The sequence below is a fragment of the Bombus flavifrons genome, chromosome 2 (genome assembly GCF_040668555.2).
Source record: "Bombus flavifrons isolate JBK064 chromosome 2, iyBomFlav1_principal, whole genome shotgun sequence".
NCBI lineage: Eukaryota > Metazoa > Arthropoda > Insecta > Hymenoptera > Apidae > Bombus > Bombus flavifrons.
In genome coordinates, this window is record NC_138443.1 from 19,303,102 (window position 1) to 20,409,831 (window position 1,106,730).

The 1,106,730-nt window shown below is 40.9% G+C and overlaps 52 protein-coding genes and 4 long non-coding RNA genes across 124 annotated transcripts; 25 read left to right on the forward strand and 31 right to left on the reverse strand.

The window, feature by feature from the left end:
* Positions 1–6,748: 6,748 nt before the first annotated feature.
* LOC138187418 (tubulin glycylase 3A) lies at positions 6,749–12,811 on the forward strand. The gene is made up of 9 exons (XM_069128186.1): positions 6,749–7,548; positions 7,768–7,879; positions 8,096–8,307; positions 8,440–8,847; positions 9,039–9,246; positions 9,317–9,407; positions 9,726–9,923; positions 10,321–10,580; positions 11,526–12,811. The coding sequence occupies exons 1-9, from the start codon at positions 7,282–7,284 to the stop codon at positions 11,840–11,842; spliced, it is 2,073 nt and encodes a 690-aa protein (XP_068984287.1). The 5' UTR covers positions 6,749–7,281; the 3' UTR covers positions 11,843–12,811.
* A 109-nt stretch (positions 12,812–12,920) lies between these two features.
* On the reverse strand, positions 12,921–150,898 carry LOC138187540 (zwei Ig domain protein zig-8). Of its 2 annotated transcripts, none has more exons than XM_069128467.1 (6): positions 150,882–150,898; positions 24,931–25,097; positions 21,129–21,339; positions 19,140–19,267; positions 15,546–15,714; positions 12,921–13,354 (listed from the first exon to the last, which is right to left on the reverse strand). In XM_069128467.1, the coding sequence occupies exons 2-6, from the start codon at positions 25,006–25,008 to the stop codon at positions 13,248–13,250; spliced, it is 693 nt and encodes a 230-aa protein (XP_068984568.1). In that variant the 5' UTR covers positions 25,009–25,097; positions 150,882–150,898; the 3' UTR covers positions 12,921–13,247. The 2 variants fall into 2 exon arrangements, with proteins under 2 accessions (XP_068984568.1, XP_068984564.1); XM_069128463.1 differs by lacking the exon at positions 150,882–150,898 and adding an exon at positions 34,406–35,364.
* On the forward strand, positions 108,184–111,158 carry LOC138189737 (uncharacterized). Its single transcript, XM_069131870.1, has 4 exons — positions 108,184–108,805; positions 109,436–109,650; positions 110,124–110,405; positions 110,689–111,158. The coding sequence occupies exons 1-4, from the start codon at positions 108,381–108,383 to the stop codon at positions 111,156–111,158; spliced, it is 1,392 nt and encodes a 463-aa protein (XP_068987971.1). The 5' UTR covers positions 108,184–108,380.
* Positions 116,153–125,381, forward strand: LOC138188716 (putative fatty acyl-CoA reductase CG5065). Its single transcript, XM_069130749.1, has 4 exons — positions 116,153–116,337; positions 119,664–120,143; positions 122,150–122,377; positions 125,035–125,381. The coding sequence occupies exons 1-4, from the start codon at positions 116,153–116,155 to the stop codon at positions 125,366–125,368; spliced, it is 1,227 nt and encodes a 408-aa protein (XP_068986850.1). The 3' UTR covers positions 125,369–125,381.
* On the reverse strand, positions 127,052–128,623 carry LOC138189744 (uncharacterized). Its single transcript, XR_011176102.1, has 3 exons — positions 128,148–128,623; positions 127,946–128,065; positions 127,052–127,266 (listed from the first exon to the last, which is right to left on the reverse strand). It is a non-coding gene; the product is annotated as an uncharacterized LOC138189744 (long non-coding RNA).
* A 17,975-nt stretch (positions 150,899–168,873) lies between the features above and the next one.
* On the forward strand, positions 168,874–228,641 carry LOC138188430 (zwei Ig domain protein zig-8). 2 transcript variants are annotated; one of them, XM_069130198.1, is made up of 7 exons: positions 168,874–170,265; positions 172,231–172,414; positions 202,364–202,530; positions 207,177–207,387; positions 222,747–222,874; positions 223,721–223,889; positions 225,213–228,641. In XM_069130198.1, exons 2-7 carry the CDS (start codon positions 172,285–172,287, stop codon positions 225,299–225,301), a joined length of 894 nt encoding a protein of 297 aa, XP_068986299.1. In that variant the 5' UTR covers positions 168,874–170,265; positions 172,231–172,284; the 3' UTR covers positions 225,302–228,641. The 2 variants fall into 2 exon arrangements, with proteins under 2 accessions (XP_068986299.1, XP_068986289.1); XM_069130188.1 differs by having other exon boundaries at positions 168,875–170,265; positions 202,361–202,530.
* A 39,142-nt stretch (positions 228,642–267,783) lies between these two features.
* On the forward strand, positions 267,784–309,842 carry LOC138189739 (A disintegrin and metalloproteinase with thrombospondin motifs 7). The gene is made up of 15 exons (XM_069131873.1): positions 267,784–268,042; positions 297,461–297,627; positions 297,904–298,227; positions 298,387–298,476; positions 298,573–298,697; positions 298,775–298,921; positions 299,327–299,428; positions 299,757–299,901; positions 305,605–305,814; positions 306,378–306,492; positions 306,576–306,836; positions 307,714–307,831; positions 308,214–308,328; positions 309,024–309,274; positions 309,587–309,842. Exons 1-15 carry the CDS (start codon positions 267,784–267,786, stop codon positions 309,840–309,842), a joined length of 2,685 nt encoding a protein of 894 aa, XP_068987974.1.
* LOC138188251 (A disintegrin and metalloproteinase with thrombospondin motifs 7) lies at positions 299,374–388,614 on the forward strand. 8 transcript variants are annotated; one of them, XM_069129876.1, is made up of 18 exons: positions 299,374–299,485; positions 299,757–299,901; positions 341,664–341,845; positions 359,762–360,096; positions 377,422–377,695; positions 381,071–381,414; positions 381,921–382,195; positions 383,232–383,378; positions 383,546–383,696; positions 383,770–383,859; positions 384,253–384,568; positions 384,798–384,925; positions 385,020–385,267; positions 385,452–385,569; positions 385,733–385,995; positions 386,299–386,810; positions 387,111–387,284; positions 387,792–388,614. In XM_069129876.1, the coding sequence occupies exons 3-18, from the start codon at positions 341,761–341,763 to the stop codon at positions 387,941–387,943; spliced, it is 3,612 nt and encodes a 1,203-aa protein (XP_068985977.1). In that variant the 5' UTR covers positions 299,374–299,485; positions 299,757–299,901; positions 341,664–341,760; the 3' UTR covers positions 387,944–388,614. The 8 variants fall into 8 exon arrangements, with proteins under 8 accessions (XP_068985977.1, XP_068986014.1, XP_068985968.1 ...); XM_069129913.1 differs by lacking the exons at positions 299,374–299,485; positions 299,757–299,901 and adding exons at positions 331,243–331,444; positions 331,554–332,528 and having other exon boundaries at positions 387,111–387,341; positions 387,792–387,902; XM_069129867.1 differs by lacking the exons at positions 299,374–299,485; positions 299,757–299,901 and adding exons at positions 331,244–331,444; positions 331,554–332,528.
* LOC138189740 (A disintegrin and metalloproteinase with thrombospondin motifs 12) lies at positions 310,982–323,214 on the reverse strand. The gene is made up of 18 exons (XM_069131874.1): positions 323,108–323,214; positions 321,872–322,265; positions 319,819–319,984; positions 319,328–319,620; positions 319,071–319,195; positions 318,856–319,005; positions 318,410–318,556; positions 318,183–318,333; positions 317,593–317,694; positions 316,727–316,936; positions 315,468–315,707; positions 314,232–314,355; positions 313,817–313,943; positions 313,506–313,626; positions 313,071–313,214; positions 312,830–312,948; positions 312,418–312,587; positions 310,982–311,670 (listed from the first exon to the last, which is right to left on the reverse strand). Exons 1-18 carry the CDS (start codon positions 323,212–323,214, stop codon positions 311,072–311,074), a joined length of 3,489 nt encoding a protein of 1,162 aa, XP_068987975.1. The 3' UTR covers positions 310,982–311,071.
* A 1,989-nt stretch (positions 388,615–390,603) lies between the features above and the next one.
* Bcat (Branched chain amino acid transaminase) lies at positions 390,604–395,209 on the reverse strand. Of its 3 annotated transcripts, none has more exons than XM_069131390.1 (7): positions 394,820–395,209; positions 393,353–393,463; positions 393,063–393,272; positions 392,742–392,972; positions 391,736–392,045; positions 391,477–391,634; positions 390,604–391,402 (listed from the first exon to the last, which is right to left on the reverse strand). In XM_069131390.1, the coding sequence occupies exons 1-7, from the start codon at positions 394,838–394,840 to the stop codon at positions 391,211–391,213; spliced, it is 1,233 nt and encodes a 410-aa protein (XP_068987491.1). In that variant the 5' UTR covers positions 394,841–395,209; the 3' UTR covers positions 390,604–391,210. The 3 variants fall into 3 exon arrangements, with proteins under 3 accessions (XP_068987491.1, XP_068987493.1, XP_068987492.1); XM_069131392.1 differs by lacking the exon at positions 394,820–395,209 and adding an exon at positions 393,884–394,100; XM_069131391.1 differs by lacking the exon at positions 394,820–395,209 and adding an exon at positions 393,553–393,860.
* Positions 395,210–403,555: 8,346 nt separating this feature from the next.
* On the forward strand, positions 403,556–407,432 carry Pak3 (p21 (RAC1) activated kinase 3). Its single transcript, XM_069129182.1, has one exon. It carries the CDS (start codon positions 403,919–403,921, stop codon positions 405,428–405,430), a length of 1,512 nt encoding a protein of 503 aa, XP_068985283.1. The 5' UTR covers positions 403,556–403,918; the 3' UTR covers positions 405,431–407,432.
* LOC138187899 (dihydrolipoyllysine-residue acetyltransferase component of pyruvate dehydrogenase complex) lies at positions 407,406–411,464 on the reverse strand. 2 transcript variants are annotated; one of them, XM_069129172.1, is made up of 11 exons: positions 411,265–411,464; positions 410,769–410,950; positions 410,471–410,667; positions 410,234–410,408; positions 409,979–410,157; positions 409,743–409,894; positions 409,520–409,665; positions 409,251–409,427; positions 408,985–409,169; positions 408,822–408,922; positions 407,406–408,712 (listed from the first exon to the last, which is right to left on the reverse strand). In XM_069129172.1, exons 1-11 carry the CDS (start codon positions 411,389–411,391, stop codon positions 408,543–408,545), a joined length of 1,791 nt encoding a protein of 596 aa, XP_068985273.1. In that variant the 5' UTR covers positions 411,392–411,464; the 3' UTR covers positions 407,406–408,542. The 2 variants fall into 2 exon arrangements, with proteins under 2 accessions (XP_068985273.1, XP_068985268.1); XM_069129167.1 differs by having other exon boundaries at positions 409,520–409,668; positions 411,265–411,461.
* Positions 411,465–412,226: 762 nt separating this feature from the next.
* On the reverse strand, positions 412,227–418,578 carry LOC138189340 (endochitinase). 2 transcript variants are annotated; one of them, XM_069131411.1, is made up of 10 exons: positions 418,538–418,578; positions 415,055–415,126; positions 414,593–414,934; positions 414,138–414,360; positions 413,957–414,080; positions 413,556–413,753; positions 413,400–413,481; positions 413,128–413,339; positions 412,701–412,961; positions 412,227–412,567 (listed from the first exon to the last, which is right to left on the reverse strand). In XM_069131411.1, the coding sequence occupies exons 2-10, from the start codon at positions 415,116–415,118 to the stop codon at positions 412,442–412,444; spliced, it is 1,632 nt and encodes a 543-aa protein (XP_068987512.1). In that variant the 5' UTR covers positions 415,119–415,126; positions 418,538–418,578; the 3' UTR covers positions 412,227–412,441. The 2 variants fall into 2 exon arrangements, with proteins under 2 accessions (XP_068987512.1, XP_068987506.1); XM_069131405.1 differs by lacking the exon at positions 418,538–418,578 and adding an exon at positions 415,473–415,622.
* Positions 418,579–422,911: 4,333 nt separating this feature from the next.
* LOC138189583 (pleckstrin homology domain-containing family A member kramer) lies at positions 422,912–602,466 on the reverse strand. 7 transcript variants are annotated; one of them, XM_069131617.1, is made up of 30 exons: positions 602,357–602,466; positions 543,832–544,017; positions 491,791–491,839; positions 487,384–487,636; positions 483,485–483,695; positions 480,568–481,670; positions 479,990–480,206; positions 479,516–479,764; positions 478,438–478,825; positions 476,472–476,766; positions 470,340–474,959; positions 442,643–442,904; positions 440,846–440,997; positions 439,406–439,515; positions 432,546–432,743; positions 430,777–430,869; positions 430,233–430,469; positions 429,163–429,243; positions 428,385–428,534; positions 427,825–427,845; positions 427,413–427,680; positions 426,853–427,248; positions 426,612–426,752; positions 426,343–426,533; positions 425,883–426,116; positions 424,887–425,372; positions 424,507–424,689; positions 424,323–424,425; positions 424,081–424,215; positions 422,912–423,290 (listed from the first exon to the last, which is right to left on the reverse strand). In XM_069131617.1, exons 3-30 carry the CDS (start codon positions 491,803–491,805, stop codon positions 423,178–423,180), a joined length of 10,905 nt encoding a protein of 3,634 aa, XP_068987718.1. In that variant the 5' UTR covers positions 491,806–491,839; positions 543,832–544,017; positions 602,357–602,466; the 3' UTR covers positions 422,912–423,177. The 7 variants fall into 7 exon arrangements, with proteins under 7 accessions (XP_068987718.1, XP_068987713.1, XP_068987719.1 ...); XM_069131612.1 differs by lacking the exon at positions 602,357–602,466 and adding an exon at positions 587,987–588,349; XM_069131618.1 differs by lacking the exon at positions 602,357–602,466 and adding an exon at positions 582,947–583,153.
* Positions 602,467–606,926: 4,460 nt separating this feature from the next.
* LOC138189586 (nischarin) lies at positions 606,927–610,653 on the forward strand. Its single transcript, XM_069131621.1, has 3 exons — positions 606,927–607,388; positions 607,810–608,122; positions 608,206–610,653. The coding sequence occupies exons 1-3, from the start codon at positions 607,261–607,263 to the stop codon at positions 609,190–609,192; spliced, it is 1,428 nt and encodes a 475-aa protein (XP_068987722.1). The 5' UTR covers positions 606,927–607,260; the 3' UTR covers positions 609,193–610,653.
* A 1,438-nt stretch (positions 610,654–612,091) lies between these two features.
* On the reverse strand, positions 612,092–635,073 carry LOC138189587 (heat shock protein beta-1). Of its 3 annotated transcripts, none has more exons than XM_069131622.1 (4): positions 634,704–635,073; positions 624,412–624,528; positions 622,941–623,127; positions 612,092–612,528 (listed from the first exon to the last, which is right to left on the reverse strand). In XM_069131622.1, the coding sequence occupies exons 1-4, from the start codon at positions 634,889–634,891 to the stop codon at positions 612,334–612,336; spliced, it is 687 nt and encodes a 228-aa protein (XP_068987723.1). In that variant the 5' UTR covers positions 634,892–635,073; the 3' UTR covers positions 612,092–612,333. The 3 variants fall into 3 exon arrangements, with proteins under 3 accessions (XP_068987723.1, XP_068987726.1, XP_068987725.1); XM_069131625.1 differs by lacking the exon at positions 634,704–635,073 and adding an exon at positions 630,318–630,471; XM_069131624.1 differs by lacking the exon at positions 624,412–624,528 and having other exon boundaries at positions 634,704–635,072.
* Positions 635,074–638,127: 3,054 nt separating this feature from the next.
* Positions 638,128–640,282, reverse strand: LOC138189589 (uncharacterized). The gene is made up of 3 exons (XR_011176072.1): positions 639,430–640,282; positions 639,103–639,357; positions 638,128–638,699 (listed from the first exon to the last, which is right to left on the reverse strand). It is a non-coding gene; the product is annotated as an uncharacterized LOC138189589 (long non-coding RNA).
* A 111-nt stretch (positions 640,283–640,393) lies between these two features.
* LOC138189588 (thyroid transcription factor 1-associated protein 26 homolog) lies at positions 640,394–641,409 on the forward strand. Its single transcript, XM_069131626.1, has 3 exons — positions 640,394–640,688; positions 640,791–640,914; positions 641,022–641,409. Exons 1-3 carry the CDS (start codon positions 640,574–640,576, stop codon positions 641,272–641,274), a joined length of 492 nt encoding a protein of 163 aa, XP_068987727.1. The 5' UTR covers positions 640,394–640,573; the 3' UTR covers positions 641,275–641,409.
* A 442-nt stretch (positions 641,410–641,851) lies between these two features.
* AP-2alpha (adaptor protein complex 2, subunit alpha) lies at positions 641,852–654,228 on the forward strand. 2 transcript variants are annotated; one of them, XM_069131619.1, is made up of 14 exons: positions 641,852–641,989; positions 642,907–642,995; positions 643,709–643,920; positions 644,014–644,207; positions 644,296–644,527; positions 644,598–644,706; positions 644,798–645,441; positions 645,528–645,659; positions 645,756–645,953; positions 646,413–646,741; positions 646,829–647,097; positions 647,204–647,348; positions 647,573–647,780; positions 647,859–654,228. In XM_069131619.1, the coding sequence occupies exons 2-14, from the start codon at positions 642,932–642,934 to the stop codon at positions 647,934–647,936; spliced, it is 2,814 nt and encodes a 937-aa protein (XP_068987720.1). In that variant the 5' UTR covers positions 641,852–641,989; positions 642,907–642,931; the 3' UTR covers positions 647,937–654,228. The 2 variants fall into 2 exon arrangements, with proteins under 2 accessions (XP_068987720.1, XP_068987721.1); XM_069131620.1 differs by lacking the exon at positions 641,852–641,989 and adding an exon at positions 642,097–642,240.
* Positions 654,229–655,139: 911 nt separating this feature from the next.
* LOC138189608 (tumor necrosis factor receptor superfamily member 5) lies at positions 655,140–672,796 on the reverse strand. Its single transcript, XM_069131673.1, has 2 exons — positions 672,365–672,796; positions 655,140–657,205 (listed from the first exon to the last, which is right to left on the reverse strand). The coding sequence occupies exons 1-2, from the start codon at positions 672,428–672,430 to the stop codon at positions 656,741–656,743; spliced, it is 531 nt and encodes a 176-aa protein (XP_068987774.1). The 5' UTR covers positions 672,431–672,796; the 3' UTR covers positions 655,140–656,740.
* Positions 672,797–676,908: 4,112 nt separating this feature from the next.
* On the forward strand, positions 676,909–677,765 carry LOC138189611 (uncharacterized). 2 transcript variants are annotated; one of them, XR_011176077.1, is made up of 3 exons: positions 676,909–676,927; positions 677,385–677,528; positions 677,636–677,765. It is a non-coding gene; the product is annotated as an uncharacterized LOC138189611 (long non-coding RNA). The 2 variants fall into 2 exon arrangements; XR_011176078.1 differs by lacking the exon at positions 676,909–676,927 and adding an exon at positions 677,038–677,055.
* On the reverse strand, positions 677,696–683,918 carry Cda4 (chitin deacetylase Cda4). The gene is made up of 9 exons (XM_069131664.1): positions 683,780–683,918; positions 680,409–680,527; positions 680,200–680,311; positions 679,990–680,117; positions 679,707–679,912; positions 679,281–679,576; positions 678,949–679,195; positions 678,668–678,859; positions 677,696–678,569 (listed from the first exon to the last, which is right to left on the reverse strand). The coding sequence occupies exons 1-9, from the start codon at positions 683,835–683,837 to the stop codon at positions 678,467–678,469; spliced, it is 1,461 nt and encodes a 486-aa protein (XP_068987765.1). The 5' UTR covers positions 683,838–683,918; the 3' UTR covers positions 677,696–678,466.
* Positions 683,727–685,907, reverse strand: LOC138189605 (coiled-coil domain-containing protein 134). The gene is made up of 4 exons (XM_069131669.1): positions 685,675–685,907; positions 685,434–685,596; positions 685,002–685,211; positions 683,727–684,901 (listed from the first exon to the last, which is right to left on the reverse strand). The coding sequence occupies exons 2-4, from the start codon at positions 685,579–685,581 to the stop codon at positions 684,555–684,557; spliced, it is 705 nt and encodes a 234-aa protein (XP_068987770.1). The 5' UTR covers positions 685,582–685,596; positions 685,675–685,907; the 3' UTR covers positions 683,727–684,554.
* A 113-nt stretch (positions 685,908–686,020) lies between these two features.
* Positions 686,021–688,155, forward strand: LOC138189606 (protein YIPF6). The gene is made up of 7 exons (XM_069131670.1): positions 686,021–686,161; positions 686,345–686,473; positions 686,614–686,692; positions 686,772–686,814; positions 686,909–687,040; positions 687,302–687,459; positions 687,557–688,155. Exons 1-7 carry the CDS (start codon positions 686,117–686,119, stop codon positions 687,670–687,672), a joined length of 702 nt encoding a protein of 233 aa, XP_068987771.1. The 5' UTR covers positions 686,021–686,116; the 3' UTR covers positions 687,673–688,155.
* A 91-nt stretch (positions 688,156–688,246) lies between these two features.
* On the reverse strand, positions 688,247–690,500 carry BBS8 (tetratricopeptide repeat protein 8). Its single transcript, XM_069131662.1, has 8 exons — positions 690,360–690,500; positions 690,089–690,281; positions 689,869–690,001; positions 689,647–689,791; positions 689,127–689,551; positions 688,885–689,056; positions 688,558–688,764; positions 688,247–688,451 (listed from the first exon to the last, which is right to left on the reverse strand). The coding sequence occupies exons 1-8, from the start codon at positions 690,456–690,458 to the stop codon at positions 688,335–688,337; spliced, it is 1,491 nt and encodes a 496-aa protein (XP_068987763.1). The 5' UTR covers positions 690,459–690,500; the 3' UTR covers positions 688,247–688,334.
* A 163-nt stretch (positions 690,501–690,663) lies between these two features.
* On the forward strand, positions 690,664–696,310 carry WDY (WD repeat-containing protein WDY). 5 transcript variants are annotated; one of them, XM_069131648.1, is made up of 19 exons: positions 690,664–691,108; positions 691,183–691,276; positions 691,479–691,583; positions 691,674–691,865; positions 691,958–692,069; positions 692,138–692,274; positions 692,350–692,544; positions 692,825–693,032; positions 693,097–693,302; positions 693,440–693,640; positions 693,722–693,966; positions 694,096–694,353; positions 694,457–694,543; positions 694,612–694,874; positions 695,037–695,277; positions 695,489–695,663; positions 695,751–695,936; positions 696,036–696,127; positions 696,220–696,310. In XM_069131648.1, exons 1-19 carry the CDS (start codon positions 691,080–691,082, stop codon positions 696,242–696,244), a joined length of 3,051 nt encoding a protein of 1,016 aa, XP_068987749.1. In that variant the 5' UTR covers positions 690,664–691,079; the 3' UTR covers positions 696,245–696,310. The 5 variants fall into 5 exon arrangements, with proteins under 5 accessions (XP_068987749.1, XP_068987750.1, XP_068987753.1 ...); XM_069131649.1 differs by lacking the exon at positions 691,183–691,276; XM_069131650.1 differs by lacking the exon at positions 690,664–691,108 and having other exon boundaries at positions 691,188–691,276; positions 691,442–691,583.
* A 130-nt stretch (positions 696,311–696,440) lies between these two features.
* On the reverse strand, positions 696,441–700,755 carry Incenp (Inner centromere protein). Its single transcript, XM_069131653.1, has 9 exons — positions 700,610–700,755; positions 699,657–700,124; positions 698,315–699,454; positions 698,050–698,211; positions 697,784–697,977; positions 697,510–697,693; positions 697,210–697,398; positions 697,017–697,137; positions 696,441–696,943 (listed from the first exon to the last, which is right to left on the reverse strand). The coding sequence occupies exons 2-9, from the start codon at positions 700,113–700,115 to the stop codon at positions 696,750–696,752; spliced, it is 2,643 nt and encodes an 880-aa protein (XP_068987754.1). The 5' UTR covers positions 700,116–700,124; positions 700,610–700,755; the 3' UTR covers positions 696,441–696,749.
* Positions 700,756–702,194: 1,439 nt separating this feature from the next.
* Positions 702,195–706,869, reverse strand: LOC138189600 (cGMP-dependent 3',5'-cyclic phosphodiesterase). The gene is made up of 12 exons (XM_069131661.1): positions 706,660–706,869; positions 706,271–706,387; positions 705,308–705,549; positions 705,050–705,159; positions 704,834–704,973; positions 704,575–704,761; positions 704,305–704,486; positions 704,051–704,235; positions 703,691–703,955; positions 703,315–703,602; positions 703,082–703,227; positions 702,195–702,797 (listed from the first exon to the last, which is right to left on the reverse strand). Exons 1-12 carry the CDS (start codon positions 706,765–706,767, stop codon positions 702,539–702,541), a joined length of 2,229 nt encoding a protein of 742 aa, XP_068987762.1. The 5' UTR covers positions 706,768–706,869; the 3' UTR covers positions 702,195–702,538.
* Positions 706,870–706,973: 104 nt separating this feature from the next.
* LOC138189592 (centrosomal protein of 135 kDa) lies at positions 706,974–729,081 on the forward strand. Of its 6 annotated transcripts, none has more exons than XM_069131640.1 (21): positions 706,974–707,101; positions 707,521–708,079; positions 708,308–708,608; positions 708,752–708,984; positions 709,205–709,397; positions 709,472–709,638; positions 709,797–709,992; positions 710,078–710,269; positions 710,354–710,451; positions 710,534–710,635; positions 710,713–710,949; positions 711,113–711,208; positions 711,839–712,068; positions 712,401–712,611; positions 712,693–712,808; positions 726,034–726,313; positions 726,883–727,080; positions 727,210–727,386; positions 727,486–727,688; positions 727,940–728,074; positions 728,957–729,081. In XM_069131640.1, the coding sequence occupies exons 2-21, from the start codon at positions 707,891–707,893 to the stop codon at positions 729,009–729,011; spliced, it is 3,609 nt and encodes a 1,202-aa protein (XP_068987741.1). In that variant the 5' UTR covers positions 706,974–707,101; positions 707,521–707,890; the 3' UTR covers positions 729,012–729,081. The 6 variants fall into 6 exon arrangements, with proteins under 6 accessions (XP_068987741.1, XP_068987745.1, XP_068987746.1 ...); XM_069131644.1 differs by having other exon boundaries at positions 708,752–708,921; XM_069131643.1 differs by lacking the exon at positions 706,974–707,101 and adding an exon at positions 707,184–707,304.
* On the reverse strand, positions 712,926–717,595 carry LOC138189604 (uncharacterized). Of its 2 annotated transcripts, XM_069131667.1 has the most exons (5): positions 717,402–717,595; positions 714,900–715,071; positions 714,518–714,711; positions 714,096–714,427; positions 712,926–713,995 (listed from the first exon to the last, which is right to left on the reverse strand). In XM_069131667.1, the coding sequence occupies exons 1-5, from the start codon at positions 717,482–717,484 to the stop codon at positions 713,292–713,294; spliced, it is 1,485 nt and encodes a 494-aa protein (XP_068987768.1). In that variant the 5' UTR covers positions 717,485–717,595; the 3' UTR covers positions 712,926–713,291. The 2 variants fall into 2 exon arrangements, with proteins under 2 accessions (XP_068987768.1, XP_068987767.1); XM_069131666.1 differs by lacking the exon at positions 717,402–717,595 and having other exon boundaries at positions 714,896–715,065.
* A 152-nt stretch (positions 729,082–729,233) lies between the features above and the next one.
* LOC138189741 (uncharacterized) lies at positions 729,234–731,684 on the forward strand. Its single transcript, XM_069131875.1, has one exon. It carries the CDS (start codon positions 729,234–729,236, stop codon positions 731,682–731,684), a length of 2,451 nt encoding a protein of 816 aa, XP_068987976.1.
* A 1,192-nt stretch (positions 731,685–732,876) lies between these two features.
* Bap170 (Brahma associated protein 170kD) lies at positions 732,877–790,187 on the reverse strand. Of its 4 annotated transcripts, XR_011176073.1 has the most exons (19): positions 788,551–790,186; positions 787,268–787,361; positions 759,021–759,118; positions 754,127–754,278; positions 744,235–744,701; positions 743,535–744,049; positions 742,885–743,273; positions 742,572–742,791; positions 742,091–742,481; positions 740,731–741,042; positions 739,824–740,030; positions 737,785–739,727; positions 737,454–737,613; positions 737,189–737,347; positions 736,814–736,891; positions 735,616–735,707; positions 735,307–735,423; positions 734,152–735,226; positions 732,877–734,080 (listed from the first exon to the last, which is right to left on the reverse strand). XR_011176073.1 is itself a non-coding variant. In XM_069131637.1 (18 exons), the coding sequence occupies exons 1-18, from the start codon at positions 788,640–788,642 to the stop codon at positions 735,217–735,219; spliced, it is 5,496 nt and encodes a 1,831-aa protein (XP_068987738.1). In that variant the 5' UTR covers positions 788,643–790,186; the 3' UTR covers positions 732,877–735,216. The 4 variants fall into 4 exon arrangements, 3 of the variants coding, with proteins under 3 accessions (XP_068987738.1, XP_068987740.1, XP_068987739.1); XM_069131637.1 differs by having other exon boundaries at positions 732,877–735,226; XM_069131639.1 differs by having other exon boundaries at positions 732,877–735,226; positions 742,307–742,481; positions 788,551–790,184.
* Positions 759,794–768,778, forward strand: LOC138189660 (skin secretory protein xP2-like). Its single transcript, XM_069131741.1, has 2 exons — positions 759,794–759,806; positions 768,240–768,778. Exons 1-2 carry the CDS (start codon positions 759,794–759,796, stop codon positions 768,776–768,778), a joined length of 552 nt encoding a protein of 183 aa, XP_068987842.1.
* A 100-nt stretch (positions 790,188–790,287) lies between the features above and the next one.
* On the forward strand, positions 790,288–791,277 carry LOC138189609 (zinc finger protein 593 homolog). The gene is made up of 3 exons (XM_069131674.1): positions 790,288–790,694; positions 790,796–790,896; positions 791,037–791,277. Exons 1-3 carry the CDS (start codon positions 790,605–790,607, stop codon positions 791,275–791,277), a joined length of 432 nt encoding a protein of 143 aa, XP_068987775.1. The 5' UTR covers positions 790,288–790,604.
* A 104-nt stretch (positions 791,278–791,381) lies between these two features.
* LOC138189603 (serine--tRNA synthetase-like protein Slimp) lies at positions 791,382–793,026 on the forward strand. The gene has a single exon (XM_069131665.1). It carries the CDS (start codon positions 791,382–791,384, stop codon positions 792,831–792,833), a length of 1,452 nt encoding a protein of 483 aa, XP_068987766.1. The 3' UTR covers positions 792,834–793,026.
* A 441-nt stretch (positions 793,027–793,467) lies between these two features.
* Positions 793,468–848,814, reverse strand: LOC138189742 (dynein axonemal heavy chain 1-like). The gene is made up of 61 exons (XM_069131877.1): positions 847,886–848,814; positions 847,625–847,812; positions 846,891–847,165; positions 846,263–846,592; positions 846,029–846,152; positions 845,407–845,577; positions 844,434–844,785; positions 843,881–843,888; positions 843,431–843,646; positions 842,395–842,654; positions 841,273–841,741; positions 840,667–840,991; positions 840,164–840,295; positions 839,733–840,053; positions 839,425–839,602; positions 839,226–839,358; positions 838,410–838,955; positions 837,930–838,153; positions 837,537–837,779; positions 836,878–836,991; positions 836,463–836,718; positions 836,003–836,165; positions 835,773–835,883; positions 835,220–835,311; positions 814,944–815,098; positions 813,956–814,195; positions 813,558–813,636; positions 813,319–813,472; positions 811,982–812,177; positions 811,764–811,902; positions 811,504–811,722; positions 811,178–811,340; positions 810,911–811,071; positions 809,472–809,687; positions 808,974–809,201; positions 808,538–808,700; positions 808,019–808,188; positions 807,268–807,476; positions 806,372–806,474; positions 806,123–806,251; positions 805,724–805,844; positions 803,410–803,540; positions 803,186–803,291; positions 802,761–802,915; positions 802,208–802,393; positions 801,308–801,698; positions 800,834–801,105; positions 800,429–800,739; positions 800,097–800,322; positions 799,745–799,940; positions 799,380–799,573; positions 798,728–798,882; positions 797,728–798,094; positions 796,607–796,786; positions 796,205–796,456; positions 795,969–796,121; positions 795,499–795,767; positions 794,955–795,181; positions 794,671–794,852; positions 794,399–794,522; positions 793,468–794,068 (listed from the first exon to the last, which is right to left on the reverse strand). The coding sequence occupies exons 1-61, from the start codon at positions 847,935–847,937 to the stop codon at positions 793,854–793,856; spliced, it is 12,420 nt and encodes a 4,139-aa protein (XP_068987978.1). The 5' UTR covers positions 847,938–848,814; the 3' UTR covers positions 793,468–793,853.
* Positions 819,203–830,594, forward strand: LOC138189449 (thyrotropin-releasing hormone receptor). Its single transcript, XM_069131498.1, has 4 exons — positions 819,203–820,230; positions 828,626–828,824; positions 829,828–829,933; positions 830,220–830,594. The coding sequence occupies exons 1-4, from the start codon at positions 819,352–819,354 to the stop codon at positions 830,449–830,451; spliced, it is 1,416 nt and encodes a 471-aa protein (XP_068987599.1). The 5' UTR covers positions 819,203–819,351; the 3' UTR covers positions 830,452–830,594.
* Positions 848,815–849,832: 1,018 nt separating the features above from the next.
* LOC138190077 (serine-rich adhesin for platelets) lies at positions 849,833–855,847 on the reverse strand. 3 transcript variants are annotated; one of them, XM_069132579.1, is made up of 3 exons: positions 855,545–855,847; positions 853,987–855,131; positions 849,833–853,849 (listed from the first exon to the last, which is right to left on the reverse strand). In XM_069132579.1, the coding sequence occupies exons 2-3, from the start codon at positions 854,848–854,850 to the stop codon at positions 851,870–851,872; spliced, it is 2,844 nt and encodes a 947-aa protein (XP_068988680.1). In that variant the 5' UTR covers positions 854,851–855,131; positions 855,545–855,847; the 3' UTR covers positions 849,833–851,869. The 3 variants fall into 3 exon arrangements, with proteins under 3 accessions (XP_068988680.1, XP_068988679.1, XP_068988681.1); XM_069132578.1 differs by having other exon boundaries at positions 855,541–855,847; XM_069132580.1 differs by lacking the exon at positions 855,545–855,847 and adding an exon at positions 855,418–855,531.
* Positions 855,848–856,181: 334 nt separating this feature from the next.
* On the reverse strand, positions 856,182–861,534 carry abo (de-etiolated protein 1 abo). Its single transcript, XM_069132581.1, has 8 exons — positions 860,498–861,534; positions 860,257–860,394; positions 860,039–860,183; positions 859,841–859,949; positions 859,558–859,750; positions 859,183–859,466; positions 857,888–858,094; positions 856,182–857,677 (listed from the first exon to the last, which is right to left on the reverse strand). Exons 1-8 carry the CDS (start codon positions 860,903–860,905, stop codon positions 857,494–857,496), a joined length of 1,668 nt encoding a protein of 555 aa, XP_068988682.1. The 5' UTR covers positions 860,906–861,534; the 3' UTR covers positions 856,182–857,493.
* Positions 861,535–862,901: 1,367 nt separating this feature from the next.
* Positions 862,902–867,272, reverse strand: Iru (E3 ubiquitin-protein ligase Iruka). Of its 4 annotated transcripts, none has more exons than XM_069129828.1 (8): positions 867,061–867,272; positions 866,234–866,335; positions 865,912–866,078; positions 865,559–865,660; positions 864,176–864,348; positions 863,957–864,072; positions 863,763–863,860; positions 862,902–863,572 (listed from the first exon to the last, which is right to left on the reverse strand). In XM_069129828.1, exons 1-8 carry the CDS (start codon positions 867,139–867,141, stop codon positions 863,482–863,484), a joined length of 930 nt encoding a protein of 309 aa, XP_068985929.1. In that variant the 5' UTR covers positions 867,142–867,272; the 3' UTR covers positions 862,902–863,481. The 4 variants fall into 4 exon arrangements, with proteins under 4 accessions (XP_068985929.1, XP_068985938.1, XP_068985919.1 ...); XM_069129837.1 differs by having other exon boundaries at positions 864,176–864,336; positions 865,559–865,663; XM_069129818.1 differs by having other exon boundaries at positions 865,559–865,663.
* Positions 867,273–872,537: 5,265 nt separating this feature from the next.
* LOC138188365 (mucin-4) lies at positions 872,538–877,346 on the reverse strand. Of its 2 annotated transcripts, none has more exons than XM_069130092.1 (7): positions 877,111–877,346; positions 876,799–877,031; positions 875,785–875,954; positions 875,488–875,707; positions 874,378–875,411; positions 873,974–874,275; positions 872,538–873,603 (listed from the first exon to the last, which is right to left on the reverse strand). In XM_069130092.1, exons 2-7 carry the CDS (start codon positions 876,860–876,862, stop codon positions 873,531–873,533), a joined length of 1,863 nt encoding a protein of 620 aa, XP_068986193.1. In that variant the 5' UTR covers positions 876,863–877,031; positions 877,111–877,346; the 3' UTR covers positions 872,538–873,530. The 2 variants fall into 2 exon arrangements, with proteins under 2 accessions (XP_068986193.1, XP_068986185.1); XM_069130084.1 differs by having other exon boundaries at positions 875,488–875,710; positions 877,111–877,345.
* Positions 877,347–878,236: 890 nt separating this feature from the next.
* On the forward strand, positions 878,237–881,604 carry LOC138189743 (enolase-phosphatase E1). The gene is made up of 4 exons (XM_069131878.1): positions 878,237–878,449; positions 878,900–879,075; positions 879,170–879,364; positions 879,612–881,604. The coding sequence occupies exons 1-4, from the start codon at positions 878,243–878,245 to the stop codon at positions 881,602–881,604; spliced, it is 2,571 nt and encodes an 856-aa protein (XP_068987979.1). The 5' UTR covers positions 878,237–878,242.
* A 2,620-nt stretch (positions 881,605–884,224) lies between these two features.
* Positions 884,225–886,441, forward strand: LOC138188382 (very-long-chain 3-oxoacyl-CoA reductase). 2 transcript variants are annotated; one of them, XM_069130112.1, is made up of 4 exons: positions 884,225–884,789; positions 885,184–885,527; positions 885,736–886,021; positions 886,176–886,441. In XM_069130112.1, the coding sequence occupies exons 1-3, from the start codon at positions 884,415–884,417 to the stop codon at positions 886,013–886,015; spliced, it is 999 nt and encodes a 332-aa protein (XP_068986213.1). In that variant the 5' UTR covers positions 884,225–884,414; the 3' UTR covers positions 886,016–886,021; positions 886,176–886,441. The 2 variants fall into 2 exon arrangements, with proteins under 2 accessions (XP_068986213.1, XP_068986204.1); XM_069130103.1 differs by having other exon boundaries at positions 884,227–884,789; positions 886,162–886,441.
* Positions 885,362–886,204, reverse strand: LOC138188395 (uncharacterized). The gene is made up of 2 exons (XR_011175495.1): positions 886,119–886,204; positions 885,362–886,084 (listed from the first exon to the last, which is right to left on the reverse strand). It is a non-coding gene; the product is annotated as an uncharacterized LOC138188395 (long non-coding RNA).
* A 1,956-nt stretch (positions 886,442–888,397) lies between the features above and the next one.
* LOC138190007 (elongation factor-like GTPase 1) lies at positions 888,398–917,374 on the forward strand. Its single transcript, XM_069132411.1, has 5 exons — positions 888,398–891,969; positions 892,155–892,280; positions 892,560–892,711; positions 916,316–916,503; positions 917,164–917,374. Exons 1-5 carry the CDS (start codon positions 889,421–889,423, stop codon positions 917,350–917,352), a joined length of 3,204 nt encoding a protein of 1,067 aa, XP_068988512.1. The 5' UTR covers positions 888,398–889,420; the 3' UTR covers positions 917,353–917,374.
* Positions 893,330–903,033, reverse strand: dsx-c73A (doublesex cognate 73A). Of its 2 annotated transcripts, none has more exons than XM_069132412.1 (6): positions 902,889–903,033; positions 899,494–900,322; positions 895,750–896,004; positions 894,576–894,726; positions 894,336–894,458; positions 893,330–894,194 (listed from the first exon to the last, which is right to left on the reverse strand). In XM_069132412.1, exons 2-6 carry the CDS (start codon positions 900,235–900,237, stop codon positions 894,076–894,078), a joined length of 1,392 nt encoding a protein of 463 aa, XP_068988513.1. In that variant the 5' UTR covers positions 900,238–900,322; positions 902,889–903,033; the 3' UTR covers positions 893,330–894,075. The 2 variants fall into 2 exon arrangements, with proteins under 2 accessions (XP_068988513.1, XP_068988514.1); XM_069132413.1 differs by lacking the exon at positions 902,889–903,033 and adding an exon at positions 901,897–901,994.
* aos (protein argos) lies at positions 906,102–911,868 on the reverse strand. Of its 2 annotated transcripts, none has more exons than XM_069132414.1 (4): positions 911,202–911,868; positions 907,839–908,059; positions 907,527–907,698; positions 906,102–907,316 (listed from the first exon to the last, which is right to left on the reverse strand). In XM_069132414.1, exons 1-4 carry the CDS (start codon positions 911,508–911,510, stop codon positions 907,068–907,070), a joined length of 951 nt encoding a protein of 316 aa, XP_068988515.1. In that variant the 5' UTR covers positions 911,511–911,868; the 3' UTR covers positions 906,102–907,067. The 2 variants fall into 2 exon arrangements, with proteins under 2 accessions (XP_068988515.1, XP_068988516.1); XM_069132415.1 differs by having other exon boundaries at positions 907,161–907,316; positions 907,781–908,059.
* Positions 917,375–918,916: 1,542 nt separating the features above from the next.
* LOC138189857 (serum response factor-binding protein 1) lies at positions 918,917–920,559 on the reverse strand. Its single transcript, XM_069132084.1, has 2 exons — positions 920,376–920,559; positions 918,917–920,256 (listed from the first exon to the last, which is right to left on the reverse strand). Exons 1-2 carry the CDS (start codon positions 920,391–920,393, stop codon positions 919,027–919,029), a joined length of 1,248 nt encoding a protein of 415 aa, XP_068988185.1. The 5' UTR covers positions 920,394–920,559; the 3' UTR covers positions 918,917–919,026.
* Positions 920,560–920,625: 66 nt separating this feature from the next.
* ClpX (Caseinolytic protease chaperone subunit) lies at positions 920,626–925,250 on the forward strand. 8 transcript variants are annotated; one of them, XM_069132078.1, is made up of 8 exons: positions 920,953–921,186; positions 921,246–921,560; positions 922,080–922,235; positions 922,327–922,524; positions 922,621–922,769; positions 922,892–923,081; positions 923,300–924,201; positions 924,317–925,250. In XM_069132078.1, the coding sequence occupies exons 3-8, from the start codon at positions 922,166–922,168 to the stop codon at positions 924,566–924,568; spliced, it is 1,761 nt and encodes a 586-aa protein (XP_068988179.1). In that variant the 5' UTR covers positions 920,953–921,186; positions 921,246–921,560; positions 922,080–922,165; the 3' UTR covers positions 924,569–925,250. The 8 variants fall into 8 exon arrangements, with proteins under 8 accessions (XP_068988181.1, XP_068988179.1, XP_068988177.1 ...); XM_069132080.1 differs by lacking the exons at positions 920,953–921,186; positions 921,246–921,560 and adding an exon at positions 920,626–920,728; XM_069132076.1 differs by having other exon boundaries at positions 920,953–921,560.
* Positions 925,251–926,175: 925 nt separating this feature from the next.
* Positions 926,176–928,327, reverse strand: LOC138189858 (mitochondrial outer membrane protein SLC25A46). Its single transcript, XM_069132085.1, has 5 exons — positions 927,928–928,327; positions 927,531–927,813; positions 927,281–927,337; positions 926,929–927,205; positions 926,176–926,823 (listed from the first exon to the last, which is right to left on the reverse strand). The coding sequence occupies exons 1-5, from the start codon at positions 928,094–928,096 to the stop codon at positions 926,395–926,397; spliced, it is 1,215 nt and encodes a 404-aa protein (XP_068988186.1). The 5' UTR covers positions 928,097–928,327; the 3' UTR covers positions 926,176–926,394.
* A 4,755-nt stretch (positions 928,328–933,082) lies between these two features.
* On the reverse strand, positions 933,083–954,256 carry Rbcn-3A (rabconnectin-3 alpha). Its single transcript, XM_069132075.1, has 41 exons — positions 954,009–954,256; positions 953,340–953,537; positions 953,093–953,246; positions 952,887–952,964; positions 952,260–952,472; positions 952,035–952,170; positions 951,743–951,940; positions 951,482–951,663; positions 951,141–951,353; positions 950,900–951,053; positions 950,425–950,789; positions 949,957–950,249; positions 949,672–949,881; positions 949,278–949,568; positions 949,018–949,164; positions 948,641–948,899; positions 948,333–948,574; positions 947,969–948,185; positions 947,505–947,867; positions 945,140–947,407; positions 944,671–944,985; positions 944,475–944,576; positions 944,221–944,391; positions 943,710–943,943; positions 943,476–943,616; positions 943,150–943,382; positions 942,894–943,075; positions 942,385–942,751; positions 940,831–941,067; positions 940,443–940,695; positions 940,115–940,319; positions 939,758–940,028; positions 939,493–939,666; positions 939,283–939,381; positions 937,736–937,822; positions 935,768–935,828; positions 935,371–935,579; positions 935,036–935,180; positions 934,730–934,947; positions 934,572–934,655; positions 933,083–934,458 (listed from the first exon to the last, which is right to left on the reverse strand). Exons 1-41 carry the CDS (start codon positions 954,093–954,095, stop codon positions 934,342–934,344), a joined length of 10,173 nt encoding a protein of 3,390 aa, XP_068988176.1. The 5' UTR covers positions 954,096–954,256; the 3' UTR covers positions 933,083–934,341.
* A 924-nt stretch (positions 954,257–955,180) lies between these two features.
* Positions 955,181–976,997, reverse strand: LOC138189590 (dynein axonemal heavy chain 7). Of its 9 annotated transcripts, none has more exons than XM_069131627.1 (49): positions 976,542–976,997; positions 975,976–976,133; positions 974,644–974,797; positions 973,951–974,100; positions 973,653–973,844; positions 973,151–973,527; positions 972,708–972,929; positions 972,348–972,645; positions 971,874–972,221; positions 971,440–971,705; positions 971,201–971,354; positions 970,821–971,047; positions 970,423–970,624; positions 970,022–970,256; positions 969,809–969,924; positions 969,447–969,725; positions 969,072–969,329; positions 968,662–968,946; positions 968,304–968,552; positions 967,872–968,217; positions 967,575–967,744; positions 967,365–967,496; positions 966,947–967,168; positions 966,384–966,835; positions 966,092–966,289; positions 965,717–965,864; positions 965,163–965,390; positions 964,903–965,087; positions 963,660–963,969; positions 963,292–963,537; positions 962,869–963,098; positions 962,431–962,650; positions 962,109–962,297; positions 961,195–961,569; positions 960,840–961,012; positions 960,469–960,714; positions 960,065–960,352; positions 959,762–959,953; positions 959,456–959,682; positions 958,857–959,227; positions 958,556–958,736; positions 958,297–958,485; positions 957,520–958,117; positions 957,126–957,336; positions 956,717–956,737; positions 956,326–956,560; positions 956,083–956,234; positions 955,501–955,785; positions 955,181–955,404 (listed from the first exon to the last, which is right to left on the reverse strand). In XM_069131627.1, the coding sequence occupies exons 1-49, from the start codon at positions 976,956–976,958 to the stop codon at positions 955,198–955,200; spliced, it is 11,814 nt and encodes a 3,937-aa protein (XP_068987728.1). In that variant the 5' UTR covers positions 976,959–976,997; the 3' UTR covers positions 955,181–955,197. The 9 variants fall into 9 exon arrangements, with proteins under 9 accessions (XP_068987728.1, XP_068987730.1, XP_068987729.1 ...); XM_069131629.1 differs by having other exon boundaries at positions 975,976–976,206; positions 976,542–976,681; XM_069131628.1 differs by lacking the exon at positions 956,717–956,737.
* Positions 976,998–978,386: 1,389 nt separating this feature from the next.
* On the reverse strand, positions 978,387–982,714 carry LOC138189610 (uncharacterized). The gene is made up of 5 exons (XM_069131675.1): positions 982,407–982,714; positions 981,650–981,937; positions 981,549–981,564; positions 981,289–981,393; positions 978,387–978,905 (listed from the first exon to the last, which is right to left on the reverse strand). The coding sequence occupies exons 2-5, from the start codon at positions 981,848–981,850 to the stop codon at positions 978,859–978,861; spliced, it is 369 nt and encodes a 122-aa protein (XP_068987776.1). The 5' UTR covers positions 981,851–981,937; positions 982,407–982,714; the 3' UTR covers positions 978,387–978,858.
* Positions 982,481–987,438, reverse strand: LOC138189607 (uncharacterized). 2 transcript variants are annotated; one of them, XR_011176076.1, is made up of 6 exons: positions 987,343–987,438; positions 986,977–987,172; positions 986,745–986,880; positions 986,347–986,496; positions 986,086–986,248; positions 982,481–982,610 (listed from the first exon to the last, which is right to left on the reverse strand). XR_011176076.1 is itself a non-coding variant. In XM_069131671.1 (6 exons), exons 1-6 carry the CDS (start codon positions 987,373–987,375, stop codon positions 982,593–982,595), a joined length of 663 nt encoding a protein of 220 aa, XP_068987772.1. In that variant the 5' UTR covers positions 987,376–987,438; the 3' UTR covers positions 982,481–982,592. The 2 variants fall into 2 exon arrangements, 1 of the variants encoding a protein (XP_068987772.1); XM_069131671.1 differs by having other exon boundaries at positions 986,086–986,215.
* A 911-nt stretch (positions 987,439–988,349) lies between these two features.
* Positions 988,350–994,011, forward strand: LOC138189594 (uncharacterized). Of its 2 annotated transcripts, none has more exons than XM_069131646.1 (9): positions 988,350–988,659; positions 988,995–990,976; positions 991,291–991,393; positions 992,081–992,268; positions 992,347–992,729; positions 992,873–993,197; positions 993,316–993,400; positions 993,610–993,739; positions 993,840–994,011. In XM_069131646.1, the coding sequence occupies exons 1-9, from the start codon at positions 988,439–988,441 to the stop codon at positions 993,864–993,866; spliced, it is 3,444 nt and encodes a 1,147-aa protein (XP_068987747.1). In that variant the 5' UTR covers positions 988,350–988,438; the 3' UTR covers positions 993,867–994,011. The 2 variants fall into 2 exon arrangements, with proteins under 2 accessions (XP_068987747.1, XP_068987748.1); XM_069131647.1 differs by having other exon boundaries at positions 991,303–991,393.
* A 1,613-nt stretch (positions 994,012–995,624) lies between these two features.
* LOC138189598 (angiopoietin-2) lies at positions 995,625–1,009,067 on the forward strand. Of its 7 annotated transcripts, XM_069131655.1 has the most exons (13): positions 995,625–995,731; positions 995,832–996,009; positions 996,081–997,150; positions 997,439–997,555; positions 1,003,749–1,004,032; positions 1,004,468–1,005,018; positions 1,005,159–1,005,421; positions 1,005,887–1,006,220; positions 1,007,247–1,007,378; positions 1,007,666–1,007,853; positions 1,008,046–1,008,189; positions 1,008,347–1,008,471; positions 1,008,580–1,009,067. In XM_069131655.1, exons 3-13 carry the CDS (start codon positions 997,065–997,067, stop codon positions 1,008,672–1,008,674), a joined length of 2,319 nt encoding a protein of 772 aa, XP_068987756.1. In that variant the 5' UTR covers positions 995,625–995,731; positions 995,832–996,009; positions 996,081–997,064; the 3' UTR covers positions 1,008,675–1,009,067. The 7 variants fall into 7 exon arrangements, with proteins under 7 accessions (XP_068987756.1, XP_068987755.1, XP_068987757.1 ...); XM_069131654.1 differs by lacking the exon at positions 995,625–995,731 and having other exon boundaries at positions 995,778–996,009; XM_069131656.1 differs by lacking the exon at positions 995,625–995,731 and having other exon boundaries at positions 995,778–996,009; positions 996,101–997,150.
* Positions 1,009,068–1,106,730: the final 97,663 nt, after the last annotated feature.

Genomic DNA, 1,106,730 nt, shown 5'->3' on the forward strand with positions numbered 1-1,106,730 from the left:
ACGTGTAATCACATTTAGAGCATCACCGTCCGGTATTCGTGTGATTAAACTATCTTCGTAAGTTACAGGCTCAACGTTGTCCCTTGACGATGTTGAAGCGATATATCTTAAACGATAAATTACGATAAATTGCAAAAAAAAAAAAAAGAAAAATACATAAAAACGTTGTCTCTTTTGGAAAGAATGTGAAAATTACAAGGACTGGAAGTAGGCGCGTGAAAAGAGGGAAAAGTATTGGTACCCGAAACGATACAAGTATAGTAGAAGATAGAAACTTTACCGGCAGAGTTTGAATTCGTTCATGTTAGGCGGAAGTAGAGCAACGGAAGGCAAAGTAGAGCAGTTCCCGAAGAGAAATAGTTCTCAAAGAAATATCTACTATGTAATACATGACTTTGCTTTAAATTGTACAAAGGCCCCTTTAGCGATATAACATTTGGTGCGAATACGCGTACTCTTCGTTGCTGCAATCTCTAATACACTATGTTTCCCTTTGAAAAATATGTACAGAGTAGGTCTCTAGGTAAAGGTACACACGTATATGACACGTTATTCGCATATGCAAAATTCTACATAAAAATATACGTATGTATGTATAGAGAAGATATATATGTAATGCGCATAGTAAATAACTGATTTGACCGAAATTTAATAATGTAATATATTACGTCGTTCGATATAACGTTGATATAAGATGAAACTAAAGACAAAAAAGGAAAATTTAGAAAATCGTACAAGTGATCGTGTAAAGAGCGGCAGTTCTCGTTGGATATGTCTCTAAAATGTTCGCAGCTGGAAATCAAAAAACGGAATATTACGGTATTCCTCGTATCGATATGGCTAGAAATTTCGAAATGCTTGCGCTTATTAATCGGTTTGTAAATTACCTCTATCCAGTTTGCTTGTTAAACAGCGATACGCGCACGAAAAGCCTACCATTCAATTGTGATTAGTGGACTTCTCTATCGAACGATGGTATATTTCCCTCAAATAGACCATAGAACGATCCGATAATTCCATTACACAGGTTAGTAACGGTATAAAGTTTCTCCTTATACTGCCATCGTCCGAGGACGCTCGTGTCATTCGAATATCGGTATTCATACGAATCTCAACTTTTTACATCGCTAATCGTTTACGATACAAAACAACTTTCTCGAAACACGTTCTCGTGGCAGAAGTATTTCAAACGTTCAATGCCCTAATTCTAGTCTACCATTCTCTTTTCAACATTTTTTCTAGCGGCAGAGTTTCTAGTCACAAACTAAGTACATACTGGTCGTTTATCTATGGAGTTCGGTCTGATTTTTATGGCGGTTGTATAACGCGCTTCGATACGATGATCGAGCGAAAATTACGATCTCCAAATTTCAAAGACGTACGATCGGACGTTTGGATACTTTCTCTGACACCGCCGATGTCTTACGAAAGTTGTAGTGTGATAATTTTTCATCGAAGATATCGCGAACGAGCGTTTTCGCAGAATGATGGTCACATTTCGATGACAAAAGAAACGAGGAGGAAAAAAAGAGGAGAGAAAAGAAGAATAGAGAAGAGAGAGAAAGGAGAGAAAGTTGGAGGTGAAACGCGAAGAAACGAAGCTGCAACAACTATACCAGCGCCACAAGCTTAACCGACAAACTTCGTAACTTGGTTCTTCGTTGAAAATGCATCGTGTAAGATCTACAGACATCAGAATACAAATACGAAAGTACTGTAGCGTTTTGAAACAAGATTGAATCTCGTAATAAGATTTACGTAACTGTTTAGCGAGTCTATTTTCGTGCTGTGCAATGTGCTATAGAAAATTCTTATTTTGCAAGTTGCGTCGCATCGCGAGAATCCGCCGGCAGACAAGCGATTTTCCCAGGTACGGTATGCCGCGTTGCTTTTTCTCGTAAATGTTAATTGCATCGACTTGACGAATTCTCGTGGTTCGCGCGAGTCGCTCCATGAGTCGCTGTTTACCGCTTACACGCTATACCATACGATAAGTAGTTAGACCGCTTTAAGTTCCAACCATGGAAAACCAAAACTAGTTTATAAAGTAAACTTTTAAGTAAACTTTGTGACTCGTTTCTTCCTCGGGAGTGCATGATTGCGAAGAAACTTTATAACAGATGAAATAAATATATATAGAATGCGAAATTATACGTATAACTTGACTCGAAGATAGAATATATACGTACAGGATTTTCATTTATACGAAAGTATTCGTAGATCGCTCTACTTCGAAAAATAGCTCGTCGATCAGAGACGCCTTATCTTTTCAAAATCATAGATGTTATTTCGAATAGAATTCTATTCGTTCTTTCGTTCGAAAACCATTGGTCATGCAAAATAATTTCATCGGATCGAAAAGCTGGCTGTACTTCTCGTATATTGTTGCGTATTATGTCAAAAGGATTTTTCATGTACGTGGTTTGACGTTTTTGAAGTTTTGTGGTATCTATATCGCCTAATAGCATTGCTATTATATCAGGAAACCGATCGCAAGCTTCTAGATTATTTCGAAAAATTTCCATCGTTTCAGCGTGATAAATCTGAACTTTTCGTAATAACAGGCTAAGAAAAGGGTGAAACGAGAACGAATAATCGGAATAATTCAATTGACGACGTGAGAGATAGAAAATAGCAAAATGATACGTGTTACTTACAACGGTAGTAAACGCGATGCTTTCGATAAACATCGAGATAACAAGAGGAAGTAGCGGGTGGAGCGAACAAGAAATAGTCGGTCCAATTCTTCATCCTGACCACTTAACCTTCTTAACTTTAATCAATATATTTCAGACGGGTCTTCCATAATTAGAATAATGGAAGGTCTAATAGAGGTTTCTATGCGAATAAGGACGTAATTGTGGATGGAAAGTTTAAAAGCATTCCTGGTGCCTTTGGTGATTAGAGAGTGCAGTGGGCGCGGTTACTTAGCTAGTTAACTCGTTCGCTCGTGCAGCAAGTCGAATCGAAAGCACGTTTCGCTGGCACGATTTCCACCCTCTTGGCTACCAGACAGTCATTTATAGTCAAACGTAACGGATTTCCAAATATCATTGTCGGATGTCTATACCCCATTATATGCATGTTCGTGTATATGTGTATCCTGGCAACATGTATTTCGAACAAACAAAATTTCATTTTTTATCATAGATATGTACATATACAGGGTGGTTGGTAACTGGTGGTACAAGCGGAAAGGGGGTGATTCTACGCGAAACAAAAAGTCGAAAATATAGAATAAAAATTTTTCGTTCGAGACTTTGTTGTCGAGAGAATCGACTTTGAATTTTCGCTCGGTACGCGTGCGGTACGTTATAACTGTTGAGAATTATGGATCTTTGAAGCCGAAATAATGTTATAGGAACACTAAAGTTACACTAACGATTCATATTAAAATAGTAATATATTTATTTCATGGACGATTCCTTATATATTCATCGATACACACTTGTACGCGTCTCAGCACTTTCTTTCATATCCGACACTTAACCGACTCTTAACCGACTGACTAGTTTACAGTCATCTGTTTTTTTTTGGGACGCCGCGCATACACACCTCCACACACCGACACTAACATACAAGCATCTCTACTACGCACATTCATTCAGTCCAGCACAGAAAATTACACATATCTCAACAATAACTGATCTCGCTGTAGATCGTTGTCTCGATGGAAAAATTAAAAAAAAAAAAAATTAAAAAAAAATTTTTATTCTATATTTTCGACTTCTTTTTTCGAGTAGAATCACCCCCTTTCCGCTTGTACCACCAGTTACCAACCACCCAGTATACTCGCGAATCGGTTACTTACGTGTTTCGAACAAGTGCGCTTTCGTCTTGACGCATCGGCATATTATACGAATTATATTAAAACAATGTAAAAGGATGCTAATTATACTGAAAATTATCTATTTCTAAAATCTAAAATTATAGATTATTTCGAAATAATGATTTTATTTATCGAGAGACGGAGAAAAGTGAAAAGATAACATAGAAATGTAGATTTTATGGTAACGAAGAAAATTCTGTCGTTTTTCGGAGTGTGAAACGTATAATAAAGTAATTTTATTCGTTAAAATATTCACCTTTAGGTCGAGTTACTCTTTCACAACGGGAAGGGCAATGGGAAGGTAATTAAAAAATATCGCCTTTCTAAAATTCAGAATTTTTTTCTTCGAAAAATTGACACACCTTCTTATTTATAGTCGTATCGTTTATAAATTGTTTTCCCAGCATATAATTATCCAAAGATCGAAGGAGATAATAGAAATTCCCATCCCAGTATCTTGCAAAAATAAAATTTGTCGACGATTCACTATAAATAACTGTCTTTTTTTTTTTTCTTAAGTTTGTCATGTAGTGTTTCTAGTTGCTCACTGTACAAGTTCGCTGTGAGAGTTTGACCAGAATTCAGATATTTGTGGCGAACAATGTCTCGCGTAGTCCACCAGATACGCGTGAGCAACAGAATTTTTTTGTTAACATATTATGATCGGAATTAATAATATTAAAATTGGTCGTTGCGTCAGAATTTTGCAAATAATTGTATCATAATTCTATAATCTTCTATAACATGTGTGTGTGTGTGTGTGTGTGCGTGTATGTGTGTGGATAATATTTTTAATACTAGTGGCAAATACGAGCTCAAAGGTGGAAGTATTTTAACGTTTTAAATTGCCCATAACAGGAATGTTCAGCCGTATGATACGATATATTGCGGATGAAATTGTTCGGTAGTGTGAATTCAACTGAATTTTAATAGGACCACAGTGAAATGTTAGATAGATGTGTGGAATTTACGAGCACTTACCAATCGAATGTACCGATACTCGATCAAGATAAATACATAGCATGTAAAAAGACTTTTCATGCTCCGCCGATAAATTCAGAAATACCTTTATTAATCTTTTATCGAATAATAGTAATTTAGACACGCGCGAACGCGACCAACTATATGTATTATTTTTTTTCGAATACTTTAACGTATCGCGCGTGAAGTAAAATATTCGAAAGGCATGAAATTACGTTGAAAAATGAATTATTTTAATCGCTACCGCTGTAAAAAGATACGTTGTTTTAAAATAATCGTCGATACACCGATACGATATGAAAGAGTACATGTGAGTTTCGCTAAACATATGGAACGTAGCGTTGACAGTACTAATACACTGAATTTCGTTGCAGTTATGAACGATGTCGATATAGAAAATATTTCAGTGTATCGAGAAAATTGGTATTCACAGATATCGTTTTTTTCTACATATATGTTTTGCGCTCCTAGAAATAAACATACATACGTATTTACACAAGAGCATATTTTCCGTTTAATGCAAATTTTGTGCCTGCTATGCATCATACAATTTTCTGCTTTTTTTCGAATTTTTGTCTTTATACCGCGATTCATAGAGTTACTGGTTACAAAATTGCAAACAAACGATATAACGACTGTTAGCTAGCGATTAACATCGTGTACATAGTCGTTGGGAAAATGGAGAAAAAGTAGAAGATCGGATAACTGCAACATGTCTGACATTTGACACATCAACAGAAATCCATAGATAGCAGAAACCAAACCGTTCGGAATAGGAGAACCGTGAAATAAATTTTAGAGTTTAACTTTACGTTTCGATCTATCGCAAAAATTTCTCCAGTTCGAAGTCAAGATACATAACGATACATAAAACATCAATGAGGAAACGTTTAATGAAATATCGCGGATCCGTAAAACTTTGTCAAAACGTTCACTACACGAACTCACGCAGTGTACGAGCAGAAAATTTCCACCAAGTATCGCAAAGTATTTTTACCATAGAAAGAACACAGATGTCAGTTTTTAAACGATGAAATGAAGTTTATAATTTGGAAATTTTTAGTCACAATTACGGCAAACGAGAATAAATATGGCAAGTATAGCGCGTGTACATCGTACATGTGACATGGTAAAAGTTACGAAAAAAAAATCGACAAGTTTCATATACTCGCAACGTTTACATAAGAACGAAAGAAAATGGTCGTTTTCTATAAGTAGACGAAGTATATTAATCGCATAGTATGCAAACGCAACGTTGCATTACATTTCATTTACTTTCCCTTTGCAGTGTAAACAAGCCTCGACTATCAAATACCTTTATATCGGATATACTTGTATTAGCCTTGTACACGATACGTGATGGATGATGTACGTTAATTTAAAATTATAGTCGATATCGATAATTTATCGATAATACGCGACAAAGGGAGGGAAACAGAGTGTGATATAACGTAAAATACTAAACAGTATTATGTATTATTAAATCCATAAATCTATAAATTTACCTTTGTGCCGTAAATTACATCGTTATTTTCATAACAGTTGTTACACGTATGAAAATTATAACGACATTTGTGTAGTATGCGAAGAATATATTTCGGTGACCGCGTGTTATTAAATATCGATTGGTTTCGTTATTTATTATCTTCAAATTCGATTGAAACGAGCATTGTAATATAAATTGGCACAAAATTCTGCAAAGATAACGACGCAACTTCTTCGTAATAATTTAGTCGTGAATTTACCTTCGCTGGTCGAAAGAAGGATACATAATGTTAGTGTTAAATTAATATGGCCGTTTAATAAGGGCAAAAACCAGTTTCTCCAAAGTTCGTTGCATGAGAGGTTAATTACTTAGGCGATTAAGCTTGCCAGACAATAAGGCGGCCGGGTTAAACAAGCAGATTGATCGATTTAGCCTTTCTCGTTTCATACGCCCATCGACGAATATTTGCATTGTTTCTAAACGTTCCTCACGAGTCGATTTTTCTTTCTGTACACGCCGAATATTTCTAGCGTTCGCTTCAACTAGATAATTTATTTAGTTTCCGTGATTAACGCCACTTTTGCAATTTATCTAGGAATTGACTTAAAATAGCTGTCTCGATTCGCGACGAAACTATGGATTTACCGCCTGATTTAAGGTACGTATCTCGTTCCGAAAAGCGTAAAAGTTTTCGATGTCTCTATGTTTAACGAGCGATCAAGTTAGGTGATCCGGTTAATCAAAGTCGAACACGATGATTAAATCGATCACTGGATAGAAGAAGGAATAAAATTCAGTAGATATCGTGTAATAAATTAGAACGTTTCATCGGTCAAGGGACATTAGGACCGCGAAAGATTTAGCGACTACGGATTCCACGAACGAGGATAAAGCGAGCCACTCCTACTGCAAATTGACTTCTTTGATCTGTCTGGAAAAGAAGGAAAGTCCAGTGAATCCGTACAATCGGGTGGACTGGACGAAAATGAACTCAAAATGGCCACTTCCGGACACGGACGACAATCAGATCAATGCTGTTAACAGTCTGCCACAACTTGACTGCGGTGCGTTCCCGAAATCCTACATGGACACGTGTTCTTGTTGCCCACGGGGGATCTTTGACAAGCACGATACCGACACCATCAACAACTACAGGAGTATCGTGCTCAAGGACGACGATTGCTGTAAGACCCACTGGACCAGGAAAGAGCGTTATCAGAAAATTAAAGCGAAAGTCGACAGAGCTATTAAGGTAGACATCAGATCCGTTTACAAGGAAAACGTCTCAAAATTTCGAAATTCCGATCGGACGTTATCGGATTGTCCGATAACGTTCAAACGTTGATAAACGAACATATACGTATTCGTTATAACTATTCGATAGATTATCCGGATCCGAATAGTCTTACACAGAAATCCGCGTAATACAGTAGTTTTAGGATATTTTGAAGCACGTGCTACCGTGTTTCAGAGGCACAAAATATTTCTGATACGCGGTGAATTACCGAAATTGAAAGAAGCTCTGGAGAAAAGGGGTTGGGTGCAAAAATACGAAGCTACGAAAACAAGAGCCGTACCTTATGGTTAGTTTCCTTGTCTTTCCTAATCAAATCCTTTTCTTTACATTCTACTTCCTTTAATTAAAAATCGACCACGTAAACTCCGACAAAGCGTCTATTATGAACAGCTATCGTCTTTCTGATCCGAGTAATATCGTCAAAATTGAACTAGTCGCAAACTTTTTACTAAAAACTAAACGAACTTTCATTTTCGTTTGAAATCCCTTCTTCGACTTTTAGGTAGCGTAGCCAGCTTAGAAGCGAGATCGTTGGGCGATTTGACCCAATCGGACGGTACTTTAAACGAGAAGGCGGTAATTTTCGCTTTATTACGTCACAAATCGCCAGACTTTATATGGGACTGTCGGAACGACTTCGTCGATTGGCATCGTGGCTTGAGTAACAATATCATTCTCAACAGATACCAAAAACCCTTCGTCTACACTTCCAAGGTTAACATCGATAATTAGATACGCGAGAATCTTCGATACATCGTGCAAGATGTGAAATATATTATTTAAGCTCGATCGAACTTTAGTTCGCTGCGAGCTCGACGAAATATTGACGATCACGAAATAATGTAGCTAGGAATGGCTCGTTTGTTGGAGGAAGCTCACTGGCTGTACGAGAAGGACGTGTCGTCGGTATTATTCCCTCGAAGTTACAACCTGAGCAGAGAGCCGAAAGCCTTTCTCGATGATTTTCGTTTGACCGCCGCCGCTGGTCTGTTGAAATGGTTCGTCGGAAGAATGCACGATGGCCAGGGTTTCTCGGAGTCGAGACATCGGCCGATACTAATGAGTCGACTGGAGTTTGCCATAAAACGCTGCGAGGAATTTATCGCCCGTGAAATCCACCAAAACATAGACAAAGACTTTGTGACCGAGTTTTCCGAAGAGGAATGGAATTCCTTTTTGGACGATTATACCGCAGCCGTGCACGAGGGAGCTGGAATCGAGACCACCTCGGAAAAAAGTCGAGATCAGCTACAAGTACGATACTCGTGTACTTTTCTTTTCTTTTCTCTTCTTTTCTTTTCTTTGCTTTCGCTTGCGTAGTACTATCTTAAAGAATAGACGATCCGTTTCCAAGCGATTTCTCGCTTTTAAATTAAAAACGCTGGTAATCTCGATTCGACGCGACAAATTTTGGATCTCGCTACCCCGAATTTTACATCGTTTAGAAATATCTAGAGGCGACGAATCCGATCCTGGCAAGATTGAAAGAGATAGATCCGCAATACGAATTAAACGGAATGAGAAATATATGGATATTAAAACCGAGCGAACTTTGTTGCGGTACGGGAATCAGCATATCTCACAGTTTAAAGGATATATTTCGAAAGATAAAAAGCAGACCAAAAGATTACTTCATTGTTCAGAAGTACATTGGTACGTAAAACGGTTAATCGTTTAAATTTTATATCTTTTCGCGATCTCATCTTTTTCCTCTTAATTTCAGAACGTCCGTTGTTGGTTCACGATACGAAATTCGACATAAGGCAGTGGTATTTGGTTACAAATACATTTCCCATGACAATATGGGTGTTCAAGTAACTAAATTTCCGACTTTACAGTTCCGCTGTATTTCGAACGTCTAAACGATATTTGTAGCGAAGTTTGTATTACATTTTTTAATCATCGGAAAATAATTTTCTATCTCGTGAAACGTATGCTCGCATACCTATCGGTGAATCTCGTGTGCGCAAATAAAAGCACACGCAATACGTTATACGTACGTTACAGGTCTACGGAGAAATCTCGGAAAAGGATTTTGTTAGAGAAAAGAGCCTTGAAAATTATTCCGAAAGAATCTTCTCGATAGAGATTCCATCAAAGAATTTTCTCCATCCTTTTCTACCCTTTTGCAGGGAAGGACTCTTGCGATTCAGCTCGAAACCCTACACTTTCTCAACTTATCACGAAGCGATTCATATCTGCAATACCGCCATTCAGGAGAAATACGACGAGGAGAGGAGGAGACGAAGGAAACGTGGAAATTCGGAGGAAGTCGTAAAATCGATTCGCGATCAAGGATGGGACTGCGAGAAGCTGAACGAATATTTAAAGTAATCTCTCGACCGGTCTATTCGTTGCGAGTAGCAGTTTCGGTTATCCGTTCGTTACGGTCGATAGCGTTTGATGACTGCGAGATCGATAGCTTTGATCGAACGTCGCCCAAATATGCTTAGAATCTGTGTATTTTCTTCTCGGGTAATCGTCTCTGCCCGTCTGTCCTTCCTTTCGCCGTTATTTCCACGAGTATGATACTTTGCTTACTTATATTATTTTTTACTCTCTCGCTATCGCTGTTCGAAGGATATTCGAATTTGCAGCGATCTAGCGTAGAACGTAATCGACAAGTTTGACGTTAGCTGTATCTTGGTATATCTGGAAAAGATATCTGTTAATTTTCATCGGTAGAGATATTTATTCGGTGGCTAACGCAAAGGTCATAATTGTCAGGCAAACGGGACTCGACGGCGAACCCTATTACGACAAGATCTATACGAAAATGTCGGAAGCCATAGTTCTGACGATGCTGGCCTCCCAGGAGCACATGGACAGACGACGGTGTAGTTTCGAGCTATACGGGGCCGATTTCGTCGTGATGGAGGACCTTTCGGTTTGGTTGATCGAGATCAACACGAATCCCCGGATGCATCCTCCTAGCTCGAGAATTACCAAACGCCTCTATTCCAATGTTCTCGAAAGCTTGGTGAAAGGTTAGCAAACTACGATCTATAGGGTAACGTAGAGAGAAGCAAGTTGTCACAAACCGAGACTGCGGGTGAAAGTTTCCGAGGATAGTGGCCGGGACAAGTCAACGAGACGGTATACGTATTCTGATTTCCTCGCGAATGCACGAACGAGCTTTTCAAATCGTTTAGTATCGACTATACTGTGCTCAAGTTTCTAGATTTCGATTAAACAACTCTGCTTGTCGGGTCTACGGGTCGAGAGTACAACCCCCTACGGTTTTCACTAAAGCGAAAACGTCTAATTCTTTGCGTACCTTTGAAAATATCTTTTTGTCAAAATACAGGCTCGATTGTAGCTGCATCCGTGGAAAAACAATCAGCGGTTTTTGTCTTTTATCGTAGGTAAATGCCCAAAGAAAGAATTAACGGCATTCTCTGGCTACTTTCGGCTATCGGATTTCTTTCTATCGTCCGTTACTTTTATTTCCGTTCGATCCGGCTCCGCGTTATACGTATTTTGGATTGTTCGTAATCCGATAAAACTTTTTTTTACCGGTACGAGAAATATTAGTTTTCGTTGGATCTTGCGTCGAGGCGCGCGCGCACCTAACTGCGATACATTTGTAAAAAATGAAAGAAAATTGCTTGAAACGCGGAAATCTGTTTAGGTCGGTTAATTTAATACTCGTACAGCTGGTGCAACTTCTACGTGCTTTCGAACGCGCTGAATTTCGTTCGCACAGATTCATTTAAAACAAACAAATAGATGCGGTTAGGTACCGAGCTGTACTGCAGCAACGCGATATCCGATCTAAATATACGATAGTCCATTCGAAAGGACTATTCGAACGGGAGAGAGAGAGAGAGAGAGAGAGAGAAAAGGTAACGGGAGGTGTGGAACAAAATAAGGGAACGGGAAGATATGAAATAAACGGAGTAAATCTGTTGTTCATTTTCAACTTGTTTTAGTGATAATGGATGTACCGGTGAATCCGGCTGCGGACACGGGTGGTTTCAGCCTGGTATACAAGCAAAATATACCCGACTTCCGACCTTATCTCGGTCCTTGCCTCTTCGTGTTTGGCAAGTCGATAACGTTGCAAGAACATCCACGGAAACGAGAGAAGAGAAAGAAAGGAGGAACCGGTTGGTTGAAACAGCAACAGCAGCAGCAACAGCAACCCCGTGCGTGGACCGCCCCACCGATGATTCCACGATTGAGGGAGCCGAAAATAGTCGACTTTATCGACTACTTGAACACCGCCCGCTGTACAGCCGCCAACTGATATCCCGCTGTTAAGTAGCTATCGCGACATTAGGCCGGTGCATTCGGTCGATATTCGGTTGATCGTTGCACGAAATTTACTAAATCAAAATGTAGGGGGCAAAGCGTATCTTTTAGTTAAAACTCGTTAACGCCAGGTACACGCGAAGAATCGCGGGAAAATCGTTAAAGTTGCGACGACCCAGTTTTTTTCACAGAGAGCCGAACATCGAAACAATTTTGGTAGATGCTCGCGTTCGTCCTCCATCGCGACCAGTTGAAAAAAAAACAAAAAGGTCTACTCTCTTTTTGCAGGAAGTTCCTCGCGACGAACGTTGCGTTATATTCATATAGCTTGGCTATTTCGTCACGTTGGTGGTGGCGTATGGATAAAAATTCTGTTACACGTATCTCGACCGAGTTTGTCGCAATCTAGGATATTCGGGCTGGCTACGATTTTACGATTCTTCCTTGTTTATCCGGTTTGCTGGAGATCGCGTGCACGTGCAGCTTTCCAAGAAAAGTCAGCTGCACCGAGTTGTAATTAACGGACACAAGATAAAAGAAATAATCAACTATGCCATTAACGAATCGTCGTTTCTTACGTCGCTTTCTCTAAGAAATATCGATCCATCGTAGTCGCTCAAGCTAAACAGATGAATCCACTTTCCTCGTCAAACTCTTTCATCGCTACTCGCGGTATAGACGAATGAAACAGTTCCTCGGGTTTCGCCCGTTTTGCGCGACCAAATGTACGATCCGTACCAATTATACGTTTCGGCGAGAATCTAACCTGTCGCTTTTGTAACCTTAAACGTATACTTTGCAGTTCACCACGCATTGAAACCAATGTCCGGATTGTTTTTCAGATATAACAAGGTAGCAATAACGGTTAAGTAACAAGTTCAAACCTTTGAACCGCCACACGGAAACTCCGTTGTACGATTCAATCATCTCTTTCATCGAAATAAACTAGCAAAGCGGATTACAATCTGTGCTTTTACTTGTTGATTTGGGTATAGAGCGAACGAAGGAAAAAGAATATACCGTTCCTCTTGCCACGTTTCGACAGATTCCGGTCTAGAGAGAAAGTCAGAAGATAAAGACGATCGTTTTATTGATATGTACATACAATGAATTTATTTACAAATAATACAATAAATTTTGACGTCGTAAGTTATTCGTTCTTGATGATATATCTTAACAAAATACTACGTTTTTACCGATTATTGTGCCGTGCTGATATTCGAAAACTCTTTGGTCACGGAAATTTAATGAAAATGTAGGTAATATTCGATTTTACCCTGCGCAAATATTCACCCAAAGAACGTTACCGATCATAGGCAATGCGATTTGCAAGTGAAACCGCGCTGTATCATCGTGTTTCGTATTTCTTCTCCCTTTCGACGATTATCCTTTCTTTCCTCTTATACAAATATTACGTTAGCTACTATTAAAATTATAAAACACATTGGCCGTGTCCCGGTGTACGACGAGCTTCCATCACCGTGATGCATCGCAGCCGGTCGTTCTTCTGTAACAAAAATTTTACTCGGATCGTATGAAATTCTTTCGGTTTCGAACTAGCTAACGTACTTATCCAACCGACCATTATTTTTTCTTGTTCTTTCCTCTCGTTTAAAATTTATCGATCGTGTTTCGTTCGACCGCCAGAAGAGCGTCTCGCTACCGTCGCGATAATAGCACAAACGCAACGAACGATTCGAACAATCGAGAGAAAGAACGCAAACAGACGTTTGCGAGCGGATCAGTCGGGACGATGACGGTGATAAATCACCGTCGTGCACGACGTGTCGCATCGATCTGCATTCGCGTCAGGTAAGGCTATGCAGGCCATTGTACCAAGCAATTAACGCTTGAAGTTGATAAATAACATACCGGAAACTTGGCTTAACTTATTTCGAATTATCGTTAAATCCACGCGTCCGCTTTCGTCCTATCATAAGGCTCACCCTAATAATTTACCGAAGTGTAAACGAAGCAGTTATGCATATTTATCGGAGCAAATTAGTCCCTCGAATCTACTTTCCATCCAGACCATTTGAAATTTCATACGTATTTCTCGTCCAAAACCGTATCGCTCTGACTCGATTTATTGGTATTATTAGTATCGGCTTGGGTATTGGTACCGGTACTGGTCTTAGTCTCAACTTAGTATCGGTATTGTATAGGACACGCTTTGCTTAGCAACGCGACTTCATTCCCTTGCTGTTAAAGTAATAAACCGTGTCAACTTTGCGACTCGAATTCACTCGATGCATCGCGACGTCGCGACGTCGCGACGTCGTGCGAAGTGCATGGCTTTCGGCGAATTTAAACTCTAGGCACGGTCAGATCGATCTCGACAACGTCGATTCTAGGGCAAATGTGCACGCGTCCCGTCTTCCAAGAACAACGGGATATTTAACGAGAGATCAATTAACATGGCAGGGTAAGACCTTATTTTCACTTGCGATTAGTCGCTTGCGACTATAAAATCCATTGTAGGATAAGGCAGAGTTTCCATTCACGCTGTCGCGACTAAGGAACGTGCGCCTCCGCAAAGTCAAGGTGCGATACACCGTCACAGATCAGTCGTGTCACGCGTGCGACTACAAAGAGGCAGACGTACAATATGGAATACATATACAATACGTACTATACCTGGAACAATCGAGCGCTACTGAATGTCATTTTGCTGCTAGAACGCGCGAGGAGTCACCGAGTATGTTTTAGTATATGATACTATTAACTTGTAATGCTATATAATACGATATAGTGATGACAGTAGTAATGCTGTAATACGTACGATACTACGAGTTATAATACCTTTGATATAAATAAATAATGTTATGAAACATTTTCTACCGTAATATGCTAGACAAATTAATGATTTTATTTACGTTCTTCGGATCTGCCAAGAAACTTTTTTATTGGCTATAACTTTTTCACGTTAAATAGGTTACGAACTTCTTATAAAATATACCACGACAGATCGATTAACGCGTTAAAAAATGTATGGTTCAATGCGAAAGAATAAAGTTGATCTTTGTTTGAGAGGTTCGAACAATTTTCGCAACACATTCACGAAGATTCGAATTAACGCAAGATTTACGACACGCTCAGACACGATTGGCTGTTCTCGAAAGAAAGATTTCATTTTCTACCATGTGTGTAGCGACGCTCATATGGTATACGATTTCGCAGTAATTTCAACATACAGCATGTATTTTCAAATTTTCTGCTTTTCGCTTTACGTGCCATAAATCTCGTCACCGCGACGTGCGGTGGTGTCGCTGCGCCTGAAACGCAGTACTACAAATCCCTTTGCAAAAGTATACCCGCGATCAAAAAATTGTTTGCGGATGAATGATTACACGTTCGGGTCGTGATGTAGCGATTGTTTCAACATTTTCATACCTCCAATAATTTTGTAGTTGTACGTAACTGAATATACTCATCGTTTATATATTCCTCGATGATTTATTTATGCATACGAATAAACAAAGCAAAATATATCGATGATTCTGCACCAGCAACGGCATAAATATAGATGCTAACTTCCTGAAGCAGACGGGAAATGTTTTTTTAAAGACGGGGCACTTTTTTCACGTCTATGATGATACTGATGGTCTGCCGGAAACTACGGCGTCGTGGCAACTAGTCGCAAGTGGAAATAAGTCCTAAAACGAGCCAACGATTCTCGAATATTTCGTGAAACTTACCGTTAACAACGTGCACCTTAATGCTGCTGGGATTCGCGTTGCTCGGTTCACAGGTATAGATCCCGGAGTCGCTCAGCACCGCTTTCTGGATCATTAAACGACTCGTCGTTTCAGGACCCTTCTCCGTCACCAGGCTAATGCCTCCGCGCGGTGAGTCAAAGTTAATTACCTGGACCAAAAGATAAACGCATATTTATTTATTTCTCGTCCTTTAGTCTTCGCTGGTGCGCGCATAATCTTATTCGAAGCGAAACGTTCGAAAGTAAAATTTAACAACAGCGTGTTATTCGCTTTAAGGAGAATGTTTGCGCAATGATGGATTTACACCAGGCGAGGGAATATTCGTTCGCTCCTCGCTCTAGCAAATTATAAAACGAAAACGTATCGTTGCCCTACGTGTTTGCCAAGGTGTAAAAATACGCGGGTCAATACGAACTATGGATTCTGGGAATGCCTTGCAACGAGGCGGATGTTCCTGCACGTGCTGTCTCTAAGCGCGCGGCCATTCGCAACAAATAACGATGTCACCACGCCCAGTGACAAAGCCTCGAGTATATCTCATCATAAATATAGCCGCAAATCAGAGCAGAAGATAAAAGAGGATCCAGCAGTCACCGATCGACTGTCACGATCTTCAGGCCCGTTATTCGCAACGCGCTAACGAGTTAGCCGCGACTATTACGGTTTGAGCAATTTGCGTCGTTGTTGCAGTATCCGCAGATCGCGTCCTACGATTGGTTAAAATAAAAACATGTTCGGCTTTAATACGGAGACTCGCGTTTATTCGTTCCGTAACGCAGCCATCCCGAACCACTTCACAGTTATTTGGAAAAATGAAAAATTTAAATCACTAAAGCAAGTGAAATCGAATGGTGTCTTGTTTCTTTTCCGGATTAGGTCTGGATTACTCTCCTACGTAGGAAAAATTGCATTTGTTCGTTGTACAGAAAGCGTAGTGGATTTTGTAAAAAGACACTTGTAAACCGAAAATAAGATAAAGTCGCAATGCATTCGGGCGAGCTGAATGGAAGCGCATTACGGAAAGGTATCGTTCTTTTTTGTCCGGTTTGACGTGCGCGTTTGCCAACATTGGAAAAATATTATTTAACGCGAAAAGGTTTGAACGTAGGTTTGCATTCGAGGGAAACGTTTCACTGAATTGTATTTACTCTTCAATCAGTAGATTTAATAGAATGCACAACAGAATTCGTTTAAAGGGAAAGAAATACGAGAGTTTTATAAAAATACGCGTCAACCGTGTTAACTTTATTTACAGAACGTAACGACTAAATATTAATGTGTTCGTTTACTTAAGCCACGGCGATTACGATACTTTCGGAGTTTGAGAATTAACGTCGTCGACAAATAAAAAAAGACAGTATGCTACACAGCTTACGCGCGAAGAAGATTCATCGACCGAAAAATTTGCTATGCTACTAATTAAAACATACCACGTTACGTTAAAGAAAGAAAAACATTCCAGTAGCAAGTTAAATTACTCTTTTAATAAAATATCATCTCTCCTATGTAGAGTTCCGTGTGTAACGTTTCTCTATTATGCAAGTTTTGCATAATGCGATTACAATGAAGTTGGATTAAAATAATTAATAAGAGCACATTAAGTAGCACGAATCGAACGAAAACTATTCAAACGATTCGAATTACAGCTTGAACATCTAAATCGGTAATGTATATGCGTTGGCTCTTTGATCGCGATATATTCGTCAATTTTGACCTATTTTGGTGCTATTATTATTATTAAAGAGAATTTGTATACACACATACACACACTTCCTGCCTCGTGTCGATTTTTACGCTATGGGTACTCGAGATAAGAAAAGGAAACCACCATCGGAATAAACAGAACACGAAGGGGTTGGGTGACGCCGCAACGCATGGCTACGACGACATTTCGACGTCACCGTCGTCAGTGATTCGACAGTATCAAGAGGGGGAGCGGAGTCCTATTGTTAGATTATCTTAGACCAGTGACGGCTTACCGGTTTCGTACTTAGCATGTTGCGTGCCACACGCACGCGTAATCATAAACAGTCTGAAATTATTAAATCGGCTCGACGATATTTTTGGTTGCGAACATGCCAATAACATGCCTGGTGTTGCGTATGGAGCAGCTTTTCTCCCCTTGGTTGTCCGAACGATAGTCGAATCAGGAGTAAACATTTCCAGTGTTTTAATTTGAATCTTTTCTTTAAAAAGTCGCGCAGAAAATGGTCGTCTCGACAAAGAATCCACCGAATTCGTTTTTAAGGATCGATATCTTCGCGTATTAAATTAAGATACGAATTAAATCAGCACGGTGAAAAGAAGAACTTTCGAAGATTCATGACAACCGCTTAAACGAGTACGACGTGCGACACTGACTGCAGCAGCGAACGGAACATCTTGAACGATGAAAAAGGATACGAGATGGCGAGGGAAGATATTTACGGCTACGATGATACAATGGACAGCGATAGACTTTAGCGTAGAAGTGATTTTCAAATGTCGTGTCCGTATCTGACGAGCAGAAGGTAAAGCTGCGAGTTGGATACGGTGGTTCACGCATACTTCGTCTATGCAAGGAATCAATTCGCTCCGTCGGTGTGCCACGAAGAAATAACAGCGTAAAACGAAAATTATAATACCGTCGGTTCTGCGTAAATATTTCTACGTGCTGAAGCATGCCAGTACGTACCGAGTGGCCTTTGTCGTATCGAGACACTTGCGTTTTCGAATATTTATTGGAATTTTTCTTCCAGCATGTACATTCGTATATTGTATCGTCGTATTTTGCTAGCTTTGGAGCAACGCTCGAACAATATTGAACGAAAACTATGTATATTCCTACGTAGCTTTTTAAACTTGACGGCACGAAAGATCTTCAAACCGTCGACTAACGTTCCTTTAAAAACAAAGCGACGATGTTCGTTTCTACGTCGAGTTCGATCGAAACACCGGCAAACTGGCAAATTGCCGTCGATAGGAAGTTTCGCGACATACGAAAAGAGAGTGTAGCAAAGATTTAGCCGCGTAACTTTGCGCGATCTCGTATTCGAGGCAAAACGCGTGGTCGCGATACTCTGCGTGATAACTATGGATTCGGATTACAGTCGGTGGGCGGCGTGCATACAGTTAAAAAGGAACAATATTGGATCCCAAGGTATATCCGACTTTTGGTTCGCAATCATTTCCTCAAAGCTGCCGTAGCTGCTTTCTCATATTCCCGTGGAAACTATCCCCTCCCAGTGGATTCTCACACTGTCGTGTAATACCGTTGCCTCGTACGAAGACAAAAGGTATTCTGCTTCAAGGTTTGCAAGAAGAATGGTAAAAAGATAGGTACATGGATGTATGTGAGCTGCGTTTCCCTCGACGTATTCCCTTTGAGCCGGTACAAAGAACTTTGCGAGCACGTAAAATGAACGACGAATACCCGGCTCACCGTACTCCGAACCCGACGTTAACTATACGTCGCACATAATATTATCGCGTTACGCGTACGTCTTATTCGCATCTGACAGGTAAATTTGCCACGTAGTTAAATTTGGAATCGTTAAATTTGCGAGAATTGATAATTATTCTGGTAATACCCACCTCGGTGTTGTGACTCCAGATCATCATGGGCGGTGGTTCCGGAGCATATTTTACGACGCAAGTTAGATTGATGGTGCTACCCTTATTCACGAATAGGTCGGGAGCTCCGATGATGATGGTAATCGGCTCTGAAACCAAATTTTTAGCTTTAGAATTTTTCGTCCGATTTGGAACGGTTGTTGGCGGCAGGTAGATAGATACGAACGTAAATGCAAATGTCGATATTTTCATAGACGGAATTTATACAAGAGAAACGTACTTCCAAAACAAAGAATTTAAATTTGTTTCGAGATTTAAATTAATTACAGTTCGGAACGTTACTTAAACGTCACGTTGCACGATTGTAACGACGATCGAGTTAAATTTCCATCCATTCGCAGTAAATTACGAACAGAAATCCTGGCAAACTATACGAAGTTTCTTCTAATTCGAACAATTAAAAAGATATTAGAACGACTACGTGGTAGAAAGAAATTGAAAAAAAAAAAAACAATAGCACGGGTGATCAAAGTTAACGCGACAAAATAAAACGTTCGATATTTTTATCGTTGCGCGAAACGTAGAAACGGAAGTGTTGGGTAACGTTTTCGGGTCAAGTCTGTGTGATAAGATCCTCTCGTTTAATAGTACGGCGCGGTTAGGATATCAGGCCAGTCATTAACGGTGTACCTGCGAGGATATACGAGCTCGCAGACGGCCTGGTTTCACCTGCTTTGTACGCCCGTGTAAAATCTTTCCATGAATTTCGTACGTATCCTCGATTAGCCCCTTTCGCACCACCGCTACACGCGGCCGCATCTACGTTAAATTCAATTTCAAGCACACCGATCATAGATATACACCAGCTTACGCCTCCTTCACATTTTCTTTCTCTTTCGGCAACGGTGTCTCTTCGATCTTCCAGGCGAAGGCTATCTCTGATCTTTTCAAGCGTCCATATCTGTTTCAAATTTCTCTAGACTAGCGTGTTTTAAAAATTTCTCAAGTTTCAGTCAAATATACAGGGTGGTTGGTAACAGGCGGTACAAGCGGAAAGGGGGTGATTCTACGCGAAAAAAGAAGTCGAAAATATAGAATAAACATTTTTCGTTCGAGGCTTTGATTTCAAGAAAATCGACTTTGAATTTTCGCTCGGTACGCGTGCACTTTATCGCGTCTCGTTATAACGGATCTCACTGTAGACCGTTGTCTCGATGGAAAAATTAAAAAAAAAACTTTTTATTCTATATTTTCGACTTCTTTTTTCGCGTAGAATCACCCCCTTTCCGCTCGTACCACCAGTTGCCAACCGCCCTGTATAGCTCCAAGGATATTGTAAATTATAAAACAGTGAATTTGAAATTCTTCTCGGAATAAGATACGAATTACGAAGATATTTGCTGTGACTGGTCGTTCGCTATCGCGTAACGTTAGCGGTTTATTTCAATAACGGAATAACATATCGCGATTGATGAAATAACTGATCCCTATATCGCGCAGTTCATTAAATTGGCGAGATATTGGCATTAACCGCAAATGCGAATACATATTGCGATGCTCTCGTATTTATGATGCCCCCAAGGCGTGCGTCAACTTTCAAAGTGAATAACGATCCTAATCCTATTAAAACGAATTCTGTTGCAGTTTATTCTACAATTTTGCGTCGTATCGATCGAAACTTGGAAATCTATGGAATAATCTTTGAATGGAATAACTCGCGTCCAAACGTAACGAGATTACCTGGCAATTACACATAGGTATGTATACCTTGGTTAAAGCGTGTACCGTCCATCTACCTATAACAAAACGAGTATACTGCAAATGCTTTGAAACGGCTTAATATTTCTTTCGCGTGTTTGCGTTTGTACGAGTATCGTTCGACCCGATCCGACCTGACCCGAGTCAACGTGACGCAACGCGGCCGGCTTGTGTATGAAAAGCAAAAATAGACGAGCTAAAGATCAAAATTCACTGTTGCACGGAGACTATACCGCGTTTTCTCGAGCTTACCGACTATCGTTAGATAAACGGGATGACCGATAGGAGGTGTCGTTGATATTTGGCACTCATAAATCCCGGAGTCTTTCTGCTGTGGATATCGTATCCTTAACGTCCATTCTTCGGCGTGAGGCAGGTGTAGCGCTTCGAAACGTTGATCGCTCGTATACGTATAACGGCCAACCGTTAGCAGGTGTATATCCCGATGCCTTACCCACGAAACCTGTAACAGAATGTCACGATGACGTTCTATCGCGATGAATCGCTCGAGAACGATTTTCAGAAGACGTAAAAATCGAAGATAAACTAGGCCAGGTTGGTCGAACGTGGAAATTTTTGCGATTACACGATCGAGCAGATGCATCTCTCGATAGAATCGATAAAAAAAACTTGATATGTAGATTGCGGTCACGCGTGTGTCGCGCTACATCGGAAATCAGTTGTACGAGTTCCACGTTTGTAGGTAATTCAATCGACGCGTTTCAAACTACGACCAACGATATCAACGAGTCGTAGATGTAATTTCGTGCAGCGCATTCTTTAGGTATTTTTATTTTTTTTATTTTATTTATTCTTAGTCCGTACCTTTCGGCTTTGCACGACTTTCGGTTTACATCTCTTATAATGCCCTTACATCACATATGTTTCTCTTGCTCTAGCACTTCTATTATTATATACTGCTTATACCTATCTATTGCGCCGCATTCTTTAGGTAATACGTCTGTTAAAAATCGACCAACATGTCGCAACGACTTTATCCATTCTCCGAATGTGAGAATAAAGATCGTGAACTCGAAAACAAACGTTCGTTAAACATTCGGCCAGTCCATGATTCTAACTGGATGATTCCCTAGAGCCTGTAGCAACACGCTGCGTCAAAGAAACGTTTTTTGCACAAATGTGCTTGAAATCGCGGTAGGAAATGTAACGATGAACGAAATCGATGGTGTGAGATACTATAAATGTGATTTTTAAGCTGTTCCAGTTGTGTCAATAATTTTTAAACATTGATCGAGTTTGAGGTATCGAGGCAGGGAAAGAAAGAGTCGTTGATTCGATTGTGCGAAGGAGTTTCGGGAGATCCTGACAAATGGAGTCGGATAAACTCGGATTACTCTTGAACGGACGTCGACGGATCAAGAGGAGTCTTGTAATTTGGAATTAAAGGAAAGCAACAGGGGTACGAAGAAGCTGGCGGTGGCGTGGCGGTTCGTCGCGGCGCGGCGTGTCACGACGTGGAGCGTAGAGGATCCTTTCGAGGGTATTTCGTTCTAGGTGTGCTCCGTCACGGGCGCATAAACCAATTTCCCATAACGACACCGGCACTCGAGGCGAGTATGACGTCACCATGGAGATTCGGTATTGTCCTACGTCGGCCGCAAACCTGGCAGCTGTGGGAGCCTACGAGTTCTCGAGGTGACATCGGTGTGTCATCGGCATTAGCCGAGCTATTGTTTGTTGAGATCCAACCGAAATCTATGCAGCTCGCGCGATCGTGTGCCTTGCACGTCGCGCGTCCCATGCGAGCTGTAATTGCGCGCGTGCACACACGCGCTATCAAACGAACAAATCGACTAAACCGAATCTAGCGAGTCGCAAGCATACGCGTAGCATGTCGCATCGCTGAACCAAGCGTCCACAAATGGGACCAAATGTCAGCGAATGTCGCGCTTCCCAATTACTCTTCTCCATTTACCGTGCCGTACCGTAAAGGAACTTTATTGGCCTTTAATCGAACCTTACGTACAGCGGATGCGTCAAATATGTACCTCGTAAAGTGATATTCATTTGCGAAAGTTTCCAGCTTTCGAGCAACGGCGAGTCGACGAATCGAATATCCTACGACTTGCCACCGAAACTTACTTCGGTCAGGAATTGGCAACTGTTGCATTCAGAACGATGGGGCTGAAGCCAATGAAACTCTGTGCGACGTCGATCGAATCGCGCGGAATTTCTTTCCCATCTGGTCGCAATTGCGCGATATCGCGTCGTTCCACGCACGCTTCAACGATTTAATGCGCTTCGGTAAGAGATCAGAGCGAAGACCGCTTATCTTTGGTTAAACAGAACAAAGAGATCCACGATAAGTGAAGTTTGGAAATTAAAGAAAAGAAACGAAATAAAATTAAATTTGGAGACGTTGGTGATTATTACCGTTTGTAAATTTTCAAAACAGCTTGATAAATTTTTTCATTCTTGTTTCTGGGTAACCGAGCAATTATTCCAATACGCTAAATAAAAGGAAGCACGTAGAGCCGCACGCGGATAGCTTTAACACGACTATTTTCAGTATTTTTCAGCGTTGTTTGCGCGAAGAATGCCGCCATTAGATGCTCGTCTCACGACTTCCGCTTCCATTGACGATCGTAGGGATTACAGGCTCTTACTGTGAAAGTAGACAGCAGAGAAAATGGGATCGGCTAGGGAGACGGAGAATAGATCTCAAGAAAATAGGGACTCGCTGATCTTTGTCCGGATAAAAGAGACCGAGCGAAGCCTACACCGGACGCGTACCTAGGCGACTATCCCTTCGTGTTACATCTGCACGTGCACATAGCACGCGCCTACACGGATATACACTCCGCACGTGTACGTATGCGCTGTCACGTGTATGTACAGTATCCTGCTGTTCGAGAAGGAACATGGACCCATGTAACGATCTCGAGCGCTTTGTTCCTCAACGTCGTAATCCGAGCGCAGTTTTAACAATAACGAACAATTCAACTTACGGTTGGACATTTCAAATTTCTTCGTTTTTCTGTTTCCTTCGATACGCAACTTTTATCTTACGAGTCTCTCGACTGGATTATTCCGTGAAAGGAAAACACGTCTTAAACTTGTAACGAGCAATCGATAAAGATAAATTACTTTGTTTAAGTCCTTACAGATACTTATGCAACGACATAATAAAAAGCGACGAGTGACTTTCAAGTAAATTACGATCGATTACGACTTAACTCGTTCTTAATTTTAATCTTACGTATTCGATCCGCGATTGGATTGATTATGCACTAGAGAGGACAGAAGGGCCGGCTTTCAATGAGAGGATTTCCATCGGTTGCTTTTGTTCATAAATACAATGTAAGTCAATCGATGCATCTTAAACTATGTTCGAGCGGTCGGTGAACAGAATCAGGTAAGACCCGAGTCCACGCCATTGTAATTGCTTCCATCGGGGAGCTCTAAGCCAAAGTCAAACTGCCATTGATTAGCTTGCGGTCTCTATATGCCTATTAATGAAGACCGCCGCCGTTATCGTTGGCGGCGTATTAACAACAACGGGTTCTTAGCTGCTTTGGCCAAACATATCGTCGATATAACCCTCCGTCTTTGGAAGCTGGCGACTGTTTCTCTTTCGAACGAGCATTCACGATCGTGATATCTCCTGTTATAATCGGCACGACTCGATCAGAGGATCAATCGTGCCCTGTTATCGATAGAAATCTATGGGCAAATCGGGACCGCTAGCTTCGTTTCCGCTTTTTCATCGCACGTTCGTGTCTGTTATTTCCAAAGCAAAAAGTTTTTGCTTCCTTCTAACTTTCATCCATTTCGTAAGATTTCCTTCGGACGAAAATTTCTTAAAAAATCACTTTTCACCAACTTAAACGAAGTTTATATCTCTGATCGAATCAAAATACGATTAAGCTGGTTACTCGTTGGTCGTAGCTAGTTGAGAGGTAAATCGCTAATTTCTAGTTTTGCAAACAGCGTTATCATTGTTTCCTTGCAGAGCATCTGTAACGATCGGTTCCGTCAACGAGGCATTTGGCTTTTCGTTGTTCGAAACAAGCATAAATTATAACAAACTCACAGTCCGATTTCCGAGATTTTTCACTTTGCATACGAGATGCACGGTTTTGCCCACCAGTCCGGTAAAGTTCGACTGCATCGAGGTGTCGAAATGGGGTCCCGTACCAGGAGTCGGCCATTCTTCCAGAAAATCGGTTCGAAAATTTCTTACACATGACGCTATACCACCTGAAATATGACAATTTACCGATTAATTTCAAGCATACTTCGGACGAACGACGATCGAAACATTCAATAAGAAGAAGAAACAAATTACAAACATTAGCAAACTTCGTAATTAGTTAACATTTACACACTTATTAGTAAGATATTTACATTTGTTTGAACGAAATGAAACGAGCGTTCGAATTTCGCGCGACGTACGTTAATTTTGTTGACGAGACGAGTCCAAAGAAAATTTATTGACAAGAGAAAACAGGTAGGAACGAAGGTTTGGAAGTGAATACGTAAACGCTAACTGGCTTACGCGAAGGTGTGACTGTACCTATGAGACAGAAGGCACTTTGAAAAACCGTGGTCTTTCAGTTGTGCGTTCTTTCTTTTCCTTTTTCGCGTAAACATCGTTTTAGGTGGGAAACGTTTCTTAAGTCTCGAGCGATACGGTATCTACTTGCGATAATCGTAAAATGGTTACGTTTGAAGGAATCGGAAAATGGGGAAATAACGAGCAAATCGATGATACGTATTGTTTGAGTAACAGGGGGAGGTCGATCTTTTTTTTTTCTTCTTCGAAAACGTCAAATCTATTTGTTTTTCAAGAGATTTCGAAATCGCGTTCCTCGTTTATTTTTGATTTCGTTAGTTCTCGCAATACCAACGGCTTCCATCGGATACAATTTTCTCTTTCGATGGAGTCTGCGACGAGATGAAAGGGCTTGAATTCCGTGCACGGAATACTCAATACACCTGTAACGAGTATCAACCGCATTCGTTCGGAATTTTTTTTTTTGTTTTGGTTGCTTTCCAACTGATGCAAACACGCATAATCCATTTCATCGTGCGTTTCATCGTAATCACGCATCAACACGGTGCACGATATACGCGAATCCACAGCAACACGCATTGTAGATTTGTTTCTGGAATATCCACAAATTGCGATCGCCTTTATTCGATATCGCCGTAAACGAATCTTTGGAAACAAGTTTCTTTCCAACATAGTTTGATACGTATCACGAGGAAAGGTTGATTTGCGTAAGTATCTTTCGCAGAGCGTTCCTTTATTTTCTATAAATATTCAGTACTCGGAACATAATCGAATACAAGAGCGACAAAACGGACGATAAAAAATCAGTTTTGGAAGAAGGGAATTGGTTTCGAATAAATCGTTTAGTAGTTTAAAACATGGAAAACTCGAGCACAATGGAAAAGTTTACGGGCAACCATGACTGGTCTGGCCGGAGATACACATTCCCGGTGAATGGAGAACGAGTAGTTGCGAGGGTAACTGCGTGTAACGCGACCAACGGATCGCATCCAGCGTCCAGCTATTTTGCTGCCATTCGAGCGAAATAACATCCATAGAGCGACACTGTTCGCGAATGATCGACATGCTTGCTCTCTTCGCGCCATTTCCCACGCCTAAATTGTACTCTTTGAATTATACAATGACGATTCACAATCGCGAACGATCGTTTCTTCCACGCGTTATTATTTCTGTTCTAATTTCCTATTCTATTATCTGCAGTTCGTGGTTGTATTTATTCGCATCTATGGAGTTGTATCAACAGCTGAAATTTCCAGAAAATCGTATTTCCAATTTATATCGTGAATTCGTTGTTAATCGACAGCAAAATAAACAACGTTAAACATCGAAGCGTCCTCGACTGAGCTCGAAACAGATCGCAAAGTGAAATCGGAATACACCCGAAAGCTTGGAATCGTTTTACGATCTTGCAAAATTGCGAGGCAGTAAAATCGACCGGCGAACGTCGAACGTAGTAAATCGATAGAGAGGGATAAAGAGAAATTTAAATAAACATCGGGATTTTGGTAACACGCGAATACCACCGAGATCCGTTTGTTTTTCTGGAAAAGAATCGGTCGCGTAATCGCAGATTCGATGCCGAAAATCCGATCAAAGGTTCCAAGCGGAAATCGAGAGCCGTATTGAAAGCCCGGGATCAACGGGCAAAGTTGAAACGTGGACAAGTACGTCGGTGAGCTTTTCTTTGCGATTGCTCTTCACTCTTCGGAATGACTCGCGTGTAGAGCAGTACTTTCGCAGTGGGAACTTCTCTTTCGTTAGTTTACTAGACCGTGTAGCTCGTAGACTACGCTTCGGAGCTTTCCGCCCTACAGGCGGTTAAGACGAGTTCGCGTTAAGCGTCGTCCAAGATACACGTTCACTCTTACTTTCCACGTTTCTACACATCGAGCTGCAAAGAACAATCCTGTGATATTTCTCTCGCCTTTCCTTCGTTTCCCTATAAAACGTTCCGGCTATCGATATTCAAAAATATTATTTTACCTTCGAGGTTTCTAGGCTCGTCTGTTTCTCACGCGCTTTTGCTATTTATTCCGATTGGCATACGCTGTTTGATTTATCAAAGTTCGTATTGGCAACGTTGAATCGAATCGACCGTGCTTTTATAATAGGACTGAACGATTTAACATGCTTACTGAAACGCTCGCTGGTCTCGTTACGATGAGAATCGATAGACGAAAGTTAGTTTCTTCGGCATAGCTAACTTCCATTCTATTCTACTCCATCACATTCCATTGAAAAGTTGTAACGCACGGTGAATGAATCTTGTATATAGGTATATATATGTAACTCTAACAGCTTTTCAAAGTTCAGCGCTTCGTCGATCGTCAAATGAATAGCTTTCCGGTAGTAAAATCGTGCGTCATTCGATTAAAACCGAGCCGTTCGTCTGTGCGACACGCCGTAATTACGATGGAGAATCGGTCGGTCGCGAATGTGGCATATTCAGCGCGTATCGAGTGAATTTCTGATCCGCATTTTGGAAAGTACACGTCGTTCTCTCCCTGGGACGAAACCTTCACGGAACGTTCTCGTTCCTCTAGAGGAAATTTAAAAGGTCCCAGGTAGCGTGGTCTGTTTAAAGTTTCCAGCGATGCACGAGCAAAGATGCGCAACCGGCTACAGTAGCCGTGTAGCGTGTAACGCGAACCACCGATTCGTTACTCCGCTTATTTCGACGAAAATTAATTTTCTCTCGGTACGTTATACGTACAGAGTTGAATTTTCTCGACGACGTGTCTCGACTTTCCTCGAAATTCCCGTTGACTCTAGACAAGTGACGAAATTGTACGACCGTTGTCTCGAAAATATTGCCGGCCAACTGCTGGGCTACTGCTCGACTTCGCTTCTCTTTCTTCGGCCAATTTATCCAGATTCTTGGTAAATTTTATTTTTGCAGCTTCTCAATGGCGAATGGAATAAAGTAGAAACACCGAGCGACTGGAAAATCCAGGTATCCGCGACCCCGTGAATTTATTTCACGTCGGACTTCGCTGCAACGAACCTTCCTCTCCTCGTTTGCATTTTCGGTCGTGTTTCGATAAACAGAAAATGAGCTACATTAACCGGCATTCTCGGAGGATTCGATCTCTTCTCGCTCTTCCACCTTTCCGCCTGCCAACACAACGCAAAACGTTTTCGCTTACTTAAACCGATTGTAACATTAAATTGTTTTCGAAACTGTCCATTTCGATATTCCGTTGGTTCAAATTTTCCAAGTGAAAAACGATATTTCCGCTGCGCTCTCGGTAATGCCAAATTAGGAAATGCCAAAGTAGCCAACCTAGCATGGAACATTTTGGTTGCATTAAATTTTCTCCATTTTTTCCCCGTTAAAAGCATCATTTACACGGGGTTCTCGCGTAACGGGCAAATGCATTCATTTCGAAAGATTTTTCTTGAGCGGAAAAGCCGTACGTTCGAGCAGCGTAGGTTCTATTCTACGGTCTTTCCGCCGAAAAGGGGTCAAATAAGTTCACAGCCAGTATCGGATAATCTATATCTCGGAGGCTCTCCCGGAAATTAATTTTGCTCTCGAATCTACTAATCCATCTTTGTTCCTCTCTTTGGTCCATGTCCTTTTTTTCCAACCGACGTTTCTTCTTTCTTCCGCCACTCTGCCGAAAATACTTTCGTAAGGAGAAGAATATCTTGCGCGAAAAATAACTGTCTCTCTTAAATTTGCAAGCATACAAAATAAAATCAACGTGTTTCATTGACATCGTTGGTGGCGTGACATTTGCACACCGATCATCGATCGCCAAATTTGATATATTTCGACGCGTTGTTTACAGTTTCGCTTCTTCTAATTTATATCGTCTGGAAGAAGCCAAAAAATATGTACAGATGCGACTGGAACGTAACCGACAGTCGTAAAACCTTAATCACGACCGGATACGACAAACGGAACGATCGATTTTCCGCACGAACGTCGTCTGAAACGAAAAAAATCTGATATTGCAAGATGGTCGAATAAGTAACTGGTACAGAGCCAGGCAAGTTTCCGAGAGAACAGGCTCCTCGAGACGCGAATTTTCCCTCGGTCACCACATAAGATGTCGCATTTCTGTCATTCTCGAGTTGGAACTTTCGAAGAACATCGGGAACGTTCTAAAAGACTAAGAGACCGAGCGGATGACTTTGCTCTGGCTTCGTAATAAAATTATTTGAATCTCGTTGGATGGTGCTGGCCCATCACGGCTAACTACCACGGAGTTCTTTCTCGACGATGAGGGACATCGGATAGTCTGGTCGCTCACCGTAGGATCTTATTTCGTTCGGTCCTACTCCGTCCCACCGTTTCTATTATCCCTTCCATCAGAATGTACGCCTTATCACCGTTCCAGTCAACTTCTATCTCTTCCAACTTTCGATCTTATCCGGTACAACCCGTTTCTGTTTATTTCGCCGTTCCTTTCCACGTTTAATTAATTTAAAAACGAAGGTTCGCTCCATGGATTTGGCCGAAGTGCGATACTTTTTTCGTGACAGGAGAGGACGCGTAGTTTTAAACGATCTGGCGTTTCTAATCGATAAAACAAGATAAAACGCTACTTGACTCGTTCGTGGTTCAAATTGTCTACGTAAAGTTATGGTGTAAGGACCACTGAAAAGCACCTATCTCGACTTAGATAGCATTTTGCAAAGCTCGTTTTACCTCAGTCGAGGCATATATAAATCGAATTTCTTGTACCTCGAAAGAAAATGTGTATCGCATTTTCCTGAGAGGTTCTCGTGTCTTCTTACATCGCGAGTCAACCATGCTTCTACCTTACTACGCGCTGCAATAATACTCTTTATCGATATTTTATTATTTGGCAAATTGGTTTTTACATTTTCCTAGAGAAAGTCAGTGTTCCACGTATTTTACGTTTATTCGTCAAACACGAACATCAATCATTATGAACTATCTTCACGAAATAAACTACTTTAATCTCGACTTATTCGGGTTACACGTTGCAATCTACCTGTTGTAACCGATCGTCCAATATTTGGCAACACGTAACAAGTATGTAACAAGTTCGAAGAAGGTACGAACGATCGATACGCGATATGTCAATAATATCGAAAGACATCGTGCTACGCGTCGATATTATCGGCAACGATGGCTGATTCTAGCTGGGCTAATAAGGAATAGAATTTAATCGATGACAAGATAAGAGCGTACAATTTGCGCAGCTATGACAACGCGTCCTGGATTTTGCCAGGTTTCGACGTTACTTCGTTTCTATGCGTGTAACCGTTGAAGCGGATTAGGGGAAAGCAAAAATTAGCCAAAATGCCGATCAAGCCTTTTCGCTCGTCGACGTTGAACGACCGACACCGAGACGAGTAATGGGAAGCAAACGAACGAACGTATCGACTGGAATTCTCGTCGAAAAATACTAATACGGAGATGAACGGTGTAGGAGCTGTCAGAGTAGAACAAAATCGGTCCGTTGACGCTACTCTTGCGTGAGAATCATCCGAGGTTTCGTTTTCTCGTCGAATAAAATATCGCGGATGAAACGTCCGATCGTTAGGACGATTACACACGTACAATATGTAGATATATCGAACGAGGAACGCGCTCGAATCAAACATTATCGAGCGTTCTCTTTTACCAATGGAGCAACTTACGAAGCTTCTGGAGAGAATCGATTAACCGGCTCGGTATCAACGCGAAACACACGTCCATACGGACGACAACTACACGTATAGCGAGGAAGCGTATTCGAAGGAGAAAGCACGTTCGTATCTGGCTTGATCCTCTACAAATCGCTATTTTCTATCGATCGTGTACGGCTCGCCGGCTACTTTAATCCAGCAGCGTTTGCGTCGAGCAGGGACGATACGGAGAATCATTATTTTCGTTAACGCGCCACTTTGTCCGGACGAATCTTGAACCGGTTAGGTTAAGTGGCGAACCATGCTGGCAAAATCCGACGGTAAACCGAGGCTGCATCGAGCCGGCACGGCGGCACGGTACGGCCGGAATTACGTGCGTCGTTTTACGTTTCGTAGCGTCACGTCATAAATGCGAGTGGGATGGTTCTACGGTACCGATCGCCCTATAAACGCCTCGTAGTCTAGCTTGTATCGTCGATTCACTGCCTCCGATTCGTTCTATGGATGAACGATCAAAGTGAATCCGACAGCTCGGTTTCATCGTCCTCATAATCCGCCTAGATTAAACAAAACGACTCCGAACGAATCGCGCGATATCGCCCGGATCGAGCCAGCGATCTTTCGTCTTTCCGGCTTTTTTCTCTATCCTCCGTGGACCGACCGATTTATTCGCGTATCCATCTCTTTCTTCCGATATCTTTCCAGCAACGCGTTTTATCGTTGCACTAGCGCATCGTCTTTCGCTCGAATACCAGGAAAACGTTGGTAACTTAAATTCTTTTTCCAGATGTATACAATGTCCGCGAAAGCAACGGAATCTGACTGAGAGTTGAGATTTTTAACCGCGACGAGTTCAATGGTCGACTTTTCGTTTTCGAGATACGGCACGCGGTCGTGCGGTAGCGGATAAACAAACGATAACAAACAAGACCGAAAGCAGGAAAAACAAGCGCGACAATGGCTGGTCGATTTTCAACTGGAAGGAAGCACGGAGATAAAACGGTGAAAAACAGCATTCGAAAACCTGAAGATTGTCTTTTTAGGAATGAATTCAATTACGATTAAATCACGGTGCGCCACGAGATCGGATAGCTGCGCGATCGTTCTGCTTAAGTAGCGCCACCGAGCCAGACATCGAATCAAGAATTTTACTTGGAATAATTGGAATCGCTTTATCGGGAAAACAGGGGCGGTATCGAGGAAAGTTGGAATCACGGCTTTCGGTTCGATGGCCGCGAGGTAGCCAAATCGTGTCCGGTCAGATCCTAACGAATTCCCATCAACACCGGAACTGATACGATATAAACCGTTTACCTGGAAACGCGTTGCGACTGTTGCGAGCGACCGATCGCTCGCTGCCAACTAATTTGGCATTCTTTTGTTAGCTTGCGACACACAGAAAGACAAACAAACGCGTGTTTCGCGCTCTGGCCAACCATTTCGTGCACTTGAAATCTCGCATCGGTCGTTTATTCGGTCGGCCGAGTTGGTTTAGTTTCAACAATTATGTATACCGCCATTTGTCCGGCATATTTTTTCAGGATATGGTGTTTTTTTACCATCCGTGTGGTAAATAATGGAAAAGTTGAACTATCGAAGATTCACGAACTCAACTGACTACGATTTCTTTCGATTCTAAACTATATATCTCCGTATTACTCGTTAACTTTTCGTTTTCGTCGTCGACAAAAATTGCTTGCGTCCTTAAAAACATACGGTAGAAATTAAAGAGATTTCTTAAGTGCGAAGTTGGTCGACATTGCGAGAGTAGAACTGATCTTTATACCGAGAAAGGTATTATCGTAAGACAAGTTACGTTATGACTATGGATGAATGCCGCAAATTTTTGTAATCTTCGAACATCGTACGTAGTAGGTTTGTAGTACGTAGTACGTTTTGCTTCACTCGTCAAAGGATAGTTCGCATGTCGAATAGCGAAAAGTTAACGGAGAACGATCGAGCGTTCTCTTGGTACAGTTGTAGCGACTATTGCGTGTTTTTCGCGTTCACGGCGATGTTAGTTGGCGAAGAAAAACCGTTGCAGCTTTCCACGAAACTAACTCTACAGTGAGAATCACGACGCGAGGTTCGAGAAGAAAAGAGGATGCGGTCAAAGATATACGAGAAGTTGTTATTTGCGCGTTAAATCGCTCAAGCGTTTCTTTCTCTTCTTATCACGGAATACGTATAAACTCTCTTCCGCACAACGCCTTGGACGATTGTATAACCTAACCCGATGACAAATTCCAAGAAGGAACGCGAAACGTTTACTAGGAAGTGTACTACAAAGTAGCTTATTACTTATTACAAACGACGTTCTTAACTTTTAAAGTAATTAAAAAGAAATAAGCCGAGAGAGGAGCCACGACTGTTATTCTCTTCTTCTCTCGAGTGCAAACGCAACGAAACGAAGCTGCGATACAGTTTTAAACGATCACGGATACAAAGTAGAAGATTGGGCGATTAAAATTGATTTGAAAAGTGATTTTAAAGCGGTAGTCGAGGAATAGTTTCGCTATGACAGATATATTATTCGCCGATTAAAAGAATATTCAACGTGAGAATATTCTTCGCGGTGGAATAAAGTAATCGACGAAACGCGTACTCATCGTTGAAAGTGCGTAAACCGAACATAGAAGAAGATGAGGTTCGGTCGGAGACGCTTAGAAACGCGACAGATGGAAATACTCGTTGGTAAGTACGTTCGAAATTAAATAGATGGTTGAACAGAGGGATAGGCGTAGCCGTGGCTCTGGTACGGAAGTACAATCTCATCTCCCTATCAGTCAGGCTGGAGTTCATCAAATCCAATCGAACCGAAAGATATAGGAGAGCTCCACCCTGACGCGCGCGAGCTCGCGCGACCTGAAACGTTGTGTCAAAGTGTGGCAGGGATGGAAAGGAATATCATGAATAATACAAGATACTGGGTCAGTCGGTAGAAAAACGATCGATTTGCAATTCAAACGGCAAGCGTTCGTCTTACATTAAATGGAAAGAATTGCTTATTCGTTCTAACGCGTTCAAATTATTAGCACTTGGTAAGAAGAATGGAAGGAACGGATATGCAGGATGGAAGAAAGCCGTTCCTCTGGTTTCGTATCAATTTTAAATCGCTCGATTCGGCCGAAATTTGAAATGCAAATATTTCCAGCAAGATACCGGCCAACAAGCAGAACTTCGTTACGCGACGAACGCTCTCGCGACGTTATTAAAATCTTGATTACCGGGGACGTCGATTCGTACAATAATAAATTTCGCCAATTATGCCGCGTACTCGGTCGCGAAGTTGCCCGTCTTTCGCGACAGTTCCGAAACTGCGTTACGAGAGAACCGCGTTACGAAAATATCGTGCGACGATAGGGTCGTTCGAGTTTCTACTTACCAAAAGAAATGATAAAACAGACGAGTATGGGAAGAGAAGTAGACATCGCTTTTCCTCGACGAGGTTCTTTCACATATTGATATACTATCTCACACGCATTTCAATCGTTTCACCGAACAGCGCATCCTTGCCGGCGATAGTTTGCTAGCACTGATAGTTTTTCGATCGCGGTGACATTTTACACGGCCTTTCCTCGAGGACCGATCAATCGTTGTCTCTGTGCACGATCGCTTCTCAAGATCCTTTTTTTCTCCCGCCACGCGTTATTCTTCTACAGTGGCATGATCTTCGATAACGTCGATGACCCCTACGATCTTTCAAACGTCACTGACGCGTTCGATTTATCTTTTCGTTGCGAACAATGCCGAACACGGCTCGACGAAATCGCACAGTCGCTTTCTGCAGTGCTGCAACTGTATGTTTTCGGCGCCGCTGCAACTTGACCGAATTTACTCGTTTTTTTCTTGGCTCGTTGGTTCGGTGTTTCTCTCCTCCCCTTTTGGAGAACAAAAAGCTCCGCACCACGGTGCTGCTTCGGATACGTAGGAATTCACGAGCAAGTTATTCTCCGCGGCAGAGCTGCGGCAGAAAATGTAACGCAACGCGAACGTTACAGCGTTATAGCGCGCGAACCGCTAATGAATGTAATTAACGGCTGGAGTATTTCGTCTCGTTCGAGGCTGGTGTAGCATTAGTTTGTACTCGTCTCAGATCGGACGCCTTTATGCCTCTCACCGCATTCACCACCGCAAAGTCGTTCGCGATGCATTAGGCGGCACTCGTTAAAGTAATTTCCCTGACGCGTTAGACATTCCATCGATCATTCTTTCTCGCGATTTCACCCAGTGCACCGCCGTACCGCTGCATTCTCCCAAATCGCCTATCGCTTCTTTTCCGTCAATTTGTTCGCCTCTTAATCGAAATTTAATTATCCTGTTTATTCGACGCGAACATTTTCCAGAGACGTTGAATGGCTCGGCGAATAGCGCGACACGAAACGCGCGAAGGAGAAAAATCTGACCACAGATTTCTCGCGCCGTCACATAGCGCGAGTGAACAGATACCGAACGAGAAACTGTGTCACAGAAACGCTCGGATAAACAAGCAGCGAAGACTGTTCCCGATCCACCAACACCTTTTCAACTTCGATGCTGTGCTATGAAATTGCAAGAAGAAAGAAACAAAAAAAATGGTTTCGCGCGATAGGCGAAACGACACCCTTTTTAATCGACTACGCGTAAAAATCACTCGAACGTTTCGTTGTGTAGAGTACGCGCGTGAATTACCGCTCCGCTCCGTTTCGCTTCGCTTCGACGCGACGGATTTTCAACGATTAAAAATCGAAGAATCTTTAGGGCGATAAGTTCAGCTGGAACAGCTGTCGAGCCATCTCAAGATTTATCGCTTTCATAATAGATCGGCGGTGTTCGCTCTTGCTAGATGCTTGGTCGGAAGTACCGTCGCAGCTTCGATTCGAAGATCCAAGGAATTTTTCTACCGCGGGGGCAGAGAAAATTTAGTCGTGCCGAGACGTACGTGCTGCACGTCGAGATCCTGGTCGCTCCATTCAGCGTGAAACGTGACGAAACGACGTTCGTGCCAAGTTCGATCGGGCCACGAACGATAACCGTACGTCACCCAGTTTCGTTCACGAAGCTCCGGCAGTGTTACGAGTCTTTTATGCAGACCAGCCGATTGTTCGCCAGAAGTTCGGTCTCGACCTCCGAGCCAGAAATTCGTGACCGACTTGCAGTATGCCCCGGCAAGCCACGATAGATTTTCAGCGCGTTTCGAACATCTTCGACGTTCAAAGCATCGAAATCTTCTACCGGTTTATAAGTATCTAATGGTAAATGCCTTAATCCGGTTGCCTGTGACGTTCTCGCTTCTAAACTCTGTAACGAGTCGAATATTTTTATTTCAACTCGTGTTGCTAGAAGCGATTCGACGATGTTCCATCCTTGAGAGTCACAGTCCGAGCGACGTTTGTTCGTTCAAAAATTGGGCGCGTATGGAAACGGTAGAGACGAGCGTTTCGAACGCAATGCATCCAAGGCTAAACGCGCGTCGCATAAACCACTGTGTCCTCGTCAGGACTGCATCCATGTCCCATTGACTCGTCACACCGAAGAAGGGGATCACAAGTCACCGGTTACGTCACCACAACACATCTCGTGGATCGATTTGTATCGGCGGTTCGCAAACGTATTCCGGAATCGCGCGGATGTATCCCTGTCGAGCGATGCGGTACGCGTTAAAAGTCCTGCGATACGAGTAACGGACGAGCAAGGACGACGCGATCGCGATCACAGCGATGCGACGGAAACCACCGATTCGGCGCGTCTGTTTATCGGAATTTCGACGTTTCGGATAAGACGTTGCGACGAACAGCGTGTCGGATGTTTGACGTTTTCACGGAACGCGCGCGACGGCAGAAGGTCGCGGTTGTTTCGAAACGACGATGCTCCCGCGTCAAGGATAGCCGAGGGACTACATTGCGCGAGCGCCGCTTGAGCTTCAAGCACGCAGCCGCCCCGTGCAGCCTCTCCGAACTCCTCTATGCCACCGCCAACATCGTTACACGATACCTGTACGTGTTTCCTTTCTGGCCAAGTATGCGTGAGCGCGCGTGCGCGCTTACCTGTGTCGCGTGTCTATAGCTCGCTTATATATCACCCCGTTTGCCCACCCAGCCACCACCCTTTTTCCTCCTTCGCTCCTTTCTTTCTCTTCTTCCTCCATGCTTCTTCTCTTTCTCGCCATCTCTCTTACTTTTCCTCCGGTATTGTGCATTCAACCTTGCTTCTTCCTTCTACTCCGCCTCTTCTTCCTCTTCTTCTTCTTCTTCTTCATCTTCTTTTCCTTTTTCTTCTTCTCTTTTTTCTTTTTCTCTTTTTCTTTCTCCTTTTTTCCTCTTTTCTCTCTTTTCCTTTCTTTTTTTTCCCTTTTCTCCGTTTCTCTCGTTTCTGCGACGTCCGGTTATCCTTCTTCCGCTTTTTCTTCTTCGTCCTTTCGCAGCAGTTAAGGAACGCTTTCGGTCCTGTTTCTCGCGAACTTAGATTCTTCAGCTCGCAATTGTAATGGCGACAACAGTTGTAGCGAAGAGTATAGTGGTATGGCTCGATGGACGTGTAAAAAGCATGAAACCGCTTATAAATTAGAAGGAATATAGTTCAACGAAATCGCGAGAACGCGAAGCCCTGAGTTGCCGCTAGAAAAATCTCGCTCGAGCAAACTTTACCACGAGTTCTTGATTTTCGTTTCCAGATAATCTGCAATTTATAAGCGATAACAGAAAATTTGTCGTCGCGTGCATTTTCGTTACGATTATTATCCGATTTCAATTCGATTCGATTAAAATATGAAAAGTATCGAGGATAGTTTTCAAAGGATTTTCGGGCGTGTTCTAAAAATTCCACAAATATTCTCCAAGCATCCCATACGTAAAGTTAACTACCGCAAGATCGCTTTTATTTACATGTTCGTTCAGCGACTGCCGTTTGACCAGAGTTCCACCGGACAGAAAATGCGAATGTGCGGACCCGTCTATGCCAGATCCACCTGTATATTTCAAAAGTGCCGAATAGTCCGCGTGTTTCTTCCCCAAAAAAAATTCATCGTTTATCAAACATCGGCTGTTAATTCGACCAACTTCCTTCGACTTCTAACTCGTACTATCGACAAACGCCGCAACTTTTCATTTTCTCCAACGAATCGTTTCTTCGCGGCAGAAAGTGGTAACGTCTTGTACGCGTTTAGAAACTTCAAAAAATAGCTTTTTACGTCGAACGGAAAATTCGTGCGGTGAACTGCTCGTGCTTGAAAGCGTGTTTCGTACGTGGCACACGGTATTACTTGCGCTTGTGCTACGTGGTAGTCGATGGATCAAAACGCGTGACAACTGTTACGGAACTATATAGAAGCGTGTATTTGTTCGCGTTGTAGGTACATACTTACATGGAAACACGGATGCATTCGCCGCAACAGTGGCGAGTTTGGTCTAGTACGGTTCGTCTAGAGTCTAGAAACCGACCAGCATAATTTTCCATTCGATGTAAAACCATTGCTCCGAGTTTTTACGCAATTTTTACGTTTGTTCATGCTGGAACAAAACATCGACGAATAGTCGATACGCTCGTGAATTTCACTCACGGCTGTGTGCCAGCACAGAGGAAGCCGACTGGCGAGCATTTTCTCGTTGGCCTTTATGCCAGTCGAATTTATCGCGTGATATCTAACTGACCTATCTTACCGAAAACCACTATCGACGATAGTAGCATCTGTTATTATAAGTATAACGCGAGGATTAAATTTAACGGTTGCCCAAATAAATTTGAAAATAAACAACGAAAGATCCGAAATATATATAGAACGTACATGTACATGTGAATGGAAGTGTTCACACGATGATCCTCGCAAGACGCAGCATCGCGATATTTTTCGTATAAAGACGACAGACGAAACATTAAAACAAATGGCGATATTCACACGGTACGCGGCTTGCGATACGTGTATCACGATACGAATATCTCCGTGTGAAACTGGCCTTAATTTACGTGACGATGTCGCTCGTGCAACTTAAAATAAGATTGTATTTTCATCGCGCATTTACAATTCTATGCAATTGTACGAACAAACGCATCGATTTTCATGAAATCTGTACGTTCGACCAGATTTAAGAGGACTATCGGTGCTTGTCAGCTTCGCCGGTACAGCGCGGTCCATTTGTAAGGGAAAACATTTACACGTCACTTGCGAATCCAATTTTCTCAACGTACGTAACTACTACTTCGTGTAACGATCGGCGATTCCTTATTGAAAAAAGATACACTTTCGTCGAGTTTGCGTCAAGTTACGAGAACAGTCTCGAGAACTTCGCGCGTTACTCGTAGAACGTCGAGTCCACGAAAAACGTGCCCGCCGAAAGATAGAACCATCCGAGACTCATATTTTGCGCCGCACACCTACGTTTGCACGCTCTTCTATTACATACCCTCTTGGGAAGCCCACGAATTCGCAAACGAATCGTTAATTCTGAAATTGAAAAGACTTCGATGATAATAGGATATAGCGATGACGAGGAACTTTGCTATTTTATAATTTGTCGTCGCATCGTGGGAGAATGAATAAAAAAAAAAAAAAAATAGGAAAGCGAGGAAAGAAGAGCCGAGAGACCTAAAGAGGGAAAGAAAGAGATCGATAGATACAATTCTCGCGTTCTAGATTCCGACCAAGTATTTGCAGCGTTCGCCGAATTACGCAAGAGAGAATGGTGGGAAAGTTTAACAGATCGAGAGCGCTGCTTTGTCAGAAATCGTCAAAATTCGAGCCCAGAACGAGTCGAAGACGTTATTTCACTTGCACCAATGTTTCAGTCTCGTATAGACCTGACAAACGGCGCATTCGCTCGCGGCCGATGCTTTGTTTTATCTCCGTCGGTCCCTTTGTACGAAATTCTGATACGCAACGGTGCGACGTTAAATAACCTCTGATAAATCACTTCGGCCGAATGAAATTCAAATTAATTCGATCTAATTTCCAGCAGCTATATAACGTTCATTCGTTACGTAATGTCATCCGATGGTTTTCGTGAAAACAAGACGCGTGTCCGCTGTTAGAATAATCGGATAACCAACCAACGAAAATAAATCTACAGTTTTTCAGCTAAACGATACCACAAGCGCCAGTGTTTCAACGGCAGGCTATATGTTTTAACTAAAATAAATTCGGAGAGACGAAAGCGAGAACAATCTCGGGATGGTTGAACGTTAATTCCTAAAGGAGAAACTTGTAACGCGTTCCAAGTAGCATCGAAGCAGCGAGAACGTTGCGCGAAGTATGTATGCGATGTATATACGCACCGAGGTTAGGATCGACCCAATATTTTCGATATCGGGCAGGGGTTATGCCAAGCTGGCACACTGAACCGCTTTAGGAAGGAAATATGGGCCAGATTTCCTCCGCGCTTTAAAAACAATTGTACACGCGATGGATTTTTTTCCCCTAAACGTGTAAAAATCCTTTTCCCTTCCTTTCATCGTTTTATCTTCGTCCGGCCTTTCGTTTTCTCTTCCATTTGGAAAATTTTCATTTCTCGTCGTTGCGTTACTCTTCCACGGTCATACGACGTCGTTATTTTCTTCCGGCTTTTCTCAAAGTTAATTGAATTCATTCGTTCCGTCTGCTAAAGTAGCCGGTTCCTTATTCTTACTTAAAGATGGATTGCTCGAATGTCCGTCAGAACGGCATCCATTAACGTCGAGCGGAAGAATCTTTCTTATTTTCAACTTCGCTTCAAAGTTTTCGCAAAGATAACTTACGTTACTTGTAACGAACATCGTAAAACGTAGAGTCGAATCTGTACAATTCTACGCTCTGCTATAGTCAAACGATATATTTTAAAATTCCTCGAGTTATCGCGAACGTATGCGGCACTCGAGATATTAACAAATTGAATTATTAACGATAACATGCACGGGATTTTCTACGCTTTAATTACGAGGGTCGTAGCGCGCAGGACGAAATTGGTGTACCTCCCGTTTTAATCTTCCCCATCTAATCTTATCCCTCTCCTCGCACTCTCCGGTCGGTTAACAATATCCGTTTGTATAGCTCGCGGGTGTGCTCAAGTTCGTATCAGTTAATTAATTCATTGCACGAGTCTTGTCCCATTCTAGACAGTAAGCCTAATTTACCTGACGAAAGAGAAGTTGAAGGGGTCTCTCCGGGGGTTCAGCATGCGTGTCACCAAATGCTTCCGCCAGTCTCTTGCCCTTGTTTTCGTTTTCGATCTCTGTGCAATGTTTTCAAAGAAGGAATTATCTGCTTCGTGCATTTTCGTTACGACAGCAGAGTGGTACGTGTTTCGAAATTCGTCCGGCGTGATTTTAGGATCGCCAACATCGCGTCGTATTTAACTGTAACTGCATTTCACCTAATGGTCGATCCGAGGTTCGTGGTTGACATCGTACGACGCGATCGGAATATCAGTTTGAAAAATCAGCTGCTCCGTTCGAACGGTACGGTATCGTAGTAATATCACTTTTAGTCAAAGTGCAAAGATTTTTCAGTTCTTTCTTTCTTTCTTTCTTCCTTTTATCGCGATCGAATGAAATGTAAGAATACGCAAATAAAGAGCAAATTCATTTCTTTTCGTTTGTTTTGTACGTACGGCTCACCGTATAATAACGTTATCTTCGTGCAAATAATTCTTTTCATATCGACATATGTATTCGGAGCATACGCGGTTGAGAGTAGCGCGAGGATAAAGAAGCAAGAGGTACTATGTAAAACTATAGCGAAGTCGGACTGTATGTCGTATTGTACTTACCGATAATCGCATTAAAATTGGCAAACTTATAGTTCAAGCGATTAAAACTTTGTCGTATATTTCGTTGGCAGATATTTTTTTACGAATAAGCGACAAACGATACGATTGTTTAGATAGAAAAGTTTAGTTGGAGGCGTAATTCAAGGAAGAAAACATTCACGATGAAACAATTTGGTCGTATCTCGTTCGAGATAAAATTTCGGAAAAATATCGAAAGACAACGATTCGACAAAAGTTGATAAAGAAAGTAAAACGCAGACTACCAAGTTAAAAATTTTCTCGCTACCACTTTATGGAAAGATAACTATCGATAAGACAGCGAATGAAGAGATCGATTTTCAAATGGAAATCTAATCTACCGGTATACGCGCAGCTTCGATTTCGTATACGATAACGCACGGGTTTCGTCATCCGTGATTGCATTTTGCAAATAGTTTCCTAAAGCAGTTTGATTCAGCGTATCTACCGATTTTACGCTTCAATTTGTTTTGCTAGCGCGAGTCACGACAGACGACTCGGTCTTACCTTTGTCTTGCCACTGAAACACAGAACTGTATGCAGAAACAAACGTAATCACACGGGAGCATACGCACGAAGCAGCCTAGTCGCCCTCAAAGTAGCATTTACACGGAATATGCTCCTTGTTGCATCAATTTCGGAAAAGCGATTTCACTTTGCTATGTATTTCAATAAGCTCGATACGCGGATGTACGTTTCTTTCTCCAGCAAACAGAGATATCAGGTAAACGATGGTAACTCACAGAAAAATGGATTAGAAAAGTTACGTAGAATAATAGAAAAGCTTGCAATCTTAATTACTCGTTGCGTATTTTAACGGCGCGACGTAAAGATAGCGGAAAAGAACGAGCGAATTATTATTTATTTCCTGCGGTTCGATTCGACCGGACCATTTTACGCTAAGGCGTCGTAAGGGTCAGGCGATTCCAATCTACATGAAAACCGACTTCGGGCCGAGTCGATGCTTGGCTAGTACGAAAGCCGTAGATCCTTCGAATACCTTATCTTTCGTACACGCTTATGTATATACATGAAGTATCTACATATTTTATTCATTTCCGTTACTCTATTATGTATATGGTGTTGTAAAAATCATACACGGAATTTATACTAGACAAATGTTCGGACGTCGCTCCCCTCTGAACGTTTTACGAACGAGCGCTAATTACGAGACGGCTTCTGGAATATCGGAAATATCCGTTGGAAATTAGAAAAAATTTCCATCGGACGTACGTGTTAACACACGCGACGCGTATAATAAATAACGGTGATGCGGTTTGAATTTTCAAAGTATGTATGTACATAGGTGCTTACATAGCTGGCACGATGGCGAGGAGGAGACCGTCTGAAAGCAAAGTATAGAGGGGCCGAAAGTCGGTATACAGGAGGAGACAGTATGAAGCTCGCAACGTCGAGGAAAAGGAAGCATCTTATCCAGCGGAAAATGGGCGGCACGGTTAAGTTCCAGGCTTGAAGTTCGCCTATTACCGTATATAATAAAGAGCCGTTATTCCGTGGCGCTCTTATCTCCAAGGTAGCCGTGAAATAGAGAGAGGTAGACTACGCCAGGAGTGGAGAAGGCGACTCCGCTAGACGAGGACTCTCGGCCCGGCTCGACTCGTCTCGTCTCCGTGGTATGTCGCACGCCGTGGCGCGGGCGGGACCAGCACAAGCCCACAGGCTTCTGCAAACATTCCATCAAGACGAAGAGAAACCGACTGACCAACGGAGAAGCAACGAGAGAGAGACCGAGCATGCTCGTTGATGAGACGCTCCTGAGATACGTTTGTCGCTGGCCTGATAGAAAAAGTCTCCTCCGCTCTTTATTTCATCGAGACAATGGCGCGAGGAACGTATTATAAGCGACGATGCTCCACGAATTGACTTGTCCTTTGTTATCGGATTTCGACGTCGGGATCGGATAAGGACCCTGTGAGAGATATCGATGCGACGTTAACGAGAGACATCGCTATCCGAATGACTCTCGAATCGCTGCGGCGCCTTTCTCCCTTTCAAATTACAATCTACAAATTGTCCAATTCCGATTTACAGAATAATCGCGAATATTCATGCCCGTTACGTTCCAGTCGGGTCAGTGTGTTACTTCTCGCCATTTCTTCTCAGTTTCCCTTCGTAATTTTACTTTTCGCATCGGACTCCCTCGACATTCGGTATTCGATCGAGCGCCGATAAAAATAAGTTACCGATAGATCTAATCTCGAGATTCCCAATTTTGACAACATTTCATACGATTGCCGATCGTCCGTGGCACGTGGTAAAGCATAGCTCGTCCATTTGCCGGTAATATTTTGGAATTAACGCAACTCGCTACGTTTGCATCTCGTTTTACCTTCAATTCGAAAATAGACGTTATACCTTTATCGTATAACGAATTTTTCATTCGGTGGTGTTGGTTATTCTTAAATTTGCCACACGATACTAAACGGGCACGACGTTATAGTCTTCGTGAAAATTTGTCGCGTCTCGTGAGACATTCGTTTGCTTTTGATTTCCTCGGAGTTTAAAACAAACGAATTCCCAAATTCCTACATCGTACGTGATTCGAAACGGAGATCGCCGCGAAACAGTACAGTTTTAATTACAGCACGAAATCTTGTCTATAAATTGCAGTCCGTACTAGATCACTATCCATCTATTATACTACTGGCTAAAATTGAATTCCACTGCGAACGCTATCGTTCCGTAATAACCTGGCTATAATAGACCTTAGAACTGGGATTGTATCGTTGATTACACGAATATAGCTCGCGTGTGTTTATTATATCGGATAGAAGGTTTCTTGCATCCATGGAGTTTTCGACGATACTATCTCAAAGACAGAATTCGCTTAGAATAACTTTCCTATGGAAGATCATTGACGAAAACTTGGCAATATGTTCGCGTTTTCTTTTTCCTTCCCTTCTACCTGACGTCGAATTAAACATTACGCAAGCGTGAACAGCTAATTTTCGCGAAAGGTATAGATCAAAAAAGAATTTAAAGATCGAGGCGACGTTAAAGTGAATTAGACGAGCCGGTGGAGTTGTCTGAAAGATATGCTAAGTGGCATGTGTGGAACATTAGGACGTCGTTTATCATCGTCAGCCCTCTCCCTCCCCAAGATAGTTTCTGAAAACGATAACTATTCCTGTACGCATTTATGCGATCAAATAAATTCTTTGAGATCAAAGTTGCAGTCTTTTACGTGCGCTCGTGTCGTATAAATAATCGCTGGAAGCAACGGAAGCAATGGAAGCAACGTGAAAAATGCTTTCTACCCTAATGTATTCCTATAAAGTAGGCAAAACATTATTCATATTCGATTCGGTTCGTCTCGGTTCTAAAAGTATAGGAAGCTGCTTGGTTTCTGTCTATTCGTATTTGTCTATACTCGCGCTTTGTTCCAATTGCTACCGCATTAACGATGTTTGTATAATGCAAGCGTGATGAAGGACGCAAGGCATAGCGAGAATCGCGTTGAAACTGGGCCAGGAATTCCAATCTTCGAAATTCCATTTTCAATACGACCAAACAAGGCAAGTGGTTGAGACTAGCTTAATTTCGATGTTTAGGATGATCTACATGTGTGAGTATATACCTTCAAGCGTTCCTCGTCACATTAATAAATCGGTGACAGACATTAATCGTGCTGACACATTCCGTTAAATCGAATCCCAGCGAATAATTATTTTATACCAAATAATACGTACGATCTCGAGTTTGGAGAGTTTTTACGATCGTTCGCAAGTTATAATTTGATTACAAATAGAAAATTTTGTCCTTTGTTCGGTGCCTCGATTTTTAATTTTGCTTCTCGAAGAAACCATAGCTCTAAACTTTTAATTCGATCAAGGTTGTACAACAGTTAAATTATCGTTCGTATAAAGATTGTTTGCGCAGTCGAAATTACAAACTGCACGGAAAAAATATTACGTAGGTCGATCGAATTCATCTCGGTTATATGTAGCTATTTGTTTTTATGTACATGTTCACGATGCAAGATTTTTAAAACCGATTATGTTGCACACACGCTGAACTCGCACCGAATTTTCATTAAACGAGAGTTAAAACATCGAATGAAAAGTGAATCGTGTTCGTTCCTTTAAAACTTTTTCACGCTGCAACGAGGGTGTCACTTGGGAACCTTTTTTAATTACACGGACGACAGTTTGAGGAATTAAAACAATGCGCCAAAGCGACATATCGAACAACAGAGTTTTACCATACGAGTTATGATTAGAGTTTTAAACATAAAAACACGTAACTTGGCATCGACATTGGTTCTGCTTTTACTTTATAAACGAAACTAGACTATATTTCGCCTATGGCGTCCATCCTTTTTTAATCGCGAGTATCGCGAAAGCGTGGTTTAAACGGGTCTTGAAGATTTTCCGAGGAGAAGGATCAAAGACTAGCGAACCCCGAGATCGCGTAAGAAATGATTTAAAACTGTTGAGATGACTTCCAGGTTCGCACAATAGACGGAAGATGTTCTAGAAAGCATTCGACCGACTGGATTCCCGCCAACTCATCAGTAATTGCGAGAGGCTATGTAAAATCAAAAAGTGTAGTCCTTTCAGCCCGACTCGTCGACTCACGCCAGCACCGCTACACGCTGAATTTCGATTTAACATCGAATCGTGTCAAAAAAAGCAATTATTGCTCCGCTATCTTCCATCGGTACACACGCGCGTGTTCCGATGAAAATTTACATCGTGGTGCGACGTCCATCGTCAAACAGCTTTGTCGACTCAAACAGTCGAGTCAAAAACAAAGTAGATATACATACACGTTTAAGTGCGTCGCGCCAGGCCTCCGAACTGTACGACAAATTCGCTTACGGCTTGCACTTTGCGTTATCGAAGCGCGCTAACGACTAAACATATATTTCAATTTAAACGTTCTGTTCGTCAAACTATCGTCAGAGTGGGCAAAAGTAAAAACAATATCCAATTGCGCAGATACTCGAGTCGGATGTTTGATTGCTCGTTGAATATAGGAGCGTGGTTCGTAAAGCATAAATTAAAGGCATTTTCTCAAGATAGCGACGTTAATAAAGTGTCAGAGATACGTTCGACCAGCGAAAGCTCGGCTGCGGTCGATTTTACAGTTTGCCCGTAATTTTATTTTTACAGGGAAATCTCGGTGGCCGTCGGAAAGAGCGGTAAAACCGCGATAAGAGGTGCTATTACGGTCCAATGTATTTACGTACGTGGACAGGTAGGTTTTATTTGCAACCACGTCAGCACGCAGTGGCTGCTCGATGTGCTTTCGGTAGTCGCCTAGCCGCTGCTATTCCGGTGAATGTGAACTGGCCCGAAAAAAGAGGGAAAAACCATCTTCCATGGGCTACCTACGACCACGGGCTACGGATTTTCGCTTGTGACCCGTTGACTTTGTAATTTAGCTGGCTGCTTCGCTGCGTTCCCTCCAAATAAATACATACAACGGATCGTACGAGAGGATGCCGCGCATCGTCGAGTCGTCAACACCGTTGTCCCGTCACCGGTCTAAAGTCTAAACCGTTCGCCCACACTTTATGCGTGTCACGTCGCGTCTCCCGAAATTTCTCGTCGCATTCGTTGCTTTATCGCTGTTGAAGTGGTCACCACTTATAAGAAAACTCTACATCTGGTCTTTTTAGTTTCTCAAGCACTGAAGCCATCGACAGCGCGTAGACAAAAGACTGCGACGAAGTCAGACCATAAACAGAAGACAAGCGACGTTGGCTTCGGGGTTTTTTCAGTTATTGGGTAACACAGCTAGCGTGCGGATCTGGACCAGCTCAAATTGTATTCTTACTTATAATTACACTTATATTTAAATATATTTTCTGCCTTACAATTTATCCACTAGTTTTCTCTGATTATACATCGAATAACCTCAACAATCGCCCTCGGGATTTCTCGCGTTTCGTTGTCACGGTCGGACCCTTCGGGTTTCTCATTTTTGGGAAGCTCGAGCGTTTAATTAACTGCAAACAGAGGATTTTTCTTTCCGTCGATCTTATCCGTGTCGCCGTCGCATTTTACGTTTGCGACGCTCGGTTTGTGCAAAAACCTTTGATACGTAACCAAATGGAAAATCGATATCGACGATCGATGTAGTACGGTTGATAGTGGTTCCAAGCGAAGCAGTGACTCGTCTAATTTGTACTAAGAAATCGTCGCTTTGTGGCAACCGTATTTCCACGGAATAATTAAACACGCTTGTCGAATAACCGATTACAGCGACAAGAGAGACGTAGCCGTAAATTGCAAGTTAATTTTATAGCATTTTTTTTTAACCTTCGCAACGATACTTTGTTAACCCGTTGTCGACCTATGTATCCATAGTATCTGATAAAAATTCATTTAGTGAAATCAACTTGTTCGTCAAAATAGTTTGACGTAGAACTGAACAAACGTTTGAAAATCAATGAATGTTTTTTAGCGTTTGCTTGTTCGTAAAAAAAAAACTTTTTTGTGCACATTTCCAGCCCGAGCATTAATGCGACGACGGCAATGTACGTAACTAAATCCCAAATTGCATTCGTTTGTTTTATACGTACGTGTTCGTTTGAACGGTTTGTTAAAAGTGGACGAATAGAAAGTTATCTATGCTATCTTTTTTTACAATCTTATTTTCTCCAAAATGTTTTATGTTCAAGATTTCTTCTCAACTGTATATAGACTTTTTACCTTTTGTACGAACATGTTTCAATTGTACCGAGCTGCTGCGCGAAATACAATTTTTATTTGAAATATTTGTTTTCCTGTAAATCAACGAGGTACATACGTACATAATAGAACGCTCTTTCTATCTCCGGCTGAATTTTAATGACATTTCGAGCTCTGTATGTTTTCGAGCATGCGTGTGCTTTAAGGGTTTTTGATAAGGCCAGGGAAAAAAGTGGCTTTCCAATTTATGCGTAACCTAAAATGTAAAATAAAAGTCGTAGCCTGTCGAGAATATTATTTTCTATTCTTTTTTGCTAACTGTGCAATGGTTTTGGTAAAACGAATCCCTTCGGATCCCTTAACCGATAGAAGCAATTACTCTACACACGTATTATCCGATTAGGCGAACGGGAAAGCGCGGACGAAGAAATTGCAGGATCTCGGTGAAACATCAGATTTTTCTCATAAGAGGAGACGTTTCTCCAAAGATGAGAAACGCAGATGAGTCGGATGAGATGGAGGAAAGTGAAATGAAAGGGGAATATAGATCGCTATTAGTATTCAAGGTTTCAGCATCTTTTCGCGTCATTCGAGATAATGTTTTTCTTAAGTAATCACCGGCATAATGCTCTTTTTTCTAACAATAAGATGGTACCAGGAGACTTCCCATTCATCTTACTCGAAGCTGAAAACGTAGAGGAGCGAACGACCGATCGGGATATTATGTTCCGAAAAAATCCAATATTCCAAGAGAATTTTGTGAAAAGTCAGCGATAAGATTTTCATTTTCAATCGAAGCAAATCACTTGCTATAAATTATTACGTTGTACTTTCTGAACGGAACGCCGAGCAATTTTAGGAACCGTTTCATTAAATAGGATTATCAAAATGTCGAAGGATCGTAACACGATTGCGAGAAAAAGGGTTATCCAAGCATGATCGTTCGCTAGAACGGTTCCTACGTTTTGCAACCGACGTGTCAGCTTTACCCGTAATCAACAAAAGACGAGTTTCCCATATACTATAACTCTGTATAACTCTGTTCTCTCTACGCAGGTCAATTGGCAAACCCTCGGTACGTATGTCTTACCTTTTCATTTTTGTACTTTCTTCGCTTTTGCTTTTGCTTTTTACGTTCATCGATCTTACCAGTTGCCCCATAAACTCGATTTTGTAGAAATATCGTCTCCCATATGACTTATAATATGTTACCACGTACGCTTCATTTATCGTTTCGAAGGCTAGGGCTTTGGCTTTCGAAGAATGTATCGTTCCAGGTTAGCGGATGGGGAGAGACAGTGCGAGAGGAAAGAACATTTATGAATCTTTCACGAGCGAGTTTTTGAGCGTTCTCCGAGGGCAGAAGTTCAAAACGTAGACTGCGTAAACTATCGGATCGATAGTAGGATCTACGTATCGTAAAGATTATCGTAAAATCAAGGAAAGTAAGACTTTGGTATTTGTTCGCGCTTAGAAACGTACGGTTTCAGGATAATTACGTTATTAGTCACATATTTGATAGAAGATAGGCATGAAAAATCTTTTCGCGTATTTAATTTTATCGATTAAAGCAATTGTGTGCGTATTCCTGGATGCACCGCCGTGCGACCTATGACGGGATTTTTAAGAGGACGATCCAAGTTACAAAGAGTTTCCGAAGGATTGATAAATCTTGAGTGGCATAATTGTATTAATAAATCTTGGAAGCTCTTTGAAAGTTATAAAATTTAAAATTCCTTCGATAGCGCGGCTATTTTACTTTCATAAAGCCCCTCCAAGTAATGATTAATTACGAATAACGTAATTATTGTAACTTTTGCTTATTGCCGTGGGTATTTATAAAATATATAAGATTTTCAAACTTCGTATTTAGAAACGTATTTTTAAATCCAACTTTCGTTCTATATCTCGTAGCATACGTAGACTTGATCGATTGGGGGAAAAAAATGACAAATCCCGGAATTTCGATAGAAAAAATTAACCCACTCTCGCAAATTAATGACAGCGCTTCGTACATAACGGTAGATTTACGATCGGGAATAATGTAAATGAATAGTACGTCCGTCAGCAACGGTGGAACGAAGGCACGAAATGCCAAAACAATAATACTCGTCCTATCGTGCCGTAAGAAAAAAGGGAAGATGCCAGATGCGACACGAACGTGTATTCATTTTTCTTCGAAGATTATCTGATGGGAAAAATGATGGAAAAAAATTACCGTTAAACGATTTATTTGATTGAAATCGATCGGTCGCAAACTTCTTAATAAATTATTTAAAAAATGGAATATCCACGATAATTGTGCACATTTTATAAATATATCGACGAAAGAGCATTGCTTTGCATTAATCGGTTATATGTGTATAATTAGGAACAAGGGAAATATTTCGTTTCGGAGAAGTTTCGAGTGGTTTTCGAATTTTCCCTGTTAATTTGTTGAAAAAATAGGAATAGAGAATGTGTTTCATTTCTGTCGTATAGCCTTCGATTGTTAAACAAATAGATAAAGATAAACACCGGTGGCAGCCCATTTGGACAGGAAATATAGTGAAACAAAAACGGTAGAGCACAGGCAAAAATTTGACGAACGGCAGACGGCTGAAAGGTTGACAGATTGAAATTTTGAGATGATGGATTCGATAGCCGAATCTACGTTTTCATACTATCGAACGTGTGTTCATCGTATAACGATAAATATATGTATATATGGGAAGATTGACATTCGTTAAAAAACCTAACGGATATACATATGTACCTCTTATCTTTTATTTTGCGTACATATTTCTAATTATGTTAGTATTTGCGAACGGTACAATTACGATGTCCCACTTTTCGATCTCTGAATTTTTCCGATTACTTTTCATCGATAACGTTCATAATGTAATTTTCAAGTTTCGCCCGTGAAAGATAAGCGAATTGTAGTAAATTTCCGAAATTTTTGTTTTACGTCCGATCAATGGCCAGCCGACCGTGAGGGATCCGTAGTTAGTGGATTTATAGTAGCGAAACGAACGAGTTGAATTTATGAATTTCCTTCCAGCAAGTAAGAAATGACGCAGGATAGGAGGAGATTGTACGTGGAAGTCGCAGGATTAATCGGCTAGAACTTCCTTCGCGGAAATATAACGGGATACGTGTATTAACATTTTTCCTGTATTTATTCTTCATTGGAATTACGAAAATTTAAACGCGTTTCTTACTTTTTCAAATTTATTGCAGATACAAAAAGGATCGATCAACCATCGAAAATAGTACATTTGACAAAACGTTATCTCCGATGAATGTCGTGCACCTTCGCCATAGAACTAGAACGGCGATTTTACGTAAACGAACGAATAAACCGATTTACAGCTGTATGGGAAGACCTCGTTAATAATCGTTAATAAACGCTAAAAGGACGTTGTTCGAACCAGGCAGTACCAAGTATCGCTATGCTACTTTCATCAGGCTGGCTGTATTCTCTCATTTTCGTGATGCGTATTCCACGGCAACTGCCTTGCCTCTATGATTGATGTACCATCTCACGTTGCTAATCGATTTCAGGTAATTTTCCGAGGCTCGTCAACGCTAGTTTCCTCGTCTAGAACCGAAAGAAGGAGCAACATTGCGAACAGAAATGTATAGCCCCGCAGAATGACTCGTCGTTAACGTATAAGTCAAGTCATAGAACTCGAGTTGTATTTATAAAGTACCTATATTGCTATCGGTAAATAATAGGAGATGTTAATGGAGCACAGTTGTGCGATTATCCTATATCGCGTATCGCGTATTTCCAACAAGCACGAGGTTTTTTTTCTATCGAACATAGTAAATAGCGTTTAAAGGTATTTCGCGATATTAAAAATTTGCTACAAACCAACAAAAGCTGTCGTCGAACGTGTCTCTTGGTTAAAAGATAGGGGAGGACGGGAGGGGGACAACTAGCGCAACGGACTATGACGTCGCGTCGTAGAGATTTCAGGCTTGTTATTTATGGTAGACGAATTTGCGTCTAGTCACGGCGATATTTCAAGGAAAGTGGCATCCGGGGAGTGGTGGGTGCAGTCATGAAAAGCTATGGTGCCTATTCTCCATTGCAGCGAATCTTTTGGCTTAGCTCGGTCTTTGGCAGGGTGCATCGCGCCCTTAGCCGCCTTAGCTCGGCTTTCCCATCCCCTGGGACCGATTACATCGATCGTTTTATGGAGCCGGTCTTGTTACACGATCCCGCAGGAACGTCTAAAACCTCTTTCTGACCTACCTACATCCGCAGAATATACGTTCGCGCAACGAAAAGTTGCAAGTTCGTATTTCTTTCTTCGTAGTTCAGAAACGTTTTTAATTCCAACGCTCCTTTTACAAATTACCATTCCGTTACGATGTGTACCACGTTAAACATTCCGTACATTTGCAAACGATAAATGATCAGGTTTCATTACGAAGCAATGTGCGCGCAACGTTAACGAGATTAAAAATACGTAGAAACGTATTCGTGTTTGATACTTACGAGCGATGTTACTTTGCCATCGGTAAATGTTTAACTGTCTCGCTATCTATTACTACGTTACATCACTACGTTACATCGTTCTATAAAGCCCGTTTAGTTATCGAACCATTTGTGCGAGCATTTTTACTCGCGGCGTTATCTTTAACTATACGTACTTTGCTCAATTACTTCGTCTTGCGGACAAACCCAAATACGGATTATACGTATCGTGAAATCGTTCGAGATATATAATTTCTTTGTGGATGCGCTTAATGTTGATCGCGTCGTTGTTAAATCGGCTGCTTTACAGGATTGTTGGCCATCGTTATATCGCAATCTTGCGGTAGATCTTAAAAACGATTTCTGCGTTCTTCGAGATTCGTATTCCAACTATCGATAGGAAGGTTTAACTAAAAACGTCCGATCTTTTGGGACGGAAATACATTGACGGAGAAATGTTATCGCATTAACAGTTATCTACGTGTCGCCATTTCGTCGAACACGCTACACCCGAACGAAAGGCAACGATTTCTTTAGTGAGTTTCTCTTTGCCACATTTTCTTTGATTTCGAAACTACGCGAGGAAATTACAGTTGACGTAAAAAATAAGGGCGGAAATATAAAGATTACGATTATATCGAGCGACTGCCAATGCAACAGATATCTCCGGTGGGAAATATTACACCGATCGTTTCGCGTTAGCTGTTTACAGATTCCCCGAGGAACAACTAATACTCGTTTCGTTGCATGTTCGCTTCAATGCCCATCAAACGTTCAATTGTATCTGTTAGTCTCTCGAATCGGGATCGTCGGCTAGCAATGAAATGAGATTTCAAATACTACACACGGTTGTTGCGAGATAATTTATCGGCCAACTCGTTTTTCTGCGATACGATGGTTTTGACTGCGAATAATTAATTTGATCGAAATCGGTATTCATTTTTGTTCCTTTAAATTATTGACTCCTCCGGATATATGCTACGGGCAAAGACAATGTCGAATACGAACACGAGCTTCTCGAGAAAGTTCGTTCAAAAAATAACGGTCTCCATTGAAAAAGCATTTACATCGTATGCACTATGCGAGATGCTTCTCTACTTCGAGCATCGCGTTTTGAATATTGAAATCGAACGGGCAGGAACGAGGAAGAAGGCACAGAATGGAAAGTCAAAGTCCGTTTGTCCGCGATATTTCGCACGTCACTGCATACCAGCTTGTGCGCTTTCGAGCGTGCGCTTAAGGAAATGTCGTGTTCCCTTCGTTGACACCTCAGTTTTTTTTCAGAATTTCCGTAACTCGTTTGTTCGTGAAATACGATTCATCTTTTAGTTTATGACGATGATGATGATGATGAAACAAGTACCGCCAGACTAGAGTTTTCATAAAATTGCAGCGAGATATAAACACGTGTAAAATGTTTGCCTGCCGTATCAAAATTCCCCAAAAGCGGCAAACAAAGTCCGAAGACGCGTCGTTGGAACCGGCGATCGTTCTCTGTTCGACCGACCAATAGGATCATCCGGAGTTTCGGAGACCGCGATTACCGACTCTGAAACGATCGAGGATCTTAGCTTGAAATGGAAATTACGAATCTTTGGGCTTAACTGACTGTCGTGAAAAATGGGACACGCCGTTCATCGATAAGAGCGTAAAAAGTCGTGCGTAATGCGAATAGAAGATCGAAATCCGATAGGAGCACGTTAAGTACGTTGGCCCGTCACTTGCAACCGGTCGCACGCTCATCCTGCTCTCCGCTACTTCGCGTCGCGTCGTTACTCCCTGCCCGGAATCTCGAAATTGCTCGAGTTATTCGAAAAATTACTCTCTTTCTAGACGTTGTTCTTTGGTTCTACATGTAGGCAAGTTCTATCGGTTTTCCTAGCTTCTGCTTATATCCATTTTTCTCTTTCTTCCTTTCTTTTAATACGTCGCGGCCGATCGTTGGCAATGGCGCTGTTGTGCAACGTTCTTCAAATATGTACATACACGTGTATATACTTTATCGTATCTTAAGCCTGATTTTTGTTCGCTTACCATCTCTGCAAATAAAATTGATCCAAGTTAGATCGTGACGCAGCGAAGATATACTCAAGACCAAGGGCACACGTCTCCACTACGCGTTCCAAAATCAAGGAAGGAATTCGATGCAACTCTCTCTCTCTGTCTCTTCCGGATATGTTTCAGCTGTATCGTTCCCCCGAGATACGCGCAATACTTCTACGCTGTATGCTTTCGCATCACGTGGAACAGAATTTTAGAGTTTGTCGGTAAAATTCAAAGATTTTCCAGGAATCGAAGAGATGCTTCAAGTTTTCGGAAGCGTAAAATGCGATGTATCTTAGATGCTACGATATCGGTATATCCGCGATTCGAACGTTAGTCTGATCGAATATTAAAAATTGTAGTTTCCTCAAATTTTGCATAAAGTAGTTTCATCAGATACGAGAAGATGAACAGTTCCATTAACTTTGAGGTGATACGGGCGAACGATAGTTTCGTTTCTTGAAAACAAATCGATCCATGTACTTATTTTGCACTTAACAGGTTGTAAGAGAACGTGTTGGTCACGTGGGTGTCACCGCGCAATTACTCAACCTAAACGATTACGGTAAACCAGCAACCGCCCCGTCGCCTACTAAGAAACGAATGGCGATCTCTTGGACGAGACTCTCGATATTATACTCGGCCAGTGCTTCGAGAGCAAATCGATAATATCTAGGAAATATTTCAGTTTAGGGATGGCTAGGGTTGTTGGACATTTCTCGACCACTTTATCGCGTATTCGCATTCATTATTGGTGCAGTCTCGAGTTAACGATCAATTAAGCGATCGCGGGTAATATGGAATGCCTGGCACGTAGTAATGGCCGCATAAGGATCGCCAGAACCACTGGAAGGAGAGACAGTGGCTTCGCCTAAACTAAACGACGACGTTCTTGCCTTTGTACTCTCGAAACCATTCGTTACCTGGGATTTTCGGCTACGCAGCGGTAAAGTCGATCGGTTATTCTTCTTTGCGTCGCTATCTTCCCACGATTAGAAATACATTTAAATTCACCGTAACGCGATTCGTTCTCCCTTTTATCCTCGACGCGATATTACGCAATTTAAGTGCGATACGTTGCTCGAACTAATCCAACGCCAATACTCGGCTCGAACAAGATACTTTGAAGAAAGATCGACTGCGATTTGGATTCGTGTTTCTGGTATTCGGCGTTTTCGCTTTATCGTCGGAACTGCGATCGACGTTAGGTACAGATTCGGAAGGTTTGTTAGACGTTGAGTCGCCGTTAGGGAAAATTATTGCCTCGCTTCTACGCGAAACGAGAAAGTAGCGAAGAAACTTGGTCGCTCGTTATATTTCAATGGCGAATCGCCGACTCTGTAAGCATACTTTTCAATGGTATCGAGAAAAAAAAAAGCGTTTGGAGAGTAGCAGGCTGGGATGAAATGGCTCTCGGAGCCCGATAAAACTCACGGCCACATTTCATCCGAAATTTTAAAGCTAACATCCATATATCTGCTTAGTGGGATGCTAGATGAGAAACTTTGCTCGTTAATAAATCGCCTTTTTTTTGCGCCAGTGTAACCACGAGGATGTTTTCATTTGCAGCAATCTCCTTCTTGTTTTAAATGATTCCGCCGGCACATAAACCGGCTATAAACTATCGAATGCAACTCAGCCGCACACGTTGCCTACTTTTTATCATTTTGGTCGCACATACGATCGAAAACATACGGCGCAACTTCATTATTTCCTGCGTCTATACGAGGCCTTTATATCGTTGCGTCCAGTGCAACTTTCTCTCGCGAAACATAGAGCTGTGAAACACATTTTGCGCATGGGCTGGTGGGAGTGCTGCTAATTATCCAACTGGTTTATGCTTTGTTTATGAGTTTGCCAGCGAAGAAATATCGCTTTCGCGGTGCCGGATATTTTTTTTTCGCGCGATACAGCAAATAACAAAGGATACGATACAACGAGACAAAAATCCATATCGGTTAAAATTCTTGCAATTTTGCTCGTTAAGCGAAATCCAGACGCGAAGATACATTTTATTTAGTGTATATCTATTCTCCCTTAACGAATATTGAAAAACCTGTTTAATTTACTTCGCGGTATGCTTCGAGTAAAAACATAGAACGGCTTTTTCATTAGTAAAAAGCATCTTCGTAAGACGGTAAGGTCGAAAGACGGAAAATCCAATTACCGTACTCGGTATACGGATTGGAGAATTTCCTTGCCTTTCGTTCGACGCGTACAATTTCGCTACCAACTTCGATACGTGCGTCAAAGCGTGAACGCATTTTCTCGAACGAAGATCTCGCGATGAGAACCAAAGTTACACTTTCCACGAATAGGCGTCCATCGTCGATCCGATCCATAGTTTCGTCACAAACTGTGTCGCATTGGCGAACCACGTTTTCTATCACGATGGGCCGACCGTTCAGCGGTTACGGAGCGGAAGGTGCTCTACGCTCGTCCAAGATCAAAATATGGATATCTAGTTAGTTTCTCTTCAACGTAGGTCGGATTAAACTCCGGCTGAAGTTTAAGGAGGAAATACTTACTTGGCAATATCGAATCAAGCGTTCACCTTATTTTAATCAGATCGTATCTATGCAAATACGTCGCCATACAACCTGACCTGACCCGAGACACCAGTATCCGATAAGCAGTGCAACTGCATCCGATTTGAAATGGAAATCAATACCGAAACAAGACCCGTATCGACCCGCTCCGATTTCCCTTCTGATTCGAACATTCATCACTTTACTTGGATACTGTAATAGGCTTCCCGAATCGAAGCGCGCCTTGAACGAGTACTAATTTCCACCGACAATGGTTATAACGCTTATGAAACAGCACCAGGAGGATCGCTTAGCACCTCCCATGCAAGCTATCCTTTCAATTTTAGTTGAATCGACGGAACTACGTTTGTAAAATCCGTGCAACTCTACATCATTTTTAGCGGACAAGTTATCGTAATAAAGTTCGAAAGCATCGGTGGTTGAAGAACTTTTTTTTTTTGCTAAAAACGTTGAAATTATGGTTCTCGCGTAAGAGATTTTGCACACGGAGTTTCTTCGCATAGGATCGATAGGTTGATACGGGCTTTTCGCGATATACGTAGATATACGTAGAATAGATCGATCTTCGAATAATCTTGCTAAATAGAAAGTAAAGAAGTATGTGATTTTATTGCGACGTTTGTTCGAAATCTGTCGCACGTAAAAAGTGAACTATACTATTTCACTTATAAACTATAAACTATAAATTATAAACGAACAAACGTGCATCGTTCGATCTGCACGAAGAACGACGAGAGACAGACGAACGCACTAGACTAACGATCGCCTGGAGATATTTGTCAGAAATTCTTTGATTCGCGATTCGCCTGGAAGTCGAGTTTAAACGCATTACGTTTTCATGGTAAAGCTTTGGCAATTCGAGTTCGTTTATGAGTGAAATTAAAGCGAAGGGACGCGTCGTTCCGATTCGACTTAATTTCATTTCGTATTTGTTGCGGTGTTTGTTTAACGCGATATCGTGTATTCACCGATGGGGCAAAACACACAGATTCAGAGACCAATAAATTGTGGATAATTCCAGTCAGGGAACCTGAATATAAGTCTCTCCGTTTTCCTTCTCTCCAAAAAGAGGGAGAGAGAGAGAGAGAAGGGGAGATGATCTAGCTTCGAGACTATTCAATTTCATAATCCGATTTGCCGTACGATTGCGGCAAGCAGAAAACTTTCGATTTATAGCGTGCTTGAGACAGAATGCTCAGGATCCTGTGCCTTCGCGGTATCGTAAGGAGCAATGCAATTTTCTCCGGAAGAAAATGCTCACGGGATACAGTTACTCTTCGTCCTTTCCTTCTACGATTTAAGCAAAGATAATTAACAATAAAATTATCTCTTTCCTCTTATAGTACATGTCTTCGTAAATATTTGCCATTCGATCATAGCGGCCAGCTTCCAGAAGATAATGAAAAATATATTCGAATAGATCGATCGAACGGACAGGTTCTCGCAGAGACGAGTTCGTTGCCAACTAGTTGGACAGAAATCGAAAGAAATGTTTACCGCGGCAATGGCAACACGCTCGCGCGTTTCAGCGAATTACAGCATTAATGTATCCCTGAGGCAGATGGTTCGTTACGTGTTAGATCCAACCCAGAGGTTAGCCCGTTTAGCGAAGCCAACCAGAGCTTTTCCTCGGTGCATAAGCACGGAAAGTTTCGAAATGGCAAACGCGTTGTTGCCACGAAATTTATACGTACATCCGGCACTTCGGCTATTATCCGGTTCCAAGTAATCACTTTCAGAGTACGAACGAGCTTTCTGAAATAACGTCGCGAAGGAACAGAAGTTTTTGTATCTTGGATATTTCTATCGGTGTTCGCGATATGATTCGGTACAAGAAACGGGTTAGCGCGAGGGGGGGGGATTAAGTCGAGGAGAGTTTGGAAAGGATTTCCAAGCAATAAGGTCGAAAAGATTCTATGTAGAATTATTCGCAGAAGATAATTAAAATTTCAAGATTGACGGAAAAGTTGAGGGAATGCAAACAGCAGTGGCAGAGTTAATTATTCTTGGTGTATTAATGTTCGAGTAAAAAGAAAGTGGAAATTGCCCGAGCCGGTCTACGGGCAGCTGCCAGGGGTTATCGTGTCCTTCTTTTCGAACAATAGCATTCGTTTCAGGATGAATATCGGCGAGGCAGTAATTGAAACTTCCTTCAGCGACGCGGGCTGCTGTTTATCCGTAAGGAGCGTTTCTCAATAGGTCCTCTCAGAACTTGGACGATTTATCTTTGATGTTTGTTACCGGTTTCGCTACGTAGCCGGTCGACGCGACGCTAAGTAAACTCCGACGGTGTGGCCGATCCATTAATTAAGTTAATTAACTCTAGACAGGTAACACGACGCTACTATGGACACCAAGTAAACTCTAATGTCGGCCTAGAAACCGACCAACATTATGCTCTACATACGCACGTAATTACACCGAGTTTCATCGAATTCCTCCTTCCGCCACGCTACATCTATTTTCTTGTCTTTCGGTCTACCAATTAACCTTTCGTTCAACGCAATTTACAATTATATCGCACACCATCGATACCCTATTCCATCCTGATTTCGTCGCCGTATCACCTTCCTTCGTTCGTTCATCCCCTGTAATCTACAATTTCTATAGAGGAAAAGTACGTTTTCATTGCGATGAATTTAATTCAATTGGATAGCCACCCACGCGCTTTTCTCTTCTTCTTTGTCGTACTTTTGCGGAGACACTCTTCCTCTCCGTTTTCCAACTTGATCTTTTAACATTTCGTTCGCCGCGACATCTCCATTCGTAATAACGGGTTACTTTTGCTGCGCTTTCGTAGCTTCTTGATTTCACGCAATGGTACGCTTTTTTTAAATATTTTCCAAGCGAATCTAATCTGATATTTAATGGCAAAACGAACGCAGGGTTCGCGCGAATTTAATCTTCTTCGTAAAATTACAAGCAGAAACGAGATTGCGTTGGAACGTGCGCAGTGGAACCGCAGCTAATACGCAGCCAACCAAATGACGTAATTACTCAATCGTGGAATTCCAATGTGGTCTGTTGTTACGCGCGGCCATACTGTATATACGTAGATATTTAAATGAGAGAGTAGTTGAAACTTAGTAGAGTTGACCACGAAACAGGATCAAGGGATGAAGTTCTCAAAGAGAAACGGTGGTTAGTACGCGAACGTTGCACTTGTATACGTTACATCGGAAGTTTCAGTTTCGGGTTAAGATATTCTCTCGTATGACGCTTCCTGGACAACGCTAAATCTTTGTGAATTACGATCCCAGTTGTATTTCACAATGGTATAAGATAACAACGAGGGTCAAAAACGGTCGACACGGTCCATTTAGAGCGTAGAACGTTTTTCAAAACCAATGAGAGAATAATATACGCGACACCCGAAACGAAAGAAAATCGCGTAATTTTCGCGAAACAACGTTATAACGTTCGTCGCGACACACGTTGTCCAATATAAATTATTATGTACATATACAAACGCGAAACAAAAACGCGAAACAAAAACGCGAGCAACAAAAGGAAGGGATAAACGACGCAATAACAATTATTTTTCGATTATTTTTTCGTATCTGTAAAAGTAAAAACGATTCTGTAGCGAACCTAAATGGAGGTTACTCCTCGGAAATCTACAAATTTACTTTTGAAAATCGCGTTTTCGAACCAAAGGAGATATTAGTCTGAGAGTTGTTCGATTTATCTGATCTTACATTTACCTTCAAACTCGATTTCCGATCGGAAACGTATTTACGTTCTCTTTTGGGAGCTTTGCGCGCCGATGAATCGTCCAGTTTAACGGGACGTAATATTCTCGAGCGACTATCAGAAATCCACGCTTTATCTTTAACATCGGCGAACCCGTGTTTCGTTCATCTTCGCAAAGGAACGTAAACTGTCTGCAGTACGTTGAATTACTGTTTCTCAAGCTGTTTGCAACCTTGTTCCTTTGCGATGCAACGCTTGTGTACGCTGAACACGCGAACGCTTAAAAAATTCGCGTTCCAGAGGGAAACGACGTCTTCGAAATAAAAGCACGACGTTCGTAGGCGACCATTTTTATAGTTCCGAGCGTGTATTTTATGGACCAACGTTCTCGGATTTGATTAAATTTGCATTGGACGGGAACGTTCCGTCAAAGACGTGGATACATTTTGACGGGATTCATCGGGCTCCGCGCGTTTTCTCTGACAAAAACTGTCGATTCGCGGTGTTGAACGCGTTTAGCGAGTCGCACCGCGGTCGCACCGAATCGCAGCAGCGCAGCGCGACACGGCGCGGCATTAGCGACTGTGTTAAATTCGGGACGCGCTAATAACGTCGAACAGCGCCGTGCTAGATAAATATGTATGACGTGGTAAAGCTCCATTCATAAACAAATCACTTTGGCGTCCGTTTGTTTGGATTTGCAACACAATGGCGGACAATAAAGTACAATGCAGTACGTCATCTGCACTTCGGTCCATCCGCGCGCATAACTCCTGTATTTGTCGATACGCTTCAACAATACGCCACGTTACACGTTCAACTCTACGAAATTGTCGGCCAGCCTGAACATTTTCCCTGCAACATTTAACAAACTGCGGCTATTTACCCTCTCGATTTACCCTCTTACGGAAGCGAACGTTTTTCCAGCGCTGCCCGTAAAAACGAATAAATATCGCGTTGCATTCTCATAATGCTGCTAAACGATTCGACCGATTCGACGCCGTACGACCAAACGCTTATTCTTACATGTGTAGAAATGATAGAAATTATAGAAATTTCCCGGTAACGTTCATTTTCTTTTCCGGGCCTCTTTCTGGACCTTCGAACCAAATGTAAATGATAAAGCACATCGATCGAAACCAAAAGTAAAACAAAAAAAGAAAAAGAGATTAAAGTCTCGGGACAAATATCGTACGACAGGTCACGTTCAACGCGTGGTTAACGGTTTCAGAGACAAAACCGTTTCGTAAATTCCGTCGTAAATTTCGCAGAATAATGCTGTATATCGTGCAAAAACGTACGACGTTCCGTACGACGGAATATTCAACGAGTTCGATCGGAACGAAGCAATCGTTTCTCTCTATCGTTTCAGCCAGTACGCGTAAACTTTGCAGATTTGATATACCTGGGACAACGATGGATAGGCGATCGAACAGAGCAATCGAGCTCATTTTTCGAACACATCGGAGAAACCGATCGATTCGCTTTAAGGAAGTCGGGGCGAATTTCGGATCGTTTGCGCTTGGTCGGTAATTTTACACGAACGATCATTCTCCTATTGACAGGCGTACGCGTTCATCGTCAATTTATCATAACCGAATAGAGGATCGCCGCAATGCATCGCTCCTGCGGGACCGGACCTCGTGACGAGACGCTAAACAGGCGATTATGCGCCTCCATTATTATGCCATGAAACACACGGACGCTACATGTTTACTCGTGTTCGTTAATTTCTCCTATTCTCCATCCATCTACTCCCGTTTCTTTTTATTTGTTTTTTGTCCTAAACCTAACCCAATCGTTTTACGAGTTAACCCGCTTGTCCGACGTTGTGATTGCTTGATATTCTTTTCCTCCGACTTTTATTCGACTCGAACGAAATAATCGCCGAATCGGATCGATATACTCCATCGTATTTCGTCCTTTCGTTCTTCTTTTTATTCCGCTCGTTTCTTTCTCCATCGCATGTTGGTGATATTCCTTTCGTGTTATAATACGTTAACGACGGAACTACGCGAAGCTAGATCGTTGCTTGGAATTGTACAAGTTCGCAGACTCGTTCTGTACATCGTACATAAAGCTTACTAATCTATCACGTAGTGATTATTCCACGTCGTAAAGTCGTGTGTCGATCGTTTGGCTCGTTAGCTGCTACGCGACGATGGTTCCGATAAAATCAGCTTCGATCCGTTCGATAAAATGTTCCGTGCATCGCATTGTGCAGAAGCCAGAGGTCTCTTGGACTCGCACAGAAATCTGGGTAAACGACGAGAGCTGGTAAGAATCATGTTGCGGGGAATATTAAAAAATAAATCGTAATTTCAATGGATAGCGATAAAACGCTGGTATCAGCGTCGGTGGTTCGATCGCTGCCACTGGCATTCATAGGAACGTCGTTGTCGCTCGAAGACACTCCGATATCCTCTGTAACGTAATTTCTCTGCGAGATTTTTCTCCGGCATCCGATTCGTTCGACCCCATTTTCGTAACCGTTAAATATCGATCGCTACTTTTCCTCTTCCGCCGAGGCAATTGAAGATCTCATCGTTGATAAATTGGTCGACATAAAAATTCTGTATACGCATGTATAATCATTTCTCGAATCGTTTAACCGTGTAAAACAAAATTAAGTTTCTTTCTTTCGGTACGGTCGGTGTACGTTAAAAACGCGACCGCGTCCTGAATCGCCCGGTGAAAAGGATTTGGTCGAGATCGTTTAATCGATGTAAGTAACTCGAATGGTTCGCGGAACTATAATTCTCCCCTCCTAAATATTAAAATATACTGGTAATAAGTAGCATTAGACGACGATTAATCAGGTTCGAAATAACGTGCCGCTTTATTAGCTCGTATCGATCGACGCGAATTTTCCTCGAAATCGTGAAATATCCCCGCCCAGGTGAAAGGTTAAAGACCGGGGACGAGTTAAAAAATTTACTCCGATTCGTTCGTGCAGCGGAGGACGCGACTTTGATCCAGCAAGGGCGAAACAAAAATTTTTCTTCGCCAGAATTTGTCGCTGGCTGAGGATAATCCTTGCAGCGAAGGAAAATCTTAGTAACGTTATCGTAAAAAGTAGCAATTTTTGCCGGGCTGCTTCGGAAACTTCGACTAAATATTTCGAGCTTTTCATCCCTGGTCGAGCTTCTTTCCACGTCTGAAAATTCTAGAATGGCCCTCCTTATGGAAATGTCTCTCGAACTGGCAAAAGTCAAAGCTTTTGCTAAGCTGCTATTCCAAGCAATTTTTAGCGCGGAAAAATTTAGCGACTCTTCGTTTCCCTTTGCTCGCTATTCCTCCTTCCTTTTCTCCATCGGTTTCTCTCTTTTTCGCATTTCTTCTCCCCGATGTTTCTCCATTCTCCTTTAATACAATATCGTCGAGGTTTCGCGTATCGTTGTACAGAAACTCAGAATCGGTAACGCGTGCCGTCTCCACGCGTTATATTTTCGTGTACGTACTTTTATCTATAGGAATACCACCAGCAATTGGAATACCAGTTATCGTACGTTATCTCCAAAATTATACCTTATTGAACGAAACGTTTCGAGTAAAATTTACTTTGTTTCGACGAGTTACTTTGTTCGTTGCGACATCTCGCGACGATAGCAAATTTCATTTGGGTGAACGTGCCTTCGAGATTTGAAGATTTCAGAGATTTCATATTTGATCTTTTTAAATGGAATTATATCATTTTATTCGGATGGACGTTTCGCCTGTACTGTGACGATTTCATCGACCCAAATGGGTTGGTCTTCTTAGTTCGTTCAGTCATTTACCGCCGTTCAAGAAATAGAATCTCATTGCTCCAGTTGCTTTCATATTCGTTTCGCCCCTTCTCTCCCGTCATGCTTCGGGGCCGATTGTTTTCGTCCAGTCGCGAAAACGTGAAGAATTTTATCATCGCGTCGGTAAAGCGTTAAAACGTTTACTCGGGCGAAACGTTCGGTAGTGCTGCAAGTGCGACGCAACGTACTCTTATTCGCCGCGGTTCCAAAAGATGTTGCAACTGTTCAACTTGGTTGAACGTAATTACGCAACAAAATATCGCCACGTTATGTATCTGACTAACGATAAGAAGATCTGCAATTTTGTTGCACCGTTTAGCATTCGCCTGCGTATTTGAAGCTGTACACCGCTTTCCGATCTCTCATCGATCTCTTACCGATCGACAGTGTATCGAACGTTTTTGTAACTTTGATCAACGAAATCAATTGTTATCGATTTTATTTTCCGCAGGGCCTTAAAAATTATCGTCGTTTGTTTTATTCGAAGCTTCTACAGTTTAATAACTGTGTTAACGCTTGATTTCAATTGTTTACGGTTGACGATGCACGTTGGCGTAGGTCGTAGCGGCAACGATAGCAACTCGTATTCATCGGTTTCATTGAAAATGCACAGCGCGGTAACGAAATAACGTTTGCGCGCGATTGCTCAACGCATACGGATGAAAATTAGCAGAAGTGGTATAGTGTCGCAACATTATCGCGAAGCGGGCATGCGGAAATCCGTATTGGATAAACGTCTCTGGATGGAACGCGAGTCGAAAACTCGGTACTTTTGAACGTTGGAAAACGCATCGCGACGATATTTTGCGGAGAAAAGTGCCCGCCCAACGGTCGACGACGAATCGCGAAAAGAAACGCGATCTCATCGTCGATTCCAACAGCGGTATTAATTTCATTACAGAGGTTCGATAATCGTTCCGTTATTGCTTGATTTCGTTCCATTCATTTTACACTCGCTTTAGCCCGAAATGGGATGGGAAGAAGAAACGGAAAAGAGAAAATAGCCGAAAAGAATTCACCGCAGCCAATCCGGCGACGACCGTTGCCCGTTAAAATCGATCGCAACTGTTGTATCGTTAGCGGGAAAGAAAGAAAAGGAACGAGGGGAGTACGAGTTCTCTTTGGGGAAAAAGTATCGTCGAATTTGAATCGAATTCGCGTCAAATTCGATCGGAGAACAAACGAATAGCTCGAAGCCGCTTTACGGCTTTCACGCCAATCTCTCTGGCTGTCTATGGCGTTGATAGCTCTGTATCTTTGCTTGTTCTTTTTTTTTTGTCACTATCGAGAGGCGAGCGCTAAATGTTTGAGCCTGAGCGAGAAAGGAATGGAACGCACAAACGGAAATTTATTTCCGCGGTTGAATCGGCTGACCGTTATTTTCACAAATTTGAATTAATCTCGTTTAATTCTTAAAACCAGCTCTTTCAACCGGTCCGGTTTTTGCTTCGAATCAAACGTAATTATAGTTACCATTTTCTTTCATAAATTCACATAGGTAAACCTCACCTACGTACCACGTTGAAACAATTAGAACTAGTCGTCCGAGTAACCACGAGAAACGAGAAAAGCGTAACATTTATATCCTGTTGTAACAACGAACGCATAAATTACTCGTAGTTAGCGCGTCGAGTTTAATCCTACTCTCAGGCAAGCGGAGCCTGTTTCTGTTTCGTTCATTTCAGATTATCGAGATTTGACCAACAATGTCGTCTAAAATATCTACTTGTTTGCTCGCGGTAGATGACTCAAGATTTTTTTCAAATATTCGTTTCTGTTACATTCGCGAAGAAGGAGAGGAAGCCTGGAATGACGAGAAATAATCGTAATAGGGGGAAACGAAGAAAGGGGAGTTCAAATTTTATGTCCAGAATACGATAACCGTTGCCCCATAGAATTATTCGCGGCATCTTTTTCTTTTTTTTTTTGTGTGTGCTTGTTCATTTCTCGAATGTCGTTTGGCTCGCGAACAGCATATCGTTCGAAAAGAGTTTTAATCGAACGAAGAACCTCGTGGAAGAGAGGCTTTGGAATAAGTTCGGAAGCATCGTTCGAGGACGAGACCGACGAGTTACCTCGATTTCACAGTGTCGCTCGGTCAGCGAATCTTTGACCGACTCTCCTGTTATTTCACGAACGCAGCGAGAGCGTTGTTGCTCGTTTAAAGAACGTGATAATTTATCGCTTACCCTGCCGTTTCCGTTGCTTTGATTTTCTGTCCATTCGCTACTCGACCGGCTCTCTTCTCCTCTCCACCGATCCCGATATTTCAAAACGTTTCACCGTGGCACGGTCCTTTCGACTCTACCAAGAATTTTTACCTCTCCGACGCTTTTCTGCGAAATTTTCCAGACTTTCGATTCTTCTAAAAAATAATCGCGCCGCTAGATAATTCGTTATTTGTTGTTTTTATCGTACGCAAGCGTTGTACTCGTAACGGAAATACAAAAGCTGCGCTAATGTGTTACAAGAGTACGCGGAAACGGAGTTACGTGGCTATTATACACAGATAGACGACGCGTTATGATACATATAGGCAACTCGCGAAAGTTCACTTTTTTATTGGGGTCACCCGAATGCCGTGTTAGCGTTAAATTTTAATTCAGAACGCTTCCACTTCTCGGTGCTTTACGACTCTAATTCGAGAATAATTTGCACGGCGGGAATTGAAAGGTTAAACTATCGGTTGCCTCGAATGTTTCCAATCTTACCGAGAAATCGCCGATTTTCTAGCGTATTAAAGCATCAACGATGAAACGTTTTATTCCCTTATCGGTGACCTATATGCATCGATATTAGCCGATGCAAAGCAAGCAAACGACGACGAAAGGTCGACGAAAAGCACAGTTTCGTCTGCCTTTTTTTTATTCCCTTTACGATACTCGCCGATGGACCCGTTGATGGAGAGTCTTTCTACAACACTCGTTTCCAGTCTCGATACGTACCTTAATACCTGGTAGATCGTTCTTCGAAGCAATTTCCTTTGCTAATTAACTAATTTACTTAATCCGTTGCAGGAAACAGTATCTAATCTGCGGAAAGGTAAATAAGTAAGCGGTGAACACGGTTCCGATAAACAGACCATCATCGTTCTACCGTGTAGTTTACCTCTGTAGTTTATCGTTTCAACAAATTTGAACTATAAATAATTTTCATTTTTACGACTCGTTATATACAGGGTGGTTGGTAACTGGTGGTACAAGCGGAAAGGGGGTGATTCTACGCGAGAAAGGAAGTCGAAAATATAGAATAAAAATTTTTCATTTGAGGCTTTGCTTTCGAGAAAATCGACTTTGAATTGTTTTGAAAAATTAAAAAAAAATTTTATTCTATATTTTCGACTTCTTTTTTCGCGTAGAATCACCCCCTTTCCGCTTGTACCACCAGTTACCAACCACCCTGTATATAACATATATTATACATATTTGTTATATTTCGCATCACCGTTTGAAATTATTGTCGTAACTTGTCCAAGGAACAACTAATCGTGGCGTGCAATGTTTGCCTTAGTATTTCTACGTGGATAGTATAGCAGGTGAATTTCATCCAAGCTGAGGAATTTTTAACGAACGATTTCTTGCGTATGATTTTTCCACCTTTCCATGAAACTCGTTTTAGAAACTCACGCGTAGTCGATTCACGGATTATATCGGTAAAAGTATACGCGGTCGCCTGCCATGCAAAGAACACCAACACCTTCTAGTGAAAACTCGCTCTTGTCTTGTCTGATCTACATGTTCCTATGATTTATTTATATCGACTTGCTGGCAAACAGATAGAATTTTATAGCAGCCAACTTTACGAGTCGCGATCGAATTCTGCACCATGTTTCGTTTTTTGTTTAATGAATTCGTTTCTGCTGTTGGTGTTATTCTATCTTTTAGTCGGTAAAAAGTATGACGTACATATTCAATTTAAAAAAGATACAACGCGTCCGATATTTTATAAAATTTTGTAAGCAGAATTTTTTTCCGAGGATGTATTTACAAAGAGTTTATTTATATTTGCTTTCTGCTTTATCTTTCGTTTCACCGACCGCAAAAATCCAGCAGTAACGCGGAAAGAGAAAAGTTAGGCGAGTTAACGAGTAACGTACAATTGATAATTATAATTACTAAGAACCTGATAACTAAGAGTAGTTACGGTTAACACGTCGCTTCTAAATAATAACCAAGTATTTGAATAGAACTTAATAGCCAAGAATTAATAGCCATTAAAGTAAAAACAGAAACAATGAAACGGACGAGAGGCGAAGCGATATAAGAGTTGGTTGGAGTTTAAATAAGCGAGATGATAGCAGAACAAGGTCGGTGGATGTATGCACGTCCACTACCGTCGTGAAATATTATGCGGAGTTACGAAGATAAAGAGAAAAATACGCGCATAGATATGTTTAACAAGGTGTATTACACGCTGTCGAAAGCGCGAGCTAAAGGGTCGAGATTATCTTTAAAAAACTATACATCCAAGTTATTAGAGCGATGTATACGAGTTTAGAAAAGTACTCTATGGAAGTTGCTACGCTGCATATCGAAAATTTGTATACCATCGTCGCTAAGGTTGGCCTGAAAACTTTCATAACGTAACTGTTCCAGACGTTCGTTAGGAAAAAACGTCTCGTTGTGGAAATCGTACGCAGCTTTTAACAGAACCGGTTGTCGTATCAATTCTTAATTAAGCGGAGGAAACTGCAACGAGATGTGGAAAGTTGAATAAACCATGAATTACATTTACATAAGTAATGCTTCTCGAATACATCCCGTAAATTCTTTCCTTTCTACACAATTCTACGTACTTTTCTTTAATACCTGGATGGAACTCGACGATTTCGTTCGTCTCTATCGAAATAAATGCAAGGGACGCGCGCGCATTTTTCAAGATATAAGAATTCACGGTGCACAATCGAGGGTCAAACGTGGACTTCCTTCGTGTGCTTTTCAATCATTACCATCTGAAAGGAGTCGTTTTAAAAGGGGGCGTACCTTTTCAGGCTAGTAACGACCGTATGCAAAAAGCGAGACGATCGATCCGTTTTCCTTCCGAACGTTTCATCGTAATCAATTCCTCGTGATGCTTGTTTTGTGCCTCGCTGCGAGACAAATTCTCCTCCGCTCGCGCTCGGTACAGCATCTCCGTTTCTATTCTTCGATAATATTTTTCGCCTGCGTATCGCGAAAAACGCGTCTGTTGGAAATTTTTTAGAAGCGCGTTAATTAAAATTACAGCTTCCGTTTTAATTACCGTTGCTGCTTTCCGATGCATCGATACGGTGCGGTTTGCGGGCAAATTATCGGCCCGTGAATTACCGCCCGAAAACAGATTTACCGGGAAATTGTATTGCCTTTTCGAGGCGATACCGTCTCTTAAACCGTAAGACGTGTCTCAACCAGGAGAAAAAATGCAGAAAGTAGGAGATTTCGGTAGGAAGAAATGAAAAAAGATCGGAAACGCGAAACAGACACGTGGACGCGTACTCGTATTAATAGCGACATTACGCTCGTATTAATAGCGAATTACGAATAACGAGTAGCGACAGCAACGCGTTAAGAAAGGACGTATCAAACTCGGAGACGTTAGTTCCTTCCGACGGAATATTTCCTGCAAGTATCTGATCTGCAGGTTCGCGACGAATCCGACGATTCGAGGGAAACTGGAAGGTGCGACGTGCAATGTGCAACGAACTTCTGTAATTTGCTTCCCTGGCGTATTTCTCTCGGGTACTTCCCGCGGGGAACCAACAGAAAGAGACCGGCAACTGCCACTGTTCCCCTAGCGCTCTCCTGATTTCATTTGCGAAACGTGTATCAAATATCTATAGAAGCATTTGCCGTCGACTGTGAAGCGCAACGCCCTAACTTTGCGTTCCACTCTGTTACGGCTACTGTTTTAACAGGTATCGCGTTGCTCCGGAGATTTCGGCTTTACTCCTGTTTTCCTACCGCAATCTACGTTGCCCCGGGGATTACCCAAAAATCGACTATGCAAAATTCCCGCGATTCCCGATTCTTAAGTGAAATATACGTTGCTAAGAACTTTTAATTGCAAGCTATCGTTCCCCGTGATCGCGAACCGCTTCAACCTACGTTCAACGTTTACCATTGTTTCGTCACCAACTATCGCAGTACTTACATTTATTTTGTGTCGCAAAGATGTTCGTAACGGAGTACGCGTGCGTGAAAAATTTCACTTATCGTGATACGAACTCCGACGCAAAACAAAAAATTGCGCAAACTTAATTCGCTTAGTTTCACCGATAAAGCACGTTTATTTGCTTGCCTGTATATACTATACTGTATATACTATACACTATACGTACCTGTGTATAGTGTACGTAATTCGTTCCTCCGTAGTTTATCGTCGTGTAATTTCACTCGCTTCTCTTTTTCCACTTACGCGTATTTTCATCTACCGGTAGAAATGGCCGATGTTCCCATACGAAACTTGCGGAGACAATGTTCGCTAGTTACGTCGACTTTTGGCATTCTCGACACGCCGGAAAATTTACCACGCGTTCCTTTCGGTTACGCAATTCAATGACAAACGTGGAGGGGTCGCGCGAAACGGATAGGTTTGTTTAAGGGTTCGTAAGCAAGACGGCGGAGAATGAACGCGTCAGCACGAAGGAAGGAGGCAAGAGTTGAAGCACGCAGCCGCGTGTCACGACAACGCAGCTAATGCATACCGGCTACGTGGAGCAAAATTTAATCCAGTGAATTAATTATAGACTATGCTCGGGATCTCGACTACGGCTCGGCCAATTACAATGGAACGAGGTACGTCTTTCTACACTCTTGTGACATGCCGCTCCGCTTTTCTCCTCTATCTCGATAGTATCTATCGATAATTTCATTGACCAAGCGAACTCGTGCCGCGTGACCTTTCGGATGTTCTTCAACGAGTCGTCCGTCCAATCGTTTCCACGACTTTTACCCTTCGAAACTTATTCTTCTTCTGTCCTTTCTTTCCTCCCTCGACTCCACGTACGCGTATTACGATTCCTATTCGCGCTACTCAAGTTGCAAAGTAATTCTATTATCTTTTTATGTCGTTAAAGGATATAACGCGAAACGTTTTACAGTACACGAGTTCAGTCCTGTGATAAAAATAAAGTCGGAGAAAGTTTTACATAGAAAGAGGAACAACGACGTGTGTTTACTAATGGAGCAAAAGTTAGAGGGGTCAGCATCCCATAGCTCCGAAGGTGTTTAGGATGATTAATAGTTACCGGACTACCCTCCATAATTAATGTACAACCGTAAATTCAGCTTTGCAGCTGGCGACTATTTGGATATTACAGTTAGAGAGGAGCAATGCTCCAATTTGTTGCAGTTTATTAAATGAACAATTTTTACACGCGAATCTAACTGGCTTCCTTGTTTATATACATCCACCACGATGTGCGATCGCATGAAAATTTTTGTAACAACGTACACGCAAAAAATGTATTTAATTGAATCAGTTTGATACGTATTTGTCATTCTCGTATTTGTCGATCGCCGAGGAAACAGTCTCCCTCTTTTTCTTCCAAGTGTATTTCAAAGATCGGTTTAGTCTAATTTAGCTGAATTTTCGTCACCTAGTTAGAAACCAAAAATACTCGGATTTGTTTCCAAGGCGAGGTTACCGTGTTCTTCGTTGGTTCAGCTGGTTTAACGACTAAAATCGTTCTTTGCGTGAATTTTGTCGGTAATTGCAGCAAGTGTAGCATTAGAAGTGACTCTGACGCGGGGGCTAATAGCCCTCTCCTCCTTTCTACTCGGGGTTGAAGTTTCGCGAGCCGGTATCGAATCGGTGGTGCGCGTTAGGTTTATACGTGTACATTTACGGTCAGAATTCCGGAGCGAGCGTGGAAACGGCACTTTCGGAAAACGGTTATGTTGGACACGAAACTGCTCGAGTGGTAGCATAATTAGAACTATCTTCCATTCACCTCGTTGAATCCCCTTCGTACGAGATCCTTCGTTCCTTCTACTATCTTCGTTTCGATAGCGTTTCTGTTTCGTCGGACGTCTAAAGATATTCATACAATGACAAAAAATATTCGAAATACGAAATCTTTTATCGTTTCTTTGAATCGACGAGATACGTGTCACGCCGATGTTTCCCTTTAAATGATAGATCATTTTTAGAACGTTTATCGATATCATAGCCTTTGGATCGAACCTTTTAACTCGGCTAACCGTTGTTTAAAACGAACGATACACATGGATCGTGCGTCTCTCGCGTATGAAACGGAACGAATCTAGTAGCGAAAGCAAATTACGAATCGTACTCAACGCGCAAATGGGTGAACGTTAGCTTAAAAAATATTTCGCAGATTCGATTCGACGTTTATTCGGCTTTATTTCAGTTTTTCTTTACATTCTGCGATACTTTTAAGGTTTCACTGCTGGAAAAAGCGTCACGATATCGAATGTAAAACTATCGAATTTACTCTCGAAATACTATCTGCAAATTCAAACTACAATTTCAGAATATAGCGTTGATAATACATTGTTCATTGGGGTAATATTTCAATTAACCTCTCGTCAGAATTAAATCAACAATATCCCGTATAATTTCATAATTAAACGGATCGGTTAAGTCTACATCGATGAAAATTGGCTTCGTCAAGATCATATCTCGCTTTATGGCTTACTCGTACGAAGAAAGAGTTTACGATGGAACAAGGAATTGTTAGAGAAAATTACGCAGATTGAATTTTTATGGTAATTCGATTTGAGCAAAAATACACGTATGCGTGATACGAATATAATTACGCGTGAAACTATCGTTTTTGCCCTTTCTTTCTAACAGGCATACGATATTTTCTCGTTAGTAAATTTTTTATTTCAAGTTGGATCAAGTTTGATAATGGTACAAGTAAAACGTAACCTTTTAACGACCTTAAACACGAAAATTTTATGCAAATCACGAAAAGTGTACGATTTTTACTATTTTTGGACTTCTTTTTCAGGAAGCATTCTGTTTTAATCTACGAGCAATTAGACGTGTATGTAGCTTAAAAAATATGTTGGAAAGACTAAAATGGAGCACCCGTGTTCCGGAGGAAGTCAAACGAGCTATTAAAAATTCGCGAAAAAAAATTTATTACGGAAAATTTTGAAGATATTTCGAGGTTGTAAATTTGTTCGTCGGAAAGATATCGTATTTGTCGATTTATAATAGTTGCCGCTCGAAATAAGTTTCGAGAACAAAGGAAAGTTCTTGATATTCGATTCCTTTCATGCAAGTGTCAGTACCACGTACCATGATTTCCATCGAACCACAATGTATCCGATTCTTCTCGTTTTTCAACGAATGGAAACACAAACGACGAGTCCGCGGTGTTATTGTACGACGTTTTACGATATCGGTAAATTGCTTCCGATAGATTCGGATCAGCGTTGGAAGGAATTTGTTTCGTTCGCGACTTAATCGATTCGCGTATGTACGTTGCGACGAGCGTCAACGTGCAACGGAATTTAGTAATTCGGAAGAGGTGGTATTAAAAAGAAATCGCGTTATACTTTAGTGTAGCCTTGTTCGGCTCGCCTAACTATCAAATAACACGTAAAGCGTAAAGCCAAGAATAAGGGGCTTTTAAGTTGGCGAACTGCACAGGGTGGTCTAGAAAACGTATTTATCGAACGCGAATCGATTTTCAGCAAATCGTAACGATGAACGCCGTGCGAACGTTAAATAAAATAATCTTAAACTTTTCCATAAACTTAGGTTATGGTTACTGGAAAAAATTCCCGAACCGAGAAAACGAGGGAATGTTCCGCGAAGACGATCGGCCGTCGAAGTTTCGAAGACGAAGAAACGAATTTTGTCGAAAGGTACATTTAGAATGATATTACGACTATCAAGAGGAAATTGAAAGAGTTTGCGGCCGGTGTGTGCGGATACGTTAACCGACCCCTAAAACACGGGCCGACGCGACGGTATGAATATTCCATTGCGCAGTCACCGTGTATGCGAGGACCTGTACGCAAATAGGGTAGGTCGTGCTCCGTATCGTTTGCATAGGTTGGTAGGTGCGCACGTATCTTTCTAGGCGGTTGCTCGTGTATAGAGGTCGTCGTTTAGCCCGAGGTGCGGAATATCTCCGTGTAATTGCACCTTTCGTGCTACGTGCGCAACGCCGCTGGCGCGCCGTGCGGTACAATTTCGATGCCCGCGTCTAGGCGCATAGCGACACATGCTCGATACTATCTTTAATTGAGTGGCTTACCTTCGCCCAAAGCTAATACAACGCTGCCACTCGTCCGATTTCGTTCGCCAATTCGATACGAGCGGACATGAAAGTCCTCTCTGCTACGTACCAACCGTTTTGGAATTTGTTGCCACTGTGATCTGTTTCGTTAACGCTGCGAGCGCGGGCCTCTCGACCTCGACGGGCTTTACGTCTCGACCTCGAAGCTGTTGTCATATATATTTGCGATACTTTTCATTTTTCTTTCATCGCTGACTTTTATCTCGTACGAAGCGACCGATTGCGAGTTACGATTCAGCAGGAAAAAAAAAGATTCGTAGAAACATCGCTCGTTTAGTATTTCGCGATACACAGTTAGGATATTCGATGCGATCTTAACGTCTCCCCGGTTCGAGGAACGTTCTTGACACGCGGAATAATCCAACTTAATCGTGAAAGTCGTGGAAAGAAGAAGCACGCGCACGGATAAAATTAGTTCTCCTACAAAATTCTAAATATTCCAAGTACCTTCGACCGAATGTAGCCAATATCGGTACGAACACGACGATAGCGCAGATGTCGGCAGGCGGCAGGTGTACTCACCATTCTATAGCGCGCTTTATAAGTGCTACGTAAAAGTAATGCTCCTACAGCTAGTCGGAACTTTTCCCCCCGAACTTAGATTATAGGATCTCGTACCGTTTTTGAGGTTTTAATAAAAAAAAAAAATATATATATATATACAATTGCTGGCAAACTTTCTACAACGAGTCCGATATTAGATTCGCAGAGGAAGGAAATTGTAAGATATTTTTACTTTCAAGAAGCTTCTCCTCGTTATCAGAACGGACGGTAAAAAATGACGGCGTCCGAGCTGACGAGCTTCCTTAATTATTATTCGATGACGTAGACAAAAGGCACGGTTTCCTTCTTAACCACGTGTTTCCCTTGCATGATTTATGACACGTATATCGTACATGGGATGGGGAAGAAGGAGAAAATTATAGCGGAATACGTATAAAGTTTTATGGTTTGCCAAGGGTTGGACGCAGCTGCGCGTTTTCCCTTGTCGGAGGTGCGTATAACGTTATGTTGTACCACTCTCGCATGCAGAAGCTCGAACGATGAGCAGCATGTATTAGGAACGACGAACGACTAACACCTTCGCGGTTCGATCGCAGATCGGATATCGGTACGTGTGCCAAAATCGAGAACCGTGCGGTTAGATCGTTCTCGCTGTCTGTTTCAAGAGGAACGACACCGGCGCTTCTTTCGTGGAAAACAATTTCTCGGGGCCGCGCGATCCGTCTTCCAAACGAAACGTCAGACGAAGGAACATCGTGGTCGGGATACGAAGGAATCGTTGCGAACGATTGAAACATCCGTTTCTCTGTTATCGCCCTAGGAATTCTAGAAAATTTCAACACGGAGAACGAGTTTCTTTGCACCGGTTACCGTCTACCGCTCCTACCTTCCACCAATTAATCGATCGTACGTTTAACCGTTCGACGTATCGAACAAACGTTTCTCTATCTTTCCGGATATTTACGCAACATTTATCACAATGCGCAAAATAAACTTACTCGCCGCAATGATCAAACCGCTTCAAACATGTTTCATGCGCGACGATTCGAATTAAACAGCTATTTACGAAATTCGTATTTTCTCGTTCCGAACGTTGTTCGAATTAACTTTCTTCTTTGACGATTTAACAGCTCGATAGATGTCGTTATCGACTTGAACGAAACGAGTGGAAATTACTCTGGCAGCAACGTCCGTATTATTAATTCCAATTTTATAATAATTTCCGAGACGCGAAGAAACGGAAGGATGGAAAAAGCGAAGTAGAAGAGGATGCGGTCCGTCGAAGCTAGCGGCAGATACGGTCGCGTAAGCCGTAATATCGATTCTAGCGATCGGACGAGCCCTCGGTCCTCATTAGTCGAATTTCCAGGCAACAAAGCTGGCGCGGCGTCTGCTAGACCTGCGCGTGGCCGGATTGACGAATGGCTATCGTGCAAAGCGATGAAATTTCAGACCGCGCCTTCAATAACGAGTCGTCATTATCGAGATCGCTTCCGTCGAAATGAACCGTCCATGGTAATAAGAATCGAGGTCCGCAACTTCTCCATATCGCTCCGAAGAATGAGACGCTCGACGAAGTTTCGTGTTTCGTTCGTCTCGATAACGCCAATAAGAACGATATCCGTTGAACGATATCGTTGAACGATCAAGGAGTTAACTATCCGATTTGTCGACAGACACCGTTAAGAACGTTTTATCGCGTAAAATTATAGTTGCGAAATGTTTGTCGCAGCTGGCGCGAGTTGATATCGACGAGAGCGACTCGCCGCGATACACGCCAGTCTTGCAAATATTTGATCGAATGATCTCGACGAGAACGATACGTCCCTTTGGAACGATGGAACGAATCGCGCGCGCGACACGGATAGCATCGCGAAGAAACCGTCCAGTCATTTTCCGGATTAAATCGCGAGTGTCGAGACGAGCTATTTCGACGCGTTTCGCAAACGACGCGCGAGATGTTGGTTCTTTTTTGTCTTAAGGCGTTCCAAAGCTATCGTCTACCGCTTCTTGGACAACTGGAATTAGCGGCACGCGAGAAATGACGGGCGAACCGAATGTCGAAAACTTGGACAAGTATCTCGATCTTGTAGAGTTTCAGAATTTCGGCCGACGAAGCTCGTCGCTGGATCGTTTCCATCGTGGTCGCTCCTCCAACACCGTGTCATTCGCTCACTCGCACGCTCTTATAAAATGTAACGTAACTCGTACGAATGCCTAGTTCTTTCCGTGCACCGTGCATATATTTCCGTTAAACTGGAACGAATAATGCGCGCATTTCTATTCCCGAGGGTAGTTAACATTTTTCGGTGACGTCGCGATGGTGCAGTGCTTACGCTCGTTTGTCGTCGATTCGAGACTAGTTTGGAGATTTCGTTATCACGGTATTTGCATATGTATAAGCTTTGGTTTCGCGTCATGCCACCGATTGCCATTTACCATCGTTTCTGTCAATCGGTTGTTACCTAGTACTTACGCGAACAAGCTTGCCACTTCAAACGAAACGTGTTCAACGATCGATAAAACTTTAAGCCTTTCGACGATATAACCGAACGAAGGACGATCTCCGTAAATCGATTTCGGTCGGTTAACTCGCAAACGTTTTCCGTAGCCTTCGCTTATTACGTATTTTTACGCGACTGTGTCTAACGGCAAGACAATATTCTTGCGTACAACGTGCCTCGAGCCAATATGTACGAGAGAAATCGTGAGTTCGCTTAATGGAATTCGATTCAGACTATACGCTAAATCAACATCGGCGAATAGTTCGTTCGAACATTGTGTAACATCGTTCAACGCCTTTAATGGCTTGACATTTAAAATTAAAGCAAAGAACGTGTTTGACAGGGTCCTAAGAAGAGGATACGAGCGCGAAAGCGTTTCACGAAGATTCGCGAACGTAGAGAAAGTTACAGCGTGTAGAGCGATCGAAGGACGATAGCTTAAGCCTCGTAACGATCTTTTCTTTTTTCATATCAATTAGCTAGCCGTTGTAACAGTACCAATACTACGTCGCTTAGTACCGTGATGCACCGGCTAATGTGATCTCGTTAATGTCCTACGTTAATCCTATTTACACGAAAATGTTCCACGTTACTAAAATCGCCGCCTAATGCTACTAATTAGTTGCCATTAATCGTTACGCTAGAGTTGCGAGGCATTTCGCCTACGCACTTTACCGAGATTCTCTTTGAACGTGTTACAGTCGCCAATTTTCTAATCATATTTGATTTAGAATCCTGCGGCAATTTATGCCGCTCGTTAATTAACTTCTTCCATGCTGATAAAGTGTAGAGTTCTGTCAATTATATTAATCGATTATAATCGAGAATTTACCAACCGATAACGCTTCGCGAGATAATTTTCAGCAGTTGCGAGATATCGGTGAAAATTTAATTTCTCTGCTCAACTATATATATTTTACAACGAATATTCGGAAATACCGACACTTCGTGAACTTTACCCCTCCCCTCGTACATTTTCGTCTTGCTTTCAGATTTTATCATTTTATCGCAATACGATACCAAAAAAGTAAACGATTCTGTTTAAAAAACTCAAATATTAAAAGCTCAAATATTAAAATATCAAGCCACCGATCTGCGTAAATTGCAAATACGCTATTGAATGTACGACAAAGTACACCGCGTTGTAACGTCGTATCAAGTATCCTTTCGGCGAAAATGTAAATCGCGAAATTGACGATTCTGATACGTGGGTCGTGTCTTAAATGCCGCAATTTGGAAAGACCGAGTTTTAATTTGGCCGCGACGAAACGAACGTTTAAATCCGACTTAAATTTAAATTCGATCGATCATCGTTTCCAATTTGCCGTTAAGACGATGGGACTTAAGGTTTGAGCGAAAGAGGTGCGCCAGTCCGTGAGTGCGATAAATCTTAAATGGCTCATAGCTAGATGAAAGAAGCATATTACAGGGATGGGGCGAAGAATCGAGGCGATCGAGTATCGAACGATCAACGAGAGATGTGGAACATTGCCGTTATTGCATCGACGGGGAACACGGGGTTGGAGGAGGGGGCGAGTGAGGTTGAAAAATTTATGCTACTATTCCGACGTTTCCGGTATCGAAAGTGAGAGAAAAGGGGAAATCGACGTTCTTCAAGGCGTGAAACGACGTATTCCCGTTAAAAGTTGCGAAACGCTTCGATCGCATCGAGACCTATTTAATTTTTAAATTAGAATGATTCGAGAAAAAAATAACTAGCGAATCGACTCGGATTCAGAGAACAGCATTACCACACAGGCTCGATCCCAGTCGATTAGCACGTTTTCGGGCCGTGATCGGGGATTTATTAACCTAGTCTCACGTTTACTTTTGCTCGCTTCTTCGTACGACCAAGATCATTTCGCCGTAAATATAATTTTAGCGAAACGACAGGGAAAGAAGGTAACCGATAAGCGATCGACGCTTCGTGGTACAACGCTTTCCCATTTCTATTCGAGCAACAACGAAAAAAACCGCAAGTTTTTGCAAACTTCTCGTTCCCGTCCGCTCGGAATTTCTGGCTTATGCAGCATCGATCGTGTATTCGAACATTAATCTTTCGCCAACTTCGAGGATCGCATTTAAGGAAGCTATCGTCGTACTAATCGAAAAAAGATCCGTTTCCGTTTAAGTAGATGATGCACTTTCGGATTAATACGAATGCTAAGCAAATTCTTCTAACTTTTTGATAAGAGCAAGGGAAAAGATATAACAGAAACGCGCCTTTTCTCGTTTCGGAGTCAACGCGCATGTTCGATCTAGGAAATATGACACTTTGCAAATCTGAAGCGAACTTTACGTACCATTTATTGCTCGCGCGCAAACTTTCAATTATTCTAAATTCTAAAGGAATACGGTTTTTACGCGTGCCAATAGGAGATTGCTGGAATATAAATCTTTCAACCGATTTGAAAGAGATTTGCGTTTCATCGTAATTATTAATGCGCAAGTATTGGTCCCAGCGCGATGTTATTTTAATAACAAAGTGCCGATTTATACATGTACATACGTCGGCGGCGCAGACGCGATTAATATCGCGAAAAACGCATTTCGTTTTAAACAATTTTTCGTAAGAGAGTGGATATTAAAAGCGAGCGGCGTATAATTTGAAATCGATAAAGTTGTGCTCGTCGTTTAATAGGATAGTGGTTTTCGACCTAGATACTATTTTAACCCCGCACAATATATAATTAATCGCCGACGTGGTAATCTCGCCTACCTTATTATTCAGAACGATCCTCTTTCTCTGGGCATCGCGCAATTAAAGAAATAAAAGGCGTATTAATATTCCTTTACCGGAGCTCTCTGTAATAAACATTCGACTTTTTAGTGGGAGTTCTAATTTGCCGATTGCACCGCTCTTCTGAATCCTCAAAACGATTCGTGGCTTCTTCTTCTTCTTCTACCTTCTTTTTTTTCTCAACTTTTTCTCCTTTTTTAGGGGAATGAATTCATTAGTAGCCGTAGCCGAGAGGGAAAAAGAAAATTACAAGATTGTTAAACGAAGCCGCAAGTTGGACGAAGTCAAAGGTGCAATCTCAATCTTCCACATCTCCTTCAATTACATCCCCGAGGCATTAATCTTCGGGTAGTAGCGCCAAGCTCCGGTATACGCCATAATAAACGTAAAAAATTATGTGCAATACACGCTCGATCGCGCGCTTTTTCAAATATTAATTAAAAATTACCTTTTTACGATATTCCATCGAACAAATAAATATTCGTGAGAAACGTCTACCGACTTCTTTTTCTACGTCCTGCTTTAATCGGAACAGGAGCAGGCTTAAAGGTAGGCACTACCCGCGACGTCTTCCCTCCTTCTATTCCTCTATCTTCTTTCTTCCTCTCCTCTCCTCTCGTTCCTCTGTCTTTATTTTTTTTTTCTTTTTGTACTATATCTTCTCTACTTTTTCGCTTCGTATATCGTCCGACGATCGTATTGCCCGGAAAAGGCAGCAAAATGGAAAGGTTTATCAGAAAAATGGTTAAATGCAAATAGATAGCGGTTGGCGTTCGTAGAGATGGCGGATCTTGCGACCGCTAATCAGGTTGGAATTGGTCGGCATTGTCGAAATTTCCACGAAGCGACGCATCGCACCATTACGTTTCACCGCAACGACCGTGCCCTCTCGCACGGAATTCGATGACGCCGTGTTCGGCAAATTAAAGCTTCAACGCGGAATGACACGCAGCTTCTTTCGCGTCTCGCGGAGATCTGTCTACCCAGAGAAACTCGTTGCTCCCTCGAAGCGTAAGTTTACCGCGATAAGAAATTTTATTTATTAGCTACGATAGTCTACGGCGCGGCGATGCTGTCTAAACTTTGCGCAGGTTATATTCTCACGTTCGTTTTCTATCTTAACGTCAAAGTCGATGTTCGAACGTTCGATGTGGGTCGAATACGGATGATGCACAGAGGGAAAACGAAATCGTTTAACTTTAAGGGGTACCGATGTAGAACAAGGTTAATTTATAAACGAATCAACAATCTGTAGCAGCAAATGTATATTTCTCGCAAAGGACGCTTTTACAATAAGCGAGTCTGATCGATACGCGACTTTGTTCAATGTTTCCTGAATCGTATTCCACGTATATTTCGTTACGAGAGGATTACGAATCAACGAATCGGGCGAATCGAATCTTGAAAAGCAAAGATAAAAATCTATTAATTCCACGCTTTACGATGCATCGAAATGTAACGCAATTTGTGTTTTAAGTACACCGTCGACTCCGTACCCCGTACGATATCGGACAGGCACGGTCGAACGAGCCAAGTATTTTTCATTACAGCTTCCTTTCAAAGTATTTAAAAGGTTGCCAGGCACCAAAGAATATGGTGAAAATGCGTGGAACAGGGGAGAGACTGACTGAATGCAACAGTGGCAAGAGGTAAGAGAACATATTAAACAGGGGCTGAAGCGGAATGGCGTATTCGGAGAATGTCGGGCTATCTGGTAACAAGGAAGAATCGCCGCGAGGAAGGCGAGGTGCGCCGCGGGAAATCCGGTGTTCCGGGTTCCCGGGACGTCGCAAGCTTCTTAGCATTGGCGGAGAATAAATCGTGCGGCAAGAAAGAGAAACTCAACGGTTGACGTTGTCGCGAAATAATACATCTCGGTGTAAAGAGGCTGCATAAATAAAAGCCAGCGATGCTGGGGGGCTGCTGCTGCTGCAGCCGAGGCCAGTCATGCCGTTTCGCGTCGCGCACCGCCACGCCGCTTCAATTTATCAAGCAACGAAAGAGCGCGTTGCGAAAATTTTACTTTTCTTTAACCTCCGGACCGACTATCCCTTCCTGCCTCTTAACAAACTCTAAACGACGATTCACCACACTCTATTCTTCCGTTTCTTTTTTTTTTTTCATTCCCCATCTCTACGACAGTCTTGTAGCCGCTATTTCGTGTATTTGTCTCTTCTCTCGACGCGGTATCGAACAACTTTCCATTCGTTTACGTTGTACCGAGTACGAAGCACAGAGCCAAAGTAATGCCGACGTAAAGGACCAAGAAACAGCTTTTGAAGTGTTTTTTTTTTTTTTCGTGGTTGCCTGCTCGTTCGACGACGAGAGAACATAGACGAAGCGATAAAAAGGAGAAAGGGTGGCCACGGTGTAAGTAGCATCGGAAGCGTTTAGCGAATGCACGAACATACGAGGAATCTTTGAGATCGGATAAACGACACGCCGGTAGAAAGATTATTTTTCCGGGGTGTACAGCGTGAAGCTATAAGGAATTAATTCGGAAGAACGAACGGGAAGGGGGATAGGCAAGCAGTGGCTGGTTTGCCGGCTGGCTGGCGTTTCACAAGCTGTTCTATTTTCTTGGTTGCAATTGCAGTTGCAGCGCGCGGACCATCTGTTTTGTACGCGAGCGGGTTTCGTTATGTTCCGCTAGTTCGGATGACACCTCCTGTATTAAAACAATACCGAATGACGCGTGACGCCTGTAGCCACAGTAAAATATGGTTTATATGCAAATTACTGCCACCGGCAAACTTCGAGCTAACGGGCTTTCCTTTCGAGAGACTCGGTATTTTTCATTTGCAAGCAGTCGCACGACTGACATCGAAGCTCGGATTTTTCCTGCTCCAAAATACCCAATTTATTTTGTCTCGCGTGAAACCAGTTGCTGCAAAAGTAAACGTATATTTTATGAACAGTCGTGACGCGTTTCTTTGCCCACTGTAATCGAGTAGCGTTCATTTAGAAAGCATTCTCTCGATTATTTCTTGCCCTCTGTATTTTTCCAGTTTCGTTCTTGGATAAATATCGCGCGATCGTTCGTGGTACTGCGTTTCTTTTTCCTTACCCCGTGCAATTGGTTCTAATAGTAACTGATTGCGAGAACGGGTCGATATCGAACAGATAAATCAAAAGATAGAAACGAGGTACAATACGAAGGCAAGCCGGTAGCGGCGACAACGAGATTGGTCCGTCCGGCAACACGATTTACTTTATCGCGGAATCGCGCTTAACTATTTTCGGGTCGGTGATCTATAGGTCGTGATTTCTTCTCGCGTTTCCAACGTATCGTCGTGCTTACAAGCAACGCTTCTAAGACAGGCGCTAACCGAGAAGAAAGTTTCGACGTAAAAGCACGACGATCCACTTTCTCTGTCTTTAATTGCGCGAGCGTAATCTCGTCGTTCGAATAGCTCCATTTCGATTACCATTGTTAGCGAATGCAAAGTTGCCGCGCTGTAGATTCTAACGCGTAAAACTTCTCGACAGCGTGACGTAGGTAACGTTGCAACTCTAACGAGTCGTTGGTAGAATTCGTTTGTCCCGCGACATAAATTTCTCGATGGATTTCTCTGGATACAATGATGCACTATGTGAAATTATCCGACAGAGCGATCCGGGCAAAAACCCGATACAGCAGGGACGCAAACAAACGATGCAACTTTAACGAAGGTTCGGCAGTGCATAGAAAGGAAACGACCGCGAAGCGGTAATCAATTTCGCAGTGTATCAAGCAGCTGGGTGCAGAAAATGCGGTTACGGTTGCGGTACGATTGAATCGAACGCAGAATCTGGAAACGGCCGGTAATTACATGGTAACTACATCTCCGCGAAGATTTAATAATCCCTCTTTCCCGAACGAAGATTGACCGATGGTGCTACATCGTTCGATAATTACAGGAATTAAGACGCAATCGATTAACGAGACGTAATTTTCGAGAGAGAATGCTCGGGCCCGTAATACTTCTCCGATGGATAGACCTGTCTGACATGTAAAGCCAGACGCGATTTTCAGTGCCAATAAATCGATCAGGTCCCATTCGAGGTCTCGTTATCGCGTTTTCTCATAACGAAAGGACTTAAGCGCCGAGGAACCGAATGTTCGACCTTCTCTCAAAACAGCTTTTCGTCTTAAAGATCGGTTACGCACCGATCGATGTTATTTCCGATCTACAGGAAATTTTAGTTGGCATCGGTGACAAAATACGTAACGAACAACGAGACGGGCAGGTACGCGTTCAGCTCGTGGAGAGTGGATCCGTTAAACGAGGCAAATTTCTACGATGATCGTTAGAACGCGTCGTGGAAAAGTGTTACAGACAACCGACCGCCGTTGTTGCCAATTTTCCAACAAGTCTGCTTCGTTTCATTATAAAATTGTAAGACGGAAATGTCGATGAAGCGAACACCTCGATCACGTAGGTAACTATCGACGACTAGAACGTAATGTCAGAGAAAGGGCAGATTAGGACACGGAGTTTCTGCAGAGGTGGCGTGGTTAACCTTCGTACTTTCCGAACAACCGATACAATTACGTTACCATGGAAACCTATTAGCTGATCGTAAAAAGAGAATGCAGTATTTTCTCGTTTAATTACCCAAAGGTGCCTTTATAGTCGTTTAATTTAAAGTTTCAAACACTCCAGCAAAGAACATGATTAAAGAGAAGGAAAGTTTTGCTCGTAATACGCTCGTTTGCTCTGTGCGTTTCGTTCGTTAAAAAATTACCTAGGCCCGCCAGGTTTCGCGCAACTGAAATTAAAAGATCCTTCTGAAAAACGAACGGGGGTTTGACTCCGGCGATTGCTAGTTTCTCGCGAAAGTAACTGAGATCAGTTGTAAGCTGCGAGTCGAGCCACTCCGATACTGGCTTCGACGAGCCCCTTGCTTTGATCCTTTTCCCCTTCGAATCAAGTCGATCAAATTAAAGGAGGGACCACGTTATCTCGTTTTTCTTTTCCTCAAAGACCGTTCATGCTAGGCCTTTTAAGGTCTCGTCCTTTATCCGTTTCTCGTACACGCCATTACATATCAGCAAGCACATTATTTCACGCCGAGCTAGGTTAATCGATTTAAATTTAGGATTTGTTTGTCGTAACACGAATCGCGATAATTCTACATCCACTCGCGATGGCATAGTATGCATAGCTACCGTGCGAGTCTGTTAAAAACCCATCGAACGACCGCGAAGATCGGTTCGGATCGCAAAGAGCGGTTTTCTGTAACCGTAACAAAATCGAAACCGATCGGACGTTTAATTGTAATCTAAACGTAACTGATCGTTATCGACGTAACGCATTGCGAGTGGCAGCAAAGTGCGTAACGAAGGGTTGATTCGCGTCGACGCATACACGAATGTCAAAAAATCGAGGGAGAGACGTCCTCTCCTTGGAGATACCTCGAATTACGGTGAAACCGCAACGGTCTTCTCCCGCGTATTCAGGAAAACGTGTACTTATGAATTTTAAAAACGTGCCAAATCCTATCATTCGGCTTAACAACGTCGTGCGATTCGCGTAGCCGTGACATTCGCGTAAATATTAATTTTAGCGCCTACTCTGTTATTCATACGAGTGGTATAGCGACACGGTGCGTGACGCATTTCTATGGAACGATGCAACGCGAACTGTCCTTTTTTTTCCTGCACGTTCAACAGCCGTAGTTTAAAAATGTCAAATATTTTAGTTACTTGGAGTACGACTAGCATATCGAATATACGTAGAATGTTCGATTCGATATTCGTGGTGGAAATCGCTTGACGCGGTGCATTTTAAACGATGGCTTAATTTTTAATTTGCGACATTCTTTCGGACTCTGGCCGTTGAGATATTGAACGGCAAAGTTAAAGCTTGATTAATTCTCGCATAGCCGTTACGGGGATCGGTGCAATTAACGGTTGCAGTTAGAATTTACATTAGATTACAATTGAATTCGATTTTGTTCGCGTTAAATAACCACAGGCATTGCGCGGGGTAGTTGGATTACACGATTTAACCGAAACACGTATATAAATATTCGTGCGGAGATAACGGCTGAAAAGTGCCGTTCAACGACAACTTCGATTTTACGCGATAATAAAGGAGATTATGGAAATGCTGGGCATAATAGTCAAATTTATCGGACCTCAAAACGTGGTAATTCGCCTGTACAAACGTTCTACAAATCCCGATTAACTTAATTACCGGTCATGAATTATCGGCTGTAACGTTTAATAGCAATTGGAATTTCATACTTCTCGAAAAAAATATCGTAAATAGTGCTATCGTTCGCGTAATGGCGAGATCGGGAGGACGAATAAATCGCTGGAGAAAGGATAAACCTTGTTCAAGGATTTGATCGCGATCTCATCCATAGTTTCGTTCTTTACAACCAGGTAGGAATGGCCGTATTATTTCGGATCGCCATCTAGGCTAATTAATTATTAATAATTGCCATCTGGCTTCACGAAGAAGTGGGTTATACCTAATAACTTATCGTAATAGCGTCATTTATAAATCCTGGCGAACCAAGTGGTAACATTGTACGTATAAACGAATAATTCCTAGTCGCTCGAGGAAATACGGAGATAAAAATCTGAAAGACACGACTACCTTTGCATGTCTATCTGCAAGTACCTTACAGAAATAACTGCCAGGCTCGAAACACAAATCAGAAAGCGTTTGCCAACCGATTCAATGACAATATTTGTAATTCATCGAACATTCAGGTTAAACTATGGACTAGGTAATCGGGCGAATCGAGTGCAGGTTAGTCGTGCGGTTAATTATTCGAATTGCCTAAATACCTGGATGTATTTCACAGAAACGTAGTACTGGTCGAGGTCAGACCGGCTGCAGGAGCGTACTGTTTCACCGGAGATAATTAATGGAGACTTCAGACTAATAGCAGGTTAACACGACCGCATGACGGGGTTACAATGTAAATGGCCATTACTGGCTTTCAACTAAGAAATTAGAGTGACTCGAGTCGCGAACATTCGCGCTTAAAAACACTTTAATTCTCGTCGAAAACTTTCAAGACGTTCGGTCGAAAATGCTAGGTTCGGCACTGTCATCCTGATAAAATCACGCGGAGGCACACGCGCAAAGGAAACGCGATTAGTTTTAACGTTCAAACTGCAATCGCACGTGTTTAGCGCTTATACTTTTATTCGATTGTTCGTTCGTGTCTCACGTTCCAGTCCTAACGAGTTCTTCTATGATTTAGAAGATTAAGAGAACGTCGACCTGGGTCGACGACGTTAACTGGCGCCGGCTTGTAAAAGAGCTAGGGTCGACGACCAACGTTTCGAGTAAGAATCGCGGAAGGTAAGCGCGCGTGTGCAGGTGCGTGTACCAGGATTTCGGTCAGGTGGACCAATTGAGGACAATCTGCCTCGTCGTCGACCATTGTTAGGAACAATGAACGAGCATTAACGAAAAAGAAGCAAAAGAGGAACGAATCGGAGGAACGGATTCGCGTCGGTCAAAAATTGTTGGCTTTCGCGTGCTGCATTCTCGCGTTCCATATACGTTGAATTGAATTTTAATTTACCGACTTACGGAACGTTCTTGTCGCCATTTCTATAACGAGACGACTGTTTCGCAACGACTCGGCGCGATACAGTCACTATAATACGGATACACTATCACGACAAAGTTAGAAAACGGATACCACGATATCATTTTATATGTTAAGCACGCAGGGTGACACGCCTACCGAAATTGGTGCATCTACCGGATAAGCTGCTTTCCTTGTAACTCAGGAACATAACCCGGAGGACATCGCCGCTTGAAACGTCCCAGAAATCCTTCGATGCTCTCGCGTCGCAGCTTTTCTCTCGCAAGACTCTCTAAAACGATAACGTTTCTGCAAATACCCGATCTTGAAGCGTGTGTCGTAAAATCTCGGTCGTTTAGTGCGAGCGAGCGGACCACGGTTTGGAAACATCGATTAACCGTCCTATCTAGAGAAGCGATTTAAAAATAAAACTAGGTGTATCGCTGAAAGGTGCAACCTCTCGAGTGCAAGCACCGGCGAGCGTTCGTTCGATCATACGCGAAGAGGAAAATAAAAAAGAGAAGGAGCAGGAAGTCTGTCAAGTAGCGAAAGAATCTGTATTATTGTTAAGATATAGGAGGGATTTGGAAATACAAATAATTTAGTTTATTCAGCACACAACAGTTATACACATATCTTATACTCTGAAGACCTCGTAATCCTACTCGCACGCACGCCTGTTGTCAACCGACTCTTCCAGATGCTTCTAAACGACTTCTAACGGTCCTTTGTCTCAACTCAGACCAGGACGCCCTCTAACGCTTACACGCACATTCACATGTACAGCGTAAATGTATCATCTTCCTAACAATTATTTGCGAACAAGTTTTTGCCTGGCCGCTGAAACCGAAAGTCGTCCGTGATTTAGCCATACGCGAGATATGGTAAACTCAAACAAGTTTATCATCTTTGTACAGCATATTTTGGCGAGCGCAGTGTTGACAAGTTTTCTCCAAGTCGGTTCCGAAGAAATTTCAAAGAACATTCCCGCGAACGTAGAATTATATCGGAAATGATCTCTGAACCGTAAAACCAGATCGGTTATACCAGGATGATTCTTGTTCGCTCGTACTTGGAATTATGGGTCTCGCCGTGTTTCTCTTGGGAAAGCAATTAGACGATGGAAACTGGACCTGGATTCGTTGTGCTTCGACACTGATATCTATCTAACCGTTGGAACGATTTAGGATAGGAAACGATACGATTGAAATTTTGGAGAAAATTTGTTAGGTACAGTGCCGTTTGCGTTCGTTGTTTATAGCGACGAACAAGTAAGAAATTCTACGAAATTGTGTTTAGTATTTCTTTGATGCGATTCAAAATTCAGCTACAGCCTCTAAAATTCCTTCCTCCGCTCTACTGTTCGTTCAAACTTTTGCAGCCTACATAGAAAACCTACGTGCATACGTTGCAAGTCGAGATTTCCGCGTAATAGAACGCACAGAAGGCGAGTAGCGGGTGTTTTTTTCCGGGCGGTAGCAGAGAATTCGAGATTGCGAAGAATCGTAAGGTTAAAAGTCGAGAGGGTGTATCGTCGTAGTCGATTAAATGATCCGAGTCCTCTTTGGTATCGGAAGCTTCTCGGCCGAAGTTTCCTGGCCGTTCAATTCGGGCCAATCTCGACGGACGGACGGCCATGAGTCTCAAAGGGAAGTTGGACGGATCGAGGTCGAAATTAAGTTTCGACCCGATTGACGTACAGCCACCGGTGTGCTCGACTTTATCGACGAACCAATTATATTCCTCCTTATGCTCATCCTCCTGCTTCTCTCACCTCGTCTAATCCGTTCACTACCTTTTATCCTCTATATTTTCTTTCTGCTGCTGTTCTTTTCTCGATGGTTCGTTCGAGCGATCGCACCGGTCGTAAACGTGGCGGCTCGGCGGGGCAGGGCGGAGTAGGGCGGGGCGGGGCGGAGCGGATTTCGGAAATAATAGCACTCTCGTTTCTCCCCGATTTTCGTGACCGGGTTGTTCGTCGGCATTGATTTTGGATAATGTCCAATCTGTTTGTTATTTATGGGGAACGAGGTAACTCCGCTCTTCCCTTTCGCTCCTGTTCTTTCACCATTTCGCTTCGACGTGCCAGCCGGCAACCGATTTTCCATCTTTTCCTTTCGCTTGTCCTCCCTCTCTGCCTCTCGTCGTCTCTCCGCCATTCTACAAGGAGCGACCACGTACACCACACTGGGAAATCAATTTTCGGGAACAACGAAATGTCCGCCCTTTTCAGTCCTACCGCGTCACGCCGCTGCATCGATGTATCCCTCGAAACGCGGTCGCATCTCGACATTCTACTTTATCACATCGACAAATATCAACTGACCGATCCAATTATCGTTTCGAGAATCGCCACTGCAACGCGATCCACCATTAATTACACCTAAAATGTTGTTTCCTATTCCCATCTCCTATTGCTCTCGAAATTTCTGTAACGAACGGTATCTTCCATCTATCCCTGATCTTAGTTTTTCATTTTACCGAAAAGAAATTCATCGCGTTTCATTTATTTGTCGTTCTCCTTTGAATACCTTTAATAGAACACTAATGACGTTACGTTAGAATTCTTATCCTGCTCAACGACACGATCGTGTTCGATTCCTGTATCCAATCGGCTTATGCAGTTGGGCTAAATTTCATTCGCCTCATCAGTTGCTAGTTCCGTGTTCCCTAAGTTCTCTGTTCCTGTACATACTTACGCGTTGATACGAGATTCGTGTCGATTTTCGCTCGCCGTGCCGTTAACGTCGAGTTCGCCACCGTCAGGAATTAAATATTCAAGAGTCGTGTACAGGAGGGCCGTCAAAATGTTACACGCAACTCAAACCCCTCAGGAGATATCGAAAGTTTTATTGCATTGACAGATTTCGTGGTGTACCGCCGTGCGGCATTCTCCAGCGAATTCTCGTCTTTTCTCTTTTTACCGGCAGTTCTGCCAACTTTCTTTTTCTTCGAAACACGTCTTCATTGGAAATTCGCGATATCTTTAACCACTTTTCCGATGTTAATAGTCGATAAAATTCAAGTGATTCGACACGGCGAGCGTGTAATTATATCGACGTATCTTATTCGAAATTTTATTTTAAAAAGTTTAAAAAATTATTCAAAACGATTCAGTTTGCAAAATTGATTGTATCGGGGTCTATGGGACAGAATAATTTTCATGCACTTTTCACGGCACGTTTGTTGGTTCGCGGTAACGTTGTTTTTCCATAGGAACGTAGTGTTTCAACCAAATTCTACAGGCATATTCGCTTCCAGGCATATTTTTTTTGTTTTTAGGTTGCATTTACGTTGTATCGCGAGATTAAAGATACAACGCACCACCCGTGTAAAACGCGCGTTCCATTTCGAACGTTAAATATTAGATGAAATAACGAACAAGGGATTAGTTATTAAAAGAATTTTGCAAATCGACCGTACGATTAATCGTGGTATCGCCTCTATTGCTATTGCAACTGCTTCCTTAACGACAAAATTTGAGGATATCACGGGAATTAAAGGCAAACGTTATCTGTCTATCTGTAATCTGTAGTAAAATGTGTAATGTAAAATCTGTCTATTTTGCGAGTAGCTAACTCTACGTTCGGCGCACACTTTTATAAATCGAAGCACTAATTTTAGCAAAGAACATTTTAAACTTTCGATCGACGTTCGGTTTGAAGATGTAAAGCCAATAATTTGAGTTTCCTGTATAATCCGTAGGTTTGCGTGGAACTTGGCAAATATTTTCGCAAATTTGACACGCGTTTTGTTCGATCTGTCAAGCATTTCATCGTGCCTCTTACAAACTCACTCCAATTATACGCATATGGTGTATCGTGTTTATTACGAAATATCTCGTAAACTATCGAGCGTTTGCGAAAACGGCCAAATGTTTGTTCTCTGTCTAATACCCTACGACGATAGGAAACGCTACAAGCATCGTAGTCGACTTTTTGAAGATTATCTGGTGTCTGGTGTTACGTAACAGCAAAGATGAAACTTGTCCGAATCGGAGAAATTTTGAGAGCGTATTCGAGCGTATTTTCACCGGGAAATGAAAGGTCGTAATCTCGAAAGGAAGTTTCAGACCGCAAAACGTTAAACGAGAAAGGCGCAGCTGTTCGCGTTAGTTCGAGAAGCACTAAAAATAGGCTATGACGTTTCGTCATGAAATTACGGGCAATTAATTAAAACGGTAACATATTTGCCAAAGTAGAATCGATTTTAGCAGCTATCGAGAGGCGAAATTATGTGTAAATCAGTGACGTACACCTTCTTCGGCACGATCTTGCACTAATATAGTGCATCTGCGCTCTCGGCGTCTCGGTATCTGTACCGTGTACGCGTATTAACGCAATAACCGTGGAAATGACGGAGGGGTTAGATCGTAGACGCAAGACGGCAGAGGTACGGTACGCGGTGTATTGTCGTAGAAAAGGTTCTCGCGAAGCTACCGTTTAATCGCGTGATCCCGGTTAATGGGCAACGCTACGGCACTCGGAGATACGTCGCGATCGTTAAGATTTTCATTAATATCCTTTGGTTTCGTTCCCATCGGCTTTTGCCTCTGTGTCTCTGGGTCGAAATGCTAAAAGTAAAATCGAATGTACGGACGCGATGCGCGACTGCAGGTGCGCGGCGGTTGCGCGTCGGTGACATACCGCGCTTAATCATTAGCTAATATCCAGCACGGTTGCGCGGCATCCCCGCAATACGAAAGGTGATATAGCTCTTGGCTACTTGCTGCCGCACTCTGCGGTTTCGCTAGCCGGAGTTTGCGATTCAAAACGAGCAAACCTGTACGAGCTGAGGGCGGAAAATCAAGAACGAAAATACACGCGCGCTACTGGTACCTAATTTTCGAGCATGCGGCAAATTGCAAGAATAGAAATGTAACGGTGAAATGAAAGGCGAGAATGGGAAGATACGAAACAAAGAGCGAGCTCCTCCGACGATGTTTTCAAGATTTCGATTTCGAAATACGCTGTATCGTCTATGAGCGCTGTGTTGTTTCGTTTAAAAGACAAAGCGGAACAAGGGACGAAGGTATGGTATAGTTTTCAAGGGTAAACGATACGCGCTAGCGAAGAATGAAACGCGAAGGACAGTTCGTTAGAATGTTAATCAGGACTATAAATTCTCCATTGCTGTTATCGTACTTCATATACTTGGCGTGGACGGTTTTTCACGGCTGAAAATATCTAAGAAGATAAGACCGGGGACCAAGTTCGGATCGTAAATCAGAAAACAGGGTGGCGGTCAGTCGAGCCGCTGAGCTTCATCTCGTGCACGAACGTGATTTATACGGTCACCGTGTACGTACAACCGAAACTGCAGCTCCACCAGCCTTCTTAGTCGTCTCGAACATCTACCTTCCTTGTGTTAACTTAACCCAAGTCTCCAGAGATAGGTTATATCGAGTTAAAAACACTCGTAACTCGAGTGCATTTAAACGCCACTGCTACGATACGATACGATACGATGCGATACGATACGATACGATACGATACGATACGATACGATACGATACGAAGCGATACGATGCACGGGCTACCGAGAACAACGGCGCATATTCACGAGGAATGATTATTATCGTCATTTCAATGGGGTCTCATTTGTATTAGCGATTAACAGTTCTGGTATCGTGGTAAACATCGATGTCGACCGAGCAAAGGATTCTGTATTTCTGTATTTCTGTGCTTGCGTCGCAAGATCCTTCTTTCGCTTGGTAACGCTACAGAATAAACCTGCTTGCGAAGCGATCAGAAATGCTATTCGTATCTTGTTTCTAAATCGACGCCTCACCGGTCCTTTAAATTAATTGTTTTAATGGAATTAGTTTTTAGACGGATATAAATAAAAGCCTTTTATAACAAGCGACAGAAATAAAAAGTTATCGCCGTCGTATTTAAGGGCACTTCAATTATGTAAAGCCCTTCAAGGAACACAGTGGAACGAAATAACGTGGATCGAGCTCCCTTCGTGACACTTGGCGCTAATAGAATTCGTCGGATTATACATCGGCGGGCACTTAAACGTAAGTGCTTAAGTAAATTACTTCGCGAGAGCATCAACCCTCGTCGTCTTAAATATCCTTCGAATTATATTAATTCGTAACGCTAACATTTAAAATTTTGCGACGCACTCGATATCGCAAAATTACTCGACTCTTGAATTTTAACGAAATTTACTCGAAAAGCAATTGTAATATTCGATGTTTCTACTACTCGTAGGCAAACCCTACTATACGTATATGCAATATGCGTGTAATTGGGAACAATTTGTAACAACAATATTCTCAGTTATGCAAATCGAATTACGCACAATGTTCGAAGTTAATCAAACGTAATTTTAATTCGTACTAAATTCGAATAATAAGGTAGTTTACTTTTAGTACTCTGGAAATGGAGGACGATGCTTTACTTCATCTTTAAACTGTAAACATAGGTTAGCGATTTTCGTGCTCGGTCGTCGTTAACTCGTAGAGGAGATATCAAATCCAACGTCGTTCATTGTGTCAAAGTTACAAATGCTGTAATAGAATTTCATTGCTTCCGGCGAGTATCGCAGAATAGCTGGACATACGTATGTACATAGTTAGCCGTTCGATATAGTTGAGTATGCGTAATGTTTCCTAAGCGGATAACCACGAATCATCCGCTATGAATAACATCATCCTGATTAATTCTCCCGCGCTCGTTTTACAATAACGATAATTTTTCACACAAAAGTCGCGCAGTACAGCAGGTGCATTATAAATTTTACGATACTTTGTATACCGTACGAAGTATACATACGTATATCGAGTCAAAAAGCAACCAACAGAGTCATGTGACGCGATTTGTCGCGCAAATGTCTATGGCAAATACGCTCGTGCTCGCAACGATATCTTCGTTCGACAAAAAATTGTTAGGGAAAGACCAACAGCTATGAAGCCGTGATTGTTGAGCGACGTCAGTGGACACGGCACGGCGAGTGGAGATTTGGAGAAGCAAGGCGAGAAAGACAACAACGGCGGTGTTTCCCACGGGCAACCGTATCGCTCGATTAACCTGTATGCGCGTGCCGCTCAATTTATTGGACGCGAGACAAACTTCGTTTGGACGCTGAGAGGAACGAACGCGCTACAAAGAGAGAGAAAGCTCGCGCCAACGGAATCAATGGCGGAAACAAGAAGCGACGAAGAACGGGGATACGGAGAAGGAGGGGTTGAGTTAAATACGTAAAATAAAGAATAGGACGAATGCCAAGGAGCGACTTCGAACGTACAGAATCGGAGAAACGGTTGACCGAGACGACGAAACGCGCGTAATTAGTTTAGTGGAAAGAGCAACGGTGGAGACAAACGCGCGTAGATTCGTAAAAAGAGAACGAGACAGGAGGAAAATCGAGAGAATAAAAAAGCTCGCGAATGAGGGTGACGAAGTCTGTCGCAATATCCTGCAACAAAAGCCAATAAATAAGGGACGGCTTTACCGCGGAATTAAAACACATACATCACGATGTTGGCTGGTAGGCGTCTCCTTGTTTCCGGTTCTCGTCAGCTCTCGCTCCGACCGCTTTGTTCGATCGCTGTTTCTCTGTTTCTGCGCGGTGCAGTTCGGAACTGCGGCCGAATCGAACCTCGAATTAATCTTGCTCTGGCACTGATTGCGAAATAATTTCGCGATTGAACCGTCCGCCTCGACAGCGTCCGATCGTTACCGATGACGCAAGACGCGAACGCTCGCGAACATCGCGCGAATATATGTCTTTGAACGACCGATACTTCCTCGTGGAATCTTCCTACAGGTAAATCTCTTGATTTACGAAGGTAATTCGTTTCACGGCCACTGATGGTTTTCGCGCGTTTCACGCTATATCGTGCTCCTCTAGTTATCAACCTACCAACGGATACTGTGTTTTGATAATGAATTCCCGTCGACGTGGTTAGCTACTTCATCTTACGGTTTGTATATGTACATGAGAAGAATTTTATTTCTCAATTTCGAAGTTCCCAGAGAAGTACCATCGGTATAAAGTATCTCGTTCCACGAAGCTCTGCTATGCCAACAGCGATATCGATAGCAGTAGTAATTTACGCAAACTGTTTATTTATATAGAAAAAGGTACGAACGGCTTTTCAGGGTTTACCGTAACGTGGAAAATTTATTCGTGTAACGCAGGACACGCTATCGAATACTTGGTTATTTCGCGTTCCAATCGGATACTTATTCGATAGTTTAGTAGGCGCGCATAGCGTTCCGAACACAAGATTCGCAAGTTTGCAGGGAAAATTTATTCGCGATACATCGATAATTCGCATATATTCACGAAGTATGTATATGTTTTTAATCGATGAACGACGCGTTGTTGGAAATGTTAAAGAAGCAAAGTAGAAACGATCCGTGTGTTTATTACAAATATTTCGTATTCACGGATACCATTGTTTTCGATTCAGTTTCAATCGATCTCGCACGAATGGAAAGTTCGTATCGATCTCCGGCTAGATACGAATTCGTTTTAAATTAAAGCAACTTGATCGCGCGTATTTGTAAACGCTACTTGTATCTAGATCAGATATGAGTTAGGTTTACCTAGATCCACACAAGCATCCTATGTATTACCTAGCTAGGTTTAGGTGACATATGGGTTAGGTCTATCTAGGTTTACCTACACATTCTCTATATTCTGGATGCTCTGTGTGTTTCCATGATCCGAGTTACGGATGGCTGGAATACTGTCGGGCCGTGGGGTTAACCCAACCTTACATTTACAATTTCTTTTCTTCCACTTAGCGGTCGATAACGCGCAGCTTACTCCGAGAGACGTATCAAAGCAAATCGTTTTATTCTCGAGCGATTACGCATCTTTTCGAAATTTTTAATCGTCGCTTCTCTGTTTTATCTTTTAGGCTGATAGATGGCAATCTTTTTTGTCCGCTATTTCGCTAAACTTCTATCTCGGTAAATTTATGTCGGTAATCCGTACCGTCGCGTTTCTCTACGATGTTGTTAAAGCGAAATTGTCGTGGATCAAAAAGTAATTGATATGGAAACGCTGTCTCGATTCTCGTAACGGAAAATAGCTATTCGACGAAGCGATTGAGAAATTCGTTCGGAACTTCGTGTATCGTGCAAGATAGATAAATAATACGTAGTTGGAAACCTTTAAATGATCCTCTACACGGTGACAATATTTATCGTTCTTAGAATGATAATTTACACGTAATCGAAATTGCTCACTGTCTCCCGAAAATCTCGTATCCATTATTAAAGCGTATCATGAAACTTTTCCTTTAAAGAAAGTTTGCAACCGGTGTCGAACTTTGATCTGGATCGTGCGTCGATTCCAAGGGTCATCGATATAAAACGTAGGACCTCGTGGTCGATCGACGAATACAGGAGTTCTTGCTAAGGAGGATCGTGAAGGAAACCAGCCAAGTTGCCAATTACGTTCGTTGTTCATTGGTGGGAGTTAGGCCGGCAGCGAATGAGACGCAGGGGCCGTGGGTAGACATTTCCGTAGCTATCAAAGGCGCGATGGGGAAGAGGGTATGCAGCGGGTAGAACAGGAAGGTGGAGGAGATGTAAATGGTGCGCTTCATTAACGTGAGTTACCGTCACATCCATTATTCGCGGTAACCGAGCTGACAAGCGCGATTCCAGCTTGTCCAGGGCATTACCGTGCCGCGTTCCTTCCTGGACAGCCAAATTGGAGCGAGCTGATGCCGTCGTCCTAGAAAACGTTCTCCGCGACAGCACCGCGTAGTCGCTCGAGCCTGCTTTTAATAAGAGGAGCGATCGTTCCTTTTCCGTCGAGAACGATCGCGCCAGTCGGCCGAGCTGTTCGCGATTAACGTACTTTCGTTAATTTCGCGTTCAGCGCGTGCTCGTTCGCCCGAAAGGACGTGTTATCTTGCTTCGCGAAGCAACGCTTCGCGTCCGCGCTGCCTCCACGCGACACTCGTCTTCCAGGAACGTCACGTTCCTAAGGAAGCCACGAATTCGCGCACCTTTCTCGAAAGTAACGCCGACACCGACATTCGCGCAGTCTAAAACTGAAATTTTTTTAGAACGCGAGACAGGACATACGTATTTGGAGAAGTTCCTTCGCGATTTGTTTCAGGTTAGCCATCTCTGAAGCGTTGCCGCGTCCGAAACGCTACGATACTTGCCACATCCGCTATTATTAAAATCACTACGAACTTTTCATCCTGTTAAACGAAATATAAATTTAGGGAAATATCGAATCGTGCGTTGATCGATTTATACGATACCTGAGCCATCGCTGGAAAAGATGGACAAAGTTAAAACGAACAAATAACAAACGATACGGTATCGGCTACGGACAAAGGAGACGTCCGTCGCGTCGAAATCTGGAAATTCTTAAGTGCGGTATTCCGTTGATATTAATTGGAGTTGGAATTAATTCTCCACCCTCTCCTCATACTATATTACGAGCCACCTGAAAACTTGATTAGTATTCCCCAGAGCTGCGCCAACACGCTGACAGTGGATTTCTGCGAATAGTTGGAAATCGAAGCAGATATAGCGAACTCGATCGCCGTCTACGAGCCAAACTATGCCATGGAGGAGATTCCGCTCTTCAACTTTCATTTGTTACGCATCTAGTAAATGCAACGAGAGGAATGAACGTTCCATCGAAGCTTATCCTATGCTCGGTCGACTTTAATCGTCGATCGCGATGCGTTTCCTCCAAGCTAAACGCTATTCGCCCGCGTTACATACTCTCGTCGCGTCGATGTGGAGAAGCTAATGAATGCCGTTGCAACGTTACCACGCTGTTCTCCGGATCCTCGATCATTAAAGTCATTTCTTGTTAATTCTCATGAAACTCGTAACGCAATAGGAACGAGTCTTGTTGTTTCCGTGTTAGCTTTATATGGTCGTATCGATAAATTATGCAGGTCGTGCAAATTTGCCTTTCGTTTATCCACTTTTGCTATTCGATCGCTATCGTTTCAACGAAAACGACGTTGTTAATACCATAGTATTGTATCAAATTCGAAGACGCGAAAACCGAGTTACGTAAAATTTGCTTTCTTTCGTCGCTTTTCAATCGGAAGGACGATAAATTAAACTCGTGTTCTCCGGTTATTAGAAAATACGTGAACGTTCCGAGTTTTTAGAGCGTTCACGTTGGGGCCGATAGAACTGGGATCGTTACGCGGTCGTCGGTTCACGTAGGTAATGCGTTGCAAAAGCATTTCGATAGCACCATCTATTTAACACGCATGCGAAAAGAAACACGATCGAAGCGATGATTTTCACTCGGTACTGCAACAAAGAGACTGATTTATCATTCGGATATCGATCAGAAACTGCGATGCAATTTCGACCACTTGAAAATTAATACTGCGCGATATGACAGGTGTGTGTATGTGTGTGTGTGTGTGTGTGTGATACGCGACGCGGAAAAGTGATTATATCGTTAATCATCCCCGCGATCGGTGTAGCTAGCGGATCCGTCTCTTTGTTTTTATTCCAACCGAACGGCTGGTTGATTGGGCCAATGGAAAAATCGTCGAAAATGGTTCGTTAATTATCGGTATTTCGTATCGATGGGCCGACGTCGATGGGACGCTGCGATTAACATGCAAATCTACTCTCTTCCGATGTAGATTATTTCAAGAATCACCGATTCATAATTAACGCTGGAAATCTATCAGGCGACGACGCGGTAGGCTCGGCCGGATCGCTTCGTTTTAAAATATGCCGCACTGATTGTCGTCTCCGTGTTAATTAATGCGCTCGTACGAAGAATCGTGCGAAATGCTTCTGTCTGTCCCCCTTTCCCTTCGTCGGTTCCCTTTAAAAGAGCCACGTTGTACCACGATGTTCCTTTTCCGATCGGAGAGCCACACAGAAAATCCAGACGCGGATCTTTATTTCCAACAACTCTGTAATTCGAACTGATATACGAGGTCATCTCATTACTGGATATACGCGTAATTAGTTCAGTTGCATCGTGTAGGTACGCGTGCTGCCGCACATGCGACGTAGATCTACAAACTACGTCAATTTCTATTACACTGGCGCTACGTGCCACGGCTTTCCGATAGAATCAACCAAAATAAAGTTGTTCGCTGCAAACTAATCGCATACCGTAGTAACGATCGATCGCTTTATATTTTATACGCATTTCATTTCCCGATTATCCATGACAATCAAATTTCATTTTCACCGCGTAATACTCGAATAAAAGATTTAAACGGTTACGTACACAGCATGATGGCATGCGGCGCAATATATTTTCCATAAACGTGAAATTCATACGCCTGTGTTTATGAACAAACACGCCAAGTAAATCCTGTCGTTTCCGTCATAGAAACTCGACCTGAAAGGATGAAAATATTCGCGTTGTTTGAAATATCTCGGGTTCAATCTTTTAAACGCGCAACTCCGACATTCGGAGAAACTCGTTACGCGTGAAACGCCCGCGCCACGGTTTGCCCAGATTTCGCGCGTCTCTTGCGCTCTTTTATTTGTATTAAGACATCGTGATACTGTTTCGTGGCCGTGACGTGAGTTTGTACTAACGCCGTGTAATTATACGCGAACGGATGCAAATCAAAGGCAACGCAAAGCTGGTTAAAAACCGACAAACGCGTATTTCAAGGGAAGAAGTGTAACGGTCGTAACTGTTACAGGGCAATAAACGTATGTAACTTTATACAAATAAAGTGATCTCTCATTTTCAGAGTATGGCGACCGAATAACAGACCTGGCAAGCGGCCAAAGTAACGGACGAGTCAAAGCTCCGTCGTAGATCCTAATCAATAGGATTTTTATGCGCTTTTGATCAATTTAAAGACGGAAAAATACCCACAGAATGCATATAATACACAAAGGAATGTAAAATATTCGATGTATCGCTCGTCGTAATTTCTAACAGTAGAAACAAATTGCCGTGTAAGTTGCGTTTCTTTGATTCTCTTCGTAAATATCCGCAGTCTGGTAACGAGTTTTCTAACGATCGATTCGCACGATTATTGCCGTGTTCCTGTTTTCACGGCTGCCTATTATTTGACCCGTTTCTGGAACACAGCTCGAAATACTGGTATCGAGGCGCGTTGACACCTCGCAACGTGACACACCATGTTTCCCTACACGGCGGTAAGATACCAGATCCCATTATCCTCGACTCGATGGATCTTCCACAATGGCTTTGCTGCAAGATTTAATAAATGCGCTTTCGCTTGAACATCGGTAACTTGTCGGAATAGAGGGGGTTTATTCTTAAAAATGATCGTATTTCCGAATCAATGATTTCCGTGCGCGTACCGGAACGTGCTCCAACGGTAGCAACGGCAGTAAAGGCAGCAATGGTAGTAACAGCAACAGCAGCAGCAGCAGCAGCAGCAAACTGACTTTTCTCTTTAAAACCCAGAGGGGATAGTCGTGGAACGAAGAGAATCCAGAGAAAGGAGAGAGAGGGATTCTCCCCTATCTTTTCGCGTGCTTTCCACGACCAGCTCATTTATCAAGCTGGCTTCCATTAATATCCGACAAAATAGTACAGGGACGCGTGACATCCCATAGAAGTCATGGCTGTCCGGCAAGCGGTACCAGGTTCTGCATCTCACGGTGCCTATATCTGGCAGAGTTTCGCACGCGTCTCTAAGGCCACGTTTTCGGATAGCATGGCTGACCGACTCGGCTCCCTCGAGCGTATGCCGCGTGACGCGATTAGTAATGTTCATCCGATGCTCTCTCGTGCGAGTTTGCAAGCAATATCATACTACCTAGTACGAAGCGGCTGTCGACTCCGAACCTCGTTTGCTTCCGAACTACGTTTCCACACTTCCCGCTACTTAATTGCCAATCTTTCTAAATTACAATATCCTTCTTCTTACAACCTGCTCTGAGAATTATCTCAACATCTTCGGCATGTCGATACGTTTCCTCTGTTATTTAACGATACGAGTTACAAATATTAAATTCTTTCAGGCCCAAGGATACTTCGATACGATTACGTACGACAAATTGATAGATACCGCGAAAGCGAAGCAAGATTTAAAAAGAAAAAAGAAAACTGGACAAAACTGTTTGTATTCCCCGTTGAGCATTGAAAGGAACAGATAAGCAGCGGTATTACGCACGTTGCATTATATAACGTAACGATATAAAAGAATCGTACTTCGAAATTCCCATTACCCGGAGTCCGTTAGTTACGTTACGAAAAGCGGAAACGAAGAAAATAAGTTGGTACAACGAAGCATAATGTTTTCAATTTTCAAACATTTATATAGACTGGGAAAAATAAGCGGCACGTCGATCGCATTAGCAGGTAAAATTTCATCGTTGCTTTTTGTTACGAATTAGATGAAAATTGTTTAAAATTCTTTTAAACCGACGAACGAGACGTATATGCTTGGAAAATGTCACGTAATCCACGGAAATGTACGGAATTACGTTTGATTCCACGCAAACACGGACGACTGCACGCACTCGCTTTCCCATCTTACCCTCGGATTTCCAGTGATTTAGTCCAAGTCACAGGGATTTGTTTGCGCAAAAGCTTTGCAACGTGTTTTCTATTAGAAAGCTTAGGCGTGCTCCTACGGACCGGTCTGTATCGCGTTCACCTATCGTTAATCGAAGATCGGGAAGCTTTCGGAAGCGATTCGACAAAGAGATTTATTACGAAAGTTAATCGAATGGCGGCTTTGGTGAAACGAGAAACTTGTACTTATTGTTAGTTAGTACACTTTACCGAGTAAGATTACGTTGCGTTCACTTTCTATTCCTACTTTCTATTTTCACGCTGTTAATCGACAGAACTACGATAGAAACGATAGAAACGGTGCTTATCAACAGCTTCGTCGATCGAAAATAAAAGCAGCGCTCCTTTTAACGCGGTGCCGTGGAGGCTTTGGGTGTGTTCTTCATTTCGGTACGTTAAGATCGTTAAAGTGTGTATTTCAAAATGCAAATAAAGAGGCAGTGAAGGCGGTAACGCGGGCGCTTTGAAAAACTTTGAAAAACGATAAAGACCTACGGGTATAGGATTGTTCGACGAGTGGTAAGTTTTGCCGATAATGGGACTATCGACGTTCCTTGTTTTTCTTCGACTACTACCGCCGGCAGCTTTGTCGATAGCGCTACCGACAACGTCCGGTTCCCCGCGCCATCCGCTCCGTTCATGCGAAATGGAAAAAACGATTATAGACGAGACGCGACCAATCTCACCTAAACGTTAATCGTAATTAATTTGCGTCTCGATTATTCCTTTCTCTGCAGATATCCAGACCTTTGCAGGTTAACCAAGTGCGCGACGAGCTTATATTTGAGAAATTTACAACGTTGAAAACGACCAGTGGACGTTCGAGTTTGACCAATCAGGCTCTTAGAAAAGAATTAAAATTGCGCAACGGACGATTACAGATCGAGGCTGAAGCTTTTAAACAGACGTCGCCCGAAGATGACAAGAATTTGTCCTGGAGCGATCGTGATTGTTGAACTGTACAAAAGTTCGTTGTACTTGTACATAGAAGAGTCATAATCCTGCGCCGAAATCCTGCCACAACCAACTTCAACAGGAGTAATATTAATTTTCAAATTTATCTCGTTGGCTCTAAAACGTGGGTAAAATGCGAGGTAGAAGGCGCGAACCTCGAGATGCTTTTATTCCTTCGAGTGCTTTGTCAAATCGAAAAGGGTGGAAGATCCAACGTTCAACTCCAACGCATCCTCTGTGCAGGTCGAGAAAGACGTGGAAAACAACGTCGGGTCGTCCAACGTTGATCGATATTTTCCAATAATTCTTATCGCTGATCGGAGTTCCGGAGAACGGGAATATTTTTCTTATTTGCAATTTCGCTCGATCGAGCTGCGAATAAATAATATCGAGCTTGCGCCTTTCACGTTTCCCCATTGACTCTCAAATTACAGAATATCTCGCGACACTCGTCGATATTCCAAAGCAATTAAACTTCTCTTCCCCTCGAGCTTTTTGTCCAGCCGGTTTTTGCGTCTGGCTTTCTTCTTCGCGGCTTTCTCCATTACTTATCGGCAGCCTTTGTGCAGAGTTCGCATTAAAGCGGCCTTTATCCACTTCTTCTCCTTCTCTTCGATTAATTCAGTCTATTGTGACAAGCCACGCTCGAAGGACCTGTTCGTTTAGGTTCGCCAACCAACTAATACGCACCCGGCTTCTCCTCGCATCTGCTTATCGTTGTAATCTTCATTTGCGATATTTATCGGAAAGATTCTCTACGCTATTCGCAGTTTTACGATTTTCATGCAAGTTACGTCTTCCAATATTTAAATACCAAGATTAAAAAAAAAATTGCTTTATATTATTAGACGGAGCATCTGTTTTAAACTATATAACTATATCGACCAACGATCAAATAACCGTTCCATCCATTTGCTTCCATCCATTCCACGCGTTTGCCTTTAAATATTGGATATATTTTTACACGCGCATTTATTATCGACATTGTCGACGTACCTCTACTCGTAACCTTTTGACGCTACTTTCTTTCGTACTCTCCATTTTCATGTACCCCGACGATGATGCTACGTTGCGCGTTCGGATATTTAAAAAGTTTTGAAATAGCAGCAGAGAAGCTAAACTCGTGCTTACCATAGTAACTGCCCGAATTTTGATCGGCCGATTTGAAAGTCAATACACCGTCGCGTCCCGGAGATCCTTTAAAACGAATTAAAGTTGCAACGCGTTTGAAAATTTCCATTTCGAGTCGTCTCGACGGCGCGCGAATCTGGAGGTCTGGATGGATACCAAGCAACTTGATCTATGTAATTTTCTTTTGCAGCGTATTGTAACACGGATCGATGGACCGACTCAGACGGTTCCTTTCAGACTTTATTTTCTGCTCGCCAACTTTTATTTATACGAGGTGTTTTCGACCGTAAAGTCGGTTTATACACGTCAACCCGGTCAAATACGCGTTCACACTCACGTTCCACACCCCTGAGAAAGCGAATCCTGCGTCTCCGACAAATTCCATCGATCGTCATTGTTAATTCTCGTTGATAAAATTCTCTGGTAAACATTTGTATTAATTTGAAAACTCGATCGAACGAAAGGCGTATACGAGGCCGTATAACTTTGTGTATGTATCTTCTCCTCTCGATATCGATGAACAAACAGCCGATTGCTGCGGAAAATGAGCTTTCCTTCCGTCATAGTTTATTGCACCGTGACTCGAAGGGAATCAAAGATACAAAAGGTTTCAATAACCGGAGGCTTTTCTGGCAGGTATACTTGCGCGTCGTCTCCCAAATGGATTTCACATTGTCGTGCCGGAAGCTGCATGGCACGCTTTATTTCCTCTTTTCCCTCGGCGACGCGTCCTGACGTACCAGTCGAATCCTGATACGGAATTGTCGCGGACGCGTTCGTTGCAGCCCATTAATTTTGAAATTCCTCCAGCTGGAAGATGATTCGCATAGGAGCGCGATACGCTGTTCCTGGCCCTTCTATTCCGTTTTTCTCCGGTTTCCTGTTCGAAATCTTCGCGAAAGGAACGCTTTCTATCAGCTGTACGGTAAGGACGGCTTGAGCGGAACACTTTTTAAATGGAGTTCTGTTCTTGCACAATGGCAGTCTGCGACAGGACCCTTAGATGCACGACTCCGACGAACACGGGCTTAGGTTTGACGAAAAGGCTACACCGTGCCCACTATGGTTCGTCGTTTCGAGGGACGAAATGGATCAAAAGCGCAAGAAAGCTCCCAATCGTCAAATGGATTTCTCTATCGCGACGTTCTAGGTTTCTATTTCTGTTATTTTTCATCAAATACTCTAGGAATCGTATAAACTGTCCTTCGTTTCTCTTTGCCACTCGGTTCGATGGTCCCGGTTTTTAGATGGCTGAATTTCCCTTACCGCGAACATCGTTATAAACGTTATAATCGGCTTGCTTGCTTTTAATTGCGTTTGACACAAGTAGAATCGGCTACAGCCAAGTATCGGTATGATTTTACATTATCCTATCAATAGACTGTTTCGACGTGGTGGGTATTACTTTAAATTGCAAAGTGAAAGCGACTGATCTAGGGAGCGCGAGTGCCTTGAAAGTATATATATAACGTTATATATAAATGTAGGAATGATATATTATAAATAACAGAAAGAACAGTATGATAAACACAATATCGTTGCACTCTCACAAAATCGAATACAATATCGCGTTTCGCGTATTTGTTACTCGCTGATTCTACGTCACAACAACACGACGAACTTCTCTCGACCACGATAAATTCAACTCTGACAGCATTTACCACGCTCATTTTTCCCTTAACAAGCCTTGGTAACGCTCACAATATTTCTTAACAACATTAACATATCTTGACAACGTTTATAAACAATCACTCCCTCACGCCATGTCCTTCCCTGACGTCACACCATCCCACATAAATGTACGTTTACGTTAATAATTAAGGATTGAAATTCAAACATTTTCTTTATATCGGGATAAAATTACTCGGCTCGTCGTTTCAATTTGAAACGTTCCGAAAAATTAAAAAAAGATTTCCGTAAAAACTTTTTCCTTTAGCAGGAATATAGAAACCCGAGAAGTCATGATTATTTAACATATAAATCGTGGAAGCTCCTGTTCGAAAGATCGAAAGATGGAAAGATCGAAAGATCGAAGGATCGCCAACAGGTTGACTCTGAATGCCAGTTGTTATCCCATTTTATTTCGCCTACAAAAGCGGAGGAAGACGATAAAAAATGAAGTTTTCAGGCGAAGCATTTGGGATCCGGGAATTGTATTTCCAGCATAAATTTCGGCTGGTCGATGGCTTTCCCGGTGGGAGAAAGACAGCGTAACAACCATCCTAACTTCTCGCTCATCGCGTATTCTAGTCAGCAGTTTTGGAAGAGCGAGTAGCGTCCAATCCAAAGCTGAAACTGGGTCAACATTTGCTCGCCAATCTGAGAAAAGAACGAAATACGTTCGCAAGAACAGACCGCCTCTGCGATGTCGAACGAGATCCAACCAGATAGTTTCTCACCATTGATCGGAAACTTCTGTTTTTCGTCCGATTTAGAAATTCTCGTCCGAAACGTTCGTTCGTTGTCACAAATCCAATTAAACGTTCAACGTTTGTCTCGATGATTTTTCACTAAAATCTGTTATTCGCGTGTTTCAAACGGCCACTTTCGTTTACTATCGATGGGTCGAGCTTTCATCAAAAGTATAATTCTTTCTGCAAAATACGTATCGCGATCGATGTAAACCCGAACCATGTTAACGGTTTTCCGAGATAACAACAAAGATAACGTTTGCGCGTTTAATAATTTATCGAGCTCCGCGAACTATGCATTACGTAAGGAATGGTTTAAGTGCATAACACATAAACAATTTCGAGGACAGTGAACACGATCCCCGATATACCTGCGTACGTGTTACAATATATTACGTTAGTTTCGTTCGTTTTGCTTGCTTCTTCATACGCTATTCGTGGAAACTTGCGTACTATTGGGAATCGAAGAGCGACAAATGCATTGCATTTATCGACGAGTCTGAGATATCTTCGATGTTTCCTCCCCGGATCGATTCGTTGGCCACGCGAAACGCAAACGACTGTGCGCTGTTAAACGAATTAAGGGAGATGTTTAATCAAAAGAATTAAGAGAGACGGATGGGAAAAATAATAATAATTATTAAAAAATTAAAATTTATATTTGTCCAGGTTAGATCGAAACCGGAAGAATAAGTTTTTCTTTCATTTCGATTTGCATTTGAAGCGTGGATTCGATTTCATCTGAAGTTATGTCCATAAATTCTCATGCGATCCAAACACGCTCGTTCGTTTTTATACGATCCAATGTACAAATATTTAAATATTTATCTTACTTTAAATTGACATGGTCGGGAAGAACAGCGTGGAATTGAGACGAAATATGGAAATTGCAGACGATGAAAATAATATGGTACGCGTTCCTACATTTGTACGTATTCCCTGTATGTTGCGCAATCGAACAACAGACGACGTCGCCAATTATAATATCAACGACGGGCACTACCGAGAACCCGGGAAAAACGGAAAAAGACGAGGAGCAAGAGGATGAGCAGAAGGAAATTGAGGCCGTGCCGATGACGGAACAGGTTATGGATGCCAACATAAAAATAACCGACGTGCCGGACGTGGAAGAAACCACCGAAGACTGGGACGCGAACTGGGACAAGAACAAGGTTATACGAGATGTCGCCTATTATATTCGTGCGCACAAATTTCAAGACTACGATCGTCGTTATTACAAGCGGCTGGAAGATTCGCCGAGCAGACTTTACGAGGAATTTCCGAAACCTCCCTTAAGGTCTTTGCATTGGGAAGTACGCAGGTACCGGTGGTAGCCATCCGATCGTTATCAATTCCAAAGCGAATTATTCGATGTACGTATCGCTAAATCATATTTCATGACTGGAAATTGGAATCTACTAATCGATTCAAAGCAAGAAATTTCATTCGTATCTCGTAACGTGCAATTCGATTTCCAGCAATGAATGGTATCTGCTGGTACCACTTCTAAATAGACGCAACTAATAATCGAAGAAATAGATAGATCTACGTTTCTAATTCAAAAGTTGCCTCGTTGTATAAAGTAGCAAGATGTGCGTGAAAAATTGTCATCGTTCGTTGCGTAACATTACGCGTGTTATTTTATACCGTTCGATGTATTGATTTATATATTAACTTTGCTGTATCGTCGAGAAACGAAATAAATTATTTTTTTATTATTCGTTTCGTACGCTCAAAATGCTACCGGTTTATCGTTAAAACGATACGCGGCTTTCAAGAACCAATCGTTGACGAGGGTATGTCTATTTAATCTCAGTTCGTTTGATTTCGATACGTACATCGATCGCCTAGTTTGAAATGCAGTATTTAGTAATAAAAGCGAGAAATCCGAGTCCAGATGGAAAAAACTGTGTAAATGTGGATAACAACGATGTTGGACCATTGTACGCAGACACTGCGAGGCGAGCTTCGTCGAATGCCTGAAATATATCGAAAGCATCGTTAGACTGACTGCTCTGAGACGAGAAGATGACATTGTCACGATCATGAAAGAACAAAAATGGAATCTTGCGAACAACGCCAAGCAAATTCAAGCAGCTCAAAAGGATTGTCTCGCAGGTCAGAGACGCGACGATCTAACCATGCCTCCCTTTCAAGGTCCAATAGGCAAGTACCCGCGCTTTCTTCCAAGCCTTTTTAATAAAAACGGAAGGTTACCGATCGATGTGGAAAACGATCTCTCCAATAAGATATTTTTTGTTTTCCGACACTCGATAACCTTCGACTCTTTCGTGTTCGCAATGTTTTACTTTTTCCTTCCGTGAAACATCGAATTTCAACGAGGAAAGTATATCAGAGAAAAATCCAGGAGCCGATAGAACAATTCGATTGAAATGGTGGTACGGAAAGGTACTTAGGAAAGTCAGAGTCAGCGACACGTGCCATCACCGCAAAGTGCATCGCCGAATGACTAAATATGGTCATCGTTGCCTTTCGATCAAATTCTTGCAGTTCGTATTTGCGAAATGAAATTTATATACTGTTCGAACGCTCTCGGTCCTATGTGCATTTCCGAATGCTCGTTGGACGCCGACACGCCGGGCACGTTATATTATAAATAGAAGAAAATTTGGACTTAGAACGGTTTCAGTGGCGCACTACGGTCAGTTACTACATGTGCTGGTACACGATGCTCGGCGTTCCAGAATTGAGCATTTTCGGAGAGTCGTGCGATAACCACGCCAACTGTCGGGTCGAATCCGACTCCGGGAACGAAGACCCGAGGACCGATGACACGATACCATATGCTTGCGCCCTTTATAGTTTCTGTCCGGATCATTGTTGCCCCATGAAACATATCCGGGATATGACGGATTGCCATCAGTCGCGGGACAATCCCTGTTACGCTGGGAACCCACCGGGTGCGTAGAAATCACCTTACGCCTTACACTGCCACCATAAGCGGATTCTCACCATTTTCGATCCCACCGCTCCACCTAATTTCCTATCGGATATTCCATTACTTCGCCAGTCAAAGACACTGTCATCGTGTTTCACGCTTACCGCCAGACCTTTCTTAATCGACTATTTGATTCTAGTTTTTTAAAGATATTTCGTTTTTCGTGATCGTGATCGTACGAGAAAGCTATTTTCGATAAATTTCAAAAGAATATCGGAGGAAAGTTCCTTCTTGATTTTTTACAGCTCACAGGGAATGTACATTGAATCGACAAGAAAATCGAGATTTCCCGAGCTTGGTGGCAAATCAGATCAACATCAGCTGCGAATGTCCTGATCCCGGATACGAATGGTCCTCCAGATTCGGTCTTTGCGTCGACGTGAACGAGTGCGCTCGAGGTGAACACGGCTGCTCGACGGAGGACGGAGAAACGTGCGTCAACCTACCCGGTGGTTACGAGTGCGTTTGCAAGTTCGGCTACGTTTACGATCCAGACCAGAGAGAGTGTGTTTTCAGCTCCGATATCCAACAAATGTTGCTAGGGTGGAAAGAGGAGTCGAATGTCACAGAAAAGAAGAGCGTCATCGACACGATCGTCAAAGCGATCGCGAGATCGTCCGGTAATCACCTCGTAACCAGTCATGCGATACTTTGTACCGTGATCGTACAGATTTTCTCCTATAACGGTTTTTTCGTTGTAATCATCGAATTGTAAAGATTATGTGTTTCTAGATTTAGACTACGTAACTTGTTAAGTAGCGCAGTTAGTTGATAAAATAAAATTTAGCTTTTGAAACTTTTTAGCTTTTGAAATCAGTTTACCGCTTGGACGATATAAGCGGAAAGAAAAGAAATAAAATTCGAAAATCTGTATCTTATCTTCCGTTGATCGTTGGATCGTAATGGAGAAATCTGTGCCCGTAACAATCCGAATTTTAGTCTCATCGGTTGATAGCGCCATTCCAGATGCTTATTTGCTCTACTAAGAGAAAAACAATGTTCTCCCGTGGTTCGCGATATTTGGCATAGTAATCGCAGATAGAGATACCGAACGGCAAATAGAAAGCTCTAACGCGGTTTCTGTTTTGAAATGGCCCACGCTCGACGAGTCGTTTCATTTACCATGAAATCATAATTATACAATAATTATACAATTTTCAACAGTTCTTAAACGTAAATCCTTCGTAAAAGTACTAAGATACGTACACGCAGCAGTCAAAGCGTAGATTTCTGTATGTAGTTAATTTCAGCATACGAGCAATCGCAAAACATAAAACAATTGTTCGACGAGAAACCAGTCCGCGATCTCGGCCGCGTAAAAACCTTCGATCGGAAGGAAAATCATATCGGGGAGATTTACGGGCGAGCGTTATTAGAAAGTTGTTCTAGGCGACAAACGATTCTGCGTGTTAGTTTACTATATATTACTATATACTGTAGACTCTCACGCGACCTCTTGATCAGTCACAATGAATACTATACTCGGGAAGGGAAGGTGCGGCACGACGCGTGATAAAATGATCTAACATAGAGCAAGAGCACTTTAAGAAATTGGAAATTATACTGGTGATGCGTGGGCAAGTTTAAAGACGTCGTTACTTCCGCACGCTACAACCCTTGCGGCGTTTGCGCGCTTTCACCGGAACATGCTTGAAACGACGCTGTTCATTTTTCGCGTAAATCGCGTCCAATACAAAATTCAGCGAAACCCAGACGCAACGATCTTCGAGGGATCGAGTACTTTGCGTTTAGTCCAGACGGTCTTTGGGAAATTTTTTAATTCAGAGACAGTTTGTTCCTTCGCGTGGATTCAGCTTTTCAAGAAGATTTCATTAAGCCGAGGTATCCGTCGAGTTGAAATTGAAATCTTGCTTGACTTTCGCGTGTCCAAAAGGCGTCCTTTTAAATTTAATCCCCGTCGTCGCTCTTACGCTATTTTCGAGTTATTAAAACTTTCGCTGCGTTTTAAATCCGTCTCATCGCGATCAAAGCCTCATTTGGAGAAACATCATCGTCAGTGGCACGCTATCTGTTCAAATCTGTTTAAATCTGTTCAACGAAAAGAGTAAAGCGGAAGGGAAAACTGAAATGATAGAAGATACCTACGCGTTCTTTATTGTTGTGGACCACGCTGCGGAAGAAACTGGTTTGGTTTGGCATACGTTTCTTCGCGATTAACAGTTATACGCTTTGTATTCGAGCCGAAAGCGCACGTGTGATCGAAAATACCGAGAAAAATAGATCGTCTGAAACGCCATGTTTCCAATTGTTTGTTGTTACACGGCTTATTATTGCACCTTCGTGTGGTTAATACGCAACGCTCGGATATTGCGGGATAATAATTTGTAAATGTTTTCTTACTAAACAGCTACACGTGGCGCGATTTAAAATTCTAATTTTGCGTGCGACCGGTTGCGCGTGTGTCTTACCACTTATCGCTTATCACGCCATACCTCCACACTCTTGTCCCTTCGTCTTGCGCATTGTATTCGCAAACCTAATCGCGTAGAGTTAATATTTTCGGGCAGCTTTTCACGCCAAACTTTTACGTCCGATTTCCTCCATTTTTGTTAATTCCTTTTTCAATGATGACAACGCACGAACGGCCGAATAAAAAATACACGTAGTTCCGGTGAGACAGCAGATATGAAAACAAATCGCAATTAAAAGCGCAAACTTTTAAATCGTTCATTTCGTTTTTATGGCCAAATAAAATCCCCTCGTTCCGTTCAATTACGATGTTTCCACCGTTACACGGGTCGCACGATAATTTCGTATCGAAATGGTTATTAATTTACGGTAATTAACTCACGACCCGTTGTACCAGCTGACTATATAATTTTACATTAGCCTCGTTGCCGACCAGACGTATTCATAGAAACGTATACGTACGTATACAACGAATAACGATCGTTTTTCTTGTTACTTGTGTGCAACAATACCTGCGATGACGTAATCGATATCTATTAGATAGTATCGGTCTACCGTTCGCGTTCGGTTACATCCGAATCGGAATTTGGGCTTAATTTTTATAACGTTTTTCGATGTTTCATCGAAATTAAAATACGTATAATATATACTTCTACGTTTCCTATCGATCTGTGAAATTCGTAAATGTAAAAAGGTTTCAGGCAGCCGGCGTTCGAACTCTGTCATTTAGTTCAACCAAGATTTTGTAATCTTGTTCGGTCTAAATTCGAACAGCGACATTCTATTAAGTAGCAATCGATATCGATTCGGGTAACCACCGGAATTGCAAATTCTGAAAGCGCTTACGGTAATTGCGATGGCGATCCTAGAACGAGACACCGATTCCATAACGTGTATCGTCCTATTTATAATTTCCGAGTTGTTGCCGCGCGCCGCTTCTCGGCGATTCACATCCACTCGACGCAAACAGCTTCGTACATTCGTACACGTAGAATCCCGCCTGCGAGACTTTACGCTCTGTTATAAGCATCGTGTGCAAAGTTTTATCGTCTCCATGTTTCCGATTGATCGCTTTATCGCGTAAATAAATTCTCGAAAAGTCTTTCAAGATGGTGAAAAAGATAAAGCGATGTTTCAGGAGAAAAGCGACGCAAAGAATAGGGGGAAAAAATAGGGAAAAGCGAAAATTTATCAACGTCGGTAGGTATGTCAGAAAGGTGAGCGACAGAACGAAACACGTTCGTGATGCGTGCAAACACTGTCATCGATAGGGAAACGGATATCGACATGCCTTGATAACGAACGTGTCCATGTGAAAACGGTGACGCAGGCTGCGCGGCTTTGCAAGTACGCGTGGCTCGCGGTTCCTTTCGAATTGGCTGGAATTTATATTCGCAAACGGCATAACTGGCACGTCCGAAGGTAGACCATAGATACGATACCGCGCGACGAAACATACGGCTTCGCCCGCGGCGAACCTGTACATATTCATGCATGCGAATATAGCTAGAGGGAAAAAGTGGGTAGCCGGTCGTATCGCGTTACAGGGAAATTGCGCGCCGTTGCGCCGCGTCGTCCGGCCGGAAAGGTGAAAAAACCTACCAGCTACCGGTGTTTCTGGTGCCGCGAATTCTGTTTGTAATTATTCGGCATAGCGACGACGATTATTAATGCTGGCCGGCAACTTACTCCGATTGCGCCTACCATTTCGTCGTCCAAATGCAAATTAACGATCGTTTCATTTCCGCGAGACTGTTCCGCGGCTCATGATCGAGAAATCGTACAGCGTGTCCTTTGGTATTCATTGAAAAAGTAGTGGATGACGTCAAATCTGGCAACCGGTAGTTTCGCACTCGCTGTAGATATGGACGTGGTAGTGGTGACGGTCCGGAGACCGAAATCGAGGCTGGTCCGAGTCGCAACGTAGAAGCGTCGAGCCCGTGCTACGGTTCACGGTGAAATTCCATCGAATCTTCTTCGTTCTGTCTTGCTGTATTAAAATGGAAGAACTCGTCTTTTAACGAAACAAGCAAATACGATCGATTACGGTTTCCGTCTACCAAGCCGTATCTTTCGAGCGGAAAGTCCTTCGTACAACGAAGAGTCTATAAAATCCTATTGTACGGGACAATCTGATATCCAAGCTATTTTGTTTCTCAATGGGTTTTAACAGACAGAGTTCCATCGTACTTTCTGTCGCGATCGTCGTCTCTATGAAATGAAAACGCGAATAGCCTCGGTTTAGAAGGATAACGTTGTCCCTAGGAAATCGTTGTTACGCGCACGTTTCAGCGTTTACAAACGAATAAACGCGTTACCTTCAAACTTTTCCTCGGATACGATGGCAGAACCACTTGACGCTAGACTCGATGTTGTTGGCAATCTTGGCTTATGTACCGGCAGTCTCGTTTACATGGAGATGTATCGAACGTTTGCGAAGCGTCTATACACGATCAAGGAGTGTCCGGGCCTCGTTGTTGGTCCGACTGTAATAACGGTTTGCGACACGCCGCGTTAAAGGGAAACCCTCTTAACGCAAACATCTTAAGCTTCGAATCGAATTAAATTGGTCGACGAAACGAGTCCGTCCACGATCGTCGATATCGAGCTCCTAGATGAAATACGAAAGGTATTCGAAATTATCGGAAAACAAGTTCTCCAGCGATGACAAAGTTTCGTCGTTAAAAAAGTAAATGAAAGGGAAGACGGCGGCGCCGCGTTCTCGATTAATTTCATCGATAAATAAATTCGCTGTATCTGCTCGTGGATAGCTCGTAAATACTCATTAAGACGGCAAATCGACAGGTTAATTGGTTGAAGTAGAACTTTACTCTTCGGGTTCTGAATAGTTCCTTTAATTCGTTCTCGACAGAATCGCCCTGAAAATTTATTGTTTTCGCTGTTGGCGAATTTCACCATTTTCACTTCGTTGCCTGCGAACTTTCGAAGCGATAAGATAACGCATCGAATACCTCCGCAAAAACGCAAGAGGTTCTTTGAGCGTTACAACGTGAACGTTACGAGTGGAACTTTCAAAGAGCAGAACCGGTTTCTCGGAGGAAACGGCTCGAGTTCGAGCAACGATCTCTCGAGACGAATCGCTGCGAGTTTAGGAAACGCAGACGTAAACACGACTGGAATCGATCGACTTCCGGGGTCGAAGGCTGGAACGCAACGATGAAATAGTAAAAGGAAGCCTGCTGCGGTATGCCGGTGGGACAAGAGCCGGTTAGGTAAATCGGTTGCTTTCTTTTCCCACTGGTCAGTCAGTCATTGAGCATGGCTCTACGCGACTGGTACGCGGATCGTGAGCTGCTCCTAACGGGAGTCACTAGTGACGTGGGACGTGCGTTGCTCGAAAAGATTCTCCGTTCATTCCCCGATGTAAAGGTTTACGCGATCGTCCGGTCCCGGCACGGCTTCGACAAAGACGACAGGATAAAGAACATCTTTCTGTCGCCACGGTAGGAACGCCTGCTTTCTTTCCTATCTTCTTTCTCGAGTCGAGGTTGAGAGAGACGGTGTTTAAAGAACCGACATCTAGACAAGATCGTGACTCGAATCGAAGAGTCGTGATGGTGCGTCGAGTGCGTTTGTTAAACGATTCGCCAACGACCAGTATCGTATTTTAATTCGGCTGAAAATTAGCTCGAGTTAATAACGCGCGTAAATTTACAAGAACTTCTGTATTTTACAAGAGCTTGGGTATCGTAGGTACATATTAGGGAATTGCGTTGAAATTTCCTACTGTAAATAATTACGGAACAAAAGCTCGCACGTTTGGTTAATACGTGCAAACGGTCGGCCTATGCTCGGCGTTGATCGAAGCACAAGTATTTTACCGTGCTGCTTTAACCATTCCGCTTTCCTCGTTATTTTGCTTTCCAAGAACAATGGTTCAGCCTTCGTTCGGAAAACAGATATTATCAAGATCGTTATTCGCGCAATAACGCCGTAAATAATATACAGCTCGAAACGGTGCATATACAAAAAGAAATGGGCGTTAACGCGAATAAAGCTTACAACAACAATGTGCGCGAACGCAATGGACCCAGAACGTAATAATATCTCCAATTATTTACTTCTGCGATACCTGTTTTTTGGTCGTTTATTACCTTAGTTTCATTAGCTATTTGTTTTCACAAAGCTAGTTCGCCTTTTAATCAAGCATACAAATGACAACAAGGATTAAATGTTGAAGCATTTATTCCTCATTCTTTCTCATTCTTTCGATCTTTCCTTACGCGCAATATCATTCGCGCGTTGCATGTTGTACACCGTATATGCGTTAAACATTGCATCTCACTTTAATCAGGCATTCGTTAGATCCTTCCATTCTACTCAAAGCTTCGTTAGACGGAACGGCGGCTGTAAATTAGCTTCCCCGTCTGCTCGCTACAACCGTGTCAGCTCGTTTAACTATTTCAAGTACTTATAACGTTACAACGTTGTAAGGGAGAGAAGGAGACAGAGGTGAAAATATAGAAGAAAATGTTTGTCAAAATAAATCCTGACTGGTGAACATCGCATGATACCTGTTTATCTTCGTTCGTACACAGTACCCGGTCAGAAATCGATAGTTTCTTCCAAATTATTTCGCAGATAATTAACTCAACCAAGGAATAAAAGAGAAACGAGTAACTTGTTTATCTTCTATCCAGATTTCGTAATAAGTCCTCGCAGCGTTAAATTCCGTTTTTCACGCTTTTCACGATTTACCACTGGCGAGCGCGCGTTACGATAATTAAGGGGGTATTCTAGTCTAGAGGCATGAATTTCGAGCGGTTTTTGAAACTCTGTACAAACTAAACAAAACATATTTTTGCTATCCCTTTTTTTTAGCATTTGTGTAGGAATGATATATTATAAATAACAGAAAGAACAGTATGATAAACACAATATCGTTGCAGTCTCACAAAATCGAATATAATATCGCGTTTCGCGTATACGTTACTCACTAATTCTACGTCGCAACTACACAACGAACTTCTCTCGACCACGATAAATTCAACTCTGACAGCATTTACTACGCTCATTTTTCCCTTAACAAACCTTAGTAACGCTCACAACACTCCTTGACAACATTAACATATCTTGACAACGTTTATAAACAATCACCCCTCGCGCCACGTCCTTCCCTGACGTCACACCATCCCACATTTGTTTATTGATATTTTAAGATTACGTAAAAAATTCACCGAAAAAAACTCAAAATTCACAAAATTATGAGCTAGCAAAGTGGGTGGTGCTAAAAAAAAAAAGGGTGTCCTGGCGTGTACGATTTCAACCCTTCTGGTCATCTGAAGCAATAAAGCCGAACGGATTCTTAATTAGTATAGATGCGGCTATAGCATGAACCTTGGAAAAGTCAAAACAATATTTTTTCACAAAATGCCAGCCGTTTGAAAAAAATTTTCCTTTTTGGCATGTTTTTTTGACGATTCCGTATTTTTTAAAAATAGTAAAATTAAAAATTTTGATCTGAGCGTGGTTGAGGCGATAGAGGAACGTATAAAGAACATTTACACCAAATTTCAAATAAATCGGTTCATTAGAACTTGAGATATCGTGCACCCTAACTCGAAAAAGGTAGTTTCGAGAAAAACGCGTTTAAAGTTTTGAGACAAATTTACTCGAACAACGTCTACCGTCTATTGTTCATTTGTTCCGGTCGGACTGGAGCAGATGCCGCGTCACAAAAACGGCTGTAACTCATAAAATAATTGAAATTTTGCAAAATCCTTTCAAGGGCATATTCTAGAATGTCTAAAGTTTGGAAATATGAAAAAAAAATTGTTCGATTTTTTCAAATTTCTAGACTAGAATACCCCCTTAAACGTAACGATAAATGTCGCTCTGATGTATTTACAATTGGTATAATATCTCTCTTGCGAGAAAAATTGATGCTTCCGTTATGATAATAGACGGAATAAAATTCAACCGAGATGAAATAAGATATAAGTTTCGTCAAAAGCAACTATTAAGGAATATCGTTATATTCCGAAGTCCTGTGAAAAGAATCTACGAGCACGCTGACGTAGCATCAACGGTGGGTATTGTGAGCTGTACGATAAAAATAAAACGAAACTTGGAAACCGCGCGATCCAGCGTGAATCTATCTACCACAAAAGGATTATGTTCGTGGTTAGCTGTCTTCTAGTAACAAGAAAATATCGATGATAAATCGCTGACATAATAGCAGACGGATTATAGTGTAACGAACAATAATAGGAGTCTTCGTAGTCGAGGGGGTGGAGAAGGACTGTCTGCGACGTCCTTAACTACCTCAGTAGCAAACACCGACAACACGCTATTGGTTGCGTATGTTGCGCGGTATACGCTTTGAAAGAATGACGATACATCGACAAGAAAACGGATGAGAAAGCTTTGTCGGAAGAAAGCGATAGAGACGTTGCGATTCCGCGCTTAATTCGTTCGGTGGATTTTTAATCGGCGCGAACGCTCTGCTTAATTACAAAATTATCTTTCGTTTCGAGATATTCGTTATCCTCGGCTTTGCAACAATGCGTAATCCGGTAATTACCCTTTAACAGGTTAATCACAGGTGTTAATAAATGTATCGACTAAGAAATAAGTAGATGCTTTCGCTTTTTTCTTTCACTGTGCGGTAGTACCGTTAGAGTTCCAAACAATTCACCGATATACGAGCCAGAGACGAAGAGAAGGTGGCCCATAATTCTCGACGTCTTTGAATTAAATTGGCGAGTTAAGTCTGGCCGTGATCCAATTGAACAAACAACGAGTTCATCGTTCGATTCGTTTGCTACAGATTCGAGAGACTGAGACAGGAGGCCCCAAACGCGATTTCTCGGGTGAAGGCGTTAGAGGGTAATTTATTGTACGATGGACTGGGCACGACGAGGGCGGACAAGGAACTGTTACGAAACGTGAGCGTGGTGTTGCACGCGGCTGGTCCGTACAACGAGGTATTTCGACTCTGCCAGAAACTGCCACGCCTTCAAGCAGTGGCAGCGATCACGAGCATTTTCCATCACGAGGGTCGAATCGCCGAATCATTGGAGAAAGAAGAGGAGGCGATCGACGGGCCCGTGGCTCTGGTGCGAGTTCCGCTGGTCGGACCTGCACTGCGCGAGCCTATGCCTGGCTTCGTCGATCTTCTCAAAGGACCGACGGCTCTGATGGTAGGAGCCGGCTTCGCCCTCGGTAACTCGGAGTTTCAAGCGGAAATCATTCCGATCGACTTGACGGTCAACACCCTGATCGCCGTTGCTTGGGAACGAGCCACCGCGTAAGTACTCTTTTCCTGCTCCTCCTCCTTTTCCTCCGTCTCCTCGTTCTCGCTGATTTCTCCGCTACTTTTACGCTAAGACGACACGATTCGGATTAAACGGTTCGGTCGTCTTACGAATGAAAGCAACTGATACAACGATCTTTTTTACTTACGAGGAAAAAGAATCGAAATCGACTCGTAAGAGACACAACAGATATCTCGAAGTTCGCTTCGAAAGAAGACGACTTCGCGTCGCGTGGAACCATCGACTGATCGTTAAGGAAGCTTTACCGGCAGTAAATTTGCGTTTAATTACACGCGAGTGACCACCGGGTAACGAAGGCGATGTGCTTCGCGAGCTAATAAGGATCGCTGGTTAATAAGGACCAATTGTTCCGGAAAACTGCTGTTTCCTCGAGTTACTTTGACGCGATAATTACCGGTCGAAAGGTAATTTCTCGCTTCGTTATAGTTATCTATTAGTGAAATAGAGAAAGTTAATCGGTGCGGGAAAACGCGCAATTAGTTCTTACGTAAATCGCGTGTCGGATAATAAAACGGGGATTGAACAACAGCAACTAGTTTAAAGGACCGAAATTCAAATTGACGCGGTAGCTCGATAGAAAACAAAGCGGTAAACGGTATCCAACAAGTCGAAATAATAACGGAACAAAGAGTCGAAGAACTGAGACTACGTTTAAGGCGCGCGTGTAAACGCGAGTCTGTGTATTCGATTCACAGACCGTTGCCTTTTTCGCTGTTCTCCAACAGCTCTAAAACGTAGCGATTAAAATTAACGCCAAACGAACGCGGTTTCGTTTTACTGGAGCGTTCAAATCTCTTTTGAGAGAGAAGGCAGCAGTTTACACGGTCAACGTTTATTGCATCGAGCAATACCGGGCGGAGAGTCGCATTAAAATACCTTCGGTTACCGTTTTATCAGCGATCACGCACAGAAGCAAAGGATTTTTCTAAATTACTTGGTTGTCTGTCTGTCACAACTTTTCAAATACTCGTAAAGCGATACCTGCTCCTTCGTTACTGTACGTTATAGGTTAATATCGAGCGTTTGTCGATTTCGACTTTAACCGCAAATCGTTTCGACAGCTAAAACTACAAATTCGTTAAAATTTTTAGCAAACTTTTCGTAGGGATTTCTCTCCTTTTCTCGGAAAAAAAGAGAATACAAATTGCGCGACGTTTTCTTTAAGATTTTAAGACTCAAAGTTTAAGCGGCCAATTTGTATGTATTTATATCCTCATGATACTATACGACCGAACGATACGTAATAACTCGACGTTTCCCGCCGACCTGTATCTCCACGCTTTCCCTTCGTTCTGTCTCAGCTGCGAAACGAAGCGCGAGTAAGTCGCGAGATCGTATCGTAGCAGGTACGGCCAACGCCCGTGAAAATTCCCTTAATTCTCGTGTTTTTAAAACGACGGTAAAGATCAATGTTAAATCGCCAAAGCCGGAGATAGCTGCAAAAGTTGAATTTCTGAAGAGCGATCGTAATATAAGATAGGTTTAGCCGTGAGTCGTGGCTACAAAATATACGATGGGTTGTGACGCTGATTTAAAATAAGTGGATAGAGAATGGGAAAGGGCAAATAACAAAGGTAAATAAGGTTCTGAAAAACGCGAGGATCAGGGAGGATGCCTATAAAAATACAAGTAAAAGAGCTCGGTGGTCAGAGTTATAAAGGTTGGAGTATCTACTTACATACTAAAACCGAAAATCCGACGGATTTACGAGGGTACAGATCAAGTTATTTCCTTTAATCTTGCCACGAGAGATAGTTCAAGCTTCGTAAATTCCAATGATACGTCAAACGGTTTCGCGATATTCTCGAAACTGATCAAATAGAGATCGCTTTGCTCTTTACGATATATGCTTTCTCCTTCTGTGTAAGTATCATACCGCTGTCGCTTCCCTTTATTCTCACGTGTTGAAATTTTACCAAACGATCCAAGGTACGTTGAATTAGAAACGAATGCATAATTGTCTTTTGAATTGTTGCAGAAGAAACGTAGAAACCGCGGTGGTGTGTAACGCGGTCCCTATAGGATGCACATGGAGCGATCTGATTAAAAAAGGTCAACGGGGTAATCAAAAGTTCGCGTATCCGACTTTCGGCATCCGAGGGATGACATCTATAGTAGCGCTGTATCGGACTCTGGTGTTGCTTTTCGAATGGTTGCCGTCTACGCTCTGTGACACGATTCTCGGACTGGTAGGAGCAAAGAAAAGGTACAACGAACTGGAAATTTACGATATTTTGAATTTTGATTCGAGTCGCACAGTCGAACGCACTACTTTGGGGTTTTCGTTATCGCTATAGCGATATACAACGATTCTCGTGACTTAGACGTTCGTCAGGAATTTAATCGTAATTTCGCAATTTCTGCCGAACTTTGATGGGGACGCGTTCTATGTTAGCCTATTCAAAAGCGACAACGAGACAAGGATTAACGAACAGACGAGTTAAGTTATCGGACACGAGACGAAGCTGCTCGGATGAAGTTTCCGGAAAGAAGGTTTCGAAGAAGATTTTCAGGAAAGTTTGCTGACGGTAGGGAGCGGCGTGGTGGCGCAGAGGTTGCATTCGGCTATAAGAGCCGATGCTAGGAAATGGTCCACAGGCATACTTGGCAAACGCGCTGCAATCGTAAAAGTAAAAGTTATTCGAAACTACGATTTAGGTGAATACCCAAAATAAACAGGTTTTCCACGGCGGTATCCGAATCGACGAGACAGAGAAAGCAAGAGGGGGGAAGTGAAAAGGGCAGTTCGGGAAAGAAGGCAAAAAGTGTAACAGTCGAAAGGAAACTCGTTTTCCCCGCGGGAAACTTGCGGACTCGTTCTCTGATTGCTCTTAAAAATCGCGAGTTTGCCCCGGCAACGAGCAAACTTCCCGAAAATCTTGATAGCTTTCATTGAAATGCGTTTCTTTGCAGGTCCGCGTGATTCCAACTTTTCTTTCTTTCTGTTCTTTGTCCAATGTCGCAGAAACTACGGAGTATGTACGATTAATCGCGTCAAATTCGTATTTCCTTTAATCGTCAATAACATTCGAGCTGGTTCCTCTGTACACGAAGCGTCGCTTCATAGACGCGCATTAGACGCGTTGATGCTAAGGATACGCTTCCATGCAGCGATCGTTGTAAATTAACGTCCACCTGTCTACGAAACAGCAGCGAATAGCTTTCGCGGTGTCGACTGGCGTTAACATTGTCAACAGTGAGGCGTACGTCGTAGCTGCAGGTATAAACGAATGTAGCGACTAGGAACGCGTTTTCCTCGTATTTCCTCGACATTTTAATAATCAGACTAAAATATCGTTATAAATATCAAATACCACAGAATTAAGTCGAAATGCGTGCCAGAATATATCGTAAGATTTCAATCTGGTATCCTTGGCTGAAAAACCACGATAATAACAATGATAACAACGCCAACAACAACAATGATAATAATCGAGTTGCACGTAACAATACCGTTATTATCGTTACGTATTTACAAAATCCTACTATATCATGGATAAAGTGAAGCAAATTAGTGCAGCGCAGCGTAATGGACCAGGTTGAGCGAGATACGTCAATGCTATTATTTACGTACTCTAGCATGTCGTTGAAACTGTTCGTCAAACTGTTAGTTCCAGTTCACGTCTTGTTTCTTCGAAGCGCGCTTCAGAGATCATAGAACGCTTCGATAAACGACTAAATGTCAATTACTTATCGAATAGCATATGGAATAATCGTAACGGCCAGCTTCGTTCGCCTTGCTTTCGATGTCTTCTGGCTATGACTAAAAGGATTGTGCCACACACTCCTAAAGATACGGAGAGCGAAAAACACGTTATCGCTTGAGTCACTCTTTGCAGATATCCAAGTCCGCGTTAAGAAACTTTTATTAACTCCGTCTTCTCTTTCGTTTATTACCGGTTATAGCGACCAATCTCTTCTAATAATTCGCGATATCGTTCAAACGTTTGTACGTCAAACGCGCCTAGTTTTGAGAAAATATTTCGCAAATTCGATTTCGTGTCCCATCGGAAAATGTCCCGAGGCTACGTCGCAGGAGCTTACGCGTCTTTATTACTTGGAAAAGTCAAACATCGTCGTCGAGGAACTTTTACGATTACGTACGTTGGACGGTCGAAAGGCGAAATCGAGCGCACCTCATCGATCTGCGTACGATCGCACGGTTAGGAACGTGTTGCACGCGGTGTCGCGAGCCCGACGTCTCTGCAGCCGTTTATCAGTCAGAGGAAATTACGGTACCCTACTGTACGTCTAATTGCGTTAATCGATTAAACAGCGGAACAATACTTTCGACTAACTATAACCTGCGTGTGTACGCGAAAGCAAAGACAAATTAGCGAGTAGAAAGCGAGAAGAGGAGAATAGAAAATATCGAGCGAAGTTTAAGGAGGACGCGAGATATTCGCTAATGAAATCGCGATGAGTCGATGTCGAAGGAACTTAGTCTCGACAAATTCGAACTAGCAGAACTGTTGTAACTGGAGAAGCGTAGTTCCGCTTTGGTTGTAACGTCTCGTTCTTGCTGCACTCGTCGGCTTCAAGGGCCACGGTTGATATCTCGAAATGCAACGAGCGAGACAAGTCCTGTTTGAAAGTTGAATCGAAGCGAGTGAACGATTACACGTATGTATGTGTATGTATTTAGGAGCGTGCAACACGTAAGAGGAAAGTAAAACGAGAGTGGAGAGAAAAACGGCGATGCGACAGAAAGGGAATCTGCTCGCGAGAGAAACAGATGCGAATCGTTCAAGTTGGAAATAACAGAAGTTGGAGGCAAGGGAGGTGGTATTAGGGTTCGAACAAAACGGTGGTGGGACGAGGAGGAAAGAGATCAGTGGAAGTAAAACCTTTGCTTCTCCGCAGGTTTCTCGAGGAACACCGGAGAGTTCGTAATGCACTTCGATCTCTTGAGTCAATTTCATCGAGGCCGTGGTCAGTAGAGAGGAATCGCGTGTACTTGCTTCAGCAACGTCTCACCCCAGAAGACCAAGATGCATTTCCGGTTTCCACGGAAATCGACGTCGAGAGTTACGTTCTGTGCGCTGCGGCTGCTGCCAAGAAGTATTGCGTGGACGAGGGCAATATCAGCCTCGTAAAAATCTTCCGACTACTTTTCTTCTTTCTTATCGCGGCATCCCTCTTCTGCGCGTTCTTCCTCAAAGGATATCACGTGCTTGCAAAGCACGATGAACTCTGAGCCAGTTTTAACTTCACACGAGGCGGCACGTGTCATTGTACGATTAAGGCGTAAAATTTACCTACGCGTTTAAAGTCTGTGTTCGAACGTTCGAGTAACGTATGTACCTTTGAACAGCAATAGCACGAAAGCTATCTTATGACACTTTGTGCTTCCAAGTGATACGTTTAATTATCGTAGCTTAAAATATCTCGCGTTAAAAAAGCTGGAAATACATGAAATTAAGAGGAAGAGCGTATTATGGTTTTGCGTTTATAGCTGTATATTACGCGAAACTTTGTCAAGGAAGATACACGGTATATCGATGCGTCTTCCGAACGGTCATAGTTGTACATAACGGTAAGGAAAATGGCCACAATATATGCGATTTGAACCTCGAATTCGAAATCGACTATCCTGACGTATTTATTTCTACGTACATATTTACGTCTGATTAAAAGCAACTTTTGCGCCACACGGAGGTTGCTAAAAAACGAAGTAATTTTTCCCCCGAGTAGATTCCGCTTTGGTAAAAGGAAGACGCTGCTTGCAAGCGGAAATCCGTTAGCTCCTTCTTTTTTCTCTTTAGAGCGTACATCTTACTACGAACGTAGTCGTATAATAACGCTAGAATCCAGCGAGTTAATTCGAATGCCGCTCTTGCCGAACACGATCATGGCATTGCTCAAACTACCGGCCGAATAATCGCAGGAAAGTTTGCACAGCGAGAGAAATTCGATCCTTTCGTCCATCCATCAGTCTCTTTCTCTTTATTTCCCTTTTTTCCCTTCCCTATCAATTATACGTCTTTGATCGTATCGCTTTAGCGTGCTTCGACTGATATTCGTGCAAATGAATTGCATGCATTTTTTTTTAAGAAATTCATAGTAGCTTTAATTTCAGAATTCCTCTGTCTCATTTGTATCAAGTTTAGAAGTAACCAGCGCTCGCGTGACAGGTCTGCGACGTGCCCAACGCGATCACTCTTCGGGTGAAATGCAAAATTGAAAAACATTTAGAGCTACTACGATACTACATATTTCCGTAACTTTCAGACAATCGGACATTGCCAGATTTTAATTCCAAGTTCGTCGGTGTCATCGTTATTAGTCGCGTTAGTTTAATCTCTGCTCGCGAGGCATCGTGTCTCGCTCCGTTTTCGTTCTTCGCTTTCCCTTTTCAATGCAGAAAATTTGATCCTCCTCGGAAAGAACGCATTCAACTTGGATTCTTCTATTCCGTCACGCTGCACCACTTCGTGCCGTGTGCAAGATGAGTCATTTAAAATCAAATAGTCGTTTAAACTCGTCGTTTCCGTGAAAATGAAAATTACTTTTACACGTTAAAATATTACGATCCATCGATAACGATTTCATCCCCGATTCTGGCGCACGTAAAGCCGCTAAAAAAAATAATTTCTATTTCGTCGGAAAAGTATCTGAAATTGGACGTGGTAAACAGAGATAGTAATAGGTGAGTAGATTGGGAAACGAACTTACAAGAAGGGAAAAGAAACATTAGATAAATCCGAAAATACCTAGCAGCTGATTTTACAATTTATGATAAAAAGTCATATGGAAATGTATTTCGCGAATACATCGGTATTCACAGTTTCGAATATATAAATGTGATTGCAGTCGAGCCGAATGTACGGCAAATATTCGTGAGAATTTTCCAAGACGTCTATACACAAGAGAATGGTATACTGGTGAAAGTTTGCGGCAGAACATCCACGACTACTTACTTTCGCATATAACCAAGGAACACATATCTCTTGCATATTTCTTCTTACGTAACGCGTTACACCGAGCCACGTTTATCGAGCTGCACGATCCGCCGCGCTGCGCCGTGCAACCTGGTAAAACGCAGAGCTGACCTGGCTTGATAATGAATTTAGTGACGAAAATGCCATCGGCTCTCTGAAAGACCAAGAAAATATCTGTATCGAGAACTTTAACCTTTCGCAAGATTCGATGGCTCGTCAAATTATCGATAACTATCCGTAAAGACGAAAATGAAAATAATTTGATATAATTTGTTGTGTGTGTGCGCGTGTGTATGTGTGTGGTGTAGTGTATACGTTACGGCGAATACGGAAAACGTATAACATTACAGCCGCTGGAAAAATAGCTTAGTAATTGTATTAAATATTAGGATTACCGTGATACTTTTAACGCGATAAAATCGTGACATTTCACGAGCATTGTGTAAGTTGAGAAAAAGTTTAAGCTCTCGGATGACCGTTATCGGAAAAAACTCCGGCTGGGAAAGATTAAAACAAATTGGAGGAAATTCTCGTGAGAGAATAAAATAATATGGCTGGGAATGATCAAGATAAAAACGCGACGTGCAGCGAAACGTACGAACGTAAAATAACGTGGTCATATAGGAATAACAAGAAACTACAAATCCGGTATTTTTTTCTAATATAACGTACCATTATCTAACGAGCGAGAATAAGACGTGTTTTTGTAATTTACATTTCACAGGTATATATAAAGGGCACTGGTCCGTATATGGCACTGCACGTGGTCGTAGCCTGCCGGGAGATGACGAATGTCTCGAGTTAAGTGCAATCGCATAACAATATATACGTACGTATATTATATATTAACGGCGAAAGATGGCAGTCCTTGGTATTCCCATCGACGTAACGAAGGAGCAATAACCCGACCCGTTTAGCACCCCTCTGTTCTATCAAAAACTTGGTTCGCGTGACTGCATGGTAGGAGGAGCGGCGAGTTATGCTTTTAAAATCCTGTTACCAGTTGCGAGCGCGAAATTTAACAAAGAAACTTACAGATTAGTTTCGCGAGATATAATTGGAAGTGGTGTCTGGAACTGTGCCTTCATAATAATAATTGGAGGAACGTCTGTTCTACGAAACGAAGTTCCACGAACTGACTGGCTGGCTGGTTGCCTGGTTGTCTGCGTAACGGAGGCCTAGAAACAGGAGGGAAGAGGCGGGAAAGGGGTGCGTTGGAAGGAGGAGCGAGAGAGAGAGCTCGGGCTGAAAAGGAGCAAAAGAAAGGAAACGGAGAAAGGAGAAGAAGACGGAAGATGAAAAAGCAGGAGGAGAGAAAGAAGAGAAAAGGTGAAATGAAAGAGACGCGAGCGAAAGTACGTATTCAATTTCATTGCAACGGGAATGAATAAGATGTATATATTTACGTATACGAATTGCCTCTCCAGGCAAGTGGCTTGCGTTGGCATATACGATGCTGCTACGACAAAATGCCGTGTCCCGGCAAAGGAACATCAAAGCGGTCCCTCTAAATCCATTCAACTCGTTTTATTTCCACAGAAATATTTTTGCGAGCATTAAGTACGTCTACTTCTCGAATCGCGACATCTCTGTGTCGCATCGCATCGCGCCGATGAGTTTTCCCACGATTCCCTGGTGATCTTTCCTTTAATACGATTTCTCGCTCGCCGATCTTTATTCCGAAATAACAAATAGTCTCGCTGATTCGATGAAAAATGAGTTTTCTCCCCCTGTCGACGTTTTATCTTCGCGACCTCGTGACTTTCGCTCGCTTGCCCGGATCCGGAGTAAAAATTATCATAACTCGGCGTGTTTGCAGAGGAGTGTTCCTTTTAAAGGCGTCTTTCCATTCGAGATATTTGGTCTAAAACGAACTTGAATACAAGCGATCGTTCCACAGACTGTTTCGTCGGAAATTTTCTCATGGATCTTAAATTCGTTTCCGAAAATTCGACTCTTTAGCGTGTCATCGTTTTCATGTATCGCGTTCAAGTCCTAAGTGACCCGTTCTTCCACTGTTTCAATGCGTCTTTGGTTCCGTTGGCGTTGCTTCGCGCCAAACGAAACATTTCAACTGCGAAATTTGAAAGAGGACGATAGCAAGTCGCGATATCGAGTTTTGAGAACGAAAGTTACCGTCTTTTTTCTAGCGAGTAACGAGTTTACTGTGCCAAAAGAGGAAGAGAACGAGAAAAATCCAAATCACGTTTTTCTTTCGACTGTGTTGAAACTTTTACACTTTTATTTCGAAAGTTTTCGTAATTAACGCAGTCGCAGCGACGCATCTCGAAATGAAATGTTGCGCGAGGAGTTCTGTATTTCGACAAAGCGTGATTTTATCTTCCCATGTTATCGCTCTAACCTTAAAAATTCCTTTCGCTATTTCTAATCACGCGCAATTGGAAATGCTATGGAAAAATGGAAATACTATGATCTTAATACGATAATTAATTGCGATGATTGCAATTCACGTTGCATGTAAAACAATTTGTACCTATAGTTGACTGCGTTCGTAATCCATCGGGAATCGGTGCCTCAATTTTTTGAAATATGATATTATCAAATGTACACGACGAGTAATAAAATGAAAATAATAAACAGATTAATGGTCGCAAGAGAGATTTTATTTCCTCCGAAATAGGCATGCTTCTGTGAAAACGCAATTTTTCGCATCAAATAATTTTCACGTAAATGACAACCGTAAAGTGCTAAGTTAATATGCGACGAATTCGTTTCGGTATCGAAGTAGCATTTGCACCGTGTAAATGTACAAATGCGATATATTGCATTTATCGAGTGTATTCGTATCTTTAAACGTAAACACAGTCTTTGCTTATTTAAATAATTCTCGTTGAAGCGATTTTCTGAAATCTTTAAATCTAAAAGCTAGCGATTTACTATAGAAAGCTGCTGTATCTAGCGATTAATTCGAACAACGGAAACGCCAAGGAAGATGTCAGCGGTTGGAGCTTTCCGTGATAGCCGGGCCTGGAAAAAATCGCAAAGAGCGTTTATACATAAATTCTTCCGGTTATCCCGCAGAGGCAACGCGCAATAAGTCCATCGTGATTTCACGCTCGTTACCTCTCTAGATTATACGCTTCCGGTGCAAAAGCTGTTTCTCGAAAAGGCACTGGATAGACCGGATAGAAGCGTCATTCCGTCGACTTTAAGAGGTACAATGGAGAAGACCGGTAAAACAGGAGATTTACCGAGAGTAGGAGCGACCCCAAGAATAAAGAGTCGGTCTTTCTGTCGGCGCTTTACCTACAAGCCTATTTCATCGGTTGTCTCGTCGCTTCGTATATCTTCGTGTCTCCGACCGAGACCAGTCGCAAGGCGAAGGTATTAATTGGAGAAAAGAAAAGCTACGGGTCTCTTATTACGATCTTTATACCACTTGATCCCTCGACACGCCAAGAGGTTGCCCTACTCGATTTCCAAGATCGCGACGTACTGTACCATAGCTTGGCGTGGCGTGGCGTGACGTAGCATACCGCCATCGGTATAACACTGTTCCTCGGAAAATAGAATCGTCACTGACAGGATTAATCTTCCAATTACAACGGAACAGCCACCCAATTTCCAGCTGCACCGTGTTTGGTAATCGTTGGGCTAGAAGCTTGCAAGTGAACGGGTCTAAAACGAATCGAGAGGACAATTGCGCTGGCAATAATTCACCAACAATTCCAGCACGTTCCTTTCACCTTTTTGCAAGAGAGAGCTCGTCTAGATTTGATTTGTAACTTATCGCGGTTTACATGTTTCTTCGCGCGCTCTTTAAACTTTAAGCGATTAAGTTGGCGCTACGTTAAACGATATCCTCGTCTTTCTAACGCATTGGGGTTCGCGCAATGCATCTCGCAAGCTCTCTCGTGAATTTATTTATTTGGACTCCAATCGTCATCGGAGCTCTCGTTGTCACGAGAAAACGAACACAAAGCTATCTACGAACGTTCCTTGTTAACTTTTTTAGAGATGCGAGGCATCAGTCGGTTTAATCTTGGCGATACACTTCGGTCGAAGAACACAGATCGTATCGAAAACGACACTGCGAGCTTGCCAATTTCTAGCAGAACCATTCTCTGTATTTCGTTTCCTTCGCGGAATTGTTTCAAGATCTTCGATATCTTCAAATTCGAGGCTCTCGACTAAAGTGCTGCGCGATTTTGTTTACTCGAGTGTAGTAACCTGCGAGAAGCCTGGAAAAACGGGTACGAGCAAATACTGTTATTTATGGTACTATATATATGCGCGATGATACGCAAAAATTAACTATTAAAAAATAATGAAAATAGAATGAATAAACATTCGTGCGATTCAGAAAATATTACGTTAATAATAGCAATTGCAATAATACTAAATTATCTTAAATAATACTAAATATTCGATACGAGGTCAGTTTTAAGGGCGTAAAGAATTCTTATTGGTAGTACGTGTAATCCGATTTATATAAATTCATAGTTTCTCGTATCTAAGATTTCTTAAGCTTTTAGTCGGAGAAATATTTCTTCCTCTTAAAAGTTTTATTTCTTCCACCGCGCTTTGCAGATAAATGGCATTAATACGTAGCTTCTTAAAGCGAGACATACGTCTAAACGCGTAATATCTCCCTTTTAATAGAAAAATTGAATTTCACCGATATACGTAATTTTAGCGAGGAGGAAGAATCGCGTGAAAAATTGTGGTACACGCCAGCTTTACGTAAGCTTTCCTACGCTTTCCGTATAACAATGAAGGAAAGGAAGATGGACATAACGAAGAAATGCTGCAGAAAAAGGGAAAAAGTGAGCAAATAGAACACGATCCTCCGTGTAGAAGGAAAAGATAGAAAAAGCAACTAAAAAACTGTATGAATACGAATGGTAGAATCGTTATGTAAAAAGCAATGCGTTTGCAACCACACGACTTTGCGCAAGGGTTGAGTGTCGTCAATCGAGACCCATGTACACGGAAATTTTCATTGAGAGGGAGTTTCCCAACTCGGGATATAGATCTCAAAAGAATATCTAAAGTGGATGTTTCGTTTTCATATACAGGTACTCTCGGTATTCGTCGCATCGTGAAAGAGACATCGAGTACAAAGAAAATGCATTTCGTTCGTTTAGCGAATGCATAAGAATAAAGGAGAGCAACATGAATTCGAATAAAAGGAAAGTTCATAATGTAGACCGAGTTCGAGCAATTTGTGGAGCAAAGCTTGTTTCGCCCTATCTTTCCAAGTTATAATATTCTATCGTATCTAATATTATACGTATACGTACGGATATTGGAAATAGGAACGGTGAACTTCCGTAAAGGCATTTATTGAAAACAGGTGCGTGCGAGAACGTCCCTATATATTATGCTCGCTGTATACGTGCACGGATGGAAACAGAACGAGGCAGGAGTCGGTAACAATGTCTATCGGAATAGCGGCTGCCACTTGTCGAGGGACCAGTCTCGGTCGGATTTGTAAGACGCGTTCCGGCTGAATAAAACTCGAGAAACGTTGTTATTGAAAAAGTCTGTGGCCATCGCGGAAGAAAAGCGAATGGAACGGTCACAACGAACGCGCGCGAGTGTGTATGCAAAAGTAAACCGCGAGAAGGTTGAGACGAATGAAAAAGTAATGCAGCTAAGAAAGTAGCGAAACGCTGAGGGATAGAGAAGGAGAACGAGAAGGAGTAGGAAGTGGTGTAAGAAAAGGGTGACGGGGAAGAGAGAGAGTGGCGCGTAAGTTATAGTTGGCATTGTGCAAGACCTTCGGGCAAAGTTGTGCGAATTCAAAGGGGGTGTAGGCTGGCAGGGTAGAAGACTCCTCGAGCAGCTAAGCAGCTTTTCCCATTGCCGAGCAAGCCGCGTGTGAGCCACGGACGCGTCAGTTAATCTACACCCTTGCCGCGTTAAGCTAAGCTTTTTGCTGCTCTCTATCCTCCCTTTCTCTCTCTCTCTCTCTCTCTCTCCGCTTCCCTCTTTCTCTTTTGTCATCCGGACGCTCTCGCCGAGAACACCACTCCTTCTTTCGAGTCGCTTGGAAACCGCTACACCTTAATTGAAAATCCTACTCTATGATCGATTACGGGTTCGATATCCAAGACATATCAGATATCTTGCTTTTTGTTCCTCTTCTCCTTTTCTTCGCCCGTACGATCCAACCATAACTTGCATTTTTTCTCGTACCATCGTACAAGCGCGAAAACGTAAGAGCGTGAAAGAATAATTAAAGCCTCGTTTAACGACCGTTTCGCGGAGACAGCGAACAGTTGAAAAAAAGACTTTCCTTGTCTTTTGTACGAAGCATCGTCATTGAAAGAACGAACAAAAACTTGTATCTGTTGGATCGTCAAGCGATAGAAATATTTGGGTGGAATTGTCTCGAATGGCCGAATCTTTCTCCTGATAGCTTGGTATTTCGGGTCGTTTGCCATCGACTATACCATCTTACACGAATAAACAGAGCTCAACACGTAGATAAAATGCTCGGATTTCGGATAACCTTCGATTCAACACGATGTTCTCGGAAATGCCAAAGTGCAGCAAAAAAGTTTGCTGCGTAACTTATACGATTAAATAACCTTTGATCCTGCGCATAATTAATGCATGCGATGATTTAACGTTACATAATTCGTGGAAGAAATTTCGATGGGTAAATACGATGAAAGCTTCTACGATTATATATTAAAATATACTTTTAAAATGAAACGAAATATAGGCAAAGGTATTTAATCGATAAGATCAACTATCTTCATCGCCAGTGACCTGATTAACTTCTAATAGGTTTGTGCAAATGCAAATCGGCTACTTTTGCCTTGATCAACTTCTACCTTCGAAGCTTTCGGTAAACGTTCGCCATTCACCAAGTTTCTTCGTTATTCCGTAACTGCAAAGCTAGCGCGAATAGTCCTTCTCGCCGTTTAGACCATAATCTCGATGTTATCGCGTGAAACGCTACCGGCGCGGCACGGCGACCAGCCAAACGAGCTAAAGTTGATTATCCTTTCGCGTGTACACGCATGCGCGTCGCCAATCGGATAAGGAAAAAAGCGGTCGAAAAAAGCGCAAGGAGAGCTTGGAACGTTTTAGGAAAATGAATAAATCAATTTGTTACCATTGGAGAGAAACGAACTTATTCGCGCGATCTTAGCAGGGTCGGAAAGGAAGCGCGGAATAACCGCATAACCGCTGGAAAGTTTCCACGACAGAGCGCCCCTCTTCGTTCGTGGCGTACTTAGACAAACTTTGTATATGTGGCGGACATATCGTGGAATCACGAGTTACGCTAAGCAATTACAAGCACTGCGAGGCGAATAATTATTATCATTGTCGGCCGCATTATCCTTCCGGGTCGTGGAGGAGCTGCAAGCGTTGCTTAGCTCCGGGCGCTCCTTCTCCGTGTAATTCCAAAATTCCAAACTGCTTTAGAAAACGAGACATCGCGTCGTGGAGCATCGTCCTTCGTCGGAATTACGTTAATGCGCCTACTTTTCCTTTCGTCGTTCTTTCTCACTACCTTCTTTTTGTTGGTAGTCGCTTCTCGTAACGTAGAGAACGATATTCCACGTATATATCGAATTAAATTACTATTATCGCATCGACCAAGACATCGACCCTGAAAATGCAAAAACGTCGTACGATTAGCGAGTGATAATCGCGCAATGTAAAAATAATATATACAAAAATAATACATACGCGTCACGTAGCAGTGGAAAAGTTTAAGTACATCGGCCGGCATTCGAGCAAGCAATTTCGTAGGTAAAAGCGTTCGAGTAGAACTTTTTTTCTCCACAGATAGTACAGTTCGTCGTTTCTTACGCGAGAACCTATAGAGAACTACACGAGTATCGAAGCGGCAACAGAAAACGACCGCACAAAGTTTCAGACGTCAATGCGTCCTTTATGACGGCGCTTTTCATTTCTTTTCTATATCGCGTCACCGTGGAAAGTGTAAAAACGCCGCTGGCAGAGTACATGCATCTTTTCCTGTGCGCATCAAAATGGAAGAATACATTTCCGGAATCGAGGTGTAACGAACGCTTCACACGTTACCGTGATACACGTATCTAACCTATAAGCCGCATATTGCGCGCTCCGACTTTATGCTGGGAAAGCGAAGAAAAAGGTCACCATTTTTCATCGAGGTTATTTCCTCTCCTTACGATGTACAGTAACGCGCTCCTGGTTACGCTGAAACAGAATTATCTGCTTTTTTCCTTCGAAAAAATACACCGGTTTTTAGAAACCAGACGATTCTTTCTACTTTAACATTTTCTACCGAAGACGAACGATTCGACGCGACAAAGAGTCCCAGAGTTCCAATTTCTATATATCGCGTTAAAAGAATCTACACAGGACGCGCGTGATTATAACGAAAAGAAAGAGATTAAGATGCTCGAGAGAAAAGTAGCGAGACGCAAATGGAGAGACAGCGATACTAATTCAGGCAAGGGAAGGGAAACAGGGAAGCAAGGAAGTAGGAAAGCAGGGAAGTAGGGAAGTAGAAAAGGAAAGGGATGCGAGAGTAGGCTCCAATTCCTATATACATATGTATGTAAGTATGTTTGCTCAGCTTCGTAGAGCGTCTCGTTACGTACCACGGCGCCCAGCTTCACGCTTTTCTCGCTTATGTATACACTTACAGGCTACTGTTTATGTATCATTTATGCGGTGCACCAACCGTTGAAAAGCCGTCTTTTCGCGAAAGATGGTAGCGCGTTTCCAACTGTCGCGAGACGAATACGCGTGTCACCTTCTGATAACGATTCAGTTATCGACTAGCCCACTAGCGAATGTTCAAACTTGGAGAACCGCCTTTGATATAGTTGGTCGAATTACGCAAAATATTCTATAACGCCCATCATCTTTTCCTTTATCATCCCATTCCTTATCCTCGATTATTACGAATCAATTTTTTTTAAATGTCGAATAACAGCAGCAAAAAAGAAAATTATTTTTTCAGATTTTCATATTTCGGAATTACCTTTACCGCTCGAATTTCTCGTTTGAATTGCATTGAATCGCAGAAAAATTTTGAAAGCAGCCCCTGTTTCCTCGGCTTTTGTCCCAACGAACGCTTACCATTCACTGGTTGCGCTATTCGTATGCGTTGCACGTATTATTCATTGATTACACGGAAATCGATGTGTCGTGCGAAGAAAATGAGACGGAATAAAATGTTATCGAAGAACGAATTATAAATGGAGAATGTTGTATAATGGACGAGCAAATTGAATCGAATCAGCAGTTGTCCGAAGCACCGAGAGAAACGTTCTATATTTACAATTCTCACGCTGCGAGATGTCTTGCTTCGAGCTGAAATTTTCAGTTAAACTGGATTATTTGGCACAAAATTATCAGAAAATACGTCTCTACGAACTACGGTTTATTTAAATGATTTTCAAGTATTATACGTTGTTCGATCTGTGAAAAGATCGACACGGTTCTCGCTCTAGAGGAATGTTTCCGAAAAAAGAAGGAAAGTATGAACTGACGTATCACCTTCTGCATCAAACGCGAGTTGTTTCCGTTGAAACCGACAGAGCGGAATACGAATCATTTTTCGCTGTTGCATCGTTTTTCGATAAACGCTTTACAGTCGACTAAATAATAATTTACGGTGATCGTGCGCTCGTTACGAAATAAACATTGTCCACGAGGCAACGAATTTCTGGCAAACTCGACTCCTCTGGTAACCCCGTTCTAACGAATTGTTTGCCATGGCTGTGTAACCCTATTACGCGCACGTGCGAGCAGATTCCTTCTTTATGTTTGCTCTATGTTCGTCACATTACATCCAGCTTTCCCGGCAAGGCGGATTTTCTTATTTGTCGAAAAAATATGTATTACGTTACCGCTGTCTTATGTTCTACGTAGAATAAGGTGAAAACTATGAACTTTCTTGAACGCGACTTTTCGGATTTCGAATCGATATGTTCAAATAGATATAAACTTTATTTTCCTTCGTTAACGTTCGATCGAATACCTAAATTGTAACGATACGCGTATATTTTCAATGTTGTTCGTTTGTCTTAAACTTTAACAAGCAATAAACGATATCTATTTACTACGTTATTAGTTGGGAAGAGAGAATAGTCTCGCTCCTGACAAGATCCTAGTCGATGCCACTGTTTCTGTAAGATGCATTCTCATACATTTATTATTTCGATAAGGATTATTTTCCAAGATATCGCAACGCGCGTGTCTCTCATAAAATAAGATTCGTTGCATTATGCAACAGTACTTTTCGGACTGCAGGTGGATAGTTGTGCAGTTGTCGTATTATCTTTATGCTTCATCTTGCGGGATATATTTCCTACAAGATGTCTTTGTGCCTTATGAATTGCACCCGTCTCTCTCTAGTATCAAGCGTGTAATTTCGTGTTCCATTTTACGCTAATCTTTGTTCCTTCGTGTTCAGATTCATTTTTCCATTATTCTTTTTCTGTTTCTTTCTTTTTTTTTTCGAAATTGTATTTTCTATTCCTCAGCGACTCTCGCGCATCGAGCGAAACCGCTTGATCGTTATACCTGACCATATTACAGTTTCTCGTGAGAGTGATTCGATCCATCGAAATTACATCCTAATCGAAGGGGGTGATCGATTAATGACAGTACTGGCTTTGTGTAATTCGATAGCTTTAACTAATCGATTAATTATAAATTTGTTCGACTCAATATGGCTTTGAATATTTGCAGGAAATACAACTGGTTACTCGTAGCGACCGAGTGATTCTATTACTTCGTCATTAATTATGGAAACTTGACAGAAACATATCTATCGTTCTAGAGTCCAATAGCAAATAATATACCATCCGTTCTGTCCCAGTTTCCCTAACAAGCTGTTGTATATCATAGCAGTGTTTCACCTTGTCTAGCTCAAACCCAGCCCTTTGTTCATCCGACTGGCTGTATCGAATTGTCACTATAAAGCGTATATAATTTTTGTCATTTCCTTTCTTCCACCCGATAATGAGTTTTTCTCGGTGAGTTTCCTTTAACCTTTCTTTCCAAAATGGAAAACACTGAAAGGAAGCATGCTTTGTCTCAGGCTTCTAACGAATTCATAGTAAGCGCAAGTACATATTATCTAGCAGACTCGGACTTTAAACGCGCAGACAAGAGAATCAAGTCAAAGGATATAGTGTTTGTATGAACTAAATGTTTGGACAAAACTTAAGGGAACTTGTGATCCGTAAGATCTCTCTGAGAAGGAAAGCTACTACGATTATTTCTACACTGTATATTGCATGTAGGTTCGATGTGTGTGTTAAGCGTTTTCATTATACTATATCCAGAGCAGAAAAGTATTGCATCTCGTCCTATCAACTTTTGACTATCATCGGTTATACAAACTAGTCAGCGAGATTTCCGATAATAAGCAAAGTTACTCTTGTTTTAATCACAAAAGTCTACTACTAATTAGCTTTCAACCATTCGTAATATCGTATTAAACGCGTAAAGCTATAGAAATGTGCACCAATGTAAACGAGCAAAGAACGAAGATGAACCAATTTTAATTAAATTTGGCTCGTTCGGCGTTTTCACACTTGCCGCGATCGATCAAAGATAGATACAGCTACTAATACGATAATATCCCAAATAATTGTCAACGGAAGAGATAGTTATAGTCTTAGTTATATAAGAGAAACTGTACTCGCTTTCAGTACGAAACAACGCATCTCTGATAATGACTTTTTCTAAAAGCTGTTGAAAGTTATATTATACTTGATTTCGCGTATACAGAGTGACCTTTCGGGTTGTCGTTAATTCGTGCAAAACGTAAAATTACGATAAGAGAATACACAGGATGGTACGTGACCGTTATCTGGTCACAAAATGCAAAGGCAAATGGGAGAATAGTCCGCGTCCTTCGTTACCGTTAATCTGTCGAGAAGGAACGTAAAACGGAACGTAGCATTCTCGTTAAAATGCGCTCAATCTGTACTCGGGCTGGCAGCTAGCGAGATGAGCGAAATTAATTTCCGCTCGGAGATGAAACAGGCGCCATCGTTTAATTCGTGCCTTAGTATCAATGTTAGTATTAACGCTTCATCGGGGAGGATATTTTATCTACGTCTTTCCCACTCCCTCCCTGCGTTTTCTCGTACGATCGTTTCTCAACCCCAGCTCGTTTTATTTTCCAATATACTCTAGTGTGAACGAAAATTGATTTCGAAACGAATATTTATGTAGTTACTTTATCGAGATATCGGAAGATAGTTGCTTGCTACGATCCGATAAATAAATATTCTACGAGATATTAGGAATTATTAAACATTGGTAATTACATACTGATATTATTAGTCTATAGTGGATTTATAACCTAGTGTATAGTAGATATTAATTATGTTTTCCACTTGAATTTGCATTTGTATATTTTAAATACGGAAAGAGATAAACTGTAATTACCGCAAAAGGCTAACAATACGATTTTCTTTGTCATTTTTTTTTTTTTTTCTATACGACGCTCGACAAGTAATTCGCGAAATGATCAAGTCCACGTTGAAATCTGTGGCAAAAGACGAATAAAACAAGTTAGCGTTGCACAGAGATCGACCGCGAAATTAATACATGATTCGACCTGGTGAAAAGTTCATTTCGTAGAAATGGGACAATTTCATTCTCCCCTTAGCATCCGCGTGGCTATTAACGTTTCGTTGAACAGGATATTTCAGCGGTTGTCGTTTCTCGTCTATCTCTGCCCTTTTTGCCGAGCATCCTTGTTCAGTGGTACGATTGTTTTTTAGCGGATTCGTTTCATTTGGCGGAGACCGCGTTTGCGTGCTTTGAATTCTGATGCGTTAATATACTGGCTGAGAAAGAAAAGGAAACGATACGTCCATCTTGCGCGGTATTCGCTACTCGAAATTCAGCCACACTTGATTCCGTAATATTTTCTCTTCGTATTGATTCTTCTTTCCATTTCATTCGTTTTCACCCTCTTTTCCCTATTTCACGTTTTTTCTCCGACACGCAGCGTTCCTAAAGAGACCTACAGCCGCATAAAATTTATTAAAAATACGGGTGAAGTAGATAGAGCTCTTGGACGATCCAACCTATTTTTGTAATTATACCGGAGAGATTGAAAAAGTAATTAAAACGTGTGTGATATTTAATCGAATTGGCGGCACTTTCGAGTCGCGCGTTAATCGTAGAAATAAAAATTTAATAATCCTCTAAGATTTACTTATTGTTGGTAAAATAAAATGTAATTACGTCGAATATGATTTTCTATTATATTTGCAAATGAAATAATGTTGATGCAAGCGATGTTTGGTTTAATCAAAATACGATAACTAAAATTTAAAGTCGTATATTATATGGTATATCAAGACTGCCGTCATCCGCAACACGTGGTATTTGCATTTTAACTCGGTTGATATAGTATATGTACGTTGTACGTATGCACGCAGGAATAGTTTCAGCAACGACTCGTTCAAATACGCGAACGCGGTCATTGTTTTTCCTCGACTTCTGTTTGGTTTCCATTCGCGGAGAAACATTACAGCGAAAAAGTTTCACCGGTTTAACGAGAGCGTAGCGCCGTTCTTCGATGTTTATGCTCGCTAAATTAACGATAACGAACGCTGGTACACGTTTTGTTTCGTCCCTGGTTCAACTTCTCTTACATAGGACGAATACCAGGCTTCCTACTAACCATCGCTAATGAAATACATATTATTTTCTGTTCCTTCGTGTTTAAATGGAAATTGCGTTTATGCGATCGCTTTGCCAACCAAACATTTTTATGAATAGATTTCGTAAAAACATCCGAATCGCGTTGTCACGGTGATCGCCAACCACGCGATATTCCTCGTTACGTCCGAAACAACTTGCGCGTTGAATGCGCGAATAAATATTTGAAACGAATCGTCAAATCGAGAAAGAACGCAATTTTATCAAGTTATTTTCACCGATGGAATCCGCAAAGATCAGGTGTTCTACTGTAACTTCGTTGCGAAGCTCGTTTCAAAATGGCCCGTTTCTTGAAAATAACGGAGTACGGAAACCGAGAGAAGTCTTATACGTACTTATATCGGCTAACGAATCACCGAAGTCGACATTTTTTTCGTATCTCCAACAAGGGATGCAATTTTTTATTACGTAACGTTCGAGTCCGAATTTACAAGTTTTCCCGACCGTTTCCAAACTTCTCGATAGATATTAAAAAGTATCTATCGCTCGTGTCATCGCTTGTCGTACGTTTGACACTAGGTTTTTGACGTATCGAGTTTTGAAAGTTCGAATTTTGAAGTTATCGATTAAAATATTCGCGAAAGTACTGCCAAATTATTTCCCCTGTCATCGATTCGCTCGAAATCTGTTTACTGTCAGAGTTAACGGTGGGATCATCTTTCACTGTTCGTTTGCTTTTCAGAGTGGCGTTCAGAAGAAGTTACTTCAGCAGCACGGAATTCGCTATCTTGCCCAAACTGACTCCTGAGAAGTTGCTTCATTTATAACTGGCGTAAGTTAAACAGCTTGTGTAATATAGTTCATGTTGTAATCCATTAGCCGTAACATTTTCTTCCAGAATATCCTTGGATATTCATATCATCACATTGACTAATATTTCCATTATCTTTCGTCTAATTTTTCCTGCAGTAAATAATTTGATACGTTCAAACGCAGCTTACGAACTAAACAATTTAAACCTAGTTCGATTCTCAAATATGACGATAAATATCATAACTGTACCGTCGTTTTTGATACCATGACACGAACAAATATATTCAAAAAAATGTATTACATGCAGAAGCTCTAAACCTCATAAATTTTAACATCCTAATGAAAATTTCAACTTTGCATAGTCAAGTGACTAACTTTCTATGACAAGAGTTTTTTATAATAAAGTAACTGTCACTCGAAGGAACAACTTATAGACGTTTTCGCTTACGTTTACTTGTTACTTGAATATCGCGTGTCGTCCAACGTGTTTCATTCGTTTCTATATCAAATAAAGAGATACAGTTGTCATAATGTTCAGAAATCAATGGTAAGCGAACGATCCGTTTGACGAATTTAAAAACAAGCCGAGTTATTATTTTAACGATCATTTACAAAACGGCAGAAGAGAACGTCGATTTTTATCGAATCGTAAGATACGTCGTCTTTCAAAATAATCCGCAAACATCGCGTATCCAAAGAGAGAGAGAGAGAGAGAGAGAGAGAGAGAGAGAGAGAGTAAGCGCGTTATTTCAACGAATGCGGTCTGATTCAAGCCCAAGCACCTTCTTCCGACGACTGCGCATAGAGAGCATGGAAATCCGGTAAATACGGTCTTTGCCTAGCGATATTCTCTCTAGCTCGCGTAAACAAGATGCCTCGGTATTTACATAGGAAAGACGAGCTCGATGTTGGTCGAGCGAGCGCATAAATCTGCACCCCCATACCGAACTTCCTCTCGCAACGAAGCCGCTCCTCCATACGACCGTGTCAAGACCTCAAGGACCGCTGCTTTCACAGCCTTCACGACCAAGGAATATATACTATTTTCTCAGAGTTAATTTTTAGAGCTTGGTACGATTGTTACAAACGTTTGCTTCGAAAGTATCTTTCTAGAAACGTTAAATCGAGAACTGCTTTTTCAAATGTCAGATGTGTTCAGCGCAAAATTGAAAAAAAGCGAATATCGCGTCGTAATACGCGGATAAAGAAATAAGAAAAAGTAATCGTTATTAATTAGATTACTCCAACATTTACTCGTTTCTTTGTTTTTATTCCTGTCGGTACTCAACTGATTAGATATCAGCAAACAGTTTCTTGAAATTAACTTGAGTGCATAGAACAAGTATCTCCTTACGTATCGAATTATCCAGTAAACCATTTTAACAAGTTAGAACGATAAAGCTGAAGTAACTCGTACACGGCAAACTGCTACCTGGGAGTCTTAAATACGCGAAATTCCTACAAACCGTATATTATTACACTTAAAACACGGAACTGAGAAGTTCCGGCTTACAAGCGAAGCGTACGAAAAGGAGGGTGTTACCGTTCATACCAGAGCGAGTCGAGTCGATCTCCGAGTTGCTACTCGGCTGGCTCGTTAAAAGATTTAGACGTACTTTCGTTTCGACTCTGTTGGAAACAAAGCGTCCGCATACAATCGGCCTTGGCTCACCGGTTGCGACTTTTACATTTACGGATTTTACCATATCGCGTCACGTTCAAATATTTACCGGGCGAGCCTTGCATACCAAAACTGAAATTACGGTATTCGCTCGTCTACAACGGTTATTAATGGCCTCCTGTTTTCTCCCTGTAAATTACCAGGAAATTTACCGGCGACCTATTATGTGAAAGTCCAACTTTGTTCGAAGTCTGTTGCATACTCCACTATTGGTGGAGCACGGTGTTATAATAATAATCGCTAAGAGGCGATTAATGGCTAAATAGAATCTCTGGTTTAGCGATTTTAGCCGTCAAACCCCTTGGCGAAGGATCCTCTGCTTGAAAATGATTTAACGTGTCGTTTCCGATGCAACGAAGCAGCGTTAGGAGTATCCTTCGATCCTATCGAGTCTCGTAACCACGAAATGCTACTTTCTCGAGATAATTTGTTTAACCCTCTATTGTAGAAAGTCCTACTGAAGAATTCGCGTCGGTATACGTTCGAAGTTTTGACGCGGTATCAACAAATCGTGAAACATTGGTAATTAGATTGACTTTTATTCCGGAACGGCGTATTTAAACGCTGTCTATATGCTGTTGCGAAAGATCGGACAAGTTTCTTGTACTTTCCCAAGCGAGGTGAAGTTTAACGAGATTAATTAAATCGAAATACAAGAGCAATTTGCTCATTTTCACGATATTTGAAAGTTAATAAATTTTCGAAATTAGAATTAAATCGTCAGATAGCGATGATCGTCACAGACATCTACGTAACCAGAGCTAAGTCGTTTCATTTGTCAAGATTTAAAGTATTTCTTGTTTAATCGGTTCTGCCGCCATATGGAAACGTTGCACGATTAAACGTTACGTTCTATATTCTGTGCCTAACATCGAAATCCATTGACAGTTCTTTCTTCTCAACATCTATTAACAAATTCTATCGACAACTACCGTTTTCTTTTCTCTTTCCACTGTTCCTTTTTCTCTTATCATGCCGCGTTATCAAGTAACTAGAATACTGCTCGTTGAGGCGTTAATTTCTGTTTAAAATTCTACCAGAATACATTTGTCGTTGTTTGGTGGGTGTTTCGGCGAACCAAATTGTTACGCGATTATTTGTTTCTAAGTTAAACTCGCCGAATTCTTTTACATTTTGACGAAGTTTCAGCTGTATCAGTCGCTTTTTTTATTTCACAGGAGACGCGAAGAAAATCAGACGGAAAGATCTAAAAAGATAACGAAATGGAACGAATGGAGTATGAATTTACGAGAGCATCTATCCAAGCAGAAACGAGAAGGAGATGCAATCTCGGATACATCCGCGTATCCGTTTGGAGTAGTACACATATACATACTCCATACATACATTGCATACTATATACAGATACATAATGTCTAAATTTTCGACACCTCTGCCGTTAATCTATACTCTCTGTCTCTCTCTCTGTCTCTCTCTGAATGTCAGTACATATATCTTCGATTTTATCATTGCCGTTTCCATCCAAAAACCATATATGTGCAAACATTTGCAAACTGCACCAGTTTTCGAATTATGTATAGATACATATACGTGTGTCTACGTAGTGATTTTTTTCTCCGTTTGTGGTTAAAATCGGTGTCAGTTGCATCAATTGAATGATTAATGCGCGTAATGACAGATATTTGCACATCGAATAATGCATTATTAATTACAAGCATCGAGCCTCGTTTTAATCGAATAATTATCTTAAATGTTATTATTAACATTTCACATGCACTACATCGGGGCCATGAATTAATTAGTACTTTTCAGATCGTGATCGTTCAATTTGTAATTATGTAACAACCGAACAATATTAACTTTGTTGTCGTGTCCTGATATTTTCCTTTATGGTAAATTTATTTTGCAAATCGATCGTAAGCGGACGTTCACGACAATTAATTTAACAGCGATATAATTTATAAATCAGTTTCCAAGGATTTCGAGTCCGACATATGAGCACTGGACACGTTAAAAGATTAATCTGATAAACGGTAAAAAATTGGTTTAGCATTTGATCGAGATCGACACGATACATACACGGTTTCCCTGTTGCAACGTAAGAACAAAAAAGTCGATTCGAAGAATTTCTCAGCCAGTCATTTCGATAAAAAAGCCGAAAGTGTCAAGGCGAAACAACTCGGAAAGTGCTCTCGAATACCGTAACGAGTAACGCATCAGCGTGCGGTCATTTTTCTCGTATCGATCGAGCATCGCGTGCCCGCGCCGTTCCTTCGAGCGGAGCTTCCTCAACGATAAATCACATGGTTGATTGTACTCCTTTCATGGAAGGCCAAACGAATCGTCAAAGTAGAAAGAGTTTCTGACTAGATTCATACGCATGAACACACGTATACGTTTAGAGAAGGTACGTACACCGATCTAGATATCCCATCTAATTCCATGAAACGGCAATGCCGAGAAATCGAACAGGCCTGATACATTATTCTTCTCGCGAAGGAAGCTACAGCTAGGAGCTAAAATCGTCTTACTATTTTCATCTAGTTCTTCTCGACACGTCAATTTCTCCTAGATTCGTCACGTTGTTTAAGTTTCGTTCCTCCTCGATCACCTAGTCAGTTCTAAAATAATTCACAGCATCTAAAATTGTCCGTATCGATGAAACTCCGGTCGATAGAGACAAAAGATTTCACATCTTCTTGCGGTATTTCTTTCTTCTTGATTGCTCGAATCTTTTTTATCACTAGATGTATCTACATGATGTCTTGGAAAGTCAGTGCGTTATCCAGTAGGGTAGATACGAGTTTGAAAAAACAAAAGGGGCAAAATAAAATTATAATATCCGAAAAAATCGACTTTGAAAATGTATCAGATGTGTGCGCATACTTCGCACAACAACTCTCTATGTACACAGGATGTTCGGCTACGGGTATCAGGAAATTCAAGGGGTAATTCTTGAAGCCGAAATAAGACGAAAACCAAAAATATAAAAATTGCGTTTTCGGCTTTGTTTTTAATTAGTGACAATTAAAAATCGGCCAAGATGTTCCTGCATGCGAGCAAACCTCCTTACACGAACGAAAGAAGGTCAGCCTAAGCAGGGGGGCACAGTGATCCTCAATCCGAACAACGCATGGGCGGCTCCTTACCTTGTACAAGTCGTAAAGAAGGAGAACACGATACTCAGAAACGTAAACGAACCCGCGCGACGTTTTGCAAAAGAAATAGTAGATTGAACATTAAACCTGCTTATTCATGAAAACCTCTAAGAGCATATCGAAAACCGACTTATAAAATGGAGTAGAGAGGATTAATGTTTCCTCTAATTATTTGCCTCCATAATTCATAAATAAAAAAGTGTATTGTCAATGTTCGTAACAGGTTTAGATAGATACATCGATATGAACACGTAGCCAGGATCGCAGCCAATTAGCTCATATTACTTGCCATATAATTAATAATTATACCAGTTACACAGTTAATTCCTTTGCTACTATATAATGATACAATTAGTAATTATATATCAAATAATACTGATTGCCCGAGTCTCGCCGCGAGGAGGTGCTACGAGCGGAGACCCACCCTATCCACGACCCATCCACCCTCCTTTTACGCAAAAAAAATCTACAACTTATTCATCGTCAAATAAATACTCCTTTCGGTGTGCGTTTGCACAACGTTCAAAACAAACAGCGAAAGGAGCTTTTTTTTAAGAAAAACCGACGCGAAAACTAGAAACCTTACTAGTATTCGTGAAAACCTGAAATCTAAAAATTAAATTAAACCTTAATCTAATTGTAAATACATATATGATGTTTGATATACATATTTGATATTAATATATATACATTAATTAATTAGGATTAAGAGTTAGACAAAAAGAACACGAAAATAAGATGAAATATGTGCCATATAGAGTTACCTGCTACATAATATAAACATTCTACAATGCCATGCTTTCACTACGATGCCATACTTCTTACTACCATATCAACTTATTTACTACCTACACCTTACCTACTTACTTAAATTACAACCTCAAAGTAGCATAACTAACTATAAATCATACCTACGTAAAAATCTAAATATCTGCTTACTCTATCTACGTAATAATCTAAATGTGGGAGAGGGAAAGGGAAAAGATATTGTATGGAGTATGATTCCTCGCGTGATGCCATAAAAGACTCTGAAACAAATTTAATCTGCGAAAGGTTAGTAAAATTCTATAAAATATGTATAATTACTTCCTGATTGGTAAGGTCCAAACATTATTTCGTAATATTTAGCTCCTTTTATTTGTTCATATTTTATTTTGCCCCTCCTTTATTTCTCTCATTCTCTTAAGAATTTAGCATACATATTTAAGATGCTATGAAATATTCAAATATGTAACTGAAATGTATTTTCTGTAAATTGATAAATCTGAAACAAACTCATTTACTGGATTAGTACTTAAAAAAAAACAGATACCTCTGTTATCTGTTATTTCCTATTCAACATAATTAACCGAAAGATATGTACATAAATCATTTTTTGCAGAATTTTTGTTACAACTGAACGATGATCGCGAACGAACCTTTGATTGGTGCAAACGAAATTCAAATATTTGTAAAATTCTACATTACTGTTAAAAAATTGAAAATATCGTAGCCGAAAAAATTCTAAAAATCTAATAACGAACAACCACCAGTATCGATACCAGTAGTAATGGATTAAGTTTTAACTGACATTTAAAATAAATTAGTAGGTAGTTTAAAAACTAATATCGATTTAATGATTTAATAAGAATAATGTCAAGCCTTCATAGAGCAACATCGAGATATTTCATTATAATACTTTGTTATGCATGAAATCACTCACAATTTCATAAGTGTGTATGTATATATATATATATATTACATTTGTAATAAAGTTCTACATTTTAGGAGTCATGGTAACGTTAACGTTAACAAAGAAATATATCTTTATAAACGTAGTAATAAGGGACGCTGAAAAAGAAACAGTGCAGCAGCCAGAAGGGCTACTAAAATAAGATCGTCTTCCACTCTATATAAAACCGACAAACCGTGAGTGGAACGGAATATTCTTGTTTCGCAACGCTACTTCACCACTAATATTTATGAAACAGAAAATTCTCAAAACCAAACGCGAAGAGTGCTTCGTTATATCTGCAACATCAATTAATCTATCATTTATAAAAAGAAGAAAAAAAATTCTGAAAATTCCCGAAATTCGATACGCAACACTAATAAATATTAATCTACGTACTCGCGTTTAAGCAATACGCAACACTAATAGCGAGAGATCGTAGTGCAACCATTTTGGAGGTTGTCAATGAACGATCACACTTGTATTCAGCTCTTACAGCTGTATCGTGTGATCCAGGAACAGTATCCGAAAATTCAGTTGGAGGGTTTGGGCACTTTGTAAACGCAACTCTACTTAACAAAACGCGATCATTCATTATCGCAACGCTAAAACAAAAAATAAGTAGAAATCGCTATTGAATAATATCGCAACGCTAACTCTTAAAGTGAATTCAATGAAAATTTACTATATTTACTATATGAAGAAGTTACTTCAAATATTCTGTTATCGCTACTTGCAATATTATAAAATTAATTAAAAACTCACATTTTTGTAATCTAATTTTAAACGATAGAAAACAGGATAAATTCTGATACGTACAATTTTCTAAAAAGTTCTAAAAATTCAGGATAAAAATTGCAAAAAACAATCGCGATATCGTAATTCGCAACTCTAAAGCAATAACTTATAAAGTTAAAAAACTTATAAAGTTAAATAACTTATAAAGGTAAAATAAAAATATAACCCGCAGAAGCTGATTCAAGTGCTGATGGACTGACCATTCGCATGTGCGTGCTCGAGCGATAAACGTTCGTTTCGAGCCTACTCGCGACCGCGACCGCGAAATTCGAAAAATCGATAGACAAAACCAGAGGCGAGAGCATGCTCTATTCGTACCGGTTTCACCATCGATTTTTCAAATTAGATTTCCAGAAACAGGTTGGTCACTCGAAAACGCGCCAGAGACTGTGCCAACCTGCCCGGCCTTACCTACTTATAATTAACAGACACACCAGAAAGTATACTACCTATCCTACCTAGCCCTATATTTAAAAATTGGCAAAACAGGCACACCAACACACTCGCTCCACGGTTCTCACACAAACGCTTTAACGCAAAGGTCCTACACTAGAGAGGGCGTCCCGGGACGCCTCCGACATCCAAGCTTAACATACACCATGCACACTCTAATTTACGTACCATTTTCCTGAAATCGACTGACGAAGGCTAGTGACCATTGCGCAAAACGTGATGAAACACGTCTAAAGAAATTATATTAAAATAAATGTAAGTGAACTTGGAATTATAATTGCAGTTGACAACAATATTTAATCGTACAGATGATATTATCACAAATTGCGATTGTATTGATACATAAATTGAATTAATATATGTCTCGACATTTTTAATATTTCAAGTTGTAGCGAATGAGAAAAACGACGCAATTCCACAGCCTAACCACGCACAGACAATGTGGAAAATATGTCGTGCACGATACACTAACACATCGTCAGTCGCTGAAAAATTTTTGCATTAATTATGATCATCGTGCTCAATATCTTTCTCCCATTAAAATAGCAACTGGGCACGTGAATGAGATCCTGACAATGAGCACGGAAAGGGTTAAATCTGAAAATCCTGATCTAAAAAAAATAATTAGTTTATATAATTTGTATTTAACGGACTAACATTCTCCGATTTTATATTTTATTATTTCATTTCGGATTATAATGACTCTACTTTATTAATTTAATAAATCACTGAAATTTTGATATTACAAAAAAAGTAGCATTAATTGAAAAAAGACCAAAACTCGATGAAATGTAATAATTGACTCTAAATGTATTACTAATATAGGAACAATCTCAGACAATCTCTTCGTCAAAGCACATTTTCGAAAATGCAGAAGCAGTGTTCAAAATTATTGCTTTGATTCAAAAATTTGCCTGTCGCGAAGTTTCTTCTTGCACATAAAATTTCACACATTCCTGTACGGAAAAAAGGAACTTTAATTCATATTTTAAATTCTACTGAAGTTTATAATATCTCAAATCAAATAAGCGAATCTGACTTAATGTTGTCATAAAAGAGGAAATTAAATTGAAGATTATTTATTGTAATGTATATTGCATGTATCCTCGCTATCATTGAGTGATAATTGCATTTTTCACAGCAACGAAATCGCAGGGCATCCGATTTCTCCACTACAAAATGCTGAAACGACGATATCTCTTATTTATACTAAAATTCATTGCTTAAGATTAAGCATATTTATGTCATACAGGTATATTCGTGTAGATATTTGCCTTTTGCAAATATTCATACGGAATATTAACATACATATTTATACATAACACGAATATATTCTCAAATGTATATGTTTAACCTAACTATTAAAAAACTAATTATTATAATCGCGATGTGCAAGAAGACCTATCCTAAATTAATAAATTTGAAAAAAGAATGTTACTACTCACGGGTATAAAAAATACCAGCGGTCACTATGCTCGCACAAAATTCTGCGTAACACAACCAGTCACCCGTGCCGATTCGGACCTTTCATCCTACGACATGATTGAGTAGCCGGAGGAACAGAAATGCGTGCGACTCACCATTAGAAGCAGAGAAACAAAGAATGTTGTCGTCGATGCTGCACTATCCCAGCGAATATCATCAGGAGACTAAAACATGAGGCTGGAACCGTTGAAAATCCAAAGGTGGAAATAGAGGTTGCGAATAATCTGTTACAAAACAAAACACGATGAGCGATTACTGATTATTTGAAAAGTTGGAAATAATGAAAAATGGAAGTTTATTAAATTTGTAACTTTAGTAACAACACAGATTGAAATTCTAATAAACTTCGATAAGTATAAAAACTAAAACTGTAATATAAAAGTTTAAAATCTAGAAATTAAGAATCTAATGATTTCTGAAATATGTTAGACATCTGTTTTATAATTCGATATTAAGACTTTGACATTTTTATTATTTTAATAGAAGAGTAACCTCAGAAGGCCCTAACTTTCTGAATTTTCAAATTGCACTTCTTAATTGATAGTATTCAAAGCAAAATATACAGAACAGACATAACTAAAGTACGATATGTAAAGATACTTACATTCTTAGATTTTGAGCCACCGGTTAGAACATTTCCAAAGAAGACAAAGAAGCTGAAGCTGTGATGTGTCTATAACAAAACATACGATATTCTTAATATTGTTAATACAAAATAACGAACTTGGAACTTTTGCAATAATAAAGACTGAAATTCTAACAAACTTTGATAAGTATAAAAACTAAAACTGTAATATAAAAGTTTAAAATCTAGAAATTAAGAATCTAATGATTTCTGAAATATGTTAGACATTTGTTTTATTATTCGATATTAAGACTTTAACATTTTTATTATTTTAATAGAAGAGTAACCTTAGAAGGCCCTAACTTTTCAAATTTTCAAATTGTACTTCTTAAGTGATAGTATTCAAAGCAAAATATACAGAACAGACATAACTAAAGTACGATATGTAAAGATACTTATATTCTTAGATTTTGAGCCACCGGTTAGAACATTCCCAAAGAAAACAAAGAAGTTGAAGCTGATGTATCTATAACATAAGATATTGTTAATATTGTTAATACATAATAACGAACTTGGAACTTTGGCAATAATAAAAACTGAAATTCTAATAAACTCTAATAAATATGTAAATTGAAACTCTAATATAAAAGTTTGAAATTAAAAAATTGAGTAATTGAATGTTAACACTTGAAGACTTTATTTCAATTAGAAAAAAAATTTATAACTTTTTAGATTATCAATAATTTCTATTTTGTAATTAGCAATAATTCGAGCAAAATACAAAAAATTGAACAAATTGAAATACAATAATAAAACTACTTACATTCCTGAGCTCCTGGAGAGGCTTTATCCTCTTAAGAGATGCACTGACTCTAATGCCGAAAGCGAATGTTCAAAAAATATATATCTAAAAAAAGAAAAATAAAAGACTACGTTACCGCGACCGCTTAAATTATAATCGGCAAACAAGAACTCTAATATCGCGTACAAATTTCTTTGATAAAATTTTATTACTTTCGCGTGCGATTGTTTAATCGAATTTAATCGAAACTATCGTGATTTAAAAATATTGACAGAAACTATTGCGTAGCAAACACTGACTCTACAAACTGCATTGCGCGCGGTCACAAATATTCTGTGAAAATGAAACTGTTAAAGAGCGGCGGAGGGGGCGGGGGAGAGGTTAGAAAAGAAGCGAAATATCGTTTCGATATTTTTCTTCTTTTTCCTATCGAACGTTTATTTAGGATATACTGCTATTCTTCTCACATTTAAAAGATTATTATTAAGAAATTGGAACAAGTATGAAAAATATTACTTGAAAATTATAAGAAATTTCTCGATATCGAACAAATGCTTACGAGTACCGTAAACGCAATGCAATCATTTGCAAGAATCGTACCATGAATGTTTGTTATTGGAACGCGAAACATACACTCCACTAACACACGACAGTCGCGTGTTATAAATATTCGAAAGTGTTTGCGAGAATTCAAAAGTTTACAACTAAATATGCTTAAAAAATACTACACAAACGCGCGCGAAACCTTCCTTTGGAGTAATTGAGTCTCCTTGCACGCCACCTGTACGACAAAAATATAAGTTACAAAGTTGCAAGTATATGACATTAACTGCAGCAAATTCACATAATATAGCAATGTTATCAAGATGTCTAAACGAAGCTATCGTTAAATTATCAAGAATTCTATATCGCGGATTACATTGAAACAACAAGATAATTCATTAAAAATTCGTTTGAAATAAGAGAATGATTTCATACATTCGGAACAAAGCAATGATTTATTTAATAGTATTTATTTTCATCTTAGTATTCTAAATGATTAAGAAATGATCTATTATGAAATACGTATCAAATATATTTTAAAATAAATATAAATTGTATATAAAACGTTATCCATACTCGAATGAAAAGGTTTAGTTAAAATAAATTAAATATTACCAAATTTCCGTGAAAATTTATTGGATGGATCAATAATCGTTGTTGCGTCCATATATTAATATTCCTGTTACTTGTATATTATCCCTGTTATCGATCAATAACCTGCACAAAAGATAACTCGAAGTTAAAACAAATGTATAAAATAATTAAATGAAAACACAATCAAACTCAAATTTTATTACAAAAGCTTACGATAGAAGCTACCGGTAACAGTATCATTTAATGGCCGACTGAAAAAAGTTAAAACAAAGTTTATTTCACAAAACTGCTTACTGTTCAATGAATCGTTAAATATATGTGTATTAATTAAACGATATTAACGAGAATATAAACGATAGTAAAAGGCACGGTAACGATAGCAATAAAGAACGACGTCACCAATAGGTTAGAATACGTTACAAACCTGACACAACACGATACATGTTATCGGTACGACATGAGACGACTGAATGTCTTCTTGTATTCTACCTTAGTTTCACTGTGTAACTTCCAAAGTGGTGGGGGAAGGGGGGACGCACGATTCGGCGGTACAAGTAGGTACGCAGTTAACGATTACACGCAGTTACAGATTAACGATCTACAAAAAAAAAATGTATACTATTATTTATCTAACTTGCGAAACGAACATACGAGTCGTTGTACTAAACTGTTTAACGTACAATAACCATTTTCTTAATTTTAATAGCTTTTACAAGCTGAAACTAAATTCACACTTCTGTGGTATTAGCTTTGAATTTAGAACTGTGTTAATTTATATTGAATGGCAGTTTATGATAAAAATAATTACGCCATCATAGTCAAACGATATAACTATTGTAAATTAAGAGCATAATTATTTTTAATTAATGGGAACACATCGTTATAAATTAATAGTATAATTGTCAAAAATTAATGGTCTAATTGTTTTAGATTAATAATAAATTATTACAAATAAATAGCGTAACTATTATAAATTATTAGTTTATTTGTTATAAATTAATAGTATACTTTAGTATACTTTTGTAGAAAAAATTTCACGTTACAGTAGAATACAACTAATTCGTGTTGTAGACGGATTTATGCGTTAATGAACGTCAATCTTGCAGTTTTTCATCGGACAAAAGATCCGTGATAAGACACGGTTATGGACACCAGTAACTTTTCTTTTGACGAAACAGAGCTATGCCCTCTGGTTGCTTTTATAAACCCGATGTTATATCGGTATAGCCGGCAGCGGTTTAATTAAAAATTTTTTGCCAGACTACGAATGAATGGTCGCTTCATCCGAAGAATATTTCCCTCTTTTTTTGCTCAACTATCCGAATACTTAATAATTATTCCGATATCTCATTGAAACATTCTTCGCTTTCCCCGACGAAAAAGAATAAAACTAATCTGTACAATTTTTACACCTTCACCCTTTGTCTCGTTAAAGTCATAGAATTTTCCGAACATTTCAAGTAGATTTCACCGTATTTGATCTCGTATTGACATCTATCGATCGAATAAACAATTCAAATTAACATGTAAATAAATATCGAATTTAATCATGTGAAATAAATCGCGTATGAACCCTCTCCAAATGGAGTGTTGTCCGCAAAATTTGTTCTTACGAAATTTCATCTGTCGATATAGGTGAAACCAGTTTCGTGCCTGTGAAACGATCCTCGTGGAAGCTATTAATTGGCTTGCGATCGATCATCAGTCTTATTGCTGATAGCAGTGCAAAAATGTGTGGAAGAGAATTCAATCTGCTCGCCAAATGACTAGCGATTTTCAATTAGATATAAATTTTCCAAAAAATTAACTGCCTATGTGTCGTTGAATTATTCAAAATGTATAACGACGAATTTCCTGATTTAACCGAGTAACAAAATTTTACGATCAGCGTTACTGTTCGAGGAAAGAAGTGATTTTGACCCGATTAGATTTTCCGACGTAAATCGTAAAAATATGAACGCGTTTCTGTATCTCGAAGAGCTTTAACAATGATCTGTATTAGCAAAGTCATAATTTCGACTCTTTGTCGAGCTAATCGAATGTCAGTTATTTCCAGTCGTCGTTCCTGAGAAATGGTTAGTTTAGTACCCATGCAAATTGAAAAATTCGACAGTTCGAAGATTCTGCGATAATTCAATGGCTCACGATTTGTCTCGAGTTCAAAAAGCAGAAACGTGGACTCAGGCGGAAAGCAGATAAGAAAAAAACGATTCTTCTCGTTCTGCATTTTCCATCAAGTAGTGACGGATCGATGACGTATTGCCAAGAAGCTGACAAAGAAAACGTAGGCCCTAAGAAAAACGATTCGCAGTTAAATTACGCAGCTTGCATTTCGATGTGCAATGTATGGTAGATGAATACCAAGTAAATAGCACTTGAAGAAGTTGCAACAATCCGACTTCGTTTAAATACTAATTTGCTGTTAGTTTGAACGACGCAATACTTTGAACGTCGAGTTAACTATGGCAAACTGCAGTAAATTATCGGGAGTTGCATAATGTTGGATGGCGAAGAAAATCGTGGCCACGAATACAGATTGCGAGAGATAAGATATTCGTTAGACTCAAATCCGAATAATCTGCGTCGTGAATGGAATAGAGAAAGTTAACGATATTATCGCGAATTCTTTTCCGCGTTTACAGAAAATTATTTCGCATTGTTATCGTTAATCGCGTTGTTTCGAACGTTCCAATCTCGTAGCGAAAGAAATATAATTGAACGGAGTGTGCAAGCTAGTATCGATCTCGTGGTAATAAGGACGTAAGGTAGTAAACGAGGGACCGAGTGACTCGCGCGGTAGACTATCAAGTGGCCATTACGCGTTTACACGGTAATTGGTTAGCCCGATTTTCGAGCTGTCGGCCAGCCTTTAGGCGGGTTAATATAAAACTAGTTATCGCGACCCCGATTACGGCTTCCATAAAAAACGAGTTCGTTCCTCGATAAATGGCTATCGAGTCAAGTACACAAAAACATTGAATTACATACATCGGCCAATGTCCGGGCAGGTACGCCTGCTTTTCCCATTGAAGCTTCTGCCAACCAATTTGCTTATCTTTCCCCTGACTTCTGATAGTGTTTTTCAACTGTGTTTTAGCGGCCGACACGCACGATGAATCGTTCGTGCTAATTCTCTTTCGGTAGTTCGACCGAACCTATAGACTTTGGCGTACGTACCCGGAACGAGTGAATTTTCGAAATGCTCGCGAGAACACCTCGCTTTTAGTTCTTCCGATGATTCGATGTAAACTGTCGTTTAAGTAACTTTGTTAACGCGAGTAAATTTGTGGAAATTCCGTTTGCCTGCCGATGGAGAAGTTTTGCAAAGAAGACGACCGAGGTCTACCGCTCCGTGTATATCCGATACACGAGTAATTTTAATTAACAAAACGATTGGAAGGGGAAACGGAGTATACGTGAGATGTATATCAGGAGTTTAAAGCAGTCGATCGAAAGAAGACGTTGTGCCACGGAGATCGCGAGAGTAATCTAGGCATGGAGGCTAGTTTCTAACGAGCGTGCAGACCGAATATCGCGCGACGATATTGATACAACGGCAAACATAATGTGGCCTGGAGCATCGCCAGATACGGGTCAACGGTTATTGCCCGTAATAACGTCGTAAATCTGAGAGATGAACACGGAACCGAGGATCCTTCGGACAGGAGAAATTCCATACGCGGAGAGTTCTATCTCGCAATCGTTTCGAGTTACGGCCTTCTCCCACGGCCTTGGCACAGACTCTACTCTAGAATACGCACCACCGTATCGCTAATGAACCAATAATTTCACTAATGACGCTCGATCAGAAACTGTTTGTCGCACACCTGCGTCCGATTAGAATCAGTATTGCCGGAATCTGTTGCAACTACACCCTCGTACACGGTCACATTCCTGTCCGTTAATCGCCGATCTTCCGAGTTTCCTACAACTATTGCGAATTCCACCGTACTTCTCCTGCTGTATTTTCTTACATTCGCTTAAAACGGAATAGAATGCTATGGGGAAAAACTTTCTTTCTTCGTGCAGTATTTATCTTTCAAACGATAAAGTAGATATACGTATACTTTATGTCTTGTACGCTCTAAATTGCAGAGATTGGCAGAAATCCTTCATCGTTTGAGTAGCTCGTTACACTTTGAACGAAAAGCCAATAACGAGTTGATAACTTTTTACGAGTTTTCTATGCCGAATAGACTCGATATTTTCGAGGCGCTCCTTTTAATTTATGTTCCTTTAAATAGTTCGAAACAAAAGAAAACTTCTTTCAACTCGTAAACCGTTGTACCGTATTTAAACTTTAGAATACACATTGTTATTTTATCGATCTTATTTGATCACCGATTATATATACATTTCTTTTATTTTCCAACAATTTTAGACATCGTGCGTCCGAACATTTTCGAAGCATGGTCTTTGAACGATCGCTTCGCTCGGCGTAAGGATAAGCATGTCCTCGGAGATCGGTCGATCTTGAGGAATACAACGTTATGCGATCCACGCGTACAGCCGTTCTAATATGGCAGCGTTTTCACAAAACCCACGGATAGACGAGTTGCTGGAAGGTTGGACAGGAGCGGCAGTTTCGCCGAATGGTCACGCGATTAGTTAGAAAATTTTTGCACGCGATCGTCGAGCGCACTTCTGATTGTGAGCCAAGACCCACCCAAACCCTCGGGATTCTATGAGCAACACCGCAAACATAATCAGCGGTTGTCACGAAGCAAAACGCGTTACGAGGAATCAGCTACGATTAGCTCGCAACTTAGAACTGGTGCCTCGCAACCACCACAATTATCTAGTTAAGCCAAGGTATCCTAATACACTGTGCAAACAGTTTATATATGTACGAATACACGATATTGACATTGTACTAAAGGGGAATCCGATATCCGATGGAAACGCTTAAAGAGATCGTAAAGAGTGGATTAGGGGTAAGAAGGTGTGGGAAGTGGACGCGAGAGCCAAGATGCCCCGAAAGCGGTGAAACTGCAGAAACGAGGTGAAGGGATCGTCGGTAGTCTTTGAACCGCTCAAGATTACGTTTTGCAGGTCGTGCAGTTTCTTCGGTTCCGTGGACTTGATAAATGCTCGAAGAGAAAAAACGAAACCAGGACCTTTAATTTTTCACCGGCACGAACAAGGACGAGGTTTCTCTGAATAACGCGGTATACGGCATCCAGAATTATGCTCCGCGTCGCGCCTCGCCACACCACGCCACGCCAGCTAGATCGCAAGAAGAAAGAGCTACGGATGAGAAAAATACTCGAGAATCATAAATTCTGCTAACGACCGAGCATTGATTTTACAATCGTTCTCATACGAAAGCTCCTGCTTCCGCTTCTTCTACGATGACCTTGCGAATGACGAAGATGCGGTGCAGTAAAGAGACGGATGTTATCGAATAACAGTCGATTCTAATCTTTCTTCCAACAAATCGTTGTTGCTTGCTTTTTGCATTAGTTTCCCTTCTTAGTTGATACAAACGTATTTTTAAAACAGACAGTTAACAGTTGATAGATTTTGTTACGACTTTATTCCTCTTTGATCAACTTACAACGAATCCACTCGTTTAAGGATGTAGTTTAAGGATGCAAAATTAATTACATAATTGGCGTGAAAGTATTACTATTACTAAACGCAACGTACATCGTTCGGAAGTCCCATATCGTAACAACTACGTAAATTTGGATGTTGTAAACTTGGAATTCTCGAAGCAATTTCTAATCATAGAAATAAAATTTCTCACATAAAGCGACGTTACAACTTTTACGAGAATTTCTGGCACAGGGCAAGAAAGCTATTCTTTTTATGCGTCTTTTTATACAAAGAAAAGGGGACGTGTTCGCGGTCGGTGGAATAGAAAAATTCGAGATAAAGTGGCCAGAAGACCGCAGAGTGCGACCACGGAAAATAATGGAACGGAAGGTGCTCACAGGCCAATCGAAACAACAATTTACCAGCGGCTACTTTTATCTATAATGGTAACGGACGGAAGCTTCGATAAAATGGGGCGGACCTGGTATTTCTATAGTTGCATTTTTTCCCTTTGCCGTTAGAAGTTGTGTTCGTTGCCGCTGCCAACGATACGACGTTTTCTTTGTTGCTATATACATATTAAACGAAAGACGAAAAAGCTTTTCTCGCGATACTTTATATTATATAGGTGCGTTTAAAGAATTTATACAGTTATTGATCGAGGATAACTTTTTAAGAGATCCACGATGGGCGACATTTCGATGTTGCCGTTTTAACGATGCCTTATCGAGAAACTGTGGCCGATATTCGTTTGCCTCGTTACCTTAAGAAAAAAATATCGAAATTAACGAAATTTCCAACAAGAGATTTATAACAACGTAAGAATTTGAAGCTGGGCGATCGAAACGTTTGTGAAATAATTCGTTGCCTCTCGGAGGTAGAACCGACCAGTCAAAGGGTATTTCAATCGTACCTCGTCCGAGCATCCTGGGATTTTAGTTAGAAACAAATTCACGTTGACTCTTCTTCTCGAGGCTATTACACAGTACGTAGATGGTAAATAAATGAAAGAATCTTCGCTTTCTCGTTTATTCTCAAGCGTATTGCAGTAACGCTCAAAAGCGATGCTCCAACGGTAACTAACGTTTCCCGACAAGCAAATAACTTTCACGAAAACAATCAAACGGTAGAAAGTGCGAGAAAGAAAAAGCAAAGCGAATAAAGTGACAACGAGAGAAAAGAACGGACGCAACATTTGCCAAGTTGTTAGAGAATTTGCTTTCAGCCAGTTTCGAGCAATGGAGTGACCGCGTCTGTCCGTAAGACGAGTCGAGCTGCTCGACGAGGTGAAACGAGAGAAAAGCAACCGAGTCGTATTTGGTCGTGCGAGCCTTTAAGATAGCAAGAGAAGAGGGCTTGCAGCGGACCGAGAGAAGGGAAAACCATCTCCCGGTAGCTCCGGCCACGGACAATTCGCTTCGTTTAACCAGACTTGGCTATTGGACGATGGCCAAGCGGTATCACACAGATGTTTGCTGCTCTTTTGAACGTCAGTTATGAGTCTTTCAAATTGCATCAAAGCTGTACAATAGTTCCCTTTCTCTACATCCTTTCTCTTTCTCTCTTTCTCTCTTTCTCTCTCTCTCTCTCTCTCTTCCTCCGTTACTTGCCCCTATCTCTTCCTTTGTCGATTTCTACTTCTCGGCTGAGATACGAAGATAAACGTCAGGCAAAGCTTTCCTTCTCTTCGTGTTACTTCTCTTTCTTCTTTCTCTTCCTTCGTTGTTCGATATCGATACGCTTTTCCGTCACTTTAGTTACTCCGCAACGACGGGAAAGGATCGGCTATGATTCTGGTCTGCCATTTGCCCGATACCGTCACACTTGCACGACTTCGGTTACCTCTTGATAAGTTTGGTCTTCTTTTCAACGATGAAAACGCGCGGATGATCGTATCAAGACGGGACGAAATACATATGTGTTTAGCCGTATCTGCCAACGTTAATTTATTATTCAGTTGGTTTCTTTTCTAATTGCCTAAACAATTCCTTGTAATAAATTTGCACATTTCTGCTTCGCTTCTAAAAACGTGCTTTAATTTTAACAGGTATTCTCGTAATTATAAATCCTTTTACGCATCTTGACGTTAATTCTCATGCGAAATGTTTCAAGTGAAACGTTATTCAACCGCTTGAGTTACACCCAAATAGTTAGCTAAAGTAGCGAACAAAGGATAATCCATTATATCTCGCCTCCAGTATTCTCTGAAAATAATTCTTACTCGTTATACAGACGGCGCTCGTTTTTCATCGCGCTGTTGCAAGTCGTAGCATAAAGGGGCCAGCTTTCCACAATTCTCTAACCTGCGATGCACTTTGAACAGCAGGAAGTAGTTAGAACGCTGCGTGATGGTATATCAGCGCTTCCTTCGCGGAAGCAATTTCCCAAGCCCTCTTCGATTACTTCGACACGATCAACCAAATTTTCTCCTATTTACAACGGGGAATTTGTAGCCAGAGATAAGCGTATAATGGATCGGATATTCTTCCTACGGAGGAAGGCAACTTGGAAAAATTCAAAAGTTTCTTTTTACCGTAACATACGTATATTCGATTTAATCTTAAAAGCGAGCGACTAGGTTCTCGTTGAACGAAACTTTCGTTTCGAAACATGCTCGTCTGTATCGCAAACGATAAAAAAGTATGTGCACAGGACGCAACGTACGTAAATGAAAATCGGTTGTCCTTACGACTCAGAATAGGTACTGTTAAGAAAGGATGTACGTATTTAGAAATCAAATTTTTCTTCGGTTCCGTAGAACAGCACGGTGAGAATACGTGTATCGCGTATGTACATATACGATGCATTCGGTCCGTTGAACGTCGATTAAAAGCGCGTATACGTTGGAATTTTGGCGGTAACGTGATTTGCAGAAACGGTATTCTTCGATTATATTCGGCCGTGAGAGAACGGAAATCGATCGAGTTCTCTTATGGCGCATATTTCAGTAAAAACCGGGGTATCGAGGATCGCGAGAAAAACTGCGACGATTCTATCAACCAAATACCAGCTTAGATTTCCCCGTTTCGCCTCTTTTCCCTGTTGCATCGAGCTTCGTTTTTCTTGCCTCTCTTGCTCGGTGCGCTTGCTAAAAACCCGCCTTTGGTCGTTTTGCATTTCCTGTATGCCCCATTGTCGACTGCGACAACGTACGAACGCGTTCGGTTTTTTGTTAATCCCACTTGCACGCGCGACACGCGCTTCGATATCGACGAACGTAGGTGGAATCGCATTCGAAAATATCATAGAGGCAAGCGAAAACGCGACTGATCGAACATCGTCGGCTCTAGCATCTGGCACAATATCGTTCGAAAGATTCATTTGTGCATCGCACCGCACTACCTCGTGTTTTGTTCGTATGCAACGCTATCCTCAGAACTTTCGGCAACACTTGGCAATGTTCTGTCCCCGTTGCTTGTTTCTTTTCCTGTCGCTTCGTTCGCTTTTATCCCATATTTGATAACATTCGATCGATTCCAAACGGTTTTCTATGCAATCGCGCGTATTAATTTTAATCGAAAAACTTTCGACGTATAATCAGGGGTATTTGATTAAAAGCGTTTTTACATCGAACACAACACTGACAACGAAACGAAAAGGTGCAGTTTATCGATCGAGCGGCGTGATCGACGAATCAGATTGGCGAGAAAACGCGTGCCAAGGAAGCGAAAAGGAATTGTACAAAGACGAATCTAATAGGTTGTGGTTACTATCCGTTTCATCGGTTTACCCCAAAACGATGTAAAAGTATCGCTCACGCGAGCTTCATTAGCATTTAGAGTGGCGAGGGATTTATACTCCGGCTGCGACTGCTGGATCGCGACACGGTATGCATAGGATTATCTTCGAGCACCTGGACAATAGTAACCTAATCCATTTACAAAGAAAACGAGCTACTTCCTCTTTTCATCTGGCTCTATTCCTCGACACTTTTGTTTCTTTTTCTTCTCTAATGCGACAGGCTGGTCTTTTATCTTTCATCTTTTGTTTCTATCTTTTTTTTTTTTTTTGCGACACGTAGCGACGCTGTAACAAGAAAATAAGAAAAATATCGTTATCCTGTTGCATCCTTATGCTCGTAAGGTCTGATGTTCAATTTTTATCCTTTTATATTCCTTTATATTCTTGGCTTTTCGCTGTTATGTATATTACGATATTGTAACCACCGTGCAACGGGCAAAGTTGGACAAGGGTTGAATTCATTCATATTTTCCTCTGGATTTATTTACCGTTATATAATTAAAGAGGCATTTACGTAATATAGTAAAGATCGGTAGAGGCAGGTCGAAGTACCGATAATAATCGAAAAATTAGCATATCGTCTGGTTGACTCGACTATACGAGTTTAGAGGAATTCCTGCTCCGTGATATAGCGGCACCAGGTTCATAAAGTCTCGGCATGTCAAGCATTTTTTCATTCTTCCGTATTATCTTGGGTTATTCGATTGTTAGGGAGGAGAGAGACCATGAAATCGTCGATGAAAGTTGGCGAGGGTCGAAGAACGCGACGCTTAACGAGCTACTGCAACGACGTCCGCATTAGCGCGTCGCATCGCGTCACTTTGCATCGGTCCGCGTCGGTCGGGTCGCGTTGGATTGCAAGTTAAGCGTGTAAACGCAGCTGCTTTGTATTTGCGGCCTGGTCTCGTCGAGTCGGCCGATTATATCACGGCTTGTGGAAATCCGAGCATTCTTGGTGAACGCCATCTGTCGCCAGAGCCGCTTCGTGCTCCGTGCCTTCGTCCTCTGTCCTCTGTCCTCTGTTCTTCCTGTTCCCTGCTTCATCGCGCGAGAGAAGATACAGATCGCCGCTGGTAACTATACTCTCTACTGAAGTATCTATAGTCGTCGATAATTACAATGTATACGTATGAATGTTTCAAGAGTAATATCTTCGAATGTCCGTTACTCGTGGACTTCATATTTCTTCGATCGTGTATATACCTAGGTAGTTACGTGTTAAACGTGTCACGAGCAAAAGAAAGCTTTCCTTAACGATACACCTGTGAATGGACAGTTCTCCGGTAGCTTCTCCAATCAAAACATCTTTCCTTCGTTGTCGTTTATATAAAACGACTTTATGAATTTTGTCCTCGAAATACACGCGTTACAGGCTGTTTCCATACGTCGTTTTCTTAACTTTCATTCCGCGTAATGAATCCGCTTGTCACACGTTTCGCGATTATTTAATAAGATAAGGTTGCCTAAACGTTTCCCGATTGTAATTATAATCACTCTTCTGATTTTTAGCAAAATATATACGTATCGTTATCGATAACGAAATCGCTCAATTACTCCGAGTTGGTTGAAATAAAAAACATTGCATCGATAGAGCTACCCTATATCTCTCGTTCGTGCAACAATTACTCAAGTAGAATATTATTGAAATATAAATGCACGTTCCAAATACATATACATATATGTATATATAAGCATCGAAGTGCGGTAACAAGTTTTGGGAAAGTAAAAAATGTTGAAATTGATGGGCGGAAATTGGTGGTTAAACTACGGAGGCCGTTATGAAGGGTTGGAAGCAGGCGAAACTTCCTATTTGTCCGAACGCCGGGTACGCGAACTATGTTAAACTTATTACGATGCAACGTAACCGCCAAGTACGTAGACACCGAGCCATTCACGTGTTGCGCAATATACTAAATTGTTTGGGAACTTGTGTAACGTAACATTTGCATAACAACGTTAAGCTTATTAAGCTCTGTAGGTATCATCGGTCCATCGAAATCGAACACTTAACGAGGCTACAACTTCGTTCCGGTCGTTCTGCTCGTTCGTCTTAAATCGTGACGTTAAAACAGTGCTTCCGATTTATAAGAGAATTTCCGTGATCGTAATTTATCGTCGACGAAAAATGCATCGATCGATCCACTCTACCAGGACAAGACGGCTTAACAAAGCTCGACATAAACATAAACAACTTTTTGCAAGTTGCGATGCTTCTAGTTCTATATTACATTTCCTTGGACGTGAAAGATCTCTTAGAATAGATGAAATACTGCAAAGGTTACAACTCTTTGGTGAAGAATAAAATATTATCGTCGACGTAATATTATATTCCACGTACGAATATGCATACGACAGTGCCACGTGGAATACTAAATACACGAGTCTGCTCCTCGTTATAGCAAAACTGAAATTACTTCCTTAAAATCAGTTCCGCTCGCAGAAGCTAGAAAATGACGATAGTAACAGAGCCGCTTTCAACATCAAACTTTTCGTTTTAGAACATATAAAAGCGATCGCTCGAATGAGCGTACAATGCATCCACTTCTCTAAATCGGTCCAATAAATCCTGCAGCACAAATAAAAGGAAATATCTTCTTTTTTATCTGCGCTGATGCAAAATTCGATGGTTCATAGAATTTTTCAACATTTTTTCAGCTGAATTTATCGGGCTCTATAAATTCTACTATGAAACCCACCGAGTGAGGACACTCGACGAGCACGAGAGGCGAGAACGAATGTATCCGCGAGACGACATTTTTTCGTAGGTGCACGTGTGTCGATGGCAGTGGCATTTTAGCTTTGAAATGGCTCGAAAATTTTACGACTGGCTACGGACGATGAAAGTTGCGAATAGTCGAGTCACGGACGCGGCATGGCGTATCCCTTTCTTAGATAAGAGCGTTAATAGGCTGGCGAGTTGTGATCCTCGATCTTGGTGAGTTCCAGCCTCGCCTAAGCCAACGGTAGTTAGTCTCACGAAGACTGTCTGCTAATTCCTCGTCAGCGGCCGGCACGACCGCGAAACTTTCCTCCTGCCACTTTGCACCGAGCGCTAATGCTCTTAATTATTGTCGCATACTGTTCGCAAACTACCTAAACCGTACGGTACACCAGATTCTTTGAGAAATTAACGAAATAGGATTGTTCGCGGTTTCGCGCTTACGGCTGATTACGTTCCAACGACGACGCCTATCGACAAATTTGTTCTACCAGTAAAGATCAAGCTCGTACCTGACGCGACTTACTCCGTAGAATCGAAATTGTTACAAACATAGAGTGGAACCACGTATATAACGTTTCATCTAAATCAAGCAATCCGGTAAACTTGTTAATAACCCAGAAAGAAAAGTTAACCTCTACGATGGAATTGGCTTTGCAGTGGAATACCTGCAGGTACGTTCGCTTGCGAAGAGCTACGTTTTCTGAAAATGTATGCGAACAAGAACTCGAGGAGGGGAACTATGAAATATCCTTTTATGGTTAAACGAGGTCATCGCAAAGTAATGAGCACCATTTTAAGGAATTATTAAAGAGATAGCCTACTTTTCGTACACGTACAACGGAACGCACGAAGAATTATTATAACGTTCAACTACCACAAAACTATGCTGTTATAAATATTACAACACCCCGAATCTCGCTAATAAACATATGCTTCTGCTTATCGTGGAATATTAATAGGAAGCAGCAAACTTTAAATTGTTGCCAAGTTTTTCTTCGATATCAACGGAAAGAACTGGCGCAACGGCACACGTAATATTACGTAATAATACGACACAAAGAAACGTTTTAACGTGGCTGTTTCCAAAGTTTACGGACTATCTCATTTAAAAAATTACAAAATTTTCCAGCAAACAAAACTATCCACTTCACGACGAATTTGCCGTTCCCTTAAATTTTACATTCATCTTACATGCACGTGGTCAGCCGATTGTGTTTACGATTTCGCAACTAACACATTTGGTTGTAAATGAATATCGGAATCGAGCGAATATTCTTTGGACCAGACGACGATGATCGAATCGTGAAAAAACTTTGTCTTTCGACACGACACGAACCTTGAGAAATATCTGTCGAAACGGTCCGGTATAAGAATTCTAACCTTACCCGAAGTATTTTATCCGAAAAAAAGGAAACAATCATTCGATCGATAATTCAAATAACATGGTACGATTGTAGCTCGTAGCTTTTTTATTTCGCATATGCATTATTCGATATTGTTCAGGTCGATATTCAATCGAATCGCTCGAATCACATATGTATTTCTATTCGTACATTTGTTTCTTTACATAAGTTTCGAGTATAACGCGTTTGCATTGAACAAACAAAAGGACGAAGTTTAAATGGCGAAAGACAATGTTTTTCGTACAGTTCTTGATTCTTCGTACGAGACGATGAAATTGCAAAATAAACGCAAGGGCATCTCATTTTAACGATCCACGTTTGTTTTTGGACTCGCACATTTTTATTGTTATTTCAATTTCCAGAAAAATCAACGCTCGATACGTATCGATTTCTTCTATCCAAGGACGGAAACGAAAAAGATGTTTGTAGATTAATATATATCGTTAAGAAAAAATCGGTATGATTGATATAAATTAATTTTGATAAATTCGTTAAGCGAATCTAAATATCGCATGACGAAATTGCCGCCCCTTTGAAGCCTTTTAATTCGATTCTCTCAAAGGAAAGTTTCCTCGTAACATTTTGCGGTGATTCTCAGTACGTAAATTGAAATTTCATTTCTAACCAGTCAGGGCGTTCGCGAAGTACATTCGATATTTCACGGATATCCACGGTTCCGAGTTGTGTTTAATTTTCTTCGAATTAATAAAAAGTATCGATTGAAAGAAATAGAATACGTTGGTAAATAGCTCGATAGAAAAATTACCGCATACAGCGAAGCTCAAAGCGTTCATCAGTGAGAATCAAAATCGAGGGATTTCAATTGGAATAAATGTATAAAGTAAAGGCAAACGGAAGATTCAGGAAACGTGGATATTAAAGGAGAATTTTAATGGCCTACAATATAGTGGGTATAATACCGATTGAAGTAACCTTACCTATATTATCTGGGTGCTTTCGCTCGAAATTCAATTTTTCGTTTCAACCGTGGAAAGAACGCGCATAAATCCGACAGATATGAAAGTCTATATTCCGATCGAAGCGATATCAGAAACGTGTTATCGAAATTGCGATAGCGACATCGTACACGAATCAGTCATATTATGCGATGGTATGCGGCGAAGATGCGGTGAAAATGCGGTGAAAGATACAACGGATAACAAGGTAACAATCGTCTTGCAAGCCTCTGTAATCGCCCAAACACCGATTAATTACCGAAACGGCGTGTTTATTCTAGAATACGCGGCGATACCCATTAACGATAAAACGTTTCAGCTCGCATCGTATACAGCTTCGACGTTTTTATCGATGAAAAAATGCAAATGCAACACGTTTAATCCGCGACGTTAATGCATAGCTTGAAAACTGAGGTATATTAAACTTTAGCAACGACTTTGACGTTAACGAGTATGTAAATTGAGAGGATACTAATCGCTAGAATGAAAAGGATACGCGGAACCCACAGATATAAACTCTTTTCAACAAAATTCTTATTAGCATATTATATAATTTTCAAACGTCCGTGACGAACGTTTCTATTTGATTAAAATTCTTATCTTCGTTTCCCTTAATTCGATCCCCGGTAATTTAAGCAGTAAATTTAATTTAGTCAAATGGAATTGAAAAATCTCGATAGCTTATTGTAGACTAACAATGAACGTACGTTCGATCAAAGACTCGGCCGTCTTGAATATCCTATTCTTCGTTTCGACGACTACTAAATGTTACGATAGTAAGAAAGCTTTGGATATTGTCACGTCCGCAGCAAACATCGACAGAAGGGATATCGTTGTCGAATCGCGATAGAACCGCGGAGTATCGAGTCGTGGGACAAGGATCCGTGATCGTAACAAGGAATCGCGCTATCGAATTTAACAGGCAACGGATACGACGTCGGTCATAATGGTCGAGGCGTCGATCATCGCAATAATAATAGGAGCGCTATCGACTGACTACGTTAGCACAGCAGCAGTGGCATTGCTGGTAGGAGGACGGTTAGCGTGGAACAGTGTGGAACAGTGTAGAGCTGTGTAGCGCGGTGTGGAGCAGTGTGGTGCGGAATGGACTCGTGGAGCGGAGTGAAGCGAGCGAGCGAAACGCGGCGGCAACGGAGGCGGAGGTGGTAAGAGTCTACGCCGCCGGTGGTTGGAGGTAGGGGAGGGGGGCTGATATCTGGCTAAGCGCGGGCGCAGTTGGGTCGCGGTCTTCAGCACGGCAGCATTTCGCTCACCGATCTCTTTACGCAACTCTCTCGCACTCTTTCTCTTCTTTTCTCACTTTTTTCTTGACTCGTCTTTCGACACCGCTTACTCGCTCCTTTTGATCGTCCACTTATCTGCCTATCCATCTTACCAGCTCCTTTCTCCTTCCTCCGACTGCCTCACACTCCCAATCCTTTCTTCCTTCCTCTCTTCCTTCCTCCCTTCCATCCTTCCTTCTGACGGTGAATGCCGCCCTCCCCCCTCCACTCGCTCTCTCTCTGTTGCTCCGGCGTGGCGCGGCGATTTCGTTTCAGTCGGTCTACCGGCGCTGCCCGCGGTATCGGCAATGCTTGTACACACGCGACGAAACGTGTTTACGAAGGACGGAGTGTGCGTGCTGAATGACGAACGAGTGGCACTTAAGGAAAACGGAAGCACCGCCGACTAGATTGGCGATCGTCGACTGCGCGGACTCATCGCGAGTTCCATGTTCCGTTAGTGCATCTTCGCGCAGGATGCATCCGTTTGTCACGTGGAAATTTGATTTGTTCGGGATATCTTGTTCGCTGTGAACTGTGCAACTAATCCATCGTCGAACGAATCGATAAGAAAGTGTTTTGCAACAAATGGTTCTTTCAAATATCTTCGAGAAGATCCGACCGTGAAAGTTAGGTTATGTGGAAATAGAATTACTCTGTAACTGTAATTACATATTATGCGATACCGTAAGTTAATCTAACTCTTTTCCCTTTTGTATTGCATGTAATTTGATTTGGCTGTAACGCAGCGTGATTTGTCGAAAATTCTTTTGCAAAAATGAACAGACTCGTAAAAATATGCATAACCTACCTACCAATGTAGACGCGTTATCCAATTTCGGTTGTACGTACTTCTTAGCCATTGAAAGTGGTGTTTCTGTATGATCGATTTAAAAATTATTATATATATTTATATACGACGGGTATCGTACCTACGTCGCGGTAAAATTCCGGTGGCGGTTTCGAAACTTAATCCATTCTCCTACTTGCGGCTACCTTTTAACCGATCTGTTCCACTGCGTGGCTTTTGAGGACGCGTTATAACGATAAACGTCGTGTGAGTTCGCGGAGTGTGTAGTTAAGAAAAAAGCATAACATACGATGATAACTGAAAATTCGAAGTGAAGCGTGATCGTACCGAAACAATGAATGTTTAGTGAAGTGTGAAGATGAATGTTCCCACGTTGAGCTTCAACGGGACGCTTCGGAAAAAATCAAGAGAAATGCAGCGGACAAGAAAAGTACCCGTGGCCTCGACACGACTGCAATAGACGTGTTTTAGCGGTAACTGCGGATCAACAACTGCTGACGCAAGTCGCTTCGGCGATCACGGTACGTTTTTCACGTTGAAAATGCATCAAGTACGGTACATAGAGCAGCCTGGTCAGCTCTTCACCGTAGTTCGTTGACTCGACCGTGACAACGCTGTCGGACACGCGTTCGCGTTACATTTACATTTGCGTTTGCATAATATCCACTAAATTTTCCACGAAAATTACTCGTCACTACTCGACTAGAATATCGCTTACCGGATAATTAGAAAATATCTTCCGATCAATTGGGAAAATTTTAGAGCTCTTTCTTTCGTTTGTTTCGCGACATATCTAGTTCAGTAAAAATACTTGCTTAACAATCGTTATTAAATTTTCAAATCTATGAAAATATTTCGTGAAATAAGAGAACTGTTTCGTGGACAATCGTGGATAAACGATTTACAGAGGAAGAAACAATCGTGTTTTCTATTTTTAGACGTCATAGAAAATTTCACTGCCTGAAACTGATTCCCTAGAATTTTCTACCACAATCGTAACTTGCGAACTTTGCTCCTAGGAGCAACTCTGCCTTTGATTTACTGTGCGGCATACGAAGAATGAAATGTATACGGATATATACGATTCGAATATTAAATAAAACACATTGCCTATTATCTCGTGAAAACTATCAGGTATTAAAATTCACGATTCGAATACTTAAAGCAAATTTTTATTTCTGCGCAAATTCATTTTGACCGTTCACTCGTCGATCGTCAAACAGTACGAAGCAGGCGGTGCACGTTCATCGATCAAAGTAAAAAGGAGACGCGTGCAACGATAACGGTTATTGATGTTCATGTAGCGAGAGGAATCGAATCAACAGGCCGTAATAAATCCGGAGCTTATTCGGTAGTATTTATTCAAGGTTGGTGAACAAATTCGATTTCTAGTTCTGGGTATTAGAAGGGCGGCTTGAAGTTTAAGCGAAATTTACACGATACGACGACAGACGCGCAAAATTAATATGTCAAGTCCGGTATTGCACCTGCGTGCGATTAGTCTTGCCAATTATTATACGATATTATGCAGCAACGATCAGGTCATGTTGACGGACGTCTCCAAGTCACAACTGTTACAGCGCGACGATCCAAAACTTGTATGTAGATCTAGATCTCGATCTCGATCTCGATCGAATAATCGGTCGAAGAGAAGCAGGCTTCGTTGAATCAGAAATTCGCTCGCTACGCGTTTGTTGAATTTCCTACTGGAAGAGATAAATTTTCAATGATCAATGGAAAATAGGTGAAAAGAGAGAGGAGGTTAAACGCGTGCCGCTTTAAAACGCGGAAACGAAGCTAAACAGTTTTCGTGCGCATTTAAAGCGACTACCCTTTTAAGCGATTATCCAACGATAGAGTTGTATTCGAGATTGATTTCAATTTACGCACAAGCCAGTCTCGCAGACGCGTCAACGGTTGTCGGCTCGTTCATACAACAGGCTGATTATTGCCGCGTAATAACCGGCCGGTAATAAATCCACGAATAGATAATCGAAATTGTAAACATCGTGAAATTGCTGTCGTGTCGCTTTCGTATCGGCAACCCCTCTGGTCAGGCTATAAATTGTATAACAAATATTATTATTGTACATATTGCTGTAATGTACACGGTTCGCGTTACGCAAATGTCCATTATTACATTCGATCGCAGGGTATTTATTTTCGATTAACGCGAGACTTTAACGATCTGTCGAATACTTGTAGCGTCATTTAGAATTTGTTAATAAATTGGTAGGTGATTGAAAGTAAGTGGCTGCTTGTGTTTAAAAAGTTGTTGTTGTAAGTATAAATTAAAATTGATGAAAACGAAACAAAAGAAAGGCGAAACAAGTGTTACGCGCATGTATTTCGATGCGAGTAATTTTCGTTAACGAAGAGAAACGAGAAGAGATGGTATCGATGGGTGAGATACGGAACAAAAACGAGGAGATTCGCGGACGACGAGAATTCGCAACGGAAAGTGAATTTCTGTTTATTGTTGGCAGAAAAGATATATCGCTCCACTTGAGCTGGCACGACTTTGAGGCTGGTGTTGCGAAATGTACCGGAAACGATGGACCGTGAAGATTCTGCGAATGGATTTACGGTACAGCGTCAACGGGAGCGGTTGGTGCGCGCCAGCTCTGGCCAAGATGATCTGCATTTTCTTCTTTTCGCTACTGTTGCACGGTAAGCCGATGCACAATTTGTTCGTACTCTGGCACGATTACACACGTCACGATAAGAAAACGTTCTCTTCTTGTCCATTGAACTTGTAATCGAACAAAAGTTGTCCTTGTAGAAAAAGTTAACTCGACTACGTAACTTTGAAAGTTAATTTTAAGCTGTTGTATGAAACTCGGGCAGCGTGCTTGTCATTGGAAGTTCTTTCGCTCGAAATTGAATTGATTCGCGTTAAATTCTTGTTAAAAAATCGATTAATCGGAGAGGGAAGAGAAAATTAACGTGTCATTTAATCCATGGTACAATCCGAAAAGTAATACAGCTCGATGCTATATACACGTATATACAGGTTGTTCAATTACCTTTTGTCACTAATTTTTCGTAGTGTGTACATAGGTCTGTTTATTCGGGTTGTCCACGCGCGCAATCTCGATTTATCGAGAGTAAAATGCTCGCGTTCGTCTCTCGTTGATTAGAATTTTCCTATTTGATCCGGTTAACAACACTGGCCAGCGCGACAATTCACAATCTACTCTCATTTTGCTAAGCTTTCATAGTCTCGTTAATTCTCGTAAAAGTTACCCATCGAGTAATTGAAACGCACATCGAAATTTTCTTCTCTTTGGCTTAATCCGAATCCGAATAACGTACGTACTTGATAAAAATTCCTACTGCGCGATAGTTAACGATTAACCTATAGAGTCACGTGCGTTTAACGCGCATGGAAAAATTCACGAATCGCGGTATAGTATATACGTATAAAGTACGTACATACCTTTCTGTTCGATCCGCAGCAGCATTTTTATTACGGTGCGAGATCGGAGCATGCTAATTCGCAGAGTCATGTTTTCCCGTGGAAACCGGTGTTAAACGTAATTAAAAAATGCGAAAGCAGTTCTTCTTTGAAACAGCCAAGTTGGTTCCATGCGCGAAACGTTTTATCTTCGCGCCAGTGACTATGACGCGTCATGGAATTGTCGTAAAAGTTGGCGAACCTGATGGATGTACGATAGGCAACGCCGAAAACACTGGAAACGGTAGAAATGTTGAAAACGTGCACAACGAGCGAAATGGTAGCGCGGAGGGGCGAGGAATCAGGAAGTGGAAATTAACGTTAACTAGTGTGCGGGCGTGGCTCGCCATGGCTCGTCGCGGACAAATAAAAACGCATTGCAGAAAACAATGATCCCTAGGGACTTTGCAAATGTTGTTGCGGTCAACTAAAAGAGCGGTTGCACGCACGCACGTTTTAAAAAGCAGCTGTGTACCTACATCGCTACATGTGTACTATCTGCGCGACAAGCTCGTTGAACCAAATATTCCGCTCGTCGAACTTTTTACAATACTCTCAGCGCTCGTTCCTCTCCCGACCGTTTTATCAATTATTTCCGATTATCCTCCGTTTAATAAATATCGCGTTGCAAATATTTTCGCGAGAATGCAGCCTGTTGTTTTATCGTTGGAAAACTTTTACGCTACAATCGAGCTTCGATTCGGACGATTACGTTTGCGTTTCTTGGAATGAACAATTTTAATAGAATATCGTGCGTAAAGTTACATGTAATTTGCTTTTTACGCGATTGATAATAATAATAACCTTCTGATCCTGTTGCCAGTTAAATTTTCAGCCAGAAATATTTTTTACGCCAACGTACGCGTGTATATGCACTGTTAACAAACAGAAACGCTGCAGGTAAACTTCTTTCTATTTGCTTTCGTTTCCATTCGTCCACAGTGTTGCTACAACTTTCAAAGAGGTGCTTTCTCTAAAGAGGATAAACTCTTAACTCATAAATATTGAAACTAGCAGCTTGCCAAATTGTACGTGTTTCGCTTGCTCTTTTCGAAACAATTTCCGTCGACAACCGCGAGGACCCTCCGTCGAGTGTTACACGAATAAATTCTAGAAATCTCGATAGCCTGAATATCAAAGTCCGTTAAAACGCGAATCGATAGGATAAAACATCGAAATACGGAATTTCTATTCGATAGGAACAAACGGTTTTTCTTTCTTCTCTGTACATTTTCGTTTGGCGTCTCTCTAGATTATCATTGTTTGCTGATTTCCTTTGTAAGCAACCTTCGAAAAACAAATATCGAAATTCCGCGGAGGAGAGGAAACGTAAAAGTTGAAAGAAAACGCCGGATAGGCGAAATAAGTTTGGGAACGTAAAGGGCGGAAACGCGATTCCGCGTTCTCGGTTTGCAAAGCAAACTCGACATTTGCCGGCGGTAAACACGTTTATCCGAAAGTTATAGTTGGATAGATTCGATGCGTGTTCCTCGGTATCGGCCGGTGTCGCGTATCGCGATCGCAGTCGCTATCTTCCGCGCCAGTGTCTATTGCTGTCTCACCGACTACGTACGACGTAATGACACGATGATGCGACGTTCGTAACTATGTTAGCTTCGAAGCGTTTCCTGCAAATGGAACACCATAGTTTACAGACCGGCGGTTATTTCGTTTTACGCAGATTCCGACCATAAATCCGAGGGAACGACGAATTTACGTTCGCGAAACTTCCCCCTATACAACCGCCACCGTTAATAATTTGCCATATTTTGCTTTCACAACTTCTTCGTGCTTTGTTACCCGACGTAAGTTTCCCGTCGAGCCGTATTCTGGATTTCTTCCGCTCCTCCGAAAAAACATCGCGCGGAACACAAGAACACAGCGACTAACCGTTAAACACCCACGAATGTAAGCGCGCCTATTATTACGTATATACATTCGACTCAATTTCATACTGTTGAGCATTGTGGATCTTTGGAGCCGAGATAATGTTATAGGAACACTAAATTTACACTAACGATTCATATTAAAATAGTAATATATTTATTTCATGGACGATTCCTTATATATTCATCGATACATACTTGCACGCGTCTCAGCACTTTCTTCCATACCCGACTCTTAACCGACTCTTAACTGACTCTTAACCGACTGTTAATCGACTCTTAACCGACTGTTAACTGACTGACTAGTTTACAGTCATCTGTTTTTCGGGACGCCGTGCACACACATACCTCCACACACCGACACTCACATACAAGCATCTCTACTACGCATTTGACCCAGTGCAGCATAGAAAATTACACATATTTCAACGCATACGTATGTATATGTATATATGTGTGTATACGTATATACGAGAATATACCGGTTCATTCGTCAAACTTTGAACGCGATTGTTACACAGATCGCGTTGCTTTCAATTCTCATCTGATATTAACACGTGCTCTTTGAATCGATGAATTGTCGATGAATTGCAGCGTTTTTAATCGAAGCGAAGATACGAAGTTCAGCTGGCTCGTTTCGTTATAGAGATACAACGATCTGCTCTTTATCGAAGAAGCGTGATCTAGTAAAGAAAGAAGAGGCGATTGTATTTTTGTAGAGCTTCTCAACGTGTATGCGCGCTTCCAGCAGTAGTGGACTTAATCCGCCGGAAAGTAAGAAAACATGTCCGTCGACTGTAGAATTCGCTCCTTCGAAAACTATTGTCCTGTAAAGATAGAAGGTGTTTCAAAGCTTTTGTCGAGGAATGGTATTTTGACACGGTCTATAGGTAGAAAATTAAGCTGCGCAAGCAACGAATTAGAAAGTAAATAAAAAGATAACGGAGGACCGATGAAATTACGTCGTTTCTCCGATAAAGGTAGCTGCTTTGAAGTTTTCGACAACACTCGATCAAAACCAGCCGCAATGTAAACTCTTGGACAAGAAATTGAAGGTAATTCTCGCGAGCTCTTGTGATTCAAAAACTGGGTAAATATTCGTAGATTCTGATAAAATGGACGGTGAAAATAAGCGACGAAACGTGGAAGTAACAGGAATAATGAAAACGCGTAGAAGAGAAGTCAATAGCGAGAGATCCCTCTGTATTACGCTCATTTATAATTCAAAGAATTTACGTTACGTTAGCAGGCAAGCATCAAATTGTAGAAGTTCGTGGCAGCCTTCAATATTTGATGGCTGGAATTAGGTTTATTTAACAACGCGAAGGCAGTATTACAGCTACGTTGATGAGTCATACACGACTAATGTGGTTTACGCTCGGCGTTTCAATTTCTCTTTGACGTACGCTGCAATACCGCAAATACCGTGCGAACCTTACTGTACAAACACCTGGATAGACCCGTTTTCAAAGTACACGTACATCGCATTTAAAGGCGCCGCGATACCGGAGAATCTGATTGCCAAACGATCGCGATTCACGTTCGATTCCACGATAAAAGCAGTCAGAATGTCGATAGTCGTGCGCGCGTCATACCTCGCAGTATCGTCGATCGTCGAACGCTTAAAGTTCGATATCGTCTCGTAAAGCGGAGAATATCGTCGACTACGCGTAGTTAATTTTATCAACCGTAAAATATTCTAAATTTCCACGTTGCGTTTATCGCCGCTTGAAATCATTGACTGACGGAAGAAAGTGGAGGCGTAACGTCCCATTGCTACGAGATGCAACGTGTTTGAATCGATCCATCATCCGTGGTTTGACCGCGAGAGAGAAAAGGATCGTTTCTCGAACGGATTATCGGTGGCTGTTCTTCTTCCCTATAAAACGATCAAATTCTCTCGGAGTGGCTGGATCGGTTGGCACAGCCGACCGTCGACTTTCTTCCTTCCGTTGGATATTTAACGAACGTTCGTTCCGGAATAACACCTCTGCTAAGACGTTTACGAGTGTAAGTGCCCTCTGCGGTAGAAGTATGGCGACGAAAACGTCAAAAAAGTAAAAGAACGAAACTTCCCAGCCTTCTTTCTTTCACGCGCACTGTATTACTAGAAAACGTTAACTCGTACTCGACCGATCCGAACAAACATCTGCGAAAATTCTCACGGGTTCGTTCGAGGATCGAAACTATCGATTAATTTTATCAGAGCAAAAGGGACACGAGATAAACCTATCGTTCAACAACTATTTAAATCTGTTTCGTTTTCCCATTTCTCTTACGATTAACATTCTCGTCTATTTACTAAGTAAATTATATTCAAATTCGATTGTACCATGTAATATGTCCATATATCACGTAGTTTAGATGGATCTATGTAGATACACGTATAATAGGTCCTGGAATTATTTTAGAATAATTTGGAATTATTTTCATTCTGGTTATGAATCTTGTTTCAAATGGAAAAATCGAATTTTATCGAAATGGCACGAATAAACCGCAATATAGATGAAAAAGTATTGCGTGCAGCTTGAAAATTTCACTTTTTTACAATATGATTTTATATTGAAAAGATGGTAATAATAAACAGCTGAACATACACGTATATTAATATTTTATTTGACTTGCTCGATTGGCTAGGTTAGCCAACTTTATCGAGAGAATTTCCTGACTTCCGAGAGAGAGGTCCCTGACTCGAACTAAACACACTAACGATATTGTTGCAATTCGTATAAAGACGGATTATCCTTTATGGCGGCTAGCAATTAAATTCCGAGCTCATTTAACGCAGTAGGTCGCAATTGATTCAACTGTGAACATATCTCAGAGGAATTCGGCACAAAAGGAGTGTCACTGAGATAAGATCGATCGATCCAGGTGCTAGGTTCTTCCGAATAATTAGAATAATTAGAATACCCGATCGAAAGAGAACAACGATAGTGGTTAATTCTAAGCGTTTCAAATCACTTCGAAGTTTGACATCGATTAACCTTTGTTTCGGTGAATACAAATTATCTCGTCGTTGGGACGTTAGGCCTTCCTTTTTTGAAAAGAATTATTCGCTTCTTCATTGGCGAATTCAGTTATCTTCGTTTTTATCTTCTACGCTTTCATTAAAAATAACAAATAACTTGAAAAATGGTTCACAAGCTAAAACACACGGTCGTGAATTTCAGTAGCAAGGACCTCGAGATAGGAGGCTTTGCTCGGTGTAATGGAAAGTCGTCCGCCGATATTTCTACATTTTCTTCCGCTCGGACAATTCGTTTCGGTTGAAGAAGAAAGACGTCACTGTCTCGATTGTAAGACTCGAGATTATCTATAAATTTCCAACCGAGTGCCTACGGCTAGAGTTATCCGATAATACTTTCCTGCGTCTCTTTGGTCTCCGGTTGACCTACCGCAACACTGCGCCGCGCCATTGTTGAAACGTACGCTTAAAAACCGATTCGATGAAGAAGTTTTTAAAGACTAATTAAAAAGTCGTAATAGCTCGTAATTAGCAGCGCGGCAATGACGCTCTTTGCGAGCTAATTCGGACGAGTACGAGACGTTGAAAAATCTGACTTGGAGAATTAAAACAGAGATATATGGAAGCGCGTGTATGTGCGATATTCGTATAAAATAGTAAGTTTATAAACGAGATTTATCAGTAGCTGTTAATATCGATAAATAAAAGTCAACAAATCGGATGGTACATTCGATGGAATATTCGCGATCGTAGATACGCAGGCGCGAATATATTTAACCTATGGACAGGCCCGCGTTGTTTTTCACTGCTGCGCCAGAAGATTCTCATAGATCAAGGCGACAAATAACGCCAGTCACCGCAATATTCAAACCAGGTGATATATCAATCCGCAATTTACGATGTTGTTATGTCACCGATACGAGACACTCCTTTCTCTCCCCGCTTAGTTGTCGAGAAAATATGGAGCAATCGGGTAACTAATCTGAAATTTATAACGGGATCAACCGTTTAAACGATGACGTCCCCCTATGCGTACATGACATTTCTACGCGGGAAATTATGCCTCTATATTGAAATTTTTGGGATAAGAATCCGCACACGGTACATTGTACTTTCATACGTCCGCTCCGTTGTCTATTCGTCCCTGTATACGAATTCAATTTGCAATTTTGCCGTTTTACCTGGAAATTGCGAGCGTTATCGTTTCGTTAAATTTCGTCGAATATCTTCTACTGTACTTTCAAGGATATCGAGCAACGAGTGCATGACAGTTTTAGATCGGTCTAAATCATTTATGGATTTTTACCGTTTATTTTTATTCCCATCGATCGTGAAAACTCTGTATAGCGAGCATAAGTGAGAGAAACGGTGTGCTTTCGAAATAACTAGGAGATCGAATAACGAAAGAATCGAGAGCTTTTTACTTAGCGCTGATTCATTGCATGTCGAAGACAGATGATACGGTATGAAACTAGTGGAATATTCGAAGGATTCAGGATTTCTATGACGATCTAGTGGGTAAAAAGCGTATGAAATATTCAACTGCATCGAGACATATTTATCAAAGAAACTTATCATCGTGCTATGAACGACATTTTACAACTGTAAATAATTGCACCGATTCTTTACAAGAAACACAAAGTACGACAAATACCGATTAGCACAAATGATAAACAAGAATTGTAACATAACCATAACATAAAATAAAGATAGTAGTCAAAAGATACGATTCGATGGGACAATACATAAAAATCAGGAATTTCTCCGATATAACGACCGAAATCCTGATCGTGAGCGCAACCCACGAAGAGGAGATAGTCCCTGCCTTTTATCGCTACTGTTATGCATCAGCGTATGGAAAAGATTTTACAGAAGTATTGCGGGATCGAAAAGCGGCAACTTGCTCGCATAACGTTGCTGCGTTCTTCCAACTTATTTCCCAAACGATTCGCGAAACTTCCGTTCCCTTCGACGAGGAAAAGAATGGAAGCGATAGCAAGAGTTCTATTTCGTAATTTCCGTAACTTTCGTGTTCTAGTTACAGTCTACACGGTATAGTTTCCGTATTCTTGATCGCGATGACACGGCATCGAAATCGAAATGCACCCGTAGTCGAGAACGAAGCGAAACTACCGACCGTCAAAAATGTCTCGATTCCGTCGAATCTCGCGGTCTGTAATTTGTTCGAACGGACTTGATCATTCGCGTTATCGAAGCAGTTTGTTACTCGAGCGACGAATAAACTGCATTGTCCGTCGAACGAGGTAAACCGGATTTCTTTTGCTGCGTGAAAACGAAAAATCGCTCTTTTTTTCGGAACTAACGAGCGGGAAGGAAAATCTCGTCTTGCTATCTGTTACGAGGAAGAATCGATTGGATTTTTGGGAAAGCGCGGTGAATTTATTCGGGATCCGGCGAACGCGTAAATCGAAGATAGTTCGACCTTCTAGAAGAAAACAATCGATCGGAAAGAACCGCGGAACTTTATGCGGACCGGTTTAAATTCGTATCTGAGAAGCTATGGCGATTCCTTTGGGACTCTGCCAAAGCAAAGTACGAGATATATACATGTATCTATCTCGTTGGTCGCGCTTCGGCCTTTTCCTCTACGCTCCACCGTTTTCAATTTCGTAGATCGATCTTCTCCACGCGAAAGCTGCGTAGCGCGATACTCTCACGAGCCACCATGGGAGTAAGAAGTATGTATTTCTATACGGTCGATCGTAATAGAATCGCAGAAAGGATTTCCTCACTACGTCCTCGAAGTTGTATCGGATAAAAAAACGTTTCTATCATTAATATTCAAAGCATATCATTTTACGCGATGCGTGCAGCCGAGATTTTCAAGATATTTCTGACACTGCATATCGGTGAAACGTGTGGAAAGAACGAACGAGACGCAACACGGATACGGATACAAACGCGAACGCGAACGCGAAGGTGTTGCGTGAAAAGACGAGAGCCGAATGGCTGAACCTCACTTTCAAAATTTCCATATTTATGCGAGATGCGACGTTTACGGAAAGCGTGGTGCAGCTTGCGCGACGCAGACAACGATGTCGTTCCATTCTTTCTTGAACAAAAGTCTGAACGAGGCTTGATGCGATTCTAGACTGACAAAACATTTCCAAACTCGAGGAATACGTAAGCCCATACATATGGATATTAGACGAATGCGGGAGTATATTCGATCTTCGTTTCTAGTATCATTTGTCATTTGTAACTTTACCGTTCGATGATTCGCGAATAACTAATAGACGGCCAGATAGGTATATCCGTTACGAGAAACGTTTTGATTCGCGGTATAATATTCGATCGTGCATCGGCGAAAATGCAATTTCAATTTGCATGGAAACGGACAGGTAAAAACGAACGTGTTTATAAACAATCTATAGCGAGATTAAAAGTATACAGTGAGCTCAATTCATCGAACATGATAATTGCGATGGGAATATCGGTATATTCGTTTGATATATCGTGATTTTCGATGCGCGTCAATACTTACTTTGCCTGTTAGAACTGAGAATTATTTTTCGACGAATAAACGCTACAACTTTTGGAAGAATAACACATACGTGCGTGTATCCTTCTTGTTTCGTCTCGTCGCAAATTCGTCGTTATTAGTGTGGAAAAATCAAGATACCAACGATATTCGTCGCGTAGGAAATGTTTGAAGCTTCCGAACAACTTATGGAAATTTAAACGAACATTAATACATATTTTTGATCGGAACGAAATCGACGGAATTTTTAAGGCATTCGAATCGAGCGTGTTTCGTTGAAAGCACGATGTCTTTCTTTTTTTTGCTCTTCCTCTCTGCGTCGAAACTGCGCGACGACTTCGATAGGCTACCGCGATTTCGCAATGAATTCTCGGCACATCTATCATCCCGATTCGTCAGTGTCAAAATCGCGATCGAACAAACGATTCGACAATCCTGAACCTTCAACGACAAATCTCCGGAATTTCAGTTGAAACTGCATAATCCTGTCCTGTGCCTCTGACGTTGATGGATAAATGTCATTTTTTAAGGACTCCTTGTAAAAGATGTTTTCGTACTTTACAGTTTGCTGGTTTCGATGTTGATCTATTATCAACGTCTATAGATCGACGATCGACCCATTTTCCAGCTGTACATTTTTCTATCGCGTTTCCAACACTAGTCGAAACACGAGTAAAATGTACCTATTTTAAGACCAAGGAACAAGGATTCATTACCAAAGCGAACTTTATGGTTTCAGTACCCTGAAAGATACTCGATTCCGATACAAAGAATAGATAGACACGCGTTTCTTTGCGAGCGGTACCTTTTAAAGATTAAAACACTTTTTCAGTCGAGATAAAGAACACGAAAGACGAAGAAAACCAAAATTGTCTATAATTTAAGATGAAACTTTTTGAATTTTATATGGTGTTGTAGATAATATCTTTAAAATCGAAGAAATGAAAAACATTCTGCATTTTCACTTATGTACGTTGATGGAGACTCACTTTCGTTCATCGTCATTTATATTAATAATATTTATGAAAGAAATAACAAAGTTGCTTAACGTTAAATTCTATCAAAACGCAGTAAGTAGTTTTGTATTTGGTTTGTTTTTCTATCGTCGACGATGAAAACATACACGTGTAAGTGAACCTGATAGTAAGAATCAGTCTATACTCGTGTAATAAAGTAACCACAAAAAGGAGCTTTCTATGTTACTATATATGTTTATAATACTGTTTTCTTAATTAAACGGCAAAGCTCTTAAGAAGATTATATGCTTAGATTGCCAGAGCCTTATCGTTAAGACACGTCTGCAGTTGTCAGCAATTTTCTCCGGTAGCCTCTTCTTTACTCGCTGGTATTCTCTTCTCTTCTTATCTCATCTCTTCTCTTCTCTTCTCTTTCCTTCTCTTCCCGAGTAATAAGACCCTTTTTCGACTTTTTAATGGGTCGTCGAAGCGATGATTTATTCGTTCCACGAGAAAAGACGTTCGGACTTTTATTAAGGAAGCTCGCCATGGAATCGTTAAAGGCTCGACGGACAAAGCTATTTCTTTCGAAATTCGCGGATCCGTGAAACGTTCTCTGGACTCGATTCAGCAAAGGCGATGCATCGTTCTTTAGCCTTTAGAGTTCAAGTTAGCCACGCGACTAATTAACTTTTATTCCGAATAATCAAGGTTCCACTCTTCGTCCATCGTTGTTCGGCGTCCGAATATCGCGTCATTTTGGTAACGATTTAACATTCGCCTGGTTATTGTCCTTCGAAACAATGACGATAAACCGTTGTCTGGAAACTTTCCCTCGTCAAGCACACCTCTCCTTTGTTTTGCAAATATGTATACCAAGGGGTACTAATCGGCTCGAGATTTCCTCAGAAAGATAATTGCACGTCGAAGGCAATCTCACGACCGACAATCGTAGTCTGCGAACAAGAACTTTTACAGGATGATAGAACGTCCGCTTATTCTTTGTCGCGCGATGAAGAGAAAGCGGTAGTTGTTGCTTAATTAACGCTAATTGCTGCTTTTTTCGATAGAGAGTATGTACAGACGAGACGTGTTTTAATACTGTGATGGCCGCCTACTGGATGCAACAATTTATTAAGCTTCGCGCATCGGAAAGGGTACCGTTTGTTTAATGGAATAGAAATCGCATTGCGTTCGAATTTGCAGTTTGCTTTCTCCAAATTACTCGGCGTACACAAAGCTGATCCGTTATGGAATTATTGAAAGCATTTCGGACCGCGTATCGCCTTTATTTCCCATTATTACTCGATACATTATGTTCGTATTATTAAATCATTCATTTTATGTAACTGGTCGTGAGGTTGAAAGTAATTCCTTTGTTGTATCTAGTATATCGCGCAAATAAAATTATCGTTAAAAATGCACAGAAAATACGACATTATTTCAATTACGTAAAATATGCAGTATAATAGAGGAAAGGATTGACAAAAGAAATTAAATGTAATTATTCTAACTAATTGACGCATTTCATCGAAGTAAAAATAGCGTTGAAAACTGAATCGAGCTTTCCAAATTTTTCACATTCTCGATGCTTTTCCTGTAATTTTTCTTCTGTGCAGCAAATTTCTCAATTTTCGAAGGTCGATATCAACGTGATACAAGGAAAACACAAAATTCCTTTCCTATTCATTTCCTATTCGTTCCGATTTTCTAATTCATTTCCTATCGCGTTCGCGATAACGCAATTAGGAAGTTGTAAGCGCAAATATAGACGAGAGATGAATGCGACGAAAGTGTGGACGCAGGTAAATCGCAGTCAGCAATTTAGCGTGGTAAGAAGGCAAAGAGAGAGAAACGGGTATACACATTTTCACGGGTTCAGAGGAGCACTCCATCCAGTTCGTTTCGAGAATAGCATATCCTTAAACGTTCGCTGACCCTATTTCGTCTAATTAAATCGGAGTTCCTTTGAGGATCTTAAGCGTCGCGTTTTCAGTTCTATCTCGAGTAATTTGCTGCTCCGTTATATAACACAGCGCGTTTTTTTTTTTTTTTTTTTTTTTTAATAAGCGTGCCGTCCTCGTTGCAGAGGCATCGACGACGCTGTTTTTCTTCGTTCCGATCGTGCCTTCTCAAGACGTTTCAAAACAAACGATTATTCAGCGTCGCTCGTTGCGAGACCTGTCCGCCCTTGAAAGCCGCGGGTTTCCTCCTTCCTTTCGCGAATCGTTCTTCGAACCAACGTCCAACGTAATCACCAAGTGTATTTTCGACCAATCGCGGGGAGACGCAATCGCGAAGAGAGACGTCAACGGGAGTCGTAAATTCCCGTTACGATTATAATAATCGACACCACGAGTTGATCGATCCCCTGATTTCCGTTAAGACAATAGGGGTGGTTGAGAGGGTATAACACTGTGATTCACAGAATTGTAAATTATATATTTTTTCCACTTAAGTTACACCGTTGCTTATAATATATATCGTCGACAATGAGTTAGCGTAAAGAGACGCGATACTCTGGCACACTATTCGTTGGTGATAGAGCTAGGCTCGTTGAGTTTTTGTTACGCAGCTTGTTACGCAAATTTTTAGAATCGCGACGTTTGCGTTTCAGACGACACCGATCCCGTTTCGATTTAAAAAAACTGCGGGCAATTTGGTTACGGAACTTGACGAGCGAGAGGAATCGGTTTCGGATCGAGCAAACCGGCATAGATTCGAAATTAAAGCTACAAATTATTCCTGTATTTCGTTCCACCGAGTCGCTATTATCGTTCGCGACTTTCCAACCGTATAATTCATCATCGGATGCGGTGGCGGAAACGAGCATTCGAACAACTTCTACAGCCACGATTTATCGATTATGCTAAAAGCGTATTAGCCTGGATGAAGGAAACACTGACCCGAAAGTTTCGAGCGTTTTTAGGTCTATCTGACGAATTTTCTTCCGAGCGACTCTTAACGGAAAACAAATATTTGCGCACGGCAGCTAGAGTACGAAAGTTCAGTTTGTAGGGAAGTCAGTGCCATAACAGACGAGTCAGTTTAAAGTACCGGTTGCTATGAAAATGCTTTCGCGTCTTCGTTTCACGCTTTGCTAGCAAATCCACTGGCGATTCTTCGCTTCGAAGTTCGAAGAAAGTTTTTCATATTTCTGGTCTCTTATTAAAGCGGAGCTCCGATCGTTGAAACGAGATGAAAAGACGCTTGTGCCATCTGTTTGTCCTGGAATTTCCTTTTCGCGTACGATTACACGCCAGTCGATGGGACTAACGGTCCTTCGAGAATTTCTACTTCGAATGCGCGTTGCTTTCTGACCAAATGGACGTCTTGGAAAAAGGAATACCTAGAAGAAAAACAAACCATGATCAACATGAGAGAATAGATGCAAATTCTTACGCAGGAATGTCTCTGTAACGAAAGGAACAAACGTTTCACATCTCCTTCGTATATGTAAATCTGTATGAAATGTCTACGAGTTAATATCGTATGCCGTGTCTTCTTCGCTGACGAGAAAATATTCCTCTGTCGAAATACCTTTGCCTCTGGAGAAAGCTATCCTCTCTGCAGCATCCCAACCTTGTGCGGACGTACACGTTATAACATACATATGTCAAATTTTTTGATGATCTTTTCATAATATCAAATACCCTCGGATTTCCTTAGATTTCAAACGAGTAAAGACAGTTGTTGAACAACGTAAACAGAACAAAAACACGTAACTAGAATCGAAAGGAATTTCTGCGAATGCAAATAGTGTAAATTTAATATTTCTGTTTAATCGTGCAGACGTTTGGTACGATATAGCTACGTTCTGGAGAAACGTTTATGAAACGATTCGCGTTCCGTTGAATGATCTCCAGTACGAATTTTAATATCGCGAACGACATCGGAATCGCGTCGTAACGAAAAGAGGAACGATTTTAGTGGGACGATAGAAGGAAAGGTTGTTAGCGCGAACGGTAATTTCGTTCTTACGTTTATGAAGGGCGTCGGCATTGATGAGTTCTCTGTCGGACGTGTGCGTGGTTGCGCATTGTTACGGGCAGCACAAAACCGGCGGTAACCGCGTTCCCTTGGAAAACGTGCTTCGAAAGGTATGCTCTAATGCTTTCATTAAGCGAATTCATTGAGCCAATACGCGGGTACTTGTTTTCAAAACTGCATGCTCTCGTTTCCTCCATCTTCGTTCGAAGATAAAACTAAACAACGAAAGTTCTGCTCTCGAAATCCATTTTATCGGCCAACGTTTCTCTGGAAATATTTGATCCACAATTTCCAGAAACACGGTCAACGCGACGTTTCATTCGTTATTCTTGACAGTACGGGTCCGAATCTTTGCACGTATCAAAAAAGTTTCCCGTTACTTCTTTGACTCTGAATTTCCGAGACTCCACGTAGCGCCGATCCGATGCAGCGTCGATCGAGAGAATTACCTTCTAATTATCGTCACGGTAGAACATATCATTCTACATCGTGGGAGGAACAATATTATATAGAAAATTAATCGAAATACATTTCTAACCTTTTTCGAGATTAAAAGTAGTATTTATAACGAGATCAGCGTTCGCGACATTGACGGAGGAAAAATTAAATTTTCTCGCAGGGAGATGAAAGAAGTGGTAAGGAAACCTCTCTGGAGTTGCACCGGCAACTTCAACGTTCTCTAGTTGAGAACGATGTAAAAATGTTACTCCCTTATCTCATATTCTCCTTACGAATATTCTTGACGGCATACTTTGTGGAATAGCGTTGTTCGCGATTTCTCTGCTCGATCTTTCTCAAATTAAAAATATGCGTTGAATAAGTTGGAAAGGCGATATGTGAAATGGGTCAAATTATAGTGAGTTGGATCTAGGTACCTACATACATATTCATTTTATTAACGATGGCTCTTTTGGTTTTCGTTTCTTCTATCGATCGTTTCTTCTCCCTAGTGTAGTCCAATTCGTTCAATTATTTTAAGATACGACGATGCATAATACGCTGGATCATATAAATTTTTAGTATTTCTATAGTTCTGTTGAGATACGTGTAATTTTCTGTGCTGGACTGAGTTAAATGCGTAGTAGAGATACTTGTATGCGAGTGTCGGTGTGGAGGTATGTGTGTGCACGGCGTCTCGAAAAACAGATGACTGTAAACTAGTCAGTCGAGGAATAGTCGGTTAAGAGTCGGTTAACAGTCGGGTATCCTATAACATTATTTCGGCTCCAAATATCAACAATTCTCAACAAGTTCCCACGATCAAATTATTTTTCCTCGGTATTTTAAATCTTAATACTTCGTCCGTCTACTGAAATACGGAGATTAACGCAAGAAAGAACAGCTGTAGGTACGTGTTCTCTTGAAATAGTATATGTATAATTGGCCGTATATCGGTGAGATTTCAGGCTGTAAATGAAGCTCGTATCAGGCCTAGCATTTTATGCTATTAGGATTTTGCAACGTAGGAAAAAGGAGCGTCTGGACGATGATCAAACGTTAAAGACGAATCGTAGCGACGCGATGTTTTGCATTTGTTTGAGGATGGAAGGACAGAAGACGCTCTTAACGAGCAGCTGTATAGCTTATTTTCTACGAAAGTAGGCTCGTTAGATGTTTAAGGAAGCAAGCCGACTGTTACATTCTTAAGCGGGCTCGTGCTATAAAAACGACCGATGAACAACTCTGCTGCAAATGACAGCTTAATTACTTACACACGGAATACAATGCAAAAGTAATGCGTTTCCAATTATCCGCACGCCTCGGTCTAATTTTTGATCTGCATAAACAAACGAGCCAGCCGGTCCCTCGTAATTTCCCTCTAAAGTAGGTAAAAAATTCCTCGATCGTTATTTTCTGTCAATGTAAAATTAATTTCGCTGGATTCTCGTCCCCATGTTTTTGCTAAATAATTTGCTACGTTATTTAAGGCCGCTCGTTCGCGAAGGAAAATAAAAAGACACGTAGGTTCTCGAGATGGAAAGAAGAAATATACGAGTACATCGCGTAATAATATTAGATCGGGTCCCGATCGTAAGCGTAGAGTCGTTTCGAGCGGACCGTGAAAAAACGCTATAGCGTGAATCTTTTTCCATCGAATCTACCGTATTTCAAGCAGATTTCGCTGAATGTAAAATGGATGTGTAAGTGAAAGTATCAACGATAGAGCGAACGGCGTAGAATTATCGATTTTGCGTATTTAAGGTAATACGGTTATGATTGCGATGCAACGAAACGAATAGGTAGTGCAAGTCTAGTTATACCAATTCGGCTCTACCTATTATGATTTAGGAGAAATTAATGCGACTGTTGCACCCCGTGTATTCTACACTTAATATTCGTGTTAGCTTATCTTCACGCGGCGAATGTAATTATCAGTATGAGTTATACGTCGGCCGTTAGACGAATTATTTCGTACACACGTGGTGCAGTTTCTGGCTCTGATATTTGTTATGCTTTTCATATTTACGAAATAAGTCAAATTCGATGTAGCGGATAAAATCGATGTAGAACGTTACACGTAAATTGCATTTTGAAACGGCTGCCGTGTATGACATTTGAGCCGAGTCGATTTCAGGAATTACGTTCTCGTTTGGTAAAATCTCGTTTGTCATTTCGCCGGAAATATTTCACTAACGGGAGAGCTGTTTTTTCCGGCGTTGGTGCGGCGAAACAGCAATATCGCATCAAAGTGTGGCTATTTATAGGACGCTTTATAGGACGCGTTCCACGGCCGCTAATGGCGATTAACTTTTGAAATTGCAAAAGTTATTCTTAAAAACAAAGTTTAGTTTAACAGAGAACCGATGGACGAACAGCTTTCTTCTTTTATACATCGCTGTTTTCTAGTAATCGGTCAAACTCAAACAACGCCAATGATAACGAGCGAAAAATTTTAATTTCTAGCGAGTAGCGGGTCGCAAACTTTTCATTAAAATCTTAAGGCCTCGCTTAATGAAGTTTCTTCGCGAAATGACGACGGTACGCGCATTATTCAAAAGGGGATCTTAGATCCACTGCGCAAACTTGCGTCGTAGAACCGGTTAGATTTAAGGAGGGTTAACTAAGTGGTTATTTACGGCAAATCCGTGAAATTCCTCTTCGCATGCAGAGGGTTCGGGTTTTAGGAAACTCCGTTCGGCAGCTGAGAAGACGGTTAAGAAACGTTTGACTGCCGTCATAACTCGCACCAATTCTCCGGATAACGTAGTCCCTTGGCGGCTGATGGGCCAGCGCCAATTTCGTATTAACCCCTCTGTCTTTTAGCTTTTCTGATATATTCGATGTCGGTCCTGTCGCTTTTATCCAATTGGATCAGCTCTGCCTCCCTAGATCGTGCATCCATGCTTCGGATCGCGTCGCATCGCGTCCTAAGAAAAGACGCATTTCCGCAGCTGTAAACGCGGCCATGCGAAACAATCGCAGAGCGAAATGCTCTTCGACAAAAAAAATCACGATTTCTCGAATCGATCTTAATGTAATCGCTCGGTAATTGTCTCGGCATATCGCGCTTAACAACGGATCTTCGTTCAAACGCCTTGACTTTGATTTCTGATAAATTCATTGATTTACGCTGGCGTATTTCCGGAAAGTTAAGGGGAAGATTCAACGAGATAGGAGTAGGGGCGATCTTATAAATTCACCGAATAACCGATATCCGGTTGACCGGATCGTTTTTTACCATCCGTATGTTAAATCGGATATCGGTCTAATATCCCACGGAATGACGGACCGATAATTTAATCTCCGTTTTTAGGTGAGTTTCGATTTGCGCGCGAAATTATCGAATTTGCCTTGTACGGAATAAACGTTGAAACAATCTCTCGATGAAAGTTTCGTATCGCACGATTCAAAGCGACTGACCGTCTTTAAGAAGTGTCTGTTGCGAAGAAAACACAGCGAAAACCGATCGAACGAAATTTCGTTCCTCTAACGTATTCCCACTGACGCAAGTGCCTTATCTATTGCCATCTGCTTTTAACAAGCGCGATATAACTCCATAGTGAGTTTATACGAGAAAACATAACGAGTCTTTATAAGCGTCTATCCGTGCAAATATTCGATACATTCTACTGAAACTGAATAATCGTATTGCGTTCAAAGTTTGATTATTGGAGTGTCGCTTTTCGTGGTGGGTCGTGGTGACCGCGATTGAGGCATTAGCGGGTGACGAGAGCACGAATGGGGACGCGTACGTGTGCAAGTACGAGCTGGCACGAAGAAACCAACAAAATAATTCATCCGGTATTCTCCGGTTCGCGAAGAGTAATGTGGAATAATGTTTTACACCGTGGCGGTCCTTGGCGGGAACGAGCCAGGCCGCGATGTTGCCTGTAGCCGCAACGATGAAATGAATTTTCCAGTATTAAGGAGAGCGTGCACTTCATCTGTCATAGAGTTTTTGCCGCGCGCGCTATATGGCAAAGCGCCAATAAACCGACTTTCGCCGTTATTACCAGCCAAAAAGATAGAACCACAAACGAGTTACAGGGTAGATCTGTAACACGCGTTATACGTATTTTTATGTCACGCGTTTCGACAGCTCTAAAGCGCCCTTACCGTGTTCCCATCATTCCCAAAGTTATCGATTTAGCGTAGAGCAAAATTACGACGTTCGTAGTAGTTAGAATCCAGATTTAAGCAATTTTATTTACGTTTCTTACGTATGAAAATGTTGGTTTATGTAAAATTAGCGTTGTAGTGGCGGCAATAGGGTTTCCAACATAGGATAATAATTAAAGCGAAGAATTCGATGGAAGCGTAAAGTTGTTAATATTCCTTTGGAACTTTCAAACAGACCGCGGATCAAAGTTTTACGCTTCTCGGCAAACACGACGATAACAATTTCTAGACGAGGTAAAAATATCACATCGGACAGAGAGAATAAAATTATTTCGTCGACGCAGTTTTGTCGACGGATTTTAAAAGGAAAGAAGTTCCTTCCTATGTAAGCGCGATCTTGTGATCTCGGTATAGAGTCTCGGCGAAGCTGTGTGTTTTTCCGCGTGTTTCCATAAAGCGAGAAAGACAGTCGGGAAGAAAGTCGTTAAGTGGATCGCACAGTTTTGATCCTTTCGCATTAAAATTATTTATCTGAGAGCTGTTCTTTTTGCGCAACTGTTGTAGCAAAGGCGCCAAGGCAAAAAGCAATGGTCCAATCGGCGTCACGATTCACGAGGAACATAAGCATCGAAATAGCGACGCGTTTAATTAATGCTTTTAGAGTAACGTTGTTACTTTATTTCTATACCTAAAGTTTATTATGCATGGTATAATTTATAAGTTACGAACGATGTGAAAATGCGACACAAGCCAGCAGAGTTAGCTTGAAATATAGTTAAAATATTACAATTTTATTCAACGTCATTGCGTTAAGAGGTGAGTAGTAGACGTGCGATCGTAGTTGTCCTTTTCGTGATGTTATTGCAATGTCCTACGGAGCTGCGGCAGTTGCAACTTCGCCAGGACACCAATGTATGCGAGTTACTTCCATTGTTTCCATTTAATAAAATGGAAATAGATGTAAAGAACAGAGATGGCTGGCTTTACCTATGAAGCGAGTATTTACAAGTTTTTAGGAACCTGCGGTATTACTCTGCCCCTCTTCTTATACATAAATCATTGTCTTGCTTTGGAAATATAAACTTTTGTTTCTAAAATAAGATACGCCGAACGAACCCGACTGATTGACTTGACCCAAATTTTACATTTATATATACGCTTAATGGAAAAAGCGATAAAAATAGGGGGGGGGGAATAATGGAAGAATTCAGTTAAATTATTTCTCGAACAGAAATATATTCGCTACTTTTTATGCCGACTACGGAAAATAAGAAAGGTATCTACGTTCGACACGCGTATCTTTTTCTTTTTGTACGTTTTTAGCTAGTCGATTAAAATTCTAATCGTTCACCTGTCTCTCAATTTCAACGTTAGAATTGGAAATGTGAGCGTGTACGAATGCTTTTTAACCGAGCATTGATTCTGCACTGTCTCCGTGAAACAATTTTCATCGGTAAGAGAAGCTCCTGTTTCGGAGAGAGTGGCGTAACGAATCGGTGGTAGCGCAAGAATAATATTCATTTCCCGATACAAACATTAAGAACGATGTTGCGAAAGGCAGATAAAAAAAGAAAATCGTGGCTTTAAAAATTTTGCTAAGGAAACCGTGACTAAAATTCAGCGTTAATTTTGAAGAATTACGCTTCAAGTATCGCGCGATAAATCGCTTAATCTGCCTTTACGAAACGCAGTCCCATCAACTTTTTTCTGTCAACATCGCGAAAGAAAACATGTCGACTAGTTCTTGGAGATACGTTAAAAAATTGCGCGACCATGGACAAATTGGCTTGTCAAATTTCGAGCGGCGAAAGAAAAAAAGAAACAGGAAAATCGAACGACATTTGACGGAAATGCGATTCGGAATACGAAAGTTCGGATGAACGCAATCGACGATGTACGTCGAAAATCCTAGAAGCGACTGAAATCCCGCGGAAATAGACGCCTACGTGGCGAACCGCGGCGCGGTGTGACACTGACGATCGACGTGTGCAACGCGTTCGTATCTTCGAGTCTTTTTGCCACCCGGCAATTCAACCGCAAAAAATGCATCGCAAGGGAAATGCCACTTACGACTTTTGCGACTGCCAATGACATTTTTCTTTTTGGAGACCAGGCTTTCTCTCACCAAGCCAAAGATCTTTATGGAAATTAACGATACTTCCAGTAAGCTGTCGCTAATTGAAGCTTAAGCCGTATTAATAGAATAGCTATATTTTATTTGAAAGAAAGTTATTTAATAACTTTATTTGTTCTTTTATATTCGCGAATAAAGAAACTATCGCGTCTCTTTTATGAGATCCAGCCACATTTATAGTATACCAGAGCTTCGATTAGTACGAGTATTTTCATATAGCAACTAACGTGGATGGTCCTTTTTAGCTTTCGCCTTTGATCGAATTTCCATCAGTTTGTACAAGAAGAAAAGGGAAAGTATTCTCGTAACGATACCTATTGATCGGGAATTTTCTTGTCGAAAGTTTCGTTCGTAAGCGGTTCTGTGACGGATTTAAGAAATATGAATCTGAAAGATACCGTAGTCTGTATGTCATGGTGTATGCAACGATAGAATTTCCACGATCTCGTCCGTGGTTTCGAAAACGTTTTTAGTATTTTACGTTTCGAACTCACATTTTTGTGGTTCGATTTTACCCTATAGACTATAACGGTCGCTACTCCATTGAAATTCCTCGAAACTTTGAAATTCAATATGGAAACCACGAATACCGTTATTTTTTAATCTTCCTTTTTCTCTAAACATTATTCTCGCAAGAAAGAGCGAATGCTTTAACAGCTCGATATACATATATGTGATCTTTTTTATTTATACATATATATATATAATAATATCATTTTTGCAAGAGAAAAAACTGATAGAAAATATTTAAATTCTCGGATTTGGTAGATTTATTTTAAGACTGTTTTATCGTCGAACAGCTTTTGCTACTACATTTGAAATGTTATAACGTACTTATGTGTGAGTTGAAAGAAAATGTCAAGCAAATAGCACGAAAAAAGTTCAAGGAACTCGAGTTGTAGAGCGTATCTTTTGTGGGACGTCTTTGAGTAATTGATGAACTACCTAAGTGGTCCTGTAAAAAGCCTGTCGCAAAGCAAAATGGCTACAACACGGCAGGATGGTAGCCCTCGGAATTATTATCCGATCTAGTTTCTACTTTCTTATTTTATGATACTGGAAAAAATATATTTTAATGTTTATTTATGTATAAACTACTTAAAAAATAAATAAGATTATCGAGCAATGAAACAATTTAGGGTGAGATTGTTCAATATCGCTTTAACGCGAATGAAATTTTGATAAAGTTTGACGATCCGTCACGTCATGAATATATAACGCGACACATTGCCGATCGACGTAATTTAAAATCTATTTTCGAAAGGAGAAATTAGCGGTAGCTCGATACGGTAAACACCAAGGTTTAATAGGACCAAGTATCTATCGGATTTCTAGAAACGACGGTAAATCAAAATTCTTTCCTGTAGTTTTCGTTTGGTCCGGATTCTTTGAATACTCGATGCTGTTCGACCGCTTTGGAGACTCATGGAAATAGACTACATAACGCCAAACGATCGATAGATAATCTACAAATATACGTTCTGCATCTCCATTCGGTTACCAAATTTATTATCAGCCACTATCCTTTTTCCTCTTTTATTTGATTTTAATTGATCATCTACTTCGTTCAAATGTTGGTTTTATCATCGTCCGAAACGGTTGCGTTTCCGATTTTTTTTTTTAGTAAAAACCAAAGATTAAATATGGAAGATAGCCCGCATCGTTCTATTCGACTATCGTTGACCTATAAACATTTATGAGAACTATGCGAAATTTTGAAGAAGTCACTTTGCTAGAAATATTATTTAATCAATACGTCAGACGAGATATATTAAAGTTTTATAACGGTGCAATAAGTCGCGCCGACGGCTTATACAAGGTATCAAGTATCTCGTCGCGATGTTAATAAACGAAGGGGAACAGGCTCGCGACACTCGGTAGAACAAGCTAGCGTTCAAAAGTTTTACGAAATAAGGAAAAATGATAAAACTTTTGAACGCAGCCGACAGTTCCCGGTTTCACCGGCACGCCATATTGTTCACACGCTAAAAGCCGAGACATTTTCCTAGCTTGTATTTTCCCATATTTCCTGGTTACAACGGCGATATACGTCGCAGCTTTACGACGGAAAAGTCGCGATGCCCGGCGCTTCTTTCGCTAAACGAAGACATCCCGATCCAATTTCGTCGACCGGTTACGCGACCCTCTTCGAACTCGAATACCGTCAATTTTCTGCTAATATTCGCTCCTCGGTCTGTTGATTTGTTTTATCGAAACGTCTGGTTTCTTGCGTTCTATGTATTCGCGAAAATTGCCATTCGCCAAATGTTCCTGGAGATTGCCTGTGTTGCCAAAACACTGTAATCCAATGAAAACGTTTAGCGGAATGTCGTCGTTACTTGCTCTCTGCGTAAGGTAAAAATAGCGTGGCGTTGACTCTAAGACGCGTTATATTCACCAATAGCTCGATGATACCACGCGAAAAGAAGCGAACGCCGAGTATCGAGAAAATTTATCGAATCTACTAATCGATTAAAGCATCAGGTTCAGAGTCTTATGCGTTTTAACCGCGTCATTGGTGGTCTTCTTGCTTCAGATGCCGGAGTTGTTGCACGTAAAAAGTCGCATCAGTCAGGTTATTTTTGCGCCAAGTTTCGTCGTTCGACGAGGCTTCTTATACGATCGTACATTGTGGGTCGTACCAGTCGTGGGTATACGATAAGAAGGCGGGATCATTCGCTTCTAGGTCAGTCGTTTCGAAAGGGTCAGTCGTCGTAAAATATAACCGGAGTACCGAGATTTCAGGACTCCGTGGTTGATGACCCTACTACGAAATCCGAATATGTAATACCTTGCTTTTGACATGTTCCTGACGTATAAGAAACGTGGCACGTCAAAGAAATTATCAATCCGTACTGCCGTAGAAGCTAGGTTATCGAACGACTCTCGTCTCGAACAAATCGGTTTCCGAACATGTTTCTTGGAAAAAAAGACGCATCGGTTTCCAAACAGAATTTCGATTTCCGAACAGGCAATCACGTACCTCGCGTGCCGTCGTTGGAGAGTATCGACGTACTCTTAATCGCGTTGTATACGACGTTTAAACGATCTCTATCTTGTAAAGTATAAACATTAGCCAGCTAAACGTTACGCTTTGTACTCGCTTCTTTTACCTCTCTGTTGTTCTTTACGGAATTGACTGGCACGGAAGTGAGTTCTTCCCCTTCGTGGACTATATCTCTTTTATTGCGACGAGAGATTTTCGCACCGCCATCCTCCTAATAATTCATCACGCTCCCCTTGTTTCCTGCTCCCCTGGAGGTCATCGATACGCTAGATTGTTACGTAACACAGATTTCTCCTGGCGAAATTTGCCACGTAACTTGCGAAGATTGAAATCGTTCTTCGATCAAATTATAACGTCCACGTGATCAACGCGCCGCGTTTTTGGTCTTCCTTCCGTTCGTTGGAACGCGCTTATTTTGTACCGTGTCGGAGGAAATTGCGACAAGGTAAAACGCCGTTTTAAACAATTCGAACGAAACGTTTTTACCGATGCAACGATAACGATCGAAATTATCAGCCGCTGCTTCCCCTCTGATAACAGCGAATTTACATTTTAAAGTATCATCGCGGTAAACTATTACGCAAAAAGGTCGTGACGCAAAAAGTTTTCGATATTGCTCGTAAATAAATTTTGTAATTTAAAATATGTAGGGCAACAGTGTAGTAGCTTATAAATTTTACGGGTTATACAAGGAAACCTTGCGAGTCTGGAAGATCAGCTTCTGCGGCTCTCGCAACCTCTACGCGGATACTATCACTCTAGTAACAATCTAGGTACTGTGCTCGAACACACTGCCCCATCTTAACAAATCTCCAAACTTCTACCAGCCATCTCATTTTCGCGGAATTACTTGCGATCAAAACTGTTAAACGAGATATGCCACTAATAACAACGTTCTCGGATTCTTCTTTAAAATTTAGGAGATCTTGAAAATTTCCTTCTTCTACTTGAATACCGTAATTGCGAGGGAAATATTTTTCTCGAAATTATTTACGTCCAGCTTTTACGACTAGCAAACACAAGTGATATAGATTAAATCGATCGTGTTTGTGTCTCAAGGAATTATATGGCATTATATGGCAATTGATACTGTTGCCCACGATATTCTGATATCGAAACTATCGTCGATGGGTATTTGCGTCCGATTGCTTGTCTTGGCTCTCGAGCTACCTATTTGACCAGTTTGACCTGTTAGACAGATTGTGCGCGTTGTTGGCTCGTACTTGGCCCCAATTGACGTAACTCCTCATGTTCCTTAAGCATCGTATCTGGATTCGTTTCTCTTTATCCTATTTATCGACCTATTTCTACCGTTTGTCGGTGACCTAAAGATTTTCAAACAGATACTGTGCCTTCGTAATTGTATTTTGTTGCAACGTGATCTTTGTAACTCGAAGCGTTGGTGCGACATAAATGGTTTGACACCTATAGAAAGAGCTATTGTATACGTTCTTCGGGGAATACACGTTGAATACTGCACCCTAGTTAAGCTCGTAAAAACCATGTCCCTGCTAAATCTGCTGGATCGTTCGAGTCAACGAGGATTCTGGCGGATTTATTATTCCTTTTTGAAGATTACTAGTAGCGTTACTCGTTGCCTGCAACTGTTTTAGTCGTTACATCTCCATGATCCACCGGATCTTTTAGGTTCGCACTTTTCTCGCCATTTTTCTCCCATCACGCTACTCGTACTCATTGGTTAATTCGCAGCCTGTGTTTAAATTATCTTGGTACTAGGATCTGTAGCTTCGGAAATTCCGATCGAGAAATCTTGCAAAGTATGCGACTCGTTCGTCGTATACGTGCTTGCGTTCGATGTAAACGTTCTGCGTTTAAACTTGCACCAATAGGGACTTACCCCCATTTATCATCATCGCCTGTAGTAATAAAGACGATATATACAGTATACGTGTATATTTTCCATGCGATCACCAAGTATGAAACGGGCCGTCCAATCGAGAAACTCATTGGAAAAAATAAAGGAAGAACGTGATGATCGATTGGTTGGAAGCGATAGGTAGCGATAGTCGGTAGTTGATCATTCAGCCTATTGACGGACGATTCGAATAATCGAGAGTTTGGTTAATAGATATTCCGATAATTGACATTCCATGGATATTGTGCGGAAATTTCTGCGGTGTACAGACGAAATGATTAAACGCAGAAGTTCGTCAAGGCGAACGGTTCGATCGCATGAACGAACTAACGACGCGTTTGTCGTGCCTATTGTCGTTACAAAAGAAAAAAAGAAAAAAACGACGATTATTTTCCAAACGAATTATCTTCGATGCTTATTTCCGGAGAAGTTCTTCGGTCGTATTCTATTCCGTTCGAAGGAATCATCGAGAAGCAAGAAATCCCTCGGTTCTCCTAGAGGGTAGTTTCTTCTGGAACGAAAGAACGCGGCCGAGATGGCTTTTCCGGTGACTCGTACGAGCTGGGAATGGCGCAAATAATTTACCAAGTAATCGTAAAAGCGTGGATCTGGCCGACAAATAAATAGAAGGGGTTAATTTTCGAGTGTTTGTTCGATCTAGGTGGAGGCCTAGGCGAGTTTATTACGGTAAATATCTTTAAGGGATCGTATATTATATCTGTCACGACGCCCTTTCCCTTTTTCCCGCGTCCCCTAACCCTTTTAACCTGATAAATGTATTTCGTGAGGTTCTACGAGGGTGCCGACATCTCGATGCAATTTCCAAGATAAATATTCCCATCCTAAATGCTGTGGCCTGGTAATTTACTTTTTCGCTTGATTTCGTATTAAAGGCGAATAGTTGACAAAACAAATGTGCCTACTGTAATATCTTCTCGCTGTCAATTAAATCTACCAAAGCGTCCTATCTATCATCCCTTTCTTTGAGAATTATTCGCGTACTTTAATACCCGCATCACGCGTATTTCAAATATCTTCAACAAACTATTTATCCGAATATATCGGAGCCTCGCTGTCGCGTAAATTAATACAAATAGTTGAAAATCTTTCCAGATATCGCACGTTTTTACATTTTTCTCGTTTGCGGACATTATACAAATAAAGAATAAAAAGAGAAAACTTTTGCTAGTAGCTAGGAGATTCTTCCTCGTGCAAGTTCAAATACTAAAGTTCTTATTCAAAGTTGTCGATTAATTACCGAAGGAAAAACAACGCGATTGAAACGAATATAGGAATCGTTTCTATGACCGTATCGCTATAATCGTATAAATGTAAATGGGATTGAAATGGAAAATAAATAAATGTAAATATAAGCCAAAGCTCGATATCTGGTTTTGAAGCGCGCGGATTATACGAGATTAATACCACGAAAAGAAATAGAAGGGTTGATATCCCCTTCATGGAGACAATCGAGTTAATTAACACTTTAATGGCGACACGACGCGCATACTATATTAAACAAGCCGCGTGTCCTTGCGGCGATTAAAGTATTACCGTTAACACTTTCAACTTTTGCTATCTTTATGAAATAAGGAGCTGCCTGTGGCGAAACTGAGGCGTATTTGCAAAACTACCATAGTCTCGGTGAAACGTGCCACGGTAAATTGATGCGTTAATCGATAAGACCTTCGGCGTCCTGTTTTGATCGAATAAACGTAATCGTTCGAATAATTAAAACACGGAAATCGTTACTTTCTGCAAGAGTTAACGCAATGGGATAACGTAAATATTATTATAGCGTGAGTTAGCGAGGATCGAACGGAGAAATATTCGGATTAAAGGGGTGGCGCATGCGAACATTCTGCGACACTTTCCTACGGTCGGTCGCAATTTTTGTCGTTTGGTGATTGATTAATTCGTCTGGCCGAGCAGTATTTTCCCTCTTAAATCTGACCGTACGCCGTGACACGGCGATCGGGAACGAGAGGGATACTTTGTAGGCATTTCAAAACGGTTAATCAACGTAGCTGTCGCGAGTACGAAGCGAGGAAATGTTTCGCGCGAATTCCGGCTGATCGATCTCGTACGAAAACCGAACAAATAGAAAAATATCGAAACATCGAAACTGCGATGTAGGAAGATAAGGTGCTCTAATAAGATTTTCCTCGTCATTTTTTGTACCAAGAAACGAAATTGCTCGTGAAAAGTCGCTTGATGGTTTTCTCGAAGGGTCGGTTTCGTTAACGACTGAATTGCGTTCGATATGTGACTTTAAAAAAGGAACTTACTTACATCGTTACGTGCAACGATCTTCTCTGTGCGTACGATTTTCATGGAAACAACGTTGTTATACAAACGTTATTATATAAATTATCGTTAACGACGAATTGAAATTTTAATTACAAGCGTTTCGATTCGGCAAGAGAGACGATATGTAATTAAAACGCTGATCGATATTTTCAATTGTATTAAGCCGATTTCAGTTCGATGCAAGATAAAATTCTACGTACGTACGTATTTCGTGTTTCCGTAGGACCAAAATATTTAAGACGTAGGTAGATATAAAATGCCAAGTAACGACTTATTTTCAAAGGAACTGCTGCGCCAGTTGCACATATACGTGCGTATGTTACGCATATGTACGCATATATATTATCGTACATGTATAGGGGGATATAACATGCACGAAGGTCCAACGAATCTTTCGAGACGACCATTTCCGGTAAAATGCGTTCATCCGATTTTATGGCAGATGTACGCGTCCGTACACGCAGTTACCTGCACTCGTGCGAACGGGATCGTATTTGCCGCAGTGCAGGAACACCAGGAACAGGATAGTTATGCGCCAGCCGTCCCACGGTGTACTTTCGAGCCACTCGGCTCCGCGAGGACCATTCGGTTATTCATGCGTTCCGGAGCGATTGGTAGGGCTCGTTGCTTCGTCCGAATTACGCGTATAAATTGCGCAGTTTCCCAATCCTGCAAACGAATACGCCGTTACACTTGCAATAAACTTTTTCCCGTTCCACGACTTTATCCGTTGTTCTTGCGACGATCGAAGCGCTTCGCTCGACGTAAGGATGTTAATCATAAAGGACGGAGAATACGTTCGGCCTTCGACGTTCTTGACAAAACGTTCTCATACAACGATATCAGGATGCTTGGCGTTTCGACTCGTCGACAAAGTTGCCACTATTATTCAAAGATTTTTCGAAGATTAGGTCAGTAGAAAGTCGATAGATTCGGCGTGCGTGTCCCCGTTTCCAATTTTTCACCATTGCTTAGAGTTTTCCCAAAAATTTGTTGCCATTTGACTGATACGTATTTTGCTTACTGGTAAAAGTTGCCTAAAAAACACCGACATGTACCACACTGCGTTCTCAAATTTTCCACGCAACGCTGAAAGGCTTTGCCTTTGTGGTACTCGGATATTTTTGACTTTAAAACTCGGTGATAACGCCACGGAATCTGGGCTTCAATTTTTTAGAGCGACTTTATCGATTCCATGCCTGCGAATATTTTTCACCGCCGTAGAATTGCTGACAATGTTATTAAAGTATAGTTACTGGTGCATGTACACATGGTTGCAAGTATATTATCGCTCGCTACTTCCCTTTGACGCGATCTAATTTTAATAAATGCGACTAGCGGCCGAGCGAGAAAATTATTTTTCACGAGTCCGAAGGGTTGCGCGCCGCCGGTTACCTTGCGTAATTACAGGGCACAACAAAGTAAAACGGTCAAAAAGAAAAGAACAAAAAAGGGGATTAAAAAGAAAATCCATGCACGCGATAAAAGTAGAAACGCTATACCTGACGTAAAATACGTAGATGGGAGGAAACGCGAAAAAGGACGAAGCATCGACGAGAGTTATTCGCAAGATCTGTTTCGTGATACGGTCGATCCTTCTATAACACGGCTAATTCGTTCGCCGTTGTATCGAAACCTTGTTAAGCGAAATCAAAACCGTGCGGTGGAAACGTTCGTGCTATACGAGGATGGTCCAAATTTATTAAGTCGTACACTATATGGTATCGCGTCGTAATTTTTGCACCGTGTTATATCGAAACCGTGTTTTCAGAGTACCGTGGTATAAGAGAGTCGAGCGTATTTGATACGCGTTCTCGAATCGATACTTGCGAAAAATCTGGCTACGAGGCGACATATCGAAACCTTCGATCGTGTCGTTAGCTCGCTATCGTCTATAAAATACAGTTTCAAGGATTCGCTTCTGAAAATCGCAATCTTTTTTACAATTCTTTTTACGTTTTTGGTTTCAGAAGAAGCTGTGCACAGTACTCGCTTAATCGAAACCGATACTTTTCAAGAATGGCTGACGCAACAAGATTCGAATCCTTACTTTGATACGTCGGTTCCGTCGAACATGACGGGCCTGGTTGGGAAAACCATCCAGCTCGTTTGTAGAGTGAAAAACCTCGGAAACAGAACCGTAAGTACTTTGGTTATTGACTCGATAACTTGGAATTATTAGATTTAACGTTGCGTTTGCTCGGTAACGGAATAGGTAAATAAAAAATGATCGTGACAATAGTTACGAGCACGTAGTTGATGGTTAAAGACAATCTCGTCCAGATCGATTTCCCAGGGAATGCACGCTTTTCTTATCGTATTTCGAGAGCTTATAAATCTTCCGTCTTTGCTCTACTTTTACCTTTCAGAAATAAACCTGACGCTCGTTTTCCATCTTTGTACTTGTACGATCGATGTACCGACGTATAAATGTCTCGAGTTGTTGAAGCAACGTCGTAGATATCGTGATTATCGAAAAGTCAGAATTAGCGTCAAAGGCGCACACGCGTATGATTCTGACAGCGGGGGTAACGCAACGTTTCAAACGCAAGGGCCGGTTCACGAAATCGGCATGTATAACCAGCCAGTCGATAAACGAGACGTCAAACATCACGCGTGCTGGGTCAACCGATTTGTTTGCGTGGCACGCGTACGGTCCCAAGAGTGGCATGAAATCGGCTAAAACGTCAACATTTCGTTGATAGCGATCGAATGGAACGCTTCGTAGCGTCGAATTAATCCGCGAATTACGGTGTCGCGAAGGGATCGTGAAACGTTTCTAAACGATTGTTTGCGCAATTCCGTTTGTCGTCAGAGATCGACAGAGATGAATTTACCACATCGAAAGGCGACTCGTTATTCCAGTTACGTTTCATCGGACCGAATTTCAATTTGCGCTATTACGACCTGAATTAGACGGATAATCTTAGAAAATTCTTCGCTGTCGATTACTTGCGAATTGCGGTGAAATAATCGATCGATGTTTAATGCGCGTACGATGCGTCTTACGCATTTATCGATCGATCAAGTTTATTAACCGGAAAAAGAGGAAACGCGTTTGTAGACCGTTACAAATCGGACGAATACAGCGTGTTACGTTTTTCGTCTGTAAGACTACGTACGTGCGTATTGACTAGTACGTTTCGACGATATCGTACAGTTACGTCCACGCGTGCGATGTAACGACGACACGAGTAAAGTCGAGATTTTTCAACCCGGCAAAGTTACACGTAGAAACTGATTGATTAAAAGACGATATTCCGAGGAGAAAAGTTTACTTGGCACCGCCTCGCTTTCCGTCGTGCTTCAAAAACTGTATTTACCTTAAAAATTGGTCTCTTTTGCTGAATACACGAAGGTTCGCACATGCGACGTTTCCAAAGCAGGTGCAAACACTTCTGTTGAAAACTCCGGAGTTAATCCGAAGCGAAGAACGTCGTACGTTCGACTCGCGATATTTGTTTGAGAGCAAACACACGTCGATGTGTACGACGTATACGTTAGAAAGAGCGAATACGTAGTTGATTTTATTCACATCGTAAGTGCCGCGTCTAAAGTCTAAAGTGGACGAAGCAGTTTGTATCTATTTATTTCCATATCGTTTGGGTACCGATATAAATTATGTATTACACGTGTACATAGTTACTTTTTTATTTAATCGCATAACACGTATTAATTTATAAATGGGTCTGGATAAACGAATTTTCGAGCTGCGCACACTATATTACCGTACCGCATAGCGTATCTCTCAATTCCGCTAATGCACGTTAATTACTAATTACACGTATGTTGAATATAATATTTCAAAATTAAAATTAAACAGCAGGAAGTTTGAGAAACACGGAGAAATATTTCTTGTAATATTGTACGGAATAAAGATACTTATCTTTTTATCGATATGGGCGTAACAGATTTAGAAATATTACATGAAATCTAAACGTAATTTCAGTTTCATAAAGTCGGTTTCAGACGGTTACTAGGAAATTCGTGTATTTACGTAATGATAACCTCAAGCTGTATAACAGTATTCGTAGTAAATGATGAAATATGTACGAGCTTGGCGTGTCTCTTGCGCTGCTACACTTACGTTGGCAGCCAGATGATTTCCTATTCCAAAACCTATGCGAATTCTATCTCTTTCGTCGAACGTTATAACGTTTAATAACTCGAATATATTTTTGCTCCTAATTTCGTAATTTTATATATTTTCATAAAGTCTCTAGTGTCCTGCTTGAGTTCGTAATCGAGATTTCGTAATCGCCGTAAAATAAAAGAATCAACTGGAATGGAAATAGCGTTGGTAGGAAGGAAGAACGAAATACGTACATCGTCAGCTTCCATTCGTAAATCATAAAGCGTTAAACGAGAGCGCTATCGGTAATCGTTTGTACGTCGGTTATTACAGAGAGATAGGAAATAGGGTCGAATGCAAAATCGCGTGCGGATCGCGTACAGAGATTTGTGACGATTGCTCGGCCGCAGATCAAATGACCAAGCGTAATCTATTAAATTAATTTTTATAATTTAACAAAGCAGTCGCAAAGGTCGATTCATCCTTCGAAAGGGAAATAACTCGAGTACTAACGTTATCGACCAGATTTCGTTCCGATCAACGGTACGGAGAAGCTCGCGGCATCAACCGAACTTGCCTTACGTCACCTTGCACACTCCTCGTTGAAACTTTATCGATTTGCTTATCCCATATCCGAATAAGAATCATCTTGGAATATTTTTACAATTTTCCGTATACCTGTTATCGTAGCTAATTGCGAATATTGCCATGACAAATTTTGCGCAGTAACAAGCTTTTATACCACTGCCTACTACTTTGTATTCGACGATTCAAATGGGAAGTAAAGTATTCCACGACGTATTTAAAAAATCATCTTGCTTCTCCGCTCCTTACTCTCGATAATATACAGTTGCGTAAAAAATAGAATAATGGTTATGACGGAATGTTTCTAGCAAGCAAAATATCGGCACAACTATACGGTATGCCGTTAAATTTTCATTAGGAAAGACAACATTTACGACGTAACTTTCGAGGTAATGCAAATACAGTAGCTCTCCTTTATTCCGTTGTAATAAACCGGCGAAAGTATATAAGCCTGTAACGAATTCCGGAAGGATAGAGGTAATTGTAAAAACTTTAAAGCTAAAAATATATCCTACGAGTTCGAGACTCGGCTGTGACACGGTGATTCTGGCAATCAGGTTTATACAGCCGAAAGCATCGTGTCCCTGTTACGCGAAAACGTTGTGAAAATTGAACGTAGCCGCGCGATACGTTAGTTGCGAGCGAAGAATGAACGATTAACGAGGAGCGTGGGCAACGACGTTGTGCGATTTGGGCGGAGATGTTAATTCGGAAACGTGGCAAAAATGACGAAAGTTACTTTAACTCGTGCGCGAGGTAACCTATTTGAAGTAAACGTACTTTGCTCGTGAATTAAACAAACACAGAGAGAACAGTTTTACTCGTACGGTAGTCGTAAAAGAATTGATTCGTAAGCGACGCGAACCAACGAATCGCGCGAGATTAACGACGTAGCCTGCCGCTGATAGAAAATAGAACGATTCCGTAAAGTAAACGATGGATTGTATCTATAAAGAAGGAACGACGTGTAAGCTTAACGGCTTTGGGCTGAAAAGTAATGGTGTAACAGCGCGAGCAGGTGCTAGAGGGAGGAAAAGGGGAGAAGCAGAAGTGGTACGATCCAATGTTATAAAAAAGGGTGCGCAACCGGTAATAAGCCGATGTCGAAAGATGTCAAGCGAAATATAATGCAACGTGCTTCGCATCCCGCATTATCTTTGGATACGACTTTTTAACGCTGGCACTGTCTCGCTCGTAAAGCCTTGAAAAACGACTTGTTCCAAAGAAATTCGAGCAAGGTGCGCGTCGCAGAAAACTTTCTTACGCGATATCGAGTTAATTTTCTTCTTCGAACCGTCGAATCGTAAAAATCCAAGGAATCGCTGCCTTTACAACTTTCTCTTTCAATTTTTACGAAATTGTTACCGAATCTTTAACGTATCATCGGAGAGTGTTAAACGGCAAGTAAAGCGAAGGAAAAATGCAAAGGAAATTAACTGGCGCGATGTAGCGAAGCATGTCTGGGAAAAACGAATATACGTAGAATATATCTTTTGTTAGGAAAAATGGTGAATATACACGTACGTAAGTACGTTTCACCGTATGGTTTTGTCGATACTCGTGTGGCAATGTTTACGATGTCGCGGCCTGGAAAAAGCACGTAAGCGGATCGTTTCGCGTGTAATCATTTTTGAATTTTAGGAGCCCCATTAATCTCCGGAACGTGGTTCGTTCGACTTTTGTCGCGTGCACAGTTTGGCGCGGGTTAGATTAGCTTGGCCAACCGTTCCAAATGAAAACACAGTGGCTAAGAGCGCACCTGTTTTTTCCCTTTTTCCTACGTTTATACTCGGTCCCGTAACCTACCTGTCCCAAAAATGAACAGACTAACATCACGATAATATAATCGAGGTTAGCGATGAAATAGCGGTATGCTTTTAGTCGTGCATACAATGAAGTTTACGTTTATTCACTGGCGATGTAACTTTGCTAAGAACAATCGCGCTAATTAGATTTGTTTCCTATGGTCAATGTGGATACTGTGATAAAAGGAATATGTACGCATTATTTGTCGGGCGTATTTCCTTCCTCGCGAAGGACGAAGAGAACGAGAAACCTCGTAGCGTAATCGCCGCTTGTTTTAAGCGTCGAGGAAAACATTTAAGAAATATTCGTTTCGTCGATTTTAGGTTTCGTGGGTAAGGCATCGAGATATTCACCTGCTGACGATCGGTCGGTACACTTACACGAGCGATCAACGTTTCGAGGCGATGCATACGCCGCACACGGAAGAATGGACATTAAGGATACGATATCCTCAGAAGAAGGATTCTGGTATTTACGAGTGCCAAATATCCACAACTCCTCCCATCGGATACTCTGTTCATCTCAACGTGGTCGGTAAGATATCCTTTAACCCGGATAGAACTCTGTTACTCTAATTAAATTACCATCGCGAATTACTCGAACCAACTTCTTCCATGCTGGTCCGCTTAAATCGAATAACTTTTCTCGCAAACGTTTTCTACGTGACACTAATGCATAGAATTGCTTACCCAGCGCACAGGCGCGCGGCTACGTACAAAAGTTTGACTCGCATCACGTCGTAAGCAAACCTCGAGGACGAAAACTCGGATAGAGGTGACCTCGGTTTTCTCGTTTTAACGGACGACGCGAGGTGTTGCGGGCGAAATTACCGCGCGAATATCGTAACTTAAGGGCAGACTTATCGTCCCAGACTTTGCAACCAAACAGATATCGCGGCAATCACGTACGTATCGGCGGCTTAATCGTACACGCGACGACGGTTACATGAAAGGAAACGCGTTATTATTCTAGCAACGTAATTATACGAGCCAGTAAGAGCGTGTATCGAGCGACGTTCAAGCAACGCGACGAGAAGGGAGAGATACAGGATATGGAATCTTCCGCAGGTATAAACACCGTAATGACAATGCGGAAACACCGTCCAACCTACACTCTGATGCTGTCTGACGAAACCATCTATTAATTTGGAGGAAATGTTCCCTGGTGGATCGTGACATAATTGTAATTATTTGCTCGCAATCATTGTCGTCGAACCGAAGAATTTCACGGCAAGACGTTTCTTTCTTACAAGCTAGATTAATCTTTCTAGCAGATATCGTGTTTGATGGAACGAAAGATCACCCCGATATTCTTATAGTCACTCGAACGCGTGAAATATGTAAAGCTTCTGGACAAAGTGTATGTTCGGGCTGCAAAATTTGTTATCCGAATGCGTCTTTTCAAGGGTGTTTTGGGTCGCTGAAGCCGGAAACGAGGGTCGTTTTTCACAGAAACGAACGGTTTTGAAAATTCCGCCGTACGAATATTTGGCCGGAGAAAATCTTAATTGTAGAAATCCGCGTAAGACTACGATCATACAGATCGCGATAAGCGGTAAAGAAAGCAATGTTCCGTCACTTGGATCACGATCTAATCGGCACGATCGAACCTGATCCATTACTCGCGATTCACATGCGTCAAATGTATACGGAACAAAGCATACACGGTAGGTTAAGAGTATCAAATTGTAAAAAGCGACCCTGATTTTCGGCTTCAGCGACCTCAAAAACCCCTAACAAATGTCGTTCTGGTAAAATATTTTGCAGTCTGGATGCATTTATTTACGTTTGTTACGATTACAAGCGCAATGTACTTTCACAATTGATCCTAAACGTCTCCCGTTCTGAGAGATCGTGGAATCGATTATCGCTTAAAATTACTCCAAACGATAATTTATTTCTAGCTATAAATCGGAAATCTCATCTTGATTACTTTCTATACAATCCAAGTGACTACCGAATGATAGTTTTTGCAAGAAATGTATGTACCACTAGAGACGAAAGTTTTGCGAAGGAATGCAAGTTCTGTGAGGGCATTTGGGAATTGTAAATTAGCACGCTAACGTTCGTTACATGTTCTGTGTTTTCGTCTTTAAGAAGAACTACCTGAACGTAGCTAATTCGAACGACATCCGAAAATATCGTAGGTTCTTCGGCTTCTTCGTGATAAACGAAAGGCACAAGAGTCAAAGGTCGGAAGGAAAGTAGCGAAAACTAAAAGAAGAAGAAGCGGAGGTAATGGTTGATCCGATAGAATGGATAGAGTGGATAGATAGGAAGGAAAGAATATCAAGAGAGGATTCTGGCGATTTTTCCTCTTTCCTTTCTTTTCACGAGCAATAGGTTCATTAGCCTCGACGATAATTGTCCCGCTGCGTGACTCGCCTTTGCAAAACATCGTTCGATACTCGACGTCCGAAAGAGTCTTCCTGCTATTCTCTTGTCCTCGTCGGGTGGAAGTCGTGGAACTCGTAAGAGCGGTAAGTCCTAAGATATACGGATCCGTGTAACGCTAGAAACAATCGCTTGATTTCTTTTTTCTTTTGTTCGGTCTGCGGGATTTTAGCGGTAGCAACCGGTCGAGGTCCGATAATAGCCGGTGACGTTGATCGATCGCCAACCCTGGAGATCGAACCGGATATACCGATGATCCGGGAACAAAACGTAGCCTAGTAGAAACGAAAAGAATCGCGTACATATACGTATACGTATGTAGATCGTTATCGATCCGACTGGATACGATGGAATTTAAGTGTTTGGCGATCTGTCGCGGTTATAGCGTTACAGTTCCGATTCTTCCAACTTATAGGAAATCCTACGAAATCGAATCGCGAAAATAAGGTCGATAGAAATTGTAAACTTTCCTCGTTTCCTTATAACGTTTAAGAAAAGCTCTCTTCCACTCGCGAATTTTTAGTCGTAGAAGATACATACTCCGCGAATGGAATCGTAAAGTACAGAAACAAAGTCGAACGAAAAAATTGCTATAATCAGTCGCGAAATGGAAACCGTGGATACGAGTTGGATCGAGATAGTCTGCGTAGTTTTAAGAATATTCGTTGCTTCGTGCTTGCTGGTAGAAAGAAATAGCTGTATATCGAGGTGGAAGCAGACAACGCCGCTAAGAAGCAAGGAGCGAACGTTGATTTGGAATAACGGGCAGAAACGATGCACGTGGCTCGGTGTATCGTGCAAACTCCGCGTATTTACACGAGGTTCGAAGGTAGAAGCAGAGAGGCGAAGAAAGAAACGGTGGTGAGTCGGATACGTCTTTAGGAAAAGCTCAAAAGGTGTTGGACAAATTGTTCATTCGTGGCAAATCGACGCCAGTTCCCGGTTTCTTTCGCGACGTCTAATAAAGGAACTAGACTAGAACGAATCGAAAAACAATTGCCGAGCTTTCAGCGGCATTCTTGGCACCCGATACCCGTGAAATTGCTGCGACAAATTGAGTCTTTCTGACGACAACAACAACGGCAACATCGACCTTTTCCTCTTGGTACCTGCTCCTTCTAATACTCGTCTCGTCTTTTTCATTCTCTTTTTCTCTTGCTCGTGCTCGAACCTGGAATGCAAGCCAGTTGCATGGAGAAGAAACGACCCCGTCGCTCGTTTCGTTGTCTCCTTTAAAGCTTCCCTTCTTGACGAAATCGTTTGTTTCGCCGCCGCTTCTCCTCCACTCTACTCTTGCTCGCTCGAAAACCGCGCAATTTATTTATAATTCTTCGAAAAAATTCTCGTCGACTCAAGCAGCAAATCAAAAGTATATTTTGCACCGGGAAGTTTCGCGGCCGTTCCATCTCTCTGCAAATCGAATTTGCGGAATCGAGTCAAGACATCATTTGCCACGACTTTCTCCTCCGTTTCACCGTCGGCTTTTAATTCCGTGAAACGAACTTCGTTTCTGCTAACACCAACAAAAAAGGAAAGGTATTTAAACATTTTTACCTCGGAGCTCCATTACAGAAATAAAGTTAATTCCTTGAATGTTAACTTAAAACACGTCCGTTGTCATACTTCTTGCTATTCGAAAGTAACAGCTTTACGGGCTTTTACCAACGTATTTCCCCGCTGAAATTTTCTTTTAATTATTCGGTTTACCTTGCGCAGGAATCGTTCTTTAATTCTCCGTGAAAAACATTCGACAAGCACTCCCGGAAAATGTACCGCCCTCTATTCAATACGTTCCCTTTTATTAGCCACCCTCTTTTCCCTTTTTACGAATTCACCGCAAGAAAAGGATCCGTGATCTGTCGAAACGATCACCGTTTACATTTATAGCCTCTTTACGATCGTCCCTTGTGTTACTTTTATCGCACTCATCGCAATTGCCGCGTCTAAACTACACGGACTTTGCGACAACCGCAGAAAATTATCTGCTGTAAACGCCGCAGGCATTACCGATCTTCGCTGTAACGCTGTTTGCGTACATTAATTATCAGCGTTTTATCAGAGATTTCGTTTCTCGCCGTTTCCGAAATCTCGTTGCATCTTCGCGTTTCGTTAATTTCCTCCTATTTCGTTTTTACAATCGTTCGATGATATTAATAAATCGTGACGATTTATACAGAAAATAGACAAGGAAACCGAAGGTATCGGAGATAAATTTTGTTTAGGAACGTTGTCTGTTTTTGTTCGACCGAAACAGGTCATTTCTCGTGTTTGAAACGTTCCTATAATACGTATTTTATTCATCGTTCCAATTTACCTTGGTTCGCTATAAAAATTCCAACGTTCGCTGAGAGAAGAAACAATTTGCACGAATTTGTTCCTCTTTTGATTGCCTATTTCTGTCGTTTAATTAATTAAAGCACAACGCCGAGAAACTTCGGTTGACGTCAAGCTCGACGAAAGAGGAAGCGAGAGAAACAGAGTCCAGTGCTTTTGATCGTTTTTAATTTAATGAAATATCATTCCATGTTGGGAAGTTGAGAAAGCAACGAAGGATCTTGGCATTTTCGATGCATACCGGGATCGAACGAGAAATCGCGTTCCGATCGTTCGAGTTATAGAATATCGATGACGTCGACTACGGCCAATTCGATCGATCGGCAATTGCGAAGTTTTACGTCATTGCGGAGGCCTTTACCTTTCGATCTTCTCAACGCAACGCAAACCAATATCTGCTTTTCGTCGTACATCAATTTCCCTACCGTCGGCTGTTCGGCCAAGTCGTCCTTCGTTCGTGAAACGAGAAGAAAGAGTCGTGGAAAGGGCTACTGCTCGACGATTACGACTCGTTACCATAGAAATTTGGCAATGGCAGAAACGTAACGATATACTGCTATGTATGTTAAACTTATATTTAATACACTTTTCGGGGAAGAGGAGAAGAAAATAAACGGAGTTCTTCCATCGAAGACGAGAAATCTATAAATTTCATTACGTAGTCGTTTAGTTAACTCGTTTGCGTCTAATATTTTCTGTAAAATGTAAGCTACGATGCTGCAATTGTTTAACAAATGTACCGAAAGTTTAGCCCGTTTGTATTTTCACGGCAGTTGCATCGAATATGTAAATGGATCGGATGGATAATTAACAAACGATTACCTCGTCCTCCGTTACGATTTAATCACGATATTCACACCTGGAATATCGCGGTTGAACCACAATAGATAATCATCGAAATGCCGAGCGTAGAGACGAGTCTGCGTTTTCCCGTGAATACACCGAAATCTCCGTCTCCTTTCGCATAAATTAATATCAACGCCTGAAACCGAATAAGACAAACGGGCCAACTGTTTGAAATAACCTGACGTGTGTTCGAGTTGTTAATGTTTTGGAGCGCTCGGTTTGTACTGTGGCAGCCAGCTGTTCGAGTACTCGACTCCATACGCTGAAGATTCTTCGCAAATACAGGTTGAAGAGTCTTGTGCAAATCGGCCGACAGGATTATGAATTGAAATACGCGGGCCACTGGTCTCCGATAAAACTAGATCACGATATTCTCCAGAGGCATGGAGAAATTGCACGTTATACGGCGAATGCGAAAACCTTGTACGATTGATCGATCTGCACGGTAAATGAATGGAAGACGGCAAGATTTAAGTGAATTAGGGTTGGTTCTCGTGACCTCGACAGAATTAGAAACAATTGCCGATTCTTGGCATCAATCTTATCAACCAATTCATAAAGACGAAGAAGTGGATAAAAATATTCCTAAGCATATATGTATGTGTGTGTTTTTCTACCATCTTTAACGAGATGTTGCGAATAAATTGGAATCGAGACGAATCGAAATTTGTGTACGTGTCTTTCGTATCTTTCAGGCGTGTACAGCGTTTTCTAAGGAAAAAGGCGTTACAAGATTCGAAAACTGCAATAAATTACGCATCTTCGAACAGAGCGTAAAACCTTTTTTACTTCCAGAAGTAGAAACTTCCGAAACTCTCGTATGCGAATAAATGAAGTTAAACGAATGTACCTCTTTTATCATTTTGACGTATCTATATTTTCCGATAGAAAAAAACTTAACGCGGAATAAATATAAGGAAGGGAATGAAACTAATTGGCTCGAATCCTTAAATTTGCAAGTCGAGTTGTTTATATATTCCATTGTGAAAAACATCGAATGAATAATTAATAACGCGATTTCGCTGATTATAAAAATTCATTTAAATGTATATTTAATATTTGTAGAACATTTTAATTAAGATATATCATACTAACGTCTCGTTAGTATAATTATTCCCGCATCATTGCGAAGTTTTTGCTTCGTGCGTGTTGACGTTACGATAAAAACTGGCCTGTAAAAACGCACTTTCCATTCATGGGTACATTTTCAGTTTTTCGCTTGTACGTTCTTTGTAGCGCAATTTCGCTAATTTGGAACAAAAGGTGAAAGACACACGCTATTTTCAAAGAACATTTCGCGCCTACTGCAACGCAGTGCAACGAGCTATCGGTCGCGAGCTAATCGAAGTCGACGGTCAGTGCTTCGTGCCGGTTTCAGTTTGGCGTCACAGTTAAATTCCGGACACTGTATACAACGTGCCTGTGATTTGTTACCTTCCTTGTTCGCGACATCGTTCGTTGGAAGAGAGAAAAATACGGCGTTCGTGTCCGATCGATTCGGACTCGTTCGTCGAACACTTGCATTTTGGTATCGCGTTACGCCTGCAGATGAACGAAATTCTGGTTTATCGAAACAGGAAGACGCGAAGTTTTCAAGAGCTTTTACAGCGACCGTAGCGAGACCTTCTTCGCTTACGAGGGAACCGACTCTCTGATCGAAGGGGCGGCTTTTAAACGCGAAAACCGATTACATAACCCACGGCGCGTATGATTGCGCGCAACAATGCAGGAAAGGGATGGCTCGCATTAGGAATCTGGGGCTTTGATAAAACAGAAGCAAATCGCGACGGATCTCGTGCGCAATTTATTGCTAATACGCGCCACCAAGTGCCGTCATCGTGACGGATTAACGAGGCGCCGCGCCGTTGAAAATGCAAAAAGCTTTAATTTCAATGACTATAGGGTTGGTGTGGCGTACGAGCTGAATAATTACATGGTAGGAAGGGGAGGTCGGATCATCGTGATAACAATACTCGAACCTCGGCGTTACAGCGTGCTATTGTAATTACCTCTCGTGCCTCAAGTGCAACGTGCTATTTTCGTGAAAATACCGGGGCCCTGGCACGCTCTATGCACGATACACCGATATATTCCTCCGGCAACGCCCTATCCTCTTTTTTTTACCGACCACGCTAACTACGGCCTGCCGAGCATCTTCCATTAGTTGAATAATTGCCCGGGCAAAAGTGCTACGATGTGCGAACCTCTGTACTTTTCGATCGTTACCAAGGACGCGAGTATACATTTTGCGTTGATAACGCGCCACTCCGCAACCTGCGTCCAACTTTTTCCTTGGCTCGCGTATCCACGCACGAAGTACGCTTACGCTTACGTCGTATTTACGTCGTAAGAGGGACATTTGGCCGATTGTTTGGTCGAACGAGAGTCCAAGTCGCACGGACCTTTTATATACGATCGTGCCATATTCGAGCAACGAAATCGGGCAAGCTTCTACAAAACTTTAAAAACTGCACTGCGGTAAAATTTTACGAGCTGACGTATCGTTCGAACGAAAAGAGTTTATCAACAACCGCATGAGCGAGTATTTTCTGTGTATGGATTAAACGCATCGGTAAGACGGAACAGTTGGAAGATTTTCGACTTTGTGGATTAAAGTAATTCTTGACGGCCTATAAATTTCGATGGTGTTCGTTTACGAGCTTCGAAAAGGGTCAGTTGGCGTGGCTAAGAGGAACGGCAACGGGAAAAGCTTTTAACGATTGAGGATCAGTCGAGCATATCAGTTACAGTAACGGACTACATCGACGCGGCAGGCACGGTAGTGATACCTACAAAAGCATTGCTTAATCCTGTTTCGATAATCCTCTCACCGGCGCGGCGCTGCTACGTTCGACCAAGTATCCCGTCCGACTAAACCACGAGAAATTCCCACCAATTCGAAAGTACCAAGTTTGAAATCAAAAGCGAAATTTAAGTAAATTATCTGGCGTTTTCTAATGTCTTGAACTTGAACGGCCGTAATTCAGCTTTAACTTTGCTCGTTAACCGAAATCAATCCTCTTAGACGATGCGTTCATCTTTCGAGCGAATTAATTGAATTCGAATGTATCCTTTATGAATAACGCTTGACGAACAGAAAATCTGCGTAGTTAACGAAGAAATTGGATTAACAAAAAAAAAAAAAAACAAACGTGCGTTTATGCTTCGAACTTTGTAAATATTCAAAACGAATGTTTCGTGGAAGATCATAGACTTTGCATCTCGCGCGTGACAAATGGAACGATAAAAGTTTCACGCGCATGAACCGGACAAGGAAAAACGTTCTGCTTGAAAAATATAGAGAGGAAAGATCAAAATGTTTGGAGGAAGCGAAATCGAAACGATACCGATTGCAAAGAAAGAGAGAGAGAGAGAGAGGCGCGATCGCGCGAGAGCGATCCGAAAATTGGTTCGAACGAGCACAACTTAAACAGGAGTTGGTTCGAAGGTTCGATTGATGGAATAGAGTGTGCGGAAAGGACGAAATGGCGTTAGGCGGGAAAGGATAAGAGGATGAGGAAAAAGCAGATTGAAAGGAGACGGTTTGGCGGAGAAGCAGCTCCGATTATTGCGACACGTCTAGCGGCCAAGCAATTTCTGCGAAAGCATCGGTTAATCCGGTTTCGATAATCCTCTCATCGGCACCGGTAGATTCTACTAGCTGTAGTTTCGGCTGGAAGCAACGAAGGAGGAAGATAAAAGAGAACGAGAGGCACGACAGGTTGGTGGGTTAAAGGCGCGAAGACAGAACGATTCGTGTAAAAGACAGAGAGGGAGAGCAGATTAACGAGCTGTACGGAGGATACGGATGATATAAAGTTTCGTTAGTTCAATACGGTGGCGAATGATTTGGAATGTTGGCCGTACGCCAACCTCTTTCCAGTCGGTTTAACTGAAATAAAGGATGTCATATTGAGAATTTGCCGAAAATAATGTTCCGATCGATAGTGATGGCGCGCTATTGTAAGCAGAGACCGGTTCCTGGGGGATCCTGGCCGACCGGGGAACGTTATTTTGCGGGATTATCGCGAACGATAAAACTGCTCCGTCATCGCGGTCGGGAATAACGATCGGGGTTGTTAGTCGATCGCGGTCGAAAATAACCGCGAGCTTTTACCGGCCCTTCCATTAGGATTGTACTCGCGGTCGAACGAACGGTGTCTCGTGGAAATTTATCGTTCGGCTGTGATTAATCCGTCGCGAAAACATATTACAACCTGCTCGACCAAACCACCGACAAATGCTCGTCCGACTGCATTCCAGGTAAACGGATATTTTCTATTAATCGATCGATCCAGCGGAAATAGCGCGAGTCGCGGAGGAAATTGTTAGGCTCGTTGTCGCGGCAATGCATCCCGTTCTGCCTTTTATTTCGTCGACGACCAGACCACAGAGTATTTTACTTTATTTCGCTTTATTTTATTATATACGCACAGAGTGTAATTCGACTACGGTCTAATAAAGCCGCGAAGCGATCGTTTCTCTTCTAATCTAGCGCTCGCCAATCTTCCGAAACTTTCCGTCGTATCTTGCTGACGCTTTACATCGACTAACCCTTTCATTACGTAAGATACACTATGTACCAAAGTTGGTTTCACGGTTATGGTGCAAGTTGCGCAGGTAAGAAGACTTCTCGAATTTCGAAACGATAATAAACTCTGTAATGCCCTTATCCGACGTTACGAAGCGTACACGGCAATTTGCGCAACAAATAAAACCAATCGGAATTCTCTAAACCGCGCAATGCATTCGAAGCGAGTTGTAGCGAGCGGATCTTATTAGAGTACGAATATTTCCACGGCTTTTCGAAAAGTTAGCCGACTACTTGGAGCGGGCATCTTGGCATTATCATGGTCCTTTGTGCGAATGGCTCTTGTTGAACAGTTCCGTCCAAGTTCCCTTGTGACCACTGCGGAATCGTTGGTTACGGAGTGCCTCGTAACATAGAACGCGCTGGGCTGTCCAGTTTCATGCTTGAGAAGACATTTTGATCGTGCATGCCCATTGAACGTGGCCAACCAGCGCCTTATCTCCCCGTTAATAAGATATTGGCTGCTGAAATATTCACACTTCGTTCGAGTACCACTTAAACGAAAACAATGTATCCGTTTTACGAACGGAACGGTTCGTTCCTCGATTCTCAAATATTTCTCAATCCCGAAGCGACGAAAAGTTTTTCCAGGCCGTTCACCACCTACGAAATCAAATTTCCATCGAACGCGTTCAAACAGCCGTTGGTAAGAAATTTGCTCGCACTTTTTCGCGCCGGAATTTCTATCGGAAGTACACGAACTTGCGATTTTGCTACGTCAAATTCAAGGCAAAGCTTTAATTTGTAGAAGGTACGTCGACTCGAGTAGTAGACGGCAAGGGTCGAGACTTATAAATCGTTAGCTTTCGTTTCGGCTTAGCCGAAAATTTCTCGAAACTTTTTCTCAGTTATCTGTAGCCCGCGAGGAGGCAGCAATTTCGCCAATCTGTAATAAAGCGGTTCGCCTAAACTTTCCTCGAAATGGATTCTCCCGACTCGGCGCGATGAGCCATAATCTTGTCTCGCTTAGTCTTATTAAGAATTTTTTCTGCTTACGCTCTCTAAAATAAATTTTTTTTTTATCGGCCAGTTAATTTGCATGAGTTTATGACAGTTTATGACATAAACTGTGCGATTCGAGCCGACGACGGAACGCCTTGCGCCAAACGACCAAGCGATCTTCCTGCCACGGGATTTCGAGTTCATCTCGAGGCAATTACCACGAAATCCAGATCGAAGCAGCCCTCCCTCCCCGTGCGAAAAACGGACGGGACGATTTCTCTGTGGACGATGCGATGATCAGAGTTCGGCTCGATTTCCGTGGTCGCAAGCCGTCGTAGGGACGCGCGAAGGCTATCGGTCGGTGGATCCGAACGCAATCAATTTCTATCGGTAATGGCGTGGACGGAAGATTATTATCGGAGAGAGGAGTGTTCGTGTCGGTGATAGAAGGGCAGGGCAGAGTACGTGAGTCGTGTCGTGACACGGAGGATATGGCGCGTAACATATGGGAATCATAGGTTCTGAAACCGTAGGAGCGGCTCGAACGGTTTCGATCGCAATGGTCGCAACGCGATGCAACGCGACGCGACGAAGCGTTGCTAATAATACATGCGTCGCGTCGATCGCACGCTTATCCTACGTTAAGTCATACTCGATACCGCCCCTCCGGTTCTGTGCGTGTCCGTCGGGTGAACGTCCTCGTAGACCAAGTCCGGCGTTATTGTCCTTCCGAACACCGGTCACGACCTTCAACCGCAATGGAAATCGCTTTGCGACGTTGAACCTTCTGGCTTGCGTGGGACGCGGGACGCTAGCCTTCGTTATCGATCGCCAACTCTCTTTTCACGTACCGGAATAATTTATCTACGCCTCTGGCTGATGTTCCAGTCTCCAGTCACGTCGTGACTCTGACACGACGGTCTCTCTGTATTTCCAGATGAAACGAGGCTACGTAGCGAATCGAACGATTTCACGCGCGCTTCGCCTTCAGGAATTTTGGCCTCGCCCTTTCGTAGCAGCTTCGTTGATAAATTGCGAGCAAAGTCGTTTTGATCGGTGAAACGATAGCCCTGCAGAATTACGAATATCGAGCTTTCTTCGCTCGCTGAAACTCTTAGGCTAACTTCTTCGCTACGACAACGATCTCGATTTCTCACTTTTTACGGACAATGAATTATCACACTCGAGGAAAGAATTGTCTGTTCGTCGTGGCATTCGTTACTTTCGTCGAAGTTGCTACGCGCGTAAGATTCGCAGCGAGAGTTACGTTTCTAATCTGAACGAATTGCGAAGAAACAAAATTCGGAATACGGCATAAAATTAGCCGAAAGGCAAATAGGAAGAAGAGCGAGGCGAAAATATCGTTTCTTAAAAAGCGAATAAAACGCTGGAGCGGGAGGTTTTAAAGCCGTGGAATCAAGTTGATTAGATCGTCGGGATTTCGGTGTATCAACGTCGAGGAGAATTCTATTCTTGCCGGAGCGTCGATTTACTATCCACTTCCACTTGTTAGCCTTTTTTGCGAGCCATTGGGAGCACCGGTGATTCAATTGCGGCCGAAGTCGCGGTCGAGTTAGGTATCCAGGGCCTCTTCGATTTATTTCCTGTCGTAGCTCCGAGGCCAAATAAACATCGACCGAAGATCGACGGTTTGGGTAGATATTAATTCGTCGAATTGGACGAACCTCGGAGATTCTGGCCAAACCCAGTTACGGAATTATCGAAACAAACGTTCTTGATATTTAAATTTTGTTGTTTTGAACTTGCCTTGAAAGAATATCTATGTTTCGTCGATCGAAGTAAGTCGGAGAAAAAATCTCGAATCGAAAGCCGCTTGAAAAGAGCGAACGTTTGTCGAAACGGACATCTTCCGCGGTAAGCGACATCGGTGACGAACGAATCGATACGCTAACAGGCAGGCACGTCGAGCTTTCAGCGTAATCGATCGATTTCTTCGCGTACAAACGTCGATGAATTCCCTATGAGACAGCTACCAAAGGACGGATCGATTATTCCTCGAGGAGCGAATTCTCGAGGCGTCGCTACTGCCACGTAAACTGTCTTCTGTACCGATACTCGGCCCGTTGTTCCTTCGGTCCAGTCAAAGTTCCCGGAGGAGAAGCAATATGCCGTTGAAGGGTCACCGCGATCCTTAACGCTTAAGGCTTCTTCGGAGGAAGCCAAGATCTCTCGCTGATGTCAAATTTCGCTCGAACGATCGCCGGTCGTCCTTGTTCGGATAGCGCGCAACTTATCGGCCGGTTCGATGGTTCTTCGAAGAACGTCGAAATCTTCGACGCAGCGACGGTAGCTCGCGCTTAGAAATCTTCGTCGATGCGTTTACCGTTTCTCGAGTCTTTTAATTTAATCCGGGAAAGATTTTTACGTCTTCGAGGAGCGAACAAAGCAATTCCCTCGAGCGTAAGCTGACGCTGTACGAAGCAATTTGCGTCTCGGCCGAATAAGAAGCAACTCTGTTTACAGCGAAAACGTATTTGTTCGAGAATGTACGACCCTCTTAAGGCAGCGTCGTTGAAAATTGAACACGGAAGCGAGAACCAGGGGTTGGTCAGCAAATCATGACTGACCAAAGAGAATTCGAGAAACTCGAGGAATCCCCGTAGCCGTTCTCGCTTCTCTTCGTCCGTCGTGGGTGAACCGTCGCGCGAATAAACCTGTTATTCCTTGCTGCAAAATGCCACGGGAATAACAAGACCGCACCAGTGAGGCGATTACCACTGTCGATGTTTGTGTACCGTGTACCGTGTACCGTCCTGTCAACGGTCAACCGTCTACCAACGAAATTGCAGTCTCTGGAGCAAAAGTCAACGATCACTCTGTCAAGAAAATAGCAAAATCTGAATTCTATTTGCTGCTACGCTCTTCCTAACGTGGATATTTTTCGCATCGTTCGAGCGACATAATTCTGGCTGTAGCAGGCTACGGCAGTAACATCGTTTTCCGGTGGATTATTTTACCGCGATAAGTTTTTATCGTTTTATCGTTATACGTAGCAGGTGCAGCGAGAGTTTTATGGAGCTTCCGTAAATTGTTTGCGAGAACGTTGTATCGCAGATATTGCGGTGCATTTAACAGTCGAAGGACACGCTACCGGAGAGGAAACGAAGGTGCCCGAGTTGGCAGGACGACCCTAAAGTTGGTCAGCAAACCAAGGAAATCCGGAGCTCGAGCTTGTCAGATAATCCAAACTCTACATCGAACGCTCAAGAAACGTACTCCTCCTAGCGCATCCGTAATCTTAGGTCTCTGTGTGACAATTGTACGATGAATTACGGCAACGGACAAACTCGCTAGAAACCTAATGTCAACTGCAGAAACCGACGCGAAATATTCGCAGGAGTAGCAGCAACGAAATATTCCCTACGGCGTGGAGCGGCAGCGGTGGCGACGCCGGCAAAATCCACCTGTTTATTCATAGCCAAGTGCGAAACGCTCGCTGCCGTTGCGAATATTTTAGGTTGATCTGGGGGCTCCTTAATTCTATTTCAGCTTTGTTTCATATTTCGTCCTCCCTCTTTACGTGCTCGAAATCTACGTGTAACGAGTCACACGGAATAGAATACGTTCCGATAATTTCTCTCGATACGAAGAAAGAAGCAAACCGAGGTGTGAGTTGTACCGATGCTAATCTAATCTATCGTTCGTGGAACACGTGCTGCCGTTACCAATATCTCGCGTTGTTTCTGCGACTCGTTCAAGTAAACAAAGCAAGCAGAAGAGCAAGGGGATAAAGCAAAACTTATTAACTTAAGATTCCGTAGCGGCTGTCCGAAGGGAAGGTTCGTCCGTTTGATCAAATTTATGTACATCGTAATGCTCGCAGAACACGAGACGTCCCATCAAAACGATTCGATAGACGATACGCTTTTCCGAGCAAGTAGACGCATTCCGAAGTAGGCGGCCTCTCGTTGATTGTACGCGACGCGAATTCCTTCGAAGGGAATTCCGACTTATGTAGAATCGATTCGATCGGTATTCCCTCGGTCAAGTCCTGCTTTCGAGAAACAGTATCGGATATATCGTATCGAGAGATCTTCGTTCGCCGTTATTGGATTTTATTCGACGGACCAACCTTCTCCCTGTGTCTAACAATAAGATTGAATTTGAGCACTCCAGGGCAAAAACAAGCGTTTCCCTTCAACCGTTTCTTTTTGCTACTTAAGAGAAACATCCAGATCACTATTCTTCGTTAACGTCGCTTTACCCGACTTCGATCCTCGTATCGTGTCTATAAATCTAATAGGATCATCGAGTCATCGAAGGGATTGCCACGCATAATAATCGAAACACCTATTCACTGGTTACGTGGCATAGTTGATGACGTTACTCTCGACAAGTAAGTTTGAAATTTACATTCTACGATATTTTAGACACGGAAGGGTCACGAAGCACTGTAACCGAGTCTCGCGAGCTCGGTCTCGAGTTGCCGCTGTACGCCTAAAAATATCTTTCATAATTTCTAACGTATCGTGGGAAATCTTGGGAGATGGAGCGATTTGCGCTACCGACGATATATTTTAAATATATGGCTAGATATAAAATAAAAGAACGTAAGATCTCTCGCTAAGATTGATCGTATCTCTCGGGTCAATTAATTTTCCTCGGAATTTTTTTCTAATTTCCCTCGCTCGTATATCCTCGTTCATCTTCCCCACCTAACTCTTCTCCATTTTCTTCGTCAAAACTAAACAGATGCCTTTCGGTTTATATGCACGTGCCCATCGGTTTAACCGGTAAAACCAATAAAGAGTTCGTTCTGATCGCAGAGCCGGTCACTGAGATCGCCGGAGCTCCAGATCTCTTCATCAACAAGTACAGCACGATAAACCTCACATGCCTGGTCAAATATGCTCCCGAGCCACCGTCCACGATCGTTTGGAGTCACGATCACGAAGTAAGTACTCGCAACGTTTTCCTCTTATGCCCGTCAAAAGCAGAAGACACCGAAGGGTTTTCAATTTTTCGCGCGCTAACAGAGAACAGCTATTCTCGCGATAAGCAACTAACGTCGTTCTTTGTAACATTAAAGAGGGGTCGCAGGAATACGTGTACGTTGTACACGCGGTTCATTGTTATCCTACGATATCGATTATCACTACAGTCAATAGCGTTCCTACGAGCCCCGTTATTTACGAAGCCTGCTAACAAGCTCGCGATTGTTCCTGGACAACGATGCGTAGAGGGGCAGCGTGTAAATAAAGACGATTCGAACGTAAATTATTCGTGACTGAGATAAAGCTGCCGTCGATCGAGAATCGAGGCTCGTCGTTCGCCACTAGGAATTTATTAGGAAAAGGCCGTCGTATTTCTCCTCTGCTCTTCGGTCAGCGTATTATAAACGACCGGAAGAACGATAGTCGATCAAAGAGGAATAAACAAACGCGACGAGAGTGGATCGAAACTCGCGTTCTATTTTCGTTTTCAGTTACTTTGCCTAAATCGTTCTCCTGTTTCGTTCGCCAACTTCGTCGAAAATACGAAGAAGAGAAGAGGAAGAGAAACGAAGAAAATATGGAAGCGAAAAGTAGGCTCGAGGAGCCGTTTCGTAGGTAGTCGACATCTCGGCGTAGGCTGGGAACGTGTTTTAAAGGCATTTATTCCGCAACGCATTTCGCCACTCGAAAGAGACACTCCTGTCACCACTTGTTCCCTCGTCTGCAGCGCCAAGTAGCTTTATTCGGTGGTAGTCGCGTTACGAGGTGGATAATGCGACGCGCTGTCCGTCTTCTTTGTTTCGCAGGCGATTACCTTCGACACGCCGAGGGGTGGTATCAGCTTGGTCACGGAGAGAGGACCCGTGACTTCCAGCCGTTTGCTCATTCAGAGAGCGATCGAGGCAGACGCAGGCCTGTACACCTGTTCGCCGAGTAACACCCATTCCAGCAGCGTGCACATTCACATCGTCAATGGTAAACAAAAACATCGATATTTGTTTTAATCGTGCCACTAATTCGATTAAGTGCAATTGTACAAACTCCCGTACAGACAGTACCGTTTGGTCACGTTTGGTCGCGCTATATAAAACAATATGTCGTGTCATTATTCACAGTCCTCTTACGGAAAGATACGTCGTCTTTCCCATTCCGTGACCATATTCTTCTAGAATCCTTATTATTTTCAACTTTCGACAAAGTCGTTTCGATGCGCGTCCAAAACGAAGCGAGTAAGAAGCTGCGAGAGGCATTGAGCTGGGTAAAAAAAAAAGACCGATAATCGTTGATTGGTCCCGAGGCAGCCTCGTGGATTAGTTTCGCATCGTCTGTACGTAACTTTAGAATATAACGCAATGGGCCTCAAATATCGCCACTCGAAGCCGTTGCCGAACCTAAACCCCGTTGACACATTTATGGTTCTGGCTATTGGCGATACGATATTCTTTGATATTCGTCCACCTCGACACGAGCATCTCCTCTATGAACAAGTTATCGCCGACAAGTATAACCGTTTGGTACTTTTATTTATTTATTTATTTATTTATTTTGGTACTTTTATAAAAGACGCGAATGTTTCCAATTTCGTTGTACGCTGTTTATTTGAAAGATATTAAAGACGAAGGTAATTACTCAAATCGTTTGTCGCAACACCACATTACGGAGCTATACGATATTTTCTTCCAATTTTTCCTGCCGTTAGTCGCCGAAATCACTTTGCATAACATTAACCCAAATAGCACAGCGACGCCCTAAATTAAATATCTCTGTGTTTTAGTTTTCGAGATGCAGGCCGACGTTGTTACGATAACCCATTATCTTGATTCGTTTTATTCTCGATGGCGGAGGTGTGCGTGCAAAACTGGCTACAAACGAGTTTCGTAAACCGCGTAATCAAAATGAAATCTTCGGTCGCGTACATGCCGGGGCTCTCTCGCGCGACATCGCAGGGAAGGAACCGGGAAACTTGCCGGGAAGAGTTTGTTGCGAACGAGCGCAACGCGTTACAACCAGTTTCAGAAGTTCCCAAAATTTCATTTACGCATCACTCAGACATATTAGAAGACGCTGTTCGCGTACAATTACGTTTAATTGCTTAAAGCGAGTGGAGATGTTCGTCTAGCTGAGCGTCGAGTCGCGTCGCGTCGAGTCGCGTCGAGTCGCGTCGATCGATCGAAAAGTCGTCTTTTTCTCGAGAACGCGACAGTTTCGTCGTGAATGTTGTTTCCAATGTAATTCATTACGGTTGGCAAAATGGAAACTACCTTTTTACATCGCATCGTAAATTTCGGTTTGTTGCAGAGCATCCAGCAGCAATGCATCACGGCAGCGGCGGCGGAGTGGCTGCGACCTTACTTACCCTCGTTCTACTTCTTTTCATGATCATTTAGCCGGTGCTTGGTTTTCACGGAAGGTTTTAACTGCGGCGCAAATTGCGTGTTAGCGAGCCGCGGCGATCGTGTTCGTCTTCGTTCAAAACGACAAACCAACGTCGACTTCGTCTAACTCGTCTAAGCGTCGTCGTCTGCATTATCGATCGTAAGAACATATTTCCGAATAAGTTACATTCTTCCTTTGTCCCTTGCGAGAATACCTTTACGAAAATACTCGATCTTTTAGTTGTGTTTCTTGGTTCCTAGTTCTACGTTATACCGTAATGTCCAGCGACATGCAATCTAATTCAAGCGATTTCTTTCTGATAGTGCGACAAGTACTAGCGAATTTTTCCAACTCTCCCTTCTATTCTCTCGCTGTCTTTCTTACGAATTCGCGCGGCAATCACCTTCAACGATTTTCGTACACATTTAACGCCAAACCGGTACGGATTCGACAGATGAGTTTCCATTGTATCGAGCTCTTGTCTTTAGTCCGTCTCCTTTAGTCTTTCCATCAAGTAGATATGTCGTATTCGCGGCAGGAAATCTTTCCTGCTTTCTTCGGCGTTAGCTTGAAACGCGTTCGCTCGAATCGGTTGCGCATGTGTGTTAAAGAACGTATGGTACGATAATACGTTTCTACGAGTTAAATTGTTCGTAGCACTATAGAAAATCGCCTCGTTGTCAGTTGTTATCGAATCGTTAAAAACATTTTGCGAATCGATTAAATCTCTTTAACGAGCCTCCGCGATGATTTTCTGCGTAATTTTACGATCGAATGGGCAATCGAGTTACGGTAGCGCAACTGCTATCGAGACTGGATATAATTAAAGAAAAACTCGTTCGAAACGTTGCCACGGCGTCCAATAATAAACTCGCTTCAGTCTCGTGTCGTGGGAACTTTCGTCTTGTTTTCGTCTATACGTTTCTATACGTTTACCTCGAAAAGGATATTACTATCCTGGCAAACTTGTTACATACTATTCCTGTCATCGGGAAATACGATCAGCGCCAGACGGAAGAGCGTATAGTCTTCCGCGTCTGTCGCGAATAATCGACTTACGAGTGTGAACGAAAATTCATTTAGAAACAGGAACTACTATAAGCATGTTGCATATCAGAGAGAACGTTTTACGAAAGTTTCGAACGAGACGTTTATAGATCGTCAAAGAATTTACGTAGACCCGATAGAAACGAGAGACTCTAAGGGAATCTAAGAAAGAAGATAGAGATGAAAGGATATTGGAACGTAAGTACATATATATATATATATGCGTAAATACGTATCGCGCAAGTGCAACGACGTTTTCGAGATTTTCTGTGTCACGACAGTCGTATCGCGTGAACGTTTTAAATGGTCTTGATTTAGAAACGATGTGATTCGACGTTGTTTTCATTGCCAGATCGTAAATCAGTCCAAGAGCGCGCAAACGCTTTGTCACGCAACTTTTTTCCTTTATTCGCGCGATAAAAGTTTGTTTTCGTGGAATCGCATCGTAGAAATCTACAAATACGTTGCAACGATGCGCGCGCCAGTTTCTTTCGAAGGTATTACGAATATAAAGGCCAGTCATTCCGTCGCAACTCAGCGCACGGACAATTGTGCCTGAAATTTGAATACGAGTTTTATTTCGGAAATAAAAGACTGGATCAGCGGTAGAGGTCGAGTGCACCGATGCGCAGCACTGGTTAAAGAATGAGAGTGTTGCCAGGAATTAAGAAAAGAAACGCTGAAACAGTTTACCCAAAAGCTCTGCGGAGCTATTCGTACCGACTACTTAATTTTATTCTTTTATAGGGAGAAACCTCTAAACCATTCTCATTAAAGCTTATTTCCGAGATAAAGTTATTACGTACCATTTCCGCGGATATTTTTGTGCGGATGCTCGAATAAAAGCGTGCATACGAAGCGAGTAAATTGCGTTATGGCGGATTAAATTTAGAATTTGTTACATGTTTGTATTGCCTACTGTACACATACGTTTGTTTGCGGCAATGTGAATATTCGTTGTATCGATCAGTGTAACTAGCATCGCGTTCGCACAATGTATAATAATCTTTGTTGCTTTTGTGATGTTCTTTTTTGTTATGCCTAAGGGACCACGAGAATCAAGTAAATATAGATGGTCCAATTATTCTCATCAAGTTAGTGTTTGAAAACGAAAGGCCGGGTGTTTGCGTGAGCAAAAACATCTTCTGGATTACGTATATTACGTACGTAACAAAGAAAACGCGTTTGTTGCCAAGAAATCGTACCAGCGATTCGTCGAGTTCTGTGTAAGCCTACCTCTCTGTGTTATACTTATTATCCCAGAGTGATATCTTTCCTCCTCGAAGTAGGTTTTCGGCGACAAAGATACCCTGTTCGATTTATGGCTATCGTTTATACGAAATACCCATGAGAATGGGTTAAAATCTTCCGTTTCCTTACCAGTCTCCCAATAGCGAAAACTCAGAATCCATAGGAGAAAGGTTCACCTTAGTTAGCATGTATTTGCCCCATGGACGTAATCTCTGGAGAAGTTTTCGTTCGACGACGAGGAGAAGCATTGCGCGATCGGAAATCTGGGATAATGGGGCTATCTAGTAGAAAAATTGAAATCGCAAAAATCAACGAGATTCCGTTGTTATCGTATGCGGATGTCGTTACGAGCATCAAATCGTTGTAACGCAAAAAACGCGACCGTAGTAACACGTTGAAAGGAGGATTGTAGAAAATGATCAATTTTTGTATAGCTCAGGCACTAAAAATATTTATAGAACGTCGTTCTACTGGTTTTCAAGAAATTATATAAGCAGAATTTTTTCCCGGCAACACGATGGAAAAGCTGTACAGAAAAGGAAGTTGCAGTATGAGACGAACAAGCCGAAAAATTGATAACCGTTAACTCGAAACGATGATAACTTTGTATAGAACGATATGCTATAAAGGAAGAACCGAAAAATCTCCATTTGTATCAGTTGGTAGGACTTGTTGGCAGCAGACGCGTAAAACGGAATGTAAACTTTCGCGTAAAGCGTAAAGGTTTTCGGCCGAATCACAGCGGACACGTAAACTTCATCGTATATTTCACGTTATATGTATATTTACTCGTAACGCAGTACCGTTAGTTGTAAGCGTTTTTACGAAGCCGGAAGAGCGACAAGAGTATCTATCTAAACGTATTGTTAGCCGTTAAAACGGATTTTGATCCGACATTTAACGTGGTTAGTCGACGGTTATAATAACTAGCCATTACGTCTTCTTCGTTTAAGAGATTTTTTACAAATGTACATAGTTAAGGACCTCGAACTTTATAGCGACGATTCTTATTCTCTCGTTGTAGCAATTTATTAAATTAAAAAGGAAATCTGACCCGTTCGATGTTATTTCTGAAAACTATTACAACGAATGACAACGTACATGCCATGTCCAATTCCACGTTTAAAGTCTAGCACGAGGTAGTATTCCCTAGTAATTCCGTTAATTCCTAATCGAGCATCAGATTTTTATTCTTCTAACGCCGAGATTCTTTAGAAATGCATGACATTGTTAACAGCGATGTATTTCAATCGACGACGATACTTCCTCTTCCTTCCATCTAACGACGAATCGAAAATAAGATAAAATATCTTTGCGACAAAATTTTCATCGGTCTGAATACGTTCGCGATAAGTTCAGAGTTTTTGTCTTTTGAAAATATTCACACGTTTAAATAAACGCACACGAAATGTATCGAAAAGTTGTTCGGAAAATTTCTTGTGCTTTTTACGGTAGATACATCTTGCTATCGTTGTTATGCAATTGCCGAGGTTGCAAGAATATTATGAATTTCCGGCACGCTAAATAGCACGCTAAATTCAAAAAGACGTTGCCGTGTTTTCACATGGACGTTAAGTGTACCGATTAAAGAGAAACGTTCGAAATTGATGGACAAAAAATGTCTTTGGACGAAACAACGATGTATCTTACGCATCGACGAAGGATAGTCAAACAGTCCGGCAATATATATGGCAACAAGTTTCCGAATACCCGATTATGCCCCTATTTCGAACGTATAACTAAACGTCTGAAATTTCGACGAATTACGGTCAATGTATTTACATAAAAACTCATCAAAAGATCCTTAAATTCCTTTCCCTGGATCGATGGTTGCGACGCGTTGAAAACGAAGCGCTAACGAATTAAACAAAGTTAAATTAAAGCACGGCTGAAGCGAGGCAAAAGGCGAATTACAAAGAGCTAAATTATCGAGAGTTGGCCGGTTTTTACCACAAAACCGTTCAATTATATTTGGTGGAAGAGCCGGTGCGACGTGGAACGGCCGCGAAACAGCCCTTTCATTCCTGAACCCTTTTCTTTTCTCGTTTTAAGTAACCGTCGACGTCACATTTTCAAGGAGTCGTTTTAATTAATCCACCAGCGGACCAACGCTAATTACCCCTCTTTGCAGCGAGACTTTCTCGCGCGTTCTTCGCTTTGTAACATCAACCGGTCACCCTCTTCAATCTTCCGTTAGATTTCACCTGCCGTAGGCGTGCCGCACGACGCCCCCTTTCTTCCTTTTCTCGCGCCATTTTTCTGTTTCCGCTCTGTCCCCTTCCTCCTACTAAGTATACACTTTTTGTTCACGGTTTAATGACGCGAGAAAATACGCTGAGACCGACTCGCTGGAATTCGACGGTTCCTTGATATTCCGCGACGACCCCTCTTCAATCAGGCAGTTCTTAGCCGGAAAAGATCTGTCCCAAACTAGGACGATATCCGTGCGAAACGAAAGCGTCGCACTCTCATTTGTTTAAAAGCAACCAGAAAAATTTTGATAATTTACGATTTAAGCGATAAAAAATTCTACTTTCGCTATCATCTCGCTACTATTCTACGAGAAAGATGTGGAAAGTTTTAATCGACTCGGTCAAAAAGTTTTTATATCTTCTTCTGAAAAAAGAATTTATTATCAACGTTAGAACGCCGTAGATGTACAGGGATTTTTTTATCGAAATTTTCTGCAGTATCGCGTCTCAGTTAGACAATACGAGTTGAGGATAAAGGAACGGACGACATTATCATCTAGTCTACTTAATTATCCTTTCAAGCCGGGATATCAGCTTCATCGTCGGCGTGAAAACGACCGCGAGGAGGATATAATTTTTAATTACTTCTCTCGGGTAAACGCAGGGAGATTTTGGAAAATTAATCGCGACTCTCGTTCAATTGCTCGGCTGTCGGCGGTTGCATTTTAATAAACGTTTCAAATATTTGCATTATCTTACGTTTTTATCAAGTTGCAGACTCGAGGTTTCCATTTTTTCAGCTGTACATTCGCTGTAGATCGAAGATGAATAAAATTTCATTAAAAAGTTAAAGGAACTTTGCTGCAACAAATAGAGCTACGATGAAAAGAAGTTCTAATTGGAAGAAGAATAGATCGTGTCCGACGCAATTATTTTCCGGCATTCCCTCATTTCCGTCAGTCGGAGAAGAGACCGTGTTTCCTTGTTTGGCCATGAATTAATTGCTATTTAATGGCCTCGATGGGCGGCTGGTTTCGTTCTCAACGAATCGCCAGCAATAAACCGTTTTATGGTTGTTCCGAGAAACAACGTTAATTGCGTAAACGAAAGGACAACGCGAGGAAGAAGATTAGTCGATTGTTATTTAAATCAGGTTTCCGAGCTTTCCTTCGGCTCGAACGCGTGCTATCGGAGTTAAAGTCTAGCTGTTAGTTTTACCAGAGCGTCGCTCATTTCGATCGATATGAAAACCGGCGCTTATCAGCGTACTCGTCGAGTCCGGTGATAAACGGCAGATCGAACATCGGTCGGCCGATCGATCCAGCCAGTTACTCTGGGCTTGATACAATGGGTCAATCAGTAGACGTATACATACGTAGATGTATACAGACGTCTACGGCTATTTGTATGTCCGCATGCGGCCTAACGTTCGCGTTCAATGGACACGTCGCGTCGTATCCGCGTTCCACTCCGGCGCGGCTTTGTGGCAGAAGTATCCCTCGCGAGTGGACACGTCCGATCATTACTTACCAATCGTGACCCCGGTTGAAATTCTATCGCTCCAATTAGCGAGCGACGCGCATCCAGCGTCTCCCCTGCCACTGAACCGTCGCGTCGTTCAGGATCGATGCCAACTCGGAGGACGATTCTACCCAATAGGGGGGCACCGATTTCTGTTTGATCGTCAAATTTAATGTCTCGCTGGATGCCCACCAGCGATCCCCTACGCTTTCCACAGAGGTTCTGAGATTTTTATTTTTCACGCACGTTAAGAAGAACGATATTTCGATTATTTGGAGCATTATTTTAAATATTAATTTTAGCGACTACGATCGAAAGCATGATTTTGATAATGCGTTGGTATCTTGACGTAGCGATATACGGATAAGGGAAGAAACGAGAGAAAGAAAAACTGAAATATCATTTTCTGCGGTAAACGACGCAAAGAAATTACGAAACAACGTCCTTTTCCCCGCGTGACTATCCACGGAGGAGTGTGAATAACTTACGGCAGACGACCGTGTCAGCGAACAGAACGCAACGAGATAAACAAAATCCGATACGAACGTTGACAAATTCGCATCTTAATAAAACTGGATCGAGCGAATAAGCTTTCGTCCTTTGGAATCGTTAACGAGCTGCACGGAGAACTGCGCAGGCAGAATTCAAACACGAAATTAGCGTTAACAATCTTTCGTGTATCTCAAAAGGACGGAGCGAGTTAGAAACAAAGGGGTTGGACAGAATTTCGTTTAGCCACGAAATTAGGCACGACCAATCGGATTACAGTTGGGCCGACAAACGCGGCTCGTTATCGAACCGAGTTCCTCGACCTTACCCTAACTCGCGATTACGGTATTTGACGCTGGTGGGACGATAAATTACGTCGAAGATTGAATTACAACATTGCGCGACTTCTTATTCGCCGGTTCTTTTCCGACGACACGCGATCGCTGCGTTTACCGCGATTTCGATTGTCAAGGTGGCGCTCGTTAATGGGAGATAGCGTGCTAAAGAATTATCTTCTTCGCACGTTTGATACTGCGTGACATTTCGAGCCCTCGGAGAAACATTAAACGCGAATAATAAGAGAGGAAGGAAAAATTATGCCGTCGTTTTGTTTAGAAAATAAGAAAACTACTCGTGCGAAACGTAACGGATTATTTGTTTAAGATACCGGTTCTACTTGCTCGAACGCGAAATGTCGAAGCGTTTGATACAAACGAGGAGGCATATGTGAAACATTTGATCTTTTTCACGGTGAAACGAAATATCGTACGTGTAAGCTGTGAATTTAATTTGCCTACGGAGACGCCAAACACTTCTGTTCTGTTTCTGTTTCTGTTCAACGTGATTCTGGTTTTAGGTTATTTTGTGCGCGTAAATGGACGACGAGGTGAAAAATTAAAATTAAAAACGAGAAGAGATCACTACTTCGGTCAATTCCTCCACTCCATTAATCTGTGACAGCCGGTACTCGACTGGTCTATCTTCGCTGAAACGGCAAGGATGGATAAAGCGAATGTTCGACGTAGCCAGTGGTACTGCGAGTCCATAATCTAAATGATCGAACGCGTCTTCGGGTGTCCGGCAGCAGAGTGAAAACGAACACGCTGCGCCAGGGATAAATTCCATGGAACCTGGTTAGCGTCCCAGTTAGCGGAGCTCTCGACGAACTCGAAAAGAGACAGAATCGTCTCCGGTTGTACGCGGTTAACTTTCCTGACTAACTTTTACCAACCAGCTACAATGGATTTGTAAAGTTCGATTTAATTCGACGAGCAGATTTATGTAGACCGATGCGTTCCCGTTACGCTCGAACTGCTGCTCGCTTCTTAATTACGTCTCCGGATACGGTGGCGCCGCTTTACGATTCGCATTTATCACGGGACCTCGTAAGATTCTCGCTGAAAATATACTGCCGAGAAACAAGAGAATGCGCACCGTCGTTCGTTAAGACATCTAATTTTATACGCCTCTTAGCTTGCCGTATCGCGCCGTTATTTATTTTCTTCGAGCCGGTCAGAGCGGAATAAAAGAAAAAAGTGGGTCGGTGGCAAAATATTCGCGCAATTAATAGGTGATCGTTTCCCATTCTCGTTTTTCTAACCTGCCATTTTTCCTCGCGCTTTTTCGTCACACTGCTCGCATCGTTCGATCCCGTTCCCGCAAAAACTCGCCGGTTTTTCAGTCGCTATTCTTCAACGGTCAAACGAACAGCGTGCCTCGACGTAGTTTCACCTGTCCCTTCCTGGTTCTCCCTTTTTTCGCAAGATTTATTTGCTCCGAGGAAGAAGCAGGTTCGCGCGAAGCCAGTTCGTCTAACGGAAAGACAGGAGAAACCGTGTAGAAAGCCCAGTGTTAGATTTTCGCCGTGGAACGAAATAATTGCGAGGCGCGAATGGCGTGGCGTTTAACTTTAATTTACGTTGGATCGTCAACACGGTGCTATCCGTTTCGTTTTAACGAACGTCGGCAGCTTTGCCCGCTGTTCGTTATAATTACAGCCATGATCGCCGCGCTTTTTCCAGCTCCTCGATCTCCCTCTGGGATTTATCAAGAAAAACGCGATTCGCGAAAAATAGAGGACAATAGCGTGAGATGGAGGCGGTGCAGGTGGGCGTTTAATTACCACACCGTCAGCAGACTGTTTGCGAGCCAAGGATAACCGTAATCGTCGATTTCAACGAATAAAAGTAACAACCTAGACCATTCGGGGTTAGAAGTACGCCCAGGGGCGTAATCCTGCCTTGTTCCTCGCTCTTTCGGAAACACGTCATTACGTTTTTGCGTCAGAGAACGGGCTGACTCGTTTGGGAAGAAGCTGCCGCGGCAGTCGACCGATTTCCACTCGACGGCTCGCGAAAATGATTCGACCTAATAATTATCGACCGCGCGATAATAAGCTCTTTTCTTTCGACAATTTGCGCTCGGTCGATTCCTACCATCTCCTGGTTCGCTAACTCGTTACACGCGGCAAAAAATCCAAAAATAACATGTTTTTCCGATTTAACGTTTCGGTTAGCGACGTTTCAATTGATTTCAATTTAAAACAAATATTTTGCAATTGCGCGAGAATCAATCATCGTGAAATGGGACGTTTACAGAGAATCAGTTCGGCGAAAATGATATATATTCATATATATATATGTATATTTATACAGAGAAACACATTATTTTCAAAGAAATAGTTTTTGGTTTTTCCATTTGATTCCTCTTTAACGAATCGGTACAAAACTCGACCGAATAAAATCGACGCGTGGAAACTAATGGTTATTTCTTCGACGATGGAAAGTGTGAAAAACTCTGCCACGAAATACATGTTTGATATTGTTTCGAACGAATGACAAGCTCGTATCAGATCGAACGCAAACGTCACGTCCAATTAAGGATTGCGGAAAATATTTCGAACGATAAATAACCCGTTCAATTTGCCTTTGATCAAAGGCGGAAATTTAATACGAATTTTCTCTTCCTATTTATAAGATATATCGACGAGAAAATGTCTCGGGCGAGCCACAATTCTCCGGTGCAGATAACGGATTCGTGAAAGAGGTTCCTGCTCCTCGTCCACGATCGATGCAGACTATTCGCTTCTCGTTTCGTCCTTCGCGTTACACGTTTCGCTAATTTGTTTATTTTATTCGGGCGAAAACTGGGTCGCTTTCCCCACGAAAAGACGAGAAAGCGTCGGTAAAAAATTTTAATCGAGGTGACGCAAGCAGTTAGCCGGTTGAATAAAAAATGCAGCGGTTAATTAAAAATGTAAAAAGATGGAACACGCGCTTTAATATCGTCTATAACGAAATCCGAGGCTCGCGCAGCCTGCCAAAAAGGAAGCAAATTAAGACAAAAATTAGATTCGAATATTCATTAGCGTTACGTTAGCTCCGCTCTGCGCGTTATTTCAAAAGGATTATCAACGGCGCGTCACGCGCCGCATAAAAATACCGTTCTAGCCCAACGTGCTGCTAATTTTGCTATTGTCGCTTATCATTCAACGTCTCTTTTTTCATTGCGCTGCGCTCCACCGTACGAATGGCGAAGAACGACTATTTTGAAAAATCCCACTGTTCCATCCCACTTTCAATATTGGCTTTTCAGTCGGAACGCGTTTCAAAATTTGCATAACTTTCGGGTGTTTTACTTGGAACAATCGCAGCGTTATTTCTGACAATAAATCTGTAAAAGCGATTATAAACTTCCGAAACGCGAAACATTCCACGTACTCGATATCGTTTGCGGAGCTTTGTTTCAAACGGTTTTAAAATAATAGAATTATTTCGCAAGCAAGTGGGAAAGAACGCGATAGATGGAGATGTACGTCACGGTAACGGCATCGATCTGCGTTTTACGGACGATAACTTTTCCGAGACGACGATTGCCTAATATTTTTCAGTTGATGACGTAAACGATATTAAGTATCGGGATAGCGATTAACGTTGATATTTCCGAGTGGAAATTCCCGAATAGAATATCGATGGAAGAAAGCTGGACAAATTTATAAATTAAACTTGCGGTTGTAACATCCAATGTAGCGTTATACCATCGCTGTTCCAAGAATGAAATAAGTGTAAGGGTGGCCGACTTATCGCGACAAGATGTAGTTTTTTTTCTTTAGCGAACGGTCGGTCCCGGTTTCTCAGACCCGGTGGGGCAAAGTTCACCCTCGACCCGTGTCATCCCTCGAAATCGGCACGCTTTTCGGTTACGCGTCCCTTCGACCAAGCGAAATCGTTTCTCGTTCGATACATCATCCCGGGACCCGCTCCGCCCAGTAACCGAACCGATATCGCTTCCTCGGAAACGAATTCTACCCTCCGTTCGTAGACGAAAGACACGTAAGTATCAGTGAGATCGAGCGAGATAACTTTTCATCGATGCTTCGTTCCATCCTTTCCAGGAAGGTTAATCGCATTTACCGCGGAGGCCGGACGGCTTCTTCGTTCCCCGAATACCAGAGAAATTTGGCTCCTTTAGCGATAGTTTCCCAAATTCTTTCGGATGGCTCGACTAGATTCGAATCGACAATCTCGAATTTTTTTCTCCGGAAACTTTCCTCGAGCGTAAGTAATCGTCCCTCTCGCGGTTCCATTTTTTCCTCCGGCACGGTCGTTTCGTCCCGTTTGGTGCGGGCCGTGCTTTCAAATTTATCGCGAATGTAGCTGACGCGTATATGTCGCGAGCAAAAGGCAGGCCGCTTTCTGAACGTCGCCACGTGAAAATGGCGCGCGGTAAACGGTGTAAATGGGAGTGCGCGCGATATGAAATTTGTGCCGTGTTCCGTGGATTACACAAACTCGGTTTTCGTTAATGTGTCACTCACGACACTCGGATGCGCGGTAATGTCTTTTGGAAACGAGCGTTTCCTGTCGCTTTAAAAAGATTCTCCGCATTCCATCGTAAAGATTAATGCATAATCCTCGGCTATCAATTTCGCGAAATGCGTCACTTCTCGTTATGTTCTTGTACGTCATTATGGGATCGGACAATTTCGATTAATCTATACCTACGCGAAACAGAATCTCGATAACGCCAGCAGCGGAAAGACGTAATTCAAACGAACAAATTTTTCGATTTACCTATTTCATTCGCGACTGTTCGTTTTTAATATTTCATATTATGTCTTCTCGATTTGATACGAACGCGTCGAAAAGGTAATGAAAGTCAGGGAAAACCAGCCAAAAGAAGTTTCATTGAAAACGCCGACGAGCCCTACTAATTTATACATTTTCGATAAATTACGTTACGCGCAGTAATACGTTACACAACGAACGTTATCTGTGTATCGTAGTGGTTGAGTAAAAGCAGAAAAATTACCGCTCTATCGGCCAAGAGGACACTGCTTGATCGAGTTCGAACGTCCTTTTCATAAAACGGCCATTAAATCGTTGTAGCCCGATTCGTACAAGTTACCTTGTATTCTTAAAAAGCGAGCGAGATTTCTCCATGAAACGTTCGATCGTTTGCAATTACTTGCGACACGTTTCACCCGGTGTCTCGGTCGTATCGCTTTTTGTCGTATCTTTTTATGCGTCGCGTCGCGTCGTAAAGTTCGTCGATCGTTCGATACAGCTCCTCCGTCACCGTATCACCTACTCCGAGATTTTAGCGTAACTAGACGTCCAGCGTTATCGACGATGTTTGTTCCGGCGACATATAGGTGTTCTCGTAATAGCCGCTTAACCGAACGAGAAATTCTTTCGACTACTTATCACCGCCGGCAGTTGGTCCTCGTAACATTTATGGCCTCCTTAATCCGTGGTTCCATTAACGGCATACAGGGCGACAAAGTGTGGCGCATTAGTGCGAAGTCAACCATAAAACTTCGCGGGGACACTTAACTGCCATCGTTTTAAGTTAGGTTACTCCGGTGCGCGTCGCAGGGTGAACGCTGGCCTTCTCGCTTCCAGTTTCTCGTCTACTCTACTGATTAAAATCGTCATTAGAAGCCATTATGAGCTTCTACGGAATTTTCTTTCCGCGCACAGCGTATTACGCCGGAACAAAGGGCGAAATTTCATTAACAGGCCTTGTAATTTCAACGTGGCGGCCCGCTTCCGACTTTCGCAGCTGCTTTGCTAGAATTGCGTCTCTGTCGCCATCAGCCGTTCGTGAAAAATATTCTCCTACGGTTGATCTCCCAACGTTACGCATGATTTCTAAAGGAGCGCTCTGTCATTTTTTCGACCGATATTCCTGCAATTTTCTTATCGAAACAACGGCAGAAGACCACCGAGAATTTCATGATTTTCTTCCTCTTCTGAATTTTCTTCGCTTCTGGAAAGCATATCGCCGATATTATCAATATGCAATTGATTTACGCGACTTTTGCGCTGTGTATCGAGCCGAATACTGCCGCAGACGTTCACGGGAGGTCCAGGTCGAAGCTATCGAATCGTAGGTGAAGTTTCGAACGCGAATCGAGCTAGCTATTTCACAATGCAGCAAATACCAAAGTATTCGTTTCACCGAGGTAAAGAACTTTCGTCGATAAACGTGAAATACATTTGATCGAGCTATCTTCCTAGTTTCGTATATTCTGTCGCGAATGTTTTCACATTTCACAGCGCCGCTCGCGTTTCACGTTTATTCGCTACGCAGTTTACCGCGAACTAATTACCCGATGCCGTCGAATAAACGACGTTTAGATTTTTATACTCGTATGTATACTCGTAAATTAGTTATTATCTACGTATAGAATTATCGCAAATTTCCAGCGTGCAAAGTAATATCGCCTAAGGCGATCGATGCAGAAAGTTTTGAATCTATGTACTGTAACCGTTAAATATGACTGGAATTTTTCCAACGTCGTATGCTGCGGATGAGCAAGTTTCGACGATCTTCCGTGTATCCTCTCCTACGACGTACGTATACCGCGACAATTTTCACCTCGATCTATTCATAGCTGCTGTCGAGAGGACTCGCGGTTAAGCCTCGTCTACACCGGAAGACAATTGTCCTCAGACACGTATCGCCGACAATCCATGTCTGTTTTTTCATGGAGAATCCGCGGACAACGGCAGATAGAATTCAAACGCAGAAATAGTTCGCGAATAAAAATCTAATCCACGCTGACCAACGACTGTCCCCGCTGCCAATCTGTATGCGTTGTCCAGGGAGAATCCGGGAAGATAACGGAAAGTGAAATACAAGTCCGCGGACAAATATTTCATTTTCCATCGGAATAGAAAACGAGAAACAACGAATGTGCAGAAATTTAACGTTCCTATAAATGCATATAAATCCGCAGTGTTGGAATACAACGATATTAATCGCGTACAGATGAGGTGATCGACCGATCGGATTATTCCCTTCGTCGCCCAGCGCTATCCCCACTAGCGTGCGTTCGTTAGATGTACCGCGGCTGCTAGCGCGTGCATGCTCTTCCGAGAATTCGGCGGAAGAAGTATAAGGATATGGACGGAACATTCGGCACGTCGGTGTCGCGCTTTGATGGCATAGCGCTTTGCATCGCGAAGCTGCTGGAAGGTTCCGTGACACGTGCCGCCACAAAGGCGTCCACATAGGTCACACTCATTACTGTCTAGAGAGTGGGGATTCAAAATCTTTCCAAGGGCCATGGATCACTTAGTCAGTCTGAGAATAACTAGCCAACTGTCAACATTCATAACGTTTACTTGTATTTTACTATAACTTTGTTTAATAAAAATCATATAGTATTGTTTCAATACACACATTGTGTCTTCCACAGTTTATTAATCTTAATTTCAAGATTAAATTCTAACACGCAGTCTACTGGTAATCTTTGCCTAAAGATTCGCGTCTTCGCGACGGTTTAATACTTTTCTGTTCCTTCTGCCGCAAATTAAGAAATATACGATACGTCTCATAAAGCACGATAGTAAGCCCGCTCAAGGACGCGGCTGGGGACACAGAAATTAGACGTGGACAGTAGGGGTGTGTAAGTGGCCGTGATTACGGGTTCGAGTGGGCGTGAGAAAAGTGGGTGATCATAGATATCTGGCACACTCTTATATCAGCGAACAAACGACGCTGTTCGTAGACTGCTACGTACGTTGGTCGCCGACAATCGTCGAACGTTGTTCACAGGAAGACGAGGCTTTCTGGACTCATCGTCACGAAGGATAAGAAAAACCAGGGAGAAGGGGGAAAAATCGCGAACGAAAGTTAAGCGGCTCGTCAGCGGAGCGTATTTACGCGTTTCACGCGTCGGCGGATGGTGCAATTATATCAGCCGGTACGGTGGTGTGTTCGGGTTCGCTCTTTACGAGCGCAAGTTTCGAAACTACTCGACTGCCGACGTGCAAACATTTCTACGCGCACTCGCCCGCTCACCGGTGGTGACGTGGGAAACGGACTTGGCTACTCTTCAACGTGGACGACGAGTTTCTCACCGCGGACGACGAGTTTCTCACCGCACGATATCCTCCAGTTATTTTACATTTATTACGTCGTTGGCTAATATCTCATCGCGTTCGCCGAAAGTTAGGTTGCAAATTAGACGACTTCGGATTTCAGGCGTGGCCCGTATAATTTCAAAATTACGAAACGCGACTCGCGGCCAGCCAGCTCCACACATAGGAATACGCGCGTAATTAGAAAAGTCCTTGAATTCTGCAAGCAGAGACCGGTGATTGACCGTGTGGCTGGCTTAAATGAAGCGACTGACCGGCCGGTGGCTCGTAATTATCGAGAGACTCGGTTAATTGGCTTGACCGCCACACTCGTGCCATTCTCAATGCGTTTCGCTGTAATTTAAAGTAATGCAATCCGGTTTCTAATTAGCGTTCTCTATTAAAATGTGCAGAAAACCGTCGAATCCCTAGTTCCGTGCATTATGCGCGGTGGCCGTCTCGCAATTTTTCACATGTTCCCTTAATTAGCCGTATTAGAGAATCCGCGCGATTTTTCCACCTTTCTCACCTCCGATCGGAGAAATCGAAGGATCCGAAGGATTCCGTTTGGCGAGCGTGATACAATTCGATATAGGATTTTTAGATTCCCTTGACATTTATTCCACGTTATAACGAGCGAGTATTTCGAGCGAACAAAAATATCTCCTTCTGTCGCGAAAATATTTGTTTAATCGAGAACGGTCTTCACACTTGTCAAAAACTAATAAGTGCATTTACGACAGAGCGTCGCGTCGCTAGGATAACCGTCGTTGCAAGTGACACGAAACTACTTTTAGTCGGACGAGCCTCTCGATTCCAAGCGCTGCATGCGTCGACTAAACTATATTTTGTTTTGTCACGGAACGTGATATAATATTAAGTTACAGCGTTAAATAAGAATATTCTCGAGTAAAACGGTATAGCAAAGTAAATGAAAAGGGAAAGGGAAAGATCGTGAATTTATCTAATTATGCGCGTAACTTAACAGAAGGTATGGTAGAAAGTGAAAAATAAAGCAGGGAGATTGTAGCGGGATACAAACAAACCAAGGTTGTAGGTTTTACCATTTATTTAAAAGGAATAATTGTATGAATATTTTTCGCACGTAATATCTCCAAGTTCGCTTTTGACCGTATTATCAAAAAGAAGGGTAGAGGATGCCTCGCAGGGAATGAAGATATATTTCGTATGCCTCGCAGATATTTCACTTTGCTGAAAAGGCGGACGTGCGCTGCCTTTTGGCTACCTTTGATCCGTCGGAGCTCAAAGACCGCAGTGTCCGTATAATTTACATTAACTTTTGCCAGATGGAATCCATGTATCTCGAATGTACCGTCAAACTAAGTAGAATGTACGTTAAATTTCTTCGATTCTGTCGTTAATCGTTACCCTGTAGCACTTATCGCTTACTCGCGTTAATAATTCTTGCTGGAAAAATTTCAATTGAAGAGATTTCGTGTCACGGCATTCTCTAAAAATAAACAGCAGGCAGCATGGTTGAAATTTTCAACGCGAGATCGTAGTTTTACACTCGGTAAAATTTTTCAATAAAACGTGCGGAAAACCGTAGCACAGAACTCATTTTTAGCAGTCACCGTTATATCTTATCCGCTCATTCCGGAATATAATTTCTTTCTCACGGCGATTCTTCTTGTCGGCCTATCCTGTCAGCTGTGGGCACACGCGCGCATGCATACACTTCAGATAAGAACGATTATAGGCTCGCTCATTACCATTTTCCCTCGCGCCGAGTTGACCATTTACGACGTAGGAATAATGGTGCGATCAAAGTCAACGACAGCCGCTTCTTATCGGCTCGGGAGGAATATTTAAACATACACCGTTGCTTCCGTGCAATATCGTAAGCATCGTCTGCGTACAAGTCGCCTCGATCTCTCCAATTAATCGAATAGACGCCAGATGATAGAATAATGCCTATACTTTCTTCGTACTACGAAGAAACGGCTATGTAAGATTCGAGGAAATTTAATCGATTTTCGTATTTATGCCATTCTCTTTTTGTTAACAAATTCTACGTACGTTTCTCTCCGAATTTACCGTCCAAAAAAAATTTCAGAAATAACGGTAAAAATTTAACGCGCAGACAATACTCCTGTTAAAAGTTCGTAGAGCACGTTGCAAACATCGTGCAATTTTCCTCCTTTTCATGTGGAGGAAGATATGTCGAAAAATGCATTCTATTTCCTGCAATGGTATTCGAAACAGATACCCTGAAATATTAAAGGTAAAAATACCATTTTGAATACCTAATTCTGCAAGACAAAAGTCACATTTGTTAATTCCCATGTCTCTTCTATAAAACCAATTTACATATATAAATTTGAATTTTAGACTTCACAAGTTATTATATGTTGTACAACCATACAAACTGTAGATTCTATGTATTGAAACATGTTTTGCAGAAATAATTCGTCACCCTTTTGGTTTGACTGTAGCTGTGCTACATCTTCACCAATTGTAATTCTATTACCTATTGTCATCTGAGTTTTAATCTTGCTGTCTTTTGCTTTAGACATATAAATTCCCTTTTCATGTGGAGGAAGATATGTCGAAAAATGCATTCTATTTCCTGCAATGGTATTCGAAACAGATACCCTGAAATATTAAAGGTAAAAATACCATTTTGAATACCTAATTCTGCAAGACAAAAGTCACATTTGTTAATTCCCATGTCTCTTCTATAAAACCAATTTACATATATAAATTTGAATTTTAGACTTCACAAGTTATTATATGTTGTACAACCATACAAACTGTAGATTCTATGTATTGAAACATGTTTTGCAGAAATAATTCGTCACCCTTTTGGTTTGACTGTAGCTGTGCTACATCTTCACCAATTGTAATTCTATTACCTATTGTCATCTGAGTTTTAATCTTGCTGTCTTTTGCTTTAGACATATAAATTCCCTTTTCATGTGGAGGAAGATATGTCGAAAAATGCATTCTATTTCCTGCAATGGTATTCGAAACAGATACCCTGAAATATTAAAGGTAAAAATACCATTTTGAATACCTAATTCTGCAAGACAAAAGTCACATTTGTTAATTCCCATGTCTCTTCTATAAAACCAATTTACATATATAAATTTGAATTTTAGACTTCACAAGTTATTATATGTTGTACAACCATACAAACTGTAGATTCTATGTATTGAAACATGTTTTGCAGAAATAATTCGTCACCCTTTTGGTTTGACTGTAGCTGTGCTACATCTTCACCAATTGTAATTCTATTACCTATTGTCATCTGAGTTTTAATCTTGCTGTCTTTTGCTTTAGACATATAAATTCCCTTTTCATGTGGAGGAAGATATGTCGAAAAATGCATTCTATTTCCTGCAATGGTATTCGAAACAGATACCCTGAAATATTAAAGGTAAAAATACCATTTTGAATACCTAATTCTGCAAGACAAAAGTCACATTTGTTAATTCCCATGTCTCTTCTATAAAACCAATTTACATATATAAATTTGAATTTTAGACTTCACAAGTTATTATATGTTGTACAACCATACAAACTGTAGATTCTATGTATTGAAACATGTTTTGCAGAAATAATTCGTCACCCTTTTGGTTTGACTGTAGCTGTGCTACATCTTCACCAATTGTAATTCTATTACCTATTGTCATCTGAGTTTTAATCTTGCTGTCTTTTGCTTTAGACATATAAATTCCCTTTTCATGTGGAGGAAGATATGTCGAAAAATGCATTCTATTTCCTGCAATGGTATTCGAAACAGATACCCTGAAATATTAAAGGTAAAAATACCATTTTGAATACCTAATTCTGCAAGACAAAAGTCACATTTGTTAATTCCCATGTCTCTTCTATAAAACCAATTTACATATATAAATTTGAATTTTAGACTTCACAAGTTATTATATGTTGTACAACCATACAAACTGTAGATTCTATGTATTGAAACATGTTTTGCAGAAATAATTCGTCACCCTTTTGGTTTGACTGTAGCTGTGCTACATCTTCACCAATTGTAATTCTATTACCTATTGTCATCTGAGTTTTAATCTTGCTGTCTTTTGCTTTAGACATATAAATTCCCTTTTCATGTGGAGGAAGATATGTCGAAAAATGCATTCTATTTCCTGCAATGGTATTCGAAACAGATACCCTGAAATATTAAAGGTAAAAATACCATTTTGAATACCTAATTCTGCAAGACAAAAGTCACATTTGTTAATTCCCATGTCTCTTCTATAAAACCAATTTACATATATAAATTTGAATTTTAGACTTCACAAGTTATTATATGTTGTACAACCATACAAACTGTAGATTCTATGTATTGAAACATGTTTTGCAGAAATAATTCGTCACCCTTTTGGTTTGACTGTAGCTGTGCTACATCTTCACCAATTGTAATTCTATTACCTATTGTCATCTGAGTTTTAATCTTGCTGTCTTTTGCTTTAGACATATAAATTCCCTTTTCATGTGGAGGAAGATATGTCGAAAAATGCATTCTATTTCCTGCAATGGTATTCGAAACAGATACCCTGAAATATTAAAGGTAAAAATACCATTTTGAATACCTAATTCTGCAAGACAAAAGTCACATTTGTTAATTCCCATGTCTCTTCTATAAAACCAATTTACATATATAAATTTGAATTTTAGACTTCACAAGTTATTATATGTTGTACAACCATACAAACTGTAGATTCTATGTATTGAAACATGTTTTGCAGAAATAATTCGTCACCCTTTTGGTTTGACTGTAGCTGTGCTACATCTTCACCAATTGTAATTCTATTACCTATTGTCATCTGAGTTTTAATCTTGCTGTCTTTTGCTTTAGACATATAAATTCCCTTTTCATGTGGAGGAAGATATGTCGAAAAATGCATTCTATTTCCTGCAATGGTATTCGAAACAGATACCCTGAAATATTAAAGGTAAAAATACCATTTTGAATACCTAATTCTGCAAGACAAAAGTCACATTTGTTAATTCCCATGTCTCTTCTATAAAACCAATTTACATATATAAATTTGAATTTTAGACTTCACAAGTTATTATATGTTGTACAACCATACAAACTGTAGATTCTATGTATTGAAACATGTTTTGCAGAAATAATTCGTCACCCTTTTGGTTTGACTGTAGCTGTGCTACATCTTCACCAATTGTAATTCTATTACCTATTGTCATCTGAGTTTTAATCTTGCTGTCTTTTGCTTTAGACATATAAATTCCCTTTTCATGTGGAGGAAGATATGTCGAAAAATGCATTCTATTTCCTGCAATGGTATTCGAAACAGATACCCTGAAATATTAAAGGTAAAAATACCATTTTGAATACCTAATTCTGCAAGACAAAAGTCACATTTGTTAATTCCCATGTCTCTTCTATAAAACCAATTTACATATATAAATTTGAATTTTAGACTTCACAAGTTATTATATGTTGTACAACCATACAAACTGTAGATTCTATGTATTGAAACATGTTTTGCAGAAATAATTCGTCACCCTTTTGGTTTGACTGTAGCTGTGCTACATCTTCACCAATTGTAATTCTATTACCTATTGTCATCTGAGTTTTAATCTTGCTGTCTTTTGCTTTAGACATATAAATTCCCTTTTCATGTGGAGGAAGATATGTCGAAAAATGCATTCTATTTCCTGCAATGGTATTCGAAACAGATACCCTGAAATATTAAAGGTAAAAATACCATTTTGAATACCTAATTCTGCAAGACAAAAGTCACATTTGTTAATTCCCATGTCTCTTCTATAAAACCAATTTACATATATAAATTTGAATTTTAGACTTCACAAGTTATTATATGTTGTACAACCATACAAACTGTAGATTCTATGTATTGAAACATGTTTTGCAGAAATAATTCGTCACCCTTTTGGTTTGACTGTAGCTGTGCTACATCTTCACCAATTGTAATTCTATTACCTATTGTCATCTGAGTTTTAATCTTGCTGTCTTTTGCTTTAGACATATAAATTCCCTTTTCATGTGGAGGAAGATATGTCGAAAAATGCATTCTATTTCCTGCAATGGTATTCGAAACAGATACCCTGAAATATTAAAGGTAAAAATACCATTTTGAATACCTAATTCTGCAAGACAAAAGTCACATTTGTTAATTCCCATGTCTCTTCTATAAAACCAATTTACATATATAAATTTGAATTTTAGACTTCACAAGTTATTATATGTTGTACAACCATACAAACTGTAGATTCTATGTATTGAAACATGTTTTGCAGAAATAATTCGTCACCCTTTTGGTTTGACTGTAGCTGTGCTACATCTTCACCAATTGTAATTCTATTACCTATTGTCATCTGAGTTTTAATCTTGCTGTCTTTTGCTTTAGACATATAAATTCCCTTTTCATGTGGAGGAAGATATGTCGAAAAATGCATTCTATTTCCTGCAATGGTATTCGAAACAGATACCCTGAAATATTAAAGGTAAAAATACCATTTTGAATACCTAATTCTGCAAGACAAAAGTCACATTTGTTAATTCCCATGTCTCTTCTATAAAACCAATTTACATATATAAATTTGAATTTTAGACTTCACAAGTTATTATATGTTGTACAACCATACAAACTGTAGATTCTATGTATTGAAACATGTTTTGCAGAAATAATTCGTCACCCTTTTGGTTTGACTGTAGCTGTGCTACATCTTCACCAATTGTAATTCTATTACCTATTGTCATCTGAGTTTTAATCTTGCTGTCTTTTGCTTTAGACATATAAATTCCCTTTTCATGTGGAGGAAGATATGTCGAAAAATGCATTCTATTTCCTGCAATGGTATTCGAAACAGATACCCTGAAATATTAAAGGTAAAAATACCATTTTGAATACCTAATTCTGCAAGACAAAAGTCACATTTGTTAATTCCCATGTCTCTTCTATAAAACCAATTTACATATATAAATTTGAATTTTAGACTTCACAAGTTATTATATGTTGTACAACCATACAAACTGTAGATTCTATGTATTGAAACATGTTTTGCAGAAATAATTCGTCACCCTTTTGGTTTGACTGTAGCTGTGCTACATCTTCACCAATTGTAATTCTATTACCTATTGTCATCTGAGTTTTAATCTTGCTGTCTTTTGCTTTAGACATATAAATTCCCTTTTCATGTGGAGGAAGATATGTCGAAAAATGCATTCTATTTCCTGCAATGGTATTCGAAACAGATACCCTGAAATATTAAAGGTAAAAATACCATTTTGAATACCTAATTCTGCAAGACAAAAGTCACATTTGTTAATTCCCATGTCTCTTCTATAAAACCAATTTACATATATAAATTTGAATTTTAGACTTCACAAGTTATTATATGTTGTACAACCATACAAACTGTAGATTCTATGTATTGAAACATGTTTTGCAGAAATAATTCGTCACCCTTTTGGTTTGACTGTAGCTGTGCTACATCTTCACCAATTGTAATTCTATTACCTATTGTCATCTGAGTTTTAATCTTGCTGTCTTTTGCTTTAGACATATAAATTCCCTTTTCATGTGGAGGAAGATATGTCGAAAAATGCATTCTATTTCCTGCAATGGTATTCGAAACAGATACCCTGAAATATTAAAGGTAAAAATACCATTTTGAATACCTAATTCTGCAAGACAAAAGTCACATTTGTTAATTCCCATGTCTCTTCTATAAAACCAATTTACATATATAAATTTGAATTTTAGACTTCACAAGTTATTATATGTTGTACAACCATACAAACTGTAGATTCTATGTATTGAAACATGTTTTGCAGAAATAATTCGTCACCCTTTTGGTTTGACTGTAGCTGTGCTACATCTTCACCAATTGTAATTCTATTACCTATTGTCATCTGAGTTTTAATCTTGCTGTCTTTTGCTTTAGACATATAAATTCCCTTTTCATGTGGAGGAAGATATGTCGAAAAATGCATTCTATTTCCTGCAATGGTATTCGAAACAGATACCCTGAAATATTAAAGGTAAAAATACCATTTTGAATACCTAATTCTGCAAGACAAAAGTCACATTTGTTAATTCCCATGTCTCTTCTATAAAACCAATTTACATATATAAATTTGAATTTTAGACTTCACAAGTTATTATATGTTGTACAACCATACAAACTGTAGATTCTATGTATTGAAACATGTTTTGCAGAAATAATTCGTCACCCTTTTGGTTTGACTGTAGCTGTGCTACATCTTCACCAATTGTAATTCTATTACCTATTGTCATCTGAGTTTTAATCTTGCTGTCTTTTGCTTTAGACATATAAATTCCCTTTTCATGTGGAGGAAGATATGTCGAAAAATGCATTCTATTTCCTGCAATGGTATTCGAAACAGATACCCTGAAATATTAAAGGTAAAAATACCATTTTGAATACCTAATTCTGCAAGACAAAAGTCACATTTGTTAATTCCCATGTCTCTTCTATAAAACCAATTTACATATATAAATTTGAATTTTAGACTTCACAAGTTATTATATGTTGTACAACCATACAAACTGTAGATTCTATGTATTGAAACATGTTTTGCAGAAATAATTCGTCACCCTTTTGGTTTGACTGTAGCTGTGCTACATCTTCACCAATTGTAATTCTATTACCTATTGTCATCTGAGTTTTAATCTTGCTGTCTTTTGCTTTAGACATATAAATTCCCTTTTCATGTGGAGGAAGATATGTCGAAAAATGCATTCTATTTCCTGCAATGGTATTCGAAACAGATACCCTGAAATATTAAAGGTAAAAATACCATTTTGAATACCTAATTCTGCAAGACAAAAGTCACATTTGTTAATTCCCATGTCTCTTCTATAAAACCAATTTACATATATAAATTTGAATTTTAGACTTCACAAGTTATTATATGTTGTACAACCATACAAACTGTAGATTCTATGTATTGAAACATGTTTTGCAGAAATAATTCGTCACCCTTTTGGTTTGACTGTAGCTGTGCTACATCTTCACCAATTGTAATTCTATTACCTATTGTCATCTGAGTTTTAATCTTGCTGTCTTTTGCTTTAGACATATAAATTCCCTTTTCATGTGGAGGAAGATATGTCGAAAAATGCATTCTATTTCCTGCAATGGTATTCGAAACAGATACCCTGAAATATTAAAGGTAAAAATACCATTTTGAATACCTAATTCTGCAAGACAAAAGTCACATTTGTTAATTCCCATGTCTCTTCTATAAAACCAATTTACATATATAAATTTGAATTTTAGACTTCACAAGTTATTATATGTTGTACAACCATACAAACTGTAGATTCTATGTATTGAAACATGTTTTGCAGAAATAATTCGTCACCCTTTTGGTTTGACTGTAGCTGTGCTACATCTTCACCAATTGTAATTCTATTACCTATTGTCATCTGAGTTTTAATCTTGCTGTCTTTTGCTTTAGACATATAAATTCCCTTTTCATGTGGAGGAAGATATGTCGAAAAATGCATTCTATTTCCTGCAATGGTATTCGAAACAGATACCCTGAAATATTAAAGGTAAAAATACCATTTTGAATACCTAATTCTGCAAGACAAAAGTCACATTTGTTAATTCCCATGTCTCTTCTATAAAACCAATTTACATATATAAATTTGAATTTTAGACTTCACAAGTTATTATATGTTGTACAACCATACAAACTGTAGATTCTATGTATTGAAACATGTTTTGCAGAAATAATTCGTCACCCTTTTGGTTTGACTGTAGCTGTGCTACATCTTCACCAATTGTAATTCTATTACCTATTGTCATCTGAGTTTTAATCTTGCTGTCTTTTGCTTTAGACATATAAATTCCCTTTTCATGTGGAGGAAGATATGTCGAAAAATGCATTCTATTTCCTGCAATGGTATTCGAAACAGATACCCTGAAATATTAAAGGTAAAAATACCATTTTGAATACCTAATTCTGCAAGACAAAAGTCACATTTGTTAATTCCCATGTCTCTTCTATAAAACCAATTTACATATATAAATTTGAATTTTAGACTTCACAAGTTATTATATGTTGTACAACCATACAAACTGTAGATTCTATGTATTGAAACATGTTTTGCAGAAATAATTCGTCACCCTTTTGGTTTGACTGTAGCTGTGCTACATCTTCACCAATTGTAATTCTATTACCTATTGTCATCTGAGTTTTAATCTTGCTGTCTTTTGCTTTAGACATATAAATTCCCTTTTCATGTGGAGGAAGATATGTCGAAAAATGCATTCTATTTCCTGCAATGGTATTCGAAACAGATACCCTGAAATATTAAAGGTAAAAATACCATTTTGAATACCTAATTCTGCAAGACAAAAGTCACATTTGTTAATTCCCATGTCTCTTCTATAAAACCAATTTACATATATAAATTTGAATTTTAGACTTCACAAGTTATTATATGTTGTACAACCATACAAACTGTAGATTCTATGTATTGAAACATGTTTTGCAGAAATAATTCGTCACCCTTTTGGTTTGACTGTAGCTGTGCTACATCTTCACCAATTGTAATTCTATTACCTATTGTCATCTGAGTTTTAATCTTGCTGTCTTTTGCTTTAGACATATAAATTCCCTTTTCATGTGGAGGAAGATATGTCGAAAAATGCATTCTATTTCCTGCAATGGTATTCGAAACAGATACCCTGAAATATTAAAGGTAAAAATACCATTTTGAATACCTAATTCTGCAAGACAAAAGTCACATTTGTTAATTCCCATGTCTCTTCTATAAAACCAATTTACATATATAAATTTGAATTTTAGACTTCACAAGTTATTATATGTTGTACAACCATACAAACTGTAGATTCTATGTATTGAAACATGTTTTGCAGAAATAATTCGTCACCCTTTTGGTTTGACTGTAGCTGTGCTACATCTTCACCAATTGTAATTCTATTACCTATTGTCATCTGAGTTTTAATCTTGCTGTCTTTTGCTTTAGACATATAAATTCCCTTTTCATGTGGAGGAAGATATGTCGAAAAATGCATTCTATTTCCTGCAATGGTATTCGAAACAGATACCCTGAAATGTTAAAGGTAAAAATACCATTTTGAATACCTAATTCTGCAAGACAAAAGTCACATTTGTTAATTCCCATGTCTCTTCTATAAAACCAATTTACATATATAAATTTGAATTTTAGACTTCACAAGTTATTATATGTTGTACAACCATACAAACTGTAGATTCTATGTATTGAAACATGTTTTGCAGAAATAATTCGTCACCCTTTTGGTTTGACTGTAGCTGTGCTACATCTTCACCAATTGTAATTCTATTACCTATTGTCATCTGAGTTTTAATCTTGCTGTCTTTTGCTTTAGACATATAAATTCCCTTTTCATGTGGAGGAAGATATGTCGAAAAATGCATTCTATTTCCTGCAATGGTATTCGAAACAGATACCCTGAAATATTAAAGGTAAAAATACCATTTTGAATACCTAATTCTGCAAGACAAAAGTCACATTTGTTAATTCCCATGTCTCTTCTATAAAACCAATTTACATATATAAATTTGAATTTTAGACTTCACAAGTTATTATATGTTGTACAACCATACAAACTGTAGATTCTATGTATTGAAACATGTTTTGCAGAAATAATTCGTCACCCTTTTGGTTTGACTGTAGCTGTGCTACATCTTCACCAATTGTAATTCTATTACCTATTGTCATCTGAGTTTTAATCTTGCTGTCTTTTGCTTTAGACATATAAATTCCCTTTTCATGTGGAGGAAGATATGTCGAAAAATGCATTCTATTTCCTGCAATGGTATTCGAAACAGATACCCTGAAATATTAAAGGTAAAAATACCATTTTGAATACCTAATTCTGCAAGACAAAAGTCACATTTGTTAATTCCCATGTCTCTTCTATAAAACCAATTTACATATATAAATTTGAATTTTAGACTTCACAAGTTATTATATGTTGTACAACCATACAAACTGTAGATTCTATGTATTGAAACATGTTTTGCAGAAATAATTCGTCACCCTTTTGGTTTGACTGTAGCTGTGCTACATCTTCACCAATTGTAATTCTATTACCTATTGTCATCTGAGTTTTAATCTTGCTGTCTTTTGCTTTAGACATATAAATTCCCTTTTCATGTGGAGGAAGATATGTCGAAAAATGCATTCTATTTCCTGCAATGGTATTCGAAACAGATACCCTGAAATATTAAAGGTAAAAATACCATTTTGAATACCTAATTCTGCAAGACAAAAGTCACATTTGTTAATTCCCATGTCTCTTCTATAAAACCAATTTACATATATAAATTTGAATTTTAGACTTCACAAGTTATTATATGTTGTACAACCATACAAACTGTAGATTCTATGTATTGAAACATGTTTTGCAGAAATAATTCGTCACCCTTTTGGTTTGACTGTAGCTGTGCTACATCTTCACCAATTGTAATTCTATTACCTATTGTCATCTGAGTTTTAATCTTGCTGTCTTTTGCTTTAGACATATAAATTCCCTTTTCATGTGGAGGAAGATATGTCGAAAAATGCATTCTATTTCCTGCAATGGTATTCGAAACAGATACCCTGAAATGTTAAAGGTAAAAATACCATTTTGAATACCTAATTCTGCAAGACAAAAGTCACATTTGTTAATTCCCATGTCTCTTCTATAAAACCAATTTACATATATAAATTTGAATTTTAGACTTCACAAGTTATTATATGTTGTACAACCATACAAACTGTAGATTCTATGTATTGAAACATGTTTTGCAGAAATAATTCGTCACCCTTTTGGTTTGACTGTAGCTGTGCTACATCTTCACCAATTGTAATTCTATTACCTATTGTCATCTGAGTTTTAATCTTGCTGTCTTTTGCTTTAGACATATAAATTCCCTTTTCATGTGGAGGAAGATATGTCGAAAAATGCATTCTATTTCCTGCAATGGTATTCGAAACAGATACCCTGAAATATTAAAGGTAAAAATACCATTTTGAATACCTAATTCTGCAAGACAAAAGTCACATTTGTTAATTCCCATGTCTCTTCTATAAAACCAATTTACATATATAAATTTGAATTTTAGACTTCACAAGTTATTATATGTTGTACAACCATACAAACTGTAGATTCTATGTATTGAAACATGTTTTGCAGAAATAATTCGTCACCCTTTTGGTTTGACTGTAGCTGTGCTACATCTTCACCAATTGTAATTCTATTACCTATTGTCATCTGAGTTTTAATCTTGCTGTCTTTTGCTTTAGACATATAAATTCCCTTTTCATGTGGAGGAAGATATGTCGAAAAATGCATTCTATTTCCTGCAATGGTATTCGAAACAGATACCCTGAAATATTAAAGGTAAAAATACCATTTTGAATACCTAATTCTGCAAGACAAAAGTCACATTTGTTAATTCCCATGTCTCTTCTATAAAACCAATTTACATATATAAATTTGAATTTTAGACTTCACAAGTTATTATATGTTGTACAACCATACAAACTGTAGATTCTATGTATTGAAACATGTTTTGCAGAAATAATTCGTCACCCTTTTGGTTTGACTGTAGCTGTGCTACATCTTCACCAATTGTAATTCTATTACCTATTGTCATCTGAGTTTTAATCTTGCTGTCTTTTGCTTTAGACATATAAATTCCCTTTTCATGTGGAGGAAGATATGTCGAAAAATGCATTCTATTTCCTGCAATGGTATTCGAAACAGATACCCTGAAATATTAAAGGTAAAAATACCATTTTGAATACCTAATTCTGCAAGACAAAAGTCACATTTGTTAATTCCCATGTCTCTTCTATAAAACCAATTTACATATATAAATTTGAATTTTAGACTTCACAAGTTATTATATGTTGTACAACCATACAAACTGTAGATTCTATGTATTGAAACATGTTTTGCAGAAATAATTCGTCACCCTTTTGGTTTGACTGTAGCTGTGCTACATCTTCACCAATTGTAATTCTATTACCTATTGTCATCTGAGTTTTAATCTTGCTGTCTTTTGCTTTAGACATATAAATTCCCTTTTCATGTGGAGGAAGATATGTCGAAAAATGCATTCTATTTCCTGCAATGGTATTCGAAACAGATACCCTGAAATATTAAAGGTAAAAATACCATTTTGAATACCTAATTCTGCAAGACAAAAGTCACATTTGTTAATTCCCATGTCTCTTCTATAAAACCAATTTACATATATAAATTTGAATTTTAGACTTCACAAGTTATTATATGTTGTACAACCATACAAACTGTAGATTCTATGTATTGAAACATGTTTTGCAGAAATAATTCGTCACCCTTTTGGTTTGACTGTAGCTGTGCTACATCTTCACCAATTGTAATTCTATTACCTATTGTCATCTGAGTTTTAATCTTGCTGTCTTTTGCTTTAGACATATAAATTCCCTTTTCATGTGGAGGAAGATATGTCGAAAAATGCATTCTATTTCCTGCAATGGTATTCGAAACAGATACCCTGAAATATTAAAGGTAAAAATACCATTTTGAATACCTAATTCTGCAAGACAAAAGTCACATTTGTTAATTCCCATGTCTCTTCTATAAAACCAATTTACATATATAAATTTGAATTTTAGACTTCACAAGTTATTATATGTTGTACAACCATACAAACTGTAGATTCTATGTATTGAAACATGTTTTGCAGAAATAATTCGTCACCCTTTTGGTTTGACTGTAGCTGTGCTACATCTTCACCAATTGTAATTCTATTACCTATTGTCATCTGAGTTTTAATCTTGCTGTCTTTTGCTTTAGACATATAAATTCCCTTTTCATGTGGAGGAAGATATGTCGAAAAATGCATTCTATTTCCTGCAATGGTATTCGAAACAGATACCCTGAAATATTAAAGGTAAAAATACCATTTTGAATACCTAATTCTGCAAGACAAAAGTCACATTTGTTAATTCCCATGTCTCTTCTATAAAACCAATTTACATATATAAATTTGAATTTTAGACTTCACAAGTTATTATATGTTGTACAACCATACAAACTGTAGATTCTATGTATTGAAACATGTTTTGCAGAAATAATTCGTCACCCTTTTGGTTTGACTGTAGCTGTGCTACATCTTCACCAATTGTAATTCTATTACCTATTGTCATCTGAGTTTTAATCTTGCTGTCTTTTGCTTTAGACATATAAATTCCCTTTTCATGTGGAGGAAGATATGTCGAAAAATGCATTCTATTTCCTGCAATGGTATTCGAAACAGATACCCTGAAATATTAAAGGTAAAAATACCATTTTGAATACCTAATTCTGCAAGACAAAAGTCACATTTGTTAATTCCCATGTCTCTTCTATAAAACCAATTTACATATATAAATTTGAATTTTAGACTTCACAAGTTATTATATGTTGTACAACCATACAAACTGTAGATTCTATGTATTGAAACATGTTTTGCAGAAATAATTCGTCACCCTTTTGGTTTGACTGTAGCTGTGCTACATCTTCACCAATTGTAATTCTATTACCTATTGTCATCTGAGTTTTAATCTTGCTGTCTTTTGCTTTAGACATATAAATTCCCTTTTCATGTGGAGGAAGATATGTCGAAAAATGCATTCTATTTCCTGCAATGGTATTCGAAACAGATACCCTGAAATATTAAAGGTAAAAATACCATTTTGAATACCTAATTCTGCAAGACAAAAGTCACATTTGTTAATTCCCATGTCTCTTCTATAAAACCAATTTACATATATAAATTTGAATTTTAGACTTCACAAGTTATTATATGTTGTACAACCATACAAACTGTAGATTCTATGTATTGAAACATGTTTTGCAGAAATAATTCGTCACCCTTTTGGTTTGACTGTAGCTGTGCTACATCTTCACCAATTGTAATTCTATTACCTATTGTCATCTGAGTTTTAATCTTGCTGTCTTTTGCTTTAGACATATAAATTCCCTTTTCATGTGGAGGAAGATATGTCGAAAAATGCATTCTATTTCCTGCAATGGTATTCGAAACAGATACCCTGAAATATTAAAGGTAAAAATACCATTTTGAATACCTAATTCTGCAAGACAAAAGTCACATTTGTTAATTCCCATGTCTCTTCTATAAAACCAATTTACATATATAAATTTGAATTTTAGACTTCACAAGTTATTATATGTTGTACAACCATACAAACTGTAGATTCTATGTATTGAAACATGTTTTGCAGAAATAATTCGTCACCCTTTTGGTTTGACTGTAGCTGTGCTACATCTTCACCAATTGTAATTCTATTACCTATTGTCATCTGAGTTTTAATCTTGCTGTCTTTTGCTTTAGACATATAAATTCCCTTTTCATGTGGAGGAAGATATGTCGAAAAATGCATTCTATTTCCTGCAATGGTATTCGAAACAGATACCCTGAAATATTAAAGGTAAAAATACCATTTTGAATACCTAATTCTGCAAGACAAAAGTCACATTTGTTAATTCCCATGTCTCTTCTATAAAACCAATTTACATATATAAATTTGAATTTTAGACTTCACAAGTTATTATATGTTGTACAACCATACAAACTGTAGATTCTATGTATTGAAACATGTTTTGCAGAAATAATTCGTCACCCTTTTGGTTTGACTGTAGCTGTGCTACATCTTCACCAATTGTAATTCTATTACCTATTGTCATCTGAGTTTTAATCTTGCTGTCTTTTGCTTTAGACATATAAATTCCCTTTTCATGTGGAGGAAGATATGTCGAAAAATGCATTCTATTTCCTGCAATGGTATTCGAAACAGATACCCTGAAATATTAAAGGTAAAAATACCATTTTGAATACCTAATTCTGCAAGACAAAAGTCACATTTGTTAATTCCCATGTCTCTTCTATAAAACCAATTTACATATATAAATTTGAATTTTAGACTTCACAAGTTATTATATGTTGTACAACCATACAAACTGTAGATTCTATGTATTGAAACATGTTTTGCAGAAATAATTCGTCACCCTTTTGGTTTGACTGTAGCTGTGCTACATCTTCACCAATTGTAATTCTATTACCTATTGTCATCTGAGTTTTAATCTTGCTGTCTTTTGCTTTAGACATATAAATTCCCTTTTCATGTGGAGGAAGATATGTCGAAAAATGCATTCTATTTCCTGCAATGGTATTCGAAACAGATACCCTGAAATATTAAAGGTAAAAATACCATTTTGAATACCTAATTCTGCAAGACAAAAGTCACATTTGTTAATTCCCATGTCTCTTCTATAAAACCAATTTACATATATAAATTTGAATTTTAGACTTCACAAGTTATTATATGTTGTACAACCATACAAACTGTAGATTCTATGTATTGAAACATGTTTTGCAGAAATAATTCGTCACCCTTTTGGTTTGACTGTAGCTGTGCTACATCTTCACCAATTGTAATTCTATTACCTATTGTCATCTGAGTTTTAATCTTGCTGTCTTTTGCTTTAGACATATAAATTCCCTTTTCATGTGGAGGAAGATATGTCGAAAAATGCATTCTATTTCCTGCAATGGTATTCGAAACAGATACCCTGAAATATTAAAGGTAAAAATACCATTTTGAATACCTAATTCTGCAAGACAAAAGTCACATTTGTTAATTCCCATGTCTCTTCTATAAAACCAATTTACACATATAAATTTGAATTTTAGACTTCACAAGTTATTATATGTTGTACAACCATACAAACTGTAGATTCTATGTATTGAAACATGTTTTGCAGAAATAATTCGTCACCCTTTTGGTTTGACTGTAGCTGTGCTACATCTTCACCAATTGTAATTCTATTACCTATTGTCATCTGAGCTTTAATCTTGCTGTCTTTTGCTTTAGACATATAAATTCCCTTTTCATGTGGAGGAAGATATGTCGAAAAATGCATTCTATTTCCTGCAATGGTATTCGAAACAGATACCCTGAAATATTAAAGGTAAAAATACCATTTTGAATACCTAATTCTGCAAGACAAAAGTCACATTTGTTAATTCCCATGTCTCTTCTATAAAACCAATTTACATATATAAATTTGAATTTTAGACTTCACAAGTTATTATATGTTGTACAACCATACAAACTGTAGATTCTATGTATTGAAACATGTTTTGCAGAAATAATTCGTCACCCTTTTGGTTTGACTGTAGCTGTGCTACATCTTCACCAATTGTAATTCTATTACCTATTGTCATCTGAGTTTTAATCTTGCTGTCTTTTGCTTTAGACATATAAATTCCCTTTTCATGTGGAGGAAGATATGTCGAAAAATGCATTCTATTTCCTGCAATGGTATTCGAAACAGATACCCTGAAATATTAAAGGTAAAAATACCATTTTGAATACCTAATTCTGCAAGACAAAAGTCACATTTGTTAATTCCCATGTCTCTTCTATAAAACCAATTTACATATATAAATTTGAATTTTAGACTTCACAAGTTATTATATGTTGTACAACCATACAAACTGTAGATTCTATGTATTGAAACATGTTTTGCAGAAATAATTCGTCACCCTTTTGGTTTGACTGTAGCTGTGCTACATCTTCACCAATTGTAATTCTATTACCTATTGTCATCTGAGTTTTAATCTTGCTGTCTTTTGCTTTAGACATATAAATTCCCTTTTCATGTGGAGGAAGATATGTCGAAAAATGCATTCTATTTCCTGCAATGGTATTCGAAACAGATACCCTGAAATATTAAAGGTAAAAATACCATTTTGAATACCTAATTCTGCAAGACAAAAGTCACATTTGTTAATTCCCATGTCTCTTCTATAAAACCAATTTACATATATAAATTTGAATTTTAGACTTCACAAGTTATTATATGTTGTACAACCATACAAACTGTAGATTCTATGTATTGAAACATGTTTTGCAGAAATAATTCGTCACCCTTTTGGTTTGACTGTAGCTGTGCTACATCTTCACCAATTGTAATTCTATTACCTATTGTCATCTGAGTTTTAATCTTGCTGTCTTTTGCTTTAGACATATAAATTCCCTTTTCATGTGGAGGAAGATATGTCGAAAAATGCATTCTATTTCCTGCAATGGTATTCGAAACAGATACCCTGAAATATTAAAGGTAAAAATACCATTTTGAATACCTAATTCTGCAAGACAAAAGTCACATTTGTTAATTCCCATGTCTCTTCTATAAAACCAATTTACATATATAAATTTGAATTTTAGACTTCACAAGTTATTATATGTTGTACAACCATACAAACTGTAGATTCTATGTATTGAAACATGTTTTGCAGAAATAATTCGTCACCCTTTTGGTTTGACTGTAGCTGTGCTACATCTTCACCAATTGTAATTCTATTACCTATTGTCATCTGAGCTTTAATCTTGCTGTCTTTTGCTTTAGACATATAAATTCCCTTTTCATGTGGAGGAAGATATGTCGAAAAATGCATTCTATTTCCTGCAATGGTATTCGAAACAGATACCCTGAAATATTAAAGGTAAAAATACCATTTTGAATACCTAATTCTGCAAGACAAAAGTCACATTTGTTAATTCCCATGTCTCTTCTATAAAACCAATTTACATATATAAATTTGAATTTTAGACTTCACAAGTTATTATATGTTGTTCAACCATACAAACTGTAGATTCTATGTATTGAAACATGTTTTGCAGAAATAATTCGTCACCCTTTTGGTTTGACTGTAGCTGTGCTACATCTTCACCAATTGTAATTCTATTACCTATTGTCATCTGAGCTTTAATCTTGCTGTCTTTTGCTTTAGACATATAAATTCCCTTTTCATGTGGAGGAAGATATGTCGAAAAATGCATTCTATTTCCTGCAATGGTATTCGAAACAGATACCCTGAAATATTAAAGGTAAAAATACCATTTTGAATACCTAATTCTGCAAGACAAAAGTCACATTTGTTAATTCCCATGTCTCTTCTATAAAACCAATTTACATATATAAATTTGAATTTTAGACTTCACAAGTTATTATATGTTGTTCAACCATACAAACTGTAGATTCTATGTATTGAAACATGTTTTGCAGAAATAATTCGTCACCCTTTTGCTCTGACTCTAGCTGTGCTACACCTTCACCAATTGTAATTCTATTACCTATTGTCATCTGAGTTTTAATCTTGCAGTCTTTTGCTTTAGACATATAAATTCCCTTTTCATGTGGAGGAAGATATGTCGAAAAATGCATTCTATTTCCTGCAATGGTATTCGAAACAGATACCCTGAAATATTAAAGGTAAAAATACCATTTTGAATACCTAATTCTGCAAGACAAAAGTCACATTTGTTAATTCCCATGTCTCTTCTATAAAACCAATTTACATATATAAATTTGAATTTTAGACTTCAGAAGTTATTATATGTTGTACAACCATACAAACTGTAGATTCTATGTATTGAAACATGTTTTGCAGAAATAATTCGTCACCCTTTTGGTTTGACTGTAGCTGTGCTACATCTTCACCAATTGTAATTCTATTACCTATTGTCATCTGAGTTTTAATCTTGCTGTCTTTTGCTTTAGACATATAAATTCCCTTTTCATGTGGAGGAAGATATGTCGAAAAATGCATTCTATTTCCTGCAATGGTATTCGAAACAGATACCCTGAAATATTAAAGGTAAAAATACCATTTTGAATACCTAATTCTGCAAGACAAAAGTCACATTTGTTAATTCCCATGTCTCTTCTATAAAACCAATTTACATATATAAATTTGAATTTTAGACTTCACAAGTTATTATATGTTGTTCAACCATACAAACTGTAGATTCTATGTATTGAAACATGTTTTGCAGAAATAATTCGTCACCCTTTTGCTCTGACTCTAGCTGTGCTACATCTTCACCAATTGTAATTCTATTACCTATTGTCATCTGAGCTTTAATCTTGCTGTCTTTTGCTTTAGACATATAAATTCCCTTTTCATGTGGAGGAAGATATGTCGAAAAATGCATTCTATTTCCTGCAATGGTATTCGAAACAGATACCCTGAAATATTAAAGGTAAAAATACCATTTTGAATACCTAATTCTGCAAGACAAAAGTCACATTTGTTAATTCCCATGTCTCTTCTATAAAACCAATTTACATATATAAATTTGAATTTTAGACTTCACAAGTTATTATATGTTGTACAACCATACAAACTGTAGATTCTATGTATTGAAACATGTTTTGCAGAAATAATTCGTCACCCTTTTGGTTTGACTGTAGCTGTGCTACATCTTCACCAATTGTAATTCTATTACCTATTGTCATCTGAGCTTTAATCTTGCTGTCTTTTGCTTTAGACATATAAATTCCCTTTTCATGTGGAGGAAGATATGTCGAAAAATGCATTCTATTTCCTGCAATGGTATTCGAAACAGATACCCTGAAATATTAAAGGTAAAAATACCATTTTGAATACCAAATTCTGCAAGACAAAAGTCACATTTGTTAATTCCCATGTCTCTTCTATAAAACCAATTTACATATATAAATTTGAATTTTAGACTTCACAAGTTATTATATGTTGTTCAACCATACAAACTGTAGATTCTATGTATTGAAACATGTTTTGCAGAAATAATTCGTCACCCTTTTGGTTTGACTGTAGCTGTGCTACATCTTCACCAATTGTAATTCTATTACCTATTGTCATCTGAGTTTTAATCTTGCAGTCTTTTGCTTTAGACATATAAATTCCCTTTTCATGTGGAGGAAGATATGTCGAAAAATGCATTCTATTTCCTGCAATGGTATTCGAAACAGATACCCTGAAATATTAAAGGTAAAAATACCATTTTGAATACCTAATTCTGCAAGACAAAAGTCACATTTGTTAATTCCCATGTCTCTTCTATAAAACCAATTTACATATATAAATTTGAATTTTAGACTTCACAAGTTATTATATGTTGTACAACCATACAAACTGTAGATTCTATGTATTGAAACATGTTTTGCAGAAATAATTCGTCACCCTTTTGGTTTGACTGTAGCTGTGCTACATCTTCACCAATTGTAATTCTATTACCTATTGTCATCTGAGTTTTAATCTTGCTGTCTTTTGCTTTAGACATATAAATTCCCTTTTCATGTGGAGGAAGATATGTCGAAAAATGCATTCTATTTCCTGCAATGGTATTCGAAACAGATACCCTGAAATATTAAAGGTAAAAATACCATTTTGAATACCTAATTCTGCAAGACAAAAGTCACATTTGTTAATTCCCATGTCTCTTCTATAAAACCAATTTACATATATAAATTTGAATTTTAGACTTCACAAGTTATTATATGTTGTACAACCATACAAACTGTAGATTCTATGTATTGAAACATGTTTTGCAGAAATAATTCGTCACCCTTTTGGTTTGACTGTAGCTGTGCTACATCTTCACCAATTGTAATTCTATTACCTATTGTCATCTGAGCTTTAATCTTGCTGTCTTTTGCTTTAGACATATAAATTCCCTTTTCATGTGGAGGAAGATATGTCGAAAAATGCATTCTATTTCCTGCAATGGTATTCGAAACAGATACCCTGAAATATTAAAGGTAAAAATACCATTTTGAATACCTAATTCTGCAAGACAAAAGTCACATTTGTTAATTCCCATGTCTCTTCTATAAAACCAATTTACATATATAAATTTGAATTTTAGACTTCACAAGTTATTATATGTTGTTCAACCATACAAACTGTAGATTCTATGTATTGAAACATGTTTTGCAGAAATAATTCGTCACCCTTTTGCTCTGACTCTAGCTGTGCTACATCTTCACCAATTGTAATTCTATTACCTATTGTCATCTGAGCTTTAATCTTGCTGTCTTTTGCTTTAGACATATAAATTCCCTTTTCATGTGGAGGAAGATATGTCGAAAAATGCATTCTATTTCCTGCAATGGTATTCGAAACAGATACCCTGAAATATTAAAGGTAAAAATACCATTTTGAATACCTAATTCTGCAAGACAAAAGTCACATTTGTTAATTCCCATGTCTCTTCTATAAAACCAATTTACATATATAAATTTGAATTTTAGACTTCACAAGTTATTATATGTTGTACAACCATACAAACTGTAGATTCTATGTATTGAAACATGTTTTGCAGAAATAATTCGTCACCCTTTTGGTTTGACTGTAGCTGTGCTACATCTTCACCAATTGTAATTCTATTACCTATTGTCATCTGAGTTTTAATCTTGCTGTCTTTTGCTTTAGACATATAAATTCCCTTTTCATGTGGAGGAAGATATGTCGAAAAATGCATTCTATTTCCTGCAATGGTATTCGAAACAGATACCCTGAAATATTAAAGGTAAAAATACCATTTTGAATACCTAATTCTGCAAGACAAAAGTCACATTTGTTAATTCCCATGTCTCTTCTATAAAACCAATTTACATATATAAATTTGAATTTTAGACTTCAGAAGTTATTATATGTTGTACAACCATACAAACTGTAGATTCTATGTATTGAAACATGTTTTGCAGAAATAATTCGTCACCCTTTTGGTTTGACTGTAGCTGTGCTACATCTTCACCAATTGTAATTCTATTACCTATTGTCATCTGAGTTTTAATCTTGCTGTCTTTTGCTTTAGACATATAAATTCCCTTTTCATGTGGAGGAAGATATGTCGAAAAATGCATTCTATTTCCTGCAATGGTATTCGAAACAGATACCCTGAAATATTAAAGGTAAAAATACCATTTTGAATACCTAATTCTGCAAGACAAAAGTCACATTTGTTAATTCCCATGTCTCTTCTATAAAACCAATTTACATATATAAATTTGAATTTTAGACTTCACAAGTTATTATATGTTGTTCAACCATACAAACTGTAGATTCTATGTATTGAAACATGTTTTGCAGAAATAATTCGTCACCCTTTTGCTCTGACTCTAGCTGTGCTACATCTTCACCAATTGTAATTCTATTACCTATTGTCATCTGAGCTTTAATCTTGCTGTCTTTTGCTTTAGACATATAAATTCCCTTTTCATGTGGAGGAAGATATGTCGAAAAATGCATTCTATTTCCTGCAATGGTATTCGAAACAGATACCCTGAAATATTAAAGGTAAAAATACCATTTTGAATACCTAATTCTGCAAGACAAAAGTCACATTTGTTAATTCCCATGTCTCTTCTATAAAACCAATTTACATATATAAATTTGAATTTTAGACTTCACAAGTTATTATATGTTGTACAACCATACAAACTGTAGATTCTATGTATTGAAACATGTTTTGCAGAAATAATTCGTCACCCTTTTGGTTTGACTGTAGCTGTGCTACATCTTCACCAATTGTAATTCTATTACCTATTGTCATCTGAGCTTTAATCTTGCTGTCTTTTGCTTTAGACATATAAATTCCCTTTTCATGTGGAGGAAGATATGTCGAAAAATGCATTCTATTTCCTGCAATGGTATTCGAAACAGATACCCTGAAATATTAAAGGTAAAAATACCATTTTGAATACCAAATTCTGCAAGACAAAAGTCACATTTGTTAATTCCCATGTCTCTTCTATAAAACCAATTTACATATATAAATTTGAATTTTAGACTTCACAAGTTATTATATGTTGTTCAACCATACAAACTGTAGATTCTATGTATTGAAACATGTTTTGCAGAAATAATTCGTCACCCTTTTGGTTTGACTGTAGCTGTGCTACATCTTCACCAATTGTAATTCTATTACCTATTGTCATCTGAGTTTTAATCTTGCTGTCTTTTGCTTTAGACATATAAATTCCCTTTTCATGTGGAGGAAGATATGTCGAAAAATGCATTCTATTTCCTGCAATGGTATTCGAAACAGATACCCTGAAATATTAAAGGTAAAAATACCATTTTGAATACCTAATTCTGCAAGACAAAAGTCACATTTGTTAATTCCCATGTCTCTTCTATAAAACCAATTTACATATATAAATTTGAATTTTAGACTTCACAAGTTATTATATGTTGTTCAACCATACAAACTGTAGATTCTATGTATTGAAACATGTTTTGCAGAAATAATTCGTCACCCTTTTGCTCTGACTCTAGCTGTGCTACATCTTCACCAATTGTAATTCTATTACCTATTGTCATCTGAGCTTTAATCTTGCTGTCTTTTGCTTTAGACATATAAATTCCCTTTTCATGTGGAGGAAGATATGTCGAAAAATGCATTCTATTTCCTGCAATGGTATTCGAAACAGATACCCTGAAATATTAAAGGTAAAAATACCATTTTGAATACCTAATTCTGCAAGACAAAAGTCACATTTGTTAATTCCCATGTCTCTTCTATAAAACCAATTTACATATATAAATTTGAATTTTAGACTTCACAAGTTATTATATGTTGTACAACCATACAAACTGTAGATTCTATGTATTGAAACATGTTTTGCAGAAATAATTCGTCACCCTTTTGGTTTGACTGTAGCTGTGCTACATCTTCACCAATTGTAATTCTATTACCTATTGTCATCTGAGCTTTAATCTTGCTGTCTTTTGCTTTAGACATATAAATTCCCTTTTCATGTGGAGGAAGATATGTCGAAAAATGCATTCTATTTCCTGCAATGGTATTCGAAACAGATACCCTGAAATATTAAAGGTAAAAATACCATTTTGAATACCAAATTCTGCAAGACAAAAGTCACATTTGTTAATTCCCATGTCTCTTCTATAAAACCAATTTACATATATAAATTTGAATTTTAGACTTCACAAGTTATTATATGTTGTTCAACCATACAAACTGTAGATTCTATGTATTGAAACATGTTTTGCAGAAATAATTCGTCACCCTTTTGGTTTGACTGTAGCTGTGCTACATCTTCACCAATTGTAATTCTATTACCTATTGTCATCTGAGTTTTAATCTTGCAGTCTTTTGCTTTAGACATATAAATTCCCTTTTCATGTGGAGGAAGATATGTCGAAAAATGCATTCTATTTCCTGCAATGGTATTCGAAACAGATACCCTGAAATATTAAAGGTAAAAATACCATTTTGAATACCTAATTCTGCAAGACAAAAGTCACATTTGTTAATTCCCATGTCTCTTCTATAAAACCAATTTACATATATAAATTTGAATTTTAGACTTCACAAGTTATTATATGTTGTACAACCATACAAACTGTAGATTCTATGTATTGAAACATGTTTTGCAGAAATAATTCGTCACCCTTTTGCTCTGACTGTAGCTGTGCTACATCTTCACCAATTGTAATTCTATTACCTATTGTCATCTGAGTTTTAATCTTGCTGTCTTTTGCTTTAGACATATAAATTCCCTTTTCATGTGGAGGAAGATATGTCGAAAAATGCATCCTATTTCCTGCAATGGTATTCGAAACAGATACCGTGAAATATTAAAGGTAAAAATACCATTTTGAATACCAAATTCTGCAAGACAAAAGTCACATTTGTTAATTCCCATGTCTCTTCTATAAAACCAATTGACATGTAGCAATTTAAATTTATACATTACAAGTTAATATATGTTGTACACCCATACAAACTGTAGATTCTATGTATTGAAGCATGTTTTGCAAAAATTCCTACTCACTCTTTTGCTCTTACTCCAGCTACATCTTAAAAAATTTTGGTTCTGTTATCTATTGTCATCTGAGTTTTAATCTTGCTGTCTTTTGCTTTAGACTTGTAAATCCCCTTTTCATGTGAAGGAAGATATGTCGAAAAATGCATTCTATTTCCTCCAATGGTATTCGAAACAGATACCGTGAAATAGTAAAGGTAAAAATACCATTTTGAATACCAAATTCTGCAAGACAAAAGTCACACTTGTTAATTCCTATGTCTCTTCTATAAAGCCAATTGACATGTATAAATATGAATTTTAGATTTTGCAAGTTATTATGTTGTGCACTTATACATTCTATAGATTCTATGCATTGAGGCATGTTTTGCTGAAATTCCTCCTCACTCTTTTGCTCTGACTCTAGCTGTGCTACATCTTCACCAATTGTAATTCTATTACCTATTGTCATCTGAGTTTTAATCTTGCTGTCTTTTGCTTTAGACATATAAATTCCCTTTTCATGTGAAAGAAGATATGCCGAAAAATGCATTATATTTCTTTGCCCTTTACTGGGTAAAACAGCAAAAGCAGCGTGGTATATCTGTCCCAAGAAATATAAAAAAACTTTCATCACATTGTAGCGAAGAATGGTAGAATTGTAGTTATAATTGTACACATTATAATTAAACCGGAAGAACATTGCCGGGAAATACTTCCTCGAAGTATTTCCAAGAAATGTTCTTCCAGAATAACTATAATATTTTTTATTATAACTACAATTCTTCCAGTCTTCGCTACAAAGTGACGAAGCTCATATTTCTCGAGACAGGTATACCACGCTTCTTTTGCTCTTTCGCCCAGTGAAGAGTAAGGAAACAGAATGCATTTATCGACATATCTTCCGCCACATGAAAAGGGAATTTATAGTCTAATGCAAAAGACAGCTAGATTAAAACTAAGATGACAGTAGGTAACAGAACTACAATTGGTGAAGATGTTGCACAGCTAGAGTTAGAGCAAAAGAGTGAGGAGGAATTTCAGCAAAACATGCCTCAATGCATAGAATCTATAGAATGTATAAGTGCACAACATAATAACTTGCAAAATCTAAAATTCATATTTATACATGTCAATTGGCTTTATAGAAGAGACATAGGAATTAACAAGTGTGACTTTTGTCCCTCAGAATTTGCAGTTGCAGAATTTAGTATACAAAATGGTATTTAAACCATATACCATGAAATATTGAAGGTAAAAATACGATTTTGAATACTAAATTCAGCTAATGCAAATTCTGCAAGACAAAGACACACTTGTTAATTCCTATGTCTCTTCTATAAAATCAATTGACATGTAGCAATAGAAATTTTAGACTTTGCAAGTTATTATGTGTTGTACACCCATACAAACTAAGAATCTATAGTTGGAAAGATAAAATAGATAATAGAATAGATAATAGAAATTAAGTAGTATCGTGAACTTTCGCTCGTTCGCGGAGAGACGCGATCTCGAAGTCGTATTTGATAAGACAACCACGAATGACTACTACCTGAGTCTCCTTTCCTGTTGACGATGATGATGGCTGTTTTCGACTTGTAGATTCTTGCTGGACTTCGGCTGTTCCTTGCACTGGCCTCTGACTCGAGTTGATTTGGACTAACTTGATGTCGTAGAAGAAGTATAGAAATGATGTGACTCCTCTGTCGTGATGAGAACAAGTTTAGAGCACTGGTTGACTGTTCTGTAGTCCGGAGCACAAATGAATTTCGTTCTTGCGTGATTACGGAGGAAAACTCAGAGTGGGTGTGTCTTTTGAACTAAGGACGTGGATTCGTTGTTCACACTTTTCCTCAGGAAAAGTGAGGGTAACGATCTGCAATGCTGATTGGTTATGATCTACGTTAATGCATGAAGGTATGAGGTAGGAGAAGCCTCCTACCTTGGCTGAACTTACTCATGGGAAAATTCAGCTATTTCCGTAATTTGTAAGAGCGCCTAATAAACCCAGGTACTTTCCTAAGTACCATCCATAAACCGAAAACACTTATAGAATTAGATAATCTTTCCTGATAAGCAGCTTGTCTTGAAAACATTTCTTTAGAATTAAGTAAAAGGTTGTGCTTTATGGTGGGGCCTTAGTTTTATTGAGGGTCTGTCTAATGATGCTTGGGCCTTGACGGTCAGACAATGAAGGACGTCGCAAGGACCATTTCACTCGACGTAACACAGCGCCTAATAAACCTAAGTACTTTTGTAAGTACCAGCCAGAAATCGAAAACACTTATAGGATTAGAAAATCCTTCCGGATAAGCACATTAACTTGAAAACATTAACTGTACATGTAACTATGAAACGTGTAGAAGAGATAGATAGTCGTAAAGACAGAATAGACCGTAGAGCATTGAATTCGTATTGTATCGAATATTTTGTATTTTACGTTATTTACAACGTTCTTAAATTTTTCAATTTAAGAAAACGAGAACTGACGCCGAATGCAGTCGATATAAAGACAGATTCGGTATAACCGTTGATATCTGTTTCTCATGCCAACGTACCACGTATTGCTTTCCATGCATCGAAGGGTGAATTTTTCCGCTTGTTCTATCGCGATCGATCGGAACAGAGCGTGAACAGGGAAAATTCAAAAAAACATTGAAAATGTTATACGCGGACCGTGGTTCGCCGTGCACGGAGTAGTATAAACGAAACGAGAAAAACAAAAACAGGATTCACCGGAAACGGCCAGTTTGCTCGGCCGTGATTTGTTTCGTGCTAGCGCAACTTATTCCGGCCGCGCGCAAAACTACGCGAATTCGTTTCTGTCGTTCGCTTTGATTTATCCACCACCACCACCACACCGTTCTCGTTGTGTCGAGTCGCTTCGTTTCACTTTGCATCGCACCGAGTCAAGCGTCACGCGCGAAATATTCAGATCTCGTCAACCACCTTGGGATTAACGCGACGCTGCATTACCGATTGGAAAGATACATACATAGCGGATACGGTATTCGAACGAAATATGTAGCATGAATTTTCACGCGCGAAATAACTACGTTTATCTTCGTGGAAAGCTCGTCTGTGATAAAGCAAAGGAAACACCTATCGCTGGGACGACGGCAAAATACTGTATAAACTGGTGCGAGCGATGGAACTAGACACACGATAGTTGCAACACTATTGCCGTTTAATCAAAGCGGAAACTGTCTGGGGAAATATAGACAGTGGATGATGGGGCGACTAACATAAAAAAATAACCTTGCCGGAGACACAAAGGCAAAATTAGAGCGAAAACGGGTTTAACCTGTGTGGTCAGTTTAATTGCACATACGTCTACAGCAACGATAAACTCGTTAAAGTATGCTCGTGTTGGTAGCGTTCTGCGATTTATATCTAACTTTTCTTTTCTACTCTTCCGAATACGCTAACACGGATGCTTTTCACAGAATTTGTTAATTAGCCAATACTCTTTGATCCTCCATCGATCTTTCCTCTACGTCTCTTTCCATATTCCAGCCTGACGCCTGTACATCTACTTCGTTTTATTCATTTTTATTTACTTTATCTTTCTACCTATTTTATTTTTGCTCTGCTTCTCTTACTTCCTCTTATTCTTCCATGCTCTTTTCTCTTGCGATTCTCAGTCTGGAATAACCAACTGATATTACTCGCTTGTAAATTGGTCAGATTAATAAATTAGATCGAATTAACACGTGAAGTATATGTAACATCGTCGTATATCAAAGTAGAAGAGAAAGTTGCAACGCCATGCCAAAGAAATGCTCGAACGCAGGCAATCGAGCGATCTCGCGCTCTTTTCAAGCTCCTAGGACCGCAACGACCATCGAAGATTAATTAAAACGAAGAGCAGGGGAAAAGGAACGCGTGAAACGATAAAAACAAGACCGATCGACTCTCGATAGAGAGATAAGTTTGGCGATAGCGATAAATATTCGAATCGAACGAAAGTAGCAGCGGTATGTTGAAAAAAGAGAAAAGCACGATTACTCGGGGAAAAAGTGGTGAAATGAGAGTAAATAGCGGAATGAAGAGGACAGTTAGGGGAGAATCAGTTAGAGAAAATCGAACCAGTAGAGAGCGAGATGGAAAAGAGAATTACGCCGTGGTATAAGACGAAGCCAGCAAGCAGCAAGGAAAATGGAGTATATCGAAAATGGACGGAGTAAACGGAAACAGGAGTCGGCAGGTCGAAGAGACAGTCTCGCGAGAAAAACGAAGAACACACACAAGAAAAAAAAAACAGAAAAACTAGAAAAAAAACGAACGAAATTGCACGATCTAATTTTTGCCTTCCTCTCTTTATCGCCATGGAAGGGGTGTCACGTTCACGCAAGAGAAGCGAACGCGCTGCAGCGGATAAAAAATAAGAAATGCATTCCGAGCGAAAAATTAGTTGCGGCCGCGAAGAGACAAAGTACAAGAAGGGACGAGTGAAAACGGGAAATGGAACGAAGACGAGGAGAAAATGAGAAACCGATACGTACAAACTGACAGACGATTGATCAAAGAGAGGATGCGTTTGAAATCGAGTGATTTCAGAACAGGTGCATCGCGATAAATGCCGTTCGTTAAACAAGGTTACTCGGCTCCGGCTTAATTGCTTAAGTGTGTGAATCGTTTTATACAGCCGACTATCTAGAAAGCCCCCATCCAATGTACGACGCGTGAAAGACGACAGATAGATAAATTGCACGGAATGATCGAACACGATTCGTCTACGTCGATAGATTACTCTGTACGGTGTATTTCACCGAGTTTCTTGTAACGCGTTTAACACGTTCCATGCGGGAAACTATGATTACGTTTGCTCGCTACGCGTTTCAAGACAACACAAAGGGCGTTCGCCTGTCAAGTGTCGAAACAATTTCACACGGTGCTAATCAAAGTCAAAAATTCCTTTCGAGAGACTTCGACCTGCGATTCCTTTCAATTTGCATCGAATATGCGTATACGTGGAAGTTGAAATCGAAGGCACGCCACACTGTTCGCGAATAAAGTTTCAAAAATAATCTACGCGCCTTTAGTTTAGCCGACGATAAATTCGATAACTTTTTCCACGATGCTTCAAAGGTATTAGCGAGTCATTGAATGTTCTCTTAAGCGTATCTAATCGAACTCTAAGCTCCTAACGAATAAAAGCCGTTGATGAAAAATATTATCTTTCTGTAGTATTTAAATAGTCTAGAGTAGGGACAACAAAGTTTAGTTTTATTTTAACAAGCAATACCCAATACAAAAATCTGACTACAATATCTTTGTACGTCTTATTCTAACACTCGGCTCACAACTTTTGTCTTCCCAGGTCAAAGAAGACCCTCGACCCTCGCACCCTTCTCCCATTCCTTTACTCATTTAGCTTTGACGTCACCAAGGCAAACACTCTTATTTACACACTCTCTCTCTTTCTCTCTTCCCCAACACTCTTACGATTCTTAGTTTATACCTTAAATTTACAACTTATACTATCCCGAGAAAACTCGAACTTAAATATATGATAGACCAAGCGTAATCCCCCCCTGTTTTATATTACACTTCTCTAACGACTTCTTTTACTTTCGGAAAGCGGTACGTATCTCCTCAACGCCGGGCTTACATTTAAGCGAAGGCCGATTTTAACACGGTTGCATATCGGTTGAAGTCGAGAGACCGTTATCTTACCGGCGTGTACGCTCGCCCAGTAGATAAGGGCTGCTCCGTCTCTAAACCTATTACATATGCGCGCCAGCACACAGACACGTCTAGCCCCGGCCAAATGTTAGCAACCCCTATTTCAATTTTACGCCGACTTGCCTGAAACCCTATCAGCTATGACGTTGATGGAACATAATTGTGGCGCGGCTTTATCCGACCCCTTCTGTCTCTTTTTCTCGACAGAATTGCATTCGATGCGATCATCCCCTAAACTTTAAATCGTTCTTATCGTGCGTTTTGAAAAGGGGCAACCATCTTTTTTCACGACGAATGCCAACTCTTTGGCGAATTTCAGAAAATAATGTCTGCTTCGATCGTTCCGAGGCAAATCCTGCGACGTATCGCGTATATCGAGTGAGAAGGGGAGTGTCGCTACCCCTTTGCATGGGTTCGTCAAAAGAAGAAGCAGATATCTCGAATATGAAACGCGGAGACTGATTATAGCCCTAACCTTCGGCAACCTGTATCGAGGAGGCAATCATTTATGGATTACCATTGGTTCTTTCTTGTTGATCGTGCGTCTTCGTTAAAGCGCAAGCTGAAAAACATCAATCGCTGATGATAGAAAAGCCATTTGCGTCGTATAAACGTTCCTTTTTAAACGCTGTTTCTACATAACGACGATTCCGCAATATTTCAATTTTCATTCGATAATCGCTTATCGATTTGCCTGCGGATTAGCTTTGTGCCTGAAATATCTGTATATATTCTATCATCTTGCTTCGAAAGATCCATTAATTTTTCCCAAGCACGCGTGCAAACCAATTGCATCGCAAGGTTCGGTGCAGACGAGAGCGATACCTTTCCGTATGACAGAGAAATAAAGTTCTCCTATCCGGCAAAAGAAAAATACATACGTACGTATTTCCCTGTCGTCGGAACTCGCTGCCGCTGCGACGATTTGCAAGGATCGACCGCGTCGGGTCGAACTCGTCAAACTGTCGCAGCTGTAATTTCGACCAATCGCGGGGGAGACGCAATCGCGAGGAGAGACGTCAACGGGAGTCGTAAATTCCCGTTACGATTATACTAATCGACACCACGAGTTGATCGATCCCCTGATTTCCGTTAGGATAATAGGGGTGATTAAGTTTATATAACACTGTGATTCACAGAATTATAAAATATATATATTTCCAACTCTTAAACTACACTGTTGAGTAGATATAAATCGTCGATAACAACTTTTCGCACGAAGATGAGATAGATATGAATAGTAGAGCAAGGCTCATACAGTCGAATTTCGTATGTTAGTGGACTAGAGGATACTTGATAGACGTTAGATTTTGATGCTAGACTTCGACGTTGTAGTATGTAAAAGAAGTAAGTTGACTTGACCTAGCGGTGTTGATGAAATAAGTTGACTTGACCCTCCTAGAGTCGTAGGAGAAGTGATGAGTAGGAAGCCTCCTACCAACGTGGTTCGTGAGTGACCTTGTGCTTGGGAAAAACCCAGCCTGTTCTATTAGATAGCTATTCGGTTTTTCCTAATGGGTGCGTACCCGCTTTCTCCGTGTTTTTAATTGCGCCTAATAAACCCAAAGACCTCTCTAAAAACCAGTGTGCGTCGAAAATATTTTTAGCCTTAAGAAATCTTCCAGGACAACGGATTGAATGAAGACATATATTACACAATGAAAGAGAAAAGTTATGGTTGGTCCTTAGGTTTATTGAGGGTCGAAATAACGTTACGCAGGCCATCGGCTGCCGGTCGCGATAGCTGCAGCGCCGATGTTTTAGGCGACGTAACAGCAGCAGTTTTAAGGTTGTCGCGATAAAACGAATTCGGCCGGTCACAAAATCGAAACATCTACGATTACGATCGACGAAAGCATATCCATAAGCTGAATGACGGTGAACGCGATCCCCGACGGATGAAACGCGCGTAATTGAATGCTCGGGTCTCGAAGGAGAGGGCTGAGGTAATTTAAATGCATTAGAGTTTAGAAAGTTTCTTATTAACCGAAGTGCTCGTGATCGGATTCGACGTGGCATTTGTATCTTGAATATTTCATGACACGGCTGCCAAACAGCCGGGATGACGCGGATCCCCTACACTTAGGCGTATTCGCGCGAGCATGTAAGTGTGTCAATCGATGCACGCGTCGAGTGTATCGACTTCAAACGACCACCGCTACTACGTATGTATATGTATACTTCGTCGTTATACCTTTCAGTCCCTACTTCCTGAAGAGAAAGTTAAATTCGCCAAAATTTTACCCACATGGAATAAACCGCGGATAAATACATATTTAAAAAATGACGTAAGGTTCGATTTGCCCCGTGAGAAATACGCGCGTAATACGACGTAGTATAGCGTTATACGCGCGTAGAATCTCTCGTATACTTTCAAAGTATAAATGGAAATGGAAGAAGCATGAAATGCCCGTTATTATCGTTCTTGTCTTTATTTATTTCGAAGAAGATTTCGCTAGTCTCCTGTAACGACCATATTACTCCGTGTAACGAATGCTGGTAATTAAGGATTACGGGAGAAGTTTTATTTACCTTTTAGCTTATATTGGTTTACAGCGTCACGTCGGCCAAGATACACAGGTAAAGTTTTCAAGCTGTTCTTTACTTCCGCTAGCAATGACTAACTCGAACCCTTTGTAAATAATGTTGTAGTAAATAGTATAATTAAGCGTGTTAATTTCGACATAAACCGTTTTACTGTTTACTTCGGGATCAACAATTTCGTTGCGTTCAACCATGATGCGGTCATAAGCGAATGCGATAAGACATCGTCGCAGTAAAGAAAGTAAACGACAAAGTTTACCGTTCACTCCTCGAGCGATAACTGAATTTTCTTTTTCTTTGCAGATCCTTTTCTTTGCCAGCCGTTCTTGCTCCTTCTGTTCGGGCTTTTTTTAATAAATGGGAAGATGTCACGATCGACGAAGATTTTGACAGTTCTTGCATTTATCACGTTCGAGAATCGCGTAATTCGACGGTTGCTCGACGAACCAAACGATCGCCAGTTGTATCGAACATAAGACCGACCGTACTTTCGAATATCGCTCATTTATTCAAACAAAAACATTTCTTTCTTAAATCGGAAAAGTCGACTAAAGTATCGACGGATTATATTTATAAGAAGCGTTATTTTCGTTAACAATGGAAATTGGGAGGGATATAGAAAATATAGAGAGCGAAAATAGTCGTAAAGTTAATCTACCAAGATTAATTTCATCTACTTTAAAACTATTTTTTCTCCTACGATCTTTCATCTTGTCGACTACACCGCTTATTATACGATGAGATATCCAAAGGGAGCACGGTGCACCTCCTTCCGGCGTTATTCAATTTCCTTCGTCCGTCTTCCTTCATCCGATCCGTTATCGTCTAGCGCACGATAGATGAAACGTTCGTTGAATTTGTGTAAAGCAGAGAGCGATAGTCACGGTAGCGAAGTAGAAGACCCGCGAGCCATGGAAACCGAGCGGACTTCTTTGCCGAATTCGCAATTTTTACCGGAACGAAGAGATAACCTATCGGCGTTTAATGTTGCGTTACGCGACCTGACGTTTTCACCGATACGCGGCTATCGATTTTCAGTCACGATATCTTACCATCTGCGGAAACACGTCGGTCGCACGATTCACTCCGTAAATTTCAGGACAGCGAGTCCCCGAAGTGTCAAGACTCTTAAACCGCGATGAATCTATATGCTATTGCCTATCCACCTACCGGTACGTGTATGATAGACACCGATCCTTCTATCTATGCCGAAATATCTGCATATTTGCAGCGATAGAATATGCATACTGACGGTGCATAAATATCAGATGTTAGTTGATAATTGCACATCGCAAACTATTATGCGTGGTATAACCAGACATGCAAATAGCACGATAATCAAAAATGAACATATGGGACTGGATCCATCGCAAATTATATGTACATCATTCGGTATAAATTTCGATAACTAAGATAATGCGCACAGGAAAGGCTTCGGAGCTACTTAAAAACGGTATACAAATTGTGTGATACTTTCGAGTTGTGGTTATCGATCGAAATTTTTTATTTCCTTTTATTTCTTATCTTCGTCGAATATCACGAACGTTTCAAAAGCGCGAAATACGCGAGAGTCGCTGTTTCGGATAACGACGTCGATGTCAGTTCCAAAGACGAGTATTTCATCTTAGTTTGGCAACCGCGTTGCAGTTCTTTTCAATGAAATCGCCGCGTCGGTGGCGTTGAGCGAGTGATTTCATGTTCGCGCGATCCATTTTAACTCGAAGAGACCCGAAGAGAGAAACTTAACCAACTGATCCGCGAACGAGCGCTTTCAAGCTCGAAGAAACGAAAAGCGGTCACGTCGATTCGTGAGTCGGTCGATTCGCGTACCCGCCCGTCGATTCGAGCTGTCCATCGCGTCAAAATTTCCTAACTTCGATCCGAAAGAATGCAATTTTTCTGGAGTATTCCATCGACGATGCACGCCAACGTGAAAAGGTCAAAAGTCGACGTCGTTTATTTTGGGATCATCGATATATAATCGCCCTCGCGTCGCTAATGCGTTGCCACGCGATTCCAGCTTCGTCGAACGTCACGGAATTGGCTCGTTTATAACGTATTCCAACGATAGTTTACGAAAAGCTATTTCCTGATAAATTTCGACTTCAGGATGACATTTCGTTAGGAAAAGCGCGCATCCGTTGATCAACGACGTGCAGATTCCGTCCAGTGGTTAGCTGTAAAAGAGTAAGTCGTATATATATCGTATATTATCGTATAATAGTCGGTGTATCTCGGAAAGGAACGTGCGCGAAAACGGAAGAGTAAAAGTATCAGCCAAGTTTCTCTAGCGCTCTTGTAGAACTTAGCGGAAAGCTTATTCCAAAGGACACTCGCTGTTAGAGAAGCCCATCCATATAAACGAATCGACAGTTAAACGCGAGAGTTACGAGCGGCTGGAATTTCGCGAAAGCGGTAGGAACTTTGCAGAGACTGTCGCCATAAACCTTATCGAGCATTTTATATATTACAGGCAATAGAATTTTCTTCCAAGGAGACCTGTTCCTTTTTTAATCGAACATCCGCGACCCGCGAGCCGTACATCCGTCGCGCAGCATTTTCTGCTTTCGATATTGGGGATCGTCCGCGCGGCGAACGTAATAATTTCACTGGATCGGGAGTGAAGCGCGGGGTTCAAGGACGAGCAGAATTCCGAACTCTGAATTCCGAATTGCTAGATCTCCGTAACAGGAAGAGGCCGTGAGACGATCCATGAATCAGCCGACCACCAGGCGACAAGTATTTATAACGCGTTTAAGCCGTATCCTTCCTGCTCGTTTCGAATAGGTTGTTATCCTAGGGGGGTATCGTGGGACAGGTTGAACGCTATTCGACTGGGTTCGAGGGCGAGCCTGCTGAATCTGAAATTCCGTCGCCACATCGAGTACGCGTCGTCGTCGCTGATTTCATCCAGCTCACGTACTTGGTCCTACTGTAAACTCGCCCCGACATAACGACGTATTCCTGGTCGATATACAAAGGCGCATCTAAATCCTCGCAGCTTCTGTCCGATAGACGCTTTGGTCTGTCTACGTAATGGAACACGAAACTCGGTTGAAGGAGCGGCTTGTTGATGTCGGCACGCCACCTACGTTAGCATCTGATCTCTCCTCTCTCTATCTATCTTTCCGTATCTCTTCTTCGTCGTTCTCCCCTATGTAGATAGATGGTAATTTCGACAAACACACTGTTACTTGCATTTTAGATTTCCGACGAAATTGCCGGGTCGGGATGTCGCGAGAAGTCGTCTGCCAGTCAACCACCGCGATCGACTGCTTCGTTGCTTTATTCGTCTTCCTGTCTTTCCCACGCGTCTTCCTCTTTCTCTCTTTTCTCTCTTCCTCGCTTTCTTTCGTCTATCTTAATCGTTAATCGGACTGTAACACGTACGATATCGCATCGTACCTAAGGGTTTCCTTATTCTCAAATTCTCGAATCAAGTATTGTCTTTAATTAACAATAATTGCTCGTCCTACGAAAAATACTTGGACAGATTCGACGTTTAAAATTGAAAAATTTGATAAAAATGAGAAACGGGTGGCAGGGACGAGTAAAAAATGATCTTTACTATCGCGAAAGAAGATAGATAGTAAGTGGGTGAGGGGATAAGAAGAATTTCACGGAGATAAGACTGCGGGGTATACCGTATACGGTATAGAGTAAGTAAGTACATATCTCAGTTCTTAACACAACGAAACGTTGCTTGCTTCGAGGGAAGTCATGGATCGTAATAATTTTGTTTGAAAGTACCTTCAATCACGATCGATCCGCCGTTTTATCGACGTTGTTTTATGCCCGCTATGATTTTTTTACGACGCCATCCCTTTTCACGGCGAGAATCGTAAGGAAAACATCGCGCATTCGTTTGCACGCATTAGAATTTACACCGCTATAAATCGATATTGATAAAACCTCTCTGCGAATACCGGTCAATATTTCAAAAGCGCAACGATGCAATTTAGACGTCGCGTTCCTCGATGATAACATCCGACATTTCGATACAATGATACAGAACGAAGAAAGGTTTGTAAAATTATAGGCAGTCGCGGCTATCGCGTGACGAATAAAATGATCGTGATCGATCGTCTTCGAAATCAAAGATATCGAAGAGAAGTAAAGAAAATAACGCGATATCGGTCCGTTCTACCGCAAAAACCGGGCATATCGCTGTAAGAAGGAACGCTCAAAAGCAGGTGGTATGCGGCAAGTGCAAGAGTTTTATGACGATCGATGGTACGAGCGAAAGGTAAAAACCAATCGCGGGGAGGAAAGCGAGGAAAATCGTAACGCGGTACGCCGAAAACGACCATAGGACGGAAAAAGTACCGCGTTTATACGTAGCCGCTGTTCACGGTGTTTACGGCGGCAATTCCCATGTCCACGGGAAAATAAAAAAGCCGATTTGAACGGAAAATCGGAATCGATTGGAACCGTGTTTAACGCGTTGGTCAAATTTTCGTATTATGTTCGGCGCGGTATCGATCTGTAACGAACGAACGAATCTCAAAGAAGGAAAGAACCGGTTGCGGGAAGTAAGAGTTGCCGAGGTTATTAATAGGCAGAGATTTTATTCCGCCGCGACGCCGAACCGTATCGCGAGTTTGCGCTCGTAATCTGGCTGCAAATTAAATCGAATCTAGCGAGTTTCTTGTATTTACGCAGCCAGGTGTGAAATGCTTCGGTGCACGCATCCTCGCGTGCCTCGCAACTCTCGCGAGCAGCCATTAATTCTTAAATCTCGGATCGTTCCTTACCGCCGGAACGCCTACCCCGCGGAAACCCTCGTATTGTTACGTTATATCGCGCCACTGTTAGATAACCGAACAAGTTTCGTTTAATGTTATCGACTCGTGGCTTTCCGTGGCAGCTATTGCATGCCAAGAATTAGAATAACGACGTTTAGCATCGATGAAAGCGCGGTGAACGCGACACAATTTCATGAAATTCGAAAAGGTCGGTAAATTGAATTTCTTAATCGATCGACCGATTACAGATACATATTCCCGCGTCCGATCGATCCCACCTATTCGTATTCCTGGTTACGCGATGGTAACGCGATTGTCAAATTTTGGTTGGAAAATCATCGAGCGCAGCGCTTCAGCGTACGGTTAATCCTTGGTACCTCGTCGCCATGCTGTTCGAAACGTCCTCGTTATTTCGTATTAACAAGGTACCGCTCGGATTGATCCGAGCAAATGCATGTTTCGATTCATTCAATTAACGCGTTCACTCGACCATTGAAACGCGTGATTAATACGACTGGGACGTGTTTATAAGCGATCGCATCTGGAAACGGCTTGTTAGAGGCGAACGTCCGTCCTCGCGATCCAATCGAAACAACAACCACCCTCCGATGCCTCTATTACTGGCTTCTAGCTTATTTGTTTATTTACACGATCGACTGCCACGCGTTCCGACGATTATTAACGTTTCTGGACTTGGACCGAGATCGATATTACGCTTTCGGGGACAAATTGAAAGTCGCTTTAACATTGACTAAAGCGCGTCGATCTACGTATCGAACGCACGCGTTTATAACCACGCACATACACCTGTCGGTTGTATGAAATTCAAAGAAGAATACAATACGTATCCGTGCGAATATTTAGGTACTCGATTTCATCTTTTGCATCGAAGCTAACTCGTTCCTTCTTATTTCCGTTATAATTAGCGCAATTCTCGAGGTCAATTTTCGGGATACCTTCACGGTTAAACGGAACGATTTTAACGAGCAACGCGTTATCCGTCGAAACGTGGAGGGACAGATGGGATTCTTTGCTTTTTTCTTTCTCTATTCATAAAATCGTACAAAGAGAATCTACACAAAGTAAACCGAATAGAATTTCGTTTCATCTGGTTCGCTGGTTGAATCGTCGGGTATCTTGGTTTCCGAACTCGTTGTTTGACCGACGATTAGTGAGCTCAAAGCGCGATAAAAATATCGCAAAGCGAAAACCCGGCCTCGGTTTTCTGTTAAAAAAACAATTTTCCTCCGCGTCGTCATTCGTTTCGGTGGCTGGAAACGAATATCTAAAAACTCGAGGTCCTCTAACGAAGCGTTAATCCGAGTCGAACGCAAACCGAGTTAATTCCATGCGAGGGGCGTTGACACGTAATCATCGAGAGAAGCACTCGAGCGTACGTGATGTCGGGGAATTAGTGAAGCGTCTCGAGTCCCGCAAAAGGACTCGTCGGAGCGTCGCGACGCCCGGCCAACGTCTACGTGACCGGATATACAGAGACATACGGTTGGGGTGTCAGGTGAAGAGAAGAAAGTTTTTAGTCTCGGTACAGGGGACAAGGAGACGAACGAATGGACCGGGGAAAGAGACGGACGGTTTACTCGGCTATCTTCTTTGATACGGCACGGCGTATATGTATCACTGCGCAGCTCAATCGTGACGCGGCAAACAGATAAGGTAAACGAAATACAGACTGTTGGACGACAATGTGTCCGCAAACAGGCAGCTGTACACAAGCCTAGTCGAATGGTAAGGCTGGCCAGATGTACGAAAAGCACGGCGAGCAGAAGATCAAGTAGCGAGAAACCGTAGCGTGGCTGATATTTGTACTTTTACCGGCTATACCTGGTGCTCGACTCGTGCCACGGAAAGCCCTCGACATCGATCACCTCGGTTCGTGACACGGAACTCGTTGACCGAAATATAGACAGCAGCCAGGCGAATTCTCGGCCTTCTACGCCACTGAAAGAAGAAGTTGCAGGCAGATTCGGACTATTCGAGACGGTGCGTGGTGACGGTGACGCGCACGCACGAAACGCGAAGAGTTGCCTGCGTTCCGGAGGGACCGAGTTTCTTCTTTCGAGAAGCGACTCGATGGAATCGTCGAGTACTTGCACTTGCGTCGAGTATGACGACGCGTCTCACCGTCGCACTAACAAAGGGGTTCTCGAGTACCACTAAACGCACGTACGTCGTACGCAAATCCACTAGGGGAACGAAAACAGTGTTTCGCCGGTCGTTGTCTGGAGTCGCACGAAAGTGAATTTCATATTCGACAAACTTTCCAAATACGAGTGACTTGTTCCACTGTGAGACAGGACGATCGTTTGTTCGAATTTCTAAGCCATTTATTCGAAACTCGTGAGAGTAGCGAATAATTGCCGGTTGTCGCATATTTAGCTCCGGTTTCGATCGACCGAGCGATCCCCGAATCGCTAAAATCAATATTTTACGGCCGCGCGAAAAATCTAGGAGCTCGAAAATGAATTTTTTCGCCAAAGTGGCGGTGGAGCGGCGAAAACGAATTGGCTTCCATTTGTAAACTCAATTAGCGCAGAAAACTATTAATTTGCTGGCAAGTAGAATTAATCGAGTACCATCGCGACGACAAAGAGGGGTGTTAAATGCAGCCGAACGAGCGCACGCGCTACGGGCCTGCTGAAACCGAAATTCCAGCTTTTTGCCACGGCGGCGCGCGCGCATTCGTAGTTTCGTTACTACAAATCTTTGATTTTACGCGAATCGCGTGGCGCTGGTGATTTCGGGGTGCGCGCGTGCAACGTTACGACAGATAGAAAATCGAAGATCCGCGATTTCGTGTAAACAACTCATTCGTTGGCGAAAACTCTGTCGATGGTGAATTAAATTATGACGAGGATTATCGTCGCCGCTCGAATCCCGTTGTTCGAGCATAAAGGGAAATCGTAGCGCCGCGTGTTTCGCAATCGTTCTGCCGTTAATGAATTTCGTTTTTGGCGATCGATCGAGCGACGAGAGGAATCGAAATGCGCCAAGGCGCGATGTTTTTTACGAAATTTGGAAAACTATAATCCGCCATTCCGTGGCAAACGAAAACGCGATTTTCTCTAACAAGGTAAATTGCAAAGTAAATTCTTTTTCGAAAGGACGGATCGAAGCAGACTCGCAACACGACTCTATCGATGGGGAATACCTAATCCGGACATGATCGGATTTACTTCCCAAATTGGCCTTGTTACGAACTTGCTAACTCTATGGAAACCTTTTACGTTTCTCTACGAATCTATGGTACAGACGTAAATATGAAGGCTTTTAGAGAATTTACGGCAAGGTTCTAATTCCGTTTGAATCAAACGGATATGATTTCGCGCGACACGAACGAAAGTTCAGCGAACAGCTAAAATCTAAATTCGAGTCCGATAAACCGAATCTTACGATTTTCGACCGAACTTCCGATATGTAGGTAGCACTCGGCCATCAAAGCTGAAATTGGTCGAACAGAGGACCGATGTAATGGAGTCGTCGGATCGATTTTCGGACAACTGCGAATGAATAGAAAAAACAGCGAAATTGCTGTTGGAACTTCTCCGTTCGATGAGAACGAGAACTTTAATGGAGGTACAAATCTCAGTGAAATGGATCCACGAATCATTTCCCACGAATCACGTTGTCTCTTCGTTCGCTCTGCCCGTTTCTGCCTTCACGTCGACGCCTCTGTTCCGCTGTTTCGTGACTTCACGTACAAAATCACGATCCAACATAAAAAAAGGAAACGCTCGCGTAAATCGACGCTCGGCTACCTAACGGACGATGTGATTTGGCGAAAAAGACGCTCAACATTAGACATGCTCTTCCGACGATATTCGTCAGTTTCGTGGAACCAAATACACTTTTATGGAACAGCTACGTTGTGAAACTAAAGGCACGTTGGAACGGAAAATAATGGCTATTAAACGAATGTTTACAGTAGGTTAAAATGCTAGTATAACGTTATAATTTGTTACATTTCCTTTTTTATTCCCATTTAAGCGTCGTTCTAGCAACAGCCCTAATAGTACTCGATGATATTGTGACAATTTTAAAACGCGTCAAATACACGCAAAATGTGTCATCAGTGGCCGATTGCGTACGATCGGACGTTGAAATAGGACGACAATGACAGTCGATGCAATAATTGAGTTGTAGCTAATAAAATTCCTCAATTACGTGACAGTTAGAACGCTTCGTCCGTACTCTCTGTCTGCTATGATATTTATACCGAACATGACACTTAATCGCAAATTGTTTCAGATTGTTTGAACGCGAATCGTGATATCCTGCTTTAATTAATTGGACCTCGTTCGCAATAGCGTTTACGTTCAAAAAAAACGAAGAAAACAAAATTGTTTTCGGTAAAACAATTAAGCGAGTCGCTGTCGATGCGAGCTTCAACCTGAGGAATAATCGGTTAATTAAGGTGTTGCCGTGTGAAGCGTAGCAACCGAACGATAAAGCTTTATTAAACGTTTACCGATACCGTGATCGAACGACAAGTTACATATTTCCCTGAAAACTATTCACGACACGGCATAGTAATTCGAGATCGATTTATAAGCAGAAATAAAACTGAAATACTAAATTTGAAGAAAGAGATAGCTTCTTGTTCGATATTTGGCACGCGAACTAAAAAAGGTTCCTGTTTATCAAACTTCTATGAAAAACGTTTCTGTAAATAAAAGTTCGTTCTACGCAGTTTACATTGAAACCGTGTTCAGACAGAACAAGTTTGCAGAAATAACTCTACAACTTATGGAAATTTCTGTTATGAAAAAATTGTTCTGCCAGCGACGGCGATACCCGGATTGTTTCCATGAATTCCGACCGTGTCTCGCGTTTCAATTCCGATTATACGATATTATACGCAGCGGTATTTCCAGTGTCTAATTCGTGTTTTGGCCAAGATCCTGTGAAATGAAGCGCAAGTGTTGGGCAACGGAGGTTGATTGATCGCAGAGAGCAGTTTCATTCGAGTATCGCGGTAGGCAGATGCATTAAGAAAATTTTTACTCACCTGGCAATGGCAATTCGCCTGATATATTTCAGACTCGCGAGACGAGATCCTGGAACAACAACGACGATTCGTTAAAAATTCGAACCTTGTTAGCAGCTTGTAAAAAGTGCACTGTAACGCGTTTTAACGCTGCTCGACCGTAATAAATTTTCCAAAATTCTATCCATCGCAAACGAAATTTCATTCGTCGAAATTTTTCCATTGTCTCCGTTCTATATCGCGTAATCAAAATGTATTGGATATTTAAAAAAGAAAAAGAAGGAATCAGAATGTGTGTAATTGTATTTGTAGTTAAGTAGTCATTACGTGTTAAATAATCGAAAAAAATTACAAAAATCCAAGACTTAACAACGTCTTTATACATTATCGTTATACGTATTATCCACCAATATGTATTATCCTTCTAACGATTTATTCGTATTCGTACTCGTACGTAAAAAGAACTCGTAGAATATACTTACGTTTTTTAATTACGATAATTATTTTGTAAAAATAATTCAAGCGATTATACGAAGACTGTGCTCGTTAAAAGTTGCAAAAATGTTAATGATTCAAAAATTTAGCCACCCGGGGACCTTTTCAACCAAATTATAATATAAAATGACGAACAAGTCGAAGTGAATGCCTTTTTGAATTATGCAGTCGACGTAGAAAATAAAACATTAACTGGTATTGCTGGCAAACTCGTTCAGGAAGTTGATCGTGTCATTCTTGACATCGCATCGGGAGGCCGCATTTGGTAAATGTGAACGCTAACTCTCTCGTGGCAGTAAATCAGCTAGATGCATCCTAAGTTATAGCTGAAAAAGAGCGCGCTCGGTAATTTCGGTCTTAATCTGGAATTAAACCGGAGGAAGTTTCTTCAAAGTTTTTCAATTCACCTTACTTTCCCGGTGATATCCGTTCGTGGGGTAGAATGGAGCATACTATACTCGAGTCGCCATTTTGGGCTGTTGCATATTTTCGTTGTTTTCGATGTTCGCGAAAACTCCAATTAAGAACTTGGAATCCCTTAATCTCCGTGGAACTTTTGAGAAATTCGATGGTCCGAGATATTTCCAAAAGTTTATAAACCCCACCAAACTAAAATAATATGGCACGCTTCGATTAGTTTTAAAACGATTATTTCTAGAATTAATAGTTAATTTGTCTTAATACGTATGTACCGTTGGTACAATCGCACAGGTCATTAATCTTCCCTGATGGCCGGGGTACCGATCTTTCCTCTGTTTTTATGGATCGCCGTCTTTCGTGCAAAGTGTGAAATGAATTTTGAGCAGCGGCTACAAACGACAAAACAGTGGCAAAAGTTTGATGAAACAACTACACGCGCAACGATCGATCGACCGCGCGACATCGTTGTAATGGGACGACCAAGTTCACCCCGATATCGCAACTATCCCTGATGCCGAGCATGGCAGATGGTGCCAAAATTTACATTTCTCGCATATATCGGATGTTTATCCGTCTTCTGGATCGGTCGTCGAACTATCAAACACGACTCGATCTTCCGGCCTGATTGGTCGAGTCTCCGCGATCGCCTTTCGAATCGCTTGCGACAGCCGCGCTCGTAATTAAAAACGCTGCTGGGAAAACGCGATTCCCATTTATGGCTCGCTCTGTATGCACATTGTTTTCCGAATTCTCGATCTGCCGGTTCGATCGGTCAATCGCATGAAAAAAAAAACGACGACGATGACGACGGGGAACGCGCATCGAAACTAGGAAACCGCCAAACGTTTTCGTTCGAACAGAATTTTTAACCAGCGGCTGATTCGTTCTTTAAAATCCGACCCGATGCGTCGATATTAATTTTTGTGTAGACCTCTGCTTGAAATCAAAACATCGTGGCTCAGCTCCTTCGTCTTTTTATCTTGTCCGGTAAATTATTTAATCGCGTTGCGAAACGTAGAATATGGTATTCTCATACTTCGATTTGTGTCGTTGATATAAATTCGTACTTATTTCGAGAGAATGAAACGAATCGAAGGAAAAATGAAAAAAAGAATCACAGGCGAGAATCGAAAATCGATGGACGTTGGACGCCTCTCGTTGAAACGCCTTCGTCGCTAAATCCTACGACCTTATCGAACGGTTTCGTTTAACCTAACGCCATGAAACTACCGAGATAACGACCAAGAGAGGGTGGCGAATGTCGAGAATCGTCGAGTCGCAGGGAAGGCTAACGCCGATTTACGAGACCACAATTTTGAATACGTTCCGTGGAACGAAACGTAGTGCTCCGTAAAACGATGTTTCCGTTTATTCCTCGCTGTTAGCGCTGGCACTGATTCAGTTATCAATTATCGATTGTCAATTATCACTTTGTATGAGATATTAACTCCGTGAGGAAATTTGAAGTCTGATTATTTGTTTATTCGAAGTCTGGACATGAAACAAAATATATTTCAGTAGAAAATAGACACTTTGTATAAGACTATTCAGAATACGTAGGTATTTGCGCTATTCTACATCTTTCGTTTTTCTCCTTTCGTCCAGGGATTCTTTCTTTCTCTTCATAGTATTTCCTCGAGGAAGTTACAATTTAATTCAATCTTCGTAAATTCGCCAGGCCGAATCCACAGTTTATGATAATGGCTACCTCATCGACGACCCGCCATTGGCGAACGACTGACAGTGCAGAATCTTCGTTCTTTTATCACCTCGCGAGAAATTTGTTCGTTCGTCGACGAATGGACATTTCGATCCGAAGGTATCAACGTTTTTTCGTAAATATCGTACGACGCATCATCAAACTGTAATCTCACAAACGGGCGAACTTGTAGCATTTGGCGTATATCCGTCGTGCGAACTATTTCTTTCTTTATTACGAAGGCGTTTCGAAGAAAACGATGGTCTCGAATAAACGAAGAATAAAAATCGACTTAAAGCCTACGTTGAATATTTAGCGTTTCAGAGAGGCAACGCGTCGGGAAGAAAGTTTTTGAAATAACAGTGCGATAACGCCGTTCGTATCGTATGTAATATTTTAGCAATAACGTTGACTGGTTAGATTTTACATGGATTTTCAACATAAATCGGTTTTTTCTACGAAATTTTTAATTATTTATTTTATGCGCAGAACTTGGTAGAAAAACGAACAAACAGAGACACGCTGAACAGCTAACTAGACGAAACGAGAGTGTGGAGTGGAAATATGTATCCACGTTGCACCGAAAGCGCGCGAATAACGTTTGGGGAAGGTAATACGGAACGAGGCGCGGTTTGCCACTCGATGCGAAAAGGAATTGGAATTTTAACCGAAGGTTCCTGGAAGTACATACTTAGAGGTACGGTGAGGAGTTGCGGTCGGTTGGACTCGTCAGAAAAGCGGCACTCGTCTGCGGAAGAAGGAATAAAGGAAGGAAATGGAGTGGTCGCGCAGTTTCTCGAAACACGTCTGTTTCCCAGCGGTGTATCTTCTGTTTCGGTGCTTCTTTCCGCGACATCCTGTCCCCGTTCCTTCCGGAACAGTCTGTCTGAGATATCTTTTAAATGTAAAGCGCCGCTGAAACGCGCAGATGGATGCTAGACTCGCCGAGGCTCGACCTAATTTTTTTTCAGTTCCTTTCTTTTCGATGAGGAAGAACGTTGTTGCCGCAACTCCCTAGGAAAGTTATTCGACTTAAAAATTTCGTGGTCGCGGGTTTGATACATGGAATATTTCAGCAATTTCTCTATAGGATATTAAAAGACGTTTTTATCGCGTTCTTCCTTCTTCTATAAGTAGAAGGGTGGTAGTTGGATAAACGCGAAGAACTTTAATTGAAATTTCGCATTGGCGAGACTTGTAATTTCTTTATTAACGACGTCTGCCGATAATCGTAAGACCGTATACACGACGCTGTATGGTAAATCAAGCTTATTCGTGTTGTTGTCGTGTTTCGACGCACATTTTTCCCATGTCATCTGTATGTTTTAAGAATGCTATTGCGCGATTCCAAAGTAATTCGAAATTATGAGTTACGAAAAATATGAGTTACGACGGATGGACAACGTAAAAAGGCTAGGCAAACGCAAAAGCTTGGCGAAAGGTTGCCGGGAGCGACGCGTCGGTTTCGTGTTACTAGATACGAGAGCTTTCTCTGGTACAGAGGTCACGGCGTTTATCGAACATCCTGTTTAAATCCGCGGTCGGATTCTAGCTTTCCTTCCGCGGCACGAAAAGTCCGTCGAGTTAGCCTCTTTACTCGGTGGAAGAAAACAACCAGCCCAAACGATAGTTTGAATTGCTAAAAGTTCCGTCGGTGTGCCGGAGAATGCAACCGCTGCACCGCCTTATTATTATTCCGAATATAATAAGTCACTGGTTGATATGGCTGGTGATTCTAGTTGACTGTCAGCGCCGCGCGACGCGGCGTTCAGTTCGTTTCCGTTACGCTCCATCCCGTCTTTTTTTTCGGATTTGCATACGAACCGTCTAGACTCCGTCGTTCGAGCCACCTACTTTTCCTGCCTGGTTGATTCCATTTGAAAAAATGAACCACCTTCCCGGTTCTTCTTGGTTCTCGTCGCACCATACCGCGCGGATTCATTTTACGAATGCTCTTCGTCTTAAGATGCTTGTCATACGCTTAAACCCCGGAAGCACGGCCGGAAAAAACCTGAGGGAAGGAAGCACTTTGATGGAAATACGAATCCGCAAATTTCTGCCGTGCTTGCGTGACTTATACCTTCGGAATGATTGATATGAGAGCGCGGCTTTCCTTGAAATAGCTCGCTAACAAATTAACTCAGACTCTTCCGATTTATAACGGGAAGACGAACGATGTCGGAATAAGAGCAAGTACGTTGATTCGATAGGAGAAACGAAGTATCGTTAAACGTAATTCCTTTTTTAGTGTTATTGATAATATATGAACGACGCGCAAACAACCTCCAGACGTAAATTTAGATGAGAAACATATTTCGATACATAGTGGTACGTTTTGTAGACATTTGTAGAAAGGCAAATATGTTAATGTCGTACGATGTATCGATGTGAGTAGATTATTCAAATAAATACCACCGTCGATGTTTAATTAACGTGGAACGTTTAGCAGTACAGGGTTTCGACGCTTAATCACTGGTTTTTCAACAGAGAAAATCCTTTAGCATATTCATACGTTTGCGAATCCATATATTTGCCGAAAAATATACTCATCGATTAATTAAATTTTCTCTTTAGCGCGTACTGTCGTGTTGATTGATCGAAAAATCGGGGATTTTTTAACCGAAAAGATGATTAATCGCATTTTCTTTTTAAGAAAAATGATCGCGATGATTGACATATTTACAGCTATATCACCGTGAAAACCAGCACTACAAAGATTAATCGATCTAAGGTCAAAAACATAATAATTCCAATAGGAAGTGCGATTTTCTTAAAGCCGTGATTTGTATCTAAAATATTTTGTATAGGGTGTCCGAAATTAAAGTTAAACCTCTAAACACCTGGAAAAAATTGTCTATATTAACGATTGCGATTCATCCTTCCTTTAAATGTCAGGTTTCTTCTTCTACGGTTAGAGAAACGAAAAAGTATCGTAATAAGAAAAGTACTCTATCTTTCTAGATATTTCTTCCGAAGATCTACGAGTTATCCTTTTTCCTTGACTTCGTATTCTCATACGTATGTCCTGCTTATACATATATCCTTGCTCGTTTAACAGCCATATTTTATCGCGCGTATAAAATTCGATACTTACATATACATCTGATCTACTCACTTACACCAACGTATTACTATATATTTTCTTTCGCGTTAAAGTCGAAAAGATTGATAGCCTAGCGATTTCTCCTCTAATCGACCATTTATCCATTCAATTGATATAATAAAGGTGGACACAAGTATTAGAATCTTGTGCGTATTTCGTTCAGGATGATTAATTAATTCTAATATTCGTATAATTACGTTCAGTTTTAATTCCAATCATCGGCCAACCAATTTTACCTTGGCGATGGAGTCTGCCCGCAACTAAGCTCCGACTGCAATGACTCGCGAAGAAATATTTTTAGAGACGGAAAGCCCGATTTTAATTAAAACACGGCAACACGTTCGACGAGGGTCTCGCTCGACGACTTCTACTGGAACTCGAATTTTCGGTGAAACGATCGAACATATCGAGTGTTTCGCGGCCATAAGAACAATGCCAACGATCTCTCAAAACAATCAACTTTCACCCTCTCGCAGTTCAAATTGTTTTTTCCCTTGTGCAAAGCATCGGAAACACGGTGCTCGTCCTCTACGAGGCGGCAGTTTTATTTTTACACAACACTTTCGAGTATACAAGCCGTCTGCGGGCGAACAAAGCACTCTAAACTTCTCTATCGACAGTTTCCCGTTGCTGTTGCGCATATTCCTGTCCTTTCAGATATATTAAAATTTCGTCTACTTGCGAGAAATAGCGACGCGATAAAGTGGAAGACTACTCGTTATTTGAAAATAGACAAAGGGCAGCAGAGGAAGAAACTAAAAGGGAAGGATCCTCGTCAAGGAGCGGAACATGTCGCAGGATCGTCGAAACGAAATGACGAATGAATACGCGCACAGAGATTTCTAGATCGATGGGACAGAACAACGAAGAAAACATTGCGAAAACGTAATTCTTTGGGCGTTGTCGCGCACCACCCGGAAAGTCTTATCATCGCCCGTCTTTCGCGCGAAATTTCATTAATTAGCGATGCCGAGAGCCTTGGTTCGAGAACGGGACGGAAATAAAAGCAGCGTGGTCTGACGAGTTTGGCTTGGTAAATGTGAAAAACTAGATCCCGGGAACGGCGAAACAGCGTGCACGAAACCGCAATAACGATACACCAACCACTGATTCTGGTTTCGCTATTAATCGTCCGTATCGTACGTAATTACGTCTCTTCCAAGGGGAATGAAGGGAAATGCTTGAAAATATAGTGGTGGCAGTTTTGAAACAAAGAAGCCCGTTCAGACACAGGAGAAAAAGATAAACGTAAAGAAGCGACGTAAGGCGAGGGAAAGAGAAAGGAAGAAACAAGGAGAGTCGCTCGGTGGGAAAGAGTTGCTGCGAGCAACTGAAGTTTCTGGTCGGGAGTATAAAACTTTTTACCGCTTTAATCTGAACTTTACGATAAGGAGATTGCATCACACGGCTATTGTAAGTCACCTAGAAGGCTGACTGTGAAGTGCCTTTTACCGTAGTCGCTCGACGAACCAACTTTTTTCTTCCACGTGTACAATCGTACTTTGAAAATGGAATTAAATATCGGCCGACAAAAACAGCATCTCCGTATCCATTGTGTTTCACTCTCGTATTTTTTTCTGCTTTTTATACCCTCCAACTAATCGTCGACTTACTTAGATTTCTTTCTTAACGATCTACTTCTCCGCGTCGAGCTTTTAACCATCGAAATAGACTATTTACGGATTATTCAACGAATCGCCTAACGTTTGGAAACCCGGCCCCAATTAACGCGTTTAACGAAATTTCTTTCCTTTGAAGTTGCATCGACGTTCAATTCGACACATCGAAACGTTTTGTTCTTAAATCGATACGCGGTGCGCTTTTCATCAAAGATTCGTCTGCTCTTTCTCTCTGCCGCTGTCTCTATTTTTCCAGCCTCATCCGTGGAATTATCCGCTTTAGCGGCGAAAGACTGTCACGACGAAATTGTCCCTGAGAAATCAGAATGGTTAAACGTTCCTCGATTCTCCCAATGGTTTATTTCCTTCTGTTCATTACGTTCTTCTGCGGAGAATTTGCCGCTGTGTACACGGGTAACGTATTTTTCCACCATCGGAAAGCGAAATTTCATAAATCCGATCAATGGTGCTTTGGTTATGTCGCCGTGATCGATGCTTCGATAGTTTTAATTTGAACTCCGACTCGTCAGAGCGAAACGTTCCATGTAAACGACGAACGGTTTTCAACGAAACGATCGATGAAACATGCCGCGTGTACGCGACCAGCCTTGCATACGCAACGAATACGATATCCCTCCATCGTTGACAAAAAATAATTTAACAATCCGACTGCTCATTAGCGTTTCTGCCAAGCGTGTCACCGAATTCCGATATACGGCGCCGCGATACAAGTTTCAAGAGATCGGCTGGCTCGTTACGTTCATTTCTCCAATCGCATTTTGAAATTAATTTTTCTTCTGCAATTACGTACTTTGTCGCGTCGTGCCGCGTCGCGTCGACTCGCTGCGTCTGATAATTTGAATCGACGTGGCAAAATGTAATTCGTTCTATCTGTGAAATTTATTAAAAGATCATCGTCGATAAGAATAAAGTACAAATGACGAATATTCGTAAGCAAATATCGAGAATCGAGCGGTAACTAATTCGTCGAAACTCCAAACGAAAGTAAACTTGAAAAGATCGAAACGTAAATGATCGAAGAGAAATTTAAATATGTTCTCTTCTTTTCTTTTCATTTGTAATTTTCTTTCTTAATATCGAGTAGACATAAACCTATCGAAGTATAACTACGGATATGTACAGCTAGACTTCCTAATCATTGATTTATACTACTGCGAACAGATGTAAACGTAAACCATGAAACGACGTTGGCTTTTCGTCTAATTATTTTGACGTGCTTTCGGGCGTTTGTTGGAATTTGGAATACACGCAATTCGGAAAGACAACATTGTAAATTTCTCGTATAGCGAAATTCCAGGACAGCATTCAGCATCGTCGCTCAATTTCCACGCGTTTTCTCTCTAACTGGTAAAGTGGAACTTCCTTTTTGCTGAAATGCACAGTCGTCGAGTGTAACCAAACGTATCTCCCAACGTGATTTCAAATTAATTAAAATTAATTAAGGCTACAAATATTCCGGATTAAATATTTCTACGAGAGAGAACATTTCACATTCTTTACATTACACGAGCGTTGTTGTCTGAGGTTACAACGAATATTTCACGGTCTCTGTTCCGAAATTATTCTCAATTTATCTACTGTTATAACGTTGATGTAAAATTGATATTTTTACGTACGATTCCTTTTTCTTTGCATACCTTTCTTACTCGTTTCACGAAGGATTACATCGTGGAATAAATCTTCTCAAACAACGATTTACCTTTATCGATAGCAAAACGATATTCTTTCTTCTTAATTATTTTCTCGAACTGCGCTATCGATAGAACTTTATTGTTACACGTCATAAAGCGGTCCTACCACCCGCCATATAGTTTTTATCGTAAGCGTTCGTTGGGAAATGACGAAGAACAGACGTTTCTTGCAAACTTTGAAAAATCTTTTTCCGCGATATTTTTCCGGTGGACGAGAAGTCGTTATTGCGATCGCCTTCGCGGCCGGAATCCAGTCTTTTCCGTCAGAATCGTATATCTTGGATGTTCGCGAAATGCCGAGAAAAAGTAATACCGCGAGATCTGGCGATTCAACGTTGAATCGCGCTGTAGCTTCTTCTCCGTCGACTCGTTCCGGTCGGACAAAGTGTCTGGTATCTATCAGAGAAGAGTTTTTTCGAGTCTCGCAAGAACGTGGCAACTATTTTTCGTGGTTTCGCGGCCATAGTAAGAATGGAAACCCGATGGTTCTTCCAACCAGAGCTCATTTCGCTTCGCGTTTCTCCATGTTGTCGCCGTTATCTGATAAAAAATCGTTGGGAAGTCCTTGCCTTCTCTGTCCGTACAACGATAATCCCTATAACCTAATCGTTTCTGACTAGTTACGCAACGTTTTCAGACAAATTGTCGCTGTCGGGATACCGCGCGAAGATAAACCTTAAAATCGAACGAGATGCGATTCGATCTACTTCGTAAATTTATACTCGCCAACGTAGTTTAATAATTCGCTGTTATACGTATGCACACGTGTCCTCTGTACGAAATTTGTTCACTAGGTGTATAATCTCCAGCGAGTTATGCGTTAGTCGTTTGGCCCACGCTCGCGCTACATACACACATAGCGCAGCAATTAAAACGTACCTCTTGTCTGGCATATTTCCGTTTTATTTTTATCGCGACACGTTGGTTAGTTTTACGCGGATGGACAAAAGCGTTGCAACAACGCGGCTACGTGTCCGAAAAATCGGCTACACGATGCTGTCGGCACCGTTGTCCCAAATGATAACGAAATCAAAATTCTACATCGAAGCGGAGATACGTTTGCCACGCTTTTCAGTCATTGGCGTAAAGTTACCGAGAGCGAAACGGGGTTTTCAAATATTTCTGTGATCGCGCAAAGTACGCGTCGATGGTTGAACGATGATGCGGTCGCTCGTTCGGTTCATTCCGTGTTCGTGCTCCATCGATTTTCTCCTCTCGAAGCTACTTGAAAGTTCTTGGAAGAGGCGGCTCGTCTCTACTCCAACTCTCCGAGTTAGTCCACCGAGCAACCGCTTCTTGGCCGCGATCCGAATACATTTTTCGACGGTTTCGACGCAAGAGAACGTGCCGGTGAACCGTTCGCTTCGATAACGGCTCGAGTACGCCAAACGTATGTTTTCGCCCCTCCGATCGATCGATACGTTATTAAACTCTTGACCGAGTGGAAAATAGGGATTCCAGGCATATGTACTTACGTTCGTAACTTTCGAATGCTCGCGGATGCGAAAAAGTTTCGTCGGTTAATATACCGATGATAAATTACGTATTCCGTATAAGCAAGCTCAATCGTTAGCACAGTACGTATAGTACGCGCTAATTTAGACTTGTCCTGTTTTGTAAATTCGTAATTTTACTCGACGAATCATTCTTTGTTTTTGCAAGGGATAACAACTTTTTCTATTACGACGATGAAAAAAGAAGATAGGATAGCGTTTGAATAAAAAGACCGTCATTGCTATTTGAAGTTGTTGAGATAATGAGTCGCTCAAAGGTGCCACCAATCTCGTCGAATTCGACGTTTGACAACTCGAAACTAATGCAATACCCTGTGCTGATACGTCGAACGTATAGAATGAAAGTAGGTACGTAGTCGACATTAAAGAAGGTAGATTGTATGTATATCTCGCTAATTGATTTTGATTCGTTGCATGCGACGAGAAACGCTCCACGCGATTGAAGGAAACCGTTATTTAGATATCACGCAGCAAAGCGGTTTTTCCTCTTTGCTCGGTTTCTTAACAAAGAGAAAAAGAGATCAAAGATATCGAAGCGCGGTTGATGAAATTTTCTCGGTGATCGGCGGCCAGGAAATTGAACCCTGAAGGGCACTTTTCGCGATAAAGCGAATTCATTAGCGAACACGTTCTCTCGCGTACAAGATTTTTCGTTGCTCCGCCGCCTACTCCAGAAGTAGGTCGCCGGCCTTTCGCAAAACACGCCGGCATGTAGGTATCGAACGAACACGGAACAACAACCGACGCGTAAATCGTAGTCGTGAAGCGTGGCACGCGCAAACAGAGTTATACCCTTAGAAGAAATATCTTGGAGAAGCGCGAAACAGCGCTGCATTTCTATGCGCCCTGCCGCGGTCGATTCAACGAGGAAACTCGATCTGCTTGGGCAAATTACCGAATATCGGAAATGTTGAACCCGACCGTTGCGGAACTGTGAAACGGTGGAAAATTTGTAGGCCACGCTCTAATTTGCTTCGTTACGAGAATTAAGCATTTATCTTCTATGTAAATATCATTGGACAAAGCTAGATAAAAGAAAAACTTATCTCGTAGCTCGCGCGTTATAGAAACGCCGGTAGTCGCGAATCTTGTTTAATCATCGACTTGGCTCGATCAACGTTCAAATATCAAAGTTGAAGCTAATTATCTAACGTAATTCGACAGCGGTATAAGGTAAGCGTTTTATGTAAACGTGGATGTTAACGTTGTTAATTATGCATTCGCTTTACCGACGCTACTACCTTCGTATTAATTTGATACGATTATTAGCGCTGAACCTCGAGCAATGATATATGATTATGATAACGCTGATTATGGTAATGAAGGAATTGAGAAGGTCCTAGAATCAAGGCAGACACGTATTCCGAAGGGAAGCGAAGGGAAACGTCGAGGTTCCTTGATTCCGCCGCCTCCGGCAAGGAGTTTCACTCGAAAATTGGTATTCTCCGTGGAATAATTGATTGAATTCGAGTCGGATGGAAGATGTTCCCGACGAGATGAGACGCGATCGAAGGAAGGCGACAGCCTGATAACGACGATTCATTTTTCAAGGGCGTAGCACGCGCGCCGGATACGAGATCGTGGTCCCGAGGAAAGTCAGGTCGGATGGAAAGTTCGTGTCGCATCGAATACCTCATCACTTCAAGCGTTCCTTCTACATGGATCGAACAGCCGCGGATAGGATTCCCGACGACGCTGTTCACTACCGTTTGCAAATCGACGACGAGGAACATCATCTCGAGCTTCGGCCGAATTCCCGTCTCGTTGCTCCAGGCGAGTTGAAAATCTCCTCGATACCCGGTGTCTATGCTAATTTCACCGAGCAACCTTGAAAAACGAACGTGCTAACGTTTGCTTGTACGAGTCGGGAACGTTGCAAGTGCCGTTTCATCGCTATAAATTTGCCAGAGTAGAGTAGTTTTCCCGATGCAACGCAACGTATCGATTTTAAATTATACAATACCGTGCTAAAGCTTTCTCTCTGTAAAGAGACAAATAAATCGAGCGAACAATTTATTTCGATTTATTTATATCAGACAGAAGCTATAAAGTTAGACTTGTACAGTCCGAATACGATACGGAAACATTTTATTCAGGCGCTATCGTGGAAGAGCACGAGGTATCGAGAACCTCTAAATCTGGGGACAACGATGATTTCTTAAAGAATGTAAAATTGCGAGGAATACGCGACAGCCAGTGCCATTATCAGGGTCGCGTTCTCGGTCAATCGGGCAACAGCGCCTTGTCCACTTGTTACGGCCTCGTTAGTATCGCCTTTTATATTCCTTTGGCGATTAGTCGTTTGAAATCTTGAGCGATACATCGGATTTGGCCTATTTAAGGTGTAAACCTTCCAGCGTAAACTAGAGACGCGACGTTAATTCGCGGTCTGTTTGAAACAAAGGGATAAAGTTGTTAAATTACGAGAGGCAGCCTTCCGGATAAAGCTTTCAAACGACTCGAACAAATATGGTGAGAGCCGAGAGTCCCGGCGTAAGATAAATCTGACTAGAAGGAATCTCGGTGTTCTCATCTGCAGGCCGGATATATTAGAACGAAACGATCGTGGTACACGATTCAGCCGGTGGCAGGTCACGACTTTACCAAAGAAACGGAGCACCCGCATGTCGTCTACAAAAAGAGTCCGGACGAATTCGGAAGGAACGCCGAGATTCTCTGTAATGTCACCGGCAATATGGCCAAAACCATTGCCAAGCGTGCTTTCAGTTCGCAGAAAAGCCACCCACCTAAGAAGCAGACTAAATCCTACACGATAGAACTGCTGCTGGTACTCGACAAGACCGTTCTCGATTATCGCCAGGATTTCGACGTCGAGAATTACGCGCTGACGCTGCTCAACATGGTACTAACTTTGCCCTACTTTACTCCTAATTGCCTTCCATTAAGGGTTAAAAATAGGCAAAAGGCCTTTGCACGTTCCAACACATAACACGGATGTACCTGCGTTATTTTCTGGTAATAACAGGATCGCTAAAAGTTATTAATTTTAAGCGTGTTTCAGGCCGCAGGATTGTTACACGACGATAGTCTAGGCATTCCAATGGAATTAACCGTTGTTAGAATCATAAGAATGCATGCCCAAGAGAACCAGGTAGTTTTCTTTACTTTACCATACGATTATACATACCTCTTAGCCGTGTTTCTTTAATATCGCTTTAATATCACGTACGTTAAATCACGAATACAGATGACTGTAGCGATAACTAAAGATCCAAACAGTAGCCTAAAATACTTCCAGGAGTGGCAAGAAACGATCAACCCTGGCGACGATTCACACCCGAATCACCACGACTGCGCTATTCTCATTACAAAGTACCTTGCGATCGAATTAACGTTGCGCGTATCCAACTTAACCTCGAACGAGCTTCAACGTTCATTCGTTTAACCAGGAGTAACGTCTGTGATTTGGCGAACTTGTGCGGTTTCACCGGTACCTCGACGATCGCTGGAACTTGCGACCCTTTGAAAGGCGCTGTCCTTATAAATGATATCGGCCTACACACAGGATACCACATCGCTCATCACATCGGACATACGTACGAGTTTCATTCTTCTTCCTCTTCTTCCTCTTCTTCCTCTTCTTCCTCTTTTTACTTCTTACGTTGAAGAATACTACAGTTCGAAATGCGAAGGTTCACGAGGAGTTGCAAAGAATGTAACACGATAACAAGCCTCGTAAGATACCACTTCCATTAACTTGTAACTTCTAAATGATATTACGTACGGTTGACATTAAGATGGATAATACCGTAGATGACCTTTAAATGACTTTCAAGTAACCTTCATCGAAACAACGTACTCGTGAAACTAATAAGCGTATAATACAATATGTTTAGAATATTAACCTTTATCGACGAAGGACCTTCTCATAAAGCTAAAACGTTTTTATCGTTGGATTTGTTATTTATTCGTCTGGAGCTTGAGATGAACTTTTAACATAGATTAGGCATGTCGCACGACGTCCAAGAGGAAAATGGTTGCTCAGGCATTATTCGTCATGGAAAAGGATATGTGGAGACGACGGTCATGCATCCCGGCAACATGTATGTCACGAAAAGATGGTCCGAGTGTTCGAGGAATTCGCTGAAATCGTATATCGAGTAAGAAACTGCATTGTACAGCACCGGAACTTTATCAGATCGATTCGAGATTGCTTTTGCTTTCATTCATTTTAAAGCAGCGAAGAACCTCGTTGACCGAAAAACGCTTTAAAATTCTACGACAAAATTGGATTTCTTCCAGAACTCTGAAACGGAAGAACAGAGTATTTCTATCCTTCTTGCCAATAAAAGCAAAATATTCTAACGCTTCTTTAGGTCGCTGATAGTTAGCATACGCTAAAGAAGATTATCCGTGCGATTATTCTTGCAGGACAGGTTTGGGATTTTGTTTGGAAGACGAGCAGCAAAATCACGAGTTTCCCAGCACGGACCTTCTTCCAGGTGTAGTGTACGACGCGGATGACCAATGTCGGATACAGTACAGTTCTGATGCACGGCAATGCGACCTGGGCATGGTAAGAAAGCAAATTTAATTGCCTCTGTATTATTTTTTTAAAGCGTACTTGTCTTTCTTCGTAGCCAGCTCCTATTCTCAGCGGGATATTACGTTACGTGGCTCTTCCGCAACCGTATTTTCCACGTAATATTATGCGCCGGCGCGGCATGCAGCTCCATATCTTTTATATTTCCGTCATATTTCGTCGGGGCCAAGAAAGAATACGTAGCCCCGCTGGATTCTGAAAACTGGATCCACGACGAAAATTGAAACGTTCGCGAGAATAACGTTTTCGTTGTTTCGATCAACGCGAATGCGATCGATCGTTTTATCTTCGCATCTTTAAAAAGGCGAAAATCAATATTTTCATAAGCTTGAACGTTCGCGCCGTAGCTCGATTGATTTAACGAGAGGGAGACCGTAAACCGAGCGGCTGTCGCGTCGAACCTCGGTCAAACAGCCACGTTATTTCGTCATTTGAAATCGTTAATGATGGGCCAACACGAGGCCGTTGTAATTTTATAATTAAATACGAAAACATAGAGACGCGCGTGGCAGGGTGGCGCGAACGTTAACGAACTTAACGAAAATTCAGAGTGTGCACCGTTTATTTATCGAACGACATTGTTTTCCAGGAACTGTAATAAACGCGTTAATACGCGTCGTTGTTTGATATTTGCATACGCACCTGCGAAACAAAGATTCGGTTTCTTTTTTCTTTTCCTTCCTGTTACGGCAGAAAAGAAAGTTCACCCGTAACTGCGTGAACTGGTGCGGTTTCATTAATGTGTTCCACTTGTTCATTAAGTTATTCGTATTTGTAACAGTCGGGGTCGGTGTAAAGCGGCAGCTGCAAACACTTTCAGCTTTGTTCAACGACTTTGCCGCGTTAATTAAGCCGTCCGCGCATACGAAATTAGTTAAATTTGTCTAGCTGTTTGCCTTGACGAACAAAAAATTACTTCCACGAGCATATGTCGACGTTTTTATAGTCCGTCAACGGTGAAATTGTCCGAAAACCGCGGAAAACCCGATTATTTTTCATCTATTGCAACGTATATGAGTCGAATGCCGTTCTTTTCGCACTTGTTTCCACCTATTCGTGTCTCATGTCCGAGAAAAAAGAATTACAACTTTCCTCGATGCTCCGGGCGTATCGTTTCAATTACGTATTAGCGCCGTTTAACTTGCTCTCTTTTCACCATGCAACCTTCTAATCAAGGGGCCGGATGGAACAAACCTTTGCTTTTAAGTGGCTATACTTTAGACGAAGTTAATTTCTTTAATTTTCCTATCTCAGAGAATTTAATTAGAGTACCGAGTACAGATATATTAACGCGACTGAATTCAAAGGTGCCTCGACTACTAAGGGAATTTCATATAATTTATGTAATTCAATTCATCATTCTCTTTGCGTCGCTTAAACCTAATAAACTACAGAGTATAATTACGTTTACGTTGTCGGACAACATGGTTTCTCGATTATTTTAGACATCGTAAATCGGTTCGCGTACTCTTCTAAACTTTCGTTTTATCAACGATTGAAATTTCTTATTTAACAGGATCGATTTCTATCGTCGAGTTCGTTTAACGGAAAACGTTTAATTCAAACATTCGAAATTTCAACGCGAAGCTAACGAATTCTTTGCCTCGAAATTTGTCGTGCGTAGAAATAAGTAAAGAAACGGTTCTGATAAAGTTACATTTTAGTAACTGGTCGAGTTTCGAAGAAACGAACTTTGGGTCGATTTTTTCGCGAAAAGCTCTCGATCATTTACCCCGACAAAGTTCGGTACTTCAAAGTTTAAATTTGAACATTTGCCACTACTTCGATCGCGCGATTTCGATTTAGGCCGGGAAATAAGAAGCGATATTTCTTACGTAGTGACAGCGTAACGTCGTACGTGTTCGAGGATTGGTCGCGTTTCCTTGACGATTCGAGGCGTCCACGGGTCGACAACTCGTCGATCGTCGTCAGGAATCGCGATACCGATGCGATAAACGGCGATAGACGCAGACCGCCCGTGAACAGGCACCATCTGTCGTTCGCCACAGCAAGCTTGTACCTTACGCGCGGTCTACCTTATCCTTTTAGGAAAATACGTTCTGTCGTGCATCGTTCCGTTTAGATAAGCGACATTCGAAGTAGGCCTATCGTTTCGCGATATCGCATTCGCCACGATTCATACCGCCGACTACACATACGTCCAGCTTCGACCCCGCCAATACGATCGCGTTTCATTTTCAGAACTGCGAAACCCTGAGGTGTGCCATTCCGGGAAGGGGTTGCGTGTCCGCGAGGAAACCAGCGGCGGAGGGCACGCGTTGCGGAGAGAACAGAGTAAATTATTGCCTGGAAATATGCAAAGACAAATTAACCACTACCTGTCCCTGATCTCGGCAGTTGATCTCTCCACGTTACTTAATTTTACTCGGCTAATGAAAATACCGGAGGATCGACGACTCGATCACCCAAGACGCTTCGTTTCACAGATATTTCTGTATCGTAGATGCGACGACGATAAGAGGGACTGTCCGTTTTTACGTATCCAAGGCCGTATTTCATTCCGAACGGGTTAAAATTCTTAAAGAAGGATGCGACGGGACTTGCTTTCGAAATTGATCACTCGCGTAAAGTAGAGACGTTTTTACGAAACTCGGTAGATTATCGCTCCCTCTCCTTAAAGAAATTTATAATCCCTGGAAGAGGAATAAACGCTCTTATAAATAAGCCGGTAATTACACGGAAAAAGTATCGCGCTTCATCTTCAAGCTCGTATTCTATCGTACGATCTATATTACGGCCAGCGAACGCTCGCATTTACATATCTGAATTACTGCAAGGTTTCTCGAGTAATGGATAGTGTAAGAGGGTTAACGATCCGGGACATCGGAGGGGTGGATTGCAAGCTTTTGTCGGGCGTGCGACGCGGCATCACGCGTCCCGACGCGGTCGATTGCGAAAGAATTACGTGTACGTTTCTGCGTTGCAACGATACGTATTGTTTAGATATGCGATAATTCTCTATAAATACGCGAGCAGCCGTTTTACAGCAAGACTTTTGCAAGAAACTGGTCTAGTAGGGGCCGACGGTAAAACCGACCCGGATAAAAATCTCCTTCTCGGTCGTTTGAATTTCAATGCAACTCTGATTAAGACATTGCGCCTGCCACATGCGGAGCAGCTGTTTTTTCACCTAGCTTTCACCTCACGCGCTTTGCCAACCATGCCAACCGTGCTTCATCGAACATGCTAGGCTTATTCAGCTTGCATGGATCAAAGCGCTTGGAGCTCCGGTGCGTGGAAAACCAGCTATATATTTTGGGAAACGAGTCGACCATCGGACAAGAGAAAAATTACCTTCGTGTTCCACGCTCTCGTCGACTCGACGATAAACTTATTTTGACTAATCTTCTCGCCGCGGTTTTTAGGCCGTATCGTCCATAGCCCAGGCACCGATGTATCAATTTCACGTAATTAATTCGTAACAGTAATTTAAATCGCTTAAAACACGAATATCGCGCTTATGGTAAATATCGAAACGATTGGTATATAGCGAATGCGAAATTTATTTAACGTTCGAAACGAATGGACCACCCAGTCGCTGTTTCCATCGGTGTATAACGTCGGTTTATATATATTTAGAGGTAACTGTCAGTTTGTCTTTCAAGAGCCGGCGAAAGACTAGATTCAATAAGTATGCAAATTTCCCGCTATATTTGACTCCAGATGATACACGATGTCAAAGTGGTGCGAAAGTTCGCGTCGCAGAGGGAGGCCGCGTTCGGGTTCATAACGCGTTAACGCTCGTCTTAGCCACCGAGCAAACTCCTCGTTCAACCGTAATACAAACCTGTCTCCGAAATGAATAGCAGATAAGAGAAAAAATAAGCTTGCTTATCGCGGAGGATAAATTTAATCAACTTGCAAAGTAACGCCTTCGCAGTTGCTTCTTGAGAAAATCGAGGTACGAAACGAAGATAAATGTCGCGATGACAGAATGCCACGATAGATGCCTGCAACATGGTAAACGCACTAACGGTAACTCGATTCACAGATGCTTCGATTAATTTTCAAATAAGAAGAATAACAAAATTCTTACGAGGTGAACACATTAGCGAGTTTAAAATTTCTAATTGACTCGTAATCGATAAAAACGAGAAAAGTTGTAACGCGCGATTAAATTCGAAGTAGAAACCTTCGCGCTGATGAATCCCAAAGAAAATTTTCCTTAAAAACGACTCGTTACATATGAAAACAGCAGCGCTCTGCAAATTCACCTTATTGTTCCGTAACGGCTCGGTTATGCTATTTGCTAAGATTTTATTTCAGCCCTCGCGCGTTTTCTCGACAAGTTCGTCGAACTCGAGTTTGCTTAGCACGAATTAAAACCGCAACAGAGTCGGAATACAACTTACAGAGGACGCTGTTTTAAACCGAACGGTACGTACATAGACATTCGCAAAGAGATAATAATAAAGAAAAGTTTAACGCGAAAGCTCTCAACGGTGGTGCTATCGGAACGAGAGTCTTAGAACGCGTCACGATCGAATCAAAGGGTCGAGTCGAGCCGAACAAACTCCGAGCCGCGTTGTTACTTTCGCTTTCGTGTCGCTTCTCAGCGTCACTGTATATCGAGTTTAATTATTCGCAAAGGACGAGCCGACGAACGAATACTATCCTTCTTCTCATTCGCGACCGTTTTATCACGTTTCTGCGGGTTTTCCAGCATTCTCGAGTCATTCGTTATCGAGAAATATTTTTGGTCTCCTTCCGTCACGTAGCGAAACGTGATCGTACAACCACAGCCGGTATTCCGTTTGATAAATCGATTTTTCGATTCAAGTAAAAATCAGAGTGTGACGCGATTCTCTTCGCGAGATCGTCGAATCTCGAATCTTCCTAAAACCTCGTGAAAAGGAACGACGGAAGCACGGCTGGTTTATTATTCTGACTATGCGATAAAGGTACTTTCGAGTTTCTCCAGTATCCTTATGGAATTCCGATCGCTATGGTCTCTCGTGTAGGAGAATTAACTTGCGAGATCGTAACAGCGGATAAGTGTCGTCGTGTGTAATTCGATCATCCACGTTGTTCGAACGTACGTGTATTTTCCGCCACTCACAATTAAGACTGATCGAATAGTTTCGGAAAAATATACGGAAACAGTAGACGACAAACGGCAGGTAGTAACATCACGATGCAGCTTGCTTCTTTTCCCTTTCAATTTCGACGGCTGAGAAAAATTTGCGCGGCGAATCGAAAGATTTTTTGCTTTTTCCATTCAACTTGAAGACAGGAGACCGCAAAAAATATCGGAAATCGAAGAATTCGCTTTTCCTTCGATTTTCAACGTTATCCTTTGATTTGAACTTTCAACGGTTCATTTCGATGGTAATTTTTCATTTCTGCATTTATCTTCGACGAATTTCTTTCCCCGGTGTTTAATGTTTCGAAATATTTTTTGTTTATAACAAAGATGCGACGACGCGTCAGGATCACTCGGAATAATTTCCCTCCGCTCTTTCGACGAAACTCTTTTATTTAAACAGATTCTGTTCGGCTATGTCAGAGAAAAGAAACATGCCCATTTTCGTTGAAATTTCCATAACGCAACGATAAGAGGAACGGAGAGGCGTAACGATCGTTAGACGGCTCGTGACGCGATTAATTTAAAAACGGTGACAGGTTGGTCGAATTGATCGATAATTAACTTTGCAGTGGTGTTACGGAATGAAATGTCTGTTGGTCGGCGAACGACCAGGAGTCGTAGACGGTGGTTGGGGTAGCTGGTCAACTTGGAGTCGATGCTCCCGAAGCTGCGGTTCCGGTGTGGCTTTCTCAGTCAGACGATGTATCAATCCTTCGCCATCCAACGGCGGGGCTTACTGTCGTGGTGACAGAAAACGTCATAAAATATGCGCCACCAAGGTTAGTAACACCGGAAAAGTCAAGCAGAGATATATCGGACAGAAATATATTCTACGGTAAAATCGAAGCTTATCGAAGTTTCGTTCATCGTAACGCGTAACTTGTCGTATATACTCCAATTCGAAAGATGGAAAACATTTTTACTAAGCTTACAAGATCTAAATCGCTATCGTTTCCACGACTTTCGAGAAAAAACCGCGTCTCTCGAAAAAAAACGATTTACTCTGAAAACATTCGCTGAAAATGCGTTTCGTTTATCGAATCCGAGAGAATCGCGGCAAGTCGGCCAGGCTGACGATACGAATAAGAAAACAGCCGGGAAAACGCGTGCACGGTTAACAAGAGAAGTTACTAAATTGTACGTTTATCAACGAAGACACGGAGATCTTTTCTTCAATTTGGTTTTGATACACCGTTACGATGTACAGATTTATTCGCCGTCGACGTAGAATTTTCAGCCGATATCTACGTAACCATTTTCCTATGTTATCCCAAGCAAATCTCAAGTTGGGTCACCTTGCACAACCACCATGTTCGTCGTTAAAACTTTTACCGAATTCCAGCCGTGCGACGTCGACGCGCCGTCCTTCCGCGACGTCCAGTGCAGCGAGTTCGATAACTGGATCTTTCCAGAAGACGGGAAACTTCACCGATGGACCGCTTACAAGCTACCCGAGGGTAACTAGCTCGTCGATATATCGAATTCTTCGTCGATACATCGTCTCCGGCTATATAAGTTACTTACACGAGTCGATCGGCAGATCTGCAAGCTTCGGAAAATCCGTGCGGCCTTTACTGTTTAAGCGAAACGAACGTGGTGGCCTCGCTCCGACCGAGAGTCATCGACGGGACCACCTGCTACAGGAGTATTCGGGACATCTGCATCGGAGGTGTCTGTCGAGAGATTCCCTGCGACCTGAATATGGAGTCGAACGCCGTGGAAGATGCGTGTGGCGTCTGTAAGGGTAATGGCACTTCGTGTAGCCTGAAGGAGGCCGTGATAACGATCGGTCCGGCGTCTCGTGAGTGTAATTACTCGATTCTTCCTCTAGATGATTTCTTCCCTTTTCGAAATATCGTCGCGCGTTTCATCGTATTAGCCGGCCTTTAGTCTTTATAACTTGTTTTACAGTTATTCCGACGCTTTATTACCGACTGAGGTGGGTCGTTCAGCATTCTTTCGGGCAGCGCACTATCCTCCAAGAACTTGCGCATTTTTCAAACGTACCTACGCGTTATTTTAATTACGTCTGCTTTTATTTCGTTTTGTAGATACTTCGATGGCGATACACCAATATCGTTAAAATCGTTTTCCTTTCCAAGATTATTAAGAATCACCGAAAGTCAAGAGCTACGAGTAAGCGTCGAACTGGCCGCTTAAAAAATATCATACGTTTTTATTTTAGGTTCGATCGCTTTACCTCGTCGTTAACATACAACTTTATCGATCGAAAAGTTTTCTACATCGTACGACTAGGCACTTTCCGTGGAAAATTAATTTAAATTTGTAGAAACTCGTCGGTTTCAATCGTAAAGGCAAAGAGAGGAACGTGGTATGAGAAGAATAGTTTATGCCCCGATCAAAAAATGCCGAGAGTTTGATTTAATATAAAAGCCGGCGAAAGTTTTTAGACACGGAAGAATCTCTAATCGCGATAAATAAAACGCCGGCTAGGGAAGTTGAAATTCCTCACGGATAAAGGCACTAGATCCGTGAAAAGTGCGAGAACTTTCCAAGGTATTTCCCAAAGAATCTCATCCGTTCCCTCGGCTTTCGAACCAGACCGATATAACCTATCAGCGAATAAATCTCGTATTCGCGATCCCTCGAATCGATACTGCACGTCCCACTCGGTATAAAACTTCTAATAATCGAGGGGGCAAAACTTTCAATGGCAGAGCCGAGGAAAGTAGTGGACGTCCCGGTCGGCGCGACCAACGTCCGGCTAGAGGAGATCGAGCCCTCTAAATCCAGGATAGTGGTGAGGACCAGAGACGGAAAACCGTTAATTGATGGGTAAATTGACTTCCGCTAAAGAACTTGAACACCTTGACTCTCGAAAGAGTAAAATATTTCCTCTCTTCGACGTATTCTTTTTAAAGGAATCCTAGATTTTATATCACCGTACCGTAAAAACCGATAGAACGTTGTTTTATTTTTTGTTTCTCATACTTAACGTCGATCGGTTCTTTGAGAATGTCGTCGTTTAGAGAAACGCGGAGGAGAGAAAAGAAACGTATCTATTAATCGTTAAAACGTCCGATTAAAGAACACGAGTCTCTCCAGACGTACTTCGTGCTCCTACTCGTGCGATATATACTTTGTGTATTCGGCGTACGTTTGATTTAAGCGCATTTAATCGTTGCTTTTGTTTTTTCATTATGTGCGATCATTTCAGGGATCGTTTAGGAATGTTCGATGTGGCGGGCACGAGGGCGTGGCTAGGAACGATAAGAGCGAGTCAGGAGGTTCTCAGCATACCGGGACCAGTCACGAAGGATTTGCTTATATTGGTAAACATAACGAACGCGGTCCTCTAATTAGCCAGCCTGACAGATTGATAAGGTATCTCGAACACGGTGTCCAAATTTGGACACTTCTTATCGAGTCGTGCTACGCGTCGATATCTTGAGTAGCGAAACGAAGAAAGTTCTGTTCAACGCCACCTAACTAATTCCTAATTGCTATTACGCGATATTCGCGCCTGCTTCTATCGCTACCACTCGCACTTACGCGACACTATTCGTAAAATCTTCCAAGCGGTCGTTAGAAGGAACGTTACATTCCGACCCGGTATCTTTGTTGCTGCTACTATCGACGATAAACGAGCAGGTTGTTTAAATCCAACGAGATTCCTTCGTTTTCCAACCGAATCGTTCGAGTACGAAACGCAATTGTTCTCTTATCGTTAGAAATCACGGAACTTTCGAACCAAGTTTCGAAAACTGAGAGTCAACATATTTACTCGAATAGTAAATTCGTATTTGGCACTCGCGTCTATATCCCTTTGAACAGAGATTTCCGCGAAATTACAATAACTCTGATTATCGTAACGTACTTATCGTTATAATATTTTTCACCTACGTAACTGTGTTTACCAACGAACAACTGCTCGCCTGGAATGTTTCCCCTGAACTGTGGAAAAGTGGTTTCGTTGCTACGTACTCGGCATAATTTCGTTGCCCGAGTAAGTTGTTTCATCGAATAGATTCTGCCGAAAGAAAACGTGACGGTGAGGTATTCGTTCGGTGTGAAAGAAAAGAGCCCTCGTAAGCCGGAGTTTTCATGGGATTTCGTCGACTGGGAGAAGTGCAGCGCGAATTGCGGACCCGGTGAACAGATTTCCAAGCCTCGCTGCTTGGAGAAACTCGCTGGCATCGTGGATGAGACGTTCTGTAAGAGCATCCCGAGACCGGAGGAAAAAGTGAGACCCTGTTATCGAGCACCCTGCCTGCCGAGGTTAGAGCGACACGTTCGTTAGATACTTTTAATTAGAAAATTCCAAAAGTCGAGCGAATACCGCCGAATTGCTTAAAATTTCAATCACGATGTCCTCGTTAATATACAACGTTGTAAGTTTCGAGTTTCAAAGCCGAGAAACCTAAGACAGAAAGCGAGCAATGTTTGTCCGTGTGATCGCCGAATGTCGAGAAAAGGATCGAAAGATCTTTCGCGCGACGACGAGAGATTTCGTCCAAGGAGAATACGATCCATCTAGTTATTCTAATTCGTTGAAACTTACGTTGCTACTCGTAACGATGTTTATCGCAGATGGATGATCGGTGACTGGCAAGGTTGCACATCCTGCGTCGTTGGTTGCGAGAAGAGACGAGCCGTCAAATGCGTACGTCCTGTCGGCCACTCCGAGCTGGATGTAGATATTATCGCTGACAGCTACTGTCAAGGACCGAAGCCGAAAGAACGAGAGTTGTGCACTAGCCGAGAGAAACGAGACAACGTTCTCGCGAAACACGAGCAAAAGGACAAAAGTACCGGCTCTCAGTCTCGCATTTCCTCCGTCCAGTAATCTAACGATCAATCGCGTCGTTAAATCAATCACCGAAGGTGAACACGACTACCAAGCGTTCGAGCCCGCTAAAATGATTCAATCGACCTCGCTCGACTAGTTTTTTCCGTGTTTCTATATTTCCTTGGGAATTCTACCATTAACATCTTTCGTCCAATTTCATTCCTTAATACGTAGTTATTTCTACGGCATTTTCATTTATTTATCGACGCGTAACGTTATGCATGAAAAAAGAACAGGAAAGTGAAAGCAATTATCCGTCGTACGATTTAGATGACGAACGTTTCTCTGAACGGAAATTGGGAACTCGGATGAAGCAAGATATGAAAGCAAAGAAACCTGACAACGTGAAGAAAGGCGAGGTCGTGATCGACACGGAAAATATTACAAATTTAACGCTCACCATCGTCTTGGAACGCGACGAAGCAAACGACGCCCTCAACTTTCCTAAGAATTTCGAGCCTCAACCGCCAGGCAATGGCACGGAATTTACTTTAGTTGGTATGGATGCGGTCAGATATATACAGAAAATTCAAGAGGACGCCGAAGCTGCTTCGAAACGACGTCCACCAATAAACAAATAACGAAAGTTACTTTGCACTCGATAATAGTGTAGCGATATGAAAATCCTATCCTTCTCGAATATAGCGATCGAGTCGGTATCATTCACGAAATCGCGGATCGTATCTTTAAATCTGCAACGCCGATCAAAGCGGTGTAAAGCAACTTTGTTGTAAAATGGAACGTCATGATATTAAAATAATAATTGCGTCGATTAAGAGCACGATAATCAATAATCGACAAATTTTGTGCGTACGCGCAGAAGGATAGAAACGGTTGTCGTTTCAATCGAGTTTTCGTTTCGATTCTCACCATTCAATTTCCCGTGATTGTACGACGTTAAGGAAATCGAATTACCGTCGACGTGAGTCGATTTTTCCATAACCATCAACAGCGCCGATTAAATTAATATACAGAAGGCGAAACGTACCTACTATATTTGACTCTTATTTAACGAAAGTTCGTAACCTAAGAGTTTAGCTATATTTATCAATGCTTCTTAAAATACATACTTTTATCAGACGATATATTAACACTTTTCAACGTTATATCAAAGAAATATCGATTAGTAAATAGTGTCAGATAATTGTAATTATCGATTGTAAATATCGACGATACCAGTGTCAAGTGCTTTGTCTCGTACGCGAATGGAGGATTGGTTACGGTTCTCATTTTCGCCGTTTCGCCAAATCTACGATTCTTGACAACGCATCGTAACTATAATTTTCTTTCTTGTTAGGCACCGCGCTAATGTTACGACCCTCCAGCTTCTCGATCTTCTCGACAGCCTTCGTACCGTTATAAATCTTCACTCTGGAAGTATCGATACTACCGCCGACGAGGTCGCCAACTTCCTGATACGCTCTATCCGACAAATTCGATAGGAGGCCCTCCTCTAGCATAGGCGCCTCCAACAACACCACGTTCTCGACTGGCACCGAGTCTTTAATGATCGATCCGGGCTTTGGAGTAGACGCGTTTCGATCGCAGGCGCCACGTTTCCTCTTTTCCTCGTCGGCGAGGGACCATTCGCGAAGAAGCTGCCGGAAGTCCGCCGTGTCGACCGTCATTCCCATATCATCGGCTTCGCGAGAGATACCGTACGCTTTCTCCAGATATCCGGCCAAACTCAAGTCCACCAACTTGTCGACCATTTTAGCCCGTTTCTCGTGAGGTAGCGGCTGCTTCTTCTTCTCTTTCCAAGCAACGAGTTGCCTGTTTGCGTTTCGGACCTTTTTGGGGCAGGTCTTCTTGCACGGTCTTTCGCCTGTAAGGGAAAGCCGAAAGTTCGACGGTTCGATCAATCGATACGCGAGTCAGAATCGGCTGCAGACTCCGATTTACGGCTTCAACGCTAAATATGCATGGTTGTCGAAATAAAAGTCACGTCCTAAGAAGAACGACAAAGGGAAAATACAATTCTAATATTATACGGTAAATGCTTTTTCGTTCGACTCCCCATGTACACGCTCCTTCCCTTCTCGCGCCACTGCGTCAATATTTTATTTCCATTATATCGTAAATCTTTTACTGTGACATCCGTGCTATGCACCTACGTACGTTTACCAACATACGAAAACACCGTTCACCACATATATAGAAACATAATATGTACACCGTGAGTCTCTACGGAATACCGAAGGAGAATTACATGGAAATGTTTATACGCTTTGAAAGGACACGATCAACGTCGACGAAACAATTGTAAACACGATACATATCGCGATATGCCACTTTTAGAAAAATTCAAACGATCGTAATATACTGCGAAAATGGTATTGTCCAGAATAAAAAAAAATATATACGGAGAACGTGGTTCTCGGTAATAACTACATGGATCCGAATGACACGTCAATTAAATTGCCAGTGATCGATGAACGAAGAAAGTATTTAGCGAAAGATTGATCGTTCAGCTTAAGAATGTTGAGATGCCGTTAAAATATCATAAGGTTGCGAAAAAGTTATTCGTTGGATGGAAATCGGCAACGAGCACGCACGACACCGACATCCTTACCTACACATTCTTCCTCTTGTTTCGGCACGCGACCTTTGCACGCGTCCAGATTTGCCTGAACGTCATCCTCGCCGGCACGAGCAGCGGGTCGCACGCATTGCACTTTACGATGCCTCGTTCCTTTCTTTCCGTCGCAGGCGTTACACTTGCTCCATTGGCTCACACGCCACCTTAAGCAATTCCAATCGTCATACAGCGATCGTAAATATTCGCCGATAAACGAGTAATGGTAATTGGAAAGGATCGTCGCTTATTCGGTTAATAAAATTAAATTGCGTCGAAGAAGAGATAGCGCGATAGTACTAAACGTATGCTGTTCGCAGTTTCGGGAGGAAAATGTAAGCAGATAGAGAAACGTAAAATCGTAAATAGCACGAAACGGTAGAGTCGATGGTTGTGTGGTTGTATGTACTTTGCAGGACAGGCTTCCGAGTTGCAAACCCTAGTTTTTGGATCTGGTCGTGACATGCCATCGCAAAATTCAAGACTCACTTTTCCACCTTTTTCTTCGATACACGCCGCCTCCGATATCTACACCGAGCAAAAGGATAATATAGTAACGTTGAAGTTGTTTTCGCTGCGTGAATCGAGTGCCAGATTCGCGGTAATGCTTCTCCAAATTATCATTAAGTCGACTTCAATATTCAAATTACCATCGTACCGCCTCCGCATTTAACGCTGCAGTCGCTCCATTCCATGAAATCCCACAGATATTTCGGCTTGTATGACGGGTCAGTTGACATCACGTAATATACATAATGAATCCCAGGATTCTGTCTCGGGTGGAAGAATACGTACTAGAATCATCATCAGGAATGAATCGTTAATGTGGGCATTTAGGAACGATGGTCGTTCATCGAGAAGAAATATATTCCGCGCAATCGCCAGCTCCATGCCGATACCTTACGTTCGTTTACGTGAATCTCTTACGTTCGGCGGCGAAGCTACGCGACGCACGAATCTACTTTCCTTCGATTTTTCTTTACTTTCCTTACTCACGAGGGAAAGACGTTAAAACGATATAGTCGGCGTTTATCAAAATTCGTATTTACGATCTCGACTATTTCACGCACGGAATTAATACATACTTCTATTCGAATAGGTGTCGTTATGGGTCCCTTTATTTCAATCTCCTCTCTGTTTGGCTCAGGATGCAGATATACGAGAATGGAGCCTGCACAATCGTAATCACCGCTTCTATATATCACCCTACGATCGTTAGAAAATCGTTCGGTATACGATGAACTTAGTTTGTTCGTTAACACGAGGAAGAATCTTTAACTTCTTAGAGTTAAACATTCAGCTTCGAACGTATTATTTTCACTCTGTACATAGTACGTATAATATTATATTTTTAAGACGCCAACGTTTATTTTGTAATAACGATATAGGCAATTACTTGTCTTCGTTCAAACAGTATGTTTCGCTATTCTCGAGTCTCACCGATAGTACGTTTTTATTCGGCTGCATTTCCGCTACGTATATGCTTCGAGCACCCTGAGGAATAGTAACTATCTTCACGTGCACTAGGAATTCGAAAATTTTCCAATCACCAACAGATTACATTTCGTTGTTTGTCGTAAATATTTCGACAATCGTCGAACGTTCGTACATCTCGCTGTACTTCAACACACATACGTATACATTCGTAAAAACATAATGATTATAAAAGCGTTCCCAGCGTCCTTATTTCCGCACTTACCTGTATCGATAACGCTTTAACTTGCAAATATTATACTTGCAAATAATGGAAGAAACAGACATAGGAAAATTTTGAATCGAAAACTTTGATGGCAGAAAAGAATATAATTTACTGTTGCGAATTCCCGTTTCATTGAAGAAACCTTCTATCGCCTTGCACTTCGTACCGTCACCTTTGCACGTTCCACACCTGTCGTCGATGGCATTCGAATCCAACACCCAATCGCAACCGACTTTCTAGAAAATATCATACCTTTCTCGTTTCTAAAGGTTCTGTTTCTTTTTAATTGCGGCTTACTAAGCAAGAAATAGATTCTCTTATTTCTAGAACGAAAACGGTATAGTACTTACCGTACTATATGTATGTACCTGCAACTTGTAATTGCTAGTAATCAAGTTCGATCTGTTACGATGCTGTCTTTAACGTGCCACGTTATAGTAAACGGAAAAATATCAAGGTATGATCGCAAATAATAAATCAGAAATTAGTTTGTAACTGACTTGACAATCTCAATTAGATAGGTAACTAAATTTTTGTCCCACGAGCTTTAGGATGCCTTTAGGCCGTGAAACGTAGTTAGTAGAAAGGTAATGAAAGGTGTGCGGGAGATTAGTCACGAAACTTATCGCACGAACCGTACGAAGGGAATAATTTCGAACCCAAGGCATCTTCTCTTTCGTTTCTATAACGAAAGCATCATAGAACTAGAACGCTACGCTCTTTCGTTGCAGATCACGCGAATACGTCTTCCTGTTTCCTGATTAAATTTACATTGTTAAAGTACTTCCGAGCTTCCGGCATTTTACTCGGCAAATTTCCTCTGTTTTAATCTACATACGATATGATACATCTACGATATTGGAATTGCACATCTGTGAGAAAAATTCGCAACGGCAAATATCCTTTGTCCGTGTAAATAACTTTTTGCGTCTCTGTTCTTTCATTTCTTAGAATCGCTACCGATGCTACGCAATATAAGATACGATGCTCGATCAGCTATAAATGTTCGATAAATACGTAATAGAAAACTATCGGAGAAAAAATATCAGGTCGTAAAATATTACTGAAATGCAACCTAAGAATCTCGAAGTATACGTGTATTGCTTAATTCTGAGAAAGAAATCGCAAAGAAATAACGAAGAAAATCGTACGAAAAATTAATAGTTAGGATAGTAAACTCGTCTTTTGAATGAAATTAACGCGATTATTTAATTTGAATTAAATTATTCGTCGTTCTCACACGATACGTTGAATTTTCCAGGTAATTCCTTGCGAGGAAATTAACTCGCAAAACAGCAATCGCAGTGAAGTAAGAAAAACACAAGAGGTAATCGTGATATTTGCTTACCCTGCATGTACCACCGACGCACATGTTGTTAGTACCACCCTTGCAGGGAGTAGAATCGTTCGCCACTTGGAACTTGGTGAATACGTTCTTTTCATTGATGCAGTACAAGTTGCACGGATCGAGCGTTGGATCGTGAATAGTGTACGCAGTCCAGTTATGCTTGCCGTCGGTCAAGATTTTTCGCTCGTTGTACCAACTGCACTGCAACTGGCGATACGATGGTTTCCTATGGTCGCAGGGCTGCACAATGCAGGGTCGTCGTTTTTCACAAAAGGGATATATCGCTGCCGCAGAGGTTAGCGATCACGCGGCAAAAAGAGTGATATATTAGCAAAAAGCGTTAAGAGCTGGGTGTGCAGCCGAAAATGATTAATGGCGTGAGACAGAAATAGCACCGTAGTAGAGTAATTCGTTGACGATCGTTTAAGCCGTAGCGGGTCGCCGGTTGCCTTTCCGCAGCTACGAAAACGATCTTTCCTAACATTTCGTTTCTTCTTTCTCTTCACTGAACTAGGTAACGACAAAATTAATCGACCATCGTAACGTTAAACGAAGATTATCATACAAGATGCAAAATAAATATTATATATCAGATCTCTAAAAATAGGCCGTTATACGAAGAACATAAGGATGCTATCGTGGTTTGCATGAAGTACGTGCTCATGTACACACGAGCGCACGCGATCTTCTACATCTAACTAGATCTCCGTGAAACTAGGCTGCAGAGTTTAGGGCTGAACGAAACTTTAAATTAAAATTTCTCCTATAGGTAACGCAATTAAAATACTCCTTTCTTAGCTAAGCCTAAATCGGCAGTGACTTAAGTATACGAAAGTTAGCTAACGCATCAGTAGTTTACAATCTTTAACCTAAAATCAAACGTTGGACAAAAATAAGTTTGAAAGAACAACGAAGCTACACGCGGGCACGCAAATATAGTATTCAGGTAAAAAAAAAGAAGGAAAAAAATAAAAACGAGGATTAACATTTTGCAGCTACTTTTCAACGAAAATTTTGTTTTACGCTGCAATCAAATATCTTTTCTCGGCCGAGACAAGGAAAAATATATAAAAAGAAACGAATCGACGAGGTGAGAAACAATATCCCGTACACAATTGGAAATAGAAGAGAGCAAAGAAGAGTAGAAGAAAGAGAAGGATCGAGTAGAAAGGTGAAGGGGTAGGAGAAGGGTAAGGAAGAAATGAAGTCGAAACGGCACCACACACGGTCGATTCGCATAGAAAGACAGTGGAATTTACCATGGTGTTGCAAATGGCTAACTTCTTTCTCTCTCCGATGCAGTATCTGCCTTTGTTGGCGGGCGGCGGATTGTCACATTCTCTCTCGGCGAATTTCAAACCACCGCCGCAGCTTCTGCTGCAACCGCTCATGGGACCCCATTTGCCCCAGCCACCGTGCACCGCCGTCGGTCGGGTGCCCATAGCCACGCATTTCTTGTGAATGCACCACTGAATACAGGCTAGTTCTTTATTCCTCGCTCGTCTCGCCGCGAAATGCTTTGCTTTGTAGCGTTTTTGGCAGGAAATTTTACGAAAAATTTTACGGAAAATTTTACGGAAAATTTTACGGAAAATTTTGCGAAAAATTCTTACTTTGGTAAAAGTAAATTTTGCAATAAATAGAGGCTACATACTTTCGCTACATCTTCCTAAAAGGCAAACGTAACAGAGGTTCCGCGTCTTACATTTTTTACGACAGATCGAGACTTTACAAAGGCTGTTATTCGTACGAACATTTCTGCTTAGACTCACCGCTCGCATTGTTACAGCGAGCTTTGTGCGTTTTTCACGTGAGTTACGACGCGTCACAGAAATTTTAAATTATTCTCTTTCGACTGCGCTCTCTGCTCTCGTATTTTACGGTATAATCCTTTGTCAACGGGACAACTAGGAGCAACGATTGCAAAATAGCTACATGAAAAGTGCGCGAGTAATTTTATCTTAAAAGAAAAAGGACGAAAAATTAAAGGAACGACTGGAATGGTAACGCGATCAAAGGCACAACTGGAGAGACGTTTAAGGCGCGATAATTTCCATGGAGAAATGCATAAATTGATACTGTTACAGAGTGCGCTTTTGTTCTCGGTAAATCCAATTCAACGAACCAAATTCTCGCCGCATTTTGATCCTTCGGCCATGGGTGATCCCCGGGAGAAACAGCTTCCATTCTTCCCTTCGCACCATAGCACCTCGCACATTGCATCTCGCTGAAACATACGTAACGTTCGTTCGCCATAGGAACTACGATAATCAAATTATTCTTCGGGGTTTAACGAAATATATAAAGCGCGAAGTAGTAACTTTCGCTATGAGCAAGTTAAACCCCATCCATCGACCTGTTCCCCGTGAGAATAATCGAGTCGTTTCTAGACCAACCGTATGTGATACGATACGATTGCCGAGCAACGGTTCGATCTCGACTTCTAAATAAATTCGTGCATAGAAGCAAGTGGCGTTCTGTTAAAATTATTCTCCAATTATTTGCAATTCTACAAAAACTGATAAACCTGTTTCGAAGATTTGCGAAGCAATCTTTTAAAGGCATAGGTAGTATCCGTTAGGTAAGTGCGATAAAGTTTCGATAAAACTGACCTTCTACACTGTGCGTTTACCAGAAATGCTAATTTTCGATTCATCCTGTGTCCTATAAATAAACGACGTTCTACGAATAGCATGAGAAAATGCGGAAATATACCCCGGTATCGCCAGGGCAAATCTTCGACCCGGGAAAGTTCATGTCGCATTGAAAATTGCCGTCGTACATCGCACCGGGTAACATGTCCGGATACTTGAATTTCTCCGGCGGATTTCTTGGATCGTTGATCAAGCACTCGCCCAAGCCGCTCCTAATCGATCGACACGAGGCTTTCGACTCGCGATAGAACAAAGTAAAACAAAGCATACGTATATCGAAAGATTTACTCGAGCAAGGTAGTGATGTATTTCCTGCTGCAAGTCGACCATCTCAACGAATAGATGTTGACAATGGGTGACATGAGGAAATAACTGTTATCGTTATCTTTGGGTGGACAGCCACTGATAGCGACATCGTCGTGCGAACAGCCCATCCTGGAAAATCACATCTTGCAAAATTACTTCCCTTTTGTAACCACCTATTGTCGCGAAAAATTCCGAATGGAATATTTTCGAAAAGAAAGTCCTCTGTTCCACTCGACTCCTATCTCTTAATCCCTTCGCAGCTAAAAAATCAGGCAACAAGAATCCCGCTTATTCGTCGCGATTCCACGTTCCGAAGCGAGTTTTCGTTAAAGCGTGCCGAAGAAACGAATTCGAGCTTTTAATGGATTTTGAAACATCGATAGAAGCGAAGGGATTAAGGTTGGTAAAGAAACGTGCATGGACAGTACACGTGACCAACTTCGTGGCTAATTACGATTCCAAGCAATAGGCCACTATCTTCGGTGATGCAAGCTGCTTTTTCGGGATCGCAGGCAGTTCCGACATACGCCAGGCCCATCAGATTGCAATGCGGTACGCCTTCCGCGCAAATATCGTACCTGAAACGCACGTTACGATCGTTACGTTACGATCGTTCTCTACTCTCGACGAAGTAAAATTTTACCTAGTTACAAGAACCGCTATGTCGTAATGGTTGGGGTGAGTGTGATCCGTAGGGTTCATCTTTTGGGCCCATTTGGCAAAGCTCGCTAACGTTGCCTCGGCTGCGGGACTAATAAGCAGATCTATCTACGGGAAAACCGTCTTGATAAAATATCTCGAATATCTCACTTTCGACATTTACGATATTCTTCATCCCGTGTGGATTAATTGCTAAAACGGATTCTCGTATTTTTAGTCCTCTAACTAGTTACGTGTTACCTCTTCCTTTTCCTTCTCCAAATATATAATGCGAACGACGACCATGTCTATTTGATTGCCGACAGATCTGTCGTGATAAAAGTCCGACACCATGTTCATGATAGTCAACAGGTACTGTTCGTAGTTGCTGTTGTTGTAAAAGTCGAGAAACCTTCTGTCCGCGACCAATCCGATCTCTACGAAGCGATGAATACTGTGGGTCAAGGAAGTGCCCTTACCAACTTCGGGATTCTCTTCCATCAGTCGCTTCTGTCGTTTGGCCAACTGTTCCGCCCACGCCGCCTCCCAGTCATCTGCAAACGAAATAACAACGGCTCGTATCGCTTTATTCGTTTCGAAGATCGGCCTTTATCTTCTATCCTCGATGCAGATGGTTTATTTAAAACGTACTCTTCGCAAAAGAGATCTTGTAAAATTCACGGACAAACAATTTTTCCAGAGACAATTTTTCGCGGCGAAGAGTAGACTCGTATAAATCGACGACTACTAACCGGAAGTTCCGCAGTAATTCTTGGAAGAATCGTCCCGACTCTCCTTCTTTTCGTGCCAGTCATCCCGCTTGTAAGCTATGTGAACGTGCTGTCCATCCTGCTGCGGTTCTGCTTCGTTCACCGGCTCGATGAAGTACCGGCCATGATTAGTTTGCACGTAACCAACCTGCACGAGATCCACAGCCACTTATCGACTTTTCGTTAATCAACGTTATTGTAAATAAGATATGGGACTCGATTCCGTCGGCAGGAGACGCCTGCAAAGAGATGCAATTACGCGAACCTCCCAATCGGGTTAACACCGAGAACGACGTCGATACCGAACTAACTTGTAATTGCAGTTTCTCTCTCGCGTATGATACGTGTGTGCACGCGTGCCGTGCCGTGCCGTGCCGTGCCGTGCCGGCGTGGCGTGGCTACGTGACCGCGTTTCTTGCCCGTTTAAACCCACCGAATCCGCACCGAATTTCCATTCGCGGATCACGAAATTACGCGGCCACGCTTTGCAAATTACAATCCAACGATCCTAATTAGGGGGATCGGTTGTTATGCGCAACATTTATCGTAGCTAGAACTAACGGTATAATTCAAAATTCGGGCTTCGCGTCTCCCAATAGCGCAAACAAACAGGCCCTCGGTAATTCACGGGAAATTGTGGTCTACAGGACAGAGAAGAGCGCGTACCGTGCGCCGTGATATTTGCGAAAATTTACAGATTCAATAACGCTCTATGTGGCCGATTCGATTCACCGGTAGTTACAATACCTGGCTCGAGTAACTTCACCGCCTCCAACGAGTAACGACGCGCCTGGGAACGCTAACCAGAAGGTGTCTTTTAAATTACGGCCGCCGCCTCCTCGCCTTTCGACATCCCTACCTTCCGAGCTTTACCATCCGAAATACGCGCTCCAAAGACCAACGAGATAGATACGGTTTCTTTTCCTCGAGAGTAACGATCGAACGCGTAAAATTGAACGGAAGGAAACACGATGGCTACATTATACTCGACGAATTGTATAACCGTCGTCCAATAGTAGCTACTTGCCGATATACGATAGGTATTCGATTACCCACGTTGCTGCAACCGTATTTCAACACTTTGCTCAACTCTTTTTATTCGTTTGACTCGTTATATCGTTTATTTCACTTATTTTCCCCTTAAGAACCGAATAAGTCGACGACGACTCGACGGCCAAGCTTACGATATCTCATGCTGTTATTCCGTTTCTAAATCTCGGCCCCTTCGGAAGCCCGATTTTGCTCGAATAATTTACTTAAAAAAGCCATTATGCGGAGATAATTCGAAATTCGTTTCTCCGAATCATCGTCTACTTCCGATTTCTGAATTATCGTCGCTGTCTTAGTTCGTATCAGGCCGTGATCGTCCTCCCGGCGTGCAAGCAGAATCGGATCATTGTCACCGAGAGGAGGAGATTATGCAGATCGCGTCTCGCTATGCAACGCAGCGCGGCAATTGCATCAAGTTGAAAGCATGTGCCACTCTGTCTGCATGTTTCGCAGTTGAATTCTCGAAATTCTCCCGGGAATCGGCCGAGACTCCGAACCATTAAACGCGATCGAACGGTCGTGCATGCTAGCTTTGATCCCAAAACAATCGATCGTCGCGTCGAATCGGCAACACGGTCCCGGTACGCGTCCATCTAAATGCAAATACCTCATATTAATTTGCATCCGCTTAAGTGCATAATAAGAGGCTTGATCAGCCTCCAAGAGACGCACGCCACCGTCTTCTCATCGTGGATTATATCGTTACGGAGCGTCTAGTCTAGTGAATTCGATTGTATGAAATCTTTCCGGAGTTGCTAGATCATCGGCAAGAATTAACCACGAAGCCTAGGTTCGATACGTTGTTGGCCTCGATCGTATTCATACGTATCTTCGAACCAAGAAGCGTGCTTTGCGAGGGGGAAGCGGGGGGGGGGAGGGAATTTCACGACAACGCAAACTTTGATAATACGATTTTATACCTTTGAGTTTTTCAAGACGATTTAATTAAAAATAAACGTAGATAAAAAGGATAACATTTACGAACCACACCATCGCAGAGAGAAAGAGCTGCCTTGGATGTGCGATGGCCTCTAACAAAGCCCCGATAATGGCATTGTCGATCGGAGGCTCTCTTGAATCGTAACGCTTCGTTCAAGTTAGTTCTCAGGCCGGTGCCCCGCGTCTCGATCACCATGTCGGGCGAGATGAATTCGTGATACGGGTTGAGCTCCACATGGTGTTCGATCCCGTTGAAAGGCAGCACCAGGTGCACTTTATCGGCCTCGAGCTCCTGCTCGCCCGTCTCGGTCGACCTTTTCTTACGTTCGTTGATCTCTTGCCGATCATAGAAATACGGCAACGAGTATGTGTCGAAGCTGCCATCTTCGAACACTCTTCTCGGGATCAAAAATTCCGGCTCGTGGACGTCTCTCGTGTACCTGAACATCGACCACCGGGAAGAGAAGAGTTTTCGTTAAAGAACGTACGAACGACGCATCCTCGTTCCCGCAACGATTTCGCATATCGCTCTTTCTTACCCGCGCCTGCATATTTTCCGAAATATTTTCCACGAATACCTTTGCGAGTCGCGTCGAAAGATTTGCAACGGCATCGTAGAAAAAGCGTTAAATGTACTTGTTCGAATCAACTCGAACCAGAGGCGCTAGATGAGATTCGGTTGCGTGCTGAACTTGAGAAACACGGTTATTAAACTTCGTTATTGAATTCGTAAAGCACAATCGATCAGGATCTTTCGTTTCTTCGGCACTCGTAAGTGCACAAAAAACTAAACGAAAACTTTGTCACCTCAACTCGCCTCGCTTCCAGCGTGACGCTCCTATTTCATCCCCAACCCTGTATCAATCCAAACCCGACAACTTCAAGGCCTAGTAATTCGGTTCTCGTGTCCCTAAACTTTAATCATCGATCGAACCAAGGGCAAACTTATTGCAACGGGCAAAAAGGCGCAAGTTTTCGAAACGAGCGACGTAATACGATCGTCCCTGGTTGTTCCGTTCGGCAAGGGAAAATCCTCGATGACACGGTCGAGAGAGCGGAAGAACGAAAGAACGTGTCGGGAAAGTTATGGGACATTTGTTAGCGAGATGCCAAACTCGGACGGTCAAGCGAGACAGGCGAAAGACAAAGAGCGAGAACAATTCGATCGGATCAGGTCGGACGAAATGGTCGACTGGACAAACGGTTCGCGTGGTAGAGTGCATCGAGCTGAGGATTTCCTAGCCGAAACGTGGTAACCGTGGCAAGCTGCTAGTGCACTTACCTACCATGGTATACGTTTCCACGTCCGTTGCCGTGTCTCTTCGATGGATCGGTGTCCGCGATCGCGATGATGCCGAAGAACGTCAGAAGTGCTTGGAATCCGTTCATGACAGGCTACTTTTTTCTGTGGATCTCGCGAACACTGCCGCGAAGCTGCGGAACAACGAAAACTTTGCGCAACTGTTTTCCTTTCACCGATAAATTCTGTATACAGATCCTTTCTCTATATATCGCCGATGAAAAATTTCCACTCTTAATTCCATACGCTAAGGTAAAAACTAATTTTTGCGCCGTTCTCATGCATGTATTTATACATCGCGTAAAAATAGAATACAGCTATGTACTTGCTCGTCGAAAGTTAAACTGATTCTACGTACAGAATTTGATTTTTTCGTACGATCTTAATTAAGTGTGGTTGACCGTAGCTATTAGGTCGCTAATCGTAGCAATCCAAGATGATCGTTGGAACGAACATTACGTCGATATTACGAAGCAACCTACGATACGTTTAAAAAACTGCCACCTTAAAACGACAAGTATTCGCAGCAGAAATTACAAGTTTCTTCTCCAGCGGAACAGAAACTTGTAATTTCTGCCGCAAATATCGCTTGTCGCTTGTCGTTTTAAAAAATACGCCAATATATTCTGATCCTTTTGCCGATATTACAAGAAATGCTCGATGTTCGTAAACACGAAGGTTCGTGAACATTTGATCGCGATTTTGATCGCGATTTTGATCGCGATTTTGATCGCTACAGACGAATAATTCGATTACGTTTCGATAAAGGGAATTAAAGATGACTCGCTTGTACAGCGATATGAACGTATCCGACGTTTCAAAGAATTTGATGGACAAACTCGATAAACGAATTTGAGCTTAGGACAGAGTCACCCGGTATATCGGATACGTGCGCGGTTCTTCCAATGGTTATACTCGAATCGATCCAAATATGGATTCAATCAACCTTCCGATCGAACCTGATAGGTAGGTCAATTTTAGTTGACTTTTTGGTCGTGCTGGCCCAACCGAGATCAGCCCCCCCCCCACCCGTTCTTTCCTCTGCTTTTGGTCGTCGCGATTCCATTATATCGCGTGCAGCTGTAATTGTTTCTCTTCGTAATCGTTTATCATCGAATCGAATTATTATCGAATAATTCTCTTACTCTTCAACGCCAGAATTTTAAATCTTATCGCAAATGGACTCCATTCGTACGAAATTGAAATGTTTCGTTCGAATTATTGTAATTATTGTATTATGTGTAAATAGTCGTCGTCCAGTGTACGCGTCAACTGTAACTCCAAAGTATCCACGTCACAGGCAAAAATGTCATCGACGTTTCAATTGCCACGCGAAACCTATAGCGATCCCGGTGATTTATAGCCAACAGAAAGATCGGCTTATCGACGCATCTTATTTAGCCATTTAGCTAATCCGGTAGGAGATCGGTGTAAACCTCGCTGTGGTTTTACTCGAGAATCTTCGTCGAGAAAGTCGTCCTCTTGACGTTGAAACAGGACGAGGAAATATAACTGGATAGGTATATCTTTGGAGGTGTGTGGTTAAAGCTTCGGGGTGGTCCATTCTTGCCCGTCACTGCGGTTGTCAATGACAACCGGTCATTGGCCGGGGAATAATTGAGGTTGCCAGTCAAAGGAGCAGAAAAGGAAGACGCGCAAATTACCAGGATCGGCCGGAAGCGTCTAGGATAAACTCGACTCGATGACTCGCGGACAAAATGTCCTGTCAGGCAACGTGTTTCGCTGAACGGGTTGCGCGCCGTTTCTCACTTTGTTTTCATTTTTAAAGAGATCGCGACACCGGCTATATATTCGACCAATATAAAGCAAAGAACCGCGACGCGTTCATCTCTAGAGCGAGCGTTCCTTATCGTTAGCGTGGCATTAGAAGGATTTCTTCTGTGGGCATGATACGGAACGAGATAAAAGAACGTCGTGCAGGGTGGCGATGGTAACGCAAAATCGAAAAGCCGGCGAGAGTAATACGGAATGCCGACAGAATTGGCAAAGATAAATTGCGCTGGAATTTAATTGGCGGCCGCGCGTGCCGAACGCATCTATTGAATTTCGCAGACCGACGTAGTCCCCGTGTCTGTTTACTTTCTTCTAACACAGAACCGAACAAACAAACACGCGCGTTCAACGATCTGCTCTTTCCGTGACATTAATGTCGCATTCCGAATAATTCACCTTGTTGCCTGAATGGACGACAATGTGCATTCGATCGGTATGTACGAACGTCTACTGGAGAAAGACTATGACCGTAGAACGTGATTATCCGATTCAGAAAAGCCTAACTTACGATTACTGGTTAACTAAGAGTTATTAAAACGAAACGTATAATTCTTTTCTCGTCGTTTGTAAGGATTTTTCGTTATTTTATTGTGTTTATTTCTTATACGTGTATAAGATCGGTTTAAAATCGATCGTATAAGTATATTTTAAGCACCGAACGAACAACCCATCGTAGCATATGAAAATAAGTTTGCGGAAGCCTTCGTAGTCTTACGATCAGTCTTAGGACTCGATCACCCTAACTTTTGCATTTGTCGACCGAATCATAAATCGGTCATCGATAGTAACGCTTCCAACGTAGACCATTAGTATATGAAAAGAAACGCCAACAACACACACACACTCGTGTACAAACAAAATAGAATGGGAATGTAGCTCGATAAATCTTGCACAATAATCGATCGTACAGCTGGCTTGTCAAAGATCAATGAGCGAAGATTAAGAACCATCATCTTCTTCGTTACTCTGGAAATACCGGATAGCCCGATGTAAATTATTCTAATATCCGAGTTACCGTGTCTCTATAATTTTTTACGTTTAATAGATAACGCGTTCGAAAGTAAACGTGCATCTGTGAATGGTGTAAATCGCGTAGGTGTATACGAACGACGAGTCGAGCTGGTTTTTCGCACCTCCCTTTACAGGTCGTAAAGGTAGGTACCTGTTCTCTGCTTATTTGCTGTTACAACGTGGATTGCTTAGCAGACAGACGTTTTAACCAAAGATCAATGCCATGGATTCTAACAACCTGCAGTCTAACGTTTAACGAACCAACGAAATATTCTCCCATCGCGTTTCTATTTACGAGCCACTTTACATCGATTTCCATTAGCTCTGGCTTCGCCAGCTTTTTCCACCGAGATGCTGTGATAGATTCCCGCGTGTCGTGGGTTCGATTCCTCTTCATTGTTTTGATGGCGTGCTGTAAACGTCTACAGGTCGGCTGGCGGTTTTTACTATGTCGGAAAAAGCAGAAGAAGGACGATGTTAGAGAAGAAACGCTCCATGTAATAACGCATTGCCGCGTCAAACGGGTAATAAAATGTCTTCCCGTTGCTTTTTGCTCGTTATCCACCATTCCTCCAACAATTATATCGGATTACTAATCGAAGAGATAAATACGTTGGAAAGAAAAAATGTTTAAACTCGTAAACTCTCGAGTTTATAAGTCGTTTACATTTATTACTGTTGTTGTAAAAATAGAAGCGTATATACGGTGTCGATCAAACATATATTTGATCTGCGCAAATAGGAAAGCTTATATATAAATGCACGTCGTTGAAAGTTTTATCGCGCGATAAAAGAGACAACCGATTTACAAAATATCGATTGCTCCCTATTTCATTACAATGTACAACAGATTTACGGAATATTTACAGAAAACTTTGAATTCTAGCGCAGTTTCGTATCGATGAAAAACAGCCTAAAATAATTTTAGAATTTAAACGCCAAGTACTGGAGTTTACGCATCTTTGAATTTAGCTTCCAACGGCAAAGGACCTTCGAAAAAATCGCGTCACCTGGCGGCTGCAAATGGGTCTGACAGTTGGCGTGGCTTAAAAAAAATTTCGACAACCGAATGGGTCACGTTACCCTACTTGCAAGTATTTTACAGTCGATCGATTACTATCGAGCATAGGAACAGCATACGCGCACGAACAGGGAGTCAATGCATCCTGGCGAATACGCTCCGGTAGACTCAATCAAACGTATGCCGACCGGTTGAAAATTAATTCGACGTTACGGTCGATCGTTTGTCATACGCGAGCGAACGAATCTTAGCTGGACTCGTTGCATTTCGTCGATTGGAGCGGAAACAACGTCGATCGTGGACCTACGGTGGGTGGCCCTGTGCGGCGCACGCCATTTTATTTATCTACGCTTACATTCGTCAATTTATTCGTGCCAAATTTAACTTACAAAAAATTAATCACGTCAGCTTCTTAACTTTCGAACCGAACTGAAAACTTGGAACGGAGGACAGGGAATTCTCCTATTTCCTACGATACAGCTTGTCTTAGCTCTTTCTAGTACTCTCTCGCTTCTAAGCAATTACGTAAATACCACCTTATAACTCTTTAATCGCAGGAAAATAGCAACAGTATCGAATCGTTATCTTTTTCTACGTCTACTTTGCTTCGAACGTACATTAAGATATACTTATACATCTAACAAAAATTCCAATACCGATAATTGCTATGAATATTGGTTACCCACGCATCGCGAAGCACGTTAAAATTCGAGATTCAACAAGTTCCTTTAAAAGTCTGAACCGCATTGGATCGCGTTAACGTATATACGAGTACGTCTGCTTAACGATCGACGTTTCATTCAGTTTGTTCCGGTTACACGCAGGAGTCGATAACAGATATTTTATCGTGTAACGTGTTTAATGCAATTTGAAGTACCGTGCGAGTGTATAATAAACGAGCCGGTGCTCCAGTTGATCTTGCACAGCTGCTGCCGGCGAAGGTCGTATCGATTCTAAAATCCACGGATGGTCGACCCACGCGAACGAGTTCGTGGGCCGCGTGAATAGCTACCAACCGCTTATTATCCAGAAAGTCGTTTCCAGGATCGTACATCTTCCGCGCGCAATTAGGAAGCCATTAGCTACCTGGCTTCGGAGTATCGCGTATTTCGATATTTTGGAATTTCCTGCCTTGTAATTTCCACCAAATGTCAATAATAGCGCTATACTCGCTATTTTGTCGGACTCGTACCGAACGAGCCGTGTTATTGATAAACTTTAGTAACATAGATTAACGAGTACTCGCTATCATCTACTACTCTACCTTTTAACATTGGAAACTCTACGTGTTTTCATCGAATCTCAAACAACGTTGCGTTCCCACATTTTCTATTCATTCATCCAGTGCTTCTTATATTTCTCTTAAGTCTTTTTCCATTAACGTAGTTTCGTAAAAAGGTCGTGTCCGCTGTTCTTCTTGTTTCCCCGATATCGAACGACTTGTAACTAGATAGAGAACGTTTCATCTTTTGGATTAAATCCGCTAAACTGATAATCGCATTTGTAACCCCGACTTTCTTGCTTTAGTTCCTCGTACACGCTTAGCTCGCAACCGTGTTTAATTTCGAATCTATAAAAGATATATCTTATATATTTAGAAGCAAACCATCAAACCATTTAAATTTCTTAGCCAAATTTCGAAATAGCGAAAGGACGTCGGCGAATGACGATGGTACGTTCTTGTATGTCGACTATTGTATCGGACGTAATTGTCGCACACGGTATCGCGACGCAACGATGCGACGCGCTTTGAAACAGACGCCTTTCGATTTCATTTCGCATAGCTTCGTACAACGTATCGATATCAGATTTCAGATTTCAGCGATTTTACTTGCTCTTTTATCACAGCCACGGTGTAATTGTCCGACCGATGGCGACGCAACACTCCATTTGTAACCAGAACGTGTAAGACTTCATAAACTTTCTAAATCGTGAAAAAACTCGTGCTTTTAAACTATTCGAAAGATCTGCAGTGACAAATTTGCGGAGAATGATCACGCTGGGACCAGGAAGAGAATATTAAAACGATGGAATTTAGAAGGAGAGAGACATTCTAAGAGAAAAGAATTTCCTAGGAGTCGGGATAAATCGTTGCCTCGATGGAAAGATTATGCGGTGGTCAAAGAGCGAAGTACAAAATGTTATAGAACTTATAATTCGCTGTACCGCGCGATAAAAGGTATAGAGTATAAGTTGAAAATTGTAAATTTCATTTTGATCCTAAATCGGTAGAGTCAATCCTGTAAACACACCCGGAATATAATATGAAACTACGGGAACAGCAGATTTTACTTTCCAAGAATCTTCGAAACTTCACCGACGAATCTTTGTTTGGCTCGAAGCAAGCTCCGCAAACAGCGTAACACGTGTAGCCACGCAATCACCATGCGAGAAATTCTCCGTAATGGATTCGATATTTCAGAAGCAACGACGTAAAGCGCAAACGGCAAATTGCCCAAAGGAATTTTCATAGATTACGAGACTGGAGGTTCGAACAGTTACGTGATGATCCGCAAAAAGAAGCGCCGTCTCAAGAACGGACGTTTGCTACAACAAGCATTTATTCTAAAACGCAGCGTTTCCATCGTGTAATCGCACAGCTACGATTAATTCTGTTGCAACAGGCATTTTTCTGACGCGGCTCTCGGGCGCTAAGAAAATTGCTCCACGTGGCCACCGTCGTTTCCATCCAGTCGCAGCCTTCTTGTAGGTAATCATATTCAGCCAGCATGGGATTCCTGAAATACGCAATTATCGTATCGAGTGGCGCGCTGTGCGTTCCAGCGGAAACGAGTACGACCGCGTGCTTAAAATTCGCCTGAACGCGACAGGGAAGCAAAACGTTCTTACGATTAGAATCGTTAAGCTATTAACGTTGACTCGCGAGGCTACCTCGGCACGAGGCGATTTTCAGTTTTTTTGGCCACGTCGAAGGCGCCTCGCAGTTCCTTACTGACTTCGTTCGAACACGTATCGAAACGATTCGTAAACGCGTGCAACTGCGAGACAGCTACCGGGTCAGCCTCGCACTATCCGCACACAGCTTTAAGCTCTTTGTTTCTTACTGCGAACAACACTAAGGATTTCGATAGGGAGAAGCTTAGAAATGAAAGGACAATGTTTAGTTCAATTGGTGCAATATAGAATGAAAGTTGATAGAAAGTAGAGTGAACAGAAGATTCTAGCTATTCGAGTAACGTCCGTTTAAACATACAAGCACACGAGCGATACGAGCCATGCAAATAGAAGATTGTAGGAGCCGTCGAGTCGGGCTAACGTTGTCAGACGGAATAGGCTCGTTCGAGTCGCGAAGGTGGCAAAAGATCGCGAATAACTAGAATTTCTTTTAGGTAATTATACGCTAATCCGAAAAATAAAGCGACGACGGGAAGACAGATCGATCGTTCCCTTCGATTAATTTATAACTTCAGAGGAAAAACGACACGGACGACGCGCGCGCGTTCGCAACGGACTCGAGTAAAGATGTCCGCGAGGAAAAGGGAGGAAAGTTCGCGACACACCACAGATTTTGTGCGCACGCAACGGCTAACGAGTAACACGAATTACGGGTAAAACAAAAGAGAAGGAAATTCGAAGGAGAAACGGTCGAGCGGAGAGAATGGTCCGGAGGTAGGCAGGTAGGAAAAAACGGAAAGAGGAGAGGGGGAGAGAGAGAGAGAGCTAGCAAGGTACATGTTCGCAACATGTGACACGAATAAAGGCGGCGAGTACCGGACGAATGAAGCAAAGGATAAAACGAGGAGAGAACAAAGCCCGAGAGATTGGGAGAAAGGGTAGGAATTTCGCGATGGGCCGAAGTGACGCTCTGGAATAAACATAAATTAGGAAACACGATGTTGCAAAAGAACGGATGACAAGGATGGGACAGGACGGGATCGGTGTGGCGCCGTAACAAAAGGGCAAAAGCTTGGAAAGAAGCAAAGGTTCGAGTAAATAAAGTCGCGTCGCAGGAGCGCGGCGAGAAGTAAAGGGAGACAGATTCCTCCGGCGCAAGGAGATCGAGGAGGCACGAGACGAAAGACGAAATACGCGAAAGAAGGAGAGTCAACGTCATGGGAGAGGGTACGTACGAGGTAGAGCGAGGAGACGAAGAGGGAGAAAGAAACGGACAAGAGACGGAGACGATAAAAAGAGCAACGGATAGGAAGAGGTGGCGAGGGAAATGGTGGAAGCGGGGGGGTGGGCAGGAGAGCGGGAGGGGCAGAGGAAGAGAAAAAGAATGAGCGAGAAAAAGAGAGAAATAGCAAAGGGGAGGGAGAGTAGTCGACGGAAAACGGGTCCACGGCTGGGTGGAGGAACTAGTCTTACCTAGTAGATTGCCCTGTCTCGGTTCTCGGTCCGTGCTTTTGCGGCCGTCCAAGGTAGGAGGGAACCTCAGAGTTCTCTCTGTTAAACGTAACTGAGCCAAGGAGGAGACGAAAAGAGAGGAGAGATCGAGCCGCGTAGTAGTCGGCGGACGTAATCCGTGTATCGTACGTATATAAGTAGATAGAAGCCGAGCCGAGAGAGTCTGGTACATACGTACATACATACATATATATATATATACATATATATATGTGTATATATATATATACATAGGTGGCTATGGGCGGGCGGGAGGAAGCGAGCGAGCACAGGGCCAGCTGATTGAGGAGAGAAAACGAGACGGAGAAACGGCGAACAGGGATACGGAGCGGAGAGGACCATGTATACGTAGCATCGGAAGAGTGTACCACCAGATCGCTAGTGTTGTGACGGCAATCGTGCCCACGACTTCTCCGTTGGACCCGACATCCGTGTTCCGTCATTTCTGTCCGTTCCCCGCCCCTCCTTTCTCTCTCTCTCTCTCTCTCTCTCTCTCTCCCTCTCTGTCTCTCTCTCTCTCTTTCTCGTTCCTATTCGCTCCGTTTCCGTCTGCTTACCTGTTTCTCCGCTTCCTTCTATCGCCTCTGCCCGTCTGTCACTGTAATATCTCTTCCCCTTGCGACTATTATCCACCTTCTTTACCCCTCCCTCCGATTTCCTTCTCCGTTTTCCACCCTCCTGTTGATCGTCACACCCACCGTTTCCACCACCTTTGTACCCTTTTTCCCTCGCGTCGCGCCGGTTTCTCTCGTTCGCGATTCTTTTCCTCCGCTTCTGTGTTTCTCCGTCGATTTCTCCCCCCACCCCTTACTGCCGCCGTCTAGCTGACAGCGGTCCCTCACGCTGCCCCCACTCGCGCGTATCGGGCCCTCCTACACAAGCGCCTTTCGAGGCGCGTGTTTTCGTGATCTACATAGCCACTTCCGGCGAAAAGTGAACTGTTGGGTGATGAACCGGTGAGCTGATGAACCGCCGCCGCCGCCGCCGTCGCCGTCGCCGCCACCGCCGCCACCACCACCGCCACACACGAACGTTCAAAAGGAGGTGACCGCGGGGGAGGTACGGCCTGCTCCCAGTGCCGAGAGGTATCCGGTGTGTCGCATCCTCGTCGCAATCGCTTCGTGTGAAGAACGTGCGCGCAGGTGTTTCGGAATAGTGGAGCGCACCATCGTTACCACGTGTCCATCGGGACGATACGATTCGCCACGGGTATGTACCACAACCCTGCAAACTTTCCCATAGTTTCCCGATTTCTCAGTGGGATAGTAACGTTTCAGAAACGCTCGAAGCAGAGGCAATATCTATTTTTTCTATAATCGATCGCACGTCTATTTTTGAATCGTAAGGTGAACATTTCGATTTTTGCCGGTCCATTTCTCAATGTAACACGTCGCAGTTGTCCGCTCGATGAAAGTCGAAAGCGAAACGTGGAAGATTCTTTTTTTACCCGTATATTTTTCGTAATTATCAAGTTGCAAGAATATTTTGCGTGCGCGAAAAGGAGACGAGTAGGAGTAATTTTTCACCGATGGTCTTACGAATTATTACTTTTAACGTATGATCGTTTGAAATTCAAATGCTATTTAAATCTAAGTACGTGCGACGTTTTAATATTAAAAAGCATTCGAACGCAAAAGTTTGTAAAACCCATCGAATCGTGATTGCGAACCAAAAAATTAAATTTATCGATGTAACGTTCGTCACTCGAAAGTAATGACACGTCAAATACTTTCAACGCGTCGTTAAATTCCTTTTGCAAAGATTAATTTCATCGATGCGGTTTATTTTTCGATCGCACTGCCTGATAATATTAAAAAATTACACTCGACAAAGTTAATTCATCGAATCCTGACGTCGATGTGTTCATTAAGCTGCTTTGCAGAAAATATACCGGCGGAAATTAAAATCTTTTAACGCGGATCGAACGACGCGCATCGCGTAGCCAGAGAGTCGCGTTTAAATAAATCACGTCGTCGGTCGCGTTTTGCAAAAAGCAAAATTATACGATAATTGGGTAAAATATCGAAGAGAAGGGAGACAAAATCTGTTATCGCGTTGTATTAAGCGGTGCGTACAATGAAACTGGAATTACCGTAGCAAGTGGTAACGTTGAACTGTTGCGAACGAATGAGGTCTTTTCGTTTGACCAAGTTCCAACTACGACGTTATGAATTCAATTAACAGTTTCGAACACGCGAATTGCCGACGGCAAAATGACTTCGATAGACGAATTTTCTCTCTGGTTACTTTTCAAATCTAACATCTGAATAGACTCCTCTAAAAGGAATCGATTAACTTTACAGTTTGGCTTTGATTGTTGAAAAATTGACAGAGTTACCGTGGAAATCTCGTGGATACGCAAACGACGGGGCGTGAAAGGTACGAAACTGTGGAGATTTTTCAAGAAAATCGAACGGCGAGGTTTGGTAGCAACTGGTTCCCGCAGCTTCTCGTGACTCGCGTGATTTATCGCGTGCAAAAGTGTCAACAGAGTAAACCGTGTCGTCGATTCAACGTTGTTGCACTGTGGGGGCACGCAATTAATCAGGAATCTGAAAATTATCGACAGAGTTATGGATATCCTTTGTACACGGTTGGCCACTTGCCGCGGCACAGGATTAATTTCAAGCTGAAAAGCAACTGCCGTCGGCTGCCGCTATATTTGTTGTTTGCTTATTTGGTAATCGCTCGCCGGGATTACCTCGTTACACAAGAATAACGAAAAAGAAAGTGCTCTGGTTAAATAAGCCGTTAACGAGCATGCCATTCAGCCTGCAAAAGTATAACCGATTAATTTTATGGATGAACATTGTAATTACCATCTACGTTTCATTTTACTCCACCAATCTCCGAACAACCTTTTAATTTCATTATTAAAGGCCCACGACGCAGTAAAGTGAAGATGTTAACGTTGATGATACATCCGTAAATAAGCGAACATGAAATCACCGAGTACCTACATATGTGTATGTACGTATGTATATATGTGTGTATGTATGGTTGTGTCTTTTTCGAAGCGATATTCGAGCGAACGTCCCCCCACGCTGGCGATGAGTTGACACGAATGTTAATTAATGTTTACCAATTTTCATGAATACTCGTGCACGATAATTAAACGAAATTTCCACGCATTCGAAACTTCACGACCATAGAAGTTACTAGTATCGATCTTAGCTATGTCTGTTCTTCTTAGGTTAGTTAGGTAGTAGGTACAGTCGCGATTTCGTACGTTAACGGTGCTTGCTGTTCATCCGATGTCGAATATTATCGATGTTTAGAACAAAACACAAAGCAAGAAATTAATTGCGAAGTCAAGAAGAACGTTTGCACTGGAAAATAGTAAATTGCCATTAAAGTTTAACAGATTTAGCTAAGTATAAAGTTCTGCAAAATGTATGCTGCTTCGTATTTCAAATTTTTTAACGAGACTAATTGATAAAAACAAAATACTCCAAAAAGAAACACAGACGAAACGAGACGGAGCATTCGAACGGTTTCTTGAAACTTTCTCAAATTTTCGCGAAAACCACGTAGAGATTCGTTCGATTACCGATATATCGGCGCAATAACAGTCGCGTACGATTCTTGTAAATTATCGAACGAAGAAATTCTCGACATAGCCATTCCCCGAACGATGCCTCGAACGAATCTTCAACTCGATTTATTTCAGTTTATATTATACATGCCAGTACGTACGTCGAACGCAAAACGTCCATAGAGGACACTAGATCTTTGTCCATAAACGACGACTCACGCCGATTTTAACTCGTAAACTTATTCGACCACGCTGTTTCGCGCGCCGCGCCGTGTCGCATCGCGACTACCACGAAGTTTATCGACGCACGTTTACGTGACTCGCGTTACTTACTAGAATCGATAATCGAAACGCGAGATATATAGGATTGACTAATTAAAATTTCTTCCAAACGACGATCCACGATCCTTTTCACTTTTTTGAACGGATTTAAATCGTTCGCGGATCTCGTACGTTTATCAACGTGTCGATACACGCCAAATTAGTCTCGGTTAATAATATCGCTGGCAAGTGAATCGCGATGATACGTCAATTTTTTTCTTTTTTTTTATATACAGGGTGGTTGGTAACTGGTGGTACAAGCGGAAAGGGGGTGATTCTACGCGAAAAAAGAAGTCGAAAATATAGAATAACAATTTTTTTTTTAATTTTTTTTTTTATTTTTCCACCGAGACAACGATCTACAGTGAGATCCGTTATAACGAGACGTGATAAAGTGCACGCGTACCGAGCGAAAATTCAAAGTCGATTTTCTCGAAAACGAAGCCTCAGACGAAAAATTTTTATTCTATATTTTCGACTTCTTTTTTCGCGTAGAATCGCCCCCTTTCCGCTTGTACCACCAGTTACCAACCACCCTGTATACAGGAGAGAAGAACAATTTCACTGGGAACGGAAAGCGCAATCTCAGTAAACGGATCCACTTATGACACGGGGACGATTTTCGTTACTCGGCTCGTTCAACAAGTCGCTATAAACCGAGTTCGGAACGTGAGATAACGATCGGAAGAAAATTACAGCGGACGGACTGACGTTCTGTTCGTTTGACGACGCGTTACAGGAGGAACTTCCTATGTACGTCCGACTCGTCCGCGTTTTGTACGCCTTTGTATCGTTACAATGGAGAAACATGCTTTTGTTTTCGCAACGGTTTCGTGTGATTCGGATTTAAGACAATTAAGAGTATTTAAGACTGCTTCTGGCGCAGACGCGCGCATATAGGAAATGCCGCCTTAACTCGGATACGTTGAACGCGTCGCAACGCTACACCGCACCGCGCCGCGCCGCACCGCACCGCCGCTCTTTAACGCGAATCTTTGCCATTAATTGGAGTACAGAAGCTTCCGCGGAAAGTTTCTTGTGGCTATTCGCGCTCCAAAGACGGCACTAGCGAGGCGTCTTAGAGTTTTCTCGGTGGCGTTTCCGCCAACTTTTCCGGCAATTAATGGCGCGACGTGGCAGAATTTTTTGCGAAAGCCCCGCGAAGCAACCTTTTTACGAAATAGGTTAATGTCTCGTTTCGAGTAAAACCCGTGATTATCGCATACCTGTCGGACTAATCGTTGCGGAGCAGACGCTTTCCTCGCGTTGTTACGTTGTTACGCGGTAATAATAACGTAAAAGCAGACGGTGGAGGTCCTCGTCAAGAAGGTTGCATATCGAATCCGGGGGCAACGAATTATTATATATCGCAGTTAATGATCGTGTTGTTTGGAGAACGAAGGGAACCGCGCAATTATTAAATCGTTAAGGTGAACCGTACCTACACGAACGGGCTACGGACATTCTATAATACCACCGGGTTTCCACTTGTTCTTAAATTATCGTTAACATGTAACGTAATTTCTACCCTCTGTGGCCGATCGCACCGACAATTTTCCACTCTACTCGACAAATAAAACGCTGCCTGGTTCGTGTACGTGCGCTCGATGCGCAATGAGAAACTACCGGCTGAAATAATTAGTTCTTTCGCGTGTATGAACATGTGCCAGGAACGTAAGCGTTTTTACCTTTAAAGTAACCTACTCGTTTGGTGTAATCTATAAATCTGGTAACAAGGTGCGCAGTGGTTAATGGAGCAAAGGAACAAACAAACTAGACTCTAATCTATGAAGTTTCGTGGCAAAGTGTAAAGTACCTTCGTATAACATTTTTATCGATCGCCCTTTAAATTAACTTCCTTCCAAGAGATTCGTAACAACTTAATTTCCAACGTATTTTCTTCTACTAATTGGGGGCTTTTATTTTCTTTAATGCGGCAAAATTCTAGGTAACTGTAGCGATCTCTCTGTAAGAAAGCGCGGTTAAACATCAACGCCGATATTTCTGTCTTTACGAAATTCTCGTTTCTTCGGTTAAATGGGTAAATCAAAGGGTCCGATATCATTGAAATTATAATCTCGGAACTCGTGCGATATCTCGTTAATACGACAGGAAAAAGGAGTGGAACTCGTGCATCACGTTTCAGCTTTATTTCGTCGTAATACACAGACGGATCCCAGATTTCGTTCATGCAACGTAAAGAACGAACTTATATCTTAATCGGTGACCAACCGTGTTACGCGTCGACATAAATTCGTCGAAATAAAATTCCTATTCGAGATACTCCTGTACTGCGTCACGGACGTTACGGCAAAAAAAATGCTAAAGCTCGTCGATTTTGCATCGTCGCGATCGATGGAATCGATGTCTGTAACTTTTTATACAAATTCGTCGTGTCTCTGACAGACTTTGAGGAAGCTCTTGGAAAGGCGCGTCCCGAAGAAAGGGGGCGTTACGGCACACCATCGAGCAGTCGTGATTAATTTGAAAACGTAAATAACCTTTCTGTTCTACTCCGATCCATCACTCGGAAAACAATGAATCCTGGCATGGTAGCGGCGCCTCGACCGATGCATGCGCTTTGTACTCGCATACCTCCTATAAATCACGCATGAATATTTAGTCGACAACCTGGTCGCCACTGATCCTCGCAATAGACAGACGCACGCTTAAAGTCCACTCACGTTTCGTCTATTCGTTCTTTCTTCGAAGCTTACGTTTGAACGCAATGCTCGTTGAAATTTGGAAAAAAGGTGTACATCGCAGTTGTATTAATCGACGCATGCGTCGTATAGTAGTTTCCGTACTTTCCGGATTTCCATTTCGTTTCATTTCCACCAATAGTTTCCATCCTCGTTTTTCTTCGAGAATTTTAATAATCTTACGTATACCGCGACGTTTATGGTCGAGGCATCTCGTTTTTTTCGGTTGGCGACATACAAATACGCGACGAAGATTTTCGTTGTTGTCGTTTCGTATCTCTGGCATAAATTACGTTGAAACTGTCGGATATTTTATTACTCGAACGTTATATAAATTGGTCGGGCGTAAATTAATTTGAGAATTTTACCAAAGGAAAGGCGAGGTAGGATTCGTTTCGTTGTGGCTGCAAGCTGCCACGCCACCAACGACGACATCGGCTACGAGACGAGCAAAGTCGAGAACGGCGAATGTAAAGGATAAAAATGCGGGAATGAGAAACGAGCTTTTACGAGGGGAATTCAAGTAAAAAGAGAAGAAGGACGGATAAGTTGATCAGGCTTCGTTGAAAGGGGGATTGTAAAGTACGGCACCGCAATTGTAGTCTGACACGGAGTGGCTTCATTATCATTGCCCGGAGCACTACGTCCCTGTGACTCGTGCATCCTCTTCTTACGTTTCATCGATATTAATTAAACTTCTGTATTCACGTTTCCCGGGCATTCTTATTATGCCCGCAGAAATGACGCGAAACGTCTGATCTCCGCGAATGCAAATCAGCTGAGAAATACATTTTCAAAGAAACTCGTAAAAAGAAGAAAGAGAACGTTTTTCCATGGTTTTCTTCTAAATTAAAAACGACGTATTACAATCATAGGTGAAAAATATGCGACGCGTCCTACTATAACAACGGTATAGGATAGCCGTTCTTTACTTGTCCGTATGCTGTCAATTTTTTGTCACGTACACTTTCAACACCGTATACAGAAACAATGGCGTGCATAATGCGAGCATAAACAATTTCCAGCGTGTACGATCGGCTTGCACAACGATCGTGATAGTTGCACTCCTTCCGTCCGGAATAACTCGAACGCTCCAGCTCTCAACAGACTGTCAATTAACTATCATTAACATTGGTGAATTAGTCGGAGGCGAGCGTCGATATATATTCGTAGGAGTAAATCCCGTTCGAACGAGTGCGTTGGTTATTCCGCTTATTCCCTTTCTCTATCCTTCCTTCTCGCTTTTTCTCTCGCACCTCTTGCCCGAGCGTACGCATTTTCACACGCGCTTACCCACGCGCTTTAACATTTACTCGAATGCATTTCCGGTACCTCTCACTTCGTGAACCGTTTCCTCGCGTTGTCGTCATCGTCATCGTTGTTATCGTCGCTGTGATTCACGTTAACTGCTCATATGCTTCTTCTTGACTCGTCGAAGATCGCTTACATTTTTCTTATGTAATTCGTTCAAAAATAATTTGATCGCAGATTGAAAAATAGATCTTACGGATCAGTGGATCCCAAGGTATACTTTTAATAGCGACAATAGGACGTAATAAACTTCGAGAGTCGATCGAATCGTCCGAACGTCTCCATTGTGTACCTGTATTCGCAAATTACGCCGATAGAACGCGTTTATTTGGCAATTGTTCGACGATGTGAAGAATGGACGAAAGGACTTGAAATTCTCGCGATGAAAATGGAAACAAAATTTCATATCGAACGAAAATATTTTGAAACGTACGTGACTATAAAAGTCACGTCTACCGCTGGTAGACGGTACAAGTAGAAAAACACGAGGGATAGAAAAAAGATCGCCCTCTATCAGATAGAAGTCTCATTGTACTGGCACATGTGAGACAATTTCTCATCGAGTTCGAGCGACGCCGCATCGTTAATTTCCGATGTGTGCGTCATATCATACGCGTGACAACTCAATTCGGACGGCAAGAGACGCTTTAAACCCGCGCCTCTCTTATAAATATTCCACGGTCGCGGTCGATGCGAACAAAACGCTTGTTTAAACCCTCGCGTTTAATGAGTTTCGGAGGAAAATTTCCATCGGGGTGAAACAATACCGCTTATTGATCAAATTTCGATCGAACGAAGAACTGCATAAAGTCGTCGATCGATCCGGCTAGGGACTCCCATAACGAGAGCAACGTATTATCGTTATGAGAGTTATCGTCGCTTCCAGAAACCAATGAATCGTGTACGGATTAACAAGGTGAATAATTATACTCCATTTTCGATTAGAGGGAACGAAGCGTTGTAACGATTTAACGAAATTCAAGGAATTATTGAGCACGTTTAAATCAAATTCACGTAGGTTTAGACTAAAAAAAACTGCCGTTTTACATTACATATAAATGTTACAAAAACACTGTTACGACTTCTATCTAAGCCTTTGCATGGAGAAATTTCGGTGGACCGAAGTAATAGGCCGTGTGGTTTAAATAATTACATAATAATAAATTTAAATTGTCAATCGGTTGAAATTTTTCCTTTGACTCGCGTATCCAAAGCGACAAAATTATAGGCTTTGATAAAGAGGCTGGTATGGTATGCGACGTGAAACACCAGCGAGACTCGCACGTGCATATGATCAACTCTTGTTCTAATTAACAACTCTCACAGAAGGATCGTAGTCATCGCTTGCTGAGAAATGCGGTGGAATACCGAAAGGGTTTGGGGAAATCAAAGTCAGTTGATTAATCCTCTGTCTCTGTCTACGAAATCAGTAAATTAGTCTCTCGGGAATGCCTTTCAACACGAACGAGCTTCCGATGTATTTGCATGGCAATTAACAACATTTATTCCTTCACACCCTGTTCATTCACTGACCAACTTACAGAACAATCTCAGGATTGTTCTTCCTGTAGTTTGTTTTATATTTCCAGTTTTACTTATTGCGTCGATTCGACGAATAAACGTAGCTCGAGTCGTCTTACGGTCAGCATCTAACAATCGTCGTTCGATCCGTGCTTTCCGTGTAACTGAATCGAAGGAAAACTTCCAAAGATAATTGCGTTCGAAGAGACACATAAGTCGGAATGTAAGGTAAAGCCGACTATTCGGCGTGGGACTGTAAGAAAGGGTCAGTATAGCTGCCGAGTGCAATCATGGGGTTGGCCATGGTTCGTCGAAATCCGATTACCATAATTACCCGGCGTTACTTGTCGGACCATGAAAATCTCGCGTAACAAGGTTTATACCTTGGGTGAAAGCTGCTGCAAAAGCAACCCGCGGGCTTTTCCTTAGGTACATCGGCACTGCGAAGTTCAGCTTTAATTCCTCGATTCGTGCATGTTTTCGCGTCAGAGATTACCTTTCTTGTTATTTCACGAGACGTTTCGTAAAACGTAAACGAACCACCGCCACGCCGTCGACGAAATAATAGAAAATGTTCGCCAGAACGTTTATTCGGAAATCGACCGAGTTTTCCGGTTACAGTCCTTCCAATACCGAACCACTTGCGCAAATATCTTTATGCAAAACGCTCTTACAAGGATTAAACACGAACCCTTAAACGTTTTATCGTCCGACATTCTCTCAATCCTCTCGAAAATCTCGGTCGTTGGTTCGGCTCGCTAGCTATCAACCTCGAAATCGAAGGAACCGGTAAGTTTGTCAAATTACGACTCGAGGATAAGATCGCGCAAATAAGGTTTGCCACGCGTTAAAAGTATTCCTTGATTCTTTTCACACTGCTAATCGTTGCCTGATAAACACGGCATAATGGCTCGGAAAACATTTCGTAAAACGATCTCTTTATATTTATTGCAGGTCAAAGAACGACGACGCGACATAAAGAGTGGAAGCTTGACCACGTATTGGCCGTCGTGTACTTATTTGAAGGTGCGCTGCCGGTCTGATCGCAATCATGCACTACTCACTGATGCTTCGGACGTTTATCGTTATCGTGCATATCGTGCCTGAGGTCCTTCTCCATCGACCGAATGTCAGGGGTGAGTTTGAAAGTCACGCTCGATCGTGTATCGGGACGATAAAACAGGGATGACGAGTGAATTATGCATGATATTATTCCTTTTATCGACTGTGCAAGAATTTTTCTATCGTTTTAAACGAAATAGACTCGTATACAGTACCCGTACATTCTATGATTCACTTCTTATGCTAGTCGAATTTTAAATATATAATATTGGGTATATTAACTGGTACACTCTCGGGAATAATTAAACCAACGCTTAGGTTTATAGCTTTAATTACGTCTACGTATAACGTTTAAAATGCACCATACCTATATATATACACATATTTCGAATATTTAAATAATTTATACGTAGTTGCGAAACAGTTATGATTTTGCGTAGCATATATATCGTGCTATCGATTCCATCATATTTCCGATGTAAAGATACTACTGTGGCAAAATTCGTCGAATTTCATCTTTGAATGTCAAAGGTAAGAGCCACAGAACTAAACACTGCTATACACTGCTTTTTATACTCGCGTCGCGTTGTAGCAATACAGGAGCTAGTAGATTTTTAGGAAATTAACGGTGACAAAAGTTTGAACGAACGATTACGTGGATTGGTCGTTCGTTGTGCCGGAAATTCGCATCGTGTCGATAACATCGTTTCTGATAACTAGGCGTACCGAAATTACAATCGATCGTGCGTCTAGCGGTGGCATTTGAAATATTTATTGACATAACTAAGGAACACGTGGTGTCTCTAAAAATGTTACCACAACGAGCGTAAATAAGGCGATAATTAGCATTATTAGCGTATCACTCCAATGATTCGCGCAACACTTCCACCTTTCTCCTAGTATTCCGAGGTCCGTTTAATCTCTGTCATCGTTTTCGTCTTTAGATCGTAACTCGACACTATTTGTACACTTAACAGAAGCACCTCCAGCGAAGGCGAGATTTCGTGCACATCTACGACTGAGCTGAGCGTGACAAGTCGCGAACAAAAGTAACTCGAGAAAGCGGGCGAGAAGCTATAGAATCGGCTATGTTTCTTCTCTCCCTCTCTCTCTCTCTCTCTCTCTCTCTCACCTATCTTTATGCTTTTGTCATTTTTCACTCGTCCCCGACGCGCCGCCGGATATCATTTTTATCCGATTTACAGTTACAGAATAACGGATAGTCGATTCTTCCAGAGAATATTGTGTTCTCGTGAGATTCGAAAGATTGCGAGAACTAGAGTGAATCTTTCAAAGTATCGTCTTTTCGATAATGGAAAAAAATACAAAATGGTAATTGATCTGAAGATTTCTTGAATTCAAAGCTTTAACAAAACGATATCGAACGATACAGGCATTTATTCATAGACATTTTGATTTACGAACGATGCTGTAAATCATAAACTTCACGCTACCGTTAAAACACCGTTCAAAGAATCCTGGATCGTAATCCGAGCCTAATTCGATCCATCGTACGCCACAAATCCGATGCGAACAAGTCAAATCGTGAAAACGATAAAGTTTCGATTGCCATACTGCTACGCGAGTCGTAAATTCGTCTACTCGCTGTATGTACGTATACACAATTCGAAAGGCAACAACTACGCGGATATTTTCGAGCAGAATTAAAAAATCTGACCCCGGAACGAATTCGTTGCCGTTGTGGATGAGATCGCCCGCGCATGGTCACCATTTTTTCCGCGTCGGAAAAGGAGGTTCGAGACAATCGCGACACGACGGCCACCTTTTCAATGTAGATGACTGGAGCCGCGCTTGTAAATATTTATTCGCCTTGTGGGCGAGGAAGACAATGCGAACCGGGTAGAATTAGCGACGCGAAGCGAAACCGCGTGTTGAAATTGTCCTGTTATTAGGAAGCAATTATCCCGATCCAAGAAAATTATAGCGAACGGTGGAGGCGCGTTTACGCGACGCAGCGTGTGGCGTGGCTCGGTATGGAAAGACCGGTTAGCTGACACGCGTAATCTGACCGCCCTGTCGATCGTCCCTTCGGTTATTACGGAATTATTAACCCTCTGCGGCACTCAACCTCTCTTCCTGCCGTGAGTATCCTAATGACGAGGCATTAGCAGGGGTTTGCACCTCGTCGCCGCTTCGCTCTAATTTGAAACTTAACGCTGGGAATTCGAACTACGGCCAACTCTGCAAACTTCGAATTGTTTCAAAGTCCTGGCAGAAGTTAGACTCGAGTTTAAAATCATCGGCGGCCGGAGATAACTTTCCTAGTAATTACCTGCCCGCTCGCGCGCAAATTATCAGACGGTTATATTTGATACGCGTTTCTTTCTAATAATCCAATTTCCAATGGCGGAACAAGAAGTCGTCGACGTATCCAAGCATCGAGATTATTCCAGATCGTTTTGTGCTTAACAACACGTATGTTTGCACTTGCTACGTTTTCGCTATTTCCTATTATATTTTGTTGTTTTAAAAGCTAAAGAGATACGAGGTCGTGGCAACGTCTACGCTCTTGTCAACTTGATACGGTTATTTAAATATCTTTGATCGTCTGAAAACCACGCAAAACCCGATAAACTAGTACTAAACCGAATCTTAATCGATCTCTTGACGAAGAAAAAAACCAACGTCCCTGAGATGGCGCCAAACATCTATGAAAGCGATGAAAAAAAGCAGGCTCGTGGCCCGTTCGTAGGAGCAACAAGACCGGCCGTCCATTCATGGCTCGAACCCGTTGAAAAATCGGTCGGTCGTACGCTGAATATGTAACTGCTCGAACAGCAGCGTGAGCGAGCGCGCGTGTTTCTCGCGTAGCAATGGGAATGCCGCTCGAACCGCAATCGCGTTCAAATATTATGCGCTTACATCCTCGATGGAGAATTTACAACGAGATAAAAGTATTTCCAAATTACGACAATTTTTTAAATTAGCAGGAAGATTAACGAATCTTCCGGGCAATTGGTACTTTGAATTCTGGTTGCTCTAGTTTATCAGGCTGTCGTCACCTACTTCGAGACGAACGAGTCGTTGCAAGTTTCAAACGTGTCCCAGGGATTACAAACCTTCAATTTTCAAACTCTTCGGGTCCCGTCCGGAAGGTTGGAAGATTTTAGGATTCGCGAGAACTATGAAGTTCTTAAGCCGATATAAAATCTTAAGTCCATGAATTACACAGCTGCGCGGTTCGAGGTTTGCGAAGAAAGATTTGAGATTTTCTATGCGAAGCTTCGCGAATCGAAGTGGCTCGTGAAACTTGAAAATTCGCTCGTGAAAATACTCACAAGCTCGAGTAATCGAGCAGCGACTAAAATTTTATACTCTGACACAAAATTTACCCGATTTTTCGACTAAATTTACAAATTGGAACGTGTCGATATATTTACGTTCTTTTGCGATGCGCGAAAACAATTAAAGTTCACGCAATGGCGCGAGCTGCTTGTCCATCAAAGTCTGGAGCATCAACTGATAACCAAATGATTAATGCGAGTATCCTCTAATGGATAACGCATTTGGAAGATGAAACCAACTGCATAAAAAAATGAATAAAAAAATGTACGGTAAAAAGTTTTAATTTCGTGAAAATGTAGCTTGAAAGATACGGTATAAAAGCAATTTGTATAATTGCAAGAATATCTCCGCAGAAAAATAATTTATAAACAAATAAAGCCTGTGAAATTGAAAAAATTGTTCTTTCAGAGGGACAAAAATATTAACGATCGATTAAAAGAATACATCGGTTATAAAATCGTTAAAAAGCCGTTAAAAAATCGTTGTAAAACGGGAAATTCTGAATTCATCGCTTAAGAAGCAAATAAAATATTACGAAGGAACACGCGGAGAGAGTCGACGAAAAGTCCCCTCGGAAAAGAATCAAAGCGTTTCAACTTCGTACTGGCAGATTCTCCGCTTCTATTCTGCCCCGTCGCAAAATATCGGCTTTTTCAGGACGGATGCATTGAAAAAGGTGGGGGGGGGGAGGGAAACGCGCTTTGAAGATGAGGAAGCATCGAGAAGGTCGAGTAGCGAAGAACGGGGCGGTGAAGGAAGCGAAGGCGAAATAATCGTGGCATCGGTAGCGGCAGTTGGCGCACCTGTACTGTTGCACGCACGATGTTCGATGAATGCAAGAGCGGGGGCGGACAGGCGTGGGCCGTGCCGTCAATACACGGTACACGCTTGCTTTTTGTCTCTCCTTGTCTTTTCGCCAGGGCCGAGGTTCGGCCCGATGCGAAAGCGGCAGGAAATAAAAGGCAAGACTGGCGTGGGTCGCGCGCCTCGCACCGTGCAAATCCGAAAATGCTGAAACGCGGCTGTCATGCCACGCCGCTTGTTCGTAAGCGTAGGCACCCGATGACGAAGCATTATCTTTATTTTCATTCAGAACCGTCGCGTCGCGCCGACCGAACCATCGCATCGCCACGCTCCAACTTCTCTCATTCTCGATCAGGATCGTTTATGCGATACGAGTTACGCGCCTCCACCAGGAGCTATCCACTCGGCCGATCAAACTATCGACTATCCTTCGAACGATGGACCGGCGGATCCTACGAACTTGCGTCGCATCCAACAAATTTCACTCCTTTTTGTTATTTTATTCGATACAACGTGCCTGGCGAAAGAGACGGTCTCTGCGAAATGTAGCGGTACATTAAGCATCGAAATAAACGACTCACGGCCCTATAAATCTCTTTCGTAAATTCAGGAATTAAAAATATCGATTTTCGTTGGAACAACGAAGTCGGAAATGTGTTTGAACGCGCAAGAATAACAATTAAAGACTCGGGCTAGAGTTATATTCGGATCACAGCTGTCAGACTTCTGCTTCCGTATCCATATGCAACATAAACGTTATCCAGGGATTGTGAGAATATTAGAGCAAATATTAGCGCTCTGTGTTTGCTCGTAACACGTGCGAATGTTTGGTTATACCACGATAACGGGGATAGTCATTGTGTCCGCGATCTTATTAAAGTCTCGTTAGCGGTTGAGCTTTTTAAACGAAATACGTAGTAAGATTTGTAATTCATCCCGTCTGTTGAAATAAGCGTAGAACTAAATGGAATAACTATCCAGACTGAGACAACGAATCAGGAAGAGAAACAACGCAAAACTCTGGTCGAAATAATTTCTTATCATACCGTATTAAACAGCGTGCTCGCGTTTCTACGTAAAAGTTTCCAAAGATCGTTGTTCTTGCTCGACAGGATCATCGGGAAAAATGCACTTACCAGTTCGCTACACTCCTACGAACGGTAGTATTCGTCAGTTCCTCTGGATAGCATTAGACGATAATCGAGGGAGATTGATCCAAGATCGGCTCGCTAGAGCATCGTTCTTCACGCGATTTGATTGGCACGAATGGAAGAACGAGCGATTTGCACCTGCGGGGGCAGTCAGGACGAAGACGGCGGGAAGCGTAGGCCGACGCTCTCGCTCGAGCGGCTATAACGAATAAAACCCACGCCAGCGTGTCTCAAGAGCGGAGGAGAAGTGATCCTTTTCGAGAGATACTACGGCTCTCACCCACGAATGCACGTTTTTGCGTATGTTACCATCCGATGAAGCGCCATCCCTTCTATTTTTGGACAGAGTCGGTCCGTCTTTAACCGCGGAAGCTTCCTGCCACGCACGCGTTTCTCGTCGTTTCCATTTCATTCGGATAAACTTTATATCACGGTAACCAAGTTTTTGAAATACACGCGAGTAATCTAAATTGAAAGGGAATCGCTAGTTTACTGGAGCGAGCGTTGAAAATATTGCAAATATAATTCAATAGTATCACTGGATTCGGGAGACAGTCACTTTTACTTCCGCCTTTTTTATTCCGCCTGCACGTAAAACGCGCCGTTTTAGAAAGTTATTTTCCCGCTGTATTTCAGATTTATCGGTATCCGAGTGTATCGCGTATTTCTCGCAACGCTTTCAACAGTTTCAACACGTAACAAGATGAAACAATCGCGTTACACGAAAAGATCAACAACGTTTCAGCGAGTCCACTTCCTCCCAGGCATTTGCTACTTTTACCCGACATAAATCTGCCGTGTCGGTTTATCGCGTGTCGTCGCGCGTTCCCCGCGCAATCTGCAACGACGTTCGTCAAATAGAGAAGGAAACGGCGAAAGAAAGGTGAACACGGTGCAATCGCATTTGCTTACCTGTTGTACATAGAGAGAGAGACGTTTTGATCTCCGATGAGAAAATTAACGTTGCCACTCCCCCCCCCCCTTTGTTCCGGTAGGAGACAAGTTTATCGACTGTTCGACGCAGGATATCGTAACCAGACGACCCGAGGGAAATCGCAAAATCCGTTATTGCGCTGTCTCCAGGAGAAGACACACGGTGGCAGCTAGTTTACACGTTCGATAAGTGACTGCACCGGAATGCGGGGAAATTTCTCCCGAGCTCGGAATCTCGCACTCCTTCGGGACGTCCAACTTCTCTACTCACGCGATCAGCCACGAAATTAATGCGAACCATACTCTGCCTCCTATCTTTCGTTTCACGCTAGCTCGAGCGTCGGATTTAATACGAGGATTCGCAATTCGGTAAAAATTTATTTCTACTTTGTACCATGGTTTTAGATTCACCGAAAGGAATAGGTATATAAAGTCTTGCCTCTAAATTCATTCGTGTCTCGTCTCGGAAGCACGAGGACTTTGCACAAGCGTACAGCTTTTGCAGAAGCAGCTTTCCGTAGAAGGACGAACGATCAGCACCGACGTCGTACAACCATAAACTTATTGCTCTCTTCTCGGTTCTTTTACTACCTTCTCGCGATATTAAGGGGAAATTTGGAGCAGTCCGGAGTAAAGGGAAAAGAGAAATCTGCTTATCGCGATAATATCGTAACGAACAGGATTTAGATAAAATATGGCAAATACGCAAGGTTTAGCTAACGGGTGGACTTCGTGCTGTTCCAAGCGGACGTTAGCGGAGCTCGCGAAGAATATCTCGAGAGTTCTTGTTCCGTGAAAATGGTTAGCGAGATAAGATGCGCGCGTCGTGTGCCGACACGATGCAGCACGAGCACGTTAGTACGCCCGCGTAAATAGCTGGTTGTATCTGCAATTTATTGGCCCGGCGAAAGATAGATGCATTTTGTAGCAAAGACAACGCGCCACTTGCGAGCCGCCCTCGCGATAACAATTCGTCAACCGGTCATCATAATTTATCACCGCCCGCTGATAACCAAGATTCACGCGATAACGCTGTAGGAAAGGGTATTTAGGCGGTAAGGAAACGTTGTTTTGCTTTTAGAGGCAAGATATTATCAGAGATAAAATATTCGTGTATTTGTTCGCGCATTTCGGAAGAGGAAATTTCGATTCAGATACTAAATAGAGGCACCTTCAACGGCCTCGAAACGTGTTAATGCCAACCCGTTCTTTGTCTCGTGCTTCACAGACTCAACGAAACCTTAAACTTAATGTAACAAATCCACGTTACGCACCGATGTATTTACAAAATTATCGTATATCGTGTATTTCGCAACATATCCAGACCACCTTGTTTCTATCGCGTTTCACTTTTGTATCAAAGTCCGAATTTTATACTGGAGGCGAGGCAAACATTTATCCGACATGCTTGGTTCAAAGATACGCAAACGTATTTTTATATAAATAAATTTTCTTCGCTTAAGTTTCAAAACCATCGGAATTTCCACGCATTCGCATAAATCCATCAAGCCCGAAAGTCGCTAGTTTTTCACGTGTCAAAGCCATTCGGATTGGCGCGATCCTATCTGCGTATATGCCTAAGATAATTAATGAAAAACGAACGAGCCAAGACAGTCGGAGATTGTGCTCGGTTGATAGCCACCTACGTGTAATTGGTTTAAACTTGCCTGGAAAAAATCATTCCGGAATCGTTTGCTTGGACGTTCGAGCGAAAATCATATTCGATTGATTAACGTGCGTGACGACCGGTGTGTTATTTAAATTATGCCTCGATCTTTCAATGAATTCTTTTTATTATCTCGGCCGGACGAGATATTTTGAAATTCATAGCTGCATTTTAATATTCAACCGTTTTAAGTGTTTCGATAGCGCTGACCCGTTAAAGGCGCGGCCTGAAAATAATTATCGCGCAACTCTCGAGGCTCGAGGATTGTCCGAGACTTTGAACGTTCTCAGCACCGCTTTCGGAGAATTCATCCTCCGACTTTTCGCTGGCTTTTGAAATTCTCTTTGAAGATCTCGCAAGAACGCGTAAATTCAAAGAAAACGGAACGCGTTCGAGGAATCAAAGGTATCAAAGGATGCGATTGAATTGTCGGTTTCCGATGCGCCGACTCTTATACTCTGATCGCATTGGCAAGAACAGCACGAGCGAACAAGCCTAGAAGCAGCTTTGCGCAAAACCTGACCTCGCGTTGAAGTACACGCGCACGATAATTAAGTTGTATCGGCATGATTAATCGTTATTCGTGGTCGACCTAGCCTTGTTTCGGCCGATGTTGCGATGAATACCCAGAAAATTGCTCGGCAGACTAAGTTTTGTTCCGCGCGCGCTGCGCCGCACCATGCCGGCTGAAATTAATCCTTTTACTACTGTCGACTACCGAATGTTCGCTGCCACGCGCTCCATTTCATCCGTCGGTCGATCCTTCTCGCGGAAACGCAATTAACGATTTTCGTTTCTCTTATTGCCATATGTAACTGTATGTACGTACGAACGTGCAGCGTGATCGCAGCCTCGATTGCATGGATGAAACGCAAGCTTGATCTGTAACGACCCCGGCGCGACGCGATGCGACGGAACCTTGAGCCACGATTCGTTTAATCGAAATCGCTTAGTTCACCGTGAAAGCCAAGCCATCTGTTGCGCCGGAGAAACCAGCCGCGGTTTCCTTTACGCGAATGCAAAACACCGGACTTCAAAGAAGTCTTTTATCATGCCAAGTATAACCTTCGAAAGCTTACGCGGTAGTAAACGTGTTTGTTGCGTTGGCGTACGAGCAAATTCTCGTAATTGGACAGATCGAAACAAGGAGTTTGGTTATTTTAAAGAACAAAATATCTTCACGAGTATCTTTTGCAATTAGACGACGCGGAATTTACTCTTGGAGAGGAAATCAACGTGTTCTTAAGTTTACAAACCTAGTTTAGTAAACTTGTTAATGCGGTGTATGCAACTTCGGTTAACTGCAAGGTTCGGTGGTAAGGCAGATTCGGCATGTACTTCGCAAACTTGACCGTTCTACTTAATCGTTACAGCGGTAATAGGAAAATTCTCGAGAAACGAGCATTCTTCGATTTCTGCAACGTCGTTTCCTACCGGAAGGAGATAAATCAGACAGACGGTAGCATAAAGTTTACGAATCGATGACCTTTGGAGTCCGCGTGGAACATCATTTCCTGTAAATTATGTTCCCCGTGGAAGTATAAACGTGGCCTGAATAAGAGGCGCAACGAATAGTTATTTACTATTCCATAAATGATTGCAAAGCTCGGTATATGAAGCACGCGAGAGTACGTTGTTCGGAGAATTTATGAAAATCGGAGAACATTGCACGGGGAATAATTCAGCAGCTCGCAGGCAAAAGTCACGGCAAGTCGAAAACGATGTCAAATTTTGGTATCGTAAACCAGTCGACCGTCGTTTCGAGAGAAAACGTATTGAAACGTGTTTTCAAACTTCCATTAATTTCGGTCTCCGTTGTGAATCGATCGATTCCGGCAATAAATTTAGAAAAATACGTTTTCTTCGTGAAAATGCCGAATCAATGGAAAAATCATTAATCGAATCGTAGATACGCGATCGAGTGGTATGTCCATGTTATTTATTGAACTATTGAACGCGCGTTACTGCGTTAACGTTAACGCAGTAACGCGTCGAATCGACCGAGGGGAAATTCGGTTTGCTACGTTCGAGCTGTGCAATTTCACATATTGAAGCGCGTGTATCACCGGTTATTGCGATGTAAATGACGTATAAAATTACGAGCTTTAACGGCTTCTAACTTCGATATACTCTCAAATAACCGGGAATATTCTAAAATGAATACAGCCCCTCTGCGGCTCCCTTCCACATACAGATAGATCCCAAGGAAGAACGGAAACTGCAGCTACGATACACGTTTCCGTAACTATCACAATGTAAACTTCGTTCGGAATCGCAAACCTCCGACTAGTCTAATTTCAATACGTGGCCAAAGTAATCAAACCACCGCGCCGCGTCGTGCTCCGAATTCGATATACAGCTTGATTCCGAAATGTGTCGCGAAATTTACCGATTCTACGCTTCGAAACTGACAAAGATACGTTTGCCAATCTCCGAACCGCTGGGAATTCCGTGTTTCCAATTACTTAGAGTAATTTTTTACCCGTAGATCGTATCTATTATTTTGCTTTCGTACGTTGTTACAGTATTTTGAAAATATGGTTAAAAAAGTGCAAGCCCACGTAGAAACTTTTCGCGCAAAATATTTTCTTTCGAACATTACGCGCTACTTTACGCGATACGTATATCGTGCTTTTGTTGCTCGTAGTCGTATGCTAAACACAATTTATCAAAGGTACACGAGCGAAAACCTGGTTTCATACTCTTCCTGGATTCGCTAAATTTAGAAACGCCAAAAATAGAAAGCGTCCACGTTTATAGCGAATGTTTCGTCGAAGTAAGGTCAGGTAGACTCGTCGGCGAAGTTCCTTAACATTCGGTCTACGTCGACTTACAAACCGACTTGTTCTTCTACGATGAATGTATACAATTTTAAACGTCCGAGTTTAAATCTCGATCATTGAGTTGAAAACTGTTGGAAAGCCGCCAACGTAGTTTCTCCCATTCGTTCGATCGCTGTTCTTTGTTCCTTTTGAATCAACTTGTGTATGTAAGTTACCGCGAGGAACGAAAAGGCGAGAATTACGAAACTTGTAATTCGGCAACGCGTTTTTAAGCATCGCACGATGGAACCCAAGCTGACGAATTTACGAAAGAGTCGAGAGCAAGAACGTCGAGAGAAAGCTTGAAGCGACTCGACGCGAACAAACATTGTGGCAAAACGTCGGAACGTTACTCTTGAAACGTCCTGTAACCAGTCGAGCAAACCAACTGCATGGATATACGTGAGTCGATCGCATGGCCGTGTTTAAAGTTCGATCGAAAAACACCTTAACCTCGGTTGAGCCGCACGCCTCTCGATAATAAGTACATCGTGCAAAATTGCGGGCATGCTCGAACGAGCAGCCGTCGTCTGGCCGAGAAATCGTGGCTAATGAGATAACTATAAAAGTTCAATTAGCGTCGGAGAATGATCCTTGCCGGTCGACGCAAGCCGTTTATCGAAAAGAGACCCCGAACTGCGAAGTATCGAAGCTGCGCCGCGTTTCCACGACTATCGTGGCAACCTTAATGAATTCGATAAGTAGGCATATGCTAATGGGTGGGAATTTTTGCGGGGCCGCGCCGATGGACAGGACAGGCACGAGTCTCGTCGCAGTGAGTCATACCAAAGAAGGAACTGGTTTTATACCGTAATGCCGGTCATCGACGATAATATATTGTCCCGACGCCTAATAACTTTGACTCCTGGAACTGTGGAACCGGAATCTAACGTTGCGTGAATCCTCGCGGGTCCACGACGCGTCGCGCGAACGTGGCCTGAATTTATTTTTCGTGCCTCGAGACGTGTCTCTTGCTTGCACGATGGCCATGACCGTTACGCCTTTCGAGTCCACCGATCTCGCAGATATCTACACGGAAATGCTCATCGGTGTTCCTTCGATCGATACGTTAGCTCAGGTCGGATATGTTTAGCGTTCGAATTATGGGATCTAGTCGGAATTTCGGTAATATGGAATCTAGAGAGGAGTCGCAAAGATTCACTTTTCTCATTGCGTCTGAGAAGATAATGCTCGTTCGTTCGACTAATTTCGTATTCCAATCCCTTTGGCCGTATATTCCCTCGAGATATCCAGAACGATCCAAATTCTTTTCCTCTATTTTATACAAGAGCACCGAGAGTCGGTCGAACAAAAAATTTGAAGTGGAGCGCTCGAGCTAAACCATGGCAGCCCCATTTTTAACGCCGAGTCTTATCTTTTCCCTTCACTGGCACTGGACCTTTTAGTTTACCATATGGTAGATGGGAAAAACTAGAAAGATCAGCAACTCTAAATATCGTTCACGAAAAATCGAGATCGCAGACTCGGCGTTCTTTATTCGCAAACATACAGCATATCCTTCGTTCGTTGTCTTAAACGAAGGAGATTCGTTCTGAGATGCGATATTAGTCCCGCGAGATGATCGATCGACGCGCAACCATCACCGACTACTGTACGATATGGTTAACGAATAACGAAACGCTCATAAGCGTCGCGTAATTACTCATCTATTTTGCGTAATTGAACAAGTGGCGTACGCGACTCGGCCGATCGAGTGTGGGAAGGATCGGTGACCATATGTGCGAAGAATCGCGTATAGAGTATCGATGCAGTAGGTAGAGACTGTATGGGAGGTCCGAGTATTCATCCGAGTCCCCACCTGCATTTAACCCCGACTCGCTCCAGGCACACGCTGATTGGTCCGCCCGCCATTTTTCCGACTTTAATGATAATAGGATAATGATGATTATACCGTTCACCGAACGCACTAGATGTTACCTCTCTCCTCCTCCTCCTACTCCTCCTCGTTCCCTCTCTGTCTCGTCGTCCAGCTATTTATCCGCATCGCAGAAACCTGTATCGAGCGTGGAAAGCTGCGAGTCGCCGCTCGATCGACCCTACTCCGGCGATCGTTCCAACGATCGACGTTTTTTCCTAGCTAGCTACCGCCACGATGTATCCCGCGGCCGATAGTATCGAGAACCCGGCCACCCGCGACACCCACCTTCCCGACAATCACCATAGAAATCGAACCATCGTTTTTACAGCCAGGATCGATATCTCGATTAACCGTGAAGTCGTTCAAGGTTGCCATTTGAGCGCCGCAAGGCACGCGATTTTTACAGGGTAGAAACGTTTTTGCCGAACTGAGATTACGCCGCGCGCCGTCACATCGATGGAACCGTTCGCCGATAATGACGACAATTATGACCGATACTCGTTAGTCATCCCGTGGTCAAACCATCCGGATGGTACATTGTGAAGTAATCGAGGCACGAGACCAGTGGTCCTTTACTCGTCAAGAGTTCGAACCGCTCGAGAGGTTCAAAGATAAACTTAACTGCAACGTTGCCTCCAGTTAGTTAACGGCCAACGAGTTTATCTTCTCAACAATGTATACGCGGTAACTAACAATCATAATATATTACGATGAACGATAATAAATCGTAACAGATGCTACTGTTTTCCTTCCTAAAAATAATGAAAATTTATTGTGCTCGCAGATATCTGTCTGTTAACTGATCGAAAGATATACAAGCATACGAAATGTTAAGTAATTTCATCGAATTTCCGATTCTAACTTTTTCCTTTTTCTTTTTTTTTTTTTCTTTTTTATACAAATAATCGGGAAATATTTCGTCCAAACTATCGGATAGGTGTAAATCTGTTCGCTATGTAGGAGATGCTTGAACGGTATGGGAACGGAATTCAAATTCTTGGACATTTTAATTATGTATTTGCAGATACATACGCAGGCGAAACGCATCGTACGTAGAAAATCGTGTAAAACGTATTGCATGAAAATTATCGATATCCATGCGAATTCTTTCAACGGGCGGAGATTGGACGCGAGAGGTGCGTTTGTTCGGCGATAATCCCATTCACGCGCATAATTCCCGGTCCTTGCCACGCATCATTAATTACGGCCGTTTACATTTATCATTCGTCGACGGCCGTATATTTTCCAAAATTTATACCGCGCGAAGAGCCACCGGAATTTCAGGTATATTTTAGGTCCGGTTTCCGGCCTATTCGTAATAAGCCGTGTCGCGCGAATAATTCTCCTCGCGACAACGTGCGGCGGATCGATGCCGCTGCGACTCGTTACCAACAAGCTGATTAGCCTTCGATATTAACGTAGAGATGAAATTATCCGATAAACAGTGTGAATCGACCGATCCGCGCTATCGTTACTCCCTTATGAAGCACCGTATCGAATGTATGTTACCTTCAACGATTTTACGTCACTCTTTCCCGATAACCGTCCATCGATGACTTCAACTTTTTCCATATCCATGAAAATAATCGAATTTGCTCATGTTCGATAAAATACGCTTTTAACGCTACAACGATGTTCGAGTCAAATCTTTCAATTTTTTACGATCTCGTTTTATTAAAAAATTTCACCCGTCCAAGTTCCGTTGACGATAGAACGATTTTAAATAGAGTTCTATTTCGCGCCATCTCGTTTGATTTTTAACAGCCTCCTTTATTTTGTCTCGACGATATTGCCGCTATTCATCCTCGAAAGCAATCCATTGGAGAAGTGGCTGGATTTCGTAGCGGATCGATGGTAAGAATCAAGAAGGAACGTTAGCGTACTGTATCCTTGTTTCCTTAGCCTTGGGTGTTTCGGTGCCGGGACAGAAGCTGGTAAACGAGCGGAACTTCTCTATAATTTAACTCTATCGATTCTTAAAACTACTCGCAACTCGAATAAAACGTTCTATTCGCCCTCTATCTGTATTTCACGTTGAAACTGACATATTGATACTCGCTCAAAGCTATCGTTTTCACAGGAATAACGTTGGAAGAACTTTCATTGGAAACGCTTAATCCTTCGGCTTTTCATATTTTTATTTTCTAGAGTTTCTATATCGGTATCAAATTGACGGCGAAACGCCTAAGTACTAAACGCCGATCTAGTATTTTTCTGAAATACCAGCGCCGATAAAAAGTCACAGCGATAAACCTTCGTTAAACAAACGCCCGTTATCGATTTCACGAGGCTTGAAATCGCGGTTCGTCCTCCGTGTACGCAAGTATAAATGCGATCATAAATAGCGTCATATATCAAAGACATCGACGATTCGTCGAGCGTGAATCGTTGTTGTGGACACCGATCGATCGATCGATCGAACTACAATTTACTATTGTCGACGGTGATCTAACGTCTAATAGAATAATTGTGGTTAGCCTCTGGCCGAGGAGGACAGAGAGAAAAAGACGTCGGGAATGCAGCCACGGTTCAGCTGCCGTAATATGTCTTCATGTAAGAGCGGACTGACAGTTAACATCGTTGAGATCCAATCTGCATACCGAGATCGGATATCGTCTTCAATGAAACGGACGGGGCCGTTCCAGATTTTTCCTCCACGAATGCAATCGACCGGTTTAACAAAGACGCGCGTTTCGTCGTTATTTTCTTTGATATCTAGTTTCCAGCTGCCTCTCTCGAGAGTAATGGATAAAATTGATTTCTTTCTTTTCTTTCTTAGAAACAACGTTGCTTCGTATTTGCGCTTTTTCACGACGAACGAAAATACTTTGCAAGATCTTTCATTCGATCGAAGATTTTAGATCGTCTTTGGTGCGGCTAAACTAACCGATAGCTTTTACCTATCGCCTGAGTTACTCGACTCGCATAAACGTTTGTCAGAGAATCTCTAAACAAGCTTCGAACACTCATCGAATGCGTTTATACATAGCCGACGATACGACCACCTGTCTGCAAGAGAAAAAGAACAGAAAAGTAAGTCAGCATTAACCAACGCGTACTCGAAACTAGTCGAGACAATAAAGAATACCCAGCGATCCTTCTTTACGATAAAATAATACACTCTGGATAGTCGGATACGAATTAACGCGATCAATGCGTGAAACTAGTTTGCGACACGGAGGATCGACAAAGCACGATATACGTACGTGATTCCCTTTACGAACCTTTATGGTCTTCGTGTTTGAGATCGAGACGTATCGGCAAGTGGGCGCCGAGATGACAAATTGCCGGTGACATTCTATCGTTGGTCGAGGGACGAAGAAAAATCAGAGGTGCTGGCGCGCAGACTTCAAGATCGATGAGCAGCGAATAATCGAATCCACAGCGGTTCTTTTCTAAGCGGTCGACGTTGTGCTTCGACCCATTGAATCAGTCGGAAATTATTACATCAATTTTACGGTGCATAACTGTCGTTCATTCGGCTACGCGTTGTCACCCGATCGGCCAACCGCTTATCATATTGCGGTCGCCGATGTTTGGCCGATCGTTGCGCCATTGTTCCGAATTATTTTTGTCAGCCGCGCACCGATATTGCGGATAATTGTTCGCTCATGCTCACGAGTTCTGCGGTTCGTTCCATCCTTTTCGCGCTTTTAAACGTATTTCGGTATTCGCGTTGCTTCGACGAAGCAAAAATCCAACCCGGAGTAAACGCGGAGGAAAGAAGATCGTCGCTTCGGATAATATCTCGCAACGATGATACCAAATTTGAAAGAAACTTCGCGAACACGTGACTTTGGAAACGTAGAACAGCAAATATCGGAAAAACGAGACGATCGATACCGACTGCTTACTTTCTCGGTAGATCTGTGCTTAGAGGCGATTCTTTCATTGGATAATGCATCGGGCTCGCTTATAAAACTCACGTGACAAGCTCCGTGATTATGCGGTGTAACGAAGTACTGCGTGAATGAAAAATAGATAAAAATGCTAAGGTAAAAAATGGAGGAAGGAAAGAGAGCGAGGTGGAAATGAATGTAATGCAATTTTCAACGGTGGCAACGCTGTGCTAAGTGAATAAAAGTTGGAAAGGAAGGTTGAAAAGTATCCAATCCGCTACAAATACCGCCTCGCAGCCTCTATGCTCTATTCGCCGTTGACTTTACGGCATAATGAGTTCCATGAGCTGGTAAAAAAATTGGGATAAAAAACGAATTACACAGTGTCTCGCTTGTCTAACTAGAACGTGAAAACTAATGAGATATCGTGATTACAGGTAACGGTAAGCATTATTCGATGTTTTTTTAAAAAAGAAGTTAACGCTATTAATGCGTCTATAGTGTTTCAACGACAGAGCATGCCGAGCGTTCGCTAGTTTGTAGTTTCAGCAACGTTGCAAAGGATGCAGATGTCTGTGAAATTTCAAGTTTCTTCGTTCCCACTCGGCTCGCGTAAGAGCGATCGGTAAGAAATCGGTAAGAATCGATAAAAATGTTCCACGATACTCGGAAGACGAATTTTGCTTCAACGTAATTTCTTTCGAATTTTCTCCTACCCGGTAGGAGCCAGTTATTTCCTTGGAAAAGCTTCATTTACGAAGAAAAATGAAGTTTTATTATCGCGCCAAGCTCGAGGGCCACGGTAGGATTTAAGATGCCGGCGAGAACGTCAGAAAGCATTAAACGTTATCAACTAACGAACAAAATTCCCGTAAACCGCAAGTACGAGCGGCCAGGGTGCAAAATTCGAGCGTTACAGTGCTCCGAGCAATTACTTAAGACGACGTTCGAGAATATGAATGATATCCGAGTATTATACCGCCGGGCCGGTATACAATCACGTCGCGATAGCTGTCTTAATGAAACACCGGGCAACGTTGATGCAATTATTTATTTGAAATATTGCTCGATGCAGAGCGCTGGGTGTCCGTAATCAATCACATCCTCCCTCGGGTTGAATTCTGCCGTCTCTGTCGGCGTTTACGAGTCTCTGCCCACTCGCTTCTACCACAGATCGCGTTATCTTGCATTACCCCGGTGAAACCGCCGCCGGTAAACACTCGATTAATATATAACGTTGTTTTACGCGATCGCTGCCTCTTCGCGGAATATTCGCGCGAAATATGTCTCGCGTTACGAATAAATTTCCTACGCCCAAGAAAACGTACGCCCGTATGCGACTGAGTGTAACTTGTTTCGAGCGATTGATATATCGCGATTGTGAACCGCGTTTAACGATTCGATGCTATCGAAAAACGCGGAACGTTGCATGCAACCCTATTGGTCACGTATCAATCAGCGGTGCAACTTGATGCTTTGATCAAACACCATCTCGCTGTATCGCGATAACGAGTAGCGTGCTCCTCTACCGTGCACAGGAGTACTTGCTCGTCTAGCGACACGAATTTATCAGAATCATTCCCATTTCAGGCATATATACCATGGAGAAGCACGTCCAGGAGCACGAGATAGTGATACCTCGAAAAGTGACCTACCGAGGGGAGCTTATCTCGCACAACGTGACCCACCACCATCACGAGGACGGGCCAGTGGTACACTATCGATTGTCCGTGGCCGGTAACGAGTACCACATCGAACTGACGGCCGTGGACAACTTCATCGGACCAGGGATGGTCGTTGAAAGACGGAAACGAGACGTACATGTGCGCAGCCGGTCAAAAAATCGCTCGAGCAAGTGCCATTATCGGGGTTTCATTCAGGGACATCCGAATTCCCAGGTTGCCTTATCCGCCTGTGACGGTCTGGTGAGTTTTACGCTTCTGTCCTACCGTCTTCCTTGATTCTTTCCATTTCTTTCTTTCTGCTCTTTCGTTATTCCGCGTTTCCAGAGCAGCGAAATAGATTAAACGAGATTAGACGAAATGGATTTGTCGTAGAAATGAAAGAAAAACTGAAATTCGCGTAATTTCGAGTTTACGAATTAAGTAGAATAGGAAAATACGCTCGCTGCGTCTGATATATCGTACGGGTGCTCTACTTGAATTTTCATATCGATTACGAGAGATACGGTACGCAGCTTTACCTTCGATTCCTCGATATCGAAAGCAAACAGTCAAACTTACCTTACGACGATTGTGTTTCATCGTCTTTCGATATTTAATTATTACTATTTTCCGTTACTATCTCTTTCGTGGAAATACAAAATATTTGCACGATTTAAATTGCCGATATCGGAAATGTTCTCGATCCTTGTCCGTTATACGGAATTATAGAAACGAATACCGCGAGTAATAATTATCAGATTATTAGCGAAAAATATTTAACACGTACTAATATTCGCGGATGAATGTTAAACAAGAGCGGAAAATTAATGAAGCATATATATAGACGTCGCTGTACATTTTTTCATTAAGAAATAATATCTGTTCTTCCGCTGGATTCTCGTCCATGTGCTATCTCAGCTTACCTTTTACAGCTTGCGTATACTTGATAACATAGTAGCGTTGGCAGTAAAGAAAATACACGCGAGCCGGTATATACGCGCACAGGATAACGCGGGTTAGCGAGGTTTAGTTTTTCGCGGTCGTGAAACGAAACGATCCTCTATTATCTACGAAAATATAGATTAAACGCGAATTCAAATTCTCTTCCTTCTTGAGCAACGTCTTTCGAAAAGACCGCATAGTAAGTCGGAGTATCTTGCTTTTAAAGAATAAGTCGCGCTTATTTGTGTCTACCGAGATATGAAAAAAGGATATATCGAGTCTGGTTGACAATTTACGAGACCAAAGAAATTTGAATCGCTAATAAGAGAAACGATCTAGCTGTTCGACTTACGATACGATGTACCCTCGTGCATAGTGTTCGATCGAGCTCTTTCGAGTAGCACAGAGAATCGATAACGTTCCTCCGGAGTTTCTCTCCTACTCGTGCAAAATATTTGCTAAAATGGGAACTCCTACCAATTTCTCGACCACCGCACCGCCACCGCGCTGTGCCGCGTCTGACGCTTATAAAACCGCCTCAATTGGTGGCAGTCGCATCCGCGTTTAAAGCGGCATCCGTATCCGGCGGATTCGGTTCGGCGAAATTACATTTCCAAGTTGGGCACGGCTCGCGGAGAACAGTCTCGCCAGCGCCGCAAAACCGAAAGGCGAAATTTACGAATATGAACGTATATCCTCGACATCCGACGGGTGTGGTATCGCGAGAGAAACTCGCACGGAAGTTCGCCGCAGGGAGGAAGGACGTAGAGCGTAGAGCGTAGAGCGTAAAAGGTAACGCGGTAACGGCGCAGAAGAGGGAAGAAAGAGAGAACGCGCGGAGGTGGTAACGAAGCGCACGATCTCGCGAAAAAGAGAAGCGCGAGAACAATGGAAGAAGCCGAAGGTCGTGCAAGTGGATAAGACGCGGTAAGAGGGGGAGAAGGGATAAAGGGGAGAGAGGATGCGAAAGAGGGAGGAGTCACGAAGCATGCATCGACGCAATTTGCTCGCAGCTTCCAGATAATGATTTAATTTGCCATGGCTTGGCAGATTTATGACGGCGCACCTCGCCGATGCGTCCACCTGTAAACGCGCACACCTATTCTCTCGAGTGTCTGCAATCCACGCGAACGCAATCAGCTTCCAGGCGAATTCGAGTACGAGTAACCTTTTGCGTTCGTGGATTTATGCCGCCTGCGAACCGTCGTGTTCATTCGAGTATCCCGCTTCGCACCGCAGCGAACTCTTCAAATCCGCGGAACAGCTGAAAGAAGGCTATTAGCGCTGCTTATTAGCCGATTACCGCACCGTGCCGCATCAAGCCGCGCGATTGCGCGATTGCGCGATCCTGCCTTACGCGCTAACGCGTCCATGCAGACCACAACTCCAGAATGTTAATTTTCTTCGATTTTGCCTTTGTACGAAGCAACGATCGAAAATCGGAAAATATCGTAATTTAGATAGATTTGCAATTTCATTTCAGCTAAGTACGTAGTAAGTACACGTGTGTGTCGCTTTGTTTACCAGTGAATATTCTTGCAAAACAGCGTTTAATTCGTAGAATCGTATAAATCAGGTAATTCGGAGAAAGTACAAGCGTTTCGCTTGCATTGTATCTAACTTCGTTACAAGTGTAATAATAACCTGCTATGATTTGGTCCGTAACGTCATCGAAGCAGAGTCGAACCTCGAGTAACTGTGATTCCGAAAATCCGGAAAGAACGATTTCTAAACTTCGCACTCAAAAGGATTTCTTCGGACTTTTTCACTACCCGGCACTACGCAACAAAATTTCCAACTCTAATCTCTCGAATTTCTACGTCCGTGAAAGATACTTTTTCCGAGTCTTCGTGAATAAAATTGTAGTGTATAAATAAAAATAAAAGACGATATGTAGATTAATAAATCAGTCAAGACGAGATTTCCGCGGAGAAATAAATGCGTGTACGAATGAGAAGAGGTTGAATCGTGAGAGGCAAAATCAGATTAGATCGCATAGGTGGTCCGAGCGGAGGACGTTCGAACGTCCGTTCTGTTGAACGTGGAGGAGCGTAAACTTCCCTTTGTAAGGGGGCGGATTCTCACGCAACAGCAATTTTGTCTGCTCAATTTTCTAGAGGAAATCGCTTGTGACCGCTTACCGCTCGCGGCGATCGACCTTATACAGAGCGTTATACAGAGACACGAAATTTTACGAACTCGTCTCGCAAGTGCAGCTACGCGGAAACTGTAACCTGCCGTGACGTTCGTTTCTATCGCTCGATAAGGACAAGCCCGCATCGCTATGGTTAATTAATCGGTACGATTCATTTCGATTCGACCGTATGCGCGCATCGATCGAATTGCGACTTGTCGAATTAAATCATCAGCGGAGTTTGACGAAATTACGCGCGTTCGTGCTACCATGAATTCATCGAATTTGACTTTGATACATTGGGACAGTCTGCCTCTGATTCGTCTGTGACCGGCGTAATTAGCCGAAGATTCCTCGATATGATCCTTTAACCAGTGAATATGGAATCAGTGGCAAATATCAAAATCGCTCGCGTCGATCGCCCATTGAGAAAGAGGAAAGAGATCAAATTCGGTTAAGGATCATCGAATCGATTCGAATCGCGAGACGATTCTTTTTACACTTTCGACGACGCGTTTATCGGTGTACCGTGTAAGTATAATCACCGGAAATCAGATTCAGGATATGTCGTCAATTATAATCCGTCGAAGGCAGCAGGTGCGGGAGGCGAAAATTAGCATAGATCCTTGCAGTGCAGTAGCCGCATACTTTGTTGTTAATTTCTCCTTGAAACCGTTTTTACCCACGTGTGAGCGTTTCAATGCGCCGAACTACGATCCTCTCGCTATTACGCATGCGATATCCCATTTTATCGTACCATAAAATTGACGGAACAGAATGCTCGAGTGCGCGCAAAGCTCTCGCAAGGAACCGTCGTAAAATTTCAAATCGCCAAACGCTTGTACTCGCGGTTTACGATTTGATAAACCTTCGATTTCGACTTACGATCAGCGTTCCGTTATATGGTAACCTTTAATAGCGGAATTGTAGGATGCGTTGCCAACGTAAACGTTGTGAACTCGTGAACTTTTAATTATTCGTCGCAAATAATAAGCGTGGCGCAACGAATAGGTAAAGTTGAAGTTACAACAAATCAATGTCCATGCAGCGAGTTCTCCGCGTTATAAATTCTCGGTTTAATAAAGTGTATAAAAGCTTATTGTGTTAGAAGGATTGATATCTCGCAGGTAAAGTATGGATATAAATTATTCCCGGTAGACGTTCAGCCGTGCAAATAAACTGTTTCGCTATACCAGATATTTATTGCATCTTTAGAAACGGAAAAATTGTTCGCCTCTACGCAGTTTCTCCGGTTGAATTCGCGTTGAAATATTAGGCTGTTGCAAGCGTTCTCTATGCCATTGAACATAAAGCACGAACTCAATTTTTAAAAGACTTCGCGTTCAAAATTAAGACGTACAAGTACAAATGTCGTTAATGGCGGTACTTCGTCTTTCCTCGACTGTATAGCGACATTCTCTTCGTCGAAACTAATCGATTCAAAGTCTCGAGCGGACTATGGAGACGCGTTAGCGTCTCGAGCGTCGTACATGTATAGCAACCTGTTAAAAAATATTATTTCGACGATGGTCGTTACAAGGATCGAAACAGAAAGTATGGACGTTCGATTCGGCGAGTTCCGACAGAGATCGTAGAAACCAGCGCAGTCATAAAATTACGATAGCACGGCATAGCAGCGCATAGCGCGCGATATTAATTTGCCGTGGCATTTAACGGGCGATAACACGCTTCAGGCCAACAAATCCGTTGGTCGATTCTCGTGTATGCCCTTCTGGGAAGTAATTTTCGGTGGAATCGATGGTTCGTAATCGACGAGGACCCGATCTGACCACGTGGCAGAACCACGCGTATTTACGCGACATGTAAATGAAGTAATCGTTTCGGGTTGGCGCGTCCGCAGTTACGCGTCCACGGTTACGCTCACACACCAACGGACCAAGTGTAATTGGCATCGATACGTAATGTTCGGTAATTTCAGGCTTCCACGGTAATGGTATTATCTGGTGGGTTAATTCGCCGGTACGCCCTCGATAGCGACCGCTTAACGTGAGTTAGAATTGAATTTGACACGCCGATCCACCCTTTTGCTGCTGTCCCCGCAAGATGCTGTACCGTGATCCCTTTGTTATCTTGAGTGGCTTACGGGCACGGGACATTTCAAAGCCCGGCATTACGTTTATTGGATAGCTCGATGATATTAGGATCGAACCGGTGGAACCTTCTTCGAACGATGTTCTGGCCAAATCTCTTTGAGAGGCCACCAAATGTGAAATGGCAGTCGATTAGGTCGCTTACATTTGTTTCGATAAATCCTATTTGTTGAATCGAACGACGAAAGATCGATCGCTCGAACCACTCGAAACGATGACTTTTTCTTTATAAGAAAGAAATTGTACCGCGTTTAATCAAAATGCGTCTTAGAAACGAAAAAAAAACGAGGATGTCGCGAAGTAATTCTTTATGTCGCAGAATTTTTACGATCGATGCACCGCTACTATACGCGAAGCGAAATACGTTCGCGTTGTCCCAAAGACCGCACACAATACTTCCAACTATCCACTTGCTCTATGTTCGTGAAACGTTAACAAATTCCAAATATCGGTCTACCTTCCTCTAACAAGCGCGGCAAGGCCTAACGCGAGCACTATCGTTCAGATCGACGAACTCAGCATGCGAATCTTGCCATGACTTTCTTTGCGAAGAAATAGGAACCGCGATTCGTCGCCGACGAGAATAGGAGAACGAGAGAAACCGGGTGGTTTGTTGGTATCGTTTGGACGCTACCGAAAAGCGTGGTTTCTTTATTCGTTATCTCGAATTGCACGAAGTTCTCGTCGCTGGCGGATGTCGTCGTCGAAGAATCAAGAAACGGCGGAACGCGCCTATTAAATTTCCAGGAACGATCGCGAGGTACGATAGGCTCGGTCACGCCGGCTGCAAAATGCGCCATGGACATGCATCTTCTCGCGTGAGGTACGCCTGCTGCTTTAACAAATCGCGTTTATATACCCATAGGACGTGATTGCGTCGTTAACGTCGAAAGAACTGTTCGCGAAAAGACGATCCGAATCTTCGATTTGCCGGAAAACCGCCGTGTCGTCGAAAATGCCGCTTGCTCGAATTTACGTCTTCGTTGCTCCCGCGAAACGTCAAGTTTATCGATCCCTGTTCCCGAGTCTGTAACTTCCTGACAAAATCTAAATTTTTTCCGGATCAAAGAGTATTAACGGAAATTAGGATAATTCGGATGAATGCGTTTAAGCGAAGCGAACGTAGAACGCGATCGCTTTGAGGAATCTACTTATTTCGCAAATATCGTTGATGTAAAAGGAAGAGATATCTCGTGGAAGAAATATTCAACGATTATCCCGGAGCTAGAAGCAGCATCCCGTTATAGGTTGTTATTGTGGCTGTCGAGCTACCAATTGAAAGAGAAGAATCGCGGAAAAAGAAGAGATGACGCGTCGCGCTTATAAACTGCTTATAAGCTGCTCATAAGCCCCTAATAAACCGCTTCGATTATTATTTATGGCTCTGTCTCGCGGTAATGAGAGACTCGAGAATCACGCGTTGATTTAGTTTCTTAGAATTTTTAGCCGAACGAAACCCTGGTGACGGTGATACGTTATGAAGAAAACAAGATATCTTTTTATATTCTAGCTATCCGATTTCAGGGTGTATCGCTGAGTCATTCATCGATTGATTTTTTAATTCGAACGCGTATTCGAACTTTTTGGAACGTGTATCGTTTCGCGTGTTTTCTTTGTCGGTCAAATTATCTATATCCATTTATAGAACCCTCTACTCTACTTAACGCGAAGGACGGCAGTGAAAGATTATATTCCGATCGGAATTTGTAATTTGGCGTGTATAACGTGGCGTGTGTATGGAAAAATCGGAAATAACCATAGGAAGGGATAAAGAGTAGCGATTTACCGCTCGCCTTTCAAAACTTTACGCGTACCGATCGATTTCAGCGTCTCGGTCTAATTTTCCGATCCCGATACCGGTTTTTTCGAGAATCGAACCATTTCGCTGTATTCTTTTTGTTCCTACCATATATGTAATTAGTGGCAAACACGAACGTTTCGAGTACAGGCTAACGATACTTCGTCGAAACGTGTCTCGATTATTCGATCAATTTACTCGATCTTACCTAATCTAACAGACGTAATATCGAGCCAGGTTAGAACGAACGACCAATTCTTTTTTTTTTTTTTTTTTACCGTCGTAGCACGATCCAGCGAGAGTTACCGAAGCCAAGAGAATCTCGAAGAATAAGTTACGAGTTTCTCGCGATCGGTATATCATATACTCCGAAGCGTGAACCATCGTCGAATCCATAGCGAAGGAACGAAATAGAATTACGATGGACAGTGGTAAGAGAAACGAAAGCCAACCATCGGTGGCTGCAATGGCTTCGATCTAGTAGGGACCAACGGCAATTAATTATTTACGCGTAGATCTAGCCACCAGCGAAAGGTTAGGAGGCGTGAATACAGTTGGTATACACACTTGCACGCGCACGCAATTTGATTCAATGTTCGCCGTTGTAGGGGAACAGGTTCTCTGGAGTACGTGCCGAGCCGGATCTGAATACGTGGTTAACATATAATTATCGGTAGTAGGTAATCAGAGGAGAGCTGCCCCTCGTCCAATTAATGCGTATCTATTTTGATGGATCTAAATGAACGATGGGTGGTCCTTATTACATTCGGTAATTAAGCTTTTAATCGATCGCCTAACTCATCTCCACCAGTGGGAAAAAAAAACGTTGATGAAAGGTTAGCCGTACCGTGCGCTACCTTCCACTCGCTTTCTCCCGAGACTCTGAGAATCGTGAGAAGCTTCGCTACGCATACCTTATTTCGTGGATTCCGTAGATTCCGATCAGACCTTCGAAACGTTTAAAACGGCAAAAATCAGGATGAAAATCTTGCTAAGAGTATTCGAGGATTCGCATAGGATCTACGGGCGATTCCCAAATTCCAGCATCGATCGACGAGAGCGCAATTGGCTCGGTGCGGTTTGGAAAGGGTTTGGAAAGAGGCTCGATCGAACGATCATCCTGGAAAACTCGAACGAAACGTCCCCCGGAGTGGTTAGTCGCTGGAACATTGGAAACACGCAGTAGGCCTCGAACACGCGGATACGGGGATAGTAAGTAACCAATGTACCGTCGCGAACTGTGTTTATGGGCGTCGCAATCATCGAGCAACGGGAGCCTTTTTTGTAAAAGCCAACTTCTCGGATAGCCATGGAGAGCGTTTGCATGTACATAGTGGTCCGTGGTAGCGATCATTATGCACCACCTACACGGGAGGTTCGTGGCAACTATTCTAATGACGGCATAAATCACGTTTCTCCGCAGGAAGCATTTATCATCATCGAGATCCTCGCTCCTCCCTCTTCTCCTTCTTCCTTTTCTTTCCTTTCCTTTCCTTTCCTTCGTTCGCTATCGATTTTTCCGTCCACTCTTTCCCCCCCGGTTTACTCTCCTCCTTGCGCAAGCTATTCTATGCAGCTTGAATAGTTACATCCACCTTCTAGAAACCACCCCGAGGAATACGAACTCTCGCATGCCTTTTATCAAGAAATCAAGTTCCGCTACTCGAGGGAACGTCAACTTTCTTCTTCCTTTTTCGCGTTGACGCGCTCGAAAGTACAGGGACTGGCAGACAGCGAAGATGCGAGAATTTCTCGTTTCGTTGGAACGCCTCTCGTCCGCGTGTTCATTAAAGATTAGTTTAATGACGATGGGCTCGGTATCGATCACTCTTAATCGTCGCTGTTGTGCGTTGTTTTTAATGTCACCGTGATTGATCGATGACGTAATTAATTACGGTAATGACTCTGTAGCTCTCGGTAGTTTCACATCGGCTCGAAAAATATCACGTCTCCAGAGGGCTGCTCTTTACATACATATTCAACGTGTGTCGATTTCTTCTTTAGCGCGATGCTAAGTTTTACCTTCTTATGGACACGGTACCGTAAAACACGACTATCCACCGAATCAATGAATTATCGCACGATTGTCGCAACGATACTTTATACACCTACCGCTTCACCACCTTTCGTAATACCTTTTAATGTATAATAAATCGATCTACCGAATCATAAAGTTTCCAAGGCACGATTTTCTCGGTATAACGCGGAAACGTTCGCGATCAGCTATCGATGGTCGTGCGAGAGAGCGGTGCATTCCTTGATCTCGTTACTCGTACTCCATCCACCTTGGAACGGATTCCTCGAACTCTCGTGATCAAGGCGTTACGTTCTTCTACGCTGAATGAACCGATTACTATCGCGGATGAAATAAAAGGAGTCGTTACTCACCGGTTGCGATCACGCTGTTGTATCTGTTTCGCTACTTGACAGGAAACGCGTGTAACGAAAGAAAGGCGCGGAGAATTTATACCTTACCGAGGCTAACGGTGAACAAATCTCTATACGTTGTCGATTCCTATAAAATCGACACCACACCGACGATGTACGATGTACGATGTGGCGATCTTTGTTGGCAAATCGCGGAAACGATATTCGATCGATTAGCATATTAGCGATATTTGTTAACGCTTAAACGCGAGTTTCTTAAAAATCGAATGCCGTCAAAACGTCTAACGACACGATCGAAAGAAGAAAATGAGCCGTGCGACGGCAGCGCGTTGATCGATAACGCCTAACGAGCAATCGCACCAACGACTCCGGGTGTAATTGAACGGCGAGAAGCTGGACAATTAACGAGCAACGCACCGGTCGGTCGCGAGCAAAAGGGTTTTTCAAATGGGGGATCAGGGACGTAACCTCGGTTCTCTCGTGCTGTTACAGCGTTGCGACAAGTGTACACACCCATGCTCGCGGTTAATGCGTCTTGTCTTCTGCGAGGAAACAAGCGTAAGAGGAACAAGCGATCGGTCGCGCAGCCTGACGTCATTCTCGATCCTTCGCGCGATTAGTCGACGAGCGGCTGCGCCGCGCGAACGATATCGCGCGATTGACATTTCGAATAATTTATCGTCTCGTTAAAATACATCCTAGCGGGGCAGAAGGGCGTAATCCCGGTACTGGCATCGATACATCGTCTTGCAACCGCTTCTTCGGCTCCGTCACGCAATTAACCCCTTTTTCCAGTACAAGTCGACGCAACACGATATTACCGTTCAGGTGCCAACGCTTGGAAAAGGACGTTGCTGCTTGCTTATACGCCATATCGAAACAACTTTTCGTAAAAAGTGTTCATCGCGTGAAATCCGCACACCTCCATACGTATTACGTGCGACGAACGGATAATTCGAACGAATGTAGCCACTAAGAAGGTCGCCAGACGAAGAACCGCCAGCAACGCCTGCTTCCGATTACCGAAAATAATTCGTGCTGAAAGAATCTATCGATTGGAACGAATGTGAAACTAACGTCGCTGTCCGGAATGGGATAATGCGAACCGTAAAACACATTTTGGCGAATCGAGCATTTTCGAATCGAGTTTCCATAGAGATGGTTGAGATCGGGGAGAGAGTTAAAGTCCAGCAACGAATTAGAAGCTAGTCGAAGGGAAGAGAACAAATTTCGACAAGTCGATATCCTATAATTTGACTAGAATCGATGATCGTATTGTAGCAAATTAGTTTAAATTCCAAAGTTCGATCGTCGGTCAAATTTCACGATTTATAGATGTGGAGGTTAGCATCTTTTCAGAAAGACGCAAAAATAACTTTGCACGTTCGTCAGAGATTCTATTGGATCAGAAATATTATAAATTACTTTTAAAATACATCGATCTTCGTGACAAAAAGGGCAAAAAATGCGAGAGTTTCTTCGCGTATGTTGCAAACACGTTCCATCTGGAACAGAATCGAGAGTTTAGAGCACAAACGGCACGTGAGTATAAAAATTCTATAGAATAAGAACGAGGTTCGCGGCTGGCACTCCACTTCTGCGTCTTCTTAATCTGCACTTCGAAGGAATTTCTATTACTCCGTAATTTTCCAATTATCGAGTACATATCTGGCGTAACAGTGTAGAGCTGAATCGAGTCGAGTGAAGTAAGAAATTCAGGAAGGCGTGTTCGGTTGGCGAACAAATAGCCGTTAATGAATTTATCTCTAGTCGTTATCGGCATCCGGATTGATCCAGACCACATTTTTTCCGCGACGGATGAGTCACGAGAAAGAAATAGAAACGAAGAAACAGGAGGATCGAGCTGGCAAACGACGCAGATGCGATTATCAGGTCGATCCAACGGGGACGGGTATGGAAGCGGTGACCTCGGGCAATTACGAAAATGGGTGTAAAGCAAAGGAGCGAGACGAAGAATCGGAAAGGTGAGAAATCACGGGCATTGTCTCCTTGGTGTAACTTTGATACTTTACAAGCCGTCGAGCCAATCAAATTCAATTAGCTTTGACATTCGTTAGCGACTGTTCGCGTCGATGACAAATCGGCAGAACATACCTGCGCGATCGATGAACGATACCGAGGAAAGTTTACGGAGGAACGGTCTCGCGAATACGCTGCAACGTTTACAGAAACGAAATACCGATTGTTGATTCTTCACGGGATATAAATTGCTGATATTTATCGTACGGTTAATCACCTCAACTCCGTGAGAGTAACGCGATAAATTTCTTTGAAATTTTGATTGCGCAACTGCTTTAAGAGTTGCCATATGCCGAGCGATCTGCCTCTGAAAAACGCGATTTTCACGCTATTGTGGTAGGAAATTGATATTGATTCGTCCATTTCAAGGTGTTTTATGGTATAATAAAAACTTGTTAACCGTAAAATATCGTCGCTTATTAGCAACGCCTGTTGGCATAATTGTAATTTACAAATTGCATTACAGAAACGCTTAAATCGTGAAACAACAAAGGAGACTTTCGCGAATCAATCGATACTTCCACCAGGCGACGTAGAGAGATACCGCCGATGAAACTTTTTAACTTCGACTCGCTCGTAAATTCGATTCGATAATCGATACTCCATAATCTATTTTTCAAATTCTAAATTTCCAAGTTGTCGCGATACCGTATAAATTATAGAACGCTCGTTGCTGTACGGTAACAATAAAATCTTTGTTAGAATCGATGTACGTTCAAGTGAAAGCAACGTAACGGACAAAGTGTTAGCTATCGAAGCAAGTGGATAGGATAACAAGGAACGTACAAGACACGACAGCGGATCCGGTGGACGTGTCGACTAGGAGTTACCCGGCGTTAAACGTACGGGTATGTTTAGTACTACTTGAATGTACGCGTACCGATATTCAATTTCAATATAAGCCGTACAAGTGTTTATCTCGGTCGCAACACGTGCAGCGTGAAAAGCGCATCGACGATCTATTCCCCGTTGTATTCGATATCGAGAGATGTAATCGAGGCGAGTAGTCGCGAGACAAATTCAGCGTCGGTCGCTGGTCGGTCGCTGGTCGGTCGCTGGTCGGTCAGCCGCATCGACAACATTGTCACGAGCGTTACGCGGACGCTTATCGACAAGCTTTAGCCGCTATCGAGAATCGCGGATGATACAGAGGCTGCAGTTGGTTTGGACGTGGATTTACACTTGCGACACGAAGCGGTGGAAAGGAGAAAAGACTCAAAGACGTAAGCGTCGCGGAGCGTTCTCTGGTCCCAACTGCGAGCATGGGCGTCGACGGGTGACAGCATTGCGACCGCCCATCGATACACCTCGTTGGTCGGACAACAATAATTTATATACGCTAGATCGTACGCCGAGGTAGCCTTAATCGTTGCAGCGTATTGCCACGCGCGAGAATAACGACTGTTCGGCGACCATTAACTAACTACGATCGAGTCGAACCAAGTCCGATCGCCGGTTTCCGACACATTATGCTAATCCCACCTACCGTGTCTCTCCCTCTCTCCTTCGTCCCGCCTCACGCCCCGTCTCCGTGCCTTCTTTCCGTGTCGACCGCGCGTTAATTAACTCGATAGTTTACGCGAAAACCTCGTTCCAGGCGCTGAACTTTCCCTGCTCGCGCCAACCGTTCTAGCCTTTCTCTTTAGAAAACTTCGCATCTTGTATCGTTCCAATTGTTGCTAACGAATCGATTAAATAATTTCATTTGTTACGGCGCGTAGTTACCGCTTATCGTATCTTTCCATTTACCTCGCATTTACCGAGAGGAAACAAAGGTTTTATCCGTGCTTCCTCCGGGATATCGACGATCGCTCGTTTACTCCGCTCCTCCAATTCGCCCTTTTCTTTCTTTTTCGCTTCCGTCTCTCTTCTTTCTTTTTTTTTTTTTTTTTTTTTATTGCAATTTTGACAGATAAAACTTGTCATAGCCGATGCACGAACGTAACAACGATCGAGATTGTCCCTTGGTATCGCTCCTCGAAGCAAAGGCAGACTCTCCACCCCGTCCCCGAGGACGTTATTCGACATATTTGAGAAGAACCGCCCTCGAATTCGGAATATTAATGGAACCGATAAAATTGAATTCCTTAGTTTAGATAGGAGACAAACTTCGTAGTAGCCAGTTTCACGTTATTTGACACTGTAAACGTTATTAGGAAGAATATAGGAGATCTTGGGAAACTTGAAAAGTTCCGACGAAAAGCTAGGTATTTTGCAAGGGAATAACGGAACCAGTCAGCGAGCTAGTTTCCCCCTGAGAATCGGATTGCTCGAAACGGAGCGGCGTCACGAGAGGCGACTAGTCAGTCCTCCTGCTGCCTGATATCTCGCGTGTTCGCGGCAATTAGAGGAAGGTGTGACAGATACGAAGAGGTTTTGCCGCGAAACGGGCAGAGAGGAAGGTGCAGAGCGTAACGCATGGCCGGCCATAAATTATCGGCCGGTGCACTGAATTAATCGGATCCTAGAAACGGAGGGGAAGACGGGGCGGCGCGCATACATCGCGAAAAGGAGTCGGCCGGGGCCATAGAACGGCTGGCCAGCCATCCGACCAATTAAACGAACAAACAGACATCTAAATTGGACGGTTGACCTTTATAGAAATATATTTACTTGCGATTGGATGCATTGAATTGCCGCGGCAGGGCACGCATGCGCCGGACTCGAAATAACGAACGGCCGGTAGATCGTTCGATCGATAATGTCATCATCCATTTTCATTCACCGGTTCCAGTAACAGCTCGCCACGACGAAATTACTTAATTTGCGCTTCGGCTTCTCCCTCTCTCGGCTCTTTTGTCGGGATTCCGATCGTACGTTATCGGGGAACACCGAATGATCTACGACCGTTTCAGATCGTCTTTGCCGACCTCGCGCTAACCGCGCGCAACTCGCTAACTCGTTGAAACTATCGCTTCGTTCTATCAACGAAACGGAGCAAAAAGCGAACGTCCGATCAACCACGACTGCACAACGGTGCACCGACGGAAAGTTTAGACCAGACGAGACAGTCTCGCGAGAATTGCCAGTGTCGGCAATTATCTACTCGCATGATCTATTCTATTTACATACTTCGGCTGGAAACATTCCGGCTCCAAAGCCTGCTCGATCGTAATCCGGACGATTCCATCGAAGAATTCGATTCGAGACGCGAGCGTAACAATGGCACCTGATTAACGTCGCGCGAATCGAAGACGCGGAAACGAACGTCGAAACGGAGCAATCGATCCCGTCGACGAGAGACCGAGGTTCACCTTCGCCTCGAGATAAATCCGGATTAGTCCGATGAGGCAGTCGGAAGCGACGCGCTGAATCTTAAGGGGATAAGGTTACAGATAAATACATATAACGCTTTGCAGTTAACCGGTTCCACGCACACTCGCGAACAGCAAAAGGGACAGGCAATTTATATGGATGGCGCTTTACGTAGATCCGAACGGCTAGCTAATAAACGTATCGAGTTTACAAATAAATTTAACGTCCATTCAACTTCTAAATTCAACATCCATTAGCGATATGCCGCAAAGTGTCTCGCTATAAACTACAAACGTTGTCGCTCGAAAGCTTCGACGTCGCGTCGAGCCACTGAACGTCTCCCGCGAATAACGTTCCAGCTTGCTCTCCGTTCGACTTAAATATTCGGGGTTTCCGGATGACGGACGGTTAAAGAAAGGAAGAAATACACGACGTAGAAAATTGAATTTTCTTTGAAGTACGCAGACCCTAGGCCGTTGTAAACCTGTCACTTTGTCGCTCGAATTCGCGTTTTCGCTACAATGGTACTTTGCGGTATCCTGCGTTACCGTCCTTTAGAACATTCCGCGGTATGTCAGAGTTATTTTCTCCATAAAGCTCGACCTGTAAGAATCGAGAGATTCGGTTTCTAATATCTACGATATAAATCCTACCGTAGCAAGATTTTAAAAGATGCGTACAGGTCGATAGGCAAACGCGATCGCGCTCATCCAGACTTGATTACCATTCGACAGCTTTTTTCGTAAGATCCTCTGAAATCGTTCTCGAATCGGTGTCGTGACACATTCGGCGAACGAAGCCGATCTCATATTGGGAATAAAGAGCGCCGATTGAAAAGAAAAGAGAAAAATCGAGCGCATCGTTAACCGAACGAACGACAATGTTCGTGGCGTGGTTGAAGCGTCGAAGCCACCACGGCAACAAATCACTCCTTATATAGTCGATCGGCGTTTCTGCGCGCTTAAGATGAAAAGAAACGGTGCAAAAAATAAAAGGTAGCCGCGGATGGGGGAGAAAAAGATGAAGATGAAGGAAGAAGAGGAAAGGGAACGGTGACGAAGAGAAAAGAGGAAAGGAGAGAAGAAGGATCGAGCCGTGAGGCCCCATGCGGCGCTGAATCACGCTCGGTCCTTTTTCACTTTGCGGTCCTTCAACGGCGCGGTGCCTCTGTTGGAGTTGGGCTTACCTCTTTGTAAGGCTGGCGCCGTGATTTTTCACGGTCGGCGTCGGAGAATTGTTGAAACACGGCCAACCCTGGCTCGCTCGACTTGTATTTCAGGCCCTTCGCCTGGCCGTCTTACCTATTTCTACCGCGCCAACCTAGCTGCATCTCCTCCTCCAATCGATTATTTCCCACTACATATTTTTACACGGAATTCTCGGTTTATAGGACTCTCGTATGAATTCCGATTTCGTTCCTAAGATTCTTCGTATAAATTATACGCCCGCTGGAACAGCTATTCGACCAAAGTTGCGAACCAACCGATAAAAATTTTTTTATTCCGAATCGCTCTTTTCTACCGAGCAAGGAGAGAAAGAGAGAGAGAGAGAGATCGTTTTTTAAATTTTGACACGTCGACTGACGATTTAACATCGTTAGGATCGAACGATGCGAATTGGAAACGACGATAAACGGTCGACGCGATCGAGAGATTTTTAATGAAAGAACGGAAGGACGCGTGAAAAATGAGGCGTGAATTCGAAATTCGTTTCGAGTGGATCTATACGGTTGTGGATGTTGTATTCGATTGTAACGGCAGCGATAAAGGGGAAGCAGATAAAGAGAGCGATAGCGGAAGAAGCGAACAGAAAGAGTGGGCGTAAAATGAGAATTTGTAAATCGAAATCAGACGATGGGTGTTCCACCGATCAATTGCTATTTGACGGAGAACGGTGAACACTATCGACCATCGAGAATGATTAATGACGCGGCACAGCTATAAACGCGGTAATCTGTACCAGCATCGAACGAAACCGATTTTCATTATACCGTTTTTCGTTTCCAAGGTGTTACCCACGAGGCCCACCTCTACGTACGCCTTTCGAAACGGCTATTCTTCCATCTCCGACTAGCAAATGACTGTGGACACGGCGAAACAGACAGGGTTATTCTTGAAACAACAAATCGCAATGAACATAGAACGGGTGTGATTTCGTAAGAAGAGCAACAGTTGTCCGTTTAGAAAAGTTATTTTATAGATTGCTTTAACGCGTTAAATTATTTAGATTTTTGTCAGAGTGTTTCTTCCGAGATTCAACGTCTAAGACGAGAGAGAAAGAGAGAAGTGGTGTTTATGCAACGTGCATAAAATTCTATTACACTGCATAAAGTTTTGCGGTAAAGTACTTAACTACATTCGTAATAGTCGCAAGTTCCACAATTGAGATAGAAGCACGGATTACTACTCGAGTGTAATAACCATCGCTTTAACACGAAAAGTCTTTATAGGTGAAATTTCTCTTATATAGTCAGGTTCGGTAAATTTTGGATGTAAAAGAAAATGTAATCGTCGCAGCAACGAAACGTAAAGCACGGCGTTAGTTTTTAAGACAGACTTTGGTAAAGAATAATTTGATAATTATCGAACGTCGAAAGACTTTGACGACTAACAAAGTCGCTATAACAAAGCGAACGTAAGAGAACCGAGTTTAAATATTAAAAGGTTGGAATAACGCGACATTTCGAACGGCAAGAACGGATCTCGAGCAAGAGGATACAGCGGACGGCATCGGACCGAGAAAATGCACATTAGCGAAACAGAAGCGACGAATTCGGTAGACAGAAACTATCGCGAACACGTTTGACCGAGAGAAAATGCCGTGTAGACGGTCTCGCTATGACACAATCTCGGTAGTTGTCTCTGGATAGAATCGGAACAAAGAGTCCGTGTAAGACGATAGTTGGTTTCGTGTTTCAGGCGGGCATGCTGCGTGGCGATGACGGGGAATTCTGGTTGGAACCAGTCGCTGTGTCCCCGGAAGAAGAACAAGTTCGGCTGGAGGTTCGGCTGGAAGACGCCGGCGCCGAGAGCCGTACCACGGCCGGACTCTACCGGAACTCGGTGCTCGGCAGGCCGCATCTCGTGTTTCGTAGGTCCGTGGAGCAGCCGCAGCTCGAAATCGGCGCCGCCGGCCGCACCAGACGCCGACGAAAAAAGAAGAGAAAACTCGAGAGAAACTGTGGCACTCGCGGTGAGAATCCACCGACACCGTTCTCCCCTTCTACTTCTTCCGCGCAGCCTTTCATTGCCTCTCTTCTTCTTGTCTCTCGAGATTCCTTCTCCTCCTCTTTCTTCCCTTTCCTTTTTTCCCCTTTCGTCGATCCTTCCATCCCTTGGTTTCTTCGCTCGACTACTTTCGATTCTCGATTTCTTTTTGTTCCGGCAAGGACCGGGACCAAAGGCGACTATTAGCCGCGCGCGTCTGTCTGACTCTTTTTTTTCTTCTTCTACTTGCTGAACCGCTCGATCGTACGCCGATAAAATTCTTCGAAACTTTAACGCGAAAGAGAAGAACTTTCGTTACGACGATGAAATTTATTATCGGCTAAGGGTAAAAGGAAATTAACCGAGATTCCGAAAAGTTCGTCGATACGAACGTAACGATTCGCACCTTCGTATTCTTATTTCTACTCGTGAAATAATTACGGGCCACATTTTATCGAAGGAACTTGCCATGACCTATAATTTAGACACTAGGTCGAATCTCCAGTTTTGCCCTCCCAACTCGTTCTCTTCCCCCTTCGTCCGTTCTTTTTTCCATTTCTCTCGCTAGGAACATTTATGCCGTCTGAGGCTACGGGGTAATTGGATACACGAGCTGCAAAGCGTGGGCGTGTCGACGCCAAACGTTATCTCCTTATCGATGAAATTGCTTCGGGATACGACAAACGTTACCGCGCGAAAATTTTTCTCCCGTTAATTACGAACTCGTGTAATTAGAGATTATTTCGGTATGCAGCCAACGCGGTTACGACTGTTTCTAATTAAACCACGCTATTTTTGACATTTTTATACTCCCGTTTCCCGTTCTATTCGCACGCGCTGTATCTTTAAATGGATTCTGTTACTACGTTCTGTTATTACGTATAATGAATTTTATCGTTCTAGTTGCGTTACGTAACAACTTTGACGTAGATCATCCGTAGGGTATAGGCGTAACTCGTTTAACGGATTACCGCCAACTTTTTGCCATCCTAGATCTTTATCCCAATGTTAATACGTGACGGGTTTCTACGATATATGCGCATACGTAACAGATAGAACGCGAAAGATCGAGATACAGCTTACTGCCTGCTAATATACAGGTAGAATAACTTGTTAGCAAGCTCGACAGCAAGAAAGATATTATCTATAATCTTATAACGTTATTAAATAAAGCTACTTTTATTGTTATTAAATCTTGGCAGATTAGGATTTTCCTTTTTTCAGAATCCTTTGGCTAATTGTAAGTCTAACGACATACACTTCCATATACACGAGTAGGTACGAGTTTAATTACGACACTCGAAACTCGTAGTTTATTTCGTTCGACGATACCAAAATCTGTAATAGGGACAAATTGACCATGGCACGATATATCTCTGTCAGTCAACTGGAGGACTAGTTCTCGATGCTGACCGTAAATCAATTTTAACAAATGCTAAAGCCACGCCTTGTTTCCTCCTGTTTGTGCTTCTCGAGCGCCATCGCTGCCGTCGTTGTCGTCGCCTGAAACGGCACTTCCGCTAATTACACCGATGCGAACTACAAACGATGCGTGTCCGATGTAAAAAGAAACCGTCTGGAGTCTAACTCCGCGTCAACGAGCTTCTAATTAATAACGAACCAACCAACAAATAACGAACGGAAGAAGGGGCATAGTGAGGGCAAAGATATGAGAAGCAAATGGAAGACGAATGGGTAGCGGCACCTACAGCGAGAACGGACCGATATCCTCTTTTTTCTCCATCTTCGTGTTCCCGTTCTCATTCCCATTCCCATTACCATTCCTATCCCCGTTTCCCTCCCATGACATCGCACGGTGGCCTGTTCGTTCGCTAGCGGCGCGTATTACGAGTATTTATGCCGTTTACGTATAATGTAATTGGACGCGTCTCGATATGGAACGTGGGCGTTCCAGCGACGTTCTCCGCTCGTTCTTTCGCCGGCATCAACATCTTTGATCGCGTCGCGAAAAATTCGAACTCGATATTTACGAGCTTGTCGGCGAACGTTTCGATAAGATCTCACCGATAATCCGTCTTCGTTCGGCCGCTAATTATCTCGAAATTAGATATATCGATATATGAAGCGCGGGAGTGACTTATCGCGCGACGAGTCGTCGGTATTTCTTAACGACAGAAGAATAGGTGTGTCAACACAAACCGTGTTCGTAAAATCTCTGTATCATATAGCGTTTCTTTCGCGATCTCGCTGTATGTTTCGATCGATATTGGATAGAATCGAGACCTGCCGATTTCGTATTTTTCGTCGATGAAATAAGTAGCTAGTTCGATGGGAGAAAAAAGTAGGCCGATAGATATGGAAGTAAGGTGTTTCACGTTGCTCTCTTGTTGCGAACGTTAACGATGAAACTCTAGGAAATGAACTACGCGGACACTTAAATTCGCGTGAACCGAAATCGGTCGTTGAACTTCGGACAAAGTGTCCAAAGGAGCGCGATTAATTCGGCTAATTTGGTCACGAATTTCGAAAGTGTTAATCCACGGCCGACGTGTTTGCCGCGATTCCCGCGTGCAACCTATTAACCGAGTGACGAGACCACGTTTCAGCAGATTAAACGACTTTACGGAGAAACCGATACGAAGGTAAGATCCGAGCGGGCTGATAGGCGGCAACGTGGTCGACGGGGGATAATCCAATTCGCCGCAAACCCGTAATTAAGTACAATGAATATCCATTTCGGCAAGCGGGCCGATCTATCGGATGGCTCGAATGAAATCTTAATTGCACGCCTCTGCGATCGAGCAATCTGCATAAATTAAGAGACCGTCTTACGTGCTCGCGGTGTGTACGTCTTTTTCGAGATAGAACGTACAGGTTAGATTCACAGATAGCTCCGGTAATTTCAAACGTTGAATTACCGAGCAAGATCGATGGGCCCGCGTGAAAATTAAACATCCGTTTCGCATTTTTCCTCCATATGTAATTCGTTGTTCGACCAATCGATTCCAAAGGAATCTAAATAACGCTTTCACGATATTTTAACGGTGGCACGCGCGGACTCGCGTTCGATCGCGTTTTCGAATCGCTCGATTCTGCCACGAGCCACGTGGAAAACGACAAGTCGATTTTCCCGTAAATCGACACTTTGGATAGATCGTAGATCAGCGGGTAATATCGGATCAACCGTATCGCGTTGCATCGCGTCAGATAGCGGAAATCCGACAAACCGTTAATTATTCCGGTCGGCATCGGTTCATCGATGACCGCATCGAGAAAATGGAATTCCTTTTCACGAAAATCAAACGCGACCGCGTAAAGGGGAATTCCATTGAACCGGATAGGAATTTCATATCGAGCGGGATGCTAATCAAAGACCGGGGGTTGCGTTGTTGTTGCACAGAGCCGAGGCGGCTGACGGAAACACGGCTCGAATGGCAAACGCAATCAGGACTGGTACAGGTTCAAGGACGAGGCCGAAGAAAACATCATCAGACGAAACGATGGCAACGTGCCAAGAGATCGATCAGCCGACCGCGTCACGTCGAGGCTCTCGTTGTCGCTGACACGACTATGATGGCTTTTCATCAGGACGGCGACGTTGAGACGTATCTGCTGACCATCATGAACATGGTGTCCTCCCTCTACCTCGATCCTACCATAGGCAATTTCATTAACGTCGTCGTGGTCAGGATTATCCTTGTCGAGGAGGACGACGCGGAAGTACGTGCGAATTACGCCGGTGATGTGCGTTACGTTCAACAACTAGATGCACGGCACAGTTTACACGATACCGTGTTTTATCTAGTTTACTATTTAACAATCGGATATAATAAGATTCGGTAAAATCAGTTTGCTTTCTTCCAAAGAGGCGGCTACGGTCAATCGGTCGATATGCCGTTGCAATATCGTATTAATGCTTTTGAAGTGATCTTGTTATCGTCCATCTATCTATCTGTCTATCCTGTTAACCAACGACGATTATACCGGTACTCCCAAAATCGCTTAACAAAACGTCGAAACGATTCGACATCACGCGCGTTCACCATCCGTAAAATATCGGATCGTTTCGTTGGTTGAACGAATCACGAGGAAAACGTTTGAATGCTAGGGCAATGTCGAACGTTCGGATCGGTTGACACGCTCGTAAACCGTAGCCACTGAACGATCGAAAACGAATTCCACGGCGGGAGAAAATGCGCGCATTTCTATTCAACTGGCCGCGAAACGGTCCGACTAACGTCTGTTTTCAGCAAGGACTGGACATCACGGTGAACGCGGACAGGACGCTGTACAATTTCTGCAAATGGCAACAGAAACTGAATCCGGCGGACGACTCGCATCCGAATCACCACGACGTGGCGATTCTGGTGACGAGGGAGGACATCTGCTCGAGAGCGAACACGCCGTGTAGTACTCTGGGAGTGGCTCACGTAGCCGGCATGTGCCAGCCGGACCGCAGCTGCAGCGTCAACGAAGACAATGGAATCACGCTCGCGCACACCATCACCCACGAATTGGGACACAAGTGAGTGGAAACGTTCGATCGATCTTTAACTTGAAAAAAGAAAAAAAAAAGAAACAAGAAATAGATAACGATTCCATCGGTCGAACGTCGCTGGCAAACTTGCCTCTAAATTTCCGCTGAATTTTCCGAGAAAAAGTAGCGACTCGTCGGAAGTGAATTATCTTCGCGAGACTCGAGTATTACCTCCGTGTAATCCAGAGAAATTTATTACCTCTTTTTTATTAGATCCTTAGAAGCGCACTTAGTCTGGCCAAGCTTCTTTGCCTCCCAGCGATTACCCCAAACATATTTCATATTTCTCGGTGATCAAGAGTCCTCGATTTGACTAACTTTTTATCGATCGGTAGTACGTTTTAATGATATATTTGAATTTATATTCCGACTGGATCACTCGTATTCTCTTTGTCTCTTGGCATTAACTCTAAATGTGACAAACTAGACTCGTAACGGAGTTCAACTTTAACCTCAATTTGTCTCAACCTCTGAAATTTAAAGGCGTATTAAACATAAATTATCATACCGGCTGCTGTTTCCTGTTAGCTCGAAAGGTATTCAAAGTACTTTCGTCATTTTATTTTCGCCATTTCTCACCAAATTTTCGTTGCCGTAGAGTTTCACTTCGCTTCTAATAAAAATTTACTATTAAATATCTGCTCCTTCTCTTACGATTATTTACGTATCAAAGTACCAAAATATTATAAAATATTATCAAAACGCACGCGCATGAAACTAACTGATATTATCATCCGCTGGACGCGCGAGTCGATTTTACGCATAAAAAAATCGTCGAATCCGTAATAAGGAAAAAATTGGCCGAATCGATGCGTAACTTGTTTGGTCAGCTAACGGAGAATCCAATTCCCCGTGCTCGTTATTAAGCGCAATTTGCTTTTATTAATATAATAACCGATAACGCGACCTCGTTATCGCGTTTGCCGCTTATTTGGCTGGAATCGTATCGCGGGCAGGCACACGCGAAATCACGATTCGTTCGAAATCGAAATGACTCGCGACAATGACACGATTTTCGCTGCAGCTTTGGCATGTACCACGATACGGAAAAAATCGGCTGCAGCAAACGAGACGGTGACACCCTGCACGTGATGACGCCGACTTTCGAGGTGGACACCATTGGCGTCGCCTGGTCCAGATGCTCTAGAAGGGACATCACCAATTTTTTGGAGTAAGAAATTTAAAAATCTCTTTCGACAACATCGACTATCGTTTTAGATGCGTCGTTCGAAAAGTCTGAACGACGAGTTCAATCGTTTTGCCAGATAGCGTGTGTTCGAAGCTTGAAAAGCTTCAAGAGAAAGAAAGTTTTTAAAGAAAGTTTCAAAACTTCCACAGTCAAGGGAAAGGCGAATGCTTGGAAGACGAACCGGCGGACAATGATTACTCGTATCCAGAGTTACCGCCTGGCGCGATGTATAACGCGGAGCACCAATGCAGGCTTCAGTTCGGCGTCAGGGAAGCTTCCGTTTGCTCGCCCTTGCAGGAGGTGATGAACAAAAGTAAATCGAGTACGGGGCAATTTTAGACCGGTGAATAGAGATCGGTGATTTTGTTCACAGATCTGTTCTAAATTATGGTGCATCGTCGATGGCACTTGCACCACCATGCTTCATCCGGCCGCCCCGGGGACACACTGTGGCAAACACATGGTAAGAATATTAGATGCGTAATTATACATATAGCGTTATGCGATCGTAGCTGCCAATGAATAACAATCAGCCACAAATTTATATGATTGAATTAATCTTTCGTCATTAATCGTCGTGTCATTTCGTATTCGAGAAGAAACGATAGAAAATAATGTCGTAAGATATAACGTTGTAACAATGAGAAACATAATATTAACGGGTAACAATAAAAATAAAAAGGAAAATAAAGCGGTTTCGAGCACGACACTCTCTCTTTTTGATGATCGACGTTCATTGATCCTCTGGATATTCATAACGCTCTAGAAAAATAGATAAACACGCCGTGATTGACGAATAAATAAGTCAACCAGCCATTAAACTGATTTTCGATAACGTGGGCGAATTTTGCCGTAGTGGTGTCAGAACCAGGAATGCGTGCCAATTGTGGACAAACCGCGTCAAATCGACGGCGGATGGGGCGAGTGGGGCTCTTGGAGCGAGTGTTCGAGAACCTGTGGTGCGGGCGTTTCGATCGTCGAGCGGAAATGCGACCATCCGGAACCAGCGCACGGTGGTAAATTCTGCATCGGGGAAAGACGTCGATATAAAATCTGTAACACCGATCCGTGCCCGGAAGAGACGGCCAGTTTCAGAGCAGTTCAGTGCAGCCATTACGACGGCAAAGAATACAAAGGGAAGAATTACACTTGGCTGCCGTATTTCGATCAGAGTAAGCCACTAGTTTTTGGACTCTTTCGTCGAAGATACTACGGACGAGTACTTTTCGCAATAAACGATGCTGTAAATAATGCTAAACGGTTCCGTGCTATTTGACAGTAAAATATCATCGAATTTAATAAACAATTGAAAGTTATTTTTTGCCAAGTAATCTACGATCGTTCGATATTCCATTCGACTTGAATCCGTACAACACTAATGAATATCGTCCTTAATTGAAGCGGAACCCTGCGAGCTATATTGCACCGACACAGAGGAAAGCGTGATCGTTCCATGGGGTGAAGCCGCTCTCGATGGCACACCCTGTAACGTTGGTACCAGAGACATGTGCATTGCTGGAATCTGTCGAGTCAGTCTATTTTTCTAGACGATATTTTCAACAATATCCGTATCTTTCGTTCTCTATTCTCTTCTCTATTTTTCGATTGTAATTAACGGTGTAGAAAGTTGGCTGTGATTGGACGGTCGATTCAGATGCCACGGAAGATCGTTGTGGAATCTGCCATGGCGATGGAACTCAATGCGAAACAACAGGCGGAATTTACGACAAAAACGACGGTCCAGGATACAAGGAAGTGGTCGTTGTCCCCAACGGATCGAGAAATATAAAAATCGAAGAAATTGGAAACAGCAAAAATTATATTGGAATAGGTGTGCCAAATTCCGACAAATATTTCCTTAATGGAAAACGGTAAGTAATAATCCAAGATGTGTTCATCGTCGGTTACATTATATCGATCGCGTTAATATCGATAATCTAATCGATTGTGTATCTCTTTGTATCGGCTAACGAAATAATAAATTTCGAATGAAAAGTAAAAGACGTTGGAGAGATATTACGATCTAGAGCTATGATCTTCATTCCAATTGAACAGGCAGATCACTTTAGCAGGGGAATACCAAGTCGCCGGAACTCCAGCTCTGTACGAGCGCGATCGCGACAGAGAAAAGGTCAGAATTCCTGGCCCGATCAAAGAGGACATCGCAGTCTATGTACGTAATAGTAACTAATTAACTCTTTTCTTCTCGTTTTATTCCGCGTATGCTTCCTCTCATTCGCTTTCTCGTCGATTCTTCGAGCGTGGGCACGTATATTCGCTACGAATTCTTTAGCTACTTTCTTCCCATTCTCAATAATTTTGTCCCATCACTTCAGTTGATTTCCAGAGGACATTATCGGAATTTCGGGCTGCGATACGAGTACACAGTGCCGAAAAAGGAGCCTGATCGGGCACCGGAATACTCGTGGGTATTTTCCGACTGGTCGCTGTGCACGGCCACTTGCGGCGGTGGCACGCAAACCTCCAAAGCACTCTGCAACGAGAAGAAGAGCGGGGTCGTCGAGGACCACTTTTGCGAGGGCATCGAAAAGCCGGAATCGATTTTGCGAGAATGCAATCTGAATCCATGCCCAGCCAGGTAAAACGAAAGCCCAGCCTCCATGGTATAGGAAAAATCGGATTAAAGCTTCTCGGTCGCGATAATATGGGGGTACATTGAATCTGGCCACAGACAAATTTTATTTACCGTTCGACTCGACATTCCGACCGCTCGAACGCGACATCCAATGCAACTTGATTCGTTGACTTTCACTTTTATCAAAAAGATGTTTAACAACAATTCTTTTCTTTTTCGTTTTAATTAACTCGAATGAATTTAATAATAATGAATTCGAATAATATACTCAAACGATAATCGATTGTTTCGTTTTGCCAAAATTAGATGGTGGATCGGTCCATGGCAAATGTGCCCGGTATCATGCGGAGAGGGTGCTCTTCGAAAACGATCGGTGATGTGTGTCTCTTCGGGAGTGGGCCCCGATAGATCGGATTTGGCTCTGCCCGATCGAGATTGTAACCGGGACGTGAGACCCGAAGAGGTCAGCCCGTGTCTAAACCTACCCCCTTGCAGCTCGACCGAACCACCATTGATCGTCTACGCGGACAACAAGGATGCCTCTTTCTACAACGTGAGCTCGAACGATCAAAATGGAATCACGATCGTCGATAGTCTTACTACCGAGGAGCCAGAGATCCTCGAATTCGACAATGTGGTCGATGAAAATCCAGATAATTCCATGTATAATACCAAGTCAAAGTGGATCGTCTCGAAATGGAGTCATTGTACGAACGGTAAGAGAACTAGGAAGGTGACCTGCTCGATGCAAGGAGACTGCAATCCAGAAAACAAGCCGGCCACCATCGAACTTTGCCAAGGTGGGAGATGGATCACTGGTGAGTTATTTATTATCGTGGCATAAAATATACTGTTATCCTTCTTATTTTCTATCTATAACTAGGACAACTTGCTTGCGTATATCCAAAGAGTCGCGTAAGAATTAAAAAAGGTCAATAAGTCGAGTCGGATTAAGACGGCATGATTATTTTCATGGTTCGTCGTTTATGTCACGCTAAGACGGTAATCGAGTTTATCCGTGCTGCTAATAATATCTTTTTGAAGCCTGGCCCGTTGCCAAAGATAATAAGGAGACGATCAAGCGTATAAAACCTCCATCTTTATGGGCATGCTTACAGGAAAATGGGAGTCCTGCAACGCGAGCTGCCTCGTGAGAGTCGGCGTTAAGCGAAGGGAAGTCGAGTGTCGTGATCGTATAACAGAATTACTGTCCGACGATTGCAACCCCGAGAGAAAGCCGATCGATACGAGGCGTTGTTATCATAGGCGGCAATGCGCGAACGATAAATCTGGTAATTGCACACGCCAGAGGGAATCGGTCATTAAAGGATATCCGTAACTACCTGAACGTATGCATGGAAACTCGTTGTTTCTTTTCTTTTCTTTCGCCCCTTTAATGCGTATCTAAAAAGCAACAGTTTTCACGGATCATTAACCACAGTGTACGTATACCGGGAATTAATGTCTTCGAGCGAACGGTTTACGATACACTCCTCTGCAAGTATCTTCTTCCTTCCTTTCTTCTATGATATTAATTATCATAGTTACGCGCGCGCGCTTGTATGTGTGTGTGTGTAAGAGCTTCGTTTAACGACTCGCAATAATACAAGCTAGCATTGATGCTAATTCTTGCTAATTCTTGCTAATTCTTGCTAATTCTTGCATTTTAATATATTCCTTCTTATCAGTTTACACTAGACAGAACTAATAAAAAGAGAAAGATTTCGATGTAATCTATCAACTAATTATGATTAAGTTTCTTTAGATATGTAACGTAAAAACAAATAATACTGTTTCAGAGTGTAAGGATACTATTGTACCAGCCTCAATGTGCGCGTCATATAGGCGCATGTGCGATGTGTCATTGATCGTGCAGGATAAATGCTGTGCCACATGTTTCAAAAAACGAAGACACAGTCGTCGCGACAGAAGACACATTCCCGATCATTGACAAGTCGAAAATGCAGCAGCCGAATCGATCAACTTTCGCTTTTGAACAACGCTTCTAGATCCAGCCTAAAACAGGATCCGTCCTATGTCTGTACTTGCTTCGAAGATTGTCGGAAAACCGCGTAATATATTCCTAATACGGCCGAGTTAAACATCGAATTTCGATGCAATACAGTCAAGTTAAGTAACAATAAAAAAAAGTGACGAAAATTCAAAGTGTACCTAACATTCCGCTATAAATGACATTATAATGAAGTATAAATTTTGGACACTGTCATAAAGTTTCCGAATAAACAAATTAACAACATCGTACGTAAATTTAAGGTGAATATTCGTAACTTGTAGCTCTAGCGATACAACGGTGCAAATACATATAAAAGTTAATGAGATTTTCAAGATGTACAAATATACGCAAAATGTGAAAATATATCGAATTCCTGTATATATATACAATATATGTATAAACACTCGATATATTTTTGAATTAAATGTAACGTTACGAATTTTAAGGTACGCGTCCACTTCAGTGTACAACTATCGCGAGTTGCTCTTTACAGTATTTCCCACAATTGGGCATTGCTGAGTGACTATCTGATCCTACAATCGATGATTCTATGTAATAAATCAATAACATAAATTTGTACTAAAATAAACAAACTGCTATATTCTTTATTTGATTATAATATCATTAGATAAAAATCCCTTTTCAAATAAAATATAACAAAGCTTTTTTCCGCTAAAATGTAAATTTTACATATCTCATTATTTTTTATACATATATTTTATTAGCAAAATGATATACTTTATATTTTTATGGTACTAAACTTTTGTACAATTATATACGTACATATGTAAGACTGTGACTCTTCAACTGTTCGTGCAACTCATTTACACACAAAAAAAAAAAAAAAAGAAAAAGAAAACGTAGAATAAAAGACAAATTTAATTCTTGAACAACCAATGAATAAAACGAAATATTTTGAGATAAGTGATTCCTTATAATGAATTAACCTCTTAATATATAAATAAAATGAAACTCCATACGTTCATTGTGTACATTGCATACAATAAACAAATTATACATCCCAAACGTCATTGGTATGTCAAGGGTTTAATCTTTAATCTGCAAATTTCTAATACAGATAGAAAATGTCTAATATCGATTACAAACTACTTTATCTAATTTCATATTTATTTCAAGTATATGATACACATTCTCCTATTTTTTGTAATAGTTATTTACTTTACAAATTTAAGAATACAGCTACAAAAGATCGTCTATTCCTTTTTACGAGCGTTATATTTATTTACATTACACGCAATGTACAGCGGAACCCCCATTACTCCAATCCATATAGCCATGCCAAATGCCACTTTTTCCTGCAATAAAAAAGATATTATTGCGAATTACATAGTTTAAGCGGTCTATAATCTTACAGATATTATCATTATAACGATACTACATATATGTAAAATACATCAAGAATGTCATTTTAAATCAAATGCCTAAGTAATTATCATTATAATTAATTTTAAGTTATTTATCAACCTTTTATACTTTTATATTCACATAAATTTTATTCCAACAATGTATCATATATAACTAAAATATATAATATATAAAATATATAATATGTCCTATCATCCAAGCATAAAACTTAATTAATTCTTTGCATTTGAAATTTACCCTTTTTCACAATAATAATGTATAAAGTTTATCTATATCCTTAAATAAATATACTGAACGGACTAATAAATACTTTTATGTACCTCAAATTAATTCATATATTGGTTTTATTTAAAAAAATCATACAATTTTAAGAGATTATTAATATTTGCAAAATTTAATAAGGACGCCCCAAAAATCAATTAGCCCGTTACATAACATAACCTTATATATGAATTACCGATATAAATGCTCACGAAAATGCTTTTCGAACTGTAAACAGAACACTGTCTTTATAGTAGACAAATTTTTTGATTCAGAATAAATATTTAATTGCTGCCGTCAGCTTCTTATATAAGTGCATTTAATAAAAATAGTACTTACGGCAAAAGGTACTCTAACCCTTGGTGGTGTAGCAAGAAGTGTTCTCCGTTGATTCTGACATACATTTAGTAATCTCGGTACTTTCCTAACTGTGTTTTGAATCGCGTACATGTCTTTTCTTTTCGCAAAATTTAACACTTAGAAAGAACTTACTCGCTGTGCGAATCAGAGGCGAATAATGAATAGAAAGGTCGCCGATGAGCAAATTCAGCGAACTGCACAATTCATGAATTACCGCCTCTAGCGGTCAAACGACCCAACTACACGTACATTTACTTCCTCCGGTACCTTCAGCGGAAGGAACGAGAGGGGGAATGTAAATACGTTCGTACCGGAGTTAACCGGAATATGCCGATGCTTAGGGGCGATTTGAAAATGAGCGGTAAAACGTTACACCATACTGTTATAACAAGAAGTTTCTGTAGACTTGATATTACAACGATTAGTAATATGATCTCATTCTATTTTGACATGAAAATAATAATTAAACTTTCAAACGATGTAATGAAAAATTGTATGTTAGGTAGTTTATACAATTTTAGATAATCGTCTTTGCTTCAATTTATTAATTGCGTTCCCCAGGAAATAAATATCTATTCTTCATTAACAAGTGTTTATAAACTTATACTTTTATTGAGATGATACACATATGAACAAAAACCTTTTTCAGACATACAGACTATCTACCAAGTAAAAAAAAAAGCTTTTTATAGCATATTCTTTTCTTGTTGTCCTTCTTGACCGGTGAGGTAGAACATTGAATAAATAATTTGTACCATAGAAAAATTATTAAAATTACATAAGATAGTAAATAAGTAATATAAAAAATATATACAATACATCTATATTTCTATGTAGAAACGCACACACATATTCGTAAGTACGAACTGTCATTCAACGTATAACACACACACAAATCAACACATTAGTCTTTATAGCTCACTATTAAAAAGTTGCTTTGCTTCTGTAAGAAACAATTGATCCCTGAGTTTCATCTCCAATACATGCTCACTTCTTACATGCCTTTGACAAAATCAGTTCCATGTGTAAATAAATAAGAATTCATTCACAACAACATTCGCATGAAGCTAGCAACAACAAAATTGTGACATTCTCAACAACTATTCTTTTAAATATAATACAATCGATGTTAAAAATTGCATGGAGTCGCTTTTGGTTATAATTATGTAATAAATAATTAAATGGATTATTCTACATTCATTCGATAGGTATCACCCAAGGGTGATCCGGTATAATACCATATTGTATATCAGTTAAATGTTTCAAGAACATTTTGTAAACAGGATTAGAGTGCTCCATCGTTGGTATATGCAATGGTTGTCCAACATATTCTATGTAAGATACAGGACTAATTATGCAAGCTGTTCCTGCTCCAAATATTTCCAACAACTAAAATAAAATTGTAATTTCTATGAAGTGGAAACAAATTTTAAATAAAGAATAATTAAGATAGGATATCTTACTCTGTTTTCTGAAAGTAACTGACAAACTTCGTTCATACAAAATTTCCTTTCACTGACTTTAAATTGATTCCATTCTCTGGCTAATGCTAAAATAGAATTTCTTGTAACTCCAGGAAGAATTAAATCACTTGTTAATGGTGGTGTTATTAACTCTTTTTCTGAAATTATAACATATTTATAAAAGTAATATGAAATTATACAGTGAAACTATATAGTTGTGGAACAAGCAATTAAACGAAAAACGTAAAATAATGCTCACCACCATCATCATTTATAAAGAACATGAAAATGTTCATAGTCCCGGCCTCAGTTACTTCATTATCTTTTCCATAAAGCCATAATACTTGTTGCAAACCCTTCTGTATAGCTTCCTTTTGTACATATATAGTAGGCCCATAATTGCTACCTACTTTGTGGTTACCACAACCACCAGGCCATGCTCTTGTATATTGAGGATCAGCCAGTAAAGATATGCCAATATTTTCTTTTGTTTTGTTAAAATAAGAGCCAACAGGTGACAAAATAATATAGAGTAAAGCAGATTCTGAAGATGCAACACCGAGTGTGGGCTAGATAAAGATGTAAAAATGTAAAAATAATTATAATATATATACATAAAGTTCTTTTTATATTCTTGGTTGAATATTCTCATTGATATTTACATTAAATATCTTTTGTATAAAAATATTAATTATTCATGATTATTTCTTCATTGAGATGACTTCTTCTAATAAAAATGTTGCATCATCTGTAAATAACGATGCATACACACCTTTCAAAGTACAATTTATAAAAAATATGTGACATAAATACATTTTTATTCGAAATCTTCAATCAATGTAATCAGAAGTACTATTATATGCTAATATTATTCATGTTTGAAAAAAGATACACTACTATTCATTCATATTAAATATAGAGCTAATGGCATAAAGATATGACATATACTTCATTGAACATTTAAGGGTTTGTATATTAATTTTTATCTTCTTAACTTTTAATCACTAGTTCTTGTTCTTTTCTACAATACAATGTCTAAGTGTATCTTATAGTCCTACTCCAACAAAAGAGCATTAAACACTACTTTATCGTGTATTATCATTAAGTATTGTGAAATATATTGCTTACTTTATATGTATCTGTTTTTATGACGTCTGTGACATCAATGACACGATTATTATTCATATCGTTCAATTGATTAACATTCTTTATCTTTAAGATAAGACGTTATATTAGAATTTTTCTTTTAAGATGTGCATACTTACATCTATTCCTATAAGCGTTGGGCGTATATATAGACTAGAAGCAGTAGAATGAGGTACCCATTCTTGATCAATACTAATTAATCTACAGCAACATTTAATTAATTCTTCTCCTATGAACGTAGGTAGGCCAGTTCTCGTTGCTGAATTGTTCATCCGTTCCATATTTAGTTCTGGCCGAAATATTCTTATCTTCCCATCTACTCCTCTATAAGCTTTTAGACCTTCAAACAACTGAAATAATGCATACAGCGCATACATCAGTAAATACTGTTAAATAATAGAAATGAATAGGAAACTTTATGAAATATAAGTTGTATTTACCTCTACAGCATAGTGAAGAACTTTTGATGCTGGATGGAGAACTAACTTTTCAAGAGGTGTAATTTCTGGTATTTGCCATCCTCCTAATGTTTCATGATAAAATATCTTTAACATGTGATCTGTAAAATATTTACCAAATGCTAAAGCACTGACATTGGGCTTTGGTTGTAATTGGTCTGGTCCTGCAAGACGGACTGTTAGATCTGCATACTACAAAATATAGTATTTATAAATTTCAGTTAAAATAATTATTTCAAGAAATTATTGAAATATCTTTTAATAAAGCATACCTTAAAAGATCGTTCCGGTTGTATTACTTTTTTATCTCTAATTTGTAAAGATGATGAATTCCGTTTGATATTAAATTGAAATTGATTTAGGATTCCCCCACAAGATAAAATCTGTATAAAACATTGTGGTGTTTTAATAATTCTAATATATAACACACAGTACATCTTTCACCAATACGCTCATTACAGAATCAACATACACAGAAAATAGAAATAAATATGTGGTTGCAGTATTACATAAGTTCAGTCCATGTTTATGTGGAACAGAGTAACTTTCTTGAATTTAAAAGGTATATAGTGCTTAAATTTTGTATTAGCCCAATATGGAAATACAATCATTTCGAATATGTGTTAGAAGTTATACAGAAATCTTGATTCATATCGGTATTATAAAATATCTGGTTATGTTCAGCGACTGACATGACAAAATAAGACAAACTAATATGATAAAATAGTAAAATTCGCGAAGACTCTATCAGAATACCCATTACGGTGATGCTTATGTTAATTCTTTTATTACAAATTGCTTACGGAAGTAATGATAGAGTTAGGACAGCAAGATACATCGGTACTACATAGGTTAATTAATTTTTATATTTCCGGTTACAAGTTTGAAAATTACATATAAGAATTAGGATTTATCGAATTAATCGTTTTATCTCAGTATGATTTCTTTTTCTTTTTCTTTCTTTTTTTCTCGAAAGTCATTTCTAATAAAAATGCATTTTTGAACACGTGTTATTACACGCGCTTAATGTCATATTGAACATTGAACTTGCAAGACGCGCGTCAATATCACAAGTTTATAAAATTTTATTTTATTAAAATTTTTTGCTGTTGTCAACATTATCGTGTGAAGCTACTGCATTAAAATTGCATAATCTACGATGTATAAAAAATGAGACATAATTTACAAAGATAACACTTTGCGTGTAAAACACATTGAAGCTTATTAAAATAAGATTATATTCGCTAATGATATCTAGCATTATTTTAATATTCTATCCTAAATAAGTTATTATCATATAATCGTTTGCAATAAAATTACTATATTAATTTAAAATCTTTAACTTCTACTTCTTACAAATAACTCATCATTTGTACATTGTATAAATTATATATTTCAATTTTTGCTTGAAATTTTCATCGTTACTTTTAACTTTGACAATAAAAAAATAAAAAGGACAAAAATTATTGGTAACGTGTGGAATGCTTCTAGATCTTGTTCCTAGACAATTTCTGTATGCGTATGAGAATCTTGCATCATCACAGAAACCCAGAGATAATTATGAAGATTTCATGAAAAATTTAGACCGAGTAAACAACCAAATCTTATACGAGATATAGTAATTTTTACATCAGAATTTCGTATTCTACATTTTAATTAATATTAGTATCTGTAAGTTTGCAATATTTCAGCGCTTTTAACATTAGATTTTCGAAAGAATCGTGAAAAATATAATTTACCTGACGTCGCAATTGGACCATAGTAATTGAATAGTGATGAATAATCACAAAATGTTTAATCCTTCAGAAGAATCCTTAGCGCACTAGATTCCTTACACCGTATATTACGAATGTAATTACGTAAATAAACACTTCGTAAAATGGGTTTAAGGTAATTTTACTTACTATTGTTTTTGAACAAAAAAGAAAACCAAAAAAAGGAAATTAGAAAAGAAAAAATGGAAAAAAATGTGAAATCGAACAGGGACGCAGGTGATTTAAAATATTCACTATTAAAAGCGTTAGTATTGCAACTGCTATATAATGACTCCGTTATTATACACGTTATTATACACTTGTATTCACTTCTTTGAGCATTCTCGAAGAATGTCTTTGCATTAACCAACGGTTGATATTTTACTTATTAGGGGACAAGAGGCGTGAGAGACAGAAAGAAGCAAAGAACCCCCTCTCTACGTCAGAAAATAAAAGAGTGGGGAATTTGCCGATTCAGTATAATATGTATGTATACACATTGAGATATATACAGTGTTCAGGAAACGTATATTTAATTTCATTTAACTAGTGTGATATAGTTGTTTTTTCAACCTTCTCGAATTGCCTAATTTTGTTGATAAGCATGTACGTTCATTGTAGTCAATATTCATGTTGATTGTAATCAAGTACAATTGAAGATAGACGTTATTAATTAGTTTTTATTTATTAGGGTTTGAATATCTCCAGTAATAGGAACCATAATTATATAAATTTTGCAGTAAACTTTAATCAGAATGTAAAATAAATGTAAAGTTTAGTTCAAAGGCGCGAAGGGAGTTAATTTGTAACAGCAATAAAAGTATTGGTGACAAGAACACCCTGTACGTAAAAGACGAAACTTACGAGCATTGTATGATTGGGAAAGGGGAGGAAAAATTCTAACGGGATTCACGAGTGGGGGCAGGGAATTAAAAACAAGTTGATAATATGGTTTGTTCGAGCGATAAGAAAGGACAGCAAGCACGCTGTTAAGAATATCGAACGCTTCTCGATTCTCAAATATATAGAAGAATTGTAAATATTTACTATTTATTATTATTGCAGCAAATTATTAGTATCCTCATCCTGTGTACTGATAGTAAATATTTACTATATTTACTATATTTACTACATTTACCGCATTTACTGTATTTACTATATATTTACTATTAGTACACAGGATGAGGATTAAAGTAATAATTCTGACTTGTCGCTATCCCTTTAATTACAAAAGTATGTTCTTATATTTACGATTCTTGCGCAAGAGAAATGAATAAATGCGCTACCTTCTTTTGCAAAATTGATAAAAGAATCGAAACTACCGTTGCAATAAAATGTCAACGACAATGTGGTAAATACTCAGGACGAAATCTTCCAGTTTTATTCGTGTCTTCTTTTTGATATTAATAGCGTGTAAATGTAATAAGTAACATATATCATATCAAGCACGTGACAACACTGGGAACTCTTTTATATTATAGTGAATAAGTGTAAACACGAGGAAGATAGTTGTAAGTACAACATTCTATAAGATGATCTGGTAATTTCACGTAAATCGGGTGATATCGTTTAATTTTTAGAATTATCTTTCCTAATACTATTCTCGCTTTATCGTTTCCAGTTTAGTTTACACTTTATGATTAACGTAACCTCTAACTTGCAATCTACATTTTCAAATGGTTTAGAAATTCCTCCATATATCTATCGCCTTTTTATTATAATTATCCACTCAATTATTCTAGAAATGAACGAATCTGGACTTGTATTTCATCAGACGAACATTCTTCAATTATTATCCATTCTTTAGATTCTATTTTCAGATATTAGTCTACTGAAAGCAACCGTTTCTTTGCGATCAATACAAAAATGCGTTAAAAATCATGAACGATTCGAGAGATTAGGTTAACTGCAGATTAAAAAGACATATCGTTTCAACGCAACTCTGGAATTAGCTGTGAAAAATAATAGTATCTCCACGACGTGGCTTATTGTATGCTCTTACATCTTTTACTTTTGCAATCAATACCTTCTGCATCATACCACGATAATGAAACTGGCAACGAAAATAAACATTTCATCGCATTTACGTCTATGTACATATACGTATAATCCTGTGTCCATTACGTTTACTGTTTCAGATATTGTGCAAGAATACGAAACGTATTAAACGTTTCCAAATACGTATGTGTACATATTTACAAACAAGACACAGTAGATCTCGAGTGTTTTTGACAACAAATTGTAGGCTCGTCCGACACTTGGGGAGGAAGTATCGAATTAAAAGTGACGAAATAATAGAAAACACTGGCTTGATATATTAGAAATTCTTGCTATAATCTCTCTTTATAAATAGTCTCTACATAGAATATATAAGGGTAAAAAAAAAAGAGGAAAAATAATCTTTGCTCATTTCGTCTTGAACAGAATTTGAAAACTTGAATCAGTGAAGCCTTAAATATGAGCGACCGTCGAGTTGCTGCAGACAAAGTTACGATCGAAGCTACGGATAATGTTTTTTTTTTTTATTTGGAAGAATTTTACTATCAATTCTCATTGAGAATTATAAGTAAATTATTATGGCGTGGTACTACGTCGTGTTTAATAAGTGTTTATCGTGTGTTTGATTCTAGCTGAATCTAACGTTTAAATCTAAGGGGTAATGTCTTTTTAGTCTGCGGATCTGATCCGTCGTGTCAAGTAATTGAGTAAGTAGTAGATTTTAGTGGTTGTTAACTCTTATGTTATATCTATTACCGAATTTGGATATTTCTTCTTTAAACTGTGGGTATCTTAAGGTCGCGATGTACTGTTTCGTTGGTAACATACCAAAGTGCATCTGTTAAAGATCTTAGAGTTTTCGATTGGAATCGTTGAAGAATTTCTATGTTGGAATTACTCGCTGTTCCCCATAGTTGGATTCCGTAGGTCCAAACGGATTTTAATATGGCCTTATATAGCATTATTTTATTCTGCGCGCTTAAGTTGGAACGTCTGCCAATGAACCAGTAGAATTTTTTTAATTTTGATTTAAGTTGTTTGGATTTATCTACGATGAAGATGATGCTGCGGAGGAAAACTTGTGATGGGTAGGTCTAAGGACACGAGATGAGCTGATTCGTTCAGGACAAGTTTTCGTTAGGAAAGTGAGGGAAATAGACTTCGCTGTTAATTGGTTATTTTCCAGGTTGGTGGGTGAGGAAGGATGCTAACCACCCCCGAGAGAAAGTTGCTAGTGAGAAGCATCATACGTGAGAAAAACCAACTTTGCCGTGTCAACTCGTAGTGGACAATAAGCTTTAGAAAACAATTCAGTAAAAAGATGTTTGTTCGATCTGAAGGACCTTAACTAGAAAATTCCTGAGATTTATGGAGGGTCCTTGAGACTATTGAGGGTACGCAGCAAGGATGTGTAACGATAAATACTTATTAAACACGACATAGTGCCACGCCAGAATAATTTACTAATAATTCTCAATGAGAATTGATTGTAAAATTTAAAAAAAAAAAAAGGATGTGTAGACATCTGGCTGCCATCTTGTCCGCGGTGTGTGGCCTGGTTTAGGTAGAGAGTCACTAGAGGTAACATAAGGAGAGGCCCATATTATTATACTCTTGAATATACATTATGTTTTGGGTTACAAGATGTAGGAACAAAGGAACTAATGAATAGATTTCTAATTATGCTCCTTGTAAATCAACAGCAAAAAACGTAAGTTAGATACAGTTAAAAAAGATGTAAACACTAATCAGAACGAACCGTCAACAAACCATGTTATCACTTATAACAGATTCGAAATATTAGAATCTACAGACGATTCTATGAACGTAGTTGAAACATTAACAAACCAACATGCGCAGAAAGTTCCTCCTCCTCCACCAATCTTCATCGATGATGTCATCGACATTAACCAGGTTAAAATTCTGCCGACTAATCCAGACTCCTATAAAAAAGTAACAAAGTTGCTAAAAACCCTGAACGCAAACTTCCACACATATCAACTGAAACAAGAAAGACCTCTTCGTGTGGTACTACGCAACATCCATCACTCAGCTAACTTAGACGAACTGAAGTTTGAACTCTTAAGTCATGGTCATGAAGTAACCAACATTAGCAATATAAGGCATAGAATCACAAAAAAACCGCTATCCTTATTCTTTGTTGATTTAAAGCAAAAGCCAAACGACAAAGAAGTCTATAATATCAACCGTCTAATGAATTCTGTAGTAAAAATTGGACCACCTTTTATAAAAAAGAGATAGTTCAATGTAAAAGGTGCTAAAGGTACGGCCACACGCAGAAATATTGCAACCACAATTACCGCCGCGTTAAATGCGCGGGTCTTCATTCTACAGATCAGTGCACTGAATCTTCAGAAACTCCTGCATCCTCTGTCAAGGAGAGCATCCTGCGAACTAGAAAGGTTGCACAGCCTACAAGACCTTGTATAAAAATAAGTACCCTAAACCCAGAGTTAAGGACCTAACCAACCAAAGTACTCAGTCCACAAAAATTCTCTACTCCTGCAACCTTCTATGCACAGGTAGTTCAAGGAAATCAAAGCAGACGGGAAATCTATAGTGATCATTTACAAAATAGTGTTCCCAGTTCACAAAACACGGATAACTTCAATAGGCTTGAAAAATTAATCGCGAAACAAATAGAGCAAATTAATAACTTGCTATCGTTGCTTACAATCATCGTGGACAAATTAACACGCTCCGACGTAAAATAAAACCAACACGCATAACTCTTTGGAATACTAACGGTTTAGCTCGGCATAAATACGAACTAGAACTCTTCTTAAAACAACAAGAAATTGACGTAATGCTTATATCTGAAACTCACTTCACCGATAAAAATTATCTGAAAATAAATGGTTATAACTTTTACCATACCCAACATCCCAGTGGAAAGGCCCACGGCGGCACCGCAATTATCATCAAGACCAGCATAAAACACTATAGGCTTCCATCATTCCAGAAGGATTACCTCCAAGCTACAAACGTAGCGATAGAAGATTGGCATGGTCCAACCACCACATCAGCAGTATATTGCCCTCCTAGACATTCTATTTCCAAAGAAGACTTCGATAACTTCCTCGAAGACCTGGGCAATAGATTCATAGCTGGAGGAGACTATAACGCTAAACATACCCAATGGGGCAGCAGACTTATCACAGTAAGAGGCAAAAATCTTTTGAAAAGCATAAACACCAACAGACTTAAGGCATGAATATCTCCATCACATAATAAAAAAAATCGTAGAAAAACGCAGACTTAGAAGAGTATGTCAAAGTTATAGAACACCTGACGATAAGCGTAAGCTAAATAATGCAACAAGAAAACTAACTAAAACCCTTAAAAATTATAAAAATGACTGTTTTCAAAAATATCTTGCTAATCTGTCTCCCACAGCTGACTCCAACTACTCACTATGGAAGGCATCCAGGAAACTCACTCGTCCAAAAATAATCCCTCTAATTCGCTGTCCGCAAGCTCGATGGGCGCGTAGCCCTATACAAAAAGCCAACTTGTTTGCAAGTCACTTAACTAACGTTTTCAAGCCATATTCCTCCACTATTGCAACGGAAATAACTGAATACTTGCATTCTCCCTTCCAGATGTTTCCTCCTATTGGGTCTTTCTCATCTCTGGAAGTCATAGAATTAATCCGTCGTCTAAATCCCAGAAAAACATCGGGGCATGATCTGATAAGTGGCAAATCTATTAAGGAGGTTCCCATAAAAGGGATTGCACTCATCGCTTCTACTTTTAATGCAATTATTCGCCTTGAATACTATCCTAAGTCTTGGAAAATATCATTGATTATTCTTATGCCTAAACCTGGAGAACCAATGCACGAAACTAGCTTTTATCGACCAATTAGTCTTATTCCTACTTTGTCCAAACTATTTGAGAAGATGCTAACGAAACGACTCCTTCCACTCCTAGAGGATTTGAAAACAATGCCAGATCATCAATTCGGTTTTCGGAAGCAACATTCTACGATTCTACGATTAAATATTTAGATGCTATAACCGCAACATTTCCAATAGAAGCTGGCATAACCCAAAACAGTGTCCTCGGACCTCTGCTGTTCACAATCTACACTGCCGATTAACCAACTTTAACAGCGATAACCACAGCGACATTTGTTAATGATGCAGCTTTATTAGCATCCCACTCAGACCCGATAATTGTCTCCTCTACTCTTCAGCGAGGCCTTGACTCTATGGAAAAGTGGTTCTACAAATGGCGCTTCAAAATAAATGAAAATAAATCCAGTCACATAACCTTCACGCTGCTAAAACAAACCTGCCCACAGGTGACCATAAATAATATTCCAATTCCAAACAAAGAGTTAGTCAGATATCTGGGCATGATTCTGGACAGAAGAATGACATGGAAACGACATATCGTAGATAAATCCAAACAACTTAAATCAAAATTTAAAAAATTCTACTGACTCATTGGCAGACGTTCCAACTTAAGCGCGCAGAATAAAACAATGCTATATAAGGCCACGTTAAAATCCCTTTGGACCTATGGAATCCAACTATGGGGAACAGCGAGTAATTCCAACATAGAAATTCTTCAACGATTCCAATCGAAAACTCTAAGATCTTTAATAGATGCACCTTGGTATGTTATCAACGAAATAATACATCGCGACCTCAAGATACCCACAGTCAAAGAAGAAATATCCAAATTCGGTAATAGATATAACATAAGAGTTGACAACCACCAAAATCCACTACATACTCAATTACTTGACACGACGGATCAGATCCGCAGACTAAAAAGACATTACCCCTTAGATTTAAACGTTAGATTCAGCTAGAATCAAACACACGATAAACACTTATTAAACACGACATAGTACCACGCCATAATAATTTACTTATAATTCTCAATGAGAATTGATTGCAAAATTCTTCCAAACAAAAAGAAAGAAAAAAAATGTTCCTTGTAGCCTTTAGCTAAAGCTATGAGGTTAACTTTTTTGGTAATATCCTTTTGCTATAAATATATGAACGTGCTCCCTATTTTTCCATTGTATTGTAACACTAAGAGAGTAAGGATCTGGATCAACTTACACGTATACCTTTATTTATTTCAATATATTTTTCTATTACAAATTCATCCACTCGTTCTTCTATCAGTCAACCCCAACAATTATGAAGTACAAGTTACATTTCATGGTTAGTAGTTTATGAGATTAGATTCTGCTCGATTTATCCGATGACTTGGCATATGGTCAATCCTTTAATAAGTTATAACAATTGCATAGAATGTTTAATGAGTCTATCATACTGAGAAATCCTTTTCACCATCACCACAGTAGCTGTTCGACGATTACACGTACTTTGATTACGAAGCGTTTTCTAATTAAGTCGTCGTTGACGTATTTGTAAGGAAGCCATTATTAACAAGATTAGATTAAACAATGGATCAAGTTTACGGAAAAAAATTAATAAGAAATAGCGATAGTAATAATAATCTTACAATTAGATTCATATTTACGTTGAACGTTCATTGATCTTACCTGTTCCGTTTCTTTATCGTGAATAAGAATTGGTTCAAGAAGTTAGCAGATTTTGTTGATTCTTGTAGATTCTCTTATAAGTTTCGTTGAAAGCATGAGATCGAAATATGTACATATGTTTCATTGAGGGACACTTTACAAGAGCATTGTGCTCTTGATCAACAATTCTTCATTTGGATAATAATTTTAATTATTAAAATATTATTAAATAAGTGCATTTTAAACGAAATTCAAATTTCATTGGTTTGTAAGGAATACGTCTTTAATTTGTTAGTATAAAGTAGATGATTATTTTGTTTTCAAGTTCAATAATTTACAAATTATCAAAGAAATATTAGCATTGCAAACATGTTCATTTGACCTACTGTCTATTGAAGTATATAATTATTTATATACATAAATAAATATATATATATGATAAATAGTTATACAAGTTAGCGGAACGTTTACATGGAACAACTTGTGTAACTATTTATCTTATATATACATTTAAATAATTATATACTTCAGTAGACAGCAGGTCAAACCAATATGTTTATAATGCTAATACTTCTTTGATAATTTGTAAATTATTGAACTTGAAAACAAAATAGTCACCTACTTTATACCAACAAATTAAAGATGTATTCCTTAAATTAACCAATGAAATTTGAATTTCGTTTAAAATGCATTTATTTAATAATATTTTGATACTTTTTTGTAGAGAATTAAACAATGCATCGAATGATTTATAAAACATGTATAGTTCCGTTAAAGAAAAAAGGTGACCTTGAAATTTTTCAAATGCCCCCACTTTCGAAGAAGACAAGTGCACTAAATAATGCATCACTCGAAACCATTTAATTTTATCTAACGAAATTTTTTTTCTATTTTCTACCATTTTAACACCACAACTTGTTCCAGCTGCATGGGATACTCTATACAGAGTAAGATTTTATCATTTAGTTAATTAATTTTAGTAACAGATTAAAGTTGAAATTTCAAACGTATTTAAATATTCTTGTTTCACTTTACAAACATTTTGTATATGTATGTATATACACATACCTATACACCTATAAACGTTTGTTCATTTAATTTAAATTTCCCTCCTGAATGTATATTGCATTTCTTAAAGTGATGCATCGTCTGGTAATTCTATATTCACAGATCTGTATGGAGGTAAAACGAGAGATGCGAATAAAAAGAGTCATCTGCTTGAATTTATACGGAATTATTATATGTACAGGTGTATACTATAATTATTTGACATTTAATATCTCAAATAGCCGCAGCAAACTAAGATTGTCAATTTTAAATTGTATCCGTTTAAAGTGTCTCTTCTTCGAATTGTACCGCCACTCGTTGAATGACGTAGTACGTCACACTAAACACGCCTTTAATCGTATTTGATGCCTTGCCGATAGATAGACGAGTCATATTATGATGAGAATTGCTATTTAAAAGTGACCGTTTCTTCTTCTTCTTTTATCTTTTTTTAAAAGGTCGCAATACGTCGTAGAAGGGAACGCGTTAAGTGCGCGAAACTGCGCGCTAAAATGAGTCTTAATATAACAAAGTTATTTTCAAGGAAGAAAACTGGTCCGGTTGATACAGTCGCTGAGATTGGTTTACCTACTAACGTTTCTCATAAATTTCATGTGAGTAAAAATGCCGAGACTGGACAATTGGAAGGTCTTCCCGAATCTTGGATTCGTCTGTTGAATACGCAAATATCAAAATCAGAACAGGATGAGAACCCTGCTGCAGCTTTACAAGCCATTAAATATTATAATTATTCTATGAAACGAAAGCCAGAGGAAAAAGTATTTAAACCTTTTGTTACGGAAGATTTGATCGAGGAAGAGTCTCAAGAAATTGATAAAATTTTATCGAAGAAACGTCACTCTGAAGATTCTGATGGATCGAGCTCTGCAAGTTCTACGGATAGTCAAGTGCAAAGGTTACCCGAACTTCCACCAAAAGTGAATAAGATTCCAAAACCCACACCACGAACATATCCTGATAGGATTGAGAAAACTCTTACTGAGATTCTTGAAGATTTAAATACATATCAAATTGAAGATGATCAGTTGCCTGAGAATGAAAGTGAACAAAATAAAGCAGAAGAGAGTCCCATTTTGCGAAGGAAGACAGAATGTTCAACAATAAAGCTTAATGATGAAGAGATTTTTGAAGAACTTCGAGCTATCTGCCACGATGGAGATCCAAATCTTCGCTTTGAAAAAACTAAAGAAGTTGGAGCTGGTGCTTCAGGTACTGTATTCATAGCTACCGATGTACAAACTGATCAAAAAGTTGCTATAAAAGACATAGATTTATCAAAGCAGCCTAAAAAAGAGCTTATATTGACTGAAATTAAAGTTCTCAAAGAATTCCAACATCCAAATCTGGTTAATTTCTTGGATGCATACCTTTTAAATGAACATCTCTGGGTTATTATGGAATTATTAGAAGGTGGGCCACTTACAGATGTTGTTACTGAAACTATAATGAAAGAAGCACAAATTGCAGCAGTTTGTAGAGAAGTTCTAAACGCAATTAGTTTTTTACATACAAGAGGAATTATTCATAGAGATATCAAATCAGATAATGTACTTCTTGGTATGAACGGTGCTGTGAAAGTTACAGATTTTGGTTTTTGTGCTAATATCGATGGTGATGAAAAACGTCAAACTATGGTTGGTACTCCATACTGGATGGCACCAGAAGTAGTGACCAGAAAACAATATGGTAAAAAAGTAGATATTTGGTCTTTAGGTATTATGGCTATTGAAATGATAGAAGGTGAACCACCTTATATGAAAGAAACACCATTAAGAGCTTTATACTTAATTGCTGCCATTGGTAAACCTTCTATTCCCAGGTGGGATACTCTAAGTCCGACATTTCAAAACTTCTTAGAGAGATGTTTGGCAGTTGAAGTCGATGAAAGGGCAACTGCTGATGAATTATTGTCTCATCCATTTTTAGAAAATTGCGCAGAATTAACAAGTCTGATACCCTTAATAAGAACAGCGCAAAGAATTCTTCATAAAGTGTTCCACTAAATAACTTTCCTTTTTTAAGTAGAAATCAAACATCTATTTTTATTTTCAAATACATGTATTTAGTTTCTTGAATATATGTGTAGCATTGCATTTATATTATCTATACAATGTAAAAGCATCCTATATACTGCACATAATTTAGATACATGTAGTGCAGTGATTTTATGTATTTTATATATGACCACCTACCATATTTATATCAATGTTACCAAATTTGTAATAGAAATAGTATAAGTTATAGCTATGAAAAAATTACTAGAAGATATAAAATTTAATTTTTAAAAAGTAGTTATTCATTTATTGTAGTAACTTTTATAACAGAATATATGTGATAGGTTAATTTTTATTGCTTCAGTCATTGAAAAAGTTATCATTAATGTAAATTATTAATGATCGTTTCATGTGCAATACCTATCGTAGAAGCTCAATGTCTTTTTTATATTTTCTTTTTTCTTATAAAAAAAAAAGGTGCAATCTGCCAATAATTTTAAAACACAGTAGGTGCAGGAAGAATACAAGTCAACGTCATTGTGCTAAAAATATATTTCGTGTTTTGTATCAGCTTAAGACTCCATTTTACAATTGTTTACATTTTTTATATAGTAAAATATGATTTGTGTAATACTTTTATTATATAAAATATTGTACTTAGTTTATTCAAGGACTGAAATTGCTAGGTATGTGGACATAGTATAATATCTGTCAAGGGTATAACAATTTATTTTATATTTGACAGTTGTCAAAATACTATAGATAATAATTATTTAGTTATAGTACAAATTTAATTTATAATCTTAATTTAATAATTTTACCAATTGATGTTTCAAATGTACATCTTACATTTTGTTTATTATATTTACCGTTTATATTTTCTGGATTGCATTCCTCCATTGTTTAAAATTTAATAAATCAAGTTATGCCATACATTTTTAATCAAACAATTCACATACAAAGTGGGTATTGTAGTAAATATTATTTTTTATAATTGATTAATCATTATCTAATTACACAAGAAAGACTGCCTTTGTATTAAAAATTTTATAGTCCACATTTTTGAAAAAAATTTGTATCGCAGTAATGAAAAGTTGTACCTTGTGATTCAGTGTTGCAAGCACGTGTATTAATAACCAAGTATTTTAAATAATGTGACGTACACACATTTTAAAATGTATTTTTTAAAACTTTTACAAGTTTCAACTAGTTTTATAAGGTTTCACCAAATTTAATAATGTGCAACATTTAAACAAATTTTCTACTTATAGTTTAAAATCTAATCCTGTTCAAAGCAGATGCCAAATTTTAGAAAGTGCTGTTCTATCATATGAATACTATGTATTGTGTATATAGTATTTTCAGAATATCTTTCATGAAAAATATTTGTAACTATACTACAATCAAATATCGTCCATAATTACTTAGTTTAAGATCTGAGCAGTAATATCACTACTGTGATAACAAAAACTGAGTCCTGTTGTATTGTATTTCTATATTTAATATTGTCATATTATTCTTTATCTTTTGTGTAATTAAGTATTGCATGTTCAGTTTAAATATGATTTAATATGACTTCAGCTTAGTAATAGACACTGATATAAAATCATATGTAAGAATTCAACATGTATGATCACTAAGTCAATTATTTAGTATGTAACATGATCAATCAAATCAAATGTAAAATAAATTTTATGCTTGACCATGTTTATATTAACATGATAAATTAAAAAATTTGTTACAAAAGCATTAATGTAAAATTAATTAATCTAGACACAGTTGTAACATTTGTGCCTTATCAAATCAATACATATGGTTCTATGCCAATTGCCTTATAAATACTTTTATCAGTGATAATGCAGCATAAAAAGAATAATAAGATAACTGATAATTGCACAAAATATTTGCAAAATTTTTAATTGTTTTTGAATATTCCATATCTATGTATTATTTTTAAATATATATATAAGGAAACATCACATCGTTTTAACAATAAATGGTTTATTTACAAGACATAGTTATAATTTTGTACATACTACTGTCCCCAAGAATTCCTTAGACCACACTGAAGTTCTCAATTATACATAATATTCTTAATATTAAAATAAAATTCATTATACTCATAAATATATTTACATTATATTTATATAAATTTTTACATATTAATATACATAAAATAATGTAATTTTTATTACGCAGAATAAATATGTATATTTAATATTTTATATGAAAGAAGTAACAGCAGTGTGGCCCTTATTTTATTAGAATAAATATACATATAGAAGTTATCTATTTACTTATGCAGAAGTAAATTACGTGTGTCCGAGATATTATATTTGTAAATAATTTAAATAAATTCATAAGAATTTATATTATTTACTAGTTTTGAGATGGAAGGATCTCTCATTTTCTATCTATATATCAATTTTTTATCTTTTTCTAAATTTTTACACCATCCTATAATTTTTTATATTGACCATATATTATCCGCCTTATGTCATCATCATGAATGTACGATTCGATAGATTATAGAAATTTACAATTGAATGTAAAATTATTACTTGATACTGCTGAGGATAATGAATGAAGTTAATACAAGTATAATCATACGTTATTATACTGTGTTTGTTATAACAATCATTTTTTTAATTTATATGGCTGAGAATAAGAAGATACTCAACCCATTTCTTTAATAAAAAAGTGAAAATTGAATAATTCATGATTTTGCCATAAAAGGGATAACATATCTTTTGTAGATACATTGCATAAGATTTTTTAACACGGGTTTTCATTAATTATAAAATTCGAAGGAAATGTAGAATACAGCAGTAGAAAAATGAATTCATATAATAAACAAAATTATCATATATGAATTCATTTGATATAATGACATTTAGTATTGATGACACTGATCTATTACTTGAATCTACTGTAAATGATTTTAAATATAATTCTCTGTGTTTACAACTTCCCAAATTAAATTATAAATATTTCAGATCTATTTTTATACCAATATTTTTAATTCATGTTGTAGATAAAACTAAAATTTGTATCGAAACCTAAATTCTTCAATACACCCATTTTTTCAATAAATTCTTCAGAATTAATGTTTAATTAAAGGTCAGTTTTGTGCGTATCTTAGCGCTCGTAATCTTCCAGCGACGAGAAAACTTGGATCTTCTAACATAGCTTTTAAAACAGCCAAAAAGTCGGCTGCTTGGTCTTCATCAATTGCACGCCTATCATACGATAAAGTTGTTGACATTTTTGTTATTTTTTGTAGCGCGACATCTGTAAAATGATACGTTATATTTCCTGCATTTTTCCTGAATTCGAATATAAAATACATACGATACATATTCTAAAATAATAAAAATATAAATTTCTTTAATACTTTTACCTAGTTCCTCACGTCCACTTCCAACTGCAAGTATTGCTGTTTGAGGAGGATTTATGATTGCACTGAATTGTTTAATACCAAACATTCCCAAATTGGATATCCTAAAAAATATTGGAAATATAAAATTTGCAGTTTTATATTTTATATAAATTCATTTATTTACGTGAATGTTCCTCCTTGGAATTCTTCGGGTTTTAATCGACCGTTTCTAGCTTTCTCGGCTAGTTCTTTAATATTTTGCGAAATATCTGCTACACTTTTAGCTGAAGCATCAAAAATAATTGGTGTAATAAGACCTGTGTCTGTAGCAACAGCGACAGAAATATCCACCCTTGGCATACGAATTATCTGTTAAAAGATGAAATACCTTGTTCTTCGATAATTATTTACGTAATAAATTTCAACCATTGTGTCAAATCGTATACTAACTTGATCGTTTTGATACAACGTATTAATAAATGGGCATTCGATTAGTGCGTGTGCGGTTGCTTTCGTAACGAAATCGTTTATCGAGACTTTAATACCGTCAGCCTTTAGTTCGCTACGTATTTCATTTAGTTTATCAATCTTAATATCGACGAACGCATAAGAATGTGGAATATTACTCTACAAAATTGTTAAGACTGTATTATTATGTTACTTATGAAATATAAATACGAAATTTTGTTGCGTGAATCTATAAAACAACTTATAATTACTTTTGATTCTCTGAGTCTCTTAGCAATAACACCACGTATATTAGAAACTGGGATATCTTTATACGTGGAAGGACGGCCACTAGGTACATGTGCTTTTGAAGGTACATCACCTGGTTCTTTTCTACCTTTTTCAAGTTTAGGTGCAGCTGCTATTTGAATATGTAAGAACATACATATTAATGCATATTGTACTTTAATATTTTCGTTGTTAGCTTTTGCATACCTGTTTTTGGTGCAACCTTCTTTAAATTATTTGCTTGAATATACGCTAAAACATCACTTTTTAGTAATCGATTAGGTCGTCCAGTACCTTTGACCGATTGTGCACTTAATCCATATTCCTCCAGCAATCGCTTTACGGCTAAACCATAAACTCTAAAAAAGGAATATAATAACAGACAGCACTATTGTGCGCAAATATTTTTGCACCATTGATCATAGGAACATTTTTATACACACTGTCCGCTTGGTGCAGGTGTTTTATCTGCAGTCACCGAAGCTGGAGCAGCTTCTGCAGATGGTGCAGTAGCTGCAGATGGTTTTGTAGTTGTCGGAATAACAACATTTTTCCAATCCATTCCCTTTTCTACCGTAATGGCAATTAATTGTCCTACTGCCACTTGACTTCCTTCAGGAACCTAATAGGCGAATCTTTAGAAAGATATTTCCAATTTTAAATAAAACACGACTGAATCTATAATAAAAATTATGTACAAGGATTTTTGCAAATACGCCTTCTTCCTCAATTTCAAAAGTCATAACAGCTTTGTCTGTTTGAATCTCTGCCAGTGCATCTCCTGGTTCTATCTCATCTCCTTCCTTTTTAAGCCACTTTACAATTGTACCTGTAGTCATAGTTGGTGATAGTGCTGGCATACTGACATTTGTTCTAGAAATAATAATTAAAAAAATTTTTATGATATGCATTATTAATCACCAATGAATACGTACTGGCCAGGAGGTGGTGGAGCTGATGTGCTTGCAGTAGGTGCTGCTGTTGCTGCTGCTGGCGCAGAAGGTGTTGGTGATGGAGCTGCAGGTGTAGTTGAAATACTATCTGGCATTTCCACGGATTTCCAATCTTCGTCTACATCTACGGTAAGTGCTATTAGTGTTCCTACTTTGATATCTTTGGTTCCTTCTTGCACCTAATAAAATATTATATTAAGTTCATTCTTATAAAGAATTTCTGTGTAAAATATAAATATATAGAATTAATTAAACCGAAACTTGGGTACATGAAACCTACAATTATTTTTGCAAGAACACTCTCATCGTCAACTTCCATAGTAACGACTGCCTTATCAGTTTGAATATCAGCGAGCGCATCCCCTGGTTCAATTTTGTCACCTTCCTTTTTGAGCCATTTGACAATAGTACCACTTTCCATAGTAGGTGACAAGGAAGGCATTAAGACTTCCTTTCCTGTGACTAAAAATTAATTAAAAATTGCGATACTGTAGAAAATTATATACTGAACAGCACAAAAACCAACATGGCTTTTAAATTACTATGATAGTTGATTGCATAATCAATCTAAATAATATAACGAATACATGATTACACGTTGAAGTTAATAAAAAATAGGAGAAATGATTTCGTTTAATATCATCAATAGTATGATTTGTATGGTAATAGTTAGTGTTATTTGAAATAAATATTATTCGAGATATATGACCGCAGGTTAACCTCAATTTCATCACGAATAAGAGTGTTAATAAAGTATTTCTGAATAAATTGCATACCATCGAGAACCCAACTTGTATGGAAACATGATCGTTGATATTTTAGCGGCACAAATATTCGAGGTATTAGCCGATTACTATTCTTAATAGATAAAAGTGCAATTCTAGGTATCATCATTTGCGCCATATTTGATACGAAGCAATTAATCTAAGAGTTGTCTAAGTACGCGTATATGCACACACGGAGATTGCTTTATACAGGCAACTTTCGACCTTCACAATGAGAATCTGTCTATCAAAGAATTCATTGGAGGGGGACGTTACCCACTTAATGTTTCTCAGTGATATATCCACTTTCACCTTTTACTAAGTAACCATAAGTATGTATCCTCTATTTGATTTTTTTTTTATAGAACGATTTTATATCTTTTTCACCTAGTACACAAATATTATATGTTTTAATTTAAATCTCGCGCTTACTGGATTATAACGCGAGTAACGTAAAAGATATGATCATTGTACACGTGGTCGCTTATATAATTGCACTACTTAATAAAATTAATAGAGCTAATCATGAATATCCAGTATGTAGGTTGAATAATCCATCATTAAACTATATTAATCCATTAATACGTTGTAAAATCTTACGCATATCTTGTTTCAATATGAAATTTGTTTAAACGGTATATGTATAAAGCTGAAATTAAATAATCTTTACACAGGATAAAGATCGAAGACATAAATAAAAAAGATATTATTTGTAAAATTCTTTATTTTATAAGTATATAAATAATGCGTTGAGTATCCCAAATAGTTGTTAACTTTTATTTCTAGAAAACCTTTTAACTTTTAAGTTATTAGGAACATGTAGTGCGCCTCAAGCTATTTATAATTATGAATGTTTCTGAAGCAACAAATTATTTATTACCGTAAATTATATGATTAAAGATAATTATAGTTTATAGTTTTAAAGTAAAAAGATATATAATGAAGTAAATAAATGCTGTATTGGATTATAAAAGTTTTGTTATAAATGGTACGATGTTTATTGAATTTTCATCATTAGGCAAGTCTTACAACATATGATTATGATAAATGCACGAATAAGATAATAGTCGCAACTTGTTGCGTATCACATATTCGTTAGCAAGATGAGGTGATTATTTGGTCCACATTGAAATATCACGATGGAATTTGTCAGTCCTTTTCTTCGACCAGTTTAAGGAATGTTAGGATTTTATTGAATTCTACACTCTTCTCGATCAGCATTTTGAGGCCAATCGCAAATATTATTCCTCGCGTTCCAAATTAACTTGTTGGGACACGTGAACTTCAGTGGTATTCCGTGAACACACTCATAGTACTGTAGTAAGAAATATATACATATGTACGTATGTACGTAAATCATGTATAGAGATCATCAAAATGATAAAATTGTTCATAATTTACTAGACGACAAGATCAATAAATTCTTATACAAGTTTTTATTTACTTACAGAGTGACATTCTTTAGATGGAACGAATTTATTATCGGTTTCACAATTGATTTTATGAGCTTCGTCATTGTCTATCGGCTGTTGCGTAGATTCGGATTTATTTGTTTCTTCCGTAGTGGAAGAAGTTACCTCTGGCTTCTGAGTAGGTCTTTTTGTAGGTTTGTGAGTCGTAGGCGGTCGTGCAGATTGAGTAATTTGGGTACTTTGAGTAGTTTGAATATTATCTGACGACGTGGTACTTGGTGGCTTTGCCCAGTCAGGCTAAGAAGCAAACAATAACTATAACCAGCAAGCTACGATGCAGTATTTTTAAAAGAGAATTTCATATTCCGATATTGTTTTAATTATTTGCAAAGATATATTAATTAATCTGTTAAATTAGACAATCTCGTCTATAATTTCAATAGAATAAAATAAAATTCTTTACCGTAGGAGTGGTATGAAAATCTTTATCTGGCACGATATATCCTTCTAAACCTTGATTAATGACATTCATCAGAGGGTTGCGGTCACCGCAAAGTCCTTGAAAGTCATCCATGTCGATGGCCCAAACCATGGCACCAGCGTATCGAGATTCCTTGATGAAATCGATCTTGTATTTCACGCTCTCCACGTTTTCATAACCAACCCATTGTGTACCTGTGATTATTAGTTTGACGATAAGGATTATCAAGATTATTTACTTACGTATATGCATACCTTGATACATGTACGGAACTTTGCCAATATCGTCAAATTTTTGAGTCCAGTTACTGCCTGGAGCTTGTAAATTGGTACAGATCTTCGGATAGATATTTTCGAAGATTAGTTTCGAAGCGTAAAGTTAGAAGAAACGTAATATTTGATTGATCGTACTTCGTAATAAGAAAGGAATCCCTTAGCTTGTGTGTATTTTCCAGGTTTACCACCTCCAGCCTCTTTGTTAATGTAGGTGCCTGGCTCGTAATTGTTGTTACTTTGACTGAGGGTGAACGTACGTCCGTATAACGGAATGCCGACAACCAGTTTCTTAGCGGGACAGCCTTTTTCTTCCCAAAGCAGAAGGCCATCGTGCTAAGAAGAAAAAGTGGAATCTTATAAACAAATTATGCTATCATCTTGTACGGCATATATTTACGCTAAATTTAGTTTTCAAGTAAGATTTTTTTTTTAATTTCACAAATAAATTTTAAACAAATTTACATATGTTATCAAAGATATAAGTTAGGTGTAAATTTCGAGAGTAAAGATACGCCTACATTTTCCCAAGTTCTTACCACATTTAATTTTTCGTATGCCCATTGATCGTGTGGACGACGATAAAGTGGACTGTGTACATCAGCGAATCCAGCCCAATTACCACGAAGATCGTAAGCCATTACATGGATGGCGTCCATATTTCTATGGAAATATTTTCCTTATTTACCACGACGATATAAATTTGATTAATTCACTTACTTGCATAATTCTGGCACGTGATATCCTTCGTCTAGGCGGAATTTTGCCATTGGTACCGCCATCGTGAGCTCCCATCCCTTGTTTTCCTTGTCAAAAGCACGTCTTAATTCTTCGACAAAGTAGAAGAACTTGTCCTTGTCGGAAAATCTGCCACCTCTGTCAGAGGCGCCAGGGTATTCCCAATCGAGATCGAAACCATCGAAATCGTATTTATGCATAAATTCTGGCGAAAAATAGCAGTAATATAGGAATTACATTTTCCATTAAACGAAATCGAACTTTCGTATTTATATCTTTGTACCAAAAAGCTGATATTAATTATCGTTTATGTAAGTGTATAGAACATCGGATTTTATTTTCACGCAACTTTGTCTGTATTAGAAATATACGACGAAAAAGACGAAGAATTAATCAGCACGCTAAAATAAAAAGTAAGTATTTGCAAGTTTATTTACCAACTACGCTCTTGATGAAGCTGTCGCGTCTTTCCTTCACGCTGACCAGGGCACTGTACTTTCTGCCACCCTCTCCCCAACCACCAACAGCCACGGAGGTTTTCAGATGAGGATACTTAGATTTAAGGTTGTTGAAGGCCAAGAAATTGCCTTTATCTTGATCCAGTTCTGGATCCAAGATAAGTATCTCCCAAGTGACATTGCTCACACCGATAAACGAGTAAATGATATGGGTGCAGAGATCACCCGGAATATCATCTACTCCGTAACTACCGACATCCGGTCGATAAATGGCCCAGTTACTGAAGTAACACGTTATTCTGGCAGGTTGATTTGCTGAAACTTTTCCAAATCGTGTTATCTATTTCACGTCCCGTTTAAGTGGTCGAACGTTAGAAATCTGTTTTCAGTATTATCAATCGTCATTATCGATTTGTTATTCGAAACAAATAGCGTGTTTACCTGTCGTGTAAACGAGAACCACGAGTAACGAGGAAAGTGTCAGAAAATTATTTCCCGATGACATTTTCGTACCTGTAAACAATTAAACGTAGTTAATCTTATCTAATCTTATTTCATCTTCGTCATCTCATCGTCAAGCTAATCTTATTTCATTGCGTCACCCCAAAAATTTCTAACGATATTTCGGACAATAAATTCGTGGAGAATAGATTTTCCGAATTAGCTGATACTTTGATGTTGGAAACGATCGGTATCGTTTAAGAGGTTTCGATGTTTCGCTTACTATGTTGCACGGTACTGTATATCGATAACAAAAGATTATAAATATTACCTAAATAAAATAATGCAGGTTAAATCGAACTTTTTTTTAGCAACACGTTATTCACGTTTGATGATTCAATCGATATCTGGTTACTACAGTTCACGTCCGAAGTAATTCCGACATGCCAATCGACGCTTGGCAGTACCAACGTCTGCTTTAGTCGAGTATCGAAGCGTCTCTGGAAGACGAGCGATCTACCGCGGCCAGAGCGATCGTTTTATCGGACGTAGTCGTTCTTCAAACAGAAAACGATCCAAGCCGACCGGTTTTCAGTAAAGTAAATACCACGATAACTCCGTGAATTTTTTCACGAACAGTCTCACGTTATTCTTGTTGTCGCACGAACAAATGACCACGTCGCGATCCATTCGAGCCCGTTTCGTCGATCTTAATCTTGATCTTGCACCTCTCTTTTGTCTTGGCGGAAGGAATTTCATTTTAAAATTGAATGGATCGCGTCTTGTTTGCTAAATTCGATTCGTTCGCTCTCCGTTCGTTTAATACTCTTGCGATACCATGTACCGTTTTCTCCTCCCTTTCTTCTTCCGCGTTTCTTTGTTATATATTTTTTTTATTAATTTCTGCTTAACTTTTACCAACGCAATTACTTTTGACGTTATCTTAGACATTTATGTTTTCAAAACCTAGAAAAGTTGGCCCAGAAAGGAGATGGCGGTTAGAACCGAAAAAGAATCGATGATCTTAATACGGATAAATAATTTCGTTAGACGAGCAATTAACGGATATTTAGATCTCCAGAGAAAAAGCCATTTTGTTTGAAAGAACGTTCAAATCGTCGAGGCAACTTTTTGCAATTATAGCGAATCGAGCCAGACCTCTGCTCGCATCGAGACGAAAACGAGTTTGTGTCCAGCGAAAGAAGTGGCATAGAACATTAAAAGTTCAAGCACCTTTTTAACGGGAGTTCAAACGCGAGAAGCCAAAATCGAGGCGACCCACGCATAGAATGGTCCGGACGATAAGAGTCAGGTATATTTTTTACGCGTTTCTCGTCGACAAGAATCGTCGTAAAATCAAGCTGCGAGATGGTGCGCGTAAAAAATCGTGGTTCGTCCTATTGCATTTTGCAGGCCTGCACCGAGAAAATTGCAACATACGGGACGATTATTCGTATAAAACTTAAGACAAAGCGGTATCGAAGATACGTTCTATTCTATTAAACGTAAACAGTGATAAAGAAATTCCTATTGTAAAGGCAGTTCGATGGAATATTTCGATAAAGTCTCGATTAGGAACAACGTCGAGAGAACGTTTGCCTTTCAGCGCAATTAACGCTTTCGGAATTATTTTCATAGAAATCGCGGTAGACGTGAAAAACATTCAAAACGAAAGAGTGGAAAAATAGCGGGAAAGGAAAGCGAATGAGAATCGAAAGAGGCGAGAGAACGGATAACGTCTTCTTTGCTAACGCGTTTCTCTAACTCTCACCGCTCGATAAAAAGATTCTTTGACATTATTTCGGGAGGATTGTTTATATCGTTACGTTGATTCACGATCCAATCGTTTCAGATCATTGCCTCGCTTCGATGGAGCGCGAATGTCGATCGAATATCGATTGGGGAAAGAAAAGTAGGAAAGCAGCGAGATGAACGAGGAACGAAGACGAAGAGGGATCGAAGATGGTCCTTGGCTTTGGACGAGTTCAGCGTTGAGTAAAAGAGCTGGATAATGATCCTGGGCTGCGAAAATAGAAAAAGATAGCGAGGCAAGACCGCGGCTTTTTCGTTGCGCGAATTAAAATGCCGGCTGCATCGGATTATCCTTCGACTATTATACCGCGGGTTGCACCGCGAATACAAACGCCGCGAATCCATACCCATAGCCAGAAGAGATGTACGTTTTAACCGACACGATAATTCGTACTATTAACGATCTGCCGCTTATCTTTTTACTATCTCCTTCTTGGAACGGCTTAATCAGTTTGTCGATAACTTACATTACGAAGGTGTTCTTCGAAGAAATTCGGGAATCGCAGAATTTTTCCCTTTTTTTGGCTGAATACTTTCGGCTTCTTTGTAACTTTGATAAAAGTTTCGAAATAACGTTTCTTTCTCGATCTGTTCTCGTTCTGAAACTTTCGTACAATGCAGCCAAGACAGATTTAGCTTTGAAAGGAAAGCGAGGTTGAAATTTGCAAATTCGTTCTTAAACGGAATGCTTTCATTCAAGCGCATGATTTCGAATTAGTATTCAAGGAATGGATCGAAGAAGAACGGCTAGTTCCCTTTTCATACGTATTCCTCGTTAGTCGTGCACGTTTTCGAGGTTCTTCCTACTTTATAAGTACGCAGCGATGCGACGTAACTATTTGCGAGTTAGACAGTCGATCCGCCGTGCTATCAGTTTATTGCGTTTCGTTGGGCATAAAAAATTTATGTATGAAAAATCTATTATCTTCCACAGCGATATCGAACCGATCGACGAAACTAATTCTTTCTTATTCATCTTTGTTATGTACATTACATCTATCTAAGAAGCATCGATATCGAATGACGAAGAAACGATGGCAATTAAATCTTCGGGTCTTATCGTTAAGTTTTTCGAATATGAGACTGTTGGAAATCTTTTGACTCGTTGAAATCCTATGCAGACTGACCTTCGAGTTGCAGATCGACGAAAGAGAAAAAAGGAAATGGAAACAAAGCGAGAGAACCGCAGGCCACGTAACGTGTCAACGATCGCCACGAAATTCCAGGCACTTGGTATAAATATCGAGAGATCGTTTAGTTTCGACTCGACGATATTATTGGACGAGCATAATTGACAATAAAAGTTATCAACGGCCTATTTTTATGTACAGTAGAGTATTTGAGTATCTGAACGAAACTATGTATCAAACTTTAACGTCTACAACGACGTGTCACGTAGTCGTAGAAATGCGTTGTAACGGCTGAACATTTTGTCGTTTTCTAGTTACAAAGTTTTAGTACTTGGGACATTGATCGGATCGTCGAGTATTAAAACGAATATTACGCAGTGCGATAAAAGTACAGAGGGAAATATTTATCGAGATCGCGATACAAAATGTGAATTGTCGAAAAATAAACGTAAAAAGGAGAGTTAAAATCGATGTTAAAGGAGACACAAAGGGGAGCTGGTTAAAGCGAGGTTGACAGAGAAGTAAAGAGAGGAGGACTCACCTTCGCGACAAGCGGGTAACTCAGAAAAATCGTGGCTTCGGCCGAGTGTTAAGCTCTCATATATACCCAGGTGGACCTCATTAGAATTCAGGTGCAAGACCTACAAAGGCCTGGCACGATTGGTTGGTTCGTCGACCCTCTGCCTCCCGTCAACCACGAGGGGGACAATCGCGCGACGATCACGATTCGTCACAGCTGATGTCTCGCTTCTCGGATCAACCGACTCTTCGCCTTCTCCGATTCATCATCGATCCCTTTGTTTCCATTCTATCCTTCTCTCACACTCTTTGCTTTCGTTCTTCTTCATTTACATATACCTTGTTAACTTGTAAGTCGCAATACAGATCGATCGTATCTTTTACACGCTCTTTCTCAAAATTCTCGGTATATTCGGTATATTTTCATTGTATCGCATGTATAAAATTGAGAGTATTTTCTGAGAGGGAGACAGACGGTCAGACACTAAGATTACCTGTACTTCCATCTTGTTTTTCATCTCATTTCCTGTTCAAGTTTTCTGTCGCTTGTATGATATCGTAATTACACGATAATTCATCGAGAGATACTTGTCTCAAAATTGAAATTTTCATTATCATTTGCATATTAATTCGTTAGCTTTTTATCGATCAAACGCGCGTCGTTAGCCAATCGAAAGTTATAGCATTTTGTATCTAAACGCGTTTTACATATATTAACGCGTAGCAATTTTATTAATTTCATCTCATTATCTTGAGAGAATAAGCCGACGGCAAAGTCGAATGCAATCGAAAACAAACTAAATCTTTTCTTCAAAATAAACTCGTGCCTGGAACGTTGTAAGATATATCGTTGTTAAGAGGACGCAAGTACTCGTAGTTTTAGAATATTTCTTTCAAAAGTACCTGAAAGATACAACGAACGTTTGAGTCAAGGTTACGAGCGAATTGTACGTAGAAGGTAAAAGAAGAATCTCGGCTCATGTAATATGGATTTTATTTTATTCGTGTAACAATAACAGTTCCTGTTTCCACAGTAGTTTTCTTTTACAATAGCGTTTCGGTGTTTACGTCGCTCTAACAATCCGCCTGGCGCAGTGGCAACCGCAGAAACCAACCTGTCGCCGATTTCTCAGGTACCATGGACCAATCGGACGTCGAACGAGGAGTTTGCAGCGACGAACGAACGTATCGTCCTTTTTTCCCCGAACTTTTGCCTTCAACGTCCGCGATGATTCGCGCTGCAATTGTACTCCATCCACAGAGGAACGTTCTTAAAAAGGGCACGATGGTACCGATTGCCTGAAACGGCTACTCTTTACGAGCTAAGCTCTTTTTCTCGACCTATTCGCTTCCCGAAGGAGCGATCGCGATTCGATCGTTGGTTTCACCGTATATTCTACATCGTACACGGATCATCGTATCGTAAAAAACTATTCCTAATGTCGATGCCTGTGGACCGAAGAGTTCTCGATAATAGTAACGCGTTTCTACCATTAATTAGCGTGATTAGCGAGATACCTTTCTCGGGGTTGACAGTCGTCGAGGGGAGAGATCCTTAGATTTAATCGTTTGTGCTGCGCGTTAGTCTCGCTGGTTTCCGCTTCTTTTATTCTTCCTCGTTTAATTGACGAGCAGTTGCCGCGTTTCGCGATCGATCTGCTTTTGCGAGTGTAATTTGGCACTCTTCGATTTCGCTCGAACGCTCTCGTCGTTCCGAATTGTCTAAGCATTTTAACAGATTGCAACCGTACAAGATAGCTTACGAACACTAGCACGCTTTTGCGACGCTTCGCGTCTCAACGCTGCCTTACTTCTTAGTCCTTTGAAGCGTTGCTTAGCATTTTCTGCTATGTTACGAAGACTTTGTTATTTATGTCGTTCACTCTTCCATAATATCTAATCCGAACGATCTAAATAAAAAGGGAGATCGATAATCCCGAAAAACCCGTTTAGTCTTTAATTAAAATAATATCAACGAATCCAATTCCCGCTTCAAAGAATTAAGTTTCGATTAAATTTCCATCGAAATACACGTTGACGATCGATGTCCATTGAATGGATACGATGTTAGACACTTTTATGGAACTTATCTAGTCGCACTTTCGAGGTCGTCCTTTTTTCTCATATTGTTGGACAATACGTTGGACAATCTCGGCTGACAAACACGAGAATCGACCTCAGAAAAATATAATACACGCTGCTCGGAAACGTCAAAAGCGGCGTAAACGATTCACGTAGAACGAAGAACGATGTTACAGGACGCCTCTAAAACGTACAGATGTATATGTTACATGTTCCTTAAATTACAGACGATTCAACGTCGGTCAAACGTATGCATCCGTATGAAGAAGTTGGTAAGAAAAGTATCGAATAGAATGGCGAGTGTTCGAGTGATTCGTGCGTCGTATAAATCCATGCGTTTGATCGCGTCGAAGTTGGAGCAGATCTACGAATGAATATACCGATCGAACTTGCAGAAAATAATCGCAATGTTGCATCAAGTATCGTTCTCTTATCTGTTAAAAACGCGACATATAATATACGTTTAGAACGGTACGATTAAAGGAATTAACGGTCCATTAAAACGAGTCATTAGATATTTTATTACATTTTTTACTAGATTACTAAACATTGTAAAATTAATCTTTCATGATCGCTTTAAACTTCTTACTTTAAGACTTTCTTAAGCCTGACGGAAAATGGACATTTCGATTGTTTCTTTGTACAACGTCTGGATAATAGAATCATGTTCTGTACAGAATTTCCAGGTATTGATAAACTGTATTAACGACTTGTATTAAAAGACTATTGTTTTTATTTTGTTTAAAAGTTATTGACAATGAAAATCAATCGGTTATTTATAGATCATTCTGTATTAAGAAATATGTTGTTTAATTTGTAACGTCTTACATTATTTTTGATTGAAACAAACGTTAATTCATCTACTTATCTCGCGCGTTAAAAACAAAGCGTAAAGCACACAGAGAGATGTTCGAAGAACTTATTTAAAATTTCATATACCCTCGATCGGTGTTTCACACTATAAATCCACTCTAGTCTCAGTCAGTTCAATGCGATCGTTACTTATAGCGATCTTTATTAATGTTTAACTATGTTGCGCCGCTCGTAGCATCTACCGTAAATTCAACCTTAAATTTTACCTTATTCTTTTTACCTTATCGCTAATATGCTCGTTTCTCTTACGTAAATTCGCGGATGACTTAAACCGATGATTCCCGAACTCGTTGCAATATGTACAGATACAGTAAATTACTTGTTGCTGATTAACATTACTGTAACGTAAATGTAAACTTGAAGAAGTATTTGTGAAAGGACGTGTTTGCGAAGCACGACTTTGCGTAACAGACAAATTTCACTGAATTCGAACCATATACGTGTATAAAGCTTATTTCATTTTCATCTGTATCGACGAGAAACTTGTAAAAGGATAGATTTGAAAAGAAGAAAAAGAAATTACGTAAGAATGGTAATACCTGGAGGAATTTATAGTTCGACAAAATTGCAATATATCAATTTTTCGTAAGATAGCACGAGAAATAAAGGCGAGATATAAAGTGTACTTGATTCTTTCAGCTGTTTATAATTAGCCGAACTCTCTGATTAACTATACCTCTGAGTGGGTATTTATTTTATCCCTATACTCGATTCTCTTTCTCTAGCTAATGGCATTCGCACGAATTAAAGGAATTCGATTACAGTCATTCGTTAAATGAGTCGCATTGTGCGATCGTTTCTTAATTTATTATTATTGCTAGTGATAGAAACTCGTGGAAGCATTCTCTTCGGGTAGAAGAGTAAACATCGAGCCAGAATGGCGTCAAGCAAGATGGCATCAGATTATTTATTACTAGAACGTTTTACGTTGGAGCAACATTTACGATTATAGAATATAGGCTTCGTAATTAGTCTTTAATTTTACGACGACGGAATTTTATATGTTTCGTGTATTTATCGTTAAAAAATGTATAAATACGAATAGAAGCATCCTTTGAATACAAATATCTCGCGAAACCGTGGAACAGAAGTATGTATCCTTAATGCAGATTCGGTAATCCAAGGATGGACGACGATTAAAGTCTTAGGCGCATCGAAACTTGAAACCATCCTGTCTCGATGTCACGATTAAACGATAAAACGCTTCAAGTAGAAAATAGCAAATACAAGTTATTTTTCGTTAGTCGATTAAATCAAACGATACTTATCACAAACGAAATCAAACAAAAGTCCATTAAAAAAAGAACATGTAATAAAAAATTAGACAAAGAATTGAAATAATCATTCGAATATTTACTATTTTCTTCTATAAATATCATTCACCTAATTCTGTTCGACACCCATTATACTGTTAGTCCTTATCGACGATCCAGAGAACAGCTATTTATTATCAGTTTATTTAATCCATGATTATGTACAATATTCACGCAAATAAAAAAAAAAACATCGTTTTCTTTACTTTTTATATAATCGTAATAGCAAGTATCAGACGAGTCAGTCATCTGTTATGAAATTTGATAAAACGTTACACGAGGAAAGATGTTTGTTTCTCTGTTGTTCCGGGCTGGCAGTAGAGTTTTTTCTTTTGTGCTAAAAGGACCTGTATTCGACAGCTATGTCCGAGGGACAATAACGACCTTGATCACCTTACGAGTAATAATTCTCTCTTTGCTGATAGAGCGGCAATGGTGTTACGGGCGAGAGATCCTCGTCTTCTAAGCTCGATTCGGTCTTCAAAGGAAGAGTGGCCAGTGCTTTCACTGTTAAAGCGGAGAAATTAATGTCAAATCAATGTGAAAAACTCGCAGGAGGATTTCTTAAACTCGAGGTTTATGTATTTGTATTTCTATATAGAAATTTCTTCAAGATTTTCGAACGATTAATTTACTTTTCCAACGAACGTTCCATATCCAAATAAGATTACTGAGGAAAATGGAAATTAATCGAGGAAAGGATGTATGAAGGGTAGTAATGTAGAAAAAAAAAAAATGAAGAAGAAGATGAAAGAAAAATATAAACAAACCTGAGAAACGATAATATGATGTGCGTGTCCTATATGGGAAGATGGAGGAAGCATGTCAGTCAGTGTGCCTGGTTACCTATACACAGCACAAACAATCCAAACAACGCTCACTACATATGACACAACGATGTACGTATATCTCGCATCGATGAGGCTTTCAACGAGGAAATTAATTACATAGTGGAAATAAAAATATTCATGACGGCGCATGCCAATGAAAAACATTTCCAACATCTTATGTACGGAACTGTCAAATTCTTAAACAATTAAGTATCCCGAGTCTAAATACTATCGCTAATTGGCGATAAAATTTCGATCGATAGGTGACGATATTCGTCCGGTTCCGTTATAAAATATACAACGAACGAATTGAATAAGCGTAAACCTTCCGCACTAGGAAATAGCAGAAGGCACGAGAGTCTACCAAAACATTGGTCATGCTGTCACACCACTAGTCGCTATATATTAGATACAAGCAGAATAAATCAAACCAATGAACTATTTATTTATAACGAACTGCAACGTACCCGCCACCATCTTGCTCTTTTCCATAACTTGCTTGGCCAAAATTTGATTCAGTTGCAAAATATGATCTCTTTGCCGTTTCTCTTCCACTACTTTTCTCTTCAAGCTGTCTGATTGTTCGATATTGATATTATCGTCTGAAAGAGATAACGAGATAACGATTCGCGCGACTATTTAATATTTGCGATCTTTCAGTAACTTAAAAACTAATTTGTCGTTAAAACGAAGTTGCACGGATGCATACCGCTTCCATCTGGCGCAGTCACGGTTGTTTCCGACAGCATCTTTCTTATCGCTTCGGCTTTCTTCAATCGTTGCTCTTGTTCCTCCGCAGTTAATTCCGGCGTCTGGAACGCGATTGTTTCAACGTTATACCAAAGCATCGATACAATAGCGTACAAACTGTATTTACGTCGCAAATTTCTCACCTGTTCAGGGATATATCTTTCAGGGATTACGATCTTGTTGGGCGTCCCTAGCAGCTGATCGATGGTACTCTCGTTATACTTCAGCTCTTTGTGACTCAAGGTCGATCTTACGACATCCGGCGCGTTGATCCTCGGCCTGAGCGCTCGTTCCATATCGAGATCGTCTCTGGCTCTTCCCATTCCCTAGGGAACATCGAAAACGCTTCTATATCGACCGCGCGTTTTACTTCAACGACACACGCAACACGACAAAACGACGCCAAAGAAACGACAAAACGAAGGTATGACAAAAACGGAGTCGACAAAGGAAAAGAATGAACGTGAAAGAGGAAGGCAACGAGGAGAAATATGAAAACATAAAATACAAAAAGAAACGATACCATCTTCGAGAAGGTGTCTTCTAGATCGAGAATGGGTTTGCTACTGGACACGGTATAGTGTCGTCTTTTCTCGCGGGGAATTTGCCTGCGCCTCGGCCCCTCGATCTTTTTCTCCGTCATCTCCTTGATGATCTGTTTCGCCGCCTCGCTCTTGAAAATGGGCGACAATTGTGGCGAGTTCGACGCGTTCACGTTCAACGACGAACCGAACATTCTGTCCTGGCCTTCGAGATTCGTCGGTGACAACAACTCCGGACTCACCGGCTCCGGGATGCTCTCGTTTCTCAATGGATTCTCGTAGTGTCTGTACGGTGGGTAGTACGGCGGCTGATGATGGTTCGGTTTAATCGGATAATTCTGCTGGCTGGGGCTATAGGACGGACTGGTCGAGTAATTCGGCGAGCTCATAGGCACGTGCGAACTCGAAGCGAGGCTCTCCGTATACGGCGACAGAGTACTGTCCGAGCTTCCATCTTGAGTTTCGAACTGCGTCGATCGGCAAGCAGAATAACGGAGGGTGACGAAGCGAGGGCCGAACAAAATAAGGCATCACGGAGGGGTGAAAGGCGAAACCAACGAAAACAGAGAAAATGAAGAAAATGTATGAAATCATATGTATCCGGTACGTAGTCGATGCTGGTACTCCGGTGATACTGTGTTCCGGCGTTAGGAGCGCCGATGCGCTCAATGCGAATGTCTCTATCTCAAAATCAGAATGCACAAATATTACGACGAAACAAGTAAAATTTGGTGATTCGCGTTTTGGATTTTGTATGTCAAAAACATCGAAAAATTGCAAGTGGCATGCAAAAAAAAAAAAAAGTTTAGTATACATAGATTACATCGTACGAAAACCAAAAATATATTATTAGCACGACAAAAGATTTATCGGGGAAAGGTAATGAGGAATAAATGTTATTAGTTCGTCGGTTAATCGACATATCCGTATCCGAAAAAGGCGAATAGGAAGAAGTCGGTAACGCGTGGTTAACTTACCCTGACTTTATTTCGTCTAGCTAGCATGGTTCTCAAAGCGTGCATGCTGTCGCTTCTGGGAGGAGGCACTACCGGAACCTGATGAATCTCGGGCTGCTGTTGCCGCTGTCCGCCGAAACCTCTCGGTAAGGACATGCTTCTTTGGAACTGCACGTCGTCCAAATCCGTCAGCTGGACTGTGCTTTGAGCGTGAATCATCGGCGACTCTTCTACCACCTTTCCCAATTGAGCCTTCTAAGAATAAATCGATCGAAAATAGAGCAAAATAAAATCAAAGCTGCGACATCGTCGATCGTTTGTCAAAGTTGCCCGCTACTCAGGCTCGAAATAAACTGACAGAAAGTCTTTCTCTAATCGTTACTTATACCATGATAAGATATAGAAATATTTTACTACGGCGAATATAAATTATATCGATCGAACGCAGTAAATAGAATCGTAGAAAACTCGAAGAAATTACCTCGAACTTCTGAGAACCTTCTAAATCATCGTCGCACAATCTCTTGGCACCTCCAGGCGCCTGAAGCCCGTTCGTTAATGGAATTCCAATGTTTCCAGTTCTGTCTCCTCGATCTCTTTGCCGTCTTTCCGATTCCCGTTTCACGATTCGCACGGTCTTAATCTCTTGTTTCTCACGGTTGTGGATTAAGCCTTGAAAACGTTATTATCGCGAAACATCAATCGCTGTTGCGTTAAGGTCTGTTAGTTTTGCGTTATTGCTTCACTTACCGGCGAACTTGTTGTCCTCGTTTTGTCTGTAATTATCGTTTAGTAACGTTTCTTCGGCCAAGGGTGGCGGCGGAGGAGGTGGAACGTACTCCGGTGGAGGAATCGTACCATTAGTCAAATTTTCGTCTTGTCTGTGGTTCTCTGAATCAATTGAATGTATTATACGATTGATGGACGATGAGAGAAACTTTTGCCAAAAGATAATTCCGTTAGGTTAAGATTATATATATTTTGCGCTTACCGTGAATTCTAGACTCCGTGTTGACGTATAACGGAGAAACGTTCGCTTGCATCAGACTTCCTTTTCCCTGCATTTGATCCTTTAGAAGCTGTTGCTTCAACTGATGTTGTTGAATCTGTTCTCGTAACTGAGGGGAAAGCGAGGAAATATGATTCTGCGGCGACTGAGGGTACGATTGTAGGTTCGTCTGCTGACGATTCGTGGGGGACGAGTCTTTGATCTGTGTCGGTGAACTGAAATGCGGATACGGTCCACCGTTCTGCTTGCCACGAGGCGACGAGGACAGCGCAGGGCTCGATGGCGAATCCAAACCGTGGTCCAGAGTTATCCCAGAATCAAGATCGGTCTCCAACCAAGAGTTTTGCGTTCGCTTCTTTGGTTGGTGCACTTGAGGAGCTGCGTTGGTAACGTAAGAACGAAATCTCGTTTACCTCATTTCGCGATATACTTTGGTTCTTATCATTTTCAAACGTAGACTGTGTCACGCTTTCAACGTTTTTCTAAGTTCAACGTTTCAAACGATCTTTGCAACACTTTGCAAAAACAACGATTCGGCTTACCAGAAGTAGGTTGCGGTCGAATCTGTTGCACCAGACTGTGTGACTTCTCCGTTAACTGTCTAACTTGAATGCTCAATTCCTTTCGTTGTCTCTGTAGATCCCCGACCAATTGTTGAACTCTTCTCAACTCTGCTTCGAGAGGGCCAGTCGTGGCCGAAGTGTCTCTAGTCATATTTCCTGCATACCTCCTCGATGCTTGCAGCTTCTGTCGCAGCACCACCAGGTCTTGTTCCAATCTCGCATTTTCCGCGACCGTTTCCTCGAGTTTCTGGAAGGCAAAGATACGGGAAGATTATTCGTTGCCTTTACAAGAGCAGAGTTAAGAAGCTAAGAGTTTCGTCGAGAACGAAAATGCGAACAGAACGGTCAACGAAACGGAAATCTATCTATTTCTGTGTTTTGATCGATTTACCTGGAAGAATACCGGCTTTACCTGGAAACAACGAATCGACGATTAAATCAGGCAAATCAGTTCCTTGGAGAACGAAGCGCGCGATGCGTGCTCGCTATTCCTCTACTTCTACATAGTAAAAGACCAGCGTCCAATTCGTCGGACTTTCTTCGAAAATGCGAAACGGAGAAACCCCGATTACTTTTCGCGGGGCGGAAACCACGAGCAACTTTCCGTTCTCCGAAGAATAGATCGCCGGAATTTATTCCGGCGAAAGAAAACTTCCCGATTGAATTCGCTACCTCTGTCGTCGAATGGAAATTCGCATAAAACCGATTAAAGTTTCGCCGTGCGTGGGAATCTGCCGAAACTATTCGCGATCGAGTAGCGTCTGTCGTTGAAACTTAAAAATTGTGCCCGATAGCAACCTTTTTTGTTTCCCGAACGGACGAATCAGGTCGGCGGCGTCTATTTTACGTTAAACTTTTTCTCCGTTAATTTTCCTTCCTTCTAGCCTGATCTTCGCTGATCGAGGACAAACCGCGATTCCAAGAGCCTACAGAACGCTTTAAAGTTCGTACCTTGGAATTGTGTGCCAGCAACACTCTCACTCTGCTCAGCTCTTTTTCCAGAAGGAGCTGCTGCTTCCTGTATCTCTCTGCTTCCACCAAATTGCTCCTGCTGCCCTGCAGTTTATGTCGGAGACCACCTAGAGCTTTTTCCAGAATCTCCTGTAATCGAAATCGAGAAGATTCAATACGCTGGAAAACTGATTTGGCCCGACCGACTCGAACATAATAACTGCCGGAGAAGCACCAGATAGCAGGATAAAAATAATTCATCGATGGAATTCGATTTTACGAAATATTTGGTAAAATTGGTCGATTTTTCAAAATATAAATTTTCTATTTATTCGTTTCCCGGAAGATATGACTCTTTCATCTTACAGATATCGCCGTTGACAGATGTATCTAAATATTTTTATACCAACATTTTTACGTAGCGCTCCTTTTCTCACTTTACGATCAAATCTTTCTCGGATCTGGACATGGCGGATAATTTACAACTTTTTTACGATTCTGCGTCGGATAATCCCTTACCGCGATTCCACTATTAAACGCAACACGCGTTCACTGTACGTTGTACGTTCACCGTCGCACGATGCGCGCTATGGCTTCGATTCGAACGGTATATCGCGTCTGATATGTACAACGCTCGACGGATACGTTCCGTCCACGACGATTCGAAAACGCGAAAGAACGATCTGTCGAAGAATAGTTTGAAAACGAATGGAAGAAAGGAAAGCGGAGAAGGTCGGGCGCGTTTTCACGGTAGAAGATCGGAGATCGCGTTACTCGCCTTGTCTTGCTGAAGACTGTGAAGCGTTCCGGATTCCTCCTGAAGCAGGCGATCCAGTTTGTAGAGCTGCTGCACCTTGGCCTACGACACAGAAGCGACGTGGTGAGTTAACCTTGAAGTTTTGCTTTCCAGTCGAGCGACCAAGGAGTCGCGTTTCAACCGGAATTACCATTCCGCTACAATGAGCTATGGCCACACCGTGTCGTAATCGCGGATCGTCGATAAGGAAAGACACGAGAAAAACGCGCGCCTGTGTACCTACGTATAATCGCGATTTTTAATGTAACGTCTCGTCGCACGCAGCCAACTGCGTGCAACAAACGTTAACTGTATTCGACGTCGGGTTCGTAATTTTCCCGCGCGTTTTTCCAACCCACGTCGTCTCCTACTTTACCTCTCTGATTTTCACGTTGGTATTATGCACCGTTATGGGACTTTGCGGTGTGTAATTCGTATTTATCGCGACGTTTTCTCTCGTAACGCAATTTGAGCAAAATGCAGGCGCGCGTCCGTCGCGGATTGCTTGGAAAGCAAGTATTTATTACGCCGTGCGGATACAAAGGGGCAAATAATTCTTGATATACTTCTAACGAAATCCCCTGTTTCTGTCGATCTTCCACTGCTCTCTTCCCCCGGCTAAACTCAACCGTTCCTTTCGACGTTTCAGTTATTTTCTCCAGAGAGCAAATTTTCCCACAACACCGAGACGCCGTTTCTTTCGTGCTATTTGTTACGAAGCAGGAAACACGGTTAGCAATGCGAGCTAGGCGAAGGAAATGCGGGATCTCGTCGTCGGCTGATTGCGTTCTTCTTCACCGAGCGTAAGCTAGGGTTGCGATAGACACGAGGCGTTGACTCGAGTATTTTTGCACGCCAAGGTCCTCGTGACGCTTTACGGAACCTTATATTTTCAAGTTTAGAACGTTACTTTCCATGTCTCAGTTATTAAATCAAGCGCGAACAGTATTTCGCGTGAACCAGATTCTCGTTTCACCGATACTTTGGCTAACTAAATTAAACGACTGTTGTACGCGTACCGTGTCATCTAAACAATTGAGGGAAATCGATACCTGTAATTGTCCGTGATCGGGACTTAATCGGTCCCAATCTCTACGTTCCTCGGCGAGCAAACGTTGCTCCTGCACCTTCTGATTGAATTCCAGACGATGATCCCTCGAATTGTCGTGCGCTAGGTCGTGTCGAGAACCCGAGAAGACGTTGGTCCCATTGGCAGTGTTGCGATTGTAGAGGGAGCCCAACTTCACCATGTTGTCCACGAGGTTCACTAGCGGCTTGCCCTTCTCGTACTTTGTGACAAAATATACGAGATCCATTGAATTTACGAGCTTCGATCGCCTTGCTTCCAAGTTTCTCAATTAGCTCAGGTTACGCTCGAAAAACTCGACCCTCGACGACTCGAACGGAATAATCGAGCACCAGAGAACCGACCGGAGAATGAATTTCGTTTTGTTAATTAATCGCGCAACTTGCGTCTTTCGAATAGAAATATTCAGCGAATCTTAGTCGGATCGGCTCGTTACCGCTGACAAAAATTCACGAGTTTTCGCTTGGCTAATAGAGATACCGGGGGAAAAAGTGGAAAGCGAGTTTTACCTGCTTCTCGAGATCCATCAGATGCTTCTTTAGTTCCTCGAGTTTCTGAAGGTTCTCCAATCGTCGCGGAGTATCGAGCTCTGCCAATCTAGCCTGCGGGTCACAGAAGAATGCCGCTTTAAATGTGACACCTGGCAAATTTCCACGCTTCACAGTGTCTATGGGTCTTTTCGCCTAATGGTGCACGCTCGTGTCTTGCGGACAGCGCATTCTGTTTTGCTGACGCAGTCGCGATATTTGATCAACAATGCGAGGAAGGCCGACACTCTGTTCGCAATCACTCGTGTAATTAGTACTTTACTCGAAGAAACGTTCGCATGTTTTCGTCATTTTACGAAAAACTTTGATCCTGTTTTCTCGCGATCCGAGAAGAAAGGTTCGAGGATCAAAGAAGGAACGTAAACGCATCAAAAAAGCGCAAGGGCTTGCAAAATCAAAACCGAAAAGTCGCGAGAGAAAAAACGACAGAGAATATCGGTATTTTTACAGAACGATACACAAGCTCGCGTAATCTGTAGACGATCAAAGGAGACGTTTAGAACAGAACCTGCGAAACGTATGTTCGCACACTCTGCGCAACACACGGATAAATTTACTTTCACCGAGTGCGCCGTACTAAACCCACGAAACACGGACTATGCCACAGCGTATGCTAAACTTGAACGTAAACTAGCACGACGCGGCGTGGAGATCGGAAACACGTTTCAGCTTCACTGCGCGTCTCTTCAAATTTACCTAACATTCCCAACGCGTAGCATCGCCAACAAAGAGGCAACAGCGAAAAAAAACGGGATGACACGAGAGTTTGAGCGCGTTCAAACTTTTAATACGCCCCAAGGGCGTGCGAATCGCGAAAAAGGAAACGGTCGAGTCGTTCGTCAGGGTCAGCGCGGAAACGTAATACGATTTGTGGCGGGCAACCAATACACCGACAACGTTCTCGATGCGAGGTGAACGGCGAACGTCAGAGAGGAGAGGTTGGCGGTCTTTCTGCGTCCGAAAACGCGATCTACGCGGAAAGGGACCATTTATCAAAGTACACGAGTACAAAGTAGATGAGAACGCGGGAGAACGCGGGAGAACGCGCGAGAAGGCAAAATTTCATACGACATTCTAGACATCGACTATTCGCGTTGAGAAGGCACGCTAAAAGGCGAGACACACGCCACATCAGAGAACAAAGCCTCGTCGGAATTTTTTTCTCGAAGAAAGTTCCAATCCTAATGACGTTCTCTCGAAACGTGTCCTTGAAACCGGTTCTTCGCCATGCTCCGCGGCATTTTTCGCGCGTACAACAGGATTCTCGATCGCGACCATCTATCGGATGGTCCTCGTGAAAACATCCGTCTCCGTTTGAATCGTCGAGAATCTCCAAGAACTTTTCAGGAAGTTTCTCCCGAATGCTTCTAAATTCTTGTAAAAATCCTTGGTAAAATCGAAACTCGACGAGTACGATGCATGAAAAATCGTTTGAAACAACGAGAATCGTTTGCGAGAATGTTGTTCAAGTCGCAGGAGCTTCTTCCGTCGGTTTATTTTTCTTATTGTATTACCGAATTCTGATTTTATCGCGCAACGACTAAAATCTGCTTCTGCGAGAACAATTTTTCTCGAAAGCGGTTCTTGGCTACGGAAGGAAGTCTATCGCGACGTCGGAGAGAGAAAAATGACACCAGCCGCGACGCCACCGGTCGACGCAGGCTCCATTGTTCCCAGTCGCAGCTGCTACCGTTGGGCCAACGATTCTGTTTCTGAAAATGTCTTCGGACCTGTGCCTCGATCTCCATGTGACAATTCTCCATCGCTTTGTAGATGGTGGCGTTCTGCCGGCGTAGCTGGATCAGCAGGAGCACCAACTCCTCGTGGGTCCTGCCGAGGAGTTCGCCGGCGGACACGCGAACCAGTCCCTGGGTTGCGGCTTGCGGCAGCTTGCGGCCGCCCTCTGCTCGCTGGGAGCTGACGTTGCTCTGTCGAGTCATGCAATCTTTCGTTAGCGATCGCGCGTACGCAAACACCGGCCTCCGGCCTCCCCTCGCGGCGAACTTGGTTCGTTGGCGAACAATTCGGTGTGAACGCGAAAACCTTGAATCTAGCGTTGTTACCGCCGTTCCCTCGGCGGCCCGTCTCGACCAAGAACATCGATCGAGCTCTGAAAACGCTACGCTCTACGTGCAATCTGCAGTTTACGGTGATCCGATGGAAATCTATGCCGACTAACTTGTCGCGTATATTGTGACAAGGTGATGGAAACTCGAAAGTTTGCTTGTACAGAGGCGAGCAGGTTATTAGGCTTAGCGAGTTTTTACCGGAAAGCTTATTTCGTTTAATGCCGCTTCTCTTACAATTTCAACCGACGAGTACAGAAATAACCTATAACGAGAAAACGTTCGAGTACGAAGAATATCGTTTAGCTTTACAACGAAATAGGAAATCTCTACGTTGAAAATAATTGATCGATGTATGAATTTGATAAACGATACTCCTGCGTTTTTCGCGTCGTGAACACGCGGATCGCGAAGTAGATATATAACATACTTGTGCTGAAAATGAAGAAAATTGCAGAAACGGTAAATCAAGCCTAATAATAATTTACACACCTCTGTAAATTGGCGAGATGATCGAAAGTAGGATTTTCAGGTGAAAATCGAAGGCAAAAGACGCGTACGCGTGTTATAACCGATTATTCGAAACGAACATCGTTATTAGCGCATTCGAACAAAGTTTTACCGAATACCATCGTGTTCGCGTGTATTTGCGCGTGGCACGATGTTTTTCCGTTGAATTTGACACCGAATTATTTCACCGTGTAAAATCGAAACGTACAAACGCCAAGTCGAAAGAATCGTTTGGCCTTTACGTTTACGATGCGTGGTTAAGAAGCGTTTTGGTATGATTGGCATGGAAAGAATGAAAAAGAATAAAATAAACGTATAAAATATCGAGACGTTGAACAAGGTCGTTCCGTCGATCGAATGCTGCGTGCAAGAAATAAAATTATACAAAAATTGTTTGATATCGTAAATCATAAACTAAACGGTACTCGGTTGACATTGAAACGAACAACGACATCGGAGAACCTAAGCTTCAAAAATCCACGCGTCTTACTAAAATCTACGAATTTATTCTACGAATCTATCGATATCTACCAACTAAAACGCGATGGCTGTATATGTAAAATTGTTGCACCAATATTTACCAACTACAGATACAAACGATAAATAATCAATTACGTTATTACAGTTTCCATAATTAACGAGTAACGCTCTATCGATTGCCGATGCTTCTTACAGTATCGGTATCGATCACAGGCTGAAATAGTCCACAACGATATCCAACCTCTATCTTTGCACGAAAGCGATGTCCCTTGTGCGCGAAATCGCAAGAACAACGATATCCCTACAGAAAACTATAACAAATCACTTAAACACGTTCGACATTGATCTATTCGATCAAATTGCAAAGAAAATGTGGCGGAAAGTCAAAATCTCGGGTCGTCGAAAGCGCTGCGACTCTGTTCCAAGTCATCTAATGCGAATCACACCACGACAAAGCTTACATCACTTACGCAAACTGCGTCGGCACACGTAGATCCTCAACCTTTGACCTGTCTCATCTCCGTTTAAATCGATCTGCGTAGAACCAGTGGAAGACCGCGTTTCGTCGATTCTACGAACGATTCTCGTCCCTGTTTCAAGAGATCCTGGTCGCAGGTTCCATGGGAAAATCGCGTCTCTTTCCTATGGAAACCGTGGTGGAACGAAGTTTAGGAACGCGGAAAGTAACTACGTTGTCGGAGAAGCTTCGTATCGACGGGCGTACATTGCGAACACACGAAACCAGCACAATGGAGAGTAGCGAGAGCGTGGCGAAGGTAGAAGGAAGACTTTGGAAGACTGGCGTCATGCCCGGTCTGATCGACTCGCCTGTTCACCGACTCCTACAGTACCCGGCATGCACCGTGGTTCCTTGCTCGGCTTGTCGAGCTATCGTTTTGTATGTTTTGCCTGAGATCTGGCTGGCTTCGCCTCGACCACGCGAGCCCATGTCCCTCGGTTAAGGCAGCCTTTATAACCGAGATCTGATTATAACGTTCCGCTTAAATGCCGGCTCTTTGCGCGATCCTGCCGACCCTTTCTGCGCAATTTTTTCCTCTTTGTTGTTGCTGTTTTCGAATCGTTTCGTTTATCTCGTTGCTGGATGATGCGAGGTAAATGATCGAACGTTGTATCGCTCGAAATAATTGCAAGATCGTGTTATCGAACCTCTTAAAATAGTTCTACCGAAATACAATAATAGAAGCACCAGAGTATGGTTACAAGTAATTCTTGTTGCAAGATGTTCTCTGAATTCGTTCGTTCGAATTAAAGGTGCGGATAGCTATTATAACGATGGAGGTGTGTTTCAAGGTCGTTAAGGTTTCGCCAACCAAGCCTAGATACACGGACAAAATAAACTACTGATATCCGTTCTGGTGGTATCTGTACATAGAAATTTGAAGATAGCGAATGTTCAAATTCGCGTTCGCAAAATTTTTTAAAAGACTGTACGTCCTATCAAACTTAACGTATATATACCGATACCTACTCCAATTATTTCAGCCACCATTGTTACTCGCGCAGAGTATTCGTATTTTTCCCAACTATCTCCAAGTGCCCGGATGCGCAAAGATCCTTTAAAACTTCTTTTCGCGATTACACACACGCGGTGTACTGCAAACCGTTCCAAAGGCAACCGAGATTTTCGATTTCCCCTAAGAAACTCGAAAATTCCTCGACTTTCAAACCTTCGGAGCCATCGAGATTAAGACCTTCTAGAGACCCGAGACTTTTAAGTTTCCAGAGTTGTGCGAGCTTTTAACGGTTCAGAGAATCTTCTTTGGCTGATATCGCCGTTTTCCAGTGTCCTCGCTTTCGGAACGATCTTATTTCGACGTAACGGCTACTTTTGTCGGGAAACTCGCGGAAACTTCCATTTTAAGAAACGCGATCCCCGCTTCCTTTTATCCTTATGGATAAAAACTGTTTAAATACAACGTCGATAATCGCGTTTATCGAAATTGTTTATACGTTTGTATTCTCTTTCTGTATATTTCTCTTATCCTCTGTATAAAGTTGCTGGAATTTACATAGCCTTTTAACGAAATAGCACTGAACGGAGTTTCAAAAGTAAAGCAAACAGTAATACGCTCGCTATTCCAGATTCATGGCAAATATCCTCGAAATCGCGTTAATAGCGAATCGAAAGCAAAGAAAGCCCGGAATCTTCGAATTAGCGGACTTAATTAAGCTCGAATCTCCTCGAGAGTCCTCTCCATCGTATCGCTCAAGAGGAGGATCGAAACAGGGAAACTCCGCAATATATGTAACCAACGATATAACGCTTGTCCCAACGCTCTATTCGAGTTTCCTCGATTGTGGAGGCAGCTTAAAGTCCGTCCGCAGTCCCCTGGCACGGTGCCCTTGCTGACCACCGCTGACCGTATGCAGGATCGACCCTGGCCCTCGGTTTTCTTAATCCTCTTTCCCTCTCATCCCTTTTGGTCTACTCTCACCGTTCCTCCTCCTATTCATCGTCGTCGTCGTCGCCTTCTTCTTCTTCTTCTTCTTCTTCTTCTTCTCTTTCTCCTTTTCCTTCTTCTTCTTCTTCTTCTCCTTGAATATTTTTCGTCCTTTTCTCTTCGCCGGAGACTAGTGTACCATCGTTTCAATCACTCTGTTCCTTTGCATGGAAGTAACGACAGCGAGAGAACGACACTCGCGTCGCTACTTTCTCGCTAGTCTGTGTCCTGCAGCCTCCAAATAAAGAGACGACTCGAAGGAGCTGGCACTCGATTTTCTGTACGCTTCGATTCGTATTTTCAAACGCGACAGAATATTCTAGAATTCCTTCGACACACGCGAAACAGCTTCACGTTGAAAGTCTCGCGTAACGTATAAAAGTAAGAAATATGCGTTTTCACGCTGAGTAAGTTACAGATACGGTATTATTTTTTCTCGATTGGAAAGAAAGACGAGAAGACTAGATAGACGTCCGAAGTTTCTAATTCTCTATCTACGAAGTGCCCGATTCTTCGCATAAATTTCACGGGACGACGGATGTAATTAATTTCGATAGGATTTCGAATTCACGCTTGCCATATTTCGCTTCGAAGTTTCAAAATTGATGCGTTCGGTATTTGTGAACAGTTAAAGACTGCGAAGCAAAGCCAGACAATAACAAGTTAAAGCGTATCTTTGTTACGCAAGATATTTGCGACAAAAGGTCAGGCAATGCCGATTGTTTCGAATACTAACGTCGGTCAGTAAAGAAAGCTCGACAAAACGACAACGACTTGCGTAATACGTATGTGCTAAGCGGAAGATCGCAGAATCGCAAAACGGCAAATTTCCAAATAGAATGGAAGCGGAATCGAGGATAAAAGATCATCTCGTAGATCGAACGAACGCGAACGGTTGCTTCTTGCAGGAGGAATTCGTATGATCTCGAAGGTGTGCTTTCTTGAAACGGGTCTGCGTTACTTTATGTCTTGCAACGTTATCATAATCGTTATTATTATAGCAGGATTTCAAAGAAGTAACTTCTGGTATGGGGTACAAAGATCTATGGTAGCTACGGATTAGCAGAAACCTTGTGATAGACCCGGGAACTAATCGATGAAATTATCTTTCGATCGTACGACGGAGACGTCGTTCGAATTGCGCCGATTAAAGTAACCTCTCGTGAAAGCAATCGATCGAGGAAACATAGAGTTGGGAAAGTTTGACGAAGTCTATAACGGTTCTAGCGTAGAAAAGATACGTAATATTTTACCGCGGAGTCTGCGATGGGAAATTGGCGATAGTATTAAAGCATTAATTGCAGCCGATGAAATTTCTAGGAGCGAACGCCGCGTAGTCAGCAGGAATGCCAACGACACGTACGCGATAAAACAACTCCGCGTTGCTGCTGCTGCCGCTCGCGTATGCTAATGAATTTCTGGGACAAACAGGCTACGCTAATGAAAATGCTTGTAAACTCTGCATCAAACGGACGCGGTTCGATCGTTCTCTCCTCGTGGTGGTTGGATACAGGCCCGTTTACACCGTGTAGAACCAGTAGAGTTGGATTTCTAGCCCAAAGGGAAGCGTACGCGTACATTCGCGAGTTTCAATGGCTTTCAGCGGTTCCTTCGGGCGCGCTGGTTGTCCTTTTCCATAATGGATATCGCTCCCTCTGGACTGTTCCGTTCCGAACACTTTCTACACGTCGAACTTGCGCTCTCCACTCCCCGGATCTGCTCGATCAGACGTTTTTCAGCCACCGATCCAATTCCCGACACGAGATATCGAAAGAAAACTTTGATCCGCTGCCTTTCATGGGAGGTATCTAGTACCAGTATCGTCGCTAACTTTTCCGATATGGAGTCACTATGGCCCTCGATCGGAAGCATTAGCTTCGAATCGGTTTTTTCGAAACCGATTTGGACATGCGAGTTTACCACGAGTCTTGGTGGTAGTACGTTTTACCAGACCTTTGTAAGTTTGCAATTGCTCTAATTGCAAAGAGTGGTTTTCCGGTACTTGCGTATCACTAATCGTCGAAGCGAATGTAACGTGTAAACGTCAGAAAAGTGTAGGAAATGTAACAGAGTATCCATTCAATTTTCCTGAGCTACCGAGTATGGGTTCAAAGACAAAACAGCGCTGCTAAATCTACCAAATCTTGAAATTGGAAACGTAGAAACAATTAAGATATTATCGTCCCACCTGTAATCGAAGGAATCTAATCAACTAATTGTGCATGATCTTGGAGAGATAGCGTGCCTATCGAATCGAGTAAGTATCAGCTACAGAGTGTAGTACTCCAAGAATCATCGATTCACGTGTCTCTTAACGACTTAGTCGACCAACCAAAGGCGATAACGCGACAGGCCACGGCAACGCGTAAAGTGAAACTTTAACACGACCAGCGTATCGTGACGCTTGATAACAAGCGTTTCGTTGTAAACCGCGGCTCTACCTTCTCACATTTTACGCCCTGGCGGGCAACCTGTGTAGGTGGTGGCTCCCAAACGATCTACGATTAGCGCGCCAGAATCTACCGGAGTTTATTAGGACGATAAACGTTAAACGAATTGAAATCATCGAGTTTCTAAGCAAGAACGAATTGCACTTGCAACTGTTCGAGCGCCGATCATCTCGAGCGTTGTCGCCAGGTGCGATAACCCTGAGAACCGAAACGCGTTCGCGATTAATTGTATCGGCGTGGCGTAGGCGCTGCGAAATCGTCGGCTCGCCCTAAGCAACGTTTTAATTAATCCAACTAGTGAAATTTGCATGCTAGAACGATAATGCGGACTACTGCACGCTCGCGGGACAGAGCTCGAACAAACCGTATACGTGCTTGCTTGCTTGCTTGTCGCGTGACACTAATGGTGTGTACGTACGCGTGAAATATAAAGAAACGGAGTTGCAATTACGCAGTGGGAAGAGGAGAGCGGTAAACAGAAAAGGAGGGGAAGGAGGAGAGTGTGAAAAAAGCGGCTAATCGGTCGAAGCCGTGTCGTTACGTTAGATTCCTTTCTCTTTCCATGCTTCGCCATGCCAATCAACTCGAAGGTTTCGCTTGCGCCAAACTGTCTTTCACTCACCCTTTTGTGCAGCAACTCGTTGCACTCCCATACGCGTTGATTCTGCCTACCAGCCGTGCCCCCGCCGCGGTCCACCTCTCGGCCGATCGGACTCACCATTTTCCTCTCGACTGTGAGCAAATGAAAGGAGTTTGCGAGCTTATTTTTACTCCGCTTGGATTTAAATCTAGAAGTCTTCTATATCGTCGCTAGTAATTTTCCAACAAGGAAAATATACGGTCGAACAAGTGCTCGTGGGAATATCGACGATAAGAGAGACCGGCTTTCCCTTTAATCGTACGAGAAAAAGCATCGTTTCGTATGCTTCCCGAGCTGGCCAGATAAAAACGCACAAAGCGGCGGTTAATATTCGCGATACCGACCCAGGCAAGAATTTGGTACGAGCTAAATATTGACTCGATATCGCTTAACCACTGTTCGGACTCGAGCATCGGCTATTCTCGCTAATGTTTGTTCGATAATGTATTTGCCTGGATGTTAACCACGATATTACGCTAGGTATTACAACGTATCCGACGTGCTCCGCACGTGCACACATGAAAATCATTTTCCGCAAATTTCTATCTAGCGCGGTGGTTATCTTCGCTTTCGCAAAAGAGCATGACGAATAATTTGTATCGTACATTTGTCGTTTTTAATTCCGTCTTTATGCTTTCTGGATCTTCCACGTGGAAGATCAAATAAAATTCTTTCTCCGCCACATCTGCGAATAAAAGAAGATATAGAGAAGTGGGGCGAAAGGTTAAGCCTGTTCCTCGCGGGTCGCTTATAACGGCAGTCTCTTTAATTCTCCGGACGAATGTCTCGCAGCTGGTAAGCATGGAAGAAAGTTAGTGTCTAGCCGGCCGCCCGAGCGTTCCTTCCAACAATTAATCTTAACAGCACGGTAAACCTCCATCGCCAAAACCGCGTTCTTTTCGGAGAGCTTGCAAGCTTCTCGCTCGCTTTCCGATATGAATTCTTCGAAACCGCGATTCGATCGTGCGCCTGCTGCTTCTTTCGGAATTCCAGATCGGTTTATTCCCCGTTTGGAATCGAACGACGATTGCGTCCTTTCAACAGGACTCGAATGAATTGAATTTAACGTCGAACGATATTCGTGAAGCGGAACGAATGGGGTAGGGCAAATTTATCGAAAAGCGCGAACGAAGTTGGCTAAAGTTTCGCTGGGCGTGACAAGTGTTCGAGACGATTTAGAGCAGATTCAACGAGTACTCGTGTTTAAACGAGTTGGAGAAATGTGCCGAGACAGTGGTAGAAACGTATACGATAGTTTAAAGAGGAATTAGTACTCGAAGGTTGAAGAATTTAGTCGGAGGTACATGGAAAATTACAAGATATCGAGTAATCCGAGAATCGGAAAAGTCGAGCGAATGAAAGAAACCTCAAAATCGAACGAATAGAATGTCGAACGCTTAACGTAAAAACGCATATTCTTACTTGGACTATGAACTCGTATATCGCTGTCGCTAGGGCTGGAAACTCTATGGTCGTTCAAGGAAACAACCCTCAAAGCCGGACTCATCAACCGTTGAGTAGCATGGCCGCTGGGAGATGTTAATCTTATGTCCTTTCCGTCGTTGTTATTCAACCTGCAATTTTGAAATTGAAAATTGAATATTAAGTTATCGTTTTGTCTTATTCGTAATCTCTCATTGCCGCTACATTTCTCTGATTATTAAAGTTCCTCTTTCCTTATTTCTAATTAATCTACTCGTACTTCGCGTACGATTCACTTTAACGTCGTATACATTGTACTCGGTATCGTAACTGCGTAATGATTAATAACTGAATATACGAGAACATAATACAACGAAGATAATAACGTAGACGAAATATCAGGAATGCGACAGAAGCGAATCTTATTCTCGATTAAATTACACGCTGCTTTTACTTGTAAACATTACGGTAAATAAAAAATTGGTTCACGGGTCAATTCTCGAGCCATCGAAAAATGTTTCGAATGAAACGAATCGGTCGGAATAGTTTTAAGGGGGTATTCTGGTCTAGAGGCATGAATTTCGGGCGATTTTTGAAGCTCTGTACAAGCGAGACAAAAAATATTTTTGCTATCTTTCTTTTTAGCATTTGTTTATTGATATTTCGAGATTACGTAAAAAATTCACTGAAAAAAAACTCAATATTTAAAGAGTTATGAGCTGGCAAAGTGGGTGCTGCCAAAAAAATGGGGTGTCGTGGCGTGCATGATATCAACCCTTCTGGTCATCCGAAACAAAAAATGCGAACGGATTCTTAATTAGTATGGATGCCGCTATCGTCTGAAATTTGGAAAAGTCAATACAACATTTTGTCACAAAATGACGGCCGTTTGAACAAAAAAATTTCTTATTTCGCACGTTTTTTTTGACAATTCCGAACGTTTAAAAAATAGTAATATTAAAAATTTTGAGCTGAGCGTAATCCGGACGATAGAGGAGTATATAAGGAATATTCAGACCAAATTTAAAATAAATCGGTTCATTAGAACTTGAGATATCGTGCACGCCAACTCGAAAAAAGTAGTTTCGAGACAAACGCGTTTAAAGTTTTGAGACGTAGGTACTCGGGCAGCGTCTACCGTTTATTGCACATTGGTCCCGGTGGGACCGGAGCAGATGCTGCGTCACAAAAATGGCTGTAACTCATAAAATAATTGAAATTTTGAAAAATCCTTTTAAGGGCATATTCTTGAATGTCTAAACTTTGGAAATATGAGAAAAAAAAATTTCGATTTTTTCAAATTTCTAGACCAGAATACCCCCTTAAGAACGAGCGCAGCCAGAGGAGAATTGGCTGCGCGCATCGTTCGAAAGCATACGCTAGTTGCACGCGCATACTTCTTACGGCGCGGCGTGAAACAGCCGAGAAAAATGTGTCACCGAGGAAATTCCAAATACCGACTTTGTGCTTTTCGCCAAGAATCTCGACCTCGTTGATCGCGAGTAGTATTCACGCCACAATCTTCGCGTTCGCGGAATGTTTCCCGCGAAAAAAATTCTTCTACAATGCGAAGACAACGTAAGAGCGCTTCTCATCTTTCTATTTCATCTTTAAACAGTAATCTACGTTATTTCTAAGTTACGTCATATCGTATTAACATCAAATTTATCTATTATTTCTTTAGCACGTTCATGTCTTCGAATCCCCGTGTAATTTTCCTTTTCGCTTTTCTCCTATCCGGTCTCTCGATTCGAACGTTTCGACAAATATATCGGAATATCGAAACATCGTACTCACATGGCAGATCCGGTTCCAATGTCGCCGCTGCTGGCGGCACGCAATAATTGCGAGTTAGTCATATCGTTTTCCGATTGTCTGATCGATTGAGGAGTGGATTGATGAAGCGGCAAGGGTTGCCTGTGCGTGGCGTTACTCCTCGGCAGTGGAAGAGTAGAGACGGTCGCCGGTGGTTGCGTTTGCGTTCTTTGAGCTAGTTGCGAAGTGCTGACAGCTCTCGGCGGAAGTGGATCCCTTCCTATCACCGATCCAGAGCCGGAAGCTGCGAATAAAATATTGCTCGTGATAAAACGTCGACCTCTTTTTCTGGATATTTCGCGCGAAACTACATAGTAAATTTCATTTTATTCGACAAGTATAGAGATATGCACTCGTATTTGTGAATTTTGATGTGGCACGAGTCGAAAGCCACTTTATTGAAAATTAAACTAGCGCTATATAACGAATACGAAAGTGAGGAAATATTGGTAAACTCGCGTAAATATAAACGTATTATATATATATAACTAAAATCGCAGTTTTAAAACGTTTTGAAAAGATTTTTCTCGAATAATCTTGTTTAGACGAACGATAGGTAGGATAAATCGTATGGTTTTTGATAATTTTAAGGTAACCTATACACGATATTCGTCGTCAAAGGAAATAAATAGTCGAGCAGAGTACAATAGTTAATATACAATAGCACCGCTTCCTTCGTAACGATAGCTACGAGCAAGGAACGATGTAGCCACGTACAATGACGCTTTCGATATTTACGATCGAAATGGCACGCTGCGTTCGCAGCAGCCAATCTTCTTTATTCCTCGGAAAAAGCGACGTAATCGCGAAACTTTCACTGTAAGAATTTCCTGTCCGCACTTTACGCTCATCGCGCGTTTATTCATCAAGCTACGCTTCGCCGTGAACGTTCGTCTATATTCAATAACTCTATAGAGTCGCAGCACGGATATTTGTAGGTTCTCAGGAATATCGATTCGCAACTAAGAGATACTGTAATTGTACAATCACTTTTCTCAACATTTGAAAGCGTTATTTCCTCTATTAGTCCAAGCTTAAAGTTACGATTTTATTAAATTTCAAATTTCCAACGACTTTAATGCGAAAACAACATCGAGTAATTAACGGTAGAGCAATAGACCGAGCGTACTGGCTAAATGCAATTTGGCAAAGTCTAATCGTTTCACGAAGCTCGATCAGCTTTCATACGTGCTTGGAACAGTTGCACGCATCGCGAATTTTGGACCTGGCTTCGGCTTGTAGTTTCGATTACACGGTTCTAATAATTGGAGAGGCGGCGGACGATCGAGAGAGGATCTTGTCGATCTCCGTTTTGGCCGATTTTCTAAAGCAAACGATTCATCGTGAATGGCTACGGCGAAGCGCATCTGCGCGAGCACAATGGGCCAGCAGCTGCGTTGACTAATCGAGAAACATGAATCGCGAAACTTGTGTTTGCGCTTCTTGATATCGTTCAGGGCAGAATATGTTCAAGGGACGAAGATAAGTAACTTCTGGCGTACACTGTACACGCTTTAAAAACCAGATAAAGAAAGCTAGTGTAGCATTCTACATTTCGTTTCATTCTAGATTTCGTTTCTAGATGTAAAGTGATACCTTATTTGAATAATCTGATCTAGCCTTGAACTATAGATGCTACGATACGATCGATTCGAGAAGTACATTCTATTTTTTCTACGAACATTTGTGACGCACAAGTTCATCGAAGCCAACGAGTAAGACCACCCAGAAAGCGAAAGAGCATCCAGAGAGAAGGCTCTTTATGTTCGAGATTCAATTAAATCAAAGTTTTTCTCTCTCTCCCTCTTCTTCTTCGTTTCTTTGGTTGTATTTTTGCAAACGTGAAATTATCATATTCCATGCGAAACCACATTCGGAAGTTAATAAATAGATTCGATACTGGAGGTTTTTCGTACTTCGATGTCAATAAACCGAAAAAGATATTTCAACTTGTAAACTTGTGAAAATGATTAGGCTAAATGAATAGTTTCGCAAATATGCAGCATATTTTTAATTTAAAGTAGAAAATGCTAGAACGAAGAAAAAAAGACACGTTGGCGTTCCGCTATCGAACCGACCGAGGTCTCGATCGAATTTGAAATTCCAAAGCGCTTCGGCATGGAGAATGCGACGACAGGCCAAGTAATTGAATCCAGTTCGCTATTTTTACGAACAACGGCCGTCTGTTAACGCGAACGATGCGGAGAATTCTCCGTGAAAATACGATGGCATTCGAACAGAGAGCAGAAAAGTGGAACGCGAAATTTCCCATCGCACATTTCCATCATCCAATAATCGCCCCAAGTATGCGACAAATTAATTTTTCTAACAAGCGATAGTTTGTCACGGTTCATGGTAACCTCGTAGAGTAAATTCGAGCATGCTACTTTCATGTATGGAGTACATTTAGAGCGACCTTTCATTTAACGCGTCCGCAACCCAAATTCGTGTTACGTAGCTGGTTTTATGTTACTTTGAACGAACTGTCTATTCGCATGGTAAAACGAGTATCCTGTTCGCGGGGATTAAATGATTACTTTTCAACGAACGAAAGCGAGTCGTATGAGAAAATAGCTTCGGAGAAAATGGAAGAATACAACGTTATAAATATTTGCCGTTTTCGCGATATTCGCAATAGTGCGTCAAAACATCAAATGTTTTGCGCGAATTAAACATTATGGCGAGTCCGTGTTCCAGCATGGAGTTGCATAGTTTCGACATTATTCGTTCTCTGACGGGTATCGACAGAGCCAAATTCTCGTCGCGGTCTCAATTGTGAGTTCAGAGCTTCGACCACCAGGCATTTGTATCTTTACTAACTTTCATACTAACTTTAGTACCTTGATAATAACGTTTATACGGATTCGATATTGGTGTATGCTTTTAAATCGGAACTTTTTCGCTGCAATTACGTTAGTAAATTCGTCTAAGATCTATCGTAGCAAAGTCCGGTATTTATTTCGTCGGAATTTTTATTCGAAGAAATACATACAAGAATATTAAAGGAGCTATAACTATATAAAACAGGCATCTCTTGCAGAGCTTTCTACAGATGCTTGATTCGTCGCAAACGATCTCATAAGAATTCCTATCCTTCGTATACCGCTCGAATTTTCCGCCGAGCTCCAACTCCTCGACTCGTTCCTAGCCATCCCTCTTTTTCCCCGGGAATCGTCTGGTTTGGGCAATCTTAGTGAGAAAGCGATCGTTCAAGGAACGTTCAGAGCACGCGACGCCGAAATTCCGAAGCGTCGCACAACATGTGGAACGCGCGCGAACAGTCGGTCACGAGCGTCGGAGGACGTAATTGAATCTCACGGTGGCGGGTTGTTGGCGGCGACGCGCGGCCATAATGAGCGACCCGATGTTATGCGGACATGGGAACGGCATAGAACGAAATAGAACGGAACCATCGGCCGCCTGAGGGGAATTACCGCAGGAACCGCCTCGTTTCGGAACGGGCCGAGCCAGACACACCGGAAGGGACAATTTATCGTGCGCAGCTAACTCGGCCTGTGAAACCGGGCCATCCGTGCGTATACGCTTATGTAAGGAGCACGAGTGTCATTCGTTCGTCCCATACAATCTCGTATCTCAATCCGTTTTTTCTCAGCACGAAAAATACTGCAAACAGTCCATCCCCGCAAACAGATATCGGAAATCGTTCTAGTCTAAGAATAGAAAGTGTCCCGAAGAATAAAGCTTTTAACCGATCATCGTGTTAAACGAATATCCTTTTGCGAGTAAAAAGGTTCTATCGTACTCCGCGCAACTTATTTGGAGGTAGGAAGTGGGACAAACAAGAAACAGAGATAAATTTTCAGCAGGACAAAGAAGGACGCAGACGAATCAAGACCTTCCCTATGACTACGTCGAAGATGCACTTCAAAAATTCAATTTTTTCATTTCTGCTAAGAAATCGTATTAATCCATTTCAGACGGCGCTCGAAAGGAAAACTTTTCTGCCGTTTTGTAAGCAACGAGAAAAGGGATCGTCCAAAAGACGAAAAACGTAAGTCGAGAAATGTACACACTTAGAGTTTCGGCGACAATGTTGTTAAATCATCGGCGCGTATGAAACGGCGTCGATGCGCCGTGACATTTTCTATTTTCCGTAAGCGCCAGTAAAAGGAAATTGTCGTCCGCGCCGCAGGACCAGATGCATCGAAACGGAATACATTAAATAGCAGAGCTACTAGGGGACGATTCCTCGACGTTTGTTCGCCACGGAATGCGTGACGATGCATTAGCGACGACTACGATTTACCATGCTCCCTGCTCCAAACGATTCCCCCGTTCTTTTCTTTTTTTTTTCTTTTTCTTTTTCAGTTGCGACGCATTCCTCGTGTCCATTGGTAGCTTCGATGACACGCTGATTCTTCGTCTCGATTTTTTCAGTAAGCTACTGGACGTTGATTGGCCGATTGATCAGGTTTGACTTTGAACGCGTCTTCCGTTTCTGATTACGTATTACGTCTAGGAAATCTTGGATGGTTCGGTGATTTATAGAAAGAGTATTTTGCCTTCAGAAGACCGTTGTGTACGTTTCAAGGTAAAGGAAGTTGAGAGAGGTGAGAAAACGCGACAGTGATATTAGCGCTCTCAAAGCGTGCGAGCGAATTAACTTTCAAAATTAGAATAATTAATCGGGGAAAGTTACTTTTTAGAACGTTTCATTCTGTACGTATATTTTTTGTTTCTTAAAAAAAAGGCTCGCACTAAAACGTTAAAAGCTGTTTTTGGAGTAAGCTTAAAATAAAGTTACAAGAAAATTAGAGAAATTAAAACGTTTAATTAAACACGAACGTGTTAAGAACGGTGTGAACGTGGACACAATCATTCCATCCGCACTTTTTTCAATTAAACGGATGAAACGTCTCTGTGGAACGTATACCTATAACAAACAAACGACACGATGGGAAAAATAAAATAAACCCGGATAAAATGTAATCTTCGTCTGGATTACTTTTTATATTGGCTCGCTATTGATTAAACGGCACGTGTATTTTTCGATTTACCCAGCGCATATTTCCGTATCGCTATTCCGCTATGATATTCCTAGATTGCTTCACGTTCAATTTTCGTCGTTCCGTACCACGCTTCATTAACGCAATACATCCTCCTCCGTTAATGTATTTGACCGCCTTATCTGTTAATTCCCATTTCTATGTATAGGGGAACATTCGTAACGAATATTCCAGACTTTGATCGAAAAGGAAATGCTAAATAAACTTTGTGTAATTTATGAACATATACCGTCTCTGTTAGATTTATATATATTAGTCGCCGTTAAAATTACATCTTCGTATCTGCTAAGATCATTTTGATCCTAAGTAAGCTAAATGAGTTCGGTAGAACTCCACCGAGAAATCGATATCACGATCTGAAATAAGAATCGTAGTTACGAGGAAACGAGGAAGCAGTAATCATAGTGGCATAACAAAAAGTTTGACGGTTCACGGATTATGCTTCTCGCAAATTGCACGTGTGTACCACGACGGAGCCCAAGACAGTTGAAAAAATATGTGCGGTGCATTTACGAGCAGGAAGAACCGATTGCATCAAAGATTTACGTCGATCGCAGCTGTCGCGTCTGGAATTTGGTCGAAATATCGAAACAGTGACATTGCATCGTGGATATCCTCCATTTGCATGGATTTATCCAAGGTGGTTATTCACGGATATAGAAAAACACACACACACACAGATCTTTTCTATTGTTTCTATGTTCGTAAATGTAAACCGCGAATGTTTGCTCCAAATTACCTGATTTCGATGATCGCGCAGTTACTCGAATGTTTTCGTAACGTCGTAACTCGTTATTCGTTTATTTGTTAATGTTTCAGCGATTCGATTAAAGAATATCAGGTACTCGATAAAAGCGATTCTTCCGTTTCGTTAACTCTTTTTAATATTACGCTCTGTGTTTGACTTATTTTTACGAATATATACTATCTTTCTTATCCGCTACGTAGTACTTATAAAATCTCCTTTTCTTCTCAAAGCAGACGTGTAACTGCTTTGCATATCGTACATCGTAACAAGAAATCAATGCATCGATTCGGACAATTTCCGACTTCGGCTAATTACTGCACTCTTATAAAACCGAATGCAACGACAGATCCGGATTTCGCTCTTCATACTGATCGGATGAATTCTTCCGACCGAGGCATAAATATGCAGCTTGGTGAAACGTCCGCGCGCCAGTTTCCCGTCCAATTACGTTTGGTGCTGAATATTAATTGAGAAAGGATCGATTAATCCCCTTGCTATTCTATATGAAACCTTCGTCGATGTTGCCGTACGTTAAATTCAATTTTATTTTTGCCCGATCATGACGTGAAATATTTTCGAAAATCTAGTCATCCGCGACAGAAATATTTTTAACAGCGTCGCCAAGTATTTCAGCGAGTGAAAATATCTCCGAGGAGAAGCGAATTGCAGATATTTTACAGCGACATCCTTTTTATGTAAATAAATCGAGCAGGAATGTTTGGGGATTACTTTCACCGATAACCTGTACGCATACTATGAGCACTCGATGATTTAACGCGAGTAACGCGAGTCACACATGCAGATAGAATGAAAATTATTGGGATGGATAATGTTCGTCAAGCTATAAAGCGTGTAACGCCCTCAAACAGTTTCGACTGTCCTCACCTGTACCATCATTGATTCATCATTCGACAAAATATATTCGATTAAACGCATCGAAATGTCAACAGTTGGAAATAAAATGTTATTTAAAAACGTTTCGATATTTTTTACAATTTTTCCAGTATTTTATTATACAATCGATATTGAAACGCGGTGTTGCTCGTACTAACCGATGCTTTCGATAAACCTCGATGCGCCCAAGATCGAGAACTCTGTTATAAGTTCGTCTATCTATCTGCAATCAGGCCATCGGAAATCGTCAAATATTCCCGAGACGGAACTAGAATGAAGTAACGGCGCGACGTCGTTTCTACGACACCTTGATCTTTTCTGCGTCGGTGCCAAGTGGAACGTCTATATTTATCTGGCACGCGAGCACGCGCGCGCTATTGCTACGCGGTAATGGACAATGTTGGCGGATTAAATAAACCATCGGATTAAATAGCACTGGTACATTTCGTCTCTTCGTGGCACGAGGAGAGTCTGGTAAATGGGTCGACCGTGAACGTTCAATCTTGTAAGAAAAGGAATGTGGCGGATGTGGCGGCACCGTATCGTCGAGCATTTTTCTCTCGGTCAACAGCCATCCATTTTATATTTAGAACGTTCGGTCGCGACGCTAAATTTTCGTTACACCACCGGTTGTTTTGTCTGAAATTCGCGTGACGTAAGTGCATTACGCTCTCGCACCCGTCAGCCATTCCTGCGACCACTTCGCGCGCGTTAACTCGATAATATTTCGTCTCTGTTACCTTGTCGCCGTGTCGCTGCTCGACATATCGCTTGCCGGACGACTGATCGATGAAAATTAAAACGGGACGCCGATTTACCGTATCGTTGTTTTTGTGTCAGGCATACTGTTTTTGCCGTTTCGGCGAATTATTTTCATTTCGAACTTTCCTAGCCTTTTTTCACTCGGTACCATCTTTTCAAAAGTGTATTTTCTTACTATAGGATACTTGTGACAGTGTAATTCACCGACGTGGAAACTCGATGGTGCAGATACCTGTCACCTATCTGTGATTTACGAACACGTCTGGATTAGAAATATGCGTGTCGTAAGCCACTGGTAGATCACGTCGATTTTTATATTTTAAGATCTAGTCTTGCACGTTCGCCGGGGAACGCTTTTATTTATTGATTCAACGAAGAATATCGTTGTAGGTGTTATACATGCGAGTAAAAGTAACGAAGTACGAGTAGTTTCACTGTAACGTTGTTACATACTTCCTGACCATTTCTCGTTATTTATACCACGAGAAAGAATCAACGAGGAACTCTTATCTCGAACGTGGATCTATTTGCCGATAATGCATGCGTGTAATACTCGAGTGTCGCTCATACAGCGTAAATATACCTGCAGATACGTAAACCTTTTATGATCTTTGTATCAAAGGCAGATAAAGGATGCTATAATAGATAAAGGAATAAGGATGCTATAAAACTAGCAAGTGAAATATAATTCTACAAAGGAAAATGAAGAAAGAAAGTTTCTTTGGCAATGTATTTTTTCTTTTTTCATTAGAAGTTTCCACTTTGTCGTGCTCCTGTTACGTTATAATCCTGCTAAATTCATGCGCGCAAAATTTCACTTTGTTGCACTATATCGCACCATCGCCATCTCCCGAACGCCAGTGAGAAACGCGGTTTACTTTGTCTCAAAGCGAGCAAACGTCTAATTTCACAAATAGGATTTTCACCAACAGCGAGAAGGGCGTATACGATGTAAAGGAGGGTATAAGGGTTGTTCACCCCACGATTCGGACCGTCAGACGTCCTAGGGCTTACGGTGGTTGTCACGATGCCGGAAGTGGCACCGAGCAGACACGTCAAGGGGGAATCAGAATCGTTATCGGGAAAACCATCACGGGGATTTGTCCCTCGCGCCATCAAAATTCTATCTTCTGAGATATTTTTCGCGTTTCCGAGGCCATCGCCACTTTCCTTAACTTTGCTTTACGACGTAAGATATCTCGATGTTACGGTACTTAGAAATTTGTATTAATTTGGAGAACCTTGCGAATACGCCGATCTGCTACGATAGTCAGGTAGAGAGTATCGGCAGAGATCCGTTCCTTTATCGTGAAACTAGCTCGGATAACTTAGACGCTACTAGATATCGGTTCTCGCAGCCAACCATTCGGTAATAAGCGTAGTTCATCCACGAAATTTCTCAATCGTCAGCCGTTAATTTCGCGCAACTTTTGCTACATTTTAGCTACGTGGGAACCTATTAGTGAGCAAATTTCGATCCGTCTCCTCTGTGCTAAATATCGTTCACGCGTAGAATCAAAGTTGCATAAAACCGCGTACAATTGCATCAGGGAATTTCTTATAATTTGTTCGTTTCGCAGGACGAAAACAGGCTCACGAATGATCCCTCTGTCCTGGCTATCGAACGTACCGCAAGCACGTAGTTTCAAGCGTGCGTTCTCTAGAAAATGCGAAACAATTTATAGCGCAACGGTCGAGTCGGAAAGATCAGAAAGATAAATCGTCGTGGAAGGACCGGCTAGCGAAAAGAGAGGGAGGGGTTGCGAGGGGGAGGAAGGGAAAAACAGAAATTGATCGAGGTAGTTGGAACAGACCGGGGAGCAGAAACGCACTTCCACGATCATTTGTATCGTTGCTCGACCTGTTGCTGCGCAACGACCGACCAAGTTGTTGATTTTTCTTTTTCTGCGACGCTGCTATACTCTACACTCTATGCTCTATACCGTTCTTTTGCCCGCTATCTACCTTGTACGCGAACTTTTTATCGCTAGCGGATCGCAAAAAGATCGGAGCCGCGGTTGCGGCCACCCGTAATAAATATTTTACGTCCTCGCCCGGGTTTTACTGCATCGGGATATCCTGAATGCGGCAAACCACCCGGGATTTTGAACTTCTAGCTTTTGCCACGCGACGCGGGCCGCCGTGTGTTCCTTCCAAAGAATGGACACGTATAATCGTCGATCGTTTCGATCGATCTTTTTCTTTCGTGCCTTTTTTGTTCGCTCGAGTAATACTAGATACGTAGGTTCGTTCGCTTGTAACGAAAACCGCGTTTCGGCTCGTGTTAATCTTTCTTCGTCACTCGCTCTTGGTTTCATGCGCGTTCGTTTCTTTTCTTTTAGTCGCCAAATTTTACATGCTGTGTGTTCCGTCTTAAATCGACGACCTTGTCCAGATTATACCATCTCGACGAAGAAAGATTCGATCGGACGAAAGCTTCTAGAATCTCACCTTCTCGACTAAACATTGAACTTTCTGGTTGACGCATTTTTGCAAGTTATATCGTATATAGCGGAGTACGATGTGGCGTGAACAATCGCAAGATGAGTGTCACGCAGTATCACGTTACTTTTTGCTAAGATTTAAGTTTAGAATTCAGGTTTTCGCAGACGTAAATAACCATCTCTGTCCTTTGCAATTGCCAGCCTTCGTAAATCCTGAAAATTATCCGAAACGTACGCGTTAACGTTGTCTTGTACGTCACGCACGAAGATAATGGTAAATATATGGCTTAAAACGAAGGACTACGAAGAATCTAATTCCTCTTTAAGAGACGCTGATGTCGTCACTTGGGAATGCCTCGATCAGCAGATCGGAATTTCGTAACAGGCCCTGGTATTACCGTATCGCGACAAATCACGCGATTCAGGCTTTTCTGATCCCTAGAAACTCGACCGTTACGCGCATAGTAGTCGGCTCGTTAAGTCGATCGTTAGCGGATTCGGTTGAGTAGTAAAATTCCTGGGAACTTCAAGGGGACCAGACGCTATGGGTTCGGCAAAATAAAATATCGTATCGCATTGACGACGTGCCTCGGCGTGGATGCATATTAACCTTGTAAATATATTTAGAATATACACGCAACAAATATTTTGCGCGATTTCAAACGCGAAAAATATATTTCCACCACCATATCGAACAATATGGAATACTTTCTCCGTACAGACATAAAATGCGTACAGTAGAACAATTACGGATGGTGATTTGGCGATTAAAACAAGTAGCGAAAATTCTCAAATTTTTCAATTCGTACCTGAAGCTATCGAATCAGAATAAAAGAACAAACGGAAAAAGACCTACATACGTGCGGAGAATCTCCGCAATAGAAATAAAATCTGGCAATTCCGGTCTCTGGAATATCCTGATTCATCGTCCGCCATAAATTCGTGAGCGCTTGATACAAAGCGTATCGCGGTATCCAGTAGCTGGCGATCTCGCTAATAAATCGAGCATGGCTCAACAATAGCTGTTATCCTTCGAACAAGTTGTCCGATCCGAGAGTATTTTATTTGTCGCGCGGACATTTTCTCTGGCGACTGTTCGCGCCGATTCCCGTCTCCGCGTGATCGCGGTAGCGAGCAACGAGTATGCCTGCGGCAAGAGTATCGACTCGATGCCAACTAACGGGATCTGTAGTGATCAAGTGGGTCAGACGAGTCGATACTGTCTCTTTGTCCCGACGATTAGTTATCGCGTCAGAGCGTTCGAAACGCTTCTTTCCTCCGCGCGGATTTTTAAGCTAACAGATTATTTGGTTGTTTTAATATTCCATGAACGTCAATGGAAATTATATTGGCAACAACGTGGTATGGAACAACCCTTTCTTTTTCCTTCTATCCTTTTTCGATATTTCATTTTTCAGGTTTTATTTACCACGTAGATTCCACGATATAGCTGATCGAAGGGAATTGGCGCATGGGTGAACTGGAAATTCGCTTTGACGAGGCTTAGGTTTTGAAACGGTCGTGATAGATAATTGGGAAAATAGGTAGTTATGGAGTTGATCTATAGATCTGTAGATGTAAGTTTGGGTCAGGGTAAGCTTCATACTTAAGGAAACCTGTTCAGGTTCGTAGAAACGCGGCTAAAAATTTTGTCGAACGCTGCAAAAGAATCGGAAGACGAAAGCTCTATAGACCAAGTGTCGCGTGATTTCGATTTACCGTGAATCAATAGTAACTTTATGAGCGTACGTTCTCGCACGCTCTCGACGTTTACGCTACGGAAACAAGACCGCGGCAAGAAATGGCTACAGAAGCCCGTTCAATGTGCTCGAACGGCAAACGAGCGTAAGAGGGAAACCTTGTCTTCGCCTGAAAATTTACTCAATTTACTCCATCTTCGTCTGACTGAATCAACCTGCCACCCTGTGTACGTAGCGTTGTGTACGTGCATGTACCTCTGACCTGTCCGAGAAGCTGAAGAATATGCGACGAAGAGTCTCGTTACTCCGGTTAATTATAATTCTCAACAAAAAGCAACTGTGGTGTATGAAGTATTTTGCAAAAAAAATGATGTTATATTATACATTATTACATTATATATTTATATATCACGAAGACACGTCACATAATTTAGTCGTTATTCGTAACTATTAAAATTTGCAGCTACCGCGAATACCATTTTGCCAGCTGGTTTATGCTTCTTCGCGTAGTGTATTCACGCTTCGATTTCATCTTTAATACGCGATCGTGGTTTCTGCGGCCGTACCGCCGTAACTGCTCGTTGAAATTAATTGATACGTCGATTACGTGCGTTTGCGGTGACGCTGATCCTCCGTACTATGAATTCGCACGGAAGTATTTCAGCCTATACCGATCGTGTCGTAATAAAAACCGTACCGTGGCTTCAATCGTTAACGCGCGGCACGATATTTGGTAACGATATTTGGCATTATCGATATAGCGAAGCGATGTAAATTTAGATTAGGTTATCGAGAAATATAAAAGTTCATTTTTTATAAATTAATTTGTCCGTATATGCGACTGAAGATGATGGAACGGAAAGCAGTCGGTTGCCATTGCGTACTCGTTTAGTAAAAAAAGAAACTGGCGATGGCCTGAATCAACGTATGATTAAACTATTCGAACTATTCTAACGAACGAACGATCTAATGGGTGGACGCTCGAAGCAATCCCTCTACGCGGAATCAAGATGATCGGCCTGTACATCTCTGTAAATGCCAATGCATCCGTTACAGATCCAGTTGTCGTCGAAGGAAAGCAATTCCACCGGCGAGCAGCGAGTCGAAGTCCACACTCGGCCGGCGATGGCGTTCGTCTCGTTTTTGCGAGGACGACTCGCAGGACTCGATCGCCCGCTCTCTTTTTCCCCTGTCACCGATTCCTCGTTCGTTTCGCCGTTCACTTTGTCTTTCTGCAAACGACAGGTGCTCCGTTCATCGGGCAAGAACCAGCTCGTTTTTAATATCTCTCGACTAATCTTTTCCCCTCACCATCGACTGACTCGAACACGGAACAAACGCCTCGCTCTATGGAAACGAGAGTTAATATTATTTACCGATTAAGTCGATCCTTTCTTTACTTACACATTGCGATCGAATGCCGTTGACAAGGTTTCAATCGCCAAATTGTCGTTATCCATGGTTACTGATCCCGTGGCTTATTGCCATTTTGCATTTGATACTTTCGAACGGCATAATCAAGTCGATGCTGTACACATTGATTTTCGGAAAGTATTTCGCGTTTGCAGTTTGGGCGTATTCCGTGCCCATTAAGAAATTATCTTCGATGGGCTCTGGAGATCCATCGTTATCACGGATAGCGGGATATCTTGGCGGTGACGAGCAACACATTCGAATTGACGATCCGTTTTAAACGCTTACATTCATTATTTATACTTTTTATCGACGATCTTTCAACTTTCATTTCAACTTTTATCGACGATTTCAAAACTTTTAAGATAATTTTACGCATCCAGAGTTGCTTCGAAGTTCAGCTTGATCTCTGGAACGAGATAATAAATGTTACTACAATGTTTGAATATGGTCTGGATGGTATTCTCCTGTCTCTAATGTGATTTAAGTGGCCGTTCCACGTCTCTGCTAGACTTCACGCCTCATTTTCGATACGTCGAAAGAGAGTCGCACAAGACGCCAGGTTTTATCAAACGATGCGCCGTGGAATTTGGCAACGTCCACTCGTTAAGCCGCTTTAGGCCGCGTTAGAATGCGCTTCGGTAATGCGGTCACTGGATCAGGTGACGTACAGACAGTTACCGGAGACAGTGCAACGCAAGTTTCTCAAATTTATCGCTTTCAAGTAGGGACGCGGAATGGATATTACGGACCACAGCTACACGCCGACCTTGCGTAGCTCTAATCCTAAATCTTTTGATTCTCGTAGGACAGCGGCCGACTTGATCTTTTTCTTCAAAATGATTAATGGCTTCGTACATTACCGACGATTCTTGGCGTTCATTAACTCTTACGCATTTAAGATCGTTTAGGTAGGTTTGTACGAGCTTTCTTAGGTATAATTTACAAGCGTGCTACCTCCGACCCCGTTAACCGGAACTGCGTCAGGGCTAACAGTTTTCTACATTGTTAGATTTATCTACCGGAGTTGCAAATACTTTTAAGGTTTCCGCACTCGAGCTTTTGTAAATCGTATCGATCTTACTAGCTGTCTAACTTCACGCTCTTCAGCTTCCGTACACTAATCGGTGTCACAAACGGGTATATCAATATATAATAATAATAATAATAATAATAAAAAAGAAGATCTCTCTTATCCCGAGGTGTCCGAAAACGTGGCTTTCGATATACGATGATCTCCAGGACAACAGGCCTATTAGCCGCCGTGAGATCATAAATTACTGCGAGAAAGTTTTGTCTCGACGCTGGGAAAGTGTTAACCGATTGTTCCTCGCTTTACGCGTATTCTGTATACGATGATACTTTGTTTACCGAAAAGATAGTCATTCGTGGAATTCGAAATTCGTTGGAAACAATCGCAACTACAAACTTTCTACGTTTTTAGCTTTCTACGCTGCTAAGCGATCGTCACGATGGTCGACGAGAACTATCGAGAATATTTGTCACGATACGAATTACGATTCGAAGATACTACCAGAGCATCGCGTTTTTAAAGAACGGTGGTGCGAAGTGCGTTAGAATCCGGGACGCGATTCAGGATCCAGGCTACGGTGTCGAAAAATCAGAAACGACGTTACGATCCGTAAGGATTATGTAATGAACGGTGGTGGGCAAGCGAGCGAGTACCACGAGCCGAATAACGGTACTCACAGGGCAGCATGGTTCTACATCATGCAGCTTACGAGCATGTAAAATCACGTTTCTTAACGGTTCATAAGCCGAATTCGTGTTCTTCGGTGTTTCAACCGTCGCGACGCCTGGTTTTCTTCGAGCTTTTGGTACGAATTCGTCGCTCGTGAAAATTACTCGTTTCGACGAATACGAACGATTGTTTTCTACCTGACATAATTATCGGCACGGGAAACGGCTCGCTTCTTCGATTAATCGTACAAGAACGAACGAATAGTGCGCCTTTGTTTTCTATGAAGATTAATTTAACCGCGAACTTGATACCACGCAAAACTGTTGCAAAGATTTTTTTGTCTCGTTGCTTCGAATCTGAATTTAAAGTTGGTTTTCTCTCGCAGAACAGAAGTTCTATCGAAAATAGAAAAATAATTCCATTTAACTGAAATAACGTGGAACATTTGCGAGAACGACGATACGGAGATATTACATTTTAAGCGTTTGACAAGCAGCAACTGATAAGCAAGTAGCGATCAAATATAATTACGCTTTACGAGCTATTTGATTCGATATAACGAGATTATCGATAATAATCAATTTTGTAGTTTTAAAGCTAATTTATTTAGCTATTTAGTAAATAGTAATTACGACTAAATTACGAAAAGAACCTACCAAATTTATCAGCGACCAACGAGGCAGTAAAAGATCGCATCACGGTCAGCTGTTGATAAAAAGAAAAAATAGAAGATTATGAAAGTTTCATGGCTAGCGGTCGTTAGAACGTAGGTGCTAATCCGTTATGCTCGACCTACGTATATTTACGTGCGATTAGTCTCAAATTTCGTGCAACGTTTAGCGTTGCATCGTTGTCGAACGATATAAAAAATATTCGCCCGTACGTTTCTGTCCGACTCAGCGTTCACGGCACAGAACGTCGACGATGAACAAAATCATCGAAAGTGCTACGACGAAAATAACGGTACTCGAAATAAAGAGACAGAGAAACGGTTGTGCACCATTCACGGGACGGTGCTGGAAATCCGATAAACGAGCATCGCGCCATGGCCTCGGGTGATTGCGGAACGTATGGATCGCCAGTCTGACTTGGATCGTTGCTCGTCCCAACGAAACCGGCTCCGAGCAACAGTCATTTTGGCGGCATGCCCGCGTACGACCAATCCTTACCGGCCTGATCAATCGAAAATAGTCCAGCTGCGACGACCATGCGAGTCGTTCTGTTTTTTCGCGATCCATTAACCCGTTGCTTCGGGCTGTGAATCGGCCTTTCTTTTTCCCGTCTTGCGCGAGATGCGCTTCCTTTTCGCGTAACGGGGAATCTTCTCGAACGGATCGTTTTCAACTCCGGGAAAAATTAGTCTTCTACGGGCATCGAAGTTTGATTGGAAAATTTTCCACCACGTCACTGTGACGTGGGCTGAAGTAACTTATATGGAAAAGGTGATTTTAGTAGGTACGTTCTAATAGAAGATCGTCGAGGAAGCACTTACGATACGAAGCTGGAATTAACATTCAGCGTTCGTTTCAAGACGTATTTTCTCTTGAATTTTTACACCTACGTATTTTCATATGCCAAGCAGTACCGTGATCTTCGAATAACACCCCTAGAAGAGATACGAAGCGAGTGAATTTAAAATTCATCTGTGAAACGGGAACAAGTTTCGACTATCGAAACCAGTAGATAGAAAAGGACTTTGAACCTGGTCTTCGAAAACGTATCTCCCGATAAGACTAATGCAAATGAATCTGGAATTCCGATGCTTCCTGCACGTGTCAAGGAGGTTCGAACTGTTATCCGTTAACCTGTTTACCAAGTTATTATTATTCCGTGGTTCGAAACGTGTAATCGAATTTACGACTGGGTCGTAATTCCTAGCCGCGATGCGTCACCATATGTATACCTATCTTGTTGTACGAGTTCTTTCAAGTTAATTTGTTTTCACCCGTATGGAGCGTGAACGGGGATAACGGGGAAACGGGGATAAGAGGGAAGGAAGTGTGTCACGAGTGTGTAACGATTCACGAGAATTAATTTTCCGACGCTTCATCTTCGTATCCTTCGAGAAGTTGTGCACCAATAAGACAACAATTTTTCGATAAAAACGATAAACCACGTACATATACACATCGCATATCGTTAGATGTGTGTAAAATCGTAGTATACATACTGTACTTTCCGGACCAGCAGCTACCGCAAATCAGACCGACTTTTCCACCCATTTTCCTTCGAGTCCACGCTTGGTTGGCGACACTCCGGCACGCATTCAAGACGAAGAAGGTCGCGTTCGATCGCGTCGTCACGGATTCCAGTGCACAGTACGCCGAGTACGCGATACGTGGCCACGCGCGTGTCATGAGTTCGTCACGCGATTTCTCCGCGATGTTCTTCGTTCCGTCTTCCTCGTTCTTTCTTGTCTGGGAAGCACATGGGTCTGTTTGCACGGGAAAACACGGTCCATCTACCGCCAAACGGCCTTAACGAGCTTCGATCGGAGAAGCCTCGAAAATTCGTCCTTTCCTTTCTTTCACTTCTCACGATCCACACCGCTCGTTCTATCGTGGATGTCGATCGATCGCGAAAATCGACCGTCCTTCGTTTCCAGTTTTAGATGATCGATTATCGAGGCCTTGGACAAGTACGTAATCGTATTAATACAGTATCTAACTCGTATATGTGAAAATACTACCAAGTACTACGAAAATTCTAGTAATTTTTTGTTTGAAATGTTGGTAAAGGAACGTGACGTTTCTTTAGACGTTAGAAGATATACGCATATTGCGAATCCGCTAGATACTAATTTCCGGTCGATTTACGTTATTTCTGTTTGGAAGAACGACTCGAGGAATAGCGCTCGAAAGATTACAGCGTGCAGCTAGCTAAAAGGAAAATCTCTTGATTAAGTTTCGCCGTAACTCGATTTTGTAGTAAAACCGGTGGCGAGCCACTAATCTCCCAACGACAAGGGGATAGAAGATTCGAGTAGGTAAATTTTGGCAGGGCCGAAGATATCTCGAACAACTTTCGAAAGAAGAACAACGATATATTCTGGAAAGAAATTTCGTTCGCGAGAGTATCTCGATAATTTTCCGCTTGTAAAATATTTGCGTAACCAGCGAGGTAACGCTACAGAAAGCAAGGAAACTCGCGAAGGCGAATAAATCGTCCGAATGTTCGAGTTTTCCGTTTCCTTTCCAAAAGTATTTGTACCATAGATCTGCGTGGCCTTTTCTTCGCCAACTTCACGCTCCTTGTACAATTTCGTAATCTCAACGAGGCTAATTCTTCGCTAAACTTTCCTGTAAGTACGATATATGTAAGATACGGGTCAAACGTCGGCCGTTTATATCTGTAAAAACTTTCAACGAATAATTCTTATTAATCGAATATGCTATTTTCAGTGACTGCATGAATTGTTAAATACGAACTGACAAGGACATCGTAACGCGACTGTAGAAAGCTATATGGTAGAGTTTCGTTAGTAATTACAAAGGATGCAGATCAATTTAGGTGTAATATAGGTCATGTCACCGCTAATCGCCAGCCTGTCGGGAACAGCAAATGTACCAACATCGCGTTATTGACATACGTGTAAAGATCGAAACTAAGAAACGGGTGGTTTACCCGTTTCTTCTCAACTAACTTCTTGTTTCCGTTAAGATGGTTTCAATCTCTTTGCGAAATTCCGTTTTCCGTGAGCAGTCTCGCAATCAGTGCGAAGAAATACAGAACTCCGCGTGATAGTTTGTATCGCGTATTATTGTAACAAGATTATAAAGCGGATAAATTCAGCCAGAAAATGTGACATATCGATCTCGATTAACCAAGATAAGCCAGCGAGCAAATCCTGAAACCAAGGATCGACTTTCAATTTCGATTCTTAACGATTTATACGAATATAAGCCAAAAGAAAGAATCAGGCTAGTGGTAATCGAGCTCTCGGCAGCCAGCATCCAGCATCGACCGTAAAATTAATCGAAGGTACCTCCCAATAAAATCCACCGAAAGCACAGAGCTCGTAACTTTTACGATCTCGCTAGCGATCATTGCGGTACCGTGAAAAAACCGCCACTTCCTCACGTTCGGATAGAACGCTCGTTGGTTGTAAACTCTGTTGTTTACGCGTTTCGCGGATAATTTACACGATACGCCGGTGCGATATCGCGCGAATGTCGGGTGCACCTAATCCTTGTTATCGACAACCCGACTTTTCTCATGGTCTGGAAACCGTATTCGTCGCATTCTTGGCGAGGTTTGGCGCGAAAGCTGACTTTCAGCGAACGTGTTCGAAATACTTGGAACCAATCGACCGGAATAACGATACATCGAACGATCCTGTACGCTGTGCGTGTGCATGCGCCATGAATCGTAACGTCCAAAAGCGAGAAAACGCTGCTCAAATATTGGGCTAAGATATTGGTCCAATAAATTAGACCGTTTAACGATACCGCGTGAAAGCTCCTGCCCCGACTCGCATCCGTGTTACGATCACTCCGAACACAACGTCGTCTAACCGACGTTTCTACGTTAGAGAACCTTTTTATCCGAATCTGCTATTGGCCGTTTCCACATCGGAATGCGTGGTGGTTGTATATCGATCTTCTAATCGAAATTATGTACTCTAAGATTGGTTTCGTTTGTTGCTCGATAGTCAATCGTTGGACGTTTACGCGTTGTTTGCACGTTGTCGTTGAACTTTGTGCATCACGCGCGCAACCGATACCAGCCAGGCGTTAAAAATATATTCGAACGTTCTTAAGAGTCGTAGCTTACTAATTTACATTCTCTCCTACGTCACGTCTTGATCTTTTGATATCTTTAAATACGATTCGTGTAAAACGCGTAAACGCATTTCTTGGACACGAAATAATCGACTTTTACTAAATTCGACATCTTTGTTCTTAGGCTATCTACGAATAGAAAATATATCGCACGATGATTCAAAAAGTTAAATGGCTGTCTTTACGTGGAGTTATATCAGTATCACTGTTTATATCGCTTAACGACGCAAATAATTCGTCCATATCCGATATTTTCACAAATTCCCCGTATCGTAGATAGCAAAATTGTCAATAAGTTTGCTAAAATAAACCTCAACGGAAGTAAGACTAGGAACAACGTTTATTAATTGCATTAATTGCAAAGAAAGTAATGAAAATGGACATTTTCCTTTATTTGAATATTTTAAAAGCGAATGCGCCAGCATTGCAGTTTGAAACAGATTTCTAATCTTAGTTTCCAAGCCGTCCCGTTATTCCGTAAATAATTTCAGCCCGGAAATTTTACTTCGTAATAGATCGAAACTCCGAAGTCTGTTGTTTGAAATCCCAATACACGCTAAAATCGAAAAATCCGTCAAGATTACTAAACGAATATCAGATTCGCTCCGCTAACAAAAAATACCTAAACATCTAAGGAGCAACAAGGGAAAAACAGAGAATCGATGCCAGCATAATTCGCTTTATGACAAGAACGTTTTCTAATAGCGTTCTACTCGTTCATACTGTACAAGAGCAAGCGCACGCGCGCGCCGAATCGAAATTAAACATCTCCGTGTATAATGGGTTGCAAATCTTAATCGACTCATCGATCAAAGTCGTGCGTGCGCCTACAACGCTTGTTACGTTGTTACGCGTGCCGGAGTTCGCTGACCTCTCTCCCAGAGATTCAATATAATTTCACGGAAGAACTTTTTAACTTCCTTCCTCGTTTTATTACGCTGCGATCTCCTAGCCACGAATGATTCTTTGGCGACGGGTTTATTGCACGAAATGCCACCTTCCTCGTTGACACGTCTAATCTTCGTCCAATTTTCTCATTGTATCCCGTTGTTATTGTACTCTTCGAAACTTCACGTTGTTCAGTTTCTTCTTTTCAAATATAACTTTAAAAATATATAAAGAAGGGATGTTTCTCTTTTTAGTTAATTTTTCCTATTAGAAGATGTTTAAACTCAAACTTTTTTCTATCTTTTTAATTTCTTTATTCTTAAGAATTCCTCGAACGTTTAAAGTTTAAAGTTCTGTTAAAGTTAGCAACGAATATCGTGCACTTCTTTCAGTTCAACGTTAAACTTTTCATACAAGAACTTTGGACTTAATAATTATAGCATTTTAGATGATAGAAGAACGTCGTTCGTTTCGGTTGTTTCATTCCGCAGGAATATATAAAGATATATAAAAAATTCCATTCGTCGAACTTAAAAGGAACAAGCAGACACTTGTTTAAACACTAACGGTCACCTGTGCTAGCAGGTCTAAGATTTAAAACTGCGATCCAGCAAAACTGTAGGTCGCTGGCTAATGATCGCAACGGACGATGCCAGGTAACTCTAAGAAAAGAAAGGTACCTTGAGAGACCCAAGTTCGGAATATATTAAAACTCTGCAGCGAATAAAATATTTTTAAAAGATGGACAATGTACGAGAAAAGAGAATTTCGCTCTCCGACCGTTGAAATTAATTTCCATTTTCTTATATTTAATCCAAACTTGAATCAAATCGCGATTAAAATCGACGGTGGTCGGAATAAAATTTGCGATGTCGCTGGTATTGTTTTTAAAAAACGGAATTCAGGCGGTTTAACGTTCGTCGTTCAAATGCATCGTTAGTTGCTCGTAAACGTTGCCGACGTTGTTCGAAGGCGTTTCATCGATACTCTGTAAATAATCTCGATTCAGTTGGATTTTCAGCGCTTTCCAATCCGTTTTACCGAATTTCTAAACGAAACGTGACATTCCTCGGGCCCAACATTTCCATCATACGCGTATTTCAATAATTTCAACAATTACGTCGCTTTTAACCGACATAGTGTCGCTCTGATCGCATCAAAGCGGAAAGATGAAATTTCTACGAAGGTCTAGGTTTAGATCGACGTTTAGATAACAAATTTACCACAGAAATTATTTATGTCCACTTGGGTGCAGCCTTTCGATAATCATAGCACGCAGGAAAACGAAACTTTAAAGGGAAAGACAATCTCTTACTGTTTTCGAAAAAGAATCAGGAAAATTCCAAAACTGTTCGTATATACCTGTTGGAAAACTTGCCAACGTTCACAGATTGCCAAAAGGCAAGGTTCTCGGAACTCACAAAACTACCTATAAACCGTTCCAAAAGGAAAAATCCTCCGGAGGAAGAAGATGGGAAAAAATAAAGAAAGAATTACGCGAAACTGAACTTCGTAGAATGCGGCGAAGCTCGCGAGAGATCTCGATCGACATGGAGAGTCGATTGGAGTAGCGAGGCGAGAGAATGGCGCGTGGTGCCGTCCGGAACGGCATCGGCTGACTGACTGAGTGGCGAGTGTCGTGTCGTGTGCGGCCTCTGGTCCGATCTGCCCGTGTATGTGCTCGCGTGCATTCCGTCCCGTCCTCGGCGTCGATTCAAGGACCGCTCCAATTCCCAATACCTAATCGCAGGCGGAGAGTCTGTGTGCTAGGCCTTCTCCGGCAGCCTCTCTTTTGTTTACCTCACACTAGGTATTCCAACTGGGTTTCAATGGCTGGGAAGGGCGGCAGCTTTTCACGGCGAATAAAAGTCCCGATATTTCGATTGTTTACCGGTCTGCTGCTGCCGTTGCCACCGCCATCGCCATCGCCGTCACCGTCACCGTCACCGTTTCGCCGTCGCTGCTGCTGTTGGCTGTCCGCTTGATAATTGTGCGTCGTGCGTGGATTCGATTGTGCTTGGAATAACTAGACGATGGGGTAGTGCTTGATCTGGAAGAAAGGAACTGCGAGACTAGCAGACGATTGTTGGTTTTTGTTGTCGTTGGCTGTGCGTAAGGGGAGGTATTCGGCTGGATCGACACATCCGATGCTGTTGTTCCATTCGGATAATAATATTTTGCTTCTGTTAGTTTTTTGGAGTACGTTGATTATCGCTATTTATGCGTTTGTTATATCGATCTTTGTTGTTAATATTGTATTAGAATTTTTCCATGTTATTCAAGATGTCTGAACGTAGCCTAAATTCGAGTAGCGTATGATCGTATCGAATAAAGCAAACTTTCCTCTGAAATCAGGATACAAATGGAAAAGTTTTCGTTAAATACACTCTTAATCAACGCACGTTATTACGTTCACGTAGTGACGCGAACCGAGGGAACGTTTCCAACCACGCCTCGTTCGTTTTTGTTCTCGTTCCGATCCTTCGTATCTATTTGTCATTTACCGATTATGGTTCATGTACGACATTCTTCGTTTCTTCCTTGACAGAACAGAAATCGCTTCGACGAAGAACATACGTCGCGGCGAACGGTAATTCAGAAAATAACCGAGAAACCGTGAAACAAGATCAAAAGTCGTACGCGATACGAAATAGTCATCGAAAGATTTATTTCGTAACGGATGACCTGGATACTACGGTAATTTCATAGTTTCTTCTAACGGAAGAAGCACGTTTAAAAGAGTTCCGTCGATAAGAAGAAACACAAACGCGGCCAACATCGACCGTCGCTGGTCGTAATTAAGTCGATTGTTCGATCGGAAGAAACAATAAAAAGCGATGAAAAATAAACTCGGCGTAATATAGAGGAAAACTGTATGAGATATTCAAGGTGGACAATGTTGTTTAAAATGTTTTCGATAGGCAAAAAGGTACAACGCATACGAAGGATAATGCGAAACGAACGGAGCGATCGAAGTGTTGTCAAACACGGAGAAGCTGACGTTGACACGGACGTGCAGCACGCTGATAAAGTATTCCGTAACGTATCGAGAAGTACCCTCGCTCGAAACGCGCCTAATACGCCGAAGTAGGCGAAACTGAAACATTTTGCCGCGACTGGACAGCTGGAAGAATGGATCCGTTAAAAGCCGACGTGAATCCTGCGGATTGATGGATTAAAAAGCCTCGGCCCAGGCACTCGTCGATATTTCAAAACGTTTCTGGCCATCGATGATCGATATCCGAAGTGCTACGATCGAATTTGTGCCAACGTCGATTTAATCGATTTAGCAAGATACGCTTATCGCGCGGAAAAATTCATCAAGCATTAAGAAAGCGAGTATTTTAAATTTGGCCGATACGCGATAGTTGTTAATAGCCGTGATAGTTGTTGATAGTCGGAATAGAAAGTACGGTTCGGTCGGGAGAAAGATACTTGGTTATTACGTTCATCGATTGTTCGTGCTATTGAACTCGCGACAAAGTGCAACGTACGACGACGACGACAACGACAACGACAACGACAACGCGTTTAACGCGCTTAGCATTAACGTTGTACTCCTGGTGCGCCGAGCGGCCACGTTTATGGCATGGTTGTGGTCGCGGTCATCTCTGCCGATGCCTGCGAAATGTCAGCTCCGTTGCGCGGAGATTGTAAACGCGATTCGAAAAGGTCGTCTCCCGAGCCGACCGGTCGTCCAACGATTACGATATCGTCGAGTAATCTGTCCTTGTTATCGCCTGTTCAACACTAAGAAACGGATATGACTTTGCGCCGCAAATAGTAGCGAAAACCTTCGGAACGAGAACAACCTGTGCGAAAATGGCCTAATTTGCAACTGGTTCTCTCTCTAAGGACAGATATGTTGTGGCATATATTTCCAACGATTAATCAGTAATGTAAAAAATATATTTATAAAAGCTACGAAGTAATTATACTTTCGTACGAAGCTTTCCATTTTTATCTCTATCGTGCCAGCTTATCAGGTTCGTGCATTGGACGTACAACATTGGCACTCGTAGTATAGGGAAGGTAGGAAAATAACGATAGAGGTGTTGTTCTCGGGCGGTCTAATAAAATGAGATCTCCTATCGACTGCCTTGCCAGAAAAAATAACATACTCGTTTTCCTTCAAATTACTTTATAGGTAAAAACATTACGATGGACAAAAAAGATAATATACTTTTTACGTAAGAAACATAGAGTTTATTAAAAGTTCGAACTTTATGCGTTCGAGGTAACTTCTATTCAGTTTGTCCGAATTGTCGATGCAAATAGGACGATTCGAATGCATCCCATGCATAAACGAACTAGAAAACTTGGAGAAAAACTACAACCAACCGTTGTTTAACGCGCGATTAGCCTAAAATTCCGTACGATTTAACCTCTTTAAATCTGCAGTGCAGCATCGCACTCGACACAATACCATTGTCACGTGCACGAAATGAACGCTTTACATCAGCGTCGTCGCTATCGGTGCGACAAACGCGCAGAAATCAGTCACCGTTCAACGTTCGCGGGTGGTCGTGCTTTTCGATGATTTCTAGCCGGCGTGGTACCCACCAGGCGAACCCTCCAACCCAGCGCAATTATTTCGCGTTGAGAGCGGCGGATTCGATCGAATCCGCACGGATTATCCGGCAGTCGAAACAGAAGCGGTCTCTGACTCTGACGCTATAGGTATCCTTTCCATCTGTTGCCCCTTCCCTCGCGACCTTCGCTTGCCCGGACCACGCTTGAACCCGTTTCGATAGCGGCGAACAACCGAGTCGAGGAGCGACTCTTCTTTCTTCTTTTTCTCCGGTGCCCAGAATGCAGCCGGTTCGCCGCTTTAAACCATCGTGTTTTGGGTGTTCACCCAGCCACCGAAGGTGAACGTACTTATTAAGAACTCGCCGAGTACCAAGGCAACCGTTCGACCTCTCCTTCAGCTTCTACCGACCGTTATCCAAACTTCTCGCGCGACTTCGTACGCTCACGCCTTCGTGTGCGTTCCGTTCTGTCTGATTTAAATCTTCGACACGGATCGCTGGACCCTTTCGTGGTCTCGGATATTTTACGGTTATTTCGTTCGCTCGTTTCTCTTTCTTATTTTTCCTCCTTCGCTTTCTCTCCTTCTTTCTTAATTTTTCTGTGTTTTCGATGACTTATAAACGCGTTGTATATACACGCGCGTATTTTGTACCAAATGACAGACGCGTATGACAGAATGTAGTACTGTTAGAATCTTAAAATTCAGATTAAGACTGAAACTATTTAAGTATTATTTAAATTCGAGCGTAGAATTGGTTTTGACCAGATTTTTAAACGATTCGATAACTTCATTTTAATCCCTTCGCTCGATTTACCGAAAATTTCGCCCTTTCTTCGTAATAGAGACAGGATGGAATCGAGACACGTAGTTTGTAAATTTCCGCGCGGAATAATTTCAATCGTCGAGCTTTCTAGGAAGTTCGTTAAACGGTGAGTTTCGCCTTAAATTCTAGAGAAAATTACTCACAGGAATTCCGGGATGCTGCGTCACTCCGTTTATATAAAGCTGCAACAATTTCAATGGATGATGCCGATAAAATCATTGCCTCCGTATAATTTCTATTTTTCGGTTTTTATTCACATTGTTAGAGCTGTAGTATCTCGGTTCATTACCGACGAGAAAAAGTTTGTTTCGTCCTTTCTTTACATAATATTTCCAACGTGGTCGAATACGACGATCGAGTCATCGGAATAACGTGATCGGATATATTTAATTCTTTAAATTTAAATTTATCGAAGACTCGATTTACGACAAATTTTGTAAAAAAAAAGACATTTACTGTAGTGATTCGACATCACAGAGATAAATATATAAAATACATTAAAACGATGTAACGACGAAGAATAAACTTGAACTCTATCCTTTTTCAGTCACGCTTACATGCTAAAACTGTGATTAATACTACGTATTAAAAAAGAAAAAGAACAAAATCGAGTATTCAACGCGTATATACATACACACCAGTGGAACTTAACGTTAGTAAAAATGTCTGTGAACACGATCCCTGCGATTATGGTACCGAAATCGATAACGATTATCGAGTCATAACATATTAATCGTACATCGCCGTTAAAATCTTATTCTCTTAGTTCGTACCCTGATATATAATATTCCTTCTAATTCTTTCGTCTATTGAGAAAAAGGCACATCAAGCTATCGATCGTTCGTTCGATACTTTTCTTGCCGCGAAACATTTTTTTTACGCGATAAACAGCGCACGACTTTCTATTGGAGAAAACGCACGGCAGATTAGCAGAGTCTTGCGTTAAAACGCTTTAGAATCAAAGGTAAAATCCATTTCGTTCATTCGCGATTAGTACTTTTACCGCGACGAGAAAGAAAGCGATCGAACGATTCGAGCAATCTCAGGATTGTAATTTCTGCCTTGGCGTACAATGACTGCTAGCAAGAGGCACTCACACACGTATCAGTTCACGCACACTCATCTGTCAGGCCGTGTTCCAACTCGCACTACTTTGAACGTCATTCGTCGCACGATCATCGGCCAAGTTTGTATCTGCAAATCAAATCAACGTGATCTTTTCCTTACTTCGACCGAACAAGCGATACAACGTGTAATTTGTTTTCGAGAACAGCGTGAACACCAGTGGGATGCAAGTTGGAACGCGGTCTTGTTTGGCAACTAATCGTAGATAATACAAAAGTGATATTCTTTTGAAATTTGAATCGGTCGTTGGACCGAACGAGTAGCATCGGTTTCGTTCGTTTGCATGTTTGCCGGTCTGGAAATATATTTAATTTATAGAGATCGTTTAGCTACGGCCGCTATACCTCTTTCTTTCGAACCATTTTCATATACAAATTTCATTGGAACTAATTATCGAACAGTGTGGTATACAAAAACAAATACAAGTATCTCATCCCTTATTTTACAATTACGATACGACAATAATCGCGATACGATCAAAATCCCTTTACATTCTTTTCAAGGCAGGCAATATTCGATGAGCGTCACTGAAACGATCTTATCGTTGGCGCGATCGAACGTCGCGAAATAGAAACGTATTCGTCCAGCGCGGCACTTGGTTCAGGTTCCAAAAGAATAGGAAAATTTGGCGTGGCAACGAACGCTATACAGTCCACCGTAAAACGCAGGTACATTTGGTAATGAACAAATCCATCGAGCATTTCGACCGATCGACGAGATAGCAGAGCGAGAAGAACTTGGGCCGGTCGAATCCGCACGACAGCCGGACGAGGCTTTGGAACACGGCCAGTCAGTCACTTCCTGAACACACCACCGGGTGTCTTGAGGAGCCACTCACCTGCAGCCCTGTTACAAGCTTCCTTAGTCTCCTGGTTCAATTCCTGCCTGTTGCTTGGCCCGAGATATTCCGCCGCCGTCGTCGTCGTTGTTGTCGTTGTCGTTGTCGTCGTCGTCGTCGTCGTCGTCGTCGAGGTACTCTGCTGTACGCCCTTCTCGAGCACCTCCAAAACGACGTCCCGATCGCGATTGGCCGCAACTGTCGCGCTCGTGATCGGCCCGGTGCCGGCGCCGTTGTTCAGCACCGGTACACCGTTCCTCGACACATCGAGAACGTCTCCAGGTCGTTCCGCAATTGGCAACCCTCGCCCCGAGTCCGCCATTGAGCTGCGCTGCTGTTCCTGGAGCAAGCAGGCGCTCGACAGCAGGTCCCATTGCCGTAGCTTCTCTCGATCGAGCTCGAACGCCGCGGACGTCGCCGCAGGCCCGGGCATCTGCCGCGTTGTCTCCGAGATCGAGCGAACCGGGGGAAGGTTGCCTTCCTCTAAAAAATGATCCATATCCTCGGCGGTGGCTTTCCGGTAAGCCTCGTTTTGCGCGTCCCACACGTACCCGCTCGCGTGAATCCGCTCCATCGACAGACTCTCGTACGTCAGATCGTCGACCATCTCGTCCCTCTCTTGTTCCTTGCTGGCTCGACGTTTCACGCGTGGCCTGTCCGAAGAATCCTCCGAGCAATTCTCTCGTCGCAACATCACGCTGTCGTTCACGTAGGTGGCACCACGAGTGATTTTGTTCCGTCCCTTCGAGTCCGAGCTAGATATGGTCGGTCTTGGTGGACTGCCCAAATTGTCCAGGGACCTGGCATTTCTTAGACTCACTCGCCGGAGACTTTCTCTCCACAAGGAGTCCTGCTCCCAGGGGTCATCGACGTTGAAGCTGTTCGACGTAGAACTGCCACCGATACCGCCCATGTTCTGAGGCGCTTCTTCCTCAACCTGAGTGGGCGGAACCGTTGCTACTCGGTTGTTTCTGTTCCTCTGTTCCACCAGATTCTGAAGCCCGACGTCGTCCAAAAGGCCCTCCAAAGACCTAGACCTTCGATGGGACGTCTGCGTTCCAAGCGCCAAATCGAAGGTGTCTCGACTGTTCGACTGACTGTTCGACTTATCGCGAAGGCCATGCGGATACAGATTCCTCGTGCTAATCTCTGCCGACGAGATATCAGGCAGTGGATCGGTAGATTTTACCCTCCTCAGAGTATCGGCTTCGTAAAAGTTCTTCTTGTCCACGAGATCGACTTTGTTGTCGCCCAACAGTTGACAAGTCGTTTTCCTCAGTTCGGCTGCTATTCGCCTAGCCTCGTCTATGTCATCCACTTGAATCTGTCTGGGCATTTGCCTGGAAATTGGATTCACGATACGTCCTATATCGTTCCTCTTGTTTAACGCGGAAGCGTCGTCTCTTTGATTGTTTAGTTGAGGCAATCTGGAAGAATGACCGATCGGCTTCATCGATTCGGCGGTGTCTACGGCGTTTACGCTACCTTGGAGATCGGAGTAGTAGTAAGGAGCGCCTGACTGCTCGCTCTGTAGATGTGGCTCGCCTGGCAGATACGACTGAGGCACGGGATTTGCCTTAACCGTAGACGTCGAAGTTTGATAGTGACTGGAATCTTGACTGGACGACGACCTGTGGTTCGATATCATGGAGTATCTGGCGGAATCCTGACTGGCCGACCTCGAGTGACTTTGAAACCGTAGATCGGAGTAGGGACTCGCGTTTTGCAGCATGTTGCCGACCAAATTGTTCCCGTGGTTTCCTAAGGACATCGAACCCGTAGGAGAGTGCATGGAGGACTGGGCGCTGGCAGGTCTCTGGCAAGCCATAGAAGTCGAGATCGAAGCGGCTCCAGAGGCCAGAGAGTAACTAGAGTCTCTGCTATGAGAAGCCGTAAGCAGATTATTTTGAGATCCTCTCTGAAGACCGTGCGAATTGTCTCGCGATTGGTTGTCCGATCGAATCGCCGGTGAATTTCTCAGTGGAGAAAAGCTCGAAATATTTTCGTAATGAGCATCCCCGGTAAAGGATTGCGAGTGCTGATGAGAAGGAGGAGCGTCGCAGACTCTCATCGAAGGCAAGCTACTCGCCGATCCCATTTTGTTCGCCGCGCCGTACCTTAGAGATTGGTCAAGATTATCGAAGGCCAAGTTCGCTTGCCTCGACAGATCGCGGCAGGTGGTCTTCTGCAGCTTGTCCACTACCATCATGTTTTCGTTGAATCCGTAAATGCTATTGTAACTGAGATCTTTCGCATACAAGTCGACGTTGAAGGCGTCGCGAGCCTGCAGTTCCTCCAGATACTGATCCAAGTCTATACTAGCTCCGTCGAAGCGGCTTCCGAGGGACTCCAATTCGTCTAAGCTGTCGAGAACTTCGCACACTTCGCTGACTGGCCTGGTTTTCAATTGTCTGTGTCTCGCTTCCTCCTCGGGCATCCTCAGTTCCACCGAGTCGCTTCCGGACGCGCTCTCCAAAGATATTCTACTGTCTCTAAAAGTGGAGCTGATGGTAGCGTCCGAAAATCTCGACGGAGGCCTATGGGTCTCGATCTGACCCATCGGTTTGCTCCACGACTTCGGAGAGTCTCTGCCCGAAGTGTTATCCTTCGTCACCGCTACTTGCGGAGACACCTTTTTGATTTCTAAAGATTCTTGCATGTCCAAAGAGTCCAAATCGTCCAACGGAGGCGGGGAGGTTGGAATAGGCGGGGGTGATACCAGCTCACTGTCGGAAGAATCGTGCAGTTCCGCGATCATGGTTCGACTAGCGCCTAAATAATAGGAGGCGGGTCTGAAAGTATCCGACAGACTGAACCTAGGATGCCGTGGAGCGTCGATCGAATCGAGATCCTTTGAGGATTCGTCATCGGCGTCCGAACTATCGGACTTGAGGGCTGTTAAAATATCGGGGAGATCGGTCGTCCTCGAATATGTCGAATCGTCGTTTCTCTTTGAAAGGGACACCTTTCCACCCTCTTGCTCCTCCTTTCCCGACAACTGACTCACCTCCATGTACACCGGCTCCATTTTGTTGTCAGACACACAGACGAACTCGTAGTGAGGCGTGTCCAAGGTAGAATAATCGCCGGAATCGTGTTTCCTACCTTCGTCGGAGGGCGCCAAAAGGGAATGGGTCATACCGTTCTGCGCCATCTCCACGTACGAACTTTCCTCGTGGTCCAAATTGGCAAATAGGCTCTCCATCATCTTTGGATTCGGTCTGTCGTCGTTCGGATCTAATATAGCTTTTCTAGGAGTCATGGGCAGATAGTGTTCCTCGGGACTGATATCCTCTTGCTTCACGGTGGGACTCGTGGTACCACTTTCTCCGGAGAAACGATCGCCGTGAGTCAACAGAGATTCCGTGACGCTTAACCTAGCGCAACTGGGATTCGATAGGATGTCTAGATCCTCCGTAGGTATAGTTTGATCGCTCTCGCTCTCCTTGGACGATGATCTTTTCTTGCGTCTAAAGGAGACGTCACCCTTCTTCTTCGTCGTGTCGGTGTACATTCTATGGTCGTTGATAGGCTCAGGTACAACTTGATCGATCTGTAGGGTCCTCTCGTTCTGCACGTCTTCGTTTTTCTCGCGCTGATCCAGATCGCTGCCCGTATCGTACAGCAAAGCCTCCGAGTCGCTGAACACTCCACGGTGTTTCACTTCCTGGTGCCTACCGTATTCTTGTCTTTGAACCTGTCGAGACTTCCTCTCGAAATCCGCCAGCAGATCCTTCACGGATTTGTTGCTATCCGTGGACGCTTGTTTGGTATGGCCGTCTTTGACGCTTTTGTACTTGCAGTCTTGAGAATCCGAATCACCCAGAGCGAAACTGCGGATTATCGACGACGTCTTTTTCGAACAGTCTAACTTAGAGACGTGGGCTTCCGTCGCTTGAAGAGGAGACACTTTCAGTGGTTCCTGCATGGCGAATACCTCCTTCACCGGACTCGAGCCATCCATGTTTAGCTCGAACGATCGTATCCTACACTGCACCAGATTCATGGTTTCCGGTTTAGCCGCAGACCTGTCCTCCTTCTTCGACTCCAGCTCCTCCTTGATGTACTGATAAGAAAATTCTTTGATGACCTTGCTCTCATCGATATTGGAATCCCAATCGTCGGGCTCCTTCTTGGTGGTCCACTGAACCGTCTTCTGGGCAGGCCAGGTGTCCGTCGCGTATCCGGTCGAGCAATTCGAACTCTTGCCGGCTTGCTCGACACCGTAAACCGTAGAAGTCTTGAGGATCCCGGATGGTTTCTTCTTGAGTTTGTCTTCGTCGATGGAAGAGGTATCGTGATCTTGCCGATCGGTTCTCGTAGTAGACGTCTGCCCGGAGGAAAGATACTCCGGAGAACGTTCGGTTCTCGGTATAGGAGGGAAGCTGACCTCCTCGTACCCGGCATCCGGGGGTATTCCGCCCAGATTAGGTAGAACGGTAGCGGTGGGGCTCGGTTGTCGGTCGTTCGAGACTCGAATAGCGTTCTGACTCTGGCGGCCACTTCCGGGGATGGCATCGTGAAGCGGATTTCCCGACGAACGATTGTCTCCGTGCTGGCGGGGGCTCCTTCCTGCATGCGAGGGTCTACGCGTGCGCTTCCTCCGGACATCTCCCAGCTCTGATTCGTCCGTTACAAAACAAACACACGAGGACGTTCGTTACTCACGAGTGTGATTAATGACAACCCAACCCTGTCAGTACAATTCAAGCTAAAGTAGCAAGCTGGAATCGGTCTTGATCGTTACGAGAATCATTCGGAATTTAACAGGAATTCGGGATCCTTGTGTTAAATATCGAGAAAAGTAACATTAGGTATTGTAGTTGTAGCCAAGAGTAATCGCATAAATAAACCAATCTCGCAACGATCCATGAACCGATCCGACGTGTTCTCGATCGCTCGACGACAAAAACACGTATTACGAGCTGGAAGTTAGACGGCGACCACAATCGAACGCCTCTACGATAGTGTTAGTGATATAATCCTCGACATGCCATGCTGACCCACATTTTGCAAAGTAGTACGGCTGTAGTACGAGCGTTAAGTCGTAACGGACGGTTTCGCTAGTTAAATTCCAAAGGTGTTAATCGTTCCCATTCACCAGTCAGCCCAGACCCAACAGCAGCAAAGAGAAGGAGCCCCACGGAGAAAATGTTTGCAGATTCCGCTCTTTTCTTACGCTTATTTTTTTTTTCTATCTTTTTTGCGTCTATTTTTCGGTTTCCTTTCACCTTTCTTAAAGTTTCTTGCTATCTACAAATTTGATCTACCCCTCGACGAGGGGCAACTTGGCGATAGAGAGAAGAACAGCTAGAGAAAGATAAGAGAGCACAGACGAGGAAATTCCGAACGTTGTAGTAGCGATGTCCGCTCGGTCTCGATCGCGAAATGTCGCTAAAACATATGCGCCTCTTTTTCTCGTTTTATTTCGATTCGTTCGTGCGTTCGTACTTGTGTTAGTTTCAAGAAGATGATTAAAGTAATTTTAATGAAAGTGTAACAGGATTCTTGACACACACAGATTAATTCGACTCTCAAATTGATTCAAGGCACTTTATTCGAAAACTGGTACGTAGAAAAAATATAAATCGTTGGTTTCATGCGCAATCGGCGTCTCCGCTCGTTCTTCGCTAACGTATCTCTAACGCAATACTATCGACTCGTGCAACACAATACAGAAGCGTTTTATTCGTTTTAAGGTTTATTTCGCAGAACACACGCGTAAGTGCGTCGACCGTGTTAGGGCGGTTATACTGGTTAGAGTTTGCTATCGTACTTGGTAAAGTCCAACTATCTACTTAGAATTCTTTCAGTCAGTAGACGCGGCACGTTCGTGGGCATATTTATGCAAAATTTTGTATAAATCGTCCAAAAATTCTTAACTTGATATATTTTTTTACGATACAATTAGCAAACTAAGCGTTAAAACGATCTTTCAACAGGTACATCACGACCTAATTTTGGTAATGAAACAGGTCGAACGATTTTTCTGGTTAATCGTAAAATTTGTACAAAGTAAAATCGAACATTCTAAAGAAGCTTATTCGTGTACTGAAAGGAAAATGGTCCCAGGAACGGCCCGTGTCGGAGAAGCCACAACTCAGATAACAAGTTCAGGCGAGGTGTCCCTACCTTCGTCGTCGCTGGAGTAGCTGTTGTATCGCGAAACGTTGGCGACAGTCCGGCGGCCGTCGGTGCTCTTGCTGCGGACATGTGGCCGATGACCGTCCTCTCTTCGCCGTGAGTGACGACCCTCTGCGACAGAGGCCTCGTGAGCAGCGAGCTCGAGCAGCGCCTGCTGCTTGTAATAGTTGGACAGCTCGTTCTGCGCCCGTCCTCTGTTTACCGAGGCCGATGGCTTCCGGGTTAACGGCGATTGCAGCATTCGCTGCTTCCATTCCAGCAGTCGCTTCATTGACTCCTCGCGCTGCAAACACACGCATCTTGTGGAAAAGTGTCTTACGAACCCGTTCTCCTACGGACCATTAAACACGATGACACTTTCTTTTTTTAAAAGATGTCAATGATATTTGTTAACTATACGATACTAGGTCATTCCGTCTAGGCATCGAACGGTAATTATAAACTCAAAAATAACTTCGTCTCGATACGATTTAATTCCATTATCTCGTATATAAAGAAGCTTATCGTGATCCTTTGGTCTGAAATAAAACGTCATTTTTATTCACTTCGCCAGACTTCTTCGCCTATATTAGCCGTTCGGATTTTCTAAAAATCTTTCTTTTAAATTTATCCGTATATTTACAAGACTGATCTTTCAGGTTTATCCGAGACAACTATAAATGTCAGGAGTGCCATTTAAATTTTGTACTTGTAAAAATAACTTTTTCGCCTGTACACCGATGCATTCTAAACTCCTGAAACGTCAGAAACTCGTCCCGTACGACCATCGATTGCGTAACATTCTAAAAGCATGGTACGTTGATCAAAGTCGAACGTATCGGCAAGTTACACGGTCGATCAAAAGGAAACGACAAAAAAAACCGAATAACAGCCTGGAAGACTGATCCGAGAAGAAATAAAAGCAATTCGAATCGGACGCACAAAATAGGGGCACGAGGAAATCAGTTTGCAGCGAGGAACGTCTGACGATCGAGGAACCGCGTAACAGCTCTGCTCGCGACGATGACGAAGATCGAACGGATCGCAGTGAAAGCAGAGTCACGAAACGCGGCGTGACATAAATGCAGGTACTCGGCGTGCAGGTTGCACCTTCGTATGAATCATCTTTTCGTGCCTGCGCGGCCTACGAATTATTCCGTCCGTCAAACAATCGACCGTACGCGGTTTACGATTACACCGAGGAAAGCGAACCAACGATTTGAGTCATCTCTATACAAACGCCTTTGGGAATTTCTAAAGCGTTCCTCAAACATCCGGTCATTCTCTGGAATCTCGGCGGTAGTTTACAACGCGATTCAAAAAAACGTTGCTTCGTTGCTATAGCAAGTGATTATTGCGATAGATTATTGCAGAGCTGATTCATTGCTATCGTTTTCTCGAATCGGTATTACGAATTTGCAGATATTTAGGTATAACAAAGCTATTTTGCTGACTTCTCACTGCCATTCGTAAATATTTCGAAGGATCAGAAATTTTTGAAAAAGGATCAATGGAGAGAAAGTTTCAATTAATTTTGTATGCCACTGAATGAAGCGAATGGGGATACTACAAAGCGTAGCAATAACTCGGTGTTTTCAACCTCCACTCCGTTACTTTCTATCGCCCAAGGTTATATGGTAAGCGGTATCGCAACTCGAACACGCCAAACACTAAACGTGAGCACTTTTCTTCTCTGCGTTCCTCTCCAGAATAAACTCGCGTTGCACGTAATTACAAAACACTCGCGTTTCAATCGTATTTTTAACTTTAATCTCTCAGATCTATCGTCAGTCTCGCATTTTATACTTTGCTCCGACGAAGAAGTAATTTTCGAACTAACCGTAACTTGTCGAAAACCAAACTAACAACTTTCCACATCGATTTTAATAAATTGCGGATGCTACGCTGCACTTTGTAAAACATAAAAAACACAATGATCGTTTGGATAAAAAGAGGAAAGTCCGATAGAACCAACCTGCTGTATCTTTCGTTCACCATCCCGCGAGTCCTGCTCGGAAGATCGTTCTCCGTAGTCGTAGTCGTCGTCGTCGGGATCCAAGGCGGCCGGATGCCTGGTCCTCGGGAGACGCGCGGACGCCGATCTGCAGAACTGTTGCTGTTCGTTCCATCGTCTGGCAGCGGCGTGAGGAGCGTGACACGGTTGGCCCACGTGAGTAGTCCCCTGGGCCGTGTGACTCGTCGGTCTGCCGCCCCACCCCGCCGCCATCGACGACTCGTACTCTCGTGGAATTCTTCGCGGCACCGTTCCGTCCTCGGCCATGTGACTCAACATTTCTCGGTTACTCGACTCGTAACTCTTCTCTCGCAACGATCGCCTCAGTTTCGCCTCGTTGCTGTTCACCCTAGATCAGCCAACGAGATTCCAACGTATTATACGTTTAGTCGCGCGTCGTTTTTTCGACAGCGGGTTCTGATTTTCATCGACCCACGGATACCGAACGACGCCTTTGGTTCAGGAAATTTTGTGTAACGTAGGAGACGGTTTTAGACAAGAAATAACATTATTTTTGTACGTCGATTATCCATACGTGTAATAAAATATATTTTTTCGGTTTTTCGTACGAGTTCAATAAAAACGTATCGTCTATTCGTGAAAAGGGGGCTTATCGATACAGCGAATCATTAAACTAAGAAAAAATGGAAATTCATTCGTGTCGTAAAACAACGGCATACTCATCCAAATCAGAAAAGTAAATAGCGTATAGAAAATATTTCGATACGCGACACCATTGTTGCAAGGACCATGTTGAAACGCAAACAGCGTAAATACCGAGCATTATCAATCTGCATGTGGTTTTCGCAAGTATCGGTACTGGTACTTTACTTTTAATAATACTAGATCGAAAGATCTATACGTAGATAGAAAATGAAATTTGCAAAATTCCAAACGGCTGTTTCGGATCGTCATCCGCCGGTCATTTCATAAAACATCGTTGACAATGATACTACGGGAATCGTATTAAAAAAAATATCGAGGAGCATTCGTCAAGGCGGTAGAAAGCTGGAAGAGAGATCGACGAGCAGTGACTCACTCGGTGTGCCTTTGAAGGGATTGGTGAGGTATCACGTGTTGCTGATGAACGTGCTCGCGTTGCGTTCGCCTCAGGCCAGAGCAGGAAACTTCCGGCAGCGTTGCTATTCTACTCTCGTCGCTTCTGTCGCGGATTCCCGATGCTTTCGGCGGCATTGTTGCTCGGGAAAGCGATTGGTTCCTTTGTTGCTGATGATGCTGAGGTGTTTGATGGAGATAAACCGAGGACTGCCGCATCTGCGCCGCGTATCTGTAACGAACGTATCATAAGCGACATCTTTGAAATATCGAAACGTTTTGTGAACGTGATGTCTCGTTCTTCGATTCGAACGTTTCGTAATTAAACGAATACGACCGAAACGAGAAGTCTCGTAGAATTTAACGGTTCGAGGCCGTTCCTCCGTACAATTTTGCCTCGCTTGTATCGCTTATTTGGCTATTATACCTACGTATAATGAAATAAATCATCGGTTACCTTTCCTCGGAATAGAAATAACCGTCGTTGGTAGCATCCGACGGAGTGACTATGTCTAAACTCGATTTAGGCCTTTGTGGACGCCTCTGTTGATTCAGCGATTCTTCGCACTGCGGTGGCATCTGCTGATGAGGCTTCCTGGTAGCTTCGTACTCCAAGAAGTCCGCGCTATGCGGTCGCGGTGGTGGCTGCGTCCTCGGTTGCCTCGTTATTGGCACTGAATCAAATTGGATCAACGATCCTCTTACATACATATGTGTCATAAAGTTAAAGAATATTGGCGGACAAAGCAAGTACAGTCCAATTTTCCACGCGTTTCTCCCGTGTTAATTACCGTTGTGCTAGTTAACTTCGAGAGTTTAGAAAGTTCTCTGCCAACAAGAATGTGCTAATGTTCCGGCATTTAGCGATGTTACGTAAAAGGAAGAAAATGTGTATCTACGACTGTAATTACGTCTCTAATTGGATAGGGTCGATTCGTACAACTTATATTATTTATTCCACGGACATTTGTCAAACCAGGTCGACTTTAGTCTCGTCTATCGAATACCATATTTCGAACGAAGATATATACTTACTATTGGAGGGCGTGCCAGGAGAATGAATCTGCTGCTGATATTGCTGATGTTGTTGCGCGTACAGCGGAATCGGAATAGGTGCTGGCGAGGATCCTTTGGTATAGCCAACAGGTCCAGCTGGCCTCTGATACAGTTGAGGAGCCCCATAAACTTCCTCGTAGTCACCGTTCCCTCTGGCGGATCTCGGTTTGGCCGCGCTACGACCGTACGTGTCGGGCGTGCGCCTTTCCGTTTGCACCTGCCCGTACCCGTAATTCAAGCCCGATTTATCCGTTCTGAGGCTCTGCTGCGACGGTTGATTCATCCTCGTCCCGTAGATCATGCTGCCTCTGTCGTAGTCCGACATCGGGCTCTTGCTGGTCACCGTAACGTCCGGCGATACCGGTGATTTCCGGTAGTCCGGATCCGGCGACGGAGTAGAATACTCTGTCGATCCGTCGGTCAGTCTTCTAGGTTTGGGCGGGGCGTTCGCGTAGATCGGTTGACCGAATTTTCGGGCCATGGGCTGCACAGTTTGTACGTTGCTGGCTGTCAAGTGCGACTGGGATTGCGGCTGCTGGACGACGTGCTTGTTATGATGGAGCTGATGAGTTTGATTGGTACTCTGATGAGACAAATGCTGATGAAGCAACGCTTGATGTTGGTGGGAGTGAATCTGCTGCAGTTGCTGAGAAGAGGGTATCAGCTGACCGTACTGTTGCTGTTGCTGATGTTGGTGCTGCGACGTGCCAGGTTGACCGTACGGAGTTTGTTGTTGAATCCAGCCGTTTACCATTGGCTGTACTTCGTTCGCGTTGTTGTTACCGGTGTTGGTGATGATGTTATTGTTGTTACTGCTGTTGTTGTTTCCGTTGTTGGTGTTGCTGTTGCTGTTGCTGCCACTGAGATTGGGGAAAGAGGCGGTGTTTACGCTGTTCGGGCTAGAGTTGTTGTTGGAAGCGTGGCTCGGATCGTCCCGCGATTGAAAACCGTGAAATCCAGAGTCGCTGTCGTCCGCACTCTGATTCAGAATCGAGGAAATCGAGGAGACGCTCGGCCGTGCGCTCCGCTCCCCATCCGGCTGGCCAGCTATCTCGATTACCACCGCTGCTTCGCCGGCTCCACTGAAGCATATTTCGTTTGTTCGATTATCGTTCAGAATATCGCGCAGTTGTGCTCGAATCGTTTGCCTCGAGACGACATAGTTCCTTCTAAATTCAACGGGACCATTGCATCCACGAATCGACGAACAATAAGCAATTTCAATAATTTCGCAAAACTAATCGCAAAAGAGAATTGAATTCGTTCGAGGAACGGCGAATCAAAGCGTTCCAACTCAACCGTACAGTACATGAAAACGTTTGAGCAACGAAGCGCGCGTAATCTCGCGACAAGCGAGCGACGCGAAGTGATACGCGGATAAACGTTTAATTCGAAAGACCAGCGTGCAAACCAAGATCGGTGGATCCTAATTTCGAGCAAAGTTTCGTCGCGTTTGTCGAGTCGTTGAGTCTGAAAACGCGGAAATCCAGCGTCATCGTCAGAAACCTGCATCGGGATTCGCAGTTCGTCAGAAAATTTCTAGTACCCAGCCGGCAAACGAAACACGACCGTCCTGTAGTTTTTTTGGCCGAGCAACGACAAATTCTCGGCTGTTTATACGCGGCCAACTTTGAAAAAGCAAACGAACGGCCGAGTTACGCCGCGATCGAAACGAGAACTTGCGTCTGAGTGTTCGCGATACTTTCGAATAGTTCTATGAACACGGGTAGCTCGTTGGAATCTTCTGGAATCGGTAGAAACAAAGCGAATTTCCCCTTGACGATTTGTTCGATTATTTATCTTCGTTCGTGTTCTTTAATTGCACAACGAATAGCTCGATTACGAGTTACATTCTTACAGTCGAAGAAATTTTTCTTTGGAATTGCATTCCGGGTGCAATAAGTTATGCTATTCGAGAGAATTTGTTTCGTTATTTTATCCGGAAACGCGTGTTTGCTCAGCAAATAACGGAACAAACGCAGAGATGTTTCATAATCGCGGCGGTGAATGATCGCGCTGTTTAAACTATCGAGTATTTGTTTCGAGATGGACGGGCTAGGCTTTTCGTACGTGCCTGCGTAAATTAGTTACGCGATTCAAGATATTACGTAACACGATCGTTGACATCGATTCGCGAACAAGTTGCGAGGTGTGTTGAAAACGACGAGCAGGTTTTGCTGGAAACCAAATTTGCCATTGTTAGATTCGGGAATCTTTTTGTTCTCTAACGATAAATACGAAAACCGCGAGGAAAACATTGGGAATAAAATGTGGCGAATGCGATCGTTCACCGCGTTAGATACAACTTCGAGAACTCGCTGTGCTGGAAGAAGCGGAATACGCGGAATAAGAAATAAACGAGGCCGTAAGGAAACGATGGCGATGCGAAATAAATGATTTTACATGGAATAACAAATCTAACGATGCTGCTTCCTGCTATAAAAGGCAACTCCTTTCTCGATTAATCAATTTCCGATCGAGTTCGATGGTATTATTTGCGACTAGCGTCGTCACCAGCCATCGAACCAACCATCGAGCCAATGCAACGTATCAAACCATATCGGCCGAGCATGCGACGCGAAATAACGCGCCAGCTCGAAAATTTGCAATCGTTTGAAATTGTTTGGAATACTCAAGTGGTAGTTTATATTGGCCGGTAAAAGGTTACGCGCGATGAAAGTTATTGCATGGCAGAAGCGACAGTTGGTTCGATTCTCCTTTTATTGCACTTTTTACGAGTTCGTTCTCTGAAATTTCCAACGAGAAAATTAACGACCGTAGATTTTCAATATTTCTTTATGCTTTTGCATTTTGTATCCTTTATTCTCTTCTCTTTACTTCGACGCGAAGCGAACAAAGTTAGATTGCTGTGAACGAGGAGAAGGTAGATACTCACGGACTTGGGTCCTGAAGAAGAGTCGCCAAGGTCAACGCGTTCACCCATTGATTCATGCTTTCGCGACTGTCCGCTGCAAAGTGATAAGTCCTCATATTCGCGTGTTCGGCTTTGAACGCAAACTTTCTATTAACTTTGTCCTCGGGCTTGCACACGGTAACTCTGTACGACGGCAACAATATCGAGCCCAACAATTTTTCCTCTTCCGGACCTGAAATTTGTTCGTCATCAATGTCTAATTTGTCGTCGTTGGCAAAGAATAGATCATTTTTCAATATGAAACAAGTTTTGATTCGAGAGAAGATAGTACGCTTCGATTTCATGTTGCAGTCAAATGGTAATCCGGACTACAGCATAAGGAATAAGAATCGATTCGGTCTTCCAGCTTCTCCGAATTTCAACAAAATTTCGAAAACCGTATATTCGATAGGCAAAACCGTGAATTCTCGAATAGCAGTAATTTTCGGCATTTCTCGATGTAAGAGGAATAATATTTTTATAGAAGAATAAACGGAAAGCCTATACCTTCGCAAAACACGATCGCTCTGTTCTCCATTCCTTCTGTAATCGTTTTGCAATAGTTTCTGTCACGCTTACTTAATAATTCCTAGCGGAACGAAACAAAAAATGAAACTTCATCGTTGAATGGACGCACAAAACCATCTAAAAGTTTAGCTAAGTACTCTGTAACGTTAAGATTAAACGATCCGAAGAAGTTCATGCCGTCTGGCTCGATTCGCTTCGCGCCAAACCAGCGAAGGGGGTAGGCGGGAAAAGAAATTTACGTCGAAAGCTAGGAAGAAGTCGAGGCAAAGGGGTCGACGACGTTCTCGTTTATTAACGAGAAATATTCATCCGAGTTCCTCGTAGCCGCGTTCCGTGAAAGGAGATTCGAGAGCGAAAGGGTGGCACGAGTGCCGCGGACAACCCTCCTAGAAACGAATCGCGAGACGACTTTCGCATCTGCGTCGAGACGGACGCGAAAGGTTCGCGTGCCGTTCGACTTCGAGAGAAGATTACGAATGTGAGTACAGATGCAGCATATGCAAAGCTGTAATATTTCGTTATTATTTCAATCTGTATTTAACTACGTACTTGTTTCAAAATTGGTAGCTACTTCGTACGCGAGTAAGTCATTGTCTAAAATCGTCGATCGTTAAAAAGCCAAAAACGTTAAAAGTACTATGATTTCCATCGAATGATGAAAAAGCTCTCAATCTGACATCGATCAGAAAAATCGTGGCAAGCGCTCGGTAATGCCCGATGACATGGACAAATGCGACAGGAAATCATTTTACAGGCTGACAAATCGAAAGGTTCGATTCGAATGCATCCGAAAGCCCTAACGCGCCATTGACACGCGTTAGCCCAGCCGGGGGTTGCGCTCGCCCTTCCTGCCTCTGTCGACATAAATCACACGCTGAACCGCGGACAGAGGAAAAGGAACGAGATAAAAAGTGTTATAAATTTCGGCGCGAATATCATAACGGACGTCTGGAAAAGGAAGAAAGGGCCATCGTCCGAGCCAGGAATTTTCCAGAATGCACGCGAATCGTTAACCGTAATCGTCGAGTGTCGTGCAATTTATTTTCCAAGGAAAATTGTAGCCGTCGCGTCGTTAAATCGACAGGCGAGGTTCGTCCGAGCGTACACAACTTGGTATGGAACTTACTTTCAAACTCTTAGGATTCGTCGTTTCGATTCGAGAGAATCGTCTTCCGCTTAGAAAGAAGAGATCCTCTAACAAATAAGTAAATAAATTAGCCAGGAGGAAAGCGAGATGATAAGAAACATAATAAAGCTCGTTATATCTGATACGTTGTCAACGAAGGTGACAGACTACGAAGGTAATAACAGGGAACGAGACTAATAGTTTCCATTCCAGGAACCACTGATAACCGCGTGTAAGAATTTAAATCCGCAGTAAACGAGTTCACGTCTATGTAGGTGAAGCAAAACGCAATGGTAAATTAATTTATACCGGTGGAATAACGACCCAGACGCGCATTGTTTCCATTATGCGTCCATCATAGAATATCGCCTTAATTAAGAACGGTGTGCAGGGCAACGTGAATGCCGGGCTGATTTCATTCGACGAAAGAAAGGAATCGCGCGACGAAAAATTACGATCATTTACGGCTGAAACACAAACCAGAGAGAACGTGAGTTTTCACGAGCGAAGCTTAAGTGCGACGCGAATTTGAATTACGAAACAATATTAACAGAAATTTTCGTTTTTATTTGACCCGGTACCAGAGATTTGTCCTCAAATCTTTGATCCTGCTCTGGTGTAACGATATCGGAACAGAATCGCTGGAATTTCCAGTCAAATTTCATTCATTTAGAATATCGATAAGTATGGTATTATGGAAGAGCGTAGGTTCGTAAAGTGGGCTAATAACGACATCCTACGGTTACATTGCATATCTGGAAATTTATATAACAAAAACTTTCAAAAATATTTTTTATTCAAAAGAGAAAAAAGATTTTATCGAGCAAAAACCTTTTTACCACTTTTTATTGTATTTTATGCATGTATCTCTACTATCCAGGGAGATCTGAAAAAAATACAACGTAAAGCTTTAATGAAGTTTCGACTGTTCCCGGAGCTGTGATACGTTAATGATCGCACATTCGAACGAAATTTTTGAATGTGAGAGGAAGATTAAAGGAAACGTATAAAAATTCTTTGTCGCAATGTTCTCTAGGTTATACTTTAAAGAAAAATTACGGTGTTTTTGAAAAGATAAAAGTAATATCTTAATTATCGTTAGTCAGATGCGTCAAATAATTTTCAAAATCCTAAGGCACAGTTCTCCAAAAATATTCTCGCATCGATCTGTCGATCTTTCGAAAATTATATTTCGCAAGGATAGAAAATATTTTACAACGTCGAGAGGTAGAAACTGCGCGATCTCGCGGGAACAGTTAGGGGAAGCATGTAAGTAAGTACGAAACTGGCGAACTCGTGCAATTAGCGTTCCGCAGGAAACAATCTGAAGGGAAAGAGGTAAGATTGAGAAGAGGAAATAGCAATCGGATGAACGGAAATTGGTGGAGCGAACGCTGTGCGAGTGAAAACAACGGTGAAAAACAACGAGAAAGCTGGAAAGTTGAAGCTGTGCCAACTCCCCTGCGCGTGACACACGAAGGGAAGGGAAAATTGTTAATTTCATATGAATCCCCTCGGCGAAACGTTAATTGCGCGTATATCCGCGGTGATGTTGAAAACGAAGAAAAGAAAGAACGGGATAAAGTTTAACAAGAGGAAGAAGATATTACGTCCGGACGCGAATCCACTTGCAATATGCGTTTACCCGGTGCTGTCCGACTAGTGACTAGCTCGTACTACTTCTCGCGTCACATACAAACGGGAGATAGCAGAATTACTATGTTCCTACTTTTGAAGCAAAGTTCGTAGAAAGGAGATTGAAAATTGTGAGAAGGATAGTTTAATTTTTTAGGGGAAGAACGTGTTGCTTAAAAATTTAGTCGGACAGAACGGACAGACAGACAGTCTGTCTGTCTGGACAGAAACAAACGAAAGATAGTTCGGGAGATTTACAAGGGAAACTAACTGAACGCGAAGAACGTAGACACTCTGCTTCCGAAAAGAGAGATGTTTCCTCGTTCATATTTACTATTGCGACTAAATAAACGTTGGAAAAGAGAGAAAGGAGGGACACAGGGGAAAAAGTAGCAGGTATTCTCAATGAAACCACTAGAATTACGAGTCGCGTGTATCGCGTTGGGAATTGTGTCTTGCTTCGTTCCAAAGACAAAACGAGGGGAAAAAGAAAGAGAAAGAAAAAGGCTAAAGGGTAAAAGATGGGAAAGGTTTTTCGGTGGAAAGAACGCGACAGGTAATTCCAGAGGGAGGAAAACGTGGCAAGTCTGACCTTTGTAATAAAAGAGGCAGTACTCGGAGAGGACGAACCACCGTTTCTTCCAAAGCATCAGCCCCTCGGAGCCCTGTTTGTGTAGCCATCCCTGAAGGGCGACGGGAGCGGAGAGCGGCCTCTTCGCGGCGGGCGATCGTAAACCTTGGGAGCCGCTTCGTCTGCGAACCCCCGACACGGATGCGGCCACCCCCGAGCCATCGTTCTTGCTACGTACCTGGACAGGTACGGGGAGCGGCGCCGCCTGGACAACCTGCAATCATTTTAGTTTTCTTTATGCTACTTGACTCTCTGTCGAGTCCACGCTGCTGCTATAGTCTGTTCGTACGTACGTGTTGCTTTTTCGACCAAATCTATGCTTTTCGATCGATTCGACGCGTATTGGCTAAGTTGAAAGCAAGTTGTCGAAAGCAAGAGAGAGCCATGCAAATAGCGGTAACGTGACACGAGCTTAAGAGTAATCTTTCTACGCAATACGATGATAATACCAGTGCCAAGCGTCTTATTCTACGGCGAGTGAAAAATCGCTACGACGTTTTAGATCGACAAAACTGAAACTTTCGGGCAGTCAAATTTTTGTAGATTAGAAATCACGCGCGCATTACACGACGTTAAAGCATGTAGCAGCTGACACGGCAATTTAACCCGTGTCGCGGCAAGCCCACCGCGGATAATAGAAATATTTATCATGCTAATGCCGTGTGATAAATTTCTATCTAATTTACATAATTACCAGCTACCGGAAATTTGGATAATTGCAGGCGATTATCGTTTTCGTTTTCGTTCATTTCGCGCGTCACAAAATATCTAGCCAAGATCGCAATTGGTCGACTAAGTTGAACTGCTTTCTAAACTGGAACCGCGTCATTGTCGATTAAGCTTTACACACGCAGGTCACCGGGAAACTGACAGCGGTTAGTGACCAATCTTCCTTTTTTGATATTTACGCAACTTGTACGCAAATCTCCCCTTTCGTTCGATTCTACCCGAGATAGCGGTTAATCTCTAAATTTAATTTTTCTGTCGTATTTCGAAACCTCCTTTATTCGAAATTTCTCCACGGACATCGATTTTCGTGTCTGATCTTCCTGACTGGAAGGAGGCTTTTATTATCGTTTCGATATACGATGACTACGCTTTAGCTCCTGCACTTTAACAACTTTGATTTCTCATGAGATATTCTAAAACAAACAGTTTGCGTAATACACAGAGAAATGAAAAATCGACTGCGCGGCAGGAACGTTTCGATGAAACGTCCCCGTCATGGATTGACCGATGAAATTTGTTAAAACCAGTGGATGGAGAAGCGGAGAACTATCGAAACGGTCAGTTTTGAGAGAGTAACTTCGTTTATACCGGTCAGTCGGCAAGGTAGCACGTCGTGCAGCGCCATGTTGCTTCCTAAGCGACAGATTTTTCGATAGCTGATCGGCAGCCGCTTTTCCACTACCTGTCTGATCGAGTTAGCGCGAAAATTCCGTCCATCCTATGGAAAATTTATCAACTAGCCGCAAAATCTCACGTTCGTCGGAAATAACGCGAAGTCGCAATATTATTTAAACTACGTTCGACGATGCAAGAAACAGAAAGCAGAGAATAAATTTTGTAACAGACGTTCATCGAGCTGTCGAATAAATATTTTAAACGTACGCAGAACGTACGTTTTTTGATCGAATAGTCTGTTCAGGACCAAATACAAAGAGAAGCAACCAAGATACGAAGAAATAATACTCGATAATTAATAGTACTTAACAACCATATTTAATTAATACTCATCGTGCCAAATTTTTTGCCAAATACGACGAACGGTAAGCGAACGTGCAAAAGTCAGCAAACGAGCAGCGGGTTTCGACCTTTTGATTTTCACGGGAAAACCGGACTGGCTATCGAGCTTAAGATTAAGGCGAAACTCGGCGCGTACCTAATCGTCTCTTCTCTTCGCTCTTTTCCACTTTTTATTATTTTCCATGTTTCCAGGTCGTGGACCAGCTTTCCGAGAAACAGTTGTTTCCCCCGGAACATTCTCTTCGAGCTTTTTCGGTCTACCTAGTTGCCGAACCCTACGGAAGCTTTTTCATCGTTTTGCTCGATTAAAGGAACGACAACGTATCTCCTCGACCAACTTGCCAACGAAGCTGGTTTCGTTGGAAAAATTTGACTGATCGAGCTGCCGGAAGTCGATTTAATTGCCGAACGTTTGGCGCTATAGCCGACGACTGCTGCTACCGACACGTGCCAATTTTATTCGAAAAAAAAAACCTGGTTCTCGTAATTTCTCCCGATGCTAATAATAACGCAAAGAAATGTCGAGTTTCCAACGAGTACGCGAATTAATTTGACTAATTTATGTTAAAAAGGAAGGAAATCGGAAACGTCATCGTGTCGTGAATGTTTGCTTCGAGGAAGCGATCATTATCGAAGCAGCTTTCTTTCGAATCCTGCCATTTCTACCGCATGTATAGCGTACAAGCTGGATTGGCTTCCATAATTCGGTAATGAAGAGACAACAACAGTCATCGAATCGTCTTGTATATGATCTATGGCTGTTATACGCCCACTAAACGAGAATGAATATTCATCGTGAGATTAGAATGGTTCACGCACGTAGATATGCGACTACTCACATAGTTCGTATCGATATACATACGCTGAATCGCAGAAACTCGCGTTTCATCACGGTCGATAGCCAGAATCAATTATTATTGGAATGTTCTTTTTAAGTTCTTCTTTCAAATTCTAGTTTTTCGTAAGAAGAGAATTCTAAGAAAATAATAAACCACGATAAAACATTAAAATAGTCTTTCTCGCTAGTTGCAGAATATTTGCTTCGTCGTTTCTTTTCTTTCAAACGCATCTACGTGCTCGGACAGCATAATAGATCGAAACTTTTCTCTAGCGGTACATCCCATCCCAGATTTGAAAATTCGCAGCTTCTGCAAGCAAAACAAACAGTTGTCTTCGCGCTTCGTGGATTCCCGGGATGCGCCTCAAACGCGGGGGAAACAAGGGTGATTCTTCTTTTCCAAGAAAGAGAGAGAGATTGTCGCGTCGGCAAATTCAGGATCGCGCGACTCCAAGCGATTCGTAGGCCGAACAAACCGACCGTGAAACTTTCTTCCACGGAAGCAGCGTCGACGACAAGCCTGAAATTCGACCGAGTTGAATCGCAGGGTTGAAGAGATGGCGATTGAAAAAATGACTCGGCTAAATTTCTACCTGGCTGCCGAATCGACGAATCGTCCGTCTTCTACGCGGCTCGAAGCTAGAAGCGAGTTTGAAACTTCATCGACCGCTAGTGGATCGCGGCGGAGAAGTTCCTTTCGCGAAAAAAGGAAGAAAGTAGTTCGATGTGACTTTCTTTCGCTGCGGCTGCCTAGCGTAAATGAGGAGAGAACGACGCTTGGAGCGGTTTATGGCGGGTGAAAATTGCTACCGCGTTTTGCGTTCGTCCGTCACTGCTTTTCTACGACTCAAGGTGGCAATATCCTGTGGAGAAACGTAACGAACTGTCACGCACCATTTTAGCGAAGCTTCCGGAACAAATGGAGGAAAGAAGATAGGTATATTTGGTTCACCGTTCGCCACTTTCGCGCAAGCCAATAAACGATAGTACGTGGAAAAATAATAAATGAAATAACGATGAGTTTACGGTGGTAGAAGATTCTTGCCGCGTTCAGTGGCTGGGTTGGTGCTATCTCCCGTATATTCGATCTCGTTTTAGTCATTAACGAGCTCAAATTATTAGTCGACAAGTTCGCGATATCGCGACTCTTCCAAGACCAAGGTCTTTGAACCTATCGTTTCTTATCCGAAGATTAATCTGATCGTTGCATTAGAACTCGCGGAACTGTGTGCACACGAATAATTGAGCTGATTAAATCGCAGCGACTAGCAGTTTATCAAAGAGCACCGCGAGACGGTAATTAGAGGAGCAAACGATGTAACTGGAAACGTTTAAAGTTGCCGGTTAATTCAGTGAGATTTCTGCATTAGTCTCGGCCGCTTATCGCGTCGATTTAATCGCGTTAACTTCAAACGACATCGTTAACTCTGCCACGGTGTTCCGTATCGTATCGTACAGCACGGAGAAGGAAGAAACCTTTACAACTGCCATAAACCCCTATGACACGTATCGATTTCTCCAACTTCAACGAAAGTATGCAACTCCCTCGGAGACGCTCTCAACTCGCACCATCTTCCACCGGTTGTCCTGATCTTGCCCGACAGTTTGTTCGAAACGGCAGCTAATAGCACTCTTAACGCTTTTCTCCTAACTCGTGTACGCACCGTTTCGTGTTATTAATGAGAATCAAAGATCGTATCTTACGATCCTTGGATCGATCAAAGAAAAAGGCGCGTGAAATTAAGTTTCAGGGCCGTAATTTCAAAAAGCTGTATCGTTCGAACCTTTTTGCTGTCCATTCCGGACGTCGAGCTGGTCACCGGCTGGTCGAGCCTGAAACAATAAAAAATATCGGTCATATGAAAACGTTCCTTAACGTCTCAAGGGAGAATTATCGTTTTAAACAGAATCAGCGACCTTTCGTATCGGATAATTCGCTGTTAAAACCTAAAATACCGAAGAATTTCAACTGCCATTTGCACGACTACGCGCGTTCAAAACGATAAGTATACGGAGACACGTTGCTCGTGGTCGCGGACAATTTTTCCGGGACAGTTTGCTCGACTGAAAGTTTTTAGAAGCGAGAGCTTTTCGGTAATGGGCGTTCAAGTTTCGCGAGTTCTTTCGCGGAAGTCGAGTATGTACGCGGAGCGACTGGTAAATCCTTTCAGCGGTATCCGCTCCCTTTATCGACTCCTTTTCGCCGGTGCTTTTTTCCTGTTTCTCTTTCGAGTCTCGACGCGTGTTAACAACTTCGGCCCCTTGCTGGTAGTGCATACGGAATCGACTGCGAGTCTTTGAACAGCACTTTGCGCGACCCGGCCCGTCAATTAGGGGGAAAAGGGATCCAGTTCCCGTACCCTTCAGTTTCGTACCGCGTTTACACGGGCTTCGTTTTCCTCTGCTAATTCGTAATGGTGACTCTGCTCCATTTTCCTCGACGAAACTCCGGCTCGTCCTCGAATACACGAGAATCGGTCAGAAACGCCGCTATCGTTTCTTCGTATCCTTTAGACCAGCAATCGGAATAGAATCGCGTTTGCTTTGAAAGGTAGTAAAAAAGTGTCTGGAAAAAGAATCGAGATATTCGGCAAAATGGGACAAGATCTCTTATCGCTAGTCGAGATTTTTCGAGACAATCCAATCACCGTCCAAACGGCAGCACCGAAATATCGGTGTGTTATAAACGTATGAATAATTAATGCGATTCAACCGGAGGATTCCATCTCCTTACGGCATTAAATTGTTACGTGCATTTAAAATTTTCGGAGAATCCGCTATCTGTTTCACGAGAACGACACGGAATCCGCGAGTGAACGGATTCGCCTCTAAGTCGTAACGTAAAATGCAAACTCGTTCCATCAAATTGAAAGAATCGCAAATGGACAGTCGTAAATGTAACAGGTAACGATTACATGAATTGAAAAATTGCCTGGCTGTTACTTTCATAACGGCGTGGAAGGTAAGAACTCGTCACGGGTGTATCGTAGCCGATGCAGAGTAATCAATCAGTTTCCAAAGGCTTCGTTCTTCGTTAAATCGATTCCGTTGCTTTTCTATTTTACATAGGAACGAGGCAAAGAACGAGAAAATTGCTAACGCCAAGTTGCTTTGCATCCTAATAACCGGCACTAGAAATACCCTTTTTTTTAGAAACGATTTTTCCGCTCCATAGATAGAAAAGTAATATTGTAAAGCGATTACTTCTCAATTACCATATTCGTGATATACCTATATTTGGCCTATCTCCAGCGGATTTGCAAAATCGAACTTTGCTATATTGATATTCCCAAGTGCGCCATACAGGGAATGAAATAGCTTTTTATTCGATGCGTTTCGAATGATTCGAAAGTAACATGCAAGAACACTGGTAATCCTATTTCGCGAAAAGCTTGTTCGTTTAATGGACGACCGGTAGTTTTCCACCGTTGTTTACGCAATTTTCTATCTAACGAAACAGAAGGGGGGAAGAAAATATCGAAACGTGATAAATAACGTGGAAGGAACGCAAAGAAAAGCGATAAAGCACTCTCGCGGAAGACAGCTTTTCTCGAAGAAAAGCGAAGCTTCGGTTGCGTTGTATCGAAATGAATTATTAAACCCACGAGCGTGAAATTATACAAATATTTATTGTGTGTGTGTGTGTGTATGTATAAATTAATGCAAAAGTACAAGAAACCGAAGAGAGTTATCGATCTGTATGTATTTTTGACGAAACAATCATAGCGCGACTGGATCTTCGATACCTTTTTAATGTTCGGTTCGCGGGAAGTGGAACAACTCCGAGAATAGAGAGGAAGAGGAAGGGTCGTATAACACGTCGAAGTTCGACAATGGTGAGCGATTAAAAACATGCTTCGTGTTGTAAAAAAAACGTGACATTGGATCGTACGAGAGACGTCGCTCTAAGTGGTTATCAAAATCCACAGACGTCGCGGCTGAGAAATTCTTGTTCGCTTTTCCGACGCTACCGCGAAATTTCTCGGTGATAAATATTTAACCTTAAATTTCTAAGTTGTCCAAGTTGAAAGAAAAAGGAATAGTCTTATATTTGTGGTATGAAAGTTCAAGAAACGGTCGCAAGTAATGAAAATGTAAAGGTTGCAATAGTATAGGTTTGAAGGAAGGTCGTTAAAATATGGTCACGCCAGGAAAATAATATCCCACCGTCGTACGGATGCTAAAGGGAAATGCAGCAAGGAGTTTCGCCGGATAAGAGCATCTTCTTCCATCGGAAGTTTACCATGGATGAGAGGGAAATCACAAGGACTTGAATTTCCGGGCGCCTGTAATGCGTGGAAGAAACGTCACGAAGACCCTCGTTTCTTCGAAATTCTACCTACGCCACGTAATCTGGCTTAATCTCGCATTGTTCCGTAAGAAAAGTCGCACGGACGTGTCGTTTCGAAATAACTTCCGCGCAAAAACTCTTCGCGTTGGCAATTTGCAGTACACTATTCGTTTTCGTTTTTATTAAACCGTAATTGCAACGATGTTCCTTTATTACGGTTTCTTTCGCGTTCGCCAGAAAGAACGTAGAACGTAAAACGTAGAACAGGATTTCTAAAAATTGGTCAACTTATCGGCTTTGTACGTAACGTTTTAATTAATACAAATGTAAAAAGTATACCATAGATACGCTACGCGCAGGTAGTTTTAGAAAAATATATCCGTCTTTATCGCAGTCGCGCTTTCTTACAAATCGGCCAAAAGCGCCTTTTCGTTTATTTTTGGCCGTCAACCACGTGTTTTGGAATAAAAGAAAATCGATTATTCCTGGAGTGCAACGTTTCGGTTTTACCGAAAAATTCGAGCAACGAAATTTTGCAAATAACGCGTTAAATAGAAAAATATTTTTCATGTTCTACGTCGTACGCATATCGAGAATGTCAAAGTTCTGTATCGTTCGACCTTCGGCGAAACATCGTGCTCGCGAGGTAACGAATTTAAAAAGCAGACTGTCGCGTATCTCAGTCCCTGGTCCGGTCAGTGGATGCAGCCGTCGCGACCTGATTTCCAGATACAATAGAGCAGCCACGGTTTTGCGCTGATGTCATTGAAAATTTATCGAGTGTCTCTACAAAAAGCTCGGTTCAGAGGAGAAACATCTGAAAAGAAAGAGCTCGTTCGCGATGCTCGCGCGCAAATTGCCGAATACCTCGGCCTTTTTTTATTTACGTACGCTGACGCGACGCGACGCGCGACGATCTTCGTCTCCCTCGTCTCTTAACCCGTTCTTTGAGAACGGGTGCAACGAGCGGACGTTCGATAACACTACAGGCAAGCTACTTATACTTCAGCTTCTCGAAAGACTTCGAACAAGACAACACGTAGAAGTTGAAGGAACGCGACGCGAATTCTTTCGATTAGCAAAGGGAGTAGCAAGGTATAATTTAGAATATTTTCGATTCGAATTTGCTCGAGCCACGAAAATTAACGCATAATTGAAGTTTCATTAAGGAGTCGCTGTAGATATATAGCGCGATATACTTTTTCTTGCAAGTCGTTCCCCCACGAGGCAGTTGGATCGAAAGAATCGCCTCCCGTTGCCGTTGTTGTAACAAACCTCAGCCGATCATGAAATTTCCTTTGGATGCTGTATCCAAGAATCGTACGGGTTGCCTCGATAAAGAAGACGGAAAATTTGCGAAAGATTTGCGAAAGCAGCAAGCTTTTTGCGATGAGAACGTTTGCACGACCCAAACTTTCTGCGGATTAGATCGAAATAAATGGAAATCGAGTCTAATACGAATTTTGTTCAGCTTGGAGAAATTTTCACAAATAAAAAAAATTTCCCGTGCGTTTCTACGCTAAGAAACTCATACGGTATGCATTGTAGCATAGGTATCGGCAGCGATCGTGAACTTTCGCGTGACTGTACGTGTTAGCGATACCTGTATATACATGTAAAATTCGCGAGATCGCGACAGCAGCTCGTTCGTTACTCTGATTTCGTATCGGATAGATGGAGAATTTAACGAAGGTGAGCGAGGGTCATCAGCTTGCAGCCCTGGTTGCCGATAAGCCTCGTCCACTTTATTCACGCCGTGCCAGTTTACGTAACATAAAACCATGGGGACTAATAAGTAATTTCTAGCGAATAAATATCGAGCGTTCTTGTAATTCGCGTGAAAATTCATGGATTTTTAGGTGCGCGATTCGGTTATGAAATAACTTGGAGAGAGACGATCCATTCCGATCGGTTTTGCGATTATTTCACGCGTCCGACTCACAATTAAGGGTAATATACGATACACCGGCGGTTAAATCGGGGTCCGGTGTATCGTGGTCGAGGAAATCTCGCGCAATTTATCGTATCGGGCGCTCGGTCTCGTACAGAACAGAACCCTGGCAATATTTCGGTGCATCGTGCATCGTTCGGCACGCGGAACGTGCAACGGCTTGCAAAATAAGAGAATTCGGCTAACGGAAGTTAATCAAGGGATTAATAAGGGGCATTATACCGAGATATTCCCGTTTTGTACCGTAAGCGACAGAGGATTTGCGTGTTTTTAGACAAACTGTTTTATCGTACGAAAATTTGCGATAATCGCTGGGAAATCAGTTTTTAAAACAAGGTAATATCTAATAAAAGTGGTTGGATCAGTTGTGATCTTTTGCAGCGTACGTCGCTAAAACGGGATAATTTTGTTCGAAGAAACAAAGTTCTCGCGTGTTCGCGTGCTTTCGAGAACGATACGGTGACATCTGAGCAACATAAAAAGTTCCAAAAATACGACAGCACATTTTCTATCGACAAATTAAACAGATAACAATTGGTGATCGCAGACCGCTCGCTTTCCCTTAAAGAGACCCTTTCTTTAGCCAGGCTTTTAACTCTCCCGAAATCGATGCTCGCATGAGCTCTATCCATACGTTGTATTTCAGATTTTTAATCAAATTTCAATGCAAATTGGCTTTCATCTGTGTAATTGAAAGGTCCAATCAAATAGTACACGTATAACAAACCAGCATCGAGTAAACTGGATTATCGTAGATATATCATCGCGATGCAATGCGTAGCGTTATAATAAATTATCGCTTTGATATATTAAAAAGGAAACGAGGCAAATTTCATGCAACGGAAAGGGAATACGTAATCGTCATCGATATCTTCGATGAGAGATTTTCAGAGCTCGTAATACGAATATTACTAGACGGGCCGGTCGAGCGTATATTGCATGATAAAATTACTATAAAAACAATACCGTTCCTATCCTATTCGCCTTTAAATTGCGAGAAGAATTACGTTCGATCGACCGCGAAACATCGTTACTTACATCGTGCATAGGTACATTTAAGTGTATTTTTGCAGCGGCTTTTGCCATAAAAATTATATTGTCACGATGCGGCGATGGTTCGTGCCAATAACTTGCCGACGCGACTGATGGCTGAGTTTCCGATAATATTCAGGAAGTTCTCGTATCTGTCGCGAGAACCGCCTTCGAGCTCTATTAGCTCTATTAGCTCTATTAGCGGCAAGCTGACGGCGCTACTTTGAAATAAAAACCAAATCACAATTTTTTTTTATTTCGCTATCTTCCTTTCATTATCCTTTGCCCTAAAAATTCTGGAAATTTCGTTTCTTCCTTAATTAAAGAGAATAACGATAAAAGCTTGCATTTGGGCAGATGTTACGAGAAACGTTTTGGTATTAAAAAGGAAAGAAGTAATTAATTCATTATTCTAAAGTAAAATTTCATTGCCTGGGGAACACGTGCGAAATTATTCGATAAACAAAATATCTCTCCGTCCGTAATTTTTACAGATTCACCGCGTTCCTCTTTGCGATTTGTTCGCGATCGCTGTGGTCGCTCGATCGATAAAACACCGCGTAACGATCTCGCTCGGTTGCTAGCTCGCGACGTTGCTGGCTGGGATGTTCCGTCGCCGCCAAGATTTTGGATAGCGGCGAGCAACCTAGCCACGACGATGAATGCTCGTGAACCAGAAAACGCGTGTACCGGCTCCAGCCGAGCGCCGACAAACCAACAGCAGTTGCCACCTAAATCGCTAAATGAAACAGCTTTCCAAATGGAATTACACGCGAACGTTCGAATCGGTGCTCGCATCGTTTTCTTTCGGTACAGGAGAAGTTGCTGCGATTCTCTATTTTTGCTGCTCGCTTATCGACGCGTTTGCTCGAGAAGATAAACGAAGCGAGAAACGGAACCTTCGAACGAAATTGGAACAGCGTTTGGAACGGTCTTTGAGTATTTTGTTGGCAAATGAGAGACCATAGGTGTGCGTTCGTTTGGTCAACGAGTATTTGGGTGCTCGGTTCGAGCGAAGAAGGAATCAAAGGAAAAAATCCAAGTGTCGTGATATGAATCGATATCTCCACTATCGTACACGTACAAATTTAGTTATCAACATCGAATGTGAAAAGCCAAACGCTTGACGGTTTTTGCAATTCCAAGTACCACCGAGTCGTTCATAAAGGATACGTCGTGTACGCTACTTAAACCCGATACCGAAAGAAGCACTCGGCTTCGCCTAAGGAAAAAGGGAGGAAGAAGGTGACCGAATATTTCCTACGTTGCAGTAATCCCCTTTTTCGAGGACGCGCGGCTCATAACCTTGTCACGCTCCGTATATTTTTAATAGCGAGTCAATGGTGAAAGTATAAAATAATGGAATATAATTGAAGGGAATATGCTGCATTCGTTACAAACGAAGAGAGGAGTTATAATTCTTACGATATCGATGTTTTTCATATGTGAATTTTATTCATTTTCGAGGAGAGAAAACTAAAAAACCTTGGTCGGATTTCACCGAGCCACGAACAAAAGGTTGAACGAAAACCTAGAGAAGGACAATTGAAGCCGAGCGGAACATTTGAAGGACGGAAACTGCATGGTTGCACGTAACGTCGTAACACGTACGCGTCATTTAAAAGCAGTAATATTCTTGGAAAATAGCGAGGCTCGGTGTAATAACCGTAAAGGTAGTTTGAGCGCGAACCCACCTCGAAATTAGACGAGCTTCCAGCGTGTTAGCTAAACGGACGTTCGACCGCTATTCAATTGCTACGGTAATTAAGCGTTCGTTACAAGTTTTTACGTTTTCGCGTATGTTCGACGCGATAGCGTTATTGTCTGGCATCGCGTGATAACGCGGATACCGCTTTAAACGATAAAGAAAAGAAAACATCTTTCGCGAGGGCGCAAACGAAGCGAAGAAGTTAAATCGAAAGGCCGTTTAAAGACACGTATACCGATGGAACGTATAGATATATAGATATCGCCTGTAAAATACATCGGCCTATCGCACTTTATTAATCGCGGGATAGGCGAGGCTGTAGCGTGTGCGGACAAACGAGCAGGGTCATGCGGAAGGTCAGTTCGCTTCAAGGGGAAATCAATCGATCGCGAGCCGGACGATTTTTCGCCTGAAAGCCGGCCGACGCGTCCCTCCCAAACTGATTTCGCGGACTGCATCGACCATCGCCACGCAACGATGCGACCTACCGCGTCTGTCACGTATCGTCAGTTTCTTTCACGCATTATTATTTTATATTATTGTCGCTCGACAGAATTGTTCTTTGATCCGAATCGATATTATCGCGCTTCTATTTTTCTTTAAAAAATTTGAATTCGAACGACCAAATATTAGCACCTGTTTCATGCGGTGTTCCTCCATCAGAATCTCTAAAAGCCGATAACGACACTTACATCGCAATTAATTTGACGTGTTCCGTTCCGTGCTTCCCAGTACAAATATCGAAGAATTATCGTTTGATGCGAGCCACGATTTCCGAAGCAGATAATAACACGAAAACGGCTAACGATGGCTGGCAGAAATCGTGTCCTGTTCGACGACCAGTGAAGTTCGTGAAACGTGACTTTCGTTGATCGTTTTAGTCGTTCCGGCGCATCAGAAGCGAACGAAATTCATCAGGCGTGCAACGACCGCGGATGTTCGGCCGGCACGATGCGACATTCCTTCGCAATTTCCAGCGATCGCGCACTCGGTGTCCGGCAAATCGCGGGCTCTAACGAACTTGACGAGAAATTCGTGCGTCGATCCTGCCGTAAGAGGTTCGTTCGAGAGCCAATGCAAATGATCGACTACTTCGTCCTTTTGTTTCGAATCGTACCGGCGAATGATAAATTCAACGGGAGAGCAGACCGAACGAACAAACGAGGTCTGGAAGAGGAGATTTAAGTCGAACCCGTCTGGTGATTGTTTTGTAGCGAGCTGAAGGCACCGAAAGACGATAAAACTGGAAGAGTCGAATCGATCGTCGCTGATTTCCAGCTCGTTAGAACTCACGTTTCAGTCTGAAAACGGTAAAGAAGCTGTAACACATTCGGTAGATTTTCTTTTATTTTACACAACTGAAATCGAACAAGACGTATTTCAATCTTTAAAATATGCCAATTCCACAAAATTCGAAACGTTAACTTCAGACTATAATCGATAGTTCGATAACTGTGGAAAGGAGAAAAAGTGTATCGATTCGAAAGTTCAGTCGGTTGAACTTTTCATTGCCTTTATCGTCGATTAATTCAGTCAACAGTGCGGACGAGTAAACAAAGCAGGAAGACTAAATTACTTCCGCTGACATTATGTCATTCTGACTCGAAACAAGGTCAGCCAAAGGCACGAAGCGAGCGAATCCATCGTAGTTTGACTTATTTTGCATTTTGGTTCTCTTCGAATTTTCGTGGTTACAGAGATTGATGAAAGATCAAACCCGAGGAAGAAAGAAACGTAAGGAAGAAACGCGTGTACTTTTGCGTCGAAGAGATCGATCGGACCGGATATGACGGCGCAGGATGATTCAAAGTCAGAGATCGATTGAACGGATCGACCAAACTAGCGCTTGTTTCTGTCTTTGGTAATAAAACTTCAAAAATAGCTTCGAGAATCTGAGGCGTTGATAGTAAGATACGAGGAATAAAGTATATCGTTTTTACGTTTAAAACGCGAACATGTACTATATATCCGATACCACGTAGCTCTAAGAATTTCAGGTTTAATCTCGTACGTTTTTACGATTCGTTCTTGCCACGAAGATAATTATTTCGTTGCTCGTATTATTGGAAAACACATGGATGAAACTCGGGAGATAACTGCGTGATATAACCATGGTAAATTATGTGCCTCGGAGAGTCGTTCGAAAATCTTTGATCTGAACTTTATCGTAGTCATTAGTCACGAGAGGTAACAGGCCCAGATCTTAGACTTTAGACGCGCAACATTCAACCTAAAGACGTTGAATCTACGTATCGCATATACCGAAATCGATAACGGGCTGAGAAGCTTCGCGAGTAATTCCTACGGACAGCCTCTTCTTGGTAGCATGTATATTACAAACGTTACGATAAATTTATTTTACTTTATCGTTGTGATACTCTCCAAAATTAACTTTGCACGATCGGCGTTATACCAAAACGAATTTTATCTATCCGAACTTCAGAGGTTACAGGGTTCTATTCTATGGTTTTCGTTTCTTCCGTTGTCAAAAATTGGCGTCATACATCTCGCTTCCGCTATACACATTCGTGGCTAACGAGAACGATAAGCTGACAAAGTTGGATCGGATATATCAATCCGTTCGTTCATCGCAGGCTTCGTTCGGCACGACGATTACACCACTTTGACACGGTGATATCGTTCCCGAGGAGAGTTACGATCGCGTCTCGAAATCAGTGATTTACGCTGTTTACTTGACCACCTGCGTAATTGCCGATATTCGTTACCTGCGCGGCTCGTGGCATAGCAAATTGTTATCGAATGCGTCATTGGCTCTGGCCGTGCGAAATTAACGGACCCGTCAGAGCGTTCGCCTATCGTTTCGTGCCGGATATGATTATCAATAATCAATCGCGAAACACGGCTGAACGAGACGTCTATGAAAATATTCAGCGAAATTATAAATGAAACATAGGCTGGCTGCGAACGAGGTTCGAGTACCTTCTGGTCAGACTAGTTTGGTTTATGCGTTCAGTGAAACAAGAATCATTGTGTTTTATCGTATTAGAGTAACTAGTAGATCAAATGGATTAACATACATTGAGCCAGGCTAAATATAGCGGGTAAAACGAATTACGAACAACGAGCTACCTGCTTATATCTATTCGAATTTGGTAATTTTACGTGTATTTGTTGTAATCGAATATACTAGTGTATTACTCGAATAAAAGAAAGCAAAAAGCATTCGGAAAAGCAGAAAACGCGTTAACGCTTATCGTGTTCGACGATAGGCGAACACGCAAGGGCAAGAGCATCGCAATGCACCCATCCGGCATCGTTCCTCTTTCTTCGTCGCGTTAATCCGTCAGTCCAGGGAACATTATCACCGGTACGACCGCCGGCCTGGTTATCGATAACGTCCAACCGAAGAACGTGGCCAGCCTCGATCGACGGCTAGCTTCCTCCCCGATTCATCTTCTATGCAGCAATCTCCGCCATTGTCTGGCGCGTCGCGTCGCGTCGCTTCGTCTCGCCTCGCATCGACGACATTGCAGTTTTTTGGAACGTGCCAGTCGATCGAAGAAAAACGACGATCGAGTAAATGTGGAGGACGATATCAGCGTACAGTTGCGTCTCACTTAATCGAGATCGGGTTTCGATGCGTCTTAATTCGCATGGGAAATTGGGTCGGCGCTATGCACCACGATGCGCCACAGTTTCATCGTTGAACGCGGTCGCGCACACGCTAGACGATCTCCAAATTCGCGCGCGTAATGCGGCTAAACGACCGGTGACTGCTATAACGTTTTGCGGGGCACGTCGCGACTTCCTTCGAATAATCAACAAAATTCAACAGAAGAGAATAGATGTGAAAAACGATATGGATTTCGTTGTTCTGCGTTTACTCGTTAGTAGTTTGTGTAGATCGTTTAACGCTTTGTGATAATTAAGTTCTACGGATCGATCAATCGCTATTGACGATCGTTCGCATAAAATAGGTAAAAGAGTTTTCACCGCGAACCTTTTCTGAACTTGGATCATCAACCGATTGGACGTTTGTAACTCGGATTTCTTGACAGTATCAAGGATAAAATTCTATAATCCGTTTGTGTATGTAAATTCCATTTTTATCGTATAAAAGATATTACGACATTCAACGATATTAAACATTTTAAACGGTAGATCTTTCGAATAAGGAAACTTGTTCGTAAATATTCTCGAATTAATTAGCGCGTGTAACAAGTCGGGGAACTGTTGACGCGGTAAACGCCGACATTCCACGGATGGAATTGTAATTTTCCGCATAAAATTTGGACAAAAATACACGATTTATCCGATCGATATCGCGTGCACTCCGAGCACATGGTTGCCAAATTCTTATTTATTATCCCTTGATGAGCGTGAAAACGATGGAAACGAGCTGGTTTACATTTCCATATGCAGATCGGTGGCTCGATCCAGCGTTTTATACCATATTTTTGGTTTAAAAAAGTAACCTTTGGTTTGAAAAGCTTCCGATGAAGCAGAAGGAGAGAACGAGACATCGTGCACGGCTGAATATTTCAACGTGAAAGTAACGATAGGACAACAGAGTAGCTTTAATCTTGCTTAAAAATGTATACTTTCATATCGTAATGTTTGGCGTTTCTAGAGAAAGAAACAGAGATGGCGCATGCCAGATGCCGTCACTGGATGCCGCGCCGTGTCTACTTCCTTACACAAGCCTCGCGCCCCCTTCCTCCTCTTCCTGCGTACTTTTGCATTTTCGCTTCTGTTCGATACTTCTTGCCGTTTCCTGACTTTTCTATCAGGAGTAAATCTTTCAGGGATTCACCGGGGCTTGGTAAACGTCGATGCACATTTGCTGATCAGTCCGTGGAACGTTCCCCGTCCAACCGTATTTCCTTATTTTCTCTGACTTTTCCAATGACCTCCTTTGTTTTCTCTAGTCTCCTTTTTCCCCAAACCGTCGTTTCACCGAGTAAAGGTAAATACAGAACTTAAACGATGACAAACGCGAATGGTCGCACGTATAGTAATTTGGTCGCAACGAAAATTTATCGCTATCATGTTGTAATTACATTAGTATTATTTATATTCTCGATAATGTTGAGAACCAATGCTATAAATAAAAAAAAAAACAAGTACCCAATAATTGGAAAATGACTCGTTTTACGTTTATCGTGTTTATTCGTGCGATCGATGTTACGCTTTCGAAAGGAAGAACCAAAATGATTTAATTTTTCGATAAAACCGATTTCCGTAAGAGCAATCGGAAATTTCATAAAAGCACCTTTGACTATGTATCAAAGCAGCAGAGTCTTTCTTTTCGAACAAATATATTTATACAAAAAACAGGACTCTCGTGCTATTTTCGTAATGCAAGTTGTGGAATCGCTCGAACCTACGTCCCCTAAAACAGGTTAAACATCGTTGGAGAACAAGCGATGGCGAATATGCCGTATTTTTCGGAGAAAGAAAAACACAAATATACCCGGTCCATTGAAACGTGGTTTCTCGCAAAAATTTTCGAGTGGCGTGTAACTTTCCGCTTGGAGGAGAAACGTGGAAAAAAGCGAGGGTGGAGGTGGTTCGTAGAGCGAAAGAAAAGTCACGACAGAGTATAGATAGGCGAGTGCGAAAGAGGCTTCCCGTGAGAAGTCGCAAATATTTTCGCTCGCGGCCCGGAAGCTCGCGTAATCCTGGCTGAGACGCTCTCTTCCGAACGGGAGCTCGCGCGTCGGTAGCGCGCACACGGCCAATAACGCGGTAGCGATTCGATGTTCCAACGAGGATACAACTGGATCGGGCCCGTTCTCCACACGACCAAGCGTCTTCTACGACTTTTATCCGCCACCGTTTCTTCCACAGAATTCCGACGTCGACGCGTTTTGAAAGTTTCCACCGCGGAAATTCGGCGCGAAAAGAATCGATCGGAGCGTCGACGGAAACGCGCTCGTTCCCTTGGATTTCACCAAGTGGTGAATCGGCAACGCCCGACTTTCAAGGGTTTAGAACAGAGAAATGGCTCGAGGGAAGAGGTCGGGAAAACTAGAACGAAAGGAAAGTGGAGAACAGGGATTATAGTCGTCCGTAATAGTCGGGTCAATGGGAGATTATTCGACTAGTTATATTCGATAGATGCGTGGTCGGTGTTAATAAGATACAGAGCAGAAATTTCATTTCTAAATGAAACCAGGCAATTGTTCAAAGGTGTAACGATTCCTTCGTATCGTCCATCAACGTCACGTTTCTCGAATACCAATTTGCCAAGATTACGTTGATTCGACGCGTATAAACGAATCGACGCATACGCCACCGAGTAAAACTGCAAATCTCCTTATTTTCCTAGCTCCAATTAGAATACGTAATAAACTATCGCTCGCTGTCGTGTATCATCAATAGCATAAAACCGTCGTCCGAAGATTAGACTCGAGGCTCGTACCGCCTACGTAAAAATATCGCTCGAAAAGCAAATAACGCTGCAAGAAACGGAAAGGCAGCGGCGGTTTCAATTTTTATTTCACCTCGCGAAGGTAAAGTAATCATAGCTGCAGATCCTTGCGAACATAACTCTCTGAACACTCCGTGATATTTCAACCCTCTAACCTCTGGTCGCACACGATTCTCGCAGCCGTGGAACTTTCATAATTTTCTCGGTATCGGTTTTCATGCGCGTTTCCCTGGCGAGGCCGTCGAATCACCGCCACGCCGCAAGAATTACGAACAGTCGGGCATAAACAACCGCGATTCACAGGGTGTGGCTTCTCTCCGGCTTCGATATGCCGGACTAGTCGATAAAGCCGACTTTGTTCGCCTTCCTCCACCGTCTCTCCGTCCGTCGCCCGACTCGCGGTTCTTTTACTTCGTCCGTCTTTGCATTCTCTTCGTCTCGTCTTTCCAGACCGAAACATACTCGAGCCACGTAATTGGCGAAATAAGTGGCGAGACAGGATATCGGATAATTTGAAATGAAACCGTACGAGCAAACGAACGACGACAAGGACGAGGTATTGGATGTTCGACTGACGGAGATATAACCTTATTCTTGTCGATACGTGACAGAATCGTAGGGTAAACTCGGTTCCAGTGCGGTAGCCTACAAACGTCACTTGTACCGCGTGTTCTTTCAACAGAAATTTGCCGTTACAAACTCGGCAAGGATTCGAAATTTCTCGTTTATATCGAAATCTCGCAGGACTTTTCATCCTTGAATTTTGTAAGGAGTACCCAAGAGAACAGCGATCTTGTTCTTCGTTTCTGTTTTCGTGTCTATCCCATCCATAGGTAAAGGTAAAATTGTAATCGAAGATCGAATAATCGTGTTTGCCCTGATAGGATTATCAAGGCAAAGTCGACGCGATACATCAGTGCATATTGCTACTGTCAGCGCTAAGTTTCAGAGCTTGGGGAATGCTGGTTGCTTTGTCTTCGTTACTAGATATAGAAACGCCGACTGGCGCTGCGTTATACGTGACACGTGAAATATGACGGTTTCTTACGAGCCACGGTACAAGCGTAGACTGCGCCGCTCCGTGTCATTTAACCTTCCTCGAGGTTGTCTTATCAACCACTGTACGTCAGATACGCGCGAATGTAGCAAAATAATTTTTCATCCTATTTTCTTATCCTGTACGATTAACAGAGCATCGAATCTTCGTGACGTTCGACGATATCGATCTCTTCTAAGCTCTAGATAAAATATAATTTCAATCTCTACGAATCAATGTAATCCGTTGAACAAGCAGAACGAAAATTTAATAACGGGATAATGGAGAAGCAAATTAAATCAATTCGACTGGCTGACAAAACAACAAACTCGGACGATCTTTGAAGCGTTAATGGAGAAACGCCGTTATAATTCAAATCGAATTGGAAAGCGAGTTATCGGATATTTTGTCGAAATCGGTCTGCGTAACGAACGGAATACAGAGCAGTGGGAAACCGAGAACAAATCCTTCTTCGCAAACTTTGCGCGTTAATCCGAGCGAAGTTGAACATCTATCGGGGTTAGTACGTTTTCAGTCGTGGCTTGAAATCGTTGATCAACGCGAAGAGAATCCAGCTATTCGGCGATGATCCTTCGGTCTTGCTTCGAATTTTCAAACTTTCGTTCCACTTGGCTGCTCGAAAATATTCAATTCGTCGAGCTACGATCGAATTACCGATGATGATAATAATCGCTGCTTTAGTTCGCCGTTTCCTCTAATAAGTAGAGCCGATTTGCCCGTGCTGCTTCGCTATTCGATTCGTTAAAATTACGATGAAAATTTGCTGCAGTTCGTTAACACTTAATTCGATGGTCATTTGTACCCAAACCGGTCGAATGCATAAACGTGCTCCGGAATTCTGTAAGTTTGCTCGACAGCTGCGCGTTCGCTATTGGTCAATTTGTTTCTCGTGAATTTAAATAAAACGCCTGGTCTGACCTCGACGTAACGTCGTTATCCTCTCTAAAATCGAAATGATAAAAATCTGTTTAGTAACATGCCTACGTTTTAGCGACGTAGTTTAACGTTCGTTTCGCGCAATTGCAATCATACGTGAAAATATTCGAAATGTTTTCTTTGTTATCTTCGAGTTTACGGTAAATTTACTTGGTCGTCGAATCGTACGTAAAAATGATAAACGGTCCAAACTTGGTTGCGCGTATGCACCTAAAGATGTATCAGAGATTCGCGATGTACAGCTCGCGGTAATTAATTCTTCGTAAGTGTACAACAAACCAGGAAATACGCAGCTCAGACATCAAAATGAAACGAGAGAACTCGTAACAAATTACGTGCTACGATATTCGCATCGCTTGAATATTTCATTAGATATGTTACAGAACATAATGTACATTCTGTTGATGAAAATTGCCGTAATAAAGGCCGTCCGTCCAAACATACAGCTACTTAATCCACATTGTGCGATATATCGAATTAAATATAAAAGTTCACAGTTGAGAATAATTGTTTCTCGACGATCTTTATCTTTTCTTTCGGTCGTCCGATGCTATCTCCTCTAATTTTTCACAAGTCGAAAACTTAGCTTCGATGGAATTTTTTATTTCAATTCGAGCATCGTCGCTTTCATCGATAATATCGTAGAAACAAAGTAATACCATTCTGTACGCATTCTGTTATCGATTTTCCTGATTTTACGAAAGCAAGTGCAACAACGTCGCGTGCCAAATATCGTCGAGTATGGCGCTCCATCGTGTAAACATCCATGAACAACAAATTGCAAATTCCTGTCCATGTTTTTCAGTGCAAATATGCAAACGTGTTTTTTTATCAAATCCAAAAAATACGATATCAAAGCAAAATAGATTTGCTCTCTCTTTTCCTTTCGTTCGAGTCTCTTTCGTTCGCAACCATCTTCTTTGCAACCGGATAAGTTAGATCTTATTTCCTAAAAGCACGAGTCTCTCTCTCTCTCTCTCTCTCTCTCTCTCTCTGTGTCTCTGTCTTTTCAGAAAAATCAAAGCAATTTGTTCAGCGTGCCGTTTCGGAATCGATGCGGGTGGAACTCGGTTCTATTTGGAAACAATGCCGACTCTCCTTTGGGTCGTGCTAGTCGGAAACCTAATCTTTATTCTTGCACACGAATTCCATCGCATCTCTGTTATTTAATATGGTGGTTCTGGCGCAGCTCTACACAATACAATTCTTCGCAGCACGCTTGGCAAAGCTCGATCAACGTTTGATCGATCAACGTTCTGCAACTGGTCGCTAAAATACATGGCAACGTACGTTTTATTTAAGTTTACAGAAGCTTTAGACGTAAAGAAAAAATTTTCATCCGATTTTCGATTTCCAACAATTGCTACGATCCGATTATCGCGTATAAATAAACGACCTGGTGTGTGTATTTTAAATTACACGATTAAGAAACTAAACACTAGATCGCGCGAGTACGATTGGAACCAAGAGCCGTTTATCGCTGCGAAACAACCGTGCCACCATGCTTTATCTCTGAGAAAGTTACCGTATCTCCTAGATTCAGCTACGTGCATCGATTTGTTCTCTCCTGTTCGTTGCTTTACTCGTTTCTCTGTTCCGTAATCTATCCTGCATCTCTTCGCGAGAAGATTCGAGCGGAGATACGACGCGACGCTCCGAATAGCTCAAAAGCAAGCTCTTTCAACTTTTTCTCCTGTGCCTCTCTTTTATCGTTTTTTTTTTTCATCTTTTCCGTTCGCTAAATAGCTGCTATTTACGAATGATGAAACAGAGACGAATAAAGCGAACGGTACACAGCGGAATTATTTTGCTACAAAATACTACTGGCTTATCGATGGTTAAAGGAGACGCGATTTCGTCGATGAATAAATTCAACGCTCTACGAAATTAAAAAAGAAATAAACGTGGTTGAATTTCGATAAAATATCCATATATTCAACGCGAAAGTCTAAGTAGCGTCTACGCGAAAATCATACAAACAATATTGTTACAGAATGTATACGAGGAATATTTTAAAATCGGTTATGCAACCACGAAGAGAGCAATTTCCTTGTAAAAGCATATCTCTGTGAGATACGATAAAATCATATTTCTATAAGAAATGGAAGAATGAAAATCAGGCGCATAAAGGTACATTTGCGGGAAAGTCGATTCATCGTGTACGTCGTGTACGTCATATAAATCGTGTACGATGACATATCTTGCTCTCTTCCTTGTGTGGTTCGATCCGAACAGAACTACAGAGCGATTCGAAACAAAGATTCCTCGTAATTTTTCGCATCGAACTACCTCCTCGAGCCTTCACGTCGCAGACTGTAGTAAGCTCCAAGTGCGGTACCGAGGGAAATGCGATGGCAACGCCAACAGCATCGATCAACGTCCTATCAATTCGATTCTCCTCGTGCTTTTCGCGTATACCCCGACACAACTAGAAAATCGCGACTCTAATCGAGACACGTACATATCGGCGGTGAGGACGTCGAAGGTTCTTTTCGATCGTACCCCGAGCTGCTGTCCCTCAGGTTCTCTCCTCGCGTTTTTCCACGGAGGAGCTTCCCCTTTTTAATGTTGACAGACGTTCATCGACGAGACCGCGGTGCGCCGCGTCGCGTCGCGAGATTTATTCAATTCCGTAGCGTACAAACCCCACGGATTGCTTCCCTTTCGTTCTTTGCTTTTCTTGCGTTTGACCAAACGCTGTGTGTACTCACGACCCCCGATACTCTCGGCAAACACAGGATTCTGTCGGTGAAGTTGATCGTTCCAAATAAATGGAAGAAAACGTTTCGGTAAAAGAAAGATGGAATTGCCAAGAGACAATGGCCCGGCACTTGGACGAAATTGAGCGATAAAGGTGGATATTCCAGAGTTGGAATTGGAAGAAAAATATTTTGCGATTTTGCTCCTAGGTGTCCTTTTAATTTTTTATATAAAACGTTATTGGCGTTGACGACGCCCGAGTATTTTTTACTCGGCAGTCTAGTATTAACGAACAATGTTCGTTCTACGATCTACGTTCATCACTGCTGCTTTGTTACTCCTCTGTCGTTCGCAATGTACGCTTTTAAATATTCATGCACGAAGCATCATTACGCGGCTATCGTTACAAGCATCGTAAAAAACATATACGTGGTCGATTAATTTTCAAAGTCGTTTCTCTCGAAACTGGGATTTGGTACTAAAAAGAAGAGCTGGTCCCGTGAAATCGTCGTTCATAACATAAACGATGAACAAGCGTGAAACATCGTTTTATCGTCGATTTAAAACAAAAGAAAGAAAAGAAAAGAACGACTAAATTCCAGAAGGACAATTTGATTCAAAGAAAAGTTATCTTACGAGAACAGAAAACCTTTTACCACGATCCAACTAAGTCAAACGTAGTTTGAAAATCGCTTCCTAAGATCGACAGAAAGGAAAATCCTCGGTGCAACGTCGACCGTTTCTCCCTTCGTCCATCGTATTTTTCATTTCTGTTCCTACTTTCGTTTGTATTTCTGCAGAATAGCGGCTACATAGATTATAGATGAGCCAGGGACAGGGTATACGTTTCAGCGATAAGTCTATCAGAATTGAAAAGTCTGCCCGTGTTCGTGCCGGCTCCAGGAATTCTCATACACCTCATAACCAACTTCTGGAACCCCGGTTCAAGAAAATACGAGAAAAGAAAGGAGCTTAACGATAAGCTGAAATCAAGCGAAAAGAACGAGGTGGAAGAATTAGGAAGAAGAGTAGAACCAAAGAATATACATAAGTAAAGAGATAAGATGAGGCGATGGAACTGGAAAAAGAGGAAACCGAAGTGGGAGAGAACGAGGAAGAGGGTTAAAGGAACCGGAATGGCGAAATGGAGTCAGGGAAGTAGATAAGGAATAGTGTTTTAAGAATCGGAAAAGGGGTAAACCGGAGTAAAGTAAATAGAAGTAAGGGAAGAAGAGATTAGAGGAGTCGCGAGTTGCCAGCGAACGATATCTCCGCCTGCTGGAAATTCCTTCGCTGGAAAATAAAATATTCAGTGCGAGCGGCTGTCGCTTCTTCCCCGTCGAATCCCTCTTTCTCTCGTCGGAAAAGTTCGCCCGTTCAAAATTTCGAAGCGTGTTTGGGCAATTTTCCAGCTGGGCCGTCGGCTCGAGGTTTCTGAATTTACACCTGGCGGTTTCCGTTCGATCGACGGCGTTTACGAGCCTCGGCTTTGCTGTGAAAAGCCGATCGATTTTTTCAAAGCGACATATCCGTACACGCTGTTCTAAGTTCTAATTAAGCTCTGATTAAGTCGCTTTCGTTCTCCACAAATGCCGCCTGTTCGATTTTTTCGAAACGACCGAACCCTCGATGGATTTTCTCTGGCCAAAGGATAATTCTATTGGGATAATTCTGCGTACGAATAAGAATATGCATGAGAACGTTCGATGCTCCGTATTATCCGATTCTCTTTGGGCAGATTCGTCCGTGAACGAACGTTACGGCGGCATTGCAAATGCTTGCGCCGAGTTGCGATAACGGCGTCTCGATGTTATAGCGTTAATAAGGTACGATTTACGCCACACTGTGTAAAATAAGATGAAACAGAGGATTCTGAATTCCAGGCATCGGTGACAGAAAAGGGACAAAGAGTTGTCAAATAGGAATCTGGAGCAACCCACCGCTCCTCGAGATGTCGCGACAGATTTCCAAAATTATTCTCGGGCCACGCTCTCCGTCTTCCAAGTTTTCCAAGCAAGTTAAACGGCAAGAGCCAATTGCAGGGGCCCGTAAAGCAGAAATTCAACAACGGAGTTTCCGCGTAACCGGTAAATATGTAGAGCGAACGAGCCGCTTTGTTCGCGCTTCGCTTCACCGCCATTCATCCGCGATGGAAAATCTTGGTGGTTCCGTCTCGACAACGTTAACGCAATAATTCAGAGCTCGCGGAACCGTTTCAGCCCGTGGAGACGAGAGTTTACGCTACCGGGCGATCGTGCGCAATTCGCAGCTGCACGCTCGCCCCTGCATTATGCGCGTCTCGGTTTCGTTGCAGCTTCGTCTCGCGAGATTCAAAATTACGTCGCTTTTTGCGCAGAGTTTCTCGTCGAATGAAATTTTTATCGGTCAACGCGTGGTCAAATTCTTTCGCGAACTCCGTCGAGACGACGGTTTCCGCGGATCCGCTTTCGCCAATATTCCTCCATTCCTCCAAAGTCTGACGACGTAAGCAACTCGTTTTTCCAGCCTCTTTCCGATATATGAAGAGCTAAAGATATCGCGAGTAACAAGTTCCTTTCGCTTTTTTTCCTCCGTCAAACCAAGTTATAGCCAGCATAACGAAACTACTAATTGCCAAATCTTATTTCTAACATTCCATTGTATATTACGATATGTACGCTGGAATAATATTAGGATAAGAATCGTAAAAATATTACGCGTGCAATTTTGTATATCTCGCCAGGCTATCGTGACATTCTTGTAAAGATTATTTACGGGATTATCACGGCACAAAGGCTACGAGAACCGACATTCGCTCTCAAGATTCAACGAACGCCAAGATTTAACGACGGGTGACTATTTAATTGGCCTTAACAGCGAAAGGATTAAAAATCTGCATATAACAAGAGTTGTCGAGCTTTACACAGTTCGCCACGAAACAGCGCAAGATTGCTACAGCGACCACTTACGGAGCTTACGAGCCGCCGCCACCACGAAAATTAAATAACCGAGCCAACGTTACGTAACGCCATCGGAGGAGAGATATTTTTTCGAAAGCGTGTTTTCATCAGAGCGAATTGAATTTGCCCGTGGAACAGCGCGGCCGTGGAACGCGCGTGCAGCTAAGGAGCTTGTTATCTTGCCAAACGCGATACGCGAACCCTCGACGACACCCCATCGTTCCCTCAGCCACGTACCGCGTGGCCTCCGCTTAATTACGGCATCTTGCGCGTCGGAGTATGTCAATTTTCTCGAGTTTCCATCTCGCTTGCATACGCTTCCTATGTAATTTAACCCGATATTTGCGTTTTAACCACGTCAAACGCTTATATGTGTTTTCCATTCTGTTAATTCATCGCCATATGGTCGTAAACGTTGCGTCGCTTTGAAATAGAATTTGGTGTTCAAACATTTTTCAACGATGCCTTCCAACCGATTTGATCAATTACAATTCACTCAAGATTGTTCGGTCGATCTCCTGTTCAAGCGTGTTGGACGATTTCGTCGACCGTCGGTTTCATCCGCGCTTTTCTCTCTTTCCTTTTTCCGAAGAATCGCAGGAAGCGAGAATTAAGCAAAGAATTACGTAAATACAAGCACGCGATGATGCACGAATGAACACGCTCACTGTGAAGAGGTTGCGTTCGAATCGATGTTTACACGAAAATGGATTGCGTTCGCCTGATCGGGGAGGTAGGCAGCATCGACGAGATATGTAAATTTCAGAGGGATGCTAATGCGACCGATAGACGTCACGAAGCGCGGGGCGTTACGCGGCGACGAGGGAATCGCGCGGATATAGTATTGCGGTGGAATGGAAAATTCATCGTATAGGTTGACACGCTACCGAGCCCACCGACCGATTGTTTCCCTAGCTTTTTCCACGCCTCGTTCGCTGCGAAAGCGAACACCAACCAAAGCGAACGCGCAATTTGTCACTAGCTCCTGGCTCTCGCGCCAGACAAACGAAACTAATATCGCTCTTTTTTCGTTGGACCTTTTACGATCTTTTGTGCAGAGAATCGTCGTCTCTCTTTGTCACTGGTTGTTACGCGTCCAATAAAAGCCAAGAAATTGTTATTGTTATTCTAGTTTTGAAACTGTTAAACGCAACGAAAGAGATAAAGGAGAGGAGAAGAGGCAAGCGGAATGCACTTTCGAACGGTGGTCGGGTTGATTTCGCTTCTCTGGTTGCCGGATCTGTCGAAGAAATTTCCAGCTAGATTTTAAAGTAAGAAAAATATTTCAATGTCGCCGTGCTATTTGAAATCTGTCGAACTGGTTAACTCTAAAAGACGATTTAAAACGGTGGAACTCGGTTCAAAATTGACGCGTCAGAAGCAAGAAACGAACCAAACTTCTCCTATCCTACCGTTACGTTTCAATGGCAACGCTGTGAAACGAATGCTTTAATAGGATGATCCTACTTAACAGAATCCACGAGATCTTATTTAATAGAAGCGTCTTCCGGCGGCGCTAACCGATTTCCAATACCTCCGATAACCGCAATTAAATCTGCTCTTCGTTGGGTAATTGAACTTCCACCTGAAAACTGTCTAACGTGTTCTTATGCACTTCGCTTCGAAGTATAATTGTATAATTATATCGATGACGCAAACTCGTGTTGCTTTCCTAGATCCATGATTAACGATACGAATATGCGAAACATACGAAAATACGTAGGTCGCTCTGAAAACGCGACTGCTCTACTCTTATCGATACTAATAATCGATAAAATCTCGCGGCAAACACGACAAAGATATTAAATTATATTAACGTGACTCTTAGTAGGCATTCGAAGATATCGGATAATCGATCTTCCATTGAAAAGACGAATCTTTGCACAATATTCTCGGAAGATAACGCGATCTTCGAAGTCTTAGAATTGACCCCGAGTGGAATTTCTTTCTGCGTCATCTGATAATAATAATGTCGTTCCTGGGGTGACACTAGGTACAGAATACCGATGAACAGTATACAAGATAACCTCTTAAGTTTATAGCGTCGTCTCTGCGCTATCTCGTTTGTCATATCGCTGATGTCACGTTACGCGTTAAAGCTGTACTACACCTCCTACCTCTAAACGCCTTAATTCGAATAATTCACGAATAAGTCGATTACAATCAAAGACGAAATTAATCATCTTAATATACGAGAAACGCGGTTAATATACGAGAACGAATTTCTGCGAGACCCCCCTATTGCTGCGATTTACCACAACTTGCCACGTCGACGCTACTACTCTGCCGGCACGGGGTACGATCGTTCCGAATTCTTCTAGACTTTCGATCCTCGCGCAGAAAGATCCAGTTGTCGTCTGTTATTCCATGCAAAATGGAATCCAGCAATTTAACGTCGAGATTGAATACGTATCGACCGACGCGACGCAACGTATTCGCCGCTTCCGTTCCAGAGGACGAGATTCGTGTTAATTAAATCGAATTACCTAACCGATTTAAACTATTCCCGAAAAAAGACGATGACCGAGTGAAATAATTTGATAGACGCGTTTCTGGGGTACTTGGTAAATTCGAGGCATTTCAAATCTACTTCGATCGATATTATTTTTAACAGGAAACTATACGACGAGCAGGCATTTCTAGTAATTTTCGAACTGACGCCGAATAGTCGGGTTAATCGCGCGGAAGTATTTGACCAGAATAGCTAAATTGCAGACAATAACGCATATATATTTCGTATGTATATATTTTAAACTTGTTTCGTGGCGCTTATGCAAATGTTCGGAATTCTCGTTGGCAGGAATCACGGTCACGCTCTCCTTTTCACCAACGATATTAATCGAAACTGAGATTATTTGATATTGGATTAGAAATTTAACGCATTGTTCGTCGATCTAATCGTCGGAATTCAACTTTCAGACCGATAAATTAGAATTCCGCGACGAAGTAAAGGCTCGTGAGAAAGGAACTTGAACCTAAAACCCTCTACCGGCGAATAAGAAAGACAGCGATCACAAACGAAATCTATTCTGCGACATAGGTTCGTTGGTCGATGCTCCATTTTCGTTGTTCATTGTTCGTAGTCGGGGGCGAGCTTCGAAAGAAGAACTTAAATTTCCGACTATATAGTTTACGAAAGCCAATTATTCCGAATTGTTCCGCAGATCCTCGAGATTAATAGGGAACCAGCAGAGGAATTCTTATCTACGAGCTGCAGTCCTATTTTAATTCCGGCCGCTCGACGAAACGCGATCGTCGGTGGCTGAATCCTCGCGCAATTCCCGGCCGCAGTATTTTCGACCTCCGCTGGAATTCTCTCTGCTAAATGCCGTCACTTTAACTCCCGATCACCGCTGGATTTCCTCCGATTCTCCGATCCTCCGAATCAACGAGTCTGTTCCATATCTAATATCAATTACGTACGAATACGTAGGAAAACGTACGAAAACTTTGAAGACCTATATAGGATGCGTTACTTATTTATAATTAACTTCACAATGTTTGAAATATCATCGGCATGCGCGATAAGTTCGAAGCAGAAAACGTTTCGCCTTTGAACGTATACCACTTGGCGTTGAAATTTGAACACGATTTTCAACAGAAAGCACGAGTTACGAGAAATGCTGGCAAATCGAGTGCCTCTTTCGCTCTTGACTTTTCGAGGCATGATTCAAGCAAACGCAGGAAATATTAAATTCCCCCGTAAATGACCAACGGAATTTCGATTGAAATGTTTCGTGAAGCACCCGGATGAAATGCTGCGCGTGTTAGAAATTTATTGGAAAAAATGTGCTCCTCTGGTCGTACGCACGATCCCTCTTTGTCACGTCGAACTTTTCTTCTTCGAAACAACGAATACCAATAGCAACGCGGAGCAGCGACAAGAGAACGGGAATGAAAGAGAGGCAAGAGTGCAGTCTTCGAATCGCCTGCCATTATCGATTGCCTCTGTAAAGAGGAAGGTCGATTCGAAAGGTATCCTCCTGCCGATCAACCGAAAGAAATATCGAAGCGACGAACGTATCGACCCAGCTCGCGTTCCTCTCAGAGACCACGACGATTTTCGACGCAATTACGAACAACGATGCCAGCGATGAAACAGATCGAAGGGAAAATGCAAGTGAAAGCTAGAAAATATAAAACTTTGTTCGTTACAGTTATTATCGCTGTGAAAGCTGATCGATCGTTTGGTTAGTTGCAAAAATAACACGAGATTCGCGTGTCAGTTTTACCATTCGATTCGAATGCGTTTTACGAATCTTTAAAAATAATGCCAGTTGATTATCGACTAGCTGGTATCGTTGACCATCGTCCAAACTCAATATCGTAACACTAAAAAATTGAAGCTATGAAATATCGTGGCACAGCTTTTTTGTACATCTCGGCAGAGTAAATTGATACAGGCCACACGAAGCATAAAATTTTAAATGTCGTAAATTTTTATTTCCAATACTTTTTATTCGATGTAAAATTACGCGCGTTAAACGTATACGCGACCTCTGTAACGAGTTAGTTAAAAAGTGACTACACTTTTAAAAAAAAATTCGAATCGAAATTTACGGTTTTGAACGTTACAAAATCGAATAAAATTTATTGCATGATTTTAAAAAAAGAGGGGGGGGGGGGAATATTGCGATAACTTATTAAAATAACTTATTAAACGGCGATATATTTACTTCGCGAGAATTAAATTTCTTCCTCGATCACTTCTCCTTTCGAACGATGTAATCGCAGTGTCTCGAGGAATTCTCAAAATAAGGTTACTCGACTCGATTTAAAGTCTAAAGGTACACCTCGTTTTGCGTCTGATATTTCGCATCATCTTCGCTTATCTTCCAGCAACTCGGAAACTTTCGTGCAATTTCAATGCTAGAAATATATTTAATATTTTAGAAAAAATTCAATCGGGTAATCGATTCGAGGGGTTCGTTCGCCTACGCCCCATCGACCTTACACAGCAACGAGAGATACGTATAATTTGGCAAAATCATTTAGCATTTGGAAAACATCATTTGGAATAGCTTTTAAACTCGTTATAAATCCGTAGGCCTGACTCGAGACAGACGTTTTGAATGAAATTAGCAAAGTTAGGGGCCGAGATTGCACGGCGCCCGCTCCAGTGATTCTATTATTAACTGTTGCGTGAATTAGTCGCGGCGTTCTATACAATCTCGCGGCATTGTACACATCGTGACTCACCGGGCCACGCGTACTGCCTCCATCGTACATCGTAGCCTGTTCGCTACTTAAAATTATAGTGGTTCAGAACGCTGTAGCTTGGAAAGGAAGAAACCAAGGATTCGTAAAGAGAGGAAAGATATTTATACAGGCGCGAATCACGCATTTGACGAATCGTCGCCGTTTCCGTTTCACAGCCCGGTGTAACTGGTTGCAAATATTTGACCGACTCTCGTCGGCAAACGATCCCCGGTTACAACGGAATTGAAATTGCAGACTCCTGCCGATAGAGGCGGGGATCGTTCGATTTCGGGTCAATATTTCGTTGACAAACAAAGGATCTTGATGAGGGACAAAAACGCGTCTCTTCTCTTCGCCTAACTCGGAAATCTGGCTTTATTTGATCAGGGATGGATCGTAATATGTATTAATAATGGGACGGGAGGACTAATCTTCGTCGCTATTCGCACCGTCGTACCGTAGGTAAAAGTTAATATAAAAATGCAGAAAGGCCGTTAATTACGAAGTTGAAATAGCTTAACTACGACTAATATCAATGGAAAAGAGCATCTTACCAGTCGAAGAAGTTCCACAGGCACGTGAACATGATGGCGATACGTCTGACACATCGAACAAAGCTCGCGGCACACGACGATTCACTCGCGTCGATTATCACCCGACCCCGGATTGTCTTTCGTTACATTTTCGCACCAAACTACGCCTGAATCGCGTATTCGTTCACGAATCTCGCGACTTGTCGCCAAGTTTTCTCATTATGTACGTTATAGACAATCCTCTCGATGAATAGGAACTCTGCCATGGCATTTGCACAAATTCTACGTGTAAAACGAAACTGTTAGATGCCACGCGCCTGATTCTACCTACATCTATTTGAAAGAGATACTTTCTGAGACGAACACCTTCGTTTCGTTAAAGTACCCTCAGTGTCTTGGAGAAATACAAACATTTTCAGTTACGGTTTGTCTCTGTATCGATCAAAATAGGAATAGTGGACCGTTCTCGAGCAGTGACAAGTAACAATCGCAAATGAATCGAATTGATTTTATTTTAGCAAATAATTTTAAACGAAAATTACAAAACCGACGAATGATTCTAATCTCAACTATAAATCCAACTAGTATCGCGACATATCCAACAACGAAAATAAAAATCGAATACATATATTCGCGATTAGTAGTCTCGAAATTGTATGTGTCAAAATCAAGGGCACCGGGGGAACATCTGCTCCTCGCGAAAATGGATTTTCGGTTCGCTTTTCGTACGAAACAGCCTGGAAATTCTTCCGAAGTCGGTACGTTCAGCCCAAGGGATTCGAGCATTGAAATAAATTAAGTAAATATCGAGAAAATTACTTTAAACCGATTCTGTTTCTTCCTTTCTCCGCGACGACGAGGCTTGGCAATTGGTCGGTTAATTTGAAAGAAAGAATCGTAAATTAATCCTCCGCCTTTTCTCACCGCGAAATATGTAATCTCGCTCCAACATAAACAGACGGTAGAAAATTTCATACGCAGTTCCGCGCCTCCAAGGCTTTATTAGCTTTTCACGAGCTCGCGTTACATTCTCGCGACGCAATCTAAAGCTCGTTTTTTCTTCTCCTTCTGCCGCCCCTTCTCCTCGTTTCTTTCAGCACAAAAGAAACTGCCAGCGGTGAATCCTCGACGCGGTACATAGCTCGCTGCTTCTTCGTATATAACGAATTTATATCCACGCAACCTTTCTCCGCCGTGACCTTTTTTCCTCTCGCTGATACATTCTTGCGTGATATATCGTTAAACGAACCTCTTAAGTAGTACGTTCAACGAATTAAATCTCACAGGCAACAGTAAGCGGTACCAAATTCTACTGTTACGAACTTTTTCGTAACATTCGTATGAAACGCAAAACGGTAGCAGACCATTCTCTATATTCTTCGCGTATAAAAATAAAATTGTAGATATCGTTGGAAACGCAAATAAGCGTAATATTCCGAAGGAGCGGTAAAACACGCGATAATAAATTAGAAGAAAAAATCCGATCGGTTTGGAACCGTATAGCCGGTAGAGGGAAAGTCCCGTCGCAGATATGCCATTACAACTATTTCGTCGAGATAAAACGTTTTGCGATACTTCAGCGGAATACGATATGCAAATTCCAGACACGTTCATTTGCAGAACAACGCGCGAACGTACAAAGTGCATACGAAACGCGTGTAACTATAGAATCACGCTGAAACACGCAGCTTTATCCACAAGAAAATCGCGTAATGTATTTAAAAACAGACAAAATAAGATCGAAAAGTGCATCGTTCCATCGCGCGTTTAAAAATAGTCGAACTAAACGCGACGACGGACGAACCAAGTCGCAAATTAGACGGCGACGAATTACGCGAAAGTTCCGAAAGGTGTGCAATTATTCGCACAAAGCGAAACGAGAGAAAGGGCAAGCAGGGAAAAACTGAAATTAAAAAAAAAATAAAAGCTGAAGATGGAAATGGAAAGTGGAAAAAGTAGAATTCGTTACATTTCGCCGTTTGTTTTTCTCTCTTTTTAGGAAACTCTCGAAATGAATTTGAAATATCCGTTTTATGTATTTTATATCACCGATTATTTGCGGCAATCGTGAAAAATAAAATTTTCATCGTGCGAACAAAAACGATTTTAAATCTATTTCTCCGTAGTTCGTTATCCAAATCTAATTTTCCAACTGTGCTTTAGACTTTCCTAATATCGAAACGTTCGGCTCGAAAGAGAAGCAAAACACGACGAATATTTTCATTTACAAACAACGACGTTTCTAAAAGCGAGTACTCGTAGATCGAATTGCCGCTTTCACGAGCAAAAGCGTTTCAGCGAGTAAATAAGGGGAACGAGTGGTCCGTCGATGGTGCCGAGTGTCGTTAATGCCTCGAGTATCAGCGTAATTGGACAATTAAGAACGGGTAAAAGGAAAATCCAATAGAGGAAAGTATAATGCGAATGACAGGAACGGAACGCTCCTGACTTTTTGTCATTTCTCTTTCTCTCTCTACGAATACAACATCGTCGAAATAGTACTAAAGCTCCTATTGCTAGCGTTGTTTCCGCGTCGTGTTGCGTTCTGCAAACAAAAAGGGGAAAACCGACACGATGACCAATTCGATGCGACAGTAGTCGAACATAAAAGAAATCGAAATATAATTCGAGCGTTTGCAAACTGTCTAATTTGCGAAATTTACATTATACGTTCGTATAACAAGCTACACTAACGTGCAAGCACAAGTTCATTTTCCACGTAACCACTGGCATTGTTAGAGTAACGGACGATCAGGCCATTTTCAATACGTGCAAACCAAGAAGAATCTGGTATGGTTATTTTCAAAAATTTGCTCGTAGTCAGAACGCTTTTCTGCGTCCCTCTCGTTTCTCGCATCTTGCGGCAATATGCTCGACGAGCGAATGCATTGGAACAGCTGTTACGCGGGGAAATACGGTTGGTTTTAAAAAGCGGTGCGAACCCGCGGCACAAAAGCGGCACGACGAGGAAACACCGCGAGAACAATGTGCCACGGCGCGGGGTGGCCGGAGAATCGGCAAGGTCAGTGACGTAACGCCAACATCTCGCGCCCCCGGCTACCGCGACCTCTTTTTAATTCACCGACCGCGCTATGCAGCGCGTGCCACGATTAGCCGCCGCCCGTTTGTTCGACGATGTCGACGCCGACGGAGAACCTGGTTGAAAGAAAGGGAGAGACCGAGGTGGCAAGGGTGCTGGGTCGGATGAATAGAAAGGAGGGGATGGGCGAGCGGTGCGATAGGACCGATTCGATATTTGCGGAGCCGGTATAAAGTAGCGACGTAAGAACGACGCTGATTGAACGGCCAGGTCGTTCGAGCCGGCTGACACGGTTCTATTTCCCCTGTTTACAAATTTTACGAAGATCTTTCAAAGCCACTTCCAACAGATAAAAGGTTTCTCTCTCGTAAAAGATCTAGTTCTTCCCACTAGAAGGAAAGTTTTCGATTTTCCGGCCACTTTATCGACGGAATACGTTGTCAAGTTTTCGAGTTACGTATCGTAGAACTCGTCGAGATTTGCAGAGATTCTTGAGAAGAAGAAGCTGCGTAAAGATAAAACATCGAATAAAGAGCAGTGAGAAACAAGGTCAACCATCTTTCAACGAAGGCACGTGCGTGACAAAATAAAACAAGCCTTGCGACGAGTCCGGAAGGGTGTTCCAGTCCTCGAGAAGAAACAAAGGTGTTGCAAGTATCTAAAATCGAAAATACTCTCGAGAAACTTGGAGAACGAGTAACACGGCGGAAACCATCGTGAGACTAAACGGCGGTGGCGAAACAAGTATCTACGACACCGAAAAACCTGGAAGATCGAAGAAATGTCAAGGTTCGGCAAGATCAACCTTCTCGATTTTTCCAATCGGCAAACTCCACGTTAGCTATCGTCAGGCTGTCGCGAGCTACGAAAAAGAGGTGATCGTTCCAGTCGTGCACATTTCGTACATCTTTCACGAATCTTTCGAATTAACCTGGCCTGGTTCCGAGTTGGGAGCTTGAATATTTTATCTGCTTATTTTCGTGACGCGCGACATCCCTGAACTTGTCCGGCCTTCTCGGCTGCCCTTGGCCTTTCTGGTCTGCTGCATTTTGCAAAAACCACTGCCTCCTTTCGCGCTTGCATCACGCAGCGATTCCCAACAAATTTACTTCGATCGTTTCTACCGTAAATTTTTATTTATAAACCTCCCTATGATTCGTCCAGCGCAACGTCCGTTGTCTGCAGTTTCTTTTACCCTTGAATTAGTTTGTCGAAGTTTATTCGAAGCTGGATGCTTCGGAAGTTATGCTTCATATTCAAATTATATTCTTTCCTTATTTGAATATTTCAAGCAAAGTTCTTGATCGTGTTTTACACCGAATGAACGTAACATCATTTCGCCATTTAAAAAATAACACTCTCGGATTCAGCATCGTTTCGATATGCAGAATCGGATGTAAATAAACGTTTACCTACCTAACAACAATACGTCTGGTTCCCGCCATGTTCTACTCCCAATCCCACTACCAGCTCTGTAATCCTTCCACACAGGGGAAAAACTCTCGTTTTGTAAAGATTTTCTAGCCTCGAAATATGCGATACTGCGTAGAACGTTCGTGATGGTATTGTCTGGCTAACGTTCGAATATACCGATCCACACAAGAATATCAAATTTTGTAAACATAATATACAGGGTGGTTGGTAACTGGTGGTACAAGAGAAAGGGGGGTGATTCTACGCAAAAAAAGAAGTCGAAAATATAGAATAAAAATTATTTTTTAATTTTTTTTTTTTTAATTTTTCCATCGAGACAACGATCTACAGTGAGATCCGTTATAACGTACCGCACGCGTACCGAGCGAAAATTCAAAGTCGATTTTCTCGAAAACAAAGCCTCAAACGAAAAATTTTTATTTTATACTTTCGACTTCTTTTTTCGCGTAGAATCACACCCTTTCCGCTTGTACCACCAGTTACCAACTACCCTGTATATACATATACACCGTATAACATATACTGTAATTTTGTACGCTCTGTACAAATGACCTTATCTAGGATAAACGTAAGATATCACGGTTTACACGTTTCCTTTTTGCAATTTTCCAGAAAATCACATTGTTCATCGATCGTGCATCGTGAAAAAGTCCAAAGTTGTAAAAAATGTGAAAACCATTCGTCTGGATTCCATATTAACGAGGGAATCGATCGCTGAAAGGTAGCGGACGAGTCGCATCGGAAAAACGAATGCCGAATAGCGAGGAAAAAAGAGGACTGCTTGTATTTGCGTTTATCCCGTATGGACACGCTTTCTGCATTGCTAACTTCCTTCTGTGCTAGAATCATGCTTTCCAACCCTTTTACCGTGAAATCCATTTCGGATCGTAGGAACAACGCTAGCGCGAAGAAAAAAAATTCGGCTCTTCGGTGCTCGCGAAAGTCTGGCCGCACCGCGTACATTTGCCTTTTAAACGGCAGTTTGCTTTAAACGTTGATCAATTGCCGTGAATTCGACCGATAATCGGCGCAAAAAAGTTATTATTTTCCAGCTAATCCGCTCTCTGTATGCCCATTTCTCCCTAATAAATCGACCAGGTAAACGGTATTTTCTTCTTTCCTTAGCGCTGTACTTTTTGGGTGCAGCGGATGCAAACATGTAGCAAGATAGTCGGTCAATCGCAAGAAGATTTGCGACAAAAGTCGAATTAATTCGCGATGTATCGTAATACGTATTGCGCTTTTCGCACGTACATGCCATTTTACCTTCGACGACATGCGTATAGCAAATGTTCTAGACTCCATGCGCGCTAATCGAGGTAGGTAATTTCTTTCTCCGAAGGAGAGAAATAATTCTTTAAAAAATTCAAGGAATCAACGATAGAGCACCGTGTGAGAGAATTTTTCAGAATGAACGTGATAGGTTATAGGGATTCGTAAGACACGTGCGTCAGAAAAGCTGAATGAAGCCTAGAGAGTACGTAAGTACACGTGTGTGTGGTCGAGTATGAGGGCGAGTCCTCTTAAGCCAGAGCCATGCGTGAAGAATGAAAATTTACAGCGACACTCTAGACTCTAGACCGTAGATTAGACTTTAGAGTGTAGAGTCTGGATAGTGCACTTTGCGAAAGAACATTAGCGAAAGCCACGAGTTTAGAAGACTATGTACATAATAAGACGTGTATAGCTATGGCTCGATAGTGTCTAGACACCTGCTTTTTGTGCGCTGCGCCAAGCTATCGGGAACGCGATGAACAATAACATTATCGTCGATAGTCTTAAAAGCCTAATTTAAATCGTACTAATTGCGAATCGAATTTGCGATTAGTTGCGGCATATCCCAAATTTTCGCATTGCGTATTAAGCGATATTTGATATATAAATAGCACAAATGCGATAGAAATACCGTAACGGTAAACGACAAATTATTTCATCGCAACAACGATTTATTTTAAAATTGCGAAATCTCGTGTCTGGACACACCCAACTCCGCATAGAGGGCAAGCAAGCATATCGCAACGATCCCTCTGACTGGTCGTCCGCACCGAGACACGGCATTTCCCAAATATCAGAGGAGGAAAATGCAGCGACGAGCGAAGCAGCGCAGCGTGCTTATTTACGATAGCAGTGCTTAACCTTCGTCTCCGGTCGTTCACCTTCGCCCATTTTCCCTTCCTTGCTTATCTTTTCGCCGACTAATTCGCGCACAAAGCCTAATCTCCGCGCTGTGCTGCGATGGCACACGTCACTCGAATCACCGAATGCACGAACCACGTCGGCTGATACGGCAAGTCCCTGGATACCCGCGCGTCTATATATGTACTCGCGTATACGCCAGAATTTTGTTATCGTCGTTATATTTTCTGCTAGGGAAACTGCGACTGAACGCGTGAACGTCCGTGTCGTTGGGTCGTTGAAAAAATACGCCGAGTCTTTCACGAGTGAAACTAACGTACGCACCGATGAATACACAGTCATCGGTGGTTCAAACTATAGCGAACTTTTAATTGATATCAGTCCTTGTAAGAGTGGACCAACTCGCGCGGTGATTTTCAGATACTTTCAGGAATTTTGCGAGGTAACATGTTTGATAATCTGTACTACGTTCTATGCTACAAATAATGACGAGGATGAAAAATGTTAAGAAATTTGCAAATCGCAAACAAAACGTATGTACGAAACGAGAATCGCGTAGGAAATGGAAATATCATTAATATACGAATATTAGCATTTGTAAAACACGTACGTACGTGAACGAGCGTGATACGCGTTTTTTTATTAAATTTACGTGGATTTACGGTAAGCTTTACGCAGAGATCGGGAAATGTGCAAAGACTCGGAAGGGAACTTTAAAAACGCATTCTTCACTTGTATCGTTTCGCAAACGAATTAAAAAATTAATAGGAAAACTAAAGAAGGAAGATTTGTCCAACGAACTATAAACTGTCGATGTTGATCGATTCGCTATTACCTGAAATTTGAAACGTCTGAGAAAAGAAGCGGAGCACGAAAATTGCAGAAATCGGAGCGAACGCGGAGTTCAGTGTTCTATTACCGTTTGAAACGGTGTAAAATAGTAACATAAATCGAATTGAGTAACTTCGAACAAGGATATTCAGTTACGTGATTCGTACGATCGATAAAACGAAACTTTTGAGACTTTCCGCAAAACATGTATTAAGTATTAAACATTAAGTATTAAACATGTTGAAAAAACAAAAGTACGATACATTTTAGAAACTTTCTGGAAAAATTCTACAGGAAGATTAAAAAGACGACCGCTGAACATTCTCGAGAATGACAGCTTGCATGCGTTTGTTCGACCTGTTACTGGCTCGAGGAGTTCATTGATTCGACGAGTTTTCTCGTGCTACGGAAGTCGTCTCCGCCTGGGCTTCGCGGATCTTGACCCTTGCACTTTCCTACCTCCATGAAATTAAAGGGAATCAAACGAGCAAGGTTCTTCCTTCTACTCGCGTTGCCACTCGTATAAAGTTCCATTAATTTCGACAGGCTAGTTAAATTCAACGGAAGGAACTGCGAAAGTTAGGCACATTATTCTCGACAAAATTTGAGGCTGCGGTCGAATAGAACGCTTCCAATATGCCAATTGAGAATTAACCCTCGGTAGTATATCTTCCGGATATACGCTCGCTATTCTATTAAACCACGTTACCAGCTGCGATATCGCGGAAATGCTAAAATAGAACTGATTACGAAGTAAAATAATCTTACCTACTATATATACCTTACTATTATATTTATATACCTATTGATTTCGTATTTCAAGGCGCGAATGTTCGAAGAATACGAAGCAACTATGCTCCATAGAATTTTAAAACCAACTACCATCATTACGGAAATCGTACTTGGTGTTTCGCTTCTCGTTACATTTTATTTAGAAATCGAACGAAAAATGACTTTTTAGCGGAAAAGATGGCGTAAACGATATACTCGCTACCGTAAAAGAAAATTAGTGACAGAGACCGTCGCTCGAATGGTATTAAGCCAAGTACGAGAACATTAAAGCTTTCATCGAATGCGAAAATTACTCGACCTTTCACAGATCCTGTTTGCCTCGAGCGTAATTTCGTTATCCCAAATTGCCTCGCAACAAGTTAGCGAAAGACAAAATCGGGCCGTCGTTCCTCGTTTAACCTATCTACCCTTTGAAGTTTCCTTAACGAGAGTACGGGCATCGATAGAAATTGGATCGCGGCGCGTTGAACAGGAGAAGCAGCCGGGACTCGCGGAAACGAGGCGTCGCGTCGCGTCTCGTCGCGTCAAAAAGTCAAGGTCGGCCCTCTTTCGTTCTAATTGCCTTGCCCGCCGAAGAGACCGTCGACGACGACGACGACTACGAAAAGCAGAAAGAGAATTATCGCAGAGAGTAATACGCGGATTTTCGTTCGTCTTTTTTGACGGAAACAAAACTACGGGAAAATCGACGCTCTCTTGGATAATAGCGATAATAGCGCGCGATACGCTACCGTTCCGCGCGCGACGGTCATAGAAAAACCACCGACGAAAAGAACAAAACGTATTTTTATAGGAAAAATTCTTGCACGCTTGATGAAAATGATCCTGGATAGATATCGCGGGTAATCGATACTCGAATAACTGCGTAACGCGGACTGAACGACGTACGCGTATGTTTACCAAAAGCCTCCTGCTGTTCATTTCCGCTTGCATGGAAATCGCATTCTCTCTGTCTTCGAAATGCCTTACACAATTCGCTTTTCGTTATCTCGCTATCGTTTCACCCTATCGACGTCTCGAACCATAGCTTCCAAGGCATTGGCGCAACGCACAGGGTATTCGATGCAGGCGAACAACTTTCGAGCGTAGGTAAAATGCGACGGCGTAGCCGGCCTGCGTAATTCCCGGTAGAAGCCCCGGTTCCGTTACGTAAAGCTCGTGGCTGGCTCGGCTTCGAAGGGCGAGCGCAGCGAGGACGCGCCATCCATCGTGCTCGACCGAAAATCCATTTTCGTCTTCGACGAAACGCCACTCTCGATCCCGCGCACTTTCTATCACCGAACCTGACTCGCCGAGACAGACCATCCTTTCGTGAAAGGACCAGCCTCGACGCGATCGCTTACCGCGGCATGGCAGAGCTAACGAGTAGCATTTTCCGCGGCGCACGTGAAATATCGCGAGAAAAGCCGACTGCCGATAATACCCAGGAGGCCGTTGCTCCCAGGAATCGCGATTAATTATCGAAAACGATCGATCAGCCCGACGGAACACCGGCTTCTCGTAGCATCGTCGCGACGTGCATCGTCGACACCCCTTCGCGTCGCGTAAACGTAAAGCAACACCGCGTTCGCCACGGAGGAGACGAGCGACCGGAAACACCGTCGAAAGCCGCGTACGAGAGGAACACTGACAGCACAAACGATGCACTGGAGAGCCGCGAGAGAGGGATCGAGGATGCGAACGAGAAGCCGGGCTGTTGGCCGACTCGTAACGCGGCGACGGCACAACTGGCATGCGCCTTTTCCACCCTCCTTTCACCCTCCTTTCACCCTGCCGGCTGTCTCGCCCCTCGCGCCGTCCTCGCCCCACGCTTCTAGCCCGTAGCCTCGGCCAACCTGGCCCGGCCTCTGCCGGCGCATCATCCCCTCGCCTCCGCCCTTCAATTTTCCACATCGCATTGTCCTTACCATGCAGAGAGAGAGAGAGAGAGAGAGAGAGAGAGAGAGAGAGAGAGAGAGAGAGAGAGGTATGTTCTCTCCTTTGGAATTGACCAGATTCACGAACTGATGTCGACTGAACCTACCGGAATCGATGACTAGCGATTTATTCATCTTTTTACGAGAGGCCCGTACAGAAATGTTACACTTTCGATGCATTTCCTAGTTCTTTTATATTTCATATGGGGAATATAAACATTCCAGTAAAAACGTTTGGAAGTAATAATTATTACCGTAATAAAATAAAACGCTACGTTACAAAATTGAAGAACCGCTAAATTTTGTGCGAAAACGTTGTCGATATTTGAACTCGGCGAAAAAATATCTATCACCAGTCTATCTGGGCTCGTTTCAAAGAACAATGCCTCTATTTTAACACCCTTGTATTCGTCTTTTTCAAAGATCCCTTTCCGTTACAAACGAATTGGCAAACTAAAGTTGTCTCTTTTCTTTTAAATTTTACAAATTCAAACGACCGTACGGAGTTAACGAAATTTTTTTCGGGATTAGTTTTAGGACGATTTTGTAAAACGAGTTCTCCGGTTTTTCGGCCAAGATCTATCGATCTTCCAATTTTATGGCGTAGATTAAGTTTTAAGTTAGGAATCTTTAATCGGTATTTCCAGAAATGGAACCCGACGTTTTTCAGACCGAGAGTCTCGATACGTACAACGCTTTAAATTTTCTCGAAGTTCAGAAAAGGACGCGGATTACGCAAGACAAATTCTGTTTCCTGTATAAAAGCATAAAACTGTAACAACGTAAACCAGTTGAAAGTTTGGACGTCGCGTTCGGGGCCGTCGGTCTCGCAGCGCCGACTTAAAAATTAAGCGTAAAGACAGCAAAGCCTTCCCCGCTCGGGGGTGAAAGTTTCCGACAATTTGTACTATCTAATCGAAAGACTACTTTTATCACCGCCACGCGTCGCGCATCAATCGCGTATTTCCTGCGTGCCATAGCGGCGTAAAGAAGAAACGTTGATCGATTCGTTTCTCTTTTTAACGTTTTTAAAAATCAGAATTAGAATTAGAATTACCGTCGGTTGACAGAGTGCCGTGAACGATTCGGTCGAGAATTTTTCTAGCGTCGGTTGGTTAGTTAAATGCAAAATTATTGCGTTATAAAGAAATACAGAAATCCACGTATACCTTTGTTTATTCGTTTGCGAATGCAAGATTCGCTGTCCCTACGATAATATCCATAACAAATGAAAAGAAGGTCGAGCGATGCAAGAACAACGGGTTGATCATGGTCGTTGAAATAAAGAGCACGACCTTCGCTTCGACGTTCCACGGCTCGTTGGCAATTCGTCTAATCGCGAGACTCGCGAGCAACGTTACCACGATCGTCCCCGTTGAACGAATGCCAACGCCGCGCCGCCTCGCGTCCGTTTTATTATCGTTACACCTCGACGCGCGTCGGAGAGAAGTCCACATCGGTGGACATTAAAGAAGATCTACCGAGGGAACGACTTTCTTCCCCTCGGCGCGCTATCGCATCCCCGAACCTAGGTCGTTCGATCGACCTCGCTCGTCGGGCATGAACCGGCAGCCATGAATGAACAGCTGACGACGGGTTTCACGCTGGGCGTACGCACGCCAACGCATCGCTCATTCAATTCCACTGTATTTAGTACATCCTATAGAAAATTATATTATCCTTGGAAAAATTATCGTACGTTCTCTAATAAGTAGAAGGTATTTAAAATAAATCGGACAAAAGGTATGTGCGTTCGTTCTCTGCCATCTTTTTATCACGTTGAGAGCCTAGGATTTCGATTAATCGTAGGATCCTTTACTAGCTCCGGTTTTTACACGACCGTTATTATCCTGTAAAATACGCGAACGAAGCTTGATTTTTGTTTCGAGACGGTAGGGTCGATATTCTTAACGGGAATCTGGGTAAACAGGCGTAATGGATAGAATGAAAAGTCGGTCGGTAGGATGGTCCTTGGATCCTCGCGCATTAACCTACTAAGGTTTGCGTGTCCTCCTTCTAAGATAAACCAGAAACTTCCTTTTCGGTGATATACGTCCTTTGCCTAGCGAGTGCATTTCCATGAGAAATATATTCCACGCGCATCCATAAGCATCGCGTTCGACGGAAAGCTCGAAAACAGAGCAAAAAGTCTTTAAACGTAGCTTCTGGATCGATCGAATTATTTTCATTTCATTTTACTTTCATAACGCGAGATATGCGCGATAAAATTGCAGGATGTACGAAAGGAACGCTTTAATTAGAATCTGGAAAGATTCTGGCATTTTACGAAAATCATAGCCGTCAGCGACGCTTCGAAAAAACGAGGAAAAAGTCAGGCGACGTTCGTCAATGTCCCGGAAGGGGCTCGTCCGAGTCAGAGTGAAACATAAGAAGCTTTTACATTTGGTCAGCTTCCAACTGCGATCATCCGCTCGCGGACAGATTACAGTGGCCTACTAAACAACCGGCAATTTATAATCGCGCGTCTTGATCGATCGTTCGCGCCAACTTTTCTTGTTTCTCTCCTTGGAATCTCGTCGTTATCGTTCGGACGACCTCGATACCGGCGCAGCGTCCCGATTTTCTCGGGAACAGCGTGACCAAAAAGATAGATAAGTTCGGAGGAAACGGGACTTTTTCGCTCTTCGATGGTTGTCGCGAACGAAGGTTTTATCAGCTGGTCGAAGATGGTCAGTTTGTAACGCGATCGAATCTATCAATCTTCTATTCTATATCGTATGGTACGCGGTTAAAACAATAAACTACGATCTGGCGAACAGAGAAATTGATAAAGAGAGGACGCATTTGAAAAGTTGTACGACTTATTATCGTAGAATATTTTTGCGCGCTGAACTAGAAGGAAGAATAAGAAAACATCTCCACGGAATAAAGCGCAACTACGAAACGCTCCGAGTATATTATCCTCCCTATTTGCAAATAGAAAATTTTATACTTACGCGTTGTAAGCAGAAAACATTTCAAAGAATCCGCACAACGATTTACATTACGCACATTACGCTCAACCAACCAATTGCGTTAAAAAGTCAAACTCGATCAGCCAGAGACTACCAACTTACGAATCGACTGATCAATAAATTTCTGGACGGTATCGCGCGAGATGGTAATGCTCGTGGGTGTTCGCTCGTACGGCAAGGTTATAATTTTTTCCTAGGTTACGGTTTCCGTATCGACGATCTTGCCGCGTACAGTCTAAACGGAAACACGGTCGTGACAGAGCAAGCGTCGGCGAATATTTAAGAAAATAGATGAAAAAGAAAAGGGATAACGAGACGTTGAACGAGCGAATCCTATTGAAAAGTTGCGAGAAGACGATGTAATTGAGAGAAAGGCATCAAAAACGAGATTCCCTTCTGAGCTACATTTTGTTACGAGCGTCCTATTACGAGCGTCAGTTCGAACAATTTAAATTATTATTTTCGTTCGTTGAAGTATCGTATCCGCTGAATCAATGTGACAACACAGAAATTGGGATATGTAATTGTTCGTTCGAACATCATGATTTAAGATCTCTACTTGATCGGTCAACGCCCTGAGTGAGTCAAAACGCATAATTTCGGCATAAAAGAAAATCGCGTTACCGTTTACAAGGTTCGCGGACGTTCTTTCGACGAATTCCTAGCATTCCTCGGTCGACAGCCGTCCACCGGTTAGCTAACGAGATCGATTCAATCCGAACTGCGACGCGGGAAACGGTTCCGTCGGATCGTTATCTTCGCTCGAGCCATTGTCTCGCCAGGAACGACGACGTCGAACACAGAGCGATTCGATCGGTCGATCGCTTCGAACAGTTTCCAATCGCGATTTTCCACTTTCATCGATCCTCGAATAGATTGCTTTTTGCTCTTAAGAATAGAGTTGGTTACGCGATATTTTAACGAATATGATAAACGGAATCTCTCACGGCCACATTAGCGGTATCTTCGTAAACGACAGAATACTTAATAGCACGATGAAAAGGTCGAGTATCGAATATTTGAAATTTAATCTGGAATCTGTAATTATCAAAGATACAGAGAGGTTGGGCTAGGTTGAGGAGGAAACTAAGTACAGGTGTCGTTATAACCAGTCGGTGTTAGGAAAGAAAGAACGAGCCACATTGAAACGAAGTTTAATTCGATACTTCGAGTACCCGAGATAAAATTATTAAATTTTCAAAACTGCTAGTGCAAACGCTCGACTTTCATCGACTTTCTCCAACTGCGTCAAAATGTCAAATGTTTATGCAGTCGGAACGACGATTCAGACGATATAAAGAAAAAGAAAAAATAAGAAGATAAAAAGGCGGACGTTAAACCTACGAATCGTTCGATAACGCTGTTGTGCTTGTAAACATACTGTGTACGTGACAAAATAGTCGCTATACTACGGTTCGTTCAACTGGTCGAGATACCGGCTATAAAGATATGCAGGTGATGGTATTTAAACGAGACAAGATTTAAACGAGGGGCGTAGTCGTACTTGTTAGATATACGGGGTACTTGGCGCTTTCCGCGCGAACCGACTACGGATTTTCGGGACTGACTGATCCGTTCCTGATACGAACAAACGACTAGCGTTCGACTATAAGCGTCAGTAGTCAGGCCTGCTACCTCGGTTACGCGCTATGACGCGCCAAGTTCGTTCTATATCCGATATCTCGACTCGTTTGGTTCCCAGTTAATAATAAAGTTCGCACTGCGCGTTCTAGTCTTGCGTATCAGCGTTGTCCGTCAAAAAATGGAACTTGACTCGCAAGGCGGGTAGTAACGAGTAACTTGCACCGACGGCATGTCCGGTTGTAACGAATAAACCTTTCGGAATAGAAAACTATCGAGACTAGCGTGACAGTGCGTTCCTGTTGTTTCGAAGTTGACGCGCGAATTTTAAACCACGTTACATTTACCGCTTAAGTATCACGCGCGTATCTAATACTACGAAAATCCGGCATGTCCTATCGTATAGGTATTTCTGCTTGTTGTTGTTTGAGAAATAGTTTGGGAACTCTGCGACTTCTTTTCGATCTCGACTGAAACGAGAAATCGAAGATAGATCGTCTGGATAGATCTTTCTCCGAAAAGTTTAGAAGCAGCTTGAAATATTGCGTAGCTAAGTATATCCTAGACAAAATTTCTGCTTGTAGCCGCTCGTAACACGCGATTACTTTTATTCCCGAGAGAACGAAACGTAGTCGTTTCTACGGTGAATTTTCTAAATAATTCATTTATAACGATATTATCTCGCGTCGACAAAGAACGTTGCAAAGATTCTACACGGAAATCACCTCGCTGTTAAACACCAGACAACGTTACACGCCCTGGGACACGCGAACCCTTGGCAGCCACGATAATTCGAGCGATTGTCGAAACGAGAGCGAAGCCAGAGCGAAAGCACGTCGCCTTGGGAACCTCCTTCGCAGACGCACGGATTAATCGAATCGTTTGTCGCTAATTAATATCCGATTCCAGGGATCCGGTGCGCGACATCGGCGGCAATTCCCAGGTGAACCGTCGACATCGATCCGCCGTCGCGACGTGTCGCTTCGTTGCAGCATCGTCAACCGGATGCCATTGTCCCGCTACACCGTGTATTCGCACGCTGTCGCAATTCCGTTGCATTACTAAGGAAAACTAGAAACAGAACGCTAAAGGAAAATTAAGAAGATAGAAACTGGGAAACGGACATTAAGGTAAACGTCAGGGGAACGCTGCGCGAGTGCCGTTTCAACGTTCGTTCGTCTTCGCGTGCATGTCGAGGCACAGAAATTGTTCCACGAAGAAGGAACGACACTGAGTCTAGCGTTGCAAAAATGTTTTCAGCTGATCTAACCCGACTAACGTAGTATCTATCTCCGAAACGATTTTAAAGATAGAAATAAATTTTCTGCGATAGACGTTTCCTCGAACGATTTGTTCTTTCGATTGCATCGAGATAAACAGCGTAGACCTTAATCGTTGATGCTTTTAGACGTCGCGGTCACTCGTTAGGAAGATGTACGATCCGCCGTTGGATGCACGTGATTTCCCGCGTGCCTATCGTGCGTCTCCTGAACGAGCCTGTCACGGCTCGTTTCATTTACGTTTCTCAAGGATTCGAGTTTCTTTCGCTGGTCGAACCGTTGCTTTCCCCGCGAGTATCGAGGAACGAAGAGCCTGGGTAAACGTAAAGCGAAGGGCAGGCTCGCTCTTTCGTAAGAATAAAGAGAGGAAAACGAAAGGAAAGGAGGAAGGGCGCGGTAAAATAACGAACGTGTCGAAGAAGATTGCGTATACAAGGGTGGTGGGACATAGATAAAAGCGGAAATGAGGGTAAAGAAAAGAGAAAAGTGTGAACGAACGAGGATGGAGAAAGTACACGTTAACAGACATTGTACGAAAGGACAGATAGCAAATGGGAGAAGGAAAATGAGCGAGACGAGAAGATGGGTTGTAAAGCGAGAAAAGAAACAAAGTTTATCATAATAGTCGTTAACAAGGGTTTTCAAGCCGAAAGTAATCGAGAAGCACGCTGTGTAAGCATCGAACTAAAATAGAACGTTGCAAAGGATATAAGTTGTAAGTGTATATACTTGGAATTTAGAAGATAAAATAGAGTCGGAAGGGAGGTAGAACAGAGACTTAGAATCGAAATATTGCTCGCTGTTTTCAGGAAATATTTCTCTGTATATCGAATCTTGAAATAAATATCCGTATATCCTCGGTATCCCCAAAAATCCACCGTTCCTGCCGGATACACCTAAAATACGAAAACACGCGGTTACACTTGTAAAGTAAAGAGTAAAAAATGTGGTAGGGTATCCCGATCGCTCCGTTGGCTGGAATTCTAGCCTGAATAACGGCGAACCGGATACGGCAAGAAGGGAAAGTAGAACGAATTCGCAAGAGGCTGCGGTGAATTTTTTCACGACAGCGGCGATAACCTCGGGAACGTGGAGGAGCTTCCGGTAAAATATCGGGCCACGGGAGGTAGAAGAAGATCCTCGAGGGGTGACAAGTTGCTTGGGTTCGGTTCGGCGCGCTGCTGCGGCGATGACACACCGAGAAAAGCAACGAACGAACGAGGAAGCGCGACGGAAGAAGGGAATTCGCGCACCGGCTATGGATCCGTTGATGCGCACGTGCCCCTGCACGTGACACGGCTGCATTATGCAAAAGTTGGCCGCGCTACGGGGTACGTGTTCGCGCGCATGCGAGCTTGCTTCAGCCAGAAATTATCGGAGAGCCGACTGCTTACGAATAAGCGAATCGATCCATCGTCAAAGATGGAATCGTTAAACGGAGAACGACCGATCTAAATTTTTCAGTCGAAGCGATATGCGAGTCGTCGCACCGCGCTCCACCACCTCGCGCGACGGGACTTTGACTTTGTAAGAGGAATGATATTCGAGATGATAGCATAATCGACGAAACCGCTCGAGGATAGCGAAGGATCGTCGTGGTTGTCACGGTGATCGACAACGGTCAAAGTTTGTAGTACTCCAACAAGACGATTGGTCGAATTCGTTTGCGTTACGTCCATCCGTCTTCTTAAATGATCACCTTTTTATCGAAGAATTACGCGTATATCTCGAAAATTAAGACGATCGTAAGAAACTACTAACCTAACTACTTGGATAAACGACGGTGTACTTTGCCATTACGTAACTGGTTGATCTTCGCGGTAGCGTGTTAACAATTACGAGTTCGGATCGAAACTCTCCCATGGCTGTTCATCGGGAGTTTACTTTCATCGACCGCGGGCCAACGAACTTGCGGCAACTCCGACGGCCGATTCATCCTGCAATTATCGTCCGTACGTTCGGAAATCTCGCTGTGCAATTGGCTTCTATACTCGGAGGCTGAATCAGCCGCGAAAGCAAATACTCGCCGGGACTCGAACGTTCCTTCGCCGGTTCCATCTTTAATACGCAGCTTTCTCCGTGGAATTTGTCGATCGTTCGACCGCTCCTAGTATTCCTTCCGTGGAACGATATTCCCTCCCATAAAAATCGACAATTTGAAGAAAAGTAGTACAGCGATTTAGGTGATTAGAGAAGAAACCATTCGTGGATTGGTCTTCTCCGATCGAAGACATCTCGACCGATGCACCATCGACTTTGCGTTTCGTCGCGTTTTCTTCGTCTTACGATTTTGTTCGAATTCTTTTCGTTGACATAAATTCTACGCGTAGGAACCTTGAGAAAATAAACGTGGAGAAACAGGTGAAATCGAAATTAGAATTCTCCCGGAGAAAATAGTTGTCCGGTAGAGGCAGGAGACGGATAAATTTTCGTTTTCGAAAAAGTACCGTTGTCCCCGTTGTGTAAATAACGGATGGTCGCTGGTAGATTGCGCGTCGAAGGCGTGTTTTAGATCGTCTCTCCATCCAACCTTTCTATCTGTGCTGCAGTTTTAAGGTGCTTAACTGTTTCCCGGAAATACTTTCATTACACGGCGAGGTCTCGCGGGAAGCTCGCCACGAGAATGTGTGGAACTTGTTTCTCGCGTTGCTCTCCGACTAGCCATCTAAATTAAATCGATCGGAACGACTCGAAATCAACGATACCACTTGTTCGCAGATTTCGCTCGTCTAGCGATTTTGTCGGTTTCCCGTTATAGGATTAACTGAAATTGCTTCGTTGTACGTATTTACGATCGTCGATTAAAAAAAAAATCACGAATAATCGTGCATCAACGGCGAATACGAAAACGCGACCAAATTACGCGCGACTTTCGAAAACAACCGACCGAATTGGGGTAAAATTTCGACCGAGGTTATAAAATTCAATTAAGGACGCGATTCAACTTTGAAACGTAAAATGAAAAAAATGTCAGATTTACGAGGGCAATGAAATTTAAGGATCCGACTTAATATCCGAGAATGTTGGTAATTGCGATCACGAGCTATCGTTTCGTTGAGATGGGAAAAAAGGAGACAAAGCGACTCCAAGTCGATGATCGAACGTCGTTCAGTTTCGAACGCCGATCTATTTTCAGGGAAAAAGATCAGGGGACTTGCAATTTTTCGAAAAATAATAGCAAATATTAAAATCATGGTAATTCGAATAACCGCGTTCGACCGTCAAAAGTATCGCAGCTTTCTTCGATAAGTTTCTCACGAAGAACGTCGTTGGTATTTTATCGCGTGAAAGTTTAAAGCAGGTACATCGTAATTCGGAGTAGATCGACGATCGACTAAATGGTGAAGCGTACGGTGTTGTTATTTATCCCGTTGATATTATTTGGCTTCCATACCAGTCGATTAACGCGGAGATTAAAGCAAAACAAAAAGGGACAGGTCCTCGTCGACGACGTAGATGCCGGATCCTTTCGACTTTAAAGTTCAAACATCCGTAACTCGCGTTCCGCTTAATTACGTGACACGTCATTTCGGGAACTTAATCCGTCGCATTTACTTATCCATCCGTAAAAGATTTACAATAAAAATCGAATTACAAAAAATTCCACGATCGGTACGAGCAACCTCCCACGAAGGATATCCTCGATCCTCGGAGGAGGAAGCAGATTACAAAGGAGAAATTACGTCGTACAGGTAACCGAATCGATCCGAATACACAAGGATAACGATCTTTCGGAATGTAATAACGGATTGCAGCTGGAAATGTAGCGTCCGCCTAGAACAACGGTATTAGTTGGACCGGTAACGAAATAACGCTCGACTAGCTGCAATGCGATAGAAACCGGCTCTGCCTTCTAAAAGCTTAATCCAGTTGCAGGTACTATCCTTCAATTTCCTGAAAATCGATCGGACTGCCGCGTCGCTATCCTGAAACCTACCCTCTGAAACGCGATTCTCGCGAGTACGTGCCATAAGTGTATCGTCCTTGCCGCGCCAATGGCATTTAATTCTCGTCTCCGTTCCGTTACTCCGACGTCGCATCCCCCGACCGTTTCAATATTCGTATCTTCCTCTCTTTCGAGAATGCACGAAAATTTTTTCGGTTCGCGCGAACCTCGCCTCGTTTCCTCCATCCGCGACATCCAGTTTCAGAGATACGGTAGCGGACAAAAGTCCCGATCGTTGTCGACACCATCATAGACGGTATTGCGCGTTTGCAGCTTTCCTTCGTTTACAGATTTTTAAGAAAACCGCGTGATAAACGTCCCCTAGATTCTACACGAAGGAAGCAACTCCTTAACGTCGGCTCCTGCCACTTCTTCGGACATCGGAGACGTACCGTTGCCTGAAACGCGAGCGCTTTAGCGGAATCCGCGCTGAGTTCACGCTCCACGATCGAAACGAACTCTACACGAACCAAAGCCACGACTTTTTTTACCAACACCTTGAAGGAAAAAAATTTGAACCTCTTTCAGCTAAACGCGCGATAAATCCGAGTCTTTATCCGCGCGTAAGTTACGTTTTATTTATTCCGTCTGAGAAGAAAATAGCGCACCTGGCACGATCTGTAATCTCGCGGCTGATTTACGCTTTGAGACGTTCGATCTCGGTTCACTGGCGCGAACGATGAGAAGTTACGTCGAAATAACGCATTTCGCAGATTTTCCTCGCCACGTCCGTTGGAAAATGCACGAGCCCCGTGAATTTGCAGAATTTCTACCTGATTATTTTCGATCGCGCGAGTCACAGTCGGCTCGAGAGAGAGGAATAAGCTGCTGTTGCGAGATTCTAAATCTCTCGATCCCACAGCGCAGGCAACCCTTTCCCATTCTTACCGCTTTATGGCGTTCGTTTGAAAACGACGGTCGAGTACACGCCGCTTCCGCTTTATTCCGTCGTAAAAAAGCTACGCTCATCCCGGAAGCGTAGTACGCTCGCGTAAGGCGAGTGGTGCACGGTTCAACGTACACTTCTCGTTGTCCCATTTGTGCCATTTTCCGCCCGCTTGCGATCCGTCCGCACGCGTTTACCGCAACGTGGAAAATTTGAAAACCCGCTTCCTTTTACGAATCTACCTGCGATCGTCCGATAATTGCGCGTGCGTTTGCAGCAAGGTGGAGGATGTTACTTTTTACGATTAAATCTGCGTTTGTTTAACGGCTGTTGTCGGCATCTAGGTTTACGACGAGCGCAGCTCTCTTGCTTTCCTCGCTATAGCTTCTTTCCTCCCTTCGTCGCTGATTCTTCGCGCATCGAATTTTTACCAACTGCGTTAGAAAAGAATCTGCGCCACAGTTTGGCGGTTCGCGCGTCCTTTTAAAGGTACGTATTTTCAAATTACGAAACTCGCTCGGAAGGCGGTCTTGCATCGATCCATTGGCGGAGTTTAAAGCGATACGGAACAAAAGAAAGAAGGGTCGATGGTTTACTTACGGCAGTGTGTACGAGAAAGGGTCGAAGAACGGACGATGGCGGATAACGAAGGCGTTAATCGCGCGTTATCGCTCAGCTAGAGGAAAGTCGAACAACCGATTGGAGGGTGGCGAACGCCGAGAGGGCGTTCGCAGCTTTGTCGCGGATGTTTGAGGAATCGCGCCCCACTGGAGCGGAAGTTGACAATTTTCGAGCGAAGGGTCGCGTTGTTCTTTTCTTTCCTTCTTCGCTTTGCGTAAGGTAACGGAGTAACGGTTTCTCAGTGGAAGTAGAGTAGAGGTAACGAGCAGAAATCTCGTGCGTTTCAAAACCGCACGCGTATAGGTGCATGCAGAAATAACGGTCGATGCTTCGATCGGCTAATTTGTCGACGTTCTGTTCGTGGCGCAAAATCGTAAACGCATCGAAAGCTACATCGAAGAATTTTCTCGAAAATTCACTTTGTGGAAACGAGAATGATCGCAGCTTGTCGTCGATCGAGACGGAGCGTTCGATTTCCTTCGATTTACAGAGACGAACGGACGCGCGACGACCAACTTCGCGTTCGTTTCTTTTCGCTCGACGAAGGAAAATTTAAATACCCTGCAGCCGAACTAAGCCTCCGAAGAAAGGGAAACGGAGAGGGATTAAAAAGAGAAGGGAAAACAGCGTGTCGAACTTGCTAATAGACGGGGTAACGTTTTTATCGCCGAGCTCCGCGGATTAATTAGAAAAGCGTCCAAGACATTCAACGGGCGAAACTTGGAACTCGCGGAACCGGAATAGTCGAAGCCAGATTCGCTGCTGAAAACGAAATACGTCGAATGTAAACTTTCGTCGAGTCGATGTTCGCTTCTGATTTCCAGTCGTTGCCCGTTAGTCGATTCTAAGCGATCTAACCGGCGTCGCTGATCGAATTAGTCGTTGATCTTTTTCCTCTCCTTTTTTTACATTTTCTCTCTCTCTCTCTCTCTCTCTCTCTCTTTGTTTTTATTCAAGAACGGTAACGGACTACCGTTACTCTTTATTCGACGGCGATTCAATTTGATCGAATCGAGCTCTCGTCTCCTTTTGGCCTCTTTCTACTTCCACCTATATATTCACTCCACCGACGCGTATATATTATTTCACGCTCGATGGCAACGACGTGATCTATGGAGATTCGTAACGAATCTCGAGCAAAGGTACAACGCGATACACGACTATATTGCCGTGATAACACCGTGGATCGTTAGAGCGGCGAACGGTGATTCAGAGTCGATTCGCGTAATGGTTAGATCTAGCCAAAGCTACAGTGATTCTTGATAGCCACTTACGTAATTGGTAGCTCGATTCACGATCGACGCAACGCGTCTATCGTTCGCCGTAGATTTCAATTCCTCGCTTAATACGACGCGGACTATACGATAGACACGTGTACGTCGTACACCGTTCCGTGAACGCTGGTTTACGCAAGATTAGCGGTAAGTTTACGTAACGATTATGCATTGCTATGTGAAGTATCGTTGCATACGGATTGGCTATCGAGATACGGCGAACAATGCATCGCGGAGCGTACGCTGCGTGATACAATATACGGTTAGGTCGGAACCTTTGCAAGGACGTTGCTATCGCGCTGCGTATCGCATGGCGCGACTCGAGCATCCACAGAAAATTAGTCGATCGATGAAACGAACGTATTTCGATGGCACCTGTTTAAGCACGGGCTATCGGCTTCGTTCGGAGTGAAATTCAAACGTCGGCTCTAGAAGAGCGATTAGAAAGACATCGATCCTGCCTCGAACGACAAATTCGACGGCAACGTCGCTATCGTAAGAGGGTCGGCGTCGAACCTATAATAGAGCCTGTGGTGGGAAGGAATCGATCAAAGCCTGGAACAGCTTAGTACTTCTTCGAACGCGGAGTAATGCTTTCGAGGATGTAGTCGTAACGATGCTATCGAACGAAAGGTAAGAAACGCGGATATATATATTGCCTGGAAGCCCGCCCCCGACAGTTGCTCGACCTCGTCGCTCGTAATTACGCGGTCCAGTTTCGATTAAAACCGTTAACGAATCCGACGGACGAATTAGAGGAAGCTCGTCATAAATTCCCGTTATCGAGCAGGAAAAGCGGGAAAAGACGCTGAGGCGGGAAAAAGGAGAGCGATAAAAGCGAGACGGGAGGAGCAACAAAGAGGCGACAAGGAGGAGCAGAGAGTCGGAAGGAGGAAGATAAATAGAAGAAGGCCGATTGATTATTTAAATGGGTTGCAGCGACGCGAAAAAAAAGAGTTGCACGGTGCGACGATGGGAACGAGAAAAGAAGGAAAAAGAGCGGCAGTCGATAAAGGAAAACGTTTTATTTTCAAGATCGGTGGTGGTGGATGCAAGCGCGAGAGGTAGAGCCGACGCGCACAGCTGGAATTTGTACACGTATCGGACAGCGTTTCCGTAATCCTGGCGAACCTGCTGAAACGTGAGCCACCGGTCGGATTTTTGCGCGGGACGGCTACGCTCGTTGAGGATGGCAGCGGCCAGATCGAAAGCGGAATGCAAAACGCGAGTACAGCCTCGTTCGAATACGCTGTCGACGAATCGAGGTTAGCCGGGTGCGAGCGCGCGATCGAGATCGGGTCCATGCAAATTAAAACGTTTTCCCAGACCGATGAAACGATTCCGCGTCTCGTAATTCTCTCCTTTTTCTTTCTTCTCTCGCAAAATACGAGAGGACCGACCGTTACGTCCACGCTGTGCATTTCGCGTATTTAATATCGAGAATTTCGAAAATATATCGTCTACTTTACACACGACTGGGCTAATATCGAGCGAACCGGCTAAATTTGCCGAACGCTCTGCTAGGAACGATAAAAGTAGCGGTAGTATTCTCGCCTAAGCGAACAAACAGGACGAAAACGATCTTTTACGACCACTAGACTCCCTCCGACGAGATCTTTAATCGCCAGTCCGCTTTTATCCCACTCGAGATCGAAAGCCACTCGTTACCTTTGCACGTTCGTCTCTTGGCTCGCCTTTTCTTATCAAATTAATACGGTTGAAGTTCGTAATACGAACAGGCTGCCACGTTTCGTCGATACGGAGACAAATATTTGACAGAGACGTGAAATATTACCTTACCGTGCCTTGCAAAGATACGCGGGATACTTTTACTTAAACTCGTCTCGCAAACGCATCTATTCTCTCTGCTGTTTCTAGTTAGAACGCGCGAGCGCACATCCGCGTTTAGCCAGGGTCCGTGTTTTCCCTGTTTCACACGCGGTTGGAACCGGTCGCGATTCACCGTTGCTTCGGTAGGTCGTAGCCATTCACCACCCTTCGCGTAACAATTACCCGACGATCGGGTCCGGAGCGTCCCGCGGTACGTATAGCATGTATCGGGTGTCGAAAACCAGTCTCAGCCTGAAATTCAATCCTCTTGCATCCCTCGGTACAGCCTTGGTACAGCCTTGATACAGCCTTGGTACACGGGCATACGTAGACGTATAGGTACACGCGATGGGAAAAACAGAAGCAAGAGGGAAGAGCCGAGCGGATTAATAGACCAGCGTGGTCGTGACGTTTTAAAGGATAGCACCGGTCACGGAGAATCGAAACAGACCGCAACGGTCGTACGACACGTTCCGGAGCAACGAGTACATATGTATGGCAATTAAGGCCGGTGTACAGGATGGCTCGGCTGCGGCGACTTACCTCGAATGCAGGGCACAGCCACGCTGCACTGTGGGCAAACTGGAGGTGGGCGGCGGAGGCGGAGTGCAATATGCCGGTGGCAACGGTGGATCATGTCTGTGGAGATGGTTATGCCGGTGGCTGTGAGAGTAGCTCAGGGAACCTCGCAGAGTGCCGGGCAGATGGCGATGCGGCGTTGTCTGATCGCTAAAATGCAAATAAAGAATCACGATGTGCTAAACGACGTGAAATGGTCGTAAAACAAAGCATCGTAAAGACGTTCTAACGCCAGAGATACGAGAGTCTCGTGCAGTAATATACTACGATAACGCCGGAATGATCGTATCAGCGGTATAGCCGAGTTTACAAACAATCATACAAACCGATACGAACGCAGTGTCAGGTAATACGATTCGTTCGTGTCAAAATACGTACAGTTTTGTCGTTTTCGGTAGTATCGCTGTCGTATCGCGAGTAGCCTCGCATCGTCGTACCGATAACGGATCGTTCTACCTTGTTCGTTGGCGGAAACTTTACCTACTATCGCGAACGTCGCTTTTTACAGAGATATCGCGTTCGACCACCTGCAGGTAAGGTAGACGACTGTAAAGAAGGGACGCGTTCAGGTTGGTAAGATAGAAAGAGAAAGCCGGATACGTACTACATATTTTTCTACCCGAGTATCAAATTTACCCGATACTCGAGGAAAAATCGAAAGCGTTGCGCGTGTACCTCCGAAAATAACTCGTAAAATCTTTCCGAGTAATAAAATCTAATCGAAGATATTTCAATTACGATACGTTCAGCCGCGACGACTCCGAACGTATTATCGAGAAACCCGGTTTACTAATCTCATCGTAGATAACGCACGCTTCGATTAAGAAATCCGGAGGTTGATAGCGTCTTATTTAAATCGAACGAAAGTTCGAATTTATCGTCGGTGCGTTCGAACACGGCGTTTCACCGTTTCGAAGATTAGTCGGTCACCGATCGTCTCGAACGATACGTTTTGAAATACGGTATTGCGTATTCCTGATCCCTCGAGTCGCTTTTCAACGTACAATTTCAAAACATTACACGCATATATTACGTATTTTCCTCGTGTAAGATTCAAAGTCAAATATATCGCGCGTACAGATGTATCGTTATCGATTTTTTTGTCAATTTCTAAAAAATACATCGTACTTCACACCTGGTAAAGAGTTACCTAGAAAAAAAAGTCTGGGTACATCCGGTTGCGCCACAGTACCCCACCTGCGATCCCCTCGACGAGCGACGAGCGACGCGTTAATTCCCACGAAACAACAAAAATACTCGTACAAGAGGCGCGTTACCGCCTTGTCGGTGCTACGAAAATTCCATAAAATTGCATAAAGTTGCAAAATGCTGCTCCCTCCAAAGCAGGGCTTTGTCACGAAGATGATAAACGAACATTTTCGTCGCGAAACGTCGAACAACTTTGACAAAAGACGTATCCTGTAATATTTGATATCGCGCTATGTCGATCAGAGTGACGTAACCAAATTCAAACGCATACGTCGCATCATCGACCTCGATCTCGATTTCACGATTATCGCTGTATTATGCTTACGATAGGTTGCAGTGATTTAAACTGCCTGCTACGAACGCGAACAACCGTGTTGCCAGAACGTTCGTGCCGTAACAAAAACCTGTGCTAAGAAACTGTGCTAAGTACCGTTCCGAAGAATCGCTTCTACTCGTGTTTTCGAACGTTGTCAACGTTGTCAAGGATTAAACGTACGGCTACGATGAAAGAAGGAATCAGACGCGGTACCTAGTGCGGAGGATCGTACTGGTTCGATCGGAGCGAGCCAACGATTTTATCTACCGTCTCCGAGGAAAGCAGCGTGAGAGCGGAAACGTGGAAAGGGCTCGGCGAGGCCTCCTTCGCAACGGCTCGGCTCTTATCTAAACGCCAAACGCGCCAAGCGACGCGATATCGTGTTGACGGTAGATAAAAAAGTACATAGAAGACCGACAGAAGGGCCGTTAAAGAGAAGCTGCATCTGTTCAGGCGAGCCGCTGAGTGGCGGCAGATAGTAGCGCGTCTTCGGTCATGCGTGCTTTTTTAAGAAGCCAACTGAAAAGCCAACCGAATAAATCGGCGATTTACTCGAGTCGATTTTTACGTCGGTGACGTAATTCGCATAAACAGGAAAATGGGAAAAGTGGTAACCTGTATATTCGAAAGGATGCAATTACTAAAGTCGACCTCGAATGCACGCCTACTTACGTCGGATGCAACGTCGCAGAAACTGGATCCCTAGCAAATAAATTACGCAAGCTTAACCTGCGGATCCTTGAAGGAGGAGCAGCTCAAAGGGCCTGTATTTCAATTAGAGGCAAAATGCACGTATAAAGTTTAGCCGAGCGAAACATCGCTACGCGACCTGACGTTTCTCACATTTTTTCGTTTGCGGAAACGTAATTAAGAGATTCCTTCCTAATTGAAACGTACGACGTGGAATTTTAAGTTACAACATTGTGTTCTCGACGACGAATTTCTTAATTCGATTCACGGAGAAAGCAAAAATTTGCTCCCTACGATTTAGCTTCGACGCTAATTTTCGAATATAATGTTAGTACAATTTCACAGAGCCATCGATCAAAGCGTCAACGTTTCGACGGTAAACTGGAAGCCGTTGCTCCCTGTAAGTAAACCTACTCTGCTCGTTGACACAAGCTTCGAAACGCTGTTCTCGAGTACTATCAGCGGGGTGGTAAAGTTGCGTCGCCGACGCACAAAACCAACCGAATCGAAACAATTCAAATTCGTACGAGATCTTTATCTATTGTATATTTTATCTTATTTTATCTGCGATTCGATCGCAATTTTCTCTCAAAGACAACCGCGAAAGAGAGTACGTAAGCATCGTAGGTTACGGACGAAACATCGGCGTGGTACGCGAGATCGTATTTAACAGGGAAAAAGAGGACACGAAAAACCAAGAAGGACAACGGATGCGTAGCGCTTGACCGAGTAACAAAGCTCAGGGAATAGCCATTTTCCACGTACGACGGGTCGAATTAACTACCGCCGATTTTACCGATAACCGTTTTATCGAGGCCCGTAGCAACGCTAATTACCCGAACGAGGGATAAAGTCGCAGGATACTGGTGCGCGCGCCGCGAAAGATCCGCGCCGAAAGCCAACCTTCCGGTCGCACGATCTCGCCTAACGAGGACCCAAGACTAATCCGTAATCCGACTTTGTTCGGAAAATATCGTTACGGTGTCGTGACACACGATGAAATTCATATGGACGATAAATTTGATTTTCATCGCCTCCGATACAAATCGATACAAATCGTTGGATAACGAGAAACGTAAAGATACAGAGAACTTATAGGAATGTACGCGCTAAGAAAAAATAATTGCCTGGAAAAGTTTTTTCTAAAATCAGGATTAAAGTCCGTTTTTTTCGATAGAAATCACGCCGACCGTGGACTATAGTCGTATTCGAAAATCGAAGTAAAACGTGTTGGAAATTGTGTCGAAGAGACGGCGAGTGCACACCTGCGTACCACGTGTTTTCTGTCTCTCGAATAAAGAGTCACGCCACGTTGCGACACGGCAAAACAAATTTCAATGGTAACTTGCGCGAATAAAAACTAAAAATATATCATACGAGAAAATAGGGAAAATTTGGAAAAAACCGATATCGAACCTCTTCTTTCTTTTCTTTTTTTTCTTTTTTTTTTCGCTTTCGTCCGTACCATCTCTCGACGAACGTAAAAAAAACAAAGAAAACGAGCGTAGGATAAAAACAATGGGAAGACAAAGAGTGGAACGATGTTAAGTCGGGATTTAACGAGCATTGGCAAGCCAGCTCGACGGATTAAAAATCGCAATTCCCCGTTGCGAACCATTTGTCACGTTTCTTCGGTATATGCAACGCGTATTATTTCTACGCAGCCCTGTCTCCATTCAATTTTTCAGACTACATAAGCACAGAGTTGCATAACGTATGGACCTACGCAGACTGTAGACGTTCGCAGAAACGTTAAACGATAGACAAGTAAATTTAGCTTGGTTGTTAAGATCGACGCAAGACCGTTTTTCTCTTTGTCACGGTAATTGGCGGTCACGCCAACGTTCCATCGTTTCCCAGCAACGGCCGTAATAAAAAAATGCGACTACACTTTGCAAGTTTGCTGACATCGGTCGATCGTAACGGGCAAGCTTTAGGAAGATTCGACGATTTCGAGAAATTAAGATGGAAACTCACGCGTTATAAACCTCGACGCAACGTTACACCCTCTTACTCTAATTTTGGCGTTATTATTTTAAGATTCGAGCGTTCGCGACAAAACGACGGCGATTCAGGGGGTGCCCCTCGCGAAGAGCTCGTGGCAGTTGCTAAAAATTCAACGAAACGCCGTAGCCAAGTTTAGACGAGAAACGTTCTATACTTGACCTTAACGGCGTCGGTCCAATGCCACAAACTTCGCGGTGGTCTTAACGTTCCTTTTCTGTCCCAAGCTCGGGCAACAACGTCCAACCACGACCCCGCCACGGAATATCGCTCAACGACAAATCGGCAGAACTTTAGAAAAATGAATTCACAGGATGATCGGAATCCGCAAAGGGATACGAAACTCGTCGCATGTTGCATCCTATGGGATTCCGGATTTACCGCAACGTTACGACCGCGTTTCATCGCCAGACGTGCCTTCGTTGAAGGGGAAGGAATTCGAAGAAAAGGTATCTTCCAGCATTTTTGAGGAAAAAGCAAAAGGAAAAATTCTTGGGGCGCAGGAATTTGATTTAAACGCACCGCTCTGCAGTAGCATAATACGTACGAGTAGTCCCGATTTCCACAAAACGCTAATATCTCGAGAAGCGCGTTATCCCAGCCGAAAGGCGAGGACGGAGAGAGCCGGCAGCTGGCATTAAAGCGATATTCTCTCGGTTAAAATAATAACGTTTCATCGGGGTACGCGACGCGTTCGCAGAAACTAATCCAGCATCGATATCGTTCGGTAGTCTGTCGACGATCGTCGTATTCGAGCATCGCGATTTCCCTACGTCCGCCATAATCCTCAAGACCCGATCGGAATACCTGGAACAACGGCTGGAATGCGGTCTATCGCAGCGGAAACGGCTGCGCCAACGGCAATTTCACCTCGGAAACTTTACAATGCTCGGAACTCGGCCCGTTCGCCTGCAACGATATTTTTCGAAAACCCCCGCCGCCGAATCGCTCGAACGCGTTCCAAGTCAAACAAACGCGAAACGCACACGCTCTCTGTCACGCGTTGCACCGGATCGCGTCCGCGCCATGTACCTGGATAAAGCTCGCCCAAAGGAATCCGATATTCCTGCATAGTTCGACCAAATTCGAGAAGCATTCCTATTCCGCTGCGTGTTTCCTATTTTCGATGATCGATTTCCAACTCGGATACGACCAAAACGAGAGTTTCGTCGAGACCCGGTTCTCTCGGTCGATGCTAGATACGACTAATTGATCGCTGAATGAACCGCGTGTTGTTAGCGCGTTAACCGCCGCTGACGTAACATCGCTTTTTATCGCGTATTCGCTCACGATCGAAAAACTGTCCCCTTTTCTTACTTTACGCTTCTAACTTGGAAATATCTCGGACATACGTGCGTTCGAGTAGTTCGAGTAGTTCGAGTCGATTGCCCGCCTTCCATATAATTTAAGGATCATTCTTTCGTAAATTTTCTTTTGTTATCGCCAACACGTACTTCTTGGTAGTGGCGCTTTCGCGTTGCTCCGAGCATCGAGCTACATACGTTTCGAGAAATGGATTTTCCCGATACTTTGTAAACCGATCGACCTGAAACCTTACGTACGTGTGTCCCCTCACGGGTCGTATATATACGAGAATTTCAGCCGTGTCCAACGATAAAAATGTTTTCAGCTTGTTTATCTATATCCTGTCGTTGGTTCGCACGACGTTGTATCAACGAGATCGATTTGCTCGACTACAAGTTCGTAAATGTTTATGTCTCCTAAGAGGCGATAGATAAAGCAACGCGACTATCGTAATCCAACTTTTTCTTCTTTTAATCGATTATTCTCGAGTTATAAAAAGGTGACGGCAGAGAACAAACAGAGACGAAGAAAGCCGTTCTGCGAATCAAACGGATCGTAGAGTAACGTTTAGATAAATCCGAGAAAACGATAAATACCGAGTATCGAAGCGACGCGAAGGAGAAAAATGTTGGAGTAAAGTGCCGATACGTGTCTACGTGTCGGAGGACTAACCTCTTCATTTTCGCAATAAGCATCAAACTCGTATCAGAAACTAGAGTCGAGAGCGTAATCTAGTTTCCGAAACAACGCGCAGGAAAACTTTTCCTTCGAAATATAGCACGGCACGATCGAAACGAGTTTCAAACGAGAACTTTAAATTCGACGTTGGGCGCGATAACGCACCTAAAGTCGAGAAAAAAAATCGGATATCGAAGTTACAACTGCCAAACACTTTCATTCAACGAAACGAGAAAAACTGTTTTCGTAATTGCCATCGTAATTTCTAATTATTGCGCGCATTCGTTCGCAAATTAATTGTAAGCTGTAAGAAGAAACAAATTGATTATACGCACACAGACGTATTATTGGATGAGATCAAAGGTAAATAGCGCGATCGAAGGCATTATCTTTCGACATCGTTTTCTCTATCGCGAACGATACTCGGGCTTTATCGAGTACAGTCGCTCGAAACTTTTGTAAATTGAATCGTAGGCCACGCGATACGAAACGGAAATAAGCGCAAATGCACGGTCCGTGTTTTTCGGGCTATGCGGAAACGAAGCGCGATAAGGACAAGACGTTTTATAACTCGTGCACGCGGCGATGCCCCGTTAAGCAAATCCAGAGATAATTAGCACCTGGCGAAAACCGATTCGCTCGCGTTTCATTTTCGATATAATCGCGTGCTCCAGAATCGAATAATCCGAATACCAGGAAAATCGAGAGTTGCACGTTTTCATGACGAAATCGTCGAACGGTTGGATATTCTCGTTACGTCGTATTACGCTGTTGCCGCAGAGTGGCGCGCTCGGAGCCCGTTAAACGCGATTGCGAATCCACAGAAATGCGCTCGAGCGTACCTGTCTGCGTTGTTGTTCTTAAAGCTGACCATCCCGCTCGCCGAGGCAGCCTCCCTCATAACCACGTACCTTTTTCACTCTGTTTACGCACTGGCACACCGCGCAACGACCACCGGACGCGGCCACGACGAGCACAACGATCCACGCGTACAAAGAAACATCGCGTCACGTGCAACGAGCGAGCGTACAACGACGAAAAACGTGCTGCGTAGACCGCGTTTCCGGACCGACTGAAGAGGAGCCACGCTTCGCGGCCGATCAACCCCCACCAGGTCGCTCCGTTCACGCCCCCCTCCTCCGGTTTCTAATTACAGCGTTCCGGCAACGGCAGGCCAGCTGACGTTCTTTTGTTGTCATTCTTCGTTCGTCTCCTATGACAACCTATCATCGCGATCCGATATTACCGAAACACAGGTTGTCCACGGTCACGTTTGCTTACTCGCATCTCGACCACCCTCTATGCCAACCAAGCCGAAGCAACATCGAGCAACGAACATTTCCCCCCTTGTCGAACCAACGTTCGGCAACAAGCAACCACTTTTTCGAGCAACGGCAACAACAGCGGAACGTCGCACCATGTTGGTTCGACGGAGGCATGGCTAAGGTTTCCAAGCTGAAAGAAGATGCAGTTTCCAGCTACTGATTAATAATCCGTTAAATATGCCGGTTAAGGGTTGATAAACGGCGATATTGTTCGTAAAAAAAAAAAAAAAATCGACATCGCTGGTAAAGAATTGGCTGATAATCTTAGGGTCGTTAAAATTATCTAAAGCGTTTATCGATAACGTGGAACAGGATCGAGCGCAAGGAAACAGCTTTTATTACGCCGAATGACATGTTCGACGATATTTCGACTTAACGAAAGAAGGTGAAGGATAAACCATCGGGATTTTTGCTTTCAACAGCTTCGATCTATCGAGCGTCGCGTCTTATCGTTTGGCGTCGTTTTAACATCGCTGCGATACACGTTAGGTGTCTGTTTCGCGATGCAAGTAACATCGAGCGAGCGAAAACGAAAAGTCGATGAAACTTCGTATCGTACGTTGTTAGCGATCCACCTGGTATTTTTCGTTTCGAGATATTCGGTTTGACCTTTGCGTTCGACCAGACTAAAATTCGTTGATCGCCTATTCGTGTTTTCTATGTAAAGCACGCAGCTAACCGAGGCCATTCGAAAAAGAACGCCAGATTCGAACAACTCGTTTTCCTTGGTCACGCGAAAGACTAAACTTCCAGGCACACCGTGTATACAGCAGAAACGACGTGTGCGCATGGGCCGTAACCCGTAACTCGGCTCAACTTTTCGAAAGTAACGTTAATTTTCGTTCGAACTGTTCTCGCAGCACCGGAGAAGCCAGCGAAGCTGAGATCCTGGCACCTGCCGGTTGCAAGTCCGCCACGCTCAACCCCTCACCGAGCATCTTCGATCGTCTCGGATAAATTTTGCAAAGACCGCCGATCGTCGAATTAACGTCGGGACTACTAAATTATTATCGAACGAAAATTAACGTTTCTTTCCTTCGGAATTTCATCGAAATCGTCCATTGAGAGCTATAACGGGATTGCGACTCGAGCGTTTCTAATTCCGTGGAATTTTGCTGCTCTCGCAAGATAAACGGAATATCGTGTTGACACTCGCGACGAAAATTATAATTCAGCCGAAGAATATCTTGTCTAATTTAAAGAATTACGTGCTGGAGAGTTCGCGCGAGGAATTATTATCGGTAAACTACGACTCGTGGAAAGATTTACATTCGACGGATGATGAAAATTTAACGGGAAGAACGTTGACGGCGCTAGATATTCGCGGCTACGTATCGTGCGAAAAGGGAAGCTGTCGTTGAGAATTATTTCCGAGAAACGAGTGACGTATTTGGACAGGCAGCTCGTTCGGTCGTTAATTCGTAACTAATCTTCCAAATTTGCCTTCGTCTGTAAAAAATCCGAAGATATCGTCTTTGAGGGACGGTCGATTACACGCACCTCTTTCGTTTATCCGTCGTAAATGTACGCTATGGTATCTTACGCGTATCATAAAGCGTCGTGAATGGCTGCTTGTCGGGAGATTACAGTAAGAGCCACTTGGATGTTCGATCGCATTTTCTATTTCATAAGAGATACCGTTCCGCTTTGCAGAGAACGGAACACCGTGGTAGGTATTTTTCAACGACTCTGATTCGCAAATTTGCCCGTCGTTTCTTCGAAAAACCGAAGGCAAGCATCGTGCGACAACGGAAAAGAAGCTGAAGAGCAGTCTCGAAGGATGATTCATAGTTTTAACGACGCGACGTCTACCTGCGTCTGGTGCGCTAATAATAGATTTTCAGTGGCCCAAGGATAGGAGTCCGTAGACAGCAATTCTATATGCAGCCGAACGTGGCTCGTTTTACAAATAAAATGCTGCGCCGATGTCGAGCACCATCGTTACGGTGAAACGATCTCGATTCCCAGCTAAGACTCTAGCCAAACTTCGATATCTTTGTCCTCGAGGATGGAAGACTTCGCCGGATAAAAGGGAAATTTCGTTCCTTTGCCGAATCTTGGGCGAATTACGAAAATTACGATCTTCGCGACTCGTTTCGATCCTTTAAAACGTTATTCGTACAGATTTCTTTGTAAATTACATATTTTTCTTTTCCCTTGGTCTCTTCTTATCCTCGGCAACGGAAGAAAGAACGTAGGCATTGCCTCAAAGAAGATACCACTTTCGAGAAATACCATGGGTCGTCATCGATGACCTACTCAGGATGGAATGCGCCACATAATTTGTTTTTCATGCATGTACGTACATCGTGTATGCACGGTTCAACGTTTTGCAAAAGCCGGACGTAAATTTTGCGAGATAAATTGTGGAACACGTAGCGTCTGGTCCAATTTTACAGCCAGGTCGGACGGATATAGTATTTTAACGGAAATTTACATTATAATTTCGAAGCTAGCGAGTTGCCCGACAACTTTCGTCGTTAAACACCGTTACGCCGTGCCGCTTTCAATGACAAAATTCTCCTCTAACTCGATTACGAACGAGCAAACGGAATCGAAAATAATTCGTAACGTAATATAAGACTCGCCTCGAACAACTTTGGCAAATCGTTACGTTTACGATCGACCCGTTAACTTCCTTAACCGACTCCACCGACTCAAAAACGAATAAACCGTACATACATTGTACTGAAAATCAATCACGTCGCGCACGTGTGTGTGTGTGTGTGTGTGTGTAGGTACACCCGAACCTCGATCTGGAATCGAAAGTCGAGCTGAGCGGTTAAACGATCTTCCTCGATATCGAGAATTCGTTTGGAAAGGTTCGTGTGGAAAAGCGGCGAAAGATGCGAAACAGACGACGTTAATTTCGACGAGAAGTTCGTTAGAGGAGACTGTCGTTGTAGGCGGCGGAACAAAGGTCCCGACACAGCGTGACATATCGAACTTTCGCGTCACGTCGATTCCTCGCAGCAGGCATTTTTCTTTTCGTCCGGTAGCCGGTAACTTCACGGACGACAAAAGATCGGTCGGTGTTCTTTCCCTGAAAAAATTCCAGGAAAAGCTGACGCGTCGTTTCCGAGTTCGCTGAATAGCGTTTACTATTCTGCAGTCGATCTATCTTTTACGATATTTTTTCGAAATATTTCGCGAAATATATCTTAATCGAATAACATCGGGATAAAACGTCAACGTTATGCGTTCAAACTGAACGTTTTAACTTTCTTTCCATTATTTAAGGAGAGAAAGAAGAAAACGAGGACGCAAAGAATCCATCGCTTTAACCGTGGAATAATCCATATCTCCGTGCATCTGGAATACTGGGTAATTAAAGGGTAATTCCCATATTTCTCCTCATGCATAGTATGCATGCCCTACTTTATGGCAACTAATTCTCCGTAGTTTTTCTCATTAGCTGTTACTACTTCGCATCGCGCGACCGCGATTAAATCGTACGAATAATCCGTATCGTAAATCCTGTTCATCGATTCGTCTTCGCTCATCGATCGGGGTAAAACAATACGACGGAATAATAAAATAACGGAAGCTGATAGTCCGAAGGCAAAGCGTAACTACGTAATTGCTTTCCTTGTAAAATAGAAATTCATCGACCAAAGTCACTTCGACTCTTTGATGGATGTTGATTCGCTTAACCTAAATGGGATTCACGAGGATAAACCTCTTATGCGCGTTGTAAGTACGTATGCGCACGTTTGGTTCTCATAGGAAACGGTTGTATTTGCCATTACTAATACAAATTTCTCCTCTGTAACATAGTTAATCTACGCAAACTGTAACACTGTGTGAAGTAAAACGTGGCAGGTTGTTTGGATTATAGCGTAGTTCATTCGGTTAGTACTAATTCAAATCCTCTCTATCTAGTAATTTTAAATGGTACTGCACGTTACATAGGAAATACCTACTTCACCTAGTATATGTAAACAAAAATCGGTAAAATTTGAATCTCTGCTAATCGCTGCTAATCGACTTTCGATTCTGGTCTTTTCTTCGTTAGGATCTAATGTACAACGGTACGATACGCAACAAAATTCACGCTATTCGTCCACTTGACCGAGCAACGATCGTCGTTTTCTAAATTCTAAAGTCTTCCAATGCATCACGGGATACAGAAGTAAGCGATATTTATCGTTGGCTAACCAAGTGGTTGGAAAAATAAAATGGGAATGTATCGGCCGATAAAAGGACGTATAAAGGGCAGAGAGACTGTGCAGTAAAAATACTGCTAAACACTAGGCGCACGACGAACGCGTTTAACGAGGTCCCTCGCGCTGAATACACCTGACGACGCGCATTCGAGGCCACAGGTGAACACCTCGGGTAAAAGGGGTCCTTTTCTTTCGATGGCATTGTTGCGTCGTGCCGGCACAATCGGTCGCAATCCATATTCACCGAGGGCAAGTGAATGAGCGCAGGTATGCAAGCGCCCGTTATTTTATTTCGGAGAAAAGTGCCTGTCAGGTTGGTCAAAGCGCCGGGGAACAAAGTTCTTTTGCGCGCCGAGAACCAGCGGCGGTGGTTGCTTTGGCCAGAAGTAGGACGCAACTTTGGATTAAGCTTTCCTTGTAAAATTACGAATGCAACCGTGTGCGCGCAACGATACATATATCCGGCACTACATAACTAAACTATATTGCGCAACATATCGCGTACAATTGGTGTAACTACGGGACGAATAGAATCGAATGTTTTTCACAGCGATACGCGTTACACCGGTTTGACCGGTTAAAGCACGAGTGGCACGAATTTTATTGGAAAATAAGGATTCAACCTGACAAGAATAAAATATCATCGAAACTGCTATCTCGTCTTCGTGAAATATCTGCAACTCGAAAATATATTAGAACCGTAATCTGCTTCCAATCCGAGTTCGTTCGTCCGCGCACACAGGTATAACTGCGCTTAAAAACACATATTGTACATCGATGGCAGGGACTTTGTTACTTTGAAACTAATATACAATGTTAATCGACTGTATCCGTTTCTATCGGCTAGATCGAAACGTCTAAATAACGATAATTATTTGACGCGTGTTGATTATTTATTGCGATTTTCGTCGAATTCCTCGATAGCGTCGTATCGTGAAAAAAGCGAATTAATCCGATTATTCGTTGCTTCGTATAATCCTTCTTACGATTCAGGTATCTGTATCAACGATAGGAGGAGGAACGTCTTCTGCAAAAGAAGCGCATTATTTCACCTTGACTTGTTACGTGCAATTGCCAAGATCTTAAGAAAGTAGGGACTTTGGGATGTATAGATATATAGCGTATCGAATAATCGACTTGAAATTAGCGATACTGTTTCGCTAAATTTGTGCAAGATATTTGATAAAAGAAACGTTCGCGTCTACGCATAAATATACGCATACGCGTAATAAAAGGCGACTTGTGGCCACGAGCTGGCGCACGTGCTCCTCGTTGCTTCCGGTCCGATAAACTTCACCAGGATTTCATAGTTGCGGGCAAAGTTGTCACGTCGTTAAGTGGAAAAATACCGGAGAACGCGTAAGAACGGTAGTACGGTGTACGTCTTTGAATCTACTCGTTCGAAATCTAGCAGGGACGCTTGGCGATACGAATCCTCGAGTGAAGATAAGCGATTCTTCCGAAGCGGTTCGATGATCTTCCCATAGAACAAAATATCAAATTCGATTCGTGAGTAAAATAAAGTAGCTGTGCACCTATGGTGAACGTAGTTAGAAGGATTTCTCGAAAAGTACAGCGTTATTCCTGAATATCGTATTGGCACGAAACTGTTAACTCGCACTCTCCGTTTTCGATGATTTCGACATCTTCAAATTGAGTTATAAATTTCATTTACGGTCATATATTCCATTAACCGTATGAACTAGTTTCTATTAGTACCATCTTCTATTAGTATCTGTACCGTCGACCCCTCGCACGATACGCATATAGAAATTGTTTCTATCCAACTACGTTTTACCAATTAAGCAAACAGAAAGCGTGAGAAGGTATCACAATGACTAATCGTTTGCAATCTCGATCAAGATTTAATCTCGATTTCGCGCGAAACTGCTTAAATGTAATTTGTCCAATTTTCGCGAAACATTTGCGCTACATCGAAAAATCCGTTTGTTCGCGCACAAATAATAACGACGATAATACTAACGTTGTTAAAAAAGGTGATAAGAACGCGGTATAACGAACGATTTCAGATCAATACGATCTACCGCTAACGATAAGCGCTCCGCTCGACAGCTATTTCGCGACTGATCGTTAACCGTTAACCGTACGCTGTCCACGCCGTGCCATGCCGAACTATACAGGTCCGCGAAATTCGATCGTAACAGTTGCTACTTTATTTTTTCGCCTGTCGGACAAATTCCTTTCCCCTTCGCGATTTCTTTCTCTCACCACCTTTTTCGCTCGATCCACCTTTCAGACATTTACCAACGGAAACGCTCAAATCTTTTTATCGAACTTTGCAAATGAAATACTTGACCGAAATAATCTGATTGGAAGTTTTCGATAACTGGGAAAGTCACCGTCTTTTCGCTCTTCGAACTAGACAACGAAGAAGAGAGCGTGGAATCGTCCGCTTAAATAGCACAGGCATCTGGCCTGTATTCTTCTGGAACTTTTGCTGGAAACTTCGGACTGGTTTCTCTCTTCGAGTCTCGGATGTCTCCGTAAACAATAGCTCTGGAAGCTCTCTTTGTACGTGTTTGCCGAGCGTCCTCCGACGCTCCATGGCCATTCTCACGCTGTTTCGGACATCACGTGGCGCGAAAACTTTCCGTCTTACCGTTTGCGAACGTTTCTCATGGAAATCCAGAGCGCATAGTACGGGAGCACATGCGCGCCACGTGGACCGCTCGTTCCGGGTTTCCATTCTCTAGAAAACTGGAATTCGAACTCGCTCGCAGAACTTTTGTCACGTCCGGAAACTTTTCATCGGTGTAGAGCATCGAGTGTACGAAACGCGAGTGTATGCATGGAAAAAAGGGTTCGACCGTCTCGGGGTCTTGTAACGAGTAAGTAACCGTTAAGGGGTGTGAATGGCGGCTGTTCGCAGCTGCATCTTCCACGAATTTCCTCTTTTGCGCTTCCAATTTGTTTTCCAGTCGTATTCTTTGATACAGAGATGCCCCTCCGTTCCATTGTTCTTGACTTATTTGCAAACGTGCGGTATTTTGGCAACGAATTTCGTTCCCCTTCTATAGAATTTAACGTTGTATTTGAAGATCGACTCACGAATTTCTTTTCTTTTTTCTTTTTTTATTTAATTCTTTTCATTCGCAATTTGTCCAATTTGGACATTTGGTAGAATTCTAACTCACGAACGAATGAGAAAGACTTGTACGTAATAGTCACATCGAATAAACAATATTATCCAACCACTCTGACGCTTATAAATGATTTTGTTCGCGGCTACGCGGCCTTCGCCTATCGCAATTTTAACTCTACGTTAAATAAGCGAATTCGCTTTTTTCCCGTCTAAGGGATCGAACGTGAATCACCTTTAACATTTTCTCTATGACCGTGTACCTTCCACAAAAAACAAACTACCACTGGTAAAATAATACGTTCATACGTAATACGTAATATAAATAATGACAAAAAAAACAAGGACGGCTATTTTACTTGACGTATTTTCGCTTTCCAGCGTATTAATACAACGATAGGACAAAAAAATTGATCTTTTATTAGATGCCACGCGGAAAATAGTCGTTATAACAATAAGCGACACCCATTTTATCGTAGAATAGCTTATATATCGAACATTCGATATTATATGTTAATAACGAAAGTAACGACATACGTATACACGTCGAGGAGAAATTAGTCTTCACTTTGTAGGATTACCGTCGACAAAGCGATATTTTTCATCGGTTTTAAGGTTTTAAGAACCGTTTACGAGACAACGATTAAAAGTAAATTTAGCGCGGTCGTTACCAACAAACGACACGACGCACCCACAGAAACGAAAGTGACCGTTGCAACGGACTCGAAAATTTCTGCGGTGCTACGCAATCCGGTGGCAAACAAAAATTCTGCGAAAATCGCAAATAGAATTTTTCTACCGTAACAAAAATCTTTGCGCGTTGCCTTAGTGCTTTAATTAACGCAGAATACGAAGCCGCCAACGACTTTCGAAATATCAAAAGTATCTGAATATCGAGAATTTAGTTAAAAATTAACCGCGATAAAAGATAAAAGCTAAGTAAACGAATACGAATTGCCGGTATAACGAAATAATAAACTTGGACGGATTTCAAGTTTCGACAAGTATATAGGTACTGGACTGGGAAAGAATCGGGTAGGAAAACTTGAAAACCGAGACCGAACCCGGCCCGTTAATGCCTGGAAATTCGTCGACGCAGCGAGGGCCATTGAGTTCCTCGATCGTCAACCAACTTCTTTCTTCCAACGAGATATACGTGTGTAAATACACAAATATGTACTGTGAACCGTGGCTCTTTGAGCGACAGGGTTTGACATTTACCGGCTGAACGGTTCGTTGTTCATTACGCTGAAAACGCTACGCCGATTATTCCAGCGTCTTCTCGCGCAAAATGTCACGTTCTTTTCTTTCCACTAGGTTTCTATCGATCAAGTTGCGCGTTAACCGATTCAGACGTAATCGGAATGTAATTCGATCGTAACGTGGCATAGGCATCTTTTTACGGTAAAATTCCAAACAGTTGGAACGACAGGGGATCGTTAGAGACAGGTAGTCGATCTTGAAAAACGTAGGGATATTTTGCGAACCACTGTTCGAAGACGTAGACGTGAAAGACGCGGTAGAACGTCGAAAGGTTTGTACAATTGCCGTTGCGAGATAACTCTGGCTAGATCTTCGATATCCTTTCGGAACTCTCGACGTTCGACCGACTCGAAACTTTCAAAGGTGATTCATTTTATTTCCAGCCGTCCTGAAACTCGAACCAACCGAGGAAAAAATACACGTATTAAAAACACGGTGGCGAAAAACGAAAATCTTTGTGTTAAAAAGCCAACGGTGCGTTTCTTTACCGCGTTTGTTCTCCCGATGTCGAGGAAAAACCGGAGAGCCGTAAAGCGTGAAAATACTCATGCAAGATGCACGAAGGGAAATTTAGAGAGTAAGGACGGTCGGAAAGCTCGGCGCTGCCCGCGCACCTGTTTTCAGCCGTCTCTCGTTAATAAAGTCGAGCCAGTCCTCTTTCCCCTTGTTTTAAGCCTCTTAGCTACCTGTAGGATAGCGGGCTTAATGATTCCACCGAGTCGAATTTCCTGCGGGTGCGACTATATACTTTTACCCCGTGCCGCAAACCAGAGGGAGGTAAATGCGACAACCGGGGGCTGTGAAATCCTTCAAGCCGAGGTTAGTCCACATTTTTCAGCCGTCTTGCATCGGTCGAACGACAAGGGGTTGCCGTTCGATGCTTGCTTCGGCGTATGCACTGCCAAGTATAACCGACGAGCGTAAACTGTACGATCGTAACGTCTTGTCCAGTTACATTTTATCATGGTAGGTCGTAGATTAAATATCTTTTTACGCGAAACGTCCAAGGTAAGGTTAATTACTCGGAGCGTGTAATTCATCCTCGAGAATTATTCAGACACGATCTCCTGATTTCGTTTCGTTTCGTTTCGTTTCAGTCGAAGTTTTCAAACTCGTGATTAATAGGGACGAAACGGGTCCGTTACGCGAAAAAGAGACCGATCGTGGCAAAAGAAGCAAAAAAGGCAAAAGAAGCAATCGTGGCACAACTACAAAGGTAGTACGGTACACAGAACTCAATCCCGAGGAAAGTCGCGGCGCACCCCCGGCCACTCGTGAAATCTCATTTTTCGTTTGTCGAGCTTGCCAGAGGGAGGAAATTGCGGTAAGGGAAATTTCGCGGCGAACCTTTTTCTGACCGACAACCTGCGGATTCCTGCGCTCCTGTTTCCCCTGCGAAACTTTCCGAGTCTAGAAAGTCTTCTTGCCGCTATTCCGTCTATACACAGATACCTACTTATTCGCTAAAGCCTCTACGAGAATCAACTAAGATGTTCGCCGGACTGTAAGTTTAACAATTAACCACTTATTTACCAACTTGTATCGTACGGATTTTTATCGCGTTTAAGAGCTTATTGACTTTTCTGATTTCACCGAATAGAAATTAACGATAGGAAGGAACGACCGAATAGGATTAGGAATTGACAGGATTAACGAGAATTAAGTTGCCACTGGAGTTAAATTCGAGGGAATTTCCAAAACATCCAAAGTAGGAGGAAACAAAATAGAAAACACATCGTTGCGGAACACGTCTCACCGCTTTGGATTTGACTTTATAGCGACTCGTAATAAAATAGTATTTCATAGTAGCAAATATCTTTTATGGCGCATCGTACCAGTCGCAAGATTTATCGGAGGTCGTGAAGAAAAAAAGCGTAAAGCGATAAACGCGAGTCTATAAACTCATTTGATAGTAGTTTGAAAAAATCGCGCGGCCACAACTTTGTAGAAATTTATGGGCAGCAACTTCTCCCGATTATATTACAAAACTTTTTCAAATTGAAATAACGATACGGAATTCGGAAGAATCGGCTCGACCACGATACCGATAGAAGCTACAAATTTTGTACCTTCGAAAAGCTCTCAAGTTATCGTTAATAGATTTTCCTTTTATTTTCTCGATACAAGTACCACCGTATCGTAATCTTAAGACGTGAAACGGTCGCAGACTATGAAAATTTGCTATTAACGAAAATGTTCCAACTATCGTCGGTATTTCTTTCGGTATTTCGTCGGTATCCGTTCTAAGTTTTCAAATTTAACGACAAGTCGAACAAATTCTTGCAAATTTCAAACCTTTTCGAAACCTTTTCTCCACCAATTTAAAGACCGCTGAAACTTAAGACCGTGGTACCGTTGTGTGCTCAAATTAATCGAAGAGCGACATTTTTCAAAGTTCCAGCGAATGTTCAGGAAACTTAGTTAGCTGCAAAGCAGAAGAAACGCAATGTGCAAGAAGAAGAAGAAGAAGAAAAAGGAAAGGAAAGAAGTCATAAAAGGGAAGGAAGTGGCGTCTTTACGCGGTATCGACCCTCGCGAGGATCCTCAAAAAGTTTCGAAACGGGGACTGCCATTCGGAATTTCACCGAACGAGATCCGCACGCCTAACTTTTCCCTCGCGAGCACGTCACCAACGAAAAAGGCAAGATTTATTTCTTAGACTCGTGCCCGGAATACCAGGTGAAAAATTGCGCCAGATAAGACGCGCGGCCAAACTTATACCGAATATCGCTTAGTGCTCGAAACGATCCGTGCTCGTGTTCTGTGCGCGATAAAATGTCCGTAAACGCCGTACACCTCTTTGTTGCGCAAATTTATCCGGAATAGGAAACATTCGAGTCTATTTAAGAACTCGTTGGAAGAAAAATTTTAATACGGTAGCGCCTCGTTGTTGGAAATTACTCTTGAAAAAATAGTTGGAAAGTTTTCAAGAAAGAATACGATACCTACCGCGAGAGTGGTCAAAGAAAATTCCTAAGTCGCTCAAGTTGCCCAAGCTATTGCAGGAATGCTATCCCGATGATCAAACGGTAATCACGATCGTTAAAAGCTAAAAATATAACAAACGATCGTCGTTTGTACATTGAAAAATAAATCGGTTGAAAGGAATTCTTAAGAGGGAGGTCTAAAGATATTTAAATAGAACTCGATTAGACGGACGATCTTCGCTTTTAAAAAGGAGATAAACGAAGCTGGAAAACAGACTGACGAGGTTCGGGCGCGAGACCTTTCTCTCGTTCGGCGTTTTTCCATTTCGATAGATACGTTGCACGCCGATCTAACCTTCGCGTTTCGATAATTCTCAACAGGGAAGACATCGCCCCGAATTCAGATTCTCGAGGAAATAGCGACGAATCATTTTCACGTGGTTTGGAAACCCTCTTTAAATTTGCTCGCACGACGAACGTTTCGTCGATCGAACAAGTCCGACTTTCTCGAGAACAACGATCTCCAAACGACGAGGAACGAATAGTCGAAAGTTTGGCGACGCGTTCCTTCGCGATCGAAGCGGTAGCAACTCCTTGTTGAGAATCTTACATCGCCGGAGAACGTCGTCATTGTGGCGGAAAGTTCTCAGAGATATTGGTTTCTTGGAAGGATTTATTCGTTGGTCGAAATGAAAGCGACAAATTTTCCAGCCAGTTCGATGCTCGATCCTCGCTTTTGTCATTTTTTCTCGCTGAAACTGACGACCTCTTATGGGAGAAAGGCCCACGAGCAGCTGGCCTCGACGTTTCGTTAATTGAATCGTGAAATAACGCGTTACGCTCGTGCCGTCTCGACCAGTGGAAACAATCGTCCGGCCCGTGAAACCGCGACAGTGCTCTTCCACGTGATCTTTAGGTTCCAGTCTTTATCGGACCTCCCCTTTCTGGTCAGATCGTCCACGTACAACGTCGAAGTTTTTTAAAGCCAGCAGCAAGTTCCGGCAAGATCGACGCTGAACGTTACGTTTCTTCTTTCTTTTTGCGAAAGCGTCGCAAGTGTTTTGGGAAAAATTCGAGAAAAATTTGGGAGAAACGTTGGCTCGTTAGTTGTACGAGATATTCGTGATAATACTAAATTAACAGCTTTGTGCTTTCTTCGTTCCTTTCTTCGCACATCGTTAATAAAGGAACTGAAAGACAGATTGAAACGGTCAGAGGGCAGAATGTCTGGAACTTTCAAATTCTTAGGAGTACGTTATCTCGAAGAATCTTCGAAGAAATTAGAGTCTCGGAAGAAAGATTTGCCTCGATATAATCGCAATTAGTCTTGCTAATGGTTCTCCGGAAGATTTAAAAGGTGTACAACGAAACGGTCGTCGAGCGGTCAAGTCAGTTCGAAACAGGCCGTCGGAGGGAACGAGTTCATTAACGCGTCGAAGATCCAGGAATTCCCGTAAAATCGAACCGTTTCGGGACTTTATCTTCGAGAATATACTTATCCCGAACGGCGTGTCCGTAACGAGCAAAGACGAGAGGCGATTCGCCAGCGTCGATCGATCGTGCTGCTCGTAAATCGCAAACAGCGTTCTGCGATAAATAGCCCGCGGTAATTCCAAAGGAGGAAAGAACGACATCTGTGGAAGCCGGGTGAAAGCGAAAAAACCGAAACATCACCGTTGCGTCAATGCGAAATATCGGTGCCAAAAGCAATTCGGACAAGTATTACAGCATAGACAATGAAAAACCTAGTTTATCGTTTGAGATTTTCAAAATGAATCAAGAGCTGTGGCGCGGAAACACGCAGAAAATAAAATCGATCCGTGTACGGCTTTCTACTGTGTCGTACGTATATAGGAAATTGTCGATCGATTTATTCGGCACCTTTTTCATGCTGTTCGCTGCGAAGAAGCGATCGAACGTCGTAGAACAAAGAGATGCAGTGAGATCCGATCATCGTCTCTAATCCGTTGCAAACGCGTCGTTCCACAGCTAGCCATTTGCACTAACATTCACAAACGACAAAATTGCACGTCCTTCGGAGGATGACTCGTTCGCTAAATGTTCACCGGATAACTCAGCCAGCACGACTTTGTCTTATTGGCGTCTAACGAGGTTGCGCTCGTTGTCGAAGGGTAGAGAGGCACAAGCTCGCGTAATTTGTGCCGGAGGAAGTTGCCGGGGCCCCGGTAATGCGAGTTCAACAGGATCCTAAGTTAATTTCGACCGTTCTACGGAGAAGGGTCAAAGATGCGGTTTACGACGGGAAGCTATGATTTGTTTGGCAGCGTGCCAGGGGAAACGATGTTATCGCATTGGAAGAAGATAAAAGGGTAGCAGGGACCAGGTAGGAAGGTTGGCGGTCGAAAGAGACAGGTTGGAAAAACGAACCAGCTCCGCTTGCGATCGATGTAAGCTCGATGGTTTTTCAGCATCTACCATACTGTTTCGTTTTGTCCGACGAACGGAGCTCGAACAATTTTTAAATATCTTTTTCTTCGATAAAAAGCTTGTAAGATCGCTCGTTGGCAAAGAGGTTACACGAATAATTACTCGAACGAATAACGAGTTGTTACAAGCCACGCAGTTCAGAATTTATTTAAGGGTAATCTCGGCACAGCTGAGAAACGAAGATCGAAAGGGGTCGCCTTGCGAGATCGATTCAACGCAACGGAAAGCGAAACTTCACGATATCGACAATTTTTTCGACTACGTATCTTCGATCGATCGATACGATGCGTCCGACATCGACATCGACTTACTTCGAGAACGACAGAGACAACCGCGAAAGCCACGATGCCTCTTTGGCCGCTAGCGTTTTGTTTGCGAGTTATTACATCGCATAGGAAACCGATAACGACGTTCTCGCTGAAAAATTCAGATATCGGCCGGCAAATTCGGCAAATGAAAGCAGAAGTTCCGGGAGCATCGACGCGCGACTCGCAGGCAAACGGAATCGAGAGAATCTCGTTCGTTTATAAATTTAGGCTGCCGCTCGCGAGCACCCGGAAACGTTAGAGCTTGTCGCGTCGTTAGGTCCTCGTCGAGCTAAAGGTGGGACGATACCGAAATTCCTGCAGCGAGTTCGCGCGAGTCTCGGAACGAAGAAGCAGGCTATACAGAACAAGGGGAAAAGGGGAGAACGTTGTCTCGCAAAATGAAATTTTAACGACGATCTTGTCTACGGAGGCGACTGTACAGTGGCTGCAAGAACGTTTTACGGGACTACGTGCTAAAGCTCGACCGATCGATAATTTGCCCACAAACGTTTACGTTCATTCGTTTCACCTATACATATCGTTCACCGAGTACTCAATTTTTCATGCTTTAATTTATTACCGATATGTAAATATTTTAATCCGGCAGAAAATATCGTAACGTATTTTCTCGTGTCGTGGATACCGACAGAAACGTTCGCAGCGAGAAAGTCGATCGAAGCTTGCTGTAAAATTCGCAACGGAGAACGGCTTTAACCACCGGTGGCATCTCGAGGGGGCATCGGTTTAGAAACTCGACGAACGTTTTCCAAATTTTCGACAGCGATCGCGCGTTGTCAGGCAATCGATTAAAGTTTCCGATGGTGATCGTAAGCGACGCGACGAAACTCACGAAATCTCGGTCTGCTGGCGAACTCTTCACGCGCAAAGCTAGCGTTCTCGACCGTGCTATAAAAATGGCAAACTTTGCGCTCCGTATCGGATACGATTGTCCGAAATTTAGCAAAATTATTTAAGACGAATCGCAAGTTGTCGACTTTGTCAACTTTGTTCGTCGTTAAAATTTATTTCGCACGAAACATCGTCTAACGATAGGAGATATCTTTAAAGAGCGATATGTCGCGAAACAAAAATACTCGTTATATCTCGCGGCAATTTTCACGTGACGTTCGCTCGACAACACCTTAACCGGCATACGAGGATGAAATCGATAGTTCTATTAAATTGGCATCGAATCGATACAAGAACCAGATACTTGGCTACTAAATAATTCGTCAATCGTATCATCGAATAAAAATTCTATCGTCGTCGCACGCGTTTCCACGCACATTGTTGTAAAATTCCTTTTTTAATTCAACCGCGCATACTTGAACCATTACGGCGCACTACGCATTACGGCATTACGACAACCGAGTGGGCTTAATTGGCGCGACGAACGCGCGAAAAGCATAGCCAGAGACAAGAATGAAACGCAGGTTCTACGCGTTTCAGCGACAAACGCACGACTCCCACGTGGTTAACTCGTGACAAGAGACGATCTCGATGAGATTTATATTTGGCTAATTCTCGCTCGACGGATCGGCAATTTGTCCGTCGTTAGAAATAAAGTTCGCGAGAAGCCAAATAGATCGAGCGCTTCCTACTTCTTCTGTTTCAGGCTGCACGGTGGACCTAATTACCGACCAATGCTCGTCGTGACACTACCGGAAATTAATAAATATCCGGCCGGAAATTCGGCGCGGAACATCTGTTTCACGAATCTCGGTTACGCCAGAGATTCCGTTGATATCGACGAACACGGGAGACGTTAGCGAGTTTTACTCGCTTCTCGATGCAATAGCGAAGCGAAGTTGACGTAATTTTATGGTTTTCAGCAAGGTCTGTCGTCATTTCCTTTGTTATCGTCCAAGCGCGTTTCGAGAAACAGAGGGTTCGTTAAACGCAATTTAAATTTAAAAACTTTCGATATTGGTTCGATCAAGTCCAAGTATAGTTTACGCGTGATAATTGATTAACGTAACGACGATACGACGCGATATTTTTCAATAACAATCGCAAATTAAGATACATCGACGTTAGAATGATCAACGCTGTCATTCATCACCCATACGGCAGTACGTATTATGCGATTATCATAAATTCCCTAATTGCGAAGCTAACCTGCGATTAACGACACGCTTTGAATCACGATTGATCGTTATTGCGATAGCTTCGTTCGTCGATAATTTGAAAACATAATTCAACTATTCTGTACAGGGAAACAAGATTAACGTTTAAAGTCGTTGGAAACACCCTTCGAAGAGGTTAATGCCGGCAGTAACAAGCAATCGATGGGCTTTAATCGATCTACCTATCAAAATTATCGCTTCGCGATATTAATAATTATTTCGCGATTGAAAATAATCCCTTCGCGGGAAACTTTTCTTATTCGAACTACGTAAAATTATCAACGGCGAATCATGCCAGCTACATCCTTATTTATCGAGTTAAAACGTATTTATAACTTATAACAAGATTGCACTGTATTTCGAATTCCGTTACGCTACGTCGACAAAAATTTAAAAATTTCCACGCCTGAATAACTACACGAGAAAAAATCATTTCTCGATAAAAAGTTATTTCTAATAATCTTTACCTTCTAGAAGTGAAAAACTTGCGATAAATCGCAAGATACCATGTTTTAACGACCTATACTTCTACGGCTCAGAAATTCTATAAACTTGGAAAATAAACGGCGAAATATTGGGATAAAAGAAGACGATGGTTCGCTGGATGCGTTCAACAACTCCAGCGTCTTCGTCACTCGACGAACTTCCACCGTTTCCTCCTTGTATCGTAGAAAATAGTAGTAGTAGTAGAATAGTAAATTTGCTTCTCTTTCTATTATGCCTGTCGCTGCTTGTAAGGCGTTCACGAGGGTCAACGTATTTCGTGTCAATTACAGTTCAGTTATTTTTATCTAGACAAACAACAGGTTGGACGCAGTTTCTTCTCTTTCGCTTGGCTCTTTATACGCCGTTTAAATCACTCGTATCGTATGAAAAACCTTCTTACGTGAAACTCACCGTCCGCTTCGCTTTCACCATTTTCGTTATGACAGAATTAAGTACGATCGGTACGTCGCTTTTACGCAAAAAGGAAACAAATTAAAAGCAGATACGTGGAAACTTCAAACTGTACGTAAAGCGGTAACGGTGGAAACGGAGCAGTGTTGCGATCAAACCCACGTTAATCGATTAATCGGGAAAGCGTATTGGCAAACTTCCAATGCCTCGATACGAGAGCGATCTCGTGCTCTCTATCGTGCGCGTTCTCTGCATGCTCCCCGATGATTTCGCTTCCGTTCGCCAGAGATCTGGCTTCTGTTTAACGAGCCAGCGGGCTCGTTCCGAGGAACAGATGGGGTTTGTTCACAGAGCTAAATATTCGAGAGGCAACGCATCGGCGTAAGAGAGGTACGCGAAAGCACCGGGAGCAAGGGAAACACCGGAAGCGCTCGGTCAAGGTAAGACGTTGCCTCTCTGCGTGCCCGTGCACATTGCACGTTCGTACTGAAACGCGCTTTTATCCGTTCCCGCTTCGACCTTTTCCTTCTCCAATTCTCCGATGAATCGCGTTTCGCTACGTTTTACCATATCCTCGCTTTCGTTTCGATTCACGACGAGTTTGAATCGGTACGCGCGCGGTAAACTTCACGAGTCGTTCGAGTCACGAGAAACCTCGATCGAATCGATCTACCTTCGTTTCTTCCCTTACTCATTCATTTACTTGCCATCGATATGAGATCTTTTCGAAGAAAATTTCGCCGATAACGTCGAAGAAAAGGAAATTTCGTTCGACAGTCGTTGCATCTATGCACCGCGTAATAACCACGATATTTATCAGTCTGACAGGACAGTTAAGTCGTTGTCAGGCTTGGACGATCGCCTACATACCGTTAGAGTCGCAGTAATTTCATGCTAAACGCCTAACTTATGGTTACCGTCGACTGTAAGCAACGAAATATCACGCGGCAAGAAATTTATTTCACGATACCTTGTATCGATTCGTTGCTTCGACACGATATTTACATTTTATTCGCGTATCGAAGAGTCCGTATAATATTTATACGCTACGTTGCCGAGTTTTCTACCTATTTAGAAGTAGATACAGTAATCGTTGGAGACTCGTAGAATTTCAGGAGTGAACGACAAAGCTTTAGAACGTAATCGTGTCTCTTGTTTCACGGAATAAACCTTCGGAGACGTGGATCGAAGCGAAAAGACCTTAAGCGAGTTATCTCGTTCGGTGGAGAGTACCCATTGTCCGATGCGCAACCTTAATCGATTCTAAATTGCCGTACAAGTTCTACTTAGTTACATGGGAGAGTACGTGCGTGGGATATTCGTTTTTCTGCGTTCCCGGATCTCACGGCATTACGTAAATTACCGCACGGTTCCGTTTAACTTGACCATGTTGGCGACACGCGGCGTTTAAATCTTTTCTCACAGAAAACGCAATTTGTAACTTGCTTTACCAGCTTGTATTTTCTTGCGTTTCAACCGGTAATACGACGTCGCAGCTATTTACTCGAGACACGCGTAATTAGCTTCTCAGCTTGTAACATCGAATTACGCACTTGCTACAAATCGTGTCTACGCCAACGGATAATAGAATCTTTGCGGTTGTAAGAACACTCGTAAGACGGAATAAGAGGATAAAGAGACAAATAAGCGATTATCCTATAAATTTAATTAATTCGACAAAACCACATTCTAGGATATATGCGACAATCGTTATTCGGTACAGCGAATCAAAGATGGGAAAAGCAAACACACTCGAACATCTGTATCGCTTTTCAACCGCTATTGCGAAATTGCTCCACCCATCGCGCGGCCGTTGTTTCCTCAGTTCTTCAGTTTCATTCGCAAAACACACGTCCGTCCATGCTTCCGCGTCGCTCTAAAAGACCATCTTCCAACTACCCTCCTCCGGCAACTCCGTTCCAGATCCATTCACGAATCGATGAGCACGATGTTCAATTTGTGCTTTCGCTTCGGATTCCTATGAATCTCGATGATTTCCACTGGATGATGCGTTTTTCGTTTGTGATGAACGATGTAAACGGTGCTTCGCGGGTCGGGGGCTGCTACGACGGTTGCACGTTCGGCGGTCCAAAAGCAGAGGATCAGCAGCGCGATCACGCTCAACCAAAACGTGCCACGACGCGTGTTATACCGCATGTTACGACCATATATACGACGATATATACGACGTCGGGCTTTTATAAGTTGCCGCTTTATCGAAATTCGCGGCAAACGTGACGAATCGCGTTGTAAACTCGTCGAGTCGTAAATTCGTTAAGTATCCGTCGAATGATAACTTTTAGCGAAACAATGGTTCCCGCTAGTCGAGTAGAGAAATATAGTATACGATAATACGACTGTTCAGATCGAATTATACGAAAACGAGAAAGAAGTAGCAGATATAGAGAATATAGACGACGCGATCCAGCGAAGAGATCGGTACCAACTACGCGGATGCGATCAATTATCATTGTCGTTTGATTTCCAGAAGCGGCAGGTTCGTCCGTAGCCGATATATCGCGATCAATTGCATTCCCTTTTGCAGTCGCGTCTTCGCTTCCGGTTCCTTCGTTCCTCGTTCGTTCCACGTTCGTTGATCGATTAAACTAGATAAGAAAACTAGATGTTCTAGGTTGCTTGGATCGATTCCTCGTACACATATTTTACGAGTCATACGTGCCATATTTTTCATATTTCTTTTGTTTTTTTGTGTGTTTTTTCTATTTTCGTTACGACGCAAAACTTACGCTACAAAGTTATTCGCATTTCACCAAAGAAAGGAGTAAAATACCGACGCAACGTACCATGTCGATCGCAACACGCTCGATACACGAGTGACGTATAGATCGATAAGATCGAAGGTTAGTCGTGGTCGCAGTGAGGTGCTCTAGTAAGGACTCGGAAAGTTCTTAGCGTCTATTTAATATCGCCTAGACGTCGCTACTCTCGTTATTTTACGAGAATAAACTATACCGCGAAAATTCTTGTTGTTAGTTTCGCCCATGAAACGGTGTTCCATACTAATTACAATTATCCACTTTCCTCCGTTCTGACGTAACAAAATATCAATACGGAGCACGAGGATGAAATTGAAATACGTTCGAACGAGTTACGGGTATTACGATAAAGCAAGGTGAGGCGTATCTCGATGAACTTGGACCGCAGACTGATATAACGTGGCAGCAACGTTAGCTGAACTCGAGCCAAGTCGACGAGTAATCTCGTTGTAAACGAAAGTCCAGCTGTACGGAGGAAATTTAATCAAACTCGGACGCTGCGAACTCCGTGCAGTTCCATCTTCGACTAACGGGCAGCTACGCTCCATCGCTTGGAGGTATCTTCTGCCTAACGTGGCGCTGCAATCCGTTGTTGACTCAGGATAATGGACACTGTGTTACGGCGACGCAACCATGAGATGGTAATTTTGAATCATGGCCTGCTCTTTTATTTACAGATACAAAGATACGAGAAATACAAGTAGATATCGATGCTCGAGATCGATAACGTCGACTAGTATTAGACGTAAGAAAGGAAAAATACGTAGCTTCCGTTAGAATAACGAGTGCCGAAAGCGATTTGACATCGCGTTCTACTTCCTATCTGCACGGAAAGCCCTGTCCGATTTCATCGAAACGCCCTAAATAAACCGCTCTACGCGATCGGACTAGAAGCTGCGTCGACAACCGGATAAAAGAACAAACATAAAAATGGAAGATAAAAGGGAAAAAAGAAATTGATGACCGGGTCGCGTGACTGGTAGACCAGAGTAAAACCCAGCAGCGTCTGTTCGCACAAAGAGGATACTCCCGATTATCGCGTCCCGGGTAATATTTCGCTGGCTATAGAGGAAGTTTTATCGCGACGTCCGCTCCTCGTTCGTCCCGGGGATCGCGACGGGGCTGATGCGTCAATTAAAAAACGACAGCGTGCGATTTGAAACACCTAACTACGATTTGTCGCAGCTTCGATCGATAGGGCGAAGATACGCGCGAAAAGAATTACCCTCCGCTGTTCCATTTGCGAAACGCAATAAGGCCGTATGCGCGATCGTACCGCTGAAAGGATAACGCCTTCGGATATCTGTGTCCTTCCGAGGTCTATTTTTGGCGGCACGTGAAACTTGCGTATCGCGTCGTTACGGTATACGAAACTCGAAGCGATTCAAATTCTTCCATCTTCGACGCTTCGTCGAATTCGTGAAAAAATAAGATACGTTATCGACGAACGTACGCATCTTCGCGCCGTCACGGTGTGCACTTCGAAGCATCGCGTAAAAAGGAAAAAACGAGACGGACGACGCCGCGACCCGACCCAAGCCGATCCCTGACGAACGGCAGACAACTGGAACAATGGAACGATCGACGCGACAGGACGGAGAAAATTGAGTGGCCAGGGGAGAATTGGAAACGAGATCGGATCGTGCTTCTATTTAAGAGAGCTTCCAGACACCGATAACGATCGAGTCTCGTACATTCGCTATCTTCGCAGGAAAACCGATTTGCCCGTCATTCGATTCAATTAAGGCGACCCAATCGAGAAAAACACATTACACGAGTACGCGTCCCAAATACAAATTCTTATTATTTCGTTGATCATTTTGGAATTATTTTAAAAGAGATATAAGATGGAGCAAGAACTATCGAAACTTGGCGTCCTTGTTACGACATACGATGCAGAGTGTAGAGGCAAGCGAACAATAGCGAGATAAGATATGTATTTACGCTTGCCTCGAGTCTGCGTACTAAAAGAAAAAACCACCGTTTCCGACAACCTATATTACTACCAAGTTACTAAGCGAGTCAACGATAAATGTAACATAAAGTTTATTCGTTTGGCCAGTAGTTTGAAATTCTACGTAAACGAAAGTATAACTGGAACGAAAGGATTTTAAAGGATAATTCGGATCGAGAATAAAATCAAAAGGACGAAAGGGAAGGGAATAGAGAGAACCGCAAAACTGTCGAGCATACGGCAAAGGAAGAAAGGAAGAATCTTTTTCCCCGACCCAGCAAATTCTTTCGTCCGTCGTAAGATAAAAAATCGCACGGCTCCCGAGGATACGCGAAAAGCAGCATTTTCCGGGCTTCCTTCGGCCATTCGCGAAATATAAACCGCCGATGAATAGTAACGAGGTTCAGAGAACTGCGACGGAAGAGAAAAGGATTTCCAATCTCTTTGCCAAACGCGAAACGACGTCTCTGAAAATCCTGCCAACTGCTCGTAAACTAGAAAATAATGTTCCTCGGTCGGTAAAAGGACCTGCGAACGAATGCCGAGAACAGTGACGGCGTTATATAGGACAACGATCGTCGATCGATGTTCGTTTTTTCTCGAAACGTTAAAATTCGTGGGTTCGGCTTCTGCGCGATGATCGAAGAAACCGTCTGAAGAAGGTCACGTAGAAGGATCGTACGGACGATAAGTCGCTTTTGCGACTCGATAACGCAGATAAATTAAACGATGATAAAAAAATTTTAGCAGACGCACGATCTTTGAATCGTAACGTAACGAAGGCTACGGTCTAGAGATAAAAGGACACGGTGCGAGACACCGTATAGCCGCGTGACCGATCGCGAACGCTTCGAAACTCGTAGGATTTCCAGCTTTGTAAATTCTGCTTCGAAAAAGGCCGTCTCGAATCGATCCAAGGCCGATCTATCGCGGGTCGTCGGACGATCGTAGAATCTGCGATTCCATGTACACGCCTCTCGAATGAAATCGGCTCGTATCGACCCCGAATTTCATTCGGACGACATTCGGATCATAGATTTTCTATCCTTTGAGTCGGCCGTTCGGTATGAAATTTCAAATCCGCAGTACAGAGACAAAGATTTAGAGACAAGGATCGCAAGTCCAAAGCGAGTACGAACTTGAGATTTCGTGACTAGACTCGCAGATATGACGGATTCAGATTCTACGCTTTGGGGTCGTGGACTCGCGAGGTCTCGCGAACTTGACGCGATGCAGCGGGCAATTCGTAAGCAGAAATCATGAAATTAGGAATTCCACGACACGAGATAGACCGCACAGCTTCAGGGCCTTCGCGCGGTCCCTCGCAGTTTCAAGAATTCTAGCTGTTGCGCTTCTACGTATATACGTATATATCTACATTACGCGGATAAAATACCGTTTAATCGCATTTTAGTTTAGTTTCGTTTTAGCTTACCTAGGCTTAGCTAGGACACCTTACCTTTACCATAACTTTATCCTAACCTCGCGAAAATCCTTCGCCCAACGTTCTCTTTCTCGCGCGCAACTTAGGGAAGACGCGGCTAAATCGATAAGCAAAATAAACAACGAACAACAGCAGCAATTTCGCTGTCTTAGCGACGCAGCGACGTCTTCTTTTATCCTCTCTATCGGATATTCTGTCTCGTGGCAGGTGTCGAGTCGATTAATCCTCTGATCGTTCGAGACGATACTCGTCCCGATATTTCCTTCCTTGGAACGTCAAGCGACAAAACGATCTATGAAAGATCCACGAATCTACCGATGCGAAGCAAATCGTTCTAAAAATACGACAAAAAATGAGAACAACGAAATTTCAACCGTTCGTTTGCCGAAACTCTCGATAATTGCGTGTAAATATCGACTCGTTAGCTACTTTTATCGGCGCATATGCGCATCATTTCGCTCTATACTAGTACCGCCGCCATCGCCTCGTCGGCGCTTCCGTTCCCCAGGCAAATAACATTACTCGACTATTATCGCTCGCGACAAGCAAATTAAGTAGCGAAATCGAATAAATCGAGAGCCGAGCAAATAGTTCTTTCGTGGAATTACGTCGATCGTGAAATTTACGACGTGGTAAATACCCGCTTGAGTCGCACGTTTCTACAATTTTGTTTAAAATTTCTTTCATACGATGTTCCGTGGTGCGCAGTTTCGTTCTGTCGGATTACCGCATTTACACCGTGGTCCTCTTTCACGATCTAACGATTTTCTAATTTCATAAACCTTTCGCGTTGCTGGAAACACGCGTAACAAAATACTCATCTTTGTAAAAATAACGAGAGTCCGTCTATACATAATCCCGGAGATCTGTAACGTCAGAAAAACCGTCGATACGAGGATACACTCCGTTCGTTATTATTGTTCGCGTATTAACGCGCGCAATTTGTTCCATATTTCGTTGCGATCCGCCTCGTTTCATATCGTTTTTATAGAAAAGTAAAACTCCGTTTTTCAAGAGGCGTAACACGCCAATTCGTATTCAGTAACATTTTGCGCGGCGACACGCGATACTTTTCGAGAGCGAACGGTTCGACGAAACTGGGACGAATCGGTGGCGGAATATCAAACGTTTATGGCGCGAGATTAAACGAAAATATCGAAGCGAGAGAAGGCTGGAGGATAGGTAATTACGACGAACGACAGGGTCGTTAAAGCGGAATTATCGTCCGACCTTGGCTCGGAAACCTGCAACGATGTCGAGAAAAATGCCGCGTATACGTGCTTGTTTTCATGCACATGGTTTCATTGAAACTACTCGAGCATTTTCATCCTCCCGCCGCTAAAAATAACTACGTATAATCGAGCGTTGTTAATGGTAGCCTGTTCGCTAACTACTAATGCTCAACGAAATTCTGCTGACGGTTGCTCGTTCGACCTCGTCAAAAGTCGAATACCTTTTGTATCTTGCCGATTTAACGATCGGCAAATGCAAGACGATATTTTTTAACGTTTGGGCAATCGTTTTATCAATTTGGGGAAAAATCTTGCGTATTTTGCCCGATCACAACGTCCACCGAGACTCTTGGACGCCTGTCGGAGAGAATCAAGCTGCTGTAATTTCGAGGGAACGGGCTAGGTCGTGGTATTCACGACCGCCGCACCGCGCCGCGCCGCGCCGCGACCTCGAAATTCCCAGATGCGATGAAATTAGGCGGCGCGGCGTTGGAATTTCTCTGCGGCCTCTCGCGCAACCGCTACATTCACCAGCGTAAACAGCCTCGATCGGGCAACGGCCATTCGCGCGCATTTCGTTTCGTTTGGTCTCGTTCGGTTTCGTTTCGCCTAGTCTTGGCAGGCTCGCGTTGGCTAGGTCGGTCGCTCGGATATTAATCTCTTTCCGAGCTTCCTTTGATGTTTTCCAACGTCCGGAGAACCAATCCGATTTGTCCGGCCGTTCTCGGCTTAGATAATTAAACGGTTGCCATTTTCCGTCACCACGGATCAGCCTTTCCAGCGGACTCCGATTCCTCGAGCTTGTTTTCCCAGCGCCAATCGAAATCACCGTTCTTCGTAACACGCGTCGATTTATCCCTTAAGTGCTCGCTCGTTAAATTTTCCTCGCTAAAGTCGTATCAATAGCAATTTCGTGGAAACGGAGTTTCTTCTACTTTTGTATTTATGACACGAAACGAAACTTTAGCTACGTAATACACGAGAGGCAGACCTTAAGAGGTTAACGGATGATTTATTGCACGTTCATCTGGTGTCGTTAAGTCACTCTATGCATAATAAACGAAAGACAATTACTACGGCACGCATACCCCTGCATACTGATAACCTTTATCATCTTCGCCAATTTCCCAAGTTTCTTGTCCCAAGTATATATCGATGCGAGAAGGATTCGATTCGCTTCAAAAATACGATACAACGAACCTCTGAATGTTCGTTTATGCGGAATTACGTCAGACATAAAGGACGCCTGTCCATCCTTGTTTAGAAAATTACGCGCACGGCGTTTCCAACTATGGTTACTCGATCGAAACGCAATCGCAACGATCATTGCCATCTCGTCGTGACTTAAAATCCTTAAGAAACAGCGAGTTAAACGATAAGAGACTAAAAAGCGTCGACGAGTCGACAAGACGGAGCGGTTGCCGTTACTTTTAGAATTCTGCGAGTCCAAGGAAAATTTCCCCCAATGAAACACGCGAGATACGGATGGAGGCACCGGCAGACGGCAAAGAATATTCCAAAAGAGCAGGTACTTTGGAAACGCGAAGGTCACCTTCACTTTTTTAAACCAGATTAGACGACTCTCTGTCTGCAGGTAGGAGTTTCGTCGCGTTTCCACGAAGGTAAGGTCAGGAATGTACGTTAACGAGGAAACCGCGTAATCTTTTATACACGAATGTCTGTGACACTTTGTCATATAGCGAAGTTCACACGATCCTCTGTTTTACCGTTTTAGTAAGTAGCTCTTTTCCACGTATTTACGATGTCCGTCTGCTATAATCTCATCGCGTCGAAGAATATCGTAACGGAGAACGGCAACGTGTGCTATCGCCATCAAATATTTACCTTTTCTTTCGTACCTATTTTCTTCGTCGCAACGCTGGACTTGTTGGTTACAAGGGTAGGTTACGGATCGTACGACAAAGTCTCCACCGCCAACTCCGTCAAGTATGTCACGTTCGAGTAACCTGATCCAAGCGATAAGTTTGGTAATGGTCGCGATCGCGGCAATTTTCTGGCATATCCTCGCACGGATCGATCAGCCTCTTGACCCGTGAATCTTAAGTAGCGTGATTTACGCGACCTTTGCGGTATGTCCCGCGGTCTAGCTCCAGAAATGTTTAAAAGAAGAAGTATGCAGCTGCGGCTAACGAGACTCGTCCAGGGAACGCGAAAGTTTCCGCATTAGCCGGAACTGCGAAAGGAAAACGGGCAAATTACCTAAATCCCACCAGACTGCGGGTGGTCCGGTAAAAAGGAGCAACCAAACGTACTTCAGCCATAATCTCTCTCTCTCTCTCTCTCTCTCTCTCTGTCGTTTGGGCCTGTCCTCTCTATGTTCACAGATGCAGATATTCGTTTAAACGTTCCGACAGACCTCGCGTTCCAAAATCTAATTTTTATGTCAAAGACGTTTAAAAGTTTCTGATCGAATCGATTCACGAATAAAGATCATGTCCGGATTAATTATAGTCGGCCAAGTTGGAATATCGTTCGCACGATAATTACCCCTTTCGAGACTAACGCGACAACGATTTCGAGTTTCTAACTCGTCGTGTTTACTCAAATTCGAGTAACTCGACTAATCGGAACAGAGCTGTATACCTGTGCCTGCGTTTGAATATTTTTTGTTCACACGGTCCGATCTCGGTCGTCGTAATAAGAAATCTCTGGTGAATAATTTCATCGGCGCTGCAGCGACAAAGAAACGAAGCGACGGCATTGAATTAACGACTGACGCGACATCGCGCGAAAAAGGGCGAAGGAAAGGCAGGCGATTTTCCTCCGCGCTGTAAAGAGATAAAGAAAAATCGTTCCAGTTTCCTCGATTCGTCCGGTTTTGAAATAACGCCGCGACCCTGAGTTCCCTTTCATGAAAGAAACACACGTACCGTATTCGTTCTCCGGCTATATCTCCGCTTCGTCTACCATTCACTTTATTCTTTCTTTTTTTATCTTTGCATTTTTCACCCTTTTTTTAGCCCCAATTTCGGCTCGCAGCTTGCTTCCAGCCAAAGGACGTTTGAAAAGCGACGCTCGCGAATCGCGCAAATGTCAGGAGGCACACGGTTCTACGTATTAATTTCCGCTGTTGGAATTCCGCCGTGCCGCGGAACGATCATCGTTACACCCCAAAAACTCTTTTTACTCCGCCAGAGATTTTCGACACAGCGCTTGTTTAAAGGAGTTATCGTTACATACACGATCTTCCCACTCAATCGCGATCACCACGTTTGCCCACTAGTTAACTTTCTTCTCGTTGTTCTTCCTGGTCGGAGCTTCTCCGTAATGCTCGACGATTACTCTGAAATTTAAGTTCGGCCAATATCGTAACGCGTTAGAAATCATCATAAATTTGTTTCAAAGCGAAACTCTTTTTTTTACAAGATCAGACAAAGAACGTTCTGCTAGATCAGTATCGCGATCAACCGAACCGTAAAATATACCAATAAGTGAAAATTTCGAATTTTTGCGTAAACAAAGAAACACGAGTGGAATGTCGTTTTATACGAAAAACGAAAAGTTGGAAAGAACGTAATGGAAATAAATGCAAGGAAGAAGCGGCGTATGACGCGAAATTTCGTATCAAAGAAGGCAAATTTTCAAGATAATGCATCTGCTAGGAGTTATGAATGATTCAGCGTATCGCGCGTAACGGAGGGATATTCGATTCTTATGGAAAAGGAACAAAACCATTCATTGATATTCGAAACGTTATTTCCTTGCAGATGTATCGGTTTCTGTATTCCACGAGCGTTGTTTTAAACAGATTTTCAAGCAAAGTTCGACGCTCCTCGAGTTCCATCGAATATTTCGAAAAACGAATCGATAGATATCAGCGAAACTTTTTTAAAACGATATCTGTCTTTACTCGTCGCCGTACGAAGATGCAAATTTCGCTGCGCGTATTACATTATCGATTACTCGCTCGAAGTTGGACGAACGTTTACTCGAGCGTCGGGGAAACGAACGTTTCGTCCGAAACATCGTGTCAAGCATCGCCTTAACCTTTTACAGGAAGCGTAACGCTAAATATAGACAGGCTAATATCGGTACAAAACGCGTAACACGACGAAAAGTTCGCCTACTTTCGACGCTCCGGTTAAAATTTCGATCGATTAGCCAAATCTGATATCGTTGGTCCAACGTCCCTTGTAAATTTCAATTATCGAATTATCCGACAGAAGAATAGAGAATCTATTCTACGCGTGTAAAACTATTGGCTCCTTTGTATTTTCGCTTAATTAATAATAATAATTGCCGTCGTAGGTACATAGATTTCGTCGGTGTCGTAAATTATAGCAAACTCTTGTACGCTTCGCACCACGCCCATCGACGACGAACGAAACACGCGTTCTATGATAAACGCCCAAGTAACCGCAGTCGTTAATCAATTCCCTGCAATTAAATTCCACTTTCCTTCAATCAGCTGTGCGCACGATTGCCCCTTTTAATTATACCGGCAAACGGCTGCATACCGGGAAACCGATTAAATCGACGGAGAAGATGCGATATACCGATCCTACTTATCGTCCATTAATCTTCCCATGGATGATAGACAAACAAGGTCCTTCGCAACGAGATTCGTCCGTATCTCTATATTCGACAAGCAAGTTAAAAGCTAAATGAAGTTTTACGATGTTTTTGCTTTATATCGTCTGCTCGTATTCACAATTTTAGTCGTATTCGACACAATTTTGTCACGCGACTATTTTCTCCATTCCGTCCGCTTTCTATCTAATTTTATATTTAACTTTCCTTCGTACCGAATTATCTTTTGACGAAGCAATGCCCGCCAGCAAGCACGATCCAGAAAATCTACGTTCAACGACGCTCTGAGAGAGACGGTTTAACGATCTCAGGAAAGAAGCTGACCAAGAGGATCGACGACATCGAGTCGACCACCGTGAAAACGAGAAAGAACACCGCCGTACCGAACAACGCGCCGCTTTCAAAACGCACCGTGAATATTCAAGAAGAACGAATTTCGTTGAGCCAATTACACGCCATTGTCGTTCCTGCTGCCCATGTCGCGGCATTCTTTCACCACCTACGATCGTCAAAGCGAACTCTACGCAAACGAGATTTTGTACTTTCAGCAGCTTGTTCCACGACCACGTTGCCGCGGCCACGAGCCCTTTGCGATATTACTTTCAGCCAACTCGATACTCTAGCGAATATCCATCGCAAGTCCCTTACGCAAAATATATATTTCGTTCTTGCGATATTTGATTCAACGCGAAAACGTAAAAGCCACTTTATCGTAATAACGTATCTACGATAAAATGTGCTTCGGCGTGAGAGCAATTTATTGGACGCGAACCGACCGAGATAAAACTCGTAGCTGCGAAGGATTAAACGTAGCGGAAATATTTTCGACTTCGATATTCCTACTAATAACGAACGAATCAGCCTGTGTACGATACTTGCTGTTATACGCGTGCTTGTATCGCTCGTAATGTTCATCTCGCAGACCGCGAATGTTCCGTGATCGAAGGTGCCGTGAAGTTAACCGCAAACTTGCCAATTTTGCGGTCACGCAACGGTAACTCGACTCGAACTTGGTATCGGAAGCCAGTGCCGCGTTTGAGACGGTTCGTTATCGCAAGTTTACGCGCTAATTTCCACTTCCACCCTTTCGTCTATCGATATCCATGGCTGTCCTAAGTAAACCAGTTTCGCTTCAGTCGAGGCCGATCGAGTCAGCTATTCAAGATATAAGCGAATTAAAGTGCTCGTTCGCCGATCGTCCTCGTAGATGTAAACGCAGGCGAGTTACGCGGTTTTTAACGACGGTGATTCGTTTATCTCGACTGTTCCCACGCTACAGCCCTTATTTCACAAGACGCATTTTATCGCATCGTGCCGTACCGCAGCTATCGAAGAAGCTCTTCTAGACGGAGTTATTCGTGAAAATACTCGGCTTGCCATCGAATCGAAACGAGGTTTCCTAGAGGGATACGCTGCCAAATTTATCGAGCAGTTGAATTTAAGGTGTAATACGTTTTCTTCTTGACTTTACGCCTCTTCCGATAATGGCGACTAAACGGCCACGAAGCAGCCATTTCCGCCTTTGTACGACTCCATTTCTGCTTTCTGTCGTGACCAGTCTTTTCACCGCGCCTCGGAAAACTATCGTCGTTATTAACTGTTAATTATAACTCGTAGATATCGAAGAGATTTTCGACGGATTCGCCAAACGAAATTCGTTGACGGCGAGTGTCGATGAAATAAAAATGACATCGAACGTACGAGCAATCTAATCGGCCTCGCAACTTTTAATAGAATTCTGTCGAGTTTACCGCGATACGGATGCAATGCGAAGGAATCCTGTCGACCAGCGACTTTGATTCCTTATTGCGTTTACATCGAATCGATGCGCTCGACTCGATATCTCGTCTCGATTACGGCGACACGTCCAGCTACGTTTGGATATCGAGGCGGCAATAACGCGATTGTAATTTCCAAGGTTTCCGGGGTTATCCACCCCGTAATTCGAATTCGATCAACATGGCGATACGTACGCAATAAGTGGTTTTTACAACGGAACAAGCAAATCGATAAAATTCTCGATAACGGTCGAGAGATAACCATGCCGTAGCGAAAATGTCGGCAAAGTAAACACAACCTGCTTTGCGCATTACGATGTAAAAGCTCGAAAGTATATCCTTTTGATTGGATTCAGGATCGAACGTAGAAGGTAGCCGTTCGCGTGCAACTGACGCTTCGTGCGCCAGTGAATTCTTCAATTACTTTAACTTGCTTGCGCGTTAGTTATATTAAAAGTACTCGAGACCGTTTTTACAAAAAAAAGAAAAAAAAAAGAAAGGAGAAAACTATAAGAGAAACGTTACGATGTTCCGAGCAAAAGATACGCAACTTCTGCGGGTAAACTCGCGAAACATCTTACCTCGGCGTGGTATCCAGCGTACAAAATGGAAGTCCGAATGGAACGGAACGCCCGAACGGAGCACGCACCTTTTTCACTTTCACTGGTAGCCGCCCGTATTCCGTGGAAGGCGGTTCGTTCTCGCGAAACACCTCGCTGGAAACAGCGTCGCCTCGTTACCGAACTCTTCGACGATTTCCTTAACGGGATCGCGAGCGCGCGACCGGAAACCAACGGAAACGAACAGGGATGAAAAATAGGGAACGCGATGGCGCTGAATATTTATAGGGATACCCTGCATAAACAACGTGACCGGGCGCGATCGCCGTGAAATTATCTCGCCGTTCCGCGATCCTACATTTGCATGTCGGAATACAAGACCGTTTTGCTCGGACAAACGAGATTTCGATCGTTTCTAGCCAACGGGGTGAATTCGTGTAATCGTAACTGTTATCCAAAAAGATGGCGAAGAGATAGGATAGAACGAGCACGAGGATGCGTTTATTTTCGACTATCGTCGGATTAAAACGAACTTTTTACATTTACAATCGGGATTGTACGATCTGTTCCTTGGTACGTCGATTTTCATTCGTCCAATCGTTAACGCGTATATACATCTTTGTACCAGTATGTTTCTATTACACGCTTGCAACAAAAAAGAAAAAAAAGAATGAGAAACAATTGGATCGTGCGTTTTTATAACGCAGAATAACGGAAGAGAAGAGTAAACTTAACAGAGCAGCGTCTAGTGACTTTCCTAAAAATAATTGGCGGTAGAGCGCGGAAGAAGCATTTTGGACAACTGGGTTCTCGCTTCTTACGAACGAGAACCAGATGTCCGGTATCCTCTGTACGTTATTCGCAGCATACGCTAGTCTCTTCTCCCATGGTCATGAATCGCCCGAAGGTCACCGTGCATCGTTTCGTTCGATTTACATTTTCTCTCTACTCCGTCTAACTTGAGCATAAAAAAAGCATTTTATACTTTCTTCAACGCGTTAAGGACCACTAAAATTGCAACGTCTAAACGAAGGAGGATACAAGAAACAGTGGCGATGAAAATATCAATCTCTTTTACGATCGTGATGTTAGAAAGCAGAGTTCGATCGAGCCAATTAACAGATTGACGGTAAAGGAAACGCGAAACACGGAAAATATGTTGACGAAACGAAGGAAATAGAAACTGGAGGCCTCGACTCGTCGAAGACTAACCACGGCGAGAATAAGTCCAGTTATGCAAATTCGGCGTGGTATTCGGTAGTTTCGGCAAATGCGTCGCGCGATACGCATCTCTAAATGGTAAAATGGAACCGTTTCCCTAGGAAATTTCATGGAAACGAGGAGCAACTATTCCAGAATCGTATAGACGAGGCCCGTGGAAATAACAGTACCGCGCGGAGCACGCAGTGTAAATGCCAAGAGGCGCGTCTTCGACGAGCGTTGCATTCTATCAACCACTTTTTCTCCACGCACACATATTTAACCTTCGACACGGAGCTTCCACGAATCCTCGATTCGGTCCTCTTCGATGAAACCGAACGTTTCGACGCGTTCGTTGTGCGTACAACGAACAAAGGTTGCGATATACGGAATTGCAATTAATAACTCGGAATTACAATTAAATTTAACCGGTCGTGACGCCATAGTGGCGGTAATGGTAAAATCGACTACATTTCTGACGCGTTCGAAAAAGTTAATGAAAAACTCCGCAAAATTAATCTTTCCTGAAAAATTATCCGACTTCTATTCCAACTATTGCTCGCAATATTTAGGGTGAGTAATTGATCGTTGGAACGTTTTTGCAAAAGAAAGAGAAGATTTCTGTGGACGAATTTCACGACGAAAACCCGTAACGAAGGGATCCTCGTTTGCTGGATAATCCTTCGACTATGCACATATAATGAAAATCGCTTTATCGCTGCGGATACCGAGGTCAGAGGTAGTTGCGCGATGCTGCGGTATTCGTTGGAACCGCTTCGATTCGGTGACGAAGACTACGCGTGACAGAAATTTCATTTAGGTACTTCGTCACCGCGAGTGTCTGCACGCGTTATTTGCACGACGCGACGAAAGCTGGTACGCTACCGATCCGCTCGAAAGCGTAGAAGACTCCCGCTGAAAGGCTGGGTGTATCGCGTATTTCAACTTGCTAACGGAACGTCGCTCGGTCTCGTCGGTGCTCCACGGATTTCAACAAAGCTCTCGCGATAGGCAGATCGATCGACGCTCTACGATCGACGAAGAACGACCGATACAGGCAAGAAAACAAAATATATTTTACGACGCGAGATAGCTCCGATCGTTTCTTTGCGCGATAAACGAGCGGATTTTTATGAAATTACTATTGGGACTGTTAGAGTTTAAAAATTTAGAAATGTCAGAAAATGCCATCGAAGCTAACGTTTTATTTCAGACAAAACCCAGCCATATTACAAATTTGTCGTTTGTCGCACGTCGGACGGGTAAAGAAACCGGACAAATAGATTTCGCACGAGTTAACCGATACGCAAAGGCCAAGGCAAACGGAGACAGTCACTTGGTTACTTTTAAAGAAATAAACAGGATGGATCGGAATAGGAAATTTGATCACCTGCCTTCCTACTCTTCCAATCTCGCACACGCGATATCATTTCTCTTTCTTTTTTTCTCTATTTTATCCTCAAGAAGATAATTACAAAATTATTAGGTACTCGACGTACGGAACGACCGCTTCCGCCACCATTTTTCTCCCAGCTTTACGCGCTGTGTACTTTGCCGATTACAATCAATCGACGACGCGACACCAACGTGAAATATCGAACAACGTGCTCTCGCTGGGACTCGAACGACGAAAACGCAACGTTAATTTCTTCGTGCTTTTTTTCAAAAAAGATCAAACGCTAGCGTAAAACATTGGTCCGAAAGATCGTTTGGGAAATCTAGAACGCGGTAGTAACGTCGATTCCTCGAGGACGGACGTAAGTTTACGTGGTTCGTTTTATTAAATTTTATCACGACGTTTAATCGAAAACAGCTGGAAAATGCAAGTGCAGGATCGTCTCGATCTATTATAGTTTCGTTTAATTGCAGATCACTCGAGTATCGTGAAACAAGCACCAGCTATCGAAGTATCAAATTCTCACGTTATTCGATCCATGTACGATTTAACGAGTCGTTTGTAACGCTATAATCGGAGAAAAATAAAGACAAATCGCGTTAATAAATAAAAGAGGTAAAAAGAACGCGAAAAAGGAAACGCGTAACGTACGAACAATTATACGGAGCGATTGAAAAAAATTCCATCGACGAAGCGAAATAAGGACTGTCGTACAGAGTATAAAGGATTTCGCCGGCACAGAAAAATCGTGCGACAAAAGGTAATATAGAAAGAAAGTCGGAAACACTGACAGCACGTAGAATGATAAAGTATGCCGATAAACGGAGGCGAACAATGCGAAACGCGACTGGATCACGCACGGTGGAGGAATCGAAGCGAGAGAGTGAGAGAGGGGAGGAGGAGGGGGGAGGAGAAAGAGAGAACGAAAAGAGTATCGCGAACGTCCGAACCACGCGAGAGTTCCTGCGGAACTGACGGCCACTTCCGTACGATCGTGGAAAAATCACGGGACTACCCGGTGTTTGGTGGGGTAGCAGTCGCACGACCGCAATCCTTCGCGCACCCCCCACGACTACGGAGTACTACGGGAACATGGAACGCGGAATACTATGCGAGCGCCACGCTAACCCTCCGGCTGGTTGAACGATCACCGAAACTACAGGGTTGCCCGGCAAATTCCAAAAATTGACGATTTCAGGGTGATAAAGGATATTTTAGATCGGTCTTTTTTATTTTATTTTGATTTTGCTCCTAGTTTTAGCTTCGCTGTTGGTTCGACTTTTGAAAAAATCCGATGAATCGCGCGAAAGGGTTAGGAGAATCGTACACACCTGTGGAGGTGTTGCGCGTTTACGTGCAATAAAAATAATTTGTATCGGGATATATGAAAAAATTGATCTCACGTAGTTATAGTCGTCTTGCTCGAATATTATATCGAATATCCTCGCTTACCTAGTTCAGATTTTGATCGTTTGCCGCATACACGTAAAACGCGAGTAGATCACATCGCAAACAATCTTACCTTACTTTTTATTTTCCGGACAGTTGGAATTATCGGGATCGACAATAACTTACTTACCTGCAACATAGAAAGAAATTGCACGCATTAGGTTGGAAATGTTATTACGATTCGCTCCGTAGATCTCACCGTGTCGTTTCGTATTGTTCGTCACTGTCGTATTAACATCGCTCGATTCGATGTCAGCGTCATTTAATTTTAATATTATCGTCTCGATAGATCCTGTAGTCGAAGAAACGCGAACTAACGTCCTTACTACGACGAATGTTTGTAAAATGACAATTTGATGCGCTGAAATTCATTGATTATCTTTTCAAGTAAGTAAACTTCCACGAAATTCGATATCACAAATACATCAGCTTACGTGGCAATGGGCTTGACAAAGGTCTTCGAATATTTAATGTCTTACCATTTTGTTAAACGTACGGAACGATTCTTTCTCGTCGATCGATTTCGATACGCTGAAAATCGGAAACGCGTATGACGGTAGAATCGATACCATCGGATGAAAAATTATTACAAAATCGTTACTATTTGCGACTAAGCCAAGCCCAACATCGTTAGTATTCCGAATACGTCGCGTCTGTTTACGCGAATAAAAATTTCCAAATATACGAACGACGCGCGAGAAGCGTCACCGACATTGTCAAAATACAACACGCTTTCGTTAGTTTTTCAGGCAAAATTGTTAGATTTAAAAGTAAACAACTAGCGGACACCTGCGAAAATGCGCGATTATGTAGCGACATTTTTAAAAGCGTAGAATATCGGATGAAAACTATCGGATTATATAGGATATTCGTTGCGTGAAACGTAGTTTCGTAACTCTCTAACGAAACAACCATCGAACCAATTCCTCTCTCGTCAAGGTGACAATCAGCCACTTCCACGAGCTCACACGTACAATTCCCATTGCGATCGTTAACTCGACGAACGATCATCTAACCTTGTTGCTCCGGCTGGTCTGACAGCGTCGTACCGCACGCTGAGCTTTCTACGCTGGTTCCTCGGGCTCCTGACGACCTCTCTGCCATCCCTGAGGACCTTCGCACCGCTGCACCCGAATCTTTGCGAGCTCAACGGCTGATAAGTGTCCGTGGCGCAACGACGGATGCAACTGCAGCAGTTCGACATGCCAGGAACTCGCTATCTGCTTCGAGAAATTCGAACGCTCTTGCCCTTCTTCACGGGGACGTTGACGAGTGACGTGGGCGTTTCTTCGCGAGCTTGGTTCTCGATAAACCAAAAGACCGATCGTAGTAACGTTCGCGGATCGACGGCCACCCTGAACGAAGCGGGTGTTTCATCGAGAACACTTGGATTTCGGTTTTGTTGGCGCGTGTTTCCAGCCAACAGCTACGAATTGCAACGCGGACATGCCGAACTTCCGGATTCCCCGCGACCGGATTCCTGCCTAAGCCACCGTGTGCACGCTGCAATTTCGAGAAGCAGCGGTTCTTTTTATCTCGCCGACTCCGTTCAAATCCGCTCCCGCTTCTTCCTTCCCAACCATCGACCATCGATTCGTTGGGCCATCATCGTGCCATCTGCGAAGCGATTGTTCGAGTCTCTGGTCTTCTTCTTCTAAAGTTTGAAGTTTACGATTGTCAACGATTTTATACGATCGTGAAATAACCGATGACTTCCTGAAGATTGCTTCGGCGACTTATTAAACATCGACGTTCGTGCGTATGCTCGGCGATCGAACAAATTTCGCATCCATCGATCCGACGTCTTCGTCGTACGGAGATTTAGTGGACGATACAAGCGCGCGAGTGGAGAAGGCGAGAAATTTATGTGCACCGGATGTCTGTAAGGATTCGTAACGTTGGTTTTGAAACGGATACGCTGTACAAACTTCCTAACGTACGGCCATCTCTGGAGTCGGCAAAACTGTGTAGAAACTGTCCGAGGCAACCGCGTACCTATAAATCCCCGTAATAACAGCACCTTGGTAACGACTTTAAAAATAGACCGGTGACACGGAACGTCGAAATCATCGTGTTGATCGTACGATGTGCTTGGGCAAAATGAAGATATTTCTACGCGACTCCCGTAGTCTTCGTAAACTTCTCTGCAACCGCAGAAAAGTCGATACGGTTGTTAGAGCGGTCGGATAAACAGTTGGATCGGTGAAGCGGCAGTTAGGCGATCGAGCGATCCGTTGACGATTTCGTGCACGATCGAAATTCAGAGGGGACAGGACGCAACGGAGAATCGAGCTGCGCGAGACGAAGCGCGGAGCGCGGAACGTAGAGGACGCGAAACAATGTGGATGCCGGCGGACCGGTTGCGTAGCGATCCTCCTCGTGTATTTCAGACACGTACATAGGAAACGTCGTTCCAGCTACGAGCTTTTTATTCCCTCTTTATCTTTCTTCTCGCGCGTTCCATTGCTCCCACTCTGCATCTTCCACGGAACCATCCGCCTCCTTTGATAATTGTTCGACGACTCTTAATATTCGAGCAACGACTGCAACGTCGATTCTACATCGTGTAGTTACTCTCGCGTCGGAGAACGTGCCGACGAAGCCGATGGTTCGGCCCGTACGACCATGCAAACCATTTCTCCGTCGATTCCAACGTAACAAGGTATTACGTATCTCGTCCAATTTTCATTAAACCTGCTATTTCGCTAACGTTATTCGTTTAAGAAACACGAATGAAAAAACTGATCTTCCGCGGACGCTGAGTCGGAGCATCCGTTCGAAGGAAGCCAAGTAACGATGTAAATTGCAAAAGCGAAACCAACAAAGACGAACAAAAGGGACAAGACGAAGGATAACGTCGGAGACCACAAATCGCTATCCACAGTTGGCAACGAAGTAACCAAACCCGTTTCTTCGACTACACCACAGGATGAAACTTGAAACGTTTCCACGTTAATTTCATTCTTCTACCTCTAAACACGTTCTTTTCGTTAAATTTCGATGAACCTTCGATTCGTATATCGTCCGATTTAACGCCGATTCGTCTGATCGACGAACGACGCGGATTAATATTCGATATAATATCTAATCGCACTCGACGCTATAACTCGCAATTCCAATCACTCGCGTTCTAATCGGTCGATGCGATATTCGCGCCATTCCACCTTTCGAACGAGTCTCTTAAATCAACGCGGATCGAGACGACAACGCGCGAATCTCTCTTTCGCTTTACTCTCGTATCTACATTCGTTTCTCCAATTTGCTCTTTGCAAACTGGAAACTATCCGTTTAGAACGAGAAGAGAGACTAGGCGAAAATTCCGAAACGAAGAGAAGCAAATCGCGCGGACGTTGGCGGCGGGTGATCGAGTCGCCGAGCTGTTTCGCGGCGGCTGCGGTTCGAACGATACTGGCCGACACAAGTTCGCGCCGAAAGAAGCGAAGACAACGAAGAAATGGAAGAAGCATCGCGGCGCGGCGTACGGACGAGCAGCGGAGGAGACACACGTGTTCGCGCGTATGTCAGCTGGGGATGTTTGTTCGCGTAGCGCCACGGCGTCGTCGCGACTCGACCAACGTGTCGTCCTTCGTTTCTGCCAGCGCTCTGCGTCACCTCGTTTTTCGCTAGACGTAATCGAGATGCTCGACGACTCGAGGAATACGTTAAAATACAAACGATGTCGGCGTAAATCGCTTCGAAGATGTTTCTTTCTTCGTTTCGTTAAAACGAACGTTCGAAGAAACAGAATCGTTCTTTCGCGATACAAAACCAATATTGTTGGAAAATGACTCCGACTCGTCCACCTTCTCGTCGCCATTACTCCACCGCTATATCGTTTGCAACTTTACGTTTTTATTTCGCCATTTCGTTTGCTACAGTTTCTTCTGGAAGCAGTCCGGACTTCTTTTGGTCAGATCCGGAATTCTTATTTCCGTTTTGAAGCCGGCTGGTAGCAGCTGCGCAAAGAAGTCGCCAGTTGCGTTCTTGGAAACGGTTTCTACCGTTTCTAGACGGGGTGCGCAGCGCTGGCGCAACGTACTCGCGTAAAAGGGCTGGTTACCGCGCGAAATCATCTCGTTTCGAATCCATTGGGTCGCGCTTCGAGGAACCCACGGCGATTGGCATGGATCCGTTCGTCGAGCGATTAACCGTACAACCTATAAAGATCTCCGAACGAGAATCCGACATCCAGGGACACCGGGACACGTTAGAATTCCTTCTTCCCTCGAAGGAAACGTTCTTGCCGTTGCCTCGTATAGCTCGCGATTCGTCGCGCAATCTGCTTCGTAAATTTTCCTTCCACGATTCCAGTTCCGACCATCGTTTCCTATATCGTCGATTTGTGGCGAAAAGTTTACCAGTTGGTGATAGTTTCGCGACATAGCTCGAGCGTGCGCTTGAAATAAAAATTACGCTTTGTTACAAATATAGCTTGTTATTCGTCCGGTCCGAAGTGGAAGGTACGTGGCGAGTACGACTGGATATAACGAGGCAACGGGTTGAGATTACTTAAAATACTCGTTGTATCTCGTATTCGCTGCGAATCTGGGCTCGAGGCGAGACGAGCGAGTGGGCCAGTAGATGAAACGCGAAAGAAGGCAAAGTGGTAGGAAGAGCGTCCGGTTGTTGAACCGACCGGTCGGCGAAGCACAGAAGCGCGTGTGTCGAGAGAAAACGCACTCGCCTATCCACCTTCCATAGCCCTCGACCGATCCTAATTAACTCTGTTTTCTCGCGAGACGATCGGACCGATTCAGCATCCGTAATGAACATTCGATTTCCATAGATTTTCTTTCGATTTTTCGCAACTTGGTCGTGCCCACGACTTTCGAAAACAAGATCGATCCGTGTCTCCGTTTCTAATCGGCGCTAGTTTGCGCGCTATTTTCCATTATCGTTTCCCCTTTGTGCTCAACGAGGATACCTCGTTTCAGTTGCACTTTCGTTTACGAGTTTCGACGTCGATCCAATTTCCACGATGAATTCGTCGCTGTACAAACGAGTCGAGGAGAAATCTATATAATAACGCGCAACAGACGAAGGAAAGAGAGAAAAAAATAGAATAGAATTTCCAAAGAGGTCGCTCGTTGGCACGCCGACGTGGTCTGGGATTTGTTGCGCGATGGTTTACCAATCAACGATATCGGTTTGTAAATGTTTCATAATTGTATGATAAAAATCGACGCGCTACAAGCTGTAGGTTATAGGCTCGTCGGACAAGTCTGGTAAAAAATATATCATTGTTCGCGCGTTAGTTTCCACCCACGGATCAGTGTTTGCCGTAATTGATCGAATATCGATCGGCTGTTTATGCAATCGTGCTGTCGTTCACGCTGCAACCACGTCGAAGGTGTGGAGATTAGTTTTCGCGCCAGCGAGTCGCGATTTCCTCGAAAATCGCTAGAAACATCCAGAAGCGGAGTAAAATCTTCATACTTTTTCCCACATTACACGGCCGTGTCGTAATGCGTTCTTGCGTATCGTAAATCGCTAATATAACGTCACTAGATACAAATATTAAAAACTTCCAAGAATCGTACCCATTCGTGGCGAATTTCGTTGGAAATTTCGAATCGACCGTTTGAATTCCGAATGCATTTTACGCTTCCCTTCGGTTGACTATCGCGTTCGTTAATAAAAAAGTACAGCGGTCTGAAGGGCAGGCGTTAGGAACGCGAACAGCATTCGGAAAATTGGCGAAAGTCGGTGAAACGCGTCCGTGTGATCTTGCAACGCTTTCAAAACATCGACTCGAGGAGGTTACGCTCGATGAAATCTACTCGACTATCCATATCGATTTTACTATATACGATAGTTGCAAAACATTACGATCTTCCTACTTCGCGTAATATCGTCGTCAAAATCTTGAACATATATCGAACGATCGTATCGCCATATTTAACAAATTGATAGTTACTCTAGTTACAAAACGTTCGAATTTTAAATACCAGCTATTCATTTTTTTTTCACGCCTGACTTGCAAACAACCTAACTTACGATCCAGACGACTCAAGTCGAAGAACATAATCCGCTAAATTTTAATTAAAAAGACCGCTGAACGGTCCGTAATTAAAACAAAGGAGTACTCAAACTATTTTTCGTCACGGTCGATACAACGACGAAGTTTGGAAGACTTCTTCTCCGATCAAACTTTACCAAACTACAAGCTTTGAAAAGCGAGTCGGCGAACAAGAAATAAGCGCGAAACCAAAACGCATATATCGACCATCTCTGAAACGAAAAAACTTTATTTCGAGCACCGCAAACATCGTAGATATTACATCAGATATTTCGAAGCTTGCAGGGAGATAAGCAAACGAAAAGATAAGAAGGCTGAAGGCTTAAACGCGTTTACTTGGAAAGGGAGATGAACGTGGAAAGAAGATACAGGTTAATGCCACGAATGGCGCGGTGAATCGGTGATCGTGAAAATCGTCAACGAATTATCGTAGAAAAAGAGAAGTTGGAAATCTGGGAGCAAGGTGCATTCACACGGAGACACATGTTCGCCAGAAGCGCAAGGATCTCACGCCTCGACGATCCAGATGTCTCTTTTTGTTGCTGTTCGACCCTTCGGGGATAGAAGAAGCTCGCCAGAATTTCTTCTCTGACGTAACTGCATCGCGCGAAAATGGAGAAAGATATTCCAGCTTGCTGCTGAAATCTATACACTATCCGATATCTATAGACAGAGCAGACTGTTCAGCTCGAAGATTTTCCTACTAATTCTTCGCAAAAATATTCTTCGTACTTGATAACTTTGAACGATGAAACGTTGACAGCAACGATAGTCGCGATACAAAGAGTATCGATATACTTTGCCAAAAGATCAAAGGACTAAGAACTTGCCTGGGGTACAAAGCGAGCGCAAGGTTGTAACGTTTATGGAAGCACGCCCGTCGTCGGCATTACGCTCGCGAATCTCGTCTTGGTCGAATCCATTCGGAAACAGGTAAGTCGAGAGACCGAACGAAACGAGAAACACCATCGTGCACAGCACCGGCCGCTCTGTCCGCCATCGATTTTTCTCTAGCGGATCGGCCAACGTGCCATTCTCCCTGAGACTACCGTGCCGCCAAACATCGTCTTTCGTTCGCTGTCCGATTCGGCTTCTTTGCCAACGCCAGTTGCGATTCGTTTTCTTCTTCTCTTAATAGCATCGAGATCATCTAACGGTTTAAGGCGGTAGCGTACAATTGTGAATTTGTACAGCCTGCAAATGGAAGGAATCGAGACGAAGGAAAGCGGAAGGACGATGAAAAAGCGAAAAGGACAGGAAAGACCGGCTCTCGAACGAACGGACACACCGTGGTATCCGTGTATTCAATGAGCGAGGCCCGTTGCGTTGAAAAAGGCAACGCTCTCGTAACTCAGCCCGGCGAGAGCAATATCGAAGATGTACGGAGGCGCAGCGCGACAGCACGCTTTCGTATTTCATGCGAAACAGGTGGATATTGCCGTCGATGTATCACCGGGGCGGTTTGCCCGCAGCCGGCCTACGTTATATCCGCAATTTCGATTGCTCGCTATTTATTTTATCGACGCCCCTCTGCCCACTTGCTCCGCGTTGAAACAGCTTCCAGCGCATCTACCCACGAATTAGCGTGGTAAAAAAATAGAAACGATCGTACCACGACCTTTACCTTTTACCTCGAAAAGGCATTTCGAGGCATTTCGAAAAGAATATTTCGACGCAACTATATATCGGAAATCGATACGGTAAAACGTAAACGTCGCATTAAGCATCGAGTTATTAAGTGACGCTCGTCCCTTTCACCGATCGTGGTAATTTCACGCAGCGGCAACAGCTCGTAACGGTGACAAAAGGCGCTTCGCAAGGCCCGCAAGATTTAAGACGATCGAGCCTCTAGCGGAAAATTTCACGACTTGGCGTTTACGGGCAAATTACGCGAACGAAATTACTGGCGTACAAACGACGACGACGAGAGTAAGAGGAGGAAGAAACGAGCGCTTCGAGCGAGAACAAACAATTATTGCGGCCCATGCCCGTCGTGGCGCGTTGTCGTCGCTTCCACCGCTTCCACCGCTTCCACGCTTCCGAGCAGATATGAGAAGGCTAGTAGTCCTCGAGATCGTTGAAAAACGTCGGCAATCACTCCGGATAGGAAAGGAATCGCTAGAACGATGTAACGCGATACGGAAATGAAAAACGTGCAAGGTGATTTTTCACCGGCAGACTGGATGTTTTTAATTATTTCGATGTTCGTTGACGGAAAAACCGACTTATTATAAGCGTTTAACAAGGGTGCAGTTAGAACATGGCAATTATAATTGCGCTGATCGTGCGATTGCGCGCAACGAAAATTCGATTTGATTTTTAATTCGAAACGAGCTGTTTTACGCGGACAACCCATCTATCGGATAGCTAGTTTCCAAACGATAGCGAGAGATGGCCATCTTCGTTCTTAGAAGCAAACGGAACTGCGATCTTCCGCGTTAAGTAAATGTACGTCGCGGGAAAATCGGTCGAACGATATGCTGACGCGATGTAAAAGAAAAAGAGAAAAGAAGAGGAAACTAAAGGACACCGAAAGGAAGGGTACTTTGCAGCAAGCATCGATAAGGAACAACTCGACTTCGGTTAGGGGTCAACTACCCGTTCCTCCACCTCCTCGCTTTTACAGTTCGTTCCAGTCGCTTTCCGCGAGTAGGTGTCACGCGTATAATTCACCGTCGCGAGACTGTTAACGGTCGAACACCACACGCTATTCCCTTTTGTCCGTACGCTCGTTTCTTTTTCTTTTTCTTTTTCTTTTCCGTCTTTCCACCGGTCTCCATCGACTTTATAACAGAATTTTACGAGGTTACGTGACTCGATATAATTCGCACGAAAATACTTTTCCAATTTCCACGAGATCACGAATATACGAATAAATGATTCAAGCTCCTCGTACGCCAGGATATTGGCCCGCGCGATCGGACGGCCGTTGGAAAATTTACTCGAAACGCTCGTGCACGGCATACGTGACGTTGTATCTTTTCGATTTTAAGAACGTTCCTTAAGCTTGGCCTCGTTTAGGATCGAACGAAATGATTTTTGAGAAGGGCGGATCAAAGTCGACGCGGCATTAAGCACGCGAGTAGTCTCGTCGGAGAAAGACGCGTCGCAGAAGAACGCAAGGACGAACGAAAGGCGAGAGAGAAGAAACACGCGTGTATATGGTACGTGAATCTATAGACACGCGATGCCGCACCTCGCTTCTATCGTCGTCCGAATCGACGTTCAAGAATTTCAAAGTCGCGTGAAAAATTGATCGGAACGCGAAAAGCTCAGGGACTAGAAGCATTATAGGGAAAGAAGAAAAAAAAATCGAGGAGAAACTGGACCGCGCGTTTGTCCGTGTTATCTTGCAACGAGCGCACTCGCGAAAGTGACCGCATCTGTAGCGATCGCGAAACGAGGTCTCTTTCCAGTGGCCGGTACGTCCAAGAGCGAACGCTCGGCGACGCTCAAACAGCTGACCGATCGTTCCGTCCAACTCGATTATTTGTCACGTTTCTAGAATCGGAGAGAGACTCGTGCGAAAAACGGCGCTGCAATGGAGAGGAATGGAAATTTTGCCAGCCACTCGCTTATGTTTTTATAGCTTATAACCCGTGATCATCGTTACTTTTGTCGCGAAATTTTCTTTCATCGAATATTTAACAAAAAGAAAAAGAGAAGTTGCAACTTTGAAGAAACTTTCTTACGTTCTTCTTACGAAAGAAACCAGATAAAATGAAAGTTTTGAACAATTTCGAGCAATTAACACAGTCGTTGAAACACAATTTTCTTGCGCGAAAGACACGGGTATTTTATCCGCAACGAAAGATCGATCGATACGACTTTACTTTTCGGCGACCGAAGGTCCATAATTCCATTTCAATTTTCAAACTATATTTATCGAGGGAAAAGCACACCGCTCGCCAGACCCGAAATTCAATCTTGCTTTAAACCAATATCGGTTTTACTCGCATCTCCGCAGCCTACGAAATCCGTGATTCCATTATTATCAACGGCCAATGAATTTGTGAAATTCCAAACGGTCCATATTGGTCGAATCTCAGGTATATGATATTCGACTCTGGCTATTCACCGGTGCGCTCGGCGACGAGCATCGAGCAAGTCGAAGGTTGGCAGAAAAATCTCGGCTCGGGCTGGCTATTGGGCTTTCGCGGCCGGTCACCGCTTTCGATGCTCTTATTTCGGTATTACCGTTCTGAATTAGCTGGGCGGAGAGCGTGTCGTGACGCGTAACCAACTGCGTTCGTTCTTTTGTATTACTACACACGCAGAAGGACAGGTTGAAACTGTGAAAGGCGCGTGTGCGAACGCTTGGACGCGCGATCGACCGAAGAGCAAGAACGTCGCCGCGGCGAAAGAGGTATGCGCCATGCGCGTAAGCGTAAGCAGAATAAACGCGCCGTCGAGAAGAAAGCGAACGGAACGAATGAACGAGAGTAATGGACGTTTCGCGGGGAACACGGATCGACGAGCACTTCCATGGCGTGTTCCAAGCGAAATACCGAGTCGAGCTGGTATCTTGGACGAAAGACGAGTTTCCCTGCAGGTAGCTTTTTCTTATTCCTCTTCTTCCTCCTCTTCTTCTTCTTCTTCTTCTTCCTCTTCCCTTCTTTTTTCTCCTTCGGATCGAATGAAATTTATCGCGTAGAATTTGTTCCGTCCGGAACATACATTTCGAAGAACCGAAAACCTCGCGACTCGGAGACGAACGCGCTAGATTAGACGAAGATTGTTTCGATTCATCCGTGATTCGTTCCAGATGCGTAATTCGAGATGCGAACCGGTACGAAACACCTGAGATTACGTCTCATTGTCGGCGGTGTCTGAAATCTCTTCGGGTCCGATTAATCAGAAATTAAACGTTTCCATCGAACGTTGATCGTTAAGACGCCCTTAATTTTAAATCGTGGCAAAATCGTTCGAACAGAAGTTACCTTCTTCGTTTCCGACGATGCCGATAATTTATTTTACGATTCCGTACTTATCGCTTCGCGGATATGACGCGATACGCGATCAAGATCTTCTCTTCGGAGTTCATAATCCAGCATAATATCGAATTATCGAATTATCGAAAGGAAGAAGAAAAAAGTGGTTATTTCGAAACGACTTTATAAAGATAACGTGCGTTGTATAAAAAGGGGAATTGATCGAAGGTAGTGGCTATTTTAGCGATAGTGCTCCGTTCTATGAAGTGCACCAAAAAAAAAGTTCATTTTTTATTGAAAGTTCGAGGGCCTTCAACGAAATCGATAGAAAGGGGGGAAAAGGGTTTGTTAATTCGGTTAATTGACGGAAAGAGTTCGAACGTTCAATTTAGCGAATGGTTGGAATAGTTGGAATCGATAGCGCTGTAACGGTGGGTTACGCTGCGGCAAAAATGTGGAAATAGAAATGTACGAGAACTTGGTCGATACCTATCGCGATAACACCTGCGCTACTCGTCACCAGTGGCCTCTTTGACAGATCCTATTCTCGCAAGTTCCAGTCGTGCCATCAATTTCGACACCTATGCATCCCTTGTTCCAATCTGACGGTATTCCGCGCGTCGAGAAAAATATTCGAGACGACAGTGACGAATTTTATTATGCGATAGATTCAAATCTCGAGACAAGAATAACGATTTTCTTTCTTCTCGCATTAACACCTATTGCGAAGCGACGGTACGAGGTTTTCATATTTTATAAAAATGTTACTCAACTGCATTTAACATTGTATTTATTTATAATATCGTATCGTATATCGCGCATACGAAGTACCACGAAGTATTACAAAGGTAAATCGGATGAAATTCAATTCGGGAAATTCGACGATACGAAATACCAAAAGTACGCAACAACATTCGCAATCATACGCAGTTCGTGCGATTCTCCGTACTCCGTAGGAGATTTAGTTTTCCATAAACAGAATCACGTTAAGTACGACGACGTTGTAACACCAATCTCATCTCAACCATAGGATATCGACCTCGAGTCTTAGGCACATCACTACCTTATCGTCATAGCCTACACCAAGGCTGTGACGCAGCTTAGTCCACATTACAGATAAAGGGTTCGACCCCTGACCTTCGAACACTTCTCCGACTACACAGAAGCTATGACACACCTTAGTCTACATCATAGATAAGACATCGACCCCCGACCTTCGAACACTTCTCCACATCACAACCCACACCTAGCCCCTCGACATCCTAAAACCAAAATATATATAAACCGAGACTTCACCCATCTCGGGCAGTCCGAGTCCTAGTAATAGTTCTTGTTCTTGTTCTTGTTCTAGTGGCTGTACTCATACTACCTATTTTCTCCGGTTCAGTGTCATCTCTGTAAGTGTTAAGATTTATAATAAAGCTTTATGAAGGAAAACTAGTAGTTGGGTTACGACTCAAACTCCTTACTACATTCCAAGTACCCATTTTACGTGACAACATCGCGGTTAAAGAACAGTCATCGTTTTTAACAGCGTACGATTCGAAGCGTACGATTCGAAGCGTACGACCTGTGCTATAAATAATACGTCGACTATCGGATAAAAGCAGATCCTATAAAGAGTAACAGACAAAACGGTAACCTTAATTGCCTTAAAAATTCAACCAGTTGACGAAAATCTAGTAACACGAGCGACAAAGCTACTGTGCTTAAAATTAGCTACGCGTCGCATCTCAACTTAATCGCGTGAATTTCTGATTCACGTACGACAGGTTAGAGTTACAGAGGCGCCAAAAGATAGAAGGAATGAGAGAGAGAGAGAGAGAGAGAGAGAGAGAGCGAGAGAGAGAGAGAGGAACGCGACTCATATTCGCGAGGTCGGAGGGAAAGAAGACGGCAAGTTGCCTGGCGATAAACGCGTTGTTGAATTTGCAGAGGTTTTATCGCAAAAGCGCACCCCCGTTGCGGAACAACGGATCCGAAAGCAAAGGCTGGCCGTTTCTGACTGTTTCTGCCGACCGTGGGAATCGGCCGACTTTTTGCGTTCGAAGGAAAGTTTGTGCGAAGGAACGGAGGATGAGCCTGGCAAGTGGGTCGGGTTAGCTGGCTTGGAGAAAGGTGGAAGTGAAACGACGATGGAGCCGATCACCGAGCAACTGGCAAGATTCGTCCGATATCGAGCAACAACGTAACGAGCAATAAGCAAGAACATTTTTATACGCACAAACGCGTGCTTAACAGCCAGTATAGATTCAATTTACCATCGCGTTATATATGTCGCGAAGAAGACGCGATTAAAATTTCAACGAAAAGGTCGACGAGCTATTCGCTGGAAAATTACAAACAGATTTATCGTCTCGTATCTCCCTTTATATATGTAAATATGCTTCGTGTCGAAACGTTACGGTATAATTAATTGTTTGGTTGGTCGAGTACGTAACTCCCTTCGCACCCAGAGAGGATTTGCATAGTCGAGATTCGAGTGCTCGATCTCCATGTGCATGCATAATTCGGTTGATCGATCTTCGGGAAAACACGCTTCACCTAGATTCGGAAAATTTAAAACCTCGCTACCTCGTTCATGACTCGAATATCGGCATCGCTGCGCTAACAATCGCTCGTTGTACCTACGCTTTTCTCGTTTCTAACGAAAGTTCTCGGCAAATGCACGATATGACAAAACGAAGTCACAATTTGTTGCAAAGCGAAAATGCAGAAAAACGATAGGGTTGGTCGAGCCCGAGAACAGAAAACTTGTATACACGTGGCAGAGGAACGCGTTAACAAGACCCCCTCTGATCGCGCAACTCGTCGAGCCGAATATCCTAGCTCTCGTATCTCTCGCGTAATCGCGTTCCGCGCGAGAATAGAACGCTTAATAGAATTTAAATTGCAACACGCAACGCACGGTGTAAAAAAAATTGCCGCGCTACGCTGTCGGCGCGCGTTACCGACTCGGTGCGATCGCTCGCGAAAGGCGATTACGCGCCACGGCATCGATACGAACACGTTGCACACCGGCAAGGATACGCACCCGCTGAAACGAACGCTCGTCCGATCGTCTGCAACAAGCTGTCCCGTTAAACGCGTTCGAGAATCTTGCCGGTAAAATCGAAAACTAACGATCGGAGACAACGCGATTGCTTCGAGTATTGAACTCGTCCAGATGTTTCGAAACTTTCGAATGAAAGACGAAGGATGAACCTCGAGGATTTAACGCCTCGTGTAGAGACGATTAACCAGGTTCGATAAAACGATACGAAACGAATAAAGCGAAGAAAAAGAAACGAAAAAGAAAAAGCTATCGTTCTAACGGCAAGATTCTCGTATTATCTCGCAGCTAACGCGATTCGAAGTCGACTCAACCGAATTTTTATTCGTCAACGTCTATTCCTAGTTTATCTGTTCTGCGATCTCCGGTTCGTGGAACAGCGAAGCACGAATTACAAGAAGCGCGGTTCTTCGAACCTCTCCGAGGAGAGACAGTCTCGAAACGAAATTCTTCGTCGGGCGAAAAGAAAATTCCAAGTACGTACACCTGTATAAAATGCAGGTGCAACGAGTGCATCGGCAGAAAGGTCCGAATTTCGTTTCTTCAACCAGCCTGAGGAAAGAGATTATTTCCTCCCGCACTCCGTACTATACATTCAACATCTACGAACGCGTCCATGTCAAAAACTTCGCTTGTATCTTTGAACTTTACCGAAATACGTGTTATTTCTCGCAATATCGAAATATTTCTTACTCCGTTTCCTATTACAGTTCTAGATATCTATTTGTCATACATAGATATTTGTATATATATATATAAAGAGACATTTATTTCCTTATCAGCATTTTTAAAATACTACTCTACATATTTCGTTATGTTTCTGTCGCTTTACTACGCTTCACCCCTAATGTAAATTTCCCCGTTATTTGATATTCTTCGCGCGAACATTAATCGCGATTATTTCACCTCTATAAGTACACCAGCGAACTCGATAGTTGCGCCACATCTAATTCTTAATCCTATTTGACGAAATAAAATTATTTCACGGTCCTCGAGCTACAAAGCGCGAGCCGGAAGAAGCTTGTTAAAATGCTTTTCTTCGAAACGCAACTGATTTAATCTAAAGATACGTCTCGCGGATCGATCAACTTCTCTATAGACCTTCTCAAAATGCTTCGGTATAAATAAATATCGAAACGATATTGCGTCGACGTATTCGTCACGCTGATTATCCAGCCAGGAAGATATAAAGAGGAAAAAAGCGAAGGCTGATGGAGCAACGGAAATAACTCGAACCGTCTGTCCGACCATTCTGACCACGAATGTATCGAGCGTGGCCGGAACCGATCCCCGATGCTTCGTACGAAAGCGATAAACTGCATTCTTCGTTAAGAAGACGCGAGAGGCGACGCAACATTCCAAGGAGAAGAGACCGGCCACTCACCTCTGGTTGCGGTCTCAGCTTCTGCTTGGACGAACGGCCTCACGGCAGCCAGCATCCTTCGCGCTCGTTCTCTTCTTCGTTATCCGCTCCCACCGCTTTCCCGCTCGGCCATGCCAGCCAAACTGCCAAACAATGTTCCGCTATTACTTTTCAAGTAATTTGAACGAAAGTGATCTTTCTAATTTTTTTAAACCTCCATTTCTTAATTCGCTAGTATATCTCTCTTTGTAAGAGAATAAAAAGATACGGAACACGCGCAAGATCGATCGATCGAAGAGGAGGTTCGAGAAAATGTAGGCAGATTTGAATAGCTGAAATTTACATTTAATCGTGTTTCACTTTCTTCGAATACGATCGAGCATTTTTCATGGAAGCCATGCATTTGCCATAAGCATCGATATCGAACGTTGCGACAAATATTTATTCCTATAAAATTGCTGTGAAAGACGAAAACGACGCAGTATATCGCATGTATCGCAGTATACGATAGCAAGCAATTATTTTATGAAACGGGAAAATTTATATCGTTTCTACGTATAATCGCTGACCGAATAATGGTTTTCTCGGCACGGTTGAGCGGTAACGACACGACAAGAATTCGAGAGTACGCCCACCACTGAAATGCCTACCTGCCCGAGAGTCGTTCTTTCTCGAGGTTATGTTATGAGTCACGAGGCCGCGCACGCTTTGCCAAGTATCTCGACATTTTGTCACGCGTTGGTCCCCTTTAATCGCCACACGTTCAACGCGCATCGCGCCTTACGCGCTTCGTTTGTTTTCTAGAAATCGATGAACCGATGCGCGTCGATCGATTCGTTTATTTGCGAATGAAAAAATCAACAAAACGTAGGTGGAATAGATCGAACAAAATAGTTATTCTTTATATATACGCGTACGTACTTTTAAATTTTGATTTCTCCAAACGCCAAGTTGTTAACGTTCAACCTTGTCGCATATGTTACACTCACCGTAATTTAAGCCGCAAGACGTTGGATGAAACCGTACGATAACGGACGTCCAAAGACAATCGACGCAATTCACTCGGTACTTTATTTCACTACACTACACGCGCGCACAAACGCACTCTTTTGGTAACACAAGCACGAACTTGTCAAATCTTGCAACCCGCTTCTTCCAACTCCCATGGACAACGATCGTAACTCCTTCACTTCTATCGAAGAATTTGCCCCTTAGCACGCGTTCTCATCGACGATATCGATTATTTTCAATACCGTTATCACGAATATCATATATATTCGGATATTTCGAATATAATAATGCAACGTGTAAAATTGACAGAAAATTCAGTTTATATACTTTAAACGATCGAAACTAAACCATTTTTAATTGCTTAGGAAATTTCGCGATCGGAGAAAATTAAATTCCATATCTGATACCGACTCGGCTCCGCAAGCGATCGAATCACGAAAAGATCCGTTCTACGTTTATCGATCACTCCATCCGTTAAAAAATTTCACTGACAGCGATCGTAAATCATCGCTGACATCGGATAAAGAGCGACGCCAATGCGAGACAAGGAAATCGCTTTCCACCGTGGCATCGAGTCTGCAATTACAGTGCAATCCTTAAAGTCTCCTTCAGTCCGCGTACAGCCTCGTCCACTCTCAAGGAAACCAGTCGATAGTTCCTCTCGCGCAGAATCGTCATCTTCGAAGTAACCACTTTACCAATCATGATGCACACGAAACAAACTTCCCAAACTTCGCGCGAATCACTCCAGGCATACAGTATGTAAATCGTTATCGATAATCGATCGTAAGTAACGGACAACGTGCGTCCCTAAGGAATTTCCATATGTAATGCTTCGTTTCAATTAACAGAATGCAGTAATTTGTCGGACTGTAAATCCTTCGGGCATCACCATGACGAATTACCAAACGTGCCACTCGGTAAATCCTTTGACAAGAACATAACTTCTCGATAATCTCACTCACGGTGCGCCGCTCACAAACGAATCGTCGTATATGGTCAGCGTGTAGATTCACAAGACGCGATGAAATTGTGTAATCTTTCAGCTAACAAAGACGAAAGATACTTTTCTACGAAGACAACGTTCGATCATGGAATCGTAAGATCGTGAGAGACGAAACACAGATTCTTCGAATTTCGTAGACGAGTTCGCTGCAGAATAGCGGACAACTTTCAAAGCTGAAGGAACCGCAATGAACCGCGCACGATCGTCGTGAAAGCTACACGACACTGGATGAGAACAGGCAACAGGTTCGTTGGATTGCTCAGAGGAACGTGACGACGATACGAACAGGAGGGGAGGAGGTTAGGTACTGGCCAGGTAAGCCAGTGCCGCCATTGCTCCTGACGCAGCATCCACCGATTTACAGTGGCGTAAGTCTGCCGATATTCCGTCGGGATGAAAATTCCCTGTTGCCTCTGCCGTTTTACGCGATTTACAACATTTCGCTTGCCCCTTGTCCTCTGTCTTCCTTCTTATAGGTATTTCTTACGGTTCCAATCTGTTAATATATCCCAAAGACGCATGCCGCGTCTTAATTACACATATATAAATCATATGTGTTTTACATGCGACGTAATTCAGAATAAGATCACGTAATTAGAAAAGAAAACCATGGAACGAGGGAATTGTTTCGACACGTTATTTTTAAAAAAATATGTATATAGGTATACCAAGAAGCGTAACTTGAAAGTTAATTAACAATGCCATCTTTTTTGTTCCGTTATCTTTTTTACAGAACGTAACTATTTATTTAAATTTCCAACTTACGTGAAGCCAATGGCGTAAATGCAAAAATATCTGTACTAATAGCGCTTTACTAAACAATTTCAAAACTACTTCGAGCAACTATTCAAAAGAACGCATAAGCATCAGAGAATCGGCATTCGACGGTGATTGGTAGTTAGATGTTCGATTTATGGTATTCAAAGATTGCGAAGCAACAGCTGACGCTATTGGTTATTTTATTTGGTTTGCGGATGCTGTGGGATTTTTTTCCCCGACGACTATACGTATTATCGAAGCAGAATTCAGATATTTGTTAAAAAGGTCATAGAGTAGTAGATCATAGAAACAAAGAAATGCATGAAATATACTCTTCAAGCGTTGTACACAAACGTTTTTCTGAATAGAGACTGACACAATTCTAAAAAAGTTTCGTACTACGTACTTACACGGAATACAAACTTACCGCATCCGCCTGAACTGAATAAACATAAGAACAGAAAATAGTAACGTTTTATTTTAGCACGCTGATAAAGTACGTTCAATGAGAAATATAACTCTAATTGAATGCGGAAACAAAAATTTTGAATTTCAATTCAATTTACTTTGTACTTGAACGTATGGAATATGCAGGAGAAATGACTTGAATATTCTATCACAAAAGTTTCATAGAATGTCAATAACGTGAGTCACACGAAAAGGAAGTGTTCTACTAGAATGCTAATCGTAGACACAGACATCGATCACGAACTATGTCGACGAAATTTTGATTACGCCACTGCAGCAACAGGTTGTCACCAATGAGAACCGCCGTGAATGGGCGCGTTCGTCCATTTGATAGCAACACGATCTGCCACTACGAGGAAACAATACCATCTTTTAAACCTACCGATCTCTGTACGTAAATTCTATTATGAATTAATATGTTACATGTACATAAATGTATACAAAACCAGGTTTCTCAAACCGGTTGTAGAACTTGGTTAAATAAAATAAATGCACCGATATAAATATTCGATATTTTAATTAATATATCAATGTGAAAATTAACACGATACGTTACCCGTTTCTTCATTATGCTTTTAATTTATTTTATTAATTTTATTATAACCAACCTAAGCATTTGAGGCAAACATAGATGATTGAAAATAAAAAGAATATATTGCTTCGGTAGCGATAATCAAAGTGAATATTTAGTTCACTCCTCTTTTTATCACTACATGATTACACAGTTACCAATACTACTGTAAATAATCAAGCACGCTACACATAGCGATTAATTTAGCGATGTACAAACAGAAACAGAATCGATTTCAGTATTACTTGGAACTTATTTTACATGTAAATTCTGCAGATACATTTTCCCCCACTAGTATAAATAGTAAAATATCATTTATATGAATCTATCAGGGGACAAACTGTTTCCATAATAAATTCTCTGATATCACTGACTTCTCACTGAATTCACCGATTTTAATTACTACTTACAATTTTTTATATTTCATATAATTAGAGTTCACGTTCAAATAAATAAACACTATCTAACATTTCGTTTCAGTAAAGTGTTCGACCAAGTTCTACTATATTCCATGTTATTTGGCACATAATGACAGACCAATGACAAACGACCATTGAGTATGTAAAAATTGTAAAAAAAAAAGATCATCAATATAATCAATAAAATGAAAATTAGGGAAAACTACACTTGATGTTATATGAACGAAAATTCTGGCCGATACTCTTATATCAGGGAGGAAATTGCTGACTGCTTATATTATCGAGAAAAATTCTCATGGAGTAAAAAATCTGAGAACCCCTGTCGGAAAGAATAGCGGGGCGTATGAGCGTACAGTCTGTCTCGGGTCAGTGCTCAACTTGATCGCAAGGTGGTAGCACCGAGTACGTTTTTCTATGCTTCTTCTGTAGGAAGGTTAGTGCCTGATAGTGCAAAATATGAACATTCGTATAATAAAATCTTATTGTGTTTTGGACCAATAAAAAAGAGCAACGCGGTATATTGGCGAAGACAGTACAATGCTACAAATAGATAAGAGACATCCCTCCCACTGATGCAAAACAGTTGATATTGGGAGCTCTCGTCTCGATCTGGGATAACCTCTTGGTTATAACAACCAACTACAGCTCTTGTCACATCTTCAGCCGACAATTGCCAAAACGTTTTGCAAGGATGGCGTGTCTTTTACTAAACCAGGAAAATGTACATATTAAGATACCATCGGCTGACACTGTCGACGGTATCACTTATTACTGCATCGAGGTTAGGATTGCTTCGATCAAATGGACTGTCAAGCACAGGTGAGTGTTTTCGATTCGTCTATCGTGCCTTCGTATCTTTTATTTGCGAGAATTTCCGCAGATTTTCAATGTATACTTCATCTTGTTTCTAGTATTGTATTTTATCAAAAAAACGATACGGTTATAGCATGTGATCATTTGTCTTCACTTTTAATATAAAGAATTTTGCAAAAGATTTATCGCACAAAAGAGATAAATATACGTTTACTTATTTAGGACTTATCATTTAGTCTAAGATGTAATAAAATCTAATTTGTTTCTCGATAGGTTTTTGACGATTACTATATTACACATTTACATTTATTATTGTCGTTTTTATGTATTGACAAATTTTGACATTATACCATAAACGATCAGAATAATTTAATACGTGAAAAGGAATCTTTACTTTTACGTATCTTTATTTTTGTTTTCTTTGCAGGTACAATGATTTTGCAGAGCTTCACGATAAACTTGTCTCAGAGAATTACGTTAAGAAGGACATATTGCCACCAAAGAAGCTTATTGGAAATAAATGCGGAGCTTTTGTAGAAAAACGTAGACTGAACTTGGAGATCTATCTGAACGAAGTGTATAACTATTTAAAGAAAGCAATGCCTAGAGAATTAGCTGTTTTCCTGGATATGCATATATACGATATATTTTTCCTACTACAAAGTATGGCTTTAGAGTTTTTTACAGAGGGTAATAATTTGTTACAAAAGTCCAAGACTTACAAGTTTAATCTAATACAGGTGATTATACGTAATTAAACCAACGATACGTATATTATTTATCATGCTTTCGATTAAGGTATAATATAGCCGTTTCCTTTCAGTTGTATGCGATCAGCGAGAGATTGAAACAACCCTGTCCACCGATCGAAGTTGTTGACAGGAAATATGACTTCAGTCACGTTTTGGATTTCAATTCTCATCTAACTGGTTTGATCGTCGAAGGGAGCCCAGAACCTTATAGAACCAGCAATATATATTCTTCCGCATTGTCCATCGAACTGTCAAGTTTCAAAAACATAGAAGATCTAACTATCAATCAGTATCCAGTGGATAAAATATACCACATGGGCAACCTTCGTGACACGGTAACATATTTAAAAGTAAACAACACGAAGCTTAGAACTATCGTGGAATTGGCAATGTGCGAGGAAGTGCACAAAAATATTGAAAATGCGAATGATTCTCATGTCTGGTTCAAAGTCACTCACCTAGATCTCAGCGATAATCGAATAGAAGTTATAGACGAAGCGATTAAATTGTTACCTCAAATAGAATGTTTAACCTTAAATAATAATCTACTATCTGAAATTTCGAACGTCACTCTTTTACCGAGGTTGTCCCAATTGTATCTAGCGTCGAACAATTTCACAACTCTACCAGACGATCTGCATACGAAACTCGGTTATATAGTGTACATCGACTTGTCCCAGAACAAGTTAACTTCGTTATCGAGCTTTTCGAAATTGTATTCGTTGGAGGGTTTAGACGTGAGTTGCAATCGTATCGAGAAGATAGAAGAAGTAAAGAATATCGGGCATCTACCTTGTTTGGAGAATTTGAGATTGACCGGAAATCCAGTGTCGACGATAGTCGACTACAGGGTGAAAGTGTTAGAACCGTTTGGCAAAAGGGCTGCAGATATTTGTTTAGACAATGAAAAACCAAATCAAAAAGAACTGGACACCGTTTCCGTTCATCAAGCGTTACGCATTGCGAGAGAAGGAAAATCGCCAACGTTCACCGCATCAGATGCGCCTTTGTTCTCCGCGGAGATTCCAAACATATGTATAGGATCCGGTAAATTATGATTCCACTTGGAACGATAAATTCCCTTAAAGAACACTTTGATATGAATTTTTATAATTGACCCAAATTGTTTCTGAAACACAAAAGAACCTTTTCATGCATTTAGATTTTGATGAAGCGAAAGCTACCAAGGATACCCATATACATTTCCCCCCTGCCCTCCTCCCGTCCACGAAGTGATATTACCGTGGGAATGACAATTTAATTGATTTAGATGAAAAGGTTCCTCTGTAAGTGAAATTGATATTCTATTTAAAACGGCGAACATCAGAACTATAGTTCTTTTATACGCTATTTATTATCAATCTACCGCGTCGGTGCTTTATATTACCTTTTAACATATGACGATAATCTAATCAGTATAATACGTGTACCAAAATAATAATCTATTATTTAATCTATTAAGTCTTAGATCGTAAGCCTTAGATGTTTTATTCGATCTATCAATCAAATAATACAGAAATTTGAACGTCATACGGGGTAATTAACCTGTTAGGTACGATTGAATTTTGCACGGGTCGGTTTCTCTGTACAGCGGAGTTTGACGCGAATCACGCGTAAGCGATACGTACGATACGTAAATTACAATTTTTCTTAAAGATACGATGTATGTACTTTAATAATTTACATTAATAATTGATAATACAATTGAGTGCGATATATTTTAAAGCACGATACGACAAATAGACCCACGTCACAATTTTAATACTCATAGGGCAATAGTGTTTTTCAAATTGCTCTTCGTTCTCTATTTCGAAGCGACATATTGATCTAAATCTAAAATGACATTCGCGAAAGCCACTGTATAGTGGCGCATCGTACCTAAGAGGTTAAAAAGATAAACAGTCTGTCTGTTGGAGGATAACGTGCCACTTATCTTCGTAAAAGTGAAATTTGCAAGATTCTGCTGTGTAAATAATTATTTTTAAATCGTATATTGCGTGTTATCGTCATATATTTTTTATACAAACTCGGAATGCGAAATAGGAAGATCGGATAAATGCGTATTTATTTATAATTTATTGTATCAGAGAATTTGCTTTATATCAACGGATATGATTAACGTAGCGATTCTCGAACTCTATTTATACCTTGCGTAATAAGTGTAAGTAATTAGCAATTTAGAAATAAGAAAGATTCATTTTAGGAATCGTTGTTTCTGCGAAAAATGAATCATTTTAAACGATATTAGTTATTATGTATTCGTAAGTGTGTTATTTAAATTGGCCGTATCATACGCGTATGATACAAACGACGATACGACTATTTCTGAGAAATCTTCGATCGGATACGATCACCGCAGATTTATTAGCTGTTATTCGTTGTTTAAACCTTTAAGCCGATGTTATTTTGAAAGATGTAACGTGTTCGATGTAACAATTTTATAATGGTTTAACACAAACTACCTACATATATGTACATAAGAAGATTAAATATTTTGTTAATAAAGAATTCAAAATCAATGAACTGTGATAATTTGTTAGTAGACTTTTTGTCAATCTGTGATTAACGAATTATATCTTTTTGTTAGAATTTTTACAACTCTATATTATTTCTATTCCGGATGAAACAAGGAACTTGGAGAAACTAGTTACTCTCTTTTAAAGTTTATTTTTATTTAAACTTCCACATTGTTCGCATTACCTTTTAAACATCATACGTATCTCGATAGTAGTAAAATATTCATAAATAATAATAATAATAATAATAATATTATAATAATAATATAATAATAATAATAATCATTACAATGCTTAACATAGTTTAAGCATCCTCTTGTTATAGTCTTTTAACGTAGTACACCTAAAAACTAACACATTTGTAAGTTATCGTTTTACAGATGATCGAAGCTTTTCTTCCGATAAACCTTGCGATGTACAGTTTTCGAAATTTCAAAAGTGTTTTTTTCCCTAATTCGTGCCTCTCACGAAACACGATCTATCAAGAGTTACAATCCTTCTGTTCTATCTTTCTTTGATTAAAGGCAATGCGTGTTTCCGAGAAAAAGTGTTACGTACTTCGTAAAAGAAAGTGTCATATCAAAGCGTCGAAAAAGTTGGTAGGTACCAAAAGGAAGAATAACAACTTATCAAATATCTTTGATTTCCTACACGTTACACGACGCTTACGCGTCGCTTATATCTTAACATTACAATCGTTAAATATATATATATATAAATATATATATTTATATATAATATATGTATTCTTCTTTTCGTTGATCGTAACGAACTACGATCTTCGATGCTGATTTTACCGATCGATTCCCAGCTGGTTGGAGTTACCATCGATCGATAGCAATCCTATAAACACACGTGTGTGTATATCAAAGCGACAAAAAGCTGATCAAAAAAGACACTGCATATCAAACACCTATACAGTAATTTTTTTTTTTATACAAAATTAGGCGGTTCGTTTGATGGACGTCGAACGTGCTCGTTACATTCTACAGCCTCCGAATAAAGGATTCGTGTCTCATCGACGTTCGATTATCTCGTTTTCTACGTAGCTCTTTCAAGTTACATTCAAAGGGGCAAAATTTTTGATACTTTTCGTTATTCGATGTAAAACGGTTAATTAGTACGAACGTTTTCGTATTGTTTCCTCGAAGAGAAATACGCTTTCTCGTGCCATATTCGAGACTCGAGCGAAAATCTACGTTTCAAAATTGCGCGTGTAAGCGTGTTTCGCTGCGAACCTTGCCTTCCCGCTGTTTCTCGTTTCGTACTCGTAATTTATCACATGTTTTGTCTGGAAATTTAAACACCGAACGTAGAATCTCGATCGTTTTTCAATCAGGAAATGAAGAAAAATAAAAGAGCAGGGAGGGGGAGGGGAGAAACTGAAAAAAGCATAGAATTTATTCGATTCAAGAGGGAAGAGTGGAGTAAACCGTTCGAGTAAACAGCGAAGAAGGAAACCGAAAGTTCACAGCGAAAGAGTGGAGAGAGAGAGAGAAAAAAAAAACGGAGAAAAAGCAAAAGAAGAGGGGGATAAAAGGGAAGAATAGAAGAGAGAAATGGACTTACGGGAATCGATGGAAAGGGCAGGAAAGGAGCGATCTGACGGACACACGAATCATGGAATTTCGAAGGGAGTTTTAAGAACCGTTTCATCGTGTATTCGTCCGGTCGATCGGGCGTCTACTGGTGCGCGATCGGGATAAGCTTCTCGCCTGTGCCGATCGCCGGAAGCGGAGCCTCGACGGTGAGCACGCCGTCCTTGCTCAGCGAAGACTTGATACTCTCGGGGTTGGTTCCCTTAGGCAGTAGGAATTCACGGTTGTACTCCCTGTACACCGATTTGCTCTCTGTCTTCTCCTCGTGTTTCGCGTGGACCTGAGGACACACGAAAATGAAAATTAAGCGATTTAAAAAGTAACAATTTTCTTCGACGATACACGCTCCTTGTATTCTACTGTCTTAGCTAGTTAGTTTCTTTTCTTCTCTTCCCTTACGGACGAAAAATATTTTAGTACAAGCGAATCGACCGACATTCGTTTTCCCGGGAAATCCATCAATTTTGTAGCGCGCATAAGCCAAGAGAAGGCGAAGAATTCAGGTCGTCGGTTCGATTAAGCGCGTTCGTATTAATAAATCAGCTAGGACAGACCCATTTCTGCGATCACGCGAGCTGCATGCTAAAAACGACCAACATTGCTCCGCTCGTTGGTCAACGGATGCGATAACACAGAACGCACGAGGGTAGTTTTAGCAACGTATTTTATTCGGACGGTGTTATCTGTTCAGAATGTAAAGGGTTAAAAGCGAGTAACGTTGACGCATACTAACTAACTAACTGACTAACTTTCGATATTTATCTCGTCTGCCATATAGTTTAGCACATATTGTCTACCGTATAGCAGTGAAACGTGCTCGCTTTTCGAAATTGATCGTATCTCGTCTCACTAGGTACGTAGCACGGCAGAAATTTTCAACTTTAGCTTCTCTCTGCTGTATAATGCGAAAATATCAAATCCATAAACGTTATTTTCGAAGCTCGTAGGCAAACAATTGCCCGTTGAATAATTCAGAGCGTTCGTGGCATGGCGTGTTCGGAAGCGGAAAGGGCGAGCTTCCCTCTTGAAGCTATCGAGGGTAAAAAAGACAGAGGTTGCGTGTCTCGTAATATGGACGCCTGGAGAAAGTAGGTTATGGAAGGGGACGACGATAAAGTCGGAATACATGGACGTTTCGCGACTCTGATTGGCCGGCGACCACTATCGGTCGAGACTCGTGATAAAACGAAGGTGGCGTGCAAAGGGTGGAAAAAGGAAGGAATCGAGGGTAAAATAATAAGCGGATGGGAATGGCGGCTGAAGGGCGCCACGAATTCCACCTCCGTATCCACGCGCGTCTCCGAATCGATATTTAGAAAATTGCGTCGACTTTTCTCGATGGTTAATTTCTTAGAACGATATACGACAAAATTTGATCTGTCGCGCTCCAGTTATTCGAGACTTTAGAGAAACATGGTTCCAGGGACAAAGATCGATCGCAGCTTTTTATCGCGGACTAACCGTCTCCGCTTTATCTATCGGCTACTACCGTCAGATACGAGCAACGCAAACGTCGTTCGATGTGCAACGCGATTCGCGACACGGGCACGCCAAAGATTCGTTCCGTCACGGACGTAACGATCGATCCACGGACAAAAGGTTCACGCGAGCAAATAAAAATTCATTCGTAACGACGAACGTTTCTAGGTCGGCAGATACGCGCTCAGCGAATAACCACGTAGAATCAACGATCGATCAACGAAATACGATATAACTCGGTGACGATTCTTTCCCGATATCTTTCTCCTCTTTTCCTTGGTCAACGACGATTGGTCAACGCTTTTCGAGCTTCGTTGCCACCGACGATCCGAGAAGCATGCCGTGCCACCTGTAACGATAACTCGAACGTGCTTTTGCCAAGTACGTACGCACCGCCATTGCCAACGTTTCACCATCGCTTTGGCGATCGAGCCAACGATCGTCCAACGATATCCGATACCTGCGTAGTTTCGGAATGATTTTTCTCGACATGCGACGCTCGACATGCCTCTTTAACGTAGGAAGATACGCGTATCGCTCGATGATGCGTGTACGAAATATGCGGACTAATTTTAGGTATTCCAACTCGAGAATCCAGTAGCGTCAGTGCCAGCAACAACGAGGTGTATTTACGATTTACGTATAGTACGCCGGCTATACCTTACGTATCTAGTTTCTTTCATCGAGAAATCTACGAGTTTGCGGAACTCGGCAGGATCGCGTGACCGCTTTCGTCGTTATTCCTTCTGTGTCGCGAAACGATTTTCGGATACCGTCGATCAACTCCGTTCCGATATAGCAGCTATACACGGTGCGATTTGCCGTTCGGGCGAAACGCGAGCGAAAACAAGTGTGTATCTCGGTGGAAAACTTGAAGCGAACTGGATAACGACCGACAGTGTCAGAGGTCTCGATCGGCACTCGTCGAACGTACGACAATAACGTCGTACTACGAAAGTTTTTCAAATATCGATGGCTTTGAACGTAAGGACAACTGAACTTTTCGAAATTATCGGTAGAACGCGAAGGGACGAATAGTTTTCGCCCGGAATATAAGAAACGAGTAAATCTTTTCTATTCTAAATTTCAAAAAAGTTGCCAATCTGCCAGGTACGAACGATAAAACGAGGGAAAAAATTGTTTAATCAATTATATCGTTTAATTATTCGCCTGGATGAAAAGTTGGAATTATTCGGAGGATCGTATTACCAGAAATCAACGCGTTCACCTATATCCGTTCTCGTCGATTTGTACGATCGGACAGCAGCTAGCCGGTAGCTAATACGTCTGACAGACGCATTAAAAATAGACGTTGCATCAGGCGGCCGTGTAGCGTCGAATAACCGTGTTCGAGCAGCGGTCATGTAAATATTGTGCCACGACAGGCCATTTCTTACGGGTTTTCGTATAAATGAATCTTATTAGCGCGTTACGTCACGATAGAGAACCGATACAGACTGCGTCATCGACGTATTTAGGTACTGTTACACGCTCGCACGATTTATCTCCCGTATCAAGCAATTACCTCCTCCAGCATCCTCTTCTTCTCTCGTACATCATCGATTTTTGTAACGAAGCAAGTTTGCGCAACCACGTTGCGCTTTTCCTTCATTTTTACGTAGTTCGAGTAATAATACGGTAGAATTCGAAATAACGTTATTCGCCGTAATTTGTTCCATCGATTTCATATCGATCGTACGTTGGACACTAGATAACGGTAGAAAAGTAACCAACGCTAATTAAGAATAATTATATTTTATTACGCGTTCTTAGATCGCGCGTCGTTTCGGAGTATCGATCGAGATGGAAACGCGAAAACCGAACAATGCCTCTGTACGCGACGTTAGGTAAAAGTAAGGGAACGTCGCGTCGTTGGAACAACCGCGTATAATCGCGTACGCATCAGACAACGGCGTTCTCCGGCATCCAAAGACGCGGAAGAAAGTTTCCCGAAAAACTTTTACTCGCTTGGAACGTCGCGCCGCATCGCCAACACGTCGTCGGGTCGTTCTCTTTAACCCGTAAGTAGATTACTTTAGTTGCAACGACCTCGGGCACTCGTATCGCGGTAAATAAAGTACGCAATTACGATTCTCTCTCTCCAACTTACATCGTATATTTTTATTTCCGTGGCTGACGATTCGATGCTCGAACATTTACGTAACATCGAGCTTGGCCTTTTCTCTTATTTTTCGCACGAGTATTCGAACCTAATCGGAAAAAAGCTAACGAATACCTAAACGCAACTCTGTCGTCAATCGCAACGTTCGTTCTGGACGCGTACGATAACTTTGATCGATTAATTCGTTTTAATTCGTCAATTCGTTTGCCGGGAAGAATCGAGTCGCGACACTCCTACGGGTACTCGATCGAACGATCTTCTACTCCTTTAACGTAAAATTTTCTTATCGTATCGAAGCGGTTTGAAAGGCCAAGCGACAACGTACACGTTTACGTACAGATCTAAAGGTCCTAGTCGTATTTTAACGGGCAGAGGCGTTGCACACGCGTACGCGCGTGCAAAGGGATACGCTTCAAGTACCTCTATGGGTTCGACGTGGAAAAATGCAAGTGCAGTATACGTCTGACCGCACCCGCGAGCAGCAACGCTCGCTCGAGAGGGTGGGCGAGGTTGGTCACGCTAATTGCGTTACGCGCACCGAGTTAACGAGCTGCGTTTCGGCTCGACCCGAGGCTATGTCGAGACGATGTCGAGGCGATGTCGAGGCGATGTCGAGGCTCCGTGTGACGCGGTGCTCTCGTTCTTGGACCAATTCGATCTGTCCGCGCGTTCTCCGCCTGCCAACGAACCAAATAACCCGGCCTTAACCTTGCGAGAAGTCGAGGAAGGTCTAGCAAATCGAACGCCTCGTCGATACGCGTCGTTACGCAACTCGTTCGAGAGAGATCGTGTTTCATCGATCGAAGATGCCGCTAGACGGCGCGAATATCGATCGATCTTGTATCGCTCTACGGATCGTTAGAGTCGGATACGTATTTCTCAGTTCCATTCGAGAGAAATAATCGAGATGGATTACAAAATATCCACCCCTTTGTCACACCGTTGCCACTTTCTAAAATCCTATACGCTGAATTTCTCGCTGCTCTTGTTTCCCTTACGCGGTAAAACGGCGTCGACCACGACGCTACAGCTTGCGCGGGCAAGAGCTGTTTCGATGGAACAACTGGTGCAAGAAAGCGAAGACTCGCAGGCCACCGGCAGGGAACCAGCCTGCTACGATTTCGAGGTCGCACGCTCTTTTCTTCCTTCGTCTTCTTCTACGAGGTACGAACACGGGGGTAAAGACAGAGGAAAGAAAAGAAAGGAAGAAGAGTGGATATGGTCGGAAGGGGGAAAAGATCCGTCGAGGACACGCGCGAGTGACGGGATATACGTGCAAACGGAGCACGTTGCGGCGATAATAACACGACCGTCGCACCAGAGCCGGAAGATCGGCTTGGAAACTCGAACGTTCGCCACACGGAGCGAGCGTGAAAGTACCGGTGGTCTCAACCTCCACGCCGATCAGCCGCTCGCGCGGAAACCGGCTATCGCGATAATTCCATAATCGGAGATAAGTTGTAGCGCTTTGCCTTTTGAGCCTTCTCCGATCGGAGGAAATTTACGAACAGAAGAAAAGAGCTTTAGAAATTCTAGCGACGTTACAGCGAAGAAATTAACGAATTTTCATCGAATCGCCTGTAACAAAACGCATATACAGATAGTTACCTGTAACTCGAACTACGGTTATAGAGATCCCGTAACAGAGGCGTAGCTTCGCTATTAACAACGACCGTGTTACAACGTCGCGCGCACCGCACATCGTAAGATCGATAGGTTTGACGGTAACAGCCACTCGGCGTCCTTAACGTTACAACGTTACAACGTTACAACGAAAAGAAAATTTCCTCCGGACAGAGCAGCTCGAGTTACTCCGTCTTTCGTTAATTTAATACAATTACAAGGTGCACAACCAACGCGTTATTCCAGCGACGCTTTCACCTCGACTTTCTTGTTCGTAGAACAAAGAAGACAGAGTCGGAGGTCGTTTAATCCGCTCGTTTATTCAAGTTGATATATATAAGATATATGCCTTCTAGGAAATTAAATAGTCTGGACGGACGAACAATTGAACATTTGGAATAGGTAAAGATATAGGAAACGAATTGAACCTCTGGCGATACACGGTTTCCAGATCTGACAGAGGATTCGTAGAAAATGATCGTTCGACTACGAACGATCGAGAGACTCGACGGAGAAACGATACGAGAGGGAAACTTTCAGCAACGCGTTTCAACGTTTAACTTTCTGTCGCTCTGCGAACCCTTCCATTATACGCGTTGCACTTCAGATTTCCAAAGATACTTGGGAGCATTCGATAGACGCGGACCGGCGACCCAGCGAATCGATGCACCAAGCACAGGGCCGGGGAAGAGCGAAAAACGTGTTCCGGCGTGTCTGGCGTTGCTCTGTTCGGTGTTGCTGGAGTTGGCGGCGATATCGATCGGGCTGCTGGCCGTAAAAGACGAAAAGCGAGCGAGCAGTGGAGCCGCAGGTAATCCTAGACAGAGGGTAACCTGGGAGAAATGGCAAGGCGAAGGGAGACACCGATGGATGTGGCTGGTAACTGGTAACTCGACTCTGCCACGGATCTAAGCTTTCCAACGCGAGGATCGTCTTACCGGATCCGCGAGGATTACGCAAACGGCGACCAACTCGCTGTAACGGCTCGACTCGGATGCGAATTCTCCGTCGAATCTTTCCAATCTTTGCACGTTCCGGAAGCGAACATCTTCCACGACTATTGCAACGCGGAGTGGAGCAACCGGAGACTGTGAAAGCACGAATGTCGCGTTAATTACTCGACTATCTCGTAACGATTTCTTCCACGTTATCTCGATGAAAGTTATCCAAGATCTCTCCTAAAGGAAATCCTGTACCGCGATAGTAATATATAGTTGATCGAGAAAAGAGCGACAAACTCCTCTTATTGGCTATAAATAGACCGTGGTTCTTCACGCATTTATAGAAAATTGCAAAACCGTTACGATACGAAATGTTGCGATATTTCGTGCACGAGGTAAATTTCTACTTAGATTTCTCACTCGTCTGATTGAGTTTAATCCGTCAAAAGAACCGCGCGGCCTAATTACAAATCCACGATAAATACGATAAATACGATAAATAGTAAATTTCCAATACCTTCGAAGATTCCGACGCGCGTTTACGCTTTTTCCAAATTTTCGCGACGTTGGCGTTTGATATTCCGTCGAAGAAACTAAAATTTCGAACGCGCAGAAACGCAAGTAAGTGGCTGTGACTCAGAAGCTAAATATAGCCACCAAAATTTTGACATTGTTCCCGCTTCTGCTTCTTCCCGTGAAAACAGCAGCAACGCGTAAAACGAGAGGCGTTCTCGAGCCGACCATCGAGCTTTCGAAAGTCAATTAAAGCGTCGGTGTAACGCAAGACTCCTTTCCGGGCTGTCTAATGGCACACTCTCCTTGACCGAAAAAACCAAAGGTCGTGTTTTCTTAACAACTTCGTTAGCGATCCAAATTTTCGACCAACGCGCGCCCACCATAAAAGTGGACATCGTGAAAAATAATCGCACACTGTGTGTCATCTTCGTCGAATCGTTTCGTCGTGCTTCGATATAAACCTTTCTTCGATCGTACATTTTCTTGAAACTCTACGCAAGTGTAAAATCGTCTGTAATTAACGATCGTTTCGTGCTCTGGCATCGTTACAGTTACCATCTTATTACCATTCCCGTGTCATCTTTCGTAACGAGCTTCTCGTTCGCTAAGATAAAACGTATTACTCGAAAGAACTCTGTTACAACGATGTTACACTCTAAAAAAAACTGCAACTAATATCTTTGGAAATAAGGCACTTTCTCGAAATAACGTTAAGAAACGGGACCGATTCGATTAGATAATTTTCTTTCGTCTCGCGTCTTCGTTCTATCAGCGTAATGGGAAAGGCCGATAAAAATAACCAAGTTCGAATTCACCGATACCGGTAACCCTTCGGTGACATCGTATTCCCGTTAGTACACGACTTTCCCCGTCCAAGGCAACGTTCGATAAATTAGGATGGTAAAGCGAAAACGATTTACTCGGTACGAGGATCCCAACACCCATAGCAGCGTTTGCAGCCACTGAAACGACAACCGCGTCGAGTCTAGAGATTACAGATCGAGAGCGAACGACATCGGTGGTTATGGAAGATCGATCGGGTCTATTCTTGTCGGGAGGGAGAGACGATCCAGTTGCCAGAAACGGGCAAACCAACGACACCACACCACACCACGCCACGCCACGCCACGCCACGCCACGCCACGCCACGCCACGCGTTTCGCAATCGTTTCATCCAAGTGGCCGCTCCACCGCGTTCCTCGTTCGAACAAAACCGCTGAATAAACCGGTCCCTGCTCCTATTTGTCCGAGCCGTACTTTATCGAGCGAGCATGACGTGATCGTGCTACACAATAAGCAGAGATCGCATTCTTCGCTCGGTCCGGTGCTCATCCTTCGGAACGCGTCCTTGGAGCAGCCCTTTAAGGACAGCGATACGCGAGCAGAGCCGACCTGAATTCACGGTAGACCTTGACCACGATAAAACCGCGGTCAACCTGTTTCCAGACGGCAGCCGTTCTTTAAAATGCCCCCTTCGAGCGGCACCGGTTAAGGAAGACGGCGCCGATTCACGCTCGTTGCTCTTTACCGAAAAAAGCGTCTCCGCACGTCCCAGAGACGCGTAATGGGCTAAGATCGCAAGCAACTCCGAGCCTGTTTCGTTATGCAACGCGATCGTTGAATCGTTTCGACGATACTTTGGCGTTCCCGATGCGGGAATATCTTTGGACTCGAAAGCTTTGGAAAAGTGCGATTAAAGGTATTAACGATACGGACAGGTTCCTTCTTGAAACGATAAAAAGATGTCTAAAACTCGTGCTGGAGAAAATGTTGACGAGGAAAGAGAAAGAGATAGAGAGAGAGAGAGAGAGAGAGAGAGAGAGAGAGAGAGAGAGAGAAGAGGAAACGGAAAGAGAAGTTAATCGCGTTGGCGCCTTAATAACCAGCCGTCTCCGTGATTGTCTCGCTTCGAGATCCGAGGAGTGAAAAAACAGAGGGTCGACGTTTATCAGAGCCAGACCAGCTGTTTAGCGAGGAAATCGGAATAAAGCCGTCCCTGTTCGTGGGTGTATATACTACACGCTATACGCGATCCTCCGTTACTTTGATCTTTCTTGCATTGCACGCCGGCAGACTATCACGGTGCAACGACCCTATCTTCCCAGTTTGCATAACGGTAGGATTCGATTTTTCCACCGCGTTCCTCGAAAAGCTTCGTGCGCCTTTCGCGCTGCGCTAATCTTTCGTGCCGCTTTCCACATTCGTCGAAGTAAAAAATTCCAACGTTTGTTGGATTTTAGACAAGCGTAATTCCTATACTATAATAATCGAGTTTCGATAGAAAGAAATTCGAATTTTTCGAAAAGCCAAAGTCGAGGTTAAAGCGGCAGTGACATATGGTTGGAAAATGATCGCTATAGAGCGCTCATAATGATCCAACGTTATTCCAAGCCGTCGCGGCGTGACGAGCACCGTAAACTTATTTTTGGTGCGAGTTATTTCCGTTCGGGTCGACGGGAACGCCAGCCAGAGAGAAGAAACTTGAACGCGCGCACGAGCTTCGGAGAAAATTCTCAACTCCTGGTCAAACCTCCTGCGTAAATTTTTCTTCCTCTTGCGAGTACCCTACCGTATCGAAAATCTCCTTTCGTATCACGTTTTATCGATCGACCAGACGCACCCTACCGTTCGTTGGTGTCCGCAAGCTTTCATCAATTTCTAGTTGCTTATCGCTTCTTAATTTTCTCATGGTAGATCGGCTTGTAAACGTTAATCTATATCCGCGATCGGAACGTTAATCGCGAGTCGAATTTTCCACCGTTCGCGATTCGGAAGACCATTCGCGTACTTGGCGAAACTTGTTTATTCGAGACAGTCGATATTTCTTGTTGCGCCATTTCTTCGAAATTGATCGCTTAGACTCGAGTGTACACTTTCGTCTTCTTCTGTATGCAAGGGTGAACGGTAGAAAAACCGTGGAACATGGAAGCGGCGAGAACAGGTAAATATTTGGACAGGGTAAGAAACGTATACATCGTGTCACGAAACGTTCGGTTGGTTAGAAAGGAAGGTTAAAGAAGACGGAAACAATAAACAAACGGGATAAAGCGTATCTCGACCTACGTTGTCTGATCGATTTTTCAAGAGCGTATACGTTACGCGTATTCCAGTGGAAGCGAGCAAGCAGCAACTGGATGAACCAAGAGGTTGGCTACCCGCTACGCGAGCGATGCCGGACTTAATTACGAAGACGCGCGGCGGTTTTAAGTAACGAGAATTGCCCTTACGGGGAGTTAACACCGGTGGAGCCGACTTCCTGCCGGGAAGTGACGTAACAAGAGCAATTACAACGTTCCACATCGTTCATAAAGAGAAGCCAGTAAACCGGCGTAAAAAAATTCTCCGCCACTTCCTGTTCGCCATTCTTGGCCAGACGTGCGCGAGATATTTCGCGTCGCCGCCTCGTCGTCGTCGTCGTCATTTCCTCTCTCGTCGCGTTCGAAATAAACTTTAACGAATCTTTAGCGTCGTTTGTTAGAGGAGAATATACGAAGCTTTTGATTTTAACCAGAGATTATCCTCTATAATTTATTAAGAAAAGCCTTGGAAAATTGGTGGTGTTGTTCGATCAATTTTCGATGCAACTCGTCGAGAAGTCACAGTATTCCACGTACGTATCTAGTCGTACGGCGCCGATTGCATAAAACAACGGGCCAGATTCGGCGGTTGCCAAGTTGTGCAACAAGCGGCGTTAGAGAGGAAAATATGCGCGTACCACGACGAGTCGCAGACGTAACAAGTAACTTTGCGTTTATATTAGATAGGCGAACGTAAAATACCGTCTCCTCGAATTAACTTTTAACCGTACATCGTACCTTGGAAATATCGTACGAGTTTATCGGTATCTACGCGTCTTTTTAAATAAACCTCGAAGGAAAATAAATTTACGCGGAAGACCGAATAGCAAACCTGCGAACGGTTGCGTGTTTTCCACGACGAAACGAACAGGAGACAACGCAACGAGGCACCCTATCGACGCAGACGAGAAGAAGAACGCCAAACGGTACTCACCAGCAGCTTGTTGTCCACGGTCTTCACAACGATTTCCTCCGGCGTGTACTGGGAGACATCGAATCGAAGCTTCAGCATTTTGCTGTCACCTTCGTCCTGGATGAGCGGGCTGTTCAGGCCATCGAGCCAGGCCGAATCATGCTGGGGGCTCAGAGAACTGCTGTTTTGAGTGCTCTGCGTCGTAGTGCTGAAATGTACAACACGACGAATCATCCATTATCGGTTACGTTCTTTGTCTCTGTAACTTTTATCACGGTACAATCGTGAACGTTTGGATGACGAAGAAAGGTTAGAGAAAAAAGGAAAAAAAAGGGAAAAAAAAAGAAAAAACGAAAAAGGAAAGACACAAAAAGAATATGCGTTGTCGACGACGATGCGATTGCGACCGAAAACAATACAAATGACAAAGGAACGCGTCTCGACGAAGACTCGTTCGCCTACGGGTGACCTGGGTGGTGGTGTACAGTTCGAGAGAAACAGAGCCTTACCTACGATGATAGTGACGATGCAACAGGGAGGAAACAATAGCAAACACAACATTGATACTGACTCACGACTCACGACTAAAATCGTGCGCATCTACTCTGACTAACGATGCGACAGATCGAGAAACTCGATCGCTATAGCGTGGCACACGCTCGCCGGTCACGATGGCGTTGCTTTCACGAAACACGCGACAAACCTCGCCAAAAGCGATCGTTACGGTAATGTTACACAACATAATACGCACGCTACGGCACTCGAGTTAATTCGTTCACCAAGCGGTTAATTGTTTGCCAATGCAACTACGTGAACAGTCTCGTGCCCGTTACCTTGTACAGTGTTTTCTTGCCGATGATGGCTTATGGTTAGCGGTGAGACAGCGGTAGAAAGACACAGTAGGTACAGGGAAGTATGGTACGTACATGGAAATAAAATTTGAGACAAGCGCGCGAGGCAGCTGTTTCGATGACGAGGCCAATTTCAGCGAGTGAGTTTCAGCGGCAGAGTATTTAGAATTAATATCGACGGCGAAAAGTTTGCATCGATCGATAGGCTGAACCGCCAGTCGATAGCAAAGTTAGCAACAGGTTCGTTATTGGCACGATCAGCCAGGTAACTGGCAACTTTCGATATTCGACACTCACGCGACTCGAATATCGTTAACCTCGCGAGAAACGTATTAATTTAAGGATACTCATCCGCCATGGCAATATTAATTCGATACGTTCAAATTTAACCGCATTTTGCCTGTTTTACTGGAAGCCAGTACGAAAAAACGAACGCCACGAATTATACCACGAATGAGCATAATTACACCGAACAGCAAGCCGCCAATTCGCGTTTCTTACGCAAAGATGAAAAACAAAATGGCGAACCTCTACTAAGGAGAACAGGGACTAGACAACTATTCGTACGTTAAAAAAGAAAAAGAAAAAAAAAAAAGAGAGAGAAATCGTTGGTTTTTTCTCTGTGTTTACAGTAGCGTCACCTTTTGAAGCTGTCGAATGCGGACCGCTTTGGCGGTGCTGCAGGGTCGACCTTGTCCCAACCTTCGGTCTTCGAGGTCGTCGATGTTCGGTGTTCACTGGTGCTCGTGTGATGTCGACTTCGAGTTAGTCACCAACGTGCCAATGCAGAGAGCCAATCAGAAGGCGAGACAGAAGTCGAGCAAGGGGGAACAGGGGACATTAATATTTTGTTAACTTCGGTGGTTAGTTTCGTACAGCCGCATTTCTCCTCGCCGCCAATTTTTCGTCTTTTTTCTCTTTCGACAAATTTCCGCTGTGTCCTGGCGTCAAACGAATCGTCGATAGCAACTTCGTTCTTCCATCGGTCGATTATAATTATCGTTATCGTTGCTAAAATAAGTCGGAGATAAGGGGCGACGGCAGGCACGGTTGGCCATTCCTTTTCAAGTTGTATCTTTCGAATTAGCGCTTTGAGCTTTAACGGAAGAACGAAGGAAACAACTGAACGTTCGTAGAGTAGAGTAAAGTAGAGTAGAATAGAGTAGCCGGTTCGGTTTGTCGCCAGGAAACGGTATGTACAAGAGGAGTTCCAAAGAAGGTCCATTCCCAGAATAAAATTGTTCCGTATTTACATACGAAAGAGGCGTAAGAATAGCGCTGCAAGTTACATCTCCGCTGGTTATTTGAAAAACCGTTTACAGCGTGTCTCCAAATAGGTGGCACTCTTATTTAGAACGTCTGTGCTTCAAGTTGCAAAGCGATGTAGAACACATTTCTCAACGTTGCAAACGTTACCTAGCAGTTCCCAAATTTCTACGGAACCTCGAAACGATAAAATTCATCGCTTGTTCGAGCGAAAATTGGTCGCATACTACTCGATCGTGGAATTCTAGGCAAGCGAGGAAGACCGCTTGTTTGGGAACTGCTGATGCAATCCGTTCGTTAACGCTTCGCGTCACTGCGGGTTACACGCTGTTACATCACTCGGCAATTCGGTAATTAGGTAGGCTAAAAACCAAGTATCCGCATCATGCCAATCAGCCATTAAAAATTACTTTGGCGAGCCAGCAACCGATCACGGTTTACATCCTGGGAGAAAGATCTCGACCACGGAATTTGCACTGCGTACAACGCGCTGTACATTCGTAAGAGAAAACGTTTACCAACTTGTATAGCTAAAAGTATTGCTAGAAACTCGAACGTCCGATCGTTAAAAGCGGCCGAGTACTCGAGAAAAGAGAGCCGAGACAAAACGTCGCGTGAATATTTTTAACGCGTTCGAATGTGTCGGTACTTTGTTCGACTCGACTTCTCAGTACTCGAATAATTAACGCAAAATTAACGCTGCTATTAAGAAGACACAAGCTCTTTTCCGTCCGCTCTTTTGTCCCATTTCCCAACCAACTTCGTTACCGATCGATGCCGCACTAATCGCTTCGGTTGATCGACGTTAAACCGATCCACGACGAGCCGTCGCGAATTAACTTATCCAGCTTCGTCGTTATTTATAGCATATCGACGGTTAAATGCCAGCACGATGCGAGTCTCGTAAAACCGATAGCCGGAAGTTACGGGTCCTGTACGCTCGTTCGAGGAGGTCGCCGACCCGCGGACCTTTCTAAAATAGCGCGCTACGGCCGTAACGTCTCGTCGTATAGCCCTCAAACTTAGCCCTCCACTGTACTCTACCCTTGCACGTGAAACGGATATCTGTTTTAGAAAGTTTAATAATAATCTTCCTAGCGGTACGTGTCGTTTCGTCGTCTCGTCGTGCTTTCGCTATTCGCTGTTTCTTCGCCTCTTCTTTGGCCATTTAGTCGAACGTGTCTCATCGAATAGAATGGACGGGTGAGAAAGAACGCGTATAGCGAAACCTCCAACTCCTTTTAACGCAACGTACGCAAGTAACAGATAAGTTTCTTTGTCATCGCTGTTGTCGGATAATTTATTATTTTTTATCAAATCGCGACCATGGAAAATCTTGCGAACGATTCGCAACGATCGTGAAATCAATATCAGTCTCGAAAATCTAGCTGATAAAAAAATTACAAGTACCATTAAGGTGTATTAGGAAATAACGTTTTGTTTTTTTCAGATTTTTATCGTAAAAACCAACGTGCTTGAAAACAACAACCGAACAAACACGTACACGGAACGCGTTCGACGACCAATTTCTTCTATTCTTAGAACAAAATTGTTTGCGATAAAGTAACGATTTCAGAAAGAAAATGTCGCTGTATACTGTCACGCGACGTAACATGCTCGTGCACAGTGTTTCGTTCTCGATACGAGAGAAAAAGGCAACTGGCGAAACGGTAGAAACTGCACGATTCTACATTACACGTTACGTACAGCGTTGTACGTGCGTTCCCTCGACGATCCATGTTCGTAAGATTCGAAGAAACGTTCGATGGATCGGCAACTTGGACGTTTCGAGATTTTTCGAAATTTAACAGCCACGTCTGAACCCACCGCTGAACCAACTTTGATTCGACCTTTCAATGCCAAAGCGTAAATCGATCCTAAAATATCTCGCTTGCTAAGATATGTGTAGACGGAGAAGCGACCTAACCACGACCAGGCAGCATTCGACGACCCGATGCTAAAGGGGATCAAAAAAAGGTAAAGAGGAGTAGTAGATTTAATGGGTGGTTCGTTGAATGGTGGCGGTGGCGGTGGCGGTGGCGGTGGCGGTCGGTCAGCAAAGTAAGGGGGAATAAAGGGAGCTGTTTCCCTTTAGCAAATCTGTTTCACGCGAAACAAAAGCGGGTCCGTATCGAAAAGATCGCGATGTCTGTCAAAACGTCTTTCAGACGTATAAAACGTGCAGGAAGCGTTCTACGAGACGAAGTATCGAGAAGGCGGCAGGAGAAAGGCCCTGTCTCGTCGCGGCAAGTCACGAGAGGCGAACCGTGCCGAGCAGGATCTCTCCAACACGGAATCCTTTGGCTCGAAAGGCCACGCGATACGTCACCAACTCGAGATAGAACGCGAGCGCGACTTTCCATCTAGTTGTCGTGTTCCATCTTCGACTGCATTTTCAAAGAAAGATTTTTTCGCTCGATTCCTCGTTTCGTCGAATAGGAGGAGATGCGTTTACCGCGTACGTCTCTAATGCATCGAGCTCAATGGCGACTATAATTTTATCGCGCAAAGAACAAAGATAAGACAGAGGACATCCGATTTATCCCTGGCAAGGATTCAACGAGTCGATCGCAAATTTCTCAGTATGGAATGTAAATGGATTTGTACTTGGCCTAGAAAGACCGCTTGAAAAAAAATCGATGACTAGCGCGCCCGAGATTGCCAATAAGTTAATCGATTTCCCTTCTCCTTGCCTCGACCGATCGGGCCGCGAGTAAATCGAAGAACCGACAAAGTCGAATCAACTGTAAGTCGCTTTTCCTATCGAAAATTTGATCGATCATTGCCGTCTGACCGTACGAAACGACGCACGGAAGCGTTTGCAACATTTGCCGGCATTAGCAAATACTGTAACAGAAAAATACACGTAACGTCGATCGTGTAACTATCCACTGTGATGCGACAGAGCGACTGCCTTTTTCAATACGTTTTCGCATTACGAAACCATGCGCACCGTGTCGACCAGTCGACCGGTTAATTCGATCGCAAGCAATAGAAGCGAAAACGAAACGATAGATCGTTCCGAGTCTATACACGTCGCATACAAATTTCCCGCAGGACGAGTAAAGAGCGAATAGCCACTGATTAGGACCGATTCGAAACAAAAGATCGGTGGCTATTTCGCTGCTTATCGTATTAAGCGTGCAAGATATCCATCGATAAATTCCACACGAATACATACGATACTGTTATATACTCTGCGTTATATCCGACTATCGACGATCTGTTTATTCGATGGAAAGGAAAAATTCCAAGGAAAATTACGCAGCCAGAATACGATCGCTTGCCTCCGCAGCATCGTCAGACAACTTCCTCGTTGTCTTCGTAACGAGTTACGCGTGCATATTAGCCAAGCATCGCGGCAAAGGAATTCTCCGAAGAGGAACTGGCGTACGGACTGTGAAACGTTACGACGAACGTAAATCCGATCCGCTGATCGTAGGTAAGTAGCTAAGTTTCGAACATCGATTCGGCATGCCGCACCAGGGAGTATGCATATAGAAAATGCGTTACGCGGCCGATTAATTCTACCGCGATGATTACACGCGTGCAACATCTTGGATCCTACGCGTTCGGCGGATCGAACGCCGTGTACGTTTCCACGAAACGTTAGGTCGAATTAATTTCATGCAACGTTCGTTGCTATAAATAACTCGCCGCTCAAATTTCCGACAACTTGCACGAGTAATTACTTAGGATCAAAGAGGATCTGGGAATTTGTTTGAACGATTCGCAAGTGGCTCGGCACGGTTATTACGTGCTCCGAGCTTTCAAGAAATCTTCGAGTTATTTAAGGAAATTTAAGGGGAACTTAGTTTTCGAAAAGTCGGAAGCTTCGAGCTTGCGCCTGGTTCTTTTGTCGCGCTCTTCTTGCTTGTTCCATTACCTCTAATTTCGATCATCTCGCGGGTTCGTTCGACGAGTATCAAACTGCATATTCAAACTGCTAAACGTACGAAATTACGTCTACCAATGTCTACGTTCAAGGTCTACTTTTTTCCGTACACCGATTCTACAACAACGCGGTAAATTTCAATTGCCTACCGCGTGCTTGTCCTCTTAATTCGCAACTTGTCCATCGATAGCGTGTTGCTTCGTCGTGTTCTCCATAATTACTCGATACTTTTTCCTATGCTCCACGGTTTCTGTACCTCGATCCTCTCGAGTGCCGATAGACGTGAAAAAGCAGAACGGTCCGTTATAGGTGGTTTTATAATTCGCGAGCGACATAAGCGATCGACTCTCGGTTCTCTCCACTGATTCATCCCTCGCGCGTATTAGAAAACATTTTCGAAAGCTCGCGGCAACATTTATTTCGAACGATACTTGTCTATTTGTGGCTAGGCCGTCCCTGAGCACCGATTACGTCACCAACTGACCACGTGACTCGTCGGACCTCGTAACTCGTAATGGTCCATATTCACCTCCCACGGATCGACCGACCGCGACGCGATCATCTGTCATCGATTCCGTACACCTGCTGCCCACTCGCCAACCTGATTACGTCGAAAAAAAAAAAAAAAAAAAGAGAAAGTAGGGTAACCTTCTTCGAGATGAAATTTTTAAGCTACGTGGTACAGCACTTTTCTAAATATTTAATCTACGTTTTAACGATACGTGGACGTTTTGAAAATTTTCTAATTTTCTGGGAAACAGGATCGTTCGAGCGATCGTCGACCACTATTTTAGGAACGCGCGGCTTGCTCGCCTTCCACGTGTTCTCGACGCGTTGCTTCGATGATTTATAACGTTCGAGCAACGGAGACCTTGATGGGCAACCTTCTCCGCGTTATTTTAAAAGCTTCTGATGGATTTCTGATGCTTTCGTGCGTGGTTCGCTCGCCGACGCGCCGCTGACACCTCCTACTTCGTACTCGTTGGAACTCGTGGAAATTCGGCAACGTTGTACGCGTCGGTAGCTTCGTACAACGCAAAAGGAATTTCCGTTCGAAAATTTAAAAGCGCGCAAGGAGATGACTCTTGAAACGATCGATGATTGGTCATAGCAGTTAATAGGTATCGTACTTGCAAACCGAATCACGACGAGCGCCTGGAAAAGTAAATCGCAACTTTGCCGTACCTACGACACTTAGCACCTACGACAGACCCACCGATGAAAAATGCGACAAATACGCCTCGACGATTCGTGTACGCTGTGTCGAAAACCGATAGATTCGAAATGAAAGCGTACGAAGTACGCGAGCGCTTACGAACGAGTCTTGGAGAGAAGCCAAACGATAGGCGTCAAAATGCAAAGCTGCGTTTATGCGTGGTCACCTACCGAAGTTTAATCACCGTTTTGTGATCCGGCGGATATGCATTCCGGTCGACGATCATGGTGATCCGCGTCGATTCGTGAATCGGCAAATCGGATCGAAAAGGTAGAGAGGAACGATTTGCTGTGTCGCCTGCCACGGAACTAGAAAATTACTGCGCAAAACGTTGTACGATCACCGTAAGCTCCTCACCTTTTCCGCGCGCTGCTATTACAATTTAGTACACGATTGCGAGTGGGGAACACCGATGCACCGTGTCACTGTCAAGGATGCGCGTTGACGCAACGGACGCTTATATCCTCTCTAATGATCAGCCGTTGCTGGTCGGACAACACCGACTCGCTCTAACGATTCGTTAAGCCACGCGCTTACCAACACAACGCTTTTCCAACGCGTTTTTATTTTTTTCCTCTCCTGTTCTCTCCCGTGGCTTGTTTCAAAATTAAAAGTCCAAAGAACAACGATTCGTTTTAACGACTCTTTAAATTTAAGTTTAGCTTTAAACGAAGAGAGCACGAGATTGAATCGTGTTGCTATGGTCTTTGGATTATCGCGAGGATACGTTACTCCTTTTAATTACAAAGTGCAGAATCTTAGTCAACGTGCGTCATAAACGTTCTCCAAGCACGCCGTTGTCGCGTTAAGATTCCGCAAATATCTGTCACGAAGAAATTTCAAATATCTCGGCTGATCGTAACGCGGTAGCGGCTGTTATCAAACGCGGGCTATCGGTTGTTTCAAGATGCAGGAAACGAAAATGCAAAGTATCTCTCGGTAATGAGAAGAACGTTTCTACGTGATGCGATCAGATGCGATAAATTACATATACGTGCAACGAGATTGCAGGAAGGAGCGTGTTCTTTGTCAGTGCGACGAGTCTCGTTAAACAGCCACCTATTACGCAACGTATCGTTTCGACTAACGACCGACGCACGACCTGCGTTTACATAATCGTCCATTATAATCGACGCACGAAAACTCGTCACATCGTTCGATTTAATTATAACGCCCGTTGTAGAATCGCCATCGGCTAATGATCGTTGCACGCAATTTCCAGATATCATCGGCCGTTATTGGATATCGTGTAATTTCTATTTAACACGTTCGTACGTGTACGTTTGTGATCCGAGTCGGGACTGCTACACGACGGAGAAAAACGTAGAAAACAACGATTTACAGGCAATAAATAAATTCGCTACGAAACACCCAACTATTTGGCTTGCTCAATCTCGCGAAAGCACCTCGTCCAAAGCATCAAAGGCAATCGAGGCACGTACATACCACTGTACGAACGTACGTACGTATATTCATCTTCCGATCGAATCTAATTTTACGCTCACGCGATCGAAAGCACTTTTCGAATTAAATCATTGGCATGCCATTTTGACGGCGAGCAAAAGGTTATTTAATCCATTCCTCGTTTTACGAGCGCATAAAATTCCACGCCTCTTCGTTCAAAGGCATTTGTGAAACTGCTCCTAAAAAAACTTAAAGAAAAAAAAAAGAAAAACAAAGAAGTTAAAAAAGAACCGGAGAGGAACAAATGGATGTGAAACGTTAGTCAAAACAAGTAATTCAACCAAATGTACATCAGCTCCGGCAGAAAAGTGTTTTCGCGCAAACGCGCGAGATCGTCGATAAAGTCTGAGAAATGACGAAATTCGCGGTAAATTGTAAACGGCCCAAATTCCCATTTGCCAAGGAAGAATCCGCAGAATTTTGGTCGAGGTTATTTTCCGTCGATCGGGCTTCCCCCGAACAGGGTGCAAGAACGCATTATCCAGGCTGGCTAACGAGAATCCTCCAAAATTTGTGATCGACGGTGAACAGCTTCGTGCGCTATAATTCGCACGCTTTTTTTTTTTCTTTTTTATCTTTTTTACCATCCTACGCATCTCTAACATCGTTACAATTTCCCCGTGTTTCGATGTAGGGTTCGACTACTTGATATTTCGAGAAGAAGGAACGTCAAGTCGTTGTAACAGATTCGGTAAATAATTCGATTTCCTACCGCGGGTCGTATATGTTAGAAGATGTTGATTTTCGAATAGTCGGGTAATAAATTTAGAACGATGCTTCTATAATTAGTAAGTTGAGCGCGTAGCGGGCAAGCATATCCAAGATCGAACAGGCCTTCTATTAAAATAACACGACTGTCAGCTTTCGCGGTGTTGGCATGCAAAAACTGTGGCACATGGCACGCATTCGGCGCACGATCCACAGCGAATTCGCAATTTATTCCGCGTGAATTCCAATGTAAATGTTCCGAAGATTCGACTAGTTCTCCGATAGACCAAAATATCAAAAATTTCCCAACGAGATGCCCGAAACGTTTGTTCAAATATTCGACAAAGGATTACTGAAAACTGTACGTGAAACGTGTTGAATTGCGAATTACGCTACTACCATACACTTGCAAGGACAAATTTCATCATAATTCTTTGAATTTTTCCTTAAATTTAAATACCGTAATTTCCAGCAACAACTCCCCTATATTTGCTTGGCGAGCATCGTGACAGGCAATCGCTCGGAATAATCAGCGTTGCTCTCCACCGAGATTAGAATTTCAAATGCGCCATACACCAGAAACAACGAGAAACATCCGTAATGAAGCGTTCAAAGTGCCAGGAGACCCGACTCTCCGCATGTTTCGGGACAGCTTGTACACCAAGGCCAGGTGTAAATTTTCGTCCAACGAGATCGTTTGTTTTTCGTTTATACCCTAGCAAGAAAGGCACATCGAGGGGGTTCTCCTCGCGCGTTCTTCATAGCGAACGCACTGACGAAGCCTCTATAAATAGCGGATACGTTACTGAAATACGTGAAACGAATATACATATGTACGTGTGTACCGATGAAAAAAAAGTGGCAGAGACACGACCTTAATTTACACTTACCGCGATCAACACTACGCTTTCGTTTCGTTATCACGCGCTAATCAATATACGTGTACGAATCAAACAACTGTCAAAGCAGCGCGCTTTCTCACCACTTAACGAGAAATTCGTGTACGAAAGCCTTCCGTGAATTTCTTTTCGAAATGCCCAGAAAGCAACGCGATCAGAACTTTGAAACTTATATATATATATATACACACATATCTATCCTTTCTAGCCATCTTTCTTCGAGCGTCAAAACTTAGGATTACGTTACTTTTGTACCACTCTGTATAACAAAAGCAGGTAGATGCGCAGGTAGACGAGGTAACGCGAACACAGCGTTATGCTAATTCGCGCTAAAAATCAACACATTGTTGTGCAACCGGGCAAACATCGATCCATGGAAAAAAATTAAATGGCGGCTATTAGCACACTGTTGCACCTCCTATAATGTGGGCTGAATGTTTATGGTTTACGAGTTCACCGTTGATTCGACACTGAACCATCGACCAATCCGTTTCCGCGTTCGTTCCACTTTCACGAATCAATTCCAACAAAGTAGCGAATAAATATAATCAGAGTTCGTAATTTATATCTCACGCGGATGAGTTTTCATGGTCGGCTAAATTCGAAATCGTATCGTGTTGTTACCGTAACCCGATCCACGATAAAATTGATCGATTCTATCGGCCGACTTGAAAAACAACTTTGCCACCGTTCGATCGTACGACTCGAATCGAATGCGTTTAAACTGACAATCATTCTGTCGAGTATGTCTTTAATGAGAATAACATTTTATAACAAAAGTGCAGCATCGATCGATTTAATTCGTTATCTATCGCGAACGCGGAAGAGATCAAAAATGAGGATAAAGACGTTTCAATGCTTCTTGTTTCTGCAGCGTTAAGGCACTCGAATTAATTTCAATAACGTCAGGCATCGATTCTCTCCTCTCTTTTACCGTTATTCTACGATGAATTTCGTTCATGATGTATTGTAATATTGATCGCTCTTCTGTAAGGAGGAACGGCACGTTTGTATTCGATACGATGACTATGTAAACAAGAGTTTCTAGAACGCCATGAAAAATAAATACCGGTCCTGTAATCGACGTGAAACGAGACGTAAACTCAAATCCAAGTAAATTTTAAATATATCTCTTCTTAAAACTCCAGTACGTTTTAAATCCAATTTAACGCCTTTCGATAGTCGTACTTTTACCTAAAATAACGTTAATATGATCTTCTTTGACGATAGCTTTTTCTGGGCTAATTTTCAATTCCATAGTCATCTTATCTCCATCTATCCGTACTTCGAGTATTTTCCCCACTTGTATCAAAAGTCACGTTCGTAAATATTCGTATTTCATGTGCCGCGTAACATTTATTATTGTAAAGAACGACGAAAAAGAATCTTAGCTCGGAAATTCATCGGAACGATGAACGAGCAGAAGAGAAATCGTGCCGGGTGTACGCGTGTTAAAAGGTTAGGTGCGTCTCGGTAACAACATACCTGGTGGTGCTCTTAAAGAAGTTATTGCTTTCGCGATTCATCAACTCGCTACGGAACCGTGACATCTCGTCCTCCATCTTTCTCATCTCGGCGTCGAAGCGTTCTCGTATGTTGGAAAATTCGGTGTCGATCACGCTGAAGTCACCGAGCTTGATAGGAATATTGCGCTTGATACCACTGTCAGCCATGATTTCTGCCTCGTTCACACTCGTGTCTCTCTACACCAAAAGCCACTAAATGAGATGCTCGCTCGTATATCAACAACAAGCACTACTCTCACGAACGATCGTTTTTAATTATTGGAAATATTGTTCTCGATCACGTACAACCGTTCAGTACGTTGTCTCGCCTAAGAATGAGCGCGGCTCACCGAATGCTCCTTAAATAGTCGCGACGCAATCGCTCGGCTATTCGTGGGAGTTCGTCGTCGCTCGGTATGTTCCGGAGGTGTTCGGGTTCGTGCACGCGGTCCAAACTGGGAACGAAATTTCACGAAGATCCGAACGACATGTATTTTCTTTTGCTTTGGGATTTTTTGCGAAAGGTGCGCTCTTCAGCTAGTGCAAATTATACAAATTAAGTGCTCGTCGAATATTTTAAAGCAATTTTCTGATCCTCGCTGCAACATAAATTATCCGAATTGAATTTATTCCGCAAGATTTAGTCCGTTTAGTCGTTATTCGTAAACGTTTGACAAATAAAATGGAAGAGCGAAGAAAATATCAAGTATCCTTGAAAAGTATTAAATATTTTTTAGTTTATTAAGAAACAACGTTTGGGCACTTATCGATACAACAGCAAGTTGTATGAAATTATATGCAACAAGGTGACGGTTGGTTGCCCTATTTTACGATATAACACTAGAATTTCAAGTTTTATATTTTCCAAGTAAAACAGGATCTCCTACATAAACCAGCATGTAAGGTAGCAAGTTATTCATACGTGCACACGACGTACAAAGTTTCTGAATAAATATGTGATCTAAGAAGAATCGGTGGGCGTCTATAGGTTATGATTTCGCACATAGCTCGAACGATTGTGTTTTATACGAGAAACGATGACTAATACGTGACCGTACCATCATTTCCTTATTGATTGTCTTTAGATCCGAGATGTGTATATCCGCATAGAAGATTTTATTTCTATTGGTATCGAATTTCTAAAAAATTTTGATTCGTCGTCGTTATATAAAAACACTTTTTTAATGTCATTTATTACGTTTGCAATGTTATAGAATTGATCTTTTAACGATTTATGCCACGGCCGTAAAATTATACGCGTTAACGTGGCATATTCGCGGATGATCCGATTTTCACGATATTAATTGGCTAATTAAATTACATGGTGCATCAAGAGGTTTTCCGAAGTCAACGATGCTTGTAAAAGCGTCAGGACGTCAATTACCATGTCGACCCAGTTATGCAGTCTTGTCTTCTGGTAAATTTGCTCGATCTGCACGCAGTAGCTGCACTTAACGACATTCTACCGATGAACATATTTTGCACACTTGTCATCGAATATCTATTGTTACAGCTTGTTACATTTCACGGCCGCTTAAAGTTAAGGAGCAAGGGAGATATCTATTCCCCCATTATCTACAACAAAGCCACGCAACTTTCACGAAGAGTCTAAACTAAAATTTTCTACCTAAAATAATGGAAGTAACATTGCTGTGGATATTATCAATTATTTTTAACACACGGTAGGCGATGTAAAATATTCCCAGTCATTTTCGTAAGAACAGAAGGACTTCCTAGTATAAAATCCTATTCAAGTATAAGAAACAAATTCTTCTTTATTCTCAACAGTTGCCAAAACACCATCTCGCATCACTTTGTACCTATGACTCATTTCGCGTTACATAAATTTAAATCATCCGTATAAATTCGCTGATTCGCTATTCTAATAGCTATTATTTTTAGTTATTATTAATAGCTGAAGTAGGTATAAAATTTGACGCAAAGAATTCAGTTCGCATTTCGTTTCGGATCGTTCGTTCTTTCTAGATTCTTGTTAATCACGCGTGAACGTTCAGGTGTTCTAATTTGAACAGGCGTACCAGAGAGGCACGAAGGCCGCGGTTACTACGCAACTTTCTGTGTACGTCTGGTGGAACAGCGTGATATTTCTTTTCATGGCGTTAAATCACGCAGGCAAATGATGCTGACCGCTATTTTCACGCGTTGCACCGCGTCATACGCACTGAACTGAATGGACCGACGCCGCGTCACGACGCCTTCTTATTGTTCATAAATAGTCCTGCCCGCGGCTTCGCACTCGTCCACGATCTCTTATGAATCAAACTATGTGGAATGTTTTCTCGAGATCCAACGAGCGACGAGGAGTGCAGTTGATTTGCGCTGTAGCTATAGCTACGGACGAAAACGTAGGAGGACTGAATCACGCTCTACTCGGCCAAACCGGGTGATTAACAACCCTCGTCCGTATCGAATCGCGTGCATGAATAATCTCCGTAGGAAATTGGCGAAAAATCCTAACGGAGGATGCGATTGAATTTGAGCGTGCGTCCGTGAAAATTTCTAAACATTTCCCTATACCTATAAAAGAATCCCGTTACTCCTCCTTATTATAAATTTCAGGCTTGATTACCGGCGACTGAGATAAATAAATAGAGAACGGTGCAAGCAGGCATCTCTTTGGCTCCACCTCGTGCAAAGATCGAAAATTCCAAAATGATTTAGCAGAGTGAACAAGATGATCGGCAAAGACGATCTCTTTTCAGTCTCCGATCGACTTTTACTCTGCGATAGTCGTGAAATAAAGAAATCTGTTCGTAGAACAGCAGCGTTAAAATGTAAACGCAATTAAACGGCGCTGAGAACGTAAAAGCACATAGAAGAGAGCGGAGAAGACCGGTGTTGATGACGAAGTGTGTCAATGTCAAATTGTTCGAGCCTCCAGACGATATTTCAGGCTTCTCTTACAGAGAACGAATCGTCAATCTTTTCTCAAACGTTCACCGAATTCTTAAGTTTCTCGTCGATCTTGCGTGGGAGAACGTGGTTAACATGACGTCACCTATGTGGAGGTTTTACTGATCGATAAAACGCGTCACAATCGTCGCTAATATGGATTGGTCTTACGTCCATTCGTTACGTAGCGAGTTGTCGCTGTACGTGTTGCTCAATCCCGAGGTATGACAATGGATGCAACAAGACGAAAAGATCTTATTCTTAACTGTTTCTACCTAATTTAAACGCTTGCTCCATCTTCCCGATCTTATTTGTTTTTCAGGTCATTATGTTGGAAGCGTCGTTTCGATTTCACCATTTTGGGACAAATCCGTTATGCAACAGCATTGAATAGGGATTATTGGGCAACTAAGAAAATGAAATTTTCATATATATATATTGGATTGTTAATAGAAACACATTGTACACTGACTCGTTTGGTATCTCCTGAAAGAAGGGTCATAAAGTTTCAGTAGCCTGTACAACGTTAACTACGATTAAATGAAATTTATTTACTTTCGCTTCGAAGAGGAATTTTTACACGAATAATAGGAAATATTTACAGAATCTGAATCTAAGAACAGATTAAAACAGGAAACGAGCGTGTCTCGTAACTTTGCTTCGAAAAACGATTTTTACCACGCATTTAAAAGAGCCAATTTCTTAAGCTTCCAGCTTATGTCGAAATTGAGTTACTCGTGCAACACAATTCGTTGAATAATTACATTGTTATGCCAGACAAGGAGACAGAAGCGAAACAGCTTGCCAGGCAATTATATGTAGCGTGGCATGCAGAAGAAAACAACTAAACGGAGGTTGTAGAAAAGATAGTACATACTATACATACACCTCTTCGACACCGCTGACTATTAATAGCTGACAAAGTCCGACAGAGAGCCATATCCGAGGCCAGATTCGATCCAAGGAATTCTTTAATCGTTCGACCCTTTCGACCGTCATTCTTCCACCATTCAATGTCGAGGGTACCGCGCGAATTTTCTTCACTTTTCTCCGCGCCAATTTCCTCCGATATCATAAAGAACCGGAGAACGGAAGCCAACGGAAACCAAAAGTTTTAAAAATTGATTGAAAAACTTTTGAGAAGCGATAAACGACTCTGCGGACGTATCCTAAATTTTGCATAAACACATCTAGAAAATAGTTTGTCCTGTCGATTTCCTAGTTTTTAGGACAACAAGGATAAATTAAAGTTCCATTACGTTAATTAATGTTAATTAATGTTACGCGAGCAAACAAAGAGAGAACCGTTCTTTGTTCAAGACGCTCGCGCGGTCAGATTACAAATAATTTATTAGAGTGGACAGTAGGTGTCGATAACACAACCGGGATGGTAAAAGATAATTTCATTCAATACTTCGGCAGCAAACAGGCAATGAGCGCTTAATAGTCATTTGTACTTGGCTTACTTAGAACGATTGAATGAGGAGGTTGACTTGACTGGTGCCGTCGTACGACGACTTCGCATCGCCACTACTGACTTGAGTACAAATGGGGACTGAGGTTAACGCGCCATGATGTCACTCTCTGATATCATAGTGTCCATCTTTTATTCAGTAAAATTGCCGAGCCTTCGACCAGATTGTCCCCTCAATTTCAATCTCCACGATAATTCAGTAGCACGTGTATATCATCGGCACGTGTGACGTGACATACTGTATATTCTATATAAGATACATCGTATGTATAACTAACGAAACGCTCAATTATATTTAATGTTTAATAATATTACGTACATAATATCATGTCTAATGTACCATTACAGTTGGAAGAAAATTTCAAGGGTAATTGTAAATAAAACAATTATAATAACGCCAGACGAGTTTACCATATATTACCATATCAGGAAGGATAAATATTATAGCACCGAATTTTCAACCATTTCTTTGCAAACTTGTGAAACATGATCCTAACCGGTTTGTTGTAACACTCGCGCTACGTGGATTTGCAATACGATCCGGCTGCAACTACTTATAGCATTCACGCACGTTTGTATTTGCTATATACACGATCTATAGCTCGAATGAATTTTTAGTGCTTAAATTCTCAGCGCTCTGTATTTGCGCACAAACGTATCCATTACATCAGACATCTAAATACTATTATCAATGAAACGTGGTAGCATAGGGGATAACTTCCTTTTTCCTTTAAACCGTTTATTTATATAGATCGCATTAACAATGTCATATTTGATATCGATGGTCGATGGTCATCCTTCATTTTGCTACACGTGCGTGAAAACAATGTTAGTACACGCGAATAAATGTAGCCATATCACTGGCCAATGTCACTGCCACGAATAAACTGACAATATGTAATGCGATGACAAGTGCCCGTAATATACTCGGTCGATCGTGCAAGAGTAATTTCTTTGTAATTGGCTTTTCTTAGTACACTCTGGTATTATAATTTTTCCATTGAAACCTTCGACACTGACAAGCAAATAAGTATCTTAATATTTCATTCAGCTGTATCTACTAAACAATGACAATGTAAATAAGTCTGTAAGAAATATAAATACGACGTTATTACTCCTTGGTATATTTTTACTTTAACCATGAATAGAAGTTTATTTTAAGTCACCAACACCTATCCAACTTTGCATTTACCTTCTGTCGACATATTAAACGATATTACTCAATAGTATAACACGTATTTATGTGCGTAACGATAATGCACAAACGTTTACGAACGAACGTAAAGTAACAGCCTGTTTTCCTCAAGAAAATACATTCTAATGATTATCCGATACACATCGTATCGATGGAAAATATTTCCCTTTGAATTGTCGTCGGTTAACTCGCCCGCTTAATCGATTTCAAGTCCCCCTTGCGTCTACTGTCGCAACTAAATTAGCATCTCGTGAAGCTTGTCACAATCATGAAGAGCCATGTAGATGTTTCTAATAAAAAACAATCAGAATATGTAAGAAATGGAAAAAAGCCATTTAACAAAAAGGAGTATAGGCTGCAGAAGTACAGTAATAAATACAAAGGTACGTTCGTGAGACTATCGAGTAATCTAGTTTACGTATAGGTTAGGTTCAAGTATCATTAAGAATATTATTCTCACTTTTTAATTGTACTATATATTGCAGTTAGTCAATGGGAGCAACGCAGGAAGCAAGCTGTTTTACGAGGATTTTACAAGCAAATTGGCAGGGACCAGCAACAAAATCTAAAGAAATTAGCTTTCGAAGCTAATGATCAAAATGGACACGAGTATGTATACTTACCACGTTTTGTATAGGAAACATCTTCACGTTTTATATAAACAACATCTTTAAAATTCATATTGATCTTCAAAGATAATTCCTGTTTGTTCGAAGGAAACAACAGAGAAAGATAAGTGCGTTTCATAAAGCAAAACAGGAATTTCTTGATAAAAGGAATGAAAAGTGGAGGCAAAAGGAAGAAGCTTCCCGAGTGAAAGCAGAAAGAGAGGAAGCGCTGAAAAAGTATAAAGAGAAAAGAATGCAAACGTACAAACAACTTTCGAGGAAAACAAAAAAAGGACAACCTGTTATGAATGTTAGGTTAGAAATGTTACTTGAGAAGATACAGCAGCAGATGGCACAATGATATAAGGAGATATCGTACATTTTTAAAGACGTGAATGATCTCTGAAGTTGATACATTGTAAATAAATTTTTTTATTTAAGAAATATACATGCAATAACAAACAAATTTTCAATAAATACCTTCCCGTAAACTGAACTTCGTTCAATATGCTTTTAATTAAATCAAAGTTTAACGACCTAGTTCGATTCAATTTAACGTATTAATTGCATGATAAAAGGAACATTAGGAGCTTTTTAGTTTCCATAATCTCTCACTATTTTACAATTATATTTTGGAATAAAATTTTGATCGTATAATCTTATTATTTACAGTACAGAGTTATTAGACTTTATAAAATCTTCTCTTTTATGTTACTAGGAAATGTCAAAATGACCGTAAAAATTGAAATATCGAATATTCGATTGTTAAACGAATATTAACAAGATGCAATGGATCACGATATGATAACAATAATTAAAATTTGTCTCATACTTTATGGGCAATGACATAATCATATAAAAAGCGATCGATGAAATAGCAGCAGATTTGAAATACGAATTTACCCGCGCAATGTCGAAAGCGCAGGCCTAGTGGCATTTGACGGGTAGCCGTCAGCTAGTCAGCGGTTGCAAATGGCGACAGCCACGAAATCTCTGGCACCGACTCGCGAATAGTTTCACGCCTACCGAGTACTACGTGACAGAGCTGTGCGTGAACGTTACCCTAACCCAGATTGGTATGTACTTAAAACTGATCCAATAACCAAGAAGATGCGTAGCAGATAACCTTTTCCTCAGAAAACATAGGTCGCACTGGTTGCATTTCCCATCAGTACGACAGGTCATCGGAGACAGAAAGCCATCGTTCGATCTATTTATCCGTTTCCAAATATTCTTTTTGCCTGCTCGATCCATACACGTTGAATTATTCGGTGATTCCTTCGTGAATGTTGCTACAATCTTTCAACATAATGTCGGAAGTTTTCGCGTAATGCGAACCACTATCAACGTTTCCATCACACCGCTGTCAAAGAGCGTTTGCCGTCGGAATCTAGGACGCGTTACCGGCTTAATCACTCGATTTTTCTCTCGAACGTCAGAGTAGACGCTGCATTATTTCGCACAACTTGCCCTTTCGATTCTCAATGTTCATGTAATATGCTAGTTTCATTCGCTAATATCGAACGTATATCTAACATGGGGAATTCTTCTTTAAAGTTATTTGAAGAGACCAAGGGGTTCGTTGGTTCGAGTGCACTTAATCAACGAACATCGTTTAAATCACTTTCTTGGGCCTTCCCCTATGCGTATATTGCATGTCGTCAAATAAAAACACATATTCGCGAGTTTACAATTAACTTTCCATAAATTATCCCATAAGCAGTGATATGAAGAATTCCATTCATCTTTTTGTATATTTATTTTAATATCACATATCTCTGTCTATGTTTATTAAACACCATTTTATAACTACATATATCCCTCTGTATATTTTCTTATAAACATTTATATAATTGAAATGTTTAATTGTTATAAAAAATAGCTTGTAGATAGATGTTAACATGTGTTTTCGTGTTAACATAATTTTGTAAATTAAAATTATGTTTCTCAGGGATATGAGTACAAGTTTCTTTCATTGTATTTTATTTCACAGGTGGTTTTAAATAGAAGAAGACAAGATGCCGGCTGTGAGAGGAGATGGCATGCGTGGGCTGGCTGTATTCATTTCTGATATTAGAAATTGTGAGCTAAAACACTTTTCTTGTTACTTATACGTCTTTAAATGATACTTCTAAAAAATGTATTAACTTGCATCTTACATTAGTCCTAACTAGACACTCGTGTATATTATATGCTATCAGATAAAAAAGAAAACTCGTTAACTTTTGGATCATTGAAATTTTGACCCGTGTTTCACTAAGAGATATGATGCCATTGAAACAAACATGACACATAGAGTATTTAAGGCAGTGAAGAGTAGGAGACAGGGGGCGGAGTTCTGATATAGCCGTATCTTTCTGATATAGCTTGAGCTCCAGACACTCATATGTAATACTTGGCATAATAGAGTAAATGAATATTAAAACTAACACTTCCAGCTACCTTGAGAAATCTTTATGGATATGAATAGAATGCAAATTAACGTATGGGTTAACTATATAATCTTTATATTATATATAATGCAATAAATAATTATATAACAAGAGGGACACGAAATTGACTCTTATAGGACAAATCAATACATCTGTACTTTGATGCCAGTCCAAGTGGCATACAGCCATTATAGTTTTCTATAAAAACAATGACAAATGTATAGTTATATACGTGCGCGCGCGCGCGCGCGCCTGTGTGTGTGTGTAAATGCATGTCATCAATAATTCTATATTCACAGAAATAATCTGCAAAAGGCTTAAAAAATTATTAATCACTTTGTTCTGTTTTGCTTATTCTATTAGGTAAAAGCAAAGAGGCGGAAATAAAAAGAATAAACAAAGAGTTGGCAAATATTCGTAGTAAATTTAAAGGAGATAAGACACTTGACGGTTATCAAAAAAAGAAATATGTTTGCAAGCTCCTTTTTATTTTCTTGCTTGGTCATGACATTGACTTTGGACATATGGAGGCTGTTAATCTACTTTCATCTAACAAATATTCAGAAAAACAAATTGTAAGCGTTAAGATCTATTGAAACAGATAATGCATACATAAATTATGTTGATGCTGAAGTTTAATTTTATGCAACTATTACTACCAATTTTAGGGCTACCTTTTCATATCAGTTTTAGTAAATACAAACAGTGATCTCATTAAATTAATAATTCAAAGTATAAAGAATGATCTTGCATCACGAAATCCCATTCATGTAAACCTTGCATTGCAATGTATTGCTAATATTGGTAGTAAAGAAATGGCAGAGGCATTTGGCAATGAAATACCAAAACTACTCGTTTCCGGGTATGTAGCTAAAGCAATTAATATTTCATGCTCCTTTACAATTTATTCAAAGAAAGGAAAAATAATTATAAATAATTTTTTATTTTAGAGATACTATGGATGTTGTGAAACAAAGTGCGGCACTGTGTTTATTACGGTTATTGCGTACTGCACCGGATGTTGTTCCCGGTGGAGAATGGACCTCGCGCATAGTTCACCTTTTAAATGACCAACATCTCGGTGTTGTTACCGCAGCTGCATCTTTAATAGATGCTCTTGTAAAAAGAAATCCGGACGAATACAAAGGATGCGTTAGTTTAGCAGTTTCAAGATTGAGCAGGGTATGGCATAGCTTGTTAATCCAGTCAATGGTTAGATGTTAGTTTGTTTATTTTTACTCTACCTCAATAGATCGTGACATCGAGCTACACAGACCTACAGGATTATACATATTACTTTGTGCCAGCGCCATGGCTCTCTGTTAAACTTTTACGATTACTACAGAATTACACCCCGCCTGGTAAATTATTTTTGTTCAAATTGTATAATATATTAATGTAGCCACAGCAATAATTTTATTTTATTTTATTTTATTTGTTACTTTCTGATAGCTGAAGATCCAGGTGTAAGGGGTAGATTAAATGAATGTTTAGAAACTATATTAAACAAAGCTCAAGAACCGCCAAAATCAAAGAAGGTGCAGCACTCGAATGCTAAAAACGCTGTGTTATTCGAGGCCATTAGTTTAATTATTCATAACGACAGTGAACTGCCTTTATCGGTTCGAGCGTGCAATCAACTCGGTCAGTTTCTATCCAATCGTGAAACTAATCTTCGTTACTTAGCACTCGAATCCATGTGCCATTTGGCTACATCAGAGCTTTCACATGAAGCCGTGAAGAAACATCAAGAAGTCGTCATTCTTTCTATGAAAATGGAAAAGGACGTATCTGTTAGACAACAGGCTGTTGATCTTCTGTATGCTATGTGTGATAAAAGCAATGCGGAAGAAATAGTACAAGAAATGTTAAACTACCTCGAAACTGCTGACTATTCTATTAGAGAAGAAATGGTTCTTAAAGTCGCGATTCTAGCCGAAAAATATGCTACCGATTATACTTGGTACGTTGACGTTATTCTAAATCTCATTAGGATAGCTGGTGATTATGTTTCGGAAGAAGTATGGTACAGAGTTATCCAGATTGTTATCAATAGAGATGACGTGCAAGGATATGCAGCAAAGACTGTTTTCGAGGTAGATAACGCACAATTGTATATATATCTTTTTCATTTAAATATTTTGTTATAAATAAAATATTAAATATATGTGATATTTATTAGGCCTTACAAGCACCAGCTTGCCACGAAAATATGGTTAAAGTTGGTGGTTACATACTTGGGGAGTTTGGAAATCTCATTGCTGGTGATCAGCGCTCTTCTCCAGCTGTTCAATTTCAATTATTACATTCCAAAGTAAGTTCTATAAACTCTTGCGTATTTAAACATTTCAAGTTTAATATATTAATGCCGTTTCTTTTCCTCTTCTTTTTTCTCTGCTTAATTTTTCAGTATCACTTGTGTTCTCCAATGACCCGAGCGTTGCTACTTTCAACCTATATCAAATTTGTTAATCTGTTTCCTGAAATGAGAAGTCAAATTCAAGATGTTTTTAGACAACACAGTAACTTACGCAGCGCCGATGCAGAATTACAACAAAGAGCTTCAGAGTATCTTCAGCTAAGCATTATCGCCTCTAGCGATGTTTTGGTAAATAACAAGTCCAATTCAAATTAATTTTAATTAGCGTATCGCCGTTCCAGTACAACATTGACGCAACTGTAAAAAAATTATTTTTCAGTTAATGAAGAAAATCTATTTCATATAATAAAATTTGTAATTAAATAACGAAACGAATGTTTCATAATGTTGCGATAAACAATATTGTTTGCATTCTCTAGTTACTTTTAAGTCTGTCTGCGACGCAACTAATACATCATTACTGCTACGAAATGCGATAGACAAAAACAAATATTTCAATAACTACGTTACTGCCATCCATTGCCTAAGAATGTTTGGAAAATTACGAAACTTTTATAATGGAGAGATTAGATATGTTTAATACTGGATTTTTATTACACTGGAACGGCGATATTTATAATTGTATACGATATGAAAGTATATGCGATTCCAGCAAACGTTGGTGAATATTTATAATTCTCCTTATAGGCTACAGTATTAGAAGAAATGCCAGCATTCCCAGAAAGAGAATCTTCTATTCTCGCCGTTTTGAAAAGGAAAAAGCCAGGACGAGTTCCCGAGAATGAGATTAGAGAAAGTAAAAGTCCTGCACCAAATGCTAATCATCACGCGGAAGCGCCCGCCAGTGCCACAGGAACTGTTAATAATACATCGGCAGATTTATTAAGTCTTTCTACACCGCCGTCTTCTCAGCCAACTAGCAATACAGGAGTTTTACTTGATGTACTAGGTGATATTTATAATATGCCAAACAAAGTTGCTACTAATGGTGCCCAAAACACGTATAATCCCAAAAAGTATGTTGATGTAGAAAATATTTAATCAAGAGAAATTTTCGAGAAGGTACTAGACTTTAAAGTGCCTTATGATGATATGCCTTACAGATTCGTGTGCAAGAATAACGGCGTATTGTTTGAAAATGACTTAATTCAAATCGGAGTAAAGTCAGAATTCAGACAAAACTTGGGACGTGTCGGTCTTTTTTACGGAAACAAAACTCAGTACGCTCTTCACAGCTTTCAACCTCAACTATCTTGGCCCGAGGAAAATCAACAAAAATTAGCTGTACAAGTAAAGCCAGTCGATCCCGTGCTAGAAGCTGGTGCTCAAATACAACAAATGATTAATGCAGAGTGTATCGACGACTACAGTGGTACGTTAAGCTACATAACTTTCTAAAACAGATGCCATCAAACTGATGTTATTCACTTTTATATTGTTTGAAAACGATCTTAAATTTTCTTTTTCCTATATTATAGATGCACCAAGCATGATCATTTCCTTTATTTATAATAATGTGCCACAAAAGATAACAATGAAGTTACCATTAACGATCAACAAATTCTTCGAGCCTACAGAAATGAATGGAGAATCATTCTTTGCACGGTGGAAAAATCTTGGAGGGTATGTAACTCATCGTAATAAATGCTTTACTATCGTCATTTTGGTTGTTATTTCTTTTAACTATTACATTAAAATTTATTAATTTATTAAATATGACAAAAGTCATCAAAGTACGTAATCAAATAATTTTAGAAACTGTTTGACATATTTTTACTATTCAAATAAAAGTTATTTCGTTCAACAATACGTTGAAATAATATTATATAATCAACTTACACTTTTAGAGCCAATCAACAACGTTCACAGAAGATCTTTAAAGCACAACAGCCGATGGATCTTGCGCAAGTTCGCACGAAACTGCAAGGATTTGGAATGCAATTACTCGATGGTATCGATCCGAATCCTGATAATTTTGTCTGTGCAGGAATAGTACATATGAGGGCACAACAAGTAGGATGTCTCTTACGTTTAGAACCTAATAAACAAGCGCAGGTAACTTTCAAAGCTTCTTAAATATTGGATCTCTTAAACCAGGAATTCGGTGAGCCAGTTGTTAATGTCATCTTGTAGATGTTCCGTTTGACAGTACGTTCGAGTAAGGAATCGATGTCAGTAGAGATCTGTGACCTGCTGGTGGACCAATTTTAAATGGCCTAGCAGGCGTGAAGCTAATTTAAGATATGTTAAAACGCCGTGGGAAGACATATCGTGATCACTGAAGGATGTCGTCTCTCGACGTTCAAAAGATATTGATGATTATTTGTTAAGACATATTTGTTGTACGCAAGCTTACACTCGCAACGCGGTCACGAGAACTGAACTCTTGTGTAGGCGAAACATTGTTACCACGTATAATCCTACGAACAAAGCATAGGATTGCTAAAAATACGATAAAGGCGAATTGTGTACATGAAAAAGAAGCAAAAAAAAAAAAAGAAAAAAAAAGAAAAAAAGAAAGCAAAAAAGCTATGCGACATACGATAACTATAATGGACAATATTGGTCCATGAATGAAGGTAACAAGTACAGATATTACCTTTATTTCTTTTTTCTTTCTTCTTTTTCTTTTTTTTTTTTTCTTTTTTAATTTAATATGTGGCTTTAATAAGAAGTTATAATTTGTAACTTATCCAACAATGTGTAGATGCATGCCACGGGTATCCGCAAAAAAAGAAACGGCCAAGAATCACACTGCAAAGCGTTCAGGTTACTAGCATATATTTTTTATAAATAATGTTTATAGTTATCCCTTTCGATGATGAGTATTTTTAATGAGTTTATTGTATCACGCAAATGTGTCGGCTACAGCGGTTCTATATTTATTAGCCCGTACTATTGAATTTATATGCTCGTGGCGCATTCTCATCTATACCTTTAGCTTCCCTTTTTGTATGTACGATCTTTTTCGTGCCGATTTTCGCTTCTTTTTTTGAGATTATTATTGTTGCGCGAGCGAGAGTAGATTTGGACACGATGACAGTAGTTGTATGATATTAGTTGTCTATCGTAGACTTTTCCTTGTATTTTACGGAGCTCAAAATTTCTTTTGTAATTAGTAGATTCGAGATGATCGATCCCATCCCGATTCCCTTACCTCTGCTCCGCTTGTTCTCTGGTCCTTCCTTGGTTTTCTGTACCTCATACGTTGACGTATAAAATCCATGGCTGGTTTTATTTTTCGGCTGACAGAGAAGAGCAATTAAATTCATTGAGAAGTAAACGAACAAGAAAAAGAAGAAGTGAAACAATAATCACTAGAAGAATTTTTCTAATCATTTTTAACGAATCTTGTGTGAGATGTATATTTCAGTAGTATATCTTGTACAGATGATATTTACGAATACGTTGGAGATTATTATGTTTTGCGAGTGATAATGGAGAAAAAACAAACAAATAAATAAATATGAAAATAGAGCAGCTGTGACGTTTAAACCGTGTTAGCATTGGGATCACATGCTTCACGATTACTCTGTCTGTTATGGAAATTGTAAAGCTCTAATTAAATTGTATATAAAAAAAATTCATTAATTAAATGTGCCAATGACAGGGAGTCATTGCACGAGACACACAGAATCTGTAGTTGCAGGCATGACGATCTTGTAATATCGTTCCTTCCTGCTATCTCATTTATATATATATATATTTCTTCATCATGCGAACACGAGATGTATATTTTTTTTATGTTCGTATATAGCATAAATTTATATTCGAAAGCTTTCTCCTTACTCCACCTGTGATTCCCTTTTATCGTTTCTGACTGTGTGTTACGTACGTATTAGCATGAATCGAAAACTCTAGCATGACCTATCAAAAGATCTGTATATAGAACGCGTTTCTAAGGATGCAGTACTATCAATGTTTCATCTCAACTTTAATCGCTGTTAAGCATGAGAAAGAGTATATCCTAAAAATTTATGGAAGTCGGATAACAATGTATCATAGATCTAGTTAGCCCTAAAAATGTAAGTTTAAAGAACGCTTGCATCCTCAAGAACGTGTTCCTAATATATGCATACGTTTCACGTCGAAGTTACACAAGCGTTTGATGAATATTTATGAATCAAATGAAACGGGAAACGTTAGATAGAAAAAATAAATTTTTTTATTTAACGCCCAATTTTTTTTTTCATTTAATTCAACACTTCGCGCGAAAAATGCTTGTATATTTTTAATTCAAACACTTTTTTGTTGTAACCTTACTACGAATTATTGTTTTACAATTCTATAGTATTTAATTTAAAAACGCGGTACATCGAAAATATATATACCGTGTGCAGCAATAAAATAATTGCATAGAAAACACATATATATGTACCTAAGAGAATTTTACGAGCAAGTAGCGAAATTTGCATTTTGTTTTTATTTAGGATAACACGATAACATAATACATACATTATATAAGAATTATAAGAAACGAACACATTCCTTACATAAGATAATATAAAGGAAAATTCGTACACATAGTACGTATGTAGAAATACTTTATATTTAAATCAGTTACATGATTTCGAAAACCTATTTTTTAAATTGCGCGTCGCTTCTCAAATATGGAAGCGAGAAGTCGCAGAAGAAAAGAGCAGGATCGAGTTTCGTTATAAGTTACATAAGTTCAAATCAAGCCCTTCGTTTCATAGTTCCTGACATTCTTGCATCGGTTTTATTCGGTTTTGTACATATAAATCTGTGACACAAAATACATCTTAGATATTTTCGATCTTTAAATACGAAAGAATCTTACGAACGAATAAATGACGCGCATATAATTATTTATCGATTGATAATAGAGTAATCGCCCAGTCATGGATTTGTTGAGAGATGATTCATATTTAAAAACGATTTAAACGAGGTTCATATGACAACACCACCATTTTACACGCGTCAGAGTGTTTATCTTCGCAGAAGTGTGAATCATGTTCATCCGATTAAAATGAAATACAAATGATTCGTATATATATTATATATATACACGCGTGGATGCATATATCATATAAATAAGATACACATGATCATATATATATATACTTATATATATACGTATATCTATATTTATATATATTTATATACTTATAAGTATGTATATATATATATATTACGAATTATATTGAGATGTGTGCGGTGACACACGATTGTTGTATTATTACGTTGCGGTGTCCTGATCGAATGGCGATCGTGACATACATATTAATGGAACGCGTTTGTTACAACGCTGCAGAGATTTATTCCGATCAATCGAACATCTGTCTCGTTACTTTTTGCTTCCCGTGTATAGATTTAATGTAGGAGTTTGGTTGTAGAAGAAAACGCAGTCACAAGTTACTAGCGGGTTTGCAATCGACCGCTCGAATCGAACCAAAACCATTCAGCACAGATGCAACGTGTGTACACTATGAAGTTGATCGATGTTACCGTTGCCCATGAGCTTCGGAAAACTGCTTCGTTCAGTACATACCGGAACTAGCATAAATGTATGGTGTATCTTTCCGTATTTGTAGATTCGTCTCCCTTCTGTTGTATAATCCGTGCTCCTTTTATTTATTTATGGCCGTGGTATGCAAAAAGTGTAGACTAAGTAGACATCGATGGCCTAACGAAAGGCTTTTAATATGCGAATGAATTTTCTAAATAAAGTCAAATATAATTCGAAGAAATTAACTAACAATCTGCGGACAATATCTTATTGCGCTATAACTATTGATTTTCGAACCTATATTAGAAATTTTGTACGCGAGTATGTGCACTGCATATGGTTGTGAAGGTACATAATCTTGTTCGTTGAAAATTTTGATAGAAATTATTTATTAGTATTTGATGCATGTATAAAAGAAAAAGATATAGTAATCGCATTTATAAATCATAATTCGTTAAGCCATCGAAAATGTTGGTTCTTCGTTTGTCGTTGTTTACTTTAGGATAAGCATAGATCGACGCGCACGGCACAAAGTATGAATACATGAATTGTTCACACGATTACGAATGTTCGATCACCGATCAATCAACTGATATGATATTTTGTTGATAAAATGAGATTTCTACATTTGATCTTTACACGAGGAAAACTGTAAAATTCTCAAGTTATTTAACAATTGCGTTTATTTAACTTTCCGTCGACGACAGACACAAGATACACTTTATGAGATGAGCCTTTTGTGATCTTTTTGCCAACATCGTTTTGTATTGTTTAGCTCTACTTACATGTACGTTTGTAAAATGCTATTGATTTATGCTATTAAACTATACATACATATATACGTAATCACGTATAAGTGTGCTCTCTCGATTATTTGATTGGCTTTGATATTAATGTCGCTCGCGATTAAGTCGAACGTAGTTTCGTTTTATTATTCAAATTATGGTAGGAAATTATCGAGGAATCGATAAAATGTCAATGAGAAAATTTCAATTCGATCTTTCGGGAAATACAATTATATCGATGGTATAAGCTTAGCTTGAATTACGATTTGTGGAATTTTTGAATATTGAAAAACTAAAAAAATGTATATTTTAGATTTATCTGTGGATTATAAATTTATACATAAAAATTTCTTCAATCATTTACTTCGTCCATTTGGAAAAGAAAAAGGACGAAGAATAACTAGTTTGAAGAGTACAACGAACGTGACAAACAGGATTTTGCTAAAAAAATTGTTCAAATTGAATCGTGTGAATGTATTTGCGTACGTTGTCTATCCTGGAGTGCGCGACAATTCGAATATCCTTTCAACGTTTACTAAATTGCATTTGAATTTTTTCGTTCGTAGTCTTCACAGCGTAGAAATCGAGATATCTTGCAGGCTTAGCGTAGCGTTCGAAGCTTTCAAGCATCGTGCCAAAAAAAATAAAAAATAAAAGAAAAGTAACGCTTTATTCTTCGATTTGAAAGTATGAAAATTTCTACGGGGTCCACATTATGTCAATGAACAAATCATACGACTATTTAGAGAGCGTTATAAACTTACTCGACGATGTTCCGTGAATTGTTGCGTTCGCGATTTATCTTTATGCCTAACTTGAAGAACGTCCTGGAACACGTGGTTCCGCGTTACAGTGTGTTTTTAGCGATAAAACTGATTCGTTTCTCGTTTTTCACATTTTTTACGTAAGAATTGTTCGGTGATATGTCAAGTATGGATTGCGAAAAATAAAACACAAATCACTCGTTTGCCGCAAGAAAGTGTGTATGTTACGTTGATATAACTTACAAAAATTTCGTTGTATATACCGTACAGCATAGCGTTGAGAATTGTCATGATCAAAGGACACAACAGATCTGACAGGACAACAAGTAGCTGAACAGTGAACATTTTCTATGTATTTTCAAAGTTCCTTAGAAAGCTAGAGGACATATAGTTGAGATTATCTTGATTATTACAAATAATTAACATAGTTGAATCGATGCGAGGAATGTTTTATTTGTACTCGTATTGATCCCATTGCAGCATATTTTACAGTAAGTTATTTTTATAGGTAGATTTTACCGCACGAGAATATAACGACGTTGTTTCACATTTCATTTATAGAGCATTATATTATCGACATCATCATCGATGTAACGATTCTTGATCACACGAACAAACTTCTTGCAAGGTAACCGAACTTGTCTAGTTTTCCTTCGCGTAAACTGTAAACTACGATATGATCCACAATGCAAACGTTCCCCATTGCTACCAACTGACTGAGATCATATTTACAGGAGAAAGTAAATAAAATGAATAACATTTTTCTAAGATCCGTAGATATATGATGTAAGACTTAGAATCATGTTAATATAACATGGTAGCAGTGAAATAACACAACATCGAGCGAAGTTAGTATCTAACCTGAAATGTTGAATATTCGAATTTCGGCTTTACGGTGAAACTACTGTTATCGTTCGAGATTCTCGAGTATTTGCAATTGCTAATACCAAGTAACGACGTATCGTTTTCAATGCAAATCGAAATTATCATCTTTACGGATAAAAGCGAATAGAGAATAAAGCTATCGTCGAACAGCACATATGTATATGACCCATATATTGTAGCATTCCGCGAGTAATTATTTTCATTTTTCTCCGATCATACGATTATCGTGTATATACATCGTAGCGCATCGTGCATAAATAATTCAAATGATAACGATTAATATTTGACGAATCGTATAATACCTGATACGAAATGTTATGTACTTCGTCAAGACGCGACAATAGTTTCACTTCGAGGTTATATCTATATAATCGTATATTTGAGCATCGAAGAAACGTATATACACTATATAGGCTCTTTATATGGTTTTTCGAGCGTGAACATGGTAGAGCAGAAGGTTGTATGAAAACAAAAAAGATCTTACATAGAGTATTATGTCTGTACTTTATTGTGTCCATATAGTAGACGTGTCTCTTGCGGCTACGTCCATCGAAGGAATGAACATTGGCGTAAATAAATAAAACAGATAAAAAGTATAATGGTGCTTTCGTGAATTTCCATCCGCGATCGAGATTCGACAGTGTCTGTGCGAAAATCCACGCGTCTCGCTCTGCTGTAATCGCCCGGCAACGAAATATACACGAATAATCGACTTTGAATTATACAGCACAGGAAAATGTTAATTTGCCGCAACATCTCGTTTTTATATAGATACTACTTACACGTAGATGCAGTTCTCAAAATAGTCAAGATAAAATGAATAACTGATAAATAAATATTAAATATTTCGAGCGGCGAACATTTCACTAAAAGAGTTGAGTTTTCAATCATTCACCTCGTTGAAACTAAAAACAATTGATTAGCATCACGCACGATATTCGAACATTGCAACCTTTTGCAGTATTTTTTTTTTTTGTTTCGTTAATTGTTTCATCGCAGGAGAAAAAAATATAATTATAACATTCGCAAAAGTCCGATAAACAAAATATTGGGCGAACAACGGAAATGCTCATTTCCATTGTTGTAACAGATTTTAACACAGCAACTGAATCGTACCGTCATCGTTTCTATATTTACATAAATGTATTTACACGCTTTGCGTACACGGACCATATCTAATGGCGTGTATACATATCGAGTAACATCGTAGATATACAAATTTTCGGCAATTATTTAGAAAGCTGCCGGCACGTTGGATTTCGATGATTTTCTCAATATATCGTAGAAGTCAACATTTCGAACAACCTTTTCCTTTACGCGTTTACTGACGCGTATCTTTTAATATTTGAGAAATTCGTAAGAAACTGTCGGTACCGATATTCGTAAGTAACTGACAGCATACACACGTTGGTATTGGTTGCCGGATAGAACGACACCTAACCCACCAAACCTATATAAGCTGTAAACAGAAGATAAGAATTAGGTTGGGGTTAGGTGTGATTTTATACACGATTGTAGGTAGAATTCACTGTAGTAGTACCGACGGTTCTTTTTGCGAATATCATGGAAACTAAGACCGAGCGTCGGTTACACGTAAAGGAAAAAGACGCTCGACGTATTAACATTATAGGCAACATATTAAAAATATCGACGAAATCCAAGATGGTGGCAGCTTTCTAAATAATCACGAAAGAAGAAAGAGAAGGAATTTTTAGCTTCTTCGAATGAAAGAATTCTGCAGAGAGAATTTGCGTATATGCAGACAATAAGAAGGAGATCTTTGGGTATATACATATAAATATGCTTATAATATATTATATCATACAGGAATCTACAGTTAGAACGTGCTCAAACGATTGTCCCGTTAGGTTCAAACAAATGCCGAATATTCATCAAAGGTACTCTAGAGAATCACAGCTAAGTACCATCTAAGTATCTCGTATTTATTAGCATTAATTGGCAAACTAACGTAACCGATTAGACGTCGTTTCAAAACTAACACAAGCTTCCTAGTCTTACCGTTCGAAATTCTCACAGTGTATCCCATGCGAGACAATCGGAAATATTTTGTCGAAGGAGATTGAACGCCATGATGAACTGGACTTTCCGAGTACCATGATTAACGAGCTGTCGACATCAAAGGTGCAATATATCGCTCGGTGGAAGATGACGTGCCGTTATATATTATGTTTAGAGTCGAACTATGACGGCATACGCGTACGGTATACACTGCTGTTTAAATATTACCTCGTGTCGATTCCATATGATACCTCTTATCGACTACTTAGTGGTTAACTGACTAGCAACGAGGGATCGATCTAAGCCGACCAATTCCTTCTCGAATATTTATACATACTATTAAAATATACAAGAAAAAGGTACGTAATAGGAAAATTGAAAAGAAAAAAAAACGAGCACCAGCGTTGACAAGTAGCAGACGTTAACCGGTCGAGCCTTAACTTAAAGGCTCGCAGATATCGATCATTTGAATAATAACGCGTTCTAATAATTCAATCTTTCTCTCGATTAACATTTTAAATTCGATCAGCGATTTTAGAATCCTTCAATCTGATCCACAGTCTTAAAGCTTGCAAACGAACTCGACGGGGCTAACGAGTCTTAATCCACGATCTTCCGCTTCTATTCGAAGCCGAAAACTTTCTTAATCGTCCTCTCTTCGTCTTATGAATTTCTAAAGAGTATTCGGTATTCCATACAGCTGGATCTTGCAATTTTCCCCAGACGATTCAAGGAAACCCGATATCCCAGGAGAAAGCTTCCTCTCGATCTCCAATCCCGATCTACTCATCCGAACAGGATCTTGTAGAACCGTAGGAACGTTTCAAAGGATATCAGGAAATGAAAGTGCCCCCTTCACGGTTCGTCAAGATATAGTTGTCGCAGAATGTTAGAAGATCGCCAAGTCTTAGAAAGTAGAATTTTTGTCCACTACTTTTAGAAGAAGACTGAATGGCGGATCATCGGTGACTAAAACTTAACGGTAATAGGCGATTCTTTCGTTCGGATTAACCGAACGCGGTAATATCTTTAGAAAGCGTTTCCTTAAAAATGGAAACAAAGTAACAGCAACTGTACTAAACGATTCCACTCCTAGAACCTTTCCAAAGAATTAAATTGTCCATTGATAATGGCCGCCTCGGCGTCTTTCTCCAGCACTTTGTCTCCGTCAGCCAACAGATCCTGTCCATCGGGTTCGTTCACCAAGATACTCTGCTCTGCAGTGTCGAATGCGTCCTCCGGTGCGAGAAACAAATTCGTTCGACCTTTACACTTGTTTCGATAGTCGAGATTATCCGGAGCAGGCCTGTGACAGGAATCGCAGACGGTATCCGTTCTGGAAGTGCAAGGATGCGCCTCGTACAGGCCTGGACCGCACCTAGAACAGATCCAGCAGGGCTGGGTGCTGTGGTGGGGGCTGTAGGTGCCTGGTGCACATTTGCCGCATTCGGTGTCACGGCCACGGACGCAATGGTTCACGGCGCCCCAGCCTGGACCGCATCTGCTACAATGGCTCCCGTCTTTCTGATGCCTGATGTGCGGCCTGGCTTCGCTCACCTGGAACAAGGGCAGATGCGTTTCGCTCAGAGGCAACTCGATGTACATCGAAAGCTTGTATCGACTTTATATAAAAGATAGCCACATTTTTGTAATTTTTTAGATTTTCGATCGATCGAGCAGTGATCGTTTTAGAAGACGCGGTCAATGGATATAAAAGAAAGAGACACTCGAGAAACCGTTATGCAAACCGGTTTCGAAAAGATCTGTAACGGAACGACAGATGTAGCGGAATTTCTAATTATTTGGAAATTTCGTGCTTAAATTGTATCGATATTCTTTAGGAAGCATATTAAAAAAGGAAAAAGGGAAAAAGCTAGGAGCGCAAAAGTAATTTATTACAGCTCGACGTATCCGTCTATCAGGAAACTTGAAATACAAGTTTTACTACCTACTGCTATTCCATACTCGTGTACTATCATACTACTATTTCGTGATTACGTCGATTAGAATTAACAAAGCTATTTGGTAGTAGTATAGACTTTTATATCCAAGCGAATAGACCTCAGGCTTGGTAATCGCTTTGTTCTAAATTTACTGTATAGCTCGGGAGAACAGGTGCCAAAGGATAAAGCCACCTGACTGGGCCAACACCTTGCGCCTTTCTTTCGTTGCGCCTGAAAAACCGCTATCGAGATATACCAGACAACTCGTTCGGTCAACACGCAAATTAGGGTTTCTCGTGGCTTTAGCTTCGCCCTTGTTACGCACAACCCTTGTCCTGACATGTTCGACGACTGTCCGACGTGAGCTTCGTTTCTTTTCACACGCGAATAACAATCCTAAAGAACGTTCTCTATTTTTCGACTACCCAAGCGAATGGCAGATCTGTTCACCAACAAATCACGCTTTTACTTTCCCTTCGTAACGTAACTGGTAATTCAGATAAAAGCATAATACGCCATTGACGAATCGAGCCGCATCGATACTCGCTAAATGTGCGGATATTTCGTTTAAGGGGACACAGATTTCGGTGAAACGCTTGTCAGCTATGAAAAATAAAATATTCGTACTAATTGAAAGCGTGTTTCGTTTCGATAAATCGAAGAAAGGAAACTGCGTTAAAATTTATCTCTTAGAAATAAGCTAATAATATCTAAGAAATAATCCCCGATCTGAATTTCTGAAACACTTTATACAAAATAGATCGACACGGTGCACAGTCCAGCATCGGTGGTGAAGTGAAATTCCTTTTAAAAATAAAATTCAAATACGTAATAATAATAATTTCAGCCAAATACTTGGTTCAGTTTGTTTCAAATCGATTTAGCGTTCCCTTTTGATATCGTCGAGTTAATAAGATAGATCACCAAAATGAGAAAAGAATCGTCGGGATAAAATCGTGGTTGAATTCTTTTTGAAGAACTTTTTCGAACGATTGATTTCCATCGATTTCTAGCAGCACCATTTGAAATCAATGGAGACGAAAGGGGCGAAGATGGTGGCTTATAACGAAAAGAGCGACGAACGAAATGCAGCGAGTGGTAGTTTGGTCGCAGCTGGCAGCAGCCGGTTGCTGGCACGCGCCAACGGTCACTGAGCCATCAGGTGCGTCATTGCACCAGCCACCGTCCGTTCGTAAAACCTCGTTCGTCTCTTTTATTTTCTCCTTACGTTCAGCAACCACCGCTCGGTTCTCTATCGATAGCGCGCGGTCGTGCATTCATTCGCTCGAGAAGAGACGTTAATCGCTGCCACGATCTTTCGTCGAATTTAACATACCTATACACCCTATATGCCTATACCCTACTGATTGTCGCGTAAGCCGCGTACCGCATCGTTTCCGACCATTAATTTTAACCGACTCTTCGTTTGTTCGTACGTTTGTCTAAATTTTGCTCCGTTTAAAAAGCTTAAGGTAAAAATTATTTGATCGATGTTGCGGACTATTCTATAAGCATGGAAGAGTATGGAAGAATTTTCGAGAATTTTCTTCAACGCGGAAACCTAGAAAAGACTTAAGAATGGACTTAATCAAAGAGCCAAGCCGATAATTCACCCAAATTACGTTCCGTATTTTCTCGCTTTCTGATCCCAGCTCTATAAATTACGATATACAATAATATAAATTATAAAATATAAAGTTGCTCAACGGAATTATCATTCTCGTTACGTTATCCTGTTTGCAGGCAATATCGTCTTTCGCAAGGAACAACCGTCGTTGGAGTTTGTCAATTAGAAACATCGTCCTGCGAAGCTTTGTTCTTTCACGCAAACGTTACGTATGCGTTGAACGCGAATGCAGGTTTTACAACATCGATTTATTCTACTAATACGAATGCCAGCTTTTCAATTTAGCAAGGAAAGATTCGAACATCTCTGATATTTTATTCTTTCGTTACTTACAAAGCTTCGTCGCGTGTCGAACGTAAATTCATTTACTTCGAGAAGAAAATACCGGCTATCGAACGTCATAGCATTAATATACTGTAAAAGAGCATCTCGCGTACTACATTGGAAAAAGAAGAAACGACAAAGAACGCCGATAACGAGTCGAATCCGATATAAACGGACGAGACGTTAGCGAAGACAAAGATTTTTCTGATTTTCATCGATAATAGGTAAAAAGGTGGAAAGCGCGGTTTCACCGAAAGGGAGAAGATTGCCGTGGCAAACGGCACGAGCACGATACATCAAGACAGGCAACGTGTACGCGTTCGTAAGTTAGAGCGTCGTTTTATCGGTGGCGTAACACGATCCTGGCTCCTCGCGTAAGGTTGCAACCTGTCAATTTGCGGGCGAGACAAGTCCGGTGAAAAGGGTTAATAACAGCGGTGCCCCAACGCCGGGTACGTCACCCTCTTATTAACAAAGGAACTTAAAGATCGAGTTGACCCGAGTCAGGTGGCTACGCGTCGCTACCGCTCGCGCGGTTCTGCTTCTTTTCCTTTTCCTCTTTATCGCAGCTTACGAACGCGAGAAACCAACGACGAAACTCCGCGTATTACGATTATCACTCGGCATTACGATTCAGTCATGCTACACGCGCCATTCGCACGTGCGATCGCTAAAGTCTTTCATTTATATCTGCGATTTGTAATACTCGAGAATACTTGCGGAAAATGTCACCCCTCTGCGACAGATACGCGCACATTAACTGCAAACCACTTCTTTCTCTTTATATAAGTTACGCAAGTCATAATAACGACGATGATCTTAAAGGGCCTTCACGCAAGCGAAAAACATCATTTTCTAGACGACCGGTGAGGCATGGCCTCGGAACGGTGTAGTGTCCGGAGGGCTCCTCGCCTTTAATCGATAACAGTAGGGTTGGCGTACGGCAAGCGAACAGGAAATTGCATCGTTGAAAGAAGCTGGCGTAAACGGCCGAGTGGCCGCGGTTCGAAACGGTCTTTAACAATTTCCGAGCGTTTCTCCGCGCTTGTAACCGCACCCCTCCCGACGCGACGCGACGCGACCCAACGCGACGCGACCCAACGAATCTGCCTCGAATCGAGTTTGCAAAGATAATAACGATCGTCGTTGTTCGATTCTTCTTTACTCGCGTTATCGTAACTTTTCCTTACGTCGCTTTCTTCGCGGTTTGAAATCTTGCAACTGTTTGCAAAACGCGATATTCGCAAACGCAATTCTTGCTCCCTCGGTGTTAAGTTCGAACGAATGGAAAGCAATCGATCATTTTACGCTGGCAAGGCTCGCGAGTTGTCGAGCCGAAGACGAGGTAAAAGGACGTACCTTTTGTTTCGTAAACAGATGTTCAGAGGCGATCTTTCACGGGACTACATCATCTTCAAACTCGATTACAGTCCAGGTAGACCATCTTGCATCCATAAGGGGATACCTTATGATCTAGATCTATCGCGTTCGAGGCAACCGTCGCAACTTCAAAGTCTTTGCGAACGCAATCCATCACGAGTTGGATCTTGGACGTCGAGGCTGACTATCACGAGACTCGGTCGTATCCATCGTAAGATTGGGAACATCGAGGAACATTGTCGATAACGCATTTTGCGCGACGTTGCTTTCCTCTTGTTGAAAGCCGATCTATTTGTTATTTCTTGCCCCTCTACGATTTTACGATATTAATCGCTACTTCGATCGACGGTTAATTGTCGGATGACGCGTCGCGTAAAACTCCGTTTCCACTGTTTTACAACGGAAGGCTAATTGTAAGAGGAGAGACCAGAAAGAGAATGATTTACGATCGGTCGTAGGTCCGTAACTACAATGACGGAAGTAACGGCGCTCATAGCGACGAGTATGAATAGGACTTCCGGCAGGACGGACAAAGCGGAAGCAGTAATTGCGGTGGCTTTTGTATCCCCCCTTTTTTTTTCAGCGCCACATCGCGCCGGTATGCCAGCGTCGCGTCGCACCGATAAATTCCGATTGAAAATTACTCCTTCCTGGTCGTAACGCGCCATAGAAATTTCTCTCTCTTTTAATTTCCTCTCTAGCCGATTCTAACCTTCCTTCCTTTTAACCACATCGTTTCACTCTTTTTCGATTTACGCCCCGATCGATAAGCCCGCTCTCGAGTCACGCCAAAAGAAAAAGAACTTTTGATTTCCATGTAAATTTCAAATTTCGTCGGATTTCCTTACGCATATACGCATACGCATATAACGCGTTGGCAATTTTGTCGAATACGTTGCTCAAGCATCGCTCAACGAACGCTACTCCGCTGTATTCGATTAAACGGCTTACATCTTTCCGCAAATTATTAACGTATACTACGCTTTCGTTTTCTCTTTGTGCGCGGACACATTTTTTGCATTTACGAGCAGTCCAAATGGTAACTAAAATGACATCAACTGCGCGTTTAACCCGTCGAAAAAGTAGATATTACGAATTTTCGGCCAGCGTCTCGGACCGCGTTTATAACGAAATCGAAACGTTATTATACTTAGTCTTCTCGAATAAAAAGTTCCCATTGAAATTCATAACCGAGCACCGATTACGGGATATAAATTCCTAATGCTTTTACTCTGTCAGGATATTTAGTCGAGATTCGTGATCCGTGCCGAGGAAAGTGAAAACAGCGAGCGTTTTAATCGGTGCACTCCAGTGCATTTATGAAATAGGGATGCACAGGAACGCGAGCATCGCTCGATTTAAGAGAGCAACGTTCGACAGCGTTTCGTTTCAGCGTGCCGTTGCGATCAGCTCGCTTTCGAATATTTTCCGCCTATACGTATGTTATTTATCTTTCATAATTTAGGTGTAACCGTAAGCAAGAATGGGGAAAAGTTGGTCGGTCAACCTTCGATCTATGGTTTAACTCGAGAAAGTTTATCGTGACTCGTAACATCATCGCGACTCGGTAAGGTCGTTCGATTCGTAAAATTATTTCTTTCGGCGATATTCTGTTTATTCAACGACGAATAAGATTAGAAGGAGCAGCTATATTTTCACAAACCTATTACCTTGATGATATCGAATAAAATTGAAATAACGGATGAAATAACGGATGAAATAACAGAAACCGAGAAGTAATATCGAAGAATTTATATTTAGTTTATTGGTTTTCAGTTGGAAAGAAACAAAGCCCGAACATTTATTTTTTTTTTTTTTTTTTGCCCCTTACGTTCCATATTCGATATACGAATAATAAACACGAGATAAATGGAATTTCGTTACGCGATGCGTTCGTCGCTTCGATATTTCGGTGGTAGTAACCAAATTACTAGCTGTATCCTACTGTGTGTTTACGCAACGGTCCGTGCACCGCTCGTCCTTCTTTCAACCTTTTCTCTCCACCTTCCTGTCCTAACGACGACCGAAAACGAAACGCACGCGTGCAAATGCAAAATACCTTTTCACGCGCATATTACGTTTCACAAGCTGAATTTTTCTGAGAAGTGCAAAGAAGAGTAAAGTTAAAATATCGAACGAAGCTTTGCTCGATAATTTCTCTGTTCCTAGGCGCGTACCTGCGCGCAAAAGCGCATCTTTAAAGCCATTAATCTGATCGTAATTCTCTTTCAAGTTGCGCTTCTGGCCGCAACGAAGACACTTATTTTTTATTCATCGACGGTTATTGCCGCTGCTTTGAACTTGGCAATTTTTACTTATACTTATAATTTTTGCATTATACGAATCGATAATGGACAAAGATAAATACAAAGAATAATATCGTTTTAGCAGCTGTGTGGTTTTTGCTTTCCAGAACGACCTCGTTTCGAAATATAAAACGTTTAGCCTTCGCTATCGAAAGACAAAAAATTTATTCGACGAAAAAACGTGATAAAGTATCGGGAATATTTGCTACGAACAGCGAGTACACCAATTCCTCTTTACCTAATTCCCCCGCTAACCACACCTCTTTTGCCCCATAGTCGAGTGCCTCGACCAAAGTTGCAGAAACTCGAAAACAACAGCAGCGCGTCCCTTAACGTCGCTTACACACCGGTGTAAACTTTTCGAACGGTCCTCCTAGTCCGTTGCAGCCTGTTGCATTTATGCAACGACCCGTGGAGAGGCCCCGTTGAAGGCGACGAGCTGGTCAAAGGGTTGCGCACGTGTTCGAGCGAACAGGACACGATGGCCAATGCGGCAAAGTGCGGTGTCACGGCACGCTGAACTCTTCCTCGTGGCTTTTGACTGTTGCACGAGCTCGATCGTACGGCCTCGAGGGTGCAACGAATCGACACGACGCAGCTGCGCCGCCGACTCTGATAATTATCTCTGCTACCACCCTATTGTTCCACGATCCTCCGCCTTCCTATATCCAAAACTTGACTCGGGCTCGGTCTGGTTACAGGATTCCTCCTTTTGCAGACCCTGCGGCCCGCAAACTGCCTCCTACGCAGTTGCCTTTTCATCCAACGTATGAGAACGAAGGGGCGTGGACATACTTGGAGACCGTTGCAAATAGTCGCAATTTTTGCTAGTCGATTTTAAAGTTGCTCGAAGCTGGTCGACCAGAGACGATCTTTTCGTTTCGTTGAAAAAAATGATCGCCCTCGTCTACCATATATCGTAATATACCTAGGTAACGCGAGGTATCTTTCTCTGCCGGCCGATTTCTTCGACCGTCAAGGTAAACCGTCAAAGCCGTAATTATTCTTTTTCTCTTTCTCTTTCTTCCTTTTGTATACTTCGTGTTCTAATCGATTGAAATCGCGACTACCGTCTACGCGTTAACCGCTTTTTAACGGACGTAGTCGTCAAGTAAAATAATTTAAAAAGCTAGCAACGGAGAACTCGTAAAATTGTATACCAAAGAAGTAAAAGTTAAAAAAAAAGAACGAGTTAAATTCAATTGCTTTGTCATATAAGTTGTTGCACCAGTTTGTCTGACTTCGGTTAGAGAGCGAGTCCGCAGTTCGCTTCAGACGCGGAAAAAAAAGATCAGCCACGTTTCCGGCGACTCTTTTCACAACGCCACGGAAGAAATGGGAACGCGGTTCTTTAGACTTTAGAGGGCCGTTTGCTGCGCAGCGCCTCTTTAGAGAAAATTTTTCAAAAAATCGCGTTCCACTTGCTTGCCGAAAGAAAGGAGAAAAAAGGAAAAGCGAAAGACGAACATCGGGATAGAATAAAATACGGCCCTATAAACAACACGAGCCAGGTACATCTCGGTTATCGTAGTTGATAAATTGGCAAGAGCGACCAAGTCGAAAATGCCTGGTCGTTATTCTACTTGTACTTGTAAGTACCTACTTAGTGAGATAATATCGTCGTTTTACAAGTCTTCCGTTTGGTCCGCTCGATTCGCTGATCCTCCGCTCGATGAAAGCAGTTCGTGTCTCCCTGTAAATTTGCTTTCCGAAGCTTTCATTCTACTTTCGTTCCAACCCTCGAAACCCATACATACGAGTCATGTTATTTCTTAACACGTAGGTATATTCGTCTATTGCTTTCGATTTAACTCGCTCAATTTCATTCGAACCGACGAAACATCCGAGGGACGAAACGCTCGAGATCGCTCGTCAGTGACATCTCGTACTGCTCTGCGATCGTGTATCGTGTAGCTGCACGGCTAGCAAAGTCAAAGAGAAAACGAGAATCCGCGCGATGCTTATATATCGAAGAAACACAAGGAAGTTGGGAAGCTAGAGTGGAAACTGTAGAAGGCGCTTGATTCGTGGACCAAAATTCAGAGTTGCTTCTGCAGACTGGCCGAGCGTACGCACGTGCTAACGAGCTGGTCAAAGTTAACGAGCACCGACGTAGCTTTACGCTTAGCGACGCTGCGCCGGTCACGGCTAAGAAAACCAACCCACGATCTTTTCGGAAGAACAAGCGTCGTGAAAGAAAGTCGCGTTAACGATTATTATAAATTTCTCGAAAAACACGCAGAACATGCGAAGAAAGAAGAAGGACTGACTCTTTGATCGACTCGCGTATCTACTACGAGAAAAGATCTTTTTCTCTAAGCGTTTGCCTAAAAAAAGCAAAACTACTCGCGATTCGTCAGCAGACTGCTTCTTGCGCGAAGATATCGTATAACGAAACGCTATGAAATATATGAAAAAGCTGCGATATTAGTTGAGTGTTTTAGCTAGCACGCTAGCTGGTTTCTTATATACATCGTCGGCAAGCTATTCAGTTCACTGGGGTATTTCGTGGTTTACGAGGCTCATTAGCATGCCATGGGAACGAGAAGTCGTCGGTTCCGGCGATCCCGTCGCGTCGGTTTCCCCGACCCTTGCTGCGATCCACGCGCCATCAACCTACAAGTAGACGTCAGTCGTGTTCTCCCATAGGTATATGCAGGGCTGATACAAACAACAATAACGTTAAGCTGCCTGATTTATATCAGCATATCTGTCTCGTACGCCGTGTCCTGGTACTCGCGAACGAGGCTTCGCGTATATACGTAATAGTACAACGTTTAACTTTTTTTCTTTTCCTATCAACAAAGCAAGCAACTAATTAGGTTAAGTAGCGTAACAGTTTTCTAGCCGAACGTAATATCTCTTCTAAATGACTACATTGACTATGACGTTAATTAAGACGATTTCGTTATCATCGTAACGATAATATTAGCAACAATTTGTATTAATAAGCGCACGCGTCGCAACCGTATCGTACGTTCGTTCGTTTCACGGTATACGTATCTACGACAAATATTAAATTAGAATATTTCTCCGTGATCGCTTACGCGTCACATTGTAGCAGCGGTAGGTTCTTCGGGGATGCTGCCCTGCCACCGGCTCGCGGCGTCTTCCCAGAATTGAAGCGTTTAATTTTGCTTTCGCGAGACAAAGTTTCCCGGAGCGAGAGGAATTGAAATTGCCGCGGAAACTGATGCTCTCTGCTCCGCCTGACCCGCTCGATTCATTAATTTTTGTGCACACACACGCGCCAATGCGTTACTAACTCGACACAATGGGCTTCCCAACGGACTCGGAGGCGACCTTTGTCGATTCGCCACAGTCTACACACGATAAATGCTGCATGCGCTTTGATTATCGTCGAAATCTTTCCTATTGTTTCGTTATGAGTCGTTTTTTACGAGTAATTAGACTGTTTCTTACGCGCGCGCGCGTGTGTGTGTGTGTGCATGTAATAAATTCGCGTTCCGCAAGATTTTTCTTCCGATAAAAGCGTCCAAGTCTCGTTCCTTAACTCGCAGTGAAATTGGAGACGTCGAAGATTCTCCCTCTGCAATTATCTTGGCTTAAAGTATTCAGAAGGGAAATAGCTAGACGCGAATACTTATCGATGGATTAACGTTACGTGGTTTTATTCGTACAACGTAATTTCGTCGTACGTATATATCTATCTATAAATATATCATATATATACATACGTGCGCACGTATACATACGTTCTTCCCCCTTGCCTTTACACGTTCATTTCGTTTACGTTTAAACATTTTCGTATTTTTCTTTTCATCTCGTTCGTACATACGTATTATACAGTTTTTCCGTTCTCCGTGTTCGTGTCTTCGTATATTTTGAAACAGCCTAGCACTTGTTTACGAAACGTCGTTTATTCGAGATAGTACCGACCAGTGTCTTTTTTTTTTCGATTATTACTACCTTATCTACAGCACTATTATTTATATGCTACTTTATTCCTATTCTCTGCTGTAATAAATTTCTTTCCGTCAAGAATTCCAACTAGCGTTTTCGAGAATGCCGTGTCGGAGGATGCTGTAAAAGAAAAAAAAAACGAAAAAAATTCTCTTTCAAGAGCGCTTGAAAAAATTTCGAAAACGCTCTGCACTTCGAGTCTACTACGTTCCACAAAAAGAAGAGGAAAAGGGGAGAAAAATGGCGAAAAAGCGGCACGACGTACTTTTCCCATCTGGTTTCAAAAGTTTCACGCGCGGCTCGATTTTTATTTTATTCCGAGTAACAGCGCGCAATCCCCGAAGCGTTTCGATTTCTCTCGAACATTTTCGTTGCCGTGCGAATTTTTCGCTGTGGCATTTTACGCTCTGCTCGATGATCCATCCGCGTCTGTATCCGTCCCTCGTTAATCCGTTTCTCGAGTGCACGCGGGATGGTTTCCACGTTAGCGATGCGCTTTGTGCATAGACACGAATTTGCTCGCTAAAATCGCTAAATATTCCATGGGCCCGTGAACCTTTCCACGAGGATGGGACGCTCTCTCGTGAAAGGCGACCCATTTATGGCGACGCGACACGACGCGAACGAACGCACGCGAAACTAGGCTTCCACACCGTTGGGACAACGTTCCAGCGTTCTTCCGTAGGATCGTCGAACGCGAACGGTCGTGTCTTTTATTTTACACGTTCATTTTACATTTTACAAGGGACGTAGTTAAGAAGGGGCAGGGGGGGGCAGAAACGAGGAGAAAAGTTGTACAAATATGGTGCTCTCTGTTTTTTCCTTTAGTTTGTGATTTTATTTAACGCGGATTGATTTGTTGGACGAGTAGCTTTAGCAAAGAGCGCACTCGAATCGAATTAACAGAGCCGATCAACGAACGTTAAAACTAGGTCAAAAAGTTACAGCGCAACTTTTAAATCATCCATTTCCTTTCATCCTGGAAACTTGCAATTCGTATGGCGCGTATGTTCGCTGATCATTTTTTTTCTTCTTTCTCCTTTTTTTTTTTTTTTTTTTAAATTATGTAAAGTCGTGAAAACAGGTGCTCGACAATAATGATATTCTAAAGTTTGAAATAAAATAGCACTAGGTTAGGATGCTGATAGAGCCACCGTGTGTAATTAATTTCGTTAACATGGTGAGAATATCGGTAATTTAAGTACTTCGATCAACATGCTTTTTAACTCGATTTCTTCGAATTAAAAAGTAAAGACGGATTCTTTTCCTGTTTTTCTTGTAATAATCCGTCAGAATCGAATTACAAAAGATGGAAAAGCTTATTCTCACAGCGCTGATCACTCTCGTACGATGTTTCGAATTTATGAAAATTTCATAGATTTAAAAGACCAGCAATTGCGTATCGAATATTCGATGCATTAAGAATCTTTATTGCTCTTCTAACCTTCGATTACCAAGATATGGATCTTCGAATCGAATAAAAATTCTACGAAGAAACCGCCCGAGTAGGCTACTATCGCGAGCAAACGTATCGTAAATGTACGTTCGACGACACGATAATCCTCGACACCGCCCTTCGCTTTTCCAACTTTAAAATAATTTTCACAAGATATCGGATGGTCGGAGGATATTCCAAGACCGACCCCTCCCTTAACGCGTCAAGCGAAGTAGACAGTGACAACATTTCGCACTTTGTTAGTACACGCGGCAACAGCTACCAACGTATACAACGTACACATACCTACATAATATAGGTATAGGAGAGGAAACGAGCTTTCTCAGCAACAGCTAGCCTTTTGTCAGCTCCCACGACTTCTCGCGTCCACGCTTCTCATCGTCGTTGATCTTTCCAACTAGATTCCATTGCACTTTACCACGATAATTTTCCGCATCCGTCGTAATTCGTTTCATTTTCTCTTATCGTTCCTACGTTTTATTCATTTTTTCGTTCGTTTTATTTCATTTGCATTTCCTAAATCAACGTTCTACGTAGCTTCATAAAAATTTCGTTCCCTTCGTTCTCTTTCTTCTCCTTTCCTTCCTCCGTTTCGCTGTTTTCATTTGCCGGTTCTATCTTTTCGGCACACGGTCGTATTTATGAAAAAAAGTAAATCTAGAAACACGCAGAATCTGTTTTATTTTGTTCAAACCATCGTTCAATTCTCTTCTACTTGCGATGAAACAAAACCTGTGATTCGTTCGTGCGAGTAGTAATGGTAATTTTGCGAAGGTTTATTGCGAATAACATTTTTCGCTCTGAAAACGCTTTCAAAACGGAATAAAGATTTTTTATTCGCACGGAGCACAGAGCTGTTACTAAATTTATACGTAAATTTAGCATAGAGGATTGACATTTATACAAAAAGTGTTCGTCGATCCTTTGTTTAGGTCGGCGCATATATCCTATCCGAGTTTCGTTCTTCGCCCGTCTACTTCTACTTTTCGTCTCTTCCATTCTTCCTCGTTTAACGTTCTGTTCCGTTTTCACGTGTCTCCTTTTGTTTCTCTGGCCAGGTGATCGTCGTTGTCGCACTCGTTGGTCTCCGCTTTTGTCCCACGTCGCGCCTTTCGCCCCAATCCTATCTCCATCCCTTTTCCGTTTCGCCAGCTTTCGTTAATTTCGCCTCGCTTGCCAAGTTGCCCCTCGCAAATCTTATCTCCGTTGTACGTCCACCTTTCGCCCTGAATCCTAATGCATATATGCATGCACTTACATACACAAGTACTGGAAATAAACGGCTGCCTGTCCTCTTTCTCCCCTCGTCACCTCCCTTTCCTTCTTCTCTTCTATTTCTTTATTTTGCTTTCCCTCGAGTTGACCGGTCTCCATCCCCCTTGCCGTTCTTCTGCGAGTGTCGTTAACGAGACCCGTGTGAGAACCGATCTTTATCTATCGTCGATGATCTCTGCAGCGAAGATAATTAGCCCGTAGAAGAAGGGTGAAAATTCGCAATTACGCAATTAAATGTCTGCTTCATTTCCCCCCTCTCGTTTCATCGACAATTATTTTCTTTCTTTGCTTTTGGCTCGCTCTTTAGTTTCTTTATTCTTTTATCTCCTTTCTTCGTGGCTGACTCGAGTAATTGTCTCGTGATTTTGAAGTATTTAGCGCTATTATAGGATACGAAGACACGGAGCTAGAATTCTTTGATTCTGAGGAAAATCGCGTTACAGGGCCAAAGAACAGACATCGAAGCGCGGAAAGATAGTTTGCGGAAATCTTCGAGTAGAGTGTATTTCACGTTTTTCTCGAAGATTTTCTGCAACTTGTCAAGATTTCCCGCGTGAAACGATCTCTTAATCTTATTAATCTTAATGTCAACTCGTGTTATCATCAGGATTTAGGATTGTCGATAATAGCTGCTAGCTCGATATTACGATATCACGATATTACGATGATAGATCGATGTATCGAACTTGTCTTGATAATCAATCTCTGTACTTCTACTTGATTTAGCATCATTTTCAAATCTAAACACTTTTATTATTTTATCTACGTAGAATCGTAAGAATAGCCGCTGGCCGACGTGACGCGAATAAAATGCTCCCTTCCAACTCTTTAATTACGATAAAACACCTCGGACTTTCCCTAATTCCTCTAATTACCGTGGGCACGAAGAAAATTGCGATGGTAGAAGCGAAACGAGATAGCACCGCGTTTTATATCCCTCGAAACCGATAATCCACCGTTTCGGAATCGGTCGAGAGAACAGTCTTCGTCGAGGTTCGAAACGCCTGATATCGCGATCGTACTTTATTTTCCTTTATTCCTTCGATCGATTTCCCCCTAAATATTTGCCAACGACCAGCGGTAATTGTCGAGAATTATCGTTTCCTCCGTGGCTCAAGATCGTACACGCTTCTTACGCAATTCATCCTGTTTCCACCGTAAATCGTATCCTGTCTCTACACCAGCTAAAATTCTCGTTAGAACGAAATAAACCGTGTAACGTCTCCACTCATTCATTTTTTATCAATTGATTCAATCTTATAAATATTATTTATCAATTAATAAAATTGAATTTATCATGGAAGAACAATTACGTTCTATATTTACTTGTTTTTATTTGAAATATGTACAAAAGCATTAGAAGTGGCAGTCAATACCGGGGAATATTTTCAAATCTACTACAAACGTATAAATCGTAACGTTTAGTAAAATCCTTTAAATATAAGTTTAAGATAACTCGGATTAAATGCTAATTCGGTTTTGCCAGGCAAACACGTATCAGTAGAGACTTATTCGTTTCCTTCCGTGCTTCTTTATTCTCCGAACCTACCTATGTACATATGTACTTACAAAACCGTACTGATTCGGTCTAGCTTTCAACTTATCACGATTGCATGAAACAGTTGCAAGTGTATGAGATATTGCTCTAGACCAGTATAGGTTACGTAGATGCGAACGATGAATTCAACAAAAATTCTAACCACCTACGCGAAAGAAAATAATTTCATAATTTCATCATCACCACTTCCTCTACGCGACTCTTAATCCACATTACTTAGATAGTAAACAACGACGATAATGCCTCTTCTCCGTTAATTGTAAGAGCAAAAGTACATTCAGCAAGCGGCTTTGCCAGCATTATGCCAACGAGTAGAAAATGTCTGTCGAGCGAATGGAATAAAACGAGGGAACGTTAGAAAAAGCTCACGATCACACCATGAACATAGCAAGCTCACGCCATAAAAAGCGTGTACGAAAAGGGAAAACACGCTAATATCTTTTTTGCTGGCAAAAAGAATATCCTGAAACGCAAATTATGTACTCTGCCTTAAGAAAATCGACAGTTGTATCATAGATGACAATTAGTTTCTAAATCTCTCCGTTGACTGGGGTTAGGTTGATCGAATATATATATATATAAGTTTGCATTTAGTTTAATTAATTCTCTATGTTCGGTACGAGTTTTCGATTTCGTATATACTTTTCTGTCTTCGCCTTCTAACGTTACCTTTTTTCGAAATCATGTTTTACGATATACCGATATAGGAAATGTCCTATCATGCAAAAATAAATTATACACTCTATGTAGAATGATCTTACAAAAATTCCAACGAGTTCACTTTTCTAGAAAAATGCTTTCAACCATTTTTAAGCAACTGTTGACATTAAGTAGAAAAAAAGAGAAGAAAAATCATTGTTTTTAAAAATCTCACAAAAGTCGTTCCTTCAAGTACGCTTATACGATCTTAAACGCTTGCTTACCTCAAGAAGAGCGGTCAACAAGCAAACACCAAACACGGCAATGATTAATCTTCTAGCAGGAAGCATCCTCGTTCGGTTATCGTTCCCTATCGATACGTTTCACGTTCAAGTAGCTGCGATGTTAGCCGGCAGTCGCCTTGGCTTACAGCATCCCACGCTATTCCTTGCAGGTGCACATCGATCACGAACACCGGCTCCTAAGTCGTAAATTTCGTTCTATTTTCGAACGAGACGCTGAAAATCCGATTTCCACAGCCCACAACCCGGCTACGCGATTATATATTTTATCGATTACAACACGATCTGGTTCGCGGCACGATTCGATTTCATCGAACGGATCGATCGATCGATATATGTTCGACCGAAATTACGACACGTTAACCAACTCAATTTTCACAAAAGTTTATGACGTAAACTTACTAGTTCGAATCAGGTAGCTTAATCAGTTTTGTTAATAAGACGTTTGATGTTTCCGTTTCCCTTTCTGACCAGTTAAGTAGCTTCGCACTGCAAAAGATCGATGAAAAAGAACCGACTTCGACGGTGGCTGAGCGTGAATTGAGGGAACAGCAACAGTGCAGCTGTTATTGTTGAACACGCGCTCGATCACGTGGCTACCTCCCACCAACGCGTCTCGACACCGCGGACCAGGGGTGTTACAACTTAAATATTACGCAGCTAAATTACGTATATTCGTAATAAAAGTACTTGTAGCGCGCGACAATATCCCTCGAAAGTAAAACACGCTGAGACTCGAAAGTCATATTCTTCGCGCATGTCTGACATTTTTCCTCTACGAAGAAATTTCTTGTCTGCACTTTCTACGCGCGCGCGCACACTAGCAGATAATTCATAAATGTATATAGCGGCAACTTCGCGTTATAATATACGGCATTTTCGACGCCGAAATTATCTTTACGATATATCTCACATTACTTTCATTTGAAAACGATGAGACGAGGGCTAAATTCTTCTTTAAAAACAAGTTCATCTAGCTATTTTACATAACACATTGGTTTCTTAACAATTTTGTAAGAACGGTTTTTTCGTAATTTTACAAAAAGTCACTTTTGCAGCTGCTTACCATAGGAATTACGTGTTAAAACTATCCACTCTGAAGATAAATATTCTAATTTCGATATAACTAGGCTCTCTAAAAATTGAATCGAACATATGATAGATTACATACGAAATAATGTATCGTCAAAATTTCAAAACGAAAAAAAAACTAAGAAAGTCAATCTACGCCGCAAATATCTTAAATAGTACCAAGTTCAAAAAATTCTCGCTTTTTTCAAACATATTACAAACACAATTATTTTTGCAGAGAGTGAAATTAATATCTTGGTGTTAAAGATAGCAAGCTATGTATATATTGATAAATTATGTGTCCATTGTGATTCAATGCGATAAACATAAGTATATGTATATGTCATTACTCGATATTACCTCGTAAACTACATCCGTCGAATGATGATGAATGATTAGTGTTTTATTATTGTTGATTATTGTGTCTGATTATTGTTGATAATAAAGTAAACTAAACATCGCTATATTATAGCGAGTTGTTTACTATTAAGCATATAAAATACTTAAAACTCTATGAACCACGCTGGTTCCCAGCTACTTGAACGTGAATCTTATAAGCAATCTGCACGTTCCATAACTAGGCAAAAGACGCTAGATTTTTTTAGGTGTTACGGATATTCGATGATGCCACGCGTCGTACATAAGTTTATATCGTGTATGCATATTAATATTCTGTATGTAACCTGTTGTACCTTATTCTGAGACTAACGCAATCTTTTCCTGTATTATCCATCGATTTTGCTTCCACGAATCAAAGCATTCTTATCTTCGACTTTGCCCAACTTCACAAAAGCATCCTATTAAGAACGAAGTAACGAAGAAAAAGGAAATATACAAAAAGAACGCATATTAATGTATTCTTTTTGTATATTTCTAATAAATTAAGCAGACTTTGGAAATAAAAATTAGATCTACTATTACATTTATACAATAAATTATCCTATCTTTATCCTTATCCTAAAATAAATTCTAAAACGTTCTTTACTTTTGTTTAAGTATATCGAAACTGTTTTAAACGATATAGTATGATTATGACAATTATAATACGATAAAATATAATGCAATTTGTTTTGTTCTTCTATGTTTTAAGTTTGTGTTTCGAATTTATGTTTCAATACCTTTCTGCTTGTCTTATATAGCAGCTATCTTCGTTCTATACCTGTTGAGGCGGCATATCATATTAATTACAAAACAAACAAATTTCTAATTCAAGCATTCTTTAAGACAAAAACAAAGAAGATGTGTCAGCCGGTTAACAGATGGATTCCGTTTAACAACGCTTGATTTATTTCTTGGATACATACCGGCTAGAATACATTGACGAGCTCACTCGACCGTCTAACCACGAAATACAATCCATAGAAAATATGTAGGCTAGCAAAATGATCGGAATATTGAAAAATCTGTGGATCGTGAAGCCAATCGGTGAAGAAATTTGAGAAGAAAACGGGCACGGTCCACGCAGAAGATCGAAAGTAAACTCATTGATCTGTATGTCGTCGTCTCGGGTCTCGAGTATTTCGAACGAAGACGATCGCTTACCTCAGCTGCGGTAGCAGCTGACAAACCTTCTGCCGTGGCAGCTTCGTCGTGAATATCCAACGGTGAATATTTTCTGGTGGACAGGTGTTTGCAATCTGCTCGCGCGACAGCCGGCACAGAGTTCGTGACGATTTCTTGAGGATCGAATCGAATCGAATCGAATCATTTTATATCTGACAAAAGTACGAATTGTCAATTAACTTTATGTATCTTTTGTGTTTTATAAAAGAAATAGAACGCTCCAGAATCGATACCATCGATCGATAAAAATCGATAAATGTTGACATAGAACATAAATAATTAATTGACAAACTGTTAGGCAGAATTGATAATGTTGAAGAAGAAGGAAAGAAAGGAGCCCATAAGAGAAACACGATCTGCGAAAGATCTAGTCCAGTGTTTCCGAGTGTTACAACCATACGTAAAAATACTAATGCCTCGCCTTCATCCACCGTATTATACATGTAGTCCCATTATATCGTGTTACATCAGTTACACATTATTCGAAGAGCTGTTCGAAGAGCTACTTCGTCTCAGCTCGAGATATCGCCAGTTCAAGCAGACATCCTGATTGGCGATAGGAATAATACCTCTATTCGTTGATGAATTTTTTCCCTCAAAATACCAAAAAATAAAGAAATAAAATAAAGGCATATAAAATGTATATTGGTACGGCACATAATTCAAAGAGGTAAAAGGTTGTACAAATTATATCGAATAAAATAAGTTGAAAATCCTTTTCACTCAAATTTAATTTAAAGCTTTTTAGAATATATATAATATATAACATGTGTTTAATATGTTATAAAGTAAAAGTGTTTATATCGTGACTAATTTAGATATTAAAGGGGCAGCCATCTCTCTCCTTCTCTCTAGTAAAATTGTTCACAATGTTATATAATTGCATGAATATGATGAGAACAAATACTTACCTATCTATAAATGCATTGGTTTTGCTCGCATCGTAAGAAGATAAATACGAACGAGAACTCCATCTATCGGATAACGAACGAAACATGATCTGTCTGAAGAGAACGAGTTAAACAAACCGGAAACGAGAACACGAATTTGGTCCATTTTCCACCTGCATGATACTGTAAACGATACATAAATTAACATTTTGATCCGAGGAGCGGTGTGGTCGTTTTAATTCATAATCAGGACCCCAGGCTAATTGCAGGCGAACACGGACCACTTCTGTGGCATGTAGTATCGAATAATTAATGATCCTTCGTATTGCGCTTTCCTGTATTCAACCAACGTTCCTACTTATTCAACTCTACTTGTGTTACAAGTATATTTCGAGAAAACACGAGCAAATGACTAAAATATTGCCTACCGATACTACTTTAGATTTAGATAATAATTTGACCTATATCTTTTAATATTCTTTTATCGGAAGATTCTTTTTACCAAAAAAAAAAAAAAAAGGAAAAAAAGAAAAAAAATGCAAAGAGCAATGTATGGTATTTAGCCATGAAAGTATAACTCATAGTTTGCCAGTCGCCACCTATTCGTGCATTGAATAAGTTTGCATGCTTTCTGTTCCTTCAGTTCCCAATGTCCCAAAATCCTAATAATGTCATAGAGTAAAAGCATATTTCGTGATACGCATGCGCAAAAATAAGTGGATGTAGTAGAGTTACGTGAAACATAAAACTTTGATCAACACGACTCTGAAGTATTTGTGATTACACTTTGTATAATCATTTGTGATATCTATTACGTATCAAGAAACGAATAAATGGAAGAGACAAAAGAAGAGTTTCCTGCTCAGTGGGCACTTGACCTTCTTGAACCTACACCTCTGGATCGATCTAATCATATTTTTAAATATTATGCAATACCACCTTCTATAGCTGCGTTCTCTGGTGCAATAATGCTTAAAAATGCGATTGAAAAAAGACCCTTAACAGCCAGTAGGTTGATAAAGTAAATTATTTTTAACATAATTAACCTCTTAATAACTATAATTCATTGTTAATTTATTTTGGAGAGATACTAAATAAGTTACCATATTTATTATGTATACTTTCATTTGTTCTGATGACAAAAATAAGGTACTAGAAACACGTTTTAACGAAATGCATTTTAGTCTCCCACTATGTGATTTCTCTTTTACAAACTAAAGCAAATTGCTATTACAATATATAATGCTTAACTTTCGAGTCAAGTAATTGCAATGTAATCTATTTATGTATGATCTTGAATTCATTATTTTTTACTACATACATACTAATTTTTAATATACAGTAATATACAGTAATGAATTAATTTTGTTATCATTTCATAGGAAAAATCTAATTTCATTCCTTTGTATCCTACATCTAATATTAATGCAGCTGTCATATTATTATCAATCATATTATTAAGTGTATTCAATTTGTAGATAAGCCACACTTATTATTGGCAGCTGCATTTGGTTTTGTTCTCGCTTGTGGTTTTCATTGGATCTCTGATATAAGATTTGCAAGAAAGGATGCAATAATGAGAGATTATATAATGCATCATCCAGAACGGTTTCCTAAACCAGGTATAAAGCATTATAAATATCTCCATTTTTTTTTTTTTTTTTTTTTTTTTAGGAAATCTTTATTTCTAAAGATTATCATTGATAGAAATGTATTTTTAATATTTTAGAGATTAAAAAATATAAAGATATTTTCGAGAGATGGACCCCAGTCCGTTAAAAGATTGAACTTTAGTCACAGAGCAGGTGTCCTTTATTAATAACGAATAAACAATAAAATACACGACTTATCGCATACTATATTTACCTTTATTTTCTTATACCTCTGCTTCTATTTTTAGACGTATAAGATTTAGTACATAAAGCATTACAGCTTAAATGTTTGCTCCAAAACTATAAAAAGTAATGAACAAACCTTTCCTACAGTCTTTATAATTCTACAGAGCCTTTTAAATGATAATGGACGAAAGACAAATAAACATCTTTACTAATCCCCTGGAAACTGTTAAAAGAACGTCCACAGCTTTTTGTGTTGAATGAAAATGATTGTCAAAACAAGTTCAATATCTGATAAGGTATTCCTTAAAGTTAACTACAGTAAAAAATATGAAATGCACACATGTATTACATGGTGTGTATAATAGAAACAAACATGTGAAAACAGGAATAAGTTACATATTGTATAAAAATTTAATTAAAGTCGATAAAATGGCTTTGTAGTTCGGAAACATTTTAATTTGTAGTTCTGATAAAAGTATATTTTATTGTATAAGTACACTTTGTTATTATTAATGTTTTAAAATTTTTTGAGAACTTATATTGTTCATTTGCCATTTCCTCTTTAATATATTTGTCATTTTTATATATGTATATTGTATATTGCCTTGAACTGCTTCCAAGTAGAAAAATTTTACATTTATTATAAATGTTACTTATATAAACAACAACAAAAGAGAATTAATTAAATTCTTTCTAATTATCATTCTAGATTTTGAACATTTCTATTTCTTTTCAGGATTGTAATTATCATTGTACAGTCCAGTTCCTTTTGAATCTCCCAACCAGGGATATTTATTAGGACATTCCCTGCATGTTTCTAAATACCTATAAATATATTTGTTATTATTTTAAGTTTCAAAATATTAGATACATCTTGATTATATGTACATGTTATTTATCTTTTTAGCTATATGGACATTTACCTTGTTGTAGTAAAATTTGATTCTGTAGGCTTGAAATCTAAAGCACATTTATTTGGATTATTACATGGTGGTCCAGGAAGATTTTCTTTCTTTTTACATGACCATCCTTCAAAATTATTCAGAGATTTTATTGGTTTTGGATCAGTTATCCATGTAAGCGCTTGAGTAGCTGTTACAAAGTACACATCGGGTCTGTAAATATAATTATTTCGATAATTTATAAAAATTTTCTAATACGAAATATAAAAATTTTCACGATGTATAGGCTATTTTCTGCTTACAGTGTTACTGCCCAATCAAGGAACTTTGACAGTCCACGTTCGAGTTCCTTTATTTGGAACCAGTTAGTATGAAATGGCATCATGTATGGTGCTCTATTTTGTTCGTAATAACGATTAAAATCTTCTTGCAACCACTCAAAAACTTCCTCAGGATCATGATTGTGAAGCACGCATTGATCCAAGTATGGACAATGTCCTCCTTCATAGCTTTCAACATAATGTGCATTCAATGGTAACTCCCATACTCCTAAAAATAAGTAAGATACCTTTCCTTCTTTCACAGCTCATGCCTTGTATCATATATGATAACATACATAAAGTTACTTTATTACCTTGAAATGATTTAGTAGGACATGTGCCTGCTTTACATTCATGTGGAATCTTATAATCAAGAGTATATGGCCAAATTGGTACTTTTAATGGAGAAATTCCAATACTGCTATCATATATGTATCCAAAATCTTCCAATACTTTGTACTGAGTATTTCGACCTGGTTTTAAATATGGAGCTCTCATGCCTACAATTTCACTTATTGAGATATTACTAAAATGCTTAAGTATCTCTCGCATTCCTATCATTTCTCCAACCCATTCCTCATATCCTTTATCTTCTAATCCCTTTTGTAGTCTAAACAAATTATATCATATATATATACATATGAGTATTAATTCACTTTTCAAATTCTTTAAGGAAAAAATAAGGAAAAATTGGATTGTATAAGAGTGGTCTTTAAAGTGAGAAGATTAGAAGTACTCACGATATAGTCTCGGTAGCAATTTCATGTCCATCGTGTGCTAAACTTTGTACCATATTATAATTACAATATTCATGAGAGATAAAGAATGTTCCTTTCAAAGGACAGTTGTTTGGATTTAATCGATTAGTGGCAAATATTTTTTGATAATGATCGAAGTTATTGTGATTTATTGCTCCATCGAATGTCATTATTATCATTTGTGGTGTCTGAAATTTAGGAAAAGTATGTGAAAGGTATTGTTGAAAGTAATTTTAATAAATAGTAACAAACAAAGAGTATATACTTCTTCTGGGTGAAGACCACCAGGAATTATCGTACCATCTCTTGAACAAAAACAATAAGGTAGCTGACAGTTTGCGGGATCACACTTCTCTGCTAAGTCAATTGGTGGTTCGGTGACAGGCGGTGGGGCTGGTATTAACAATAAGTTTTCATTACTATGAAACTAATGAGAAATAATTTAATTTACGGCTATTAAAAATAAAGTACTCACTTGTGGCAATAGGTCCGCAACGTGCTTCATTTTTAAAAGTGCAAAATTTACTAATATCATCGAAATGTAGCCCCGACGGACACCTGTTTAGATACGGATAGCCGTCGACGCACTATTGAAATTACACATAAACATGAAATTTCTTTGTATCGCACTTTACAATTAAAAGACATATGTATTGTTATATTATTAAATTTCAGCGTGTTTACCTGATAAAATCTTCTGCATGTAGCTGGATCTGCAAAATTACCATTGCCTTGACCTTCGGGGCATTTGAATTCTTCATCTTTTCTCTCTTCCTCCTTTTTAGCAGTTTTCTGCCCATAAACTACAAAACAAACAGGTATTCCTAAATATTTGTAAAAATAACTAACGGTTTCAGAAATATATGTGTAAATGTTAAAATGGAAAAGATAAATCGGAGAAAAGAAAAACAGACGGAATAATATTTTCAAGAAAATGAAAATGAAAATAGTTAGACATATGGGTTATACGTATTGTGTTACATGGGCCAGTGGCAAGATCAATGTCTAACATTGACTTCCACACGTTGGTAACAGTATTTTGCAAATCTTAAAATTCCCAGAGCGATAATCATCTCGTACGCAGTAAAATACATATGTTTATTTATTTATTTTCTATAAAAAAAATTCTTGATAATTATTCACATGTACTGCCACCTGACCGATTTCGATGATTTTTTAATATGTTGTAGAAATCAATATCTTGAACAACTTTTTCCCTTGCATATTATTGCCGGACTCTTTTAATTTTCGAAATATTCCCATAAGCTCTCGGTACCATAACATTGAATTTTGCTCATAGTTGTACGTTCGTGGCAGCGTACGCGTTAAAATATTGGTTGTTAGCCGCTCGACAGCGAGCGGACCGGATAAAATAACGCCTAACCCAAACTTATAAATTACAAACAAAAGGAAAAAACGTTGTTCAAAATATTGATTTCTGCAACATATTAAAAAATCATCGAAATAAATGAGGTGACATTACTTGTAAATAATTACCAAATTCTTTATTACGTCTCCTACGCGTACGTCTCTGATTCATTCACCACACTAATAGAAAAAGTTAATTACAAGAAATTTTGTTATTTGAATAAATAACATTTGAATAACTTCAAGGCTGCCATCAAAATTCTTTCCCCATTCTATTATATGTTAGATAATCACTCTACAACTGTGTCTAAGAAAGTCTCTTACAAAATGTTTATACTATAGAATGCCTTTGAGTCGAGATTTCTGATACTTTGTCATTTACCACCACAACGTACTTTAGACGATCATGTACGATAATAATCGTGCTAAGAATCCGTAATTACCGGAATGTTTTTTTATTCCAAGCGTCAAATGAAGAAGGATATACATTTAACGTAATTTTACTATCTTTAAAACAAAACGTTTCCGAAAGTAATCATACGTGAATTAGAATAAGATTCAGAAAGTAGCCAAACGGATTTAAAGTGAAAGAAAAAGTAGAGATGCGGTCATAATCAAACCAACAAACTAGGAAATTACGTATGGTTTGGTTGGGCATTTAATTCGACGGAGGAAGATTCGGATTTGACCACGTTGAAATCCTGTACGGATGGACTGTCGGGAGAAAGTGGCGTTTCAAGAAGATACTCCACTACGATCTTACGATAGGTGTAAAAATGAAATAAACGTTGTTTCGTTTACGATATAAAGAATTTTGAAAACAATTTCATAGTAGTAAGTTTCGATCATACAATACATGAGATCATACTACCAATGAAGTTTCGTTTGAAACATTTTTTTTTTTTTTTTTTTTTTATTAAACTATCAGTACCAGCTTAAATATTGTGGCGACTAATTCGTGCCGCAGCGTGTATATTGTTAGATGTATCAATTACCGTCTCAACAAACTATATATACGCGTTACCTTTCAAGTACAGTAAGAATTAAACTGAAATCTTGTTTCACAAACTTTGTCCATATGAATTAAACACGTACAAGAATTATTGATCGGCAAAATTGCTCGTTATAGGAGGGAATCTCGCATATGCATGGATGCCAAAAAAGATCGGTTTAGCAGCAACGTAGAAAGTGAAGGTACTGCTCTGGCAATGACGTTGTGGTAAATCGTTCAGGTGCAACATTTCCATCGGCCGTGGTGCACGCATACACAGCCGCAAACGTACGGTACACCATATACGTAAACGTCGAAACTTATGTAAACAGCAGTGAAACCACCGACCGGGAACCTAATTTAACGGCTCTTCTCTCGTGTTGGCATGCCGGCTGGTTCTTTGCTTCCTCTGACTCCTTGCCATTTTATCTGTGTCAACTTTATTTACGACACGCACCGTGACAATGCAAGGAACTTTCAACGTTTCATGGAAATCTTGCTTATCGTGGAGAACGCAATTTACATGGTGGATGCGCGTTTCACGAATTCTTGAGAGAAAACTCTTTTGAATTTATTCGGGGGCAAATTCAATATTAACTAGAAACATTTATCATCTTTAATACGTATGGATCGTAGAATTTTAGTAAATTTTTCAGGTATAAATAAAAAATCGATGCATTTAACGTGATGATGTATCAATATGTATACAGTATCCCAACGACTTCCTGACGAAATTTTGTATTGTAGGTATTATGCTATATACGTATTAACAAATTCGAAAAAATTCTGAGAAGCCAGCGGAATTTGCATTAGAGTATAATCTATCTATTGATAACCGGTTTTTGGATGTACAGTTAGTGTATATCTTCATATGTAATTTTATTCGATCTATTGATCTTAAGCATTGCATTAGAAGTATAATTTATTAATAACAAGATACCGTCTCACGCAATGGGTCAAGGAACATCCTTGAATTCGATTAACAGGAGAATTGGCTGATGAACGTCAGTTTATAACGACAAATCGCGATGCATTCATTTTCCTAATTATTGCTATTTTACATAACGATTGTTGTCAAATAATTATCAAGAAGAGAGAAAGAGAAAGAGAATTGCAATCTCCATTCAGTAAGTTGATTCACCGAATAATTGCAAACTATCAAAAGAATGTTCTGAGAAGGTCGTTCTTTTATTGTATCTACCTTTCTAACAAATTTAAGCCGCTATACTAATTGTTTGAATTATTCTTCTACATACAAAATATTTAATAAAATTAGGGATGGACAAAATAATAAAAGTCTCGAATCATTGCCATATTTTTGATTACAGATCAAATTAAAGGATGCACGCAGATAATCGAAATTTTAATTCGTAAGATATTTTTCATTTACCAAATGAAAAACAGAGAAACATAAAAATCAAAGTTTTAATATAATCTCAATGTCCGATAAAAGTAGAATTCTTTTCATTCTTTTTTTACCTATACTACCTCCACTTCTTTCATACAAAATCGATCGTAATTCGAAAAGATCAATCCAATCTTTACTACGAGTCGTAAATGACAAATCTCAAAATCTTTATAAAATCCCTCGCTACGATGAAAGATCACGGTAGGAAGAGCTGAAGGTTTTATATCGCCCAACGGGTTTGATCTGCCGTCCGATCTCTCTTCGAAACAAGCAGCTGTGTCTTCCTACCTGTGGCAACGATGAACACGACGACACAGAACAGCAATCGACTCCTTTTTGACGTCATCCTTCACGAAAATCGTTTCTCCAATTCTTGTTACAGTTTGATTAAATTTACACAGCACTTACGTCCGAATGTAAATGTTTAAAGGCGATCTTTAAATCGTGGGTTCGTGTTGCACGAACATACTTGTTGTCGATAAACCACTGGAAGAAAGAAATGTCACGGTACTGTTAGCCAAGGTTTACCAGCAATGGTGTCTGCCATGGACTACGGGAGTCGGGAACCGAACGGTAGGAACCGTTCTTAGCTCATTGGCTGACCACTTTCTACCACCGCACCGTCTCCATCGTCCGAGAAATCTTCGCTTTTATTCGCACTAAAGCTGATAGTGGTCTCGAATAAAGTCTGCTGAAAGTCTGGTTTCTTGACGATTTTTAGATACTCCTCGGATAATTTCGAACTGGATAACCAGCCATCTTTCTAATATTTTAATTCAGTTAATTCAATCGGGACATGATTGTCATTCCTTCATGTTCAAAAGCGAAACAAAGGTATAAAGGCCATTATTCATTAAGAATAATAACCATTGGATTTTAATGTACAAAAATATATACGTATATACACAAAAAAGTATTTTTCTCGTACTATTTCATCAACTAAAACCATCTAATATTGGAAATCTATTAAATATTTATAAGGTACACAAGAATACATTTCTTTTTTTTTTTTTATTATCGTAAGTACATGTGTACGCGTATTATGAAAAAAATATAATTATATTCAAAACTCAACCTTGGTTATTTGTGGCCCCTTCTTCTGTTTTCCTTTTGTAGCCGATTTCTTTTTCTTTATCTTCCCGTTGTCTCCTTCTTGAGCCTCAGTAGGCTGCCAATAAGGATTGGAATATCCCTGTTCGCGTTTTATAACGTTTAATTCTTGAGATGCTAAATGAATTTTAACAATGGTTTCCGAATCTAACAAATATTTAGTACGATACGTAAAATTTAAGGACCAATTTATGATCGGATTCCATTTTTGTTGCGCTTTAAGTATACGGTGAGTAAAATGAGGAAAATGAAGAAGAATATCTCCAAAGAATGCCGTGTTTTCTAAGACAGTAGATATTGCTAAAAAAAAAAAAAAAAAAAAAAGGTATATAATGTTTCTAATCATGTTAAAACTTATTTTCTTGTAAAAAGAAGATTATATTAATAACAGAACAATTACCAGTTTGTATAGTAACATTTTGTGGCAATAATCTATTATCTGGATTGAAATCTTCATTTGCTATTAATGCCTTATTTACCTCGATCGCATCAATCATCTTTTCACCAATAACTAAAATCATCTTATACAAACGTTCATAGTTACCTATTTTCTGAAGACGTTTAACGGCTTTAGCATGTTCCTTGCGTTGATGTTCAAATGATTTTTTGACTAATGATATTTCAGTTAAGACGATTCAATCAATATAAAAATAAATAAGGAATTATTATTATCTATAGCATAGTATCTCTACATAGTTTTATATGTAATACATATTATAATAAACGACATATTGTATGTAGAATCGAAAGGATACAACTGCAATTATAAATATGCCACAAATACGATATAATAAATGTCCAAATAAAGGCTAATTATATTTTGAGCGGATACATAATTCTTCGTAGATCTTAATTTGAGATGCATTGCTGTTTTGCGGCTTCCCGCTGATTTGGTGATCAACACCGAAGGAAATATACTCCGCATGCGCGGTACATGTCAACACTGACACGATTGCGACATAAAAGAGAATGCGTGGCATTTTGTCGAGAGAAAACTGCTTGATATATAAAATAATATATCGATAAAATACCTATGTATCAAGGTAAGGAATAGTTGTCAAATGTCCATGGACCTTGTGCTTTTCCAGAAAGAACTATACAATCTTGAACAAAATTCAATCGACAATGTGAAGCCGCAAGTTTACAAACGCGACATTGCAATAATGCTGCCATCTATTAAATTTCGTACATCGAATGTATCAATATTAGTGTCGACTTTTCCGCAAATGATCAAAAGATTTACGCTTGTATTATACTTACGTGAGAAATTTAAATTACGATGCATATGTGTCTTTTTAGATTTTCTTGTTAACCCTATCCATGAGAAGTGCTAAATCGTATTAGGAGATCTTTCTGTACGTACAACAGGGCAACATTTAAGTCATTAAGAAAACATTAGATAGGGAAGATTGAATTCACGTTACATGTATATGGCATGATGATTTGATATGATATGAAGATATTTCCATTTATAATCTTAATAATATATTTAATGATTTCATAATTTCGGATCTAATGTCCACAACAAATATGGCAGCGACAGATGATACAAAACTTGATGTAAGTATTTATGTTGGAAATGTAATGTTAAAGATGTCATTTTATTTTTCATTAGGTGCATTCATTTTTTGTGATGGTAGTTTATATAATTAAAATTTTTCAGTAGAAGTATCGATAATAATATGTAAACATTTCATTGACAAATATAATATAATAGTATTAATATCAAATTTTAATTTGAAGTTTAAAGTTACAATGGAATATGCTGACCCTCAGAATATCGAAGGTGAGCTGACAGTAGGAGGCAAACAAAAATCAAATCTTGGAGAACCTGAATTTAATACTTTGGATGAACCAATCAGGGATACAATTGTAAGCCTATAAAATATTTTGTATGTATATATACACACACACACACACACACACATTGTGTATATATATATATATATATATATAAGAAAATTATATTCCATTACATTGTATTGTATTTATTATATTATATTACGTTGTAGCTCAGGGACGTCAGAGCAGTGGGCAGGAAATTTTATCATGTTTTATATCCCAAGGAGAAGAAATGCCTATTAAAGGAATGTATGTTACTAGAAGAATCTTAATATTATAAATCATGAATTATATATAGTAGTGTCTTATTTTTAATTTTTAATTCTAGGGGATCTTTGGGGACCACTAGTATTATGTACATTCATGGCAATGTAAGCTTAATATTTTTTATAATATTCCGCATACTGCTGTTCTAATTATGATTATAAACCATAGTACATTTAATACCAATTGTTGTTGTTTTAGGATATTACAAGGTTCTTCTGATACAGCAAATAATTTTAATGATGGGGGACCAGAGTTTGCAGAGGTTTTTGTAATCGTATGGATTGGATCTATGGTTGTTACATTGAACTCCAAATTATTAGGTGGTAACATGTAAGTAATTATACTGCATAGAGAAATTTAGTATCTGTTGTAATAGTAACGATTGGGATTAGGTAATGATAGTATACTGCATGACTTTTATGTGCGTGAATTTGTAGATCATTAAGAAACTTGTAACTCCTTATTATAAAACATGGTTATTTTGTTTTAAAAAATCTGTTTTATAAATATAAAATTTTATAATAGAAGAATGAATGACATATGAAGTATGCATTTTATTTGCTAAAAGATATTTTAATATGTTTGTTATAGATCTTTTTTCCAAAGCATTTGTGTCTTAGGATATTGCTTGTTGCCAACTGCCATTTCTCTAATTTTATGTAGAATCATATTAATGGCAGAACAGACTACTTTCTTATTTAGTCTAAGATTCGTAATTACCATGATTGGATTCATGTGGGCAACATATGGTTAGTATAATTTTATAGAGTTTTATATTGATGGACACTTGCATATCAAATTCTTACATTGATACATTCTTGTAAATATGATTTTTATACATTTTAGCATCGATGGCATTCCTTGGCGACAGTCAACCAATAGGAAAGAAAGCTTTAGCTGTGTATCCAATATTTTTATTCTATTTTGTAATTTCTTGGTTGGTTATATCTCATACTACATAAAATAGATCGTAAGATGATGATGATAAGAAGACTGTACATTGCCCTATATTTGTGCACAAGAGAAGACAGAATTAAAAAATCGAGCAAATCTTGCTTACAGTGTACTTTGAAATTCGCTAAATTTAAGCATATGTCACGTGTCAAGAGTTGTAGATAAAACTTATTACCGTAGATGCGTATGTTATTTATTATTATACAGTTTAGAGAATCAGAACTTTGTATGTCAATTATAATTATACGTACGTATATAACATTAATGTAAGCATAAAATAACGAATAATACTTAAGTAAATTATTCGCAGATTGTTATATATTTATACATAAACTCGATAAACAAGAATAGGCAACAAGATGCAAAAAAAAGAAGATGTTTACTTCATTCCTTTGAAACTCAAAATTATCGTTCAGTGTCTATAATGTACAGTTTGAAAAAATATAATCATTGTCAACTGTTTTTATCACAAACGAACATTCCTATTAAAATATCTATTTACTTTTTAGTTATTTCAAAGTATCATGGAAATGAAACACAATATCATATTATATGATTTGTATTTTTTACATATACATATTAGATAGGTAATATTAGTTGTAAGACTAGAATCAAACATTAATAAAATAATACATTTTACGTGATATAAATAAACTGTATATTTTTCTATTCACACGTGCGAGAAATACCTCTCTAATTTGTTTAGAAGAGTTCTGCTATCAGAATGATTAGGATATACACTTAACGACTTTTGTATAGCAATGTAACTTGTTTGAAGATCTCCAACCTACGAAATTTTTAAAATAATAGTAACATATATATATATATATATATATATATATATATATATATATATAACTTAACGTAATATAATAAAAAATGGTAGATAGTACCTTGTAAGCTAAATAAGCACTATTAAAATGGGGCTCATAAATAAAGTTAGCAATGTTGGCAGCAGCATGAAAATATGTTCTCGCCGCTGTAATGTTTCCATTTCGTATTTGTATGACTCCGAAATTATTGTATGCTAAAGCGTGTCTATTGTCGCTAACAATGGCTAATTTTAGACATTCTTCCGCCATTGTTATGTCACCTACAGTCTAAAATTGAAATAATTGGTACCAAGTACTAAACTCTATATATAAAATCAAACATTTATCAAAGAGATAATTTCAACTGTTATCCAAAAAATTACACGTCATAAGAAATTATATACGTACAAGAGCAATGTGTGAAATGTTATACCATATGTCTGCCATATTTTCATCAGTAGAAAGACTAATTGCTCTTTCAAAACAAGATATAACATGATCATATTGCTGAGCATAAAAACAACATAATCCAAGATTATTAAATAATTCAGCATTATATACTCCCATTTGTAACAATCGTCTACACGGAAAAGAACGTCGCAATTATATTTCTAATTATTTCTATTTATTACATCTACAACTGCATTTACCTATAATATCGTAAAGCTAATTCCGGTTGATCATTATAAAAATGATGTATTCCGATACTTGCTATTGCTTCTGTATGAGAAGCATCTTCCTGAGCAATTAATTTATAGTATTTTAACGACATACTCATATTATTCAGACCGTCGAATATACGTCCCATTTCAGTAAGAATATTGACATCATTAGGAAAATACTCAAGACCTTTTTTACATGTATCTAAAGCTGTTAATGGTTGATCAAGTCTAACATAAACTCTGATTAGTCTCAAGATTACTTCAATAGTTTTAGAATCTTTTAACGCTGATTTAAATTGTTGTTCAGCGTCTCTGATTAATCCTAGACTATAATAACATTTTCCAAGTTGTACTTTCCACCACCAATCTTTATAATGACAAATTTGAGTTGCTTGCACTGCTAAATCTAGTGCCTACATGTAGCATTGTAGCAGTTAATAGAATTATGGTGAACATTAATAATTCTTATTAATAATAAATATTGATTGATACATGTATGTTTACTCACATATCTAACATCATGTTCGTGATAATATATATACTCAAATAATGGTTTAGCAATACTTGGTTGACTAGCATATTTAGAAATATTTAATCGTGATAATTGTATAAAAGGTCCTCCCGGCTCTGTTAACATGGATGCTGTGCCTAATCTATATAATATATTTATTTTAGTTTTTAATGTATAACAACTGAAAATTTTTAATTACAATGTAAATGATAATTGTACCTAACGCTACGACTAGAAATTGCAGTAATTGGTCTGGCTGTCATAGCTGTTCTGGGTGTTCTTAAAGTTTGCTCAATCGACTGAGACATAGCAGATTGAGTAGCTGGTCGCACAACACCAGTAAGTGGTCTACCTACAAAACATATCATATTTTTATGTTACAATTACAACTTATTTCTATTTTACTACTTAAAATTATTTTTGCCTCTCAAGGACAAACCTGATTGAGTTTTGGGTCGAAGACATTGTCCCACAGAAGAAGTACCAGGAGTTTTTAAAGATGTTCCTGGTCTAGGCATAGAAGATATTGTATAATTATCTAATAGACTTTCAGCAATCCCTTCCTCTTCTCCTTCTATATCATCTACGTATACTTGTAATGTTAAGGCACGCATTTTTAAGACCCATATAGTCTATAATGAAAAATACATACGTTTCTATAGAGATGTATATTGCTGTTTCACATATAAGTATGTTAAACATACTTATACCTGATCAAGAGGATTCTTTTGTAACAAATTTGTACATATTGTTGCGCAATCTTCATATTTTCCTTGATTGAATAAATTTAAAGCTTTAAATAAGTCCATGATTTAATGAATAGCTTAATAGAAAACCCTTTTAATATTTTGTATTGAAGTTTAAGAGAAAGGAGTAATATATTTTAGTAAACCATACCACGGTATTTAATCTATAAATATCTAGTTATGCGATAGAAATAAACGAATTTTACATGTACGAAGATATTGATTGTGCTGCTTATAACCCCGCGTGTGGATGTGGGAATAAAGCAGCATATACTTCTTCTATACTTTGTGTAAAAATGCGTAGAATCGATGATAAATGTTATAAAGAACACTTTAGTTTATTGACTTCATATTATCATAAAGTACGTTTGCAATAACAATTCTTATACGATTAAATAATATCATTTACTCTATTCATTCATACTAGCAGAAGGGTTACTTCTGGAAATAAAAAAGATATTATTTCGATATACAAAAAATATCTTTTATATGCAAAAATGTTTTACTATATACAAAGAATAACAAAGTAGTATCTTATATATTTAGCTTGTTTCCGTACATGTCAAAATTCGACAAAGAAAACAACATATTTACTTGCTTTTTTATATTATTTTTATTCATATTATGTGTAACTTGTGATTGACATTATAATTAATATTATAAATTATACCTATAATTATAAAAATGGAATACTTTGATAATAATGACACGAGGTTAGTGTGCGTCGGAAATACTTCGTAAAATTAATTTCTTGTTGTATTATACGTGTTCACCTCCCTTATTTTAGCATCCAACAAGCTTTCGACGAGTTCTTTAAAACAAAAAGTATAGAAGAACAATGCACGGAAGAATCCTTGATGCAACTGCATGAAGTATTTTTGGTACTTTCGAATTAAGAAAAAGCTTAAATATTGTCTAAAAAAATTGCAAAACAAATTAATGTTTAAGATACAACTAGTGTAATATGAATAATATTTCCAAATTTGATATCTCTAACATGTAGTTGAATAATTAGTATAATCATTCTTATTTTCTGTTATTAACAGAATATAATTAAAAAATTAACAGTCATATAACGTATAGGCTTCGCCAAATGAAGAAATGGATATAACCCGATTGTATGATGCGTTTGAAAATATATTGCACATTCAAATGCCACATAATGAATTCAAAATTCTGTTTAAAAAGGTAACAACGTAGATTTACTATTTCAATTAATTATTACGTGTCCTTTAATTCTATACATATAATTTCTATGTTTGCATTTATTAATTTTAGATGAACTTAAAGAGAGATGGAAATATTACTTGGAATGAATTTATCTCGTATTTATTAGTAGAATTTCAAAGAAAAGATACCACATTACAATGGCAAATATTGAGACTTCCAATAACTGATATCCCTCAACTTTTGAAATCGCATCACCGTACAGCTATACACAAAATCATGTTTTGTCCTGAAGTCTTGCCCGTACGTGATATATCATATATCTTTTAATAAATATACTTATTTGACGATGATATACATATTATTATTTGTAATTTTCATGTGTATATCCATAGGATAGAACTACAAGCTTCCATAGAGGGTTTTATTTAACTGTGACTAAAGAGGGAATCATAAATTACTGGTCTTTAGATTTAGAATACGAACGGAGCGCGCAATCTGTAAATCGTTAGTAACGTTATATCCTACATTCTTTTATGTATATGCATTTGTTTCCGAAACTTCCATCTTTGCAGCGTGTTTAAAAGTTCAACACACTTTAATAACTGATATGATAGTAATGCCCGATATACAAGTAGTATGCACAAGTTCTACGGAGTGCGATTTAAGATTTTATGACACAGCGGCAAAGAAGTTTGATCTTCGAATAATGGTTAGTTATATTTTTTAAATAAACAGTAGTTTTTCTTTAAATGAACTCTTCGATATTAAAACCTTGTACGATTAGATATCAGGCTTGGAGTATGCAGTCATTTGTATGGATTATTATTTCAGTAAAAATATCAAAGAGGACTCGTATATTGTACTTGGAGATATGAGTGGATCTGTCAAAGTCATGTCTTTTAGTCCAATAGAGAGAGGACCATTTAAACAAGAACCTCAACGTGATAGTTTATTTATTCGCTATGAATCTGTTCTCAAGGTAAATAATTTATCTTCAGAAACTTATGTCATCGCGTATGTTAAGTATGCGCAAGAACCAAAACTCACAAAAAATCACAGTCTACTCGATAATCGATATCGTCAAATATTTTTGGGATTTCGAAAGAAATTCTCTGTCGAACGTCTTCGAGTTCTCATACGTGATATGCATGTAAAAGACGTCCTAGGACAGATAGATGTATCACTGGTTCTGCAATATCCTATATAAACTTGTGCTTCCTACATAAACATGTTTTAATACGTTGTAACATACATTATAGGGTGAACTGAAAGGATTGAAAATTGTAGAATTTAAGAATGTACATACAGATTGGGTGAAACAAGTAGCCTATTATGGAAGTTTAAGAGCTTTCATGTCCAGCAGTAGATGTTGTAATTGTTCTTTATTATTTAGTGATCTTACAGGAGCAAGGATTCAATACAAATTCAAAGTTAACATGGGAATATCTTGCTTCACCTTTTGCGAAGGTATTTTATCATAAACTTTGTATGTTGTAAGTACATCGTACTTTTTAAAGATATATCTACTTAGAGGGTCAGTTATTAATAACCGGTGGACCAGATTGCATAGTTCGGGTTTGGAATCCTTTTGTGACTAGAAGAGCAAGTAGTACTTTCCAAGGTCATCGTGCACCTATTTGTGCCTTAGTTGTGCAAGATGCTGGTAAACGCGTGTACTCTCTTTCGAAAGATAGATGTATCAAAGTGTGGGATGTATTAACTCAATCTTGTATTCAGGTTTTAATAATAAGATATTTCATCAAAAGATACTTTTCTCAATTAATATTTCGCCTAAAGAAATAAAAAAGCATTTAATTAAATAACAATATAAAATCTATGTATAATTAGAATTTAAGTCAAGTTATTTTATACAGACATACAATGGTCTTCCCAGCGAATTGGGCGAACATACATCAATGACTGCGGTGTACAATACATTGAATCGTAAAATGATCATTGCTAGCTCAATGATCGCAGTGATTCTTTGCGATCCTGAGGTCAACAAAGAAATATCTGATGGGTTTACACATACAAAATCTATCAGCAGCGTTTTATATAACCATCTCTACAAAGTGGTAATTTATACGCTTTGTATAATTTTCATTCTCTATATCTACAGAAATTAAAATATTCTATGAAATCATTTAAAAACTTAGGTAGTTACGACTGGATTAGATTCTTGTATAATAATTTGGGATCCGTGGCTTGGAAATCGTTTATTCTTAGTAACGCATGCACACAGTAGATTCCTATATGGTCAATTTCATGACATTGAAATTACTGCTGCTTGTTTCGATGAATCTGAACAATTACTAGTAACAGGCGCTCGTGATGGTACATTGAAAGTTTGGAATTTCAATACTGGTACTTGTTTGCGGAACATGGCTCTTGAAACTCAGTGGTACGTACTTACCTATTTTGTTATCTTCTATTACATATCAAGATTGAAAACAACATTTCTAATAATTGTCAAATTCTATTGATAATATTCGCAAATATATTTCTTATAAATCCGTTTGATTATGTACAGTGAAATAACCAGTTTAGTTTGGCTGGAAAATCGAATCTTATGTAGTAGTTGGAATCGTCAAGTCGTAGAATTTGCAACTTCTGACGCATATGTATATAAAAAGAATTGGGGAACAATACACACCGATGATATTCTTTGTTCGGCCATGTGGTATCCTCAAGTATTGGCCACGGCAACTTTTAATGGAGAAATAATACTTTGGAGATTAGAAACGGGTCAACCGTATCGAAAATATAAAGTTAACGAACCAATGTCAAGGTAAGATCTTGAATAATATGAGAAATGTTAAAATAATATAAAAATTACGCTTCTAGAAATAACGTGCTGTAATAAACAATGCTAACTAATCAGTGTTATATAGATTTAGGATAAGATACCATAAAGATGAAATAACGTACAAAATAAAAAAACCTGAACAAGTTACGAAAGAATTCATTTCGAAACAGAGGTATTCCATGGTATTGCAGTTGTACTTTTTCTAAAACATATCTGAATCATAATGATAAATGTTTATAGTCAATATCCTACGGCTTCTGAACATCAAGAATCCGCATTGAATATTGCACGAATTGTTGTTGTTCGAGCTATGATATTTTTAAATGCTCGGCCAGTTAGGCCTGATGTTGGAACATTGTTAGTTTCTCTTGATTCAGGATATGTACAAGTGTGGACTCATCACCCTGCTGGTGGATTTCTACAAGCTTTCTCAGTTATTCATTCTATACGTGATTGTGCATTATCATTAGCAACTGATCCTAAAAATCATTTTCTTGTAACAGGTAAAAAAAGGAATGCATTTAATTTCTACAACATTATTTATTTATTATAAGATCACTTTTTGTATGTAACGTGATACTTCATTGCGACAAAATATTTAATATGAAAGGAAAGATAAAGCCAGAAAATATGATTGGAGAGTAAGTCCATTTAAAAAAATTTAGGACACAATGCTGGATACATTAAAGTTTGGTATCTCGCGAATTATTTGTTGCCAAATCCTCCTAAGATATCTATGCCCATTTTACGGTTGGAATTTCCATTTCTATGGAAAAAGAAAGTTATTGGTAGGGCAAAGAGAGCTGTAAAGGATCAACCTTTACCACTTCTACTTTCGTCTGTGCGTGGACATTTAAAATCTATTACGTCCGTCCAGATAATCCCAGATGCACGTATTGTCATTAGGTAATGAATGTTAATCTAGTGCTTATTATTTTACGAACTTTTAACTTAATTTTCTATCTATATATATATATATAACGTAATGACTATTAATTACTATTTGCTATTAATTACTCTTGAATTTACATATTCTCTTTTTAATCATTTTCTCTGAAACAATTATTTTTCTAATACATTTCATACAATCTATGCTATTCTTTCTGTTGATATTAAGTGGTAGTACAGACCATTCTGTACGCTTATGGACACTTGGTGGCCGTTATATTTCAACCTTCGGAACTTTCAAGCCTTGGTTACCAATTTTACCAACGATCCCAACATACCAATATTTTAAAGATTACAAACATCCAGCAGATATTAAAAGAGTCGCTAGTTCTACTACACTAAAAGTAATTAATTTCTCATATAACAAATTATTTATCAAATTGGGAAGAAAGGTTGATTATTAAGTTGCACTTTTATGCAAACATGGAAAGATTCTTGAAGGAGGTGTGAGACAAGCAGAATCAGATTTTAAAAGTGACGAATTAAAAGCTTTAAAAGAAATATCGAGACCTGAACACACTATGATCGATGGAAGAAGACTTACTATCGCTGTGATGGACAAATCGGTCTTAATGATCTTTGCGGATTACCCAATTTTAGACACCTCTTTACCATATGTAAATACTTTTACATTTAATACCGTTTTGTTTATCACAACAGCAATTCGTCAAAATATGTTAAACAATACACATAACTCAATGAGAATAACGTTATAGATACCTATATACACGCATTTGAAATTAAGGCCTTTGGAAATCATACAGACACCAAAATTACCAGCACTTCTACATGAACAAAAAGAATTAACGTAATTTGGCTCAATTATTATTATTCACTATTGATAATAATCTATATAAAATTAAATATATATTACTAACATTACTTGTTATAATCTTTTAGTAAAAGAACGCATTCGCAATTATAAAATCACTGCATCCGTAAAAGAATGTAGGAGCAAACTATATATATATATATATATATATATATATATATATATATATATATATATATATATTTTTTTTGATATATTTCACCAAAATAAAAGGTAATATCTCGTTAATATCGCATTGTAATAAATTTTTCTTGAAAAGAGAAAGAAAGGGACACAATAGTGATAATAATTCAAATCTAATAAAATTTATTTCTCATTAAAAAGTCGTACTTTACTTAGTAAAATTAAGAAGATACATATAAATAAGAAAAAATGGTAAAATTTGGTTAGTACAATAAAAATAATATATGTCTATGATCGTTCTAAAATATAAAAAGTGAAATAGTCTTACGTTCATTGATATGTCAAGAACACATACATATTTTAATGATAATTACAATGTAACGTCATTTCTATATTACATGCAAGGTATGACAACTATCCTTGCTCCAAGTCACAATATAAAATCAACAACATTCGGTTTAACAAATTATGCCTTTTATTCGTTTTCCATCATGGAATAACGTGGTGGTGTCTTCCATATTGCACTGGACGTTCGTTGTAATCTACTCCTATCTATATTATGAAACATTTGAGTTAGATCCGGTGTGCACTTTCTGCTACCAAAGAATTTATAGACTGCTCTCTCCGGAATATATCGTTGCATGGCAAGTTGATTTTTACGTATGTACGCTAAAATTGATAAAAATTCGAGTACTCTAGGCATTCTAATGTTTATTAACTCATTAAGTAAAACAATACTTACATTGTGCCCAATGTGGAATTGCGTGCTTCGGTTTGGATTCATCGTCTGATTCGTCGTCGTCAGGTTCACTGTCCAAAACGTAAGTGGTTGGACCACCGTACTGTTTGGAGCCATATTTTATCTAAAATATTGAATGAATAATAGCTTGTGCTTTTATAACAGAAGAATGCTTTGATATTGTTTGTAATGTTACAAGCATCTGATGCTTAGTTCTCATTGCTTCAGCTGCAGCTTGTTGTTGAGCTCTTAATTCGGCTTCTTTTCGCCTTTCAGCTTCCTGTTCTCGACGTCTTTGTTCAGCTAATACCCGCTCCGCTTCTTCTTGTTCTTGTAAACGTTGTAGGCGCTGTTGCTCTTCTTGCTTTCTTCTTTCTTCCTTTTCCTGCAAATTAATCCGACTGTAGCTTAATTTTCTATACTATATAAAAATCAATATCTTTTTCGGTATCCTTATTTCTGTACACATTTGTCTTTTAGATTATCAATTTTATACCTGAGCACGTTGTAACTGAGCCAAACGTTTCTTCTCTATTTCTTCGCGTTGTCTTTCTTGCATTTGTTGTGCTAAACGTGCTTTTTCCTCTCTTTCTTTCTCAGCCTTTTGACGTTTTTCCATATCCTGCTTTTCTTTTGCCTCTCTGGCTAACTTATTTTTTAATTCTTTTTCTTGTCTTTTCCTTTATGTAAAATGTATTTTTCATATATTACTCAGTAATGTGTCTACTGATTTAAAATTAAATAAATTATATTGATTAATTCTATTTTACCTTTTTCTTTCTTCCGTTTGAAGTCTTAGCGCCTCTTCACGTTTTCTCTTCGCATCCTCATCGTTCAATTTTCTTTTCTTTTCCTCTACTACTTTATCCAGTGAATTACGTTTACTGACTGACTTTGGAGCTTGGATTAAAGATTCCATCGATGTAATAATATTTGTACGCGTTGCACTTAAGGCCCTATTGTGCTAAAATTAAAATACTACCGTTTAAAAATCTTATAATATTAGATACTACTAATAGGAAGAAATGAATTTTACATTCATATTAGTTTGATTCGCTGGAGTATGAGGAATACGATTAACAGACATTGGCAACTGAGTTCTTATTTTGCTTAATGGGGTTGTCTTCTGTTGCTGTTTGTAGTTCATTTTCTCAACAGAAACCAGTTTATTAACCTTTTGTTCTAATTGTAATTTGTTCTAAAAATAAGATTGGAAACATAATTAAATTTGCAATTGATAAACGAAATTGACAAATATCTTGTTAACAAATTTTCCTTATAGTAATTCTAATTCTAAATACCTCTTTATATTCATCGGCATCCTTATTCTGTTTTGCTAATGAAATTTTTTTGGCTTTTGCAAGCGACTTTCGTGCTAATTTTTGAACAACCGCTTTCTCTGTAATATTTGCATTTCCTGAAGCTTCTGTTTGTGCAGCAGCTCTAGTAGCGCGTGTTTTTGTTCTGGTTACTCTAGTTGGTGCATCAATATGAACAGCAAGCTTTGGAGTGTTCATGCCTGCCTGTTCGAATGCCTCAACTCTTTTTTTCACAGATTCCTTGGCATATGGACTGAACAGAGCATTCGATTTATACGTGTTTCTTATTTCCTTTAATCCTGTAATTGTACTCTTTTCCTTCGAAGATGTTTTTGTTGGAGTATTAAGTATTTCATCTTCGCTCGATGTCATGGATCTGTTCTGCCGCTTTTGTCGTTTTTTAATTTCTTGTTTCTTAATATTTCCTTTAGATTTTTTCACTTCAGGTGATGACTCATCTTCTGTGAGTAATTCATCGAACTCTTTGTTTGTCATCGCTTCTTTTAGCTGCTGCATTTTCTCCTCCAAAGCTATTGACGACCGTGATGTAAATTTAGGTAATTTGGGAGACATAAATTCAGCCTTTGGTTCGACTGTTTTCTGTTCATTATTTTTTCCTATACTACTAGCCACGTTTTTATTAATTACTACAGTTTCGTTTAATTTTTTTGCCGATAAAGGTTCTAAAATTACGGTAGCGTTCATCATCTTCTGCGTATAAGTAGAATTGACGTTCATCGTCGAATTCATAATAGGAGTAGGTTTCTCAAGTGCGTCCTCGTACATTGAAGGTTCTTCAATATCATTTCCTGTTGGTGCAATTACTGTATCATCAATGATATTAGAATTTTTACCCTTTGTGTTTTCACTCTGCGAAAAAGTTCTCTTTCTATTACTACTTCTTGTTCTCATCGAAGACTTTAACGGTTCAATCTTTTCTGGCTGCAATGCATCTTCTCTTATAGACAGATGATCCTGTGAAGTACCTGTGTTCTTCTGTGAAATTGTTTCGCTTAAAACGCTCTGTTCTGTTTTACTATATTTTGTAGGGCCTTGCGTAGTTTCTTCATCTGAGCTACTTCTAGCACTTTTCTTTCTTTTAGATCGGCTTTCACGTTTTCTCTAAAAATTTAGAATACATTTAACAACGTTATAACAGAATTTATCTACACAATGTACATACATTAAGCAATTAGATTTCAACATATTAATTAACCGATATCAAGCATTATTAGGTACTATATATAAAGGTTAGTATTGATTGGTAACATAAGATTTGGGGTAAGATTAAAAGTATTAAATTTCATCATAATATGATACAAACATTTATTTTACTGTCATCGTCAAGAGTTAACGGCCTTCGTAATTTTGCAGCAAGTGACATTGACTGCTGCTTTTTAATATTAGTTGCAGCCTTCCTTGAAGCCTCTCTTTTTGCTCTGCCAATTGTTGTCTCTACCACATCCCCAATTTTTATATCTTTACTTTCTGTCTTATCATGTATTGCAATAGAATCTGATACTGTATTATCAATATTGATAATATCATTTTCGGGGATAGTCTCTATACGTTGAACACCTTTCTTCTTCAAAACTTTCGGCGTCTTTGTAATTAAAGGACCAGAGGCTGACTGTGGTATTTGAGCAATTAAACCACGTAAATAATCCAAAGTATCTTCAAGATTGTCGTTAATAGATTGTTTAACATCCAAGCAATAATTATGTATATTCAACATATCTTTGGTAATCATTGCTTTAATCCGATCCTTTGATCTACTACCCATATTTAAAATCTACAAATAAATTCTTTATAAACATTTAATATATTCATTAAACTATACTTTTTTAATAACACATACCATAATTTAATATTATGGTTGAAATTATGACATATATAACAATTAATACAAACACATTGTGTTAACTTAAACAATGAACTTAGAAGCATACGTAAATTATTCAAAAAAAAAAAAATTTATATGAAATAATAATAAAATAATGAAGTAACGTTTAGAAAAGAAACTAGTTGAACTACACATATATACCCTTTTAACAATTCCGTTCTTATCAATTTTATTAAATTTACAGTGAAGCTTACAATTACACTAATGTCAATGAATATTAACGTATATGTTTATTATTACACCAAATAAAAATGAAAGTACTGTAATGACAAATACAATATACTTTAACGAAAATAAAATAAATAAATAGCGAAGTATTTATTAATATTATCATATAGTATTAATTATTATAATATTTATTAATATTTACTTACCTTTTACGTTTGCATAAAAACTACAAAATTGTAAATATAAACTTTTACAACAGAGATAAAACAAGTCACAGAAATTAATGTCTTTCAATGGCAAAATGCGTTAAACGAAGGGAAACGACAATCTCCATTTCGTGTCACGAGCGGGATTGTGGAAGTTTTGCCCCTCAAAAGTACATAACGACTTTTCAGTTTAATTTGAATCATTGCGTTTAACGCCATCTATTCTCCCGGGCGCACCATTTTTCTCTAGAATTTAAATCTCATCCGACGTAATTTGATTAGTCGAACAATTATCAATTTCTATAATTGTATCTTCACGTAAAATAGTTTTCTGTTAGCGTCCGCAGTTGTAAAAATCACGATCAGGTATTGAGATATTTATACAATGGTGTACCAACTATAGAAAAACGTTTCTCGCAAAATCAACTTACAGTCTTAGTAAGGTAGTGAGATACAAAAACGACGTTATTCCAAGCAAACGCTACTTATACGCGATGGAGACGTGTTTGAAAACTATGAAAACAGTGTGATTCTATTGGAAAAATACCTTGTAGCGGCACATGAGTTAGAGGACAATGCAAATCATGTTGTTGTTTTGCCTCGGAGTATTAATATCGTTAGGATATATGTAGCGGCACACGAGCTAGAGGACAATTCAAATCATGTTGTTGTTTTGTCTCGTAGTATCAAGATCGTTAGGATACACGTAATGTAATAATAAATAAACTCCGGGCAAAACAATGTCGCCGCTACGTGCAACCATCGAACAAAGACGAATTTGAATTTTCCGACACTCCCCCGGCCAGTATAAATAAATGGTTACCATAACTTAACACAATTATTTGTTTACTATATTTACAATTTGATTACTAGAAACTATATAATATGTTTTAAAATCGGTAATAAAGTTGTATAATGATAATACGTTTAATGAATTTTTTTTGAAAGCTTTATTTATTATTAATGAGGCTGACTAAATTCCATATCTAAATCATTTTGTCAATTTCATTATTCATTATCACATCAAAGCATGCGTTTTTGTAAATCATATTATAATAATGTTTCCATATATGAATAAAAGCTTCACTGAAACTTTCTTATAGAAATGTGTACATTTCTTTTAATTGTGCTTATAAAAAAAGGTAAACTAAAAAGTAAACTTTTGGAAAAAATAGTAATTTCTTTAATATGTAAAATTTAAAATTTTATTGTTATTATGAATTAATATTTGTATAATTTACATTATTATTATTTATAATATAAGTCTACAAGCCACTATAAAAGTCTATTAAGTTAATGTTTCTAAAGCTTTGTGGAACTTCAATTTATAATTTAATAGGTTAAAAAGAATTGGTGCAATTTGTACATTATATAACTTTAAATATCGATGAAAATAGAGGTGGTAAAATGGAAAATACAAATTTAGAAATGTAAACTAAATGTACAGCTCACTTTATGAACTATTATTAATAAAAACATTTATATTTTAAGAGATTATTATATTACAGTCATATAAAATATATGATTTTTTAAATTGCACAAATTCTTCTTACTAACTAATGTTTGTCACAAACTATATATAATGTTCATATTTTCATGTATTTAATAACAATAAGTAATATATCACAAGAAAATGTTAAATACTAAATACATATTTAAGGAACACGATTTTAAAGAATAAAATACTTATAATTTATAACATACTTATGTACATACATATACATACTCTATAATAAATATAACATTTCACTGTACATGAAATTTATAATAAACAGTTTTAGAACGCCTGCGTTCTTGCAATAAATAAATTTTTTTAATTTTTTGTATATCTAGTGATTAATAGGCCTTTTCTATTGCTTTTGAATTTAAAAAATCTTATGATTTATATATTTTAAAAACTTTTATATTCATGATAAAAATATCGTGTATTTATTTTATTGTATACCTACTATTATTTGTTGTTTCATTTGATTCTAATTTGATAGAATTTCTTGAGAAACCTGTATTACTTTGAGCATATAGTTGTAATACTTCTTCCTCAAAAGTAGGATCCAGTAGGATAGCAATACCTTTTGTTCCTGCTTTCATATATTTTTGAAATATGCTTTTAGACACTTCCCATAAAGCTCGATTTTCTTTCAGCACGTCAACAAGTGGTTGTACCATTGGAAATAATGTAGAAAGATTACTAAGAGACAAAATAATAAAACAAATCATATGGAAGACTGAAATTAACTAGAAATTAAGAGAAAGGTTTATAATCTATAATCTATATTTTACTGTCTTCACGAAACATCACTGTCTTTTTTAATTAAGAAAATCTTATCTCTTACAAAAATACTATTCTTCCTTTTAATTATGCTTGTTATGAAAACTAGATCTTAAATCCGATTTTTTGACTTTGAATGTATATTAAAAATAAAAGTATATACATATATTGTACAAAGACAGTTTCTTTTAAAATATACTTACATAAAAAGTGGAAGGACTATATTTGTAATGAATTGAACTTGTAGGTCTGGTATAGATGCTCGTTCTCTATCCATCATTTCTATGGGGGAACTACCCATACTTTTTTCTAAATCTCCTTGTGAAAAAAATTCATCATAAATTTGTTCCTAATGCAAAGTCAAAGAAAAAAAGTACATAAGCTCTTAAATATATTATTGTCTTCGAAATTTATCTAAACTTAGACCTCTACTTACTGCAGTTTTTTTAGAAACTTTCCACTGCTTAGTCTGATCACTAAGATCGCAACATGTCATAAGCATATTAAGAAATAATCTCTTTCGTTCAGAGTCATTTTGGTCAAATTTACTTCTAACCATCTCTTCCTGTTTTCCTACCGTTCGAAAATGACATGCTAAGTCGGTTGCAAGTATATTATTTTTCAGTAGATCTAATGCTTCACTATACTCTTCACTATTAATGTTTTCAAATATATTGCACCCTTCTTTATTTAAAATGCACATGGTCTGCGCAAAATGATGTCTCTGTTAAATGAGAGAATAATAAGTTATATTGTTATCACATTTATGTTCAATTCTTGTTACAACAGTTTTGTTCTTAAAGATAATTTACCTCCATTACAGAACCTTCAGAACTATAAAGACTAGCTAGAACCGTAGAGCGTTTAGTTTGAAATGCATTATTTGTCCCTCTATGATCTATATCATGACATAAACATGACACTAGAAAAACTAAAGCTTCCAAATGTGTCATATAATTCTCATTAATAAGATTTAAATTTTGTATTAATAAGTATCCAAAATGTGCAACAGAAAATGCATGTATCCAGTTATGATACGGTGCATCTCTGTATCCTTTCTTTACATATAATATAAATCTGTAACATTTGTATGAATTAATATTCTATTTCTGTAATGTTAATCTTATGTTAAAAGTTGCATAAGAGAACATAAAACTTGATAGTTCTTTTACCTCGTTAAAGTTGATAATTTCAGTTTCCAATAATTAATAAGACCTAAATCATTAAACATTTTAATTGTGTAACAAGGCATATGTTTGTAAGGTACACCTCTAGGACTAAATTCAAATTTATTAAAATCTTTTATATTATGTTCATCCTTACAACCCAATATCTCTTGAACAACGTCTTCCTCCACCTGCATGCATGATGTTTTATTGGAAATAAGAGCTGATGAAAAGCTGTGTATATTTTAACATAGTCTTACCTTCATGTGGTACATCATTATTTCGTTACTAAGTTTATTTCGTGCTTGAGCATCTTGCATTTTTTTATAAACAATACTATGCATTATAGAAATACCACAATAGATACTAAATGCTGTTGCAACTTCTTCATCAAAGACATCAAAGTATAATCCATCTTTTTTATTACAAAGCTGTGCGACTCCTATAATCACAGTCTTTTAGTTTAAGAAATGAAAAATTTAATTTTTATATTTCTATGTAATAAAATTTATAATACAATTTTTATTTACCTACAATTCCACTTTCATCTCTAATTGGAAAACATAAAATATTTCTAGTTCTAAAGCCTGTTACTTCATCTACACCACGATAAAAAAGAGGATGTTCATATGCATTTCTAATATTAAGCACTTTTCCAGTGGTTGCAACATGACCTGCTATGCCTTGTCCTATTGGTATTCTCATTTCTTTTACAGACTAAAAATAATTGTGTTTATTTTTAAATTTTACTTATGAGATGTAATGTTTCAGTTTGAACTTTAAACTCACTTCTTTCATAGCAATACCATCAAACACTTTAGCAACTAGATCCTGTTGATCAGGATCTAATAAAAATAATGAACAGCGTTCTGCATTTGTCAAGTTCCTGGCTTCAGCCATTATTTCTCTCAATAGATCAGAGAAATCTCCTATTTATTAATATGTAAGATGTAATAAATGCATGGATTTTTAAAGTATTACTTATTTTAACTATGATAATATTACCTAAATGTATGAAAAGTTTCCTAGAAACGGCAAGCAACTTTTGACACTGGTGTTTCAATCGAGTTTCCTCATAACATTTAAATGAATTTAGAAGAAATCTTAGGCAAAATCTACATTAAAGAAAAGATATTTAAATAGGTTGAAAAAAATATTTTTAATTCAATATAATTTTCATGATTTATAAAAATGCAATAATACATGTGTACAATAATGCTTTCTAAGATAATTAGTATTTCGTATAATAAAGAAGATAATTACTTAAAACATTCTTGAACTATTGCACATTTACATGTAGTTTCATTTTCTGTATCATTATCAATCAAAGAAACTAGCAACGCTATATGGTTCTGCTTAGGATGTTGTATAGGAATTGTTAGAAATGAATTTGATACTGGACATATTGGTTGAAGATGATGTAGTAATTCTTCATCAAGCATTGCTATATCCGTAGTAGTTGGCTTTCTGTTTTGTATAGCTTTACGTAAAACATTATTTGATACCTAAGAAAGATTATTTAAAATTATATACATAATAAAATATGAATTATTTTCATCAACTATTAGTTATTGACATATATAATCAAATATCTTGATTATTAAAATCTTTCGATCTAGTAAAAAAAAATGGTTATAATTTTCATATGCAATATTATATCTTAATTTGTATTAATTAACATAAATTTATTTTAAATTCTATCACTTGTATATATCTATAACATACTTTACAATGAATTAATTGCATTGTTTTGTCAAAAGAAGATACATGTGATTTGATTTCCAAATAAAAGGTGAAATGTGTGTGTGTGTGTGTGTGTGTGAGCTTCATAAATTCATGTAGATAATAATCTGAATTAGAACTTTTGCATAGTTCATTTGAAGTTTTATCACTAATGATTTGTTTTGTACGGCTTCTTTTATGTACATTTCTATGAATTCTATTTGAGGATTAGACACTGCTAAGCACTCTCTATTTGCAATATAGGGCAATTCTTGAAACTACTAAGATTAAATCATTAAACTTAAAACAATGATACTCTTAAAATATATAAATTTTATTTCAAACATCAAATATTAAAAAATAAAAGAGTTTAGAAAAGCTCCTAAAATTAATCTAAAAAATTACAAATACTATTTATTTTTTATTATGAGTGTATAAACATTAATCTGTAAAAGGTAAACAATCTTATTATTACAACTTATACTATAAATAGCTGCTACTTACAGGAAACCTTAATTCTCTATCTAAAATTTTTTCTCCTATTACATGGATTACCATCTCCTCTGATTCGACTAAAATTGGTATAAGAAAAGACAATTTCGTGTCTGTTGCAGTTTGTATCTACAATATTGAAAATTATAATTCAAACAATGTTTCTTGTACCACAAATATTTTAATAAATTTATAATGATTCAATTATAGCAAACAATTATATAAAATGTACTGTAATAAATGAAATAAACCTCGCGTTTATATTTATTTTAGAAACATTTTTATAGGAAAATATCTTGATCATCAAAATTTATTATTAATAGGAAATTCCGACTCTTTTAAGAAAAGGCATGCGTGCCGCGAAAAATTGTACACATAAAAATGATGACAGTATTACTCACGTATTTGTTTAACTTTTGTTGTACTTGGGGATAAGAAAGACTACATAGTTCTTCTAGAAGCGAAAGAATTTGTTCCGTCTTTGGCATGTTGAAGTCGATTGAACTCATTTTTAATTAATTCCACCGCTGTTTTTTTTTTTTTTTTTTGTCGATATCAGAATTAGTACGAATCGTATGATTTAATCATATCACGATGTATCAGTCGTGTTTTCTTCAAATTTCATGTTTCACGATACAACATAATAATCGTTTTTGAAAAAGCTCTGCAACTATTTTAATGATTATAAAAGATATCTGTCTTGGTCATTTTTTAAATTTAAATTGACTATCAAGACACGGGACAATTACATACTGCGTAGAGTTACTGCAAACCTCTGTAGAGCTTTGCATTCTGTAGTAGAATTCTTCAATCATGAATAAACAAGTGACGTGCGCAACTAAGGTTTACATCTTATACCACTTTTAAAATTTCTTTTCTTTTCTTTCTGTTTAAAATACATTTTTCTCATATAGGAATTTAATGTTTACAATATACTTGATATAACATGATTGTTATACGGTTCCTTTTAAAATATTTCAATTGTGTTTAGACTATGTTACACTTCATAAAACATTCAAATGTAAATAAAATCATACTGTACAAATGTATGTAGCTTGAATGACTGTTCTAAAATATATTATAAGTGCTACTTTATTGCTTAATCATTAATTGTTAAATCGTTAATTATGCAAATTACTATAATCTTTTTGAACGCATAAATTGTAATATGTACAACATCCGTAAACAATATTTGCATTCTATAATGTTGGTAACACTTTTGAATAATATTTATGCCTAACATGATGCGTCTTTTGTTCCAGAAAAAATATAATAATGTACAAGGTTGTTCGCGTAATTGATAGAGAATGGTGCAAGTGTTTAATAAAAAAATCATGGCTGTTTTAAAAATGGAACATTTTGTAATGGAGTTGCTGATTTAATGAAGCATGATGAAATGCTGTTGTAATATCTTGGTTATATTACAATCAGTTATTTGAGAACGTATTATTTTATTAATTATATGTTAAAAAATGATTTTATAATAAATTTCATATAAGTGTAATTAAGTTCCAAAAAAAGAAGCTGCAATTATTTTTGGAACATAAGTTGTAAGACAAAATAATCTAAAAGCGTTATTTATCGTACATTTATGAAATAGAATAAAATAGATATTTTATAAAATTTACAAAAATGAATATGGAAGATGAATGTAACGTAGCTGCAAGATATCGAACTGTCCGCAAGCATTTAGACAGTTTAGGATACAAACAAGCACTTACATTAGATTCACTTCCTTTGATAGAAAAGTTATTGGCTGATTTGATACAAACAACAGAAAGCTTAAAGCATTTTAAAAGCATTGCTCAAGAAAATATTGAGGTCTGTATCTTTGTAATTTAAAATCTTTTACTTTTAATTTTAATATAAATATGTATTTCTAAAACACCCTTTGTATGAAACAATGAATATACCATTTATACAATAATCATTTAGGGAAATATGAAAGATATTTTAATATCTTTTGATCGAAAGATAATAAAGAGCAAATTATATTATTAGATTTTGTTATTATATTTGCATAATTTAATATTTGTATCATATAAATAGGCTTACACTCAGTTACAATCAACAATTGATCCGTATAAATGTGATAATGTAAGGCTAGTGCAAGAATGTAACCAGCTTCACTTAGATTTGATAAAAGAAAAGGAATGTCATCAAAAGCAGATTAAGGACCTGAAGAAGGAAATATATAAATTAGAGCGTGAATGTAATGATCTTCAACTGGCATCTTCTCGGAATTTACATAGGATTAAAGAGCTAGAAGCTGTATCTGCTAAGAAATCAAAAAGAATTTTGGAACTCCAAGGAAAATGTTTAAAACCATCCATCAGCAATGTTGGCCTAGGTAAATTACTTTTCATTTTTTGATATGTTTGAGATTATTCTTTTACAAGATGTTTGTGATTCTAGAATACGACTTTAGATTATGAATATGTAAAATTAAATGCTTTTAAATATTATCAAATTGTTATTTTTTTACCATTACAGTTTCTAAGAAACGTCCTGTTTTCCCACTACGAAGACCAGTTATAGAAAGTGAACCGTTACCAAAAACAGGAGTTAAAGTTACTCCGTTACCAAACTTGAGTGTAGCAGAACCAAAAATTGTTGATTTATTAAGCATGGCAGATCATAAGATGAATTGTTTGAGTCATGAGGTAACAAAATTGAAGGGAGATCTCTCTTTACAAATTGACAATGTACAAACATTAAAAAGTCAGGTATATTACTGTTAAATTACATTTGCATGAGTTTAAATTGCTCCTGTTTGCATGTAAGAAAATGTATATAACATATTGAATATTTTAATTACTATTAATTAGAACTAACAGTAAAGGATGTATGGGCACTAAATATATGCATGTTTATTTAAATTTGTAAAAATTAATAAAAATTGGTAATAAGAATAGATACAAGTATACTATAGAAATATGTTTATAGCTAACTATGAAGGAAAAAGAAATTTTGCGACTGAAGAAGATGTTAGAAGGAGGTAGACCGTATCTGGCTGTTTCTAAAGATTGTGCCTGTAAAAAAGCAGAAAGCAGTTTTGTAATGTCCAATTATAACAAAGATAGTAATGAATTAAAAGTTCTTCAACAAGAAAAATTGGAATTAGAACAGCAATTAAAAGGTAATCAAACTATGTTGTCTGTTTAATGTAAAATCAAGAAAATTCCTTATGTACGTAACTATATTCTATTACAGAAGCTTTAAATAAACAACATGATGCTATGTCTCAAGCACTTAAACTTGCTGATCGAAATGAGGAATTAGAAAAGGAATTAAGAGATATAGATCACATAGCATTAGCTGTAGAAGCTGATTGTAATTCTGCAGTTAAAGAAAACAATAGGAGAGTTTCTAAATTGCAGGTAATAAATCTTTGTAACGTTTTTAAAGACTACACCCTAATATTTACAATAATAATAATAATAATAATAATAATAATAATAATAATATAATAATATCGTAATTAATAGTTAAAATTTATTGCATTATAATTATTGTTATGGAATTTATATTCCTGCAGGAAAAATTAGAGAATGTAATGGCACGAGTACACGCATTAGAAGCTGAATTAACTGTTGAGCATAGAGAAGTACAAGAATTGAAAGCAGATCTAGAAGCTTGTAAGCTGGAGAAACGTACTATTGAACGTACTTTGGAATCTACATTAGATGAGAAGAAACAGATGACTGACAGGATAAATGAGTTAACAGTGATTGGTAAACAGAACTTTTATTTTCATATAAATATAATTAAATAGTTTCATAGTTAATCAGTATTGCTTTTTTTTTAATAATATTATAGAAAAAAATTTAAATGATGAAATCGAAAGATTGATTAAGGAAAATGAAAAACAAAGACAAGATATTATTCAATTACAATATAGTAATAAATTATTAAAGGAACAAATAAATAGAAGGGAAATATTATTAGACGATGTCTGCATAAATTTGAAAGATGCTAAAGAAAAGGGACGAAAGAATGATTATGATAGAGGTAAAATTATAAAATATAGAATATAATAAGAAAAATAGAGTAATTCTATATTCAAAGATTTATCAATTTATTAAAAATCATCAGGGCAAGGTAGAACAGAATTTCAAGAAGCATATAAAGGAAGAGATCTTCTTCAGAGTATAAACGATGCTGGATATGAAAAAGAAATTGAAATAAATGATGTATGTTTCATGAAAAATATTTCTTTCGTGCACGATAGTTTGGTAATTATAGAAATATATTAACTAATATTTACTTTATCAGTTACAACAAGCTGTGGAGCAACTAAGAAGGGAACGAGATTTTTATAAAAATGAATACAAGAATATCAAGGATAACTATAACAAAACGATTGAAAAAGACCATGTAAAGTGTTACCCGTTTCCTTTTGCACAGTTTTCTTTAATACATATGTAATATTTTATCTTTATTTTTAAAAATAGGTTGACCTATGGTCGCGAATACGAGAATTAAAATGTGAGTTAAACGAAAAGGAAAATGCATTAGATGAATTACAGCGAGAAAAGAAAGACCTGCATCGTGAAAAAACAAATTTAGAAACACGTTTACAAACTTGTAAAACTGAACATAAAGCACCTTATCGACTTTGCAATGTATGCAAACGTGGTGTTGGCTGTAATTGTTCTCCTCCGTTAATGAGAGACGTTGGAAAGACAAAGGTAAAGGGTATGAATAATTTTGTTGCAAAAATTGCAATTTAGAAGATTGTTATTAAAATTACTTTATAATTAGAGAAAATCCTCATAGCTTTATTTGAAATGTTAAATGAATACAATGTTTTTAAGAATATCTAATTAAATTTATAAAAGTAACATTTTTTAGAATATTATTGAACGTCTGGAACATGAACGGGACATTGCACGGGCAGATGTCGATCGTTTAATCGAAGAACGCGATGCATTACGTGAAAGATTAAAGGTAATTCGTAAAGTTTATTTATTGGTGAATATAGGTAAATTTGTTATTATAAATGCTCTTTATCGTGTCATATGAGAACATGTTATCCACTTAACTCGGAACCCACGCTCGCGAGAATATATGAGAATGGTAATAGCGTAACATGTACTCTTACTACTACAATCAAATGTCGCTTGTCATCTATGAGTTATTGTTAGAAATATAATTAAGCGAGAACACAGAGCGGTTTGACTGTCGCCGAAGCACTTTAAATTTGATGTCACGACATCAATTTCATGTACTTGCGCGCTCCCGAAGCTTCAAAACAAGCAAGCACACCCGGTTCTGTTTTCACATGTAGCTAATAACATTTTCTTAATATCTGATTTCTATCTTTTCTTAATATCTTATTATCTATCTGATTTCGGATCGCTCTTCTGTGAGTACGTTGAATATAAGAATAAGGGACAAGGAGAGTAATTGAGATACAATAAGACACCTCACAGAATTCGTATTTGGAGAGAGAGATCAGTTTTAAAAAATGCAAATTAATTCAGTTCTCGTACTGCAGTGGCTGGATCAATTCGGACTTGTCGGCAAACGACAGTAATTTCATATATGGCAAATTCATTATGGAAATTTGTAAATTAGATGGCTGCGGAAGCACATACATCTGAACAACGTCGTCTAAAAGAAAATTTGACCGACGTTGAAACTCGATTGAAACAGATAGAAAAAGAACGACAAGAGCTTTTACTTACGCAAGGAGCACGAAGAGCAACTATCAATGGACTAGAGGATCAATTACAAGATTTGCGAGAAGAATTAAAACGGACTAAGCAAGAATTAGGAACTCAAAGAACACAATACTTTCAACTTCGGTATTACTTATTAGGTTGTCCGAAAAGTGTTTTTCTTTCACAAACACGTTTCTTACAACGATGCATCCTTATACAAACATAAAACTTAATCTGTCGAACGTTGTGATCTTTATTTTGATAGAACAAACTTGATCATACGTAATTCAATAAAATAATATAAAACGGAAAATGTTGTGCATCCATTATTTCCGTATAGAATGAAAGATACTTTTCGGACGACCTAATATTTTTCATGAAAGAAAAACTTTGTAGAGAATATAACACAGAAATATTTCCTTATGATTTTCTTTAGTATTCAGTAGATACATATACATAATTAATAAATATGATAGAGCTCTACAAGATCAAACGGATCAGGCTTTGGGAGATGCTCAGAATCAATTGACACAGTCGGAGTCCGAACTGAATAAGACGTTGGACCGTAATAGAACGATGGAACGGCAGCAGTTGGAGTTAGAAAATCAAGTGGAAGGATTACAACAAGAAATTAACAATCTTAAAGCAAATATGACACATTTGGATCACGAAAAAGATCAATTGCTAGTGAGTAATAGATACAATTATATTGCAAAGTATCCAACGACATACTTACGTATGATGTAATGAATAAGAGAATTTTGTTAGATGGTATTGGACGAGAAAACAGAAAGGATAGCTACTCTAGAAAAAGAAATTCTGATGAAAGAAGAACAACTAATAGGAAGCGAGCAACAGATTCACGATCTGCAACACAAAAATCAGTGAGTATCGTATGTATTTATAAAATTTGACACATTCTAGAAAATCTTATCAGCTTTCAGAAATCTAATTACTATATTCTAAAAGAGACACCATAAATTGTATATATTTACAAAACATTGGCAGTAAAGGTGATATTTAATTATTAGATTTGACAAAAGTCTTTTCGCATACATTTATAATAGAGTAATACTAAAAATAAGTACTAGAATTATATTAATACGAGTATATCTGTATAACAAATTTTAAGACGGTATAGACTTAAACTATGGAATTAAACGAAAGATTTCATAGCACTAGGATATTAAATAAATAGAAATTCGAGGAATTTACACGAGATTGTTGAGAACATTTTACGCGCAGCCTTTATACAACGTTATTTACACATAATATCTAAAAAAAAATAAAAAAAAAAAATGCATATCAAATAGTTCATTTTATCATCACCATATGCTATAATATTATACGCAGTCTGACCTCTTTACTTAAAAGTTTATCGACTTTACTCTTCCATTGAGAAACTTTGCTAAACTTACTGTGGGTGGCTGACAACCACCCAGGGAGAAGAGATTATTACTTTCTAACTCAGAAATTTGTGGACCGTCCGTGATTCTTTTGTATCCGGGTCTACATTCGCATCTTGCCCTTGGCTCTGATCCTTCGTTCTTCCATAAGCTCTGTTTTGGCATTCTTCGTGCAACCAGCCATTCTCCTGCAGTACACGGACCTTGTGTATATAATTTGTAACAGGTTTTATTTATTTCCACCATTCCGGGCGTAGATTCGCAGCTAACATTAATTTCTTCGGAACATTTTTTCGAATCGGTCAGTATATTTATACATCCACATACTCCATTGTAACCGATTCCATCAACAGATGGTCGTATATTATAATCATATAAAACAACTTGTCCGTTCGGACATGGTCCTCTGGTTCCTATTTTGTAACATGTCTTTTCTTGTGAAAAATATAGTCGACCCCGTTTACAAGGCACAGGAATACAAGTCGTCGAATTTATTAGCATGTAGCCGTTTTCACAAGGTCCTTTTGTGTAAAGTCTGTAGCAAAATCCATTTTCATAGAGAACATGACCTGGCTTGCATACACACTTAGCTTGAACTATTTCTTCATTGGTTATCGTGTTTGTTACAATAAAGTGATGCCCTTGCGGACATGGACCGATACCGCCTGTGTTAATAAACGAGTACAATATAATAATGTAAAGTAACAATAAATAGTAGAAAATTGGAAGAAGCTTATGCATCATGCGTATTTTGAATCGTCTTACCTAATTGATAACACATCGCAGTTGGTTCATGGTAATGAGGTAATTCAGAGTGACAGCCACATACGCCACCTGGTAAAAATAATTCTCCAGGTTCCGTACATGGGCCTTTAGTGTAATGTTCGTGGCAACCACCCACACTACCCGCCCAGTGATATCGTCCAAGTTCTCCATTTCTAGAGCAGGAACATACCGTTAGTCCGTCTTCATCTGTAGCAAGGAGTTCACCTTTTGGGCATGGCCCTTTGCTATATTTGGGGTAACATTTGCCATCCCTAGGCCAGTAGACTTCTCCTTTCCCCGTACATGGCTCTGGATCATGACAGACACCCCACCTTTATTAAAAAATAAATTAAATTTAGAGGGAAACTTTTTATGTTAGTTACACCGTACGAAGATCTGTTAGATTCGTTATATCGTAATACCTAGACTTGCCAGAAGTCTTTGGAACGGGTGCAAAAAATTGTCCTTTTGAGCAGGATGCTCTCGTATATATTTTATGGCAAAGAGCGTCTCTAGGAGATTGCACGGTTCCTGGAGGACATCTACATTCAGCTACAGTTCCACCTCTACCTGCAGCTGGACCTAGTTCCATTGTCTCTGGGCATGGTGCTCCAACCTGTCAAACAAGTCTATAGTCTGTTAAATTATAATTATAAATAGATTATTTATTATATTTCTCGACCAAGTAAACTCAATGTCGGTCGGTTAAGTAAAAAAAGAAAAGAAACACGAGAAGCTGCTTCTCTAATGTACATTCTATTGAGAGAACTCGAATGACTCTGTAAAGAGAAATGCAGCACCTGCCTGGAATATTTTGTAACACTTTCCATCCGGCGGCCAAAATAACAATTGCCAGCCACGTGGTTGAGCGGCGCAGGGATTGCTTGACGGATCTGCCCATGGTGGAGGCATTATCGCTGACTTAACGCGAACAATCGACGCGAACCAGATAATTACCAATACATCTGGTAAAGCGCTGAAACGCATTTAACGAATTCATGTTTAGTTGAAATTGAAATTGACGTATAAGATATTAAAATGGCATTCTGAAGTGTTTAGGGATAACATACGTACAACAGGTTTGCTACATGTTTTTAGAATTTAAATTAGAATTTGTAAGGAATTGTATAAAATGATATTACAGGAAAATGAGGTTTGAAGTTTCAGGTTTTGGGTTTCATCTCGGTCGAGCACTTGAAACCGGGAAACACCGATTGCGATAGAAAATGTTATCGCGTATTCGTGTCTACGTATGTCAAAATCGAGGGTAGTGGTAGAACAGAGCAAAAGCACGACAGAAATAAAATGACCATACTTTCACTGTTTCACTATGGCAATGGCATTGTCCCTGGTGGCAGGGCTCGAGATGACGACATGCATGTAGAATAAGAATACCATTCTCTATATATGTGCCGTATTACTGTTGCAAACTGAAAGCAAAAACACTTTTCTCTTTTTTCTCTTTTGACTTTACCCATTTGTAGACGGAACAAATAACTTTAAACGACATTTTTGAATTAGATTGGAATCGGTAATCTTGTAAAATTAAGCTCGAATGTATTAAAATTATTTGGTAGAAGTTGGAAGTTTTTCTAAAAATAGAAACGTAATATAGGCAAGGAACGTTCTATCACATCGATTATGAACCATCGAAGATCATGGCGTGTATTTGATCCTGGCGATTACGCGCGCTTTTCTTCCCAAAATCAAGGAAACGATTACAGGATACAAGAAACCTTGGCACTTAGATCCTGATAGTTGCTAGACAAGCTTTCTTCGATGCAATAACTTTCCATTGCGATAACGGAACGAGTTTTGTCGATTGTTCACTAGTGTTTTATTAATTTATCGCGCTCTGTTTATAGACTGGTGTTTCGAATAGAATCGTGGTACTCTTGGTTGGAGAAAACGTTTGATTCGTTATTTGACAGCGTAGATTGTAGTATTATTAGAATTATAGAATTACGTAAATTACGTAAATTACGTATATGTATATTCTAACGATCTTCGTATTTATGGACAATATCATGTAAATATGGATGAAAGTTTTAGTGTTTCCGAGGAGTATATTCTCAAATCGTCTAAATTTTACGGTAAACAAAATGGGATTATTTCACGTGGTTGCGGTTTGTAGGAGCTGCTCATTAAGGAAAGTCGCACGGTCACCGGAGAACTATCGCGGAATGTCGAGCTTCCTTTTCTTCCTGTATAATTATTAGTCTTCATTGTCAAACTGGTGTGACCACTTGGAGCAAATAAAAAGTGAGAGTACTAGAGATTTAGTAAGGTAAGGCAATCTCGGTTACGCATTCTCTTCGTACACGTGTCTTGTTTATAGCCACACAAATAAATATAATATAGGTATATTACACGTACAACGCTCTATTATTAATTATTAATTATTAATTTGCTGAATTATTTGACTTAATTATTTGCTTCGGAATTTAGATGTAGAATTTCTGTTAATTTAGAGCTAAATTTACAACTAACTAGAACGAGTCGCACATCCTACGCTTCACTTGGATTTGTTGAATTTTCAAAAAATTATGTCACTTCCGTTCAAGTATTTCGGTTCTGTTTATCCAGGTTCTTACAAGCAAACAGAATCAGACTCGAAATCTCTAAAGTCCGCGTTAAACATTCTAAAGAGAAATAAAAGTTTTCGTAGAAAAAGAAGGAGAAATAATATCTGCGTCGATTAATTACCGGGATAAAGAGGGGCATGATTTGAAGATTTTATCATTTTTATAGTACAAACGTTCGATAGTTCAATATCAGTGAATAATCTCATAAGCGAAAAGTAAGGATATTTCTATTCGAACGAGACGTAGGATTCGCATCGATTCGTACGATCATTCGTAGGATCAACGCGTTTTATTAATTGCTTTTATTAATTACTTGCTGAGAAACGGGGGAGTATTGCGTGAAAACTTTCACGTTAACTGCATTTTAATACGTAAACGTATCAAGATAAATTACTATGTTCATTTAGCCGACTAACTGAGAGAATTTGACCGGGATTACGTAAACGCAGAGTTTTGAATTTGTATTCTTAAATTACTCGTAAAGTTGCTTTCGTAACTCTTCGGTGAGTGAATACCATTGAATTTAACGAATTCAGGAGATCTTTTCGAAACGAAGACTAGGAAGGGGTCGAAGTTACTAGAATTTTCAAATATTTCCCAATTAACAATCGAATATCGAAAAAAAGTGTAACTATAGTGACACAGTTTGCAATAATGACGGCAGTGTTCCGTACAAAATTATTAGTGTGGGTGTTTGCTTCGTCTCTTGCATTCTACTTACTTTGATATTACTCGGGAGTAGCAAGGAATGTACGAGGACAAATACCGTCGATGATATTTATTACGAGAAGAAACAACGATCATGAGTTCCTTCAAAGGTTATAGTTGTCTGAATCGTAACGACGACGGACGATATAGGTATGATTTTTCTATCATTTGTTTTCCCATTGTATTGCTATATGCGTATTATGTGGATTACTATTATTGAATCTATGACAGATTTCTTCCGCCCCCCGCCTGCCCTCCCCTCTCCCCCCTTCGAAGAAAGAGGATTTATTTGCCTCCGTTCTTTTTCATTTTTTTTTAAACTACTTAAAGACGATTTTTTACTAACACCGTAATACCTTCGGGTCCATTTCGTTTACTTCGACTTTGAAGTTTAACGTTAATTTGCGCAGCTAATTTCGTCCAAATAAATGGGTTTCATTTGCAGATCTTTTCATAATCATCTATATACATACATACATACATACATACATATGTACATATATATTTATACCCTATGGGTATTTCATATTGATGTTATCTCATATCGCACATCTATTATTTGTCGTCTGTTGTGACATAACTCGTCCCCATTTCACGTTGGTCCACTGTTCGATGTGTTCGTAGCTGTTTCGCGTCTCAGCCTACCTTTCAGTTTTTATACTCGTTACATAATAGTAGATCTGATAAAAATCAGTAGCGTTATGCCAGTAGCCGGACGCATTTTTTTACAACCGAACACTTTTACGATCTAGCCGTTCGTTGGCGGGCAGTTCGACTAAATTAGATTCTAGGATACTGCTTGCACCTACTATATACGTACTTGTGTATCTTCGAAAAGCATCGACATAATTGTTTAACTTGTAACTTTCATTGCCAACCAACTTTCTCCTTATTCACGCGGTTAAAATGTAACGATTAGCTGTCGTTCGTTCAGTTAGACAGATGAAATTTGTCAAGTTTGACGCGGTTGTTGCAAACATATCGGCTATTCGAAACGAACGTTAGGATTTTCTCGCTTTGTTTCTCTTTCCTTTTGTTCGAATATTTTTTCGCTGCTTCTCGTTCTTAATGAAGCGTATACTTAGCATACTGTCAACTTTGTTCGTTTCGTCTAATTTCATTCGATGATCGCTACTGCTATTTCAACGATCAAACTGTGCCTGTCTTGCCGGTGTTTTAAATACCTACGTGACATTTCTTTCATATTCAACGATTTACACCGATATCATGCCCATAAACCATTAAACCGAATAACAATGATATTTTCATATCGATATTCCACATCGGTATAAATAGTATCTGAGAATGGAATTATTTAGCGACATTTAAGTTAAGTTAAGTTAAGTTAAGTTCGATTAACAATCTCCGTGTATACTTTCACGACAAAATTTGCAATTTCTCGATGTTTCAATTTTCTCTTAATTTTAGCAAAACAAATCAGTTGTTATTTGAAATTCAATTGATCGAATTATAATAATTTTCCATAAAGCTTCTCGTAACTGTTACCTTCGTTAAAATAAATGTCTATATAAAGTAAAGTTAATTAACGAGTTTAACTAATCTGAAATTCTACCTAACGAACCTTCGTTATTAGAGTAACTCGGCTCTTTCATTGTCTTCTTTCATTGCATCCCGTTGTGTCCTAGTTAAGCCGCTCTAGTGGCAAGATTATGTAACAAAATCGATGTAATCGACGAATAACATGAAATTAAATTAAACCGAAGGATCTCTCGCAAAGATCAGGTCTTGACATTTATGTTAGAGAAACGAAACGATCGTTTCGAGATTAGTCATGTTGCCGTTATGCAACTTTCACCGTAAACACACACAACAGAACATTTAACCTTCTAAAAAGTAAGAAAAGAATTTTTATAAGAAATATAAATATATATAAATATAAGAGTTAATTAAATACAAGAAGGTAAAAATATTTGGTAGATGGTTAAACAAAACGATGTTTTCAGAGCTACCAGGTAATACGTATTCTTATAAATATTAACGAATTTGTGCGAAATCGAAATTCCACGATCTATTATTGCGAGAAAGTAACGAGCATTGCCTTTCATGAAGTTATATATTTGAAGTTAATAATTGCGTTTCTTGGTACGAGTTTACCAGCCACGGTATCTCTTTATAGTATGTTCGCTTTTTAATCGTATCGTTGCATCGTCTTCACGATACAGGCGAGTTATCGGGTATTCGACATTGATATATTTTAAATGAAATATGCTTTCACAACTCACGACTCACAACTCGAAACAACACAACAAATTGCCTACACTCTGCGTATATTATTTGCGCGTAAAAGATGAAAATCTGTTAAAACTCGTTGTCAGAGTCGAGTGAATATCTTGTCGATGTCCTTTTACGCAGATTTAACAGCACCCTAACGAAAGGGTAAATTTTTGCTTTTCCTCCATACGTATATTACACTTTTTGTACTTAATTCGACAATTATGCGACGATCTATGAAATGATTATAAAACGACGTATCCAGACGAGAAAGAATAACAGAGAAACAAGTATTTTATTTGTATTATTCGCTGATCTAACATAAATGAAATCGTCCGTTATCGATACTGAACGATATTGAAATTTCGATTCGTAGAAAATAAAGAAAATTGTAAACGATGACTTACAATGTGGTTCTCATGGTGAAGGCGATTAAGAATGTAACTTTTTGGTAATCACATGACAGATATTCGCGAAAATTGATCGTGTCGTTTTATCGCGGCCCTTTGACATGCTGCGATCGACACGAGGCGCGCACGAAACGAAGAGCGGCGATCGTGTTAGTTGGAGCACCGCGGCAACACTGAACATCGACTTGGAATCAGCTCCGCGGCTTCGCGCTGTTACCTAACTTGCCCAAGACAAGAACCGAATCTCCTAGACCGGCACTCGTCTCACTTTTTTTTTCGTAGGTTCGTTCTATCTGCGAATGGATGGCGATTACGTCGAGCAAACAGCCGAAATAAAATTCTCAATCGCGCATAGCACAAGCTCTGCATATCGTAAACGGCTTCTCGACTGCGTACGGTCAGCACGTCACGTTCCTTAGTGCAGAAATCCGCCGTCGCGTATCCGGTTCGATACGGGCGAGAATCGGACAGGGATCCATGATACGACGACAGTTGGACGGTTCGATGGGGGCAATAAAGTTTCGTGCGTGGGTTTTCGTAACGTTCGACGCACAATGGCAATGAAATCATGCTTGAACATTTTCCAATCCGTTTGAAATCTGCCAGTACCTAATAATCTCCTATTTACGTTTTACGTTTAATTACTACGGTCGAATTGCGACACGCGGTGTGACCACGTGGATCCTCTGTAAAATCGATTTGCGAACGTACCACCTATCAGATTAGGTAGAGACCTACCTTAATTCTAAATAATTCTAAATAAATTGTACTTTCGCGGAAACGTAAAGACAGAAGAGGCGAGTTTTTGTTATCGATCGAAAGTGTCTCGGATCTAGGAATCGGATTTGTGCGTGTAGCATCGCGTGACGAAGAAAGCGAAGATAGCGGGATATATCGAGACTAAAGGATCGAGTGTAGGTTTTCCCCATTTACATAGATATCGACTCTAGTCGATGCAGTCGATATAGCCTCCGTCGAGCATTTGCCAGTCGTGAAATTTTCTTCTCCGAAGAAAGAACCGGGTACTTGGTACTTTCGTCGTCTTACGACCTCCGGAAGGTCGCTACGGGCATCCAACTCCGCAGGAACGCGCTTTCGTCGACTGAGTTGCGCGTTGCATAATTCGAAAAGAACGACAGCCAGAGTCCGGCTGGATCGACCAACGGAAATCGCCATAAACCCATTCGCGTCTCTCGGATCCTCGTATACGGACCTTTGAATCTGTTAAACGGTAGTTAGACGTATCGTCTCGTTGTTTGCGGTACCACTTTCCTAGTAAATTTGACAGCTTGACACGATCTTTGTCGCGATACGTCTTCCACGTTTCTTGTCCCAAATGGACGTTCTTCCTCTATTCGTAGGATGGCCGATGACCGATGGCCGATCGCTCGATTAAACGACATTAAGCTTTTTCTTCGTATTAAACGAGCGTGCGAGTGTTTTTAGAAACGCTCTGCGACTCGTTATACTCGTTACGTCTGGTAAAAGTTGAACCAAACCAAATAATTTTTATTCGCTTTATCTCAAAATCCATTTCTACGAAGATCAAGCTTCCGCTTACGTGACGATACGTTCTCGTCTTCTTTCTCTCGTTAAGAACCTATATATAGGTGGTTTTTATCGCTACTGCTTTCCTTTCGGTAACTCGTAGAGTTATACGAAACGCATTGACGGAAACCGATCCAACACCTGTTCCTAGAACATCGATACTAGTTGCGAGTGTCGAGGAAATATTTCATTGAAACACGGTTTACCTCTTCTCTCGTCACCCGTACTTTGCGATATTTCTTTTTCTTTCTTCTTGCTTTCTCGTATTATCCTCCAAATTATATTCTTACTACAGCGTTAACGGGATGGTTAACGGGATATTGGAAAATACAAAATTTATACAAAATATAGCAAACAATAGGAAGAGAAACGTACAAAGAGCAGTCTAGTTCACGTATTATTGTATTATTACGACGACGACGACGACGACGACGACGACGACGACAAATACTAGTGTAGTTTCAAGTTTAAATAAAAGTTTAGTAACTTTCATCTATTTACCCATCTTAAGATTATACAGCTCCGAACGACACCAGAAACTTGAGTCGTTGGAACTCAACTCGATCTTGTCCCACCGCCTAATAATATTCAAATACTTGCATTCCCTCTCGCGTCCTTCAATTTTTGTCTTCATCTTGCTCTCGTTTCCATGCAGCGGAAACACTTTTAACGCTCGAAGAAAATCTTAAAGGCTTGTATGTACATTTCGTAACTCGAGGATTAAATCGACTCATTGTCAGAATTTCGGAACTCGTGGCGAGAGCGCGAGTAAAACGGAAGAAAACCAGCAGCTTGGACGAAGAAAGAAACTAACTCTGTAGGAGGTGATACCTTTTGTATTTATTTCGTATATATTATATTATATAATACGAATGTTTTTTGCAAACCGAGAGACATTTTGGGAATGCGACTTTTATACGAAGATTCGAAACGAGGCGACGAGCAGAGGCTCTGTTTCAGAGAGAATCGTCTAATCTCTAGGATCAACGATTCGAACACGTTACAACGTACAGTTGGTACAAGCGTAGAGTAACCTCGCGTAGTATGCATCCTGTTACGAGTGCTTCTCACGTGCTTACGTCCCCTGCGTTTCGAGAAACCGTGCAATGCCCTTTGCCTGTTGTGGTAAAGGTGAATGGCATCCTTAAAAGGGCCGTTCGTTCCGACTTTCCGACATTAAGCAGCGGTAGATAGAGAATCGTGGCCAGGCCAGTCGATCGGCATAGATGCCGACTCATTGGTTAAGGGTTTAGGACAGGGCGATGCACTCTGCCGTGTGAACCATTTCGTGAACTTCCGAACACCGTGTTTTCCCACGTGCTGCCTAGCTTCGTTTCTTCGGTAAGTTTGCTTCTTTAGTTAGACGGCAAGTTAGACGGGAGGACGTTTGATCGATTTTACGTAATCTGGACGTAACAAATTATAGTTTGCTCTGGCAATAAGTAAGCATGCGAATACGTAATTATTCCACGAAATAACGAAATTTCATTGCTTAACACGACGTATTTTGGCGTATCCGGGTCACGATCGAATTCAAAGGATAGAACGAACTTTGCCACGATACCTATCCAATTACGTGGCTACGTTTCGTCATATTCCGAGGTCAGATCTATCACGATAGCTCGGAAATTCCACGAAAGAAATTCGAAATGAAGCCTCTTTCGTTCTTGTCGCGGCTTCGATTTCAGGGACGTTCTTCAGGACGAACGATCAACGAGAATGAAAGTACGTGTCGCTGAATGACGGTGTCTAGCGGAACGAGACGCACGCGGATGACCTTCGCGATCGCGCCAAAACCTTGAATCTCTTCTCGTTCTTAATTCTTCTTTAGCGCCTGTTTCGTTCTTCTCCCTTCAAAGACTATTGCCCGCGAAGAAAAAGAAGACGAAGGAAAAGCGCGAAACTTTCTTATTTCGTAGAAAGCGCAAGTTACTTGCCACGCTTATTAAATTATCGTAACACCGATTCATCGAGAGTGCTGCTGATATACGCTCGCGTCGTGATTTCTTTTTGCTTCTTCGGCGATGTATTATACGCGCGGTAAACGTAACTGCGTAAATCGAACGTTTCCAACGTTCGATTCGCGATTATGAAAGTACCTTGTTGGAAAATAAGTAAACTTTTACCGCAACTAAACGAGGGGGAAACGAACAGCAGCGAAGTTCCGCGATAGTTTCATCGGTCGCGTACGACGTATACGACGAGAACATGCGTTTACACCAACACCATAAATTGCTGCATTTTCTTCCTTTCTCTTTTATCAATCTTTTCCGTACGTTTCGTACGTGCGTATATCTCTTCCTGTATCCGGCGGATGCTGGTTCTCCACGATCCGTGTATTACTCGTATAAGATATAATTCGATACCTGAAATCGATATCATTAATGTATTTTCAGGATAACGGCAAGATATTTCGAATCGTTGAATATTCTTATTTAGCCGTTCGAGTGAAATGTTGCATAGAGCGGTTATAACGTAGGATGGGCATTACGAGAACGTCCGCCCTGACGAGTACGAGCCTCTGCTGCTTTCTACGTTGCTCTTCCTATTTCTCTTATATAGAATAGTTCGCTTTCCTGCGGCCGACGCGCGATGTAGCTGGAATTGGTGAAAGAAAGCGAGACAGATAGAGAAATTCTTCCGTCTAATATTTACAGCAGGTGTACGCGCGTTGCATCTTCGCGTTGCATCGATCAGATCCGACGAAATCATCTTCCATATGTTAAAGTTTTTAAGAGAAAACGAGCATCCGTCCTATCGTCCATTTATTTCACTTTGCCGGCTATTCGAATTACATATTCCCGATCCCGATGTTACCGCTAATGAAAATTCAAGGGTTACGCAATCTACCTATCATATCGTATTGCATTGGAAACTAGTATTCTTCTCGTCGCGTTTCTTCGCCGGGTCCGTGACACAATTCCGCTTGTTCTTATCATACGGTTGTAATCGATCCTTCGTCCATTGTGCCACTTTACGTTTATTTTAAGTGCCGCGTACATTCTCCGCGTCTTCGTGTTACGTTATATCCAATTTTTCATAAATACCTGTTATCTAAAATAATTTCAGCGTATTCGTTAAGATTCGTGTCGCTAAGATTCTAACAACGTATCGTATAATACCATAAAAATATGGAAACATATTTTCCACGACGTTTATTTGACATCACGCTCGATTATTTTTGAAAAACCGTAAAGAAACGCACTTACGAGGCATTTGTGCGTATCGGGTGCGCGCGCGAACGGTTTCCAGCAATACCACCGCAAACGTCTCGAGGTTATTTTCACTTTTATCGTATAGAGGAAAAGGCGGCATCGTACGGACACGGATGATCGAAGGAAGCTGCCGCGCGCCGACCCGGTATCCAGCAAGCGCACGTCGAGATGAGAGAAAGTCGTGTCTGTTCGATGAACAGGCCTCTCTCGGACTTTTTCCTTTTTCAATTCCTGCTACTATGCGCCCTATACTACGCGTTATTGCCGCTTACATAACACGCGGACGCGTAATCGACACGCGCGGATGATCCACGATAGATGATTACGTTGTGCCGTAGCGCCGATCCTCTACCATTTATCTCGATTATCCTTACGAAATGCCATTTTAATATATTTCATTAGCTATATTTTTATCCACCGCAGCTAAAACTGAATTTTCGTAGTATCAGAAATTTCAGCATTCCGTTTGTCGTCTGTCCGTAGCCAGCTTCCACGGTAGCTTTTTATCACGGTACGATTTTTATACAGACAGAATAAACAGGCAGGCGAATTTATTAGATCGTACGGATAATACGTGTCCGGATATACGTTAAATATCGTTTAAATCAGGACACGTATTCGCTGTAGCGTGTAATTGAAAGGCATTAAAGTGGCGATTCGTCAGTAGTTAGAACGTTTTAATAAGAGACGTGCAGCGATGCACGTTGCTACTCGATATCGGCTTTCTATCGCTAGTTTCTTCCCTCCTTGCGTATTCGGCTTTTTCTCCCTAATAAAGTCGTTCTCGCCGCTACGTGATACACAAACGAAACGAAATCTGGCCACGTAAATATTTCTTCGAGGAGCAAAATTACGCAACTTCGGCACGATAGCTGCCTAATTCGTCAACGTGCTCATGCTGCCCTTGTCCTCTTTCCGAACAACGGAGAACGTGGCTTGCGCCACGAGGGATGAGCGTGTGCGATTCGCATAACCGAATAGACACGGATTCGATATTGAAACTTTGACGCACGGTATTCATTCACCGTGTGTGACAGGTTTGACGAAAACACTCCGCTCCTATTCCACCTCTATGCCTACTACTTACTCATCTATATTTGATACAGGTTTCGTTACTTCTCTGTTACGTTTTGAAACGCTCGATCGAAATCTTCTTAAGAATTCCTTTCGTACATCTTTCATAACACGGTTCGACCAATTCGACCAATTCATTTACTCGTTACTTTTGTCGCAATGTCAGAATATGCGTGGATCAAAGCGCGGATCAGGACAGACAACTGAGATCGATGCAACTGGAGGTAGAAAATCTTCAACGACAATTGCAAACGGCGTCGTACGACAAGGAGAATGCTATTCAGGAAAATCGACGAATACAGGACGATTTAGCCGCGGCTACCTGCGAAGTGAGAAACCTGCAATGCGAAATAGAAGCGTCTCGCGCCGAATCCTACGATCTGAAGAGACAGCTTCAGACGTACGTTAGCGAGGTCCGCAGAGCCGAGGAACTCCTTAACAGAAAGGTGATTTTACCGTTACGAAATTTATTACTTTTTCATTTCTTATAACAACTTTTTCTACTAGCAAGAATATGTTTTTCATTAACTATGCACAAGTAGCTGGTGGAAATATTTTTATTTCACAGATTTGTATTCTTCCGTCGATATGTATCGCATAAAATGTTGATTGAAAGATAGCAAACAGGCGCACTCACGATTCTCATCGATTTTACCGATTTGATTTTATAAATGATATTACGTTTATATTATAATAATATTATCCTTTGGTATAAGATCTGTCGTAAATAGTATTCGTCCTATTGTCGGCGTTGCGAAAGTACGATGAAAAATAAATATATTTCCTGGTTATTGATACATTAGCTTACAAAAGAACTAAAGTCACGATATAAACAGTATATCGTACAAACATTGGTAAAACTAAGTATTATCGATATTATTCATTCGGAAGATAATACAATACTTTACGTTAGTTCTTTCCATCTTTTTCACCCGACTATGCATTTCTTATCAAATATGTATAAATGTCAAATACTACTATCTAGCAATACTCGTAAGATCCATCCACTTCGCAGGAAAATGAAAGAACAGAAATGTTAAATCACTTCAGAAGTCTAAGTTTGGAAGCAACCGTTTTAGAGAACAATAACCATAGTTTGGAGTCTGAAGCAGCCGAAGCAAGAGGAGCACTGCAATCGGCTAGGGATCGACTGTTGGATTTAGAACGACAATTGGCGGACAAGGATAGTTTAATAAGAGGCTACGAAACGCAGGTTGGCCATTTTTTTAATAATTTTCATCTTCTCTATTCTATATCGGACAAATGTACGAGTTTTGATAGGAAACTTGTACTTCGATAACCCGTGTCCGGCCAATGTTATACGCTGATTCAAATTTTTTAGATCAGTGAATTGACCCAAAGTGTGGCCAGTATAGAAACACAATTGCGTCAGCAAGGAGAACAGAGGCACAGAGCAGAAGCTGATTTAACCGCTGTTAGAGATTTATGTATGAAATTGGATCAGCAGAAAGATACACTTATGCAGCAATTAGATGATAAAGATGCGCTTAAAACACAGGTAAATATTCATGGATGAAGGTATTCCGATATATGAATAAATGTAACGAATATAGGATAAAGGAATAAAAGTAATTTGAAATTCACGTTCCATCTTCAGTATGATATGCAAATTACTAAATTAAAAGCGGAGCAAGCCGTAATTCACGATCAAATGAGTAAAGACTGCGCGACGGTGGAGCGCCTCGAAATGCTATTAGATCAAGCAAGACAGGAATCTATAACTGTGCAAGCTAATAATCAGGAACTCCAAAACGAGGTGTCCAGATTGAGACAGAAAATGTCTGAACTTCAAAGTAAATTGTAAGAAGCTTAACTATTATCTAGAATGGTTAAGTATCAGTAGGATAATTTTCCCAACTAAAACGATTAACAGGTTTCATGGCCACGGAAAAGCGAGGCGATTGTTTCTTGAACCTTACCGTTGTTAGCGAAAAAGTTTCTGGCATTTTAATCCGTTAATCCATAACCTATGAAACCTGTTAATTAACAACACGTCAACGTATGCTAACCGCAATGTAATCTTTTTTCTTTATCTTCTTTAAACGACGCAGATCTTCGGAATCGACGAAACTTCGGCAATATCAAACTCAAGCTGCGGAATATTGTAAGCAAATCAGCGAACTACGTAGACAAGTTACGCATGAAAGATTTGATCGTGCGAGGAAAGAAGAAGAATATCGTAGCAGGTACGTACATATCGGGAACTCGGAATAGACGAATATTTTGTTCGTTATATCGTTTTTAGATATTCGGAAGGTCTCCCTGATCCACTCGTCCAAACTCCGCTTCCCAGTCAAACTAACAATCAAATTCCTAATGAGACAATCGATGCAAATCACAGGTAGAAACATATTTGATCAAGTAGTAACGACTTTAGATGCAGAGGCGGATTTCTTCGTTGTTTCCATACAGTGTGTCATAAAATTGATATTTTTCCTGGACGCGTTTCTCCGTTTTCCGTTTTTCGTTTTCCGTTTTCGTTGTAAAAAGTCCAAAATTTGAATTTCAACCAAGTCATTTTCCCCCTCTGCATTATTTTCTCGAGTTCAAGTGATAAAAGCGAAAACTTAAACTGCCAGGCAAGTAGACTGGCTGAAGAAACCTTACACCGCGATCCCCAAATATCCTCGTACACATAGTGGCACGCGATCGGTATTCGAGAGACATTCTTTTCCCTTGGATTGCAAGTGTTTGCCATCGAAAAATGTCTTGCACCATCCATCGTCGAACAAATCGCCATTTGCGCCTTGTATTAACGAAGCAGACGTCTCGAAACAGAATGATTTTAACAAATGTCCAAAGCCTTTGTGATTGTACTAAAAACATATTTTGTATATGTCCTGTAGTAGTAGTAGTATAGCCCTACTAGTAATTTTAATACAATATTTCTTTGCATAGAAATAATAAATAAATTTCAATGCTACGTCAAAGAGTATAATAATTTAAATCTTAAATTTATTCCTGTGAATATTATTCACAGGACAGAAATGCTTAACTTAAATGCTTAACAGCAGAACTCTTAATGCTTTCCACTCGTTCAAATCTTTTTCGTTTTTTTTTATTTACAGGTCTTTTAATTCAACGCCAGACAGTTTTAACGTAGATTCAAATGTGGTCATATAAAGTCGTTTAACCTACTCTAATCAATATAGATATTTACAGAATGAAACAAGCAGAGAATGCGATGGTCAGACTGAAAAACACGGAATGAAAATGATAAATCCTATCGCTGTGTCACGCTCAAGATGCTTAAATCTGCAAAATAAACTCAAATGCAGTAACCATGCGAAAGATGCTCAACGTGATGTTCCTTGTATAAATATAATTTTACGATCAGATTGCAAAATGCATTCAAATCAATATAACCGTATACAGAAGGAAAGTACCTCGCTATTTCAACCTAATGCAGATTCAATCAAAACTAATCTCCAATCATCGAATATGCTACAATTCTATTCGTTTAACAAAAAATATAATCACACCGCCTTTCGTACAGAGAGTTGCTTTGATGTGTCGCAGTCAGTAGGAACGCACTATGAAAGAAAGTACGATCAAGATAACGATGGTTTAATCTTTAATAATATTTCACAACTTAGATACAATAATAATCCACCATTTCTATGTCATCCTGTTCGATCAAATGAAATATCGGATAATAACACGTTTCCATCGAATTCGCTTAAGACAAACTTATTTCCCCAAATTAATGGAACGAAACAACTAACACCGTTGAGCACGGATACAGTGAGAAATTTAGATGTAGATGATATTAAAGCGAATTTTAACGCGAGCAAACTTGTTGGATGTCCCGTGAAATTTTCTAAAAGATTGCCTACCAACAGTTTCCCGGTAACAAATTTGGCTAGTTGCATGAAACAAATAAACGGTAGCAATGGAGTTTCTAAAATGATAAAAACAGATTTATCATTAAATTCGGCACAAATTTCTAATGTTAAAGAAAATTCTATTAAGCTTCTAAGTCTTCCTATGAATTTCAAATCACCTTTGGAGAATTCTACAGATTTACAATTAAAATCTCCAAATATGCTACTTAATTCCGAATTTATGAAATTGGGAAGTTTAGTTACACCTACAACTGATAGACCGTGCACAGAACTTTTTTATGCGAGTTCCCCTACAGCGTCTGACGTTACCAGAAATTTCATGAAAAATAACGAGATTGAAAGCACTATCTGCATTAATGAAACGATCAGTACATGCAAGGACAAGTGCGAAGAACACAAGCCAAAAGCAAATTGTCAAAAAGATAAATTTGATAGAAGTACATCGGTAACTGAAAAATTTGCAAAATTTTCAATCCCGGAAACTATAGATATCTGTACAAATGTAAATTGTAATGAAATTAACTGTTCCATGTTGAATGCAAAACGAGACGAATACGAAGACAGATTTTCAAATATTAGAAATATAAATGATTACGAATGTGTGGATAAATGTACAAGTACAATTGACAATGCTTTGGACATACTGCAAAATATGCTGAAGAGCGTTAAAAGGTTCAGAGATAAAGATATGAAAAAATGTAATGATCAAAATTATCAGTTGAAAGAAGTAAAATGTAAAAATATGGATTGCATCTACAAGAACGAAGGAAATAAGTTTCTTTTAGCAAAAATAAATTCAGCAGAAATAATGAGACCAAAGTGCATGAAGATGTTACAGGAAATAAAAAAACATGCCGATACATTAGAGGAAGAATTAACCACAGCGAACAAAAGTATAAGAACTAAGAAAAAGAGAAACGAAAAATTAGTTGCAGAAAAATCTAATGTTAAACAACACAGTGATATGATTACACAGAATCCTGAAAAGAAAAATATTTATATACAGGAACCATGTTCACACGATGATATAAAATATTTTCAAAGTCCGCTATTAAGACTAGAAACTAATTTTAGTTCACAACATGTTAAAGGACCAGATGTGATCCTTTCACGAATCCATAAAAAAGGCACCCATAAGAAAGATCACAATAAAAATGATAACAGTTATAAAAGAAATAATATTAAATCGTTGATATATCCTGGCGATAACTATTCAACAAATGTGAAAAATGCCCATGTTCAATGTGCAAGATCCGTGTCTTTCCGCATTTTTGATTCGTCAAATTTTAGGCCAATTGCTACGTCCACGCCTAGAAATATCGATGCACCAAAGAACAAGGAAACTCTTTGTTACATATCAACTTGTACCCAAACAACTCCCGTATCCGAAGAAAGTTTGCAAATAAAGCAAGTCAAGAAAACTACATCGACTGAATTAAATGATTATTCGGTAGCACAAGAAAACAAGACGATCAATTCAGTAAATGTAAATAAAGGAATATCCTCATGTTGTGATGAAAAAGCAATTATAATGTTATTTTTAACGAAAAACTTGAGTAGTAAATGTTTGAAGACTAAATATAAAAGATCAGAGTTCTTAAATTTTAGGTCAAAATGTTTGACCGGTACATGTGTTATATGCGGTAAGAAGAAATTGATTAAATATGGTTTGTCCAGGCGAAAGAAGCGAATACCCGCAGCATTTAAATTAATGTCCGTAACATATAAAAGTGAAGCTGTTCGCTCTAATGGAAATCATTGCGGCTATGAAAAGTGCTCAGTGAATAACTGCAAAATATCAGATTTATTAAATACTGTATACACGCAATCCTCCAATTTACAGATCACAACTGCCACCTCAGTTCCTTGTATCTCGGTTGGCAACACGAATAGCATGAAAAATTTTGATGAAGAAAGAATAGCAAGAAATGACGGCTGCATATTAAGTTAACAATTAATAAGAAATAAAATTGATAATAGAGTGCAGTTATCTATTGAAATAAATGTAAATCATAATACACCAATTGTAAGATCTTAATTTATAACCTAGTTCTAATAATAACAAACAAAGCTTAGTTATTTGCAAACAAAGCCTAAGTTGCTTGCAATTTTCTATTTTTGTAGGGTGATATCGATTGTATGTAGTAATATAGAGAATAAAAATGTTTTTATATTATGATATCTAACAGGAATGAGATCTGAGGATAATATTTTTCACTGTAACTTTTAAGATTATCGTAAAATTTTAAGTTGGCAAGTTAGTGTTGTAAAATTTTTAGTTGACAATAAGACTGCATTATCATTACTATTTAACAGAAATTGTTATTATATTGTACGTATGACTGATATATCATAGAGAAAGCTTATTGTATTTGTCTATATAATTTACTTCCGCAATTAATAAAGTAAAAATGTGATTGTAAAATAATAAAATGTACGGTATTGTTTATTGTCAATACCAAATTTTATGAATTTCTTTTCCTTAGCACTTAAGATATTGTTTAGCACTTGAGAATGATATTTGTCGAAGTATCCTAGGGAACCTAAACCGTTAGCTATATATCATTTTTACATAATAAATTTTGCAGATATATCAAACTTCAGGAAGATGCAAATTTTTGGATCGCAAAATGTCAAAATAAAGAATATAACCAGTATACAAAGTAATTACTGTCTGTATTTAACTCATTTTCCAGAATATATGTATATGTGCAGATGGAAATGTAGCAAAGCGAAAGCAAAATATTTTGTTAGTTCAACTAAGGATAACCTTCGTTATTAAAGATTTTTAATCAGGTACGCTGAGACTTGCTTCCGTGAGAAGTATATAATGCAGTCAGAGAATAAATATTCAAATAGCTCGTACGTTTAATTTCAACGATTTTTTCCTTTTGTATTTAGTAATTTATTATATCATTCTTTTATTCCTTTACACATATTGTTATGATCTCGATGATCGTACGAAACGGTGAACATGTAAACTAGGTAATTACAAATAATAAAAATAAAAAGCCTCTCATAAGATTTCTCTTCTAAACGTTCAGCTATTCAATTTGATTTATGTATGTATATATATATATATATAATATATATAATATAATATAATATATATATTACATATATAATTATATGTATTTTATATATATATATATATATAATATGTATAATCTATATATAAAATACATAACAGAGGCTCGCACAATGTATTCATCGTTTTACAATTCACGATATTTAAATTATCAGTTTCTTTCTTCGTTACAATCGGTGCCAGCCAGTTTTCTCTTCTCAGCGTCCGCTGTATATCGATTCGGTAATTACAAAAATTTCTCTTATGTACCTTGCAACTCCCTACGTCTTGTCATAATCCTACTATAATACAAAAATTCTTCTTCACTTCGCTTCGCCAGACATTTAATCTTACACCTTTAAGAAAAATTTACACAGAACTCGCAACATCATGAATGAAATACAGGTATTATGTACAAATATTTATAATTATACATATATACTTTATTTTTTGTGGACGTTATTCGAATACGATCGTCCAATAACTTTTTTATTCGCGGATCCCGCCTAAATAGCTGGGTAACTCGATGAATTGTAAATGCAAACCTATTCGCACGATCTTCATTGTCGCGTCTGCTAACGTAAAAAAAAAATAATATATATATATATATATATTTTTTTTTTTTCGTTTACTTTCTTCTTTTCAACGTTTGAGAAACGAAACAGACATCTTTTTTTTCTCATTTAAGTTACAACACATCCCAACGAATATAACTAACTTTTCCAAATAGAAAAATTTAATCGCTTTTACTCTCTCGATCTCGCAAAACAACTAAAATAACCATTTCATGGTACACTTACTTCCGTTACCTCATCTTTTTTATACAGCTTATGATACAAAGAAGTCGATAATATTTCATTAAAATTTTGGACAAGAACAAAAATGCTTTGTTAGTCACGCGCCACGAGAAACACTCGCCCCTAAAGTAATCGTTTGAAAATTCATAGATGCATCGTATCAGAATTTCAAATGAAAGTATCGTACCATTGAAACTTTTGTCACTTTTATTTAAAACAATAAATTCTTATTTAAAAAGAAAGGAAAAATAAATAAATATATAGAACAGAGTATTTGCTCCGAAACTTTTGATTTCCGAACGACGTTCAATTTATAATGTTCATTGGAATTAAAATAAAATTGTTACATATGATCGTTCTATTTGTCCATTTGTCATTATTGTAAAGTACTTAAGATCTTTAAATTCTTTAATTATTGGCAAACTGCCTTGATTGGAAAGTGCTTTTTTAGTTTCTTCACACCCAGCCATTCTTTCTTTAGTGCTGAAAATTTGAAAAACACTGGCTTTAAGAACATTTAGGCCTTTCTAAGTTCCAAGTATAAATATACTTACATCTGTATCGATAATATACGGACAAGTCGGAAGCAATAATTGATCTTGACTTGATCGAATCGAAGTGTGTGCAGCATTTTATGGATGCTTCTCGTCATTTCTCAGAATTCCATGACTCACACAAACCGGGCCATGTTAATATGCGTAGATGAGAATAATAATACGATCGAGGAAATAATTCAACACGACACGCTCAGTTTGCCCGAAAAAGTAGAAAAGTTTCTTACTAAGAGTATCTTTTTTTACGATTTCAAGTTGGATACAGAGGTCGAACAAGTGGCTAAAAGTCCCCGAGCTAAAACCGATTTAAAGCAGAAGAAGTTCTTAGAGTTTTTAATACACGATGGACTTGCGGTCGGAGTACGCCGTCATCGTCAAGCTATGTGCGATGCCTTACCAACGTTATATCTTGACAGAATAAGATTACTCGATAATAAAATAAAAGAGAGACGATAATATAGCCATGTAATTGCAATATGCAATTATATAAGCAAAATCATAAATTCCTAACAAATACATTTCATAAAAAGGTTTTCTTTACATTCTATGTTTTGTTGTGGTTGACTTATGAAAAACATACAATAATATTAATAATAATTAATAATAATAATAATAATATAATATAATAATATAATATTCATTGTAATTAACTATAACGTCCATAAAGTATTTTCTTCGCCCTTCATTTTTTGTACACGATTACTAAAAACATTTCTTCCGCTTCTTGTTGAGAAAATAAATATTAATATTAAATTTGAAATATTATCTCGTTTTTTGTTTGCTTTTTTTTTTCTTTTATCACTGATCCGTAATCACTTCAACTACTGTCTTTCATTCGTGTTAACTAGTTACAGTACATTATTATAGTCTAAATCGGCAAATCGACTTGCTTAGTAAGTTTATAGGCCTCTTTAATAATTCTGGAACATTGCCGTATCCTCTTCTCTACTAGTATATCCTCTTCGTCATTTACATCTTCCCTTTTTCCATACACCACACAAGCACACCTTTCTTTTGCAATAAATTGCAAACTTTTAGCATCTTTTCTACCATATTTCTGTTGTCTCACTTTACACTAAAATTCAAAATAAACGAGTTGATCGCTGCTCGCAACGAGAAAGAGCTTTCTTTTAGAGGCCTGGTTCGAGAGGTCACCTATGGTTACTGCTGCTTTGATCGTTCATATCGTACAAAACTTGTGCGATTGTTCTCGATGATTCGACATTACTTAATGCGACACCTGCCAAATGTGGTTCGTACGCTCTAAGATGCCTGAAAATCAAAATATCAGCAATAGTTGTAAAATGTGTAAAATGTGTAATATATCCTTAGTATAATCACTTGTTCACTTGTTGTTACAAAAAGATCTCGTAGAAATGGGATAAAATTACTTAATTAAAATGAAACAAATTATCTAATTTTTTAATCGAGTTAAACCGACAAGATGTTGGAAGCAAAGTTTACCTTCTGCCATGTGTTGAATATATGACTAGGTTTCTGAGAATGAGAGCTGCTGTCAAGCGAATACTTTTGGTCACTGGACCTTCGTTGTCATCCTGTTGAAAAATCACAAAACAATTAAGAATTTACTTTATTCTAAATTATATGTTAAAGTAAGAAGATCATCTAGCCACACTTTTAAGTAACACTAAAACAAATATAATATATCAGAGTATAGCTATTATTTCATGATGTTTGAATCAATTAGTTGCAACAGCTTCGAACATTAGTAAAATACAATTATGAAAACAAGGTGGAAACATTGATTTACGATATGATGTCGCATGTGAATAGATTGGACAATTTCAACGAATATCAAATTACTCTTTTATGTGAACAGAAGATACCCTGACATCATGAGTCATAAAATATATATACAATTTCTGATGCTAATAAGTAATTTAATGTGAAAACAAAAAAATTAATTGTAGCATGCTTTAAAAGAGTTTCGAAAATCGCTAATAACACAAACAAAGTGATTTCATTTAAAATTACTACAAATACGTATATACAATTGATATTGATAAATTGACCACCAGACAAATATTTTTTTTACTTTTTTTTTACTTTTTTTTTTTTTTGGTGCCAAAGATATAAGCAAATGTACATATTCGTAAAAAAAAAAAATATATATATATATATATAAAGTTTTTACGTATCTTTGTAAACGCAACTGTTAATTAGTAGTCCAACATACATAGAAAATTTTTTTTCATTAAAAATCGATAAAGAAACAAATCTTCGTATTTTGATATAGATACAATCGTTAATTTTTTAATCGCGATTAATACAAAAGGTGGTTGCCCTGTATTAAAAGCGCGACAAATATTCTACGTTATGCTTCTTAAAGTATTATATACCAGCACCCTTCATCATCATGAATACACTTCAACTGCGTGAACACATAAATTATACAGCGACGCCAGCTACGAAATGAAACTAAAATGAAATCCATGCTAATAGAACATACGTACGTATACAACGAAAAATGTGAAATTAAAAATTAAAAGAACACAACGTATGTTACGAAAAACAAAAGAGATGTAGCGCAAAAAAAAAAAAAATAGGCGGCAGGAACAGCGCACAAGGGCTGTGGCTGTGAATCGTGAATCCTTTCTTTTTTTTTTTCTTTTTTTTTTTCAATTTCTGAACACGTTTTTACCTGTTCTGGTGGAGGATTTTGCCCAGGTCTGGGGGAAGAAGAGCTTGAAGTGGCTGCAGCGGGCTTGGTCGGCCTTTGCTGCTTTGCCGAGAGAATAAGAAATTTCATTACATTAACAAAACTCAATAGACTCTATGAACCGTGGGACTATAAAGGATTCTCCGAAATATTGACACAGTTTATATCATTAAACGCGTTATCTTTGACATTAATATATCGTGCTATCTCGCGTAATAATTTTAGTGCATTTGTTACCCCATGATTAAGAAGTGTTTTGTGCTTCTTTCTTTTTACCGAAATTATCACTAACTTACAGCTATTTGCATTATCGTAGTTCATTGTAACTTGTGTAACTTTATATGTGATCTTACTAACCATTAACTCCTTTGGATTTACAAATTCCAATGCGTGCCGTTTAATAGCATGGAATGCTGCATTCGGTGCATACCCAGGATGATGAGGAGCTGACGGTGTCGACGTGGAAACTTCGGTTTTGCCTGTTACCGTCAACTGTTTCCTTCTTATCGACATTGTCTGTAAAATTGTCAGATATATAGCTTTTATAGCTTTAGTTAGGTTCTCTTAAGACTTTTTTCTTTTTTTTTTTTTTTTTTTTTTTTAAGATGATATCAATACATACCTCCGCGTTACAATGCCTATCGTATAAATGTGTCATTAACGAAAATCTACGTCTTTTTAAGGCATCGCAACTCGCCCAAAGACATAATATTTCCTCTCCACCAGTTGGACAATGTGCCTCACACACATGAAGATAAACTTCGTGTGGTGTTTTAAATTGCCTGTAAATAAAGAAATGTATGTATTAGATAATATTAAATGACGCATCTAATTCAATCTTTACTAAGCTTATAAAAACAAGAACTGGTATTTTTCCCTTTGTTTTAAAATGTAGGACATTTGTCGTAAATTCTTAAAGTTCACTCTTAAATTGCCGAGAAATAGTCAATTACCTTAAACAACCCCGCCATTCGCACAAATAAGCATTAGGATCGATTTTGATGGTGATGGTCTTTTCTGGTTGATTCTGGCTCGTAGACGGCTTGGATTCCGGTTCTGTGGAGGTTGAGGAACTGACAGTCTTCATTACTTTAGCAGGTTGTTTCGCCGGCAATCCATGCGTTGCAGCTGCTTGATGAGGCGTGGTAGGTCTGGTAGGGGGTGGAGTAGAAGCCGGTGTTGGTGTCACCACTCTCGATGGTACACTAGTTGACACTGGTGTTTGTTGGGCCATTGCAGGAATCGTGACAGTCACTGTGTTGGGATTTGTTTGTGCCACGGAACTGTTCACTATTATAGAAGTTTGTGGAATTGTGCCTGACGTTGGAACCAAAGGCGGGGGTATATTACCGAGTGCCGGACTTTGCAAGATAGGACGTGAAACTTGTGTAACAACAACCTGTTGTCCCTGAGGTGTGACGGCCACCATTTTTTGTTGGGTTGGCTGCGCAGCTGCTTGAGATTGCAAAATAATTATCGTTTTTGCACCAGTTCCTTGCTGCTGTGTCGTCTGAGCTACTAACACAGTCTGCGCTTGACCCTGAACCAATGTCGTTTGTGGTTGAGCTAGGACGTAATTTTGACCAGGCACGCCGCCAGAAACGACGTACTGTAATTGACCTCCTGCTCCTTGTTGCAATAAAACTTGCGGTTGCGGTTGGGCCTGCCTTCCTTTCACTGGACCAGTTGGTATAATAACTTGATTATTTGGTTGAATCGTTTGTTGTACTACTATCTGCCTAGGTGCTGTAACGATAAGTTGTTGCGGCTGTAATTGTGGCTGCTGTTGTTGTTGTTGTTGTTGTTGCACTTGTGGTTGCGGGTGTTGCGATTGTGGTGGTGGCTGTTGCGGTTGCTGCTGTGGTTGCTGTTGCGACGGCTGCTGCTGTTGAGGTGGTTGTTGATTAATTTGATTGACGAATATGTGAGGTTCCTCTTTTATCGTGATAGGCTCCTCTTTCATCGTGTTGACAGGTTCCTCCTTTATAGTGATAGGTTCTTTTATAGTAATAGGTTCTTCCTTAACACTTACATTAACGTTCTCGTCAAGATCCGTTTCGTCTTCTATACAATCCGCGGCCAGAGCAGCATAAAGATTCGCGGCTGTAGAAGACACGGTTACTTTCTCGTTATCTTTGTCATCGTCCTGTTCTTCAGACTTTATACTCGAGACAGTAGATTCGGCGGTAGTCGAATCAACAGCAAGATCCGGCGACATCGTACCATTGGAATATTTTACTTTCTTTACATCTACTTCGTCTAATTCGCTGGCAGATCGTTTTATCCCTCTGGGTGCTTCGATTAAAGTATCCTCAGAGACCTCCGTTTCTTCTACTTCAGATTTTATTTTAATGTCAGTAGGAGATTCTTTTAGCACTTTCTTAATGTGATTTTCTACTAAGTCCATTCCCTTGTCATTGATTGAATTTTTCCCTAACACGCCGTTTAAAATCGGCTCCTTGTCAACTTTCCTTTCTAACAAATCTGCAAGCATCATACTTTGCAGAGGTTTTTCTTTAGTCGTTACACTAGACGAATCTTTCGATGATCCATCTTCCTGCGCGTCGATGTCCATATTACTTGGTGCACCGTTTAACAGAATTCCCTCGAAACTCGTCAAAGAATTGTCCTCCTCTATACCGACACCAGAACAATCCCTACTACCACCGATACCACTACTGGATGCCAAAGAATTGTTGGTCGAGTCTGAATCTTCGGCGATCGATGTACAAGTCGAACGTTGGATCGCTTTGTTTGCTGTAGTTACGGTTATAGTTGGAGGCCGACATACTTTAATGGTTGACGATATGTGATTTTCGGTTGAGTTCAAAACCACCGTGGAAGAAGTTGTCGATGTTACGATTTGGTTGACATTCTCATTATCATTTACTTCAGTCTGCGATATAAAATCAAACGAGTATAACTAACTAAATTTTAAAAATTATAAAATTATAAAACGTCTGCATGGTTTGCCATAAAATTCATGTTGTACCTTGTCACAATTATTAGTGATAATAAATTTGGCCCCGTTGAGCCTTTGTATCTTCTTGGCAGGAATGGGTGTGATAGCTGGCTTTTGCTTCGAGTTGACAGGAGTCTTTGGGAGTATTGTGGTTACGCTAGTTGTAGTTGTAGGTGGTTGCGATATATTGGTTAACTGTTGTTGCAGTAGCCTTTGTTGTTGTTGACGTTGTGCAACCTATATAAATAATACAAATCAGAGTTGCGAGAGTAACTTTTCGTATCTTTCCTCAAGAAATATTAATTCTTGTATTTCTTTTTTTTTTTTATTATTATATAGAAGAAAATAACTCCAATTTCGAAAACCATGCTTTTGTTAGTAATATATACAATACGCTATTATTTTCACTCTGAACTTAAAAAAAAAAGAAAAAAAAACAAAAAAAAAAAGGAAAAAAAAATAATCGTTGTTAAATATTACTTGGAAATTTCAATTGAACGATGAAGACAAATGTAAAATTCGTCTCTTGAAATAAAAGAAAATAGCATAACAAAAACATAATATTGGTAACTACTCCAAAACGTTGGAAAACTCATTGAAATCAAATTTGTTAAGACATACATTCACTAAGTACGTTTCCAAGTGCGATCTTATCCTGTAAAATGGTTTCTCTATAATACAAACGAATAAACATTATTTGAAATTCAAATTTAATTATCCTACGCACATATCTGTCATAGCATTCTACTTAACGTAGTAATTCAATCACACGTCATGCTTCGTCTCGTATCTTTTCCTTTTGTATAGAAAATATATCTCTTTAACCATCCTACAATCTATGGTTGCACTTCAATGTACTAAGATCCTTTTAAAACTCAGTGTCCTATAAATATAAAAAAATACTACAGTTTTCATTGTTAATGTACAACAATGATACCTGGTTGCTGGTTATTAGCTGGTTGGCACTGATGCTGGATGCGATGCTAGCAGTAGTGTTTGTTACACAGGCAGTAGGGGTAGTCACACAAGTCGCAGCAGTACTGGGCATGCAGTCGCTGCTGACCGTTACCTTAGTAGCCAGAAGGCTTTTTATTATGGAACTGGACGTAGTACCACTTCGATTATCTTCCTTTGCAACTACCTGGACCGTTTGACACTGTTGCTGTACCTGCTGGACTTGTGGTTGAGGCTGTGTTTGGGAACCACTTGACAGCAACGCTTGACTCAGGTGAGGATGCGACACCGACACCTAATCAACAACGACGGTAATGTAATTACAAGAACGTTGCGACATATCGTAACATCATTATATTACGGAAATATCGATTCGTTTAGCTTTAAATGGAATCTACAGAGGCCGCGAGAGTTACATACTTAAACAGTAATACTTTAGTTGGCGTTATTTGGAAAGTATTACACTGCAAGATAGTTTATATATTAGATATATCGTATAGTACGCGAATGATTCAGCTATGTGCCGCGAACAATTTTCAACGCCGACGATAGTGAATCTCATAAAATCTGTTAGCAGCATTTTGTTTCTTATTAAGCATGAGATGAATTGACGTAACATAAATTGATTTAATCAAATACAAAATGTATACTTGTTACAGAAGAATATCATCACATAACAGGAATATTGTATTACATTATGATAGAAATATCATACAAGTTGCATAAAGATTATTCCAATCAAAGAATGCGTATTTGTGAAATAATAATACGTCGATCATGCAAAGATAAAACTTTTTAGCCAACATCGCATCTGTAACTATTACTGGTAAAAGTGTAAAACAGACAGAATTGTGAGCTTTAATCGGATTTGAGCAGAAATTATTATTTGTAAATAGCATTTATAATAAACGGTATATAGTAGCGCTATAATAGCAATTTGCGCTTAAATTAATATTTATATACTATATTTATATATTTAATAAGCTTCGTTCTGTTATACACATCAGCTAACAGTTAGACCCTACTTATTCGAAGCAAAGAATGGTTATACATTTTTATACATTTCATATAAATATGTTAGACATTAAAACGCTTCTTTACTAAGGCAAGAAAGTTTTCGGAAAAGTGAGTGGATCGATGATCCGGATTTTACACTGTTCACATGTGTACTTATCTGCATGCACATATATCGACGGATTCGACACGGGATTCGAAACATGCAAAATGTAAGTTTGTTAAGGGAAGCCCATATTATAACAGCATAGTGTGAGACCATAACCAAAATAAGAACCAAGGTCATGAGTGGTAGAGAGAATGGTAGAAAGCTTAGGACTTGGACCCACCTGACTTTTAGAATCAACCTTGGTGACTGGATTTTGGGATTGAGTTGCAGTGTTCGAGATACTGGATGGTGGTTTCGGTGGAGCAGACAATTGGGCTTTTAGGATAGGTGACGCTGGGGCAGGGGTTCTCGGAGGCCCAGATGCAGGATTGTCTAGGGCCGTGCTATCAGGAGCAGGACTTATACTCTTGATTGTACGCTGTTGTACGGGAAGCACCTTTACTGGCGTTGTGTTGACTGCTGGAATTGGAGCTGTGTTAGTCCCAACCGCAGTTTGGCTCGGATAAGTTACTTGGGGAGGTGTGGCCCGTACTCGGATTCCTTCGTAATACTGAGTACCGCTTGTTTCACCTTTCAACGGATTTGGTCCGACGCTTCCACCAAATACAGATCTATAGGGAAACAGTTTCGTATCGATAAATTGATTTTCGTGCGATACAGCTCGAGCGAATGTTATTTCGTTGGGGAAAATCAGAGATTACCTAACACATCTTGGAAAGTGAAGTGGAGCGATAACGCCTCTTCTACCGATCTTCGTGCAGCAACCGAGATACTTTTTGTATAGCTCTTCCTGTTCTATACGTACGCCAAGCGCAGGTTCGAAGGTAGCTCTTAACCAACTCAGAGCGAACTGCTCGTTTTCCTGTATGATTTGTTGGTGCGCGTGCTGCTGTTGAAGCGAATTACTCGTCTCCACTGCTTCTAAACATAGACATAGAAAGAAGACAATATCAATCTATCGTTGTCTGTCGTTAGGTTTTCTTCGACGATGTACTTGATTAGTTCGATATGTACTGTGTGTCGTAGATTTTGTCGCAGTGGCGGCTGGTGTCGTTGGTCGCGACGGTGCTGGACTAACAGGAGCTGGTGTCGCGGTAACTGTAACCGGTGTGGTTGGTACAGAGGAGGAGGACACCGTTGTAGCTGGGGCAGTAGCGGTAACCGGAGTGTTCTGAACAGCATTAGGCGGTGGTGCTACCGTGGACACTGTCTCGATTACCCTCATCAGAATACACGCTTTTGGACCGTAACTTTGCGCTTCTACGGTAACAAGAGCGACCAATGTGTCGATAGCTCCGCGTACGCGCGCAACACTGGTACATGGCCTTTCACCTAACGAAGTCAACGCGTACAAACATTCCAAGGTATATACCAGAAGAGCTATGTCGTTCAGGGCTAAAAACCTACGGAAAAACACAAGTTCCTATGTAGTACAAGTTGTAATATATTTACTAATAACTGTACGATATGTGTCCTTTCTATCGGTTATGAATATAATTATACGGGGAAAGTTTGTACGGTGAAAGTCGATAATTAAAATTTGCAATACGGTTAGTAAACGAAGTAAACGAGGAAGATACGTTTCTTTAGAAAGCGTTAGAATATCGTTGGAGGGAAAATGAAAAATTTACGAAATTTATCGAAATTTACGAAAGAAGATTCACCTGCATATAAGTTCATATACATTGTCTTCTAATCCAAACCTAATAATTTCTTCGTTGCTGTCTTGTTGGCTAATTTTGTTAAGCACCTCCAAGCAGGAAATAACGATAAACCTGTCTTGGGATTCAATTCCCTTTGCTACACACGACAATACAACATCGGTTATCCTTTCACCAGCTTCTTTCAAGATTATTTCATTCGCTATGTTCCCTAGTATATCGAAACCAAGTTGGTGCAAATTACTCCACCTTGCCCGCACACAGAGCAATACAAATCTCAAGAAACATCGATTTCTTCCTAATACAGCGGCGTTTTCTGGAGTGAAACTTAGATTCCGTAAGATAGATGCTATTTGTAGCACACGTTGACCATAAGGATCCTGCGTTCCGAGCGTTCGTCCGACACAAAACAAATCTCTGTCCTCCTCTTCAAACTTTATGGAGTTTTGATTTTGATCTTTCAGAATTTCATCTTGATGCGAGCCAGTTGGATCCAGTCTTGAACAGTCTGGTATCACCTGCAGCGATACATATTTTCCGATTACGAAACGAAAACGAATCTCGTAAGATGGCGCGATAAAACGTGTGCAGTAACACCGTGGTTGGTACAGTTTGCTCGTTAGTTAAACTCCAAGGAAACGAATCAGTGGAACGTGAAAAAGTTAAAGGAGACGCGCGGACGTAATATCGAATTCCATCTTACCCCGTCGACTTCCATCGACGTGGAAGCCTCGTCGTTTTCCGTCGACGCCGCGTTTCTGTTCTGCTTCTCTCTCTCCAAGATTTTCCGTCTGGAGAAGGTCTGCGGACTGGCGGTTGGTTTCTTCATAAACGTCCTCTCGTTCGTAAGATCTATCACGTCCTGCGAGTCGAGAACGTCCGACCAGAACGAGTTGATCGAGTAATTCCTCACGCGAGAATAGACCTCGATGAAGAGCTGCCGTGTGCCGGGCGAGTCGAAGATACCGGCGTGCGCCAGCAGTATGTTGACGAGACGGGGATACTTGTCGAGACGCAGGATGTGCTTGCCTTCGTTCGACAGCAACGTGCACACGTTGATGGCGAAGTCTTGTTCGTTGGGAAGAGGCGAGAGAAGCGATAGTGCGAGTTTATCGTAGTTGGATGGCTTGTAGAGGTCCGACGAAAGGCCATTGTAATCACGAAGAGATTCTAAAAAAAAGACAAAGATACAAAATTAATTTATTCTTACTACTCGGCGATAAAGAAGTCTCGTCTCGTCTCGTTCATCGTTGCTACGGTAATCGATGTTTTGCGAAACGTTGCGAACCATCTCGAGTGATTTTTCTTTCCGTTAATAATACGCAGCTACGTGAAATACGATGGCAAACGAATCTAAATCTCTTCCGATCTCTTCTTATCGAGCCGTTAACTCGTTTCGTTACTTCTCGGAATATCGTTAACAACGTCCAACCGCTAAATCCAAAGTATCAGTTTAATAGACAGACGTGTGAAACTAGCAAAAATACATCGATCGCTTAACCTTTTCAAAGTTAGAGAAATTTTCGCCGCGTAACGTAACGATATGCAAATTTAACTGGTGTTCTCACGAACCTCGGCAAACTTTGTCTACTAAAAGTAATAAATCGAAGTGGTTGTCGCGCGCTTGTTACGCATTTTTAAATGCCAGTTTAATAGACAAAGGTAGAGTAGTCGCCTACTTCGCTTTTCCCTGCTCGCTGTCGGAGAATAGCCCAGTTGAGCGGAGAATTTGGTATAGTTGTTATTCCAGTGGCTGGTTTTCTAAAGCGAACTTTTTCACTCTACCATTTATCGTATTTATTAGAAATTTGACATGTATCGAAGCGCGTCTCTTTCGAACGGTGTATCGATGTTTGAACGCTGTTGCGAACGGTTTCTTTTGTAAATGAAGGAAGACTGAAAGATCCGCTTGCTACTAGCCGAGCGGCGACGACGCCTCGTGCAACTGGTGTGATCGACAAATCACGAATGTAAGTAGGTTGTACACGGTCAGGGCCAGATTTCTACGAAGCAACGAAAATATCTGGATCGGACGCGCCATTTTTCACCCAACCTCAATCCTCCCATTAATCGACACGGCCGTTTCAAGAATTTTCTCCGTACTTCCAGTTTACTCGTACGTATACGCGGTATGGTTGTACGGAATAATTGGAGGAAAAAAGAAAAAAGAAAAGAAGAAGATTAACATTTGATCGAAGAGAAGCAAACTGTGCGAAACCAGAGAATTATATCGGCTAAAATAGTGCAGCTCGTTTCTGATCTTTTAAATCGAAAATTATCGACAGACAAAGCGAACCATTATACTCTTAGCGATAAATCGGATTACGTAGATTTCAACGAGATGTACGGCGATTCGCATAAATTGTAAGGCGAAATTAAGATGGATGTTCTTTCATTCCGAGATATTTATATCTTCGTTCGCTACAGGGTACAATAGTACAACTAAAATTAACTACTTCTGCCGGCTGTCCGGTAGAGTGGGCGTTCGACTATGTATAAAAAGCGTGTAGTACTTGGTATCAATATCGATAAATATCAAACTATATAAACACGCGCTCCGTCCTACTAGTTTTATCGTTTTCAAGAAAGAAAAATGAAAGGAAGAATACGAGTTTCAAGGGAAGAAAGATAATTCGCGTGAATTAGAATTGCACGTGTTTCACACGATGCTAGAGCTTGATCCGGCAGCAAATCGTCCTTTCTTTCTAACGGCGTAGGCACGAGGTTCGAACAGACTGGAACTTGCAATATTATCGCAAATCGCGGTAATCTTTTGCAGCCGCAAAACCGCGATCAATATCGCGCGTCCCGGGAGAAATGCTACTTTTGGCCGGAAACTACGGAATCCGTCGGCGGAAGCCTAGGGAGGGAGAAACGGGGCAAAACGAAAAACGCGCGCGCGGTAAGGACGAGAAAAAGGATCGCTAATAAAATTCTGCCCGTCCAGATTCTTTCGTATTCGTATTTCTGGTCGAACCAGGCGATAAAAGATACGATTTATCTCGTAACGCGGCTCGCTTTACGTTTAAGCTTTCCTTCCCGCTTCTTCTAGAAAAGCAGCCAAAGTTTTTGCTTTTTTCTTACCAGGTAAATTCGAAGATCGCTCGTGATCCAAACAAACGAAGCTATTAGATCTAGAACGTTCCGTCGTATTGACCATAAAATGGATGTTCCTCGAGCGTTACAGCAACATACAAGTACACGCGTATATGCCGCAAATTTAGTTTAAATTTAGTACGTACATGGTAAAACCAGACAACACAGAAAGTATTGAAGAATGCCGGAAGAATGGATAGAGACGAACACGAAGGGACGAAAGGGATCTATCTTTCGCGATATCTTTTTATCGGTTACGTTTGATTAACGATGTTATCCCTCGCCGGAACGAGCGAAACGTTCATTGAGATATTAGGCTTAATATTTGCATCCAACGATCGTCGATATCGCCTAAAGAATCGTCGTTCGATACGCGACACAAGTAGTACGCGTCGTAAATTACCTAATTTTTTTATTACCGTAAATTACGTAAATATTAACGATTATCGATATTACGCGACAACGGAATCGACGTAATCTTTTCTTTGATATCGATCCGTTTGTTAGCAAGTTGCGAGAAAAATTCATCGAAAAAGGTTACGCAATGGGGATTATGGGTGGTCGGTTCGAGAAAAATAAGCAAAATCGTGGTAAGAATAATTCTTGGCAATAATCGAGGACACTTTCGAAAACGACACGAAAAGGCCATTCTTGGCAGGAGTAACGAGTTGTCTTTGATCAGCCAAGTAAAGATTCGCTTCCAGGCCTATGAGTTGTCGCAGAACTTTCCTCGCGCTACATCTTACGTCCTAATTTTATCGTTTCATCGTTCCAGATACGCAAGATCCCATTATACTCGTTCCACTGGCAATTACAATTTTCAATCGCAACACCTAAACTAACGGCGATCGACGCAGCAACTTGACAACGCTCGACTTGTTATTTCTTATCGCGCTTCCTTCGAATTTCATCGTCCGCTCAAACGCAATCGTTAAAGTCTAATTTCTATAAGTTTTACCGTTTCACCGTCGACGTACTGCCGCGAAGTAAAGTCGAAATGACGTTTAATTCGCGCGTTTGCGCGCCTGCACGATCCGCGGAATCGCGTTTAATAACTGCAATTGCTGCTCGTGCAATGCCTATCAACTCCGATTACTCTACTCCTATCCTCTTCGCCGTCTTGCCTTTAAAATGTGACGCGAAACAACAACGTTAAATTCTAATCGTCGTAATCCTCTCGATGTGCACTGGTAACTTGAAAATAACTTTGTCGCCTATCGAATGCCTTTTCATTTTCTGTTTCTTTAACTTTAAGTCTGAAAATTAATATATATATATATACACATATGTTATTAATATAGAACAATTTCTGTTAATCTCATTTTCGTCAACTCGATGTAGTCATTTCCATTTATATCCTACATTTCTATATCATCGGCGAAAAAAAGGAGAAACGATTTATCATCGCGAAAGTACATATAAAGTTCGCGTGTTAATAATCCATGCAGAATGCTTGACACGCTGCCAAATGTCGGCGGAAATTCTAAAAGGAGGCGCTCGTAAACCGTTTTAACGCGACTCTCCATGTCGATGAAAATAGTGCACAGTAAACCGACGCCGTTGAAAGTTCATTTTCTTCTTACAGTTTTACCATGAAAATTCACAGTTCAACGACGATCAAACAATACGAATACTTATCACGGTAACAGCGAGAGGCTGTATACGACACGCGTGTATACGTGCATCGACGCGATATCCACCGAGGTTATTTCTCGTTCTTCATGGCCGATAACAATGACAGGAGCACAGTGTCCTCCAGCGCTCGTCGTCTTTTCCCGCGTCCCGTCAACGCACTCGCGTGTAAATCAACGGCTTTACAGAAGACCGACCGATAAGCGATAGAAGAGTAATTTAAACTCCATCGTGCTTCTCCCGCGTAAACACTGAAAACTGCTAAGAAAAGGCGGATCGAGCTAGGTTTCAGCGTGCGCGATTATCCGTCGTACGCGATATAAACACGAGACGACAATAAACGTTCGAAAGTACAGAGAGAATATTTATATCTTATTCGTATCTTTTGTTAGAAATCGTCGATTACGCGTTAAATACTGCGCACTAAATACGAGAAACATTTCGGTCAAATATCAGAGTGGTCTCGACTACCTAGTGAACCTCTTATCCTACCAAGCACTTCGGTGATCACTAAAGTTATTTAAAGCGATAACCCTTCAACTACGCACATATATGCACATACTCGAAACGCATACGTCCAAGCATGCCAGGCTGACTCTCGGTCAGCGTGACAAGTTAATCAATCGATAATTTGATCGAGTCTCTCTGTCGTTAAATACGAAGAGAGAGATACACGACGAATCGTAGGAGGTTAAGGGCATTGTTTTACCAGCGAGTAGTGCGCAAGGTGTGTAGGGGGCGCTGCGCACGCGACGCCGCTAATTGGCCTTAAAGGACAAACGCCGCGCCGTTAACAAGCTATCGCCGCTGTGTGCGTATGCAGTGGCACAACCGGCTCCAGGGCATTCGTATATCGATGGCACGCAGTCTAGTCTAGACGTCACCAATCGCGAGAGTAGCCGGTTCACCTGGATGACGCTAGAATTCAGGCGACGTAGCAACCGAGAGAACGAGTGAAACGGAGGCAGAAAAAGACGGCGACGGAGTGGGGATAAACGCGTAGAGCTGAAAAGAGTTGGTGGGGGTTAAAATCGGGAGCTACGGAGCATCGCGCAAGCGTGCAGAATGCTGTATTACGCTGGGAGGATCGAGGACTCACGGAACACCTATCCCCGCAAACGCTTATTGATTGTGACTCTCGCATCGTGTCTCCATCTCTGTCTACGCTTCTTTATCACACGCCCGTTTCTCCTTCCCACCACGCTACTTCTCTCTTTTGTTTTTCTATCTCTCTTTCGATCTCGATATTTCTTTTGCTTTTTCCCGAATTTTCCGCCGCTTTTTCTAGCCGATCCACGTATTCCAACGTAACGAGATTCAAGTAGCCAACAGAACGTATATAACCAAACGTTTTGTATTCGATTACATCGTTGGGCTAATTCCGATTACCTAGTCAATTGCGAGCACCGGGTTTCGCAGAAAGTGAGGTTAAGCGTGCATTTTAACAAAGAAAATCTAAGAAACGCAACGAAATTTAACGCGAGCTATTATTCAACCGCCAAATATGTCATCGATATATTTCACTCTTTTACGTTATATATGATATCGATACTAGGAAGTAACCGATTATTCGTTATTAAGCATTTATCAAATCTAACAAGGGTATAAACTTGAATCAAAAAGAAAATTAGATAGTTTAGTTTACGTTCATCCGGGCATCTATTCGTATATCGACTAACGTCGATCTGTCTAATCGTTATTTTATTTCAAGTAGTTTAGTCAAAACTATCGTGGAAGATAGCCATCGAATAGGCTGAAAAATGTTATCGTTTACGATAGATACGTTTTTCATATACGTTTTCATACGTACCGCCTCGATCAACGAGCACATCTGTTTTCCGTCGAATTAACTCGACGTAGAAGAAACGGAAGCGCGAGTTGCGAGCGTCGATGAACCTAGTCAGTGGCAACGTTGAAGTTCAATTCAATGACTACGCGTAGCGAATGCTTAACGAACGGTTTAGCGCGCGCGCCACACACAAACTTCCACGCCTCGATATAATGTTACGCATGGACGCGCGCATGCAGCGCGAGCGAGCAAGATAGGACTTCGCACCGATGTATGTATGCGTGTATGCGTGTATGCGTGTATGCGTGTATGTATATACGTGTACAATGTACACGCTCCTTAAACGCGCGGCATCGATTTTGTGGGTGCACGCCCATTATTTCATCGTAAAATCACGCATCATGCTGCGTCTAGTTGATTTTACAAATGACCATACACCGTTCCAATTGCCAATAATTTTATGACGCACTGTTTTTACAAACAATTTTATAGACGATACGCAATTGCCCAACCTAAAACGCGATATCTTCAAATACCTGCTACGTAGGTATTTCCCTTACAAATTTAGAAAGAATTATTTTTTAAATATCGTAGTTGCAATAAGGTTATGAAATGTTCTTCGTCTTCCTTAAATACAAGTATTCGTACGTTTCTGAAATTTTTAAACACACGTATCGCTATTATTGTTCTTGGATTATGAGATCGGTCATATTTGTTATCTCAGCAAGAAGATTGTTTGCAAAGCGAGGCTCTGTTGAGCAAATTAATACCTTAAAACGTTATCGTAAGAAAAGGTATAACCGAGGCAAGTTTAAGAAAATGTTGGCACGTCTCTTTCAAAAATAAGACAACACCGGTAACTACGAAATAGTAATTTTTTAAATAAACCTAGAATCAATTTAGTTTTATTCGATTCGAGTTTGACGTTTCTACCTTCTACAGAAATTAAGTTATTAAAAAATCTAAGATGCGCAAGAACTGTATAAGCCACGGTTCATGAATATGTTCTATGAATAAAAATGAGAAAGAATGTTATTCAGATTTAAGTCGCAGTAAGGTTTATTGAAAAATTACAATGAAAATACTAAACATGTAAGAGAAGATAGCGCACGCTGTAAATATGTATCAATGTAAATTACATGTACGTAATTACGTACTAGCATTCCATTTGGAAAAGTGTGTTAAAAAGAATCGAATTTATTATTACACGAATTTGCTGATTTGCAGTATATTAAAAGCTGGTTCGCACACATAGAGGATATATTATTAATACGATTTATTAACGATGCCAGAATGTTTGCTCGTATAAAAATGTTTACCCCCCCCCCTCCCTCTGTTCTTAGAACATATCGGATAATGCTTGATTTAAACGATTCAAAGATTGACACGAGAATATAATCAAGAAATAAGAATATAACAATTAGTTGATACAATTAAGCCCGTTCCAGTAATCGGATAAAAATAAGCGATGTTAATTGTATGGCAACGTGCTTTAAATTACACGAGACACGCGTAAGTGAACGCTGTACGCGTTATCTGCGCAATAACGATGATAAAACATCGACGCTGAAATACCTGCCGGTCTTTTCAACGAACAAATTATCAAACGTATGTTCAGAAAATTGTAAAATAATAAGCTAGAATACCAGTTTTCTCTATAGCGAAAAACTATAGCGGTCGCGGTGGTATAAAAGTCAACGTGTTCGAGCCGATCTAAAGAGAAGTAGCGTGCGAGGAAACGTCAGGTTTGTTAGCGGTCGGGTCAATCCGGAGTTTCAGCGAATTCAGTGGAAATCGTTGAAGCGACCGAAAGTGCTAAGTTACCGAACGTTCAGCACCCAACCGTTCCCAGTGCGGCGTATCGTTCGGAAAGTAGTGGAAAGAGAGGGAAGGAAAAGGAAAGAGCAACGAAGAAACGAGAAGAGAGGAAAGTGGGGTGGCGAGCAGTTCGGTACGAAGCTGTTAGTCGATCGTACGCATGCGCAGAAAATATAGACCCGCGTTCCGACAGTCGAAGCGCGGCCACGGAGGTGTATGCGCGATTCTATGTGTGTCATGATTATTGCCCATTAAATTATCTTGCACACGTTGTGCGCGTTCTACTCTCACTCCCTGGCACACGAAGCCCCATCGACGTGTACATGTACACGTATTATACGTGTACGTGTATACATGTATATAATATACGTGTATAGGTCGTGGTGCACGTATATTTACGTATGTACGTCTGTATCGCGTAGACCGTAGACGTACGCATTCCAGCCAGACTGGCTCTCTATCTCTACATCCTCCTCTCGGCCGGCACAGCTCCGCAGAAACACGTCAATAACCCGTTGCCGCCTCTACATGTTGCATGTAGTGCGCGTTTATAGCGCGAGCGCAGATATTCTCGCAACACACTTAACCGATGCTTTTTTACGAAACACGTTTCGGAGCTTTCACCTGTTTTCATAGCTCGGCCCGGCTCGGCTCGGCTCGGCTCGGCTCGACTCAACTCGGTTCTCCGGAGCCCCTGCGCTCGCGTGTTTGCACGTCACAGACGCACTTGAGCCGCCTCGCCTCGATCCACCACACAGATCCGCCGCGCCGCGTTCTTCGACACTGCTACTCACTCACTCACTCACTCACTCACTCACTCACTCTCTCACTCACTCACTCTCTCTCTCTCTCTCTCTCTCTTTCTCTCTCTCTCTCTTTTTCCCTCTATCTGCGTTTCACGCAACTTTTTTCAATTCCACTTCCTCTTTCCTCCTTGCACACAGAGCAACGTGTTATTTCGACCGAGATTAACGGTGAAACATAAATCGTCGTTAACGAATTAGCGAGGAGCGCGGAGGATAATGCGCGCGCTTGGAACTAATTGGGCCAGGATGCAATTACACACGGATACATTTTTTCGCGCGAAGGGAAGTTTATAATTGAATACCGGAACGATCGGATATTCTACGGATATTAGAAACGATCTAGCGAAATTCTACGTGTGAAGAGACGATTACGAAATGTACGCGGTCAGTAGGACGCAACAAGCCATACGTGTACGACGTTCGGCGAAGAACTTCGTAGAATCTCGTAGCTTTTCACATTGTTCGAAAAGTTTCGTAGAACTGTAGCTAGTTGGACCGACTGAGTTTTCGGTTATCCTAGAGAAAGCTTCGAATAGCCTAGTGGTATCCAGTGGTAAACGCAAAACGAGAGATTAGAGCGAGACGATAGACACGAGTGTAGTTTAATCGTGTTCCTGTTCTGGGAATAAAACACCGGTAAGCGGTGCATCTGAAACGTACCTACCGAGAATGTAACACTGTTAACGCATTGTTGTCTGGCGCAGCGGTGGTTTTTGCGAACCCGAACGAACTCGAACGGACCCGAACGTGGAACGAAAAAGTTCTGACAAACGGAAATTGCTAACGTAGCGAATTATTGAACCGTGGCACCTGACACGTATACATGTCCTTCGCACACATGCGTGATATCCATATACCTGGCTGATGCATGCACGTTTCCAAATTCATGTATACGTGGATGATAGTGGGAAAGAGGGAGAGAAATAGAGGAACAATACACGATGGAAAACGCATTCGAAAGTGGTTGGTGCGTGTGCACGTACATGTGATATGCGCCGCGACGAGTAGAGGGTTGCGTAAGTTGGGAAAAACGGTTTATCAGGAACGATCGTAAATTCAGCGGTCGATTCGGCAAACGCTGCGGGCTTGGCGCGACAAAAATGTGATTGGAAAGCAGGACGGCGTGACGGTTCGAAAATTCGATACACCGTGGAACGTAGGATGGATATCGGATAGGAACGAGGAACGAGGAACGAGGAACGGAGGATCGCGTACAAAGGGTTGGTAGTTCCTTTCGAAGATAACGCAATACGATACACGTATAACGCGTAACGCGCTCAACTTGACGCACCGATCGAGGTTACGGTAACGTAAGGTTAATTGGCTGAGATTTTGCGTCGTTAACTCGTCACCGTTATCCCTACCAGTTGTTGGAATTGATTTCCGTAGCAGCGATCTAGTTATCGGATAGGGTCTAGGCACTTAACTTTAAGGTAATGGGATTTGATAATTACCTGCGACATTGTGTTGATGATGATTATAAGTAAGAGGAACGGAGTGTAATGCCCTGGCAGACCACTTTCTGTGTCTAGAATCCTCGTCGTCGTCGTCGGCTTGTTGGCCATCCTCTCCTAGAAAGTGTACCTTCTCATACCTGTCCAGATACCTGAAATAATTCGCCAAATTATCCGATTATATTCTCGTAGCGAAATACGTTGTACTAAGAAACAAGTCGTTGCCTGACGCATTCGTTTTCGACCGCAACGACGCTCTACCTCTTATCGCGTTTAGACCCCTTTTATTCGTCCATCGAATCGAGAGAGACGAAGAAATATCTAGTTTCGGCAATAGTCAACGATAAACGATCGTTTCTTCGTACCGACTTTACGAATACGAAAGACGGCCGCCGAACCTAACGGAATACAAACGTACGCGACGCTGAGCCGTGTTCTCCTCAAAGAATGTCAATGGGCCAAGAAAATATCGCTCGAACGCATCGCCTTTGACAACCTCCGTTCCATTCTCACTCACGGTCGACTCCTTCAAGTTTCCATACAGAAAGGTTCGTAAACCTGCGTCGCGTAACTTTTGGTAAACTTTAGAAAAGCTAATTGCTCTTCGATCTCGACGGTCTTTCGATATGCTGCAGAAATCGATATTTTGAATTGTATTCTTTCGTAGGTATAAAGGAGCTTGGTTTTTCAGATATTGGCAAAAAAATGGCACAGTACCGCTACAGCGAATTCCGTCTAGAGTTACGCATCCGTGTTGGTTACCACCGCTCATCTTCCGTTTATAAAGGAAGATCGGGCGAGCTCAAAGGCGTATGCGAGACTGTAACGAATGCGTCACATTCTCTATGGTCATTTACAATGGTCACATTTTATCCTTGCTTACATTTTAGCCAAGAGTAAACGCGTAATCGAGCTGCGTTTATTACGCATACGTTTATTTTTTTCTCCAAATATCTAGGAAACTACGACACATGGAAAAATCATCCGCTCCTTACTTTATCCAATGTACAATTTTTTCACAGGGAGAAAGACGGTACACGAAGCAGCAGTCGTAGCCGACTCGACGCAACGAGCAGACTAACCGCGATCAGCAACGAACAAAACGAAAACAGCGTCGCGCGTAAAGACAGCGGTCAGGAGTTAGCGCCACTGATAACGATAACAACGATAAAAAGGAAGAGGGGAGGGAAGGAGAAGAGAAGAGAAGAGAAGAGAAGAGAAGAGAAGAGAAGAGAAGAGAAGAGAAGAGAAGAGAAGAGAAGAGAAGAGAAGAGAACAGAACAGAATAGAACAGAATAGAATAGAACAGAGTAGAGTAGACGTAGTCGTGGGTGGGCGAAAGAAAGTGGCGGGGGGTAGGTGCAATGGATCCATTCATGCACCGACGTAGAGTACGGAAGGTGCGGATCGTCGAAGCACCGAGCCAGAGCCTGATTGGCCGCTGCTCGGTGTAGACGCGGACCGAACTCGGACACTTTGACCAGCGGTTCGCTCTGGGCTCCCTGTCCGTCCGTGCACCACTCGCCGTCTGTCGCGTAGATCGAGAATCGCCGGTAACGTACGACGATAGAAGTCGCGCGGTTCGCCAGATTCCGCGTCGACCGGCTACGAACCAACCAACTACGGTAGATAGAATCTGGTTTATTCGGATCCATCGAATTCTACTCTACTTTCGTGCTCTCGTCTCGTCCCCCTTTTATCTCTTTTTCTTTCCTCCGATCCTCTTTTGCCAATATTTACCTATCATCGCGCTCGCGTGTCAAACTATACGTAGAAACGTGACTGGAATATCGATATCGATATATTTTCGCGTAAAGACGTAAGAAAATAAAGGTACCGGAGGAAAATGAATACGTCGGCCATCGCGACGGTTAGCAATTACCGTCACGGAGATCGTCGTAGTGGCTAGCGATACCAGCCACTGAGAATCAATCGACACTTTCCAAGATAGTAATTTCCTGGCTTCCGAAAGCCGCTTTAAAAACAGCGTTTAAAAGAGCGCAAAGCTGGTCGTCGACGGTCGAACGTTCGTTTTCCAAAGTATCTCGTCCGCTTACTATTCACGATATTACCTGTTACTTCGAACGAAAGGAAAAATTCGTTCGTAATAGGAACACCCGACTACGAACGGTTCCAGTTGCTTCAGAGTTTCGTACTACGTTCCATCGAACCGCGTAATTTCACGTCGATCAAACGGACGAATACGCGGAAGGCTACGACACCTGTGAACGCGTTAACCGATCGATCCGAACAAGTATCTTTTACAGTGGATGCATTTACGAGACGTAACGTAACGGGTGGAAATAGGTAAATCGCGGAGGTCTTTAACGTTACGATAATTATGTACGTTGAACGGCGGACGCGGAATAAAGCGTTGAAATTTGCCCGAGTACAACTACGCGCGTTTAGACGCGGAAGGCACAACGTTTTCCTTCCGTTCGATCCGACCAACGAAGCACTTTTACGTTGTTAGAACTGTTGCGATCGATGGTTGCGAATAGACGTTAATAGACGTTAATAGACGTTAATAGACGTTAGCGCGATAATTCTCGCGAGCGGTTCAATTTCTTCTCGTAAGCAGAATTTCGATCCCCGGAGTCCACTTTGTAACGCGAGAACTACAGCAACTATCGGAACGAAAGTACGCGCGCGATCGAAAGACAGATAAATAGGGTTACTTTTCAACGTTTCTCTAATTTTCACTCCGAGACTTTGAAAAATTGACTTTCAGCACCGTGACACCGCCGTTCTTTCGTTACTAAAAGCGAGTGCTTTTAACAACAAGCGATCTTGTATATCCACTTATGGTCGTTACACCGCCTCCATTACAATTATCCACCTATGGTAGGTTTAAGACATCGAAGATCGATAGTCGTAGACGTTAACGTTCATCGAGACGTTCGTCGGAGAACAAATAACCGTATCAATCTTCGTATGTATTTTCGTATTCGTATTTCCAAACGTATTTAAATTCTAGGTTCTCGGTTTACCGCGATTCTAGCCAGTAGATGCGAGGAAAACTAGCGCAAGAATATTCAAATACGTATGCCGTTCTGCGTAACGCGCTGCGCTTCTCGCCACGTTTGACCGTAATCAAATATTTCTCGCAAAAGTAAAGCAGGAGATCGAATACGCGGATATATCGACGAACGTTGGGCGTGGGTGTCGAAAGGACGCGACGTTCGCGAATACCAAATCGGTCGAAGAGAGCTGTCGTTGCTCCGCGCACAGGCCGCCACTACTACCGCGCCCGATATCGCTATGCTTTCTTACTTTCTAGCGATAGTTTACCTGTAACGAGCTAAATACAGCCTATTACGTGTAAATTTGTTTCCGTTTTAGCCTACACGATTCTATCTTTCGTATTTTTATTCTACAGTTGGTATCGCGTTTCATAGTTACGGAGTAGTTGGAGCAAAGTACGGCCGTGCAAGTTGTAGAGCGTTACTCGCGAACCGAGTGCACCGGAGCAACGACGCCGGTAGTCTTCCTCTAGAATCTATTTCCTTCTGACAATAGGACGATCTAGATGCAGTACCTTATAAACGTTTGGATAATTTATGCGGTTCTCGACCCGCTCGATCAGGTTACGAACCTAGACATTTACGTCGTAGATGGATGGCGACGCGAGATTAACAACGAAAACATCGTGCCTAAAAATCTATCCGTCTATCGCTTGCGTGAAACTACAGGTCGTCGTCGTCGTCGTCGTCGTCGTCGTCGTCGTCGACGTCGTCGTCGAAAGAGCCGGCGAAGAAGAGACAGAATCGACCGGCGTCCTTGTTTGCAAGCGGCGCACGGTAACAAGGTTGCACAGAGAGAGCTTAATCGAGAGAGAGAGAGAGGGGGAAGGGGGAGAGGGGAGAGAGAGAGAAAGAGAGAGAGAGGACATCGACTCAGGAACCACGTGGCTCTCGTCACAGCGAGGCCAGTATGAATGAACGAACGAACGTACGTACTATACGATACGGAAAATGCCGGCGGTGGTGGGGCGTAGGTAGCAGAGTGCCGATACGCGGCTGCCGACTAGTGCCGACCGCGCGGTAAAACATCGCCGCTCTCCTACTCTTGCAGACGCTCGCGGACTGCCAGACATAATGGAGCATCGCGTCTTGTCACGACGGTCGTTCGCGTTTCGCTCACCCCGAATCAAATTCCCAGCGGACTCGCTTACTCGCCGCTTCGAAGTCTATTTTTCACGCCTACGTTTTGCCCGGCTCGTCGAAAACGAATCTCGAGAGCGTGGCGCGCGAAACCTTGTCTTTTCCTCGCGGACGACACATATAATTCGTTTATTTGCTCGTACACTCGCAGGGAACTTTACTCTCTCGTAAGTGGATGAAATCGAAGGTTATTCGCCGAGACGTACGGACGCGCGAATTAAGGTCGTGTTTATTCGCTTAAGAACACACGGATTATAGTTACAAGCTTGTCGCGTCACGAGCATAAACGTTACTACCATAACTCGTCTATTTACTTGGAAATTCGCCGCGGAACACGAGCCTCGTGCCGTACGTATTTACGTACGGCGAGACGGACTGGAAGGTTTCTCGCGCGCAACTCCCCGTACATCTGCACGCGTAAACGCGCACAGATCGCTCCCGTTAATTCGTAAATTACGACGACGAAAGAACGCATCGGCGAAGAGAAGCTCGATATTCCGCGTTAACGTAACGAAATAGAAATCGCGAGCGTCGAGGATGGTCGTTGTTCGATCGAATCCTTTCGGAAATTCCGAAACTTTGCTTAAAACGCGCTCGAATCCCAGAGATAGACGCGTTTATAAGAGGATATGCGATAACTTGGCGGTACACTTGCTTCTTACGCCATGTTCGAGCTCGGCGAGCTTCTAAAATAAAGCGATCGATGGTAGGAACGCGTTTCAGCCACTTACCTGAGGTAAATTTGTTTAAGGCCAACCCCGCTGTTCACGCAGCCGTTGGGTAGATGGAATTGTTCGCATAACGATGCCCACTCGTTTCTGGTATTCACCTGCAACACGAAACACCGAAGAAACGATTCAGTACGTCGTACCTACGTATCATCCACGTTTGCGAACAAACGCAACGGAACGATCGACGTCTTTCGCTTCGTCGAAGCTTCCTCGAAGCTGCGTATATTCTCTGCGACCGAGAGACCATCGGTTTTCGATCGAGCGCCACGCGTCCAAGTAAACGGTGAAATTTGCCTGTAAACATGTTCGTTTGCGAGAAAATCGAATCGAATCGAAACGTCGCTAAAAATTGCTTTCCACCGATTTGTTTCGTCGACTTAAGCCAACCATCGGACGCGACTCTGTTCGACGGTAGGGCAAAATAGCGTGGTTCGCGTTAACGATCACCTCGTAGAGCAAAAAAGTATTCGCACTGCTAGGGAACACGGATCGCGGCGTTGGCGTAGCTCCGTCGTATTGGCCCGGGGGAACGCCCCGGGCCAATATCGCGACGCGCTTTATCTACGGGAAAGAAGGATCGGCGATATACTCGACATTCGAGTTTATTTTCGAGGCCAACGAATCAACGGTTCCGTTCGCGAAAACTCGACGGATCCTCTTTGCCGCAGCGAGCGCCAACGCGTTCCTACCGAATCTACGAAGCACGCGATCCGCCAGTCGGCGTCGGGACGAATACGAACGGGCGGAGCCAGCATGGATACGAGGATACGAGGATGGGGATGGGTGGTACGCGTACGATTTCCGAGGAATTGCTGGTAGTGGCAGCCCCTAAAGATAAAACGCGACCCGGCGCGGTGCATAAATTTCTTGGGGCGCGCGTCGAAAAAGTAATCGTGCGGACTCGCGATACGCGATACGTGGCGGCAACGAAAAACGGACAGATGGCTGCGATCCGGAGAAAGGAATCGCAAGAAGTAGGAGGAAATTAGGGCGAGAGGAGCGGAATAAAGGAGGATCGGGATAACGGAGGAAGAAGATGAAAGGAAGAGATACGAGCCTGGTACGATAGGCGCGGACGACGGGTTACCTCGTAGGGCTCTGTAAATTACGTATACGACGACAACGTCGATACGTAAGCGTACGAGCGGAAACTTGTATCCACCATTCCGTACGATAGATACATAGGTAAAATTCTACGTCTCTCCTTGATCATCGTCGAACGATCGTGTCGGAAATATACGTTCGTAGGAAGATTTGCTTCGCAAAACTTCGAATTACGTCGTTTGTGCGACACGAGTTAATTTCAAGGAAACCCGCACCCTACTACCCTATCGATATCGATATACGTAAAAGTATTTCTAGCGACCTACGCTTTGTCGCTTTGTCGCTTTATCCGCTTTATCCGCTTTATCCGCTTCGCATGGTTCTCGCAGGCGCTTAAACTTCGCGGATAAAATCGACGCATAGCGGGGTCGGTGCACGTACCTAGCGCCAATACGACGATCGTGGCGATAATCGCGACGTCTCGATTATTTCTCTCTCACTCTCTCACGTAAGTGCGAGAAAATATAGTCGGGACTCGGTGGTTTTTCGCTGTTGCGCGCCGCGTTTGCCGCGAACGGAAGAACGGAAGAACGAAAGAACGGAAGAACGGAAGAACGGAAGAACGAAAGAACGGAAGAACGAAAGAACGGAAGAACGGAAGAACGGAGCGGGGGAAGCGAGTAGCGAAATCGACGACGGACGGACATACTGGGTCAGTGCTCTCTGGATCCGCGCCCGTTTCTTCGCTATTCTCGTCGTCCCGACGTTCAACCTTACGAATCGAGAATGTGGCGCCCCACCGTGGACGACCTCGCGACATCATCGGCCTCCCATCAAAACCGCTCGAACGCGGCACGCGTCGCGCGATAAATATCCGATCAGTCGATGAACGCGAAACGCTCGATCGAAAGAACTCGTGCACGCTGCGACTGACAGAACGCTTCGCACCACCGAATCCCACGCAGATTCACGTTCTCTCGATCGTACATCGACGAATATCTTTTTCATACGTTTAATACCGTTGTAGCGCAGGCGTGCGTAACTATTAGTCGTATATTCTGTTCCCACGGCTTTTCGCATCGTTCGAAAGCTTTCGGTATTTTTATCGGGAAATCGGCGTTTGCGAACGATCGATGCGTACTCGCGATGCGAAGAACGCTTAGCAGCGTTCGCCTATGACGGATCGCTTTGTCGTTGACGCGCTGTGACAAATCTGTTCCGCGTAAACGTTCCTACTCCACTCCAGCCTTTAACTACGCGCGTCTTTAAAAACGCCTCTTTTAACGCGCTAGCTAGACGTTCGGCTTGAGATAAATAAGGGTGCAGCCGAGGATATATTCTTCCACCGACCAATTCCGTCTCTTCGAAGGCATCCGGATTAACTAGAATCCGCACCTTCGAAATCTGGATCGCGATTGTGAAAATTGCCGCCACATTTAACGCGCGAAAAGCCGAAATTAGTAGTACGGCGTTATATAAGCGGACCTCAAATTATTGCTAGCTCCGATGCGAAACGAGACGTTTCCGCAAAGCCTGCGCGCCAGAACCTGCAAATTCACGATCGATTTACGCGATTAACCGACGTTGGCAATTCATCGTCTTACGACAAACACTCGATTACAACGTGTCGATCACCCGCTAATCCCCGAAAGAGAAACGCTTTTATAGAAACGTACAGCGTGTATCTTACTCGTTATAGCGACGTAAACATACGTTAAATCCCATTTTCGATATTTCCATACGAGACGGATGAATGGCGATGCATCGTTTTAAATTCGACGTACGCGTCGCGTACGAATAACTTTTTGAACGTTGTCGCTGCTTCGATAAATAGTTGTACCTGAATTCCCGAGACAACGAAACGCAACGAGACAAAATCGCAACGAAAGCGTTCCAAACGCTACCAAATTGCGATTACCCGTTTTAGCTGTACGGCATTCGGTAGCCGTGAAACGTAGCCGTGATACGATACAAAGCGACCGAAACTGTTACGGATCGCTTTAGCACGGCAAATAATAACGCGTGCATCTTCCAGAATCGTTGATTCGTGTAAACCAACGAAGAAAAAGGTTTCTGGAAAGATCCAGCGAGAAGATTGTAACTTCCGTGAGAATTCGCACGAACGTAGAATCGAAAATCGTCAAGGTTGAATATTCGATCGCTTTCCGCGGGGAAACTGTTCGCGTAATTATTTTCACGAATCTGACAAAATTCTAGAATATTCGTCAACGTCGAACGTTCTACGCAACAAACGTAATTCGAAACTCGCCAATTGATCGTCGATACTCGTAACGTTGAAACGCTAACAATTCGTTCAGTCGGACTAAATTGTCCGCTAGAAATTCCACCGAGCAACTTGTTTCTCTCATATGCAAAAAAGAATTAGTCTTAACAGCAACGCCTCCGAGATCGAAGAGTTTTCCTTGCACGCGGAATCGTTGGCGCGTAAGAAAACGATAAGAACGTGAAAAAAGAATCGACAAGGAACTAAGAAAGAAAGAAAGAAAGAGACGCAAAGATTTACATCAGTAAACACACGCAGACAAGGTTTTATGGTTTAGCCGATGTTATCGGACATTCTACAAACGCAGACGTTAGGATACGCGAGATTTATCGGGATACCTCGCGCCTTACGGTTCTCCGTTCTCCTGATAAAGAACTACCTCAACTTCGATAACCTTTTATTAGCGGTTAATGCGTGCTATCTCTTATCTATCAGGGACAATTTGTATCGGAGCTGTCGTATTAGGTGGTGGTATATCGTTCAACGAAGACACGGCCAGACACTGTCGTGTCTTCGTACAAACGCTAATCTCTCGCTCCGATCGTTAACTGCTGCTGTGCGATTAATACGTACGCCCAGGTGTACTCGGTATCGCGTCACACGCTATAATTAACCGCTTATATCGGCTAGTACGTAACACACGGTATAAGGCCAATAACACGATAAAATGAAAATAATTAGAATCAAAGTGTAAAATGAGTTACGCTCTTCCGCCTTATCTACGATACTCGTACGTTGAAAAATTACTTCGTTCCTTTCCTCACGGAGAACCGGCCAACGATCGTGGAAAGATTCGCTCGAACCTCTAAGGCTAGATCGTCTCGTTCGATCGAAGGGGAGAAACAGGTAAGAAAGGCGAGTCGCCTGGAAGAAGTAGTTACCAGTCTCGACAAAGAAGCTAACAGGAATCTGCTTCGAGTTGCAGCAACTTTTTCTTTGATCCAGAGAAACCGTATTAGATAGAGGGAGAGAAGGAAATCGTGACAAACTGTAAGCAGCTTTGGTAAAACAAGCAACGCGAACTCGTCGCACGCCACTCGACGTTTAATTAAGAGAGATCAGGAAAGAATAAGTGGAAACAAGGAATCGCGTAAGAACGAAATATGACTAACGATGCAATTAAACGTAGTATTACCGACAGTATTGAGAAACTGAAACGTTACGGATAAAAGGCGCTGGAAACGACGATGAAAATTTCCGAGACACTTACGATTGGCCATTTGAACGAAATCATTGAAAAATCATTCGTCTCTTGCAAAATATACGGAGAAAGTTTAAAAAGAATAGCACGTATAATTTATAATAATGTCATATTATAAAAAAAGTACAACGTGTAATACGAAGCGACGAGAAATAAGGATGGTCGTGAAAGCTGCAACGACCTTATCGCCATTTATTTCCTACGATTTCTTAATAATTCGTTGTTACCTGGCCACGCTAAATCGAGAATAACGAGGAATTCCCAAACAAGCTAGATTTCCGGTTTACGACTCGTTGATATTTTACAATCTGGAAATAAAATAAAACGGGTGGTTGCCCGACTATCGCCAACGAACATCGCTATCTATCGCCACCGGCTTTTAACGACCAGTAAAATAAACACGTACCACTTACACAGTAGCATCTTACTACGTTTCGCTTACATAGGCTTACATACGCGCACTTAGTGCCACTAAAAGTGCTCTCGCGTCCAAAGATTAATATTCGATGCTCGCCAATCATATTCCTACCGCTCCGGTCATCCAAGTAAAATCATAATACATAACCTATGCAACGCGTAACATCCATCATCAACGTCATTCACGCTCGATACGCCATTATCCTCTTTTACCACCAGAAACAATGCACCGCGAGCGCCATCGTTGTCGAGCGCGCCACACGACGAAACCAACAATAACGCAAAACATGCCATTCGCCCTGAATAGCCCCCTGTGTAAGGTTGGCAGAGGCGCCGTTACCACCGGCTCGTCCTGCCACGAGCCCAAGAACACCGAGACAGAAACCATTTCCTATCATTTTGTGTGTGTGTGCGCGCGTGTGCGTGCGTGCGTGCGCGTGTGGCGGCGCAGAGAGACAGATACCGAGATAAATTGACAAATTGATACAGTAAGCGTGTCTCAAACTCAAAAGAATTTCGGTATAAGAAACATCGCTCGTAAAGTTGAAACTTACGATTTCGACTCTACCTTACGCTAGAACCTGAGTTACGGTAGAGTAACACCTGCGACAAATTGTGACATTTTGGCGCTCGCGATGCGCAAGTCCGTATCCCATGCTTCCAAAAAAAAAAAAAAAAATGTGCTTTTCTTATTTTCGCCAAGTTCTACGTGCCTTACAAACGACGCAGACAGGGACTACCGATTCGTCGAGAGCAGCAAGAAGCAAGAGCGCGGGTCTAGAGCGTACGAAGAGGACGCTCGCCTGCCTATTATTACATCCCAGTCCAAGTATACATATACATAGGCGCGATTTACTGGCGCCGATTAGGTAGCATAGCAGCACCGGCACACGCGGATGCCCCCGTCTCGGCTGTAATCGTGCGACTTTGCTTGACCTTGACAGTATGAATTACACAGCGCATGCGCGGAGACGTTCTTCGAGAGCGTCGAACGCTATCCACGTGTTCGTTCGCCTCCGAGGGACTGCACGATGAAAGTGTCTTTGCCACCACGTGCTCGTTGGGGTAGGACATGGTCTCTCTCTTTCTCTCTCTCTCTCTCTCTCTACCCCTCTCTCCCGCCCCCTCTCGCACACGCTCCCCTCCTCCCTAACGCCCCGGTGTCCATGCTGCACCGCACCGGCCCGCCAGCTACTACACTCTCTGGCCTATGGCTCCGCGCGCGCCGCCGTTTTCGCGCTCTATCGCTCGGCTTTTTCGCGTTTCCAGCGTCGCGTCGCGCGCCGCGTGTCTCGCAGCCGAGATTTTAACCAGTCTCGATCTCGTCGTTGACCAGATACATCGGCTGCGGCGACCGACCGTGTGTCGCGCCCCGTTACCACGCCGATCATCCCGCTCGCTGTACGGTGGCGAGGATAGCCGGCTCCTCGTCCAGAAGATCGCTCCTCGGTGACGGCCTTCCGGTGGTCAACCGCGTTATCGACACCGAGAGATCGTTTCAAACGTCTCCAACGAATGGATAGAGCCGATCCCTTCGTTCCTTCCACGGTTATACGTGTCGGCATTCGGTCGCTCACCGCTTTAACGCGACGTACCCCAAGGAAATATCCTACGCAATTTCCATTCGCTGATCCATAATCTCGCGTACATATTTCACGTACATGCAGCGATACGAACGATATATTTCGTTCGAACAACTCATCTTCTCATTTGCGTTAATCCGACGTGTATTACGTTGCTGCATATTTTTCGTTATTTACGTATTTGCAATATCAAAGGAACGAATACAACATCGATTTTCTGTCACAGAAATAATCCACGAATATATTGTACGTATCTCTGTCTAACGCTCGAACCACGCGTCCTTTAGTCGCGATCGATGAAAGGAATTCAAACTTGTTCGCGTTGTTCACGACACGCGGTATTTTATTACTACTTTCAGGCAATCGTTAGACACGAGCTACGTGCCTACAATTTTAACACGAATATGCCAATCGCGACCGATCGAGCGACCGAAGAATAGGTACGACGACACTTGCGACGAAACGATCGTTTGCGATGTACTTGTTGAGATTTTACGACGGTAAACGACCATGAGAAAGAAAATGTTAATTTCACGATGGTCTTTCTTTTCCTGCCCATTTTTTTCTCAAATAATTCACGCGCAGTAGAAAAATACCTTCGTTGGAATTTCTTCAGATTTTTCGAACGAATCAACGCAAGCCGAAACGGCGAAAAAATGGAGCAAGCGTGTGTTTTCCCGAAAGTGGGATAAGTACGCTGGTAGGATACGCTACACGATTCAATTCTCCATTCTTCTTTCCTCCCGTGCAAAATATATCACGTATTTACCACGATTATTACCAACGATGAATTAGTTTTTCAGCAGCGAACTGGTTCCCGGCTTTTTCGCGTTTTATATCTTTCAATCGCCCTGTCTGCTCGAGGAGACGGAGAACTGGTTGGAATTACGAGCACGCCGATACATTTGTCTGTTTCTCATCGACTGTGAAGCAAAGTAAGGCGAAACCGGTAGATGTAGCCGACGCAGCGCAGCTGTGTGTATCGTACGTGGGGCTCGAAACCGACAGCGAGACGCTACTCGCACACACGCATACACGCGCACACATGCACACACGCAGGATAAATCTTCGAATCAACGTCCTACTTTCGGTGTTCCGTTCGATACGACCAGCGATCTCGTCGATAATGCCGCCAGACGTAGTATCCACGATTCGTCGGCATATTTTTGGGACGAGCCGCGGATGTTTCAATCCTCGCGTTCCGTTTTCCTTTGCAGCGATTTTCTATCGTTTGCAACATACGTAGAGTGGTTCTAAAACGTATTTGCACATATACGTACGTACGTTGTACGCCTTCTTTCCACGGTATTGAACGTTTCTAGTCATGCAAAACTACTAGTAAACGATACTGCGTTTCGTATACTCGAATCTAATTAACCAGTATGAAAATGCTACAACAAATATATAACGTACGTACATACAACGTACGTATACGTTTTACGAAGAGATCTTTTTACAGCTACCAAGTCGAAGAGATCGATCGAGGGTTTTAATAAAATATACCGATACAAGTGCGTTCTTCTTTCAGAACGAGATAAATCTATAAGAAATACGAACTGCTCGCAAATGTCAAGCGCGTACAGTCGCTTATAATTGTTACCGTCGTCACGTTAAATTCAGCTACGATTAAATTTACGATCCGACGAATCCGATCTCTTTGTGCAATGCGCGTCTGTCGTAACAAAATGGCCTGAAACACCATTTATCACACAAACATTTATCGATTTCCGAATCTGCCAGACGATACACAGATCACCGATGGATCGTTATAAATTCCACGGGCGATGATCGAGAATAAACGCAACGAAGAGAGCCAAGAACCCTGTTCCCAGAATACCGACCAAGTAAGTACCACCCTGGCGAACGTTCGACTCGAGATCGACTCGAGATCTACTTGAAATCACGGCGATCGTTTTTCTCCGTTTCCGCTCGACCCTATGCTTCGCGATACGAGCAAGAAATTCAAACAACGCGGTTAATTGTAAGCACAAACCTACTTCTCTCAGCAACTTTTTCTCAGCATCTCGAGTATCGAGTACCAATTAGGGGAATTTCAGGATCGGTGTACTCGAGGCACGACATCACGTAAGCGATTTGTTCGCAAAATTCTTTATACGCGTAAAGCCAATTCTTCGACGTTGAATTTTAATACGCTTAAAGTTGGAACTTTTAAATGGAACAAGCGAGTTCTATTATTTACAAGTTGGAAACAGATCGACGACAAAGTATCCATCCGGTTCTCTGTTCGGACTCCATTCTCGTTCGAACGAAAGAAAAAGGCAAACAGATGACAGCGATTCTATTAACGGCAACTTGTGCCGAAACGGTGGACCAAGCTGGGATCAGGTAAACATCGAAATGGACGCGTGTATCGTTCGAAGGTTCTCCGACGAATGGCACCGCGCTCCGAGATATATCAACCACTCGCTAACGATAAGAGGCCAACTATTAACCTTCTTACCCCATGTCCTTTGCATTCGAATCACTGCACCCAACGGTTAGCCGTATCGGTATCTAGTTTCTGGCACGACGGTCGGTAACCGAATCGTCGGCGAGATTCGCGTAAGCTTGGACAGCGGCACGGGACACGGTGTCGCGTGGTTCGGCGCGGTGCGTCGTCTCGCGTCGCGATCCTGTACAGCAAAAAGCAAGCAACTTGGATCGCGCGGAGAGCCCCACCATTGCGTGAGCTCGCAGGCACACGACTGACAGTTCTCAGTCAGCTGATCGTCCACCAGAGGGTGAGGGAGCAGCAGTAGCAGTAGCAGTAACAGCAGCACCAGCACCAGCACCAGCACCGACACCAGCACCGGCACCGACACCAGCACCGGCACCAGCATCAGCACCAGCACCAGCACCAGCACCAGCACCAGCACCAGCACCAGCACCAGCATCAGCACCAGCATCAGCACCAGCACCAGCACCAGCACCAGCACCAGCACCAGCATCAGCACCAACACCAGCACCAGCACCAGCATCAGCATCAGCACCAGCACCAGCACCAGCTCCAGCACCGGCATCAGCACCAGCACCAGCACCAGCACCAGCATCAGCACCAACACCAACACCAGCTCCAGTACCGGCACCAGTACCGGCACCAGTACCGGCACCAGCACCAGCACCATCACCAGCACCGGCACAGGCACCGGCCTCGACACCGGCACCAGTACCAGCAGTAGTAGTAGAACGACCAGCAGCAGGAGGAGGTGGCGGAGGAGGTAGGAGGTAGGAGGAGGAGGAGGAGGAGGTGGAGGAGGAGGGACGGGTGTGGAGAAGAAGGGTAGGAGGGCGGAGGGGTTGGCGACGCGCAGTCTGCCGTCGTCGTCGGGATCAGCTGATCGGTGGAGGTGTGCTGGTGACTGACTGACTGTGAACTCTGAATGAACGCGAACGGACGAAGAAGTCTTCGCGTGCGTACACGTATAGGGAGAGCTCTCGCCGGTGCCTCTCTCGGGGGAGGGGGAGAGAGCGAGAGCGAGCGCGTATGCGCGCCTGGCTGCCTAACTATGTGCGCCAGAGCACTCGCGAGGGAGCGGACACGAGCGTATAGCAGCGAACGGAAGTAGCGGTCCGATACGGGAAGCCCGGGATGACCTCGATATCCGCGCCAAACCATCGACGGCTGCTTCAAGGGTTGGTAGGCAGCTGACGCGTAAGGGACGCTGCTTGCTCGTACGAAGGGCGTATAGAGAGGTTGGCGGGTTGGCGCTGATGAAACTTGGACGGATGCGAGTGTTTTTCAGAGCCTTGGCATATAGGTGTGCGAGATCGAGCGGAGACTCGGAATGATATTTTGAAATTCGAGCGGTATCGAACGATGATGTTGGTATCGATCGAAGATTTGCAACGAAGAAATTTCTGTCCGACACCGCGACGCTCTATGTTCGGGCTTGTTTTACCGCCCATATTCTATCACGTTGTACCATTATAATAAGATAGATCTCGTTATTCTTGCGTAATTATATCGCTCGATTCGACGAAACATATGGCAACTTTGTTCGTGGACCGAACGAGCATCGGGACGATATCGAGAAAGATCGACTCGTAATCGTACGTAATGCGTACACCTCTTGAAAGCGAAAAACTAGAATTCGCGTTAAGCGTAGGGCGTGGGTACCCAGAAAGATTTCCACAGCTTCGAAAGCATACGATACGATGTAATAAACGCGACTATATATCGCCTATATGAGAGATCGGTCCAATCCAATCGGTCGCGGTGCCAGCCAACTTGCCCGATAATTGGCGGTAATTACGATATCCTATACTTTAAGTAGCGCGTAATCGTTCGATCGACTGTCCGATGAACGGCGAGCGTTCGGTTTCACGGTACGCGTAGTAGTTGGATAGAGGTCGCGTCCGCGTAATAAACGTGCATGCAGTCAACGACAATTGAATACGCGATGCGCGCGGTTGAGAGGCCACGTAATTCGCGACGACAGAAGAACAGCCGCTCCTTCTTCTACCATAGACGATCGCAACGCTATCGCAGATGCTGTAACGACACGGTAACTACTCAGACGAGATCTGGTAGCGGCTGTTGTTCCTACACTCCGCGAGACATCAGTCGCGTTTATCGAATGCATGCAACAAGTTTGCTTTCCGAATCAATTTTTACGTTCAAATTGTATTTTCAGTTGTTCGACGCACAGACAGTCGATACACAGAAAACAAAGATTTAAGACTTTAATGGCTTATAGCATTTTCCCTGAAAACGAAATAAGAAGGAGAAGAAAAGGGGAAAAAAGGAAAGAGAGAAATACTTGATCAACGTAGAAACGAAAGTCCATCCTTCCGGAATAAAGTCTAAATAAATAATATTACTGGAACGTGGTTGTTCGCGATGTTCGACGTATAGGAACAAACGGTCCGTTTGTTAACGTCAAACAAATTAAAAAAGAAATCTTTTTTAACCGATTCGAATGCTGCGATCGATCGCCTGCGAAATTCCGAGATTTCTCGTATCGAATGGCATGCGCGTAAAAAGACTAGTATGTATAGCGTGTACACTAATAATATTATCAACGTACACGTAAGAGATTATATAAGTGGTAAGATCGGTTTTGCGATTGAACGATGAAAATACATGAAAAATAGATATTAGCTAGAAACAGCGTTTCGAAAAACTTGGTATTTTATTTCATTACCATATCCTCGTTGTTGCACGTATGCACGTACGAATCCGAATTTCTTAAATGAAATAAAAAGACAAGTTATAAAAATTTTAAAAGCGTCGCATATCGACTAAATTTTTTAAGTCTGATCTACCTTCGAACTTTTCAAACCAAATTTATACTCGAGAAAATCGTTCTATCGATAAATAGAACGTTTATCGGACGTGGCGTCGAAAATTACTCGGTCGATAATTTATTAATCAACACGGTATGCGATTCGAAGTCTCGCATTTCGAGAAATCAAATGTTTCGCCGTTAGCACGTTCGTCCGGTCCATCGGCTTCACGGATAACGTGTACGAGTGCCACCTCGGCCGAGATATAGCAGACGCAAACGGAGCAACGAAGAAATCGATTTTTCAAATTTGTTTATAGACAAGGTATAGTTTTCATCGATATTCTTTCCCGAGCATTCTCCGCTACCTGGCGAACAACCATCGTGCGTCGTGTATCGTGCGTCGTGTATCGTGCGTCGTGTATCGTGCGTCGTGTATCGTGCGTATATATGTACATAGCTGTTTCGAAAATACGAAAGATAATCTGTCTATCGGAAGATTGACGCGGACACCGATATTCGTGCTACATCGAAATGCTACGTTTCAACGCTTTCAACGTTTTATATAGAAAACATTTACGTATTTCAACATCTCGAAGATTTCGGTCTTTCTTTCAGCAAAGCACGAAACGCAACGGCCGTTTAACGAAACGGACGGTGTGTAAATATCGGTATATGAATACGCTTTTTGGGCGAAAAGCTCGAACCGACGCAACACGACGGTCGACGGTCGATGGTCGACGGTCGACGGTCGACGGTCGAGGCACATCTGCGAACTCATGCGGCTGCCACGTTGTGCGCACACAGTTGTCGCAAACCAAACAATGGCCATACTCTTTCTCTGTTTCCATGCTAACTCGTTACATAAGATAAACTAATCTACCAGAGTCACAGTGCGACGAGTGTGTTCCAATGAGATACCGTGTCCGCCAGACTCAACTTATTACGATGGCCGCCCACGTTGCAGTATCTATCAAAAATTCCTTCCTATCGTACTTTTTCAGGTACAATTTTATTTTCCTTCGTACCATATTCCTTGCGAACAGGTATAGCGGGTACTACTACGATTCCCATCGCTTGAAAATTTACAGAAAAGTGAAAACTGAAAATAAAATTCAATAATGTCGAATCTTTCATTTTTTTACGATTCCACGCGTGGCAATACGCTTCGTAAATACGCGCGACTTTCGCGTAAATTTGCGTGCAAATAATATTTCCCTTAAACGCAAAAACAATTCGCTTTTACCGTGTAACCCAAAGTTTTTCTTCAAATATTAACGAACGCTGCGTAACGTTAGAAACATAATCAAACGCCAGAAATGAATGAAATACCGTATAATTGAATTTCACAAGTTTTATTCAGGTTTTAGTTTGTACAGACTCGCTCGTTTTCATCAATACATCACCTCATTTGAACAGCTAACCCTCTTGATGGCATCTAAAAATCATACAAATTTCAATTCTCAATCCATTACAGATAACGTAAATGCGATAATGGAAATTATTGTTACGCGTTACTTCTCCAACCACAAGAGTATTAATAACGCGAGGATTAGACCGCCACGGCACGATTTATCTTAAACCGAACGCCACGCTCGTTTCAGATAACTACCGCCACTTTTACGATCATTCTTTAATGGCGCGTGTGCCAACGGGTTATCCAGCTACCCGTCTGCCGCCACAGATAATACAGATTAGGAAACACGCGCTCAGCTTTTCCATCATTTTCAATGTCAAAAATCAAATAATATTTCGAATCTTCGCGTTCACGAACAAGTTATGTACGGTTCTTTTACGCGCAGATCGACACGAAAGTATTACAAAAATGCACAAACGTATTTGCATATTGCAAGATTCACCAATTTCTCTAAAGTCAGGTACAAATCGATATTCTACCGACTCTGATTGATACAAATATCTTCGCTCGATCCTATATAGATGATCGCAAATTGTTTCCTCGAATACTGAAAATAATCGACGGAAAGTACGACACAACCAGCATCGAGTCAGTAAGAAAACACCAGCTGCGGAGAAACATTCGTTTTCAACTTGGTGAGCAAAAGGTGTTTTTCGTTAAAAAGAGAACCACGGTTGCAGACGTTCCAGCTGACAAGTTGGCGAGAAAGCTTCGCCAACGGGCCAAGACGAGACAAAGTAGAAAGACACGGAAAGCGCGCGAACATGCGTACGCCGCAAATGGGTCGAAGCCGGTGTGACAAAGGAACGGAGCGAACAAGAGGAAAGAGAAAAGGTAAGTACAGTGACCTCTGGCGATGGCTCGTGTTCGAACGATGGCTTACCAACTGCTCGGCCAAGGCCATTAATACCGATGTATCTCGTGCACGGCGCACAAATGGAAACGACGAAAAAAGCTTTAATTACCGTAGATCCTCCTATATAATATATAAATACAATATATATATATATATATATATAATCGGTAGAAGAAATACAACGAGGTCGTAAATTAACGCAAGCCTCGGTCGTACCAATGAATTGCTGATACTCGGAATTGCATATGAGTCACTCGCCAACCAAACGAATCGGCTACATTTTCTCGAAATTTCTTCGTCTTGGTGCGAGAGCAAGCACGAAGAGCAAGGGGAACAAACATACTTCGGTGCCTAACCGATTTTACGCGACTTTCCTAGTTCTGCTTGCCGACCACGATCGCAAATACGATTTCGTACGATATGACAAAACATTACTATAGCCCTTCGTAATACAAAATGAAAAAGTACCATAACCTCCGTATAGATAGATGCGATAGGTCAATTCTGAAAGGAGATAATAGATTCGTAATCGTTCGCGTATTTTTCTAAGGTTCAACGTATCTTCTAACACGTCGGTGTTAAATATTTATGTACGTGAAAAGATTTATTCTATATTTCTGGCAATTTTTCCACCTCTATAGAGTTCTATACGCGAGAGAGATACTTTCCAAGCATGGGGGAGGGGGCTACTGTATTTATCTCGCCCACCCCACCCACGAACGCGATCGTTCGACGAGGCAAGCATTCGCGAAAGATTTCCAACGAGTTCTGTTCGCTGACAAAAGCAACGCGACGCCAACAACTTTCTATATATCGACGTGTCTAAATGGAAAGTTTCGAGCTTCGTTAAAAATGAATTAGAAGACTCCGAATTAGTAGAATTTTGAAACGTAACTAGGAACGTTGGACGATTTTAAACATGCCACCCTAGTGTTTCATACGCAACATATTTTTTTTATTGTACAGGCAAGTTATTTATATTTTGTATTTCGTTTGAAAAGCAAATTTCACTTGGTGTCAAGATGACGCAGTACCAGAAATTCTATAACGCGTCAACTTGAACCAACTTGCTTCGGGAGTCGCGACAATGGCAAGTCGAACACACTTTTATCCGTATACGATAGATACAGAATTTTCCCCCTTACAGTCATTAACGCATAGTAGCTTGCACTAGCGATCAAATTATAAATGGGATACTTCGTTTGCAATTATAAACTGTATACGATGAAAGTTGATCGATTCGAACGTGAATATGCAATTTATATTTGTAATTTAGTTCTCAAATGGTTTATTTTCAACTTGGTAACAATATCGTCCAATACTCAAACACATTTTAAAACGTTTAGAACATTTCGACGATACGTCGTATGATTTATTGGTTGCGTTACTCGGCTGCTTCCAATCTCACGACAATAACGTTTATTCCGCTAATCCAAACGTTTCAGTATATACACGATATGCATCCTAAATACACTTTTAATTTTCATGAAAGGAAGAAACTAAAGGAAAAATCGTAGAAACGAAAAGGAAATATCAACAACGGCTGCGACGCGTTCAAAAAGTTACGCGTTAGACGTTTTCGCGTTGGTAAGAGAACGATCGACCACGAGTTCGAATTGAAGCGATATGCTTCCCTTTAGCTGTCCTTTATCCGTCTCACTTCTTCCTCGACTAACGGTGAGCCCATCTTACGACGGCGGAGCGTATACCTCAGGCTATCTCTATTTAATCTTGTCGAAGCAACGTTGCCGCACTATAGCCGCCACGAGGCGTACTCTCGGAAGTGGTCTGCCCTCGGATGACAGAATGGCAACGCCGCGGCATGCCACCATCTCCCTTCCACTCGAGCGATTCTCGCTTTCCAATTCTTTCCATCTCTTTCTCTCCGCGTTACTCGCTGCTCCGATCGTACGGCAACACCACACGCGACATTCGCCAAGGAGGTAGTAGGTGTCGTTACCTACGATCGAGGGACGAGCAAAAAGAGGAATGCCTCCGCTGTAGCGAATCATGCGACCATCGAAGTAATACCGTTCGCGAGCCAGCGATCCGATCTTACCAGCTCGATCCTTCGAAACGAGGTTATATAGGCTCTTACGATAAACTTGACGTTTCTTTAGCCTTTTCGGTATAAGTTCAATGTTGGTATTATAAAGGATGCCATGCACGTTTGAAACCAGTCCAATGTAATACTTTAATGCGCTATAAGAGAAGCATATGTACGTAATTCGACGTCGAACCATTCAATTGGTCGATTTAACGGTATCGTGTATGTACGTTCACGTATCCGTGAAAGGTATACTTGTCAAAGCACTTGGTACGCGAAATAGCCTCGTTTCGTATAAAGAATATATCGTTCTTGATCAATTTTATTTTCAGAAACAGGAATCTAACGGCGGAAAAGTAAACGCTACCCGCGCACTGTGTTTCAAACAGTCAGACAATTCATATTTCAATGAAAACGATATTCCATTTAACGAACATTTTCCTTCGTTCGAGAATTCTGATTATGGATTTTTTCCAAAAGAACATAGAACGAGCTAAATAATTTGAAGAGGCAGGAGCAGATACCTATTTTTTCCGTAGCAGAAAAAAAAAAACGAATCTCCAAGTGAAAATTACTTGGCCAATTTGGATACAGAGATGCACGTCAGTGAAGCGCGTGCGTGGGACAGTCGCGCAGGCAAGAAAACAAGCGAAACTGCAGCAGCAGCAGCAGCAGCAGCAGCAGCAGCATCAGAGCAGCAGCAGTAAGCAAGCAAGCAAGCAAGCAACCAAGCAAGCAACCAAGCAACCATCCAACCAACCAGCCAGGCATCTCAGTTCTCTTCGGTGTCCCCAGCTGCACATGTGTGCAGGGCATGAGGTCGGTCTCCTCGTCATTCGATGTGTGAGAGCTTGACTGCCCCCTCCCCCGCGTACTGCCAGAGCGACGTTGCCGACTGTTCGATGGTTGGGCGGGCAGTGATGCCGGTATGCGTGTACCAGGGCGCGGCGTTGCCATATCGACCGTACCTCATCACCGGGGAGCGAACCAGCGAACGCCCCGCTCCCTCTCCTTCCCAACAATAGCGCTTCGTCTCTTTCTCTTTCCATTTCATTCCCCCTTTATATCTTGCCTTTCTCTTTTCTCTATTACCTCCTTCTTTTCCCTTTGTTCCCTTTCTTTTTACGGTCAATCGTAATACTTTTCTCTTTAATCCTGATCTTTTAACATACTTTAGCCTCCATATCTTATTCCTTTCGTCTCTCTCACTCTTTCTCTCTGTTACGTGCGCACCTACCATTTCCAAGTACAAGCGATGTAAGAGGCGCCGCGGCACCTGACTGACTCAGCATTACCGACTTCGTCGTGGATTCCTCGCACGCTACACGCACTGCGTATAGCGAGCAGACCAATGCCAGACTACGCTGCGTGCCCATTTGACGGCCATCCGAAGACTCTCCCGTATACCAGTCGCGCCCTTGAACAAGCCGGACACTTGCGAACGTATAACGCTTTCCCTCTGTCTCTCTTTCTGCATAAGTACATAGCGTATCCTTCTGACTCTACGCTGCTCTCGCAATCGTGCTCTTTCTCCCGGGACTCCTCTCGTTTGCAAAGGGGTCTCTCCTTTCTTTTTCTTTTTTCCTCCTCCTCCTCCTCCTCCTCCTCCTCGTCCTCCTCTTGTCCCCGCCCCGCGCTTTTTCTTGCCGGAACCGGTAGGAGCGTGATGTTCCGCCACTGGGTTCTTTGACAACACACGTTATCCCGATAAAACGCAAAGGCTTTACAATTTATTTTACGCGTGGTTTACGCCTATGTTTTTATCTGGTTTGTCGCTCGATCGCGACGCGTTTCGGTGATTTTACACGTGTGTTTCTACTTGCTCAGTGCAGCGGATAAACTCCAGGAGAAGCTCACTTCGAACTGTACTTCTTCATCTTCGATTTAACATCGATTCATCAAATAAAAAATGTTCTACAAATCTCATAAACATTTTAGAATATAATAAGTCTTTACTTGCTTGTTTCAGAGAATTCTTCATTTGACGTTTCAAAGATTCGAACGAAATATTGAATTCAGCAAAATTGGAATTATCCATTCGTGTGACCGAAAATAGCTAAAAATAATGAAGCACGTTCATTTTCTAGCTGGTCTATGATTTCGAAATTGGAACCTCAGATAAAATATTTAGATTAGCAGCAAACTGTGCGAGACTGACGAACCCAGCACGCTTGGTATGCAACAGCGAACCGACATGTGAGGAGGCGAAACGTATTACCTCGAATATTTCTGTACTCTTATAACTCCGTAGGTACATGACATATTGTGGATTTGCATCGTATTTTATTTTTTCATTAAAAATTAACACCATTACTCGTGGCTACAAAAATTTCTCTGCACCCTTTTTCAATGCTACTTGTTAACAAAATTATATGTAATCTTGCATAAATAAAAATAGAAGCAATTCACAAAACACATTAAGCTTCATTTATTATTTTCCAGGAACTATATATCGAGTTCACACAGGACTTTGATCGACATTTAACGTTTCCATCTGGTCACCGGGTATAAATAGCATTATACGTTTCAATGTGGCTGAAATATTTTTGTAACTGAAATAATAACGGAGCACTCGTCAAAAAAGCCGAACGATTTTACAATTTATATTCGTTGGATCGAAATTTATTAACAACAAAGTATTTCATAAAATTTCACTTGCTATTTCATAAATTTCACAAGAAAAAGGAATGGTTCTTCCCCTCGCTTTATTTTTCTTTTCTACGTTGCTGTATTTCGATTAATAGAAAGAAGATTAATGATCAACCGCGAGCATGCTGGTTCTTCTTGATCTCAATAATCGACGATTTCAATTTTAAAGTAGGCGCGGTCACATAATGCACTCGATAAGGCTATCACATTTTCTGCAATTTCATTACTGTCATTGGTTTCACGCTGCTGTTCTATTACACCGTTCTAGATACGACTAAAAACAATTACAATTAGAGAACGGAAATAAAGATAAGAACCTAAAATTTTTTTTATCGTAAGAATATATTCATCGAAGGCACGCAAACTCCGAATAACGTAGCTCTTCTACCCTTGTAAAAATTACATTTTAAAACGGTAGCTCCTCTCATTACCACTTCATTCCTTTTCATTGGTTACTGCTAAACGTATGTTATTAATTATAATGTCGTGTTTGTGATGTTTCAGTTAAATAAAGTATGTGAAATGAAGAGCAAAGAAAGAATCCTAGTGCAATAAACTTATATTCATACTGCATATTCAAAACTTGTATTCATAAAATTCAGTGCGAACACTGTACCCATAAAATCGATAATAATTACTAAACATAAAACGTTACATTATCGGCAGTAATTTCACTTAATAGGATAAATCGTTAAAGTTGTTGCAATCGTGTAAATATTCCGTAGCCAAGACAATCTATAGAATTTTCAGCAATAAATTAATAATTTTTCAATTTTTACCAGATACCCGTTATAAAGATACTAATTATAATCAAATTCGTTTTCTTCGTTAACTTCGATAATAATAACAGCGATTTACAAAGTTGATGATAATAAATGTGATAGAAGAAGAAGAAAAGTATTTAAAGCTTTCTGAATAAGACTCTTATTTACTTCATTACACGTGTAACTGCGTGACTGTAGCAGTCAGTAGAGGCATTTCTTTAACCAAGCACGAACAAGTTTATGGATTAGAAAAGCGAGCGTAGAACGGACAGCCGGCTACACACGTCCAGCTCGAAGATCACTATAATTTATTTCGAATTTCTTGTAGCCGAACGCGCGCCCGCGCGCCCGTCCGCCCGCGCGCACTCGCGAAAAACTTCCAGATGTATTCCGACAGGAGAGCGCTCTGATGCGCGTGTGCACGCACGAGTATGAGTTTCGAGTTATCCAATCGTTTTACTTCTGTAAGAATCCGCTCTACACACCAGCGACTCGCTAATAATTTCTACCTCTACACACTTTCACTTCACGCCGACTACTCCTTAACCAGAGTAGAGTGACTTATTAGCCTCGTAACGCGCTGATAAATTCAACCGGGCGAACATACGAGATATCTTTTTTTTTTTCCTTTTCTGTCTTTATGCCGAAGCGACCGTCGCGCGGTAAAAACCAATTGATTTCGAGAAGTTGGTAGATCGTGAACCTCCCAAGAGTGAACAGCCTTTTAACGATCCTGTGAAGGCGGAGAATTTCTTAACAAAGACACTTGGAAGACTTTTTTTAATGGAGGTAAGTAAAATGGAAGGAGATATAGCTTATAGCGAATGGTGACAGCAAAGAAGTATCGTCAAGTGCATCAACGTATCGCAAATGTAACGCAAAAAATGTCAAATAATAAAGTTCAGTGATAAATTACTCGATCGTCTTCGTGTCTAGTAATCACTATCATCGCAAAATTGTCAGCATACCGATAAAAGCAATCTTGCAATAATAAAATATGAGAAAAGAAAAGAAAAATTTTATCGATTTCATGACCTATAGCGATGTCATCGACGATATTAAGGTATTTGTAGCGCGACAATACACCTCAAAACTAACATACGCGGAGCCTCGAAAGTCATATTCTTCACGGGTGTCCCAGATTCTCTCTCTAGGAAGGAATTTCTTGGCTGTCTGTACTTACATACATGTCTGTACATACTACACGCACGCTACAAACAATTCAGAAATGGCCAGAACGACACTTCTCATCATATTATACGGCACTTTGCACGCCGAAATTACATATTTCGCGTTACTTTTATTGCAAAACGACGAGGTCGCGGTTGAATTGTTTTTCTACAAAAAGATTCTTCTAGCCATTTCACGCAACATATTAGCTTTCTAGCAACTTTGTAAGAACGGTTTTCCCGCAATTAATCAAAAAGTAATTTTTTCAGCCACTTACTACAGGGATTACGCGATAAAACTTCCAACTTTGAAAGCACACATGTGCGTGATTTTGTATATATAATATACTAAATAACGTATCGTCAAAATTTCAAAGAAATTGTAAGAAAACTAATCCACGCTACAAATACCTTAAGCAAGAGATAACACGGATGTTCGCCCCGTGTTAACAATTCCGAGAGGTGGTGGGGATAACGCTGCGACAGTTAACCGGGCAAAGATACAGTAGCTAAGTGCATTACTGTAGATAATTGTAAATTATACCAAAGTTGGTATCCCATTTTAGTTCATTCATCTTTGTAATACTAATTCACGATTCGTGTTACGTTAGCATTCTTACAAATTTCATGCGTGCGAAACACACACGTCATTCAATTCGAAATGGAAACGTTAACTCTTCCATTTAAATAAAAATAATTCTAAAAACTATTTCGTTATAAATATTTTAATGATACGATAATGATATGAAGTGGACATCTCGATATATATATATCTTATACGTATCTTCAAGACGTTAAATTAGAGCTCGAACGTTGCAAGAGCATGGATTTAGAATAAACACATAATATGCTAATAGATAAAGAACAAAATGATTCAGAAGCACGCTGGGAAAACCGACTTGATTTCCATAATCGACTTCCGTAACGAGTCACTGCAGAAAAAATTTGCGTTCTTATAGGGTGCGTATTATACTTCGTAGAATCGATCAATCAGATTAGTTATTATCCGAATTTACTCATCGCTGGGAATTTAAGAATTTGTCCAAGATTTAAAAAATCTGATCTCAAATATTTGACCTTGAATTACACCGAGTGATTTAAACTCGACAGAAACGATCGCGGATATGTTATACAGAAGAGGGATGCATGATTTTGATACTTTAGTTTTGACGCAAGTTTTGTCAAACAGTAAATTAAATGACAAAAATTATTTTTTAACCACCCAATCGATTAATTGTGGGTGTATCACAAAATGCAAAAACACGCCAAAATATCTAAAGATATTTTTCCCGTAAAGAATACTCAACGAAGATATCGATATCTTCGTTGTAATAACCAAATTGATCGACTAGGTCTGCCGGTGGCGCGCGACGAAGAACATGGCGTCAACCCGCTCGAATCACAGATCCGCACTCCACGATGCATTCCGAGTCTGAGCGTAGTCGCGACCCAGCCGCGGGTTATATAGTCTAGCGAGCTTCGATCACACTTGTTGAGGGGAAGCCCTCGTACGCCGCACCACCAACTCCTCCTCCTCCTCCTCCTCCACCCCCTCCTCCTCCTCCTCCTCCTCCTCATATAATATTCTCTCTCCCTCTTTCTTATTCCCTACTCGCACCATCTCATCCTCGCTCCCTTGCCCCCTCCCCTCCCCCGCCCTTCTGCGCGCACCTTCTTCCCACTTTCGGTTCATGATCTATCTCCCACCCCGAATTATACCTCTCTGCAAGTGACCCTGACCTTGCATCAACTTCCGTATTGTCCGTACGTTTGGATTTCCGGAACAGTTGTCCAATTATCGAAAAAAATTCTAGGGCAAATTATAGTATCCGAGTTACAAAATTTTTTGTTCGAATGTGTATTTTCGAGGATATTTTAAGTCGCTAAAGCCGATCGTTCTCCACGGAAATGGACGATTCTTGAAAACTTTCCCGACAAAGGTCTTAACACTCATAACCGCAGAAATCCACGTAATGCCATGATCATACAGAGCGGTAAGCGGTAAGCGGTAAGCGGTAAGCGGCAAAACACGTGACGGCACAGTCAATGCCAATTTTATCGCTTACCGTTCTCTTTATGATAACAGCCTAACCGGCCGCCTCGTGCCGCCGCGCGCGATCGGAAAATTAAAAAGTAACCGAAACCTAAGCCATTCGAAACCACGATTCAAAACCATACAGAGTAAGCGGTACGCACAGTAGGTTAAGAGTACTAAATTTAAAGAGAGGCATTGTCAAAATCCACGAGGACATCACGTATCAACAGGTTGGCCGAAATTTTTTACGCCTTATTTCCGCGAAGAACGACGCTTAATTTCGGCTTCAACGACCTCAACAACTCGACTCGACTTTTAAGGATCCAAGAGGTGCTATTCTAGCCGAGTATTTTACAGTCGGGATTCTATGGTAGAATCAAATTCAATCTATCTCGTTCTTGTCTTTTTCGTTTTCTCTGATTCGTCGATTACGAACGATTTGATAATTCGTTGCATAGTTGACGCACTGTGACTATCGTGATTCGTGATACATCGAGCATGGAGAAACGATTGATCGAAAGTTGCTAGAATAGTGGCTTGGATTGGAATTTATAGCAGTATTCGACCTCTAACGCTTAATTCGTTGCCTCAAGATGAAAAAGGCGCCTTCGCAGCAACGTCCACAGTCCGAACAAACGAATTTCAGAGTTTTCCGCTTGGATGCATCACGCTTCCTTTTCGAGCGCGAAGCGTTGTGTTGTCGTGGTCGACGTTCGACCAACGCGAAGCGGCATCTCGAATCGCGTGAAAATCCGAGACGGAGATCGAGAAATTGTAAATTTTATAAATACATAAATACACGAGAAAAAAGAAATAAAAAAGCTCTTTAGAAATTGGACAAATAAGCGAAAAGACTTACAATTTCCATGGTGGGTATATTTTTACCTCTTTACCTGCATCAATAAGATTAATTAGCGGAAAAAGAAAAGGAAAGATAAGAAGTTTAATGAAATTTTGCTTCGTATAAAAGTTGCGCTATTCGCTGGAGAATTCGCCATGATTCTTTCGTTGGAAATCGCTGTGGTATAGGTTATGCACGTTTTTCAGGGGGTTGTCGTCCCCTTGACGATAACTTCGATGACGAATAAGTCGTCCTCTCGACTCTATACGCGTTTGCACTTTTTCGCTGGTTGAAAAAGGAGATTCGATGGGAGAAGGGAAGCGAGAAGAAGCCAGACGCGTCTTTTCATTGCGCGGAACGTGTTCTGTAGTACGACTTTCCCGGAAAGTGACAATTCGACGAAGTATTCCTAACAAAGGAACGAACATTAAAATTGTCGATTGCGGTGTCCGTAGACTCGATCCGTTATAGAAAAATCATAATTTTTCTAATTCTTCGAAATGCTTGATATGAAATGTAAAATAAGTATTATTCGTTTTCAAACGTAAAATATACTTGAATAAACTATAATGCTCGAACTTATAAATAGTTATTTCAAATTTAGTTTACGTAAAGAGCGATATAAATTATATATTAACGTCTAACGAGGAATTTCAAATTCTAACAGAGAAACGAATTATAAAAAGTTGTACGCGTGAAAGTAGTGGATCATTGCATAGAAGGTACGAATGTATCTAAGAAAGGACGTGTATAGTGGTTATTTTGACGGATGGTACACGTTAAGATGCCACCAGATGCAACGAGAAGGAAGAGAGGTGAAAAGCTTCGCCATGTTATGCCACAACGCTGCCACCGCACAAGTGCATACCTATGTACGTTTATGTGCATACATACGACTACACACACACACACTTAAGAAAACATAGACCAACGGTTTTTACTCTAGAGAAGCAATCATCCAGAAACTTATGCGAATGAAATAGCTTACTTTATAACTATGTAACGTACATTCTATTTGAGAGAATCTTATAGCGATGCATTATAAAGGGTCGCAATTTTTTGATTCGAAGCAGTATGTTTCTCTCGTAATTGTGTAAAGAAATATCCTTGGTTTATCTCGGCGGAGAACGCCGTCACGAGGATGCGGAAGCCTGTTCGAATACAAAAAGCGCATTACCAATAAATTATTTCGAACGAAAAAGTAGTTGGGAACACTTTGACTTTAACTGCAAAAATCGTTACACGGAGGTGTTTCGAGTATAACGAAAAAGCGATGAAACAACGACGCAGACACAAACAACCAGCAAAAATTCTATCTTTGACGGAACGCATGTTTCAACGTTCCAATATTGATTTGAAAAGTTATACAACAACGGCTACTACTTTTTCTTACAACTTATCTTTAAACGAAGAAATAATTTTGCGATCACCGAACGTTAAGATTGGTTCATTTTGTTACTCATCGTAGTGCAAAGAGCTCATCTCGTTACGTTAGACGAATCGAGAGCTGCTATGTGAATCAAACGGACGACCAATTATTTCATTGAAACGCCTGAATCACCGTTCAAACTTCACAGTTTGTTTTCCAATGTTAAATAAAATATTCAAAAAGAAATGAATTCGAATTTACATTAACGAGAAGTTGTATGGAAACGAATTCTGTTCTATCGTTTCCCATATGCATAATACAAAGAAACCACATCGAGGCGAACATTCGAACGAATAAAAATGTTCTGAGAATTTGAGTGCGCGAAAAGAAACGAGCGAGCGTGCGTATGCGTGATATCGATATATGACGTAAACATAACGTGTATACATCGTTGACAACTCGATATCGTCAATTTCACTCCGTGAACCCAGTTCTAACAACAAGGCTCTAACAAGGCTCTCTCGTCAATTTTAACACCGAACCCCAGCAATTTTTCTACATATATATATATAGATTTACTTTGTAAAGTTGCTTTTACTTTCTAAAAAATCTGGAGAAGGTGTTCCCTGAAAAGGCCTTTTCGCCGGAAAGAGAAATCTATTTGACGCGTTAAAGAAATTACATTTGAATTGATTCGGTTTATTAAAATGTCTGCCAAACCTACGTGTCGAAGATTAAAAGACAATAACGCTAATGAATTCTCTTGGACAAACAACGCGTGTCTACGGACAATTGTCTGTCAGCGTGCACCTGGCTTTATGCGAACAGTACTGTACGTTTGTCAAAATGTAAGAAATGCCCGAACATGATTCATTCTTGTTTCTGTAAGATTCGTTAACCATAATGTTACGTGTACGTATCAATCCACGTGCATGAATGACAACACGCGCGCGTAAATTACTGTTTATAAACTTGACAAGCTCGGGCCGTACACGTTGTGTAATGTTGGGCGGTGACCTTTCGGTTTTGGGTCTTCTCCCGATGAGAAAGACGCGATTATCGGAAATCCAGGTTAGGCGGGGTTAAATGCGAAAAATGTATACGGCGAGCTTCCTGTGTTAAAAAATTGCCAATACGCTCAACTCTAACCATCGCAAGTGTAAAAGTATAACAAAATAATTGTATTCCAGATCGCATCAAGTTTCACCTTTTACGTCTATGTACAATGTACACGCATATTTCCTGCTCGTAAGTATATCTCGAGTAAATTGAAAAATTGTACACTCTTTATGAAATATACGTATGTATGTATATTTATATGCACCCAGTTATACACGCCCAGTAAATTTAATTCAAACAAAATATTTTCACTATTAAACGAATATAATTATATGCAAACGTTGCATAGACGGTTGTAGTTAGTTAGTAGTTCAAAAGAGGTGAATATTACACTATTGCGTTGGGTATAGGTTCGGTTGCGTATAGGTAGTAAAATCTTTTAATATAATAAATAATCCAACCATCCGGTATGTCATGTAGAGTGAACTGTTTTTTTCTTTGAAAAATATCATAGACAAAGATGTAAAATAGCAAGTTAATTACACTTTTATGCAATTATTATCCAGGTTATTTACTTTGATTTCACGTAATAAAGGAGCTATAAATTTTGTCATTGTTACAATATAATGCGCCGATCAAGTTTCATTTTCGAAGCACGTGATCGACGAACGAGTGTACCCGTTTCGCCAAACAATCGTTTTCCCGCGTTTCCGGGACGCATTGCTCGATTATTAATCGCGCGTGATGCATCGAACCTCGTGTATTTCTAGCAGTAAAGCAGCCCAAGTCAAAAATTCTAAACCTTTCTTTTTTTTTTTTTTTTTTTTTTTAACGATAGAACTTGAAACAAGAGAAAAAAGGGAGAGGGCAAAAGTACGTATTAGAAGAATAATCGAAGAAGAAATTTTGTCACAAATATGTTCCGACGTTTTACGAATTTCAGTCATATAACTAAAACAATGCATTTTTTATAAAGTAAGTTGTATTTATCAAATTTAGTATTTGGTTGGGTTGATTTATCGTTTTTAATTTGCAGATTATTTATCTTTTAATAATTCTACCTCAAGGGGGTTGCATATATATATGTACATACTTAGTGGACTGGTAGTCTTGGATTTGGGATTTGGATTTGGGACGCTTCCGTCGCAAAGAGCACGCGACCACTCGTCCTTCCCGCGCCTAGGAGCGTGCGCGGACGCTCGAGGCATTCGCATACTCGAAATTCGAGCTGGGTAAACGAGCCAAAGCGATTTCGATGCGCAGAACCGAATCGAGTACCTGATCGGTAGGATGGACACCCTGCCATGTAACTTGGAATGAAAACACGGAATGCGACAGAATGACCCGAACCGATCGTGCAACTGATTTGTGAACAAATGTTGCTCCACGTACCGTTGAATATATTCGAACTAGATTGGATATAACTGAGAAAGGCCAATTGTTCGACGACAAGGAAATTAGGTCGTTCGAAATGTATGAAACAGATCGTAAAGTTTCATAAAAATTCGCATTATCTTATAAAAGTTACACGTTTGCTAACGACGAAGTAAGCTTATCCGAGATTTACTTCTTTATTTCTTAGTCCGCATAAATACTTTGCGCGTGTTTCGAAGCTTTGTCACAGTATTGCAATACAACACAATAAGTTTTTATTAGAATATAATAGACAAAATGTTAGACCTATAGATTCAATAAACTTTACGTTCGAGTATCATTTTCTTATTGCGCTTGAAATAAAATAAAAGATAAACGATTGATACACCTCGTTCAATGTGCCTAAAGTGTAGACAAGTATCGTAATAGTATGAACACGGGTGATCCGTACCCTAAGTATTAAATCATAAAATTATCCTTCTTTTTATTATATAAAATGATATAAGAATAACGAGAAGCAAAAGAATATTCTCATTATAGTGTTTTATTTTTATTCAAAGCATCATCCTATGAACCTTGGTATATTGCGCGTATTTGCAATGATAATAATCTAAAAGAGAAACGATCAAGAAATATAAATTAGCGTGAAAACGATAATTCAAACGAAAGGATCACCAGTGCAAAAATGAGTGTAAAATGAGAGCATATACCGTATCCAGGTACGTGGTAAAACCCTATTCACACGTTTTGCTAATAGTACATAGATACATAATATTTCTGACATTTTCGCTCATTGTGTTACGTGAGAATTACGTACGAAGTTATGGATATCAAATATTTTTGTACATGGGGCATGTTGGGAAAACTGAACTGTACTTGAAAAATGTATACATACATGTCAGTATGGACTCACCTTTATCCATCCGCCATGGGCAGTAACGACAACGTACAACAAGTACAGATCTATATCTTTTCCATTGATTTTCGGATTTTTCTTGAACGGAGTCCTGAAACGTGTCAAATTTACGAAATGTGTAAAAAACCAACGATATAATAGAAAAATGTGATATTTATAGAGTACAGAAATAATGCCATAAATTACTGTACTGTGAATTTTATTTTTTGAATCTTAGCATTCGCCGAAGCAAATGATAGATTACTTATTAACTTGTTATCTCCTTATTTGTTAAACGATAAAGACATTTGATTTTCTTCAGTATGCGTGTCAATATGTATTAAATTATACATGATATGTATAGTATTATTATACATATATATATATATATATATCAGAGTTAGATTATATTTTTATATTGATGTCGTAAATTAAAAAATATATAAAATTAATAAATTATTAAAAATATAAATTAGGTGGAAACATGTCGATTCTTTGATTGTATTCAACCAATACACAGATTCAGTGACAAATAGACAAATTCCGAACGAGGTTAAAACCGTTTAGTATGACCATCGAGAATGCTTTGTATCCGTTTCCTAAACTAATAAAACATGAACAATGACGTAATAAAGGACAATGTTTACGCGTGAAATGATTCGCAGTTATTCGATTGTTCAAACACTTGTACATTCGTGTTAATATCATTAAAATCCAGTTATCGAATGAAGAAAAAACCTTAGCGTTTGCAAGAATCGCGATATCGAGCGACATAAATTCGAATGAAAGAAAGGAAAAAAAATCAACAAGTTGATCATAATATTGTTCATTTCGATCGAACGTAACCTCAATCGCAATAAGATAGGCGACCGATAATTGTCGATAAAGAAAACATGGAACACACGTAAACAAATGGCTTGCACAAAGGCGAGTTTCTCTGGGAAACTTTAAACTAATCGTACATAACCTCAACTTTGTCTACATTCTGGGTAGGCAATGTTAATCCGAATCACTTTCGAAACGTCGCGAGAACGATAGAACGAGAATATGTGTTTCTAGCGATCGAATCGAGGAAGATACATAAATAACAATAATAATTATTATTATTATTAAATAATAATAATAATAATAATGATAATGATAATGATAATAATAATAAAGAAAAGAAAAGAAAAATAGAGAAAACGGTTGAATGCAAACGAGGAAACGGAGCGGAAAATAATGATCGATGTATGAGAGAGTAGCCAGACAGAGAGATAAATAATGGAATGGAAGAATGAGAAGCATCGAAATCAGCTTACCCTCTAGTCTCATGGAAATGACGGAGGTCCTTAAGGAAGTTGTCCCTCTCCCTCTCGTAGGTGACGGGGTCCTTGTTGAGGATCTTGGCCATATTCGCGAGTGATAGAGTGCGTGGGCGTGCTAATCGGGGTGTGCTCTGGATTTACAGGGCACGTAAGGGCAGCAGGCAGAAAGAGAGGTGCACATGGGCGCTCATGAGAGCACATTTACGCCAGGTGTGTCCTGGTGCTATGAAAGAGATGGGTACGCGAGGACGAGGACGACCACGGGTCGACACGGGGTCGCGACCCGCTCCCGACATCGGGTCGTCTTGTCCTGGCCCAAAGTGTCGGCCGGTGGCCTCTCTCGCGCGCGCGAAACCAACGAGACAGCAGCGGCTTTTCCCTGCCGCGTACACCGCCACCCCGGATCCCCGCGCACCAATATACACTAGCTACGTTGTCCCTCGCTGTGCACACTCGACTCTCGGCCGCGTGGGGAAAAATCCGAATGTACACGTAGTTCCACACACAGTAGTCACTACCAATCAACCGAGCGAACCGTGTTACGGGCACGGGGCCGCAACGCGACTTTCCTCGCGGCCCGATCGATTCACCTGTCACTTGTCAACGATACCGTTCGGATACGTTGCGCCACGCACTCGTACCAACGATACTCTTCAACCGAGCGAACCACAGAATTCACCTGCGCGGTCCTACGCGAAGCGGCAGACCGACTCGAGACCGCGTTTCCCTACGAGCGAACGCTTGACGTGCGCCCGTATATCAAAATGGCGTCTCCTCCTGCCTGGCATCCATTGGCGAAGCCACAGCCAATTTCCCGTACGCTACGATAGCTACGGTCAGCGCCGACCCTACACACCGCGACACCGTTTCCGCTAACACACCTCGTACCGCACGCGGCACACCCTCGCACATTCTACGTCATTTTACGCGCGACACCGCGTTGCCCCGACCATACCACACAGCCTAGCCCTCGCCGCTTTTTTACCCTCGCCGAACCGCACAAACAAAATCCCGGGTCGCGCAGTATTTTTACTTTCAAAATGGTGTGGACCCCCCTCAAGTCACTGGCGCACCGTTTGAATTGATGTGAAGCTTCGCCGATAGAGGCGCGACCTACTCTAAGATATTATACCGACATCTGCCGGTTCTACCACAGCATTACCATCAGTTTCAAAGCAAATTACTGCGCATGCCCATTTACGAATGTTCTTTCTTTTTAATCCTAGTTTCTTCTTCTTCGGTTAACTCTCGTCTCTCTTGTATTTTTACGTTAAACGCTCGATACTAAACATTTGCTTATCATCCGTACTTTCTCGAGGCAATTTGTAAATTTGCCGTTTCTAATATCACCTTCGTCCATGTATTGTATGTTTCAAGTCCATTTCACAAAAATGTATCTGCTCTCGATTTCGCTGGTTTTCAGAGAAGCGTTTGAAAGAATTACGATCGCAGAAGAATACCGACGAATTTTAATGCCATTCACGATACTTACCACTGGAAACTCTATCACACCATTATAACCTTTTTACGAATTCTCATAAAGGCGAAGCCACCGTAACGTTTGACCAATAGCAACGCTAAAAAGTCTCCAGCAGTCGTCAAACTACTATAAATTCTATTGTATACATAATCAATTTGTACACATTGATTTTATACACTTCGTACATTGGCGAATGTTTAAAACGAATGTGTAAACGTTTGTGTAAAATTAAAGATTTTATAAGATTAACGCTCGTTTCGATGAGAACGAGCCGTAAATCAAACTTTTACCACACGCTTATTACCTTGTTTCTTTGCATTTTTTCAAACAGGTTATGAATTCACACTGAATTGTTACAACTGCATGAATTATTCAATTTCATATATAACTATTATTTATCGTTTGTCTTAATAAATCGAGGATAGAAGGCATTCCTTTGGACACAGCAATTTGCACACATTTTGTCGAAACATACGTACTCCTTGTTCGTTGTAATACCGTTTTGTAGGTGTGAACGTGATAGACAGTGGAATTTAATTTCATCGTGTAAATTAATCTTTCATTGGGAATGACTTATAAACGTAAAAAATATCACAGGGGGGACACGCATTTAAAAAAAGGTTGGCGAACTAAAAGAAGAACGAAAGATTTGGACGAGGTATAATAACTTAGTTTTAAAAATCTAACCTAACCTTTATGATATGCCACGTGGGTACATATGTACGAGCGGCAATTGTTACACGATATTCTTTATTTTAGATCGATGAAGATTTGAATGACAAAAATGTAGAGAGGCTATTAAATCAGAAAGTAGACCTGGATAAACCTGGGGCAGGTCAATATTACTGTATTCATTGCGCGTGAGTGTATAACGTAACGTGATATATCTTTTTGTGTAATATAACCTTTCGATGCATGTACTCTGTTATTTTGTAACCTTTGTGCGTACGCGTGTATTACGAACGTTGAAATGTACTAAAGAATTCATTTTCATCCGTAGGAGATACTTTATAAATGATATCGCTTTAAACGATCATTTTACGACAAAAGTTCATAAACGAAGACTGAAAGCTCTTGAGCTGGAACCGTATTCCATCGAGGAATCGGAAAGGGCAGCTGGCAAAGGAAGTTATATCGCTCCACAAAAGAGAAAAATCGAGACGATAAGTCGTGATAGTTGCAAAATGGACGTTGAGTCGGACATTCCGCCAAAAACTAAAATAGCAAAAGTGGATGCATAGAGACTAACCTTTTTATAAACGAAATTTGTTTTCGAGAAACTTATAGAAGCGTATAAAAGTCATAAAGGTTGTCGGAAAGTCGTAAAAGTTTATAAACAGTTACAATGGCAAATCATGTAGCACGTTTCATAGAGAAATGTATGGTTCGTAAGTGCATAACGCATGATACTTTGAAATTTGTCGATATGCTATGGATTTCTAAAAGACGATATACGTCTGCATTATTTATTTCAAACGTTGATGGCAAAGAATATTATTCATATATACAGCCGTATATAGATTTTGATAAAAGATTAACAGATATCGAGAGGTTACAGCAAGATTTGGCAGCGCGAAAATTAAATTTGAACGCCAAGGATGTTAAAAGTATGTGGGACTTTTACAATTCTGTGCATACGAATAAAACTAAATTAGAACAGAGAAGCAAAGAGATATCGAACAAACTAGTTCCTTTTTTTGAAAAACAGGAAAGTTTAACGACAGAGGAACAAGCGGAATTTACAAAATTAAAATTGCAAATCTCAGCGGTAAAGTATGACTTGAGAATGATTAAAAATGCCTTAGAGACTTTAAAGGAAAGTATTTTGAAAAAAATGTTTCAATTACCAAACGAATTAGACGGAAAGACACCGGTCCAGGGTCCTATTGTATTAAAACGCGTTAATTCTTTAAACGAACGTCCACATCCGGATAAGAAGAATCACATAGAAATTGGAAGACATCTTGGTTTGTTGGAGTATAGAAATCCAATGCAGTACTATTTATGTAACGACGCAGCTCTTTTTGAACTTGGTATATTAAGTTACGCTGGAAAAATACTTGGCGCGGATAATATGATCAGAGTAGCGGGCGCAGATTTTAGTCGTAGCTTGATAATAGACGGCTCTGGTTTAAATCACGAAGATCCTGCGGATGCTTTCATAATAGACAATTATAACGAAGTAGACAAAGATTCGCCGAATCGTATGCACCTTGTCGGAGGTGCAAGTTTATTTTCATTTTTGGCAATGCACGCAAAGCAGTTAATAGATCCACGTCATTTTCCAATAGCATATTTTTCCACTGGGAGGCAATACACCCCTTTTCGAGCAGGTTCTACCCCAATTGGTTTGTTCACTGTTTGTCAAGCTTCAGCGGCACTTGCGTTTATATTGGTCAAGGATGGGAAAAGCGAAGAGTATCATACGCAATTTGAAAGATTGTTAAACACCGTATGCAAGTTGTACGATAACGTGTGCGATCATTATCAAATTGTGCTAAGGTCATCATCGGAATTGCGGCCTTGGGAATCAATGCGCGTATCTTTCGAACTATGGTCTCCCTTCTCGAGACAATACATCGAAGTTGGTCATATATCCGTGTACGGTGAATATTTTAGTAAAAGATTGCAGATCATGTATCGGTCGGTAGATGAGCCATCCTTCCCTTCCGTGATATCTGGCACTGTATTGTCGGTACCACGGCTTCTAGGATGCTTATTGGAAGAAAATCCAGATAAATTTGTTATTCCACAGAAAGTCTTAGAACATATGCCTGCAGATAATACTTGTGTCTAAATTTCGGAAATGTATTTCTAAATACTTGTGTCTTACACCATGATTTCTGCATACTTTTTGATGTTTGTCGTTTCTAGCATATTTTCTTTATATTTATAGTGTTATATTGTATCGTGTATACGATATATGCGTAGTATATATATATATATATCTTTTTCCTCTTTGTCGAAATAAATATATTTATATTTAAATATCCGCATGGTTGTTTGCTTTATCTGGTCGTTTATTTTTATAGTTACGTACGTAATGCTTGAAACATTATACATTTATACGTGTTGGAGGCAGCATTAAAAGTCGAAATGCTTTTGTCTTTCGCCTGGAAAATTTTATACCAATCTGTATGTTGGATCGCGTACACGTTATTTCCGTCGAAAACTCGAAAGATCAATATATAACATGGTTTTAAAATTTGGAGAATTACCGGTACGAATAAGAAAAATTGTGTATTATACCTTGTGCGCAACGCATCAAAGATTTTGGGCAAAATCCATTTCTCATGGCTTACCGAATTTCTTGAGACGATCGATGCATGCTTTAGTGCCGATGGCGCCAGGTAAAATAACGCATTCTCGAAATTGCGCATAAAAGAATAATGAAATTTTCTTAACAATTTTATAATACGATTACGTATATTACTATTTTATTGCTAAGAAATGAAAAACTAATTAGCACTTATTTTGTCGCAGCATTTCTATCGACGGTTGTGATCGTTAAATGGGCTAACGAGGAATATAGAAGATCAAAAAGGAAGGATCGAAAATTAAACGAAAGAGATGCATAAAACGATTAGAACGGATCAATAACAATCGTTACACTCGTTGCCCGTTCTCGTTATTAATAGTAATAATAATAATAACAATAATAATAATACCCTTGTTCTGTCGTTTTATCGTAATTTTATACCAAGTATTTTGTTTTGCTCGCACAAAGAATAATACGAACAATATGGTTAAATAAACGCGATGTAGAGCAATTACACGGAGATTACAAGTGAGACAAAGGACATTAAAATAGATATCGTTAATAATCCAATGCACAAATCAGAGCTACGCCTCTCTTGATCCAATGAGCTTGCGGTTTTTGACTAGGAATTTCCATCGGCAATACAAAATTTGTCGAATGACCGGTAGTGCTCAATGTTCCTGCTCGGTTGATAGTTTTGTACACGGGACAAACGTAGATTCCTTCGGGTTGCTTGTGATCTACTTCTGGCAAAAGTAGAATCGGAGGCATGTCTGCGAAAAGATATTCGTGAAATCGCTTAGACAGAGAGTTGTTATTATTACAAAGAGAGAGAGAGAGAGAGAAAGAAAGAGTTTTAGTAGAGGTTATAGCATATAATTTAGTAAAAAATGGATGTAGACGATAAAATTCAATTGTAATCATCGATAGCAGTTATAAAACAGCAAATGGTAAATAGGTATATTTTAAATAGGTATATGTCGTAGCACAACAGATAGAGAATACGTATACCGAAAGCATATTGAAATAATTGATCGAATACGCCGAAGCTATCGAAAAGAATATGACGTTTATAATGTTTCTTCGAATAACGTTATATTTACTAGTATATAGTTCCTTAGGTAAAGATTCGTTTAAATAGTTTCCATCCCATCGACATCCTTCAAGAAACAGGCCATAAATAACACAACCATTTGGCGGTCTGTGCTCTGGTATCGATTTCAATACCTACAACGTTAAAAGTAATTCGACGTTTGTCCATTCTTACGAATCTTTCTCCATAGTATAGCGTAGTTTGCGTTAAATTCGCATTTCACATCGGCGATGTTAACAAGAATAAATAAAAATGAAATTGATGGTTGGATCAATTCGCTACCTGGAAACTGAAATCAATCGCGTCGATGGATACGACGTATTTGCGCGCGAAATTCTGCAAAGTGCCGGTTAAAAATGCTTGCGGAAAGTAGAAACCGGAAATCCAAAAGGCCGCTGGTATCCCTCTGTTTTCCCAAGATCTTAAAAATTGGATTCGTTCTTTCAAATCCAGGAACCAAGCACCTGCGTTTCCGTTGAACTCGATTATTTCGAGGAAAACTGGAAAGTCTGCTCGGACAACAAATCGAATGGTGAAATCTCGATGAGCGACAGTGAAAGCGTTACCGAGAGGTTTTAACGAAGGATAACCCTTATCTTGCCAAACTTGTGGAATTCTGTTGGTGTACAGGCTGTTGGACACAATTTCCAAGTATTCGGACATGACGACCAATCCTTTCAAAGCTTTCAACAGATCCACCAGCGTTGTTTTTACCACATCCAGCAAACCGTTGTAGCGTATAGCTTCTTGAAGCAGTACAGTGTTAAAGGACTCTTCGTATAATACCGGATACCTGAGATATATCTCCGTTATCGTGTATTCCTTTGGCATAAAACGAACAAACGAAAGACGATGCACGTGTACGTGTTTGAAACGTAGGGGGAATCTCGGTTATCCGAGTCTTTAGGCTCGCAAGGCGGAATAACGATCGCGAGCGTAGAAAATGGGCCGTAAGAAAGAAAGAAAATAAAAGGACGAAGAAGGTGACGCAAATGGCGATTCGTGGTGGTTTGCCGCATAGAGACAGAGAAGCAGAGAAGCAGAGAAGCAGAGACGCTGTATCCATTTATGCGCGTAAAAGAATATCCGTGTAATATTTCGACGAAATACTTTCGCTGCATAGCGGCCAAATCGAAGGTTCGTGGTATCGTCGACAGCATATCTTGGGCTAATCGATTGGTCACCTCTTCGACACTGGCAGCCGCGATTCCGACTTGTCGTGGCTGAAGCGCGAGTAACGTGTTCAGACAGGCGTACGTTTCCGCTTGCGCGAAGCTAATATCCGCGTTTGGATGCATTCCGAACATCGATGGATCGTCGTTGAGGGGGAAGGTTTTTACGTACTCGATGTAATCGTGGAACGTGGCCGTGTCTGGTAGCTGGAACGCGTGAAAAATATTTCCTTGATCGCTGATTCGTCGTAGAAATGATTTATCTCGTAATATTTCGAAAAATATTAACGTTTCTAACGATTTTAATTTTGTTAAGCTTTCTCGAGGCTATCGATATCGGGCGGATAATTTTTAGTTTCTTCGCGTCGTAAAATCACGCTACGACCGTTGTCGTATCGTTATACACACTTGAACGTAACGCCCTTCTTCGTCGAATTGGTACGACGACGATAGAATCTCTTGCCTGTAAAAATCTCGCAGAATGGTTAGCACGCATCGACGATCCCAGTCGTCCGTAATTCGGCCGCCATAATTTATGTGACCGGCCGTGTATATCAACACCTGTTTGAACCACGCGAAACCATCAGAGATCAAGCCGTGCAACTATGCGTATTAATACGTTATAATACGATTAAGCTTTTTACCTTAAACGGAACGGTATCGTATTCCAAGAGAAACATGTGCAACTGCGATATGCATATCCTTAAATCACCGTCGGTGAACTCGTACGGTATATTGAATCCTAAGGAACCGAACTTTCTTCGTTCCAGTAGTACCGAGTGAAACAGACACAAGGAAAATACCAACCATTTGAAGTGGCGAACTCTCGCATGAGCAGAGTCGATAAACGTTTGCATCTCCGTCACTTGCGTCAAGTACACGCGAAACATGTTTGCCTGAAAGCGAACAACGCCTCTTTCTCTTCCGTCCTCTCAAGAATACTTTCCACCAGTTTGGTAGAATTTTAAGCGAAGGATCGAACAACATATTCTTCGAAGAAGAAGAAGAAGAAGAAGAATTTAATAAAATGTTACCATTTTGTTTACCTTTATTCCCCGGGGTGGTTCGACCGTCATTTTACTGCTGTTCTGAAGAATGCTGACGGGAAAGTCTGGCGAAGGTGCGGAGGTCAGCCATAAGCGAAAATCACGATGGTTTTTCGCCCGTGATAGACGCTCGACCAGCGAATCCAACTCCGGCATCCAACTTGGGGCTAAATGACAATTCTGCGAAAACAGTATCCTCGATCTTTCGAATATTTCTTTCATCGTGTCGTTAATTTCGTTGATCTAATCGCGCGTGGAAAAGAGAAGAAGATTTAATCTCTTTCGCCCGTTACGTACACTTCGTTATCCTTTCTCCTCTTCTCTGTAGCGATCGAGCGAACGTTATCTTTCGTTTACCATCTATCCGACTAATTCTCGATGGTAAATTTGTGGGAGAAACTAAGATTACGACTATTTAACGAATATCCCGCGCCTCTCGCTCGAAAAATATCTCCGCCGAAAAATATTCGGCGGTAATTCAACGAGACGAACAAATAAGAGACAGGCAACTCTTCGTCTTTCGTCGCGTTAATCGAAACGCGTCTCTCTGCATCTTTATCTCGTTATCGAGCAACCATAGATTTGCTTCCTCCTCCTTTTCGCGTATGTGTAGGTATATCCCGAAGATAAACAGGCTATCATCCTCTTCTCTCTACCCCTGTCTGTTATCGTTGTCCAAGGGTGTCGTCCTGTTTCTTTAAACAGCGATATATCCGTTCGATCGACAATCGCGATATTTCTCGGTCTAACTTTTCGAAATTTAAAAATTTCAACTTTCACCGTGATCTAATACTTCAACGAACGCTCGATCATAGTTGTTCTCCGCCCAATATTTATCTCGTATTACGCGTTTCTGTCATACGAATTACGCGATACCATTATTTCGAACATTCGTTTCATCGATTTACGTAACACGACACACGTAGATAAACTCTGTTAAACGAACGTAAATTGCGATAATACTGCTTGAAATGTATTATTATTATATCGCTTTAACCGAAACAACGTTATACGCGAATTACGCGTAAAAAATTAAAACGAGACATTTTTCGCTGACGTAAAAAAGAAAAGGAAAAAAAAAGAAAAGGAAAAAGAAAAAGAAAAAGAAAATAAAGTCATACCTGAAAGAAGCACCAGTAACCTTGCTCCGCCGATAACTTTAACATCGCTTCGGCTCTGGGACCTTGTCCCTGTCCGAGCGAGATAGCGTGCAATTTCGTGCTCATCTTTAACTTGTCCGCGAATTTGTACAGTTCGGCAGCGGGATCTGTGCCGGTGGACAAAACGAAGACAATGGGCGTAGTTGGCGAAGATTCCTGGTAAATGGCAGACAGTTCGGTAGTTCGAGGCTCGACAAATTCGTGGCCTAAATATTTGGCCAAGTACAGTTGCATCGCGTTGGTCACTTTGTCGGGTCGAAGACACTTGAGCAGCAACATCTTCTGAAAGTCGTCCAACTTGGATCGCCATGGTTCTGGATATTCGGCTCTGCACGGGAAATCGATCAAAGCGATTACTTGTCTCGGAAAATTGCTTCGACGTCTCAGGATTTAGAAACGCGCAAAAATCCTAGGAAATCCGCAGTACAGCAAATTCACGTTCTATAAAATGTACACGCGTATTTTCGTACACGCGATATTCGTCTGTGTCGAGCGAAGATCGATCGTCGTTCGTTTCAGTCGTTGGTCATCGTCGGTCGGACGATGGATTTCCTCCTTTCTTTCTTTTCCCCTGCATTTGCTTTTCTCTCGTAACTCACGCGATTACCGCCATAACTCGCATAATCCTACGTCTTCTCTCTTTGAAATTATCTTCGATTCAGTAAGATATTATTCGAAACTGTCGAACGTTTACTCTAGCAATTTTCTTTTAAAATGGCTATTAATCGATAGGATCGAAAATAGTAACAGGATAGTAACAGGATCGACAAAATTCTCCGATATTTCCTTCGATCGTAAACCGAAATACGTGAAATGTTTGGCAAACGGCGTATTGGATTTCCGTTTTTATTTCCGTATTGGATTTAGCAGTTTTACGCGTTCGTTCCTATCTCGCGATAAACTACTAAATCTGAAAACTATTTCGCTAAATAGAGAGACGGGGGGGGGGAGAGTTACTCACAGATGCGCCTCCTGAGCGTCGAACACCGTTTTGAATCGAGTCACCGACTGTTTGAAGAATTCGACGAATCTCCGAAAGCTTGGCAGATTCTCGAGCGCCTGAATCTCCTTCCAGCAACGCGGTGTAATCCATTCTGGCGCCGGGTTTTCACTTTCCTACGAGATAACAAATTTTCTAGTATAAAATAGAATGTGTCGAATTTATTTCGCATACGTGGTTGCCAGCGACAGTCGGCGAGTAGTTACGGTAGTTGTTTTCCATTCTAAAATTTTCATTTTACCCGGCATTCGCGACACACGGATATTCGGATCGAACGACGATACCGAATCCGAAAATTAGAGAACAAGAAGCAAGAAAATTAGCTAGCGTGTCAAGTAGTTTTTCGCCACGTGTTACGCATCCTTTCGTACGTTTACGAACCACACAGGTTTTTCAGAAGCTAGTCGAATACGTACGCGTATACGGGTTTCAGCTTTCTCACTGCCACGGATAAAACGTTTACGTTCGATATGGTTATCGGATCGAAAGAAAAAGGAAGGGACGATCGCGCATGAAATAAAATTGAATCGAGCCAAGTAATAATTTTATGTTCGTAAACGAGGATAAATTTGAAACAGGGCGATTCGAGCGACGAAAGAATCGCGTTTCTTACTTGCATCGGTTCGGCTGCCGACAAAAGATGCCTCCATTCGATCGCGTCGATCGAATCGTCGTTCATACGAATCCTAGCGCAAACGAGGAACGCGAAATGAAGCTTGTGTTTTTCAAACAGACTGCGGCACACGTTCGAGAACAGCGACAACATGAATTTCCCGTTGATATTTGCCACTCGTACTTGGATATCAGCTGAAAATTACCATCGTTAGATAGCGTCTGTGGAATCTAGAAGCGTGGAAGCCGAAGCGTCCGCTCACACTTTCTATCAGCGTTTTTCGAACAAACTTCGAATATCGGCCAGTGGCCGTGCATTTATTCGTCGATCATCGATCATCGTATTTATCGAAATTGTTCACTAACCGCTCTTTTCCGTCGCCAGTATGCTATTGTTGAAGATGTCGACGAACCATTCGAGCGAGTACTGATACATCGTGTCGATGAACTGCAGATCGGAGAGACAAAAGAAGAGGATACGGGCGCGAACCGCGACTGGTATATACAGCGATCTGGTCGTGTCGATGTCTACCTGGGTGATCTCCGCCTCTTTCATCTTTACCTACGCCCGTTACTCTTATTACCGTTTATCGTTTACCGATCTCTCCCTCCTCTCCACCTGCTTCCTGGTTTTCCTGCCACCTGGTTTTCTAGCAGTGTGGTAAGAAGGACGGGTGGGAGGGAGGCAGGGAGCTGGGAGTTTAAGGTCGAGGCGAACCTTGATCTGCTCGCTTTTAACTTTGGACGCCTCCAACGTGAGAATAAGATCCATGTCGTCGACGGCGGAACCCTCGGACACCGACAATCGATACAGGATCCTGTCTTCTATCTGCTGTAGCTCTTTTCTCATTTCGGCGTTCGACTCGATCAGAACGTTTCTCGCTTGCTCGAGGTCCGGTCGTTCTTGGATGGCAACCAACGACAGCATCTGATCCTCCAGACCTCTGTTACGGTCGATATGTTTCCATTTTAATCTCGCCGACGTTCGAGTATCGAATACGTTTCGCTAGAAAGGAACGCGATGTTGGCGAAAGATTCGCTGCGGCTTACGTGGCGGTGAGCGCAAAGTTGACCAGCAGTATTTTCACGCATACTTCGGGCGTGTAACGCGGGCTCGAGAGTCTGGTGGTGAGGAAGAGCCGGAAATCCGGATTGTAGGGAACGATGTTCTCGCCAACTTTGACGCACCATTGACCGCCATGCTCGAACAACGATCTCAAGAGAATCGGGTCTAATCCTGCCTCCAGCTCTTGGCCGACGTTCTCCACCAGGCAGGCTCTTCCGAATCGCACGCAGGACTCGACCACGCGAAGCAGCTCTTTGTCCTTCATTCTTGCCACCGATATGCCGTTGCCTTTGTACTACTTGCCCGTAAAGTGTGCTTTCTTTAATTTATCGTCTACTACGTTCGATACGACGATACGATAAATACGATATCGCTCGCTCGTTGCTCACCATCGAACGTATCCATTTATTCGCTTGCGCTTGGGGGTCGATAAACAGCGGCCAACGATTCGAGTGCATCGCCAGCACGGCGTTTTCCACGGATAGCGTATCTCTGGGCAATCCCTCGATTTGCCACCTTCTTATCTCCACTTGATCGCCCAAAGTGGATACGGGGTCGCTGCCCGGCGTGTGCGGAACCCCTTCGCCGAGAACCTTTTTCCACGACGATAACAGCGTCTGTCGATACGCGTCCGTAAAAGGCGTCAAATAGGCTATCGCTCCTGTAATTACGATGAAGAACGTCGAAGCGAACCTCGTCAACGGTCCAACGTCGATCGACAAACGATACGAATTTCTCGTTTGCCAGAAAATGGGCAAACCTTCTCTCGGCTTGCGAGCGAACGTACAAAAGAAAGAAGAAAAAAAAAAAAAAAAAGAGAAGAGAAAAAAGAAAAGAGAAAGAAGAGAAAGAAACGTTCATACCGGAAGCTAGGAGGATATCGCCGACGGCGTTTTTCAACGACGTATTTAGTTCGAGCACCGTGGTGGTCCAACGTATCTGTTCCCCGGCCAGACCGTCGATCAACCTGACAGCTCTTCCCATCCTATCCTCGCAAAGCTGCTTTTCCCGCTCCAGTTCCGCTTTCCTCTCCTCTTCTTCTCGCAGAAGCTTTCGTAGTTGCTCCACGCCTTCCTCCACCTCCCTCAGTCTCTGTATCGCCATATTCAGCGTCTTCTCGGTCTCCGCGAGAGCCACCTCGGCTTTCGCCAATGCTTCCATCTTTGGTATTACTTTCAGATTTACGAAATAGTAGTTGTACATTGCGTGCACCCACAGGCACAGCGAGTGACACGCCTTTGACACGTATTGGATCTGAAACAGCGCGATCTCGCTTTGCTCGCTGTATAGCAGATTTTCTCGCTTTACACCGTATCGCTGTATAAATTGCTACTTGCTTCGTCTCCGAGTCTGAAACACGCGAGAAAACTGTCTTCTCGCGAACCGAACAATTTCAAATTATAGGCGTCGTGTAACGCGGCTATGACGTTCAGAATTTAGCCTTCACGCGGCAAAGAGACTCGAATTCAGCGGCTTGGATTTCAGTCGGTAGTTTCTTTACGAGAGGAAACGTCGAAGCCAACCGATTCTAATGAACGCGCAAATCGACGATCGTATCGAATCTCGAAAATTTCCTATTTTCTATTTTCTATTTCACACAGAGTTTCCATACGCTGAAATTACGTACGTATACCTACGCGCGTAACCCGGAAACATTCGCGTTCGTCGCTAGAACGCTAGAGTTAATTTCAAGTAACTACGACGCGTACAAACGAACGAAACGCGCGTGAACCACCAGCACCTTGTACTTGTTTAAATTATACCTTGGATGGTTGAAAATCGGGATTTTCGATGTAGGGCTTTAGCTTATTTATTATCTCTTCGGTCAGACTTTCTTTATCGTAGTTCTCCATGGTGTATAGAAAGTGGCCCGGATCCGAGAGCATCAAGCTGCCAGGTGTCCAGTAATCCAGTTTCGCTTCTGCTCCGAATTTTCCACCCACCGGCACCTAACGTTCGAACAAACGCCACAAACTATTTTTTGAATATTCCGAAAATCGCCGAATCGCCGAAAATCGCAAGGAATTTCCGACCATCGTAGTCGGAGGCAGACAGTGTCGGTAAATTTGAGAAAAATCGAGAATGCGGCAAACGTAAGAGAGCCAGGAATCCCGTTTTAATTTTCTTCCGCTTCTAGACGTATCTATCGTAGCTCGTGGCGTGCCAAATTTGCCGAATTTGATCGATCGCGCTCCACGATGTTCGATCTACTGCAATAACGTTTATCTCCTTCGTGATATTTCAGGTATATCGTGGAGTTCGCGTCGCGATATTCAAACGAGCGGAACGCGCACGCTTTCGCAAACACCTACGAACCTTGATCGGTTTCACGTTGTTTATAATACAGATGGCTTCGATGACGAGAAGCACGCCGACCGGAGGCCTTTTCATCGCCTTCACCTCGGTGATGTCGTTTCTGTTCAGGGCCTTCAAGCTCTTTTCGGCAGCGATCAACATCGGCCGTGCTTCACCTGTGGCAAACATCGGCGAGTATCGATCGAATCGGTCCGCATGGTCCAGGCTCGAGCGTCGCGTTAACGAACAAACACGCCCGACGTTATGCCATCGTTCGGTACGTTGCACGCGGTTGCGGAACGTGCTTTCGTCGATTCTACCCCTACTCGTGCACGCGCACGCAACAGTCGTCGAAAAAACCTTTTTTGGAAAAAGCGAATCACGCGCGTTACGAGAAGCATCGTCGATGTCGTCGCGTCTTCCGCTCGCACGATCGAACGACTCACTCAAATCAGCTTCCGCTTCGTCTCTGATCGCCTGATTCTCCACCTTCATCTTTGCCGCTATCGCCTCTTGCTGTTTCGCCCGCGCTCGCGTCTTCTCCGCCTCCATCTACAACGGATGATCGAATCTTTCACTCGCGTATCCAAAGAACAACGTTCCTATCGTTTATTCGTTACCGAATCGATTCTCAAATTTTTCAAACAAAATTCCAAACTCCGATACTAACGGTGTCGACCGTGATCTTCTCGATCATTCTAGCCGTCGCTCTCGCCGCTTCTTCCAACTTTGGTTTCATCTCCGCGAGTAATCGCTGCATATCTTTTACTTCCGTTTCTGCGCTCGCCAGTTTCTCCAGACCTGTGCAAAACGATTAGCCAGCTCTACTCGTAACGAGATATCTCCGCTCGCGAAGAAACGATTACGAACGTTGACGTAGCATGGTCGGCGCGGCAATGTATATCGATCGCATTTTCAACGTCAACTCGAATCATCGTCTTTTAAAAATTTCATTCTCCCATCGTTTTTACGTCACGACCAACGTATCGTGTAATTTCGACGCAAGACCGATTGATCGTATTGCGCACAGATAGAAATACCGATCAAATTGGCCAACGATTCGGTCAGAAATTCGTTCGGAAGACAATTGGATCGCCATCAGCGCAACACCGAACTCGACGGAGAAAAAGAAGAAACGTGGACGCGTCGAACGGAAAACCACGTGGAACATGTAAATAAAACTGTCGTTCGTTAATCGCATTGGTTCGGCTGTAATTGGCGAGGCAGCGACCAATTATTCGATTAAGCGATCAATTTCATTTTACCCACGTTGCTTCGTTCGCGACAGCTCGAACTAAATAACGTTTATCGCCAACCTGTTCGTCCACCTGTATTCGACGAAGCGAGCTTGGCGATGTAATTTCATCGTTTGCTGTAAACGACGATGATTTACGAAATAAGTCGCGACACTGAAAACGAATATCTCGTCGTCGAATAAAATCTTACTTTGTCGTAAAAGTTCCATCAAAGTGATCGATCTACGAGAGAATCGCCGTAGTGGCAAATTTTCTTTGAAAAATGGTAAACTTTTGAAAAAGTAAACTTTAAAGTATAACTTTGAGAGAGAGAGAGAGAGAGAGAGAGAGAAAGCTATGTCAGTTTCGTTAAAATAGAGAAAAATCGTAAAATGTCTATTTCCGCGATATAACGATGAAACAGAAATAATAGAGAATACAAGGAGTAGAACGTAAACGGATAGGTTTAAAGTTGCGACGATAACGAAAAGTCTTATTTTAAGATTCGATCGTTGTATGAAAATATTTGGAAATGAAACGTTAAAAATTAGAAAAACGATTGATCGAAGCCGATCGTTCGGCGAAAATGGTTTACTCTTGACGGATGACTTTTAAGGCTTGTTTCGTTGGTTTCGCGACCGATATTTATGGCTCGGCCGTGGTAGAAATCGATAACTCCAAGTTGCCACGTATAACGAGCTTTCGTCAGACGGGTTTCGTTTAATTCATCACCTCCAAAATTACAGCCACGGGTCATTTACCTTTGACCCTTTGCGGAAGCTACGCTTTCATCCTACTTGGACGTTTGTCGTTCCTTCCGTTCTTATTTTCCTGTTAATAATTAAGGGCAAAGATATTTTCGTAATACCGTTGGTTCATCGCAGCTCGCTAAACGGCTTCTTCGAACGTGCTTCCATGATCCAGGTAAACGCGCTGCATCAGGGGTTCGAGATCGTAATTTTCAATCGAGAGTCGTACGTTTAAAACTTTAACCGGCCTTTTCGCGAATTAAGAGAAGAACGTAGAAACGCGACGCATTCGGAAAATCCCGCATCTCGGATGGTTAACGTTGTCGTAGCTACAATTTCGACCGAGAAATTGTAAAAGAGAAAACGTCTTCTTTCGTATCGTTCGATGTAATTTGCAGCGGAGGAGGAGTGTTCGTTTAAAGTTCAAAAGACAAACGGCTTGGGCGTTTGATTTAAACGAGTAAGCAGCGGCGTCGCATCGAGAAAGCGATCCGCACTTGGAATACCCTTCTGCGTATTAGAAATTCTGCCAACGTCTGTTCGTACCAGGTAACGTGAAAAGCGATTCCAAGTAGGTAACTTAAAGTGGAAGATTCTTGAAAATTCGGTGTCGCGTTCGCTTTTTTCGCAGCAAATCGATCACCGTATTATCGTGTAAGGAAGGTAGTTTTAGCGGTTCTCGCGTGAATAATCCTCTACAAAAGGTACAAGGTGATCGGCAAAGTTAAGTGGCTTTCGATCGTACATATACCTACGCCTACCTATATTACCACCTATAGTAGAGGATGTAACGTTGATATTTTTATATCGATAACTCGATACGATTCGTCAGCCTCGGTCTACTAAAATGTCCATTGACCTTTTAGCAAATAGTAAGAGTAAACATGATCGTTCTTGAAAAGAGCAAAGAAAGAAAGAAAGAAAGAAAGGAAGGAAGAAAAAGAGATTCCAAGAGACGAGTTGGAAATGGGAAAAAAGGTTGTAAATTTTTGATACGAACCAGTAGCGAGACGATCCGCCGCCGTTTGTATCTCCGTTTTCTTCTTAGCGAGGAGATCACCGTAGCCGGATAATAGTTCCAGATACGACGTGGGCGTAACGTAATTATACCGGTTCAGTTCCTGCTCGATACGACATTTTTCTTTTCAATTGTCGGATAATACGAGCGAACGAAGCACGGTTCGTAGGCTCTTCGCTACGTTATTCCGTCAACGATTAATAATCTTAATAATAATCTAAATAACTTTCGATTTGGCCGTGCGTTAAACTCGTATTTCCGCGTCGCGTAAATTAACGTCGAAACTTTGAATATCGTCGCGGAGTATAATCTCGAGCAAGTAATAACGACGAAGAATTTTCTAGTTTTCCCCTCTGTTTCATCTTTCCCATTCCGACTTACCTTCAGATAGAGATCGCTCGCATCGATCACGCTCGAATGCATATACTGGCACATTCTTACGATCGACTTCAACGCGTCTTCGGTAATAGACTCGTCTTGTATCTCGGAGAGGAATCGCATGGCGACACTCTGAAAGACGAACGCGAACAGGTATAAATCGTTGACCGAAGCGAAAGAAAAAAGACTGAAAAGTCTGGTCGTCGGAAATAATGGTCGCAACGAATTGTGTGTTACGATTACGATACGAACCTGAAGCGCGGCTTCCGGCCACGGGCAAAACCAATCGATCGTGCAGCAGTTCACCAAAGCTGGAAACTGTCTGATACGCGCGCGAAACGTCTCACCGATCGGGCTGAAAGTTCAAAAGGCCATTGAAATTTGTATTCTTCGATCGACGAATGGCAACATACTAAAGTCAGTGGGAAAAGAAATTCGCAAACGAATTTACCGTACGACGCACACAGGATTCTAAGCGAGTCTTTGGAAACCGAAATAAAGCGAAAGTGGAAGTTTACACGATCCAGGGACAGGAACGGAAGAATAAAAATATTCCGACGGAATTGGTAAAACGGTGTCAGGGAAATAGCTGCGTAAACGCGATTTAAGAGGAACCCTCGTGACAGCGACGAACGAGAGAAAAAGGTGAGAGGAAGATGTACGTCACCACGGATGAGATCGTTTGTCAATTTCGAGGAAACGATCGATGGACCAAGCGTTTCGTTTCGCGTTACGAATCGTCCTTTCTCTGGCTTGATTTACGCGTTCGATCTTAAGGCCACGATAAATCAGCGAAAGTTGCGTATAAACGCGGAAACGTGAAATTCTAGCTCCGAATATCGAACTCGTTTTATTTGCCGTCTCTCGTCCGTCCTCTTTCTCTCTACGTATACACGAGTACGGTAGAGCGAAGCGGTAATCCAACGACCAACAGCGACAGCCACGTATTTTATTTGCAAACTAAAATCACAGAAAATTCTATAGAATCTATGGAAGATCGATCGCTTTCGTGTAAAATGAATTTCCGATTTTCCGCCGATCGATCTCTTACGCGTGTACGCGCATACTACGATACGTTCGATTTTCATCAAATTCGTCGAAACGATCAGTTTCGTTAGAAAGAAGAAGAAAGAAGAGGAAAACTATACCTCATGGTAACGACAACGTGTAGGTTGTTACGCACTGTCTTCACGTAGACGGAAAACAGGTTGCTTCTATTGATCTGTAGGCCAGCTTCCTGCACGTGGCCACGCATCGAATGAAAGATCTTTTCCATTTCATCCGCCTTGTAGATATTTGGTACGTCACCGTTGTTTAGCACGCTGTTCAAATCCTCTAGCATCGAATCGTCTTTTATCTGAACGACACAGCGAACGAATCTTTTCTCCTTTCTTTATCCTTATCGAATCGCTGTCGACACCGTCTTAACCCAACGTCTTAAAAACTAAACTCGAAGAAAAATTTCGCCTGCCAACCGCTACTTTCACACGGTCGAAACAGCAAGAAGCAAACGATTACCATTAATAATACGTTGCCGAGCTTTTACCTTCTCTTCAAACACGCGTATCATTTATCGAACGGATAACGATCGATCGCGAGGGAAGCCCGTCGATTCGAACGGATAACAAATAGGAAATGGACAAATAGAAAATAGAAAGAACGAAGCGACGACTATCGCGATATCGTCTGTATACACTGGAAATTATTATGATTCTTCGAATGTACCTCAAAATTTTGCTCTTCGAGTTCGATCGCATCGATAATACGAAGGATTCGCGTATTACGTCGTACCGTATGAGTTTCAATTATATTCGATAATTATACTCGTAGCGATAGATCGAATAAAACAGATACTTTGTAGATACGGGTAACGATCGATAACGAGATATCGTAATCTACCTGTGTGTCAGAAAATAAAAAGACGATACATTGGTTCTGTACACCGGCCTTCATCATTGAATTTTTAATATCGTCGCGCCAATCGCTCGACGTGTAAGCGCTGCTCAGCTCTATTTGAAAACAAGCGTAATCTTGCATGTTCGAGGCTAGTCTCGTTAAGCTCTGTCGTCCTAAACAAGGATAACGATGTTACGTTCAGAAAGATGGCGATAATACAAAGAAGCGTTCCTCGTCGACCGAGGATTTACCAAAATTAAGCTATCGAACAAACAGCCTAAGAACTCTGGTGAAAAGCTGGATTACGTGTAAAAAGCTTTTTCGAGCCAACCGAGTTTCTCGATATTTTATCGATCGTTCTAAGAGTTTCCTCTTCGACAGCTGTCGTTACCACGATTTCTAACGCGACGTGCGCGCGTTGGTTGGCGCAAAGAAACGGAAGAAATAAAAATATAGAAAAATTTGACGAGCAACGCTAGCAAACTTCGCGAACGATCGTGCGAAACATTTTCTCTACGTCACCCGATCCTCCCATTCCCAAAAGTAGAGCGTTTCCTCGAGGCTGTCGTAGGATTCGATTGATCCTGCAGATATGATCCATAGCGTCTTGGAACAGTACCAGTTTCATGGGTGTCGTTGTCGAAGCATTGTAATCTTCCAAGAACTCCTCCAATACGCGTTCCATCTACGAGCAATTTTACCGATGTAACACGTAACGCGTTACAATCATCCAGTAATTAGTATATGGACGCGAACGATTAAGAAAACAGGTACACGTTTGTGCGTTACAGTGCATAGAGCCGCAAATAGATTCGTCGTCTATTTTGCTATCGTATTCGAACGAGAAGAAGAAACGACCGCGTCTATTACGAACGAACGGATCGGTTGGTTGCGACGGACGCGTCAACCTTCGCCGTCGATGATTCGCGTTATCGCTCTAATACGAATAAACGCTTGCCTTCTTCCGATCGGTTATTTCATCGTACTGTTTGCTGGTCCCAACAAAGTCACCGAAAAATAACGTTTCTTGGTCGCCGACGATTTCACTGGCATCGCACCGAAACTCTCTGCTCATCGTATTTCGTAAGAGGTCGTCGAACCATTTTCGGTCTTGGTCGTCCACCAAACGATCGCTGAACACTCGCACGTTCTCGTGGTACCAGAGTAACAATAATTTTTCTCGACTCTGGACAAAATCGTTTGTTTTACTCGTTCGTTGTTAACCTGTATTAGCTTTTTTGTCAGGATTATCGCATCGACGAGCATATTATTAACGCCGTTACGTCGCGTAGATACGTTTCGTACGGTTACAGTTATCCCTGTCGTTGACGTTCGTATCATTGGTACGAAGAAACACGCACGATATAACCGTATTTTCCGCGTTGCGATAATCCGTTAAATTTATAAACGACGTGAAAGCAATAGAAGAATAGATACTCGTCCAGGCTCTACCAACCTCTATTTTTGCCGGATTCATCATGAGCATTCCTTGGAACACTTTGCCGAGATCGCGAACGTTATAGGTATAATGAGACTTGTGAGGCGTCGGCAGCAACTGCTTGCATATAACGGTATATAAATCCAACGTCGAGTTCACGAAAGTGTCCAACATGTGTGCAAAGTGCGGCGTCACGGACAGCCAGGCATTTAGAATCGTTCCAAAGATGTGTCTCTAGCGTAAAAACGTGGACGATCGTATTTTTTTCGTTAATTTACGTCTGCTTGTTCTTCGCACTTTAAAATTCGTTGCACGAACCAAGATCGTGGCTTGGCTGGAAAACTTTCGCGCGTTTATTCGTCAGAGATCGCGAGATAGGTGGTCGCCTAAAATCCCAGTTATTCGCGGCGACAAACGTGGCGAACGAAAAAGACCTAGTTTCGAGTTTCGTCCCTCCGGACGATCGTCCTTCTTCGATACGTCCAACGAATGGATCTCTGGAACGATGAACTTTAGACATTTTCCTCCCTCGTAACTCAACGTGGTACGATAGTTTGCCAGGTGGCAAATAAGGAGCGAACGCGTAGAATTCGACAGAATCGGCAACAGGATACACGCGACTCCTACGTATATCGTCGTACTTGGACGTTGATTCGCTCGCTGGTCGTTTCTCGTTACTTTTGTCTTGCACGAGCTACGCTTTCGGAAACGCCGCACGCACATTTTCCACATTTTTATCGAGAACAATTGCATACCTGACACGTATAAGTACACTCCCCGAATAGAGAAGGTAACGCGTGCCCGTGTCGACCTTGCCCGATCCAACCAATTTAAAACGTACACCAGGGGAAGAAAGAGATTGGAACGGGGGCTGATGGTTATGGCCACTCGTTACTAGCGAAATCGGTGATCAAGATAAATTATGGCAGGCAGTGGCACGACTTACGACGACTAATTGCAGCGAGCACGAGGGAGAGGACAAACAGAGGCAGGCACCGGCGATACTTTGTCTCTTTCACGAGCCACGATTATTCCTTGTGGGCGTGGATCGACGACTCGATGGAATAAAACCGGATAAACGTCGAGGAAAATGAACGCGACTCGGCTGTGGTGGAAGTTACCCATGGAAGTCAGCCATCGGCGTTTAAGGGGTTTCACGCACCCAGCACTTGGGGTGGCTGTATCGAAAAATCGATTTTACGGTCGCTTTTGTTCCAACATACGGTCGAAACGGTCGAACAACGCCAGGAAAATTCCTATTTCCGATAGAATCTTCGTTCGCGTCCGATCAATCGATGATCGCGTTAATCGAAAGCGCAACACGTCGAGACGTTAAAACGTTGCAACGCCAAACGTTAATTGTTCTCCGTCTGGTCTGGTTTCTTAATTACTTCCGGCTGTCTATGCGACGGTCGCTGTAATCGTTAACCGGCTGAAAAGCGTCGTTTAAGTATTACCTTAGCGTCGTCCTCCATTTCCGGGAATGCAATGAAATGAAAGTGTCGCAACAGTCTGTCGGTTATTGGATTTCTACCGCCACCGGCCGGTCCCATCGCACCGACGAAATTCACATCCTCTATCCGGCTGAACGAACCGATCTCCTTCCGGTCGTACCATCCTGAAATATTTTCATTCCTGCGGCTCGATTCGCGTAACAACGGAATCGCGGTAAATGTCTCGCACGGTTCGCGCAAACACAGTAAATTACGTTTCAAACGAATTACCTCGAAAGTCCATGAATTGTCGGAGCAATTCGATAGGAGGCTGAGCACCGTACGTGTCAAGAGCGGGCATGTTCAAATCGTCGATGAAGAAGATTTGCTGTCGAAGCAACGGCGGCCCGTACACGTCTTTACGCCTTTTCGTCAATTTTTCGTCGATCAAATCCTTTTTACCGCAACCACCAAATAGTTCCTTTAGTTAGCCATTTTGAATTTCGAAGAAAAAGAAGCCCGCTATTCCCCGATTCAACGAATCTCTTAAACGTTTCTCCCTCGTACCGCATATTCTTTACGTTGTTTCGCGTCGGAAGGTACGACCTATCCCATACCTGAGTCTGATTCGCGCTAGTTCTGGCAGAGAAGGTGATAAAGTCGCAAATAAACTTCTTCGGCATGTTCCTCGAAAGTTTCGCCGTTACGGTCAGAGTCTTTCCGCTTCCGGTTGGCCCGACACACAGAGGATTCGAGTCGTTGATCAACAGATAGCCGATCAGCGTCGCGCTTCTTACGCTGTCCATCGTCGGTATTTCCATGTCTATTATCACGATCGTAACGGAGATAATTACATACGGAGCAAGTATCTTTATCTTAGTACGTTTCGCTGTTTACCGGCAAACTTCATCTCTGGCGTGATGTTGATGGCAGCCACGTCGTCCAACCATTTGTACCACCTCGGTGCGACTGGTTCTTGGCCGTCGATCGGATCGGTAAAGCCTCCGTCGTGCAATCTACGGCGAGGAATCGCCATTGAAACGGAAAGAACGCAAGCAAAGGGAAGAGAACGATCGGTTCGATAAAGATGTACACCTGTAATCGAACACCAAACCATCGTCGGGAAACGGCAAAGGATGGCGATTGTCTCTTTGCACTTTTCTCGTCCACTCGTTGAATATCAGACGACCGTTATAGTCGCTGGTCGCACCGAGACTCCAGACTGCAGCGAAAGCTGCCCAAGGTGACAGCAGACCGGCTGCAACGATACTATCGTCAAAGTCGCGACTGGCTTTCGCCCGATAAACTCGACAAGCCCGACAAACCCGACAAGCCCGACAAGCCCGACAAACCCGACAAGCCCGACAAGCCCGACAAGCCCGACAAGCCCGACAAACCCGACAAACCCGACAAACCCAACCTGATAAACGCGATTAGTTGTTGCAAGATTAATCTACTTTCATCGTTACATGTTCATCCTGGCGGTAATTATGCTCCCTCGTAATTTATCTTTTTTAGGCACGAGCGGTTCCAGGGTTACCGATTTCGTAACGCTCGTACGCTTAATCCTACGCCAACCAACTTTCCTATCGTTCGCTACGGAGATTTATCAAGCTTATCGCGTGCTTTCTCACAGAATATCCAATAGGTCGCGCAGAGAATCCAGAAATGAAAATATCTCCACCCCCTACTTTCCAGGAAATCGAACGAAATCGAACACGTAACACGACCAAATGACGTCGCTCGTTGCGATTAGAAATACTCGTTTAAAATATAGTCGCTCGATGAAAATTTCGACGATAATCCAAAACAACGTTACGTTTGTTATATCAACAAACGTAATAGGAAAAGTCCTATATACGCGAAAGGACAAACTTTTCGTGACGGCTAAACGTTTAAATGGAAGCTTGCCGATATTAACCGATATTGCCGATTTCAGCCAAGGCTTCGTACGTACGGTAGTTGAAACAATAACGCGACAAAGGCATCCCTGCGATAAAGATAACGACATACGATAAACAAGTTTTCACGTTAAATGCGTTTTTGCCGCGTTTCCGTTATTTATGCGACGCTAACTCGGATTGCGAGCGATCGGGTTTCTCGTTACATTAGTAACGGTCGTAGGTAGCATCGTGTAGCTTGTAGGCGGTAGACGCAACGTACGTAGAATGTGTGTTATACGGCAGACAGTAGTAGAGTCTACGAATGATACGTCATAGATAGCGGCAAACTAGTAACTATGCTACGGTTCTACGCTGTTCTGGCATCGCGATGTCCACAATTTTCCCTTTTAACGCTAAATTAAACGCTAGAAATAACCAAAGTTAGAAAAAAGACAAAAACGGTTAAAAGTATTTCAGGGGAATTCTTACGGATAAGTTGTTGGAAATTGGCACTCGGCGGAGGTTTCCCGTCTCGACCAGCCATCGGACCAATCCGAAAGTTCATCAAGTTTATGTAGGACTGTACCATCCCGGAATCGACGGTGTTTACGATTTCTCGTAGATCGTTGCGTACAACTTTCAGCCCGGGAAATAAAAACTGCCTGGTCAATTCGGCGATTTCGTCCACGTATTCCGACATATTCTGTAATTACGCAGTTACGTGCTAGCTACAACGCGTGTAAGTTTCGATCAGTCGTTCGAATTTTGCTTATCCGTAGACCGCTTACTTTGGGCAATCGTCTCAACCAGCAATTAACGAGGGGATCGAGACCTAAACCTTCCGGTTCTAGATACACCATGCCGCATCTGACCATCAGGGTAAAGATTAAAATCATCGAATATACGATGAAAATAAATGTAAATCCAAATACGAACGCAAACACGCTGTTTCTTTCTTTCGTTCGTTCGCGTTGAGCGACGCTCGATGCTCGTCTACGTTCGGATTATTCGTATGTACTCGTACGTTCGTATATCGGCCTATCGTCGTTTATCGCGTTAATCGTCGCGTTAATCGTCGCGTTAATCGTCGCGTTAATCGTCGCGTTAATCGTCGCGTTAATCGTCGCGTTAATCGTTGGTCAAAGTTACGATTTACATCGGTTATTCGGTTATTTTGCGAATTAACCTTGAAACCGTAGCCGGCGAAGCGACCTTCAGGTCGGCTACTTCGAACATCATCGTCATCGTGGGCAGAATCTTCATTATTTCACCGGAGGTTAGACAAAGTTTCTTATTGTCGTCTAACACGGTATTCATGTTCTCGATCCACAGCGCATCCACGGGTCCGTCGAAAACGTACCAACGTTTGTTCGAATCGTCCGCGGCTATTCCAGCTCTGAGCAACGTCGAGAAAATTCCATCGGTCCTACGAAAATGCATTTCCTTTCAGTTCTCTCGATTATAAGCGCGACTTTCCAGCGCGGTAACGACTTTTATGGCGGTGGCATGCCGAAAATTTGGACGTACCATAAAGCATGACACGCACGGAAAGAAGTTTGTTCGCGTTGCGAAGCAAATTTTCACGGAAGAGAATTTTTCTTCCAATATCTTCGTCTGTTTGTTCAAGCTCGAGCAGACAAGCTCGATCGGTAGATGGCAATCTCCGTTGTTTGTTTAAAATAAAAAAAATCGTGTTGCGCGATCCGCGTACTCGCCGAATATATATACTCGCGGTAGCGCGAAATTAATTCTTTCAACGAATTTCACATTTTGACGAAATTGCCCCTAGACTGGTTGCACGATCAGTTACACGACGAGAAATAGCTTTCACATTGGCATTCGAAAAACACGGCCGACCGTAGGAAGCTTCGTCTACTTAAGTAAAAGTAAAGTTTGTCGTATAAGCAAACGCTTGGTGTGATACAGCGTCGAAATAATGGATAATACGAAAAGGCTAATAATATTTATAGAGGATATAGGCGTACCGCGTTTAAATTCCGGATGCCCGGCGTCTTTCCGATTACACAGCTACCGATATTCGCAAACCTGTGTTCGATATTCCGCCTTGCTAAGAGCGATATTTCTTTCGCACGCATGCACGCGCGATACAGCTCTTAAAGAGGCGGGAAACTTTGTTCGATCCGTTATCCCGGTTTCACTCGCCATTCACTCACCATTCACGCGTGTTAAGATCGTATTCGCCGTACAGCTGACCCATCGTAATTGATTTTGGATTCAACACATGCGTGATCACAGTGGCGAATGGTTTACCGCTTGGCTGTAGCTGTCCCTTCAGTTTCGTGCATGCTTCCTTCAGAACCTCGTAGCACTGCGACAAACGCGAAAAGCACGTTAGCGTTAAAGCGTTAAAAGAAAATCTATCGATTAATTTCGCCATTTCGTCGTATCGCGTTACTTTGTCGCGTTATTCGGAGCAGCGCGGCTGATCGTGGATGGAAAATATTTCGTTTAATTAGACGCAAGCGACTGCAACAAGGCGCGATGAAACGAACCGAGATACGCTTCTTTCTCCCCTTCCAGGATATCATATCTCCTATCTGTTACATCGATAAGTATACCTATATACGTAGAGAACCAAGTGCTTAAACGATCAGACCCAGAAAAAATATTATTTCAGCTCTTTTATACATAGCGACGAAGAAATGCAACGGAAAATAATCCAAATAATCGATAATAGCAATAATAATATAGTTTAAAACATATAAATATAAAGTACGTACGAGTACGTGAAGATACGCGCGTTGTATAAGGATTCTTATAGGTGGCTCCGTCCAATTGAAAACAGCGTAGCATTTCGCAAGCTGCACGATCCGGGTTAATTAAGTTCGCAACGAGTCAGACCTTGATACAGGCAAATACGGGAAAATTGCGCAAAATGCCTGGTCAGAGATGCATAGGATTAAACAACGTCCTTCTTCGGACGTTTAAGTATCTTTGCTGGTAATTTCCAGCGAGAAGAACGTTCCGCGTGTAACGACCTTACACTGTCCATTCGATACGAAACGAGAAAGCGCGCGATGGTCCGCTTTATCGAATTTCGAATATCGCGATGGAAAAACTTTCGAACTGAGAGAAAGAGAGAGAGAGAGAGAGAGAGAGAGAGAGAGACTAGTAGTCTGGTTGCTTGGTTGCGCGTCGACTCGTTTCACTGCAAGTTGGTACGTTACGATACGTGTATACTACTTTGCCAGATGTCGCCTATCGCTCAGCGAGACGTAATTTTCGATTCGTACGAGTTGGTCGATCCGCCATAAGACGTACGCATTTACGTCGGTATCGAGATTGAAAGTGGTCGCACCTGCGACGATTTGCTCGGAAAGTCCTGGAATCTTGTACAATTCGGACCACGATTCTCTCATTCTACGTATCGTTAGTTTACGTTTTAGGTTTTCAATGACATACCCGTATCCGCGACCGATAGAAGGCAAGCCAAGGCCGGAGAACGCGTGAATCGCGCGAACGAACGGATGTCGCGCGTCGTGGCGTCGGATGCCGCTGGTACGCCGTCGCGTCGTTGCGTCGTCGCGTCGTCCAACGGCCCCCCGAGAGAGCTTGCGAAGCGCATGCGAAGGAATTCGATGGGCGGCAAACTCGTCGAAACCGTGAATCGTGTTTCCAGTTTATCCGGCGTCGTTTCTCGTTGCACGACGCTCCGATACCGTCGCTCTCGTCGACCGTTTCTCTCCGAAATATATCGCGCCACACGAAAAACCTAGATTACTTCGTTCAACCACATAATTGCCATTGATTTAATCACGTTCTAAAACAAAAAGAAAAAAAGAAAAAAAGAAGAAAGAAAGAAAAGAACAAAACCGTATTTCAGTGATTTCGAGGCAAACGAAAGATCTCAGTCTTCTTGTCATACGTATAATATAACGATATACAGAATTTGTACGTTCGATCGAAAATCTACGTGTAATTTAAAATCAAATTCTGCTTCTATCTATCTATCCTAGCGAATGAAAAATATTATTATCAAACAGCCGAACGTTTGCTCGTACTCGTCGTTGAACGTACGAACGGCCGCGTCATACACCGAGTCGAATAATTAAAATATCGCGGACAAAATGACAGGATCCAGGATCAGACGGTATCCTAGCCTTGGTGAATCGAACGACGCGTTAGATCCTCCATGTGTACGGAAATGAAGCAAAACCGCCTTTCTTTTTTCTCTTCGAATTTCTATCGACACGCTTGCTGAAACGTTGTCGAAATTCGTACGAACCAAGATGATTACGACGCGCTCAACGTTCGATAAAACGCCGCAGAAAACTCTCAGAGAATAGGGGGAGAAAATCCGCAATTTCGAAACTACTTTCACTAAAGAAAAAAAAAAAAAAAAGAAAAGAAGGCGGGTTATGTATATTCCGATGAAATTTTTGATTCGCAATCGTGTGCGAATATCCCGGACGACGGATAATATCGCGAAGTGGAATTTACGCGAAGCTGTAATCGGTTAGCTTCTCTTGCATGATCCGAAAGTCGATCTGCGGAAAGTATTGCTCTCTCTCTCTCTCTATCTCTTAACGAGAAGAACTGGAACGCAGCTGACTCAGGAAAGAAGAGAAACAAGCATCGAAACGGAAAAGTTGACCCACGAGACCGGAACAACGCGGAAACAACTTGGCCCGGAAAAAAGGAATTTCAAGTCTGCCGGCGGTAAACGTTGGAAAGCGGGCAGAACAAGTCCGTTCGGAGTAAAAAGCGTAAAATAGAAAAGAACGTAAGCAGAAAAAAGACGAAACGTTGAAAGAAACGAACGCGCTGCTCGGTCAGTGTTCGTGCAAACTTGCGAATTTTCGCGTTCAACGACGCGTCGCTCGAACAGAGAAAGCTGTCACTGTTGACTCTCCAGAGATTTCGTCGGATACGAAGATAGTTTTCGGGCAGACTATCCGATCGATACTCGTCTCCTTCGGTTGCATTCCACTTTCAGGTATTGGCGCGTCCAGAGGCGCGATCTCGCTTATCTTACCATTCCACGGAAACTGACTCGATCGTCGAACGACGACTATATCCAAACGACCACCCGGACTCGCTGGAGTTCATCGAGCGACACGCGTATTCCGATCGCACCGACCACATCGTCTTTCGTGCTCTGTAACGCACGGAAACGAAAGTGACGCTCTATTTTATGGTAATTAGATAGAGGCCGAGATAAGGTTTCGTAGGTCGGTCGAAAAAGTACGCAGCGTGGTATACGGAGGGCGTAGGATATCTTGGAACGAACTATTTTCGTGACTACTTGGTTGCTCGTCGAGAGACTCTGAAAGGCGAACACGCTGAAACGTCACAGGCCTCGAAGAACCTTTCGGACCAGACCACACAGATCTTTCTTCCACGATCTAGATCCAAATTACCAGAGATTACCTCGCGGCCACTTTTTTAAACATTCCGCAATATCGAGGCGAATTCCGAATTTGCGAACGCGATGGACATCGAAGGCCGACTAATCGTTGGTCGACTAATTACTCGCTAAAACGTTGTCCGTGTTAATCGGAAGGATCGAGAGACCAGTGGCGGTATCCGGCGATACAATCGCGGATACGCCAGTTTGATGGAATAATTGAAAGATTTCAGAGATCTAAGAATATCAAAGTAAATCGATCCGTCCCACACGTACGCCACCAGTTAGAAACATTCCGGGTTTATTGACATTGTGTGGGATTTAAATCTACAAACGAAACGAGTGGAATATTTTTTTTCAACAGCTAGTTGGAAACACTTGTCACTCGTTCGCGAGTTGGAAACGTTCTGAACTGAATTTACCTCCGCACGAGTGGACAGATATTTATAATACTTCCTACTTTCACGAACAAACAAACGGACGCCCGTCGAGAGAATGGACGAAGAATTCGAGGAATTTCAGGGAATATCAAACGTTAGTAAAAACCATCGATCGATATCCGAGAAGAACTCGAACCAACAAGTTTAAGAAACACCTTGTATTCCTTATATTCGAAATTGGACGATCCGTTGTCGTGCGAATCGTACGATCAAATCGTACACCTGCCAACACCTGCGACGAAGTTCAAGGGGACGAAAGTCGAATGTTTTCAATCCGATCGTTCATCCTGCCCCAGCTTCCGCGTTACTACGCGAATCGTCTCCGTGAATTTAATAAATTTTTCTCGTTAGATTTACCTTATCGTCGTACAAGATCGTGACATAGTACTGGCACAAAAACGCGCAACAATGGTAACTAAAAGAGCAACCAAAGCAATCTCACGCGTACATAGCGCTCTGGATAGTATTCTGAACTTACGTTGAACCTCTCGGCAAGCTGGATAAAATTCATTGGTTAGAAATAATCAGGATAATTGGTTAGACGCGATCGTTGTTGGAATATCGTTGGACCGATAAAAATTTCGATAACGGAGAGACGTTCGGAGACGCTTTTTGGATAATCGGTGTTGCGAAAACTCGAGCGAAGATCGCTAGTGAAAATAGAAAATGGAAATCGATGCCGCTCCGATTGTTTCGTAGAGAATCTTTCGAGGCAAATCGGCGCGTTTTATGGAAAATAAGAGAGGAAAGAGATATAGGTAAAGAGAAGGAAACATGTTGTCCGTCGCGTCCACGTACAATCTACGTACGAGATGCGGCGTTCAGGACTCCTCGAGCGTAGACGTATCTGCGCGTTCCCGACGGTCCGCCACCCCAACCACGTGGGTCAATTTGACGCATTACGGTTACAGAAACAGAAGCTTCGATCCGAGCCTAGATTTCGAGGAGAAACCGATAGAAGCTTGTCACGCTCTATACTTTCTATTGGATTTCTTTCATCAGTACTACATTCCCTCCATCATTTTGCTAGGCTTGGTAGGCAATCTGTTGTCCTGCGTCGTCTTTCTAAACACACATCTGAGAATACGAAGCTCCAGCTATTACCTGGCCGCCCTGGCCACCGCCGACTTTGGCTTCTTAGTCACTTTGCTTCTAGTTTGGTTGAACAACACGCTAGGATGGAAGGTGTTCAATAAAGAGGGTTGGTGCGAAACGTTGGTCTACGTGAGCGCCGTCTGCAGCTCTTTGAGCGTCTGGTTGATCGTTGCGTTCACGGTGGAGAGATTCATAGCTGTTCAGTACCCTCTGCACAGACCTCATATATGCACCATAGCCAGGGCAAAGACCATCGTGCTGGTGTTGGTGATTTTGGCTTTGGCCAGTCATTCCTACTCCTTTGTCACGGCCGGAGTGATCAACAGGGACGGTGAGGATTATTGCGATCTGAAGGTCGAATACTTGGAGACGATGAAGATAATCAGCATAATCGACAGCATCGCCAGTCTAATCGCGCCGCTCGTACTCATCATCGTCATGAACACTATGATCATGAGGAACTTGTTGAGGTTCAGCAGGCGATTCAAGCAGTCTTCGACCACGTCCACGGACTATCCGAGCAGAGAACAGTCGGACATCAATCTGAATCAGATTCCGGTGAGTGAAAATCGTTCGATCGAAACTGAACGTCCGACGAGAACGATTATCGAGATTAGGCTGCCGGCGTTCGATTCAACGTTACATACCGCGATTACGCGATAATCTTCCATCGCTAACTGTATCCATGGTAAATTAGCTTTTCATTGTACGTCGTACGTACGCGTAGGTCGCGCGAAGCAAACTCGAACGTTAGTACGAAATCGATGCTAAACGTTAAACATCGATCTAGTAAGTATCTAAGTTTCGGTTTCACCAGGCTGTCGTCGATCGCGTTGTAACTCGCCACGTTTATCCATCGGTTTCGTCCTTTTCCATCTCGTTACGATCGTTTATCCGATCGTAAGAACGTACATCGTTTCGCTTTCATCCTACGAACTTGGCTCTTCATCGGAACGCGCATCGATCGTACAAAATTATTCTTGATATCGTTCGATTTCGATTCGATCCAAGCCTGTTTTATATTATTCGTAACGGGAAGGTGAAAGAGAAGCGGTTCTATCGCGAGAAACGACGATATTCCGACCAACCTGCAGACTGTAACGATCAAAGTATACTCGAAACGTCGTCCTAAACGTTCTGAAGCTCTCTTCGACCGACTTTCGAGTGTGTGCGTTGGCGCCATTCTCGACGCTTCTTCGGTTCTTTTTACAAAAGCTGTTCGCTCGAACGAAGAATCACGCGAGTACGGAAAATATTAAGTTTACGTTTAAAACGACACGTACGTATATCGGAATCGCGTCAGCTTTTCGCTCGTGAAAGCGCCAGAGCTTGGTTGACTTTCCCTTTCGAGAGAAACGTTTGACACGCGCACGTGTATTTCCAGCGACTAGCGACGAATCGAACGGAAAAAAAGGCGACGCCCTCTCACCGTCTCGTTCGAAGATTCGACGGTTAATGGACGTCGCTATTTTCAATGCACGCCGTCTTCACGCTTGGCTTCAGTCTCGTGTAACTGGACTATATTTTTGTTTTTCTTGCGTGCAAGACAAACATCGGCGGTGAAATGCACGCTTAGAAACGTTTCCCTCGGGCTCCACTTGTTTTTCGAAAGAAACTCAAACGTTCGAGTTATTTTTTCTAATCCGGCACGATGATGTTCGAATAATGTGGTTCGCTAACCTAAACGTTTCCCGTGGATTAAGTGTTCCGACCGAAGACATTTATTTAGACACAAAATCCCAATCGGACCAGAGGATCGTGCGTATACCGGGGGAGTAATATATTACGCGGTAACCACGATAGGTGCCAACTTGGACCGGCTGTCTCAAATCGATTTTCTCCTTCTCAACGCAAATGTGTTTTCAATCGCTCAGAACCTAACGAATACGCATATATCTTTCTCTTAAATTTGCTCGATCCTTTCGAAGCTTTTACTTCTCCTACCTTTCGCTTACAATCGGTAGACATCTATACTATATACTATATACTATATACTATACTATACTATACTATACTATACTATACTATACTATTCTATACTATACTATATATACTATAGGCCGAAATTAGAAAGGAGAACGAGATTAACTCGTATCCTCCGATGTATCTGATCCTAGACCTTAACGCGACTTTTTATTATGGTTAACGAGCAGTCAAACGGTACACGATTCGCGTATTTATTACCTTTGCTGTTTCTTTCGTTCAAAAATATGTATTTGACGCGTTCTTCGTTCCAGCCATTTATCCATGCCAATTTATCCGTCCGCGAAAAACATAGATCGAATTGCGTTAAATTATATCGATTCGATCTGACAACACGGCCGACAACGACTAAAAACAGAGAAACTCGTTATAACTTTGCAACGAGCAAACCAACGCGAACGTCGAGTTTCGCAATAGCGTATAGCCAGAAAAATTAGATTAGTTCAAGTCTATGAACTTTCGATGAATCGTCGCGTCGCTACACGCGAAACGTTGCTCCGAATTGCCGCGTCTCTAAAGGACGCTACTTCAACGTTATGTAAACTTCGAGATAGTCTGCCGCGTTTTCAGTAATTTAGATTTTACACGCGTGAGTGAACACGTGTACATACGCGCGAACCAACGTATCAGGAATTCCGAAAATAGTCGATCCGTTCGACCGATCCGATCCGACGGTGGCTTGTAAAAACGTTTGCGACAGAACAGCCTTTCTAACGTTCGTTCGATTCGAATCTTCCAATTTATAGCTACGTCTGCTAAATCGGATCGATCGCGTGGAACACGTGCGAATAACCCCGTAAGAGTTTAAAAGCGTTTGACAAGTATCACGTAGCTTAGGTTAGCATTAAGTTAACGTACGTTCGCGATGCTACGTATCCCGTATTCCATCCATTTTCATTCGTTCGCAGACACATCTAGCCAATAAACGGGCTAACCACGTAACAGGGAGATTCATCACCGGTGGTTTCGCGAAGTTCTACGACGCGATACGATTATTTAACGCTGTGTGATTTACGATTCGATACGCGAGAATATTGCGTGCAATTGACTGTAGTCTTAAAATATAACTATAAATGTACTCATAAAAAATATATATATATATATATTCGTGTCACGCATCGTGTATAAGCGAAATTTTATCCATCTTTAGCCGTTATAAATGTGTAACATGCCATCGCGGAGCGCCGAACGAATAATAACAAGGAATCTTGCGTGGACGTAATCCGGCAACAGAGTGTGATAAAGCCGAGAGAGTAGCGTGAACTTGATTCAACGTCCAACGATACTTTGTTATTGCGATGGAACGGAAAGGAGGACACGGAAATACGGATACGGAAAAGGGGTTAGGTTGGAGACGCGGTCCGTTCTGGACCTAGTAACGCGCATAGCAGCAAAGGCGGCTGACAAACCAACGCGTAGCTTGCAATTAGATTCAGGGACGCAACGGAGAGCAAGTAAAAAGACGTATTTGCGATGAAAGGGTGGTAACTGGGCTGGCTAGACGAGCATTTTATGACAATTCCGCGTTGATTCGCGTCTCTTTACCGACGAGTCCGGAAAGACTGGCACAACGCTATCTACTTGGGCGTAAGTAAAGACCCGGTATAAATCAAATCTTTTTATCATTTACGCGTATATAAGACGAAACGTCGATTCAGACGATTTATCCAGCGTACGGTAGTTGCATATTCCACCTGAGCTCTGCTATACGTATTCTGTTTGCTCGTCCTTGTCGTCGATACACAATTATCTCGTTGAAATTTCCAACGTTTCATTTTGCCGAAGCATCGACTAGGAGCGGTGAATTCGGCGTTTCGTATTTTCTCGGATATTTATATAAAAAATAATTCTCTTCGATACGGTTAACTAAACATGGCGCAACTTGATATCGTTCGAGCCAGAAACGCTACAGACTTTTCGCGCCAACTATAATTTTCGATATAGCCAACGTAGGCAAAAACCGCGTACATGTGTGTGTGTGTGGGCAGACGAATGAAAAATGAAACTTTCGAAGGAAGAACTTTTCGAAAGGTAATAGAATGGAAAAATGAGAGGCGTAGCGTGCTTCGAAGAGTGGCGGGTTTTCCAACTAATTAGGTGGTAATGAAAGGAACGAAGGAAAACGATCACACGGAGGCATAAAATACTAGACCGTTTTTTTCTGCCTATCCGCACGGACATAAGCGTTCGAAATTTAATCGATTAATCGAATCTTCGCTTCTGCTTATTATACACCGCTACGAGCGATATTTCAAAATACACGCGCTTACACAGCTGGAGTTAAATTACGAGTTACATCGATCGTAATAACTGTTTCTAGATGGTTTAAATATATGTACGATATCACTGCAAGTAAATGAAGGAGTCACGAAAGACGTTGTTCTCGCATGCGAAATTTTATTCCCGTTTGCGACACGGAATCATCGGCGCCGGACGAAACGCAACGACGATCGATCACCGATACGAAACAGAATGGCATAATTGCTTCTCGAGTTCTCGTTGATTTTTTTTCCCCCTCTGGTCTCGCCTTCCGGTGGTCGGTAACCGCGAATCGGCTATTTTCGATCAACGTATAAATATCTTCGGCTTGCGTAACCGTCGCCATTCATCTTTGCAGAGCTTTCGATCGCTCGGCTATGATACGTCAATCTGCGTCGTTTTGCTCCGTAACCGGATCGAAACGTCCTTCCGTACAACGAACCACGCTGCGACGATCGTTCGAAGATGCGAATTTAACGACAGCGAATCGCACCCGTCTCTATGGATATTCTCCGCTTCGATATTCGAGCGTAAACGGTGATTGTTCGGCACGACGGTACACTTTCGTTCGTCCACTTGTCTTTTATAATAGTTCGCTTGTCTTCGACGGTAGAACGAATCAACGGTAGGTGGATGCATGGGGGCGGGAACGGTCTCGGACGAATCGTTAAACGATTTTATTCTTCGCTGCAACGCGCACTGATATTCGTTCAAAAGCGATAGCCTCTTCCCATCCTACCTCTGCCAATGTCGCAATAAATCTGTCATTGGCAGAAAATTATCGACTGCTTCTCGATAAATAAACGGGGCGTAGCCACGTGACTCGTATTATTACACACAGAAATGAAAAAACCGTCGACGACGAAACGAAATTGCCTCTTCGAAAACTGGTAATTAATCGCGTTCTTAAACACGGTTTCTCTTAATTTGGTTCGTTTTCTGAAACGTTACCTCGAATATCGAAGCTTTCGTTCAGACTGGAGATATCGTGGCGCAGTTACGGTATGCGCTTTCTTTCTTCGATATTCAAAGTATTACAGTATACGATATACAAAGTATTACAAACGCGTTAAATTTGAAACTCACAGAATCAGTAATTTCGCGTTAATCGCTATCGTTATCGTTACGTTAAAGCACGTAATATATTTCGTATTACGCGAACGTAACGTAGAATTAAAGAATCGTATGGAGCGTTCTGCTATATCAGTTAACGCGGAATAATCAAAACGAAAGGAATGAAACGAACGGTTTAGGACGTGTGACGCGCGATGTATTAAGATCAAGAAGACGACCGCTCGTACGTACCACGAGTACTTACAATCGCAACACCGTTTTATCGACCCTGAAGCAAAGCTAACTCGACGATCCGAACGTACTACGTATCTGTATGTGTATGTGTATGCGTATGCGTTTCGTGCCAACTCTGTCGGCGATTAAATCGTATTTAACCGTATTTAGGTTACATCGGTCTCTCGCGTTTAAATGAAATTACAGCGTGACAGTACGTCGGAAACGTGGACTGCTTAACGAATGGCTAACGACGAGTTTGTCGATCGACCAACCGACCAAAATCTATCGAACGATAGAAACTTGGGAGAATGAAAGCAACGGCTGTCAGGAAACGTTCGAACGTGCTGGCAAACAACGATCTCGGTCGACACTTTGTTAAATGAAAATCGAGAAACTGGCAGGAGCATCGATCGTTGAGACGCGTTACGCGACGGTTTAGCTTGCGAATATAACGTTGTCGTAACGAGACGACAAATGGAATCGATTGGACGACAGGAGCGTGACGTCGCGACGACCGTGTGCATCTTCATCATGGATATTGTGTTCCGTGCAATTTCGTTTGCCGCAAAGCTAATTTAAACCATCGAGGCGAAACTCGTTGAAAATGAAAAGAAGAAAAGCGCTTTTCTAGAGCGTGGTTCGTTGCCAAGCGCGAGAAACAGCAGGTTGTATTCGCGCGTCTCGTATCGGTGCTATTACGGAAACTCGAAGAATACGGTTTTCCTCTTCGACCTTCCGTTTGTCGACCGAAAATCGTTCGTTTAAAGGTTTACGAACCGGATCTGGCCGTCTCTTTCGCGATGACGATTTCAGAGAGAGAATTTAACCGCGATGTTCGAATCGATTCGTAAAAGAACAAGTATCGTGGATTCGCTCGCCTAATTAATTTCGTTTCAAAGAAAAAATATCCGTAAAGCTTTCGGGTTGCTTCGATTGCCTTCGCGTTTTATAATCGTAACGATTCCCTTTCCTTCAACGGATAGGTATCCGTTATCGACCAGGTGATAAATTTCAATTCGCTTCTAACGAAATACGCTCGGCATGGGGAAAAGCGTACGAGGTGCCGGGGCGGTATAGCACTGAAATCTACGGTATTCATTAGCGGCGCCACTACGCCAATTATAGTTTACGGCCCCCTGCTATATTCCGTTCGACATAGTGTCACGCCTGCACCTCCTTATTCTCTTATCATAAATTATTCAAATATTCTGCGTTTCCAGGGTCACCCGATATACCGGCTCACTTTATCAACGCCACGCGCCGCTCTAGTCCAAGTGGGACGATGATCAAATCACGTATACTCGATACCCACACGCTCTCGCAATCGATATTACCATGAAATCTGCATAAAGCTGGCTGATTTCACACTTTGCGTGCGCTTTTCCGTCGACACTACCAACGATATCGCTTTTTTTTAACGAGGCGCCTCTTTCGATAGACCGTGACCCGATAAGAAAAAAAAGAAAAAAAAAGAAAAACCGATCGAAGAAACCAACTCTTTTCCATTCTTTCTTCCCAAAGAATCGATCATACCGCGATACACGACTAAATGGCCGAGCGAAAGATCGCGACAAAACCGTTCGACGATTTAATAAATACGACGTAACGAGGAACGAATTTGCGAAAGAGACGGTTCTTTCATTTTGACTTTCGCGATTCTTCTCGTTACGATAACGTTATAAAGCGCGAAGGGGAAGAAAAGCTGTTATAAGAAGCGGGGCTCCGTCACGAGAAACTCTCTTCCACGGTTTATTCCTCGCGTTTACATCTTTATTTTCTACCCTAATTGAAATTCTTCGTTCGAATCAAGCCCCCGTTTCATACTTTTGAGAATATTCGTTTTAGACGGTCGAAGATAGGATACCGTTTAATCGAACGACGCAATTTTCCGAACGATTCGCAAAGATACCGAACGATAGGCAAACTCTGCTCGCAGATTTATACGCTAGACGCGTAAGCGGCGAGTCGTGTCGTAACTCGATGACGATCGTCGTTTTCTCGGACAAAACGTTTGCCGATTCTATAGCTGCGATTCACGTCGAATAATCGACGATGAAGAATTAGCGAGTAACGAGCGCTTTCCTCGCTCTTGAAAATAACAAACGGACAGCTCTAACCAACGGAAACAACCTCGTTAAATAACCGTTTGTTCTCCGTATCTGAAACGTTGTACAGAGATACGAGACCGTGACTTCTAATGCTACGATAGAAAGCGGTGAATGAAAACGGTCGCGTCGAAAGTCACGCGACGCGAATTCTTTTCTTTTCTACGACAGCAGGAAAATGCAGATTCGCCGGGAAACACAATTTTCAGCCAAACGCTGCTTCTCCTTCGCATTCTCCTTCGTCTCTTAGTCGACGAGGCGATCAAGTCCATTCTTGCGATTCATCGTGATCGGGTGTAAATAACTTGGACGAGCCGCGTTAACCTACATTCTCCTCTTATCGTTCGGTTCGTTCGGTTCGTTCGGTTCGTTCGCGCGATATCGATATGCCCGTTGAAGTTGCAAATTGTTACTCGCGCTCGGAAACGATGCGTTTGTTGTTTCGACCGATACGATGCCACTTTTATCCACTTTTATCCATAGCGTATTAGCAGCCAATGTCCGAATCTGTGTACGCGACAATTGCAAAGATAATTCTGCTCGCTTTATTTCGTACTTTTTCTTCTTTATTCGCGCAAAGTTGCTGCCGTATCTTCGCTCGAAGCGGACTCGAAATAGAAGATGAATTTAATCCCGAATCGTGCATACAGCCTAAAAAATATCAGCATAAAATACACCATAAAACGGAATCGAATTCTCGGCCGATGACTATTCGCTCGAGATTAAGCGAAATTTAACGGGGTAACCGTGGCAAAACGATTTTGCTTCGGATATAGCTCCGAGATAAATAAATTCGCGTTTCGATCGACAGTTTGCCAACAACTTTACGTCGACCGTACCTTTGACGCAAATACCTCATTAGTCGTAATATCTATCGTTTAATCCGTAGCAAGGATAAGTTTTTCTCGTCGTATCGTTCAGCAGCAAAACAGCGTTTAAGGTGATTATGATAGATGAGACACGCGTATCGCTTATTAGAGGATCGTGGTTAAGTAACGCGTTCGTGACCAGCATGGGAAACGATACGGTAGCTCATCCAACCATCCCGATAATAAGTAGGATAACGTTTCAAGAAACTGATATCGTGGCTGAAAAATTATTGGCTTCCCGTGGACCTTTATTGCCAGCAGGTTGTCTCTCGTCGTAGCGATGTCGCGTCGCTTAATCGAATCGGCTTTCTCCCCACCATGTTGTCGCTTCTAATTCACGCGTACACGCCGACGCAGCTCTAATTTTACTTTTCGCTACATTTTAAAGCTACAAACGTTGCGTTAGTGAAATCGCTATCGTTGATAAAGTCGTTGGTCGGTTTTCAGAGTGCCGGCAGCAGCAACAACGGCGCTGGCGGCATTAATCTGGGACCAGTGGTCGGAGGCCGACGGCCACCTTCGCAGCAATCGTTTCACTCGTCCAAGAACAACCATTCTCATCACTCTCGGCATCAAACCACGTCCGCGCCGCCATCAACCCCACGAAACGCTTGTCAGTTACCCGAAATAGCAACTCGCTGTATACGTAAGTACACATACGCGTATCCTTTGTGTCTACCCATGTACAGATACGTAGAAAGCGAAGCATCTGAAACAGGCCAAACCACACGGTCGAATAACTCGCCTATTCTTTGCGAACTCTAGAACCAAGTCCGTAAAACGAAACTCGTCTCACAGTGTACGAAATTGGACGTCGATGTCGATGTTAACGGTCCGATCTGATTCGATTTCCTATTAAACGTCGTTAATCCTGACTCTCCTCACTCCGCTTCAAACGCAACTGCTGGTTTATATCGAGCGCGTTAATAATTCGGTTTTAAAGAAATCCGAGGAAAGAATTTTTAAGATGGATCGTTAGAACCAAGCAGGGGCAGGCTGCTGTTTCTTTCTCTTTGTCTCTCGTTTGACCGAGATGGAAATTCGTCGGACGAAGCGAGGTTCGTTCAACGTTAACTACGACAGCCGTAATACCTCGATTCTAGTAGCGAGCAACATTTAATCGAGTACATCGGTAATTCGCTCGACGTTTTCATCGTTTCCGCGTTGTTATCGCGGAAAGGGACAGACTAGACCAGCGTAAAGCGAAACGGAACGAAAACGAATCGTGGCACCGTAACGTTTCGTTAGGGCGACGAAAGATCGGATCGTTAAATTGGTCGGCCAAATTACCGACTAAACTACTGCCGGACGCTTTCAAGCTTTTCAATTCGTAGTCTCCGTACATGGATTCTGTTAAGGCGAGGATAGGTTACGGATAGTTCGAAAGTTACGGATAACGCCTGGAATATCCTACCTTAGGATAAAATCCAAAACACGGACGTAATAACACTCGCGCGCCGCACCGTACGTTATGATTTTGATCAAACTGCTTCACTTTCGCGTCATATTTCCAGAAAAAAAAAAAAAAAAAAAAAAAACAGGAAAAGCAAACGGACGGCGAAATGAAAAGTCGAGTTATTCGAACGTCGTTGCGGAAATTCCCGACCGCTCGCACCGTACTTGCAATACTTTTTCTTTCTCTGTTGCAGATATTAGATCGTCCTCGAGAAATCTCGTGTCAACGAGGAATCAACAGAGCATCACGAAAATGCTGCTTCTCATCAGCACCGTTTTCATTCTTCTCAATTTGCCGAGGTAAACGGTCATTTATCGATATATTCGATACGTTGATTTAACATCTTTAATATCTTTAATATCTCGGTGAGAACAATAACGTCTTCTACGGAACCATCGACTACCCACGATGAACGTTTCCTTTGCAATAAATACAAATTCATTGCGTTCGTTCGCGCATAAATCATTTTCCTTTTGCTCGCGTTGCACATTCGCACATTCGCACATTCGCACATTCCTATACGCGCGATTGTTGCCGACAAGCTGGCAACTTTGATTTACCAGCAAGCGAACTCTCGTTTTCCAGCTACGTGATCCGATTGTGCGTATTCTTCTTCACGCTGGCCCGCAAGAACACGCCCGACCTGCTCTGGTGTTTGCAGCAGTTCTTCATGCTCCTCTATTACACCAACTTCAGCATCAACTTCTTATTGTACGCAATGTGCGGCATCACGTTTAGGCGTTGTCTGCAACAGTTGCTGCGCAAGATACTGAAAACCATGACCAGGTACCATTGCAACCTACGACGATACGTATAGGAGCGACGGAAACGTTTTCGAGCAAATTCGAGTATACAACCACGGCGATCCGAATTGCGTCGCGCGACGCCCACCACCATTATGTTCGCCCGTTTCTCACCCTCGTTGTTTCGTCGTCGTCGTCGTCGTCGTCGTCGTCGTCGTCGTCGAACCGCTTTGTTCCGTTGTCGGAGGTACTAAGCGTGAAAAGTCTGAGAAACGTTTGCGACTACGTTGCTCGATCGTGTAAGCGAGAAATGAAAATAGAAAATATTTATCGCGTTAGCGCGACAACGATTTACGAGTTTACGGCGATTACCGGTTAATCGACTATGGACTGACAGACACGCGTTTTCATCTTTGCGAGATCTTTGGAAATTTCGAGTAAATGGTCGATCCTCGATGAAGGAGATTATGCGCGATTATATGCGATTATATGCGATTATATGCGATTATATGCGATTACCGGTGATTTAAATAAGTTAAAGACTTACATATCCTATTCTATCCTATTCGAAACAGGATAAAAGGATATTTATATTAAAAGCAAAAGGATAAACTTGTAACTTTCAACGGCCTCGACACCTCGGTTTAATACACGCGTATCTAGCATAGCATCCATCTTGGAACGTTGCATGGACAAATTCGCAGACTCGGTGTAAAATTCGTTATTTCTGTGTGGCATTTACTTGTATCGTGGAAACTACGTATTGATTATAGAAATTAGACAAATTATACGAAACTACACGTGTATCGTTACGCTTTGTCAGTGCTCCGACGTTCGATCAAATTTCCCACTTGGAACGTTCGACCGAATTACCTACATAAGTAAACGATAAATGTCTCAACGTCTTCTAAACGTGTCTTTGTTTAAATTATAAATTATTTGTCTCGCACCGCTCAACAACCTCGTAAAATACCAACGAAACTTGAAAACTGTCGAGCGTTTAAAATTCAATGGCTACCTAATTACCTAATTACCTAATTACCTAATTACTTAATTATCTAATTACCTGATTACCGATAGAGTAAAACTCGGCGTAATCGATACGTGAACGAGCCGAGTTGGCTTACTAAACAAAAAGATTACTCTAATATAATCGATCGTTCGGTAGGTAATTGGAAAGAAAAAGCTTCGTAAACATTATTATTACGAACAACGTCGATGTCTATTTCGAGGCAATTCTTGCACCCGCTGTATCGTGCAGAGTCGTTGACAAAACTGGCAAATCCGCGTTTCCGCTTTACACCGTATCGTATTATCAGATTTCTTCGATACTCGCGTATCGTAAACGTAAAGAAAGTTGACGCAAGTGCGATCGAATCGACGTAAATTGAATTTTTCAACTTTTATTCCATATCCGTAGATATTTCGTGCGTATAGAATGTCTGAAAGATACGAGACAAATTCGCTTATACGAAATTCCCTACGATAAAGAAAACGTAAAACCGATATGTTTGTATTATCTTTCAAACAGCATTTTTTTAGTGAATTATGTGAATTATATACGTATAAATAGCGAAATACCTAGGTAATTGTTTTATTTTTTATATCGAGTTGTAGAAATCGTTTTCGCGTTGTTCGAAGGCTGGATTTCCAAGGAACAGCATATTTACCGATAATTAGCGTAAAAGGAATCGCTACTGTAAATATCTCGACTAACGACTAACCGTGACAGTTAGATATAAGGTAAATATTTTTAAATATACCTAAGACACTGAAAAAATTCAGACTGATCTACTTTAATTACCTCGTTCCATGAGATCGGCGTACAAATACGTAACAAATGAAATTCCATATAGTTTTCTTGTTCTTTACGGAAAGCGGCCAAGTTGCCAGATAGTTACCTCCTAGCCGATCTCGTTTTGCGCAACTCTTCCCTGACATACATCCTTCTTCCTGACTTTCAACGGCATTCGTTTTAATACGTTGAATACCGTGGTGACCGTGGTGGTAATCTAATAGCGTAACACGGTGGTACGAGAATAATAACGATTTTAGTCGTTGGATTGGAAACGAGAAGAAGTCGTTGGCCTCGTGCTGACAACATATTTCAAGGACATCGAAATCGGACAAACTAATCGGACAGGTAACTATTCGGCAACTTCGGTCACGGAATTCTATAGAATCGGCAAGATTCTTCGGAGATTCGAGAGCGAAATTTGTCGAGATTATCGAATCTTCGAACTTGGAACGCAGCTTGTGTCCCGCGTTGTTGTTTGAACAAACCGTTTGACAGTGAAAATTCCTACAAAATTTTCTTCAACGTGATTAATTACGATTCTTCTATTTTGAGATAAATCGAATAATTAATCGAAATTAATCGATACAATTGTAATAACAATTATTTTCGATCGATATTTACGCGATGTAATGGGAAATATATGGTTCCATATATGGTAAAATAACATTTCAACAGAGCATAAAGATAAGGATAAAGATAAGGAAGAAAAGTTGTTACAGGTTTAACGCGATAACGATATTACAAGTAAGTCGAACCACCTCACTAGTAAGTTTAAACCTCATATGCGCATCCTCGTCTTCAATCATCTTCGATAATTCTACTAAAAAGATTCCATCTATCTTTCCTTTCGCATCGCGCACCATATTTATCAAACTTTCTCTTTCCCCCTGCGCCTTACGCCTTACTAAGAACGTCCTTACGCCTTGCGAGTAAGTCTACTCATCCGAAAGATCGACGTGTCTAAAGATTCTTACGGCGAAGAAATAACGTAACGGGTTAGATCAACGGCTACCGATTTTCCCGCCCACGTCGGCAAACCGATGGCGAAAGTTCGTCGAATACGTGACAGCGTAGTCGAGTGGATCGCGCGAGAAAATCCCAACTAATCTTTGGACTTTGAGAGAAATCCGCGGTGGGATCAAAGTTGTATTATACGCAGCCTGTTGGAGAGGGCGAGTCTCGCGTAATCGATAGCACGGTACAATATCGCCAGATACGACTTACCGAAAACCGAACCGTGTCCCGATATACGTGTGCGTCATGATATGAAAAAAAATTGCTACATACTATAAAGACAAAAATTCATATTACATCGTTCTTTACTTCGAACGCTTTAATTTAACTAACTGTTTTGTTCGTTTCGGCGATATTTCAACCTGTCTTTATTATATTTACGACGAACCAAATGAAATACGTGTTCCTGATACCAGTCGCTTTACTCTGATTTTCCGACTGATTTTTCAAGAGGAAAAAGCGAACTTTTTACAACAACGCTCTTCGATGTTATATCTTAATACGGCAATGCGCGCGTGTCGTACTGTCGGAGAAACCGCGGATATACCTTGTTACGTCCGGTGACTCTTTACGTAACTCAGGATCCATCCCTCGGTCGAGGCGAATAATCCTAAGCGACTGTCGTAAATTTGTATTTTACCGTTAGGTCCCTTAATTCTTATAAAACGTATTCGAGTCGAGACGTTCCTTACGGTTGTTGTCGCTCCGTCAGGTAAAAAATAGGAAGGTCGGGTTTTTCCTACGTTCAACGGTCATTTCCAGCCGCGAGCGATCGGTGGTGGGGCGACCAACACCCAGCGACAGTTTTCCTCTGTGACAGCATGGTCATCGAACTTCGCTGGTTTATCATCCTCGGATCGGTCAACGTCTCTTCGCTGGTTTTCCGCGCTTAGATCAGTCATCCATTTAACTTATATCTATACACACCGAGCGTAACCGTCTATGTCTACGAGTTGTTGGAATAATCGGTTCAACCAGTTCTATTATCCTAAACGAAATAGGGGAACGATCGTTTCGTGGCGTCGATTATCTAATCGTAACGGGAATTTACGACTCCCGTTGGTGCGCTTCCTCGCGATCGTGTCTCTCCGCGAACGCTCCAACAACCTTATACATACCGATAATTTCAATTTAATTTTTTATAATATTTACTCCTGCATCGTACCGGATATTAGACAAACCATGATGCAAACGTAGAATCATCAGCTGCCGTAATCAGCTTGATCACCGCCCGTTATAATCTTTTCGATAAAATACATTTTCATCGTTTCAACGAACAACGGTCACGTTCACTAATCGACGACACCGGTTCCATCGATCGTGCAAATTAACTTTCCAAACAACCAAACTATCGATTTGCCTTTCGCCTACCGTTTCGACAACGGCCCTTTATTCGCGCAACTGTGCATCACCTGTGCGCGATCGAATGGTGCGAAAGTTTCCCGATCACCGCCCGACATCGCTGTACCGTTGGTGAAAAATGGACGTCTGACGAAGAAGACGTCAACGAAACGTGCGAGTTTCTCTAAAAACGACGAGTTTGGAAAAATATCCTTCGCAAGTTCGTAATAAAGGATAGAAAAAACGAGCAAATACAGAGACAAATTCTTTTAATCTTTAACCAACAAAATTTAATCTTTGTATTCTAACAGATCACGTCGTCGCGATTGCGGTTGCGCGTTATGATCGTTTCTTCGATTATTTTTCAAACACAACCTTCCTTTGGTACGCGTATGTCGACGTTGATACAAAAATACCAAAGATACCGGGGACAACTTGGATTTACCGGGATGACTTTCAAACGTTTAACGGATTAATATCGTACATGGCATACTTTGTGCCGATATATCGTATTTATTTAATCGAATGATCGAAGGATGTAAAAAGAGAAGTCGAATCGAACGAAAAGTATCCTTGTAAATAGGAATATTGAATTACGGAGTTTGTATCTATAGAAGAGTATCAACATCTTTGCAACGTAGTTACGAAAGAGAGTAGAAAAGTTGTTGCGAGTTTGGATAAACACTTACCCTTGTCTTGCCCGACCCGGTTGGACCAACCAGCATTAATCCGTGCCGCACCACAGTCGTCTCGTACAATTGGATAACTTTCTTCACGAATTCTGCAATCAAAGACGTCGACCGTTTCGATCATCGCCTTATAGCACGTTCGAACACGGAATTCTATCTGAGCCGGATCTTCTATCGAAAGATTCGGCTATTATGGGAAAACGTGCGGTCCAATTTTTAATTTCCGTTTCGATTAACTTCGAGTTATTTGGACGACCGAATTATTTAGTAAAAGTTCTCAACTGTCAAAGAGTCGATTGTGAGACAACGTCGATGCGAAGCAGCTTTTTCACCAAGAACATCTCGAAAAAGAACATTACAAAGAATGTATAGAATTTGAATAAGAAAACACGATTAAGCGGTGTTATATAAAGTTTCGGGATCGACGAAACGTAATAACGATTAATAGAGTTTAATGAAACGAAAAATAACATTTTTGATCATTTCGAGAACGCTGGATAAAACTGCAACGATCCGAAACTAACGAAACGAAACATGTACATATGTAGCATACCGTTAACTTCTTCCAGGCCCATCCTCGCAATTGCTGCACGAATTTGCGTTTCCAATACTCCGTGGTCTACGTGTTTCTCCTCCAAACGTGGAAATAAATCAGACACGATACCTAATTAAACGAAGGAGATAAGGTGGTACGGCGAAAGTTGAGCATAGAAAAAATTGTGAGATTACAGCGTCAGAGATTTTCGAGAACTTGCGAAAGAAAAAGAAATTACAGCAAATTACCGTTGAACAGCGTCAAATCATCTTTTAAGAACTTGGGAACGTTCACATCTCGCAAAGCACGTAAACAGATCTGCTGTTCGTTTAAATCTTTCTGTTCCCTTTTTAAATTTCCTGCCACAGCGATCACCGTCTTCACTGCTCGCATTCCGAAATCATAATGATCCTTGGTAAAAATATTTATTTCTCGACGCAAATTTTTAACTTCCCAACTGTGCGTAGAACAAAAAGATACCGCCATTCTATCCGCCAAATCGAGCAAACAAACACAATTTCCAACTACTAACGCAATAGTAAAATAAATTGAGAAAGTGCCGTGAACTTGAATACCTCGTCCTTTGACCAACTTAAAATATCGATATTTTAAGTTAAAATATCGATCGGCGATCGGAAAATGAATCGTTTAATGATTAAATACGTGTAATTAAATTGTAACGCGTTAAACATCTTGAGAATAACGTACCTGCGTGCTCAATTGTTCCGAGCTCAATTTAAACGTAGTCGTTATTTTGCCCGCCAAAACTTTCGCCTCGGAAAAACCGTACGAAAATAATGAAATTTCAGCGATCAGCGAATAGTCCGGTACCATCATAGCCACAGGACGGAATAAGGCTTTCAAGTTGTCCGGTAATTCCGTCCTACCCGCGTAACCAGGATTCATAGTGATGAATACCGCGCAGGATGTCTTCAGTACGATTTCATCCCCTTCGAAGACGAATCTGAAAAATATCGCGAACAATTAGCGGTCTTCTCCGCGTCGTATAACGCGCAACATTCGTCGAAATGAGAGCCATACTCGTCATTATTATCGTATTATCCATTTAAAACTATATTAAGGAAAATTCGCGTCAGTTGTAGCTGATATCATAGACACTCACGTGTCCATTCGCATTTGTTGCGCTTGCTGGATCGTCATGATCTGCTGGGCAATCACGGACAACACCTCGATATCTATTCTGTTGAATTCATCGAAACATGCCCATGCACCTGCACTGCGGTGGTTATATTCAAGATAAGAGGAATAAATGGCAGATAAATAAAGATCGTTGTCGAGATAATGAACGATAATTAAATTGGATAAATGAAATGGTTAAAGGATTTCGCAGAAATTACTCGAATTCAACATTCATGACACAAACATCTTTGTGAATCGAATCCGATGAAATGAAATTTGCCTTTAATTAAATTTAAATTCAATTTATAAAATTAATTAGAGTATCAGCGTGGTCGCGTGCGACGGGGTTAACATACGAAACGAAGATACCGTCTTCAATTTTTAACGTATTTTTAATTTACAAAATCCAATAACACTGGGCAGATATTAATCTGTATCGACGATAACGTAGAGATATTAATTTATCGTTGAACGTACGCTGGCATTTGTAATTTTAACATACAGGTACATGCATCTGCTCGAACCTATAGACGATACTACGACACGTGACACGTGGAAAAAGTCAAAAGCGGTGAAAAGTGGGAAAAAGGAGAAGCGCGAAGAATAATATATAACGAAAAGGTCAGACGAGTCAGAGATTACCTTGCGAGACCTTTGAAGAACTTTCCCATCGACATAAAGTCCAACTGATCGGAACAATTGAACACTACACACTGTATGGCGAACGCTTTGGCGAGGTCCTTGGTGGTTTCCGTTTTGCCCGTTCCGGCGGGACCAGCTGGAGCGCCGCCGAATTTCAAGTGCAACGCCCCAGTTAGCGTCAAGTAACATCGATCAGTCAGAGGGGTGATGACGAGTCTTCCAGTGTTACCCAGATATTCGTATCTTCGACCAAATTCCAATAAATAATAACCCATTAGATTTAGAGGTAAGGTATAGAGAGAGAGAGAGAGAGAGAGAGAGAGAGGGGGGGGCGGGTTATAAGAAGTAAAATTTGAAATAAAAATTGAAAAATGTTCCAGTTAGTTACCGTACCCGTACGGAAATTCTGCATTCACAGCACGCACTTTCAGCTCGCCATCCACCCAGTAGTAGCGAAGCTGTGATATCCAATCGAAATCGTTCACGTTCGATACTTTTTCCTGTAACAGCTTGTACAGCACATCGCGCGCGTGCACCTCGATAGTGATTACCGCTTCCAGCATTAATCTTTGAATTTCCGTTTGTGGACTGCGCACCAATTCGCGTAGATCCTCCATCTGTGCGATAAATTCTATTCGATTCTATTCGATTCGTTTCAATTATTCGTTTTTTCTGTAGTTGACTATGTAAATAGAATAATTAGGATCGTGCCAGAGATAAAATGAACGACGCATCGTCACAACGTATACGTATATTTTATATTATTATTATTATTATTATTATTATTATATATATACAACCGCGTATAACCGAAGGAAATGTGGCCAAGTACTTATTTATTATACTTTCATTCTCGACGACTCTGTGTCTTACGTGTGCCAACAGTCGTTGATAGTAGTCGGAGAGAGTTTTGGTACGGATGCCATTTTCCACTTGTGCGGTCCAATAAGTTTGACCGCAACAGAGAGTCACTTGTCCCGGCCACATGTACACCCACGCTTTCCTTGGAATTACATCGATGATTAGCAGAGCCGTTCCAATGATGTTTCTGATAGTGGTGCGCATCACCGTCTCCAGATCGCCCAGCCAAAACTCCACGCTCCTCAACGGGTACATCGGTGGATCAAGCACCACTTCCTCCCTCTCGGCAGAGTACATCCGAGTGATCTGTAGATCCTCTTCGAACTTCACTTCTTGAATGTTCTCGAAACACTTTCTAAGGTGCGGTTGCACCGCTTGCACGTTCTTCGCTTGAGCCAGGATCTCCAAAAGTTCCTCGTCGCTGAGGAAGTAGAATCGAGGAAAAATTCGTCGTTTCATTTCCAAGTAGTTCGATAGACCTTTCTGCACTACTTCCAGCAAACTTTGGCACTCTTGAAGACTCTCCAGTAGATTGACGTCGGGGCATATTTTGATAACCTGTCGCGATAGCGTCTTTAGCTCAAACTTTCGAGAAACGAAACGTTCGTCGACGATAAGACGATGAAACAAACGAATTAGCGAGTTACACGTTTCTCCAACGGTTTATTACTTTCCAATAGGATATTAAAGGAATACGAACGACGAGTAATTAAGATCGTTTAAGATTATGTATTTAGAATAGAAAAGAAACGGTTCCAAGATGATACGACAGTTACAGTTAGAGAAAATCGCATAAAACGAGACAACGTGTATTAAAGTTGAAATTACATAGGGATTTTCATAGGCGTTCTTCATGATCCGTCTCCAGTTGCGTTCCATCGCATTGTACTTCCTAGTCTCCACCGGCAACTGAACCTTAATGTCCTCCGAAGTAAATATTGGCTCCAGATACATCCAATCTCTGTAATCGCGCACGTTCTTATCGTTCAACGAAGAACGATTCGCTCTTTCGCTCGATCCCTCCTACCTTTGTACTTCGATCCATAAAATCAGCACTTGCTCCGTCAACTTTAATTTATACTCCCATTCGGTAATCTCGTCCTCGAAAACGGTCTTCAGCGGGCTGAACGCCAGCTGCTGTACGCCGAGTATGTGATTCTCTAGTAGCATCGTAGTTTCCTCTGCCACCTTTATTATATACGTTCCTGTACGTGGCGGATAGATAAACGGATCAACGTGTCGTCATCGATTAAACGAAATCTCGATAAAATTCCACTTTATACCTGTATACCAGATATACGTGGTAACGAATAGGAAAGAAATAAAAGTACCGACCAGTCGTTTTATACGCAAGTATCTCCATAACGATCGTTTCCCACTCTTCGATCATTTTGTTCAACGTCCGTTCCGTGGCGTATTCTTTGGCTGCTGTGTCAGCGACGGTCTTTACCAATTCTTCAAACTCCTCGATACCGAGCATCAACAGCGATTTAAACGTTATGCTTGGCTTCAGAGCCATCTGTATGCCAGTTTGCGCGCTCAGTTGCTCAAAGTGACGATCCTTCATTCCCGGATCTCGTAGAGCTTGTATGAGACTAATGTAAGGCTTGAATTCGTCTATTTGTTGCCTTATAGCAATCGCAATCGCTTGCACCTCTATTTTAAAAGGAGAATTACTTGAAAGCGGTAGGTTTTCCTTTCTCAAGTGAAAGTGACAACCGATGCTAATTTTCATGCTAATTTTCTAGCAAATTGTTCCAACCTACTTGGAAATTCTTGAAACGTTCGAATCGCGCGAGTCATTGCCCGATGCATATCAGCAACTAGAACGTCGATCTGAGTGCCATCGACATTCATCAGCGGGTTATCCATCCATATGTCGTGCCATTTGAGCCAGTCTACGAATTACGAAGCATAGATTCGACAACGATGTCGAACTTACGAAATTTACTTTCGACAGAGGGAACGCTGCTTCGAAAGTAAAAGTTTTTAGAATAGAAGGTGAAAGGCAAGGAATTTGATTAAAATTGACTTCTCGGACAGGCTGGCACGTTTGTGTTCGCCATCGTACGCGATATTTTCGGTATGGAAAAGGCAGAAGGAATCGCGAAGCGATAATACCGTCTTAGTAATTTCGTATTTTCAAGAATAGCCGGCTAGCTATTTCGACCACGTCGATTAAACTTTCTTACTTTCTTTACCGACTCTGAGCATAGTCGTCGAACGGTCGTCGATAGTCGATCGCTATGGTTCATGATCGCATACTTGCCTGAAGCGGTGATCCACAAGCTTCTGTAAGGTTCAAAGTCGCGCATCAACTTGTGCAAATGATCGAATGGCACCACTTTCATGTCGAGCAGCTTTTGCCGTTCATTGAGCAACAAACCCATCTCCCGACAGTCGACCATGCTTTTCCAGATTCGTTTCGCATCGAGCGCAGTCTCGTGTATACGATTGATATCCGTTTGAAGAGCGATGTTTGCCACGTTGCCAACCAAAGTGTCTATTCTCTCTTGCAGCAGAACCTCGTCCTGCAGTTGGATTTTGTAGAACTTTTCCTGCTCTTCCATCAGCCGTTCGTTCGTTTCTCGCACCTGTTCGAATTTTTAGCCGATCGTTTATTTCGAATTTACACCGTGTCTAATTCAATTACTCGTTTATGGTTGTCGGGAAAAATGTTGAAAAAATATTTCCAACGAACGTTCGATTTACCATCCAGGTAGGTGTTCTACTCTCGCTGAACCGAATCTTCTCGTTCTCTCTGTTACTCCATAGAAACTTATAACAAGTAAATAGCGCCGCCTAAACGATCCTAATCATTTTCCACGCTAACGTGCTAAACCTCTAAACCGATCGATACGAACATTTTCATCACCTCGTTCTCAATTTGAAGAGGGCAACCGATCACTTCCCACTTGGCATGGAAGTCTTCGTCCGATATGTTCCATAGAAATCCGTCGAGAATATCAAAATCCAACTTCAATACGTCCATCCTCTCGTCGAGATTCTGCACTCGGAGCGGTATAGTTTCCATCCAGTCGCGTATCTCGAATATATGCTCGATACTCTGCGGCACTTCCCTCAATTTGTACCTTATCTGCGTGTATTCTTCCAAGATATCGTCGACTTCCGTTCGTAACTTCTCCGTCAACATAACGAGCAATTCTGTGGCACACTCGTGCCGTTTCCGCATCAGCAAATCCTTCAAAGGGCGAACGTTCGCTAGAAACGGACCGATGGCAATGGTATTGGGTAAAGTCGCTTGCAAATTCTGCTTCATCGTCATATGAAACGCAATTTCCTCCTTTATCTCCGCCGTGCTAAGCTCCTCCTGCTTGTACGCCCTTCAACATCCGTATGAAATTTTATTTAGCCAACCGTTCTTTTCGTCAAAAACGTAGTACGCGTTCGATTTCGATAGAAACTTGCACCAAACTGATCACCGTTCTCGATCCGCTTCTCTTCTCTATTCAAACCAATACCGCGTTTCTATATTTTACATTGTCAGAGCGACATACTTTCTTCACCATCTTTCCAGTTACCACCACACCATTTATAATTTCGTAACAATTCCACCATCTATCGTCTATTATATGAAATTTTAAATAGATACGCGTTCAAAATATTTCATTATATCTGTAATACGATTCTATTTATTCGATATTTCGCTAAAAGATGGTTGATTAATTGTCACGAAAGTAACTAAAGCATGATCATCGAACGTGACTCAACGACGCTCTCTATTAAGTAATGTTTGTTCGTCTAAACATTGGAACAGCGTACTACGCTATTTCATAAATATCGTATAAAATAAAGAGGATTTAACTAGAATAACATTACCGGAGTTCTAATCGGATTCTCATCCGGATGAACAACGAATTTTAAACGAAATTTTTGTATCGTTCGAAGTAACCGTATAAACGCTCTAAGAAAATTTTCATATGATATTTGAACTTTATTACGCGAAATTGAAAAACTTTGATCACCGAATACTCACTCGATGTACTGCGGGATGTCGAGATTGAAGAACGACTGATATCGGCTGTATTCCTTCACGTACGCTCTTAACGGTATCGTTGATCTTTTGTAAGCTATAGTCAATCGGTCGCGAACTTTGCATACCTCGTCTTCGAGTAAACCAACGGAGCTTAGAAAAAGATCGGCTGGGAACTTCAACTTTGGAAGTAGAAAGGGATGTAGTTGCCTGATTTGATGGCAAGCGGCGAGCGCGTTGTCGTATAAAGTCACGATGCTTTCCTTCGAACGATCCGCGTTAAACGTTAAACGTCAAACGTTAAACAAAGAAAAACCTCGATAAGTAAAAATCATTAACTCGACGCGTAGAAAATGTCGTTTTTCCAAACTGACAGAGTAGTACCGACCGAGAGCGATCTCAGCTCGATAAATTCTAAACGGAAAAGTACGACGATTCTCGTTCGGGAAAAACGACGCTTCCCATGCATCGATCGAGTACGTTGGTTCCTTTCAAATACTATAAAAAGTATTCTAGCTTTCTGTTTAATTCTGCAGAATTGTTTAGACAACTTGCACTTTTCAAATGTTTCGTATTAATAAAGTTTCGCCTTAATAAAGTTGTCTAATTGCCGATTGAAATTTGACGATTAAAATAATTTCAATAATTTACCGTCCTCAATTTCGATCGAATTTAATATTTCCAACGATAGATATACGTATGACAAGAACAGGATATATCATTTAATACACTAAATAATACACTAAAACGCGGTCCACTATATATACTGTAGTATACCATGTCATAATACTATATACCACAGATATATATTATACCATTATAGTATACGATTTAAGTCATGACACAGAGGACAGAAGGAATATAAATATTCGTAGCAACAAATAGAAACATTTAAAATAAACAATTTCAAAGAAAAAGGAAAAGGAAAGTCGCGACTATCTGACTGCATCGCGATACATCTCGTTTGTGTTTTTTAAACGTCTGCTTTTATCGAATGAAAAACAATGTCGTTCGAGCGATAGAACGGAAATGCACCTACTACAAATTTGTCTGGATTTGTCGTGTAATATGCTTTCTGTTCGTCCATTTGAAGATCAATGAGGAAGATGGGATTGGCAGCAGGCTTAAATTGGGTATCAATGAGATCGTCTCCCCAAGCGAATGACTCCTCTACGTCCAAGACACACAACGCTGGTCTTTCCAAGATCTCTCCGTATAATTTGATCGAATTTTCCACCAAAACACGCAACGCATACTACTTACAGACCAGTAAATTAGCTTATAAAACTTAACTTATAAAACTTAAACTTATAAACTAATACCTGTATACAAAATGAATATGGTACGATGGATAGAAATCTGGTGTGAAAAAAGTAAAGAAACACTTTTGTACGACTTTCTCGTGTATTTCTCTATGCACGTGTATAAAGACATAGCGGCATAATAGCATCATTTTAAGTGAAAACATGTTTTTACTTTGTATTTTTACTTTCATCCCTATTAATACACCGCCTTTATTTCGAATAAACTGCTACATGATATTTACGATTTAGATATTTACGATTTGAGAAGCATGTTTATGCTTGCTCGTTACGCCCCGATATGTGTATCTGTTGTTAGAGCGCAGTAACAATTTGTTAAACTTCTAGGAATATAATCGCAATTTATCGTGCAAATGCCGTCGAAAATATGATAATACTTATGTTCGTCGTGCATATATGTCTATGTGTTAAATAATGTGTCAAACTAGATTAAACACAGCCGTCAAACTTATCATTATATTATGTACATATAGACAGGGTAAATCACCTAAGACCTAAAGCGATCCCTATTCGTTATTTGTTATTAATGCGCTAATCGACATCTTTTTTTGTCACGGATAGTTGACTTGAAAGACTGCTTCAAAATGATTATCGATTAATATAAACCTACAAGTTCTCTTTTATCCAGAATTTTATCCAGTGATAATAATGGAAAAAAATCAAAATAATAGAAAATTTTCATCAACTCTATCTTCTCGACCGATTACACCTGTTAAATACGTACCTGCATACAAAGAGTGGTGAGATTCATGAAACGTTTCAATTTCATCACATCGTACACCCGGTGATTCTTCTGTTCGAGATTAAACCAACCCTTTCCAAGATCCCTCAAGCACATCCTAACCGACTGCGTAATTTTTTCCAACCACGGCTCTTTCAAATACTTAATAACCGTAAGGATGGCTTGGCTTTGCAGATCCTCGAACTCCAACAGTCTTATTTGTTTGCCATAAGAAGTAGCGAATAAATTCATAGAGGATACGTACATGCATTCCGCCATGACGCACGCCATAGCTTGGTATACTTCTTCGTGAACGTACAACGTTATCCAGTGTGTACGTTGCCTCACTTTCTAAATCGAAATTCATTATTTTTATACTTGAGACTCGAAATTCTGAACTCGATAAATGTATATTCTCTAGCGATCTTTACGATCCAGAAAATTTTTAATTATTTACAATTCAATGAGAATAGAAAATTGGCACCGGCAAACAAGCATCAATCGATAAATTACATCTTTCAATTACTATTTTTAATCGATGTCGCAAAGATTATAGAGACAATCTTACTGGTGATACATCCAGCCTGATATTATTATAATTGGCAATCACTAATTAAGCTTACAATAAGTGTTTATTTATTAGAATAAAATGGTAAAGAGTTAGTTACTCAATTTGTTTGTTGCTGTAAGCTCGATAAAATTAAAAGTCTATTAATAGCTACGATATTCCAATGAAATGATTCTTTGAAAAAGAGAACGAGCAAAGACGATGGATAAAATAGATTGGAGTATTTCACCATACTACATTTTACTCGACAATATTTTACCCCCCTTGACAAATTAAGACATCTCTATAGAAACGTCTTATGCAAATCTATTCCTCTTTTTCTTTCTTTTTCTTCTTTTTCTTTTTTTATGTAGATGGCTTAATTCAACATTATTATCAAAGTAATACATACGAAGTGATATTACCAGAAAATTCGTCATGCCTGTATCGATCTTGCCCTTTTTTGGCACCCTTGTGGCCTCGATATCGGGCATCCACGTGACGAATTTAAACATTTCCGGATTTTGCTGTATCATCTGCCTCCACGTAAGATCGCACATGGACCGCTGGTAATCCAGACAAATTTCTTCCATCAGCTAAAAAACGTGGCGATTACCGTCAAATACAGTAGCTGCATAATGGAAATATTCTAGAAAACGAAATGTACGCAGTCTATTTGCGAAGTACGTGGAAGAAGAAAATTGAATTGTTCGATATTAGGAATATCAACAAATCCGTCAAAATTTCGGATTACAGATCTCTTGTACGATCACTGCAAACATACGTCTGCCTTTTTCACAAAAGCTGCTACTGACCGTGTAACGTAGGTATATGGAAAAACAGCGTGGAAAAAATCCAAGGAAATGCGCGAGAAAACAAGGTATTGTCTGTACTAAATGTATAAATATTAAGTTTAAACTTTTTGTTACTTTTGATTTTTTTTTTTTTTTTATTATCACGTTGTATATACCACTCCTTGTATATTTTGCGTAAGTATATTGAAATATATTGAAATATATTGAAATCTGAATGAAATCTTTTACGTACCAACGTTACATATCTGTGCTTATATCTGGAATTATTCGTAGCCAAACGAACGATCGTTTCTTTTTCTTCTTCGTTCAACGTTTTCATGCCTTCCATTAGCATACAATCCAAATAAAAATGATACCTACGTAAGCATGTTTAATAGCGTTAAAAGTATTCACGGCTCAGATAGATAAATGGTATATCAGTTGAAAATTTAAAATTTGTAATAAAAAATTTAAAACTTCTCAATACTTTATAGAAGCTTCGGCAATTCGTCTATGTTTAATGGCCGCCGCCACTCTCTTCGCATAGATCCTTGGATCTTCGGCGAACAGACGAATGTAAATCCTCGGTATCTTAAAGTTGCGCTTTCTGCCGTCAAGCGTGAGCACTGTCCACAATTTCCTCTCGCGATCATAGTGAGTAACAGCAGCGTTGGTCCAAGCGAACAGCTTGTTCAACTGATTGTCCTCGAGGGAAAACATTTCGTCCTCGGATCGGAATCTTGGTACAAAAACGGTAGCCGGTAGCGGATAATGCGTTCCATCGATCACCCCAAGATTTATCCAATCTTCTACCGTCCTGCAATTGCATTTCTCCCCTTTTTTTTTACAAATCTTTCTTTCATTTTAACGTATCAATATTTTTTATTTAATTTTTAACATTTTCCTCTCGATATTGCGATATTACCTTTACCACCGTATGTATTTTCATAGTAGCCTGAACCTAACCTAAAACATAGTAGCCCGTGTCCCCTCCCTACTTATGTTTTATAAATAAAACGTAAAAGTATAAAACTTAATTTACATTCTATAATCTATTTAAAATTGTAATTTCAACTTGTGCATGTTAAGAGCATTAAACTTTTTTAATAGCGCACCTACAGTCGTATTCCTCGTCGTCAAAAATTTCCAAAGGAAGAAAATGCGCCGTACTGAACAAACCGTATGTCTCTTCGTAAGTTAGTAGCGGCAATGTGGCAGACGGGGGTAACATTTGCTTCGGTGAAACACCAATTTCCTCCAAAACATCCTGGATTTTCAAATTCCTGTACAATCTGCGTCTCCTCTCCATCTCGACGTTTCGTGGAATTCGCTTGGGCTCCACATTTTGCTGCATTTGTACTTTCGGGACAAACGTCTCCGCCGGAAACGTCTATTTCACAAATGTTTGTTTGCTTGTTTATCTTTTAACCAACCAGAGTCCATGATAATAGTGGTTAGGATAAATTATATGCAAATGTAAATGTAAATAATGATAAGCGAAATCAACGAGGATCAATCCTCTAGAATCTAGAAATTCCTTTCTATTGTTGTTACAGCTTTCATTTCTGGGAAATACGGGATAAGTGGAAAGATTTCATTGAGATAGCTTCGCATTGTAGCTCCCCATTGTTGTAACTTTTATGATTATTTACGTTTCTTAACAGAGATATTATCTGTTCCGCGTAATTTCCTCCTTCGAAGAAAATCAAGATTCGTTTCTTCGAACCTCAAAGAATTTTGTTATCGGTATAGAGTCGAACGGAATACTTTTTCGTGTTATCTCGCTAGCACGTCGATAATTCGTTATCGAGCACTCTGCAATCTCCCCCTATTAGTTTCTGTTGCTTACGATTGATCTATCTTCTGGAAAGCTCATCCATCTTTTAGCTTCGCCCAGGATATTATACGTTTCTTGATCCTGTAATTGTCTGACTCGAGCACTGTGATGCTCGGTGGAAACTTGCCAGGCGAGTTCCGTTCTTCTTGGCGCAGTCGCCAAAAGCACCACTTCCGGTTTCACAGCATGTTCCACGGTTCCTGTACGCACCGCCTGATTATTTTCACTGAATCTTTCAAATATTTTCATCGATTAATCGTTAATCACACCTACCCGTCACGATCTCCGAGTAATAACCCCTTCTTTTAACATTCTGTTCGTCCATAGTTTTACTTTTGTTATTATCTATTTTACATTTAAGAAACAAATTTTAACGTTACAACTTATGTAAACATCAACTTTTCAAATATTAGAACAGTAAATCGTGTATTACTCAGTTGGCATTAAAAGTCACCACATAGGTAACCTCAATTTCACACTTTAGATACGATTTCAGCGTGAACTTGTCCATTATGTCACTCATCGATGTTTTCTTTAACTATAGATTTCAAGAATGTTCGATATATACATATATATATATATATATATATATATATGGATTCAATAAATCTTCTCCGACATTATTTAATTTGTGTATATCGTTTGTTAACAATTAGTAAAAATCGGAATTACTATGCTCATTAAATTTCAACTATAACTCGTCAAATTTATCATTGCGAATAAAATCATTGACTAAACATACAGGATAAAGCTGACATTATGCGAAATAGATATTCGGTGTCCCCTCACGTTTTGAAATACCGACCTCGTGAAAAATCGGAGTGTTTCCTACGCGCTCTTCGATTTATAATCGTACGACGATCGTAATTGTCGTACATAGTCCGTTTGATCAAACAAAGCTTTACTGCTTCGTACTCGTTCTTTAATCGCTTTCGTACTCTATTAAGTAAACTTCTGGTCATTCAACTTCTCCAATATACGTTTGTCTGAACACGAACTACTCTAAATATTATATGAAGAAAAAATCATAAGCAGCAAGGACGTAAGTAGTCGTCGCACCACTGGTTCAAATAGACGAAACCCTACCGGATAATCTGTAATTATTACAAATTGAAATATCATATATACGTCAGTTCTTTCCCCTTTGGAATGGCTGATCATTCTAGTTGACCAGTATACAATTTTTCTCATAAACCGGCATTTAATATTTAAAGTGGCGTTAACACGCTTCTAAATCAAAAAATACAAATCAATCCTTCCTTCGTTATCGATTCGTATTCGACACATTGATCGGAAAATTGAGTGAACGATCGTCGCCGAAAGATCACTCCCTCGACGATTTCGATGATTTTCCAATATATTTCGACCCTATGATCGACCCTAATCTTCGAGATATTCGAAAAACACTGCCGAATACCACTACAGCGAATTCTGCCTATAATTCTAAGCCGGTTGCAGCAGCGTATGCGTTAGCATTGAATTGAGATCGAGATCGAGATCGAGAGACGGGCTCTCGAGATTTCGTACATTCTCAAGTGGCACGTCCGATTCACAGCCTCCGTAACATTATGATTTTTAGAAAATGGTCAAAACAGGGTTGCCATAATCATAAATATATTCAACTAGCTAACAGGTACGGGTTATCATTTATTTGAGAAATCGTGAAAGAAATTACCTTCATCGTTGCTCTGCGTATTAACGAAATATTATTTGTCATCCAGAAAGTATAAATAGTATAAAGTACAATAGAAAAATAGAAAAATAATGCAACATCAAGTACAAGTAAATAAACATAAAAATTTTTATTTTAAATACTATAATTTATCAACTATAGATGGTTGACAAGTTGTAAATCATATCAATAATATAATAATGTTACTATATAGCATGCTTCAAAAAAATTGCCTGATTGAAAGTATCAAGTAAATCGTTTTAAGCGGTTAAGTTTAACTTAGTTGAAATTTCTAACATAATTGCGTCGCATAAAAATATCAACAACGTTAATGGTGCAACGAATTTTCATCTTAGAACAATAAGAAAATTTCGATAATAATACAATGGGAAAAATGACGAATGATGTTGCTAGATAGACGTAAACTGTAAATGAAGGTGAAACTTTTAAAACTTTTCTTAAAGGTTTGCATTAAGGAAGCAAATTAATCTTGCAACAGCAATTGCTAATCGATTTTGTGAGGTGAAAAAAGAAAGAAAATACTGATATTACTTACTATAGATTTTATTATTATTATTACTTCTTACTTTATTTATTTTGCATTCAATTTCAACGTGCTATTCAAACAATTCATTTGAAATGCGAGATTATAAAAAATCTTGACCTAAGATATTACATCGAGGTCACCTTATGATCAAATAACTCAACATCGCGATGCCGAGCGCGGATAAACATAACTTACGTATTTATATAAATTGTCATTAAAATTTAATGGAAAATAGGTATAACTTACGATTATAGTCGCAAAGATGTTCGAACAGTAAACAATTCAGTCGTTTATTATTTCTAATCCAAAAGTCGGTTACATTACTCGCGCGTATATAACGTTCAAAGGTTCGAGAAATTATACGCTATATGCAGGCGTTTATCGATATTTACTTCAAATCTCATAGAAATAGAATTCAAGGAATAAGCTTCAAGTTCCATAAACTTTGTACGATATCGGTTGCTTTTTCATTAAAACGGCTGATACTAATTGGAAGAAATCTTACATCAAATTTGTGCATACGCAAATGAGATTCGTACTTAAGTAGGCTAAACATCGTCCTTTACAGTTCTTTTATCATGTACAAATCACGTATATTAATTTATACTCGAATATTTACTCGTTGAGTGTAGTTAATACTATCTTATATCTCGTTCTCACGTCGCGTGTACACATTCGAAAAGGAAGACATTATAGGGGAGAATACAAGCGAGAAACTCGAACTTAATGCACAATGTTCATTTCTACGTTGTATCACCATCATATATGTACTATACACAGTATCATAATGCACGCGCATATTGCCACAAAGATGAATATCTTTCAAGTTTACCCCTCGTTATTTTACTATTTATTATTATTTTATCAGTTTTATTTCATTTTCGTTACTATTACCTAGTAGTACCAGTTAATAAGGTGTATTTAAAATTAGTAAGATTGTTAAAATGGGAAAGCAAGGAAAGCATGAACGAGGACAGAAAAAATAAAAATGACAAATTCAAGAGAGAGAAGGAACAGAGAAAAGGAAAGAAATATATATACTAGTGTTAATGTCAATTTCGAGATGTCGTTATAACAGCTGTCGTACTTAGCTTAATTAATAAATCGTCTTGCACCCTTAACATAAGAAAATATTGTAACAATTACTGATATCGTGCATTGTCGATATAAAATGTGACGTTTTACAACATACTATATTATATTTATCCGAAACGATGAATCGAACAAATGATTTAACGAAAATAAACGAAATTTATACGGGACTAATGTTGCAGATATTAGAGAAACAACTAACAAGGATAAGAAGGAGATCCTACTTATTTCTATACTGTATTACTTTACATATACATATATCATTATTAACAACATATCCGAGAAATACATATATGTAATAATAAAGGATATATTAGAATAGATAATCATATAAAAGCAAGTAAAATTTCGAAAACAAAGGGTCATAGAATCAATATAAATAATTCAATTTCAATTCACATAATAATATTGAAACGTGTAACACGGCTGTATAGTATTATCATAGGTTGACAATTTTCTGGTACACACTGTATACGCGTTCGATTCCACGATATAACACGAGCGCTTCTAATAAATGTATTTCTAAAGATTTCGTTGACATAAATGTCGTACGAAAACTAGTCACTATATTGTTATCCTCAGTGTACATACATCCATAGAGCGTTAATGGTAAACTAATTACATATACCTAAATAGATGATGTACGCGATACAGCTCATACGATGTTACACACTAGAAATTTTATAGAACGAAAAACAAAGATCATATTACGGATAATGATTGAATTGAACCGAACAAAGTTTTAAGATTTAGTTAAATGTGCACTTTCTAGTTATAAAAATAATTCTGCAAGGTTCTCAAACGCTTCTTGTACAAAATGTTTATAAGCTGGTTTCAACGTACACGTTATGTAGTGATCGTAAGCATGAATCGTTACAGCTGCACTTACCAGTAGGGTACATTTAAAAACGTATCGTATAGATTCGTTTCATCGACTCGATTATCGTTAATCGTGCGCGGATCTATCTTCGATGAAACATGACTTCTCCTCATCGCCAAATATTGATCCATCGTCCGATAACTCGTTCGTATCGACTACCAATTCTTGTTTCCTTTTATTTCGATCCTTTTTATGCGATCGTTTGATAGAAGTTTCCTGTAACAACCTCATATAAGCTTTCGTCTTTAAATAATTCGGTGGTGTCACGGTCGTTGATATATTTTCCGCGCTGGTACTTGGACAATTCTGATTATCATCAGTCGTATGGTTCACCAAATTTTCCACGTTATTCACCGATTTGTCGTAAATCGGCTTATTTATCACATCATCAGCGATAACGCAATCATTTGAAAATTCTAATGGATTATACATTTCATTCGCAACACTTTCTAATGATGTCTCGTGTTTCTCATCTATGGAATGGTTATTTCTCATTGCATTGAAACTTTTTCGTGAGCTGTTTCCACGTTTATTCTTTTTGTGAGATTTTTTAATGGAATCCAGATTAGGATACAATTCTGTAGTTGACATATTTCTTGGAGTCAACCTGCCCGTTACATCGTTCGAATCGCAATTCGAATCGTATACCTCCTCTACGTTTCCATTGTCAGCATTGTCATCGGACTTTGTTATTATATCATCTTTTTCTAACTTTACGCAACTATTCGGAAAATTTGGTACAGGTGTTAAACACCGTGAAAAGCTAATGCTCGCCACAGTGTCATCCGAACGCTCATTTTTTTCTGATGCTAAATCGTAAAAATGCGTATATTCCTTAGCAACTGTAAATGCAAATAATGATCTTTTCCTTTTAAGAGGCGTGAAAATTTTAAATTCTTCTTTCGATGTATCCAATTCTTGTAGTTCGAAATCATATGACATATTTTTCTCACGATCCGGCGATATATTTTGTGGCTTCTTCCTTTTGCTTGGAGATAATTTATCCAGAGAAGAACTTAAACTGGCAGATGCCACTAAAGATGTAGAATCCTCGATATTTCTAACGACATCTAAATCCGAAGGAAAATCTTCAATGCTGTTTTTACATTCGGATATTTCATCATTAAATGTTCGTTGTTCGTATTTGTTATTTGTTACTAAATCCATATCTTTATTGAAGTATTCTTGTCGTTTTAAAAATCCACATAATATTTTGTTATGCTTGTCCTTTTTATGGGACTTTTTGACAGAACTAAATTGCGACAATAAAAGTCTGCTAGAACTCACCTTGTCAGGAGTAGACGATCGCTCGTCTCTTGATACATCAGGATTATTCACCTCTACGGATACTTTATTTTCTTCTGTACTTTCATACTGTTCAAAGTTTTCCGAACATTTTGCATTCTCTTGTTTTTCCGTAGCGTCGAGTTTATCTTGTAAAACTTTTGGACTGAACAATCTCCTCTTATTATTATCTTTAACTTTTTTATGAGACTTTTTTATGGAATCTTTACTGATTGTTTGTAAAATGTTGATACGATTCTCAGGAGTAACGGACTTCTGCGATTCTGACACAGTTTCTTTCACTGGCTCCGGGGTTACCGATCTACCACCGTTAGCTAAATAGATATTTTCTTTACATAAATTACTTGCATCGATATCGCTACGATTAGAAGTGTCAGCTCTCGAAAAACGGTCCGCATTCTCCTCCAATTTTACTTTAACATCAAATTTATCTATTTTGGGTATAACACTAGTATAATTCGACTTCCACTCAGATACATTTTTAGATTCCTCGAAAACATGCTTCTGTTCTTCTGTGTAGTCAAAAAGTGAACCTGTATCTGACATATCATCTTCGGAGTGGCTTAATACCAATTCGTTAGAACTTCTATTAGCACATTGCTCTATATCCGATCTAGAATCTTGAAACGGATCAATTTGTTTACTATATCGACTAAATCTATCTTGAAGTACGCTCTCGTTTTTTACAAAACTATCTGTAAATTGTGTTGTATAGCCATCGCTGCGCCTTGACGATCTTTCCTGTGTATAATATTACAATGTACAAATTAGTGATAACTTCGAGTTAATACATAAACAGTATAACTATTTATTTTTAATTCTTAAGAGACAAAAGCTATTAACTAAGAGAAAGATATTCTCGAGTTCTCTTTCCTTACCTTCTTGTGACTTCTTTTAATAGCACTCATACTTTCTGGAATTATACAAATTAGATTTTTTGGTGTGCACGATCTACTGTCATCTTTATCGTGAAATTCATGAAGAAGGTTCCTTGAAGTATTCATGGTTATATTATCTGTATATTTTGTTCTGCCTTTGACACGTTTTAATGACTGTGAATTGGGTGTCGCAGCAACATAAACAATGTTGTCGATGGTTTCCTTCAATCGGCTACGTAGTAATGGCGTAAAACTTGCTGAATGACATGACGATTTTCTAGTATACTTCGCATTAGGTGTAGAGTAATGCAGCATTTCATGTTCCTTTGTACTTTGTTGCAACGGTGTCTCATTTTGGTTTTCGTCGATTGAATCGGAAGATGAAAATAATAAAGTACTATTTGCCGAGTCGCTAGGATTGTCATTGAGATTCAAAAATTTATTAGGAACAGACAGAGGAGAACTAAAGTTCAGGCTCAAAGATTTCCGTATACCTTTCTTCGTGTGCCTAAAACTTTTTGGACTAGGAGTTAAATTAAAATTTAATGACTTTTTGATTTTTGTTTTTCCATAATAGGAAGGACTACTATTGAAATTTAAAGCTCTCATTATCTTAGCAGATCTAGATAAATGTTTGTCTTCCTCGAAAGAACTGTTTTCTGAATTGGAATTACAGGCACTTGCATCAAAATTCAAGGATCGACTCAGCCTGTACTTAGCAAGACGTTTGCTTTTATGCGGAACTGATCTACTACATGTTACATATCTATGTTTAAATGAGAAATCGTTCTTTTCCAGAGGGCTCCATGCTATAAAGCATTTCTGATCCATCTCGTAATTCTCTTTAGTCTTATCAATATTCATTTTTGCAATAGCCGTACAATCATCAAACGTAATTACATTCGATATGTTTTAAACATAAAGATTAGCATGTAAATATATATAGAGAAAAGTTCTTTCATTCACAACTCCATATGGTTATAAATTTCTATTTCTACATATGTGTAGACAAATAGTAATAACTAGTAGAAAATATCAATATTAAATCGATATTTAAATTATTTCATGACACGTTTTAACCATTACGAATGATTTGTCCAAGCGCGATTTTCTTCCAAAATACAGATAATCTCCATTCTATAACACTGCAACAAAACAAAATGTTAGATATTTAAGATGCAATATAAATTTTGAAATGCTATATATTGTTCATTTTAAAAGCAATAATGTTCTATTCGTACAATATTTTGCATAGTAATTCTTTTAAATTCCAGTTAATTTCTAAAGTTTAAGCTCAAAATTAATTGAAATTAGATCTTTATATATTTTTCCGTCATCTTAGAATATGGTATATGTATATGTATATATGTAACTTGTGTTCCGATCGACGCACATACCATATATAATAATACAGTACAATATAATACGTACGTGCAAATAACCCTCAGAATATAATTTTCAATTACAACATATACAATGCATCAATACAAATGTACCATGTATTAATTACATATATCATAATTACAAAACGAGTACCAACTTTACAGAAATTACCTACAGAGTTTTAAGTTACGTGTTTGGGGTCAAAGTGATATAAACTGGCCGTCTTCGCATAGAAAGATCATAAATTATCGAAAATCGATTCTTCCTTTACCACATCTTTCTCTTCTTCATATATTGAACCATATATACGCGAAAATCCAAAATTCTATTTATTCGATTACAAATATGCATATAAAAGACATCAAATATAACTATCAAGCACTCCACTTTATACAAAATCCAGCATGGCTTCGCATGTCTTCTTCAAGCATTTCAATACGTCCCCCTTTAGAATCGGCACAGCATCATAGTATAGCGTACAGAATAGATGGCGCTGTATATTTCCCATTAATTGCTCTACTCTATTTCCAATTTATTTTACCTTAGATACGTCAGATTATATCAAACAACATCAGATATTAAAATTGTCTATACGAAAATATTTATTTAAAGAATTTGGTATATGGTAATATGGTAATATGTGTAATTGTGAATGTGATACTAACAGAGAAAAAGAAAGGATACTTGGGTATGGTATCTTTACGATATAAAAGAACGTTTTTACCATATCAGATTTAGCGAATTGAAGAACGCGTACCACTGCAATTCAATCGTATCAGATATACATATGCATTAAGTAAATTTACCAAAGTAAAGTGGGCATCATAAATTTTAATATAAGCTTTATTACGATCTTGTACTCGATAATGACGTAACTAGCTGGCTGTAAAAAGTCAATTTGTTTATAGTTTGCCGGAGGATCATGGTAGCGGGATGAGGCCCAATACTCGGTAGACCAACATATTTTATTAATACTAATCGAACTCGATAATAGGGCATAATTACATTTTTTGTACTCCATGACGTAGATATAAAGCTATAAAAACGAACCGAAAGCTGCTGTATTTAACCATATAGCGGCTGGTTGTGTTTCGGCAGGACAGTGTTAAAATTCGTTTCTAAGATATGAATACAATTACTTTTGATCTCCCGTCTTCGGCATGATAACAGGTGAAAGTGTTTTGTTTATACGTATAATCAGCCTTCACCTCGTCTTTCGATGACATAATTCAAGCATGTACACTGGCACTATTCAAGTATGCTTGTATAATAAATTTGTGCGTGTATAATAACGCTCAAGTATGCAGTTACATGTGTAGTCGGCTGAAGTGTACACGCACAATTTTATAGGTAATTTTATTCGAATAAAAAGACTTCAAATTTGAATGTGAAATTATATCCATGAAAATATAAAATATATCTGACCCTATTAATTCAAATACACATTGAATAGTTGATTGCATTCTAAACGGTATAACGGTATATTTCTAAAAATATTAAATCTTGAAGAATATAAAGTTTTACCTCTTATATTAGATTATAACAGAGATGAAAATATCACGGTGCAATTAAATACTTAGGCACATAATAAAGACTTTAACTTATTCGTTATAGTGTACATACTTCTATTACATGTATTTATATGAATGGTACTTTCAAATTTTTAAAGTTCGTGTAACAAAAAGATTTCGATATTTAAATTTAATAGTCGGTCAGTATATAATAAAGTATTGTAACACTAAATTACATATTTCCAAATGGCTTAATATCTTGATCATTTGAAATTGCTTCATTAATAGAAGAATAGCTGACAACAGGTTCATATAATGTATGCGTAACTCGTGAAAGTTATATAACGTATATTTATTATATTGAGGATTATAGAACATAGAACGTTATATCCAAGATTATACGAAGCTCTACTGTTCATGAACAGTAAGGGAAGTGTCAACAAAGTACAAAATCCAATTAATCGTCGTACTTTCGTAATAAAATTATTTACATATACATCAACTTTTTTTAATAATCCTTCAGTTCGGAAAATGTTAAGATTATTATTGAAACTGTACAATGAGATCGTATTCATCGGAAAAATGTAATACGTTGAAATACTTCGATGAAAAGTTAAACGTGCCTAACATGAAAACTGACGATGTATTCTGCGTTTGTTCGTTGAACAGAAATAGCAAATGGATCTGTTGGATGGAAGGTAAATGCAACTAGTCGTCTCGCAGCTGTAGGTGTTGTACGACCTAACATTCCCGCATACATTCGAAATTTTAAAAGACCAGAATCACGAGCGTAAAACCTTTAAAAATAATGTAACAACATTAATAGCATTAAATAATTGCGTTTAAGTATGAATTATCATTACAAAAAGAACAATTTTAACATATATATATATATATACGTGGAAGTAATTTTAATAACCCTTGGCAATTTTTCATATGAAATTTATACATTTCATAGATTTAGCAAGTAATTCCCAGAAATATCAAAAGTCAAATGGAAACTATACCGTATAGGGTGTTCGCCACAAGCTTTGGGACGCTCCATCATAGATACCCATTTGTCATCGTAACAAAATAGGGATAAGTCAAGGTACGGAGAACTAGAGTAGGATTGAGCGCATATAGGCAATTGAGCAAGTAATCTTTTCGTAGCTTCTGTAACACCACCGTATCTGGCACTTATTATTGTTTGTTTAAATCTCTGTTGTAACAATCTGTAATAAAATTATGGATTAATACTATTTTTTAAATATTTTTGGAAACTGTGTTGTATTTTTGCACACCACTGGCGCATTTCCTTATCAATAATTGCTCGAACTTGGTCACGCTGGATGCGACATCCAAAAGGACAGGCAATAAGAATGAAAACGATATGTTACTATCTGTAAAAAATGAAATTTATATAACTCCCTTTTTCTTCTCACAACATAGAAAGTGTTAATGATCCAGCGACATTTTTCTAACTAATATAATATAACATATATAATATAAATCCATAAATAAGTCATAAATCGAATTATTTAAAGAATTATCGATAGTTAAATAGGAATAGATGAAAAGATAGTTATTTGAACATTTGAAAGTATAATAGCGTTTCCCAAAAAGATAACGAAGTGAAGACTGAAACGTCGAGTTATATAGCGTTGTCATCTATAATTTGATTGCAACTGATTTTTTTATCCTGTACAAATTAAACAAACTATTTCTTCTGTTTTTGCATATATGCGCAGATAGGTTTATATTTTTATAATTTTTGGCACAGCGAATCCTCAAATTTTCCTTGTTCAAAAATTCTGGTAGTTCTAATCCTAAAAGTGAAGTTCGACTTCGGTCAGTTTAATTGAAATCAGAAAAATCTCGCCAAAATTATTAACAATTCTTATATTGTAATGAAATAAAAATTATAAAAATTTCACTTTTCACGTATCAAAATGATGGCACACCATTTGTTGCTTTAAGCATCAAAGTGCTAGTGTTCTGGTGTTAACTCACATGAGTGACGCCAATTGCCGAGAGTTGTCACATTATGAATCGTACTTCGAAACACTGCTATATTTGATTGATAATTACGTTGAGTGTCCCTAAATTATATGACTAAAGTATATGTGCATGCGAAAGGGAATGTTCAGTTCTTTGGGCGTTCGAACAACAAGAATTGAACATTGGCGTCCGAAATAAAATATTTCCATATTTCGAGAATGATGAAAAATCTATGTGTATATACACACACACACACATTTAATCTTGTTTCACAATACTGGGATATCCTGTATATTACACTGTACTCTCGTGAATATTATACCTTGCATATATATTGTTAGATGGAGAACACATATACTGACAATCACCACTCATTCTAGCATTCCTGAAGAAATCACTGAAGTTTTCAAATTGTGTTAATAATTGTGTGGATGTGTTATCATATGCAGCTAATATTTTAGCAGTGACCATATCATAAACTACCAGAAGTGCAGGTTGTACATTAGGTTCGTTTGCTTGAAGCGTCGCCACTTCTTCACTTGCGAATCTTACAAGAACATGATTTGTATCTAATAACTGCATTTTCCACATTCGTAATGCGTTTAACTGAAACATTAATTTATTATGATAACATATATTCAAGGCGCCATTATGCTTGAGATTTTTATAATAAACGTATTCAAATTTTATACAATACTTGGTCAAAATATTGATAAAAACGTCTCAACTCATATGGATCCTTTGTTGTATCGCTAATATATGCCGCCCTTTTGTACAAATAAACTAATAATTTATGTTTAAGACAGTTTATTGTGACATCTCTAAACGGACGACAGTTCACTCCTGGACATGCACTTCTGATCAAATATGCATCATCCTCTAAACAAAACCTGTTTCCAACCAAAGTCAGTTATTGATAATGCAACAATAGTTACTAGAATAAATTTAAAACAAAAAATGTCTTTTTATAGAAGTGGTACCTTCCTATTGTTCTAACATTGATAAACATTCCATCAAGGATTTGGAATATATGAATGGTTTGATGCTGTACAGACAGTACCGCCAATATATCTTTATAAAGATAGAGGCCTACGTAAATAAAAATGTTTGTTGATTGATCTGAATAAATGAAATAGACACGTTATTCACGAGCAATATTTAATTAAGATTATGCTTGCCTTGATTATGAGACAAATATATTTTATCTACTTTAAAATGTCTAGTATCACACAATTTCCCTCCGTGTAAATCGACAAGGTGTAAGCTATAATCTTCAAGAGGTGATCTAGGATTTGGAGTCAGCGCTTCATTGTTAGAATAAATCTTAAAGAATAAAATTTAATATTATCAATACTTAATAATTTAAGAACTAATAGCCATATGATAACATCTTTACCTGATAAAAATGTGGTCTCAATTCATCTGGAATATGTGCAGCTGAACCAACAATTACATACCGGCCATCGTCTGTAAATAAACTGCATTCTCTGTTCAATTGTTCATTACTTTGAACCACATTAACAATCCATTTAGCCTATAAATATTGTAATAAATCTTGTTATTTATTTTAGTTAATAAAAATTGATCATTCATAAGTGAAGCTATGATATTAAAAGATTAAAATTAATACAATACACCTTAAAAAATCGACTAAAAATGTTCCTTCTAATTTGGAAACTACATTCATCGTTCTTATGGCCAATATATTCGCCTTCACAATTTGCTAATAAATCAGCAGCCGCAGATGCACCACGATATTCATAAACCTCTATAGAAGTTTGGTCTGCGCTAAATGCTATTAAATAACGACCATCAGGACTAAATTTCCTAAGGAAACATGGAGGTTTCTCCACATTCATAACAGTGAAATTTGGAAATACATTTTGATAAAATTGTCTAGCACAGTGTACGTGTGTTCCTGGATAAGAACAACCAAATGTTTCCCGACGTTTCAGGCGTAATACTATGTTCTGTGGACCTATTTTACGAGGTTTAATAGGGCAAGGTTCTGTCACGTATTCAATCTTTGCCTCCTTTTCAGCCATCCCTTGCGAATATTACGAACATGTATCAGATTATTCATTTCACTTGATGTACACGTACGTGTAAACCGAACAACATAAAAGTGCCTTCTATTTTTTTCTTTATAAAAATAGATCAAACCTTATTCTCTTGGTTATGTTCCATATTTCATTTAAGTTTGTAAGGATGAAAGTTTTAAGGTTGATTTTACGTTAAAAACGGAAGATAATCTTATATTTGTAACATTATTAATGTTACTAACGTATTCTACTCAAAATTTAAACAACTCATATAACTTTAAATCAACATGAGTTTTTCCCCATTCTTCTATGCGAAGCGATCTGCTATGTCAGTTTGAATATACTTTGCATCTAATCTATCTATTTCTTTTTGCGCCTATTTTCTTACTGTACAACTTGTGTAACCATATTCTGATTTGATAACTTTTAAGATATCGACTTGTTCATTCTTTCTGTTTTTATTGTTATATTTATAATGATCACTTTATTATTTTACAGCACTTTATAAGAATTACTTTATTATTACAAAGATACTATACTCATCTATGCATAGCGCATCGTATATGTATATCGCATACACGCATGCGCGTATGTGAATCACATACTGATTGACCTATACATATATGAATTGGTATAACTTTATTAATAATATAAACTATAGATCTTCTAACATTTAGGATCGTTCGTACAAAAATAAGGAATGTAGATGAAAATTGTTCAGTATTTTAATAATAATCTAATAGAATTTTCAATTTTGAATACTGCTTACTAAAAATATCTATACAACTCCTATATATACATTTAATTGCATGCAGAATATTTCTCAAATAAGATAGTCCTATTAATACTATTTGCTGATACTACTATTATCGCTATTATACTTGTATTCTACATACATATATATATATATATATATATATATATATATAGTTTATGTTATCTGTTAAATATCTGTAACAGTTAAATTTTTTTCAACAAAAACCATTTATTTATTTTCAAGTTTGTTTACAATCTTTTGCAATTAGATAATATTTAGTTATGTAAATTGAATACATTATCTTTTTTCCCAATTACAATTTATCATCAATTTTCCACTTATCACATTTAAAAACAGACAACATAAAGAATTAATGTACTCCTTATATTTTATTATATATACTGTGAAAACAAATCAAATTTCATTGACCTATAAGAACAGCAACACTATAATTTATTACACGTATATTGCGTAATATGGCAAATTGAAGAAGTGTTTATATGTATATTGATATTGCAGATAATTATTACCTGAATTGTATACTATATTGAAATCTATAAAGTTTAACATGATACATATCCGTATCTAAATGCTATTCACATTCTCTACTTTATTCATATATCTATGATACTTATTTCAGCTGATTATCAGCTGTGTATTACGAACGATCAAATTTGCGTCTGTACCAAACCCATATCAATCCAATGATAAATAAACAATTCGTTTATTGCGCTAATAGTTAATGTAATATATTTATGCTCGATTTTATGATGAGAAGAGTAACATAAATTATATAGGATAGTATATAACCGTATTTGAGAAAAAAAGTACAACTTCAAACAAGTACACAAATATCATGATCCATTCTACTTTTCCATTTCTCATAACTTCTATTGTAATGTCTCTGTAATTTTGTTTCACAACCAATTCTTGCGTGTATTTCACGCACCAGCACAAATTGTATAGGATATTTGTTAATGATCAAAATAAAATGAAATATACCGATAACAGTTTGTAGTACAATACTGGTGCAAAGAAAAGAAGTTTCAAGAAAAGAATGTAAATAAGAATATTAGTGGCTAATTTTTTGACAATTCTTAAAACTCAAAGAAACACTCGTACATGTATGTTACAATTAAACGGCATAAAAAATCAAGATCATACGAATGAAAAAGAAAAAAGAAAAACAGAGTATGCCGGAAAGAAAATTGATGCATAAATTTTCAATTAAACTGTACACAATTAAAACCACTAACGTTTCTTCCATTATTTTTATATATAACACACTTCCTATGCTTAGATTATGTTACAGTGTTTTTTCTTCATTTCTCATTTTGCAAAAACATTATTGTAATCACCTTAAATTTATTAAACATCCAAATTCAAACTTTTATAAAGAAACATACACATTCTTCTTAAATTTCTTACTTATTTTTGCAAACTATGAAATTGTGTATATGCAGGCGCGCGCGTAAATAAATATATACATATATATAGCAACAATGATTATTTCAACTATAAATACGCACGTCTTTGTTTGACCCTTAATGTTCATATCTCGTTATAATTCATGCAAAGCAACACATGCAAGTTGTAATTTTATATTGCGTTATTTTTTCTTGATTCACATTACACTGTTGATTGAAGTATAAAGCTTGAAATTTATATTAGTGTCGAGATACAATATTGATATATATGAGCATCGCTCGAGTGAACAGTGCCAGGAAACAAATTTGAAAAAAGTGAAAAATAGACGCATGTCGTGTGTGTATATTTGCGTGTCCTGCTGGGTAGAGAAAATATTAAGACAGGATAATCAATCTCAAATCTCACTCGATGAGTTACTACTGGAGTTATTACCACTCGAGGATGAAGGTGATGATGTTCTAGTATTATTTGATTCGTTGGTTGCCCTAGAAGTAAATAGATATAACTATGAGACTTTTATACTTTCTACATAATGTGAATATTCAAATTCTTAAAATGTATAATTTCCACGTATTACATATATTTAAAAATATCAATTGTTATGTTATGTTTATGTTATCACTATGTCTAAGTAAAAAATTTAAGCCTTATATAGGTAAAATATTAATAACATACCTAAAGAGAGCGACTAAGCTACGTCCTACGGTATCCTGATGTACCTCCGCTGAATTTTGACTTCCCAAGTGCTGTCTACAAATAGGGCAAGTACCATGCTAAATGCAAAAAAGAAAAGAAAGAAAAACATCATGAAAAGACATTTGTATCACCTCGAAATAAAATTGAACTCTTCGAATTTTTGTCCAACCTACCAATTCTAACCATGGTACAATGCACGGTGTATGATATAGATGTAAACAAGGGAGTTGCTTAACTGGTTCAGAAAGTTTGAAGTCTTCCCAACAAACGGAACATTGAAGTTTACTATCTGTATGTATAATTTATAAAATATAATTTATCGTTAATATTTAGATTAATTTTTTAAATTATGAGTTACAGTTACAATATACATATGTACACGTTTTACTCACCCACATGACATTGACTCACAGTTATAGTTGGTATTTCATCGATTTGCTTTCTCGGTAAGGGAGGTGGTCCAGTTCCATCAATTTGATTCAATAATTGCGTTACAATCGCGTCTAAGCCATCTTGACCCCAGACATAATCTCCAGGATTTCCCAAGAACAGTCTAATATTGAATCTACATTATTGTGCTTTATTTTAGTAATACCAAATATCAAACAAAGCAACAATGACTTTTATCCTGGGTGAACAAGCTTTTGAGTGCTCCTGTCTATGTTTATTTATACATATCTAATGTTTACTCATATGGTATAATGCAAGGAAACAATGTAAGGCACAATGCAAATTAAATAAAAGTGATTTTTCAATTTATGATTCATGATCCTGAATTCACGGATTTGTATTAATACACACACACACAAACACACAAACACACAAACACGCACGCACGCACGCACGCACACACGCACACACGCACGCACGCACAGAAGATATAGTATATATTTTATACATATATATATATATATATATAAGACAGATTTATTCAATCAATGTTCGACAGAAAAGTCAGCATTACTGTGAAATAAATCATAAAAATATCTTCTTGCAAAAAGGATATAAGCCGTTATAATAATTTTTTCGAAATTTCATTGTCATTTTTTATATATTTCCACTAATACCGCTTATTAATATCTTTTCTACGTAACACATTCTCAAGTTACTTTTATTTTTATTCAGTTATTTCCATCCTTTTTCTATAACAATGAGTACTACATAGCATGTGATTATTTGTGTAAAATTGTTCAAATTTTAATCTATTATAAATATGTAAAATAAACGAACGCGCAACATACGCATATATACGCATAAATCAGCTTAATCTATTTATACGCTATTTAAAAAATATTATGTATAAATATAAAGAAAAGTGAAAATTACACACACAATTATATATTCTATGTAATACTTAAAAATAAACTATTAACTAAAATTTGGTTCTAATTTCATTGAAATTCTTATTAAAATGCTTATACTTATTTTTTTCTTAATAAATACCATGATATCCTGTTTTATATGCCAAATAAAAATATTTTACATGCAGATGAACTAAAATTGGAAAATTGCTTTTGAATTCACTCAGGATAATATTCTATATAAATAACATGCAAATCTCTCTCTCTCTCTCTCTTTCTCTCTCTCTCTCTCTCTCTCTCTCTCTCTCAAGATAATTTTACATAAAGTGTGTGGTTTCCTTTTTTATATTATACAAGTTAAAAGATTTGATTTGCCTTGCAAATCTTCTGAACTTGAACAATTATATGCATACATGCTTGTATACATTAGGTAAATAAGAATAAATGTATAATAAAGATTAATATTATACATACACAGGTAGTTGTGCAGCTTGTGCTACTCCTTCTGAGAGATTAAGTATAAAATCTTGTATGAAATTCTCTACAGACACAGGCATTACTTCCTGTCGTCCACGACTGCTGTTCAACATAAAAATAACCAATCATATCCATACATATCGCAGAAGTCGGTAATAAATTAATTACGTTTATTAATTTTCATTCTTATATAAATAATTTTTGTCTTTAATATACTTTACACTTACGTTACATTAAAATAATCAAATATATCGTTACCATAAAGATACATACATGGCACTAATTATTTAATTCGAAATTTTTTTAATGTGTAAATGCTGTGAGCTTTTAAAAAATTAGAAGTGATATACCTATTAGAACGACGTGTATCTTGAGCATTACGTGACCAATGAGTTCGTCTTCTACCAGCAGGACCGTTATTTCTAACAGGCGTAGAACTGAACGGTGTTTCAAACTGATTGGAGAATTCCGTCTCATATTCCCCTCTTAAAGGAACATCTGCGTAACGTTCCCATAGCTACATAATAAATATTTGATCACAACAATAATGAAATACATTAAAATATAATGAAGTTACAAAATTAAAATATTAAGATTTAAAAACAATGGTCATTTCATCTATAATGCATCTATAACGTTATTTACTATTATGAACTGAGAAATAATATTTACATCATCCGCGTCGTTAGTAATATGCATTCCAGATCCGCTGTCACTGCTATCACTTTCTAATTCCTCTATGAAACCACTCGAGCATCTTGGACACGTGTAATCCTAGAAAATAGATTAAACATTATATCAAGTTATAATCGGCAACGATCATTCGTGTCATTACAACACGATTCCAATCTGTTCTGTAAAGTAATTTGAATAAATATAATATACAGGAAATAACTTAAATCTTTCTATGTTTCTTCTTGCGTATCTGTCAAAAGTACACCTATAGACTTAATACTTAAAGATCAATAGATAAAGTATCGATAACTTTTGTGTTTATTTGTTTAGATTAGGATATTAGTTACAATTAATGTAATTTATTGTACAATGTTTAATAATAAAGTAATATATTACCTAAAGAAATCAATGATCAATATTAAGTATACATATTAAAAAAAGTATCTAGAAAATAAGTATAAGAGAGAAGATGCATATATAGAAGCATTTTAAATAAATATTCTTCGATCTAATTGAGTTTTACATTAAAATAACATTATCTTTTACAATACTCAAGCGCTGACTGATTTTAATATAGATACATAATGGTGAAAGTAAAAATGTAGAAGATAATGAGAGAATAGTAATTTGTGCGATTAATTGTACTTGAAAGGACAATAGTTTAGTGCGATTTTTTATATTAAACAAAAAAAGAAGGTAGAAGGAAAAGAACTTTTACGCGTGATACCAAAGGACAACTCGGAACGAAAAATTTGAGGTTTTACACGTAGTGTCATGTTTAACAGTATAGTTATTAATATGAAAAGAAGGACAAATATACTTACAGGTAATAAACGTTCAATTTCGATACTGCATTTGTGACAAAAAAATCGGGACATTGCCCCGTCTACAACGGCTTCCGCCATCTTTTACGTGTCCTCTTTGCTCCTCTTGCCTATTTCTGACTATCGTGATGAATCGTAACCCGTCACAATTCTTGATGTACGTTGATTACGTTTTAAGCGAATGCCGAAACAGAACTGGAAAACTACTGATTTTAAATGATACCTCTACGTATCACGAGATGGCGTTTAATTAAATTAGTCGATTTGCGCATCAATCTATCATTTCGTTCGATTACAATTCTTTAGTTTTAGTTTTCTTTAGTTTTAATATATTTTGTTGTTCCCTAACTTTTATTCAAATTGTAATCTTTTTCCTCAATTATCAGTTATAAGTATAATACCATTGTGTCTTTTATTTCCATTTGTAAAATATCCGTGAAGACATTTTCTGAATAAAAAGACTAGATTGTCTTCAAAAATAAATATGTATATACTACATACATAATATTTTCGTTCGTATGCGGCAAGTAAGATGAAATCCTTTTACTTTTTATGGTAAAAGATACACCAAAGGTGCATAATTATTTACTGTATCAATCGTTAAATATGTATATACTTAGTGCATACATTTCAAATGGCTCGTGCATTTCAAATATTATACATATGTATCTCGACATAGAAATGTAAGGTTAGGTATGCACGGTTGTTTCATGTGTATGTATGTATACTTGATCAATTTATTTAGCTACTCATTTTTATTCAGGGATCACACGATGAAAAACATTATTAATTAAAAATATACTGCAATAACAAATAGTTTTTGGAAAAATATGATTGATATGTGCGACTCTTGATATCGTATTTAGCTATCAAATTATTATATGTAATTAAATATACATTTATGTGTGTGTGTGTCATTTTTTGGTACAGTGTACTCGCGTACAGTTGCATTATTTTCGAGTAGACCGTGCACGAATATCTTTGACTATGTTTGCTCTTCAGCACATGTTTGATCATGCTCAAATTTGTAAAGCCTTTATATAAATATTTACGCAACTATAAGAAATTTAAAAAGGAAAAGAGCGTTACATCAATTGCGGAAATTTCGTATTAAGTTATGTAACGTTCTACACGAAACTGTATTAAAAATCTTTATCGAAATTTCTTGGAAATTTTTCATTGACATATTCTAAGGAAATACCTACACATACATATGAGTGAACAAATAAGTGGATATATTAATTAAAGATTAATTAAATTCAGTGCAGACTGAATAGTTAATAACGAATAGATTATGTAAAGTACTGATTTATTACAATCAAACGATAGCCTACTGACACACAATGTTCTAATACAACTTATATCAATTTATAATGCTTCACTTACACAAGTAAGCGCGATAAAGATTTCATTCTAAACCTACTCAGATAAATATATTACAATATTTTAGATCGCTAGACGAACAATCAAATAATTCAAATTTTTGTACCGTTTGAACTACAAGAGTCTTGAACGTTTTCTTTTTTTTTTCAAATTCATTTTAAGTACCCGCTTGTACCCTTTCTCGTCGAACGACTGTATACACGTAGAAAGAGATTTATTATATAATGAACACATTTCTTTCAAAAATGCAATACAGTCAAGTTTAATGAACACACGAAATACGTCGATTATCATAAGAAGAGATTTCGATTTTCACAGAGTCTGCTTATAGTTGGAAATACGTATATGTAGTAATCGCATATGGCTTTCGTTTCACTGGTTTCATGTATGCTTCGATTCCCTTTAAATGTAATTTTATTCGTGAAGTTGGTTTTAGACTGCTTCCTATTACTACGATCTCTCAGTTATACATATACATATGTATGTACTTATGTTCCCATCAAGCCGAATATTTGCCTATATGAATTTTACACATATACCGAAATTAATAACTCCTTTTTCTTGAAAAAGAAGACGAAAAGGATAAAGAAACATTCGGTACATTCTTCTTCAAATTATATCAAATAATTGATATGAAACATTACATTTCACGTAATCATGTTATACCCTACCTTCCTTTCCTTTTTTTTTTTCCTCTGTCTCGGTATGTAGTTATAACTGTAACTTAATAAAAAGATAATTCGTAACTTAGTATATGCAGGTATATGGAATATATAATAATTCGATGTATGTATATATATATATAAACATCATTGTCGTTTTCCTGATGACTTTTCAATAAGTTTTGACTTTTCAATAACTTTGAATATCTTGAAACTCGAATTCTATCTATTGATATTACATATATAATTCCATATTTCCGAAAAATGAATAATTATTATAGATTTTAATAATTATAAACGCATTATCAATTTCACAAACGAAATGTGTGTATACATATGTATTTTAAACTTTTCTTCGTATGGATATCTATACGGTCCAGTCCAGTATTTCGATTCATATACCTATGTATGTATTTTAATTGAAACAAATAGATACTATTCCGAAGAAGATTGTCATCAAAAATTGAATCACGATTTTATATCGAATAATATAAGTTTCAAATGAAAATCAAATGTGGAAACATTTCAAAGATTACTTAGAATTTCGAATTTAAGAAACGAAAGAACATTGCTGTTTATAATATTTTAGTATACAGTATTTTAGTATTACACAAATGATAAAAATCGCGGAAATGTCTCTAACTAATATTAAAATAGACTTAAAATAATTATCATCGAATCAAAGATATTCTAGATAAATCAGACTTGCTGCATATTGTACCTCGCCGATATATATAATACATTCCTACATATGTAAGCATGTACATACATACATATATATTGTAGAATATAGTTCAACGCAGAATCATTGTATAATTATAAAGTTACGGTATGTACCATAGTTTGAAATTCTTGGCATTATGATAGACGCAATAGAAGATTATGTTATAAAAATTGTTCTTTTCTTTTATGGTTACCAATGTTTTCATAGCTATTTTTCATATATTCCACGATCTCTTTCATATGCTGAGTTTTACTCAAATGCTCACGCACGTTACTAACTAACGTTACTTGCGAAAATCAAAACAACGAACACTTTAAACAGATCTATTTCTTCTCTCATTCTCAGTTAATAGAATTAACCAAGTTTTGGAAGTTTACGTTGGAAATAAGCATTACGAATGTCATAAATTAACTATTACAGAAATAATTTTTATTTTGTCGATGTTTATCTTATACATAGAATTCACTCAAATTACGAAATTCGTAACGATGAAATCGCAGATTCATTAAGGGATATAAGCAGCTTAAATATCTTTACTAGGGCTGAACACATTAAATGGTAATTTAACAACAAGAGAAATGGTGGCATTGTTCTATCAGACGAATGTAATTATAATAAAAAATTGCCTCAATAATTGATTTGGTTTATTTAGGTGTTAAATGCTATATGTATATAGCTACAACTAATACGTAATAATACCTGTAACGTATTAAATTTTGTTTTGCTAATATTAAGCACAGTTTTCACCTTCTACGTACACAAAATTTTTATTAATTAATAAACTAATGACGTAGTACTTTTAATCATTCATAGCTGTTAACATGTCCTGCTTTGCTCATTAGTCGTAAATGATTGCCAAATAATTAATTTACTAATTTATTAATTAAGGTCTTGGGAAGAATCAAAATATTTGATCCTTTTTGATATATTATACCGTTCTAACAATAGTTTATGCGCTATATCATAATAGACTGTACACTTAGTCTCTAATTATGAGTAATGAAAATATAATGGCAAAACAACACAAATCATACCAAAATTCACTAAAAATCATATAGCGCTTTCTTATCTCAAAAAAATAATTTTATGAAATGTTAATATCACTTCCTATGTATATTATGAAAATTATACAATTTCGCACAGAGTTTACATATTACGCTGCATTACGTAAAATAACATTGGTATCTTACGAGTAATTTTAAAAGTAATTTTTGAGGCAATGTTTTGTCACTATTACGTTCGTCCGCCGGAACTTATCCAATATTCTCTCAATTAGTCACACACCTCTTATTTACATCCTTAACCGCAGCAGAACTGCAAAACGTACTCTCTGTGCATGTTTGATTAACGTAAAATGGTAAATGTATGCAAAAATTTAATTATCAAAGGAAATTAGTAACAGCAATTGTTAATTAATTTTTGCAACTTATTACTTTTACATTTCTATATACTTTTGAATATATAAACAATAATTAGATAATAAATATGTGCTTTTGCATGAAATAACAAATATTTATGGTCACACAAATATTTGTGAAAATAATTACAATTAATAAATAATTGTATTTTTCTTACAATTGATTAACTAACTGAATGATTAAAGTATTTCACAAATATAACAAAAATATAAAATAACACAAAAGTACAACGGATTAAAATGACGATGAGATTAATAATGTCATAATGTTAATAAAATGCTTATTAATTTTTGTTAACATATTATCAATAATTAGTCATCCTAGACCTTACTAATTTATAGAATATATGTAATAATATAAAAAAATGTCTTACATTAGGAAAGGAATTTTAGTGAAATATATATGATTAGTGAAATACATCTCCGACTTGATTCAAATAGAAATATTTGTATATCATTAAATATGATCAGTCTGATTCTTAAATTCTATCCATAAACTAAAATATATTATAATTACTAAATATTGCATGCTTCGGGGGACCATTTCATATTTTGTTTTATATGTTAAAAATCATTAATCACCGATTAGAGACAATGAGTATTTCACTCATGCATGGATCATACAAAGTATGTTGTTACAAATAATCCCCAATAAGAAAAACCTTTCTTCTCACTTTACATAGAGTATAATTGTATAGACTTAAAAACGTTTATCCTTATACCAAAGTGTTAAACTTAGTCGTTAGAAATTTCCACCATATCTTATGTGAGTCGATTGTTTGAATGTAAAATTTGTGTAACTACAATCATACTTTCCATTAAAAATCATGAGAAAAAAAAGATCATAAAAAGAACGTTTTACATACGAAATAAGACATTTTCCCGAGTGTCGATTTAAGAGTTTTAAGACAAATATTATATCTTTTATGCGTGTAACACACAAATGCACGAACGCTCGCATACATAACAGTGAAATATAATAGAATAGAGTCAACATTCACACGATAAGTGGAAGAAGCATAACATATATGTATTAAAGCTGATTTAGGCTATTTGAACCAATAGATCTGTTTCAAGCATATGTATATACAAATCGTAAAACAATTTCTATTATTTAACATATTGTACGCTTATGTTTCATGCTAAATGAACGGCAAAAATTAACAAATGTGTTGAGAAATCAACTAAAATGAATATATTTATGTAATTTTTATATAACTTGGAGGTTGTACTCAATATTGATATGTATTCTTAAAAGACTTCAAAACATACATATATATATATATATATATATATATATATATATATATATATATATATATATATACTTGTGCACTGCACATTATCTAATAGATTTACTTTTGTCCATTTTCGTCAGAATACCAGAGTATGGAAAGAAAATTTATATGAAAATATTTTCAATTAAGCTAGAATATTGTGTTTAAATATCACAATTAAATAAAGGCTTCTACACTAAGATTTTCATAAAAAGTTATTATAATAATGTGATGTAGAAATTAACAATAATATAAATAATGATATAACAGTGTAATAATATTCGAATAAGTTATCAAATTGTCATTGACTTACCTGCAACATTCATATCCTATTTTATACTCACTTTTCTCTCACATTATTGAATAATTAGTATTGAAATTATTGTAAATAGGTATCGAAATTAACAATTGGTAAACAAATAAAAAAAGTGTATATGTAACAATGAGTATAATATGAACTAATCTGTTCTTTATATTTTATTGCGTTATCCAGTTTCTCGAAATATATATATCGTACTGTTCATGACAAAACAATAAAGGAATTCTGTAATAAAACGATAAAAATTCAATTTTCAATTCTGTTGATGAATCTTTAACAAATGATATGCATGGAACATAGTTAAAAATACTTTGGGTAGTTACGTCCTTAAACATATTGGAATTGTAAGTTGCTATGCAATAAATATATTATCTAAACTTTGCTCTCAAAGTTTAATAACATGTAAAGAAAAACCGTGAGAGCAAAAGCGTGACTCACTTTTTCCGTAGGTCATACATAGTTTGAGTATGTGTGTGAATAGTTTATATACAGTGAACAAGATAGAAAAAGTTTCACCGTAACTCTGAAATTTGGCAATGTAATACTATTTACCGACAATATAACGTTGTCTGCAACGCAATAAAATATGAACATTGTTCGTCTTCCTTAATATTGAATTTTGATCAATGGTAGTGTAATATAAATCATTTTAATAGTTATACGATGCACAGGAAACACATAACTGCAATCAATTTTCATCCGAGGATTCTGTGGAACTTTGAGGCATTGGGTTGAACCAATTTTCACGAATGCCAGTGCTCCTAGATACAAAGAAATATCGACAAAAGTCAATCAATCAATAGCACAAATGTAAACTTATAAAATGTTACATTCATATTGTTTCGTTTACTAATTTTTCGAAAAATTTATAATTCAAATTGGACAAATAGTAGCAGAAAGAAGATATTAATGAGACATGGAGACCGGAGACGTAATTAATAGACAGCAGAAGAGAATGAATAAAAGATGCACACAATCTTGTATAATACTATGATAAATTATTAAATTTCTCTTCATACGACTTGTTATCACAACTATTAGTTGTAGTGGTTCGATAACCCTTAAACGTTATAAAATGATTTAATATTGAGTTAAGTAAAAAAGAATAATAATCCCTTTTCCTATAATTACCTTGTTCGTTGACGGGTACTTATAGGCAGTGTGAGTGAAGTTCTATAATACTGAGGAGTAACATTTGAAGCTGTTTCATCTGGTCTTCTATGTAACGTCATAGTTTCGTGCGGAGACGTAATTAATTCATCTTCGTTATCTAAATAATAACGAGAACCTGTTGCGCTTTTACAATTTTCACATTCGCTTCTGTAATCATCTGTATCGTCGTGGAGAGTAGAAAGAGCTTGCATGCTACAAGTGCATGTAACCGATTCAAAACTTCCTTCTTCATTAATTCCATTAGCTATATTTAATGGTGGCTGGAATGCATGAAAATCATTATATACATACAACAAGTAAATGTATTTGAAAAGACAGAATTTTATAATACTTACAATATTATGTTAGATTTTGTACTATACCTTAAAATCATGAGATTTTAGTTCCACTTTAGGATCCAATGGTTGTCTTTCAATTTGTTGCAATCCCGAGGAAGAAGCAGAAGAAGGCTGTATTTGTACATCTTCAGGTAATGTTTCTGGATTTGTATTTTCCCTTGAATTTTCTAATTTAGTTACAGCATTTTGTTGCGATGAATGTGGTATGTTCGACGTAGTAATATCAGCTGTTATCGTAAATCGTAAAAATTCTTTCTGAGTGCAATCATTTATAATATCTTGTAACTTTGCACTGGTACGAGTTGTTAAAGTCCTAGGAATTGTACGATGAGTAGTCACGCTAGAATTTGGTAAGGTTGCGGATATTGTAAATGCTCCAGTTTGTCGAGGAAGGGTGGTATGCGTTTGATAACTTTTCGGGATAGTAGGTTGTTGTTGTTGGGTGAAATTGGATAAAGGTTGTGCAGTTACATCAGGACGCTGATTAGTGAAGTTCGGAATTCCAATGGGGGTAGGTAAATTTTCGTAAGTACTTGTTCCCATTGTGAAACTCGTCGTAGAAGTTCCTACACTAACACTCGGAGATAACGTTTCGTTTTGATTCGACTGCCGATAGCTAGCATATATGTTTGGATTCGATATTGGCCTACTTGGCGTTGAGATTAAGCCACTTTGATCCGTTATGACGCCGTCGCAAATTAATGTTGACGAATTGCGATTTATACCACTTTGAGTGCTTCCTACTAACGATATACTTGTACGACTATTGGTATTTGGCAAATAGGTGTTTGGAAAATTTAATTGCGGAAGCGCTTGTGGGTTCATGGATAAAAGAGCTTGTTCCGCTCTCGCTGCTGCTACTGCTTCTTCATAAGGTGGTGGAGCCTCGCCACGAGGAAAGTAATTATTTGGTGGTTTCCACAATGGATAACTAGCTCCACACGGAATGTCATCCATGGGAACACTATGCGACAATCCATCTCGTTCTAAATATCCCATACTATCTAAGTTTCTTTGGTCCTCTGCTAACTGTCTGTTCTGCCTTCCTGCCACGCAAACTTTTACAAAATAATCAAAATTTTTGATCTATTATTCTAAGATAAAAACACTTGACACATTGTGAAGGAGAAATACCTCGTATCTTTCTTTGGCGCACAAGGTGTATTAAAAAAAATAACAGACACAATGACAATACAGCTGTTACAAAACTAGCGATAGATCGTAGTCCTATATCGTAAGCAGCATCGTTTGTGTTGCTACCAATCCCATCAGATTTGTCATTCGGTATAGATAACACTGTATCATCCAAACAAATATATCGGCAACAGATATGCCGGGTAGATTTACAATATTCCTGCTTAATGTAGAGTTAATCTTTCAGTCACAAAGAAAGAGAATGATACCAAGCACAAAGCGATATGATTATTTTACCACTTGAAGTGCTTCTCCATAATCGCAAATAAATGTTCGACACCACTTTGGATTGCCATTATCACATACACAGAGTGTACAGGGTTCCGGGCCAGGAATGTATATAAAAGTATCTTCATAGATTCGTCCTTGTTGATCTTTGCAGGTGACACCACTTTTTGCATGAATAACTGTAAAATATTTATAAAAGTATAGTCATAGGAACTCTTACTCACTTATGAGATTACTAAGCAGTGAAATTATGAGAAATGAAATTCGTAAATTGAATCATTGATTAACAATGTTTCCCCCTATTTGTCTTTTGTATTAGTTGTTTGAATTTCACACGGCACAAAAATAACAATTAACAACTATTTCGCTGAACATAAATATATTTGACAGCACAATTTACAGAAGATTTATATTTTGCTAAGATAAAATGGCACGCGCATATCGTACCAAGTGATCAAGTAAGCAGATGAGCGACAATGTATATATATGCGTCATACGCACGTTACGTCAATCGAAAAATCCACCAAGTATCGAGTGTTAAAAGCTGCCGATCGACACATAAAAATCGAGAATAATAAATAAATGAATCTGCAAGTTAAATATACAAACGCAGAATGGTAAAAAATATTTATATCGACGTATGACCGGATGATTTAAAACGACGCTAGATAATGTTTCACTGATTCATTGAATCGTAGGAGCGTAGCTTTAACAAAAAGGCTTTTCCTTCTTCTCCTCCTTGTTGTTGTTGTTGTTATTGTTATTATCATCATCATCATAATCATTATTATTACTATTATTACTATTATTATTATTATTATTATTATTATTATTATTATTATTATTAATCAGAACAGAGCGCGCAAGATAAAAGGTTAAGGTGAGTGTAATAAAAACAAGAAATTACTTGGTAAAAAGCCGAGTGAGAAAAAGAGGAAGGTCTATGTAAAAGTGAGAAAGCATTTGAACCGAAACAATAGAAAGATGGGTATAAAGAAAAGAAGAGTGTCATGTTTGACTCACCGTTAAAAAATAGAATAAATGCGTAAACTGCATAACCAAGAAGGTTACTGCCACTGTATTTCATTCTGCGTTTGTTATCTCATCATAATCGTAACCACTTGGAGCGGTGCAGCAACGAAGCGGAGAAGGTATCGTTGGACGTCTCAAACGGTGTTTCGTTCCGATGAGTTGCTGTTGTTGGTCCTCAACATTTTTCACGACACAATCCCAACTAACATCTTGTGCTAAAGCACCTGTATCATGAGTGATTTATATAGGAGCAACAGTTATTTTCACACAGCTGCATATCTTAGAAACACTTCTTTTACTCACAAGTGTCCTTGCGAAGTATGCGTCCTCTCAAATAGGCACACCAACTTGCATCTACTTCGCACGGACTCCCGACACCCGGAATGATCGATTAGTAAACGGAGCAGCTATCGGTGTCGAGCACTGATACCGTAGCTATCGCCATCTTCAAGCCATCCGCACAACTTTCTACGAGCAATTGCCATTCTTCTGCCGTGTCAGTCACCACACTATCCTTCGGCAATGCCTTCGGCGAGCTTACCTTATCCACTGCAATCGAACATTCTCTCGTTTATCGGAGTATCATCTGCCGCTTCGCACCGTATCATAGAATATCGCCACAGATACCGCCAATGACGCATACTTACTTATTCTCGCTCTTACTTATTTATCGCATGTATATACACGTGCCTCTTTCTCTTGCGCATAATTTTCTCTATACGTATAGTGAAAATAATTGAATTTTTTACGATAAAGAACAACCGAACGAGTGTATAATATATATATGCTCTATAAAATACACACGCACACGTATACACACGGACACACGCAAGCATACACATATGCGTACATAGATATCGTATGCGTGAAGGAATATCTAAAATAATCGATTAAATTAAAACCTGCTAGAAACAATCAATGACAATATAGCGTCATTACGTCAAGCGTGGCGTTACATCCGGTTAAGCGATTGAATTCATATTTATGTTATTGATTGATTACATGCATACCGTATCTATACATGGAAGCGAGATGAAAATCTATACTTTCAAAACAAAACAGATTCCCCTATCCTATCGCTTTTAACCTACCACATTTAACGACTTTATGCAAAATGTAAAAAAATTTCAAGTAAATCTATCTCGATACTCACCTGCAACAATCAAAAGAAATATTGAACATATAACGACACATAGAGAAGAAAAGAGCAAGAGGAAATAAAAAAATAGGATAACAGTTTGCACGTTGGATCAAATATAGAAATTGTAATTGTACGTCAGGTATGATCAATATCTAAGAAAGGAGAATTATTCGAAACTATTTACATAGCTGTCGTTTAGAATGAAACTACGAAAAGGATAATTAATATTATATCGTATTATACATGTACGTATAGTAGTACATATATATATATATATATATATATATATATATAATGTGTGCATATGTGAATGTATTGTTCGTAGAAAAAGGAAAGATGGAAAAAAACGACGATTCGCCCGAAGACGTTAAACGAGCCACTTCGATCGAGCGTGAAATAAAGAGAGGACAAAAGGATGATACGTTCGAAGGTTATCCACGAATAGTGGAAAAGAAGAAAAGATGGGAGCACTGCGATAAACCACCTTTAAAGAAAACTAAGGCAAATGGAACTACAAGTTTCAACATTTTCAGACGATTCGCTTTCTTCTTTCATCACGGATATCTTACTTTCGAAATAGGAAAGAATCGCGTTGATTGTACAGACGAAAAAAATATGTTCAATGTTCTAATTAAAGCAGGTTAAATGCGATTGAGAAGCTAATTTATCATCATGAATATATAGATAAGAAAACGCTTTATTCCATGTTTATAATATACACGCATACAAGTCGGATTTGCATACTCTTTTATTCGATGCTCTCGAGGCCTGTTTCGCTGCTGTTTCAACTGTTCGATAGAATTTCCTGCGAAAACAATTTAAATCCGTAACGATAATTGAACGTCGTTCGATTCGGCATGTGAAATGGTTCGATCAACGAACGGAGATTATTATGTTTTTCATCGATGTATGAAAGAATGTAGCTAACTTTATGATAAATTTGTGCCGTAGCATACAGAGAGGTCGAACGACGATTGCTGTCGAAAACAGAGAGGCAGGAAGAAAAAGACGACAAAATTTACAAAGGTTTCGGTATTTGGAGAGCCTTGTACATTTACAAAATTAGACACCATACCTAGACATTGTTTAACAAAACAAGATTATATCAATATGTTAGCGACTGCAAGGTGAAAGTTTGAACTTCATCAATGAGATACATTTTGACAGTGTCGATTTTGCGGAATAGCAAACGTAACGAAAGATTCTAATATTTTCACATAGTCGGAAATGCCCGCCAGATCAGCAGAAGACGGTGCTTAGAAAACTAAGACCAGTGTCACCGCGAATCAAAGAATTGGCACAACCGACGAGACAACGAATGCTAATAACTTTACAACAAGGCGCGTCGATATTACCGCCGGCTCTCGTGGATAATCTCGTCCGAACCGTAGAGAACGAAACTTGTTTAACCCCTGAGTAACGTATCGATCGTTTAAACCATTCTTTATGCACTTGGGTAACATTATCTTTTCGTTTATATTCTCTGTTTTGTTTTATTTTATTTTATTTTTTGTTTCGTTTCGTTTCGTTTCGTTTCGTTCCGTTTTGTTCTGTTTTCCACCGAAAGATACATAATAACGATCGTTATGCGGTTGAAGAAATAATTTTGAAATTTCTTGAAAGCATCGTCGAGGTGTACACGGCTGTGAAATATCTTTTGTAGACAAGCTGCAAAAATCTCGCGTAAAAAGAAGTCTGGCGGAAAGAAGAGGAAAGGAGGAACGGAGAAATGGCAATATAAAGAGGCAAACAAATTAAAGAAAACAAGCGTTGGTATGGCAACCGCAGGATTTTTCGACAAAGATTCAATTTCTTGTCAATATCTTATGGCCGAGCGTTTTGTCCGAAGTATCTTAAAATCGAAATGCTCGTATCCGAAGTCGGAGTTGAACGATGTCGCGGAAGTGATAATCAGACGTCTGACAGATGTTCTCGAATATAGCCCTCCGCAAGACGAAGATCGTAAATCGCAACAAGTGCGTTATTTGGCCGATGTAATAGCCTGTTGGATAACCGGAGTGCTGTCCGAGGTCGCGCAATACCAAGAGGACAAACTTGTAGAACGATGTCGAAGGAAAGAAGAGGAAATGAGAATAGACGAGGAGGAGGAAGAGGAGGAGGAGGAGGATGAGGACGAAGACGAGGAGGACGAGGAGAAAGATAAGGACGAGGACCTAAAGAAATACGAAGAAGACGAAGAAGACGACGAAGACCGCGAATCAGATTTGGATTGGGGAGAGGATGCGAAAACGATGGACGAGGAAACGGAAACGGAAACGGAAACAAAAGAAATCGAGCCTCGAACGGAAGATTCGGAAATAACGGAAATAGAATTGCCAGTGGATGTGGAAACAGAAACTCAAGTGGAACCAGCAGCACAAGTGGAGACTGAGATACAAACGGAACCGAAGGCTCAAGTCGAAGCGGAGATAGAAGCGGATATGGAGACAGAAGTGGCAAAAGAATTAGAAGCAGGATCGGGATTAGAAGAAATACCAGAAATCAAATCAGAAGCAGAAGCAGAAGCAGAACCAGAAGCAGAAGCAGAAGCAGAACCAGAACTACAACAAGAACCGGTGACAGAAACGGAAGCAGAACTGGTACCAAAAACAGAGCCAGAACCAGAGTCAGAACCAGAGCTGGTACCGAAAACAGAACCAGAATCGGAACTAGAATCGGAACTAGAATCGGAACTAGAATCGGAAGCAAAAGCGGAAACAAAACGAGAGCCAGAATCAGAATCGGAAGCAGTAACAGAGTCAGTAGCAGGACTAGAACCAGAAGCGAAATTAGAAGCAAAATCGGAACCAGAGCCAGAAGCAGAACTAAAACTAGAATCAGTATCAGAAGCAGAAAAAGTGGCGGTAGTGGAGCCAAAATCGGAACTAGAGACAGAGATAGAAGGCGAAGTAGAAGGAAAAGCGGAAGAAGCTCGAGTCGAAGACGAGAAGGTGGAAGAACCGTTGGACGAAACGAGAGTGGAAGTATCGCCGGTTGAGATGGAATTACCCAAACATATAGACGTTATCGAGGGTTTGGAAGAATTGTTTAAAACCGATCTCCCTTTCCTCACGTTCGACAAGATTATCGATACTATCTACAAGATGATCGAAAGCATGCCAGAAAATACGGGCGATGATCCGATAACAAACGGCATACATCGTGCAATTTACGAAAAGTTGAGTAGTATAGTAAAGTTGGAAAACCCGGATCTATTGACGGAAGAATTGAAGACTATTATGAACATAGTGTGCGGAAAGATGGCAAATTGGTTAAGATCGATACTAAGTAAATCGCAGATGGCGTTCATGGAACGATACATGCCAGAAGTAGAGTCTAAAGAAATTAGAAATTGGACTAGATGGCTGGAGTACGTCAGTGACGTGGCCAAAGATTGGAATATATGGTTACGGACCGTAATCGAGAAGTTGTTGGAGATGGAAAGTGAGAAGATCACTCGCGGAGAATGGCAGGATTGGACAAAATCTTTCGATACCAAGGCTCTGCTTTGGAGACGATTTCACCTACAAACTATGCACCAAGCGGATCGCAACGTTACGATGTTGATTGGTCGACGCGTCGTTAAAACAGGAACAAAGGGCATGATTCCCGATACATCCGAGCGATTAATCAACACCACTGACTTACACGTTTGAAAAACATCACGCGTACACGCGTATCAGTTCTGTTTTTATTTATTTTTATTTATTTGCTTTACCGCTTATTTACTACACGCTTTATTTCATTTACTACTATTTTATAACTAATGTAGCTAACTGGTACAACTAAGCGGTTAGATATGTATAGAAGCGCAGAAAATACGCAAACGTAGACTTTAAGATACTCGCACGATCGAAACTCGCTCGTTCGAAGCTTGCGAACGTTTAATCTACTCGAAATCGAAACGAAGCGGCAACGACGACAAAATTAAAGAGAAGCGGAAAAACGAAAAACGAAGACAACGAAATATAGAAACTCGTGCAACTTGTAAACGACAAAATAAAGAGAATGTGAAACCACGATAGACGAATTACGATCGGATTATTCGTATTAGGTATTTAGGCGAACATCGTTGTCGGTGGATGTATTATCGGATATATCGTTTGATACGTTCGAGTAATACGCAATACGAGTAGGCAAGGAGAAACGCAGAGGCAAATTATCCACGCTGGCATTCCACTTTTTCGATCAGCAGTATTCGCTACACAAGAATGTGCCAAAGCAAAGTGTGTCAAAGAAAACCCCCTTCCGTCTTGGCAAAGAAAAGCTGAGGTGGAAGCAAGACTTTCTTCTGGAACGGCGTAACGCTGACATTGCTCGTCGTGCGCCGACCGTCTATGTCGATACATTTACAATTTATACGTTGAAACCACGTACTTGCGCATACTTGCGCATACTTGCTATACGTATATCAAACACGTCTCGTTCGCGATCGCTTGAATTCGCATCCACATGCTTATCTAGGTCTGCGCCCGCGCAAACTCCGCAACGCTTCCTACTACCATCGACCGTGCCACGATATCGTCTCCTCTCGCTTCCTCCTTTTTCCTTCGGCTTCCCTTCCCTTCCCTTCCCTTCCCTACCCTTCCCTCTCCCCCGACCCCTTTTCACCTTCTCCCTCCCTTTCACTTCACCTTTCTCCTCCCTTTTCCGCTTTCTCTCGGCTACTCTCTTCCGTACCCTTCAGCGATCCGGCCTGCTCTCCGAGCGTATCTCCCAGTTTGCTCGGCTCCGTATCGTTCGTGTCTTTCCATTCGTCTCTCTTCTCTTCCATTCGTCGATATTTCGATTAATCAGAGTTGCTTCTCGTCCTCGTCCTTCTTCTCGTTTCCGCACAGAATACACGCGTGTGATTACGCAGAGTTTTCTCCCTTTCCTCCCGCGGAACAGCATTTTTACTTACTTTTTAATGAGCTTAATCGTTTCACGGTCACGACAACGTCTCTATCGTGTCAAAGAGAAACAACACGTTGAATCGAGAAAGAAACTTCATCGTCATCGTCCTCGTCCTCGTCATCAGCATCACCGATCGATTTCGACGATATCAAATACAGGTAATCCGCTAAAACCATCAGTGCATCTTATCTGTGTTAATCGTTTTGCCGATAGTAAGATAGTAAGATAGTAAGATAGTAAAATAGTAAGATAGTAAGATAGTAAAATAGTAAGATAGTAAGATAGTAAGATAGTAAGATAGTAAGATAGTAAAATAGTAAGATAGTAAGATAGTAAGATAGTAAGATAGTAAGATAGTAAAATAGTAAGATAGTAAGATAGTAAAATAGTAAAATAGTAAGATAGTAAGATAGTAAGATAGTAAGATATCGTCTGATATCTTTTATCATTTACATTTTCTTACATATAAGCATACATATATGCATATACATATACATAAATATGTATTTATGTACATACGTGTTCATTATCTTCGTACTTTTCTGTCCTACCCGTTTGTATCGCAATCGTTGAATATTCTAATTTGCAATTATCAAATCGTTCAATATGGAAATAACTAATATTCGCTTCGTTAAATATCGCGTGTAGGAGATATTAAAGTCGAATACTAAAAATGTTATAGTACAATAGGCAATAGTACTGTGTAATTTGTACGTAAAAGTGAAGAAATACGAAAGAAATAACGGACAAGCGAATAAATTTAGTTGGTGAGCGAGATAGACCACTGTTAAACGTATAAGAAATATCGCTGTTAAATTAGGAACGAACGACATGTATAATATAATCGTCGCTGTCGCAACCTTCGAGGCCTTATCGATAGAATTTACTGGTCTAAAAAATTGGTAATCTTTACGCTTGTCTTTCTCGAATATTACGATGATTTAGTCGCTTAGACCTGAAATTTCCTTCGATAAAGCTTTAGTAGTCTTTAGTAGTTTAGTAGTCCAGTTATAAACGTTCATCTTTTTCTAGACTCTTTCGTAGACTTACTTTGGAATTATTTTCGATTCCAAGGTTACTTACTGTTGTAAAAAGTGACTTACCGCTTCTACAAGAGATAGCGTACGTACGTCGTCGACTATTGTGCAGCGATTTCGTCCGATATGACATTATTCGATACCACGATACACGTACATGTATAATACGGTAAAATACATAGGTAACTAATGCTCTGTGTACATACGCTTTGCTATCTACGTACACACGCTAATCTACATATGTAGGAAAGTGTACGCGTATGTTTGCACGCATGGTGAATAAGGTATCAGCGCGATAACCTCGGCTGTCAGAGTCAGCCAATGATTCGCTTGATCATCGTGTTATTGCATACGGTGGCACGTCGATGTGCGATCGCGCAAGGGAGGAGAAACGAAGAAAGAAAATTCGTAGGGAGAATGACATACGGTTAGACGCGAACGATACCGGTAGATGCGCGTCACCGTTCGAGGGAATCGTTGCTTCTGCTTGTAGCCCTCTGATCAAACCAAGTTGAATCGTCCATCGTTTCAGGATGACATTGACGTGTTTGGAAAAAGCATCGTTGGTCGTATTGGCAGCGATTGGACTGCGATTTTTATTACGAGTCAGCATTCTCGTGTGGAAGAAACTAATAGGACCGAGCTTCGGTTTTGGTATCGACTTGAGGACGCAGGGTAAATGGGCAGTGATTACCGGTGCCACCAGTGGAATTGGAAAAGCATACGCGGAACAATTAGCTGAAAAGGGTCTGAGTATCGTGTTGGTTTCACGAAGTCAAGCGAAACTCGAGCAAGTCGCAGCTGAGATCAAACAACGGTATGGTGTCGAAGTTCGAATCGTGGAAGCAGACTTGACCGAGGGACAAGTGGCTTACACGAGAATTGCCAAAGCCACCGAAGAACTCGAGGTATTTGTTCTTTCCCCTTTCTCTTATCCTCTGTCTCTCTCTCTCCCTCTCTCTCCCTCTTTCTTTTCTTTTTCGTTCCATCCATCTATCCGGTCCGTTCGTTCCATTCGATTCCATATACGTGCCATTCGACGCACCTACACCAAAAAGACAGACTTCTATCCGCCAATTTCAACATTGAATAATGCACGGCCATAATGTATATAGGTAATGCATAATATCGTAATATCGTGTTGTGTTGTTAATACATACAGGAAAACTTCTTTTTAGCAAAATTTTCAAATTACCGCGAAATACATCGATATATTGAGAATCGTCGAGTCCGCGTCGAAGAACGATTCGTCTTTGGCGATCGTCGTTTAATCTTTCAATCGTTATCCGTCTTTATTAACAGATCGCTGTGGTGGTGAACAATGCCGGGGCCAGTTACGACCATCCGGATCTGTTCAATAACATCTCGGAGGGATGTTTAGCGGAAATATTGCAGCTAAATGTGGCGGCGGTAACAGGAGTCGCGAGAGCTCTTCTTCCGCAACTGTTCGAACGTAGAAAGGGCGTTTTGATAAATATCAGTTCGGCGTTAGCGGTTATACCATCTCCCTATTTATCCGTATATGCCGCTAGCAAAGCCTATGTGCTCAAGCTCAGCTACGATTTGGCTGCGGAGGCAGAACCATACGGCGTCACCGTTCAATGCGTTACTCCCGGCCCAGTAGCCACCAAGATGTCAAAGATCAAGTAAGTCAAGCGGAATTCGTTTAAGCGACTTCCGCTTCTCTTTTTTTTATTCGATACACGTTACATGCATTTATTCATCGAGACGGACACTTGTACGTTCTGACGTGCTTAAACGCCTGAATATTTCATAAGTGACACTTTGATTTCTATTCGTATCTATTCATAGCTACATATACATACATACTACATATCTACGTAACATCTTTAGGAAACCAACTTGGATGGCACCAAAGCCAGAAGAATTTGTAAAGGCTTCGTTAAAAACGATCGGTCTGGAATTGTGCACGACAGGTTATCAGCCTCATTTCTTACTAACTGCTTTTATACACGGTTTACAATGCGTCTGCGAGAAAGGCGCGCTCTGGTTAACTTCCAAAATCATATGTAACATAAGAAATCGTGCTCTGAAAAAAGACAAGAAGAGAACAACGGGCAGTACGAAAGGCGCAGATTCGATCAGGGAGCACCAGTTACCCCTCGATAAATAGTACATCGTAAGTTCCACTCCCCTTTTTCTTCTTTCCCCCTCTTTTTTCCATCTTCTCCTGTTTCACCCTCTTTTTCTTTCACATTCTTTTTCTTCCTTCTCACAAACGCGTTTCTCCTTTCTTTCTGATTTTCGCTTTTCTTTTAGACGCAACGCGATAGACGTCATTTACTTTTAAACACGATCGACTATGCACGTAATACGAATAACGAAGAAATCTGACACTTCTGCCACTTCTTTGCCATACTTTTGCCACATGGTATGAAACGAAATATTATAAAATTCAATTACTCTTTTAGATTCATTTCTAAGCTCTCTAATTGTTTTTTTGTTTTTTCTCTTCTTTATTAATTAATTCTTGTACATATATTATTGTTCTATATTTATAACTGTTGTACAAACGAATAAAATGTCCGATTGTTTTTCATTTTCTTTTCACTCTTTTCCCCCTAATGACTACCTCACACATTGTCCTTAATACATGTATGTCAACAATGACACTTGAATTTTCCACGTATTTACATAGATGACTCTATTAGTCTATGGACCTCGTTACGACGACAAAATAGATAATATCTAATAATAATAATAATAATAATAATAATAATAATAATAATAATAATGTCAAGTCAATGTATGCTATGTCAGAGAGGAAATTGGACTAGTGGACTGCGATCATGCGGCCAAGTAACAATATTTAAATACATTTGTCGTACAGACATGCGTTCGTTTTTGCTTCTCCTTTACATCGCATCGTCCCAGTAAGAACGAAAATCTCTCTTTCAAAGACAACAATTACTATTATTCTTATTATCATCATTATTACTATTGCTATTGCTATTATTATTATTATTATTATTATTATTATTATTATTATTATTATCACTATCACCATTATAATAATTATTGCTATCGTTACTATCAAATAAATCAATTCATTACATGTATGTATATTGCTCGTACATATCTTTAGAAATGAAACAGATTATATACTAAAATACTATTATTATCGTTTTAAAAAAAGTACCAATCGGAAAAATATAAGAAACGATATATTGAAAGATTTTGTACCTATTCGTTGATGATTCGTTCCACGCAATACGCGTTCAATGCGCCTGATTTAACCATTGACTAAATACAGAATAGATCCGACATCGCGTGAAATTTCCTGTCTCGCATTCTGAAATATCGACTTCGAAAGAAATCAGATCATTTCTTACTTTCTCTTGTACAAAACTGCTACGGCGAATATAAGAATTACGTTCGAGACTCGATCGTTGCAAGTAATAAAAATGGACTTGTCATCTTACGGGATATCGCGATGCATGTAATACTATAATATCATTGAGTAAGATCGGTGTACGTGACCAGAGAGGAAATGAGAGTGCCAACGCTCGCAGTTCTAGCTTTTTCACAGTACAGGTGCTGCACCATGCAGCCAAGTGCTGAATTTAATCGACATTATCGTATATAAGAACCTATAAAGTTAGAAATCTGCCCTGTCTGGCCGCATCCTAGCATAGACAAGAACCTATTGAATTCCACGCTACAGAAATTTCATATTCGTATTTACTTTTCTATATAAGTCGAGATAGGCGAGTATAAGAATGACAAAACCGCGCATATAATGAAACTAATTGTAAGTTATCTAAGAAAGAGAAATTAATCGTTTATTATATTTTTGAACGATGACACGTATGAAGCAGGGTTAGAAATAGTAGAAAATGTCAGGATATAATTTCTTTAATTGAAAATAATTTATCATTGTTTAGTTCGCCATTGATCGATGTATAAGTTATACAATATCTATTTTGTAATAGCAGAAAGCAATTTTTACTACTTCTAACCCTGCTTTATACGTGTCATACGTACATCGTTAAAAATATAGTAAACGATTAATTTCTCTTTCTTAGGCAACTTACAATTAGTTTCGTTATTGTTTTTTCAGAATAGAAAAGTAGATACGAACTTTTCCGTACAAAGTACAACTTTTTCGTACAAGTGAATAGCGAATCCGGTAGCGTGGAAATCAATAGGTTGTTGTCTATGCTAGGGTGCAACCAAACAGGGCAGATCCCTAACTTTATAGGTTCTTGTATATGCTAACGTAGATTAAACTGTTGCATTTGGCCGCATGGTCGCAGTCCACTAATCCAGGAACAGCCAGTTCCATGAGCGTGGGCACTCTCGTTTCCTCTCTGACATCGCGTACGTTGGCACGACTACTTGACCAAACATATCGACCACCGACTTGAAATTATACGAGCTTTTCTGTTTGTGCATAGCATATCTCCAGTTTGTACCGTGATACTGACCGTGTGAACGTTCATAGATTTTATCGCGCCCGCTATAATTTATAACGTCGCGTCGATCGTCACAGTAGGTAGTCGAGAAGGAGGATCAGAGATGGCGCAAAGCCGTATTCCATGTGCGCGTGTGCACTTGTTATATAACAAGTAACAGACGATTTATAACCGAAATTTTCTTCCGTGATATTTTAACGCCTTTGATCAATTTTTGCCAATAGTATTGGCCAACTACGATCGTTTGCAAGCGATCTTCGTTATTCGTTAATAAAAATAATTGCGTGCGTTCAAAGCAATTGGAATATTTATCTGGCGTTACGTGTTACGTTCAGATACGTGATTCTTGGTGTACACTAACATTTCGATACGTTTTTCACTAGCCGAACCTCTTTGCTGGCCAAAACAAGCGATGCATTGATGCAGAAGATTTAGTCTTTTGCAAAGGGTAGCGGAAAATCGTAGAAAGTAATTGATCGAGACACAAGACGATATACTTCATTAATGATCCTAACCTATGAACGCGAGGAAAAGTGTGAAAACCATTTTTCCTTTCTCGAATATATGTCTGGAGGGATTAATAAAAAGACAGATACTTACAACGGTCAATTGTTGGCCAATAAACTACTCGTGTTGCGACCGATTAAGCAACCGAAACGAGTGGCATGTTGTGGAACACGACGACGTTCAACGAACCTACGATACATCATTCTGTTTAACGGACGCTATGTATTGTGGAAAGAAAATAAAGTGAAATAGTGTTTACCGTCATTTTTATGGTGTGTATATAAGTATACATATATATGTATATGTATATGTATATGTATATCTTTCTGCGTGCGTGTGTGTGTGTGTATATGCATATGTATATATATATATATTTATATTTATATTCGTAAGCGCATCGTACATAGGAAAATATATCGTACGTCGAAATTTCTTTCTCTTGTACTTACATACGTCGTTTCACACGACCTTCAAGACTTCGACTTATTATCCACGTTGTATTTTATACATGCACGTTTATCGATACTTTGAACATTCGTATCGTTTACATTTGCTTGTAAATTAATGATAATCATAGAATCGCAATTAATCGCATAATGCGGTTTATCAGTGTAGAAAAATTATTGGAGATTCAAAGGGAACCAGCTAATATACGAAACATCTGTATATTAGCTCACGTAGATCATGGTAAAACCACTTTGGCAGACTCTCTGGTTGCCAGCAATGGAATCATCTCTAATAAGCTTGCGGGTAAATTACGATATTTGGACAGCCGTCCCGACGAGCAACTTCGAGGAATTACGATGAAATCAAGCTGCATCGCTCTTTATCACAAGTATAATCATCGAGAATGTGCTATCAATTTAATCGATTCACCTGGACACGTGGACTTTGCTTCCGAAGTGTCGACTGCTGTGAGACTATGCGACGGTGCTATTATCGTGATCGACGTGGTAGAAGGCGTGTGCCCGCAAACACGTAGCGCCTTGTCTACCTCTTACGCAGAGGGTTTAAAGCCAATTTTATTATTGAACAAAATAGACAGATTAATTACAGAAATGAAATTGTCACCGTTGGATGCTTACGTGCATTTAACGCAGGTTTTAGAACAGGTGAATGCTGTAATGGGAGAGCTATTTGCCAGTGACATAATGGAGCGGGAAGAAAAGGAGGAGTTGAAAAAGGAAACGGTGGCGGAGAGCATCTCCGAAAGGAGTATAGCGGATTGGCAGTCCGTACTAGAAGACATAGACGACTCTACGTTATATTTCTCTCCGGAGCAAGGTAACGTCTTATTTTGCAGTGCTACGGATGGCTGGGGATTCGGTGTTAAAGAATTTGCCAACATATTTTCGGCGAAATTGGGCTTTAGCGAAAAAGTTCTATCAAAGACGCTTTGGGGAGATTATTACGTAAATACCAAGACAAAGAGGATAATGAGAGGAGCTCAAGAGAAAGCGAAGAAGCCTCTGTTCGTTCAACTTATATTGGATAACCTTTGGGTTCTGTACGAAACGATAACCGTTCGCAAGGATAAAGACAAGGTAGCGTCGATGGCTGAAAGATTGGGTATAAAATTGACAAACAGGGATTTGAGGCACACGGATGCCAAGGCTCAATTACAGGCAGTCTGTTCTCAATGGCTACCTCTGGCTCGCGCGTGTCTCGACGCCGTATGCGACAAAATTCCACCACCAGATAATTTAACTTCGGAGAAGGTAGAACGTTTACTCAGCGGCAACTTTGATTTCTCTACGTTGCCAGAGGAAACGCAACGATTGAAGGAAACGTTTCTAGCCTGCGATCCTTCCCCTCGTTCACCTGTCGTTGTATTCATTTCGAAAATGTTTCCGGTAGAGAGAAACACGTTGCCGGAGAATAAACCAAAACCGTTGACGTCCGAAGAGTTGGCCGATCGAAAGGAAATGGCACGAACGAAGCACGCGGAGAAAATGACGAAGGAGCAACGATCGACGGGATTTGATCCGAGTGACGGGAGCGGAGGATCGAAAAGTGTCGTTTCGATTTCCGAAGAGGAAGAAATCCGCGGAGAAGATGAACACTCGGAAACTACGTTAATAGCGTTCGCTCGAATATATTCCGGATGTCTGGAGGAAGGAAGCGTCGTGTATGTTCTAGGACCGAAACACGATCCGCGTGAAATATTGAAAGAACGAAGGACAGAGGCAGGCGAGTTAGTGCCGATAGACGAGGACGTCGTGTCGAAAAGCTCGAGGCTCGGAAGGCACGTGACAAGAGTCACCATACGAAAACTGTACCTTCTAATGGGTAGAGAATTGGAACCGACGAACAAAGTATTTGCTGGTAACGTATTTGGAATCGGCGATTTGGAGGATTACGTGTTAAAAACGGCAACGCTTTCCACCACTGTCGCTTGTCCATCTTTCTCGGAGTTGACTTCGCTCGGTGTACCGATAATGCGAGTGGCTCTGGAGCCGAAACATCCGAACGATTTGCAACCGTTGATCAATGGGTTAAAATTGCTTAATCAGGCGGATGCCTGTGCCATCGTTCACATTCAAGAGACTGGGGAAATCGTATTAAGCACCGCCGGAGAAGTGCATTTGGAGAGATGTTTGGAAGATTTGAAGTTACGTTACGCGAAAGTCGATGTAAACGTGTCGGAACCTATCGTACCGTTTAGAGAAACGGTCGTGCCTCCACCGAAGGTCGATATGGTGAACGAAGCGATCGAGAAGAAAGCCGAAGACGTTAGTCTTGGATCATGGACGGCGAATCGACAATGTTACTTTGAAATCGACGCGAGACCTTTACCCGATAAGGTAACCAAAATTTTGGAAAAGAACGCCGATTTAATAAAGGCGTTCTATCATCATTATGGCGAATCGCGTTCAGAGAAGGAGGAGAAAGAAACTGAAAAGATTACGAACGATCGTGAGATGGAATCGTTAGGCTCGATGTCGGAGAGGAAGCAACGCGCGTTAGAATCGTTGAGAAGCGAGTTGGCCGGTGCGTTTCGAGAAGCGGGGGAAAAAGACGCGTTAGACAAAATATGGTCGTTCGGGCCACGAAACTGCGGACCTAATATCTTGTTGAACGAAACTGATTATAAGCAGAGGAAATTTTGGGAAAGCCACTCAAAGTCTATGGATCCGCGTGCTCCGTAAGTAATCATCGATACGACGAAAACTAGTACGCTGGTAACCGTTCCCCCTTCCCTCTTTTCTTCCGTTGATCGACAAAATACTTCAACGTTGACTATATCTATTCGATTAAAATAGACACGTTGTTATCGTTGTTGTTGTTTGTTATTATTATTATCATTAATATTATCTACCATGTCTCTAGTTACGAGAGCAGTATGGTCAATGGTTTCCAACTAGCAACGCTCGCCGGACCTCTCTGCGAAGAGCCTATGATGGGTGTCTGTTTCGTCGTGAAAAAGTGGGAAATTAATAATCAAGATTCACAAAGGTATATCGCTTCATAATATTAAATTACCCGAATGAACAAACTAAACGAAATTAACGCTTCGATTTCACAAGCATCATGTACGTACCATATACGTTACTTTACACGTTACACGTTTTTAACCCGTCGTCGTTTCTATTTACGTATCGTCTCTTTCCTCGCGCCGTTCCTTTCTCGCCTTTCATGCTTGCATTTTCCTTGCGTCGTTACGTTTTACGTTTCAACGTCTAATCAGCTAATAAAATCGAATATCGTTTGAAAAATAAAAACCTGTGTTATTAGCGACAATGGCAGCCAGAATCAAGGACACATGGATGGCGGTCATTTGATGTCAGCATGCAAAGAAGCTTGCCGTCGTGCGTTTAATTCGAGACACCCTCGATTAGTTACTCCGATGTATAGCTGCAGCGTCCTAGTCAATTCGGACGTACTGGGTAAGTTCGATTTCGTTTTCATTTAACGATAAGTGGGTGGATGAAGTAGGCTGGATGAAATGGAAAGACGAGTGCCGTTATTACGTTGATTCGGATATATCGTCGCTTAAGATACTTTGTCGCCCTTCGTTCGCTTCGACCGTCCGTCGCAACGACTCTTCTCAACTTTTCCGATATACGGTCGTTTATACGATGGTTGCAAAATGTCAAGATGGTTTAACGAGGTGTTGACACTCTTTCTTGAAAGAGACAAGAATTGAAAAAAAAAAAAAAAAAAAAAAAACCTAAACAGATTACACGTTGGGTGACACACACGCACACGCACACACACACACACACACGTGTGCAAGGGATTAGGTAAAAAACGAATAACAGAATATTTTACTATCAAAAAATCTGGCTTGTATCGTTCGATTTGTATGTTTCGTTTCTGTATGATTTCAAACGGAATAATTAATTCGGCACGATCTCTTTCACGACTTCTTTCTCAACGTGAATTCACCCAAGTACGATTCACGCGATCGTAATCTGTATAGTACGACGTAATATTTTTTCATTTAACACGATGCGCTTCTTCTCGTAGGATTTAGAAAGAGAGATTCCCCTACGAGATTTACGATATTTTTGTTACCGCGTAATCTGTAATCGATACTTGTATTCGCGAGTCTATCTTACAGAATTGCGTGACATATTAACGATACAATGATTCGGCGAGCACAAGAATTTTGACAGCTAGTAAAATACTTGTAGTTGGCTTTTTCATTCGTTTTACCGTAGATTCATCATAGATGGAGACGATGGTATTCGTACGATTAATTCGTTATTCTAATCGGATAAACGAACAACCACCTATAATTTTTCGCTCGTCGTACGATACGTTTGACGTTATAATAAACGACGGAATAAAGAAGGTGGTAATGTAGGTAAACGGTCGAATTCGTTTAAGGATTTAAGGAAAGAGAGTGACACGTTGAGCGACGACGATACTAGGAATGAAATATTTAACGCCGATCACGTTCGATCGTTATGTAGAATCGCGTCGTGTAGTCCAAATTATAACAGACAAATCTACGAAAAGATACGATACACGCAGCTTTCACGATCTGGTCGTTGTTTCAAGGTGTCGGACTCGATGTTATAAACGTGCCTCGGTAGGGAGAGATATACATATACATCTAGATACGTATGATATATATATAAATAAACGTAAGAAACGGACGAATCGATAAATAAATTGAGGGCGAAGCGAAGCAGAGAGAGAGAGAGAGAGAGAGAGACGCTTATAACGAATAAATAGAAGGATACGCCGCTAAGCATAGTGTCACTGATCGTATCGTCGAAAGTTGTTTGTTCGATCAACGAATCTAGTCCCAAACAGCTATATCCATAAGTTGTTGTACCTTGTACCATGGAAAGTTCAATCGTTCGTTCGTGTTTTCTCTGTCATTGTGAGAATCTTGGGCCATTTCTCGTTGGTGACGATCTACAAGGAATAAATAGTAGTCAGACGAAAATCGTGTTAATCGTGGATGATTGGAGCCAGCAGGCAGCAAGCAGCGGCGTTGATCATCGATATTTCCAATATTCGTGCAAACATCTATGGAGATTTCGATAGAGCAAATACCTGAAAGAGCGCGAGTATACCGCAGTTGTCGGCCTTTTCGATTTCCTTGCACGCACATCATCCCGTAAACCCGAATCCCTGGTACACTGGCGTATGTTGGTTGATCGTGACTCATAGGACCCTCTACAACATACGATGTAATTAACGATCCATAGGAAGCGTATAAGATGTATAGATAGTCGGACTCGAACAGTCGTGTTTCCAGGACGATCATGCCGCTTTTTGCATTTACATACGTACCCAATATGTTGGCATCGGGACAGCGACATATCACGAGGTAATGAGACTTTCCCGTTCGCACGTTTTGTAGCGCGAGAAGAGACCAGTCCCTCGGTATTCTACATTCGCGCATTTCCGCCACTGGTTCGCACGTTTTCACCAACGTTAGGGCCTAAAAATCGACTAACTTTAGATCAGCGTACCATCCACGTTTATCCCCTTTCCACGGTACGTCTATACGTACAAGTATGCACGCGTTCACCACGAATTGTTCTATATATTTGCCAGCGTAATATCACGCGTTTATTAGCTAGTTGGTGTCGTCGAATAACTTCCTCTCGAATAGAAAAATCGTTATTACGTTGGCTGAAAGCGAACGATCGTCGTTTCTTGCATTCTCACCGTGTTCTCCGGCCCGTGTTCAAGCTTTTTCTCTCGTATCGCCGATACTTTCGTCGTTTGCTTACAATTGCGTACAATTTGCTTCGAGCCAATGTAACGGACCACACGTACCATACTCTTTAGATCTTTGAATTTTTAATCTCCTATATGAATCGATGAGATACTGTTAACTGATAACAAAGCGAGAAAGTATTTGAACGCGCAATGTTGACCCGCGTTGTCGTTCGCCAACCGAATAGGTATCGTTATAGAATAGAAATTGTTAGTTGCTTTCGCACCGAAACGCCTAGGCGAGATTTTGTCGTTTTACAATCGATATAACGATCCTATGCTGTCGCATTTTTACTATTACACTATCATTATACTATTTATTATACGATTGCACATACCATATACCACATATCACATACCACATACCACATATTACGAGTAACTGTAGATACATAATAGATACGTTCGGACAAGTTATAACGCGTCGGGCGTTACTTTTCGTATTTTTGCATATATTACGACGACAAGTAGGTAGCGTGTTTAGAAAATACGATAGGTTTGCGAACGCGAACAATACGATTCGAAAGATCGAATCGATTTCTTCCGTTCCGTTCCGTTACGTCACGTTACGTTACGTTAAGCGGAACGAGAAGCGTTAACGAGAAGCGTAACGAGAAGCGTAACGAGAAGCGTAACGAGAAGCGTAACGAGAAGAAGAAGCATCTGACTGGAGAGAAGGTACGCGTAGGAATACGCGTATAGAAAGGACTAGTAAAGGCGGATAGAAGGCAAGGCGACTAACCTTGGTTCGAGGGTCGGTGACCAGCTCCGTAGTGTGGAGATCGTCGCTGTCGAGAGAGGCGCTGCAAGGGTCGCGGTATCTTCCTGGACAAGCGCACAGAGGCTGGGTAAAGTTGAGTCTAACGTAAACCGCGTTGCAAACCTGCTGAACAGCGCATTCTGGTAACAAGTAGATGTGCTGATTATGCGGATAGTAATGATACTTGGTTGGTTTTGCCAGAGCTGCGCTTGCACCCTCCGGTAGTCGTACTCCTGTCTGCAAATCGACCAAATAACCAGCGCTTTTATTTCTGCTTCTTTCGCTTACTCTTCGAGTCGCTACTCTACTCTACTCTACTCTACTCTATGCATACGTCGCGTGCTAACACTCGTCGTTCGAGTACTTTCAACTTTGCAAATACCTAGCGTCATTGGCGTGTTTAGTGTGTAACAATCGCACAGACGCGTAAAAGGGGCAAGAGGAGAAGAAAAGAGAAGGAAAGGATGCGACTGCGCTAAGAGCATGGAACGCGGCGGTTAAATAGAAGAAAACGAAAGAAACGAAATCTAATTTCGCCGAGTCGTGAATCCACGATCGTGATTCTTGGTGGTTCTCGTGAACCACAAACTTGCCGGTTCCATTAGGAGTAACACGATAATATTACTACAGCTACCTATACAATTGCAGGAACACCACCGAGTCAGAGTCAGTGTCCGTGCCAATTTCAACGTCGATTTTCTATTTGCCAACTTCGAAGAACCTCTTCGACGCGCTTCGAATAATTGGTTTTACGTTACGAATAAACAGCCGTTCCGACGGCTATCGTCGTCGCTCTTTCCTTTTCTTTCCTTACAAAGTTCCGTTCTAGCCGTATCAAATAAAATCAAACGCATACTAAAGGAAAACCGTAATCGTATTTTCATCGTTACGTTCGATTAGCCAGTGCCCTGTCCACTGATCGGTCGTACGATCGATAGTTGACATTTTCCCTATGCTACTGTCCCATATATATACTTTCCCACATCGTCAAAGTTTAATCGTTCGTTCGATCCCACCGCTATCGTATCGCGATCGTTCTCGTCCGATGATTACAGCCAGATCGATAGAAACGCTCCGCTCCTACGTAAGTATCCGCTCGGGCACGAGATCGCGCGAACGTAACACGTAACATTCAGCGACCAGTGTAGTAACGCCATTCGATTCTCCGCATTTATCCAACCTCTTCTTGCTCTTTTCCTTTTCAATGTTTTCTGCTTCTTTTGGTACCGTCACGTTCCACTACCGATATTAACATCGGCCGATCCACTAGCGCGTCACGGTCATGAACACTCGCCCTCCTTTTCAAACGTTAAAGCGAGCAATACGATTCGCGTGACAATTTAGTAAAAAAAACTTCAACAGTGCTTGATTCAGCGAATATTCAAGTTGAACAACTCGAAACACGGTAGACTGGTAGACTTGGAACCTATGGCACTATACCTGTGTTACAATACTACGATCAAAATCTCCTTTTTCTTCCTACGTTCTACGTTCTACGTAATGCTTAAGCCACCAGCGACTCGAATCGATTCCGAACCCTCGCCTACGTTTCCTTTTCTTTCATTTTTCATGTTTTATTTGCTTTCTCGCATCGATCGTTTACGTTTGTCGCTAATTTATCCTATATATCTTAGTTATCTTTCTTCCCATCGATTGATTATTTTATTACCATTACGCGAAACGAATTTTGAATAATTGCCAAATGTTCGGGCGATCGAAACGAAAGACGATCGAGCTTCCCGATTAAAAGCAGAATGGATTGTCCGCTCTTGCGACTTGTTCCTCTTTCTTCGAAGCGTTACCATTTAGAGAAGAAAGATGAAAGGAAAAACGCGAAAGAAATTAAGAAGAAGGAGAAGCGCGTTTCAAACGATTCAACATTTACTACTTCGCTACGCGTCGCTCTTTGTACGGTGAAACGGAAATTGTTGTTGTATTTACGATGGATATTGTTACGTTACAGCGCGCTACTTGCTCCGTACTACACGACTTTAGCGTGTTACCTCTAGCGCTTCGATGATGTTTGCGTTAACAAACCGAGCCCTTCTTATCGACTACACGCACGCACGTGTATCCACGCGAACATACAACAGACTGGCAAGTAGACGGTAGTCGTTGGTACCCTTGGCATCCGGAATTTCGCGTCCTTCTCCTTCTTATTTACAAAGTAAAACTTAGCTGGCACGAGTAATCGTCGATCGCCTAGGTAGAACGTAACTCTTACGATGCAACGCGACAGACAGAACCGTTTTGCATCCGATCCGACCTTTCCATCATGTCGGATATCTATCGGTAACTGTAATTCGCGGGATGTAAACGAGTTTCATAGGTAATCGTTTGCCGAGTGAAGCGACGCCTATTAAAATAATTACCGGATGACCGGATTGATCGACGATCAAGACGATCAAGACGATCAAGATGCATCGAGACGAGAAGGGATAGAGGATAGTAGCGAAAAAGTGAAAGAAGAAACGCAGCGAAACCATGGAAATTGCTGTAAAATAGCCTGGTAATTCTCGGAAGGAACAAGGAAATAGGCGGAAAAGAAAGAAATTTCTCGTCCACTTTACTATTTATCGATCGTTTCTCTCCAACAAATAACGCCTATATATCTTAATAATAACGGATATTAACCCTTTAAGCTCTCTCTCTCTCCCCCTTTGTTAACGCGTTAAGCACCGTGCGGTAAATTTGCATTCAAGCCTTGCCAACGTTCGGTAGTAGTGAGTCGTGAAAAGTTCAACACGAGACGACCCCTTTTTTTACGTTTCCGATCTTCTAACCAGGCGAAATTGCGAAAAGTGTAATTTTCCCATGTTCTCCTTTACTACGTGGTATCGTTGTTTCAGTGTGCGCGTCACAGTGTTTTTTACCGAGGCATAGCATACGTTGCTTTGTACGACTCGATACGGTAATCCAACTGTCATCTACTGTCCGTTGACGTCCGACGAAAATTCTAGTTTTTACTTAATACGGACTGCGTAAGCCGGTGTATTAGCAAACCAAGATACCATCGTGCCCGTATCGTTCGGCCTATCGTTGGTTGTTATATCAGATCGAGATAGTACGAAACACGGCTTATTTTTATCAAGCCGAGCGTATGCACGATTTAGCTGGAACGCATCTTTAACCGTGCAACCTAACCGCTTTATAGCAGCGTACTTACGGTACTAACATAGTTATGTATATACGTAGCTTAAACAGTTATACTTTGCACGTGGAACGCTCCGCGAACACAATCTGTTGCGTTTAAAATTATACGAAGCAAGTAGGTAATATGGCTGATTCGAAAGGTTTTCTTTCACGTTTCTGTGAACCACGATCGATTCTTCCGTCTCCGCTGCTTCGATTAATCTCGCCAAAACATCCGGTATATCGCCTTCGTCGCCTCTCTAACGCGTATCACCTTTTTACCGCGCTCATATACATTTTACAGCTGGTTGCTGGTCTTCTACTTGCGAATACGAAGCATGGAACTCGTGTGCCGCGATATTCAAATATTTTTACCATACTCTACCGATACCGTATTTACCTATTTTCAAGCCATTTGCCGCGTCAGAATCATCGCGTCAAAATCAAAGTCAGTTAATCCCTTTTCGTTCTAGCTTAGTCGTTTTAGGTTTTTCACAGTGTTGCTGCACGCGAATACGCGTCTTTCCTAACAAAGTGTCGACGAGTTCTCTCTCGTTATTTTCGCTAGTTTGTCAGAAAGTGGCGTTTACTTACCTCGGTCAGACTAGTGTAGTTTGTCGTCAGCTTAATTTGTGGGCGAATTTTTCCGGGTGATTCCCGCGTCTCCTTCGACCAAGCCGTAGCAGGAGTAGTAATAAATTCGTTCGAGTTCGCGGTGGACTTTTTCGAGGAAGATAGCAAGGTAGCCGTATCTCGATTGGTAGCGATGGTTCTCGAAGAAGCTTCTGTAGGAAACACGCTGAAACTGGTATTAGAAGCGCTGGTATTTAACGCGATTCTCGTGGTCATGGTCGTTCCGCGGTTGCTCGTCGTTGCCGAACTAAATTCCGTTTTGCTAATTGGCGACGACGAAGAACCGCTCGTTGGGGACAACTCTGTCATTCCCGCGAGAGGATGATCCGTCCAAGCGGATGTCGATGTCGATGCGGACGTGGTCGATGGCGACGACGGTAAGGATGATGCGAGCACCGCGTTGCTCTCGATAGTAGCTGAAATTCCGAGAGGAAGCGGTTTCGATAGAGTAGCGCTGTCCACGTCGTTGTTACCGGTAATCTTGGTATCGTTGTTAACGTCGATGCTGTTCTCATCGATGATGTTCCTACTACCGTTCGGCATAATTGCCGAATCGTTAGACCCGCCCTCCCTCAAATGCAACGACGCCGTCTTGCTTTGCTTCGTCTTGCCCGCATTCTTCGAATTTGCTTGTAATTGCGCCGGTAAAGCTATACATCCAACCGCCAATGGAAGCAACCATATCGCACCTTGGATCGGCTTCATTTCGTTTCGGTGTCTCCGATATCGATCGAATAGATAGAAAAATCAAAGAAAGCGATTCTCTTTCGTGATTTTCTTCGGCTATCTCCTAAAAATAAAGAGATCGCGATTAGTAATGAACGCGATGCGTCGTCTCTCTCTCTCTCTCTCTCTCTGTCTATTTATCTATCTATCTATCTATCTATTTATCTATCTATCTATCTATCTATCTATCTATCTATCCATCTATCCATCTATCTATTTATCTATCTTTATCTCTCTCGCCAAGTCCGAGCTTGTTTCCTACGGCAACGGCAAAACCATTTGGTTTCCTAACAAGTACACTCGTCCAATTTGGCGTTTCATCGTTACGACGGGGTTAACGAATGCACGAATCAGAGATGCAAATTTTAAAAAAAGCCAGATATTCCCATTTCTCACGCTTCTCGCCTAGCTTTCACGGTGCGGTGAGAACATGGGCTCGTCTCCTTCAGCGAAAAGAACAAAACGTTGGAAAGAGCGTAGAAGAAGGGAAGAAAGTGAGAAAAGTAAAGAAGAAGGAGGAAGATGACAAACGTACGGAGAGAAAGTTGAAGCTCCCTTAACGGTATCTTTCTCGGTAGATTTACGTATATCGGTATTTTTCTCGGAAGATTTACGTATATCGGTATTTTTCTCCCTAGATTTACGTACATCGGTATTTTCCTCGGTAGATTTACGCGTATCGGTGGCAAGGCAATATACAGAGGAAATGCAACGTAACGTTATGCATTTGCTTTCTTATGTCGTACATACGTACGTGTGCGTGTTCTCCCCCCTCTTTTTGTTGTTTTTCTCTGGTAGGCAAATTTTTCTCCTGCTTTCATCTTTTCGCCACACTTTTTATCTTTAAAATCGTTCGATCGAGCTTCGCGATTGCAACGCGGGACGAAACGCGGGACGAAACGCCAGACGAAACGCGGCAAACAGCATATGTAAGCGTATGTAGGCAAATACGCGCATAAATACGTTACGTTAATACGTATTATTTATTATTTAGGGGAATCAGTGTTTGTCGTTTATGAAATCGAGTCGACGATCCGGTTAGACGTTGCATCGCCGTTAGCAGCTAAAACGCGTGGCTACGGGGTGTCGCGGTGGGTAATTATAGCTCGATACGATTCACCACGCGGATGCGGTGAAATCAGGTTAGCGTCTGTTACGTTTCTCGCGAGCCGTTATCTTTCATTGCGTGTTCAAGGCCGCGGCATGCAACAACCGCTAAAATTCAACGAGGCGGCTAACCTAGGTATTTAACATATTATGTATATAATAATATGGTATATCGCGTATAGAGGGTGCGTCGCGCAATTGCCTATTCATCGAGAGATAGGAAAGTATCTATAGTAACTGTGTAGTATCTATTTCCCTATTGCGCTCGAAAAATACAAACGTACTCTTTCCATCCAACGCGTTATCGTTATTCCCATCGAATCGTCGAAACATTCCGCGCGAAAAGTCGCTATATCGTTATTAAAGTGATCGTTATAACGAGCGGCGCTCTTAAAAAATCAATTTTAACCAGCCACCGCTTTAAACCGTCGGTCTAATCAATGTTACGCGTTTCGTAAATGTAGAAAAATGAGTTGCACTTGCAGAGAAAGTAAAGTGAAAAACTCGACAGTTTCTCTCCCTATCTCTTACCAAATTCTAGATATTGCCAACCAGTGCCAATTGCCTGACCTACCCTCGCTGCCTCGTTTGTTTATGACTTTTCATTTTCCATTTTCCATTTTCCATTTTCCACTTCCATTTTCCATTTCTTTTAAACGCATTAAGACGGTGATACTTTTCCTTGCGTAAATTTCAAGACACTACCACGGCTCGCACCGCGACCAAAATTCAATTAAATGGTTGGAAAGCTTGGCCTCTGTCTCGATTATTTCTCTACGTTTTTTAAAATCCTCTACGTTAAATATGATCGCTCGATCGTCTACTTTTCTCGGCTATTACCTCGGCTACCTTCCAATCTGTCTTATTTAATGGGACTCGCGTTAGAGCACTTGCACGTACATACGATTTACCTTTGATTCGCCCTAATTAAAAAAGCTTCGGTCAACGATAAAATTAACGATACGTTTAAACAAAGTCATATCTGTACGATAAAAGTAACGAATTATTATTTTCACGATATTACGGATAATCTCGTTGGTTGTTGTTTCGCGATTCGCCACTCGCCACTCGCCACACACGACACACGACACAAATTGTTCGTTTTTGTAAATACAACGAAGCGTGTCTGTTGACATATACGTGTGAGTATATACGTGTGTCTGGCAAGATGCACCGGCAGCGCAACTCTCTCTCTCTCTCTCTCTCTCTCTCTCTTCCTGATCAAATGTTTTTTACGATAATTACACGTGGAATACAAAGGGGAAATATTGGTGAGAATTCCGGGCTGCATTTCGAAAAGGTTACTTTCGACTCGTCGAACGCGTACTTTTCCGATCGAGATTATATGTCATCTTGCTTCCATTCTCTTCCATCCACGAAAATCCAACAAACGAACGGATGATCGCATTCTGTCGTTACGATCTCGCGATCGTTGACAGCGAGAAAATGGCTAACCGAATGGAATACGCGTAATCACGATACGGTAACGATCGAATATCAAGGATAAATATCCCTGAACTCACCCTCGACATCCAAGCACGACCTCGATTTCGACCAAGATGTTGATGTTGATCTGGGTCTCGACCTCGACCCCGACCCCCAGCCCAACCTCGATCTAGTCTTGACGATTTCGATTCTTCGCAGCTTGATCCGTTATAACAGCGTTAGAACAGCGTTAGAACAGCGTTAGAACAGCGACGATCTTTCTTCCTGAGAAATATTCGAAAATATCCGCGATACAAACGTTATACCGGATCCTGGTGAAAGAGTGGCGAACGGATCTCGATCGATTCTCGCTCGATTCGACGCAACGTGTCTCCCTCTCCCTCTCTCTCTTTTCGCTCTTTCTCTCTCTCTCTCTCTCTCCCTCCCTCTCTTTCTCTCTCTCTTTATCTATTTCTCTCTCTCTCTCTCCCTCCCTCGGTAGAGTCCCGATAGAATCAAACGACGGCGTCGCTGAAATTTTTACGCATGATCGAATGCGTTATTCGAATTAATTTCACCGAATTTCGGGGGAGAAAGAACGTGCGAACGTGCGAAGAAAACTTGTTCGGACAAGTAAGAGAACACCGCGCTTGGACGCGTTTCAGAGTTCCGAATAAGACTGCGAGCCTCGTAGGAGACACGCTGCCTATGAGTCCCGGCTAGTCCCACTTACCAACCAACCAGAGACCCCTCGACTATGCGTGGAATTCTAAGCTGCATCTCCGCCAATCCTCTACCTTCCTTTGCTCCTCCATCGACGCATCTACCTACACACTACCTATCCGCTGAATACTCGCAACGTACCGGTGTATACACGGGTTTCATTCTCGTGAACAGAGTGTGCCAAAACGGACAACCGAGAATCGCGAATCGTTACAGGAAAATATTACAAGATATCCGCGACAACCTGAAAATCCGATGGTTCGACGAAATAAATTTACCTGAACTTGCTTATTATAATATTATTATATTATAAGGAAATTGATTATTACGATATTATTATATTATAAGGAAATTACGCGATACTCTCTTTCTCTTCTTCTCCATTCTCCTTTTCTCCCGCATCCACGTCTCTCCTACACCCCTGGGCATATCGAGTATTATTTTCCTTCCAAGTTTCCAAGTATATACATGCATACGATACGCGTACCACACGCGATCGTACATTTATTCTCTCACGATCGTTTACGCTGCGTTAGTCGACAGATTATTACGATAAATTCGAGCGTTCGAGATTTCCTATTTCCTAACATATGGATATCCGAATTCGAATCGAAGAAACTCGTAACAACCGATAGCCGTCCATCGATCCCGTTGTTCAACGACGCGACGTTCACCGAACGGCAATCTTTTAAGAATTCCTTTTATTCCGATCGTCCATTTACTCGTAATGTCCACTGGTCAAATTCGCATCCCTCATACATACATACATATCCGATCGCTTGGAAAGAGAAAAGCTTGGTTTCTTCGTGCGTCGCGCGAATGCCAGCCATTTTACGTTACGAACGGCTATTTGTTATTACGAATTGCACGAATCAATGAAATTAGTTGCCATCGACGGTAAACGAGTATTCGGAATGTACGCGAACAAAGTTGATCGCATGCGCGCACGCCCGCCAGCGTTATTCGAAAAAAGCGAAAACGCAAGCAAATCGGAGCATCGATAGCAACGGTACCGCTACTTTTCACGCGTTCCATCCAATACCAGAAAAATATATCGACCATGAAATCATTCTGGTTCTCATCGGTAACCTAGTTGCTGGTTAACTTTATCGGTGCATCGTTCCAAAACCAGATCATCGAACGATAGATTCGTAGCCTGCCGTGATCTTGTTTTCTTCCATAGATACGCTTAACGTTGCTTTAGACACGGCCAGTTGTTTGGTCGAGTAGCAACTAAAGCCGAATTTACGCTCTTCTCTTTGCAGGATTATCGCGCACGATTTTACTAACGAGGACGAAAGCGATATTTTTCCACGAGAGTCGTTCATAGAGATCGTACGCGGTGAAACAGCATAGGCGAATTCGGCTTTGCTCGTTGCTTCGCCAATTCTAACGCTAATAAACTACTGGCCGTGTATCTGAACCAGTCTCTAGCCTTGCATCTCCAAGACGTACGTACATCTTGCCCGATCCAGAAATTCAACCACCAGTCTATCTCGGTGTTCGGATTTCTCCGATATACGCATTGGTCTATAGTCGATTCTATTTCTATGTCATCGTATCCGACGTTCTAATTAAACCTGGTCATTTCGCTCGAGTGTTCCACTCACCTAACTTATCGGGCTGGTTCGCCACGTATTTACGTATCTGACCCCAGGCTAAACGTTCGTATATTTATCTGCGCCTACGTACGCACGTATACGTACACGCGTGCCTGTTGGCGTTACAATGAAACAACTTCATCAATCCGGTCGATAAGTTTTATCAACTTGTATCGTATTAAAGTTATATCGACACTAAATTATTACGCATCGCGTAGCTGCACGCATAATCGGTTCATAGTCACAGCGATTCGATTAACATACATACAGAAGATATATAGTTTCGAAGAAGAAAATCAATTTTGAGTCAAAGATATAGTAATGACGTAGTAGCTCTTGAAACACGTAGTAACTATGAGGGCATTTCTGCTTGATTCTAATCCAGAATCCTAACGATAAACGATGCGTACGGAAAACGTTAGTACAACAGTGCTGACAATGAGTTTTAAAACTTTCGCCATCTAGCGTTACACGTTGAAGCGCGATTGACTCTTACGTGCCAAACATCTAGTTTATCGACCATAGAAATGGTCGTTATTTAGATAGGAATGATTGAAAAAAGAATGAAAAGGAAGAATTCATATTCATTGTTACGAATTCTTCTTATTATCGTTATTACTACTACTAGTACTGTCTCGGATACGTACAATTTTTTCGTATCTGTTGCTCGTTAATTTTTCAGATTAACTTTTCTTTGCTTCGAACACTGAAACGTAATTTGCATCCAACGGCGTTTTGTTTCATCTATCAACCGACGTATCGGGTTTTAGGCGTTGGGTGTCGGCTAATACGATGATAAAGATACTTAGTAATTATCAATTACCAATTAGTAATCGCTGTTGCTACAGCAATTAGAATAACAATAACGGTAGTAGTAACGGTAATAGTCAAATAGTAAAATCGGTTAGGATAATAACAGTTATCGATATAAATAACAAGGTAAGATACAGCAGTGATGATAACGGTACCGATGGTGTGCTGGTAACGTCGATGACAATGGAATTTGTTTATTTCAATTTTTGTTAAGAATAAAATATTTACAAAAGCGATATTACGTAATAATACAAGTATAACAATACGAAATACAATTTTTTCATAGATAACATCGTTCGTAAAACGTATCGATAGCTAAAAGCATTAAAAGTAACGTGTTTAGTTCGAGCATATATAATAATATACGTATGCAGGTATATACGATACGTACGATCCTATACAATCCGATACAAATATGTATAACAAACATTTGCTATCGACACCGTATAGCAATTGTATCCGATATTTTCCAGTTTGAATATATTTTATTTCCCATCAATCTTCGAAACGAAACAAATCGAAATTACTGAAACGTGATAGTTGGATGTACAACGCGATTTACAGGGAGAATTACTACTACTACTACTACTGCTAGTACTACTACTACTACTACTACTACTGCTAGTACTACTGCTACTACTGCTACTACTATTACTACTACTACTGCTCCTACTATTACTACTGCTCCTACTATTACTACTACTGCTACTACTATTACTACTGCTACTACTATTACTACTGCTACTACTATTACTACTACTGCTACTACTATTACTACTGCTACTACTACTACTATTACTACTACTACTACTACTACGTGTTGCAAGTTTCAACTTTTAATACGTTTCATAGGTTTCTACGAATGGACGGTAAACTTATATTTAAAACTCCGAACGAACGGAAATCAGTCGAGGCGACCACTAGTAATTTTACCTAGTAATAGTTTTATCGGTGCCTCGAAGCAAAGATCAGCTTCTGTTCGTGCTCGTTAGAGTCTAGAACGCTTAGAACGCTTTGAGAGTTTTCGAATTGGACTATGCACATACGGCCGCAAATATCACAAATTCAACTTTTCCCTCGTTTCGTGATACAAGCGAGTGCAAACGCTGGTTAGCGCGACACCTTTGAAACTGCTGCTAGTCACACGTTATAAACCGCTTCGGAATGATGCGATTGCGAAGGTACGCAGTATCCGCTGTACGTTTTAATCTCCAAGATGCCGGAGTAAGATCTTGCTGGCAGCGATCCTGGATCTGTGTGTCTCCTTGGACATCGATGACCTTTTGGGCACTGGCAAAGAGGCGATGCATTTACCTCTTCGAGTTGCGAGCTCCGTCTCTTACGTACGGTGAACAGTCGGCAAGGTTCCTTATGCTGACAACGTAGTCTCTGAAATATCAATTTTATTCGTAACGATCGCCACTCGGTTTTATTCGGTTGCTCGCCCCTTTCACCTTTCCTCCGCGAGTATCATTCCCAATCTTTCAACATACGCCACGATGATTCCAATGATTCCATGTACATAATCGAATACATGGTACAGATATATTAGTGAACGAGAATGCGGTCGCGGACATACGAGTAAACGAGAAAACTTACGCTTTGCGGAGAACAGGCGAATGCGTATATAAAACCTGGGCTTCCCTCCGCAGACCTGTAAGCCTGCCTTCGAACTAGATAAGGTACGCTGCCTGGCCGACATCGGCAATAAACTCGCTGAACCGTCGCGTTCGCTGGGCCCCCTCCAGGAGCTAAAGTCCAAGTGACGTCTCTGTAAACAGAAAACGGCCATCTTGTGCACAACAGGCGCGTAATAACTCTAGCGGACACGTAAAACATTCGCGAATCGGTACGTTTGATCGTTCCGCTACTTGATATATACTCTCGATTAGACGGACGATCGCGACTAACTTGAAGTAACGACAGATGGGTAGACGTTTCACCGGCTCGCAAAGCTTGTACTGCCTTGTTTTATCGACTATCGTGTGTCCGTCGTCTCCGTGTAAACTGCTGGGGCAGGTACGACCATCCGGGCAACGACATTGTCTCTCGACCCACGGTGATCCGTATAAATCCACCTTGCTACAAACTTCGCTTCGGTCCAAACACTCGGGCAATTCGTCTTCGCTGTCCTGAAAAATCAAAATTAACAAACACGCATCGAGAGCAACGCTTCTTTTCACCCTTGCGCTCCTCTGTCTGTTCGACGTGCATGCTATTCTTTGTTCGCGGTTAGTTCGCCCGATCTTCTACTTTTTCTCCTCCCCTTCTCCTCTTTCACTTCACGAATCTAGCCTACCCGTTGGAACGTCGTCCTTTTGAAATTTCTTCACTTTATCATCACTTACCCTTGATTGCTAGCGTGAAAAGTGAAAAGTAAAAAGATTCGATCGCTTGTCATTCCGCTTTATCGTGCGTAATACGTATAGCATGCACTTTCCTAACAAAGAAATTATTCGGTCCAATCGTTTTATGTCCAATTGGTCGTTCACTCTACTCCCTACGCTCGATTTTAAGCACTAGTCCTCGAACGGTAGGAGTTATTCAACCGAACGAACGAAAAACAACACCGAGATCCGTTAGTCCTTTGAAACGAACACTAATAAAAGCAACAGCAGCACGATCGATAGCGGATCACGGTCGCTGGCGTACCGTTCTCAGCTTGACCCCGCTTTGCAAGGAAACGCGTCGCGTATGGCCTATACCGTATACCGTGTACCATGCATCGTGTACCATGCACCGTATACCGTATATCCTACACTGTATAGGGATAAAGAATCGGAAATACTATTCCCGATACTTTGCCCAATAATTATAACTTAACGTTTTCCCCCTTAACTCCCTATTCGTTTTATTCGCCGGTAGACGATCGATTGGTCAATTAAGATTAAACGCTAAACCACGGACGGGTATGCTGCTTAGTCGTATACCGAGAGGTACCCGTGTTACGATCAAGAAATCGTTCGATCTATTTACCTATCTGTCTATTTGGTATCAGGTTAAACCGTTCACTCCACGATTTGATGGATCAATCGTAATTAATTAATCGTATCGCGTTTAACTCGTTGCTATTTCAAAAGATTAGAAATCTACGTCACTCGTTTAGCTTTAAGGTGGTTAAGTTGATCCCGAGATTCACTTTTAAAATTGCTTCCCTTGCTTTGTCATAAACATTTATACAAACAGATACTCTGCGAGCTTTTAAAAAAAAAATGCCATTTAAAGTTTAATTTATCATCTGTATAGGTACTTGAACATACATACATACATCGAAACTATCGAAATACATCGAATAACGCGTCTTTCTATTGTATCGTTACGTTCCACGTACTTAAAATACGTTCGTATTGGTAAATCGATTCGAGCTAATTACACGATTCGGCGGTTGTTTTAACTGGAATCAAAAGCGAATCGAAGAAAATAGAGGGGATTGTGTCGAGTAAGAGAGGAATATACGAGCACGTGCGCGAAAGAGAGAAAACGATCGAGCAAAGGAAGTTCTGTGTAACATGGTCAAGAGGTATGTGTCTCCCCTCTCTGTCGAAGAATAGACATCTGGTCTAACTACGCTATTCAAACTGCGTCGGTCAATCCGCTGAATGAGGCAATCACGTACGTCCTGTCGACTCGTCGTTTGCAATCTACGTGCTGCTCGAGCACCTAAGTTAAACTTCTTCTCAAATACCCTTTCTTATTGTTAGACCTTTGCCAGTCTGCGCTTCTGCTTTCTGCCCCTCTTCCTTCTCCTCTGCCCCCCCCCATTCACTCTCTCTCTCTCTCTCTCTCTCTCTCTCTCTCTCTACCGTCCCCCCACCGTTCGCTTTCTTCCTCTCTAGCCTTTATGCTTGAAAGCATCATCGTATTTAAATATAAGATCGAAGATAGCGAAACACGATGATTAAATTTTGAGTTTTCATAATAACATGAATAATAAGACATGAATAACATGATAATAACAAGAATAATAAGAACAAAATCGAGAAGAATAATAAGAACAACGGCAATCAAACAGTTGGAGAAATATTAAAAGACATCGAAGCTGTTAATCTTTCTATTTTGAATTTTTACGATAACGATACTAGTAGATACGAGATCGATCGATCGTTGGTATAATAATAATATATCGGCCAAACAAGTCTCCTTTAAAATGATCCTTCACTTTTCCCACTCCTCGTACCTTCTCGTTACCGATTGTGAATTGCGAGTCCCTTCCGTTCTCCCATATTCCCTTCTCTTCCTTCTGCCCCCTCCCCCACCTTGCCTCTTCGTCTTAACGTTCCCAGAAGATCGTACGTATTAAAACTTCGGTGGCTGCAAACTAAAATGGGATAATAGGGAGACCGGAAAGGCTGTGCGTTCCATCCGGAAATTCTCACGCGTCTCTCGCTTCTCTCATAGCCGCAGTGAAAATGACACCTGGTTCTCGAGCTGTAGTTGTAGTCCCACGCGGCTGGCACGCGTGTGCGTATGCTTGTGCTCGCGCGCTTCCATATATACGCGTATACGTACGCATATATATGCGTTTGGCTATGTATCGGCACACGTTACAGCAAATGACGCAAAAAGTACACGAAGCGATCAATCGGAAGATGCCGCTTACAACATCCTTGCCTATCGCCTTGCATTACTACTATGAAATTTTATATATGGTTGTTCGTTTCTTTCGCTATTCGCTTAACCAGCTATAGAAATTTCTGCCGTCGTTAGTTTACATTGCAGGATGACGAGAACACGAGAATAGCGGAATACAGGAAGAACCAGTACGGAGTAAATAAGATTACTTGAAAAGCTAAAGTCTCGAGCTGGCGTACTCTTCCGTTTGTATTTTCATTTTTCAAAAACAATTAATCCATCAACGTTGAGCAACGATAAACAGAAACAGAATATTTATAATAGAACTATATATAATAAAATATTTCGATATGATAAAATATTATGATATCGGTATCAGTGATGAAACGAATTGGATGACAAATATTTCTCGTTGTCGTTTCTGTGTTACGGATGCCATAGATGTTGCACGTATCCTAGTAATTACCGTGTTGCTACTGATTTGAAAACAATTAGTCGAACGATTGCGCAGCTTATTAAGAATAACATGTCCGACGAATGAAACGAACAAAGACGTGAACGACGGTTACGCGGTAACGATGTAATAATTCGTAAGAGACAAGCGATAAAAGGGACGATAAGGAGAATCGATTGGTATCGATGCAACATCTATCTCTCGATATGTATAACGTCGTGATTCGACAATTTACGACCACAACTTACCCCGATTTGGTAGAGCACCCTGGGCGGTTGATGTAACATCGGTCGATGTTTCTTTTTCTGATCGATCAAATCGAGTTCGATCGCTGTATCTTCAAACTCCTGTAACTCGGCGAGATGCTTGCCATCATCGAGAGACAAATACTCGTTGAGAAATTTTTCACCGGTTTCATCGAGCTCTACGCCAAGCAGACTACCCTTGCTCTCGCGAACCAGCAATTGCCCGAACATTGCTAGCAAGAAACAGATCAAATCGGCCATCCTTTCGCGCGCACGCGATCCTTCCTGCCTCTCGCGACGATCACCGATCATCCAACGAATATCCAGACCACGATGTAAACAATGCAGTTGCCGATTATCGAATAGAATCGAAAATGAGAGATCAAGATAACAGCATTAACGACGCAATACATTCGGACACAAGGAACAGCATATGCGTGTAAATTTACATACGCGTTCATATATCACTAGCAGCTATATTAGTAGCAGCACTACTGTTCGTCGCAAGTATTATTCCTTCTCCATCGTCCATCTATGCATACAGTACTATCCATTCGACCGCTATCTACCGTCTATCGAACGACTAGTTGACTCTCGTCCTTTCTTATGCCGTTCCAATAAACCTAACGATACTCTATACACCGAATATCGTAGAATTGAATGATGCTTTCAAAACTAAGAAATACTCGGCTATCGGTTGATTCTTTCTACAGCTTCCAACTTGTTTCTTACAGCTTTCAACTTGATCGCACAAATTAGTCAAAATGTATACTTGTCGACTTTGTTTATCGATGCTGGATACATAACGTAACAGTAAAATCCATAGAAGAACGAGATCGTTCGATACGTTCGCTCTTATAACGATCAAAAACTAAACGTCACTTTACAAAAGTCGGAACACTTTGCAAAGGTTGCATCGCGGTTGCCCATCCAACGAATCCAAACAGAGCTTCGAATCTAACTCGTTCTTTCGAACGTGAAACTGAATTTTCCGGTTCTTGGTGTTATCGCACTCAATGAGAAAACACATTCACCGGCAGTGAACAGCAACGTGGCTGACGTTGCACGCTCTCCGAAACAATTACGTTCTACTCGATCGCTACACACGCTCTATCTCGCACTGTATTTTTTGTGTCCTTGCGTTCTCCACGTTCTATCTTCTTTATCATACGTCCTACGTCCTACGTCCTACGTCCTACGTCCTACGTTCTACGTCCTACGTCCTACGTCTTGCGTCTTGCGTCTTGCGTCTTGCGTCTTGCGTCTTGCGTCCTACGTCTTGCGTCTTGCGTCCTACGTCTTGCGCCCTGCGTCCTACGTCTTGCGTCCTGCGTCCTACGTCTTGCGTCCTGCGTCCTACGTCTTGCGTCCTACGTCTTGCGTCCTACGTCTTGCGTCCTACGTCTTGCGTCTTACGTCTTGCGTCTTACGGCTTGCGTTGTTGACGTGATTTACGTTTTGCAATGCGATTCGATTTAGTCCGAGGTTAAACGGCTCGCAACATTCGTACTGCACAAGCGTATACTATTCGTTCGACTGGACTTGTAACAGCTAGAGGCAAAACATGAATGGGTCCCCCTACTCTGCTCTTCTTTTTCCACTCCATTCCATTCCACTCCACTCTACCCCACTCCATTCTACTCTTCTCCGCGCCACTCCATTCCACTCCACTCCACTCCACTCCACTCCACTCTACTCCAAACTACTCCAATCCACTCTATTCCCCTCTTTTCGTTCCTCCACCACACTGCTTCCCTCTAGTCCAATCTACTCCATTCCACTCCACTCCATTCCATTCCATTCCATTCCACTCCACTCCATTCCATTCCATTCCATTCCATTCCACTCCATTCCATTCCACTCCACTCCACTCCACTCCACTCCACTCCACTCCACTCCACTCCACTCCGCTCCACTCCACTCCGCTCCACTCCACTCCACTCCACTCCACTCCACTCCACTCCACTCCACTCCACTCCGCTCCACTCCACTCCACTCCACTTCGCTCCACTTTGCTCCACTTCGCTCCATTTCACCGGCTCCCTTCTTTCCTTGTATCCTTACTTACAATTAGACATTTTCTGTTTTGCCCTCTAGTTTCCTTTCCTCTTATATTATATTTTTATTTTATATTTGCTTCATTCTGTCCGAATTTATGCTCCTCGTTCGTATCCTTTTCGCCTCTTTATCTTTGATTGTTTTTTTAATTCTTGTCTTCTTTTTTTTAATCTACATATCGATTGTTATTTTTAGTCACGTTTATTTCTCCCCCTCTTATCTTATTATTTTCTTTTACCGATACCTACCTATCGTCTATTCCGTTATACGTTTATATTTTAATGATATTTTCTTTCGAATTTTTCGTCCATTATTCAATTCGACGTATTAGGGTCTCTTTCGTAATGATTCGGGTATTTTATTATGCTTTTGCTTACCTTCGTTGATGTTTGGCCGTCAGGTAGGTGAATATCAAAGAAGAAAAGTAGCTTTCAATGTCTATACATTTGCTACTCATCTTACGCGACTTATCTTCGATTCGTACGAGAAGAATTCTCAATTGCGCATCTATGTAAATATGTAAATAGGTGAAAAACTGTCAACGCGTATTTTTTCAGGTCCTTTTTCTTATTTCTCATATTTCCAAGTGTCTAGAAACGACAGATTTTTCTAAAAGAAGAGAAAGATTATCTAGCTGTGGAAAAATGGTGAAATTTAAATGATTTGGCTCTAGTTAGCCAATCGAAATAAACTATAATTGATTATCAAATAAGTAAAAGTATATTGTATCCTGGAGCCGTTTGGAAAGTTTCGGAAATGCAAGTAACCCGACAAAATTAGGTAATTCTTGGAAAACCGTTCATATCAAAATTTCGAACACGATGTAAACGTGAAAATAAAAAGAAAATAGTCTATGTTGCACGTGGAAATATCGAAGGGAAGAGGTGACGCGAAACAGATAATCGGTGCAGCAGCTTACCTACCTACCTACCTAGCAAGTAGGTACTTTTACACACGTATAGTCTGTAGGCGGTGGTTGGTGCGATCCACGCGATCCACGCGATCCACGCGATCACACGTACAATAATATTCTAAAGATGATAATATTCAAATGCTCGAACTCGCCTGTTAAATGGCAAAAGCTTTCTACCTACTTTGACTTCGCCGGTATATTTCGACCGTTCTTTTTTCCCTTTTCTTCGCTGTTATAGCCCGAACCAATCCTCCTTTCGATACTCTGCACCTGCGCCCATCAAGTATCTCCCTTTTTCCTAAATATTTCGTTACGCGGTTTGCCACGCGAAAATATTTACACTCGCAAATCAAATTTCTCCTAGCACAATAACGCTGAAAGAGACAGCTGATACGCATCTATGTTTATGGAACGGATTGCGTATCCTTGGTGTACACCTGAATTTTCCGTCAGCTGGATATTTCTTTCGAGCAAATCTTTACGTTCGAACAAACTCGTGGATTTTTTCATTCGAAGGATCACGATATCGTACACCTAATATTTCTACCGTACTAAAACGTCGATCTTCAACTTTTATATCTTCTTGTCTCGTAATTAAAAGTCCGCGGTTACGTTAATGGCCTGACGCTATATTACTCGAAAACAATAGACGATACGCTAAATCGTAGCAGATTTTCCAAAGTTCTGATCGTGAGTTTGAGAATCGCTGTTTCATTGATCGACGCCGCAATCCATTCACTCGTACCTTCTTTCTTTTCTTCTACTGCTCTTTATTCTTCTCCTTCTTCTTCTTCTTCTTCTTTCTCTATCCACCTGCATCGCGTTAGTCTTACTCTCCTCTTATTTGTGAAAACAGATCGAAATGAGATCCAATTCGCTCCGCTCCGCTTCGATCTGATCCAATCCGATCCGATTTGATCCGATTTGATCGTGTCTCGTCTCGTCTCGTCTCACACCTACTTTATTTTTTATCTTATTCCCTCAACTTTTACATATATTTCACAACGAATTTCTTTATTATAAATATTATTTAATCGTAACGTACAATCTTAACGAGTGAATCTCGTATCTACTAAAAGCTAAATCTGAATGTTTTGCTCCATAGTCTTTATGTAGTTTGTTTCATCGCTATGGTTTTATGTACAATCTTTCAAGGCTTAGACGATACACGTTAGATTTTAAAGACAACGTTTTACTTCGCGTGGATTTCATATTTAACGAGCAACAATATTCATCGTAACGTTTCAACAAGTTCGCTCTCTTCGTTCGGAGAACCACTGTATGTGGCATGAATGAATTCTTGCTATCGAGGAGGGGAACGAGACTCGGTTACGATTCGGCGAGGAGCTTGAGAGCAAGGTGGGACTGAAAGAGTAGAGCATCGAGATAAAAGTCGCAGAGGGGAATCGTAGAGTTGGACGTATAGTTAGTTAGAGGTGAAACTCTCAACTCTCAACAGTGAGATTGCGGCATGGTTTTGTGTGTGTGCGTGCGTGCGCGCGCGTGCGTGTGTGTATGTGTGTGTGTGTGTGTGAGCGAGCGAGCGAGAGCGCAGCGTATTGGTGTCCATGCATGTGTATACGGTGAGATGGTAACGTTACGAGTAGGTAAAAAAAGGGGAGATACGCCAGATTCTTGCATGTACCGGCGATGAAAGAAGGATGGAAGAGGACAGGCGAGTGCAGGTGCCGCAACCTACGACCGGAAACTATCCTCCTTGCTGCGACTTTTAATGCAGTGCAACTACGTCTTCACCGTCCTAGGGAAGAATGTCGATCGACCAACAGAAAAAGAAATCACACGATTCTAGCGATGGAACGGTACCCATCGACGTAACCATCTTTCTCATTTATCAATTTCCTTTCCTTATCAACCGTTTTTATTCCCATAAAAGCAGAAAGAAGATCCTCTCATTAAATAACACCATTATCAATGACTCACCGCCATATTCCATTTTTCTATGAATCGAAATAATCTGGCAGAAAAATCGGAAATCAAATTTTAAACGAATGACCAATTTTTCACGCCTATCAAACCTGTATACCCAGAACATTTTCTCTCGCCACAAGCTACCGAACTAAATTATTCCCTGCGAATGAATTCTATAATACGTGCGTAGCTCTTAATAGGTTTGATTTTGTTTCAGGAAAACTGTATGCGGCATTTGGAAAGAGACAAGGCCGTGTAGTTGCCGCTGAAAGTGCTCTCGGATTCGGTGGACAGTTTCGCGTACTTGCGACTTTACCTGTGCCAGAGAGCTTTCAACTTGCCAGAGAACTGCGAACACAGACATCCGGGCTGGCTAGTCCTCAACTGGTTTTCAGTCATTGGGAGGCAAGTTTTTCCATATAAAGAGTACACGCAGACAATATCTCGATGTTTTCCCGTGTTTCTTCGTCGCGTTATTCCATTCGCGTCGTTCACTTATTACTGACGATGGAAATCCATTTGATCGTTTATATATATATATATATATATATATGATCTGATAGGTTACAGAGTTATATCATGGTTAATCAATTATTAATTATCCCAACGAATCAAAGTGATCCTCTCTTTCCTCTCGTAAACACGCTTCATTTGTTTCTTTATATTGCTCTTCTAGCTATTTCACAAACAATATGCTGATAAATAAATGCAAATAATTTAAAGTTTTATTCGATTACTTCGTGTTGCTGTTGTTTTACCATTTGATAGAAATCTTGGGATCTATAGTAATTAATTAATTTAATGTAATTAGTTAACATGTTAAACATGTTATTTAGTGGACAAATTTTGTATGCCTTAAAGTACAGCGTCCTAATTGCAGCAGCATACTTTCGCTCGTCTTAACACCATACACGTTACTCGTCGCGTTAAATAGCAATCTATAACGTAACATGACATGTGTACATACATATATCTCGTTAAGAAACAAAACTATTTCGGCGCTTTACATTGCAATTTTGATATAACAGGTTTTTCTTTTTTTTTTTTTTCTTTTTCTAATAATAGGTTATCGAGCAAGACCCTTATTGGACGCCTTCCACGGACGAGGAGTACCTACACTTCGGTGACAAAGCAGATAGCGAGAACAGAGCTAAAAAATATATAGATGCAGTCCGTCGACGTAAAGGTTTACCTGTGGATTCTCAACTGGTTATGCACGCGGAAAAACAACGCACTCTATCCAAGAATAAATAATACTGGATAAATAATACTGAAACCTTCTATACTCTATGCACCTCTGTCATACGATTTCCCACTCAGTCTGTGTACCATTCGTCGTACGCGCGACCCGGCACGTTACGTTTCTAAATATCCTAACATTTCCACATTAAAATTAATTTACAAAAATTCAACTTTTCGCCATCATCAAGTCAAACAGCTGAATATAAAGATATCGAGAGCTACATATGTATATTGAAACAAACTGTACGAAGTGTTGAACCTTAAATAATATAACTTAAATAGATGTTCAAAATGATAGAAAAAAACCAGTCAGATGAAAAAGTTTCAGACCATTTTTACGATAGTGTAAGAACTACGCTACTTGGACAAAATAATGTGTTTTGAATATATTTTTCTGAATAGCAAAAAACAGCGATAGAAACGCGCAAGTACGACTACAGTGCAGAAATATTGCATTGAATGTATTAGAACCTGAAAAAAGATGAAAAAGTAATTAGTATTAAATTGATGTTAAATTCGATTGTCTTGCACACGTGCTCATTAAGGTGTTTATAGCGCGAATATCTTTCAAGAGTCAAACACGCTGAGACGTGAAAATCATATTCTTCGCGTGTGTCTGGTATTTTCCTCCCTCTAGGAAGAAATTCTTTAGCAGTTTGTATTTTCTACGCGCGCACGCTAACAAACAATTCACACATCGACATAATTGCAACTTCACGTTACAATTATACATATATGCCATTTCGAACGCCGAAATTACCAGTATTACGTATTTCACTTTTATTTTTGCTTCTTTTCGAGAGCAGTGAGGTGCGGGCTAAAGTTTTCTTTAAAAAAACGTTCTTCTAGTCATTTCACGCAGCATATTAACTTTTTAACAATTTTTTTAACAACGATTTTTCTCTACTTAATCGAAAAGTCATTTTTGCAGCGGCTTACTATAGCGATTATAGGAGATAAAACTTTCAAACTTGAATATTTCTATTTCGATAAGGCCAGGCTGTTTAAAAATAGAATCGTATATAGATGATATATTAAATAACGTATCGTCAAAGTTTCAAAGAAAATTATACGAAAGTTAATCTACGCTACAAATACTTTAAGTTAATTCCATTGAACTCTGTCGATACGATTCTCTTATGTTTTTGTGATTGGTATATAGTACGGCATACGGTACTACGACGTACAGTATGTTGGGGCAACAAATGAACAAGGTATCAAGAAAAGAAAGGAACAATATTTGCTTGGGAAAGGAGCAATATTAGCTTGAGAGGGAGAGAGAGAGAGAGAGAGAGAGAGAGAGAGAGAGAGAGAGAGAGAGAGAGAGAGGGGGCGGGGGGACTTTAAGCGCTGGACGCACATTATGTATATCTGAAATTAAAATACACACTTTCAACGATAATATGATCTATGTGTATACCGATATCCATTTTCTATACTGATTATTGAAATGAGATTAATTGAATAAAAACAAGAGTAAAATCTTTCAGTTATTGATGACTTAACGAGCATTTTTAGCTGCATTCGTTGTGTTTGCAATTGATGTCAATTTCACTTTAAAATGTTCAACTACAACTTTCCTTCTCAATATATCGATCACCGTTTATTAAAATTAACATAACGTTGTTCCTTCATTTCGAAAATTATACAACAAATGTATTTAATAGAGATGTCGAAAGTCGTTATTTAGTCTTCATCAAATTTAATCTTTTTCCCTTGAAACCCTTGTTTCATAATATCCTGTTGCTTCTTCTTTGCGATCCAGGAAGGATGTAGATTTTCATATACTGGACAAATTATTTTATTAATTTTCTCCTCTTCTTTAACTTGCGTATCTTTCTTATTTCGCTTCCAATGTGTATCGCTTCTCTCTGTCACGTCACTTTGATCATGAATAATGTTTGCACAGTTCAATTTTCGTCCTCTACCCCCCTTTCTCTCTTTGTATGTTTTTTCATTATACAGTTTATAATTTTTCTCTTTAATTTCACGCAACTTAAATATATCACGACTAATATGATGTTGACCGCTAGTGTTTATCTCTTTAGAAAACAGAGTATCGCTTGAACCCACAGTTACTTTATTTCTATGTAAAAAAAAATCATCTGTGTTTTTTAATGATTCCGCCGTTTCGTTACAACACCGCAGATTTTTAGTTTCCTTGTATTTGCCAGTTTGTTCTTCTATTTCTTGTAAAACTTCCATGAATGGTTTAACAGTGGCCTCGTTGCTAATGACTTTAGTGACGGTCTTAGAACTTTGGTCAGTCTTAGAGTCTATCTCTACATCTTGCATTCTTAATATCCTCCTTGAATTACCTCCATCGTCTTTAGATTCTGTATTCAATTCCCTTCCTTCCGATAATCTTCTACATTCTCCATTAACCTTCCTTCTTTTTTCACAAGGTACATCAGCCGAAGATGTAACATCACCTGCAATTTTTGTGTTCCCTTCGTACACTTTTTCTACAGTGTTGTTTGTATCACATTGTGATTGGTTCGAATGCTTTTTTAGGACATCCGTAACACAATGCCCTTTTCTTTTCGACGAATACCTCTGTTTCCTCAACGAAATATGTTCACTGTAGTCTGGAAACTTTTCCTGAAATTCTAGTATTTTCGAACTTAAAGACTTGTAACGAACAACTTTCGCCATAGCCCGAGTTCCATCGTCAGTGTGTGTGTTTTGTAATATGTCTTGCAGGCATTTAAACCTAGTAATTCCGAATTTTGATATTTCATCGTCTTTAATACCTTTTAACGCAAATACTTCCCTTAAAAGTTTATCCGCCTTGTTCTTATTTTTTTCCAATTGTTTTTCATTACCGTTACCACTCCGTAACCTTTTCGCTTCTCTGATCAGTTTATTTATTACACAGATACGAGCCTGACGAATGCATTGTCTTAATAGAACAATCTAGAAAATTAATAACAGATGGTAAAACATCGTTATACGATGCAAAATAATTAAAAACAATCGTTTGCTTGCGAATTTTAATAGATCAATTCTGTATTAAAAGCATGTTAATGACGTACCTCGTTATTTATTTCCATCCTTTTTGCGTTATACGTTTGAGAACAATTGTACCCAAATATTGAATATTTAGGTACAATTACAATTAATAGCAATAAAGCATCAACGAAACAAACAATGCACTCTTTTATATCGCCGTTTTTTGTCTCTTTTTACACGGTACTACGGTACACAATACGACATGACATACATATACATGACATATATATACATACATACGTAGTACAACGTAATCTACTATAGTTCAAGTTGCAGTGGGGAAAAACGAACTATACGCTTTTTAACCGAAAACAGAAATGGCAGAAAAAGAGGAGGGGTGAGGATGGAGGAAGAAAATGAGCATAGGAAAGAATCGGTGAGTTAAATTTACAATTGGTTAGAATTATTTGAAAAATTTATTACAATTAACTTCAAGGTAAATAGAACTATAATTATTGATACGCGTTTAATATTTGCTACCAAATACGTAACTACTTGGATATGTTTAATAATACGTATGTTTAGTAATACGTACACAGAAGATATTAAGCGCCCTCGAGTGACCATATGCACAGACGTACTGACGTTTCATTATTTCGTAAAAACGTCATTGTGTGTAGTGTGTGCTCGCGTTAAGAACATTGATAAACTTTTATCAAGAAATCTAACAGTAAATATATGAAAAAATAGTCCCATTCAAAGAAGAAATCGAACGATTTGGTATAGAACAATTGTTCGTTTGAGTAATTGGAAACAGCGTATATCATCCATCAGTCAGAGAGTTTATCACGACCGTGATAGACTGAATGTATATTATATTCGCCACGTATGTAGGTATGTGTGTACAAGATCATACCATATAATTCTTCAATATTTTGGTCGGTGGTTTCTAGATATTTAATTGACATGGAGGTAAATTGAACATTGTTTTCAAACGAATTTTAACAAAGTAAATATAATAACATCGGAAAATTTCGGAAGACAGTCAACAAATGACCTTGAATCATGCTTCGAGCGATTATTGCACCTTGTAACGCGATATGTCAGACGGTCGTGTTTATAGATTAATTTCTTTCCTTGTTCCATTCGCGGTAACCAATTGACACAAGATTTTTTGGATTATTGGATTTTCTACATATGTTTCGTGGAAGAAACGAATAAATTATGAATAATAAGAAACTGTTTATGCATTAGTGTTTATTTGTCAGGTTAGTATCTTCGATATTTTAGTACTTTCGTTAACTACAAGTTGTCACTGTTTATTTTTACATTGACATTGCCTCTGTGTTCGTATTTTGCTTTCCTATGCATACATCAAAATTGCAATTTCGTCGTTCAAATAGATCAACTGATACTATTATTAATGTTTCTTTTGTACTCTTTTTTTTTTCTTTTTTTTTTTTTGTCATGATGATTATTCTTATTGTTCGTTATTCAATGAAAGAAGCATACAATTTTTATACATATATAGATTTCATGCTATTTGAGTAACTCTGTCCAATTTTATATATAGTTTATATTTTTTGTCTATAATGTCTCCTTCTACTTTACATTCAATCTTCCGTGATCTGTTGTACAAATTGTTAATGTACAAAATTATACTATTTGCACGTATAATACGTTTAATATCTTTGATTACATTAATTGAGTTTTTCTAATTTCTGATTTCAATTTTCCTTTGAAAAAGATCAATCTATCTTGTTTTAATATCTTTTGTTTTTACATAGATTCTATCTCAAGTGAGTCTGATAATTAATGCAGAACCACTTTCTCTGCTTTCCACATTTTGTTTGCATAATAAAAACAAACAAAGATGAGCTGCGTTCGTTGCTGCTTAACCAGTGCCAGCCGCATTGCATCTTCAAATCATGTGGCAAATCATGGTTAGTAGACAATCTATCTACATTTGAAAACTATGTATTAGCGATTGTTTAGTCTGGCTTGAATACAAATGATTATTTCTTTCTGTATTAGTTCACAAAATCGTAAGAGTAGCTGTGATTAGATCGTTGACGGTTGGTACCACTTTGGGAAAAGCACCCTCCGAACCTATTCCACCTGGTAAAGATACTAATAGCGGTGCGTCATCCACTGGAAATGGTGGTGGGAAGAAAAATACTCTTACATGTCCAAAATGTGGTGATCCTTGTACACACGTAGAAACTTTTGTGTGTAAGTGAATAATACTTGAATAGTTTTCTGCATGAGATAACTAACTATAGAGATGATCTAGAGTTATCTATGGTATAAAAACATATTTTTGGTCAGCATCAACAAGGTTTGTCAAGTGTGAGAAATGTCATCACTTTTTCGTCGTTCTATCGGAGGTAGATTCAAAAAGAAGCCTTAAAGAAGCTTTAAGGCCAGATGATACAAAACAAGGATTTTATAGAAAACCACCACCACCACCAAAGAAGGTAATGATTTTATATGATAATATATTATAGGCTAGTATTACTATTCTAAACAGCAAAGAACTTTGTATATTATTGTACAATAAGTTATTATGACAGGTATTAATATGTATCGGTATTTTCAGATTTTTGAGTACCTAAACAAACATGTTGTAGGTCAAGAATATGCTAAAAAAGTTTTGAGCGTCGCTGTTTATAATCACTACAAACGAATCTATAATAACTTTCCAGTGCAGAATTCAATGCAAGGTTCTATTAATGCAAGTGGTACACAAGATTTGAATCATCCCTTCACTCATAGAGGTCTTAAACCACGTAAATAATAGTTTCCCCATTTTGTACATAATCCAATATAGAAATATGATTTAACACGTCCGACTGAGAATAATTAAATAATATTCAGCTCTAGATAGATTTTATACTAATAAATAATGGTGTAAATAACATTGTTTCTAATCTAATCAACCAAACATTTATTTGTATACGTAGATATTTCATTTAACGAATGACATTCATTCTTCGTTATACCGTAGACTTACTACATATTTCAACTATTGGAAATTCGCTCGGCGTTGGATTCCAGCAATATCCTACTGGAAACGAGTATAAATCAACAGAAAATCAATCAGTCTCTGGATCTGATATCCTTGATAGTAAACAACATCAATTGAAATTGGAGAAAAGTAACATCTTGTTACTCGGCCCAACTGGTAGCGGGAAAACGTTGCTCGCTCAAACAATAGCTCAATGTCTCGATGTACCTTTTGCTATTTGTGATTGCACGACGCTGACACAAGCAGGGTACGTTGGTGAAGATATAGAAAGCGTTATCGCAAAATTGCTTCAGGATGCAAATTACGTAGTGGACAGAGCGCAAATGGGTATCGTATTCTTAGATGAAGTTGATAAAATTGGCGCTGTTCCCGGCATACATCAACTGCGAGACGTTGGCGGAGAAGGTGTACAGCAGGGAATGTTAAAAATGTTAGAGGGTACGATTGTGAACGTACCGGAAAGAAATAGCTCTAGAAAATTACGCGGTGATACATTACAAATCGATACTACGAATATTTTGTTTGTTGCTTCCGGCGCGTACAATGGATTAGATAGATTGATTTTGCGACGTAAAACTGAAAAGTATCTTGGATTTGGTGCATCGCCGTCTTCTGAGAGTCCAGGAAGAAGAGCTGCGAATTTAGCAGACGTCGCAAACATGTCACCCTCTACGGAAAAAGATAACAAAGAGAAGGATTTGCTGTTACAACAAGTCGAAGCAAGAGATTTAATTGATTTTGGTATGATTCCTGAATTTGTTGGCAGATTTCCAGTCCTGGTACCATTTCATACCCTCGACAGAGATATGCTTGTTAGAATACTGACCGAACCTCAAAATGCCATGGTGCCTCAATATCAAATGTTATTCTCAATGGACAAGGTACAAATTAAATCGTTTCGTCGTGTTACTTACAATCAGATTTGCTCAACGCATATACGTATACGTAATTTAAGATTCTCGAGTTGTTTACATATATATGTATATGTGTTTACAGGTAGAATTGACGTTCACCACGGAGGCTTTAAACGCGATAGCGTCATTAGCAATGGAGAAGAAAACTGGCGCAAGAGGGCTGCGAGCTATCATGGAATCACTGCTTCTGGAGCCCATGTTCGACGTGCCAGGTAGCGATGTAATGTCAGTCCACGTAACTGAAGGATGTGTACGAGGACAAGAAAAACCACAGTACATCAGAAGAGGTGATGTCACCGAGGAGGAATTACACGCTCAGCATATACACAATTAACATATAATTCATGTTAAGAAACTGCCACACATCTGATCGATTTCTTGAAAAAATTGTTCAAAACTATATCTTACGATAATAGTTTTCGATCTAACACAAATTTGTGAATAATATGTGTTCATTTTAATCTATGTTTCTTTAACAAAACAAGATTATACTACATGGATAACATTAAGGAGAAGAAAGAACAAAATGCAAATAACACTAGGAGATTATGCAATTATAATTATTCTGTATTAATTTGTACCGCATGCAGTACGGATGCAGATCAAACAAATCGATTGTGGTATGCAATTTACTCTGTGTTCAAGCAATTCGTAACAATATCGACAAGTTTGTTATTGAAATGTTTCTAGATAAACGCGCGTGTGTACACGCGCCTACACACAAATTTTCACTTATAAAAGTGAACGGAAATTTTATCATGATTTTAGTAGATTGAGATCATATAAATTAAAAGCAAAAGATACTCGGACTGCTACTACTATGCAAAAATAAATTTAACGTAATATTTTAGCGTTTTACAATTATGATATCTACGCGTCTGTTCTACATACTATTGTAACAGATAGAAAATGCAATTAGTGGATATAACATCTGTTAATATTTAGGTATTTTACAATATCGTGTAATATATACAATGTAAATGATTCACGCATATATATTACATTATAGGTACTAAGGTATGCAAAACAATTACGGTGCAATGATATGATTGCATAAGATATGCAAAAACTATACGATCAAGATTACACGAAGCTAGTACAAATTCATCATATATTGTCACACACATATAAATACACATTTTGTTGGAACTGAAAAATTGTATGAAATACACTTGACTCTCTTTCATTTTGAGATTATCTTTAAATAATTAAAACACCTTGAACAAGAATTTAGGAAACAGGTCTTTTATGAAATATTAAATCATATTAAACAAACTATGTTTAAGTTTTAAAGTTGAGAGTGAATAATATTTTAAATATATATATATATAGGTTATATATATATATATATATACATATATATATATATAGAGAGAGAGAGAGAGATCATTAATTTTGATAACTTATGGGATAAAATGGGAAAGAAATTAAGTTTTCTGAAACTGTGTGTACTTTCTGAAAATTTAGAATTATTAAGCATTAGTTAGCGATAGATATATATTTTCGTCGATTGTTTCATTTTATTTTATGTATATGAAAACTAGGTGTAAATGAAAGGCTGTGTAATATATGATGCAAGTTAAAAAAAGATTGTACACATATAAAATTGTTGTATGAAACAAATGTTGAAAGTAAATGCTGTGTGATAATAGTTTTCAGAGTATCGATAGACTTATTTTTCCACTGTTAAGAGCTGAAAATAATAACGAAATGGTACAATATTTCCCATAGCTAGCATAGTTTCATAACTTGCATCTTTACAGTGTTTTCAATACTTATAACGTAAGTATTTTAAGTGAAATAAATCATTCTAAAAAGTTCGTGAAATAAATATACTTTTTGCATGTATACGTCTATGAAATATTTCAATAATTCAATTCTAAAATTCTTTTATTCCCCGTTGATATATATATTTAAGTATCATAAATTACACGTACACAATAGCTTGGAAATTTTATTCGCTTGATTATTCCATAATGAATCAAAAGATATTAAAATGTTCAAAATTACTGAAAGCATTAAACTATTGATCTAATTTGGCAATAACAAAAGAAGAGAATAACCAACTCACTACAGTGTAGTAATTTCATGCCTATGCATGTATAAGTATAGTACAGTCTATATAATAACATAAAAGGTAATACTAAAGTTGATGCTGTTTTACATGTCGTTGTAGTACCAATGTGGAGGCGGCTCTCGTGTATTGATGGGCTCTCGTGATTTTGGTTTTGGTCTTAGTACTGTTCGTAATTCTGTGAAAACCCATTTAATAACCCGCACTATTATAACATTTACTGTAAATTCTAAGATAAGAGCACCAAATCCTTTATATAGACCAAGGGGTCCCTCGGTAGATATAATCGTACTGTAACAGTCGCTTGCACTGCTATATCCTGTCAATAACGGTGTCACGCTACGACCTGTATCCAAGTTGTCGATGATGGTTCGCGTACCTTGAAGATGAAGTCTATGAATCACCGTTTCCCAAGGATAAAACAATGCTTCTGCCAGGAACGTAGAAACTAATGACGACTGTAACTCTATATCTTGTGTAACAGTCTCTGACAGCAAGTCTCTGCTATATGCACCCTTGACAAGACATACAAATAACATTCAGTGCATATAATTTAACGAATTCGATACTTACTTCAAAGTAAATATTTTCTTAAATTATTATCAATATATAAGACTCACTCTTAACTCTTGAGACTGCTTTTGTCTAATATGCATAATACGACTAGTAACTCCTTGAACAGCTAGAGTGAAAAGATATTTAGATACTCCATAAGCAATTGTTGGCGGTAGAAGAGAATAAATGGGAATTAGTCTGCCTTTGTTGCTCACTTCAACTAAACGAATTGCACCATCTCGAAAAACATCCAATATGCCAGGGCTTTCAGATGCAATTTCAGATTGTACCGTCTCTACTAATGATGCAGAATAGAATGGTGCTACTAAACCTAAAGAAATACTATCATATTTTCTATTAATTTCGTGTTACGAATTTATACCAAAAAACATTTGACATATACTAATATATTATTACCATTTAAGAAGGATATGTTGTCCAAATGCTTTCAGTGAACTATTACATGTTATTTCTCTGAAATTAATAAATATTTCATTATTATTTATTATTATTATTATTATTATTATTATTATTATTATCATCATCATCATCATCATCATCATCAACATCATGTATTTAGCATTATGAAAATAAAGAAGAAACTATCATTTATTATCATTCGAAACTGAAAAATAAGCATTTATTGTATATATAAGGATCACCTTACTTTGGCCATGGTGTTATTTTAGAAATGAAATCTTCGATAGCTAACAACATCCCTTTTACAAGCAGCACCGATCCAATTCCTTTCCATAATGTATTTATTCCTTGAGTTTGATGGAGACGTATGACCACAGGTACCAATGTGATTGGTATTATGTGATATTTGCTCAATCCAGGATTTACTTGACACTGCCGTCTTAGAACAATAAGGGGATGAACTAATAAAGTTTCTGTAATTAAGGTTGCTAATCCACAACTAGCTACCATATATTTCTTTATGGTGAGATCTGAAATACAAAGTTTCAGATTAAAGTCTCTTTATTCACGCAAAACAATAACAGAACTTTTGCTATATTTCAATAGATTTTACGCATAAATATACTTATTTCAATAAAACTGACCTCCTTCGGAAGGTGGATTATCTTCGACTAGAGGATGCACAACAGGAACATCTAAAGGACGAATAACCTCTTGTCCATGGTAAATATATGGAAAATTATTTCCAGTTTCCCAAGATTTAGACACAGGTTTCCCACGATATACTCTTTCGTAACTTTCCAATCCCGCCATCGTTTAAGAAAGTAATTTTTTAAGCATTATAACTGTACATTTTCTGAATAGTCCTAGAACTATATGCATATATATATATATATATAATTCGCTCAACTTGTCGCTTTCTTCGATTACAAAAAGACGTCCATCTGTATCTATATCACTTCCGCTTGAAAAGTTGAGAGTTGGGATGCATGCAGATACATATTATGATGTGTCCACTACGGTGATCAACGCGCAGCACAACGACGCAACCTGCCATGACATAAGGAAACAAATATGATTGTCCAATCCAACCACAATCCAACTATATATATTCGCTCGCAAGTAGTCTAAACGACAATTAAAGGAAACACACGATAATATAGATAGAACCACAAATGAGTAAACCTAAAGATTTTGACTAATTATTATAAAATATACGTTGCATTAGGTACTGATATAGGTTGCATCAGGTACAACTTTAATACTTACACAACACATTTATTCTTATTATTTCTACCGTAATCGAACTAACACTTATTGGAAATTTCAAATATATAATTGCCATAAATCTTCTACTTTCCATAAATTAAAACGCAGTTATAACATGATTAATAAATTGGAAACGAATATAGTAAGATAGCTTAGCTGAGAGTAGGTAAAGTACAAAGGAGAAGTTATTATCAAAAAGTATCATGCCAGCGATGGAGTTTTCTGAATCTTTATTAGATAGAATAAAACACTTTAATAAAATTAAAATCACACACACACACACACACACACACATATACTATTCTCCCATAAAGGAATAATGGAGTTTTACATTATGCAACAATGCGTTATGTAGTAAGGGAACCGTTCCCACCAATTGATCAAGATTCTCACAAGGATGGAAAAAAGTTTGAAATAATATCAAGATCGCAATTTAAAAAGGCACAAAGTATTTGGGCAAGAAAAGAATATAAGAATGAAGACAAGCAAAAGAAGTTATTAGAAGATGAAGAAAAAGATTGAAAAACTTGGAAGAAGCTAAAACAATTGTAATTCAAGAAGATAGTACTCTGTCATCTGCAATTTATGTAAAGATTAGAGACAGTATCAATCATCCGGACAGACGAGTAAAACTTTCCGGTACATAGGCTTAGATGGCAAGGTATAATATATATCTGTGAGCTAAATTTTAAATTATATATCTAATTTGTATCTATTAATTTAACATTATTATTTTACATTCTTCTTTTTTCTAGGAAGAGCACTTATGTTTATCACATTGAGAGATGGAACAGACTTCCTACAGCGTGTAATTACCAATATATTATGCCAAACGTACAATACATTGACCTTGTCCACAGAAGCTTCCATTAAAGTATTCGAAACGCTCAAGATTGCACCAGATGGAAAAAATGTACAATACCAGATGTAATTTCAACAAGAGCTTCTCAAATTTCTATATTTTTTGCCCCTTTTAGGCTCCGGATGGGCATGAATTACATGTTGATTATTGGAGATTAATAGGAACACCTCCTCCTGGTGGTGCAGAGACTATTTTAAATGAAGAAGTTCTTCCTGATGTGTATTTAGATAATAGACATATTATGATGATCTTTGGTGAAAATGTAAGATAATTGATATAATAAGTTATATATTAAGGATACAACTATAGAAAATTAATAAATGTTTGTTAGTTTTCGTTTGATCAAATAAATCACAGTGAGTAATTCATATATTTTAGACGTTTCGCGTATTACTTGTGAGATCTGTATTGATGCTGGCATTTAGGGATCATTTCAACGAAAAGGGTTATAATGACATTAGTGCAAACTCAGGGGGGGGGGGGCGCAAGACGGTTATGGGTTCTCAGGGCGTAGGACCACGCCCTGAAAAACCTCGATGGATCTGATATTCTCTTACAGTCGGGTGGCGGCTGGTCGATGCCCTTGGCACCCGTCAACCCACCGACCCGGTGCGGAGAATTTCGGAGAAGTTGGTGGGCCCATATCTGTCAAGACCATTCACCTCACCTTCCCGTGGGGCTCCCCGTCACCCTGCACCGGCTTGTCCGGATGGAATACACGAGGACGACCCGGTGATCAACAAAATACATATATAAAATGATGGACATACGACATAAAAGAGAAAACGTTTACGGTGCAGGGGAGGGAGATCCCAGTACCGGCGCAGTCGTGGGTAGTAAAGTGGGCCCCACTGCGTCGTCATCTCACGACCACGGTCGTTCGAGCCCCCCGGACGCGTTCATACGCCTGGCGAGGCAAAGGAGAGAATAGAAGAACAGAAATGGAAGTGGACGAGCCGCCCACGCGAAAAGAGAAAAGCCCCCGAGGGTCAGTGGAGGGAGCAAGGGACACTTTCCTCGCCCCAAACCGCAATAGAAGGAGCCAAGACCCACGTGAAAAGAAGTCACAGAAGGTGGCAAGAACGGAGGATGAGGAGTCAGACACGTCAATTGCGTCACGTTCGTCGGTAGCCTCATCGCCACCTTCGAGGGGGAAAAAGCGTAAACTGGCACCACCATCGCTACCCCCTGACATCTCGGAGAAGCTGCTGCCGGAGATAGGCACAAGCTCATCTGCGGATGTGAGTGCGGAGCATGCCAGACAAGTGGCGGTAGTAATGAAGGTGGCGGTGAACTCCACTAACCTAAAAGGAACGTATATCAGGGACCTGAAAAATGCAGCAGCCTTTTTCTCTGCCGCATGGAGGGACCGAACCAGGAAAAGATCTGGTGAAGGAAGCATCGAAAAAACAGCAAGAGATGATAACGTAGAAGCAAGGTTAACGCTACTGGAGGAGGAGAATGCAGCCCTCCGCCAAGAGCTTGCGAATAGACCTGCCTGCACCCACGAATGCATAAGATATGCCGGCCAGCCATACACGCCCAGGGACAATAGAGGAGCTAGGCCCGCAAATAGCAAGGGATATAATGGAACAATTGGTAGGACAGAGACCCAGCCTTCCAGAAGAGAAGATAAGAGCAAGTATAGCCGCAACGGCGCCGGTCGGGCAAGACGGTAATACCTCTAAACAACACGAAAAAGGAAGGTGAATGGACGGTGGTAAGATCAAGAAAGGCGAAAAGAGCAAAGGAAACTACCACCGCAGGAGAGACCAGGAGGGAAAAAAGGACAACAGTTATGCCGGCTAAGAGCATAGGTGCACCGGGACCGAGCAGCATAAAGACTGTTGCAAGGAAAATACCGGGACAGGCAACGAGGACAGCTACACTCCCTCGCATCCCGCGAGCATCAGCGGTGACGGTAACCCTAAGTGAGGGTGCCAGAATGTCATACGCAGAGGTGCTGGCGCAAGCGAGGGAGAAAATATCTCTAAAGGAATTAGAGGTCGAGAAAGTAGAGATGCGCAAGGCGGTAACGGGAGCTATCATAATCAATGTTCCCGGAGACAAGGGCAGAGACAAAGCCTCTAAGTTGGCGACGAAACTGGCAGGAATACTGGACCCGTCAGCGGTGCGGATTGCGGCCCCACTGAGAACAGCCGAGTTAAGATTGAGAGGATTGACGTATCCGTCAACAAGGAAGAACTGCGTCACGCCCTGGCCCTTGCAGCAGGCTGTAAAAAGGAAGAACTGCAAGTGAGTGAAATAGCGATAGCTAGGGGCGGACTTGGGACCGCATGGATAAGATGCCCGGTAGCCGGTGCCAGAAAACTGGCCCAGGAAAGGAAGAAGGTGGCGGAAGGATGGTCGTGGGCGACAGTAACGGCCATTTCCAAAAGGCCCCTTCAGTGCTACAGGTACCTGGAATTGGGTCACATGAGTGCGACTTGCACGTCAACGGTGGATAGGGGCAACCTATGTTATCGATGCGGCAAGAGCGGTCACAAGGCCAAGGGGTGCACGGCGGCGAAACCCAACTGCCCATTATGTGAATCATTAGGAGTGCCGGCAGGGCATCGAATGGGGGGAATAGCATGCGGCCCGCCCCCCGAAGATCAGAAGGAAAAGGCCGCTGGAGAGATAAATAATAACCATAAAGGGAGCTCTGTCGAAGCGACAGAGAATGGCCGGGAGGATATCACCAATGCCTTTAATTCAATCCCCTGGAGTAGAACAATAGAGGCTCTGCGGTACCACCAGGTGCCGAAGTACCTAGTGGAGGTAATTCAAGCGTACCTCGATGATAGATGGGTGGAATATGGCAGTGATGTCGTTGATCGTGTTCTTAAATCAAAGTTTAAATCAAAGTTATTTAGTATGAGAGTTGAATCCTGATTTTAAAATACCATATAAACCATTCAAAAGGATGGATTATAAGGATGCGATCGAGTATCTTCGAATTAACAATATAACTAAAGATGATGGAACATTCTATGAGTTTGGCGAAGTACACTGAACAAAATTATCTGATTATTGTTTCGCTACAAAATTTGTATTCTTCGTTTTATTTATGTTCATAAGAAAAAGGAGTAAAAGAAATAGTAATATTTTTCATCCATAGGATATTCCAGAAATGCCAGATAGAAAAATGACCGATGCAATAAATGAACCGATAATGTTGTGTAGATTTTCTGCAGAAATCAAATCATTTTATATGCAACGTTGCGCTGATGATAAACGTCTTACAGAATCGGTGGATGTACTTTTACCGTATATTGGTGAGATAGTTGGAGCTTCGATGCGTATTTCGGACTATAATGAACTGTCGGAAGGCTATTCTCATGCGTACATAGACACAAAACCATATCATTGGTATACCGGTCAGGTAGGTATCATTGATTCTATCTGTAACGATGTGCCCTCATGGCGGATTTGGATTAGGTCTTGAAAGATTTTTATCTTGCCTTTTAAATGGATATCACGTACGCGAAGCATGTCTTTATCCATGTTTCTTGGAACGTTGTCGACCTTAGATTTCACGAGCATAATTATACGTATATGTATATATATCGAGATGAACGAATTCACAGTTATTAGTAGGTAAATTATTGTGAGCTTCCAAAAATTCAATCACGACGGAATTATTGAAAAATGAAAAGTCTCGGTAGTCAGAAGTAAACCAAGATCCAAGCATTTATTTGTTATTTTATTTACCAATTTGTGATTTTATGTTTGAACACTTTATCGCATTGAATGTCTATGCGTATAATCGAAAAGTTTCTCGATAGACAATCACGTATGTGAAACTTTTACCTTCATGAGTGAAATCAAATACGTTAGGATAAATACGTTAAAGAGCCAGGAACATCAGAAGAAAATACATGTTTTTGATGAAATTATATTTCACAAATACTTTCGTTTCGACAACGCGTAACTTATAATACATACGCATAGGATAGTTATAAATAGGCTTTTGACATTCTTCTTTCACTTTTTCTTTTTTTCTTTACTTAGTCCCGTTAGATTTTTCAATTCTCTTCTTTCTTAAATACTTCATATCGTATATACAAATCATACGATGAATATTAACTGTTCTATTTCGCATGTATTTTCATTATGTCAATTTACATACTTATAGAATAATACGCAATTTAATATTTTTGTTAAATATTTTTTTTACACGAGAGAAACTTTCAAAAATGTATTTCGCCACATAGTAGGAAAATACGGAAACGATTGTGTGTTATGACAGAACTGAGAACATTAATCACACAATACCAAGTTGCGAATGTAGAAGCAACATAATACATGTACGTTTGACACTTATTATGAACAATTTAATCAGGTTCACTTTTGGTTGATTTTTCTAATATTTTATGCGCTTTTATATGATGGTATAGAAATATAGTATGTTCTATAGAGAAACGATAATTAGTGCGATATTCAAATGGCTGGAAAATGGAGAAAACAAAATGAAACATCATTTGGATATGCGCAAACGTGTTTGTTGGAGTTCGTGAGTAATGAAATAACGTATTGCAAACAAAAATACTTCATTCTATCTCCAATAAGCAAGCGACAGAGGATACAGCGAGATTTTAGTAGTAAATAAATTGGAATATCAACGAAAATGCTCTCAACGACTACTTTATCTTTTTAAAGCTTTGAATATATCCATGTTTATAATAGTTTGATAATTATAGTTTCTATTTTCTCTCCCTCTTTTTTTTATCCAAAGTTTACTATTTCAAGGCGCTCAGTCCTTCTTTAAACGACTAATTGCAAGAGGGATCGAAATAAGAAGTTAACAAGATACGCTTCCACATATTCGACAATTACATACGTTTAGTTCACTAGTTTGTAACCGATTTATGGGTTATTGTTAAAATATTTTGCCAGTAGAACATCACTACGTTTTCGGACTACTTTAGTATAAAGTATGTACGACGCAATCGCGTTCCGGTAGCTGACGAACTTTCATAGATCCATCTGCGCCACATGAAAATAAACGGCCGGCAGAATCGACGTGTAATTGTGTTACACCCTGAAAGAAAATTATAATTAATTTGATATATTAATTTGAATAATTAATTTGAGATATTATAATTTATTTGTCAAAACTTAAGTAATTAATGTAAACAATATTGATGAGCATACTTGTCCGATGTTCTTAAAGAAACTAGATCGTGGATGCTCTCCAGGAAAAGAGTAAAGCAGAGAATGGACGGTTAAACCCCATATCTGATCGAAAACAATTAATACAAATTATAATATATGTTGGTATTTGTATTTTTGCATACTACAAATATTATCACCTTAATATCACCATCTCCTGCTCCACTCACGAAAAATTCTTCATGCGGATCAAGGGCTAAGCATTTTATGGCCGACTCGTGAGCCTGAAAGCGATGCCGTTGTTGCCGTTGTCGAACGTCAAATATGTTAATATCACCTTTCTTCCCACCGCTGATTAATAGCTGATGTTGTGGTGCAAGTATTAACGAGCTAGCTCCTTGTTCGTGACACGTGAAACCTAATAGAAACGTAAAGAGACAAACAGTTTTTCTGTGATAATTACGCGATTCACATACTCATGCAAAGAAGACGAGGGTGAGACGCACCTTGAATGAGAGATTTACTCTGCGGAAGTAAAGTATCCCAAAGCGCAACATTACGTCCTTCAGAACCATGACCAGCAGTTGCGATTAAGCTGCACGCACCAAGGAAGACAAAATCGGCCGTCACCTTGCTATGGCACTGATAATTCTGCCAGAACGAATTATTCTCAATTACTTGAAATTTATTCCTACAATTATATGGTCGCATTTGATTGTGCGCAAGATAGATATTTAGATAGATCGATAGATCGATAAATAGACAGACAGACAGGCAGAGAGAGAGAGAGAGAGAGAGAGAGAGAGAGAGAGAGAGAGAAAGAGAGAGAGATCAGTCTTACAAAAAATGGTCGTGCAGTTCCTTCTCTGCAGGCTACTTGAAACAAACTTAGATGTCCATCAGAATCCGCAACGCCGAACTTATTCCCGTGTTGTGAGAAACGTACACGAGTCACTTTGGCAAAAGTGCCCGGTGGTCGAGGAGTCGCTACAGCCGTTTGATGCCCCCATTCCCAAAGGGATACTGAACCATCTTGAGAGCCAGTCAAGTCTGTTTATTCGAATATCGACAAATGTCGGTCGATGAACAGGTCCAACAGCACCGGTAAAATATTTCATCGATTAGAGTTTCGTACAAAGTTGTCGTTGACATATCAAGTAACACATTTCATACTCGTAAGTATCATTTCATTTCTCGTTTCATTTCAGTACCCGAAAGTAAATACATAGTATGCTTACATAATGGTAAAAGCGGATGCGAGGAAATTCTTCTTATGCCATCGATTTTATGCTTCAGGATCTGTATGAACAAAATATTGTTATGTAAATAATGATCTTATAATCGGGGACAAAACAATGATTCACAAACAGTACGCACATATACAAATATTTTTTAGGAAATAAAAGAAAAAGAAGTGGAAAATCTAACCTAACGTCTATAAACTTTGGCGCACACGTATCAGAATATGACAAAAGATAATATAGAAAACGGTAAATGGGCGTTCAATACTAATATGTATAGATGATATACTATAAAACTTATTAAATATTTTATATATATATATTTCTTATATATTTAGTTACATATATATATATATATATATATATATATATATATATATATATATATATACAATCAGCCTGGTTATACGTTTTATGCTATCAAGTTCTTTAATATTGTTCCTTTTTCCTTGCCAATTCGAAAGAAGTTAAAACCTAAAATGAAACGATCGCTTTTTGGACAGTTTCGTATATGTATATACATATATACATGGAAGGCTCATCAAAAGAAGCGTATCAAATAACACATATTACGTGTTAAGATATATATTCTTTCGTTTCTTCTGCTCGTTTCTTATTTCATTCGATTCGGGCGATGTATTTGTTTAAAAAGCGTTCGTTTAGTTCAATCCAACGAGGGTCGTATCTATTGGATCCACTAGGTTTCAAACGTTCTCTGCATTATTTAATTAATATATATATTTGCACGTTAAACACGTAAAGATGAGCATATCCGAGTAATTAGCAAGAACTCTTTACAGAGCTGTAAAGGACGACGAAGGAACCAAAGAAATTGTGACAACCGCAAATTATAAAAGTGAAAGCTAGCGGACCCATGGTCTAGGATTCGGATGAAAATGCTTGATCTCTTGTTCAAAATGTGTAAAGAATCTGAAGGAAAGCACAATAACTTATTAAATACTACAGACGACATTCAAGACAATGGCAACCAAAGGGCACAAATTTTTCGCTCAGGTTTTTATATACGAAATAAATATTCATTAGGCATGCAGTGTTACGAAAGAAAAGTTTGTGAATCGGAAAGTTTCATCGATTGGCTTTGCTCATTTACAGTTAATTCACAATATTGTTTTGGTAACATATGAAAAGTACGTTAGTATCGAGATTGCCTTGGGAGAAGGAACATTCATTTTCTTAAAAATTCGCGAGGCGTCTTCGATCGATTGAAAAACCGAGGTCATGTATAACAGCTTAACGAATTATTTCATTCACTGTAAAATAATCTACTGTACTGTAAAATGATGATGATGATGATGATGATGATGATGATGATGATGATGACAGGGTAGTAGTGGCAATGGTGTTGATAACGGTACTGGTAGTGGTAGCGATGGAAGTGACGATTATAAAGATGATGCTAATAATGACAATAATGGCGATGAAAATGATAGCGACGTAGGTAAAAATTTAACAGTCACGATAATAACGATAACAATACTAAAATAGCAGATTAATTTCCACTTACAAGTATCGAGATGCATACGTATAATATTAAGTAAATTGTCTTGAACATTATCGATTCGAAAAAGAAATCATACTGACAAGTTAGATATGTATATACATATACAAATTTTTCAAGAAAATTATTGTTTTGTAGATCGATAGAAAAATTATGTTTAGTTTTATTACGAAGAAAATGCTAAATACTTTCTTTATATATAGTTATAGAGCTTTTACTTTGATTCTGCGCGAATAGCTATTGTTTATGAAACATAACGATTCGTAAAAACGATGGTAAATCCAATATAATATTGTACGAATTTTTATAACGCTTAGGATATTACGAAGAAACAGAAAACTAGAGCAAAAAGGAAAACGAGAGTAAAGGAATTAGAATATAAAGTTGGCACTAGGGATAATAATAGGATATCATACAGGCTAGGATCTGTTAGAAGTTAATCTCACCGGTTGCAACAAGTGTTTGCTCCTATCGGCAACAAATTGACAGAAACGCAGGTCGTGGGAGCCAGGGAAAGCGGGCATCCCCTTCATCTGAGCGAACGAACGAGCCACCAGGTCAGTGACGTCAGTCAGACGTAAACCAAGTTAGACGTTAGGCAAGCATTGAACAAGGAACATTGTTTCTGTCACCAAATGTGCTACTTAGACGCGACCCAATGCGTCGGCTACATACTCGACATCAACACATTTACGGCTATCGACACTTCCCTCTTACGAATTGTTATTACTTTCCTCTGCTCGATTTCCATTCATTTTCGGCTATATCATATCTACTCTCGCCTCTACTCATCGCTCATTCTTAAACGCCCTTAATTCTTAAACAACTTTCAGATTTGTGCTTATTGCCTGTGATATATCGCAAGAAGTAAATCTCGAGATAGCCGTGCTCCAACCGCGTGTTTTTCAAGAAAGGTGATTTATAGTGCAATTTTCTTTACATATCATGCAACGATCAGTTCCTTTCAACCTTTTAAAGAACACTGGGGCCTATTATATTTTTTATACCTACGATTATAACTTGAACTTATTTCGATCACGTTCGAGTCCAAAATTCGTCCAAAATTTCTGATCAAATTAATTTAATAATATTATGAACATTAATGATACTAAGCGTTAGAATTCGCTGCTTACTTATTTAAACTTATGAACGCAATAAATAGGATAGTGTATAATGTCGTTACCAGTATCGACATACAAGATCTCATAAGCAAACGATTAGATCCAAACATTCGAACGGTAAATACATACATATATACGTTCGTAAGTAGTGCGTGTCAAACACATTCATAGATACGGTTTTTACTCGTCAAATACAAACTTTACTTTATTTCATCAACACAAAGAGAAAACAAACATTAAGGAAAATATATCAGGCTGATTTTCTGTTTGAATCCGGAAATACGTTTTCTTATTTTCAGGTTTTCAACGTTGAAAATATGCAGTTCATTGGCAATTTCAATTTTTCGAAAAGAGAAGAAAAATTGCGTATAAAATTGTACATTTGGCTGGAAATTCGAATTTTTCATTTATTAATCGACAAAGTGCTCTTGGATAGAAATCCTAAGTAAAAACAAAAAGAAAAATGGAAACGGAAACAAGAACGAAATAAAGATATTTATAGAAAATGAAACCAACGAAATTATAAGTTCGATTTTCTCAATTTGTTTCGTAATGCCATTTATCGCTCAATTTTTCATTAACCCAAACATTCCTGAAGCGATAAAACGTTACAAAACGTTACAAATACAGACTTGTTGCTTCCTTTCTCTTCCTTTCCTTCCTTTTACTTCGACGAAACATATGAATATATACACATGGAAAACAGAAACATCGGATAGTAGATCAGAAACATCTGGGTTAAGTCCAAGTAGGAATACAACACACGTAAAGGTGTAAACGTTTTATAAGACAAACATACGACTGTACAATGCTGAATATAGAAATATACGAATTATCTGTGTGTCATAATTGTGATCTTAGGGGAAACTTACCACGCTAGCTCCTCTTCCGCTTTGACTCGCGATACCCGACTGAGGTTGAGGATTATTCGTCTGCGGACTTTGAGCGAGTAACGGTCTATCTGCTGCTGTCTGCAAACGAAAAATTGAAAGGTGTATACGTATATGCGGACATGTATGCAATACACGCAAAATGAGAGCCAGCATTATCGATGAGAAAACATATTACTATAAACTATTTACTTGAATAACTAAGAAACTAGTTGGTTGCACTGGTTCCGGTTCTGGCTGTTTGTTTAAATTTATGATGTCAAATTCACATTCGTCTTCTAACCAGGATGGGAGTTCCAGCAATAGCGATATATTCATTTCTTGTACTTCTCGGGGAGTTGCCAAGGCCATTAAACCTGGATTCACCTGAATCGTTAACGCTGTGTATCAGCAACTTTTGTCTTCCCCCAAATCACGTCACTTTTAAATGTAGCTTTTAAAAATAGACCGATCGAACCTGATTGAGGCAAAAGGCACTAATGCTATCTTGTTCCTTGTGAATAATTCGGACTGGTTCGGGCAAACTCGTAGTACCGCTATCGCTACCTTTGTCATCTGCGGTTGACCCACGATTCAAATTATCCATCGTAGTTTGATTGCTTTCCAAAATCGACGACAGAGATCTACGTTTGCCGAATACGGCTCGGATAAATATGTCTTGTACCAACTCTTGTCGAACTAAATAGGACCACAATCGATTAGCGGGAGCCGCTGATGCCAAACGCGTACTAAAAATATAAAAGATAAAACATCCGTAAATTGTTACATCAGAGAATTCCAACTATTGCTTTTCCTATTGAATTTGCAATCTTACTTGAAAGGAGTATTGCTTTTTTCAAGTAAAGATCGATATTTATGAATCGCTGGCTTTCCCGGTGTAGGTGCCGGATCTGGTGCACAACCAGGAATGTAATTAATCGGTGGTGGTCCTCTATTGTCTAACTCATCTCGCAACGTTTCTTGCCATTGTGCCACAACAGCTAACGTTCCATGAATCAGAGGACTATTCACAGGTAATTCTGTATATATATATATATATGCGAATAAGGCAAAAAATTATATTATTCTTTAGTTTCAGAATGACAGAGTAAACTAGATCGTCAAATTCTCGATATTCTCTATCAAATAGCAAAACAAAATACCTTGCATCTCTATGCCAGCAACATTCAAAAACTCCTGGAGTTGCTGTTGTAATATCTTGACTATGGCTAATCGCATAACACACCAACTGTACGAATTTGGATTCGTATGTTCCGTATTGTCCTTTGGTTTGCTCTTTGGTTTTGAATTGGTATCGAATATATCTTCCTCGTCCTCGGACGAGTTTAAATCCGACACTGCCGAATCGGATGAATCATAGTCGATTTCATCCGCATACTCACTATCTATCTGTGGCTGTATCAAATACAGGAAACAACTTTTATTCTTATAATTATCAGATTATATAAAATTAGCAAAATCATGTATACGTAGAACGCAACTAGCTACTGGTACGCATTAGGATATCCGCAGTCGATTAACTCGACTAACCTTCATTAAAAAGTACGATATCATGCTCATTTGAGGTGAAACAAATTGCTCTCTATATGTAGGTTTGTCTTCTTTCATATTTGGTTGTTGACCTGTAAATTGACCCAACAATTTCATGTTCAATTTTACACGTTGTTTAGTCAATGAGGTCATGGTATTCCATACGGTTCCTGCGGTACTCTGAGCTTCGTTCGAACCACTATCACCTCTTTCTACCGTTCTTCCTGCACCATTCGCCTGAACAGAGATTAGATTATGTATATATATATCGGGTTTACATTGGAATTAGGGTTAGGGGCGTGAAACGAATCTTCGTTTGGATTACACAGTGTCGAGAAGCAATAGAGAAGACATTGACTGGCGCAGATACGATTATTATAGAATTGGACAAGTAACCGTGGTAATTAAATACTCGAGAAACTAATGACAATGATCCTAGGTTCAATAACGAATCCACGGTCGACGGGATGATGGATGAACGTGCTCGCAAAATCTAAGTCGCACTCTTTGTTAAAACGTGGAATATCCACCGAGCGTACAGACGCTAAGTAACTCGCTAATACGACCTCACGAGAGAATGAGTTTTCGTCGCGATGATGCTGCAGAGGAAAACTACGATGGGGTGTGTCTAAGGACACGAGATCATCGGATTCGTCGAGGATAGTCTTCGTTCAGAAAGTAAGAGAAATTGACGTTGCTGCTAATTGGTCAATCTCCATATCGATGGTTAGAAAAATATGCTAGTCACCCTCCAGGGAAAGTTGTTAGTGGGAGACGTCGTTCGTTGAAAAATAGGTCTCCTCTATCTTCTCGTAGTTGGGACAAAGATTGTTTGTCTGTCTGAAGGACTTTAGCCAACTAAATCTTAAGATTTATAACGGGCCCTCAGGCTAGCCGAACATGTACTGCGAAGACGCATCGACATCTGGCAATCGTCTTACTCGAAGAATAGGGTCTGCGTGTGACGAGCCACGGGACAGAGACCGTTGGAATGTTTACTGTCGCCTGTCGCCAGAAATATTTCTTTTAAGGAGAGCTATAGAATTACTTCATACCTTTGTTAGACAAAGCGTTCATCCCGTGACCGCGGCTACGTTCGGCGACTGGCTGTCGCCTCGAGCCCAAGCTCATTATCACAAATCTCGAACAAATACAATCGGATCGAAAGACGACAATTGTTTAATTACGCCTATGATAGAATCTAGATTACGGTGTTACGGGATTTTTCCAAAGGGAAGTTCCAAAGGGAAGCTCCGATGTCCTTTCATCTCCGACATATATTTATGCACAATGATATGGTATACAATCGGTATCGCTTAAAACCGTATAATTCACGCGTCTCAGTTGTTTGCATCTCTACTCTTTTCTCTCCTTTTCTTTTTAGAAAACTTGAAGCCTACACTGATTCGTAGAAAGCTATATATAAAGACATGTGGTTTAATTCTTTGCTTGATATGTAGCAAAGATGTAATAAGAGATATAATACGAGTACTTGGTACATCAGAAAAGTATACAACGAAATAAGGCAAAAATAAAGTAAAAACAAAGTTATACCTGGCTGCTTGTACTTGCGACACGTAGCAATTTCTTGACTCCACCTCCAAACAAACAGGACCAGGTGTTGTTACCAAAGTGTTGGCCTACGAGCCTATAAAGAATATGACTGTCGCAACTCCACAGTGCATAAACGAACAAACTCATGTAAGTTGCTACAAATGCTTCGCAAAGGAGAATATTCAATTTTGGTGTATCTTCGTCCTTCTCCCGGGCCAATAATGCACGCAAGTTAGTCACACCTGGCCATTTAGAAGGTGAAGTAGTAATGCACACACCATCGTCCGTCGAATACCTTCGATGATGGCGATTCGATGCTACCAAGTGCCCGCCGGAGAACGTTTCTATCTCTGCAAATGCTGGAAAACTGTACAAAAAAAAAAAAAAAAAAGAAAAAAAAAAGGAGGAAGAAAAAAAACAAAGAAAAAACAAAAAGAGACAAAAAATGATTTACAATAAACCATCATTTTTAAATTTTACTAAGGATTTTCATAACTTATCGTATTTACCTGTCCGGTTGTTGATGTTTCGTAACAAAAGTATCGGAATCGCAAAGTGATTGATAAATACAAGCACTTAGCGCCACCGCTAAATCCCTCATTATAAATACCTCGCAATAATGCGTGTTTCTCGTAGGCATTGGTGGATTACGTAATTCCACCAACGTCTGCAACATATCGTGAGCTAGGGACTGAAAAGACAGGTGTAACGTTAAGCTTAGAAAATTCCGTATTTTCGTTTAATCCATTATAATATTATACGAACTTGCAAGTGCCTGACCGGATCTGCCACGACAGTTTTGTTGCATGCCACGCTAGCGCTTAAAAGAGGAAGCGTGGTTGGAAACGGAAGAGGACTAAGTAACTGTTGTTGCGTCTTTTCTTGTTGTAATTCTTGTAATAAAAGGACAAGTTCCATTCTTACAGATGCTAAACCACCACCAGATGCTCCATGCAAAGAACAGTAGGATAATAATGTTCGTAATAACGTTTCGTTCGCTGTAAATATATATTTATGGCAAATATTATCGAACAACCATATGTATGTATGTATTATATTTAAACGCTGACTGACACTGGTCAACAGAATACCTTTTAACCACCTTTTTCTTCTAGCAGCTCGTTGTACCTTGGCTTCGAAATCCAATTTTTCGGCCATCAATATTTCATGCAACGTTGGCTGTTCACCAGGTTTACATGGTTGCACCATATCATCTACCATACCACCTTCGTCTGAAAGCATAATCGTTTTGTCAGTTTAAGACAAGCAAAAACAAGCAAAAACATCGTTCAATTAAAAACAAAATAACTAGTCTGTCCGCTTACATTCCGATACGTTGTTTGCATCTCCGTCCGAACTAACGCTGTAATTACAAAGCTGCCTGAGGGCGTCTACCTCTCGCTCGAGCCATACGTATAGCTGGTATCGAAGTTGACCTCCGTCTACTTCGAAACCCGTTGCCAATGTCGACAATTCTTCCATTAAAATTTTTAAACATGCCACAAATTTTAATTGTTGCGCCATAATGTCTAATTGTCCTGACGGTTTTGTGATTTTCTCTAAAAATTTTATAGTACATACGTATAGTTATCTATTATATTATTATTTTTATTAGAATCTGCATTTAACGACTTTGACTCTAAATTCTGTTCTTTGTAAAAAGACACTATATTTTTTCACCTCTGATAATGATAGTTGTAATCCTGACGACTAATTTCAGATTACGTACAGACACACAAACGCGCGCGCGCACACACACACAAAAGGAAACGACTTATACGTGTCAACTTATTAGAATTAGGTCAAGGAAGAACTAGATGGATTACATTAATTTACCACTTTTCTCTGTTTCCTTCGAACCATCGGTGATCTCCTTTTTGTCTAACTTCATGCTTAAAGGTGGGCTGTCGGCGTCCTCATGTTCACCTACATCATCATCGTCATCCCAGTTTAACACTAATTCTTCCTCGGTTTGATGCGTCACAGGTCGAGACCAGTCTACGATGCCTAACACAAATAAGAACACGATAGAAACACTCCCATTTTCCATAGTTATCTAGGCGAATTATAGATAATTAACCAAGTTCCACCTTCGATATTGTCAGTTTTCTTCAAATTGTCGTCCCAACTAATAATCCCAGTGTCTATTTGAAGATCTTGTGTCCTTGACTTGCTTGGACTATTTAAGAGACCTAACAAAACACACGACAAGAATAGATAATAGTAGTAAGAGAATTTGCAGGAGAACAATAATATTGTGAACATAACGATTATGTAATTACGTACTGGGCGAGTCTTCGCAATTTGTTTCCATCACTTTATTAGGTAATTTAGAAAGAACCTCGAGAGCGAGAGCAGGACATCCAGCTTTAAAATGTGCATGCGCTGTTGTGAAGTACAGTTGTCTCTCCAAAGGTGTAATGCTATCTTCCAAAGTTAACTGTTTGTCAGGTTGTGATTTTGTTTCCATACCGTAACTAAAGCCAGATATAACTACCGAATGACCTTTTTTCTTATCCTGAGCGGTAGATGCAATGTACTGTCTGATCAGCAATGGGTGTGTTCGAAGATAAACGTAAAAATTAAAAACATTTGGATTTGCTGAAACAAAGAAGGAACAATAACTTACCCTATTAATTGTACTCGAACTTTCTAAATTTCTTTGATCGTGAGCTCTAACAAACTCGACGGAATCATTTCTTTGCCGATATTCAAACTGAATGAGAAGAAAGACAAAAATATGTAGTTTCATTACCTGTTGTACCTTCCGGTTTATCAGATTCGTCGTTATATTGGGGGTGCAAAGTACCAACGTTTGTCAACAGCAAAGTATTGAGCGACCCTGCATAATCCTTTAGAATCCAAAGAGCCATACTGCGTAAGAATGGATCTGGATGAGCTTTGTTCATGTCTTGATTTTGCCCGTCCTTATCACAACCTAAAATCTCTTCATAGAGCAATCTTCTCAAATTCGGGGAGGTAGTATCGTCATCGTAAAGTCTGGCAATGACCATCGCTAACTGTATATCGTTCAATTTGTTCAGACATACATCGATAGCATCTTTTAGAGAGTTTGCTAACAAGAAGAAGGCCGCAGCATGCTCGAATCTTTGTTTACCAAGTAGAGCGAACGCATTCTTCAAGGCAGCTTTTCTCCAACGATCTTCCGTAAAATTGTTCGCGAAAAATGTTGTCATTCTCTCATCCCTCTTATTTCTAAACAATCCCCAAACGAGATTCTTCTTTTTCATAGCTAAATAATAAAGCGCAGCGTCGAGAGGATCCTGTTTCTGTTGATAAGCTGCTTTCGCAATCTTCTCGATACACCTTTTTAATATAGTGTTGCTTCTAATCCACCAACCTATGCCCAGTTCCTTTAAAATGCTCCATTTCGGTTGTCCTTTCGCATAAGAAGGTATCAAACCTAGCAATTCTTCTTCGGATTCAGAATGAAACGCCCAAACAAGATTATTCGATGATATACCCTGCTTTTGAAACTGCGCTCTCTGTGCCAACGGAAGACAACGAATCAAGTAATTGTAATGCTTCATGGCCAATAAAAATCGGAGGCCACAATCGTCCAACGAATCGGTAGAAACCATTTCTCCGTCGGGGATACCGGTCAAATTTTCTTTCGCAATAGCATTCTTTGCGGCATCTATTGCAAATCTTTCTGCAAAATCTGCATTGCAAGTTGAAACGGTATCGGCTAAAGCGAGCAAATGCATCTGATCAAGGCTCGATAAGCCAGGCAAATGAGTGTGTGTTAGTAATCGCGACAGTAATCTGCCTTGTCTCGGTCCAAAATGAGATATCCCTTGTCTTTCCGGGACCGACGAACGTCTATCTTTCTGCCGCGAACAATCGTAATCCTCTTCCAGCATGTCGTCTAACGACTCATCCTCCTCCACATTGCTGTCGAACAATTCGTTGTAATCCTGTTTGTCTTCGGTTTTGTGTTGATGCGGTACGTTCGTTTCCTTGTCTGCGATCAACAAAGTCCAAAGTGGCAACGGAGATATCGATGTTATCTCCGCATAATCTAATGTAAGCTCTTCCGGTATTTGCGTGGTTGAACCTCTTGGTTCTAGAGGCGACGTTGTACCTACGTAACTAACCGACATTGTTCTAGAACGCGACCATCCACCACCACCACGTTGTTTCACTAAATTCTCGTCGTCTGCCCTCAACGAACAAGAACTTCCTATGCATCGGACAAGATGTGCCAATATAGCCTTTACCCATCGAATTTTACCAGAATTTAGCAATTCCATTAGTTGTTTTGGATGATATTGAGGTAAAACGGGACAAGCGATTCTCGAGGCTTCGAACAAACCATAGTCAGGCATATAGTCGAAATTTAAATTCTCGTTTTGCATACCTCGTTTCTTTTTGGCATCGAGCATCGTTAAATTGATACTGCTTACTCGAGAAAGATGGGGCATAGAAGATACGTTTGCTAATCGCCTCTGCGATGTTTCGTGTGCTAATGTTCGCAAGTCTTCATCCCGCAAATTTCGGCTAGCTTGAAACTCGTCCGATTCTTGATGTTGTAAATTTGAATGAAAACAGTCTTTCTTTGGGTTCGGTTTCCATTGCGAGTAAACGTGCATTTCCGAATCCATGCCAACCACTAAGATACCGTCCCTTACCCAAGATATCTGCATCGGCAACGGAGGTAGACCATCCGCTGTAGTTAACTCGATTTTCCGTAATTTCATCCAACGAATTTCGTCAACGAATTGAGGCTGTGCCAACGACGAAGCTTTCCGCAATATTGGTCGGTTATTGCTTTGTGACTCTTTCATTGCTTTCATATTTGCTTGTGCAAGATCTGAACATACAGGCGTGAACAGCATAATTTTCGATCCAACAGCGACGGTCAAAATATGCGAACCATCTTCTTTCGACACCCAATCTAACTGAACTAAATGTTTCTGCGTAAGTGGACAAGTGTTACCATTTTCTATGATCGACTTTCGCAACGACTGAAGCGTGCTAAACGACGGAACAGCCAACAAGCCTATCACAATCGTGAATAACATAGTTAGACTTTTAATCGTCAAAATTAGCGTTAAACCTGACTCCTCAAAGTACAATCTTAATCGTAATGGTCTTACCTGCATTCGATTTTGTACTCTCCCCGTTTTCTCCATTTCTCGGTGATCTCACATCTTCGTGACTAAGCGTTTGCAAAACTTGAGTAAGCCTGTGTTTCTTCTGCAAAAATTTGCTATCATAGAGATAGCTCAGGTCTAAATGTTGGTCCACCGGAATCCTCGGCAAGTGTATATTCTTCAAGTGTATCGTATCTTCTAGAATCCATTCGCTTCCGCCAGTACTTTCGCATTCATATATAGCAACGCATAGATTTACGTATCTAGAGTCAGGGTCGTTTTTAGTAGGACGCGTGAATGATTTCCCATATTTGTACGCACACGCAATACGCCCACTATATGCAGCACTTATATTTAACGGTTGCCCTAAAATATGAATAAATTATCTACCATTCTTTGACAATGCATGATCTTATTTCCTTCAATTTTATTTTACTCTGATTTTAGCCTTTTGGATGTGTACCCACCTGTAATGTCTATAGTCGATTCCTGATCTTTCCGTATCATCTCCCATTCGCACCATTCATAGTCTAATTTGCTATTCGATTGATTTTTCGTCACTTTACATTTCCAGAAACGTATTGTACTGTCGCTACATGCAGTCACAACGATGTACGGTGCGAAGCAAGCAGGATATATGGAAGAGCTGCTTAAATGTCCGGCGGCTGGTGCTGCATGTATTACCTACGTACGATTATAATAACGATATTATTTCTTTATATTCTTCGTTAATAATTTCAACTTTACAATGTGATATTAATTCAATTATTACGAACAAAAGAGAACACGAAAAATATAAGAGGATATAGAATAAATAAACATTATACGAACCTCGACTCCGTCTGGTAATGGTAATTCCTGAGTGCATACTTTTGTAGTTGTGATAAGAACGTGGCTGTTCTGAGGACGTCTTTGGAAAAACATATCCAATTCACCTTGACTATCACGGCGAGATTGACTCGCTCTGCGAGATCTTTTACCTTCTGGATGGTTATAACGTCCAGGTGTTCCTTCTTCATCTTCGTCTTGTACCAAATGAGAATCCGGAACATACATCATCGATTCTGATAATCCTGTGGGTGAATACCACATATAGAACAAAGAAATAAAAAGAATAAAACAACTTGGAGAAATATTACCGGTAGTTTCAGGTTGAGAGGCTATTACCAAACGCCACATGTGTACCGTTGTACCTCGCTGCGTTCTTTCTAACACAACTATATAGAATGGTTCTTCAAAAATTGCAGATTGCTGCAAATCTACCATAGCGTCTAAGGTAGACTCCATTAAGCCTAAGTCATTCATCGATGTGTCTATGCCAGTTTGTTTTTCATCGTTTCGGTCTCCAGTAATTAATTGTTCTTGAAATACATGTAAGAATTGCGTATTTTGCCAGTCCTGAATTTATAACAAAAATTATGTTCATTAATTAATTGGATTTAAGTTAATTGACATTATAGAAAAATATCGATCGTTTCCACTTTATATCATTCTACAAGCTCTCTACAGCACTTACGTGCGTAGCATCAGCAATAGCGTCCAATTGTATGACGCAACCTGGCCTAGCCGTAGATTGTTGAGATACTATCTTTATCTTATCGTGAATCGAATGCCTCATACCATCGTCCGATGACATGTCTGTCGAGAGACTTGCCATGGAATCCTGATACAAACACAAAAAAAAAAAAAAAAAAAAAAAAAAAAAAACAACCGATGAATCAATCTGGCAACCATTTGCAAATTATATTTTCCCGAAATATATCAACAAATACTGACCATCATTCTACTTCGCCTTTCGCTAATCGATACTTCGGCTAGGAGTGTTCTAGCGTCGATAACAGCCTGATATACCCTTAAACATTCGCCATCGCTGGCGACGAAACATGCGCTTGGAGAATTTGATAAGTTACCTAAAGTAGTACTTGGTAATAAAGTTGGAATCCAAGCTACGTTACTGAACGCTGAAATTTCAGGAGAATTAATACGCGCTAGTTCGGAAACTCCACCGCTCTTCGATAAAGGCCCGACTGTGTCTACACGCCAAAGTATTAACTCGCTGCAGAACCCCTGAAAACATCAACGGAATCATCACTTGATCGTTACCAATCGAAATTCTAAAAATACAAATTCAATAGCAAAACAGCGCATCATCATTTTTACTTGTACTTACAGTAAGCGAGATATCTTTTGAGGTTGTTTTATTAGAGTTTGATCTATTACTAACGTTTTCGTTTGAGTCAGCATTCTGACATTGAGATCCGGATTCTGGTAAATTGTGATGCGATGTCGTCACTAATAAGGGCAATACCGGATGACAAGTAATATCGTTCACTCGAAATCGATGTCCTGAAGCTCTCGACGCGTGTCCAATACTTAATACCTGCCAAAGAATAACGCGTATAAAACTAACGCACAAAAAAAGTAAAGACGAAATTGATAGCTCATTGATTCATACTTGTGAGAATTTTGTTTTATCAGCAAATGTTAATTGCCATAAATTTAAAGTTCCGTTCGAATGTTTCGATACCATAGAAACAATCGGACTTGGATGGGCCAATAAATCGTTGACCGTTTCTTGATTTGTTTTTCCATTTTCTAAGTGTCCGTCCCTTTCCTTCGAGACATTTTGATTTGGATCTGTCGAATTTTCAATATTTTTTAACAATTCCTGGCCAGTTTTCGATGTTAATGTCGATTGTTCTTCATCCTGTTCGATCAAACTCGGTAATGGTGTCGCAATATCCGTAGCTGTAATGATAGCAATTTATCTAGCCATTTCCGTTTCTTACTAATCGTCAGTTTTACTGAATTTTACGCAAAATGTAAAGATATATAGAATACGTAAGAGAGAGATAGAGAGAGATAGATAGATAGAAATAGATAGATAGATAGATAGATAGAGAGAGAGAGAGAAAACGTTTACCTTCATTCGATGGTTTTGTGGATGATTTTGCCACTTCTCGTATATTTAATAGTGGACCGCCAGTATTATGTGAATACATTGATACACTATGACTCATTGTGGAAGCATCGCCAAGAGGGAATGCATTAGGTATTCGTGTAGAGAATGATATTTGTGCTTGTCGAAATGATCCTGGATGATATTCGTCCAACCATTCAATATGCCAAATTAAAAAGCTCCCATCTATCGGATGAATTGAAAAAAGTAAATCTGGATTATGATGCCAATCACGCAGTAACGTTTCTATTTTGGTATCCAAAGAATCCGGAGCATGATTTATCGACGATGTTACATCCGTTGCAATAGAATTAATGGATGTAGTATTACTGCAGGAAGAGAGAAGAATAAATTTGAAATACTGTTCTTTTGCAAATAAACGATATTTGCCGAATATGATAGGCAAAATGTCTCTTGTTACCATTTAGAAATATTATACCTAAGACTTTGGTGAGAATGCGCGCTGTGTGGTAAGCTATGATGCGATGAAATTGTGTGTGTTGTGTGATGTTCATCACTACTATGATCTTCTTGACTCATTGACCGAACTGTACCTCCTGCCTTTTGTATTGGTTGTAATCTTACTCCCTTTTCTATGATTATATGTAATTAGTTGAATCACTTGTTAATATTATTATACACGTATTATTTAAGTACACATATACACACATAAAACGTACTCGACAAACCTTCCTCTTCAGAATCATGATCTGTATGATCTACATCCTGTTGATGCAACCCTTCTTCCTTTTCTACTACTTTACGAGTAAGCTCTTGTAGAATACTTTCTGCTTGCATCGTAAAATGCATTTCTTTATTGTTTAGCCAGTGCAGAATAAAATTTGGCTCTCTTTCAGGATCTCCTGTGATTAAACTTGGTACTAATGGTATATCTGTGATAGACAAAACATGTCAGGAAATGTAGAAAGTAGAACATGTTGATGTGTTTACATGTGATGTATATATGTATATACATACACTGCAATATAATATAATGTAATAAGATTAAATGTAATCGTACCAGTTTCAGCATTAATACTGGCTGCTAAATGAAAATGCATTCCTGGATAATGACCTGTTCCCTGGTAATTATTGTGAAAATCGTGAACCGAATATGTTGAAGGCAAAGTTGGTAAAGTTGGTGCTGTGGTATGACCTGCCTGATGTTGTTGTTTCGCGTGTCGACGAATATGAAAACAGGTTCTACAAAAGATACGCGTACAATCTTGCAAATAAGCAATAAATGCATATACAGAAAAAGGAATTTGAGCATTTTACGCACTTCATGTGTTTAAGCCGCTGCATGAATCGGTGTTTGTGCATGTTGTGATGTCGATGCTTGCCATGATGACCGTGTCTATCAGAACCTTCAAACTGACTCATGTTTGCTAAACCTTCGACATCGGGTGGTATAGTTTCAGCCCACACCCGACAAATATTGTCTCTACAAGATGTAACAAGCATGTTGGAGACAGACCCCCTAGAAAAAAAAAGAAAAAAAAGGAAAAGGAACGCTATTAATTTAACTGCAGCGATACAAATAGCAATATGTTACAAGATATTCTTTTACATACTTTGGCATATATTTGCTAGTCTTGCGCCAAGATAAATGTGTTACTGCACGAGGATGAGCAACATAGACAAAACTATAGCTGTCACTACCCATAAATTGACTAACATTTGCATGATCCATATTTCTTGTTGAAAACACTGGATAATTTTAAATATAGGTTTGTTAGAGCTTTTGTTGAATTAGTCGTTTACAGAATTAAGTTTCATTACACGCGTAAGAATCTTACATTGTTTATTCTCAAACCATATCTTCACTAATCTATCATTAAATCCTGTTGTCGCAAATAATGTACCGTCTGGACTGAAACTCATGAGATGCACTGGTGTAGCTGTGCGACATTTCCAAACGCAGTTCCATGCTCCCGGTTCATTTCCGCTACTCGAATCACCAGGTGCTGGACTTTCAGCATCTCCACCAATTGAAAAAGTAACTGTACCAGCTGAAAAGAAATTAAACATTCTTATATATTCTCTACTATATTCTCATATATATATTCTTTTATTTTAAATTCCATCAGAATTGTTCTCATAATGAAACATCCTGCATAGGAGACAGAATATTATGTATAGACCTTTTCCTATATCAACAGCATGTATATTAAAGCATCAAGGCATAGGAGCAACAAACAATAGCTTGGTGCACATTATGTTTAGAGTGACAAAAGTCAATGTCTTCTAAATACTGCATGTAAAAGAAAAAAATTATTGGTTCTAATACTTTTAGAATATGTATTTAGTATTGAATAGCATTTGTTATGTAATAATTTCTGCCAAATAAACTTATTAAAGTCAATTTCAAATATTATTATCGTTTTTCACATTCACATGTACTCTTTCAAAGTAACAAAACTCACAGTTTTGAAGAACATTTGAAGTATTTTGTTCACGTCCAGTTTCACCTTCCTGAGTTCGTAATGTATTTATCTTCACCACTATACACAATTTTATTATTGCGACAAGACACAAGACTAATATTGTGTACATTTAAGTAGATGAAATTAGAAAGGCATACCAATTGCTATTAAATATAAATTAAACAAGAGTAATGAGAAAAGCTTACTATGTTCTTCCTGAAATGGGGTTATATTTTGATGCCACAATTGTAAAAGTTCTCCTCCAGTTAATAATCTTGTTCCTTCCAAATTCCACGATAGAGAACTAATATTTGATTCAGTTGTCAGACTACCAGTTTGAACCCATCGGTATTCTAATTGCTATATGTTATAGAAAACAATTATTGCATAGCATATTAAAATATATAAGCATAGTTACCAAGGATAGATAATTGGGATAGAAAAGGTACATACGTGAGAACAAGTACTGTGAATAAGTGGAGTAGGCTCAAAAATGCAAACTTGATTTTCATAGGCGGCAGCTATTTTTCCAGTGTCGGTACTGCAATCCAAGCAACTGATCCTTATGTAGTTATGTACAGCTCCTGGTATTATTTGAACTCGTTCAAAATTACTGGCAAGAATTACTATGTTACAACCTGCTGCATACGCCTGTAATAGATGAATTTATCTTGTACTACTATGCTATCAAGAAAACTTTTAGAAAATTAAATAATAATGATGATTATGACAAACGATGTGAAATCATCTTTAGAAATACGGATGAAACAAATACTAACGCACTTGATTTTATGTAAAAATAGTAAAAATCAATAACTATATACTCGTTACCAATTAAAAACTAAAGCTATAAAATACATATCAAATTAATCATATAAAGTTGGAAGTTTGAAAATGTTTCATGGATGGATTTTTTAACGAGTACGAAATATTTCGGGCGACTTGAATGTACAACATAGTAATTGCATATGTATGCATGTTAATATATATATATATACATATATATACATATATATATATATATATATCCATATATATTTATATATAATAGATATATATGGGTATAATTCTAGAATCGCAAACAATTGTGGAAAGAGCTGATCAACAAGGTGAATCACTTACAGTAAAAGAAATTCCTTCGACAGAACCTACAGCGTAGCACCGATCACCTGCATTGCAAGCTCCACTTAATATTTGATGACAATTCATTTTTTTTATCAAATATTATATCATCCTTTGTTATATTGAGTTTCTAGTTGGATACGGTAAATTTCTTAACTGTGGCTAACAATCATCGACAATCTTTTCTAAGCTACAACGTCGAAACGCTACCAGAAAGTGACATCACACGACAGCACCTTCCTCGACTAGTAGCCATCTTTAAATGGATTTTCTCGATACGATATACATAGTACATACATACTATTACCTACTTCTGCCATCTAAACCTAAACATTCTGAACCATTTAAACTACTGAACTATTAATATGAGAATTCAAAATGTTTAATCCTTTATATGTGTATATGTAACAATATACGCAGACAAATTTTATGCGAGCTTTATTTGAACATATTTGATCGAACTCGAAGAAATTTCTTATAATATATGCAGCAATATATAGCAAATACTCTATTCACGATAATTTGGATATTTATTTAGGTTTTATATTCATTAATACAATATGTCATAAAATTAAAGGATCAGCAAATTTTGACCGGAAAATAAAGATTATCGATATTTGGACTACTGTAACTTGGTGAAAGAAAGTCGTGCGATAGGTAGTAGACCTCAGGGTCATTTTAGAGGGTAAAGCTTCTACTTTCACACCTCACACTTAATTTTTTCAGATCCCTTTTTGTTGTAAAACGGAATGAGAAACTAAAGTTGCTCTTTTCCTTTTCACAAATTTCACAAATTCGAACAACACTACGGAATTAAAAATATCTTTTTCAGAACTTGATTTAACATGATTTTGTGAAGAAAACTCTCCTCTTTACAACGATTCTAAAGAGTTGATGTACGATTGTTTTTATTTGTTTATAGTACTTTAAACGAGAAGTATGCCGCCAATATTGGAGTACCTCAAGGTACAGCACAGGGTTTACATATACATATAGCTTTAACTTGATTGACTAATTCTATACATATTTTATTGTTTGCATACTTATACCATACAATTTAGATATTGCAATTTACAATTCGATCATTGCTGTATTCCAAAATTCGGATAATATATACTTTTAATTAGAAACTCAGTTCCTCGACGTATTTTCAAGATGAATTCGAAAGGATGAAATATGAAAATAATTTTTATTCAGAGAGCTGACAAAGTAGTGCGACTCCTCTCATGATCCAATGTTCCGGCGATTTTAATGTAGGTAATGTCATAGCGATAACAAAATTTGTCGAATGTCCAGTGGTTGATAAAACCCCTCGTCTTTCGCTAGTTTTATATACAGGGCAAATGTATGTTACTTTTTCCTTTATATCCCCTTTTCTCACAGGTAATAACCACATCTGAAATGATAATAATACTAAAGTGGGGGAAAAAGAGGCAGAAGCGAATGAAAAAGATAATGTAAAATGGATAGATAAACATAACGTTATACTTACAGGAAGCATAGGTTCATAAAGTACTTTTGGAAAGCTTTCATCTAATGTCATTTGCTTTTTATTAAATCTGGCACCATCTAAAAACAATCCGTATATATAAACTCCATCCTCAGGAGGAAGTACAGGCATTGTATCGGATTCTAACACGAAGAAATCAAAGATTAAAAGGTCTATAGGAATCCGATATTTCCTCGCATAGTTTTGTCTGGTTCCTGTCAAAAATGCTTGGGTAAAATAAAATCCTGAGATCCAATATATGACCGGTGCTCCCTTTTCATACCATTCCTATAGTAAATATAATTAAAGTTAGTCTGGAGACTTGTCTTAACGTTAAAGTATGTATGTATATTAATAACCCTTTTCCTACTACGTACAGTTAATGTATCTAGAATAGCTTTTGTATATTATATTCGTGACCTTGTAAGTGAAATGTTATAAGGAAAAATATTTAAAAATGTACGTTTATAGATAGATATGCATGCATTATTGTCAACCAGTTAGTTTCATATCATAAATCAGACAGAAATGTTATTATTTAAATATATGAATGATAATAGCGTTTTATAAGAAGTAATGTCTTACTTTAAGAAAATTTAAGCGGCTTAGTAAATCATGTACATAACTACCAAGTGGCTTTAGCGATGGATAAGAGTATTGTTGCCATAAAGCAGGTATCTTGTTTGTCAAAATTGCGTCATAGATATCTTCCAATTCAAATGACATGATAACAATACCTGTAATTGTAAATAACAGATACGACGAGTGTAAGGATACGACGAGTTAACTAGAAACGTAATATAGGACATTTGCTAAAAATAAAAAAACCTTTAATAGCACGTATAATATTCTCCAGACTGGTTCTAACATAATTGAGAAGTTTGTTAAATCTTCCCATTTCTTGGACCAACACAGTATTCATACTTTGTTCGTAAGACATTGGATACTTTCCAAGCGCCGATACAAGATCATAGTCATCTGGCAATTTTTGTAAAATATCATTCGACATTCTAAGCACTATTTCATCGTTGGTGAATTGTCCAGTTCCAGACTTGACGCTTTCCTGCCAGTGGACGAAAATAAAAGAAAAATGAGCTTTAACTTAATAACTCTATGACTCTTTTTATACTTATAATTAACTTTAATTTACTTATAATTAAACTTTTATCGTTAAACAGTCGATAAGAAATTGAAAAAGATGTGCTGCAAATTGACTGACCTGTTGCAATTGCCAGAGATCCTAATTCAGCGATGATATAATTGGAAGAATTGGGAAAATTATTATAAGAAATAAATTAGTTGTTAAATACAGCAAGTAACTACTTAAAAATCAATGAAATATCCCTACCCTTTCTCATTCTATGTCTATTCGAAATTAGTTTGATTCCTTCAAGAAATTTATTTGTACTTACTGGATAAACAAAACCAATAGAGATAATGTTAGATGTAAAGAAAAATATATAATCTATAGGTACATACCACACGGTCCTAAACAAGGTTGCCACGTAAAGATAAATACATGAAATATGTAATGAATGCGGCATGTAAGTAGGTATTATAAAAATAAGGCCGGTAGTAAGTCGGAGATATAGAGAGGAGGAACAGTAGGAGACGGTAAAGTAGATTACCTGTGTTAATAGAAGCGACGAAAACAAGAGGTTCGTTTCATGCTGATCTTTGATGATATCTGCATTTTCGTTCATACCGAAAACACTCGGTTCAGTGATTAAGGGTAAGTTTTTTGTGTATTCCACGAACGCTTCATGCTCTCGCACACTTGGGCAATAATAAACCATCAAAGTATCATCGAAATAATAACGTTTTTCGATAAGTAACTCCCTGGAAAGTAGTTGAAATCACGATATGAGAATTGGATGGAAACATACATACATACATACATACATATGAAGATGAAAGTATTTCGTATATACATATGAAAGTATGTATGCACAGTAGAGGTATCATACATAGGAGTATATGTATAAGTGACAGATATATAGAAATAGTCAAGTATGAATTTACTGGCAATAAAATTTCGACAATATTGTGTTCAAAGTTCTGCGATCCCAGTCATCCGTAACTCTTCCGCCATAGTTGCATTCTCCGGTCAAATACTTGAGAGCATCGAATCTCACATCTTCAAATTGATCGAGGAAAAGGTGTAATTGTAAAACACTGATTCGAAGATCAGTCTCGTTGAATTCGTATGTAATGTTCCAACCGATTGGGCCAAATTGTCGTCTTTCCTGGATTACAGCGTGGAAGAAACACAACGAATAAAGAAGCTTTTTGAAGTTTTCCGTTTGGGAACAGGATTCGAAAAAATCCGGATCAACAATCGGATCACTCGTGTACGATCTAACGATGTTAGCTCTTAAGCCTTTCGGCGGTTCATTCGTCATTTTTATACTATTCTCTAGAACCGAGGACGGAAAATGTTCGGACGGGTAGCTCGTCAACCACAGTCGAAACTCTGAGTGAATCGTATCGGGCATCAAACCTTCGCAAATTTTTTCCAAGGTACTCATCCAACTAATCGCTAAATGACAGTTTTGCAGAACAACCCAGTTACCAACTATCACAGCGGTTTGAATCATTTCCTCGGCAATTGGTCCCTGTCCTATTAACCATTCAAATTTATTAATTCCATTTACTCTCATCCTTTCTCAACGCTGTGAAACTGTCCCGAAAATACTTTTTTATTATACTTTTATTTTATTTATTATATTATTAGACATATCTTTATTATATTATATTTATTATATATAAAAATTATATTATAAAAATCAAACCACTTGCCTTGGCCGAGGGAAATAGAGAAAAGGCGATTGACGCTATAACCTTGTTCATCCGCAAACGAGAGTAATAATTGCGTTGGATCGGTACCGGGCGTCAATACGAATATCAATGGAGTGCAGCAGTTTGAGTCGGCATAAGTCGAAGCCAAATCGAGCGGTGGCGGTTCGATAAACTGCGAACCAAGTTCCGCTGAAAGTTAATTAATTAATTAAAGTTAGTGAGTTTAGGCTAGATAAAGAAAATATCGGATCGACGATACCTTGGACGAAATTTTGCACTGCTGGGAGGATTTTATCAGGACGAATGCACCTCAGTATCAACATTCTTTTAAATAGGTCAAGATGTTGGAACGGTACAGGGATTGTTTCGATCTGCGGTTCCTTCGAGTCGAATAATTGTTTCCATTGGCTGGTATTGCCAGTAAATGCTTCTCGAATACCCTAACGGAATCGGAAGAAGGATGTAAAGTCAGTAAGATACGTGTCAGTAAGTACACGTACTCGTGCGTATGTTCATTTTAAGTGGAAATGGAATGTCGTGAATTCGCTTTCCAGACTAACCGAGAACTCTTGAACCTCGTCAAGATTACATAGTTCGTTCCATTGTTTAGTCGGTAGCCATGTTGTTGGATTTACATATGGATTATCGATACCAACTCCACCCGTTAATAAAAACATCCAATGCGATGGACAAAGTTTCCCTCGTTGCTCGAGCAAATTGATCGTCAGTAACAGAGAAAACAATAACTTGTCCTTCTCGAATAAAGATCTACAAATGTTCGCGTACAGAGAATATGTGAAATATTTCATAAGATCTTTTAATCGTTGTTCAACCATTTCCGCTGGTTCCGTATGATCGATAGCCAGTTCGAATAAATTTACGAACCACGACAATGAATATTGATACATAGGATCGATATTTACCAAGGCGGCTGAAACAAAATTTCATTATTTCCAATCTGTCATTCTCTTTTTATTTCGATTATCGTCTAGATCGCAACCATTTTTCGATCGAAGGGAAACGATGCATTCTCTGTTGTAAGATCGAAGGATAAATAAGAGATATTTTCTACCGTATTTATTCGGTGGATAACAGAAGGAAAAGGGATGATCGCAAAATACGTAATGTTACGCAATGTATAACAAGTCAAGACTGATACCACTGGTGAAGAACAATACGGTGGAATATACGGCTATAGGCGTGTACTGCAATCTAGCATCGTCGATTAACTTTTCCGTTTGTTCAGCTACCGTTTGTTTTACTTGAATTTCATTGCTCAAATTTTTAGACGATGTTAAAATATCTACCGCTTCTTCGTCCTCTAATACGTTGCCTTCGGCAATCGATAATATTTCCAAGATTTTGTCCTCTGTTTCTTGCAATAGCCTGATTTTTTTTTTATTTTTTAAAGAATATAGAGAAAAAAAGGGCAACATTTGTAATATTTTACAGTCGAATTAGTTACTTTTTATTCGCAGCTCCTTGCATGATCAAAGCGTTCTTTTCCGATTCCAAGTCTGGTCTTTCCTTCGCTACAACAATGCCCAATAACTGATCTTCTAATCCGGTTGGTGTTATCATGAAATTCAACAGTGTTACCTTCACTGCTACCTCTGGTAAATAATGCGGATTTCTTAATCTCGTCGTAATGTACAGTCTAATAACAAAGCGAAATAACTATACATGACTATATATGACTCGTGTGTGTGTGTGTGTGTGCGCGCGCGCGTGTGTGTGTGTATATACATATATGTATATATCCAAATACCTAAAATTGAAACTGTATTCGATAATTGCGTCGCCGAATTTTATACAGATCGCACCAGCCTGTTTGAATGTTTCTTTAAGTAAAATCGGCTCGAGTATAGCATCCAATTCTTCGTCAACATGTTCAAGAAGTACTGGTAATCCAAATTGCAACGCGTTTTCCAACACTCGGCCGTAGTCAGGCTGAGTTAGCCGAATAATATTCACGTTATTTTGTTTTTCCATGTTTTTTATCCATCTATTAGCCTGACCTTGAGGATCTATTATAAGCGGCCATCTTCTTGAATTTCTACACGTTCGACCGATGTAAGCCCGAATTAGTATCGCAGTAGCAAACATCGTAGAAAAAATTACGAAAGACACAAAGGGAAGAATCTTATTTCATGAATTTATTTGTTTGCTTACTTGATGATAATACCGTTATCGACTGAAAATGCATCGTTTGGGAGTCCGAAAATATTCCAAGATCTGATTAAAGCTGGATTTCCAAGGATGTCGCGCAACTGGAAATCGGAACTACAAACTACCTGCAAATCGGTACATCGTTTCACCCACAGAACAGTTTGTCGAAGGCGAAACGGCATCGTGAATGGACCTAGGTAAGCGACCACGCCAGAAGCGATCACGATATCACCCATTAATCGCTGATACCTGTACAGCGTTTCGATTACATTCGATTACATTCGATTACATTCGATTACATTCGATTACATTCGACACTACTATACATCCCGTATCGTATAATATCGCATGCATAACGGGTACAAAACTTTGACCTTTCTCCTAAAGATTTCGCGGTATCGGACCAACGCGAATATTCTCCGCCCAAACCTCCAATTAGATCCTCGGCTCGTTTTAGCTTGATCTCACAGTCTGTCACTTTGTCGGACATTGCTTGAAAAGCAGTTTTTCTTTGTTCCAAAAGTTCTTCCAATATTTTCAATTTTTCCTAAATGAAAAATCATTCGTTTTCATTTGGTTTCGCGGTCGTAGTGGCGCATCGCGTTACTCGAAACCTTACTGACCCACTTATCAGATGAAAAAAGTACGATAGTCGAACTATAATACATACATAATACGTATTCGCTATTCACCGTAGTCGATGTAGTCATTTGAAAATAGTCGGTGTACCTGTACTTGTCGAAGTTGTTCTCGCTTTGCTTTTAGAGTATCCATGGCTTTATCATAAACCTTCTGAGCTTCTGCCAAAGCTCTTTTCTTCGGAGCGACTACTTTCGATACTTTATCATATTCCGACATTGCGAATACCCATCGGCACAATCCCTCGCATGCTGTTGATACTTTCTTTATCTTTTCAGGATTAAAGTCCGGATTAGTCAGGTATTCTCTTCGAATTTTTTCAATCACGGTATCAGGGATGTTATCCTTGTCAAAATTAAGCAACGAATCGAGAAATTTTACGTCACTCAGCATTCTAAGAGCAGCCCTCCAATAATCCTCGATGAATGTACCGTCAGGTTGCTGAACTCTCTCCGGTTTTATTTGCTGTGGAAGAGAATGTACGTAGGAGGCGATCTAAGTGACGACAGATACAAATGAGAAGAAAGTCTTAATTTCGCTCTTACGCGTTTGTTACGTCACATGGACTAACTAAGCGTAAATACTGTAAAGCCTAAAAATAATTGCGCTGTCTTTATATATTTCAACAAGACTTAAAATTAGAAATACTAAGAAAGATAATGGATGGTGTATGTTGGAATAAATATTAGTACTCGAAACAAAGGTATTTCCGATAAAAGAAAATGTGTGATTTCAGAGACAAAGTATACATATGCATAGATGAGTAGCAGCGAATGTGTCAAGTAAGCAAAGTGTCAAAACGAGTTGAAGTAATAATGTATTTTAAATACGCTTCCTAACGAGATAATTAGTATTAACTTCGTAACATTACATTAGTAACGTGATTCTTATCTTTTTTAGTATTTCTTCCTAGTGGTAAGTACGGTGAAGGGCAAATTACGAGTTAGATAAACTTTGTCATCTAGATAGTTTACTTAGATGTTTAGAAACTGAACAACGCAAACCTTGAGGACACAGACGCTCTCGACGATCAATCTCACTCCTTGCGGCGGTTTCTTCATCGTTCTTATTACAGCAATGTCGGTAGCCGTTAAAGTGTCCAAAGCGCTTTGAGCACGTTTTAGAATTGGCATCGCTTCTGCTAAATCAGCGTCACATTCCGCTTTAATCGCAGCTGCTTCGTTCGCATAGACCTATAAATAAAATAAATTACGATTATAGGTTATAGGGATTATAGGTAGATTATAGGGTTAGGGATCAGAGGGATCGAAAGTTGGTAGATAAGTGGCAAATCGTATCGTGTAAATAAATAATGTAATCAGTAACCTCGGCTACGCTTTCGTCAATTTTCACAACTTTCTCAAATTCTGCCACTTCTTGTCTTTCCTTATCAACCTCGAGCAACATTCTTTCAACATCTTGGGTGGCGGTTATTAGTTGCGGTTGCAGCAATTTAAGAGTTTCTTGCATCGTTACTACTTGTTTTTGCGTTTCATCTAATTGATCCAAACCACGCTCGTATCGAGTTTTCGCATTAATTATTTCCCTGTTTTGTTAAAAAAGTCGATTTAATATCAGCCGGTGTAATATTAACCGATTAACAAGCATCAACAAGCACCGACAAGCACCGACAAGCACCGACAAGCACCGACAAGCACCACAATAATCGATCCGAATCGATTTTTCATACGTACGTGCATGCATATGTGTTACGCATTTATAACATTATTATGTACGTATGTACGTACGAGCAACGAGACTTACTCTCGTTTCCTTCCCAACAGATCCTTAAACGTGTTTATCATTTCGAGGTACGACGTTGGCGTGACATAGACATGTCTGTTTAGTCGAATGAAAAACTCTGCGCTCAAATTTTGCGTGGAGACGTGAAAGAATTGACACATGTCGATACCAGCGGTTCTTTCGTTATCCGTCAATTCAATGGCCCGCAGAAATCTAGTCGCAACCGCTAATAGAGCATCCTCTGGCCATGGCTTGAATCAAATAAACGTCACAAGTAAAACGAAACATACGCTGCGTGTATCAAGCTCCAAGTATGTATTATAGTAATGTACCGTAATACTGATCTAACTATAATACATGTTAGTAGGTAGCCATTTCTTGTTACTATCGTCATCATTATTATCTCACAGGAAGATATAATAGGTATCAAGTTTATGCGAATACCTGAAGCCAATCGATGGTACAGCAGTTGACTAATGCCGGAAACTTTCTGATCCGGTTGCGAAAATCATTTCCTATCGGTGACATCACCATTACGATGTGCAGTTGATCGCGAGTTATCTGAACGAAAAGATTGAACAATGCTACCGCGCTTCCATCCGTTTGCACCGATCGGTCCCGCTGCCTGTCTATTTGCTTCATATGTTCACATATTTCAGCTAGTTCCTCGGCGGTGAATATATTCGGTATCTAAATATTTTAACCATCATCATCGTCGATCTCAATCCCGTTTGATGAAAGAAACAAAGAAAAAGAAAGAGGAGGAAATAGAGCTATACATATATTTATGTTTGCTAACGATATCATTTTACCTCTCCAGAATTAAGAATATTGCTGATATCTTCGAGGAAGCTTTCCTGCTTAATTTGTGCATCGCAGAAGAGAAAGGTAGAGTGAAGATCGGTGGCAGTCACGCGCCTCAAAATCCCTTTTATATCCTCATGCCACGAGTTAACTCCATATTGTTGAGTAACTTCAACTTGAAAAACGTCGTAGTCACATATGTGCGAGGCTAGTCTAGTTAACGACTGTCTTCCCGTACCGCCGACTCCGACAAGAAGCGCGTGATTACGCGGTTGCTTGATAATACGGGAAATTCGTGACAAATGTTCGATGGCGTACCTAACGTGTTTCGTGTACGTTTATATTCAAATCTGTTATATTCGCCTACGTATCCACATTTATCTTTATTAACACTAGAACTACCACACCAGTCAAATTGAATGGATTTACAATTTTATTTTAAAATTCCTACTTCATGTTATATTTTTTTCCCCCAATGATGTAATGACTTTCGCAACGATGACTAAAAGAATAATATAATGAATTTTATTTTCTTTCTTATGTATTCAAAATGAAAATAATTTTGTATCAAGGCTACTTATACCAATACCAGTGAAAATGACTGGTACTTGTCAAAGTGTAAAAAAAGGGTCCTGCAATCTGTTTATCGAACCCCAATTAACCAGTTTCCTCGTTTTGTACAATTTCCCACACGTTTTTTAAATTTGTGCTTCGTAGTCATTCAATATGATGATATCGGTTATCAGGAAGATTCCGGATCGATCACGATGCTTTCCACACAATCCACACAAGTCTCGATGGTATAAAGAGTACGAATTCGCGATAATATAACGAGAATTCTACTTAGAAGGCGACAAATATTCGATTCTTCCGAATCCTAACTTCGCACGATAAGCAAACTGTATAAAAACTTCAAACTCAGTTTTCTCAGTGTAAAAGCTATTGTGGAAATAGAGCGGACGAGAGACAGAGCGACGATATTATAAGCGGGACTATACTTAGGATATCTTGCACACGCTTGCACGTTACGTTACGTTCTATTTTCCCAAAATTTTCCACGAAGACGTAAAAATGCACGTTCCATAAATTATTTATCGCTAGAAACGATCGAACACTAGAAATACCACACCAATCAAAATTACTGGTCCTACAATTTTATAAATGTGTCAACCTTCGTTTAGGGATCATGGTAGTTCTAGCTAACTATCGGTAGTTCTAGCGTTAACAAATTATTCAATATCGTATATTTACCGGAATAACACTAAATTCATCGGCTTTCTAGACATTGTGTTGTATTCAGCTAAATAAGTTTCTACTATTTCTCGTAACTGGTCGAGATCTGCGACCTCTTGATAAAGTCTGATATCTACCTTGGTGTCGCCAAAATCGCAATACACTAAATTTCGAAGTTCTTGCTCGGTGATTATTGCTTGTGACTTTAATTCGATAGGAAAGATAGAAATGAACAGCATGTTGTTATCAACGTTGAAAAAGTAAGTTTGCAAACTTACTTTATCATCCAAAGTTGCTTCCCTTTGCGGGGGTAGAAGATCTTTAAACAGTTCTTCCATTAACACATTCATTCGATCGTTCAAAGTGGCGCGTATTTGTTTCACCAACCAAGAGATATCTTCTTGATCTATTAAACGATCCCCAAAAACTCGAAGTACCTCGTGAACCCAAAGTCTCCTCATGCTGGTTAAACTCGACATAGTTTCCGGGACGGACAGCAGGACTCCCTATGTATTTGCATATTATTGCTGTATACATCGTACATGCGCTCGTCCATGGAGATCTGTACTTGCATGCATGTGCATGTATGTATGTATGTGTACGGAGAATAATCTCGTACGTTGTTCGAGAAGATGTACGTGTGAACTACTTACAGGGATGCACTGATACTCAGTATCAAACCTACACTATACTTTAATACGTGTGTATATCGTTGTTGTAACTTTCGTTCTAAACGCTCCAACTAATTTAACCGACATAAATTTATCGAAGCACAATTGATACTAACCAAGCATGTGTTTAAATAAGTTTGACGATTTAAATATATAGAGACCTGTATCACTTTGGAAAAGTCGCGAAGATTGAAGACATAATGACATTTGGCCGGTGTTGGTAACAGATTAGAGAGACTTTCCTTGTATACATCCAACGTGCCCAGAACGATTTCGTCGATACATGGATCGAATTCTTTACTGAATCCTCTGAAAGAAATATAATTAATAAATTTTTTATTTTCAAACAAAAAAAAAAAAAAGAGAAACAAAATAAGGAAAGGAGCACGAGAAAGGCATGTAAAAACGGGGACAGGAATAAAATGGACAAAATTATTATGTTATGTATAATATCACCTATTACTAATTACTATTACCATATGTGCGCGCTCACATACATACACATACACGTGGATCAACCAAAGCTTTGTACATACCTCGTATCAAGATGCCAGAGCACGATTTTACTAAATATCATAGTCATTACTTCGTCTTCAAATTCTGATATCGTTAAGACGACAAAATGTCTTTTAAATCGGGGTGTAACATCTTTCCCACCGCGATATGGTGGAGCCATAGCACACATTAGATGAACGTCGATCAGTTTTATCATACTTTTCTCTCTTCTATCGTACCTGCAACCAATTTTAAACAGCTTATCACTATACACATATATCATTAGGAAGAAAAAATAAACAGAAACGAAAGGAAAATCATTTCTTTTCTTACCATTCTCCGTGATCCAGCCATTGACGTAACAATTCGATCGGAGGTTGTGCCCCATAAATTTCTTTCATCGGCATCGAAAGATCGTCGACAAAAACGATCCATCGTTTACTTATTGGCGCTCCGTAAACGCCTTTCCGCCGTCTATCCAATTTTCCCATAATCGTGTCTTGAGTTTGATTCGCCGTAGTTTGCGCAGAAAAATTGATGATCAGTGGTTTGTTTACTGTGGGATTATTCTTTTTTAATAGAAAATCAATTATATAGACCGATTTTCCAGTTCCAGTGGGGCCTACGAATAGCACTGGTTTTTCGTTGCTTACTAGCAAACGAAATAGGGCTGTGTACCGTATCGTTTCAACGGTAGGTACTATTATTTGATTTACGGGAATGTCACGAGGAATCGGTGGGCTGTCAAGCAATTCATCAGACCATAGTCTCCATTTTCCTTTGCCCTGGCCGTAAACAGTAAACACCATCGATAGAATTAGCGAATTATATGTATAATTTGCTTTCACGTCACACATTCAACGGAATTATCTTTGATAAATTTCTAGTCAACTTACCTCTTTGATAAATTTGTAGTCAAAGACAAGACCATCTCTCGGCATAATAAATATATATGGTTTTAAAGGTGGTTTTATCGGTTTCGGTAATTTGAACATTTCTATCAAATCCACAGGAAAATCTCTTTCGAGAAAGCCACGAAAGAGAACGCTGAACCGTTCTCTCGATTTTACAGCCAACGTGCCTCCCAGCCCCCAGATACACGAAAAGAAAAATGAACCCTGAAAATCTTCGATTGTAACAAGAGCAAATTTAATACTCTAACTAATTTAATTGGGACCTCATCTTATCTCATGTCTCGCAACAAATTGGATAAAACGTTATTTGCCCGAAGAACACCATTACTTGAAACGATTATTATGATATTACTATTAAAGTAAATATTTTCAATTCGGAATAGGTATATGCCAATCTTACCTCGACTTGGGCTCGAAGATCTAACTCGTCGATATCCTTAACAGCTTTCTCGTCTCGATATTCAGCAAGAAAACAGTCCATCAGATAGGTTAGTGAACGCACGAGATTTGTATCCGGCATCGGGCAAATTTTCTATAACATCGGAAGGTTGAAGCTCGTTCAAACAGAATATAAGTAAACTGGAGTAAACGAAAAACAAAAAATAAAAACCTGAACATGTTCGTGATGTGACCAGTAAAGTATAGGATCGCAAAATCTTCGAAATAAAGACTCATATAGAAAGTTTCTTAACCACGAATTCATCACAGGCGGAGTATCAGCTAACCAAGATTTAAGTACAGGATCCCAACCAAGTGCATCTGGTTCCATGTAAATCATTCCTATATTCGAGAAAATATGAGAAATATTTATAACTGTATTTGGTGTATTTTAAAAAGATTTGTAAATATTTATCGAAAAGAAGAATAATGGAAAAATAGGATAAGAAAGGTATACATACATACATACCACAACGGGAAACTGTCGCAGGCGAAGCATGCTCTAAATCCATCGTTTCAAATATCAAATTGGTATACGGTGCTAATTGAATAATTTCTCCACTCATTAAGCAAAGCTTTTTGTTGTCATCGAGTACAGTATTCATGCTTTCGATCCATACTGCGTCTATCGGTCCGTCAAAGATTAACCATTTGCGATTTTCGTTGGTCGATGTTGCAAAAGCACGATAACTGATAGCCAAAACTCCGTCGGACCATTCATGGGATATCGGATCGAATTGTCCATATAATTGACCCAACGGAACAGCTTTGGGATTCATCGCAAACTTTTCAACTTTACGTTCGCTTATTAGATTCTGAAATATCTTATCTCTTTAAAAAAGACAAACGAACATACACACTATCTTACGAGTTCAAACCTACGACCAATAAAATGGCTTACTCGTTCTTCGCAAAGTTTTAATGCGTCAGCTAGAATATTATACGCCGCTGTCTTTCCAGCAAATGGCAAGCCAACAATCATAAATCCATGTCGAACGATCATCATCTCGTATATCTGTTGTATTTTCTCCAAGAACCAGGCGCTACATTGTAAATTCGACGCTGAGCAAACGTCATAAACACATGTATTCAAATCAGTATAGTCTGGCTCTGGGAGTTTGACACCGGGAAAGAGATCCGATGTAATACCCTAAATTGAACCAGTTAACAACTTCAGACTAAATCAATAAAAAGGGTGGGGGGGGGGGGCTGGGGGAACGAGAGAGAGAGAGAGAGAGAGAAATATAATAAATACATACGTTGAATAATGGCAAGTCTTCGCTGAGAAATTTGGGTAAGTTGACGTCTTTGATACTGCGCAATATTAATATATCCTCATCCACTTCTGGATATTTTATTTTTAAATTACCAGCCGCCACCAGAACAGATTTCACTGCCCTCATCCCATAATCGTAATGATTTTGACTCGACAATTGTTCCGAGCATAGCCTGTAGGCCGTTACAATCTTTACCGAGAGTGGACGTGCGTCATAAAATCCATACGAATACAATGTATTTTCGGCTATCAAAGCGTAATCTGGTACCTAAACAAGATGGCAAATTGGCAAATTATTCAGAACCTTCCCCGATTTTCGATTTATATGGTTTGATAAAAGTTCCCTTACTTTCTATTGATTAATAAGTTTCGTAAAAGTTATTCCATACCAACCATCATTGCTACCGGTCGAAAGAGCGCCTTTAAATTATCCGGAAGTTCGGTTCTTCCAGCATAACCAGGGTTCATCGTAATAAAAACAGCACAAGTAGGGTCTAACTTGATTTCGGTGCCTTCGAAATCTAGTTTAGTTAATCCAGCGTTAATAGCTCGTTGAATCGTTAGAATTTGTTGGGCTACTACCGACAATACCTCGAGGTCGATCCGATTAAATTCATCGAAACAAGACCACGCCCCGGTGCTTGCTAATCCCTGGAGTAAGTTTTCATATACATATATGTTACGGTGTTACACATGTCGATGAGTACGGTGTACTCTTAAGCACAAACGAAACTAAGTGACAAATAAAATTAGTAGTTAAGAATTTACCTTAAAAAATTTACCCAATGCGATGTAATCGAGACCTTCCGAACAATTAAATACGACGCATTGTTTAGCTACAGCCTTAGCTAGATCCTTGGTAGTTTCGGTCTTGCCAGTTCCGGCCGGACCTTCGGGCGCGCCACCGAGGTGCAAACTTAGCGCGCTAAATAATGTTCGGTAACATCTATCGGTCAACGGCGTTATGACCAATCTAGATGTGTTACCCAGGTACTCGTATGCGTACTTCAACGACGTGTTTATCATCGTTGACCACAAGTCTTCGTCCTACACGTATACATATAGAAATAAATACGTCGCATCGAATCGACACAACGATATTACTTTTCTCTCTCTTATCACGTGCCTACCATCCAATAGTATCTCAATTGTGCCAACCACTTGAAATCAGTAGCGATGCTGACTCTTTCTTTATACAATTCCGTTACAATATCTCGGCTATGCACGTCCATCGTAACCAAGGCCTCTGAAATCAATTATACCTACATCTATGTATTCGCATAAGGGTAATGAAACTATGTATTAATTCTACGTATTCTATGCGCTATTATGTCTTTTCATACCCAATGTTACACGATTTTGCGTTGACAATATGCCACGTACTAATTTCACTATCTCGTTCAATTCGTTTGTACAATTGTCGACGTAGTTCTTCAAGTCCTTCAATGACTTGGACAACACCGCCGTCACATCGGCTGTCCAATAAAGTTTACTGACACAAAGAATAGTCTGACCGGGCCATTCTAACGCCCATTTTGATCTGATCTGCTTTAAAAACGCGTCCTTTGCTTGCACGACCTATTAAACATGTGCTCAAGTGTTAAAATCTTGTTTATCCTTCAATTCGACGACACTTCTAACAAGTAGGTATTTCATATTTTTATATTTCTCTATTTTCTCCTACTTTCTTAATGGAATTTCAATGGAAATGTGCACATTGCCGTTTGCAGTGATTTCTATTCACCTGTGCTTTAACACTCCTCTTCATAGAAGATTCTAGTTCAAGTAACCACTTTTCAACTTGACCTCGGGCCGCCGTTGTATCGATAATACCTTCAAGAATGATTTCTTCTCCCTCAGAGGACTTTATAGCTATTATTTCCAAATCGACCGTGAAGCTTACTTGAGCAATTCCTTCGAAACACTTTTTTAGATGCGGTTGCACTCTAGTATAATATAATACATCGTAAGTATGTCGATTAGCGTCAGTTAGCGTCGATTAGCGTCAGTTAGCGTCGATTAGCGTCGATTAGCGTTCGATTAATGTCAATTAAGGGACATTAAAAGAAAAGTATTCATTTACATATGTACATATTATATATATATATATATACTTTTGGTAAATTATATTTAAATTCGTACCTGGTAGGATCCTTTGTTTCCGATAATATTTCCAAGAGCTCGTCATTCGACAAAAAAAAGAATCGCGGGAAGTATAATCTTTTCTTTTCCAAATAGGCAGTAAGTCCTTTCTGTACTAGATCCAAGAGATTTATACATTTCCTCAATCGTTCGAGCATTTTATCGATTTCAATGACCGACATGACTCGAGGATCCGCTGCTACACATGACATAATTTCTCTCCAAATCTATGTACAGTTATTAATAGTTAATTATCAACGTTTTAGTACATTTTTTCCTTCTTGCGCGCGGATAAAGTTATTAGCCGCTTCCCAAACAAGAACGCAAACTGGAAAGATTGCGTAAAATCAAAATTTTAGGAGAAGAATTTATCGGTATACCTTATCTACAGCGCTAAAACGTCGACCCTCCTCTGGCATTTGCTGTTGAATATCAGGCGACGAGAATATCGGTTCAAGGTACATCCACGTTGCTTGAACTTGTAGCCAATAATCCATGATGCTTTGTAACAGGAGTAGTTTCGATTCCCATTCTCTGTTTGTGAAAGAAATGAAAAATAAATAATCGACACGATTATGGAACTGACACAGTAAACGTAGAAAAGTTGAAAATTACTAACAAAGTCTCTTTTTCAAATGGTTTGATATAAAGAGAATTTTTCATAGTTTGAGCTTTGATCAAATGGTCATCCAAAAGTAATTGTATATCATCAATGCTCGCAATTACGTAGGTGCCTGTATCGCGGTAAGGATTAACGATGAATGTGATCTCTGCCCAATCAAGGTGCATTCGGATGAGTGCTCTTTCCAAGCTTCCTTCCTTCGTCGCTGCTTCCGATATTCCTTCGAATTTCGTAACGTAGTCAGCTAACCCGTAATCAAGAATCTACGAAATATGTAATTTCATTCAACGTATAATACATGCCTACACACACAGACAGACAGACACACACACACACACACACAAATACGTAATCTACTAGTTACATGTGATGTGTGAGAAGGAATACATGAAATTGATTGGTTAGGAGAGAAAAGAAACTACATGTATTACCTTGGCAAGTGTCATCGACTCGTCAACCTTTATGGGAAAGCCAACAATTTCCGATACTTGTTCCCAGTGACGATTCTTTAGGGAAGGGTTTCCAAGAGTAACAATCACAGGCATGTGTTCTTTGAACTCTTCTATCTTTATTCGTATATTTTCAGCGAGCTTTTTCGTTATTGGTTCTTGTATAGATCGTTCTAACCTGTAGATTGTTCGATAAGCGATTGCTGTCGCGGTTTCGATCTCCTCCGGTTCCTGAGAACCTATCATCGAATTCATCCACGTATCGTAGTTTGTTAAAAATTCGCAGGTCGCGTCGTACAGTCTTTTATATGGCCCCAGTTTATCCGCTGTCTAAATTAAAATAGTAACAAATTTTATTATACACTGTATATGTATACCTATTTATATACATATGTAATTATTCAGCTATACCAACTATACGCGTGTATTTTCTGTACATATAATTGTGTAACTTACTGCTTTCCGTAAAGGATACTGGGACTGTTCCCAACCAAATAGTTCCTCTTCCTCGTTAAATCCGTCAATCGTATCCATCGCCGTGATCAGTTTGTTTTCTAAACGATCAGCCTTCTTTTTATACCGATATATTTCCTCGATATTCCCCCAATACTGTAATTCATCGCAGTACTTTGCATATATTTCAAGTTCACGTTCGAATTGTTCGATTTTTTTCTTAAGGATGTTTTGGAACTCCCCGATTTTACTAGCAGCTATCTCTCGGTGTTGTTGAAAAATATCCGGAAGCTTGTAGTACCTTGCAACGTGCCCAATAAATAAGTTTCATTTACTGATTTCGCTTTCTATTTTTCCGCTTACCATTGAAAAGCAAAATTATTAATTTTCAATTCAACAGGAGTTAAGATCGAATAATCTGATAGAACAACGATATATTTAATAATTTCTCTCAATCGACTTTCAAGCTGGCTAGCAGTTTCTGTTTCCGTGGTATTTATAAATTTTCGAAGTTCTATCAATTGCCTAGTGTTTGCTGGAACGCTTAGCGCACGGTCTACGATTCGTTGATATTCATTCCCTACGCTAGTATCGGAGGTTAGAATGATTAAATTATTCATTTTTATTTTGGCATTGGACATAAACTAAATGAATATATAAATATAGGATACTAGTAATAATATCCATGATGTACACACACGTATACATATCTATGTATATATCTATGTATGTACATTGTACATTGCAAGGACATACGTATGTACATATCTACATCGTGGTGAAAGTAGGAAAGAATAATCGCTTACGCTCGAGATTTTTGTTGATACTCGATGATCATTTTACCGACCAATTCCTCTTTAAGCTTACGAGCTACAGAAGCGATATATTTGATAATCTCTGCACGGTGGACGATGAAGAATCCAGCAAAGTAAGTTCGATCGTATTCGATTTTTATTGAACGAGACAAACGATCGTAATATGCGATTAGATTATAGTAATTTTCAAAGTTGTCAGCTGTATCGCACTTTAAGAATTCTTGAATTTTGTCGGCTTCCGAATCGTTTATGAAATTCGCATAATTTTCGAATTCACTCAGCTGCGTGATCGGGCCAATTTTCTCTCTATCGATTAGTTGGCTAATTTCCTCTGTATATTTCTCCAAACATTCTTGCGACATATACGGCTATGATAATAAATTAATCACATATTTTTGTAACGAAACGATATGCAAAAGTTACAATGTGAAAAAATCAGTGACAAAATCTACATACTATCTGAAAAATAAATAGAGAATTATTAAAGAAATACCTCGAGTAATTTACGATGGATAGCGATGGAACTAATATCCAGCATCGTTTCAACGCGCGGTAGCGTACCAATTGTTTCTCCCAACAAATTCAGTACCGTTGAAAATGTATCTGTGAAGACTTTAAACGTTGGCTCAAACAATACGTTTGAATTTCGTACTGTCATCTTAATATCGAAACCGCAACACTTGTTCTACGGGCAATAACAAATACCGCATTTTAAGATTATTTTATTTAGGAAACTTATAATTTGACCGATTAAATCGTATCTTTATATTCTCTTTGTTTTTTTCACTCACGGTTCTGCTGTGAAGATAATCGACGTATTCTTCTATAGAGCGTAGATAAGCTCCTCGCAACTGATCTTCCATAATGAAACCGATACAACTGAAAAATCGTCGACAGCCTGATGTGTCACTTATGAGCGGTAACTCGTTTCGTTCTAATGCCTAAACACATATAACGATACGGTTATTATTCCCATATATTTCTCTAACTGTGAAATGTCTATGTTTTAAATTTGCATCGTGCCATCTATTACGATTGATAATATGTATAATAAAAAAGAAACAAGTCTGTCTCATATTTCCTTAAAACTTGACTGACTGAGTACTCAGATCTCTGATAGACATCTTTATTTTGACTAAGGACTAAGGATCTCTCTTTGAATCTTTTAAATAGAATATCTATTCTCTGTAAAAATTTTGAAAAAACAACTGCCTAATTCTCTATTAAAGAGTATCTTATACGATTGTATAAGATATGTATACGAAAATGGTTTGGAATATTATACATATTACACGATGTAACTTATACCTCTCTATACTCTATACATACTTACATTACATTATGTATCACATACTATCTTATATTATTGAATTTTGGTTCCACGTGATGGTCACGTGCATACAAATATCGCGTATTTTGTTTGATTTTACGTAATAAGGTACACTATTATACAGCATACTATTATATAATATATCGTACAATACCGCAATTAAAATTCCTCGAATTTTTGGTAACCAATGCTTTGCAAGTTCCTCTTTCACCTTGGAACACATTTTTGAAATGGTTCTCTCGAAATTGCCAAGATCATACGATGCGTCGCGTGCTGCCAATTCCCTTCCATTTATGAGTTTGCAGCCACTGTTGCACCAAACATCATAATTATAAATATAAAAAATATGAAAATGTTTCAAAATTTGTCAAGTTTAAAATATGTGATGTACGTATGCATCCAAGTACAGGGTTATCCATTTTTACTCGAAATCCGCGCTCGCGAGAACATTGAGAATGCAACTATGCTAATATACGCTTACTATGCAATCAAATGTTGCGAGCCACCTATGAGCTGTTGCTAGAAGTATAATTAGGCGAGAGCACAGATCGGTTTAATTGCGTTGTAGAATTTTCAATTTGACGTTACAATAAGCAGAGGACGATCGCCGAGAAAATGAGCCTTGTGTTTTCAAATAAACGTAACTGATTCTGTTCACACATATAGCTTGATTTTTTGTTTTTAATAACTGATATCCTGAATTATGCTTATATTATGAATTATGCGAAATGTAATTACAATTTAATTTCATTTTTCTTTTTTATATAAAATCGCATTTAACTGGAAGTGTTATGAGCGAATTACAATGAAATTGTTCACATTTTTACAAACACCTTTTTTTATTTCATCCGATAATTTTCATTCTTAACGTATGAAACATTTCCTTCTACGTGGTAATTTAAAATTTGTTACGATTATTTTCTACAAATTAACCGCTATTACTTGATTTTGGATCGTCCTGATATGAATACATCGAATGTAAGAATAAGGAATAAGAACAACAACTGAAAGTTCGTATTTAGATAGACCAGTTAAAAAAAATAGAAATTAATTTAACTCTCGTACTGCAGTGCCTGGAGATGTTCGAATTAGTGGACGAATGACGATGGTTGTTTATGTTATAACGATAAAAAAAGCAAACGTATCTCTAAACAGTCTAAACGACAGATTTAACATCAGTGTTCGACCGCTCATAGACGGTTGGCAACATTTGATCGTAGTACTAAGCGTACATATCACTCCACGTAGCCATGTGAATGTTCTCGCGTGCACCGGTTCCGAGCTAAGTGGATAATCCTGTATATACCTACGAAAACATATGTAACCGCTATTATACCGCCATATGTATGTATGTGTGTATGCGTGTGCGTGTATATATATATAAGTGTGTATGTATGTATTTATATCGTTGTGAAAATTGTGAAGAAAATTGTGCAAGCACAGGTAATTGTAGATAGTATTGGTTTATATTAGACGAGAAACGAACCTGAATTCGCGGTACCAATAATCGAAAATCCGTCGTACAACTGGACGATATAATATAACTCTTCTTTCGAGTCTCTCTCTGTTCCATCGATAATTAACCTCGTGGTCTTTCGGAAGTCGTATTCCTTCGAATTGTTCATTCTTTTCGAGTGCAGTAAACTGGAAATCACAGTAGTTATCAAGTATCATTCTATCTATCGTATCTATCGTATCATTTTTCCTCTTCCATCGCCTGTCGTTAATAGGTATTCGTCGACATTAGTAAATGTACATTCGTTCTACAGGTTTCCATTTATATACGTATTAACAGAGAATATACGACCCGACATTATTAATTATCATACATATAACGTATACGGATAGGCAACAGAAACGGAGAAGGCAACGAAGACACCTATAAGCCAACAAGATTAGAGAATCCGCAATAATACAGATTCGATTCATCAGAAAGGATCCTGCCGATCCATAGTCAGCAACAGAATCGCCCCCGTTCAATGTTAAATCTTTGTTATGCCTATCGGACTACGAGGAACGTTGTAAATTAAAAATACTAAATGCAGAACGTACCTGCTTTAACGAAGAATATACCGAGTTTCCGATAACAAATTCTATGACTGACTTCTTCACGCTTAATATATATTCCTCTTTTACTTCTTTCACTAAACGATTTAACAATTCTTTAAATTTGTCTTTCCATTTGGTTGGAACACGCTTTAGAATATTTATTAGAAGATCAACGTCCATCGATCCTACGTAAACATCATCGATACCTTGTGTCAAATAATAGTAGTATCGCAAAACGTTGTCATTATTTTCTAGAACTATGTCTTCGTTCATCTCCTCCTCTTCTTCTATTTCTTGCATACACGTATTAATTCTGCGAAACGCTTTTTCCTTTTCTTTCTTTCTTTTCTGCTTTATCATATCAATAAGCCGAGCACGAAATTTCTCTCTTTCTTGGCACAGCGATAGATATTTATACATCTTCTAAATCGATGTCTTTTCCTCGTACAATTCAATATGAACACATCTCGAACGCGTGAATGCCAAACAGCTACTGTATAGAACAGCTGCCGTATAGAAACGACTTAAATTATACTAATGTTTGTCATCCTCAGCAACAGAAAATACTATCGATCGGTCGATTTGTTAAGACTTAAATTACACAAATCGCTATAGCATACACCATTCTAAACGATAAATCGACAAGCAGAAAATAATATCTGTGAAATAAGATTATAATCGACCTATACTCCTTCTTAAACCCGTATTATTATATGCATATTTAAAGTCAAACGACAGTTGTTCTTCAATGATAATCTGCTAACCTATAAAGTATCTAACTTTCCATGGTAACCGTGCCTGGTACCTCAAATACGTGTTATACACTATTTTTTTTTATCTTTACAATATCTGTGATTTGTAATATCTGTAATATCTTTGTAATATGTAAATATATATATATATATATATATATATGTAAATACATGTAAATAGTGCGCGCCTCTCCTTTCCTTCGTAGATCGAACACAAGTTATGAGCATATCCTTTAGAACGCCTGTACACCTGCATACATCTGCATAGCCTATTCTATTTGAGACGTTTAAATTATTACGCGTCTAAAAGAGTCTAAAAGAAATTTTAAACAGAAGCTTAACAGCTAGCTTATTAATGTCCTTTTATTTACATTTGTATATTTATTAACAGATGCACGAGAACAATAATTGCATCTATTATACATACATACAAGTTAGAGTCATATATCCTGTTTACACATACATATGCATACATATTCACAAACATACACATATTTAGCACGTTATTTTATTATTTTTGGATAGTTTAGCTACGTATCATTATAAAGATTAAGTTTATCTTTGATTGTCAGTCAATAGGCTTTTTTTTACTTTTGATCCCACATCAAATAATTGAGAAACGAATTTACATTTTACATACATATCAATCGTTGACGCTCTGTCTACCTATTCTCTCTGCTCGCATCATCATCGTTTACATGCATGTTTTTCCGTTATCCCGTTCTTCCTTCTATCGATCGAACCGTGTTTAAATAACGTTAAAGTATCAGATAAAAAGGTTACGGTCGATCTAAATACATAGCTAATGCACAACGAACGAAATTTTCTCACATTAATAATATTTTTGTTTGCATTCTGTACAATGGAACTACCTTTTAGATATATGAAACGCAAGGGAGTAGTTAATCAATTAGACACACAGTATCGTAAGAGAAAGCTAAATACATTGAACACTAATTTTTCTGTGTAATCATGTTGTATAAAAAATAATTCGATACAACTGTACGTACGTACTTAATACTTAGACAGATCTGGATTTCAGTGCCAGAGTGTATTTAATTCATACTTTCCAAACTTTCGAAAAGAGCAAATCGAACGAAAAAATTTTTACTATCCAGAAGAATGACAAATTTTATACGAAAAACATGTCTATAACGTGTAAAATAGCATTTTTTAAATTTAACACACTCTGGTTTTGGTGCCCATATGTATGTTCAATTACATATTGTGTGTGTGTGTGTGTGCGCGCGCGCGCGCGCGTGTACATACATACATACATACATACATACATACATACATACATACATATGTATAATATAATAATATAGTATAGATATACTGTAATATAGATATAATAAAATATAGATATACTATATAATCAAAAGGTCTACAATGTGCAACTGTTCAAAGCCAGTAGTACGAAAAATCGAAAACCTGTCGTTGCTCGCACTTCACTAAATTACATTAGTTGACGGCGTTCACGACAGTTATTCATGCTGTTTATTATTTAATCAATTGGATTAATGGTTGCTCGGCAAAGCACCGTAATTCCGGGTGACAGCGAACGATTACGGTCTCGTGAAGCGATATCGGTACGGTGTCCAGGTGAATAATTCTATGGAAAGAATAGATATACGAATATAGTATACCAACAATATAATATATAGTATACATTCTGTTAAGCATGTGTTATGCCAAAGGGTTACAACGTGCATAATGTTATCGCGTCCCGATACACCTTTTCACATTTGTTGATAATTAATCTTTATGCACAAATTACAGGAAATTATCTGGAAAAATATGCATATATTTACATACTTGTGTAAATTTATCTGCGATTACAAGACTAGAAAAGCATGATACAGAGAGAATTTTCGTTGAAACGAGTATCGAGATGCCATCGACACGATGTATATGTATTACATCGTATTTACATATATATGTATGTAATCATAACTACAACTATATATATATATCGGTGGACAGGTTTGAGTTAATGAGCGCGTCTGATAGATGATGATGCGCGTTATTATGCATTGTCACGCATGCTAGGTGATCTTGGTGGCCGCTGTTGTAATAGCTGCGAGGACTACAGGATACGAGGATAAGATGCATGTTGAACGTTAGGCATGCATCAGTTACTTAGTAATGAAAATGAACGAGGACGTCTTGATCTCGTTTCTTAGAGTATTGCGTATCAAATCTTTCGACATCTCGAATTGAATTGCGCGTTTCTCGTCGAACTTGATAATACGTATGTAAGTAAGTAAGTAAGTAAGTACATATAATGCATACATTTTTCTATAAAATCGGAGATTTATTAAATATTACATGGAAACAAATTTCCCCGATTCATGTTATTCGTAGTATGAATTTCTTGTACTTGTAATATTCCCTAATATCGAGTAATGTTCAAATTCGAAATGCATATCGATCAACCTGATCGATATAATTATAATGAACGTGTATTTCTTCTTTCTTTTTTTTTTCTTTTCTTGCCTCCATCGCCATCATCTTAGCGTACAGTTCACCTTGTTCTTACTCTACTTTGGTTTAAAGCATATCATTCTCCGAAGAACATTTTTTTTTCTTTTTTCGTTGAATCGTACAACGGTATTCAAAGGACGCGAGATAAAGAAATAAATGAAAAAAAGGCTATCCGGTCGGTACAGTATCTGAATTTTAATTCTTGAATTTATTCGCAACTTGGAATAGTAATGTTTAAATTAGCGATAGAAAAATTATTTACAAGTACTGTCACCTCACCGATTTCGATGATTTTCGAATATGTTGTAGAAATCGAAATCAATATTTTGAACAACTTTTCCTGTACATATAATCCCCGCTCGGTCTTTATTTCCGAGATACCCATCAAAATATTTTTCAAATTTTTATTCTGACGTTACTTTGAAATTAAAGTGAAACTTAACGTAAATTAATCGAAATCAGATCAAAATTCATTAATTGCTTGATGACAGCTTGATCATCTGTATTTGGTTAGATTTGAGTTAGGTACTTTAAATAGGTCTTAATATTACTAGAGCTATAAACCCAACTAAAAATCGTCCCTCATCTCGCTGGAATAGCTAAGCCAAGTTGCATTTCCTTCTTATCTCCCTGCGTTTACAAATCGAAATGTGAGATACATGTAAACTCATCGCGGCTCGTGCATCGACATCGACAAGCCCAATCCAAATTTAAATGGCGTCCGATGCACATCAGAGTAAAAACGAGAGAAATATTTTCATGGATGTATCGGAAACTCGAAAGATCGAGCGGGGGTAATACTCATCGGGAAAATCGATGAAAATGTTGATTTCCACAATATATTGGAAAATCATCGAAATCTGTGAGGCGATAGTACGTGTAAATAATTATCAAAAGTTTTCGTTCCGTCCTCGAACATGAAATCATCTACTACCGTAAATAACACATACACTACCATTCATAAATATTCGACCGATCGACGCTTTGATAGTAATATATTTTTCGCAGTAACGATATAGTACGCACATATGTATTCAACCGAATCGTACAAATACGAGTAGAAGTTCACGAATAGAAGTAAATTAATGCCTAGAAATAGTAGTTTGTAGGTACTTACGGAATCAACGGATTACAAATTTAGATAACTTACCAATAGCACATTGCATTACAGTCAAATAGGTCTGTAAACTACATTCTTGAAGATTGGAGGATAAATTGCACATTATCTTTAAACGATAAATTTCACCGCGTCGAGATATTCCACGACATAACACCACATACATATAATTCTAACGATCGTGAAAAATAAGGTTATCATTATAAAGAATAATGTAGATCCTCGTTCTATCGTAAAGAAGCAAGCGTTCCGATACTTATGAACGGTAGTGTATACGAAAGTTTCGTGCGATCAATCAGCTTGACGATCAAATTAACGAAATGAGTCGCTACAAGAGCGATGCAAAGCTACGATGTTTGAACATTGGCCAGATTCGATACGCCCTACGATTTACCGTTGCTAGTGAAGCATGGACAGAGCGCGTTCAGTATTCGACTGCAGAATCCACGGGCACGATGATTCCAACCAGCGACGCTACCGATACCCTTCAGTCTACTTCCTACACAAACAAATATTCTGTTTCTTTTACTGGAACTAGGGAACAAGCGATGAATGAAAATAAGCTTGCAGACATATCTTTCTCGTCATGCCTTTCTATCGATTATGATGCCAAGTACGTAGAATTCCTTTTTTATATCATACTATAAGGCTTACCTTCACTGACAGCTTTCTGAAACATGAAATTCTCAATGAATAATTACGTTCGACAGCGTCTGTTTGAAAGTCGACGAACAAAAAATTTGCGTGTCACTCGCCTCCGTCAACACCTTCCTTTTTGATGCTTCCGTGATCGCCGTTTGTATAACTTCGCTCACAAACTTGCTCGTTTCTCTCATTAGCTCTTCGTCATCTTTGAAAGCTTCTCTCTGTTGTTCTAGCGTCCCAGTAGTTAACATCTTTTCTCGTTCCTCCATAGTCCATTTACAAGAAACGGTATTGTTCATTTCTTCAGTCATAATTTCTACGTTGATGGGTTCGAATCTGATTAATTTTGACCAGTGATATTCTTAGAATATTTCAGTGAAATATTCATTCTGTTGAAACTGCGAACGAGTATATATCTTTCTTTTTCTTCTTTCCTTTCTCAAATAATTTCGTTAGGAACAGAAATTACATATACAGACTTTCGTATCGATACAACGGTTACAACGCTACCAATGTTGCGGCTGCTAGCTCACAATTGTCTTATATTTAATATTTAATTTAACATAATACAGAATAATGCAAATAGTACGACTCGTCGATAATACGAGCACAATTTAAATCATATCCAATTTGACTGTTATTTTTTCAGGTTCACAAATAATCGTAGTCGATTATTCTTCTTAAAAGATGTTATTGCGAAATGAAAAAACTGCTCATGACTGGCATAATACAGGCTGGGTACATAGGAGATGTTGGTAGCACCATACTAACAGTTGTTCAACGGAATTGTATATGTACATGTATCGTATATTGTTCTCAGAACGGACAAGAAAATGGAAAAGCACAGATAATACCCGTTTTACTTACATCTACGGAGAAACTCGAAGAAAAGGCGATTGACCTTTTGGGCATATGTAGATATCGAGCTACAGGTGGTGCGCATTCGTTCTACAAGGGAGACCGAGTGCCGACTATTCAATGTCATGATGTATTCTTTCCACCTTGCTCGAATCGATTTCCTTTCAACCTTTCCAAAGTCGAAGTCCGTCTTAATCAATTAATCCGAGTTTTCTGCGAGGATTTACTTGATTTTAGTACAACTGGAGTTTCGACATCCTGTTTTTGTTCACGTTTAGCTCCCTGCCTCTCTCTCTCTCTCTCTCTCTCTCTCTCTCCCTCCCTCTCCCTCTTTCCCCTTCCTCCCTCCCTCCCTCCCGCCCTCTCACCCTCTTACTTCTTCCTTCTTTTATTCTTCCCTCCCGTGAAAAAGCAGAATATTAATATTTCCGTATAAACTAAATGTCAGAATTGCCGTTACCGTTACTGTTACAAGATATATATATCTCCGAAAGAAGAGATCATACGTGGATACGAACGATAACGACCGATACGCATGTCCAAATTGTGCTACGCGGTACGCCCGACCACCGACCAACACTGATTCGCCGCGTAACGATCGAACGTCTGCCAGCAGTGTCAGCCTCGGCTACTGGCTCAGTTTGCCTGACTGAATATCACCCCGGGGAAACGTTTCGGAGCATGCGTCGACCTCCACGCGACTATTAACTACGTACTTGCCTTCTAGTTGTACGGTTTATTACCCCCTTTCTCACACTACTTCGCTCTATTCAATTTCATATTTACCTTTCATATTTCCACACTTTTCCTCTTTCTTCCTTGTTCAATTTGAGAATAAACCTACGATTTTTCTATTTGTCCTTTCTACTTACTCCCAATTTTTTTCATATACTTATGCATTTCCATTGCAAATATACTCCTCGCTAAAAAGATAGCCCATGTGTGCTATCTTTAATTTCTCAATGACGCGTGTAGAGTTTCTCGTCTGTAACGTATAATATCAAAACATTATGAGCTCAGAATATGCGGTTCGTTGAAAATAATTAAAGATATTATGAGGTTTAGTGTGTAACGAAAAAATTTGTTTTATTCTAAGAACGAAATGATAGCACACTCTGTTAATATGTTTAGAAATTGCTCAGTAGTTTATGATCTATCAACGAGTAAAGATTACAGTACAATATTATATAAATTTCTAAGAATAGGACGTGGAAAAAAATTAAACGAGTCTGAAAAAAAAAAGAGCAAATTCTTGAACTAAGACAGCAATAGTTATCAGTAGCAAAAATATCAAAAGTAATAAGAAGAAGTCATAAAGTAATACACAATTTCTTAAAAAATGTTGAGTATTATGGCAAAAAGAAACGTATTGGTCGGCCGTCATCGTTATCCGATCGTGATAAGCGAGCAATTTTGCGTGTAGCTTCCAACTCGTAGTTAACAACGAAGCAAATAATGGAAAAATGTAGTGTTAGTGCCAGTGTTTCAAGTGTTCGTCGAGTTCTACTATCCTGCAAAGATATTAAGAGGCTGAAATTGAAAAAGAAACCTTAGTTAACAAAGAAACACAAAGTAGAACGGTTTACGCTTTGCAACAGAAAGAATGCATTGGAAAAAGAAACGGAGAAGGGTACTATTTTCAGACGAAGAAGATTCAACTTGGATGGTCCTGATGGGTTCCAATATTATTTTCATGACATAAGAAAACAGACAATGTCAGCAATTCGACGATAAATGGGAGGAGGGTGGGCGTGATGGTTTGGGCCGGCATCGGTTATTTCGGCAAGACATGTATCAAGTTCATCAATGGGAGAATGAATAGTGTCCGATACATAAATTTAATCAAAGAACAAATAAATAATTATGCAGAACGCATTTCTCGACCTGATTACATCTTTCAACAAGATAATGCATCTGTACACACATCAAGATTAATCCAATCATATTTTAATGAAAATAATATACCTATTTTGCCGTGGCCTGCACGCTCCTCGGACCTTAATATTATTGAAAATTGCTGGGCATAACGTGTTCACGGCGTATACGCGAATGGAAAGCAGTATCAACAAGTACAGGAATTAAAAAATGCAATTGTACGCGAATGGGTTACGTTAAGTCAAAATTATATCCACAAACTATAAAAATCGATACCAAATCGTACAATGGAAGTAATAGAAAATAAAGGGGGATGTAACCATTATTAAATAAGTATATATGTTTGATAAGTAATTATTGTTAGTTACAATTTATGTTGATTATTATTTTCTTATTGTACATGTGCTATCATTTCGTTCTTAAAATAAAGCAATTTTTTTTGTTACACACTAAACCTCATAATATTTTTGATTATTTTCAACGCATCGCATATTCTGAGCTCATAATGTTTTGATATTACCTATACGTTACAGACGATAAACTCTACACGCGTCATTGAGAAATTAAAGATAGCACACCTGGGCTATCTTTTTAGCGAGGAGTGTAATATTAAGCACGTTAATAGAGACACAGTTTTATTTTAAAAGACACAGATATATTAGAAGCATCTTCAAATTCATATAGAATGGAAACTATTAATCGTTGAAACGAGACCACATCCGTCACATCTGTTACATATAATTAGTATAAAGTAATTAACTTATATATTTTACCTGTTATATATTTTAATAGTTTCGTCGTTCCTCTTCTGTAGGTATCTTAGAGATGCAAATATGGCTGTGATGCGCCCGTCCCCCTAAGGGCAAAAACCTTGCGAAGGTGAGCGAAAAGAAGGCGATACAGAAAAAGGTAAAGCTAGAAGGAGTGAAAAGGAAAGGAGAGTAAGCAAGACAGAAAGAGTGAGAATGAGAGAGATGGTGCGAGGGGGAGAGGGGCGGGGGAGGAGGGGAGGGAGAGAGAGAGAGAGAGAGAGAGAAAGAGAGATTTCTAAACATAGTAGAAGATCAATATTGTTAGATATTTAACCATTTTCTGTTTTATTCTCTGTATCATTAAAATTACTCTTGTGCAATAGATATTTACCATAAGTACTTATTGCAAAGAATAGTATTCGTTTGCTAGACAGAAAAAGATAATCGAGATTATCGAGATATCGTAACGGTCGTTTATCTCTAAATATGAAATGACGATTATATGAAATTTATTCGTCGTGAATTGGATTAAACAACTATTCGAAAAATCCCTTTTAATTGAATTTTATCTTAGATGAACGAATATTTTTATTATAAAATGTCACCATATGCATATATCGCTTATTTTACTTTCTTTAATATCTCTCTCGCTCAATAATACCATACATCAGTTATATTCGTAATATAAGAAGATAATTGTATATCTTGGGCTGGAAATATAGGAATCTATTCAATTTTGCGTCAATCTTCTACTTTTCCTTTTTTTCCAAGACATACGCGCACAATATAATTTCCAATTTCGTTGAATGATTCTTGCTGCATGATTTGCACGAAAATATTCTACGTTCGCTAAGAAAGCTCTCTTTACGTCTAACTCGCTTTCCTCCTTTAATCGTTTATATAAACTACGTTGAGCAACAAGGTGATCCTGTAATCGTACATGTATGCTTGGATGACTTTCTAAATGTTTCATTTTTGACAATCTTTCGAACCAGCACAGATATTTTGATAACGCAGACGATAATATGTAATAAATAGATATAAAGACAGATTGTACAGACCTGAAGAATGGCATATTCTTCGTTCAACAGATTCTGTCTGATTCGAAGACTAAGTTTATACACATAAAGCGATCCGATATTCCTGTCGTATTTTTCAAATTGATCCAAACATCGTCTTCTCGCTTTATAACTGCGTGCCATTGCATTATATTATTAAGTGTAACTAATGTTCATCATACAATCATTTATAAAAGACATGATAAAAATAACGATAATAATAAGAATGGCGATAACGATAATAATAAGAAGTTTCTTCTTTACCGTTCATTGCATAAATCGTTCATTCTCAAATAACATATTCCGTCAAGAGATTTCAAACGAAGATCGAACCACTCAACTTCTACTTCCACAGATCTTTTTCGTACTTCATTCCTTAAATTTGTAGCGGACAACTTCGACGAAAATTTGGCTCTAAAATATTTACTTCGTATTAATATAATTGTAAGATTCTTGCAGAATATATTGTATACGTATACATACACGTATGTATAGATATTCATTTCTATAATTGATATATTAAGTATAATATAGTAAACTGGGTATTAGGTATACATTACATTAGGTATACATTACAACACGTATTTCAGATACTATGAAACAATAATGTTTTTTAGCTTATTTTCGATTTGCTTGACAAGAAAGAATAAAAAGTTACTTACGTTCGCATTTTTATCTTTTGTTTCAAACTTTCTTGAATATTCTTCCTTGCGAGTTTCGTTCTTTCCCAATTTAATTCAATACTTCGCAAAAATTGGTTCGAGTCTGATTTCTCATTTTCAAGTAAAATTTCCCACTCTATTGAAAAAATGTACGATGTTGTTACGGATAATCCGCTTTACGTAGAAACATACATACATACATAAATACATACATATATACATATATACATACGTGTCATTTCAAGTTTAGCTTTGTCAATGTTTCTTGTAAAATCATATAATTCAGTGTCCCAGGTTGTTTCCTTTACGAAATGCTGCTTCGAATTAGCTTTGATCAAACAACAGAATAACTCAACTTTTTCGAATAATATCTTTTTTCGTGAGTAGAAATCTTGTTCAGTTGTTTCTCCAATTTCAACATTCGAATGCTACATACATGTATAATTTATTCATTACCGAGCAAGTAGAAAAAATTTTCATATAGAATGAATTATTAAAGTTAATAATTTTATAAACAAATTGTCTAGAAATGCCGTATGCGTTATCGTTCTTTCCTACACACACACACACACACACTGGTTGCTTTTCGACTACATACTTCTTTTGTGAGAACCGTTAAACATCCATCCATTTGGTCAACCTGAATTTAGAATAATATGTATATACGTATATATGTGTGTTTATGTATGTATATATATATATATATATATATATATATATATATATATATATATATATAATATGTTCTCCCTTCTTTCAATCAATTGTACAATTGCATAAAATGTGGCACATCGAATTGGACCCGTACACTGTATGCGATCGTTCGTAAGCCTACGTGAAATACATACACGTATGTACATAATCAGATTAATTAGTTTTCGGTGTCCATAGTTACGAGTTGATGATTACCGGATATTACGTACACGCACATTTGTTGTCTCTATGTGACTTTCGTGAGAAATATCAACATGAAGATGTTAAATCGAACTTATTTTTAATTATTTTATTTCGCATGATATTTAAAGGGACTAATTAAAATGAAAACTCGTTTAAATTCTTTAATACATATATACATATATGTATGTACCTATATACACGTGCCTGCGTAATTACATAGATGATTTATAATCGAGACCATTTAAGAATTCGGGAGTTGTGTCGTTTTCTAATTTATAAAAATAGCCATAAAAGCAAATTTATATTTGCAAATTCAATTAAATTATTATCAAAGATTATCAATTATTATCAAATTATTATCCACTTTAAATTTATATTTTAATAATCATCTTATTTAATGAAAATTAACCTGGAACAGAATACCAGATTTCCTTTCTGATAATATTAACTAATTATTAATTAAATTGTATCGATTACCAAAGAATATATTGGTTAATCTATATAAGCCAACAATATTGCGTTGTTTCTTAACTCGTTTCCCAATCCCATACGTAATAATAATGTTAGTCGAAATTTTTAGTATGTTTGCACATACATAATTCGCTGTTCAACTCTGTTATCATTTAAGTTAAATTGGCTGCCGTTTGGTTGCGCTAGTATTGCTGCCAGTAATACGCCAGTGCTGCTGCTAGTAATACGCCAGTGCTGCTACGTGGATGCGATTGCCAGAATTATTAGTCGATCTCAAGTCAAAGTATCGTTGGATGTGTTGAGGAGTTGTCTGCGATACAATAAATATGGCGTACCGTGGTGTGAAAGGTTCTGATCCGTTCGTTTCGAAAACATCGCGAAATGAACGTTTTGCACAAATGTCAAAGCAAGAACAAATTATTCAGCAAAAAAAGCTTGAAATACAAGCAAAGATGCAAGAGCAAAAAGCAAAAGAAGCTGTGGAAAACTTGAAAAAGACAAATACGATAGCTCCGAATTTGATAGAAAATAAAACGAATTCTTCCAAGTAAGTAGAGCTATATCACTTCCAGAATAATTTCATATTTATTATTGCGTGAATAGATTGAACGATATTATGAATACATTTCTGTTCCCTTTTCGTAATTTTTCGTATTAACTGCTAACACTTTAACTTAATTAGTTTTCATGTGTGAATAAAACTGCAGTGTGGATGTCAAAATGCTGATAACAAGCTGACAGTGTTATGGAAATATTTATGTATTATAGTAATAGTTTTAGTCTTTTTTTATTAGTTGTAAATAATCACCTGTTGATTTAGTACTTTGATTTAATAATATCTTATATCCATATCTGTATCTTACGTCTTATGTTTCATTACAGAAAAGACGAAAACAAGCCAGTGATATCTCAAACCATTAATTTATTTGCTAATGACGGAAGCTTTTTGGATCAATTTAAAAAAATTGCAAGTAATAAGGTAACTGGAAAAACAGAGACGATGTTTTCTTTGAAGATAGAAGAAAAAATGGAAGAAAGTGCACAGGATAAGGAACGAAGAAGAAATAACGACAGAAATACAGACTGGGAAAATAGGAAAGACCACAGGCGGGAGGATTCTCATTGGGAAAAGAGTTCTGACAAAAGACATAACTCTTCTTCCAGTCCGTCTCCTACTAAACGTTCAGCATCTCAAGGTCCAGAAGCTAGACATTCATTTAATCAAGTAACTTCTAACGATCAACGTATGCAGCACAGCAATCAACAGTTTCTTTCTCGGAATGGAAATCTATCTGCTGTTCCATCCCTTGCATCTCAACCTATAACGTATCTCACAGGTGTACCATCACCTAATGTGAGAAGTATCGCAACCAACGTACCTCCTCCAAATTTATCAAAAATGCCTCCTCCGAAAAGTATGTGTAGCACTTTCCCTAGACTGGATGACCAATCTGGAGATCCAAGAATGCCAATAACATCACCTCATACAGTCCGTCCACCTCCACCTCCACCTCCACCTCCTATACCTGTGCAACCTGTTCCACCAAACACCAACGTACCTCCACCAAATATTCATATTTCTCGGACAATGCCATCTAATTTACAAAGTTTACCACCACCACCACCACCACCACCTTCAACCGTTCCATTAGCATCTTTATTATCTACATCGTCATTAACGTTGCCAACGTCATCAACGTCGCCAACATCGTCATTGCTGTTATCATCACCACCACCACCACCACCACCACAATCGTCGCCATTACTCTCATTATCATCTTCTTGCTCTACTTCTTCTGCTATCTCCTGTTGCCCCAATTCCTCCTCCTCCTCCTCCTCCTCTTCTTCTTCCTCTTCTTCATTTACATTGACATCAACAACACTACAACTACCTTCATTACTAAAATCTCCATTGCCGTCGCCATCGTCATCGTCATCGTTATCATCGTCATTGACGCCATCGTTGTTACCGTCCTCTTCGTCATCATCGTCATCATTATCCTCATCGACATTATTATTATCGTCGTCGTCGTCGTCGTCGTCGTCGCCGTCATTGTTGCCGCCGCCGTCGTCGTCGTCGTCGCTGTCGCCATCGCCGTCATTGTTGCTGCCGCCGCCGTCGTCGTCGTCGTTATTGTTGCCGCCGCCGCCGCCGTCGTCGTCCTCGTCATCCTCGTCGTCGTCGTCGTCGTCGTCGTCATCGTCGTCGTCGTTGTCGTCCTCTTCCTCCATCTCCTCCTCCTCGTCGTCGTCGTCGTCATCGACGTCGTCGTCGTCGTCGTCGTCGTCGTCGTTACCGTCATCATCGCCATCAACTTCTTTGTCATTATCTTCGTTATCGTCCACATTATTGGTGTCATCAGAATCGAGTACGCGACGACACTTAGCTTCAACCGGACAGCAATGCGGTGTACCACCTCCTACACCATTACAACCTATGAACTTACCACCTCCAAACATTCCTCCTCCTAATATGTTACCGACAATGACACAAATGCCACCAAGCATAATGTCGATTCCGGCTACGCAGACAATCGTGGTCAGTGTACCGAATGCATCAAACGTGCCAAATGTCCCAAACGTCCCACCGCCAAATGTAATACCATCTGTGATGATGTCCGCTCCACCACCAGTTCACAATGTTGCCTCGAATATGAATTCAATTCCAGCGCCCAATCTTAATATTCCACCTCCGAATGTACCACCCCCTTCCTTAATTCCAAACGCCAGACCGCCGCTTTCTTTAATGTCGACCAGTTACCCTCTTCCTAATCAAGTCGCTCAGGTACCTATGGGACCACCTAATGTACAAGTGCCACCACCAGTGAGGCCATTGACTGATCTACAAGCCTCTGAACAGCTAGGTACGATATGTCGATTATTTTCATTTATTTCTTCGTTTCGACGTATCGCCGCGTGTTTATATTTACGAAGAACAAGTTATTTCCTGTAAAATGGATTACTTGTTCGCGCAGTCCAGAATATGTAAGTGTGCGTGCGTATGCGTATGCGCGCGCGCGATACGCCGAATACAAGACGCGTGGGCGAATACGAAACTTGCAAAAAGCAAATTCGTGCTGATCATTCGTGTAGACGAATACGTGTTCTACACTACAGAAACAAAAACAAAATCCAGAGTTTTTAGCGTTGTTACGCATGTCTGACAAAGGCTTCTAAGTGTGTCCCGTAGAGGCTGAGCAGCTGGCACGCATCGTCGCTGACTGTGGGGATGAAATCGAACAAGAAGCACGAGAGAAGAATGCCCAAGATCCTAAATTATGGTAACTACTGTCCTCTCTGGTCCCCCATCTATAGTGTCTTTATACGTGTAGCGTTTGCACATATCACATTTTCTTTATTTCACCTTACGTATCGTTCGTTCGTCTTTTTTGTACAACATTGCTCTATTTCAAGCACTAGATACAGCATCTAGGTGTAATGTATTACGATGCTTGCTTTGTCTGTATCACTTCTCCATTCTCTACTTCCTTTTTAATCAAGTAGCGAAATCTTATCGATAATATTTGATAATAACGATACGTGAAATTGTAATTAAAATTTGACCAATAAGTTTTCTAATCATACATATATCGTGCGTCCAAAACGTGAATGTCTTCCTTCATTTCTTATTTACAATTATTTATAATTACTATTTTATCCTCTGTAAAACAACATACGTTAGAGTATGTTCCCCTAATTAGTTTATAAAATATTTCTTTTATAAAATAAAGACAATACCTAAATTCTTCAATGTAATTGTCGAATCAAAGGCGTGACATATTGGACGAACATACGAATATACGAGCTGTTTTCTTATAAAACACCTGTTATCTTCTATTCTTTCTTCTTATTCTTTTTTTTTTTTCTTTTATTTTTTTCCCTCTTTATTGTGTCTCTTTTAATCTAAAGGAATTTAATTTAGGAGACTATGTTACTCGTCAGAAGTTTTAAGTTTTGTTTTAATCAAGGTTTCTGCACCAAAAGCAAAGTGCAGCCTATATGCAGTACAGGGGATTGGTGGCAAAATTTCGCACCGAAAAATCCGTTAAGGAAAATAAAAACACCGGCGCGGAACTCTATTGTCCGGAAGAAGCTCTCAGCGATAATGACGATAGCGATCAAGGTCCTTCCTCTAACAAGCATGTTTCACCACAAGGTATATATAATGTATATTTATTTTTGCATCGTGTCATCATCTACCATTATTGATTATAATTATTTGTACATTAAACAGAAAAGAAACGAGAGAGAGAGAGCGATAACAATTCTACAGATCGATCAAAGGAAGACAACAAGGAAGAACGTAAACGAAAAAGACGTAGCCGATGGGGTGATCCAGATAATAAGGTGCCTGTAGCAGAAATGAACACGTTAACCAGCCATAATAAACAGCAAAGTAGTAGTGGCTTTTCACAGCCAGGTATCGCGATTCCTGGACAAATTGGACAACCGGCTGTTATAATTCCATCACCAAAAGTGCAACGTACAGAAACAAAGAACCCTATGTTAACTAAAATATCAAGGAACGATCCAGCCTTGATACAATATGCACGGCAAACTTTTGGGACGTTAGATCTCACTGAAGAGCAATGGAAAAAAGCCGAAGATCATTACAAGGTGACAAGATTGTTTATTTTAAAATTGTTTTATTTCAAGCGTTCATTTAAGATTTAAGATTAAGATCAAGCTTAGTACTTTGTTAATTCAACTATGTGTAATTTCTGCCAACTCACTCACCGTTTATTCTAACTTTCATTCAGATAAATCTTCTCTACCAAAACTTATTAAGAAAAAGAGAAGAAGTAAGACGTTTAGAAGCACAGGGTAAGCACAAATACGAATACGACAGTGACGAAGAGACGGAAGGTGGTACTTGGGAACACAAACTCAGATCTGCCGAAATGGAGGCTACTCAAATGTGGGCTGAAGAATTGACGGCCCAAGCAGAAGGAAAGCATCATATTGGTGATTTCTTGCCACCGGATGAACTTAAAAAATTTATGGAACAATATAACGCAGTTAAGCAAGGGAAGGAACCTGACCTTAGCGATTACAAGGAGTACAAACTAAAAGAAGATAACATCGGTACGTAGCCTGCCTTTCTTTGCGCGTCCATGTATTTACATATATTAAAATATATATGTATCTTTTTGTCAGTAAGTTATGTTTGACAACCAAATTAACGAAGTTTGCAATTCTTTAGGATTTCAGATGCTACAAAAACTTGGTTGGAGCGAAGGACAAGGATTAGGTAGCGAAGGCAATGGTCGCATCGAACCTATTAATAAGTAAGTAGTTCCTGACTGATTGTACTTATTATATTCGCGTTGATTTCACATATAAACATATAATATATGTGAATTATTTTTATGATAGAAGTTTACCGTATTATTGAATTTCCTTAGCATTTTATTTGATCTATCTGTGACCATTTCCTACTTCATTTATTAATACCAATATCTTCGATGTTGTACCGACATTTCTCATTTTTCTATAGAGCAACCAATAGATTCGACAGTGCTGGTTTAGGTTCCGAAAGACCGGATGGTGTATCCAGGGACGACGATGAATTCGATGCCTACAGAAAGAGAATGATGCTTGCCTACAGATTTAGGCCTAATCCTTTGGTAATTTTGTCAAACATCTAACAAATTTCGCAATACCAAAGTTATGTTTCATATACTTAACCACTAATCAAATGTTTATTTTTCTTCCTTTTATTTTTAGAACAATCCTCGAAGACCTTATTATTGAGAAGAAGGTGACATTAGTAGATCGTATTCGAGGCATTATATATCGTGATGTTCCATTTAGTTGGGAGATAAATTGTCATTATTTTGTATATTTGACATACTCTACTGAACGTACAGATTACAGTTACAGTTATAGTGACATAATAAATGAAATCCCAATCTTGTTTCTATTTCTATAGATGTTTACTCTGTTTTTCTTATTGTATGTATGTACGATTATGAATGCTCATTAGAATTATTAAATGAAATATGAACTGTGAATGTTTTGTTACATATATTATTTGTACGTAGGTTTCATATTTGATGCACCGTGCGATATGTATTAGATTGTAAAAGCATCGATTAAGTACAGAGTAGACGTAACATAATTATATGGGACTTCGTGTCTCACAAATTCCAACTGAATACCAACTTCAAAAAGATCAGAGTATTTCCTATTACATTGGACAAGCGTGCTTAAGCGCTTCTACATTGATCGATCTGATTGATACATTGCCCTAACATAGGGAATATATCACGCCTCACAGGTCACATGGTCCCCCAAACATGGGACACGTAAAAACAGCGACAGGTATCAGCTCTATCCTATAATCAGTCCGTGACAAAACATTCCGGTTAATTTGTGTCGATAAGTGAAACAATTTTACCGATCTACATACATACATATGTGACGATACCTATGTATACTTGAATTTATAATGTACTCTTCCCTTTCCCCTCTGCTTTCTTCCTCTCTTCATTTTTATACTACGATCTACCTCATTGCCAGTCTGTCGGTTTACTAATTTTCTTGTACATCTTCTTTCCGATCGTATCTTGTTACTTTTTCCTTTATCGCATTTACCGAATTACTGTATTGCATTCTTTTTTTCGATTTTGATTAGATTCGTTATTTAATCTTTTCCATTTCTTCATTCTCGTCGTTGTCGTTGGAATTTTAATGCATATTTCACATCGATGCGCCCTGATAATCATGGAATGCACATTTCACAGTAATACCGAGTATGCCTGTTCTCGTTTCTTGATCAACAATTGTATCGACGTCTCGATCAAGGTGAAAAGTCTGACACGTTCTCTTAGAATGTAAGATCATGACATTCTCGAAATATTTCACACAAGTTCTCTTAGATTCGGAAAATAATGTTTTGATTTGTTTGTAATTTCACACGAAGAGTATAGATACGAGATAGAAGCTCAGCTATAAATAACTGACGACATTTATCTTATTTAAAAGCAATTTTCACCTTTGAATTAGCTCACCTTAATAATAGTTATTTCCTTGATCTTCATTTTACGTTTAAGTTATGTAATTTTAATCCTCGTTCCAACTACGCTCTGACACATTTTAATTAAAAGATAAATAATGATTTATAAAAAGATGATTTATAATCATTACAAAGAAAATGAAAGTTATCAATACGTTAGATGCAAATATATTAAATATTAGATAGATATCGATGCGATATAGATATGTATTTACAAATTAATATATCATACGCAGGTAATGTTCGGTTTATTCCTGTTTATTTTTCAATCAACTGTAATCGATATTGTCAGAAAGTCAAAAGTAGGAGTAAAATGGCTGTTGGAACTGTTGAAAGTTTGGAAGCATGAAGAACGGCAGCAGTAAGAATTAAAACAGTATTTATGGTGTATGTAGTAGTAGCATAGAATGACGGAATAACTCGTACTATAGATGTACTCAAATAAGCGAAGGGGCAAGACAATGATGGGGACTGACAGTCGTATTCGCGTATGGTCACATACATGTATGTCTTCGTTTTATAAGTGACGTCATCTTGTTCCTGCGATAGGAACTTCTCCTGGTGACGCTGGCAACGACATCAGTCAAGAAGGGGTAGAGTGGTAGGTAGGGTGAGAAAGAGAAGGGCAACGCAAAGGAAGGGGAAGAAGAAGTTGCAACGAAACGGAACAGTACGAATTCAAACGGATCGAACCGTTTCAGATCGGATCATAGCCTTACAGAGGGAAAGGACGGAAAAAGACCACAGAATGGTCGGTAGATCAGTGGGGAGAGGTACAAGCACTCTTTCAAAGCGGACACGTATGTACGTGAAAGTAACTCTTACTATTCAGCGGCGATCGGGAACTTGTTGGTGCTTTATGGTGTCGGCAGTCTGGTTGTTTGTATCGAATTTAAAATACGGTGCGCATAATTGCGTATTACTGTTGTGTATTTTGCTCGTTATTTCAGGAGACGTACGAACAATAAAGTGAAAAACATAAGAATAAGGAAGGGTGATGCACAATCGTATATGACATAGAGTTTGTCTATGTTTCAATTTATATGGAACTTATATATCTAGGAAGAAGAGAAGAACGGGGATAGATCATCGAACTTGGAAGAAAACGGAACAGGTGTCATACACAACATTCGGTGCGAAGTGCGCGTAATCATCGAGATTCAAAAGAATTAAATAATGGTTCTGATTTTGTCTGTGGAACAGTTGCGCACATATAAATACAACAAATTGATACGGTCTTTTGTCTTTCTTTTTTAAGTCGTTTCTAAGAGACATAGTATACCGCGCACACCGACATATACATTTTGTTTCATTTTTAATACGTTTATTTAACTTTTTCGTCCGCTTCTCTCGGAAAATCTCTATCTGTCAGTGTACAGAAATGAAATATTGATTATACTAATTACTCATTTACCGTGTGTGTGTGTGTGTCTTCATCAAGGGAATGTCAATGTTCGTAATGACAACGGTCGTGTATATTTCGATCAAGGCGAACGAATATTAAAAGTAGAGCGAAACCAACAGAACAAGTAATGATTTTGCTACAAAGAGAAAAATGAGAAAAGTATAGGATTCGCTTAAGTTTATCATCTCATCTTATCCTTGGTGCGTATACGGTGATCAAAGTGTTATATCGAAGAGGATCGGGATAAACTCCGCTGTGATCACTTTGAACATTCGTTATGATAACGAATTGTTATGAAACAATTTAAAATTGGTAATGGCGAAAGAAAGATCTTTTCCTGTTTGTTGCAACTTGTAATAGTCGTGTTTTCTTTGCCGAGTGTTTCGTGATTTGTGCTTCGATCAAATTGGTTTTGTTCCAGTCGAAAAGAACATTTACATTCTCGCGTATATATCTTCACTTAGAAACATTATCGTTGGTGAATTTACTTATTGCTTTGTACATATATATAAGCGTTGAGAATGAATGGATGTTCGGCTTAAAAAGAAGAAGAAGAAGAACTTGCATGCGAACAACTAACCGAACATTAAGTGATCTTCGTCGGGAGTGCCGTGGGTACGTGAATTTTTAAAATCGCGTATTTTTCTTCGTTCCGTTCTTTATTTCTGCCGTTCTCTCTTTCTTTTTCTTCTGTTTCTTCTTCTTCTTCTTCTGCTTCTTCTATTTCTTTTCTTCTTCTTTTCTTTCTCCTTTCCCTTTTATACTTCCTCGCCATTGACATTGCCGTTAAATATCCATTCACTCCCATATCTTTCATATTCCTTTCATTCTCTGCGATTGTTCGATCATGAGAGAAGCTGTAGTACTTGCCACATGTTTATTGGGTATCGTGTTTGCTGGAAGTCCTAGACTACCCAGGACCTCTGCCGATGAACGTAATACCCGTAACGTTAGTAACAATGGAGGCAACGTCACTGGAAACACGATACCGATACCCAGCCGCAATTCCCAACGAAATAGGTAAGTTGGCATAAAAAACAATAAAGTATATTAATTAACATTGTTTTTTTTGTAAAGATCGGAAGTTGAGAACAGAGTAAGATGACAGGCATTGTATCACTTAAGTTCATTCGATAGATTGATCGATGATAAATATTCGAGAAGACTAATTTCTTCTTCTTGTTTAATTTTGTGAATAGCATATAGTGTATAACATATGTGTGTGCGTGTGTGTGTGCGCGCGCGCGCGCGTGTGTGTGTGTGTACATATTCACTTAATCGTAGTTGACCAACGGACAGTCTGTCCGTACAGCTTTCCTGTGTTTCTTGCGCGGTGAAAAGTTAAAAAATCGAATAATTCTTCTGGAATTTGTTATTCTGAAACAAGTACAATTTAATTGTGATTTGCTCGTTTGTGTAGCAAATTTGTACCGCTTAATATTAGGAAAATGAAAATGAGTTATTTGTTTAGAACGAATGTGGTAATAAAAGTAACGCCGATTCAAATAAAATTGGTTTAAGTTTAATGCTTTGATCCGATGACTTTAATCGTAAGAAATTGAACCAAGAATTTCCGTTATTGTACTGAAACAGGTTTATACTCGCCTTTTTCTTTCGCTTTCTCTTTCCATCCTCTCAATTCGTGCAGCGTGTAGCAGCATACATCTACAATCTGCAGTATACAGCTATAAATCCCTCGTCGTCGTGTTGTCTCGCCTTGTGTTGTCGTTCTATTGGGGTTCATGCTAGACTTTCCCTTATGTAACTTCGCAGAACAACGCGAAAGGTGTTTGATTCTTAATAATAGTAGCGGAATTGCTAAAGAATATTTTGTCACTTATGTAATAGAATTTTATGAATTTTATCGGATCGTTGATTGTAAACCTTGCTTTCTTTCTAGAAATTACATACTGGTTGCCTTCTCATCTCGCTTTCCACTTACGTGCCTATTACATATTAGCCAAACTATCTTTTCTTCTATTTATTTACCATTTCATTTATCGCTAAGAACTTGTCAACAATAACGAGTCTGTTAATTCTTGTATTTGATACACCTTCTTCTAACGACACTGCACAAACCACAACTAATAATTAATTAATCGTCTAATTAAACTGGTAGGCAGAAGCTACATCGAGATTATCTCGGTTGTCTAGAAAATTGTTTTGTTTTAGCATCTACAACGTTTTATTTTTCAAAAGCAAATCTTTAATCTTGATTAGCTCGAATAAGTCGATCAGTTCGGTTTTTGTGTAGATCAAATAACTTTTGGCGCGTAAGATCAATACAATTTCGACAATCAGGCTCAAATTGCGTAATATAATACAATATTTAAAATAGTATGAACAGTCAACGAGAAAAACTCAACATCTCCCTTCGCGCGCGTATCATTCTCTTTTTCATGCGTAAGATTTACATGTGTATGTGTGTACGAGTATAAGATAACAAATACGAAAAACCATATATTCTCTCTAATGTATGTGGTAACGTATTAGCTGACATATACACTAGTGTTTTCCTTCTAGTCCATTTGAATTAATATTTTTTCAGGAACAAATTGATAGTAAAAATATTTTTGCATATTATATAAAGCGACTTTGAAACAATTTTCCCCTGATGCTTTATAAAAGAAATACCGATTAAACGAAAAAAACACAACCTTTTTTTACATATCGTTTTATACCTTGAACGCTATTTGTTGTATTATGAAAAAGTTTCAGTAGAACTTTGTGAGTTAATAAAATAATCTGTAAAATGAGACTCATTGCGTCACGATAAGCCCAATTTTTATATTGTAAATTAGTAAAATATGCGAAAAAGTACATTTTTCATAATCGATTTGTCAACTTCACACGGAAACGGGACATTTTTAATTTTGAAAAACTTTAATATACATATTACTCCAGCTCGACTTTGTTTTCAGAGATATTTGTAAAAAAGCTGTCTTGTACCCCGTTGTCCATCCGTAGTGGCATATGTGTCAGTGTATTTTCTGTTTATGAACAAGAGTCTTGGGTGAGTTTAAAGGTTCCATGCACAATTGCGTATTCGAGGTTGCAAGAAAAATACCTGTCATGTCATAACTTATGACTCAAATAATTGATATTATTTTACAAAATAGAACGATTGTTATTATTTTATGTAAGTGTTGCCGACCTCCTCGTGGTGACTGGTTTTTAAAGAAGCTAAGCTCAATACATTAATGATATTCATCTTTAATTGAATTGTAAGACAGACAGACATTTCTTAGAACCTTCCATGTGCAGTTGGGCCACGGAGCTGTATCCCGGTCTCGGCCCACCTTCGTTCGTATACATCATATGGTATACAGAATAAACAGAGAATAAGCGTCAGGTTTCGGTCAGGTCACTCTATCTGGTCGCTGGAAACTAATACGAGCGCATACGCTGCCAGGAACGTACAATTATTACAGGCAGTACTACTCACTGTAATGGTATCGATAGTTTTTTTGCTCGCAATATCTTGGAAACTATGGCCGACAGACTCTTGCATGTATAGGAAAAAATTGTTCAAAATGTTGAGTCTTTACAAGAAAATTAAACGTATTCAAAAATCACTTAAATCTAGTTTTCTAGAACTGTAAGTTTCTAACAGTTTCACTGTAAACATTTTATTTGTAAGCCTGCATCGCACTGTCTTCATGATTATCCATCTTAAGCGATCGATACCAATCGGGAAGTAGATATATCAATGTCAGACTCTACCAAAAATGAACATAATATGTAAATAGATTGCAACGCGAAAAGAGACGAGAGACAAATTCACTACAAGTTTGATGATACCTTTGCAACACTCCTATATGTACGTTTACGCTTACTTACCTTTACGCATAACAACTTTATCGATATTAGTTCTTAATAAATATTGTTTCTGTTGCCTAAGAATAACACGAAGGTTGTAAACCGACGTAATAGGAAATTCGTAAATGTCAGGATACATGGACGGGGGGGGGTATACATATATGTATACACGTGTTACATCTACTACCATTAGTCGTTCCGCTAGAATCATCATGGTATTCGTCTCGTAATTTGTTACCTTTCTTTTTCAATCTTACGGAAGTTATCAGTTGTGGAATGTCGTCCGTTGTAAGCGCTCGTTGTAATTCCGCTTCCACCTTTCAATAGTCGTTGTTAGTTTTTGTTCGTTGGTTTCGCTGCGGAGTACTTTTACACTAGAGTAATTTCGATAATATTCATGCCCATTTTCGTTATAAGCTGGTTAAAAATGTGGATCAAGTAAAACAATTATACAGTTATAGCTTAATAAATTAAATTAAAACATGCGTTCTATCATGTATGTTTATATTGTAACCTTTCTTTCTCTCTTTTTTTTTTTGCAACGTCATGGACCTTATATGATACAATTGTATTTGAAAGAATAACGGCATTTTCTGTTTTCTATGAATCGAAGGACCGATATCTATAATAATTACGCTTATGGTATCAATTATTCTTATTGAGACTTATTTAAGAGGAGCATTCGTGAAAGAACAAGGTCTTATTATTATTATTTAAGGTAACATTATATAACGATGTCGGCATAATAATTGAAACAACAGAGATATCAGCGATTAACATTACGCGATACGTTTGAGATGATAGAATTTTATAATAGACAACTTCATTTACATATTAATCTGACAATTTGATAATTAGAAGGAAAGTAAAGAGAACGATTTTTTTTGGCTTAGGAACACGAGACCTGTTTATTATTATAATTTGTATAATCATACGTACATACTATACTTGTAGATGAATCGGCAATAGCTGCAACTATTCTTACAACTATTCTTATTCTTCAACTTCTAGAAGTAGAAATTAATACAATAAAATTACGTTTTAAATTTCATTCTTCAGTTAGAATCGTTCAAGTATATGTGAAGAAATCAGTCAGAAGCAAATCTCGTCAGCACCAAATACGTACTTGTATAAATATTTGTTTCTCATTCAGCCAATCGTAACTACGACAGTAGACATAGTCGATCATCGATCGCATTTAAGCAATACTAACCTCAGCTGCCTATACAGTTGATCGAATTGTGAACCATTTTTCAAACAATCAGTCGACGATACGTCGAGCACTGCAGCAGCAGTATCGTTGTGTTTGTAAAGGTCTCTCGATCAAAAATTTTACATAAAGTTTATCTAACAACTGGGTTTGATGGATGTGACCTTTGAGGATACTTTGTTTTATCGCTCCTCGATGAATCTGGCATTAATGATTGTAATATCGTAATTCTAAAGAATTAAAAGAGATAACTCAACTTTTTATATTGTAAAAATAAAATAACTTTGCCCGAAAGAAGCTGATAAGTATCATAAAGTATTTTTATTATCGGAAAGGGTAAAGTAAACATAAGTTAACTTCACAAACTTTTCTATTATATATTCTATTATATATTCTATTATTCATTCTATTATATATTCTTATGATCATGAAAGGTTTCGTCTCATCATATTAAATCAGTTAAATAGGATTTAAAAAGTATTCCTTACTAATAATTCTTATTAATCACTTGTCATTAATTTTTTTAATTCATTTTTAATAGGAATAATCTCATTATAGCACGTAGGACTATCAAACTTGCAACGAGCGGGCGTTTCAATTACAAGGCTACAGGGTCTCGGCCGATTGCTCTTATGTGCAATGTGTAATTTTAATAATAATTGTAGATGTTCATCAATTTGAAGAAAAAAAGGAACAAAATTTCGATTTATCCGTATTTTAAGCACAGGTGTACAACGTCAACGTAAACTGTAATTTACATGAAAATATTTAGAAGAAATATTAGCGAAAAAGTAACAGATTCTAATATATTATTTAAACAATTCACTATTTCAGTCGCCAAGAATATGTTAGCGTTCATCCGGAGTATTCATCCACCAGTGAACTGGTGTAAATACTCTCCGTTTTTCGTTGTTCACTTTCACTGTGGAGGAATCATCTATCCAGCGATCCTCCAACGCGAAACAGTACAAGTTTGGCTTTATCTATGCGAGAGCCATAAACTCGCATACATACGTATAGGTAATATCACATCTTGCCCGGTACATAAAGCTGCCAGCAACCTAACCGATACCAAGATAAAAGGTAGCAAAGGTATTTTTACGAATATGTACATATCTCGAAAGCTACAGCCGAGCGGGGCTCCAAACATACGTAGGAAAAAGTTGTTCGAAATCATGATCCTGACAATAATATATTTGAAAATCATTGAAACTGGTAAACGTAGATCTCCTCGTTCGAATAATTAATAATTAGGATATTTTCCTACTCTCCTTACAAGGTATATTTATCGTATCTGTATATTTAGTAAAAGCGAGTGAGCAAATATTTGCGAGTCATTTTCTTTCTGTATATATTTTACTATAATTCTACATTCTATAATCATTGCATGTTACATACTATATTTATATATAATTATTATTATAAATTACATTTTTATTCGACGAATAAAGCCAGAGTAATCCAGAGAATACACACACGAATACGAATACGAATACGAATATCGCGTGTGCGTTACGAAAAGAGAATAAATGATAAAATTTACGAAAATATGTTGTAATTCTTAATAATGTATATGTATGTTAATTATTTAAGTATGTTGATTATCGTTCAGTAGTCGTGTACATGTGGTAAAAGTAATGACAACAATGCCGTTATATTTTACATTACATACAATTACATACAAATTCTACAAATTTAGGCATTACACTATAAAGTTTACAGATTTGTAAGATTCGAAAGGACCGTAATAACCATGGAGAGTACGACTGTTGACCTACCTATGGATTGCGTAAAATTACAGTTTACATCGTAACGAGAGAAAGGATACATCTGTGCAAGTTGTTTCAGATTCAGCTTTATCTTAGATCCGATACTATTTTATATAAGATAGAGCAACATTTTCCTCATTTATAGCAATGATATATCGATTATCAATATCGTTTAATTTATTTAAAGAAGATGAATTAATTTTGTAGCTTTTTGTAGTAACTAATATTAATCAAATTTGATAATTTGTTCATATTTTGAAATTTCTATTAATTGTTGAGATAGTTAAGATGTAACGAATCAATGGATGAACATTCTTACTTTTGCATTACTCCAGTGAAATGAAAATTTCTTAATTGAAATTAAAACGAATTTCATTCTTTGATCGTAATACTTTTCGGTACTTTTTTTTTTCAGAGAGCAATACCTCTTTAACGTTTTCGAGGTTATAGTTTCGACTTTGGAATCAAAATTACAGCGCATTGAAAATTTGGACAAAGCGGTGGAACACTTGATGAGAAGAGTGGAAGCTTTGGATTCACGCGTCAATGATAATATCGACAAAACCGATGCAGTTATTACAAAGCTACGAACATTAGATCTAAAACTTTTCAATTCTCATCAAATTGAATTTTCTTCAACCGAATCTGCATACTCGACAAAAAGGAGCGATGATAAAAACGACAGTGAAATCAGAAGCGGTACGTATGTATGTATGTACATAAAATGCTGATACGTAAAAACAGAAATTCGTTAACAGACGTATCTATAGAAGAAGAAAAGAAAAAAAAAAGAAAAAAATATTGGACTGATCGACTCGGTTAGAACAAACATGGATCGCAACTACAAATTGTCGTTTGAATTGTATTACATTTACAGCCGGTTTTCTTTTATCTGTATCGTTTACTTAACAATTTTATTTACGTGTATTTTATAGGTATGCATACATATACCTACATATGCACACACGTATACAAGCCTGCTTTCCCTGTATTCCCCCCCCCCCTTTTTTTCGTTCTCTTTGTCTCTTTTCCATACTTTTATCTTTTTACTGATGCTTCTTCTTCTTTTCTTTCTACGTTTGCCATTCGCTGTTCAAGTTTATCGTATAAATTGGCATTTATTTGGCAAAACAGGTCCGAAATTACAAGCAATCCATCAGAAGCGAGAAAATCCATCATCATCCGACTTCACTCTTGGTGAAAAATTATTGTCACTTGATCAAAAGGTATCGGATATAGATAATAAATTGATCGATTTGAAACATCAATTGGATAATAACTTGTTACAAAATGACGACATAAATGCCGAAGCCAGCGAGAAAAAGCCAGTCAGTATGAGCGTAATCGAAATCACTAAAGCGATGAGTAACGAAGTAATAAATCACATTACGATCGAGATAGAAAATTTAAGGCAAGCGACAAACAATATGGACAGAAAGTTACAGTTTCACGTAAACTTGGTTTCCGATCGTTTGGGAACTATTTACAACATGATGAGTGACGTGCACGATGCGATATTAGTGAGAGGAAGTACGAACGGTCGACCGGCGTTCAACGTTACAACAACAACAACGACAACTACCGAGCCGCCACCACCAAGGCAGAGTAAAATCGATCGACTCGTCGAACAAATATATCCAATGTTGACTGTATCGGAGAAAATGGATGAAGTCTGGAACGTCGTGGTAAGCTGAGAAGATGTGGCTAAATTGTTAATTTCACTGTTTACCGGCCGTGTTAATCACGTTGTATGACCGCATGCACAATTTTACATGTCCATTTGACGGCATTCCTTATAGATAGGTATGTATACTTTTTTCGACAGGTTGGCACGAAAAGTTCCGTGGACGATCTTTTGCCAAAATCCGATGAATTACTTACACAAACGCAAAGACAAGAAAGAGCGATCAGTGAAATTCATGCGGATTTAAGATCGAAAACGAATAAGATTATCGAAAATTTAGAAGGAGTGGAGAATAGACTTCGAAAGCAGGAGGACGATGTAGCTAGCCTTGCTCAGCGTCCAATACCTGCGGAATTGCTGCTGGATCCCACGATCGATCGCCTTGTCGAATACGACTCCAATAGGTTAGTTTTCCTTCTTTGATATTTTATTCGCTTGCTCTAATTATCATACACCATGTTACGAAATAATATAGAAACCAAAGGCATTTACGACGTTGTCAGTTCCATTCCATTTTTCGAAAAATAATCTTTTCTCTCTAATAATAACAGACAATGTACATACGTATTTCTATCTTTATCTGTTTGCTTTGTTCCGTTCGATGAAAAGAAATCTTTCGTTTCGTGTAATGTGAAAGAATCGTATTTCGAGTTGATTGCATCTGTTGTTAGTAAATATTCAAATATATTATTATACATAGGTATATGATGCGTGAAAGAACGATGTAAAAGAATATTAGTAAATAAATAAATAAATATGTAGAAAGTGTAGCGACAATATACTACGTTCAACTAACGAAACACCATTATTACATTGCTATGTAATTAATTATTATGTTTCATGTAGAACGAATTTCTTTCGATTCACAGGTACGTTGGACTCTCTGATGACATTGCAGTTGAAACAACCGTTTCACCGGTCAATCCGACTACCATTGTTTCGTCTGTGTCGATGTCCATGTCTTCCTCGACCTCGTCGAACGCCGTATCGATCAATAATTTCATTAATTCAAGCAATATAGCTGGTTCCACTAATTTCTCCAACTCGACAGCCAATCCTTCAATAGGCCCCCCATTATCCCCGAGTTCGCAGCGATCATCGTCTAAAAATCGTGGTGTTATATTTCCAAGTGTCAAAAACAAACCAAGTCCAGCAAATTCCACCTTTACCACCGATGCATTCCTTAATTACAAAGATGTTAAGGTAATAAACAACAAAAACATTCTCAACCCGTACCAATTAACGTCACTGGTAATCGGCACCGTTCAAACGAATTAGAAACAGTTTTTATATAGTATTTTATATTTTTCTCATTTCTTCTTTGGTTTTTAACCGACCAAAGTGGAATAATCGATATACCGCATGACTTTTATGCAAACATACTTTTTTCTTTCTTCCTCTCTCTTTTCTATAGTTTAGTTACCTTGTAAGACCCTGTAAGCGAATAAGCGAACGAACGCGATGAAACGGAAAAAGATGAGAGAGTAAACGTAACAACAACGCTGCTGTATTTCTATGTGAAGAATGTGTAGACAAGGGGAGGCCCAATTACTACGGAAAAGGAGGGATTGTGTAGGGAGGGGGAAGGGGGAACGGGTTGGGGAGAGAAAGAAGGAATCTTAAACATATGCATTTTATCGTGCATACACAGTATAGTTAAATCACTTATAGAATACACGACATGCCTACGTATATGCCCACCTTCGTTCACGTACATATCGTATGTGCTATAACACAAAGAAATGTTCAGATTTGAAAAATTTATTACGTAATACATCGATTAACATTCTGAATGTTTCGTTTAAACGGTCATTTTAAAGTTGCTCGTAATTACTCGTCTCGTCAAACCGTAAATAACACACAAAGTCACTATAATGCACACATGTGCATCACGTACAACCATCAACTTTGAAACATTCGAATATGGCTCGTAAAAAGTCCCTGTCGGTGAAATTTTTATTAATCCTTCCTTTATGGGAATTTTGAAAATCTATACCATATTTCTAGAAGAAATAAAAAGAAAGAAAGAGAAAAGTAGTTTTTACAATACGATTGTATAATTGAAAAATTAAATATGTATAACAATATTGTAGAAAGAGAGAAAACTACTAATCTATGTACGTAATATGTAACAGAGTGAAAAATCTACGCAAGAAAAACAAAGCGTTATTCCATATTATCAATGCTTACAAACACGATAATACATGTACATATTGTTTAACGTTACAGGGTTATTCATGTGTTGATTTGTTAAATGCTGGCATGAGAGATAACGGTGTCTATTATCTTCAAATTCGTGGAACAACCTATTGGTTTCTCAAGGTTTATTGCGAGCAGGATATCGCCGAAGGAGGTTGGACGGTAAAACAGAGATTCGTCCAAATACTATAATATGTATATACGCGTGTGCATCATGCATCGAGATAGAACTAGTGTGATAGAACGGCTTTTTTTTTCCAAAAAAAGTATATTTCGCAATGTAGAATCAATGTAGAATCAATGTAGAATCGATAGCTTATACTCTTAGGTTGTTACAGAAAAAGAATAACTGTGCGTACAATAAACAGCCGCGTTCGTTGGTAAAAGATATTTAATCTTCCTACTTCTTTTATCTCATAATTCGAAAAAGAATTTCCACTTTTTCCTAGGTTATTCAAAGAAGAGACGATTTCGGCGAGCCAAGAGAAAATTTCAATCGTGATTGGGCTGATTATAAAAACGGTTTTGGTGATCCTGCTCGAGAGTTTTGGCTTGGCAACGAAAACATATACATGTTAACTAACAACGAAGATTACATGCTTCGGGTGGAACTCGAAGATTTCGAAGGTAACAAAAGGTAAGAAATATCAAAATTACAATTGCAACTGATTTTGGATGCGAAGTTCGGACGTTTTAATGTCTGTGTAGAATAGATCGGAGAGGATTTCAAAGACGATTTTCTCTGTACATTTAAGAGATATAGAACGTTTCGGAACATTCGTATATCCGTGCGCATACAAAAATTATATATGTATGTACTTTCGTTTAGGTACGCACAGTACTCTCACTTCAAAATCTATTCAGAAGGAGAATATTATAAATTGGAGATTGACGGTTACGACGGAAATGCCGGTGACTCATTAAACGATCCATGGTACGGTTCGAACAATAGTCCGTTTTCCACGTACAACAGGTAACACGTTATTTCTTCATTTGTTAGAATGCATGAAATGACAATTTCGGTTATGTGAAAGCATAGAGTAAAAAGCATTGAAGAACGGATAATATCGGATAGATTAATCGTAATAAGAGTCAACTATTCGTTCGAGACGATATTTCATTTCACACAGGGACAACGATAGGTCATCGTTGAACTGCGCTTCCATGCTAAAAGGCGGATGGTGGTGGAAATCGTGCGGACGAGGATTAAACGGTCTTTATTTGAACGATCCTCAGGATTTAACCGCTCGACAAGGTATGATTGCTTACAAAATAATGTCGTTACGTACAACCAGCCATTCATGTTTCGTATTATCCGTTTAACGACAAAAGACAATTCTTCCTTTCTGTTATTTAATAAAAGGTATCGTATGGTTCCGTTGGAGAGGTTGGGATTATACTTTGAAACGTGCCACGATGATGATTAAACCAAAAGGACCAACAACAGCAATGATATAGACGATTATAACGATATAATAATAATAATAATAATAATAATAATAATAATAATAATAATAGAAAAATGTTTTCTAGAAGAATCGCGCTACGTCCGTAATGCTCGGTACGATAACGGATGACGTCGTTTATCAGTTACCAAATATACATATACACGTGTAAGGATGTTTGGAAATGTCGAATGAGAAAATAATCTTCTACCGATTATCTGTTCTCCATTTTTCTTTATTAAATACATTTTTGTTTCTTACTTGTTTCGATCCCGTTCTAATCAATAATTGAAAAGGTGCAAAACGATTCGTGTAAATTTTCCTTAAACTGAAGAAATTAAAAATATATGCGCATTATATATGTATATGTGAAGAATGGGCGATATAAAGTACGAACTCCCTATGATCATGTGTTTTATTCTATTTTATATATATATATCTGTATAACATGTATTCGATATATATATATATATATATATCGTAACATTTCTTTAGTTTATATCCATATTTTATATGGATAGAATTTCAAATATGAATTACAATACACAATTTTCTTTTCCCTCAACAATTGGATCTAAAAAAATATCGAATGTTTGCAAGATATTGAAAAATTATCGAATCAATCGGCATTATTATTATTATCATTATCATTATCATTATCACCATCATCATCATCACCATCATCATCATCATCATCATCATCACCATCACCATCATCATCATCATCATCACCATCATCATCATCATCACGTTTTAGCGTTGCTCGCTCGTTAAATTATAGTCCTAACCCAACACCGATTCCTCTTGCGGTTAATCATCTATATATACATATATATGAAATACAAGCAACTCGTAATTTAAAATAAAAATATAAAAACAAAATTCAATTTTCTACCATAATATTTTTCATTTATATTGTTATAATATTATATCATGTTGCATTACATTATGTTATAGATCAAGATTTTAATTTACAAATTCTGCTAATTTTCTGAAAAAAATTTTCCAATGGATATTATTTATTTATTTCTTTATAGTTAACGAGGATAATGATGATGATAAAATATTCATTGTTTCTACAATTTATGATGTCTATGAAGTTATATGTTCTCTTAAACCACGCAATGTTCCCATTGGTACCTACAAAAAATGAAAGGAAAAAAGAAAAATTATAGAAGAAGAAAGTCTAGCAATTATGTAACTAATAATAATAAGATAAAATTCACATTCACTTATATTCTATTTTAACCATCTATCTATCTATTTATCTATCTATGTTATAAAATACTTTCTCTCAAGTTGTTGTACCTGATGATAATTCGTTACGGTAATTGTATAACTAAATTTGCCAAGCAATTACAGAAATATAATATACGATATTAGAGATGTTTAAGTACTATTATTTTGCCATGTCTGTAAGAAACTTTTTTTTACTTACTTACCTTGCATAGTATCATAAAGAATCATAAGAGATCCCTCTCTGGCATCGAGAGCCTTACAACGATATCATCATCATCTTTCTTATTATTTTCATTTTTATCACTATCATCATTATCAGCAAGAAGATGATGCCTTGGAGTATGGCGGAAGAATATTCTCTGCAACGCTTTCTAAATTAAATATTTTGTACGCGCACCATGGTAAGGACTTACTCTGTTGTTGTTACAAAACCAACTTAACCATGATATTCAAGGTAACTAATCAACAAACTATTCTTTCACCTGCAAATCCAACAGTCTTCTATCGAAGTTCATCGTGGTAGATCATACTCTAAGGTACATAGTTCTACGGTTTGGCAAATTATTATTATTATTATTATTATTATTATTATTATTATTATTATTATTATTATTATTGAATATGGATACTTGGCAAAATTTAAAATTGCAAGAATTGAGTAGACTTTGAAAAAGCATCGAAGGAGCCCAAGCGAAGCTTTCTTTTCTTCGAGTTGTTGCATTTTGGATCGATATTCTGGAATTTTTAAATTATTCTTAAATCTTCCTATCTTATCTGTTAGTAAATTTTATTGATATTTAAAAAAAATTATAATAATAATAATAAATGTAGTAGTTGTTATACATATTTTATTTGGGTTTGAAATACCTGCTTCCTCCTCCCACCACTCTGAGTGAATCTTCCCAAGGTATTCTTTTTCAACAGCGTGCGCGTTCTTCGATTGTAACCAATTTCCCAAGGATTTAGAAAATCTAGCTTTGTATAAAAGTGAATATGAAATAATAATGATAATAGGTTGAAATGAATTGTCCAAATATATAACATAACAACAACAACAATAATAACAATAATAATAATAGAAAATTTATTTGCAAAAAAAGACAAACTTTTGGGACATAACCTCACAATTCAGTATTCAGATTGGCTTTCACAATCTTATGTTCAATTTTGGGAAAGAACACAAGATCTTATTTTCTTGTAACCACAAGAACGCACTGTTTCCATCCTTTAATAAGTAACAAAGAACTTAAAAGTCGCTAAATACTTATTTCGAACTATATTCATATGTACATATGTATACATATTTTAGACACATAGTACGTGAAAGTCAGGGAACTAAAGGACAATGTCGATGCGATAGCATAAGAAGGGTAATACGTTGGTTGGGTCTTCTATACGTGTTAACTTTATTTGAAATTACTAGAATAATTTACTATCGACTATAAATCTCCTTGTTTATAATAATGCCTTTATAATAAACTTTTCAACTGATAATCTTTTTACAATCTTCTTTTGACAGAACATTAGCACATTGCCAAGTGTATACCAACAGGTATACAAGGAACACACGACTTTCGTGCGATGTCATTTGTGTTTCAACCATCGTACAATGAACATCGAAGAATTAAACTTTTACGAATTAACTTATTAATTTATAACATTGCGGCTATTAATTTGTATCATTCAAAGTATTAATTTACAACATTTAAACTATTCTTTTCTAACAATTTACTATTAATTTATTAACTAATTCAATGGATTAATTTATTAACATTTAAACTATTAATTTGAAACATATAAACTATTGTAGTATCGTGGTCAGATTGTCTAAGAAATATCGGGTGAACTATAAACAATTTTGCGAGAGAGCCTAAGTGCCGACAGGCCGAAAGGGTCGGGAAACTTCAATGGGCCAAGCGGCCCATCAATGTGTCGTCGGTCCTTCAGTCTAGTGATTCCGCGGAAAAAGGCGACGTGATCAGGATCGCGGACGGTTACGGAACACGTACGTGGTGGGGGTATGAGAAGAACAAAGGGATGCTTAAGGAAAAAAGGCAAGTTAATCGGCAGTCGTGAATTGACAGTCGAATTGTGAGGAGGTAGTTAGTTGCGAGTCGAGAGTTGAGCTGAGAGAGTTGAGTCGAGACAGAGTTGCCGAGTTGTCATGAGTTGTAAACTATTAGTTGTGAGTTATTAATTATCAATCTAATTGTCTTAGTTATATCGTATTACTACATTAAGTTCACGTTAAATAACCATCGTTTCCTGTTTAATCCACTGTAAGTAGATCCATCTATCAATAAATTTATCATATAGAATAGAAATCATTGGAAATCCTAATTTCTAATATTTCTGAATAAATAATCCTATACTATTAATTTACAATATTTAAAATATTAATTTATAACATTTAAACTATTAATTTGTAACATTTGGAACATTAATTTATAACATTTAAACTATTAACCCTTTGCGGACGGGGCCGCGTATCTTGTCAGGTTCAAAATAATGTTCGTCACCACTATTATTACTATCGAACATGTTCTTTCTGGAACTTTTAGGCATCGTGTATAAGGTATTGTAAAAAATATATAAAAAGCTTTGTGATTCATCTGGTAATGCCATTGAAAGATTGAAATTTGTTCTGACTCGACTATCATCCTGCATCGCAAGTTTACGTTAAACGGAAGATAAGTTTTTTGAAGATCTAAAATCTTCATAACATAATACTGTTTAGTTTATTATACCCATGCCCAAATACGCATAAGATTATCGCTCAGAAAAATAGAAGTACGCCAGCCATTTCTAAATAACTGTCCGGAACTGTGAACAGATTCAGGCAGCTATATGTCGACACGCGTCCGCAACGGTAAAAAGACTTGGGCAGCTATTTGCCGACACTCGTCCGCAAAAGGTAAATTTAATACATTTGGAACAATAATTTATAACTTTTAAACTACCCTTTGTACTCGACCGCCTTTTCGGTTGGTCGTAGCAGCAGCTCGAGACAATTTTGCGCGTATGTGACGAGTGTATTGTAGGTAATATAAAATGATTTTATATAAAAGTTAATTTAAAAAGACATTATATTTTAATAATTCATATATATTTACATCTTTGAAAGTATAATTTTTTAATATTTTTTTGTATCTTTTTATTACGATAATTTATAAAACGTCTGCCATGATGCATCCTTGGCTTGTCGGGACAAGTATCGTAATAATAAGTTGTTTCGCGTCTTTCTCCTGCTTTGTTTCGGTAAGAACACACATAACAATACTTTTTTGTTCTTGTTAAAATTACATGGAGCTTTCCATTTAACCGAATTTCATCACAATTAGCAGTCGATGTCGAAGCTCGATCTCGTGGTTGTCCAATATCTCCTCTTAACTGGTCTACTAAAGTTTTTGTAAATCGCAGGTGGTTAAATGGCTTTTCGTTCTTTTGTCTTTTTTTTATAGAACTTGTGAATTAATTAAACAAATTTCCAAATCCATTTTTTTAGACATTTTTACAACATTTAAGCCATTAATTTTCCTTTAAGCTGTTTATTTACAACATTCGAACATTTAATTTATAACGTTTGACCTATTGATTTGTAGCATTTAAAATAATAATTTACACCATTTAATACATTGAATTACAACGTTTGAGTTGTTAATTCAGGGCCTTTGAATCATTAATTTATAACATTTACGCTACTTATTTGTAACATTTATACCATTTATTTACGACATGTAAAAGGTACATTTGTGATATCTGCAAACCGTTTCTGTTTGTTCGACCGTTGGCATTTTGCCACGTGTATACCAACAGGTATGCAAGGAACACATTTACCCTCGTGCAACGTCAGTTGTGTCTCAACCAGTGTACAATGCAGATCGAAGAATTAAACTTTTACGAATTAACATATTAATTTATAACATTGCGGCTATTAATTTGTATCATTCAAAGTATTAATTTACAGTGTCTACCTATTCTTTTCTTACAATTTACCATTAATTTATAACCATTTAAACTATAAATTTATAACGTTTGACCTATTGATTTGAAGCATTTAAAATAATAATTTACACCATTTAATACATTGAATTACAACGTTTGAGTTGTTAATTCAGGGCCTTTGAATCATTAATTTATAACATTCACGCTATTTATTTGTAACATTTATACCATTTATTTACGACATGTAAAAGGTACACTTGTGATATCTGCAAACCGTTTCTGTTTGTTCGACCGTTGGCAGTTTGCCACGTGTATACCAACAGGTATGCAAGGAACACATTTACCCTCGTGCGACGTCAGTTGTGTTTCAACCAGTGTACAATGCAGATCGAAGAATTAAACTTTTACGAATTAACATATTAATTTATAACATTGCGGCTATTAATTTGTATCATTCAAAGTATTAATTTGCAGTGTCTACCTATTCTTTTCTTACAATTTACCATTAATTTATAACCATTTAAACTATAAATTTATAACGTTTGACCTATTGATTTGAAGCATTTAAAATAATAATTTACACCATTTAATACATTGAATTACAACGTTTGAGTTGTTAATTCAGGGCCTTTGAATCATTAATTTATAACATTTACACTATTTATTTGTAACATTTATACCATTTATTTACGACATGTAAAAGGTACACTTGTGATATCTGCAAACCGTTTCTGTTTGTTCGACCGTTGGCAGTTTGCCACGTGTATACCAACAGGTATGCAAGGAACACATTTACCCTCGTGCGACGTCAGTTGTGTTTCAACCAGTGTACAATGCAGATCGAAGAATTAAACTTTTACGAATTAACATATTAATTTATAACATTGCGGCTATTAATTTGTATCATTCAAAGTATTAATTTACAGTGTCTACCTATTCTTTTCTTACAATTTACCATTAATTTATAACCATTTAAACTATAAATTTATAACGTTTGACCTATTGATTTGAAGCATTTAAAATAATAATTTACACCATTTAATACATTGAATTACAACGTTTGAGTTGTTAATTCAGGGCCTTTGAATCATTAATTTATAACATTTACGCTATTTATTTGTAACATTTATACCATTTATTTACGACATGTAAAAGGTACACTTGTGATATCTGCAAACCGTTTCTGTTTGTTCGACCGTTGGCAGTTTGCCACGTGTATACCAACAGGTATGCAAGGAACACATTTACCCTCGTGCGACGTCAGTTGTGTTTCAACCAGTGTACAATGCAGATCGAAGAATTAAACTTTTACGAATTAACATATTAATTTATAACATTGCGGCTATTAATTTGTATCATTCAAAGTATTAATTTACAGTGTCTACCTATTCTTTTCTTACAATTTACCATTAATTTATAACCATTTAAACTATAAATTTATAACGTTTGACCTATTGATTTGAAGCATTTAAAATAATAATTTACACCAATTAATACATTGAATTACAACGTTTGAGTTGTTAATTCAGGGCCTTTGAATCATTAATTTATAACATTTACGCTATTTATTTGTAACATTTATACCATTTATTAACGACATTTAAAAGGTACATTTGTGATATCTGCAAACCGTTTCTGTTTGTTCGACCGTTGGCATTTTGCCACGTGTATACCAACAGGTATGCAAGGAACACATTTACCCTCGTGCGACGTCAGTTGTATTTCAACCAGTGTACAATGCAGATCGATGAATTAAACTTTTACGAATTAACTTATTAATTTATAACATTGCGGCTATTAATTTGTATCATTCAAAGTATTAATTTACAGTGTCTACCTATTCTTTTGTTACAATTTACCATTAATTTATAACCATTTAAACTATTAATTTATAACGTTTGACCTATTGATTTGAAGCATTTAAAATAATAATTTACACCATTTAATACATTGAATTACAACGTTTGAGTTGTTAATTCAGGGCCTTTGAATCATTAATTTATAACATTTACGCTATTTATTTGTAACATTTATACCATTTATTTACGACATTTAAAAGGTCCATTTGTGATATCTGCAAACCGTTTCTGTTTGTTCGACCGTTGGCAGTTTGCCACGTGTATACCAACAGGTATGCAAGGAACACATTTACCCTCGTGCGACGTCAGTTGTGTTTCAACCAGTGTACAATGCAGATCGAAGAATTAAACTTTTACGAATTAACATATTAATTTATAACATTGCGGCTATTAATTTGTATCATTCAAAGTATTAATTTGCAGTGTCTACCTATTCTTTTCTTACAATTTACCATTAATTTATAACCATTTAAACTATAAATTTATAACGTTTGACCTATTGATTTGAAGCATTTAAAATAATAATTTACACCATTTAATACATTGAATTACAACGTTTGAGTTGTTAATTCAGGGCCTTTGAATCATTAATTTATAACATTTACACTATTTATTTGTAACATTTATACCATTTATTTACGACATGTAAAAGGTACACTTGTGATATCTGCAAACCGTTTCTGTTTGTTCGACCGTTGGCAGTTTGCCACGTGTATACCAACAGGTATGCAAGGAACACATTTACCCTCGTGCGACGTCAGTTGTGTTTCAACCAGTGTACAATGCAGATCGAAGAATTAAACTTTTACGAATTAACATATTAATTTATAACATTGCGGCTATTAATTTGTATCATTCAAAGTATTAATTTACAGTGTCTACCTATTCTTTTCTTACAATTTACCATTAATTTATAACCATTTAAACTATAAATTTATAACGTTTGACCTATTGATTTGAAGCATTTAAAATAATAATTTACACCATTTAATACATTGAATTACAACGTTTGAGTTGTTAATTCAGGGCCTTTGAATCATTAATTTATAACATTTACGCTATTTATTTGTAACATTTATACCATTTATTAACGACATTTAAAAGGTACATTTGTGATATCTGCAAACCGTTTCTGTTTGTTCGACCGTTGGCATTTTGCCACGTGTATACCAACAGGTATGCAAGGAACACATTTACCCTCGTGCGACGTCAGTTGTATTTCAACCAGTGTACAATGCAGATCGATGAATTAAACTTTTACGAATTAACTTATTAATTTATAACATTGCGGCTATTAATTTGTATCATTCAAAGTATTAATTTACAGTGTCTACCTATTCTTTTGTTACAATTTACCATTAATTTATAACCATTTAAACTATTAATTTATAACGTTTGACCTATTGATTTGAAGCATTTAAAATAATAATTTACACCATTTAATACATTGAATTACAACGTTTGTGTTGTTAATTCAGGGCCTTTGAATCATTAATTTATAACATTTACGCTATTTATTTGTAACATTTATACCATTTATTTACGACATTTAAAAGGTCCATTTGTGATATCTGCAAACCGTTTCTGTTTGTTCGACCGTTGGCAGTTTGCCACGTGTATACCAACAGGTATGCAAGGAACACATTTACCCTCGTGCGACGTCAGTTGTGTTTCAACCAGTGTACAATGCAGATCGAAGAATTAAACTTTTACGAATTAACATATTAATTTATAACATTGCGGCTATTAATTTGTATCATTCAAAGTATTAATTTACAGTGTCTACCTATTCTTTTCTTACAATTTACCATTAATTTATAACCATTTAAACTATAAATTTATAACGTTTGACCTATTGATTTGAAGCATTTAAAATAATAATTTACACCATTTAATACATTGAATTACAACGTTTGAGTTGTTAATTCAGGGCCTTTGAATCATTAATTTATAACATTTACGCTATTTATTTGTAACATTTATACCATTTATTTACGACATGTAAAAGGTACACTTGTGATATCTGCAAACCGTTTCTGTTTGTTCGACCGTTGGCAGTTTGCCACGTGTATACCAACAGGTATGCAAGGAACACATTTACCCTCGTGCGACGTCAGTTGTATTTCAACCAGTGTACAATGCAGATCGATGAATTAAACTTTTACGAATTAACTTATTAATTTATAACATTGCGGCTATTAATTTGTATCATTCAAAGTATTAATTTACAGTGTCTACCTATTCGCTTGGCCTCAGGATCGTCGAGGCCGTCCTACCAAACTGGGACGATTGGTTGGACGGCGGCGGGCCCGCCCTGACCTATAGGGCGACGCAGGTACTTACCGGGCATGGATGCTTCGGTGAGTGTCTGCACAGGATAGGACGGGAGGCGACAGCGCGTTGCCAGCATTGCAACGCGGGCGTGGACTCGGCGCAACACACGCTGGAGCACTGTCCGGCGTGGGCGTTGCCTCGCAGCGCCGTCGATTCTGAGATAGGGGGAGACCTCTCTCCGCCGGCGGTGTTTGGTGCGCTGCTGGCGAACGAGAGGAGTTGGAAGGAGGTCGCCACATTCTGCGAGCAGGTGACGCTGCGGAAGGAGGTGGCGGATAGCGAGAGAGAGAACGGAATTCCCATCCCGAAAGGATAGGCGGACGGCGGGAGGGGGGGGGGCGTGGGCACGCCACTTCCAGGCGAGCTCGGACCGCTTCGCCGTCAAGTGGGTCTTAGGCGTCGGCCGCTTCGGCGCCACGGTGCCGCTGAATCGCCGGGTCGGGGAACCAGGAGGTCTTGCATGGCGGCCCGTCGGGGATGGCGCGATGCGCGGTGGCAGCATTACAACGGGGGCGTGGACTCGGCGCAACATACGTTGGAGCACTGTCCGGCGTAGGCGTTGCCTCGCAGCGCCCTCGATTCTGAGATAGGTGGAGACATCTCTCCGCCGGCGGTGTTTGGTGCGCTGCTGGCGAACGAGAGGAGTTGGAAGGAGGTCGCCACATTCTGCGAGCAGGTGACGCTGCGGAAGGAGGTGGCGGATAGCGAGAGAGAGAATGGAATTCCCATCCCGAAAGGATAGGCGGACGGCGGCGGGGTGGGGGCGGGGGGCGTGGGCACGCCACTTCCAGGCGAGCTCGGACCGCTTCGCCGTCAGGTGGGTCTTACGCGTCGGCCGCTTCGGCGCCACGGTGCCGCTGAATCGCCTGGTCGGGGAACCAGGAGGTCTTGCATGGCGGCCCGTCGGGGATGGCGCGATGCGCGGTGGCAGCATTGCAACGGGGGCGTGGACTCGGCGCAACACACGCTGGAGCACTGTCTTTCGTGGGCGTTGCCTCGCAGCGCTCTCGATTCTGAGATAGGGGGAGACATCTCTCCGCCGGCGGTGTTTGGTACGCTGCTGGCGAACGAGAGGAGTTGGAAGGAGGTCGCCACATTCTGCGAGCAGGTGACGTTGCGGAAGGAGTTGGCGGATAGCGAGAGAGAGAACGGAATTCCCATCCCGAAAGGGTAGGCGGACGGCGGCGGGGTGTGGGGGGGGCACGCCACTTCCAGGCGAGCTCGGACCGCTTCGCCGTCAGGTGTGTCTTAGGCGTCGGCCGCTTCGGCGCCACGGTGCCGCTAAATCGCCTGGTCGGGGAACCAGGAGGTCTTGCACGGCGGCCCGGCGGAGGTGGCGCGATGCGCGGTGGCCGCGCATCGCGCCGTTAGTTATAATTGCATAACTCGAGGTGGACTCGGCGCGGAGGGGACTCGTGATGGCATGCTAATGAGCGTTTCTAGGGTCCTCACCGTAATGCGCCAGGGACGGCCACCGTGGAGGTTTTAGCCGGTACGAATCCGGCACTACCCAGCGCTCTCTCCCCGGAGGGCGCGGGGCGCCTATGAAGGTTTCCTCCACGAAAAAAAAAAAAAAAAAAAAAAGTTTTTTGAAGATCTAAAATCTTCATAACATAATACTGTTTAGTTTATTATACCCATGCCCAAATACGCATAAGATTATCGCTCAGAAAAATAGAAGTACGCCAGCCATTTCTAAATAACTGTCCGGAACTGTGAACAGATTCAGGCAGCTATATGTCGACACGCGTCCGCAACGGTAAAAAGACTTGGGCAGCTATTTGCCGACACTCGTCCGCAAAGGGTAAAATTAATACATTTGGAACAATAATTTATAACTTTTAAACTACCCTTTGTACTCGACCGCCTTTTCGGTTGGTCGTAGCAGCAGCTCGAGACAATTTTGCGCGTATGTGACGAGTGTATTGTAGGTAATATAATATGATTTTATATAAAAATTAATTTAAAAAGACATTATATTTTAATAATTCATATATATTTACATCTTTGAAAGTATAATTTTTTAATATTTTTTTGTATCTTTTTATTACGATAATTTATAAAACGTCTGCCATGATGCACCCTTGGCTTGTCGGGACAAGTATCGAAATAATAAGTTGTTTCGCGTCTTTCTCCTGCTTTGTTTCGGTAAGAACACACATAACAATACTTTTTTGTTCTTGTTAAAATTACATGGAGCTTTCCATTTAACCGAATTTCATCACAATTAGCAGTCGATGTCGAAGCTCGATCTCGTGGTTGTCCAATATCTCCTCTTAACTGGTCTACTAAAGTTCTTGTAAATCGCAGGTGGTTAAATGGCTTTTCGTTCTTTTGTCTTTTTTTTATAGAACATGTGAATTAATTAAACAAATTTCCAAATCCATTTTTTTAGACATTTTTACAACATTTAAGCCATTAATTTTCCTTTAAGCTGTTTATTTACAACATTCGAACATTTAATTTATAACGTTTGACCTATTGATTCGAAGCATTTAAAATAATAATTTACACCATTTAATACATTGAATTACAACGTTTGAGTTGTTAATTCAGGGCCTTTGTATCATTAATTTATAACATTTACGCTATTTATTTGTAACATTTATACCATTTATTTACGACATTTAAAAGGTCCATTTGTGATATCTGTAAACCGTTTCTGTTTGATCGACCGTTGGCATTTTGCCACGTGTATACCAACAGGTATGCAAGGAACACATTTACCCTCGTGCGACGTCAGTTGTGTTTCAACCAGTGTACAATGCAGATCGAAGAATTAAACTTTTACGAATTAACATATTAATTTATAACATTGCGGCTATTAATTTGTATCATTCAAAGTATTAATTTACAGTGTCTACCTATTCTTTTCTTACAATTTACCATTAATTTATAACCATTTAAACTATTAATTTATAACGCTTGACCTATTGATTTGAAGCATTTAAAATAATAATTTACACCATTTAATACATTGAATTACAACGTTTGAGTTGTTAATTCAGGGCCTTTGAATCATTAATTTATAACATTTACGCTATTTATTTGTAACATTTATACCATTTATTTACGACATTTAAAAGGTACATTTGTGATATCTGCAAACCGTTTCTGTTTGATCGACCGTTGGCATTTTGCCACGTGTATACCAACAGGTATGCAAGGAAAACATTTACCCTCGTGCGACGTCAGTTGTGTTTCAACCAGTGTACAATTCAGATCGAAGAATTAAACTTTTACGAATTAACTTATTAATTTATAACATTGCGGCTATTAATTTGTATCATTCAAAGTATTAATTTACAGTGTCTACCTATACTTTTCTTACAATTTACCATTAATTTATAACCATTTAAACTATTAATTTATAACGTTTGACCTATTGATTTGAAGCATTTAAAATAATAATTTACACCATTTAATACATTGAATTACAACGTTTGAGTTGTTAATTCAGGGCCTTTGAATCATTAATTTATAACATTTACGCTACTTATTTGTAACATTTATACCATTTATTTACGACATTTAAAAGGTACATTTGTGATTTCTGCAAACCGTTTCTGTTTGATCGACCGTTGGCATTTTGCCACGTGTATACCAACAGGTATGCAAGGAACACATTTACCCTCGTGCGACGTCAGTTGTGTTTCAACCAATGTACAATGCAGATCGAAGAATTAAACTTTTACGAATTAACTTATTAATTTATAACATTGCGGCTATTAATTTGTATCATTCAAAGTATTAATTTACAGTGTCTACCTTTTCTTTTCTTACAATTTACCATTAATTTATAACCATTTAAACTATTAATTTATAACGTTTGACCTATTGATTTGAAGCATTTAAAATAATAATTTACACCATTTAATACATTGAATTACAACGTTTGAGTTGTTAATTCAGGGCCTTTGAATCATTAATTTATAACATTTACGCTACTTATTTGTAACATTTATACCATTTATTTACGACATTTAAAAGGTACATTTGTGATATCTGCAAACCGTTTCTGTTTGATCGACCGTTGGCATTTTACCACGTGTATACCAACAGGTATGCAAGGAACACATTTACCCTCGTGCGACGTCAGTTGTGTTTCAACCAGTGTACAATTCAGATCGAAGAATTAAACTTTTACGAATTAACTTATTAATTTATAACATTGCGGCTATTAATTTGTATCATTCAAAGTATTAATTTACAGTGTCTACCTATTCTTTTCTTACAATTTACCATTAATTTATAACCATTTAAACTATTAATTTATAACGTTTGACCTATTGATTTGAAGCATTTAAAATAATAATTTACACCATTTAATACATTGAATTACAACGTTTGAGTTGTTAATTCAGGGCCTTTGAATCATTAATTTATAACATTTACGCTACTTATTTGTAACATTTATACCATTTATTTACGACATTTAAAAGGTACATTTGTGATATCTGCAAACCGTTTCTGTTTGATCGACCGTTGGCATTTTACCACGTGTATACCAACAGGTATGCAAGGAACACATTTACCCTCGTGCGACGTCAGTTGTGTTTCAACCAGTGTACAATGCAGATCGAAGAATTAAACTTTTACGAATTAACTTATTAATTTATAACATTGCGGCTATTAATTTGTATCATTCAAAGTATTAATTTACAGTGTCTACCTATTCTTTTCTTACAATTTACCATTAATTTATAACCATTTAAACTATTAATTTATAACGTTTGACCTATTGATTTGAAGCATTTAAAATAATAATTTACACCATTTAATACATTGAATTACAACGTTTGAGTTGTTAATTCAGGGCCTTTGAATCATTAATTTATAACATTTACGCTATATATTTCTAACATTTATACCATTTATTTACGACATTTAAAAGGTACATTTGTGATATCTGCAAACCGTTTCTGTTTGATCGACCGTTGGCATATTGCCACGTGTATACCAACAGGTATGCAAGGAACACATTTACCCTCGTGCGACATCAGTTGTGTTTGAACCAATGTACAATGCAGATCGAAGAATTAAACTTTTACGAATTAACTTATTAATTTATAACATTGCGGCTATTAATTTGTATCATTCAAAGTATTAATTTACAGTGTCTACCTATTCTTTTCTTACAATTTACCATTAATTTATAACCATTTAAACTATAAATTTATAACGTTTGACCTATTGATTTGAAGCATTTAAAATAATAATTTACACCATTTAATGCATTGAATTACAACGTTTGAGTTGTTAATTCAGGGCCTTTGAATCATTAATTTATAACATTTACGCTATTTATTTGTAACATTTATACCATTTATTTACGACATTTAAAAGGTACACTTGTGATATCTGCAAACCGTTTCTGTTTGATCGACCGTTGGCATTTTACCACGTGTATACCAACAGGTATGCAAGGAACACATTTACCCTCGTGCAACGTCAGTTGTGTTTCAACCAGTGTACAATGCAGATCGAAGAATTAAACTTTTACGAATTAACTTATTAATTTATAACATTGCGGCTATTAATTTGTATCATTCAAAGTATTAATTTACAGTGTCTACCTATTCTTTTCTTACAATTTACCATTAATTTATAACCATTTAAACTATTAATTTATAACGTTTGACCTATTGATTTGAAGCATTTAAAATAATAATTTACACCATTTAATACATTGAATTACAGCGTTTGAGTTGTTAATTCAGGGCCTTTGAATCATTAATTTATAACATTTACGCTACTTATTTGTTACATTTATACCATTTATTTACGACATTTAAAAGGTACATTTGTGATATCTGCAAACCGTTTCTGTTTGATCGACCGTTGGCACTTTGCCACGTGTGTACCAACAGGTATGCAAGGAACACATTTACCCTCGTGCGACGTCAGTTGTGTTTCAACCAATGTACAATGCAGATCGAAGAATTAAACTTTTACGAATTAACTTATTAATTTATAACAATGCGGCTATTAATTTGTATCATTCAAAGTATTAATTTACAGTGTCTACCTATTCTTTTCTAACAATTTACCATTAATTTATAACCATTTAAACTATTAATTTGTAACGTTTGACCTATTGATTTGAAGCATTTAAAATAATAATTTACACCATTTAATACATTGAATTACAACGTTTGAGTTGTTAATTCAGGGCCTTTGAATCATTAATTTATAACATTTACGCTATTTATTTGTAACATTTATACCATTTATTTACGACATTTAAAAGGTACATTTGTGATATCTGCAAACCGTTTCTGTTTGATCGACCGTTGGCATTTTGCCACGTGTATACCAACAGGTATGCAAGGAACACATTTACCCTCGTGCGACGTCAGTTGTGTTTCAACCAGTGTACAATGCAGATAGAAGAATTAAACTTTTACGAATTAACTTATTAATTTATAACATTGCGGCTATTAATTTGTATCATTCAAAGTATTAATTTACAGTGTCTACCTATTCTTTTCTTACAATTTTCCATTAATTTATAACCATTTAAACTATTAATTTGTAACGTTTGACCTATTGATTTGAAGCATTTATAATAATAATTTACACCATTTAATACATTGAATTACAACGTTTGAGTTGTTAATTCAGGTCCTTTGAATCATTAATTTATAACATTTACGCTACTTATTTGTAACATTTATACCATTTATTTACGACATTTAAAAGGTACATTTGTGATATCTGCAAACCGTTTCTGTTTGATCGACCGTTGGCATTTTGCCACGTGTATACCAACAGGTATGCAAGGAACACATTTACCCTCGTGCGACGTCAGTTGTGTTTCAACCAGTGAACAATGCAGATCGAAGAATTAAACTTTTACGAATTAACTTATTAATTTATAACATTGCGGCTATTAATTTGTATCATTCAATGTATTAATTTACAGTGTCTACCTATTCTTTTCTTACAATTTACCATTAATTTATAACCATTTAAACTATTAATTTATAACTTTTGACCTATTGATTTGAAGCATTTAAAATAATAATTTACACCATTTAATACATTGAATTACAACGTTTGAGTTGTTAATTCAGGTCCTTTGAATCATCAATTTATAACATTTACGCTATTTATTTGTAACATTTATAACATTTATTTACGACATTTAAAAGGTACATTTGTGATATCTGCAAACCGTTTCTGTTTGATCGACCGTTGGCATTTTGCCACGTGTATACCAACAGGTATGCAAGGAACACATTTACCCTCGTGCGACGTCAGTTGTGTTTCAACCAGTGTACAATGCAGATAGAAGAATTAAACTTTTACGAATTAACTTATTAATTTATAACATTGCGGCTATTAATTTGTATCATTCAAAGTATTAATTTACAGTGTCTACCTATTCTTTTCTTACAATTTTCCATTAATTTATAACCATTTAAACTATTAATTTGTAACGTTTGACCTATTGATTTGAAGCATTTATAATAATAATTTACACCATTTAATACATTGAATTACAACGTTTGAGTTGTTAATTCAGGTCCTTTGAATCATTAATTTATAACATTTACGCTACTTATTTGTAACATTTATACCATTTATTTACGACATTTAAAAGGTACATTTGTGATATCTGCAAACCGTTTCTGTTTGATCGACCGTTGGCATTTTGCCACGTGTATACCAACAGGTATGCAAGGAACACATTTACCCTCGTGCGACGTCAGTTGTGTTTCAACCAGTGTACAATGCAGATAGAAGAATTAAACTTTTACGAATTAACTTATTAATTTATAATATTGCGGCTATTAATTTGTATCATTCAAAGTATTAATTTACAGTGTCTACCTATTCTTTTCTTACAATTTTCCATTAATTTATAACCATTTAAACTATTAATTTGTAACGTTTGACCTATTGATTTGAAGCATTTATAATAATAATTTACACCATTTAATACATTGAATTACAACGTTTGAGTTGTTAATTCAGGTCCTTTGAATCATTAATTTATAACATTTACGCTACTTATTTGTAACATTTATACCATTTATTTACGACATTTAAAAGGTACATTTGTGATATCTGCAAACCGTTTCTGTTTGATCGACCGTTGGCATTTTGCCACGTGTATACCAACAGGTATGCAAGGAACACATTTACCCTCGTGCGACGTCAGTTGTGTTTCAACCAGTGTACAATGCAGATAGAAGAATTAAACTTTTACGAATTAACTTATTAATTTATAATATTGCGGCTATTAATTTGTATCATTCAAAGTATTAATTTACAGTGTCTACCTATTCTTTTCTTACAATTTTCCATTAATTTATAACCATTTAAACTATTAATTTGTAACGTTTGACCTATTGATTTGAAGCATTTATAATAATAATTTACACCATTTAATACATTGAATTACAACGTTTGAGTTGTTAATTCAGGTCCTTTGAATCATTAATTTATAACATTTACGCTATTTATTTGTAACATTTATAACATTTATTTACGACATTTAAAAGGTATATTTGTGATATCTACAATCATTTTCTGTTTGATCGACCGTTGACATTTTGCCACGTGTATACCAACAGGTATGCAAGGAACACATTTACCCTCGTGCGACGTCAGTTGTGTTTCAACCAGTGTACAATGCAGATAGAAGAATTAAACTTTTACGAATTAACTTATTAATTTATAACATTGCGGCTATTAATTTGTATCATTCAAAGTATTAATTTACAGTGTCTACCTATTCTTTTCTTACAATTTTCCATTAATTTATAACCATTTAAACTATTAATTTGTAACGTTTGACCTATTGATTTGAAGCATTTATAATAATAATTTACACCATTTAATACATTGAATTACAACGTTTGAGTTGTTAATTCAGGTCCTTTGAATCATTAATTTATAACATTTACGCTACTTATTTGTAACATTTATACCATTTATTTACGACATTTAAAAGGTACATTTGTGATATCTGCAAACCGTTTCTGTTTGGTCGACCGTTGGCATTTTGCCGCGTGTATACCAACAGGTATGCAAGGAACACATTTACCCTCGTGCGACGTCAGTTGTGTTTTAACCAATGTACAATGCAGATCGAAGAATTAATCTTTTACGAATTAACTTATTAATTTATAACATTGCGGCTATTAATTTGTATCATTCAAAGTATTAATTTACAGTGTCTACCTATTCTTTTCTTACAATTTACCTTTAATTTATAACCATTTAAACTATTAATTTATAACGTTTGACCTATTGATTTGAAGCATTTAAAATAATAATTTACACCATTTAATACATTGAATTACAACGTTTGAGTTGTTAATTCAGGGCCTTTGAATCATTAATTTATAACATTTACGCTATTTATTTGTAACATTTATACCATTTATTTACGACATTTAAAAGGTACATTTGTGATATCTGCAAACCGTTTCTGTTTGATCGACCGTTGGCATCTTGCCACGTGTATACCAACAGGTATGCAAGGAACACATTTACCCTCGTGCGACGTCAGTTGTGTTTCAACCAATGTAGAATGAAGATCGAAGAATTAAACTTTTACGAATTAACTTATTAATTTATAACATTGCGGCTATTAATTTGTATCAGTCAAAGTATTAATTTACAGTGTCTACCTATTCTTTTCTTACAATTTACCATTAATTTATAACCATTTAAACTATTAATTTATAACGTTTGACCTATTGATTTGAAGCATTTAAAATAATAATTTACACCATTTAATACATTGAATTACAACGTTTGAGTTGTTAATTCAGGTCCTTTGAATCATTAATTTATAACATTTACGCTACTTATTTGTAACATTTATACCATTTATTTACGACATTTAAAAGGTACATTTGTGATATCTGCAAACCGTTTCTGTTTGGTCGACCGTTGGCATTTTGCCACGTGTATACCAACAGGTATGCAAGGAACACATTTACCCTCGTGCGACGTCAGTTGTGTTTTAACCAATGTACAATGCAGATCGAAGAATTAAACTTTTACGAATTAACTTATTAATTTATAACGTTGCGGCTATTAATTTGTATCATTCAAAGTATTAATTTACAGTGTCTACCTATTCTTTTCTTACAATTTTCCATTAATTTATAACCATTTAAACTATTAATTTGTAACGTTTGACCTATTGATTTGAAGCATTTATAATAATAATTTACACCATTTAATACATTGAATTACAACGTTTGAGTTGTTAATTCAGGTCCTTTGAATCATTAATTTATAACATTTACGCTACTTATTTGTAACATTTATACCATTTATTTACGACATTTAAAAGGTACATTTGTGATATCTGCAAACCGTTTCTGTTTGGTCGACCGTTGGCATTTTGCCGCGTGTATACCAACAGGTATGCAAGGAACACATTTACCCTCGTGCGACGTCAGTTGTGTTTTAACCAATGTACAATGCAGATCGAAGAATTAATCTTTTACGAATTAACTTATTAATTTATAACATTGCGGCTATTAATTTGTATCATTCAAAGTATTAATTTACAGTGTCTACCTATTCTTTTCTTACAATTTACCTTTAATTTATAACCATTTAAACTATTAATTTATAACGTTTGACCTATTGATTTGAAGCATTTAAAATAATAATTTACACCATTTAATACATTGAATTACAACGTTTGAGTTGTTAATTCAGGGCCTTTGAATCATTAATTTATAACATTTACGCTATTTATTTGTAACATTTATACCATTTATTTACGACATTTAAAAGGTACATTTGTGATATCTGCAAACCGTTTCTGTTTGATCGACCGTTGGCATCTTGCCACGTGTATACCAACAGGTATGCAAGGAACACATTTACCCTCGTGCGACGTCAGTTGTGTTTCAACCAATGTAGAATGAAGATCGAAGAATTAAACTTTTACGAATTAACTTATTAATTTATAACATTGCGGCTATTAATTTGTATCAGTCAAAGTATTAATTTACAGTGTCTACCTATTCTTTTCTTACAATTTACCATTAATTTATAACCATTTAAACTATTAATTTATAACGTTTGACCTATTGATTTGAAGCATTTAAAATAATAATTTACACCATTTAATACATTGAATTACAACGTTTGAGTTGTTAATTCAGGTCCTTTGAATCATTAATTTATAACATTTACGCTACTTATTTGTAACATTTATACCATTTATTTACGACATTTAAAAGGTACATTTGTGATATCTGCAAACCGTTTCTGTTTGGTCGACCGTTGGCATTTTGCCACGTGTATACCAACAGGTATGCAAGGAACACATTTACCCTCGTGCGACGTCAGTTGTGTTTTAACCAATGTACAATGCAGATCGAAGAATTAAACTTTTACGAATTAACTTATTAATTTATAACGTTGCGGCTATTAATTTGTATCATTCAAAGTATTAATTTACAGTGTCTACCTATTCTTTTCTTACAATTTACCATTAATTTATAACCATTTAAACTATTAATTTATAACGTTTGACCTATTGATTTGAAGCATTTAAAATAATAATTTACACCATTTAATACATTGAATTACAACGTTTGAGTTGTTAATTCAGGGCCTTTGAATCATTAATTTATAACATTTACGCTATTTATTTGTAACATTTATACCATTTATTTACGACATTTAAAAGGTACATTTGTGATATCTGCAAACCGTTTCTGTTTGATCGACCGTTGGCATTTTGCCACGTGTATACCAACAGGTATGCAAGGAACACATTTACCCTCGTGCGACGTCAGTTGTGTTTCAACCAGTGTACAATGCAGATCGAAGAATTAAACTTTTACGAATTAACTTATTAATTTATAACATTGCGGCTATTAATTTGTATCATTCAAAGTATTAATTTACAGTGTCTACCTATTCTTTTCTTACAATTTACCATTAATTTATAACCATTTAAACTATTAATTTATAACGTTTGACCTATTGATTTGAAGCATTTAAAATAATAATTTACACCATTTAATACATTGAATTACAACGTTTGAGTTGTTAATTCAGGGCCTTTGAATCATTAATTTATAACATTTACGCTACTTATTTGTAACATTTATACCATTTATTTACGACATTTAAAAGGTACATTTGTGATATCTGCAAACCGTTTCTGTTTGATCGACCGTTGGCATCTTGCCACGTGTATACCAACAGGTATGCAAGGAACACATTTACCCTCGTGCGACGTCAGTTGTGTTTCAACCAATGTAGAATGAAGATCGAAGAATTAAACTTTTACGAATTAACTTATTAATTTATAACATTGCGGCTATTAATTTGTATCAGTCAAAGTATTAATTTACAGTGTCTACCTATTCTTTTCTTACAAATTACCATTAATTTATAACCATTTAAACTATTAATTTATAACGTTTGACCTATTGATTTGAAGCATTTAAAATAATAATTTACACCATTTAATACATTGAATTACAACGTTTGAGTTGTTAATTCAGGTCCTTTGAATAATTAATTTATAACATTTACGCTACTTATTTGTAACATTTATACCATTTATTTACGACATTTAAAAGGTACATTTGTGATATCTGCAAACCGTTTCTGTTTGATCGACCGTTGGCATTTTGCCACGTGTATACCAACAGGTATGCAAGGAACACATTTACCCTCGTGCGACGTCAGTTGTGTTTCAACCAATGTACAATGCAGATCGAAGAATTAAACTTTTACGAATTAACTTATTAATTTATAACATTGCGGCTATTAATTTGTATCATTCAAAGTATTAATTTACAGTGTCTACCTATTCTTTTCTTACAATTTACCATTAATTTATAACCATTTAAACTATTAATTTATAACGTTTGACCTATTGATTTGAAGCATTTAAAATAATAATTTACACCATTTAATACATTGAATTACAACGTTTGAGTTGTTAATTCAGGGCCTTTGAATCATTAATTTATAACATTTACGCTACTTATTTGTAACATTTATACCATTTATTTACGACATTTAAAAGGTACATTTGTGATATCTGCAAACCGTTTCTGTTTGATCGACCGTTGGCATTTTGCCACGTGTATACCAACAGGTATGCAAGGAACACATTTACCCTCGTGCGACGTCAGTTGTGTTTCAACCAATGTAGAATGCAGATCGAAGAATTAAACTTTTACGAATTAACTTATTAATTTATAACATTGCGGCTATTAATTTGTATCAGTCAAAGTATTAATTTACAGTGTCTACCTATTCTTTTCTTACAATTTTCCATTAATTTATAACCATTTAAACTATTAATTTGTAACGTTTGACCTATTGATTTGAAGCATTTATAATAATAATTTACACCATTTAATACATTGAATTACAACGTTTGAGTTGTTAATTCAGGTCCTTTGAATCATTAATTTATAACATTTACGCTACTTATTTGTAACATTTATACCATTTATTTACGACATTTAAAAGGTACATTTGTGATATCTGCAAACCGTTTCTGTTTGGTCGACCGTTGGCATTTTGCCGCGTGTATACCAACAGGTATGCAAGGAACACATTTACCCTCGTGCGACGTCAGTTGTGTTTTAACCAATGTACAATGCAGATCGAAGAATTAATCTTTTACGAATTAACTTATTAATTTATAACATTGCGGCTATTAATTTGTATCATTCAAAGTATTAATTTACAGTGTCTACCTATTCTTTTCTTACAATTTACCTTTAATTTATAACCATTTAAACTATTAATTTATAACGTTTGACCTATTGATTTGAAGCATTTAAAATAATAATTTACACCATTTAATACATTGAATTACAACGTTTGAGTTGTTAATTCAGGGCCTTTGAATCATTAATTTATAACATTTACGCTATTTATTTGTAACATTTATACCATTTATTTACGACATTTAAAAGGTACATTTGTGATATCTGCAAACCGTTTCTGTTTGATCGACCGTTGGCATCTTGCCACGTGTATACCAACAGGTATGCAAGGAACACATTTACCCTCGTGCGACGTCAGTTGTGTTTCAACCAATGTAGAATGAAGATCGAAGAATTAAACTTTTACGAATTAACTTATTAATTTATAACATTGCGGCTATTAATTTGTATCAGTCAAAGTATTAATTTACAGTGTCTACCTATTCTTTTCTTACAATTTACCATTAATTTATAACCATTTAAACTATTAATTTATAACGTTTGACCTATTGATTTGAAGCATTTAAAATAATAATTTACACCATTTAATACATTGAATTACAACGTTTGAGTTGTTAATTCAGGTCCTTTGAATCATTAATTTATAACATTTACGCTACTTATTTGTAACATTTATACCATTTATTTACGACATTTAAAAGGTACATTTGTGATATCTGCAAACCGTTTCTGTTTGGTCGACCGTTGGCATTTTGCCACGTGTATACCAACAGGTATGCAAGGAACACATTTACCCTCGTGCGACGTCAGTTGTGTTTTAACCAATGTACAATGCAGATCGAAGAATTAAACTTTTACGAATTAACTTATTAATTTATAACGTTGCGGCTATTAATTTGTATCATTCAAAGTATTAATTTACAGTGTCTACCTATTCTTTTCTTACAATTTTCCATTAATTTATAACCATTTAAACTATTAATTTGTAACGTTTGACCTATTGATTTGAAGCATTTATAATAATAATTTACACCATTTAATACATTGAATTACAACGTTTGAGTTGTTAATTCAGGTCCTTTGAATCATTAATTTATAACATTTACGCTACTTATTTGTAACATTTATACCATTTATTTACGACATTTAAAAGGTACATTTGTGATATCTGCAAACCGTTTCTGTTTGGTCGACCGTTGGCATTTTGCCGCGTGTATACCAACAGGTATGCAAGGAACACATTTACCCTCGTGCGACGTCAGTTGTGTTTTAACCAATGTACAATGCAGATCGAAGAATTAATCTTTTACGAATTAACTTATTAATTTATAACATTGCGGCTATTAATTTGTATCATTCAAAGTATTAATTTACAGTGTCTACCTATTCTTTTCTTACAATTTACCTTTAATTTATAACCATTTAAACTATTAATTTATAACGTTTGACCTATTGATTTGAAGCATTTAAAATAATAATTTACACCATTTAATACATTGAATTACAACGTTTGAGTTGTTAATTCAGGGCCTTTGAATCATTAATTTATAACATTTACGCTATTTATTTGTAACATTTATACCATTTATTTACGACATTTAAAAGGTACATTTGTGATATCTGCAAACCGTTTCTGTTTGATCGACCGTTGGCATCTTGCCACGTGTATACCAACAGGTATGCAAGGAACACATTTACCCTCGTGCGACGTCAGTTGTGTTTCAACCAATGTAGAATGAAGATCGAAGAATTAAACTTTTACGAATTAACTTATTAATTTATAACATTGCGGCTATTAATTTGTATCAGTCAAAGTATTAATTTACAGTGTCTACCTATTCTTTTCTTACAATTTACCATTAATTTATAACCATTTAAACTATTAATTTATAACGTTTGACCTATTGATTTGAAGCATTTAAAATAATAATTTACACCATTTAATACATTGAATTACAACGTTTGAGTTGTTAATTCAGGTCCTTTGAATCATTAATTTATAACATTTACGCTACTTATTTGTAACATTTATACCATTTATTTACGACATTTAAAAGGTACATTTGTGATATCTGCAAACCGTTTCTGTTTGGTCGACCGTTGGCATTTTGCCACGTGTATACCAACAGGTATGCAAGGAACACATTTACCCTCGTGCGACGTCAGTTGTGTTTTAACCAATGTACAATGCAGATCGAAGAATTAAACTTTTACGAATTAACTTATTAATTTATAACGTTGCGGCTATTAATTTGTATCATTCAAAGTATTAATTTACAGTGTCTACCTATTCTTTTCTTACAATTTACCATTAATTTATAACCATTTAAACTATTAATTTATAACGTTTGACCTATTGATTTGAAGCATTTAAAATAATAATTTACACCATTTAATACATTGAATTACAACGTTTGAGTTGTTAATTCAGGGCCTTTGAATCATTAATTTATAACATTTACGCTATTTATTTGTAACATTTATACCATTTATTTACGACATTTAAAAGGTACATTTGTGATATCTGCAAACCGTTTCTGTTTGATCGACCGTTGGCATTTTGCCACGTGTATACCAACAGGTATGCAAGGAACACATTTACCCTCGTGCGACGTCAGTTGTGTTTCAACCAGTGTACAATGCAGATCGAAGAATTAAACTTTTACGAATTAACTTATTAATTTATAACATTGCGGCTATTAATTTGTATCATTCAAAGTATTAATTTACAGTGTCTACCTATTCTTTTCTTACAATTTACCATTAATTTATAACCATTTAAACTATTAATTTATAACGTTTGACCTATTGATTTGAAGCATTTAAAATAATAATTTACACCATTTAATACATTGAATTACAACGTTTGAGTTGTTAATTCAGGGCCTTTGAATCATTAATTTATAACATTTACGCTACTTATTTGTAACATTTATACCATTTATTTACGACATTTAAAAGGTACATTTGTGATATCTGCAAACCGTTTCTGTTTGATCGACCGTTGGCATCTTGCCACGTGTATACCAACAGGTATGCAAGGAACACATTTACCCTCGTGCGACGTCAGTTGTGTTTCAACCAATGTAGAATGAAGATCGAAGAATTAAACTTTTACGAATTAACTTATTAATTTATAACATTGCGGCTATTAATTTGTATCAGTCAAAGTATTAATTTACAGTGTCTACCTATTCTTTTCTTACAAATTACCATTAATTTATAACCATTTAAACTATTAATTTATAACGTTTGACCTATTGATTTGAAGCATTTAAAATAATAATTTACACCATTTAATACATTGAATTACAACGTTTGAGTTGTTAATTCAGGTCCTTTGAATAATTAATTTATAACATTTACGCTACTTATTTGTAACATTTATACCATTTATTTACGACATTTAAAAGGTACATTTGTGATATCTGCAAACCGTTTCTGTTTGATCGACCGTTGGCATTTTGCCACGTGTATACCAACAGGTATGCAAGGAACACATTTACCCTCGTGCGACGTCAGTTGTGTTTCAACCAATGTACAATGCAGATCGAAGAATTAAACTTTTACGAATTAACTTATTAATTTATAACATTGCGGCTATTAATTTGTATCATTCAAAGTATTAATTTACAGTGTCTACCTATTCTTTTCTTACAATTTACCATTAATTTATAACCATTTAAACTATTAATTTATAACGTTTGACCTATTGATTTGAAGCATTTAAAATAATAATTTACACCATTTAATACATTGAATTACAACGTTTGAGTTGTTAATTCAGGGCCTTTGAATCATTAATTTATAACATTTACGCTACTTATTTGTAACATTTATACCATTTATTTACGACATTTAAAAGGTACATTTGTGATATCTGCAAACCGTTTCTGTTTGATCGACCGTTGGCATTTTGCCACGTGTATACCAACAGGTATGCAAGGAACACATTTACCCTCGTGCGACGTCAGTTGTGTTTCAACCAATGTAGAATGCAGATCGAAGAATTAAACTTTTACGAATTAACTTATTAATTTATAACATTGCGGCTATTAATTTGTATCAGTCAAAGTATTAATTTACAGTGTCTACCTTTTCTTTTCTTACAATTTACCATTAATTTATAACCATTTAAACTATTAATTTATAACGTTTGACCTATTGATTTGAAGCATTTAAAATAATAATTTACACCATTTAATACATTGAATTACAACGTTTGAGTTGTTAATTCAGGGCCTTTGAATCATTAATTTATAACATTTACGCTACTTATTTGTAACATTTATACCATTTATTTACGACATTTAAAAGGTACATTTGTGATATCTGCAAACCGTTTCTGTTTGATCGACCGTTGGCATCTTGCCACGTGTATACCAACAGGTATGCAAGGAACACATTTACCCTCGTGCGACGTCAGTTGTGTTTCAACCAATGTAGAATGAAGATCGAAGAATTAAACTTTTACGAATTAACTTATTAATTTATAACATTGCGGCTATTAATTTGTATCAGTCAAAGTATTAATTTACAGTGTCTACCTATTCTTTTCTTACAATTTACCATTAATTTATAACCATTTAAACTATTAATTTATAACGTTTGACCTATTGATTTGAAGCATTTAAAATAATAATTTACACCATTTAATACATTGAATTACAACGTTTGAGTTGTTAATTCAGGGCCTTTGAATCATTAATTTATAACATTTACGCTATATATTTCTAACATTTATACCATTTATTTACGACATTTAAAAGGTACATTTGTGATATCTGCAAACCGTTTCTGTTTGATCGACCGTTGGCATATTGCCACGTGTATACCAACAGGTATGCAAGGAACACATTTACCCTCGTGCGACATCAGTTGTGTTTGAACCAATGTACAATGCAGATCGAAGAATTAAACTTTTACGAATTAACTTATTAATTTATAACATTGCGGCTATTAATTTGTATCATTCAAAGTATTAATTTACAGTGTCTACCTATTCTTTTCTTACAATTTACCATTAATTTATAACCATTTAAACTATTAATTTGTAACGTTTGACCTATTGATTTGAAGCATTTATAATAATAATTTACACCATTTAATACATTGAATTACAACGTTTGAGTTGTTAATTCAGGTCCTTTGAATCATTAATTTATAACATTTACGCTACTTATTTGTAACATTTATACCATTTATTTACGACATTTAAAAGGTACATTTGTGATATCTGCAAACCGTTTCTGTTTGATCGACCGTTGGCATTTTGCCACGTGTATACCAACAGGTATGCAAGGAACACATTTACCCTCGTGCGACGTCAGTTGTGTTTCAACCAATGTACAATGCAGATCGAAGAATTAAACTTTTACGAATTAACTTATTAATTTATAACATTGCGGCTATTAATTTGTATCATTCAAAGTATTAATTTACAGTGTCTACCTTTTCTTTTCTTACAATTTACCATTAATTTATAACCATTTAAACTATTAATTTATAACGTTTGACCTATTGATTTGAAGCATTTAAAATAATAATTTACACCATTTAATACATTGAATTACAACGTTTGAGTTGTTAATTCAGGGCCTTTGAATCATTAATTTATAACATTTACGCTACTTATTTGTAACATTTATACCATTTATTTACGACATTTAAAAGGTACATTTGTGATTTCTGCAAACCGTTTCTGTTTGATCGACCGTTGGCATTTTGCCACGTGTATACCAACAGGTATGCAAGGAACACATTTACCCTCGTGCGACGTCAGTTGTGTTTCAACCAATGTACAATGCAGATCGAAGAATTAAACTTTTACGAATTAACTTATTAATTTATAATATTGCGGCTATTAATTTGTATCATTCAAAGTATTAATTTACAGTGTCTACCTATTCTTTTCTTACAATTTTCCATTAATTTATAACCATTTAAACTATTAATTTGTAACGTTTGACCTATTGATTTGAAGCATTTATAATAATAATTTACACCATTTAATACATTGAATTACAACGTTTGAGTTGTTAATTCAGGTCCTTTGAATCATTAATTTATAACATTTACGCTACTTATTTGTAACATTTATACCATTTATTTACGACATTTAAAAGGTACATTTGTGATATCTGCAAACCGTTTCTGTTTGATCGACCGTTGGCATTTTGCCACGTGTATACCAACAGGTATGCAAGGAACACATTTACCCTCGTGCGACGTCAGTTGTGTTTCAACCAGTGAACAATGCAGATCGAAGAATTAAACTTTTACGAATTAACTTATTAATTTATAACATTGCGGCTATTAATTTGTATCATTCAATGTATTAATTTACAGTGTCTACCTATTCTTTTCTTACAATTTACCATTAATTCATAACCATTTAAACTATTAATTTATAACTTTTGACCTATTGATTTGAAGCATTTAAAATAATAATTTACACCATTTAATACATTGAATTACAACGTTTGAGTTGTTAATTCAGGTCCTTTGAATCATCAATTTATAACATTTACGCTATTTATTTGTAACATTTATAACATTTATTTACGACATTTAAAAGGTATATTTGTGATATCTACAATCATTTTCTGTTTGATCGACCGTTGACATTTTGCCACGTGTATACCAACAGGTATGCAAGGAACACATTTACCCTCGTGCGACGTCAGTTGTGTTTCAACCAGTGTACAATGCAGATAGAAGAATTAAACTTTTACGAATTAACTTATTAATTTATAACATTGCGACTATTAATTTGTATCATTCAAAGTATTAATTTACAGTGTCTACCTATTCTTTTCTTACAATTTACCATTAATTTATAACCATTTAAACTATTAATTTATAACGTTTGACCTATTGATTTGAAGCATTTAAAATAATAATTTACACCATTTAATACATTGAATTACAACGTTTGAGTTGTTAATTCAGGGCCTTTGAATCATTAATTTATAACATTTACGCTATATATTTCTAACATTTATACCATTTATTTACGACATTTAAAAGGTACATTTGTGATATCTGCAAACCGTTTCTGTTTGATCGACCGTTGGCATTTTGCCACGTGTATACCAACAGGTATGCAAGGAACACATTTACCCTCGTGCGACGTCAGTTGTGTTTCAACCAATGTACAATGCAGATCGAAGAATTAAACTCTTACGAATTAACTTATTAATTTATAACATTGCGGCTATTAATTTGTATCATTCAAAGTATTAATTTACAGTGTCTACCTATTCTTTTCTTACAATTTACCATTAATTTATAACCATTTAAACTATTAATTTATAACGTTTGACCTATTGATTTGAAGCATTTAAAATAATAATTTACACCATTTAATACATTGAATTACAACGTTTGAGTTGTTAATTCAGGGCCTTTGAATCATTAATTTATAACATTTACGCTATTTATTTGTAACATTTATACCATTTATTTACGACATTTAAAAGGTACATTTGTGATATCTGCAAACCGTTTCTGTTTGATCGACCGTTGGCATTTTGCCACGTGTATACCAACAGGTATGCAAGGAACACATTTACCCTCGTGCGACGTCAGTTGTGTTTCAACCAGTGTACAATGCAGATCGAAGAATTAAACTTTTACGAATTAACTTATTAATTTATAACATTGCGACTATTAATTTGTATCATTCAAAGTATTAATTTACAGTGTCTACCTATTCTTTTCTTACAATTTACCATTAATTTATAACCATTTAAACTATTAATTTATAACGTTTGACCTATTGATTTGAAGCATTTAAAATAATAATTTACACCATTTAATACATTGAATTACAACGTTTGAGTTGTTAATTCAGGGCCTTTGAATCATTAATTTATAACATTTACGCTACTTATTTGTAACATTTATACCATTTATTTACGACATTTAAAAGGTACATTTGTGATATCTGCAAACCGTTTCTGTTTGATCGACCGTTGGCATTTTGCCACGTGTATACCAACAGGTATGCAAGGAACACATTTACCCTCGTGCGACGTCAGTTGTGTTTCAACCAGTGTACAATGCAGATCGAAGAATTAAACTTTTACGAATTAACTTATTAATTTATAACATTGCGGCTATTAATTTGTATCATTCAAAGTATTAATTTACAGTGTCTACCTATACTTTTCTTACAATTTACCATTAATTTATAACCATTTAAACTATTAATTTATAACGTTTGACCTATTGATTTGAAGCATTTAAAATAATAATTTACACCATTTAATACATTGAATTACAACGTTTGAGTTGTTAATTCAGGTCCTTTGAATCATTAATTTATAACATTTACGCTACTTATTTGTAACATTTATACCATTTATTTACGACATTTAAAAGGTACATTTGTGATATCTGCAAACCGTTTCTGTTTGGTCGACCGTTGGCATTTTGCCACGTGTATACCAACAGGTATGCAAGGAACACATTTACCCTCGTGCGACGTCAGTTGTGTTTTAACCAATGTACAATGCAGATCGAAGAATTAAACTTTTACGAATTAACTTATTAATTTATAACGTTGCGGCTATTAATTTGTATCATTCAAAGTATTAATTTACAGTGTCTACCTATTCTTTTCTTACAATTTTCCATTAATTTATAACCATTTAAACTATTAATTTGTAACGTTTGACCTATTGATTTGAAGCATTTATAATAATAATTTACACCATTTAATACATTGAATTACAACGTTTGAGTTGTTAATTCAGGTCCTTTGAATCATTAATTTATAACATTTACGCTACTTATTTGTAACATTTATACCATTTATTTACGACATTTAAAAGGTACATTTGTGATATCTGCAAACCGTTTCTGTTTGGTCGACCGTTGGCATTTTGCCGCGTGTATACCAACAGGTATGCAAGGAACACATTTACCCTCGTGCGACGTCAGTTGTGTTTTAACCAATGTACAATGCAGATCGAAGAATTAATCTTTTACGAATTAACTTATTAATTTATAACATTGCGGCTATTAATTTGTATCATTCAAAGTATTAATTTACAGTGTCTACCTATTCTTTTCTTACAATTTACCTTTAATTTATAACCATTTAAACTATTAATTTATAACGTTTGACCTATTGATTTGAAGCATTTAAAATAATAATTTACACCATTTAATACATTGAATTACAACGTTTGAGTTGTTAATTCAGGGCCTTTGAATCATTAATTTATAACATTTACGCTATTTATTTGTAACATTTATACCATTTATTTACGACATTTAAAAGGTACATTTGTGATATCTGCAAACCGTTTCTGTTTGATCGACCGTTGGCATCTTGCCACGTGTATACCAACAGGTATGCAAGGAACACATTTACCCTCGTGCGACGTCAGTTGTGTTTCAACCAATGTAGAATGAAGATCGAAGAATTAAACTTTTACGAATTAACTTATTAATTTATAACATTGCGGCTATTAATTTGTATCAGTCAAAGTATTAATTTACAGTGTCTACCTATTCTTTTCTTACAATTTACCATTAATTTATAACCATTTAAACTATTAATTTATAACGTTTGACCTATTGATTTGAAGCATTTAAAATAATAATTTACACCATTTAATACATTGAATTACAACGTTTGAGTTGTTAATTCAGGTCCTTTGAATCATTAATTTATAACATTTACGCTACTTATTTGTAACATTTATACCATTTATTTACGACATTTAAAAGGTACATTTGTGATATCTGCAAACCGTTTCTGTTTGGTCGACCGTTGGCATTTTGCCACGTGTATACCAACAGGTATGCAAGGAACACATTTACCCTCGTGCGACGTCAGTTGTGTTTTAACCAATGTACAATGCAGATCGAAGAATTAAACTTTTACGAATTAACTTATTAATTTATAACGTTGCGGCTATTAATTTGTATCATTCAAAGTATTAATTTACAGTGTCTACCTATTCTTTTCTTACAATTTACCATTAATTTATAACCATTTAAACTATTAATTTATAACGTTTGACCTATTGATTTGAAGCATTTAAAATAATAATTTACACCATTTAATACATTGAATTACAACGTTTGAGTTGTTAATTCAGGGCCTTTGAATCATTAATTTATAACATTTACGCTATTTATTTGTAACATTTATACCATTTATTTACGACATTTAAAAGGTACATTTGTGATATCTGCAAACCGTTTCTGTTTGATCGACCGTTGGCATTTTGCCACGTGTATACCAACAGGTATGCAAGGAACACATTTACCCTCGTGCGACGTCAGTTGTGTTTCAACCAGTGTACAATGCAGATCGAAGAATTAAACTTTTACGAATTAACTTATTAATTTATAACATTGCGGCTATTAATTTGTATCATTCAAAGTATTAATTTACAGTGTCTACCTATTCTTTTCTTACAATTTACCATTAATTTATAACCATTTAAACTATTAATTTATAACGTTTGACCTATTGATTTGAAGCATTTAAAATAATAATTTACACCATTTAATACATTGAATTACAACGTTTGAGTTGTTAATTCAGGGCCTTTGAATCATTAATTTATAACATTTACGCTACTTATTTGTAACATTTATACCATTTATTTACGACATTTAAAAGGTACATTTGTGATATCTGCAAACCGTTTCTGTTTGATCGACCGTTGGCATCTTGCCACGTGTATACCAACAGGTATGCAAGGAACACATTTACCCTCGTGCGACGTCAGTTGTGTTTCAACCAATGTAGAATGAAGATCGAAGAATTAAACTTTTACGAATTAACTTATTAATTTATAACATTGCGGCTATTAATTTGTATCAGTCAAAGTATTAATTTACAGTGTCTACCTATTCTTTTCTTACAAATTACCATTAATTTATAACCATTTAAACTATTAATTTATAACGTTTGACCTATTGATTTGAAGCATTTAAAATAATAATTTACACCATTTAATACATTGAATTACAACGTTTGAGTTGTTAATTCAGGGCCTTTGAATCATTAATTTATAACATTTACGCTACTTATTTGTAACATTTATACCATTTATTTACGACATTTAAAAGGTACATTTGTGATTTCTGCAAACCGTTTCTGTTTGATCGACCGTTGGCATTTTGCCACGTGTATACCAACAGGTATGCAAGGAACACATTTACCCTCGTGCGACGTCAGTTGTGTTTCAACCAATGTACAATGCAGATCGAAGAATTAAACTTTTACGAATTAACTTATTAATTTATAATATTGCGGCTATTAATTTGTATCATTCAAAGTATTAATTTACAGTGTCTACCTATTCTTTTCTTACAATTTTCCATTAATTTATAACCATTTAAACTATTAATTTGTAACGTTTGACCTATTGATTTGAAGCATTTATAATAATAATTTACACCATTTAATACATTGAATTACAACGTTTGAGTTGTTAATTCAGGTCCTTTGAATCATTAATTTATAACATTTACGCTACTTATTTGTAACATTTATACCATTTATTTACGACATTTAAAAGGTACATTTGTGATATCTGCAAACCGTTTCTGTTTGATCGACCGTTGGCATTTTGCCACGTGTATACCAACAGGTATGCAAGGAACACATTTACCCTCGTGCGACGTCAGTTGTGTTTCAACCAGTGAACAATGCAGATCGAAGAATTAAACTTTTACGAATTAACTTATTAATTTATAACATTGCGGCTATTAATTTGTATCATTCAATGTATTAATTTACAGTGTCTACCTATTCTTTTCTTACAATTTACCATTAATTCATAACCATTTAAACTATTAATTTATAACTTTTGACCTATTGATTTGAAGCATTTAAAATAATAATTTACACCATTTAATACATTGAATTACAACGTTTGAGTTGTTAATTCAGGTCCTTTGAATCATCAATTTATAACATTTACGCTATTTATTTGTAACATTTATAACATTTATTTACGACATTTAAAAGGTATATTTGTGATATCTACAATCATTTTCTGTTTGATCGACCGTTGACATTTTGCCACGTGTATACCAACAGGTATGCAAGGAACACATTTACCCTCGTGCGACGTCAGTTGTGTTTCAACCAGTGTACAATGCAGATAGAAGAATTAAACTTTTACGAATTAACTTATTAATTTATAACATTGCGACTATTAATTTGTATCATTCAAAGTATTAATTTACAGTGTCTACCTATTCTTTTCTTACAATTTACCATTAATTTATAACCATTTAAACTATTAATTTATAACGTTTGACCTATTGATTTGAAGCATTTAAAATAATAATTTACACCATTTAATACATTGAATTACAACGTTTGAGTTGTTAATTCAGGGCCTTTGAATCATTAATTTATAACATTTACGCTATATATTTCTAACATTTATACCATTTATTTACGACATTTAAAAGGTACATTTGTGATATCTGCAAACCGTTTCTGTTTGATCGACCGTTGGCATTTTGCCACGTGTATACCAACAGGTATGCAAGGAACACATTTACCCTCGTGCGACGTCAGTTGTGTTTCAACCAATGTACAATGCAGATCGAAGAATTAAACTCTTACGAATTAACTTATTAATTTATAACATTGCGGCTATTAATTTGTATCATTCAAAGTATTAATTTACAGTGTCTACCTATTCTTTTCTTACAATTTACCATTAATTTATAACCATTTAAACTATTAATTTATAACGTTTGACCTATTGATTTGAAGCATTTAAAATAATAATTTACACCATTTAATACATTGAATTACAACGTTTGAGTTGTTAATTCAGGGCCTTTGAATCATTAATTTATAACATTTACGCTATTTATTTGTAACATTTATACCATTTATTTACGACATTTAAAAGGTACATTTGTGATATCTGCAAACCGTTTCTGTTTGATCGACCGTTGGCATTTTGCCACGTGTATACCAACAGGTATGCAAGGAACACATTTACCCTCGTGCGACGTCAGTTGTGTTTCAACCAGTGTACAATGCAGATCGAAGAATTAAACTTTTACGAATTAACTTATTAATTTATAACATTGCGACTATTAATTTGTATCATTCAAAGTATTAATTTACAGTGTCTACCTATTCTTTTCTTACAATTTACCATTAATTTATAACCATTTAAACTATTAATTTATAACGTTTGACCTATTGATTTGAAGCATTTAAAATAATAATTTACACCATTTAATACATTGAATTACAACGTTTGAGTTGTTAATTCAGGGCCTTTGAATCATTAATTTATAACATTTACGCTACTTATTTGTAACATTTATACCATTTATTTACGACATTTAAAAGGTACATTTGTGATATCTGCAAACCGTTTCTGTTTGATCGACCGTTGGCATTTTGCCACGTGTATACCAACAGGTATGCAAGGAACACATTTACCCTCGTGCGACGTCAGTTGTGTTTCAACCAGTGTACAATGCAGATCGAAGAATTAAACTTTTACGAATTAACTTATTAATTTATAACATTGCGGCTATTAATTTGTATCATTCAAAGTATTAATTTACAGTGTCTACCTATACTTTTCTTACAATTTACCATTAATTTATAACCATTTAAACTATTAATTTATAACGTTTGACCTATTGATTTGAAGCATTTAAAATAATAATTTACACCATTTAATACATTGAATTACAACGTTTGAGTTGTTAATTCAGGGCCTTTGAATCATTAATTTATAACATTTACGCTACTTATTTGTAACATTTATACCATTTATTTACGACATTTAAAAGGTACATTTGTGATTTCTGCAAACCGTTTCTGTTTGATCGACCGTTGGCATTTTGCCACGTGTATACCAACAGGTATGCAAGGAACACATTTACCCTCGTGCGACGTCAGTTGTGTTTCAACCAATGTACAATGCAGATCGAAGAATTAAACTTTTACGAATTAACTTATTAATTTATAACATTGCGGCTATTAATTTGTATCATTCAAAGTATTAATTTACAGTGTCTACCTTTTCTTTTCTTACAATTTACCATTAATTTATAACCATTTAAACTATTAATTTATAACGTTTGACCTATTGATTTGAAGCATTTAAAATAATAATTTACACCATTTAATACATTGAATTACAACGTTTGAGTTGTTAATTCAGGGCCTTTGAATCATTAATTTATAACATTTACGCTACTTATTTGTAACATTTATACCATTTATTTACGACATTTAAAAGGTACATTTGTGATATCTGCAAACCGTTTCTGTTTGATCGACCGTTGGCATTTTACCACGTGTATACCAACAGGTATGCAAGGAACACATTTACCCTCGTGCGACGTCAGTTGTGTTTCAACCAGTGTACAATTCAGATCGAAGAATTAAACTTTTACGAATTAACTTATTAATTTATAACATTGCGGCTATTAATTTGTATCATTCAAAGTATTAATTTACAGTGTCTACCTATTCTTTTCTTACAATTTACCATTAATTTATAACCATTTAAACTATTAATTTATAACGTTTGACCTATTGATTTGAAGCATTTAAAATAATAATTTACACCATTTAATACATTGAATTACAACGTTTGAGTTGTTAATTCAGGGCCTTTGAATCATTAATTTATAACATTTACGCTACTTATTTGTAACATTTATACCATTTATTTACGACATTTAAAAGGTACATTTGTGATATCTGCAAACCGTTTCTGTTTGATCGACCGTTGGCATTTTGCCACGTGTATACCAACAGGTATGCAAGGAACACATTTACCCTCGTGCGACGTCAGTTGTGTTTCAACCAGTGTACAATGCAGATAGAAGAATTAAACTTTTACGAATTAACTTATTAATTTATAATATTGCGGCTATTAATTTGTATCATTCAAAGTATTAATTTACAGTGTCTACCTATTCTTTTCTTACAATTTTCCATTAATTTATAACCATTTAAACTATTAATTTGTAACGTTTGACCTATTGATTTGAAGCATTTATAATAATAATTTACACCATTTAATACATTGAATTACAACGTTTGAGTTGTTAATTCAGGTCCTTTGAATCATTAATTTATAACATTTACGCTACTTATTTGTAACATTTATACCATTTATTTACGACATTTAAAAGGTACATTTGTGATATCTGCAAACCGTTTCTGTTTGATCGACCGTTGGCATTTTGCCACGTGTATACCAACAGGTATGCAAGGAACACATTTACCCTCGTGCGACGTCAGTTGTGTTTCAACCAGTGTACAATGCAGATAGAAGAATTAAACTTTTACGAATTAACTTATTAATTTATAATATTGCGGCTATTAATTTGTATCATTCAAAGTATTAATTTACAGTGTCTACCTATTCTTTTCTTACAATTTTCCATTAATTTATAACCATTTAAACTATTAATTTGTAACGTTTGACCTATTGATTTGAAGCATTTATAATAATAATTTACACCATTTAATACATTGAATTACAACGTTTGAGTTGTTAATTCAGGTCCTTTGAATCATTAATTTATAACATTTACGCTACTTATTTGTAACATTTATACCATTTATTTACGACATTTAAAAGGTACATTTGTGATATCTGCAAACCGTTTCTGTTTGATCGACCGTTGGCATTTTGCCACGTGTATACCAACAGGTATGCAAGGAACACATTTACCCTCGTGCGACGTCAGTTGTGTTTCAACCAGTGAACAATGCAGATCGAAGAATTAAACTTTTACGAATTAACTTATTAATTTATAACATTGCGGCTATTAATTTGTATCATTCAATGTATTAATTTACAGTGTCTACCTATTCTTTTCTTACAATTTACCATTAATTTATAACCATTTAAACTATTAATTTATAACGTTTGACCTATTGATTTGAAGCATTTAAAATAATAATTTACACCATTTAATACATTGAATTACAACGTTTGAGTTGTTAATTCAGGGCCTTTGAATCATTAATTTATAACATTTACGCTACTTATTTGTAACATTTATACCATTTATTTACGACATTTAAAAGGTACATTTGTGATATCTGCAAACCGTTTCTGTTTGATCGACCGCTGGCATTTTTCCACGTGTATACCAACAGGTATGCAAGGAACACATTTACCCTCGTGCGACGTCAGTTGTGTTTCAACCAGTGTACAATGCAGATCGAAGAATTAAACTTTTACGAATTAACTTATTAATTTATAACATTGCGGCTATTAATTTGTATCATTCAAAGTATTAATTTACAGTGTCTACCTATTCTTTTCTTACAATTTACCATTAATTTATAACCATTTAAACTATTAATTTATAACGTTTGACCTATTGATTTGAAGCATTTAAAATAATAATTTACACCATTTAATACATTGAATTACAACGTTTGAGTTGTTAATTCAGGGCCTTTGAATCATTAATTTATAACATTTACGCTACTTATTTGTAACATTTATACCATTTATTTACGACATTTAAAAGGTACATTTGTGATATCTGCAAACCGTATCTGTTTGAAGGACCGTTGGCATTTTGCCACGTGTATACCAACAGGTATGCAAGGAACACATTTACCCTCGTGCGACGTCAGTTGTGTTTCAACCAGTGTACAATGCAGATCGAAGAATTAAACTTTTACGAATTAACTTATTAATTTATAACATTGCGGCTATTAATTTGTATCATTCAAAGTATTAATTTACAGTGTCTACCTATTCTTTTCTTACAATTTACCATTAATTTATAACCATTTAAACTATTAATTTATAACGTTTGACCTATTGATTTGAAGCATTTAAAATAATAATTTACACCATTTAATACATTGAATTACAACGTTTGAGTTGTTAATTCAGGGCCTTTGAATCATTAATTTATAACATTTACGCTATATATTTCTAACATTTATACCATTTATTTACGACATTTAAAAGGTACATTTGTGATATCTGCAAACCGTTTCTGTTTGATCGACCGTTGGCATATTGCCACGTGTATACCAACAGGTATGCAAGGAACACATTTACCCTCGTGCGACATCAGTTGTGTTTGAACCAATGTACAATGCAGATCGAAGAATTAAACTTTTACGAATTAACTTATTAATTTATAACATTGCGGCTATTAATTTGTATCATTCAAAGTATTAATTTACAGTGTCTACCTATTCTTTTCTTACAATTTACCATTAATTTATAACCATTTAAACTATAAATTTATAACGTTTGACCTATTGATTTGAAGCATTTAAAATAATAATTTACACCATTTAATGCATTGAATTACAACGTTTGAGTTGTTAATTCAGGGCCTTTGAATCATTAATTTATAACATTTACGCTATTTATTTGTAACATTTATACCATTTATTTACGACATTTAAAAGGTACATTTGTGATATCTGCAAACCGTTTCTGTTTGATCGACCGTTGGCATTTTACCACGTGTATACCAACAGGTATGCAAGGAACACATTTACCCTCGTGCGACGTCAGTTGTGTTTCAACCAGTGTGCAATGCAGATCGAAGAATTAAACTTTTACTAATTAACTTATTAATTTATAACATTGCGGCTATTAATTTGTATCATTCAAAGTATTAATTTACAGTGTCTACCTATTCTTTTCTTACAATTTACCATTAATTTATAACCATTTAAACTATTAATTTATAACGTTTGACCTATTGATTTGAAGCATTTAAAATAATAATTTACACCATTTAATACATTGAATTACAACGTTTGAGTTGTTAATTCAGGGCCTTTGAATCATTAATTTATAACATTTACGCTATTTATTTGTAACATTTATACCATTTATTTACGACATTTAAAAGGTACATTTGTGATATCTGCAAACCGTTTCTGTTTGATCGACCGTTGGCATTTTGCCACGTGTATACCAACAGGTATGCAAGGAACACATTTACCCTCGTGCGACGTCAGTTGTGTTTCAGCCAGTGTACAATGCAGATCGAAGAATTAAACTTTTACGAATTAACTTATTAATTTATAACATTGCGACTATTAATTTGTATCATTCAAAGTATTAATTTACAGTGTCTACCTATTCTTTTCTTACAATTTACCATTAATTTATAACCATTTAAACTATTAATTTATAACGTTTGACCTATTGATTTGAAGCATTTAAAATAATAATTTACACCATTTAATACATTGAATTACAACGTTTGAGTTGTTAATTCAGGGCCTTTGAATCATTAATTTATAACATTTACGCTACTTATTTGTAACATTTATACCATTTATTTACGACATTTAAAAGGTACATTTGTGATATCTGCAAACCGTTTCTGTTTGATCGACCGCTGGCATTTTTCCACGTGTATACCAACAGGTATGCAAGGAACACATTTACCCTCGTGCGACGTCAGTTGTGTTTCAACCAGTGTACAATGCAGATCGAAGAATTAAACTTTTACGAATTAACTTATTAATTTATAACATTGCGGCTATTAATTTGTATCATTCAAAGTATTAATTTACAGTGTCTACCTATTCTTTTCTTACAATTTACCATTAATTTATAACCATTTAAACTATAAATTTATAACGTTTGACCTATTGATTTGAAGCATTTAAAATAATAATTTACACCATTTAATGCATTGAATTACAACGTTTGAGTTGTTAATTCAGGGCCTTTGAATCATTAATTTATAACATTTACGCTATTTATTTGTAACATTTATACCATTTATTTACGACATTTAAAAGGTACATTTGTGATATCTGCAAACCGTTTCTGTTTGATCGACCGTTGGCATTTTGCCACGTGTATACCAACAGGTATGCAAGGAACACATTTACCCTCGTGCGACGTCAGTTGTGTTTCAGCCAATGTACAATGCAGATCGAAGAATTAAACTTTTACGAATTAACTTATTAATTTATAACATTGCGGCTATTAATCTGTATCATTCAAAGTATTAATTTACAGTGTCTACCTATTCTTTTCTTACAATTTACCATTAATTTATAACCATTTAGACTATTAATTTATAACGTTTGACCTATTGATTTGAAGCATTTAAAATAATAATTTACACCATTTAATACATTGAATTACAACGTTTGAGTTGTTAATTCAGGGACTTTGAATCATTAATTTATAACATTTACGCTATTTATTTGTGACATTTATACCATTTATTTACGACATTTAAAAGGTACATTTGTGATATCTGCAAACCGTTTCTGTTTGATCGACCGTTGGCATTTTGCCACGTGTATACCAACAGGTATGCATGGAACACATTTACCCTCGTGCGACGTCAGTTGTGTTTCAACCAGTGTACAATGCAGATAGAAGAATTAAACTTTTACGAATTAACTTATTAATTTGTCGGAGTAGCGTTGGGGTCAGGATTGTGGGTGTTTGGTGAGTCTTCATTGAAATTAGCCATCGTTGCGATATAATAAAGACACAGTTTATTAGCACAGGCACGGATGATACAAGTTTAACAATCGACTGTGGTGATTAGGCACCCGCGATACTAGTAACAATGGTCTCGGGTTCGATAACGAAACCGCGGTCAGAGGGATGATGGTTGAACGTGTTCGCGAAGTCTAAGTCCGCACAATAATTCGTAAGAACGTTACTTCCTTCAGTTGACGAGATCGCGTGAAAGAATGACTTTTCCGTCCCGATGATGCCACAGAGGAAAACTATATCGGGGTGTGTCTAAGGGCACGAGATCATCGGATTCGTCGAGGATAGTCTTCGTTCCGGGAGTAAGGGAAATTGGTGTTGCTGCTAATTGGTCAATTTCCATATCGGTGGTTGGAAAAGATGCTAGCCGCCCTCGAGGGAAAGTTGCTAGTGGGAGACGCCGTTCGTTGAAAGAAATAGATCTCCCCTATCTTCCCGTAGTTGGGACAAAGACTGTTTATCTGTTCGAAGGACTTTAGGTAACTAGATATTAGTGTTTATAACGGCCCTCGGGCTAGCTGGTCACGTACTGTGGAGAGACATCGACATCTGGCAATCATCTTTCTCGAAGAATAGGAACTGCGTGTGGCCACGGGACAGAGACCGTTGGAATGTTTACTGTCGTGTGTCGCCAGAGATATTTCTTTTAAGGAGAGCTATAGAATTACTTCATACCTTTGTTAGACAAAACGTTCATCCCTTGACCGCGGGCACGTTGGCGACCGACTGTCGCCTCGAGCCCAAGCTCACTATCACAAATCTCGGACAATTACAATTAGGTTGAATAACTACAATTGTTTAATTACAGCTATAGTAGGCTCTAGGTTACAATGTTGCGGGATTATCCAGCATTCCAGAGGCTCCGGTGTTCTTTCCTCTCCGACAAATTTATACCATTGCGGCTATTAATTTGTATCATTCAAAGTATTAATTTACAGTGTCTACCTATTCTTTTCTTACAATTTACCATTAATTTATAACCATTTAAACTATTAATTTATAACGTTTGACCTATTGATTTGAAGCATTTAAAATAATAATTTACACCATTTAATACATTGAATTACAACGTTTGAGTTGTTAATTCAGGGCCTTTGAATCATTAATTTATAACATTTACGCTCCTTATTTGTAACATTTATACCATTTATTTACGACATTTAAAAGGTACATTTGTGATATCTGCAAACCGTTTCTGTTTGATCGACCGTTGGCATTTTACCACGTGTATACCAACAGGTATGCAAGGAACACATTTACCCTCGTGCGACGTCAGTTGTGTTTCAACCACTGTACAATGCAGATCGAAGAATTAAACTTTTACGAATTAACTTATTAATTTATAACATTGCGGCTATTAATTTACAACATCTAAGCCATTAATTTACAACATTTAAACTGTTAATTTATAACATTTAAGCCATTAATTTATAACATTTAAGGAATTAATTTATAACGTCTAAACTATTAATTTGTAACATTTATGCTATTAATTTATAACATTTAAACTACCAATTTCTATCATCTAAGCTATTAATTTATAACGTCTAAGCCATTAATTTATAACATTTAAGGAAATAATTAACAACGATTAAACTGTTAATTTATAACAATTGAAACATTAATTGGCAACATTTAAAACATTAATTTATAAGAATCAAACCATTCCTCGAGGAATCAGTAAGTCTCCCGCTAATAGCCCAATACATCGATAGATTTAACGAAGAAATACCTAACCGCGATTGCAACCAATTAGATCATATTATTTGCAACATAGTTAATAACTGTATCACGTACTGCGATGTAGGCGGTATTGGAGAATAAAAGAAATTTTATGTTACAACTATGACGAGTATATTTACTCGTTTAACGTGAGAGGAAATAAAAAGGTATTTTAAACAAGCATTAAATAAGAATTTTAAGTATCGCAGACAGTGAGTAGGTGTCATTCAAGAAAAAAGAACATTTTATTTTTTAATTAGCACGAGTAAATGAACGAATATCGATAATATAATATAACGCATCATATGAATTTTATCTGTCTGATTATTTAATAGCTTAACTTATTTCACAGTAACGTCATCGACTGCCCTTAGGCTCTTTTCCCTTTTTGTACAAACTAATGGATAGTCGAAAACTAGTATCAAGGAGGTGTGAATTTAGGCATAGTTTGTAGAAACTATTAAAATGATAAAAATGGATATCGTATTAAATCGTTAAAGATGCCAATTTACGATAAAAATTAAAAAGTCGTTCAATTTGATTTTGTTATAATGGAAAAACCGCCTCCTGCTATGTCAAAAAATCGTTACCGTTTGATTAACAAACCGACGCCTTGTTAAGTTATATAAGGAACACGGAAGTCGCGCGCGAGCTCTTTTGTGCCTGAAATTCCGGAGAGTGAACATCGAAGAAGAACATAAATATCAGGTAAGTAAGAAAAAATATCAAACAACAACATTGTAACGAGTAATTTATAACGTCTAAACCATTAATTTACAACACTTAAGCTATTAATTTATAACATTCAAGCAATTAATTTATAATATTTAAGGAATTAATTTATAACGTCTAAACTATTAATTTATAACATTTACGTTAATAATTTATAACATTCAAGCTATTAATTTATAACATTTAAACTGTTAATTTATAACATTTAAGCCATTAATTTTTAACATTTAAACTATTAATTTATAACATTTAAGCCATTAATTTATAACATTTAAGCCATTAATTTATAACATTTAAGCTATTAATTAACAACATCTAAGCCACTAATTTACAATATTTAAACTGTTATTTTATGCATTTAAGCAATTAATTTATAACATTTAAGCCATTCATTTATAACATTTAAACTATTAAATTTTAACATTTAAACTATTAATTTATAACATTTAAGCCATTAATTTATAAAATTTAAGCTATTAATTTACAGCATCTAAGCCATTAATTTACAACATTTAAACTGTTATTTTATACATTTAAGCCGTTAATTTATAATATTTAAGGAATTAATTTATAACGTCTAAACTATTAATTTATAACATTTATGCTATTAATTTATAACATTTAAGCTATTAATTTATAACATTTAAACTATTAATTTACAACATCTAAGCCATTAATTTACAACATTTAAAATGTTATTTTATACATTTAAGCCATTAATTTATAACACTCAAACTATTAATTTATAACATTTAAACTACCAATTTCTATCATCTAAGCTATTAATTTATAACGTCTAAGCCATTAATTTATAACATTTAAGGAAATAATTAACAACGATTAAACTGTTAATTTATAACAATTGAAACATTAATTGGCAACATTTAAAACATTAATTTATAAGAATCAAACCATTCCTCGAGGAATCAGTAAGTCTCCCGCTAATAGCCCAATACATCGATAGATTTAACGAAGAAATACCTAACCGCGATTGCAACCAATTAGATCATATTATTTGCAACATAGTTAATAACTGTATCACGTACTGCGATGTAGGCGGTATTGGAGAATAAAAGAAATTTTATGTTACAACTATGACGAGTATATTTACTCGTTTAACGTGAGAGGAAATAAAAAGGTATTTTAAACAAGCATTAAATAAGAATTTTAAGTATCGCAGACAGTGAGTAGGTGTCATTCAAGAAAAAAGAACATTTTATTTTTTAATTAGCACGAGTAAATGAACGAATATCGATAATATAATATAACGCATCATATGAATTTTATCTGTCTGATTATTTAATAGCTTAACTTATTTCACAGTAACGTCATCGACTGCCCTTAGGCTCTTTTCCCTTTTTGTTCAAACTAATCGATAGTCGAAAACTTGTATCAATGAGGTGTGAATTTAGGCATAGTTTGTAGAAACTATTAAAATGATAAAAATGGATATCGTATTAAATCGTTAAAGATGCCAATTTACGATAAAAATTAAAAAGTCGTTCAATTTGATTTTGTTATAATGGAAAAACCGCCTCCTGCTATGTCAAAAAATCGTTACCGTTTGATTAACAAACCGACGCCTTGTTAAGTTATATAAGGAACACGGAAGTCGCGCGCGAGCTCTTTCGTGCCTGAAATTCCGGAGAGTGAACATCGAAGAAGAACATAAATATCAGGTAAGTAAGAAAAAATATCAAACAACAACATTGTAACGAGTAATTTATAACGTCTAAACCATTAATTTACAACACTTAAGCTATTAATTTATAACATTCAAGCCATTAATTTATAATATTTAAGGAATTAATTTATAACGTCTAAACTATTAATTTATAACATTTACGTTATTAATTTATAACATTCAAGCTATTAATGTATAACATTTAAACTGTCATTTTATACATTTAAGCTATTAATTTATAACATTTAAGCTATTAATTTGCAACATCTAAGCCATTAATTTACAACATTTAAACTGTTATTTTATACATTTATGCCATTAATTTATAACATTTAAGCTATTAATTAACAACATCTAAGCCATTAATTTACAACATTTAAACTGTTATTTTATACATTTAAGCTATTAATTTATAACATTTAAGCTATTAATTTATAACGTCTAAACTATTAATTTACAACGTTTAAACTGTTATTTTATACATTTAAGCTATTAATTTATAACATTTAAAATATTAATTACAAACATTTAAGCCATTAATTTCTGACATTTAAACTATTAATTTATAACATTCAAGCCATTAATTTATAATATTTAAGGAATTAATTTATAACGTCTAAACTATTAATTACGACATTTATGCTGTTAATTTATAACATCTAAGCCATTAATTTACAACATCTAAGCCATTAATTTTCATCATTTAAACTGTTATTTTATACATTTAAGCTATTAATTTATAACATTTAAGCTATTAATTTATAACGTCTAAACTATTATTATAATTTACAACGTTTAAACTGTTATTTTATACATTTAAGCTATTAATTTATAACATTTAAGCTATTAATTTACAACATTTAAGATATTAATTTATAATATTTATGCCATTAATTTATAAAATTTGAGCTATTAATTTACAACATCTAAGCCACTAATTTACAATATTTAAACTGTTATATTATACATTTAAGCCATTAATTTATGACAGTTAAACAATTAATTTTTAACATTTAAACTATTAATTTATAACATTTAAGCCATTAATCTAACACAATTACTCCATTAATTCTTAACAGTTATACCAATAATTTATAACCACATTCTCCCATTAATTCAAAGTAATTATGTTCTTAATTTATAACAGTTGTACCGTTACTCGGAAGTAACTCTACATCCATTGATTTAAATCAATACCATCAATTCGTAGTGAGTGAATTAATGATTTATTTTGTTTTATTTTATTAACGGAATCCATCAAGTCTTTTTTGAAGTGCTATTTTATTTCTATATAGCATTATCTTTTAATTTTAAATACAGTATTTAATCTCTCATTTCATTATTTCGTATAAAATCTGTGGTAACACAGAGTTCAATTTTAAGACATAATTTTCCATTTCTGCTCAAAACCAAGGCCACAACACCATATTCATGGAATCAAGGAAGCAAGTGCAATTTACCCGAAGGCAACGACATCCTATAATTTGTCCATACGCGCTACAATTGGTACCTCACATAGTTTCGTTTCTTCGATGATAAGTACAAAATTCAAGTACGATTATGCGGATCCACGTACTACAGCTATTCCAATTATTAAATTTCAATACACGCCACTTCTTTATTATAAAATAATTTTACATCTCTGCTTCCAATGCTTAGAAACTCTTTATGTAAATGGGACCCGAAAGTAGTTACCTCCTCGTGGTGGGTCCCGGTAATTGGTATCGTTTTCCAAATAATAATACACCAAGTACTATTTTGAATATTAGTATTATTATTTGAAAACGATATCAAGCTAAAAACTACATGAGTATAGTCTGGTCTTGATCATCCAAAATAGTTTTGGTGATCTAGACTGGACTAATAACCCCCCGCGGGGGCACCGTGGGACATCGTGGGACATCGCAGGACACCGTGGGATGCGAGCGTTTTAGCCTTAATTAATCATAAGACAGATACCTATGTTATGTGCATTGTAAGCTCATTCTGTACAAAGATACTAATCTATCTTGGAACGAAAAATAAAGATCTCGTCTCTCTTGATCCCCCCGCTTACCACACTGGAAAAATTGTTCCCAGGATATATCGGTTCACGGTCGCTCAGTTCTTTCAAACCGTAGCGTGACGTACTCGTTCGCGCGTATTCCGGGTACGTGCGGGTCAACGTGTACTGGACAAATCTTTGGATTCGTAAGTCGCCCCAAGCACACCTCTGTGGTTAGTAACTGCTCGAAAACTGCCCGTCGTTTGCCTCGAATCACGGGAGTTGTCATTGCACTGGTGATACCTGCGACCGCAATACTGTCCGATTGGTACTTCGGTACTCGGACAGAAACCTGCATTTCACGTCCTCCGTAATCCTGTTTAAGTGAAAAACTCGCGGGCGGGGGAACCCCACTGTTCAGTTGGGGTAATGCCTTCGTAATCCTGTTCAGCGGTCCATCCTCGTGAGTGGACCCCACTGTGCAGTTGAGGCCTCTTGCCTTCGTAATCCTGTTCAGCGGTCCCTCCCCGGGTACTCACTTGTTTCAGTTGGAGTGTGTTAAATTGCAGGCCTGTTTGCTGGGTCACTAGTATCATCGGTCTTTGCCATCGACCGTGATAAGATCCAGACTACTTGACAGGAATCGAGAGAAGGTCAATGCTTGGGCTTTCCGCCGAGCCTTAGAGTTATCTGGTGCACGGGAGTACGTCGCGTAGGTTGGTTAGTTCTTTCGAGAGATCGTGACTTCGTTTGTTCCGGGCGCGCCGCGGTTTTTCTTTCATCGTCTGATTCATCGGGCATCTTCTTGTTTTCCCATTTTTAAGGGAAACTTATTGAAATCACGTTATATAACTTTTCAATATCTTCAATATCTTATAGCGTCGCAAAAGAAGAACGTTAAACAGTTTAGTACAGCGACTCGTATGTCCCTTCTGCAAGACACGAAATGGTATATAGAGTGTCAGTAGCTTCATTTTCTTCTTTTCGTTCCAAGTTAGATAAATGTGTCTTCGATACCGAATGCTGCCAGTAGGCATGCGAATTATTGTATAATATTTGTACTGATCGATGTAATCGTTGTGTGGGAGATAGATGTTGCGTTACGTATGCCTTGTTCTACGTTTGTAAAGTTTCATGTAAGCGCTGCGTTGGAGATATGTGTTTCGCAGTTAGACTACGAAGCAACTATTTCTTTACGCAGGCCCATGGTCAAGTAGAGTCAAAACTGGACATTCTGCCAATAGGTTGAATGTCGAGGTCGATGTGTAGTTTTAAATAACCCATGGGCGGGTCTCGTGCGTAGTCACTTCCTCGTGGTGAGACCTTCATAATTGGCATCGTTTTCCAAAAATTAATCAGTCGATTAATCTTTGGAAAACGATACCAAGCCAAGAACTACGTAACAGTCCAGTTTGGATCACCAAAAGCCTCTAAGAGATTTTTGGATGATCTACACTGGACTGCAACGTGGGACATCGTTGGACACCGTTGGACACCGTTGGATACCGTGGGATATGTCTTGACTATGTCGAATCCATTCTGAGCCCATTCTGTACAATGATACTTATCTCACTTGGAACGAGATATAAAAATCTATTCTTCTTTTCCACTGAATCTTGCAGTTATTTTGTGCACAAGCGTCACGCGAGTCCATCGATTCTTTTGAAAGATCCCGATGTATGAAATTGTTCTCTTATTTCAAATGAATTTTTAACGTATTATCTTATTGTTTCAAATTGAGTTATAACGTCATAAACTTGCAACTTAGTAACAGTTAGATTCAAATACCTCGAAACAAGGTTTCGCGCGTGTTTGTGCAGTATTCTTTAAGTATATTTAAGTGGCGAACATTTGAATTCTTGCAAATATTTTCCAATATTTATAATACGCGACTATAGTGTATTAGTGGAATGTATATTTCGTATTCTAATAACGAAAATTCAGAGTATATATTCTAATTGCCAACAGTATAATTCTTGCAAACGATTGCATTGCATTCACGGTATTCGTAAGCATTTGTTCGCTATCGAGAAATATCTCACAATTTTCAACTAAATAATATTTATCAAACTTATTCCAATTAGTCAATAATAATTTTTAAGTGTAAAAAATAGCAGTATTTTCTAAATAAACGTTCGATAGGAAAAAGACGAAAATTGTCGAAACGACGTTTCGCTTCTACCTCACCCCCCCCTCCCATCCGCCCTTAAACAACCACCATTTCCACCACTGGACTTTACACGGTTCCTGCCTGATGTTAGTCTCCCTGATGATATTCGCTGGGATGGCGCAGCATCCATGGTACGTCCTCTGTTTCTCCGCTTCGAACGGTGAGTCGCATGCATTTTTGTTCCTCCGGTCACCCAATCATGTCGTAGGATGAAAGGTCCGAATCGGCACGGGTGACTGGTTGTATTACGTAGAATTTTTTGCGAGCATAGTGACCGCGGGTATGTTTTATACCTGTGAGTAGTAACATTCTTTTTTTAAATTTATTAGTTTAGGATAGGTCTTCTTGCACAGCGCGATTATAATAATTAGTTTAAACATATACACTTGAGAATATATTCGTGTTATTTATAAGTATGCATGTTAATATTCCGTATGAATATTTGCAAATGGCAAATATCTACACGAATATATCTGTTTGACACAAATATACTTGATCTTAGGCAATGAATTAATCGTGACAATATTAAGTCACGTTCGTTTATTTCACTTTGGCTAGAATTTAAAATATGAGTTAAAATTCATTTTTTCCCGTACAAGAATGCGTGAAATTTTACGTGCAAGAAGACACTTCGCGACAGGCAGATTTTTGAATCAAAGCAATAATTTTGAACACTGCTTCTGCACTTTCGAGTATATGCTTTGATAAAGAGGTCGCCTGAGATTATTTCTTTCTTAGTAATATATTTAGAGTCAATTGTTCCATTTGATCGAGTCTCAGTCTTTTTCAATTAACGCTACCTTTTTTGCAATATTAAACTTTTGTTCTAATTTATTAAATTAATAAAGTAGAGTTACTTAGTTACTATTAAATTAATAAAGTTGATTTAATCAGAAACGAAGTAGTAAAATATAAAATCAAAGAACGTTAGTCCGTTAAATAAAAATTACACAAACTAATCATCTTTTTAGATCAGGATTTTCAGGTTTAACCCTTTCCGTGCCCATTGTCAGGATCTCATTCACGTGCCCAGGTGCTACTTGAATGGGAGAGAGACATTGGGCACGATGATCTAGAATTAAGTAATGTAATAATTGATCAGCGACTGACGATGTGTTAGTGTATCGTGCACGACGTATTTTCCACATTATGTGTGTGTGTGTTGTTAGGCCGTGGAATTGCGTCGCTTTCTCTCATTCGTTAAAACTTCAAATATTAAAAATGTCGAGACATATATCGATTCAATTTACGTCTCGATACAATCGCAATTTGTGATAATATTGTCCACGCGATTAAGTGTAACCACCCATGTAATATTGCCGTAAATTACAATTATAATTCCAAGTTTACTTACATTTATTTTAACGATATCATTTCCTCAGACGTGTTTTATCGCGTTTTACGCAATGGTCACTAGCCTTCGTCAGTCGATTTCAGGAAAACGGTACGTACCTTAGAGTGTGCATGCTGTGTATTAAGCTCGGGTGTCGGAGGCGTCCCGGGACGTCCTCTCTAGTGTAGGACCTTTGCGCCCGAGCGTTTGTGTGAGAACCGTGGAGCGAATGTGTTGGTGTGCCTGTTTTGCCATTTTTAAATATAGCGCTAGGTAGGATAGGTAGTATACTTTCTGGTATGACTGTTAATTATAAGTAGGTAGGGCCGGGCAGGTTGGCACAGTCTCTGGTCGGGTAGGCGCGTTTTCGTGTGACCAACCTGTTTCTGGAAATCTAATTTGAAAAATCGACGGTGAAACTGGCACGGGTAGAGCATGCTCTCGTCTCTGGTTTTGCCTATCGATTTTTCGAATTTCGCGGTCGCGGTCGCGAGTGGGCTCGAAACGAACGTTTATCGCTCGAGCACGCACATGCGAGTGGGCAACGATCACTGCCGTGATCGTTGGTCAGTCCATGTGCACTTCAATCAGTTTCCGCGGTTTATATTTTTATTTCCAAGTTTTTTGTTTTTTTGTTTGCGATTTAGAAGTCTCGAGCTTAGACTTAAGTTTCAGCGGGCATTGCGCCCGAAGAAAGAAGAGGCTATAAGCCGAAGAGGCCCGGCAAACTGCCACTCAAGAGGGCAACTACTAATGGCTCCCCATCCTCTGGGTCATCCAGAGCATGGGAAGTCATTATTGTTACTACTTTGTCACTATGCTCGATTTTAGTATTTGTAGTAGTGGTAGTAGTAGTTTGCTTTTTTGGCCCATGTATATGATATATCGGTCCATTGTCCCATTGGGCAAATCGCGATTTTTCTTATTAGTGTTGCGACAAATTAATTACGGGTTGTATTAGAGTTGCGAAATAACATCGCGGCTTTTCATTAGTGTGGCGAGAAAATGATTATCGCGTTTGCTTTAGAGTTGCGATAAAATGATAATCGCGTTTGTTTTAGAGTTGCGAATTACGATATCGCGATTGTCTTTCGCAATTTTTAGAATTTTTCCTGTTTTCTATTGTTTAAAATTAGATTATAAAAGTGTTAGTTTTCAATTAATTTTATAGTATTGCAAGTAGCAATACCAGAATATTTAAAGTAGCTTTTTTATATAGTAAATAGCAATTTTTATTAAATTCACTATAAGAGTTAGCGTTGCGATATTGTTCCATCGCGAGTTCTGCTAATTTTTCCTGTTAGCGTTGCGATAATGAATGATCGCGTTTTGTTGAGTAGAGTTGCGTTCACAAACTACCCCAACCCTCCGACTGCAATTGTCGGACACTGTTCCTGGATCACACGTACAGCTGCAAGAGCTGTGCAAGTGTGATCGTTCATCAGCAACCTCTTAAATGGTTGCACTTCGATCTCTCGCTATTAGTGTTGCGTATTGCTTAAATACGAGTGCGTAGATTTATACTTATTAGCGTTGCGTATCAAATATCGGGAATTTTCAGACTTTTCTTTTTTTTTTAATGGTAGATTAATTGATATTGCAGATATAACAAAGCACTCATCGCGTTTGATTTTGAGAATTTTCTGCTTCATAAATATTAGTAGTAAAGTAGCGTTGCGAAACAAGAATATTCAGTTCCACTCTCGGCGTGTTGATCGGGTTTACCAATAGAGTGGAAGACGATTGAATTTTAGTAGCCCTTCTGGCTACTGCTTTGTTTCTTTTTCAGCGCCCCTTATTAATGCGCCCCTTATTACTACGTTTATTACTGAAAATACTGCTATAAGACATATTTTTAAAAGTTAAAAGTTAAAAGACAAAGCAGGTGATTTTATAATAATCGGGGTTTCTCTCATCTTAGTTATTCCAAATGAACTTTTCAATTTTTAATTCAGCTTAAATTCAATTACTTAAAATTCTTGTTTTCAACGTAATCCTAGTTTCGATTAAAAAGATACAAATGATCCTCTATATTTGCTAAAATTTAATCAATAGTAATTTGATCTATAATTGACCATTATTGGTAGTTTATTTTTCATTTTTTAAATTGTTCTCGTTTTAAAGATGCCTGTTTCCTTCATATAGAAACCAGAAAATGAGTTTGTTCCAGATTTATCAATATACAGAAATTACATTTCAGTTACATATACGAACATTTTATAGCATATTAAATATGTATACTAGATACTCAAATGATATTTCTTTCATTGTCTGATTGTTCAGGCACCTTCCCGTTTCCCCATTTTTAAAAGAAGCATATTGCGATCACTTTGGAGTATATAACTTCTCGATATCTTCATAAGTTTAGTACAACGAGTCGTATGTCTCTTTTGCAAGATTCTAAATTGTATATGCAGTGTCAATAGTTTCATTTCTCTTCTTTCGTTCCAAGTTAGACAAATGTATCTTTGATACCGAATGTTGCCAGTACCGTTGCGAATTATTGTACAATGTTTGTACCGATCGATGTAATCGTTTTCGCAAATTAATCAGTTGATTAATTCTTGGAAAACCACTACATCGATAAGTAAAAACATTGCACAATAATTCGATACCAAGCTAAGAACCACGCTAATACAGTCCAGTTTGAATTACGAAAAGCCACGAAGAGAATTTTGGATAATCTAAACTGGACTGCAACGTGGGACGCCGTTGGACACCGTTGGACACCGTTGGACACCGTTGGACACCGTTGGACACCGTTGAACACCGTTGGACATCGTTGGACACCGTGGGACAACGTTGGACACCGTGGGACATCGTTGGACACCGTGGGACACCGTGGGATATCGTAGGATGCGTATGTTTTAGTCTTAATTAATTGTAAGGTAGATACCTATGTTAAGTGCATTGTAAGCTCATTCTGTACAAAGATACTTATCTATCTTGGAGCGAAAAATAAAGATTTCGTCTCTCTTGATCCCCTCGCTTACCACACTGAAAAAATTGTTCCCACGATATATCGGTTCACGGTCGCTCAGTTCTTTCAAACCGTAGCGTGACGTACTCGTTCGCGCGTATTCCGGGTACGTGCGGGTCAACGTGCACTGGACAAATCTTTGGATTCGTAAGTCGCCCCAAGCACACCTCTGTGGTTAGTAACTGCTCGAAAACTGCCCGTCGTTTGCCTCGAATCACGGGAGTTGTCATCGCACTGGTGATACTTGCGACCGCAATACTGTCCGATTGGTACTCCGGTACTCGGACAGAAACCTGCATTTCACGTCCTCCGTAATCCTGTTTAAGTGAAAAACTCGCGGGCGGGGGGACCCCACTGTTCAGTTGGGGTAATGCCTTCGTAATCCTGTTCAGCGGTCCATCCTCGTGAGTGGACCCCACTGTGCAGTTGAGGCCTCTTGCCTTCGTAATCCTGTTCAGCGGTCCCTCCCCGGGTACTCACTTGTTTCAGTTGGAGTGTGTTAAATTGCAGGCCTGTTTGCTGGGTCACTAGTATCATCGGTCGGTGCCATCGACCGTGATAAGATCCAGACTACTTGACAGGTATCGAGATAAGGTCAATGCTTGGGCTTTCCGCTGAACCTTAGAGTTATCTGGTGCACGGGAGTACTTCGCGTAGGTTTGTTAGTTCTTTCGAGAGATCGCGATCTCGTTCGTTTCGGGCGCGCCGCGATTTTTTCCTTTATCATCTGATACATCGGGTATCTTCTTGTTTTCCCATTTTTAAGGGAAACTTATTGAAATCACGTTATATAACTTTTCAATATCTTCAATATCTTATAGCGTCGCAAAAGAAGAACGTTAAACAGTTTAGTACAGCGACTCGTATGTCCCTTCTGCAAGACACGAAATGGTATATAGAGTGTCAGTAGCTTCATTTTCTTCTTTTCGTTCCAAGTTAGATAAATGTGTCTTCGATACCGAATGCTGCCAGTAGGCATGCGAATTATTGTATAATATTTGTACTGATCGATGTAATCGTTGTGTGGGAGATAGATGTTGCGTTACGTATGCCTTGTTCTACGTTTGTAAAGTTTCATGTAAGCGCTGCGTTGGAGATATGTGTTTCGCAGTTAGACTACGAAGCAACTATTTCTTTACGCAGGCCCATGGTCAAGTAGAGTCAAAACTGGACATTCTGCCAATAGGTTGAATGTCGAGGTCGATGTGTAGTTTTTTTAAATAACCCATGGGCGGGTCTCGTGCGTAGTCACCTCCTCGTGGTGAGACCTGGTAATTGGCATCGTTTTCCAAAAATTAATCAGTCGATTAATCTTAGGAAAACGATACCAAGCCAAGAACTACGCAACAGTCCAGTTTAGATCACCAAAAGCCTCTAAAAGGATTTTGGTGATCTAGACTGGACTAACAACCCCCCGCGGGGGCACCGTGGGACATCGTGGGACATCGCAGGACTCCGTGGGATGCGAGCGTTTTAGCCTTAATTAATCATAAGATAGATACCTATGTTATGTGCATTGCAAGCTCATTCTGTACAAAGATACTAATCTATCTTGGAACGAAAAATAAAGATCTCGTCTCTCTTGATCCCCCCGCTTACCACACTGGAAAAATTGTTCCCAGGATATATCGGTTCACGGTCGCTCAGTTCTTTCAAACCGTAGCGTGACGTACTCGTTCGCGCGTATTCCGGGTACGTGCGGGTCAACGTGCACTGGACAAATCTTTGGATTCGTAAGTCGCCCCAAGCACACCTCTGTGGTTAGTAACTGCTCGAAAACTGCCCGTCGTTTGCCTCGAATCACGGGAGTTGTCATCGCACTGGTGATACTTGCGACCGCAATACTGTCCGATTGGTACTCCGGTACTCGGACAGAAACCTGCATTTCACGTCCTCCGTAATCCTGTTTAAGTGAAAAACTCGCGGGCGGGGGGACCCCACTGTTCAGTTGGGGTAATACCTTCGTAATCCTGTTCAGCGGTCCATCCTCGTGAGTGGACCCCACTGTGCAGTTGAGGCCTCTTGCCTTCGTAATCCTGTTCAGCGGTCCCTCCCCGGGTACTCACTTGTTTCAGTTGGAGTGTGTTAAATTGCAGGCCTGTTTGCTGGGTCACTAGTATCATCGGTCGGTGCCATCGACCGTGATAAGATCCAGACTACTTGACAGGTATCGAGAGAAGGTCAATGCTTGGGCTTTCCGCTGAACCTTAGAGTTATCTGGTGCACGGGAGTACTTCGCGTAGGTTTGTTAGTTCTTTCGAGAGATCGCGATCTCGTTCGTTTCGGGCGCGCCGCGATTTTTTCCTTTATCATCTGATACATCGGGTATCTTCTTGTTTTCCCATTTTTAAGGGAAACTTATTGAAATCACGTTATATAACTTTTCAATATCTTCAATATCTTATAGCGTCGCAAAAGAAGAACGTTAAACAGTTTAGTACAGCGACTCGTATGTCCCTTCTGCAAGACACGAAATGGTATATAGAGTGTCAGTAGCTTCATTTTCTTCTTTTCGTTCCAAGTTAGATAAATGTGTCTTCGATACCGAATGCTGCCAGTAGGCATGCGAATTATTGTATAATATTTGTACTGATCGATGTAATCGTTGTGTGGGTTAGGTTGGGGTTAGGTTGGGGTTAGGTTGGGGTTAGGTTGGGGTTAGGTTGGGGTTAGGTTGGGGTTAGGTTGGGGTTAGGTTGGGGTTAGGTTGGGGTTAGGTTGGGGTTAGGTTAGGTTGGGGTTAGGTTGGGGTTAGGTTGGGGTTAGGTTGGGGAGCACGAGGCGGGTATGGGTTCCCAGGTCGTAGGACCACGCCCTGGGAAACCCCGATGGATCTGATGCTCTCCTATAGTCGGGTGGCGGCTGGTCGGTGCCTTTGGTACCCGTCGGTTCGCTGATCCGGTGCGGAGAACTTCGGAGAAGTTGGTGGGCCCATATCTGCCAAGACCACTCACCTCACCTTCTCGTGGGGCTCCCCGTCACCCTGCACCGGCCTTGACCGGGGTAGGGTGCGAAAGAGTGAGTGGCACCAGGATGCAGATTTGTTGACGACCCGGCGACCAAACAAACAAACCAAACATGGAAGATAAGAAACTAGGTAAAAACGTTTACGGTGCAGGGGAGGGAGACCCCAGTACCGGCGCAGTCGTGGGTAGTCAAGTGGGCCCCGCTGCGTCGTCATCTCACGACCACGGCCGTTCGAGGGTGGACCGCCAGGCCCCCGGACGTGTTTCTGCGTCTGGCGAGGACAACGGGATGGAGATGGCGGAGGAATCTCCAAGGAGGAGGAGCACGAGGAGCTCGCTCAGGAGCACGGACAGGCCGGAGTACGCTTTTCTCGCTCCGCCCCTGGTCGACTATGCCACGTCATCGGTGGCAGTAGGGCCGCGGACGCGAGTAAGGTCCGACGACGAGGAGTCCGTCGCCTCGATCTCGTCGCGTTCGTCGCTGGCCTCTGCGACGTCCAGGGGTAAGAAGAGGAGGGTCGCCATTACGACCCCGGACGTGCCCGAGGAACTGGACATCCTCGTAAGGACGAGCTCGCCCGCGGAGGTCAGCGCGGAGGTGACGATGCGCATCTCCGAAATCATGAGGGTTGCGACGATATCGTCCAACCTGAAAGGAACGTGCATAAAGGCACTAAAAGACGCGGCGAGCTATCTCACCGCCGCCTGGAAGCACGAGTCCTGCAGGAGAAGGACCGGACAAGCGCGCGACAGCGACGTCGTAGACACGAGGCTGTCCGCGGTGGAGCAAGAGAACGCAGCCCTCCGCCAACAGCTGGCGATATTGACTGCTCGCGTTCAGGAGTGTCCGCGATGCACCGGCCCAATGTGCGAGTATGGCCGTCCTCCGCGGGAAGACAACAGCGACAGGGCACGCCTAGATGCCCTGGAGAAGGAGGTCCGGGAGCTCAGACCCTCCATCGTCAAGGACATCGAGGAGCTGCTCGGGAACCGACGACCAAGGACCCCCGACGCACGTCGAAGCGCGGACCGCCCCGCTACTCTACGTGCCTCCCAAACTGCGTCGCTACCGAAGGAGCAGGAGGGTGGCGAGACGTGGACAGTGGTGGAATCAAGGGGGAAGAGGCAACGGAAGAAGCGGAAGAAGACAGCCGCCGCCGCCGCCGCCGCCGCTGCCGCCGCCGCTGGAGTCGAGACGGCGAGAAACGGGGCGACCGTGGCTCCGCCGGCGACGAGCGGACGCCAGCGGCCACCGCAGTCAAGGACGACAGGCGCGCCGAAACCGAGCGCCGCCGCAGCGAAAAGAGGACCGCCGCAGGCACCCAAGACGGTCACGCTCCCTAGAGCACCGCGAACATCCGCGGTGACTCTGACGTTGAACGAGGGAGCCAGGATGTCGTACGCCGACGTGCTGGAGGCAGCCAGAGCGAAGGTCCCGCTCTCGGAGGTGGGTGTGGAGTCCGTCGACATGAGGAAGGCGATGACGGGCGCCATAATCATCAGAGTCCCTGGGGACAGGGACAGGGGAAAGGCGACGCTGCTGGCGACGCGTCTGGCCGAGGCGCTGGATCCGACGGCGGTGAGAGTCGCCACACCAACCAGGATGGCCGAGCTCCGGGTGACCGGGATCGACATCTCGGTCAAAAAGGACGAACTGCGGCGAGCTTTGGCCTCGGCCGCAGGATGCGGCTGCGCCGAGATGCACATCGGGGAGATCGGCGCCACCAGGGGCGGCCTCGGGTCCGTGTGGATCAAATGCCCGGTGGCAGGAGCCCGCAAACTAGCCCAGGCGGGAAAAATAGCCCTGGGTTGGTCGACAGCGAGGATCAGAGCGATTCCGAAGCGGCCCCTCCAGTGCTTCAAGTGCCTGGAGCTGGGGCACGTGCGCGCAACATGCGTGTCCGGGGTGGATCGCGGGCATCTGTGCTACAGGTGCGGCGGTAGCGGACATCGAGCCAGAGGCTGTCCGGCCTCTGCTCCCAAGTGCCCTCTGTGCGAGTCGCTCGGGGCACCCGCCAACCACAGGATGGGCGGGGCGGCCTGCGCTCCCCCGAAGACCAAGAAGAAGAGGAGACCAATCCGCGAGCCAGCGGCGGAAAAGTGTCCAGGAAGCGCCGCGAAAGCAGCAGCGGCGGATGGTCGGGAGGAGGCCATGGAGGTGACCGCGTAATTCGAGCGCCTCCTCCAATGCAACCTCGGTAGGTCGAGAAGAGCGCAAGATCTGCTCTCGCAGACCATCCGAGAGAACGAGGTCGCCCTCGCGGCGGTGGCCGAGCCGTACCGCGTTCCCGACGCTCCCAACTGGATCGCGGACCTGGACGGAGCCACGACGATAACTTGGACGTCAGCCTCGAGTGCCCCCGGCGTTCCGCTCGATCGCGGCCGCGGCTTCGTCGCGGTCGAGTGGGCTGGAATAGCGGTGGTGGCCGTCTACGTCTCCCCCAACATCGGCCTGGATGCGTACGGGGACTTTCTGGACAGGGTCGGCGAGTGCGTCAGGAGATGCCTTCCCCGCCAGGCGCTCGTCCTCGGGGACTTTAACGCCCATTCCACGCAATGGGGAAACCCCGGTACCAACTCTCGGGGAAGGATGCTCACCGACTGGGCCGCGGGTCTCGGGCTCGTGCTGGCGAACAGAGGCTCGGCGAGCACCTGCGTGGCATGGAGAGGGTCCTCCGTGGTCGACGTCACGTGGACTACCCCGGAGCTGTTCAGGCGGATCCACGACTGGAGAGTGGCCGAGGGGATGGAAACGCTGTCCGACCACCTCTACATACTGATGGAGGTGGCCCCCGAGACTGCACAGGCCGACAACGACGACGACGCCCGACGACGAGGAGAGAAGCGATCCCGCCCACCACCGCGATGGCGGCTCAAGGAGAGGGACAAGGACCTGCTGCGGGCGGCGGCCACCGTCTCCGCCTGGAGTTGGGACGCCCGACGGACAACAGCAGCAGCAGTATCATCGTTGGAAAGCGTCGACGAGGAGGCGGAAGAACTTCGCCGACGCATGAGCGCGGCGTGCGACGCCTCGATGCCGCGCTCCGTCCCGGGCGGTAGACGCGATCGCTGCGTGTACTGGTGGTCACCGGAGATCGCGGAGCTGCGAGCGAGCTGCGTCCGAGCCCGCAGAAGATTCCTGAGGGCCCGCCGTCGCAGGCTGACGCGCGACGAAGAGGAGATCTCCAGCTGCTACGAGGCGTACAGAGAGGCGAGACGCACTCTTCAGCGGGAGATCAAGATCGCGAAAGCTCGGTGCTGGGCAGAACTGGTCGAGGCGGTCGAATCCGATCCGTGGGGGCGCCCCTACAAGATAGCGACCAAGAAGTTGCGACCTGCGGCGCCCCCGCTGACCGCGAACATGGACCCGGTGCTGCTGAACAAGGTCATCGGTACTCTGTTCCCACCGGAAGACAGGGACGCGGGGCGATCAGCGCCATCCTCCTACTTCGGCGGCGACGACGACGAGGAGGCGGTGACGACGACGACGGAGTGGAGCGAAGAGCTCGGAGTCACCGAAGAGGAGCTCTTCGAAGCCACGAGGAGGATGGCATCCCGCGACGTGGCACCGGGTCCGGACGGAATCCCAGGCCGAGTGTGGGCGGAGACGATCGACGCCATGGCTCCCCGCCTGCGACACCTGTACACCAGATGCCTGAGGGAGGGTGCCTACCCCCGGACGTGGCGGACGGCGAGATTGGTTCTGCTGCGGAAAGAGGATCGTCCGCCGGACTCGCCGTCCGCGTACAGGCCTATATGCCTGCTCGACGAGGTGGGGAAGCTGTTCGAGCGAATCATCGCCGCCCGTCTGGAGGCTCACATGACGGAGAGGACGCCCGGATGGCACGAAAGCCAGTACGGATTTCGCCGAGGCCGCTCGACGGTGGACGCGGTGAGGCGAGTCCGATCCATGGCCGAGGACACGGTCGCTCGCCAGGGGGTGGGATTGGCGGTATCGCTGGACGTCACGAACGCCTTCAACTCCATCCCTTGGACCAGGATAGTGGAAGCCCTGCGATACTTCGAGGTTCCGGCCTATCTCGTCGGGGTGATCCGGGCGTACCTGAGCGACCGGTGGATCCTGTACAGCGGAAAGGACGGGGAAGAGAGAAGACGCGTCGAGCGCGGCGTGCCACAGGGCTCGGTCCTGGGACCCATACTGTGGATCACGGCCTACGACTCGGTCCTCCGATGCCCCGTGCCCCCGGGCGCGGGCCTGGTCTGCTACGCCGACGACACGCTGGTTCTGGCCGGGGGACGATGGTGGAACGAGGCGGTGAACAACGCGGAGAACGCCGTGGCATGCGCGGTACGCGCCATTCGGACGCTCGGGCTGAGAGTGTCGCCGGCCAAATCCGAGGCCCTCTGGTTCTTCGACCAACGCCGCAGAGGAACCCCTCCTCCCGACCTCTCCGTGACCATCGACGGAGAAGAGGTGCCGGTGAGACGCCAGATGAGATACCTGGGTCTCACCATCGACAGCGGATGGACGTTCGGACCGCACTTCGAGCTCCTGGTCCCCAGGGTGACAGCCGCGGCCAACGCCTTGTGCGGCCTCCTACCGAACATCGGCGGAGCAGGACTGGGAGTCCGCCGACTCTACGAGGGAGTGGTCCGGTCCCGAGTCCTCTACGGGGCTCCCGTCTGGGCCGAAGATCTGGCGGCGAGTCGTCGCAGCCTGGTCCTGGTGAGAAGATTGCAGCGGACGATCGCCATCCGCATCGCCAGAGGATACAGGACGGTGTCCTACGCGTCGGCGACCGTGCTGGCGGCGTCCCCGCCGTTCGAGCTGCAGGCCCTCGCGCTCCGAAGGGTGTACGAACACCTGAGAGGTCCGAGCTCGGACGGGCGCTCGACGCCACCGTCCAACATTCGGGAGGAGACGAAGTCGGAGATCTGGGAGCGATGGCGCTCTCGGCTGGTGGAGGAGGACGCCGTGCGGCCACATCGCGCCGTTCGCGCCGTGCTTCCGAACTGGGACGCCTGGAGAGAACACGGCGGGGTCCCGCTAACCTTCAGGACGACGCAGGTGCTCACCGGTCACGGAGTATTCGGCGAGTACCTGCTCAGGATTCGGCGGGAGGTGACGTCCATCTGTCACCACTGCGAGGAAGAGGAGGACACGGCGCAGCACACGCTGGAGCACTGCCCGGCGTGGGCAGAACCGCGACGCGTCCTGCGGCTCGACATCGGCGAGAGATTAGCCCCAGAAGCGGTCGTCGAGGCGATGCTCAGAGGGCGCCAGGAGTTCGTCGCCGTCCGCACGTACTGCGAGCAAGTGATGCTCGCGAAGGAGCGGGCGGAAAGAGATCGAGAAAGATCGCGCCATCCCTCGAGGACGTCGCAGCAACAGAGAAACACCAGACGCCACGAAGGCGCGGCGCAGCCGCCGCCTTAGGAGCGTGAGAACAGGATCGAGGCGTTAGGGGGCGTGGTCCCCCCCTAACGGACCAAACAAGAACAGGACGTCTCCCTTCAAGATCTACAGGGAGATAGACGACAGGGGGCACCCCGGTAGTACTTCGCAAGAGAGCCCGGGTGTCCCTCGACCAAACGTCAGGACAGGCCACCGTGGAGTTTTAGTCGGTAAGAGTCCGACACTACCCGCTGCTGATTTCACAGTAGCGGGTGTCCATGAGGATTTCTCCACGTAAAAAAAAAAAAAAAAAAAAAAAAAAAAAGGTTGGGGTTAGGTTGGGGTTAGGTTGGGGTTAGGTTGGGGTTAGGTTGGGGTTAGGTTGGGGTTAGGTTGGGGTTAGGTTGGGGTTAGGTTGGGGTTAGGTTGGGGTTAGGTTGGGGTTAGGTTGGGGTTAGGTTGGGGTTAGGTTGGGGTTAGGTTGGGGTTAGGTTGGGGTTAGGTTGGGGAGCACGAGGCGGGTATGGGTTCCCAGGTCGTAGGACCACGCCCTGGGAAACCCCGATGGATCTGATGCTCTCCTATAGTCGGGTGGCGGCTGGTCGGTGCCTTTGGTACCCGTCGGTTCGCTGATCCGGTGCGGAGAACTTCGGAGAAGTTGGTGGGCCCATATCTGCCAAGACCACTCACCTCACCTTCTCGTGGGGCTCCCCGTCACCCTGCACCGGCCTTGACCGGGGTAGGGTGCGAAAGAGTGAGTGGCACCAGGATGCAGATTTGTTGACGACCCGGCGACCAAACAAACAAACCAAACATGGAAGATAAGAAACTAGGTAAAAACGTTTACGGTGCAGGGGAGGGAGACCCCAGTACCGGCGCAGTCGTGGGTAGTCAAGTGGGCCCCGCTGCGTCGTCATCTCACGACCACGGCCGTTCGAGGGTGGACCGCCAGGCCCCCGGACGTGTTTCTGCGTCTGGCGAGGACAACGGGATGGAGATGGCGGAGGAATCTCCAAGGAGGAGGAGCACGAGGAGCTCGCTCAGGAGCACGGACAGGCCGGAGTACGCTTTTCTCGCTCCGCCCCTGGTCGACTATGCCACGTCATCGGTGGCAGTAGGGCCGCGGACGCGAGTAAGGTCCGACGACGAGGAGTCCGTCGCCTCGATCTCGTCGCGTTCGTCGCTGGCCTCTGCGACGTCCAGGGGTAAGAAGAGGAGGGTCGCCATTACGACCCCGGACGTGCCCGAGGAACTGGACATCCTCGTAAGGACGAGCTCGCCCGCGGAGGTCAGCGCGGAGGTGACGATGCGCATCTCCGAAATCATGAGGGTTGCGACGATATCGTCCAACCTGAAAGGAACGTGCATAAAGGCACTAAAAGACGCGGCGAGCTATCTCACCGCCGCCTGGAAGCACGAGTCCTGCAGGAGAAGGACCGGACAAGCGCGCGACAGCGACGTCGTAGACACGAGGCTGTCCGCGGTGGAGCAAGAGAACGCAGCCCTCCGCCAACAGCTGGCGATATTGACTGCTCGCGTTCAGGAGTGTCCGCGATGCACCGGCCCAATGTGCGAGTATGGCCGTCCTCCGCGGGAAGACAACAGCGACAGGGCACGCCTAGATGCCCTGGAGAAGGAGGTCCGGGAGCTCAGACCCTCCATCGTCAAGGACATCGAGGAGCTGCTCGGGAACCGACGACCAAGGACCCCCGACGCACGTCGAAGCGCGGACCGCCCCGCTACTCTACGTGCCTCCCAAACTGCGTCGCTACCGAAGGAGCAGGAGGGTGGCGAGACGTGGACAGTGGTGGAATCAAGGGGGAAGAGGCAACGGAAGAAGCGGAAGAAGACAGCCGCCGCCGCCGCCGCCGCCGCTGCCGCCGCCGCTGGAGTCGAGACGGCGAGAAACGGGGCGACCGTGGCTCCGCCGGCGACGAGCGGACGCCAGCGGCCACCGCAGTCAAGGACGACAGGCGCGCCGAAACCGAGCGCCGCCGCAGCGAAAAGAGGACCGCCGCAGGCACCCAAGACGGTCACGCTCCCTAGAGCACCGCGAACATCCGCGGTGACTCTGACGTTGAACGAGGGAGCCAGGATGTCGTACGCCGACGTGCTGGAGGCAGCCAGAGCGAAGGTCCCGCTCTCGGAGGTGGGTGTGGAGTCCGTCGACATGAGGAAGGCGATGACGGGCGCCATAATCATCAGAGTCCCTGGGGACAGGGACAGGGGAAAGGCGACGCTGCTGGCGACGCGTCTGGCCGAGGCGCTGGATCCGACGGCGGTGAGAGTCGCCACACCAACCAGGATGGCCGAGCTCCGGGTGACCGGGATCGACATCTCGGTCAAAAAGGACGAACTGCGGCGAGCTTTGGCCTCGGCCGCAGGATGCGGCTGCGCCGAGATGCACATCGGGGAGATCGGCGCCACCAGGGGCGGCCTCGGGTCCGTGTGGATCAAATGCCCGGTGGCAGGAGCCCGCAAACTAGCCCAGGCGGGAAAAATAGCCCTGGGTTGGTCGACAGCGAGGATCAGAGCGATCCCGAAGCGGCCCCTCCAGTGCTTCAAGTGCCTGGAGCTGGGGCACGTGCGCGCAACATGCGTGTCCGGGGTGGATCGCGGGCATCTGTGCTACAGGTGCGGCGGTAGCGGACATCGAGCCAGAGGCTGTCCGGCCTCTGCTCCCAAGTGCCCTCTGTGCGAGTCGCTCGGGGCACCCGCCAACCACAGGATGGGCGGGGCGGCCTGCGCTCCCCCGAAGACCAAGAAGAAGAGGAGACCAATCCGCGAGCCAGCGGCGGAAAAGTGTCCAGGAAGCGCCGCGAAAGCAGCAGCGGCGGATGGTCGGGAGGAGGCCATGGAGGTGACCGCGTAATTCGAGCGCCTCCTCCAATGCAACCTCGGTAGGTCGAGAAGAGCGCAAGATCTGCTCTCGCAGACCATCCGAGAGAACGAGGTCGCCCTCGCGGCGGTGGCCGAGCCGTACCGCGTTCCCGACGCTCCCAACTGGATCGCGGACCTGGACGGAGCCACGACGATAACTTGGACGTCAGCCTCGAGTGCCCCCGGCGTTCCGCTCGATCGCGGCCGCGGCTTCGTCGCGGTCGAGTGGGCTGGAATAGCGGTGGTGGCCGTCTACGTCTCCCCCAACATCGGCCTGGATGCGTACGGGGACTTTCTGGACAGGGTCGGCGAGTGCGTCAGGAGATGCCTTCCCCGCCAGGCGCTCGTCCTCGGGGACTTTAACGCCCATTCCACGCAATGGGGAAACCCCGGTACCAACTCTCGGGGAAGGATGCTCACCGACTGGGCCGCGGGTCTCGGGCTCGTGCTGGCGAACAGAGGCTCGGCGAGCACCTGCGTGGCATGGAGAGGGTCCTCCGTGGTCGACGTCACGTGGACTACCCCGGAGCTGTTCAGGCGGATCCACGACTGGAGAGTGGCCGAGGGGATGGAAACGCTATCCGACCACCTCTACATACTGATGGAGGTGGCCCCCGAGGCTACACACGCCGACAACGACGACGACGACGCCCGACGACGAGGAGAAAACCGATCCCGCCCACCACCGAGATGGCGGCTCAAGGAGAGGGACAAGGACCTGCTGCGGGCGGCGGCCACCGTCTCCGCCTGGAGTTGGGACGCCCGACGGACAACAGCAGCAGCTGCAGCATCGTTGGAAAGCGTCGACGAGGAGGCGGAAGAACTTCGCCGACGCATGAGCGCGGCGTGCGACGCCTCGATGCCGCGCTCCGTCCCGGGCGGTAGACGCGATCGCTGCGTGTACTGGTGGACACCGGAGATCGCGGAGCTGCGAGCGAACTGCGTCCGAGCCCGCAGAAGATTCCTGAGGGCCCGCCGTCGCAGGCTGACGCGCGACGAAGAGGAGATCTCCAGCTGCTACGAGGCGTACAGAGAGGCGAGACGCACTCTTCAGCGGGAGATCAAGATCGCGAAAGCTCGGTGCTGGGCTGAGCTGGTCGAGGCGGTCGAATCCGATCCGTGGGGGCGGCCGTACAAGATAGCGACGAAGAAGCTGCGACCTACGGCGCCCCCGCTGACCGCGAACATGGACCCGGTGCTGCTGAACAAGGTCATCGGTACTCTGTTCCCACCGGAAGACAGGGACGCGGGACGATCAGCGCCATCCTCCTACTTCGGCGGCGACGACGACGACGAGGAGGCGGTGACGACGACGACGGAGTGGAGCGAAGAGCTCGGAGTCACCGAAGAGGAGCTCTTCGAAGCCACGAGGAGGATGGCATCCCGCGACGTGGCACCGGGTCCGGACGGAATCCCAGGCCGAGTGTGGGCGGAGACGATCGACGCCATGGCTCCCCGCCTGCGACACCTGTACACCAGATGCCTGAGGGAGGGTGCCTACCCCCGGACGTGGCGGACGGCGAGATTGGTTCTGCTGCGGAAAGAGGATCGTCCGCCGGACTCGCCGTCCGCGTACAGGCCTATATGCCTGCTCGACGAGGTGGGGAAGCTGTTCGAGCGAATCATCGCCGCCCGTCTGGAGGCTCACATGACGGAGAGGACGCCCGGATGGCACGAAAGCCAGTACGGATTTCGCCGAGGCCGCTCGACGGTGGACGCGGTGAGGCGAGTCCGATCCATGGCCGAGGACACGGTCGCTCGCCAGGGGGTGGGATTGGCGGTATCGCTGGACGTCACGAACGCCTTCAACTCCATCCCTTGGACCAGGATAGTGGAAGCCCTGCGATACTTCGAGGTTCCGGCCTATCTCGTCGGGGTGATCCGGGCGTACCTGAGCGACCGGTGGATCCTGTACAGCGGGAAGGACGGGGAAGAGAGAAGACGCGTCGAGCGCGGCGTGCCACAGGGCTCGGTCCTGGGACCCATACTGTGGATCACGGCCTACGACTCGGTCCTCCGATGCCCCGTGCCCCCGGGCGCGGGCCTGGTCTGCTACGCCGACGACACGCTGGTTCTGGCCGGGGGACGATGGTGGAACGAGGCGGTGAACAACGCGGAGAACGCCGTGGCATGCGCGGTACGCGCCATTCGGACGCTCGGGCTGAGAGTGTCGCCGGCCAAATCCGAGGCCCTCTGGTTCTTCGACCAACGCCGCAGAGGAACCCCTCCTCCCGACCTCTCCGTGACCATCGACGGAGAAGAGGTGCCGGTGAGACACCAGATGAGATACCTGGGTCTCACCATCGACAGCGGATGGACGTTCGGACCGCACTTCGAGCTCCTGGTCCCCAGGGTGACAGCCGCGGCCAACGCCTTGTGCGGCCTCCTACCGAACATCGGCGGAGCAGGACTGGGAGTCCGCCGACTCTACGAGGGAGTGGTCCGGTCTCGAGTCCTCTACGGGGCTCCCGTCTGGGCCGAAGATCTGGCGGCGAGTCGTCGCAGCCTGGTCCTGGTGAGAAGATTGCAGCGGACGATCGCCATCCGCATCGCCAGAGGATACAGGACGGTGTCCTACGCGTCGGCGACCGTGCTGGCGGCGTCCCCGCCGTTCGAGCTGCAGGCCCTCGCGCTCCGAAGGGTGTACGAACACCTGAGAGGGCCGAGCTCGGACAGGCGCTCGACGTCGACGCCACCGTCCAACAGCCAGACGGTCCGAAACATCCGGGAGGAGACGAAGTCTGAGATCTGGGAGCGATGGCGCTCTCAGCTGGTGGAAGAGGACGCCGTGAGGCCACATCGCGCCGTTCGCGCCGTGCTCCCGAACTGGGACGCCTGGAGAGAACACGGCGGGGTCCCGCTAACCTTCAGGACGACGCAGGTGCTCACCGGCCACGGAGTATTCGGCGAGTACCTGCTCAGGATTCGGCGAGAGGTGACGTCCATCTGTCACCACTGCGAGGAAGAGGAGGACACGGCGCAACACACGCTGGAGCACTGCCCGGCGTGGGCAGAACCGCGCCGCGTCCTACGGCTCGACATCGGCGAGAGATTAGCCCCCGAAGCGGTCGTCGAGGCGATGCTCAGAGGGCGCCAGGAGTTCGTCGCCGTCCGCACGTACTGCGAGCAAGTGATGCTCGCGAAGGAGCGGGCGGAAAGAGACCGAGAAAGATCGCGCCATCCCTCGAGGACGTCGCAGCAGCATCAGAGAAACACCAGACGCCACGAAGGCGCGGCGCAGCCGCCGCCTTAGGAGCGTGAGAACAGGATCGAGGCGTTAGGGGGCGTGGTCCCCCCCTAACGGACCAAACAAGAACAGGACGTCTCCCTTCAAGATCTACAGGGAGATAGACGACAGGGGGCACCCCGGTAGTACTTCGCAAGAGAGCCCGGGTGTCCCTCGACCAAACGTCAGGACAGGCCACCGTGGAGTTTTAGTCGGTAAGAGTCCGACACTACCCGCGGCTGTGAAACAGCGGCGGGTGTCCATGAGGATTTCTCCACGTAAAAAAAAAAAAAAAAAAAAAAGGTTGGGGTTAGGTTGGGGTTAGGTTGGGGTTAGGTTGGGGTTAGGTTGGGGTTAGGTTGGGGAGCACGAGGCGGGTATGGGTTCTCAGGTCGTAGGACCACGCCCTGGGAAACCCCGATGGATCTGATGTTCTCCTATAGTCGGGTGGCGGCTGGTCGGTGCCTTTGGTACCCGTCGGTTCGCTGATCCGGTGCGGAGAACTTCGGAGAAGTTGGTGGGCCCATATCTGCCAAGACCACTCACCTCACCTTCTCGTGGGGCTCCCCGTCACCCTGCACCGGCCTTGACCGGGGTAGGGTGCGAAAGAGTGAGTGGCACCAGGATGCAGATTTGTTGACGACCCGGCGACCAAACAAACAAACCAAATATGGAAGATAAGAAACTAGGTAAAAACGTTTACGGTGCAGGGGAGGGATACCCCAGTACCGGCGCAGTCGTGGGTAGTCAAGTGGGCCCCGCTGCGTCGTCATCTCACGACCACGGCCGTTCGAGGGTGGACCGCCAGGCCCCCGGACGTGTTTCTGCGTCTGGCGAGGACAACGGGATGGAGATGGCGGAGGAATCTCCAAGGAGGAGGAGCACGAGGAGCTCGCTCAGGAGCACGGACAGGTCGGAGTACGCTTTTCTCGCTCCGCCCCTGGTCGACTATGCCACGTCATCGGTGGCAGTATGGCCGCGGACGCGAGTGAGGTCCGACGACGAGGAGTCCGTCGCCTCGATCTCGTCGCGTTCGTCGCTGGTCTCTGCGACGTCCAGGGGTAAGAAGAGGAGGGTCGCCATTACGACCCCGGACGTGCCCGAGGAACTGGACATCCTCGTAAGGACGAGCTCGCCCGCGGAAGTCAGCGCGGAGGTGACGATGCGCATCTCTGAAATCATGAAGGTTGCGACGATATCGTCCAACCTGAAGGGGACGTGCATAAAGACGCTGAAGGACGCGGCGAGCTACCTCACCGCCGCCTGGAAGCACGAGTCCTGCAGGAGAAGGTCCGGACAGGCGCGCGACAGCGACGTCGTAGACACGAGGCTGTCCGCGGTGGAGCAGGAGAACGCAGCCCTTCGCCAACAGCTGGCGATATTGACTGCTCGCGTTCAGGAGTGTCCGCGATGCACCGGCCCACTGTGCGAGTATGGCCGTCCTCCGCGGGAAGACAACAGCGACAGGGCACGCCTGGATGCCCTGGAGAAGGAGGTCCGGGAGCTCAGACCCTCCATCGTCAGGGACATCGAGGAGCTGCTCGGGAAACAACGACCGCGGACCCCCGACGCGCGTCGAGGCGCGGACCGCCCCGCTACTCTACGTACCCCCCAAACTGCGTCGCTCCCGAGGGAGCAGGAGGGTGGCGAGTCGTGGACGGTGGTGGAGTCGAGGGGGAAGAAACAACGGAAGAAGCGGAAGAAGACAGCCGCCGCCGCCGCCGCCGCCGCCGCCGCTGGAGTCGAGACGGCGAGAAACGGGGCGACCGTGGCTCCGCCGGCGACGAGCGGACGCCAGCGGCCACCGCAGACAAGGACGACAGGCGCGCCGAAACCGAGCGCCGCCGCAGCGAAGAGAGGACCGCCGCAGGCACCCAAGACGGTCACGCTTCCTCGAGCACCGCGAACATCCGCGGTGACTCTGACGTTGAACGAGGGAGCCAGGATGTCGTACGCCGACGTGCTGGAGGCAGCCAGAGCGAAGGTCCCGCTCTCGGAGGTGGGTGTGGAGTCCGTCGACATGAGGAAGGCGATGACGGGCGCCATAATCATCAGAGTCCCTGGGGACAGGGACAGGGGAAAGGCGACGCTGCTGGCGACGCGTCTGGCCGAGGCGCTGGATCCGACGGCGGTGAGAGTCGCCACACCAACCAGGATGGCCGAGCTCCAAGTGACCGGGATCGACATCTCGGTCAAAAAGGACGAACTGCGGCGAGCTTTGGCCTCGGCCGCGGGATGCGGCTGCGCCGAGATGCACATCGGAGAGATCGGCGCCACCAGGGGCGGCCTCGGGTCCGTGTGGATCAAATGCCCGGTGGCAGGAGCCCGCAAACTAGCCCAGGCGGGGAAAATCGCCCTGGGTTGGTCGACAGCCAGGATCAGAGCGATCCCGAAGCGGCCCCTCCAGTGCTTCAAGTGCCTGGAGCTGGGGCACGTGCGCGCAACGTGCGTGTCCGGCGTGGATCGCGGGCATCTGTGCTACAGGTGCGGCGGTAGCGGACATCGAGCCAGAGGCTGTCCGGCCTCTGCTCCCAAGTGCCCTCTGTGCGAGTCGCTCGGGGCACCCGCCAACCACAGGATGGGCGGGGCGGCCTGCGCGCCCCCGAAGACCAAGAAGAGGAGGAGACCAATCCGCGAGCCAGCGGCGGAAAAGAGTCCAGGAAGCGCCGCGAAAGCAGCAGCGGCGGATGGTCGGGAGGAGGCCATGGAGGTGACCGCGTAATTCGAGCGCCTCCTCCAATGCAACCTCGGTAGGTCGAGAAGAGCGCAAGATCTGCTCTCTCAGACCATCCGAGAGAACGAGGTCGCCCTTGCGGCGGTGGCCGAGCCGTACCGCGTTCCCGACGTTCCCAACTGGATCGCGGACCTGGACGGAGCCACGGCGATAACTTGGACGTCAGCCTCGAGTGCCCCCGGCGTTCCGCTCGATCGCGGCCGCGGCTTCGTCGCGGTCGAGTGGGCTGGAATAGCGGTGGTGGCCGTCTACGTCTCCCCCAACATCGGCCTGGATGCGTACGGGGACTTTCTGGACAGGGTCGGCGAGTGCGTCAGGAGATGCCTTCCCCGCCAGGCGCTCGTCCTCGGGGACTTTAACGCCCATTCCACGCAATGGGGAAACCCCGGTACCAACTCCCGGGGAAGGATGCTCACCGACTGGGCCGCGGGTCTCGGGCTCGTGCTGGCAAACAGAGGCTCGGCGAGCACCTGCGTGGCATGGAGAGGGTCCTCCGTGGTCGACGTCACGTGGACTACCCCGGAGCTGTTCAGGCGGATCCACGACTGGAGAGTGGCCGAGGGGATGGAAACGCTGTCCGACCACCTCTACATACTGATGGAGGTGGCCCCCGAGGCTACACAGGCCGACATCGACGACGACGCCCGACGGCGAGGACAGAATCGATCCCGCCCACCACCGAGATGGCGGCTCAAGGAGAGGGACAAGGACCTGCTGCGGGCGGCGGCCACCGTCTCCGCCTGGAGTTGGGACGCCCGACGGACAACAGCAGCAGCAGTATCATCGTTGGAAAGCGTCGACGAGGAGGCGGAAGAACTTCGCCGACGCATGAGCGCGGCGTGCGACGCCTCGATGCCGCGCTCCGTCCCGGGCGGTAGACGCGATCGCTGCGTGTACTGGTGGTCACCGGAGATCGCGGAGCTGCGAGCGAGCTGCGTCCGAGCCCGCAGAAGATTCCTGAGGGCCCGCCGTCGCAGGCTGACGCGCGACGAAGAGGAGATCTCCAGCTGCTACGAGGCGTACAGAGAGGCGAGACGCACTCTTCAGCGGGAGATCAAGATCGCGAAAGCTCGGTGCTGGGCAGAGCTGGTCGAGGCGGTCGAATCCGATCCGTGGGGGCGGCCCTACAAGATAGCGACGAAGAAGTTGCGACCTACGGCGCCCCCGCTGACCGCGAACATGGACCCGGTGCTGCTGAACAAGGTCATCGGTACTCTGTTCCCACCGGAAGACAGGGACGCGGGACGATCAGCGCCATCCTCCTACTTCGGCGGCGACGACGACGAGGAGGCGGTGACGACGACGACGGAGTGGAGCGAGGAGCTCGGAGTCACCGAAGAGGAGCTCTTCGAAGCCACGAGAAGGATGGCATCCCGCGACGTGGCACCGGGTCCGGACGGAATCCCAGGCCGAGTGTGGGCGGAGACGATCGACGCCATGGCTCCCCGCCTGCGACACCTCTACACGAGATGCCTGAGGGAGGGTGTCTACCCCCGGACGTGGCGGACGGCGAGATTGGTCCTGCTGCGGAAAGAGGATCGCCCGCCGGACTCGCCGTCCGCGTACAGGCCCATATGCCTGCTCGACGAGGTGGGGAAGCTGTTCGAGCGAATCATCGCCGCCCGTCTGGAGGCTCACATGACGGAGAGGACGCCCGGATGGCACGAAAGCCAGTACGGATTTCGCCGAGGCCGCTCGACGGTGGACGCGGTGAGGCGAGTCCGATCCATGGCCGAGGACACGGTCGCTCGCCAGGGGGTGGGATTGGCGGTATCGCTGGACGTCACGAACGCCTTCAACTCCATCCCTTGGACCAGGATAGTGGAAGCCCTGCGATACTTCGAGGTTCCGGCCTATCTCGTCGGGGTGATCCGGGCGTACCTGAGCGACCGGTGGATCCTGTACAGCGGAAAGGACGGGGAAGAGAAAAGACGCGTCGAGCGCGGCGTGCCACAGGGCTCGGTCCTGGGACCCATACTGTGGATCACGGCCTACGACTCGGTCCTCCGATGCCCCGTGCCCCCGGGCGCGGGCCTGGTCTGCTACGCCGACGACACGCTGGTTCTGGCCGGGGGACGATGGTGGAACGAGGCGGTGAACAACGCGGAGAACGCCGTGGCATGCGCGGTACGCGCCATTCGGACGCTCGGGCTGAGAGTGTCGCCGGCCAAATCCGAGGCCCTCTGGTTCTTCGACCAACGCCGCAGAGGAACCCCTCCTCCCGACCTCTCCGTGACCATCGACGGAGAAGAGGTGCCGGTGAGACACCAGATGAGATACCTGGGTCTCACCATCGACAGCGGATGGACGTTCGGACCGCACTTCGAGCTCCTGGTCCCCAGGGTGACAGCCGCGGCCAACGCCTTGTGCGGCCTCCTACCGAACATCGGCGGAGCAGGACTGGGAGTCCGCCGACTCTACGAGGGAGTGGTCCGGTCCCGAGTCCTCTACGGGGCTCCAGTCTGGGCCGAAGATCTGGCGGCGAGTCGTCGCAGCCTGGTCCTGGTGAGAAGATTGCAACGGACGATCGCCATCCGCATCGCCAGAGGATACAGGACGGTGTCCTACGCGTCGGCGACCGTGCTGGCGGCGTCCCCGCCGTTCGAGCTGCAGGCCCTCGCGCTCCGAAGGGTGTACGAACACCTGAGAGGTCCGAGCTCGGACAGGCGCTCGACGTCGACGCCACCGTCCAACAGCCAGACGGTCCGAAGCATTCGGGAGGAGACGAAGTCGGAGATCTGGGAGCGATGGCGCTCTCAGCTGGTGGAGGAGGACGCTGTTCGACCACATCGCGCCGTTCGCGCCGTGCTTCCGAACTGGGACGCCTGGAGAGAACACGGCGGGGTCCCGCTAACCTTCAGGACGACGCAGGTGCTCACCGGCCACGGAGTATTCGGCGAGTACCTGCTCAGGATTCGGCGGGAGGTGACGTCCATCTGTCACCACTGCGAGGAAGAGGAGGACACGGCGCAGCACACGCTGGAGCACTGCCCGGCGTGGGCAGAACCGCGACGCGTCCTGCGGCTCGACATCGGCGAGAGATTAGCCCCAGAAGCGGTCGTCGAGGCGATGCTCAGAGGGCGCCAGGAGTTCGTCGCCGTCCGCACGTACTGCGAGCAAGTGATGCTCGCGAAGGAGCGGGCGGAAAGAGACCGAGAAAGATCGCGCCATCCCTCGAGGACGTCGCAGCAGCATCAGAGAAACACCAGACGCCACGAAGGCGCGGCGCAGCCGCCGCCTTAGGAGCGTGAGAACAGGATCGAGGCGTTAGGGGGCGTGGTCCCCCCCTAACGGACCAAACAAGAACAGGACGTCTCCCTTCAAGATCTACAGGGAGAAAGACGACAGGGGGCACCCCGGTAGTACTTCGCAAGAGAGCCCGGGTGTCCCTCGACCAAACGTCAGGACAGGCCACCGTGGAGTTTTAGTCGGTAAGAGTCCGACACTACCCGCTGCTGTTTTCGCAGTAGCGGGTGTCCATGAGGATTTCTCCACGTAAAAAAAAAAAAAAAAAAAAAAAAAAAAAGGTTGGGGTTAGGTTGGGGTTAGGTTGGGGTTAGGTTGGGGTTAGGTTGGGGTTAGGTTGGGGTTAGGTTGGGGTTAGGTTGGGGTTAGGTTGGGGTTAGGTTGGGGTTAGGTTGGGGTTAGGTTGGGGTTAGGTTGGGGTTAGGTTGGGGTTAGGTTGGGGTTAGGTTGGGGTTAGGTTGGGGTTAGGTTGGGGTTAGGTTGGGGTTAGGTTGGGGTTAGGTTGGGGAGCACGAGGCGGGTATGGGTTCCCAGGTCGTAGGACCACGCCCTGGGAAACCCCGATGGATCTGATGTTCTCCTATAGTCGGGTGGCGGCTGGTCGGTGCCTTTGGTACCCGTCGGTTCGCTGATCCGGTGCGGAGAACTTCGGAGAAGTTGGTGGGCCCATATCTGCCAAGACCACTCACCTCACCTTCTCGTGGGGCTCCCCGTCACCCTGCACCGGCCTTGACCGGGGTAGGGTGCGAAAGAGTGAGTGGCACCAGGATGCAGATTTGTTGACGACCCGGCGACCAAACAAGCAAACCAAACATGGAAGATAAGAAACTAGGTAAAAACGTTTACGGTGCAGGGGAGGGATACCCCAGTACCGGCGCAGTCGTGGGTAGTCAAGTGGGCCCCGCTGCGTCGTCATCTCACGACCACGGCCGTTCGAGGGTGGACCGCCAGGCCCCCGGACGTGTTTCTGCGTCTGGCGAGGACAACGGGATGGAGATGGCGGAGGAATCTCCAAGGAGGAGGAGCACGAGGAGCTCGCTCAGGAGCACGGACAGGTCGGAGTACGCTTTTCTCGCTCCGCCCTTGGTCGACTATGCCACGTCATCGGTGGCAGTATGGCCGCGGACGCGAGTAAGGTCCGACGACGAGGAGTCCGTCGCCTCGATCTCGTCGCGTTCGTCGCTGGTCTCTGCGACGTCCAGGGGTAAGAAGAGGAGGGTCGCCATTACGACCCCGGACGTGCCCGAGGAACTGGACATCCTCGTAAGGACGAGCTCGCCCGCGGAAGTCAGCGCGGAGGTGACGATGCGCATCTCTGAAATCATGAAGGTTGCGACGATATCGTCCAACCTGAAGGGGACGTGCATAAAGACGCTGAAGGACGCGGCGAGCTACCTCACCGCCGCCTGGAAGCACGAGTCCTGCAGGAGAAGGTCCGGACAGGCGCGCGACAGCGACGTCGTAGACACGAGGCTGTCCGCGGTGGAGCAAGAGAACGCAGCCCTTCGCCAACAGCTGGCGATATTGACTGCTCGCGTTCAGGAGTGTCCGCGATGCACCGGCCCACTGTGCGAGTATGGCCGTCCTCCGCGGGAAGACAACAGCGACAGGGCACGCCTAGATGCCCTGGAGAAGGAGGTCCGGGAGCTCAGACCCTCCATCGTCAGGGACATCGAGGAGCTGCTCGGGAAACAACGACCGCGGACCCCCGACGCGCGTCGAGGCGCGGACCGCCCCGCTACTCTACGTACCCCCCAAACTGCGTCGCTCCCGAGGGAGCAGGAGGGTGGCGAGTCGTGGACGGTGGTGGAGTCGAGGGGGAAGAAACAACGGAAGAAGCGGAAGAAGACAGCCGCCGCCGCCGCCGCCGCCGCCGCCGCTGGAGTCGAGACGGCGAGAAACGGGGCGACCGTGGCTCCGCCGGCGACGAGCGGACGCCAGCGGCTACCGCAGACCAGGACGACAGGCGCGCCGAAACCGAGCGCCGCCGCAGCGAAGAGAGGACCGCCGCAGGCTCCCAAGACGGTCACGCTCCCTCGAGCACCGCGAACATCCGCGGTGACTCTGACGTTGAACGAGGGAGCCAGGATGTCGTACGCCGACGTGCTGGAGGCAGCCAGAGCGAAGGTCCCGCTCTCGGAGGTGGGTGTGGAGTCCGTCGACATGAGGAAGGCGATGACGGGCGCCATAATCATCAGAGTCCCTGGGGACAGGGACAGGGGAAAGGCGACACTGCTGGCGACGCGTCTGGCCGAGGCGCTGGATCCGACGGCGGTGAGAGTCGCCACACCAACCAGGATGGCCGAGCTCCAAGTGACCGGGATCGACATCTCGGTCAAAAAGGACGAACTGCGGCGAGCTTTGGCCTCGGCCGCGGGATGCGGCTGCGCCGAGATGCACATCGGAGAGATCGGCGCCACCAGGGGCGGCCTCGGGTCCGTGTGGATCAAATGCCCGGTGGCAGGAGCCCGCAAACTAGCCCAGGCGGGGAAAATCGCCCTGGGTTGGTCGACAGCCAGGATCAGAGCGATCCCGAAGCGGCCCCTCCAGTGCTTCAAGTGCCTGGAGCTGGGGCACGTGCGCGCAACGTGCGTGTCCGGTGTGGATCGCGGGCATCTGTGCTACAGGTGCGGCGGTAGCGGACATCGAGCCAGAGGCTGTCCGGCCTCTGCTCCCAAGTGCCCTCTGTGCGAGTCGCTCGGGGCACCCGCCAACCACAGGATGGGCGGGGCGGCCTGCGCGCCCCCGAAGACCAAGAAGAAGAGGAGACCAATCCGCGAGCCAGCGGCGGAAAAGAGTCCAGGAAGCGCCGCGAAAGCAGCAGCGGCGGATGGTCGGGAGGAGGCCATGGAGGTGACCGCGTAATTCGAGCGCCTCCTCCAATGCAACCTCGGTAGGTCGAGAAGAGCGCAAGATCTGCTCTCTCAGACCATCCGAGAGAACGAGGTCGCCCTCGCGGCGGTGGCCGAGCCGTACCGCGTTCCCGACGTTCCCAACTGGATCGCGGACCTGGACGGAGCCACGGCGATAACTTGGACGTCAGCCTCGAGCGCCCCCGGCGTTCCGCTCGATCGCGGCCGCGGCTTCGTCGCGGTCGAGTGGGCTAGGATAGCGGTGGTGGCCGTCTACGTCTCCCCCAACATCGGCCTGGACGCGTACGGGGACTTTCTGGACAGGGTCGGCGAGTGCGTCAGGAGATGCCTTCCCCGCCAGGCGCTCGTCCTCGGGGACTTTAACGCCCATTCCACGCAATGGGGAAACCCCGGTACCAACTCTCGGGGAAGGATGCTCACCGACTGGGCCGCGGGTCTCGGGCTCGTGCTGGCGAACAGAGGCTCGGCGAGCACCTGCGTGGCATGGAGAGGGTCCTCCGTGGTCGACGTCACGTGGACTACCCCGGAGCTGTTCAGGCGGATCCACGACTGGAGAGTGGCCGAGGGGATGGAAACGCTGTCCGACCACCTCTACATACTGATGGAGGTGGCCCCCGAGACTGCACAGGCCGACAACGACGACGACGCCCGACGACGAGGAGAGAATCGATCCCGCCCACCACCGCGATGGCGGCTCAAGGAGAGGGACAAGGACCTGCTGCGGGCGGCGGCCACCGTCTCCGCCTGGAGTTGGGACGCCCGACGGACAACAGGAGCAGCATCATCGTTGGAAAGCGTCGACGAGGAGGCGGAAGAACTTCGCCGACGCATGAGCGCGGCGTGCGACGCCTCGATGCCGCGCTCCGTCCCGGGCGGTAGACGCGATCGCCGCGTGTACTGGTGGACACCGGAGATCGCGGAGCTGCGAGCGAGCTGCGTCCGAGCCCGCAGAAGATTCCTGAGGGCCCGCCGTCGCAGGCTGACGCGCGACGAAGAGGAGATCTCCAGCTGCTACGAGGCGTACAGAGAGGCGAGACGCACTCTTCAGCGGGAGATCAAGATCGCGAAAGCTCGGTGCTGGGCTGAGCTGGTCGAGGCGGTCGAATCCGATCCGTGGGGGCGGCCCTACAAGATAGCGACGAAGAAGTTGCGACCTACGGCGCCCCCGCTGACCGCGAACATGGACCCGGTGCTGCTGAACAAGGTCATCGGTACTCTGTTCCCACCGGAAGACAGGGACGCGGGACGATCAGCGCCATCCTCCTTCTTCGGCGGCGACGACGACGAGGAGGCGGTGACGACGACGACGGAGTGGAGCGAGGAGCTCGGAGTCACCGAAGAGGAGCTCTTCGAAGCCACGAGAAGGATGGCATCCCGCGACGTGGCACCGGGTCCGGACGGAATCCCAGGCCGAGTGTGGGCGGAGACGATCGACGCCATGGCTCCCCGCCTGCGACACCTGTACACCAGATGCCTGAGGGAGGGTGCCTACCCCCGGACGTGGCGGACGGCGAGACTGGTTCTGCTGCGGAAAGAGGATCGTCCGCCGGACTCGCCGTCCGCGTACAGGCCCATATGCCTGCTCGACGAGGTGGGAAAGCTGTTCGAGCGAATCATCGCCGCCCGTCTGGAGGCTCACATGACGGAGAGGACGCCCGGATGGCACGAAAGCCAGTACGGATTTCGCCGAGGCCGCTCGACGGTGGACGCGGTGAGGCGAGTCCGATCCATGGCCGAGGACACGGTCGCTCGTCAGGGGGTGGGATTGGCGGTATCGCTGGACGTCACGAACGCCTTCAACTCCATCCCCTGGACCAGGATAGTGGAAGCCCTGCGATACTTCGAGGTTCCGGCCTATCTCGTCGAGGTGATCCGGGCGTACTTGAGCGACCGATGGATCCTGTACAGCGGAAAGGACGGGGAAGAAAGAAGACGCGTCGAGCGCGGCGTGCCACAGGGCTCGGTCCTGGGACCCATACTGTGGATCACGGCCTACGACTCGGTCCTCCGATGCCCCGTGCCCCCGGGCGCGGGCCTGGTCTGCTACGCCGACGACACGCTGGTTCTGGCCGGGGGACGATGGTGGAACGAGGCGGTGAACAACGCGGAGAACGCCACGGCATGCGCGGTACGCGCCATTCGGACGCTCGGGCTGAGAGTGTCGCCTGCCAAATCCGAGGCCCTTTGGTTCTTCGACCAACGCCGCAGAGGAACCCCTCCTCCCGACCTCTCCGTGACCATCGACGGAGAAGAGGTGCCGGTGAGACGCCAGATGAGATACCTGGGTCTCACCATCGACAGCGGATGGACGTTCGGACCGCACTTCGAGCTCCTGGTCCCCAGGGTGACAGCCGCGGCCAACGCCCTGTGCGGCCTCCTACCGAACATCGGCGGAGCAGGACTGGGAGTCCGCCGACTCTACGAGGGAGTGGTCCGGTCCCGAGTCCTCTACGGGGCTCCCGTCTGGGCCGAAGATCTGGCGGCGAGTCGTCGCAGCCTGGTCCTGGTGAGAAGATTGCAGCGGACGATCGCCATCCGCATCGCCAGAGGATACAGGACGGTGTCCTACGCGTCGGCGACCGTGCTGGCGGCGTCCCCGCCGTTCGAGCTGCAGGCCCTCGCGCTCCGAAGGGTGTACGAACACCTGAGAGGTCCGAGCTCGGACGGGCGCTCGACGTCGACGCCACCGTCCAACAGCCAGACGGTCCGAAACATTCGGGAGGAGACGAAGTCGGAGATCTGGGAGCGATGGCGCTCTCGGCTGGTGGAGGAGGACGCCGTACGACCACATCGCGCCGTTCGCGCCGTGCTTCCGAACTGGGACGCCTGGAGAGAACACGGCGGGGTCCCGCTAACCTTCAGGACGACGCAGGTGCTCACCGGCCACGGAGTATTCGGCGAGTACCTGCTCAGGATTCGGCGGGAGGTGACGTCCATCTGTCACCACTGCGAGGAAGAGGAGGACACGGCGCAGCACACGCTGGAGCACTGCCCGGCGTGGGCAGAACCGCGACGCGTCCTGCGGCTCGACATCGGCGAGAGATTAGCCCCCGAAGCGGTCGTCGAGGCGATGCTAAGAGGGCGCCAGGAGTTCGTCGCCGTCCGCACGTACTGCGAGCAAGTGATGCTCGCGAAGGAGCGGGCGGAAAGAGACCGTGAAAGATCGCGCCATCCCTCGAGGACGTCGCAGCAGCATCAGAGAAACACCAGACGCCACGAAGGCGCGGCGCAGCCGCCGCCTTAGGAGCGTGAGAACAGGATCGAGGCGTTAGGGGGCGTGGTCCCCCCCTAACGGACCAAACAAGAACAGGACGTCTCCCTTCAAGATCTACAGGGAGATAGACGACAGGGGGCACCCCGGTAGTACTTCGCAAGAGAGCCCGGGTGTCCCTCGACCAAACGTCAGGACAGGCCACCGTGGAGTTTTAGTCGGTAAGAGTCCGACACTACCCGCTGCTGTTTTCACAGTAGCGGGTGTCCATGAGGATTTCTCCACGTAAAAAAAAAAAAAAAAAAAAAAAAAGGTTGGGGTTAGGTTGGGGTTAGGTTGGGGTTAGGTTGGGGTTAGGTTGGGGTTAGGTTGGGGTTAGGTTGGGGTTAGGTTGGGGTTAGGTTGGGGTTAGGTTGGGGTTAGGTTGGGGTTAGGTTGGGGTTAGGTTGGGGTTAGGTTGGGGTTAGGTTGGGGTTAGGTTGGGGAGCACGAGGCGGGTATGGGTTCCCAGGTCGTAGGACCACGCCCTGGGAAACCCCGATGGATCTGATGCTCTCCTATAGTCGGGTGGCGGCTGGTCGGTGCCTTTGGTACCCGTCGGTTCGCTGATCCGGTGCGGAGAACTTCGGAGAAGTTGGTGGGCCCATATCTGCCAAGACCACTCACCTCACCTTCTCGTGGGGCTCCCCGTCACCCTGCACCGGCCTTGACCGGGGTAGGGTGCGAAAGAGTGAGTGGCACCAGGATGCAGATTTGTTGACGACCCGGCGACCAAACAAACAAACCAAACATGGAAGATAAGAAACTAGGTAAAAACGTTTACGGTGCAGGGGAGGGTTAGGTTGGGGTTAGGTTGGGGTTAGGTTGGGGTTAGGTTGGGGTTAGGTTGGGGTTAGGTTGGGGTTAGGTTGGGGAGCACGAGGCGGGTATGGGTTCCCAGGTCGTAGGACCACGCCCTGGGAAACCCCGATGGATCTGATGCTCTCCTATAGTCGGGTGGCGGCTGGTCGGTGCCTTTGGTACCCGTCGGTTCGCTGATCCGGTGCGGAGAACTTCGGAGAAGTTGGTGGGCCCATATCTGCCAAGACCACTCACCTCACCTTCTCGTGGGGCTCCCCGTCACCCTGCACCGGCCTTGACCGGGGTAGGGTGCGAAAGAGTGAGTGGCACCAGGATGCAGATTTGTTGACGACCCGGCGACCAAACAAACAAACCAAACATGGAAGATAAGAAACTAGGTAAAAACGTTTACGGTGCAGGGGAGGGAGACCCCAGTACCGGCGCAGTCGTGGGTAGTCAAGTGGGCCCCGCTGCGTCGTCATCTCACGACCACGGCCGTTCGAGGGTGGACCGCCAGGCCCCCGGACGTGTTTCTGCGTCTGGCGAGGACAACGGGATGGAGATGGCGGAGGAATCTCCAAGGAGGAGGAGCACGAGGAGCTCGCTCAGGAGCACGGACAGGCCGGAGTACGCTTTTCTCGCTCCGCCCCTGGTCGACTATGCCACGTCATCGGTGGCAGTAGGGCCGCGGACGCGAGTAAGGTCCGACGACGAGGAGTCCGTCGCCTCGATCTCGTCGCGTTCGTCGCTGGCCTCTGCGACGTCCAGGGGTAAGAAGAGGAGGGTCGCCATTACGACCCCGGACGTGCCCGAGGAACTGGACATCCTCGTAAGGACGAGCTCGCCCGCGGAGGTCAGCGCGGAGGTGACGATGCGCATCTCCGAAATCATGAGGGTTGCGACGATATCGTCCAACCTGAAAGGAACGTGCATAAAGGCACTAAAAGACGCGGCGAGCTATCTCACCGCCGCCTGGAAGCACGAGTCCTGCAGGAGAAGGACCGGACAAGCGCGCGACAGCGACGTCGTAGACACGAGGCTGTCCGCGGTGGAGCAAGAGAACGCAGCCCTCCGCCAACAGCTGGCGATATTGACTGCTCGCGTTCAGGAGTGTCCGCGATGCACCGGCCCAATGTGCGAGTATGGCCGTCCTCCGCGGGAAGACAACAGCGACAGGGCACGCCTAGATGCCCTGGAGAAGGAGGTCCGGGAGCTCAGACCCTCCATCGTCAAGGACATCGAGGAGCTGCTCGGGAACCGACGACCAAGGACCCCCGACGCACGTCGAAGCGCGGACCGCCCCGCTACTCTACGTGCCTCCCAAACTGCGTCGCTACCGAAGGAGCAGGAGGGTGGCGAGACGTGGACAGTGGTGGAATCAAGGGGGAAGAGGCAACGGAAGAAGCGGAAGAAGACAGCCGCCGCCGCCGCCGCCGCCGCTGCCGCCGCCGCTGGAGTCGAGACGGCGAGAAACGGGGCGACCGTGGCTCCGCCGGCGACGAGCGGACGCCAGCGGCCACCGCAGTCAAGGACGACAGGCGCGCCGAAACCGAGCGCCGCCGCAGCGAAAAGAGGACCGCCGCAGGCACCCAAGACGGTCACGCTCCCTAGAGCACCGCGAACATCCGCGGTGACTCTGACGTTGAACGAGGGAGCCAGGATGTCGTACGCCGACGTGCTGGAGGCAGCCAGAGCGAAGGTCCCGCTCTCGGAGGTGGGTGTGGAGTCCGTCGACATGAGGAAGGCGATGACGGGCGCCATAATCATCAGAGTCCCTGGGGACAGGGACAGGGGAAAGGCGACGCTGCTGGCGACGCGTCTGGCCGAGGCGCTGGATCCGACGGCGGTGAGAGTCGCCACACCAACCAGGATGGCCGAGCTCCGGGTGACCGGGATCGACATCTCGGTCAAAAAGGACGAACTGCGGCGAGCTTTGGCCTCGGCCGCAGGATGCGGCTGCGCCGAGATGCACATCGGGGAGATCGGCGCCACCAGGGGCGGCCTCGGGTCCGTGTGGATCAAATGCCCGGTGGCAGGAGCCCGCAAACTAGCCCAGGCGGGAAAAATAGCCCTGGGTTGGTCGACAGCGAGGATCAGAGCGATCCCGAAGCGGCCCCTCCAGTGCTTCAAGTGCCTGGAGCTGGGGCACGTGCGCGCAACATGCGTGTCCGGGGTGGATCGCGGGCATCTGTGCTACAGGTGCGGCGGTAGCGGACATCGAGCCAGAGGCTGTCCGGCCTCTGCTCCCAAGTGCCCTCTGTGCGAGTCGCTCGGGGCACCCGCCAACCACAGGATGGGCGGGGCGGCCTGCGCTCCCCCGAAGACCAAGAAGAAGAGGAGACCAATCCGCGAGCCAGCGGCGGAAAAGTGTCCAGGAAGCGCCGCGAAAGCAGCAGCGGCGGATGGTCGGGAGGAGGCCATGGAGGTGACCGCGTAATTCGAGCGCCTCCTCCAATGCAACCTCGGTAGGTCGAGAAGAGCGCAAGATCTGCTCTCGCAGACCATCCGAGAGAACGAGGTCGCCCTCGCGGCGGTGGCCGAGCCGTACCGCGTTCCCGACGCTCCCAACTGGATCGCGGACCTGGACGGAGCCACGACGATAACTTGGACGTCAGCCTCGAGTGCCCCCGGCGTTCCGCTCGATCGCGGCCGCGGCTTCGTCGCGGTCGAGTGGGCTGGAATAGCGGTGGTGGCCGTCTACGTCTCCCCCAACATCGGCCTGGATGCGTACGGGGACTTTCTGGACAGGGTCGGCGAGTGCGTCAGGAGATGCCTTCCCCGCCAGGCGCTCGTCCTCGGGGACTTTAACGCCCATTCCACGCAATGGGGAAACCCCGGTACCAACTCTCGGGGAAGGATGCTCACCGACTGGGCCGCGGGTCTCGGGCTCGTGCTGGCGAACAGAGGCTCGGCGAGCACCTGCGTGGCATGGAGAGGGTCCTCCGTGGTCGACGTCACGTGGACTACCCCGGAGCTGTTCAGGCGGATCCACGACTGGAGAGTGGCCGAGGGGATGGAAACGCTATCCGACCACCTCTACATACTGATGGAGGTGGCCCCCGAGGCTACACACGCCGACAACGACGACGACGACGCCCGACGACGAGGAGAAAACCGATCCCGCCCACCACCGAGATGGCGGCTCAAGGAGAGGGACAAGGACCTGCTGCGGGCGGCGGCCACCGTCTCCGCCTGGAGTTGGGACGCCCGACGGACAACAGCAGCAGCTGCAGCATCGTTGGAAAGCGTCGACGAGGAGGCGGAAGAACTTCGCCGACGCATGAGCGCGGCGTGCGACGCCTCGATGCCGCGCTCCGTCCCGGGCGGTAGACGCGATCGCCGCGTGTACTGGTGGACACCGGAGATCGCGGAGCTGCGAGCGAACTGCGTCCGAGCCCGCAGAAGATTCCTGAGGGCCCGCCGTCGCAGGCTGACGCGCGACGAAGAGGAGATCTCCAGCTGCTACGAGGCGTACAGAGAGGCGAGACGCACTCTTCAGCGGGAGATCAAGATCGCGAAAGCTCGGTGCTGGGCAGAACTGGTCGAGGCGGTCGAATCCGATCCGTGGGGGCGCCCCTACAAGATAGCGACGAAGAAGTTGCGACCTACGGCGCCCCCGCTGACCGCGAACATGGACCCGGTGCTGCTGAACAAGGTCATCGGTACTCTGTTCCCACCGGAAGACAGGGACGCGGGACGATCAGCGCCATCCTCCTACTTCGGCGGCGACGACGACGAGGAGGCGGTGACGACGACGACGGAGTGGAGCGAGGAGCTCGGAGTCACCGAAGAGGAGCTCTTCGAAGCCACGAGAAGGATGGCATCCCGCGACGTGGCACCGGGTCCGGACGGAATCCCAGGCCGAGTGTGGGCGGAGACGATCGACGCCATGGCTCCCCGCCTGCGACACCTGTACACCAGATGCCTGAGAGAGGGTGCCTACCCCCGGACGTGGCGGACGGCGAGATTGGTTCTGCTGCGGAAAGAGGATCGTCCGCCGGACTCGCCGTCCGCGTACAGGCCCATATGCCTGCTCGACGAGGTGGGGAAGCTGTTCGAGCGAATCATCGCCGCCCGTCTGGAGGCTCACATGACGGAGAGGACGCCCGGATGGCACGAAAGCCAGTACGGATTTCGCCGAGGCCGCTCGACGGTGGACGCGGTGAGGCGAGTCCGATCCATGGCCGAGGACACGGTCGCTCGTCGGGGGGTGGGATTGGCGGTATCGCTGGACGTCACGAACGCCTTCAACTCCATCCCTTGGACCAGGATAGTGGAAGCCCTCCGATACTTCGAGGTTCCGGCCTATCTCGTCGGGGTGATCCGGGCGTACCTGAGCGACCGGTGGATCCTGTACAGCGGAAAGGACGGGGAAGAGAGAAGACGCGTCGAGCGCGGCGTGCCACAGGGCTCGGTCCTGGGACCCATACTGTGGATCACGGCCTACGACTCGGTCCTCCGATGCCCCGTGCCCCCGGGCGCGGGCCTGGTCTGCTACGCCGACGACACGCTGGTTCTGGCCGGGGGACGATGGTGGAACGAGGCGGTGAACAACGCGGAGAACGCCGTGGCATGCGCGGTACGCGCCATTCGGACGCTCGGGCTGAGAGTGTCGCCGGCCAAATCCGAGGCCCTCTGGTTCTTCGACCAACGCCGCAGAGGAACCCCTCCTCCCGACCTCTCCGTGACCATCGACGGAGAAGAGGTGCCGGTGAGACGCCAGATGAGATACCTGGGTCTCACCATCGACAGCGGATGGACGTTCGGACCGCACTTCGAGCTCCTGGTCCCCAGGGTGACAGCCGCGGCCAACGCCTTGTGCGGCCTCCTACCGAACATCGGCGGAGCAGGACTGGGAGTCCGCCGACTCTACGAGGGAGTGGTCCGGTCCCGAGTCCTCTACGGGGCTCCCGTCTGGGCCGAAGATCTGGCGGCGAGTCGTCGCAGCCTGGTCCTGGTGAGAAGATTGCAGCGGACGATCGCCATCCGCATCGCCAGAGGATACAGGACGGTGTCCTACGCGTCGGCGACCGTGCTGGCGGCGTCCCCGCCGTTCGAGCTGCAGGCCCTCGCGCTCCGAAGGGTGTACGAACACCTGAGAGGTCCGAGCTCGGACAGGCGCTCGACGCCACCGTCCAACATTCGGGAGGAGACGAAGTCGGAGATCTGGGAGCGATGGCGCTCTCGGCTGGTGGAGGAGGACGCCGTGCGGCCACATCGCGCCGTTCGCGCCGTGCTTCCGAACTGGGACGCCTGGAGAGAACACGGCGGGGTCCCGCTAACCTTCAGGACGACGCAGGTGCTCACCGGTCACGGAGTATTCGGCGAGTACCTGCTCAGGATTCGGCGGGAGGTGACGTCCATCTGTCACCACTGCGAGGAAGAGGAGGACACGGCGCAGCACACGCTGGAGCACTGCCCGGCGTGGGCAGAACCGCGACGCGTCCTGCGGCTCGACATCGGCGAGAGATTAGCCCCAGAAGCGGTCGTCGAGGCGATGCTCAGAGGGCGCCAGGAGTTCGTCGCCGTCCGCACGTACTGCGAGCAAGTGATGCTCGCGAAGGAGCGGGCGGAAAGAGATCGAGAAAGATCGCGCCATCCCTCGAGGACGTCGCAGCAACAGAGAAACACCAGACGCCACGAAGGCGCGGCGCAGCCGCCGCCTTAGGAGCGTGAGAACAGGATCGAGGCGTTAGGGGGCGTGGTCCCCCCCTAACGGACCAAACAAGAACAGGACGTCTCCCTTCAAGATCTACAGGGAGATAGACGACAGGGGGCACCCCGGTAGTACTTCGCAAGAGAGCCCGGGTGTCCCTCGACCAAACGTCAGGACAGGCCACCGTGGAGTTTTAGTCGGTAAGAGTCCGACACTACCCGCTGCTGATTTCACAGTAGCGGGTGTCCATGAGGATTTCTCCACGTAAAAAAAAAAAAAAAAAAAAAAAAAAAAGGTTGGGGTTAGGTTGGGGTTAGGTTGGGGTTAGGTTGGGGTTAGGTTGGGGTTAGGTTGGGGTTAGGTTGGGGTTAGGTTGGGGTTAGGTTGGGGTTAGGTTGGGGTTAGGTTGGGGTTAGGTTGGGGTTAGGTTGGGGTTAGGTTGGGGTTAGGTTGGGGTTAGGTTGGGGTTAGGTTGGGGTTAGGTTGGGGTTAGGTTGGGGTTAGGTTGGGGTTAGGTTGGGGTTAGGTTGGGGTTAGGTTGGGGTTAGGTTGGGGTTAGGTTGGGGTTAGGTTGGGGTTAGGTTGGGGTTAGGTTGGGGAGCACGAGGCGGGTATGGGTTCCCAGGTCGTAGGACCACGCCCTGGGAAACCCCGATGGATCTGATGCTCTCCTAGAGTCGGGTGGCGGCTGGTCGGTGCCTTTGGTACCCGTCGGTTCGCTGATCCGGTGCGGAGAGCTTCGGAGAAGTTGGTGGGCCCATATCTGCCAAGACCACTCACCTCACCTTCTCGTGGGGCTCCCCGTCACCCTGCACCGGCCTTGACCGGGGTAGGGTGCGAAAGAGTGAGTGGCACCAGGATGCAGATTTGTTGACGACCCGGCGACCAAACAAACAAACAAACCAAATATGGAAGATAAGAAACTAGGTAAAAACGTTTACGGTGCAGGGGAGGGATACCCCAGTACCGGCGCAGTCGTGGGTAGTCAAGTGGGCCCCGCTGCGTCGTCATCTCACGACCACGGCCGTTCGAGGGTGGACCGCCAGGCCCCCGGACGTGTTTCTGCGTCTGGCGAGGACAACGGGATGGAGATGGCGGAGGAATCTCCAAGGAGGAGGAGCACGAGGAGCTCGCTCAGGAGCACGGACAAGTCGGAGTACGCTTTTCTCGCTCCGCCCCTGGTCGACTATGCCACGTCATCGGTGGCAGTAGGGCCGCGGACGCGAGTGAGGTCCGACGACGAGGAGTCCGTCGCCTCGATCTCGTCGCGTTCGTCGCTGGCCTCTGCGACGTCCAGGGGTAAGAAGAGGAGGGTCGCCATTACGACCCCGGACGTGCCCGAGGAACTGGACATCCTCGTAAGGACGAGCTCGCCCGCGGAGGTCAGCGCGGAGGTGACGATGCGCATCTCCGAAATCATGAGGGTTGCGACGATATCGTCCAACCTGAAAGGAACGTGCATAAAGGCACTAAAAGACGCGGCGAGCTATCTCACCGCCGCCTGGAAGCACGAGTCCTGCAGGAGAAGGTCCGGACAGGCGCGCGACAGCGACGTCGTAGACACGAGGCTGTCCGCGGTGGAGCAAGAGAACGCAGCCCTTCGCCAACAGCTGGCGATATTGACTGCTCGCGTTCAGGAGTGTCCGCGATGCACCGGCCCACTGTGCGAGTATGGCCGTCCTCCGCGGGAAGACAACAGCGACAGGGCACGCCTAGATGCCCTGGAGAAGGAGGTCCGGGAGCTCAGACCCTCCATCGTCAGGGACATCGAGGAGCTGCTCGGGAAACAACGACCGCGGACCCCCGACGCGCGTCGAGGCGCGGACCGCCCCGCTACTCTACGTACCCCCCAAACTGCGTCGCTCCCGAGGGAGCAGGAGGGTGGCGAGTCGTGGACGGTGGTGGAGTCGAGGGGGAAGAAACAACGGAAGAAGCGGAAGAAGACAGCCGCCGCCGCCGCCGCCGCCGCCGCCGCCGCCGCCGCCGCCGCTGGAGTCGAGACGGCGAGAAACGGGGCGACCGTGGCTCCGCCGGCGACGAGCGGACGCCAGCGGCTACCGCAGACCAGGACGACAGGCGCGCCGAAACCGAGCGCCGCCGCAGCGAAGAGAGGACCGCCGCAGGCTCCCAAGACGGTCACGCTCCCTCGAGCACCGCGAACATCCGCGGTGACTCTGACGTTGAACGAGGGAGCCAGGATGTCGTACGCCGACGTGCTGGAGGCAGCCAGAGCGAAGGTCCCGCTCTCGGAGGTGGGTGTGGAGTCCGTCGACATGAGGAAGGCGATGACGGGCGCCATAATCATCAGAGTCCCTGGGGACAGGGACAGGGGAAAGGCGACACTGCTGGCGACGCGTCTGGCCGAGGCGCTGGATCCGACGGCGGTGAGAGTCGCCACACCAACCAGGATGGCCGAGCTCCAAGTGACCGGGATCGACATCTCGGTCAAAAAGGACGAACTGCGGCGAGCTTTGGCCTCGGCCGCGGGATGCGGCTGCGCCGAGATGCACATCGGAGAGATCGGCGCCACCAGGGGCGGCCTCGGGTCCGTGTGGATCAAATGCCCGGTGGCAGGAGCCCGCAAACTAGCCCAGGCGGGGAAAATCGCCCTGGGTTGGTCGACAGCCAGGATCAGAGCGATCCCGAAGCGGCCCCTCCAGTGCTTCAAGTGCCTGGAGCTGGGGCACGTGCGCGCAACGTGCGTGTCCGGTGTGGATCGCGGGCATCTGTGCTACAGGTGCGGCGGTAGCGGACATCGAGCCAGAGGCTGTCCGGCCTCTGCTCCCAAGTGCCCTCTGTGCGAGTCGCTCGGGGCACCCGCCAACCACAGGATGGGCGGGGCGGCCTGCGCGCCCCCGAAGACCAAGAAGAAGAGGAGACCAATCCGCGAGCCAGCGGCGGAAAAGAGTCCAGGAAGCGCCGTGAAAGCAGCAGCGGCGGATGGTCGGGAGGAGGCCATGGAGGTGACCGCGTAATTCGAGCGCCTCCTCCAATGCAACCTCGGTAGGTCGAGAAGAGCGCAAGATCTGCTCTCTCAGACCATCCGAGAGAACGAGGTCGCCCTCGCGGCGGTGGCCGAGCCGTACCGCGTTCCCGACGCTCCCAACTGGATCGCGGATCTGGACGGAGCCACGGCGATAACTTGGACGTCAGCCTCGAGCGCCCCCGGCGTTCCGCTCGATCGCGGCCGCGGCTTCGTCGCGGTCGAGTGGGCTAGGATAGCGGTGGTGGCCGTCTACGTCTCCCCCAACATCGGCCTGGATGCGTACGGGGACTTTCTGGACAGGGTCGGCGAGTGCGTCAGGAGACGCCTTCCCGGCCAGGCGCTCGTCCTCGGGGACTTTAACGCCCATTCCACGCAATGGGGGAACCCCAACACCAACTCTCGGGGAAGGATGCTCACCGATTGGGCCGCGGGTCTCGGGCTCGTGCTGGCAAACAGAGGCTCGGCGAGCACCTGCGTGGCATGGAGGGGGTCCTCCGTGGTCGACGTCACGTGGACTACCCCGGAGCTGTTCAGGCGGATCCACGACTGGAGAGTGGCCGAGGGGATGGAAACGCTGTCCGACCACCTCTACATACTGATGGAGGTGGCCCCCGAGACTGCACAGGCCGACAACGACGACGACGCCCGACGACGAGGAGAGAATCGATCCCGCCCACCACCGCGATGGCGGCTCAAGGAGAGGAACAAGGACCTGCTGCGGGCGGCGGCCACCGTCTCCGCCTGGAGTTGGGACGCCCGACGGACAACAGCAGCAGCAGTATCATCGTTGGAAAGCGTCGACGAGGAGGCGGAAGAACTTCGCCGACGCATGAGCGCGGCGTGCGACGCCTCGATGCCGCGCTCCGTCCCGGGCGGTAGACGCGATCGCCGCGTGTACTGGTGGACACCGGAGATCGCGGAGCTGCGAGCGAGCTGCGTCCGAGCCCGCAGAAGATTCCTGAGGGCCCGCCGTCGCAGGCTGACGCGCGACGAAGAGGAGATCTCCAGCTGCTACGAGGCGTACAGAGAGGCGAGACGCACTCTTCAGCGGGAGATCAAGATCGCGAAAGCTCGGTGCTGGGCTGAGCTGGTCGAGGCGGTCGAATCCGATCCGTGGGGGCGGCCGTACAAGATAGCGACGAAGAAGCTGCGACCTACGGCGCCCCCGCTGACCGCGAACATGGACCCGGTGCTGCTGAACAAGGTCATCGGTACTCTGTTCCCACCGGAAGACAGGGACGCGGGACGATCAGCGCCATCCTCCTGCTTCGGCGGCGACGACGACGACGAGGAGGCGGTGACGACGACGGAGTGGAGCGAAGAGCTCGGAGTCACCGAAGAGGAGCTCTTCGAAGCCACGAGGAGGATGGCATCCCGCGACGTGGCACCGGGTCCGGACGGAATCCCAGGCCGAGTGTGGGCGGAGACGATCGACGCCATGGCTCCCCGCCTGCGACACCTGTACACCAGATGCCTGAGGGAGGGTGCCTACCCCCGGACGTGGCGGACGGCGAGATTGGTTCTGCTGCGGAAAGAGGATCGTCCGCCGGACTCGCCGTCCGCGTACAGGCCTATATGCCTGCTCGACGAGGTGGGGAAGCTGTTCGAGCGAATCATCGCCGCCCGTCTGGAGGCTCACATGACGGAGAGGACGCCCGGATGGCACGAAAGCCAGTACGGATTTCGCCGAGGCCGCTCGACGGTGGACGCGGTGAGGCGAGTCCGATCCATGGCCGAGGACACGGTCGCTCGCCAGGGGGTGGGATTGGCGGTATCGCTGGACGTCACGAACGCCTTCAACTCCATCCCTTGGACCAGGATAGTGGAAGCCCTGCGATACTTCGAGGTTCCGGCCTATCTCGTCGGGGTGATCCGGGCGTACCTGAGCGACCGGTGGATCCTGTACAGCGGAAAGGACGGGGAAGAGAGAAGACGCGTCGAGCGCGGCGTGCCACAGGGCTCGGTCCTGGGACCCATACTGTGGATCACGGCCTACGACTCGGTCCTCCGATGCCCCGTGCCCCCGGGCGCGGGCCTGGTCTGCTACGCCGACGACACGCTGGTTCTGGCCGGGGGACGATGGTGGAACGAGGCGGTGAACAACGCGGAGAACGCCGTGGCATGCGCGGTACGCGCCATTCGGACGCTCGGGCTGAGAGTGTCGCCGGCCAAATCCGAGGCCCTCTGGTTCTTCGACCAACGCCGCAGAGGAACCCCTCCTCCCGACCTCTCCGTGACCATCGACGGAGAAGAGGTGCCGGTGAGACGCCAGATGAGATACCTGGGTCTCACCATCGACAGCGGATGGACGTTCGGACCGCACTTCGAGCTCCTGGTCCCCAGGGTGACAGCCGCGGCCAACGCCTTGTGCGGCCTCCTACCGAACATCGGCGGAGCAGGACTGGGAGTCCGCCGACTCTACGAGGGAGTGGTCCGGTCCCGAGTCCTCTACGGGGCTCCCGTCTGGGCCGAAGATCTGGCGGCGAGTCGTCGCAGCCTGGTCCTGGTGAGAAGATTGCAGCGGACGATCGCCATCCGCATCGCCAGAGGATACAGGACGGTGTCCTACGCGTCGGCGACCGTGCTGGCGGCGTCCCCGCCGTTCGAGCTGCAGGCCCTCGCGCTCCGAAGGGTGTACGAACACCTGAGAGGTCCGAGCTCGGACAGGCGCTCGACGCCACCGTCCAACAGCCAGACGGTCCGAAACATCCGGGAGGAGACGAAGTCTGAGATCTGGGAGCGATGGCGCTCTCGGCTGGTGGAGGAGGACGCCGTGCGGCCACATCGCGCCGTTCGCGCCGTGCTTCCGAACTGGGACGCCTGGAGAGAACACGGCGGGGTCCCGCTAACCTTCAGGACGACGCAGGTGCTCACCGGCCACGGAGTATTCGGCGAGTACCTGCTCAGGATTCGGCGGGAGGTGACGTCCATCTGTCACCACTGCGAGGAAGAGGAGGACACGGCGCAGCACACGCTGGAGCACTGCCCGGCGTGGGCAGAACCGCGACGCGTCCTGCGGCTCGACATCGGCGAGAGATTAGCCCCCGAAGCGGTCGTCGAGGCGATGCTCAGAGGGCACCAGGAGTTCGTCGCCGTCCGCACGTACTGCGAGCAAGTGATGCTCGCGAAGGAGCGGGCGGAAAGAGACCGAGAAAGATCGCGCCATCCCTCGAGGACGTCGCAGCAGCATCAGAGAAACACCAGACGCCACGAAGGCGCGGCGCAGCCGCCGCCTTAGGAGCGTGAGAACAGGATCGAGGCGTTAGGGGGCGTGGTCCCCCCCTAACGGACCAAACAAGAACAGGACGTCTCCCTTCAAGATCTACAGGGAGATAGACGACAGGGGGCACCCCGGTAGTACTTCGCAAGAGAGCCCGGGTGTCCCTCGACCAAACGTCAGGACAGGCCACCGTGGAGTTTTAGTCGGTAAGAGTCCGACACTACCCGCCGCTGTTTTACAGCCGCGGGTGTCCATGAGGATTTCTCCACGTTAAAAAAAAAAAAAAAAAAAAAGGTTGGGGTTAGGTTGGGGTTAGGTTGGGGTTAGGTTGGGGTTAGGTTGGGGTTAGGTTGGGGTTAGGTTGGGGTTAGGTTGGGGTTAGGTTGGGGTTAGGTTGGGGTTAGGTTGGGGTTAGGTTGGGGTTAGGTTGGGGTTAGGTTGGGGTTAGGTTGGGGTTAGGTTGGGGTTAGGTTGGGGTTAGGTTGGGGTTAGGTTAGGTTGGGGTTAGGTTGGGGTTAGGTTGGGGTTAGGTTGGGGTTAGGTTGGGGTTAGGTTAGGTTGGGGTTAGGTTGGGGTTAGGTTGGGGTTAGGTTGGGGTTAGGTTGGGGTTAGGTTGGGGTTAGGTTGGGGTTAGGTTGGGGTTAGGTTGGGGTTAGGTTGGGGTTAGGTTGGGGTTAGGTTGGGGTTAGGTTGGGGTTAGGTTGGGGTTAGGTTGGGGTTAGGTTGGGGTTAGGTTGGGGTTAGGTTGGGGTTAGGTTGGGGTTAGGTTGGGGTTAGGTTGGGGTTAGGTTGGGGTTAGGTTGGGGTTAGGTTGGGTTAGGTTGGGGTTAGGTTGGGGTTAGGTTGGGGTTAGGTTGGGGTTAGGTTGGGGTTAGGTTGGGGTTAGGTTGGGGTTAGGTTGGGGTTAGGTTGGGGTTAGGTTAGGTTAGGTTGGGGTTAGGTTGGGGTTAGGTTGGGGTTAGGTTGGGGTTAGGTTGGGGTTAGGTTGGGGTTAGGTTAGGTTGGGGTTAGGTTGGGGTTAGGTTGGGGTTAGGTTGGGGTTAGGTTAGGTTGGGGTTAGGTTGGGGTTAGGTTGGGGTTAGGTTAGGTTGGGGTTAGGTTAGGTTGGGGTTAGGTTGGGGTTAGGTTGGGGTTAGGTTGGGGTTAGGTTGGGGTTAGGTTGGGGTTAGGTTGGGGTTAGGTTAGGTTGGGGTTAGGTTGGGGTTAGGTTGGGGTTAGGTTGGGGTTAGGTTGGGGTTAGGTTGGGGTTAGGTTGGGGTTAGGTTGGGGTTAGGTTGGGGTTAGGTTGGGGTTAGGTTGGGGTTAGGTTGGGGTTAGGTTAGGTTGGGGTTAGGTTGGGGTTAGGTTGGGGTTAGGTTGGGGTTAGGTTGGGGTTAGGTTGGGGTTAGGTTGGGGTTAGGTTGGGGTTAGGTTGGGGTTAGGTTGGGGTTAGGTTGGGGTTAGGTTGGGGTTAGGTTGGGGTTAGGTTGGGGTTAGGTTGGGGTTAGGTTGGGGTTAGGTTGGGGTTAGGTTGGGGTTAGGTTGGGGTTAGGTTGGGGTTAGGTTGGGGTTAGGTTGGGGTTAGGTTGGGGTTAGGTTGGGGTTAGGTTGGGGTTAGGTTGGGGTTAGGTTGGGGTTAGGTTGGGGTTAGGTTGGGGTTAGGTTGGGGTTAGGTTGGGTTAGGTTGGGGTTAGGTTGGGGTTAGGTTGGGGTTAGGTTGGGGTTAGGTTGGGGTTAGGTTGGGGTTAGGTTGGGGTTAGGTTGGGGTTAGGTTGGGGTTAGGTTAGGTTGGGGTTAGGTTGGGGTTAGGTTGGGGTTAGGTTGGGGTTAGGTTGGGGTTAGGTTGGGGTTAGGTTGGGGTTAGGTTGGGGTTAGGTTGGGGTTAGGTTGGGGTTAGGTTGGGGTTAGGTTGGGGTTAGGTTGGGGTTAGGTTGGGGTTAGGTTGGGGTTAGGTTAGGTTGGGGTTAGGTTGGGGTTAGGTTGGGGTTAGGTTGGGGTTAGGTTGGGGTTAGGTTGGGGTTAGGTTGGGGTTAGGTTGGGGTTAGGTTGGGGTTAGGTTGGGGTTAGGTTGGGGTTAGGTTGGGGTTAGGTTGGGGTTAGGTTGGGGTTAGGTTGGGGTTAGGTTGGGGTTAGGTTGGGGTTAGGTTGGGGTTAGGTTGGGGTTAGGTTGGGGTTAGGTTGGGGTTAGGTTGGGGTTAGGTTGGGGTTAGGTTGGGGTTAGGTTGGGGTTAGGTTGGGGTTAGGTTGGGGTTAGGTTGGGGTTAGGTTGGGGTTAGGTTGGGGTTAGGTTGGGGTTAGGTTGGGGTTAGGTTGGGGTTAGGTTGGGGTTAGGTTGGGGTTAGGTTGGGGTTAGGTTGGGGTTAGGTTGGGGTTAGGTTGGGGTTAGGTTGGGGTTAGGTTGGGGTTAGGTTGGGGTTAGGTTGGGGTTAGGTTGGGGTTAGGTTGGGGTTAGGTTGGGGTTAGGTTGGGGTTAGGTTGGGGTTAGGTTGGGGTTAGGTTGGGGTTAGGTTGGGGTTAGGTTGGGGTTAGGTTGGGGTTAGGTTGGGGTTAGGTTGGGGTTAGGTTGGGGTTAGGTTGGGGTTAGGTTGGGGTTAGGTTGGGGTTAGGTTGGGGTTAGGTTGGGGTTAGGTTGGGGTTAGGTTGGGGTTAGGTTGGGGTTAGGTTGGGGTTGGTTAGGTTGGGGTTAGGTTGGGGTTAGGTTGGGGTTAGGTTGGGGTTAGGTTGGGGTTAGGTTGGGGTTAGGTTGGGGTTAGGTTGGGGTTAGGTTGGGGTTAGGTTGGGGTTAGGTTGGGGTTAGGTTGGGGTTAGGTTGGGGTTAGGTTGGGGTTAGGTTGGGGTTAGGTTGGGGTTAGGTTGGGGTTAGGTTGGGGTTAGGTTGGGGGTTAGGTTGGGGTTAGGTTGGGGTTAGGTTGGGGTTAGGTTAGGTTGGGGTTAGGTTGGGGTTAGGTTGGGGTTAGGTTGGGGTTAGGTTGGGGTTAGGTTGGGGTTAGGTTGGGGTTAGGTTGGGGTTAGGTTGGGGTTAGGTTGGGGTTAGGTTGGGGTTAGGTTGGGGTTAGGTTGGGGTTAGGTTGGGGTTAGGTTGGGGTTAGGTTGGGGTTAGGTTGGGGTTAGGTTGGGGTTAGGTTGGGGTTAGGTTAGGTTGGGGTTAGGTTGGGGTTAGGTTAGGTTGGGGTTAGGTTGGGGTTAGGTTGGGGTTAGGTTGGGGTTAGGTTGGGGTTAGGTTGGGGTTAGGTTGGGGAGCACGAGGCGGGTATGGGTTCCCAGGTCGTAGGACCACGCCCTGGGAAACCCCGATGGATCTGATGTTCTCCTATAGTCGGGTGGCGGCTGGTCGGTGCCTTTGGTACCCGTCGGTTCGCTGATCCGGTGCGGAGAACTTCGGAGAAGTTGGTGGGCCCATATCTGCCAAGACCACTCACCTCACCTTCTCGTGGGGCTCCCCGTCACCCTGCACCGGCCTTGACCGGGGTAGGGTGCGAAAGAGTGAGTGGCACCAGGATGCAGATTTGTTGACGACCCGGCGACCAAACAAACAAACCAAATATGGAAGATAAGAAACTAGGTAAAAACGTTTACGGTGCAGGGGAGGGATACCCCAGTACCGGCGCAGTCGTGGGTAGTCAAGTGGGCCCCGCTGCGTCGTCATCTCACGACCACGGCCGTTCGAGGGTGGACCGCCAGGCCCCCGGACGTGTTTCTGCGTCTGGCGAGGACAACGGGATGGAGATGGCGG

Bases quoted from the DNA above. Each gene is read 5' to 3' on its own strand.
- LOC138187418 (XM_069128186.1), top strand. From the start codon at position 7,282: ATGAACTCAAAATGGCCACTTCCGGACACGGACGACAATCAGATCAAT. The intron at 8,308-8,439 runs GTTAACATCGAT...GAAATAATGTAG, and splicing joins CCTTCGTCTACACTTCCAAG to CTAGGAATGGCTCGTTTGTT. The intron at 9,924-10,320 runs GTAATCTCTCGA...CATAATTGTCAG, and splicing joins AAGCTGAACGAATATTTAAA to GCAAACGGGACTCGACGGCG.
- LOC138187540 (XM_069128463.1), bottom strand. From the start codon at position 34,451: ATGTCTACTTCTCTTCCCATACTCGTCTGTTTTATCATTTCTTTTG. The intron at 15,715-19,139 runs GTGGGTATTACC...CTTTTGGTCCAG, and splicing joins TCTGGAGTCACAACACCGAG to GTAATTAACTTTGACTCACC. The intron at 13,355-15,545 runs GTAAGTTTCACG...TTTTTGTTACAG, and splicing joins TAAGGTGCACGTTGTTAACG to AAGAACGACCGGCTGCGATG.
- LOC138189737 (XM_069131870.1), top strand. From the start codon at position 108,381: ATGAAAATAATATGGTACGCGTTCCTACATTTGTACGTATTCCCTGTA. The intron at 108,806-109,435 runs GTACCGGTGGTA...CATTGTACGCAG, and splicing joins TTGCATTGGGAAGTACGCAG to ACACTGCGAGGCGAGCTTCG. The intron at 110,406-110,688 runs GTGCGTAGAAAT...GATTTTTTACAG, and splicing joins TTACGCTGGGAACCCACCGG to CTCACAGGGAATGTACATTG.
- LOC138188716 (XM_069130749.1), top strand. From the start codon at position 116,153: ATGGCTCTACGCGACTGGTACGCGGATCGTGAGCTGCTCCTAACGGGA. The intron at 120,144-122,149 runs GTAAGTACTCTT...GAATTGTTGCAG, and splicing joins GCTTGGGAACGAGCCACCGC to AAGAAACGTAGAAACCGCGG. The intron at 122,378-125,034 runs GTACAACGAACT...GCTTCTCCGCAG, and splicing joins CTGGTAGGAGCAAAGAAAAG to GTTTCTCGAGGAACACCGGA.
- LOC138188430 (XM_069130188.1), top strand. From the start codon at position 172,285: ATGTACCGGAAACGATGGACCGTGAAGATTCTGCGAATGGATTTACGG. The intron at 202,531-207,176 runs GTAAGTACTTTG...CGTCGATTTTAG, and splicing joins AAAACCTCGGAAACAGAACC to GTTTCGTGGGTAAGGCATCG. The intron at 222,875-223,720 runs GTAAGTACTCGC...TTTGTTTCGCAG, and splicing joins TTTGGAGTCACGATCACGAA to GCGATTACCTTCGACACGCC.
- LOC138189739 (XM_069131873.1), top strand. From the start codon at position 267,784: ATGACAGTAGGTAACAGAACTACAATTGGTGAAGATGTTGCACAGCTA. The intron at 299,429-299,756 runs GTATGTCACGAA...TTATTCTTGCAG, and splicing joins GTCATGCATCCCGGCAACAT to GACAGGTTTGGGATTTTGTT. The intron at 305,815-306,377 runs GTTAGTAACACC...ACCGAATTCCAG, and splicing joins ATAAAATATGCGCCACCAAG to CCGTGCGACGTCGACGCGCC.
- LOC138189740 (XM_069131874.1), bottom strand. From the start codon at position 323,214: ATGAACGGATTCCAAGCACTTCTGACGTTCTTCGGCATCATCGCGATC. The intron at 318,557-318,855 runs GTACTGTCCATG...GTGATTTTCCAG, and splicing joins AGCCACGAAGTTGGTCACGT to GATGGGCTGTTCGCACGACG. The intron at 311,671-312,417 runs GTAAGGATGTCG...TTTCCCTTACAG, and splicing joins ACAAGAGGAAGAATGTGTAG to GCGAAAGACCGTGCAAGAAG.
- LOC138188251 (XM_069129876.1), top strand. From the start codon at position 341,761: ATGCACTACTCACTGATGCTTCGGACGTTTATCGTTATCGTGCATATC. The intron at 383,860-384,252 runs GTAAGAATATTA...ATTTTGCCGTAG, and splicing joins CACACTGTGGCAAACACATG to TGGTGTCAGAACCAGGAATG. The intron at 384,926-385,019 runs GTCAGTCTATTT...TTAACGGTGTAG, and splicing joins GCATTGCTGGAATCTGTCGA to AAAGTTGGCTGTGATTGGAC.
- Bcat (XM_069131390.1), bottom strand. From the start codon at position 394,840: ATGGTCCAATTGCGACGTCAG. The intron at 393,273-393,352 runs GTATGCTTTATT...TATATTTTGTAG, and splicing joins AACCGGAACGATCTTTTAAG to TATGCAGATCTAACAGTCCG. The intron at 391,403-391,476 runs GTAAGATATCCT...ATTTTATTTTAG, and splicing joins AGTTACTTTCAGAAAACAGA to TTGTTGGAAATATTTGGAGC.
- Pak3 (XM_069129182.1), top strand. From the start codon at position 403,919: ATGAGTCTTAATATAACAAAGTTATTTTCAAGGAAGAAAACTGGTCCG.
- LOC138187899 (XM_069129167.1), bottom strand. From the start codon at position 411,391: ATGGCGCAAATGATGATACCTAGAATTGCACTTTTATCTATTAAGAAT. The intron at 410,951-411,264 runs GTATGCAATTTA...ATTAATTTTTAG, and splicing joins TACAAGTTGGGTTCTCGATG to TCACAGGAAAGGAAGTCTTA. The intron at 409,669-409,742 runs GTATGCAAAAGC...ATATTCAAATAG, and splicing joins GAAGGTTGCACCAAAAACAG to CAGCTGCACCTAAACTTGAA.
- LOC138189340 (XM_069131411.1), bottom strand. From the start codon at position 415,118: ATGTCATCGGGAAATAATTTTCTGACACTTTCCTCGTTACTCGTGGTT. The intron at 414,081-414,137 runs GTAAGTGAATTA...ATATTTCCATAG, and splicing joins CACGTGCCAGAATTATGCAA to AAATATGGACGCCATCCATG. The intron at 413,754-413,956 runs GTAAGAACTTGG...TTTTCTTCTTAG, and splicing joins CATACGAAAAATTAAATGTG to CACGATGGCCTTCTGCTTTG.
- LOC138189583 (XM_069131612.1), bottom strand. From the start codon at position 588,174: ATGTCGAACTGCTGCAGTTGCATCCGTCGTTGCGCCACGGACACTTAT. The intron at 440,998-442,642 runs GTGAGTACGATG...TCAAAATTGCAG, and splicing joins ATTGGAACCGGATCTGCCAT to GTTGAATAACAACGACGGAA. The intron at 427,846-428,384 runs GTACGAACTTTA...CGTTGTTTCCAG, and splicing joins TGCTGGCACACAATTCCAAG to GTAAAGCCGGTATTCTTCCA.
- LOC138189586 (XM_069131621.1), top strand. From the start codon at position 607,261: ATGGCGTGTCTTTTACTAAACCAGGAAAATGTACATATTAAGATACCA. The intron at 607,389-607,809 runs GTGAGTGTTTTC...TTTTCTTTGCAG, and splicing joins AAATGGACTGTCAAGCACAG to GTACAATGATTTTGCAGAGC. The intron at 608,123-608,205 runs GTGATTATACGT...GTTTCCTTTCAG, and splicing joins ACAAGTTTAATCTAATACAG to TTGTATGCGATCAGCGAGAG.
- LOC138189587 (XM_069131622.1), bottom strand. From the start codon at position 634,891: ATGGCTGACAGTGGTATCAAGCGCAATATTCCTATCAAGCTCGGTGAC. The intron at 623,128-624,411 runs GTGACGCTACTG...TGTACATTTCAG, and splicing joins GCATTCGACAGCTTCAAAAG to CACTACGACGCAGAGCACTC. The intron at 612,529-622,940 runs GTGAGTACCGTT...GTGTGTCCTCAG, and splicing joins CCGTGGACAACAAGCTGCTG to GTCCACGCGAAACACGAGGA.
- LOC138189588 (XM_069131626.1), top strand. From the start codon at position 640,574: ATGAAGAGCCATGTAGATGTTTCTAATAAAAAACAATCAGAATATGTA. The intron at 640,689-640,790 runs GTACGTTCGTGA...TATATATTGCAG, and splicing joins GTACAGTAATAAATACAAAG to TTAGTCAATGGGAGCAACGC. The intron at 640,915-641,021 runs GTATGTATACTT...GTTTGTTCGAAG, and splicing joins AATGATCAAAATGGACACGA to GAAACAACAGAGAAAGATAA.
- AP-2alpha (XM_069131619.1), top strand. From the start codon at position 642,932: ATGCCGGCTGTGAGAGGAGATGGCATGCGTGGGCTGGCTGTATTCATT. The intron at 647,098-647,203 runs GTACGTTAAGCT...CCTATATTATAG, and splicing joins GTGTATCGACGACTACAGTG to ATGCACCAAGCATGATCATT. The intron at 647,349-647,572 runs GTATGTAACTCA...TTACACTTTTAG, and splicing joins CGGTGGAAAAATCTTGGAGG to AGCCAATCAACAACGTTCAC.
- LOC138189608 (XM_069131673.1), bottom strand. From the start codon at position 672,430: ATGCTTCCTGCTAGAAGATTAATCATTGCCGTGTTTGGTGTTTGCTTG. The intron at 657,206-672,364 runs GTAAGCAAGCGT...CCCTTGTTCCAG, and splicing joins TGTTGACCGCTCTTCTTGAG to GTGAGCGAAGCCAGGCCGCA.
- Cda4 (XM_069131664.1), bottom strand. From the start codon at position 683,837: ATGACGTCAAAAAGGAGTCGATTGCTGTTCTGTGTCGTCGTGTTCATC. The intron at 680,528-683,779 runs GTAGGAAGACAC...TTTGTTTTGTAG, and splicing joins CGTGTTCATCGTTGCCACAG to TTTATGGGCAGAAAACTGCT. The intron at 679,196-679,280 runs GTAATAAAGTAA...ACTTATTTTTAG, and splicing joins TCCTACTAAATCATTTCAAG to GAGTATGGGAGTTACCATTG.
- LOC138189605 (XM_069131669.1), bottom strand. From the start codon at position 685,581: ATGCCACGCATTCTCTTTTATGTCGCAATCGTGTCAGTGTTGACATGT. The intron at 685,212-685,433 runs GTATCCGCTCAA...AAATATCATTAG, and splicing joins TAAGATCTACGAAGAATTAT to TCAAAAAATCATTTGAACAT. The intron at 684,902-685,001 runs GTAATTGTTCTG...TTTTTTTTTTAG, and splicing joins AAATGTTACTATACAAACTG to CAATATCTACTGTCTTAGAA.
- LOC138189606 (XM_069131670.1), top strand. From the start codon at position 686,117: ATGTCCACAACAAATATGGCAGCGACAGATGATACAAAACTTGAT. The intron at 686,474-686,613 runs GTAAGCCTATAA...ATTACGTTGTAG, and splicing joins AACCAATCAGGGATACAATT to CTCAGGGACGTCAGAGCAGT. The intron at 686,693-686,771 runs GTATGTTACTAG...TTTTAATTCTAG, and splicing joins GAAATGCCTATTAAAGGAAT to GGGATCTTTGGGGACCACTA.
- BBS8 (XM_069131662.1), bottom strand. From the start codon at position 690,458: ATGGACTTATTTAAAGCTTTAAATTTATTCAATCAAGGAAAATATGAA. The intron at 690,282-690,359 runs GTATAAGTATGT...TTTTCATTATAG, and splicing joins AAAAGAATCCTCTTGATCAG to ACTATATGGGTCTTAAAAAT. The intron at 689,057-689,126 runs GTAAATGCAGTT...TTTTCCGTGTAG, and splicing joins TTAGCTTTACGATATTATAG to ACGATTGTTACAAATGGGAG.
- WDY (XM_069131648.1), top strand. From the start codon at position 691,080: ATGGAATACTTTGATAATAATGACACGAG. The intron at 694,354-694,456 runs GTAAGATCTTGA...AGTGTTATATAG, and splicing joins GTTAACGAACCAATGTCAAG to ATTTAGGATAAGATACCATA. The intron at 694,544-694,611 runs GTATTCCATGGT...AAATGTTTATAG, and splicing joins GAATTCATTTCGAAACAGAG to TCAATATCCTACGGCTTCTG.
- Incenp (XM_069131653.1), bottom strand. From the start codon at position 700,115: ATGGGTAGTAGATCAAAGGATCGGATTAAAGCAATGATTACCAAAGAT. The intron at 698,212-698,314 runs GTATTTAGAATT...TCTTATTTTTAG, and splicing joins ATGCCGATGAATATAAAGAG to AACAAATTACAATTAGAACA. The intron at 697,978-698,049 runs GTAAAATTCATT...TTTTAATTTTAG, and splicing joins CGAATCAAACTAATATGAAT to CACAATAGGGCCTTAAGTGC.
- LOC138189600 (XM_069131661.1), bottom strand. From the start codon at position 706,767: ATGAGTTCAATCGACTTCAACATGCCAAAGACGGAACAAATTCTTTCG. The intron at 705,160-705,307 runs GTAATTATCTTC...TCTTTAATGTAG, and splicing joins ATAGTTCAAGAATGTTTTAA to ATTTTGCCTAAGATTTCTTC. The intron at 703,603-703,690 runs GTAAATTATCTT...CTCATTTAACAG, and splicing joins CTGAAGGTTCTGTAATGGAG to AGACATCATTTTGCGCAGAC.
- LOC138189592 (XM_069131640.1), top strand. From the start codon at position 707,891: ATGAATATGGAAGATGAATGTAACGTAGCTGCAAGATATCGAACTGTC. The intron at 710,270-710,353 runs GTAAAATTATAA...AAAAATCATCAG, and splicing joins AAAGAATGATTATGATAGAG to GGCAAGGTAGAACAGAATTT. The intron at 726,314-726,882 runs GTGATTTTACCG...TCCACTTCGCAG, and splicing joins AGGAACTCCTTAACAGAAAG to GAAAATGAAAGAACAGAAAT.
- LOC138189604 (XM_069131667.1), bottom strand. From the start codon at position 717,484: ATGATCGTTGTTTCTTCTCGTAATAAATATCATCGACGGTATTTGTCC. The intron at 714,712-714,899 runs GCAGGTGCTGCA...CTTGTTTGACAG, and splicing joins AGTGTTACAAAATATTCCAG to GTTGGAGCACCATGCCCAGA. The intron at 714,428-714,517 runs GTATTACGATAT...TTTTTAATAAAG, and splicing joins AAGACTTCTGGCAAGTCTAG to GTGGGGTGTCTGTCATGATC.
- LOC138189741 (XM_069131875.1), top strand. From the start codon at position 729,234: ATGCATTCAAATCAATATAACCGTATACAGAAGGAAAGTACCTCGCTA.
- Bap170 (XM_069131637.1), bottom strand. From the start codon at position 788,642: ATGGCCAAGATCCTCAACAAGGACCCCGTCACCTACGAGAGGGAGAGG. The intron at 754,279-759,020 runs GTAAGTGGCTGA...GAATTATTTCAG, and splicing joins CTTAAACAAATTTACCTCAG to GTATCTGGACAGGTATGAGA. The intron at 736,892-737,188 runs GTTAGTAAGATC...TCGGCAAAGCAG, and splicing joins TAAATCCAAAGGAGTTAATG to CAAAGGCCGACCAAGCCCGC.
- LOC138189609 (XM_069131674.1), top strand. From the start codon at position 790,605: ATGACTTATAAACGTAAAAAATATCACAGGGGGGACACGCATTTAAAA. The intron at 790,695-790,795 runs GTATAATAACTT...TCTTTATTTTAG, and splicing joins GAACGAAAGATTTGGACGAG to ATCGATGAAGATTTGAATGA. The intron at 790,897-791,036 runs GTGAGTGTATAA...TTTCATCCGTAG, and splicing joins TATTACTGTATTCATTGCGC to GAGATACTTTATAAATGATA.
- LOC138189603 (XM_069131665.1), top strand. From the start codon at position 791,382: ATGGCAAATCATGTAGCACGTTTCATAGAGAAATGTATGGTTCGTAAG.
- LOC138189449 (XM_069131498.1), top strand. From the start codon at position 819,352: ATGTTGTCCGTCGCGTCCACGTACAATCTACGTACGAGATGCGGCGTT. The intron at 820,231-828,625 runs GTGAGTGAAAAT...GTCGGTTTTCAG, and splicing joins TCAATCTGAATCAGATTCCG to AGTGCCGGCAGCAGCAACAA. The intron at 829,934-830,219 runs GTAAACGGTCAT...CTCGTTTTCCAG, and splicing joins ATTCTTCTCAATTTGCCGAG to CTACGTGATCCGATTGTGCG.
- LOC138189742 (XM_069131877.1), bottom strand. From the start codon at position 847,937: ATGGACGAACAGAATGTTAAAAGAAGGGGTTATTACTCGGAGATCGTG. The intron at 847,166-847,624 runs GTAAGCAACAGA...TTTGTGAAATAG, and splicing joins TTCCAGAAGATAGATCAATC to ACGTTTCCGGCGGAGACGTT. The intron at 836,719-836,877 runs GTGAGTGTCTAT...GATATTTTTCAG, and splicing joins CAACAAATGCGAATGGACAC to ATTCGTCTTCGAAGGGGATG.
- LOC138190077 (XM_069132579.1), bottom strand. From the start codon at position 854,850: ATGAATATTGATAAGACTAAAGAGAATTACGAGATGGATCAGAAATGC. The intron at 853,850-853,986 runs GTAAGGAAAGAG...TATTATACACAG, and splicing joins TTAAAAGAAGTCACAAGAAG to GAAAGATCGTCAAGGCGCAG.
- abo (XM_069132581.1), bottom strand. From the start codon at position 860,905: ATGGCTGAAAAGGAGGCAAAGATTGAATACGTGACAGAACCTTGCCCT. The intron at 858,095-859,182 runs GTATAATATTCA...ATTTTATTACAG, and splicing joins TCTAACAATATATATGCAAG to ATTGTTACAACAGAGATTTA. The intron at 857,678-857,887 runs GTATAGTTTCCA...TTATTTTTAAAG, and splicing joins TGTGGCGAACACCCTATACG to GTTTTACGCTCGTGATTCTG.
- Iru (XM_069129818.1), bottom strand. From the start codon at position 867,141: ATGGCGGAAGCCGTTGTAGACGGGGCAATGTCCCGATTTTTTTGTCAC. The intron at 865,664-865,911 runs GTATATCACTTC...TATGTTGAACAG, and splicing joins GATACACGTCGTTCTAATAG to CAGTCGTGGACGACAGGAAG. The intron at 864,073-864,175 runs GTGAGTAAAACG...TTATACATACAG, and splicing joins TGTGAGTCAATGTCATGTGG to ATAGTAAACTTCAATGTTCC.
- LOC138188365 (XM_069130084.1), bottom strand. From the start codon at position 876,862: ATGAAATACAGTGGCAGTAACCTTCTTGGTTATGCAGTTTACGCATTT. The intron at 875,955-876,798 runs GTGAGTCAAACA...AATATTTTACAG, and splicing joins ATTTATTCTATTTTTTAACG to TTATTCATGCAAAAAGTGGT. The intron at 875,711-875,784 runs GTAAAATAATCA...CTCTACATTAAG, and splicing joins ATGGAGAAGCACTTCAAGTG to CAGGAATATTGTAAATCTAC.
- LOC138189743 (XM_069131878.1), top strand. From the start codon at position 878,243: ATGTGTGCATATGTGAATGTATTGTTCGTAGAAAAAGGAAAGATGGAA. The intron at 878,450-878,899 runs GCAAATGGAACT...TTTGTGCCGTAG, and splicing joins CACCTTTAAAGAAAACTAAG to CATACAGAGAGGTCGAACGA. The intron at 879,076-879,169 runs GTGAAAGTTTGA...ATTTTCACATAG, and splicing joins AATATGTTAGCGACTGCAAG to TCGGAAATGCCCGCCAGATC.
- LOC138188382 (XM_069130112.1), top strand. From the start codon at position 884,415: ATGACATTGACGTGTTTGGAAAAAGCATCGTTGGTCGTATTGGCAGCG. The intron at 884,790-885,183 runs GTATTTGTTCTT...CTTTATTAACAG, and splicing joins AAGCCACCGAAGAACTCGAG to ATCGCTGTGGTGGTGAACAA. The intron at 885,528-885,735 runs GTAAGTCAAGCG...TAACATCTTTAG, and splicing joins ACCAAGATGTCAAAGATCAA to GAAACCAACTTGGATGGCAC.
- LOC138190007 (XM_069132411.1), top strand. From the start codon at position 889,421: ATGCGGTTTATCAGTGTAGAAAAATTATTGGAGATTCAAAGGGAACCA. The intron at 891,970-892,154 runs GTAAGTAATCAT...CCATGTCTCTAG, and splicing joins TCTATGGATCCGCGTGCTCC to TTACGAGAGCAGTATGGTCA. The intron at 916,504-917,163 runs GCAAGTTTTTCC...TTCTAATAATAG, and splicing joins TGGTTTTCAGTCATTGGGAG to GTTATCGAGCAAGACCCTTA.
- dsx-c73A (XM_069132412.1), bottom strand. From the start codon at position 900,237: ATGAAGCCGATCCAAGGTGCGATATGGTTGCTTCCATTGGCGGTTGGA. The intron at 896,005-899,493 runs GTAAGTAAACGC...GTCGATTTGCAG, and splicing joins ACTACACTAGTCTGACCGAG to ACAGGAGTACGACTACCGGA. The intron at 894,459-894,575 runs GTACGTATGTAA...CGTATGTTGTAG, and splicing joins TCCCGATGCCAACATATTGG to AGGGTCCTATGAGTCACGAT.
- aos (XM_069132414.1), bottom strand. From the start codon at position 911,510: ATGATCGGTGATCGTCGCGAGAGGCAGGAAGGATCGCGTGCGCGCGAA. The intron at 907,699-907,838 runs GTTAGTCGCGAT...TTCTGTTTACAG, and splicing joins CCCATCTGTCGTTACTTCAA to AGACGTCACTTGGACTTTAG. The intron at 907,317-907,526 runs GTAAGTTTTCTC...TTGATATTTCAG, and splicing joins TCGCCTGTTCTCCGCAAAGC to AGACTACGTTGTCAGCATAA.
- ClpX (XM_069132080.1), top strand. From the start codon at position 922,166: ATGAGCTGCGTTCGTTGCTGCTTAACCAGTGCCAGCCGCATTGCATCT. The intron at 922,770-922,891 runs GTAATGATTTTA...CGGTATTTTCAG, and splicing joins CACCACCACCACCAAAGAAG to ATTTTTGAGTACCTAAACAA. The intron at 923,082-923,299 runs GTAAATAATAGT...GTTATACCGTAG, and splicing joins TCATAGAGGTCTTAAACCAC to ACTTACTACATATTTCAACT.
- LOC138189858 (XM_069132085.1), bottom strand. From the start codon at position 928,096: ATGGCGGGATTGGAAAGTTACGAAAGAGTATATCGTGGGAAACCTGTG. The intron at 927,338-927,530 runs GTAAGGTGATCC...TATTAATTTCAG, and splicing joins AAAATAACACCATGGCCAAA to AGAAATAACATGTAATAGTT. The intron at 927,206-927,280 runs GTAATAATATAT...AAAATATGATAG, and splicing joins CAACATATCCTTCTTAAATG to TATTTCTTTAGGTTTAGTAG.
- Rbcn-3A (XM_069132075.1), bottom strand. From the start codon at position 954,095: ATGAATTGTCATCAAATATTAAGTGGAGCTTGCAATGCAGGTGATCGG. The intron at 943,383-943,475 runs GTATTCTGTTGA...ATATATTTACAG, and splicing joins AAGAAAAAGGTGGTTAAAAG to CGAACGAAACGTTATTACGA. The intron at 934,656-934,729 runs GTGATAATATTT...GTTTTCGATCAG, and splicing joins CAGGAGATGGTGATATTAAG to ATATGGGGTTTAACCGTCCA.
- LOC138189590 (XM_069131627.1), bottom strand. From the start codon at position 976,958: ATGTATAAATATCTATCGCTGTGCCAAGAAAGAGAGAAATTTCGTGCT. The intron at 969,726-969,808 runs GTAGGCACGTGA...GTATACGTGTAG, and splicing joins AATTGAGATACTATTGGATG to GACGAAGACTTGTGGTCAAC. The intron at 960,353-960,468 runs GTAAGCAAACAA...TCGAACGTGTAG, and splicing joins GATAACGGTATTATCATCAA to AAATTCAAGAAGATGGCCGC.
- LOC138189610 (XM_069131675.1), bottom strand. From the start codon at position 981,850: ATGACTGAAGAAATGAACAATACCGTTTCTTGTAAATGGACTATGGAG. The intron at 978,906-981,288 runs GTAAATCGTAGG...TTCTTTCCATAG, and splicing joins TCCATGCTTCACTAGCAACG to AATTATTCACCTGGACACCG.
- LOC138189607 (XM_069131671.1), bottom strand. From the start codon at position 987,375: ATGGATGGATGTTTAACGGTTCTCACAAAAGAA. The intron at 986,881-986,976 runs GTATGTATATAT...TTTTTTCAATAG, and splicing joins AGCTAAACTTGAAATGACAC to AGTGGGAAATTTTACTTGAA. The intron at 986,497-986,744 runs GTAAGTAACTTT...TAAATATTTTAG, and splicing joins CAAAAGATAAAAATGCGAAC to AGCCAAATTTTCGTCGAAGT.
- LOC138189594 (XM_069131646.1), top strand. From the start codon at position 988,439: ATGGCGTACCGTGGTGTGAAAGGTTCTGATCCGTTCGTTTCGAAAACA. The intron at 988,660-988,994 runs GTAAGTAGAGCT...GTTTCATTACAG, and splicing joins AATAAAACGAATTCTTCCAA to AAAAGACGAAAACAAGCCAG. The intron at 992,730-992,872 runs GTGACAAGATTG...ACTTTCATTCAG, and splicing joins AAGCCGAAGATCATTACAAG to ATAAATCTTCTCTACCAAAA.
- LOC138189598 (XM_069131655.1), top strand. From the start codon at position 997,065: ATGTTCGGCTTAAAAAGAAGAAGAAGAAGAACTTGCATGCGAACAACT. The intron at 1,005,019-1,005,158 runs GTAAGCTGAGAA...TTTTTTCGACAG, and splicing joins ATGAAGTCTGGAACGTCGTG to GTTGGCACGAAAAGTTCCGT. The intron at 1,007,379-1,007,665 runs GTAAAACAGAGA...ACTTTTTCCTAG, and splicing joins TCGCCGAAGGAGGTTGGACG to GTTATTCAAAGAAGAGACGA.